This window comes from Pleurodeles waltl, chromosome 3_1 (assembly GCF_031143425.1).
Source record: "Pleurodeles waltl isolate 20211129_DDA chromosome 3_1, aPleWal1.hap1.20221129, whole genome shotgun sequence".
In the NCBI taxonomy this organism is placed as follows: domain Eukaryota; kingdom Metazoa; phylum Chordata; class Amphibia; order Caudata; family Salamandridae; genus Pleurodeles; species Pleurodeles waltl.
The window spans coordinates 784,761,487-785,914,919 of record NC_090440.1 but is presented as its reverse complement, the minus strand read 5'-3'; the positions used below and the strand labels follow the sequence as shown (position 1 = coordinate 785,914,919).

The window sequence follows — 1,153,433 nt, the reverse complement described above, 5'->3', positions numbered from 1 at the left end:
CCCAGCCGCTCCTCTTTGCAAGATGTTTCATTACGTTGGAAACACGAAACGTGGTAATGGGCAGATTGATGATGTCATGTATGAGGCATACTGTCGGTAGACCCTCTGCAACTGTGAAAGGCATGTTCACTGACTTTTCTATGTTACACATGGTGAAACTCTCTTACCCTCCATCACAGCATCACCCTTGTCTGCCACCCCCCTTTCCAGCACCACCCTTCCTGTAGCTCCCCACCCGGTTGCCTGTGCCCGCTCACCCAGTGAGGGTGAGTACTTACCCCCATGTGGTTGCTCTGCTGCCCTCAAACACCCATCCCCCTCAGGGTAGGCCACTGCCAGTTTGCGGGCCATTAGGGGGCTCAGGGTCCGACAGGTACCGCTCACACGCTGGGAGGACATCTCCAGCTGGGCCTCTGCAGTCTTCCGGGCCCAGCCTCTTATTTCCTTCCCCCTCTTTCTGCAGTGGGTGCCCTGCCAGGCATGGACCCCCACGGTTTGCACTTGCTTGACGATGGCATGCCAAATCCCATTCTTCTGATGGGCGCTTACCTGCATGGGTGACACAGACAGAAGGACACAGTCATGTAGAGTGGCATCCCTGGGACAGTAGTGGACAGCACACACACAACACAATTCCACACCCACACGTCGTCAGTCAACATAGCCCTAGGCCCCTCACCCATGTCCATGCTCCATACACACTGCCACCTGCCAAGGCCCCTATCTCCATGCCCACAAATCACATACAGGACAATGACATTGGGCTCACCTGCTGCTCTGGTGCCCCATACAACTGTCCTTATAGGGGCAGGACCCCATCCATGATCCGCTCAAACTCTTCCTGGGTGAAGGCTGGGGCCCTGTCTCCTGGAGGACAGGGCATCTTGGCTACCAGAGTCAGTACACATCAACACACGCAGTGGAGGTCTTCAGTGCACGAGGTTCAGGAGTCAAGTGAGCATGAGCACCTGAAATGGAGGGCATGACCGCCTTCTGCCATGAAGTGTTATGCCAGAGGGATGATCACTCTTGCACCTGTACCATGCATTCAGACAGGAGGCTACCATTTTACATATCCAGTGCTGTAATGTGTGTGAAAATATGTGCGTCATGGATGACATATGCTGGCCTACGGCCACATCAATACCATTGACACAGTCTATGGTACATGACATTAAACCAGCTCTCTCCTGTTCCCAGGTACGATGGACAGTTGAGGATGAGGAATGCACCTGTGTACAGGTTCCTAATAGACCTTGCCACCCTGGAGGAGTGTCATATCATCCAGACCTATCGCCTGAACCGTGTGACCATAATGGAACTAGTGGCCCAGTTGGAGCCGGATCTGTTGCCTGCCATTCGCAGTCCCAATGCCATCCCTCCCACAGCGCAGGTGTTATCAGTCCTTCACTACCTTGCCTCAGGCTCGTTCTAGGTCACAGTGGGCCTCGCAAGTGGGATGTCGCAGCCCATGTTCGGCAACATCCTGAGGTATGTACTGTGTGGCTTGATAAAACATGTGGGCAACTACATCTGGTTCCCCTGATGTGCAGATTTGCCCACTATCAGGGCTGCATTCTACGATGTGGCACACATCCCACATGTGACTGGGGCCGTAGATGGCACCCACATTGCCCTGGTGCCCCCCACGAGGAATGAACAAGTATACAGAAACCGCAAACATTTCCATTAGGTCAATGTGCAGGTGGTGTGTCTCGAGGACCAGTACATCTTCCAGGTGACGGGCAAGTACCCAGGCTCCGTGCATGATTCCTACATCCTGCGGAACAGCAGCATCCCATACATGATGGCACCACTCCAGAGGGACCGGGCCTGCTCAGCGGTATGTACCCCTGCATATGTGTGCTCTTCAGCTCACAGCACCCTTTTGTCCCTGCCCTATTGCCCTCCCGGTATTGACATGCCTTTTCCCACTATACACACTGGTGACTGTGGCTATCTCAACCTGCCCTGGCTCCTGACACCCGTGAGGTGTCTGACCTCAGCTGCAGAGGAACGTTACAATGAGGCCTACGGTCATACCAGATGGGTCATTGAGAGATGCTTCGGCCTACTGAAGGCCAGGTTCTGTTGCCTGCCATTTGCAGTCCTAATGCCATCGCTCCCACAGTGCAGGTGTTATCAGTCCTCCACTACCTTGCCTCAGGCTCCTTCTAGGTCACAGTGGGCCTCGCAATTGGGATGTCGCAGCCCATGTTCAGCAAAGTCCTGAGGGATGTACTGTGTGGCTTGATAAAACAGATGGGCAGCTACATCTGGTTCCGCTGATGTGCAGATTTGCCCACTGTCCGTTCTGCGTTCTACAATGTGGCACACATCCCACATGTGACTGGGGCCGTAGATGGCACCCACATTGCCCTGGTGCCACCCACGAGGAATGAACAGGTATACAGAAACCGCAAAAACGTCCATTAGGTCAATGTGCAGGTGGTGTGTCTCGAGGACCAGTACATCTTCCAGGTGACAGGCAAGTACCCAGGCTCCATGCATGATTCCTACATCCTGCGGAACAGCAGCATCCCATACATGATGGCACCACTCCAGAGGGACCCGGCCTGGCTCAGCGGTATGTACCCCTGCATATGTGTGCTCTTCAGCTCACTGCACCCTTTTGTCCCTGCCCTATTGCCCTCCCGGTATTGACATGCCTTTTCCCACTATGCACGCTGGTGACTGTGGCTATCTCAACCTGCCCTGGCTCCTGACACCCGTGAGGTGTCTGACCTCAGCTGAAGAGGACCGTTACAATGAGGCCTACGGTCATACCAGATGGGTCATTGAGAGATGCTTCGGCCTACTGAAGGCCAGGTTCTGCTGTTTGCATGTCTCTGGGGGTGCCCTGCTCTACAAGCCACAGAAGGTGTGCCAGATCATTGTGACCTACTGCATGCTACACAATCTGGCCCTGAGGCGTCACATCCTGTTGGTGAATGCAGAGGAGGATGTAGTTGTGCCAGTGGCTGATGAAGGGGACATGGGGGGTGATGAAGAGGAGGATGATGAGGATGCAGCTGACTCCAGGGTGGAGCTGATTCAACATTACTTCGGCTGAGATGCAGGTATGTGAAACCTGTGTGGTATGTGTCCTCTACAACCATCTGCCTTGTCCCTGATCCCACCTGTTGTCTGTGACCACTGACAGTATTGGTTGCAGCTCTGCCTATGGGAGGGCTGGGGGGGTCACATATCCCCATAGCTGAGGTAGTCACACTGTACAGGTTAGGCCTATGTTCAGGCAGGTGTTGTGCTAGTGCACTAGTGCCATCAATGTGTATGTAGAATGTTCCATGAGTTGCCAGATAAATTGGTATGTGTGTGCCACACAGGGTTCTTGCATCTGTGCAGCATCCAACCTGGGAGTCAACATTGGGTGGCAGTGCAAAATTGTTGTTGGTGGCAGTGGGTATGGGGCCAGGTCTGGCGCTGGGTGCTGTGAAGGTGGGACCATTGGGTTGGTATGTGTTGTGTATGTGTGCTGTTACTGGCCATATGGTTGTGGACCTGACTGGCATATCTGCCCTGGCTACCTGTTCCTACAGTGCATTTGTGTGGAGTTGCATCTGTGACTCCTACAGTGATTGTTGTCCTTGTCTTGCTCTTCTTTCATGACAATGTTGTGGTGTTCTGTGCTCCCTGTTTCGGCTGTTGCCTCCATTGACACATACGTCCAGCCACTGCCTACTCCATGATCGACATCCCAGCATTTTGCTCCCCGCTCTGTGACCCTCCCATGAATGTGCTGGGCAATGGTTTGTCACTTGTACACATATTGGCAGTTTCATACATACTTATGGCAAATGAACACATAGACATTGACTGTGCTCAATTGTCATTTATTTGGGATGTACAAGTATAAGGGGTAATGAGTGGGGTCATAGCGGCGGAGATCATCAGAATTGTGAGGCCAGATGTAGGTAGTCCAGGTCTAGTCTGCTAGCTATGGGGAGATGGAGATATGGGAGTGGATAGTCGACAGGGAGTCACAGTCACACAACGGAGAATGTTCAGGAGAGGGTCACTTCCTGGCGTTGGTCGTGGTCTGGCCATCATGTCTGGCTGAATGTCTACTTGGACGTCCTTGCTTGCATGCTGGTACCTCAGCTACAGGGGTCAGGATGCTGCTGTCCTGTGGGTCCTGTGGTGATGCCTCCGTGCCACTGGCTGCTGCTGACGTGGAGGACTGTGAGGGTATGTGACCAGTGGTAGGGTCTTGTTGGTGGGTGGTGGACTCACGCACAACAGTAGTCAAGTCCTTGAGCACACCTACTTTGGAGGCCATGGTGGTATTGTGGGTCTGCCACTGTGGCATGGCCTCCTGATGGTATTGCCCCTGCAGCCGCTGGGTCTCCTGCACAGGAGTGAGGATCTGGACCAGTGTGTCCTGGGTGTGCTGATATACACCCAGGACTTGGTTCAGGCCCTCCTGGGCAGTCAGTTGGTGTGGCTGTCCTGACCCTTGGCCCACAGTTCCCCTCCCACTACCCCTGGCCCCCTGTGCCTGTGCCCCTGGCACAGTGTGCCCACTCCCAGTAGCAGCAGGGTCATCATCGTCTGGGGTGGGTATCCTTGACTCTGGCCGCTGTACTACAGGGAACACCTCTGATTGATGGGACCCTGGGGCACAGGTTTGGGGTTCAGGGTCTAGTTGTGGTGTTGTTGCCACATGAGTAGGGTCTTCCAGTGTGTCCAGGGTGGGTGTGCTGTTGGTGGACTGCCCAGTGGCCCCAGATGGCCCAGGCAAGTTGACCTCATCCAGTGGGGCCTTCATCCTGGGGAGGTCTGTCTGAGTCTGGCATCCTCTGCAAGGTGTCAGTAGCAAGGTACCTGTGGATGTATACAGTAGATTTTAGTGTGACTGTTGTTGTTGTGTCCCTGTTGGTGCATGCAGTGGCTCGACTTGATTCCCAGTGATAGCAATGACATCTGCTGCACTGCAGACACTGGTTTGGATTGAATTGTTGTATTTGTAGTTCTTCACATCGTGGTTGACATCCGTGCATTCTGGGTGTGTGAGTAGGGATGACTGGAGTGGGTTGGAGTGGCATGCAGAGGAGGGGTGTGGGGTGTTTGGGACGGGGTCAGTGGGGTGGGTTGCAGTGGTTGGGAGAGTGGTGGGGAGGCATGCTGGCCATGGGTGGATGGTGCTTGGGGGGTATTGCTGACTTACCAGTGTTGAGCCCTCTGCTGATGCCAGTCAAGCCCTTGTGATACATGACGTCCAGGACCTTCTCCTCCTAGATTGTCAACTGAAGGGGAGGAGGTGGGGACCCACCATTGGTCTTGTTACTGGCTATCCTCTGCCTGGACACCATGGAACGGACTTTCCCCCTGAGGTCATTCCACCTCTTCCTGATGTTCTCCCTTGTGTGTGTGTTTGTGCCGACTGTATTGACCCTGTTGACGATCCTCTGCCATACCCTGTCTTTTTAGCTATGGATGTTTATTGTACCTGGACTCTCATGAGCTGTGGCTCTACTCTGATGATCTCATCCACCATGACCGCAACTCATTGTCGGTGAACCATGGGTGCTTCTGGTGTGACATGTTGTGGGGTGAGTATGTGTTGTGCATGTCTGGTGCAGTGTGGGGGGTGTGGTGATGTAGGGGTATTTGGCTGTGTGTGCTGGTGAGCTGTGGTGTTGATTTGTGCAATATGTGCTGTGTGATAGATGTTTGCTGTGTTTGGGGTGTGCCTGGTCTTGAGTGTAGCTGTGGCTGCTGGTATTTCTCGCAATGGCCTGGCAGGGGGTTATATGGTGGCGTGGTCAGGTGTGCATGGTGTGTGTTATCAGGTATGGGATATTTGAAATAGTCAATGTGGTGTTGGCTACTTTCTGCTGTGCCTTTCTGTTCCGTCACGGTCCAAACCACCTACGGTGTCTGCTGTGCATGTTGCGCAGTGCTGGAGGTTGATTCATAATATGACTGTTGGAATGGTGTTGGCGTGGCGGGGCCGGCGATTGATCAGTCACTCTTTCGCCGTGGGTTGACCTGGCGGTGTTCGTTTGGTGTCTATATTTGGCGGTTTGTGTTTTGTGACTCGTAATCCGGCAGTCTCTATGCTGCCAAAGCTGCCGGTATGGTGGCGCCAATTTGCCCACAAACCTCTAAATTCGTAATGAGAGCCTCAGTTCTGATCACTTCTATGCTGGAAATGATAGACCCTGCTCCACCATGAACACCAACGATGGCGAATAGGACCACGGTGAGTACAGCTGCCCAGCACACAGAGGAGAGGGGGAGGAAAAAGAGAGTGACACACACACATGCAACACGCAACACCCCAACACCAAACACAAGCAGATACAGTAACATAACATATTTAGTCCGTACCTCTCAGGAATAATGCAAGGACCACAGGAATAGATGAAAGTGAGTGTAATAATATAAATACAGTAGAAATATGTACATCCAATCTAAAAGTACATACATATGTACAAATCAAGGGACACTGCCCAGTCCTCAATGTTCGTGGGCCATAGGGCCACATTACAAAGTCCAAGGCCCCACTTGACTCCTGCAACAACATGGAGGGAACACTGCAGCGGCATCAGTTCAAAAATAGGCAGGCACCTCAGGGGGATGGGGAATGAGGGGGCACCTCAGCCGGCAGATGGAACAACACCACTGGTCTTGGAGGGGGAAACATGCCCATTGCTCTGTCCTCTGGAGTGCAAGGCCACAGTCTCTCAAGTGGGTGACTTGCCCACTGGCTATGGAGGGGACAACATGCCCTGTGCTTCTGATCCTGGGGTGTGCAAGGCCACAGTCTCTCAAGTGGGTGATTTGCCCACTGCTCTGTCCTGGGGATTGCAAGGCCACAGTGTCGCAAGTGGGTGATTTGTCCACTGCTTTGTCCTGGGGAATGCAAGGCCACAGTCTCTCAAGTGGGTGATTTGCCCACTGCTTTGTCCTGGGGAGTGCAAGGCCACAGTCTCTCAAGTGGGTGTCTTTAACACTGGTTCTGGAGGGGCATCGTGCCCTGTGATCTTCATCCTGGAGAGGATGGGGTGAGTAGGTGCCATACCCACTGATTCTGGAGAGGGCATTGTGCCCCGTGATGCAGATCATGGGGAGTGCAAGGTCACAGTCTCTCAGGTGGGTGTCATACCCACAGGATTTGCAGACGGCAGGCCGCACAACAGCCCATGGACGCAGTACTACACACTGACCGCTGGCGGTGATGGCTGCACAGTGGTGGTGCTGCTGATGGTGCCGCTGGTGGTGGGGGCAAGCTGCAGCCCATCCCCTGCAGCCTCGGATGGCAATCTATTGGTGATGCTGCTGCTGGTGGTGGGGGGAAGCTCCAGCCCATCTCCTGCAGCCTTGGACAGCTGCCACTGGTGCGCTGCTGCTGCTGGTGGTGCTGCTGCTGGTGGTGGTGAAGGGAGGCTTCGGCCCATCCCCTGCAGCCTCGGATGGTTGCCCACTGCTGCTGGTGGTGCTGGTGGTGGTGGGGGGAGGCTCCTGCCCATCCCCTGCAGCTCAGACTGAGTCCCAGCACCAGGCCCCTTGTCCCTTCTGCCTTCTGATGCAGGCCCCTTGCCCTTCCTGGCAACAGCTGGGGCTGGCTCCTTGCCTTTCCTGGCAGGAGCTGGGGCTGGCTCCTTGCCCTTCCTGGCAGCAGCTGGGGATTGCTCCTTGCCATTCCTGACAGCAGCTGGGGGTGGCACCTTGACCTTCATGGCAGCAGCTGGGGAGGGCTCCTTGCCCTTCAGGCAGCACTTGGGGCAGGCACCCTTTCCGTATGGCTGCCTGGTGCCTGGGATCCTTTCCCACCACGAGTTGCTGTGGACACTACTGGGCCCGTGGACTGTGTGGCTGAGGTGCTTGCCTGGGTTTTACACACCCTGTCCAGACGTGAAGGACGGGAGGAGAGGTAAGGAAGAGGTCAATGGTAGAGAGGAAAAGCTTCTTAGGGGCATTGGAGCGGGAAGAGGGAGAAGGTCTAGGCATGGAGGAAGAGGGTGTCTGTGTGCTGTGTTTGGATGCAGGTGCATGGGCTGGATGCTGTTGTGAGGTGGATGGCTGTTGGGTGAGTGCTAGAGTTTGTGTACTTTGGGTGAAGAGGGCACAGACACAGTGGGAGAGGACACAGAGGACATGTGCATGGCTGTTGGGGTGGTGACTGCCAGTGAGGTGTGTGTTCTGATAGTTGTGCTGGTGATGGAGGAAGTGGATGAGGATGTAGTGCATGCAGAGGTGAGTGTAGATGCAACAGGGAGGGAGGTGGAGCAGGAGGAGTAGGAGGCCACAGTGAAGGCAGTGGATGTTGGTATGTCTGCATCTGGATGGTGTTTGTGTGAATGTCTGTGGGATGAAGTGTGGTGCCTGTGTTTGCCTGTGCCACTCTTGTGTGTTGTCCTGTGTGCATGCTCGTCTGCCTGTGTGCTTGGGATAGGTTGGGGTTGAGGGGAATGGGATTGAGTAGAGGAAGTTGGAGGGGGAGGGTGGAAACAGGGACAATGGCTACCATCAGAGAGGAGGCCATAGCCTGGAATAATCTCTGTTGGGCCACCAAGCCAGTGTGAATGCTCTCCAGAAATGCATTGGTCTGTTGCATTTGGGCTGCCAGCCCCTGGATGGCATTCACAATAGTTGACTGCCCAACAGAGATGGATTGCAAGAGGTCAATAGCCTCCTCACTCAGGGCAGCAGGACTAACTGGGGCAGGGCCTGAGGTGCCTGGGGCGAAGGAGATACCCGCCATCCTGGGTGAGCGGGCACGGGCAACTCGCTGAGGGGCTGCTGGGAGGGCAGTACTGGTACTGGGGTGGTGGCTGTACCTGTAGCTGGAGTGGCCACAGAGGTGTCTGCCACCATCAGGGAGCTTCCTTTGTGTCCGGACTGTCCCCTCCAGTCTCCGCCGTGGTGCTCCCCTCCCCCTCCGTCCCACTGGTGCCCTCAGCGTCGGTGGACTCTGCCTCTAGGGTCCTGTGGGATGCAGCTCCCTCCGCCGCCGGTGCCTCTGCCAGATGATGCTAATGCACATAAGGACAGGATGACAAAACAAAAAGAGGGGGGGAAGAGACAAAGGATACACTGAGTCAATGGCTGCACCAACACCACCGTTGGCGTACACAGCACTCTCACACACAGGGAACAGCCCTACGCACTATGCAATGCACTACCAGTAACAATGCTAGTCACCAGGGCATGGGGAGGGGCACATACCGCCAACTGCAGCATACCTGGGACCCACACACCCCTGCCCAGTAGTGGATGCCTACTAGCTAGGTTGTAGGAAATTCACATCAGATTCCTGCCCAACATGGGACCTACTCTGCAATGTCAGGCCTGGCCTAGGGGCACCCACAGACACACACATCCCCCACCCGGATACCACCCCACCAGGCGTAAGTGGTAATAATGGGCACTGTACTCACCCCCTTGTGGCTGCTGTGATGCTCTCAAGCACCCATCCAGCTCCAGGTAGGCCACCGGCAGTATGTGGGCAATCGGGGGGGTCAGGGTTCGACTGGCTTCCCCTTCCTCGTTGGGAGGCATACCCAGCTGGGCCTCCGCCGTCTTCCGTGCCCAGCATCTCAGGTCCTCCCACAGTTTCCGACAGTGGGTGCTCTGTCTGCCGTAGACCCCCTGGATCCACACGTCCTTGGTGATGGCATGCCATATACCCTTCTTTTGATGGGCTCTGACCTGCAGAGGAAATATACACAGGGAAAGGTATTAGTTAGACTGTCCAGGCTGTTACACTCATGGCCCACCATAGCCCTTCCCATTCCGTTTCGCACAGACATGGCCCATTATACATGCTGCACGCTGCCCAGGGCCCATCCACCAGCCCCTCCTACACGAGGCCTTCACACACAGCACTCCATGCATTCATGCCCCTTTCATCATGCTCACAGTGTACTCAACTTTTGGTATGGAGGCCCATACAGCAGTCCGTACTGGGGTAAGACCCCATCCACTAGTCTCTCCAACTCCGCCGAGGTAAAGGCAGGGGCCCTTTCACCAGTCACATGGGCCATGGTAGGTTCCAGACACAGGTCACAGCAGCACATGCAGTGTAGGTCCTGTCCTGTTGAAGGTCAGGTAGCAAGTGAGTGAACAGATAGAAAATGGCGGTGACGTCCGCGGCGGTGCATACCGTCACCGCCGGCGTATATCACCATTGGCTACTGTACCCCATAGGGCCCAATATTATAGGCGTTGCATGGTGGATCCCGACCGCCTCCCGCAACTGTGCACAACGTCAGCGGAATTACCTCACTTCTAACTGTCCCTCCATACAGGACAGGCGGAGGCCATTTGAGGCGGGGGCAGGGCATGGATCATAACTGTGTCACAGATCACAATTGTACAAACAGGACATATGCCACTAATACATTTAAAATTCACATAATGCATTGAACTGTAGTGGCTACAATGCACAGTTTATGACCGGCTCCTCCCTCTTTTGCCCCATAGATTGCAACCGCTGCATATGAATAGGAGATGGAGACATCCCCCTGTGTACAGACCCCTGGTGGACTTGGCAACAATGGAGGACAGGCACATTATCCTTACCTACAGAGTTGACAGGGCCACAATCACGGAGCTGTGTGCCTAACTGGAACCTGACCTGATATCTGCTATCCGTCACCCCCCTGGTATCCCCCTCTTGTGCACATCCTATCTGTGCCCCATTTCTTGGCAACTGGTTCTTTCCAAGTGACAGTGGGCTTGGCAGCAGGAATGTCACAGCCAATGTTCTCAATAGTGTTAACCAGAGTGTTGTCTACCCTAATTAAACACATATGCAGCTACATTGTTTGCCCCCAGGTGGAGGATTTGACAACAGTGAAAGCTGACTTCTATGCAATGGGACATATACCCAACATAATTGGGGCAATTGATGGAACGCATATTGCATTTGTCCCCCTCGCAAAATGAACAGGTCTCCAGAAATCAAAAAAGGTTTTCACTCAATGAATGTGCAGAAGGTGTGTTTGGCGGACCAGTACATCTCCCATGTCAATGCTAAGTATCCTGGGTCAGTGCATGATGCCGTTATCCTGAGGAATAGCAGCATCCCAAATGTGATGGCCCAACTACAGAGGCACAGGGTGTGGCTAATAGGTGAGCCCTGGTTCCCTATCAGTGGATGTTGGTGTATGGGTATGGTGTGGTCCATAAGGGATAGCATGTGGCTAACAGTTGTCCCTCGATATTTGCAGGGGACTCAGGTTACCCCAACCTATCATTGCTACTGACCCCTATGAGGAATCCCAGGACAAGGACTGAGGAACGTTACAATGAGGCACATGGGTGAACAAGAAGGATTATTGAACGTACATTTGGCCTCCTGAAGGCCAACTTTCGATGCCTCCATCTGACTGGTGGATCCATGTGTTACTCACCCAAGAAGGTCTGACAGATAATCGTGGCATGCTGCATGTTGCATAACCTTGCCTTGAGAAGCCATGTGCCTTTTCTGCAGGAGGAGGAGGCTGGAGATGGCCATGTGGCAGCAGTGGTCCCTGTGGACAGTGAAGATGAGGAGGTAGAGAATGAGGATGAGGACAACAGAACTACAGTGATTAGACAATACTTCCAATGACACACGGGTAAGACAGTGTAACTTCACATTTCATTGTCATTTTTTGGTTTCACATTGTCACTGGCAGGCTGTGATTTCCTACTTATATGGCCATTCACTGTACCCTTTGGCAACTCTTTTTGCAGATGTTGGTGCCCCACTACCATTCCTGGTGCAGCCAATTACAGGTCTTACCTATGTAAACATTACTGTACAGTTGAATTGCAATGTTTAAACCTTGTTAAAAGAAAACATACTTAAATCATTTGACATACTCCCTACTTTTTTCAAAGTGTGTTTAGTGCAGTGCTATGAAGAAAAGGGGGGAGTGCAATGAGCTTGGTTGATGATGGAGGAAAGTCCAGGGTAGAGTCCAGTCTATTTGTAGCACAGGTGCATTTTTCAAGGGGACATAGGAGGGGGAGCAATGGCAGTTCAAGGTGGACAGGGTGACAGAGTGGGACACAAGGGTGACAATCAGGAGAGTCTCATTTCCTCAATTCCTGACGGGGTCTTGGCAATAGTCTCTGGCTTCTGCCTGGATCACAGGGAATGTTTGCGGGGTGGTTCTCCTGCAGGGAGAGGGGGTCTGATGGCCTGTTGGTCCTGTGGCGGGGCCTCCTGTCCACTAGCGGCAGTGGAGGTGGAGGGCTGTTCAGTAGTCTGGATAATGGCAGGGGCCCACTGGTGTGACACTGCATCCCTCATAATGTTGGCCATGTCTGCCAGCACCACTGCAATGGAGACCAGGGTGGTGTTAATGGCCTTCAAGTCCCCCCTGATCCCTTGGTACTCTCCTTCCTGCAGCCGCCTGTTCCCCTGCAGGTTGTCTAGGATCTGGCCCAGCGTATCCCGGGAATGTTGGTATGCTCCCAGGGTCTCAGTGAGTGCCTCCTGGAGAGTCAGTTCCCTGGGCCTGTCCTCCCCCTGGTGCACAGCAGTCCTCCCAGCTTCCCTGTTGTCCTGTGCCTCTGTCCCCTGAACCGTGTGCCCACTGACCCCAGGTCCCTGATTGTCTTGGATTTGTGGCGTGCCTTAGTACCCCTGTAGTGTTGGACACACTGCTGAAATGGGCACGCTGGGTGGGTGCCGTGGTGGTGTTTCCTGGGGGGGAGGCTCTGTGGTGGTGTGTGGCTGTGCCTGGGTAACCGACTGTCGGGAGGTCCCTGATGGGCCAGGTTGGACATCCAGATCCAGGCGAGCAGAGTCACTGTCATAACTGTGGGCATCCTCTGTGGGGGGACTGGATGTTGCTGGCACCTCTTCCCCGGTGACTTTGGATGGGATACCTGTGGGGATGTAAACGCAGTGTTATTATTTCTGTGTGTGACGTATTGTGCATGGGTGGGTTGCCCTCTATGGTTGTTATTGCCCTGGCAGCTTTACCTTGTGTGAGTTGGTTTGTGGTGGGCTAGCTGATTGTCTCTAGTGTGTATGCTTTAGTGATAGGTGTCCATGCAGGTCTGTGAGTGATGTTCATGCATTGGTGTAAGGAAATGCCTCCTTGGCATGGTTACCCCCTGACTTTTTGCCTTTGCTGATGCTATGTTTTGAATTGAAAGTGTGCTGAGGTCTGCTAACCAGGCCCCAGCACCAGTGTTCTTTCCCTAACCTGTACTTTTGATTCCACAATTGGCAACCCCTGGCATCCAGGTAAGTCCCTTGTAACTGGTACCCCTGGTACCAAGGGCCCTGATGCCAGGGAAGGTCTCTAAGGGCTGCAGCATATCTTATGCCACCCTGGGGACCCCTCACTCAGCATAGACACACTGCTTGACAGCTTGTGTGTGCTGGTGAGAACAAAACGAGTAAGACGACATGGCACTCCCCTCAGGGTGCCATGCCAACCTCACACTGCCTATGCAGTATAGATAAGTCACCCCTCTAGAAGGCCTTACAGCCCGAAGGCAGGGTGCACTATACCATAGGTGAGGGCACCAGTGCATGAGTACTGTGCCCCTACAGTGTCTAAGCCAAACCTTAGACATTGTAAGTGCAGGGTAGCCATAAGAGTATATGGTCTGGGAGTCTGTCAAACACGGACTCCATAGCACCATAATGGCTACACTGAAAACTGGGAAGTTTGGTATCAAACTTCTCAGCACAATAAATGCACACTGATGCCAGTGTACATTTTATTGTGAAACACACCCCAGAGGTCACCTTAGAGGTGCCCCCTGAAACCTTAACCGACTATCTGTGTAGGCTGACTGGTTCCAGCAGCCTGCCACAACCGAGACATGTTGCTGGCCCCATGGGGAGAGTGCCTTTGTCACTCTGAGGCCAGTAACAAAGCCTGCACTGGGTGGAGATGCTAACACCTCCCCCAGGCAGGAGCTGTCACACCTGGCGGTGAGCCTCAAAGGCTCACCCCTTTGTGCCAGCACCGCAGGACACTCCAGCTAGTGGAGTTGCCTGCCCCCTCCGGCCACGGCCCCCACAAGGCCGGAGAAGATAATGAGAATAACAAGGAGGAGTCACTGGCCAGTCAGGACAGCCCCTAAGGTGTCCTGAGCTGAAGTGACTCTAACTTTTAGAAATCCTCCATCTTGCAGATGGGGGATTCCCCAATAGGATTAGGGATGTGACCCCCTCCCCTTGGGAGGAGGCACAAAGAGGGTGTACCCACCCTCAGGGCTAGTAGCCATTGGCTACTAACCCCCCAGACCTAAAAACGCCCTTAAATTTAGTATTTAAGGGCTTCCCTGAACCTAAGAATTTAGATTCCTGAAACTACAAGAAGAAGAAGACTGCTGAGCTGAAAAACCCCTGCAGAGGAAGAACAGAAGACACCAACTGCTTTGGCCCCAGTCCTACCGGCCTGTCTCCTGCCTTCCAAAGAACCCTGCTCCAGCGACGCTTTCCAAGGGACCAGCGACCTCTGAATCCTCTGAGGACTGCCCTGCTTCAAGAAAGACAAGAAACTCCCGAGGACAGCGGCACTGCTCCAAAAGAACTGCAACTTTGTTTCAAGGAGCAGAGTTAAAGACCCCTGCAACTCCCCGCAAGAAGCGTGAGACTTGCAACACTGCACCCGGCGACCCCGACTCGACTGGTGGAGAACCAACACCTCAGGGAGGACCCACCGGCGACTCCGAGACTGTGAGTAGCCAAAGTTGTCCCCCCTGAGCCCCCACAGCGACGCCTGCAGAGGGAATCCCGAGGCTCCCCCTGACCGCGACTGCCTGAACTTCATTTCCCGACGGCTGGAAAAGACTCTGCACCCACAGCCCCCAGCACCGAAAGGAACGGAACTCCTGTGCAGGAGTGACCCCCAGGAGGCCCTCTCCCTTGCCCAGGTGGTGGCTACCCCGAGGAGCCCCCCCCTTGCCTGCCTGCAACGCTGAAGAGATCCCTTGGCTCTCATTGATTTACATTGAAAACCCAACGCTTGTTTCTACACTGCACCCGGCCGCCCCAGTGCCGCTGAGGGTGTACTTTTTGTGTGGACTTGTGTCCCCCCCGGTGCCCTACAAAACCCCCCTGGTCTGCCCTCCGAAGACGCGGGTACTTACCTGCTGGCAGACCGGAACCGGGGCACCCCCTTCTCTCCATTGAAGCCTATGCGTTTTGGGCACCTCTTTGACCTCTGCACCTGACCGGCCCTGAGCTGCTGGTGCGGTAACTTTGGGGTTGCTCTGAACCCCCAACAGTGGGCTACCTTGGACCCAAACCTGAGACTTGTAAGTGATTTACTTACCTGACAAAACTAACAAAAACTTACCTCCCCCAGGAACTGTGAAAATTGCACTGTGTCCACTTTTAAAACAGCTTATTGTGTTTTATGTAAAAAGTATACATGCTAATGTAATGATTCAAAGTTCCTAAAGTACTTACCTGCAATACCTTTCAAATGAGATATTTCATGTAGAATTTGAACCTGTGGTTCTTAAAATAAACCAAGAAAATATATTTTTCTATAACAAAACCTATTGGCTGGATTTGTCTCTGAGTGTGTGTTCCTCATTTATTGCCTGTGTGTATGTACAACAAATGCTTAACACTACTCCTTTGATAAGCCTACTGCTCGACCACACTACCACAAAATAGAGCATTAGTATTATCTCTTTTTGCCACTATCTTACCTCTAAGGGGAACCCTTGGACTCTGTGCATACTATTCCTTACTTTGAAATAGTGCATACAGAGCCAACTTCCTACATTGGTGGATCAGCGGTGGGGTACAAGACTTTGCATTTGCTGGACTACTCAGCCAATACCTGATCACACGACAAATTCCAAAAATTGTCATTAGAAATTGATTTTTGCAATTTGAAATTTTTCTAAATTCTTAAAAGACCTGCTAGGGCCTTGTGTAAAAAATGTAAAATGTAAATTAGCACTTGTATAGCGCACTACTCACCCGTTAGGGTCTCAAGGCACTGTACTCATACCACTATGGAACCCCTCCTGGCTTTTCCCTGTGAGGCACCCACTCCTGAGCACCCCCAGGGTGAAGCCAGGCATCCAAGCACTGTTGGGCCCGTTGTGGAGATTAAGCAAGCTATTGCCCAGAGATGCAGAGTGGGACCCATGAATTAGATTAGGCACCGAGAAGAGAATTATCTGGTCAAGGGAAATTGAGCACAAGACCTGCCAAAGCGGGACTTGAACCCTGGTCTTGAGCCAGATCTCTGCTTCAGGGTCTGCTGCTCTAACCATTGAGCCACACTTCTCCACAATGTGTTAGATCCTGTTTAGCATTTCTTTTAGAGTTTAAAAGTTTGGTAAAAGTTTGAATTAGAACCTAGAACTAGTTTTAGATTCTTAAAAAGGATTCCAACTTTTAGAAGCATAATGTCTAGTGCAGAGATGAATGTGGTGGAACTCGACACCACACCTTACCTCCATCTTAAGATGAGGGAGCTAAGGTCACTCTGTACACTAAAGAAAATAGTAATGGGCCCCAGACCTTCCAAACTACAGCTCCAGGAGCTTTTGGCAGAGTTTGGAAGAGCCAACCCCTCTGAGGATGGCAACACAGAGGATGATGATAGTGACTTGGAGGGTGATTCCCCCCTACCAGTCCTATCTAGGGAAGACAGGGCCTCTCAAGCCCTGACTCCACAAATCATAGTCAGAGATGCTGGTTCCCTCACAGGAGGGACCAACCTCTCTGAAATCACTGAGGATAACTCCAGTGAAGAGGACATCCAGTTAGCCAGGATGGCCAAAAGATTGGCTTTGGAAAGACAGATCCTAGCCATAGAAAGGGAAAGACAAGAGATGGGCCTAGGACCCATCAATGGTGGCAGCAACATAAATAGGGTCAGAGATTCTCCTGACATGTTGAAAATCCCTAAAGGGATTGTAACTAAATATTAAGATGGTGATGACATCACCAAATGGTTCACAGCTTTTGAGAGGGCTTGTGTAACCAGAAAAGTGAACAAATCTCACTGGGGTGCTCTCCTTTGGGAAATGTTCACAGGAAAGTGTAGGGATAGACTCCTCACACTCTCTGGAAAAGATGCAGAATCTTATGACCTCATGAAGGGTACCCTGATTGAGGGCTTTGGATTCTCCACTGAGGAGTATAGGATTAGATTCAGGGGGGCTCAAAAATCCTCGAGCCAGACCTGGGTTGACTTTGTAGACTACTCAGTAAAAACACTAGATGGTTGGATTCAAGGCAGTGGTGTAAGTAATTATGATGGGCTGTACAATTTATTTGTGAAAGAACACCTATTAAGTAATTGTTTCAATGATAAACTGCATCAGCATCTGGTAGACCTAGGACCAATTTCTCCCCAAGAATTGGGAATGAAGGCGGACCATTGGGTCAAGACTAGGGTGTCCAAAACTTCCACAGGGGGTGACCAAAAGAAAGGGGTCACAAAACCTCCCCAGGGAAAAGGTGGTGAGACAGCCAAAAACAAAAATAGTAAAGAGTCTTCTACAGGCCCCCAAAAACCTGCACAGGAGGGTGGGCCCAGAGCCTCTTCACAAAACAATTCTGGGTACAAGGGTAAAAACTTTGATCCCAAAAAGGCCTGGTGTCGTAGCTGTAGTCAGCCTGGACACCAAACTGGAGACAAGGCCTGTCCCAAGAAAGATACCACTTCTAACTCCACTCCAGCTAAAACTGGAATGGCCAGTCTCCAAGTGGGATCAACAGTGTGCCCAGAGCAAATCAGGTGTCACACTGAAGCTACATTAGTCTCTGAGGGTGGGGTGGATTTAGCCACACTGGCTGCCTGGCCCCCTAACATGCAAAAATATAGGCAGCAGCTCTTAATTAATGGGACAAGTGTAGAGGGCCTGAGGGATACAGGTGCCAGTGTCACTATGGTGACAGAGAAACTGGTTTCCCCTGGCCAATACCTGGCTGGACAAACGTATCCAGTCACCAACGCTGACAATCAGACTAAAGTACATCCCATGGCTATGGTAACTTTAGAGTGGGGAGGGGTCAATGGCCTGAAACAGGTGGTGGTCTCCTCAAATTTCCCAGTAGACTGTTTGCTTGGAAATGACCTGGAGTCCTCAGCATGGGCTGAGGTAGAACTAAAAACCCATGCAGCCATGCTGGGTATCCCTGAACTGGTGTGTGTCAAGACAAGGGCACAGTGGAAGGCACAGGGTGAAAAAGTAGAGCTGGAGTCTGGAAGAAAGGCCCAGCCTACCAAGAGAAAAGGAAAGTCAGCTGGGAAACCAGCTGCAACACAACAAGAAAAAGACAACCTCTCTTATCAGGAAGAAGTTCTGCCCTCTGAGGGAACTAAGCCTATGGAGCTGGAACCTTATCAGGTTGAGCTCTTGGGCCCAGGGGGACCCTCAATGGAAGAGTTGTGTAAGGGACAAGAAACCCGTCCCTCTCTTGAAGGCCTTAGGCAGCAAGCTGCTGAAGAGTCCAAAGGCAAGAAAAATGGAACACATAGGGTCTATTGGGAAGATGGACTCCTGTACACTGAGGCAAGAGATCCCAAACCTGGTGCCACTAGGAGAGTGGTAGTGCCTCAGGGGTTCAGAGAGTTTATTCTGACCTTAGCCCATGATATTCCCCTTGCTGGGCATTTGGGACAAACCAAGACGTGTGAGAGGTTAGTCAGCCACTTCTACTGGCCCAACATGTCCCAGAAGGTTAAGGAGTTTTGCACCTCCTGTCCCACCTGTCAAGCCAGTGGTAAGACAGGTGGACATCCAAAGGCCCCCCTCATTCCACTTCCAGTGGTGGGGGTCCCCTTTGAAAGAGTGGGTGTGGACATAGTGGGTCCACTGGAACCTCCCACAGCCTCAGGAAATATGTACATCCTAGTAGTAGTGGATCATGCTACTAGGTATCCTGAAGCTATTCCCCTTAGGTCGACTACTGCCCCTGCAGTAGCCAAGGCCCTCATTGGTATCTTTACCAGAGTGGGCTTCCCTAAGGAGGTGGTGTCTGACAGAGGTACCAACTTCATGTCAGCATACCTAAAACACATGTGGAATGAGTGTGGAGTGACTTATAAATTCACTACACCATATCATCCACAAACTAATGGCCTTGTTGAGAGATTCAACAAGACATTAAAGGGCATGATCATGGGGCTCCCAGAAAAACTCAAAAGGAGATGGGATGTCCTCCTGCCATGTCTGCTTTTCGCTTACAGAGAGGTGCCTCAGAAGGGAGTAGGGTTCTCACCCTTTGAACTTCTGTTTGGCCACCCTGTAAGGGGACCACTAGCTCTTGTGAAAGAAGGCTGGGAGAGACCTCTTCATGAGCCTAAACAAGACATAGTGGACTATGTACTTGGCCTTCGCTCAAGGATGGCAGAGTACATGGAAAAGGCAAGCAAAAACCTTGAGGCCAGCCAACAGCTCCAGAAGTGTTGGTATGACCAAAAGGCTGCACTGGTTGAATTTCAACCAGGGCAGAAAGTCTGGGTTTTGGAGCCTGTGGCTCCCAGGGCGCTTCAGGACAAATGGAGTGGCCCTTACCCAGTACTAGAGAGGAAGAGTCAGGTCACCTACCTGGTAGACCTGGGCACAAGCAGGAGCCCCAAGAGGGTGATCCATGTGAACCGCCTTAAGCTCTTCCATGACAGGGCTGATGTCAATCTGCTAATGGTAACAGATGAGGATCAGGAAGCTGAGAGTGAGCCTCTCCCTGATCTTCTGTCATCAAACCCTAATGATGGCTCAGTAGATGGAGTGATCTATTCAGACACCCTCTCTGACCAACAGCAAGCTGACTGTAGGAAGGTCCTGCAGCAGTTTGCTGAGCTCTTTTCCCTAACCCCTGGTCAGACACACCTGTGTACCCATGATGTGGACACAGGAGACAGCATGCCTGTCAAAAACAAAATATTCAGACAGTCTGATCAAGTTAAGGAAAGCATCAAGGTGGAAGTCCACAAGATGCTGGAATTGGGAGTAATTGAGTACTCTGGCAGCCCCTGGGCTAGCCCAGTGGTCTTAGTCCCCAAACCTCACACCAAAGATGGAAAGAGAGAGATGAGGTTTTGTGTGGACTACAGAGGACTTAACTCTGTCACCAAGACAGATGCCCATCCCATTCCTAGAGCTGATGAGCTGATTGATAAATTAGGGGCTGCCAAATTCTTAAGTACCTTTGACTTAACAGCAGGGTACTGGCAAATCAAAATGGCCCCTGGAGCAAAAGAAAAGACAGCATTCTCCACACCTGATGGGCATTATCAGTTCACTGTTATGCCCTTTGGTTTAAAGAATGACCCTGCCACCTTCCAAAGGTTGGTGAATCAAGTCCTTGCTGGCTTGGAGTCCTTCAGTGCAGCTTATCTTGACGATATTGCTGTCTTTAGCTCCAACTGGCAGGATCACCTGGTCCACCTGAAGAAGGGTTTGAAGGCTCTGCAATCAGCAGGCCTCTCTATCAAGGCATCCAAATGCCAGATAGGGCAGGGAACTGTGGTTTACTTGGGACACCTTGTAGGTGGAGGCCAAGTTCAGCCACTCCAGCCTAAGATCCAGACTATTCTGGACTGGGCAGCTCCAAAAACCCAGACTCAAGTCAGGGCATTCCTTGGCTTGACTGGGTACTATAGGAGGTTTGTGAAGGGATATGGATCCATTGTGACAGCCCTCACAGAACTCACCTCCAAGAAAATGCCCAAGAAAGTAAACTGGACTGTAGAATGCCAACAGGCCTTTGATACCCTGAAACAAGCTATGTGCACAGCACCAGTTCTAAAAGCTCCAGATTACCCCAAGCAGTTCATTGTGCAGACAGATGCCTCTGAACATGGGATAGGGGCAGTTTTGTCCCAAACAAATGATGATGGCCTTGACCAACCTGTTGCTTTCATTAGCAGGAGGTTACTCCCAAGGGAGCAGCGTTGGAGTGCCATTGAGAGGGAGGCCTTTGCTGTGGTTTGGTCCCTGAAGAAGCTGAGACCATACCTCTTTGGTACTCACTTCCTAGTTCAGACTGACCACAGACCTCTCAGATGGCTAATGCAAATGAAAGGTGAAAATCCAAAACTGTTGAGGTGGTCCATCTCCCTACAGGGAATGGACTTTATAGTGGAACACAGACCTGGGACTGCCCATGCCAATGCAGATGGCCTTTCCAGGTTCTTCCACTTAGAAAATGAAGACTCTCTTGGGAAAGGTTAGTCTCATCCTCTTTCGTTTGGGGGGTGGTTGTGTAAGGAAATGCCTCCTTGGCATGGTTACCCCCTGACTTTTTGTCTTTGCGGATGCTATGTTTTGAATTGAAAGTGTGCTGAGGTCTGCTAACCAGGCCCCAGCACCAGTGTTCTTTCCCTAACCTGTACTTTTGATTCCACAATTGGCACCCCCTGGCATCCAGGTAAGTCCCTTTTAACTGGTACCTCTGGTACCAAGGGCCCTGATGCCAGGGAAGGTCTCTAAGGGCTGCAGCATATCTTATGCCACCCTGGGGACCCCTCACTCAGCACAGACACACTGCTTGACAGCTTGTGTGTGCTGGTGAGAACAAAACGAGGAAGTCGACATGGCACTCCCCTCAGGGTGCCATGCCAACCTCACACTGCCCATGCAGTATAGATAAGTCACCCCTCTAGTAGGCCTTACAGCCCGAAGGCAGGGTGCACTATACCATAGGTGAGGGCACCAGTGCATGAGTACTGTGCCCCTACAGTGTCTAAGCCAAACCTTAGACATTGTAAGTGCAGGGTAGCCATAAGAGTATATGGTCTGGGAGTCTGTCAAACACGGACTCCATAGCACCATAATGGCTACACTGAAAACTGGGAAGTTTGGTATTAAACCTCTCAGCACAATAAATGCACACTGATGCCAGTGTACATTTTATTGTGAAACACACCCCAGAGGGCACCTTAGAGGTGCCCCATGAAACCTTAACCGACTATCTGTGTAGGCTGACTGGTTCCAGCAGCCTGCCACAACCGAGACATGTTGCTGGCCCCATGGGGAGAGTGCCTTTGTCACTCTGAGGCCAGTAACAAAGCCTGCACTGGGTGGAGATGCTAACACCTCCCCTAGGCAGGAGCTGTCACACCTGGCGGTGAGCCTCAAAGGCTCACCCCTTTGTGCCAGCACCGCAGGACACTCCAGCTAGTGGAGTTGCCTGCCCCCTCCGGCCACGGCCCCCACTTTTGGCGGCAAGGCTGGAGAAGATAATGAGAATAACAAGGAGGAGTCACTGGCCAGTCAGGACAGCCCCTAAGGTGTCCTGAGCTGAAGTGACTCTAACTTTTAGAAATCCTCCATCTTGCAGATGGAGGATTCCCCAATAGGATTAGGGATGTGACCCCCTCCCCTTGGGAGGAGGCACAAAGAGGGTGTACCCACCCTCAGGGCTAGTAGCCATTGGCTACTAACCCCCCAGACCTAAACACGCCCTTAAATTTAGTATTTAAGGGCTTCCCTGAACCTAAGAATTTAGATTCCTGAAACTACAAGAAGAAGAAGACTGCTGAGCTGAAAAACCCCTGCAGAGGAAGAACAGAAGACACCAACTGCTTTGGCCCCAGTCCTACCGGCCTGTCTCCTGCCTTCCAAAGAACCCTGCTCCAGCGATGCTTTCCAAGGGACCAGCGACCTCTGAATCCTCTGAGGACTGCCCTGCTTCAAGAAAGACAAGAAACTCCCGAGGACAGCGGCACTGCTCCAAAAGAACTGCAACTTTGTTTCAAGGAGCAGAGTTAAAGACCCCTGCAACTCCCCGCAAGAAGCGTGAGACTTGCAACACTGCAACCGGCGACCCGACTCGACTGGTGGAGAACCAACACCTCAGGGAGGACCCACCGGCGACTCCGAGACTGTGAGTAGCCAAAGTTGTCCCCCCTGAGCCCCCACAGCGACGCCTGCAGAGGGAATCCCGAGGCTCCCCCTGACCGCGACTGCCTGAACTTCATTTCCCGACGGCTGGAAAAGACTCTGCACCCACAGCCCCCAGCACCGAAAGGAACGGAACTCCTGTGCAGGAGTGACCCCCAGGAGGCCCTCTCCCTTGCCCAGGTGGTGGCTACCCCGAGGAGCCCCCCCCTTGCCTGCCTGCAACGCTGAAGAGATCCCTTGGTCTCTCATTGATTTACATTGAAAACCTGACGCTTGTTTCTACACTGCACCCGACCGCCCCAGTGCCGCTGAGGGTGTACTTTTTGTGTGGACTTGTGTCCCCCCCGGTGCCCTACAAAACCCCCCTGGTCTGCCGTCCGAAGACGCGGGTACTTACCTGCTGGCAGACCGGAACCGGGGCACCCCCTTCTCTCCATTGAAGCCTATGCGTTTTGGGCACCTCTTTGACCTCTGCACCTGACCGGCCCTGAGCTGCTGGTGCGGTAACTTTGGGGTTGCTCTGAACCCCCAACGGTGGGCTACCTTGGACCCAAACCTGAGACTTGTAAGTGATTTACTTACCTGACAAAACTAACAAAAACTTACCTCCCCCAGGAACTGTGAAAATTGCACTGTGTCCACTTTTAAAACAGCTTATTGTGTTTTATGTAAAAAGTATACATGCTAATGTAATGATTCAAAGTTCCTAAAGTACTTACCTGCAATACCTTTCAAATGAGATATTTCATGTAGAATTTGAACCTGTGGTTCTTAAAATAAACCAAGAAAATATATTTTTCTATAACAAAACCTATTGGCTGGATTTGTCTCTGAGTGTGTGTTCCTCATTTATTGCCTGTGTGTATGTACAACAAATGCTTAACACTACTCCTTTGATAAGCCTACTGCTCGACCACACTACCACAAAATAGAGCATTAGTATTATCTCTTTTTGCCACTATCTTACCTCTAAGGGGAACCCTTGGACTCTGTGCATACTATTCCTTACTTTGAAATAGTGCATACAGAGCCAACTTCCTACATTGGTGGATCAGCGGTGGGGTACAAGACTTTGCATTTGCTGGACTACTCAGCCAATACCTGATCACACGACAAATTCCAAAAATTGTCATTAGAAATTGATTTTTGCAATTTGAAATTTTTCTAAATTCTTAAAAGACCTGCTAGGACCTTGTGTTAGATCCTGTTTAGCATTTCTTTTAGAGTTTAAAAGTTTGGTAAAAGTTTGAATTAGAACCTAGAACTAGTTTTAGAATCTTAAAAAGGATTCCAACTTTTAGAAGCATAATGTCTAGTGCAGAGATGAATGTGGTGGAACTCGACACCACACCTTACCTCCATCTTAAGATGAGGGAGCTAAGGTCACTCTGTACACTAAAGAAAATAGTAATGGGCCCCAGACCTTCCAAACTACAGCTCTAGGAGCTTTTGGCAGAGTTTGAAAGAGCCAACCCCTCTGAGGATGGCAACACAGAGGATGATGATAGTGACTTGGAGGGTGATTCCCCCCTACCAGTCCTATCTAGGGAAGACAGGGCCTCTCAAGCCCTGATTCCACAAATCATAGTCAGAGATGCTGGTTCCCTCACAGGAGGGACCAACCTCTCTGAAATCACTGAGGATAACTCCAGTGAAGAGGACATCCAGTTAGCCAGGATGGCCAAAAGATTGGCTTTGGAAAGACAGATCCTAGCCATAGAAAGGGAAAGACAAGAGATGGGCCTAGGACCCATCAATGGTGGCAGCAACATAAATAGGGTCAGAGATTCTCCTGACATGTTGAAAATCCCTAAAGAGATTGTAACTAAATATGAAGATGGTGATGACATCACCAAATGGTTCACAGCTTTTGAGAGGGCTTGTGTAACCAGAAAAGTGAACAAATCTCACTGGGGTGCTCTCCTTTGGGAAATGTTCACAGGAAAGTGTAGGGATAGACTCCTCACACTCTCTGGAAAAGATGCAGAATCTTATGACCTCATGAAGGGTACCCTGATTGAGGGCTTTGGATTCTCCACTGAGGAGTATAGGATTAGATTCAGGGGGGCTCGAAAATCCTCGAGCCAGACCTGGGTTGACTTTGTAGACTACTCAGTAAAAACACTAGATGGTTGGATTCAAGGCAGTGGTGTAAGTAATTATGAAGGGCTGTACAATTTATTTGTGAAAGAACACCTATTAAGTAATTGTTTCAATGATAAACTGCATCAGCATCTGGTAGACCTAGGACCAATTTCTCCCCAAGAATTGGGAAAGAAGGCGGACCATTGGGTCAAGACTAGGGTGTCCAAAACTTCCACAGGGGGTGACCAAAAGAAAGGGGTCACAAAACCTTCCCAGGGGAAAGGTGGTGAGACAGCCAAAAACAAAAATAGTAAAGAGTCTTCTACAGGCCCCCAAAAACCTGCACAGGAGGGTGGGCCCAGAGCCTCTTCACAAAACAATTCTGGGTACAAGGGTAAAAACTTTGATCCCAAAAAGGCCTGGTGTCGTAGCTGTAGTCAGCCTGGACACCAAACTGGAGACAAGGCCTGTCCCAAGAAAGATACCACTTCTAACTCCACTCCAGCTAAAACTGGAATGGCCAGTCTCCAAGTGGGATCAACAGTGTGCCCAGAGCAAATGAGGTGTCACACTGAAGCTACATTAGTCTCTGAGGGTGGGGTGGATTTAGCCACACTGGCTGCCTGGCCCCCTAACATGCAAAAATACAGGCAGCAGCTCTTAATTAATGGGACAAGTTTAGAGGGCCTGAGGGATACAGGTGCCAGTGTCACTATGGTGACAGAGAAACTGGTTTCCCCTGGCCAATACCTGGCTGGACAAACTTATCCAGTCACCAACGCTGACAATCAGACTAAAGTACATGGCTATGGTAACTTTAGAGTGGGGAAGGGTCAATGGCCTGAAACAGGTGGTGGTCTCCTCAAATATCCCAGTAGACTGTTTGCTTGGAAATGACCTGGAGTCCTCAGCATGGGCTGAAGTAGAACTGAAAACCCATGCAGCCATGCTGGGTATCCCTGAACTGGTGTGTGTCAAGACAAGGGCACAGTGCAAGGCACAGGGTGAAAAAGTAGAGCTGGAGTCTGGAAGAAAGGCCCAGCCTACCAAGAGAAAAGGAAAGTCAGCTGGGAAACCAGCTGCAACACAACAAGAAAAAGAGAACCTCTCTTCTCAGGAAGAAGTTCTGCCCTCTGAGGGAACTGAGCCTATGGAGCTGGAACCTTATCAGGTTGAGCTCTTGGGCCCAGGGGGACCCTCAAGGGAAGAGTTGTGTATGGGACAAGAAACCTGTCCCTCTCTTGAAGGCCTTAGGCAGCAAGCTGCTGAAGAGTCCAAAGGCAAGAAAAATGGAACACATAGGGTCTATTGGGAAGATGGACTCCTGTACACTGAGGCAAGAGATCCCAAACCTGGTGCCACTAGGAGAGTGGTATTGCCTCAGGGGTTCAGAGAGTTTATTCTGACCTTAGCCCATGATATTCCCCTTGCTGGGCATTTGGGACAAACCAAGACGTGGGAGAGGTTAGTCAACCACTTCTACTGGCCCAACATGTCCCAGAAGGTTAAGGAGTTTTGCACCTCCTGTCCCACCTGTCAAGCCAGTGGTAAGACAGGTGGACATCCAAAGGCCCCCCTCATTCCACTTCCAGTGGTGGGGGTCCCCTTTGAAAGAGTGGGTGTGGACATAGTGGGTCCACTGGAACCTCCCACAGCCTCAGGAAATATGTACATCCTAGTAGTAGTGGATCATGCTACTAGGTATCCTGAAGCTATTCCCCTTAGGTCGACTACTGCCCCTGCAGTAGCCAAGGCCTTCATTGGTATCTTTACCAGAGTGGGCTTCCCTAAGGAGGTGGTGTCTGACAGAGGTACCAACTTCATGTCAGCATACCTAAAACACATGTGGAATGAGTGTGGAGTGACTTATAAATTCACTACACCATATCATCCACAAACTAATGGCCTTGTTGAGAGATTCAACAAGACATTAAAGGGCATGATCATGGGGCTCCCAGAAAAACTCAAAAGGAGATGGGATGTCCTCCTGCCATGTCTGCTTTTCGCTTACAGAGAGGTGCCTCAGAAGGGAGTAGGGTTCTCACCCTTTGAACTTCTGTTTGGCCACCCTGTAAGGGGACCACTAGCTCTTGTGAAAGAAGGCTGGGAGAGACCTCTTCATGAGCCTAAACAAGACATAGTGGACTATGTACTTGGCCTTCGCTCAAGGATGGCAGAGTACATGGAAAAGGCAAGCAAAAACCTTGAGGCCAGCCAACAGCTCCAGAAGTGTTGGTATGACCAAAAGGGTGCACTGGTTGAATTTCAACCAGGGCAGAAAGTCTGGGTTTTGGAGCCTGTGGCTCCCAGGGCACTTCAGGACAAATGGAGTGGCCCTTACCCAGTACTAGAGAGGAAGAGTCAGGTCACCTACCTGGTAGACCTGGGCACAAGCAGGAGCCCCAAGAGGGTGATCCATGTGAACCGCCTTAAGCTCTTCCATGACAGGGCTGATGTCAATCTGTTAATGGTAACAGATGAGGATCAGGAAGCTGAGAGTGAGCCTCTACCTGATCTTCTGTCATCAAACCCTAATGATGGCTCAGTAGATGGAGTGATCTATTCAGACACCCTCTCTGACCAACAGCAAGCTGACTGTAGGAAGGTCCTGCAGCAGTTTGCTGAGCTCTTTTCCCTATCCCCTGGTCAGACACACCTGTGTACCCATGATGTGGACACAGGAGACAGCATGCCTGTCAAAAACAAAATATTTAGACAGTCTGATCAAGTTAAGGAAAGCATCAAGGTGGAAGTCCACAAGATGCTGGAATTGGGAGTAATTGAGTACTCTGACAGCCCCTGGGCTAGCCCAGTGGTCTTAGTCCCCAAACCTCACACCAAAGATGGAAAGAGAGAGATGAGGTTTTGTGTGGACTACAGAGGACTTAACTCTGTCACCAAGACAGATGCCCATCCCATTCCAAGAGCTGATGAGCTGATTGATAAATTAGGGGCTGCCAAATTCTTAAGTACCTTTGACTTAACAGCAGGGTACTGGCAAATCAAAATGGCCCCTGGAGCAAAAGAAAAGACAGCATTCTCCACACCTGATGGGCATTATCAGTTCACTGTTATGCCCTTTGGTTTAAAGAATGACCCTGCCACCTTCCAAAGGTTGGTGAATCAAGTCCTTGCTGGCTTGGAGTCCTTCAGTGCAGCTTATCTTGACGATATTGGTGTCTTTAGCTCCAACTGGCAGGATCACCTGGTCCACCTGAAGAAGGGTTTGAAGGCTCTGCAATCAGCAGGCCTCTCTATCAAGGCATCCAAATGCCAGATAGGGCAGGGAACTGTGGTTTACTTGGGACACCTTGTAGGTGGAGGCCAAGTTCAGCCACTCCAGCCTAAGATCCAGACTATTCTGGACTGGGCAGCTCCAAAAACCCAGACTCAAGTCAGGGCATTCCTTGGCTTGACTGGGTACTATAGGAGGTTTGTGAAGGGATATGGATCCATTGTGACAGCCCTCACAGAACTCACCTCCAAGAAAATGCCCAAGAAAGTAAACTGGACTGTAGAATGCCAACAGGCCTTTGACACCCTGAAACAAGCTATGTGCACAGCACCAGTTCTAAAAGCTCCAGATTACCCCAAGCAGTTCATTGTGCAGACAGATGCCTCTGAACATGGGATAGGGGCAGTTTTGTCCCAAACAAATGATGATGGCCTTGACCAACCTGTTGCTTTCATTAGCAGGAGGTTACTCCCCAGGGAGCAGCGTTGGAGTTCCATTGAGAGGGAGGCCTTTGCTGTGGTTTGGTCCCTGAAGAAGCTGAGACCATACCTCTTTGGTACTCACTTCCTAGTTCAGACTGACCACAGACATCTCAGATGGCTAATGCAAATGAAAGGTGAAAATCCAAAACTGCTGAGGTGGTCCATCTCCCTACAGGTAATGGACTTTATAGTGGAACACAGACCTGGGACTGCCCATGCCAATGCAGATGGCCTTTCCAGGTTCTTCCACTTAGAAAATGAAGACTCTCTTGGGAAAGGTTAGTCTCATCCTCTTTCGTTTGGGGGGGGGGGTTGTGTAAGGAAATGCCTCCTAGGCATGGTTACCCCCTGACGTTTTGCCTTTGCTGATGCTATGTTTTGAATTGAAAGTGTGCTGAGGTCTGCTAACCAGGCCCCAGCACTAGTGTTCTTTCCCTAACCTGTACTTTTGATTCCACAATTGGCACCCCCTGGCATCCAGGTAAGTCCCTTGTAACTGGTACCCCTGGTACCAAGGGCCCTGATGCCAGGGAAGGTCTCTAAGGGCTGCAGCATATCTTATGCCACCCTTGGGACCCCTCACTCAGCACAGACACACTGCTTGACAGCTTGTGTGTGCTGGTGAGAACAAAACGAGTAAGTCGACATGGCACTCCCCTCAGGGTGCCATGCCAACCTCACACTGCCTATGCAGTATAGATAAGTCACCCCTCTAGTAGGCCTTACAGCCCGAAGGCAGGGTGCACTATACCATAGGTGAGGGCACCAGTGCATGAGTACTGTGCCCCTACAGTGTCTAAGCCAAACCTTAGACATTGTAAGTGCAGGGTAACTATAAGAGTATATGGTCTGGGAGTCTGTCAGCACGGACTCCATAGCACCATAATGGCTACACTGAAAACTGGGAAGTTTGGTATCAAACTTCTCAGCACAATAAATGCACACTGATGCCAGTGTACATTTTATTGTGAAACACACCCCAGAGGGCACCTTAGAGGTGCCCCCTGAAACCTTAACCGACTATCTGTGCAGGCTGACTGGTTCCAGCAGCCTGCCACAACCGAGACATGTTGCTGGCCCCATGGGGAGAGTGCCTTTGTCACTCTGAGGCCAGTAACAAAGCCTGCACTGGGTGGAGATGCTAACACCTCCCCCAGGCAGGAGCTGTCACACCTGGCGGTGAGCCTCAAAGGCTCACCCCTTTGTGCCAGCACCGCAGGACACTCCAGCTAGTGGAGTTGCCTGCCCCCTCCGGCCACGGCCCCCACTTTTGGCGGCAAGGCCGGAGAAGATAATGAGAATAACAAGGAGGAGTCACTGGCCAGTCAGGACAGCCCCTAAGGTGTCCTGAGCTGAAGTGACTCTAACTTTTAGAAATCCTCCATCTTGCAGATGGAGGATTCCCCAATAGGATTAGGGATGTGACCCCCTCCCCTTGGGAGGAGGCACAAAGAGGGTGTACCCACCCTCAGGGCTAGTAGCCATTGGCTACTAACCCCCCAGACCTAAACACACCCTTAAATTTAGTATTTAAGGGCTTCCCTGAACCTAAGAATTTAGATTCCTGAAACTACAAGAAGAAGAAGACTGCTAAGCTGAAAAACCCCTGCAGAGGAAGAACAGAAGACACCAACTGCTTTGGCCCCAGTCCTACCGGCCTGTCTCCTGCCTTCCAAAGAACCCTGCTCCAGCGACGCTTTCCAAGGGACCAGCGACCTCTGAATTCTCTGAGGACTGCCCTGCTTCAAGAAAGACAAGAAACTCCTGAGGACAGCGGCACTGCTCCAAAAGAACTGCAACTTTGTTTCAAGGAGCAGAGTTAAAGACCCCTGCAACTCCCCGCAAGAAGCGTGAGACTTGCAACACTGCACCCGGCGACCCCGACTCGACTGGTGGAGAACCAACACCTCAGGGAGGACCCACCGGTGACTCCGAGACTGTGAGTAGCCAAAGTTGTCCCCCCTGAGCCCCCACAGCGACGCCTGCAGAGGGAATCCCGAGGCTCCCCCTGACCACGACTGCCTGAACTTCATTTCCCGACGGCTGGAAAAGACTATGCACCCACAGCCCCCAGCACCGAAAGGAACGGAACTCCTGTGCAGGAGTGACCCCCAGGAGGCCCTCTCCCTTGCCCAGGTGGTGGCTACCCCGTGGAGCCCCCCCCTTGCCTGCCTGCAACGCTGAAGAGATCCCTTGGTCTCTCATTGATTTACATTGAAAACCCGACGCTTGTTTCTACACTGCACCCGGCCGCCCCAGTGCCGCTGAGGGTGTACTTTTTGTGTGGACTTGTGTCCCCCCCGGTGCCCTACAAAACCCCCCTGGTCTGCCCTCCGAAGACGCGGGTACTTACCTGCTGGCAGACCGGAACCGGGGCACCCCCTTCTCTCCATTGAAGCCTATGCGTTTTGGGCACCTCTTTGACCTCTGCACCTGACCGGCCCTGAGCTGCTGGTGCGGTAACTTTGGGGTTGCTCTGAACCCCCAACGGTGGGCTACCTTGGACCCAAACCTGAGACTTGTAAGTGATTTACTTACCTGACAAAACTAACAAAAACTTACCTCCCCCAGGAACTGTGAAAATTGCACTGTGTCCACTTTTAAAACAGCTTATTGTGTTTTATGTAAAAGGTATACATGCTAATGTAATGATTCAAAGTTCCTAAAGTACTTACCTGCAATACCTTTCAAATGAGATATTTCATGTAGAATTTGAACCTGTGGTTCTTAAAATAAACTAAGAAAATATATTTTTCTATAACAAAACCTATTGGCTGGATTTGTCTCTGAGTGTGTGTTCCTCATTTATTGCCTGTGTGTATGTACAACAAATGCTTAACACTACTCCTTTGATAAGCCTACTGCTCGACCACACTACCACAAAATAGAGCATTAGTATTATCTCTTTTTGCCACTATCTTACCTCTAAGGGGAACCCTTGGACTCTGTGCATACTATTCCTTACTTTGAAATAGTGCATACAGAGCCAACTTCCCACAATTGGTGGTACATGCAGGGCTTAGCATTGGGATGAGTGGGTTGTGATGGTGGGGTGTGTCTCTGGTCTTGTCTGTGGTCTTGGTGTCAGTCTTGTGCCAATTGTTTGTATTCGTAAGGGGTTGCGGGTAATGTAGGTTTGTGTTTTATAGTGGTGTGGGTGTGGTGGGTGTATGGGTGTCAGATGTGTGTTGTTTGAATTGTCCAATTTGGTGTTGTTTTATTTGTGTGTATTTTGAGCGCGGTTGTGTGGAATGAGTTGGTCCTGAAATGCCTTATAAAGGGTGACAGTAAGGCTGTCAGTGGCTAGAGCTTTGCAGGATGGCATGCCATTGAGGGCTACACGGATTTCGTCTGGACCCAGGGGTGCCATAAAGGGCTGTCTGGTGAGCCAGTTCATCAGTATGTGTGCAAGATACTCTATGGTTACAGTGTCATATAAGCATGTCACGATTCGTACAAGGTAGTATAGTACCTACAGATCTGATTCAAGACCCTGCAGGTTGTGTGCAGAGTGTGCCCCTTTTGATCCAGTACTTTTAAGATCATATTGTCATCATGACGAGAGGCATATACCGCTAGTGTCTCTCCTGTGCACTCACCCTCACCATATCCATGCACAATTGCATATTTCCCCATCTGATTGACCTAACTTTGCACTATTTCCTGGTATTGATCTAATTTAGTTCTAATAGTGCTCAGCTGGCCCTGCTCTCCTGACTCCCTGTGTAGTTGCTCCAACTCTGCAATTTCCTTCTCTAACCGCATTAAGCGTCCCTGCAATGACTGCAAAACTCTGGCATCCCTAGACAGGGTAACACCCTGTATGTATACTGTAAGTCTCCCATACCCATGAACTTGTCTCTGAGCCAACATTTATACTGAAAATGTCTTCAATTGCCTGCTCCAGCTCATGCTGGAAGACTGCGTCCTGAAGGAATTATGAGGGGAACTGCCATGTGTATGCGGGTGGCTGTGGGTTGTTCAATTCTAGTTCAGATAGAGCTGGTGAATGGTTGGAGTACGTGCGAGGTAGCGGTTCACACTGCTGTACCCGGGAGGCTAGTCTCTGGGACAGCAAACAAAAATAAATTTGGGTGTGACTGTCACACACCAATGAGTAGTAAGTCTACCCTGGGGTTGCGGGAGCTCTATGGTGCCAGATGTCCAGCAGTCCGCTATCTCCATTATTGGGCATGCCGCTGCTGACGGTCGCCGTGGCAGTCCCTTGAATCGGTCAAGTTCTGGACATAGCACCCAATTAAAGTCACCTCCCCAAATTTAGGACAGATCCGCCCATTGTGTCAGCTTGGTGTAAAATGCCCAATAAAACTGTGGGTCATCATGATTAGGTCCATACACCCCAACCAATAATATGGCTAAATTATCTTTAGTAAAGTGTGCTATCACATACCTGCCTCCAGCGTCTGTGTACAGTTCCTGCACCTTAAAATCTCGAGTTCCTGTGTGCCCAGATTAAGACCCCTCGGGTGGAGGAAGTAAAACCGGCCATGCAACAAGTCCTCTGCACTCCCCTGCATAGCAGCAGGCTACTCCCTGGCTCTACACATGTTTCCTGCAATATTACAATATCTATTTTGTGCCTTTGTAAGCTGCCCCCTTGGGCAACTTCCAGCAATCATTCAGCCCTGTATATTCCATATTATACGCCTGAGCAGAACAGAACCTGCTTTACCAGTTCTTGCAGTTTGCATGTCTTCAACCGCCAACAATCTGTTCCACTCTTCCAAGCATATTCTGTAATACAGTGGTCAGCACACACAGCTAAAACCAGTATGTTATATTCCAAAGCCTAAAACTGTACCAACCCACAGCGTGAATTCCCCCAACTTGCACAAAAAAAGTCACTATCTACCCTGAACCCTCCTGTAGCCCTCCCAATACACACAGGGGGACAGATGTTACCAAGCCCAGTTTCCTGTGATGTGTATGACTGTCAGTAGGTCTTATTACTGTACATAATATGTGCGGAAACCTGTTTTATGTGCATTACAAACCACAGACCCTGCCACAACCTAAGCACCTGTATAACCTGTGTGGACAGCAGCAAGTCACTCATTCACAGTGAAACTGTAGGACCACTCTTACTACTTTACGCCCACATTTCCAACAGTTTTAGTTCATGTCCAAGTCTCATTAGTATGCCCAGCCATCTTCAGGTTGTATGGTGAAGGAGACATCTCCTTCTCAATCCAGGTAGGGCGCCCCAGTAAAGCACCAAGAACCTCCCACAGATGCCGTCTGTTCTCCATCTCCAGGGTACTCTCCATGTCCCCAGTGTCTGACCTGGGTGAGCAATGCTGCCTTCCCCCAGCCTCCCTGCGCTCAAGATGTTGGTTAGCTGTTTTGGATCAGTAAATATCTTTGCTTTTCCATCAATCGTTACTCACAGTTTGGTTGTGTATAACATGCTGTATTCCAGTTGGAGCTCCTGTAGACATTTCTTAATCGGCATAACCAGTCTCCTCGCCTCCTGCACTTGCTGCATGAAGGATATCTCTGAGCCCTCATGACGGAGTTCCCCAAGGTCTTGCGCTTTACGCAGTGCTATAGCCTTGTAGTTCAGCAGCCTTGCTATAATTGGACATGGTTTGGGCGCCGTGCAAGGGAGCGGTAAACTTGTTCTACAGTGAAGACCTCTAAAAAGGTCTCCTGTCCCAGCAAGTCTGTTAGAAGTCTTTCGACATACCACCCCATACGGTTAATATTGGTAGTCTCTGCCGCACCCACTATTCTAAGGTTATTCCTTCGAGAGCAGGCCTCAAGATCCTCCACCTTTGCTTGCAGCATTTGCAGTAATTTGTCCATTCATTTTTGCAATGCAGCCACAGTGACCTGTTCGTCTTCTGAGATTTGCTTCTCCACCATGTTAATGCGTTCTTTGTGGTATCCAGCCGTTCAGACAAGGAATCCATTCGGAAGGTCAGGGCATTTATTTTGCCATCTATTTTTGTGAGTGTTGGAAATGGCCCTTTTTGCAGGGTTATCCCCAAACTTTTTGCCTTCTTCCTCCTAATTTTTCAGGTCTGTTTTTTCTGTTTTATTGTCTCTGCGCACTTTACCAGTGCTAAAGTGCAAGTGCTCCCCATATAAATTGTACTGTAGATTGGTTTATCCATAATTGGCATATTTGATTTACTAATAAGACCCTAGTAACGTGCCCTAGAGGTGCCCAGGGCCTGTGATTCAAATGCTACTAGTGGGCCTGCAGCACTGGTTGTGCCACCCACATTGGTAGCCCTGTAAACATGACTCAGACCTGTCATTGCAGTATCTGTGTGTGCAGTTTTAAACTGTCAATTTGACTTGGCAAGTGTACCCACTTGCCAGGCCTCAGCCTTCCCTTTTACTACATGTAAGGCACCCCTAAGTTAGGCACTAGGTAGCCCCAGGGACAGGGTGCAGTGTATGTTTAAGGTAGGACATATACTAGGGTGTTTTATATGTTCTAACAGTGAAATACTGCCAAATTTGGTTTTCACTGTGCAAGGCCTATCTCTCTCATAGGTTAACATGGGGGCTGCCTTTAAATATCCTTAATGCACATATTCTCTTTGAGAGCAGATACAAATGTGGAGTTTAGGGCCTCTGAGCTCACAATTTAAAAATACATCTTTTAGTGAAGTTGGTTTTTAGATTGTTAGTTTGAAAATGCCACTTTTAGAAATTAGGCATTTTCTTGCTTAATCCATTCTGTGACTCTGCCTGTTTGTGGATTCCCCGTCTGGGTCAGTTTGACAGTTGGGCTGTTCACACCTCTCCTTTAGACAGTGACACAAAGGGGGCTGGGGTGTAGCCTGCATATCTTGATTAGCCATCTGTGCTGGAGGGGAGGGGAGGAGTGGTCACTCACGCCTGAAAGGACTGTGCCTGCCCTCACACAATGCCGTCTCCAACCCCCTGGTGAGTGTCTGGGGCCTGACCTGGACAAGGAAGGTTCTTGCAAACACTTGAGACTTTGCTTTCAACTTTGCCAACTTCAAAGGCAGAACTTGGTATAAGAAGAAGACCCAAACCCCCAGACTTTTAAAATCTTTCTGGAATCAAGAGGAACCTCTGCAAGGAGAAGTGCTAAAGAGCGGAAGGAGGAGTACTGTGCCTTTGCTGTGTTGCTTTGCTGGACTGGCCTGCAGTTGCTGCTTCTGCCTGAAAAGAGTGCAAAGGATGAATTTTGCTGTGTGTCCTGCTTGAGAAAATTCTCCAAGGGCTTGGAGTAGAGCTTGCCTCCTGTTGGAAGTCTCAGGGACACCAAAGACTTCAGTTTCCACGACCTGCAGCACTGGGAACTGTGTGTCCCGTCCCGTGCCGCAGCCCCGTTCCCCCGACGTTAGCACCATCGGCTCTTGTGTCGTCACCAGACATCCTGCCTGCACCATGGCCTGTGGACACCGCTCGTGAGGGTCACAAAGCACCGTCCCGCACCACTGGCTTGGGCCTACCGACGACAGTGCTTCAGCAACAACGATGCCGCTGCCTGCACCGTGACCTGTGGACACCGCACGTCGCACCGCCCCACTTCACACCGTAGCCCTCGATTCACTGACGCCGCTGGACGCAGTCACTGAGCCGCTGCCTGCACCGTGACCTGTGGGCACCGTACGTCTCATCGTCCCACTTCGTACTGCAGCCCGGACGCCATCCATGCCGGCGCACCTGACTTCATCAGCCTGGAGTTCGATCTGCAACGCTTGTGACCTCAAGGGCCCGATGACTCCTGCACCGACTCCGGACCCGACACCATGACGTCAGTGACGTCACCCTCTGGAGCTCACTGCGATGATCACGACGACCTGCAAATCCAAGATACTGTTTGCGGGTCTTCCCGACACCGTAGCTGGCCGGCAATGCTGCAGCTGGCCTGATCTGTTTGTTTTGTTGATCACAATGCCGTGATAGCCCCAGGTGGGGCTATCGACTTCAAGGAACTGTAGTTTTGAGTAAATCTTGCATAAGTCATATTTTTCTTACTGTATGTTGGATTCTTATCGTATTTGGTCTTGTTACATAGATACATATTGGCTATTTTTCTAAAACTGGTGTGGTGTCCTTTTGTAGTGTTTTCACTTATTACTGTTTGTTATGTGCAAATGCTTTACGCATTGCTTCTGAGATAAGCCTGACTGCTCGTGCCAAGCTACCAAGGGGGTGAGCAGGGGTTATCTGAGCGGGTATCTCCCTTATCCTTACTAGAGTGAGGGTCCCTACTTGGACAGGGTGCAAACCGAATGCCAACTAGAGACCCCATTTCTAACAGTGAGGCTGTGTTGCATGGCTGCCAAGCTCTGCTTCAGATCAGTGTTCATTTCTGTGTCAGGTTCACCCTGCATGGAGCTTGTCTCCACTGCACCTTCCTCCCGAAGCGTGGAGATTTTATTAAGATCAAACTGCAGATTGGGTTATAACTTGTCTGCCTTGCACATGGTGTCAGAGGGCGACTCCATCTTCCCACTCTAGTCCTAGCCTCCACCTGCCGATCCTTCTGAGGCCAAGCACAAGTGAACTTCCCCCAAGAGGGTGCTATTCCTGTGCGCCAAGACAGTTGAGGATGGCAGGCCAAGCATAGGGGCATATGCCACCACCGTCTGTCCAGTATCACCATGCTGTCTGTTATTTAGCTCCCCCACTGCATGTGGGGATGTAACACAGCACTCCGTTAGGTGTTTGCAGCTTGGCCCATTTGATGTCTGTGGTGAAGTCTGGGAACCAGCCTCACAGACCCTAAACTGCATGCTTAAGGCATCAAAGTCCTTTGACACATACACTCTCCTTTACTTGCAAATGGTAGGGCCTTACCTTTAATACCTTCATGGTCTACAAGTGAATCTGCCTGTGACCTGCTCTATGAAGTGTTTACTGCCCCATGGGAGTTTTGCGAGGGCTCCCACTGACTGTAATCTCTCAATCAGTGCTTTGGTAACAGTGCTGCAGCATTCCTCTCATGGGGTAACAGAGTAAGTAGCTGCCCCCTGGGGGTATCAGTGCCCTGTCAGTTAGTTCTCTGCAAGGACCCCACTTCAGACTGCAGCTGAATCACTTCTGATTGGATGGAAACATCAGAGGAGAGAGTCTAGACCTGAGTGCTGTGGGCCGTAGGTTCCATTGCAATGTGAGCCAGGAGCGCAGCATTTCACCTGGGCACTCGCTCACCTGTGTCTCCTCCGATGAAAAAACAGGTGTTTAACATCATTGCATGGCAGGCGTTCGGGGGTGATATAAGGGATCTCCGGGGCCCGGCGGTTTTGTGTCCCTCAGTACCGCTGCCCCCTCTGCTGCACCCTTGCTGCTCGTTGCACCCTCCACGTGCAGCCCCATGCAGCCCCTTCAGAGTAGGTCCCCGACACATGAGGTAGGCCGTTTGGCAGAGGGCCCCAGGGGCACGGGTATTGTAGGAAAATGGCTGCCTGTTGCCGTTACCCCCCACTTTTTGCCTGATATTGATGCTGACTTGAGTGAGAAGTGTGCTGAGACCCTGCTAACCAGGCCGAGGCACCAGTGTTCTTTCACTAAAAGTGTACCCTTGTTCCCACAATTGGCACTTGTAAAAGGTAAGCCCTGTGACCAGGGAAGGACCCTTAAAGCTGCAGCATGTGTTTTGCCACCCTAAGGGACCCCTGACCTAACACATGCACACTGCTATTGCAGATTGTGTGTGTTAGTGGGTAGAAAAAGGCAAAGTCGACTTGGCATCCCCCTCAGGATGCCATGCACACAAAATACTGCCTGTGGCAGAGGTAAGTCACCCCTCTAGAAGGCATTACAGCCCTAAGGCAGGGTGCACTATACCACAGGTGAGGGCATAGCTGCATGAGCAATATGCCCCTATAGTGTGTAAGTCTATTCTTAGACATTGTAAGTACAGTGTGGCCATATTGAGTATTTGGCCTGGGAATTTGTCAAAATGAACTCCACAGCTCCATAATGACTACACTGAATACTGGGACGTTTGGTATCAAACTTCTCAGAATATTAAACCCACACTGATGCCAGTGCTGGATTTATTAAAAAATGCACACATAGGCCCCTGTATTTTACCCAATCCTTCAGTGCAGGACTGACTGGTCTGTGCCAGCCTGCCACTGAGACGAGTATCTGACACCCCTAGGGTTGGAGCCTTTGTGCTCTCGGGGGCCAGAAACAAAGCCTGCACTGGGTGGAGGTGCTTCCACCTCCCTCCTGCAGGAACTGTAACACCTCGCAGTGATCCTTAAAGGCTCAGGCTTCATATTACAATGCCCCAGGGCACTCCAGCTAGTGAGAGATGCCCGCCCCCTGGACACAGCCCCCACTTTTGGCGGCAAGTCCAGAGGAGATAATGAGAAAAACAAGGAGGAGTCACCTACCTGTCAGGACAGCCCCTAAGGCAGTGGTCTTCAAACTTTTTAATGCCGCACCCCCCCAGTTGAAAAATAAAAATCTTTGGGCCCCCCCTCAGAATTTTTCACAATTATTTTAGAAAGATGGCAATGTTTAATTATGTCTAAACCTATTTAAACATTGCAGTGAAGTACTGTTACCTTTTTAAACCTGCAATAACATGCTTCTGCTTAAAACAAAGGCATGTTATCTGTATAATATTTCTTTTGGCCAGCGTTTGGCACCCCCCCTGGGATCACTTGAGGCCCCCCTAGGGGGGCCCGCCCCCCAGTTTGAAGACCTCTGCCCTAAGGTGCCCTGAGCTAAGGTGACCCCTGCCTTTAGAAATCCTCCATCTTGGTTTTGGAGGATTCCCCCAATAGATATAGGGATGTGCCCCCCTCCCCTCAGGGAGGAGGCACAAGGAGGGTGTAGACACCCTCAAGGACAGTAGCCATTGGCTACTGCCCCCAAACCTAAACACATCCCGAAATTCAGTATTTAGGGGCAACCCTGAACCAAGGAAATCAGATTCCTGCAACCTACAACAAGAAGAAGGACTGCTGACCTGAAAGCCCCGCAGAGACGACGGAGACGACAACTGACTTGGCCCCAGCTATACCGGCCTGTCTCCAGACTCAAAGAACCTGCACAGCGATGCATCCGACAGGGACCAGCGACCCCTGAGGACTCAGAGGACTGCCCTGAACACGAAGGACCAAAAAACTCCGTAGAAAAGCAGCACTGTTCAAAAACTTTGCAACTTTAAAGCAACTTTCAAAGAACTCTCTCTTCCCGCCGGAAGCATGAGACTTCACACTCTGCACCCGGTCCCCCGGCTTGAGTTCAGGAGAACCAACACCACAGAGAGGACTTCGAGGCAACTACGACGATGTGGACACCCTGAGTTGACCCCCCTGCACCCACACAGTGACAACTGCAGAGAGGATCCAGAGGCTCCCCCTGACCCCGACTGCCTGATAACAAGGAACCCGATGCCTGGACTAAGCACTGCACCCTCAGCCCCCAGGACCGAGAGGAACTACCCACCAGTGCAGGAGTGACCAGCAGGCAGTCCTCAACCTAGCCCAGTTGGTGGCTGGCCCGAGAAGCCCCTGTGCCCTTCCTGCATCGCCTAAGCGACCCCTGGGTCTCTCCATTGCTTTCAATAGGAAACCCGACACCTACTTTGTCCACTGCACCCAACTGCCCCTGTGCGGCTGAGGGTGTGTTTTGTGGGCTTGTGTGTACTAACCCAGTGCTCTACAAAACTCCCCTAGTCTGCTCCCCGAGGACGCAGGTACTTACCTGCAAGCAGACTGAACTGGAGCACCCCTGTTCTTCATATGCGCCTATGTGTTTTGGGCCGTCCTTTGACCTCTGCACCTGACCGGCCCTGTGTTGCTGGTGCGGTGGCTTTGTGGTTGCCTTGAACCCCCAACGGTGGGCTGCCTATGCCCAGGAGACTGACTGTGTAAGTGCTTTACATACCTGAGAAACTTAACCAAACTTACCTCCCCCAGGAACTGTTGATTTTTGCACTGTGTCCACTTTTAAAATAGCTTATTGCCATTTTAACCTAAACTGTGTGTACTACTGTTTTAAATCAAAGTTCTATACTTACCGGTGTGAAGTACCTTGCATTTTATGTACTTACCTCAAATCATGAAAAATATATTTTTCTATATAAAAACCATTGGCCTGAGGTTAAGTCTTTGAGTGTGTATTCCTCATTTATTGCCTGTGTGTGTACAACAAATACTTAACACTGCCCTCTGATAAGCCTACTGCTCGACCACACTACCACAAAATAGAGCATTAGTATTATCGAATTTTGCCACTATCAACCTCCAAGGGGAAACCTTGGACCCTGTGCACACTATCTCTCACTTTGAGATAGTATATACAGAGCCAATTTCCTACAGGTATTAATAACTTTTATGTTGGATTCAATACACAGATAATTAATTAGTATGCATGCAGTTGAAACAAGTTTAATATTAGGTTTAGAAGTTTGTTTATTTACATGATTTACTTGTGCCAAATTTTGGGAAAAACTCTATGTTGGAGGAAATATATGCTGCTACTGTCCCTAATATTTACTTTTGCACACCTCCTCTGAGTAGGTTCCCCTGCACATTTTCTCTCCCCACAGGCGCTGGGAGAGCGAACACTGAGGATGTAATGTGTCCCTAACTGTTATCAGTACAAAGGCTTATCAATAAAACTTTTAGCCTACGAGATAGGTTGCAATATTCAATATCTCCTTCGCTGTGTTTCTCTAACCTAGCTGAGTCACTTAGGCCCTCATTATGACCCTGGTGGTCCGAAGACTGCCAGGGCCACGGTGGCGGTCTCACGGCCGATGGACCAGCAGTGAAGACCGCCACATTATGAGTGTGGTGGGTTGGCCTCTGGCAACCCGCCATATCGCCACCTGTACTGCCAGGGTGTTTGGACAGCTTGGCCGGAGATTAGCAGCTCCGTCCCGGCAGACCACTGAAGACTGCCGGAGGTATCATGCGTCGGCTTTCCACCAGGGTTTCCGCAGCAGTAGAACCGCCACGAAAACCCTGACAGAAAGGCTACCATGATAGGAAATCTCGTTCCTGTCACCGGCAGATGACTCCCCCCTGCAATCCCAATACCCCCACCCCACTTCCAGTAAAGCACTGCCCTCTGCCCACCCTCGCATACAAGCACATGCACACAACCCCCACACGCACCGCGAATACACTCATTCACCAACACTTACATACACATATTCACTCACATGCTTCCATACACGCATTCACTCAAACACATCCATACACGCATTCACTCAGACTCATCCATACTCGCATTCACACAAACATTCCAACACGCACTCATACAGGCAAACACCCATACACACACGCTTTCAAACACACATTCAAACACCCATGCACACACTCATTCAAGCATCGTTAAAAACACCCATGCACACACGCATTCAAACGCGCATTCAAACACCAATACACACTTACATTCACACACGCAGACAACACCCTCTCACACACACATACACACAACACCCCCCATCCTCCCACCCCCCTACCCTGTCGGACGATCAATCTACCTTGTCCGGGAAGGAGGTCGTCTGACAGGAAACGGGAACAGGTGCTTCCACCGCCGGCAGTGCCCCGTCATCAGGACACCGGCAGGCTGTATTACAGGTCATAATACAGCTGGTGGAATCAATTTGGCGGGCGTGGCCGGTGGTGGAACCGACCATGCGCCTCCAACCATCAGCACGACTACTGGAGGATTTCCGCCCAAATTGTTGAGGTAAATCCTTCAGTGCTCGTAATGCGGTGGTCATAAGACCGCCAGCACTGGCGGTCTTCTGGCGCTTGTTGCTTCGGCGGTCTTTGGAAAAGACCGCTGAAGTCATAATGAGGGCCTTAGTCTTGCACATTTCTGAACCGCCTTTGTTAAATGTTGCATTTTGTTTCTTAAAACATCTGTGGATCATAGTGATGCAGAAAGGCAGAATGCGTTTCTTAGACATGGGATAGTGTTAACTTATAATGTTGTTGATGCAAAATATTCTGCCTTACCAAAGCATTGGCACATGGGATCATGGCATGCAGAATCTGTATTTGTAACTAATTTTCTAGGCAAGAATTGTATCTAAGAACCCCTTGATTTTGGGGGTGAGCCAGAATCCTAGATGCTAATAGGGATGCTGTCTGGCTCTTTTAAAATTTTGTTGCCCATTTAGACATCCTTTCAGATTTTTTACTAATCTGTATCAAATGTGCAGTTTGCAGTTTACAGTTTAACTTTATTATGATACGGAACAAATAATACGTGGTTAAGATCCTTTATAAATAACTGGCACAGCTTTCATCTTATATCCTTTTTGGTATTTTGTCCCAAATGCCAGTAATCACATATAAGGGAGCAAGCCCAGTCTCAGCAATAGGATCAATCTTTGGTTATCATGGGGCAAATTCCATATTAGATAGGGCTGAGGTTTATTCCCCAGATTACGTCATACATCACCAAATTAGGCAGATGTGACTGGCTTGAGGCAATATCTCTAGGCAAGCTTATTTTGGACACAGAGCTCATTTTATTAACCATATTGGGAACTTCATTAGGCCCCAAAGCACAGTAAGTTCTAGAAGTCTTTATAAACCACTATATCTCATCGATAGAGGGATCACCATACACCAAGTATGATACCTCAGCCACCCAAATAGTCAAGGTTATATCTAATTCAATATTACTCACAGACAACTGGGAAATATAATCTACCCAAGTATTTTCAGGAATCTGGGTTGCCTGCGCCTTTACCCTGGAGTCCCAGTATACAGCGATCAGATGCCAGTACTTCCTGGGCTCTTTAGCACTTGAAGCCTCTTTTTGATTGATACATTCTAAATCAAGTTCCCTTCTACTCTCACGAAGTTTGCGTCAGGTTCTTAACCATTTAAGATGGTCAGTTTGATGCTGTCAACCCAAAGAAAACAGCAAATGCGTTTTTTGTATTAATGCTTTTATTTCCTGATTAAATACTTTAAATGAGGAGTTGCACTTTTTCGGCAACCAAAAGCCATTGTGTCTAGAGCTTTATTTCCAAAACACTCCCATACGGGACACAATGAATAGAACGGGATCACCAAAAACAAGTCCCTCTGGGTTGTCGCAAACTCCCTTGATCTGAACACCTGCGGCAACCGTGTTCTTAGTTGTCCAAAAGGAATGACCATTCAAATTATTAAAACCAATCAGACCCAATCAAGGGTTCCCAGAGTCCAACTCTTGAAGATTAAAGACCACAAATGTACCAACTAAACTGTGATCACTCATATCGGGTGAAAAAACAATGTTTCTCACAAACCCCAAACATTTGGTTGGGTACTACCAAATAATCAAGTAGGCTCTGAGCGGAGGAAAGCGTGAAAGATATATGAAGCAGCTTCACCTGCTGGAGATCTCATATTTAATATAATCAGGTCAAATTTTCTGAGAGTCTGAAGCCGAAGGAACCTATGCTTGTCCATTCTAATTTTATCAGGGAACAGAATCTCCGAAACGGACCATATGGCTTCTTTATCGAAACTGGCAAAGATTCCAGTTTCAGAATCAGACACCTTGGCATTTAGGTCTCCCATGATTATAACCTAGGGACAATCTTCCATTTTGTAGATGTCATGAACAAAGGAAAAGAGCGAACTCACTAGGAAATCAAATGATTTCCCAGGTGGAATATACATGTTCACTTATAAAAAGAAAGATGGGCCACTATTGTCACCCAGGGAGGCCAACTTCAAATATGAACATGAGGGATGCATATAGACTACATGATTCCACTTAACTGTGTTCCTGAGCAGAAGTGCCACACCGCACTAGCATGACCCCCTTCAGAACGCCTTGTATTACAGGAGAATACAAAATAACATCTGCAATCAAACTTGTCCCAATCCGGATATATTCCAATACAGAAATAACAAACCTAGGCTACCTCAATGGGTCATTGATCCTAGGTAAAGGATGAGTGTTTTTAAAGGCACCAGTCGCCCAACTCCACTGGAGAAGACCGTCTTTCAGATCAGTAGCCCGGGGATTAACTACAGGACCCACCACCACATTAATTACTCAACCTTCTTTCCCTAATGAAATAACGCTATCTTTGGGATTCCAACATATAACATCAGAAACAGGCCCCACTGTTTCAATCATCATTGCCTTAGATACAGATCGGACCATTCAATTGTTGCATCGGGGATTCCCAGTACTAGGCAGCAGTGACAACACCATTCCCTCGCTTTAGGAAATACAATCCTGAACAATCAAATTTGCAATAGCCAAGGAGCCAAAGGTGATTCTGCAATAGGGGATGGACCAGTCAAGTGAATAGTTACATTTATAAACTACTACTTTTCACCAACGTTAAGGCATCAATCTCTGCGAAGGAATTTAGAATGGAGCTTCTATTTAGCGAAGGATACTTGTTGTGAAAAACAAGATAAAATCCAAAACAGAAGACGTAGCTTTCTGTTTCACACAGGTCCTTTGTGAAGGGCCTATCGGGAGAAACCATAAAGATTCCCTGACCCTTGCATAAAAGGTTTTTGACCCACGGATCAGCCAGGAACGAGGGTGAGAGACAGAAGCTACTCTGGTGCCATGATCTCCATTTCTAATACTCGGCAAATTAGAAACCTTAAAACCCTTGTTTGTCCCTCTTCAGTGATAACTTTCCAATTGAGACCACCCAACCAGATTGCTAACATCACTACTACCTAACTCTGCAAGAGAAGGGAAACACCAGTTTCCATTCCCCTCTCGCCCCAGGAGGCCCAAATCAAACATTAGATATGGGAAGCGAAGACCCTGAAGGGAGAGGGAGGGCAAAGTGGAAATATCCGGTGCTGCTCCGGTACTCGCCTCTACCCCAACAAGATCATCATGTAGGAAATTGTGCATAGTAGGTGCAATTGAAGCACTACCCTCAGGAGGGAATTTTGTCATCCCACCCCCACCCTCAAACTCTGCATGTCAATGTCGAAAGGGACATGCAGCTGGGAATCTTCTTATTCTTTTATTTTTCCTTTTCTTATTTATTCCCTTCTGACTTCTTGCAGAAGTCTCCGCCTTACCCTCCATCAAAGCCCTGCTTGGCACACCACTTGACTCGGGCACAGTATGAGACAATACTGTTGATGTACTCGCAATTTCCGGCTCTCCGTCCGGCCCCACACTTAACTGTAGTGCTGATCTGTTTACTTTGCAAACTTTTTTAGTGCCTTTTTCGTCCCCTCTTTGAACATTGGTAACATTTCTATCTTAACTTTACCCAAGAAGGAAAAATGTTTTGAGTCCCCAAACAACATACGCAAGCATAACTCTTCATTTTCAAGGTTGTAGTCATTTTCTTGGAGTCAGCATATGAGGTAATGGTATGCCAACTTGAACAGAAGCATCTTTTAACCCTCCTCAGGGCACAACCATTTTAGACTTTTGTTTCACAATGTTATCCTTAAAGGGATTTACTGCTGATTTTGACTTGGAGGGGCCAAACTTGTTTACATTCTGCACTTCTAACAAAACTGCAGACATAATTTCCAGTACATGATCGGAGATTAGCACAGTTGTTTTCAATAAAGACAAAATAGAAAATAGGATCTTTTTCATTCATAATAAGATATCAGATGGAACACCCTCCCCTCCATTGTTAGTGTTCAATTTCGTCCTTGGAAGGAAACCATCATGCTCTAATTCAGAAAGTGAACCCTCCAAAGGAGAAGAACTACAGTACAGTGGAGGTAAAGACGGACGCAAAGAGCAAGAGGGAGGAAGTGGTTTAGTAAACTCCCTTTACCTGACATTTTCAGGGAAGAACCACAACCTGGGATCTCCGCCCCCCCCACGCTCCATATTCAGATCTTTGTCAGTGTGTGGGAGAGTAAAGTCTTCACCAATTACTGCCTCTTTCCAGGCAGCTGTAGTTGCATCCTCACAGATTTCACGTCTCAGAGTTACATCTGAAGCTGGGACTACTACATAGCCTTCATTCTTGCACTCCCCTCGGGCAATTTCATCAAAAAGATCTCTGGTAAAGATCCCTCCAGGGGGCCCGTCAGGCATTGCAGTGCTGGCCTGACCAGGAGCATGGCCCGATGACGAAGCATGTCAACTAACGGCGAGTGAGGGCTACTGTTCCTGGCAAATGAATGCTTGCATGCATCAGAAGACTCCTGCCCCTAGTAGGGAGCGTGGAGTCTCCCTCAGAGTACACTGTTGCTCTCTTTAATGCTAGATTTGGATATGAAATCTGTAACTGGCTATGTGAGATTGAGGCCAGTCCTGTACTGGATCCAGGTATGGACTAATAGAGAGCTAGAGCACCACAGGGAGAGCCTGAGTAAAATACAGTGGCTGATTTATATTAAGGAGGTATTTGTGGATCTTGGGCTGCCAAAATATTGGTCAGATATGCAGTGACATCAAAGAGAGTTTTTGGCATTGCTTCAAAGGTAAACAGCAATTAGTGTCCAGTCTGGGTTGACTGATTGATACAAGCTTGTTGACCAAATATGACTATATTTTTTAAGAATATCTGGATTGGGTACAACCCTCTATAGCTAGATCACTTTACATAAATATGGGGACTTTAACCATTGCCTCCCTTACATGTAAGTGCTCATCTTTGGAACAAGGAGATAATCATTGCCCAACCTGTATGTAATAAGGAGAGACTCAAGGTGACGTTCTTTTTTTTGTAGATCCTGTACTGGCATAAGGTCAAAACATTTATAAATGGGATTAATCAAATGCAAGGTGGAGCAATGCAAAATAGAATGATGCAAATGCAAGCAATGAAAAGGGTATGGTGAACAATGATGGAATGAATGAGTGTTGTAATGATTAAATGAAATACTGCTTATTCCTTTTGTGGGAAAGCTGAGCAATGGAAATGTGAGTATTTCCGGAATCCGAATAGAAGTCAGGGTGATGTTGTCCCTAAATGTAGGGAAAAATTGTGGTCCCAAATGTTTCAGAATCTGAGCAAGTTATGCAGAATCAGAAATCATTTTGAATACTGATGGCTTCAGCTTCCGTGATGCAGCAAAACATCAGAAACAGAATAGCATATACTGCAGGGTACCAACAGAATCCATTGATTCTAACGACGATTCACCAGGGAGCCATTCACAATGACAGTGCCTGAGGGGGAGGAGGCTTGCTTACTTGGAGCAGTCCTAGAGGTAGACTAAAGTGGCCCATGTGTTCACGGAGAAGTCAATGGCCGTCCCGTTTAATTTCTGATTGATTCAAGAGGTACCCCTTCTACAGTTCATCCTGGGTAATTCCCGATCCTACCTGTCTCTGGAAAATAAGTCCAAGTTTTATGGATCAGTAATATAGAAATTGTTAATCAGGTTACAGCAGATGTCCCAGTTAAAACTTACTGGGAAAATGCTGAATTCAGGCATGTAGCAGAGGACATATGCACTTATGTTTGGTATGCCAGAGAAATAATCAAAGAAGGAAAACTTTAATAGTGATGAATCGTATTGGTAAATCAGAGGGCCCATTTACGAGGCTCCAGGCAGACTTTATAGAGATGCTACAATACAATTGTTTAAAGTGCACCTTAGTCATTTTAACCTAGATCTCGAAAATGGGTGGAATTTTACTCCACTAAGAGATCAGATAGCCTCACAGTTGCCAGACTTTTGTTGAGATAGTTAATATCCCGATAGATCATGGTACTCTTTTAAGAAACGAAGTTTTGGAAATCATTTATACAGCTTTTCAGATACACAGAATTTTCATTGCAGTTATAGATCTCAATCATCAGGAGTAGTTGAGAGGGCTAATGGTACTCTTAAGAATAAACTGGCAATAGTTTGTGCTTCAGCTGCTTTAAAATGGTCCGATACACTTCTTCTTGTTTTGATGAGCATGAGAAGTACTGCTAACAAAAAGACTAGTTTATCGCCCCATAAAGTGATCATGAGAAGAGCAATGAGACTTGAATAAGCTCCTTCAGGTGCGTTAATTTCAATAACTGATGAAATCATACTAGATTACTGCAAAGGTCTGGTGGATATGGTGAAATCTGTCTCTCACCAGGTGAGTGTGGCAAGAGAAGGAACAAAAGACATTGCTTGTCATAATCTCAATCCAGGAGATTGGATAGTGGTCTGAAAACAAGTCAGGAAGAATTATCTGGATGACAGATTGCACACACCCTTCCAGCTGATACTAATGACCTACAGCGTGGTGATATGTGCTGGAGTGCCTCAGTGGATACACGCTGCTCACACAAAGAAAGTATGAATGCCAGAAGTGGTAGAGACAAACAATGAATCAGCTACAAAGCAACAAGGTCAAGCACAAGGAGGTGGAGTGCAACCTCAAGCTTCAGTTTGTTGCATGGATCCGGGGGGAGAGGGCTGGTAATTTTGGAAAGGTGAAGAAAGACATGGAACTATTTCAGGCCAGTGAAAGCCCTTTATGACGAACTTGGACAGCCTAATGTCTAGTTTCCAAACAGTGATCAAAGTGAAGGGTTGTTCCTGTGTAAAATCCAAAAGCATGAATGATAGCAAGAAGAATTAGTCTCTGATCCAAATCACGAAAAATTGGAGTTGAAAATTTAAGTTACTCGAACCCTCAGAGAAAGAAAGAAGTTTGTAGTAAATGAAAAGACTGATCACAGTTCAAGTTCAAGTGCAAGCTTGAATTCTATAAAGAGTAAAAAAACTTTGACAAAAACTGTTGGTGAACAAAATAAAGTTGAAGAAGATATCCCAAGAAAAAGAACTTGTAAAAGGAAGCATTGTGAACCAGAGAGGCTTGCAAGACCAATAGATTATGAGTGAATCGCCTATTGCCAAAGATCAACTGGGAAGAGAGTCCCAAATGGAAAATGTGCTTCACCTGAGTGGTTATGACTAGATACAGTATTGACAGAAGAAGAAGAAGCGAAAGAACCAGAGCCGGAAAGTTACAAATCAAGAACCAATTTCAGTACAAGTTTGAGAGTGGATTTAAGAGTGGAATAGAAGCAGTCGAAAAAAAAACACCTTAAATTAGTGAAAATAGACTTTTATGATAGAATAGATTTAGAAACAGTTGTTGAATAAAGAGAAAAGACTGAAATACAGAACTGAAGTGAACTTTTAACTGTAATGAACTATGGAAAAAGAACCTGGGAAGCGTATTTTGAATTCTGTCTTGATTATTGTTTTAAAGAAATAAAAAGAAAAAAGCTCTATTAACGTCTTAAAGAATGTTTTCTTACTTTGAATTTTTGAAATATCACAATCATTTTTTCTCTCCATTAGAAGATGGAGTGCAACAAAAGCTGTGAACTTGTAGAATTAGTGATAATATTAACAATATTATTAGTGGGACTCTTGATATGCTTACTGGCTCCAGTAAGTATGCCACTACCCCCATGGATGAAGCCCTCAGTAAAACAAACACTCCTGGACTGCTAGATGTGGAGGGCGGTTCTGGCCCATCCGGCTAACCTGGGGAGATGACACCGGTCAGGCTCAGCCTGACCACATCGACTTCTCCCAGCCCCATGGCCTCAACATCGCAGGAAGCCAGTCGCCTACAAACTTTGCTCCTACAACAGTCTCCTATATCTTGTGCCCCACAACCCAGGTTCCTGAGTCTAATCCTGCCAACCCTGACAATGATGGACCTGGAACCAGTGGAAGGGTGTAGGGTAGACTAAAGGGTGCAGGCACATGGGTCTAGGGTTTGTGGTAGGAATGGTGTGACCCAGCGGCAAGAGGCTGCTGGTGATGTCCCTGCCCAGGATAGCTAGTTCTTGGCTGCCTACCAACTTTTCCAAGGTCTGATGGGCCAGGTACTGAACGAACTCTGGGAAATCAAGGAGCTACAGAGGGATTTCCATCGTGAGATGCGGGAACATTTGGAGGCCCACAATTCCAACATGGCCTCCTTAATAGGGGTGCTGAGGGACATCAACAGTAGCATGAGGAGGGATAGGCAACAACATCACACCCCTTCCTTTGGCTCATGCACACCAGGCCCTTCATCGATGCCAGCCGCTGAAAGGGAGGCCAAGCCAGGGGAAGCACCCACCTCAGACACCCCTGCTTCTGTAGTTACTGAGCCCCCTGCAAGTGGGGACACCCAGCCAAGCATCCAGGCGGTACGGGTGGCAAGACACCAACCACTGCCAGCAACTTGTGTGCCACAGACTCATTCTGTTGTCTGTACCTTAACCACATTCCAAATTCTATGCTAGCAGGGCACTGTACTCTAGAACCCAAATGTTGTGGCCTCTACTCTATTGACTGCATCCACCATTACTGATCCCTTCATCTGAAGTATAGGGTTTTTTCCAGTATCACTATTCAATTTTTGTTCGAATGTAAATAAACACACCCGTCACTCAAAAACTGCCCACTGCCTCTATTTGTTATCTGTCTGGAATGTTGAATGCAAATCACATGTAATGTACATGCTTTAGACATTAGGAGACAATGGATAGCGGGAGATGTCTCAGGTAATGTCATGCCTAGGATGACTAGCAACTCAATGTCACAGGTGTCTGGTCACATCAAACATTTTATTATACTGTATTGTACATAAGCTGTGAAAAATGTCTACACAGTCATATCCAAGAACATTCCCAGCAATATGGAGTCAGGCCAGATATCCAATTACCAACGTGCACCAGACCACACCAGAAAGGGCCTGCAAGACCTTTCCAGTAGATTAGGCAAAGAGAGTTTGGGATTTCGTCTCCAGTTTGACCTTATCATATACCAAAACCAGGCCTGCCAACTTCACATATGCCATGGCACAGACAGAGGGCAGTACAACAGAGCCTAAGCCCAGACCCTTCCCATAACAATGAGCAAGCACCTGGTGGAATGTCATTTACCTGTGTCAGTGTTGTGGCACAGGCACACTGGCCTGTAATGAGGAAACACATTGACAGCCACTAACAAGTTATACAGGATGAACGTCATCACTATGTGAAGGTACAAGGAAAGGATTGCATAGGGTGACATGTTACAAGGTTACATAAGCACACACATATAACCATTGGACCAACACACCATGGCAAAGAGGTGTATTGTGTAGCTGAGATTTCTACTCTCCCACTGTCCAGGTAGCTTGGCCATAGGACTCATTGTAGGAGGCTGGCCTGGCTTATAGTGGGTACCTTGTGGTACTTATACCCTGTGCCAGGTCCAGTTATCCCTTATTAGTAGAATAGAGGTGTTTCTAGCAGCTTAGGCTGATAGAAGATAGCTATGGCAAAGCAGCTTAACTGAACTAGGAGACATGCAAAGCTCCTACTATACCACTTATATCATATAGCACAATAGCATAAGAAAACACAATACTCAGAGTTACTAAAAATAAATGTACTTTATTTTTATGACAATATGCCACAAGTATCTCAGTGAGTACTCTCAGTTAGAAGGTAAGTAATATACACAAGTATTTTCTATGCACAAACCCAAAACAGGTAAGTAATAGTAAGAAAAGTAATGCAAACAGTGTAGAATTATAATACGATGCAAAGGGTGAACATAGGTCTAGGGGAAACACACACCATATACTCCAAAAGTGGAATGCGAATCACAAATGGACCCCAGACCTATGGGATCTTGTAGAGGTTCGCTGGGACTGTAAGTAAACAGTCAGGGTGTCCAAGATACCCCACCCCAAGACCCTGAAAAGTAGGAGTAAAGTACCCTACTACCCCAATAGGACACAATAGTCGTGATAGGGGGATTCTGCAAGAACCACAAACACCAGCAAAGCACTGAAGACGGATTCCTGGACCTGAGGACCTGCAAGGCAAGGGGACCAAGTCCAAGAGTCGCGATAGTGTCTAGGGGGGGCAGGAGCCCAGGAAACCCCGGATGAAGGTGCAAGAAGGCTGCCTCTGGATGGAAGAAGCCTAGGATTCTGCAACAACGAAGAGAGCTAGGAACTTCTCCTTTAGATGGAAGATGTCCCACGGTGTGCTGGAGGTTGCAGAAGTGTTTTCACACAGAAATACTACAAACAAGCCTTGCTAGCTGCAAGGGTTGTGGTAGAGGTTTTTGGGTGCTGCTGTGGACCAGGAAGGACCAGGATGTCGCCCTTTGGAGGAGGAGACAGAGGAGGTGCTCAGCTACTCAGAGAGCCCCCAGGGAAGCAGGCAGCACCCAAAGAAGTACCAGAGCAATCACTAAGAAGATTTGTGAACAGGAGCTGGCTCAGAGTCACAAAGAAGGGTCCCACGATGTCGGAGTCCAACTTAGAGGTTTGAGCACTGCAGGACAGAGTGCTGGGGACCCAGGCTAGGCTGTGCACAAAGGAATCCTTGGAGAAGTGCACAGAAGCCGGAGCAGCTGCAAATCATGCAGTACACAGGTTTGCAGTCTAGCGTGTGGAGGCAAGGACTTACCTCCACCAAACTTGGACTGAAGGATCACTGGACTGTGAGGGTCACTTGGATAAAGCTCCTGTGTTCCAGGGACCACGCTCGTCAGGATGAGAGGGGACCCAGAGGACCAGTGCTGCAGTCTTTTGGTACCTGCGTTAGCAGGGGGAAGATTCCGTCGACCCATGGGAGATTTCTTCTTGGCTTCCAGTGCAGGGTGAAGGCAGACAGCCCCCAGAGCATGCACCACCAGGAAACAGTCGAGAAAGCCGGCAGGATGAGGCGCTACAATGTTGCTGGTAGTCATCTTGCTACTTTGTTGCGGTTTTGCAGGCGTCCTGGAGCAGTCAGCAGTCGATCCTTGGCAGAAGTTGAAGAGGGAAGTGCAGAGGAACTCTTGTGAGCTCTTGTATTCATTATCTGAAGAATACCCCAGAGGAGAGACCCTAAATAGCCAGAAAAGGAGGTTTGGCCACCAAGAAAGGAGGATTGGCTACCAAGAGAGGTAAGAGCCTATCAGAGGGGGTCTCTGACATCCCCTGCTGGCACTGGCCACTCAGAGCAGTCCAGTGTGCCCCCAACACCTCTGTTTCCAAGATGGCCGAGGTCTGGGACACACTAGAGGAGCTCTGGGCACCTCCCCTGGGAGGTACTGGTCAGGGTTGTGGTCACTCCCCTTTCCTTTGTCCAGTTTCGCGCAGGAGCAGGTCTGGGGGATCCCTGAACCGGTGTAGACTTGCTTATGCAGAGATGGGCACCATCTGTGCCCATCAAAGCATTTCCAGAGGTAGGGGGAGGCTACTCCTCCCCAGCCCTTCACACCTATTTCTAAAGGGAGAGGGTGTAACACCCTCTCTCAGAGGACATCCTTTGTTCTGCCTTCCTGGGCCAGGGCTGCCCAGACCCCAGGAGGGCAGAATCCTGTCTGAGGGGTTGGCAGCAGCTGCAGTGGAAACCCGGGAAAGGCAGTTTGGCAGTACCCGGGTTCTGTGCTAGAGACCTGGGGGATCATGGAATTGTCCCCCCAATATCAGAATGGTATTGGGATGACAATTCCATGATCTTAGACATGTTACATGGTCATGTTCGGAGTTACCATTGTGACGCTATACCTAGGTAGTGACCTATGTATAGTGCACGCGTGTAATGGTGTCCCTGCAATCACAAAGTCCGGGGAATTTGCCCTGAACGAAGTGGGGGCACCTTGGCTAGTGCCAGGGTGCCCACACACTAAGGGCCATATGTACTAAAGCATTTTCCCATAGACACAGAATAGGTAAAATCCTTTGATACACCTGACCCTAAGTAACTTGTCACCCAACCTTCACTAAGTGAGGGTTAGACATATAGGTGACTTATAAGTTACTTATGTGCAGTGAAAAATGGCTGTGAAATAACGTTGACCTTATTTCACTCAGGCTGCAGTGGCAGGCCTGTGTAAGAATTGCCTGAGCTCCCTATGGGTGGCAAAAGAAATGCTGCAGCCCATTGGGATCTCCTGGAACCCCAATGCCCTGGGTACCTAAGTACCATATACAAGGGAATTATATGGGTGTACCAGTGTGCCAATGAGAATTGGTAAATTCACTAGCCTGCAGTTACAAATTTAGAAAGCAGAGAGAGCATAAACACTGAGGTTCTGGTTAGCAGAGGCTCAGTGATACAGTTAGGCACCACACAGGGAACACATACAGGGCACATACTATGTGCACTGGGGTCCTGCCTGGCAGGATCACAGTGACACAAGGGCTAAAACAAACATACATACAGTGAAAATGGGGGTAACATGGCAGGCAAGATGCTATTTTCCTAAACTCATACACCCCAAATCTGTGAGCATCAGTACCTGGATCAATCAATGCCCGCTACTCATGTCAGACCAGCAACAGCCACCTGCCAATGACACAACTCTGAAATGTTCACATGAGGATGGAATGGTGAAGACACCTGGAAAGAATAAGTGACATACAGGGAGTTTAGGCAGGTAAAGGCATACATAAGACCCAAACCTAATTTCCAGCTACAGTTGTTTCACTGCAATGTGACTGCCCCAAACAAAGAATATACTCCAGAGAGAGTCACATCTCCAAGTTGGATATAGCCAGCAAACCAGAACTTAATGATGTATAGCATGAGATGCCCTGTCTCATGTGGACAGAGATACCCTTCTCAACAAATAGTAGACCCCTACAGTATCCCATGCAATCACACTAATCACATAACATCACATACTTACACTCAAGTGAAGTACTGATTGATGAGATCTGCCCCCATGTCTCCACCTTCATCCTCATCACTGTCATCCTCACTTGGCATTTCAGGAGGCTCACCCAGCGGCACTGCTTGCTCACCCTCATCAGGGATGTATGGGATATTTCTCCTCAGGACATGGTTGTGAAGCATGCAGCAGGCCACAATGATCTTACACACTTTTGCGGGTAAGTAGAGGAGGGTTCCACCAGTCTTATCAGTGACCCAGAACCTTGCCTCAGGAGCCCAAAGGCCCGCTATACAATGTGCTGTGTTCTTCCATGTGCCTTGTTGAAGCAGACTTCCCCTGGTGAATTTGGATTCCTCACCAGTGTCAACAATCAGGGACGGTTTGGGTATGCAGAGTACTCTGTAAGGGAATACGACATGTGTGCTACCATGAGTCCAAAGCATGGTCTCACTAGCAGCAGACAAAGCGTACAAACTCACATGACATCTGTTACTTACCAACCAGCCAGGCCCTCTCTGGGTACAGACTTGTCATCAGCTGTGGAATGGCGCTGTTCCACATGATGACGGTATCATGGACTGAACTCGGGTACGGGGCACAGACTTGAGAAATGTAGAGGTCCGCCAGACAAACTACTGGGACATTGAAGGAATGTTAGTTCTTCCTGTTATGAGATACCTGTTCATTGCCATGCGGTGGAACCAAGGCTGTGGGATGTGTGCCAAACTACAGAACTCTGCCTTCACATCGACAAAATCCTCACATTGAGGAAAGCGGATGTAGCTGTCCAGGTGTTTCAACATTGCTGAGACAACATCCTTCAAGACCAGATTGAACATAGGCTGGGACATCCCGGCAGTTAGGGCCACTGTACATTGAAAGGACACTGTGGCCATGAAGTGCAACACTGACATGACATGTGCAATGGGTGGTATGCAATTTGGATGAAGGATGGCTGGCAGCAGATCTGGCTCCAGCTGACGACAAAGATCCACAATTTTCTGCCTAACCAAGCGGTAAATCTGGATGACATGTCTGTCCTACATGGCCTGTAAGTCTGCCAGTGGACGGTATACAGGAGGTTGTCTGATCCTTCTCCTCCCAGGGTAACTATGTGGGAAAAAATAAGTTGTAGCCACCTTTCTTTATACATGTCATATATAAACTGTGACATGAGATGTGAGTCACTGAAAACATGATACATAGCACTCATCAAGACTAACATTGTCTCATTTTTGTAACACTTTACCCCTTTGCTTTTGAACATATGTGTACACATCCTGTATCTGGACAGCAACAATATGTGCATCAAACTTGCAAGTCGAACTGTAATTCAGTGCCCAAAATCCTGAAATGCCCATGGGGGAGATGGTGAAGGCTCTTCCCTCAATTATGTTGTCATATGTGCTTGACCACTGAACAATATGTACACTGAAATGATTGACTAAAAAGACAGGATAAGGCCAGCACTCAAGATTTGCCAGGACATCACTTTTCAACCTTGTGACACATCCAAAATTGCATTATATTACATTCTATGCCTCTAAAATAGCGGGTGTCTAATTTAATCCACTAGACATTAGGAACCGCCTGTGACCGCCAGCAGAAGTCATCATGTCAGTAGGCAGATGCTACCGCGGGGATCTTGCCATTGGATAAATTTGTTGCCTGTGGCGGTCTCGGCCCAATAAAGGTATCCGCCTGCAATAACAGTCGTGTACCTGGCAGACATGACCACCATCTTCAGCTGAATCCCTCACTTTACTCCTGATACTGCTGCCAGCAAGACCTCCACTGCCTGAACTGCTGTATACTGCCTCTGAGAGCAATCATGCCTTGTCCAACAGGTGATAGGGCCCCTGCCTTCTCACCAGAAGAACTTGAGAAGCTGGTGGAGAGATCTGTGGTGCACCAGAGAAGCAGGTAAGTGCCCCACGTGCACAATGTTCTCTTTACCTCTACTCATCTTAGCTTTAATCAGCCTATGCTTAGGCCCAGTTTGGAAGATTGTGGTGGGGCTGACACTGTGCAATAATTGTTGAGTCTATGGGCATGTATCTATCTCAAATGACAGGTTTAGAGTCCTGAGACAATGTGGTGGGTGTGTATTGGGTGTTCTCTGAGCCATATTGTGCTGGATGCACATGACTAGGTGAGGTGTCATAACAGCCATCCCCAGGCAACTCTTGTCATAAAATGTGGATCATGTGTGTTCACATATGATTGAATGTCAGCAGGAGGTGAGGATGCATGTTGTATGTGTCAGTTGATCACTATTTGAACTCTCTCTGTGTTTGCACAGTGATCTCTGGCCACATCTGCCCTTGTACAGTTCTTCTGCAGCCAGGTAATGACTCACAGTGCCCCTCAGCTCTACACATAGACAGCCACTGGCATGTGGCTGTAGGCTACAAGATGTACTGTGATGCTTGTGAATTCTCAGATATGGTGTTTTGCATAGGCCTGTCTTCTCACTCTGCAGAGACTGAGGCCGGTCTATTGTTAGAGCAAAAGTCGAAATCTGGTCTGGTATCAGTTCCCTTTTGCAATACAAGTGGGACACTGTGCCGACACTGTGTATCCCTGCAAAGCATGTGATGTTGCTAATCCATGCCTCACTGCCAATATGTAGTTTACTGAGCCTCTGTCCATTGATTGATATGGGAATTGCATTGAGGACAGGCTGGTGATCTGTGAATGATGTGCTTTTTTCAGCTCTGACAATGTATGTTCCATAGCCTTGACAGGTCCCTTGATCCCACAGCCCTACAGTCTCTTTCATCCAACTCTGATGTGTCCTGTGTATGCTCCATGCACTTTGGACATTGCACATCTGCAAACAGTGTTTTGTGAACTGATTTGCCATCATATCGGACGCTGTGGTTTGGGCATAAAGCTGGACATGTACATTGCATGGCCAGGTTTCACTTAAGATACTCTAGGTTTCATGAACATACATGTGTTGAAGTGTGAATTGTTATGTTGATGTGACCCACTAGGCCCCCACCCCCCAAAGTACTAGGTGCCTGCATCAGTATATGCAAATGTCCACACATGGACAGGCTTGACTCTTTGTGTGCTCTACATGTCACTCCCTTCATTGTGGTCCAAGCACAATGGGTCAGTATTTAGGCTGGCTGTGACCTGTAGGAGCTATATACAGCAGCCGACATTCATAGTTAGTGGAAGTTTATGCATGTTCTTTGCTGGGTGATGTACATGTCACTTGCCACTTTGTGTGATGTGTTCCATTGTGTTCCTGGTCAATGTAATGTGGCTAGCTCATGTCCCACAAAGTCACAGTTGGCCTACCTGGTCAGTGCAGGGCCTGAGCTGGGGAGGGGTTGTACTGCACCTTACTGGGGAGTGTTTGTAGTCAGGTCCCTGTGTCCAATGACTGCTATGTGCCACAGGTGGGCAGGGTGGTCAAGACAGGATGTAACTTGCTTTTTGCACTGACATGTATGTGCCATTTTGTGTGGGACTTGTGGACATAATATGCTGTCTTGTCCTTTGAATCCATGTAGGTCAACGCCCATCAGAAAAAGGGGATTTGGAGAGCCATTGCCAAGAAGGTGCAGCTCGGGGGGTCCACAGCTGGGAGAGTGCCCACTGTCGGAAGAGATTGGAGCACCTGAGAGCTGAGCCCGGAAGACCGCGGAGGACCAGCTGTGACTGTCCTTCCAACAAGGACGGGGTGCCCGTTGGACCATGTCTCCCCTAATGGCCCTCATTTTAGCAGTGGCCAAACCGGAGTTGGATGGGTGTTTGAGGGCAGTACAGCAGCCACAAGGGGGTGAATACAGTGCTAATTCATGCCTGACCATTTGCCAGTTGATTGTGGAAGAGACAGACTGCTCTGTCTGACAATGTGGGATGTGTCATGTGTCACAGTTCATCTGGGTTCACATTGGTGTAGATGGGCCATGTGTTTCCAACTGGTGTGCTCAACCTTTTGGAGCAGGGACTAAACTGTGGGCTACCTTCAGTCCAATTGCACAGCAGAGATCACATATATCTGCGTTTAATGTACAAATATTCTGATTTAGCTACTCTGGTGGGTATTAGTTTCCAACAAAAGATCACACCTCCCAAATGTCACAGTACAAAGGTAGGCAAAATGTGGCTCACTGTCCACTGCCATGTGTTTGGGGATATGTGTAGTTTGACATCTGCAAACCATGTGCAAGATTTCTCCATTGTATGTTGGGTGCTGGTGCCTCACAGCAGTCTGTGATGCATGGATGTCCATCATACATGTAACATCCCTTACATGGCAAAATCTTAGTTGGTTTAACATTATACATTCCCTTGGTAAGTGTGGAATGTGCACTGTCATGGGTGATGTGCCATCAGTGTAGCCAACATTACAGTTGCCTACATGTCTGCATGTGCTCCATTTCCACTAGGATAGATGACTATCCATTAGATGTAGGCATATGCTAACTATGCAGATGGGTTAATGTCTGGAATCTCTAACATATATGCCCTTGGTGTCCTGTTGCCATAAAGGTGCATCTGCAATGGTTGTCCATTTACTGTGATGGCCCAGACAGGACTGTGAACAAAGAAAAAGAGAAAGTCACCAAAATATACAATATCCAATCAATTCAACTTTTACTCCAATCATAAATTCTTAAATGCACAGCAAACAATCACATCCACTCAACAGTGCAGTGATAAATCTCCAACAAAAGAATCTGTAAAAATGTTATAAGAATATATCATGTCAGGGTTTTTATTTTATATTCTTATATTTATATGTTATAGGTCAAAGGGTGGATTTTATGGATTGATTATATGAATTTGGGTTATTATTTAATTAAACTAAATAACATTTTTTTACTGATCCTTTTGTTGGAGATTCATCACTGCAGTGTTGAGTAAATGGGATTGTTTTCTGTGCATTTAAGAATTTATGGATTGACTTGCAGTGATGTTTGCGTCACTTGTGTTTGGGCTCAGGGATTCATCCACAATTAGATGTCATACTTGCCATGTCTGAGATGTGGGTAGTGATGTAGCTTCTCAATGTACAACAATTTGGTATCCTTCAGTTAGTGGTTGCAAGGGCTGTGTTCCTCCTTCCTGTGCGGTACAGTTGTCTACTACAAACACTCTCAGAAGTAAACATGGAAAATGGATGTGGGGGCTGTCCTGGGCCTTACAGGATTATTCTTGTGTGTATTCAGGAGAAGTCTTTCTGATGTTTAGGACCTGACTTCATTGTAGTTCCTTGCAAAACCACATGTGGGGCACGGCTGAGTGGCCTTGCTACTACCTCTTGGACTCATTTTGGGCAAGTGTAACTCGAAGGACTGTACACTGTTGGGATGTGTCCATAGTGACAGGGATGTTTCCATGTCTCCTAATCCAGGTATGGCATGTTTGTACCAGTTTGCCTGCATTTCCTTAGCAACATGTGTTATTGATGATACATTACATCAGTGCAAGTTGGACATGTGCTTAGGCTTGTGTCTGTGTAATTTGTAGGGTACCTTATGATGAGATCCAATTGTTGGCTACTGCTTCACTGGGGTGTGCTGTATATGCAACAGGTTTAGGGTGTAGTGGTTACCTTGTTGTGGTATGGTTAGTGTGGTAGCTAGACTTCATCTATGCTATTGTAGTTGTTTGAGACCAAGTTTTTCACATGTGTTACCTTTGTAATTCCAGATAGCATGTCTGGTTTGGTTTTGGCACATGATGGTGCCACTTTGCTGGCACTTCATGTGGGGGGCCACTTGACATCATGGTATGTTGTGTCTCTCATAACTGTGATTGAAGTGTTTTCATGTCCATATCGTGACCTTACTTCACTTTCTTTTGGCAGCACCTGCACAGACAGGCGAAGGAGATTTGGCCGCGCAGAGTGGGGAACCATCTGTCAACAGGACCTACGGTCATGAAACCACTGACACAGAGGGAACCAGTTGCCCGGAAGGCGAGTGGAGTGCCACGGGGAGCCCAAACATTCATCACCATCATTGAATTCCTCCTCCAGTGACCACTCCCTAGTGGTGGCAGACCCATCAGGGACCACCCTAATACCATCTTTCTCCACCACCCCCCATTCTATCACTGCCCTCCCTGTTGCTCCCCAACCAGTTGGCTGTGTCCACTCACTCAAGAGGGTGGGCATTTCCTTTGCTGCAAGCACCTCTGCCCAAGCCCCTGTTACCCCTGCTACCATCAGTGAGGAGGCTATTGACCTTCTGAGGTCAATCTCTGTCGGTCAGTCCATCATCATGAATGCCATCCAGGGACTGGCAACCCAAATCCAACAGCTCAATGTGTTCCTGTAGTGCATTCACAGTGCAATGGCTGGCCTACAGAGATTTTTTCAGACTCTTGCCTCCACACTGACAGCAGCCAGTCATCCCTTGTCTTATGTCCCCATCCACCTTCCTCTTCGCAGTCCAACTCCCCCCTTCCCCTACCCACCCATAGCACACCGGCAGGCCCACATGCATCCACCTCAACAGGCAAGGGTAGCACACACAAACACAAGTACTACAAGACACACCGGCATGCACACAGACAACATCGACCCACAGACACAGCAACAGTCATGACTTACCCTGACACCCCTCCACCCCCAGCATCTCACACACAACATCTGGCACACCTACAGACACCACATCAACAGTCCCTGATACAGCCACCACACCCATCCTACCCACAGGCACCACCCCAGCAGCCCCTCAGACATCCACCCCAGTCACCACAGACACAACAACCTCAGACATACCTACATGCAGTACATCCACCATACCTGCACCACCCCCCTCAGCCCAAAACACATAAAGACCCTCACTCACCCACCAACAAACACCGACCACACACAAGCACACCTCCCACAAACACGCACCCAAGACAACCACACCTACAAGTCAGACAACCACTCCCTCAACCTCCAAATCTTAACCCCTTCTTATGACCGCCCCTGTGTGTCTAAAAAGGTTTTCCTTTGTGGCCTTGACCTTACTCCTCTTCGTCGACCCTCCGGTGCACCCCAAAAGGATAGTTTTCCTCCCAAAGTCCCTCCCTTCCACCTACAAGACCTCCCCTCTAAGCACCCATTTTGCTCCCCGCACCAAGAAATAGGCCACCCCTCCCCAGATGGCTCCCTCCTCCCAAGACGAAAGCCAAACACCCCTCTCAAGCCAAACTTATCCCAGATCATCCCTGAAGTACCTGCTTGCCCCCTTGATGCCCCCCTTGGGCTGCTTGCTGCGCCATGTGGTGTTTTTTGCAGTATGTGTGTTTGTATGCAGTGCTCTTGTGCCCCAAGGGAAGTGTGTGTGTTGTGTGATGGGTATGTGTGTGTAGTTGCAATGTTGGTGTCATGACATTGTGTTGTATATTTTGTGGTATGTGTTTCTTTTTATGTGTGCGATGTAGGTATGTATGGTGTAGGACTTGTCCCCCTGATATGGCTATTTTCTTCATGTAGTGTGTGTGCTCTTGAGTTTTGTCAGTGCAGACATGGTGTGTGTTGAGTTGTGCTATTTTGTTCTGCATTTGGTGTGCATGTGTCCATTTATGTGTGTGTCCCTCGCAGTTGGTTGGTGTAGAGGTATGTCTTGTGGAATGTGAATTGTGTGTACTTTATTGCCTTGCCCTTCCCCATTGTGTGACTGTGCATGACAATTGGAAATTATATTGCTTGTCCCCCCGATCCAATTGGTGCCAATTCCTGTGTGCATGTTGCAGCTTCCTACATGTATGGTCCTGATGCTTCTATCCCAGTTGTGCAAGTTTTGTTGTGGTGGTGCACTTTGTGTCTTTTGTATATTTGTCTCTGTGTGCATTGTGCATGCCATTGTGTTTCCATTGTGCTATGTGTGTGTGTGTGTGATGTGTGTGTCGATAGCAGGGTTGTTTGATGGTGGTGATGTGTGTGTGCCAAGGCACATGTATGTATATGTGTTTTGCCTGGTTGGCCAATCCCTGGGCTGTGTTGGGTGTGAGTGTGTGGAATGTGTTAGTATATGTACAATAGTTGTGTCGTTGTTGCTGGGTGTGTGAATGTTGTACGGCCTTCAGTGTCCCTGAGCCTGTGCTGTGTAGCCATGAGTTCATGTGTAGTTTTGCCATACAGTGTGTGTGTTTGCTGGCTGAAGTGTGCGTATTGTAATTGTGTGTGTGTCTGTGTTGCAGTATGTGAGTGTGTGTGTGTGTTGAATGTTAGATGTAGCTGCTGCCTGTGGTGTCCTCCCCCCCATGATGTGTTTGCTTAGCTGTAGTTTTCTTCTAATGTCAATGCTATGGGTAGGTTTTTGTACTTATGGTTGCTGTCATCCACATCGGCGTTCAATCACTTGTCTTTCAGCAATCAGGAGCAGTGGCATGACATTTGGGAAGTGCTCCATGGCAGCTCCTGACATGTATGGCTGTCTGCAGGTGAGTGTGGATCCCTTTATTCTGTCTGTTTTCACCTTCTGACACGTGGTGGCTGGACCAACGTGGTCACATTGGTGGTGTGGAACTTCTTAATAGGTCCGGCAGACCTGTTTATGCTGCCAGGGAACTGTGGCGGTCTGCACTGCCTGGTGGCGGACCGCTGGCGGTCTTCTAGTTGCTTGACCGCCAAACTCATAATATGGCAGTCTGCTCCCCCAGCCTGTTGGCAGTATGACCGCCACTGCTAACATGGTGGTCCCCGGACTGCCAAACTCGGAAGGAGGCCCTTTATGTCTAACCTTAACCTCTTTAATAATCATAATGATGTGTGCAGTTGACTAGTTCCTTTGTCTAAAAGGATATTTGTTTAAAATGTGTGAAAAGAAAGAAAGTAGCTTGAAGAAGAAGAGACTCGATGAGCATGAAATAGAGGGCCTCAAGGATTATGTCCACAACCAGCTAATGATGATAGAATAGGGTTTCAGAAAGAAGCAGAGAGTGATAGCAGACTGACTGCTTTCCTGACTAACAAAATTATTAATGGGGTTTAGTGATTCTAAAATAACCAGAGCGGGGAATTGTTGGAGTATTTTTAAAGTTCATATTTTTGTGCAACAAATAATATTGAGTGTTGATGATTTTTTTTCTTGGATCCAATATGCAAAAATTAACTGGTAGAAAACTCCACTTTGGATAGAAAGGATGCTGCTGCTACCTCTTTTTCCATTCCTGCATTCACCCCCTCAGGTCAGGCTCCCTTACCTGACCTTCTTTCCCTATAGGCTCCGCAAGAGCGAAGACAGCTGATATAATGTTTTAATGTAGTATTGAAACTTTTAGTGTACTAGGTAGGTTGCTATGTTCAAGGTATCTTCCGCCGTGTTTCAGTAGCCCAAAATAGTCCTACATATTTTTAAATTGGCTTTGTTAAATGTTGCATATTTTGTTCAAAACATCCCCCGATGATAGTGATACAGAAAAGTGGGATACTTCTTTAGAAATGTGACAGTATTAACATGCAATCTTGTTGGTGCAAAATATTGTGATTTGCCAAAATATTTGTACAAGGGACCATGCCATGCCAAAGCTGTGCTTTTCGCTAATTTTCAAGCAAGAATTGTGTATAAGAACCCCAGGATTGTGGGAGTGAGCCAGATTTTATTTTAGCTCTCTAAGATGGTAATAGGCATGCTGTCTGACTCCTTTATGATTTTGTTGCTCATGTGGGACTTAGGTTAATTTCAGATTTTTTGACTATTCAGAACTAATTTTAAAATTTGAGCCTTCATGACATTTATTCTGTACTGCTTACTTTTGAGATTTCTGTAATAAAACCCTTAACTTTTTCCCGATCTAGAATTCAGTTACTGAAAGCTACCACTTAATTATTTTGATACTCTGCTAAACCTATGTCAGATAGGTTGCCTTTGTAAGCAAATATATTCTGTGAGAGAACCATATGAGGTAAAAGTTTGGGGTTTCTAAATTTGGTGGTGTCCTAAAAAGTATTGACATACAGTTTTGCTCCCACACTAGCATCAAAGGATTCCCACCATATAGAAGACTGCAGCACAAGACCTAACTTGATTCAAAAGGCTTAACGTCTCTTCTAGGGGTACCCAAGGGATGAATCCAGACCTGTTAAAACAGATTGTGTGACAGAATAATAGAATCTTGTAATATGTTAAGCCATGCATGAGGATTTAGGCACAAATGAACAAAAATAGTTTGAGGAAAATCTTGGAGAGAAGATATTCAATCTATATCCAGATGGCACATGGTATGTGACAAACTTAAGCACCTTGGGGACGTTGAATCTGGTCTGTTCTGTGAGGATGAGGAGGGGTAGTAACATTCTTGCACATCTTGATGCAATGATCAGATTTAGTGACAACATGTGAAGAAGCAACAAATGCGATTGTTTAAATCATGGAGTTTGCTAGTGATGGATCATAAGGTGGCTGGCATTGATGCAGTGGTGAAAAAATATTTTCTGTTGCAATGAAAAGCGGGCTAGATTATAGCCCTGCAATTAATAGCAGCCTGTCAAACAGTTGCAGAATTCAAGAAATGAAAGCTTGTGGCCAAGGAAGTAATTGTTGAAGATAAGGTACATCTTAATATGTTAAAAGTAATCCACTCTTGAGAATGCAAGAACACTTTACTTATATTTGCTGGAGGTTTCTGGACTACATACTGAAAAACAACAAAGAGTATACAGGTCATATATGTTTTTATGTGCTGCTGCTATACTGTATAAAAATGGGGACAGACAAGAATATGGCAAACAAAAGTGGATTTAATTGCTATGTGGGATTTTTAGTGCTGCCCTTTGGTATGGTGGTTCATTAACAGGAGTCAGAGGGTGAGACAGTTATAGTCAACATTTTGCTAGGTTGGGAAAGGTTAAAAACAGTGTTTTAATAATTTTTTATTGAAGAAATGAAAACACAGTCCAGAATCCTTGTTGGTGAACCTATGTTTTATGGTATTTACATTGAAAAAGAGAGCACTTTCAAGGTCAAATGGAAACAAGGACCTGTCCTTGTAGTACGGAAAATGAAGTAAAAACACAATCTCCAGCACAGCGGTCATCACCGCCATGGCGGTCGGAATGGTGAAGTGGCGGATGACCGCAGCGTCATAATTCCATTTTTTTCCGCCAGCCTGTTTGCGGTCTTCCCGCCCGCTTTATCACCGACCGCCAGGGTCGTAATGAGGGCCAATGTGTTTTCGTTCAACACTAATTTCAGGATGGACAGGACACTTAAATAGTTAATTTCTAATGAATAACCACTAATCCTGCGGTGAAAGGTTTAGTCCAAAAGGGTACATGGTTAGTCAATTTTTTTTTTTTTTTTAATTTCTTTTTAATTCAACATATATTCAATATCAATGTGTTTTGACCCCATTTGTGATTTGGTGGGCCTTGATCAGGAAGAGATTGAAGGAACAAGACAGTTGTTTCTGATGGTTTGGGTTTGTTTATTAACTAGCTATCAGCTGATTTTTGCTATCTCTATTGGGCACTTTTTTGAAAGTTCAAATGAGTCTCCGTCTTACTGCAAGGGCAGCTTGCTCTTATCTGTGCTTGCATGGGTGAATCTGAGGGGCATTAGGCTTTGCCGCAGCAGACTAAATATGTAAGGCTCATAAGGCAAATGTGCAAGAATGTTACTGCCTTTTCTCATCCTCTCCTGCAGAGTCCAATTGCAACATCAGGGAGTACTTTTTTGGAGTACTATTTATCATCTATAAAATAGCTACTTCGCCTGTGTACTATTCTGGACACACACTGAATCCCATTTAAACTCTACTCAGAGTCACTGTTACATCACAGAACATTTGTACTTTGACATTTTTATCCACGTAATTGATATTCCCTCAGAAAATGCGTGTAGCAGCTGACATCTTTCCGCTACCATGGTTTTCAAGTCAAGACAGTCCTTTCTTGTTTCTTTCTGTGTCCTCTGACCTTCAACTGCTAGTACTGACAGTTTCAGAGTTCCCATTGTTTCACTATTTCGAGGAAGGTGGCTAGGATTATGACCTTTCTGGAAATTAAAATGAAAGATCACACCGTACACCTCTGTTTGTCTTTCTTCAACTTTATTTCATAAGTTACCAAGCTCAACCAACCCTTCCAGAACCTCCCAACTGACCGTTGCTCTGATGACCTTAACGTTGTGTCCTAGGACCATGTGATATCACAATACAACATATCTCCCTCCCCAACAAACACAATACCTAAGCATACTATTATACAATAAATTACCACCCTGTAATAACGTTGGAGAGGATTTGGAGAATTCTCACATATAATAATCCTTTAAAATGTCCTGGAAATACATTAAATCATATAATGACGTTAGAAAGAATTTTGGTTCTCCTTCTTCAACATTTTATTTTGATGTTTTTTTATTCCTTTCCCCACATTTATTATCAGTTCACTTATGCCTATACAGTTCTTTTTCATTACATTTCAGAACACTTCTCAAATTCCATCTCTTTCTGTCTTCCAATTCCATGCTATATCTATTCATCTTTTTTGCCCGTTTAGGCACAGACCACTTTGACAACCCTTTCCTTGTTCCTTCCAACAATTTTGTTCGTACAAAATCTCCACATTCATATTCACCCCTCTTTTTCTCCACTCCAATATTTTTATTATATCTATTTTGTTTCTCCTGCACTCTAGTATGTAATTTCTTCTTATTTACTTTTTTTCATCCCTTTCTTCCCATCCAACCAGGTACAGCCTTCGTACAAGGCGTCCTTCCTTTCAACAATGCAAAAGGTGTTTCCAGAGTTGTAGAATGTGGATTACTGCGATAGTTACATAACAATTTCTTTATTTCCTCTTTCCAATCCAGACTATTTTCACGTGGATGTCCTACCGCTGTTTTCACATGCTTGACTCCACATCTTGACAAGTATTTCTCAAATTCCTCTGACACAAACTGAGGGCCATCATTAGTCACCAACTCCTCAGGATACCCCTCTCACCTCCATACCTCTTCACAAAACTCTATGATCATGCAAGATCTAACATTGATCACTATACTGACTTCCGGCCATTTGGAATAATAATCTATCATTACCACTACTTCCCAAATCAAACAGATCACACAAGTCCATTTCTACCTTCTTCCAAGGCTTGCTAGGAAATGGCACTAGTACAACTGGGGTTTCTCTCACAATATGTGTTTTATCACTGCATGCAAAATGTACACAATTTCTCACAAATCTCTCAACATCATTGTTGGAAATGGCCCTTCTGCAGGGTTATCCCCAGGCTTTTTGCCTTCCCCCTTCTCTTTTTCTGACCTCATTTTTGGCAGTTTTTTAGACTCTGCACACTTTACCACTGCTAACGAGTGCTAACGTGCATATGCTCTCTCCCTTTAAACATGGTAACATTGGATCATACCCAATTGGACTATTTGATTTACTTATAAGTCCCTAGTAGCGTGCACTATATGTGCCCAGGGCCTGTAGATTAAATGCTACTAGTGGGACTGCAGCACTGGTTGTGCCACCCACTTTAGTAGCCCCTTTACCTTGTTTCAGGCCTGCCATTGCAAGGCCTGTGTGTGCAGTTTCACTGTCATTTCGACTTGGCATTCAAAAGTACTTGCCAAGCCTAAAACAACCCTTTTTCTACATCTAAGTCACCTCTAATGTGTGCCCTAGGTAACCCCTAGAGCATGGTGATGTGTGGGTAAAAGGCAGGACATGTACCTGTGTAGTTTACATGTCCTGGTAGTGTAAAACTCCTAAATTCATTTTTACACTACTGTGAGGCCTGCTCCCTTCATAGGTTAACATTGGGGCTGCCCTCATACATTATTGAAGTGGTAGCTGATGATCTGAAAGGAGTAGGAAGGTCATATTTAGTATGGCCAGAAGGGTAATACAGAAATCTGCTGACTGGTGAAGTTGGATTTAATATTACTATTTTAGAAATGCCACTTTTAGAAAGTGAGCATTTCTCTGCACTTAAATCTTTCTGTGCCTTACAATCCACGTCTGGCTGGGTTTAGTTGACAGCTCCTTGTGCATTCACTCAGACACACCCCAAACACAGAGTACTCAGCCTCACTTGCATACATCTGCATTTTGAATGGATCTTCCTGGGCTGGGAGGGTGGAGGGCCTGCTCTCACACAAAGGACTGCCACACCCCCTACTGGGACCCTGGCAGACAGGATTGAAATGAAAGTGGACCTGGTGCACTTCTAAGCCACTCTTTGAAGTCTCCCCCACTTCAAAGGCACATTTGGGTATAAAACAGGGCCTCTGCCCTACCACCTCAGACACTTCCTGGAGAAGAAACCTTGTAACCAGAACCTGCATCCTGCCAAGAAGAAGTGCCTGGCTGCTCAAAGGACTCACCTAACTGCTTTCTACAGAAGACTGCTGCCTTGCTGTTGTCCTGCTGCCTTGCTGAACTCTTGCCTTGCTGCAGAAGTGATCGCCAAGGGCTTGGATAGAGCTTGCCTCCTGTTCCCTGAAGTCTCTGGACCAAAAAGACTTCTTCCTTTCAACTGGATTCTTTGTGCAGCGAAAAATTTGACGCACAGATTGTTCCGCGGTGAAAAATTCACTGCACGCCAAACCGGAAAGACGCTGCTCGACTTTGTGCGGAAAAGATCGATGCGGCGTCTGCGGTGCGACCGGAACTTCGACACACGGCCCGCCTGTACAACGCCGCCTGACTTCCAGAGGGGAAATCGAGACAGCGCCTGCCGTGAGGAAGAAAATTCCACGCACAGCCCAACAGAACGACGCGCAGCCGGACAACAAGCCCAGGATTCCACGCACAGACCCCGTGGCGTCGGAAAACCCCGCAACCCACAGAGGAGACGTGTCTGCGCACTGGAAATCAACGCACGTCTTCCCCGTGTGGAAAATTACGACGCAAGTCCATGTGTGAAGGGGCGAAACCGATGCACACACCATTTTTCCACGCATCTCCTCCTATGCAACCCTTTGCGGAGATTTTTCACTCCAAACCAGGTACTTTGTGCTTAAAAGAGACTTTGTTTGCTTTTTAAAGACTTAAGACACTTCATAACACTTTTCAGTGATATCTCTACAATTTCTTATTGCATCTTTTATCGTTTTGACCTGCAAATACCCAGATAAATATTATATATTTTTCTAAACACTGTGTGGTGTATTTTTGTGGTGCTATATTGTGTTATTGCATGATTTATTGCACAAATACTTTACACATTGCTTTCTAAGTTAAGCCTGACTGCTCAGTGCCAAGCTACCAGAGTGTGGGCACAGGATAATTTGGATTGTGTGTGACTTGCCCTGACTAGAGTGAGGGTCCTTGCTTGGACAGGGGATAACCTGACTACCAACCAAAGACCCCATTTCTAACAATCATGATCTAATCCCCGGCCACCAGAAATCTTCTCTAACTTTTCTTTTCATTTCGGACACTACACCATGAACTTTGTGTAATATTTCCAATATTCTTTCCCTCAATTCTTGCGGTGCAACTAATTTGTCACATCTCCTTACCATACCATCTTGTTCAGATGATTCAGACCATACATTTTTCTAAGTCATTATGATTTTAATCTCCTCTTCCATATCTGACCATCCTTCAGGCAACTTCCTTCTTATTATTTGTTATTTATTATTCTTCATCTTTCTCCAATTCATCTTTCCACTTGCTTTCAGAAATAGCTCTAATTCTCATATGCTCAATGCTCGAGACCACCCACACCCCTTCTTCATCCCCCTCATTTACCTGCATAGGTAGCCTCGACAAACAGTCTGCATTCACATTCGATATTCCTGACATATATTTCATTGTAAATGTATGCTATTGTAGTCTATAGCTCCATTTTGCAATTCTTGGAGACGCTTTTACAGCACCCTTTGTGTAAATATGTCGACCAGAGCCTTATGATCTGTTCTCAATTCAAATTCTCTTCCCCACACATAATTCCTAAAATGCTGTAGCACCCACCAACAAGCAAGCGCTTCCCTTTCCACTATAGAATAATTCATCTATGCACCTTTTAATATCCTTGAATTAAATTGCCACTACTCTCTCTTTCCCTTCTTTAATCTGCATTGGAACCTGCCCTAACCCATGTACACTGGCATCTGTGGATACTATGGTGTAATCATTCATATCAAAGGGTTTTAACTCCATCGCATCTATAATTCTTGTCTTTAACTTTTCAAATGCTTGTTGGCATTCCCTTGTCCACTCTAATTTCTGTCCCTTTTTCATCAACATTTGTAAGCACTGTACTTTATCTGCAAAATTCTTTACAAAAGTAGCATAGTGTTCTGCCTACCGTAAGAAAGGTCTGAATTGATCCTTATTATCCAGACATGATGCTTTCTCGATAGCTTCCATCAACTTGAATTTGGGCTTTATTCCTTCATATGAGATCGTATGGCCCATATACTCAAAACGTTGCTTGGCAAGTTTACACATGCTCAATTTAACCGGTTCTGTGCCGAGGATGTAGTGGTTACGTCCTGCGGCACAGTGCTGCTGTGCCGAGGACGTAACCATTAAGTCCTCGGCCCACAGCTCAGAGGGAGAGCTCTCGCTCTCTCTGTGTGCTTCCCCCCACCCCTCAAAGGCAGGGATGGAAGGAGAAGCCCTTCCCCTTCCACCCCCGCCCCCCACCCCCCTATAACGATCGCGTGCTGACTTCATTACAGGGTGCCGGTTGCGAAGGAAGCCATTTGCTTCCTGTGCGACAACGGAGGAAGAGGTGAGTTTCTCTTCCCGGTGGGTGGGGGGTTTGAAAGAATGAGGCACCAAGGGAAAGGAAAGGGTTTTCCTTTCCCCTGGTGTCTCTTTGAGCATTCCTGCTGACCGATCGCATTGCGATCGGGCAGCAGGAATGCCCACTAGACGCCAGGGATTTTTTATTTTTTATTTTCATGTGATTGTTGAGTGTCGGGGAGCGGCCCTTTGGGCAAGGGTCGCTCCCCTTTTGGGGGCAAGGTATAAACGGCCATTTCTGGCTCCCTTGGGGGCAGATTGGCCTACTATTTTAGGCTGATCTGCCCCCAAGGGGGGCAGAAACCACTGGAACGCCAGGGATGTTTTTATTTTTGTTTATTTATATGGGGGGGGTGCCCCCTTGGGCAAGGGGCGCCCCCCCAAGAGGGCATAGAACTGTTGGCCTTTTCTGCCCCCCTTGGGGGCAGATCGGCCTATTTTTTTTAGGTCCATCTGCCCCCAAGGGGGGCAGAAGCCAATTAGGCACCAGGGATTGTGTGTTTAGTGGATGGGGGGGGGCCCTTGGGCAAGGGTCGCTCCCCTTTGGGGGGGCATGTCTTTTAGGGCCATTTCTGCCCCCCTTGGGGGCAGATCAGCCTATTATTTTTAGGCTAATCCGCCCCCAAGGGGGGCAGAAACCACAGGAACGCCAGGGATTTTTTACATTTGTTTATTTATGTGGGGGGCGTCCCCTTGGGCAAGGGGTGCCCCCCCCAAGGGGGGCATTGACCTGTTGCCCATTTCTGCCCCCCTTGGGGCAGAACGGCCTATATTTTTAGGCCATCTGCCCCCAAGGGGGGCAGAAGCCACTTAGACACCAGGGATTGTGTGCGTGTGTGTGTGTTAGTGGATGGTGGGGGGCCTTGGGCAAGGGTCGCCCCCCCCCCTTTGGGGTCACATGTACTAAGGCCATTTCTGCACCCCTTGGGGACAGATCAGCCTATTATTTTTAGGCTGATCTGCCCCCAAGGGGGGCAGAAACCACTGGAACGCCAGGGATTTTTTTAATGTTTATTTTTGTGGGGGGGCATTGACCTGTTGGCTATTTCTGCCCCCCTTGGGGGCAGATGGGCCTATTGTTTTAGGCCCAGAAGCCACTTAGGCACCAGGGATAGTGTGTGTGTGTTTTTTTTGTTTGGGGGCTGTCCCCTTGGGCAAGGGTCGCTCCCCATGGGGACACACTACTAAAGGTATTTTCTTCCCTCCTTGGGGCAGATAGGCCTTTTTTTTTAGTAGGCCCATCTGCCCCTATGGCAGTATCCACTTAGGCACCAATTTCTAAATATTTGATGGTGGGGTGTTTGTCAACTGATGAAGTATTTGCATTTGTGATAAAAAAAGAAATCCTCCTTTTTGTTCTAGTTCAAAGCTTTTGCTTTATTTGCTGTGGCTCCTTGCGGTTTTGGCAGTGGTTGACCTGCGGTTTGCATAGTTGCATGTTTTAGGTAAGTAAAAACAATTCACTCCAAAGGAGTATTGTTGCCATGCAAGAATGACATGTTTGTAGGGGGTGTACTAAATGCAGGATTGTGTGTGAAATTGTCCTTAGATTTGTGCACAATGATATTTGTTTTGTCTTATTTCTAATTTGCTTTTCTTTCTTTCTTTTTAGTGGGATATCATTGGTGATTGCTGTGTCTGCGCAGAGTAGTTGCTGGTGATTCAAGCTTTTTCAGGCAAGTGAGCGGTATAGTTTTTGAGTTTATAACTCTTACTAATAAAGCTACACTTTATTACTTATCTTACACAGTGCTGGTTGTTGGTGGTGAATTTGTCCAGTTAATTTTAGTAGGAAAGATCATGGCTAGCTGCAGGATGACCACTCAGCAGGTGGTTGGTATGCTTTTTGAGTCATTGTCTGATCATGATTATGAGACGGACTCTGCATCTGAGGCAGAGGAGGAAGTGAGAGATTCTGGCAGTGATGTTTCTGTTGGAGAGGAATCTTCTTATGAGGAAACCACACTCAGTGCAGATGAAGGGCCTGTTTTAGAGGAGGACACTGATGTGCCATTAGTGCAGCAACCTGGGGCTGAAAGGTTTCCCGTTATAAGACCTGATCTCTGGGTTGCCCCAAACATGGAGCAGCCAGAGTTGCCTGCCTTTACTGTTCTCGCGGGGTGTAGCGCCAATACAGAGAACTTTTTGCCTGTCAATTTCTTTGAGTTATTTATGGATGATGTGTTTTTGGAAGAGATTGTTGAGCAGACTAATTTGTATGCGGAGCAGCATTTGAGGGACAACGCTGCTAGACTTAGGCCACACTCCAGAGCTGCCCAGTCGATTCCCACAAATTTGGAGGAGATAAAAAAGTTTTTGTGTTTGACTTTTTTGATGGGGTTGATAAGGAAGCCGTCGCTGGCTTCTTATTGGTCTACTAGTCCCTTGATGGCAACAGCTATATTTCCTGCGACCATGAGTCGTAATCGGTATTTGCTTCTTCTTAGGATGCTGCATTTTGTTGACAATGCATTAGCCTTGCCACGAGATCACCCTGATTCTGACCATCTTTTTAAGATTAGGCCTGTCCTTGATCATTTTGTAGATCGGTTTTCGGAGGTCTATGTTCCAGGCAAAGAGATAAGTGTGGACGAGTCTTTGGTCCTCTTCAAGGGTCGTTTGATTTTTAGGCAGTACATTCCTAGCAAAAGGGCAAGATATGGAATTAAATTGTATATGCTATCTGAAAGTAGTACAGGATATGTGTATAGTTTCCGTGTCTACACTGGTAGGGATTCCAATATTGACCCCCCTGGTTGTCCTCCCACTTTTGGAGCCACTGAGAAAATTGTGTTGGATCTTGGTAGACGACTGTTCAACAAAGGTCACCATTTGTATGTAGATAACTTCTACACTGGAGTGCAGTTGTTCAAGGAATTGTTTAAAGTGGACACTGTTGCTTGTGGCACAATTCGTTGTAACCGGAAAGGCTATCCAAGGGAGCTTGTTTGTAAAAAAACTTGAAAGGGGACAGTGCTGTGCCTTGCGGAATGATGAGCTGCTAGCTTTGAAATTTTCAGACAAGAGGGATGTCTACATGCTAAGTACCATCCATGATGAGAGTACTTCCCCCGTGACTGTTTGGGGCCAGGTTGCTGAAGTGCGCAAACCTGTGTGCATTTTAGATTATAATAAGCACATGGGAGGTGTAGATAGAGTTGATCAGAGGTTGGAACCTTATACTGCTATTCGTAAGTCTTACGTTTGGTATAAGAAGTTAGCAATTCACCTCTTCCACTTAGCAACCTTTAATGCTTTTATTGTGTTTAAGGATAGGTCTCCAGAGTCAAAGATGACATTTGTGAAATTTCAGGAGTCTGTGATAGAGAGCCTTATTGTGGTGGAACAGGCCAGAGTTCCTAGAGATGCAGTGGTGGAGGATGTGGATAGATTGAAAGATCGCCACTTTGCTGAGCACATTCCTCCCACACCCAAAAAAAACTTTCCAGCTAAGAAATGTAGAGTGTGTTTTCGAAGAGGTATCCGGAGGGAGACTCAAATGTACTGCCCAGATTGTCCTTCAAAGCCTGGGCAATGTGTGGGTGGTTGTTTTAAGAATTACCACACCCAGAAGAATTACTGGGAACAACCATGAGTGTAAACTCATGTCTGTTTTGTATTTTCATGTGTTCAGTTTCATGGTTAGCATTTCTGTCATGTACTTAGTTAGAGCTTTTGTGTTTGTAGTTTTGTCATTATTTCCACTTATTTAGGGGTTCTTCTGTTTAAAAAAAAATAAAAATGATGCCATTGTGTGTGGAGTGGGGCTTGGCTGAGGGTGTACATAGTGTACATATTGACTTGCTGTTGGCTACTGCAACACACTGCCAGCCAAACACCAGTCCACACACTCCCATCAGCTGGTGTGATTGTTATATCAGGCATGTGGGCGTATGTAAGTGATGGGCACTTGAGTGGCGCTGTCCGTCGATGTGAGTGTTGTAATGTGCTGGGCCCGTGGCTGGCGGTGTGAACGGTCTTGTGCGTGTCATGTATGAAAGGTGTGTGAATGGACTGTAAAGCGGTTGGTGCCTTGTCGCAGCTTTACAGCTCACGAACTGTGAGTCATTGGTTCAGTTTTTTGCCTTTCAGTTATTAACAGTTCATTTCATTTTTGTGAAATCTCTTGTTAATAAAATTTGATCCACTGAACCATCACTAGCCCTCTTGCCAAATCCAACCAGTATGTGTGGTAAAAATGACAAAACCTGCTCCGCTGTAATCAGGCGTCGCAGCACACCTGTGGCACGCTAGGTGCCTCGGGTGGAACCCCGATGATGAAGCATGCCACCAACTTGGTTGGTGGGTGAGGGGTATTTTTCACATAACCTAAGTGCGTTTCTTTTCACAATTTTAGTGTTTGTCACATCACAGATGTATGTGGACACATCAAAATGATATATTACAAAACTACCTGTGTTTGGGGGGGAGGGGGCACCTATGTTTTTGTTCCTGGGTGCGCCCTTCATCTAGGGAAACCTACCAAACCCAGACATTTTTTACAACTAGACACCCCAAGGAGCCCAGGGAGGTGTGGCTTGCGTGGATCCCCCAAAATGTTCTTTCCCAGACTCCTCTGTAAACCTCAAAATTTGCTTAAAAAAGCATATTTTCCTGATTTTCGTTTGTACGATCACCGCTCCAGCACAAAATTCCTACTCCCCAGTGTTCCCCTCAGTCTCCCATGTAAAATGACACCTCACTTTTGTGGGTCCCCAAAGCAGAGTCAGCCTAAAGATGTATAAAAGAAGAATATGTCCTTATAAACTCGCTGTGCTATCCCCTCTATCTCCACAAGTTTTGGGCCTTATTCTGTTGCAGGCCCTTGGCCCACCCACACAAGTGAGGTATCATTTTTACCGGGAGACTTGGGGGAATACTGGGTGCAAGGAAATTTGTGGCTCCTCTCAGATTCCAGAATTTTCTGTCAACGAAATGTGAGGAAAATGTGTTTTTTTTTTGGGCCAAATTTTGAGGTTTACAAAGGATTCTGGGTAACAGAACCTGGTCAGAGCCCCACAAGTCACCCCATCTTGGATTCCCCTAGGTCTCTAGTTTTCAAAAATGCACAGGTTTGGTAGGTTTCCCTAGGTAACGGCTGAGCTAGAGGCCAAAATCTACAGGTAGGCACTTTGCAAAAAACAGCTCTGTTTTCTGTCAAAAAATTGGATGTGTCCACGCTGTGCTTTGGTTGCATTTCCTGTCGCGGGCACTAGGCCTACCCACACAAGTGAGGTATTATTTTTATCGGGAGACTTGGGGGAACGCTGGGTGGAAGGAAATTTGTGGCTCCTCTCAGATTCCAGAACTTTCTGTCACCGAAATGTGAGGAAAATGTGTTTTTTTAGCCAAATTTTGAGGTTTACAAAGGATTCTGGGTAACAGAACCTGGTCAGAGCCCCACAAGTCACCCCATCTTGGATTCCCCTAGGTCTCTAGTTTTAAAAAATGCACAGGTTTGGTAGGTTTCCCTAGGTACCGGCTGAGCTAGAGGCCAAAATCTACAGTTAGGCACTTTGCAAAAAACAGCTCTGTTTTCTGTCAGAAAATGGGATGTGTCCACGTTGTGCTTTGGGGCATTTCCTGTCGCGGGCGCTAGGCCTACTCACACAAGTGAGGTATCATTTTTTTCGGGAGACTTGGGGGAACGCTGGGTCGAAGGAAATTTGTGGCTCCTCTCAGATTCCAGAACTTTCTGTCACCGAAATGTGAGGAAAATGTGTTTTTTTAGCCAAATTTTGAGGTTTGCAAAGGATTCTGGGTAACAGAACCTGGTCAGAGCCCCATAAGTCACCCCATCTTGGATTCCCCTAGGTCTCTAGTTTTCAAAAATGCACAGGTTTGGTAGGTTTCCTTAGGTGCCGGCTGAGCTAAAGGCCAAAATCTACAGGTAGGCACTTTGCAAAAAACAGCTCTGTTTTCTGTCAAAAAATGGGATGTGTCCACGTTGTGCTTTGGGGCATTTCCTGTCGCGGGCGCTAGGCCTACCCACACAAGTGAGGTATCATTTTTATCGGGAGACTTGGGGGAACGCTGAGTGGAAGGAAATTTGTGGCTCCTCTCAGATTCCAGAACTTTCTGTCACCGAAATGTGAGGAAAATGTTTTTTTTTAGCCAAATTTTGAGGTTTGCAAAGGATTCTCGGTAACAGAACCTGGTCAGAGCCCCACAAGTCACCCCATCTTTGATTCCCCTAGGTCTTTAGTTTTCAAAAATGCACAGGTTTGGTAGGTTTCCCTAGGTACCGGCTGAGCAAGAGACCAAAATCTACAGGTAGGCACTTTGCGAAAAACAGCTCTGTTTTCTGTGAAAAAATGGGATGTGTCCACGTTGTGTTTTGGGGCATATCCTGTCGCGGGCGCTAGGCCTACCCACACAAGTGAGGTACCATTTTTATTGGGAGACTTGGGGGATGCTGGGTGGAAGGAAATTAGTGGCTCCTCTCAGATTCCAGAACTTTCTGTCACCGAAATGACAGGAAAAAGTGTTTTTTTAGCCACATTTTGAGGTTTGCAAAGGATTCTGGGTAACAGAACCTGGTCAGAGCCCCACAAGTCACCCCATCTTGGATTCCCGTAGGTCTCTAGTTTTAAAAAATGCACAGGTTTGGTAGGTTTCCCTAGGTGCCGGCTGAGCTAGCGGCCAAAATCTACAGGTAGGCACTTTGCAAAAAACAGCTCTGTTTTCTGTGAAAAAATGGGATGTGTCCACGTTGTGTTTTGGGGCATATCCTGTCGCGGGCGCTAGGTCTACCCACACAAGTGAGGTACCATTTTTATCGGGAGACGTGGGGGAACGCTGGGTGGAAGGAAATTTGTGGCTCCTCTCAGATTCCAGAACTTTCTGTCACCGAAATGACAGGAAAAAGTGTTTTTTTAGCCAGATTTTGAGGTTTGCAAAGGATTCTGGGTAACAGAACCTGGTCAGAGCCCCACAAGTCACCCCATCTTGGATTCCCCTAGGTGTTTAGTTTTCAAAAGTGCGCAGGTTTGCTAGGTTTCCCCAGGTGCCGGCTGAGCTAGAGGCCAAAATCCACAGCTAGGCACTTTGTAAAAAAACAGCTCTTTTTTCTTTCTGAAAATGTGATGTGTCCACGTTGTGTTTTGGGGCATATCCTATCGCGGGCGCTAGGCCTACCCACGCAAGTGAGGTACCATTTTTATCGGGAGACTTGGGGGAACAGAGAATAGCAAAACAAGTGTTATTGTCCCTTGTCTTTCTCTACATTTTTTCCTTCCAAATGTAAGACAGTGTGTAAAAAAGACGCCTATTTGAGAAATGCTCTGTAATTCACATGCTAGTATGCGGACCCCAGAATTCAGAGATGTGCAAATAACCACTGCTTATCAACACCTTATCTTGTGGCCATTTTGGAAATACAAAAGTTTTCTTGATACCTATTTTTCACTTTTTATATTTCAGCAAATGAATTGCTGTATACCCGGTATAGAATGAAAACCCATTGCAAGGTGCAGCTCATTTATCGGCTCTGGGTACCTAGGTTTCTTGATGGACCTACAAACACTATATCCCCACAACCAGAAGAGTCCAGCTGACGTAACGGTATATTGCTTTAAAAAATCTGACATCGCAGGAAAATGTTTCAGAGTAAAACGTAGAGAAAAATGGCTGTTTGTTTACCTCAATTTCAATATTTTTTTATTTCAGCTGTTATTTTCTGTAGGAAACCCTTTTAGGATCTACACAAATGACCCGCTGCTGAATTCAGAATTTGTTCTACTTTTCAGAAATGTTTAGCTTTCTGGGATCCAGCATTGGTTGCACACCCATTTCTGTAACTAACTGGAAGGAGGCTGAAAGTGCAAAAAATAGTAAAAATTGGGAATGTCCCAGTAAAATGCCAAAATTGTGTTGAAAAATTGGGTTTTCTGATTCAAGTCTGCCTGTTCCTGAAAGCTGTGATGATGGTGGTTTTAGCAGCACAAACCCTTTGTTGATGCCATTTTCAGGGGTAAAACCACAAGCCGTCTTCTGCAGCCCTTTTTTCGCATTTTTTTAAAAAAACGATTTTTTTGCCGTATTTTGGCGAATTTCTTGGTCTCCTTCAGGGGAACCCACAAAGTCTGGGTACCTGTAGAATCCCTAGGACGTTGGAAAAAAAGGATGCAAATTTGGGGTGGGTAGCTTATGTGGAGAAAAAGTTATGAGGGCCTAAGCGCAAACTGCCCCAAATAGCCAAAAAAAGGCTCGGCACAGGAGGGGGAAAAGGCCTGGCAGCGAATGGGGTTAACAGCGAGTTCTGCTTTCTCCATTCTTCCACACACCTCTCTCAACAGTTCATCATGCAACAATTTGTCCTCTTCCCACACTAAAACATCATCTTGAAAAAACCTTACATTTTGCAAATCTCCAAATGAATTTTGTATAATCCTTTGAAATACAGCTGACGCAAATGCGGGACCCAACGGTATATGTGCAAATCTGAATGCACTCTCAGGTGTTACAAATTAAGTTAAGTGTTTTGATTTAGGACGTAACTGGATTTGATAGTACGTACTTGATAAGTCCATCGTTAAGTATGCCCTACCCCCCTTCACACCGGCCAGCAACTCTTTCATGTATGGTATAGGATGCTGGTCTCCCCTTATATTGTTGTTTAGATCTCTTAAGTCCACACGCATCCTGATCTTCCCATTAGGTTTGCAAGCTATTACCACTGGACTTGACCAATTGGATGATTCTATTGGCTCAATTACTCCCAATTCTCGTAATTACGTTAACTCTTATTTCGGTGCCTCCTCTGATGCAATAGGTATGTTTCTCACTTATTGGGGTTTTGCTATAGCTCCTTCCTTTAACACAATTTTGTAGACAATTTTTTAAACATACCAATTCATTTCCAAACAATCTTGGAAACTCACCTTTTAATCTTTGTGTGTCCCTATCTATTACAGTCAACACCTGTTCCTCAGCATTTGGATCCAATACAATATTCAGTGCGCTTTGCTTCTTCCAACCCAACAAACATTTCCCTTTTTCTGCTACATGCACCGAACATGTGGTTTCCCTTTGTTTGAATATTTCCTTCACTTGGAAACAGCCTATAATTAAAATGTATCACTGCCATACAATAGTAGATCAATATTAGTTATAGATAATTCTTTTTTTCCAGTTTTGTGCCATGTATCTTGGTCAATTAATGTGTATGTTAAACATGAGCCTGAGCACAATTGTACCTTGACCCCATTCATTGAGACTATACATTTTGGAGGTTTGTATCAATCTTTCCATCACATCTCCACTGTATCACCTTGCGGTTGTTCAACCACATCCTGTAACATCAATACTTCAATATCATCTTCTGATGAATTATTCTCACAATCCTTACCTTTTTTGTACACATTTTACACTATTTTTGTGCATGGAGTTGTTCTGATTATATACTCGAGAAAAATGTCCAACTCTAATGCATTTGAAACATCGGGCTTTCGTAGCAGGGCAATTTTCCGATGATGCCAAGTGCTTAGTACTCACACATCCATAAAAAAAAAAATTCATTTCACTTCTGATTTTGCTTGCTCTGTTCCCATCTTTCTTACCCTTATCCAGTTATTTACTATCTGAGTATTTGTTTCATCTACTGCTTTTTCTCTAACTCTTTCATATAATCGGAAGCCTGTTTTTAGTTTTGCAATCATGAACGCCTTATCCTATGATGAATCTTTCAAACGTAACAATTTTTCTTGTATCTTTATGTTTTTAATACAATTAATTAATTGATCTCCTATCATCTCTTCATGTAATTTTCTGAAATTGCATGTGACCGCTAAGGTTTGTAGTGCACTTACATATTGATCAATGGACTCATTTGACGCCTGTGCCTGTGAAAAAGTAATTTTTCTTGTATTTTTCCTCTAATGCTTTATTTGCCATAGAATACACATCTTCTTCTTTGCCATCCTCATCTGGTCCCCTTTCACTTCCTGCGTTTCTGTTCGTACATGATAAGGTTTTTCCTTCCTTCTATGTTTTAATAATGCCAATTTCCTTTTTGCCACAAAAATAGCCCTTCCTACTGCTTAGAATACTTATAAATTATTTATATACACTATTGCATACAATCACGTAGCTTCTGTCCAAATTGGAATATAACAATCTAAAACAAAAAAGGTAGTCACCGTCATCTTTCCAGGTGTGCTTAGTGCTGTAATTCTTCTAGGCTTGTGTGGTGTGCCTATCACCGTGATATTCTTTTACTTTGTAGGCACAAGATTACAAGTTTCAAACATGAGGCTTGTTGTGGTGTGCCTATCACCGTAATTTTCTTCTCCTTTATTAGCACAAAATCAACATTCTAAACACTTCAGATGGTGTGCCTATCACCAAAGTTATTTATGTTCAAAATCATCCGATGAAGCTTCCCGATCGTCCGATGAAGCGTCTCGATCCTAGATGGCCGTCGCTGTGCACATCACATTGCTTTTTTATAGGGAGTATTGCTTGTTAGCATGTTGCGTTGTTCATGCGCAACCACCTGCATGGGATCCAACTGTTCAAAGTACGCATGCGAGGTAAATTTATTTTTATTTAACGCATTGTGCACACTCTACCAAATATACATGTTATGCATTCAGCATACGTGTTACACTTACGGCACCATCTATTCACAGACTTCACCACAATAACTTGCCGTTTCATTCACTTCTACGTTCATGTGATCTATACATTGGACACTCGCTGATCTCAGATGGCCAAATATACTGTAACCCCTTCTCTTTACTTGTACATTGCTGTATGAAGGGATTTCCTCAGTCGGGTTACAATTCAATTCCGTATGGTGTAATTTGGATTCTGCTTACACTCGGGCTCCGACAGTTCCTTCACTGTTGAACTTGCTATATTTCATGATGGCTGCCATCAATGGAAATGAGCACAGGGTCGGTCTGCAGCAGTCCGCTTGCCCTGACTTTGAAAGATCACACCGTACACCTCCTTTTGTCTTTCTTCAACTTTATTTCATAAATTTACAAGATCGACCAACTCTGGCAGAACCTCCTAACCGACTCACCTCCCAGCTTCTCCCATTGCTCCGCTGACCTTAACATTCTGCCCATAGCTATGCGATATCACAATACAACAGAAAATATGACCTGAAAGGCTTCTAAAAGGCTTCACTTGTACATCAGCATGAGGTGCATAGATATGCAACTAATTCATTCTCCTGTGAAATAAAGGGATTTCAAAATAAATAATCTGAAATTAAACCATAACATCTCATGTATTTTGATAGTGGTCCTGGTATTCTTAAATATAATCATTTAAGAATAATGAAATGTTATGTTTAACATTTTGGGCCTCATTACAACTTTGGCAGTCTTTTCAGAAGACTGCTGCAGTGGCGACTGCCAAAAGACCGCTATGTTGGAAACACACAGTTAAGAGTGCTAAAAAACAGCCAAGAAACTGAGACCACCAGGACACTGGAAGATGGGAAAGAGGCGGTTCCACCAGCACCGCCAGCCCGATAAAACTCCACCCACCAGATTACGAGCCACAAATCAGCACAGCGGTTCTTCCATGGCGGTAAAACATTAGCGGTGCGAACAGCTGCAGTCAAAACTCAACTTCAGGCAGAACACCTCACCACATTGGTTAGTATGAATGCCCCATACCTGACACACATCCACACACCCAGTACATCTACACAGCGTACTATGTAACACCCCCCCACACAACCCTTTGCTACTAAAACACCATTCTGAGACGCAGAGAGCAGGCAATTACATAGAGAGAGCACCCTTACAGTATAGGCACACACACACCCCACACGCATCACACACCACAGACCTGCACAACTACCACATAACACACATAAAGAGCACACACAGTTCATGACAAGCGTCCATCCCACACAATGCACCACCCACACCACATCACTCACCCAACAATACACCCTTACACACATACCACCTCCCCACACCATCATCACAGCCACTACCATGTCCCCACAAAAGTACATATGTTTCACTGACGAAGGGTGGAGGGTCAAGGAGGGTCAAGATGGATGAAATTGTCAGGATAGAGCCACAACTGTGTGGAGCACATGTCCAACAAACATCAATTGCCAGGAAAAAGGAGTTGTGGCTAAGAATAGTTGACAGGGTCAACTCAGTAGGCAACCATTCACACACAAGGGAGGACATCAGGAAGAGGTGCAACGATCTCAGGGGCAAAGTGCTTTCCATGGCATCATGCCACCAGCTCACTGTGCAGAAGACTGGTACTGGGCCCCCACCTCCTCCCCCACAGTTCACATCATGGGAGGAGAAGGTCTTGGACATACTGCATCCTGAGGGCCTGACTGAATTGGGGGACTGGAGTTTGGTAAGTACCCATGACATCCATATCACACAATTGTTGTCTCCTGCATGCTTCCTCACCACCTCAATACTCCCTAATTCACTGCACCTACCTGCCAATCACCTAATGCCCCTCTGCTGCATGCCACCATCCCACACAGCCCAAATGCTCATACTGCCTTTGGCGAAGGTGCAGAACTATAGGCAAATCCTATCACTATGACCAGAATGCACAAACCCTTCAATGTGAAAACCTGGAATGTACACATCACGTCATATGTAATGCACATATGACTATTGTACTAGCTACACCAACTAAAATGTTCAGCTGAGGACCAGTATATGGCAATGACAACAATGCAATGACACACCACAATGGAAACCAAGGCTAAACACAGCAGTGACAAATCCAGATGGCCATTGATCCTTATCCCCAAGCCTGAAATGGACTGACCATGGCTTGGAAAGTAAGAGGGCAGACTCCATGCACATGCACAACATCCAGAGACAGGACTATTACCCTTGCAAACTCACAAACCTTGTTCCCAGTGGGACACCATGGTGCAATGTGTGACATCTAGCAAGCCTGACTATTCAGTAGGTAACAGAGCTGAACAGTCATGTGAAGTATCAGACAGAAACAGAACCCATCTGTAGTGCTATATGTACCAAACCTGAATGACAGCACCCAACATGGATTATGGAATTCATGTCACACACTTGTACGTACCACAAGGTATGCTGTGCAGCACATGTCATTGTCATTACAGGGAATCATATAAAGCCACTGTATGCATCTGACAAAGAGTTAACCAACACACTTTCTAAACTGAACTCTGTGTCTCACTCCAACCACAGGTAACACTGCCAGTGCCACCAGGGGGACTACACCAGACACTGCCAGCCCTCCTCAGCATGTAGGCCCCATTGAGGACTACATGCCTGGATGTCTGGACAGTGATGACCTACCTGGCTTATCTGAGACACCTGGTCAGTCAACGACTCCCTGACTCACCCTGCCCACATCAATCCCCCGACATTATAGCCAACCATACGCCCCCAAGCCTGTGCCCCAAGGACTGTTCAAACTATTGTGTACACCAAAGTACCGGGACCTGAGTCTAATCTTCACACCCCAGACAATGATTGCCCTGCTAACACTGGGAGTAGGCACAGGCACCTGGGGGGAGGGCGTGTGGGAGGGATGCTGTGGGCCAGAGGATGGGGCCAAGTCCTGTTAGCATACCAAAGTTCCCAGGACGGGATGGACCAGATTATCACCATGTTGGGGGAGAATCAAGGGCTTCAGGGGGAAAACCACCAGGAGGTCATGCAACAGTGGCAGGCACACAATGCCTCCATTACTGGGGTGCTGAGGGACATCAACATTACCCTGAATGGTTTCTCAACTCACCATCAGGCCCCTTCCACTAGCAATGTTACATTTGCCCCATCTACATCAGCAGCAGCTAGTGGAATGGAGGCCCTGCCTAGGGAACCACATGCCGCAGACACCCCTCCCTCTATAGCTGGAGAACACCCTGCCCCCCAAAGGTGGACGTCCACCCAGATATCCGGTTCAAGCAGATGCCAAGACAAAACCCACTGTCAGGAAGTAAACCTCTCCCTTGTGTTTGTCACCCTTGTGTGCTACTGAGACACCCTGTTGACTGTTTTGAGACACAACTCCATTTTCCCATGGTACAAGGACACAGGACCAGCCAACAATTGTAGCAGCTACTCTGATGAATCCATCTACCATGTCACCACTCACCACCTTTTTGTTATTTTGTGTATTAAATTTCTTTTGAGTATAAAAAATCTTATATGCACAAATATCACATTTGGACACAGCTACTGTATACGTGTCTTTAATGATACAACAACAAATGTAAAGATTTCCAACTGTGGTCTGGTAATGGCCTTCTGATTCGAACTGGCAGTGTAATGGCCATCAGACAGAGCCTCCCTCAGCACGACACACATGAAAACAGTAATGTCACTGGACAGATGTCAGAGAGTGAGGTTGAAATCCAGAGCAACGCCAGGGCATAGTCCACATACCTATCTGCAATTTGAGCATTACAGAGAGTGCCATCAGGATCAAAGGCATGGTGCCACACAAAGCAAATATTGCAGGTCATAGATGTCATGCCCTTTGTAGAATACCTCCAAAGCAAAGGCACCCAGATTGGGCCTATACATCACCAGTCACAGGCACTTGACAAAATCCATTTAACCAGCAGTCTATCATGTACACGTCTCATGTCTGTAATAATTTTTCATTGGCTACCGACAATGAATACCTCAAGCCATAGGTAGCAAAGCCACAGACTATATTCCACATTCAGTGGGTAGAAGGAAAAGAGAATAGGAGAATGCATACATAGCTCAATACTGGTTAGTCCATTAGAGAAGTGAATGTTGGAATCTGTTGGAATAACACACGTTTGAAGTGAACCACTATTACTGTACACCTTACATCCTATCTGTCTGCTTCCACAACTCACACATAGACATCGGACTTCATTACACCCTCACTGATGAATCAAGGCAGGAGGTATAATGTCAGCAATCAACTTCTGAATGTGCACATTCCAGACTTGAAAAGGCCCACTCAACATACCTGTATGTCACTGGAAATACTGATTGATGAGCTCTGTCCTAGAGTCAGGTGCTCCTTCTTCCACTGGCTCTTCATCACTTGCCATATCAGCATTTACAGCCACTGGTCCAGCTGCCTCACCCTCATCAGCCAGCAATGGTATCTGACTTTTCAGGGCTAAATTGTGGAGCATGCAGCAGGCAACAATGATTTGGCAAATCTTGTGGGGCGAGTAGAGAAGGGCACCTCCAGATATGTCCAAGAACCTGAATCTTGCCTTCAGGAGGCCGAACGATTGCTCGATTACAGTCCTTGTCCTCCTGTGGGCCTCATTGAAACGGAGTTCCCCTGTTGTGGCTGGGTACCTCACTGGTGTCAACAGCCAAGGAAGGTTTGGATAGCCAGAGTCTCCTGTGAACACAATGGAAGGGCAACTGAAATAATAGGATCAGCGACTGCCCAGAATGTGATGACAGGTGACATGACATTAAAACATATATCAATCCATACTTACTAAGCAGCCAGGCCCTCTCTGTGTGTAGTTGTGCCATCATGTGTGGGATATTCCTGTTCCCCGTATGTAGGAGTCATGCACTGATCCAGGAAACTTGGCTGTCACTTGTGAGATGTACTGGTCTGCCAGACACACCACCTGCACGTTGATAGAGTGGTAGTTCTTCCTGTCCCTATACACCTGTTCATTGGCACTGGGAGGGACCAGGGCTACATGTGTGCCATCAATGGCCCCTACCACATGAGGAATGTGTCCCATCTCATAAAAGTCTGCCTTCACATAGGCCAAATCCGCTCGTTGGGGAAACTTCATGTAGCTGTCCAGGTGTTTCAACAAAACACACTGTACATCCTTCAATACCAGACTAAGCATGAGCTGAGACATCCCTCCTGTTAAGGCAACAGTAGTCTGAAATGAGCCTGTGGCCAGGTAGTGTAGCACTGACCATTCTTGTACTGTGGGAGGAATGCAGTAGGGATTGTGAATGGCTGGCATTAGATCTGGCTCCAACTGTCTACATAGATCCATGAGAGTTTGACAATTCAGACGATATGTCTGGATGCCTGTCCTTCATGGTTGCCAGGTCTACCAATGGACAGTACATGGGTGGTTGCCTCACTCTCCTCATTACAGGATATCTATTTTGAGACGAGAGACTGTACAATGAGTCATGCAGTAGGCACACGTTTGCAGCACATGGTATATTAGTTCACACCTAACACCTTTAGGGGATGCGTAGCATTGCTGACATATACAATACAGACCATGGATATGCAAATGTTACACCCTCATTGATGCACATTGGCTAACATGTAAGTAGGATAGGACATGTGTAACATATGTTATTGAACATGTGTGGGTGACTGAGCTGTCCTGCACTGATCACACATATATGTATATATTTAATTTACCTATATTTAGCCGTCACCTATGTACCTCCGAGTACCTTAACAGAGCTATCAACATATATACAGGCTCAACATGTCATTGTGTCATGATTGTCACATTATGTTGCACAACCATGATGGCACAACATAACTATTTTGGCAAGTAAGTGTCTGACACACTTAATTAAGCACCTCCATCGATTACATGTGCCCAACATGGCAGGCACATGGGCTACTGTAGTGGACAGTTGGAAGTGACCTAAGTCCACCGGCAGAAGTCGTTATGGCAGTAGGCGGTCACAACCGCTGTGCAACTAGTCATTGGTCAACATTGCTGCCTTTGGGAGACTGGGGTCAATAGTGATGACCGCCGGTGGTGACGGTCCTGTACGTGGTGATTGTGACTGCGATTTTCTGCAGCCTTGCTCACTTGACTCCTGACACTATTGCTAGTAAGACCTCCATGATGTGAACTTCTTTGTACTGCCTCTGGGAGCCATCATGCCACGTCCGACAGGTGATAGGGCCCCTGCCTTCACCTTGGAAGAGCTGGAGAAGCTGGTGGAGGAGGTCCTACCTCTACATGAACAGCTATCTGCAGCACCAGAGGAATAGTTGAGTCCAATGCCCCAGCCATGTGTTATAGTGGTTGGGTGTGATGTTGAATCAGGCATGTGTACTGTTGAGGGAGTACATGAATGCAGATGGAGTATAGTGAAGGCGTGTGAGCAGAGAGGATGGGTATGTGTGGGCACTTGCTGTGACGGATGTGTAGTGATCACTCTTGTTGTTGTGGTGCATGTGTACATGACTTTCTACTTTTGTTTGTGTCATCCATGCAGGTGAACACCCATCAGAAGAAGGGGATCTGGCATGCCATAGCCAACCAAGTGCGGATGCTGGGGATCCACAGCTGGTGGAGCACCCATTGTCGTAAGCCGTCGGAGGACCTGAGACGATGGGCCTGGAAGACTGCAGAGGCCCAGCTGGGGATGTCCTCCCAATGAGGAAGGGGTGCCCGTTGGACCCTGACCTCCCTAATTGCCCGCATTTTGGCAGTGGCCTACCCAGAGTTGGATGGGCGCTTGAGGCCAGCACAGCAGCCACAAGGGATTAAGTACCGACTGTATCTTGGTGCTTGGCTTTAGTTGTATGGTGTTTGCTGTCTCATTGTAGCTTCTGTGACAATGTAGTAGGTGCTACATGTATGTAGACTGGTGGAAATCAGTAGTTCCCACCTTGCCTCAGTATTAGATGTAGATGTGGCATCACAGTTTGCTATGTGTATGTTTAGATCACCAGTATCAAGACATCTCTATGACTGCATGTGGAGATGCTCAAATGACAATGCCACATTTGTGACTCCATCCTGCCATTTTTATGGTTGTGAGGGGGTGTATCACCCTACCCATTGAGTATAACCTGGTCCATCCATCAGCATATGAGCGTTAGTGGCTCCAAGGCGTTTGTCCACTTCCATCTGTGTTGATCACCTGTATTTGCAGCTGGGTGGCTCACTTTTTTGATACAGGGATTATTATTATCCAGTACCAGTAAAGGTATGGACTCCATGTGAGGCAGCCATCTCATTTACACCACAGGTATTGTGTTGTGACACTGCACTCAGTGATTGACTATGGGTGTATCATGTGTGCTATGTAGGCCATTGTAGCTGCACATGCATGTATGAAGTGATTTGGTGTGTCTGTGTTTAGTGTCTGCAGATATTCCTCTATGAGTGTGTAAAAGTAATGCCATGCCTGTTCTACAGACATGTATTCTATACTTCAGATGTCACCTGTATGGGAGTCCCACTTGTTGTGGCTACATCAGTTAATGTATCCATATTGACATATATGTACAGAGGGTTTGGCCAGCCATGTGCTATGACTGGCAGGTGCTGTGTGGTCTTTGAATAGAGTACTCTTCACCATCAAGGGACATTACTACTGTAAATGGACTGGTCAGGTATAGTTTCAGGACATGCTTGATGTGTTGTGATCAGTCACCTGGTCTTCCTATAGGTGATAAGAGTGTGGAGAGGTATGATCAGGATTATGCTAAATATTTCTACTTCAGCCAGGGCATGATGAGTATGCTGACAAGGCTTTACTGGTGATCATTAGGTTTACTCCAGTTGTGCTAACTTACTTGGCTTTTTATGTGGTTGTGAGGGATGACATAAAGGGGTGGATACTAGTAACATTTTGCAACATGATGTAGGATATGTGTATTGCCAACAGAGATAGCTTAGCCAGGAGATGTTTACATACAGATGTGCATGTTTACATGTGTCTATGTGTGGAATTATGTTAACCCTTTCTCTCCCTCTCTGTCTCTCCCTCTCTCTCTCTCTCTCTATTTGTGTCCATCAGCATTGGCAGACAAAGTAGATGGGGCACAGGGGAGTGGGGAGGCTGCTGCCATTGGACCCGGAGTGCTGCGACCACCGACAGTGAGGGACCCAGTGGCCCGGAGGGCGAGGGGAGTGCCATGGGGGAGACTGGATCTTCCACCTCATGATCTTCCGAATCCTCCTCCAGTGAACACTCCCTGGAGGTGGCGGAACATTCTGGGACCACCCCAGCACCATCTTGATCTGCCACCCCCCCCTTACTCTCAATGCCCTCCCTGTAGCTCCCCACCCAGTTGTCCGTGCCTGCTCACCCAGGACGGTGGGCGTCTCCTTCGCCGCAGGCACCTCTGCCCCTGCCAGCCCTGCTACCCTCAGTGAGGAGGCTATTGACCTCCTGAGGTCGATCTCTGTGGGTTAGTTGACCATCATGTATGCCATCCAGGGACTAGCAATTCAAGTCCAACAGAACAATGCATTCCTGGAGGGTAATCATGGTGCATTGGCTGGCCTACACAGATCCTTTCAGACTCTGGCCTCTGCACTGACAGCAGCCAGTCACCCTTTGTCTTCTGTCCCTCCTCCACCTTCATCTTCCCAATCCCATTCCCCTCGCCCCATCCCAGCCAAAGCACAGAGACAGACAAGCATGCACACACCTCAACATCCAAGGGTACAGCTGACAAACACAAACACCACAAGACCCACCCCCGGTATGCACACAAACAACACTCACCTTCAGACACACCAACACCCACAACCTGCACACACTCCCCCACCAACCCCACCTTTACATGCACTAGACCTGCAGACACCACACCAACATTTACTGATATAGCCACGACTCCAATCCTGCCCACAGTCAGCACAATAAGAGACCCGCAGACATCCACCCCAGTCACCACATCCGCAGACACCACAACCACAGACACACCCACATGCAGCACATCCAGCATACCTGCAGTAATCCACCCAAAAAGACAGTCATCCATCCACCACGGCATCTCCCAACATCTTCTTCCCCCCTCCTCCCAAGACACATAAATGCCCATACTCACCCACCCAACAGACACACAACACACAAGCATTCGTCGCATGCACGTGCACCGAAAACATGCACCAAGCCACCTCCTACAACCACTCCTTCTTCCTCCACTCCCCCCCTGCAGGTACCCATATCCCTGCGAAGAAGTCAATCATCCAATCCCAAATCCCCTCTCGTCCACCCCATGCCCTCAAGTGCCTGCCGGCCCCCTTGATGCCCCTACCTGTGAAGGTTGTATGGCAGTCAGGAGTCAAGCAGGGTCACAGGAATGTGCCACCTGTGCATGCTGCACATGTTGTATTGGACTGGACGTTGGCCTAATGTACTTGTACATAGCTATCTTTTTATTTATTTATTCCCATACATCTGAGCCAATCAGTTGTTGGTTCCAAGGTTACATTTTTGTTCTGCCTTTCATTCCTTATGGCTGTTTTATTCTTCCCTGCTTAGGTTTGTGTGTGAGTCGTTTTTTATGTGTGTGTTGATATGCTATCTGTTGCGTGTGGATAGCATGTGTGGGTGTTACCTTGCATTTGTCCCACTGTGATGGCTGTGCATTGTGTGATGGGTGCATGTATGAGTTAGGGACATGGATTGATATTTATATTATGTGTAGTGATTGTGTTATTTCGAGTGTTGTGTGCCCTTGTGTGGTTGTACTGTGTGTGTGAGTGTGTGTGTTGATTGTTATGTCTGATCCATTATGATGTGCATTGGCGGGATATGACATATGGCTTGTTGTGTGGAAGTTTGATAGTGTGTGTTGGTTCTCTTGTGTTGTTAGGTTGTGGTGTATGTATGATTTGTCAAGTGGAGGTGTGTATTGTGGATGTATAATGGTGATTTCGAGGTGTAGCGGTTGTGGTGTTGTTGTGTCATTTGGTTGTGTTGTAGTGTTAGACTGTGCCGGTGCTGTGTATCTGGGTATTGGTGTGTGTTTTGAAAGTTTGTGTGTTTGTTGGCCGTAGCGTGTGCACTATGTATGTGTGTATGTGGCCTTCTGTGAGTGTGTGTGTTAGTGTGAGGGTACGTGCGTGTGTCGCCATCTCCACCCGTTCAGGATGTGTATGTTATGTGCGTGTCTATACATTGACGTGGAACGGTGTCAGGTAAGTGTGTGTACTCACGGTTGCTGTCAACACCAGGACAGTGCGCGCTCTACGAGCAACATAATGCAAAATGACAAACCTTATGCAATGTAATAATTCATGCATTGTGTGCTGATATTGCATATTAACTTTTTGCATTGCAGGTATTTATCTTGAAATGTCTTTAATACTGTTTCCATTGTATTGTTCATTTTCAAGCCTTTCCTGTAGCCTGGTTGGGTGTGGAAGGTGGGCGGGGCTTGGGTCTATTTAAGAAACCCAACTCAGCTCCACGTGCTCACTATTCAGAGGTCCAGGTGCAGAGCAGCAGCATTTTCCAGAGCTCCTTTTCTGGAGGCCTACTTGGACATTTCCTGGCCCTGTCCTCATTATCTTGCTGATCTTCAAGCAGGGCGGTAAGGCGGAGTACGGGATAGACCTCGACTCCGTTTTTCTAGAAACATTTGAGTTTTTTGGCTTTGTGATTTACCACGTGTGTGATTTACTCTTGACACTTAACCCTTGCAGTTCGGATCGGCAAAGTGCGCGATCATTTCAAGGCATTTGAATCTTGATGGTTGAATCGGCAACAGTGCGCGCGATTCATTCTTGGTAATTAACTCTTGCAGTTAGGATAGGCAGAGTGCGCGATCATTTCAAGGCATTTGAATCTTGATGGTTGAATCGGCAACAGTGTGCCCGATTCATTCTTGAAAATTAACCCGTGCAGTTCGGATCGGCAGAGTGCGTGATCATTTCAAGGCATTTGAATCTTGATGGTTGAATCGACAACAGTGTGCGCGATTTATTCTTGGCAATTAATCCTTGCAGTTCGGATCGGCAGACGGCGCGATCATTTCAAGGCATTTGAATCTTGATGGTTGAATCGGCAACAGTGTGTTCGATTCATTCTTGGCAATTAACCCTTGCAGTTCAGATCAGCAGAGTGCGCGATCATTTCAAGGCATTTGAAACTTGATGGTTGAATCGTCAACAGTGTGTTCGTTTCATTCTTGGCAATTAACCCTTGCAGTTCAGAACGGGAGACCCCACGATCATTCCAGGTACTTGAGTCTTGATGCGCAGTCTGGCAATAAGGTGCCCAATAATTTCTGGGCAATTGAATCTTGAAACTTAGATCAAACAGAGTATGATCTTTCTAGACCAAACAAGTTTAGTCAGTTTGCCTATTCCACAGTATAATTCATGAATCCTATAGCAGTTAATTCTTTGGGAATGAATGTACTCATTGACTCTTGTTGTGATGTATTGCTATTCTAAGGATTAACTTGAGAAAGTTCAATGTTCAGAGTATGTGATTATAAAAAGGTCACGTCATTGAAAAGTTCTTGATCTCTCATGTTATTAGAGCATAAAGAGGTAAAACAAAGTTCATAAAGATTAATGTGAATGACCTTGCTATTGTGTTCTTAACTCTTACTTCCACAGGTCTACTTCCCCTCTGTTCCCAACCTAAACCCCATCCCCCGCTTGGCCATTCTTTAACTCTGTGCTATAATGGCTAGTAGAGTTTGGAGCTGCCAAGAGGTGGACATATTGGGAACAGGCGCAAACCCCAAGTATCCGGTCTCGCTGACAGTTGCTGTCGTCGTCGCTGGTTGTGAAGTCGTTGGGTGAGCTGGAGCAGCAGGAAGATGTGTAGTTCAGGTTTCATGGCGGGTCCATACGAGTATCTGTTCCTGAAGGTGAGTGTCTCCTTTTATAGAGTTGGTTTCTGCCAGGGTTTCTGTGGTGGTGCGACCTCGGCGGGAACTTTTGCGGGTGCAGCCTCGTAATCTGTCCAATGGAAACGTGGTCCCCACCAGCCTGAAGGTGGCCTGACCGCACTGACGGTGCCAGCTTTGATTTGGCTGTATTCTGTTGGGAAGACCACCATGGTCATAATTTGGTGGTCTTCTCCACTAGCCTGTTGGCGCTATGACCGCCACCTTCAACATGGCAGTCATGAGACCGCCAAACTCATATTGACCCCTATATGTATGATCATACACCACAAAGTTGGGTCGGGTGGCTCAGAGGTCTAGAGCACCCACTTAAGGAACCTGTGTTTGACTTCATGGTGACAGTTTCAAATCCTGGTGAGTGGACTCAGCCTTTCATCCTTCTGAGGTTAGTAAAATGAGCACCATTGAGTTAGGTAACAAGAAACACCTCTTATTTTACGCCTAAATGCCCCTCGGTGAAGGTGCTGTTTACATGTACACATATTATTTGACATAGGCAAATGTATGTGCTGTCTTCTAAAACAGCAGCTCAATATGGTTGTGAGCATGTAAAGTGAATGGCAGGCTATGTCAACATAGACTTCGACATGACCGCTTAAGATATATCAGTTTAGGGAACTTAAAGATAAGCATTATCATAGGCTAAAAGAAAGTCAGCACCTTGCTATAAAGTGACATTAGGAACCTAGAGGCACATTTATCAATATTCCACACACCTCAGCAAGTCATCTTTGTTGTGCTGCACTGTGTGAAAGGGAATAGGCAGGAATGCACTGTAGTTAACATAATATGGTGCATTCCTGTCCTTTTTTTGCACCAGCGCCTTTTTAGCTGCCTAGTGCCAATGCAGGCACCCTTGCACCCTAGTGCAAGGGTGCCTGCTTTGTAGATAAAATTGTTTTTGTGCAGTAAAAGGCCCCTTCCTGCACAAAAACAATCCTCTGAGGCATTTTCCCTTTGTCTATTTGGGCTGCAGAATGCAGCATACATAAAAAGAGGAAAAAACCTGGGGAGGCATAGCATTTCGATGCATTCCCAGGTCAACCGGTAATGGGAAATCTGGGATTGCACGAAAATGCATGGCTGGATGCATGGGAACACCCATGCTTCACCCATGTAATGCCTCTCTGTGGCAAAGTAATGCAACACAGCTGTTTTGTGCTGCACTGAGCTAATCTAAAATTATCAAGCCACGCAAAGGGGCCTTGCGTAATTTGATAAATCTAACTTAGTAGTTGCATTGCCATTGCGCTCTTCTGTGTGATGCAAGGGGACCAAACTACTTGATAAATATGGCCCCACAAGTATTGTATCAGACCCAATACAGAATGCAATGCCATATGACCTGTATCAGAATCATATGACAGGCTTCAGATCAGGTAGGTATCTGCATTCTTATATATCTAAAATGTAACAATGTAAATTTTGGCATGTAGGAACATCCGGATTTCGGCACTTCGTGAAGTCTGTGATGAACAACATTCGGGCAGTCAGGTGTTAATTCACTTCAAGTTCATGACGGGTGATCAGCAATATCACTGATGTGCATCTGCACATATACTTGGGACACACCCACCCACTGCTTTCTGCCATAGAAGCACTTACAGCAGTTGAGGTCATGACAATCATAAAAAAGCAGTTTCTGAAATATGAGAAAGTGTGCCAAACAGTATCAAATAATGGCTCAAAATCTGGCATCCAATCTGCAATGCTACTCTTGCTGAATTCACCCACTCCTATCTGTAATCTGATTTTACTTTTTTTCTAGTTAATTAGCCATATTGAGCAGTGTGTTATCAAGACACTGGGGGGCATATTTATACTCCGTTTGCGCCGGGATTGCGTCGTTTTTTTTGACGCAATTTCGGCGCAAAACTAACTCCATATTTATACTTTGGCGTTAGACGCGTCTAGCGCCAAAGTCCATGGAGTTTGCGTCATTTTTTTGCGTGGACACCTACTTTGCGTTAATGAGATGCAAGGTAGGCGTTCACGTCTAAAAAATCGACTCCGAGGCATGTGCGTCCGATTTATACTCCCGGCCAAAATTCACGCCCGGGAGTGGGCGGGTCAAAAAAAATGATGTACGGCTGCTTTTGCGCCGTTTTTTAGCGCCTGCAAAAGGCAGGCGTTAAGGGACCTGTGGGCTCTGAAGGAGCCCAGAGGTGCCCTCCCATGCCCCCAGGGACACCCCCTGTCACCCATGCCCACCCCAGGAGGACACCCAAGGCTGGAGGGACCCATCCCAGGGACATTAAGGTAAGTTCAGGTAAGTGTTTTTTTTTTTTTTTTGTGGCATAGGGGGGCCTGATTTGTGCCCCCCTACATGCCACCATGCCCAATGACCATGCCCAGGGGACAGAAGTCCCCTGGGCATGGCCATTGGGCAAGGGGGCATGACTCCTGTCTTTGCTAAGACAGGAGTCATTTCTATGGGGGTTGGGAGTGAAAAAAATGGCGCAACCTGACTTGCCCCATTTCTTGACGCCCAAGCCCCATATCCCCCTACGCCGGCGCTAATTTTTTTGACGCAAAACTGCGTTAGCGCAGTTTTGCGTCAAAAAGTATAAATATGGCCCTGGAAGTTCATTGTCTGTTTGTCGCTGCTAGAGATTTCATTAAAAATAGGAGTGAAATCCAGGGCTAAAAAAAAGTTGCATCTTAAATATGCATTTCCTTTCTAAACTGTGCATGACCCATATTTGTTTGACTTGCTTGATGTGCTAACGTTAACAAATTGCAAACAGCATTTAAAACAAAAGAAATGTTTGTATTGTGACTTCTGCATGGCCTTTGCATGATATAAACTACTTGTGCAAACAACAAGAGCTATATTATTTTATTCTTTTTGTCAAAATTGTCTTTATTGAGTTGAAAGTTTGTACAAAGACCATAGCAATTCACCCGAACAATTCTCATCTGTACATAGTAGCTAATGGAAAGACAGTTTATATCCATACTGAAGGTTCCCTTCAACAAGTAACAGCATGTTTTAACAGTGAACCATTTTAGTAATATTTAAAAAACAAGAATAAACAAAAACTCTACTTAAACAAAACCTAACATGAGTCTAGGGAGGATTAAGGGGGTCATTCTGACCCTGAAGCACCGCCAACAGGCTGGCGGTGCTTCCTGGCCAATTCTGACCGCGGCGGTAAAGCTGCGGTCAGAAAAGGGAAACCGGCGGTTTCCCGCCGGTTTTCCCCTGGCCAAAGGAATCCTCCATGGTGGCGCTGCAAGCAGTGCCGCCATGGGGATTCCGACCCCCTTCCCGCCAGCCTGTTCCTGGCAGTTTACACCGCCAGGAAGAGGCTGGCGGGAACGGGTGTCGTGGGGCCTCTGGGGGCATGGCATGGGCAGTGCAGGGGCCCCCTAATAGGGCCCCAGCAAGATTTTCAGTGTCTGCTTGGCAGACACTGAAAATCGCGACGGGTGCCACTGCACCCGTCGCACCCCAGCAACTCCGCCGGCTCCATTCGGAGCCGGCTTCATCGTTCCTGGGTCTTTCCCGCTGGGCCGGCGGGTGGCCTTTTGGCAGTCGCCCGCCGGCCCAGCAGGAAAGTCAGAATGACCGCTGCGGTCATTTGACCGCGGTGCGGTCTTCTGGCGGTCTCCGCCCGGCGGGCGGTGCCCGCCGCCCACCGGGGTCGGAATGACCCCCTAAGTGGCCTAACAGGTGTTAGAGGATGTTGGTTGACAGGAGAGAATATCATCCTATTCTTGCAGTGGGTCTCGGTGGGGGAAGGCGATGGGCCATAAGGCAGAGGTGCCGGGGTAGAGGCCACTCCCAACTATCAAAACTGGAATAAGTGAAGTGCCCTTGTGTATGTGGGTCAAGCCGTCTGTTGGAAAGTGGATTATTGGTAAGGGCAGGTATGTACCTACATTTAGCAGTAGGCCACTAACCCCCAGTAGCTTCAGTTAGGTCTCAATAAATTAACCCCATCTCAACCCTTGGTAGCTTGGCAATGAGCACCAAGGCTTAACATAGGAGAAAAAGGGCCTCATTACGAGTTTGGCGGGTGGAAAAGGTTGCCTGCCAGACTCCCACGGTCAGGTCACTGCCAGTGCTGTGACCTTCCAGCGGCCCCTATTAGGGGCTTCCGCCCGTTGGCCCAGCGGGAAACAGCCCACAACATTGACGCTGACTCATAAGCCGGTGGAAATGTTGCAGTGCGTACACCTGTCACGTTTTTCACTGTCTGCAAAGCAGACAATGAAACGTGCAACTGGGCTGTCCATGGGGGACCCTGCACTGCCTATGCCAAGTGAATGGGCAGTGCAGAGGCCCCATGGAGCCCCATGCACTTCGTCTCTGCCATCTTTTACATGATGGTGCAACTGTCATGTGAAAGCTGGTGGAGAGGGGAGTCGTAATCCCCAGGGCGGCGCTGCATGCAGCGCCGCCCTGGCGGATTAGGATCACCAGCACCACCAGTTCCTCCAGTGGGCTTCGGCAAAACCTCCCAGCATTGTTAGGAAAGAATGTAGAAACTGTTCCTTGTCAGCGGTGGGTTCATAGATAGAGGTGAAAGTAGCGGTTTGAACCCTTATCTATGCCTTGAGCATGACAACCCTCCCCTCTTTATTTGTTTTATGCCCCGTGGGTTGGAATTACAAAGACTAGTGGAACATAAGCACCACACCATTGCATTTAGATGTGGTAGGGGATTTAAAAAGTTGTTTGTATGTTTTGTGCTTCAGTCTGTGGTCATATACGCACTTAAGGTGCATCTCCTGCAGTGCGACCGCATCATAATGTTGATCCAACATGTATTTCCAAAGTTTGTGATGTTTAGCAAGGGAGTTTAAGCCTTTAACGTTCCAAGTAAGCATTGTTACTACAAAGGCTGGGGATTATTTGTATGGCTGTGCCTGACACGCCCATGTGGGAAGTGAGTGTTGTCTCTCCCTCTGCCCCCATTGAGGGTGCACCACCCTCTCACCAGTCACCGGGCCCCCACCATCTTCTCCATCCATGTTGTGGGTAATATATTTAGCACTATCCACAACCTCACTCCTAGGACCCTCAACAATGAAAAGGTGTGAAAAAACAAGGACAGTCGGTGCCAAACTTAGCATGATCATTACTAATATCTCTAACATATTGGGTTGTGGCCTGAAACCGCTAAGATGTCATTTTCTGTAGCTTTGTGAAGTTAGGGAATTGGGGACAATCTTAGGTTATTAGCTTTTGAAGCAGAAATTACTAAATGAAGGCAGGAGATAGCTTGTACATGTTGAGACATCTAGCTTCATACAGTTAGACTACGTGATCATGTACTTTCTCTGTGCAGCAAAGTTTATTTACACCCATGGGGGCATCAGTGCCCTCCCTCAGCAACCTTTCCATCATGTCCACTAGGTCGTTATTTCAAAGATCAGGAAGGCCATATTAAGATTCAAATGACTCCCCACTGGGTCAGCATTTTTTATGAGAGCGAGGACTTTGCTGAGTTAGCCAGGCTCCCCAGGTCAGGGGATAGGTCGTCCCCTCTTGCAGTGAGCACAGGACACCCTCCTCTGCACGATCCTTGGGGATAGGAATGCCCAACAGGCCTGTCACTTCTGGTAGGTCAGTCACATGATAGGACTTATTTTGCAGCTTGAAGTGAAGACCGAACGGGAATGTCCACTGTCTGTTACTGGCTTCAGCTGCTGCCATCTGGCCAACATGGCAGGGGCGATATCCTGAAAGAGCGTGCACAACTCTCACTAGAAAGCAATTGTCTCAGCCTTATGCGTTGCTTGGAAAATGGCCTCCTTGGCTTTAACCTCTTCTGTGCCTTGGACGAGATGATCTCGTCCAAGGCTACAGTTCCCCTGTGCCTTGGACGAGATCATCTCGTCCATGGCACAGGGGAACTTGGGGGCGCGCTAGCGCGCCCCCCGTGCACCCCCCTTCCCCCCCCAAGTCGGGGATGGAAGGGGAAGACCTTCCCCTTCCACCCCCGACCCCCCCCCACCCCCCCCTGTGACGTCAGCGCGCGCGGGCGCGCTGATGTGTCACAGGGGCCTCCGTCGTCGCGCTGGAAGCTCTGCTTCCAGCGCGATTGAAAAAGAAATGCAAAAGCATTTCTTTTTCAATCACTTGGGAGGCACGGAGGGGCTTCCAAGGGAAGGAAAAGTATTTCCTTCCCTTTGAAGTCCCTCCGAGGGTTTCAAAAGCCGGATTGCTTGCAATCCGGCTTTTGAAACCCCACTAGACACCAGGGATTTTTTTTTTTTTCTTAGAAATTGACAAAAGGGAGCGACCCCTTGGGCAAGGGTCGCTCCCAGGGGGGGCATTATTTTTTAAAAGGCCTTTTCTGCCCCCCCTGGGGGCAGAAACCTCTAGGCACCAGGGACCATTTTTTTTTTTTTTTTTTTTCTTTTTTTTTTATTGAGGTGGGGAGCGACCCCTTAGGCAAGGGTCGTTCCCCTTGGGGGAAAATTTTATTTTGGCCATTTCTGCCCCCCTTGGGGGCAGATTGGCCTATTTTGATGAGGCCAATCTGCCCCCAAGGGGGGTAGAAACCACTAGACACCAGGGAGTTTTTTCTTTTCGTGAATTTCACGCGAAGGGAGCGACCACTTAGGCAAGGGTCGCTCCCTGGGGGGGAGGGGAATTTATTTTAGGCCATTTCTGCCCCCCCTGGGGGCAGATCGGCCTATTATTAGGCCGATCTGCCCCCAGGGGGGGAAGAAACCTCTAGGCGCCAGGGCAAAATTTTTTTTTGTGTTTTTTTTTTTTGTTCTTTTTTTTTTTTTTAGAGATGGGGAGCGACCCATCAGGCAAGGGTCGCTCCCCTGGGGGGCAAATTGTATTTAGACCATTTCTGCCCCCCTGGGGGCAGATTGGCCGATTTTAGGTCAATCTGCCCCCAAGGGGGCAGAAACCACTAGGCACCGGGGATTTGTTTTTTGGCGCCAATGTCACGCAGGGGGAGCGACCCCGTAGGCAAGGGTCGCTCCCGGGGGGGGGGTGGAGGTTGGGGGGGCAAATTTATTTTAGGCCATTTCTGCCCCCCCGGGGGACAGATCGGCCTATTATTAGGCCGAACTGCCCCCGGGGGGGGGGGGCAGAACACTCTAGGCGCCAGGGCAATTTTTTTTTTGTGTTTTTTTTTTTTGTTGTTTCTTTTTTTAGAGATGGGGAGCGACCCATCAGGCAAGGGTCGCTCCCCTGGGGGGCAAATTGTATTTAGACCATTTCTGCCCCCCTGGGGGCAGATTGGCCGATTTTAGGTCAATCTGCCCCCAAGGGGGCAGAAACCACTAGGCACCGGGGATTTGTTTTTTGGCGCCAATGTCACGCAGGGGGAGCGACCCCGTAGGCAAGGGTCGCTCCCGGGGGGGGGTGGAGGTTGGGGGGGCAAATTTATTTTAGGCCATTTCTGCCCCCCCGGGGGACAGATCGGCCTATTATTAGGCCGAACTGCCCCCGGGGGGGGGGGCAGAACACTCTAGGCGCCAGGGCAATTTTTTTTTTGTGTTTTTTTTTTTTGTTGTTTCTTTTTTTAGAGATGGGGAGCGACCCATCAGGCAAGGGTCGCTCCCCTGGGGGGGGCAAATTGTATTTAGACCATTTCTGTCCCCCTGGGGGCAGATTGGCCAATTTGAGGTCAATCTGCCCCCAAGGGGGCAGAAACCACTAGGCACCGGGGATTTGTTTTTTGGCGCCAATGTCACGCAGGGGGAGCGACCCCGTAGGCAAGGGTCGCTCCCGGGGGGGGGATGGGGGTTGGGGGGGCAAATTTATTTTAGGCCATTTCTGCCCCCCCGGGGGACAGATCGGCCTATTATTAGGCCGAACTGCCCCCCGGGGGGCGGGGGGGCAGAACACTCTAGGCACCAGGGCAATTTTTTTTTTGTGTTTTTTTGTTGTTGTTGTTTCTTTTTTTAGAGATGGGGAGCGACCCATCAATCAAGGGTCGCTCCCCTGGGGGGGCAAATTGTATTTAGACCATTTCTGCCCCCCTGGGGGCAGATTGGCCAATTTTAGGTCAATGTGCCCCCAAGGGGGCAGAAACCACTAGGCACCGGGGATTTGTTTTTTGGCGCCAATGTCACGCAGGGGGAGCGACCCCGTAGGCAAGGGTCGCTCCCGGGGGGGGGGGGTGAGGGTTGGGGGGGCAAATTTATTTTAGGCCATTTCTGCCCCCCCAGGGGACAGATCGGCCTATTATTAGGCCGAACTGCCCCCGGGGGTGGGGGGGCAGAACACTCTAGGCACCAGGGCAATTTTTTTTGTGTGTTTTTTTTTTTTTTTGTTTCTTTTTTTAGAGATGGGGAGCGACCCATCAGGCAAGGGTCGCTCCCCTGGGGGGGCAAATTGTATTTAGACCATTTCTGCCCCCCTGGGGGCAGATTGGCCAATTTTAGGTCAATCTGCCCCCAAGGGGGCAGAAACCACTAGGCACCGGGGATTTGTTTTTTGGCGCCAATGTCACGCAGGGGGAGCGACCCCGTAGGCAAGGGTCGCTCCCGGAGGGGGGGGTGGGGGTTGGGGGGGCAAATTTATTTTAGGCCATTTCTGCCCCCCCGGGGGACAGATCGGCCTATTATTAGGCCGAACTGCCCCCGGGGGGGGGGCAGAACACTCTAGGCATCAGGGCAATTTTTTTTTTGTGTTTTTGTTTTTGTTGTTGTTTCTTTTTTTAGAGATGGGGAGCGACCCATCAGGCAAGGGTCGCTCCCCTGGGGGGGCAAATTGTATTTAGACCATTTCTGCCCCCCTGGGGGCAGATTGGCCAATTTTAGGTCAATCTGCCCCCAAGGGGGCAGAAACCACTAGGCACCGGGGATTTGTTTTTTGGCGCCAATGTCACGCAGGGGGAGCGACCCCGTAGGCAAGGGTCGCTCCCGGGGGGGGGGGTGAGGGTTGGGGGGGCAAATTTATTTTAGGCCATTTCTGCCCCCCCAGGGGACAGATCGGCCTATTATTATGCCGAACTGCCCCCGGGGGTGGGGGGGCAGAACACTCTAGGCACCAGGGCAATTTTTTTTGTGTGTTTTTTTTTTTTTTTGTTTCTTTTTTTAGAGATGGGGAGCGACCCATCAGGCAAGGGTCGCTCCCCTGGGGGGGCAAATTGTATTAAGACCATTTCTGCCCCCCTGGGGGCAGATTGGCCAATTTTAGGTCAATCTGCCCCCAAGGGGGCAGAAACCACTAGGCACCGGGGATTTGTTTTTTAGCGCCAATGTCACGCAGGGGGAGCGACCCCGTAGGCAAGGGTCGCTCCCGGGGGGGGGGGGGGTGGGGGTTGGGGGGGCAAATTTATTTTAGGCCATTTCTGCCCCCCCGGGGGACAGATCGGCCTATTATTAGGCCGAACTGCCCCGGGGGGGGGGGGGGCAGAACACTCTAGGCATCAGGGCAATTTTTTTGTTGTGTTTTTTTTTTTTTGTTGTTTCTTTTTTTAGAGATGGGGAGCGACCCATCAGGCAAGTGTCGCTCCCCTGGGGGGGCAAATTGTATTTAGACCATTTCTGCCCCCCTGGGGGCAGATTGGCCAATTTGAGGTCAATCTGCCCCCAAGGGGGCAGAAACCACTAGGCACCGGGGATTTGTTTTTTGGTGCCAATGTCACGCAGGGGGAGCGACCCCGTAGGCAAGGGTCGCTCCCGGGGGGGGTGGGGGTTGGGGGGGCAAATTTATTTTAGGCCATTTCTGCCCCCCCGGGGGACAGATCGGCCTATTATTAGGCCGAACTGCCCCCGGGGGGGGGGGGGGGCAGAACACTCTAGGCACCAGGGCAATTTTTTTTTTTGTGTTTTTTTTTTTTGTTGTTTCTTTTTTTAGAGATGGGGAGCGACCCATCAGGCAAGGGTCGCTCCCCTGGGGGGGCAAATTGTATTTAGACCATTTCTGCCCCCCTGGGGGCAGATTGGCCAATTTTTAGGTCAATCTGCCCCCAAGGGGGCAGAAACCACTAGGCACCGGGGATTTGTTTTTTGGCGCCAATGTCACGCAGGGGGAGCGACCCCGTAGGCAAGGGTCGCTCCCGGGGGGGGGTGGGTGTTGGGGGGGCAAATTTATTTTAGGCCATTTCTGCCCCCCCGGGGGGCAGATCAGCCTATTATTAGGCCGATCTGCCCCCGGGGGGGGCAGAAACCTCTAGGCGCCAGGGGAATTTTTCTTTTTTTTCTTTGTTTTTTTTTTTTAGAGATGGGGAGCGACCCATCAGGCAAAAGTCGCTCCCCTGGGGGACAAATTGTATTTAGGCCATTTCTGCCCCCCTTGGGGGCAGATTGGCTGAGTTTAGGTCAACCTGCCCCCAAGGGGGCAGAAACCACTAGGCACCGGGGATTTGTTTTTTGGTGCCAATGTCACGCAGGGGGAGCGACCCCGTAGGTAAAAAAATGTGATGTGTCCACGTTGTGTTTTGGGCCCTTTCCTTTCGTGGGCGCTAGTCCTACCCACACAAGTGAGGTATCATTTTTATCGGGAGACTTGGGGGAACGCTGGGTAGAAGGAAATTTGTGGCTCCTCTCAGATTCCAGAACTTTCTGCCACAGAAATGTGAGTAACATGTGTATTTTTAGCCAAATTTTGAGGTTTGCAAAGGATTCTGGGTAACAGAACCTGGTCCGAGCCCCGCAAGTCACCCCTCCTTGGATTCCCCTAGGTCTCTAGTTTTCAGAAATGCACAGGTTTGGTAGGTTTCCCTAGGTGCCGGCTGAGCTAGAGGCCAAAATCTACAGGTAGGCACTTCGCAAAAAACACCTCTGTTTTTTTCCAAAATTTAGGATGTGTCCACGTTGCGCTTTGGGGTGTTTCCTGTCGCCGGCGCTAGGCCTACCCACGCAAGTGAGGTATCATTTTTATCGGGAGACTTGGGGGAACGCTGGGTGGAAGGAAATTTGTAGCTCCTCTCAGATTCCAGAACTTTCTGCCACAGAAATGTGAGGGACATGTGTTTTTTTAGCCAAATTTTGAGGTTTGCAAAGGATTCTGGGTAACAGAACCTGGTCCGAGCCCCGCAAGTCACCCCTCCTTGGATTCCCCTAGGTCTCTAGTTTTCAGAAATGCACAGGTTTGGTAGGTTTCCCTAGGTGCCGGCTGAGCTAGAGGCCAAAATCTACAGGTAGGCACTTCGCAAAAAACACCTCTATTTTTTTCCAAAATTTAGGATGTGTCCACGTTGCGCTTTGGGGTGTTTCCTGTCGCCGGCGCTAGGCCTACCCACGCAAGTGAGGTATCATTTTTATCGGGAGACTTGGGGGAACGCTGGGTAGAAGGAAATTTGTGGCTCCTCTCAGATTCCAGAACTTTCTGCCACAGAAATGTGAGTAACATGTGTATTTTTAGCCAAATTTTGAGGTTTGCAAAGGATTCTGGGTAACAGAACCTGGTCCGAGCCCCGCAAGTCACCCCTCCTTGGATTCCCCTAGGTCTCTAGTTTTCAGAAATGCACAGGTTTGGTAGGTTTCCCTAGGTGCCGGCTGAGCTAGAGGCCAAAATCTACAGGTAGGCACTTCGCAAAAAACACCTCTGTTTTTTTCCAAAATTTAGGATGTGTCCACGTTGCGCTTTGTGGTGTTTCCTGTCGCCGGCGCTAGGCCTACCCACGCAAGTGAGGTATCATTTTTATCGGGAGACTTGGGGGAACGCTGGGTGGAAGGAAATTTGTAGCTCCTCTCAGATTCCAGAACTTTCTGCCACAGAAATGTGAGGGACATGTGTTTTTTTAGCCAAATTTTGAGGTTTGCAAAGGATTCTGGGTAACAGAACCTGGTCCGAGCCACACAAGTCACCCCTCCTTGGATTCCCCTAGGTCTCTAGTTTTCAGAAATGTACAGGTTTGGTAGGTTTCCCTAGGTGGCGGCTGAGCTAGAGGCCAAAATCTACAGGTAGTCACTTTGCTAAAAACAGCTCTGTTTTCTGTGATGTGTCCACGTTGTGTTTTGGGGCATATCCTGTCGCGGGCGCTAGGCCTACCCACACAAGTGAGGTATCATTTTTATCGGGAGACGTGGGGGAACGCTGGGTGGAAGGAAATTTGTGGCCCTCTCAGATTCCAGAACTTTCTGCCACAGAAATGTGAGGAACATGTGTTTTTTTAGCCAAATTTTGAGGTTTGCAAAGGATTCTGGGTAACAGAACCTGGTCCGAGCCACACAAGTCACCCCTCCTTGGATTCCCCTAGGTCCCTAGTTTTCAGAAATGCACAGGTTTGGTAGGTTTCCCTAGGTGCCGGCTGAGCTAGAAGCCAAAATCTACAGGTAGTCACTTTGCTAAAACCAGCTCTGTTTTCTGTGATATGTCCACGTTGTGTTTTGGGGCATATCCTGTCGCGGGCGCTAGGCCTACCCACACAAGTGAGGTATAATTTTTATCGGGAGACGTGGGGGAACGCTGGGTGGAAGGAAATTTGTGGCTCCTCTCAGATTCCAGAACTTTCTGCCACAGAAATGTGAGGAACATGTGTTTTTTTAGCCAAATTTTTAGATTTGCAAAGGATTCTGGGTAACAGAACCTGGTCCGAGCCCCGCAAGTCACCCCTCCTTGGATTCCCCTAGGTCTCTAGTTTTCAGAAATGCACAGGTTTGGTAGGTTTCCTTAGGTGGCGGCTGAGCTAGAGGCCAAAATCTACAGGTAGTCACTTTGCTAAAAACAGCTCTGTTTTCTGTGATATGTCCACGTTGTGTTTTGGGGCATATCCTGTCGCGGGCGCTAGGCCTACCCACACAAGTGAGGTATCATTTTTATCGGGAGACGTGGGGGAACGCTGGGTGTAAGGAAATTTGTGGCTCCTCTCAAATTCCAGAACTTTCTGCCACAGAAATGTGAGGAACATGTGTTTTTTTAGCCAAATTTTGAGGTTTGCAAAGGATTCTGGGTAACAGAACCTGGTCCGAGCCCCGCAAGTCACCCCTCCTTGGATTCCCCTAGGTCTCTAGTTTTCAGAAATGCACAGGTTTGGTAGGTTTCCCTAGGTGGCGGCTGAGCTAGAGGCCAAAATCTACAGGTAGTCACTTTGCTAAAAACAGCTCTGTTTTCTGTGATATGTCCACGTTGTGTTTTGGGGCATATCCTGTCGCGGGCGCTAGGCCTACCCACACAAGTGAGGTATCATTTTTATCGGGAGACGTGGGGGAACGCTGGGTGGAAGGAAATTTGTGGCTCCTCTCAGATTCCAGAACTTTCTGCCACAGAAATGTGAGGAACATGTGTTTTTTTAGCCAAATTTTGAGATTTGCAAAGGATTCTGGGTAACAGAACCTGGTCCGAGCCCCGCAAGTCACCCCTCCTTGGATTCCCCTAGGTCTCTAGTTTTCAGAAATGCACAGGTTTGGTAGGTTTCCCTAGGTGGCGGCTGAGCTAGAGGCCAAAATCTACAGGTAGTCACTTTGCTAAAAACAGCTCTGTTTTCTGTGATATGTCCACGTTGTGTTTTGGGGCATATCCTGTCGCGGGCGCTAGGCCTACCCACACAAGTGAGGTATCATTTTTATCGGGAGACGTGGGGGAACGCTGGGTGGAAGGAAATTTGTGGCTCCTCTCAGATTCCAGAACTTTCTGCCACAGAAATGTGAGGAACATGTGTTTTTTTAGCCAAATTTTGAGGTTTGCAAAGGATTCTGGGTAACAGAACCTGGTCCGAGCCCCGCAAGTCACCCCTCCTTGGATTCCCCTAGGTCTCTAGTTTTCAGAAATGCACAGGTTTGGTAGGTTTCCCTAGGTGGCGGCTGAGCTAGAGGCCAAAATCTACAGGTAGTCACTTTGCTAAAAACAGCTCTGTTTTCTGTGATATGTCCACGTTGTGTTTTGGGGCATATCCTGTCGCGGGCGCTAGGCCTACCCACACAAGTGAGGTATCATTTTTATCGGGAGACATGGAGGAACGCTGGGTGGAAGGAAATTTGTGGCTCCTCTCAGATTCCAGAACTTTCTGCCACAGAAATGTGAGGAACATGTGTTTTTTTAGCCAAATTTTGAGGTTTGCAAAGGATTCTGGGTAACAGAACCTGGTCCGAGCCCCGCAAGTCACCCCTCCTTGGATTCCCCTAGGTCTCTAGTTTTCAGAAATGCACAGGTTTGGTAGGTTTCCCTAGGTGGCGGCTGAGCTAGAGGCCAAAATCTACAGGTAGTCACTTTGCTAAAAACAACTCTGTTTTCTGTGATGTGTCTACGTTGTGTTTTGGGGCATATCCTGTCGCGGGTGCTAGGCCTACCCACACAAGTGAGGTACCATTTTTATCGGGAGACTTGGGGGAACATAGATTAGCAAAACAAGTACTATTGCCCCTTGTCTTTCTCTACATTTTTTCCTTCCAAATATAGGAGTGTGTGTAAAAAAGACATCTATTTGAGAAATTCCCTGTAATTCACGTGCTACTATGGTCACCCCGGAATTCAGAGATGTGCAAATAACCACTGCTCCTCAACACCTTATCTTGTGCCCTTTTTGGAAATGCAAAGGTTTTCTTGATAGCAATTTTTTACTCCTTATATTTCAGCAAATGAATTGCTGTATACCCGGTATAGAATGAAAACGCACTGCAGGGTGCAGCTCATTTATTGGCTCTGGGTTCCTCGGGTTCTTGATGAACCTACAAACCCTATATATCCCCGCAACCAGAGGAGTCCAGCAGACGTAACGGTATATTGCTTTCGATAATCTGACATTGCAGGGAAAAGTTACAGAGTAAAACGTAGAGAAAAATTGATGGTTTTTTCACCTCAATTTCAATATTTTTCTTTTTCAGCTGTTATTTTCTGTAGGAAACCCTTGTAGGATCTACACAAATGACCCCTTGCTGAATTCAGAATTTTGTCTACTTTTCAGAAATGTTTAGGTTTCTGGGATCCAGCATTGGTTTCATGACCATTCCTATCACTGACTGGAAGGAGGCTGAAAGCACAAAAAATTGCACAAATGGGGTATGCCCCAGTAAAATGCCACAATTGTGTTGAAAAATTGGGTTTTCTGATTCAAGTCTGCCTGTTCCTGAAAGCTGGGAAGCTGCTGAGTTTAGCACCGCAAACCCTTTGTTGATGCCATTTTCAGGGGAAAAACCACAAGCCTTCTTCTGCAGCCACTTTTTCCAATTTTTTTGAAAAAAACGAAATTTTCACTGTATTTTGGCCAATTTCTTGGCCTCCTTCAGGGGAACCCACAAAGTCTGGGTACCTCTAGAATCCCTAGGATGTTGGAAAAAAAGGACGCAAATTTGGCTTGGTTAGCTTATGTGGACAAAAAGTTATGAGGGCCTAAGCGCGAACTGCCCCAAATAGGCAAAAAAAGGCCTGGCACAGGAGGGGGAAAAGGCCTGGCAGCGAAGGGGTTAAAGGAGTGTAGCTTCACCAGCCAAAGACTCTGTGAACTCTATCTAATTCCACCTTCATGTTCGACTCTCCCAGGAGCTCCGAAAATGGGCTTACCACAAAGGCCTCGAGGTCGGCCCCATCTGCCCCTTCTGCTAGGCTTCAGATTCTGATATTGCCACACTGAGACCTGCTCCGTAGGTCCTCCTCTTTGAGTATTGATGCCTGGAGCTGCTGTCATAGGGATTATGTCACTTTATCTAGATGAGTCTTGCAGACATCTAATTCAGTGGACTTCGCCTTCACCTCCAGTCCATGTCCTGCTTCTTTGTGGGCCACGCCCCCTATTTTATTCTTTTTAACCACTTGACCTGCGTTGGAATTTCGAAACTTGGACACTAATCTGAAACTTGATTCTTTTATGAATAGCTTTTGGTGTGAAGATGTGTGAGAATTAAAATGACTTAAGCTATTTGTACATAAAACTTTAATAAATGTTCTTTCTTTCACAATACCGAGATGACTGTAAAACATTTCTTAGTGTAGCAGTATATGAAAAATGTTTATTAAATGTATCTTGTATTAGAGCTGCATTTGTTAGAAGTTACCATCTCGATAGAAGCTGTTCCTGTCTCACGGCTTTTCTAGTTTGTGATTGGATTACTAAAAACTCAGCTGAAACTATTGTCACAAATTGAAATGAATTGTATTATTCTTATAAAGGTGTTCCAGGGAAAGAGAATGTATAATAATCATAGATTATGGGACACACTTTAGACAATGTTCTGTAAACCTTAATTAAATAATAAAGATTTAAAATTTATGATAAATAAAACTTTAAAACTCTAATTACACCTCTGAATATTGACTCCTGAGAGAGATGAACTTATGTATTGATGTTTAAAAATTTCAGCTTTCTTTTCCAGCTCATATAAAAGATCCCTTTATGGGTGTCTAAGTGGTGCGGAGTATTTCATACATTTAGGATTCTCAGTGATCCCATCACTATATCTACCATTGTCATGCACAATCTGTTGGAAGTAAAATAACTTACTTGATATAAGGTCTGGTCTATTAAACAGAAACTGTGCTGTTTGGCCCGCACAACGGTGAAAAACAATTGGCTTGTCAGAATGGCAAACAAAAATGCTAATTATTGCCACTGTAATAATTCATAATTTGTAAATCACTGCATGCATATTCGTTAGGGACACACTGAAAACATGATTAAAGTTTACTTTTGTTCGTTCTTCAGAACTGAAAAATAAATGAAGGTTTTACTGAAAAGGATTGTCAAAATGAAAATGTTGTTATTAATAACGTGGTCCGAGTCATGACATAGTGACGTAGGTTGTGATTCTTGTATGGTTCAGGCTGAATAAATTAAGCGATGTGTAACACATTACACTTAGGAGCCTAGAACAGATGGTCTACTTCTTCTGCACGGACCTTTTTTTGGATAGTGTAAAAATACAAAATGCGAGCATAAGAAGTATTCAAGCCCAAATGAAAATGAAACCCAAGTACATTTTTATGTTTATTTAAGGCGTTATAAATGTTACACAGCCACATGAGCGTGTTTATTAAAGTGAATGTTTTAGATACTGAGATATTGCACATATGCAGTTCTCAATTGCAATACCGATTGTGGACAGGCTTTCTCACTAGTGTTTCTTTTGTGTTGGAGTTGGGTTAATGCACTCCTTTGGCGGGGGCGGGGGATGAGGGGGCGGGGGTTCCAGTCCAGCTGAATGCAGTTGTTACTTCTCCATGGTGATCATATCAATAGGGGCTCAAGAGGTGAACTGGAAGGCAACCTTCTCTCTGAATTTGCTGTCATACTTCAAGATTTCGTCTTCTCCATGGTTTAACCCATCTGCCCCAAGGCATTTATTTGAGTTGATTCAGATAGTGCTGTCTTCTGGGTGGAACTTTGGTTCTATGCTCCTCAAGGAGTTATTTTAGAAAACAATTACATTGGAAGCTGATGTTACACACAATAGTGCTCAATAATGAAAGTATTAAACAATAGAAATGCATAAATGGTTAAATGTGTACAGTAAAATAAAATCGTATTGCCCAAATATGCCTGTAGCCATGTAAGAATGAGCTCCTTTGCATCTTTTTGGTTGCGCTTCCATACACCTCAGATGGTGGGTGAAAAGGCTGCCACGCTGCTTGTGGTTATCTCACCAATGACTCTTTTCTACCCTTCTCTGTGGAACATATTGATTTTACACTTATTGTACAATATTTTGTACACTTCTTTGTAATACATCAAGGTGAAAGACTGTATGGTGTTGCTTACAGTAAAGTCATAGAGAGGTCAAAATGTATGTGATGTCAATTCCACTAACCCTACCATTATTGTTTAATGTTGGTACTGGAGTCCTGGCCATGGATTTCCCTGTCTTGCTTCAATCCCTGCAGGAACTACAGATGCCGTTAGATTTTTGCCACTCTGTACTACAACTCTTCTGTATCCCGGGACTTGTAGGAATGCGGCAAAGCATCAATGGGCATTTCATTTTCCACGTAGGATGGTAGTTCTTCTCTGAAGCTGTTATTAAAAAAATAATGTATAATCAACTCTAATGATCTAGTACCCTATTCTATACAGGGTTTATAGACATCACTTTGAAGCCGGAAGCACATGTCAGTAAATAAAATCATTCTTTCAACTTCGTTCAGATGATACTTTAAATATGGATGTAAGTAGCAAAGTCAAATGAGGCTGATGGTGAGAGTGCCTGTCAGTATTTCTGAAAATATATCTTTCCCCAAATAGAATTTTTTAATATCAGTCACAACAAAAAGCAATTTATAAAGCACTATAGTATTTTTATTAACAGTAGTTTCTCATAATAAATAGTCTAGTAAATAATAACAGGCAGATAATTTCTGAGCAAAGCTTTTTTTAGAATCTCAGTTAAATTTAGATTGATAGACTATTTAGAATCGATGGATGTTTTAATCTGACAAAGAGAATGATGCATTTTCCAAAGCACCGAAAATAAGGGAGGACACCAAAGTCGAAAACTAAATCAGTAGAAGGGTGAGCATAGAATATTAATCTTTTAAGTACAGGACACCCAATGAGCACACTTAGGGGGGCTCAATTCATTTTCAACACATATCTACTAACATTAAAAATACCTGAGAAATTCCTGAAGCGGTTAAAAAAATTATCTACATCAACTGCCACTCAGACTCACCTTTTTCACATACATGTTCATTTACTTTACCACATCGCTGGTTCCATCCTGCTATGAATCATCAAGAAAGATATTGAAGCGCAACATTAGTTAATCAATGTCTGAGGTTTAGAAACCTTACCCTATGAATAACAATTATTGTTGATTATAGCATGATAAATTTAAAGTGGTTATATTTATAAAAATAAGGATTCTAAACAATTTCGATAGACATTTCTCTGCAGAACTCGAATCTTCTTAAGACAAAGCCCTTGCAATGGTGATTTTTTGTATTTATTTTTTATTTCAACAATCATTGGAAACATTGGTTTTAGAGAATGGCTACCACGAAAGAAAACAAGAGCTAAGGTAGTGTTCTTAAATCTTTGCAGGCTGGAAAGATTTCCACAAACTACGAAGACTAGTGCACTGTGAAAGTGAGTGGTCGAAGTTCTATTATGACCTAATTGTTCACCTCTTTTTTGCTTTCTTTTTCATGTAATTAAATATCTGAATAGCAATATATTTTACACTTCTTCCACACTCTTTTCTGAGGCAGGTAGCTTGGCCTCATTGTTCTCAGTAGGTTTTCCATTCTGCTTTTGCTCGTCGTGGTTGGAAGAGTTTGTGTTATTTTTAGTTTCCTTCAATACCTTTGCTTCATCATTTTCTTCATTTTGGAGATTATTTTTTGTTTCCTTTAATACCTTAACTTCAACATTTTCTTCTTTTTTCGGCGTGCTTGTCATTGGAAGGGTTGATTTGTACCTTTGAGGAATAACAAAAAAATAAGCTCAGTATTATTAAAATGTGTTGATGCTTATAAGTAGTCCACACACCAATGTCAACAGCAGCTTATCAAGATGGCAGCAATCCACTTGTATTTATTGATGAGCCATTTATTTGCAGCCCTCAGCAAGTGGGAGTCATGAAGTACTACTTTGTATAAAATGAAGCATAACCATTTTCCTCTGTTTTGCTGCTGATTATTAGTATTACCACAGAAGTCGTTCTCCGCCATTTGTAATGTCAGAAAAATGGACAATTAAAGTTGTTCTCAATTGCTGTGTCATGAAAGTGGAGAGCGTCTTACTCTGTTAACCTCCATTCTCTGCTCCAGCTTACATTCTACTCTGCTACTTTGTGTGTTCTCTCTTGTGCTTGGTTGCTGATGTTAAAGAAGGTTCAGTGATGCAGCCCAGCAATGTGGAAGAGGTGATAGAGTTTAATGGAATAGCATCGCGATGTTCAATATTCCGTTTACGAGAGCTATTCTTATTTTACAGAGAGTGACTAGAAATGTTGTTCTCCAATGCAGTGCCTTTTGTGGCACCACTCGAAAATAAAGCCCACTAGTCATTAAAGTCATTACTGGAAAGAGAAACAAATTACTCTACAGCTTCTGGTTGTATGACTATACAACACATGCCTTTACCACAAATGTGTTTACCACGCACCCTTTACCACACAATGCCTTTACCACGCATGCCTTTACCATGCTAGGTAACTTTACTTAAAGTAAGTTAAACACACATATATATATATATATATATATATATATAAATATATATATATATATATATATATATATATATATATATATATATATATATATATATATATATGTATGTATATATTCACAGAAAGAAAAGAAAAACGTTACAGGGACATTATAGTTAGGTTCAAACTTTAAAAAACACACAAAGCCATAGAAATTCAGCAGTTATGTTAGGAAAATATAACTCGTGCCCTAAGGTAACTATAACTCGTGCCCCCTCCACGCACAGTTTTGTTATCCCTAATGTTATGGAAATGTTGTAGTTATATTATAAATAAATAAATTATGTCATACAAGATGTCATTACTGATGTAATATGTGGAGTTAAGCAGCAGTGCATGACAAGGGCGCAAGTTATAGATAACTTAGGGCACAAGTTATATTAAGTATAATAGGTATCAATAAGTATAACAATAACTGTTGAATTTCTATTCTCGTATTTTGTTTTTGTAAATAGGCAGACAATCTAGCAGTGTTTTCTCTGCAGTGATGATCCCGCAAACCTATTGTAATGTCTTTGTAATATCACTTTAGTGGTAAAGTTATTGGCCATTAGTTAAAGCTTCAAAATGTAGATTCCATCCACTCAGCACTTTTTTTTAAAGATCCCTGCTAGAAGGAGTGCATTTTAAGAATTAGAACGGATTTAAACCCCAATGTGGCCATTTTGAAACTTTATTTTATAAGTATCATTTGCTATCACTTGCATCATTTTCCAAATATATTGGCATTAAAAGCAACAGGTTCTGAATATGAGTTTGAAGACAAACTAATTAAGTCAGGAACAACTTCATTTTTTGCGCCCCTTCCTGCCCCACAGTGACCTCCTCCTCGGATTCCCTCACTACCACTGCGAAAGTGCCCCTCATCTCTCCATAGCTTCCCAATGCTGTTCTATAAGATCTTCTGCAGTAGTCTGGCCGCCATGCTGACCGGTCTACGCAACTCAATCAGCGGTTCTCTCACTATGCTCTCATCCATGATCGAAGCACCCATAGTCATTATTTTCAAGCCTGGGAAGGAGAAACACCAGTGTGAGTCCTACCGACCCATTTCCCTTCTTAACATTGATGCCAAGCTTCTTACTATCCTGTCAGCATTTCTGAACCTACTTATGCCTAGCCTGCTATCCCCAGATCAACTGAGATTTGTCCTCCATCAGCAATGCAGCGAAAATACCAAAAGAATCCTCCATGTAATTGATAGCGCCAACCGATCCAAACTGGAAATCCTGCTTAGGGCATAGACACTTAATAAGCGTTCAAGCATGTCCACTGGCCTTACCTACCTAGTAGCCACACTTGACCACTTTAGTTTTTGGATCGCAGTTTCGCAGCTGGATACTGAGCAATTATGGCCACCCCAGGGGCGACTGTTAGAGTAAACAGTCATATTTTGACCCCCTTTTCCATTTGCATGGGAAGCGACAGGGGTGTCCACAGCCACCCTTGTTGTTTGCGCTATACATAGAGCCCTGTGCAAAAGAGTATGTAGCAACTCATTATCACTGGTATCCGATTCGACGGGGAAGATCACACTATCTGCTTGTGTGCGAACAATATCATAGAGGCCCTGGATGACCCTCTGACAGCTCTACTGGTATTCCTAGAGAAGACAAGGTTGTTCAGAGAGATGCCAGGCTTCCGAATTAACATCCACAAATCACAGGCCCTTAACCTCTCAGTCTCCACCCACACAGAAGCACAGTTCTCCTGATGCTTCCTACTACAATGGTCGTTGACTTCCATCCCCTATCTAGGGATCCATCTGGCCCCAAAGATGGCAGACACACGCCACTAAACTCTCGAACCTTACTCATACAGGTCACTCATGACCTAGCTCAATGGAGATTGTACCACCTTTCGTGGTTTGGCTGGATTGTCGAGCTCATAATGACGTTTCTCCTGCATATTCTTTTTCTATTCCAAATCCTCTCAATCGAACTCCCACCCAGAACACTCAAAACTTTACAACGGCCCTGCACCATTGCATGTGGGCAGACAGATGCCGGCAAACGAATTGCGAGCAAAGCTGACTGCCTTCTACGGGGGGGGCTGGGTATCCCACATCTCTTAGCCTATTACCAGGCCACTGAACTTCACATCATAGTAGAATGGTCCAGGGCTGAGTCTGAGAAACACTGGCTCTTCATGGACCAAGCAGTCACAGGCACACACTTGTGGAAGGTCCCCTTCCTGAAGAGATCACAAAGGGCTTGGGGCCTCTACTCTTCTCCAGTTACCAGGATGGTGTTCAGGGCATAGGACAGTGTGGCAGTACATAAAGGCCTGACCTCATTTCCTTCTCCCTTGGCGCCTGTAATACAGATTTCACGCTAGGACTTGATCATGCCGCATTCCAACTGTGACAAACAAGCAGATGTCGATCTGTAGGCCACTGTTTTGAGGTAGATGGTATTCGCCCTTTCGATCACCTGAGAGAGAACTGTGCACACCCAGAGGCAGAGTGCCTCCACTACCTGCAGGTTCAGCACTGGCTTTCTCACCCTAGTTGAGTGCGAGAGCCCAAAAATCTCTAACAACTTTTGAGAAGTGGCTCATCACAAAAACCACAGACAACGATCACCGAACTTTACAGCATCTTACTCCATGTCTCTCCACTACCTAAAACCACAGGGCAAAAAACGCTTGGAACATAAGCTGGGCAGACACTTCACTCCCAAGAAATGGGGTGAGATACAATGTAGAGCTAGTCACACCACATGCAACTTCTCGAGTATCGAGACAGCCCTTAAGAGCATCACCTACTGTAATCTCACACATTCCCACATGCAGAAATGTTACCCTATGTACAGTGCAGAATGTTGGTGCCAATGTGGGCCACCTGGAACATTACTACACAATCTATGGGAATGCCCTAAAATAACACAATTTTTGGAACAGGTCCTCAGTGACATAGACACATGTCTAGACACACAATTGCCCAGATTTCCAGCCTACACGTTCTGGGGTTACCCAACACACTCTCCTTCACGCTCAAATGCTGCAGAGGCCAGTACATCGTTATAGCGTTAGAAGCGGCCTGCCAAACCATTCTTGCACATTGGCGTACCACCACAATCCCTACACATCTGTCCTGGCTTCACCCACTATGGTATATCCTGCAGATGGAAAAGTTGTCCCTAGTATTGACTTTCCAAGGAGACTACTACAGAGATCTTTGGAAACCATTTATAACCCTATTGTCCCAGGAGTTCTGAGACCTGACGTTCCCTAAGTACTTAAGATTCCTTCGTCTTACTTACACTGTCCCACCTACACCACCAGGTATGAACTCCGAGGTAGTACCTACACCACATATTTAAAGCTCCATCACATAACAGACACTTGTGATTACCTCAGGAGAAGGAAGGGATGATGAAAGGGAGGGTTCTTACTTGTTTTCTTTGTTTTGTCTTCCTGATATAAGCTTTGCTATGCTTACTGTCAGTTACCTGATTAGGCTCAAAAATAATAAAACAGATTTAAACTACAAAGTACCATGGAACAAGATTGATCCACTATTCAAAAGAAAACAAAAAAGAATGTGCTGTGTGCAGAGAAATGTAAACACAAAGTCAGAGAAAATGCAAGTCAATCAAGCCAAGGGTAACCACTGAAAACCCTTTTCTTCAAGGGCAGCAAACCCTAAAGGATAACTGTGTGTACCAAAGGCTTACAGAATAAGATACACCTGTTGAGCAAGGATTTCAAATCAGAAACCACACTTACTTTCTAATATAGCAAACTCCAAGAGCGACTGCTGCTGCAAAAAAGATCAACGCCATCACAAGTAGGGCAGTGGGGAGACCTGAAGATAAACAGTGATAATTAAAATAAATTGATGTACTTATAACATGTTTTACTGGGACACATTTACTTTCACTGGCATGACATAGATATATGCATGTACTAAATCATGAATCAAAACTTGTTCCCACGTTAATTAACACAGGTATTTTGGGAACCGATTCATAAAGAAAATGACTGAACAGAATGACACCAAATTTGCATGAAAGTTAGATCTTTACTCAAAAAGCATTGTTTGTGACCTGGTGTAACGCCATTCAAATTTGAAAAACAGAGAATTCGGATTGACCAAAAGGCCTTTTTTTGTTGCCTCATTTGTCCTCAAGGTCCAATACTGGTCCCACTGGAATAAGTAATCTGATTTGCTGGCAGCGACCATAGGTGAAATGTTGTAACTGCCATTTCAAGTCTTGCCCCCCATGTTTAGCACAATAATTGACAGGTAAGGGGGGAGTGTAGGGGTACCTTGAAACCATGGCTCTTGTGGGGGAGGACCTAGCACAGGACAAGGCCCTGCTTGTGCAGTGCCTTCTGTGGTATTCCCACAGTACCTCACAGGGTGGTGGCTCTGCATCCCGTGGGAGTATTGTGGTACCTGTGGTGTGAAAGTTTGTTCTTTTTGCACCTGGACCCATCCTAGAAGTGCCATAGAGTCAGGGTATCCCTACCTTGCCCCATTATATGTTTTTTAATCAACCTCAGGGGGGCTGAGTCTACTGCCCTTTAATGGCAGATGCAATATTCTTTTCAAGTTGCGGCCAGTCAATCAGTTCACTCTGTCCTGCAGGACCGAGATGAGCAACGGGAAAAAGAGCTTCCCTGACCAATCAGATAACTCTCTTTTTTTAATTTACGGTACTGCAAGGGTCCTGTGGGACTCTCGCAGGACCAACTGTCCATAAATACCTATTTTCTAACCCTTTAAATCTCACCCTGAGCACCTCTTTAAAAACAAAGTTCTCAAAAACAGCTGAATGGGTCTACATTAAATCAAAAAAGCACACTTTCTGAGTAAAGTTCTAACTTTCTACCAAATTTTGGTGCAATTCAGATCGGCTGGTTTTTATATATTGCTTCCAGCAATTTCCTAAGTGAATTAACATTGCAAAAAGATGTTTCGAGACCCCCTTTTTGTCAGCCTGTGCTGAATGGAGGACTCCCCTTTTTTCTGGAAAGTTTCATTAAAATTCGTCAAATGGCACCAAAGTTATTATCAAAACAAATAATGCTCTAACTGTAACTACAAAGAGCAAATTTTATATATATATATATATATATATATATATACATCCTTGGTATTCACAGCATGTTACTCCAGGAAAAAATGCCCGCGCTCTGGGACAATGCTTTAAAGAAATGTATTTACACTTACGCATATCAACCCTCACGGTCTTTATCAGAGCATTATTACCTATGGGGGTCGATACGCGTGAGCTTAAATACATTTCTTTATAGCATCATTCCCGAGTGCGGGCCCTTTTTCCTGGAGTAACACACTGTGAATACCAAGGATTGGTTGTGCATTATTTGCTGGTCCTGCAACTATTTGCCCAGCACCAACCCGCTGGTGGATGTGATTTGTGGAAGGCAGGTCTGTGTTAACACTGTAGTAAATGCATGCCACTGCCTTCTCAGGTATTTCTCCAAGGAAGTGGCACTGCTTTAGGTGGGAAGATGGAGGTTTCAAACCTTGATCAACCATGAACAAAGCAGGTAGAGCTGAAACATGTTGGATTCACTGTCTTTACAAATAAAGCAGCCTGGAACGGTTGATCAAGTGCCATGTTTTTCTGTGTACTGAGAAGGCGGATGCAAATTTTCCTACCAAATACAGGCTCATGCTGAAAGTCCTCTGATACTAATTGGTAGAAGGTAGGCTGAGTTGCTTTAACTAGACAAAGTTTCCAACCCGAAATGTGCAGCGTGTCTTGCTGCTAATCAAAATTACTTACTGTTCCTTTAATTTACCTCCAAATATGACTTGTTCAGATGTAAGAGTTCCTCTGCTTGGAGGTGCTGTTGTTTCTTCCATTACTTCTACTGTATTCAATGATTCAAAAAATGAGGAGGGGGCTGTTGGTTTGATGACTGCCGTCTTCACGTTAACTAGTCGTCTAGTGATAGAAGGGAAAGTAGTATGAATCTCTTTTATATCTTGCTCAGATGGTTTAGGCCCGGCAGACGTTTTCCAGGTTGATCTTGAGGTAGCTGCAGCTGTTACTGAGTCAAACAGTGAAGATAATCCAGGTGTTCCCGACAAGGTAGTTGTGATAACATCTGGTTTGCAGGAGTTAATCCATGTGTCTAAATTGGAAAAATGAATAATTATAAAAGGGGCTATAATGTTACATTTATTGCTATTTTCCAAAATGTTGCTTCCATATTTCTCAAATATAATGCTTAAATCTTGGAAAACAATACTCCTAGCCATTGTCAAAGACTATTTGTTATGCTTAATTAATCCACCTGGCAGGCTGTAGGGATGTAGAGACTAACATTTGTTTCTGTTGCTTTTGCTATTTTTATTTTCCCAAAGCAAACTGGCGAGAGAAACATTTGAGGCTGAAGTAAATAATTACCACTAGGAAGTGTGTAGAGATGGGTACAAAGATGCAACTCATGACTACAGTTAAAGAAAGGAGAGTCAAGGTCCAAACATTAAATACGTTTAATTTCTTCATAAAGTAAAGTTTTTAGCTGCTAACTGCATACATGTTGAAAAGTAATTTTAAAGGGAAACTAAAGAAAATAAGATTAAATATTCCACTCAAAGTCGATGGCAGCAACTGTTAACATAGTCTTATTTGGAACACAACAGAAGTCAATGGAAAAAATGGAAACGTGAAAAAAATCACTAAATTGATAATTTAAAATATGGTGACCAGCTTGCAAATTAGCTGCTGCCTGGGGACTAAACACCCTGCTGTTTTGGACCACCGTGTTTTATTATTCTTTTAAATTGTAACACATAGCATCAACTACATTCAGTGGACAGTGAGGGGAAATAAACCAAAGAACTGTGCCCTCCCAAATCATGGTGTCCAGACCAGTGGTTCGCAAACTGTGGGTCTCGAACCCCTGGTGTGTCAGGAGCTGATTTTTGGTGGGTCCCGAAAGTCAGAGCAATAAATAAAGATGCCTTTATGTTCTGTGTGTAGCTTATTAAACATGCCAGCGATTCAAAGACAGAGGTAACGCAAGGCTGCTTTGTTCCTTTAACATGGAATTTTGTGTTTACTTTTCTTTCTCTGACTGTGAAGTGAGAGGAGTTTTTAAAGTGAATTATGAGACAATGTAGTATGTTGTTTTCGCAATACACAGCAAAATGTATATACCTGTAAATGAACTGTATGTACCCTGTAGTTAGGAAAGCAACAATGAAGCTGAGATGTTGATGGTGATGCAAAAATACTAAATAGGGTCAGAAACTGATTACCACACATTATCAATTGGCATTTGTGTGCTGCATAGTTTTATTAGTAAAACTATGTCTGTGCAAATTAAGAGGCCAATTCAATGGAAAATGTGGTGTCTGTAAAAGACAATGCTGGACCACAAGATGCTTTAGTGACATTTAAAAATCACCCGCCTCATGTCCATTAAGCTAGGTGGGTTGCAAAAGTTTGTTGCTCTTAAAAAGTGGGTTGTACTTCTAAAACGTTTGGGAACCACTGATCTAGACTATCGCACAGCCTCCTGGTAAATGATTGTGTGGAGCTCACCCCATAATGCCTCCATGTGAGTTGGTTATTATGCCCTTTTTGACTAATTGGGAATGTTTGATGGGTATAATGCAAAGGAATTTCAGATATTATAGGTATGTGTGCTCATGGCACTGTGTAGATAAACAACCCAGTGTTCATCAAAGGTCATCTGGCTGCAGTCTACAGACGTTATTATTTTCCATTGCCAACATGTAATATATTTTAACTATCCAATCCCTCCAAGAAGGTGTTTGTTGCATGCCTCCAGAACTGAAGAGCTGTGCATAGTGCTAATGTAAGTTGTTTCCCCCTCAAGGACCTTAAGGGGGAAAGCCTTCGGGTACAGCAGGGCTAGTAGTATACTATGAGGGCCACTGGAAAACTGGAAATCAAAGATCCTGTTTATGGCCTTTAGGACATCTTCCCAATATTTTTGCAGTGTTGGGCAGTGCCAGACAATATGTGTCAGGGTGCCAATAGCTTCACAACCCCTCCAGCATTTGTCTGATTTGGAATTATCCCAATAATGCTGCTTCTCAGTCCCAATGTGCCAGCATAATTCAAGCTTGCTTGCAAAGCATTACTCTCCCTGTAGAGTTGTGTACTGTTATGTGTTTGTGAATCATATTCCGTTCATTTTCAGTTTGTTCCTGTTTTATCTTGTGCCCTACCCAGTGACTGGGGAACCCTTCCCACCTAATCCTGTCTTCTTTTGTGACCTACACCCACCTCTTTTTTCAGCACTTCTCTTTCACTTACATAAAAAGTCCTTGAAGCACTGAATCCAAAATGACTCTGGCTCTTCTTAAAACAATCCCCTATTTCGGTGTGGTCTCCTTCCTCTAGCAGGAACAAGAACAGCCTTTTGTTCTGCTGGGTTTGGAATGAGAAAGTCTATGAGGGCCCTGAACTGCATGGAAGAACTTCCTGATAGCTCCATTTGGAATATCCAAGTCAAAAGAGGTAGTGTTAAAGCTGTCTGTAGTTCTGCTAATTGCTTGTGCCCCTCTCCCAGATGGCTATTTACATTAGGTGGCCAGTTATCGGCAACGCTCTGCCTTCCTGGTAGTGAAGATCAGGCTATTGTCCTCTCAAGAGTGGAGTTGTCAGCTCCAGCCAGGATTGTGTACTGGGCTTCTGGGAGTGAGATCAGTGGCAAGAATGTATCTAATCTGTTTTTTTTGGGGGGGGGAGATACAAGGAATTCTTTGACATTTGCTGGAAATCAATGCAGGTTTTACAACACAATTCTCAGCTTGATATGGGCATGTTATGGTTGCAGACGATGGGTCAAGGATCTGTTGATGTATCTAAGAATATTCATTCCAAAGTTTGACTTTTAATATTCTGGCATTAAAAACATTAAGGCCCATATTTATATTTTTTAGCGCCGCATTTGCGTGATTTTTTCACACAAAAGTGGCACAAACCTACAAAATATAATTGAATTTGGTAAGTTTGCGCTGCTTTTGCGTCAAAAAATGATGCAAATACGGTGATGAAAAAGTATAAATATGGGCCTAATTGGTGACTGGTACATTATTATACTAAATATATGTGTGTATATAAGCATTTGTTTACTTTAGTGTCAAATCATGGAGCTTTGCTTGAATCATTCTTCAATTACAACTGTGCTTCCACTGGATTATGGCAAATATGAATTGATTGATTATATTGAACTGTTAAACTGCCTCCACTGTGGAAAAACCACTTCTTTACAAGTTACAGGCTGTTCTGGATGCCAAAGGAGTAGCATCCCTGCTCATATAGTGACCCCTAGTCGCAATGATCTCCATGTGATTTTTTTTTTTGTGTTTATCACAAACTTCTCTGATAGCATGCGAACCATAATATCTGATATTATAAAGCAAAATGTCAAGGTAAATGAACCACCAGTAGTATTTGGTATCTATTTGACAGATCAATCAACTCTCCGCAGTTTTTACCTTTTTATTTGGCACTGATTGTTAGAATGCTTATTTTGAGGGACTTATGATTACATCCCAACACAGATACAGATCTTGCAGAGTTCACAGAATTTTGAGTAGTGCATATTGTTTTTGCTTAGGTCTGCTAAGGGAAAATTCATAGATTAGAACCCATATTGTGACAAGAGGACTGAAAAAGAAAAACAAGTGGTAGTACTTGGACCTGAAAAGGAACCCAGTAAAGAACATAGGCGGTCATTATGAACATGGCAGTGTGGCCCGCCATGCTGGCGGTGGTGGGTAAAACTGCCAGCCGGCATAGCGGGCCACACCGCCAAATAATGTACCCCATGAGGGCCGCCATCAGCAGCTCTCACTCACCTCCAGGCTGCCTCCGTCAGGCAGCCTGGCGGCGGTCGGAAACATCTGGCAGGGCAGCGGTGCTGCCACTAGGATAATGTTTCCTCAGCCACCAGCCTTTCCCTGGCAGGTTTCTGCGCCAGGGAAAGGCTTGTGGAAGGGGTGCACTGAGGCACCCCTGGGGGCCCCTGCATTGCCCATGCACTTGGCATGGGCAGTGCAGGGGCCCCGGTGCACTGCCCCATCGCGCAGGTCACTGCCCGATTTTTGGGCAGTGATGTGCACAACGGGTGCAGCTGCACCCGCCGCACAGAGGCATTGGGGGCGGCTCCATGTGGAGCCGCCATCAGTGTCCCGGCCAGGCCTTCCTGTGGGCCGGCGGGCAGAAACAATGTTTCCGCCCGCCGGCCCACAGGAATGTTCCTAATACGGCCTGCGGGGTCCTGGGGACGCTGGCGGACAGTGTTTTGACCGCCAGCATGAACACAGGGTTTTTCCGCCGTGTTCATAATTAGGGCCATAATCTCAAAATGTAAACAGTCATCTTGATTTTTAAACTACATTTTCAACCTCTACAAATATCCTAAATATCTGTTTGCCAGGCTTATCAATCTCCAGACCAACAACATCAGTGAAGTACGCTCTCCACCAAACTCATGGTGTGCCCGGCTAGGTAGACCAACAGTTTGTTGACTATGAAGCCCACTCTGCATATATGCTCCCCATCCAATCGTCTACCAATTTAGGGTTTGGATAGCTTAATTTTGCTGTCTGTGACCAACGGGCGAATCCTGGCAGCGAGGGGCAGTAAAATATAAAAATGACTCCTAAACCAATGAAGGAACTCCCATAGTGTGGGGGAAATAGTTTTACATTTTTCACAAGCAAGCTCCTAACTTGGGAGTTTATTTTTGAAAAATGTCAAACTTTGGAAAACTGTAATGGCTGGCCATCATGTTTGACAGAGCCATCCATCAAAAGTTTCCAACATTGCCAGGAACCGCCATCACAGCAGTTCCTGCCAATATATAGAGAATGCCACTTGGCCGACATGACATCTTACAATTTAGCGTAAAGTCACCCACCATCAGGTATGCTTTTACTTTGTCTACCAAACCTTACATAAGGCCCTAACAGATGAAGTCAAGTGAGGATGACAATCAGAGTACAGAAAACCTGAAGAAAGATGGTGATATTCCCAGAATGGGATTGGAACCCACTTCCAAATGCTACAGGAGGCAACACCAGGACAAGGACTTCAGAGACCTCAAACCTACTGAATGATAGAAATTGGAAAAAATACTTAACTGAAGGATAGTACATCAGTCCCTAGTGCTTGAAGATGCAAAGCATTGATGCACAACCATTACAACATCACAGTCCCCTGTGGAGGAAAGAGTTCTAAAGAAATAGAGAATAGCATCCACATCTCCTACAAGTTTCTTGAATGAATTAAAAAAGACTCAACTTTTGTCCACTCCTTGACATGTATATAATTGGCAGGGATGCCTTTCACTCAGAATAGCAGTCAATCAGTGCCTTAATAACAGACAATAAACCCTCTTGTCTCTTTAGGTGGGCCTTAATACTTCCAAGCTATGATTTCCAACTCTCAATAAGGTCTGCAAAGCCTTGCAGAGTGAGTGAGACTTCAGATAGTTCTTTCAAGTTGGTTGAGATAGATCTTGTGTGAACCAGAATCTGCTGTTAGTTCTGACCACGTAGTCTCCAACTCTGAGTTGAATGGAGTGGAGTTTCTGGAGGGGTACAGCACTCCCCACCCTGTATCTCCTCTTCTGTTTCCACACAAGGAGTTCTCCTCCTCAAAGAAGGATACATTTGAGTGCTGAAATTACTGAGAATCTGCATGAAAAAAGGCTGATAATTCTTTTGTTGGTTAGTCTCCATTGCAGGCCCATGAAATTTGAATAGCTTGCCGAAGAGGGTTTTTACTAGCTGGAATCTGCAGTGAGTAATTCCAGCCCCCTCCACCAAGCTACTTGTAATTAGCATCCTCCCCTGATGCCACCATAGACAGGTATCATCAATTGCGGTGGTGTCAAATTTGGTGGAACTCCTCTTTCAAAACAGAAAATTTGCCTTGTTTTGCTTTGCACTGGTATCATCTGCTCGAACTTGAGAAGAAACAAAGTCCAGCACTGTAGAATGTGTCTGGCTACTAGCAATGTAAAACTAGGCTCATGCTTAAAATAAAGACTTTGGCAGTCATATCTCCTTGAAGTCACTGTGTCTTCGCAGTGGCTCTCGATGGGGAGACTTTGAAGACACATGCTTCCTACAATTGAGGATCTTGGATTTTGGCAGGAATATTACCTGTCCTTCATTTAAAAAAACAGATGATGTTGGAAGGTATTAGGCTTACTATTCTGAAATTGTTCATCAAACATTGTTTCTTTAGAAATCAGCATACTCAATCCATACGTGATTCATATTGATCACTCAGTGATGCAGGGATGTACACAATAATATAATTTTGGCATGTATTGTAAATTCCCATAAAAAAATTCATGAATTTGATGAAGTTGCTGGTGCCGGCTTAAGCCCAAAAGGCAAAACCAGCAACTAAAATTGCTACCTATGAGTGGAAAACTCAAGAAAAGTATAACGATATGGAGGAACATTAGCATGAGGTAGATGCCTCAGAGATCTATTGCTATTGGGTATTCCTTTGGATGGACCAATGTATATTAACACATCATTGTTCCTATGGGAATTTCTTGTAAAATGTCATACCGCTGGTTTCCTTTAATCTGTTTTTTTATGTTATTTTGTTTAATACATTTTCCTTCAGTATTATACTTTTTTCTCTTAATACTGGTTGGTACTGCCTTTGTCTATCAAATATTTATCAGGGCAAATCTTGCTGCATGTACTTTAGCTACAAGGAATTGACCAGAATGTTCTCAGTGAACTATGCTGTAATCGTACAGCATTGTGCTTTACTAAGTTGGTGGACCACCACCTGACATTTTCTAATCCCCTTTCATACAAGAATACATTAAGCCTTCTCAATAACCTGAGGCTGAATGTTTTGAAACTAACGAGAATCAGCTGATCAATCATCCTGCTGATCTGGCCTCCCTCCTCTCTGCCATTGCCTTGTTGAAGACTGCTGGGTTCTCTGGTGTAGGTGGACACAACTTTGTTTGTAGGAAACAGTTGGGAGCACACTGCCTGACACTCCAGCATGCAGTTTGCCCCATTGCATTATGGTAAATGTAGTACAAATGTGTTCTCACTTCATTTGTAGTCTGTAGTTTTTTTACCTTAGTGGGTGCAGATAGTGCTGTATATCTCTAGACGTGTTTCTGGGTTCAGCCCTTCATCAGTAGAGAACAGTAGGCTTTTTTGTTGGGTTACTGGAAATGCTGCTGGATGTAGGTGCACATAACTTTGTTAATATAGAAAGGCTTGGATACAGCCTTTAATGTATCTCCTGGAGCACCTTTGAAAAAAGTTTGTTCAATCTGAAGACTGATGTAACCTGCTGGATGCAAAGTTTTATTACCAAAACACGGCCAGACAGATCTGTAATAATCTAACTCATTTGTACCTGTTGTCTCTTTGGACCTAATAATTTCAACCCCAAAAATGTCACTGTTAGTAGAGGGTTCTTCTGACTTTCATTGATCCTCCAGTCAGATACATAAAAGGCTTTTTTATCACTACTGCTATCCCATTTGCAAATGCTGAGTCTTGATTCATCAGCTTGTTCATCACAGTTTTGTCTTACTTTAAATCATAGCACAAATGTTGAATACTTAGCCTATCCTGTGGCTCTAAGAATAATGGTTGAAATTCTTAATTACGGTCTGTGAAGCCCAGAAGCACTGATCAGGGCCTAACAGGGCGCTGTATACCATTTGCTAGCACAGCATCAGTCTATTTAGCTATGACATCCCCTGAAGAGGCACTTTTAATTGCCATAGTGGATATTTCTTTCAACTTTGGAGTCAACTAGGAGGTTCCCTGGCAATTCCTTCTTTGTCCAACCAATGGTGAATTTATAGCATACACCTCGGACTGTGATCTAAGTGAAGGCTTGCGAATAACTTAACATCACTTATCAAGCACTTCTCGATACGCATTTTGGATGTTGAGGACTCCTGATTTTCAGGACAGCCACTGACCATGTAAATTCTGAAGTGGATATCTTGAAAGTCGCTTGGCCTCCTAGATTTACTTTGAACATATTGAACACATTTGGCCACATTCACCTCTTTCATTGTGGAACCATACAAAAGTACCCTTGAATTTACATTGGATTAGGCACCAGGAATAGTGTTTCTAGTTTAAGCACAAAAATCATTACAGGCTCAACTACAGTCAAATGAGTGTTAATGATGGTTCATTAATAAAGTAGATCACAAGACAAACAACACGTGTCGTGTCAGCGCACACAGAAGCTCTTGAAGATACGACCAGGGAAAGCTGTATCCCTGTGGAGAACTGACCTACACTCCATGGGTTATTGACTGCTTCCCAGTTCTTCATTTGGACCTTGCTGCAAACTCAATGTAAGAAGCTCAGCACTCAAACTTCCATTGTTTTTATAAAATCCATGTTCAAATTTGAAAGGACATTCATTTTAGATTTTCAGCCTAATTTGAGATATCCATACTATATAAATTGGAGATTTAATGTGCATCGGTTTGGGAGGATCTGTTGTAGAGATTAAATAAATGAATATATTCAGTATTATCCTATACCGACCCTACCACTGATACTCAGGGAACACTAATGAGCAGTTTGAATGAACTCCTTCTGAAACAATCTTTAAGGATATGTAATCTTGCTCATATTATATTGAAATGTGTGTCCTGACAGGCTTACTGAAAAAAAGACAAATAATATATTCAGAGGAATATGGTACTCACATGCATGGTTGGCAGTAGCACATAAAGTCAAAGATGTTAATTAGGGCTTGTTTGCTGAGACTGTGCAGCACCAGAAGTACAGAGTCACATTGTTCTAAGACCCCATGCTCAGCATCTTCCCAGGCAATGCAAATCAGGCAGTTATTCTGCTCACAGAAGCAGTGATTTGCATTCCCAACAGCTTTATATTTGAGACAGAACAAAGATCCACTTCAGGGCAGTATAGAAAACATTGAGCCCCAATCAAAAAACGAGAGGGTGTGGGCATATTGATTGCTAATGGGCAGCCCACGTTCTTGAATTATATGTTTTACTCAGACATGCGCCAAAAATGCATGTTTTTACTTTTTTGCTTTACGATGAAGCTGGAACATTTTACACATGGTCGCTTTTAAGAATTTTGAAACCAACTGTGATTTGGACAGATGAGGTCTTCAGATCCTTTTGCTTCAGTTCTGAAATATGTGTATATGGATGTGTAACAAAGGACTTTTCATTATGTAACGGTGTTACTGTAGGAGGCTGGCCTGGCTTATTGTGGGTATCTGATAATACTTACACCTTGTGCCAGGTCCAGTTATCCCTTATTAGTAGATTAGTAGTGTTCTAGCAGCTTAGGCTGATAGAGGAAGCTATAGCAGAACAGCTTAGGCTGAACTAGGAGACATGCAAAGCTCCTACTATACCACTTATATCATATAGTACTATATCATAAGAAAAGACAATACTCAGAGTTACTAAAAATAAAGGTACTTTATTTTAGTGACAATATGCCAAAAGTATCTCAGAGGATATACTCCCTTAGGAGGTAAGTAATATACACAAAATATACACACAAACCAAAATCAGGTAAGTAAACAGTTAGAAAAGTAGTGCAAACACTGTAGAACACAATAGATTGCAATAGGAGACAATAGGCCTAGGGGCAACACAAACCATACACTCCAAAAGTGGAATGGGAACCACAAATGGACCCCAGGCCTAGTGTAGTGTGTAGAGGGTCGCTGGGAGTGTAAGAAAACACTAAGGGTGTCCAAGATACCCCACCCCAAGACCCTGAAAAGTAGTAGTAAAGTTACCCTACTGTTTCAGAAAGACAGTAAAGTCGAGATAGGGGATTCTGTAAAGACAACAACTGACAGCAAAACAACTGACTTTACCTGAGGACCTGCAAAGGAAGGGGACCAAGTCCAAGAGTCACGCAAGTGTCTAGGGGGGGCAAGAGCCCACTAAACCCCAGATGAAGGTGCAAAAGGGCTGCCTCTGGGTGGAAGAAGCCAAAGATTCTTCAACAACGGAAGGTGCCAGGAACTTCTCCTTTGGTCAGAAGATGCCCCACGGCGTGCTGGAGGATGTAGAGTTATTTCCACGCAGAAAGACTGAAAACAAGCCTTGCTAGCTGCAAGAGTTGCGGTTGAGGATTTTGGGTGCCGCCAGGGCCCAGGGAGGACCAGAAGGTCGCCCCTTCGAGGAGGAAACAGAGGGGGTGCTCAGCAACACAGAGAGCCCACGCAAAAGCAGGCAGCACCCGCAGAAGTACCTGAACAGGTGTTCAGAAGATCTGAGCACGGCAGTCATCTCAGCACAACAAAAGGGAGTCCCACGAAGTCGGAGGTCAACTCAGTGAGTTGGGCAATGCAGGACGGAGTGCTGGGGACCTGGGCTGTGCTGTGCATGAAGGAAGTCTTGCAAAAGTGCACAGAAGCCTTAGCAGCTGCAGTTCACGCAGTACACAGGATTACTGTCTGGCGTGGGGAGGCAAGGGCTTACCTCCACCAAATTTGGACAGAAGGGCCGGTGGACTGTCGGGGACACTTGGATCTAGCTCTTGTGTTCCAGGGACCACGCTCGTCAAGATGAGAGGGGACCCAGAAGACCAGTGATGCAGAAGTTTGGTGCCTGTGTTGGCAGGGGGAAGATTCCATCGACCCACAGGAGATTCTTTTTTGTCTTCCAGTGCAGGGTGAAGGCAGACAGCCCTCAGAGCATGCACCACCAGGAAACAGTTGAGAAAGCCGGCAGGATGAGGCGCTACAATGTTGCTGGTATTCTTCTTGCTACTTTGTTGCGGTTTTGCAGGCGTCCTGGAGCAGTCAGCGGTCGATCCTTGGCAGAAGTCGAAGAGGGAAGTGCAGAGGAACTCTGGTGAGCTCTTGCATTCATTATCTGGTGAGATACCCACAGGAGAGACCCTAAATAGCCCTCAGAGGAGGATTGGCTACAGAGAAAGGTAAGCATGTATCAGGAGGGGTCTCTGACATCACCTGCTGGCACTGGCCACTCAGAGATGTCCATTGTGCCCTCACACCTCTGCATCCAAGATGGCAGAGGTCTGGGACACACTGGAGGAGCTCTGGGCACCTCCCCTTAGGAAGTGCTGGTCAGGGGAGTGGTCACTCCCCTTTCCTTTGTCCAGTTTTGTGCCAGAGCAGGGCTGGGGGGGATCCCTGAACCGGTGAGACTGGTTTATGCAAGGAGGGCACCATCTGTGCCCTTCAAAGCATTTCCAGACGCTACTCCTCTCAGGCCCTTAACACCTATTTCCAAAGGGAGAGGGTGTAACACCCTCTCCCAGAGGCAATCCTTTGTTCTGCCTTCCTGGGACTGGGCTGCCCAGGCCCCAGGGGGGTAGAAACCTGTCTGAGGGTTGGCAGCAGCGGTAGCTGCATAGAAAACCCCACAAAGTTAGTTTGGCAGTACCCAGGCTCTATGCTGGAGCCCCGGGGATGCATGGAATTGTCACCCCAATACCAGAATGGTATTGGGGTGACAATTCCATTATCCTAGACATGTTACATGGCCATGTTCGGAGTTACCATTGTGACGCTACATATAGGTATTGACCTATATGTAGTGCACACGTGTAATGGTGTCCCCGCAGGCACAAAGCCTGGGGAAATTGCCCTGAACAATGTGGGGGCACCTTGGCTAGTGCCAGGGTGCCCTCACACTAAGTAACTTTGCACCTAACCTTCACTAAGTGAGGGTTAGACATATAGGTGACTTTTAAGTTACTTAAGTGCAGTGTAAAATGGCTGTGAAACGTGGACGTTATTTCACTCAGGCTGCAGTGGTAGTCCTGTGTAAAAATTGTCGGAGCTCCCTATGGGTGGCAAAAGAAATGCTGCAGCCCATAGGGATCTCCTGGAACCCCAATACCCTGGGTACCTAGGTACCATATACTAGGGAATTATAAGGGTGTTCCAGTGTGCCAATCAGAATTTGTAAAATTAGTCACTAGCCTGCAGTGACAATTTTAAAAGCAGAGAGAGCATAAACACTGAGGTTCTGGTTAGCAGAGCCTCAGTGATACAGTTAGGCACCACAGAGGGAACACATATAGGGCATACTTTATGAGCACTGGGGTCCTGGCTAGCAGGATCCCAGTGACACAGGCAAAAACAAACATACATACAAGTAAAAAATGGGGGTAACAAGCCAGGCAAGATGGTACTTTCCTACAGTTACAAAATATAATCTGTAAATATTTACTGTCTGGATTTGAAATTGAAATGTGAAGTCAGCAAAAGGAAAGCATAGAAAGGTGGTGCTCTTATCGAAGCATATAAATATATATATTTTTAAAATGTAAGCTATTTTCCAATGCCAACCAATCTCATTGGCTGGAATAATTGAACCCCTCTATTTAATTAATTATGTTACTTTCTATCTGGTATTGTTAGAAATTGGGTCGCCATTTGGCAGGGGCATGCACCCTGTCCAGATAGGACCTTTGGTAGCTTGGCACAGACCTGGCAGGCTTAATTTAGGAAGCATTATGTAAAGTATTTGTGCAACACTTGAAACAGTAACACAATGAAACCACCACAAAAAGACTCCAAACCCAGTTAGAAACATAGATTATATTTTTTATGACCAAAATTACAAAGAACAGTAAGTAGAAGTCGAGGTAAGAATTTCTAAAGACTATCTGCAAATGTAGTGCTTAGAAGCTTAAAGCGCCAACAAGGGCAAACTGGTGTGGTAGACCAGGGAAAAACCAAAAGTTCGGACCAACTGCAAAGAAGTGTAAGCTACAGGAACCACCCTTGTACCTTTGAAAAAGTACCTTGTGTGGAGGGTTGCGTTGACATGGAAGATCCTGTGAGAGGAGCGAAGGGTAGGATTCAAAGGTGAGGTGTTGGTTCTGATCCACACAGTCAGGGATGCGTCGTCATCGAGCAATGCAGTTGCCGATTCGTAGTCCTCGAGCAGTGGTGTGACTCCGAATCCTTTACGATGAAAGTGATATGTTGTTGTTGAGCAGCGCAATTGGTGATATGCCGTCCTTGTCCTCAGCGGCAGTGGTGATGCTTTGGCATTGAGGGAAGGTGCATCAGTTCTCACTGGTGCAAAAACAGCGATGCATGGATTTTGGTAGAAACAGCCAAAGAATCCACTTGCAAGGGATTGGTTTGGCACCACATGACAAGGCAGGACTCACAGTTGGCAGAGTGTAGAGACTGTAGCAGGTTTGACTGAAGTCTTTGATGTCCCTGAGGCTTCAGAACGGGAGGAAAGCCAACAAGCCCTTGGAGTCACTTTGGTTCTGGGGATGTAGAGATGCAAGTCCAATCCTTCTAACTCCCAGGCCAAGAGGGCAGCAGGTAGCAGGGAAGGCACAGCAATGCAGGAGTCCAGCAAAGTACTCCAGTAGCACAGCAGTCCTTCCTCCTCGGAGAATGTTCTGCAGTCCAGAGGTATACTGATCTGATGGGGGCAGGTGTCCAGCTCTTATACCCAGCGGTGCCTTTGAAGTGGGGAAGTCTTCTTAGAGAGGCCTTTGAAGTGCACAAAGTCCTTGCCCTTCCTGCCCTGGCTCCAAGCACTCTACTGGGGGTCCTGCATCCCTGTGTGAGGGCTCAGGACACAGGCCATTCAGTTGTGTCAGTTCATCCCTCCAATCCTACCCAGGATGGCCATCAACATGCAGATGGTAACTCAATCACACCAAAGCTCCCTTTTGTTCGTGGCTATTTGGAGGCATTACACAAGAGCCCAGATGCCATCCACCCACACGTGTATTCAGAGACAGGCAGAAGGCACTAGATGATTTAAAGTAAGAAAATGCCAACTTTCTAAAAGTGACATTTTTAGAATTACAATTTGAGATCCGACTTCACCATAAGTTGTGATTTTAAATTGTGGTTCAAAAGACACCAAACTTGTGGTCCAATCTCTTCCAAATTGGAAATTATAATGATTACATGTAATAAGGCAATCTCAGTGTTAACCTATGAGGTAGGCTTTGCAGTAGTGAAAAACGAGTTTAAGAGTTTTTCCCTACATGGACATGTAAAACTTAAAAGTACATATCCAACTTTTTAAATACACTGCACCCTGCCCTTAGGGCTGTCTGGGGCCTACCTTAGGGGTGACATATTCATTGATTCATTATTCAGAGCACGTGCACTTTAGCACTAGTCAGCAGTGGTAAAATGCCCAGAGTCTTAAACCCAGCAGAAACTAAATCAGCAAACAGGAGGTCAGAATGCAAAAAACTCAGAGGAGATGATGCCAAGGATGCCAGGTCTAGCAGATATAACATTGATGTAAAAATTGCCACCCTTCTACCAATGGTGTTCCCACAGATTTGCTGTTCTTTGCATACGCTGCATTAACCTCTGCAGTGTTATGAGGTCTGCTGGCCAGGCTTCAGCCACTAACATCTTGAGTGTTTGACTCTTTTTAAGGTATCAGGAGTGCAGGGCCACTTCTGTTTAACAATATAGAAATTCAGGTTACTTGGCTTGAGAAATATGTAACATTTCTCTCCATAGCCCAAAAGGTCTCTGCTGCAATTTTCTAGAAAATATACCTCTGTTAAAATGATTTTCCCCAATTATTAAATTATTACATTTGTGAGGCCAAAGCACCTGAATCTGATATCAGACTTTTTATACTGCAAGGTGTGTAAAGAAACCTGATTTGAAACCTGAGTTGATTTAATCATATTTGATCTTTGTTACCAACACCGATAACCGTTTCCTCCTTATTAAGTTTAGATTGAGTCTGTTTCATTGTTTAGTGTCCGTCCCAAATGGTTCGAGTCAGGTGAAGGATTTGGTCCCCTGTGAGTGTAATTCGTTTTCAACCTAAGACACAATGCACGTAAATATATTAATATGTTTTATACTTGTAAAACAGTGGGGATCATTGCAATTTCAAGATAGTCATGGTACTGAAACATCAATAATGTAGGGTATAAATCATATGCAGAACACATCATGATTGGACAACAACATCAAGTACAACACTGTCAGTGTCGGAACTTGTGGGAACAAGTGGTGAGTACACAGTGAGGAGGACAGCACTAACAACAGAGTGTGCCAATCGTAAATAATCTACAGCTTAATAGTGAGAAAGGGAGAGATAAAAGAATATAAATGAATGGAACATGGTAAAGTATACTCAATGATACACTCTGTGGTGACCAACCTGCTCTGTTAACCAGCACAATAGACAGCCATGCCAATAGTAGGGGAAACACAACAATCACATAACTTGAAGTGACTACATCATATCTGAATACAATTGTACATAAACCATAATTACGAGAGGTTGTTGCTGCAGTCCCTTCATGGCAGTTGAGTGTCATTTTTGGCCTCTATATTGAGGATATAGGTGTCTCAGTTCCCCCGCGCGGTCTGCCATACTCACCCCTCTGGAGCGTAACATTTGTAATGTATTGGCTTTGGCCAGTGTCCATTGCAAGAGTGTATGGAGCCATTCCCATGTATCAGATCAGAGTAATTCCCACTGATCACCAAGGTCCCAGGTCATGTCTCCCACCCAGCCTGTGGACACCTGGTAGGTGCTGTAGCGATATGGCCTCTGAATAGGGAACATGGGAGCTCATGCCATGACATATTGTTGCCAATACGTGTGTGCCAACTCCATATAACCCAATCCCCATATGAATTAAGCAGGAGACCATTTAGCTCATGGAAGAAAACCTTGGGGAGCACCAGTGGAAGCGCTCTGAAAAAATACAGCAATCTAGGCAGGACCAGCATTTTTGCAATTGCCACTCGTCCCAATGGGGAGAGGGGTAAAGAGCACAAAACGGAAGGGATTCTCAGATCGGCCATATCGCTCTACATTGCCCTCTTTAAGGGTTGTGTTGGTATGGTATACCTGGACCGCCAGGTATTTAAAGGTTTTGTGATACCATCTGAGGTGACGCACTGGGGTAGCATGTCGGTGGAGTTCAGGGGTGGGGGTGAGAGGGAACAGGCAGGATTTGGGTCAGTTAACCCAGAAATTGTGCCAAAGTCATCCAACATCTGCATTAGGGCCAGGAGTGAAGTGCCAACCATCTGCATATAATGACACAATGTGATGTGTCTAACTCTGTTATCCACCATTCTCTCACATGCAGATGAAGACAACAGGAAAAGGGGTCCATGGCCACATTAAAAAGTAACTGCAATAATGTGCACTCCTGTTGTGTTCCACGCTCGATGGGAAAACTGTTCAATATCAGTTTGCCCATCTTGACCATCGCATACGGGCAGTGTATGAACCCAACCCATGAACCCAGGTCCAAAATCCATGTGCTCCAATGTGGACAACAGAAAGACCCAGCTTAGGATGTCGAAGTACTTCTCAACATCAAGAGGTACCGCTACTCTATCATATGCCCTCAGTGGTGTATCATGCATCTCAACAAGTGACAGTATTCTAAGGAAGGTGCTGCGTCTGGGTATAAATCCCAATTTGTCCAATGTATCAGAATACCAATTAGAGATAACAGTCTATTAGCAAACACCTTTCTTAAGATCTTACAGTCAAGATTGAAAAGAGACAAGGGGTGGTAAAAGCACACATGCAAAGGGCCGCGCCCAGGCTTGGGGAGGGCCACAATCAGTGACTTGTGCATGAAATCAGGTAATTGACCGGACACCTGGGCTTCGGAATATACTTCCAATAAGTGTTGGGAGAGCAGAACTGGAAAAGTGTTGTAGTACTCAATGGTCAACCCATCAGTGCCCGGGGTTTTATTCCTGGCAATTTGGGACTCTACCATTCTAATCTCTTCCAGCTGGAGTGGTTCATCTAGCTCAGGCCTTCTGAAGTGTGGATAGCCGGGGTAATTGCTGCTCTTGGAAGTACTCACATGTTCAAGTGGCATCGGGAGTACCCTCAGAGGTATAGAGAGTATGGTAGAACTCACGGAATACATCTTGATTCTACCCTTTGTGGCGTCCAGCGAGATGTCATCACTGTGGATAGTGTAAATTGGGATTTGTTTCTGATTCTCTTTGACCAGCCATGCCAATAATCCACCCGAGCGGTCACCCCCAGCATGTATCATGGTCAATTGCCGCTTGTCATCATATTGACCTACGTGCAATTCCACCTCTTTATATTGCTTATGCATTTGCCGGACTTGTGCCATTCCCACTGCATGGACAGTCATATCCCTCTCCAGGAGGGGATATAAAAGACCTCTGGGGCAATCCAAATAAGTACACCTCAGGCACACGCAGAAGTGATTGTGCCATATATCTGCCCACGCCACTATGTCCAGACCTTCTGGTGTTTGGTGGCAGTGAGGTGTGTCTCCTGAAATAGGGTGAAATGTGTGTGGCGTCATTTGAGATAAGCATGAATGTGGTATCGTTTAGCAGGAGTGGCCATGCCACGCACATGCCATGTGATCACATTATAAACTGGTACTAAACTGTTTCTGCGGGTGCCCATGTCATGTTTCGGTGTGGGATAGCTCAGGCGAATAGCCAACAGCAATGAGCTGCGATTGACACATGTTCTACTGACTCCCAGTGATATATGAAAGTATGTCCTTCTGCATGTGTGTGTCAAGTGAGTGTACAAACATGTGCAGCAACTCCCCAAAAGCAAATTTCAGACAATGCAAACACACAAAAAACACAAAGATAAGCCCCCCAGATCAGATGACATGTGAGTCCTTGACCAAACGCCCACAAGAACAAACCAATAATGAAGTAAACAGCTTAGTAAGCAAAAAAGTTCTGCTTTGGAGTCTCTTTGTGGGGTGTGGAAAAGGCACATGCCCAAGAGCTCTATGACATAGGCCTTCTTCTGTGGACATACCTCCCAACAAACTCAGAGTACAGTGGCTTACCTTATTGACGTTCATTTGCAATCACATTACTGGTTGGTCAGCTTTCACCCAAGTAGTTTGATTGTGTGTGTGCTACAAGTCATCTCCCGAATGTGGAGTGACCTTTGGGCCCTGCCGCAGAGTACTGCTGGATGATCTAGAGCCATCCGGGTCAGTCTCCACAGGGTGGTCATCCTACTGCAGAGCAAAAAAGTTCATGCTGTGTAGTGATGCTTCATTCACTGCCTTAGCCTGTTCCTCCGTCGTCTGGTCTTGAGAAGGGCAGGTCATAGTGGATTTCCACTTGCATAGATGATTTTGAGGTGTCAGCCACTCTCCTGCGCCAGACTCCTCAGGCGGGCATGAGCTAAGCCTTCTGCTTTCAACCAAGTCCAAACCTTCAGAGGTGGAAAAGACATGCAGTATCTCCCCATCCACCTCTTCCAGCTTTGCAGGAAAAGAAGGGCATACTTAAAGTTTAGTTTCTGAAGGTGCTTCTTGAATTTGGTGTATTAACCACAGAGCCACTGACCCTCCTCTGTGAAGTCAGGGTATGCAGCCATCGAGGCACCCACTTATCACAATGGACACTGTGTGTGGAACAATTGGAGCACCAGATCTCGGTCCCAGGAAAGGTGGTTTTTCAGGTATCTTAAGGCACCCTCTCCACAGAAAAGAACTTAGGAACCTTATCTGCCAATACCGTGTCTATCAACCATGACTCAATAAAGAGTTCCACTTTGGGGCCCTTTGAGCATTCAGGGAAGCCCAATAGTCAAATGTTATTACGTCTGGATCGTCCTGTTGCATTCTCCACTGTGCGCTGTAAGGAGGCCACCTCGGAGCCATGAAACTTCAGCTGTTTCTGTAGTTCCTGGACCATGCGTCTCAGGATGGTTAAGGAGGACTCATTCTCATCTATTCGCTCAGCCAGCTGGTAATGGTTGGCTGGGAGAAGGTTTACACCTAGTGAGACTGCATGGATTCTAGTTTCCAATTACATTTTAGTGTCCAGAATTGCTTGCAACACTTTTTCAAATTGAGGGGAGTGAAGTGTGGCCTCCAAGTGATCAAGAGCTTCAGTTGTGTGGTCCATAACAGAGGAGGGTTTAGCAGCACTGGTTAGTTCTGGTAGTGAGGGTTTGGTGACCATGGGCTGTCTCATCATCATTCTGTGAAGTTTAGCCTCCGACTCATAAGGGGACTGAGGTAATATCGTGACCACAGATCAAGCTAGTGCATCTTGTGAGAATAGGCAATATTCATATGCGGTGTTGTGTCAATGTTCAAATGATCTTTAATGCACACTCTATGGCTGTGAGCGGGAGTTCACCTGCTGCCCCTCTGGATTCCCACAACTGACCAAGATGGGAAGGCCCAATGGCCTCAATAAGTGCAGGACCTCAGGGACTGTCCCAGTGCAAGAAGTTCAAGACCATCTGTGTTTCACTAGGGCAATTGTAGATCTGAGCTCATATTGGTCCAATTAGGCAGTAAGATTTGGCAAAATAGAAGACCGTTTATAGGGTTCCATCCAAGAATCAAGCACCAGAGGATCAGAGCACAATTAACCCTGAATAATAGGAAGCCCTGGGCAGCAGACAAATAAGTAAGTGGTCAAAGTGTTGCATGAGTAAACACTGGAAGCAGGCCTCACTATAAAAAGGGAAGGAGCCTAGATGCAGAACGCACACCACCATTGAACTCTCCAGCGTGCTGTATGGCACCAATCAGTATTGTCAGGAAGTCCATGCATGGACGTCTCAAATCCTCAGTTACCTCAGGTGGAGTTAGGATCCCAAATCCTTGGTGCGCTCAAGGGTATCAGGATCATTTCACTACGCTGTGTGTGACCTCAGTATTTGCCAAGGATGCGCTCCTGGCCCCCCTAGGAGGGAGAGACAGTGGCAGGCAAGTCTGTGGCACTGAGCGGCCTCAGTGCCCTTCTCTCGGCTCCAGTTCAGGTGCTGCGCAGAACCAAAGACAGCAAACAGGAGTGCTGGATCACAATCAGGAGGGGCAGAGCGGGCCTACTGTTCAGGAGTAGGAGCTTCTTGTCAACGTGTCTTCGAGGGCACCTGATGTTTTGGGGCAGACATAGCACAGTCAGTACACACCCCACTGCAGGCAAGCAGGAACTGGGCCCGAAGGGAGGCCAGACGTCACTGTCTGCTCCAGCATAGCTGCAGTGGCTCCAGGTCCTGGCGGCAGAGAGAACCCATGTAAATGGTGTGTCTATTCCTCCCTGGAGCACTGCAGGAGCAGCAGTGAGGCGTAAATTATCTCTGGTTCCCCAAGAGACCACGGCGCAGGCACTGGTGAGTTGAGTGTGGGGTCCCTGCAGCAGTATCAAGGCAGTATCAGAGCCAGGTCACGAAGCAGGCCTACTCTACCAGGTGACGCTGCTCAACCGGGGTACCAGTTACATCAATAGAGCTGTGAGATATATCCAGACGCACTATTTCACTATGAAAGGGGCTCAGACTGCAACCCGCAGGTAATTGTGGCTGGATGGACCGTTAAATCACAGGATTTTAGATGGGCCAGACGCAGAGCTCACTACCAAGCGTCCAATGTGGCCACCATCTTGGCCATGCCCTGACACAATGCACTTGCTTTTTTTTTTGTGATTATTATACCAACTTACCTACTAAGTTTATTTTACCTTTGTTAAATGGCTTGAATTTGACTCAGGTCAGGTTAACTGAATGTAAATATACTTATATTGTTGTTTTTTAAATGGAGCAATCAAGAAAGGCTGTTAATGGGCAACAAACTTTTTTATTGTATCTGTATGGAGTATATGTTCTTGTATGGTTCTCTCGAAATTGAAAAACGTTTATGAAATCATTATTCAATACAGAGTTTTACATTTTTATCATGGCAATCTGTAGTTTCACACCTGGGATTCAAGAAATAACAAGGAGTAACTCACAAAAGTGTGCATATGAGCGTTCCTGAGAACCATATTGTTTGCTGGCCTTAAATAAATTATATAAAATACTGGATCAGTGGAAGGAGAATTCTGGGGCTTGCCAATACAATGAAATTATATTTGTACCTTATCAGAAGACTGTGAGCAAAGGGTAAATTGAAACTAGGATGTGACTTGTTAGATTTTTCTGAGCGCTAACCAATTCATACAGACATTAAGGCCCAGATGTAAGAGGGCCTAGCACCATTCTAACGACACATTAGCATCATTTGTTTTACGCTAATGTGGCATTATATGTCCAAAAACGCAGCACCATATTTATAAAGTGATGCAATGCATGCATCGCGCCACTTTATAACCCTTAGCGCTACATTATGCCTGTGTCAGGTATAATATTTGCAAAGGGGGAATTCCTCTGTTGGGGGAGGTGAAAAAATGGTGCAAAGAAATTTAAGAGATTTCTTCCCTTCATTATTTTCGGCAATTTTAACGCCTGTTCTGAGCAGGCGTTACAAGGAGGCTCCCATTGGTTACACTGGGCCACTGTGTGTTTTGCAGGATTATCAAAATTTTGACCCTAATCCTGCAAAGCACAGAACTAGCATCACAAATTCTGATGATAGTTCCCTAATTACCACCATAGTGCATGGTATATTAAATACGGCGCACATACGATGGCGTTAGATGGGCGCTAAGGGCCGCAAGAAAAGTGGCGCTGCACTAGATGCAGCACCACTTTCCATAAACATGCCCTAACTGCATTATTCAGTTCAACAAAAGGATCTTGAACAGTTAAGTATTAGTCAAGTGCACCTAATAATGGCATACTAGCTTATCCTTTGAAACCATTGATGATCCCAATAATTCCCAGTTCAAGCATGCAGAAGAGACAACTGAAGAACACATGTTTATAGAGCTATAGGAGGCTATCCTTGTCTTAACCTGAATCTCTGCCATAAAGGACTTAAAATCAGGACTCAAATGACAGTTTACTGACAAGATACCAGCATCCTAAGGAAAATGGACTCTCTTTTTCTTTGTGGTTCTGCATCCTGCACCAGGATTCCATCTGAGCCTTGCAGAAAAGAGCAGAAGTGGTCAGAATGACAGGAGCCAGCAACCCAAATAGGGTGAATTCTTGCTGATTTGTCAACTGCAGAACTCTGAGACCATTGTTTCAGCTTGTGGTGCACCCCGATAGTTGTCAATGGGAACTAGACCTGATCAATGACAGGAACATATAAAGTAGATCTACTGCCACCTTTTCGTTACTGCCAGGTACTTTCTATATTGCTATTATGGAACTATGAAATTTGGCAGACTTTCATCAAGTGGTCCCTGTGACCTTGTACCAATCATTCAGATGAAGCGCATATCTGCAAAACCTCTTTGTTGTGCACAGATGACCTAATCAATTCCAGGTTGGATAAATCACATGAGCTGTGTGCACCTGACTTATGAATGTTCTAGGGACCACGCAAATATGATCCAAACAATTAAAAGATCTACAGACATCTGACAACCTTGTATGCAGTGGCAGCAGTCAAAAGGTACCTTTTCACAGCTGCAGATTTTCTTCTTAAGTGTGCCTTGTCCTCCAAGCCACAGCTAACAGTCTTTAAAGGTGGCTTTCAAGACGCAGGTTTGTTGTTCAAACAAAAGTACAGCTTTTTTCTAAGCAACAGACTCTAAGTCAGTGGGTAAGTCCTTTGGCCTGCCTATGTATAACTTCTGTTTGAGTGCATGCCTCACTTTGTCTTTAGGCACTGATGCCATGCCACTGTTTAGGAGGGCGAAGGAGTCGGTGTTCGGAAAATAGAAATAGTACACTGTTCCAATATATATATATATATACACATGCAGGGAGAGGGAGTGTCAGTATTATCAGGAGAGCCCTCAAGCATCCACTAGAATGCTGATCATCATCATTGGGCTAACTCCTTGTCAGATCAGCACTGCAATGTCTGGCGGACCACCCCCCACACGGTGATGGCACACAACCAAAGATAATCTAGCAGAAATGATAGGTCTGCGAAAAAATACTGACAATAAGAAAAATTGGGAGAGACAGGTAGATTAAAATTGACTCTGAGCCTTAGGTATCATGATTTAATAACTCAGAAAAAGGACCAGGCCAAAATTAAAAAGGAAACAAGAGGAGTTAATACAGGGAATAATGTTCCACTGTACTCCATGGAAAGGAAAAAAGGTGGTGTACCTAGTCCTAACACAGTGTGGTCAACATGTTTCGCGCCTCTACGGTCAAGAAGTGATCCCTTGGTGCTTCATCAGGACCATGATAACTACTTCTCCTAATTATATACAAAAAAAGGGGAATAAGTGCTGAAAAGTCACTTACTGAATGAAGACTATTTGTCACCGTAAATTGATCAGTAGGTCGCCCTGCATGGGAATAAAAAAAATAGACATACAAAGGTGTCTCCAAGGTAAAGAAAAAGTAATCACCACGAAACCAAGTGTGACATAATCAGCATAACATAAACAGCTTACCATACCATAGTAGAGAAAAGGCATCATAGGAACACGCAAGCCTCAAACCAAAGGGAATATACTAGGTGTAGAAAAATATATATAATATTATAGTGCATGGATATGGTACACGTTGGTCCATGGTTCAACATGAGTATTAGAGGATAACATCTGCAGAACGTTGTTAAGTAAAACTCACAGACAAGTCTCCAATACATTAATGTGAATCTGGTTGTAATCATAAATATAAATATAAGCAACATGCCCCAGGGTTAGACTGAGCTCCATAAGAACATGTCAGGTAATGGGCAACATATGCTAGAAAAATATAAATGTACAGTTGTCACGAAATCCTCAGAAAAATGCTATTAAAACCTGTGTTGGAATATAGAAATCATTGTACCTCACATATAAAAAACAGTCGCTACACAGTAATACAGAATGGTCGGAAAGGTAAACACCAACTCGGTTACACAAAGGGATCTCAGCCATCACAGACTCGTAGTCCTCTGATCCGGCGGTAAACCTACCCAGGGTCGTGTCCCTGAAACCAGTTGCACAGAGTCCCAGGGGAGTTTTAGGCTATCAAGATTAAAAGCGCGGTCATTTGCGTCCAACCCGGAACTTCGGCAATGACCGGGGACAGTCATGGAAACCGAAGAAGGACTAAAAATTGGAAAGAACGGTGGCCATCTTAGTAGTAGCACTTATCATAACAGACCCAGGTGAATATGTGGAAGGCTGTTTATATACAAAAAGCATCCTAGAACATAGGTTGTTGAATGCTATCCACTGATAGCAAAAAGGAGGATAACAGAATTCAGGACCCACACGAAATTGATGTGGCTGATGAAATGAAAAATGCTATAGAAAAATGTGGAGGATAAGTGTCAATAATCTGCCCGGTTGTCTAACCAAATGGAAAATGCCTGTCAAAGTGTTGGGGGCAGGAAAGAGGGCGTTTTCTAGAAAACCTATATAAGTAATATAGTGACACCAAAATATAAGTCAGTATGAAGAAAAAAGGTTTTTCATCATTATAACAACAGTCAACAGGTATCAAGTTAATAAAAAGACAAAAATGTTGTTACTGACTTAAGGTGATAAGGTGTACCTTGGGATCTCATCGTTTAGGCCCTCACTGGATGTCCTGAGTCTGAAAATCCAGCATGTTCAGTGCGAAATAAATATTTGGGATCACTGTCATTATGTCTAAGCACCTGGAAAACTATCCACCATAAGTCATCAGGGCCATGGTGTGCTTCCAGGAAATGTGAACTTAATTTGGTAGTAATACGGGAACACCTGATATTGCTTCGGTGTTCATTGATTCTCTGTTTGACAGGTCTGGTCGTTATGCCAACGTATTGCAAATTACAGGGGCAGGTAATCAAATAGATACATTGTTGAGTGTTGCAATTCGTATGTCTGTTCAGATGCCAGGTGCCAACATATTTCAAATCCAGTTGGTCAACCCGTTTAGTCAAACAACAGACATTGCAAGAGCCACACGGTAGTGTCCAGTTACCGGGGGTAGATTCCTTAAAGTTGCCTGTTTAGACGTATCTCCTTGTGTACGTGGACGTGTATGTACAACTCAAGTCTTTAATGTTATGTGATCTCTTGAAAGCAAACAGCGGTCTCGGAATCTGAGTACCCCCACATTGTAAAATGCTCCAACGTTTATTAATGAGCTTTTTTACAGTGTTGGACAAAGGGGTGTACGTGGATGCACAAGTTATTTGGGCTTCTGTTCCCCTCATAACGGGTGCTAATAAAGCCTCCCTATGATTGTTCCGTGCCCTCTTGTAGGCTGGGTTGATAATCTTTTTAGGATAATGACGATTATGTAGTTTATGTTTCAATTCAAGAGCCTGAGCTTCAAAAGATTGAACCGAACTGCAGTTACGACGTAACCTCAAAAATTGGCCAACAGGGAGATTGTCACGCAGGGCCTTAGAGTGATGGCTGTCGTACAAAAGCAGACTATTCCGGTCAGTACTCTTGTGGTAAGTATCAGTCACAAGTTGGCCATCACAAATCCTGATCATTAAATCCAGGAAAGGAATTTGGGTGGTGGTAGTGTGAGCGGTGAATCTCAAAAAGGGGTCTAAAGTATTGACCCAATTCGTAAAGAGATCAACCTCCTCTACAGAACCTTGCCAAATGATCAGAATGTCATCTATATATCTTCGCCACAATTTGATGTTATCATGGAAGGGATTGGATGCAGGTAAAATGAACAATTTTTCCAAATGATACATGTACAGACACGCCAAACTTGGAGCAAATGTACTGCCCATAGAAGTCCCCCGAATTTGATGAAACAGGGAATCTTCAAATTGAAAAAAGTTCTGCGTCATAGCTAATGTAACACATTGCATCACAAAATGCACAGGAGTGGGGGAAGACCAAGAACTCTGGAGGAGAGCAGTCTCCACAACTCTTAGGGTGGCTTCCTGGGGAATGTTTGTATACAAGGACTCTACATCCAAAGTGATCAACACCTGGGTTTGCATCGTGGAATTAACAGTCTCAATCAAATTTAGGACATCTTTGGTGTCTTTAAGATAAGTGCTGGAATCTCTCACCAAGGGTTGCAGAAAAAAGTCACAAAAAGTGGACAACGGTTCCAACACCGAACCGATACCGGACACAATGAGACGTCCGGGAGGAAGGATACCCTTGTGGATCTTAGGGAGGCAATAGAAATACGGAGTCCGCGGATGTGTGGTCTCCAAAAATTCAGCCTCCTTAGAGGAGATCCAGGCATTGCCACGGGCTTCTTCAATCATGCTCTTGGATTGCGTCTGTAAAAGACTGGTGGGATCATGGGTTATAGATGCATAATATGTGGTGTCACTAAGGAGGCGAAGACATTCCTGCTTATAGTCAGAAGTGTTCATGACGACTATAGCACCTCCTTTGTCATCTGGTTTAATCACTATCGATGGATCGGTGGACAGAGTTTTTAGGGCATCCCTTTCTAGAGTAGGTAAATTAATGAATGGCTGTTTAGGGTGGACCTGATCAATGTCAGAAAGGACAGCTTTTTCAAAGGCCAGGACCTCACATGGAAGAGAATGGGAGGGGGGCATAAAAGTAGAGTTTTTTTTTAAACCTGTGTCATCAAGAGAAGGAGGAGCTGGACGGTCCTTAAAAAAGAAGTGAAGGCAAACCTTTCTAAAGAATTGAGACAGCTCACAGTTTAAGCGAAAAAGATCCTCAGGTGGTGTAGGTACGAAACCTAGGCCTCTACTGAGGACTCTCGATTCATGTATAGAAAGTTGTCGGCTAGATAGGCTAGATAGGTTGACCACTAGGTCCTCGGAGGGGGAATCCTGCCCTGATTCCGGGTGATCATTTGTGGTTCCTCTCTGCCCCAGTGAACTCTCCTGCCTCTTCCTCTCCTTCTTCCTCTCCTTCTGCCTCTTCCTCTGCCCTGGCCGCGGCCTAAAAAAGGCCCATAAGTTAACATGGGGCGAGGTTGAAAGTATGGACAAGGAGGTTGCCAAAAAATGGGTTGATAGATATGATTTGTTAGCACCCGTTATGAGGGGAACAGAAGCCCGAATAACTTGTGTATCCACGTACACACCTTTGTCCAACACTGTAAAAAAGCTCATTAATAAACGTTGGAGCATTTTACAATGTGGGGGTACTCAGATTCCGAGACCGCTGTTTGCTTTCAAGAGACCACCTAACATTAAAGACTTAGGGGGTCATTACAACATTGGCGGTACCGCTGTGCAGAAGACCGCCAATACACCGCCGCGGCCGCTGTAGACCGCCACAGCTATTATGACACACATCTCGGAATCCGCCGAAATTCAGACACCCACACAACACCGCCAAACCAAAGGTCAGCGATAAACATGCGGAAACAAATCCTCCACCTCCACGCCAACAGAAACACGCCCATGCTATTACGACCCACAAATCCATGCACGGTCTTTCAACCGCAGTAATCCATTGGCGGTACACACCGCCGCGCTCAAAGTACACACACATCTCCAAAACACCGTCACATTGGACAATTCAAAATACACATACCTGATACACATACAAACAACACTCCCACACACCCAACACAATATAAAACACACACCCACATCACCCACAAACCCCTACGACCACAAATTCTGAAAGAAGGCCAGAGAGACAGCACAGCAATTGACAACCCCATCACACAGAGGCACACAACACCATCACCCACACAACATCCACCCACAAAACACCACACACCACTACACTCACCACACTCATCACCACATACACCATCCCACACCTCACCCACACCACCCCATGGCACGCCAAAGACACCCCCGCTTCTCCGAGGAGGAGCTCAGGGTCATGGTGGAGGAAATCGTCCGGGTAGAGCCACAGCTATTTGGCTCACAGGTACAGCACACATTAATAGCCAGGATGATGGAGTTATGGCGCAGAATAGTGGATAGGGTCAATGCCGTGGGACAAAACCCAAGAAAAAGGGAGGACATCAGGAAGAGGGGAACGACCTACGGGGGAAGGTGCGTTCCACGGGCTCCAGGCACAACATCGCGGTGCAGCGGACTGGCGGCGGACCCCCACCTCCTCCCCCACAACTAACAACAAGGGAGGAGCAAGTCTTGACCATCTTGCATCCTGAGGGCCTCGGTGGAGTCGGTGGAAGATGGGACACTGGTAAGTCAAATCTTAACTATCTAATCCCCCACCCTACCTGCATGCTATCACACACCCCCACCCTCACCCCTCCCCTATCACTCCAAATCCTCACTAATGTACCCATAACACAAACCACCCATCCCAACTCCAAGCCCTGCATGACACAACTAAGCATGGTCACCCCTCACCAAAGCATGCTCACTGCACATACCCAGAACACCCCCCCAACCATCATCACACAAGGCCCCACACAGGAATGCTTGCACTGGGGTTCACGCACACCCACCCATTGCACACCATTACACACACACATGCAATAATCATGCTCTTATGCCCCTGCAGGAACCGGAAGGACCGTCACCACACCAGAGGGTCCAGACAACACCACTCCACCCCCAGAAGAGGCCCACAGTGACGACAGCAGCTCTGCCTTACTGGATCTTGATGACCTTCCACCCTCTGGTAACACCAGCACAGCACCCACCCATCGGGCCCAAACCTCCCTACCCAGGACAGGTCAATCAGCGGTGTGTCCACCACTACAGGGCACCCAATGTAACCCACCACCTCAACAACAACAGGGACCTGGGGGCAGTGGTAGTGGGCACACGGTCCAGGGGACGAAGGCACAGGAACATAGGGGAACTGGGAGGGCTGCTGTGCGACAGAGGAGGACAGGCCAAGGGAACCAACTCTCCACGAGGCCCTCTCCTCCATCATGGGAGCCTACCACCACTCCCAGGAGACGATGGCGACAGTCCTGGACAAGTTGCAGGAGACCCTGCGCCTGCAGGAGGAGCAGTATTTGGGGTTCAGGGAGGAGCTCAGGACCATCGGCTCTGCCCTGGGCACCATCGTAGGGGTGCTGAAGGACATACAGCAGACCTTGAGGGACACGTGGCACTCCAAGGGGTCCCTGACACTAGCCAGGACGATGAACTGCCCACCACCTCCGCCGGTGCTAGTGGACAGGACGCCCTGCCACAGGACCACCACACCAGCACCCCACCCCCTGCAAACGGACAACCACCTCGCAAGCGGTCCCTGAGATCCAGAAACAGGACAGAGCAAGATGGCAATACCCCCGCCAGGAAATAAGACCACCCTGATTGTCCTCCCACTGTCCCACTTTGTTACCCTGTCCATATTCGAACTACCCCAGCTCCACTTCCTATGCCCAGATGGGCAGTGCACCTGTGAGACTAATAGACTGGACTCTGCCATGGACATTCCTCCACCATCCCCCATCACCATTTTACAACCCCCCTTCATTTTTTGAGCACTTAAATAAACACCCTTGGAACACAAAACAATCTGGAGTCAGTCTATGATTTTGTACTTTGTATTATCAATGACAGTGTCATAATGGCTGTACTATTGTAAGGCTAACATACCTATGTCACACATCACAAGCCCTTGAAGGATGCAAGCAGTTGACACGTAGGTTACCACACCTGTGAAACCGTAATGGAAGGGTACAACTCAGTTAAAAAATAGTGATTGAAATCGACAAACAGGATAGAGGTAGACGTGTGAAAGTTAATGTAATGTTAAACCAGAAAATGTTCTCACCTGTGTGTCACTGGAAATATTGCTGTATGACTGACTCCCTGTTGTCGTTTTCTTCTTCCTCAGCTTCATCCTCATCACTGTCCACAGGCTCCACAGACTCCACAGCTGCTACAACACCGTCATCTGGATCATCCTCCTGCAGAAAAGGCACCTGTCATCGCAAAGCCAAATTATGGAGCATGGAGCAGGCGATGATGATGTCGCACACCTTCTTCGGTGAGTAGAATAGGGATCCACCTGTCAAATGGAGGCACCTGAACCTGGCCTTCAGGAGGCCGAAGGTGCGTTCGATCACCCTCCTAGTCCGCCCATGGGCATCATTGTACCGTTCCTCTGCCCTGGTCCTGGGATTCCTCACTGGGGTCAATAGCCAGGAAAGGTTGGGGTAACCAGAGTCCCCCAATAGCCATACACAGTGCCTCTGGAGTTGACCATCATATCAGGGACAGGATGTAGGCATCATGCACAGAGCCAGGGAACATAGCATTTACCTGCGAGATGTACTGGTCTGCCAAACAGACCATCTGGACATTCATGGAATGATAACTCTTCCTGTTCCTGTACACCTGTTCACTCCTGTGGGGGGGACCAGAGCTACATGGGTCCCATCAATGGCACCTATGACGTTGGGGATATGTCCAAGGGCATAGAAGTCACCTTTCACTGTAGGCAAATCCTCCACCTGAGGGAAAATGATGTATCTCCTTACGTGTTTCAGCAGGGCAGACAACACTCTGGACAACACAGTGGAAAACATAGGCTGGGACATCCCTGATGCCATGGCCACAGTTGTCCGAAATGACCCACTTGCAAGGAAATGGAGCACTGACAGCACCTGCACGTCAGGGGGGATTCCAGTCGGATGGCGGATCGGTGACATCAGGTCTGGCTCCAACTGGGTACATAGTTCCTGGATAGTGGCACGGTCAAACCGGTAGGTGACGATTACATGTCTTTCTTCCATTGTAAACAGGTCCACCAGCGGTCGGTACACCGGAGGATTCCGCCACCTTCTCATATGTCCCAGCTGACGGTGCCTACGAAGGACAACAGCGAAGAACCAGTCACTATTCCTCCAGGTATGTACCCACAGTTACACACAAGACTACACCAGACACAAAACCCTTCCTGTATGTGTGTTGAGTGTAGGCCTAGCTATGTGTGACGCATTAGTAAATGAAGCCATGTGGGCCCCTGAAATGGCGGCTGCCTGACCTCTAAACTGGGACAATGGGATTGTGGGGTAACTGCGCTGGCGTTGCACACCGTCGCGGTAGGCGGTCGTAGACCGCGGTGCAATGCTGCATTGGTTAACATTGGACCCTATCGGTCCCAGGAGCCAATGAACAGGTGCGCCGGCGGTGATGATGCGCACCGCCGCGGACATCACCGCCATTTTCTATCTGTTCAATCACTAGATACCTGACCTTCGACAGGAGAGGACCTACACTGCTAGTGCTGCTGTGACCTCGGTCTGCAAGCAACGACGGCTGCTGCGTCTGGGGAAAGGGCCCCTGCCTTCACTGCACAGGAGTTGGAAAAACTTGTGGATGGGGTCCTCCCCCAGTACACGCTACTCTACGGTCCTCCAGACCAACAGGTTAGTACACAGGGAGCACATTGTATGGGCTAGGCCTGGGTGGAGAGGGCTGGGTGGAAGAGGGAAGGGGGCAGAGTTCTAAGAACATTAATGCATGGGAATGAATGGGCCACATGGCCAGAGTAGGGAGGGGGCCACTCACAACGACGGTGCAGTTGGTAATGACTGTTCCTCTTCCCTTGTGCATGTCATGTAGGTCAGCGCCCACCAGAAGAGGGACATCTGGCGTGCCATCGCCAAGGAGGTCCGGACCCTGGGGGCCCACCAGAGACTGGGCACCACTGCCAGAAGAGATGGGAGGACATTTAACGCTGCAGCAAGAAGACGGCGGAGGCTCAGCTGGGGATGGCCTCCCAACGTGGGAGGGGTGCCCGTCGCACCATGACCCCCCTGATGTTCCGGATCCTGGCGGTGGCCTACCTGGAGTTGGATGGGTGCTTGAGGACATCACAGCAGACACAAGGGGGTGAGTACAACCTCATTCTGCAGACTTTGCGTGCAGTGGAGGTGTCTGGGTGGGGGAGGTGGGCTGTGGGTGTCCCTAGGCCAGGGCGAGTTAAGTAGGCAAGGCCCCTCCGTAATGTAGGCCATGTGGCACTCAACCCCACCTCAGCAGAGTGCCAAGTCGAGGTATAGTTGCCCCTGTGGCATCCATGTGCGCAGATGTCCACCATTGCCATGTAGGCCATAACCCAGAAATTGCGTGTGCAGAGTGCAGGAGCACGGCGTAATGCAGGGGGCTGCTGCGTCTGTCTTGTCCGTCAACGGTAGCGGAATGCCATGCACTAAAACTCTCTTTCTTCTGTCTCCCCCCCTTTTCCTGCTCTCCCTGTCCTTTTGTACATCAGCATTAACAGGCGGAGGTACAGTGGAACCGGAGCATGAGGGAGCTGCATCCCACATGGCCATGGAGGGCCACACCACGGACTCTGAATGCACCAGTGGGACGGAGAGCAAGGGGAGCTTCACGTCGGCCACCGGATCACCATGGGAGCTCCCCTGTGGTGGCGGCACCATCTGTGCGCCCCACTTCTACAGGTACAGCCGCCACCTTCCCTACCAATACCGCCCTCCCAGCAGCCCCTCAGCGTTCGCCCCGTGCCCGCTCACCCAGGAGGGTGGGCATCACCTTCGCCCCAGGCACTTCAGGCCCTGCCCCAGTCACCCCTGCTGCCCTCAGCGAGGAGGCCATTGACCTCCTCAGGTCACTCACTGTTGGACAGTCTACCATTGTGAATGCCATCCAGGGTGTAGAACGAGAGTTGCAACATGGTAATGCATTCCTGGAGGGCATTCATTCTGGTCAGGCTGTCCTTCAGCGAACCCTGCAATCTCTGGCCTCAGCACTGATGGCAGCCATTGTCCCTGTGTCGAGCCTCCCCCCTCCAACTTCCTCCACCCAGACCCAATCCCCTGTACCCCAGCCCATCCCAAGCACACCTACAGACCAGCATGCACACAAGTCAACACCCAAAAGTAGCTCAAGCAAACATAGGCACCACACATCCCACAGGCACTCACACAAGCATCACACCCATACAGACACAGCAACATCCACTGTCTCCACTGTGTCCCCCTCCTCCTCTTCTCCCTCCTCCCTCCCAGTCTCGTCTACACACACACCTGCATGCACCACTTCTACAGGCACCAGGAATCGCACCAGGACACCCAGCACCACAAGCCACTCACCTGCATTCACCACCTCCACTGCTATTTACACGTCCCCTGTGTCCTCTCCCAGTGTGTCTGTGACGCCCCCTCCCAAAATACACAAACGCCGGCAATCACTCACCCAACATCCATCCACCTCACGACAGCCTCCTGTACCTGTACCTGCACCTGCACCCAAAACAGCTAAAGTAACACCTCCGACAACCACCTCCTCTTCCTCCACTCCCAGACCCCCTCCAACTACCCATCCCAGTGTTCGTCAGAAACTGTCCCTCTGTAAAATGGAGCTTTTTGCCCCCCCCCTCTCCAATTCATCAGTCCCGTCGTAGCGCCTCAGCCAAAAAGCCTCCAATACCAGTGGTGCGTGTTCAGGGATTGTGGAGTGCACAGGCCACTAGGGCAGGCAGTAGGACCCGGAGCCAAGGCACTGGCAGCCCACCCCCTGTAAAGGCTCTAAAATTGGAGAGTGGACGACGGGACCGTGTTAAGACTCCTGGTGGGACAACAACTGACATGGGTTCAAATGGGATTGGTGAGTCAGCTGTGACTCCACCAAAGGTGGGGAAGGTCCAGAGGAAGTCTTGCCAGCCTGTTGTGAGTGTCACGGCGGAGAAGTGCTCCATCATTTCCAGCGGTCCAGACACAACCGCCAGCACCGTCGTCACTGGTCCAGAGACCACCGCCGGAGTCACAGCCCAGGAGGGCCCAAGTATCATCACTGGTCCAGAGACCACCACCAGAGTCACAGCCCAGGAGGGCTCAAGTATCGTCACTGGTCAGGAGACCACCGCCGGAGTCACAGCCCAGGAGGGCCCAAGTATCGTCACTGGTCCAGAGACCACCGCCAGAGTCACAGCCCAGGAGGGCTCAAGTATTGTCACTGGTCCAGAGACCACCGTCGGAGTCACAGCCCAGGAGGGCTCAAGTATCGTCACTGGTCCAGAGACCACCGCCAGAGTCACAGACCAGGAGGGCTCAAGTATCGTCACTGGTCAGGAGACCACCGCCAGAGTCACAGCCCAGGAGGGCCCAAGTATCGTCACTGGTCCAGAGACCACCGCCGGAGTCACAGCCCAGGAGGGCTCAAGTATCGTCACTGGTCCAGAGACCACCGCCGGAGTCACAGCCCAGGAGGGCTCAAGTATCGTCACTGGTTCAGAGACCACCGCCAGAGTCACAGCCCAGGAGGGCTCAAGTATCGTCACTGGTCAGGAGACCACCGCCAGAGTCACAGCCCAGGAGGGCCCAAGTATCGTCACTGGTCCAGAGACCACCGCTGGAGTCACAGCCCAGGAGGGCTCAAGTATCGTCACTGGTCAGGAGACCACCGCCAGAGTCAGTGCCCTGGAGGGCCCCGGCTGCCACAGCCCCGCTGGGCAATGATGGAACGTCATGCCACACACCAATGCCCAGTGTAGAGAATGTCATGCCACACACCAATGCCCAGTGTAGAGAACGTCATGCCACACACCAATGCCCAGTGTAGACATCGTCATGCCACACACCAATGTCGGTATCAGAACCGCCATGTCAAAGCACCGCTGAACAGGGCAAAGACCACCATGGCAAAGCACCGCTGAACAGTCAAGAACCGCCATGTCAAAGCACCGCTGAACAGGGCAAAGACCGCCATGGCAAAGCACCGCTGAACAGTCCAGAACCGCGATGTCAAAGCACCTCTGAACAGGGCAAAGACCGCCATGGCAAAGCACCGCTGAACAGTCCAGAACCGCCATGTCAAAGCACCGCTGAACAGGGCAAAGACCGCCATGGCAAAGCACCGCTGAACAGGGCAAAGACCGCCATGGCAAAGCACCGCTAAACAGTCCAGAACCGCCATGTCAAAGCACCGCTGAACAGGCCAAAGACCGCCATGGCAAAGCACCGCTGAACTGGGCAAAGACCGCCATGGTGAAGACCGCTGAACAGGGCAAGCACCGTGTAGGAATGAAAAGGCCGCCACATCAGGCATCCTCATCCAATGTGCAGCTGGGACAGTGACAGGACATGAACTTTCACAGGGAGACTCATCCAGTATGGGCACCAGTCCCACCCAGTACTAGTAGAGAACTGCATCTATTTGAGAGACTGTGGCTTTGCACTCCCCAGGATGGCACAGTGGGCAACCCACCCACTGTAGAGACTTGAGAGACTCTGGCTTTGCACTCCCCAGGATGGCACAGTGGGCAACCCACCCACTGTAGAGACTTGAGAGACTGTGTCTTTGCACTCCCCAGGATGGCACAGTGGGCAACCCACCCAGTGTAGAGACTTGAGAAACTGTGGCTTTGCACTCCCCAGGATACATCAATGGGCATGGAGCCCCGTCGTGGACCTGGCTTCGCATTCATCTGGCTGAGGTGCCCCCCCTTCTCTTCCCCCTGAGGTGCCAGTAGTATTTCTATCTGATGCCCCAGCAGTGTTCTCTCCGATTGTTGTCAGGTGTCGTTTGTGGGCCTCGCCCATGCATTTTTGGACTGTTGGTGCACGGACATTGTTGTGTACATATCTGCACTACTTCTCGTATTGTATATAATTATGAGTGATTTTCAAATATATATCTGTATATTTTTGTATGACATGTATATTGGCACATTATAATGTTTGACCGAATTTCACATTGTCTTTTCATTCTTCCGGGGGATTGTGGGTTGTTACTGTGATTTTTGTGAATGCATTGGTGTGTATGTTGTAATATGCGAGGGGGGGTGGGGGTGTTTGGTGGGTGTCCCCCTAACTTTTGCCTCCCCCCTCCTCCGTGTCGTAGGTGCAGTATTCACCGGTGTCTTCTGCGTCTATGTAGCTGTTGTTTGTAGAGGAGCAGAAAGACAAGGGCAGGGAGTATTTGTAATTCCGGGTCCATGGAGTCCTCGTTCCTCGTGGGATGTGTTCAGGTGAGCGTTTTCCCATAGCAAAAGCTGTTTCCGCCGTGTTTTTATCCACGGTGAATCCGCCCCGGAAAAGTTGGCGGATTGGCGGGTTGTAATACTGTGGGCGGTACATTGTCTCCCGCCTGTCTGTTGGCGGTAACCGCCGTGCTGCTTGTCTGTACCGCCGTGGCGGGCGATGTGTTAAAGTGGCTGTCTTAGTTGGCGGTTTCCGCCAGGGTCATAAATCCCTTTTTTTGTCCGACGGCCTGTTTGCGGTATTTCCGCAGCTTTAACACCATCTGCCAGGGTTGTAATGACCACCTTAGTTGTACATACACGTCCACGTACACAAGGTGATACGTCTAAACAGGCAACTTTATGGAATCTACCCCTGGTAACTGGACACTACCTGTGTGGCTTTTGCAATGTCTGTTGTTTGACTAAATGGGTTGACCAACTAGATTTGAAATATGTGGGCACCTCGCATCTGAACAGACATACGAATTGCAACACTCGACAATGTATCTATTTGATTACCTGCCCCTGTAATTTGCAAAATGTTGGCATGACGACCAGACCTGTCAAACAGAGAATCAATGAACACCGAAGCAATATCAGTTGTTCCCGTATTACTACCAAATTAAGTTCACATTTCCTAGAAGCACACCATGGCCTTGATGAATTATGGTGGATAGTTTTACAGGTGCTTAGACATAATGACAGTGATCCCAAATATTTATTTCGCACTGAACAACGCTGGATTTTCCGACTCAAGACATCCAGTGAGGGCTTAAACGATGAGATCCCATGGTACACTTTATCACCTTAAGTCAGTAACAACATTTTTGTCTTTTTACTAACTTGATACATGTTGACTGTTGTTATAATGATAAAAAACCTTTTTTCTTCATACTGACTTATATTTTGGTGTCACTATATTACTTATGTAGGTTTGCTAGAAAATGCCCTCTTTCCTGCCCCCAAGACTTTGACAGGCATTTTCCATTTAGTTAGACAACCGGGCAGTTTATTGACACTTATCCTCCACATTTTTCTATAGCATTTTTCATATCATCAGCCACATCAATTTTGTGTGGGTCCTGAATTCTGTTATCCTCCTTTTTGCTATCACTGGATAGCATTCAACAACCTATGTTCTAGGATCCTTTTTGTATATAAACAGCCTTCCACATATTCACCTGGGTCCGTTATGATGAGTGCTACTGCTAAGATGGCCGCCGTTTTTTCCAAATTTAAGTCCTTCTTCCGTTTCCATGGCCGTCCCCGGTCATTGCCGAAGTTCCGGGTTGGACGCAAATGACTGCGCTCTTAATCTCGATTGCTTAAAACCCACCCGGGACACTGTGCAACTGGTTTCAGGCACGCGACCCTGGGTAGGTTTACTGCCGGATCGGAGGAGGATTTCAAGTAAGTCTCTTTCTGTCCCAGTAACGATCGGTGCACTTTAAATGTTCGGACAGCCTTTTTACTCCCCTCTATGAGTCTGTGATGGCTGAGATACCTTTGTGTAACCGAGTTGGTGTTTACCTTTCCGACCATTCTGAATTACTGTATAGCGACTGTTTTTTATATGTGAGGTACAATTATTTCTATATTCCAACACAGGTTTTAATAGCATTTTTCTGAGGATTTCGTGACCACTGTACATTTCTAGTTTTCTAGCATATCTTGCCCGTTACCTGACATGTTCTGATGGAGCTCAGTCTAACCCTAGGGCATGTTGCTTATATTTGTATTTATGATTACAGCCAGATTCACATTAATGTATTGGAGACTTGTCTGTGAGTTTTACTTAACGACCATATCCATGCATTATAATATTATATATATTTTTCTACACCTAGTATATTCCCTTTGGTTTGAGGCTTACGTGTTCCTATGATGCCTTTTCTCTACTATGGGATGGTAAGCTGTTTATGTTATGCTGATTATGTCACACTTGGTTTCGTGGTGATTACTTTTTCTTTACCTTGGAGACACCATTGTATGTCTATTTTTCTATTCCCATGCAGGGTGACCTACTGACCAATTTACAGTGACAAATAGTCTTTGTTCAGTAAGTGACTTTCCAGCACTTAGTCCCCTTTTTTTGTGTATAGTTAGGAGAAGTAGTTATCATGGTCCTGATGAAGCGCCAAGGGATCACTTCTTGACCGTAGAGGCGCGAAACATGTTGACCACACTGTGTTAGGACTAGGTACACCACCTTTTTTCCTTTTCATGGAGTACAGTGGGTCATTATTCCCCGTATTAACTCGTCTTGTTTCTTTTTTAATCTTGGCCTGATCCTTTTTCTGAGTTATTAAATCATGATACCTAAGGCTCAGAGTAAATTTTAATCTACCTGTCTCTCCCAATTTTTCTTATTGTCAGTACTTTTCGCAGACCTATCATTTCTGCTAGATTACCTTCGGTTGTGTCCCACCACCATGTGGGGGGTGGTCCGCCAGACATTGCAGTGCCGGTCTGACTAGGAATTAGCCCAATGATGATGCTCAGCATTCTAGTGGGTGCTTGAGGGCTCTCCTGATAATACTGACACTCCCTCTCCCTGCATGTATATATATATATTGGAACAGTGTACTATTTCTATTTTCATATCTATGTTTTGGGAGACCGTACACTGGACCACAATTCTCCCAGTCCCTCTCATTTTTTCGATGGAGTGGGTGTTCACAGCTCACATTATGGGTATAGTGTCTCTCTCTAAATGCTTTCCTGTCAATTTCACTGAGAGGAGGACAATGGGCTATCTCTGAAGCAAAAATGTAGACAAGGAAAAAGTGTTAATTGATGGATTGGTGCTCCTAGGTCACTGCAAATAGCATACTCATTTGAAAAAAATGCTATTCAAGAATATGAAATCAAAAAAAAATCTGGAGTAGGTGGAAAGGGAAGAAAGGTTGGGAAAGTGTTTCAATTCTTTAAATACTAAATAAAGGGCAAACAATTCACTATGATCTCAACGGTGAGAAAGTACATCCAGTCAGAAGTAAATGCTTTGATTAAAAAACATTGGAAATGTAATTGTATAGCTTTTGATTATGTCACTTTCTGATGCCATGCACATTTACCCTCACTATTTAGATTCAGAAATGTATACGTGCAGGTATTTCAAGAGGCTGTGGGTATTTTATGTTTCAAACATATGATGGAGATGGACAAATATAATGAGATAAATAGTAACTCGGAAAGTTTATTAGTTCAAAGCATATATTCAGTCAACAGACGATCAACATTATGATCCAAACCAGATTTTCAGCATATCTACTTTGGATAAATATGTAAAAAATACATGTATCCAGTCCTCCTGGACCAGCATATGACACCCCTGATCCATTGCATGTTAGTCAAGGAGAATTCATTGTAAAATATAACAAAAAGGTGTTTCTAAGACATGATTTCAAATGCCCCCACAAAGTAACAAATGAGAACTATTTGTTTTAGCTTACCCAAAAGGGCATTTCATTCAAATATCAGGAGGTCACTGTTTCATCAGTATATAATTTGACTATCGAGTTGCAGCTATTGTTCTACAAACAATTGTAGCAAGAATAAGGATTATACAAATATCATGAAAGTAAGTCTATATAGGTAAGCACAGACATGCTATACTTAACTCCACATATATTAACTTGATGATATTTGTTAGAAATGGGGTCTCTGGTTTGCAGTCAATTTGCAATCTGTCCAAGCAGGGACCCTCACTCTACTCAGGGTAAAGGAGAAACACACCTGGGTAACACTCACTCACCCCCTTGGCAGCTTGACATGAGCAGAAGGCGTTTCCCCCCAGAGCAATGTGTAAAGTACTTGTACCAACACACACAGTAATACAGTGAAAGAACTGCAAAATGGACACCACACCAGTTTAGAAAAATATATATTTGTTATGTAAATCAAACAAGAGCAAAACGACAAAAATCCAACATACACAAGTCAAGCTATGAATTTGAAAAGGATAAGAGTCTTAGGCCCTCATTACAACCCTGATGGTCGGTGGTAAAGTGGCGGTAAAACCTTCAACAGGCCGGCGGTAAAAAAAAATTGAATTATGACCATGGCGGAAACCGCCAACATAGACAGCCACTTCAACACTCCGACCGCCACGGCGGTGCAAACAAACAGCTTGGTGGTCACCGCCAACAGACAGGCGGAAGATAATGTACTGCCCGCAATATTATGACAGGCCAATCCGCCACCTTTTCCGGGGCGGATTCAACGCGAACAAATGCACAGCGGAAACAGGACTGGGAAGGGAAAACACTCACCTCTACTCACCCCACGAGGAACCAGGACGCCATGGAGCCTGAACTGCAAATCCTCTCTCCGATAGTCTTCCTGCTCCTCTACCAGGAGCATGAACTACCGCGGCGACGACCACAGAGAGTACTGCACCTACAACACAGGGGACGGGGGAGGAAAAAGAGAGTGACACACACACGCAACATGCAACACCCCCCACCCACAACATCATACACACAAATACATGCTGCAACATTGCATTTACACCCCCCAAACTCCCATGGAAGAACGCAATGACAAAAGGAAATGATTGTAACCCTTGTAATCAAGAATAACCCATTAGTCAAAAATGTATATACACTATAAACAATTATGTACACCAAGAATTCAAGTTCAGGTACTGCACCTATATAGTCCGTGGACCACTGGGCCCAAAATGCATGGGTGAGGCCCACACTTGATACCCGATCAAAACAGAGAGAACACTGCAGGGGCACCAGATCGAAATAAAACAGGCACCTCAGGGGGAAGGTGGGGCACCACAGCCGGGTGAGTGCACAACGCCAGCTCCACGAGGGGTCTCCGTGCCCATTGATGTATCCTGGAGAGTGCAAAGCCACAGTCTCTCAAGTCTCTTCAGTGGGTGATTTGCCCACTGCTTTATCCTGGGGAGTGCAAAGCCACAGTCTCTCAAGTCTCTCCAGTGGGTGGGTTGCCCACTGCTTTATCCTGGGGAGTGCAAAGCCACAGTCTCTCAAGTCTCTCCAGAGGGTGGGTTGCCCACTGCTTTTTCCTGGGGAGTACAAAGCCACAGTCTCTCAAGTCTCTCCAGTGGGTGGTTGCCCACTGCTTTATCCTGGGGAGTGCAAAGCCACAGTCTCTCAAGTCTCTCCAGTGGGTGGGTTGCCCACTGCTTTATCCTGGGGAGTGCAAAGCCACAGTCTCTCAAGTCTCTCCAGTGGGTGGGTTGCCCACTGCTTTATCCTGGGAGTGCAAAGCCAAAGTCTCTCAAGTGGATAACAGTTTCCACTGGTTCTGGAGGGGGCTTTGTGCCCAGAGTGCTTCATCGTGCCAAGGACTGAGGTAGTGGATGTGATACTCCACTGGTTCTGGAAGGGGCTTTGTGCCCAGAGTGCTTCATCCTGCCAAGGACAGAGGTCGTGGATGTCTTTCTCCACTGGTTCTGGAGGGGGCCTTGTGCCCAGAGTGCTTCATCCTGCCAAGGACTGAGGTAGTGGATGTGACACTCCACTGACGGTGGTGCAACATGCAAGCTGCCCAGGCCCCTGGAACTGACCACCAGCCTCGTACAAAAGACCACTGGGGATGGCAGCCATGTCTGCGGTGGTGCCACTGGCTCAGGATATCACGGGGCCGCCTGCGATGCTGCCAGCGGCGTCAGTAGCGGCGGTGCTAGCGGCGGTCATTATGGCGGTGGTGCTAGTGGCGGCCTCACTGACTGCGGTGCAGGTGGCAGGCCCACTGACTGCCGTGCTGGTGGCTGGCTCACTGACTGCCGTGCTGGTGGCTGGCTCAATGACTGCCATGCTGGCGGCGGTGTCAGTAGCGGCGGTGCCGGTGGCGGGCTCACTGACTGCGGTGCTGGCGGCGGTGTCAGTAGCGGCGGTGCTGGTGGCGGGCTCACTGACTGCGGTGCTGCTGAAGGGCTCAGTGTCTGCGGTGCTGGCGGCGGTGTCCGTGGCGGTGGTGCATGTGGCGGTGCTGGTGGTGGTCTTGTCCGCCGTGCAGGTTGGCGGCGACGTTGACTTGCCTTTCATTTTCAGGCCCTTCCCTGCCTTGGATGGTGGCGCAGCTGTCTTGCCACTTCCAACAGTTGTCTTGCCTGAGCCCTTGGTGGCAGGTGTTTTGGCCTTCTCCCTCCGGGATGTGAGCAACTTTTTCTGTTTTGGAGGTGGGGGGATGTCCTTGGCCTCGCTCCTTGGGACACTGGCAGCCCTGTTGCTTGGCGCACTCCAAAATCCGGCTATTGCTGGCACCACTGTGCCCGGTGATGTGGTGGCTGAGGTGCTGGGTTGGGACCTGGAAAGGCGGGCCCTAGGGGACGGACGGGGTGGGGAAGGTGTAGGGAAGAGGTCAAGATTTGATAGGAAAAGCTTTTTAGACACACTGGGACGGGTAGATGGAGGGGGTTTGGGAGTGGAAGAAGAGGTAGTGGTTGTAGGAGGTGTTCATTTGCTGACTTTGGGTGAAGGTGCATGGGCTGGAGGCTGTCGTGAGGTGGATGGCTGTTGGGTGGGTGTGTGACTGCGTTTGTTTACTTTGGGAGGAGGGCTCACAGGCACACTGGGAGAGGACACAGGGGATGTGTGAATGGTAGTGGGGGTGGTGAGTGCACGTGAGCGGTGTGTGGTGATGGGCGTGCTGGTGATGGAGGTAGTGGCTGAAGATGTAGTGCATGCAAGTGTGAGTGGAGACGTGACAGGGAGGGAGGAGGGAGACGTGGAGGAGGGGGACAAAGTGGAGGCAGTGGACGTTGGTATGTGTGCATGGATATGATGCTTGTGTAAGTGCCTGTGGGATGTGTGGTGCTTATGTTTGCCAGAGCCACCCTTGTGTGTTGAGTTGTGTGCATGCTGGTCTGATGGTGTGCTTGGGATAGGCTGAGGTACTGGGGATTGGGTCTGGGTGGAGGAAGTTGGAGGGGGGAGGCTGGACACAGGGACAATGGCTGCCATCAGTGCTGAGGCAAGAACCTGAAATGCTCGCTGTTGGGCTGCCTGGCCAGAATGAATGCCCTCCAGGTATACATTTGTCTGTTGCAACTGCCTCTCTACACCCTGGATGGCATTCAAAATGGTAGACTGCCCAGCAGTGAGGGATCTCAGGAGGTCAATGGCTTCCTCACTGAGAGCAGCAGGGCTGACTGGGGCAGGGCCTGAGATGCCTGGGACGAAGGAGATGCCTACCCTCCTGGGTGAGCGGCCACGGGACACACGCTAAGGGGCTGCTGGGAGGGCGGTGCTGGTAGGGGTGGTGGCGGCTGTACCTATAGATGTGGTGGGCACAAAGGGGCCTGCCACCGTAAGGGAACTCCCATCAGAGGAGGAATCGGTGTCACTGGTCTCTGCTCCTGTCCCCGCCGTGGAGCTCCCCTCGCCCTCCGTCCCACTGGTGACTTCCGACTCCATTGTCTCGCCCTCCAGGGCCATGTGGGATGCAGCTCCCTGCTGCTCCGGTGGCGCAGCTCCTCCGCCTGATGATGCTAATACACACAAGAACAGGGAGACCACCAAAAGGGGGGGGAAGAAAGAAGAAAGACATGTTCAGTGCATGCAATACCGCTACAGTTGGCAGACACTACAGACACAGCAGCCCTCTGCACTACGCCATGCACTTAGAGTTCCTTAATTAATCATAGGGACATTGGGTACATGGCCTATGCCCGATTGCTACACACATGGAAGTCACAGGAGCCTGACTAGGTGTAGATGGTTCTTACCACTGGTGGGGCTGGGGTGCCACTTAGCCTGCCTCACAAAGGGTCCTTGCCTACAAAGCTCACCTAGCCTAGGGGAACCCACTGCCCACCTCCCCCACCCAGACACCTCCAATGTGCGCAGAGTCAGATGGATGTGACGGTACTCACCCCCTTGTAGCTGCTGTGATGCCCTCAAGCGCCCATCCAACTCCGGATACGCCACCGCCAGGATCCGGAACACCAGGGGGGTCATGGTGCGACGGGCACCCCTCCTACGTTGGGAGGCTATCCCCAGCTGGGCCTCCGCCGTCTTCTTGCTCCAGCGGCGAATGTCCTCCCCTCCTTTACGGCAGTGGGTGTTCCGTCTGTGGTGGACTCCTAGGGTCCGGACGTCCTTGGCGATGGCATGCCAAATATCCTTCTTCTGGTGGGCACTGACCTACAGGGATAGTACAGGGGAAAAGGAAAAACTTTAACCGTCCGGACCGTCACAGTCATTGTCCCACGTTCCCACCCTTGCCCTGATGCACATACACTCACCATCCAATCATGCAGATCTCATCCCCCCCGTATCTTCCATCCACACCACTCCAAACAGGCATTGCCCATACAACATGCTCACAGTGTACTCACCTGTTTGTCTGGAGGACCGTAGAGTAGTGTGTACTGGGGGAGGACCCCATCCACTAGTTTATCCAACTCCTCTGATGTGAAGGCAGGGGCCCTTTCCCCAGAGACATGAGCCATCATCGCTTCCAGACTGAGGTCACAGCAGCACTTGCAGTGTAGGTCCTCTCCTGTCGAAGATCCGGTATCAGGTGAGTGAACAGACAGAAAATGGCGGTCACGTCCGCGGCAGTGCGTACTGTCACTGCCGGCGTACATTGTCATTGGCTCCTGGGACCCATAGGGCCCAATGTTAATCAATGCAGGATTGCGCCGCGGTCTTCGACCGCCTACCGCGACAGTGTACAACGCCAGCGCAGTTACCTCATATGCCCTTGTCCCACATTACAGGTCAGGCAGCCTCCATTTCAGGGGGCCACATGGCATTACTTTTAAATGCCTCACACATATCTAGGCCTTGCATACACACAAAGACAGGCACATAACGGATTGACAAATGTGTGCAATAAAATGTTTTTTTTACTACCTCAGCATAGGCTGATTCTGTGCTCGCTGTTCTTCTCCATAGGGCACGTCCGCTGGGGAAGGTGAGGAGATGGTGGCATCCTCCAGTGTACAGATCGCTGGTGGACCTGTCGACAATGGAAGAGAGACATGTAATAGTCACCTACAGACTTGATCATGCCACAATCCGGGATCTGTGTGCCCAGTTGGAGCCAGACCTGATGTCAGCTATCCGCCATCCCACAGGAATACCCCCTCTAGTGCAGGTCCTGTCTGTACTCCATTTCCTGGCAAGTGGGTCTTTTGAAACAACAGTGGCCATAGCATCAGGGATGTCCCAGCATATGTTCTCAAACGTGTTGTCCAGAGTGTTGTCTGCCCTGCTGAAACACATGTGCAGCTATATTGTGTTCCTTCAGGTGGAGGATTTGCCTACAGTGAAAGGTGACTTCTATGCCCTGGGACATATCCCCAACATCATAGGTGTCATTGATGGGACACATGTGGCCTTGGTCCCCACCGCAGGAGTGAACAGGTGTACAGAAACCAGAAGAGCTACCATTCTATGAATGTGCAGATGGTGTGTTTGGCCGACCAGTACATCTCCCATGTGAACGCCAAGTTTCCTGGCTCAGTGCATGACGATTACATTCTGAGGGATAGCAGCATCCCTTATGTGATGGGGCAAGTCCAGAGGCACCGTGTGTGGCTAATAGCTGAGGACAAGGACTCTATACCCTGTGAATAGTTGTCTGGGTGTGGGGTTGTCCCTAAGGGTTAGTGTGTGTCTAACAGTTGCCCCTCGACATTTGCAGGTGACTCTGGTTACCCAAACCTGTCATGGCTATTGACCCCAGTGAGAAATCCCAGGACAAGGGCAGAGGAACACTACAACGAGGCACATGGGCGAACTAGGAGAGTGATAGAAAGGTACCTTCGGCCTCCTGAAGGCCAGGTTTTGGTGCCTCCATATGACAGGTGGTTCTCTGTACTACTCACCAAAGAAGGTGTGCCAGATCATCGTGGCCTGCTGTATTCTGCACAACTTGGCTTTGCGATGACAGGTGCCTTTTCTGCAGGAGGATGGTCCAGAACGAGGTCTTGTGGCAGCTGTGGAGCCTGTGGACAGTGAAGAAGAGGAGGCAGAAGAAGAGGATATCGACAACAGAAACAATGTGATCCAGCAATACTTCCAGTGAGACACAGGTAAGAAGACGTCACTGCCTCCTATATCTGATAAAATTGTTGGACCTATCATATGTCTGTCACTTTCACCCAGTGTATGGACCCTGACCTGTCACTTTGCCGTTCCATTTCACAGATGTGGGTCCCACTGTGTGATCTCTGCTATGTTACCACATGGACTAGAACTGTGTGACATAGGTATGTTGACAATACAATGGACATTGCTATTTTCCTCAGTTATTGCAAATACACATCTGTGAAAGCACAGACTGACTCCAGATTGTTTTGTGATTCAAGGGTGTTTATTTAAGTGCAAAATAGTGGAGGGGGTTGAAAAATGGTCAGGGGTGATGGTGGAGGAATGTCCATGGCAGAGTCCAGTTATTTGTCTCACAGGTGCATTGTCCAAAGGGGCATAGGAAGTGGAGCTAGGGCAGTTTAAGGATGGATAGGGTGACAAAGTGGGACAGAAGGATGACATTCAGGGTGGTCTCTTTTCTTGGCGGAGGTCTTGGCAGTGTTCTCTGTCTTGTGCCTGGATCTCAGGGGCCGTTTGCGGGGTAGTTCTCCATCTGCAGGGGGTGGGGTGTTGGTGTTGTGGTCCTGTGGCGATGCCTCCTGTCCACTAGCGCCGGCGGAGGTGGCAAGCAGTTCATCGCCCAGGCTAGTGTCAGGGGCCCCTTGTTGTCCCACAGTGTCCCTCCTGGTATTCACAAGGTCCTTCAGCACCCCTACAATGGTGACCAGGGTGGTGTTGATGGACTTGAGTTCCTCCCTGAACCCCAAATACTGATCCTCCTGCAGCCGCTGGGTCTTCTGAAACTTGGCCAGTACCGTTGCCATCGTCTCCTGGGAATTATGGTACGCTCCCATGATGTTGGAGAGGGCCTTGAAGAGAGTGGGTTCCCTGGGCCTGTCCTCCCCCTGTCGCACAACAGACCTCCCAGTTCCCCGGTTTTCCTGTGCCTCTGTCCCCTGAACTGTGTGCCCACTGCCCCCAGGTCCCTGCTGTTCTTGGGTTTGTGGGTTTGCCTGAGTTCCCTGTAGTGGTGGACACACTGCTGCTTGACGTGTCCTGGGGACAGAGGTATGGGCCCGCTGGCTGGGTGCTGTGCTGGTGTTTCCTGAGGGTGGAGGCTCTGTGGTGGCTTGTGACTGTGTCAGGGGAACCGACTGTGCCAAGGTCCCAGATGGGCCAGGCTGGTCATCTAGATCAAGTTGGACAGAGCTGCTGTCATCACTGTGGGCCTCTTCTGTGGGGGGTGGACATGTCTGGAACCTCCTGTCCGGTGACGTTGGGTAGGGGTCCTGCAGGGGTGTAAAGGCATGATTATTTCATCTGTGTGTACCATGGCGTGCAATGGGTGGGTGACCCTGTACCCCAGTGCTTACATTCTTGTGTAGGACCTTGTGTGATAATTGTTTTGGGGTCTGTGTGGGTATCTGTAGTGGACATGCATTGGTGATGGGTGTCCATGCTTTGGTGTTGCATGCAGGGCTTGGTGTTGGGATACGTGGTTTGTGATAGTGGGACATATGTGAGATGTTGGAGTGATGGGGGTGAGGGTGGGGGTATGTGATAGCATGCAGGTAGGGTGAGGGATATGGTAGTTAAGATTTGACTTACCAGAGTCCATTCCTCCAGCTACTCCTGCAAGGCCCTCAGGATGCAGTATAGCCAAGACCTGCTCCTCCCATGTTGTTAGTTGTGGGGGAGGAGGTGGGGGTCTGCCGCCAGTCCTCTGAACTTCAATCTGGTGTCTTGAGACCACGGAACACACCTTCCCCCGTTGGTCGTTCCACCTCTTCCTGATGTCATCCCGTATTCTTGGATGCTGTCCCACTGCGTTGACCCTGTCCACGATTCTGCGCCATAGTTCCATCTTCGTAGCTATGGAGGTGTGCTGCACCTGTGATCCGAATAGCTGTGGCTCTACCCGGATGATTTCCTCCACCATGACCCTGAGCTCCTCCTCAGAAAACCTGGGGTGTCTTTGCGGTGCCATGGGGTGGTGTGGATGATGTGTGAGGTGCTGTGTGTTGTGATGTGTGAGGGGATGTGTTTGTGTGTGAGGTGCGTGGATGTTGTGTGAGTGATGGTGTTGAGTGCCTGTGGATGCTAGTTTGTTGATGGTGGTGTCTCTCTCTCTGGCCTTCTGACGCAATTCTGGTTGTAAGGGTTTGTGGGTGATATGGGTATGTGTTTTATATTGTATTGGGTGTGTGGGAGTGGTGTGTGTATGTGTATCAGGTGTGTGTATTTTGAATTGTCCAATGTGGTTGTGTTTTGTAAATGTGTGTGTATTTTGAGCGCGGCGGTGTGTACCGCCAATGGAATACCGCAGTTGAAAGACCACCACGTGGATTCGTGGGTCCTGATAGTGTGGGCGTATTCCTGTTGGCGTGACGGTGGAGGTTTTGTTATCGCCAGTTTATCACCGACCTTTGGTGTGGCGGGCTTGTGTGGGTGTCTGGATTTTGGTGGATTCTGGCCTGTGGGTCGTAATAGCTGTAGCGGAATTCCACGGACGCAGCAGTGTGTTGGCAGTCTTCTGCACAGTGGTAAGTTCCATTTACCGCCAATGTTGTAATGAGGGCCTTAATCCTTACAAAACAGTGAGAATGGTGTTTTTACACAAAAGTACCTGGTTTGAGTCAAAAATAAAGCTGCACGTGAGAGCGTGCGTCGGAAAAGTCAGCAATGCGTCTATTCCTTACTTGCAAGCGAGGCCAAGCCAAGCGAGGCCATTCCTTCTCCGGTCGGGTCAGTGATGTGTTCTTTTTCTCTTTCACAAAAGAGCAATGCATCGATTTCCAGATGGCAACCTCGACTCCGGGCAGGCTTTGCATCGATTTTTCACACCCAGCGATGCTAAATTGAAATCCAGTCGCACGGTGTCAGAAAACCACGCTGCGTGGGATTTGCGTTGGTATCAGCAGCTGCTAGCGGATGTTGCACGTCTTTTCTCCAGCCTCTATGCGTCGATCTTCCAGCCGCGATGAAGGCAGAGCGTCGATTTCAGCCGCAAGGCCGCCGACGCATCGTTTATCAGCCGCATTGCAGATGGTGCGGCAAACATTTCCCTGCACAAAGGTGTTTGCATGGATTTCAGTCCTTTTCGACCAGCTTCACCTTTCAAGGGCCCAGGAACTCAATTGGGCCACCACTTGGCAGGGCAGGAGTCTCAGCAGAGAGTCCAGGTGCTGCAGAGGAAGTCTTTGATGGCCCTGAGACGTCAACAACAGGAGGCAAGCTCAACTCAAGCCCTTGGAGATTCTTGTCAAGCAGGAGTGCACAACAAAGTCCATTCTTTGTCCCCTTTTAAAGGCAGAAGCAGCAACTGCAGGATAGCCCAACAAAGCACAATCACAGGCATGGGCAGCACTTCTCCTCAGCTCTTCTCCTTGGCAGAGGTTCTTCTTGAATCCTTGAAGAAATCGAATTTTGAGGGGGCTTAGGTCCAATACTTACACCCCTTTCTGCCTTTAAAGTTGTCAAACTTCAAAGGAAAGTCTCTGTTGTTCACAGTATCCTGCCTTGCCCAGGCCAGGCTCCAGGCTCACACCAGGGGGTTGGAGACTGCATTGTGTGAGGGCAGGCACAGCCCATTCAGGTGTAAGTGCCCACTCCTCCCTTCACTCTAGCTCAGATGGCCCATCAGAATATGCAGGCTACTCCCCAGCTTCCTTTGCCTCATTGTCTACAGGGAATCCACACAAGCCCAACTGTCAGTCAGACCCAGACAGGGAATCCACAACAGGCAGACTCACAGAATGGTTTAAACAAGAAAATGCCCACTTTCTAAAAGTGGCATTTTCAAACTGACAATTTAAAAACCAACTTTACCAAAAGATGTTCAGAGAGACCAAACTCCATATTTCTATCTGCCCCCAAAGGGAATTTGCGCTTAAATATCATTTAAGGACAGCCCCATGTTAACCTATGAGGGAGATAGGCCTTGCAATAGTGAAAGCTGAGTTTAGCAGTATTTCACTGTTAGGGCATGTACAACACACCAGTACATGCCCCACCTTTAACATACACTGCACCCTACCCTTGGGGCCACCTAGGGCCTACCTAAGGGGTGCCTTGCATGTAGAAGCCTGGTAAGTGGGTACACTTGCCAGGTCGAATTGGCAGCTTAAAAACTGCACACACAGATGTTTAGGCTACTCATGTAAGTGGCACAATCTGTGCTGCAGGCCCACTAGTAGCATTTGATCTAGTAAATCAAAAATGCCAATCAGGAATAAGCCAACTACTGATATAATTTACACAGGAGCACCTGCAGTTTAGCACTGGACAGCCGTGGTAAAGTGCCTTGAGTACCAAAAACAGCAAAAACAGAGTCCAGCTCACAGTCAATTGACATGCGAAACATATGCTTTTGAGGGCGACAGATGTTAAAAACGTGAGTGTAAATGTGCAACTTCACTTCAAAAAAGGAACATTGCGAAATTGTTTCACTAAAACTTTTCAAGAAAAACTGGTAGTCATTAGCACCAGGTCAGTTTATAAAGTAGCGGCATACTTTCCCTATGAAACCCAAGGACTGTTTTCACAAAGATTTTGGAGGCATTTATGTTTTTATAATAATAAAATGCATACCGGGCTAATCTCTCGTAATAAACCACATTTGGGACTTAGAGCTGGGGTTTAGGAGGAGGCTAAATAGTTGTAAAGCTGTGACGATCACATCTTGGCCATCCTCTAAACACGCCTATTGCTTCAATAAGGACATAACTCGGTAGGAAATTCAATGCCATCATAACATTCCAAAACGATGTATCTATTAGGGCAGGATGTTGTTAATGATTACAGATATGTAATTCACTTCATATACCTTAACAAAACAACGATCATTTGAACACTTATGAATGTAAGTCATGGTGCACCTACATTTAATTTTAAATAATCAAGTGAGGTTTGAGCAAATCATATATACTCAGGTAGCCAGAGCCAAAACCTGGCAGAGGGCCTCCTCAGGCTATTATTGAGCAGGAAAACGCAGATACTGCCTCACTACCCCAGAAGCAGGGTCAGGGAAGGACTGAGTATGCATCAAACAGAGGGAGCTGCCCCGGAGCTGGGGGTGGCGGCCAAGGGCATGAATGTCAAAAGGCTCTCTTGAGGTGGCAACTTTAGCCAATTGGCTGATTCGCCATAATGATAAATCATTGCGAGATTGCACTACCACCAATGGGGAACATTGAAGCTACTGTTATACAGGTCCAGATATCTGCAGGCACACTTATTTGACTGTCCCCCAACAAAGCTATGCCCAAGCAACCTTGCTATGCCTTTTCTGGACTCCAGCATCCCAACCATAATTGGAGGCACATTAATGCCAAGCACCAGTGCAGGAATTCCCAGAATGCAAACAGCAAAGGACATGCTCTTCTCACACAGCCAAGAAGGAACGACTTTGTAGTTGCTAAGCTAATTCGTCCAACACTCTATCCTGGCGCAGCAAGACATAAACCAGATGTCTGGAATATCGTTGTCAGGGAGAACTTTTCACAGTTTATGGAGTTGGAAACGTTAACAGCTCTGAGGTCCGACAACAACCCTGTATTAAAAACTGTTGAAGAGGAAATAGGAAACTATCAAGAAATTCAGAACACAGAATATTGTCCATACAAAAGAAACCTGGGTAAAACACTGTTTCTTGGTCCTTCCCACTCCATTTAAAACATTGACCACTAGGTTTATCAACAGAAACCCCAACAGTTTTTCATCTATGACCACCCTAAAGGCATCAAGCCTTTACTAGATGACTAAATAAGCATGAAGACAGTGGCAGACATATCGCACCCCTGACCTGCTGAAAAAGTACAACATGCTCACAAAACTGCTGAAGACACAAATAAGCCGGAACAGAGGTGAAAAAAGGAAGGTGTTATAGCTAACCTGAAAGACTGTGGCAACTCGTCTGGAGAATGACCCATTGTTTAGCTGGAGAAAAGAAACCAACCCCACTAATACAAGGCAAGACACCTGGTATGCAGCAACAGAGACAAGGCAGAAGTCCTTGCTGACAAACTAGCAGAATCCAAATTGACAACAGAAGCAGATCGAGAAATCATGTGCTATCACTGGGAGCACCCACTGAAAAAAGAAGCTGCAAACATCAAGGGATGCTCAAAGAATGAAATGCTTATTTTTGTAAAGGAACTGAAAAACTCCAAGGTACCAGGAAAGGATGGAAAAATTAATCAGGGAAGGAAGATGATCGCAAAAACATCTTGTTGAGATTTTCAACTAGACGTATTTATCCAGCACCAGTACTTCCCTTAACCTGGAAAGAAGCAAGAGTCATTGTATTTACTTAAGTCTTAGAATGATTAAAATTCCTGCAAACTGTTGTCTCATACATCTGTTTTCTGGCCTTTCAAAGCTCTTCAAAAAAGGTAATTCTTGCCCATCTCAGCGTCTTTGCATCTAGCAAAAACTGACACTCCAAAGATAAATCATCAACTTCTCAAAGAGGTGGACATTATGAGCTATGGATTTAACATCAAACGATCAAATGGAGTATTCTTTCTGTGTGTAGCCAAGCAATTGACTAAGTATGGCACACAGGACTGATCTACGCGCTCATTAAACTCAAGTTTCCAACTTACCTGGTAAAACCTGCTGATTAGCTATCCGAGGGAACATGCCTTTTCATTTTACTGTACAAGAGGAGTGTTCAACAATATGTCCTATTCGTGCTGAAGTTTCTTGGGGATCAATTCTTGCACTGTTTCTTTTCAAACTATTTACAAACTACATTGCCACTGACATAAAAAAAAGACAGACTGTGTGCCGCTGATAATGTCAGCATCATCTCCTGGTATTTCGATGAAAAGGAAGTCACTAAGGACATCACTCAGAAGAATCTCTAGATAGTATAGCAAATGGTAGATAAACCTCAGCACAAGTAATACCACAGCAAAATTATTCACCAGAAAGAGGATCAAAAAGTATTAATGGATCCACCTCAATGAAGAGGATTTAAAGTGGGAAAACAGCAGCTCGTACCTAGGGTTGACACTCCTCTCCAAACTCAGCTGGAAAACGAAATTAAGAAAACTCACCAAAAAGCATCAACCAAACTGGCTCCATTGAACCTGCATCTGAAGACTAAATAAATGCCTAAGTGGAGCAAGGTGCACACAATCAATGCAAATATTCAACCCACAATGACATAGGGTTCATCGGTATGGAGCAGTTGCCAGAACTATAGTAAATCTTGACTAAAACTATAAAACCAGGCCCTTGGCATAGGTCGGCATTGATAGCCAGAGAGGAAGAGACTGGCAAAGGCAGATCTCGTTTTACCTAAAGGAGCACTCTATGGATGTTTTTGGGAGCTTAAGTGTTGCTGCAGGGCTAAAGCATTGGGTGACAACTAGGTGAGGCGTCAGGCCGACTGACTCCATAGCCGACACTGAGGCCAAGGAGGGGCAGCCACTTCAAGAAAGCGGGGTTCTCTGTAGAGGGTGGATGAGGAGTCTGAAATGCTCCCCCGAACAGAGCACAAGCAAGGAAACACGCTACAGACCGAGGCAGCTGACAGTAAAGTGGTTAAATCAGCAAGGCAAGCCACCTCACCCCCACATGCAGAAAGTCTGGTTGCAAACTGAGCATCCTGAAACCTGGAAGCAGTATAAGCAGGAAGTGCGAGCTGTTGGGACTCCCACATTGCTGGCACAAAAGAAACAGGGTATCCAGTGAGGAAGCAGAGCGACCTCCAAAGGCACATCATAGTGGCTAAGGTGACTTGAGGGGGAGGGTCATGCTATCATGCGCACAACGGCAAATAAGTGGCCGCACACGAAAGGCATACTCTATAAGGGAGCAGCGAATAAGTTTTTCCCTGCACCACACTCCCTAAACCACTGGATAATTGCTCTGCGGGTCTTTCAGAAGCTGGAACACCTACCAAATTCCAGGCCATTTGAAATGGGCCTCTTAAGGATCTACACCCAACCTCTGGCATAGCTGAGACACTGTTGTTGCCATACTATCATCATTTATCTCCTGAACTGGCTCCTGCCAGTATGGTACAGGCCATATTTCAGGGCCACAGAGACTCAGTATTTTGCTCATCCTGACCCCCCTCCTGTCTTTCCCCCTTGACAAGCCCCTTTTCACATGCCCTTTGTTACTTTCCTGTAGCACCCTTGTTCCTAATTCTCCATTGCGGCTTTGTGTATCTGGGTTTGAGGTGGGTCCTAGAAATAATCCAGGATCCTCATATAAGTGTTCCTGAGACATCTGGAATGTTGTCCCTGTCCACAGTTCTCAGATTTTTGTGCAAGACAAAAAAAGGGAGGTCGCTTTAGCAGCTAGGCGCAGTAGCAGGAACCATTCCTAGTGCTGAGTGTTAGAACCAGACAGACGCAACTTAGCAGCTGTTGACAAGTCCTGCCTGTGAGTGACAGGACTTCCTGTGCTAGGGAGCCACTAGTGTGTAGCCACTAAGTGAGAATTTCGAATTTCACTCACCCGTATTTATTTTTCTGAGCCAGCAAATCGTGTATGTGCCTATAAGGAAAATATGTAAATTAACTGTAGGGAAAAGCCCTTGAGAACAAGTCTTCATATTTGCTTACCTGATGCATTAAAACAATAAGCGTTAAACGGCCTTGAAAGGTCGGCTGCCCACTTCAGAGCTCCAATCTTGCTCTGTCCGCATTTCTCGTTTGCATGAATTCGAGAAATTACACCAAAGCCGTCAGTCACCCATCCAAAACTGCAGAAAACAATGCAACATTATGATGTAAATTGCATTCCAAAACCATAGACTGCAAATTAAAGTTAGAGGTGTGTACCTGCAAGTTTCAAAACCATGGGCGTGCGCTTCCTCTATATGACTTTTATTTGCCAGAATGAATCCCAGTTTTTCGCAGACAGCTGCTGCTGTGGCATAGTCAAAGCTGTAGTGTCCATTGTTTGTCTTCACCAAGGTGACCCCTTTAGTTCGACACTCATCAAAGGTTAAATCTGGAAAAGAATTGACGAGTTCACGATTAAGAGGAGAAAACAATAATTTTACAGGAGTGCTTTTTTCAAGCACCAAAAAACGCGAGTCAAGTCTTTCATGGTTTTGACCTCTTTTCAATGTATTAGATTTTGGTTCGCCCCACACAGTGCTTAATTTGTGCTTGTTGTTTCCGGTGCTGAGCACTGGCACTTATTTTTGAGGGCCGGGGCTAATTCTTCTGCCTCAAGCATTTGCTCCAGGCAAAAGACACATATGGGAAAGATGGAGGATGGGAAAAACGAAAAAGCGTCACAAAGGGAGAAAGGAGAAAGCCGCAAGAGTGAGCTGAAGAGGCAGGGAGTGGCTTTGTATGGATTAAAGAGGCCCAAAATTGCTTCAGGATTACGCCGCCTCAGTATTCTGTGTTTGCACATTTAATTGCCGCGTGTTTAAGAGGAGGGCTTTGGGCACCGGCACTTTTTTATTTACAAATTAAGCAATGGGCCCACATATGCAAATTGTACATTGTGCTTCTGTGGTTTCTCAAGGCTAGTTTCTGTTCGAATGAGTGTTAATTAGTACTTCGGCGAGAAATACTACAGGCCCTTTTCAGGGCTGGCCTTTACGGTCAACAGGAGTTGTAGGCAAGTTTCAGCCTAAGTGGCTGCGTCTTTCCCTTTCTGCGACATGTGCACCACACAAATAGTCCATTTAGTGCATGGCGGAGCTACACATGATGATTGCAAGGAGTATTTAAAAAGTCTTTGGTGCCACAAATATTCTTACAATTAATGTCATAAAATTAGGACACATTATATTGTTATGGTAAAATAGACTGCACCTATTAATTAACAAAAACAACGCAGACAGCACTATTTTAGTTCGTAATGCTATTGCTATAAAACACTGCTTTGCATGAACAGTGGGTAGATTCATGAAATCTCATCACAATTTTTTTACGGCTACTTACATAGATTTATTATTTTTTCTGTATTTACATAGACTCTGACGGTAGGACTCAAAAATACGTGCAAGGTAGGCTTACTGGCTTTACTCATTCCTTGCCAACAAAAATTGCTACAGGTAGTACGTAGTGACAGTAAACTACAGGAGTAGGTATGCTGGAAATTACACTTACACACTTTAATGTATTACACGTGGGAATAATCTTTCCTTAAAAGACGTCCCCTGCCGCCCAGTGGTCGCTTGTGACTAAAAGCAGTGGTGGGGCACAAATACAAGACGGAATTGCACCTTGTGAGTGAGCCTCACTACCCACGTATTTCCATTCACCTACTCACCGACTGCCTTCGATCACCTACCCATTTACTCATCCACATTGTCATCCACTGCCATTCACACAACTCTTATAAACAGACACCCATCCAGTATCCAGCAGTTTCAGTGATAAAAGGTGCACGTTTATTTAAACTGCAGATTACATGTTTAATATGACATATCACATCATTAGTCTGCAGAAGAAATAAAATGAGCATAACTAGCCATGATAAATTACTGGAACCATTACTGCCTTTGAGAGACATCACCTACAGAGGCAGTGAAGGGAGAGAAGAGCTGAAAGAACACATTTTTTTTTATTGTCTGTAAAAAAGATAGAGCTCCAACTTACTTGTGTGCAGGGTTATCTTTGGCATATTTATGACTTAAGGTCTTCAGGTCACACTCCTGTCTCCCATAGAGCCCTGGATGGAGTTATTTATTGTATTTATTCCATTTCTCTGCTGCAGACTGCTTGTAATGCAGGAAAAGGGGATTTTATTTGCGCAATGCCACATTCTTTTAATAAAATGTGACCTCTGGTACGTAGACCCTTCTGATCACACCCCACTATTTGAGTAAATAGAAAAGGGTGGATAAAAATATCTGAGTGACATGAAGGTTTCAGAAACCCGGGCTGAACAAAAAACGCTCCAGGCTGTTTACTATCAGGGCTTCTGGTGGAGGAGGAGATAAGCCAGGGACGTCACTGCGTTCTGGGAAAAAGTAAGGGCTTTGCGTGGGCAAGCCCTGTCAGCCCTACTGTGCAGCTTTCAGCCACATACTGACGCAAGCGCAGTGTGGCTTTTCAAAGTGCACAACTTTCACTCGGAAAATGTTGTGCAGAAAATGTTTTACTTTCATCATGAAATTAAATATATGCTTCACTAGAGAGGCCAGAAAAGGCTAGGGGCGCAGACCCCTAGCCCTTGAACACCAGCCGCCCCTGCTGCCGCCTAAAAATATGGGGGTTTTCGGGGCACTTTCCCACTCTATTTCCAAACTTGCTGCAAGCTTTTCAGTAATATATTTGTGTATGAATACTCCCAAAGTTTCGACCTTGAGGAGTTTCTCCAACATTCCCAATGTCTACTTCTACAGGAATATATACTTTATCACTTGGTCCAGTGATAATTTCATAAGGTTGGTGGAATTTTCCAGAGTTGAGAGTAGAGTTTTCAGCTGAAAAAATTTGCACATTCTCATTCAGTGATTTAGTAATTGGGAATCTCGCCCATAAGTTTAGCTTTTTGTGGTCTTGAAGGTCTTCACAGACCTCAATTCACCAAATTGAAAGTGACATCATACATGCTTTGATCTTAATAACATCACAGGAAGTGACATCTTATGACTTTTGACCCATGACTTGTCAATGGACATTTACCTGGATTGTAGTAAGTGAGTGACATAAATGATTCTGATATTTCATAGCGGTTTCTGTGAGGTGGGTGAGATTCTTTCCCTTGAGAAAATAGTAAAAGAAATGGACTTTAAGGGTGCTTTTTACAGCATAAGTTTCATATAAATGTGCTAAAAAGCCACATACTCTAAAAAGGCACCTATTAAATATTCAGGTCCCTTCAAGGTGTGCCAAACTGTTGAATTATGACAGTCTCCATGACATGGCCCCAGTCCAGTAGTGGCACCCATATGTCAAAAAGTGCCTCCATTACTAGGGACATCATTTTGTCAAGGGTGCTGCATTTGCCTAAATATTACATACCATGTGCCAGAGTTTTGCCATTACTGCCACCCATGTACTATGGATGATTCTTATGTCAAAAATGATGTCTAGTACATTGAGGACAGCATTTTGTAATAGATGCCCCCTGACATGCCATGGCTGTCCGTCCTTATGCCGAGAATTTCCTTTACTGTGCCAGCTTCAGCATTCTCCCACTGGTGCCACCTATGCCAAGAATTTTCTCCGGTGTTCCACTGCCAGCATTTTTCATGGGTGCGCCATACCATGATTTACCTCCAGTGCCAGCATTTTGCCATGGGTATCCTACATGCAATTATTACTTCCAGTACGCCAGTGCCAGTATTTTACATTGGTGCCTCTATGAGCCAACACACTTGCAAGGTCCAACAGCAGACATGCAAGCATAACAACACGTTCTCACTTACTTTCACTTATTTACACTCATTCTCACAAATCCCATTCACTCTTGCTCACTCCTTTGCACTCACTTTCACTCATTCATTTTCACTGTCTCATGCACTAACTCTTACTATGGCTCGCTGATTCACACTCTCACTTACTCTGGCTTACTTATACTTTGTCACTCACTTACACTCACACAATCACACAAAAAAACTGTAGTAACCATGTCTTACACAGTGGTTAAATAATGCACTTTAATGGACAGAAAATATTGCACAACTTAGGATCTTTACAGCCTGCATTCAACTGCCGTACCACTGTTTGACATTTCCTCAACATTCAAAACAGAATACAATTACATCATAATAGCCAGTGCAGAGACCTAGCATTGGCTACTACGTTATCCTTCTCTCTTCTTTTGTAATACAGAATAGCATGTTTGAGCTCCTAACAACAAAAACAATAAAACCAGAACATTATGCTTACGTAACATAACCCTATACTTAAATACAAAAGTAACTGGAAAATAAAACTAAGAATAACAAAAATGAAAGAAAGACCTATGCATATGATAACTTCTTAACACCTCACCTTACTAAAGGTGTAATAGTATCCACCAGTACCCAAATATACATAGACAATATGTTGTCAGGAAAGATTATGAACAGAGACCAATATAACACACATCCATGTAGACACCAAATATTTCAACTATATCTAATGGGTAATTTATGTGAATGCTACTACGAGCACATAAAGGATGCTGCACCACTTTGTTTTCATTTCTTGAGTTTTTGATGTTAGTGCTATTTTTATCCAAGAGTCCCACACTTTGATCAACATTCAAATCAGTTTCTGTGGCAGCAAACCTCATAGTCACCTGAGTGTTGATAACCTTAAATACTTTTCCTGCAGTCCAGCAGTTCTTGTTATTGACCCTAATAGCATTATCACACACCTTGTCAACAAACATGGGTTCCATATATTTCAAAGTTCCTTTCCTTCTGTGAACAGGCACCTTGATCTGTACTTGGTCACCAACTTTTATAAAAGAAGAAACCACCTTTCTAGCATAAAATAACTGTTTTGCTTACGTGGTGCCTCATGTACATTACGTCTGACAACCTCATCCACTTCTTCCATTACATTATGTTTAACCCATCTTGACATCCAGTCTGGACAAATTTTGAATGAAAGCTTTCTACCACTCAATTGTTCAAATGGGGACACTTTCGTAGAAGGATGTGGTGTGGTACGATAGAACCAAAGCATTGAGCGCACAGCATTTTGAGCAATGCATTTGCTCACTATAGCCCATCAGATGCAGTTAACCAGGGTCCTGTTCATGCGTTCTACAAGCCTATTAGTTTGTGGGTGATATAGTGAGCTTCCCAAGTGCTTTATTGCCCCCCGATGCAAACAATTCTGAAATTTCTCACTGGTAATCTGCAATTCATTGTCACCTACAATGTGAGACGGCAAACCTTCTCTTAAGAAACCATCTTTCAAAAAGTCTATGACATTTTTGGATGTAGGATCACTCATGAACTGGACCTCTGGCCACTTTGTATACTAGTCAACCAGAACAACAGCAAATCTGTATGTAGATGTTAACAAAGTGAATGGACCCACTAGGTCAAGTCCACATTTTTCCTACTCTCTAGTTGGAAATTCAGTTGGCTACATGGAAGGGTTTTTGATTTTAAAGTCCTGCATTACACCAGACTATGCAATCACCCACATATTCATCAATTACTTTGTCCAAAGCAAGCCCCCAAACATTCTCAGGTACTCTATGCTTGGTTAAGGTCATACCCAAATGACCCTCATGTGCCCCACACATTATCCTTCTCCTTAATCTCACAGGAGGCACACATCTCTCTCCAAGCATGAGTAGCCCATCTTCTACCAACAGTTCAGAAGAAACTTTAACAAAAGTTTGAAATTGATACAGAACATTTTTCTCATTTTTAACAAACTTCATCACTTGCAACAATGAATCATTCTTGCTCAATTTTGTTCTTCTCTCTTCCTCATTCATAGAACACATGTATTCCAACTTAATAGCTGCAATGAAACAACTTTCTTCTTCTTCCTCTTCAACAATATCCCAGTCACTTTCTCCGATGGGAAACCAGGAAAGATAATCTGCTTTGCCATTCTTATCACCAGGTAACTATGACAACTCAAAAACATATTTCAGTAGTTTGGCGGACAATCTGCCAATACAAGGAGTAAGATTTTTGATCTTGTCTTTTTATAATATAGAGACTAAAGGACTGTGATCAGTGCACAACACAAAATTATTACCCCAAATCTAAGGATGGAACTGCCTATTTGCTCACCAGCATGCCAAAAGTTATTTCTCAATGACAGAACAATTAAATCCAGCTTAATAGCCTACTTGCATAGCCCAATGTGTCTTCCACGTCATTTTTAGTTTAAGTGAGCACAGCACCTAACCAAAAACCACTATCATCAACTGTCATTGTGCATATTTCTTTGGGGCCAAAGGGTTTAAAAATATTTGTACCTGCCAATTGTGATTTTATCCACTCAAAAACTTCCTGGCAAGTTAAGGCCCACACAAACGGAACACTTCTTTTCAACAAGTGGGTTGAAGGATTGACATTTGTTGCATAATCTTATATGACTCTTGAGTAGAACTCACAGAGACCAATGGATGATTTGAGACCATTCTTATCAACAGGTGGTGACACTTGAACAATTGCTTCAACACGACCTGGTCTTGGTTCAATCCCATGTTCGGATATCACATGGGCCAAATTTTCAACTTTTTCCTTCAAGAATTGACATTTCTCACCAATAATACAACTCCTTTCTCTTGGATCACATTCAACAATTGTACCAAGATATAATTGTGTTCCTCCTTGGTGGCCCCATATATCAACACGTCATCCTGAAAAGCTGCCACCCCTTTGATTCTTTGAGCATCTGACACATGATTATTTGGAAGACTGCTGCAGCAGACGCTAACCCAAAAGGTATCCTGCAATATTGATAGGTACCAATAGACGTCACGAACGATGTAAAAGGTCTGGATGAGGGAACTAAGACAACCTAGTGGTAGGCTGAGGCTAGATCCAACTTTGAGAACCACTTAGATCCATTAATCATGGTTAGTAACGTGGGTATTTTAGGCAAGGGATGATAACCAACCCAAATATGCTTATTTAAACTGTGTAAATCCACACAAACATGCAAATCACCATTCTTCTTTCTAGCTACAACTAATGGTGACAACCATAGTGATCACCCTATAGGCTTGATTATCCTCTTTTTACATAGTTCATTCAATTCTTGTTCAAGTTTCTCCTTTACACTAAATGGTACACTTTGTAGCTTATGTTTCACCGGAATTGATCCATCTTTGACTTGTATTTGATGAGTGAAACCTGTGATCATGCCTAATTGGTCTCTGAATACAGAAGGATATTGTTGTAAGATTGCTTCCACCAAATCAGTGGATTCAACATCTGATATTTGTTCTTTGGTCCCCAGTCTGAGGGCAATTTTAAACAGTCCTTGATGGAACCAATCCAATACTGATGACCCATTTATAGTGACATACACCTTTCCCAGGATTTTTCTTCCTGTGAATTCTAAAATGTCTTAAAAAAATCCTGCAAGTTCATTTTTGCGTCCCTCATAAGACACTGGTGCCCCGCCAGGTGGTTCTTACTATCTATTTCATCAAGTTTCTTCAAATATTTCCTGCGTAATCATAGTTATTCTGGCCCAAGAATCAACATATAGATTCATCTTTTTGTCACCAACTCCAATTTAAACATAGACATCTACATATGTAGAGGCATCTCCTGTCACCACGTCATCAGCAACCACCATCACCATGTCTCTGAGATCATCTTGAATGTTCTGTACATTGTGTTATTCATCATACTAGGTCCCAAGCACATTGACTATTACTTTGCTGTTCAGTTTGGTACTGACAGACTAACTATTATCACCACTCCACATTCTACTCTGACACACTTTGGCAAAATTGCCCACTTTACCACATTTTCTCCAGATAATTTTTTTTGCTAGATGAAGTTTGTTACCCCTAACATGAGTGGTGTTGCCACACCTAAAACAAATGTCCATCTGTTTAAAAAGCAGGTGTAGGAAGTTGGCTCTGTATATACTATCTCAAAGTAAGAGGTAGTGTGCACAGAGTCCAAGGGTTCCCCTTAGAGGTAAGATAGTGGCACAATTAGATAATTCTAATGCTCTATTTTGTGGTAGTGTGGTCGAGCATTAGGCTTATCAGAGGGCAGTGTTAAGTATTTGTTGTACACACACAGGCAATAAATGCGGAACACACACTCAAAGAACTTAACTCCAAGCCAATAGTTTTTATATAGAAAAAATGTATTTCTTAATTTATTTTAGAACCACAAGATTCAAGATTTGAAGTAAATACATAAAATGGAAGGTACTCTACCCCACACAGGTAAGTAAGTAACTTTGAATTAGAGCAGTAACATACACAGTTTTAGTTAAAATGGCAATAAGCTATTCATATACGTACTCGGATGAACATAACATATTATCTCTTTTTTTCCCAAAACAAACATACTACAGTACCCACCCCAAATAATAACCAAAATAACAGGCGGAGCAATAACTTAACTCCAGCAAATCTTAAAAAAGAACATTAGTGTGTCCTACAAATGTGAAATACATTGGAACAAATGAAATATCATTATTACATCATGTTTCTTTGAATATACATTCAACTCTTAAAGTGTGTGTGTGTATATATATATATATATATTTATATATATTTGTATATATACATATATTATATATATATGCACACACACTTTTATCTGTAACCCTCCTTGAGCTTCCATGGTACACGCCTTTCACAGGTGGATCTCTGTAGAACATGTTGATCCAAATTTCCAAAAACTGTTGTGTTGTTTTCTTTTTCCACATGACTAGATAATACATTTTTCTTATCATCCAACTCATTCGAGACATCACCTTGGACCTTTACAATTTTTCCTACTTTCCACCAATGACCACCCTCCACTGTTACAGCATTTGTACACACTTTCTTCACTGTGACAGGTTCACCATAACTGGTATCCCATTTCTTCACAAAGGTTTGACATTTGAGATGTATCACATTTCCAGGTCGAAATATTTGAGGTTTAGTTGATCATACCTGTCTTTTACTTTATTCTGTGCCTCTTTCACCCTACTCAGCAAGGACGTTTGGTCCACCTTACTCATAACTTTACTGTGTGCCGCTTTGGGTTTCCAGGAAGGACAAATATTTACAAAGTGAGGCGCTGTGACAGGCACATTTTTACTTTTTAGGGTCGAGCCTGCGTTGCATGCGCTCGCGCATGCGTATCACAGCGAGACGCTTTTGTATTTAGAAAAGGGCTCGGAGCCCTGTCAACTTCACGTAAGTGTTTTTTATTGGTTCGTGTGCTGGCCTAATAAAATCCGCTTGCTTTCATTAGTCGAAGGCATGCATACGTCATGCCTTTACCGGTGGCTAGCCCTCCTCGAGCGCAGAGACCAAGTACAGAAAACATGCGAGGCTCGCTGTTTTCCATCAGGCTCGTGGACTTCTTTTTCTCTCATTTACGAGCGCGATCTAGCTTGGCAGAAGTCGAGCGCTTTACATAGTTAATTTCACTTTTTCGGGTTATGTACATAAATGCACTTTTGCCCGATAGGTGAAAAGTCGGGTTATGGAGTTTAAAACGCGATCAGCTCTAACATGAGCAAACACGAGACCCGTTGCATTGTAAATGCTTGTTTAATTTGAGAGCATGAACTTTGGGAAGCCTAGGGCATTCTTCCTTTCCTTCAGTCACGTGCTCAGACGTCATCGCTCCCAAAGCACAACCTCCTCCCATCAGCGTAGAGATTCACTAAAACAGGATGCATGGAATTACAGATGCACAACTGTCCGCAACAGGGAGTTTCTCATGGAGTGAAGACAGAGTAAAGAAGAGCAAATCTCGGGTTTAGTTCTTAATCTCGGGTTGAGTCCCTGTATGATGGGGCCTGTAGGCGAGCTACAGAAAGGGCCTACAGGCAGAGCATCAAGGGGTATAGCAGCACCTACTAATTACTCCGCTTTAGGATTAGGTTTTTTGACAATTGCAGTAGCAGAAAGATATGAAGAGCAACAGAAGCAACAACACTAAGTACCACTGCATAATGATAATACAACAGGTAAAGGAAAGGAGGGAGAGTGTGGAGCAGATGTGCCAGCAACATACAAAAACAAGCCAGTGAAGTATAATATGAGCGTCAGTCTAAGCTTGTTAGACGGTAGCAAACAAGAATAGCAAACAAGTGTGAACACAAAGAAAATCAGGAGAAATTGTTACTTACGAACCCTGATGACCAGCATAGGAGCACCAGATAGGAGGCTTCCATGACTTTCATGGCATGGACAGCACAATATCTAGCAGCCCTACTACTGTCACATGACAACACCAAAAAGGCAAGCAAGGAGGCCATGGGTCCAGGCAACTTCAGGCAGCTTCACAGGGAAAACGGTCAAGCACCAAATCTGCTAAAAACGCTGGAGCTGGAGGTTTGGTGAAATGCAGGAAGTTGGGGAGCTGCTACTGATGGGCTCTGGGAGGGCAGGAGGGGAACCACAGTTCAAAAACTGTGGAGAACCTCGAATACCGCAGAAATCTGGTTGAGTCTCTGCTAGCAGACCTCAATGCACACACGCAAAAAACAGCTGTGTGCGAGCATGACTACCTTTTTAGGAATTGCATTATTTACCTTAGTAGCAAGGCTAATGTAAGATTGCATTGGAAATGTATTAGTGGTGTGGAAATTAAATGACATGTGAGCTGCAGTGTATATTTATAACAACCACATGTATAGCAACAATGTGTTTGCTTTAGAGAAGCCTTTTGGAGTTGCATAACCACGGCAGTAACAGATGACATGCAAAGTTTATAAAAACCTAGATTTATACGTTAGGTAAACTATTCCTGGATTGGCCTGTACACCCACAAGGATGAATGCTAAATACATAAAAGTGGGACATGCTAAATATTAAGGAAAAGTATGCCTTCACACAGAACTGTCACCAAAAGCTATTTGTCATTGTGCAGTCAAAAACTGTGTTTTACCCTGAAAAGGATTAATTGTAAGTACATTGTAAGTAAAATAATAGATTTTTGATAACTGCTATTGTCAAGCAACTTTTGAAACGTGGATTTTCTGCTACATCAGAGTCACATAAAATTAAACCTCTTCTATTAGCTTCCTTTTCCTCCTGTGCCTGTAGCTGGTACTGCAATTTAGCCTTGGGTGTTAGCCTTCTATAGTATAATACACCCACTTTCTAAGCAAGCAAGACTGGTGTAGTGCCAACATTGACACCTTGACCTGGATGAGTTACCTAAGGCAGACAGGAGCATTTGATAACACACAGGACTTTTGTGACAGCCTTCCTCATCTAATAAAGCTCCCAAATATGGACCCAGTGACAGATGCAGTTCAGAGAGTTGCCTCCTGGATTCGTTTCTGTTTATGGCAGGAGGGGAAGCCATTTCCAGATCAGGAAGGGGCTCTGAGATAGCACACTGAGCTCCGGAGAATTGAGCCTCACTTGTGCCACTTTGAATGAGAAACTCTGGTAAGGTTTGCAGTAAAGTACAAAAAAGATATGCTGAAAAAGAGCACTGAGTTTTAGCTTGAATTCTGCCATGATTAGGCCTATGGAATGTTTAAACATTGGAATTAAGACAAGCTGTGGCAAATAATTGTTCCCAGTAGCAAAGCAATTTTGTTGATTAAGAAACCCCATTTTCTTCTTTCAAAACTGTTGATGCTAAAACTAAAGGCTTCAGAGGAAGCTCGAAAACGAGATATCCTACTTCAAGATTCCATCATCATGCCTTGGACTGCTGAAGGATTTCCAGAAATACCAAGGTAAAAACTTTGACCGTTACACCTGAAATTCACAAAGTTATGTGCCTACTGTAAAGGGTGTCTCTAATTGGCACTATGCCATTTCTTGACACTTTTTTATTTAAAACTGAAAAGTTCACATCGCTACTCTCCTTAATCCATTTTCCCATTGTTGTGTCATTTTGCTTACTAATTGTTCTTGATGTCTCCAAGTTGGATGGGGAATTTTATTGTTTTGTTTACTTATTATATTGGTGATTGTTACAGCTTGAACTTAACATGTATTTCCCTGGGAATTGTCTGCTGCTTATTTGCAGGAACCTAAAATATGCCAGTGTTTCACATTGTTGTGTGTTTCGATGTAATCATGTTATGTGTTATTATGTTAGTATGCGTACCCAATTCCAAATTAATAACCCAATTCTTGACAACAACCTCCAGAATCAGGCATGCAATACACAGTCAAGAACCAATCAGCCCCTGGCAATCTGTGAGCAATCGCCTCCTGTCATCCCTCCTTGACACCAAGAAACCTTCCTGCAAATGGAATCTAGGTCTGTGGTCTCCAATACAACTCTGATGGCTGTCCTTTTTTAAGACTATAGCATCGATGCTGATGCACTCACAGAACCTTGGTTCTGCTCATCCACCATACCAACGACTTAGCACTAGAATGCAACAGCCTCCACCTTGACAGAACAGAAAAAAAATTGTGGTGTATCCACCAGACACAGAAAGAGTTGTATTGATAGTTTCTTTGATTGTAGCTCTGATCAATTTACCTCTTCTTGTGATTTGAACTTTCTGGGAGATTTCAACCTCCACTAGGAAAAAGAAGATTCCTAATCATCCCTCCTAAAACCCTTCTTTTCAAACAACAACCTATCAGAACTTTGCAACTTCCTAGACAATAATGAGTCTAACTGGATGGACCTAGGGTTCATAAAGAAACGCGACACACAAATCTTTAACCTTATTGAATGGGATTAATTTCACCACATTTCGCCGCATGCAAACAGATTGAGAAGGTGCATTGGCAAAGTCAGTACGTTTGACCTTACTGTGCTCAGGCTTGTAAACAAAGGCATGATCAAATGTGCATACTATGTGGGTTGTGCCTCAGAGTCTTAATGTAGACTGACTTGTCTTGCTCTTGTCCCTCTCTGCTTGTGTTTTGCTCCTCAAGTTCTTTGATATGTGTTCTAGCACATATGGAAATCCCATAAAATAAAATTAAGTATAATACAACAAAAAGTACATCCATGCATAAAGTGCATTCTAAAGCCAAATTGGGAACAAAGAAAATCCACTCGGTGCTAGACACATAACTAAAAGTGACATTCAGTATTCTAGTCCCAGGGTTTCCATTTCAAGTTGAGCTAGTAAAATATTCATGGGTTTTGAAAGAGCGCACATTTTTTTAAATACTTCAAGATTATCAGCAGCATCATAGAAACCGTGATTTAAGTGCCCCAGTGGGACAGTTATATTGTGAGCCTAAAGGAATGCAAATATTGCAAACGAAAAATGCATATGCATCTCTTTTCTGGCAGATATGCCATTTAGAATTCATAGATGCTGGACAGAAAGTCTTTTCTTCTACCGAAATGGGGATGTGGGGGCTTCAAAGTATTGTATCGAAAAACATCAGAAACAGTCTCTAAGAACAAAAATGACATCATAATAATATACAAAGGTAAAGAAACCTATGAACACTATGCCAAAATAAACATGCTCTACAGGACTGAGCCAGAATATAAACTGGCAGAAACAATATGTCACAGAATACAACAGGAAAACATATTCAAACTAATGTGCCAGAATAACTAGACACTTGAATATTGTGCCTTCATAAATGCTTCATAAGAATACCATGCCCTAATTACTAAATGTCCCTCTATTAGACAGAGTGAGAGAGGTAGGTTCAATCTGCATTATGCAGAATTTTCTGTTGAACCAAGCGACCCAGTTCTGGATTGACCCTGCATTCAGTAAATACGATAATACTAAAGAAGAAAAAGACAGAAAGAGTAATTCCCATGTGTTAGACTTTCATCCTTGGTGTGGTCTCCCTTAACTTTTTGCCTCTGTTCCCCAGGTTGTTGATGTGTGCTGGACTCTGTTATGGCTATTTTTGTTACTGTGGGCATTTTACCACTGCTAACCAGTGCTAAATTGCAAGTGCTCCCATACAAAATGTGTATGTAATTGGTTCATCCATGATTTGCATATTTGGTTTACTAGTAAGTCCCTAGTAAAATGCACTAGAGGTGCCAGGGCCTGTGAATCAAATGCTACTAGTGGGCCTGCAGCACTGTAAACAAGGCTCAGGCCTGCCACTGCAGTGTCTGTGTGTGCAGTTTTAAACTGTAAATTCGACTTGCCAAACATTCCCTTTTGCTGCATGTAAGACACCCCTAGGTAACCCCCAGGGCAGGGTGCGGTGTATGGTTAAGGTAGGACATATAGTAATGTGTTTTATACGTCCTGAAAGTAAAATACTGCTAAATTCATTTTTCACTGTTGCAAGGTCTGTCTCTCTCATAGGTTAACATGGGGGCTACCTTTAAATCTGATTAAACTGTAGATTCTCTTTGAGAGCGGATGGCCAAGTGGAGTTTAGGGTCTCTGAGCTCACAATTTAAAAATACATATTTTAGTAAAGTTGATTTTGAGATTGTGTGTTTGAAAATGCCACTTTTAGAAAGTGAGCATTTTCTTGCTTATACCATTTCTGTGACTCTGCCTGTTTGTGGATTCCCTGTCTGGGTCAGTTTGACAGTTGTGCTGGTTGCACCTCACACTAGACAGTGACACAAAGGGAGCTGGGGTGTAGCCTGCACAGTCTGATGAGCCATCTGTGCTAGGAGGGAGGTGAGGAGTGGTCACTCACACCTGAAAGGGCTATGCCTGCCCTCACACAATGCAGTCCCCAACCCCCTGGTGAGTGTCTGGGGCCTGGCCTGGGCAAGGCAGGATTTCACATTCAAAAGAGACTTTAATTTGAAGTAGGCCTACTTCAAAGGAGAAAGTGGGTATAAGAAGGGCACCCAAAGCCAAAGACTTTAAGGAACCCTTTTGGAAACAAGAGGAACCTCTGCCTGGAGAAGAGCTGAAGAGCTGAGGAAGAAGAGCTACCCTGCCTGTAACTGTGTTTTGTGGAGCTACCCTGCAGTTGCTGCTTCTATCAGAGTAAGAGGGCAAAGACTGGACTTTGTGTGCCTTCCATCTTGAGAAGTACTCTCCAAGGGCTTGATGTAGAGCTTGCCTCCTGTTGTTTGAAGTCTCAGGGACAGCAAAGACTTCTCTCTGTCAGCACCTGGAGTCTCTGGAGAGACTCCTACTCTGCCCTGTGGTGCCCATCCAGTTCCTGGGACCCTGAAAGGAGAAGCTGGCAGCCCAAGAGTGAGAAATCCACACATCGACATTGCGGGGAAAAGATCTATGCAACTCCGATCCGCTGCTGAAAAATCAATGAGCCGCCGGCTTCATGGCTGAAAATCGGCGCTCGCATGCAGTGTGGCTGAAAGATCGATGCACACGGCTGGATAAATGGTGCGCAGCATCGATGACGGAGACTCGTGAGATCCCAACCTGTGCTTAGTGGTTTTCAGATCATCGTGAGGCAGGATTTTCAACGCAAACATTGCTGGGCGTTTAAGAACGATGCAAGGCCTGCCTGGACCCGAGAGTGTGGTTCAAATCGAAGCATCGCTCTCCTGCAGAGAGAAGAAACGATGCACGCCGACTCGATGAAAGGAGAAACAACGCACGGTCTCGCTCGTGAGTGGAATCGATGCATCACAAGCCGTTTTTGACTCACACTCACCCGTACAGGGTTATTTTTGACGCACCCCAGGTACATTTCCACACTAACAGCGTTAGCTTTGTGTTTAAAATTACATAAAGACTCTCTTTGGTTTTTAATTGATAGCTTGACTTGTGTATTGTGGATTTTTGTTGTTTCGGTCTTGTTTTGTTTAGATAAATATTTTCTATTTTTCTAAACATGTGTTGTGTCATTTTTTAGTGCTGTGTGTGTTGGTACAAATACTTTACACCTAGCCCTCTGAAGTTAAGCCTACTGCTCGTGCCAAGCTACCAAGGGGGTGAGCGGGGGTTAGCTGAGGATGATTCTCTTTTACCCTGACTAGAGTGAGGGTCTTTGCTTGGACAGGGGGTAACTTGACTTCCAACCAAAGACCCCATTTCTAACACTGTACATATCTCCATTACAGTTAAGTGCTGTGTACCAGCTGTGTTGTGCCAAGCACTACCTTTACTTTTCAATTGACTGTCACTTATGCTTTCTCTTTTTGCAGATGTTGGTGTGGTCACAACTGTGTACTGATGTGATGACCACAGACTGCTTAAACACATTTGTTGGATGGATTCACACATTACAGGACATTTGCACAGGATAATGCGGTCCAATACATTGCATATTGTTGTATGATATAGCACAAATAATTCAGTTGTGTTCAAGGGTGTTTGTTCAAGTGACAAAAACGATGGGATAGTGCAATAGAGTGGATTGATGGTGGACAGAAATGTCAGTGTAGTGGCCCAGTTGGTTTGTAGCACAGGTCCATCATCCATGGGGCCATAGGAAAAGGAGCAATGGCAGTCCAAAATGTACAAGATGACTCAGTGGGACACAAGGGAGACATTCTGGAGGGGCTCATTTCGGTCTTGGTCTTGGCAACAGTCTCTGGTGTCTGTCTGGGTAGCAGGAAACATTTGTGGAGTGGTTCACCTTCTACCAGGGGGAGGGGTGCTGGTGGCCTGTGAGTGGTGTGACAGGTCCTCCTGTTGACTAGCTGCAGCAGATGTTGTTGGCTTGTGAGTAGTCTGGCTAGTAGATGGGGCCCACTGGTGTGCTCTGTTCTCATGCATCATGTTGGCCATGTCACCCAGTACCCCTGCAATGAAGGCCATCTTGGCATTTAGGCCCTGCAACTGCTGCATGACCTCCTGGGGGTCTACCCCCTGCAGCCGCTGGTTCTCCTACAAGGTGGTAATCACATGCCCCATCCTGTCCAGGATTGTTGGTATGCCCCCAGGACATGTGTGAATGCCTCCTGGGCAGTCGGTTTCCTGGGTCTGGCCTCCCCCTGGTGCACAACTGACCTCCCACTGGTCCTGGCCCCCTGTGCCTCTGTCCCCTGAATGGTGTGCCCACTCCCACTCACAACAGGACCTTCATCGTCTTGCCTGTGTGATGTTGACTCTGGTTCCTGTACAGATGGGCACAATATTGATCGACGTGTCCTGGAGACAGAGGTTTGTGGACGTTAGGTGGCTGCTGTGGTGTTGGAGTCAGGTGGAGGGGCCCTGTGGTGGACTGGGTGTGGGATGTGGAAGCTGACTGACCAGTGGTCCCAGATGAGCCAGGGAGTTTGTCCAGATCGAGACATCCAGAGGTGCTGTCGTCACTGAGGGCATCTTCTGGTGGAGGACTGGGTTGCTGTTGCACATGCTCGCTGCTGACACTGGCTGGGGCACCTATGGACATGTAGGTGATTTGTTTCAGTCATTGTCTGTCACATATTCCGCATTCCTGGCTTTCCGTATGGGTTGGGTGCTGTCCTCCCAACTTTAGTTAGTGTATGGTGATGGATTGTGGGATTGGCAGTGCTACCTGCTACCCATGCATTCCTGTTGTGTGTGCAAGCAGAGCTGGGAGGGGTGTGCTTGCAGTGGGTAGGGCATGCAGGGGTACACAATTGAGGGTGGTTATGGGGGTGATGCACTGTATGGGAGGGAGTGGGATGTAGGGATTCTGGGTGAGGGGGTGACATGCCATGCAGGTATCAGTGGAGGTAGGGTAGTAATGGTAACTTACCAGTGTACAGCCCTCCAGTGACTCCAGTGAGGCCCTAACGATGCAGGATTGCCAAGATTTGCTCCTCCCATGCTGTCAACCATGGGGGAGGAGGTAGGGATCCACCGCCGGTCCCCATGATGGCAACTTGGTGCCTGGATGCAATGGAACTCACCTTCCCCCGTAGGTCATTCTACCTCTTACGAATGTCGTCCCTTGTGCATGGCTATGTTCCCACGGAGTTCACCCTATCCACGATCCTCCACCATAGCTCCATCTTCCTGACAATGGTTATCTGCTGGGCCTGTGCACCGAACGGCTGTGACTCTTCCCTGACAATTTCCTCCACCATCACCCACAGCTCCTCATCTGTGAAACGGGGATTCTTCTGTGGGGGCATGCCTATTGTATGGTGGGTGTAATGTGTGTTGTGCAGAGTGTCATGGCTGTTGGGGTATGGTGTGTGGTGTTTGATGCATGAAAGGTGAATAGGTGGCTGTGGTTTTTGTGTGCAGTTCTTGTATTGTCTTTTTATCTGGCAAATTGTGGTTCGTTTTTTGTGTTTTCAAAGGATTGTGATTGGTGTGGTGTGGTGTTTTATAGTGCTGTTTGTGGGTGTGTACGGTGTGCGCATATGTGTCATGTGTGGGTTTATTCATCTGGCCAATGTTGGCTTCTGTTGGTGTTGGGTGCCCAATTCTACATGACTGTCTGCACCGCCAATTGGTGACCTCCATTGAGCGTCCGCTGTGGTGATTCATGGTCCATTATTTGGAGGGTGGTGTGTTGCTGGCGTAGCGGGGGGATGGGTCTGACAGTTTTTCGCCTCCGTTTCGTCTGGCAGAATTGTTGTTGTGGCTGGTTTCTGTCGGTTTTGTGTTTGTGTGTTATTATCTGGCTGGCAGATTCCCACCTCCGCGGCAGTCTGTTGGCGGCCATCACCACAGCGGTCTTCGGAAAAGACCGCCGATGTCATCATGAGGACCATAATCACTTTCTGGGAGTAACAGAGCTAAAATAATTTCTCCAGCGATGTAGAGAAAAAGCTGACAGCATTGCACTATTAATTTATACTGACTATTACTCACTGCACTGATAAGCCAGGAGTAGCTACATACAGCAAGTACAAAGCGAAACTCCTACCCATTTCACATCTGACACCAGAAGGCAAACGGAACGCCTGTTTCTGTTGGAAGGCGACTCGCTTCTTATTTTCCCTTTTCAAATACATGAACTTGCAATGGAGGAACTAAATTATAACCTGAAAGTATAGAAGCTGGGTAACATCAGATTTTGTTTATCCCAGCAAATATATACATTAATTTTCCTATACGAATGCCTGTGTCGATTCAACATAGCACCTAGAAGATTAACGGTGAAGGCATTATAGAAAACGTTTTATTTTTTGTATTGCTTATGAGCGCGTGCGTTGTGTGTAGAAACGTCTGATGATACTGGCTGAGTTACTCAAAACCACAGTCAGGTTCCATTAAGGAAGGGTACCATTCTTTAGCACTGAAATAAAGAGTACCACCCTGTGTGTATTTTAACACAGATGATTCCCAGAGGATACATATGATTTCCTCTCCATACTTGTAAAAGTCTGCAAAATATCCACAGCCTACAGAAAGTCCGTGCCTTGAACAACAATGCACAATGCTTGTGATATAAAGATTGATTATCAACCAATCTCTCTCACCCCCTTCCTTAAATGCTCTTTAGCTAAAATACGCAAAAGAGACACATTTAATCTCTCTAGTGTCCTCTGACCTCAATAACCCAGCTCTTTAACTCTCTCAATCATGTATTGGCTCCTGTATAGAAAATATTTGCTTCCTCTTGTCTGGGTTTTCTTTAGTTCACAATTTAAAAGGATCTGATTTGAACTGCTTTCTTTCTCAAACCTTTAAAGCTATTACAGCTTCCCTTTGTTTCCAGTCATCTTACCTCATGTGTTTCTTTTATCCAGGTATCTAAAACTGAATGTGCATGTGTCATCGGTTGACCTAACTCATCTGCTTAGCCTTTTGAGCTATCTCAACTGTTTATGGGTTTTTTCACTAGTTTCATAGTCTACCCACTTTTTCCTCTAATATATTGCTTTGCTCTATAACACATTTTTAATAACGAGATTCCTCACTGGTGCTTTTAAATCAGCACTTGCGTTTTCACGGCTGAACACCCCGACACTAGCTCTCATGTTTCCCCTAGTTTTAGGCCAATCTAATTAATTTTTTTCCTCTATAAAATAGAGGAAACCAATGTGTTTTTTCACAATTATCAGTTGGTGCCATACTAAAGATATTTTACCTTTACTGAGTCTAGGTTTGACCATGGTGGGTAACCAGAATATTCTACTTTATTTCTTTCTGACCCCAATTATCATGCCACAGCACCACTGCACCTTTCTTCCATTTTCACATTTCTTCATTTTTCTGCTGTTTTGATAGGGAGCTGGAAATATCTGGGAATAGTTGTCTTTATATTAACAGTCAATGCTCTTCTATCCTTTGTATTTCATCAGGAGTTGATCTGGGTTTGGATCCTGGCATAAAAATCCCAAAGTTACACAGGGCCCAATTGAATTCCAAGATTAGGCCAAGAACATGTCTGGCTTACTCCTGAAATGTATAACTAAGCCTGGAGTATTACAAGAGTATGTCACTTCTACATCATTTTTTGTGAATCAGACCCATACACTTTATTGTCCCTTTGATTACAGCTTATATTTCTGCCTGTATCTCTTCTGGTAAATCCTGGATGTATGGGGATTTTCTAAATACCTAAAAAATGGAAAGTCTTCTGTGTCTGGCTTCTAATACAATGCAAGTCCTTGTCCTGTTACCTGTTCCCTCTTCATCCTATTTCTTTATCTTTGCCTGGTAGCCAGGATTACTACTCAATTCCACCATATCCTACTGCAAGCAGATGTCTGATGCAGTGCACACAGGCCACTTACAATTTTTGACTTTTCAAATAATTTCCATGGTTTACCACTTCTGGTTTCAACAGTCTGATGGCAGTTCAAGTTCTTTCACGTTCAAAATATTGTTCTTATCATCATTGTGAGAGAACAGGGCTGAATGCAGAGGTCCCTAACTTTTTGTCCCCATCTTCCACTTTTTGCTGGTGCTTTCCTGACGCTGATGGTGCCCTGGGTACTGCTAACCAGTCCCAGGGTCTGTGCTCTGTGTAAAATCAGTATGCAAATTAGGCTAATTATCATTGGCTGAGTCAACCTACCTATAAGTCCCTAGTATATGGTAGGGCATGTAGGTTTAGGGACCCCAGCATAGGTATTTTATATGCAAATTCGACTTTGGAATTAAAAGTAGTTCCTAAATCTTAAACTTCCTTATTTTTTACATATAAGTCACCCCTAAGATGTGCCCTATGTGCCCCTAGGGCTAGGTGCCATGTAACTATAAGCATGGACCTTATAAAAATAGTTTTATAAGCCCTGGTGAGGTAAAAACAGCCACATTTGTTTTCCCTCATTGTAGTGAATGGCCTCCATAGGCTAGAATGGGGAGACTTTATTTTAATTTTAAAAGTCCCCTTAAGTAACAGATACCAGAAGTTTGGTATCAAATTAATTGTTATATTAAATCCCACAACTTCCAGTTGTGGGATTTAATATAACTTGTTCAGGAAAAGAGTTTTAAACGTAACCTGAAAAGTTGCCAACTTCAGCCCTGCAGTGTTTTTGCTGCTGTGCTCTGATTGGCCAGCCTCTGGCAGCCTGGCCAGGCTGCCATGATGAGGTGTGAAGAGCCTGGCTCCACACAAAGAGATGTGCCTTGGGGAGGAGGCTTCCTCACAGCAGATGGTGAAGCAGGAATGGGGAGGGTTCCCAAACTGGTCTTCAAAGGCAGAGAAAGGCATTTGGAGCTACCCAGCAACACCCTCACATCCTGCAAACCCAGACAATTAGGTGCCCCCTTGATTAGATTAGGAGAAGGCAGGAAAGGGGTGTGTTTAGGATTTTTAGCCACACCAGTGGGTGGGCTCTGCCAGATTTAACCTCCAAAAATAACTTTCAGCCATGATTGATTTTTGAGGAATGTTGCTCCCTGGGATTGATTTTTGCCACACTTCCCAGGAAGTGGTTATCACAGGGGGAAGGACCCTGCCCCTGATTGGAGAACCAGGACCCCCCTGTTTGTCACCCAGGAGCAAGGATAAAACTGGCAGACATGCACCCACACCTCAGTTCCCTACCAGATCCCTTCCGGGAAGAACTACAGAAGAAGAAGGACTGCCCTGCTGGACCCCTGGCCTGCACCTGGATCATGCACTCTGAAGGACTGCACCAGCTGCACACTTGGGCTTCACCACAAGAAGGATTTTGTCTGGCTTCAACAGGTTCAAAGAGGGACTCCCTGTTTGCTACATTGCTAACCAGAGTCCCCTGCACCAACTCCTGAAGAAACCGACCAGCTGACCACTGTAAAATGTAAATGCAAATGTAAATTAGCACTTGTATAGCGCACTACTCACCCGTTAGGGTCTCAAGGCGCTGTACTCATACCGCTATGGAACCCCTCCTGGCTTTTTCCCTGTGAGGCGCCCACTCCTGAGCACCCCCAGGGTGAAGCCAGGCATCCAAGCGCTGTTGGGGCCGTTGTGGTGATTAAGCAAGCTATTGCCCAGAGTTGCAGAGTGGGACCCATGAATTAGATTAGGCACCAAGGTGAGAATTATCTGGTCAAGGGGAATTGAGCCCAAGACCTGCCGAAGCGGGACTTGAACCCTGGTCTTGAGCCAGATCTCTGCTTCAGGGTCTGCCGCTCTAACCATTGAGCCACACTTCTCCACCTGTCCAGTGGCCAAAAAGGAGTTTGCACCAGGTGCATTCTGGGAGTTGTAGTCCACAACCCCAAGGAGCATCTCAGAGCTTCTGGATCCTTGGGGTGAGCTGTGGACCCCAAAAGAACCTTACAAAAACATCTGGAAGAAGATCCAGAAGTTTGGAGAACTTTTTGAAAAAAGCTCCATAGAGGAACCGACCCGCCGCGGCAACTCGAACCGGCTTGCCTCAACCACGACACTGGCCTGATGTGCAGGTGCGTCCCGGTGAAGAAAATCTCCAAAAAAGAAACTAAGGGCCATATGTATGAAAACATTTTCCCATAGACACAGAATGGGTAAAACCCTTTGATACATCTGGCCCAATGTCCAAACGTAGGAAGTTGACCTGGACCTCCCAGCCAGCGTATCCGAGGAGGGCTCCAAGGACGTCGGATCAAGATCCAGGTTTGCCTTGGTCAAAGGATTATCACCTCGAAAAAACTACTAGGTCCGAAGGTAAAAATCTCCACCGAGGGCTCCCGTATCCGAAGAAGAGTTCCAGGAGGTCGGATTGGACTTGCAGGTTCGTCCCGCTGAAGCAAATCTTCAGAAAAATGACTAAGTCCTAAGGTAAACTTTTGACCGCGGGCTGTAGCCCAGTGGGGCTCCATCGCAGTCGGCCTTAAACTTTGACTTTTCCTCGGTCGAGGTGAGACCAGATGACCAGTTTGGAGCTTTTTGTTTCAATGCACTACAAAGCAATAATTCTTTAAAAATTCATATCTCCAGTTCCCCTTATCCAATTTTATTAACTTTTGTGTCATTTTAAAGATAAAAATATAATCTATTTTCATAAATTGATTTCGGATTTTTAAACCGTTTCCTATGATTTATTTAATTACTGTTTTGTGATATTTGAATGCTTTACGCTTTGCCTCCTGAGGTAAGCCTTGTAGCTCGTTGCCAAGCTACCAAGGGTTGAGCTGGGTTTAATTTACTGAGACCTAACTGGACCTAAGTGGAGGTTAGTGGCCTATTGGTAAGTGTAGGTACATACCTACCCTTACCAGTGGCCCATTTTCCAACAATTATGCTTGCCTTTCTAAATTATTTCATCTGTTCCGATTTTAGGCTGAAATCCGGTTATCTTTGATTTACCCTCTAAGTCTTCTTCTTGAATTTACCCGCAACATGTACATTGCTTTACTAACTATGTTTAGGTTGCACTGTGAATTCTTTTTAAAATGTAATGATCCTTATGTTCCTTCTTATTATCTCTTTGCTTATGAGTCCAAACAAGGGGTGAACTTCTGTCAGCTTCTCTATCTTCTGGGTACCCGTCCTCCTCTTTGCAAGCTCTATGCATTTCTTTGCTTTAATCATGGAATGTGTTGCTTGATGTGCCTCTATATCTTAAACTCTATTTTTGTTACAAAACATTGTACTTTCGGATTGATTGTTGTTATACCTGTGATTTTTTTGTTGACGCCTTGGACAAAAGCTATTTTAATTGCAGTCTCTAAACAAATACATAACTATATCATGCGTAAATAAAGGTACAAATAATTTCAGCGCAGGTATGAACATCTCATATCTCATGATTGTATGTTAATGAACAGGCATCACAGAACTGACCCTATCAGGGTTCTCCCTTGGTCGTGTATTTACACAGTCAAGGATTGTTAAGTTGTCAACAGACTACTGTGTTGGACAGGGGAGGCAAATTTAACAAAATATCTACTTGCCACAGGACTGGCTACATCGTAAATCTACTAGCCCTGTAAAAATATTAATGTGTCCCTTTGGTGCCAATTAGTGCTGCAACACATTATTGCACCAATATAATTGTGTAAGAGCACTCATAATAGCCCCTCTGATTATGGCAAGGCTCATATGATAATACAGTTTGAATACTAACAATTGTCTTTTGCCACATTTCCACAGATCACATACTGGGGCTAATAGTGGTGGGCAAAGGTTCCAGGGATGGAATGCTCATTTGAATCTGTGCAAACATATTAACTTTGGTGTGTTTCAGGGATTTTCACCAGCTCTTCTTTGATCATTGATGTTAGACCTGACATGCCTTAGGGTGGTCACCCCTAACTTTTTGCCTGCCTCCCTCCACTTTTTGGACCCTGTTTTGCTGGCTTTTAGACTCTGCGCACTTTACCACTGCTAACCAGTGCTAAAGTGCATATGCTCTCTTCCTCTTTAAACATGGTAACTTTGGATCATACCTGATTGGACTATTTAATCTACTTATAAGTCCCTAGTAATGTGCACTACATGTGCCCAGGGCCTGTAGATTAAATGCTACTAGTGGACCTGCAGCACTGGTTGTGCCACCCACTTAAGTAGCCCCCTTAACCTTGTCTCAGGCTTGCCATTGAAAGGCCTGTGTGTGCAGTTTCACTGCCACCACGACTTGGCATTTAAAAGTACTTGCCAAGCCTAGAACTCCCCTTTTTCTACATATAAGTCACCCTTAATGTGTGCCCTAGGTAACCCCTAGAGCCGGGTGCTGTGTAGGTAAAAGGCAGGACATGTACCTGTGTAATTATATGTCCTGGTAGTGTAAAACTCCTAAATTAGTTTTTACACTACTGTGAGGCCTGCTCCCTTCATAGGCTAACATTGGGGCTGCCCTCCTACACTGTTGAAGTGGCAGCTGCAGATCTGAAAGGAGCAGGAAGGTCATATTTAGTATGGCCAGAATGGTAATACAAAATCCTGCTGACTGGTGAAGTCGGATTTAATATTACTATTCTAGAAATGCCACTTTTAGAAAGTGAGCATTTCTTTGCACTTAAATCTTTCTGTGCCTTACAATCCACGTCTGGCTGGGCTTGGTTGACAGCTCCTTCTGCATTCACTCAGACACACCCCAAACACAGGGTACTCAGCCTCACTTGCATACATCTGCATTTTGAATGGGTCTTCCTGGGCTGGGAGGGTGGAGGGCCCGCTCTCACACAAAGGACTGCCACCCCCCCTACTGGGACCCTGGCAGACAGGATTGAACTGAAAGGGGACCTGGTGCACTTCTTAGCCACTCTTTGAAGTCTCCCCCACTTCAAAGGCACATTTGGGTATAAAACAGGGCCTCTGCCCTACCTCATCAGACACTTGCTGGAGAAGAAACCTGAACCAGAAACTACATCCTGCCAAGAAGAACTGCCTGGCTGCTCAAAGGACTCACCTGTCTGCTTTCTACAAAGGACTGCTGCCTTGCTGTTGGCCTGCTGCCTTGCTGAACTCTTGTCTGGCTGTGAAAGTGCTCTCCAAGGGCTTGGATAGAGCTTGCCTCCTGTTCCCTGAAGTCTCAGGAGCAAAAAGACTTCCCTCTTTCACTTGGACGCTCCGTGCGCCGAAAATTTCGACGCACAGCCTGTTCCGCGGCGAGAAAAACGCCGCACACCGACGCTGATCGACGCAACGCTCTAGGGACGACCGAAAATCCGACGCACGGCTTCGCAAGGACAACGCCGCCCGACCTCTAGAGGAGAAATCGACGCGACGCCTGCCGTGAGATTGTAATTTCGACGCGCAGCCCCGCCGAACGAGGCGCAGCCGGAGAACAAGCAGGAAAATCCACGCACAGACCCGGGACATCTGGTAATCCCCGCGATCCATGAAAAGAGACTGTCCGCGCGCCGGAAATCGACGCACGACTTCCCCGCGTGGAAAATAACGACGCAAGTCCGTGTGTGCTGGGGAGAAATCGACGCACACACCCTTTTTCCACGCACCTCTTCTTTTGTGGCCCTCTGAGGAGATTTTTCCACTCTAAACCAGGTACTTGTGCTTGAAAGAGACTTTGGGGGTCATTCTGACCCTCGCGGCCGGTGACCGCCAGGGTCACCGACCACGGGAGCACCGCCAACAGGCTGGCGGTGCTCCCGAGGGCATTCTGACCGCGGCGGTTCAGCCGCGGCCAGAAAGGGTAAACCGGCGGTCTCCCGCCGGTTTACCACTGCCCTTGTGAATCCTCCATGGCTGCGGAGCGCGCTCCGCAGCCATGGGGATTCTGACACCCCCTACCGCCATCTGAGACCCGCCAGGAACAGGATGGCGGTAGGGGGTGCCGCGGGGCCCCTGGGGGCCCCTGCAGTGCCCATGCCCATGGCATGGGCACTGCAGGGGCCCCCGTAAGAGGGCCCCGCAAAGTATTTCAGTGTCTGCTAAGCAGACACTGAAATACGCGACGGGTGCAACTGCACCCGTCGCACCCCTGCAACTGCGCCGGCTCAATTCTGAGCCGGCGTCCTCGTTGCAGGGGCATTTCCTCTGGGCCGGCGGGCGCTCTTTTGGAGAGCGCCCGCCGGCCCAGAGGAAATGTCTGAATGGCCGCCGCGGTCTTTTGACCGCGGTGCGGTCATTCAGCGGCGGTACCTTGGCAGACGGCCTCCGCCGTCCGCCAAGGTCAAAATGACCCCCTTTGTTTATATTATAAAGACTTAAGACACTTTATATCACTTTTCAGTGATATCTCTACAATTTCCCATTGCAACTTTATTCTTTTTGACCTACAATTATCCTGATAAATATTATATATTTTTCTAAACACTGTGTGGTGTATTTTTGTGGTGCTATATGGTGGTATTGTATGATTTATTGCACAAATACTTTACACATTGCCTTCTAAGTTAAGCCTGACTGCTCGTGCCAAGCTACCAGAGGGTGGGCACAGGATAATCTTGGATTGTGTGTGACTTACCCTGACTAGAGTGAGGGCTTTTGCTTGGACAGAGGGTAACCTGACTGCCAACCAAAAACCCCATTTCTGACATTGGTGATCAGCGGTGAGGATAGGACTTGTATTTGTGCAGTGATATACAGTAGCTAAGTATTTCACTACCTACCCACAGTTGAAGGTCAACTTGGCTTTTTATCTCTTTTTGCAAATCATTTTTTTTTTCCTGACAATTTTCAAAAACTAAATCCTCACTCAACATGTCTCTGACTGGGTCTCAGACAGGGGACTTTGACCTAGTCCAGTTGGATACATATACGGTCAAACAACTAAGAGGATTCTGCAGGGCATTGAGGGTACCCACCCAAGGGGCCTCCAGAAAGGAGGACTTTCAAGTGGCGCTGAGGGCCTGGGCAGAAGCCCATTTAGAGGATGATGAGGAAGAGGAGCCAGAAAATGGCACCTCAGGGGAATTTTCACTATCTGTGGATGGTGTTACCACTGCAATTGTGCCCCCTTCCAGACCAGGGAGCAGTGTCTCTATGCAAAGCCTGACCGCAGAGGAAAGGAGAGAGGAAAGGGAGTTCCAATTGCAAATGGCAAAACTGAAAATTGAGGCTCAACAGGAAGAGAGAAGGGCAGAGAGAAAAGCCAAACAAGCTGAGGCTGAAAGAGCAGCCAAACAGATTGAAGCTGAAAGAACAGCCAAACAGATTCAAGCATAAGCTGAAAGGGCAGCCAAACAAGCGGAAGCTGAAAGAGCAGCCAAACAGGTGGAAGCTGAAAGAGCTTTGGCTGAAAAGAAACTATTGTTGGCTCATGAACTGAGTCTCAAGGAGCTGGAGATCAAGGCAAGACAGTCTGAATCCAGCAATAATGGTGGCAGCATACAGACAGGCCTGCTGGAGAAAAGAAGGTTCGTATACCCAAAAATGTGGTGCCCAGTTTTGTGGTGGGAGATGACATAGATAAATGGTTAGCTGCTTATGAAGTTGCACTACGGGCTCATGAGGTTCCTGAAGGGCAATGGGGGGTAGCTATGTGGGGTGATGTGCCACCATTGGGGAGGGACACACTTCTCACATTGGATCAACCTGATCAAAACACATACCTACTTCAGAAAGCCACTTTACTGAAGGATACCGTCAGAGGTTCAGGGACAGCACCAAACAAAACACACAAACATGGGTAGATTTCTTTGACTTTTCCAGTAAGGCACTGAATGGATGGGTGCGGGGCAACAAAGTAAATGACTATAAAGGGTTATATGACTTGATTCTGAGAGAGCATATGCTTAATACTACTTTTACAGAGTTGCGCCAGCACTTGGTAGATAGTAAGCTGACTGATCCCAGGAAGCTTGCTGAGGGGGGGGACCTCTGGGTTAGCACCAGAGTGTCCAAAAAGGTACCTGGGGGGGAAACCCACAAAGGTGGTCAGGGTTCCCAACAGAAGAAAGAGGGGGGAGATAAACTTACAGATAAGGAACTCTCAAAAGGCCCCCAAAAGAATTCCCAGGGAGGGGGTGGCAACCATTCCTTCTCTAGATTTGGGAAGAAGCCAACATTTGATAAGTCAGGGAAATCCAACCCCAAATGTATGGAGTGTTACCAGTATGGTCACTATAAAGGCGACCCCCAGTGCTCCAAAAGGACACCGTCCACTACCGGACAGACACCTGGGCTAACTAGCGCTTGGAGGGGAGATGGACCCAGATAGCTTTGGGGAGCAAGTAGAGATTTCCCTAGTGTCCCTGGGAGAAAGAGAAATGGTGTCCAAAGCCCACATGCCCCGAAATACTTCCAAGTACAGGCAGTGGGTCACCATTAATGGGCAGAAGGTGGAGGCTCTGCGTGACACAGGAGCCAGTATGACTACTATCAAGAGTCAGCTGGTGTCCACAGAGCATATAGTCCCTAATACATTCCACCAGGTCATAGTCGCTGACAATCGTGAGAGTCACCTACCGGTGGCTCTGGTTCCCTTTGAGTGGGGGGGGGGTCTCTGGTACTCTGAAAGTAGCTGTGAGTCCTGCCATGCCTGTAGATTGTGTGTTAGGCAATGATCTTGAGCACACTGCTTGGAAAGAAGTAGAGCTCAGATCTCAATGGAGATGTTAGGGTTACCTGAGTGGGTCTGCATGACCACCAGGTCCATGGCTGCCCGGGAAGGGAGTCAAGGGCGTCTGGAGCCTGGAAAAATGGCCCAGACCGCCGCCCAAGAGGGGGGCCAGGGGCGCGGGAAACCCGCCTCCAATGTTCCCACGGTGGTAGACGAGGTCCCTGAGGAAGAGGAGGCCCCCGAGCCAACCGGGGAGGACATAGCTGCCCTGGGTAACCTACCTGAACTTGCTGGCTGGCAAGTAGAGGGGGGGCCAACCAGGGAAGCATTCTGCAAGGCGCAGAGAGAATGCCCCACCCTTGAGGGTCTGAGGAAGCAGGCCACAGACCACGCAGCAGGTGACGCCTCTGGCGCTCACCATATTTACTGGGAGAATGATCTCCTTTACAGTGAGCGTAGAATTCCAGGTCCTGGGCCACACCGTGTGCTGGTGGTCCCCCAGTGTTACCGGAAATTCCTACTAGGCCTGGCTCACGACATTCCCCTGGCAGGACACCTGGGCCAAGACAAGACCTTTGACAGGCTTAACACCCACTTTCGTTGGCCCAGAATGAGGAAAGCCTCAGATAACTTCTGCAGAGCTTGCCCCACCTGCCAGGCTAGTGGGAAGGCAGGGAAACGGCTTAAAGCTCCCCTGATCCCACTCCCAGTCGTTGGCACCCCCTTTGAAAGGGTGGGCATCGACATTGTTGGTCCCTTGGACCCCAAAACTGCCCTGGGCAACAGGTTTATCCTGGTTTTTTGGTGGACCATGCCACCCGCTATCCAGAGGCAATCCCTCTGAGAACAGTGACTGCAAAGGTGGTGACCAGAGCCCTGATGGGAATATTTACCCGTGTGGGATTCCCTAAGGAGGTCGTGTCTGACAGGGGCACAAACTTCATGTCTGCATACATGAAGACCCTGTGGGATGAGTGTGGGGTGACCTACCGGTTTACCACCCCTTATCATCCTCAAACCAATGGGCTGGTTGAGAGATTCAACCAGACCCTGAAAGGCATGATTGGTGGCCTGACTGAGGCCATGAGGCGTAAGTGGGACGTCCTCTTACCCTGCCTGTTGTTTGCTTATAGAGAGGTGCCCCAGAAAGGGGTGGGGTTCAGCCCCTTTGAACTTCTCTATGGTCACCCTGTCAGGGGACCCCTAAGCATCGTTAAGGAGGGCTGGGAGAGAGCTACCCAAGCCCCTCCCCAGGATGTGGTCAGCTACATGCTGGCCCTCCGCAAACAAACCCAACGCTTCTGGAAGGAGGCCCAGAGTAACCTCGAGACCAGTCAAGAGGTGATGAAGGAGTGGTACGACCAAAAGGCCACTCTAGTTGAGTTCGCACCTGGAGACAAAGTTTGGGTGATGGAGCCAGTAGAGCCCAGGGCTCTCCAGGACCGCTGGACTGGCCCCTTTGAGATCAAGGAGCGTAAAGGGGAGGCCACTTACCTAGTGGACCTCAAGACCCCTAGGCAACCCCTAAGGGTTCTCCATCACAACCGGCTCAAACCTCACTTTGAGAGGTCTGAGGTCTGTATGCTCCTAGTCACTGATGAGGGCATGGAAGAGGAGAGTGAACCTCTCCCCGACCTCCTCGCTGTCAAAGAAGGGGATGGGTCAGTAGGTGGTGTCATTCTCTCTGACTCCCCGACTCCAACACCGAGAGGGGACTGCTATGAGCTGTTAGAGCAGTTCTCCCCCCTGTTCTCATTTACACCTGGACTAACCCACCTCTGTGTGCATGACATTGACACAGGTGATAGTGCTCCTGTAAAGAACAAAATTTACAGGTTGTCAGATAAGGTGAAGGCCAGCATCAAGGAGGAGGTCTCCAAGATGTTGACTTTGGGGGTTATTGAGAAATCCAGTAGTCCCTGGGCCAGCCCTGTGGTATTGGTTCCCAAGGCTACCGCCCCAGGTGCGAAACCAGAACTCTGGTTCTGTGTGGACTACCGGGGTCTCAATTCAGTCACCCGGACTGATGCTCACCCCATCCCCCGAGCTGATGAGCTCGTTGACAGGCTAGGCGCTGCCAAGTTCCTGAGTACGTTCGGTCTTACTTCCGGGTACTGGCAGATCGGCCTGACTGAGGGGGCTAAAGAAAGATCTGCTTTTTCCACCCCTGATGGCCATTACCAATTCCGGGTGATGCCATTTGGGCTGAAAAATGCCCCCGCTACCTTCCAACGGTTGGTTAACGGGGTCCTAGCTGGTAAAGATGCCTTCTGTGCAGCTTACCTAGACGACATAGCTGTCTACAGTTCCAGCTGGGAAGAACACCTGCTCCACCTCAAGGAGGTGCTTCAGGCCCTGCAACAGGCAGGCCTGACTATCAAGGCTAGTAAGTGCCAGATTGGGCAGGGTTCCGTGGTGTACTTGGGACACCTCGTAGGTGGTGGAAGGGTGCAGCCGCTCCAGGCCAAGATTGAAACTATCAAGGCCTGGCAACCACCTAGAACACAGACTGAGGTGAGAGCCTTTTTGGGCCTCACTGGATACTACTGCAGGTTCGTCAAGGGCTATGGTACCATTGTGTCCCCCTTGACTGAACTCACTTCCAAGAAACAACCTAGGTTGGTGAATTGGAGAGAGGCCTGTCAGAAAGCCTTTGAATCTCTGAGGGAAGCCATGTGCACGGCCCCCGTGCTCAGGCCCCTGACTACTCCCAGGAATTTATTGTTCAGACAGACGCTTCAGAGCATGGCATAGGGGCTGTTCTAGCACAGCTGAATGAGGAGGGCTCACACCTACCAGTAGTCTTTATTTGCAGAAGATTATTACCACGGGAACAAAGGTGGAGTGCTATTGAAAGAGAATCATTTGCTGTGGTCTGGGCACTGAAGAAGCTAAGACCCTACCTGTTTGGGACTCACTTCCGGGTTCAGACAGACCACAGGCCCCTCAGATGGCTCATGCAGATGAGGGGTGAGAATCCAAAACTCTTGAGATGGTCCATTTCCCTACAGGGGATGGACTTTACGGTGGAACATCGCCCAGGGGTTGACCACACCAATGCTGATGGTCTCTCCAGATACTTCCGCCTTAGCGATGAGAGCTCCCAGGAGGTCGGGTAGCTCTCCCCACTTTCAGCTGGGGGGGACACATGTTAGACCTGACATGCCTTAGGGTGGTCACCCCTAACTTTTTGCCTGCCTCCCTCCACTTTTTGGACCCTGTTTTGCTGGCTTTTAGACTCTGCGCACTTTACCACTGCTAACCAGTGCTAAAGTGCATATGCTCTCTTCCTCTTTAAACATGGTAACTTTGGATCATACCTGATTGGACTATTTAATCTACTTATAAGTCCCTAGTAATGTGCACTACATGTGCCTAGGGCCTGTAGATTAAATGCTACTAGTGGACCTGCAGCACTGGTTGTGCCACCCACTTAAGTAGCCCCCTTAACCTTGTCTCAGGCTTGCCATTGCAAGGCCTGTGTGTGCAGTTTCACTGCCACCTCGACTTGGCATTTAAAAGTACTTGCCAAGCCTAGAACTCCCCTTTTTCTACATATAAGTCACCCTTAATGTGTGCCCTAGGTAACCCCTAGAGCCGGGTGCTGTGTAGGTAAAAGGCAGGACATGTACCTGTGTAATTATATGTCCTGGTAGTGTAAAACTCCTAAATTAGTTTTTACACTACTGTGAGGCCTGCTCCCTTCATAGGCTAACATTGGGGCTGCCATCCTACACTGTTGAAGTGGCAGCTGCAGATCTGAAAGGAGCAGGAAGGTCATATTTAGTATGGCCAGAATGGTAATACAAAATCCTGCTGACTGGTGAAGTCGGATTTAATATTACTATTCTAGAAATGCCACTTTTAGAAAGTGAGCATTTCTTTGCACTTAAATCTTTCTGTGCCTTACAATCCACGTCTGGCTGGGCTTGGTTGACAGCTCCTTCTGCATTCACTCAGACACACCCCAAACACAGGGTACTCAGCCTCACTTGCATACATCTGCATTTTGAATGGGTCTTCCTGGGCTGGGAGGGTGGAGGGCCCGCTCTCACACAAAGGACTGCCACACCCCCTACTGGGACCCTGGCAGACAGGATTGAACTGAAAGGGGACCTGGTGCACTTCTTAGCCACTCTTTGAAGTCTCCCCCACTTCAAAGGCACATTTGGGTATAAAACAGGGCCTCTGCCCTACCTCATCAGACACTTGCTGGAGAAGAAACCTGACCCAGAAACTACATCCTGCCAAGAAGAACTGCCTGGCTGCTCAAAGGACTCACCTGTCTGCTTTCTACAAAGGACTGCTGCCTTGCTGTTGGCCTGCTGCCTTGCTGAACTCTTGTCTGGCTGTGAAAGTGCTCTCCAAGGGTTTGGATAGAGCTTGCCTCCTGTTCCCTGAAGTCTCAGGACCAAAAAGACTTCCCTCTTTCACTTGGACGCTCCGTGCGCCAAAAATTTCGACGCACAGCCTGTTCCGCGGCGAGAAAAACGCTGCGCACCGACGCTGATCGACGCGACGCTCTAGGGACGACTGAAAATCCGACGCACGGCTTCGCAAGGACAACGCTGCCCGACCTCTAGACTTGAAATCGACGCAACGCCTGCCGTGAGATCGTAATTTCGACGCGCAGCCCCGCAGAACGACGCGCAGCCGGAGAACAAGCAGGAAAATCCATGCACAGACCCGGGACATCTGGTAATCCCCGCGATCCACGAAAAGAGACTGTCCGCGCGCCGGAAATCGACGCACGACTTCCCCGCGTGGAAAATAACGACGCAAGTCCGTGTGTGCTGGGGAGAAATCGACGCACACACCCTTTTTCCACGCACCTCTTCTTTTGTGGCCCTCTGAGGAGATTTTTCCACTCTAAACCAGGTACTTGTGCTTGAAAGAGACTTTGTTTATATTCTAAAGACTTAAGACACTTTATATCACTTTTCAGTGATATCTCTACAATTTCCCATTGCAACTTTATTCTTTTTGACCTACAATTATCCTGATAAATATTATATATTTTTCTAAACACTGTGTGGTGTATTTGTGTGGTGCTATATGGTGGTATTGTATGATTTATTGCACAAATACTTTACACATTGCCTTCTAAGTTAAGCCTGACTGCTCGTGCCAAGCTACCAGAGGGTGGGCACAGGATAATCATGGATTGTGTGTGACTTACCCTGACTAGAGTGAGGGCTTTTGCTTGGAAAGGGGGTAACCTGACTGCCAACCAAAAACCCCATTTCTAACAATTGAGAAAGATTGAAGATTTTCTCCTGACAAGAGAAGTAGTAAAACTTCTCCCAGGGATGGAGAAAAAAGTAGTTGGAGGAAAGTAAACTTGTAAATGCTCAACAAATATTCACCTGAGCAAACCTACACATGCTTTTTTGCTTATGCTGAAATATTTTCTGTGAGTACAATGTCCTGACCTACTTCTGTAAATTCTTGTGAATTCACTAGAGTGATATATCTGTACTAATGCAAGGACAAATACCATAAGTTCACGTTTCTGATTTTTTTAAAGACTAGGGGCCCTAATCGGGTCACATGTTAACCAAGTCATTTTGTTTTTATTAAAATTCTATCTCTATTGCTGGCTTCATTGTGAGTGACAGCTTTCTGCTTTTTCACAAGGAGCATGCCTGCACGCAAAGTAGTTGTTTTTTAGTCAAAGGGACATCTGAGCAATGTGTGCTTTTTGAGACCCAAAAATAAGTTTTATTTTTGCCAATGTTTGTTATAAAGGTGGGAGCCCAGCAGCTTCCACAACAAAACATTTTGAAAAAACCATGTCAAAACAAGGCATGCATTGACAAAACCAAAAAGCTAACCACCAATGTCGGACCAATTGGCTTTGCCAAAGCTTGTTTATTTTCATGTTTCCCATATTCTTGGTAAGTATGATTACACTGATTCTTCATTCTTATTTGTTTTAGCATGCATCAATACATTTTACTACATGATGCTTCAAAGAAATGGTACCTAAAATCTCCCAATAGATAAGCAAAACTTTTTTGTCCTGATTGATTTTTTGTGAATATTTTGTTCTGAAAGAAAAATCTCAAGCATGCTTTCAAGCTTCTTCAAATATTTGCATCTGATCAGAGAGCATTCTAGGAGCATTATAAGTAGCTTCACATTGTTAAACTATGCAAACGTCTGTACACTTTTTTATGATAGAACCAATCTCAGTAGTGCCGTCTGAACTTACATTTCCTTAGAGTGCTCACACTAACTATAAAGGCTTTGCATTAATGAACTATATAAATACATGTTTGTGCAGCATTCACATATGGACACCAATATTACCCTAACTGCAGACAATGCTCTTGCCTGATCCATAATGTTGTACTGTAAACTGGCACCCAAATGCTTTGTGCTGTTGAGGGTTTAGGTCTACTTATCTTAAGGACAATATAAATATAAAAATATGTGCTTCTTGACCCCAAACCATATGTCCTGGGAGTCAGGCTATGGGAATTCCACATCTGGGGTGCTATTATCCCAGCGGAGTTCCAATCTGCTTGTTTAAAGGCAATTCTGAATGTTGGGCTTCATGTGTTCAAATCAAACTTCAGGGCTAGTGACCACAGAGTCATCAAAAGTGTCCATACTATAATCAATACTGAATAAATCATTTTGAAAGAGCCGGAAATCTGGGCAGACAGAACAAATTTAATTTTGCTTCATTTAACTGCAAAGACCATTCATAATGTTCTTTTTTTTTAGACAAGAACAGTCCAACTGTATGATTGCTACCTTGTTTGCAAAGTAGCTTTCGATGCAGCGTACAGGGCTTCTTGGGCACAACCTAAAGAACTTTGAAATTCCTCTCCCTTATTAAGAAAGTTTCAGAGTTTATATTCCACGACCAAGGTTAGGGTATGTAAGGCTTAAGGATTTATTTTTTTACAGTGGGTGACAACCCCCCTTTAAATCATAACTCTTGTCAGGATGAACCCTCAAAGTCACTAAATAAACCTTAACTCAACCCCATGTAGCTTGGGCACAGAGCTAAGGCTTAACTTAGGGCAATGTGTAATGTAGTTATACAGTACCAAAACTATAATAAAGTCGAAATGCAAAACAATAAAGATCCCAAAACCAATTAGAAAAATAGAGTACATTTTAGTAGACAAACTGAAACTGCAATGACAAAAAATCTAATAAGGGAAACCATAGATATGAATTTTTAAAGTTATAAGTAGGAATAGCGGCAAGATGCACATGATAGTCTGTTGTAGTAAACTGGGATCTAGACAAAATGTTATGCCAACTACGATGGAGATTGGGACAGATACACCAACAAGGTTTGTCCTGGTCAAACATTTTACCTTCTGACTTTAGTCCTTTAATTCCCAATACACCACGGGATTACACTTTTAAAGCACCACAGGACCCCATGAGAGGCACTTTAAGACTTACAGGGTGTCAGACAGAGGCCAAGCAGCATGGTCCAGTCCAGGTCCAGTCCTCACTGGTCAGCTGGGCAGTTGCAAGAAAAGGCCACCTGTGGTGCATTGCGTACCTGTAGCTTTCAAGGGACGTCAGCCTTTTGGCATTTGAAGTCTACTTTTTGCCTTGGGTACAAGAGAGAGACAATCTAGTCCTATGGGGCTGCTCTGAGATCACAGACAAGGGTTTGAGCCCTCATCTGATCTTCCTGAGGTCCAGGCATCTTCTGAAGTGGGTGCCTGGAGGTGCAACATTTATACCTCACACGTGCTAGTGGGTTGGAATGATTCCTAGGCATGCCTTAACCAATGGGGTAAAAGTTTCCGGGTCACCCTAAAACCTAGAGAGAGCAGTTTTGTAGGACAAAGCAGATTTTTCCAGCAACATGAGAGTGGATTCACAAGATTTTTTTGGTATCCTGTTTTCGCCCTTTGAATTGCACCCAAGTGTTTCATGTAAAACCCCAGCCGCCCTCTCAAGCAGGATTTGACACTGTAATGTCAAAATGAGGCCCACTGTGATTGGAGCCTCCGTGGCGGGGCGGACAAAGGAAGCGCCTGGGCCTTGTGCCAGCTAACATATGCCTTTGACAAGGAGGCATCCTTGAAGTGCGCCCTAAGTGTCATATGTAAAACCAAACAGACCCAACAGACATGTCAAACAGGATTTGCCATTCAAGAAGGATTTGCCACTGTAATATCTAACAAGGATACTCACAGCTCCACCATGCATATTGTGTCAGGGGCTTTAGGTAAAGGAAAGGCAACTTTCTAAAACTACCTTTTCCTTAATATTTATCAAAAATGTGACTTCTCCATTAATGTAACCCAGTATTTTCTGATAAACAGCCAGCCCTGTTACAATTAAGATAGCTTTGGGGGCTTTTGAATTATAAGAACACTTTTAACATTAAATTCCTAGATTTCATACTTTTAAATTGCATGCACCCTGCCTTATGGGCAATACGGCGTACATAAGGTTGACTAATAAATTATTAGAAAAGAAGGTTTGACTTGTCAAAAGAGTTTTTTTGACAGGTCTGATTTGCAGTTTAAAACTATAACAGTCAGGCTACAATTGGTAGGTGGGCAGTCATGTTTGCACTGTCACTGTAGTGGCAGGCACAGTGGTTGCTGGACCCCACTAGTGACAATTAGCTTACAGGCTGTGTACCATAGACTAATGCCTCATGGGAAAGTTAAATATTCCAGTTAGGGGTATGCCAGTTTGACCATATTGAAAGGGGGAGCACAGACATGTATAATTGGCTAGCAAGGGTAAACTGCACCCAGCAAAATGCAGAGTCAAGTAAAAGGCAAACAATCTTGAGTGCCCATGCAGAAACAGCACATTTTTTACAGAGTTAAGTTGGAACAAAATAATTTTATCTCATCTAAGATACATGCTGATCTGGGACTAAGGCGGGTGTCACTTCTTGTAGCCCAATATACTGCAGATCAGGGTATGAACTTGAAAATTCATGATAAAATTAAACTTGTAGCACTTTCAAATTCTACAATATGCAGATGATGCCATTGTGCTGGTTAATGCTGCCATTAATCTACAGTGGACACTGGCAGTCTTGCATTCATGTAATAAAAAGTGGATTATACCTCAATGTATTAAGACAATAAATTAATGGTTAGCAGGATTGATAGTTGGAATATTGGTGACCTGCTGCGTGACAAAAATGCAAAATTAATTCACTTGGGTTTATGAATGGTAGAATGTAGTTATCACAAAATGCATCTGACCATTATTCTATCATATCTTCTGAATGATAGCAGCAAGATTGATGCCAGTAGTTCTGTATGTCCATGTAAACCTTTCCAGGCATGCTTTCCCTATGACCAGTTCAATATTCAACCTATTTCTCTTTGTTTCATCATCCACAGTCTACTGTCCAGGTCCAAATAAGCTTACAATTCAATCTCACAAGACAATTTCTATGTTGTGAAGGAATTTCTTCATGTTTGCTATTGGTAAAGATGTGCAGAACCTACTCTATTAAGATTTTTGCTTGGGATGGAAGTAGAGGGATCCTGGTAACATGCTGTAAAGCCTGGATTGACTTTTGAGACAATTGTTATTGTCGTAGAGCATAACGGAGACCTGAGAAACTAGAGAATCGCTTTTACAATGCTAACAAAGAATAATCTAAGATCCAGATAACTTCATCAGAAAAGTCACCTAATAGCCAAGCTCTTGTTCTGCCTGTCTGATCCCCTTTGTCCTGCATAAGAAATATGTTCCCATGCCTCCCTTTTCTATTGTTACTGATAGATGGTATCTGAAACTAATATGCACTATCTAGGTCTAAAACTGCAGTTTTGCTTGCATTTGCTCTTTTCTGATCTCGAAGTATAAGTTCCAGCTTAAGACTCTGTTTCTTCCATTTAACATATGTACGTGTAAGGAGACAACTTTGTTCATGCTAAGAAATTATGATTTATGAATAACTTCATGCTTTGTGAAGTACGTGGATATAGTCATCAAAAGTCTGGACACCCGTTTGAGACAAAGATGGGAGAGGATCTTGATAAGTGTCAGTGGAAAGAGCAGGCACAGTCATAATGTGGTCGCAGTGATTGTCGAAGTGGCCAAAATATTTTGGCGTTTTACTTACATAGGAGATCCATTCTAGGAGAGACATTGAGGAGCACTGGAAGAGAAAGAATGTATTGGTGCTGAAGAGATGAAGTATGGATTGGTACTTAGGATGGGGGTACTCACAAGAGTGATATTGCTCAATCAAAATGAAAATTACTGAGTTGGACTTGTTTTAGTTTCAACATTCTTTACTTGTTTTGTGTGCATGGTGTGCAAAATAACGATGGACTGGGATGCAGCCCCTCGTAATTACTAGTATATTTTTAAGTCAAATGATCAATCAGAATGGACATACTTACAACACAGTGCCAAAAGCCACAAGGTGTAGGACGTCCCATCAGTCTCCACTCACTTTCTTGTTACTATTACAACCCATGCATAAGTACTGTTATGCAGGATGTTTAGTTCTTACAGCTTGGTAAGAGTAGCACCTTGCATTTGTCTCTCTTTCATGGTCAGCAAAACTGCCAAGGGGTCTAACATTGTTTCTTTTACCAGTTGTCTACAATGTGTGATGTGTAGTGCCTGGTTTGCTTGTGCGTCTCAACACATGCAGGTTTAGGTTAGGCAGGGATGATTAATTTTGCCCTTGGTGTTCTACAGATAATGTGACTACATACCTATGCTTGCATTCAGCCTGTTACTTAGGGCATTATTGACACACTGGCAGAGGGGAACTCTGAAAAAATGAGAGAGATATACCGTCTGCCTTATTACAAGTGCCTAATGCCATAACACGCCTGTACTACTATAGACGGGATATCAGCCACGTTTGTGACAGAGTATCCCAATTGACAAACTCCATATAGGGCCCTAGTTGTTATTGGGACAATAGCTTTAATTTTGGCGTCAAACACGTCATGGTGACAGAGCTCCCTCTTTAAGATTTCTTAGGCTGCTATGAACGGTTGATGCAAAAAGCAAGGCTTCTGGTTTGGTTTTTGTGGTCACAATTCTGACATGCTTACATATCACTAAGGTGTGGTTGGTTGGTACTTCCCAAAGCGAAAGTCAAAGGATTAACTCTGTGATTGACTTGGATCGGGTTGTGTCACATGGAAAAGGCGAGTTACAGTTGTCCCAGGTTAATATCTCCTACAGGGTTTGGCTCCCTTCCTTTCAAGGAATATCTGGCTCTTTCGAGGTAAAGGTCGTCTGATGCGTTCTACTGTTTTTATGATAAGATTGTGAGATCCTGCTTATTTATGTAAATATATTGCTTTCATATCTCAGTGTATTGTGCAGTGCTTATTTTGTAAAATTATAAGTGCCAGTGCCCGCAGCTGTGCTCAGAAGCTTGCGGCCCGGTAACATTAAATGCATCACACTGAATACCGACTTTGCATAGTCTTACATAAATCTTATACCTCTTTAATCCCATTTCTCTCTCTCTTGCTGGTTTCTGCTTTCTCCCTTGATTGAGGTATTCCTTCTTTCTGCATATTTGCCTCTGTTGCCTTCGGTAAATGTCTGATGCAGAAAAATAAGCGCCTGTCCCCAAAACTGAGTGCCAGTGACTGCCACCACTAGCCAGTGGCTCAGATTAAGCACTGTATGCGTGTATATTTTTTGTCGTTCCAACTAAATAAAACATATTTTATAATTAAAAAAAAGTTTAGGATATAACCATTATCCTTCATTTAGACTCAGTTTGCAAGATTATGAGCTGCCAGAATACTACATTGACAGTGAAATTCTTCACCAGCATTTCTGGGGTACATAAATTGCACTGGAATCCTAAACCATCATTAACATTGCCTAACATGACCAAAAATAAACATGTGAATGACCTGCCCGTGAAAATGTTTAGCAAAATGTCACAGTCAACCATGCATTCTATCTAATCCATGGCCAGGTTGCTGCAGATAAATTATGTGTATTTACCACCAGACTGTGCTGTTTTACTTTCTTTAAGGATAATTACTGACTGAGAAACAGCACTCAGAATTGTTATGGCTGCACCAAATCGCATTATCCGCCCAGTTAAAGATGTAACTTATGCGAAATGATTCAGTTAGTGAATCTAGGTACTAGGAAAGAGAATGTATGAGCCAAAAACATTCCAGAAGCCTAAAAATTCGATTCTCCCATTCATAGCCTACTATTGCTTCCTGAATTGCGGAAACCTATGGATGTTTAAGCATCCCGGACGTATTTCGAGAACAGGCTCAAAGTGTAATGTCTCCTCTGAGAGGTTCAGTTACTACTGTTATCCATTCACTCATGCAATTTGCATTTTACATCCTCTTAGTAACTACACAGAATGGTAATTATTTAATAACCCACATGTGGGAAACATTTCAGAGATGCCTATGAAATAAAGGGTTTTCTTCCACATAATGACAAACCCCAGACTACACTGCAGAGCTTTACCACTGTCAGGACCACTAGGTCATCTAAATTATGCAGCAATATTGTCTCAATTATGCAGAAAAAGGCAAATTATGTGTGACATTCCCTATCAGTATTACTTTCATGCATTTGTTAGAAACAGCAGTTTTGTGAAATTCGCATTTGCACAATATGTGGCAAAAAAAATATGTGGAAATGTAAAGCCATAATTACGTCGCTGAAAGAATTCAACACAGAATCGCATAAACTCGCTGGCTGTCACCATTTTCCATTGTTTCATCAACAATCTAATCATGAAAGGAAAATCTAAATATTCTAATTCTAATCAGTGCCCACTGTAAGCTGCACTTTGTAGAAAACAGTCTTTTTCAAGCTACATAACCTAAAATAAATTTTCAATATAAAATACACATACTGGGTAACAAGTACAACATACCGTAGATTACGATCTCAGGGTTCTGGTAAATTTTCTACACAACTCTGCTTATGATGTCACCAGAACACTGTGATGGCAAAATCAGATCAAATTACCAATACTATTCAGCTACCCCCTATCTATCTATCTATCTATCTATCTATCTATCTATCTATCTATCTATCTATCTATCTATCTATCTATCTATCAGTCTATCTATGTTATTTTTTAACTAATATAAAATGCCTCCGAGTATACCCAGTGTCACAAACAAGCATCAACTGGAATTCAGTTTTAAACGTCAATGTATTTTATTTGTGTTAAAAATAGAAACAAATTTAAGCAAAATGTGTAAAAACAAAACGAGCACTGACTTATTGTAGTGGAAGGGTAAGTAAGGAGAACAGTAATGCTAACGGTATGTAAGAAAGCCGGATATCCCGACATTAAATATCATTGTCCATTAGTTTAAAAAAATACGACTTAAACCCCTAGGTGACTTTTAGAGACTTTGACACCACTTCATAAAATCAACTTTCTAGATAAAAAACGCATTGAATGATAGCTCTGGATGTCATTAATGTTCCCATGTGACCAGTTTAACCAATAGTCTGCTCAGTAAAGACAAATCTTCAAAGGGCATTAGAAATATTCTCACTAGAGTGAGCCACATACCTTCAGTACGAAAAGAACTTTGTGCTGCAAAGACAATCCCAACTAAAATAAACGAGAAGATTGGCCCAAGCTGCGACACCATTCTGCTCGGTTGACACCCACAAAGAGGGCCTCGTTGCCTTTGTCTTGGGTGCTAAAGATGAGGTTGGCAGCCCTCCGCCTTGGTGCCCCGGTAGGTACAGTGGCTTCGTGAAGTGCCCGGGTGCGCGCGACACTACTTCAGGACTGGCAGGGCCGAGTGAGGTCTGTTCCTCACTTCGTGAATCATCCGTCGCTCTGCAGAGTGCAGGTCACTGGGTGGAAATGAATGACGTGCAAAGGTCTTTATTGTTTTCCTCCTTTTCATGGATATCTGTCAGGAAAATCTAAGTAATGCTGACTCATGCTGTGCGCGGGGCTGAAGAAGCGAGATAATAGTGTGGAACTGCGTAGCCCCAAACATCAGGGGTTGTTTTTTTCATTCCGTTATACTTTTTCTTATTTGTATTATCACTCCTCACAAGTCAAAATATTTTTTAATTATTCAAAAGAGATATACAGGGCAGTCACAAAACAGCAAGCAAGCAGATCTGTTCCTAAAAAGCCAATTGTCATATCGAAAACATTTTTTAACATGTAGGCACATAAAAATAAATTGTACAGCACAAGAAAGCAAATCAGACACTATTTTGACAGTCTTAAAACCTGTACCGGTCTGGTATTTGAGAAACAATTTGTTATTTCACTTAACTGTCCTGGATCGTTTTCTGCTACCCCGTACTGCCCCAGAGGTCCTGCGCAGTGAAGACTGTGCTATTGTCCACAGTCCACACCCATGCCGCATCAAAGAGAGGTCCAGTGTCTCCAGGCCCGATAATTTCGGACCCGGAGATATTTGAAATTGCAACTGCCAGAGTTTCATCCAGAGTTATTGATGCAGGTGAAATCCATAGGGGATAGTTATCATTGTTAGTGCTAGAAATGTTAAATCGAAATTGATCAGGTCCTGCCTTATGAAGGTTTCCTTTAAGGAGATTTAGAGTGCATTGATTTCCCGGTTATTACCTCAACAGCAACGAACATGAAGAAATGTATATAGCTAGAGGCACTGCATGGTCTTTGATGGGATCCTCAGAACCAGATTCTGGAGGGCACCGAATCCCTTTCAGTGCCAGAAAGCCATGACGTGGCAGAAGGTGTTCTATCCAAATTTCTCTAACATACCAGCACATCCAGTGCAAGATGTTGTCTGGCATTGTTCATACCTCTAGGGTGATCTGGAATCATGAACTGCAGATCTATAACGCCATTCCCTACCGCTCTGATGTCACATTTTTGCATGTTAGCGAGATGTGAAAAATGAATGAACCTAATAGAATGTTAGACACTGATGGGTTCCTGTGTGATGAATATGACACACAAAAGCCTCAAAGAGGAAGGAAGCAATGTACTTGTTGGGTTCTCTGGATGGGAAACAGGATCCTCAGTTCTGGGGAGGAGGCTCGCATCAACAACAGTGAATGTTTTATACTGCATATCTCTCTCTCCTTATGCCTCCTCTTCTCACCTGTGCTTTGTCTTTAGTGACCCCTACGTGCAAACTATCAACGCAGAGTAAACAAGGGCGAGGATGCAAGAGAACAGTGCTTGCATGCATAAAATATGAAGCATGATGTCCATCTATAAGTTGCCACATCATTGTGGAATTAATCCAGAGGCAAATTTCAAGTTCAAGCAAAGTGTTCCTTTCTACTAATATGTGAGGTAAGTTCTGCCGTTCTCTAATATATTTTTCTTTACTGATGCTGTGTGTTTTAGCCTCTTCCAGTGATCGTGGAGTATTAGTACATGTCTGTGACCCTGTTGAAAACCAATGCAGGATTCTCTTGTAGTATAAGATGGGTCAAAAGACCACTGTAGGGTCTTCAAGACACTGAGGCCCTCTGAGTGTGTAGATTTGGGTGTTGGTATACCTCAGGATCAGATTTCCAGATTCTGGATGGTAATCACACACCAAAATCCACTGATTACAAAATGTCTCCCTGTGATGGGCAATAACATTTTGGATCTAGACATACCTGTTCCTTTACCAAGCGTTTTGCCCTGATTCTAGGAAGAAAAGTGCTGACATTTTCCACTTATTCAGGTCAAGCGGAAAGTGTCAGTGGAAGTCCCACTGACGGCAGATGGGAGCAGCTCGGAGGTCAGGTCCAGAAGGATCATTTTCTGCTACCCCCATTTTCTGCTATCCTCTCTGCTGTAGGGGTGCTGTGCTGTCCAGGCAGTGCTGTTGCCCGCAGCCCACACCAATGCAGCATCCAAGAGAAGTTCAATGTCTCAAGGCCCAGTAATTCGAGGTCCACAGCTATTTGCAATTGCAAGAGGCAGAACTTCATCCAGCATTACTGATTCCAGTGAAAGTCTCTCACCAGCGCCAAGGGCCAAAGTGAATTAAGCAGTTCATGCTTATACAGTGTCATAGTCCATAACTGTTGGTGTATTGCTTAGGTTACTTGTAGAGCAATGCAACTGATGCATTAATCAAGGTAACCCAATAACCCAGTCATCCACCTGAGGTGGTGGTGGTATCTGCAGGTACAACCACGCAAAAGCCAGACTGATATGTCCCTCCCCTTAATAATATGTGTTTTTTTCGATAGAACTTCGTACACTTTTGGACATTTTGAATAACAGACGTTACTATTACCCAATTAAGTGGTACTCAATTTACCGACCTCAGGAGAACTGAAGGCTGAATTGGGACTGCAATACTTCTACTTCATGGACTGAAGGCCACCGCAGATATCAGGAGCAAGTGATACAGTCATCTTGCTGGCTTAGAGATCATTAAAATAGTATAGCTTCCAGACATGAGCACAGCACGCAGCACTGGTGAGGCCTAGTGTACATGCCGAGGCTTCCTATAGGCATAGGAGACTTTTTGAGTCTTGTCAAACTGCAACAATACCGCTCTATCAAACTATATCGTACATTACAGGACTTTCTTTGGAACTGTCCTGCACCTTGGCTGTTAAAGCATTTGGCCTAATTTTGATACCTACATTTATAGTCTTAGTTCCTCATAGTACTTTAACTTTGAACCCTATGTTTTGCTGTAGAATATTTGTAAGTGGGAGCTCTGCTTTAAAGTACACTCTATGCTCCAGTTACTGAACTACAAAGGAGTCCTGGGTTTCCTAATGGGACTCGAATTGTGTTAGTCAAGATTTAAAAAACCATCATTTACTCTTAACATCACTGTGGTAACTGATGCCATTTGGCTTGCACGTGTTAACCACTGCTGTATAGGACTTACCACCTCTGATGTATTTAGCGTCTTTTTCATGCTTGGCAAACCCATGCAAGGACTCGGAGGTAGCCAGCTCAGCTCCTGGATGTTTACTTTTCATGAATCCTTCCTCAAGGTATTTTGCACTCTTCTCACGAGAACCTGGAACCCCTGCAGAACTTGGTAAGCCTGCAGAGAGCTGCTTTAGTGGTTCTATCACAGGTGTTCCATTACAACCTGTATGTGAACATCTTTTAAAACTCCAACTATTGGAGGAGAAGAAATTAGCATTAGATGCTCACTACGGTCAAAGGAGAAACCTCTTTTTTTCTTGTGATATCACTCAATGATTTGTGCTTAAAAACATGCTCAGACCTCAAGCTGAGGTGAGGGGATACTACTTCGACAAGATGTTTTCTGTTGTTTCCTTTTGCCCTATTACATGCTACTTCCTCTTAATCTTGGGTTGAGCGCCGATCTTTGTATTATGCTACCCTGCTCTCCTATTGTATGTCACTATGCTTAAATATTGATTACCACAATAATGTGAAAGTAAGTAAATTATGGGAAAGTATAGATAAACATATGCCTTTATATTTTCCTTCAAAACATTTTCATACTCATATATTTAGGCCACAGTGCCTGGGTCACCATGGGGGCACCATCATTGCACAAACCGAGTAATTACCACACCAAACTCACGGCTCGCTGTGCGTTGAAGTGGCGGCACACAGCAGGGAGGTAGGGGGCCACACAAAATAAACATTAAATAAAAAAAATAAAAAATCCCTGCCTCACCGCATCGCACCACTCCGCTCTTCTTTCGTAGTCACTGGAGGCACAGGCTCCCAGCATGCCCTGAGGCCAATCCTAACCCTGCATGAAAGCAGCATTAGGATTGGCTGGGTGCTTCCAGGCAAACTAGGAGCCTGTGACTACTCTCTCCAGCCCGGCAACACAGTACCGGGTTGGAGAGAGCACAGTGCGCATATGTGTTTTGCAGGCCCAAGACAGCCAGTCAAACATCCATGCGCGCTGAGTGGGAGTGCTGTGCACTCCCTCTTTGTTCCTGTCATCCCCCATGGCCCTGCCCCTTCAACAATAAAAATATTGTTAAACGTTTGCACTGGCTGCTGGTCACGGGGACGGCGTTCTTCCTCCATAGCGGAGGAGCCGCCGCTGCTCCACCACTGTAGGAAGTGTAGTGCCCACTTTTGGTGATCTCATGTTACAGACAACCACTGGAGAAGTAGCCAATGTACATTACTTTAACTGGGAGCATTAGTCCCGGTACATTGCTATGATCTGGAATATACTGGTTGGCTTCAAACTTTATTAGGCCCGGGCATCTTTACGATCAAAGGGCCATGGTGCTCTTCCTGCACTGCATATGCACAAATATAGTGCAAATATCTTTTCCTGCTTTTCTGAGTTTCCTTAGGTGGCTTACTGTTAACTCTTCATTTGAAAAATCTCTATGTGTCCCTAAAGTGGGCTTGCTTTTGGCAAAGTAGTCCTATAAAATATTTGTATATGTGTATTTATTTATTTATTTATTTCTCAGCACATAAAATTAGCCACATGGTCATCATAGAGATTTACAAATAACAAAAGGAACAATGTAATATTGATGGTGAGCTGGTATGTGCACCTCAATCTTTTGATGAAATCATCCAATATATTTCCATATTGGTTGTATGGGCCTTTGTTAGTCGATTTGAGGCGCTGTAATGAAGTAAACATCAGAAATAAGTATCCAATTTGTAAAGTCCATGGCCCTCGTTACAACCCTGGCAGTCGGAGTTAAAGCAGCGTTAATACCGCCTACAGGCCGGCGGTAAAAAAAATTGGATTTTGTCCCTGGCGGTAACCGCCATCAAAGACCGCCACTTTAACACACTGACCGCCAGGGTGGTAACGGTCTCCAGCCCGGCGGTCGTCACAATCCCACCCTTGGGATTACGACCCGGCCTACCGTCGTGGTTTTCGTTCCAACTTTCCGCCACAAAATCCCTTCCCTGGCACTGATAGATAGGATAGAGTTCTCCCCCACTCTCCCCCTCCCTCTCCTGCTCCCCCCGCACACAAACACACCCACACGTGCACCTATTTACACACATGCACACACGCATACCCACCTCCACCCATGCATGCACACATACATACCCATACATCGCAACACCTTCCAACATACCTTGTCACACACATGCATTCACAACACACAACACTCACGCTCATTCATGCACAAATTCAACGTGACTCACACCCACATGCACGCATTCCAAAACATACACACACCTCCCACATACACACCCCTGACATACACACACCACCCCCGCCCCCCTCTCCTGCCGGAGAACCCGACGTGCCTGCTTGCAGGGGGTCCTCCGGCTGGAGACGTTCCGTGACACTGTTGTCAGCAGCAGCGTCCGCTGGCAAAACACCGCCAGGCCGTATCATTGATCATGATATGGTCGGCGGTGTTTTGCTGACGTGGCGGTGCTGTTGTCAGCAGCGCCGCCTTACTGCCGTTTGCCGCCATGACCGTTGGCGGTGTTCTGCCAGCATTCTGGCAGTATACCATCGGCGGTCATGTAACGCATAGACGGCTGGTAACCACGGCGGCGGTATTTTGGCGGCCGTGGCGGTAGGCGGTAGTTAGCAATGTTGTAATGAGAGCCTATGTGTCTCCACAATAAGGACCAAAAATTTGAAATTTAGATGAAATGGATATAGTTGTGAATACTAATCCACCAGTGTAAATGCAGAGTAAACATACGTTTACATGATACAGCAATATTGTTTGCAGACTGAAATGTGCCAGTAAGTTAAATTGTGATAAAATGAGATACAGAATAGTAACAGCCACAGAACAAATAAAGCAAACTGTAGCAATAAAGTGTACCACAAGGAAACTTCCCTTTTCTAGTCTAAACATAGGTCAAGAACAGGGTAGCTAATGGGGATTTCTGTCTAGGGAGCACAGATGGTGTCATCATAGAAAAGAATTGCTGTAGAAGTTCATGGAAATAAGAGAAGTGCTAAGCATGAAGCTTCACACTCATGGAAAGCCCAGCAGGGAGAGAGCAGCTCCCTTTCAGAGTCAAGGAAAAGTCTGCCTAACTAACCATGGAAACACCAATTAACTATAACAGTAGCTTCAAAAACATCCATATTTCGTTCTCAAACCAGGAACCGACCAAACAGCTGAATGTGAGGGGAGTTAACATACTCCCTAAATTACCATCTCATTGGACTTCAGCCTCCAATCCTTGTGCATCCCACCATCCTAGTACATGATAAACAGAAGGCCTCCTTTGACCATTGTTTTTTCTGAGTTTGTTGCCAAATTACTCCCAGCAGGCTTCTCTAGCAGTTATCTAACACAAACAATAAGTCTTTCTCTAGCTAACAAGAAGCATGATAACACACCCGCAGAAGGAAAAGTTAACACTCTGGCAAATTAAAGGAAGCAGTCAGGTCTTATGTGAAGTTAAGCCTTTCAGAATCAAAACGGATGATGATTACAATATGAAATACAGAAACAAAGTGAAATCAGTAAACATTGTTACATGTGAGAATGCATAACATAGTTGCACTAATCTGTTAATGAACTCATATCTATATCATTTTAGTGTTTGCAATCGATTTTCTCTATTGATTCTTTTATGTGTAACACACGTTAAAAAAGTTAAATCACAGGTTGAATATAAATGTTGTATATGACTATAGAGATATATATCCATGAGGTAAAAACGGTGGAGCATAAATTATGCTGCTATAATAATATCTAAAGTAGAAAAAGCATAAAGTGTAAGAAAAGACACTGATTCCTGGAATGGTAATTTGAGGAGGTCAGTATTTAAGTCTTTTCTGAATGCTAAAAGATCTAGATTACGTTTGATATGGTTGGGGATAGCATTTCACAGTTGCTGGAGCATCTCAGGCATGCTCTCAATGAAGTGAATATATATTTTTTCCTAGCATAAGGGGTAGAAAGGTTAGGCATCTAAACTCAAAGAACAATTTAGGATTACAGTACGGCCAATTTGGCCATACAAGGAAAGTCAGTAATAAAGTCAAATGGTTTATTACATGTTCACACTCACATTAATGTAGATAATTCTCAAGACAAAGCTATAAAGATACGGAATCACAGTGGGTTGACCAAGGCAATGGAAAACGTTTAGGCAAACTAACATCAAAAGGACTAAACACTCAATTACATCAGTACAAGACAGCAACAGAGGTATTTTATGCTCTGTGAACAAGCATTGTCTTTTCCTTTTAGCATGAAGACAAATTTAAGAATCATGTAAATTTCTATAATTAAGACAAGAGAAATCCCTACAAATTGGCAAGTCTCAAATTTTCATGTGCTGTGTTAAAACACAAGAGGGCAAAAGGAAAAAAGAAAAGGAGGACAGCAAGAATTTGGAAAAACAACATCTAGGGCAAAAGGTGATTAACCTCTTTGGTGCCTGGGACGTAACAGTTATGTCCTGGGCAGCACCGTTCAGGTGCCCAGGACGTAACTGTTATGTCCTGCACCAGGCCGATGGGGTGAGCGCTAGCACCCCCCAGGGCGGGGATGGAAGAGGAATTGCTTCCCCTTCAACTCACACCCCCTTACCCGCAGTGGCGTCTGATGAGATCAGTGCACAATCGCTCGCGGACCTCATCAGAGGTCGCCTCCCATCGCGCTGGAAGCTGAGCTTCCAGCGCAACCAAGGAGAAACAGATTAGTTTCTCCTTGGTACGGGGGCAGAGGAGGTCAGGGAGGCATGAAAAGGAAAGGAAAAGCTTTTCCTTTCCTTTTCATGTCTCTGTGAGCATTTCTGCAGCCTGATTGTATAGCGATCTGGCTGAAGGAATGCCATGAGACACCAGTGATGTTTGTTTTCTTTGTTTACTTATATAAGGGGAGCAACTCTTTAGGCAAGGGTCGCTCCCCAGGGGGAAATTTATTATTAGGCCTTTTCTGCCCCCCCCTCACCGGGGGAAGATCAGCCTATTTTAGTTAGGCCGATCAGCCCCCGGGGGGAGGGAGTAGAAGCCACTAGACACAAGGGCTAGTTTTTTCTTTTTTTGTTTTTTAAGACGTGGGTCACCCCCCTGGAGGGGCAAATTGTTTTTAGGCCATTAGCAGATCGGCTTATTTTCATTAAGCCAATCTGCCCCAAAGGGGGGCAGAAACCACTAGACAGCAGGGATTTTTTTTTTTTTTGCGACAATTTCAAAATAGGGGAGCGACCCCCTAGACAAGGTTAGCTCCCTTGGGGGCAAATTTATTTTAGGCCATTTCTGCCCCCTTTGGGGGCAGATTGGCCTATTTTAATTAGGCTGATGGGGCAGAAACCACTAGGCACCAAGGATTTTTTTTTTCAGATGGGTAGCGACCCTTTAGGCAAGGGTCCCTCCCCTGGGTGCAATTTTATTTTAGGCCATTTCTGCCCACCTTGGGGGCAGGTCAGCCTATTTTTCTTAGGCCAGTGTACCCCCTAGGGGCCAGAAACCACTAGACACCACAGAATTTTTTTTTTGCAACAATTTCCTGCAAGGGAAGCGACCCCTTATGCATGGGTCGCTCCCCTCAGGGCCAAATTTATTTTAGGCCATTTCAGCCCCCCTTGGGAGCAGATGAGCCTATTTTAATTAGTCCAATCTGCCCTCAAGGGAGGTAGAAACCACTGGACACCAGGGATTTTTTTGTGCCAATTTCATGCAAGGGGAGCAACCCCTTAGGCAAGGGTCACTGACCTGTGGGGAAAACTTATTTTAGGCCATTTCTGCCCCCCTTGAAGGGAGATTGGCTTATTTTTGTAAGGCTCATCTTCCCCCAAGGGGCAAAAAGCCCACCAGGCACCAGGGAAGATTTTTGTTAAAAAAAAGATGGTGGGGGTATGGCCAAACCCCAACCCCAAATAAGTGGAGACAAAGTTGTTCTGCCCACTGGTGGGCAGATGGGGCAATTACCCCCGATCCTCTCCCCGGGGCAGTGGGCAGAAAGCCTACTAAATGGCAGGGAATTATAAGAAAATAGTGGGGTGGTGGCTACCAACCAGTATGGGCATGGTTATGCCCACCCCGCAGCTGAAGAGGGTAACAGTCTTTCAGCTCTCCCCCCGCACACTAAATGATCTTATCCCAACGGCAAGCAAGAGGACATTTGATTATTTGGGGTTTTGGTTTTACATTTGGGCCATGAGAGCTTGGCTAACTCTCAAAATCATCCCACTTGGAATGGTAAGGGGTGCACTTTTTGACTTTGGGACGATGCCATGTAGAAATATCTACGAGACCTAGACACACCTGAAAACTAAACATCCCACAACATTTTCTTACCCACAATGCCCTGCAAACCTCTAACTTTGCTTGAAATCACACATTTTCCCCACATTTTTGTGGTGGAACGTTCCGGAATCTGCAGGAATCCACAAAATTCCTACCACCCGGCATTGTCGCATCTATACCGATAAAAATTCTGCCCCGCATGTTAGCCTAAAAACGTTTTTTTTTAAACTGCCCTTTTGTACCAGCTTTGGTTCCCCCTCAATTTTGACATGTTTTGGCATTTCCCTGTCACAGGCACTTGGGCCACCTACATAAGTGAGGTATCATTGTTTTCGGGAGACTATGGGATTGTTGAGTGGTAGGAAATTTGGGCGGGTGTGGTGATCCCACAAGAAATGTGGGAACATTTTGATTTTTTAGCTAAATCAGAGGTTTGGTGAGGATTCTGGGTAAGAAAACATGAGGGGATCCACTCAAGTCACACCTCCCTGGACTCCCTCTGGTGTCTAGTTTTCAGTACCTGTACCGCCGCGGTCAGAATGCCCATGGATGCACCGCCAGCCTGTTGGCGGTGCATCCGCGGTCCCCGGCCCTGGCGGTAGTCAACCGCCAGGGTCAGAATGACCGCCATAGTGTTTTGGGGGATTTTCTGTTGTGGGCACTAGGCCTACCCAGACAAGTGAGGTACCATTTTTATTGGGTGACATGGGGAATGCTGGGTGGAAGAAAGTTTGTGGCTGCCCTCAGATTCCAGAACTTCGCAGCACTGAAATTTGAGGAAAAAGTGTTGTTTTGCCACTTTTTAAGGTTTGCTAAGGATTCTGGGTAACATAACCTGGTGAGAGCGCCACAACTTACCCAATCCTGGGTTCCCCTACGTGTCTAGGTTTCATAACTGTCCAGGTTTCCTAGGTTTTCCTATGTGCCGGATGAGCTACAGGACAAAATACACAGCCAGGCACTTTGCAAAAAAACCAGGTCTGTTTTCTTTGAGAAAATGTGATGTGTTCATGTTGTGTTTTGGGGCATTTTCTGTTGCGGGCACTAGGCCTACCCACACATGTGAGGTACCATTTTCATCAGGAAACGTAGGGGAATGCTGATTGGAAGGACATTTGTGGCTCCTCTTAGATTCCAGAACTTTCTATCACTGAAATGTGATGGAAAAGTGTTTTTATTGTCAAATTTTCATGTTTGCAAAGGATTCTGGGTAACAGAACCTGGTGAGGGCCCAACAAGTTGGGGTGACCTGGATTCCCCTAGGTATCTAGTTTTAAAAAATGCACAGGTTTAGTAAGTTTCCCTATTTGCGGGCTGAGCTAGAGACCAAAATCCAAAGCTAGGCACTTTCCAGAAAACATGTCAGTTGTCAATGTAAAAATGTGATGTGTCCATGTTGCGTTTTGGGGCATTTCCTGTCACAGGCACTAGGCCTACCCACACAAGCGAGGTACCATTTTTATCGGGAGACTTGGGGAAATGCTGGGTGCTAGGAAGTTTGTGGCTCCACTCAGATTCCAGAACTTTCTATCACCAAAATGTGAGGAAAAAGTGTTTTATTTGTCAAAGTTTGAGGATTGCAAAGGATTCTGGGTAGCAGAACCTTGTAAGAGCCCCACAAGTCACCCCATTCTGAATTCCCCTAGTTGCTTAGTTTTCAAAAATGTATAGGTTTGGTAGGTTTCTCTAGGTGCCGGCTGAGCTAGAGGCCAAAATCCATAGCTAGGCACTTTGCAAAAAACGGGCCAGTTTTCTTTGGGAAAATGTGATGTGTCCATGTTGTGTTTTGGGGCATTTCCTGTCATGGGCACTAGGCCTACCCACACAAGTGAGGTACCATTTTTATCGTGAGATTTGGGGTAATGTTAGGTGGAAGGAGATTTGAGGCTTCCCTCAGATTACAGAACTTTCTGTCACAGAAATCTGAGGAAAAAGTGTTTTATTTGCCAAATTTTGAGGATTGCAAAGGATTCTGGGTAACAGAACCTAGTGAGAGCCCCACAAGTTACCCCATTCTGAATTCCCTAGAGCTAGAGCTAGAGGCCAAAATCCACAACTAGGCACTTTGCAAAAAACAGGTCAGTGATCTTTGGAAAAATGTGATGTGTCCATGTTGTGTTTTGGGGCATTTCCTATCACGGGCACTAGGCCAACCCACACAAGTGAGGTACCATTTTTATCGGGAGGCTTGGGGGAATGGAATGCTGGGTGGGAGGATATTTGTGGCTCCTCTCACATTCCATAACTTTCTGTCACGGAAATTTGAGGAATAAGTGTTTCTTTTGTCAAAGTTTGAGGTTTGCAAAGGATTCTGGGTAAAAGAACCTGGTACGAGCCCCACAAGTCACCCCATTCTGAATTCCCCTAGTTGTCTAGTTTTTAAAAGTTTATATGTCTGCTGGATGTCCCTAGGTGCCGACTGAGCTAGAGGCCAAAATCCACAGCTAGGCACTTTCCAAAAAACACATCAGATTTCAATGTAAAAATGTGATGTGTCCATGTTGCGTTTCCTGTCGCGGGGATTAGACCTACCCATGCAAGTGAGGTACCGATTTTATTGGGAGACTTGGGGAAACACATAATAGAAGAGTAAGTTTTATTGCCCCTTGTCTTTCCCTACATTTTTTCCTTCCAAATGTAAGACAGTGTTTTGTTTAAAAAAAGACAACTATTTGAGAAATTCCCTGTAATTCACATGTGAGTATGGGGACCCCGGAATTCAGAGATGTGCAAATAACCATTTCTTCTCAACACCTTATCTTGTGCCCATTTTGGAAATACAAAGGTTTCCTTGATACCTATTTTTCAATCTTTATATTTCACCAAATGAATTGCTATATAACCAGTATACAATGAAAATCCATTGCAAGCTGCAGCTCCTTTATTGGCTTTGAGTACCTAGGGTTCTTGATGAACCTAAAAGCCCTATATATCCCTGCAACCAGAAGAGTCCAGCAGATGTAATGGTATATTCCTTTGAAAAATCTGCCATAACTGGAAAAAGTTTTAGAAGAAAACGTGAACAGAAATGGTTCTTTTTTCACCTCAATTTAAATATTTTTTTAGTTTAGCTGTTGCTTTCTGTAGGAAAACCTTAAAGGATCTACACAAATGACCTCTTGCTGTATTAAGAATTTGTCTACATTTCAGAAATGTTTAGCTGTCCTGGATCCAGCATTGGTTTCACACCCATTTCTGTCACTAACTGGAAAGAGGCTGAAAGCACAAAAAATAGTAAAAATGGCATATGTCCCAGTAAAATGCCAAAATTGTGTTGAAAAATGTGGTTTTCCGATTCAAATCTACCTGTTCCTGAAAGCTAGGAAGATAGTGATTTTAGTTCCATAAACCCTAAGTTGATGCCATTTTCAGGGAAAAAAACACGTGCTTTAATCTGCAACCTTTCTTCCCATTTAAAAAAACAACAACTTTGCTGTATTTTGGCTAATTCCTTGGTCTCCTCCAGTGGAACCCACAAACTTTGAGTACCTCTAGAACTCCTAGGATGTTGGAAATAAAGGATGCAAATTTGGCGTGGGTAGCTTATGTGGAGTATAAGTTATGAGGGCCTAAGCGCAAACTGCCCCAAATAGCCAAAAAAGGCCTGGCACCTCAGGGGGAAAAGGCCAGGAAGCGAAGGGGTTAACCAAGGTTAGCAAAAGGTAAAGAAAAAGGGATGGCTTCAGCATTTCAGAAGTTCAGTAAAGAGTCTTCTTCTTGGGTCAGGGGAAAAATTCTAGGTTTCAGCAATGCATTTAAAAAGCGGGGTAAGGGCAGCGATGCCTGTACCGCTCAAAGTCCAGGCAAGTTCTCCTCCTCCAACAGGGGAATGGTAAATTAAAGTCCACAATGATTGATGATTCTTCCATCAGCAGTGTGACGTAAGTTGGAAAACTTCACTGTCCAAAGTCCATCATGCGACATGAACTGCAACATAGAGATCAATTCCCCAAGTCCATCAGCCATCCATCTTAGCTCATCCTTACGAAATGAAACAAAATTGAAAGCTCAGGCAGTTTTTCCTGTATGTACCATCCTCAAGATTACTTTTTCTGACTCACTATGGGTAAAACAATCTGACATCTGTTTCCAAGCTAACATTTCATGGGAGCAAAGTCTGAAAGAAATTACATTAACAAGAATATCTAAACATTTTTTTTACACATTCTATGAAACAGTGCCCTGAGGCATTACACAGCCTAACTAAAGCAAATTAAATGGCACATTCATTTATGCTAAATAATGCACATATAACATTTCAAATTATGAATTAGTCATAAATAATCTTTGTCAGTGTTCATGTTACAGTAGATTTAAAATGAAATAACTCTGTTAATACATTCCAATAGGTATAATATAGTACCACATTTTCAACATTAACATGTAACATCTAAAAAAGTTCCTTCTAGAAATTCATTCATATTTTAATGAAAACTGTTAATCAGCGTGATGGAGAAACACATGAAATTGAAGTAATTAATCATACATTAAGGTTTAAGGACATACCACATCTCTTTAGATCTGTGTTCTACAGTGAATGCTTCTTAATATAGGCTTTCAGTGAACCACTCTACAGTTAACATGCTAGAGTTTTAAACAGAAAAATGCAAAGTTGTCACATATAGATGATTCTGTGACATCAAAGGTAGCAATAACATTTCTGCTGCATCAGTCCCCCCTCTGATGGGGAATCAAGCCACCACATCAGATTACAATCTCTCATTTAAATGAGACAGATCAAAATCTTTGAGTCGATCCAGGAAAGGTCTTCTGGGCTCCTTAAACTGCTTAGTGTCACTATCATAGCTACTCTGTCTAGTCTCAAGCTCAAACTCCTCTTTTCTTCTCCCTTTCTCTGCTTTCATCACTTTCAGTTTCTTGTATAACTTTTAGATGTCAAACAAAACATTAGGCATATAAAGCTATTATACGTATGGGTCTCAGGGCACTGCCAACAGTCCTCTCCTAAGACTTCCAAACCACTTTCCCACTCCAGAGAAACCACTCCCTATTGTTTTCCAGGAACCTGTTGTTTCTAAATTCTTCAAATCCTTTCTCAGCTCAGACATATTCGCAATACACTTCTTCAGCTCCTTACTAGTGTCCGGTATATAGGTACAACATTGTTGAACTTGCAACACCTTGCAAGCTCTGCCCTCTTTTGCAAGATGGATGTCTAATGTAAGTTGATTTTGTAAATTCATTGATCTTATGGCAACCATTTCTGTGTCTACTAACAAGAAGGCACATGCTGTATCTGTAGATAGCTTATCGACAATTGTTGACAACTTCCTTATCTTGCAATCTTTCGGGACCACTCCCACAGATGGAATTATGGCACCAAAAATATCTCCTACTATCGCTGAAGGACTAACACCTCTTATGACTTGGGTGTTTGACTTCCCATCCCAACAGGAACCTTGAAATGCTCAACCTGGTAAATCTTTGGAAAGACTACTACTAGATAACATGTAGCATATCATCCTTTCAGTAGCCTATAATAGGCATTTTTCGCACAGATGAAATAAACACTTGGTATAGTGGGGTCTTATCTATTCAACATAAGGGTCCAAACACTCAAACAAAAACACATGTCTACATTCACTAGTTCCTACAAAGGTTGTATCGGTTTTTGATTTAGGTCTATATAGACACAGATTCCCAACAAGTTGCAAAACTGGAGCAAGGGAATATTGATTCCCTGCTAGTGAATGGGTTTCTTCTTCTTTCTTCCAACTATGTAGTGCTGCACCTTTCTCTACCTTTGCTTTAATTTCTCTTCCCCTGTCTTCAACTTGTACTATAAACCCCTTTTCTACTGGGTTAAGAATAAAGGTCAGATTGTTTCTATGGGCATAGACTGTACCAAATGTCAATATAGGTTCAAAAAAACTCCCACTGTGTCGATGTAATTAGCTTTGGCAATGCTGCTCCAATGTTTCAATTGAAAAAAACAAATCATAGTTTCAATAATAATATTGGAAATACCCCTGCTGATACAAAAGAGTCAGCAACAAACTACAGGAAATTCCACAACTCAAGGGGATACTTTCATAAGTAATTCCCTCACTAACTGATGACGGTGTCAACATATTAATACAGTAGTTTTTAATATACATGTGCAGACAAATCAACTCTTGAACCAACTGCATGTACATTTTTCTCAATAAGCAAGGACTTTTTATTTGCTGAGGGACTTATAGAAGTCAGGGCACTTATGCATTTAAGCTTTTCTGACTCAATAGCTGTTGGTAAACTCAATCGAATGAGCAACAAAACTACCATTATAATTTCCACAACTACCTCTCCTACACATAAGTACTCAAGCTTACTACTACTACTCTTGTTTCTATTTAGTTCCATGAGTTGTGAAATTTTAGATCAAAGGTCAAAAATGCAAAAAACACAATTTGCGACAGCAAAAATCTCAACTGACCTTTCCAGCTCTTTTTTATTTATGATCAAAGCAAATATCAAGAAAAATAAAACATTTTTTTAATGTTCATGTGTTAGATCTCACACAAGTCTTCTTTAAATTGCTATAAGGTCCATCAAATGCCTCTAGTAAGAGTTCCAATGTCTCTAGGAAATGTGCAGTTCAAAATCACTAATAAATCAGATCCGAGGTACAATCTCTCAGTCTGTCAAGTGGCAATGAAATTTCAAAGTTCAGCTCCACCGCAAGAACAAATTCAAGAAGGTTCAACTAGACACATATTGTTAAAGCAAAAGATTGCAAATTCCTTCTCCCAGTCAACTGATGCATTTGTTCCAGTCAACTGATGCAAAATATGTCTATTCAAGTGCTGCATACTTTTGACAAGGAGCTCTACTTTTCTTTGATCTCCGAGCTACTGGTTGATCTATATCATTGTCACTTTGACCAGACTGCTCAGCGTCTTCTGGAACTGTTGAGGGCACTCACACTACTGTCAGAGTTTGCTTACTTGACCATTTGTCTCTGGGTAAATTCTTTTTGCTACAACCCTAGGTCCTTCGCCCTCATCTGGAACTTTGCAGGTATGAACACATGTACCCAATTTGGGAGGCCAGCACACTTTACATCTGTCGTTGTGACCAGTACTACCTGCTGTGGCCCCCCCCAACATGGTTCTAAGCAGGACTTCCAAACATGTTTTTTCACCATGACATAGGGTGTCATTCCAACCCTGGCGGTCGGTATTAAAGCGGCGGCCAACCCGCAAACAGGCAGGCGGCCAAAAAAATGGAATTCTGACCCTGGCGGGAACCGCCAACACAGACCGGCACTTTAACACTCTGACCGCCACGGCGGGACAAACAAACAGCGCGGCGGTCACCGCCAACAGACAGGCGGCAGACAATGTACCGCCCACCCTAATACAACTCACCAATCCGCCACCTTTTCCGGGGCGGGTGCCCCGCCGATAAAAACACGGCGGAAACAGACTACGAACGGGAAAACGCTCACCCTACACACTCCACGAGGAATCTGGACAGCATGGAACCAGAACTACACATCCTACCAGCAATTGTCTACCTGCTCCTCTACCAGGAGCACGAACGCCGGCACAGAAGACAACGGTGAGTACTGCACCTACGACACAGGGGAGGGGGGAGGAGAAAAGAATACGGGCACACACATACGCGACCCCCCCCCCACCCAACTACCTACACACCAATGCAGAGCAACAACTCAGAGTGACACCCCCCAAACGCCCCGGAAGAATGCAAAGACAAAATAATATGTTATTGGAATTCAAATATATTGTAAGGCTAAGTAAATAAGTACGTCGAACATCCCATAACTATATACACATATGTAAATTGTCCCGTCAAAATTGGCTTTCTGTCATTGTACGTGGGCCAATGGTCCTCAACACATGGGCAAAGCCCACACATGAGACCCGAATCCATTGGAGAGAACACTGCAGGGGCATCAGATAGGAAAACTACAGGCACCTCAGGGGGAATGGAAGGGGGGGCACCTCAGCCACATGAGTCCACGACGCCAGATCCACGAGGGGCCTCCATGGCCACTGTTCAATCCTGGGGAGTGCAAAGCCACAGTCTCTCAAGTCCAGACAGTGGGTGGCTTGCCCACTGTGCCATCCTGGGGAGTGCAAAGTCACAGTCTCACAAGTCCCTACAGTGGGTGGCTTGCCCACTGTGCCATCCTGGGGAGTGCAAAGCCACAGTCTCACAAGTCCCTACAGTGGGTGGCTTGCCCACTGTGCCATCCTGGGGAGTGCAAAGCCAAAGTCTCTCAAGTCTCTACAGTGGGTGGCTTGCCCACTGTGCCATCCTGTGGAGTGCAAAGCCACAGTCTCTCAAGTGGATGACAGACTCCAGCGGTACTGGAGGAGTCTTGGTGCCCAGAGTGTATCGTGCAGCCCTGTCCGACACTGATCCGGGCCTGCCCCTTCTGCCAATGTGTCAGCGGTGCTTGAGTTGAAGGGCCCAGCGGAGCGGTGCTTGAGTTGAAGGGCCCAGCGGAGCGGTGCTTGAGAGGAAGGGCCCAGCAGAGCGGTGCTTGAGTTGAAGGGCCCAGCGGAGCGGTGCTTGAGTTGAAGGGCCCAGCGGAGCGGTGCTTGAGAGGAAGGGCCCAGCGGAGCGGTGCTTGAGAGGAAGGGCCCAGTGGAGCGGTACAGAGACGGCGGTGCCCAGCGGCGCAGTGCTTGAGTTGAAGGGCCCAGCGGAGCGGTGCTTGAGAGGAAGGGCCCAGCGGAGCGGTGCTTGAGAGGAAGGGACCAGCGGAGCGGTGCTTGAGTTGAAGGGCCCAGCGGAGCGGTGCAGAGACAGCGGTGCCCAGCGGAGCGGTGCTTGAGTTGAAGGGCCCAGCGGAGCGGTGCTTGAGAGGAAGGGCCCAGCGGAGCGGTGCTTGAGTTGAAGGGCCCAGCGGAGCGGTGCTTGAGTTGAAGGGCCCAGTGGAGCGGTGCTTGAGAGGAAGGGCCCAGCGGAGCGGTGCTTGAGTTGAAGGGCCCAGCGGAGCGGTGCTTGAGAGGAAGGGCCCAGCGGAGCGGTGCTTGAGTTGAAGGGCCCAGCGGAGCGGTGCAGAGACTGCGGTGCCCAGCGGAGCGGTGCTTGAGTTGAAGGGCCCAGCGGAGCGGTGCAGAGACGGCGGTGCCCAGCGGAGCGATGCTTGAGTTGAAGGGCCCAGTGGAGCAGTGCAGAGACGGCGGTGCCCAGCGGAGCGGTGCTTGAGAGGAAGGGCCCAGCGGAGCGGTGCTTGTCTTGAAGGTCCCTGTTCAGCGGTTCTTGAGACGGCGGTGCCCTGTTCAGCGGTGCTTGTCTTGAAGGGCCCTGTTCAGCGGTTCTTGAGACGGCGGTGCCCTGTTCAGCAGTGCTTGTCTTGAAGGGCCCTGTTCAGCGGTTCTTGAGACGGCGGTGCCCTGTTCAGCGGTGCTTGTCTTGAAGGGCCCTGTTCAGCGGTGCTTGTCTTGAAGGGCCCTGTTCAGCGGTTCTTGAGACGGCGGTGCCCTGTTCAGCGGTGCTTGTCTTGAAGGGCCCTGTTCAGCGGTTCTTCACATGTGTCTCCAGGGCACCAGATCCGGCCAATCTATGGTGTTCACTCGCCATCCGACTTCTCGCTTGCGGGGCCCTCCTGTGCTGGTTTCCCGTGCCCGTGGGTGTACTCCTTCACCCCCGGAATGGGGCTGGTGGGGCCCTCCTGGGCAGCTCGCCTGCTGCCGGACTTGTCGGCCGTGCTGCCCTTGCCATCCTTGCCTGATCCTCTGTGGCCCTTGCCTCCCTTTGGAGATGTGCCAGGTGGCACCCCACTTCCTGACGGTGCCAGGGTGGTGCCTGTGGAGGCTGCCGTCTCTGTCCTCTCGCGCCGGCCCTTGCCTTTTTTGGATTTTTTCCCAGGGGGTGGGCTGGCTGTCCCTTTGCTGCTGGCCGATGTAGCTGCCCTCGAATATGGTGGACTCCAATATCCCTGGACTATGGTCGTTGTAGGTCCAGGGGTTGTGGTGGCTGAGGTGCTGATTGGACTTTTACGAGATGGAGGGGGTGGGTCAGGTGGTGGAAAGAGGTTAATTTTGGAGAGGAAAAACTTTTTAGGAGCAATGGGAAGGGTAGGTGCAGTGGGTATGGGAGTGGAGGAAGAGGATGTGGTTGTAGGAGAGTCAAGTGTGCTGTCTTTGGGTGCAGGTGCTTGTGACGGAGGCTGTCGTGAGGTGGATGGCTGTTGGGTGGTTGGCTGCCTGCGTTTGTGTGGTTTGGAAGAGGGGGTGACAGACACACTGGGAGAAGACACAGGGGACGTGTAAATGGCAGTGGCGGTGGTGACTGCACGTGTGCGGAGTGTTCTGGTGCGTGTGCTGGTGATGGACGTAGTGGCTGATGAAGTGGTGCATGCAAGTGTGAGTGGAGACGTCACAGGGAGGGAGGAGGGAGACGAGGAGGAGGGGGACACAGAGGAGGCAGTGGCTGTTGGCATGTCTGCATGTGGATGTTGCTTGGGTGAATGCTTGTGGGATGTGTGGTGCTTATGTTTGGATGAGCTGATCTTGGGTGTTGAGGTGTGTGCAGGCTGGTCTGTAGGTGTGTCTGGGATAGGCAGAGGAACAGGGGAGTGGGACTGGGTGGAGGGAGGGAGTTGGAGGAGGGAGGCAGGAGACAGGGACAATGGCTGCCGTCAGTGCTGAGGCCAGAGCGTTGAACGATCGCTGATGGGCAGCCTGACCCGAATGAATGCCCTCCAGGTACGCATTGCTCCGATGCACCTCCCTTTCCACCCCCTGGATGGCATTCAAAAGGGTAGACTGCCCAACAATGAGCGTCCGGAGGAGGTCAATGACCTCCTCACTGAGGGCAGCAGGGGTAACTGGGGCAGGGCCTGAGGTGCCTGGGGCGAAGGAGATGCCCGCCTTGGTGTGCGAGCGGGCACGGGGCAAACACTGAGGGGCTGCTTGGAGGGCGGAGCTGGTGCGCTGGGTGGCGGCTGTACCTGTTGTTGCGGTGGGCACGGATGTTGCCGCCACCACAAAGGAGCTCCCATCCGAGGACGTGTCGGTGTCGCTGATGTCTCCACGTGTCCCCGTTGTGGAGCCCCCCTCGCCCTCCGTCTCACTGGTGAAATCAGAGTCCGTTGCATGGGCTTCCGGGGCCATGTGAGATGCAGCTCCCTCGTGCTCCAATGCCACTTCTCCTCCGCCAGATGATGCTAATGCACACATGAACAGGAAGAGCAGACAAAAAAAGGGGGGGGAGAAATAAAGACATGTTGAGTGCATGCATTGCCAACACAGTTGGCGGAGAGGACAGACACAGAAGCCCCCTGCACTACGCCACGCACTTGGGGTACACTATTCAATCAGTGAGACTTGGCCTACCAGCCAATGGACGACATCTGCACACATAGGTGACACAAGGCCATGGATAGCTGTACTTGGCACCCTACAGAGGTGGAGGGCGGGGGCACAGGGCCATGCCTTACGGAGGGGACTAGCCTACAGAAATCGCCCTGGCCTAGGGATACCCACATCCCTCCTCCCCCACCCAGACACCTCCACTGCGCGCTAAGATAGCAGAATGTGCTTGTACTCACCCCCTTGTGTCTGCTGTGATGTCCTCACGCGCCCATCCAAATCTGGGTAGGCCACCGCCAGGATCCGAGACATCAGGGGGGTCAATTCACGATTGGCACCCCTCCTACGTTGGGAGGCCATCCCCAGCAGAGCCTCCGCGGTCTTTCTGCTCCCGCGGCGGATGTCCTCCCACCTCTTGCGGCAGTGGGTGCCCCGTCTGTTGTGGACCCCCAGGGTCCGGACGTCCTTGGCGATGGCACGCCAAATGTCGACTTTCTGATGGGCGCTGACCTATGTGACACGTACAGGGAGAGAAAATAAAATATCATCATTTTCTGCATGCTCGATGTGAGTGTCCCCGCATCCCCACCCTTGCCATGTGGCACATGCTCTCATCTGTCGTTTGATGCATGCCTCATACGCTCCCCTCCGCACCATCGTTCATTCACCCCACTCAACCCAGGCATTGCCCACAAAGCATGGTCCCAGTGTACTAACCTGTTGGTCTGGAGGACCGTAGAGTAGCGCATACTGGGGGAGGACCCCATCCACGAGTTTCTCCAATTCTTCAGAAGTGAAGGCAGGGGCCCTTTCCCCAGTCGCAGCAGCCATTGTCTCTTCCAGACCGAGGTCACAATAGCACTTGCAGTATAGGTCCTCTCCTGTGAATGATCAGGTCTCGAGTGATTAAGCTGATAGAAAATGGCGGTCACGCCCGCGGCGGTGCGTACCGCGGCGGTGCGTACCGCGACCGCCGGCGCACTTCGTCATTGGCTCGTGAAACCCATAGGGTTCTATGTTAACCAATGCAGCTTTTCACCGCGGTCTTCGACCGCCTACCGCCACGGTGTGCCACGCCAGCGCATTGACCTCACAACCCATTGTCACACTTCACAGGTCAGACAGCCGCCATTTCAAGGGCCCACATGGCTTAATTTCTACTGCGTCACACAGGCCTAGGCCTTGCATTGCCACTCATACAAGCCATTCAATGCATAGCGAATCGTGTACTGTGCAAGCTGTGGGAACGTACCTGTGGTTTGCTTGACTCTGTGCTCCATGTTGTCCTTCCTAGGCACCGTCCGCTGGGACTTGCGAGGAGATGGAGGAATGTTCCCGTGTAGAGACCGCTGGTGGACCTGTCGACAATGGAAGAAAGACATGTCATACTGACATACAGACTTGACCGAGCCACTATACTGGAACTGTGTGCCCAGCTGGAGCCAGACCTGATGTCACCCATTCGCCAACCTACAGGGATTCCCCCTCTGGTGCAGGTTCTGTCAGTACTCCATTTTTTGGCAAGTGGATCATTCCAAACAACAGTGGCCATTTCATCAGGGATGTCTCAGCCTATGTTTTCTAAGGTTTTGTCCAGAGTGTTGTCTGCCCTGATGAAATACATGCGGAGCAACATTGTTTTCCCTGAGGTGGGCGATTTGGCTACAGTGAAGGGTGATTTCTATGCCCTTGGACATATTCCCAACATCATTGGTGCCATTGATGGGACCCATGTGGCTTTGGTTCCCCCCAGTGAAAGTGAACAAGTGTACAGGAACAGAAAAAGTTATCATTCGATGAATGTACAGGTGGTCTGTTTGGCTGACCAGTACATTTCCCATGTAAATGCCAAGTTCCCTGGGTCAGTGCATGACGCGTACATCATGCGAAATAGCAGCATCCCTTATGTGATGGAACAGCTACAGAGACACCGTGTGTGGCTAATTGGTGACTCTGGTTACCCCAACCTGTTGTGGCTACTGACCCCAGTGAGGAATCCCCGGACCAGGGCAGAGGAACGGTACAATGAGGCCCATGGGCGGACTAGGAGGGTGATCGAGCGGACCTTCGGCCTCCTGAAGGCCAGGTTTAGGTGCATGCATATGACAGGTGGATCCCTAATGTACTCACCGAAGAAGGTGTGTCAGATCATCGTGGCCTGCTGTATGCTTCACAACCTGGCTTTGCGACGCCAGGTGCCTTTCCTGCAGGAGGATGGTCCAGAGGGTGGTGTTGTGCCAGCTGTGGAGCCTGTGGAGAGTGAAGAGGAGGAAGACGACGGGGATGACACAGACAACAGGGACACAGTGATACAACAGTATTTTCAATAACACACAGGTACGAATCAACACCGCCATTTTACATGTACTTACAGTCTCCTGCCTCTCTACTGTCTGAGTTTCCCCCCAGTTTATGTTAACTAAGTTGTGACTTTCCCTTCCGTTTTCAGAGATTTGGGCCCCACTGCGTGACCTCTGCTTTGTTTGCCCATGGACTACAGCTGTGTGACAGTGGTATGTTGTCATCACAATGTAACTGAACATTTTGGCACCGTTATGTCTAATACATTTGTTCAAAATACAAGCAGACTCCAGATAATTTTAGTGCAATAAGTGATTTTATTTAAGTGCTAAATTTAGGGACATGGTTGAAAATTGGTGATGGGTGATGGTGGAGTAATGTCCATGGCAGAGTCCAGATTTTCAGTCTCACAGGTGCATTGTCCATATGCCTGTGGAAGGATGGAGCAGGGGCAGTTTAAGGTTGGACAGGGTGACAATGTGGGACAGTGAGATGACATCAGGGGGTATCCTTTGCTGGCGGGGGTCTTGGCATCCTACTCTGTCTTCTTCTGAGATCTCAGGCCCCGCTTGCGGGGTGGTTCTTCTTCTGCAGGAGGTGGGGTTCTGGTGGCCTGTTGTTGTGTGGGGGCCTCCTGTCCACTAGCGCCGGCGGAGGTGGTAGCCTGTTCTTGGTCCATGCTAGTGACAGGGGCCCTTTGTGGTGCCACATGGTCCCGCAATGTGGTGACAATCTGGTTAAGAGCCACGACGATGGTCACCATTGCGGAACTAATGGTTCGGAGTTCTTCCCTGAACCCCATGTACTGTTCCTCCTGCAGTACGTGGATCTCCTGGAACCTGGCCAGTACCGTAGCCATCGCCTCCTGGGAGTGGTGGTATGCTCCCATGATGGAGGAGAGGGCCTCGTGGAGAGTGGGTTCCCTGGGCCTGTCCCCCCCCCTGTCACACAGCAGCCCTCCCAGTTCCCCTGTTTCCCTGGGCCTCTGTCCCCTGGACCGTGTGCCCACTACCACTGCCCCCAGGTCCCTGCTGTTGTTGGGGTGGTGGGTCAACCTGGGTGCCCTGTAGTGGTGGACACACCGCTGATTGACGTGTCCTGGAGACAGAGGCATGGGCCCGCTGGGTGGGAGCTGTGCTGGTGTTCCCAGAGGGGGGTATGTTTGCTGTGGCCTGTGGCTGTGTGAGGGGAACCGACTGTCCCGAGGTCCCCGATGGGCCGGGCTGGTCATCTGGGTCCAGGGAGACAGAGCTGCTGTCATCACTGGGGACTTCTTCTGGGGGTGGGATGGACATTTCTGGACCCTCCTGGGCGGTGTGGTGGCATTCGGGTCCTGCAGGGGTATAAGAGTATGGTTATTGCTTCTGTGTGTGCCATAGTGTGCAATGGGTAGGTGGCCGTGTACCCCAGTGCTGGCATTCCCTTGTGGGGGTTGTTGTGACGGTGGCTTGTGGGGGAGATGGGTATGTGCAGTGGGCATGCTTTGGTGATGGGTGTCCATGCTTTGTGGACGCATGCAGGGCTAGGTGTTGGGATGGGTGGGTTGTGATGGTGAGCCATTTGCGAAGAGTTGGTGTGATGGGGGTGGGGGTGAGGGTGGTGGTATGATTTGGCATGCAGGTGGGGTGGGGGGAATGAAGTAGTGAAGATTTGACTTACCAGAGTCCATTCCTCCAGCTACTCCTGCGAGGCCCTCAGGATGCAGGATGTGCAAGACTTGCTCCTCCCATGCTGTAAATTCTGGGGGAGTAGGTGGGGGTCCGCCGCCAGTCTTCTGCACCGCGATGTTGTGCCTTGATACCATGGAACGCACCTTCCCCCGTAGGTCGTTCCACCGCTTCCTGATATCGTCCCGATTTCGTGGATGCTGTCCCACAGCGTTGACCCTGTCCACTATTCTTTGCCATAGCTCCATCTTCCTGGCAATGGTGGTGTGCTGCACCTGTGTCCCGAAGAGCTGGGGCTCTACCCGAACTATTTCCTCCACCATGACCCTGAGTTCTGCGTCAGAAAACCTGGGGTGTCTTTGGGGTGCCATGGGGTGGTGTGGATGAGGTGTGGGGTGGTGTATGTGTTGTAGATGTGGTGAGTGTGGTGGTGTGTGGTGTTTTGTGCGTGGATATTGTGTGGGTGATGTTGTGATTTGCCTCTGTGTGATGGTGTACTCTATTCTGTGCTGTCTCTCTCTGGCCTTCAGTCGCAATTGTGGTCGTAAGGGTTTGTGGGTGATGTGGGTGTGTGTTTTATATTGTATTGGGTGTGTGGGAGTGTTGTGTGTATGTGTCTCAGGTGTGTGTATTTTGAATTGTCCAATGTGGCTGTGTTTTGTAAAGGTGTGTGTATTTTGAGCGCGGCGGTGTGTACCGCCAATGGAATACCGCGGTTGAAAGACCGCTGCGGGGATTTGTGGGTCGGAATAGCATGGGCGTATTTCTGTTGGCGTGACGGTGGAGGTTTGGTCATCGCCAGTTTTTCGCTGGCCGTTGGTGTGGCGGACTTTTGTTGATGTCAGGTTTTTGCGGTTTGCCAGTTGCGGGTCAGAATGACCGTGGCGGTTTACCGCGACCGCGGCGGTGTTATGGCGGTCTTCTGACCGGCGGTAAGCGCCTTTTACCGCCGAGGTCAGAATGACCTCCATAGTCAGCTGGACATAAGTCATGGTACAGCTCAAGGAGTGGCTAGACTGTAGCTTCCCCAACCGGATGAGACCCAAAACGAATCACCTCAGCTATTATTTTGTAATAATCTAGCTCAATGTCATCTGTAATGTCCACAAGCACATTTGCAGGTATAGCTGGTAATCTCATAGCCCCCCATGATGATTTCATGTAGGGACAACGCTGTTTTCCTGTCTGGAGTATTGCGCAAACTCATCAAAACAAGTGCCAACCCGTCAGGCCATTTCAGTGAGGTGGAAGCACATGCATTTGCCAGTCCGGACTTCAAAGAACTGTTAACTTGCTTCACCAATCCAGAAGCTTCAGGCCTGTAACTGCAATTGAGTCTTCGCTCAACTTGTAATGCCACACACAATAATCTCAGGACTTCACAGTTGAAGTGTGTCCCTCGGTCTGACCCTAGAGAAGTCAGGAAACCAAACCTTGGAATTAACTCCATAAGTAACAGTGAGAAAGTCACCCATTTAGCATGTTCACCCCAAGGTTTCTGACTGATACAGGTGGTAACTGACCCTGACTGTGCCCTGAGCTTTGCTAAACAGGCCCAGGGCCAGTGCTCTGAATAAAAGATATATGGTCAAGTGGCACAATGTTATAATTCCAATTGGCAATGACAGACCCTGTAAGTCCCTAGTAGATAATAGGGCAAGGGAGATTTAAACTACATATAAGTCCCTAGTATATAATAAGGCAGGGAAGTTTAGAGGCCCCATAGATTTCCTGCTCTGGAGTGTGTACTAGTGTGGTGCCTGCTGTCAGTTATAAAGGCAGCCCTGCCTTGCAGAGTGTCTTTAAAAAGTAAAATGTGTGCGAATTTGACTTTGGGATTTAAGGTACCTCAAGTGATACACTGCCTTATTTGTACATATAATTCACCCCAAGGTCTCCCCTAGGTGCCCCAGGGGTGAGGTACCAAGGGCCAGATGTATCCAAGCTTTTTGCATTAGCAAACAGTGCGAATGCCCGTTTGCGAACGCAAAAAGCCATTTCAGAATGTATGAAAGGCATTCTGAAAGCAATTTTAAGGAATCGCTATTTTAGTGATTCCTTAAAATTGCGACCCTGATTAGAGAGTCTAAAGCACATGTAAGAAGCAATTCCTAACCACCAGGTTGAACATGGTGGTAACCATGTGCAAATTTTAAAAATGCATTTAAAATGCATTTTCCTAATATGTACATGTAAAGCACACATGCCCTTTTGGCATGTGTGCACCTCACATGTCCTAAAAACCTTTTTGGGGTGCAGCAGAGGGGGCCGTAGTCCCCCAGCACCCTGGGGTTTTGCATTTCCAAAATTGCGATTTCCAGTTAAGAAATCGCAATTTTAGAAATGCAAAAAATTAGCAAATATGGGCCTACAGGCCCATAGGTGTGAATGGGGCCGGTATCGCAATTTGCGATTCAGTATTAGCAATTGCGATTTTTAAGAAATCCCGATTACCGATTCGCAAATGTGATACATTGCATTTTGCGAATCACAAATAACGATTTCTTAAAAATCGCTATTTCCGACTTGCAAAAGGCCTTCTTGATACATCTGTCCTCATGTAACTATAAGCAGGGACATTATAAAAGATTTTTTATATGCCCTTGTGAGTGAAAAACTGCACCTTTCATTTTCACCCATTGCAGATAAGTAGCTCCATGGGATAAAATAGGAATATTTTCCGTAAGCCTAAGTATGGCTAGGAGGGACCTTATCTGCCACAATAGGACTCAAATGAATGCATGGGCAGTGCAGGGGCCCCCACAGACAGCCTCATCATGCTATTCACTACCTGAATTATGGGCAGTAAAAAGTGTGACGGGTGCTTTCTCACCACATACACCGCAAAATTGCCGCTGGCTCGATTACGAGCTGGGGTCAATATTGTGAGTTTTCTGCTTGGCCAGCTGGTGGAAACGCTGTTCCCACTTGCTGGCCCAGCGGAAAACTCATTATAGGGCCGGGGGCGGAAACCCGGAGTGGTGGTTTTCCATCCTAAAGACTTTGGCGGATGGCCTCTGCTGCCTGCCAAACTCAAAATGACGCCCTTTGTCTCAAATACAAATGGGCGAACCAGAAGAGGTCATAAACTCTCTCTGGGACCACAACTGTCCAAAGTCCTGAACAACACCGTAGCCATACTGACTATCGGTGAAAATTATCACCTTCAGCTGTTCAGAAACAGAGCATGCTCTTAAAAGAACAGCTAATTCAGCTAGTTGGGCAAAAAAGAGTCTCTGAAACCAGGAGGCTTCGACCACTTTTGAGACTGTACAGACTGTATAACCAGCTTTCAGGGTTCCATCATGGTCTCTCAAACAGGTGCCATCGATAAACATTACATATTCAGATTCAAAAAGTGGAATATCTTGAATTTCAGGTCTTTGCTTGGTGAATAGTTCAGTGACATCTAGACAGTCATGCTCAATTTAATCAGTAGAAACATAAAAAAAAAATCATTTACAGGCAAGGCCAACAAGTTTGCTGGGTTCAAACTAATATAGCGCTTAAATGTGACATATGTGCAGCCAATATGACCTGCTCACAACGTGTTAAACAAGCACAAATCATATGCAGTGTCTTGGTACAGTTTTACAAAATTTCCACAGAATGGTGCACAAAAACATTCAAAGGATAACCAATAACAATGCTCTTGCACTGTTCAATGCTGACGCTCACAGCTGCAACAGCTTTAAGGCATCCAGATAAAGCGCAAGCCACAGGTTCAAGAGTGGCAGAAAAATAAGCCACAGGTCTGTTTGCATCTCCATGCAACTGAGTTAAAACTGAGAGAGTGCATCCCTCCCACTCCAAGCAATACAATTAAAACATTTATCATAATGCAGGCATTCCCAGAGAAGGGGCATGACAGAGATTTTCTCTCAGCTCTGTGAAAGCATGTTTGCGGTTGTCATCGAATAGTACTGGATCAGACATGTCTTTGTGTGTCAGCCTCTCTAAAGGCTTTGCTAACAGGGGAATGTTTGGAATCCACTGGCGACAGTAGCCAACCATTCCCAATAACATTCTAACTTCTTTATGAGTGGTTGGTGGATTCCTTTTCAGAACTGTTGAGATTCTTTCTTGCAACACCTTCCGTGCACCTTTCTCAATGTGGTGTCTTAAGTACAATACTTCTTTCTTACAGTACAGCAATTTGGTTGGGGAAACTTGGAAACTTTATGCCCATTCCTACATAGGTGACTCAACAGAGCAATTTTATCTATTCTGCAGGCTTTCTGAGTATTTGATGCCACTAGTAGGTCATCAATATACTGAACCAGAACTGAATGGTAGGCATTTTAAATGACTCCAGAATATTTTTCAAAATCTGATTGCAGAAGGATGAGCTCTCAGTAAACACTTGTAGGACGCGGCACCATGGAAAAACACGACTGCCAAACCAAAACATGAAGAGAAACTCGCTCTCTTCATGCAACTGTATGGAGAAAAATGCTTGTCATAAGTCAATCACGGTGAACTACTCTGCTTCACATAGGAATTGGAATAAATTCTGTGCTGGATTTGGTACCAGGGGACAACATGGGACAACAATTTAATGTATTCTTCTAATTTTCTGGACAATGCAGTATTTTCCACTGGGCTTCCACAGTCCCATAATTGGAGAGTTACATGGTTTTCCATTATCTCACTTTGAATTTCTTGTTCCATTGAATACTCAATCATTAGAGTAATTCCTGCAATTGTCTTGAATGTCATGCTGTGGGGGGAATTCTCACAGCATTTGGTTTCTCGGATATCTTGATAGGCTCAACTCATTTAATGCGTCCTATTTCTTTTCTTGATTAGTTCCAAGTTTCAGGGGATACAGTATCTTTTAGATCTAAATCATTACAGGTCAGCATTAGGTACAATGTGACATTCGGAGTTTGAGTCACAATTTTAAATGCTGCATCTTCATCAGTTGTATGGATCTCAATACCACATGGAGTACAACTGATGGAGCAGTTCAGCTTGCATACCAAATTACTTCCAAGCAGAATCACAGGACTTGAATCACACACACCACAAATTGATGCTCATTCTCATAGGAATCTATTTTCATGGGACAGCTTCTGTTACTGGATTAGACAGTTGCTTATTTGCAACTCCTACATCTTGAATTATTTTTCCTGAAAGGGACATGTTTGGTACTTCTGCTGTCCTTACAGTAGAGCATGTTGCCCTTATGTTGAATAGAAATGAGAAATAGTGACTATTTACATCAAGATCCACATACAGACCACGCTAATCGACTTCTAAGGAAGCATCTACCATGTATTGTTCCTCTTTCAGGCACCTCAACTGGAAAATTTCTGAAAAATACTTGTCACTTAAATCAATCAAGGGAAACCTAGTTGTTATATTGATTTGCATCTAAATTTACATCTTGATTCAAATTCTGTTGGGAAACATTTGACTGTTGCAGGGACATCAGGGCTTGTGGAACTTGCATCTGCTGTCTCTGGAACACATTTGAATTTTGCATTTGGGGTCTCCGCACTCTCTGTATTTGAACCTGATTATTGTCTTGTGCTTGAACAAACCTGTCATTCTACATCTGATTATTATGTACATTATTGAGGCACTCCCTCTTCAAACGGCCCAATTTGCTGCACTTGTTACTTGTCCTCTATCTTGCTACTGATAACCATTACCTACTTGTTGAGGCACTCCTTGCATTCCACCGGTATTCCCTACAAATGTTGGGCTCTGACTAGTTCTCTATGTGTGCAGCTTCCAATTGCATCACCATCACCTTCTCTTTAAACTTTTTCTGTTTTAATTCCAATTCATCACTACAGTATTTTGAATACCACGGGATCTCAACAATCGGTTTGTTCTGCCAACAAATCATATGACTCTGAATCATGTTATTTATTTCTGGCTTTAATCCCTATACAAATCTGGACACAAAATGACCCATGTCTTTTGCCTCTATGGTCTTGGTACCACTGAAACGCTGGAAAGCCTGCAACAATCTCTCATAGTAGGAATGTATTCACTCCTTAGACTCCTAAGTCATTCTGTCAATCCACAGCCAATCAATGTCTTTAGGGGACACCTTGTCTTTTAAAAAGCCAATTACCTTGTGATCCTTTTTCATCACCTCTTCAGATGGAGCATTTGTCATGGGATCTCTTAGAGGTTCACTGTCAGGCCAATCAACAGCAACCTTGCACTCAGTCCACAAATAACTCCAAACCACAATGTCAAACATTGTGTTCAAATCTTCCCAAAGGCATTTTGAAAGTTTTACAAACAGTTCCGTCTGCTTAGACCACTCCACTGATTTCTCTCTCAATTTCGGGTAATCATATGTGAATGAAAAAATATCACTCCTACGCCAAGGTACATAAACATATCATCTTTCAGGGATTTCTCTCATAGGAAGCATCTTCACGTTTCCCTTACTCTGACTTGCTCCAAGTAGAGGCCGTTCTATTCTCATTTTCTTCTGATCTTTTTTCTTTGCCCATCTTCCTTCCCACTTGTCCAAAGCTCCAATTCTTGGATGTAGCAAATTAATTCTCTCATCTGCAATCTTATTCCAGGAGGTCTCATACTCAAAATATCATTGTCACTGAATCCTAATCTGTAACTCTCTACATCATATAGCTCAGCAACTTCAGCTAATCTGTCATGAGCTTGTCCTGCACATTTTGTAATGTCTTTGCACACACCCCGGAGTTTGTCTCCAGTAGAAAAAACATAGAATTAAGCTGTGTCTACAGTTCCCAATCTCATCTCATTTAATTCTAATTTTTATATCTATAGATCTCTCTCTCTCTCTGGGATGTGTTCTGCTCTAGTACTGCAATTTGTTCCTCCTGTTGCACCTGCAGGACTAAAATTATTCAGACAATCAATTAATTTGCTGAGCAGTAAAACCTCAAGAACATATTGGAGTATTTGGCATTGCTTCCCCTCTAAAGGGACCTGCAATTACTTGATCTGGGGTACTCACAATGGACATGTCTTCTGAAGTGCTGAAAGGTAATCTCCTCTGTGTGGAACTAGAACCAATATTCAGGTCTTCTCAATGATGTTGGATCTGAAATGCATGTGGTGGTTAAGGGCCTCGTAAGAGAATGAATTCTCTGTATCTCTGAACCAGTTGGGCTCACAGATCCCTGTGCACTTGTCAATGAGAAGCAATTGTAAATGACTGGGGCATTCAGGACATTCTGAACAGATGGGACGTTTAATGTGTGTGCATTATTCCCAGTCATACCTCGAGCATACAAAGGAACAACTGGACCTATTGTCACTGGAACTGTGGGTGCATCTGAATTAATGTAATTCATTTGATTCTGTGGAAATGTCATCCTTAACTTCTGTCCTGTCAAAGTGATATTTAAACCTTGTCCTATCTAATTCGGAGTAAAAGTTTGCACAGGCTGACTTGGACTGATGTTTTGCACAGTCTGATTCATATATGGACTCTGTACTGGCTGATTTATGTTAAAACTCAGAGCTGGATTGTTGGACTTTTGCTTATGCAGGGTCATCCTGAATCTTTTTGCCTCCTGCCTCCTATTTTTTTCTGACCTGTTGCTGTTGGCTTTTCAACTCTGAGCACTTTACCACTGCTAACCAGTGCTAAAGTGCATATGCTCTCCGTGCAAATTGTATGTAATTGGTTTATCCATGATTGGCATATTTGATTTACTAGTGAATCCCTAGTAAGGTGCACTAGAGGTGCCAGGGCCTGTAAATCAAATGCTACTAGTGGGTCTGCAGCACTGGTTGTGCCACCCACATAAGTAGCTCTGTAATCATGTCTCAGACCTGCCACTGCAGTGTCTGTGTGTGTATTTTTACACTGTAAATTCGACTTGGCAAGTGTACCCACTTGCCAGGCCTAAACCTTCCCTTTTCTTACATGTAAGGCACCCCTAAGGTAGGCCCTAGGTAGCCCCAAGGGCAGGGTGCAGTGTATGGATAAGGTAGGACATATAGTAATATGGTTTATATGTCCTGACAGTGAAATACTGCCAATTTCGTTTTTCACTGTTGCAAGGCCTGTCTCTCTCATAGGATAATATGGGGGCTACCTTTAAATATGATTAAAGTGTAGATTCCCCTAGAGAGTAGATGGACATGTGGAGTTTTGGGTCCCTGAACTCACAATTTAAAAATACATCTTTTAGTAAAGTTGATTTTAAGATTGTGCGTTTGAAAATGCCACTTTTAGAAAGTGAGCATTTTCTTGCTTAAACCATTCTGTGACTCTGCCTTGTTTGTGGATTCCCTGTCTGGGTCAGTTTGACAGTTGGGTTGTTTTTCACCTCGCACTAGGCAGTGACACAAAGGGAGCTGGGGTGTAACCTGCATTTCCTGATTAGCCATCTCTGCTAAGAGGGAGGGGTGGAGTGGTCACTCTCATCTGAAAGGACTGTGCCTGCTTCTGACAAGGCCGGCTCCAACCCCCTGGTGTGTGTCTGAGGCCTTGCCTGGGCAAGGCAGGATTTCACAAGTAGGTGTGAGTCCCCTTTGAAGAAAGGTGACTTCAAAGACTAAAATGGGTATAAGAAGGGCACCCAAATCTACAGACTTTAGAAACACTTCTGGAACCAAGAGGAACCTCTGCCTGGAGAAGAGCTGATAGCTGAGGAAGATGTGCTGCCCTGCCTGTGACTGTGCTTTGTGGAGCTTTCCTGCAGTGCTGCTTCTGCCAGGGTAAGACTAGAGTGAGGGTCGTTGCTTGAACAGGGGGTAACCTGACTGTCAACAAAGACCCCATTTCTAACATGGATGATTTGTATTAGGTTTCTGTCCTACTGATGTCACATTTAGCTCTGGCACTGTCTGATTAGGGTTCTGTTGAACCGGTGCGTTAGGTACATTAAAAGTCGCATTTCTCAGTGTCTCACCTGTTGCTCCTATCAGAATTGTACGAAGGCAGACAATTTAACATATTAACGGATTTATAAAATCATCATCTGAATCACTCTCATTAGCTTCAGCTTTCTTTCCAGTATCTGCTGTCTGTTCTGCATCATCTGTCTTTTTCTTAGTCTTCGGTCTAGTGTTTTCTCCTTCCTCCTTTGTTATAACAGGATATACAGGATATAGGGGCTCATTACAACCCTGGTGGTAAAAACCACCAACCGCCACAGCGACGGCCAACAAAAGACTGTCGCCGCGGCTACCAGCCATCAGCCGGACTATGACCACAGCTGGATTTCTGCCAGAAGGATGGGATAATCCGGCTGTGGCCATGCCGGGGGATGGCGGTAAGGTGGTGCGGCTGCCAACAGCAGCGCCTCCCCAGTAGACCGCCGCAGACTGTATCATGACCCATGATATGGCCTGGAGGTGTTCTGCTGGTGGACGCTGCTGCTGGCAGCAGCGCCCCGTGCCTGTCTCCTGCCGGAGGACCCCCTGACATCAGGTAAGTCAGGTGCTCCGACAGGGGAGGGTAGTATTGTGTGTGTGTGTGTGGGTGTATGTGTATGTATGTGCGTGCGTGTATGCAGGTGTTTGATGGGTGTTGTCTGTGTGTGAATGTATGGATATGTGAGTGCGTGTGTGTGTGAATGGATGTATGAATGCGTGGATGAATGTGGGTATGAGTGTGTGTATGCGTGTGTTCGTGTGTGCATGAAGGTGCGTGTATTTAGTGGGGGGTCTTAGGAGGAGGGAGTGGGGGGAACCTCGGGAGGGGGACGGGGAAGACCTCTATCAGTGACAGGAAAGGAATTCCCTGTCACTGATAGTGCCTACCGCCATGGTTTTCGTGGCGGTAAGGTTGCCACGAAAACCATGGCGGTCGGCGGGGTCATAATCCCGCAGGTGGGCACGTGACCGCCGCCGGGCTGGAGACTAGAGTCTCCAGTCCAGAGGTCATTACCGCTGTGGCAGGCGGTGTTGTTTCAGCCAAACCGCCAATGTCTTAATATGGTGAAAAGTACTGCCAGCCTGTTGGCAGTACTTTTCTACATTTTACCGCCATCCGCCGGGGTCATAATGACCCCCATAATCTAGTTCCCTCTATTATATCTGCTCTCCAAGTTTTTTGCTGATTATCCCATCTTGCCTCTGCAACTATTCTTATTACTTTCTTTAGTCTACCTCATACTTATACATATGTTTCTGATGAGCAATTTGTTCCCAAGTATTAAGTGCTTCAAATTACGCAGGTCTTGGAGGGAGTTTAATCTCATAAAGTACTTGCCTTAGGTTTTCAATAATTCTCAAATAAAATGTTCTGTAGCGAGGAAATGCTAATGCACTTTCTCTGTGTTCTTATGCCATTGCTCAAGCCATAAACATGCATGAAGGCCTACTTCGGACAACACATAGGCCCTCATTATGAGTGGCCGGTTGGACCGCCGCAGACAGGGTGGTCCGAATGCCCCATTGTGATCGTGGCAGAGCCGCCATGGTCAAACCGCTGACACCGCCAGGCTGCAGCCAGCCTGTAACCTCGCGGTCCTGGTGGTTCTAACCCACCAGGGCAGCGCTGCCCTGGGGATTTCGAGTCCCCATCCGTGAGTCTTTCCATGGCGGTGAATGCCACCATGGAAAGGCTGGCGGAATAGGGGTGTCGGGGACCCCCTGGGGACCCTTGCAGTGCTCATGCACTTGGCATGGGCTGTGCGGGGGCCCCCATGCTTAGCCCCATCGTGCATTTCACTGCTTGAATTACGGGCAGTGAAATGCGTGATGGGTGCTGTCACACTTGACGCACCACAACATTGCCGCTGGCTCAATTATGAGCCAGTGTCAATGTTGTGGTTTGTGTTCTGCTGGGCCAGTGGCTAAAAACACTGTTTTTGCCCACTGGCCCAGCGGAATACTGCTAAAATGGCAGGCAAAGGACTTCCAGGACTAGCGGTCTTTTGCCTGCAGTGGCTTTGGCTGTCGTAGAAAAGGACCGCCAAAGTCGTAATGAGGCCGATAGTGACCTAGAGTTCCTTTGGATGAATGGGGTCTCCATTACCTATGGAACTCATCTCCTTTCATCAGGTTTTTCAGTGATTTAAAGAACTTCATTTTCAATCAATTTCAATAATTCCCAATAAACCTTTTTTCCCAATCAGGAAGTAATTCTGTTCCCACAATCCTCTTTTCAATGCTAACAACCAATAGCTGTGCAACACTCTGTGGCACTGCCCGCCAGTACCAGTGCAGCTTCACACCAACCCACCAATAACAGCACAACACAGTATGACGTCATTCTCACTCCTTGCAGAAGCTCACCCTCCTTTACAATTTCTCTCACATTCACTCTTCATGAAACCTAATGCAAAATATTGCGAGCAAAAACCAACAATAACTACAGGATAGGTAATCAAGCACTTCAAAAGCAGAAGGGAGTTACACTTTCAAACTATGTTTTAATAATTACACAGCAAATGAGACTCGACAAGCAAATTTCATTCCGGTTGATACAGTTCCTCCATGTGCACTCAGGATTCACTAATATCAACCACTTACACAGACACAAGGAATACTATTGGTACTGTTGATGACGTCTCATGACAAGCACCTTATACTGCAGACAATAAAATAACAAAGTGTCTTCTACACTTGTGCATTATCCCAGGATCTTAGGCCACGGCGGACCTGTTAAGCAACACAACATCTTAGCAGAAAGTGCCACAATCGCACACAAACTTAGAAAACTCCACAAAACACTTCACAACATCACACTTCACTGCAATCTTTAGCCAAAGCGACACAAGCGCAAACTCTATTAATACTCACACATCCACTGCAAAGGTGTGTAGCTGAAAATCCTCTAATCCTCGAAAAGAACCATGGAATCAGAATTTTTGGACTGGGCAAATCGCATGCCAAAAATCCCTAACTCCCTAACACTATTTCTAATTATTCCACCCCCCATAGGACAAACCGTACTCTGCTACCAGATTTGCTGGAGCATTTCCTGGCATGCTCTAAACAAGGTCATTGTATCTTTTTTACTAGCATAAGGGGTAGAAAAGTTAGGCATCAATTCTCATGCAGTAATTTAGGATTACAGTATGACCTATTTGGCCATACAAGGAAAACTCCAGTCGGGAATAAAGTGATTGCAAGTTCAGAGTCAGATAAATGTAGAAAATTCTCAACACCAAGCTATAAAGATACAGAATCACCATGGGTTGACCAAGTCATCGGAAAATGTTTAGGCAAACTAACATCAAAAGAACTAAATACTCAATTATAGCAATACAAAACAGCAACATAATTATTTGATGCTTGGTGAACAAGCATTGTCCAATTCTTTTAAGCATGAAGACAAATTTAAGAATCATCTAAATTTCTATAATTATGACAAGAGAAATGCCTACAAAGTAGCAAGTCTCAAATGTACATGTGCTGGGTTAAAACACATGAGGGCAAAAGCAAAAAGGAAAAAATAGGGCAAAAAGGATTTGGAAAAACGACATCTGGGGCAAAAGGTGACTAACCAAAGTTGGCAAAAGGTATGTAAACAAGGAAGGCGTCAGTATTTCAAACTCTCAATCAAGAGTCTTCTTCTTGGGTCGGGGAAAAAATTCTATGTCTCAACAAATCATTTAAAAAGTGGGGTAAGGGCAGAGAGGTCTGTACCTCTCAAAGCCCAAGCAAGTTCTCCATCTCATCCAAATGGGGAACGGTAAGTTAATGTCCACAATTATTGATGATATGTTAAGCAGCAGTGTGACATAAGTTGGAAGACTTTATTGTCTAATAAAAGTCCATCATGCAACATGGAACTGCAATATAGGGACATATTCCCAAGCCCATCATGAGAAAGGCATCCATTTGAGCTCACCTGTATGATTTGAAACAAAATTGTAAGCTCAGGCAGTTTTCACATCATCTGGTTCCTGTATGTACCATCCTCAAGGTTACTTTCTCTGGCTCACTATGCGTAAAATAATAAGACATTTATTTACAAGCTAATATTTCATGGGAGCAAAGTCTAAAAGATATGAGGTTAACAAGAATGACTAAACATTTTTCTACACGTTCCATGAAACACAACCTCACAGTCCAATAATTATAATGAAGTACTACATTTTTGATATTACCATGTAACATTTAAAACACTTCTTTCTAGATATTCAGTATCGTTTTAGTGAAAACTATTACTTAACATGAAGGAGATACACATGAAATCAAATTAATTAATCATACATGAAGTTTTAGGGCTTTACCACATCACTTTAGATGTTTATCCTACAGTGCATACACCTTAATATAGGCTTTCAGTGCACCACTTTACAGTTAAGAAAAAATGCAAAGTTGTCACGCATTGATGATTCTGTGACTTCAAATACAGCAATAACATTTCTGCTACATCACAGTCTAGAAGTTAAGCTTACGAATGCTTGTTTTAGGATTTTTATTCTTTCACCTTGAAAATTTCATATTTAAAATCATTGGATGAGTTTAATTAAAAAAGAAAATACATTTGTAAAACTGAAAATCCTTTTTCTGCCACATAAATATGACATAGTTTTGGCAAAGGCACATTTTTAGGCCTCCTTTGAGACAGTGCATACGCTGTCGCTTGAGACAATCTTTCATTCCTTGAAATAAAATAAAAAGGGCTTTTGGTCCTTCTTCTAGTTAACATTGGTTAAATTCATTGTCACTTTTTTCCTTGCTTTACATTGGCGAGAGCGTGTAAGTGCATCTCGGCTTTCAGACTGTCTCCATGTGCTTTTTCTTTCCTGGAGAATGGACCAAATATTGATTGATTTCTTGATTGATGTCCTTCTGGGCTGCTTGCGCTCGGATTTTGGTCCTTTATTTTTTGCATGCCAGACAACTAGATTTTTTTTTGTTTTGCTTGGAAGATAAATTAATTATGAGCTGTGGAGAATGTTGTAGCATCACCCTTGCCTCCCTTTACCTCTGCCCAACCCTGAACTCTAAAATCATCCTTCCTTCACTTTACCAGTACCCAGCCCTAAACACTAAACTCACCCTTACTTCCCCTTGCCTCAATCACCCCAACCCTGAAATCCCCCCCTTACCTCTACCTACCCGAGCACTAAAATAACTCTTATCTCCCTTTGTCTCTACCAAACCCTTAACACTAAAATCACACTTACCTCTTTGCCACTACGCATCCCTACCATTAAAATCACCCTTACCTCACTTTACCTCTACCCACCCGAAACCCAAAAATCATAATTTCCATTAGTTAGCTGTACCCACCACTAAGCCCAGAAAAACATCTTCACTTCCTTTTAAATCTATCCATCCCGAAACCCTAAAATAGCTTTTTTTTAAATAACACAAAAATGATGGTGGTCATTGTGAGTTTGGCGGTACCATGACCGCCATGTTACTTGCCTCGGTTGTATCGCCAATGGGCTGGCGGAGAAGACTGACAAATTTGACCATGGCGGTCTTCTCAACAGAAGACAGCCAAACTACCACCAGTACTGCCAGTAAGGTCATTCTGCCACAGACGGCGGTAGCCACCTTGAGGCCGGTGGACACCATGTTCCCACCGTACAAGGCTGTACACCGCCAAGGTTTCCCCCGCGGTCACACCACCTCGGAAACCCTGGTGGAAACCATCTCTATAAAAGGAAACACTCAGCTTCTTGTACACATACCTGTCTGGAGCCACCGTGGAACCTGAACTAGATGTCTTCCCACTGCTCCTGCTCGCACAATGGCTCCAGAACCAGTGACAAAGACAACAACTGTGAGTACACACTCTACTTGACACTGCAGGGAAAACCCAAAGTACACACACACACACACACACACACAACATAAGCATCCAGAATGGGAGGTGACAGCAAAACACACAGGTAACCACACACCCACACGTACATACACCCACATGCAGACACACACACATACTTCAAACATGGAAACCACAGCCAACACACACGTGCTATACACACACCAACCTGCAGACACACAGCACCAGCACAGTCTAATACAACAATACACAACAACACCGATTCACACAACGACACCACAATCGCAACTACACAAACGCTTCGGCAAGCAAATTCATTAAACACCTTCAGAACACACCACATACATAAAAAAACATGTAATAACTCTTGTCAAACAATATACACAATCACATAGCCACACAATGAAGCATACGTCATACCATGCTAACACAACACACAACACATCTGACATATCCATCACCACACACACGTACGCTCACAAAACAACCACACAAGGGCACACAACACCACCATTACAGATGTCAACACAAACAATACCCATTTATCTACATATACGCATGTACCAAAACAAACATACCCTACACACAATACAGAGGCATTACAGCAGGACAAATGGCAGGTCCACACCCACCCATGCTGCCAAGACACAACAGCTAGGACAACCAACACAAACAAACCAAAGCCACCAAATACAAAACAGCCATATGGAAAGAAAGGCAGGACAAGTATGTTACCATTAAATCCAACAATAGGTTGGGGCAGATATATTAAAAACATAAATATGGGTATACAAATATAACTATGTACAAAAAGAGAAGGCCAATCCAAAGTCCAAAGTGAATAAAGGCACAAATTGCACCCCTGTGTTCCCCTCCATGACTCCTGGATGCTATTTGACCACCACTGGGTAGGGCATCAAGGGGGCAGACAGGAACCTCAGGGATTGGGGGAGTGGTTTAGGCCTGGGTTTGGGAGGGGGGTCTTAGTGATTCGGCTTGAGAGGGGGGATTTAGGACGAGCTTTAGGGGAGGGATGAGAACACTTGGGAGGAGTCAACTTCTTGGCAGGGAAGGGACATGGGTACTAGCAGCGGGCTGGGGAGGACGTGAATGTTGCTGTGGTGGCTGTAGGTGTGCCTGGTGTAGTGTCTGTGAAGGAGAGAGTGGTGGGGGAGTCTGTGCAGGTAGTGGATGTTGGTGTGTCTGCAGGTGGATGTTGTTTCTGTGCATGCCGGTGGTGGGTCTTGTGGTGCTTGTGTTTGTCAGTTGTAGCCTCGGCTGTTGAAGTGAATGCATGCTTGTGTGTCTGTGTGCCTTGGCTGGGTTTAGGAAGAGGGGTTTAGGATTGAGAAAAGGTAGAAGGAGAGGGGACGGTAGACAAAGGGTGGCTAGCTGCCGTCAGTGTGTAGGCCAGAGCCTTAAAGGATCTTTGTAGGCCAGCCAGTGCACCGTGAATGCACTCCAGGAACGCACTGCTCTGCTGGACTTCTGCTTCCAGTCCCTGGATTACATTCACAATGGTCGACTGACCCACAGAGATCGACCTCAGGAGGCCAATAGCCTCCTCACTGAGGGCAGCAGGGCTAACTAGGGCAGGGGCACAGGTGCCTGCGGCAAAGGAGACGCCCACTCTCTTGGGTGAGTGGGAACGAGCATGGGCAACTGGGTGAGAAGCTACAGGGAGGATGGTGGTGGTGAGGGGGGGGCGGACAATGAGGGTGCTGGGGTGGTCCCAGAAGGGTCCGCCACTGCCAGGGAGTGTCCACTGGAGGAGGATTCCGAAGAAGACATGGAAGATCCGGTCTCCCCTGTGGCACTCCCTTTGCCCTCTGTGCCACTGGGTTCCTCGATGTCACTGGTAGCAGCACTCTGGGTCCCGTGGCCTGCAGCATCCCCACTCGCTCGTGCCCCTTCTCCTTTGCCTGCTGATGCAGATGCACACAAATAGAGAGGGAGGGAGACAGAGAGACAGGGAGAGAGCAGGTTAACATATACCTCACACACACACATGCAACCATGCACATCTGTTACAATACATATCCTGGCTAGGTTAACTCACATGCCAATACACATTTCCTACATCATGTCACAACATGTCACCACTACCCACCCCTATATGCCAACCCTCCCACCTACATCAACATCCAAGTAAGTCAGCTTGACTGGAGTCATCCACATGATCACCACCATAGCCATGCCTGCATGGATATCATGCCCTGGATGAAGTACAAATGGGTCCCTGATTTCAAATCATAACTCTCCAACTCCTATCACCCATTGAAAGTGCAGCTGACTGAACCAAACACATCACACCTGTACAGTTAAAACAGCTGATCAGTCCTTTGTTAAATATCCATGACAGTAAACACTACTCCACTCACACACCACAAAGCATCTGCCTGTCACATTACATGACTGACCTAACACTATGTACGGTAATGCCATTATAGATCTAATAACGGATTAAGCCACTACAAGTTATACACCCATACAGGTGACATCTGATGTGTACAATAAAGGTCTGGGGTATAGACATGTGATTAGTCTGACCCACTCACAGAGGAAGATCTGCAGACACCAAACACATATATATTACAACTAATCATACATCTAAGTGCATCTACAGTGGCCCATATTGCACATATTACACATCCATACTTCATCACTGAGTGCAGTGTCATAACTGATGAATCTCAGGAACACACATATGACGTCATGGTCCACATACAATACTACAACACATGCAGTTTCACCAGTAGGACTTTACGACATGATAACACCACCCTCACTCACACCATTCCAGAATTGTGATTACCTTTCCCTAAGACCAGACAACACACATCTCAGATGATAAATACATGTAAGCATTATGCATGGAACAACACCACTTCCTTTGCACTGACAACACACCCCCCTACTACATTGGGCAGCCTCAGTAGAGAAGATACAACATTGATTTCACATCAATATCTCATAAGTAATACAATACCCAATCCTGTCCTAATCATCTACTTCAGCTAGGCCAAGGGTAGCAGACATTGTCCCACTCCATCTGATGTGCCCCAAAATAACCACTGAAACATTATGTAGGCAGCAACTAAGCTATGTTGCACTGTAATTGCTAGGGCATTGGCATACATGGCATTTACATTACATATTGACAATGACATGGTCTGCCTAGGCACTTGCCACCTCTAGTACTATCCCATTGGGTTCAAGGTTTCATCCCCACAAGTCTAGCACTTAGAAATGGATGATGATTGCAATCAGACCAAATCAAATGTATGTATCAAATTATCCTACTTTATCAACTTTCATATATTCGGCCAATGGCAGAGTAAGCTTATGTTGTGCCATTATGGTAGTGCAAAGACATGTGACATGCATGACACAGTGACGTGATGTGGCAGTATATCTGTTGATGGGCATGCTTAGATACTCAAAGGCACATAGTCAGTGGCACTATATTGGTATATCCCATTACAAGTCTAATGATCAGTGCAGGACACCTCAGTCTGCCGCATATGGTACATTACACATGTAATATGTGTCCTATACGACTTACAGGTTCAGTATTGTGCTGCAAGGATGGTGTCCAAAACGCTTCAACATGCCTACTATAGACTATGTCAGCAGTGCTGTCATGTCCTACAGTGTTAGGTGTGTGCTATTTTGACATCTTTTGCTTACATGTGTCAAGTGCATTTCTCAATGTACATTCTCTCCTTTCTAACTAGATATCCTGCCATGAGGAGATTGAGACAACCACCAGTGTACCGACCACTAGTTGACGTTGCAATCATGGAGGACAGGCATATCATCCAGACCCATTGTTTGAATCGTCAGACCATCATGGATCTATATACACAGTTGGAGCCTGATCTCTTACCAGCCATACGCAATCCCTATAGCATCCCTCCCACAGTACAAGTCTTGTCAGTGCTACACTTTCTTGCCACAGGCTCCTTTCAGAATACAGTGGGCTTGACAGCAGGGATGTTACAGCCCAGATTCAGTTTTGTGTTGAAGGATGCACTGTGTGCATTGTTGAAACACATGGACAGTTACATCAGGTACCTCCAACTGTGCAGATTTAGCCTATGTGAAAGCAGACTTTTATTATCATGTAATCCCTCATGTGATAGGGGCCATTGATGACACCCATAAATCTGTTGTCCCTCCCAGTGCTAATAAACATGTGTATAGAAACAGGAAGAACTACCACTCCATAAATGTTCAGGTGGTGTGTCTGGCAGAACAGTACATCTCACAGCCAAGTTTCCTGGATCTGTGCATGAATCCTTCATTTTGAGGAACAGCACTGTCCCACACATGTGGCATGACTACACACAGAGCAGGCCTGGCTCCTTGGTATGTATGCATTTGAAGGTGTTTCACTGTTATGACACCTGTCATCACATACTTCCCTAACGCTGTACCTGTTATTTCACTGGTCCTACATTTTTTCACACAGGTGACTCTGGCTGTTGACACCAGTGAGGTACCCTGAGGTACCCTGCCACAGATGGGGAAGACCATTTCAATGAGGCCCACGGGAGGACAAGGCATGTAATCAAAGAACATTTGGCCTCCTGAAGGCCAGATTCAGGAGCCTGGACCTATCTGGAGGTGCCCTCCTCTACTCACCGCAAAAGGTATGCCAGATAATATTAGCCGACTAGTGGCTGGTAATGCTGACATGGAGGCAGATTCTTTTGGAATCGTTGTTAAATCGCTTATCTGCACAGATGCACCCACACAGGCTGAAAAAGCAAAGGAACTCACAAACTTTGGCGGCAATTACTTAGCTTGAAGGTTATCATCTTCTGGCGGTGTGGGGGAGATATGTGCACTTATTTATAAGTCTAGAGCAGCTTTTGCAGAATTGTGCGCCTGATCCATTGTAATCCCAAGTAATGAAGGAACGTTCGAACATGGCGATCTTTTCGTGCCCCTGAAAGACCCTCACGTTTCCTTTTCTTCAATATGCTGTTAAAAACTTGCGTTAAAAAACCTTAGCGCCTGGTTTCTGCCCAGCCTTATAACAGAGACAGAGGCCTTCTTTGTTTTTAGGAGCAGTGTCTGTAAATACTTTGAAATAGTTACGTCGCATTTTAGTCTGAAGTTTTGATCTTTTCCTAACTTTGTTTCTTCCTAGTCCTACGTCACGAGTGCAGATACAGAACCCAGGCCATGTTAAAGGTGGACTCTGCACACAGCTGCTGCTGTGTCTCTAATTGTAAGAATCTGTCAGATCAAGACTATTTGTAATAGGGATAAGAAATAAGAAGCTACATAATGATAATGTCGCCTTAGTAGTCATTGTACATGTGACTTAGCATCCAGACTTTTCTTAGGCACACTGTAGTTAGTCCTCAAAGGTGAAGAAACCCATGTGCAAACTGTGCTGTGTTCAATTGGCACCCACGTCTGTGACAATAACACACTTCAGTTAACTTCCCTCCCCTGCATCCACCTTTCTGCAGTATTTTAGAGGCCACATTAACTTGCATTGTTTCCTGGTCGTTGAGACTTTTTTATTACCAGTCTCAGTGGGACTCGTATCAGCCTTGAAGGATTAAAGGCTGGGTCGGCCCTGGAAGGATTTAAACTCTTAGAAACATATCAGCATGCACATTAACCAACTGATGTATCTTCCTCTTTTACTCTTTCTGTGCACAACAACTCCTTCTTCATTTTCATCTTCTCTGTATTCCTCTCCCTCACATTTTAAGTGCCTACGGTGACCTGCCCCATTTCATTTTAGTCATTCTTTCTTTTGCTAAATCCTTGTTAGTTCTTCATCCTGTTCTGTTCCTTGCCATCTTCCCATAGCTACAGCTCTCTTGTCTTCTCTGTATGTGCACTCTCATGTGCTGTGCTTGTTTGGTTTGTCCTCCTACCTTTACCTAATCTCCTCGTGGCTACACACATTTCAAATGTGCTTGGTCGCTGCATGTGTTTTTTCCTTTGTCCTCCACCCTTTACCTAATCACCTCGCATTATATTACCACTAGGTACTGCGCAATGTATTGGCTTTCTCAAAAAACAAGTCAGAACACTTTTCTGGAGTTTCAGTAACATATTGCACACCTGCTCACCAAGCTAAAGCTTACAACAACAAACAGTTATTAATAATTATATAGGCGAAACCTATTGCGTTTAGAAAATGCTTCTCTTTTAATCAGCCTATGGGAGTTTGCAGATGTTTACATTTTTTACTTATGTAATTAAAAGGAGATTGGCAAAAATATAGTCCTTTTGCAATAGCAGTTGCTTCTCATAGACCTGCTCTCATAAGTACACATTGTCAGTGGTGAAGCGTCCCAATTCGAGAAAACGCATGGCGCTTTCTCCTCATCAGCCAGAAAGCGAGATGCATAGGAGGTGAGTCAAAATAGTTGCGAGCAGACACTGTATGAAGGGATGTCGTATATTATGGAGCATTTTGCTCAACCAGAGGCTTACGAGTGATATCATTCTTATTACTTCCCTTCTGGCTTTCTGAAACTTGTCCTTACTGACTGGGAGTGAACACTATTAAAGATGACCCCATAGTTTGCTAGGTGCCTCATTCTTCTAACAACTATGGTGGCATGTCTGAATGGAATGTTTTTTTTTCCAGCTTGTGACTAGAGGTCATATTGGAATGGAAAATAGCAACTTGTTTTGTTTTATTTGTTTTCTAATGTATTTATTTTGTTTTAACATACAGTTACATACAATTTAGGTTGAACCAATCATGGTTTACCTCAGAATGTGGCTAGCAAAATCAGCCAGTATCAGAAACGACAGGAAAAAAACTTGTTGGCTACAAGGCCAGCAGTACAGTGTGTGTCACTCTAGAAACTGTATCAGCGTCCTTTCAGTAGTAGTCCGATCAATATTTCTGTCCAGTCCTCTCCAGCTGCCAAGTCGGGTGAAGTCTCTCTAGCATCATTACTTCCTGACATTATAAGTCAATTCAAAATTATTGAGACCCCTGACCCACTATTTTACCACTATTCAACAAACCCCAAAGCGAGTGGTGTGAGGGATTGAGAACTGTGACAAGAAAGAATCAGAGTATGCCCGTGGGCTTCTTTGGTAATGCTGCACTTCAAGTCCAATGATATGGCTTTGCTGGACCGGCTATTGACCATTACAGTTAAAGTCATTTTAACAGAATGGAAGTCATTCACTAACATAACCCATCACACATGATGGGTGTGGACCTCTTACCTTAGAGGAGCTCATAACTCCCATGAGGACTCTCCATCCAATCCTAAAATCTCACAGGAAGTAAGGTGTACTCTGGATAAATACAGGAAACGCGGCAGTAACACCGCCCCATCTTAGTTACAAACAGAAACCAACATCTAAAGTAATGATCTACCCTCATTCTAGGCACAATTCTCACTGGGTTCTCCACCCTTCCTCGTCTCTTTCTTTCCCATCTTATGTTATAAAGGTGATACACACACTTGATATACTTCGCACAGGGTGTTTAATACCATTTATCACTGATTACACAAGACACTCTTTCCTTATCAGACTGACCACAATCTGTTGTCTTCCCCAGAATATTTGTTTATAGGTGCTAGTCTGTGACACTACACCACGCAGCTCAGGAGCAATCCTATCAATCTATTTCTCCCCACCCATAACACCAACCATCGAATGCTCTGTTGGGTATTGTACACAATGCTCCAACCTGTGTTCCTGACTCTTCGTTTGTTTGTCATATAATTTCAAGATAGAATGCATCTCATGTATGTGTATCACATGTTCTGTTACCTGGATCTTTCTTGATTGTATATTCTATATAAATAAATACAATTTATGGAACAAAAAAAAGAAAGCCTCGGAGTAATAAATATCACCAGTAAGTAATCGAAGCATTTCACCCCCTATTCACAGGCACTATAGCCGAGGCTGTTCTTTTGTTAAAACAATTTTGTGTCACCCTTAGTACAGTTCCAGTACTTTGTAATTTTGCAATTTCCTCCAGGTGTTTGTAAGTAGTGCTCAAGCAATATGTCCATTATAAAACTTTGTGCTGTGTAGCCAGGTGATCCTCTTCCATTGCATGCTCCTGTGCTCAGCAACATGTACTACTCATAGCATGCCACCCTGTCCAGAGCAGCCTTTCCACATAGAAATATCATGATTTTTCATGACTTCATGCAAGCAAGGATAAACAAGCTGCCTAAACTCCCATTTGCAGTTTTCTGAAATAGGATGTCTGTCTGCTAAAGATCATAGCCTTCTGGACCAGACTAGCTTGCAATACCAAACAGAGTTTACTAATAATTTTACAGATGCTAACCTTGGAACCGTAATTAAGGCACCAATTTTGACTGAGTGATCATAAATCCTTTGCACAAATTTTGTTTGCATTGGCAAGTGCTTTGAATAAGAGTGGTATGTGTACTGCAAAAAGTTCCTTGATTAGTTTTACCAGGAGGACACATTGCTTGCCTACATAAAGAAGTCATAGCAAGATCTATGTTCACTGCACAGTGGAGACCTCGTTCCACAAACTGGGCAAAGGTAGACCTTGACTTTCAAATTACAAGCATCAATCAGAGAAATTTCTATTGGTAGATATTTAGTCATCAATCGGAGTATTATACTGTGCTCCAAAACGAGGGTATCGAAGCTGTACAATCCCCTCTATCAAAATATCACAGTTCTGTGTATGAGATCAGATTGGCACGGCACGAAAAAATACACGGAATGGGCTTTTGTCAGCCTCCTTCAGCTATTGTTTGTTTGAAGTAACAAGAACACTGTAAAAAAGTCAATCAGCTTCATATGGTTGAAGTGTCTTCCTTATTAGGTATAATTATTCATCCAGCACCGAAAGCTCTATGTCCTTCTCAGCCTGGTTCACATCTCAGTTGTTCTCATTCTCTGGTTCTGGAATGTGATGACCTATACCCATGACATAGAACCTAGTCATACCCCACAATGAAAGATACCACACATCTCCCTTTCCTTAACAAAACCATAAATGCTTGTTTTATAAAAAAGTACTGCAAACATATTTCACATTTTTAAACAATTACACAAATATATTTAGAAGTTACAAATGTCTTCCTTTTTGAATCATTACTCATTGAATTTGGATGTGGCTTGAGTCGAACTCAATCTGGGATTCCTCACCTTTACCATATGACCTGCACCAATTACTGTTTCTTTGACAGCTTTGTGAAGATCAAAACATTTCTTATTATTTTTTCTTTTATTTTGATCCAATACTCTGGCTTTATCAATATCTCCCTTCAGATTTGTGCCAACCCCTCTATTTTTATGTATCTAAGCTGGACAAATAAGAGAGTTTGCTTTCCTTTGTTGAAACAACTCAAATTGAGCTATACCTGTAGTTGAGTGTGGAGTCAACTCTTAAACTTGTTTAAAAGTTCCTTCTTCCAACATGACTTTCCTCATACGTCCTTTGAATGGTCTCTTTCAGTACACTGTAATTCTCCCAACCATTCCATTTGCTTCTGGGTGATATAATGCAGTCTTCTTGAGCCTATTGCCCCTACCAGCAAGATATTTTCCATCTGCCTGCTGTAGCCCGCTGCCAGACAACAAAGTCAATGGAAAACTCTCTCACTCAAACACTTGTTCCAAGAATTTAATCACATCATTGTCTCACTGGTATTAGAGATCATTACCTCAGGACACCTAGGACAACATGTCTACCAGCACAATGATACTTATCAACACCTGTGACTCTGATGGAACCGAGAATATCTAATACCACATCTTCCCTTGGACCCTTGGGTGACTCCCTCAAAACCATTAGTTGCACTCTGCACTTTAAGATCTTGTCACTCCTCGAACATTGAGCACAATCTCTTACTCTTCTCGCAACCATAATCTGTCTTTCTTTGGTTTTTCCAATCCCTGGTTAACTTTCATGTGCTAGGTTGAAAAGGTCCTCTCATATCAATCCACAGGTTTAAGAAAAATAAAATGTTAAGCACATTTATAAGTCATGCTTGCTTCGCTGGAACTTGTTTTTATGGAGTCGTACATACATTTATGTGTTAGGAGCTAACACTATATTTATTTGTTAACATTTTAAATCAGCACCCTCAAAGAAGACTGTTATGAAAAGGAGTCAGAATATAGCATTTGTGCCATAAGTGGTGAACTTAAAAGCTATAAGCAGCCATATATTACATAGCAGATACTTTAGACAATAGCCTGACGTTTTCATTGCATCTGTTTTAGAGTCAGTGTGTGAACATAACTTTACTTTGTGAACAAAAAACACAACATGCATAAAAGGAAAACGGTTAGTGAAGATGGTTAGTGAATATCACGATATCTTTGTGGACTAAGGCATCCAAACAGAAGGCATTTGCAAAATAGAAAAGCCATGAAGCAACAATTAAAAGACCATTGTGCCAGCAAAGGTAATACATGAAAGAACACACTCGGTCTTAGTTACAGGTTCTGTCACACAAACATATTACCAACATATAATGGGAATGCAGATGTCTAAATACTATGACCTTGATGGAAAGCTCATCCAAGGAATGGAAACCATGAGAAAAACATTGGAACTGACCATAAGCCCAATCTCTCTCTTTATTTCTTATAGTAGTTTTGTTAAGAAGTAATAGCGTGAGGAGATTTAACACCAAAGCCAGACCAAGCGAAGAAGAAAAATGTAATTTAACATAGAGAATGTACTCAAAAAGAAGAAGGGAAGTGTTCCAGTAGTGTAGAATGATAGAAAAACCTCTATGCCCTATGTTGAGTTCTAGCCATTCATCTTGATCTTATTGCAATATTGATTGGAAGTGAATGCTGGACAATGCCATGCAATGTGTGGTAAAGGATGATGACGTTCAATTTAATAACTTTCAAAGAGGGCTTTTCAGAATACAAAATCTCTCTGGAAGAAGAGCAAATTAATGTCCAATTATAATCAGGCAATGGAAGTGTACAGAATGTCAAATGTCTGTCATTCATTGTTAAGTGTTAAAGATGGTGCTCTCTTTAGAAACAATGTTGCTTGGTTATACAATTGAAAAATGTGGCAAACAAAGCTTTAGAAAACTTTATAAAAAATATAGGCCGTTTTGGAGTATTCTATGAGACTATGGGCCTGGTTTCGCGTTTGGTGATCTCTGCGCCACCATGGCGGCACTGGCTGTCCGACCACCATCGGCTTGGCAGTCGGGCTACTGTATTATGATCCCGGAGAGGCTATTGAGCAAAGACCGCTGCGGTTCCCCCGGCTCTGCCAGGTATCGCAGACTACCTTAGTGATAAGGCAGGACAAACTGGCCTGCAAAGACAGTGTTTCTGCCAGACTCATTATGATGTTGCACACAGGTAATGTGACTGTGACAGTCCAACCACCATGTATCAGCATGTGGAAACAAAGAGTATAAAGTAAGCAGCTCACCTACAGGCAGCGTTACACATCCCATCACACACGTCCTGCCGCTGCTCAACGATGGAGCCCAAAATCCACAGCGCTGTGGATGCAACCAACGGTAAGTACACACACCTACCTGTGCCATTAACCTTAACAAGAGATCAGCATGCCGTCGTCCACATGATATGGGGCCCATGCTATGAGCACCAACTACACATTTCATTGTGTTCACAGTCTGAGTCATTCACACAGAAGGGCACATTCGCAGCCATTAAATGCCCCTTTTGGGCAGGATACTCGCACCGCACTGCCACACTACACAAAAGCACATGACTGCACATCTTAGGCACAGGGTCAGTGAATTGTACACAGCATAGTGTCACAAAATAACAACACTGCAGCAACATCACATCTACTAGTACAACTGCCACCCTCACATTGCACACATGCCACATACTGTTGTCAGATTCAACACACATGTATGAATGTGTCATGGAACACAAACACCCCCCCCCCCACGAAACAGACCTGAAATTGACCCACACATCACCCATATTGCAACACAATGGAAGGACAATAGTCCAAGAGACAAATACCCAAAGCTCACTATGCAAAAAATACCTGCACAATGAGGATGGGGGCATCAGGGGCACTTATGGAAAGATGCTGCCCTGGGACACCTCACACTTTGCACTTCCACTAATCAACATTTGCACAGGAACCGGCCCTTCAGGTATCTCAGGGAGAAACAGCAGTAGAGACAAATGATATGGCCATCTGCATAATGTGGAAGTGCAAGTCAAAAAGGCACATACAACTGCAACAGCATGGACCGTTCATCTAGATGAAGTAGCTGCAAGGTACACACATCAGAATGGACACATGCACAGTCAAATGTACAGGGAAGCTAGCACATTTGAACACCCTCCTTGTCTGCACAAAGAAAGCTCAAGTTGCCATACATGAGACATATCTACATTCTATATTAGGTGGACAAGTCTAACACCATACATGCTGACAGTGGACCACACAAGATGAAATACTTTCCATACCAAATATAACACAATACAATGACACCCCATTTGGAGTAACACCCACATATCCATACAGTAAACATCTACCTTTGTCTTGGGTGACCCCAGCACTGCCCACAAAAGTCAGATATTGCAAACAACAGCAAATAGATCAGCAAGCAGGCTGAAACACACACAACTGTAGGCATACAACACAAGTTACTCAGGAACAACAATATGGGTAGAAAGGAATTGCAGGACAAATGTGTACCCTAAAAACAGCAGATCAAGGGCCACTGGCCAGTTCAATTAATGTTCATGCACATGATTGTACCCACACTTGACTCCAATCACTGCCTTGGAACCTCCACAGGAATTAGCATCAAGTGAGCAGGCAAGCGCCACAGGGATCATCCTTGGTGGGATCGGATTTGGGATGGCTGGGTTTGGGTTTGGGAGCGGTGGACTGTTTCTCTGGAGGGGTGGGCTTCTTCTTGGGGGGCAGTTATGGGTGCTTGCAGGGGGGCAGGTGTAACAGGAGAAGAATTTGAATTGGAAGGGATGGGTTGGGAGGTGTGTGGGGGCCTCTTGGGTTTGGGAGGGGGCTTGGTGGTAACAGGGGAAAGGGCAAGGTTGAAAAGGAAACTCTCCTTTGGAACACAGGGATGGTCATCAGAAGGGGTTGAGGATTTGGAGGGTGAGAGAGTGGTTGTCTGGTGTGTCCGCATAGATGTCTTGGGGGTGTGTGTGTGAGGTATGCTTCTAATTGGGAGGTGTCTGTTGCATGTGTGGGCATTTGCGTGTATTGGGGGACTGGGAGGTGGAGGAGCTGGGAGTGGTGGATATGTGTGTGTCTGTCGGGGAGGTGTTTTTGGGTATGCTGGATGTGGTGGATGTTTCTGTGTCTGTTGGGGTGGTGTCTGTGGGTATGCTGGATGTTGTGGATGTTTCTGTGTCTGTTGGGGTGGTGTCTGCAGGTATGTGGGTTTGGTGGATGTATCTGTGTATGTTGTGCTGGTGTCTATGGGTTTGCTGGGTGTGCTGGATGTGTCTCTGGCTGTTGTGGTGATGCCTGTTGGTATGCTGGATGTGGTGTGTGTGTGAGTCAGTGGTGGGGGTGTCTGGTGAAGTAGTGGCTGATGCTGAGTTTGTGGGTGCATGTTGAGTGCCTGCATGTCGGAGTGTCTTGTGGTGTGCATATTGATGTGTGATGCCTCTGTGTGTTGAGGTGGGTGCATGCTGATGTTTCTGTGTGCTTGAGATAGGTAGGGGAATGCAGAGTTTGGATTGGGAAGAGAGAGGTGGAGAGGGCAGGAACGTGGGAGGTGAGTCGCTGCAGTCAGTGAGGAGGTCAGAGCCTGAAAAGATCTCTGTAGGCCAGACATGGCACTATGGATAACTTCTACGAAAGCATTGGTCTGCTGATGTTGGCTGGCCAACCCCTAGATGGCATTCACAATGGAAGTCTGCCCCAGATAGATGCTCCTCAGGAGGTCAATAGTCTCCTCACTCAGGGTAGCAGGGATAATAGGGGGTGGGGCAGAGGTGCCTGTGGCAAAGGAGACACCCACCCTCTTGGGTGAGTGGGCACGGCCAACTGGATGGTGGTCAACAGAGAGGGTGGCTATAGAACTGGAGGTGTCGGACAAAGATGGTACAGGAGTAGGTCCCAATGGGTCTGCCACCACTAGGGAGGGGTCACTAGTGGTAGAATCCGATGATGAGTCTGAAGAGCCGGTCTCCACCGTGGCACTGGGTCCCTCCATGTCAATGGTGTATTGACCAGAGATACAGTGGCCACTTGCATCCCCACTTAGTTGTGCCCTGTCTCCTTTGCTTGCCTGGGATGATGCTGCTAATACAAAGAGGAAGAGGTCACCACATGTTTCTGAACACACTTGAACAACAGCTAGCTATGGTTAGCAAACATTACCCTGACGTCAAGTAGGGTCCAGCAACAAACTACATCAAAGTGGCTCCTACATGTACCACACCATATGCATGCATGCCATCTGAGCTGTCAACAGTTGCCCACAGGAAAAACAGGATTTCAGACAACTACAATTGCATGAGTGAAGTTGTGCAATCACAGTAAACATTGAACAAGCAGGACACCACATCACCTTTAATACTTTGCCTCGTGGAGCATACCTCAGTTACTTGTGTCATACAATAGTTGCTCAATGCCAGTGTCATCCCCACAGATCCCACACAAGATCATGCAGACATCTATGTGTCACATACATAATAACACAGCAAAAGGAAATGATGCTCCAAAATCCTGATATGTCGCTGACAGCAGTACAGTAGCCTGGAGAAGGTGACATGGAAATACTCATGTCACACTGGAAACATGCCAACATTGCACACCTCACCAAGTGAAATTTACCCCAAAGGAGTCATGGAGGTAGTACTAATGTTGCTCAGATATACTACACATTTGGCATGGAAATGGACATTGTAGACAATATGTGCAAAATGTCAGTGAGATATGACCCTAAAATCCACAACACAATGAAATAGCAACTCCCAGGGAAATCACCACTATTGTAGGCCACCCCTTACATTGACCTACTCTGATTGCATAAGTAGACACCGTTAGTCCTTTGTATGTTGGAGAGGCACTGAAATTTGATCCTCAACATGTTGCCCAATGGGAAGCTACAACGCTGTCTCCATTTTGGTCCTACACACCCAAATGTCTGTGGATGAATGGGTGTACCAAAACACATATGATTCCAACATAACTGCAAGTCACTTCATGATGCATGCCAACAGTCAGGTTACAAACCTTCCCCATTACACACATGCACTGCACTTACCCACATAATGTTACATCAATGACAATGCAATGCACACTGTGGCTAAATAATCTAATCATACACGTCATTATCCTCAATGCTACAGTAGTTGTACATGCCAAATTACATGCAATGACAGGTGAGGGTATTTGTGAGCCAACAATCAGTGGCGACACATTTGTGTCTGTGGCACCAGATGAAATGTAGCCCCATTGCAAATATCATATTTCAAACACAGGTTGGCATCCACATATTTGTGAGGGAATACTGAAATCATCCTATGGACATAGGTAGACCATGCATGAAATGGCAGTGTACACATTTTGTCAAAAGAGAAAGGGAGACATGCTAGCGTGTAGGCACAAGGAATGTTGGCAACAGTCATGGCACACATATGTCAATGTACATTCCCTACTTACCAAGGGAAAGCATTGATCTGTAGCTGACCCAAATAACAATGAATGCTCTGTCACATCTATGATGGCCATCTTCACATTCCAGACAGTAGTGAGGCACCAGCACTTGTCACACTGACGACAAGTAGCCTATGGGTGGCAGATGCCAATATACTCATTTGACCAGACACATGGCTGAGGACAGTGATCCATCACTTAGTTTCCTTTGCCCTGTAACACTGAGGAGTAGTAGTCTGTAGCGTAAAGTTTACACCCACAACAACAAACATTACTTGATTGATCAATGTACACAGACATGTATTGTCCTTAGAGAGCAAATTGTTTGTGGATTGTTCTTAGAGAGCAAATTGTTTGTGGATTGTACACAAAGTCTGACAAATCCCTTCCTTCCGTGGTCTGGAGGTCTGTACCTGTCAACATGTTCATTTACTAAGTAGGAATCAATCATTTTTGATTTCCAATAGTCCTGAAAGATTGACAGACTATGGGGGTCATTATGAACATTGGTGGTCCGGACCGCCATGCCGGCGGTGGCGGAAATTACCGCCATATAATGTTCATGGCGTGACCGCCACAGACGGAACTCCACCACTGCCAGGCTTCTGCTGCCAGGCAGCCTGACGATTCCGGAGTTCCTTATCTGACAGGGCAGCACTACATGCAGAATGGGGGCCCCGGGACCCCCGTACACAGCCCCATCGCGCATGTCTCTGCCCAATTTACAGGCAGTGATATGTGCGTTGGGTGCTGCTGCACCCACCGCACTGCGACATTGCCAACAGCTCCATGTGGCGCCGTCGGCAATGTCCAGCTGGCAGAAACACTGTCCCAGCGGAATGTTCTTTATTGGGCCAGTGGGGTCCTCAACGGGATGGCTGTCTGTGTTTAGACCGCCAGCATGAATACAGCAGGAAATCCCTCCATGTTCATAATGAGGGCCTATCTGCTGAACACTGTAAAAAAAATGTTAGTTTGAGCAGACACTTGTATGTATGTGTTTGTATGGGAGGGTTTTAATCCTGAGCTCGGCACTGTGTACATGCAACATTTCCCATCTAGAACAAGTAGCTTGGCTCACCATTGTATGGTTTATGTGATCTGGCATATCTTCATGGCTAAATATGAAATCAAAATCAGCAAAGAGTCAGTGAAGGGTGATTTTCTTGTGCAGCTACAACTAACAGAATATATTTGTGACAATACTCAACAAAAAATCAAATGTGATGAAGTCAGTCATGGTGAATTAAATCATTGGAATAGATGCCACACAACGGAGAGCGCAAAGTCCAGAGTACTCCTCCCATTGGAAATGGTAGGTGGTTCAGGATCAGTCTAGAGTGAATTTGTAACACACAAAGGAGGTATTTAAGGAAGAGGGTTATTACTGGCAGTGGTGGGTGTCTTGCCATCCGCACCCCCTGGATTCTTTGCTGAACGTCCCCGCTTGCGGCGGGGGTATCTGCTGCTACAGAGCCCAGGGTGCCTGGGCCTTGGTGTTCCTCTGATAGGGACTCTCTTCCAGTGGCTGGCACGGATTTTGCTGAGCCTGCTGCTAACTGGCCAAAGGAAGTGTAGACTGGTGCTGAAAAGCCCTGCTCAGGGTGACATATATGTCCCTCAACACTCCTGTTAGGGAGGCCATGTTAGTATTGTGTGCCTCAATCTGTTTCTGTATGTCCCGATGCATGTCCTTCTGTAGCTGCTTGACTTCCTAGAGTTCAGTCAGCATTTAGCCCATCACGCCTTGGGACTCCTGATAGACTCCTAAGATGTGGCTGAAGGTGTCCTGGCCAAGAGCAGCCCCACTGACCTCACCCTGCTAGCCCACATCATCCTTCCCACGTACCCTACGCCCATGGGCCTGTGCCCTTGCCACAGAGTGCCCCCTCCAACTTGTTCCTGGGCCCTCAGTGTCCGTGGCGTGGAACTGCACTTCAGAATCCAGGAATGGGAGGCCCAAGATGGTAGACACCGTGCTCAGGACACAGGTTGGGGAGAGAATGGTTTCCTGTGAGGTATAAGCAACAGGGCTGAGAGGTGACGTTGTGGGCACAGTGAGACTCGCTGTTGCTGTCTGAGCAGGTTGCCCAGATGGGCCAGAAGCGTCCTCCACATCCAGATGTCTAGGAGTGTCTTCTTCACTGAGGTATTCATCCAGGGAGAGAGTGGCAGTCCATGGCCTCTGTGTGTCTAGTGGCAGCTCGACCTTTTGATTTAATACATACAATGTTACTAGTTGTATCGTGACATCTACCTCAAATGGTTTTGAGTTACAGTAAGCAGAGACCTTGTACAAAGTTAAGTTGTAGCTAATCCAATTGTGGCAAGTAACCATGGTATAGAATGATTTGCTGAAGGTTGGACCGCCTGTTTACAGGCCGCCGCACCATTGGCAGTCTGCCATTTTTGCTTGGCGGTCCTGCCTGTGTAACTTGTAATAGAGTAGTCTGGAAGACCGCCAGTGTGGTTGTCTTTTCAGGACTGCCAACATAGCGGTCTGGCGGTCAGACTGCCAAAGCTGTAGTCAGGCCCTATGTTTCCTTTCTTAGTGATTTAGAAGCCATTGTGGCATTATGAAAAGATGCACTCCTACATTGACTCTCATTAGAGATACTGTCCCCTTTTTTCTAGTTAAGTACAGTTTGACTGAAGTAAAACAAACAAAGCGAAAAAGTAATTTAGCCCTAGAAGCTAGATCGTATAATGGCTAGCCACATTCAGAACAATGACTGTATACGTGTATTACTGTTTACATAGTATGAATAACTTAAAAATAAAATTAAAATACCCAAATCTAAATGGACTCACAATGAAAGGCCTTGTACAAAGCCTGAGTATAATTCTACCCTTTACATGCATCATTAATCAAAAGCTGCACTGCAAATACGGACATCTTAAGATATGGAGATCATGATTATGGCAACAATGTGTTTAACTGGGTAAAGAACCAGGGGCCAAATGTACAAACTTATTTTCTGGTCACAAGCACTGCAATTTTGCAGGGTGTGCAAAATGTGGTTTTAAAAATTTCTAAACCCATTTAGAGATTTGCTAATATGTTACATCTTAATGGGTTTAGGACACCATTAGATACAATATTTGGAAGGGGCTTGTTCAGAATATCTCTTCCAAATAGCAATTTCTTTATGGTATGTGCATGAAATTAGGTTACAGTTTCGAGGAGGTGAAACCCTCCTCAAGCAGCAACCACAATTCTTGTCATGGTGAACCTCAAGCAAGCCCCAAATTAACCTGTGCTTATCTGGTAGCTTGGCACAAAAGAGTCAAGTTGAACTGAGGTGAAATGTGTAAAGTATTTATGCAGCACTTCAAACAGTAACAAAGTGAAAATACAACACAATTAGTAAAATGTAATAAATTATTTTAGATCAAAACAACATAATCCAATCAGTAGAACCGGAGACACGCAATTTTAAAGATTTAAGTGAAAATAGTACCTGGAAACACAAAGGGCCACCTGTAGTTATGTGGTTGCCATGGACCGAGACAAAGTCACAAGTTCAGGCCAACTGCGATGGAGTGTAGTTCTGATACATGGACCTAGTTATGGCAGCTGAACAAGGTACCTTAAATCCTGGTTGCGGAGCATTGTGAAATCCAGTGACGAGGATGTGTTGCGCAGCAGCAGTTCTGGGGAGGCTGCAGGGCTCCAATATGAAGTCCAGCATCGAGGACGCATGATGCAGAGGTGGCTCAAAGGAAGCTGCAGGGCTGCTATACAAAGTCCTGCATCAAGAATGCATTGCCCAGCAGCAGTTCCAATGTGTCTGCAAGGAGATGTGTTGCACTGTGTTTACAAAGGCCTTGCAATGCAAATCCCGGTGTTGAAGATGCGTTGTGCAGCAGTGGTTCAGAAGAAGCTTTGAGTTGTGATGCGAGGTCCTGCGTCAAACATGCGTCGCCCAGTGGCAATTCCTATGCAGCTGCAACAAGATGCATTGCTCTGCATTGTGCTTCATCAGGTTCTGCATACAGGACTATGGCTGGCCTGGCACAGCACCTTCAGGCCTGCTTTCAAGGATGCATGACTGTGGTGGCACCAATTGGGATCTAGGATTCATAGCGGGCAGAGTTGAGGTGCTGGGTTCAAAATGGTTGGAGCCTTTTCTGTCCCTGAGGCTCTGTTCAGAAGGCCAACCATCTAGCCCTTGGAGTTACACTGGTGATCCTCAGTTCAAGATACAGGTCTAGTCTTTTTCACTTAGGCAGTAGGGCAGCGGAGTAGCAGTTCTTTTTGCAGAGCAGCACAGCAGTCCTTCTGAGACTTCCACAGGTCCTGATGTGTTTTGAAGAGTTGGGTTTAAGGGCTCAACATTTATACCTGGTGCTAGCTTTTTAGTAGGAGAAGGTTCTGGAGGTTTCCACGCCTAGAGGTACTTGGAATTTCCTGCCTCAGCCCCAGTTTGTCAACCAGCACAAAAGACATGTGTGTCAAACCATTTGTGAGTGTGGTCATGCACTCAGGCAAAGAGTTTGTGATTTGCAAGTGTGATAGGTGACAGCTCCTCTCCATTATCAAGTCAGACATGGCCATCCTGCCAACACTTATTCCTCCCTTTTCTCACTGACTTGGAGAAATACACAAAGACAAACTGCCATCTATACCAGTCATGTGACCCAGGATACAGGCTATAGGAACCAAATGTCTAGGACAAGAAAATACCAACTTTCTCAAAGTGGTATTTTTAGAATTGTGACTTAAAATCTGGCTTTACCATTACAGAAGATTTTAAGTTAACAATTCTTCAGACACCAAACTTGAACTTGCGATTTGCTTCCAACTGAAAGTTAGCACTTTAAATTACATTTAAATGTAAGAAGGCAACCCAATGTTATCCTATGGGAGCGGTAGGCGCTGCAGTAGTGAAAAACAAATCTAAGGAGTTTTTCACTACCAGGACATGTAAAACTAAAAAGGTATGTCCAACTCTTTAGCTACACTGTTTTTAGATGCACCGTTTAGTGACTAACCTAGGGTTGACTTCTAAGTATTATAAAGGAAGGTTTAGGCCTGGCAAAAGGTTTATTTTGCCAGGTCGAAATAGCAATTTAACCCCATCCTTGCTGAACCTCCCCTACCCCGTGCTGAGCCTTTTGCTTGTTATTTTGGGCTTAGGCCCCCAAAACGTTTTGTTCACACAAGCTATTCATGCCAAATTTGCATCCTTTTTTTTTCAAACTGCAGGAATTCCAGAGGTACCCAGGATTTGTGGATTCTCCTGGAGAGGATCAAGAAATTAACCAAAATGTAGCTAAATTTGGTTTCTTGGGGGGAAAATGCAAAAATAGTGCTGGAGAAGAAAGTATCTGTTTTTCTTACTGCAAAGTGGCATAAACTAAAAGTTTGTGCTGCTAAAATCAACATCTTCAAACAGCTTTCAGGAACAGGCAGACTTGATTCATACTACCAACTTTTCTAACACAGTTTTGGTATTTTACTGGCAGATACCCCATTGTCCCTATTTTTATGCTTTCGACTTTCTTCAACTTTGTGATGAAAACGGGTGTGAAACCCATGGTGGATCGCGGAGAGCTATACATTTCTGGAAGCTAGAGTAAATCCTGCATTCAGCAAAGGGTGATTTGTGTAGATCCTTCAAGGTTTTCTTAAAGAAAAAAACCAAGTGTTGAAATTAAAAAGCATTATAAATTAATAGGGAAAAACAGGATTTTGTGACATTTTCATGTGTAACTTCACATCACAATTGCCGCTTCACAAAAGCTATATACTATTACATCTGCTAGGCACTTCTGGTTGTGGGTACATAAAGGTTTCGTAGGTTTTCCAAGATCTTGAGGTACCCAGAGCCTATAATTTTGCGCACCTTCAAGGTTTTTCATTGTGTACCGGGTATGAGCAATTCATATGGTAAAATATAAATAGTGAAAAGTAGGTATCAAGGAAACCTATGTATTTCCAAAATGGGCACATGAAATGGAATTTGGAAGAAGTAGTTATTTGCATATCTCTGAACTTGTGGGTACCCATGCTAGCATGTGAATTAGAGGGTATTTCTCAAAATTACTCCTTTGTTACACATTGGGGGTCATTCTGACCCTGGCGGTCTTTGACCGCCAGGGTCGCGAATGACGGAAGCACCGCCAACAGGCTGGCGGTGCTTCCAAGCCCATTCTGACCGCGGAGGTAAAGCCGCGGTCAGAAAACCGGGACCGGCGGTTTCCCGCCAGTTTTCCCCCGGCTGGGCGAATCCGCCAGGGCAGCGCTGCAAGCAGCGCTGCCATGGGGATTTTGACCCCCTTCCCGCCAGCCTGTTTCTGGCGGTTGTCACCGTCAGGAAGAGGCTGGCGGGAACGGGTGTCTTGGGGCCCCTGGGGGCCCCTGCACTGCCCATGCCACTGGCAGACAGACAGCCTAGCAGACAGTGAAAAGCGCGACGGGTGCAACTGCACCCATCGCACCGCCGCAACACCGCCGGCTCCATTCGGAGCCGGCTCCTGTGTTGCGGCCCCCATTCTCGCTGGGCCGGCCGGCGCTAACTTGGTTAGCGCCCGCCGGCCCAGCGGGAATGTCCGAATGCGGGAAGCGGTATTTTGGCCGCATGGCGGACAAATGCCGGTTCCCGCCTGGCGGGTGGCTACCGCCGCCCGCCAGAGTCTGAATGAGGGCCATTATCTTACATTTTGAAGGTGCAAATGGAAAGATATACAATTTGTAAGAACACTTGTTGTACTATTCTGTGTTCCCCTAATTCTCCCAAGAAAAATGATACCACACTTGTGTGGAATGGTCTAGTGCCCGCAACAGGAAATGGCCCAAAACACAACATGGATCCATCACATTTTTCCCCGCAAAACTGAACCTTTTCTTATAAAGTGGGTAGTTGTGGATTTTGGGCCCTACCTCAGCTGGCACTTAGGGAAACCTAGCAAACCTGTACATTTTTTAAAACTAGACACCAAGGGGAATCCAGGATGGGCTGACGTGCATGGCTCCCACAAGGCTGTTTTACTAAATATCCCTTGCAAATCTTCAAACTTTGACTAAAAAAACACATTTTCTGCACATTTCTGTGATGGAAAGTTCTGGAATCTGCTCAGAGCCACAAACATCCTTCACTCAGCATTCTCCTAAGTCTTCTGATGAAAATGGTAGCTCACTTGTGTGGGTAGGCCTAGTGCCCGCGACAGAAAACAACCCAAAATGCAATATGGATGCATCACATTTTTCCAAACAAAACTGGTCCTTTTTTTTCGAAAAGAGGGTAACTGTGGTTTTTGGGCCCTACCTCAGCCAGCAATGTTAGACCTGGCCCTTTTTACAGGGTCATCTCCAAACCTTTTGCATTTCTCCTCATTTTTTTCTACCTCTTTTTGTTGGATTTAGGACTCTGAGCACTTTATCAATGCTGATCATTGCAAAAGTGCATATGCTCTTCCTTCTAAACTTGGTACGAATGGCATACACTTGATTGGCAAATTTAATTTACCTTTAAGTCCTCTGTACAGTGGTATCTCTTGTACCCTGGGCCTGTAAATGAAATGCTACTAGTGGGGCCACAGTGCAGCTTGTGCAACCCACAGAAGTAGCCTTTTAAACCTGTCTCAGGCCTGCAACCGCAGGACATGTTTGCCCAGTTACTGCCACAGGGAACTGGCAGCTAAATTTAGTTGCCAGGCCTGTAACCCCCCTTTTACTATATATAAGTCACCCATAAGGTAGGCCCTAGCTAGCCCTGTGAGCAGTGTGCTGTGTATGTAAAAGGTAGGACATATGTCTTTATGTTCTACATGTCCTAGTACTGACAAACCGCCTATTTAGTTTCTCACTACTGTGAGTGCTGCTCCCCTCATAGGATTGCCTTGGAGATGCCCTAACATATGTCTAAGTGGTATTGTCTGATCTATGAGGGGTGGCATAGCCATTTTTGGCATGGTTGGAATGGTGGTGAGAAAGGCTGCTTCACAGCGTCGGAGAGAGCACACCTGAGAAAAAGTGTGCCCGTGCCATTCTCTCTTCAGCCTGCGGCCTGTCGAAGACTCTGGCCCTTGGCCTGCCACCGAGAAGAAAGTGTGAACCACCAAAGATGATGCAGGGAGGTCTTACCTGCTGCACTGGCTGCACCAGACAGAAGACGCTGTCCTTTGTGGGCGGTAAGGAATCACTCAAACCCGGCAAGAGAAGCAAGTTTGAAGACAGCGCTGCTAAACTGGTAGGCGGCTGTATCACTCTCCTACCGGGGTAGCCTGGGGTGGGGCAGATGGGGTAATTGCCCACATGTCCCCCCCGGGGGAAAGAGATACTGTTTCTCTTTTTGGAGATCAGGGAGGGAGGTGTGGCCATGCCCATGCTAGGCAGCCCCCAGCAATACAAATAAAAAACAAAAAAGGTACTCTATGGTTTCTTGTGTGCTTTCTTTCCCCATTGGGGCAATTGCTGCCATCTGCAACCCCCGAGGGGGCAGAAAAACTGGTTCACTTTCCTAGGGGGAAGGTGGGGACATGGCCATGCTGGCCAGCCTCCACTGATACAAATTTTAAAAACAAGTAATTCCTGGTGTCCAGTGGGCTTCCTGTTCCTCTGGGGGTCAGATGGGGTAGTTGCTCCCATATGCTCCCGGGTTTAGAAACACAGTTTTCCTTTTTGGTGGTAGGGGCATGGCCATTCCCATGCTGGGCAGCCTTCACCCCTACAAATAAAAGACAAAGTAATCCCTGGTGTCTAGTGGGCTTTCTGCCCATCCTGGAGGGCAGAAAGACTGTTTCCCTTTTTTTGGAGGGGAGTGAGGGCTTGGCAATGCTGTTGGTGTCCAGCCCCCACCGATACAAATAAAAAACAAAAAGGTAATTCCTGGTGTCTAGTGGGCTTTCTGCAGTTGAGGGTAATTGCCTCATCAGCTCCCTCGGGGGCAACAAAGACTGTTTTCCTTTTGGGGGGTATGACCATGCGCATGCTGGGCAGCCCCACACCTACAAAGAAAAAAAGAGTAATCCCTGATGTCTAGTGGACTTTCTACCCCCTGGGGGGCAGATGTGGTGATAGCCCCATCTGTTCCCCGACAGGGGCAGAAAAACTGTTTCTCTTTTATTGGGGGGTGGGGGGGGCATGGCCATTTCTATGCTGGGAAGCACTCACCCCATACAAATAAAAACAGAGAATAATCCCTGGTGTCTAGTGGTCATCCGGGGGAAGATTGGCCTGAAAATAGGGTCAGTCTGCACCCCAGCAGGGACAGAAAATGGCTAAAATAATGCCCCCGTAATGGGGAGCAACCCTTGCCCAAGGGGCCACTCACCAAATTAACTTTTCATAATATCCTTGGTGCTTAGTGGTATTCTGCCTGGGGCAGACTGGCTTAAAAAAAGGCCAAAATACCCGTAAAGGGGGGGGGGGGGGGGGCAGAAAATGGCAAAAGAAATGCTGCAATTATTTGGAGCAGCCCTTGACTAAGGGGCTGCTCCCTGAATGAAAAAATTTCCCTGGGGTCTAGTGGGGTGGATCCCTGCTTAGAGATCACCCTCCTTCGGTGATCCCCAAGCAGGGATCCACTAGGGATGTGTACCATTGGAAAGGGGCGATTCTCCCCTCACCAATAATACCTCTTCCATCTGCCTTGGTGCTCAGGGGGCTGAGATAGCCCCTTGAGTACTGAGGCAGTGAAAGTGAAATGAGCCGCTGATCATCATTTAGGTGAAAACTAACTTCCCAGCTCCTGAGGCTGTTTTTAGAAAAACCAAATCCCTGTGCTGTAAACAGCAGAGGCATTATGTAGTCGTGTGCAGAGGACGTAATGGTTACATCCGCAACCCACAATCCCTGGTGCTCTTGATGGGTCTGTTCCGTCATAAGCACCAAAGGGGTTAAAACTGCACACATTGGATGCAATGGCAGACCTGAGACATTTTCGAAGGCTACCGAAGTGGATGGCACAATTAATGCTTCCGCAGACTAGTTGCAATTAATTTACAGGCCTTGGCTGCATGTACTACTTTACTAGGGACTTACAAGTAAATTAAATGTGCCAATTGGCTTTAGCAGTGAAAAGGGTGCATAGTCCTAAAGTCTGCAAAAACAGGTGGCTAGAAAGCAGAGATTTGGGGAAAGGAAGGAAGGTCCAGCAGTCTGCATTAATGTTTTTCAACCAAAATCTAATCACAATTTAAAAAAATAACATTTTACCAACTACAGAATGGTAGTGGTAACACATTTGCAAATGGGAAGGGTATAGGTCAAATTGTGATCCACTTCAACTCAATATTTTGGGAACAGATCTAATAATACATGGGTTGGTTTGAAAAATACTTTAGGATTCACAAACATTTGGTGCACAAATTGGGACCATGTTTCCCGAATTTCGTCCTAGTACATCTACCCCATGTCACAAATGTTATCCTTTTTTTAAACATGTAGGTTTTTGTGCAGCATTTCATAGATCATTAATGTCCTACAACTTAATCACCTCCACACCCTACTCATTACAAAGTCCTTGTCTATGTGTTTTCTATTCTAAAGGTTTTTTTCAGTGAATATTCAATAGTCATAAATGCTTATGAGCCTCATACTAGTATTCAGTTGATTTGTCACATATTTCTAATTTGTTTCATTCGCCTGGCAATGAGTTCTCACTTAAAACATTTTTCTACATAATTCTCAAGAATTATTGTGTTTATTGTTCCAATATTTCTTCCATTTTATTCAAAATCATTGCAATTAAATTAATAAAATAGATTAAATGAATTACCTTTATAACAAAAAATCCCATGTGACCTTATATCGTTTTATGATTCTGCTTTGAAGCAAATTGAATTTCAATGTTTATCACTCCTGTTATAACTACTCTATTTTTGGACCAGAATTTACATAAATTTTTATTTTCAGCAGGAATGATGGTTCATCTCAATTTCTGGTGTTAGTGTTGTAACACATAGACAAATATTGGAACATGTTCTGTAGATCACATTTTAGAGCTCAATTCATGTGTAACCTAGAAGAAGAGTCCTCTTTTATACTACAGGAAATCATGCTACAAAATCACAAAAGTTTATTAAATAATAGCTACTATAATCTTCCATGATAGCCAGAGTGTCTTATTGATGAACAATAGGAAGAGAGACAGGTGGCTAGTAAATGCCATGTGAGACAAGTTTTTTTTTTCTCTGGATGAAGTCAAGTAGTTTTTAAAGTCATGACGATGTTCAGCACTGAGCAGAAATTAGATTTGCTCCAAATAATACATTGTTAGATTTCCCATTTCTTCGCGCAGGACTCTGGTCAACTACATTTGAGAGCCTTAAAGTGTCTTCAACCTCTGTTTGAAAGACCTTTGCTGCAAAAGTCCGCCTTTCTCATGACTTATGCAACATTTATATTACTTCAGCCACCAACAGCATGCTCTTCAACTTATAGCTTTTTCATCACTGCAAGTGTCTCATCAAGCCAATCTCAGACAGTGAAATCTGCATTGAAGATCACCTCTGATTAATTTCTACTTGTGTAAACTGAACCCTTAACAATCTTAAAAGTACAAAGTACAAAGATAATTTGCAGGCAGGGCTCAGGGAGGATTAGACCTCTGTCATAGTAGAGGTGGGTTTCTGTGATAAAGAACAGGTCTGGCTTAGAACCTAAGATCAGATCATAGTTGGTAATGTTATTATTATTCAATGATCTTTCATTAATAAGGTCATAGGTAAATTGAGTAGAAAATGATGGTGAGGTTAGTAATTGAATAGTTGGGAAGAAATGGGAGGTCAATTGTGGTCACTCTGAGTCAGGCAGGAGGGGAAGGAGGTGAGGGTAATCTTCAGAAGTAAAGGTTAGCAAGGCAGGCGATTGAAGACAAAGAGAGTATCTAAAGTTGATGGATAAGGGGGTTGATGGTGCAAGCCGTGTTGAGGTGAAAGCCAGCATGCATGGAGGATTGCATTTAAAGTGACATGTAAGGAAGGGTGGATGGGGTCAGTTTGATCTGGTAGGTGTAGGTAGGAGAAGAAGGGGGTATAATTAATAGTGCTGCAGTGAAGATTTACAGGTAAGAATAGAGTGAATTCCAGAAGGATAAGTACAGGGAGAGTGCAAGGAAGGGATATGGACGGGAAGGTCAGTAGAAGAGGTTGACCGTGTAAAACGTCAGTGGTCGATGAAGTATTATAGTATGAAGGAAGACAACTGGCACAGGAGAATTACATTTTATAGAAAGGAAGGGATATTTCAGAGTGTGGCTGTCATGCAAAGATGATAATGAGGCAATAGGAGTGGAGGGAAATAGGTGAAGGATTTGGCATGAGTAAGGTTTGGGCTAAAATAGGGTAGATTAACTTTGTCAAAGAGAGAGAGATCTTAACACAGTGATTTTAATGCAATTGTAATTGAATGTATTTGAAACTACATCTGTCTCTAGATGTATTGATTTCTCACATATAGGGATAGTTTTGAACATTCACAGTGACAACCTGTTCATATGTTTTAATGTGTTCTTAAATATTTTCTTCTTTCCAGAACTGTATTGCCTTAAGCGATAGCATAGTTCATTGAGGATGTTTCATTATCTTTAAATTATTATGCAGAAACACTACTTTTGATCAGCCACTATTTCCTAGGTATCTCTTACTGCTATTCCTCTATGCTGGGCTGGCTTCAGGCTTCACATTCTCTACATGATAGCTTTGTAATTGTCACTAACTTTCATTCTTTAAAACATCTTGCACTCCTGCTTCTAGACTAGACATTCAGTTCTCTGTGAGTTAGGTATTTGTAATAACAGCCATAGCAGCACTTTCACTACCTCCATATTTTATACTCAACCATGTTCTTCTCTATTTCTCTGTTAATCATTTAGCTGCCTGGCTTCCACCTTTCTTGCTGGCCCTATATTTGGTCCAGTTGTTCACATATAGCAGACTCATAGAATTTGATATTACTGTTTCTTTGCTGTAGACCACTGCAATAACAAACTAAAGAAAATCACTCTTACAGCATACTTCCCTCATGGATGTCATTTAGGGGTCGCCAGGGGTCGCAGTTGTGACCCCCAGCTTGTCCTTTGTGACCCCTGGCACTGCCTCGGCGACCCTTGGCATCGGAGTTGGGAAATAAGTGCCAGGAACACAGGGGAAGCTTCTCAATGTGAACGTTGCTTGGGGCTCCGCTTCCTTGTTTTCAATCATTTTTTTTTTTATTTCACTAATAGTGAGTAATTAATTTTTTCACTATAAGAGTAGTAACAATGGAGTACATTTAGCTGAAATATGACCCTCCTTGGAAGCTGATGTAAGCTCTCATGCTTGTGGGCGAGAGTGTGTTTATGTAAAAGGGACTATGGCCCTCATTACAACCCTGGCGGTCGGTGATAAAGCGGCGGTAATACCGCCAACAGGCCAGCGGTAAAAAGAATGGAATTATGACCGTGGCAGAAACCGCCAACACAGACAGCCAATTTAACACTCCGACCACCATGGTGGTAGCAACAACCACCGCAGCGGTAACCGCCAACAGCCAGGCGGAAGACAATGTACCGCCCACACTATTATGACACACCAATCTACCAGCTTCTTTGGGGCGGTACCAACGGCATCAAAACCACGGCAGAAACAGTACACAGAAGGGAAACAACTCACCTCTCGACACTCAAGGAAGAACCACGACGCCATGGAGCCCGAGCTGCACATTTTTCTAATGCTGGTCTACCTCCTCATACACCAGGAACACGAACGGCGGCGAAGACGACCACGGTGAGTACCGCACCTAGCACACAAGGGACGGGGGAGGAAAAAGAGAGTAACACACACATGCAACACACAACACCCCCACTCCCACCCACAACACCATACACACAAACAGATGCAACAACATTACATACACACCCCGTAACCCTCAGGAATAACGCAAGGACCAAATAAATTGATTGAAATGAGTGTAATAGCACAATTTTAGATAAATACATCCTTAAAGCAATAAACAGTATGTACAATATATACAAATAGAGGGACAGTGCCCACTCCAAAATGTCTGTGGCCCACAGGGCCATCCCACATAGGCCAAGGCCACACTTGACTCCTGCCTCAATACGGAGAGAACACTCCGCAGGGGCATCAGGTCGAAAACACACAGGCACCACAGGGGGACGGGGAATGGGGGGGGCCCTCAGCCAGAAGGTAGTACCACGCCACTGCTCCTGGAGGGGGCTACATGCCCACTGCTTGGTCCTGGGGAGTGGAAAGCCGCAGTCTCTCTAGTGGGTGGTTTGCCCACTGCTTGGTCATGGGGGGTGCAAAGCCACAGTCTCCTTAGTGGGTGGTTTGCCCACTGCTTGATCCTGGGGAGTGCAAAGCCACAGTCTCTCTAATGGGTGGGTTGCCCACTGCTTGGTCCTGGGGAATGCAAAGCCAAAGTCTCTCTAGTGCATGGCTTCTCCACTGGTCCCGGAGGGGGCCTTGTGCCCAGTGTGCTTCATCCTGGCAAGGATGGGATGAGTGGATGGCTTCTTCCACTGGTTCTGGAGGGGCTTTGGTCCCAGTGTGCTTCATCCTGGCAAGGAAGGGGTGAGTGGATGCCTTCTTCCACTGGTTCTAGAGAGGGCTTTGTGCCCAATGTGCTTCATCCTGGATGGTGGAAGGTCACAGTCTCTCACCTAGGTGTCACACCTACAGGTGTTGCATGGGCCAGGACGAACTGTAGCCCATGTAGTCACGACTACACACTGCTTGCCAGCGGCGACGGCTGCTCAGTGGATGGCAGTTGCGGTGCAGGTGGTGGTGTTGTCAGTGGTGGGAGGAGGCTCCAACCCTTGCCCTGAAGCCTTGGACTGCTACCCACTGGGGCTGCTGTCAGTGGTGCTGGTGGGGGTGCAGGTTGCGGTGCTGGCAGTGGTGCAGGTGGCAGTGCTGGCCACGGTGCAGGTGGCGGTGCTGTCTGTGGTGGGGGAAGGCTCCAGCCCTTCCCCTGTAGCCTCGGATGGCTGAAGTGTCATGGCTGGTGATGTGTGCCCCTTCCTGACCTTGCTGGCTGGTTGGTGGTGCCTCCTTCCCCTTGCTGGCTGGTGATGCCTCCTTCCCCTTGCTGGCTTGTGTCTCCTTCTTGGCCTTGCTAGGTGGCGCCCCCTTTTTTCATTTGGCAGGTGGTGCAAGCACACTGGTTGTGCTCACGGGTGCCTCCTTGGAGTCTCTCACACCTGCAGTAGCTGCAGAAACTACAGTAGCCGTGGACTGGGTGGCTGAGGTGCTGGTCTGGGTTCTGGCCACCCTGGCCCAAAGTGAAGGACAGGGGGAGGAGCAGGGAATAGGTCAATGGTGGCAAGGAAAAGCTTCTTAGGGGCACTGGGGCGGGAAGAGGGTGAAGGTTTGGGAGTGGAGGAAGAAGGAGTGGTTGTAGGAGGTGTCTGCTGTGTTTGGGTGCAGGTGCATGGGCTGGATGCTGTTGTGAGGTGGATGGCTGTTGGGTGTCTGACTACTTGCGTTTGTGTACTTTGGGAGGAGGGGTCACAGACACAGTGGGAGACGACACAGAGGAGGTGTGCATGGATGTGGGGGTGGTGACTGCCAGTGAGAGGCGTGTTGTGATAGGTGTGCTGGTGATGGAGGCAGTGGATGAGGATGTAGTGCTTGCAGGTGTGGGTGGAGACGCTACAGGGAAGGAGGTGACGACGACGAGGAGGGGGGCACAGTGAAGGCAGTGGATGTTGGTGTGTCTGCATCTGCATGGTGCTTGTGTGAGTGCCTGTGGGATGAAGTGTGGTGCTTGTGTTTGCCTGAGCCACTTCTGTGGGTTGCTTTGGGTGCATGCAGGTCTGAAGGTGTGCTTGGAATAGGATGGGGTTGAGGTGATTGGGACTGGGTAGAGGAAGTTGGACGGGGAGGCTGGAGACAGGGACAATTGCTACCATCAGTGAGTTGGCCAGAGCCTGGAATGCTCTCTGTTGGGCCGCCAGGGCAGAGTGAATGCCCTCCAGGTATGCATTTGTTTGTTGCAAATGCACTGCTAGACCCTGGATGGTATTCAGTATGGTTGACTGCCCAACAGAGAGGGATCTCAGGAGGTCAATAGCCTCCTCACTGAGGGCCGCATGGCTGACTGGGGCAGGGCCTGAGGTGCCTGGGGCGAAGGACATGCTCACCCTCCTGGGTGAGCGGGCACGGGAAACACGATGAGGGGCTGCTGGGAGGGCGGTGCTGGTACAGGGGTGGCGGCTGTACCTGTAGTTGGGGTGGGCACAGAGGTGTCCGCCACCGCCAGGGAGCTTCCACCGGAGAAGTCACTGTATGTACTTTCCCCCGTCTCCGTCATGGTGTTCCCCTTGCCCTCTGTCCCACTGGTGCCCTCACCGTCGGTGGATTTGGCCTCCAGGCCTATGTCGGATGCAGCTCCCTCCATCGCCGGTGCCTCTGCTCCTCCGCCAGATGATGCAGATACACACAAGGACAGGGTGACAAAACAAAAAGGGTGGGGAAGAGACAGAGGATACACTTAGCCAATGCCAGCAACAACACCACTGTTGACGTGCACAACTCAAAGGGAACATTACTATGCACTAGGCCATGCACTACCAGTTACAATGCTAGTCACCAGGCCATGGGGTATAATGCCTAACGCCATTAGCTGCCCACCTGAAACCCACAGGACCCAGCCCAGTAGTAGATGCCCACTAACATAATTGGGGTTGGAGTGCATCTGAGCTTGCCCATCATGGAACCTACCCTGCCAAGTTCGCCCTGGCCTAGCGGCACCCACAGCCCACACTCCCCGCCCAAGTAACACCATAACGCTCTCAAAGTCGTGATTCTGAATCTGTACTCTCCCCTTTGTGGCTATGTGATGCCTTCAAGTGCCCATCCGAGTCCGGATAGGCCACCACCAGGATGCAGAACATCAGAGGGTCAGGGTACGATGGGCACCCCTTCCTTGTTGGGAGGCCAGCCCCAGCTGGGCCTCCTCCGTCTTCCTTGCCAAGCGGCGCAGGTCCTCCCACCGTTTGCAGCAGTGGGTGCTCCGCCTGTCAAAGATCCGCAGGGACCACACCTCTTTGGCGATGGCACACCAAATACCATTTTTCTGATAGGCGCTGACCTGCAGAAAAAGATACAGCAGAAAAGGTATTATTCATACTGTCTGGACTGTTGTACTCATGGCCCAACATTTCCCTCCCATCCCCTTACGCACATACATTAACCACCATACATGCAACACTCTGCTCAGTACAGTACCCCTCTGCACCCCCCTTCACGAGGCTTACACACACAGCACTCCATACATTAATGCCCCACACATTGTGCTCACAGTGTACTCACCTGTTGGTCTGGAGGACCATAAAGTAAACTGTACTGGGATAGGACCCCATCCACCAGTCTCTCCAACTCCTCTGAAGTGAAGGCAGGGGCCCTTTCCCCAGACACTCGAGCCATGGTCGCTTCCAGACACAGGTCCCAGCAGCACTTGCATTGTAGATCCTTTCCTGTTGAAGGTCAGGTAGCAAGTAAGTGAACAGATAGAAAATGACGGTCACGTCCATGGCCGTGCGTACCGTCACTGCTGGCGTACATCATCATTGGCTCCTGGAACCGGTAGGCCCCAATGATAATCAATGCGGTGTTGCACGGCAGTCATTGACCGCCTCCCGCAACGGCGCACAATGCCTGCGGAATTACCTCATTTCCACTTGTCCCACCTCACAGGTCAGGCAGCCTCCATTTCAGGGGGGCACAGGCCATGGCACCTCACTGCGTCACAGCAGGCATAGGCACATCAACTGACCTACATGTTCACATACTGGTTCTGTAAAAAAAAAGCATATTAATCTTAGTATATATTTGAATATGACCATCTGCTCACCGTTTTTCACCCTATAGTTCAACTGCTGCTGATGAATAGGAGATGGAGACATACCCCCGTGTACAGACCCCTGGTGGACCTGGCGACAGTGGAGGACAGGCACATTATCCTAACATACAGACTTGATAGGGCCACAATCCAAGAGCTGTGTGCCCAATTGGAGCCAGACCTAATTTCAGCTATCCGCTACCCCACAGGTATCCCCCGTCTAGTGCAGGTCCTGCCAGTGCTCCATTTCTTGCAAGTGGTTCCTTCCAAGCGACAGTGGCTGTGGCATCAGGGATGTCAAAGCCTATGTTCTCAAACGTGCTGACCAGAGTGTTGTCTGCCCCAATGAAACACATGCGCAGCTACATTGTATTCCCCCTAGTGGATGGTTTGGCCACAGTGAAGGCTGACTTCTATGCAATGGGACATATTGCCAACATCATTGGTGCTATTGATGGTGTGTGGTTGGCCCTAAGGGTGAGTGTCTAGCTAACAGGTATCCCTCGATATTTGCAGGTCACTCTGGTTACCCCAACCTTTTATGGCTACTGTCCCCAGTGAAGAATGCCAGGGCAAGGTAAGAGGAATGTTACAATGAGGCACATGGGCAAACAAGGAGGATCATTGAGCGCACCTTTGGCCTCCTGAAGGCCAGACTCTGATGCCTCCATCTGACAGGTGGATCCCTGTACTACTCACCCAAGAAGATGTGCCAGATCATCGTTGCATGTTGCACAACCTGGCCTTGAGACCAGGTGCCTTTTCTGCAGGAGGATGAGGCTGGAGATGGTCGTGTGGCAGAGGTAGAGCCTGTGGACAGTGATGAAGAGGAGGCAGAGGAAGAGGAGGTGGATAACAGAACTACTGTTATTCAACAGTACTTCCAGTGACACACAGGTAAGACACTGTAACTTCACCTTCCATTGCAGTTTTGTGTTGGACATTGTACATGGCAGCCAGAATTTCCGATTCCTATGGCCACTTACTGTACCCTTTGGCATCTCTATTTTCAGATGTCTGTGCCCCACTCTGGCTCCTGGTGTGCTTACTGCTGCCCACTACAGGTCATACCTATGTATATGTAACTGTACATTTGAATTGCAATGTTTACAGCTTGTTAAACTAATACATATTTCAATCAATTGACAGACTCCATGCCTGTATTAGTTCCAAAGGTGTTTATTTCTGTGCTAATAAGTATATGGGGTATTGCAATGGGTTGGGTTGATGGTGGAGGAATGTCCAGGGTAAGGTTCCAGTCTATTTGTATCACAGGTGCATTGTCCAAGGGGGCGTAGGAAGTGGAGCAATGGCAGTTCAAGGTGGACAGGGTGACAGAGTGGGACACAAGGTTGACATTCAGAGGAGTCTTATTTCCTGGCGGGGGTCTTGGCAATGTTCTCTGGCTTCTGCCTGGATCGCAGGGACCTTTTGCGTGGTGGTTCTCCTTCTGCAGGGGGTGGGGTGCTGGTGGCCTGTTGTTCCAGTGGCAGGGCCTCCTGTCCACTAGCGTCAGCGGAGGTGGAGGGCTGATCATCGGTGTGGCTAGTGTCAGGGGCCCGTTGGTGTGCCACTGCTTCCCTCATGGTGCTGGCCATGTATGCCAGCAACCCTGAAATGGTGACCAGGGTGGTGTGGATGTCTCTCAGGTCCTCCCTGGTCCCTAGGTACTGTCCCTCCTGCAGCCGCTGGGTCTCCTGCAGCTTGACCAGTATCTGGCCAATGGTCTCCTGAGAATGGTGGTATGCTCCCAGGATGTTGGTGAGTGCCTCGTGGAGAGTCGGTTCCCTGGGCCTGTCCTCCCCCTGTCGCACAGCAGTCCTCCCAGCTTCCCTGTTGTCCTGTGCCTCTGTCCCATGAACCGTGTGCCCACTGCCACTGACCCCAGGTCCCTGATCGTCCTGTGTTTGTGGGGTTGCCTTGGATCCCTGTAGTGGTGGACACACTGCTAATTGACGTGTCCTGGGGACAGAGGGATGAGCCCGCTGGGTGGGTGCTGTGGTGGTGTTTCCTGGGGGGGAGGCTCTGTGGTGGTTTGGGAATGTGGCTGGGTCACCGACTGTCCAGAGGTCCCTGATGGGCCAGGTTGGTCATCCTGATCCATGCGTGCAGAGCTGCTGTCATCACTGTGGGCCTCTTCTGTGGGGGAACTGGATGTTGCTGGTACCTCCTTTCCGCTGACATAGTGTGAGGGTCCTGTCGTAATGTAAATGGAGTGTTATTGTTTCTGCGTGTGATATCTTGTGCATGGGTATGTTCCCCTCTATGGTTGATATTACAAGGCAGCTTTGGCTTGTGTGAGTTGTGATTTGGTTGGCTAAGTGATTGTCACTAGTGTGCATGCTTTAGTGATGGGCGTCCATGCAGTTCTGTGATGGGGGTCCATGCATTGGTGTAGCATGCAGGGCTTGGTATTGGGATGGGTAGTTTGTGATGTGGGGTATATGTGAGGTGGTGGGGTGATGGGGGTGAGGGTAGGAGTTTGTGATGGCATGCAGGTAGGGGGGATAAAGTAGTAAAGACTTGACTTACCAGAGTCCAGTCCTCCTGCTACTCCTACCAGGCCCTCAGGATGCATGATCGCCAAGACTTGCTCCTCCCATGTTGTTAGTTGTGGGGGAGGAGGTGGGGGTCTACAGTCAGTCCTCTGTTCAGCTATCTAGTGTCTTGCTACCACAGAAAGCACCTTCCAAGTAGGTCGTTCCACCTCTTCCTGATGTCATCCCTTGTTCTGGGGTGCTATCGCACGCCGTTGACCCTGTCCACGACTCTGAGCCATAGTTCCACCTTGCTAGCAATGGACGTCTGCTGCACCTGTGATCCGAATAGCTGTGGCTCTACCTGGATGATTTCCTCCACCATGACCCATAGCTCCTCCTCTGAGAACCCGGGGTGTCTTTGTGAGGATGTGTGGGGTGATGTGTTGGGGTGTGTGCTGTGAGGTGCCTGGAAGGTGTATGGGTGATGATGTTTTGTGGCTCTGATTCAGTGGGTTCTCCTGGATTGTCTCTCTCTCAGCTGTCAATTTTTTTTATCTTAAAGGGTTGTGGGTAGTGTGTGTGTGTGTTTTATATTGGTGTGGTTGTGTTTGTGTGGTGTGTGTATGTGTGTCAGGTGTGTGGTTTGAATTGTCCAATGTGGTGTTGTTTTTTTAGGTTGTGTGCATTTTGAGCGCTGCGGTCTGTACCGCCAATGGTTTACCACGGTTGAATGTCCACCGCGGTGATTCGGGGGTCAGGATGCTGTGGGCGTAGTTCTGTTGGCGTAACAGTGTGGGTTTGGATACCGCTATTTTATCACTGACCTTTGGGCTGGCGCACTTGTGTGTGGGTCTGTATAGTGGCAGATTTCTTTGTGTGGGTCATAATACGCGTAGCGGTATACCGCCGCGGTATGTTGGTGACAGTCAGCAGGGCGGTAAGCGGCACTTACCGCCAATGTCATAATGAGGGCCTATTACAACCCTTGCAGTTGGTGTTAAAGTGGCGGTAATACTGCCAACAGGCTGGCAGTAATTACCGCCAAATTATGACCATGGCGGAAAGATCCCCAATATACAGCCAATGTACCACACCGACCGCCAGGGCGGAAACAACAGCCACCAGGGCGGTAGACACCTAAAGCCAGGCAGAAGTCAATGTTCTGCCCACCATATTAAGACCCTGGAAACTGCTACCTTTTCCGAGGCGGTACCAACGACATCAAAAGCCTGGCGGAATATGAGCTCAGAAGGGAAAGGACTCACCACTGGAGACACAGGGAACAACCACGCTGCCATGGAGCTTGAGCTGCATGTCTTCCCCATGATTTTCTATGTGCTGCTCCACCACGAACACCAACGCCAGCGAAGATGACGACGGTGAGTACAGCCACCTAGCACACAAGGAAGGGAGGGAGGAAAATGACAGTGACACACACATGCACCTCCCCTACACCATACACACAATCAGCTGAATTACTAAAACATTTTGACCTCGTACCTCGGATGAATAATACAAAGACAAAACAATTTTGAAAAAGTGTATGCAATGAGAGCAACACATCAAGATAATTAACTTAGGCAAGATAATAGATATATACATATATACACAAAAAGGGACATAGCCCAGTACACAATGTACGTAGTCCACATGGCCACAGGCCAAGTCTAAGGCCACACATGGCACCTGTATCAACATGGAGAGAACACTGGAGGGGCATCAGTTGGGAAATAGGCAGGCACCTCAGGGGGACAGGGGATGGGGCACCTCAGCCGGCAGATGTAACAAGACCACTGGTTCTGGATGGGGCAACATGCCCTGTGCTTGGTCCCGGGGAGTGCATAGCCACAGTTTCTCAAGTGGGTGACTTGCCCACTTGCTCAGGAGGGGGCAACATGCCCTGTGCTTGGTCCTGGGGAGTGCAAGGCCACAGTCTTTCAAGTTGGTAACTTGCCCACTGGTTCTGGAGGGGGCAACATGCCCTGTGCTTGGTCCTGGGGAGTGCAAGGCCACAGTCTCTCAAGTGGGTGTGACTTGCCCACTGGTTCTGGAGGGGGCATTGTGCCCTGTGTACTTGATCCTGGGGAATCTTGGTTAGGTGGGTGTCTTACCCACTGGTTCTGGATTGGGCATCGTGCCCTGTGTACTTGATCCTGGGGAGTCTGGGTTAGGTGGGTGTCTTACTGACTGGTTCTGGAGGGGGCATTGTGCCCTGTGCTCTTGATCCCCAGAAGTCTGGGTTAGATGGATGTCTTACCCACTGGTTCTGTGGAGTGCAAGGTCACAGTCTCTCAGGTGGGTGCCATATTCACTGGATTTGCAGGGGGCAGGCCGCACTGCAGCCCAGGGAGGCAGGATTACATACCGTCCGCTGGTGGTGATGGCTGCTCAGTGGTGGTGCTGCTGCTGGTGGGGACAGGCTCCTGCCCATCCCCTGCAACCTCGGACGGCTGCACGGTGGTGGTGCTGCTGGTGGTGAAGGCTCCTGCCCATCCCCTGCAAACTCGGATGGCTACTTACTGGAGGTGGTGGTGCTGCTGGTGGTGGGGGGAGGCTCCTGCCCCCTGCAACCTTGGATGGCTGCACAACCATGGTTGGTGGAGGGGGCTCCGTCACAGTTCCTGCCCCAGGCCCCTTGCTCTTCCTGCCAGCTGGTGCTGGCTCCGTGCTCTTCCTGGCAGATGGGGCAGGCTCCTTTGTCTTCCTGGCAGCTGGGGTAGACTCCTTTGTCTTCCTGCAAACTGGGGCAGGCCCCTTTCCCTTCTTAGCAGCAGCTGGGGCAGGCTCCTTTGTCGTCCTGGCAGCAGCAGGGGCAGGCTCTTTTGTCTTCCTGGCAGCAGATTTGGCAAGCTCCTTTCCCTTGAGGCTGCCTGGTGCAGGCTCCTTCACACTCAGGACATGTGCCCTGGAGCCTTTTCCAGGTGACCTCTTGGCCGGTGGACTGGGTGGCTGAGGTGTTTGGCTGCGTTCTTCATTTACTGTACAGTTGAATTGCAATGTATGTACCTGTTGAAATTAATACATACTTTAAACAATTGGCATACTCCCCAAAAAATGTTTTTTCCAAGTGCTAAAATATGGAGGGGCAAGTGCAATGGGATAGGGTGATGATGGAGAGAAGTCCAGGGTATTGTTCCAGTCTATTTGTAGCACACGTGCATTGTCCAAGGGGACATAGAAAGGGGAGCAATGGCAGTTCAATGTGGACAGGGTGACAGAGTGGGACACAAGGGTGAAAATCAGGAGAGTCTCATTTCCTGGCGGGGGTCTTGGCAAGTGGCTCTGGCTTCTGTATGGATCGCAGGGAATTTTTTGGGGTGGTTCACCTTCTGCAGGGGGAGGGGTGCTGGTCGCCTGTTGGTCCTATGGTGGGCCTCCTGGCCACTAGCGGCAGCAGAGGAGGAAGGCTGTTAAGATATCTGGTTAGCGGCAGGGGCCCGCTGGTGTGACGCTGCCTTCCTCATAATGTTGGCCATGTCTGCCAGCACACCTGCTATGGAGACCAGGGTGCTGTTAATGGCCTGCAAGTCCTGCCTGATCCCCTGGTACTGTCCCTCCTGCAGCCGCCTGTTCTCCTGCACATTGTCCAGGATCTGGCCCATCGTGTCCTAGGAATGTTGATATGCTCCCAGTGCCTCCTGGAGAGTCGGTTCCCTGGGCCTGACACCCCCTGGTGCACAACACTCCTCCTAGTTTCCCTGTTGGCCTGTGCCTCTGTCCCCTGAACCGTGTGCCCACTACCACTGACCCCAGGCCCCTGATTGTCTTGGGTATGAGTTGTGGCATGGGGTCCCTGTAGTGGTGGACACACTGCTGACTGATATGTCCTGGGGACAGAGGTGTGGGTACGCTGGGTGGGTGCTGTGGCGTTGGATCCTGATGGGGGAGGCTCTGTGGTGGTCTGTGAGTGGGCTTGGGTTACCGGCTGTCCAGTGGCCCCTGATGGGCTAGGAAGGTCCTCCGGATCCAGACGTCCATCACTGTGGACCTCTTCTGTTAGAGGACTGGATAGTGGGGGCCCCTCCTCTCCACTGACATTGGCTGGGGTACCTGTGGGGATGTAAATGCTGTGTTATTTTTTCTGTGTCTGACATATTGTGCATCTGTGGCTTGCCCTCTTTGGTTGTATTTGCCCTGGCAGATTTCACTTGTGTAAGTTGGTATATGGTGGGTTAGCTGATTCTCTCTAGTGTGCATGCTTTAGTGATAGGTGTCCATACAGGTCTGTGACTGGTGTCCATGCATTGATATGGCATGAAGGGCTTGGCATTGGGATAAGTGAGATGTTATTGTGGGGTATGTGGGAAGCGGTGGAGTGATGTGAGTGAGGGTGACGGTCGGGGTATGTGATGGCATGCAGGTAGGGGGGTAGTAGTAGTAGTAGAGAGTTGACTTGCCAGCAATGGAATGTACCTTCCCCCGTAGGTCGTTCCACCTCTTCCTGATGTCATTCCTAGTTCTTGGGTGCTGTCCCACGCCGTTGACCCTGTCCACAAGTCTCCACCATAGCTCCTTGCAATGGAAATCTGCTGTACCTGTGCTCCAACAAGCTGTGGCTCTACCCTGACAATTTTCTTCACCATGACCCTTAACTCCTCCACAGTGAAACGTGGGTGCTTTGTGATGCCATGGGTGTTGTGTGATGTGTGTTGGTGAGGGTGTGTTGGGTAATGTTGTGGGGTGTGTGATGTGGCGTGCGTGAGGGGTGTATGGGTGTAAGTGGTGTGTGTGTCTAGTTGTCTCTGTGTGTGCTCTTCTTCTCAGTCTCCTGGTGGCAACTGGTATTCGTAAGGTGTTGTGGATAATGTGGGTGTGTGTTTTATAATGGTGTTGATGTGTGGGTGTGGTGTGTGTATGGGTGTCAGGTGTGTGTATTTGGTATTGGCCAATGTTGTGTCCTTTTGTATATGGGTGTCCATTCTGTGCGCGGCGGTATGTACTGCCAATGGTTTACCGCCATTGAATGTCCGCCGTGGTGATTCATAGGTCATAATGTGATGGGCGTTGTTTTGTTGGTGTAACGGTATGGGTTTTGGGACCACCACTTTATTTCTAACCTTTGGTCTGGCGGATTTGTGTATGTGGCTGTATTCTGTCAGACTGGTGTGTTTGTCATAATATGATGAACAGATATCCGCCACTGCAGCGGTATGTTGGTGGCCATCAGCGTGGCGGTAAGCAGCATTTACCGCCAATGTCATAATGAGGGCCATAGTCTGTTCGGGAATGTATATTATGAGCTCCAAAATAATAAGAGTAGTCCTTGTCCTATTCATGGAGGGAACGCCAACCATTTACTTAACATATTTTTTTGCAGTTTCTTCAGGGGAAGCTTTTATTCCATGTACTTCAAATTAAGAAGATGAACAGTACTTTTTAGCAGTAGTGATTTTAATATGAAACATAAGCTCCTCAAGAAAGCACTGCCATTGTTACCTTGTTTACCAGGAGTTCCTGTTGTGGTGGTGCAACCTACATCCAGGAAACCCAAAATCATGAAACCAGTCTGAAAGCATATTTTGATTGACTAAGGGGGTCATTCTGACCCTGGCGGCCGGTGGCCGCCAGGGCCACCGACCACGGGAGCACCGCCAACAGGCTGGCGGTGCTCCCACGAGCATTCTGACCGCGGCGGTTCAGCCGCGGTCAGAAGCGGCAAGTCGGCGGGCTCCCGCCGACTTACCGCTGCTCGGGGGAATCCTTCATGGCGGCGGAGCGCGCTCCGCCGCCATGAGGATTCTGACAGCCCCTACCGCCATACTGTTCATGGCGGGAAACCCGCCATGAACAGGATGGCGGTAGGGGGTGCCGCGGGGCCCCTGGGGGCCCCTGCCGTAAGAGGGCCCCGCTAAGTATTTCAGTGTCTGCCTTGCAGACACTGAAATACGCGACGGGTGCAACTGCACCCGTCGCACCCCTGCAACTACGCCGGCTCAATTCTGAGCCGGCGTCCTCGTTGCAGGGGCATTTCCTCTGGGCCGGCGGGCGCTCTTTTGGAGAGCGCCCGCCGGCCCAGAGGAAATGTCTGAATGGCCGCCGCGGTCATTTGACCGCGGTGCGGTCATTTGGCGGCGGTACTATGGCGGACGGCCTCCGCCGTCCGCCATAGTCAGAATCACCCCCTAAATATGGTAATAGTATTTTGGGTGGCATGTACACTAGCACAGGTGAAAGCAATCAATTCAGCAACTTGAGCAGAATGTTCTTGAGGTAAATATCGTCTTTCGTCAACTTAAATTAGTGTACATACGTGTAGGAAAGTACCTTCTTTTTGCCACGGTTACCCCCATTTTCTGCCTGATGTCAGTGTGCTTGACTGTGTTCACTGGGATCCTGCTAACCAGGACCCCAGTGATTATGCTCTCTCTCCTCTAAATGTTGTCACTTCATACTGGTAACCAAGTATTTCACCCAAAATTGGCATACTGGTGCCCCCTTATAGTAAATGGTACATCGGTACCCAGGGCACTGGGGTTCCAGGTGATCCCTATGGGCTGCAGCATTTCTTTTACCACCCATAAGGAGCCCATGCAAAGGCTTCTACAGGACTGCCATTGCAGCCTGTGTGAAAAAGTGCATGCACCCTTTCACTGCTGTTTACACTGCACCAGGTCACTTATAAGTCACCCCTATAGCAGGCCCTCCACCCCTGAGGGCAGGGTGCAGAGTACCTGTGTGTGAGGGTACCCCTGCATTAGCAGAGGTGCCCCCATGACCTCCAGGACCATTTTCCCAGACTTCTTGAGTGCGGGGATGCCATTTTACGTGTGTACTGGACACAGGTAACTACCTATGTCCAGCTGCATAATGGTAACTACGAACATAGGCATGTTTGGTAACAAACATGTTGCAATCATACCCCAAGGCTTTTGCAAGCATTGGTTGTATTATTCCATGCTCACTGGGGGCTCATTAGAGGACCGCCAGTATTGCCATTCCAGCCTTCTGAGGTTTTCCAGGCAGCCCCAGCTGCTGCCACCTCTCAGACAGGTTTCTGCCCTCCTTTTGCTTGAGCAGCTCAAGCCCAGGAAGGCAGAACAAAGGATTTCCTTTGGGAGAGGGGTGTTACACCCTCTCTCTTTGAGACTAGGTGTTACAGGCTTGGGAGAGGTAGCCTCCCCAAGCCACTGGTAATGCTTTGAAGGGCACATTTGGTGCCCTCCTTGCATAATCCAGTCTACACTGGTTCAGGGACCGCCAGTCCCTGCTTTGGCGTGAAACTGGACAAAGGAAAGGGGAGTGACCACTCCCCTCTCCATCACCACCCCAGGGGTGATGATCAGAGCTCCTCCAGAGGGTCCCTGGACTCTGCCTTCTTGGATTCCAAGTTGGCAGGATACCCTGGGAGCATCTGAGTGGCCAGTACCAGCAGGTGAGGTCAGAACCCACCCCTGATAGGTGCTTACCTAATTAGCTGCCCAATCCCCCTTTCAGGGCTATTTAGGGTCTCTCTCTTGGGCAGGAATCATCTGCATCCTTTACTTCACCTTCTCACCAAAGAAAGTGGAACCTCCAGGAACTCTACAAACTGCAACAAAGAAGCAAAGAAGGTTTTGGTTTTTGAGAATTTGGTAAGTGAGCAAAAAGCAATGGAGGCATACCATCTGGTGAGTATCACAAGGTTGTAGGGATCAAAGGGCAGAGGGAAACCAATAGAGCCATGCCTGAAAGGGGGCTAACTACAGAGGGGACCAAGAAAAAGGAAAAGACAAAAAACATATGGAAACACCAAAAGGTGCAAACTGAGTTGGACACAGGGAAAGCCCAACAACCTCTGTTGTAAAAGAACAGTATTCCATGCCTGCTATTCTTTTAATTTGTTCTTCCTCTCATAACCTGGAATTAAATACAATAACTGACCCCTGAAGTCTGAGCTTTGCAGCAACAGCCATAAAGGACCTTCCCAGTTTCCATCTGCCAATTCTCCAGAGCTTCCAGTCCAATATTTTGTGCCACTGTTGTAACATGTTGGAATTCTTGGAAAACTCTGTCCTGACTGGGAATGGATTTCTGAAAACCTAACCACTCAACATCTGAGATTGATTCCTGACAAGGGTAGAAAATATTCTGGGTTCAAAACAAGCAATAAACAAAAGGTCATTGGGGATGGGGATAACAGGAGAATGCCATGGAGTAATTACCTGCCCAAGGATAAATAATGTGTTTTAGTGGTGAGGAGGAGAGAAGATATGGCATGGCCAGTAGGGGGTAGAACAGATACAACGCCTTTCAATGTTTCGGGAAAATGAGATCCAGCCCTTACATCTTGAAAACAGGGCAGAAGTCCTACTGCAATAGCATTAATGGTGGAGAATAGTAAGCAAGAGGTTTGTTTTGATTGTGTGATGCTGTATCAAGGCCCCAGAAGAAAACCAATCCCTTTCATAGCAATACAAATTAAAATAAAAGTGAATGGTTTTCAGTAGTCTGCCAGTCCTAATGCAGGGGCTATAAAAGAGCTTATTTCAGATTTACATAGGCTTATTCTGCTTCAGTAGTCCAATGCAAAGGTTATGGGTTTCTTTCTTTATGTCACTTGGTGAGACTTAAGATCCCTTGCCTGAAATAGCCTGCCACTTTAAATAAAGTGTGTCCCTGAGAGAAGGTGAAAGGTGTTGGTAATTTACACCTGGATTTAATCCTATCTGTGGAAAATTGTCTCTCCCCTGATGAGATGTCATGACCTTAATTGGTGAACATAGGGAAGGCAGAAATGTATTTTCTCATTTTAAGCCTTATGCCTCCCTTTAGCTAATTCAATAAGGAGATACAATGAATCATTCTTGCATTGTTTTAGTGAATCACGTGCGATTAAAAAAATCAGCATATTGAGCTGGGTAAGAAAGGGGTGTCTATATCCTACTTTAAAGGTTGGGTGAAGATGGATATTCAGTTGTAAAATATGTATAGGATTTGACACCACTGTCTTTGGCCACTATAAAACGTAAAATCAAGGCGAGACTGGCTACACTGGTGTTTGGGGATAGGGAAAAAGGCAGAACAAACATTTGCAACAGTGAACAATTTGGCAGTGACTGGAATACATGACAATATGGTTGCAGGAGTAGGTACAACAGGAACATTCTGTATTACAATTGTTAATAGTTCTGAGATCTTGAACAAATCTTTATGTGTACCTACCAGGCTTTTTATTGGTAAAATTGGAGTATTGCATAAAATCACACTAGGCACCGAGACCCTTCGCTTTTTTAAAGCAGAAAAAACTGGTTTAATTTATGCTTTCCCTTCAGCGCATAGCGGGTACTGAGGAATGCATGGCAGTTTCTTCACAGGATTTATTTTAATCTTTACTAGTTTTGCTGAAGGAACACACCCAACATCATTTGTTGGGAAACCCACCTGCGCCAACTGATTTCCAACAATCCCCTCCAAAGTCAGGCTAACCCAGCCTTTGCATTCCTTCAAACAACTATCAGAACCCAAATGTATGGATCTTGTCAGAACAACAGTCCAGCTGGCTGCTCTATTCACCCTTGTTCGCCACAAATCTTCAAGAACAATCTTTTAACTACCTCTGCCGCTACACCAGTCACAACAATCAACAATAATTCTTTAACAACAAGAGTCATTCCAGAACATATAAAAAAAGACATACATATGCCCATTGTAAAAAAAACAATCCTGGACCCACATGACCCAAAGAACTACAGACCGATTACAAACTGACCTTTCGTGTGCAAACTGATACAAAGAGTAACATTTACCCAAATGTCACAATTCATTGAAGATAACTCCATACTTTCTGACTTCCAATGAAGATTCCAACTGGGAAGAGGCAGAGAATATGCCCTCATCTCTATCTGAGCTGACCTTAAAAACACAGTAGACCAGAACCAGGTTGCTGCTTTACTTCTCTTGGACCTTTCAACTGCCTTGGACAAAGTTCATCATGACACTGTAATCCAAGGACTCCACAAAGCTGGCATAGAGGGGACTGTTCTTGACTGGATCACATCCTACCTACAAAACAAATGCAATCCATACTCTCCCTTTCAAATCCAAACTATACAAACACAACAGCAGGGGTCCCTCAAGGCTCTTTCATCTCACTTATGCTTTTCAACAGCTACATGAAGTGTACCTGGCCTGGCGATCTGGGACAACCTCCTAAAGTATCCAAGGAAGTAATCAACTTTGGAATTACCCTGGACTGCAAGCTATCAATGAATGCCCAAGTAGATAATTTCACAAGATCAAGATTCAGTACCATGAAAACTCTGCAACACATCTTCCCCCACATATGATTTCCACACAAGTTCCAAGCTACTATCTTTCTTGTATTGTCTAAACTTGATTACATCAACGGATCATCTATATCAACTATGAAAAGACTACAATCAAATCAGAACTCTGCTGCCAGACTACTCCTACATGTAAAGCCCATATCTTCCCTGCTTTGGTTACCAGTTGCCGAAGATCCACCTTCATGCTGCTTTGTATCATCCACAGAGCAATACATGGAACAGAACCACTTTTCGTCAGGAATAAAACAACCAAATACATATAGCAAAGGAACCTCCAATTCAGTTTGGCACCTCACCTCAAAAACCCAGCACACAATGAAAAAAAACATGGGCGTACATCTTTGTCTGTTCAAGCAGCCAAACTATGGAATTCATTACCCTCAAGCATAAGATCCACAAATACCTATCTTATCTTCAGAAGACTAAGGGCCAGATGTAGGAACCGTTTTGCATGGCGCAAACTGCGAAAATCGCAGTTTGCGCCATGCAAAACGGCCATCGCGATGCTCATTCACATTTTGCGAGTCGGTACCGACTCGCAAAATGTGAATGCGACTCGCAAATATTTCTATTTGCGATTCGCACTGCGATGCAGAATTGCTTTGTGACCGCGAAAGCGGTCGCAAAGCAATTCGCAGTTAACACCCACTTGAAGTGGGTGGTAACTCATTCGCAAAAGGGAAGGGGTCCTCATGGGACCCCTTCCCCTTTGTGAATGTCGCTAAAAATATTTTTTCAGAGCAGGCAGTGGTCCAATGGACCACTGCCTACTCTGAAAAAATGAAACCAAATGGTTTCATTATTTTTAGGGTCGAGCCTGCGTTGCATGCGCTCGCGCATGCATTTCGCAGCGAGACTCTTTTGTATTTAGAAAAGGGCTCGGAGCCCTGTCAACTTCACGTCAGTGTTTTTTATTGGTTGGTGGGCTTCCCTAATAAAATCTGCTTGCTTTCATTAGTCGAAGGCACGCATATGTCATGCCTTTTCCGGTGGCTAGCCCTCCTCCAGCGCAGCGACCAAGTACAGAAAACATGCGAGGCTCGCTGTTTTCCATCGGGCTCGCAGACTCTTTTTTCTCTAATTTACGAGCCCTATCTTGCTTGGCAGAAGTCGAGCGCTTTACATACTTGATTTCAATTTTTCGGGTTATGTACATAAATGCACTTTTGCCCGATAGGTGAAAAGTCGGGTTAGGAGTTTACAACGCGATCAGCTCTAACATGAGCAAACACGAGACCCGATGCATTGTAAATGCTTGTTTTGTATTGCAACTCGTTTTCCTTTAAGGAAAACGGGCTGCAATACAAAAAAAAAACTGCTTTATTAAAAAAGCAGTCACAGACATGGAGGTCTGCTGTCTCCAGCAGGCCACCATCCCTGTGAGTGCAGGGACTCGCTATGGGGTCGCAAAATGCGACCCACCTCATGAATATTTATGAGGTGGGTCTTTGCGACCCCACAGCGAGTCGCAGACGGTGTCTGAGACACCATTCTGCATCCGAGATTGCGCCTCGGAAATTGCGAGTCGCACCAACTCGCAATTTCCGAGTCGCAATCTCGGACCTTGCTACATCTGGCCCTAAATTTATATTTATTTCCTAGTAGCGGTCGCCACTAGGTATTTACAGTTAGGACCATGTTTCCATAGAAAAAGCATTTTTTGACTTGCCTATATCTTGGGCACCATTTGACGAATCTTCATGAAAAATTCCTAAAAAAAAGTGTTGCAGTGATTCTTGTTGCACATGGAAAGTTTTGGGGTGATCCGTCAAGTTGGGCAGAGAAAAAGGGTGGCGGTGAAAAACATTGTGTTTCCTATGTTAATTCCCGCAGGACCTTTAGACACGTCTATAGTCAAAACTGCAGGATGGAATCACACCTAATTTCGCAGAAAGCTAGCTTTTGGTATGCAGATCATGTTTTCACTTATTTGGTGTAAATCCGTTCAGTAGTTTTTGAGACATTAAACAAAAAATAGATTTGTATATCTCTTGCCGCTATGTCTTCGCAAATGTTTCGCAAATCATTCACAAAATTCATGAATTTTTCACAAATACAAGTGTGAAAAGAAGCGTTGCAATTGGCTGACTCCAACCTTGCTAGAAAGAAGCGGCGCCATTTTATTTCATGGGACATGGTCCCGGGTGTGAAAATTGAAAGTGGCATAAAGGATCAGAGTGAAGGTACCCTGAACCCACAGGTGTGATATAGATGTGTTTAGGTGCAAATTATGGGTTTAAAACAATTTTGCGACACCATTCATGATATTTGTGACAATTCCTGAACTTTCGTGAAGTGTTCGCAAATATGGAATTTTTTTAAACAAAAACCACAGACTCGTTCATACACTAATTAATTCACTCATACATGCACTCAGAGACTCATGCACCCCCTCACACACCCACTCAGACACTCATGCACCCACTCACACCCAGACTCACACACCCACACACCCACTCACAGATATACTGACAGAGACAGGCCATGTGGCCAACCTGCGTTCCCCATGGCCAAAGGATGTGTGTGGTGTGGAGTTGGGTGGTTATAAAGGCTTGGCTGCCAGGCCGGGCTGCAGGCCAGTCCATGCGACCAAACCCCGCTGCGCACAGCCGAAGTGGGGTTTAGAATAACGCATAGTAATTATTGATGAAAAAACTGTGTATGGTGAGGTTGCGAGGTATAGTTACCTCCTGGTATAAGCATTTGCAAATTCGCCACGATAATGGTGAATTTTTTGTGAAAGATCCGCGGCCCTGGGTATACAAATGTATTTTCCATTTATTATCTTGAAAACTACTGAATGAATTGACACCATATAACAAAAAGCACAATCTGCTGAACAAAATCTTGCTTTCTGCGAAAGTCGGTGTAATTCTGTCCAGCGGTTCAGGCTGTAGGCTGTGGTTGTGTTCAAAATTCCTATGCGAATTAACATGTGAAACACACTTTTTTTGACCCCCTCCCCTGTTTTCTTGGCACCTGCATGATGGCTCACCACAACACTTTCCATGTGCAACAAGAATCACCAGAACACTTTTTTTTGAAAAATTTCGTGAAGATTCGTCAAACAATTCCAAAGATATAGGCAAGTCAAAAAATGATTTTTCAATGGAACATGGTCCTAACTATAACTATATGTGTGTGTGTGTGTGTGTGTATATATATATATACATATATATATATATATGTGTGTGTGTGTGCTTATTGAGGAACGGAGTATCTAAACATCAAACAGCCGACAGACTGCGCTGACGCTCGGTAAATGGATGTCCAGGTGCTTTATTGCACATTACAAAGTGGCAGCTTCATTAATGTCCTGAAGCGCTTCGACTCTCACAGGAGCCTTTCTCACAGGTGAGCTGATTTACAGGGTGAAGTGACCCGGTGCTTTTAACGGCAGACATCCAGTGATTCAGTGATCTTGGTTAAAATAGATTTCCAATAATGCATGTTGAAAACAAAATAAAGTCAGGCTAAAGTGCCTCATATTCCAATTACTGCTTACTGCATTTAAAAAGCACTGCAGTCATAGTTGAAATAAAGTCATTTCCAACGTGTGCTAATTAATAAAGTGTGTGCTGCCAAATTCACTTTTAAAATTCAAGAGTGCTGCTTGAAATACATTCCCCCAAATACACGTTGAAAACAAAGTGAACATGTAATCAGACTGAAGTGTTCCCTATTTCAATCACAGCTTAATGCATTCCAAAAAGGCACAGCAGTCAAAATTAAAATAATTAAAGTCATTTTCAATGTGTGTCTGCTCAAAATATTTCTGTGCTGCCACAGTCACTAATAATATCTCTTGCTGCGTCGGTTTCCAAAACCAGCAAAAGGCGGAATAAACACGCGTTGGAAATGACTTTATTTCAAATATGACTGAAGTGCTTTTTAAATGCAATCTACCCACACCACCCCAATCCATCCCACTGAATATACAATCCTTTCTAACCAACCACCCCTCCTGTCCAATTGAGTCTCCATTAATTCACCCCACTCCAGTCCAATCCGTCCCACTCCAAACCACCTTAATCCACCCCACTCCAACACAGCCCACCCTCTCCAATTAATCCACCCACACCAATCCAATCCACCCCCCACCAATCTAATCCACCCCACTCCAATCTAATCCAACACACTCCAGTTTAACCCTCTCCATTCAGTCCAATCCACCACAATCCACTCCAATGCAATCGACCCACCCCACTCCAAATCACCCCAATCCACCCCACCCCAATCCTATCCCACCCCAATCCAATCCAATCCCCCATCCCTATCCAATCCACTCCAATCCAATCCACTACACTCAATCCAACCCCCCACCCTTTTCCACCCCACTCAATCCAATCCACCCCACTCAGTCCAAGCCACCTCACTCCAATCCACTCCAATCCCATCCACCCCAATCTGTTCTACCCCAATCTAATACACCCTGATCCGATCCACCCCACTCTTCTTCACTCCACTCCAGTCCACCCCACCACGCCAATCCAATTCTCCTCACGCCAATCCAACCCAATCTACTTGTCTCAATTCAATCCACCCTGCCCGAAACCACCCCAACCCAACCCACCTCTTCAGTCCACCCCAATCCAATCCCCCTGCCCTATTTCAATCCAATCCACCCTACTCTACTCCAATTCACCCCACTCTATGCCAATCTAACCCACCCTATCCCTATTCAGTCCACCTCACTCCAATCCAATCCAACCAGACTACCCCACTTCAATCCACCCCACTCCAATCCAATCCACCCATGCTAATCCAATCCACTCCAATCCACCCAACTCCAATCCACCCTGCTCTAATCGACCCTGCTCCAATCCACCATTCAAGGCCAATTACTCATCTCCACCAATTAGTATCTCTTCTCAGTCAGCATGAGAATGTAACTTTTAGTGGACCTATCTGTTTGAATTAACAATTGCAAAACCACGCTTATACCTGTTAAAACCATAAAAAGCCTTAGCATTATTGCACGCACACACATATTTCAAATGCACTGCCATTTTGTTATCCAATGTTGTAGAATTCACATTTAGCCTTGCTGTTTTAGCACGCTTAGCCTCATTCTGAAGCTGACACAACAAAGCGAGTAGTCAGCTTTTTTTGCCTTAGATGATCGTATCCCTCTTCGATGTCTTTTCGCATTCTTCCCATGAGAAGAGCCTGGCACCAGCTCACTAGTGTTTAAGTGTAGTTTCGGTTGTATCACATGGTCTTTCTTCCTTCATTGTACTGAGAAAAAGTGTAAAATTAACAAATACACCATTAAATTCTCCAACAGGTCAGGGGGCGAAGCTCTGGTCCATTGATATTCGAAATTGCCATTAAAATATTTTTGCTGTTTGCTGGTTATTTTTGCATTAAACATGTGTTAGATTTAGATTTGCTTTCCAGAGTGCCTGTTTTCTTACGCAGACAAAATAAATTGCAAACGATGATCTACATCATCCCAATTAGGTTTAGGACATCCAAATATTATTTGGAGCTGATCATGGAATTTCAAAGAGTTTCATGAACAGTAGGGAACAATTTCTTGATGCTGACAAGTTCTGAATGAGAAAAGGGACATTAATGTTACTGTGGCTTCCTAATCCTAGTGCCAGCTATTTTTTCAAGGGAACAATGGCAACCTGGGATTATCACTATTAAAATCATTAGTTATGAGGGTATGTTTGTCATCTCAGGGATTCCTTTCCAGATCTATTGCCATCCAACTTGCAGTAAGCAGATTATGGTCCGACTGCACCCCTTGACGAGCTGATGACAGGCATAGGTCCTATGGGGTGCAGAACAAGCAGGTGCTCTAAGGTGTTCCGAGCCTTGGAACCTGCATCTCGTCTTGCCTGGGCCTCACCATCCTCTAGCACTTTGCATGGGTACACTAAGAACAGCACATCATAGGATCAAACATATTGCCATGTTTTCGGAGCGAATAGCCAAGGAGGATAAAACTGCAAGGAGCAAAAGGTGGCGAAATTTCAATTCAGTGCATGGCAGTTTTAAATGACTAAACATTTACTACTCTGTGTAGCTAAGTGAAGTTTGACTATTGATTTTTTCTGTCCTCATATGTTGTGTGAGAGCAGGTAAACGTTTTAAAACACATCTTCAAAATGTTACCTTGAGAAAGTCATAGAACCACTTTAGTTACTGAGAGTGAATGGTGCGTTCACAGACCTGCTGATAATCAGTCATCAAAGGCTTATGAATTATTAGGGAACATAAGTAGAGTTCGGAGACCAAGTATGTGTGCCATGTCACCAGAACAGCCAAAAATGTAAATTAGTTGAGCTGTAGCAGTTCAATGTGTGGAAGGGCCTATTGCTCAGGAGGGTGTCCCCAGACAATTATTAGTATGAAGTAAACAGGTAAAAAGGTTCAGCTGTATGTCTGGGCAGTACCAGTTGGGTCACCTGTTAAGCTTCCACCCTCCATATCTTACAGCATCGGGCAGTGGGTTAGCCCTCTTTAGCCACTGATTCTCCTCATAGTCAACGACGCCATTTTGCTCTTGCACGTGGGAACCTCCACTTAGAAAGTAATCCATTTTAACATCAGGCCAGACTCTACTTTCATCTCACTTTTTGTTTAATATTGCAAAGGGGCATTTTTGTCTCATTTCTTTTTTTGTAAAGATATGCGTGCCACCTTTTGGTATTATTGCATTTTTATTTTTTAGTACCATTATTCTACTTTTAATGTCAATTGCAAATGTTAGAAAGAAAAGGCACAATAAAATCGTAGGCTTGTCTAATCGAGAGGTAATCGCTTTGCCACTGCTTACTAAACTATATATCACGCTCGGTGGACACATTTTAAGTAATAATTCACACACATAATGGGTCAACAGAACAATAAAAGTTAATGCTCGCGTCATCCATTCCTAACATATTGTGGATTATTGCTTGCCGACCAAACGCATCACTCGGAAAATTGTACTTTGGTGACAGAAGTGATTCATTATTTCCTCAAACTGAACCTTGAATGATCTCTTGTATCATTTGGGCAGGAAATCTAGTTCATTGTGTTCTGTGGTGTTTATCAGTTAAAACAAGAGCCATTGACAGATTTTTAGAGCTCAGTACACTTGCAAATTCAGTAGCATAAGTGTTTAGGAGGCCGTTTAGCAAAACTCGAGGTATTAGCAACGCTATTTGTTTCAACAGATTAAAACCACTATTCTGGTATTTTAGATATATGTGCTAAGAAAGATTATAGCATATTTTGCCTGTTGGCCCAAATTTCCAGGATGTGTACAAGCCACATGCTTGTTCTGCCTGCTGTATCAGTGATGCAGTAAAACCACTCCTTTGAATGAAAGATCCCTATCTGGTTGCCAAGAGCAAAAGAGTGCTGGGAGCTGCATACAAAAAACATGCCATTGCTATTGCAAATTATTTTGATTTTTACATGAAAAAATAGGGAGGAAATAATTTGCTATATTTTGTTAACCTCATTTCTTGGCGATTTTACACAAGGCTCTAAATCAGGGATACTCTTTGCATTGCCAGGGCTTTTGCAGTCTGCCTGACCTTTATATGTGGCCCCTTGGTGAACAACAGCACTGCACCTTACTTAACTGGCTACAACATTCAGAAAGATGTTAAACTGGAGAAGTTAACTGAAGTAAAGGAGTACAGAAGTTGTCCTTCCCCAATTACCTCTAGGAGAACCTTAGCATTTAAAACATCTTGAAACAAGCTTGAAAAAAAATGAGAACTTCGTTTCCACATTAAAACTAAGGCCCATATTTATACTTTTTTAACGCCTCATTTGTGCCGCTTTTTAATGCAAAAGCGGTACAAACTTACAAATTACAATTGTATTTTGTAAGTTTGCGACGCTTTCGCGTCAAAAAATGAAGCAAATGCGGAGCTAAAAAAGTATAAATATGGGCCTAAGTGAGTTTCTCAAACATGTGGCAAGTGTTTCATCCTAGTACATCAAATTAGATCACCGAATTGAACAGCGTCTATTAGAAGTGAGTTTTCAAACAGGAACTTGGAAACATTCATTCATGTACTGGGGTGCCGGCAGGCATCGGGTGTGTGGCACATATGCTTGGGACTAGGCCTAGGGGTGCAATGACTGACACAGACACCAGTTGCCTTTCTAGGTTAGACCAGACTAACGTAACCATGCCCAGCCTTCCTTTGTATTAACACTCCAGCATGTGCCGGCTTGAACCATTCAGGTTTACGTACATGGGGGTCTCCCATGAGACCACCCCGCACTGTTACATTATTGGAGTAGTACAATGCCCTCATTCCATCACTGAGGACAATGCCATTAGTGAACCAAGAGGTAAGTAATTTGTCATGTGTACGCTCTTTGTGCCTAGGTTGTTGTTATCCATAGAACACAACAAATAAAAAGTAAAAATACACAAGAGAAAGGTTTTGTAAATCACCAATGCTGAACTCATATATTTCAAGGTGGTCTGATGTGAAAATGAAGAAAAAGCAAGCAAGTTAAAATAAAACAATTGACTAGGACCAGAGAATGTAGTCAAGACGTGAAGAAGGGATTGATCACAGGTTATCTGGTTTCACATTGTGCAATGCAGCCCATAGATTTGTATCTATTTCTCTAGCTCTCTAATTTTGAGCCAAATGTTGTCTTTAATTCATGGCACATGAGGTTAGTGTGTGGGTGGCAGTTAGAAGCCACATGAAGTCTTGGCTTGTTTTGGAATGAGGGATCCAAGAGAGCAAAAGTAATGCATCTGGCAAAAGCTTGGCTCAAGCATTTAGACGCTTGCCCGCCTCCATCGCATATTGGCAATTAACAAAACAAAGACATACGAAGGACCTGATTAGGCCATGATCAATTTGGTGAAGCAAGAGTGCCAACACCACAGTGCAGGACTCCTTTCAATGGCCAGAACCTTCTCAAAACACCACATTTTAGGAAGTTGACTGTAAGTGTTCTCTCCCGTATGGGAGAAATCAAATTATTACAGTTCTGTTATCGTATTACAAAGTGACTACCAATGTTTAGTTTGATTTGAGTTCTTTTTCCTATCTCTGTAAAAAAAAAATAGGAATAGGGAATAGGTTGAAAAGGTGATTACTTAAGAGCACACAATGTGTCACAGAGGTAGGCCAGGATTAACAAAAACCATGCCTTCTGGTTCCATAGTCATCATCACACTTGTTATGAAACATCTGGGGTGTGAATGGCTCAGATGGTGATGCACAGGGACTACCTTCGCTAAAGAAAGGCCACTGTGTTGTGGAACCTGCCCAGACATTTTAATACATAATTTATAACCAGAATAGTTTGGCAAAGTAGCAAAATCATGACTAAACATGAAATCTCCTAGTGCCATGACTAAAACTTTACCATTGTACTACGTCTAGTGGAGGAGTCTAGCAGTTTGCCCACTAAAGTGAATTGGAGAATCTTTGTCTAGAATTCCCTACAGCACTCACTGCCTCAACTGAACCTTTTTCTAAGCACTCATGATGTTTTTAGACATGAAACGAAAGGCATATGGGGATTGTGAGGCATGAGATTCTATATCATTCAAATTCAATGATCAAGCTGCTTCTTATGTACACTTGACTTGCTAAAGTAGCAATACCAAACAGAGGAGGGTTACTCTAGGGTGCAGTAGAGGGATTCATTCTCAGGTCAAACATTTTACAGTATTGTCAAATCTATGTGCCTTCTACAGACCAACAGCTGCTTTTCTCACCCTATGCCTATCTTATAAACCCCTGACCCTACACTGCTGACATCAGTGTGGCCCTCTGACACAATACAGACCGTGAGAAAATGTTTGTGAACACCCATTCTCTAATTAAACCCAGTAGGTTTAAAACACTAGGAAAACAGATCCAAGTTGCTTATAGGAGGAAAGTCAACAGTAGACATCTTCATGTACTATTGTTTTTTTTTTAAAGTTCTAGACCCTGGTGTGGAAAATGACTGTGGCTCATCTCATGACTATATGAATTAGTAGCTGTACTCTGGAGATTTGCGAGCCGACAATAGCAGCTCAAAGAAAGATTGCTTCAGCTTAGTCCCCAGTTCAGTTCGGATTCTTGTTATTGCTCTTTTGAGCTTCTGCACCAATTGTGAGCTACCGTTGTCCTTCCATTTCGTACATCGTCTTCAAAGTAAGTTTGGTTTGTTCACCTTATCTGTATTTATGGGCAATAATATATGGCATACCACTTACACAGTATCTTTGTATTTATTTTAAAGGGGTCCCTAATATTGTTGGTCCTGATGAGATCCTATATCCAATACAGGGTCGAAATGATGTCAACATTTAAAAACACTCAAACGAACCGATTTTCGAAGCCTCATTCAGGTGAAGGCGTGGATTTATCTGAATTTTGAAAATTGTCCAATACATTTGGTTGTATCTGGTTTATGGAACACATTCTGTCTGTTTTTCCTTGCATTTGTATGGGGACTATTTTGATGTTTGGGTTCCTTTTTTGCACATGGGACACAGTGCAATTGCCTCATAAATATATACTATAAAAGTATAAGGATTTCTGGGTGATGGCTTTTTCATTATAATTGACTTTGGACCTGATTTAGATCTTGGCGCTAACAGTCCTGAAGTCGATTTTCATTTGGATTTCCCGTCTGCCACCATGGCGGTCCGCTCTCTCTATTTAGATGTCAGTGGGTCCATAGATGAAAGACCGTTGATGAACCCCCGTCACCGCCATGAATCTCCACCCGTGCCAGGAAATAATCCTTCCAGTTTTACAGCTGAGCCAATCATGATGTGCCTTCCGGCCGACGCAACTGTGGCGGCTAAACTTCCAAACCTGAGTTGGCAGATTGGAGGGATAAAAGGACAAAGATCACCTTTTTCCCAGTTTCCTGCTGGCATGAACCCGGGCATACAAGTCCTGCCATTGCTGCTGCTCCTGGAGCAAGATGAAAATCAACCCCATCATTGCCGGAACAGAGGGTAAGTCACTGAATTACCTGTCATCCTAGAAATTGTGAGTGTACATTAGCACTGGACTCATGCATGTTTAGCAAATACTTGCAAGCAATAGTACCATGATGTGCAATGCAAATGTCTGTCATGATATATTTATAAAAATGTTTAAAAACACACCTAGTTATATCAGAAACAATCACCAATCTAGTACTAACTGCCTTCATGGCAATGGACACCTACACAAAAAGTCACATCAATCTCAACTCGACATGTGTCAATACAGGTGTGTGCAATAATTTTCCCTAAACTATCATATCATATACATAAACAGTATACCCAATAGTAGCTACATAAATCCATGATAATGTAGCAATTGCACTACAAAATGCTGTAAGTGGGTGTACACATAATGTACAACCAATGTTACCTTTAAACCACAAACGTCAGAGATGTATCAAGGTCACATGTCCCCTTGGTTTGTGCATTTTATGACAAACAGATGTAATTTGACTTTGAAGTGTGAGGTTCCCTATGTAATGCATATGTGTATATTATAGACACATCGTGTTAAAATAAACACACTCGTATTTTCCACTCATAAAAACAGAAACACATATAGTTTTGCTGTAAGTGTCAAGTAACATTTTGAAGGTTTGCACAAAAATTAACATGTCCATCACAAATGTACAACACTAATGTATGCATTCCAAAAATATCTAAAAAATAAAACCTATGCTTGTCACTGTCACAAATGAGAGTAAGTGCATGGCACACACATTAGCAGAAATAACATCATCAGCAAACAATTAGTAACAATCAAAAAATAGGGCCTGGACAAATGTATGGTCAAATACTTTTTTTTATTAAAATGAGATAATGGCTTTACATTTGGGAGGGGTGGTTTGGGATGTTGAAGGGGTAGGTTTGGGTGCAGAAGGGGTAGCAAGACATTTAGGAAGGAATTGATTTACATTCGGGAGAGGTGGTTTGGGATATAGAAGGGGTGGTTTGGGGGTGTGGAAGGGGTACAAGACGTTTGGGAGGGGTGGTTTGGTATGTGGAAGGGGTGAGGGCCAGGGCAATTCATAGGAAAAGTGGGTAGGGTGGGTGGCAGGGAGTTTGGTTTGGGAGGTAGAGGGAGTGGTAGTGTCTGATGTGCATGTGTCTGTTTAGGGTGCCAGTGCCTGTGGGTCTGGTGCACGTGGTGAACACATTGGTTTGTGTCTCTTACTGGGTGTCTGTTGTTTGGTGTAGGCGTTTGTGTACAGTGTGTGTGTAATGTTCAATTTATGTGTGTTTATGGATGGGTGTGCTGTCGAGGAGCTGTGTGTGGTTGTGGTGCCTGTGGATGTGCTGGTGCATGTGTGTGAGGTGATGGTAATCTAGCATCTGTATCATCTGCCCACTAAGCCCCTGGATAGCATTCAGTAGTGCAGTCTAGCCTACAGAGATAGTCCGCAATAGATCAATAGCCTCCTCGTTGAACACAGCCTGGGAGAAAGGGGGAGGTGACATCACCCCTTTTAGGGATGTGACTCTGGCCAACTTGGGGGGGGCAAGACAGAGGGTGGAGATGGAAACGTGGGTGGTGGACAATGATGTTGGTGGAATTGTTGCACTAGGGTCTGCAGTACTAGGAACTGGTCTTCTGTGTAGGGCCCCTAAGATGATGTAGAGTTGCTGGTGGCCTGCATGGCAGTCCCCTCACCCTCCGTGGCACTGGGTCTCTCAGTGTCAGTAGTGTCTGCACCAGAACTGCAGTGCCCAGCTTCTTCCCCACCAACTTGGCCGCTGTCATCTTTGCCTTGCCCAGACGATGCTGAAATCACAGATACAACAGTTTGAGTGTATCTGTTTAAATAGAATTGAACATGAACTTTGCTCACAAAACATTTGCCAAGTCTATACTAGCTTCAAGGTTCTCAAATTTGGCTTCTTTATCATCACAAACGTATGCATGTAGGGAAGAATTCCACAAACTATTTGCTCACAGTCAAGAAATTCCCCATGCTAGCTCCCATATAATTTATGTCTTTTGTCTCTCCTTCACTTTTTTATTTCTCTGCATGACAAGTGGGTTCGACAGCATGAGTAAATAAGTAGGGCTGGATTCATTCCTAACCCACTTCAGTACAGAGCAAAAACATATCCACATTTCCAAAAGAGTCATGTTTTGGGCCTGATATTAACTTACCAAAATGGCATACTCCAACATCTATGTGATGTAACCTTCCATCTGCAAATATCTTTTCAAGTATCACTTTTCTCACTATCATAGATTTCTCATCTGGACATAACTAAAGACACTTAAATGTAATTCGGGGTATGTTTAACTCTGTCTCCAATGTGGATACCTTCCTGTCTGTTTCAATCAATATAGTTTGGCATAGGAATTCATGTTGGTTGACAAAGACTGGTTTACCAAGGTAAAAGATGAATGGAATGAAGGTTATTGCCGACTGGATGATGAACACCTACCTCAAGCTCAACTCTGACAAGACAAAGATCCTCATCCTGGGGCCCGCCACTTCTGCCTGGAATGACTCCTGGTGGCCCCTGGAAATGCCCCAACTCTGACCGACCACGCCTGCAACCTCAGCATCATCCTTTATGCATCACTGTCCATGGCCTGCCCAGTCAACGCCGTCTCTTCTTCATCCTACCACACCCTTCTCCTGCTCCGCAAGATATTCAAGTGGAGCCCCTTCGACACAAGGAGAACAGTCACCCAGGCACTCGTCAGCAGCAAGCTCAACTGTAGTAACGCATTCTATGTCAGAATCAACAAAAAACTCCAAGCAAGACTCCAGAGAATTCAGAACGCTGTGGCCAAACTGATCCTGGATATCCCCCGCCACAGCCACATCTCTGCCCACCTGGGAGACCTACACTTGTTCCCTATCACCAAACGCATCACTTTCAAACTCCTGACCCACGCAGACAAGGCCCTCCACAATGTCAGACCTGCCTACCTCAACCACGGCCTCTCCTTCTACACCCACTAAAGGCAACTCTGCTCAGTGCAACTGGCCCTTGCTACCATCCCCAGGATCCGGATGAACCTGGCTGGAGGAAGATCCTTCTCCTACCTCGCCTTGCAGACCTAGAACACAATGCCTCTCTACCTTAGGAAGTCCCCATTGCTGGCTCAGTTTAGGAAGGACCTCAAGACCTGTCTCTTCGACTGACCCGCGTCCCCTGCTTGCGCCTTGAGACCCCATGAGTGATAAGTTGTGCTCTATAAATGTTGCAGATTGATTGATTAATTGATGAAACATCAACTATATCATAAGTGCTCACCATGCCATGTCATCAGTAATAGGGCCTACATTTTTGCTCACATTTCTGACAGAGCATCACACCTGACCAAATACTCAAATGCATCATGTTTAGTACAAATGTCCCTCATTAAATGGAGAAAATGCGGGTACCTGTTCAAAACAGTACTTGGCTTGTGATGAGGAACCTAGTTAGCACAAAAGAATACACCAAACAAAGCATCAGAAACCATCTGAAAAAAGTACACCTCCAGAAATCCTTGTCTGTGTTGGATGTGTGTCAACCAGCATGTTGATGCCAAACAAGATTAATGTAAATGGAAAAGGTTAAACAACAAGAATAGCTACATACCGTACCACACCCCTTGGTGCTGCTGCTGTGCCCTTAACTGCTCATCAAGCTGCAGCTAGGCCACCACAAGGATGCAGGCCATTAGGGGGGGTCAGGGTGTGGTGCACGCCGCTTATGGACCCCCTAGGTTTGCACCTTCTTGGCTATGGCCCTCCATATGACCCACTTTTGATAGGCGTTGACCTGTTCGGATGAGAAAAAATAACAACAAAAGAGGTTTTGCGTGATTTTGTCTGTAGTAATGTGAATTAATTTTGTTGCATCTCTCACATGCATTCCCGAAAAAGTAATTACAGATTATTTTCATACATGCTAATTTGCAGTGATCTGTACCCTCAACACTTTCTATCTCCTCAGGTTACCATTCCAGGCCACAAACATCATCTAGTTCGGGGCTAGGAAACATTTCCTGTAGTGAGAGCCACTCATTATTAGTCCAAATCATTGTGAGCTACTAAAGGCCAAACAACCTGTACATTATTTGTACATAACCCAATGCACAGCCACAATGGCTTCATGCCTAATCTTCTAAGAGCCAGATACTATGGTTCTCACTATATACAGTGACTAAGGGCAGTATGGAAAGGCTGCCATGTGTCAGTGAGAGCATGGTTTTGGATGATGTATGAACAGGTGTGTATAGTAATGGGACATACTTGTATGGATGTTTGAGAGCCTGTGTCATTGAGACTTGCAGCAGAGTAAATACCTTTTCCGATAATTGATCCCATGACATGTTTGAAATACACAGATATTGTTATTTCAAAATATGGGATGTAATTTCATTTGACAGAACAGCATCAGACAACTCCACAACTTTGAAGATTCTTCTTGCACTTTACATTTCACGCATTTTGACTTGGGCTATATGTTTTAACTTATACTAGTGGTACAGTGTCTATTGGCCACTGGAAGTAAGGGGTCTGTGGTTTGTCTAATGAAATCTGGAATTATGAGTGTCATCAACTGAAACTTGAGCTTATTCTCTCAGGTGACTTTCCATTTCAATGTACAAACATTTCTAACATTGTCAAACAACATTCTGTACCCAGCTAAATCATTCAGTTCACCACACTCCAATAATAACACTTCACTCATGAACAAAAAGGGACACGTTAGCCTGTGTACAAAGGAGGAACAAGTTACTTTAACAAACATTTCCCACTCAAACATGTACCTGTTTCTTTGGGTTCCCATATAGCTGGCTGTGTATGGACAGGACATCTCTGGTGAGGAGCTCCAACTCTGAGGGAAGAAGGCACGGGCACTGTCACCTGCTTTGCCCAGTATCCTGGCTCCCAGAGATTGGTAACAGCAGCTAAAATCAAGGAAGTGTTGTTGGCTGCAGTGTTAGGAGGCAAATTAACTTTTTTCCAGGTGCTGTTTACAAGTACATGGCATATGCGCTCTGCGACAGAGATGGACACAGCCATTGGCTTTGATGCATAGCCGTCACACACATTAGCCTATGGCAGTGTCCGTTGTGGAGTGTTCCACCTAATATGTGGGCAACTTCCGCCAATGGCCATAGGATAGCCAATGTCCTGATAGCAAGATCAGGCACCCACCGTTTTAGGACATGAACCTGTGTATTTTTAAATTGTTTGTACATCACCAGCGCTCTAAATGGTGGCTCATTTGTGTACCAATCTCAGATATGTACAACTCTGTTTTTGCAAAAATATAACACATAAAAAAGTGAACCGTTACTGTGTTTGACTTCAATAGTGCTTCAGTGTATGTTATACTTACAGCTAGCGGTAACTGTAAAAATATAATGTGCAAATAATAAATTTCCAATGTGTTATTTGCACATTATTTATTAAAAAAAACAAGTCAGATATAAAAGAAATGTAGATTTGAAGTAGCAAAATGTTTTAAAATTATGGGAACATATGACACAATAACATCACTAACCTAACCAAGACATAAGATGTGTGTTGATTGTGAAAGTCTTGTGTGAGAATTTAATTGATAGTTTGTTTTCCTTACCTATGAAGCCAAGGATGGGTAGAAGGTGTCCTCAAGGGTTCAGGTTTTTTTCCAGACCCTGCCACCATGGAGGAAAGGGAAATAATAAAAAAGTTTAGATTAAATAAGCAAACTATACTGGATTTGTGTCAGCTGCTAGAGCCTGATCTCCTACCTCAAAACAGGAATAAAACAGCAATAAAACTAATAGTGAAACTCTTGGCAGAACTTCATTTTGTGGCCACTGGATCTTTTCAATACACTGTGGCAGAATCTGGAGGCATGTCACAGCCATCTTTCAGTGGTGTGATAGAAGAAGTCCATACTTCAATGATGAGAAGCATCAACCCCTTCAGCCAGTTTCCAAGGGCTCAGGATTTGGCTAATGTGAAGGGAACATTTTATGATTTGGGTGGCCTACTACATGTGGTTGGAACAATTAATAACACACATATGGCCTTGGTACCACCACATGCCAGGGAACAGGTGTACCACAATTGCAAGAACTTCCATTCCATCAATGTGCAAGTTATCTGCTTACTGGATTTATATATCTCAACTGAATGCTTGCTTTCCTAGGTCAGAGTTCAGGAAAATAAGGGAAAACACTAGGATGTGAAAGGGACTTGGGCTGCATGATTTTTGTCATGGCTCTGTTATTCGTGCTGGCCATAACCAGACCTTAACTGTTTGATTTTTGATTCCCCTGGGTGGTGAGTGTGAGGACTAGCTTTTGGTTTGTTTTATTAGTGTTTCTTGTTATTCTAGAACTCATAATTATGGTTCTTGATGTTTTGTGCACAATTTTTCTTCACTAACAGCCGCCGGGATTGAACAGTACGTTTATACATTTTTTTTAGATACGCACTATTGGTGGCCACAGCCTACACTAGATACTTGCGAATTGGATGTATGTAAGATTATTCTTTCTCAGTCTGATGCAATTTTACATTAATGGGGCCGGGTGAAGTGGTGAGAGTTTATTGCTTCTGCTTTGAATGCCATTTGGTGAGGATGTTAAATTATTGACACATTCTAGTATAATCACCCAATGTGCTATAACTTTAATGCCAATTTTTTGTTTACCCAGTTCACTGGTAATTGAGTAATCAGTCACGCCTGGAATGTTTTTTGGGGGGTTTGATTATGAAGCATGTACACAGGTTATATGAAGCAATAGCGGTACTCGCACTCAGCATGTTTTTGGTCATTGGATGCTAACACTGGACCCTTCTTTGTATTCATGCTATTTTCCAAGTTGGAACACACACTCACGGTATCAGTTCACTGATATTCTTCTGCATGACTTTTCACTGTAAGTCAGATATTACATCACCAATGGAATGATTCTGGGAACCTGATTGATTAGGATGCATTTTGCATTGGCTGTACTTTCTGATTTTAATGTTGAATTTTAATTTTTAATTTTTTCCACCTTTATCCTTTCTTTTCTTTATCTGTGTTCTCTTTCAGCATGCACAGCTTGATTCTCTGGCACTGTTACTTGATGATGGTTTCATGCATATTGCTCTAAGAGAATGAAACGTTAACAGTTATATGTACCTTAACTCATGTGTTATTTTAGGATTGATACTTTGTATGAGTAGTGGTACAGTGTTCATCAGATACAGTATATTATATTTAACTGAATCGATTTCACATGCCTGAGATGGATAATTGTATCCTTATTTCTTTGACATTGAATCATTTTGACAATTGATCATTGGTTCTTTGTATGAAGGTTGGTATAGCACTAAACAAATATTATGCATTAAATTCTACTGCATTATTGTTTTATGCCTGGGGATTGTTGATATCATGGTTAGCTTTGAAAATTATTCTTTGTGTTCAGATGTGTTGACTACTTCTTGGTTTAACTAATTCCTGAGAAATTAATGAAAACCATTTGCTAAAAGTGTCGATAATTATGGATTTGCTATTTCACGAGAATTGGTAAAAGCTGTCCTATGTCCATTTTAACTTTTCTTCTTGTTTTTCTATTTGAATTTTTGGGATTGTTGATAAATGAAACCATTTTAGAATATGTTAACATGGACTTTATTGTATCCCTGTGTGTAAGTTCTATTGATAATTGTATAGTAAAAGGACGTCTGTTCTCTATAACATGCTTTCATGGATCAACACATGATTCCTTTGTACTACAGAACAGCACCATACCCTTATAAATGTCAGAACTTGGAGCTGAGAGGCCTGGCTTGTTGGTAAGTACAATATGACTTAAGGATCATTTGTTTTAATCCTAGTTTAGGAAAGTACAATGGCTTGATATGATTTCAATCCTTCAATATATTGATTCCATGTAGGAGACTCAGCGTATCCTAAACGACCATGGTTGTTGGCACAACTGAAGAATCCAACAACGCCAAGGGAAGTCTGCTTCAATGAGGCAAATGGAAGAACACGGAGGTCAGTAGAGTGGACTTTTGGGCTCCTGAAGGCCAGATTTGGGTCTCTGGACAAGACCGGTGAAACCCTCCTCTACTCACATGATAAGCTGTGCCAAATCACTGTTGCCTGTTGCACAAGATCACCCTGCAACTGAACATCCCAATCTCAGAGGGTGGAGACCATGAAAAGCCACTGGGTGAGGATCTCAAAATGCCTAATGAAGATGACAGTGTTGAAGAGGAAGAAATCGACCTACGTCAAGATGTTAATGACCACTTCTTCACCTAAGTGTAAGCGTACCCTTACATATTGTAACATCCAATGTTAGAACAACTTGTGACGTACTGAACATGTCAGTCCGTGATGGTAATTTGGTTGGAATTATCAGTTCAGGAAAGTCCAAGGCAAAGATGTTTGTAGATCATGGTTTCCTTACATTGACTACTGGGCTTGTTGACATAAATTAACTATGCTTGTGCTAATTAAATATGCCTCCTAACTTATTGTTTGAGTCAAATTTAATATGTGAAATCATTAACTTTCATTGTTGTTCTTTTTTAGGAAGGGAGCATGGGTTGATCCTGGGATAGACATCCACTTTGGATGAACAGATCCGTACACAGACAACTTGCACTGTGATTGAATGGAAGTTCTTGAAATTGTATCAGACCTGAATTCTGTTGGATGATGCCACCAAGGCAATATGTGCTGCTTAATTTGCTTTAACTACCTGTATAGGTCAAGCAACAGCATACTGGTCTGCCTTCACATTGGCGAAATCTTCATTTTGTGTTTAGTGTAGGAAGCTGTTGATGTGTCTTCTCATAGTTGAAAGAACATCACAATACTGAATGGTGGCTGTGACATTGCACCAGATGCTGCCACAGTGTCATGAAATGGTCATGTGGCCTCCATTTTTGTTACTGCCATGATATAGACTATTGTTATTACTGATGTAGGATTCCTATTGTGAGGGCAGGATGTCATGAAACAATAATGGTTTGCCTATTTAAATTGGTTTTATAAAATATTCCCTTTCTTCCAAGGTGCCAAGGTTATTAGAGTGTCCACGTCTAAATGGCACAGACTGTTTCAGTTCTACAAGGTTTGTTAAAAGCATATTTGATTGTTTCACAGACTTGTTACCTACAAATGTATGACACCAATACATTGTGGTTTCATTGTTTCTTTTTTCCATATTTTTAAAAATAGAAAACACATTACCAAGCTGGTATGTATTTGTTTTACAATAATATTGTTTGACAGGTTTAGAAAATGATGGTGTGCAGAAGACACAGAAAAGGAATTATAATAAATACAACACTAGTCTTTGTTTTCTGTGCAGTTATTTTGAACAAAACAATTAGTGTAATATATTTGAAACCAGAATGAAAAAGAACAAGATTAAAAAACTAAAGTCCATCATAATGGCTGAAACTATATTTGTTGAACACAAATTGTTTGAAGTCCAATGTACAAAATACAACTATCCTCAAAAAAGTAAATGTGTCCATGAAATAGTCCATAGAGTGAATGATAGACACACACTGGAAGAAATTAGGTTCCGTGTCTCTTGGAGGAGGTGGTGGAGGTCTTGGCATCCTCTCCTGGTGGTCCAGATGAACGCCCTCTCCTGGGGGTTGTGGGGAGGAACAGGTGCAGGGACTAGGGTGGGTGGAGCAATTTCCTGTTATGGCAGGGCCTCCCTGTTTGTAGCTGTGGAAGGTGTATTTACTCCTGATGTTGAAGGGCCACAGACAGGGGAGAAGGTACAGGAAAAACCCTGCACATGTGATGATAAATGTCAAACATCACCCCAGTCAAGGAACACAAATTGGAGTTGCGATTCTGCAGCTCAAGAAAGTGCTTCGTCTTTACCTGCTTAAGGTCCCAGATCTCTGTTAGGACCTGCCCATCACATCTTGGGACTGTTGTAGTGCTCTGAAGGCTCGGTCAATGGTGGTCTGGGTGACAATGATGCTGGTGGCCTCGCTCTGCTGGCCCACTGATTCCCTCCCTAGACCCCTACTCCCGCTACCCCATGCCTTTGAGGCAGTGTGACCCATCCTGCTGGGTTCTGGCACAACAGGAGGTGGTAGTGGTTGCTCAAACGTAGCCAAGTTGCAGGGCCACAAGATGGGATTTGTTTTTCTCTGGACACAGGAAGAAGAGGTATCCGTAGGCAAAGTTTTTGTAGCAGCTGGGGTGTGAGGTGTAAGTGTGGGCAGAGGGTGATTCGCTAGGGCTGTCAGCCTAGACAGACCAGATTGATCAGGCATCCCCTCATCATCCTGACTTGCAAGTGTGGTTTCCTCACTGAAGGCTTGATCCTGGCCTGGAGCGGAGGTGTCTTCAGTTGCAGACAGTGGTCACCTTGCCCTGGGTGTTGTGTCTAATATGAATTACAAAAAATTGCATTAAAGGTCTGTATTGTAACTAAAATATGTCTTCAGCTACAACTGAAGCAACCAAAAAAAGAGGAAATTATAATTAATGGGATGTTTAGGCCTTTGTGTGATGTTTAACTTTTTACTCATACATGTTAATGTACACAGATGCACACTTCAGTAACAATGATAGGGAGAGGTCCTGAAATGTAAAATATTATTTAGAAAGTGTACATTACATGTACCAGACATGCAACTCAACACAGTATAGAGGGTATTTGAGAGCTGTGCCATTTCAAGGCCTAGCAGCCTCAAAAATAAACCATGGTTCAATTTATTGGATTAAATGGCATTGGTCATCATATGAACACTGCAAAGTAAATTGTGCATCAATACTACTTATAATCAGCATGCCACAGAGCATGATTGGAAATATTTGAATACACAAGCTATGATTTATGCAAGCAAGTAGATGAATTCAAAGGAGTAACAAAAATTTGTGACAATATACTGGATCAACACAGCATATGACATTTTTATGCATACCATGAAATAGAGAATGACAACTATATAAAGGTTTGACTTCTGTGCATATGTGGAAGAGAAGGGAGGTTGGGCAACATCACATTGCGCTATTGGTTTGCAGAGACAAAAGCAGGACATCATTGTAGTTATAATCATGTGTAAATACGATTGCAAATACTTGTGAACAAGTGAGTAACACCTATATAAATTAATACAGTGAAAATAAACACACATTTATGATATGCGCCCATGTGTATAATGTGAATAGGTTAGGATACCACTTACAAGCAGTATACCTTCATGTTCATATGGATGGAGTTTGGAACCTGTGTTTTGAAGTACAACAACCTACATTGAGATACAGCAAAGGGCTAGGCAAATGCAAGGGGTGATCCATGGAAAACAACACACAATTAGACAATTCATATTGTTCAGTGTTAAACATATAGAAACAACCATGATGCTACTGATTCAGATAATACAAGTTTTTTTAGAAAAAGATGTTTCAATAAATAGGTTTTGATAGGTCTCTAGAAACATTCTGAACACCTAAATTAAGGGCAAGGACTCTATTTGTGATTAGTGAGACATACATAGAGGTACCTTACCAATCTCCACTCCATCAGGGATTCCTGTCAGGCTTTCAGGATGTAGGATTTGCAAGACTTTCTCCTCCCAGGGAAAGAGTTGTAATGGGGGGCTGGGAGAACCACCACCAGTCCTCTGGATCACCAGGTGATGCTTTAAGGCCAGAGAATGGATCCCTTGCAAGTCATTCCACCTCTTTCTAATCCTATTGAGTGCTCATATTGTTAGATACAGCATTTACTCTGCTGACTATTCTGTTCCACATTTGCCTTTTCTGAGATATGGGAGTATTTGGTACTTGTGCTCCAAACAATTGTGGCTCTGCTTTAATAATTTCATCCAACATCACTGTCAATTCTCCCTCTGTGAAACGTGGGTTAATCTTAGCTGCCATAGTGATAAAAAATATACGAGTGTCTCTACAGTGATTTGAAACATAATGAAAAAATGAAAAAGTGAAAAAAAAACTGAGGGAGAATAGAAAAAAGAAAATAACCTGGCTGTTCAGTAGCAAGGTTGTCCTCAGAATGGTGGTCAGCAGTGGACTGACAAAGGGTCATGGTCTGAAGTGTGTTATATAGTGCTTTTTGCAGGTGTTCAAAATTGTCTAATATACATCAGGTGTGGGCTGCTAGCATCCATCCAATAGCCACAGTCATAGTCCAGTGCTGAACAGGTCCCACAATATACTCCTGCCTTCATGGGACCAGCTCTGGTATCACACCAGCAAGACTGTGTTATCTAAATATGATTGGTGCAATGCTGCTGTTACGACAGCAACAGAGTAATACTCGCCAGCATTGGAATCCGTTGCGTCGGCTGTGGGTTACAGCTTGCATGATGGAGTATACTCTGTCCACGTGGATGGCGGTTGAACAGCCAAAGGGCTACCCAGGTCCAAGGGTGACAGGGTGGGCCCTTTTTGACGTATATAGATCCAAATATGGCAGCTGGAACACCGTCAGCTTGAGGGCGTACTTGGGACTGACGCTGTGGTGGATTGGCAGTAATTCCACCAAGATCTAAATCAGGCCCTATGACTTTTTTTGTAACTAAATATGGTACTTGTATACTGCCATTGTTTCAATTATAAATGCTTATAAGTTTGTTACTGCATCATTAATGAGAACCTCTGTCAACTGCTAGCGCAGGTGTTTTAATAAAAATTCTGAATGAGTGTTCATGTATTATGAATAATGGATTTATGTAGAAAATATAATAACGTAAAAAAATAATGCGTGCATTTGAAAATGTGATTACGATGAGTGGCCGTCATGTTCATGAAGTGTACTTATTAATATTCTAATATTGTGAAATGTTGAATATATGTTTGACTAATGTAGTAATATGTCAAATTAAATGTTAGGCAATATGTATTAGCTTTATTAATTGTAGGCCTTAACTTAGCGAAGGTCTTGGTCTACTTGTTAGGCCTCGTCTCAATGATTTATTTCCTAACGTTTAAATGAATGGCTGTCCAAGAGAGTTTAACTGTGATTTTCCATTGCATTGCTTAAATTAGATCTTTTCTCATGAGATCTGACTGCTAGAGGATGCTGTTCTTGCTAATGTAACATTTTAGGTGTAAACTGTGTGAGACTGACTTTCTCCGGAGGAGAACAATGTAGATACTGACTGGAGAAGAAGCTGCAACAATATTGTTACCTGACAAACCGGATGAGAAGGACATTGTAGGACAACCAATCAACGACATGTGAACCGAGTAATAGTAGAATTCATAGATTTGGAGTTTTAGTTTTATTGGACAAAGTTTGAACATGTGCTTAATTGACCAATAGGTATTTGGGAAATAGTTTTAGTTGTTTTAATTAAAAAGGTCTGCACAGGGAAGGGATAGCTCATTCTTGCCGATTTTGCATCTTGACAAGAGACGTGCTTAACTTTATTGCTTGAAGACTTTGCGTTTTCTGAACTTTGATGCTGAATCCTGATGCCTTTCTGATCGACTGATGTCCTGAGGACAAAGACTGGCTCTGCTTTCTGGTCCACACTAAGGATAGGTATTATGAATTAGAATATTGGTTATTATGCATATTTGCTTTTCTTTCTCGGTACCAACTGCACTATTTTGATAGACTCATAGCTTGATATTTTACCAAATTGGTGTTGCTAAATTGTTTTGCATGAAGACCAACATGCTGATGCTAATCTGATTTTAGTTAAGGATCTTCACTAATAAAATTGTGCTGATAGGGAATAATGCTTGATGAATTTCTCTGCTGAACTTGAATGTATGTTATCACTTTGGCGCAGTTGAATTTGTTATTAATTTGCACTATAACTTTAGAATGTGTTGTAGTTCAAGCTTTGATTAGATTATGTTTCTTTCGCCGCTTTGGACAGCCAGTATTGTTTCTGTATGTGTTTCATTTGATTTTGAGATTAATCTACATGACCTTAGCATTGTTAATATAGGGAAATAAATATTCTAACTTTTATTAAAAGGTGTGGTTATTCATGACTGAAAGGTCATGGTGCGGGACAATTACTGACTCTAATGAATATTACTGTTATTGATTATTGCTGATTGTTCATATGGTGTATTGGTTATTAATTATTGATTTGCATGTACTGGAACTATGGTAAGAACATCTTAACTGCGAGTCAAAAGGCTCATCAACCTATTAACGTCCCCATGTAAGTTTACTTATTAAGGTCAGACGCGCTAACAGAGATGGTAGCAGAGGATAGTTAGTCTCCTTAAGAGCTCATCATAGACGTCCGGTATAGAGTAACAGGTGTTAACAGTGTTGGTAAAGAGAGGTGAAGGTTTGTCTCCTTAAAAGCCCATGATAGATGTCCAGGGATAGTAACAGAGGTGAAGGTTAATTATTATTGAGATTTGGATTTTATTTTTTCGTGATGCAAATTGGAGAGTAAATGCTTCCCTAAGTCTAGAAATGACTTTCCCAGAATCCTGGATCTTGCTAATGCTTGTTTGAGGATGTTCTCAGCGTTCTAGTGACAGTGTGAATGAAGTAGCGCTTGCACAGCTTAAGCAAAATAGCTTGGGAATTGTGAGGTTTGTGAGGTTTAGGGAGTCTGCGTACTCCAAATGAAGTTGTAGAAGGAGAGTGCGTACTCTGCAGTATGAGAGTAGGGAAGTCGTCAAACTTCACATGTGAGTGGCACGTTGTGCTCAAAAATTGTCTGTGGTTGTTGATGAACGGACCCTGTGTGGTCTAAGACTCCAGAGTATATTGAAAAGTGTATGAGACACTTGGGTTTTATGTTGTAATCTGGCTAGTTTAATAGGTTGATCGGGTGTGGTCGACAAGTCAAAGTGTGAGTCAAAGTGAGTGAAAAAAAAATTCGACTGAGATTTGGTGAGTCCTATGTGCACCAGACAGACCCATTGATCACTTGACAGTAAAATTTGCAGGTCGAATTTTGCTTGTGAATCTGGGAGACCAAGAAAGAAGAAGTAGCTGTTAGAGCGAGAGCTGTCAGTGAAAAATCAGTAAGGTTTCTGAAGTGATTGTGTTACTTTTCCTATAGTGAACCAGCAGATTTGTTTTTTGTTTTTTGATTAGTGCTCGCAATTTTTTCATTAGTTTGTGTGAATCGGAGTTTGGGAGGACAAGCCACAAGACTTTGTCAGCCGCAGTACGTGACAGTGTGACATCATTGGAGCCGCGCTGGTATAGGCCGGTTAGTGAGAAAGGTCGCGCATGGATTGGCAGCCGTCCGTGAGAGGCAATTGGTTTTGGATTAAAAGTCACTTCCTAATTTGATTTTGAATAGCTAAAAGGTCAAAAAGATGACATTTTTCAAACCTTCAAAGAGTGCCTTAAGGGGAGATACGTATATTACAACGCGTATAGGCGAGGGTACACCACCATAAAATACACAAGCTTACATTATAATGGAAGCGAGGGGTGTTGCCCCATGTCTTTAGCTAAAGCAATGGTGCAAAGCGACAGAGAAGGATGGGAACTTAGCATTTCCTAAAAATGGGACGTTCAATTTGAGGGTTTTGGAGCATTTAAGGATGGTGGTACATGAATCGAAGCCCCTTCCGAGACCAGCACAGTTTGAGGCATTAGCAATTTGGGAGCTAGTAGCCAGACAGCAACAGAAATTTGAAAGGAGGATGAGAAAGGCCAAAAAGACTTTAGCAGAGGCTAGGTGGGACAGTGATCAGAGAGTTTGGAGGATGACAACTTTGCACGGAATTAAGTTGTTTCTGGCAATTACACAGGGAAATGAGAAGGAAGGAAGGAAGGAAAGCTATTAGAAAGACTACAGAAGTCCGTGTGAAAGTAGGGAGGCTAGAAAGTCTTCAATGCTGGAGGAGGAATCAGATGATGATTAGTTTATTACGCAGTTATTGAGAAATCACCCACCACCATATACAGCACGAGAGTGGTCCAAGTACCAGTGCTGATCCAACAGCTCTGACACAAGTTAATGGGACAATGAGTCTGATGCAGGTTAATGCTAGCCTGACACAGAATGTGATGCAGAGTTGTCTTAATGTGCCTACTACTCCTTTAGTGCAAAATCAGGTGCAACCTCCACAGGTTCAGAGAATTTATCCTGATATGCCCATTATGGAAACAACTTCAAACTTAATGGTGCCTACAGAACAAGCTTTCCCGAGACCAATGTTGGTTCAGACTGAACCAACTCCCTTTTTACTGTCCCAAGTGCAGCTGCAGGTAATGCCAAGATTTACTCCAGTAACAGGGACACAGACAGAAATGACTCCGATGATAAATCAGAATATGGAAGTTACTCTCCCTCAGAGCGCAAGTGCCAGACCAACCCCAGATGCTATATCACTACCTATTACTGTTGGTCCAGCTGTACCCTTGTGTAGGCGATGGGTGCGGTGTAGGGGTGATAGAGGACACAAACACTGAGCTTAACTACCCCTTTCCTGGGGTTTACGGGCTTTTTATTGTTCTTGGCGGCAGAAAAGGGGAAGAATAACTTAGAATGGTCTGTGAGTAACCGGTGGTTCTGGGTTCTCTTTTCCTTTTCTTCTCTCTCTCTTGGGTCTCTATCCGTCTCAGGTGGGTTGCTTATTTCTTTCCTTTCCTTTTTCCTTCCAGGTGGCGCGTTCCGGTATCTTGGCGGCAGGTTTCCTCGGGAGAACAAAAACAAGGTGGCAGCCGGTAAGTGGGGAGGGTAAGCACGGTTTTGGTTCTGTGTGGGGTACGGGAGAGGAGGTGAAATAAGAAAGGGGGGGGGGTGACGGAGGGGTTACTCTATCCTTTTTAGTGGGGAGGTGAGTGGGTTTATTTCCTTGTGTCTGCAGGGTACGTGGTTGTTAGGGTGCCCAGGGAACTTGTCCGGCCTCAGGCGCTCCCTTTTTAAAGGTAGTCGCCCTGTCTCCCTTCCTCCCTTTCCTTCCCCCTTCTAATCCTCCCCTCGCCTCCTACCCTTCCCCTTCCCTGGGTTTTGCCGTGGCCCTTTACTAGGGCACGTACCTTGTCCAGCCACGACCCTCCTGGGCCGTGGCAGGCTGTCGCGTCCTTCGTCTCCTCTCGGGGTGGTTCTTCCATCCTTTCCTCCGTCTCTTCTCGGGGGTCTGGCTCGGCGTTTCTCTCCGTCTCTCGTTGCTCGCTCGTCTCTCCCTCGGGGTCCGTGATACGTCCTGAGGAGGAGTCCCGTCTGGTCCCGCTGTGTCCTTCTTCACTCTCGGCCACCCGGAACTCCGGGGCCGACTTCGGTCTCCTTCCCGATGCGTCTCCATGACGACGGGGTTGTTGATCCGGCGAGGCGTTCGAAGAGCGCCATGATTGGAATTCCTCCGGTGCTCTCTTACACACCCCTTCCCACGATCGGGACTGGTATAGGCCCGAGGAGTCAGGGCAGCGGGAGAGGAAGTCTGCGGGACATTGGCGAGCCCCAGGGATATGGCGGATCTGAAAAGTAAAGGGTTGCAGTTCAAGGAACCAGCGGAGGACTCTGGAATTGGTGTCCTTATGGGAAGCCAACCATGTCAAAGGCGCATGATCGGTGAAGAGGATGAATGGGCGTCCCAGGAGGTAATACTGCAAACATTCGATTGCCCATTTAATGGCTAAACATTCTTTTTCTATAGTGGGGTAGTTCGTTTCCCTGGGTAATAGCTTCCTACTGATGTAGACTATTGGGTGTTCATGACCCTGGCGGTCAGGTTGTGCCAACACGGCCCCTAACCCGACATTGGATGCGTCCGTAAAAAGATGGAAGGGCCTGGCAAAATCGGGACAACGCAATACTGGTTCGGTTGTAAGGGCTTCCTTGAGCCACTGGAATCCCTGAAGTTGGGAGGGGGAAAAAGGAGGTAGGACTGTCGGATATTTTTTTTTTAGGAGGTCCGTAAGGGGGGCTGTGATAGTAGAGTATTGAGGGATGAACCTTCGATAGTATCCAACTAGCCCCAGAAAGGAGCGAAGTTCCTTCTTTGTGGTAGGTAGGGGGATCTGTCGAATGGTGGCTACTTTATCCTTTTGGGGACTCAAGAGCCCATTCCCAATAACGTAACCTAGGTAGGCTATCTGGGTCTGACCTAGTACACATTTTTTTGGGTTGGCGGTAAGCCCGGCTGCGGATAGTGCGGAGAACACTTTGTCCAGGTGAAGGAGGTGGGTAGACCAGGTAGAACTAAAAATAACAATATCATCAAGATAGGCGGCTGTAAAATCATGATAGGGTCTTAGCAGTTGATCCATTAGTCGTTGGAACGTTGCTGGGGCACCATGAAGCCCGAAAGGGAGCACCGTGAATTGATACAGGCCTGAAGGGGATACGAACGCCGTTTTTTCTTTGTCAGAGGGTGCTAAGGGGATCTGCCAATACCCCTTTGTCAGATCAATCGTAGTCATATATCGGGCTTGCCCTATCTTCTCCAAGACTTCGTCTACCCGAGGAATGGGGTATGTATCAAAAAGGGATATCTCATTGAGCTTCCGGAAGTCAATGCAGAAGCGGATAGAGCCATCCGGCTTCGGCACTATGACAATCGGAGAACACCACGGGCTGGTAGATGTTTCAATAACTCCTAAACGCAACATTTTATCGACTTCCTCTTCTATGAGGGTTTTCCGTGCCTCGGGAATTCGATAAGGTCGTTGTCGTACTACTCTTCCTTCCGGGGTTCTAATGTGATGCTGGACTAGTGCTGTTTTCCCCGGTAGTTCAGAAAAAAAATAGGCATGACGGTGGACTAACTCCGTCATTTGTCGGGTCTCTATCTCGGAAAGGGACTCACTGATTTTGGGGAGCTGTTGAGGGTCATACAGTGAGGTGGGGCACAATTCCAACCCTAAAGGTTGAGTCGGCGTGATCAGACATCCCCTCGCTAATGCTAAGTTATCGCTTGCGGGTTCTTCCCATTTCTTTAATAGGTTAATGTGGTAAATCTGGGTTCGCCTCGGATTATTTCTTAATTCTAATAAATAGGTAACGGGGGTAACTCTTTTTAAGATTTTGTATGGTCCCTGCCATTTGGCAATTAATTTGTGCTCTGAGGTGGGCCTGAGGATTAACACTTTGTCATTGGGTTGTAAGATCCTGAGTTTGGTACCCTGGTCATAGTAAGTCTTTTGGTTATTTTGGGCTTCTGTTAGATGCTGCCTTACGTCCTCCCATACTGATTGGAGTTGGGTTTTTAGTTTATGGACATAGTCTAGGATAGGACGTTCTTCGTTCTCTTCCTCCTCCCAGAGTTCCACGGCCATATCTAGAAGGTTTCTTGGCTGTCTCCCAAATACCAATTCAAACGGGCTATGCCCCGTAGAGGATTGTTCATGTGTCCTTATCGCGTACAATACTAGGGGAAGCTTCTGGTCCCAGTCCTTACCTGTCTCATTCACCACTTTTCTTAAGAGGGTTTTTATGGTGCGATTATACCGTTCGACCAATCCATCCGTTTGGGGATGGTAGACAGACGTTTTTATCTGTTGAACCCCTAGGGATGTACAGATTTGTTTCATTAGTCCTGAGATGAACGGGGTTCCCTGGTCCGTAAGGACTTCTTCGGGAAATCCTACCCGGGAAAAGAAAGATATCATAGCTTGTGCTACGTTTTTCGTAGTGGTGCTGGAAAGGGGAATGGCCTCGGGGTACCTACTTGCGTAGTCTACGAGCACGAGAATGTGGGTATGCCCTTTACTAGACGGTAAAAGAGGACCTACTATGTCCATACCGACCCGTTTGAATGGTATATCAATCAGAGGTAGGGGTTGCAATGGTGCTTTACGGAGGGTTCCTGGCTCCACAAGTTGGCACTTAGGACATTGAGCGCAGTACCTTCTGATATGGGCATATACTCCCGGCCAGTAAAACCTCCTGAGTAAGTATTCTTCCGTTTTCTCCCTGCCACAGTGTCCTCCCCCTGGTTGGTTGTGGGCTAGGAAGAGTACCTGGGTTCGGTAGGATTCGGGAACGACGAGCTGTCTTTTCTCCCCATTTGTTTTGGTGGTGACCCTATATAACAGATCTTTTGAGGTCAAGAAGTAAGGACCTACCTCTCCAGTCGAGGCGGTTTTAGCATTTTTCCAAGCATGTTTTAAGGTGGGATCCTCGTGTTGACTCATCCTAAACGATGTGGGGGCTGTGTCTAGGAAGGCCATGACCCCTTCTTTGTTTTGTTGGTCTTGTCGCCAGACGTATCTCTGTTTCTCCGTTCGCCTCTCCTTTCGTGTTAACTTCCGTCTAGTGGGATGGCTAGGTATAGTATCATCTCGGAATGGTGCGTCACCCCACCAGTTGTCCACTGGGTTTTTCTGTCTGGTCTTGTCTAAAAGGTCGTCGAACCTTTGATAGTCCGTTCCTATTACACACTCCTCTATTAGGTTGTCCATGAGCCCCACAGGCAGACTGTCTATATGTCCGTCCCAGCCTATGTCTACGTTGAGAAGCGGATACTGGGCTCGATCTCCATGGACGCAGCATATCGTAACCCATTGGTCCTCAGGGGGTGGTATCTGTTGAACCAGACTACGTCGGACTACTGACTGGCTACACCCGGAGTCTATTAAGGACATAACAAGTTTTCCGTTGATCATCAGGGGGTATTTAAAGGACCCGCCGCTCTTTCCTAGGCATAAGACTCTGCCTCTAGTCATGCCTATCTCCATTGGCTCTATACCCTCCCGCTTTCTGGGACATTCACGAGCGATATGGCCCCACTCCCCACAGTTAAAACATTGGGGTTGCTGCATCGGGCTTCTCTCCGGGTTCCTAGGTAGGCCGGTCTCTTCGGTTGCTCGTCGTGTGTGGAATTGAGTAGGGGTTATTGGTGGTTTCCCCATGGGGCGAACGGGTTGTGGTTTACCCTCTCCCGATCGGTGATAAGCACAAGCTAGATCAACCGCTGTCTCAGTATCAATATTGGGGTGTTGTCGGATCCAGTGTCGGGTATGGGGCGGTAGGGAATCTAGATACTGTTCCAGAATAATCGTCTTAATTATGTCCTCACGTTCCGTTCCTAGTGGTCCCAGCCACTTCAACCCTAGATCCTTCACCCGGTAATAGTATGTCCGAAAGTCTTCCTGGGGTCCCCATCTTACTTTCCGGAATCTAGTTCTATAGTATTCGACATCATGTCCGACTCGTTCCAAAATACTCTTCTTTATCTCGGCATACGGGGTGACACCTCCTGGGTTTGCGGCCTGATATGCGGATTGGAGGGTTCCTGTCAGGAGGGGAGCTATATATTGACCCCACCTTTCTGCCGGCCATTGAGCACTGGAAGCGACTCTCTCAAAGTTTGTAAAAAACGAGTCAGGGTCTTCTCCTTCATGGTATTTTTGTAGGACGGAACTTGGCACATTGGGATGCACCTTACTTGCGGCTATAGTGTCGGTCAGCTTTTGTATGGCAGTCTCATGGACTAGCTGATTGTTGGCCATAATGGTGGCCTGACTTTTCAAGGCCGACTGTAGGGCCTCTCTATCCTCCTTGGCCTCTCGTTGCTGGGCTTCCCAGACTAGCAGGAGATGGCGCTGCCCTTCGGCCAACTGTTTAATCATTTCTTCCATACTGGACCTGTCCTCCATTATCCCGTGTCCGTCCAATCCCACTTCTGACACCACTGTAGGCGATGGGTGCGGTGTAGGGGTGATAGAGGACACAAACACTGAGCTTAACTACCCCTTTCCTGGGGTTTACGGGCTTTTTATTGTTCTTGGCGGCAGAAAAGGGGAAGAATAACTTAGAATGGTCTGTGAGTAACCGGTGGTTCTGGGTTCTCTTTTCCTTTTCTTCTCTCCCTCTTGGGTCTCTATCCGTCTCAGGTGGGTTGCTTATTTCTTTCCTTTCCTTTTTCCTTCCAGGTGGCGCGTTCCGGTATCTTGGCGGCAGGTTTCCTCGGGAGAACAAAAACAAGGTGGCAGCCGGTAAGTGGGGAGGGTAAGCACGGTTTTGGTTCTGTGTGGGGTACGGGAGAGGAGGTGAAATAAGAAAGGGGGGGGGTGGCGGAGGGGTTACTCTATCCTTTTTAGTGGGGAGGTGAGTGGGTTTATTTCCTTGTGTCCGCAGGGTACGTGGTTGTTAGGGTGCCCAGGGAACTTGTCCGGCCTCAGGCGCTCCCTTTTTAAAGGTAGTCGCCCTGTCTCCCTTCCTCCCTTTCCTTCCCCCTTCTAATCCTCCCCTCGCCTCCTACCCTTCCCCTTCCCTGGGTTTTGTCGTGGCCCTTTACTAGGGCACGTACCTTGTCCAGCCACGACCCTCCTGGGCCGTGGCAGGCTGTCGCGTCCTTCGTCTCCTCTCGGGGTGGTTCTTCCGTCCTTTCCTCCGTATCTTCTCGGGGGTCTGGCTCGGAGTTTCTCTCCGTCTCTCGTTGCTCGCTCGTCTCTCCCTCGGGGTCCGTGATACGTCCTGAGGAGGAGTCCCGTCTGGTCCCGCTGTGTCCTTCTTCACTCTCGGCCACCCGGAACTCCGGGGCCGACTTCCGTCTCCTTCCCGATGCTTCTCCATGACGACGGGGTTGTTGATCCGGCGAGGCGTTCGAAGAGCGCCATGATTGGAATTCCTCCGGCGCTCTCTTACAACTTGTTTGCACAGAAGAAACCTACTGTAGGTGAACAAGGAGTAATGTCCCAGAGTATGATGAGGGGAGGACATACTGAAAATGCTCAGATAGTCTCTCCTGTGGGACAGACTCTTGACAGATCAAGATCATTGTTAAACCTTAGTCCATGTGTTGCACTTCCAGATACTGTGGCAGGCTCAAACATTAGCCAGAGTTTGAAATTATTAACACCGCAGACCCTGAATGCAGTTGCACACCAGGTGCCACCAGTCCAAGCAAGTAACATTTCGCTGCAAGGATTGACAGCTCAGCAGCTGACTGAATGGTTAGACAAGCTGAATACCCCTCAGAGTGCTCCTAAGGGAGCGGAGTGTTTAAATTATGACAGGCTAAGCATGGAAGCTGGTGAACTCATTGAGGGAATTATGGGGGTGAGCAGCATAGAATCCTACACAGAGGCAGAATTGAGATGTTTGTGACTGAAGATTACGAGGGAAGTGAGCAATGTGCACCAGAAACTAGCAGACCTGGCAGAGAAGTATGGTATAGATATAGAGAAAACAAAGCATTTGAAAAGGAGTTACAGAATAGATTTTGAGGCTAAAGAGGTTGAACACATGAAATCTGCCGGAATGAAGGCACACCTTAAGGAATTGCTTCAAGGTGCCCAGACTTGGTGAGCATTAGACAAATGGGAAGGCAGATGGGTGAAGAAAAGAGACAGAAGAAAAAGGGATTCTGTGGAGCTGACTGCAAATGTGCAGCAGGATAAAGATCCAGTGAAGATTTTACCAATGAGGGAGGTTCCAGGAGGGAATTTTATTCATGTCGCTTGGAGCAGAAGTGATATTCTATCATTTACAAATGATTATCCAAAATTGAGAGAGAAGCCAGTAGAGTGGTATCAGCACACAGACAGGTTTGTGAAACTTGCAAAGTGCCTGTGGGAGGACTTAAACACATTACTAGAGACTGTGGTTCCAGCTGATATGTGGATTGAGTATAAGAGGAGTGTAGATTGGCCAACAAGCGAACCAGAGAGACACAATAATACAGGTGCACCATCTCCTGAGGTAATGAAATATTACTATAAGGTGATTGAATTTTTGAAAATGTGAATTTCGCCCAAGATTATTGATTGGCAGAGGATTGACAGCTCAGGAGGCAAAGGAGTCAATACATGCATATTATGAGGGACTGTTGCAGGCGTTCAAGCATTTCAGTGGTACAGAGACAACTGAGGCGAGAGACATGATTCATTTTGTGTTCAAATTTGTGGAAGGATTGAGACCTGAAATTAGCCAGATGATGAAGAGTCATTTGATTTACTGGCAAGCAAAGCCGATTGATGAGATGTTGCAGTATGCAAAATACTGAAGAAATGAGATTGAGTTGAAGCTGAAAAAGTTGAAAGAGAAGGCGATGGTGATGCAGATTAAAGCAGCTCAAACGGGAATGCAAGGGATTTTCCACAGCAGTTACCACAGCAGAAGCAGGTAAACATGATTTTTCAGCCCCAGATGAGAGGTAGAGGTTGTGGAGGTAATGTGAATCGTGGTCCAGACTTAGGTACTGTAGGGGTTCAGAATGATGTGCAGGGAATGAAGAAATGATTGCCATGTCACGTTTGCGGAGCTGTTGGACATTGGAAATGGGAGTGTGTAATGATGGTGCAGGAAGGTGTTGTTCAGCAGAGTAATGACATCAATTCATTCCAGAACATCAGAGGGCCGAGAGTGGGAGGTCCTAATCCAAATTTTCAGAATAATGTAAATTAAGTGCAGAATCTTCAACCCATGCAGCAAGTGCAGATGCCACGTGTACAAATGACACAATTGCAGCCAAAGCAACAGCAGGTTCCCATGGTACCTAGACAGCAAATTCAAATACCTCAAGCCCCAATGGAACAGCAATAGATGATGCTTTCTCAACAGGTCACAGGTCAGAGGCTTCACCAAAGTAATAACACAGTGCACAAATTCCCGTTACATAGTGAGAATGGAATAAATGATGATTGGATGAGCGACAGTTCAGATGAGGAGCTGTGTGTGCTTGCAACTTCCTTTCCTTAGAAGTAGATCAAAGAGGTCCCTATGTGAAGGGAAAGGTTATGGGTCACAGAGTTTCATTCTTGGTTGACACAGGAGCTATGCGCTCTACAGTGAGAAGTGCAGAAGTTCCAAATTTTCCCCTTTCAGGTATAACAGTTCAGATTGTAGGAGTTACAGAGCCGGTTCAGGTTAAAATTGGCAACTTTCAGGGATTGCATAAATTCATAGTCTGCGATTCAAGTCCAGTATCCCTACTGGGAAGAGACTTGCCGTGTAAAATGAAATGTTTGATTACTTGTTCAAATGATGGAATTGAAATTCAGATGAATAGTGATGATGAAGATGACCAAGCCCCTGAGGTAAAAGGTGAAACTACAAATGAGGAGTACCCTCTGATTTAATTTTTCCAGATGTTCACTGTGAAAGAGCTTCATCCTGATTTACAGGGACCGGTTAAGAAAAAAATTGTGTGGTATTTGACAGGAAAAGAAGTAGGTCTGATAAAGGGAGTTGAACCAGTTAAATTTATTGTAAAGCCAAATGCAGTTTTTCCTCAACGTCCGAAGTACCACATGCCGCAAGATGTCCTTATGGAGGTTGCCCAGATAATTGCAGACTTTGTAAAGCAAGGGGTTTTGAAGGAAGTATTGAGCAGTCCATGTAATTCACTGATAAAGAGTTTGCAAAAGCCCTGTGGGAACGTTCGAATTGTCCAGGATTTGAGAGAGTTAAATGAGATTGTGGTCAAATATTGTCCTGTGGTGCTAAATCCAGCTGTGATAATGTTTCACATTCCATGTGCAAGTATGATATGATTGCCCTATTGAACCATTTGGGAAAGAATGGTCACAAAGTGTCTCTGCTTAAATTGCAATACTGTCAAAAAGTAGTGAAATACTTGGGTCACCAGATTGAGAAGTGTTCAAGAAAGATATCCAGAGAATGGATTACAGCCATATTGCAGATAAATCCCCCGACCACACAGAGAGATGTCAGGATGTTTTTAGCGATGGTAGGCTACTGCCGCCAATAGTTCCAAATTTTTTCAGTCATTTTGAGACCATTGCTGAAGCTGACTCATAAAGAAGTCACTGATCCTAAAGTGTTAGACCAGGCTGGAATGAAAGCGTTCACTGAATTGAGATAGTGTTTGTGCGAGGCTCCAGTTTTGGGTATGCCTGATTATACGAAACCTTTCACATTGTTTTGTCATGAGCGTGATGCATTTTCTTGTCTATCTTGATACAGGTCCATGGAGGTGTAAACCGCTCAGTAGCATATTTTTCAGCTACTTTGGACCCAGTTCCAGCACCCTTACCAGGTTGTTTGCACGCAGTAATAGCAGTTGGTCAAAGCCTTACACAGTGTGAAGGCATTGTGATGGGACATCCCCTGACTGTAACAGTCCCTCACTCTTTTGAGATTCTACTTACAAGGACGAAAGCTCAATATTTGACTGGTGCGAGGTTGACCAGATATGGAACGAGTATTCTAGGGTCACCAAATGTGTTATTGAAAGATGTACAGCTGAACTTGGCAACCTTACTCCCAAATGAAAATGTTGAAGTTTTACAGATGGAAGATGTTGAGCATGATTGCCTTGAAGTAACTGACTTGTGCACAAAACCAAGACCTGACATTAGAGACACCCAATTGGAAGAAAATGACCAAATTATCTTTGTTGATGGTTCTTCTCTGAGAGATAATGCAGGGACACTGAAAGCAGGATGTGCTGTGTGCACAATTACTTGTATTGCTTCGAAGGAGTGTATTCTGCTCAGGTAGCAGAACTAATAGCGCTTACTAGAGCGTGCCATGTTTCTGCTCAGCTGAAAGTTACAATCTATATGGATAGCCAGTATGGATTTGGAATAGTCCATGATTTTGGCCAGTTGTGGTCACAGAGAGGTTTCATGACCTCTTCTGGTTCACCAGTGAGAAATGGTGAAAGGATTAAAGAATTGTTACATGCTATTCAAATGCCTGAAAAGATTGTCGTGGTGAAATGAAGTGCACATCTGAAGTCGCAGGACTTTGTATCATTGGGAAACGGATATACGGATCAAGTTGCAAGGTTTTGCACGTTGAACTGTGTATCATATCATTGAAAGACAAGAGGGAACTGTTATCTGAAGAAGATGAGACATGTCCAAGTTTTGCATTGCATTGAAAGTAATGCATTGCATCGCGCACAACCTCAAATTGCGAGTCGGTACCGACTCGCAATTTGAGGCTGCGACTCGCAAATAGGAAGGGGTGTTCCCTTCCTATTTGCGACCGCATCGCCATGCTGAGTTGGTTTGTGACCGCGAATGCGGTCGCAAACCAACTCACAGTTACCATCCACTTGAAGTGGATGGTAACACATTCGCAAAAGGGAAGGGGTCCCTATGGGACCCCTTCCCCTTTGTGAATGCCCCAAAAAATATTTTTTCAGAGCAGGCAGTGGTCCTATGGACCACTGCCTACTCTGAAAAAACTGAAACTAAATGGTTTCGGAAGTTTTTCGTTTTGCAGCTCGTTTTCCTTTAAGGAAAACGGGCTGCAAAAAGAAAAAAAAAACTGCTTTATTTAAAAGGAGTCACAGACATGGTGGTCTGCTGTCTCCAGCAGGCCACCATCCCTGTGAGTGCTTTGACTCGCTATGGGGTCGCAAACTGCGACCCACCTCATTAATATTCATGAGGTGGGTCTTTGCGACCCCATAGCGAGTCGCAGAAGGTGTCAGAGACACCTTTCTGCATAATATTTTGCGAGTTGCAAATTGCGAAGACTGGGTTGTAGTCTGGAAACATGTGAGGAAAATGTGTTTGGAGCCTCGTTGGAAAGGACCGTTGCAGGTAGTTCTGACAACTACCACAGCTGTTAACTGCGCTAGAATTCTGAATTGGATCCATGCCAGTCACACGAAGAAAGTGGCATGTCCACTGGATCATGAGGACGAAGAGTTGTTGACATTACCAACAACAGTGAAACAAGTCTCAGGGCCAGGAAGAGAACAAAGAGGATTTGAGACCGGATCTGAGCCCGTTGAGGACGGTTCAGTGACTCCTGTGAGAGACGAAGGAGAAGACCTCCATGAGTGTGACGGAGAACATATCTCAATTGAGGCAGCAGGAGAGCCTAGTCAGAGGAGGGCTTTCCCAGAAACAGATGATCTTGAGAGACAAAAAGAGCAAATTCCAGACCCAGAGGGGAAAGGAGTGGAGGTGGATCAAAGTCATTGTGATCTGACTCCTTCTGAACCGATTGCAGGTCCGTCAAAAGAAAACACCGCAGAACAAGAAGAAGGTTCTAGTTCGACTCTGAAGAGAACACTGACAAAAGGTCCACTGAAAGGAGATAAGTGGCCAGAATCGCAAATAGAAAGAGGAAAGGAAGTGGTTGTTGAGACAACAATTGAGGTAAAACTCGATACAAGAAAGAGAGAAGATCTGAGTGAAGGAGAATTGAATGGTGATCGAAAGTTGAAAAGAAAGAGAAAGCAAGTCGAAGAGACGCAGGTCATGAATGGGCGTATGCAACTACAAGTGAATGGCAGAAAGAGTGTTTGTCTTTTTGTTTTGATAGAGACATTCTGTGTCAGTATTTTGGCCCTTGAAGGAAGCTGATGAACTGAACTGTTGAAACAATGTGAGAGAAATGTTTTGGAAAAGAGACTGTTTAAAGTAACCGGAAGAGACATTGATAACCTGATTGGACTTTTGAAACCTGATTTTGACAAGCTGCTTACCGATTTTGACAAGGTATCCTGGGAGTGAGACTGAAAGCTGTAAATAACTGCTGAAAGAAAAGTTGTCTGTTTTTGATTTTTGCTGCAGTTTATCTAAACTTTATTCTGCTTTCTGATTCTTTACAGATCACAAGTAACATTAGCCAGCAGGGTAAAAATACTAGGCACTGTTAATATATGAGTATTGGTTTGGAAATTATGTGTGGGATATTGTTTGTGGTGTTGATTGTGAGTATGTCTGTTCTTGATAAGAGTGAAGCCAACCATATTTCTGCTTTTGAGACAACTACTGCACTAACGGCAATAGAGAGGTTTAGGTTAGATGAGAAGTATTTACATGGGGGTACTAATGCGCAAGGAGAACTTTCTTCTAATGTTTTCTAAGTGAGTATGTTGAGACAAAGGATGTGAGGAATTGTTATGTGTGTACGCAGATTCCTTCATCGGTTGAGGAAGGAGTTACACACTGCTTGCCTTTAACATATAGAATAAGTTGTAGTCTGATATTAACAAGATTTTATAACCAGGAGTACATTCAGTACTTTTAATTAAACTATGATGTTGTGTTTTCGTTTGTCCCTATAATTAGGTTTTGGAATAGAGTAGCTAGGGATAATGACATAGTAATAGTTAGAGGGTTCTTTGAACCTACATTGACATTTGGCACAGCTCATGCACACAGGAATAATCTGACATGCTTGCTTACACCTTTAGAGAAAAGCTTCTTAGATCACACAGATGACAGGAGAAAGGCATCGAAGGGGAAGTTAGCAGAAGGTTTAGAGAAAAGGACTTGCAGGAATGATTATGCTTATAGTGCAATTAAAATGCAAGGGAAATCAGCTTTAGATGCGCAACACGTAGGGAAAATTTGTATATACAGCCCTAAATCACGCACTGACACTTTATTTGTGGGAACAAGTGAATGTAAGAATGTGTTTTAGTTTCAGAGTGAATGCACGTTTATGTTGAATGGGCAGGACCCAGCGATTCCTGGAATGTATTATATCTGTGGTGTTAATGCTTATTACCGTCTTCCAAGAGGATGGCATGGGACATATTATTTGGGGATAGTTTTCCCAAAGATTTATCAAATGGATGATTTGAAGACGTTTCTGAAAGTGACTGAATTACATCATATGAGACAGAGGAGGGAGTCCTCCTCTGGCATAGTGGGAGATATATTTGGAGCAGTGATTCCTCCAGTGGGAGTCATTCTGAATTAGATAAAGATTCAAAAGTTGTCTACTACATTGGATAACATGCTGACAACATTTTCAGGAGCCATACTCCTGATAGATGCTGAGTTAGCTGGATGATGGAGTCTGTAGATTGATTAATTCTAGGCATTGTTGTTCATATATTCCTAATAATAGTAAAGAAATTAGAGGTTTAATTACTAATCTGACTAATGAAAGTGCTGATTTGAAAGAATTGAAAGAACCAAGTGTTTGGGAAAAGATTGGCAAAGGTTTTGCTTCAGTGGGATATTGGCTCAGCAACATTTGGAATGGGACTCTATTGAAAATGTTGCAGGGGATATTAATTATTGTGGTTTGCCTAATTGGAATATGGGGATTGTGTAAAATGAGCAAAAGGATAAAATTGAAAAGGTCAAAGAATAATCAGAGGGGGGAAGACAAGAAAAGGGAAAAATTGTACAAAGAAAACTCAAGAAGGGAACAAAGGTATGAAGAGATTAAATTGACAGAATTTTAGCGGATGCAAAAAGTGTGTGGGTGGTAGTTAGTGTGATGACACATTTATTCATCAGAGGAGGGATTGCTAGCGCATGTGTTTTAATAAAAATTATTAATCAGTGTTCATGTATTACGAATAATGGATCTGTGAAGAAAATATAATAACGTAGAAAAATAATGCACGCATTTGAAAATGTGATTACAATGAGTGGCCGCCAATGTTCACGAAGTGTACTTATTAATATTTTAATACTGTGAAATGTTGAATATATGCTTGACTAATGTAGTAAAATGTCAAATTAAAGGTTATGCATTATGTATTAGCTTTATTAATTGTAGGTCTTAACTTAGCGAAGGTTTTGGTCTACTTGCTAGGCCTCGTGTCAAAGCTGTATTTCTTAACGTTTAAATAAATGGCTGTCCAAGTGAGTTAAACTGTGATTTTCCATTGCATTGTTCAAATTAGATATTTTCTCATGAGAACCAACTGCTAGAAGATAATGTTCTTGCTAATGTAACATTGTGGGTGTAAACTGTGTGAGACTAACTTTCTCAGGAGGAGAACAATGGAGATACTGACTGGAGTAGAAGCTGCAACAATATTGTTACCTGACAAACCGGATGATGAGGACATTGCAGGACAAACAATCAATGACATGTGAACAGAGTAATAGTAGAATTCATAGATTTGGAGTTTTAATTTTATTGGACAAAGTATGAACATGTGATTAATTGGGAAATAGCTTTAGTAGTTTTAATTTAACAGGACTGCACGGGGAAGGGATAGCTCATTCTTGCCGATTTTGCGTCTTGAGAAGAGACATGCTTAACTTTATTGCTTGAAGACTTTGCGTTTTCTGAACTTTGATGCTGAATCCTGATGCCTTGCTGATCGAATGATGTCCTGAGGACAAAGACTGGCTCTGCTTGCTGGTCCACACTAAGGATAGGTATTATGAATTAGAATATTGATTATTATGCATATTTGCTTTTCTTTCTAGGTACCAACTGCACTGTTTTGATAGAGCCATAGTTAGATGTTTTTTTCCAAATTGGTGTTGCTAAATTGTTTTGCATGAAGACCAACATGCTGATGCTAATCTGATGCTAGTTAAGGATCCCCACTAATGAGGGAATAATGCTTGATGAATTTCTCTGCTGAACTCAAATGCATGTAATCACTTTCGTGCAGTTGACTTTGTTATTAATTTGCACAATAACTTTAGAATGTGTCGTAGTTCAAGCTTTGATTAGATTACTTTTCTTCCTCTGCTTTGGACAGACAGTATTGGTTCTGTATGTGTTTCATTTGATTTTGAGATTAATCTACATGACCTTAGCATTGTTAATATAGGGAAATAAATGTTCTGACTTTTATTAAAAGGTGTGGTTATTCATGACTGAAAGGTCATGTTGTGTGACAATCACTGACTAATGCTTATTACTGTTATTGATTATTGCTGATTATTGATATGGTGTATTGGTTATTGATTATTGATTTGCATGTACTGGAGCTATGGTAAGAACATCTTAATTGTGAGTCAAAAGTTTAATCAACCTACTCGTGTCCCCTTGTAAGTTTACTTATTAAGGTCAGATGCTCTAACACAACCCCACAGGTGGGCACATGAGTTGGGTGCCAACAAGAAATTGAGAACAGAGATTGGGAGGTTATGTGCGTGCAAGGGATTGGGTCCCCACCCCGTATATGGCTGAAATACATGTGCAGGGGGTGGCCGGGTGCTAACGAGGGGCCAAGTCTTGTGCCCAAACATATGAATCACATGGCCGTGCGCTGCTGTGGGTTTGGTGCTTGAAGGGGTTGGATGTAGTCAGGGCCTGCACCCAGACCCATGCTGCGCATGCGATCAACATCTTACTTTACATTAAAAAACAAAATAGAAATTCACTGAGAGAAACAAAGGTTTAAGTGATGTTATAGTTAGGTATGGTAATAATATATCACTTTGCATTAAAAAGGTTTTTAAAAATGTGGTGCTTTTTCTGAGATATGGTAGTATTTTGTACTTGTGCTCCAAACAATTGTGGCTCTTCTCTAATAATTTCATCCACCATGACTGTCAATTCTCCCTCTACAAAACCTGGGTGCCTCTTACCTGCCATAGTGATAAAATATACAAGTATACCTACAATGATTTGAAACATAATGAAAAAATGAAAAAGTGGAAGGAGAAAATGTGTTTTGAGATCCTCTTTTTCTAGGCTTCCACTTCCACTTGACAAATCACCCTGAAACTTTCCAGGAATGAGCTGAGGTGAATGAGTCTTCTTTTGGAACATTTCGTAAAGATTCATGAAACACCGCCAAAGTAATAAAAGGAAACTAAAAAATAAATTTCCTATGAAAATGTGGAACATTTTCACCTCACTACAAAGTTCCTTTTACCTTTAGTTTTTAGTGAATACATACACCCACACACAAATATTTTTTATATATTTTTATTAATTTTACTTGTAACATACACTGCTTATGGCAAGGCATAGCAGTACCATTGTGTGGGCTAATCCGGTCCAGATGCCCAATACAGCAATACATCTATATAGATAATGAAATGAGAGACATCATCCCATGTTAATACAATCATCTACATCATGTAACTGAAGAACGAGAAAAAACGAAAACAATGACCAACAGTACAAACCTCCCTGGTTTTTTCCCTGCACCCATCACCCACCTCCTATATTTCCTGAAAAATAAAAACAATATTACTCAAGCGGCAGGTTACAGCACATCAAGTGCAACAACACTGGATGTCATGGCTCGTTCACCTCAGGTTGCTCAGGAGGGGTAAGTATTGAATTCAATTTAGTCAAGTAATCTTCACACTGTTCCATAAGATTACAACTCCCATCCCCTGCTCTGGTATCTGCTTGAACCGAGAGCTCTGCAAATGCCCAACGAATCGGATCTTTCTTACATGTGGTAATCAGTGGAGCAGTCATCACCTTCCAGGACATGGCAATATGTCATTATTGTGCCAATACAAGTACCAGACCCTGAAACCCCCTCAATTGTTTCAAACGTTTTGTCACTACCCCAAAATTAAGAAAGCAGAGCATAGGCGGATATAGAATGGCGTTAGTGATATCTGATATACAAGAGGTGACAGCCTGCCAGAAGAGCACTATTAGAGGGCAAAGCCACAACATGTGAAGAAAATCTGCGTCTGCCTGCTGACATCTGGGGGATACCGTCCTGGCACCCGGGTACTGTTTTGCAATTCTATCAGGGAAAAGGGAGTTGTTATTTAAATAATTAAATTGCATTAACCTAAATAGGGCATTTCATGTAACTGCTCTAACAGATCCCAAACACCTCTGCCATATGGCATCCTGTATATCAATGGACAGTTTCTCTTCCCACCGACCCTTGAGAGCTAGGAACCCCACGCCTGCACTATCACTCCGTAAGGCTCCGTAAATGTATGAAATAGCCCCCCCGATCCTGTCAAGGTTACCATCAACACCAATGGGCCAGCTAACTGTACAGGGCCCCTATCTAAGTTCCATAATTTCCCTGCCACTCCTCGTAACGTGGAGTATAGAAGAAACTGTCCCAGATCCAATGTGCCCCCCTCTGTCAGGTCCACAATAGTACAAAGTCTGGCATCCACTAGTGTGTCCCCCAAGGTCTTGTATCCAACTGTGGTCCAGGTATCTACTTGATAGATGTCCCACAGTCGCCTGCACTGTGGATGTGCCCATATGGGGAACCTTGGTGCATAGGGTGTTGTTCTTTTACCACGGTGTATATATTTCTTCCAACACCACGTCGCCACTTTCACCAAAGCGCTGGGGATATTAACACACACATACACATATGTATACTCAGATAGGTTTCGGAAAGGTATATATGTTTGGAAAATCTATACACAATTACCTGTTAATGTGTTATGTTTATTTATATTTTGACTACTATATTTCCTGATCAATATTCAGGTCCTATACTCTGTGTCAGTTACAGCAGTTAATAAACTCTCTTATCATTTTTGCACAATATTCAACCTAGCTAATAACGTAATTGAGGAGCACATATAAAAAACACAATCAGGACCTACCACAAAACAAGAAAAAATGGAGAGATACGCAAGAAAGATAATCTTCAACAAGATTCGGCTCCTCACCGGCTTCTCACTTGCCACTGACCTCCTATTTCTTTCACGTTTGCCATACAATACATTAGCTGTTAAAATTGCATGCCCCTCAATTCTTTAGTGCATGACCATCTCAGCCAAAGATGAATGTCCAGTCGCTGCGCCCAAAGTGAAGAACTCATCCCTCTGCTGCCAAAACGACAGCACTTCCATGGCAAATGAAAAAAAACACATCCTGTGGCTAATAAGGTGGACACCTCATCCCACCTTTGCAAAAAAAACTGGGTCCATTTCATTGCTGCCAAGGAGCAAACCCACTTTCCCACTGCCAAGGAAGCACACACCCATGTTTAAGAGAATAACCTGTCCTGTAACAGTTACAGAATAGAACAAAACTTACAGTTCCCAAATCCAAGGACCCACCAACACCATAAAAATCAAATACCCCAACCCATTATTATAAAGTAACTAACTCTTCAAGACACTGCCAAAGCAAGAACCCAGTCCTGCTCATCCAAAATAAGGAACCACCCGTGCCACTGTCACAAGGGGCACCCTACCACGTTTACAATCTTACTACTGCCACGGGTTGATACTCTCCATATCAATATGTCAAGGAGGAAAGCACCCTGCTGCTGTACAACAAAGCATCCTTCAGTTTCACAGCGAGAAGTCTTCCCACAACCAATAGAGTGAAATACTCTCAGTGTAGAAGGACGAAAACATATCCCATGCACCAGAATGCAACAAATTCTGCCTTCTGACAACAACAGTCGTCTACATTGTCCACAATATGTTCTTCAGCTGCTATTTCGCATTTAAAATACATTTCATTTTAGGGACCTCGATATCAAAATCAAAACATTAAACAAGCAAATAAAAATCAATGTGATTATAATGGTACATTATAATCTACTTTATCCCACCAAGAGCAGGGGAAGGAACACACATTGTTTATATATATTTCATGCAAATCAACTTATTCAAGAAATAAAGAGAAGCGTTTGGAAATATTTTATTATTTAAACTCAAGTATGTGCCTCTCTACAGTACAATATTAGCACACTTTGTGCAAAGTTTAACGCTGCCAAAAATATTAATTTGCTCTCAACAATTTGTGATTGCTATTCATTTATCCTAAAAATCTCAGTGCAGTGCTAGAAAATTTTAACAATACATTCACCTCGTGACACAGTAAAGCAGAACACATGATATTATAGAGCAATAAATATTGCGCATCAAGACAAGATAAAGCTGGAAAAATTATGTAAATAACGTTCTCAGGGAAGGTGGTCTAACCACAATGTCAGGCATTTTTGATGTCTAGAACACTTTCCAAAAAAACTGTATTTACTTAATACTTTTGAGGCTGCAACATAGAGAGGTTGAGAATCGAAAAGTGCTAGATGCAAAGAAAAGTTTAATTAAAATATCATTGCACTTCAAAACTGGGTCCAGCGAGTGGACAGGGTTAAAAGTTAGTGCACAAGTTTCCATTCATGATAATCGTAGTATATACACACTGTGGGTAAATTATTCCTTACATTGCTTTAAATGTTTAACTGGTAGTGAAATCTTGTTTTAAATTTGAAGGATTTTACTTTATTTCAGCTCGTGATATCAGCTCTCCCTAACTACTGAGAGCAGAGGATGCCAAGGATTTCACAGACATACAGGATGGGCGTTAGCTCACTGCAGATGACACGTTCTCTCCAGCCTCTTTGTCGAGTTCTATCTTCACATCCCTAAATACTTTAACAAAAACATAGTTACAACACCTTTCTTACCAGACTGGTTCCCACCAACAAGCTCATAATGTGCACTCTTTTCCAAAATGCACTATTTACGCATATTCAGATTATCAAAATGAATTTACACCAGTGTCAAATGTGATCTATTTTGGCAAACTGAAGTATGCATATACATTTGCCACCTGTGCAATGTGTATGCTTTTGTGCGGGCAACAGGTGTCGCAGCGGCATGTCCAAGCACAACCTCCATTCATAGAGGAGTGCAACAGTTTCCCATAGCTCTGTCGATCTCCATTTCCCTGTATGAGTGCTGGCCTATCGCTATGAGGACAGAGGACATATATATATCTCCTCCCTGAACTGTGTAGCTTAAGGCTTATGCAGAAAAAGCAGGACAGGGGAGTGTGCCGCAAGGATGTCCCCTCTCTGGATTGTGCACCCAAGTACACCAACGAGCACGCAGGTCATGGTCATTGCCACTCCTAAAATAAGGGTGAAGAAAGCAATTGGCAAAATGTATGTTCATGCGTCATGCGTGTCTTGTCATGAAAGAAAATGACCACTTGGTGGAGTGGTGGGCAGCGACTGACATTAAGAGGCACCTGTCTGTCCCTGCACATGGTTAATGAAGGTTGAAGCAATGGGAATGTGTTGGCTGCTCTAGTAGTCAAGGAGAGTGGGCTGGAAAAGACTCTGCACTGTAATCTCAGCCCTCTGACTCTATGCACCTTAGCTTTGTGTACTGATGGCAGACTGCATTTAAATTGCACATGCAATTGTTTGTGTTGTGCACAAGGTTCACATAATTTTTCATAAATTAGATCATGAATTTGTAGTGGCTCTAAGTAGTCTTAGAACGCACGAAGTAGAACATCAGTGTGCCACATTAAGAAGTGCCCACTTCACCGGCTTATGTGCCTTTTGCTCAGAATACAGATTATCAGTGCAGACCATATAACAGCAGTGGCATTAAACACAAATACGATCTCATGTCAATACTGACATGCTCCTATTGATGCTGTCCCCCTAAAATGTTGCACATCAGCTCAGAAATTGACGGTTTGTGGCCTTTTTTTAAAGAGTGCTTGAATCTCCATATGCTTGATATAGGAAAACAGGAGTATTCCATAATGTTGTTGCTTAAATCTTGTGGTTACACATACCATCTTCCAATATTACTATTAACAACGAGCACTTTTCTCATGCGATTATTATCTCATCAATTGATTTTGACAACTGTGCACTTTCGGAACTTTTTCCGTCTTCTTAAGGCGTTTGAAGGGCTGTAAAATTATTTTGAAGTCAAGATTTTTCAAGTCCATATCATGCCCCTGTTAAACCCTCCCTGCTCTAAAAATATGTTTTGTGTGGTGATAGACCTAGATAATTAGAAGGAGCAGTGAAAATAAATAACAATAATGCAAAACAAAAGAAAAGAAGAAACAATGTTCAGTAGAGTTTGTTGTGCGTTTTGTTGTTTGTACGTGGCCTAACAAAGCTAGTGCTTTGGAGAAGGGAGTCTGTTCTCTCTTATACATGTATAATCTCCTTAAACCAAGAGACTTTGCACAACCATTGTATGTGCTGCTCAAATGAAGACGCCTTAATTTGTGCACATATAATGACGTCTATTCTCTGCACCAAAAGCTACAAAGGTTTGGATGCAGACATCATAAATCGCCACATTGACAGGATGTGATATGCTAACCTTACCTTTGTGGTTTCACAGTGCATTCCAATGTTTCTCTCTGCCTAAGGAAAGAATTCACTCTATAGATTTTTGACAATTAGTACCTGAAAAAGTAATCATATAGTAGGAAAGAACGAACAAGGGACATTCATCAAATTATTGTGACCGTAGGAAATTTGAAAAAAAATACTTCATCTGATTTATGTATCCCAAAAACATAATACACTGTGGACACTCTAACTCCTTGACCGAATTCTGGGCAATTTCAAGATGGTCGCCAACATTGTCAACCAGCCTTCATTTCACACAGCCCTGATCATTCGCTTCTTATTATGAGTACACATTGTGTGTATGGAAAGACTGTTAAATATACTTCGCCCCGGTTCATGTAGTAAAACGGGTTAGATTATGTGAAGAGATTTGTGAAGTGACACTCTGTCCACTAGGCGGACATAATTTAACTCCGAACAACATAAGCTTTTCACTCTGTTACTATTAATGGAAAGTGGTTTGCAGCTCTTCGGTTTACATTTGAACAATTAAAACCAGTTTATTGTACACCAGTGTAGACAAGTTATTGCCCACTTTTCAGGTTTGTTTTCATTGTTCGTCAGTTGAATGTCCATTCCAAATTGTAAATGACACCTATGTATTAAATAAGGCACCATGCAACCTGCAGTGCTGTGTGCGGATTTTCATGCTGGTGGTTTTTGATTTCCCCAGGTTTAACAGACTGCTGTTAGTTTCCTATTCAGAGCACTGCTTCTGCTGAAATCCCGGGTTCCACCAGGAATACTTCCGTCCAGCTGAACAAGTCTCTTTTCCTTGCGGTTCTCCAGAAGATTCGGTACAACAAGTATAAGAGTTATAAATGCTCATAATCAGCGCAAAGAGGATGATCCCGGCTGCTACCATTGAGAAAACGTTCCAGTGTTTCAATAGTTTAGGATAAAGGATATATAAATAATCTATGCATTCTTCAATTTTGCTGGAAAAAAAGAAGATAAGAATAGGTTATGTATTTTAACAGACTCCTGTTAGCATCCATTCATGATCCTCACTATAAGACAGTCTGAGATCCCCTTGCCTGTTTAGGATGGAGCACCTCCTTCCTAAAAGGCATCAGCGGGCCCCAATGCTCTTATAATGTAGGCTAGAGCATATGACAATACAACATAGGCAGAGTGCAAGAGGCACTGTTGGGCATATACAGTGTTGCGTACGCTCTCATCCTAATGAGACTACTGGATTTGGGCGACAGAATTACTTGCTCTGTGGGGGACTGAGTCTGAACCCACTACAGGTGACATCTGTCGGCCTAATCCAGGTTTTGCTCCGGCTAACTAGCAGTGCCTAAGAGAAGGGATGATTGGGCAGCTGAGCGCATGACACAATTGACTCCTCAGGGAAATTGTGGTCACTCAGATCGCATCAGTTTCTCTCAGTTACATTAGTCTCAAATATACGAGGACAATCAGAGGGAGAATAGAATTCAATAAGATGTTATTGAAGCAGCTACATCTTAGATAATAAAGCATGTACTGCAATAACTAGGACGATGAAGCATAACAGGATTAAAATTGTGACAAGGGGAGTGAAACATAAAAATAACGCTACCATATTGTCACTAGAATCATTAAAATAGCTCCTACCTAGGCTATGTTAGAGCACAGCATGTTAAGCTCTAGTTTTGCCCTTCAGGTTCCCCTGGAAAGACATCATCCCTCACACCTGAGCAAGAGGCCTGTAGTTTACATAAGCAGCTGCAGCAAAGCACCCAGCAATCATCATACAGTCGTGGTCATCTGGCTGGAATCTCCTTTTAACATACATGGATCAAAGTAGTTTTTTATTATAAAATAGCTGATGTTACAAGAAAGGATTCCTATGTAAGAATGTGTATGTTTCTATGAACACTAGAGACAAAGCGTTACCACGTTTGCCGGCAACATAACTTGCTGCAGCCTTGAGAAAAGCACAGAGTGAAAGAAATGTAGTGCTGGCCTAGGCAAAGAACAGCTAGATAGAGAGAACTAAAACAAGACCGCAAATGTAGCTATTGTTAAAATAATAAAATTAAGCTGAATAAAATATGTCTAGCTTAAAGTGCACAGCGGCAGCCTAGATTGCTAAAATAACGTGTATGAAGCTGTAACTAAAATGGCTACACAACAGCAGATAGGTGTTACACACGGAAGCTAGGAAAGTAAACCATACTTTCACATCACTGGAGAGACTCCGTCTTTTTATCCTGCACCCAAGTCAGCAGACCGTAAGTAAGCAGAAGACACAATTAGGGAGTGTTATGTAGGCCACGGTGAAGGTTAGCAGGAAGTATGGTACCATTGGATGAACACACCATAAGCAGTCAAGCTTGCAAGGAATCCTGGCAGTACAGAAGTGGAGGGATGCCACTGACAAGCTCACTCAAAGGACCCCCTGACGGGGTTGGGCTACCGCTAGAAAAGTCACGTTTTTTGGTCCTGATCACACTTTTGTTTAAGGAGCAACCTTCTGCCATTTCTTGAAAGAAGTATGTTAAGCATTTTCATTAGTTAGGCCTTGTAAATTACTTTCTCCACAAAAAGTGAATTTAATCCACAAAGAAGGAACCAACCTGAGTAGCTTCAAGGTAACAAAGTGAACTCAATTTATTTAAAAAGCAATATTGTTTTTTAGTAGTTTTTAAGTAGTATGTAGCAATATAAACATCTATTTTCAATGCTATCCCTGAATGGACTGGAATCCAGTCAATGCATTCCATTGAAGAGATGAAGAATCATCTGACTGGCTAAGGATTAAGTGGGCTCCATAATTCTGAAAAAACATGTTTCTGACAGAATGGAAGTTAGTCAGATACTGAGAAAGAAACATACATTTTATAGATTTGTGTTACTTTTCAAATCAGCAAACAAGGAACTTGCTTTGCTCTCACCTCAATGGTGTGCCGAACACTGTGTCTACCCATTCTTACAACACTGGTACTTCACAACCATCCTTCACAAGGAAATAATTTAAGAAATAGAAATTCTAGCATATGACTACTAGTCATTCTGGCTTGCACTTTGAGGTTGAATTGCGTCCTGGGGGAACATGTTATGGATCTCATCGAGCAAGAATTTGAAATTCTGTCTGCAGGTGATCACATCATCTCAGTAGGCCATTTTCCCGAAACTACATGTCGGCTGCAGGCACTTACAGCAACTGTGAGTGATGGATAGTACTCTAAAAGAAATATGAACCGAATGTGGGTTCCTTTTATGTCTCTTTTTACCTAGCACTTTGAACTTCTGGCACCCACATTTGGTAGAAGTGGCTCACCATGAGGATGACAACTATCATTTTCATGGCATACTTTAGAGAAGGAGCATTGCTCAGGCTGCTTTGACCTTAATCGCAAAACATCCTATGGAAGTGCCCCTGGATGCTAGCAGTAAAGATCGGCAGAAACAATGTTTTCATCAGTTCATCCCCAATTTATCCCAACAACTTTCCGACATGGTAGGAATGTCAGCAGCTAATGGTAATACTATGTTATTTACACCATTCTTTCAGAGCAATCTGCATCACAACCTAAATTGTTCTCTAGCCCTCCCCTTCTTCCTTTCAGTCTCCTTTCCCGCCTTTGTTTCTTTTTCTGCCCTATCTCTATCGATCTCCATCAGACTCTCCCAATATTGCTCTGTGTCATATATATAATACAGTGGTGCTGGAGCAAGTTCCAGAGTGGGAGTGCTGCCATCAATATTATGTAATTGAAGACACAGAGATGGTTAAAGATCCAAGCGTCACACAAAGAACAAGTGTGACAAATCAGCCGCGCCATTCAGCAGGAGAAATGCAAGGGGTGCATTTTGGAGCACAAAGTCACAGATGTAACGCTAAAGCATGGTGTAGTAGCATACTGTCATTTAGAAACAGAACATTTTCCAATAACATCTACTCAAATGACAGCTACAGTTTTCCCAGGCAGGCCGTTTTACTGATAAAACTACAAGGCAAAGCAACTATTTATCATTTGCCCATCACCAAGTAAAGTATCCATATTGAATTTGTGCCTATTAAAATCTTTGTTTCCATCACACTTCAGAATTACACAAAAATGTGTTTCATTTGTACTTTCCTAACTGCTGATATATTTTGAAATGTGTGTACCTTTCATTTACACATATAAACAATGTTTCTTTGTTACTAATTTTATTACCTAACGGTAATTTTAGCACTTACTTGGCATGTGCCATATAATGCATCACAGGTGAGATCTTTGAGCTGTCAAATAACTCCTTTATCCCATTATTTCACCTGTGTCAAACCGTTTTAATTGATACCTTTTGAGCAATTTATTTGCCATTTATTAAAATGCAAAATTGCTAAGGCTTTAATTTTTATGGTACCGGCATAAAGTGTGCCCACCTGTGTGTGTGTATATATATATATATATATATATATATATATATATATATATATTGTGCAGAAAGTGCTTTTACCTAGGCAGTTGTACTGGATTGTATTTCACTTGCATTTATACAGAGATTAATGTCTTGATGAGGCAACAACACATAAGAGGATGGGTACCATGCTCCAAAATGAAGTCTGCTTGGTTGAAATGATGTTAATTTGTAGTGTGACCTATTTGGGATGTGCTTTCATGTGAGAGGTTTACGTTTCAAGAGCTAGTCCATATCATTCCTATACACAGCATAATAAAATAACTTCATCTAACATTCCATTTGCCATCATACATTCTTACCTGCCTTTTACCTCCTCTTCCTTTTCAACCTTTTCAGGTTCACTCTGTGTTTCCTTTATATTTTCTTCTTCTTCATCCAACTCTTGAATTACTTGGGTTTTCTTTATGCCTTCACGATAGCTTTAGAAAGAGGAGCAGGACATTATAGAATCATATCAAGTCAATCATGTCTATTTGTGCAAGAATGATTGTCTCCTAGGGCCAGATGTTGTAAAGGGTGCTATACAGTACCACATATCTCATCGACAGAGGTAGTGGTATCTTCATAAAGTGGTATATATACCACTAAACACATTCAGGCCTGCAAAGGGAGGGGGCTTATCTGTCGTATGACTACTCCTAACACTATTATTACTACTTCTACTCCTAGGAAGAGGAAGAGGAACAGGAAGAGGAAGAAGAAGAAGAAGAAAATCCGTTAATATATGCTTCATACTACAGTTTTTAAACTGTCAATAGTACATGGTACTATTCTAGTCCAAGAGTTGTGCTCCAAGCAAATGAGCCTTACCCTCTTCTACCTCCATCAGCAAATGCTATATTGACATTTTGAAGGATTGGCTTCATTACAGTGTTAAATGTCTTAATAATAATGATAACAATTTAAGAAAACAAAACTAACTTTTTTCCAAATTCATTTTTTATCACAGCAGATGAACTACATTATGGCATTGATATTGATATCATAAACAGAGAATATAGTGAGCTTTAATTTGAACTGGACAGTCTTGGATGAAAGGTCTAAAATGTGATCATTCAAAAAACACTATTTACACTATTCACAATTACAACCTTGTTCAGTACTCAAGGGAGCTGCCTATATAATAAATCACTATATTGTTTAATTTTGTGCACTTTAATCCAAGGAAATCTTGCAGGGGACGATACCAACTAGCGTGTCAACACAGAATCTGAAATTATATACAATATTCATTAATTCATTAACTACAATGCTACATTTTGGGTATTCATACAAAATGCATAGATAGTCAAATTTATGCAAATAAAAGGGTAAATAATGGAAGACATACATCAAGGAGAATCAGGAGTCTCCAACCTTTTCTGTAGTAAAAGCGACTTATGTTCAATGAAAATCATAATCATCCAGAGCTACGAATATTACTCGAATTTTAATACTGAGAACATCAGACAAGTGTACATGCTTGTTTTACATTTACATTTTTCAGTGTTAGTAGACTGGGCTGTACACAGGAGAGCTACTTATGAGTAGATTGATCGCTACAAGTAGCTCACAAGCTACTCGTTGGAGACACCTGAAGTAGATAAAATAATTCCAAGTACCTAATAGCCACACACTTTCACTCACTGAAATATACAGTCAAATTCATGCAACATAATGTGACCCCTTCACAAAAATAAGCTGCAAACAGAAAATTATAATGTTATATGAAGGAAACCTATTGTGGATCAAGTGTATGAAGGGAATAAACTTTGGTACTGTCAGGTAGGCTCTCATTATTCTAATCATTAACTTCAGGTACTCCTGTGAGACTGCTAAGAATTCCAATATAGAACACTGGATTCACTGAAAAACACTTTAGACTGGGTTTAGTTAAAGGTGGTGGGAAGGGAGCAGCAGCTAGAATACAAACCCGCAAACTCTATGCAACAGAGCAATTAAGTACATTAACCTTAACTTTTGACGGTGCTTTCTTTATAACCACACAATATCACACATACAGTAGCACATTATTATAATTTCTCAAATCAGGAAAAAATATCAGTAATCTTTAAAATTCATACACTCATAAGAGAGGAGAAACAAATGATGCAGGAATTACAATTAAACATTTGGGATTTCTAAATCCCAAGGAGATGAATTAATAACATAGAATGGAACATTATCAGCACAGAAAGAAATCCACATATCATCTCCTTTATATTACCTGGTATGAGTAAATTACAATATGTATTCAGAATAATCATACAATGAAGCAATTACATTTCTTGCTATCCAACTTGCACAAGCATGAGGATGGATTTCCAGATTCTTCACCTTGCCAAAGGGCACAGGGTCTTTTGTATCCCCGCTTGCTTTACACAAGGCTAGAAGTTTGTTAGGTCTCCCAGCCATAAAGAAGAGTATGGAAATATTCTACCTAGTTAAAAAACATGTGCAGGGGTATTTCTGCTTCCCACCCTTGCCCCATGGAAAGGGCTTAGCCTTGGCCGAGAGCCAGGGTGAATATGTTTACCAGCCACCCCCTGCTTAACCTGCTTACCCAAGGGCAGGGGTATTGTACCCGGCAAAAAAAAGAAAAAACTGTCCTGTGTTCATCTCTTTAAACTGGGCCACAATTACAGGTTACTAAAAGTTAGTAATATATTATTAAGCCTATCTCATTGTATGCAAAAACCAGAAGAGATTACAATTTTGCTGAACTACACTGCTTATGGCAATAGGACCCTAGAGTGACTCAGCTGCTCTCATCCTCTATGGTAGACATTAGGCAGTCCTTATGGGCCATGGCAGTTGGCAGCTCCTCTGCCCAGCCTTTAAAAAAATTTGGGAACAGAATAACAAATAACCCCCCTGCCCCCAACCCCCGCCATCGATAAAGGTGGTGAAGGGGGCTCTGACCATTATCCTACTTTGGGACATTTCCCACCATTCCCTTGTGCATGGTATGGAAGGCTAGGACCACAGACCATTTGCCTCGCGCATGGACAAAATGGAAGGTAAGACATCACACTCAGCTTTGGGTGAGGTCAGGGGGCAAAAAATCCACCCATGCCCTTGGTAAAAGCAGGATGGGAAACAAATAGGCAGAGAGGTGCAAAAAGTTCTGAGGGAAAGGCCAGGTAGGTGGAAAATCACTCTCCGATCCTTTGGCAAATCAGGAGGACATAAAAGCCTCCCAACCATCCAACAAGACAAAGAGGACGTACCACAAACCAGGATATCGATGAGCTGTCCAGGCAGTGGATTATTTTGATTTGACTTTTTAAGTCTCCTTATCACATCTTTTCCGCCCCTGGAGATAATATGGGGGGACAATACCTACCCTTCACAGTCCTTACACAAGCTTGGTGTGGAAAATCAGAGAATAAGAACCCCAACACAATCCTAGAATAAGGCATAGTATGATGTTTTGAAATTGAGGTATAACAAGCACAATCTTCCCAGGCCACTAAATAAGCTAAGGGGTCAGGATATATTTGGAATTTTCATGGTAGCCAGACCAAGGACATTTCAAGGTGAAGGATCTTTTGTTTTTGATCTTTGTCTGGCTTAGCATACTAACTTTAAAACAAGTTGGCAATGTATGAGAACAGTAACTGAAATATACCATATTTATGATCAATGTCTTCGTTATCTTTTGCTTACATCTAAAAAAGGCACCAAATCGAGGTGAACACCATTAGCAAGACAAATTTATTATTCTTTCAAACACTCATTTTTAAAAATAAATATTGAGAAGTTGACAACTGATTTTTTATATTAAAAGGAAAATAATGTATTTTGGAACCTCCCTTAAACATTTTCCACACTTGTCGTGGTTGATGATCTTTGCAAATGGTGGGGTGCAATACTTGCCTGGTTTCCATCGACTGAGCGAAGCAAGTGTACCCAAATTGTTTACAGAGAGCTTAGGGGATTCTCCCCTGAGAATGTTTTAAAAATGGCTTCAAATACTGCATTTTAAACCCACAGTTTTAATGAGAATGTGCTAAACCACCATAGGCTCCGAAAAGGCACTAAGAGAATATTCAGGTACTTTGATAGGGTGTCATTGAAGTCTAACGCTCTAACGCTTTCCAGTAGTTGACCCATTTTATTCAAATTTGGCTATGGGGTTCCCTCATATGATAACAAATACATTCAGTGTGCCAGTGTCAGGTTTTGAGAAAGGTAAATCCTTCATTCCAAGAATTGCATCCAATATGTTGGTAACAGAAGTTTGGCTTGCGTGCCTGCATTTTGCCATGGGTCTACTTCGTTACAAGAAAACAGGTCAGTGCCAGTATGGGGGCTTGTGTCCCTCCATAAGCCAAGAATTACCTTGAGTATGCAATGGCCAGTGGCAGATTCAAAAGCATAACACACACACTCAAAGGATTTTACTGTCTTTCACACTCCGTCTCAATCTCACTTATTGATTCTCACTCACACTCACGCACTCACTCTCACGCTTTCACACTTCCTCTCTATAACTCCACTCACTCACTTATGCTAATTCTCTCTCACTATCTCACTCAATCTGAAAGCCTTAGAAACCCCTCACACACTTTCCTTCCCTCTCTCATTTAGTCTTTCTCACACATTCTCACTTTCACTCATTCTGATACACCCTCATACTTGCTGTCACTCAGACACACTCATAGATGCACTCAATATTTCTCAATCTCACTGATTCTAATTCACTTTCACTAAACCTCATTAAGTTCCAGGAATCTCATTCATGAAGAAACAGTCACAAACATAATCACACATGCTGACCCTTATGCATCCACCCTCACACAAATTTTCACTCTTATACTCTCACCCTCACTCACTGATCTCACTCACAAACTCACAAAGATATTCAAAGACGTACTCACTAGTTCACATATCCTTTCTCCCACTCTCCCTCAATAATTAATTCTAACTCACTTGTTCTCACTTACACTACCTCACTCATACTCACTCCTACACTCACCTCCCACACCTCAGTGCCTTACATGTTTTAAGGCATGAGCAAAGTATGCCAATGCCCATCGCTCCTACATTTCAAAGGATGATCATGTCCCAAGCTTCTGGTGCTGTGATAAAGTTATTGTCTTTGTTTACCACTTGCAATTTATGAGCAAAACTAACTGATTGACTGCTGTTCGCCACCTTAGCCCAGTTGTGGGAGCACTGCAAGGGTTTAATGGGTCAAGGCTGACATGGCTTGTGCATTAAGTTTCTATGAAGGTTTAGAAGCCCAGGAGGTAGCCAAGCTGAATCACGTGCTATCGCTTTTCATTCTGTGCTGAAGTCAGGCCTAGAGAGCAAGCCATAATTGCAGGCTAAGTACAAGAGTAATGTGAATGCAAAAGAGCAGAAAACTGAAGCCTCTCTTCTGCATCATTGAATACATCAGATCTGCCAGAAAGTAAAATATGAGGCTCTGTTCCAGGAAGCTTGAGGCAGCAGCCATTTCAGGTCCATGGGCCCAGCGACTGCTTTCTTCTTTTGTTATTTCCTTGCGCCAGGCCCGGCTTACATCATGATGGGAGGGATATCTCCCTGTCGTCCTCCTTATCTTCCAGAAAGTCCCTCAAAATGTCCTGAAGAGTGGAACTCCATTATGCATTTATGTGATCTTCTTCGCTATATCTACATTTCCACTAAGAGTTCGGAGTAAATCTTCCTCATATCCTGAGAGTCTTCTCTCCTGAGGGATGGAGATCAGCTCCCTTCCTATTTTTCCTGTGGCCTGTAGACCAGCTGGAGCAGTCACCAGCTTTTACCAGCCCGCCGCCCCCTAACCTCTAAGGTGAAATAGGAACTGACACCCCTATACCCATTTCATACTTTTCTCAGTCTGTTTGAAGATAGCACAATAATGGGGTTGTTGGTGTGGTGTGCATGTGTAGTGTGTGGTAGCTATATGCATTTATTAAAACAATTGCTGCAGCTTAAAACTGAGATGAAAGCATAGAAATAACAGAGAAACCATTGTAAACCTCACATTTACACTTGTGATTAATGGTGATGTCTCTCATATTACCAGTTGATCATTGAGAGGCCTGTGCCTGTCACCCAATAAATGCAGCATCCTGACTAAAATATAGACGGGCAGTGCAGTTATCACTTGTAAACTAATGTCCAGGGATGTAGGAGGAGATTTGCACTAGAATTGGGGTCATTTTCAGTGCCTGACTGGAAAGCAAATGGGGTGTTTCTTTGCTTGTATTGGGGTCCATGACACCACTGATGCTCGATTGCATAAAAAGACTGCCTTAAGGATCAGAAACTTCCATCCAGCCTTATGTTCAAGCTGGATCCAAAAACAAACACATGCTTATTTTTGTCCTGTCCCTACATGCACACTGTAGCTGATGAGTGACTCAGTGAGATGACCAGTCACTGCTAAAACATGCAGTGATCTACAGGTCACAAGTTCATATCTTGGCAAGACTGATCAGCCTTACATCCTGCTGCAGATAGGTAAAGTAACTACCATTATTGATTCACTAATAACACCTGTCATTACAGCACTTAGAAAATGTGGTCTTTGGTATTATGTATTAAACAAGGGATTGTTATGTAGACCACATGGAACTATTTTGTCTCTGACCCGCAATTAGCACTTATACGGACTTCACTTTCAATGAACTCTGGGTCCCCGTTAAGTAGATGTACCATCTGACTCTAGTCTTGGGGATTCCTGGGTCTCTGCTGTTTACTGTTATGCACCAAGAAGTTCTGTCACAGGCATTCTCACAGCTTCTGGCAGTGCTGGAATCCAAGCCCTATCAGAAGATGGGACAGGGCTTTGGAACCTACACCTGCCCTTTTGTGTGGATTCTTATGGTGCATAGGATTGCCCTGATGCGCACCCTCACAGCTCATCAGGCACACTTCAGCTCCCTTTGTGTGTGACTGTCTAGAAGAAATGCACAAAGCCCAGCTGTCACCCAACCCCGAAGTGTATTGGAGGCAGGCAGCAGGCACACAGGGCTTAGGGGCAGAAAAATGACAACTTTCTAAAAGTGGCATTTTTAAAGTAGGAAAATCTAATTTTACCATAAGGAGGATTTATAATTACAAGTCCAAAGGTATCTGTTTTAAGGAATCCCCAGTGTTATCCTATGAGAAGGGTGGACCTCACAGTGGTGAAAATAGAATTTGGGAGTTTTTCACTACCAAGACATGTACAGCCAAAAAGCATAGGTCCTGCCTTTTACTTACATAGTACCCTGCCCTATGGGCTACTTAGGGCACACCTTAGGGGTGTCTTATGTGCAATAAAAGGGGATTTTAAGGCTTAGCAAGGGGTTTTAAATGCCCAATCACTATGGCAGTTAAACTGCACATACAGGCCCTGCAGTGGCAGGCCTGAGACATGGTTAAAGCGCTACATAGGTGAGTGGCACAATCAGTTCTTCAGGCCCACTAGTAGCATTTAATTTACTGGCCCTGGGCACTTTCAATGCACTTTACTAGAGGCTTATAAGTTATTTAAATAAGTCAATTGTGGATGCACCAATGTACCATGTTCTGGGGGAGTTAGCACATGCACTTTAGCACAGGGTAGCAGTAGTAAAGTGCCCAGAGTCCTAAAACCAACAAAAACATATCAGAAAAAGTGAGGCAAGACAGGCAAAAAGTTTGAGGGAATACCATCCTAATGCTGTCAGGGTTAACACCCATGATAATAAGCCACCTCTGCCCCTTTTGAAAACATGGTGGAATCAAAGCCTCAACTATGAACTTTTTGGATAAAATCATTCAAGAGACATCACAGTTATTTATGATGCACAGTAGCATAACTCAACATGATGCCCCCACGCCCCTCAGAATGAGATGAGGGGCCTTTCGGTTTCCCATATCTCACAGGTATTCATTGGTGCTTTGGGCAGAATGGGGTCCCCTGAAGGGTTTAAGGATCCATGAATGGTAGGACACCCCTCTACTCCACAGATGCAGTATGCACCACACCCATAATGATACACAAATGGGTATTTCAACAGAGTGCTGGGTGAACTTCTACTAAAGAGGCACAAATGTGCCTCTGTAATGGTGATGAATTCTTTAACCAACATGGCACAGATTCACGTAATAGGTACGTGATATACTGCAAACTTAACTCCAAAGAGCTGTGAAGCACTTTAAAGTGAATATTTTATTCTAGCATATGGATGGAATGAAAGAATGGAATGGAAGAAGAAATGAAACTGTACATTGAACAGCATTGTGGTGTCCACTTGCAACCAGATCACAGAAACCAGGAATCATTGGTAAACTGAAAAGAGCTGTGAGAAACTGGGTTATGAGTCGGGGGTGAAACCCTTCTTAAACAGCAACCACAATTTCTGTCACCTATCTTCCCTTTGTATCACGTCTGGGAGCAATATACAAAGTCCAATTGCCAGCTACACCTAGTTGTGTGACCCAGGATACAGGCAGCAGTCTCTAAATGGTTGGGACAAGAAAATGACAATTCCTGAAAGTGAGATTTCCAAAACTGCAAATTAAAATCCAACTTTAGAATAAAAGAAGGATTTAAATCACAGTTCTTTAGACTCCAAACTTGACATTCCTACCTGCTACCAATTAAAAGCATTCACTTATTAAATATAATAAGGTAACCCAAAGCTATTGTATAGGAGAGACAGGCCTTGCAGTAGTGAAAAATGACTTTGAGAGCTTTTCACTACCAGGACATGTAAAATGTAAAATTATATTTTCAAGTTTCTAAATACGCTGCACCTTGCACTATGGGCTCCTTAGGGTCTACCCTGGGGGTGCCCTATATATATTAAAAAGGAAGGTTAAGGCCTGGCAAAAAGTTTAGTTTGTCAGGTCAAAATGGCAATTTAAAATACACACACAGCAGTGTCAGCTTTAGGGATGTGCGAACTGTGAGGTCTCACAGGGCCCGCAACTTAAGGCGATCTGAAAATGTCTCGGAAAATTTCACAGAAATGTAACGACGTCGGAGTGCATTTCACTCTGCACCGGTGTTCTCGTCGGCCAGCGCTCTCAGCTGGAGAGCTGGGCGCAGTCAGCTATGGAGGCAACAAAGGAATAATGGGGTAAGGAGGCAGAAAGGAGTGTGTGCTCCTCAGAAGCCCTGTAAACTGACAGGTCCCACAGAAAGCAGGAGGATTTTCATGGTTTCTGTAAACACTGGCTATGCCCTGCTAGCTCCAAGGTCAAAGAACAGTAGCAAGTAACGTAACTGTACGGTGCCGCTGTGGATTACTGTTGGAACATTCACTGCACGTAACGTCATTGAAGTAAAAAGCACCTGTGTGCATGGCACATTGTGTATGGCGCCCTGCCAAGGGACAGAACGATATATGAGTGCATTTTTCAATTCATTCGTATCCATTAATTACATTTCCCCACTATCTGCATTGTGAGAAGTTCAAGAAACTTGTGTTAACGTGCGTCAGGGATGGCGCAGATCTTGTTGATTTAAGTTGTAGCCAGGGGTGTCGCTCATTTTAAAGTGCAGGCTGCAAGTGGTCAGCTGTTTTCTGCCTTAGATTAGGAGCTCAAGCTGTCAAATGTGGTGTAGGATTTACCCAGTAGGACAAAAAGCAAGAAAAGTTCCCTTTTTGTGAAGAAGTAGTATTACATATTATTCTATTTTAGCTGCACTTGTATAGTTACATTTGACTTTTTTTGTGCTTATAAACAATCTACTAAAATAAAATGATTAGCAATGAAAAACAACTTGACTTGTGTCATGGTGGCCCGTACAGTATAATCTGCCCAGAGCACGAAATAACCTAAGGCCAGTACTGTACAGAGGCTGCAATGGCAGGCCAGAGACATGTTTAAAGGGATACTTGAGTCAGTGGCACAATTAGTGCTGCAGGCTTACTAGAAGCATTGAATATGCAGGCCCTGGGCACTGCAGTACCACTTTACTAGGGACTTACAAGTAAGTGAAATGTGCCAATTGAATGTAAGTCAGTTTTACCATGTTTAAAGGAGAGACCCAAGCACTGTAGCACTGGTTAACAGTGGTAACGTGTGCAGAGTACTAAAAGCCAACAAAAACGGGTCCTGAAAGCAGGAGGAGGAAGGCAAAAATTTGGAGCTGACCCTGCAAAAAAGGCCAAGTCCAACAAGAGCTTAATAAGACAAAAAAACATATTGGAGAAGGGTAATGTTATCAACCTCACAGAAATTAAAATAAATTGCACAGTGATAATAAGGTCTTGGAATATGGTAGGCCCATAAATAGCTCTCAGGTGCTGTTTCTCATCACCTCAAAATAGAATTGTGTTTTTGCATTTATAAGACCATTCCTAAAAAAAGAATCCGTTTATGAAGGCAAAATGTCAGTTCGCCTTGCATATGCTCACCCTTTCTTGTACGCTTCCTCCTCTATTTTTGCCTTCAGCTCAGCATTGATCTCCTCAGGAGACACCCGGGGCTGCACAACAACAGGAACATCGGGCTCACGGTCTCTGTCAAGTTAGAAACAAAATTAGTGAGTTTCAAGCAAGTAGAGAAGGTCCAATTTCTAAAATGTATAATTAGATTGTTTCCTTAATTACAGTGGCGGCTGGTGAGGTTTGTGAGTAGTGGGGCTGGGCTTGGCGTCGAGGGGGATGGGCAGTACACACGTAATCAAACTTTGATTACGTAATCAAACTATCTATTTATCTATCTGTCTATCTATTATTGCAAATATATCTATCTATCTATTTAGCTATCTGTCAAGGTATCTATCTATCTATCTATCTGTCTTTTATTGCAATTCTCTATCTAACTATCTATCTATCTATCTATCTATTATTGCAAATCTATTTATCGATCTATCTATGTGTCTGTCTGTCTGTCTGTCTGTCTATCTGTTATTGGAAATCAATCTATCAAGTTATCTATCTATCTATCTATCTATCTATCTATCTATCTATCTATCTATCTATCTATCTATCTATCTATCTATCCGTATGTTTTCCTGTCTGTCTGTCTATCAATCCCACATCACTCGGACGCAGTAGCCATCTTCTTTCAGTCTATCTAATAATCTATTTCTCAGGATCTCATCTTGTTTTCACATTTTCTCTCAGTGTAGGTCAATCTGCCCCATTACGACGTTTAATCATTGAGTCATTCTGCACCCTTCACATGAAACCAATCATTTAGTCAACATACCTGTCCGCAGGTGCACCGGTCTTTCTTCACACCTATGAAGGTATCCCTTGCTGTCTAGTAATATCTGTGTATACACGGCTTTAACAATGTCTATCAACAGAAAGGAAGTGCTTTATATCGGGGCACAGACCTGCGCCTGGACTCCTGCATGGAAGCGCACGGACAAGTTAAAATGCTGCAGTGGCCGACTTCGCATTTAATCCGTCTGAGGTCGATAACCCAGGAAGCGTCCGCCCTTGGTTAAACTTGCACCTTTAATTCTTGTGCAAGGTGTTTTGTCCATTTGTGGTGTGTGCTACGTGCAGGGTCAGTGAATGTCTGTCAAGGATCCTAACCTGGGGGTGGACAGTGAAAGCGCGAGACCTTCCCCTGAGGTCAGTTTCTACGTCAACACCGGGTGACTGAATCAGTAATCCTCTGTTGTGGTGTAACGTGGCCTCTTTTCAGTTTGTTGCGTGTGCCTCTATTTTATTTTACAATTACGTATAAAAACCCAGGAAGTTTTTAAATATATTTTTGATTTTACTAAGCAATCAATAAGCAGCACTCGGCTGACGGGCAGGCACTGTTGACCTGCTTCTGGACCTGGCAGCCGTTTCTTCCCAGAGCCCCCGCCAGATCTCTGCGGGGGGCACTTCTAGAAGATCACGGTACAAATCTTAAAAGGTCGTGTTTTTTTACAAAAACTACAATTGATCTGATTCAGCAAGGTTTGTAGCTGCAGGAAAAGTCTTAAATCAAAGCAGGTTTCCTTCCCCAAATGCTTTTTTCCTGTGTATTTTCGAAATAAATCAAGCATAAACACTGTCCTGCCAAATGAAGAATATTTTGCATTATTGGACAGAAAATGTCTCTTATTACTGTCAGGCTGCATAGAACCTCCTCCTGACCAAAGCTTGCGATAATAGTAACTTTTCGAATTATGCACCAGTTTTAGTATTTTTTTTATTGACTGAGAATAAATGTACACATCAGAGGGCACATACTTAAATGCGTATTCGGCTGTCAATAGGTGGGAATTATTCCTGTCTGTCGTTTTGTCCCCGATACACCAAGAATTGCACTGATGTCCATCTGGAAATGCCGGGCACGACATCTTAGATTTCACGTAAAACAATTCACACGAGTTTTTGCAAAAATGAAAAACGTACATTTTGTTCCATTTTTACTACTCGCATAACAATGAATAATTCAAACTGGTTTTGCTCTAAAGCAACGTTTTTTATCGGGACAGAAAAATGAGTAAGCTGGTATTACCTTCTACCTTAGATTTCAGTGGAGTCTACTGCCCGACCGAGACTGACTCCCATCCGCAGCGTGGGAAGCAAACACCTCGTGTTTGTGCGCTGTTAGCAAACTACGCAGACACGATTTTGAGCTTGCTGCCTGCAGCCCCGCCCACCATTTCCCAACTTGTCACAGGGCTAGACCCACCCTCTGTGACGAATTGGGAAAGGGTGGGGTGACCATCCTCCACTATCCTGACTGACGTGAAGCCCCTAGCGCTACAGGGCTTCAACCTGAAGCGCCCGGGGCTAACTTTATTCACACGTCATTAGGGGGTGGAGACTGGTCCTCTGAGCTATGTCTTTGCCGAGCTGATGACCTCACAGGCCTCTGGCTGTGAGCTTGTCAGCCCGGCAAACATAGACTCAGTCAGGGGAGGGCCTGGCCTGATGCTGCCAGTCTCATGTCACGTGACACAGTAGCCCCGAGCCAGGCCCCAGCCCCAAGCAAGAAAGAGGTGTGTGCATTTGTTTTAGGGAGGGAGTTAGGGGAGTTTCTTTCACTTTTCTTTTTTTTGTTACGGTTACGAGGGCGGAGCCCCGACGCCCTCGTGCAGAAACCGCCACTGCTTAATTATATAAAAAGTGAAAATAAAGGCAACAATTAGGAAATTAATGAAGGCCGAAAACAATACACTAGTGACGTCATGACATGTTACACCACAAACGATTACTATTGAAATAAACAAAGTAATAAACATCTGTAATTCATGAACACTTCTACTAAAAAAAGAAGAAATGCAAAAATATGCCGGTGAATGTGTCTCTTGTATTCAACCACCCGATGCCTCAAACTATAAAAAAAAGTATATTAGCTGCTAATTATGGCGACAGCGTAGTTGGCTACGAGTACAATCTAAGGCAGAGAACAAGATGGCCCACTAAAACGCATGCAAAATACAGGTGTTTCTTTCAAAAGAGCATCTGGTCTATTGAACAAGAGGTGGCCCCATGAAAGAAATGAATGTTAATCTTTTTGGACAGTTTGTAATTATGTGTCCATATTGAATCTCCGGGGGAAACACATCATCACAACATCTTGAAAGAAAATATAAACAGTGGATCTGAGTTAAGTGATTTGGAAGTTTTCACTCAGTAATGAGGCAAATATTAGTCCTCAGGGATTTATTTGCTCTATTATCTAATACCATGCACCCTGCCCTCCTATCCTTATGATTGCTTGACAACACATGACAACATGCTAAATTGTACTTTTGATCATCCTAGAAGACAGCCGTATTAAAATAAAGACTGCAGTGTGTTTATCATCACAGTAATTTCAATTTCTGTTTTAACGCACCAGTGATGTGCTGCCACACTGCTCCATAAGTAAAGAAAGTATGTCGTGTGGTGCTTAATTCAGTTTTATTTCTTCTTTCTCGAAAGCAAACTTTCTTCTTTTTAGGGTCGAGCCTGCGTTGCATGCGCTCGTGCATGCGTTTCGCAGGGAGTCTCTATTGTATTTATAAAAGGGCTCGGAGCCCTGTCAACTTCACATCAGTGTTTTTTATTGGTTTGTGGGCTTCCCTAATAAAATCTGCTTGCTTTCATTAGTCGAAGGCACGCATATGGCATGCCTTTTCCGGTGGCTAGCCCTCCTCCAGTGCAGCGACCAAGTACAGAAAACATGCGAGGCTCGCTGTTTTCCATCGGGCTCGTGGACTTTTTTTTCTCTCATTTACGAGCCCGATCTCGCTTGGCAGAAGTCGAGCGCTTTACGTACTTGATTTCACTTATTCGGGCTATGTACATAAATGACCTTTTGCCCGATAGGTGAAAAGTCGGGTTAGGAGTTTACAACGCGATCAGCTCTAACATGAGCAAACGCGAGACCCGATGCATTGTAAATGCTTGTTTTATCTTGACTCTTCCTATCACGCTCTTTTTTTCTAATACTGTTTCACATATTTGTGTACTGAAAGTATATCCCTTAGGCATCACAGGGATACTAAGGGAAAAAAACAACACATAGGAAAAAAAAACAAAGACATACAGGTGGTCATTATGACCCTGGCGGTATTTTAACCGCGGGGCCAAAACGACGGGAGCACCGCCAACAGGCTGGCAGTGCCTCCCGGCGTATTTTGACAGCGGCGGTAGCGCCGCGGTCGCACCGCCGGGGCTTGCGGTTTACCGCCACAATGGCCCCGGCGGATATAATCCACCAGGGTAGCGCTGCTTGCAGCGCTGCCCTGGGGATTACGACCCCCCTACCGCCAGCCTGTTTCTGGTGGTTTGCACCGCCAGGAAGAGGCTGGCGGTAAGGGGTGTCCTGGGGCCCCTGGGCCTGGCATGGGCAGTGCAGGGGCCCCCTAACAGGGCCCTGGGCCGCTTATCACTGTCTGCATAGCAGACAGTGAAAAGCGCGACAGGAGCAACTGCACCCGCCGCACTGCCGCAACACCGCCGGCTCCATTAGGAGCCGGCTCCTATGTTGCGGCCTCATTCCCACTGGGCCGGCGGGCGCAAACTTGGTTTGCCCCCGCCGGCCTAGCGGGAATGTCATAATGGGGGCCGCGTGAGTGCGGCCGCAATGGCGGCCGCACGGCGGTTACCGCCTGGCGGGCGGCAGTAGCCGCCCGCCAAGGTAGTAATGACCCCCACAGTGTCCTTTTAGATATTTATAAATATTAGCAGTGGATTATCAGTGGAAGAGTGTCAAGAGTAAACACGTTCCAAATTCTGAATGCAACAGATGATTAGGATCGATTTTGAGTAAATGGAAATCCTTTGATAATTGGAGTACTAAATCCAGTGAAATCCCTCCGCCAAATCACAGGAAATTCTACCGGGCCATTCTCCAATAGCTGTAGCACTGTCTCCAAAAATCTTAAGATTTTCAAGGTACCTGGGGGCAGGGGCGGCTCCTTTCGGGTCAAAGCAGTGGGGTGGGGGAACAAAACAAAGATAACTTCACAAATACATTTTTTTTAAAATGTAACCTGACTCGCCACCGCCGTGCAGCTCCTCTGTCTCCACTTGCTGCAGGCACAGGCTCCCAGTCTGCCCTGTGGCCAATCCTAACGCTGCTCTTATGGCAGCATGACTGGGAGCCTGTGTCTGCACTCTCCACCTCGGCAACACAGTGCCGGCTTGGACAGAGCTCAGTGCGTATGTGTGTTTGGCCGACCTGAAACGGCTGACCAAACACACATGCGCACTGAGGGGAGTGCACGTCACCTCCCCTCCGTGCTCGTCATCCCCCATTGCCCCACCTCTTGAAAAATACAAAAAATAATAAACACTGTTTATTATCATTATTATATTTCAATTTGGAGCTGCTACTGCTGCCGCTTGTGCCTGGGGTGGGTCATTTAAACACTGGTAGACGGTACACCAGTCCGCTAGCTTCACAGGGGCCCTGGCCTCCATTGTCCTGAAGAGAATCAGTTGCCATACTATGAGATCCCTTAAGGGCCCGCTGTCTTCTGTTCATTTCAGACTGCAGCAGAGGCACAGGGGCAGTGCAGTGTTCTGCGCCACTGCCATATTTTTCTTGCCTTCGGTTTGAATGCCTTATTTTAGCAAAACAAACTCCCAAAGTGGGAGTTTGTTTCATTAACAATAAAAAGCAAAGGCCCTAACTGTCATGTTTTTTTCCCTGTACCTGCGAGCCATTGTAACATTTCTCCCTGTGCGTGAGCCCCAGGCTAGGAAAATGAGTGATGGCCCTGAGGCTCTGTATAGGGGAGCATGCTGGTCTCTGCGACCTGGAGGCCCCAGGGAGGATGAGTTTTTACAACAAGGATTTCCAATGGAACTGCCAGCTTACGCTCCTCTGCCAGAAATCCTGCAGTTCCCCCACCATTCAGTAGGGGTCGAGGAACGTTTCATACACAGGAGCACCACTAATTTATAGCAGTGCTACCTATGAGGTCCTTATTATTTCTGGATGATGGAATCACCTAACACAAGACTCTTTATCACTGTGACTAACACCAGACACCACAGATTTGACACTCAGCATTTAGCAATGCTGGATCACACTGGACAGATACCTGTAGATGCATTTACATTTCTTGATATTGTTTGGCAAATGTATATTTCTTTAACTTACTTTTCCAACAATGGTGTTAAAACGGGTGATGGTGACAGACTGGTCCTTCCATTGGGTGATTCAGCCTACTCAATAAAATAGAGTCAAAAGGGTATTTTAGGAAAGTTAAGAATAATATGAACATATACGATATCTGACAAACAGCAACTCTTTAGATATGAATATTGACAAAAATGAAACGTTATTCAACGGCTCTGTCAGTTCACTTTGTCTTGCCTTTACCCCTGCATTCATGGGTGCATGTGGATATGTCTTTAGTCCTTGGAATGTATGATGCTGGTAGTTATCCAATGAAAGAGGCATCTGTTGATTGAATGAATAGAATACACCCACCTTATGCCTATTTTTGATTCAAAACCTATGATGTTTAAAAGTAAATAGGTCCAGATATACTGAGTTTTCCATGTTAAGTTAAGAATTATCCTTTTTTAGATGACTTCTAAAATCAGGTTTCCATATAAAGTCACGCCAGAATAAAGAAGCTGTACCTAGGAGACACCAGAGTGTAAACTGCAATAATAGCGAAATCCTAATTTCTGACAATTTAAGAGGTCTAATATTTGGGATGAAATTCATAAATCCTGTACAAAGGTCTAGATGGAATTCAAGGAATGGCCATTTAAGTTGTTTTAACAGTACACAAAAGAAAGTCAAACAATCTTGTGTGTAAAATCCTTTCAACACATCCACTGAACACGAACCTGACCCTGAAAGGGTGACAGTTTTCTTTGAGTTGTCCTCCCTTTATCCAGGAAGCCCTATTCAATGGAGTTTGCTTTTCACTCTTAGCAGTTTATTGCCATTTATTGGTGTGCAACCCTCACAGGCAGGTGGAGCTAAAAGATGTACAATAGAAATCTTTCCCCTTATACACTGATGCATACTCACTAATCAGGTTATCGTAAAGGAGATGAAACACCTTCTTAAGGAGGTGGGACATTTGCCCACTTGTCTGACCTTATCTGATTAATACACTGAGATCGTTGGAAAAACTACCTTGATAATCCTGTTTATATCTAAACCTGATTTTGTACACACTAGTGATCTTTCTGAAATCAGTATTGCTCTGGGAATGTTGGATACAACAAAATTCTAACTTCAGGTGTTTCTCTTAAAAAGACTGTTTAACACTAACCATTTTATTTAAAACATATGTCTTACAGAGCTGTTATGTTGTTTGAGGATATGCTTCTTGATATAAGGTTACCAAGAGCTAACAGGCAATGTCTAGGTTGAGTTACTGCCAGTGGTAAAGTCTTTGCTACTTAGGCCTGTTTTGCAAGAGGGTGCACTTTCCCAGTTTGCGCCATTGCGCATCTTGAAACAGGTGTGCTGGGTATTAACAGGGAAAGTGTGCCATAATATGGTGAATTCGCTGCCCTCAGGGAAGCCGCCAACAAGCAATGCCCTGGATATAGCACATTCAAGTGAAATACAGAGGGGGTCATTCCGACCCTGGCGGTCCATGACAGCCAGGGCCGGGGACCGCGGAAGCACCGCCAACAGGCTGGCGTTGCTTCCTGGGCCATTCTGACCGCGGCGGTAAAGCCGCGGTCAGAAAAGGGGAACCGGCGGTTTCCCGCTGGTTTTCCCCTGGCCCAGGGAATCCTCCATGGGCATTCCGACCCCCTTCTCGCCATCCCGTTCCTGGCGGTTTTTACCGCCAGGAACAGGATGGCGGGAACGGGTGTCGTGGGGCCCCTGGGGGCCACTGCACTGCCCATGCCACTGGCATGGGCAGTGCAGGGGCCCCTAACAGGGCCCCATAATGATTTTCAGTGTCTGCTTTGCAGACACTGAAAATCGCGACGGGTGCCACTGCACCCGTCGCACCCCAGCAACTCCGCCGGCTCCATTCGGAGCCGGCTTCATCGTTGCTGGGTCTTTCCCGCTGGGCCGGCGGGCGGCCTTTTGGCGGTCGCCCGCCGGCCCAGCAGGAAAGCCAGAATGACCGCCGCGGTCTTTTGACCGCGGTACGGTCATTCGGCGGTTCCCGCCAGGCGGGCGGCTACCGCCAGAGTGTCTGTTTCAACGCTGCTACGTGTTTCACAGTGCAGGCGGCACCCACCTGCAGGTTCACGAGGGATTAGAGATCCCTTTGCAGGCAGGTGCAGTGAGTGACTGCACCCACCTGAAAGGGGATGGCTGGGGGGTCCATGGAAGCCCTTTTCTCTCCTCCAAAGGGCTGCCTTTAGGAGGCGCACTGAAAGTGTGCCACCTTTTTGTGGTGCACTTTCAGTACGCCTCCTAAAGGCGTGTTTGCCTCTGTGTCAAGTCCATAATACTGAGCAGAGGCAAGGTGATTCCCTCGTTTGCATGGGGCCATACCCCCATGCAAATGAGCGAACACACCCTTGAGATAGCGCTGAAACTTCACATGCACCAGAATTATCATTATTACAGAAGAGGCTGCACAAGCATCTATGGCCCCCACTGTGACACCATAGTGCCCCAGGGGTGCACAAAGCAGGCGCAAATGTCAGTTGCACCCCCGGGGCACTTTCTGTAATACAGCCCCTGGAGTTCAGCTAAACCTTTTTTTATTTTAGTTTATTCTCAGATTGATCAAACCCATATTTGATTAATTATTACATCAAATCTTAGTCACATTGAATACAAAATATAAATATATCAGCAATGTAATTTCTCATTCTGTTAAATTGATCAGAGATTAAGTAAAATATTCTTAAAACTTTTAAAACATTTTGTATTCATTCATTCATTTACTTTGAGATTCAAAGACCACAGCACAGTGAAATATAATCTGTAAAGAACTTCTGAGTTCCACATTTGTATAATAAGCAGATAAACCAAGCTTGCCCTCATTTGACTGACACTGTACTACCCCTGTCACAGGTTTAGCATGTAGAGTAGTGGTTGCAGCATACCGTGTTTTTTTTAATTATTAGTTGTGTCCAGACATTTTTGTCTGTCACTGGAGTGAAGGACTATTGACCCACTCAAGTAAAGTTCTGTGACAATGCAATTACCTGGATCTTAGCTGTAACATTCCAAGTGTATGTTATGCATGTGTCACCTGCGTGTCACATACATTGTGTGTGTATGAGTGCATCAGAGTAATCGAGGCCTGTGGTTTTCATTTTGGAAAGCCCTGGCCTGTTCAAGTGCATAGGATGGAGGTACAGGTGTTTTCCCAGAATTGGAAGTGTATTTACCACATTCCTGAAGATGGAGGGAGGAGACCTAATCACTGAAATGGGAAAAGAGGACTCAGGGTTCCTTTAGAAATTCTATTAGGTCCTTTTGCGAGAAGAATTTGCCAAGCAGTCTTTCTGAGCACTGGTGAATATGACGTGTGGGGCTACAGTTTCTGAAGTTCAGAGTGTGCATGGTCCTCAAAGTGAGGCCAAGCTTTGTCCCTTTTCTGAAAAATGCTCAGTGTGACTGTTGATAGCCAAGTAAAGAAAGCTCACACCTCTTTGTGACCCTACTGTGGGAGTTTCAAACCTGGAGAAAAGCATGGAGAGGTAAGAGGAAAGTTGAACCAATGCAAACTGTTTCTATTAGTACTGACAAAGAATCAACCTTTCCTGTCTGCTGTGACTGTGTAAAAGTGAGAGCCACTGACCCAATTTCTCTTTGACCAAAGAGGGGAGTGCTCTGCTGAGTATTCAGAGGACTGCTCTACAATCATAATTCATGTCTGCCTGATATTCAGTTCCTCAGATGTGAGGGGACTTCACCTGGACTTTGACCTGGAATTACAAAACTGTCCCCCTCTTCTCAAGTGCATGGAGGCCTACCTTCCTGCTGAGAGAGGAAAATAGTATGCCAAACCTGCAGGAGATGTAATAACCTAAGGGGAGCCAGAGGCAGCTGACCGTCACTTCATCTAGGAAGGAAGGTAGCGATATATGTGCTCCACGGACCAAAGTGCAGCCTATTCCAACAGACAGTTGACACTGCTGCAACATAATGAAGTTGAGCCTGAGCAGATTGTTCAGTGAGTGACTGGGTGAAGCTGTGCATAAGTGAACTGGCCCAATGTAACATTGACCTGCACCTGTGCCACCAAGAAAATATCGTAAGCTGTGGTGTGTCATTTGGCTGAAAGAGGAGTGCCTCAAGTCGGGCCTGTGACACTTGACCTTGCCTTCCACATTCTCCACTGACCCTAAGCCAAGAAGCAAGGTTGAGACCAGACAGGACACCTTTGATGACTCCAGATTATGCACACTAGCACAGACTTTGAGCGGTGGCCTCCATGTGGACTTGACCTGAGTGACGGAGCACTCAAAGCCAGCACGTATCCTCCCAGGAAAAGAAAGAAAGAGAGAGAGAGCGAGAGAGAGAAAGGGTCAGAGAGAGAGAGAGATTCATTTTGTGGGTCCCTGCCGTGAGCAAAGAGCAGGCAAAACTTCATAGTAGTGAGATAAGGACAATTAAGACAGATAAGAGTAAATGAGTGCATAAACTCAAAAGAAGAGTTACAACCTGATACCTTCCCAAAACAAAACTTGAACTTTGGAGAAGGGAGAGAATAAAAGAAGGTGGGAATACCAGCCCCAAATGCTGTTGCCTTGTGCATTAACGCATACCTATGGCCTGTAGTTTTTGGCATTGGGTTTTTGATGTGTGTATTAAAGCACTTTCTTTTAACAAATACAAGCACTGGATTGGCCAATCCATTATTGCACTGCTGGATGATTGTTGAGTTCTGAGCTTTAAGCACCCTCATACTGACAAATCTGTGATTGCACGCACCTCATCACTATCACTAAGAGTCAAGTGCTGAAGGGCTGTACTAGGCCCAGTGTGGAAGGCAATAGTTAGACGTGCCTCGGGACATCAGAAGCAAACAACCACAGCCCCGGAGTCTGAGAGTACCTTTGTAAGAACAGGTAAAACTCTGGTCCTGAATGCTCTCTTTCAGAGTTTTTGCATGGCTACCAAAATGGCCACAAGTTCTCTGAGGGTAAATCATTAGAATATTTATCTATATTCTCTTAATCCTAAAGAGGGGAATCAAAGATAGTGTAGGATCAAATAAAAAGCCCAAATATACATAGTCCATGAATTCCATCAGGGTCTCAAAGACAATTTCTACAGTATTTAGTTTTACCTACCGACTTCACCTGAGCTTCACATTAAGTTCAAAGTAGTTCTTGGCTGCTTAATGTAGCAAGGCATCTAGATCCCTCTGCAAAAGAGCTCAAGTGCAATCACAAAGGACGTAATTGTCCGCATAATGCAAGGTTTGTGTTTGTTGAGTGGAATTCAAATTGGAATCATGCAGTTAAATAATTAAGTCACTCAGATAAAGATTTAAAAAATACTGCAAGAGCTAAGATGCACACACAGTACACACACAACCACCCAAAAAACCCACAAACTCATCCTTCTCTGGTTCACTCCTATAAGAACGTCCAATCCTCTTTCTGTATTTTCTGCATACTTTGTACTCACACTCACCCATTTGACTTGCTATGATTCATCATATTATCTACAGGGCCTCAAGTAGTAGCCATCGTCTGTAGCCCATGCTACAATACAGTATGACTAGGCTTGTTGAATGCAGTACTTATTCTTTTGCAATAAGATTGACAGGTAAAGGAGTATCATGAAGTAACTTAAACATATTTAAATATGGTTTAAACTGCACTCAGAAGCTAATGGGAAAGACATATCTACCCTGAACAAAGCAGGGTCATATTTATGAAGGTGACCATCTATACTTTGGGCTTAAATGGTTCTGTCTGTCTGGAGATACAGTTTTGTTTAAATGTGTTACACTTATCAAACCCTAAAATGGAGCTTCAATGATTAGAGATTAGAGCACAAGTTTAGCGTACAATATACCGGTCATGACTCTCTTTTTTATCTGGAGCAGATGATGTTGTTTCCCTGTATACTAACCTGCTACATAGTACGTGAGATGCTGTCTTAATTTAACTCCCCTGACATGATGTAATCACCCTATCCTCTTAAACTATAATGAATTTTCATGCACTAAAATTCTCTGGGTGCCCACATTTTCAGAAAGGCACAAGAACCATACTGGACGTGCCTTAGGTAGACTAGTCCATCACATCAAAGACTTGCTTAGAAAACTAGTTATTTACTATATAGAAACAATATATATGCTGTAAGAACGGTTCCAAAGCCTGGTTATCCTGAATCACACCTTGCAGTCTCATTTGTACTAATGTTTCAGAATGCTGCTTCAATAAAGCAACTTTTTATGTGATATTGTTTTCAGGAAGTGTAAAATAAAGTGTTGTTACTAAAATTGTTAAAAGATTACATGTGGATGGTCACTTGTATGGTGTTAACGTCCTTGCATTAAAATATCCATTGCTTTCACACCGCACTTCCTGTACCCTGACAATTTCCTGAGGTGGTCCTCAGGCATGTGTCTTAGTTATAATCGCCATTTGTTTTGTATTGTAATCATCATGTTGTTCCAAGAAACCTAATATAATTTATGATTATGCTGCAGATGTAATTTACGTTCATTTATCCCATTAAGCATAAGAAAGGTTGCTTACCAGTGTTGGCATAGCTTGTAGGGGGGACGTCTGAGGGGATTGACCTGGGAGGCTCAGTAATGTAAACTTTGGAACAACTGCAACACTGACTCTCCTGCGCGGCATATTCTATGAGAAAGAATTCAGAGATTACCAGAAAATCACAGATGTTTGAGGGTTAATTGTACTGTAAGTTTCAAGTCTTATCATCACAAAATAATTGAGGTTTGTTTAAAAACAGCAATAAATCTCTCCAGCTGAAAGTCCTCGGCACAACTGTGACTCCTGTAGAACAACAGCCTGTGCTATATTTAGAAGGAAGCTGGAGTCAGGGACTGGGATCTTTTGCACTAGGAGTTGATATATATGAACAGTAGGCAAATAATTTCTGTTGTTTCCTGCACATCTTAGTGATAACCACAGTTTCAGAAATAAGTGGTTTTCACTAGATCCAGGACGTGGCTTATGGATTTCTGGACATCCAAGAAAATTACAGTTGCTATCACTCTAATCCTAAAAATTGTAATACTACTATCAACTGGTCCCGTGGTATTTTGATTTATCCAGCAGAACTTCCCTTTTTTCAACAAGTGCTCAATTTGTAACAAACAAATGAGTGCAGACTCAACGTTTGGCTCAGAATCAACCACCAGAAACTCCATGCCTCATTATTTTGTTCAAGCAGGGTCTTTCTCTTCCTTCTGCTGGTCTCTAAAATGGGTGGCAGACTGCCCCATCTGCAACCACCGGCTTAAATTAATCTCTGAATGTCCGAAAACCAATATTCAGTCCATGGATCTATTAGAAACCATTTGTAATTGATGACCTGAAACTTCCACATTGGACATATTTTTTATGGTTTGCAGAGGTCTATGGGCCAGAACCTACCCTGCAAGAGAGACTGAAATCTGAATGTTCTATGTCTGGAGTAGGGTTATTATTGGTGCAGCAGGTGCAGAGGCTTGAGGGGTCCAGAAAATATTAATTATTGCTGATTTTCCAATTGAAACAGCAACCAGAAAGCCCACTTGCTCCCTTGTACTAAGGCCCATGACACACTGGCTATGTGTAAGGAAATGCCTCCTTGGCATGGTTGCCCCCTGACTTTTTGCCTTTGCTGATGCTATGTTTACAATTGAAAGTGTGCTGAGGCCTGCTAACCAGGCCCCAGCACCAGTGTTCTTTCCCTAACCTGTACTTTTGTATCCACAATTGGCAGACCCTGGCATCCAGATAAGTCCCTTGTAACTGGTACTTCTAGTACCAAGGGCCCTGATGCCAAGGAAGGTCTCTAAGGGCTGCAGAATGTCTTATGCCACCCTGGAGACCTCTCACTCAGCACAGACACACTGCTTGCCAGCTTGTGTGTGCTAGTGAGGACAAAACGAGTAAGTCGACATGGCACTCCCCTCAGGGTGCCATGCCAGCCTCTCACTGCCTATGCAGTATAGGTAAGACACCCCTCTAGCAGGCCTTACAGCCCTAAGGCAGGGTGCACTATACCATAGGTGAGGGTACCAGTGCATGAGCATGGTACCCCTACAGTGTCTAAACAAAACCTTAGACATTGTAAGTGCAGGGTAGCCATAAGAGTATATGGTCTGGGAGTCTGTCAAACACGAACTCCACAGCACCATAATGGCTACAATGAAAACTGGGAAGTTTGGTATCAAACTTCTCAGCACAATAAATGCACACTGATGCCAGTGTACATTTTATTGTAAAATACACCACAGAGGGCACCTTAGAGGTGCCCCCTGAAACTTAACCGACTGTCTGTGTAGGCTGACTAGTTCCAGCAGCCTGCCACACCAGAGACATGTTGCTGGCCCCATGGGGAGAGTGCCTTTGTCACTCTGAGGCCAGTAACAAAGCCTGCACTGGGTGGAGATGCTAACACCTCCCCCAGGCAGGAGCTGTAACACCTGGCGGTGAGCCTCAAAGGCTCACCCCTTTGTCACAGCCCAGCAGGGCACTCCAGCTTAGTGGAGTTGCCCGCCCCCTCCGGCCACGGCCCCCACTTTTGGCGGCAAGGCTGGAGGGAACAAAGAAAGCAACAAGGAGGAGTCACTGGCCAGTCAGGACAGCCCCTAAGGTGTCCTGAGCTGAGGTGACTCTGACTTTTAGAAATCCTCCATCTTGCAGATGGAGGATTCCCCCAATAGGGTTAGGATTGTGACCCCCTCCCCTTGGGAGGAGGCACAAAGAGGGTGTACCCACCCTCAGGGCTAGTAGCCATTGGCTACTAACCCCCCAGACCTAAACACGCCCTTAAATTTAGTATTTAAGGGCTACCCTGAACCCTAGAAAATGAGATTCCTGCAACTACAAGAAGAAGGACTGCCTAGCTGAAAACCCCTGCAGAGGAAGACCAGAAGACGACAACTGCCTTGGCTCCAGAAACTCACCGGCCTGTCTCCTGCCTTCCAAAGATCCTGCTCCAGCGACGCCTTCCAAAGGGACCAGCGACCTCGACATCCTCTGAGGACTGCCCCTGCTTCGAAAAGACAAGAAACTCCCGAGGACAGCGGACCTGCTCCAAGAAAGGCTGCAACTTTGTTTCCAGCAGCCTTGAAAGAACCCTGCAAGCTCCCCGCAAGAAGCGTGAGACTTGCAACACTGCACCCGGCGACCCCGACTCGGCTGGTGGAGATCCGACACCTCAGGAGGGACCCCAGGACTACTCTGATACTGTGAGTACCAAAACCTGTCCCCCCTGAGCCCCCACAGCGCCGCCTGCAGAGGGAATCCCGAGGCTTCCCCTGACCGCGACTCTTTGAATCCAAAGTCCCGACGCCTGGGAGAGACCCTGCACCCGCAGCCCCCAGGACCTGAAGGACCGGACTTTCACTGGAGAAGTGACCCCCAGGAGTCCCTCTCCCTTGCCCAAGTGGAGGTTTCCCCGAGGAATCCCCCCCTTGCCTGCAGCGCTGAAGAGATCCCGAGATCTCTCATAGACTAACATTGAAAACCCGACGCTTGTTTCTACACTGCACCCGGCCGCCCCCGCGCTGCTGAGGGTGAAATTTCTGTGTGGGCTTGTGTCCCCCCCGGTGCCCTACAAAACCCCCCTGGTCTGCCCTCCGAAGACGCGGGTACTTACCTGTAAGCAGACCGGAACCGGGGCACCCCCTTCTCTCCATTCTAGCCTATGTGTTTTGGGCACCACTTTGGACTCTACACCTGACCGGCCCTGAGCTGCTGGTGTGGTGACTTTGGGGTTGCTCTGAACCCCCAACGGTGGGCTACCTTGGACCAAGAACTGAACCCTGTAAGTGTCTTACTTACCTGGTAAAACTAACCAAAACTTACCTCCCCTAGGAACTGTGAAAATTGCACTGTGTCCACTTTTAAAACAGCTATTTGTCAATAACTTGAAAAGTATACATGCAATTTTTATGATTTGAAGTTCCTAAAGTACTTACCTGCAATACCTTTCAAATGAGATATTACATGTAGAATTTGAACCTGTGGTTCTTAAAATAAACTAAGAAAAGATATTTTTCTATACAAAAACCTATTGGCTGGATTTGTCTCTGAGTGTGTGTACCTCATTTATTGTCTATGTGTATGTACAACAAATGCTTAACACTACTCCTTGGATAAGCCTACTGCTCGACCACACTACCACAAAATAGAGCATTAGTATTATCTCTTTTTACCACTATTTTACCTCTAAGGGGAACCCTTGGACTCTGTGCATGCTATTCCTTACTTTGAAATAGCACATACAGAGCCAACTTCCTACACTATGCCACTGAGTGATCTATGGGTACAGTGCGAGAAGATTTATGTCTGCATTAGGAGCAAGCTATTAAGTGTTATAGGCCGGGTAATGGAAGTTTCTGGAGCCATCAGAATTATAAGTAAAGCAGAAACATGGCTGATGAGTAGCATTCCGCCCAGAAACTGCACCTCCTGAATACAGGTGAAATGGAAATGTCCGGGTGTAATACCAGGGAAAAACATGTGGAAATCTACAGAGTAAATCTAAGTCACCCGTTATTCCCCAAAAATATATAAGCCCTTTAGTCCCCTCTCTAAACTTGCTGGTACATCTGTCATTGGTAATTGCGAGAGGCTGGGAGATCCAGGGTTTTTAACAGACTCTCTGGTAATTAGGTTCATAGTGCAACAAACACAGCAGATCCCTCTTTGTAAGCCTGCTTTATAGTTGGATGATAATGAAGAATCCCCAAATTGTCGAGAAAGTGTTAAATCCAGAGGAGAAGGCGAAGCTTTATTATGATGAATGAAATTCAAATGGTGACATTTTCATCAGACTCTTTTCCTCTAGAAACTGGAGGTGTTTCAAATGCAACTCCCCAGCTAAATCTGGCCTTAAATCCTCACCATATACAGGTAAAGTACTGTTGGGTTTGTGTCTTGCCATTTCTCTTCCATGACATTGACATGCATTTGCATATAATACTTCCATGATATTAACGCGCACATCATATGACAATGACATTTACATGAACTTGGATATAATACTTCAATGACGTTTACATGCACCCGTGCGTAATACTTTAATAACATATACATGCACTTGCATATACTAAGTAAATGATATTTAAATACATTTGCAACTAATACTTCAATGACGTTTATATACACATGCATGTAACACTTTTATGACGTTTACGTGCATATGCATGAAATGCATTAATGACATTTACATGCACTTGCATACAATGCTACAATTACTTTTACATACTCTTGCATGTAATACTTTAATTACATTTACATGCCCTTGCATTTAATACTTACTGGCTATTGCGGGAATATGCATGTAATACTTTAATGATGTTAACTTGCAGTTGCATATAATACTCCAATGACATTTACATGCACTTGCATATAATACTTGAATTAAATGTACATGCACTTGCATACAATAACGTTTACATACACTTGCATGTAATACTTTTATTACATTTACATACACTTGCATTTAATATTTAATTACTTTTACATAAATATGCATTTAATACTTTACTTTTTTGCACTTGCATGGAATACTTTAATGTATTGTATTGTATTGTAGTTTAAATGCACTTAACTCTTTATTAACAGTTACATGCACTTGCACAGACGAATACATGCACATGCATGGAATACTTTAATTTCATTTACATGCACTTCCACAAGCACATGATACTTTAATAACATTTACATGCACATGCATGGAATACTTTCATGATATTTACATGCGCTTGCATGTAATACTCCAATGACATTTACTTGCACGCGCATGTACTACTTTGAAGGTGCACATGCCAAGCATTAGGATTCTCCATTTCACAGCTGCTGTCTAAGCTGATGAAACGTCTATATATGTAAACAGATACTAAAGCAAACTGTGTGAAATGCACAACCTCGCGCTCACCCTCTCGGGTTACAATGCATCAGAATAGGGCGATCACGTGATGCTGACAGTACCATACCTTCCCTATTGTAAGAGACATGGACCTGGATGAACGAGCCACGCCATCTTCTGCATAACAAAATCAGAAAAAAACATGGTCAGTGTTGCAAATATACACAAGTTTTGAGGTATACTATACAAAGCTCCATAGTGCGTGTACACAGAACAATCAGACAGTAAAACTGACAACGTATTAATTCAGATCACAGAATGAGGGTTGTTATTAGAAATACTAGCTGCCAGTTTGGTCCCTGTCACATCTATTATCACTGGACACTCCAAAATCGCATAGCGTTCTGTGCCGCTTAGGGCTATTTTTCCACACAGTTCGCACTCTACAATTCTCATACTGCAACGTACTGTTGGCTAAAAAACAAAACATGGTGCTGTACGTGTCCCCCGTGCACTTGGCAGTTATGAAAATCACTGCACTGGGTTGTGCATATCATTTTTGTCAAATGAGTCCTATTACACCTAACCCTTAACCCCTTTGGTGCAGACGTCGGACCCTGGCCGACGCCCCCACTACCTCCCTGGTGCAGGTCACAACCAGAGAAGGGGTTAAAAAATACTCAGGTGCGTTGCACCCCAGGATTTTCTTTTTAAACCCCCAGGAGACACGGAAGATCTTCCGTGTCTCCCCCCACCCCTCAACCGCCCCTTTGTGATGTCAGCACGCCTAGTGTTGTTTTGTTGTTTTCCCCGTCAGAGCAGGAAGCAGCTATAAGGCCGCTTCCTGCTCCCATTCGATAACTCCTCTTCCAGTAATTATGAGGGAGGTGATGAGGACAGTCCTGCTGTCCCTTCGTAAGCACAGTCTGTGCAATGGGGCAATAGTGGGTTATTCCAACCCAGAGAGCAGGTGAATGTGGCTGCAAGCACAGAGAGAGAGTGCTCTCTTGGGAGCTCGCCAATTTAGTTCACCCCCAAATTCTACTGCCCAAATCGTACTGTGGAGACATCAAAAGTATCTGTCACAAAACAAACTGGTTTTGAAAGGCAGGCACCTGTGTTTTTGGTCCTGGGTTCAGCCGCCATATAGGGAAACATACTAAATCCAAACATTTCTGGAAACTAGACATCTGGGGGAGTCCACAGAGGTGTGACTTGTGTGGATTCCCCAAAGTTTTCTTACCCAGAATACCCTGCAAAGCTGAAATGTTGAAAAAAACCTCTATTTTTCCTGCATTTTTGTGACACAAGCTACAGGAATATGCTTGGATCCACAAAATTCCTACCACCCAGTGATTCCTTACCTGTCCTGATAAGAACACTACGCCACTTGAGTGCCTATACCTAGTGCCTGCATCAGGAATGGATCACTCCAGGGTCAACAGTTGCCTCATGTAAGGACCAACATTGACCGCTGTGTGATCTATTCCTGTCGTGGGCACTAGGCCTACCCACACAAGTGAGGTACCATTTTTATCGGAAGACTTGGGGGAATGCTGGGTCGAAGGATATTTGTGGCTCCTCTCAGATTCCAAAACTTTCTATCACCAAAATGTGAGGAAAAAGTGTTTTTTTTCTCCAAATACTGAGTTTTGCAAAGGATTCTGGGTCACAGAATCTGGTGAGAAGCCCCCCATCTTGGATTCCCCTAGGTGTCTAGTTTTAAAAAATGAGCAGGTTTGGTAGGTTTCCCTAGGTGCCGACTGAGCTAGAGGCCAAAATCCACAGCTAGGCACTTTGCAAAAAACAGCTCTGTTTTCTTTAGGAAAATGTGATGTGTCCACATTCTGTTTTGTGGCATTTCCTGTTGCAGGCCCTAGCCCTACCCACACAAGTGAGGTACCTTTTTTATCGGGGGACTTGGGGGAACACTGGGTGGAGGGAAATTTGTGGCTCCTCTCAGATTCCAGAACTTTCTGTCACAGAAATGTGAGGAAAAAGTGTTTTTTGGGTCAAATTTTGATGTTTGCAAAGGATTCTGGGTAACAGAACCTGGTGAGAGCCTCACAGGTCAGCTCATCCTGGATTCCCCTAGGTTTCTAGTTTCCCCTAGGTGTCTAGTTTTTACAAATGCGCAGGTTGGGTAGGTTTCCCTAGGTGCCGGCTGAGCTAGAGGCCAAAATCTACAGCTAGGCACTTTGCAAAAAAAAAGTGTCAGATTTCAATGTAAAAATGTGATGTGTCTATGTTGCCTTTCCTGTCGCGAGCATTAGGCCTACCCACGCAAGTGACGTACCATTTTTATCGGGAGACTTGGGGGACACAGAATAGCACATCAATTGTTATTGTCCCTTGTCGTTCTCTACATTTTTTCCTTCCAAATGTAAGACAGTGTGTAAAAAAGACATCTATTTGAGAAATGGCCTGTAATTCACATGCTAGTATGGGCACCCCGGAATTCAGAGATCTGCAAATAACCACTGCTTCTCAGTACCTTATCTTATGCCCATTTTGGAATTACAAAGGTTTTCTTGATACCTATTTTTTACTCTTTATATTTCACCAAATGAATTACTGTATACCCGGTATAAAATGAAAACCCATTGCAAGGTGCAGCTCATTTATTGGCTCTGGGTACCTAGGGATCTTGATGAACCTACAAGCTCTATATATCCCTGCAACCAGAAGAGTCCAGCACACATAACGGTATATTGCTTTAAAAAATATGACATTGCAGGAAAAAGTTACTGAGTAAAACGTGGAGAAAAATTGCTGTTTTTTTGGCTCAATTTCAATATATTTTTATTTCAGCTGTTATTTTCTGTAGGAAAACCTTGTAGGATCTACACAAATGACCCCTTGCTGAATTCAGTATTTTGTCTACTTTTCAGAAATGCTTAGCTGTCCAGGATCCAGTATTGGTTTCACACCTATTCCTGTCACTAACTGGAGGGAGGCTGAATGCACCAAAAATAGTAAAAATGAAGTATGTCCCAGTAAAATGCCATAATTGTGTTAAAAAATGTGGTTTTCTGATTCAAGTCTGCCTGTTCCTGAAAGCTGGGAAGATGGTGATTTTAGCACTGCAAACTCTTTGTTGGTGCCATTTTCAGGGAAAAAAACACAAGCCTTCTTCGGCAGCCCTTTTTTCCCATTTTTGTAAAAAAAACAAAATTTTAGCTGTATTTTGGCTAATTTCTTGGTCTCCTCCAGGGAAACCCACAAAAACTGGGTACCTCTAGAATCCCTAGGATGTTGGAAAAAAAGGACGCAAGTTTGGCGTGGATAGCTTATGTGGACAAAATGTTATGAAGGCCTGATCGCGAACTACACCAAATAGCCAAAAAAGGGCTCCGCACTGGAGGGGAAAAGGTCCAGCAGCTAAGAGGTTAAGCCCAATGTCTTGTCATAGCCTATGACTAATATGTAGCTGTCTTCCTTAGGTCAGGTTATGGGCTTTCTTCCATAAATAGGTGACAATTCAGGATCAAGTCAAGGGTCAGTCAACTGTCGGTCACGTGTGAAAAAATATATTTCTTAATCGGGCCTCAAGTTCCGGCAAAAGGTGGCTGTTTATCCCACTGATCTTCCAACAATAAAGTTGATTTGTTTGTGAATGACTCTTATGCTCAAATGACTTTTTGTTTTAAAGATTTTAGAATAAATATGTGTCTCATAAATACTGCATTACTATTACGCATTCCTAAGCTTAAAAGAAAGGGTGTTTTTCACGATTCCGTGTGTTTGGTAGAGCTGGCAGTCTAGCATAGTTCAGAATTATTCCTCTGAGATGACACTCAGGGCCTAATTCACAAAGGTAAATTTACACCTCCGGTTAAGTTTACAATTGTTTGCTATTCACAAATGGATGTACAAGTATTATGTTTACCAGTGCGGAGTCTCCACACCTAAAAAGACCAATCGTTTTATGTGCAAAGACTGCGCACTCGTAAAGATACTACTCATAAATCCCTTTGTGAATAGCAAACAATCTTAAACATACACAAAAGTGTATGTTTGTAATTCAGCCCCTCAGTGATTAAGTACAGTAGAAGCAGATCTAGTTAAGATGGGAATGTGATGTGTGAACTTTAAGCAGATGCCGTATTATAATGTATCATAGCATTTGTGTAGTGCTTTCTTATCCCCAGTTATGCACCAAAGTGTTTAGAGGTGGTAAAGGAACAGGCTACTCAATTTGTTGCAAATGGTTGGCAGTGTTGTGGTTTCAGATTGGTTGATACCTGTAACCTTTTTTTGTCATGTATGAGGTTTTTGTATATGTCTGCAATTAAATAATTATCTTACTGGTTTACCATTTTCTGTTGACTGGATGATCTAATATGAGAAGAAAACTTGGCCCATCCAGAACTGGCGATGTGAGCAGTCACAATCCATATCTGGGAATAAAGGGGTTACCTAAACAGAGATGACACAACCCAGGACAAACAACTGACTGTGGCAGTGGGTTTGTACTGTGCATGAAGTCGGGATGGAGAAACCCAGATATAATCATGGAAATCACAGTAGTTGGTCAATGACATCCACCGAGAAGCAGCGATGATCCTTACCAAGGGTAGCTATGGAAACCATAGTGGTATGCTGTCCACCAACACACGAAGTACAAAACCAAAGTATACACAAAGTCACCTCCACTCTTTATGAATGTCTCGCTTAAACAATTTACATTCATCATCCTGAATCTGTAAACGTTCCTGACTTCCACCCTAACATCTTTATGCACTGTAAGTGCCCAGTATGTAGTAGACCTGCCACTTTTTTGTCACTTTAGAAACTTTAGAATTTTGGGTAAAATTTAATTGGTTTTGCTTTTATCAAATAAATTTGAATAAAACCACAATTTAACACAAATAAAAAGTGAAAGATGAAGATGCACTGTCTTGTCTATTTCTGTTGATTAAAACAATCATATACAGTATTCAGTTTACCAGAACCATTGTAGCTCCTGCTTGAATTCTGATTTGCAAGTTTCTTGTACTCCGTCAGTTCTGCATGGTCCTTTTCATAAGTCCGCTTCAAATTTTCCACATACTGCATCATGACTTCTGTTGCTCTTGACATTCTCTTCTCCTACAACATAAAAAGAGAATATTATTTAATTTTATGGAGCACAAAAAAAGCATTTAGACAAGTAGTTAAGGATATTGCACAATGGATTGTTAATACAGATCTGTGAGAAAACACAAATGAATCATGGGCATATTTCTATATCTACAGAGGCTGATTGTTAGAAATGGGGTTTTTGGTTGGCAGTCAGGTTACCCCCTGTCCAAGCAAAAGCCCTCACTCTAGTCAGGGTAAGTCACACACAATCCAAGATTATCCTGTGCCCACACTCTGGTAGCTTGGCACGAGCAGTTAGGCTTAACTTAGAAGGCAATGTGTAAAGTATTTGTGCAATAAATCATACAATACCACCATATAGCACCACAAAAATACACCACACAGTGTTTAGAAAAATATATATAATATTTATCAGGATAATTGTAGGTCACAAAGAATAAAGTTGCAATGGGAAATTGTAGAGATATCACTGAAAAGTGATATAAAGTGTCTTAAGTCTTTAGAATATAAACAAAGTCTCTTTCAAGCACAAGTACCTGGTTTGGAGTGGAAAAAACTCCTCAGAGGGCCACAAAGGAAGAGGTGCGTGGAAAAAGGGTGTGTGCGTCGATTTCTCCCCAGCACACACGGACTCGCGTCGTTATTTTCCACGCGGGGAAGTCGTGCGTCGTTTTCCGGCGCGCGGACTGTCTCTTTCGGTGGATCGCGGGGATTACCAGATGTCCCGGGTCTGTGCGTGGATTTTCCTGCTTGTTCTCCGGCTGCACGTCGGTCTGCGGGGCTGCGCGTCGAAATTACGATCTCACGGCAGGCGTTGCGTCGATTTCTCCTCTAGACGTCGATCTGCAGGGCTGCGCGTTGAAATTACGATCTCACGGCAGGCGTCGCGGCGATTTCTCCTCTAGAGGTCGGGCGGCGTTATCCTTGCGAAGCCGTGCGTCAGATTTTCGATCGTCCCCAGAGCGTCGCATCGGTCAGCTTCGGTGTGCGGCGTTTTTCTCGCCGCGGAACAAGCTGTGCGTCGAAATTTTCGGCGCACGGAGCGTCCAAGTGAAAAAGAGAAGTCTTTTTGGTCCTGAGGCTTCAGGGAACAGGAAGCAAGCTCTATCCAAGCCCTTGGAGAGCACTTTCACAGCCAGACAAGAGTTCAGCAAGGCAGCAGGGCAACAGCAAGGCAGCAGTCCTTTGTAGAAAGCAGGCAGGTGAGTCCTTTGAGCAGCCAGGCAGTTCTTCTTGGCAGGATGTAGTTTCTGGTTCATGTTTCTTCTCCAGCAAGTGTCTGATGAGGTAGGGCAGAGGCCCTGTTTTATACCCAAATGTGCCTTTGAAGTGGGGGAGACTTCAAAGAGTGGCTAAGAAGTGCACCAGGTCCCCATCCAGTTCAATCCTGTCTGCCAGGGTCCCAGTAGGGGGTGTGGCAGTCCTTTGTGTGAGAGCAGGCCCTCCACCCTCCCAGCCCAGGAAGACCCATTCAAAATGCAGATGTATGCAAGTGAGGCTGAGTACCCTGTGTTTGGGGTGTGTCTGAGTGAATGCACAAGGAGCTGTCAACCAAGCCCAGCCAGACGTGGATTGTAAGGCAAAGAAGGATTTAAGTGCAAAGAAATGCTCACTTTCTAAAAGTGGCATTTCTAGAATAGTAATATTAAATCCGACTTCACCAGTCAGCAGGATTTTGTATTACCATTCTGGCCATACTAAATATGACCTTTCTGCTCCTTTCAGATCAGCAGCTGCCACTTCAACAGTGTATGAGGGCAGCCCCAATGTTAGCCTATGAAGGGAGCAGGCCTCACAGTAGTGTAAAAAAGGAATTTAGGAGTTTTACACTACCAGGACATATAACTACACAGGTACATGTCCTGCCTTTTACCTACACAGCACCCTGCTCTAGGGGTTACCTAGGGCACACATTAAGGGTGACTTAGATGTAGAAAAAGGGGAGTTCTAGGCTTGGCAAGTACTTTTAAAGGCCAAGTCGAGGTGGCAGTGAAACTGCACACACAGGCCTTGCAATAGCAGGCCTGAGACAAGAAAAAGGGGCTACTTAAGTGAGTGGCACAACCAGTGCTGCTGGCCCACTAGTAGCATTTAATTTACCAGCCCTATGCACATAAAGTGCACCTTACTAGGGACTTATAAGTAAATTAATAGTCCAATCAGGTATGATTCAAGGTTACCATGTTTTAAGGGAGAGAGCATATGCACTTTAGCACTGGTTAGCAGTGGTAAAGTGCGCAGAGTCTAAAAACCAGCAAAAACAGTATCCCAAAAGTGGAGGGAGGCAGGCAAAAAGTTAGGGGTGACTACCCTAAGGCTGTCAGGTCTAACACTGATGCACTGAGCAGGGGAGGATGGTGTACAGTTGGTGAGTTTAATTCACTGATATAGGAAGCTGGTCTGGTGTGTGGTGAGCATCTATGGTGCTATCACCTTATACCAGACATCCCCTATTAATGAGGTGTAGTCAGTGTCTAGGAAGACATGGCTCTGTAGAGGTAGCTGTGGATGAGCAGCAAGACTTATCTAGGAGACATGCAAAGTGTATGCAATACCACTGTAGTCACAGAGCACTTGCACACATGAAAGAACCACTCGGTGTTACAAAAATAAAGGGTCTTTATTATAGTAACACAAATAACAAAATACTGCATAGGCAATACCCTAACTGGAGGTAAGTAAACACACTAATATGTAAACATTAGGAGTCAGTGATTAGCATAAAAGACAATAGAAAACAGTGAAAACAATAGCAAGTACTGAAGGCCCTACGGGGGACCAAACCATATACTAAGTAAGTGGAATGCTAAAGTCGGGCCTCCAGCCAAGGAATGGAATCAGTGGAGGGGAACTGGAGGAACTAGGAACCCCAAAAGGTAAGTACCAGAGTGCCCCCAGCAACCAGGAGGAAAGTGGTAAGTGTCTGGTTCTCCCAAAACCCACCAAAAGGACTTCAGAAGAGGATTTCGCAAGATCCAGACAAGACTACAGGAGACCAAAGGTGGACCCTTGTAGAGAAAGACCTGTAAAGGAAGGGGACCAAGTCCAGTTTGCGTTGGAGTGTCCAGTTTTGGCAGGAGCCACTACCACCCGTCTGTGGATGCTGGAGCAGCTTGACGGCAGAAGAAGATGGTTAGCGGTGCAGCACCGGAGCAGCAGAAGAGTTCCTGAAGTGATGCAGTCAATACCCCACATCAGAAAGATCGTTGCAGTCGGTCAGTGGTGTGGAAAACCACCAACAAGCCTTAGCAAAGGAGAAGCGCGTCCAGGAGAGCGGAGGCATGTCACAGAGGGGGCAGGGCCTGATAGCCCCTTTAAAGAACTTTCAGCGCTCCCGCTTCGCGGGAAGCGCGTCCAGGAGAGCGGAGGCACGTCATAGAGGGGGCAGGGCCTGAGAGCCCCTTTAAAGAACTTTCAGAGCTCCCGCTTCACGGGAAGCGCGTCCAGGAGAGCGGAGGCACGTCACAGAGGGGGCAGGGCCTGAGAGCCCCTTTAAAGAACTTTCAGCACTCCCGCTCCGCGGGAAGCACCCGGGTGGCGCGCGGGTGGCGCGTGGGACAAGGGTGGGCCCATCTGCGCCCGTCAGAGGCCGAATGGGGCTGCGCTGCGCCCGCCCTCTGGGCCCTAAGGTACGTGCCTTGTGCTGTCAAAAGCGTTATTTGAGTGCTGGCTATTTTATTTAACATAATTAAGCCGTTTGGGGCGGTGCTAGGCCCCTTTAAGCACCAGAGGCTCGATAAACCTCATCACTCTTCTTACACAAGAATAAGTGCTTTGGGCAATCTTTATCATTTCTGGTGCTGTGATTTGTATATTGTTAGTACCCTGCAATGGGAAAACGCAAAGCCGTGGATGTTCCACCTCAACAGAACGGTACTAAAAAATTGAAAAAGCACACTAAAAATGTTGTGAGTCCCGCTAACAGTAAAGGATCCAACCCCCTTGATCAAATTGACTTGTTATTTAAGGAGGTTGATGAACTTTTGAAAAGTAATCCCCATCCACCTACAAAAAAGAGTGAAACCATGGGGATGGGGTAAATACCAGCAATCTTCGGCAGGAAGAAGAAGATACAACCAACACACTCAACAGTTTTGACCTCTCCAAGTGAGGATTCCCTTGCCCCTAGGGATGAAATTGCCCATATGACAGTAGCAACTCCCTGCAGTATCGTGGATGTTCCATTTAGTTACTCAGTTTTCCCTTCCACGGGTACTACGGCTATTCCCTCCCACTAAGTCCTGAGATTGTAGTGATTCCTAATATCCCATGCACTAACCGATTTGGGCTATTGGAGGAAGAGGGAGATTTGCCTACCAGTATAACACACACTATGCATGGAGATGCCATTGAGAATATTAGTCAGCAATATAATGCGCTCGCTTCTGATGGTGCGCAAAATTCGCATGAGAATGTCAATCTAGTCCTCGTTTTACGAAAGGTGGACGAAGTAAAGACTTTGGTTGTATCTTTATTGGGGTTGATTAGAGAGAACTTGGTGCAAAAAAATGGTTGTAGCTGCCAGATAACAAAAAAGAAGGTGGGATTGGGAATGGGTGGAGGAAAAACTGTACCTAAGCTAGGAGTAAAACCAGTTATTTCTCCCCCTAGGTTAGTGACAAACCCCCTCCCAATAGATTCACTCCCGCCCCATGCAGAGAGCAATCAGTCTGAATCTGTAAGTTTAGGCCAGAAGTGTACTGGAGCTTCTAATATAAAGGGGGCCCAGGGGGGGGTATTTACACTGCAACACGGCCCAGCCCTGCGGAAGATGCACTTGAGGGGGCTGTTACATCATGTGGTTAGATGGGACCCTCATTGGCTCAGGTATCTCCCCGACGGGTATTCCACGGCAGGTAAGAAAGGTACAACACCTGGGCCAAACAAGTAGAGCCAGTATTATTTTTTTGACTAACGTTCCCAAACTGCTACCTGGTTCCTTTGAAGATCTTGAATCCTTGACCAATAAGGTTATTCACTGGTTGCTCTTTAGATGTGATTGTCTCTCGGTTATTAGTTCGGATATCCATGAGGTAGGAAGATATAGTCAACCAGGGCTAAATCATGAATATATCTCTGTCTGCTTTATTAAAAAAGCTATGGTGGATCACCTTATCGGTAATGAAAAGGGTTGGCATTTACCTTTCTTTAAAACCACCCTGCATTCGCATAGAAAGGATTACTAGTGAGCTAGCCCTGGCCCTGGAATGTGAACCCCCCGTGGACCACAAGTCCTTCCATTCCTTGGATGCTATTGACTGACTAAACCGCAATCGGGATGTGTGGTTAGGTGTTATCACTGGGGATAATTGTATGGAGGAGGGACCCAGCCCCGTTAACGGCAATGACCTAGCCATCCCTGAGCTTCTAATTCTAACATGGAATGTAGCTGGTCTTCGTAAGAAGCTGGGGGACTCAAAGTGGGCTACTTTTATTAATAATTTTCACATTTGCTTGTTTCAAGAGACCTGGGCCGATGAGCAAATTTTTATTGATGGGTTTCTTTCATATAATATTCCTGCCCAGCTATCGGAGAAGGGTCAAGGCCGTCTTAAAGGGGGCTTACTAATGCTTATTAACAAGGACTTGCAATGTGAACATCGTTGGTTAAAAATAGATTCTTTGGATCTAATGGGAGTTCAATTTACTTTGCATCGGGAATTCAAAATTATTGTTATTAATGTATATGCGAGATCTGCTTCTAGGGGGCTTGAGTCTCAAACTCTGATACAGTTGACAGAATTTTTTGACTCCCTAAATCCCCATTTTTATTTAATAATAGCAAGAGATTTTAACTGTACTTTTGAACCCTCTCATATGGTCACTGGTTTAACAGATGAGGAAGATGAGATGTGGGGAATCCCACAGCTAACAAACAACTACCCGTGTACTCGTTCTCGTGTAGCCCTCCAGGTAGCTATGTTATTTTTAAAGTATGGTCTCAGGGCTTGCAATGGACGTACGCCCTCAGACTTAAAATTGGCATCTACCTTCAAACGAGGGACGTCCTCAAGCGTAATAGATTATTTCTTACTTGATATTAGGTTATGTCCTCTACTAAAGGATATGAAGGTAGAATTCCGATGTGAAAGCGACCATAACCCTTTGTTATTATCTATGGATCGGGATGTTTTTAGGAGAACCTCAAATACACAATGCACAGTGGTTCCCTCCCCATTTCTGAATAATAACTACACTAAGGTCTCTTGGCCAAAGGTTTTGTCTAGTTCTCACTCGATGGCTGGGATTTATAAATTGTTTGTAGATGAGCTGGCAACCTATGAGGAAAATGAAACTGACAATATCACTATCCTAGACATTCATCAAGGAATGCTTAAGGGATTGCAGAGGTTCTTCTATAAAAAGATTAGAACCAAAGCGGGTGATGTTCTTCCCAAGGGTGACAGAGGATGGTTCAATGAGGACTGCAGTTGGGCCAAATCTGAATTAAAAGGTGCTATTGAGACAGGCTCCCCTGTAGAGATTCAATCAGCTAGGCAATCATATAGGAGGGCTCAAATATTAGCAAAAAAGCTATGGGATGATTCGATATGGCAGGGTTTGATTCTTGCCTCGGAAAACAATAATAATGTGATGTTTTGGGAACTATTGTCTAGAGGGCAAGGAGGGGGCAGGAGGCGCATAAGGAATCATATTCAACCAGAGATGTGGGTAGATCATTTTACCCAACTCTATGCTGCCCCTCAAGACCCCTTAGTTGGATATCCCCCAGCATATGATCCAACTACCCCATGGCTGGGCAGCCGGGGTGACTGCTCTGAACCACTCGTCTTCTCCTTAGAGGAAACTAAAATTGCAATTAATTCACTAAAATCAGGAAAAGCGCCTGGGCCTGACAAGATACCAGGTGACTTTTATAAATCAGAAATAACTATCTGGTCCTGGTATATCAATTTGATTTCAAATGGAATCACTGCTGGTGGTCCAATTCCAAGCACTTGGAATAGTACTGAGATAATCCCTATTTTTAAAAAGGGTAATGCAAATTCCCCTGCCAACTACAGACCCTTTAGTTTGATTGATAATCTGCAGAAAATATTTGCCAAACAACTGCTAGAGAGGTTAACTAGTTGGGTTCAAGAACATCAGGCCCTTTCCATTCTGCAAGCAGGCTTTCGTTCTAAAACTATCACGATAGATCAGGTCTTTAGATTGACTCTCCTGTATTGGAAATATGTGGTCCTCGCTAAACAACCTCTTTTTGTTGTCTTCGTGGACCTCAGATCTGCCTTTGATTTGGTTTCCAGAGAAAAGCTTTGGGAAGCACTACACCAGATGGGCGTCCCCACCAATCGAGTTCTTCTGTTACAACGGCTACATGATGATACATATGCACAAGTGATGTGGGGCGACCAAGGAGAATTGACTGATAAGATCCCTATACGGAGGGGAGTAAGCCAGGGCTGTGTTTTGGCTCCTACACTATTTACGCTATTTATCAATAAAGTGGTACAAATCCTGTCCTCATGCACCAATGATGCTCCCACTCTAAATGAGCAGAAGATCCCAATACTGTTGTTTGCTGATGATTCTCTTCTTATCTCCAAGACCCCTATGGGCCTCCAAATCCTTGTGGATAGATTCAAGTCCTTCTGTGATGATCATGGATTGGAATTGAATGTTAACAAAACAAAATTGATGGTGTTTAACTCCGGCCCCAGCCGAAGACGCACCATCAATATGGATGGGGCCCTACTAAGTAGAGTTAGGACCATAGACTACTTGGGCGTGAGGCTCTCAAATAACTTGCATTGGGAGGAACAAATCGGCAAAAGTGTGGGGCTTCTCCAGCATAGAGCGGCTGCTATCCTGCAATTCTATAAGAATTCTTTATCTAAAGCTGTATCTCCAGCCATCAAAATTTATTTGGCAAAGGCGCAGGGTGCAGCCACCTATGGCGCTGAATGATGGGGATTCTCTGAGAGCAAAAGATTAGCAGTAGAGAAAATAACTTCGCCAGGGCCCTACTTGCGTGTCCCCAGAGTACTCCTCTGATCCCCATGTTTTTGGACCTAGGTTTTAACCGTATAGCTGACCTGATAGCCCTAAGACTTGTTATACTGAGTAAGGATTTGGACTGTTCCGGAACTTACTGTATACAGAGATTCAGTACTTGACATTCTAAGGAGGTCAGGAGCGGCCACCTTACACTGGGTTATTCATGTATCTAACTGGTTCTGTACTCTGGGTCTACGAAGGAAGAGCCACACAACTTGGAGAGATCTGACTAGACCCTCTTGAAGACAGTATATTGGTCCCATATAAAGAGTGATTTGGCCCATTGTACATCCTATGGTAGATTGACCAATTTATTCATCGACTTCAAGTGGTATCCCCAGTTTGAACAATATCTTGATTTGATTCCTGACTTACTCGGGAAGGGTCTTTAGGCACGCTTCCGCTTTGGAAGTCTCCCGCTGTTATCTTTAACTAAAAATTGGGGCGGGTCCTCATCTACTGATCTTTGCCCAGCTTGTATTGTTTGCACTGAAACCATTGAACACTTTATGTACTTTTGTCCTGCTTATACGACACCTAGGTCAAAATGAATCTGTGCAACCTGCTGAGATCTGGGCTTGAGACAGTGTTTTATAGTTATCAGGATTTTAAAGAGCGACATTTCCAAAAATGTTATCCAGGCGGTCAGCAAGTTCCTTGCGACAGCTTGGCGTATACGACATCGCTCACTGAAATACATTTTTTATTCTATGTCATTATTTATTTTAGGATGTAGAAATTAGAAGGTATGAAGAAAAGGGATGCATTCCTTTTGTTATGTTTTAGTCCATGTATATGTACATCAAAGTGATTAAGTTAGTTCCCATCTTTTTATTGTATGTTTTTAAATTCTGTTATTTATGTATTTCTTATGCTTTGATGGCCTCAAAGACCGAATAAAGCTATTATTATTATTATTAAGGCAAGAGTCGTGGATGAAGAGATGCAGGGTTGCCGGGGACCAGCAAGGTCCAGGGGGACTCAACCCATGGAGTGGAGTCCCGGGTGACCCTCAGCAGTGAGGAGAATTGTAGGAAGAGGAAGCAGTCCCCACAGATGACCCACTGGCAGCAAGCACAGGCGTCTCGGTGAAGCCCATGCAGAACATCTAGAAAGGAGCCCCACGTCGCTGTAGAAGCACGCAGGGGGCTGTGCCTCCCAGGGAAGAGTGCTGGGCACTGGGGCTACACGGAGCCTGAAGATCCCTTGGAGGAGATGCCAACAAGCCTTGGTAGCTGCAAGAGAAGCGGTGCACTGGGGTACTGTCCTGCGTAGCAAGGCAAGGGCTTACCGTCTCCCAAGTTTGACAGCTGGTAGAGAGGATGAAAGAGACCACTCTAAACCACCACCCATGATAGAGGATCCACGCAGCTCTGGAGGAGAGGGAATTCATGCATCAGGTTGTCATTGCAGTTGGTGCCTGCGGATGCAGGGGAGTGACTCCTTCACTCCAAGGGAGATTCCTTCTTGCTTCTTGTGGCAGGCTGAAGACACGTCACCCTCAGAGGATGCCCGGCCGGAGAAATGTTGCAGTTGCTGGAGCCAGTTGGAGAAACAATGTTGCAGAGCAGAGTCGCTGCTGTAGTTGCAGATTGTCGGTTCCTGGAGGGTCCAGTTGCAGTTCCAGTAGCAGGAAGATGAAGTAAACAATGCAAAGGATTCCCGCTAGAATCTTGCACGTCAAATCTGAGGACCCACCCAAAAGAGAGACCCTAAATAGCCACCTAGCAGGCTGACCACTTATCAAGATGGGGCTGTGATGTCACCTGCCTGTCCTGGCCACTCAGATGCTCCCAGTGGCCTCTGCTCATTCTGGATTCAAGATGGCAGAATCAAGTGGCCACCTGGAGGAGCTCTGGCCACCACTCCTGGGATGGTGATGAACTGGGGAGTGGTTACTCCCCTTGCCATTGTCCAGTTTCATGCCAGATCAGGGGCTGGGGGTCCCGGGACTGGTGCAAACCGTTTTTTGCAAGGAGGGCACGAAATGTGCCCTTCAAAGCATACCAGTGGCTTGGGGAGCTTCCCCTCCCAAGCCATGTAACACCTATTTAGAAAGTGAGAGGGTGTGATAAAGCGGCCCGACCAAGGTACTTTACTTGCACGGGGGTTCGTTTTTATGCCAATGAACCTTTTGACCCTGATTGGGGACACCTCAAGACAAGATATCTATTCTACATTTCAATCACTAGGTCAATAACCTCAACAATATTCACAATAACGAATCAATCAAACTAGTTTATTGCATTAATAAGAATTTAAACATGACATGACCTTTCAGCCATGAATAACCACACTCGATTTAGTAAGATTTATGAGGTTTATTCCCTATTAGTTACACTCTACTAGCAAGTTTATTAGTCTTAATACCAGAAAACACATGAACAATGTCACAATGTGGCAACTCGAATGTGACTTAAGCAAAGCAAAGATCATGAACATTAGAACAAAGCACGATGTCAACATGAATCAACTTTAGCAGAGTAGCATTAATACCTTATTCAACAAAGCACAGATCCAGTCATTTGTCTATTTGTGCCCAATGTCAGTGAACTCCTTAACTAACCTCAAATTAGCATCAGCATGTTGGGCTTCATGCAAACAATTTGATAACAAAACTTTGGAAAACATCTAACTATGGTCTCTATCAAAGAGCAGTTGGTACCTAGAAAGAAAAGGCAAACAGACAATTACAATTTCATTATCATATAGTTACCCTCCGTAATGGGTCAGCATACAGAATCAGTCTTCGTCCTCAGGACAGCAGTCAATTCGAAATCAGCCCAGACAGAACAGCAAAGTCTCAGCAAAATAGGGTAAGTAGGAATACTTCCCTCATAAGGAGGAGAAGCAAATATCGGGAAGGCAAACAGGGTGAGGATGGTTTAAAGTATCAGAATAGCAAAGACTAAACCATAATATCAGAGCAAGACTAAGAGTGTCCCTCTAATGTCTCAGTAAGAGACACGAAAATGGCTGAGTAAGAGTGGCAGGATAAAGGCATGCAAATGGCTGATTTCTCCTTGTGACACGTCGTTAATCGCCAGACAATTCTCTAATTTCCAATTGGTCAGTATTTGGTGCACCATTATCTCTATCCAATAGTCCGTTGATCACCTTACTAGAATTTTCACTTAAAACAGTTCTCATGCAATTCATTGGCTCCTGTGATTTACGTCTTCAACGGGTAGACTGTCAGGTAGAAAAACGTAACACTCCTTGCTTAGTCAGTAGGTCCATTGTCTTTACCAGTTTGGGCGACCTTGTAGCTGTTGCGAATGACACTGTTGCATTCAGCAAGAATGTCTCCTTGAGCAAGTCGGCTCTCATGAGAAAGAATATAGTACGGCTACACACACATCTCTAGCTTCTGGAAAAGTACAGCTTCATGTCCTTCTGGAAGACAGCACATTGCACATTAGAAAAACACATTTAATATGAGACCAGGCAGCTAGGCCCAGACCCATGCTAACTAAGGCCTAATGATTAATTCAACAAAACCTTAACATATAACTCTTAATGCTAAAACAGAATCATACATTAGTACATTAATAATTCATTATTAATCAATTCCATTAATCATCGTATACATTGGTGGCCACTCCCCGTGGGCACATTTCAAACGTGTATGTTAATATTAGTCTGCCACGTTTTCTATGCAGCTTCATTACACATTAATTTGAAAGAAGTTCATGTTAATTTTTTATTATAAAAGCTACACTCCAACAGGTGCTGCCTCCCTCTCCCAAAGGAAATCCTTTGTTCTGTCTTCATGGGCTTGAGCTGATCAAGCCACAGGAGGGCTGAAACCTTTCTGTAGGATGGCAGCAGTGCGGGTTTCCTGTGAAAACCATGCAAACTGGTATTAGCAAAGCTGGGAGTCCTCTAAGGAGCACCCAGAGTGCATGGAATCATGCAACCATTACTGGCAACAGTACTGGGGTATGATTCTGGCATGTTTGATACCAAACATGCCCAAGTTCGGAGATACCATTTCGTTGCTGGACACAGGCAGTGACCTATGTCCAGTACGCGGGTAAAATGGCTTCCCGCACTTACAAAGTCCAGGAAAATGGATCTGGACTTCGTAGGGGCACCTCTGCTTATGCAGATGTGCCCTCACACACAGGTACTTGCACCCTGTCTTCTGTGCTAGGAGGGCCTACCATAGGAGTGACTTACAGTGACCTGTAGTGAAAGGGTGCTTGCACCTTTTCACGCAGGCTGCAATGGCAGGCCTGCAGACACATTGTGCATGGGCTGCCATGGGTGGCATAATACATGCTGCAGCCCAAGGGAAACCCTTGGTGTCCCAATGCCCTGGGTACATAGGTACCATATACTAGGGACTTACATGGGGGAACAAGTATGCCAAATGTGGGGTTTACTAAGTCAGGAACAACCAAATGGAGAGAGTACAGTCACTGGGGTCCTGGTAAGCAGGATCCCAGTGAACACAGTCAAAACATACTGACATCAGGCAAAAAGTGGGGGTAACCATCCCAAAAGAGGGTACTTTCTTACAACTGACATGAAGTGATACTTGAAAGAAGTCTTGAAGGGGGGTTAGCAAAGCACATTTCAGCTGGATGATAATTCCAATGCAGTGGATCAAGTAAGTGGAAGATAATACATCGTGAGGCTGCACATGGTTGTTTTGGGGTGATCCACAGTGTAAGATCACCTGAGTGCATGAGTTTCTGAGCATCTGAACAGAATTTAGCAGAGGTTATTTGAAATGTGCCATTTGTGGCTTTGAAGTCCAGGATCAGTAACTTAAAGAGAGTTCCATTCTTGGCCAGCTTGGCCATTTTAGTAGGAGCTTGAATTGTTGCAAAGTTTAGTGCCTTGTTTACCGGACAAAAAGAGTAAAGGGATAGACCTACCAAAGGTTTTCTGAATTGTCAAGTTTGCTGAGGGCCAGTGATGATAATAGTGTGTTAGATGAATGCATGGAAACATATGGGCAGAGTTCTCTAATCTTCTGCAGTTGAAACCTGGCCACTGTGGATGTATTTTAGTTGTTCTCAAAATTAAAAAGTAACATTTGGAGTATACCTGATTATATATATTGTGGCCTTTAATCATCAATGAATACATAAAAATTAAGTTTTACTGCCATTTCTACTAAATGATTAAATGTTGGGTGCACAATCACGACCAAAATGACAACGCCAAACATAAGTAGGCTCACACATTGGAATAACTTGATAAATGAGACAGGTATAAAGCAGGATAGGAAGGGATATAATCCACAGTGTTTATCAGTTGCTATCACTGACTTTCCATCAAACAGAAAATTATCAAGCAACGGAAAATCAGATAGATCCACATAACAGGATATGCTGCCTAGACCTGATAATGAGTTCACTCAGAGGAAACACATATCTATTAAAATTATATTATTAGCTTTTTTATTTGCTAATGTTTACACACGTTAAATGTGAACTAACATGGTTTACAACATAGCTTTTTCATTCTGAAAATATAATTACAAATATAGTTTTCACATAGAGAATGGTTGAGCAGGATTTTTATTTTGTGTAATTTATGCAAGCAGTCAAATAACTGAACTAAGCATTGTGCTCACAATGGTGATTATCTTTCGCCGCCCTCTTAAAACGCAGGTTTAGGTATTTTTATGGTGCAGCAGTAGGTATCGATGAATGGAGATCTGAACACAGTAGTAGGGTGTACCGACCTTCAGTGGCTAAAGATAGAGGGAACACTCTTTTATAATGATTCGTGCTCAAAATATCAGAGGTGTTAATGATTGGGAATGAGGCGTTCCATGAATAGGTGGAGCTGTGAATCTTTTCTGAAGTTGGAAAGTGATGGTGTGAGCCAAGTCTTTCTTAGTATACTATTGTAGAGTCTTTGGGTACACCTGAAAAAAGCTTGCTTTCTGGTCGTTTCCTTCTCATACCCTTTGGTCTCTGGCAGGGTAACATAGTGCTATGTGTGTTGCATTCGCCACATGATATCATTTGTTCTGGTAGGTATGGTAGCAACTTGGATAGAACTTTGGTACAGACATCCATCACTGTCAGTGTCAAATTGCACCTATGTCTGTCAACCGTGATCATTATCATTGGCACTTTGTGCTTTTTGGCCCTAATCCTACTTAAAAAGGTTAAATATTTATATCTCCAGTTCTCCTTATTGGATTTTTATCATTCTAGTGTTATTTTGTCTATTATATTCTACTATATTTTTCTAATTCGGTTTGCGATTTTTATTATTTTGCATTTCGACTTTATTGTTGTTTTGGTACAAAATAAATACTTTATACACATCCCTAAGTCTGCCCTGTGCCATAGCTAAAAAGGGGTTGAGCTCAGATTAATTTAGTGACTTTGAAGGTTCATCCTGACAAGGGCTGTGATTATTCCTCGAGGTGGGAAATCACCCACCCCAAATAATAATACAGTTTCCTGCAGTTCATTGTCTGGGATGTGAATCCATCTAATTTCCTAGCAGGGAGATACCCTTTCACTTGCTCTTTCTTGTTGCACGGCTATGCACCCAAAGGATGCTTCTAAAGACTTCATGTAGGCTTTTGACATCCAAGACTGAATGATAAAGCACTTGTCCTTCTGTTGGTTGTGATCTTCAAGTAGAGTTTTACAATAATAGCTTCCAGCTGCACCTTGATGGTTTTGTTAGTCAGGAGCATGCAAAGTTGTTCCACTTAAAGGTTGACCATTCTTTAACATATGCTATCAATTATGTTGCTGCCAGTACCCCATTCAGAAGGCCATGGGGCAAGCAAAGGATACTGTGCCCAACCAAGGTAGTTGAGACCACTTACTATGGATGCTGCTCTGCTGGGTCAAGCACCTCCTTCTGCACTTGACTCTCAGTAAACATGACTCATAAATCAAATTTACAGCAGAGCACACAATAAATCAATGTCCAGTTAAATACTTGTTTCTGTATAAAAAGTATTTTAATTATAACTCTACACATGCAAAGGCAAATGATATTCAACAAGCAAAAACACAATTCCCTTGAGGTCGGGGCTCTAGAAGTTGGTAAGGCACTCCCTCTCCTCCCACCTCTATTGCAACAGGTTTGCTGTTATTTCCCATTTACTCATGGCTGCATCCACGGAATGTAAACTAAAAGGCTGAAGTCAAGAGTTCGTCCCTTGAACTCTTCATGTAGGTTTAGTTTTTAGAGTCTAGGGATTAGCAGTGCCAATGGTGACATGTCCCCCGGGGCTACTCAGCCAAGTTTTTGGCTTATTCACTCCGGTGGCCAAGTACCTTACAGTGGGATTCTGTTCAGGATCGACTGAGTTGGGCTGCTCGCGGTCACATGCGGCAGCACCCAGTAGGCACTGGCTCTCTTTCCTGAGCCACGCTACCTGCAGAATCCAGAAGGGTGAGGTGCTGTGGTTATGGTGGTCGTGCTGTAAGTCTTTCCTTCCCTCAGTGGAGAGTGGGGGCTTGTTTCCTTGCTTTGACGGCTTCATGGTGGGAAGGCACAAGTTGCAATTCACGTTGGTCACCACGGTTTCCCGATCCCGGGTGATGACCCGGATCTTTCGGCTTCAGAGTTCTCTGGTGGCCCCTCCTGGTATACAGGGTCACCCCTCCAGCTTCACACTCTAGTTATGCTAGTCTTATGCTGATGGTCACTGCAGCCCCTCCTAGCTCCAGGGTCGCCGAGCCACTTCAGCAAATGGGTGATGGCCTGATCAATGTCGGGATGGATGAGGGTCTCAAACTTCCCTACTTACACTTTTCCAGACACCAAATGTGATTTAGAGTCTGGACCTTTGAAGGTTTATGGTGGGGTTCTGCTTCTTTAAAATGGACATTTCTTCCCCTTCATCTTTCCTCCTGAAGGGTGTCTGTCATAGCAGTCAGGACTCTGAAGCTGATTAACCCACGACAAGATTCATGGGAGTGACCAGAATTCACACCAGGATATCAGTCACAGTGTTATGTGCATCAAAGGCTAATCCTTGGCCATCAGCCCTACACATTATGATTCTCTTATCAACCCCATCTCCCTCTTCCAGAGTTGTGTCCAGGCCCCCTCCTTATGACCTGTCACTGAATCAAAGAGCCCTTTGAAATGCACCGGGAGAGACTGGCTACCCTTGATTCAGTGCTTGTCCCACCCAGCTTACTGGAATGCAGCAATATACAACTCTGTCTGGGGGATTCCTCTACTCCTCATGTTTTCACCAGGCAGGCCTGGGCATCTCAAAATGGAACTCAAGGTCCTTTGTGTAATGTACATTCACAGCACACTTCACTATCTAGTACTGCTCTGCCCATGTGCCATGCTACCACCAGCATTCCCACATGCAGCACATGCATTCAGACTGTGCACACTCTTCCGTATTATAGTTTCTTTGTACTTCACCAGAGTACATCACTTTAAACACATACACTGCCTGTGCACACACATTTGCCATGTCCACACTGTTCCACACTGCATCCTCTGTGTAGTGTATGTCCTGTGTGCCACATGCATTCAGTACATGTTTTCATCATGCATGCACTTCCACATCAACCTGTGGTAGGCCAATGATGAGTTAAACAAATTGCAGTTGAACTTTTAAAAAGGTGTGTGAGCCTGTAGGCGTCACTCTAGTGACACAGGGTAAGAAGGGCCTGTTCGCTACTACTGATGACTACAAGGTACCGCCGCACTTGTGCTGTTTAACTCCTGGTGAAGGTAGTAGCCTTCCACCACTATGAGGGTAGAGCTTTGGGCGCCCTTCCTAGTTCACCAAAACCACAATTCATGGGACAGGTCTTTGTCATGGCATACGCAAATGATCTGTGTTTGCCTACGACAAAAAATCAGCATTAGAGATCCAGACAATAATACAGTTGGGCACTCAAGGTAGGGAATACATGTCTTCACCATGCAGACGACTTCTCCATCCCAACAGTTGTATACTGAGATGTAGAAATGTGAACTACTGCAGGATGGTGCCACTGAAGCCTAGACATGTAGGGAGATTATTGAGTAGAGTTTGATGGCTGGTGCAGAGGCCTGCATGGATGGTTGAAGTTTTAGTACTGCACCAACATCTAAACTTTGAGTCATAGTTATGCAGAAATATGTTGATTGTGAGTTACTAGCAACTTCCTTCTCAATGATCCTTCTGAGTTAAGGGAAGTGGGGCTCAGTGTGAGGTTTGCAGTTGTAGAACTGGCCTTTTTCAGGATAAGACTGATTTTGATGATGTAAAGGAAGTTACCTTCAAAGGAGGAGGTGTTGGTTATGTTAAGTATAGGATCAAAAGTTTCAAGGGAGATGGACTTCAGCAGCATCGTTAAGGAAGCGGTCATGTCTTCCTTGTAAGATGAGTCTTTGACAGGATTTAGACAGCTCAGTAGGACATCAAGGGGAGAGATGATGTTATGTCATTGGAAATTGCCCGACAGGCTGTGTAAACGAGACATGACTGCCTTAATTTGACATGTGACTGATCGCACTCACTGCCCAAACAGGGAAATCCTGAACAGTAGACAGATTTTACATCTGCTTTTGCACAAAAGTGTTTATGGCAAAGCAATCTCAAGAGAAAATAAGTGAGGTATGTAGCTAACAAATCAACTATGCATTTGTTTAACAGCACAACCAGTGAGCGTGCAATGCCTATAAAAGGTAAATACAAAGATATCTTTGCTACGAAACTTTATTGCAAAAATTGAATAAGGCTTTCAAAAAATGTAATCTCATATGTGATTATTGGAGGGTTCAAATATACTTTCCCCACAGCAAGATAGTTTGTTATTAAAATGGTCTCCAGAAGCAGCATGGCATCAGTGATATTCATCATCTCCGAGAGATTCCCCATTGTCACAGGCTGGTGTTGGTGAAGAGAATGATTGCAAAGTGCCTCTTGGTGGGATTCTTCTGCACAATGTTAATTTTCATTAAATACTTTTAATTTTAGTTCCTTCAAAGCTAGCTTCCTGGCCCTGCACCCACTGTGCAAGTCCAAAGGCTAAGTACAGCGAGCTTAGAGTTACAATAGCTAAAGGGTATGCACAGTGCAATTCTAGCAACATGGAACTTTGCTGAAGTGCATCTTAAAAAACATGAATGACAATGGATGACACTGATTACGTATTTTTTAATGTTACCTGTGGCATCATGAGTGAGTTCATGGGCAGTGCAGTCGGGTGAGTTGTGGTTTCTTCAGGTAATAATAGTCTGCCAATTTCAGTGGTTTTAATATTTTGTATTTTAGGCATGACTTCACCTTAACTGTGTTCTTTACAAATTTTCTGAGATGTTCTAAACATATATCTTATGAGGAAATGAAAATGTAACTTACCTTTAACAAAGTTGTTTCAGTGAAAAACGAATATAACACTGAAACAACTCACAGAAGCTGCAATGAGCTGCTTTTGATCTCTTCAATAACACTTATGACTTTGCAAATGGTTTCGACAGTGACATCAATACATACATTAGAAAAATATATGAGTGTTAATATTTTCTCACACCACCTAATCAGTACTACTGTATGTGCCAAAATGTTTTTTTTTACATGCATACAATAAGATGTACATTATGGCGAAAGTCATTTTGACTTTCATTCACCCACATTTTCAACCAACATGATTAGTTTAGACAAAGGCCTTCATGAAAATCCCCCACTGATTCTAACACTGAACATCAAGTAGCCATAATCTTGAGCCACAGTTTGTTCGCTGTACTCTCTATGTGGTTTCCAAAACACACTTTGTGCAGGTTTTCCTGGTTTCCAGTTGTTACTACATTAAGGGCCAGATGTAGGAAGAGAGCAATTTGCGACATGCAAATTGCGAGTCCCTGCGACTCGCAATTTGCAAGTCGCAAATTGCTATGCAGTACGGTGTCTCAGACACCGTCTGCAACTCGCAATGGGGTCGCAATGACCCACCTCATGAATATTCATGAGGTGGGTCGCAAATTGCGGCCCCATTGCGAGTATAGGCACTCGCTAACATGGAGGCCTGCTGACGTCAGCAGGCCTCCATGTTAGCGACCTGCCTTTTCAATAAAGCTTTTTTTTTTTTTAAATGTAGCCCGTTTTCCCTAAGGGAAAACGAGCTGCATTTCAAAACAATCCGAAACCTTTTGTTTCGGTTTTTTCAGGGCAGGGAGTGGTCCCTTGGACCACTCCCTGCCCTGAAAAAATATTTTGGGGTCCAGTCTCAAACTGGAAGGGGTCCCATGGGGACCCCTTCCAATTTGCGAGTGGGTTACCATCCACTTGAAGTGGATGGTAACTGCGACTCCATTTGCGACCGCGTACGCGGTCGCAAATGGAGTTGCATACCACTGCGACTCGCAAATAGGAAGGGAACACCCCTTCCTATTTGCGATTCGGAAATGCATTTTGCGAGTCGGTAACGACTCGCAAAATGCATTTCTGCATAGGAAACACGCATTTGCGAGTCGCAAACGGCAGATTTTGCCGTTTGCGACTCGCAAAGTGTTTCCTACATCTGGCCCTTAATGTGCTATTTTTGTGAATGGGTATGATTACTTTACCTCTACCATGAAACATTGCCTGGAGCTTATCAGGTGACACATCCAACCCAAATGTAATAACTAGGTAAGATGGGCATTTCTCACTATTGTGGATACACAAACCTATTTGTGCTCCGTATGTGCTATACAAGCACTGGGTATTTCAAAGACAGTCTAAGATCTCACCCTTCTCTCTGGTAATAATTGTACAGAGTGGTGGGCCATTTTGCCTTTCTGAGACAAGTACAGAGGAGTTTTTGACACAGGGTGAATACATGGTCTGCATTAAGGCCCTGCACTAATGGTTATATTTATACTGTTTGTGCTGAATTTGCATTATTTTTAACACAAATTCAGCGCAAACTTAACTCCATATTTATATTTTGATGCTAGACACATCTAGCGTCAAAACATTGGAGTTAGCACCATTTCCTGGATGCGTGCACCTACCTTGCGTTAATGAGCTGCAAGGTAGGCGTTCCCATCTAAAAAATGGTGCTAACCCACTAGCCCGATATTTATCCCCCTGTGCTAAAATGACGCACGGGTGGGAGGAGGGGCTCAACACCATCCCAAGTAAGCAGGGTAAGTATAGGTAAGTATTTTTTTTAAAACAATTAAGTGCCATTGGGGACCCTGACATGGGACCCATCTGCATGTCACTGGGTGCAATGGACATGACCGGGGGGCCCTGGTCCCCTGTGCTGGCCATTGGGGTGGTGGGCATGAGTCCTGTCAATTATAAGACAGGAGTCATGTGGTATGGATGGTTTTGCGTCAGGAAATGACAGTAGGCAAGTTAGAGGCATTTTATTTTGCGTTTAACCAGCCTAGTGTCGTTTTTTGAGGCAAAACCCCCTTCCCCAGTACTGCCACCTCCAACCGGCTAGCGTCATTTTTTCTGATGCTAGCCCACCCTGAGCACCGGCTTGTGGGATTCCATAAATGTGGTGCCTGGTGGCGCTCTGGAATGATGCAAGCTGGCGCTATACTTTTTGACGCAAAAGTATAAATATGGACCTAAGTATCTAGTGCAGTAAATCCTCACTGGTGTCATGTGAAGGGCCAGTGTCTAATCTCCCCTGCATCCAGTCTTGCTGCATAGTGTTCGCTGCAGGGCTAGGCCTCCACCCAGGCCATGTTCCAGCTTACTATGAGTCCAAATCCCGTTTTGCAAGGCCTTCTCCAATGCAAAGCAAGGGCTGGTCGAAACGCCCAGCAGCAGTCGCAAACCCCTCTTTCTACAGCCATATTTATTTAGTCACTGGGCCTGTGTAAGTGCATATTTTTTAATATTCGGTCTTTGATGGAATATGCTGCCTATCATGTTGTAATGTTGTAGTAGCAGGACTAGACCTGAGAAGGCTGTAAGTAAGGTGACATGACGTTGGCAAAGGGCATTCATGTTTTCCAACCCCTGAAGGTATTTTCCATCTACACAGATCTTCAAAGAGAAAGATAACCTAGCCCTTTCTCACAACTAGTATATGCACTCAAATCTCTTTGCAGCCATTATTGAGGTGTCTGTTAAAACCATGGAAGATTAGTTTTTGCAATGGGGTTGTGTGCAAGATGAACAGGGAGGACATGAGCATGGTTCACAGGACAAGGTCCTGTAAACAGAACACTGAAGGTCATGTAACACTGTGTTGGAGACTGTAATTTTTATACTTCACCCACAAATGTGATATTCAACAGTGCACGAGTATGCTTGCAACAAAGTGTCTCTAGGTTCTGGATACAAATTTTACATGACCACATGAGAATTAACCAGTGTGTAACAATGAAAAAAATGCAACTTTAGAACTCCTACCTGGCGTACAGCACCAACCATCTCAGCACGACTGGAGAGCCTTGCTGTTAGACGATGCAGGACAGCAATGTCTTCCAATAACTTCTGATAAGCTTCTCTGTGATCAGAGTGCAGCCACAGAGATGCAGATGCCTGAAAGGAATAATTTGGTACACTGTTACAATCTAAACATAGGCCCATTTTGAAATAAGAATGGCATAGTAATTTTATACTAATGGGCGCTGTAACAGAAGTGTGCAAACTATTATATGCTTAAATAAAATAAGAATCAGCTATTGAAACTGGAAAATCCACAACGTTTGTACAAAATTATATTTATCATGTACTACTGCTTTGGAACAAGTCCCAATTTGTGTAATTTAGAGTCTATTGGGGATGCCAAAGATAGCACGTTCTACCCCTTTCTTGACCATTGCTAGCCAAGGTAATACCCTTGTTGCCCCATCAAACCTATGTCCTTGGAGTTAAAAAGGACGTGTAGGTGTGGGGAGAGCGGGGAGGTGTCTAGCGCTCAACGGAGATGGCGGCTTAGGAGTGGAGCTCAGGACGCGAGAGGCTTCAGGTCTCAGAGAAAAACTCACAGAGAAACATCCTGACTAGGAAAGTCAAAGTTCTGAGGTTATAAAGAGACTAAAGGCTTGATTTAGATGTTGGCTGTAACGGTCCAGCCTTTGACTTTTCAACTGAAAACCTATTCGCCACTGTGACTGTGCACCCAGCATATTTAGATGTTGGCAGTCCCATAGCCGAAAGCCCGCATTCGAAGTGCCGTCTCCGTTAAGAAACACGCCTGCGTTGACAGTGGAAGAGGGAAAAGTGGATTCCGATGGGACCCAGGCCACCCTTCCCGCTGTGCAGATTTGAATTACCTTATTACCAAGAAAAAAGTGGCAGTCCCACCTCCACTTCTAAGTTGGCAGATGTTGATGGGAAGGGGTGAAAACTCACCTCTATTCCTCGTTCCACCTCCGTCTATGACCGGGATAGGCCTGGCTGCTCGTGCCAAGCTACCAAGGGGGTGAGCAGGGGTTATTTTGGACGTGTAACTCCCTTGCCTTGACTAGAGTTGGTAGGTTCTGCCTGGTTTAGGTGTATAGCCTAGCCAACCAGAAACCCCATTTCTAACACATCTCCAAAAATGTAATTGTCCTATCTTTGACGATTTGTTTAAAGAGAATGTCTTCTCAGAATTGGAGATGGGACAGTACGGGATGCCATGAAAGCTACTGTCAGGGGGAGATGATTGGCATAATGTCTAATAAAAACAAGCAATTGAATGCAAAGTTGAACCTTTTAGAAAAACAAATTCACTCTCTGGAAAAAGACAGAATATCAAACCTTAATCCCACAATAACTGTGAAAATCAAATACCTCAAATATGAATATACTAAAATCCTAAGTAAGAGAGCTCATACATGGTCTACTCAATGCAAACCTAAAAATCCCCTAGAATGTAATAAAGCAGGTAGACTTCTTGCTTTGACCCTTAAAGATACAAAATAATATATCAACATACGAGCTAAAATAGTTGATACAATCTGAAGTTTTTATTCACAGTTAAATAACTCACCTCAAAATGGGAACACCTCCAATTGAGAAACATGTAAAGCTTTCTTTCTTAGATCCTCTTCAGCTTCCCACACTCTCCAAAAGAGATTTGGAATTTCTTAATAATCCAGTTTCACAAGATGAAATTACCAAAGCCATTAAGTCTCTAAAACCGAATAAAGCTCCTGGTCCAGACGGTTTTCCTGCATCTTTTTTATCAAAACTTTCAACACATATTATTGGCCCACACCATGAACCTTTTTAACACCTTTGACTCCACAGGTAAACTTTTAGGCTCCTTTTCCAAAGCCCATATAGTAGGTATTCCAAAGGGAGGTAAAGACCAATTAGAAACAAAAAATGTCCGTCCTATCTCTTTACTTAACACCATTTATAAAATATATACTAAGCTTTTGGCTCTTAAACTATAAAAGTTCCTGCCATCTCTCATTCACCTCAATGTTTTGTGGACCTTTTTAAAATTAACACTAGAAAAGTGTAGGGGCACGCGTTAGATACACATGACCATCTTTCAGAGGCCCTCAGTTCAGATATAACTTAATTGTCAACTACCAGACAAGTTTAGCTTATCACAAGGCACTAGGCAAGGAGGTCCTTCTCCCCTCTCTCTTTGTACTCAAAATTGATTCCTTTCTACACTCCATACAGACTAGAGATACAATATAAGGGATCGCCTTCAAAAGTGGCACCAAAATTTGGTGGCATATGCCAAAGATGTTCTGAGGTTCTCTCAGAGGCAGAAAGAGCCATACTGGAAATACTTAAAGTTATTTCAAATTTCACTAATGTCTCAAAATATACCCTGAATAAGGAGAAAATGGAAATTTCCCCATGAATGTACTCCGTCTTTCTCATGTTGTGACTGAATTTAATCTGAAATGGCAACCGCACAGATTAGAATACTTAGGTCTTAAATCCACAGGCTCAGTCGCTGCAACAGAGGAAAGGTCACTGAAATTTATTACATGGTGGGGCAGGGTTGAAACAGTTAAGATTATGTTTTCACCACAGATTCCTAAGCATGTTTCCAACTAGCCTTTCTATCTCTTTCCAAAACTCAGTTAATGCCCTATTATCAGTTTTTATTTGGAAAGGTTAAAGAGCAAGAATACCACTCTAATTTACAGATTAGACATCCAGAGGGGGGGTCAATTTCCCTAAAGTTATAAATGATCCAACAGACTTTCTAACCAGACAAACCATTTGGTGGCAGCACAAAACTATGGTCAACCCAACTCTGTAGTTTAATTGAGCTATCAGCCTTGGTCCTACCCTCTCTTTCTGGAAAGAGTGGTCATCCACAGGTATTCTATATGTAAGGATATTATCCAACCTGGCAACACAATATCTTTTTCTATGATATCTACTACATTTAACGTCAAACTTACAAATTTCTACAATTTTTGCACTCAAAGTTGCATTGAGGAGCATCAAGATACCACATAAGGTGGAATGCCTACACTTCCTCCAGAAGCCGGTATCCAAAAGACATACGGTATCCATAATTTATAATACCTTAAAGAAAACTTCCAAACAACAAACAGATATGATCCATCGCCCTTGGGCTATTTCATGCACTAAATATAATATCAAATCTTACCCACAAAATGGGACAGTATATGAAGCTCTTTGCTACAGTACAAAATTTCTCCCCTTATCTAACAATGCAAATTCTGAACTGCATATAGATCTTTCTGGACTCCGAACGCTTACATAAACAAGACATTTTGCCTTTGGCTGCTTGTTGGCATTTTAACCACCCCCTTGGTGATTTAGAGCACTTAGGCCCTCATTACAACTACAACTCATTACCGAAGCTGCGGGCGCCACTATACCGTGTTGGCAGTATATCTGGCTCCCTATTATGACTTTTCTGCTGGGCCAGCGAACGGAAACAGCGTTTCCGTTGGCTGGCCCAGCGGAAAAGTCACATCATTATTGCAGCCGGCTCATAATAGAGCCGGCGGCAATGTTGATGTGAAGCTGGTGCAACTGCACCCGTCGAGCATTTCACTGCCCTAAATTCGGGCAGTGAAATGCGCGATGGGACTTGCCTGGGGCCCCTGCACTGCCTATGCCAAGTGCATGGCAGTGCAGGGGCCCCCAGGGGCACCCTGAGTCCCCCGTACCGCCAGCCTTTCCATGGCGGTGTTAACCGCTGTGGACAGGCTGGCGGTTGGGGACCCATAATCCCCAGGGTAACATGGCTTGCACCGGTAGTATGTTGGAGGGTCGTAATGAGGCCCTTATTGTTTTATTGCAAAGATAGTGAAAACATGCTAGCTAATATCTTCACTATAAAGCTACCCCTAACACATTAGTCTCCTTAGGCATACACGCCTATGCTGACACACTTACTAAAGTCACTAACTACATGGGACCGCTTTCTTATTGATATTCTGCTAGCTATGGGTATTAAACAATATTATCCGACACGAAGATTTGCAATAACATATCATATCACACATGGTGGGCTTGGGTCTTTTTTTATCAGACGTGCAGGCAATAGCCTACAAAACACTACTTTCAATAACAAATCGTCCCACCATTACTTTTTTTTTTTTATATCTGTTTTATTATTTTCAGACCTTGCAATCGTTTGTTAATACAATCCGCAAAGCAACAGGATAACAACATTATATTAATGTCCAGACATCAAAATAACTAACAAAATCTGGATCCAAACTTTAAACCCTCCATCCTGCAAGAATTCAGTAACACATTTAGTTGTTGATGCATTATACAATCCTTCTAATGGGAGATTCTGTAACTTCCTGCATCACACCACCATATATTAATAAACTGTAGTACAATGTCATATATCATGAGTCTCTTTTGATTGCTTAAGCATCTTGTGCAAGTCATTTTTGCTATCATCCTCATCACTCACTTTCAGTTTCACAGCCTTATACTAATATATGTGCAGGTACATTGTTACTATTACAATGTCATTCAAGACGAAAGTATAGCCACCTAATCTTAGCCATCCTTTGCTAGCGTTCCATACCGTTTTGTATCATTGCTCTCCCAAATTCACGGTGGGCGCTCATCATTCTTAATTTCCAATCTAGTGACAAATGCCTCCCATGAGTCACAGCCCGTGCACATCTGTCCCCTATCGCATAGTGTTCGCAGCACTCAGGCCTCTGTCCGCGCCCATCGCAATGTTATGGTTCACCACGTCTAGAGCTCTGGTGCCCTGGGAGCCTTCCAATTCATAGCAATCAGCCTTTTGTATATTACGAAAGCCAGATCTGCAAACCTATTAGTGTGAGTGTATTGTTTGTTTCTGGTCCTAATACCCAACAGGCAAGATCTCGGCTCTAACAGAAACAGTTGTTCTGTAACATCGACAATGTCTGCCACTACGTCACGCCAAGCTTCCGACAGAGGCCTACACTCCCACACCATATGGTAAAAGTGTGCCGACAGAGAGCCACAACGAGGACACACCGGGCTAGATACAGGGAATATTCGCTCAAGACGAAATGGGGAAAGATATGTCTGATGTATCAAATTAAATTGGGTGTACCGAAACCTGGGGTTCCGCGACACACGTTGAACCTGACCAAGGGCAAGGGACCATTCCTCAGGAGACAGAGGAGTTGGGAGAACTGTGTTCCATCGTGCTCTTGCGTTCTCCAGTCCGTTGCTGGGCGCTTTATTCAAGCCTTTGTACAGGTTTGTGATCACTTTTGTGTGGCCATTATCTGATAAAATGTAGTGTAGTGTGGGGGAAATAGTGGGTTCCTGGTCCCCCTTCGCCCAAGCTTTTTTAATTAAATAACATATAGAATAATACGACGTAAATTGTCTCAACCCCACAGATGTAAGGTTTTTAATGGCCTCGAATGACATCAAGGCACCGCCATCAAAGCAGTCCCCCACTGTTGGTATTCCCGCCTCCGTCCATGTGGCGACAGAATAAGTTCTTGTCGAGGTTGCGCTCCATGGTATCTGCCCTAAAGGGATGAGGGGCGAGTAAGGGGATCCCGCACCTCTTTTTTGTACGTATCATCTCCAACAGGCATGAGCTGCTAACAGTAAGGGGTTGCCGGTGTTATACTGCACTGTGCAGTTTGTCAACCATGTATATACTGATACTCCTTGTATTTGTGTGCTAACCCACTGAGCCTCCTCCAATTCAGGCCTATGTATCCAGTTCAGTGTCCATTGCAATTGTGCCGTGGCATAATAATGCTCGAAGTTAGAGGCACCCAACCCTCTTTCACTTAGAGGGCGTTGGAGAGTGGCGAGGGCCACTCGCGCTCTACCATTCCCCCATATTAGCCTTAACAGTAATCTATTCAGTTCACTGAAGAAACTCCTAGGCATCACAATGGGCAATGCTGCAAAGTAATAAAGCAGTTGTGGGAGCAAAGACTGCCAACAAGTGACCTTTCAGGTGTTGCGCATAAGTGATGTAATACTCTATCGGCAACCCATCCATCCCCGGTGTCTTATTGCAGGATATTTGGATCATGGCCGCCTCTAACTCCTCCACCGTGAGGGGTGCCTCCAATGCTATCCTATTCGTTGCTGACATCCGCAAAAGCGGAGTCCCACTAAGGAAGGTTTTTAGTTGCTGAGTGTCACATGTCGCTTGCCCACGGTACAGCCCTGTGTAGTATTCCTTGAACGCATTATTAATTGCTTCCTGTGTATTGGCTAAAGTTCTGTTGCTTAGACAGACTGCACCAATAGGGGTCTGCTGACGGTCCTCTCTCAGACGCTATGCTAGCAATCTTCCCGATCGATTCCCTTCCGTCTGTAATCGCATTAGATGGTATCTATAATCATGCAACGGAGACGTTGGTCAGCCTCCTCGTAAACCACCTGCTGACCCCGGAGTGTTTCAAATGGTACCTTATTTTGTGCTACTGCCACCTCTAAGTTTCTAAATTTTCTTTCCAAGGTAACAACTTCCGTGGGTAGTGTGCAACGTATTTCCCAGGAGGCCGAAAGACAACAACCTTGTGTGCATCCCACTCCAACGCTCTCGACCCTGTAGATCCCTTGTTTAACTCCCAATATTGTTTTATACAAGTGTTGGGGTCTTTTCTAAAGAGTTGATCTAGCAGTCCCTTTCCCTGTAGATGCCAAGCAGGGACTGCGGACCGCCTTCTTCCCCACTGCAGCGTCAACAGCAATGGGGAATGATCAGAGAGCGCCCTGGCCAAATATCCAGATTCTTTGACTACGGAGCATATGGATGGGGTCCCCCACAGCATATCTATTCTAGAGTGTACTTTATGAGGTGCAGTGACCTGCGTGATGGGACACTGCACAGGGGCCCCTGCACTGTCCATGCCAAGTGCATGGGCAGTGTAGGGGCCCCCAGAGGGGCCCCGTAGCACCCCTTCCACCAGCCTTTCCCTGGTGGGGGAACCCGCCAGGGAAAGGCTGGTGCAAGAAGGGATCATTATCCAAGGGGCAGCAGCGCTGCCCTGTCGGGTAATGATTCCCTCCACCGTCAGGCTGCCTTTCGGCCCTCCATGTGTTGTTTATATGGCGGTCTGAACCGCGGGGATCATAATGACCCCCTAACTCTCAGTTATCTTCTAATATTATTGACTCCAGACCTACCAGATGATAAAGGTTTCTTGGCACTTAGGACTACAACCTTGTAGTTGCAGGACACAAACTAGATGTAGGCTTCCCCACTGCCCCTGGGTGTAGTCAAGCATAAATGTTCCCCATTCCTGGTAGACACTTCAGTCTAGCCTTTTTTTATGGAGAACTCTATCTAAGTGCAAGTTTTAAACCACAAAAATATCAATCTATGGGCCAGATGTACTAAGCATCTTAATCATTGTAGATGCTTAAGTTTGGCATTTGCAACCGGTAAAATGCTTTTTATATGTACTAACACCTTTAAAGAGTCTGAAAAGTTTTTCCATATCTTGAAATAGGATTGTGAATGGATACTTTATCTGGAAACAGCATGTTGTATGTGCCCCTTCCATATAATAATCACTTTCTGATATATCAAGTTTTTGGTATCTAAATCCGGATGCAAAAACATTAATATTTCACCAACACCACAAAGAAGGGGTACCACTGCCAACTCTTAAACAAAAAAGTCAACATTTTAAGGAAAATGGGCTGTATTAAAAAAATGTTTACTTGATTAAAATGAAATCCTAAACATAGTGGTCTGCTGCCCCAGCAGACACCATCCCAGTGATGGCCTCCAACTGTAGTGAGTCACAATTTGTGACCTACCTAATAATATTTATGAGGTAGGTCAGACTGTGGTCTATTACAATTTGGATTTTTAAGAATCGACCTATTAGTACATAAGCCATAATGGTGGTGCACCACTTGTTAGAAATTATCAATTCACATATAAGGAAAGTCCAGTTCTCTTGTGGTATGGATACATCAAATCTTCTCTTTATTTTCTTCCATTCAGTTATTTCCTTCCATATTGTTCTTGGTGATACATGATGTACATAGTAGCAACAGCCAACGCGTTTTGCCCTTTAACATAGAGCTTCTTCAGGGCTATTCAGTTTCTGGTTGGTTATGATTTAGACATGTCTTCACGTACATATTCCTAGTATATCCAAATAATCAAGGTGAGTTCATAGTGCCGGATAGAAACTAGCCATAGCCCTCATTGTGATTAGAGAACCATTCGAAGCAGGAAAAGTCAGTCTGCAATTCGCCGGCGCGGTTTCAAATTTACAGCGACGGAAGGAACTGAATGGAAGTAAATAAAGTGAAGATTTGATGTATCCATACCACAAGAGAGCTGGACTTTCCTTATATGTGAATTGATAATTTCTAACAAGTGGTGCACCACCATTATGGCTTTCATTATTGTTTTTTTCTAACCTTTCTAGCACCTTTGCAGCAGGTGCTTTGGTGGAGTTGCACACTAAGGACAGTTGAATGTCCCATTGTTTGGATAGTTGGGAAGTTATAGGGATTGGTGCGTATCTCACGAGCCTGCTGCATTCTGCTATTAGTACATATGTCTGTTCTTCAAAATCTTTACTGGTCGCAACAATACTGCTAACAATCTATGTTCAATATTTTGTGACCAGATATTATTATTTCAGGCCCACAATAATTTCCTATGCTTTGCTAGTGCCTTTTACAAAATTTTGATACCCCAAATCTTGACAGATTTCATTTAGGGCAGTCCAAGTCAAACAGTTAATTCCAAGATGATAGAGCTCTTTGTTTTGTGAAAAAAAAACTCTCTCCAACCTTTGCAACATCAAAGGAAGCTCAAAGTGAATGAAAATACCTATTGGTGTTGAGATCAAGCACCTTTTCTTCTTCCTGTCAGGACACCCCCTTTCTTAAGGGCTAATAGACGAAAGATCCTGGGTTGGTTATTCCAAGAAACCCCCCCTTCCAGATAAGCACAAAAAGCATTATATGATTGGGATCAACTGTAATAAAGTAGTATTTTACCCCCATGCAAAAATATAAGGAGCACAATTTCACCAAAAGAGATGAAGCTTTGAGAGTTTCATTAGGAAAATCTTTTTTAGAATACTCATTTAATAGAGACATTTATCAGACAAAAGACCTACAAGAACAGTGAGAAATGTGTGCAGGTAGGAACCATGTGTATAGCACAGAGGGTAATGGAGGGAAAGAGAACATTCCTCTTTGTGTTCATATGCACACATCTGCAGACCTTGCTAAAATCACATGCCATAATTTGGCCAGTACAGTTTGTACATTACTGAAAAGCTGATTGCTGAAAATAGCAGCAAAGAATCAGGTACAAATAAAGGCTTTAAAGCTCAGATGATACAGGAAATCCACTTTTTTACAAATGTTCAGCACAGCTTTTTAATTGTTTGAACATAAATTGCTGGCATATTTGACCTCTGGGCAACGTAAGACTGCCAAATGTTTCTCACTGATTGAGCCTCGTACCATACGCATCATGATAACTATTTGGAACAAACTAATAATTGACTTTTGTGAAAGTCAACTATAAAGTACAAAGAAACTGTGCAACTGGCATAAAAGTCAAATGCCCAATGTCAGCCACAGTGAGACCATTGCCACCCATTTGTGGGCAAAAAAGCCAGTCTATAGACTAGGAAACTGCAATGTCACATCATGGCTCAGGCTTCAAAAGGATTTTGTCAAAACATATCTTTTTTTGACAAATCTGATATTATGTAATTCAGCAGTAAGTGTGATTGATCCAGCATGGTCAAGCTGCATAATGTTTAAATGTAGAAGATGTAAACTATGTCTACTTACATCTGCAAAAGGAAAGTATGAGCTGCAATGCCTTGTTTACTGTGGAACTGTCAAACACTACTGTATAAATATGCACACTTTTTAAAAGCCACAATTTTGTATGTTTGGCATGGAGTCAGTTAGAAAAGCCATTTTTTACAATTCTACTAATATCAATCATTGATTTTTATTATAAATGTTACATGAATGTTTTCGAGAAATGTTGCTAATCTGCTGTCTTAAACCAGTTTAAAATCTAGTTTGACAACTTAAATGTTGACTGGAGACTCTACAGTATGTTTCAATTATTTTCCTTCACACCGCCCTAGAGATCAGGAAGGGGTAAGGAGATGTGAATGATTTCCATATTTGTGGCTCTCGAAGGACAAGGACCCTTTTGAGCTCCTTCTGTGTTGCTGCTCTCAATTGTCAGCAGATATCCCTAATGAAAGGCTTAGTCAAACAAAAAGGTGACGGCTAGTATAGGCATACTGGCTTGGGAGTCTCCTGACAAAGTTCAAACCTATCAAACGTTTCACTTAACATAGAGGTATCCCTCCTTTTGTGATAGTAGATTCATGTGAAAGAGGATCATCTACATGGAATCTTTTGTAGGAGAGATATCCCAGAGACATCAATGCATCTCATTTCATGAAAGGGTTAATATGAGGGTGATGGGAAGGGTGTGCTTTACTCTGATTCAGAGAGGGCTAATAGGGAAATTTTGGGGAGAACTAAGGTGCACAGAGAGAGACTTGCCCAATGTGTTCAGCTGCCATTTTGGAAAACTGGGACATGTAGTCCTATGTGATAAATGCTGTCAGAAGGCCCAGAAAGTGCTGAAAAGTTATACTCTGAAAACTGAGTTTAAAGGCTTGTGAAGTTGGATTATTTGCTCACCCCAAAGATGATAGGAGGTTCAGGAGTGCCTACTACTATGGACTAACTTTTTCTAAGGCTAGGAATAAAGTGAGAGTTCCAAAACACCGACAGTCTGATTTTGAGTCTTGTGGCTGTGTTACTCCATCACAAACTTGATCCCATACGCTGTATTACAAGTACATTATATGATACTTCTACTAAGGCAGACAGATGTCTGTCATGTTTTAAGTGAGTATCCTGTTTGCCAAATTCTAAATCAGGTCCAAGATCAGTTGCAATGTCTTTCAAATTTGGAACTAGAATTGTGGCTATGATCTAGAATGAAAACCTCAAATGATGAATTCTAATCTTCAGTGTACCACAAATCTGGGAAAAAAATCTTTAAGCACCAAAAGCCAACTGAATGTTGTCATGAAGTGCCAGCATCAATGGAAAAAGATGTGACCTATTTGGATATCACCAGTACCTTGCACTGCTTACAGCTGGCCTAATTCATGCAAAGCTCCTTGCCAGAAACTTTGTGTCTTTCCTTTTGGGACCCTTCCCACTGTTGATGATGAGCTTCACAAAAATGGCAACCTTGTCAAATTTCAAAACCTCATTCAAGCGTACACATTTGCTAATCACTGAAACTTTGGCACTGTTTCCATCATCAAGACCCAGGGAACTCATTTTACTGACTTGTAAACTTACCCATATGATAAACCTAAAAAAATCAAAAAATCATTAACATTTATAAAGCGCGCTACTCACCCGTGCGGGTCTCAAGGCGCTAGGGGAAAAGGGGGGTTATCGCTGCTCGAACAGCCAGGTCTTTAGGAGTCTCCGGAAAGCGGAGTGGTCCTGGGTGGTCCTGAGGCTGATGGGGAGGGAGTTCCAGGTCTTGGCCGCCAGGAAGGGGAAAGATCTCCCACCCGCCGTGGAGCGGCGGATGCGAGGGACAGCAGCGAGTGCGAGGCCAGAGGAGCGGAGGAGGCGGGTGGGGACGTAGAAGCTGAGGCGTCTGTTGAGGTATTCCGGTCCCTTGTCGTGGAGGGCTTTGTGTGCGTGGGTGAGAAGTCGGAAGGTGATCCTTTTGCTGACTGGGAGCCAATGCAGGTGTCTCAGGTGTGCGGAGATGTGGCTGCTGCGGGGTATGTCGAGGATGAGGCGGGCCGAGGCGTTTTGAATGCGTTGCAGGCGATTTTGGAGTTTGGCTGTGGTCCCGGCGTAGAGGGTGTTGCCGTAGTCCAGGCGGCTCGTGACGAGGGCGTGGGTCACGGTTTTTCTGGTGTCGGCGGGGATCCAGCAGAAGATCTTGCGGAGCATGCGGAGGGTGAGGAAGCAGGCGGAGGACACGGCGTTGACTTGCTTGGTCATGGTGAGAAGAGGGTCCAAGATGAAGCCGAGGTTGCGGGCGTGGTCTGTGGGGGTCGGTGCAGTGCCCGAGGGCCGTGGGCCACCAGGAGTCGTCCCAGGCGGACGGGGTGTTGCCGAGGATGAGGACTTCCGTTTTTTCAGAGTTCAGCTTTAGGCGGCTGAGCCTCATCCAATCTGCGACGTCCTTCATACCCTCTTGTAGGTTGGCCTTGGCGCTGGCGGGGTCCTTGGTGAGGGAGAGTATAAGTTGGGTGTCGTCGGCGTAGGAGGTGATGATGATGTCGTGCTTGCGTACGATGTTGGCGAGGGGGCTCATGTAGACATTGAAGAGTGTCGGGCTGAGTGATGAGCCTTGGGGTACGCCGCAGATGATCTCGGTGAGTTCTGAGCGAAACGGAGGGAGGTAAACTCTTTGGGAATGGTTTGAGAGGAAGGAGGCGATCCAGTCCAGGGCTTGGCCTTGGATTCCGGTGGAGTGGAGGCGGGTGATTAGGGTGCGGTGACAGACGGTGTCAAAGGCAGCCGAGAGGTCGAGCAGAATGAGGGCGACTGTTTCACCGTTGAACATGGTTCCAATTTACTTGCATGCTAATTTATGCTTCCATTGACTTCCATTGAAATGGTAAACCTATTTTTGTATCAATTTCTCTTCCTTGCGAGTCCTTCAATGGTTTGTACAGTTACATCATTTTATTTTTATGAGCTTGCTTTTGAATTTGTATTATTTTATAATGCATCTTCATATGTTTGAGATGTTCATACTTCTTTACACATAGCACTTCCTTATGAGTAGTCATTAGGATAGGCCCAGAATTCCAAATGGGAGACAATTATATTTATACAAAGCCCTCGCCTCACCCAGTAAGTTATTATTTAACAGTTGTCTTCTCTACTTATGCTATGTAACTTAGCATGTATGCAAGTGCATCCATAGCGTTCAACAAGTGAACTCTAAAATCAAACTTTAATTACCTCTACATACAGCAGAATATACTGTTATTTATCTGGGCAAGTGCATCTTGATTCATAATACACTTCAAGGTAAAATCCTGGTTACTAAACACTTCTTTAAAGCTGATACAAAATTTCTTCTGGTTTTTGTAAAAGGAGCTCTTTCTTCGGTTAAGCAGGTGAATGAGTGTTGCCTGATGGTCCTGTCGATATTCTGGCCAGAGTGTCTGTGTTTCATCTTGGCATTAACCTGAGTTCTCTTGTTTCTGAGATTGAATTGAATGTTCCGTTTTGGCTCTGTTTTAGTTCTTTAGTCGCCCTCAGGTATTCCTCTGTACATGTGGGATAGTGGAGGCAATATGGGTTGTCGGGTGGATATTCTTCCCTTTCCAAGCTCTCGACAACTTGGTTTAGTGCGGTTGTTGCTTGGAGACTTAGGTCTACTATCTTCTCATTTCTTTACCATTTATCACTGGTAGTTCTTTGAGGGGGGGCTTCCAAATGTGTTTATGACCTATGGTCTCTTTGTCTGTCGCTGTGCATCAGTGTACAATCTTTGCTGGCTCTTGTGTCCTCCTGTAGGTATGGATTAATGTATATATAAATATGTATATAAATATATATATATATGTCTTTGGCAGTTCCATGTGCCATATCCTGGCAGTCACACTCCTACATTAGTGATGAGATGTATGGGTTCTGCACTCTCAGTCCCATTCTCTGCCAGTTTTCTCAGCACTCACTTTTGTCTTGTCCCCCTTTGCACTCTTGTTCCTTCATGCTGGGTTAAATGCTGTTAAGGTCAGTGACTCTGATCTGACAGCTCTGGCATCCACTGCATCACATAATGTGCTTGAGGATTGCTCTGGTGTTCTCATAGGCTTCATGTAGGGCTCGGGGCTTGTGGCACTAGGTGTGGCCAATCTTGCTTCCTTTACTGCCTCCAACCAGGCTCATGTTGAAATCCTGGCCATTCAGGTTCCCCATTCCTCCCTAGAAGGCTTCAGGCTTGAGGTATTTTGCTTTGGTTATTTTTGCTTCCTTTTGAGCTACTAACAGGCTTTGATAGTTGTGGTGTTTGGTGATGGTCACTTTGGCTTTCTCTTCCACTCCCAACTTGGTTTGGAGCTTCAGAGGCTCGGATATGGACATTCTTGCTTCTTTTTGTGCTCCCTGCTGCTTGGCTGTGCATTGATTCTCTGGCTGTTTGACTTGTGTTTCACCTTCCCTTATCCTAGCTGCTTCATTTTGTGGTTCAAATGTGTGGTCTTCTGCATTGGTTTAGGTGCAGTTCTGGGTCTCCTGCCTCTGGGGTGTTTTGGTCGTGCCCTATCTTGATGTATCCAAGTCTCCATCCATTAGCTGGAGTCACTTAGGTGTTTGGTAATGCTTTCTTTTTGATGCATTGGTGTGGCTACCTAATTCAGTTGGGTGGCCTTTCAGTTAAGTCTGGTGTTATGGGGGGATTACATTGTGGTATGTCTTCCATCTCTGGCCACCAAGTTGAGTTGTTCCTTATACTGGATATGTTCTCGGTCTTGGCTGTTGTTTCTCTGTTGGACTTCTTCAAAGTGCCTATGTTTCGGCCTGGCTTTTCTTACCACGTCTTTCTTTTGCTTTGGCAGATGGTCAGTTCTTTCTCGTTCTCATGTGGGCTCCTTGTTTAAGCTTTGGTCTTGGTTTGTCCTTCCTATTGCTTGACTGGGGACAACCTATCTCGGTTCTACCTAAGTTTGGCAGTTAGCCTCTGTCTGAAGGTGCGTCTTGGCTCTTGTTTGGACTGCTTCCTCCAGCTACTCCTATTCAGTAAGAGCTGTGGTTGCTCGGTGGACTCTCCCTAATGTCACATTCACCTGCTGTTCTTTTCCCACTAGCACTGTTAGTGGTAATCTGGTGCTCCTTCTTCTGGGTCATATTGTGTTGCTTCAGGGTTATTTTTGTATGTTGGGGGTTTGAGTTGTAAGCTCACTGCTCTGGTATATCTTTGAATAGTAGGGACTAGGATGATGAAAGTTTGGGAAGATAGCACAGCAATTGTTCATTAAATCAATTGCCCTTCCTAGCCCTAGTACTTATGTCCCACCTTCACTTCTTTGGTCACAACCTCGATTCACAGTGCTTGAGGATTACAGAAAGTACAGCGGGGACCCCTTCATGGCCCTTCATGAGGGTAAGGGTCTGGGAGGGAGAGGGACCGGAAACAGGCTGCTTTTGCTTTAGGTGGTGTGCGGGGAGAGGTGGACACACCTTAAATAGTAAATACTGGAGAGGGATGGGTAAACGAAGCAATAATGATTATAGGTAAATAATCGGCTCATTCCAAAATATGGCTACAATTCTAAATAATGTTATGTGTCCTATGTGTTGTGAGATAACTGAAACACACAATAGTTTGCACATACAGTTGCAAGTGTTGGGCAACTGCACTGATTTTGGGGACTGAAAGTTATTAATCGTCCCAGAACAAGACAAAGAAAGTCAGAAAATTAAGAAGATGGAAGATAAATATAGGTAACAAATGACAAACGGTAGGAGCAGGTATGAGGTGGAATCAAGACTAGTCCAATTTTGGTATTTGGCAACCCTGGTATTTAGCAGCTCCAGCGGCAGTCTCCAAAGAAAAACTTTAAACTCTTCCACTTTTTATTTTACTAATTAAGCAATATTCATTCATTAATTCATTCATATGTCAACCGGACAAATATGTTGGCTAAATGCACAGTCTGAAAGCCTCCTTTGTGTTTTTGAATTATTGTTATTTTTTTCAATATCCTCAGCGGCTACTGTTCTGAACCAGGCTTTAGGGTTTATTGAAAAGGACTGTGAACGATATTATTAATATTTTAGTTAAACAATCTTCCCGTATATTAAATGTTGTTCCTCCCCACTCTTTACAGCACTTGAATAGTGCCCTCTTACTGTGATAGATGTCTTGAAGTTCTCCAGTTCTTTCTCATTGTTTTCTTCAGTTAGGTTCCTTTCCCTTTCTGCTTGGTGGAGTCTGGATTCCAGTGTATAGCTGTCATTTCTGTAAGCCAAGGAAAGCTGCACAAATACATTCTGCAAGGGGACAAGAAGGGCATGTGTATTACCCGTTGCAAACGTAATTCTACATGCTTGTCCAGGTAAAGATGTTTAACCAGAAATATTATAGATCAAGCCAGAGTACGATTAAAAAAATTAATTTACATTTCTTTCTGTTTGATTCTTTTTTCTCCCATAAAACAAAAGTTTCAGTACAAGCCACCCCTTCCTAAACACACGAATTGCATAGTGCTGAGTATGCCTGGTTGAATGTCAGAACTGGTCTGTGAGAATTTGCAGTTTTACAAGAGAAAATGAAGGTAACCCGTGCACATTTATGGGTCAGCTGGGACTGTCGATTCCCAAATACACCATCTATTAAGGCATGAAGGGGGAGGTTGGATTCCACAAGGCAGTGCATATTTTCCATTTACCCTTGGCGATGGATAGAAATGCCATAGTACAGAGGAAATACTTTTTTGAGAAAAAAAAGGAAAGTTGAAATTGCCCTGCAAGTTATCCCCTTGCCTGCCAGCAGTTTAGTTATTACGAACTCAATAAACAAGCTATGGGCTACTGTCTGTTACCACAGAAATACAGAAGTAGGAAAATCCACCACTACATTTTTAGTACAGCAGATTGTAGTCTGTTTACTATCTTCATAGCATAAAATCTGCAAGCAGATTTGGGGGGCGCGCACAGTAAAGTAGACTGCCCTTAAAAAATAAATAAAAACGAAGTTATCATTTACCCTGCATGCGTCTTTCTGGTTTTGCCGGCAGAGCTTGGTATGCCCAAAGTACAGTGGTCAAAGTGAACACATCCTTGTCTGCTTCTGTGGGTATTCAGCAGCAGGCAGTACTGGGTTTTCTATGTACACAGAATGGTAACAGGCCCGAAGACTGACAGATTTGCCATGTGGAGTTCTGCCCTCTTCGAAAGTAAATAAAACATTAGAAAAAATGATGCAATGTCCTACATGGGTCAGATTTAAATGTGGGATATAATATCCCTTGTAAATAGTACTGCCCTGCTAAATGAACTGAGACGTCGGGAGCCATATCATGAACATGCGGTGGTTCGGAGCTGACCTGAGTCCCTGTTTGTAAATGACGGCACTGCCTAAAGTACATGGTGTTATCCTTTAGTGCATGAACCGTGGATAGCAAGGCTTTGAAAGACTCAAGTACAGGTGTATTCTCTGATTTTGCACTGTGCTGTCTGTAGCTCATGCATTCATTCGGAGTATTTCTGTGTTTAGTGTAGATATTTTAGTAAGTACAATCGCTTAAAAATAGGCAGGGCGAGTCCTCCGTGATGGGGAGGAGTATCGCCCTCTCCTGGTCAAGAGCCAGGAGATAAAAGATAAGAGATGAAAAATAAAACAATAGTTTGCTTTCATCTGCTGGCTCAGCCAGCAGTTTAGGGAGGGGCGAGGCTGGGCCACAGGAGATGGGATGAGGAGAGCGTGCACCTAAGTGCACAGGTGTGTTTGGCCGGCCATCTCAGGCTGGCCAAACACACATGCGCACTTAGGTTTCTCCAGCCTGGCTCTGTTAAACAGCAGGGCAAGAGAAACTGCACAGACCCCAGGGCAATGTCTGAGCAGCTGGTCAAGCCGCTCACACAATCCTGGTGCTTCTTTCATGCTAAGTTTACTGGGGAGCCTGTGCTGGTGTACCAGTGAATACTGGGACACCAACCGTCAGTAGCAGAGGAGCAACGTGGCAGGAAGCAGCGGGAACGGTGGGAAAGGTAAGTTGTTTTTTTTTTTTTTTTTTCATTGCTTCCTCCTTCCCCTCCACCATCCCCCTTGACATTTGCTGCTGCTGCTCTCAGCTCTGGTCTGTGCCAGCGCACTGGGAGATGTATCATGAATGTGTGTGTTCACACAGGACACAACTGTGTGCTTCGCTAAATTAATGTTATTGCATTTTCTGAAGCGCATACATTTAGCTCAGAATTTCTCTGAGTAAGGTCATGAGCAGTTTATCTGGGCTGCTCACATGGAACCTGAACTCACATCCCACAGGATGGGCCTGTGTAGCCTTCAAGGGTAACTGCAGACTAAGGGCCTGATTTATGAAAAGTTTGAAAACAGCAAAAACTTACAAAATATAATTATATTTTGGAGGTTTACCCCTCTTTTCCGTTAAAAAATTATGCAAATGGCGGCGCTAACTTTTCATAAATCAGGCCCCTATGTTTTCAGCCACCAATAAGGAGCCTTGGATTCCACCTCATGTCTGTAAACGATTTGATTTTGGCTAATTAAATTGTGATGAATTTCTTTTTCTACAGGGAGCTACTTTCTCACAGAGCACTTGAAAAATGTATTTTAAGCCATTATTGCAAAACCTTGCATTATGCTCCTAGCAACATTTATGCGTATGCAAATTATGGAGCATGCTTAAAAGGAAGTGTAAAAAATAAATGTATGATTTAAGAGCTGGAAATAGAGGACACACTTTTGATAGATACAAATGATCCAAAGACTAGCAAATCCCCATACACCAGATCAACAGGTCACTGAACTGTGCACAACATAGATGAAACTGTTCAACATGGGTTGGCTCCTGCTACAAGCATTTCCCCTGGAGTTAAACGGATGAAGAGCTAAACCAAACTAAACTTACGATTAAGGTAAAATACGTTGTTTTGCTCAGTTTGATTTGCTGTGTGTGCTGTTAGTTTCCTTCCCCCTCACTATATCCACTATGCCCACCAAAGTCTAACTCAGCACATATGAGCAATACTTGTCCAGTTGAGCATCAATGACTGCTTAACTTGATAAAACCATACTCTCTCTCTCTCTCTCTCTCTTTCTCACTGTTACAGCAAAGTCCCTTCTTGGTCTCCGATTACATAAATTAGGCAAAGGAAGACAGGAGAAACTATTCACCTTTGCCACTATAATGATCAGTTCCAGGGTATCACCTACTGGCTTCCCTCTGATGCACACATACATTTTCAGCCACGTGCCTAATATTATGAATTCCAGCACTGATTGTACGTGTATTACATATTCATAGCATGGCTCTGCTGGGTTTCACACGTAGTGTCACTTTACTGTTTTATCCCAGAATAGAATAAGGCAACAGATGGCTTTAGAGCACTGAAAAGAGATCCAAAAAGAGTCTCCTACGAAAATGCAATGTTTGGTGTAAATAGTGCTTGATGCTGAATCCTGCTCCAAAACCTCAACAATCAGGTTTGTATCAGAGTCCAAGTTTCACATTGTGATTGGTGCAAATGTCCCTCTCTCCCTGTATGTTTGTCCAAGATGATCGAATTACTTTGTCTGGCTTCTTTCAACGCTTTCAACATCTGACAGTTAGAAAACAAACTCTATAGATATTTGCACATGTTCGTACGAATTATACAATACACAGCACAGAAAAAGCTTTCAAAGTTCTTTAATCGTGACACTATCTTGAAAGGGTAGTAAACATTATGTAGGTTGAGAGACAGTTCATATGTTATGTAGGTTGTGGATCTCTCCACTTCTGGAAAAAAAATCACCAGTGTCCTTGTAGCCACCTCTATCCCGAAGGCCATCATTGTGCCCAAGCTGCCTCTGATTTCTCATGACTGTGTAAGCAGCAACAGCGAAAGGTCCTGTACTGAAAGACAAGCCTGGGAGATACAAGCATGAGAGAGGAAGCGTGTGTGTAGTAGTCGTGATGTTTATGTGCACTAAGCCATTGCCCTTGCTTTTCTACATTTCCATCCATGTGTATCAAGCTGCAGGGCCTTTGCCTTTGAAGCCATGATACTCAGATCACGTGTCTTTTCTGCTGGAGACAGCACAAGCAAACATCAAAGCAGGTGTTCTGAACATGGCAACTTGTTCTTGCTGATATGACCACAGTCACAGGTTACCACGATTAAATAAATGATCAAAGGAAAACAGGTCGCATGCCAGGTATTCTTTACTTTTCCAGGAAGAAAAAAATATTTTTGAGGGAAAAAATCTAATAGAAGCTGTGTCCACAGCCGCCAAATAAAGTTTGGGAGCTCTGATTCTGTAGACAGGTTTTTACCTTTCTCTTTTAAAGTTACAGTGTTCTGAAGAGCACTCAAGGTGGGATGTTGATGCTTTATAAACAAATTCACCAAACTTGTGGTGGGGATGTCTCGAAAACATAGCTTCTAACACGCCATAATGTATAAAACTGCCATGAACATTTCCCACTCGGGTTATCCATTTTTCAAGGACCTTTCAGGGGGTTGCTGCCTGTGTTTATATTCTTCTACTGTAAGAACAGAACCTGCACACAATATTTGTCTGTTTTAACCTCTTGGGCCTAGGGCAGATGTGCTCTTGTGTTCATCAGGCCGCTCGAGTTCCAGCCCGATAAAGTTGTTAAACAATATGTATTTCCGAGTTGTATGGCTATGGATGCACAGCGAGGTCACAGTCTTTATGTGAAGTGCCCCTCTAATGAGAAAAATAATGTTCAGTTAAAACTATAAAGAACATAAATGCCCTCACTGGGTTTAAGAGAAAAACATAAACTTTTCATATGGAAAAATCTTCACATAAAAAGCAACGGATGAAAAGGTTCACAAGTTATGGGAAAGAAAGAAAAACAAATCAATGTGACAGACTACTGCATTCAAAATCAATGTAAAACGTAATGCAAAAGAGTGGAAACTGTGATCCAGCGAGCACTCTGAGACATAAGCATGCCTGATGCCTAACCTACAAATGCAATGAGTTGGGATTAATTTTGTGAAGGATTCCACTTTCTCAGCAAAAAACATTCAGTAGAGTGAATTTATAAACTATATCCAAATAACGTTTTACTGCATCTTGAAGGAAATCACAGTCCAAACGTGCAGCTGAAAAACTTTGAGATTGAAAAAGTCATAAAGACAGCGGAACTATGAGTGCATGATGTCAGTCTCAAATTGGTCGTTCCTCCTGGTTGAACTTCTGCTTCCAGACTTTATAAAATACTATACCATTAGCATGATAAAAACATCTTCAATAAAAAAAAATGGAATCTGTCTCTGAACAGGACTTCCAGATGGCATGATTTGCAGTGCATTAGCCCTTGGACAGGTGTGGACTCATTTCCAAAAGTTCGTAGCAAGATAGCTGCAAACATGGCCGATTCACATCAGCACAAAATAGACCTGATGTATCTGGTTCACCTCTGTCAGAGTTTCTGTGTTGAGATATTGCCATTTTTCTGGAGCTCCGGATGCCTAGCCAGACAAAGTCACATGTGGTGACTGGAAAAGTCTCAATGAGGACAGCTTGCTTTTGGGGAGACCTTGATGATGATGATGGTGGTGATGTTTGAAATATTGTAGGCACTCTAGGAACAGTGGTGCTCACCCTTGGAAGTAATACATGCACAGCGATATTATTGGTAAATCCTTATGTAAATTGGCAGAACAGTGCCTGCCCTAATAAAGTGCTTGTTGATAGCACTGTAACACTGAGGAGTCAGATTGTACAATTCATGTAACTTGTGTGCATCCATCAATGTACTCACCCTTTGAACTCACCAATTCATCCACATATCCATCATTGCACTGACTCATTCAACCATTCATCCATCTATTAACTCACCTTAAATGTATCCAATTCCTCAGTCACTTACTCATTCGTCCATGCACTCACTGATCCATCCATCTAGTGAGTTCATGATTACATTCACTCAGTCACCCATTCACACAACAACCCAAATTAACTCATTAATAACTGAAGAATTAATTCGATTTATAGAACAGCTACTCCTCTTGACAATGCTAATGCCAGCTTAAATGTCATTCTTTGTGTATGTTCTCTCGTGTGGTCCAAAGGTGAGCTCATGGTGTAAGGCCCCTTCCGCTGAAGATGATTCCTGTAGAAATTGATGTTTGCACTATAAAACGACTTGTTTCAGAAAAAAAACTAGCCGCCATGTTTGAATATTCGGTACATATTTGAAATATTAAGTCTATAGTGATTAGTGCAAGGTAAAGAGAATGCTGAATGGTTTTACACTACGCTGTAGATTATGATACTCTCTCTATCTTTCTATTAATCTTTTGCACCCTTTGCACATATACACACTTGGTCCAAATGGTGCGTTTGTTGTAGTTAAATTTGCAGTAATGTCAGTCACAGGATGTGTGGATCTTGTGTATTTCCTAGCAGGATTTCTTTTTTAAATTTTAGGGACACACACGCACAGATGACCAAGTCCCCTGCGTTTAGAAATAATCAGCAATATACAAATGGGTGAATATTGTGAGACATTTGGTTTGTTTACGGCCACGAGTAATTGAAGCAGTATTAGGAAACAGGGCACCTCAGATGCAATTGAGCATATGGATATAAGGACAGATGGCGATGGCGACGCACACCGACAAATAAATCTACCACTGAAGGAGTCCAACAAATACATCAAAATCAGAAAACTGAAAAAACATCTGATGAAAGATGCAAACCTGTTGAAAGAGCATGATCAAGTTAAAAAAACTCAACGAAATCTACCAATGACAACAACATATTCAAAAACTAGAAAGATTTTTAAGTGGCGAAATATGTATACAAATCACCGGCTTGTTGAAGTTACGTGACTGCTAGAGTAAACAAGAGCAACGCTGGTTTACTTTTGCCTATAACATACCTTACTTGAAAGCATACTCTTCTGAGTTTTAAATTTGTGAGCTTTGCAAAGCTTAAAACTAATGGTAAATGGTCATCTCTCAATAGTGTTTTTGAGCTGCGTGTTTACACGATAAATGTACCATATTTATTTAAAGCAAAGCCAGCTGTTTCATTTCAGTGTGCAGCTTATTGTAATTGTTCTTGTGAATAGATTCTCTCTTGATGAGTTGATGTGCGCATGCTCTCATGCTGACGAAACCTCAGTCTCCTTCCCGCACAACGTGAGCTCCGAGTGACAGCTGATGTCATCAGCCTGTCTCCGGGCTTCCCGGCTGTATCAGTGCTTGGAGTAGGTCCGGCACTTGGCCTAGCCAGCTGCCCGAGGTCACCATTTGAAATGTGCCAAAGGGTTGCAATCAAGGTTACTGAAAAATAAAACGCCTACCTTTCGGGCACTGTCACTTACAATGAACCTAGGATGTTGAAAACTAAACATATTTTATAAATTATTTGTAAATTGTTACTATGGCAATCTAAGAAAGATTAACGCTTTGATATATAAGGGGTGGGCTCGATGTAAAAATGCTGTGGGAGGCTTACATTTTTAAACAACCTTCAGCAATGCCAACAGGTCTGCCTTTAAAGCACTGCACCTGTACTCCCACTTGCACACAGCTACACCTACACTTACAAAGAAACTCTCTTCGCCCTACAATCACATGGGCACCTTGCCTGCTAAACTTATGGAGGCAGTCAGCTCACACGGGCGCAACTATCACCCTGCCTAATACAGACACAGATCCCTCTGCTCTAAGGCAGGCACACCGTATACCTTCACACACGGGCACACCAAACTTGTGAACGTTGAACTTTTACTAATAAATAATCATGCACTTTGGATTATGAATCTGCATAGAATTTGACTTAACATAGAAAAAGAATGTGTGATTTGAAAAAATGTGCTCACTTGAGTGGCCGCTATTAATCATGAAGTGTCTTTATTAGAGGCTTATTAATATTAATTGAAGTATTTACTCTAAGAAATTGCAGTAGTAGGATGTATTAATGAATTTGCATTATGTATTTGCTTTATAAGTTGTAGGCTTAAGTTAGCGAGGTTTGGGCCTAGTTTGCACAGCCTCATGTTAAGCTGTACTGTTCTAATAAATCCTGGGAAATGTATGACTAAAGAAATTAATTCATGTATTGTTTTTCCACTGAGTTGACCAAATGTTAGCAGATGTCTTTAACTTTCTCATGAGAACTGCTTGATAGAAGATTGTTTACTAGTTATTGAAACATTGTATAGTTAGTGCGTGATACAGCGATATTCCCAGGAACTGACAATGGATGCACTGACTGGAGTACGGATGGATACTAAAATGTTACCTGACAAGCTTGACAGTGGGAACAGAAGAAGAGGAGCCAATCATTGACATGTGAAAGACAGTTCTGCTATATTTTAGATTTGAACTGTTTTGTTTTTTTGGACTAACTGCAAACGTACGATTCTTTGACCAATGGCAATGTGGGAAGTTCTTTAGATGAAATTAACTTAACCTGACTGCACAGAGAGAAGATGCTCACTCACGCTGGCAAACTTGTGCCCACTCGCGCACTCTTATTGTACTTCTGTAGAGGTATGCTCATTGCTATTTTGATTATTCCTGAGAGGATTCTACCTAACTTAATTCCTTAGATTTCTGATGCTGCATGCTGATCCCTTAGACATTCCTTTCTGATGATTTGTGGAACTTAAGAGTCCCCATTTCCAAACCATTCCCTTTTATGACCCACTGCTGATGCTGACCGAACAGATGTCCAACTGACAAAGAGAATCGCAGCTTGCTGATCCATGTGAGAAGAGGTATAACTAATGCTAATGTTCTTGTTGCAAATGTTGTCTTTTATTTCTAGGTACCACCTGCTGCTTTGACAGAGCCATAGCTAGATGTTCTTCCAAATATAAGTTGGCTAAAATTGTTTTGCATGAAGCCCAAACATGCTATCCTAATCCGAAGTTTAGTAAGGGAGACCCTAACACGGTAACAGTTGCTATTAACAAATACTTGATGTTGCTCAGTTGCTGAACCTAGATGTATGCTATTTCCATTGAGCAGTTTCATCTATTGATAATTTGTACTGTAACTCTAGAAGGTTTAGTGATCAATGCATTAATTAAATTGAGATTCTTTAGAAGATTTACATGATATTAGCATTGTTAATATAGGGTAATAAACTTTCTAACTTTTACTAAAAGGTGTGGTTATTCATTACCAAATGGGTCATAGTGTGTGACGAGTTACTGACTCCAAAAGTATTTACTGCTGTTTATTGATGATTTGTGTTGTATTGGGATTTATGGTGAGAATTTCTCTAAGCACAGTCAAAAGTTCCATCGAACCTCTAACGCTTCCCCAAACAAATGATAGATAAGAAACCAAATAATATCAGATGTGCTAACACTCTCCCCACACTAACATGGGCACACCGCTCTCCCCAAACTCACATGGGCACACTACTTTTCTCACACTCACACAAGAACACCGTTCACCCTACTTTCATCCTGGCACACCACTCTCCCCAGACTTACACAGGTACACCATTCAACCTGCACTCACACAGGCACACCACTCAACCTGCACTCACAAAGGCACACTGCTCATTCTCGAACTCACACAAGAATACTGTTCACCCCTCAATCAAAAGGGCACACCACACACTCACACAGGTACACCACTTGGCCTGCAGTCACATGGGCAAACCACTGATACTGCACTCACACAGGCAAACCACTGACCCTGCACTCACAGAGATACCCCGCTCACATAGATACAGTTCTGTTACAGAAGCATAGTTACTATATGCCCACTCCTGAACAGTACCAGTTTCTAGGTAGAATGTCAGCTGCTGTCAAGTGTTCCACTGCTGTGATGAGATGCAGTTACGCCACCATCCAGGTCTTCCTGTGGTGGCAGAGAAATGCTTGGTGCTGTAAGGTTTGGTGACACTAGTTGAGAATCTCTCACAAGAACTACATACTGCACAGGCGGCTGGGCACAAGTCAGTTGCTGGTGGTGTTGCAGGTCAGGTCAATGTGGCAGAGGCACACACGTTTTCAGTTTTTAATTAGGCCCCAATCCATGCATCTGGTGCCACTGCAGGCCCTCAGAGGGAATTACAGAGGAAGTATACATGCCCAAGCTGAAGCCCGCCTTCATTAAACCTACATTCCCCTTGCACCTCCCACAAATCTATCCATGATGCTCACTGGCTAAGACAATACGTGCCTTCACAGTGATGGAAACCTACCTCTGCAATCATCCAACTCACACATTTCTCCTGCCTTTCTTGATTTACCTCATGCAGACTTGTGTCAATAAAACCATTGAGATCCAGATAGCCCCAGCCCTTCTGTGACAATAAATAGACCACACATGCAGCTGTATAAAAACTAGAGCAAGCCTCTGTAACAGAGCATGGAATTATAGAGTGTGCTTTGTTTACAGGAGCCTCTTTCGGTAAAACATCAACAAGCAATGTACTAGGTATTTTGTAGGCATCGCTCTCCCTTGAGTACTCATGCGATTATGATGTTTCCCGAGATCTCTAGCCCAGCTGCACAGAAAAAAATAACCTTACAAGTGCAGGTCTTGAAGCTCTTTTACTGGTGATCAGATGTGATCGGCAATAGCTGTGCTGTAAAGCCAGACCTAAAAAACAAGTTACAGCTCAAACTTACTTTGTACGTTGTGAAATATAAATTAACGGCTCCCAACATTTTCATCCTGGACACTCTGACACGATACAACCACTCTCAAAGTTCCACATAGGTTAGGAGCCTGTGTCAAATAAGTCCTCCATGGCCCATTATTCTCAGAGAAGAAGGCACATCTCACCTTTGTCAATACACAAAAGGAGGTGCGACTACACACCACATTTAGTTACTGCGAGAGATACAGATGTTCCTGAAACAGTATCCACATAAAATGTTGCAGTTAAGAAAACAAAAACATAGAGGAGTGTAATGAGACCTTAAATTATAGTAGTGTGTGTGGTAGGAGAGTCTCTAAAGCAAAGTCCTAGGTTTTACTATTAAGCACATCAAAGAAATTCATGAAAACAGGGGCCACTTAGTACATTTGACATGTCTGGCCTAAATTTCTACTTGGTACTCTATCAAGAGGATACCATACCGCAAAAGAAAACCTTACTAATTGTGTACCTCTACAATGAGGAAAAGTGTATGACACTGACTCAATTCAGAGAGCAGGGGAAGGTGTCTGGACTGAAGATATTTCTGTATTTTCAGTTACAACATACGCATGTTGGGGGAACACATTTATCTGGCCACTGCCTAGAACCTTAGTCGTATGATACCATGGGGGTCATTCCAACCCTGGCGGTCAATGACCGCCGGGTTGGAGGACCGCGGGAGCACCGCCGACAGGCTGGCGGTGCTCCCAAGGGCATTCCGACCGCGGCGGTAAAGCCGCGGTCGGACCGGCAACACTGGCGGTCGTACCGCCGCCCTTTGGAATCCTCCAAGGCGGTGCAGCTAGCTGCGCCGCCGAGGGGATTCCGACCCCCCCTACCGCCATCCAGTTCCCGGCGGTCCGCCCGCCGGGAACCGGATGGCGGTAGGGGGGGGGTCGCGGGGCCCCTGGGGGCCCCTGCAGTGCCCATGCCACAGGCATGGGCACTGCAGGGGCCCCCGTAAGAGGGCCCCTACAAGTATTTCACTGTCTGCTTGGCAGACAGTGAAATACGCGACGGGTGCAACAGCACCCGTCGCACCTTCCCACTCCGCCGGCTCGATTACGAGCCGGCATCCTCGTGGGAAGGGAGTTTTTCCCTGGGCTGGCGGGCGGTCTTTTGGCGACCGCCCGCCAGCCCAGGGAAAAACTTAGAATACCCTCCGCGGTCTTTCGACTGCGGAGCGGTATTTCGGAGGGGGGAACTCTGGCGGGCGGCCTCCGCCGCCCGTCAGGGTCAGAATGACCCCCCATGTGTCTACAGAAAGGTATCCGCCCATGGAAGGGCTTTATTATGCTTGACGCAAAGTGTGGGGGAAGGGACCATGGACTCATGCTCACGCATGACCAATGATGGTTTGAGGCGCCCCACGAGGAAGATATCTCTCAACAGTTGATATTGGTTGGTGCGCCTTAAATATCTACACCAGATGTATTAAACCAAATCACAACTGCACGGATACAGGCGCCAAGACAGCCAGAGCTGCAATCACTCATTAGCTGATTTTATGCATCTTGCGAGGGTCAGTACAGACATCCAAGTTTATTGGCAATAGTGCATTTCTGAGCAAACTGCTAAGATGTCAGTACTGCAAATGTCTCAATCCTCTTTATAGTGGCACTCAGCTACATCAGGGAAACACTAGTGATCCTTAGACCGTGTACTGGCTTTACTGTTAGAAAAGAGGAGAGTGGCAACAGCATGGGGTAAGAGGCCAACACCAAAGGTGAAGCTGTGGTTAGCAGACATACTTTACTGCAATGACACATTCGATATGTGCACCCTTCTCTAAAGCGGACCACATCCAGCCACAGGGACATCTAGGAACCTCCTAGAAGTTCCATGGCACTGGACGAAAATGAGGAGATGACTCAGTGAGGCAAGGTGGAGAAAGGGATTGCAGTGGCAAAGGCAGACCAACTGATGGGCTAAGAATATGCCAGACTGTGCAGTTCCGGACTCTAGATGCTGAATATCTACTGTGCAAATGTTAACACTGATGTAAGTTAAAAGATTTCAAATCTGTGTTATCTTACAAATTGTGCTTTCACTTGAAGTTTTTTTTATTTTTTGCAGTGTGAATTTGGCTCAAGGGCATAAGAGCAACAAATTACATAAAGTAAGATGTTTTTTTTTGGTTATAGGGAGAGTAAGTGATTTGCCCAAAATGAAAGGAAGTTGTGTAAACAGAAGAACTCAAACCCAGCTCGTCTGGGCCAAAGTGGGCAGCTCTGGCTGTTAGGCTACATCCCCTCAACTATAAGTAAATATTTGTACATTCACAAAGAACTGTCTTTAACATCCTTAGAGGCACATCTTTGCCTAGACGTTACCTCACTGCACTACCGTACACTGCCCAGATTTTCCTATTTAGTTACCGTTCAGCAGCTCTGTATACAATACCAACGAGGAGTGAGATTTTATTCTTAAATCGGTCTCTATTCATGTTTAAGTAGCACAGCAACAGAAACATTATTTTAAAGTCCTAACCAAATGTAATGTGAGAAGTCAAGGCAGAAAATTACAAAAACATAAAATGTAAATGGACAATATAGGTTGTATCGTTTCAAACTAGCTCTCCAAGACAGTGGTGCTGGAACAGTTTTCACAGAGGGGGTGCTGCCATCAATGTAACATCACTGAAGTACTAGATTTGTGAAAAAGCCAAGTATAATACAAAAAACACAAGTGATTCAAATGATTCAAGCCAATTCAAAAGGCCAGTGGTAAGTGTGTAGTATGTTGCATTTTGGAGCCCACTGTTATACATATATTATTAAAGCATAGTGTGGTAGTTCACTGTCTTTTACAGACAGCATATTTTCAGTTGAAACGAAGACTAACATTGTACAGACATGCAGTTTGTGTATATACAGTGTCACTGAATATTTATCATTTGTGTATTACCAAGTGAACTATCTTGATTTGTTGTAGTGATATTAAAATCTTTGTTTCCATTGCACGTCAGAATTACAAAAGAAAGTGCTTTATTTGTGCTTTTCTAACTGCTGTGTTTTGAAATATTTGAACAGCGCATTTATAGATATTTGTTTTGTTGTCTGTTATAAAAATAATTTACATCCTACAGCCTTTGTGTTCACACTCCCTTTACCTAGCAAGATTGTCACATAGTTCCAGTTGCAAAATCCTCTGACTTTGAAGTTAGAAAAAGAAAAGTAAAGAGCGTGCACTGGAACGCTCCAAGATGGCCGCTGGACTTTGAGCCTCCCAACACTCCCGGGACATCGAGACACATTTTTGCAGTTTTATTGTCTATTTTGTGTGGAGAGAGACATGCAGCGGCCCAGGAGCGGCTGATTAGCGGCAAAGTACATTTTTCAGATTAAGTTGTGTTTTTTTTAATCCTTACCGATCGCACAGCCACTCCTCATGATGAGCTGCCAGGGATGTCATTTTGAGGAGGTTTCACCTGCAGTCTCTACAGCGAAGGGTGGGTCACTTCATTCAGCTTAACCATATGGAGGGGAGACTCTGAGCACTTCTTATGCTTCACACATCCTTGGTGGATTTCTACAACTTTTACTGCCTATAAGCCATATTGGCAATCTAACATACTTTCCCCACCGGCCAATTTCCAATTTGCTTTATTGCCATTTGGAATTGTTCCTTGTAGGAAGTTGGCTCTGTATATACTATTTCAAAGTAAGAAATAGTGTGCACAGAGTCCAAAGGTTCCCCTTAGAGGTAAGATAATGCCAAAAAGAGATAATTCTAATGCCCTATTTTGTGGAAGTGTGGTCGAGCAGTAGGCTTATCAGAGGGTAGTGTTAAGCATTTGTTGTACACACACAGGCAATAAATGAGGAACACACACTCAAAGACTTACTCCAGGCCAATAGGATTGTATATAGAAAAAAATATTTTCTTAGTTTATTTTAAGAACCACAGGTTCAAGATTTACAAGTAATACTTCAAATGAAAGGTATTTCACTCAGGTATTCTAGAAACTTTGAATAATCACAATAGCATGTACAGTTTTGACAACAATGGCAATAAGCTATTTTAAAAGTGGACACTGCAAAAATCAACAGTTCCTGGGGGAGGTAAGTAATTGTTAAGTTCACAGGTAAGTAAAACACTTACAGGGTTCAAAGTTGGGTCCAAGGTAGCCCACAGTTGGGGGTTCAAGGCACCCCCAAAGTTACCACACCAGCAGCTCAGGGCCGGTCAGGTGCAGAGGTCAAAGAGGTGCCCAAAACACATAGGCTTCAATGGAAACAGGGGTGCCCCGGTTCCAGTCTGCCAGCAGGTAAGTACCTGCGTCCTCAGAGGGCAGACCAGGGGGGTTTTGTAGGGCACCTTGGGGGACACAAGCAGGCACAGAAAGTACACCCTCAGCGGCACAGGGGCGGCCGGGTGCAGAATGCAAACAGGCGTCGGGTTTTGTGTAGAAAGCAATTGTAGGAGGCTGGACTGGCTTGTAGTGAGTACCAAGGGGTACTTGCACCTTGCACCAGGCCCAGTTATCCCTTATTAGTGTATAGGGTGTCTAGCAGCTTAGGCTGATAGATAATGGTAGCTTAGCAAAGCAGCTCAGGCTGAACTAGGAGACGTGTGAAGCTACTACAGTACCACTTAGTGTCATATGCACAATATCATAAGAAAACACAATACACAGTTATACTAAAAATAAAGGTACTTTATTTTTATGACAATATGCCAAAGTATCTTAGAGTGTACCCTCAGTAAGAGGATAGGAAATATACACAAGATATATATACACAATAGCAAAAATATGCAGTATAGTCTTAGAAAACAGTGCAAACAATGTATAGTTACAATAGGATGCAATGGGGAAACATAGGGATAGGGGCAACACAAACCATATACTCCAGAAGTGGAATGCGAATCACGAATGGACCCCAAACCTAGGTGACCTTGTAGAGGGTCGCTGGGACTATTAGAAAATAGTGAGAGTTAGAAAAATAACCCTCCCCAAGACCCTGAAAAGTGAGTGCAAAGTGCACTAAAGTTCCCCTAAGGACAAAATAGTCGTGTTAGAGGGAGAATGCAAGGAAAACACAAATCAGCAATGCAACAACGATGGATTCCTGTCTGAAGGTACCTGTGGAGCAAGGGGACCAAGTCCAAAAGTCACAAGCAGCTCGGAGATGGGCAGATGCCCAAGAAATGCCAGCGGTTGGTGCAAAGAAGCTCTTACTAGGCTGAAGAACTGTGAATACTGCAGGAACGACAAGGGCTAGAGACTTCCCCTTTGGAGGATGGATCCCCCACGCCTTGGAGAGTCGTGCAGAAGTGTTTTCCCGCCGGATGGACGCCAACAAGCCTTGCTACACGCAAATCGTGCGTTTGGCGTTTTTGGACGCTGCTGGGGCCCAGGAGGGACCAGGAGGTCGCAAATTGGACCTGCAGAGAGAGGGGACGTCGAGCAAGACAAGGAGCCCTCACTGAAGCAGGTAGCACCCGGAGAAGTGCCAGAAACAGGCACTACGAGGATGCGTGAAACGGTGCTCGCCGAAGTTGCACAAAGGAGTCCCACGTCGCCGGAGACCAACTTAGAAAGTCGTGCAATGCAGGTTAGAGTGCCGTGGACCCAGGCTTGGCTGTGCACGAAGGATTTCCGCCGGAAGTGCACAGGGGCCGGAGAAGCTTGCAAAGTCGCGGTTCCCAGCAATGCAGCCCAGCGAGGTGAGGCAAGGACTTACCTCCACCAAACTTGGGCTGAAGAGTCACTGGACTGTGGGGGTCACTTGGACGGTGTCGCTGGATTCGAGGGACCTCGCTCGTCGTGCTGAGAGGAGACCCAAGGGACCGGAGATGCAGCTTTTTGGTGCCTGCGGTTGCAGGGGGAAGATTCCGTCGACCCACGGGAGATTTCTTCGGAGCTTCTGGTGCAGAGAGGAGGCAGACTACCCCCACAGCATGCACAAGCAGGAAAACAGTCGAGAAGGCGGCAGGATCAGCGTTACAGAGTTGCAGTAGTCGTCTTTGCTACTATGTTGCAGGTTTGCAGGCTTCCAGCGCGGTCAGCGGTCGATTCCTTATCAGAAGGTGAAGAGGGAGATGCAGAGGAACTCGGCTGAGCTCATGCATTCGTTATCTGAAGTTTCCCCAGAGACAGAGACCCTAAATAGCCAGAAAAGAGGGTTTGGCTACCTAGGAGAGAGGAAAGGCTACTAACACCTGAAGGAGCCTATCACAAGGAGTCTCTGACGTCACCTGGTGGCACTGGCCACTCAGAGCAGTCCAGTGTGCCAGCAGCACCTCTGTTTCCAAGATGGCAGAGGTCTGGAGCACACTGGAGGAGCTCTGGACACCTCCCAGGGGAGGTGCAGGTCAGGGGAGTGGTCACTCCCCTTTCCTTTGTCCAGTTTCGCGCCAGAGCAGGGGCTAAGGGGTCCCTGAACCGGTGTAGACTGGCTTATGCAGAATTGGGCACCTCTGTGCCCAACAAAGCATTTCCAGAGGCTGGGGGAGGCTACTCCTCCCCTGCCTTCACACCATTTTCCAAAGGGAGAGGGTGTCACACCCTCTCTCAGAGGAAGTTCTTTGTTCTGCCATCCTGGGCCAGGCCTGGCTGGACCCCAGGAGGGCAGATGCCTGTCTGAGGGGTTGGCAGCAGCAGCAGCTGCAGAGAAACCCCAGGAAGGGCAGTCTGGCAGTACCAGGGTCTGTGCTACAGACCACTGGGATTATGGAATTGTACCAACAATGCCAGGATGGCATAGAGGGGGCAATTCCATGATCATAGACATGTTACATGGCCATATTCGGAGTTACCATGGTGAAGCTACATATAGGTAGTGACCTATATGTAGTGCACGCGTGTAATGGTGTCCCCGTACTCACAAAGTTCAGTGAATTGGCTCTGAACAATGTGGGGGCACCTTGGCTAGTGCCAGGGTGCCCTCACACTAAGTAACTTTGCACCTAACCTTTACCAGGTAAAGGTTAGACATATAGGTGACTTATAAGTTACTTAAGTGCAGTGTAAAATGGCTGTGAAATAACGTGGACGTTATTTCACTCAGGCTGCAGTGGCAGGCCTGTGTAAGAATTGTCAGAGCTCCCTATGGGTGGCAAAAGAAATGCTGCAGCCCATAGGGATCTCCTGGAACCCCAATACCCTGGGTACCTCAGTACCATATACTAGGGGATTATAAGGGTGTTCCAGTAAGCCAATGTAAATTGGTAAAAATGGTCACTAGCCTGTCAGTGACAATTTGGAAAGAAATGAGAGAGCATAACCACTGAGGTTCTGATTAGCAGAGCCTCAGTGAGACAGTTAGTCACTACACAGGTAACACATACAGGCACACTTATGAGCACTGGGGCCCTGGGTTACCAGGGTCCCAGTGACACATACAACTAAAACAACATATATACAGTGAAAAATGGGGGTAACATGCCAGGCAAGATGGTACTTTCCTACACAACCCCCCCCCAAACGAAGGACAATAAGACTAGCCATTACCTGATGAGTCTTCATTGTCTAAGTGGAAATATCTGGAGAGTCCATCTGCATTGGAGTGGCTACTCCCAGGTCTATGTTCCACTGTATAGTCCATTCCCTGTAGGGATATGGACCACCTCAACAATTTAGGATTTTCACCTTTCATTTGTTTTAGCCAAAGTAGAGGTTTGTGGTCTGTCTGAACAATGAAGTGAGTGCCAAACAGGTATGGCCTCAACTTCTTCAGAGCCCAGACCACAGCAAAGGCCTCCCTCTCAATGGCAGACCAACGCTTTTCTCTAGGGGTCAACCTTCTACTAATAAAAGCAACAGGTTGATCCTGGCCCTCAGAATTAAGTTGTGATAGGACTGCCCCTACTCCTAATTCAGATGCATCAGTCTGGACATAGAATTTTTTAGAGTAACAAGGGCTTTTCAGGACAGGTGCAGAGCACATGGCCTGCTTCAGCTCCTCAAAAGCTTTCTGACAGTTTGCTGTCCATAATACCTTTTTAGGCATTTTCTTGGATGTGAGGTCATTAAGAGGGGCTGCAATGGAGCCATAGTTCTTAATGAACCTCCTGTAATACCCAGTGAGGCCTAGGAAGGCTCTCACCTGAGTCTGAGTGGTAGGGGGAATCCAATCAATAATAGTTTGGATTTTCCCCTGAAGTGGTGCAATCTGTTCCCCACCAACAAGGTGTCCCAGATAAACCACCTTACCCTGCCCTATCTGGCACTTTGAAGCCTTGATAGTGAGGCCTGCCTTTTGCAGGGCCTCCAAAACTTTCCAAAGGTGGACCAGGTGATCATCCCAGCTGGAGCTAAAGACAGCTATATCATCCAAATATGCTGCACTGAAAGCTTCCAGCCCTTGCAGGACTGTGTTCACCAACCTCTGAAAAGTGGCAGGTGCATTTTTCAAACCAAAAGGCATTACAGTAAACTGGTAATGTCCTCCAATGGTAGAAAATGCAGTCTTAGGTTTAGCATCTTCTGACATTTTGATCTGCCAATACCCTGCAGTCAAATCAAAAGTGCTTAGATACTTGGCAGATGCCAGTGTATCTATTAGCTCATCTGCCCTGGGTATAGGGTGAGCATCTGTTTTGGTTACCAAGTTGAGACCTCTATAGTCTACACAAAACCTCATTTCCTTCTTTCCATCTTTAGAATTGGGTTTTGGTACCAGTACCACAGGAGAAGCCCATGGACTGTCAGAGTGCTCAACCACTCCTAGTTCCAACATCTTCTGAACTTCTTGCTTTATGCAGTCCCTGACATGGTCAGGCTGCCTATAGATCTTACTTTTGACAGGTAAACTGTCTCCAGTATCTATAGTATGCTCACACCAAGAAGTGGTGCCTGGCACAATGGAGAAGAGTTCTGAAAATTGTCCTAGGAGATTTATGCAATTATCTTTCTGCTCAGCAGTAAGACAATCAGCCAAAACTACCCCTTCCACAAGAGCATCTTGTTCTGTGGAAGAGAAGAGATCAGGTAGAGGATCACTGTCTTCTTCCTGTCCCTCATCTGTTGCCATGAGCAGGGTGAGATCAGCCCTGTCATAGTAGGGTTTCAGGCGGTTGACATGGAGCACCCTAAGGGGACTCCTGGCAGTGCCTAAGTCAACCAAGTAGGTGACTTCACCCTTCTTTTCAACAATTGTGTGTGGACCACTCCATTTATCTTGGAGTGCTCTTGGGGCCACAGGCTCCAAGACCCACACTTTCTGCCCTGGTTGGTACTGAACCAAAACAGCCTTCTGATCATGCCATTGTTTCTGGAGCTCTTGGCTGGCCTGAAGGTTTTTACTGGCCTTTTTCATGTACTCAGCCATCCTTGATCTGAGGCCAAGTACATAGTCCACAATATCCTGCTTAGGAGCTTTTAAAGGTTGTTCCCAACCCTCCTTTACAAGTGTGAGTGGACCCCTAACAGGGTGTCCAAAAAGAAGTTCAAAGGGGCTGAAGCCCACTCCTTTCTGGGGTACCTCCCTGTAGGCAAAAAGGAGGCATGGTAGAAGGATATCCCATCTCCTGCGGAGTTTTTCAGGGAGTCCCATAATCATGCCTTTGAGAGTTTTATTAAATCTCTCCACCAGTCCATTTGTTTGTGGATGATAGGGTGTTGTGAACTTGTAAGTTACACCACACTCCTTCCACATGGCCTTTAAGTATGCAGACATGAAATTGCTTCCTCTGTCTGATACTACTTCCTTTGGGAAGCCCACCCTGGAAAATATTCCCAGGAGGGCCTTTGCCACTGCAGGAGCTGTAGTGGTCCTTAAAGGAATAGCTTCAGGATATCTTGTGGCATGGTCCACTACCACCAAGATAAACCTATTGCCTGAAGCAGTAGGAGGGTCAAGGGGGCCAACTATGTCAACCCCTACCCTTTCAAAGGGAACCCCAACCACAGGCAGTGGGATAAGGGGTGCCTTTGGAGTGCCACCTGTCTTGCCACTGGCTTGACAGGTTTCACAGGACTTACAAAATTCTTTTGTGTCCTCAGACATCCTAGGCCAATGAAACAGTGGTACCAATCTGTCCCAAGTTTTCATTTGACCCAGGTGCCCAGCTAAGGGAATGTCATGTGCCAGTGTTAGGAGGAACTTCCTGTACTCCTGAGGAATCACTAATCTCCTGGCAGCTCCAGGTTTAGGATCCCTATGCTCAGTGTACAAGAGGTTGTCCTCCCAGTAAACTCTGTGTGAGTCACTGACATCCCCATTAGCCTGTTTGACAGCTTGCTGTCTGAGACCCTCTAATGTGGGACAGGTTTGCTGTGCCACACTCAGCTCCTCTCTGGCAGGCCCCCCTTCACCCAAAAGCTCAGCAGTGTCTGCTTCCAGCTCCTCTGGTGTAGGTTCTGCACAGGGAGGGAATTCTTCTTCCTCAGAAGTAGAATCCACTGTAGAGGGAGGGATAGTAGGAAGTGGTTTGCTTCTACTAGCCCTAGCTTTAGGGAGCACTTGGTCCATTGTTCCAGGATCCAAGCTTCCCTGTCCTTTTTGCTTTTTGGCCTGAGCCCTTGTCAAAGCAAAAATATGCCCTGGGATGCCCAGCATTGCTGCATGGGCCTCCAACTCCACATCTGACCAAGCTGATGTCTCCAAATCGTTCCCTAATAGACAGTCTACAGGTAAATCTGAAGCTACCACAACTTTCTTTGGACCAGATACCCCCCCCCAGTTGAGATTTACAACAGCCATGGGGTGGCTTTGTGTTATGTTGTGAGCATCGGTTACTTGGTACTGGTGTCCAAGTATGTGTTGTTCAGGGTGCACCAGTTTCTCAATCACCATTGTGACACTGGCACCTGTGTCCCTGTAGGCCTGGACCTCAACACCATTTATTAAGGTTAGTTGCTTGTACTTCTCCAAGTTATGGGGGCAAGCAACCAAAGTGGCTAAGTCAATAGCCCCTTCAGAGACTAAAGTAGCCTCTGTGGTCTCCCTAATCAGACCAACCCCAACTAAATTACCAAAAGTGAGCCCAGCTACTCCCTTGGATTGGCTATTAGTAGGTTTGCTCCCACCACCACTGCTATTAGTAGGGACACTAGGTGTAGCAGTAGGGGTTGTAGTGGTAGGAGCTGTGGTGCCTTTCTTTGGACAACTGGGATCTGTTGTCCAATGGCCTTTTATCTTACATAAATAGCACCATGGTTTCTTTTCCTTGTTCTGATTAAAGGAGGGTTTGGGCCCACCACCCCCACCAGAGTGTTTTTGTGGGCCTGATGAAGACTCATTTTTAGATTTGTCCCCACCCTTGTCAGAAGACTTACCATCCTTCTTTTTGTTGCCATCTTTGTCACCCCCTGTATGAACTTTTCTGTTCACTCTTGTTCTGACCCATTTGTCTGCCTTCTTTCCCAATTCTTGGGGAGAGGTCAGATCAGAGTCCACCAAGTACTGGTGCAACAAATCAGACACACAATTATTAAGAATATGCTCTCTCAGGATTAAGTTATACAGGCTGTCATAATCAGTAACTTTACTGCCATGTAACCACCCCTCCAAGGCCTTCACTGCCTGGTCAATGAAATCAACCCAGTCTTGTGAAGACTCCTTTTTGGTATCTCTGAACTTGATCCTGTACTGTTCAGTGGTTAAGCCATAACCATCCAGGAGTGCATTCTTAAGAACTTGGAAATTGTTAGCATCATTTTCTTTTACAGTAAGGAGCCTATCCCTACCTTTTCCAGTAAATGATAGCCATAGGATAGCAGCCCACTGCCTTTGAGGGACATCCTGTACAGCACAGGCCCTCTCAAGTGCAGCAAACCACTTGTTAATGTCATCCCCCTCCTTGTAAGGGGGAACTATCTTATGCAGATTCCTGGAATCATGCTCTTTTGCAGGATGACTATGGGGAATACTGCTGCTGCCACCATGGGTATCTAAACCCATTTTCTGTCTTTCCCTCTCTATTTCTAAAGACTGTCTATCCAAATCCAGCTGTTGCTTCTTGAGCTTCAGTCTGGTTTGCTCCACTCTCAATCTATTGAGCTCCCTTTCCAACAATCTGTCATCAGGGTGGGTGGGAGGGACATTTCTAGATACAGAGGTATGATGGGAATGAACAGAAGGAGACCTGTCCCTTACAGAGGGCACCCTAACAGCTTGGCTACCAGTATAATGTGAGAGCACATCATCAGTATGATGTGATTCAACCTCTGTACCAACTATGCTAGACTGTCTAGTAATGGGCAGGCTGAGAAGTTTCTTTCCTGAACCTTTTCCTGGGGGAGTCCCTGGATCAGATTGAGAACCATTAGCTACTTTTTCTACAGATTGGGCACTTATGGCCTTATCCTGTACTCTAAGCATATTAATTAACAGTTCTAAAGAAGGATTCTTCCCTACACTCAAACCTCTCTCTATGCAGAGACTCCTTGCTCCTTTCCAGCTAAGGTGATCATATGCAAGTTTGGACAGTTCAACTTTTTGGCCTGTGCCAGACATTTTTTAGAGAGAGTTAAAGTGATAGACAAAGAGAAAAAAGTTTTCAGAACTTTTTGGAAAGACAGAAAAAAACTTTTTAAACTTTTAAGAACTTTTTGAAAGTTTAGAAGTACTTTTCAGCACTTAGAAAAGAGTGAAAAGAGGAAATGCAAAACTTTTTGGCTATGTGTATATACACTGACCTTGTTTTGTATATTTTTCTCTTATGAAAAGTACAATGACAAGAGTGGTAAGTAGTCTCAAAGCACTTATCCCACCGCTGCCACCAATGTAGGAGGCTGGACTGGCTTGTAGTGAGTACCAAGGGGTACTTGCACCTTGCACCAGGCCCAGTTATCCCTTATTAGTGTATAGGGTGTCTAGCAGCTTAGGCTGATAGATAATGGTAGCTTAGCAAAGCAGCTCAGGCTGAACTAGGAGACGTGTGAAGCTACTACAGTACCACTTAGTGTCATATGCACAATATCATAAGAAAACACAATACACAGTTATACTAAAAATAAAGGTACTTTATTTTTATGACAATATGCCAAAGTATCTTAGAGTGTACCCTCAGTAAGAGGATAGGAAATATACACAAGATATATATACACAATAGCAAAAATATGCAGTATAGTCTTAGAAAACAGTGCAAACAATGTATAGTTACAATAGGATGCAATGGGGAAACATAGGGATAGGGGCAACACAAACCATATACTCCAGAAGTGGAATGCGAATCACGAATGGACCCCAAACCTAGGTGACCTTGTAGAGGGTCGCTGGGACTATTAGAAAATAGTGAGAGTTAGAAAAATAACCCTCCCCAAGACCCTGAAAAGTGAGTGCAAAGTGCACTAAAGTTCCCCTAAGGACAAAATAGTCGTGTTAGAGGGAGAATGCAAGGAAAACACAAATCAGCAATGCAACAACGATGGATTCCTGTCTGAAGGTACCTGTGGAGCAAGGGGACCAAGTCCAAAAGTCACAAGCAGCTCGGAGATGGGCAGATGCCCAAGAAATGCCAGCGGTTGGTGCAAAGAAGCTCTTACTAGGCTGAAGAACTGTGAATACTGCAGGAACGACAAGGGCTAGAGACTTCCCCTTTGGAGGATGGATCCCCCACGCCTTGGAGAGTCGTGCAGAAGTGTTTTCCCGCCGGATGGACGCCAACAAGCCTTGCTACACGCAAATCGTGCGTTTGGCGTTTTTGGACGCTGCTGGGGCCCAGGAGGGACCAGGAGGTCGCAAATTGGACCTGCAGAGAGAGGGGACGTCGAGCAAGACAAGGAGCCCTCACTGAAGCAGGTAGCACCCGGAGAAGTGCCAGAAACAGGCACTACGAGGATGCGTGAAACGGTGCTCGCCGAAGTTGCACAAAGGAGTCCCACGTCGCCGGAGACCAACTTAGAAAGTCGTGCAATGCAGGTTAGAGTGCCGTGGACCCAGGCTTGGCTGTGCACGAAGGATTTCCGCCGGAAGTGCACAGGGGCCGGAGAAGCTTGCAAAGTCGCGGTTCCCAGCAATGCAGCCCAGCGAGGTGAGGCAAGGACTTACCTCCACCAAACTTGGGCTGAAGAGTCACTGGACTGTGGGGGTCACTTGGACGGTGTCGCTGGATTCGAGGGACCTCGCTCGTCGTGCTGAGAGGAGACCCAAGGGACCGGAGATGCAGCTTTTTGGTGCCTGCGGTTGCAGGGGGAAGATTCCGTCGACCCACGGGAGATTTCTTCGGAGCTTCTGGTGCAGAGAGGAGGCAGACTACCCCCACAGCATGCACAAGCAGGAAAACAGTCGAGAAGGCGGCAGGATCAGCGTTACAGAGTTGCAGTAGTCGTCTTTGCTACTATGTTGCAGGTTTGCAGGCTTCCAGCGCGGTCAGCGGTCGATTCCTTATCAGAAGGTGAAGAGGGAGATGCAGAGGAACTCGGCTGAGCTCATGCATTCGTTATCTGAAGTTTCCCCAGAGACAGAGACCCTAAATAGCCAGAAAAGAGGGTTTGGCTACCTAGGAGAGAGGAAAGGCTACTAACACCTGAAGGAGCCTATCACAAGGAGTCTCTGACGTCACCTGGTGGCACTGGCCACTCAGAGCAGTCCAGTGTGCCAGCAGCACCTCTGTTTCCAAGATGGCAGAGGTCTGGAGCACACTGGAGGAGCTCTGGACACCTCCCAGGGGAGGTGCAGGTCAGGGGAGTGGTCACTCCCCTTTCCTTTGTCCAGTTTCGCGCCAGAGCAGGGGCTAAGGGGTCCCTGAACCGGTGTAGACTGGCTTATGCAGAATTGGGCACCTCTGTGCCCAACAAAGCATTTCCAGAGGCTGGGGGAGGCTACTCCTCCCCTGCCTTCACACCATTTTCCAAAGGGAGAGGGTGTCACACCCTCTCTCAGAGGAAGTTCTTTGTTCTGCCATCCTGGGCCAGGCCTGGCTGGACCCCAGGAGGGCAGATGCCTGTCTGAGGGGTTGGCAGCAGCAGCAGCTGCAGAGAAACCCCAGGAAGGGCAGTCTGGCAGTACCAGGGTCTGTGCTACAGACCACTGGGATTATGGAATTGTACCAACAATGCCAGGATGGCATAGAGGGGGCAATTCCATGATCATAGACATGTTACATGGCCATATTCGGAGTTACCATGGTGAAGCTACATATAGGTAGTGACCTATATGTAGTGCACGCGTGTAATGGTGTCCCCGTACTCACAAAGTTCAGTGAATTGGCTCTGAACAATGTGGGGGCACCTTGGCTAGTGCCAGGGTGCCCTCACACTAAGTAACTTTGCACCTAACCTTTACCAGGTAAAGGTTAGACATATAGGTGACTTATAAGTTACTTAAGTGCAGTGTAAAATGGCTGTGAAATAACGTGGACGTTATTTCACTCAGGCTGCAGTGGCAGGCCTGTGTAAGAATTGTCAGAGCTCCCTATGGGTGGCAAAAGAAATGCTGCAGCCCATAGGGATCTCCTGGAACCCCAATACCCTGGGTACCTCAGTACCATATACTAGGGGATTATAAGGGTGTTCCAGTAAGCCAATGTAAATTGGTAAAAATGGTCACTAGCCTGTCAGTGACAATTTGGAAAGAAATGAGAGAGCATAACCACTGAGGTTCTGATTAGCAGAGCCTCAGTGAGACAGTTAGTCACTACACAGGTAACACATACAGGCACACTTATGAGCACTGGGGCCCTGGGTTACCAGGGTCCCAGTGACACATACAACTAAAACAACATATATACAGTGAAAAATGGGGGTAACATGCCAGGCAAGATGGTACTTTCCTACAGCAATGGGGAGACCCGGTGGTCTCTTTAACGATGCAGGCAGGCACAGGGGGGCTCCTCGGGGTAGCCACCACCTGGGCTAGGCAGAGGGTCGCCTGGGGGTCGCTCCTGCACTGGAGTTCGGTTCCTTCAGGTCCTGGGGGCTGCGGGTGCAGTGCTGGTTCCAGACGTCGGATCCCTTGTTACAGGCAGTCGCAGTCAGGGGGAGCCTCTTGACTTCCTCTGCAGGTGTCGCTGTGGGGGCTCAGAGGGGTCTACTCTGGCTACTCACAGGCTTGTAGTCACCGGGGAGTCCTCCCTGTAGTGTTAGTTTTCCGCAAGTCAAGCCGGGGGCGTCGGGTGCAGAGTGGAAAGTCTCATGCTTCCGGCAGGAAACGTGGGGTCTTTAAAGTTGCTTCTTTGTTGCAGAAAGTTGCAGTTTGTTGAACAGGGCCGCTGTTGTCTGGGGCTTCTTGGTCCTTTAGATGCAGGGCAGTCCTCTGAGGCTTCAGAGGTGGCTTCAGAGGTGACTGGTCCCTGTTGGATTCGTCGCTGTTGCAGTTTTCGTCGAAGTAGGGAGGCAGGCCGGTGGGGCTGGGGCCAAATCAGACTCTCCGTCTTCACTGCAGGGCTTCAGGTCAGCAGTCCTTCTTCTTCTTTAGGTTGCAGGAATCTGTCTTCTCCGGTTCTGGGGGTCCCTAAATACTGGATTTAGGAGGGTGTTTAGGTCTGGGAGGACCAATGGCTACTGTCCTTGAGGGTGGCTACACCCTCTTTGTGCCTCCTCCCTGTTGGGAGGGAGGCACATCCCTAATCCTATTGGGGGAATCCTCCTTCTACAAGATGGAGGATTTCTAAAAGTAAGAGTCACCTGAGCTCAGGACACCTTAGGGGCTGTCCTGACTGGTGGGTGACTCCTCCTTGTTTTCCTCATTATCTCCTCCAGCCTTGCAGCCAAAAGTGGGGGCAGTGGCCGGAGGGGCGGGCATCTCCACAAGCTGGGATGCCCTGTGGCGCTGTAACAAAGGGGGTGAGCCTTTGAGGCTCACCGCCAGGTCTTACAGTTCCTGCAGGGAGAGGTGAGAAGCACCTCCACCCAGTACAGGCTTTGTTCCTGGCCACAGAGTGACAAAGGCACTCTCCCCATGTGGCCAGCAACATGTCTGGTGTGTGGCAGGCTGGCAAAAACTAGTCAGCCCACACTGGAAGTCGAGTATGTTTTCAGGGGGAATCTCTAAGATGCCCTCTGGGTGTATCTTACAATAGAGTGCACACTGGCATCAGTGTGCATTTATTGTGCTGAGAAATTTGATACCAAACTTCCCAGATTTCAGTGTAGCCATTATGGTGCTGTGGAGTTTGTGTTTGACAGACTCCCAGCCCATATACTCTTAGGGCTACCCTGCACTTACAATGTCTAAGGTTTTGCTTAGACACTGTAGGGGCATAGTGCTCATGCACATATGCCCTCACCTGTGGTTTTGTGCACCCTGCCTTAGGGCTGTAAGGCCTGCTAGAGGGGTGACTTACCTATGCCACAGGCAGTGTGAGGTTGGCATGGCACTCTGAGGGGAGTGCCATGTCGACTTAGTCATTTTCTCCCCACCAGCACACAAAAGCTGGCAAGCAGTGTGTATGTGCTGGGTGAGGGGGTCCCTAGGGTGGCATAAGACATGCTGCAGCCCTTAGAGACCTTGCCTGGCATCAGGGCCCTTGGTACCAGGGGTACCAGTTACAAGGGACTTACCTGAGTGTCAGGGTTGTGCCAATTGTGGAGACAAAGGTACAGTTTAGGGAAAGAACACTGGTGCTGGGGCCTGGTTAGCAGGGTCCCAGCACACTTTCAAATCATAACTTAGCATCAGCAAAGGTAAAACGTCAGGGGGTAACCAGGCCAAGGAGGCATTTCCTTACACTCATCAATAGGTTTGTTCATTTTACTGACCTTCATTGGTGCTTCTGCTTTACAATTTTTTATTCTACCTATAGGTTTACCTTTCTACTGTGAACTAGTGGTGGCAGTGAACTCCACTCCGTTGGCAGAGTTCATGGACTTTTGCCCACTTCGCACTCCGCTTGCAGCGTGGAGTTCGGCAACCACTAGCCACTGGCGGAGCGGAGCTTACCAACTTGCTCAGCACTCAGCCTACAGGCCGCATAGTTTCTGAAAGTTAGTAGTTGGCCATGAGAAGTGTCACAACAAACTACATGTTCCAAAATGCAAAGTGGCTGTGAGGCTTATCTGTGTGCTGACGCTCCATTGCCTTTCCTCTGGGCATTCCTGCCTCGGTGATCTTGGGCGCCAAACTATTCCTGACTCTGTGATTTCCTCCCAGGCCCTCTGTGTAGTTTACCCTCATTTTGTGCCGGCTTCTGGAGCAGGCGGTGAGCATTGTCACTGTTTACAAATCTCCGATCACCCAAAGCTGCAACTGTGGGGTCGTCGCTTCCTGTCTCAGCTCTGCCCCTGTGCACCCCGCCAGCTTCCTCCGCCCTGCACGCAACTGCTGGTTGGATGTCCCTCAGCAGAGATTCGACCTTCAGGCCATGGGCACCAGCAACCTACATTTATGACTCCAATCTGCAGTAGGTCTTTCAAGTGCAGTGAGTGGGGTTTTACTGATGGGGAAGGGGATGACTGCGATGTTCACAATTGGTCTTACTATAGAAAGCTGACGGGGCGAAACTCATTAAAGCTGCTGGTGCGATCTTCAGCACTAAATACTTTGTTGTATTTGCTGGTGGTTTAATTGAGAAATCTCACTGAGTTTTTTGCTAACTCCGCGGAATTCCACAGAGTGAACCTCCATGAGCTCCGCCCAGGTCTACTGTGAACCTAAACATCTACCATGAATCCTCAACTGCCATCCACATCCAAAGACTTTCCTCCACCAAATCCCTCTTCTGTTCCTAGGAAGGAAAACACAGGAAAGGTAAACAAGTAAGTGAAGAAGGACCCACCATCTCCCACTAAGTCTTCTTGGTCCCTTACTCTAGCGGACCCTTGGATGAAATTAAAACCTGAAACTTTTTATCATGGAAATTAATGTCACTCTTCAAAGAATTGAGGAGAAGTGGTCTAACCCTGACTCTAGGGTCTGAAATTGAACAACTGATAAGTGATGCCCAAAATGTTGCTGCAAAAAAGGATATTCTGTCTCAGGAAATATTGCTTCTCAAAAACACACTGAAGATTTCAAAACATGTAATCGTTGCAGTAATCTCAGCATTTATGGCCTCCCAGAAGACTAGGAGGGCTTGGATATGAATTCCTTCCTACAAATCACAGTTCCTAAACTTGTGGGGCGAAAGGACTGTCCTTCCCTTAACATAAAAAGAGCTCAACGCGTTGGTCCACCATCTAAGTCCTCTATCACTCATCCGCGAGGTATCATTGCCTATTTCTTGCAATACTCCAATTTAATGATAGGGATTTCAGCTTCTAAACAGCACAAACAAATTATGTGGTTAGGTGTTAGAAATTGGGTCTCTAGTTGGCAGATATTTGCACCCTGTCCAAGTAAGACTCACAGCCTTAGTCATGTAAGTCAGATACACATCCTAAATTAACCTGTGTACACCTTCTGGAAATTTGGCATTGAGCAGGCAGGCTTAACTTAAGAGGCAATGTATAAAGTATTTGTGCAACACTGAAGTAACACAATAGAAGACACCACAAAAACTCCACACCAGTTTAGAAAAAAAGAATATTTATCTGAGTTATATGAGACCAAAACAAGAAAAATCCACTAAATATTTCTCCACATATAAATAATCGAAATATGTACATAACCAACACACATGGGAGTGCCTGAGCACTCCTGTTCAAGTATTTAGGGTACGTTTCTTGGATTCACAGCAGTCCCTGTCTGGCTTGGCAAATAGATTACCGACATGCTAGATCGGGACACAACAATGCTCAACAAGTCCCTAGAGTGGTTTTCACTCGGGAGACCTCGCTCAGTCCGTTACAATCATAAATTCACAACTCACGCTGGTTGCAAAATTACAGTGCAGTCACAGAGTCACAGTACCTTCCTGCGGTCTGGGTGCTGTGGCGTCACTCGGGTTGCTCCGGCAACACAGGGTTGGGGGAGATGTGCTGAAGGAGGGCTTCCTCCAATACCACATTCTCCATCAGTGGCATATCAGGCAGCTGCGGTTGTACACAGGGAAGCTGTACAGGTGGGGAGCAGCCCAGAGTTGAGGTGTGTGACATGGATACAACTAAGCATGGGGTACAGGGCATGTGCCGATCAGGAAAGTTGTAAGCGATGTTCCTTAGGGGCATCCACAGTTATGAAGATGTTGGTGAGGTCTTAGATGGCCCTGAGACTTCGACAACAGGGGACAAGCCAACAAGCCCTTGGAGTTCTTAGGTTATAGAGGTTGTAGAGGGGCAGTTTCAATCCCTCCTCACTGCAAGAAGTAGCAGGTAGCAGGCTAACACAGCAGAACAAGTTGAAAAGTGTTAGTCCCTCCTGGCAGCAAGGGTCTTTGTTCCAGAGTCTCCTCAGGATCCCAAAGTGAACTGATTTGGTGGGGTTTGGGTCCAGTACTTTTACCCAAATGTGTCTTTGAAGTGGGGGAGACGTCAAAAGGCCTGTGAAGATCACAAGGTCCCTTCCCCTCCTTCCTTGCCTCCAGACATTCTACTGGGGGGTATGCAGCCCTTTGTGTGAGAGGAGGCATAACCCTATTTAGGTGTAGGCATTAGATCCTCCTCCCACCTACCCCAGGAAGACTCATCAGTCTGGCGATGGGCCATCAGGTTGCAAATGTCACACACAAGCTCCGTTTGGATGTGACTGTCTAGAGGGAATGCACAAAGTCCAGCTGTCATCTACCCTGAATGTATATTCAGAGACAGGCAGAGACACAGAATGGGTAAAGTAAGAAAATGCCAACTTTCTAAAAGTGGCATTTTCAGAATTATAATTTAAAATTCAACATCACCATAAGTTGTGGTTTTGAATTGTGAAACCAGAATCACCAAACTCCATATTTCTATCTTTCCCCAATCGAAAGTTACACTCGAACGGTGCTTCAAGGTAACCCCAATGTTAACCTATGAGAGAGATAGGTCTTGCAGTGGTGAAAAACAAATTTAGTAGTTTGCCACCACTTGGACATGTTAAACCTAAAAGTAAATGTCAATCTTTTTAAATACACTGAACCCTGTCCTTGGGGCTAACCAGGGCCTACATGAGGGGCAACACATGTAATAAAAAAGAAGGTTTGGCCATGACACGTGGGTACACTTGCCAGGTCGAAATTGCAGTTTAAAACTGCCCACATAGGCTCTGCAGTGGCAGGCCTAAGACATATTTCACCATATGTGGGTGACACAATCAGTGCTCGGGCCCACTAGTAGCATTTAATTTACAGGCTCTAGTCACCTGTAGTATACTTTACGAAGGACTTACAAGTAAATTAAATATGCAAAGCCAATGTTACTATTGTCTAGAGTACAGAGCACCTGCACTTTAGCACTGGTCAGCACTGGCAAAATGCCCAGAATCCTAAAAGCAAGCAAAACTGAAGTCAGAAAAACAAGAGATCAGAGGGCAAGACGTTGGGGAATACCATGCCAAGGATGTCAGGTCTAACATCAGGACATAGGATTTTTATCACCTAGGATGCCCCTCACTCAACAACTCTCAAAAGGAAAGAATTTCTTGGTCTATGCCCTACCTTAAAATCCATGAACATTCAATATAGCCTCCTTCATCCCTGTATATTTAAAGTCACTTATAAGTACACATCTCATACTTTTGAAACCCAGGAAACTAGTCTTCCCAAGCTGGGATAATTATGGTTCTAATAGTTATCCTCTTCCCTTATCTTCACAGATCTTATGCACACCTCAGGGCTTGGATTGAAGTGTCCTGTGACCCCATGTCTTGTCAACCCTGAGTGTTTACAGCCAACATTGTGCATGTACCCAGTGGTTGCTTTGGTGGGTGTGAATTTCTCATCATGTCACTAGGTTTATTGTTTCTGTCTTGATATCTAGTTGTCATTCTGTTCTCTCCTTTCTATCTCCCTCGGTTAATCTCTCTTTTTATAAATAAAGTTTGACCCATCTTTCACTTCTTTCTATTTTTATCATTATATTTCCATTCTGGGAGGTTGGGCACCTGGTTGGTCTCTGTCACTACACTCCGCCACTTTCCCTATCAATTGTTTTCTGCTTTTAAATATGGTTAAAGTCCTTGGACATTTTACCATCCACTTTTCACTCAACATGGGGAGTTTGGTTCTAAACCATATGCTCCCTTCTCCCCATCTAGTCACCTTGACTTTTCCATCTTTTGCATCCTTCCCTTTTCTTCCTCTCTTCTCCTTCAATACATCTTCTCTAGCCTATTCGTTTGGTATTATCGCTATATAGCATTCATCGGACAATCTTTTTTCGTTTCTCAGACTCTAGCATCATTTTATTTTGTACATGCATATTTGATTGGTTAATGCATACTCCTCCTTTCTGGTTTGTTTACTACTGGTAGTCTACATATTGTTCTTGGAATGTTAAATACCTCTGCAATCCAATGAAACAACAAAGAACATTGATTCATTTACCTAGATTGAAAGGCCGGAATGCTCTACTACATAAAACTCACCTTGCAGAAATAGATATGAATTTTCTTAAAAAAACAATGGGTGGGAAATATTTTCTGTTCTGCCATTGGCCATAAAAATGGGATTATAATCCTACTTCACAAGTCGGTATCTCTGGATGAGGCCACTACAGCTAAAGATGAGATGGTAGATGGTTACTTTTGACCCCTAAAATCAACAGTGAGCCTATCTCTATATGTAATGCTTATGGTTCCCTGGTGTAGACTTTCAATTTTGGGATCAATTCTCATCATCACTGCAACATTGCAGTGCCGGTCCTACGAGGAGCAACATGATGATGAAGCATGACATCCCTTTTGGATGTGTGAGGGAGCCAAAAAATTAAGGGAGCAATTCCCCTACTGTTTGACCTGAGTGAGTGTGTAGCCTTCTAGGATCTTCCCTGTAGGAAGAGTATCCCTTCATTTTTTGAATCATTAGAGGTTTCTTCACCCTGACAGTTGGGAGTTAACTTTATATTCAATCGCTCACTAACCCACTCGCAGAATAGATTACGTATTTGGGGCACACAACATTTTATGAAACTTGACACGAACAAAAATAAGATCCATTATTATTTAGACTTACTATAAAAAAGTATGCATACAAACACCTGGAGATTTAACAACTATTTATTACAAGATTGTATCTTCATTGAAACTTTTTAGCAATTCTCCAGCAAAATGTTTGCATTTAATATGACAGAGGATGCTCAAATGTATTCTATTTGGGATGCATATACGCCAGCAGCCAAGGGCTTTATTATTGATTATGTTGCCTCCAAAAAGAAATATGCACACAAAGAATATTCATCCATGGTCAATCATGTAAAAAACTTTCGAACACAAATATTTTACCTCTAAAAGTAAAGACACATTATCTCAGCTAATTACTGCTGAGCTTCAATTTAATACAAATTCTATTGAACATGCAGAAGGTTTTCTTTTAAAAACTAACACCAAATATCATCAGGGATGTAACACATCTGGTAAACATGTGGCCAATTACTTAAAAATCAAACAACAAAAGCATAAACTTAACTTTATTAAAGATAAACATGAGACTAGCCACCACACTGACCCTGACATTTTACAATGCTTACATGATTTCTACACTAATCCATATAGCTCTGACATCTCCCCTTGAATAAAAAAATTTCTTCCATCCCCAAAAATTATAATATGCTTGTTGATCTTTCATCTCTGGACAAAGATGTCTCAACAGCCAAATGTCTTGAAGCTTTATCTAAATTACCCAAATATAGAGCACCCGGCCCAGATGGATTTTCTGGGAATTTTATTCTAAATTCTCTAAAATACTCATCCTCAAACTGCTCTCACATCAAAAAATTGCAGGATTCTTTCTCAACGCTATGCTCTGTTTGAACAAAAAAAAGACAAGGATTTACCTTTATGCAAGAATTATAGACCAATCTTGCTCATTAACACATATTGCAAGTTTGTTAGGAAGTTGCTGGCTTCTCTGTATTAATAGGCCCCAGAACTTACAGGTTTGGAGCAATCAGGTTTTATCAAAGGATGATATGCTACTGATAACTCTTTCTAAATATCATACAGCTCTCCTCTAAATGCCTCTACCCAGTCGCTGCAGTCACCCTAGACGTAGAGAAGGGTTTGACAGATTGAAATGGGAGTTTATGTTTCACGCTCTGAAATGGCATGGGTTTGGGCCCACTATTTAGTCACACTAGACATGGAGAAGGGTTTGACAGATTGAATTGGGAGTTTATGTTTCAAGCTCTGAAATGGCATGGTTTTGGACCCACTATTTTAAAATATTTTGGTTTGCTCTACTCATCCCCTACCACTTATATTTTTCTCAATAGCCATCAATTTTCTTACTTTCATTTAAATACAGGCACAAGACATGGATGCCCTCTTTGCCCTTTATAATTTATCCTTTCTCTTGAACCATTTTTCGGAAAAGGTCTGCCAAACTGGCAACTTCTTAGGCTTTAAACATAAAGACATCAATATTAAATTTACGGCTTATGTTGATGATGTCCTTCTTTTCATTTCATATCCTATTAAAACTGTTCCAGAAAGTTTCACTTTATTAAAGGAATTTTCATTGTTGTTAGGTTACAAATTGAACATTCATAAATCAGAGGTACTCCGCCTTAACAGATACTGTCTTAAAGACAGGTTCAGGTTTCACTAGGTGTCCTACCTCTATCAAATGCTCAGGTATTTGATACTCCTCTTCATTACAGAACCCTATATGGGTTAATGTATGAACAGTTGGGCAAAAAAATACTCAAACTCTCGGAGCAATGGTCACCATTATTTTTAGTCTGATGGGAGCGACTAGACACCATTAAGATGATGATGTTGTCTATTATTAACTTTCCAAGCTACCAGTGAAGCTCCTTCAGTCTTTTTATTCACTCTTTAAACAGCTCCATAAGGACATTTTTTATGGAAAAACAAAAAAGCATACATTTCCATTCCTAAACTCCAAAAACCCAAAGCACTTGTAAGGGTAAATTTCCTTAACTTTAAAAATATCACTCTGCTTATACGCTTAAACAGATTTTGACCTCTAAATGATAATCCTATCTCTAGCCCCACAATCTGGCAATGAATGGAACACTCTGTTTACAACTCATTCCCCTTTCATTACTTGGGGCCCGATTATGAGCTTGTTGGCTGCACTGCCGTGCTGCCACGGCAGCAAGACTTTGTACTCAGCCGAGCAGGCTGCCTCCCAACCTGTCGCATTATGACTTTCCTGCAGGGCTGGCGGTTTCACTGCGGTGGAGTAATGATTGCAGTACGTGTCACCATGAGCCGTAATGCAACGCTGGCCAGAATGCTAACTGCTGGACACACCCACAACTTGATTTCAATCAGTTGGCTATGTGTTGTCGTCTGTGAAGAGCTGTCAGAGCTGTTAGACGTGGAGCGCACCTAAACCAAAGGTACTGGAGCGCTCTACATGTGTACCAGTGCCAGTACACAAGGTCATAGTCACCTTCTGTACACTTTTAGGGCACATATACTGCCTTTCTGCTGACTCACAAATGGCGTTAGCCCCACCAGAGAAAGGTCGGTGGAAAGGCATTTCGTAATCACGCTGATGTTAAAAATGGCAGTACTGCCTCCATGGCCCACCTGTATTTCTCTCACAGCCTCCACAGGAGCACATATGGTGGCAGTGGTCTTGGAGCGGTCTTCCCGCTCACTTTGTAATCTGGCAGTCAGACAACCAAGGAAGCAGATGGGAAGACCGCCAAAAAGCGACAGCAGTTCTCTTACCGCTGTCATCAGAATCAGGCCCTTGGTTCATTAGTCACATTCTCCCTAATCTTTTCCCTCATCTATTATTACTATCTCCATCTCTTTAGCAAAACACCTTATCACACATTCATGCTCTGACAAAGAGAACTTATTGTTGTCACCTTTTTGGTATAATAAACATATTAAAATGAAATAACAGAGTTGTATTCTGGAGGGATTGTTCCAGATGGGTACTGTTACAATGAATCAAATTTTCTCTGACTTCGGTTTTCTTCTTTTCTCCACCTTTCAAACTAAATATGGACTTCACACTCCATCACTTCTTAATTATACATGGCTTAAGGCATATTTCTCACAAGCACCTCTATTTACTACTACCACAGTACTAGCTCCAGACAATAGTTCTCCTATATTCAACTTTACAATTCCCACTAAGGCATCCTTCATCCATGAAGATATTGACAATCACTAGGACATTTCTTACCATAGGCCAAAAATGACTATTGAAACCCAATGAGAAGCTGATCTCCAACAATCCATTCTTGTGCAGTCAAGGCACAAAACTTTGGTCTAAAGTCCATACCACTTCTCCCTATGCTAACACCACACAGACGTTATTTTACTTTTATAACAGGTTATACCTTACCCCTCCCCCTTATATAAATACACACTATCTATGAACAATAAATGTTTATCTTGCCAAATGGAGAAAAGTGATCTTGTTCGTATGTTTTCTGATTGCCCCCCCATCAGTCGATTCTGGCCACAAGTATGGGCTACCCTTATCAATATTTGCACAATCTCATCTCCATTTGAATATATCCAGCTGGAAGAATGCCAAGAGGTCGGAGAGGTCGGATTCCTTAAATAGTGGGATATACTCTGCAATCATCACATATTAGATTGTGCTGTAATCGATTCCACAAAACAATTAAACAAATACGATATTCTTTCCTCCTTTCTCTCTCAACACCTGCCCGCTTCCCCTACTGTTACTCATCCGTCAGACTCCGCATGAATCAAGTTCAATTCTGCCGTTGTTGTAGATCGGCAATATGGTACAGTTGTACCTTAGATCCTTCGTCTTCTCTTTAACAGTCTTCTTTCTTCCTCCCCCTTTCCCTACCCCCGACTCCAACCCATTATAAAATTGGAAAATTATAAATTATATTCGTTTGTTCGCTAGAATATCTACCTGCTGGTTTAGTATATAGCAATAACTTATCTATGTTATTAACCATTGATTCTGGTTAGGTTATATTGATACTTTAATGTACCTTAATCTAGTGGATCTCATTTCAGTTATGTTGTACTCATACTGATGAAAGTTTCGTAACTCTTTAATACATTTGTTACAAAAGAAAAAGTAAACACCAGTCTCTAAATTATTAAAACATAAGCAGCAGTTTGTGAGAGCCTGATATTTGACCTCTGTGATGAGATATAAACAAAACCTAAAGTAATTTTTTTGCTCATTCGTCTTCTGAAGTCTAGCATGGTTCTCTTGGGTATGATGCAGAACCCCAGCACCTCTAGCTGCGGCGCCTAAGCTCCAAGCCTTGCAGCTGACATTAAAAGCAGCCCGACAAGAGTGTGCAATTGTAAATACTAATTACAATAGCATTGTGACCTTTTAATGTATAGCCAGACTGTTCTTTTAGCTGAACAGGACATCTTTGCCCAATAAGTACATGATGTGTTGTACATGGGCTATAGGATTTCCCATTGTGTTTTTGTTTGGAAGCAATTACTGCGATGTGAACATTCTGCTTGTGAAAGTGTTCCCCTTTGGTCAGTCAGGATAGTGCTATTTTATCCTAGCGTATTGCACTCCAGGGTTTAGTTTAATCAAGAAACAAGCATTGGCAAAGCCAATAGTTCTTGTTTTAATGAGAATTAGATTCACTGGCGTTGTAAATGACAAACTCTTTTACCAATATGCTATGGAGTGTAATGGATGTATGTGGTGTGGAGTGGAATTATGTGGGTTGGATTGGAATTGTTAGTTATGGAATTGTGGGGCGTGGAACAGTGTGGTGTGGAGTGGATTTGTGTTGACAAATTATGCAGCATGGTGTGCGGCTGAATTATGTGGCTAGTAATTATGTGGCATTGAGTGTATTAGACGTATGTGGAGTGGGAGTGTGTGTCATGGAGTGTAATTATGTGCATTGGTATGTTGTGTTGTGGAGTGGTTTGTACTGGAGTTTATGTAGTGTGCTGTTGAATTTTGTGGTGGCTTGATGTGGAATTCTGAGGTGTGTTGTGTAATTGTGTTGTTGAGTTGAATTCTGGGATTTTTTGTCTAATTATGTGGTGTGGAATAGAAATGTATGGAGTTGAATTGTGTGGTGTAGAAATGTGTGGCGCTGAGTGAATTTCTGCTGACTGGAATTATGTGGAATGGTGTGGAGTGTATCTATGTGGATTATTGCTATGTGGCTTAGAGTGGTTTTATGGTGGGTGTATTTATGTGGTATTGAGTAGAGTGTAATTATGTGGAGTTGAATCATGCTGTGTTGAGTAGTATTATGTGGAGTGTAATTATGTTGGGTGGTGTTGAATTATCTGGCGGTAAATTGTGTGGTGTGTAGCAATAGGTTCAATTTTGAGCTTTCTTGTGTCAAGGAAAGTTGTGGCCTTGGCTTATTGCCATGCTTCAGAAGTGCTTCACTCCTGCTGTTATTTGCACACTATAAGATGGACATGAAGACCTGCTGCTGCAGGATGCAGACTTTGAACTCAACTTGGTATCTGTTATGTTCATTCTAACAGCCCATGAGAACCAGTATGATAGACATATGTTAGTCTGTGCAGTGCTGAAGAAAGAATACAGAGGAGGGTTTTTGCAGGACTGTCAGTAGGTCAAAGGGTTGTGTGCAAGTACAGACCATCATAAAAGACTATGTTGTATGGCCAATGCTCGGTAAACCCAGACCGCTGCAGTGGAGATGCTTCTAAATGGAGGGTCTGCAGGTTTCTTGGATCTCAAAAGATTTTATTTTTTCATTGCAATAAATACAAACTTTAAAAGCACTTCCCCTTTGTCTCCTCATCAATATCCATCCTCTACTCCTACAGGTTGAACATCTCGTCCAAATGATTAGGTGCTTGATGGTTACCCCACAGCAACCTTTAGCTCTCCAAAATACAGCTCACGAAGAGCAATTCATGTTAATCAACTTACCAGGCAAGGATGTGCCTCTAACTAACATAGCAGCAAATGGAAGATGTACCAAAGAAAACACTAATCTGTCTGATTTCATGAACACCCACCTCCCATCTTTCAAAGGAATCCATGTCAGTGTCCAATCACTGAAGCATTATACAACTGCCCGCACAACCTGCTGCAAATCACACAAACAGCAGATGTCTACAGAATTTGTCTTCTCAACAGCTATACAGACCCTGAGGATAACCATGCTGCAGCTGCCATATTGCTGTTGCAGTGGGCTGTGGCTCCCACTCAATGAGCCAAACAAAATAAGCAGTTCTTGTGAAGCACTGTAGACAAGCAGAAGTGGTCATTGACTATTCACACTTATCTCCATCATGAATTGTAAGCAGTGTGATTGTTCAGCAACGATAGCTAGGCTGCTTAATTAGGTACTCACAGGATTCAAAACCAAGAGGCATCAGTCAATCACAAACATTTTGATGAAACCACTTTCTACTGCACGCTTTGAAACAGTTGACTTCACAAGATGCACTAAGTAGCGAGTAACCTTCTCACACTAGTGTTTTTCAAGTTACAGCGATGCCATATATGCCATCTACATGTCTGCAAAAGCACAGCTTGTTTATTTGCAGACTGAAGTGGAAGGCCAAGATCAAACGAGAAGGGATATTTAAGGTTTTCCATCGAAGGGAAGGTATTACAATTGTAACTGCTACATTCCCATCAACGAAGAATACCATTTGTTGGTTTTAAAGCTTTCAAGCCCCATTCCTAATTTTCGCTCAAACATATGCAGTTAGTTTCCTCTGAACCGATCCCCCCTGCTCTAAATCTTTGTTAGGGGAGTACAGAACCTACACTTTACAACACACTACTAGTATTTGACATGCTGGTACTGTGCTTCTAAAAGGTGCATCTAAGAGACCAAACATGAGCTGAACCTGAAAATAGTTGATATTTAACCCCTTCGCTGCCAGGCCTTTTCCCCTCAGGTGCCAGGCCTTTTTTTTGGCTATTTGGGGCAGTTCGTGTTTATGCCCTGATAACGTTTTGTCCACATGAGCTACCCACGCCAAATTTGCATAATTTTTTCCCAACATTCTAGGGATTTTAGATGTACCCAGAGTTTGCGGGTTCCCCTGAAGGAGACCAAGAAATTAGCCAAAATACAGCAAAAAATGTCGTTTTTTACATTTTTTTAAAAAGGGCTGCAGAAGAAGGCTTGCGTTATTTTTCCTGAAAATGGCATCGACAAAGGGTTTGCGGTGCTAAAATAACCATCTTCCCAGCTTTCAGGTACAGGCAGAGTTGAATCAGGAAACCCAATTTTTTAACACAATTTTGGCATTTTCCTTGGACATACCCCATTTTTACTATTTTTTGTGCATTCAGCCTCCTTCCAGTTAGTGACAGAAATGAATGTGAAACCAATGCTGGATCCCAGGAAGCTAAACATTTCTGAGAAGTAGACACAATTTTGAATTCAGCAGGGGGCAATTTGTGTAGATCCCACAATGGTTTCCTACAGAAAATAACAGCTAAAATAAAAAAATATTGAAATTGAGGTGAAAAAACAGCCATTTTTCTCCACGTTTTACTCTGTAACTTTTTTCTGCAATGTCAGATTTTTGAAAGCAATATACAGTTACGTCTGCGTGACTCTTCTGGTTGCGAGGATATATAGGGCTTGTAGGTTCATCAAGAACCCTAGGTACCCAGAGCCAATAAATGAGCTGCACCTTGCAATGGGTTTTCATTCTATACCGGGTATACAGCAATTTATTTGCTGAAATATAAAGAGTAAAAAATAGGTATCAAGAAAACCTTTGTATTTCCAAAATGGGCACAAGATAAGGTGTTGAGAAGCAGTGGTTATTTACACATCTCTGAAATCTATGCCTTTACTAGCATGTGAATTACAGGGCATTTCTCAAATAGTTGTCTTTTTTTATACACTGTCTTACATTTGGAAGGAAAAAATGTAGAGAAAGACAAGGGGCAATAACACTTGTTTTACTATTCTGTGTTCTCCCAAGACACCAGATAAAAATGGAACCTCACTTGCATGGGTAGGCCTAATGCTCGCGACAAGAAACGCAACATGGAAACATCAGATTTTTACATTGAAATCTGACGTGTTTTTTGCAAAGTCCCTAGCCATAGATTTTGGCCTCTAGCTCAGCCGGCACCTAGGGAAATGTCACAAATGGGGTCTTTTGTTGGCAGTCAGTTTACCCCCTGTCCAAGCAAGGACCCTCACTCTAGTCAGGGTAAAAGAGATTCACCCTCAGCTAACCCCCGCTCACCCCCTTGGTAGCTTGGCACGAGCAGTAGGCTAAAATTCAGAGTCCTAGGTGTAAAGTATTTGTACCAACACACACAGTAACTTAATGAAAACACTACAAAATGACACAACACAGGTTTAGAAAAATAGCAAATATTTATCTAAACAAAACAAGACCCAAACGACAAAAATCCACAATACACAAGTCAAGTTATCAATTAAAAACCAAAAAGAGTCTTCATGTAATTTTAAACACAACGCTAACACTGTTAGCGTGGAAATGTACCAGGGTGCGTCAAAAATAACCCAGCACAGGCGAGTGTGCATCAAAAAGGCCTTGTGATGCGTTTATATCACTCATAAGCGAGACCATGCTTCGTTTCTCCTTCTCTTCGCAGGAGAGCGATGCATCGATTCAAACTGCACTTTCGGGTCCGGGCAGGTCTTGAGTTGTTTTTACACGCCCAGAGATGTTTGCGTCAAAAATCCTGCCACATGATGATCCAAAAACCACGCATCGCGAGTTGCGATCTCACCAGCCTCCGTCAGCGATGCTGCGCGCCGTTTCTCCAGCCGCTTGCGTCGCTCTTTCAATCGCACTGCAGGCGAGTGTCGATTTTCAGATGCGAAGCTGGAGTTGCGTCAAACTTTTCCCTGCACAGTGGTCCGTGCGTGGATTTCCCACTCTTAGTCTGTCAGCCTCTCCTTTCAAGGTCCCAGGAACTGGATGGGTACCACTTGGCAGAGTAGGAGTCTCGGCAGAGGCTCCAGGTGCTGGCAGAGAGAAGTCTTTGCTGTCCCTGAGCAAACAACAGGAAGCAAGCTCTAATTCAAGCCCTTGGAGAGTTCTTCACAAGAAGGAAGGAACACAAAGTCCTGTCTTTGTCCTCTAGCACAGGCAGAAGCAGCAACTGCAGGATAGCTCCACAAAGCACAGTCACAGGCTCTTCAGATCTTCTCCAGGCAGAGGTTCCTCTTGGTTTCCAGAAGTGTTCTAAAGTCTGTGGTTTTGGGTGCCCTTCTTTTACCCATTTTGCCCTTTGAAGTAGGCTTACTTCAAAGAAAAGTCTCTCTTGTTTGTGAAATCCTGCTTTGCCCTTGCCAGGCCCCTGACACACTCCATGGGGTTGGAGACTGCATTGTGTGAGGGCAGGCCCAGCCCTTTCAGGTGTGAGTGACAACTCCTCCCCTCCCTCCTAGCAAAGATGGCTCATCAGAATATGCAGGCTACACCCCAGCTCCCTTTGTGTCACTGTCTAGTGAGAGGTGCAACCAGCCCAACTATCAAACTGACCCAGACAGGGAATCCACAAACAGGCAGAGTCACAGAAATGGTGTAAGCAAAAAAATGCTCACTTTCTCAAAGTGGCATTTTCAAACACATAGGGGGTCATTTTGACCTTGGCGGACGGCGGAGGCCGTCCGCCAAGGTACCGCCGCTGAATGACCGCACCGCGGTCAAAAGACCGCGGCGGCCATTCAGACATTTCCTCTGGGCCGGCGGGCGCTCTCCAAAAGAGCGCCCGCCGGCCCAGAGGAAATGCCCCTGCAACGAGGACGCCGGCTCAGAATTGAGCCGGCGTAGTTGCAGGGGTGCGACGGGTGCAGTTGCACCCGTCGCGTATTTCAGTGTCTGCTTAGCAGACACTGAAATACTTTGCGGGCCCTCTTACGGGGGCCCCTGCAGTGCCCATGCCATGCCATGGGCATGGGCACTGCAGGGGCCCCCAGGGGCCCCGCGGCACCCCCTACCGCCATCCTGTTCCTGGCGGGAGACCCGCCAGGAACAGGATGGCGGTAGGGGGTGTCAGAATCCCCATGGCTGCGGAGCGCGCTCCGCAGCCATGGAGGATTCACAAGGGCAGTGGTAAACCGGCGGGAGACCGCCGGTTTACCCTTTCTGGCCGCGGCTGAACCGCCGCAGTCAGAATGCCCTCGGGAGCACCGCCAGCCTGTTGGCGGTGCTCCCGTGGTCGGTGACCCTGGCGGTCACCGGCCGCCAGGGTCAGAATGACCCCCATAATCTCAAAATCAACTTTACTAAAATATGTATTTTTCAAATTGTGAGCTCAGAGACCCCGAACTGCACGTCTATCCGCTCCCAAAGGGAATCTACACTTTAATCACATTTAAAGGTAGCCCCTATGTGTTAACCTATGAGAGGGACAGGCCTTGCAACAGTGAAAAATAAATTTAGCAGTATTTCACTGTCAGGACATATAAAACACATTACTATATGTCCTACCTTAACCATTCACTGCACCCTGCTCTTGGGGCTCCCTAGGGCCTACCTTAGGGGTGCCTTACATGTAAGAAAGGGGAAAGTTTAGGCCTGGAAAGTGGGTACACTTGCCAAGTCGAATTTACAGTTTAAAACTGCACACACAGACACTGCAGTGGCAGGTCTCAGCCATGTTTACAGAGCTACTAATGTGTGTGACACAGCCAGTGCTGCAGGCCAACTAGTAGCATTTGATTTACAGGCCCTGGGCACCTCTAGTGCACTTTACTAGAGACTTACTGTAAATCAAATATGGCAATCATGGAGAAACCAATCAACAATACAATTTACATAGAGAGCATATGCACTTTAGCACTGGTTAGCAGTGGTAAAGTGCTCAGAGTTCTAAAGACAACAAAAACAGGTCAGAAAAAGGAGGCAACAAGATTGGGGATGAAAAACTAGACATCGAGGGGAATCCAGAATGGGATGACGTGTGGGGCTCTCACCAGGTTCTGTTACCCAGAAGTCTTTGCAAACCTTAAATTTTGGCCCAAAAACACCTTTTCCTCACATTTTGGTGACACAAAGTTGTGGAATCTGAGAGGAGCCACAAATTTCCTTCCACCCAGCGTTCCGCTAAGACTCCCAATAAAAAATGGTACCTCACTTGTGTGGGTAGGCCTAGCGCCCGCGACTGGAAATGCCCCAAAACAGAACGTGGACACACCACATTTTCCCAAAGAAAACAGCTGTTTTTTTTAAAGTGCCTAGCTGTGGATTTTGGCCTCCAGCTCAGCCGGCACCTAAGGAAACCTACCAAATCTGTGCATTTTTTAAAACTAGACACGTTGGGGAATCTAAGATGGGGGGACTTGTGCAGCTTTCCACAGGTTCTGTTACTCATTTGCAAACCTCAAAACCTGCCCCAAAAAACACTTTTGCCTCACATTTCGGTGACAGAAATTTCTGGAATATGAATGGAGCCACAAATTTCTTTCCACCTACCGTTCCCCCAAGTCTCCCGATAAAAATGGTCCCTCACTCGTGTGGGTAGGCCTAGTGCATGCAAAAGGAAATGCCCCAAAACACTTTCTGGACACATCAAAATTATCAAATACAAAACTACTTGTTTTTGTGGGGGAGGGGCACATGCGTTTTTGGTCCTGGGCTCAGCAGCCATCTAGGGAAACCTACCAAACCCAGACTTTTCTGAAAACTAGACACCTGAGAGAGTCCAGGGAGGTGTGACTTGCGTGGATCCCCCAGTGTTTTCTTACCCAGAATCCTTAGCAAACCTCAATTTTAGCTAAAAAATCATATTTGTCCCACATTTCTGTGTGGGATCACCGCACCGGGACAAATGTCCTACCACCCAATGTTCCCCTCAGCCTCCTGGTAAAAATGATACCTCACTTGTGTAGGTGGGCAAGTGCCTGTGACAGGGAAGAGCCAAAAACATGTCGAAAAAGAGGGGGAGCCAAAGCAGGTCCAAAAGGGCAGTTTGAAAAAAAACATTTTTAGGCTGACAAGTGGGGCAGAATTTTTATCGGTATAGATGAGATCATGCTGGGTGGTAGGAATTTTGTGGATTCCTGCAGATTCCGGAAGGTTCCACCACCAAAATGTGGGAAAAATGTGTGATTTCCAGCAAAGTTAGAGGTTTTCAGGGCATTGTTGCTAAAACAATGGTGCAGGTGCATGTGAAGCACACCACCCTGGACTCACTCAGATGTTTAGTTTTCAGATGTGTCTAGGTCTTGTGGATTTTTCTACATGGCAGCGTCCCAAAGTCCAAAAAGTGGAGCCCTCACCATTGTTAGCCAAGCTCTCACGGCCCAAATGTAAAATCAAAACTCAAAATAATCAAATGTCCTCTTGCTTGCCATAGGATAAGATGTTTTAGTGTGTGGGGGAGAGCTGAAAGACTGTTACCCCCTTCGGTTGGGGTGGGGGCATAACCATGCCCATACTGGTTGGTAGCCACCACCACACTATTTATTTATTTTTTCATTCCCTGGCATCTAGTAGACCTTCTGCACCCCCACGGTGTCGATCGGGGGTAATTGCCCCATCTGCCCGCTGGTGGGCAGAACAACTTTAGCCCCATTTATTTGGGCTGGGGATAGGGCAGAGCAACCCTTGCGTAAAATTGGCGCAAAACAAAAATCCCCAAGGCCTAGTGGTTTCTGCCCCACTTGGGGGCAGATCGGCCTAACAAAATTAGGGGGGCAGAAATGTCGTAAAATAATTTGCCCCCCAGGGGAATGACCTTTGCCTATGGGTTCACTCCCCTTGCATGAAATTGATGCAAAAAAATTAAAATCCCTGGTGTCTAGTGGTTTCCGCCCCCCTTGGAGGCGGATTGGCCTACTAAAAATAGGCCTATCCACCCCCAAGGGGAGCCGAAATAGCCTAAATACAATTTGCCCCCCAGGGGAGGGACCCTTGCCTGAGCGGTCGCACCCCATATATAAATAAATAAAGTAAACAAAAAATATAAATATCCCTGGTGTCTAGGCACCCCCTGGGGGCAGATTGGCCTAAAAATATTTTGCTCCCCTGGGGAGCGGCCCTTGCCCAAGGGGCTACTCCCCTAATTCAATAATATGAAACAAAAAAAATCCTTGGTGTCTAGTGGTTTTTGCCCCCCTTGTGGGCAGATTGGCCTAATAAAAATAGGCCGATTTGCCCCCGGGGTGGGGGCAGAAATGGCCTAAGAGTAATTTTGCCCCATGGGGAGCGACCCTTGCCTAAGAAAAAATTATCCCTGGTGTCTAGGGTTTTCTGCCCCCACCCCCCGGGGGCAGTTCGGCCTAATTATAATAGGTCGATCTGCCCCCGGGAGGGCAGAAAAGGCCTAAAAATATTTTGCCCCCCTGGGGAGCGGCCCTTGCCCAAGGGGCTGCTCCCCTCATTCAATAATGTAAAAAAAAAAAAATCCCTGGTGTCTTGTGGTTTCTGCCCCCCCTTGGGGGCAGATTGGCATAATAAAAATAGGCTAGTTTTGCCCCCCAGGGAGTGACCTTTGCCTCAGGGATCTCTCCCCACATAAAAAAAACAAACAAAAAAAAACTATCCCAAGTGCCTAGCAGTTTATGCCACCCATGGGGGCAGATCATCCTAATTATAATAGGCCGATCTGCCCCCAGGGGGGGCGCAATGTCCTAAAAATCAATTGACCCCCTGGGGAGCAGCCCTTGCCCAAGGGGCCGCTCCCCTTATTCAATAACACAAACAAAAAAAAAACACACACTGGTGTCTAGTGGGCATTTCTGCTGCCCAATCGCATCGTGATCGGGCAGCAGAAATGCTGAGAAAGACATCAAAGGAAAGGAAAGGCCTTTCCTTTCCTTTCCTTTGATAACTTTCTCGGCCCCTCCACGTGATCGGAGAAATGCAAAGGCATTTCTCCTCCGGTCGGCCATGAGGTCAGCTCTCGATCGCGCGCTGACGTCATCAGACTCAACGGGGGGCATGGGCCCATGGGTGGAAGCGGAAGCGATTCATCTTCCATCCCATCCCTGCCCAGGGGAGGGGGTGTGAGGCCCCCGGGGGGAGTGCTAGTGCTTCCCCCGAGGGCCCCTATCTGGACGTAACAGTTACGTCCTGGGCACCTGAGCGGTGCTGCCATGGATGTAACCGTTGCGTCCAGCGCACCCGAGGGGTTAAATAATGCAACATAAATGTGAAATTATGAAAGCCTTTTTATAATTAAAAAAAGCATTTCTTTACATTGCAGAAGTGTTGCACCCAAACACAAAAGATTATTTTTGTACAGTGCACATCCCTCCTTTTCAACACAAAAGGTGTATGCTTTGTTTTTAGTTCTTGACGTGTGGTTGTCGAGTGTGGGTGGCAGACAGAAGCGACATTAAAGCTCAGCTCTTTTGAGATCAAGGATCCAAGAAGACCTTGAGCTGAACCAGAGGTAGGCCTGTACTGTTGAGCTTGGCTCGTGCCTTATGTGGCTCGCCCACCTCTACTGATGACATCGGGAAAATCCATATAAATACCTAGATGAGACAGTGAAAATGCCTTAGAAGAGGCCTCATTAGAAAGGTTTGGTTGGGTGTCGTTCTGATGGTTTTTTGGGGGGGTGAAGAGGCCACATCGAATGTGTCCTCAGTCAGGACTACCTCTGTTTTTCGGAATGATCTATTTAACATGGGTGAAGAGTAGAGGGGTTTGGTATGCAGTGGGTTGAAGCTTGGGGGTGGCCTTCTGAGGATGAATAGCAAGCACCATGATGACATGGTGTTAAGTGCACATACACGTTGGGGAGGTGAGTGAGGCTTGCAACGAGGTGAAAATCAAGCAAGGTTGGCAGACCACCACCACAACTCGCTGTTCACCAACTTCAGGTCTGGGGGCTTGGAGATGCATTCCAGCATGCGCTGGAGAGAAAGGACAGCTTAGATGGATTTACTAACCCCAAACAGCAAATGCCAACTGGTAAGTATAGGAAATGCCAGGCAAGGGGCAAACTACACTGTGTGGCTTGTCTAGTGCCGGAGCCTGATCTCTGAAGCTCACTGTCGGCCCTGTGTGGAGTGGAAACTGACATCAGGCCTAGAGCGCTGAGAGGGCCTGAGGGCAGGTGTTGGAGGCAATCAAATTTTTAATGAGAGGAGAATCTGTCTCCCAGCTTAGAGGCAGAAACAATTAGGTGGCTGCCTTCTCCAGGGCTCTTCGGCTGCATCCTGGGGTATTCATCATTTTGACTACACAGTTGAATCATGCTAGAAGCCAAAGAGAGAGTTTAATAAACTGACATAGATAAAGTTTTATTGGGTTACTAACTTTATGAGTTGAGCTGGGAAGAAGCGTATAGAATTGTCAAACTAACTACCAGTTCCCTAAACACAAAAGGAAACTAGGTGGGCTTGCAATGGAGGAACTGGTGGTAGTAGGAAGCAAAGTCTGTAGGAGTGTCCAGCCTGCCATGCACCACTCCAGCCTGAGGACAGCAGTGAGCTACATGCTCAGGATATGCTGAAAATTAGATATATTTCAGGATGAAAGACCTGACTGTGAACCACAGTGGGCAATCACTTATTATCAGCTGAGAGCAGAGTGTAGATGCCCCGATACAATAGCTCGGGCCCCACCAGCACCTGTGGACATCAGTGAACTTAGACTCAGGCTGACGTTGTAAAATTAAATATATTTTCAAGAAGTCAGTCAGATTACAGACCTGAAAGTGATTGTCGCCTGTCATCCGGGATGATAAGTCTTTAGCAGCCCAGACTAGTCGCAGGGCCTCATGTGCGAGGTACTGGTGGCACAGGCAGGGCTGCAAAACTAAACTTCAAAACATAACTGCTGCACGCTCGCCCATTAGAGACCTATGTCCTATCTCAGCAAATAAGTGGATCATTTTGCAGACACGTGATGTCATGTCACATGAATGCCGCTGCAGATGAGCCCAGCAGGCAGAGCTTTCCTTAATACCACAACATGTTAATTCAAGGCTATGGCGAGCGTAAGGGTGTGCATCCCCTGCAGCAAAGGGGGAATTGGTGAGGTAGCAGAGGCAGACAGAACTGGGCACATGAATTGCAGCTGCAGAGGTGGGACGCAAAGTGCAGGACAGCCGGAATCAGACGGTACTAGCAGCCAGAGAAAAGAGTGCAGCCATTATTGATCTGTTAATTACAGTTCACTCACTTTGAAGTTACATAAATAAAAGTAAACAGGCGCCCTGTGTGGCATGGAGAACTGATTTAAATGTACAAATGTGAGGAGACAACAATTACAGCGCTGTCTACATAAATGGAAGTGGGGGCTCAGAGCAACTGAAAACATCCAGCTTCCATGTGAATGCTCTTAGACAAAAGGAAAGAGTAGTCCCTTTTCCAGTTGCCATAATGCGACAAGTGAAAGGCTACAAGTAACGCAGTGCTGCTCTGTCAGCAACCCAGAAAAAGGAGGGACAAATAGGAAGGGTTGGCTACTGGCAAGCACAGATTTTTAAAGGACACTGAAATAAACAAATGAAAAGCTGAGGGTGAGCTCTAAGCCCACAAAGAAGTATACTGAAGTATACAAGGGGTCTTGACTGCTTGGCCTAAAAGGTTAAACGGACATCCCTCCTGTGTCCCTCGACACAATTAATGATCCTTTTATGATAGCAAGCAAACCCTCAGATTGTGACAGGCCTTGGCAAGATTTTACCTTTTTTTAATACGAAATACGCACAGGTGTGGGGGAAAATTATACCTTTTAAGTGAAATATACTGGCGCAGTTATTGAACACTTTTTGCCTTTTTCGCCTTAGTGCAAATAAAGTCAACATGCTACATGTGCAACGTGTTTGCCTTACACTCTACAAAACCCGGTTGTTGTGCAGTACATGTTGCCAGATCACACAACTAGTTGCACTGTTTGCACAAGACATATTCTGCACAGACCAGTCTTCTGTGTTATATATTACATGAAAAACGTGTAGGAGAGAAAAGAAAAATGCAAAACCTATTATTCAGAATTTGAGCAAGATTACACTTGCAGAATAAAAATTCTGCAAAGGTGAAACACAGAGCCCTAACTACAACAAGGGAGCTTATTGAGAGTTTAGCAGGTGTCCACTGTCAGGATGGAGTAGGACATTATTGGGGTCGCCGCCCGCCTGGAGGGAACCGCCGAATGACGCACCGCGGTCAAAAGACCGCGGTGGCCATTCTGGCTTTCCCGCTGGGCCGGCGGGCGACCGCCAGAAGGCCGCCCGCCGGCCCAGCGGGAAACCCCCCTCAACAATGAAGCCGGCTCCGAATGGAGCCGGCGGAGTTGTAGGGGTGCGACGGGTGCAATGGCACCCGTCGCGATTTTCAGTGTCTGCAGAGCAGACACTGAAAATCATTATGGGGCCCTTTTAGGGGGCCCCTGCACTGCCCATGCCAGTGGCATGGGCAGTGCAGGGGCCCCCAGGGGCCCCACGACACCCGTTCCAGCCATCCTGTTCCTGGCGGTAAAAACCGCCAGGAACAGGATGGGGGGAAGGGGGTTGGAATCCCCATGGCGGCGCTGCAAGCAGCGCCGCCATGGAGGATTCCCTGGGCCAGGGGTAAACCGGCGGGAAACCGCCGGTTGCCCTTTTCTGACCGCAGCTTTACCGCCGTGGTCAGAATGGCCCAGGAAGCACCACCAGCCTGTTGGCGGTGCTTCTGCGGTCCCCGGCCCTGGCGGTCATGGATCGCCAGGGTCGGAATGACCCCCTATGTGTGCCATCCTCGTCCGACTCTGTCAGCCATATTAAGAGATCCCCACAAGTTCAGTGTCAACTTTGTGCCCTCACAGAAACCACAATGAATGAAGGTACTGCAGGTGAGGTCGAGGATATCTTCTTTCAGACAGCTGCACACACATTCCTGGCATGGAAGACCATGATGCAAGAAACACAAAATTATATCAGATCCATTCAGAATGGCCCTGGTGAACCTACTGTCATTCAGAGTGAGAAAATTGGGGAGACTTGTCAGAAGCTTTACTAGTATCTTTATAGTGAACACTTGCACCCATATAGAGGGGATATCATGAACTTGCTTAACACACTTTAATTACCTTCACTTGCCTGTAGAATCAGGAAGCTCTGTTTCAAGAAATTACAGAAAAATAAATCTTAAAAGCCATTTCCAGTACAGTGAAGGGAAAGGCTGCAGGTCCAGAAGGCTTATAGGCTTAGGTAAATCGGCTAATTCTGTTTTGCAAATAACTATTTAATAATATTCTGATTAAAAACCAAAATCTGCCTACTTTCTCAGGAGAGGTGAATATAGTAGTTATTTTAAAACCCAACAAAAATTCTGTTAAGCAAGAATCTTATACCTTTAACCACTAAATTTTGGTTATAATATCTTTGAAGGTATACTAGGAAAAAGGTTATTTGGGGTTGTTGAGAATTTGGTCAACGGGGATCAGAAGGGGTTATTCCCAGAAGATAGTTCCGAGAATTTACTCGCCAGGTTACATGAATCATAGCTATTGCCATTTTACAGAAAATGCCCCAGGCAATTGTGGCCGTTGATGAGGCCAAGGTCTTTGATCAAGTATTCTGGGAATATCTGTATGTCTAAACACATTTTGAATCATAACAGTCTTCATAAACTCCCTAAAAGGCCTATACTGTAATCCCTCAGTCAGAGTTTGGGTAAATAATTTCTTAATGCACCAGGTAGTTATAGGTAGAGGCATGCAGTAAGGTTACCCTCTTTTACTGATCCTTATTGATCCTTTAATTGAACCTCAGCACAGAAATTAAGATCAGACAAAGCTATTGTTCCCTTTAAAGCACAGAGCCTCAAGAAAAAATGACGCTATATGCTGATGACTTAATTTTGTTTACCAAATGTCTGGAGAGAGCAGTATGAGATAAAAGGGCATCTGTTTGTGTTGTTGTGTAGGGTTTCTCCATCAACAGCAACAAGAGTCAGATAATGACCAGGAATATTGGAACCTGCCCCAGTGTTGTCACAAAAAGAATGTGTTATTTAGGGATTGACACCTTTCATAACACTGATCAAATACCAAAAGAGAACTTAACCAGAGTAATAACTCAGACGATAAAACCTCTGATGAAATGGCATAATCTTCCCCTAATATTCTATTGTACAGTTAATTTAATAAAGATGCATACTCTACCTAAAATCACTTGTATTTTTAATTATAGCTCACAAAACATCGGCCCAAAAACTCTTCACACACTGCAGAACTGTGTTAATAAATTTGCATGGGCCTTTAAGTCCATGAGGATTGCCTGAAAGAAATCAAGACATAAACTGGGGAAGGGCAGGTTACATCTCTCAGATGTACATTTGTATTCCTGGGATTTTCAACTCAAGTAATTTAGGATGCTACTGGGGACCCCTGATTCATTAGATAGAGGTAGATTGTTCCAAGCTATGTGGTCCACGCTTAAGATCAATGATGGGTTTGTACATGAGTTTGTATCTCTTAAATATTTTTTTTTTAAATAGGTTTGGGGGAGCAAGTAGGATATAGGCCAATTTGAGGATCAGGTGTAAAATGTTGTATTGTGCCAATATGAGATTCACCTGGGTCCCCAGAGTGTGTAATGTACACTTTGAGCCTTCCGTTAGAGCTGGCAAACTTAAATTAAGGGAGAGACTTAATTGGGGTAACATGGTCAGAATCCTGTGATCTTTTATGTGTATAGACAAATGGGAATCGTTTTATGTGTAAACATAATCAGCCACAAAGGTGGACATATTAACTCTGTCAGGACTTCATGGAAAAAGCTCCATTCACTGAGGGAATTGAAGAAAGAGGTTGCAAATGGCATGGAGACTTATGGACATGAAGAGGCCAGCTATGTATCAAGCCTGGGTTGGATGCCTGCTGGATAAGGATCTAAAAATGTTATGGCAAATATCATATATTTAAATACCTCTTACTCCATTGTCAGCCCAGCTACCCCAAAAAGGAATAAACTGCTTACTCTAAAAAGGTCATATTGGGCTCGCTGCAATCTGTTTTGTAAGCAATGTGGTGTACCTAAAGCAGATGATAAACATATGTATGCTACTTGTCTGGCTCTATTAAGATTCTGGGAAGCAATAAGTAAAATCATATTGGCTGCAATTCATCGGAATATGGAGTTAAACTCAACCATTATTTTCTTCAGAGTCAGTTCCAAAAACACAAATCGGTTATGTCAAAGTAAAGGCAATTTGATATTTTATTTGATGTTGACAACCAGACAAATAATCTGTAAAAAATGGATAGAGCAAACTCCTCCAGTGGTAAATGATAGAATAAAAGCAGTCCTGAGAGTTAGAATGCTGGCCCAATCTTGTTTAAAGAGACAAAAACAGCAACAGATAATAGATTGGTCTAAAGTCAACAACTGGGCCCAATGATTATGGCATTTGTGGATTTGTGGGTCATCATCACTGCCTTGTCTGCAATCTAGCGGTGAGCTGGATGGTGAAGCAATATCACAGATTGAGACAGAGCCTTGCTAGTTGGTACAGTTGGTACAATTATCAAATAATGAGTATCGAATGAACAGTGGTGATTGTAGGAGGCTGGACTGGCTTGTAGTGAGTACCAAGGGGTACTTGCACCTTGCACCAGGCCCAGTTATCCCTTATTAGTGTATAGGGTGTCTAGCAGCTTTGGCTGATAGATAATGGTAGCTTAGCAGAGCAGCTTAGGCTGAACTAGGAGACGTGTGAAGCTACTACAGTACCACCTAGTGTCATATGCACAATATCATAAGAAAACACAATACACAGTTATACTAAAAATAAAGGTACTTTATTTTTATGACAATATGCCAAAGTATCTTAGAGTGTACCCTCAGTGAGAGGATAGGAAATATACACAAGATATATATACACAATAGCAAAAATATGCAGTATAGTCTTAGAAAACAGTGCAAACAATGTATAGTTACAATAGGATGCAATGGGGAAACATAGGGATAGGGGCAACACAAACCATATACTCCAAAAGTGGAATGCGAACCACGAATGGACCCCAAACCTATGTGACCTTGTAGAGGGTCGCTGGGACTATTAGAAAATAGTGAGAGTTAGAAAAATAACCCTCCCCAAGACCCTGAAAAGTGAGTGCAAAGTGCACTAAAGTTCCCCTAAGGACAAAGAAGTCGTGTTAGAGGAATAATGCAGGAAAGACACAAACCAACAATGCAACAACTGTGGATTTCCAATCTAGGGTACCTGTGGAACAAGGGGACCAAGTCCAAAAGTCACAAGCAAGTCGGAGATGGGCAAATGCCCAGGAAATGCCAGCTGCGGGTGCAAAGAAGCTTCTACTGGACAGAAGAAGCTGAGGTTTCTGCAGGAACGAAAAGGGCTAGAGACTTCCCCTTTGGTGGACGGATCCCTCTCGCCGTGGAGAGTCGTGCAGAAGTGTTTACCCGCCGAAAGAACGCCAACAAGCCTTGCTAGCTGCAAATCGTGTGGTTAGCGTTTTTGGACGCTGCTGTGGCCCTGGAGGGACCAGGAGGTCGCAAATTGGACCAGGAGAGAGAGGGGACGTCGAGCAAGACAAGGAGCCCTCTCAGCAGCAGGCAGCACCCGGAGAAGTGCCAGAAACAGGCACTACGAGGATGCGTGAAACGGTGCTCACCCGAAGTCGCACAAAGGAGTCCCACGTCGCCGGAGACCGACTTAGAAAGTCGTGCAATGCAGGTTAGAGTGCCGTGGACCCAGGCTTGGCTGTGCACAAAGGAGTTCCGCCGGAAGTGCACAGGGGCCGGAGTAGCTGCAAAAGTCGCGGTTCCCAGCAATGCAGCGAGGTGAGGCAAGGACTTACCTCCACCAAACTTGGACTGAAGAGTCACTGGACTGTGGGGGTCACTTGGACAGAGTCGCTGGATTCGAGGGACCTCGCTCGTCGTGCTGAGAGGAGACCCAAGGGACCGGTAATGCAGCTTTTTGGTGCCTGCGGTTGCAGGGGGAAGATTCCGTCGACCCACGGGAGATTTCTTCGGAGCTTCTGGTGCAGATAGGAGGCAGACTACCCCCACAGCATGCACAAGCAGGAAAACAGTCGAGAAGGCGGCAGGATCAGCGTTACAGAGTTGCAGTAGTCGTCTTTGCTACTATGTTGCAGGTTTGCAGGCTTCCAGCGCGGTCAGCAGTCGATTCCTTGGCAGAAGGTGAAGAGAGAGATGCAGAGGAACTCGGATGAGCTCTTGCATTCGTTATCTAAAGTTTCCCCAGAGACAGAGACCCTAAATAGCCAGAAAAGAGGGTTTGGCTACCTAGGAGAGAGGATAGGCTACTAACACCTGAAGGAGCCTATCAGAAGGAGTCTCTGACGTCACCTGGTGGCACTGGCCACTCAGAGCAGTCCAGTGTGCCAGCAGCACCTCTGTTTCCAAGATGGCAGAGGTCTGGAGCACACTGGAGGAGCTCTGGACACCTCCCAGGGGAGGTGCAGGTCAGGGGAGTGGTCACTCCCCTTTCCTTTGTCCAGTTTCGCGCCAGAGCAGGGCTAAGGGGTCCCCTGAACCGGTGTAGACTGGCTTATGCAGAATTGGGCACATCTGTGCCCAACAAAGCATTTCCAGAGGCTGGGGGAGGCTACTCCTCCCCTGCCTTCACAACATTTTCCAAAGGGAGAGGGTGTAACACCCTCTCTCAGAGGAAGTTCTTTGTTCTGCCATCCTGGGCCAGGCCTGGCTGGACCCCAGGAGGGCAGATGCCTGTCTGAGGGGTTGGCAGCAGCAGCAGCTGCAGTGAAACCCCAGGAAGGGCAGTTTGGCAGTACCAGGGTCTGTGCTACAGACCACTGGGATCATGGGATTGTGCCAACTATGCCAGAATGGCATAGAAGGGGCAATTCCATGATCATAGACATGTTACATGGCCATATTCGGAGTTACCATTGTGAAGCTACATATAGGTAGTGACCTATATGTAGTGCACGCGTGTAATGGTGTCCCCGCACTCACAAAGTTCAGGGAATTGGCTCTGAACAATGTGGGGGCACCTTGGCTAGTGCCAGGGTGCCCTCACACTAAGTAACTTTGCACCTAACCTTTACCAGGTAAAGGTTAGACATATAGGTGACTTATAAGTTACTTAAGTGCAGTGTAAAATGGCTGTGAAATAACGTGGATGTTATTTCACTCAGGCTGCAGTGGCAGGCCTGTGTAAGAATTGCCAGAGCTCCCTATGGGTGGCAAAAGAAATGCTGCAGCCCATAGGGATCTCCTGGAACCCCAATACCCTGGGTACCTCAGTACCATATACTAGGGAATTATAAGGGTGTTCCAGTAAGCCAATGTAAATTGGTAAAAATGGTCACTAGCCTGTTAGTGACAATTTGGAAAGAAATGAGAGAGCATAACCACTGAGGTTCTGATTAGCAGAGCCTCAGTGAGACAGTTAGTCACTACACAGGTAACACATTCAGGCACACTTATGAGCACTGGGGCCCTGGGTTACCAGGGTCCCAGTGACACATACAACTAAAACAACATATATACAGTGAAAAATGGGGGTAACATGCCAGGCAAGATGGTACTTTCCTACAGTGATGAAGATACAAAAAAAGTTTACATCCAGATCTCAAACAGAGACAGTGTTTGCCAATAATTATTAAATCAACAAGGCAGTGCAGAGTAGTAGGACCCACTTCTATTTCTCATTTGAACTTGGAATTAGAAACTGAACCTCATGGTTTACTATTTGAAGATAATATTTTAAAGAAAGATTAGAAAGTATGTATCTGCCTTTTCACTTGGAGACAAAGTATATCTTAGAAAAGTTGTTATCAGCAGAGTTTTTTGGCCACTGGTATTAGAGCAGGGGCATCTTTACTGGCTATTTTCAGACCTTCTTTACCATGTCCCAGCCAGTCGGGCAGAGCATTATCTTCAATAAAACCAACCAGCTATTTTATTCCTACAAAAAGCAAGGAGTTTCCACACAAGGGGCAAAACAGGTCAAAGAAAGGTAACCTTAACTGCAAGGTAGCCCTAACCTTTCTTCCATAACAAAGATAGATGTCAGAATGCTGTGTTTTCCTTCGTGCCTGGACACTAACACTAATAACTTCCGATTCTTGTTATCTGACAGTTCCAAATAGAAATGTTTTACAGTACAATATGTAACCTTCTGAAATCAACTCATTTTCTTTAAACAAAAAGAGATACCTCTGGTTATTCAGACAGGGAAGGACCTAATAAATAAATCAATCATAGCTCGACACTTGAATGATTTCAAATGACATACTGTGATGGTAGTACATGTAAGGAACACTTTATTGTCTCAAGAGTAGTGCATATGACAATTGCCAATTCACTTGTCTTCCTTTTGGACTATCTTCAGCCCTTGGTGAGTCGCAAGACTGATGGAACCATTCATAGCTTCCCTATGACCTTTAAGAGATAAAATGATAGGCTTCTTCAGTAATGTGTTGTTCGTTATTCAAAACATACAAGTCATAAAATTACACTGAACCAGAATTTTCCCTTTTTCAGGACCTCATGTATGTGATAAATTTGTAGAAATCTTGCCTCTCCACCAGCAAGATAATGGAATTTCTGGGCCTTATCATTATGGGTGAGTGATTTTCCAAAGTCCTGGAGATCACTATATCACATAGTAACGGTCCTGCTTCCATGCAGTACTGGCAACACACTGCTGCTATTTGTTTCTCATTTGATATTGTCCATTGTGGTGGGCATAAAGAATGACATTTCCCCTACAGATAATAGGCTCAAAAACCCACTTTTCAACTCCCAGATTACAAGGTAGCCTTAATAAAATCAGATATTTAAGATAATAGTCTTTCCTATTTGCAACTTAGCAAGAGTATGTAGGTCAATAATGGCCTATTTTAAACAATTTTCCAGGCCAATTTCAGTAACGAGCTCTTCAACATCTGAAAATCAAACATTAAAGGAGAGGCCAGGAGCAGGATCAGCACACTTATAGTGGTTTGGTTATCTGATGATTCTAAACTAATAACATTTTCAGTACCAGCCCAGTTCTTGCCTTTGTGTTGTAAATGGCAGGGTCATCCCCAAACTTTATCCCTTCCTCCTTCTCTTTTTCTGACCTCATTTGTTTGCTGGCTTTAGGACTCTGCGCACTTTCACACTGCTAATCAGTGGTAAAGTGCATATGTAATGTCAACATACCTATGTCACACAGCTCTAGTCCATGAGGAAACAAAGCAGATGTCACACTGTGAGACACACATCTGTGGAATCATAAGGGAAAGTGACAACTCACTGACCATACACTGGATGAAAACGACAGACAGTAGAGAGGTAGTAGTATTAAAGTACATGTAGTAGGCAGGTCTGTATTCTTACCTGTGTCTCACTGGACATATTGCAGGATCACCGAGTTCCTGTTGTCCATGTCCTCTTCTTCTGCTTCCTCATCTTCTCTGTCCACAGGCTCCACAGCTGCAACAACACCGCCATCCGGACCATCCTCCTGCAGAAAAGGCACCTGTTGTCGCAAAGCTAAGTTGTGAAGCATACAGCAGGCCACGATGATCTGCCACACCTTCTTTGGTGAGTAGAACAGGGATCCACCTGTCACATGGAGGCACCTGAACCTGGCCTTCAGGAGGACGAAGGTTCTCTCTATAATCCTCCTAGTTCACCCATGGGCCTCATTGTAGCGTTCCTCTGCCATTGACCTGGGATTCCTCACTGGGGTCAGTGGCCATGACAGGTTGGGGTAACCAGAGTCACCTGCAAATGGCGAGGGACAACGGTTAGACACACACTAATCTGTAGGGATATCCCCAGACCCAGACAACCATTCCCACTGACTTGCTTCCAGATGCTCACCTAATAGCCACACACGGTGACTCTGGAGTTGACCCATCACATAAGGGATTCTGCTATTCCGCAGGATGTAGGCGTCATGCACTGAGCCAGGGAACTTGGAATTAACATGGGAGATGTACTGGTCTGCCAAACACACCATCTGCACATTCATGGAATGATAACTCTTCCGGTTTCTGTACACCTGTTCACCCCTGCGGGGGCTACCAAAGCCACATGGGTCCCATCAATGGCACCTATGATGTTGGGGATATGTCCCAGGGCATAGAAATCACCTTTCACTGTAGGCAAATCCTCCACCTGAGGGAAAACGATGTAGCTCTGCATGTGTTTCAGCAGGGCAGACAACACTCTGGAAAACACGTTGGAAAACAAAGACTGGGACATCCCTGATGCTATGGCCACTGTTGTTTGAAATTACCCACTTGCAAGGAAATGGAGTACTGACAGCACCTGCACTTGAGGGGGGATTTCTGTGGGAATGCGGATAGCTGACATCATGTCTGGCTCCAGCTGGGCACACAGTTCCTGGATTGTGGCACGGTCAAGCCTGTAGGTGATGATCACATGTCTTTCCTCCATTGTCGACATGTCCGCCAGCGGTTTGTACACCGGAGGATGCCGCCATCTCCTCACATGTCCCAGCGGACGTGCCTATGAAGGACAACAGCGAGCACAGAGTCAACCAACTAAGAGGTACGTACCCACAGCTTACACAGAACACTAATCATATTCCGAAAATTGGCCTGTATGTGTGTTGAGGCTAGGCCTAGGTATGTGTGATGCAGTTAAAAATTAAGCCATGTGGGCCCCTGAAATGGCAACTGCCTGACCTGTAAAGTGGGACAATGGGATGTGAGGTAACTGCGCTGGCGCTGTACACCGTTGCGGTAGGCGGTCGAAGACCGCAAACGCAATGCTGCATTGGTTAACATTGGACCCTATGGGTCCCAGGAGCCAATGACGATGTACGCCGGTGGTGACGGTACGCACCGCCTCCGGACGTGACTGCCATTTTCTATCTGTTCAATCACTCGATATCTGATCTTCGACAGGAGAGGACCTACACTGCAAGTGCTGCTGTTACCTCGGTCTGGAAGAGACAATGGCTCGAGTGTCTGGGGAAAGGGCCCCTGCCTTCACATCGGAGGAGTTGGAGAAACTCGTGGATGGGGTCCTCCCCCAGTACATGCTACTTTATGGTCCTCCAGACAAACAGGTAAGTACACTGGGAGCATGCTGTATGGGCTATGCCTGTGTGGAGTGGGGTGGATGAAAGATGGGGGGGGAGATTGAGGCGTGCATGAAATGACAATAAGTGCATGTGCCACATGGCAAGGGTAGGGATGGGGGCCAATGACTGTGACGGTGCATTTTGTAATAACTTTTCTTTTCCCCCTGTACAATTCATGTAGGTCAGCGCACACCAGAAAAAATATATATGGTGTGCCATCGCCAAGGACGTCCGGACCCTGGGGGTCTACCACAGACGGAGCACCCACTGCCATAAGAGATGGGAGGACATTCGCCGCTGGAGCAAGAAGACGGCGGAGGCCCAGCTGGGGATGGCCTCCCAACGTGGGAGGGGTGCCATTCGCACCATGACCCCCCTGATGTTCAGGATCCTGGCGGTGGCGTACCCAGAGTTGGATGGGCGTTTGGGGGCATCACAGCAGCCACAAGGGGTGAGTACACTCACACCTGCTGATTTTGCGCGCAGTGGAGGTGTCTGGGTGGGGGAGGTGGGCTGTGGGTTTCCCTAGGCCAGGGCGAGTTTAGTAGGCAAGCTCCCTCCGTAATGCAGGCCATGTGGCACCCCACCCCACCTGTGTATAGTGCAAAGTACACCTAGTCATGCTCCTGTGTCATCCATGTGTGCAGATGTCGTCCATGGCCTTGTAGGCCATGTCTCAGGGATTGAACAGTGGAGCGCAAGTGCACGGCGTAGGGCAGGGGGCTTCTGTGTCTGTCGTCTCCTCCAACGGTATCGGTAATGCATGCACTCAACATGTCTTTTTCTGTCGTCGTCCCCCTTATTGTGGTCTCCCTGTTCTTGTATGCATTAGCATCATCAGGCGGAGGAGCAGTGGCACCGGAGCAGGAGGGAGCTGCATCCCACATGGCATTGGAGGGTGAGACAACAGACTCAGAGTTCACCAGTGGGACGGAGGGCGAGGGGAGCTCCACGGCGGGGACAGGAGCTGACACCAGTGACATGGACTCTGCAGGTACAGCCGCCACCCCCCCTACCAGCACCGCCCTCCCAGCAGCCCCTCAGCCTTTGCCCCGTGCCCGCTCACCCAGGAGGGTGGGCATCATCTTTGCCCCAGGCACCTCAGGCCCTGCCCCAGTCACCCCTGCTGCCCTCAGTGAGGAGGCCATTGACCTCCTCAGGTCCCTCACTGTTGGGCAGTCTACCATTTTGAATGCCATCCAGGGGGTAGAAAGGCAGTTGCAACAAACAAATGCATTCCTGGAGGGCATTCATTCTGGTCAGGCGGCCCTTCAGCGAGCTTTTCAGACTCTGGCCTCAGCGCTGATGGCAGCCATTGTCCCTGTGTCTAGCCTCCCCCCTCCAACTTCCTCCACCCAGACCCAATCCCCTCTACCTCAGCCTATCCCAAGCACACCTTCAGACCAGCATGCGCACACCTCAACACACAAGGAAAGCTCTGGCAAACATAAGCACCACACATACCACAGGCACTCACGCAAGCATCACACACATGCAGACACACCAACATCCACTGCCTCCACTGTGTCCCCCTCCTCCACGTTTCCCTCCTCCCTCCCAGTCTCGTCTACACTCACTCCTGCATGCACTGCATCTACAGCCACTACTGCCATCACCAGCACACACACCACCACACTCCGCTCACGTGCAGTCACCACCCCCACTGCCATTCACACGTCCCCTGTGTCCTCTCCCAGTGTATCTGTGACGCCCCCTCCCAAGATACCCAAACGCAGGCACACACCCACCCAACAGCCATGCACCTTCACCCAAAGTCACCAAACGAACACCTCCTACAACCACAACCTCTTCCTCCACTCACAAACCCCCTCCAGCTACCCATCCCAGTGTCTCCAAAAAACTTCCTGTCCAACCTTGACCTCTTTCCCACACCTCCCCCACCCCGTCCGTCTCCTAGGGCCCGACTCTCCAGGTCCCAACCTAGCACCTCAGCCACAACATCTCCGGGACGAGTGGTGCCCGTAGTCACCGGAATCTGGAGTGCACCGGCCACCAGGGCAGCCAGTGTGGCACGGAGCCACAGCACGGACAGTCCCCCACCTGTGAAGCATCAAAAGTTGGGCAGTGCCCGGCAGGAGAGGGGGAAGACTCCAGCCACCAAAGCCGCTCCAAGGGGTCCAGGTGGGAGTATGGAGTCAGCTGCGACACCTTCCAAGGTGGGGAAGGGCCACAAGAAAGTCAGCAGGTCTGGGAAGAGCAGCACAGCGGAGAAGACCGCCATCATCCCCGCTGCCCAGGAGGCCACCGCCATCATCCCCGCTGCCCAGGAGGCCACCGCCAGCACCTGCCCTGCTGCCCAAGAGGCCGCCGCCACCAGCCCCGCTGGGACATGAAGGACCGCCAGCACCAGCCCCACTGGGCCATGAAGGACCACCAGCAGCTGAGTCACTGCAAAGGACTCCGCCGCCACAAGCACCGCTGAACAGGGCACCGCCGCCACAAGCAGCGCTGAACAGGGCACCGCCGCAACAAGCACAGCTGAACAGGGCACCGCCGCCACAAGCACCGCTGAACAGGGCACCGCCGCCACATGCACCACTGGCCCATGAGCGCCAAGGGCACTGACGCTACTGAGTCCGTCACGAGCAGGATGAAGAACTCTGGGCACCAAGCCCCCTCCAGAACCAGTGGAGAAAGAAATCCACTACCTCAGTCCTTGGCAGGATGAAGCACTCTGGGCACAAAGCCCCCTCCAGAACCAGTGGAGAAAGACATCCACTTCCTCAGCCCTTGGCAGGATGAAGCACTCTGGGCACAAAGCCCCCTCCAGAACCAGTGGAGATTGACATCCACTACCTCAGTCATTGGCAGGATGAAGCACTCTGGGCACCAAGCCCCCTCCAGAACCAGTGGAGAAAGACATCCACTACCTCAGTCCTTGGCAGGATGAAGCACTCTGGGCACAAAGCCCCCTCCAGAACCAGTGGAGAAAGACATCCACTACTTCAGTCCTTGGCAGGATGAAGCACTCTGGGCACCAAGCCCCCTCCAGAACCAGTGGAGACTGTCATCCACTTGAGAGACTGTGGCTTTGCACTCCCCAGGATGGAACAGTGGGCAAACCACCCACTGTAGAGACTTGAGAGACTGTGGCTTTGCACTCCCCAGGATGGAACAGTGGGCAAACCACCCACTGTAGAGACCTGAGAGACTGTGGCTTTGCACTCCCCAGGATTGAACAGTGGGCAAACCACCCACTGTAGAGACCTGAGAGACTGTGGCTTTGCACTCCCCAGGGTGGAACAGTGGGCAAACCACCCACTGTAGAGACTTGAGAGACTGTGGCTTTGCACTCCCCAGGACTGAACAGTGGGCAAACCACCCACTGTAGAGACTTGAGAGACTGTGGCTTTGCACTCCCCAGGATTGAACAGTGGGCATGTAGCCCCATCGTGGATTTGGCATTGTGCACTCAACCGGCTGAGGTGCCCCCCCTTTCCCTCCCCCTGAGGTGCCTGTTTTATTGCTATCTGATGCCTCTGCAGTGTTCTCTCCATCATGGTCGGGGATCTTCTGTGGGCCTCGCCCATACCGTGTGGGCCCAGTGTTCCACGGACTTCAATGGAGCACTACCTGGACTACTTTCTTGGTGTATATTTTGTTTATAGTGTATATATGTATATTTTTGCATACTGGATTTTAATATATTACAATGGTTACATTCATTTTCTTTTGTCTTTGCATTCTTTCGGGGGGTTTGGGGGGTGTAACTGTAATGTATCATGCTGTATTAGTGTGTGTGCTGTGGTGGGTGAGGACGGGGGTGGGGGTGTTGCGTGTTGCATGTGTGTGTCCCTGTTTTTTCCCTCCCCCCTCCCCTGTGTCGTAGGTGCAGTACTCACCGTGGTCTTCGCCGCTGACGTTCGTGCTCCTGGGAGAGGAGCAAGATGATAAGGGCTGGCAGGATCTGCAGCTCTGGTTCCATGGCGTCCGGATTCCTCGTGGGGTGTGTAGAGGTGAGCGTTTTCCCTTCGAAGTCCTGTTTCCGCCGTGTTTTTGTCTGCGGTGAATCCACCCCGGAAAAGGTGGCGGATTGGTAGGTTGTGATACTGTGGGCGGTACTTTGTCTTCCGCCTGTCTGTTGGCGGTGACCGCCGCGCTGTTTGTTTGTACCGCCGTGGCAGTCAGAGTGTTAAAGTGGCTGTCTTTCTTGGCGGTTTCCGCCACGGTCGTAATTCAATTTTTTTTACCGCCGACCTGTTGGCGGTCTTACCGCCGCTTTAACACCGTCCGCCAGGGTTGTAATGACCACCTTTATATTTTTCTAAACACTGAGTGGTGTATTTTTTTGTGGTGCTATATGGTGTTATTGTATGATTTATTGCACAAATACTTTACACATTGCCTTCTAAGTTAAGCTTGACTGCTCAGTGCCAAGCTACCAGAGGGTGGGCACAGGATAATTTGGATTGCGTGTGACTTACCCTGACTAGAGTGAGGGTCCTTGCTTGGACATGGGGTAACCTGACTGCCAACCAAAGACCCCATTTCTAACACTTAGCATTGGATGTCAGCAGTGTGGGATGGAAAGTGACTTGTGGCCAGTTCGTGACTGGGGGAAAATGGCCATAAGCGGGCTTTATATTTCAGTTAAACTGTTTAGACTTGCTAAGATGCTCATTTGCTTCCTACATTCTTTCTCAGGTTAGATAATCATTCAACACTTCGTTATATATATTATGTGATCACATCTTCTAATGCTTTGGCAAAAATGTGTGGGCAGTTCTATCTTCAAGATGAAGTCTCAATTACAGAGGAATACCTTTCAAGAATTCATTACATGGTGGTAGACACTACCAGACACTACCTACAGTACAAGGATTGGTGACGTTATTCTCCATCCTTCACAATCTTAACCCTGCTTTTGGTCATTATGGGATATATTTACCAAGATTTTACGCTGTGTTTGCACCAGAAAAGTTACGTAAATTGACGCAAAATCTTTTTTACTTTATTTACTTTCCAGCGCAAAACTTGTTTTCAGCTGAAAACAATTAAAATTAACAAATAGCATAGCAAAGTATTGCTTGCGTTACTTAGCGCCAAGTTGAGCGTTACATCGGTGGTACATGGGAATTCCTATGCACCTACTGTCTTCTGATGCAAAAAACTAACTACAAATAACTGAAGACTGGGTTTTGCACCAAAAGTTAAAGCCATTTTAAAGCAGGCGTTAAAAGAAGAAATTTATTCATTTCTCCTTTCTTTTCTGAATGTGCATGGGTGCTGCGCTGTGCAGTGCACAAACAAAGTAGGACATGTTTTAAAGTGTGTCTAAGCATAGTATTTTGTGCTGTGGGGTACCCTTCCAGTACAAAACCTATGCTAAGCTCACGCACACAACCTTGCACTATGGCGCAAAGGTGTGTGTGAGGCGCACAGCAGCTACAATCAGCTTCAGCACTAGGGATGGGAAAAGACAGCCATATTTCTGTATATATGGCGTCCTCCTTCTCTCTCCTCGTGCAGCAAATCTTTTGCTGCTGCATGACTATTCAGTAAATCTGGGCCTACATGTTTTGCCTCAGTGCTAAATACTCATTTCCCTGTGTTCTTCAATTAAAGATCGTGCCCAGAAGCCCTAACTTCCAGATAGATTTTGTTCGTTTTTGGTTCACAGTTAAAATTATGTTTTTGTCCCTTATGTAATGATTTCTAGATGTGAGGTGGCAATCTGTATTACCAGCCTTGATGGTTCAACTGCGTAGTTCCCAAGGACCATTTCCAACACTTCTCAACATATATATAGTAATACAAATTCTTCTTCGATCATGAAATTTTCATGTATTGATCCATCATGGGCTCTCAAAAACATGATTCTATACGTAGAACTAATAGACTGGAAAGATTTGGTTCTTCAGGAATAATCAAGGTTTTAACAAAAGGCTGTGGAATTCACTCCAGAGTCGTGAGGACCAGGCACTAACCAGGCATACAAATCAGTTTGGACATGTTGGTTGTAAATGGTATATGGATCGAAACGTCAATATCGTTTCAGCCCATTAATTGTAAGCTACTCATGAGAACTGGTATCACAAGGAAATGTTCTAGCACAACTCATGATTACAGATTGGCTATTTTGACTCAACGTCTAAAGAATGGTAAATCTGTTGGAGAAAATTCTCTTGATTTTGACTTAGGAAAGGATAATACTTTGTAAGCCTGTTATTTTGTTAACTGTGTGATCTAGTGTCACTAGTGTATCATCTTTTTCTGGACAGGCCACATAATCACTCTTTCGTGAATATGTCAGCAACATTAGCAGTACTGGAGTGGTTAATGTCATTTAAAAAGGTTGTCAGTGTAAGGACTTTAGACATGAATGCTAGACAGTTTATCCCCATATGTTTCCACATTTAAATGAGGAGTAAGATTGCTCCAGTAAGTATTTGATCCCCTTGACTCTCACAAAATCCAAAACTTTGTAATTCATAATGTGTTATTTAAATACGAAATTCATACTTAAGTATTCTGAGTGACCTCTGCCTTTCAGCTATTTGTTTCCTTAAAAAGCCGGACAGTCTGCTTTCATCTCCCACTCTTGCAGGATGGGTAAAAGGGATATTGTAGAGGGCAGGTGTTTCCCTTTTGGAGCTTCAGTGAGCCGGGGATACAATGCCATCTTCGTCTTTCTGAGTGGCTGATTGGTGCAGAGACCTGACTTTCCACATCTTCTGTTGCCGTCCAGTGGCCCATGTTTGTACTTACGCAGTGCACTTGTTTCAAGCAAGCATAATTACAATTCCCGGTCGTACCATAAAATGCTGATTTTTTGAGTGAACAGTGTAAGCCTACTCTTGATTGTATTAAAGTCTCGTAGCCAGCGGTGTGCATACTCCAAGATTGTCCCCACCTAATGAACTGTATTTGTCGCTATTTAATAGCTCCCATTGTTGCAGGCCAAAAATTAATTCAGAGGAAAATTACAGAGCTGGACTTCATGAGGTAAATCCTCTCATGTTTAGGATCTTTCTTCTACTACTTGTTATAGAGAGAGAGAGAGAGAGAGAGAGAGAGAGAGAGAGAGAGAGAGAGAGAGAGAGAGAGAGAGAGAGAGAGAGTGTATGTCTCAATTAATAATGATGTTCAGTAAAAGGTCTTTATTTTAATATGTACTATTGCGCAATCAGTGCAGGCTCCTTAATTAAGTACCACATGAGTCTTACATGAGTTTCAAATATGAGCCCAGGCAAACAGCTGCTATAATTAAGCGCTTCACCCAGCTTTGCTAAACAGGGGGTACATACTTTGAAGATATTAAGAATTTAACGTTGTACTCTACTGATCTGTAGAGGGGCAATGCTAAGAGCTTCTGTTACTCGAAATGTAATTTTTTCTACCATTGATTTTTTGACTCCTTTGGTCTACGATAAACAGCCATATACACAGCAATGTGGACAGGACTATTGTAATCAATAATCGTTATATAGATTATTTTCAAAATGCTGACAACTGTTGAAACGTGAGAATAAGTGGCACAGCGACTGGAAAACTTATAAAAGAAAAGAGTGAGCAAAGTGAAGCAAAAACGGAAAAGTAAGGGATCTACTTACCATCTTTGACAAAACAAGTAGATCTAATTATTCGGAAATATAACTTTAAATGTACTTTTGCAAAAGGGGTACTACTGTGCTACATCTGATTAAAAAATCATGCTACATATTTCTAACATCGCTAAATCAAACACAGAATCACAAGATAAAATCACAAACTAACTGAAATATATGCAGGGTGCACTATAAAGAAACAAAAAATATTTAGTTAAAGACAAAACTTACCTCAACTTCTTTTTCTGTTAGAGGTGGCGCACTGAAATTAAACAAAATGAAAAGCTTAGAAATAAACTGCACCAAAGTATTTTTGAGAACACAATGTTTCATGGTTTCTAGCACTGGATCATTTAAATATATGTGTTAAATTATTTATCGTTTTTTTTTGTTGTATGTGTAATTTCATACAATTTCATTAGACCAGTTCCATCAAGCCATTTTGGCATGTAAATCTGGCTCTCCCAAGGACCCTTGCCCGCCAATGGTCTTACATAAATTGGCAGATATAGTCAATCCTGTGATCGACCTTATCCTAAATTATTCTTTGAATTTAGCTGAAGTCCCAGGAGTTTGGAAAATGGCTGTGATTAAACCACTTAAGAAGAAACCCTCACTTAGTGCGACCAATTTATCTAATCTGAGACCAATCTATCTCTTGCCGGCACCGAGCAAAATCATGGAAAAGATTGTGAATAGTCAATTCATTTTATTGTTAGAGACAACAAATGTACTCCATGCCTTTCACTCAGGCTTTCAGGTGAATGGAAACCGCTCTGTTGGAAGTGGCTAACACTTTAAAACTCACACTAGATGAAGGGAAGAGTGCTGTGTGGGTCTTGTTGGACCTACTGGAGGTTTTTGATACCATCTCCAATTAAATTCTTTTACATCGAATCCGAGCGTGTGGAATAGTTGGATCCACTTACCTCTGGCTGAAATCATTTCTTACTGGTCATAAACAGATGGTGAAATTAGGATCCTATATCTCAAAGGAAACCACGGTTGCCACCGGAGTTCCGCAGTGCTCATCATTAAGCCTGGCCCTGTTTAACATTCACATGGCACAACTCATTTATTTGATAATATCTTTTGGGATTGATACTATCTCCTCCACAGATGAGACTAAGTTGATCTTGTCTCTTGACAAATCTTCTTTGGGCTCAGAACTGAATAAAAAAAATTGTATAGGTGCTCTTATCAGATGGGCGAAAGCCAACTACCTTAAATGTTAAACGGACACAATGGAGTTTGTACTATTTGGCAAAGCAAACAAGTTTGTACCTTCAGATTGGTGGTCAGAGTATATTCCTCCACCTCCCCTGACAGTTTGATTCTCAGTTGTTATACCCTGTCATCTGCAGGTCGTTGTTTTAATTTAATAAAATCTTTAAAGAATGTTTTTGATCTTCTACCATTAGTAGCCAGAAAATCAATAGCTTACGCCTTAATGACCTCCAGGCTAGACTATTCTAATAGCCTGTTTGTGGACTCCTCAAAAAAGGTACTTCATAGACTTCAGATTGTGCAACATGCTGTCAGAAGGGCAGTCCTTAAAGTACCTAAGAACACTTCCGCTTCATAAGCCTTAAAATCTCCTAATTGGCTGACAATCCATAAGCAAGTACTTTTTAAGAATATTTTGTTTGCTTTTAGAGCGCATGAACGGATTGAGGTTTATTGAGTCCGAAGCTGCCTTTAGGAAATGCCTCAGGACCTGGGTTTTTGGGATCCCAGATTCCCTCTGTTATTTTTACATTCTGTAAGATGTCCTCATCCCTTCTTCTTATGAAAGCTACAGTTGTGTTCCTTCGCAGCCTCATTAATCGTGTTCCGTATTAGCGCCAGAAAACTCCTGTGGGAGCGACAGTTTGCGATTTACAAGTAATTAGTTCAATTCAATATGATGTGTTAATTGGGGCATGAAGCTAAGAAAAGCCTCAGAGCGCTGCATGAACGTCAATTCACCAAAATGCCAGGGGTAGTGGTCAGAAGTGGCATCACACGCCCTTTGACCTTCAATTTCACACATACACATGCTTACACATACAAACATTCACAATTACAAACACTATCTCTCTCTCTCTCAGGTAAACACGCACTCACTCGCAAGCACACAAACAACAAACCTTTAAAATCATTGTTTTTATTTACCTAAACTGTGAGGGACTAATCGTACTCCATTTTGTATTACACTCATGGTGAATAATGAATCATTTTTCACTAGTAGTGTAATAAATAAATGAGAGAAAACAAAGAGTGGAGCCACAACCGCTGTCCATATGGATGGGATTCCACTGTGTTCCTGGCACTCATTTGCCAACTCTGAAGCCAGGGGTCGCAGACACAGTTCTAGGGGTCACAGCTGCGACCGCTGGCAACCCATAATGGACGTACATGGAGCGCTGGTTTGGTAACAATGTTGAAGATAGTTGCTGGAGTTCACTTTGAAGGGAAACAGTGAGGCCTCTGTGCTTCTGGATCATGTCAATACTCTAGTTTAAAGGACAAAAATACTTTGGACCAGAGTATGTGATGACCTATACCAAGTGGTGCATGGCCTGTTAGCTTGATTAAACCTGGACATTAGACTGGTCACTGGCTTAAAGTGCAAGTATTTCCAAAGGAAGCATACTGAAGTCAAGGCCTTCAATGGGATCATCAGGGCTTATTTGAAGGAGGTGGTTGCAGGTGGGTCCAAAAGCACTTATTTTTGATGACTGGCACTTACTTTTCCTCAACAGACTTTTCTAGAGCAAGAGAGAGAAAAACACACAAGGGTTAAGAAGGCAAAAAAAGACGAAAAAACAGTGACAAAGGGTGAAAGAAATGATGGAAAAAGCTGGCAAGAGTGATCTAACAATGCAGGAAGATTGTGGTGTTGGATTAAAGAGGCATGAAGTGAAGTAAAGACTAAGCATCTTTGCCATTGGGCACACTGGCATTTGATTGCGCTGGACAGAGCTTCTGAGTAAAACAATGGTCCCTGGCACTTATTCTTTTACAAATTAAGCACTGTGAATCATTAATTTCAAACTAGACTGAAGAGGCCAGTTTTTTTGCATTTCTACAGTGTTAACCGTGCCTTAAGTATCCTATGACAAAGATCTCAATTTCCACTCGTTTGGTTGGATGGCAAGAAGGGTTTGTGGGTCTGACTTCAGGTTTCTAGAGAGTGTTGTACCTGGCCGCCCAGACTAAGACCTTCAAAATGTGACCTTTTAATGCCTTGCTTGAAAGGCGGAATGATTTTACAAGGAGCAAATAAATAGTTTGAGGGCAGCAGTGATGTAGTTCAAATATTTCAAGCAGAACGGAAGTCAAGCCCTTTGCTTCTGGACTTGATGGAGTATGGAAAGATCCTTTTTTAGAAGCCCTACAGAGACTGTGTTGTAGATGTCTTGCCATGAAAGACTACCATTAGTTTTAGGAAACCACTGAAAACTGAGCTTTTCAGGGTGATGTTCAACTGAACTCTAAGAAGAGGGTATCGATTGACAAACATCAGAGAGGGGCCTTCAGCTCTGTGAGATTACACATTTACCTTCCACAATCGTATCATTGCACAAACAATGTGAAACACACCAGTGCAATACAAAACTACTTAACAAATGAACAAATGCATGGATAAATAACGAATAAATAAACAGCAGAATGGACAGCCAGTGTACAAAGACAAAGAGAAAGGTTGCGAAAAAGTCGGATGGAGTTTTGTAGCTGTCTGATTCAGAGAGCCTTGACCTTGGTTTCTGGGGAGTTAGTCCGGTTGTGCCTGTCTGATTGTCGTCGAAGACTTGTTTCAGTTTGTGGCTGCTTAGTAGATAGAGGTTGGCAGTAGCTCTGATGATTGTTATTTTGTGTGTAACTCAAACTGCTAGCCTTGTCTCCCCGCCATGAATGCACTTAGGCCTCGTCAAGAGTCATGAGTTATGTGATGCTTGTCAATTACGCACGGCGTACACGCTCCTTCGGACAGATGATGTTCACTACAGATGACGTTAACTACACTGGTGCGATTTTGCACTGACACTTACTAATTGGAATGACTGAAGTTGTACAATTTGCCAGCAGCTTTTGCACTGTCAGACAAATGCAGTATATATGTTTACATAAAAAGACCAGTGCAAAAGCAACATTTTGTTCTAGTCAGTCCGTCGAAATGTCAGAGTACAATTGCACTGTTACAAGGGAAATCTACAGGCTCCAGAAATGTAGTGCAAAATTCCACTAGGATGGAGGAAATCAATATAATCCAGAATTGTAAGCACAAAAGTGCACTGTTATCAATCCATTTGCCATCTAGAACTAATTGTTATTGTATTCATAGGGCTCCCGTCACAGCAGTGCAGGCGAGACTGCTCCTTTTCAGATGGGGTAGGACTGATTTTCTTGCGTTTGGCCCACCGTTTGTAAAGGTCCAGCCCATCTACAAAGAATGGATGCTGCTTGGTGTGCCTTCCATAGCCTCACTAGATTAGAAGCACCAGTTTCTGAATTGTCGTCATATATTGACATTATTATAGCTTATATACATTTTATTACACACTCGAATTCAGTCTGCTTTAGGGACCAGCTCTAACATGGTTACATAGTTCAGATATTAAGTCTAGTCAAGAAAGACTACCACTAGAACCTGCGACAACGTGTGAGGTTAGGGAATTCAGTAGAAGGCTCACAACAAGTTGGTATACATGGAATGTAATTAGTTGATTATGCAGTGTAATGACAAGGTTGCTTACCAGTAATCTTCATTACTCTGAGGCCAGATCTTCCTCGATACAGCTCTTACATGTGAGATGTAATCTCTGTCCCGCAGAACCTATTCTCTACCTGACAAAAATATTTCACCCAATATAGCTGCCATTACCTCCTCATCTGTCTTCCTCGATCCAGTCCTTACAAGTACACTGGAAACCCAAAGCAGACCTGGCAAATTCTGTCAGACCAGCTCCTAAACGGTGCATAACAAGTGCAGTGAGTGAGCCAGACCACTACAAAGAGGCTTGCATTCTACAACACATTTTTCATTATGTATTCAATTGTATTAGTTTTTAAAGCACAGTAAAAGATGACCCTACAGTGCACCAGAATATGGCAATTTTTAGTGTGGCTCTAAAATGATTTCCTCTATTAATTTTTAACAGTGACTCTCATCTCTCCATAGTACCATAGTCCCTCTCTCACATGTATTTCATGTTTTTTATAGTGCCCCTCATACCACTGTAGGGTACCAGAGCACTTTACATTACACACATACAAAAACAAGTTCTCATAATTCACATTCTACTCCCCCACCAGACCTCTTCGCTCCGCTCAACAAGCACTAGCCACCATACCCCGCATACAGAAGACCTAGGCTGGTGGGAGATCCTTTCCCTACCTTGCGGCAAAGAGCTGGACCACCCTGCCCCTGCACCTCAGGCATTCACCATCACTACAGGAAAACATGGCTCTTCAACTGAAGCTCAAAGGCCAAACTCCCTTAGCACCTTGAGGCCCCTATGGGTGAGTAGCTGCGCTTTATAAACCCTGATTTTGATTTGATAAATCAGTGTATAGAAAATATTACATAAGACAAAGGTGACTACAAGGTGTAGGATCCACATGTCATCCATACTGGTAGGCATTTCTTAAAAGTCCTTGGTCTGGGGAAGCATAAACGTAGGATTCAGAATATAACACAGTGGTTAGGGTTGACTTTACCAATACAAATGTATTTCTACCCAAACAAACTCGGAAAAAGCATAACTTTCTAACCTGTACCATGCAGTTTGCATGCAGAACTTTAATGGCAGTTCATAGCTCACTGTGCTAGATTATGATTGTGACTTAAGAATTGCACAGTACAGAAGGATCTCTGTGATAAAAGCAGGAACCGCTGAGTTATGCACATAAAGTACTGTTATGTGATCTGCACAGTACACGCTTGTTGCAGCAGGCATATTAACACTCTACCATGGAGGAGTCAAAACTATCATTGGACAAAACTCTGACCTCTTCCCAGCAGGTACATTAATCATCAGAGTTATCTTGGCACTTTTATTTCTGCCTGAAAACTGTTGGATATGCAAGGAACTCTGCAGTGCTTTTAAAACTGCTGCTCTGCTACAAAACCGGCCCCCTAGTAATAAAAGCAGCCCGTCACCCTTTCAGCCTCCCGGGGAAACATGTGGTACGGCCAGTCCGGCCTTGCATGTGAGACAATGTCCAAGCTAAAATGGCTGCTTTCTTAACCAGCATCTGGATAGCAGCTAGAAGAACCTGATGATGTAAGCATTCTGTCGGCAGAGGAGTCTGTAGAAAACCCGGAATAAATAAAAAAGATAGGCCTGTCCTATCTGCTTATGTACAGAGTATTCTGCCATGACTGAGGTGTAAGTTTACCTCAAGCCCAGAAAGGTGAAAGTAAGTCTTCTGCAGGGGGAAACAGCCTAAACTATGTGGGTACAGCCACGCGTACCAGAAGGCCGCAAGCTGAACAACGCTAGCCTGAACCACACGTGTCTTAACTACGCATTTGTGTGGTTAAGGCGGGCCGCATATGCGTGGTTCAGGCAGCGGTCTAGCTGTGCGGATGGGCGGGCAAGCAGGAAGGAGCAGGAAGACAGATCGGTCGAGGTAGGTGAGGCTGCGTTTTTTTTTAGTGGTGGAGGAGTTTTTTCAAATTTTAGGGGTGAATGGGGGAGTTTAGAGGGGTCGGGGTAGATTAAAGGGCAGGGGGCAGGGTTGGGGTAGTTTGGTGGATGTCAGGGACGGAGGTAGAATGGGGGGTCGGGGTAGATTAAAGGGCATGGGGGCAGGGGAGTAGTTTTTTACTGGTGCATGGGGGGTTAGGGCTCAGGGAAGGGGAGGATGGGCGGGCAAGCAGGAAGGCGCAGGAAGAAGGATCAGTCGAGGTAAGTGGGGCTGGGGTTGTTTTTAGGGCTTGGGATTTTTTTTTATTTTAGGGGTGCATGGGGGTTTAGGGCTCAGGGTGGGTGGCTGGGTAGTTGCTGGAATTTAGGCTTAAGGGCGGGTTTGGATAGTTTGGGGGGTATTGTGGGTTGCATGGGGGTTTTAGGGCTCAGGGCTGGGGAGGGGGATCGGGGAAGATTTGGGGGTAGGAGGGTAAGGGTGGTTTTGTGGATTTGGGCCTCAGGGCCTTTGGGGGCAGGGTAGTTTTATGGGCAGGGGCTGGTAGATGGCTGGTGTGTTTTAGGGTTCAGAACGTGGAGCGGGTTAGAGTTAAGGGTAGAGGGGCTGGGGGTTTGGGGCAGTTTTATGTATTTATTCCTTGGGTAGTTTTAAGAGCAGTGGAGGTAGGGGTAGTTTTTTAGGTTTTGGGGTTAGGGCAGCGGGTTGGGTAGTTTTAAGTACAGGGATGTGTTAGGGTGCAGGGCAGGGAGCGAATTTACCATCCATATTACTGTATCACATATGCTCTACCAACAAAATTTGTTGTAAAGGCATGCATGGTAAAGCCATGTGTGGTAAAGACGCGGTCGTGGTTCTGACCTTGTTGTTCAGGCATGCGTTGTTTTTCCATGCATGGTTGTGTCATACAACCTTTTGCAGGTCGTTTACATCATACGGTTTTGAGGGGCTTAAAAATATCTTGGCACAAATAACATTTGCTTAGGGAATTGCATGTGTTTTTGTCCCAGATTAGAAAATTTGGGTTAAAAAAAATGGGGAGTAACAGTGCAAACAGACTTTGTAGATGTTTTGCAAGTGTACTTATGTGACATTTAATATGAGTTGGGGCAGTTAATGCCTTTGCAAAACAAGGAGCAAGTGCAATTTGTAATCAGCTTCTAATGGGTGCTAGTGTTAAATCAGTGAAAATACCTCTTATGTTGGTTTAAGTCTAACGACAACACGACACCTGATCTTAAAGAACCGATGGCATCATGTAGAAGCCCCAGTGAGTCTCAGGTGTATTAACTTTATTTACACCTAATTATCTATGATATGTAAATGCCAACAATTAACTTTTACACGTCCCATATAAGTTTGGTGGTATTACTGTTAGAAGCATTTTTTTTGTTTTTCAGCAAAATACATACTACACGCCAAAGTTTCAAATGTATTGGTAACACGCCATGCATTACTACCGTTGAACCTGGCAAGATTACTGCTATTTTGCAATGAAGGGGGAGTCTGTATAACCTTCCGCAGAGGGTTAGGAATCTCGGCTATTAGGTTGTGATGGGTATTGTAATGTAATCCGATAGTAAGTAATATTTTACGTACTGTTACATGGCTTTGTAAATCCAGTCTGGAAGTCCAACTTCCTATTAGTAAAAGTGCAAAGAAGTCACAGTCCTATTTGTTCTAAACCTGTATGGTACTGCCTTCATATTTCTACTTTACTGCAATTCACAAAGACACACAGTGGTACGAATAAGGCACCATATAATGCAAAATGCAGTTACCAAATATTTACAATACAAGCTGAGCTGAAGTCATGATTTTTATACAGATGATTCAAAACAAAAAAACGTTTAAACTATGCGAAGCTGTATTTTGTTTCGGAGAAAGTAGCAAAAAATAATATTTTGCAAATTCATAAACTGATACTGATATCTTCTTCACAAAGTGCAACTCTCAGTTACTGTGCAAATGAGTTTAAGATTAGTTTGGAAAAGAAGTTTAAACCGATAAATGCATACACAATTTATCAAGATGCCACACAGTAAATTTTTAGAATACATTCGCAAAGCATCTGCACAGCCTGAACGTTACCCCTGATTATGAATATGAGGCATATTTTGCTTCCCTCCCCTTCACCGCAGGTTCCCTTGAATGCTTCACCGCCCCTACCTTCCAGGAAGAGATTTGTTCACTCGTAACTTTCGCAGCAATAAATCCGAAATATTGGGCATTATGTCAGAGTTTCCGATAATTTTTCCCTCGTCTTCATCAGCGGATAAAGGAGAACACGGAGAAGGACCTAAAGAAAATTTCACAACATAACCTTTTAATTAATAAGTTCATGTGAAATCAAGTAGAGGAGTAAAAATAACTTTTAATACAAATCAGCCTCAAAACAGACGTGCGAGTACACCCAAACTCTCCAACATTTATGTTAAGTTCCTCACAACGTCATTCCTAAGCGTTCATCCTGACGACTGTTCTCTAGTCACCACAGAACAGCCGATGCTCTGCTTTTCGCCAAGATGAAACAGCTTCTTGATATTGATTTGTGGAAAAAGAAGCTGTCAATCCTATTTTAATGTTAATTTTAATAAGAAATGCCAATAAACCTGAATTGTCCATGCTTCCCCTCCTTTTGCTGGATTTAGAGTGGATCTTCGAGTATGGGAGGATGTGACGTAAGTAATGCGTGCCTGGAGATAAGGCACCACTGGACCTCAACATTAGTCTGAGACGTCCTGTTTTAGAACGTTGGCGGCTTATCCACCCTGGCAGAGCTCTCCGCATGGTACAATCAGACAGGCTCTTGGGCCTTCTTTAGACTTAAGCAGTCAATGGACGACAGCAGGAACTTAGTAAAATATTAAAAGCTCAGTAAAAACGCCTTGCTTGGCTTTTATTGCTGGGCTAGCCTTCCTAACAAAATGGCTTTTTCTGCTTCCAAATACATGATGCTACCATGCAGTAAATGACATAGTTTACAAACTACATAACAAAGTTGAAATTACCATAATTTATTCTTCATTGCAATTGTTTAAGAAACATGAGAAATGTTTAATTAGCAATTTACTTTAAGCATAATTAAAAAAGAAGAACATTTACAGCAGGCAGTGATGATAAAGGGTCAAAATTGATATCATAGTCTTGTTATAGCTTAGCCTGGTGCATATGTCATAGGGAAGAGGGGCACAAATGAAAGTGTTATCTATACCAGTGGTTCCCAACCTTTTGACTTCTGTGGACCCCGCTTTGTCATTGCTGGAGTCCGGGGACCCCCACTGAATCTTTATTGGAATTTTTGGAACCCCCCCAACTGAGTCATTACTGAAAGCTGGGGACCTAATCTGTCAATTTTATTTAATTTTCTAAGCAGTTGCGGACCCCCATGGGTCCCCAGACCCCAGGTTGGGAACCACTGAGCTATAATTCTAGTTAGCCCTGCTCGCTTAGCTAGAAAGGGCCTCATTGTCAGTTTTTAAATTTAACTCAAAAATACTTTTAATTTTGTACAAAAGATAACACAATCACTTATACCTCATAGGAATGGATTAACAGTTTATAATGTGACCTAGTAAGTTAAAAGTGTACTGCCAGAAATTGGTGGGAAGGGTATTGTTATTCACCAGGATTTAAGGAGCTATACTAAAATCAGTAGTGCAGAGGCACCTGGGTTCAGAGTTGTGATGTGCCAATTGCATCCCAGTTATGGTTGTCTATTGCTACCTACCCCCTTGGTAGGAAGGGGCCCCATCTTCCCAGCTTGCATTAGGGATCACGGCACCCTTGCTACGCCACTATTCCTAACCACTTATGCATCAGGGCCCTTTCGATTTTGGTTCTCTTTACTCTCCAACAGCGGCTTAGCTGAGCATTCAGGGCTTACTTCAGGGGATGGCAGAATGTTAGTGTAGAAAATGATTATTTTTTATTTGGTGTACCCCTAGATTTTTGCCCTTTCTGTTTTAGCTGGCTGTAGAACTTTGTGCACTTCACCCCTGCTAAACAGTGATAGAGTGCCTATGCTCCTCTTTTCAACATGAGAAAAGTGGTGGACCCTAAATGGCAAATTAACTTGCCTATACGTTTCTAGTGTATAGTACAGAATGTACCTAGGGCCTGTAAGTTACATGACACTAGTGGACTACAGCCCTACAGTGACATTGTAAAAAATGGCTTCAGGCCTACTGTTGTAGCCTGACTAAAGCAGCTTTTATACTGCAATTTGACTTACCAAATAAACCCTTTTGACCGGTCAAAAACTTCCTTTTAAATATTAATGTCACCCTTATGTAGGCCTTACTGCTCCTAAGGCAGGGTACATGGTTATTAAAAACAGGACGTGTCGAAATGGAATTAATGTTAAACACGTGTGTTAGAAATGGGTGACATTAATATTTAAAAGGAAAGTGGAAAGTGATATAAAATGTGTTAAGTCTTTAAAAAGCAAACAAAGTCTCTTTCACGCAGAAAGTACCTGGTTGGAGTGAAAAATCTCCGCAAAGGGCCGCAGAGGAGGAGACGCGTGGAAAAATGGTGTGTTCGTCAGTTTCGCCCCTTCACACATGGACTTGCGTCATTATTTTCCATACGGGGAAGAAGTTGCATCGATTTCCGGCACACGGACGGGTCTCCTCTTTGGGTTGTGGGGTTTTCAGACACCCCGGGGTCTGTGCGTGCAATCCTGGGCTTGTTGACCGGCTGCGCATCGTTCCGGTGGGCGATGCGTGGAATTTTCTCCCTCACGGCAGGTGCTTTGTCGATTTCCCCTCTGGAAGTCGGGCGGCGTTGTCCAGGCGGGCCGTGCGTCGAATTTCCGGTCGCACCGCAGGCGCCGCGTCAATCTTTTCCTCGCGAAGTCGAGCGCCGTCTTTCCGGTTCGGCGTGCGGTCAATTTTTCACCGCAGACTAGCTGTGCATCAAATTTTTCATTGCACAAGGAGTCCAGTTGCAAGAGAGAAGACTTTTTGGTCCTGAGACTTCAGGGAACAGGAGGCAAGCTCTATCCAAGCCCTTGGAGAGCACTTTTGCAGCAAAGCAAGAGAGCAGCAAGACAGCAGGACATCAGCAAGGTAGCAGTCCTCTGTAGAAAGCAGTCAGGTGAGTCCTTTAGGCAGCCAGGCAGTTCTTCTTGGCAGGTTGCAGGTTCTGGTTCAGGTTTCTTCTCTAGGAAGTGTCTGAGGTGGCAGGGCAGAGGCCCTGTTTTATACCCAAATGTGCCTTTGAAGTGGGGGAGACTTCAAAGAGTGGCTTAGAAGTGCACCAGGTCCCCTTTCAGTTCAATCCTGTCTGCCAGGGTCCCAGTAGGGGGTGTGGCAGTCCTTTGTGTGAGAGCAGGCCCTCCACCCTCCCAGCCCAGGAAGACCCATTCAAAATGCAGATGTATGCAGGTGAGGCTGAGTACCCTGTGTTTGGGGTGAGTCTGAGTGAATGCACAATTTGCTGTCAACTAAACCCAGACAGACGTGGATTGTAAGGCACAGAAAGATTTAAGTGCAGAGAAATGCTCACTTTCTAAAAGTGGCATTTCTAAAATAGTAATATTAAATCCAACTTCACCAGTCAGCAGGATTTTGTATTACCATTCTGGCCATACTAAATATGACCTTCCTACTCCTTTCAGATCAGCAGCTACCACTTCAACAATGTCTGAAGGCAGCCCCAATGTTAGCCTATGAAGGGAGCAGGCCTCACAGTAGTGTAAAAACGAATTTATGAGTTTTACACTACCAGGACATGTAAACTACACAGGTACATGTCCTGCCTTTTAGCCACACAGCACCCTGCTCTAGGGGTTACCTAGGGCACACATTAGAGGTGACTTATATGTAGAGAAAGGGGAGTTTCAGGCTTGGCAAGTACTTTTAAATGCCAAGTCGAGGTGACAGTGAAACTGCACACACAGGCCTTGCAATGGCAGGCCTGAGACAAGGTAAAGGGGCTACTAAAGTGGGTGGCACAACCAGTGCTGCAGGCCAACTAGTAGCATTTAATCTACAGGCCCTGGGCACATATAGTGCACTCTACTAGGGACTTACAAGTAAATCAAATAGTCCAATTTCGTGTGATCCAAGGTTACCATGTTTAAAGGGAGCGAGCATATGCACTTTAGCACTGGTTAGCAGTGGTAAAGTGCGCAGAGTCTAAAAACCAGCAAAAATTAGGTCAGAAAAAGAGAAGGAGGAAGGCAAAAAGTCTGGGGATAACACTTCAGAAGGGCGATTTCCAACAATGTGCCTGCAATGAAAAAGCTTCAAAAGCTATTTTCACTGTTGCAAGGATGACTGTTCCATAGAAAAACACTGAGATGCAATCTAAAATCTAATAATGCTACATTTGGCTAGGATAAACCTAGTAATTTCATTCTTGGACTCTTTGTAATATTTATTAAATGCCCAATTCATTGAGGAACTTTGTTTTTAAATACATATGAAGGGAAAGGGTACTTTTAGAAAGTTATCTTTTCCCTGCCTAAAGTTCTCTGTGTGCTCAGCTGTGAATGAAGTGTGAAAACTGCTCCAAGAGCAGGAGACAAAGGTCTGGGTGTGGGAAGGTGTTTTAGTTCCTTTGGTAGGATGGGCACTTATATAGTGTCCTGAAACTTAATTATCTTCAGGCCAGGCAGTCCTCCCCTGCCCCAGACAGATGGCAGATGACCCGTGCACAGTCTTGTTTTTTGTCCTTCAAGTGAGCCAGGCTTCAATCACAGTGGAGAGGGAGTTGGCCCCAGAACTGGTTTGAAGTGACCACAAGGGAGAGCTTGTTCATTTCCCCAGCCATACCTCTGAGGTGGACTGTTGGTGATGGCATGTTCTGGTTGGCTGAGCCAGGAAGAACCTACCACTCCCATCAGGGGAGGGTGATTACACTCACTGTATTACATGTGCCCTACCCATGGGCAACTTGGCACTAAGCAATCAGGCTTATCACAGAGACAATGTGTAAAGCATAGGCACGTCACTCTTACACAATAAAGACAATGAGCGTCACCAAAGAGACTTCACACGTTGTGAATGTAAAGAAGATTTATATTCAACAGAAACAATAACTACTAACATGACATGTACATTGTGTACTTCTGGACATAAATCACATTAGGAAATAACACTAGCAGTACATGGTCCAATCATGTTAAAAAGACATCAGCAATTTATACACTTAGTCAGAAAATACTGCTTTCCCTTGCAACACCCTCATGCGGTGCAAAACTTTGTCAGCACAAGACCCACCCTAGCAATTATTACAGTTCCCTATCACACAGTTGTAGGGTGCACCCCGGTTCACAACTATAGCAGCAATGTGTACACACAGATAATTACAAAACTTTTAAAAAGCCTTGTGGGCCTTGGCTGCATGGGCAAAACTCAATGTCAACCGCGATAATCTTTTGGCAAGAAAACAACATGTACAGCCACACTACCATGTGTTGCAGTTGATCACAGGCAGTCACTCCCACATGCTCATTCCGCACTGCTACACAATGCCACGGATATCAGACAGGCTTGTATAGCACGCACTTGGACACACTTGCACCCAGCACCCAAATGCGATGCACTGATATCCGGTCAGTCAGTGTCACTGTGCTTGCAGACCCCGTGGGCCCAAACCCTCCTCCACCTTTCAACAAACTTCTTCTACCCGTCCCAAAGTGCTGAAGATGAAAGAAATCTTTCCCTGGGTGCTAGGCCAATCACAGCCGGCTTCACGCTGATTTAGAAAAGCAAATACCAAGATGATTAGTTGGCAGTTGACAAATGGAAGTGTGGCCCAATCTAGAGGTTCACTCAGAGGGCTCCATACAGGCCCTGTTCTGCAAAGCACAAGTAGAGGGTCACCGTAGGACACACTCTGCTCACAATAGTACCCAGCCAAGCCAGGCACTTTAATACATGAATCCGCTCCTTCACGCCCCTTTGGAAATAGGGCACAATCTTGGTGCACAATGACTTGATTTGCACCAGACAATCTTGATCACACACAAAGAGTTACCAAATCCATACCTCCCTGGAATGAGGCACAACATATGGTGCAGACAATTCTACTCACACAGGAAGATTTACCAAATCCGTACCTCTGTGGAATGAGGCACAACATCTGATGCACGATGACTTGAGTCACACCATACAATTCTGGTCACACATGAAGATTTACCAAATCCGTACCTACCTTGAATGTGGCACAATGTCTGGTGCACAATGACTTGAGTCGCACCAGACATTCCCGGTCACACGAAGATTTACCAAATCTGAACCTCCCTGGAATGAGGCACAACATCTGGTGCACTATGACTTGAAATTGCCCTTGGCCCTAGAATCCCAGATTTTGAGACTTCATAGTGTCTTGCTTCATCATATGACCACCTAGCCCCATCCGGGTAGGATAGTGCCACCTGGACGGACTCAACGGACTCAACCTGATCGTTAAAATAACTTGAAGGGACTGCTGAAATTAGAATTAGAATTCACAGTTACTCTTGACACACTACCAAGTCTCAAAATCTGGGATTCTAGGCCTAAGGGCAATTTCTTTGCCACTCCTTGTGTATATGGTTCTGAAAGGTGGGGACACAGTATGAGGTATTGGTTCTTCCTCTGAGCCGAATTCTTCCCCACTCTCCCATTTGTGTTATGGCACAATGACTTGAGTCACACACAGAGAGTGCAAGTTCAGCGGTGCCATACAATGTAGAATGCAGCACTGCTAGAGGTAGCCCCCACCTCTTTGGGTCGCAACCTGTGAATCGGACACCGCACGCAATAAGCATGCAGTCAAAGTGTCACACAAGCGAAATGTGGCTCGGTCAGCAGAGTGGTGAATTCTCTCACCACCAACACGACACTTATGCGTGTCAAGGCCCCACAATGCAGTGCCACACTTCTTCAACACAGGCTGTTCCTTTGGGGCTCTGCACCAGGAATTCAGGTCTGCAGGCACAATACTTAATTCCACGCTCACACCGCTGCCACCAGATGGGATCCAGCAGATGATGTGGGCACTTAAGTGGGTACTGCTCTCCAGATGTCACAGGCAGAAGGTGTAGGTCCCTTGCAAGAGGTCTTTATTGTCCCTGAGACCGCCTCCAGAAAACAGGGGGCAAGCCTACAAGCACACTTTGGGGTGCCACACAGCAGCAGGCAATCAGCCCAGGCCAGCCACGATTCATGAAAGGTGCGCGGTCCCTTCCAAGGGCAGTAATTACTCTTTGTGCACAACAGATTACTTTGGCAGTGTGTTCCCACAAGCACATTCCTATTTTGCTGCAGTGTGACACCACTAGTTATACTATAGTGTGGCTTTGATGTTGGGGGTGGCTCAGAGTGTTCCCCTTTGAGTCACAGATGTCTCCCTTAAATTTTAGTCCTGTCTGCCAGGAGGCATTGGAATGCAGATCTTCATCTCTAGTGAGGCCATGATCTGGCTCCGAGAGGCAAAGTGTCAAAACCTCTCCCTCCAATCTATCCAGCCAGGCCCTCTAATGGCAGAGGTATGTTGTTCCAGTTGTGTGCCCAAGGATTATAGCTGTCGTGGGGAATGCACAGAGGTGCTCCTCCAGCTTCCACTGTGAATAAGAGTTGAATTTATGGATCAAATCTGTTTATTGGTATATGATATGTGTGAACAAAATACACAGCTATGCGCCTACAGCCACATCAGCAAGCAGCAAGAAAACAGTAAAGTTTTATCTGTCACTCAAGCCAAGGAAATGACCAGCAGAGAGTGCTGTTTGACATGGACTGACATATATTATCATCCTTCTCGCCTCAGATATCATTATGCCAGAACCGTTATCACATGGAGCAAGGAAACCAATCAAAAAAAGGGGGAAGGAGAGAACAAAGGAAGAATACAACAAGAAAACAAGGTAAAACAACAGAGCTCCCTCATTCATCATTCAGCGATGCCTCTTGGGCCTCATTCCACCCCGGCGCAGCCATCTGTTCCTCCCACGGTCAGGCATCCTGCAACAGCCTCAAAGTCCTTAAGTATGCAGGGCAAGTGACTTCGCTGAATTCAGTGGATAGAATCTGAATAAACGGTCTACAGAGAGCGGTCGTATCTTCCGCTCTCTGTCTAGTCGCCAGTGTTAGTTTCTCCATCGCTAGGATGAACCAGAGTTTGTGAAGCAATGAGGTGCAGCTCGGAACCCTATCTGTACCCCACAGAGCTAGTATCGTCTGGCGTGACGCATTCAGGGCAAGGGCAATCTGTCATCCGCTCAATGAGCGGAGGGAGAAGCTAAGAGGGTTAGGCAGACCTAAGATAACATACGTCGGAAGTCTGGGAATCTCAGTGTGGAATACTCTATCTATGTCATCAAGAATGCTCTTCCAATATCTTTTCAGCTTGGGGCAGTGCCACAGCAGGTGCATGAGTGTGCCTGTGTTTCCGCAACCCCTCCAGCAGAGCCCAGGTTTAGTGGGGTCCCATGCGTGTAACCACGCCAGGGTATAGTACCAGTATGGCTAACTTATAAGCTGTTTCCGCCCCCGATATGTTATGAGCTGTGTGATGTGCTCTGAAGTAGATACTATCCCCCTCCTCCTCTGTCAGCTCCCTCTCAATCTTTTCTGCCCCCTGGTTTTACAAGGTGGTGAGGCCACGCGAAGAAGTTTATAGATTTCCTATATCAGCCGATTGTCATCTTTCTTTACCGGGAGCCATTTCTCGAAAGGCGTGAGTGTTCTAGCTACTAAGGGCCTGACCGTCAGTTAGAGTACCCAGTGTCTGACTTGATAGTATGTCAGTCTGTCTGCTTCCGTAAGTCCGTATGTCTCTCTCAGCTGATCAAAGGGGATAATTCCATTTGGATTGAATAGACTCCCTCCCTCCCTCATACAAACGGTGAAAGTTCTCTGACTGCAATCCGGGGGTGAAGTCGGAATTCGCACAAATCGGCGTCATAGGTGAGGGGAAGGTCGTCAAACCGTGTCTTGTCACCACCGCGTCCCACACCCACAGAATCGCGCCCATGATCGGTGAGGAATATAGCCCCTTCGCTCTGTGTCTGCGTCGTAGCCAGGGCTCCTTCCACATATGAGACCCAGCAACTGTGTGGTCCATGAAGCACCAGTGCTTCTCAGGAAGCGGGCAGCTCCACTCCAGCATAAAGCGCAGCTGGGCCGCTTGGTAATAGCTCAACAGGCAAGAAACCGCCAGCCCCCCTCCTCCTTAGGATGGTATAATGTGTGACGTGATATGCGTGCAGGCTTCTTATCCCATTTAAATTTCAAGATCGCTGTCTGAAGTGTAGTTATGGTGTTAGGCGTCGGAGTCAAAGGAAGTGTCTGAAACAGATAGAGTATGCACGGCAAGATTGTCATTTTGATTGCAGCCACCCTACAGAACCATGATAGGTTGTGCTTCCCCCACATCTCTAAGTCGTTCAGTATCTCCCTTGAGAGAGAAGCCGTCGCCGCTAAAGCTATGCCTAGGTACGGGACATGTGACGTTGTCCATATAAAAGGGTATCTGGGACGTAGTTCCTCCTCATGTTCAGGGGGGACCGACAAGTTTAGGATTTGAGATTTCTGTGTGTTCACTTTAAACCTGGAGGCCATACTAAAAGTGCATAAGGTGTCCATGAGCACCGGGAGGGAGACCATAGGTTCTGCCAGTGTAAGAATCACATCGTCGGCGTATAAGCTGATGAGGTGGTGATCGCCCCCAAATTTAATGCTGGTAATACAGGGATCATCGTGAAGTAATTGTGCTAGGGGCTCCATGTAAAGAGCAAATAAAAGTGGGGAGAGCGGGCACCCCTGTCTCGTTCCTCATCCAATCGGGAACGGCAAAGACAATGTCCCGTTGACTCGGACCGCTGCCTTGGGCTCCTGATATATGCATTTTATCCAGGTCAGGAGTGCCGGTCCAACCCCGAAGCGCTCCAGTACCCGGAAGAGGTAGGGCCAATGCACCCTATCGAACACTTTCTCCGCATCAATGGTGAGGAGGAGTGCCTCCTTGTGGGATCTGTTCATTTTGTCTATTAAATGTAAGAGCCGTTTCGTGTTGTCTCCACACTGTCGGTGGGGTATAAAGCCTGCTTGATCCGGGTCGATAAGCTCAGGCATGTAGGGATTAAGACGCTGTGCTAAGATACCCGTGAATAGCTTGGCATCTATGTTTAGGAGTGAAATGGGTCGGTATGAACCACAGTCCTCTGTGCTTTTCCCAGGTTTGTGAATGACCGTGATGGTGGCCTCTAGCATGCTGGGTGTAAGGGCCTTGGTCTCTATGAAAGAGTTGAAGAGCCATGTGAGGATTGGGGCCAACTCTGAACAGAAGGTTTTATAAAAAAGCCAGGCGACTTCCCGACCGTAAGACGGGAGATAGCCAAAATCACCTCCTCTATCCTTATGGGTTGGTCAAGGCAAGCTGCGTCCCGCTCACGGAGTGGTGTGACTGCACAGTCCATGAGGTAGGAAGATGGGTCGGGGCCAGTCGCTGGGTCCGCTGTATATAGCTCTCTGTAAAAGTCCACAAAGGCCTTAGCTATTTGCATATCTGTTCGCGCCTCACCCTGGGAGGGGGAACGCCCCATCTTTATGGCGTTGGCAGACGGCTGAGCCCTTAGTTTATGGGCCAAAAGTTTCCCCGATCGATTGCCCCCTATACAGAATTTAGGTTTGAGCCGGGCTACAGCATACTCCGCCCGATCCCAGTCCAGTTATTTCAATTGTAAGCGTGCTTTCTCTAATTCCCTCCAAACCCTGGGAGTGCTGGTATGTTTGTGGGAGCACTCCAGAGCAGCCACTCTAGTCTCTCTGGGCTTTGTTTTCTTTGGCAGAGAGTGAGATCACCTCCCTGTGTATGACTACCTTCAGCACCTCCCAAAGTGTCTCTAAGCTATTCAGCCCATTATCATTGTGACTAATATAGTCCAGTATGGCTTGTCGCACCGTCTCCACTGTGACCCGGGACTGAAGTATCGTGCCTCGAAAGCGCCACCCCAGGGCCCGGGCTCAGCCACAGTCGAGGCGAGCCACCAAGCATATAGGGGCATGGTCTGTTAGAGCCCTGGGCTCAATCATGGTATTCCTGACTCGGGAGCGGAACCCTGAAGAGGCCAGGAAATAGTCTATGCATGTGTAAGTCTTTGAGGATGCCGAATAAAACTAATAGATTCAGGTGTGCTGTCCGCCAGATATTGTCTAAGTCACAATCTGCCAGCCACTGTCGCCCATCGGGGTCAGAGCCCCAGTCTGCCCATATTGGTGTCCTGATCGATCAAGATCATTATCCATGACAAGATTAAAGTCCCCACCCACAAGTATAGCCCTGTCCGGGGTTGTGAGCATCGCAGATATAGCCTTTCTCATGAATATTTCTTGTTGAGTGTTAGGTGCATAAATTGTTGCAATTGTGAAATGGAATGACTCTATGCCCATTCTGAAGGCCAGGAACCTACCCTTAACCTCATGTATCTTAGCAATTACCTCTCTGGGGAAAGCTTTCGATATAAAAACTGCCACCCCCGTGTTTTGTAGGGGCGGAAGACCCGTACTGCCGGGGGAACCATTTGGAGCGCATACGATATGTGTCCTTAGCCAGCTGGTGCATCTCCTGTAACAAGCAAATGTGGCTCTCAGAGCGCTCTAAGGAAGGGAGAACCGCTAACCTCTTCAAGGGATTATTAAGGCCCCGACATTGAGGCTTAGGCATTTAAGTGTCAAGTGTAGGTAAGTGGTCGGAAAGCCGTAGTAGCTGGCCTCTACTGGGAGGCAGTGATCAGGGATAGCCCTGAGAAAGTGAGCACACAGGAGCATGAGGGTCTTAACAATAGAATGTAGTTCCTGTAGGGGGAGCATATTGTAGCGTAACAAAAGGGCACAACAGGTGCACATCAATCACAGTCAAGTCCTCTATGGGGAGTCCAAAAAGAGGCTAAGTCCTAGACAGGTGTCGGCAGCACCCTACATGGCCTACTCGTGATATCCAGAGTCCCCGCTGCCCAGGCCCTGCTCCAATGTCTTCACTCCTTGCTCCTGGGATGGCCTCAGGCCACTTCAACATCTTCCGGGAGCTATCCGCATCTATGAACTGATCCCAGCGGTAATACTATTCAGTACAGATTGTCTCTCAAGTGCTCTTTCAGTAGATGATGTCCACGGTGGTTTCCGTTTCTTTTCTTTTCGTCGCCATCTCTGTCGGTTCTCTGGAGGAGCCTCCTCCTGGGGCCCAGTCCGTCGTTCTGTCTCCTCTATATTTAGTATCCGACGAGCCTCCTGCAGCGATTTCACCTGTCTCATCTGGTCCCCCCACGGAACACGAGTCAAAAATGGTGGCCCCAGTTGTAAGGCGTAGAGTTTGCCCGGAGGTGTTCTGTAATGGGCTTAAGTTCTCTTCGTCTCTGTAAGGTCAGCAGCGAGAGGTCCTGATAGAGCTGTAGATTGTGCCCCCTAAACTGGACCTGAGGGAGATTTCACGCATTCTGGAGGAAATCTTCTTTGGTCATAAAATTGTGTACACACGCTAAGATATCAGGAGGGTGCGCTCCAGCCCCCCCTACCGGCCTGCTCTGTGAACCCGATCCAATGTTATCTCCTGCTTGCTTTCCGGGCCGAGGAGGGAGCGAAATAAAGCTGTGACTAACTCCCTAATGTCCTCTCCTTCTGCCCCAAGAGGAACTCTTCTAATGCGTATATTATGGCGTCTGGAGCGATTTTCCAAGTCCTCTGTCGCGATCTGCAGTTGCTCCTGGTGTTCGCGCAGATGGAGAATTTCCTGTTGCAGGTGTTCGACTTCTTCACCCCTGGAGATCTCATTGTCCTCTATACTCGACACTCTTTCCCCTAACGAGGTGATGTCCGCACACATGTCCCGCATCTCCTGGGAAATATATTTTTGCAGCTCCTGCAGAACCATCCTCAGAGAGTCGAACAAGGAGGTGAGAAAGCCCTTCGTAACCGGGGCCCCTCCGTCGTCCTCTTCATCGCCCTTTTCCTCGGGCCCACTCGCCTGGGCAGCAGCCTCAGGGGGCTTGCTCTGTGGGGGGTGCGTTCTCGTCAGCATCTCCCTGACCAACTGATCCCTCTTAGGTTTGGAGGACACCATAGGTAGTCTGAACTCCGGCCGGGACCACCCGGCCCCCCCTCTAATAAAGGCATTGTCTAATGGCTCCTCTAACACTCCGCCGCGGGCCGGCTCGCACCGCCGGGCCTTTACCTTCTGCTGGGGTGCCACGCTCCCCCCACAGGCACGGGGCCTGCCTCTCCAGGGGATGGCAGGGCCCTGCCACCTCTGTCCTCACACTCCCGGCCCGCCGGGCCCTCCCGGAGTTGCCAGGCTCTTGAGGGGCCAGGGGTCAGCGCCACGCTGCACCGCCGTGTGCCTCCGCCTCGCCGCGGGCTGAGCAGTCCCGCCGAGTCACCCGCTGTCGCATCACTCCTCCCACCTCAGGGCCCACCGGTCTTCTGTTTCCGTAGTGGGCAGGGGGGATCCAGCTTCTCCCCCCCATTCTTCCAAGGCCCCACCGGGCCGCCCTGGCACCACAAGACTTGCACCGGGCCGAGGGGCCGAAGCCGTGCACCGATGCTGCTCTCACGGCCCTTCCCCTGGGCCTGTACCTCCGCGGCTCGGTAGTTGCCGCCACGCTCCTCCCATCAGCCGCTCCCATCACCGCCGCCACTAGGCCTGGGATCAGCCGTCCGTTCCTCCGGTTGCTCCACTGAGGCCACCAACCCGGGCTGACAGCCCATGCCGACCGCCTGCACACCGGGATCCACCAGCGGCCCGAACCGGCCAACTCCAATGGCCAGTCCACCTCTCACCAGGTTGCTCCGTGCGGCCCCCGGATCTCTGCAGCGCTCCACTAAACACTCGGGGACGCTCTAGACGACAGGGCCCGGGACCGATGTGCCGCTGTTTAGGCCCGGGCGGCGGAGCTCACGAGGACATGTCCACTCACGCCGCCATCTTGGCCACTCCTCCCATAAGAGTTGAATTTAAAAGGCACACAAAGTGTTTTCGAGCTGAGAAATGCCAACTTTCTAGAAGTGACATTTCTCAGTTAATTATTGACAAAACCACCTTTACTATAGGAAGGGATTTGTCAGGATGAAGTCAATGATAGGAAACAGTATGAGCCTGCTCCACTGTAATCCACTATTGCAGTTAGGAATAACTGTTAACTTTCCCCCAATGTTAACCTATGGGCAGAGCAGCTCTCAGGTGGAGTGGAAACACACATGGATATTCCTCACTCCCTGGGCATGTGTGACCTTGCGTACACACAAACCTGAAGTGGCAGGTTGGACACATGTTTAAAAATACCGTAGGTGTAACTGCGCAGTCATAGGCCTGCTATGATAGGTTGATCACATGTGTGCACACACAGGCCTGCTATGACAGGCTGAGGACATGTTTAAAGACACCATAGTTACAAGTGTGCACACACAATCCTTATAGGGTGCACCCCGCTTATAGTCCTGCTATGAAAAGCTTGTCTCATATTTAAGAACACCACAGGTGCAAGTGTGCACACACAGACCTGCTATGACAGACTGGACACATGTTTAAGGACACCATAGGTGAATGTGTGCACACCCAGGCCTGCTATAACAGGCTGGGCTCCTGTTTAAGTACACCAAAGGTGCAAGTGTGCACACCCAGGCCTGCTATGACAGGCTCAGCACGTTTGGAAAACCAGCAGGCATGCATGCATACTGTGGTCAGCACCAATTCCTAACATAGGTAGGAAAGGCATGCACACTTCACACTGTACTTACAGTAGGGAAGTGCCCAGAGCCCTAAGGCAATTGGATAGAAAATTAGCAAAACCGAGGGGAAGAGCCGATCCCCTAGGTAGGGAAAACCCATGTGGAGGTTCTTCACTACTGGGGCATGAGACACCCATGTCTACCCACCCAGCCTTCCAACTACCTTCTGCTTCACCCTTCAGGGGTGCCCTAGGAGTAGCAGCAGGCCCACTCGGGATTGGCCACGGAGTTAGAAGTGCCAACCTGAGCACCAGTGATGGTGTCAGCCAAGGCAGTCATAAACTGAGCGGCAGGACCAGGCGGCTGATAGATAAGTTAGCCCCTGCTAAAGTGCAGTTACTTGAGAGTGTTAACGTGAAGAAGATGGCCTCACTGCCCTCGATCTTCATTCCTGTAAAAGTACAGGACAATGATTCTTTAAAGATCAAAGCCAGCCCTCTCCCTCTTCCAGAATGTCCGTTCAATCTAGCTAGGCCATAACCAGTCGGAATTGCCTCAAGGATGTCAGGGGCTGATGTATCCGTAAGCTAAGTTTCTGAAAGAAAAAGCACACTTGGGCAATGTTCCCTTATAAGGTCCCCGATCTGAGCTTTGTGCTTAGGGAGTGAGTGACAGTTAATAGCAAAACATTTATCTAATCGTCCCGGCGGGGGGTCCTCTCTCCCCCAAGAGTTCATATGCTTAGTACCTTTCCAGCTGAAACCACATTGGCGACAGTCAGAATTGCCTCTACCGACATTCAGCAAATGTAGACAATCCTCATTCACCTTCTCAGTGGCCAGAGAGAACATTTCCTTAGCAGAGTAAACCTTACGATCTAAGTCTTCACTGGCAGGGGTCCTGGCCCCTGGCACCATCCAGGTGCGGAATGGCACAGACAGGATTGCCTTAGGCGCACCTTTGGCACGCCAGCAGCTCGTCCGCGCAGCTCACATGACTAAATAGGCCGCCTGTGAGGGGGTGTGGTCAGCCGAGCTACGAGTAATAAACCGGGGCCAACCAAAATCGAACTGGAGCCCAGCTACTCCTGCTCCTACTGGCAGGCTATCCTCCCAGAGTGAAGTTATTGGGAAACAAAGTCCAAATTAACCTAAAAATACCCCCAAAAATAATGTGAAAAATAAACACATGAAACCAATTAAAACACCGGTGGCACTTGACCTAAAATGGCCAACAACCAGGACGGGAGCCAGGCATCTCTCATGCCTAATGCGCTACAAGGAACAGAAAAGTGATATTTTGAATGCAGATAGCGAGGATGCTGTTGAGCAGAAAAGATCCTGCTTCAAGTAAGTAGAGTCTGCTATGATTGCACAGTTCATATGAATAAATAGGCCACCTGTGAGGGAGCATGGTCAGCCGAGCTGCGAATAAAGAACCAGGGCCAACAAAAATCAAACTGGAGCCCAGCTATTCCTGCTCCTTCTGGCATGCTACCCTCCCAGAGTGAAGCTACTGGGAAACAAATTAACATAAAAATGGCAAACAAATCATGTGAAATATAAACACATAAAACCAGTTGAAACACTGGTGGGCCCAGATCTAGGATGGCCGCCAACCAAGATGGGAGCCAGGCATCTCCTGCGCCTAATGCACCACAAGGAACAGAAAAGGAATATTTTGAATGCAAGTAGTGAGGCTGCTGGTGAGCAAAAAAGATCCTGCTGCAGATAAGTAGAACCCCATATGTCTGAGACATATGAAGAGCCCTGAAAGCCTGGACCTGCGCTACCTCTTGTATCCACACAGCATACTCTCTGTGAAGGGAAGGTTTCCAGATAGGCTGGATTGAGCAATTTTTGAAGAAGGGGCAAATTAGATAAATCTCCCAGATTTATAGATGAAAATGCCCCTTTTGTGAAAAATAATCAGTTGCCGCTAAGTGGCGCCAGTCCCTAGATCCTGGTGAGGAAGCAGGAGTCAGCCTTTACAATGGGAGTGTCGAGCACTTCAGACTCACCCCCACATCAGCAGAGGGAGAATGATGTCACCTGCTTGAAGTTTCAAACTGTCATTGACACAGGTGACCAAAAGCATTCTTTCAAATATATGATTCTATGAACAGAGCTATTTGTGGTTTGTAATTCTGCTGTTGGCTGCTGCGTCTGGTGCCTTCATTTGTTAGAATACAGTTAAAGATGATGAAAGGGAGGAGCCTTCTTTCTTTTCTGTTCAGGATGTTAGAATATTATACAACACCAAGTACAACTGATCTATAATTTTTTCATGTAGCAATGTGGAAGAAATTGGCTTTTATGATGGGATGTAATTTAAAAGCACTATAGTGACACATGGAAAGAAAGTGTGTCTTTGACACCCCTAAAAGTGTGTCTTGTAAGCCCACAGGGTAGAGTTCCTATTATATAAAAACAACATAATGCATTTATGAAATAAGTACTGTGATATGTGATCACATTTGACCAAAGACCCAAAAGCTATTTTTTTTACTGTGTAGGTTTAGGCTACATTTGCCAGGAAGCGATCTAGACAAAGTTAAGTTCATAATTTGTATTTTCACTGGGGAAAAAGCTACCAAAATAAATGAAAATAACTTTCAGTCAGCTTTCAAAATCTGATTTAATGTCAAATAAGATTTTGATACCTTTAGTGGAATTGTTACTTTGTAAAATGTACTTTTTGCTGTCAAAGTCAAAACTGACTTAGAATCAGTCTTGCAACTCATCTCCTCTAGAAGCTCAAAACAATTCCCCGACTGCAGTTAATTATCCTGCCCTTCAAAAGGCAATGAATTGGCCTCTAGTTTCAGAAAAGCGGAGTGCTGGCAACCACTGGCCACTTATCAGGGATCAGCCACCTGGTGACTTAAACAACTGGCACAGCAAAGGACAGCCTTAACATGAAATCTTTAAGTTAGAGATAGAGCTGTCAGGTTTCACTCCCAATCTTTTACAGGGGACTTCTAATCTACTTCCCCAGGCACCAACAATATGCTAAAATATGTAAAGACATTTAGCAGCCACAATGCAACCATAAAGTAAGCTTAGCTGTTTTCAATTATACAAGGTTGGGAAGACAGAAGCAGAAAATGAATTGATTAAATAGGAGCTTTCATCTCATGAAGAAGAGCACACTGAAACTTGAAATGCATGGTGGACTTTGTGTCATTGAAAACAGCTAACCATCTTAAAATAGATATTGGTTTACAAGCTAAATCTGATGAGGAAAAATTAATGCATTTAAACACACAGAATAAAACTGAATAGAATTGTTATAGCAGTTTAATTGGTAAAAAAGTATATGGGTTGGATATATATGTTGGCAGAAAGAGAACTCTGTTGTAAAGTGATGGAGCACCCTTTCCGCCAACCAGAAGGTGCACCTGCCTCATTTAGAGTCAGGCAGACCTTCAGTGTGTGGCTGCCGAGACTACTCCATTTATACCACCTGCACACACCTCCCAAGGCCCAACGGAGTAAGGGCCGTCAGAGGTTTGGCCATGTGTCCATCCACCCTTTCAAGAGTGTGCAGACACATAACCAATTTTTACTGCCCATCACTACCATGAAAAACCTGATGGGAAGGGGCAGTGATAACCTTTTATTTTCAAAAAGAAAATCCCACGTTGGATCATGTTGACAGTGCCATCTGTAGAACTAACTATGCATTTCCAGGAACTGCTGTGACGGTGGTTCCAGGAAATGCAGGAGATGTTGAAATGGGCAGCAGACATCTCTAAATACAGTGGGCAAAGTGCCTTCCCCATGGTGGAAGTAAAGTACTAAGCCATGGCTACTCTGTCTCTGGTAGACTCTGCCTACCAATATATATATCAGCCTTCTTGTTTTTTACTTAGATAAATATCAGCAACAAGAACATACATTACGAAAGCTCTAACTGGTACTTCACCACTACTTTATCCACTGTATTATTTACTTAATGTTTTCCTTTGAGATGTGTACTACTCACTGATGGGGCAAAACACTTTACAGGAGGACATAGGTCCATGCTGGTCAGCAGAGCTTTTTTGTCAACTATTAAGCAGTTTATGGACCTACAAATGAAGCATTCCAAAACAATGTCACCTCCTAAACACATTTCCTATCTTCCAAAAACATGAACTTTGGCAGAAAAAGAATGTTTAATATTATCACTCAATGGAACCTTGGCCCTTCAACCTTAAATATTTTGATGTGGCATTTTGATTAGTATTCTCTGAATTTATTTAGTTCTTATACCCCTGTCAGTAATAGATTATGAGACTGCTCCATCATTCTCATGTACTAGAAAGTGTCAAGAAGGAATCACATTTGCCATGAGAACTGAATATGTTTGTACTCACTCAGGGCCATGTTTATTAAACATGCATGATGAAAATCATACATACAATCCATAACCACATTTGGAGTAACATGCTGATTTTTTAAAATTCGGAATCAATTTAAGAGTGGCCTTGGGAATCTTCAAATAGAAGCAGTTTCTAGGAGTACTCACATCTGTAACTGTTTCTGGATACCAAAATGTAATATGAATACATTGCAGACTGCTGGAGCCCTGGTACTATTACATCCCAGTCCTCTGGACGTGGACATAATGATTAAGAGCCTGATTTAGAGTTCACTCTGACTTTCTGCCTTTGCAACACTGTAGTAATAACAAGAGCTCAGTCATTTGGATAACAGTACTAGCCTCAAGCTGCCAGCAGAAATCAGTAGTCCTAGGGTAATTAGTCTGCCATCAGTAAGGAAGAGTCTTCTTTTTCAGGTGATACTTTCCTAGGTCCAGGATTGTTGAGGAGATGACGGTGAGGCATCAACTTAATCTATGCACAACTAGTGACTTAAAATTTTCCTATATCTAATCCTGGGAATTTTTTCACAGAATTTCCATCACCTTTTGCAACACTTCCTTTCTCAGTTTATTAAAAACGTCACAGCATCCCCCATCCAAAATGAACTTGAACTTCTTCCAGCTACAGGAGCTGTTTCTCTCCTTCTAGCCATTCCTCTATTGAAATGAGGTTACATCATTCTGCCAGTGCCAGAGGCCAGTGCCCCCACCAAGAGCATAGACAAGAAGTGAAAGTAGACTGTGGGCTAGATTGGTTTCAGTTCCTGACAGTCCCATTCCTGAGAGCAGAATCTGCGATCACCACTGCAAAGGAGGATCTGTGAAAGCAGCCATATTTATTGCCAACTTTGGTTCCCCCACAATTGCACAAACCCTCATATGTAACAGCTGTTAACACTGCTTCTACCTTCCTGCAGCCAAAGGCCAAACCATTGTCTTTCAGGAGAAGGGTTGTTAATAGCCAACTATGGATTTGTTGTCAGCCTCAGCAGCAGGGCTATAAGGCAAACTGGTTCTATCACATAGAGAAAAAAGTGGGGGGACCATGACAAAAATTATGTTCTCTCTCACACCGTCCAATTAGATTGGTGTGATGGCTGTGGGAAAACTGATAATGTGTTGGCTGTGAATTGGTTTTACTGAATGAAATCCAGTGCCTACATTATTCAGCCACTCATACTGGCCAGCATGTGACTAATATGAATGGCCCCAGATTCTAAAGAAATAGGATAACGAGATTAGATGAAATGCCTTCAGTCTCCCAGAATCAGCATTTCACTTTAGGAAAGTCACACAAAGCCATTTGCTGGTGCAGGCTGGCTCACGCATGGAAATATTTTTTCTACATCCTGATCCCTGAAACGGTGAATTGGCTAATAGGAAACAGGTTATCCACCCCATCCAGACCAACTTTACTTTTCCAAAGTAAGAAAAAAACAGTTTTTTCGCAGAGCAGGAATAATAATGAAAGTCACTACTCATCATGCAGTGTGGGTGCTATATGCATTGTACAGCCTGCTTTAGTTTACCTCAGGAAGTTTGAAATCCTTCAAATAAGTGTTATAATTCAGGCATGTGGATGTATTGGCTAATCTCAAATATCGGTAGGTCCACAGCTAAATAACGTTAGTTTGTAACATTTATAAACGCCATCAGTTTCTTTAAAAATCATTTCTCTACAGTGTGTTTTTTATTTATTTATTTATTCGATAAAACAGTAAATATAATAAAATATAAATATATCATAAAAACAATCATTGATAAAAACCACAAAAGATAAGTAACCACAGATTAGAAATAGAGCACAGTACTCATTTAACCACTATCAATAGCACCAGGTCTAGATAAAACTAACATATAGTCATTTTACAGTCAGTAAAACAAAGCAGATTTGCCATGCATTCATCAAATAGCAAGAAATTGCACATATAAGCCACTCCGTTGTATCAGATTTAATAATCCATCTTCACCAAGTCTCTTTATAAGCTGGACAAAAAAAAAAAAGAATGTTCCAGAGATTCAGGGGAAACATTGCATACCGGACAAGAGCAGGATACCACATTTGTTTTCCAACTTGCTTTTAAACTATTCACTGGAAGGATCCCATATCTGAATTTTAGGTACAAAGATCTGGCATAAACTGGTTCAATCAAGGAACCATAGGTAGAAAAAATAAGCCAATGGTTCATGACATCATCTCAGTACCTTCCTTTTAATGTGACCATTGAACCTCCAGTCATATTTTGTGGATTCTTCCAGAAGTCTTCTAATCCCAATTTAAATAGCCAGGTCCTCACAAATCTCAACCATGGACTAGTAACATCCTTATCAAGGTGTATTATTTCCAAAAAGATTGGCAAACTGTATGTACCTTACCTCTTTCCTGTTCTGCTGCCTCACTGAGGTCTGGAAGCGTTGGTACGGAGAGGTTCTGATTTCGCATCAATTTATGTTCCTGCATGGAAAAAAAATTGGTTTTAGAAACTAGTAAATCAGTGTACTTGAGGTAAAATAACTGCCTTAAAAGGTGCAATGCAGGTTACACAGTTTTAGAAGATGTCACTGGTGTGTCTGTGTCTGCTACACCAGCTCTTCAACACGTTTTGAAAGGAAAACTAAACATTGCTCTTGATCATCTTTACAGTAATGAGGAAAGGAAGCTCTTTACTGAATTACGTTGATTGACGGAGAATGTAAACACTTTACGTGTAGAAGTCCATTGACAAAGAATGTAAATCCTTTACTGAAGGAAGTCCACTGATACAGGGACACAGAAGGCTGCGGGGAGTATGTGTGATCATGGAGAATATATTTTTTCTTCACAACAATATTTATGACGTGATTACCCATTTATTTTCATTCCCATATGAAACATGTGATTAACATTGTTGCATTATGCAAAGCAGATATATTTTATGTTCACTGAATGAACACTGGGATCCCTAGCGTTATTTCTCATTCTTAAATTTCTGGCATGTTCAGTGATCATGGCAAAACCCCCATGAAGCCTTCTCTCTTCTGAGAAGAGAAACACGAAAGGGAGGACTTCACAGTTCTTCAAATAGAGAAGTCTCATTCTTAATTCATCCCACACACAACAGGTTGCATGGATCCATAACATGACATCTGTCAACCTTAACATTTTCTATCAATCTCTGATGTACAAATGGCAGAACACAGTGACCAATGCTGCCTTTGGAAGTATGAGGCATAACTCAGTTGTTAGGTTCAAACATTATGATGTTATGTGTTTGAACAAACTGGATACACAATGCATGACATAAATAGACTTGTTTACATCGGTTTACACCTGAAATCATGTGAGCAATAAGGCTATTAGCATCCACTTACTTAATCTCTCCCAACTAAGTCCGACACTAGTCTCCCGTTCTTGTCCAGCATTTCAACCATTTTGGTTGCCTAAGCCAATCTACGCTTTCCATATAGGGCACTAATGAACTTTTACTTCTCCTTGGTTAGGACATTAAGATTGATTAACTGATTCTCTCGAGGTTATTAACTACTGCTTATTTTCTGTCCTGCAATTATACTCTTGAACCAAAAGATGAGGGTGCATAATGATGTGAAGAGAAATTAACAATCCTTAACTCCTTGTGGTATGTGAGAAATATGACTGTTAACACCCTCTCCCTAACTTCACTCACACACACAAAAACTGTGCCTCTGCCCTAAGCTTAGAATGGAGACAAACAAGAGTAGTTAGTGCCAGCATTCTAAGTAGTCTAATTGCCAGAGCCAATTTGAACATCCCGTACAAGGCACTAGATAACATTTAACAGGCATTCAGAGAAGTGTTCTGCAGTTGAGAAGAATCTATCTAAGCAAAGATAGCAAATGTGTTTTTTGAGCCTAATTGACACTATTATGATGCAGTGGTAAGAGCCGTTGTTCTGTAGCATTACTTTAATAAAATAAAGCCTAAATCAATTGAGGTATTTAGATTTGTACATTTATTGTTGCCTTTTCAAGGTGTGTTAATACCCATCATTAAAATATGCACTCACATTTGCTTAATTTCTTGCTTTGCGTACTTTCTTGTACTGGCAGAAAACAGAAGGGGAGGGAAACCAAATTTATATTTAGCTGCCCCCTACATTTCCCGGTATTCTATTTTATTTTGGGGTGGATAAATATATATTTAAATACCACTTATCTGAGTTTTTGTAATTTCAGTGTCATGTATTATTCTGTACACTTTTCTCAAACTCCAGACTAAAAATATAAAATGATATGCTCACTAATACAAATAAAATCACATGAAAATTGTTACTCCTCGTGTATCATTTTGGTGCGTGAAGTACATGCACGCTCAATAAAAGAAAGAGCTGTAATAAAGGTTATGATTCAAGTTATTTATCACATTTTGGCAAATGGTCCTTTTAGTCCAAGCTTTTTATTGTATTTCAAAGAATAATAAAAAGGACATCTCCAAACACAAGTCAGCTGCTGTTTTTGGATTGTTAGTCACACTCCCCTTAGCTCTTAGCCACCCATCTACCTCTATTTCCACACTATGGGCCTCTTAAGACTGCCAGCCTCGCAATGGTGATTGGACCGCCGCAGAAAGGGCAGTCGGACCGCCCCATTATGATCGTGGCAGAGCCGTCAGAGTCAAACCGCAGACATCGCCAGCCTGCAGCCCGGGGATCCCGGCGGTTGTAATCCACTAGGGCAGCGCTGCTAGCAACTCTGCCCTGGGGATTACGAGTCCCCATCAGCCAGCCCTTCCTTAGCAGTAAACACCGCCATGGAAAGGCTGGTGGAATGGGGGATATCGGGGTGCCCCTGGTGGACCATGCACTTGGCATGGGCAGTGCAGGGGCCCCCATGCACAGCCCCATCGCGGATTTCACTGCCCAAATTATGGGCAGTGAAATGCGCGACAGGTGCTGTGGCATTCGACGCACCACAACATTGCCCCAAATCAATTCCGAGCCGGTGTCAATGTTGTGGTGAGTGTTCCGCTGGGCCAGTGGGCAAAAACGCTGTGGAACAAGGCTCCTAATAATGTGGGCAAAAGACCTCCATTACTGGCAGTCTTTTGCCTGCAGCGGCTTCAGCGGTGCTGTGAAAGGACCGCCGAAGTTGTAATGAGGGCCTAAATCTTAAATTGCTGGTTGTGCTTTTGCTCTGTTGCTTATGATTTAATACAATTTGCTGCATGCATATTGCAGTTGAACCCCACTATTTACCAGTCCATTTTTCCCATGTTCATTCTTGTGTGTACCTCGCTCTTATGTCTCATCAATCATTTATGTCTGTCCATGGACCCCATCTCTTCTCAAAATTCTTGGAGTATTCTTGACTCTTTAAAATCACATGGCAATCCATGTTTTTACACCTGTCCTCATACAACGGGATGTACTCCTACCCCACAAATGTATATCTCACGTACCATAGCTATAACCACATTAGAGAACAGTTTATTAAGTTCTTGCAAATACTAACTAGGGCAATTCTATTCAATATGAAAAAGGTTGTATCTACTTTAATTGTAAAATATTTTTATTACATTTTTTTGCTAATTCAGACAGAACTTGAAACAGCTTAAATCACTCAGGAGCACAAGCATCATTTAGACGAACAGACATTGAAATATTTGATGTTTGTTAGGAATCCTGCCATTAATGAACAAAAGCAAACTTCCACATTGAGAAAGTATGTAGTAACCTAGACGTATTTTATTCTCTACATTGTGCAAAGATATGGGTCAATAAGAGATGCACGTGTCATGAACTATACAAGGCTTAGATACAAATACAATGTCAAACAAGTTCAGTGGGAGACCCACATATGTTTAGCCTTCAAAAACATTGCAACTGAGAATCGGATCTGACCTAGGGGGGTTCCCCACCTTTGAGCTGCCTTGTAGCCTCCACCAGCTCTTCATTGTCAGATGGGCCTATACTTCAGGCTAGTCTACTGATGACAGGAATCTGGACAGAAAGTATTTTACTGAGTTCTTCTGGATCCACAAATTTGCAGCAGTATACAGAAGACCTCCGTTATCTCCTTGCATTCTCTTAATACCATGCCATCCTCGCTTGTTAGACTTTTCATCCTTGGCGTGGTCTACCTTAACTTTTTGCCTCTGTTCCCCAGGTTGTTGATGTGTTCTGGACTCTGATTTTACTGTTTTTGTTACTCTGGGCACTTTACCACTGCTAACCAGTGCTAAAGTGCAAGTGCGCATTTACAAAATGTGTATGTAATAGGCTTATCCATGATTGGCATATTTGATTTATTAGTAAGTCCCTAGTACAGTGCACTAGAGGTGCCCAAGGCCTGTAAATCAAATGCTACTAGTGGGCCTGCAGCACCGGTTGTGCCCCCCACATAAGTAGCTCTGTAATCATGTCTCAGACCTGCCACTGCAGTGTCTATGTGTGTGCAGTTTTAACTGTAAATTCGACCTGGCAAGTGTACCCACTTACCAGGCCTAAACCTTCCCTTTTCTTACATGTCAAACACCCCTAAGGTAGGCCCTAGGTAGCCCCAAGGGCAGGGTGCAGTGTATGGTTAAGGTAGGACATATAGGGGGTCATTCTGACCCTGGCGGTCACCGACCGCCAGGGCCAACGACCGCGGAAGCACCGCCAACAGGCTGGCGGTGCTTCCATGGGCATTCTGACCGCGGCGGTACAGCCGCGGTCAGAAACGGGAAACCGGCGGTGTCCCACCGGTTTCCCGCTGCCCCAGGGAATCCTCCACGGCGGCGCTGCTTGCAGCACCGCCATGGGGATTCCGACCCCCTTACCACCAGGAACAGGATGGCGGTAACGGGTGTCGTGGGGCCCCTGGGGGCCCCTGCAGTGCCCATGCCAATGGCATTGGCACTGCAGGGGCCCCCTAACAGGGCCCCACATTGATTTTTAGTGTCTGCCAAGCAGACACTGAAAATCGCGACGGGTGCCACTACACCCGTCGCACGCCTTCAACTCCGCCGGCTCCATTCGGAGCCGGCTTCCTCGTTGAAGGCGCTTTCCCGCTGGGCCGGCGGGCGGCCTTCTGGCGGTTGCCCGCCAGCCCAGCGGGAAAGCCAGAATGGCCGCTGTGGTCATTTGACCGCAGTGCGGTCATTCGGCGGCTCCCGCCGGGCGTGCGGTTACCGCCGGCGGCGGGAGTCGGAATGACCCCCATAGTAATGTGTTTTATATGTCCTGACAGTGAAATACTGCTAAATTCGTTTTTCACTGTTGCAAGGCCTGTCCCTCTCATAGGGCAACTTGGGGGCTACCTTTAAATCTGATTAAAGTGTAGATTCCCTTTGGGAGCGGATGGACATGTGGAGTTTGGGGTCTCTGAGCTCACAATTTAAAAATACATCTTTTAGTAAAATTGATTTTGAGATTGTGTGTTTGAAAATGCCACTTTTAGAAAGTGAGCATTTTCTTGCTTATACCATTTATGTGACTCTGCCTGTTGTGGGTTCCCTGTCTGGGTCAGTTTGACAGTTGGGCTGGTTGCACCTCACACTAGACAGTGACAAAAAGGGAGCTGGGGTGTAGCCTGCATATCCTGATGAGCCATCTGTGTTAGGAGGGAGGGGAGGAGTGGTCACTCACAGCTGAAAGGGCTGTGATTGCCCTCACACAATGCAGTCTCCAACCCCCTGGTGAGTGTCTGGGGCCTGGCCTGGGCAAGGCAGGATTTCACATTCAAAAGAGACTTTACTTTGAAGTAGGCCTACTTCAACGGAGAAATTGGGTATACGAAGGGCACCCAAAACCACAGACTTTAGAAACACTTCTGGAAACAAAAGGATCCTCTGCCTGGAGAAGAGCTGAAGAGCTGAGGAAGAAGAGCTGCCCTGCCTGTGACTGTATTTTGTGGAGCTATCCTGCAGTTGCTGCTTCTGCCAGAGTAAGAGGGCAAAGACTGGACTTTGTGTGCCTTCCATCTTGAGAAGAACTCTCCAAGGGCTTGATTTAGAGCTTGCCTCCTGTTGTTTGAAGTGTCAGGGACAGCAAAGACTTCTCTCTGCTAGCACCTGGAGTCTCTGGAGAGACTCCTACTCTGCCCTGTGGTGGCCATCCAGTTCCTGGGACCCTGAAAGGAGAAGCTGGCGGCCTAAAGAAAAGGAAATCCACGCACAGAGCACTGTGCGGGGAAAAGATCGACGCAACTCCGATCTGTGGCTGAAGAAACGACGCGCCATGAGCTCTGCAGCTGAAAATCAACACTTTACGGAAACGCAACGAAGAATCAACGCACGGAGCAGGAGAAACGATGCGCAGCATCGCTGACGGAGGCTAGGAGATCGCAACCGGCGCTGCAGGATTTTCGGATCACCGTGCAGCTGGATTTCTGACGCAAATACCGCTGGGCGTGTAAAAACAATGCAAGGCCTGCCCGGACCCGAGAGTGCTGACCAGATCGACGCATCGCTGTCTTGCAGAGAGAAGAAAAGGCATGCCCTACCCAATGAAAGGAGAAATGACGCAAGGTCTCGCTCGTAAGTGAAATCGACGCATCGCAAGACCTTTTTGACGCACACTCGCCCGTGCGGGGTTAATTTTGACACACCCAACGTACATTTTCACACTAACAGTGTTAGTGTGTGTTTTAAACTACATAAAGACTCTTTTTGCTTTTTAATTGATGACTTGACTTGTGCATTGTGGATTCTTGTCGCTTTGGTCGTGTTTTGTTTAGATAAATATTTTCTATTTTTCTAAACTGGTGTTGTGTCATTTTGTAGTGTTTTCATTAAGTTACTGTGTGTATTGGTACAAATACTTTACACCTAGAACTCTGAAGTTAAGCCTATTGCTCTGTCAAGCTACCAAGGGGGTAAGCAGAGGTTAGCTGAGGGTGATTCTCTTTTACCCTGACTAGAGTGAGGGTTCTTGCCTGAACAGGGGTAACCTGACTGTCAACCAAAGACCCCATTTCAAACATCACTTCATACATTTTGCACACAATTTCAGTCCTCATCTCTGTTACCTTGCTACGCTAGGAGTTTACCAACTTTTTTGCCATCTTCATGTAGCTAATGTTGTCTACCATAAAAGTGTAGTCTAGTTTCCCCCTCTACTAATGCTCAGTATGCCTTCCTCCTGGACAACATTAAGCATGCCAATGCCCCCTGTGGTTTAAGTAGCATATCTCAAATTCCCAAAGTTATTCCTCCATATGTACTACATTCCAAAGTATACCTTTTTTACAATATTTTACAACTGGCCACTCCTCTAAGATCTGTCTGATATGCCCACACCAACCTGGCCAATCGCAAGGAGCCTTCATTTTCAGGAAAGTAATGATCTGTCACCAAGGCTATGTAGCGTATCACCTCCCTGTCCCGAAATTCCCAAGTATCAATCCTCCATTCATTTTATTTATGGTATGTTCTGGATTGGATTGTGGCACATGGCTATTTGTTTTTATATTAAGGATCATTGCTTCTGGCCCTTCCCATGTTTTGTATCAGTTGATGGGATCATTATCCCTTCACCTGTTCAATGGGTTGGTGAGAAGATTAGCTTGTTTTAATGCATGGAGGGAGGGACTGAGATTCTGGGTTTTTCCATACTAAAATAAGTCTTGGGGATTCTTCCCTTTTTGCCTGCTCACAGATGGGGTGAACAATAGAGAGGCTCTAAAACGGCCCTTTCTTTTCCTGCAGATCTTTTCGGTATTTCTCTCTTTTGCCTTAACCATCTACTGAGGGTCTGCTCTTTACAGAATTTGTGTTCTCCTTGCTTGCTGAGACTGTGGTTTGGCAGTCAACAAACACTTTTACCTGGGCAGTCAAAAAGTTCCATTAAGGGCAGACGCTCAGCCCATAGACGCACAAGGGAGCTTCATTTGTTACAATCCAGAACTACATTGTGATTTCAACAGTGTTTTCTTTGAGATGGTGTTTACCAGTGCCTACCACTGTGTTTAGACTGTTTTCACTGAGATTCTGCTTACCAGGACCCCAGTGATTGTGCACTCTCCTTTAAATTTGGTAGCTTTGATACCCTTTACACCCCACAATTGTCACACTGGTGTACCCCTGTGAGTCCTTAGTATTGATACCCAGGGCATTGATAAACCAGGGGTCTCCCATGGGCTGCAGAATTTATTATGCCACCCACGGAAGCCCATGTAAACTATGTCTGCAGGCCTCCCATTGCAGCCTGCATGAAAAGGTGCATGCACCCTTTCACTGTTGGTCACTGCACCAAGTCACTGTAAGTCACCCCTATGGTTAGCCCTCCTAGCCCAGAGAGTAGGGTGCAGGTTCCTATGTGTGAGGGCAGCCCTGCAAGAACAACGGTGCCCCTACAAACAACAGTTCCAATGCACTGGCCTTCGTAAGTGCTGGGAGGCCATTTTACCCGTGTACTTGACACAGGTGGTCCTGCTACAAAATGGTAACGCCAAACCTAGGCGTGTTTGGTATCAAACCTGTCAGAATCATACCCCAGTACTAATGTCAGTATTGCTGGCATGATTCCATGCACTCTGGGGACTCCTTAGAGGACTCCCCAGTACTGCTCCTACCAGTCCTTCAGGGTTTGCAGGCAGCCCCTTGGACAGGGTTCTGCCCTACTGATGCTGGACGAGCTCGTGCAAGGAAAGGCAGAACAAAGGATTTCCTGTGCTAGAGGGAGGCAACACCCTCTCCGTTGGAAATTTTGTTATATGCGTGGGGAGGAGTAGCCACCGGTTTGCTTTGAAGGGCACATTAGGTGCCCTCCTTGCATAATCCAGTTTGCACCAGCCCAGGGATCCCCGGTCCCTGCTCTGGTGCGATCTCACACATAGGAATGGGGAGAGACCACTCCCCTGTCCATCACCACCCCAGGGGTGGTGCCCAGAGCTCCTCCAGGTGGCCACTTGATTCTGCCATCTTGAAAACAAGATGTGCAGAGGCCCCTGGGAGTATCTGGTTGGTCAGGACAGGTGAATGAATTCAGTGACCACCTCTAATAGGTGGTCACCCTGCAGAGCGACCAAGCCCCCTGATAAGGCTATTTAGGGACTCCCTTGTGGCTGGGTCTCCAGATTTGGCATGCAAGACTTCACCAGAACTCCTCTGCATCAGCCTCTTCTGCTCCTGGCCACCGGAACCACTGCTGGACTCTTCAGGAACCAACCAGATCTGCAACTCCCAAGACGACCTCGCCTTGCTACATTGTTTCTTTGGCTCCTTCCAGCATTTGCAACATTTCCATGGCTGTGCATCCACTGACGTCAGCAAGACTTCAGCTGCACGAAAGAAGCAAGAAGGAATCTCCGTTGGAGTGAAGAAGTCATTCCCTGCATCCACAAGCACGTAAGTCAAAGACCTCCAGAAGATGGGATCTGCTCTCCTCTGCAACTGCATGGATCCTGCAACACAGGTGATGGTGCTGAGTGGTCCTCTTGGTCCTCTCTGCCCTCTGTCCCACTTGGGAGACTGTGAGCCCTAGCCTCTCCTTGCAGGACTGTACCCGCGTGACAGTGACTCTAGCAGCAACTAATGCTTGTTGACTCTGGCTCCAAGGGATCTTCAGGCTCCAAGTAGCCCGGTCTCCAGCACTTTATCCTTGCAAGCACAGTATCTTCTCTGCAGCTCCATCGACATGGGACTCCTCTCCAGGTGTGCTGACTGGGCCTCACTGCAACCTACTGTGCCTGCTGCTAGTGGGCTGCCTGATGGGGCTGCAACGGCTCCTGCTGGCTCTTCCGACTGCTGAAGGTCAGCCTGGACTCCCCTCCAAGGGTCGAGTCCCCTGGACCTTGCTGGTCCTCTTCCTCTCTGCAAATCCTCTTCCACCCAGATTTGCATTTGCCAAGGCTTGTTGGTGGCTCTTGTGACGACTGACCATTTGAGACCCGGCGACCGAAGTGGGAAATCATCTGCATGACTCCAAGGACCTCTCTGCAGCTCCTGGGCTCCACAGCTGATCTTCATCTTCCCCCGTCGACCCGGATCTTCATCCACAGAAGGTCACTCCTGTGTGGACTGGACTCTGTCCCCTTGTTTTGCAGGTCCTCTTCACCAGAATCCACCACTGGGTTCCACTGGACTGGTCCTGCAACCTTCCTTTTCCAAGTCTTTGGGGAGACCTGGTAACTTACCTCTGGTCTCCTGGTCACTTGGGGTCACCTCTGGGGATCCCAGATTCTCTCAGCTCCCTTCTGACTACTCCACATACTTAAGTGGGGGACCTGACTTCGCATTCGACTATTTTAGTATATGGTTTGGCTCCCCTATAGGGCCCTAGCTATTTTTCACTATTTCTTGCCAATGCTTGTTGTTTTTATATGCTAATACCTAATAATTACTGTGTATGTATATATATATATATATATATATATATATATATATATATATATATATATAAATATTTATATTTATAGTGTGTACTTACTTCCAGTTGGGGGACTGCCTGTAAGTAATCTAGGGCCATATGTACGAAAGCTTTTTCCCATAGACACAGAATGGGTAAAATCCTTTCGTACATCTGGCCCCTAGTTCAGTGCTAGTGTAATAAAGTACCTTTATGTTTGTAACACTGTGTGGTTTCTTTCATGTGTGACCACTGTTGTATTGCAAGTGCTTTACACTCCTCCTAGATAAGTCTTGGCTGCTCACCACCGCTACCACTAAAGACTCCTGGCTTCCTAGACACTGTCTCACTCACTAATAGAGGTTGCCTTGACCTGGTATAAGGTGCAAATACCATAAGGTCCACTACACACCAGGCCAGGTTTCTACAGTAACTACACACATGCACCTACTAAGGAAGGAGTGCGTGTGGTGCCCAACTCCGGCATAGGCTGGCCATGCTCTGGCATGCACGTTTCTCCCAGCATATCATTGCTGGTGCCTCATCGATACTGGTCACCTTTTACCATAGGTTTGGGAGCTTTAGCATTTCTTGCCTTTGAGCTTCACCGGCTGACGACAACTGCCAGTGGCAACCTGGCTATGCAGATGCCTAGAGTGCACTTGTATACTTTGGGTGACTCATGCACCCTGCTCCCCTTCCTTTAGACTGCCCGCCGCCCGAATCTCTATCAGCCTCAGGAGTCCTCTGTTGCTCCCTATTCCTCATTTACCCCTTTTAAGTTGCACTGTGCTTGCCCTGTCACCTCATCCGACTCCCTTCAATCCCTACTCTCCTCCACTCTATCTGGCTTTCCTCATGCTCTGGTAAGGGCCTTTTGTTCAGGGACACCTGCTCTACACTCCTGTATCATCAAGTCTCAGCTATCCCCTTTGCTCCTTGGTACCACTGCTTTGAGTCACTCTCCTGACAGTTACTAGCCCCTCTCTGCCATGATTGTATTTTCTGTGCCTGACTTAATGGGATGAACCCAAACAGGTTATCTCAGCCAAGTATCTGCTAAAAGGTTACATATATCTCTGGGACCTACCATCTGTGCCAGTAGTGTTGAGTATTCGCCTTCAGTGTCATTACAATATATCACAGCTTGTAGCAAGTCTGTAATCATCAGCACTGGACCTTCCTTTTGGCTCCTCAGTAACTGAATTTCCCATATTGGCATCCTAGCAATGCCCCCACCACCTCCTCATCCTGAGTGTTACATATACAAAAAACTAACCACTGGGACTAACAGTCATATGCTGGGCACTGAGATCAAAGGGCGGGTCAGGGTCTCCCAGGTTAGAATAGCCAATTGTTCCGCTCAGAGAAGTTGATTTTCTTTTTAACAAAAAACTCTTATTTAAATGAATTGAGATGGTGATTAAAACTGCAACTTAGGCAGGATGACCATATCAATGAGGGCAATCCTACCTGCCATTGTTCTCTCATTTTTGATGATACCCAGCCATATTTCCACCTAGGATCCATATTCACATCGCAGTGCATCCACACATCTAGTACCTAACCGGCACGTGCTTGCACCTCAGAGGAAATTTAAGCACAAACTTGGCGATAATTGGTTTTAATGGCATTATCTCAGATAATACAGAGACATACATCTGAACCAAATAATATCACAAATTATGGCAGCCAGTATCTACTCCAGGTTCCTGACATACAGTAATATACCATTTGCATATAATGGAAGCTGTATTTTACGGCCACAAACCAAAGCCCACACTGCTCCCTAAAAGCTCACACCGGAGGCTTCAATGCAATCACAAACAGCAATGGTGGCAATGGACATTAGTAGTGGTGTCCTCTGGTAATCCTACATCAGCTGATAACTGGTTGTTTATCTTCACAAGGTCTGCCTTAAGGATCTATTTTTGATGGATGGCTCAGAGTGGTGCGCTGGATTATTTGTCCTTAGTCATTTTTTTTTATCTCAGTCAAGATGTAGCTACCAAGCTCATTTTCTGTGACTTTTTTAGTTTGATCATTTATTTGAGTGCCCTATTGTCTAATTCCTAATGTTGATGAAGATGATGGTAGGCATTCATGCAGTTCTGCGGTGAACCATTTTGGGACCCACAGTGGTAGGCAGGTGCTAAAAGAACAAGCTAGTGCTACTCAGGGGCGTTCATAAAAAGCCAGGATTTTAGAACCTGCAGAGCTTCAGGTGATTTGGTTCACTTTTCAGCACTAGCAGAAAAGTGGTTCAAGACTCATTGGTAAGGTATAGCAAGATCTAACCACCAACTCTCTCATTACAAAGACTCAGGTTTGTCAGAGAAGATCGGTTTTAGTGCCTTCATCCTTGTAACAAAGACTCCGGATTCTAAACATGGCGTCAGTGTACCTCAATTCCTACAACAATTCAGAATTTGGAAGCATATGGAAAAAATGTTACAAAACAAGCGTTATGAAAAAATTATTATTTTCTTCAGCCTTGAAGTGCCTAGGGGTTATTCATTTCACATATTGTGCTTTACAAGCATGCAATCCTAAATTATGCACCTTGTGCAAATGCATTATTATAGGTACTGCTACCTGTGGCCCTGGCCAGTTAATTGATAGCAATCACAGAGTAGCACTGTGTATCAGAATTAGGAAAGTGGTCCTCCTAAAACAAGCATCCGGCCTTCTGAAGGAACCGAAAAAGGGAGATTAACAAACAATATAAAATTAATAACAAAAGATGAAAAACAATGGAAAATAACATCAGAATGTGTCTGTAATAACTACTGGCTTGTAACGATTTAATTAAGTGAGTAACTCTGGAAATCAAACCCTGGAAATCAGGGTGACCTCCTAATAAGAATATGAATGGAATGTACAAAGCCTTCGAAAAGCCCAGATAGCGTTTCGATTTCTAAATTACCACTTACTATTTATGGTACAGTCCCCCTCAAACAAGTAAAGTGGTTGACAAGAGCATATGTGGAGTGGGGCGAAGGCAAGAGGGTTACCAGCAGGAATTGAATTCAGTGTGTAGTGTGGACCATATAAAGGCACTCTTCTGGCAGCCTTGTGCCTCGTGCCTCTGTATTGTCTCCGAACTCCTCTGTGCCTTGCACTGTGTTTAAAACATAGACGCTGTCAAATACGATAATGGATCAAACTCCTTTCCACCTGGTTCACTGTTGATTGGAAAGAATGGCTATTCCCAGATTTTAGCTCAGAACCCTGACACCAAAACTGCAGCATAAAACACTCCCTATAGCCAAACATTTATTCGTGAGCAGCAGCAAATGGCACTTTGTGTACGTAGGCAACACAGCCTTAGAAATCAAAATGTTAAAACCAGACTGTGAGAGAAGCATTTTACCAACAGTTCTTCTCAACAAGGCGTCATTGTCCAAGGAGGAAGATGCCCTCTGATAGTTATTGACAATGGGAGTGGTCATTGTACCTTCAGCATTTGGAACGTCGATGGACAATAACTTCCTAGGACTACCATTCCCTGCTGAACTACAATGCTACAGTGAATCGGAATATTTTTCATCTTCTCCCTACATCTGCTGTTTTAATCCCATTTGGCAGACACACAGTTATTGAACAGGCTTACATCTGTAAGGATACACAACAGGCATTGAAGAGGGACAGCTTTAGCATCTTACTGCCATTGTCATCACATATCATACAGCATAAACTGAAAGACAATAAAATAAAATTAGGATGACGCATACTATTCTTATAAAGAAGTTTATTTCGATTCTAAGTCATCTGTACTGGTAAGCTAACTTCTGTTACCCACTTATCCCCTATATCAGTTTTTAAGTGGAATAAATAAACTGCCTTAGCTAGGTTCGACCTGATGACCCAGTGCTTTGAAAATATGTTGTGCCTAGTCAAAGTCAAAATCAGGTCACTGGGGGCAGTGTTCTTTAGCTTGCTCTTTAGCTCAGTTCAGCAGCCGTGTTGTAGTACCACACCAGAGTTGTAAGTATAAGAAAGAGGCACCTTCTTCATAAAACAAATTTAATAGAAAATCCTCTGGCATCACCTAAGTTGGTGGACGTTTTAGGGGGCATATAGAAGAAAGAGGTGAGCAGGAAGTGGAGCAACTTGTGGGAACTTTCTAGATCTACTTCAGAAATGAAGCAAAAGATAGCAAGTCAAGGGACATAAAAGCTGATGAAAAGGGTGACAAATAAGATGAAAAATCATTCATCCACTGCACCGTAACATTCAATTTCTTTGCTTTACATTTCATAGGCCCCTTGCAAGAAGAGCAGGGTGCAAGAAAAGGAAATGACTCAGGAGGACAGTTGTGGCCATTTTCGATAGGGATACTTCTTAATCTTTGTATTATGGTGACTGTAATGCAAGTAGAGGCATGTGCACAAAAAAATGCCTCATTCCTAACATTAAACCAGGTGGACTCAGCTAACATGGCCACCTCACATACCACCGCCAAAGCCTTTGACCAAGCTGCCACCCCAACTTCAATTCCCTGTGACACAGCATCAGCAGGTGCTGCAAGAACAGCAGAAAATGCTGGTACTGTAGCCCAAAGGCAGAACCTGCCACCCAAGACCTGGCAGTAGGCTGTATCAATGTGCCGACCAGGGGGGACTGGTCGATAGGGCAATCAGGTAGTGCCTTGTGGGTGGTCTCATAGATGAGTGTGTGGTCCAGTTTTTTAGCAGGTGTAACTGGTTTTACGGCCCTGTGGGCTGGTTTTACTGTTGATTTTTCTGACTTCACTTTTTTTAGACTTCTCTAATGGGGGCCACTTTTATTTTGGTACCAGGGCCTATTTTTTATCCCATTCTGATCCTGCTGCTGGCCCACAGACCTGGAAGAGCAGAGCTGCCAAATCTGCAGACAAAGACACTGACGTATCCAAATCAGACATGTCCTGCTGAGCCCCACCAAATATCCGGGTGCGGTGACTCCGACAGTCAGGCAGCTGACACTGTACTCTTTGGATAGAATAACTTTTCTCCTTGTATTATATTGTTCAAATAAAATCATATTCATCTGGTGAAAACATTCCATTAAATTAGTTTTCCAATTGACAGATACTAAGTGAGCATAGTTGTAGGCATCATGTGTTTCAACTCATGGCAAAATAATGAAGGGGACTTTCCCAAAGCTAAGGGCCTGATTTAGATTTTGGCAGGTGAGTTACTCCATCACAACAGTGACACATATCCCTTCTGCTGAAATATAAATCCCATAGGAAATAATGGGATTTATATTTCTGTGGACAGAATATCCATCACCATGGTGACGGAGTAATTCATCCGCCGAAATCAAAATCAGACCCCAAATCACTAGCTTTGTGTGGTGTTTACCTTTGTAACTGGTTCTGGAACCCTGGGGAAAGAGAATGTTATAAGCCTCAGTTGACAGCTGGAAGCTCAAGTGGTGGCTGGGGTTTTTATCCTGTCCTCATTTCTTGAAATAAATACTTCAAACCATTACCTGCTTCACGTGAGTGACCTCAGATACCACATTTTGGCGACAACCTTCTTACCCACGTGTTTAAGGACCAGCAAGGAGTGTCGGAGAAAATTAAGTCTCGGAGAGGATAAACCCTAACACCTGTTTCGTCATTTTTATACCACCCGACCTCGAGGACATCTTCGGGCAATACGACAAGTGAGCCAATCTCATTTTTAATTTCATTATATCTTTTGGCTCTCCCCTCTCGTGCTCCGTCTCGAGTTTCTGTGTTCTCGCACTAGGCCTTCACGCGATACCAACCTCGAGCTTCGTGCTTCTTGTTGCTTAGCAACACACCTCGAGCCCTTTGTACTCGCAACCCCAGTTAGAGCTTCCTAGTGGCCAGCAACGCACGTCTCAGCCCTGCTCGGCTTACGCATGTGTAATCTACAGAATTGTTTCCATGACAACAACACGCATCTCAGCCTCGCCTGACTTACGCATGTACACCTTTCTGTTACCAATACCAAAGTGACTCTAATTAAATTAAAGTGGATGCGTGTGTGCAGATGACTTGTTATACACGCAAGAAACAAGGTTGCAACAAGTAAAAAACCATCATTCGAATATTTATTGCTTATTTCAACATGCAGAATGTTCCTGCACCTTTGTTTTTCTTATCAAATCCAGGAAATCCTCCCATTCCGTGGGTTAAGTGGAAAATTGTTTTTGCTCATTACGCAAAGGTGTGTGGAACTTCTCTGAGTACGGAGAGGAAAACAGCGTTATTGATGCACTGTCTAGGTTCGGAAGGTCAGGAGATCTTTGCCCATCTTCCCGAGCTATCTGATCAAGATGCAGCAGGTTTGAATGAATTTGAAATTTGCATCAAGAAATTAGATGTACACTATTTACCAAAGATAAGCACAATCCTGGAATGCTTTAATTTTGGTCGTATGCAACAACGCTCAGGAGAATCCATTGAAGAATACATTACTGAGTTAGGAAAATTAGCATCCACCTGTAACTTTGGATCTTCACTTGATGAAAGGTTGAGAGATCAGTTAATGTTAGGTTGTTCATCAGATAAACCCTGGGACAACTTGTGGCACAAAGATAACCCGTCGTTACAGGAAGTCATCATTGCGGCAAAAAAATGTGAGCACTCAAAAGCGTGTTCGGAAGTATTAAAAAAGGACATCCAGCCAAGTGACAGTGGACTTGAATGTCAGAAAGGAAGCTTACTACAAGTAGTAAAGAATTCTAGATTCCTCCACCAATCATCTGAGATTGACATCGACAACAGTAAACAGGTGAAAGGAAAATGTTTTAGATGCAGCAATAAAGGACACTTTGCAAATAATAAAGGATGTCCTGGATGGAAGACTCAATGTAAGAGTTGTGGAAGGAAAGGGCATTTCACGAGATGCTGCAGATCTACGAGGAGTCAAAGGAAAGTACAGGAGTTGGATGTTTTAGATAATGAAGAGAACTATATTTTTCAAATTAAATCTTTTTCGAGTAATGGTCCTTTGGAAGTTGTTAAAGTCAACGACAGTCCGATTAAAATGTTATTTGACTCTGGTGCCAAAATAACACTCATTCCTAAGACATTTTTTTAACAAAGGTTATCGGGCAAAGTTCAATTAAGTGATCCTGACATCAAACCTAGAGGATATGGAGGTGTTCCTATACATCTACTGGGATATTTTTGGGGCACAATTGTTCCAGGAAAATTTTATGTATCCATGAAGGGTGACTCTCTTATCAGTTGGATGCATCAACGTGACCTTAATGTATATTTCGATCCTAATGAGGATCCCCCAGTATGTCTGAGACACTGTCCTGTTGTAAAAGCGAGTGATGTAAAGACAAAGGATGATTTAGTGGTCAAGTTGGTGGAAAGTAATGCAAAACAGATGCAAGAGTTTCCAGATGTCTTTGCTACTACCATTGGGTGTGTCAAGAATGATTGTCATTTGATAAAATTAAGGCCTAATGTCATTCCCAAAATTGCCAAGTTTAGGAATGTACCATTTTTGGTAAGGCAAGACATGAGGATAGAACTGGAAAAATTAGTCAATGATCGTATTATACAGGCTGTTGAAGCTACGGAATGGTTGTCTCCAGTTGTCGTTGCACTAGAGGCTAATGGGAGTGCAAGGTTGTATGTGGACTTAAGAGAACTAAACAAAGCGGTGATTGTGGACCACTACCTAATATATGTGATTTATTGTGTTCCCTTAATAATGCTAAACATTTTTCGTCCCTGGATTTAACCTCTGCGTACCATCATGCGTTACATCCTGAGTGTCAAAATTTGACAGCGGTTGTAACACCTTTTGGAACATTCAAATTTGTCAGAATGCCATTCGGATTAATCTCTGCAGTGTTTCAAAGAGTTATGGAACATGTTATTAAAGGTTTAGATGGTGTAAAGGTGTGTCAGGATGATGTGCTAATTTTTGGGGCTGATGTCATCCAACATGATAACAGATTGAGAAAAGTGCTCTCTCATCTACATTCTGTTGGCTTAAAGCTGAAGGCAGAGAAATGTAAGTTCAACTTGCAAGAAATTGAGTATTTGGGTCATGTTATAAGTGGGGATGGCATTAAGCCTAAACATGATTTGGTCAATGCTATCTGTAAACTTGAGAGTCCCAAAAACAAGGAGGAAGTGATGAAACTCTTAGGCATGGTGGAGTTTTATGGGAAATGTATTCCTAATTTAGCTCAAAGGATATCAAGCATAAGGGAGCTGCTACAGAAGGGTAAGGAGTTTCAGTGGACTGGAGATTGTCAAGAACAATTTGGAGTGTTGAAGCAGTGTTCGGTGTCGGCTGCGAGTTTAGGCAGTTTTGACACTTCGGATGAATCTTGGATCTTGACTGACGCCAGTTCTAAAGGTTTGGGTGCGGTTCTAATGCAAAGAAAGAATGGGGTTGATCACACTATTCTGTTTGTGTCCCGTGTGTTGAGAGGTACAGAGTGCAACTATTCAGTTGTGGAGAAAGAGGCACTGGCTGTGTACTGGTCAGTACGCAAGTTGAGGAAAGAGTTTTCAAGTTAAGACGGATCACAAGCCACTCAAAGAAGTGTTTGGCAAGAAAGGCATAGATTTAGTATCTTACAGAATACGCAAATGAGTTGTGGCGTTACAAGAATTTGACTTTGAAGTCTTATATATACCCAGTATAGACAATGTACTAGCCGACTGTCTTTCGTGGTTGGTTAATGTTGAATGTGATGTAGGTGACATGGAGGAGCTTGAAGCTGTGGATGATGATGAGGAAGTCAGTGTGTGTAACATTTCTGAAGGGATTATTTCAGAAGAAAGATGGAAGGATGAATTAGGGAAGGATGAAGTGTTGATGAAGGTGATGAGTTTGGTAAATGAGGGTTGGTGTGGAGATGATAAAGGTCATGATTCTGTGAAAGGTTTTTGGCAAGTCAGAGATAAATTGTTGATTGTGGATGGTCTTCTTATGAGAGGCTCAAAACGTATTCCTCCATTCAGTATAAGAGAGGTTTTGGTAAATCATGCTCATGCAAGCCACATGGGTATAACCAAAACTAAGGAGAGGGTGCGTGAGGCCTATTGGTGGCCTGCTATGGACGTGCAGGTGGAACGCATGGTGAGGAATTGTAGTGAATGTTTCTTGTGTGATAAAGGGCTGAAATGCAGAACACAACTGATTGTGTTGAGACAGCAAGCCAAAGGCCCTTGGTCCGACATTGCTATTGACATTTTAGGGCCGCTGAGAATCAATTCATTTGATCGATATGTGTTGGTGTGTCTGGATATGTTTTCGCGCTGGCCAGAGATTAAAATTGTTAATTCAGTGGAGTCTAAAGTGGTAGTTGATTTCTTAGAAGATCTATTTGAAAGAGAAGGCTTTCCGAGCTCCATACTTTCTGACAAAGGGTTCAATTTACTTCAAAGTAATTTGAGAACTTTCTTGGGGAGAGAGGCGTGAAACACAAGAAGGCAGCTCTTTATCACCCAGAAAGTAATGGGGTAGTTGAAAGGTTTGTTAAAGTTTTAAAGGAAAGTGTGCAACAAGCTCTGTTCTCAGGATGTAATTGGGAGGTGATAATTAGAAAAAAAGTAAGGGAATATCGGTTCACTCCCCATTCATCTACGGGTGTGACTCCTTTCCAATTGTTTAAAGGAAGGAGGCCAAACGTTGAAATCTTACCATCGTGGGGTTTTGAGAAACAAAAGTTGGTAGATAAGCAAATTGGTGAAACTGGAAATTGGAGAGAGAAGATGTTGTGTAGAAAAGAGGTGTATGATGTTAGAAAAGCAGTGAAAGAAACTATGGTAGGTGTGGGAGATTGGGTTAAAGTAAAGTTACCCAGAAGAGGTATTGGTGGTTCTAAATTCAGCCAACCTTTTGAGGTAATTAACGTTTTTAAGAATGCAGTAAAACTGAGTGATCACAGAATATGGAATTTGAACAGGGTGGCGAATGTTGTGGAAGGTCGGAATGAGTGTAGTGATAAAACGAATGAGTATAGTGATAAAGCACGAGGTAGTGATTTGAGCGAACATCATAAACTTGGAGAAGAAAGTAGACCCAGGAGAGTGAGAAAGAGTCCTACTTTCCTCAAGGATTATGTAATGTGTTAAACATGGGAAAGTTTTATATTGCATTTTGAAGTTTGTTTCCTAGGTCATTTATGTATTTTAGAGTACATAAATATGTACATTTGTTTTAGTATATAAGGGGAGTAGGTAACTAATGTGTTGTTTTTTTATATTGCGTATAGTGAGAGGGAGGTGGTGTGGTGTTTACCTTTGTAACTCATTCTGGAACCCTGGGGAAAGAGAATGTTATAAGCCTCAGTTGACAGTTGGAGGCTCAAGTGGTGGCTAGGGTTTTTATCCGGTCCTCATTTCTTGAAATAAATACTTCAAACCATTACCTGCTTCATGAGAGTGACCTCCGATACCACACTTTGACTATCAGGAACCATGTGTTGGGTATGTGGAAAACATTTCTTAATTGTTATGGTCTGGACACAATATCAAAAGAGACACTCAAGCAGGCATATGTTTATTATTCTTCTCCAACGTTAGGTGTTTCTAGTTGATTTCCGGCTATACAAATATCTTTTTGGCATGCAATGCATACTTTTCCATTAGGAAGGAACGTCACAACCACTACAGACCAGGGGAGTCTCTTTAGCTCCCCAGGGGCACTTGTATATAATATAACATTTAATCAACAAGATCCTGTTTACACGAGGAACATGAGATAGCCACACCAGACCTCTGCGTTTTACATTCGTTCTATATATGGTACAGACATAGGGGGTCATTCTGACCCTGGCGGTCATGGACCGCCAGGGCCAACGACCGCGGGAGCACCGCCAACAGGCTGGCGGTGCTCCCATGGGCATTCTGACCGCGGCGGTACAGCCGCGGTCAGAAACGGAAAACCGGCGGTGTCCCGCCGGTTTCCCGCTGCCCTGGGGAATCCTCCATGCCGCCATGGGGATTCCGACCCCCTTACCGCCAGCCTGGCTCTGGCGGTTTTGACCGCCAGAACCTGGCTGGCGGGAACGGGTGTCGTGGGGCCCCCTAACAGGGCCCCACCAAGATTTTCAGTGTCTGCCAAGCAGACACTGAAAATCGCAACGAGTGCAACTGCACCCGTCGCTCCCCTTCCACTCCGCCGGCTCCATTCGGAGCCGGCATCCTCATGGAAGGGGGTTTCCCACTGGGCTGGCGGGCGGCCTTCTGGCGGTCGCCCACCAGCCCAGCGGGAAACTCAGAATTACCGCGGCGATCTTTTGACCGCGCAGCGGTATTCTGCCGGCGGGACTTTGGCGGGCGGCCTCCGCGGCCCGTCAAAGTCAGAATGACCCCCATAATCTCTGGTTCATTTGCTCTCAGACCCAGCCTCAGAATCTGTATGGGTAGGAAAAAACTCTGTTGCTGGAGCTGTGACAGCCAGTATGCCCAGGATTTGTGTGAAAAGTGTTCGGATAACTAACTTATTATAAATAAACAAAAGAGAAACAATTACCTGTTACAAATTACAAGCAGTTAAATTTAATTTCAAAACAATAATCAAAACTTTTTTTAAATGTGCTTTCACATTTTCACTATTGCACACTGCAAAAAAAAAATGAAGATCTATTCACAAATACTTGTTTGGGTTTTATGCCACAAATCTAGCACACTGTAAGATGTGCACTAACATGTGCAAACACGTAGGCCTCGGTGTTCTCGCACCCAGAAGTACAAAATACCAGCGCACCTGGCTCGTCCGATTTGAGGTAATACAGATCCACTCTTACTCAGCCCCTAAGAAATTGAGAGTTAAAGTGGGAAACAGTGTTTCCACATAAATTACAGCGTTATTCTTCACTCTCAGGCAGTTCTTGACCAGGACACTTCACCTGCTTTAGCAAATGTTATGCGGGGATCAAATAATATAATTTGGCAGGTAAATCCTGTTATTGGTCAAAATGGGACTCCCGCAGTCTTCTGAATGAGGGCCATAGTTTATGAAACTCAGACTGGCCCAGGTTCTGCTAAAAGTTCCAATCCTGAAAAAAATAGCAGTATGTTGCTGATGGCTCCTGGGGAAGATGCAAGAGATGAGCAGTTGACCAGCGGTGCTCACTCTAAAGGTATGATGGCTATTGCATAAATCAGTCGTTTGTCCCGAAGGGACCTTGAAGGGCCTATTTCTTTCATTAGCAACCATATCTTTCACACTCACAATCTTATCACAAATTGTCCTATTAGATCACTTCCGTGTGACCCACACCCTGGGTGCTTACTGCAACTCATATTACGACTGAAATATTAATTCCACACAAGTGTCTCATGAAGCACCCTCTACAATTACTACTTGATTAAGGGGGTATTAGAAAACAATTAGTGTCACAGCCTGCACTAAGTTAAGAGAAATGCAATTTCCAAACCACGCTAAACACTCATTTCTGTGTCTTTGGCATTTTGCCCCTCCAAATAACTGACATGCCTATTTGATTATGAGTTGTACCTGTAGTGCTAAATGTTTGTTTCAAATGAAACTACAGTCATCATTTTCATGCAAAATCGCTTGAGCTGTACATTAATAATTCATATGCTTGTGTGATTACAGATTACATGTAATCTTACCCCAGCAACTTTCTTCATATGTCTGTCTGGATGATTGACACATGCCTACGCACATACAGACACACGTGCACACACATTAGGGCATAGTCAAGCTATTCTAAACTGGCAAAGGGCTTCCACGTACCTACTTGCAAGCAAATTCCAAGTTGCCAACTACTAACTTTATACCTTTACTATAGTTAGTATAAACGTATGCATCTGAAATGCTTTACAGTAAATTATATGTGGGCATTTTCGATATTCCACTAGCCACTTGTTCTAAAATTTATTTCAAGTAACCAGGCATTACGAGATCCCTTTACTTCAGACACCACACCACTGGCATTGGATGTAGCCCTAAAACATACTTCTAAAGTAGCCATACATCAAAATATCAATGCCAAACTACTTAAATATCAAAAGCAAAGAAGTAAAAAGTACAAAGTGTATAAAAGTTTCTGGTACCAGAATACCTACAATTTATTAGTATGAATCACATTGGAACGAACACAAATATCTAGCGCAAAAATATAGTATTACAAATATCGTAAAAATAACTAAAAAATAAATATATTTTCGATTATTAGTAATTAAAGTAATCAAACAATTGTACTAGTTTTTTTATATATATATATATATATTTACAATTCTTTTCTAAACAAATTAACTACATTCATATTTAAAAAATGGATTAAAATATTTGGCTTCCATTTATTAAAAAAAATAAAAAATGTAATATTTTAAAAAAAGTATATTTACATCTAACCCAATTTTGTCTGATCGTACCACATGAATAATACCAAATACATTCAAAATATTATAAATAATAAAAAAATTGAAAAGCCTACAACACTAAAATGAATGATTTCAAATAAAAAGCACCAACAGTGAAAAAAATGTAATAGTTAACAAATATAACATCTTAAATTTAACACATACAGTTTGTGCACATATTGTGTAGGTTCATATTTTTTATTCTAAATCTGGTTGGACAAACATTCTGGTAGGCATATATATATATATCTGTGGAGGGGGGCAGATTTAGGGCCTGATTATGAAGTTGACGGTTGACAGCTGGACTGCCAATACAGTGGAGTGGAGGATACCGCCAAGCAGGCAGCCTTCCCACCGCCATATTATGATGTTCCTGAAGGGCTGGGCAGCAGAGACAGTGCTGCGGCATTGGCTTTAGCTCAAAAGAGTAGATGCCAATGTCGTTGCACTGTCTGCGCCACCAGCACAATCTGAATGCACCCTGTTGCCATTGCAGAAAGTGTGCATTTCGACGGTGCTGACAGGGTGGCCTCTGCACTGCCCACAACATGGGCATGGGTGGTGCAGGGGCTCCCCTTTAGCCCCATCTCTGCCTTTCCACCGGCCTTTTCATGCGGTGTCCCCATCATGGAAAGGCTGGCTGAAAGGCAAGTCACGATCAGCACAGTGGTACCGACGTTGAGACCGCTGTGCTTGACCACTGCTTTCCCAACCGCCGACGCGTCGAGATCCAAGAATCCTGGAAGCAGCGGAAGTCTTGTGGTGGTCCGACCGCTATCATCATAATATGGCAGTGGGACCACCAAGGATGCAGCAGTCGGACTGCCACCGGATGTACAGTGGGCCCACGCCATACTTGTAATTGGGCCCTTACTCTTCTAACCCCAGTACTAAACACATTGAGGAAAGTGTACATAACTGGGAGAGGTCAAAGTTACTATTCTAACTCTCAAAAAACACTGGAGGAAGTGCATGTAACATAAGGAGCGCAGATTTACTATTCAAAGTCAAGCCCTATTAACTTTGGGGGAAGAGTACATAGTTTTAGGGGGGACAGGGTGAATTACTATTCTAACTCCATTAAAACTAACACTGGGGAAAGTGCATACAGTATCAGATTTACTGTTCTTACTCCAGCCCTACAAACATTGGAAAAAGTGTAATTATTTGAAGGAGTCTGAATTACTATTGTAACTTCAGTCCAATTAACATTCAGAAGAAAGTGCTTGCACTTTGAAGAAGGGAATTTAATAGCATAACTCCAATCACAATAACACTGGAGAATGTGCATATATTTGGGCAGATGAGATCTACTATTTTCACTCCAGTCCTGCAAACACTGGAGAAAGTGGATATACTTAGGGTGTCTGGACCACAATTCTGTGTCTTTGAACTCCTGCCTGGCTCAAGTATCCTCATGGATGAATAGAAACTCGCTGATTCTTAATGGAGACAAGATGGAGATGCTGGTGCTTGGAAAGAATTAATCCCTTTGGGGACCACATAATCGGCTGGATGCTCTAGGTGCTATCCATGCTCTGGCCCTTAAAGTCAAGAACCTTGACTTCTTAGTGGACCCAAGCTTTCCATGAAGACTCAGATGGCAAAGATTTCTGCTACCTGCTTCACGACCTTCAAATGGCTACAGAAATTGTTCTACTAAAAAATTGTCATCCAGGCATTTATCCTGTTCAGACTGGATTATGGCAATGTCCTGTACTTGGGGGTTAATAAAGCCTCCATGAGACATTTGCAGGAGATGGAGAATGCGGCCGCCAGGCTGATCTTCAAATTGTCAAAACATGACTACTACCCTCCTCTGGCTCAAGGTGGCGAAATGCATCCATTTTAAAGCTGCGTGTTATGTCTTCAAAGCAAGGTCAGGGGTTGCCCTCACCATAAAATGGCCTTGATTAAACTCTTCAGCCTGCCCACCTGTTGAGCTCTGGCAACCTATCCTGGTGCACTGTTCCTAGGATTAAACAGGTTCGCATGGGAGGTCGCTCCTTTGTGTATATCGGCCCCAAGCTTTGGAACGCTCTACCAGAACACCTGAGATTTTGCATTTCATAAACCACCTTCCATAGACAATTTAAGACTTGCATGTTTTTAACTTGTTTGCCTTAGGGGAACCCTATCTGTTGCTAAAAGCACCGGGAAACCCAGAGTGGGTAGCTGTCCCAAAATATAAGCTCTTAACATTAACAAATACATATGATATTCTAAATCCAGTCCTCAAACACTGGGAAAGTGCATATATATGTTGTCAGATTTACTGTTCCAATTCCAGACACAATGGAGAAAGCACCTATATTGCGGGTGGGAGGGCAAATGTATTCTTTTAACTCCAATCCTAGCAACATTTGGGAAACAGGATATTATTTGGTGGGGAAACAGGATTTACTATTCTAAATCTGGTTCTTAAAACAATTGGGAAAGTGCATAAATCTGGTGGGTGAGGGACAGATTTAATATTTCAACTCCAGTCCAACTGATACTTTCATGGTACCCTTATTATAGACAATTGTATTGTTTATATAGGTCCCATCTATTTTCTTTTTTTTTTTTTTAAGAAAAAATATATTTATGATGTTATTTTATGTTTATGTGATTCCCTGGGCCAGAGGCATTCCTCGAACAAAACAGCAGATTCTTGACAATCCAGCCAAGCCCGACGAAGACTTTGAAAGCATGGAAGAAACTGGGGATGCTGAAAGTGGCCTTATAGAAGCGCTGGACCCAATAGAGGGAGTTGGCATATCAGAGAAGACCAGCAGTTTTCTTAAGGTTTATACACTGAAGAGATGTAAGTTAATTAAGCTGGATGCACAACAGAAAGTTATAGATTCACTCCAACTGCAGCGACATGGTTGGATAGCATATGTTGGGTCTGTTTCCAAACAAGGGTGGTTAAGTTTGGTTAGAATAAGAGAGGCTTTGGACCTGCCTCCCGGAGTCCAGTAAGCAGGATGGAGCTACACCCAAAATCAAAACCCAATACCAAAAACAATCTATGGAGTCACTTATGAGTCATCTGTGTACAGAGTTCCCCTTAAAAAACCTCATTCAACAATCCGGCAGGTATAGCATAAAACGTACAACAGGCACAAAATGTACAATAGGATTTAGGACCTGGCATAGATATAAATGAAGAAATTGACTAGCCAGTGGCCATCGGCCATAACACACTCAAAACAACCTCACAGCTATATTCGCCACCTCATTACATTCTCCAGCCATACAACACTGTACTACAGAAGGTGCATGGATTGTTCAGTGGCAGTAAAAATGAACTCATGTGAACCTTTGATACTGTAGAACAGTACCAAAGACATATTCAGAATGTGAGTGGTAATCTAGAAGAATAAACTGGATTAGTTATGTGATAGAATGAAACATCTGGAGTAGGTATCAAAGCAATTATCTAAGAAACAGCTAGGAAACTCTCTTGCCAACACAAACTCTCTAGCTGCATGCTAGGGGCATTACAATTTCAGTTTAGACTCAAACATCCCTGCATTAATGGATCAGAGATATTAGAAAGAAGTAACATCAAATCCTTAGCAGACTAACTGCTTAGCAATTCAATTTTAAAGACATTCCCAGAGAGGAACCGGTAAAATATATTCAGAGAGCTCACAGGGACCCCTTCAAGTTAAATTCAACCAGAGGGATGCACAGGAAAATTAAGTGAATTTTCTAAGTTATTCAATAAAAGAGAAAGCACTCTAGAGAATGCTTTTCAATTAAATACATTAAAGTTCATTATCTTCTTTGATCTCTCTAAAATCATGAAGAACAAGAATAGGAACTAGGGAAAGAATGGAATTCTTTAGAAGCTTCAGTACAAACATTCAGCAAAAATGTCCATCTCTCTTAAGGCAATGTGGAGAAACAAAATGTTCAGCTTGGGGGATAGTCCAAATTATGGAACACAATGATAAACACTAAAAGTAAATGTGAATGTTTCCACTTAGCAGCAAAGCTCATTGACAGTGAAAACCCCAAAGACACTCAAAAGTACACTACAGCTCAAGAGGGATTCCCCACAGACGTAGGGATGTGAATGCTGACTAGGAGGGGATGGGATGTGCTTCTACATACAAAAATACAATATTTGTCAGTACAGCACTCAATGTACAGTTCACATTGCCTACACCTTATTAGTACTCTTCATCAAGGTTTGCCGAAGAGCTTTTCAAGTATGGTCATGGAAAGTAAATAGGTTACGATGCTGCAGACAGAGAGACAATGGGCCTAATTACAACTTTGAATGACGGTGTTAATCTGTCCTAAATGTGACGGATATACCACCCGCCGTATTACGAGTCCATTATATCCTATGGAATTCGTAATACGGTGGGTTGGATATCCGTCACATTTGGGACGGATTAACACACTCCTCCAAAGTTGTAATCAGGCACAATATGTTCAAATATATGTAATGTAGAGACCAGATATCATTTGTCTATTGGAGATCGGTTTAACAGAAGGTTCATGAATTATTATGCCCAGATGGGCCAATGGCAATATTTATACAGATAATTGTGAGCAGGGGTACAGTTAACCTAATCCATTGTGGAGAGGAATACAAAATGATTAGTTTACAAGCAGATCCCAAAAGCAGATGGACAATAGCCTGTTAATCAGTCAAAGGTAATTTAGTAGGGGTGACTGAAGTGTATCACCCAATCAAGGCACCCAATAATTTTACATGGATTTATTATTATGCATGTCATAATTTCACACCTCTTAAATTCTAGTGGAGGATTCCAATTTAATCTTGAATGAAGAACTAGAGTGACCCGATAATGACCAGACCTTTAAAAAATTGTAAGGACTTAAGTTTACAAAATGTATGGGGAAATAGGGAGTGGTCTAAAAAGTAATATACTTTCTATTCAGGCAGATATGGCTGCCAGGCCACATCAACTTATTTTTTATTTAACAATCATTACCCAGTGATGTAGGAGCACTATTCTGTCTTCTTAGTCAACTATCCAACCATGTGATCGTTCAACTGATAGTGGGAGAACACAATAGTCCTTAATATCATATTGTGTCGTGTGGTCAACAGCTTTTTTATTATGTGAAATATCACGAAATTGAAAATGTTTTGCCTTTATCATGAATAGACAAGGGCTTTGCAATTGCATTTATCAACCCTGATGACGTGCTGAAGCACTTTCAGTAGATAGTACATTACCATGGAAGACAAGGTTAGTAGTTAATCCAGTGGTTATTCTTGGCTAATGGTTGTATGTTGTTGAGATTAATTTTGTGCTTCAAGTGAAACCATTTCACAGATTTACTCCAGTTTCTTTGTGGTAAAAGAAATTAATAGAATTTAGATGAGATCATTAGTGGAGAAGTGTGAGTTCATGTGATTTGATATTTATAGTCCGTGGGCTGAATATATAGGGAAGATAAAGATAGGTATTGTTAGGTTTCAAGATATGGTTTCAAAGACAAGCTGTGATCTATAGGTTGAGGTGACAGAAAGTCATGTGACTTATATTAGGGTACAATAAGAGAAAGTAAGGCATGTAGAGTATGACATGTAAGGAGAGGGTCTCACAATAGAAAGGAAGGAGGAGAGAAACAGTAGCTAGTTTTAAGTCAAGATCAATTTTGTATGCATGGTTTTAGCAATAAAGAGGAGGTTTTTTGAGGCAGCATGAAAAACTCTAGAAATAAATGATATTGTTTGCATGTAGGATAGCAAATTGCACTATAACATTTATATAGTGCTTACTACCCTAATGAGAGGCACCAAACACGTAAGCATGCTGACAACATGCCCATCGTAATATGTAAAATTATTATGAACTCCTAACTCACAGCTAAAACTTAAATGGAGGCTTGAATAAAACACTTATTAATGTGGTTCTGCCTTGATCTTAACAAGGGGATGTTTGTATAGAGACGGGGCTGATCTGCTTCTACCTTGATCATTAAACGGTAGTGCAGGTAGTGAGGGTGGTGCAGGGAAATCTATTTGTAGACAGTGAGGCCAGAAGGCCAGGGTTCGTGTTTGCACTCATCTCTCTGAGCTAGATCATACACATTCTCTGATGGCTCATGTTGGGAATAACCAAATCTCAAGCAATTATTTTATTTAGGAGCTGTTACAAGTGTTAGTGGATTACCCAGTTCTGTGGAATGGAATTTATCAACTTAAAAAAAGGATGAAAGGCTGAGCTGATCTCTTCAGGATTCAAACCTATGACATGTAGCGCACAAACATACAGGTGTCAGCACTGAAATGCCAGCTTCATCTGCTTGGGGTTGTGGCATGGTATGAATAGGCACCTATCAAGTGTTTATGAGATATCAGGAGCAATTACGCAATAGGGTTGTTTTGAATGTGAGAGCTTGCACCCAAAAAGAAAGATATGATGGTGGGAGCAGGTATGTACCAGTGATATATGCCACAGCATGTATCCATCAGGGATGCGTGAGATTCCAGATGCAGTTGCCTAGCAATGTGGATACCTGGACCAGGTATCTCCAAAAAATATGCGGGATGGGAGGAACAAGTATCTACAAGAGATTTGTGAGAGGCATATAAGTACCGACAATTGATATACTGTATGAGGGAGGATGAGAAGACTAACCAGGGATTAGAAGAGCTGATATTAAGCAATGTTATATACCAAATAGGGGAGGATGCCTACAAGAGATGTTTGATGGAGGGTACAGGTACCTATCAAGAATGTGTAGGATGGCAGAAGGTGGTAACTGACACGAATGTGAGGGATTGCAGAAGCAGCTTCCAAAAAATGATTATGTGACAGTAAGAGAAAATGCAAACCAGCAATTTTAAGATGTCACCAATCAGTACCTAAAAGGAGACAGAGTTTTTGTGACTATATACCGACTAGCGAACGTGGGCACGTATCATGGCTGAGTGGTTGCCCTAAGCAGGTACCAACCAGGGATTTGTGCACATACCTATCAATGCCTCGGTGCATGACTTTTTCAATACTTATAAGCTGGTCACACCCTCTGACACACCCTGGGGATAGAACATTTTCAATGTAATAGTCCTTGTCAGGCCATTTTGAGATGGTTTATGTTCTGCCAATTATAATGTCAGACATATTTGTAATTTTATAACTGTATGCATGATGGTTACCAGCTTATGCACACTTCAGTAGGCGTGTCTTTTGTATGGTACCAGGAAATTGTCAAAGCCCATTTGCCTTACTGGTTCACTGGGAAAAGTTATGTCAGATTCCAAAGGAAAGATCTGTTTATTACGAAACATTATGACAAAGCAAGTAAAGTCTGACTTATTGTGAAAACTATGTGTTAACAGTAATAGGCTTTTAAGGGTGGAACATTGTTATTGGCAGTGGTTAATTTGTTGAAAAATAAGTGTAGGTGGCCAGCATTTTGCTCAGAAGCCAGAAGCCAACCTTGGTGCACAGAATACTAAGGCTGTATTGTCTGGAATCAACCTCAAGCCTCCTTAACCAACTTCCAGGCACTCTCTGTCCCTTTATCTCTCTCTCTCTTGCAGGTTCCTTCTTTCTGCCTTTATTACGTTTTTACCGTCTTTCTTATTCTTTCTCCGTTGTGCATTTTTCCTCTCAGGAAATGCCGGCTGAAGAAAAATAAATGCCAGACCTGTATGATACAATATTCAATAACTGGCAGTGCTTCAAAATCTTTAATAAAGTTTTAGAAATAAAATGCACGTCCTATGGAATCTGTCTATACCACTGTATTACAACTATTTAACATGGGCCCATGCCTATTCACTGGAGGTTAATGTATTGTCAACAGCAGCTTTGGCTTTAAGGCAGAACTCTTAATTTCAAACATACTTCTCTAACCACATCAGGTGCACTCAGCCTTTAACTTGTTTAACATGGAGCACTACTTCCACTCCAAACTTTAGTGATTTGTAAACAAGTGGACCATATAACTTTTCAAATGTACAATTGTCTCCAGATCTCATGCAGTTTCTATGCTATCGACCTACACTTGTACACTCAGTAATGCTATGCTGTATATGACCATGGTATTGTCACTGATGTCATCAGTGATATCATTAATGATGTTATTTGAGATATCAATGATGTAATCACTGATGTTCTTTCACATCTGTTGAAAATACAAAAAGAAAGAGGTAATAATTGGCAGAATTATCATAAATTTCAAAGAATCATTTATTCAAAGTTAATATATATATATATATATTTATATATATATATATATAGGTATATATGTAAAAAATACTGCTAACCCAATCACCCAATAAAATACAGATAAAACATATAGGCCCTCATTCTGACCTTGGCGGGCGGCGGAGGCCGCCCGCCAAAGTCCCGCCGTCAGGTTACCGTTCCGCGGTCGAAAGACCGCGGCGGTAATTCTGACTTTCCCGCTGGGCTGGCGGGCAGTCGCCTTCAGACCGCCAGCCAGCCCAGCGGGAAAGAGGCTTCCAAGATGAAGCCGGCTCGGAATCGAGCCGGCGGAGTGGAAGCTGTGCGACGGGTGCAGTTGCACCCGTCGCGTATTTCACTGTCTGCGCAGCAGACAGTGAAATACATGTAGGGGCCCTCTTACGGGGGCCCCTGCAATGCCCATGCCAGTGGCATGGGCACTGCAGGGGCCCCCAGGGGCCCCGCGACCCCCCCTACCGCCATCCGGATCTCGGCGGTCCGACCGCCGGGATCTGGATGGCGGTAGGGGGGGTCGGAATCCCCGCGGCGGTGCAGCAAGCTGCGCCGCCGCGGAGGATTCAATGGGGCCGCGGTACACTGGCGGGACCCCGCCAGTGGTGCCGGTCCGACCGCGGCTTTACCGCCGCGGTCGGAATCCCCATTGGAGCACCGCCGGCCTGTCGGCGGTGCTCCCGCGGTCCTCCGCCCTGGCGGTCAAAGACCGCCAGGGTCAGAATGACCACCATAGTATTAAAAAACAATAATGTAACATATATTTATATATTCATTCATAACTAATATAAACACAATAAACATCACATGAAAAATAGATTGAATATCACACACTATTTTAATAAACAATATTTTAACCATGAATATTATGTAAAAAATATATATTTACCCAGGATATTTATGATAGTTTTATACTCCAAATATATTGATCTCCATATTATTATTGAGGGATGTGAAGCAGCTTCCTTTTCTTTGGCCCTTACTATTAACTATACAATATCAATTACTCTGTTTTATCCCCCCACCTCTCCGGTCCCACTTCTAACTATGGGCCTCATTACGAGTTTGGTGGAGGAGATTACTCTGTCACAAATGTGACGTATATCCTACCCACCATATTACAAGTTCGATAGGATATAATAGAACTTGTACTACAGCAGGTAGGATATCCATCATGTTTGTGACGGAGTAATCCCCTCCGCCAAACTCGTAATGAGGCCCCTATGTCTCTTTGTTAGCTGATGTGCTCTCCCCGCTGGTACTTCAATATTCTAATATTACAGTGGATGGTGATACTACCTGCTTAGCGGCGACCACATTGGCTGGTGATTTGAAGGGTTAACAGCTCCTTCAACTCATTTCCTTCCCTACACATATACTTGGCCACATCCTCAATCTCATTTTCTCAAACCTGGCTGGTGTGGTGACTGATCACCCTATTCCACTCACTTGGTCCAATCATTTTGCCATCCCGTTTTCGACTTCCTACAATACGGCTCCCATCAGTCACGTAAATGCACATAAGTTACGAGCACGCCGATGGACCAAAGTCAGCCCGCTAAATTTTGCTTTGCATTAGCCACCAGCCGGCCCACTTTGAATAACTGTATTGACATAGTCGACTTACAACTGGACAAGTGGCTCAGCGGAGCTTTGGATCAAATAGTTCCTGAAGAGAACCAGACTTTTTGTAGACAAAAACCTGACTGATTTAATGAGGATCTGTTAGCATTAAAAAAGAAGTGTAAGTGCATTGAGCGCCTTTTGTGGAGAACTTATGCTCATGTCTGTGAAATAGATCATATGGCAGCTCCTAATATTTACCATGTTGTGTCAAGAAATCACGCTGGGACTTCCACACTAACAAAATTCAGTCTGCTCAGATCTCTTCCTGCAAATTCTTTGCTATTGTTATCACTCTCTTTAATATCTCTAGTCTCAGCCTCAACTTCACCATCAGAGGCGGCCTATAGTGCCTTAGCCCATTTTTTCTTAGAAAAGGTGGCAAATATTTTTGCCTCCTTTCCTGCAAATCCTAGAGATGCCCCTTGCTTAAGTTCTTGGTTTGACCATTCCAAGGACATCGCTAGACTGCTACACTTCAAGCCGGGGAGCTGATTATGCTACATGCTTCAGTAAAGTTGGGCTCTCCGTTGGATCAAGCATCCCCATCCATTTTGAAGCGAGGTGTGGAGGTTGTCCATCCACTATTAGGTGAGCTGCTCAACAGCTCCCTGGCTATGGGCCAAGTGCCGCGGTAATGGAAGCATGCTGTGGTGGTCCAACTCCTCCAGAAGCCTCTACTAAGTCCCACCAAGCCGGAAAACTACTGCCTAGTTTCACTGCTATCACTCTTCTCCAAGATTATAGATAAGCATGTTAATAAGCAGCTTTCGAGCTTTATTAAGGCTAACAACCTCCTACATAGGACTCAATTGGGCTTGTCTCATTCATACAGTACTGAGTCAGCCCTACAGTTGGAAACTAAGCCAGTCCATCAGATATTTGACACTGGCAATTCTGCTGCATTGTTATTGTTGGATCTCAGTGCCACATTCAACACTGTGTCCCACAGAATCCTGACTAAAAGACTCTGAACCTGTGGCGTGGGCCTCAAATCTCTAAGTTGGGTCGCCTCTTTTCTGCAGTAGTGCACCTTTCGGGTGTATCAAAAACCTTATCAGTCAAAAGTGCTTCCTCTGAAGCAAGGAGTGATGCAGGGCTCCTTCTAGAGCCCTACTCGGTTTGAAGTGTATGTGCGCCCGCTGGTTGGGGTCATCAAACACTATGGGTTTACCATCATCTCGTATGCGAATAACACTCAGCTTATCATCATGCTGTCACAGAACTCCTCTCATATGGCCTCCTCTCTGTGCCTCTGCCTTGCAGAGGTCGCTAGGAGGATAGACTTGAACTGTCTCACACTAAATGCTGGGAAGACCGAGGTTCTGACCTTCGACAATCATCCAAACATCTGGTCCACTGCTTGGTGGCCCAGTGATTTGGACCCACTACCTTTACCCATGACCAAGGTCAAGAATCTTGGCAACTGGTTTGATGAAAAGCTTTCTTTTGACATTCAAATAACCGCGCTGGCAAGGAAATGTTTTAGACTTCTTGTTTAGGAAAATCTTTTGTTTCTTGCCAGAGTTTGCAAAAAAACAGAAGTTCAAGCCTTGATTATATCTAGACTTGACTATAGCAATGTTCTGTATGTCAGAGTTAAACAGGTTCAGACAAAATGCTCAAATGAGTGCAGAATTCTGCTGCACGTTTTATATTGTGCTTACCAAAGCATGCCTCTATCGGGCCACACTTAGGAGGCTTCATTGGTTGCCGCTGAAGCAGAGATCCTCTTTTATAGACCTTTGCTACTGTTACAAGGCATTTGCCAACAAAGGTCTCGGGTACCTCCAATCCTTTGCTGAGCACTACTGTATGTACCATCTAGGAATCTAAGATCAGTGGAGGGCCATGTTGGCCAGTGTTCCCATAGTGAAAAAATTATGCATAGATGGTAACTCTTCCAGCTATTTAGCACATAAGCCTTGGAATGCGCCTTGTAGTCCATCAGGCCCAGTCGGAATGTCATTTTAATAAAAAACTCAAAACTTGTTTTTTTAGCTCTGGTTGACTAGCAGTTTAATGGCTGCACTTTGTGGCTTGTGGGTGCCTGTATCTAGTGCTGGGACACCCCGGATGAGGTAGCTACATGCTTTAGAAGCTGCATTAATATTATTATTATTATTATTAGTAGTAGTAGTAGTATTGTTATGATCAAACAAATTCTGGAGTTGATATTCATGTGCTACACCTTGTCATCATCAAGGACACCATTTGTCATTCAAAGAGCTACTGACTTATTTGAAAAAAATAGTGCAAAAAAACTGTCCTGGGGAAAATGCCAGGGTCATTATTTTTTAACATCCACTATAGCTATTTTTTTTATAACTCCGTTTTTATTGATTTTATAATACAGAACCAACAAAAACAACACAGTGCATATCAATGCGAGTCATCACGAATATCTTCTTTTAGGACAGAATACAGACATAGTCGGGAATATGCTTCAACAGCGACCAATGCAGGAATATTGCCCCTCAGCTTCCCCTGCTAGTTAACATCCTCATGTAACCAATCCTTATGTACACTATATGTATCAGAAGTGCAACATGGCCACAGTTGGTTGTCACTAGTATTTCCAACATATCCAACTCATTATTCAGTCATCATCGTCAGTGCTCCAATCAGAGCTTGAATCCTCTGTAAGAGTGAAATGTTCCAAAAGTGTTCTCCATGCAATCAGGTCACTTAGTGCCCCCTCCTCCCTGCGTGTTATTCGTATATGTTGTTCTTCCGCGGTTCCCCACGCCAGTATGTCTCATAACCAGGAATTAATGGATGGATTCCTGGCACCCATCCAGCCTATGGCCACCCTGCGCCTAGCCAGCACCAGAGCTGGTTGTGCTAGTTTATATGGGATGTACTTTCCCCGTGGTCTCTTTACAGCTTCTAAAAGACATGTCTACTGCATTGTTTCGAGTCCCACACCTGTGACCTCTTCAACCTTCCCAACCACCTCCCACCAAAACTGCTGCACCTGCCTGCAGGTCCAAGCCAACTGTAGAAAAGAGGCACCTAATGCACCACATCTAGGACATCTGGCCACTTTTGTTGGGTCAATCTTGTTGAGACGATCAGGTGTAATATACATACGGTGCACAAAATTGAAATGCAGAAGCTTAAACCTATTGTTGCATGAGAGTGTGCGCACCAGCGACAGAGCCCGATCAGAGTCCTCTATGGGATCCCCCAGTTCTCGCTCCCAGGCCCTCCCCGCAACACATGCCACACCTAGTTGATCCCCCCTGAATAGCTCCTTAGAACAGAGTAATTAAATGAGTCTCATCAACCCAATTCATCAGCCCGTTCAACACCTTCAAGTCCGGTGGGGCGACCGGGAAACCACGCCAGATCTCCTGAACCATGCTTTCCATTTTGGCTTACTGCAGGAACTGAACCGGACTCAAGCCAAACACAGTCTGTGCCTCCTGAAAGGGTATAAACTCCCCTTTAGGACACAAGTCCCCTGCTACTAGACATCCTCCCGCTCTCCAGCTTTTGCAAGGACATGGAGTTATCCATATCCCGAAAGGGGGCCCAGTCCCATATCTTCAGTTCCATATCATATGGAGCGTGTCAAATCACTTTCTTAACGGCTTGCTCCCAAAGCTCCCTCTGCAGTGTTGCCAGTGCCACTCTATTGTGACGCCTCGCCCACACCAACGAGATCAGTAAACTGTCCAGGCGGCTAAAGAGCTGCAGCTAACGGAAATTCTGTACCAGGTATAAACACTGTGGCAAAAACACCATCTTTGCTATAGCCTCCCTTTCCATTACTGAAAGAGGCAGCCTGTTCCAGAACGACACTGAATGCTCAAGGCCAGTCACTACTCATTCTACGTTATGTATTTCATGAGCTGCCACAGTGTGGGTAACCCAGATACCCAGGTATCTAAAACTTTCGGCTCCCACCTAAGCCCCACCACCGCTAAGTCCTCCAGTGGTGCACCACACAGTAGCCCCAAAGGGAACAAAAGTGACTTATTCCTATTCACCTTGAGACCAGATACAGCCCTGACCTTCTCTAGTAACCACAACAGTAGAGGTACTAAAATACTTGGCTCTCGAAGATATATCAACGCATCATCTTAGTATAATGAGACGATGTGGATAACCTGTCTCACCCGAATGCCCCAAGGGGCCAATTCCTCACGTAGCCACACTGCCAGTGGTTCCACCACTATGGCGAAAAGAAGCAGTGAAAGTGGACTCCCCTTCTCTGGTTTCCCTGCCAAAAACCCAGGATTCCGATAATTCCCCTCCCACCCGTACATGAGCAGAGGGTGCAGTACAAAGCAAGCAAACCCACGCACAGAGGTGGGGACCAAACCTCATTCTTGCAGTACTGCCAGGAGGTAACCTCACTCCACCGTATCAAAGGCCTTTTCTAGGTTCAATGATGCTAGCACCAATTCGTCTTCTGCACCCATGGTTTCATGCAAGACATGTGCCAAACAACGTAGGTTATGAGTCATACTATGGCCAGATATAAAACCGCATTGGTCTTCATGCACCAGACCCCGAATCACTCCATGTAGGCAGGTATCTTACACAGGATCTTAACATTACCATTCAGCATGATGAGCGGCCTATTGGAGGAGGGGTCACCCGGATCCCCCCCCAGGTTTCAGCATTAGAGGAACAATGTCCGGGCGCATGGACTCCGGCAGGACACCCCGCGCCTCCTCAAAGAACGCCCATAACTTAGATTTCGACAATGCCTCCACCCCCACACTCACTTCCTCTACAGTTATCTCTGCCTCCAAACTCTCCATACTCTTAGGTTCCAGCTGTGGGAGTCACCTCTGCTTCAGGAACTCCCCCAAATAATCGTCTGACACCGATGCACCGGCACACAACACAGCCTACAATTGTTCCGCTAATACTTAAAAAATATCCCAGCGATTATTCATCTGTACACCTTCGGCATTCCTGATATGTAGAATGGGAGGAGATTCCACTTCCCGCTTTAGAATCCATGCCAGTAATTTTCTGGAATTGTCCCACTCCATGTGTAGAATCTAAGCGGTACCTTATCAAGTGTCTCCCAGCATCTATTGACTTCTAGTACAACTGGAGCTGCTCTTTTTCTGCCTCCCTTGTTATGAGTGTCTGGTGCTACATGGCCGCCAGCTTGCCCTCCATTTATTGAGATCCTGTTTCATTTGTCCGAGCACCCCGCAAGTGGTGCCTATACACACCCCTCTCAGAACGGCCTTCATGGCCTCCCACTACATTCCTCTTAAGTCCGTAGCTCCACAATTCGAGGCTATGTAGTCTTTAATGGCAACTGCCATTTTGTCACAGCAGACAGCATCTGTCAGAAAAACTGTAGGCATACGCCAACCACGCGTCACCCTGGGGTCTGACCCCCACTGCAGCTGCATCAAACCGGTGCATGATTAGATAAAAATCTCCCCAAATGTTTAACATCCCACACTTGTGAGCAATTCAGTCCACCCAGGAGGAAGCGGCCCAGCCTACTATACGTATTATGTATCTTGGAATGGCAGGTATATTCCCTACTCTCCGGGTTTAGTTCCCTCCACCCATCCCATATAATGCTTGAACACCTTGAGGGCTCTCACCATTAATGGTTTAGTACCTTGTTTAGATGGGTTACGATCCTTTTTTGCTGTCCAATATACAATTATAGTCTCCAGCCCGTACAATTGAAGCTCCCACCCCTTCCCGCAACACCTCAGGTATATTATCATAGATGCTTTGATCATCTGTGTTAGGTGCGTAAGTGTTGAGAACAGTAAGGGGAGCCCAATCTAGCATTCCCTGTAGGACTATATATCTCCCCTCCACATCAGCTTCGCTATAAACACGTCTGAATGGGACCCATGGCGCAACCCATATTGCTACTCCTCTTTGATAAGAGGAAAAGGACGAGGAGAACATTTGACCCCGCCATTTCTTAGCAAGCTTTTGCGATTCCTCCTCCGTCATCTGTGTTTCCTGCAAGCAGGCTATTTGGACCCTATGTTGTTGCAGGAAAGAATGCACCCTATAGCGCGCTGTGTAGCTTTTCAGCCCCCTGACAGTCCATGTCAGCAAATTAATCTGTTGACCCATGCTAATACTGTGTATATTCTGTCCACTATTGACCTCCCCCAACAACCTCCCTCCTGCAAGAAGGCATGTTTAAGACATGTTTCACATCTCACATACGAATATGCACTACTGTTGTCATTATCAAACACATGCAAACATGCACTAATTAAATAAACCCAGCCCCCACTCCCACCCTAGATAAACAGTAAAACAAACACATCAAAGCGTACTGAAGATCCATAGGTGTAAACGCTGCAATGGCAACAGTCTAATCCCCAAAACCCCAACTACAAGATCCTCCCACAACTGTAACCGCCCCCATCCCGTATGTGAAATATCCCATGCCTGCATACCAACTCAGACATATTCCAATAAGGACATTACCCCTCTTCATATAATGTGAACTCAAGAAGTCCTGTGCGAACCTGCAACCAAAGAACATGCCCCACAGAGACAAGCAGAACAACATTGTCACCTCAGGAAATTTAAAGTTAACTGTCAACAGAAATCATCTCCACATCCAGATCAGGTACTACAGTCAGCCTGGTAGCCTGTTCAGGAACCACCACCGCCATCGTACCATACTGTTGAATTTCAATTCTGCTGCCTCCCTGCCCCATGGAGACCTCCGTCTGGCTCACCCCGTGGTTCCTCCAGTCTAAGCCATCCACACCAGTAACATGACCAGCCACCAAACCAGTCTCGCCAGACCTACCCGGGCCAACTTTGTCCCACATCTCCAGACCTCTTCCAGTTGTTCAAAAAAGTGTGATTTGCCTCCCAATAGCACTTTTGAACGTGCTGGATATAGTAACATATATCTAATGTTCATTGCACGAAATTTGGCATTCACCTCCAGAAACACTTTTCTAGAGGTCTGTACCTTGTTCGTATAGTCAGGATATATGGAGATGTTACAATTCTCAAAGACGGTCTTGTTAGTTTCAAGGCAGCCTGTAGGATGCAGTCTCTTTCCTTATAGTTCAAAAGATGCATAATGATAGCCCTCGGAGGGGCGCCAGGCCTAGGAGGTGCAACCAGGGCCCTGTGAGCACGCTCCACAACAAACACCTTGGATAGCCCAGCAGGCTGTAGGACTTCTCTGTCTCTATCTTCCCCTCAAGGGCCTTCCTGGAGCCCTGTATGGCCACCAGCAATCCAGAGTGTGATGGCTCCTCTACAGCGGCTGGTGTAGCCATCTGATATCTGGTGCTGCTGCAACGGAGCAGGGGTAGTGTAGTGCTCCATAGTGTTTCCCTGAGGCGCAGCCATTTGCCTGTGCCACCCCATCTCACCGTCAACCAAAGAAGAGTGAGACAGTGGGATTGTATCGCCACCTTATCTGACTTATATTAGCAAAGCTGAAGCTCGCTCGAACTGCAACTTCCTCCAGCAAGTCCTAAGCAATCTCATGGCCCCATTAATCCTCAACTACGGGCCGCTCTTATATCCAGAAATCCTGCTAATCAGCCCTTGCCTCAGGCGCTGTTATAGTCTTGGGTATGATCTATGCTGTGGCTCCAGTACACCTTCACATAATGGTACCGCACCTGCACCCGCCAATTATGCACCGTCAACTCCAATCTTGCTCACACCGACTTTTCAAATGCTCAGCTTTGGTCTCCCCTCCTCCGGTCAGCAACTCACCCCTCCAGGCCTTGCCCCAGCCGCTCCACTGAAATTCGGGGCCAACCGGCCGGCAATCACTCACCTGGGTATCCGCTTCTCACTATTCTCCAGCGTCGTCCCCCTAGCGCTGATTCCAGGCCCACCGCCAGGGCACGGGCATGCATGCAAGTCCCACTGTGCCCGGGCTCAGCGCTCCGCTCCAGACTCCACAGCCGCTCCGGGCCCGCTGCGTGAGTCACGCACCTCGGGTGTCCCACGGGTCCACACCGCCACCTCCAGTGCCGGCCCAGCCACCAGCATCAAGCCCAACCAGGGCAGGGGACCTGCCATGGATGGCTGCACAAAGGCCTCCCCCTCTCTCAGCTAGGCCACACTCCACGTGGCCCAAGTCAGGCTCCACCTCGCTGCCGGGGTAAGGAATCCCCGGGCCCCCAAAGCAGGGGTTCAGGATGCCACAAGGGTCAGGGTGCTCTCCCCTGCCGGGGGGGGAGTGCTTAATATCTCAGGCACCCCAGGATTCCTGCAGGATCAGGCCGGGATGGCGGGAGCTTCCTAGAAGTGCGTCCCACCGCCATCTTGCTTGGCCACACCCCCCACCAAATGCCCACTATAGCTATTTTAAACCAATCCATATCTCAGTCTGATCCAATGTTTAATATTATGAGCAAATTAGAGAGCAGGTAAGAAGGTTGTGTCATGTAAATATATTAGAGATACCTTTACCTTCTACCGAACAAGGATTCTAGACATTTGTTTTTGCCAGGATTCTCTCACTTTTTATTTACATTTATAGACATGTCACTGTGCACCCTGGCAATTTTTCAGCAATCATTTTCCATAACCTTTTTTTTATTTATATCAACTAGTGTCTGCTTAATAACTGTGTCAAATTTGCAATTGTAATACCTCTCATAAGTTTACTTGCTGTTTTCAAAAGCATTTTGAAGAACAATGTGCAATATATTACGAATAACTTTTATCCAGCAATGTCTTACCTGTTTGACATTTCTCCTCTCTGATCTGGTCCTTAATTTAGGAGTTCCCATAGAGGGTTGTCCTTGATTTTTACAAAGCAGAGTGATGAAAGCACTTGGGTTGCAGAGGGCCAAACATTTCAAAGTAAAGCTTCCTGTGTCAGACATTATTACCAGATGTGTAGGGACAGTCTTCTGCTTCTTCACCAGACTAACCACAACAGACACAAATGAAAAATAATCTGGGGAGTAGGCAGAATGATGGAGAGTGACACAGTCCCAGAAATGAAAGGACACAACATGAAAAAAAATCAAGAATAACTTACGTGTTGTGCAACAGTTATGCTCCAAAGATAAAAAGATTCAAACTACGAGAAGCATCCAAAATCCTTATGCCAAGCATCTACTCACAAAATCCCATTTAGTACAAATTCCCAACAGTCTCAAATAATTAAAGCCAAATAAGTCCCAAAGCCCCAACCGAAATGTCAAATTGAAAAATAACCAGATCATCTTGAAGGGCGTTCCAAGCATCATGTTAATTTCCTATAAAATGATCCATAATCTCCTGTAGTGAAACACAATCCCCCACTAGCAATTTAAAAAATTCAAGCCTGTATTGAAAGAAAGTAAAATATAGAAGTAGAATAATTCCAAAACAGAAAAAGTAACAAGCTTCAAAAATATATGAACTGAATCTAATTGTAGCGCAATGACTACTCCCAGTCCACAATCTGCCAGCATCTGATGGATGTATGTTTTTTCCAGGCTGAGTGTGCTTCTGGTGCTCTTGGGGCCCACCTTCGGTCAACCTTCCCTGAATATGGATTGAAAACCTTCCACACTGCAGAGGATGCTTGGCAGGCCTTACCCATGCATAATGCTTGAACAATAAGCAACACAATGATTTCAGCTGGATGTACATTTAGCAAGCCACACAGACATCAGCTGAACAAAGTAAGGGATTATAGTTTCAGGCATCCCTAATTAGGGAGATTGTCATGAGATTCTAAGGTGATGATTAGATCTTTGATAAATCAACTATTGCTACAAAGTGGTGAGCCTATCAGACTCTTCTGTATATTGAATTGTGTCATTTTGGGTGTATGTGCAGTGTGCAGGGACACAGATTGTGTGAGAATGCTGCAATAAATCACTAAAACTGGTTTACTTTGAACATGCTGGTCATTAAAAAATTATAAAAACTTCACAAGAATTAGGGTCTTGTTCCCTATTTTGAAACCTCACATTTAGCTCCATGAAGAATGAGGAGAATAGTACTTCATGGAACATAGGATAAGCATGTATCAAGAGGACAGGCTACTGGGGTTTGGCAAGTTATTTTCCTAGAACCCACACCCAGAGACCTGACTTGAGTACTGACACATTGGTAGTACTCAAGTATCAAGTGCCCTTTTTGCCACAGTAGAAAAGACCAATGCATGTGAATTTTCCTCAATGGATTTCACACAGCAATGCACATTTGACCAGAAGCAGGAACAGAAACCTCTGTGGGAAGAGTGTAAACATTGTGAGATTGTCCTCAATGTCTTATATCATGAAAATAAGAGACATCGTTTGACGTACATTTCTATTAGGCAGTTTTATGGCTAGCAATGCAACACTTTAGGTTTATTAATGTTCCTTTCTAATGTGGAAAAGACCTCTTCATTGGAAGTTCAACTCAAGTTGTCAGCTTGAAAGATTTATACCTTGCAAATGAGGACTAAATATCGACTACATGTCATGGTTGCCAGTTTCTTGATTTAGTTACAGGGCTACTGGGATACCTTTAGATTACCACTGGAGTCACAAGATGTTCCTACTATTTGAAATAAAGTGTCTGTACGCCCAGTAGAGTATGTGAGGGGAAGGAACACTTGGCAACCCAACCCACAAGGTCACCAAGAGAAATGAGAAGAGCTGCAAAAAGCCCCTTCTTTGAGGTTTTGTGCCTGAACCACAGAAGGACTTGTTTGTAGCACCTACAAAAAAGGGTCTAGCCCAGCCACCGTGCAGGACTTTGACATATGGTAGCACTGTCCAAGTTGGAACCTAGGAGCCATCAAGAAAAAAGAAAATATTTGATATTCTGCAGCATGTTGTCTTCTAAATATGCGTTGATTCTACCTTTGGTTATAAAATCGTTATTTTCCAAGTCCTTCATCATGGGCTTCTGTGGAGCAGAATCAAAATCAATCAGCCTTAACCATGTTTTCAAACAGCTATTTCTTGGTGAATTTGTGCCTTTAAAAAGCAGGCTCATAGAAATGAGTAGGGAAACCTGGCTCCGAGATCCAAACCTTGCTCTCTGCATACATCCCCAGCAGAGCAATCCCAACCCTGAATTTTTAGACTCATAGTTATTTTTATCAAACATCTGTTGAGTTGTGTCAAAGCCATTAACATGATTCAGAAACTGCCAATTGACAGGTGTCAATTAAATTAACAGGAAAAGGACATATTTACAATTGTCCATTCCTCCACCATAAGCCAAACATGTCAACTGTCGGCTTGCCCTCATCCGTGGACTTGGTCCATAATCCTGCGATTCCCAAAGGCACCAGAGCAATTTACATGCATGCGTTGAACCACTCCATGTGTCCCGACTGTGAACAATTCACCTGGTTCTTGCCACTACTTATTTCAAATTGCTAGTCTAGTAACTTCCTTTGGTTTTGATGAATTTCTTCGGGTTTTACTATATCACTGGACAAATAATTGACCATGTTCACTCTGCTTCAGGCTAAATATGCTTTTCCGTGTGCTGTAACGGAATTGACACGTTTCCTCCGAGCCTGTACGTTCCTGGTCCTGCTTTTAGTGCCTACTGAGTTACTGAGCAAAGGTTTTGCGTCAATGATCTCGTTTGCTTGACTAAACTTCATTCTGATAAGCAAATTGTCCCTCTCATGTCATCTATGCTTTATATCATTTGTTCAATGTCTTATCTGCTTTCTAGTTATGAGAATATTGCTCATGTTCTATAGTCATATTTCGGTGCCACATATTTAGCAGACCTTTTGGTGTTAAAAATATCACAGTTCTTTCTTTACAGCACCAAGCGAAGCTACATTGTTTCGGCATACAAAGAATGACGCTGCAAAATTGAGTTTTGCTACATTTAGGACTTTTTATGTGAACTTGGAGTCCTCCCTATTCACGGTTTGGCTACAGTTCCACACAAGGCAATTCAGAAATTAAGTACTCTGATGGCATGTCGTTGTTTGTCGAAAATCCCATATAATTAACTGACAACTCCATCCGGGTTACTGCTTTATTTCCCACACATTATGACTGATTTTACGATCTCATTCTATAATCAAGGTGAAGTCAGTAAATCGGGAGTGTTTTAATTTACAAATTATTCGTGCACTTTTTCGTTTAATAAATGTATCAGAGAATCAGTTAATCATATTTTGAGTCCACGTGACTCTTTGATCTTTTACTTTACTTGTTTTGTAGGAGTTGAAAGTACCTACTTTTTCTTCACCCGTTAAGCATCATATGATCCTCCTATTTCTTATTATTGCAGTTAAATGTCAATGCATGTTTCAGCTGTTTTGCGGTTAGAAGTCCTAGGGAATGCCACTGTTACGTTTTATTTAATCAAAATATAATTTGTACCTGGATGTATGGGGAGATGGGGCACCGTTTTTAGGTCCAGCATAGCAGCGCGCAAGCTCTGCTTTTCCGACTTGTTGGTATGTATCTGGGCCACGTCCACCACCCGCCCATCACTGTCACTCGTTCATGGACTTGCTTTTCAAAAATCCTTTCTTTTAGTTGGTAACTGCTTTACGTTTGTCCCTTCTTTGGCCATCCACCTTGTTACATGGATAATTGCACTACTGCTGATAACTTTGACTGCAAGCAAACTTCTTTTTCCTTTTTGTCTCTCTCTTTGCGTTCATGGCGCACTTTGAATCAGCTAGCTTATGTCAGCTGTTTTTATTTTCAGTTTGTGTGGCAAGAAAAGTCCAGTTAGTAATTTACAACACTAATAGCTCTAACTCAAGCAAACACAAGACCTATTGCACAGCAAATGCTTGTAAAGTTTCAGGTCTAACATACTTGCACATTACTGGTTAACATTCTGTATTCCAGGCTCACTTATAGGGTCTTTTGGTCAGCCTTCTGCCACCAAAAGCTATTTTTGCCTTGGAATTTCCAGCCATTTTCTTGCACCATTGGCATTCACACCTTGGATCAGCACTCAGGAGTACTTGAGTGTCACTGTTTTGCTTTAAGCTGCTTGGGTGTTTTCTTCTCTCTCTACTCTCTCTAGTTCAATGTGTACTTGTCCCGGTTTTTAAGTGTACGTACTACGGCCCATATTTATACTTTTTGACGCAAAACTGCGCCAACGCAGTTTTGCGTCAAAAAAATTAGCGCCGGCTAATGCCATTCTGAAGCTCCATGCGGGCGCCGTATTTATTGAATGACGTTAGCCGGTGTTAGCCGCCGGCGCCGTCTGGTGTGCTTTAAAAAAAACGACGTACACCAGGCAGCGCCGGCGTAGGGGGATATGGAGCTTGGGCGTCAAGAAATGGGGCAAGTCAGGTTGAGGCAATTTTTTCGCCTCAACCCGATTTGCGCCATTTTTTTTCACTCCCAACCCCCATAGAAATGACTCCTGTCTTAGCAAAGACAGGAGTCATGCCCCCTTGCCCAATGGCCATGCCCAGGGGACACTTGTCCCCTGGGCATGGTCATTGGGCATAGTGGCATGTAGGGGGGCACAAATCAGGCCCCCCATGCCACAAAAAAAATATTTAAAAAACACTTACCTGAACTTACCTTAATGTCCCTGGGATGGGTCCCTCCAGCCTTGGGTGTCCTCCTGGGGTGGGCATGGGTGACAGGGGGTGTCCCTGGGGGCATGGGGGGGCACCTCTGGGCTCCTTCAGAGCCCACAGGTCCCTTAACGCCTGCCTTTTGCAGGCGCTCAAAAACGGCGCAAAAGCGGCCGTACGTCATTTATTTTGACCCGCCCACTCCCGGGCGTGATTTTTGCCCGGGAGTATAAATCCGACGCACATGCCTCGGAGTCGATTTTTTAGACGGGAACGCCTACCTTGCATATAATTAGCGCAAAGTAGGTGTCCACGCTAAAAAATGACGCTAACTCCATGGACTTTGGCGCTAGACGCGTCTAACGCCAAAGTATAAATATGGAGTTAGTTTTGCGTCGAAATTGTGTAAAAAAAAACGACGCAATTTCGGCGCAAACTGAGTTATGCCCCTACGTGTCTCCAGTGGCGAATGGATGTACCTGGTCATGCCTCTTTCGTCCACCACTTTGGTGACTAACTTGAGTCAGATAAAGATTCCTGGGGAACCACATATGTCCATGGGAGGGGTAGGAGATCATTCAATGACACCTATTGAAGTAAACATTATAGTTAATGGAGAGAAAGCTAAAGATCACCTTCATAGTATGCGAGAGTGTTTTTTTAACTATCAAATCTAAGGCTGAAGCACATGCACAATGTTCCAGTGATTGGCATTCCAAAGCGGAAACTGTGCAGGAAATGAAGATTTGTGTTTTACCACACCTCTATTACAAACATACATAATAAAAACAAACAATATTCAGCTCATGTACTCCCAGAACAGCCATCTGTCTCTTTTCACTACGGAGAAATCCTCCCAGGCTCTCTTGACTTCTGCCTCCAGAGCTCTTTTAAAATGTTTTGTTTTCCTGACACAGGAAAGCAGTGCCTCATTCGCTTCCTGTTGCTGCAGTAAGAACTTACATCGCTCTGGTTTTGCTCACTTGCCACATGACCACTGTGTTTAGACCTTAGAAGAGGAACCGTTGTGACTTAAAAATGAAATGGCACACTCACAATAAAGACGGCTGCTTCCTAGGTGTGCTAAAAACAAGCTTCTTCCTAATTGTTATAAAGTCTACCATCTAAGGAAACGGAAAGTTTTAAAAAGCTATAATATTATCTGCAATGGGGTAAGACATCATCTGTTCTACTTGGGATTGCTTTTACATAGACGTTGATTCACCAAAATTCCACGGGTAGTAGAAAGACATCACACACTCTCCGATTTCTGATATCATCACAGGAAGTGAAATCTTGACTTTTGACCCAGGTGACATCACAGAAAATGATGTCGCAAGATCTTTGAAACAGACGCCATTACAGGAAGGGACTTCATTAAAGTTAAAAACTGCAAACAGACAATGGCAAAATGGATATTTACTTACCAACCATAAATGTACTCAGCTGCTGTTATGACATGCTAGGAGTCTTAACAACAAAATGCCACAATGGCGCCTTATACCAGGGTAACAGCTGTCATAAATCAGATAAAGTCTTCATATTCATAGGCACAGTCTCACATGTCCAGACAAAGTCATATGGTACATACACACCTAAGTGATGAGGAGACTGAGCTTAAAAGAAGCTTCCCTCCAAGGGATTCCTTCTTATAGGATAAAAGTGCCCTCGACCACTAATAGTGATACGCTTCATCACTGGGCTGCTACTACACTCCCTGTGTCATCATCAGCAGGGGTGGAGCAAACGTTTCGTTTTTTCATGCAACATAAGAGTCTTGTATAACGCATACTGCAGAGTGATCTATCTCTGGTGATTCGATGAGTGCCAAGGCAATGTAAAAAGTGAATTAATGTAAACATTCACAGAGAAAGAGTGAAAATATATTCCACCATTCGAAAAGAGATGTGCTAATTAAACTGGTAGCATGTTATGACCTACGCACTATCAAATACCAAACAAAAACCCTTAACCCATTTGGTAAAGTGTAAACTAACCAAATGCTTTCCTACACTCATTGTTGTGGCTGCAACCTTTCATGAAAGCCAACTGTACTAAATCTGATATGCACTGCGTTTTTTTAACTGTACACCTGTGTACAGTAGCTATTATCAATGGGTGCCAACGATGGGGAAATGGCACAAGTTACTTCAAGTCTTGCCCCAGGCATGGTGTTGTTGGGGGTTTGAGTGGAGGGCGGCTATTGCACAGGGCTGTTGGTTTAGTCGCTATCCTCACTTTTGTAGACAACAGCAACATCCGACCACAAACCATGGCCTGCTGAGCGAGTTTGAATGCAGCAGCTTGCCTTCCTCATAGTGATTGGGAGAAAATTGGAGTGCTGGAGGAACTGGGATGTAAAAAAAAATCCAGAGATAACACCAGGGGTAAACCAATACAGCACGCAAAGAAAAGCATGTCGAAGATGTGTGGATGGCCCACTCAGCTAAGTTGACAGTCAGCCATTGGGAGACGGTTCATCAGGGGTGGCTCCTCTGCTAAGGCAGAGGAGCGTCTCCCCACTGCTTTAAAGCAGAAGGGGAAGGAGAAAGAAAATGATAATAACGAACTGTTATTATCATTTTATTTTTCCGGGGAGCCGGGCCAGGATGGGGCTGGGCTGGAGGGGGCTGGATGACAGGGGAGTTTAGTGTGCACAATAAGTGTGCATGTCTGTTTGACCAGCCGTGTTTGGCCGACCAAACAGACCTGCACACTTTGCATTTGTCCACCGGGTTGAGAAAGTGCACTGGCCTTCACTCCCTCTGTGAGCACTGAAGCAGGGCACTCACACCAATCACGACGCTGCTGCCATGCTGCTGACAGCAGCGCTGTGATTGGCAGGGAGCCTAAGTGCTGTGCAGCTGGGAAGAGGACAGAACGCGTCTCCGAAAGAAACAGATAGGTGTTTTATGTATTTTCTTTTTTATCCCCTTGCTCCCCGCCCAGCCACTCCCGTTCAGTGGCAGCTGCTGCTGCGGTTCATTTTAGTGTTGGCAGGCCACTGCCATGCTTAAAGGTCATGAATAAAAATCATGGAAATAAGACTTCCTCTGAGTCATGTTGCACATGAAAAACAAAACACAGCAGCGAAAATTAACCAAGCATGGCCTCCAACTAAAGCAATAACAGTACTTAAACCTGATTGGGACTGGTGGCCTGCATGTCCGTCTGCAATGTGTTCCTGGTAATAAGGGCTTGTGGCAAGCACCAACGCTTCCTCTATGGAGACTAGGTGTGGAATATAGAGCTTAGAGTTCCCACCCTTTGTCCCACCGTTAATCCCTCAAAAGTCACTTTTGTAGCTGGAGGGGTGGGACACAAGGAATTACCAAATGTAAATGTGGCTCTATTGCAGCTCCAGTTGCTTACTTTTCTTGATCCTGCCTAGTGTATCTGGGGCCAGGAGTCGCAAAGACAGTCACAGAGGTCGCAAAGATACAAGCCAGGGGTTGCTCGTGCGACCCCTGGCAACTCCCAATTTTCATCTATGGAGCACCAAGCCATTAAACTATCGGCTACCTGTTTTGGTGTCCTAAGAATCTTAAGAAAGGCTCTGAACCTACTGCCCCCACTAGCGAGAAGACTAAGGGCCTGATTAGGACCTTGGCGGATGGATACTCCATCACAAACGTGATGGATATCTAGCCTGCCGTTGTATACATTCCATAGGATATAATGGAACTTGTAATACAGTGGACGGATATCTGTCATGTTGTGACGGAGTATCCCATCCACCAAGGTCGTAATCAGGCCCTTATTGTCCATGCTTTGGTCATTTCTTGCTTGAACTATGGCAACATCCTCTATTTCGGGTCCCCTCAATCTGTGCTGAAGAGGCTTCAAATGATTCAGAATGCCGCTGCTCGACTCTGTATGAATCTCCCAAGGAGTCAATCTGCTTAGCGGGTCTTGAAGTGTTTTCACTGGCTGCCAGTTGAGCAGCGGATTTTGATAATGATAATGTTTTAGTGGCACAGAAATCAGCATTAGTGGCACAGAAATCAGCATTAGGTGAATTTATATTCACATTTAAAAGTCTGAGACGCACACATTTGTATTTTAGAGTGTACATGTTTTCTCTGATGATGGACATTGTGCCTAATATAGGTGGGTATCATGTTTACCATGGCAGACGTTGTGTCCACTCATGTTATTAAAATGCTAAACTGATCTATAACAGTGCTTGAGAATAATTAATTATTGAAGTGAATTATGAGTAGAAAGAAATTATGATTTATGTTGATTTATATGAGTTATTAGTTTAAAATTACACATGTGCAGAAAAATAAATGCACATCTCAGTCATATTTAGTGTAATTCTTTAACAAATATTGCATTTAATTGAAACTGCTTCACATATTTTATGATATATTATTGAGATATATTCATGAGTTTTCATAATGTGCTTGTTTTATCAATGGCTATATTAATTTAGTGAATTTCTTGTGTTAGCATAACTAGGCCTGAAGTTTTGCGTATGCAGCAGTAATGAAAAAGCTGAATCATCTATTTCCCTTTAACCTGAACTTTTCCATACGGTTGTCTCACATGTTTAGTAGAGAGTTCTATTGTATGGTGTGTAAGTTCATTCTGCAGCGCAATGCTGGAACATGAGGACTGGAAAGTAAACCAGTACCATTGTTTAAATGCTCGTTACCATGTGAAAGTAGAGAACTGTCTAGAACCAAGGGAAGATTCTGGAATGTATCAACTAATGCACAGAGTTGCTAGTGATTGCTGGTGTCACACAGAAGGAGAGATGACTTCACACCTACCCTGAGAGAATCTGGAGATGTTGCAAACCTGATGGGCATTCTAAATTTCACTGGATAATTATCCTTTTACGAACTATGGTTCTACATAGTGGACCAATCAAATTACATTTGACATTTAGTCAGACTTTTGAAACTTTTAGTCAGTCCTCCTATTCAGTTCCCACTAGATGATTCTATTGTTAAGTCCTTCTTTTATTTCTAAATTGCCCCTTTGAATTTAATTGCTGACTTGTCCCATGCGTGTTCCTGATGTGCAGCTCTTGTTCTGCACTTTCCACTGATGATGTTCCTGATGAGCTCTGCTGGATCTAATGTGTTTTGCTGCTAAATCTAACATGAATGCAGTTTTTGGGAGAGGTATAAAATTTGCAGTTATTTGTCCCCTGGCCTTATTTTAATTAGTTTAGCATGCTGACACCTATTTTCTTTTGATTTTTGTTAGCTAGTCTAATCTAACCAGAGATAGATGATTCTTCCAAATTATTTTTTGTCCGTTTCCACACATGATAGTACTAATTTGTGATGGCAGTAGGAAGAATCATCCTCATAAAATTTGACTTATTGAACTTTGAATTCTGAATTCACTGATCTCACCATCTAATGAACTGGAATCTGTTTCTGTTAGACAAATATTATCATTGCTTGTGTGCGTAATTCTTTTGGAACGTTTAATGGTATTGATGTTGAGTAGATTAAATGTGTTTTGCAGATGTGGTCAGCCTATGGTTTTTTATTTATCTGTATAACTTAGTTTTATGCACTATTTACATTGATTGGAGTTTTGTTTCCATGGCCAAATTGGATATGGTGTTTAAATTTATTGTTGTATTAATTGAGAATCAATTGAATGTATTTGGTTTTACCACACTCTTCACTGGGCTCAAAGTTCCCATTGACCTCCATGTGAGCGTTTTCGAATCCTGACCTGGAGGAGAAAACGCACTCTCAGATTCAATTAAAAGCTCTCTGTATTCTGCGCAGATCCTACCACAATTCTGGCCCTACCTTATTGAAATCATTGGCTACCCCCTAAATCCCAAGCAGAGCGCTTAGATCTTCTTCTTCTTCTCACCTGCTGCAAGTACCTAAAGTGAGATGAGCCTGATGGGGTGGTCGGTCATTTTTCTATCAGACCCCAGACTTTGGAACTCTCTTCCTGTGGAAATATGTTTGCTGTCGAATGAATTGTCCTTCCGTAAGGCTGCTAAACCCTGGCTTTGTCCTTGGTAGTATCATGGTCAGTACCTTTGTCCTTGGTTCTCTGTCTCAGTGCTTGGAGGCCTCTGGGTAGCCATGTGCTTTATAAGAACCAACAGACTAGAATCCTTGTGATTTCATCTCTTTATTTTGTCTGGGTGTTCAAAAACTGTGAATTTGACCTCAAGAGTCAGTGGTGATCAGAATATCTCCACTGCATTTCATGGAGTCATGTGCTACCATTCTGCAACACACTTCAACACCTTGTGGTGGCTAAAAAGCACTATATAAACGCTACTATAATGCAATCCAGTGGATGATGGGATTAGAGTGAAACCAGAACAGTTGTGATTAGCTAAATCGGAGGGTTACATCAGTGTTGGAATTTTAAAAGAACTGTCCATTATAGACATTGATAGATAATACATTTTGGATAGATTATTAGACCACAAAATGGAAAAAGAAAAGTCACTGTAAAGTTCCTTCAAAGGCGCTGGTTCATACTGCCACTGAGAGCATACACAAAAATTACCAGAATGACTCAAAAAATTCATCCTCATTAGGTTAAAGACACAGAACATTCTCTTCTGTGATTCTTGGTGGCCTCTAAACAGTTAGTCAATGAGGATGGTAATTTTCCACCACGTTCTCTGGCATGCTTCATCATCTGGTTCTCTCTCACCACTACAGTAATTTTGATTTGTGATAGGACCCTCTTTGATGCAATATTCGCTTAGGCACAACATGGATATCAATTATGCTGTACCATCTTCCACTGCTGGTGTACCCATTGCTATCCCTGATCCAATCAGTGCTACCTGGACTAGGGGCCATGAAGCTAGGTTATGGAATTGAAAGTTAAAAGGGATATAGCAACCCTTATTACTTTCTATAGATTCTAATTCATGCTTTTCCCTAACCTCCTCAGTAGTGAAGAGGAGGCTGATCGGGGGCCTACGGATGGACAACCGCTGAACATGTGATGTTATTAGCAGCTGAAAGGGTGTCTGATATGACACCTTCTACAACAAATGTGATGGAATTCACACTGCTGCACATGCATTAATTTATTGATCCTGTTTGGATGCTATAACTCCTACTGTTGATAAATTATGTTCTGGTGCTAGAGAGCTTCAGTGCCTGAATCTTGGTTTGAAGTTGTCTCCTTTTTCTAAACTCATGTGCCGATCTTTAGTTCATGGACACTTGCTTCTCTGTTTACTTGTATACAGATTTCTATGTCTTGCGTTCCTTGCACTTTCTCCATACTACAGTGCCTTTAATTGTGTTCAGTTTTTCATACTGCTCTACACCGTCTTCCCTTCCCAGTTATTTAGGCTTGGCCTATCTTTTGTTTTTGTATTATGTTACTCCTATTTCTTTCCTGATTCATCCTGAGTTGTATTTCTGTATTCTTACTCTTGCTCTGATCTCTGTTATTTAGAAACCCTGACCCCGGTTTGTGTATTCTGTTCCATTGCTCCAGTCCCTTTGTACTCTCTTGAGGCTGTGTTTAAACTTTGCTTTCACTATCAATGGGCCCCAGATAGTGGCATCTCACCCAATGTCAAGAATCCAAGGAGGAAGAAGTGAAGAAGCAGGAATCCATGCAGCCAACCAGCAGAAGGTAAGTATTAAAAGTGTTTCAAATCCCCTTTACTCTGTGTTTGTGCATGAGTGTGTGCCCATGTGTGAGTGCACTTCTGTAAATGTGCTGTAAGTGCTCTGGCATATTCATGGTAATTCTTGTCATATGGAAATCGTCAATGGTATGATAGTGCCCACCACTGGCAAAACACTGGGCTTGGTGTATTGCATTGAACTGAACCTAATTGGGGGCATCTCTTACATGATGGTGCCCCCTTGACAAAACACAGAACCTGTGGTAGTAACTCTTGGCATACTGATGTTGTCTGTTCATGGCAAAAATTTGCCTTGGTATATTGGCGGTAAGTCATAGTTGCTTGTGTTTGGCCATTGCATGATGATGTTCATCCTTGGCATAATGATGGTCCTAGCGTTTCGGTGATGATTCCTGGTATATTTAAGGTATCCTTTGGATGAGATAATGGTGCCTCGGCATGAGAGGCAGACTCTATCCATATATGACAGTGGTACTTGTGAGTACATAATGAACGTAATAAACTGATGTTTGGACACTAAAATGCTTTCAATTAAATAAGAAAGGTGGTATTTTAAGTGAAAAATGTGTTTTGTTCATTAAAAATTTTGCTTGGAGAAATCTGGTTTACTTTTCCAACGTGAAAGTAAACTACCTGCTAGGAAAATACATCTAGTTATGAAAGAAGGACAAGCTGATGTTTACTGATAAAGATATTGTATATCTGTTGCAAAGTGAACCCTTCTGGGTCATCACTACTGTTTTTTGCATTGTTTTAGAACACATATGTTGGTAATATTGAATTCTAACACTGAGACACTGCTTGTTATCCAGTGCCCAGTGTGTGTGCTCTGACCTCTAAAACAGGTGTTGAAATGGGTTTAAAACTGGATTGGCACATTTAACTTTCCTTTAAGACCATTGTATATGGTGCAGAAATACAACCATGGCATGGAAAGATAAATGCCACCAGTGGACTACAGCACCTTTTGTGCCATCCGCTACAGTGCCAGTAAAATACACATCTTCCGGCATATCCTGTGTTTCCTAACAGCAGCAGTTTGAACTCTGCTACCCAGTTCTGTTAAAAACACACCTATGACAGGTAGGATAACTTTATTTTAAATATTAAATAAGTGACCCCTAAGCACACCTTGCTGCCCACATAGTAGGGTGCATAATAATTAAAACTCTAAGCTAAGCCAAAACAACAGCCACTCACTGGTCAGGTTGTAACTGAACATTGGAAAAGTCATGGTATACATTGCATTTTGAAATATATACATTTTGACTTGTACTAACTACAAATTGTGTTTAAAGTCTTACTTTTAAATGTAATTCAAATTCAATCCAATGGTGAAATTGAACTTATATTAAATGTAATAGAAATGTAACTTTTAGAAAGTTATCTTTACTCTGCCTGAAGGGATGTATGATGGACTCACGCATGCCTGACCCACGCATGCCTTAAGAACGCGGTCTCAACAAGGACTGTGTCTTTACTACACATGCCTTTACAACTAATTTTGCGGTAAAAGCATTTTTGGTAAAGGAAAATTCGTAGTAAATTGTGCCCCACCCTGCCCCCTTACATCTGATACCGTACTCTGCAATCCACCCCCAGTCCTTAAAACTGCCTTGTCCAGTCCTAAAACCCCAACCACCCTGCCCGAATCCTAAATCCTACCCTGCTCTGTCCTAAAAACTATGCTGACCACCTGCCCTGAACCCTAAAACCTATCCCGCCCTGCCCTAAAAACTACCCTAACCCTACCCCGCCCTGAACCCTAAAACCTACTCCACCCTGTCCTAAAAACTACTTGACCCCCTGCCTCTTCCCTGAACCCTAAAACCTCCAGCCTATCCTTAAAACTACCCCTACCTCCCACCGCCAACTCCACCGTAAACCCTAAAACCTACCCCACCCTGCCCTAAAAGGTACACCGGCCCTGTCCTGTCCAAACAACTACACCAACTCCCCCCTCCAAAGCTGGCCCCAGCCCCACTTACCTCTCTCTCCTCTGCTCTCTGCTCCTTCCGGTTCCGCCCAGACAGCTAGACTGCTCTCTCTGCCTTCTACACGCATATGTGTAGTAAAAGCTAAACCCATGTGAGTGGTAATGGCAGCATGGTAAATGCATTGTATACACTGACTGCGTTGTTATTTACGTTTCCTACCTGAAGCTGCTGGACCCTAATTTGCCTTAACTGCCCAGACCATATTTGGCTTGAACTGGGTGTGAAAGAGGTGTGAAATTGCCTCCTAGAGCAGAGACAGTGGCTCTCGAGCAGGTCGAGGTTTCTTTCTTCTGGGGTAGGCCCAGAAACCAAATTAACTTTAGAGTGGCCTGCCCTTTCACTTACAAATGTTAAGCGTAACATGGAGAGCCCCAGTCTTTGTCCCCATAGTCAGGCCGGCACCAAACCTAGTGGGAAGAAAGCAACCCCTAGAAGTGGTTTTGAGTAGCCTCAGAGGAGGAGACTGCTTATTACCCTAGCTACATCTCTGGGTGGAGACATGTGCTCTGCACAAGTATAGACGGATTTCCCCATCTTGAATGTTGAGAGGTAGGGGCACTGTGGGAATGCTTGCAATAGGTCAAACAGGAACTGCTGAAAACAAGTATAAAGGGATCCCCCCTCCAACTTTTATCCCACTGGTTTGAGAGTGCCTAAGAGCCCTCCATCCCACAACCCACTTATTTAGTGCCAAGCACAAATATGGCAACCTCAGGAACCATCCTTTGAAGTTTTACTAGACCTGTGGACGATAAGGAAATAACTGGAGTTGCTGTATGTAACCTCAGAGAAAACCTGAAAGACAGCACCTGCTCCCTCTTGTACCCAGGATACAGAAGTGGACTCTAAGATTTAGATGGCTGACCTGTGTGGATACAGGGACACCACAAACTTATCACTTGCAAATGGACCTGGACTACACTTTACTACTGGCCTCTGCCTGACACCCTGAGAGTCTCTAGGTGTCCTCCCCTGGGGTCCTCTGGGCCTCAGAGGTGTACTCCTGTGGATGTTTTGCCACCAGAGGAAAGTATGGCAACTTTTGAAAATATTTCCTCCAAAGATCCAGGGGGACTTGCAAAAAGTATCTAACCGGCAGTACCATGGTATCAGACTGAATTTCAGTTTCATCTTGCTCAAGGCTCCCAGCACCTCTGAAATATGATGAAATCCCATTCTCCCCTTTGGGACTTAGAAATGATTCAGTGAGAAATCCTCAAAGCTTCAAAGCTCCTGTGTGACCAACCTGATTCAAGAATCCGTCTTTTGGTTCCAATGCAGCAGCTACAATTTCAGTGGTGGCCTGGTCAAAGATGTTTTTTCTTATCAAAATAATGACAAAATCCTTTTTCTGCATTGGGACTTAAAAAAGTGACAAAGTACCTTTCTGAAGTGGGACCTAGAAACTTTTTCAAACTTTTTGATTTTCAGACTTTCACTGGGACCAATCCACTTGTTTCATCTCACCAGGGCTCCATTGGGGTTTACCTCAAATCATGCCTAGGTCCCAGTGTACCACTTCCATAAACTATCATTGGCATTGTGTGCTTTTTGTAGCTATTTTCACTTAAGTCTTTATTAATTCATATCAGCAGTACCCACTATTGGATATTAGTCAATTTGATCGTAATATACTCAAAAATGATTTCCCTTTATTTGAAAGTTTGTTGTGGAATTTTATTGTGTTTTGAGTCCTTTTTTATACTGTGACTGCACTGCTCAAATACTTAACACACTGCTTTTATATTGTGTCTGACTGATTTGTGTATCAGGAACTGAAACAGGTTTATTTTATTTAATTTGTGTGACATCTTGCTGGTGGTAGCCTTATTCATGGAGGTGGACACTTGTTCACCCCAAATGATTATCTACCTTCCTACAATTTCCATAAATATTTTTAAAGGAGCTATTTCAGTCATAATCTGTACTGCTGTTTGAAAATCTTATCTATAAGAATAGTGTAACCTGTCTGCTTTCTAGACCTGTGAAGTGACCCTACATGAGTAGTAACCCCACTGTATGACCATCTAAATCTGCATAACTCCACATACTGCTGATAATTGAGAAATGTATGTATTTTTATTGGTACACCTTTCTATGAAATTCTCATACATGTTAAATATATTGAGAACCTGCTCAGAAGAAACAGGAAAATAAAGAAACTGAAAGTGTACATAGATGCTCTGGTGAGAGACAGGCCATGTGAAACTGAATTTATGAACTGCCTCTATTACCTCTTCCTATTATGCTTTTTATGGGAAATTGTGCTGACAAACGCACCATTTGCCACCCTTTCCTTAAAATATCTTTAGAAAAGTGACTCTTGCATCTTTCATGGGGAGGGTCAGACTTAGCTAGACACAATGAAAGAAGTGCAATCATTCATAGCGACCATTCAGAATCCATGGTGTTTTATCATATTTTATGTAATATTTGGCGTATGGTACATTATTTATCACCATGTTGATCAGAATCTTCTGGTGGGTTACAACCTCTGCCCCTACACTCCCCACTTGAGTATTTTGTGCTTGGTTGTTTTAACTTACTGCAATCCAGTACAGTAATATCCTGCACGACTGTGAAAGATCACATCCACCACCGACACCAGTGAATTCTCAGGCTTGGTGCCTCATGCAAAGTGAGTACTCTTCTTGCATAAGTATTGCTAAGTAGCTCCTAAGACTTTGTGAGAACAAGTATTGTTTGCCTTATTCTGATCTCTTTTGGCTGCAGACTATTTATATATTTTTCCATATAAGATGCTAATTATGTCCCTGTAGTTCGGACAGGAGGCCAGCCATCTGACTCTTGAAGTCACCCAGGTTTGCTGAGATGCAGAAAGCATATCCAGTCTTCCTTCTCAGAGAGCAAGACAGTCCTCAAGCAGCAAGGCAGTACTCTGGTAGCAGCACGGCACTCTTCTGAGGGACAAGGCAGTCCTTCTTTTGTAATGTCCAAGGTCTAGGAGTGTACTCAAGAGTGGCTCAGGAGGTTCAATAATTATACCTGGTGCCAGCCTTTGAAGTGTGGGATTCTCTAATCTACCACCACATCTGATTCTGGAAAAATCTTCCCTTCCCCTGTCAAGGCTCCAAGAAGTCTAGGGTAACAAAAGACTAGTGTAAGAATGCTGTGGGTGTGCTAGAGGCATGCCCTTTGAAGTGTCAGTGGGGCAGGAAACAGCCCTCACCCAGCCATCCTGGCAGAATGGCCCATTATGCCCACTTCTAGTACCCTTTTATGTCACTGTCGGGGAGGAATACATGAACCCCAATAGTATAGCCATTCACGGTCATGTGATCCACACCACTGGCAGAATGCACAAATGGTTAGGACAAGAAAATACCAATTTTCTAAAAGTGCCATTTTCAGAATTGTGACTTAAAATTGGACTGTACCATTGAAGAGGATTTAAAATTACAATGTTTTGAATATAAACAACATATTTATATTTGCTCCCAATCAAAAGGTATCACCTATTAAGTGTACTAAAGTAACTCAGTGTTAGTCAATGCGAGAGATCCACCTTACAGTAGTAAAAAACGATTTTAGTAGTTTTTCACTGCTAGGACAGATAAATTTAAACCCACATGTCCTATTATTTAAATACAATGCACCCTGCCTTATGAGCCTATAGGCACTACTCTAAGGGTGACCTATTTGTATTAAAGCTGAAGGTTTAGACCTGGCAAAAAGGTATGCTGCCAGGTCAAAATTACACTTTAAAATTGCACCACAAGCTGCAGTGGAAGACCTGTGATGTTTTAAAAGGCTATGATACTGGGTGGCACAATGAGTTCTGCAAACCCACTAGTAGAGTTTCATTTCCAGGCCCGGGGTAGATGTGGTACCACATTACTAAGACCTACAAGGGAATTAAATGTGCCAGTTAGGTGTAGTTCAATTTTACCATGTTTTAGAGAGAGAGTGCAAGCGCTTTAGCACTGGTTAGCATTGCAAAGAGTCCTAAAGCCAACAAAGTCAAATCCAGCAAACAGGAGGAGTGAAGGCAAAAAGATTGGGGGAATACCACACCAAGGATGCTAGATCTAACTGGAACCTTCCATTAAAAAAACGGTCAAAGAGGCATAAGGTTTAGGGACAAATCCCTGTCTACAAAGGTTAGTAGATAGGGATGTGTGTCAATGCCGAAGAGTGGTTGCATGGGAAAGATCATGTACCACCCATCGAAAGCCCTCTTACCACAAAGTACCACATACTGAAATTTTTTGTTACTTTTGAAAGCTTTCCAAAGCAAATCCTTGTTTGTGTTGGATAAAGAATTCCAACCCAAAATTATGTGCCTTGGTTTGCATCACTTTTACGTAAAGCCTACATATCTGATTGAAAAGTAACAGATAAAAGCCAGATTAATTACACTTGTAAATGGCCAGAAATGTATCCGTTTTTCATGTGGCAGAACACAACTTGGCACTTTCATTTCATTGTTCTTTCGGCATCCCAACAATCACACAGTCAATGTCATCTTAACACCTAGGTTACATCTGATAGATCAGGAGTGTTCAAGAAGTCCACCAGAGCCAAGGTCTTGCCAGATTTCCAGGATATCCCACTGAGATAAATTTATATGGCAAAGATATTAATGGCAATCACTTACGTCATCATTGACTATCTTCAAGCCTCCAATGAGCCCTCATGGGCTTACAGAGGTTACATGCTAGATCTCACAGGATACATGAGAAATACACATAAAGCATTATAAGTTATGTGTTGGTGAAAGAAACGTACCTCTCTTAGCTTAGATAGTTTCTGCAGTCGAACTGGTTGAATGTGAAAGTCTTTGAACACTGGTATAGTGGGTAGTTTATTGATAAATGTGTCCAAAGGCGAACAGTTGTCCTCCTCTTTTTCATCAGATTCAGAAATTGATTCCTTTTGCCCAGGTTCTGAACTATCCCAGGAGAGAGCCCTCAGGAGCGGGGGCCGGCTGGTAAATGTTTTAATTTCCGCTTTACATTCCAACTTGGGTGCAGACTGATCCTTTGGTGCACATTTAGAATTTAGATTGGCCATCCCAAAACCTTTTGCTGGTGGATGGTTTGCCACTGATGAGTCAATTTCCTTCAATTTCTGTGCTATTGATGTTCCCGGGTCTTTTTTATAAAAAGAGGTGCTATCAACTACAGTCGTTTTACAGCTCTCCTTATTGGTCATTGAGGTTTTTGGGGAATTAGCCATCTGTTTCAGTGGATCAAAGTTTTCTTTGTGTTCTGAGAGAGTCTCTTTTGAGGTAAGGAATTGAGGTGTACGTGGAGTCAGCCTTCCTTGGGAAACTTTTCTGTGATCATTCTGCTTTCGATCCGTTAGTCCATTTGTAGCAATCTGTAAAGAAATAAAGAGCAATTCAAAGTATAGAAGAAACACCCACAAAGCTACAAATCGGCAAACGGTGGTGAGAAGCCGTAATGGGAAATATATTATTGCCAAATAGAAGCATATTAGCAAAAGGTGCACTATTCTAGCTGCCGTGCTCTGATTTATCTTTTTATTCGTATTTTCTGTAGCTTAACATTCAAAGAGGAGAAGAAAACACCCTTGTCAAGGCATGATTGGCTATTTTATTCAGCTCCAGTATTAGGAGGTCTAGAAACTTCTAGAAAATGGTGCGCTAATTTTTCAACAACCTAAATATTTGTGCGTTAAATAGTTACCTGGAACTTACAAAATGACAGACTTACATGGCAGGAAACAGTAATAATGCATGGGTGTTTCAGAGCAAGGGCGAAAAGCAAAAACGTTTTAAATGACCTTTTAAGGAACCAAAGGTACAATCTGTAATTTATAGCAACAAGCGCCCCGGACAAAAGTCTGACCAGATCACGTTACAATAAGTCAGGAATGAACAGAACAACGTATACTCGTCGTACAATCAAACAGTGGCAATAATGAAATGCATTTACGTTTTTTGTGGCTAAACATATATTTTATGCAACGTTTTAATGCTGAATGTGCCAACAGCCAAACAATGACCTTAAAGGTCGTTCTCTATTCTATCAATGTTTGCTATCATTAGTTGAACTAGTGTTGTGGCTATTGCTGGTATATAGCACCACGTGTACTGTTAGGCTGTTTCCCGAGCAGTCCCGTTAGAGCAATAGTGGGAACTGCTAAACCCGGAAAGGCCTGTCATGAAAGATTACGTTTTAGGGGTTTCCTGATTGTCAGATGGTTTTCTTCAGTAGTCAGAAGTAAATTCCAGAGCAGAATGTTTTGAACAGAGACAGACTAGCATCTCAGTCTTTTCTTACCGAGGCAGGGAACACCTTACATAAACATTCATGCTCTATTTTTGGTGGGAACAACCTCAACACCATTTCACACTGTTCCTGAATACAGGTTTGTTTTGATCAACCATGCACTCAACAAGGGCTGTAATACTACACTATTTTGGTTTAAGTGTATTTCTCAACAGTCACTGTACACTAGATCAGTCTGGCCAATTAACAAGTCCAAATGTGTCTACTGGGCATCAGTTTACAACATCCCTTGGGGAGAATTCCCATGGTATACCCATTTCAGATGTCAATCCCTCCTAAAACCCTTACTAGTGGGTCTAATAACGCGCCTGCCAGAGAGTTACACGTACTTTGGATTGTTCTTCTATTGCCTCTTATTTATTTTCCATGTATTATTTGTATAATTTTCAGATCTCGTTCAGGTGGATCAAGAGTTGATTAATCTAAATGGGCATTGTACAATGCGTCTGTGTCCTACTTTGTGGATCAACTTTGGTTACTGACATGATACTTTCTCAGATTAGTATTAAATTAGTACGCAGGTTTCAAATGGGCACTTCACTTGTGCTCCTGCACAGAGGACACGTGGCCTACTGGTTGATGCTGAATTGCACCCTTTGGGGCGGGCCACAACTGACTTGAGCAAATGGACAATAGATTGGATTGCTATTTAGAGTAACATAGCTAGCTGAGCTCAAGCACTCAAGCATTTGAAAATGATGAAACCTATCTAGAGTTGCTGATGGTGCCTTCCTGCATCTAGCAACTATAGCTTCACCTCACCATTGATACCCAGTAGAGCTAAAAGCCATCTGCGTGCCCTTGTATTTCTATGGATAGGGAACGTGGCCAAAGAGTTCACGTTGGACTGCTTCTTTAAGAGAAGTGCTAAGGCTCATTTGCATATGCGTTGCTCTCTTCCACAGTAAGGTCTTACGAATATAAGATAATATACTCAAACGTTACCCAGTCACCCTAAGTGATACAGGTGTGCATGGACAGGGGTTCTGTATTTCGTGGAATCAAACTGTAAGGTGCCAAAGAGACCCAATAAAAGCAAACTATGTTCGCAAATACTGCTGGTCCCTTGCAGAAAGGACACTACCTACCTCTTCAAGCTGGAATGCTTCTCCTGGGGTGAGGCTAGGATTGATTTGTCACATGGTTGCTAAGACTCTGTAAGGCACAGATGAGCAAAACGATGGAATGAAATGCAGCGATACTCATGGTAAATGTCAAAGGTTATTATTGATTAAGGCATTTGCATCCATCATTTTCTCAATATTACACTTCTAATATGTTTTCAGGCCAATGTACACTAACTTGCTGACATTGTAACTCCCAATTTAAACTATTTTGCTTTTGCTAGTCTTTCCTTCCATTTCTTACATGTGATAGTCTGGACAACTCATTTTGCTGTTGTTTTTTCACTGGTCCCTACTCAAGACTTTATCATTGTTTCTATAATATTGCCTTTGTTCTATTAATTTATCTCTTTGAAAACTAACCAACAGAAAGTGTTGTTTCAAAAACAGCATGTAAAAGCGTGATTGTTAGTTACAACAAGCTATTAAAAGCATATTTTATGATAGAGACCAAAGGAATAAAGTGTGACAACATTATATTGCTGTAGACAGAAGACGGCAAGAAGCACTTAAGGGGCAAATAATTGCGGGCACAGAGCATGACAAAAAGAAACAGAAGCAGCTTTACAGTCCAGCACCCTGGAGTGGTCCAGAGGCAAGTACATTCTAAAACAAGAGCATGCGCCGAGGAGGGCTAAGAATAAGGGCTCATTATAGCGAAGGGAGTGAGAGAGAAAAAAGAAAAAACAAGGGAAAAACTAGAAAAAAGGTTGTGGCTGTAAATGAGGGAATAAACAAATGTCACCCTGTAAATGGCAAGGACGCATGTTGGAGGAAAGGGATGGTGCTGGAGTTTAGGTAGCAAAAGACAACAATTGAGTTTGTCCCGTTAAAACACAGAAACTTTTGGGGTGTAGCTTGGCTCACAACAAATATGGTAGCTCGCCCTTGAGCTTTGGCGAGCCTCTTGCGCGGATGTCAGGCTAAATTACTTATCCATTCCACTAATGCAAGAATATAAACAGCGTTCATCTGAGCTAACATGGGGGAGTGTTTTTAGAGCACCCACATACACATTCCTACCCGCCGCTACACATCTTCAACTCCGATGCAGCCATCGTGCTCCTGCAAAATGGCGGACCCAGGATGATCCTTCGTCCGGATCTGACCAAATACCAGTGAGGGCTTTTGTTTGTAGTGCAGGAGAGCCTGTGGAAGCTGAAGGACACAGCCCCAGTGCAAGATCACTGTTGGACCTGGCTTTTTGACAGGGACATCCCCAAACTTTTTGCCTCCTTCCTCCTATTTTTTCTGACCTGTTATTGTTGGCTTTTGACCTCTGGGCACTTTACCACTGCTAACCAGTGCTAAAGTGCATATGCTCTCTGTGTAAATTGTACTACTGATTGGTTTATCCATGATTGACTATTTAATTTACTTGTAAGTCCCTGGCAGAGTGCACTACATGTGCCTAGGGCAGGTAGATTAAATGCTACTAGTGGGCCTGCAGCACTGGTTGTGCCACCCACCTCAGTAGCCCCTTAACCCTGTCTCAGGCCTGCCATTGCAAGGCCTGTGTGTGCAGTTTCACTGCCACTTCGACTTGGCATTTAAAAGTACTTGCCAAGCCTAGAACTCCCCTTTTACTACATATAAGTCATCCCTAATGTGTGCCCTAGGTAACCCCTAGAGCAGGGTGCTGTGTAGGTAAAAGGCAGGACATGTACCTGTGTAGTTATATGTCCTGGTAGTGTAAAACTCCTAAATTCGTTTTTACACTACTGTGAGGCCTGCTCCTTTCATAGGCTAACATTGGGGCTGCCCTCATACACTGTTGAAGTGGCAGCTGCTGATCTGAAAGGAGCAGTGTTGGACCTGGCTTTTTGACAGGGTCATCCCCAAACTTTTTGCCTTCCTCCTTCTCTTTTTCTGACCTCATTTTTGCTGGTTTTTAGACTCTGCGCACTTTACCACTGCTAACCAGTGCTAAAGTGCATATGCTCTCTCCCTTAAAACATGGTAACCTTGAATCATACCTGATTGGACTATTAATGTACTTATAAGTCCCTAGTAAGGTGTACTTTTTGTGCATAGGGCTGGTAAATTAAATGCTACTAGTGGGCCTGCAGCACTGGTTGTGCCACCCACTTAAGTAGCCCCTTTTCCTTGTCTCAGGCCTGCCATTGCAAGGCCTGTGTGTGCAGTTCCACTGCCACCTCGACTTGGCATTTAAAAGTACTTGCCAAGCCTAGAACTCCCCTTTTTCTACATATAAGTCACCCTTAATGTGTGCCCTAGGTAACCCCTAGAGCAGGGTGCTGTGTAGATAAAAGGCAGGACATATACCTGTGTAGTTATATGTCCTGGTAGTGTAAAACTCCTAAATTCGTTTTTACACTACTGTGGGGCCTGCTTCCTTCATAGGCTAACATTGGGGCTGCCCTCATACACTGTTGAAGTGGCAGCTGCTGAACTGAAAGGAGGAGGAAGGTCATATTTAGTATGGCCAGAATGGTAATACAAAATCCTGCTGACTGGTGAAGTCGGATTTAATATTACTATTCTAGAAATGCCACTTTTAGAAAGTGAGCATTTCTTTGCACTTAAATCTTTCTGTGCCTTACAATCCACGTCTGGCTGGGCTTGGTTGACAGCTCCTTGTGCATTCACTCAGACACACCCCAAACACAGGGTACTCAGCCTCACTTGCATACATCTGCATTTTGAATGGGTCTTCCTGGGCTGGGAGGGTGGAGGGCCTGCTCTCACACAAAGGACTGCCACACCCCCTACTGGGACCCTGGCAGACAGGATTGAACTGAAAGGGGACCTGGTGCACTTCTTAGCCACTCTTTGAAGTCTCCCCCACTTCAAAGGCACATTTGGGTATAAAACAGGGCCTCTGCCCTACCTCATCAGACACTTGCTGGAGAAGAAACCTGAACCAGAAACTACATCCTGCCAAGAAGAACTGCCTGGCTGCTCAAAGGACTCACCTGTCTGCTTTCTACAAAGGACTGCTGTCTTGCTGTTGCCCTGCTGCCTTGCTGAACTCTTGTCTGGCTGTGAAAGTGCTCTCCAAGGGCTTGGATAGAGCTTGCCTCCTGTTCCTTGAAGTCTCAGGACCAAAAAGACTTCTCCCTTTCACTTGGACGCTCCGTGCGCCGAAAATTTCGACGCACAGCTTGTTTCGCGGCGAGAAAAACGCCGCACACCGACGCTGATCGCCGCGACGCCCTCGGGACGATCGAGACTTCGACGCACAACCTCGCAAGGACAAAGCCGCCCGACTTTCCAGGAGAAATCGACGCGACGCCTACCGTGAGCGCGAAACTTTGACGCACGGCCTCGCAAGGACAACGCCGCCCGACTTCCAAGGAGAAATCGACGCGACGCCTGCCGTGAGACCAAATTTCCGACGCACGGCCTCGCAAGGACAACGCCGCCCGACTTCCAAGGAGAAATCGACGCAACGCCTACCGTGAGATCGAAACTTAGACGCGCAGCCCCGCGGAACGACGCGCAGCCGGAAAACAAGCAGGAGAATCCACGCACAGACCCGGGACATCTGGTAATCCCCGCGATCCACGAAACGAGACTGTCTGCGCGCCGGAAAACGACGCCCGACTTCCCCGCGTGGAAAAGAACGACGCAAGTCTTTGTGTGCTGAGGAGAAATCGACGCACACACCCTTTTTTCCACGCATCTCTCCACCCGTGGCCCTCTGAGGAGATTTTCCACCAGAAACCAGGTACTTTGTGCTTGAAAGACACTGTATTGCATTCTAAAGACTTAAGACACTTTATATCACTTCCCTGTGATATTTCTACAATTTTCCATTGCAACTTTATTCTTTTTGACCTACAATTATCCTGATAAATATTATATATTTTTCTAAACACTGTGTGGTGTATTTTTGTGGTGCTATATGGTGGTATTGTATGATTTATTGCACAAATACTTTACACATTGCCTTCTAAGTTAAGCCTGACTGCTCGTGCCAAGCTACCAGAGGGTGGGCACAGGATAATCTTGGATAGTGTGTGACTTACCCTGACTAGAGTGAGGGCTTTTGCTTGGACAGAGGGTAACCTGACTGCCAACCAAAAACCCCATTTCTAACATTGGTGATCAGCGGTGAGGATAGGACTTGTATTTGTGCAGTGACATACAGTAGCTAAGTATTTCACTACCTACCCACAGTTGAAGGTCAACTTGGTTTTTATCTCTTTTTGAAAATCCGTTTTTTTCCTGACAATTTTCAAAAACTAAATCCTCACTCAACATGTCTCTGACTGGGTCTCAGACAGGGGACTTTGACCTAGTCCAGTTGGATACATACACGGTCAAACAACTAAGAGGATTCTGCAGGGCATTAAGGGTACCCACCCAAGGGGCCTCCAGAAAGGAGGACTTTCAAGTGGCGCTGAGGGCCTGGGCAGAAGCCCATTTAGAGGATGATGAGGAAGAGGAGCCAGAAAATGGCCCCTCAGAAGGATTTTCACTATCTATGGATGGTGTTACCACTGCAATTGTGCACCCTTCCAGACCAGGGAGCAGTGTCTCCATGCAAAGCCTGACCGCAGAGGAAAGGAGAGAGGAAAGGGAGTTCCAATTGCAAATGGCAAAACTGAAAATTGAGGCACAACAGGAGGAGAGGAGGGCAGAAAGAGAAGCCAAACAAGCTGAGGCTGAAAGAGCAGCCAAACAGATTGAAGCTGAAAGAACAGCCAAACAGATTCAAGCAGAAGCTGAAAGGGCAGCCAAACAAGCAGAAGCTGAAAGAGCAGCCAAACAAGTGGAAGCTGAAAGAGCGTTGGCTGAAAAGAAACTATTGTTGGCTCATGAACTGAGTCTCAAGGAGCTGGAGATCAAGGCAAGACAGTCTGAATCCAGCAATAATGGTGGCAGCATACAGACAGGGCCTGCTGGAGAAAAGAAGGTTCGTATACCCAAAAATGTGGTGCCCAGTTTTGTGGTGGGAGATGACATAGATAAATGGTTAGCTGCTTATGAAGTTGCACTAAGGGCTCATGAGGTTCCTGAAGGGCAATGGGGGGTAGCTATGTGGGGTTATGTGCCGCCATTGGGGAGGGACACACTTCTCACATTGGATCCACCGGATCAAAACACATACCCACTCCAGAAAGCCACTTTACTTGCCAAGTTTGGGCTGACCCCTGAGGGATACCGTCAGAAGTTCAGGGACAGCACCAAACAAACCACACAAACATGGGTAGATTTCTTTGATTTCTCTAGTAAGGCACTGAATGGATGGGTGCGGGGCAACAAAGTAACTGATTATAAAGGTTTATATGACTTGATTCTGAGAGAGCATATGCTTAATACTACTTTTACAGAGTTGCGCCAGCACTTAGTGGATAGTAAGCTGACTGATCCCAGGAAGCTTGCTGAGGAGGCGGACCTCTGGGCAAGCACCAGAGTGTCCAAAAAGGTATCTGGGAGTTACCCCGAGAAGGGTAGTTCCGGTTCCCCCCAACAAAGTGAGGGGGAGGTTAGAGATGACCCAGACGAGTTCCAGAGTAAGGGGGGAAGAAAGGGTTCCCATACCCCCTCTGAGAAACAGGGTGGGGGTTCTGGTGGGCAGTGGCCCAAAGCATCCCATTCCCAACCCCGCTGCTTTGAGTGTTCCCAGATAGGACATAGGAAGGGGGACTCTGTCTGTCCAAAGAACTCACCCAATATTGGGACCTCTACAGGGGTGGCCAATGTGGTCTTAGGGGAATGTCGTCCCCAGGGGCAGGTCGTAGACCATGCCTCCATCTCCTTCAGTTGGGAGGTGGACTCAGAGGGTAAACTGGTGATCCCTGAGGGTGGGAGTCGTCACTTCCACCAGGTGGGAGTGAATGGGATCCCAGTCACCGCTCTGAGAGACACGGGGGCTAGTCTTACCATGATTGTGGAGAGACTAGTGTCACCAGAGCAGTACACCGGACAGGTGTGTAGAGTGACTCCAGCCATTGGGGAAGATTTCTTCCGCCCCATGGCCCGGGTGTCCCTAGAATGGGGTGGGGAGGTGACCCAGAGGCGGGTCATAGTTAGTCCCCAGCTGCCCATTGACTGCATTCTGGGGAATGAGTTTCCCTTAGTGTCAGGAGAGCTGAGAGGGCCGACCCCCAAGGGTGCCCTAACAGTTCAGATATCTGGCGGTACCACTCCCCAGAGGAGGGTATGGAAGCCCAGATGGGGAGGCACGGGGAAAAAGGACTCACCCCTGTCCTCTGTTCAGCCTCAGAGTACAGACCCTGGGCTGAGGGACCAGTATCAGGGACCCACCCCTGACCTGGTGAGAGTGGAGAAGGGGTGCCAGACCCCTGGGGTTACTACCCCCCATTCTGGGATGCTACAGGAATCCCTTGGGAGCTCCCTACCAGCCCCCCAGCTGGAGGAGAAGCTCAGCCAACGGCCTCCCTCCGGGTCTCCACCTAGCAGTGGATGGTCAGGGGCCTGGCTCATAACACTGACAGCTGTCAGTGGCATCTATTGGTTTCTGTCCTTGTGGGCAGAGTTTTCCCTGGGTTGGGGACAGAAGTCAGACCCAAGGAATGGAATGGGCCACATCACGTTGTTGGCCATGGTGATACTGTCTGCATACTGGGATACATCTGTAAGCAAATTAAAGTTAGGAGCTGTACAGATGGGGTCCTCAGGTGATGAGAAGGGTTCCCCATGGGCCAGATCAGTGGCCCCAGAGAGTATAGACAAAGAAGCCTCACTGAGTTCGGAAAGGCGTAGAACTGGCGAGTGCCCCTGCAGTAGTGGGCCATTGTCCATGTTCTATCGCCTTAAGCAGGGAAGTCCATCAGAGTGTTGATTAGTCTACCCTGGCTTTAGGCTGGGACGGGGTCATGTTGGACCTGGCTTTTTGACAGGGTCATCCCCAAACTTTTTGCCTTCCTCCTTCTCTTTTTCTGACCTCATTTTTGCTGGTTTTTAGACTCTGCGCACTTTACCACTGCTAACCAGTGCTAAAGTGCATATGCTCTCTCCCTTAAAACATGGTAACCTTGAATCATACCTGATTGGACTATTAATGTACTTATAAGTCCCTAGTAAGGTGTACTTTTTGTGCATAGGGCTGGTAAATTAAATGCTACTAGTGGGCCTGCAGCACTGGTTGTGCCACCCACTTAAGTAGCCCCTTTTCCTTGTCTCAGGCCTGCCATTGCAAGGCCTGTGTGTGCAGTTCCACTGCCACCTCGACTTGGCATTTAAAAGTACTTGCCAAGCCTAGAACTCCCCTTTTTCTACATATAAGTCACCCTTAATGTGTGCCCTAGGTAACCCCTAGAGCAGGGTGCTGTGTAGATAAAAGGCAGGACATATACCTGTGTAGTTATATGTCCTGGTAGTGTAAAACTCCTAAATTCGTTTTTACACTACTGTGGGGCCTGCTTCCTTCATAGGCTAACATTGGGGCTGCCCTCATACACTGTTGAAGTGGCAGCTGCTGAACTGAAAGGAGCAGGAAGGTCATATTTAGTATGGCCAGAATGGTAATACAAAATCCTGCTGACTGGTGAAGTCGGATTTAATATTACTATTCTAGAAATGCCACTTTTAGAAAGTGAGCATTTCTTTGCACTTAAATCTTTCTGTGCCTTACAATCCACGTCTGGCTGGGCTTGGTTGACAGCTCCTTGTGCATTCACTCAGACACACCCCAAACACAGGGTACTCAGCCTCACTTGCATACATCTGCATTTTGAATGGGTCTTCCTGGGCTGGGAGGGTGGAGGGCCTGCTCTCACACAAAGGACTGCCACACCCCCTACTGGGACCCTGGCAGACAGGATTGAACTGAAAGGGGACCTGGTGCACTTCTTAGCCACTCTTTGAAGTCTCCCCCACTTCAAAGGCACATTTGGGTATAAAACAGGGCCTCTGCCCTACCTCATCAGACACTTGCTGGAGAAGAAACCTGAACCAGAAACTACATCCTGCCAAGAAGAACTGCCTGGCTGCTCAAAGGACTCACCTGTCTGCTTTCTACAAAGGACTGCTGTCTTGCTGTTGCCCTGCTGCCTTGCTGAACTCTTGTCTGGCTGTGAAAGTGCTCTCCAAGGGCTTGGATAGAGCTTGCCTCCTGTTCCTTGAAGTCTCAGGACCAAAAAGACTTCTCCCTTTCACTTGGACGCTCCGTGCGCCGAAAATTTCGACGCACAGCTTGTTTCGCGGCGAGAAAAACGCCGCACACCGACGCTGATCGCCGCGACGCCCTCGGGACGATCGAGACTTCGACGCACAACCTCGCAAGGACAAAGCCGCCCGACTTTCCAGGAGAAATCGACGCGACGCCTACCGTGAGCGCGAAACTTTGACGCACGGCCTCGCAAGGACAACGCCGCCCGACTTCCAAGGAGAAATCGACGCGACGCCTGCCGTGAGACCAAATTTCCGACGCACGGCCTCGCAAGGACAACGCCGCCCGACTTCCAAGGAGAAATCGACGCAACGCCTACCGTGAGATCGAAACTTCGACGCGCAGCCCCGCGGAACGACGCGCAGCCGGAAAACAAGCAGGAGAATCCACGCACAGACCCGGGACATCTGGTAATCCCCGCGATCCACGAAACGAGACTGTCTGCGCGCCGGAAAACGACGCCCGACTTCCCCGCGTGGAAAAGAACGACGCAAGTCTTTGTGTGCTGAGGAGAAATCGACGCACACACCCTTTTTTCCACGCATCTCTCCACCCGTGGCCCTCTGAGGAGATTTTCCACCAGAAACCAGGTACTTTGTGCTTGAAAGACACTGTATTGCATTCTAAAGACTTAAGACACTTTATATCACTTCCCTGTGATATTTCTACAATTTTCCATTGCAACTTTATTCTTTTTGACCTACAATTATCCTGATAAATATTATATATTTTTCTAAACACTGTGTGGTGTATTTTTGTGGTGCTATATGGTGGTATTGTATGATTTATTGCACAAATACTTTACACATTGCCTTCTAAGTTAAGCCTGACTGCTCGTGCCAAGCTACCAGAGGGTGGGCACAGGATAATCTTGGATAGTGTGTGACTTACCCTGACTAGAGTGAGGGCTTTTGCTTGGACAGAGGGTAACCTGACTGCCAACCAAAAACCCCATTTCTAACAAGCAGGAAGGTCATATTTAGTATGGCCAGAATGGTAATACAAAATCCTGCTGACTGGTGAAGTCGGATTTAATATTACTATTCTAGAAATGCCACTTTTAGCCCTTCAATCCACGTCTGGCTAGGTTTAGTTGACAGCTCCTTGTGCATTCACTCAGACACACCCCAAACACAGGGTACTCAGCCTCACTTGCATACATCTGCATTTTGAATGGGTCTTCCTGGGCTGGGAGGGTGGAGGGCCTGCCCTCACACAAAGGACTGCCACACCCCTTACTGGGACTCTGGCAGACAGGATTGAACTGAAAGGGGGCTTGGTGCATTTCTTAGAGACTCTTTGAAGTCACCCCCACTTCAAAGGCACAACTTAGTATAAAACAGGGCCTCTGCCCTACCTCATCAGACACTTGCTGGAGAAGAAACCTGAACCAGAAACTACATCCTGCCAAGAAGAACTGCCTGGCTGCTCAAAGGACTCACCTGTCTGCTTTCTACAAAGGACTGCTGCCTTGCTGTTGCCCTGCTGCCTTGCTGAACTCTTGTCTGGCTGTGAAAGTGCTCTCCAAGGGCTTGAATAGAGCTTGCCTCCTGTTCCTTGAAGTCTCAGGGCCAAAAAGACTTCTCTCTTTTACTTGGACGCTCCGTGCGCCGAAAATTTCGACGCACAGCTTGTTTCGCGGCGAGAAAAACGCCGCACTCCGACGCTGATCAACGCGACGCTCTGGGGACGATCGAAGATCCGACGCACGGCCTCGCAAGGACAACGCCGCCTGAACTCTAGAGGAGAAATCGACGCGACGCCTGCCGTGAGATCGTAATTTCAACACGCAGCCCCGCCGATCGAAGTCTAGAGGAGAAATCGACGCGACGCCTGCCGTGAGATCGTAATTTCGACGCGCAGCCCCGCAGACCGACGCGCAGCCGGAGAACAAGCAGGAAAATCCACGCACAGACCCGGGACATCTGGTAATCCCCGCGATCCACAGAAAGAGACTGTCCACGCGCCGGAAAACGACACCGACTTCCCCGCGTGGAAAATAACGACGCAAGTACGTGTGTGCTGAGGAGAAATCGACGCACACACCAGTTTTCCACGCACCTCTTCTCCTGTGGCCCTCTGAGGAGATTTTCCACCAGAAACCAGGTACTTTGTGCTTGAAAGAGACTTTGTTTATATTCTAAAGACTTAAAACACTTTCTATCACTTTTCAGTGATATCTCTACAAATTCGTATTGCAACTTTGATCATTTTGACCTGAAGATACCCAGATAAATATTATATATTTTTCTAAATACTGTGTGGTGTATTTTTGTGGTGTTATGCTATGGTGTTGTATGATTTATTGCACAAATGCTTTACACATTGCCTTCTAAGTTAAGCCTGACTGCTCGTGCCAAGCTACCGGAGGGTGAGCACAGGCTGATTTTGGATTGTGTGTGACTTACCCTGACTAGAGTGAGGGTTCTTGCTTGGACAGAGGGCAACCTGACTGCCAACCAAAAACCCCATTTCTAACATTGGTGATCAGCGGTGAGGATAGGACTGGTGTTTGTGCAGTGACATACAGTAGCTAAGTATTTCACTACCTACCCACAGTTGAAGGTCAACTTGATTTTTAATCTTTTTGGCTTTTGGTTCTCTGATGTCCTCCTGGATATACTATTGATATTTTGGACTTTGGATTTTGGTTTTTGCTAGTAAGATCTTATCAGAATGGGATTGCTTACCTACTCATTCTTTGTTCGTACTGACCACCTCACTAAGGCTGACCTAAGGAAGCTTTGCAGACAATGGGGCCTTCCTGTAGCAAGGAGATCTACTAAAGCGGAGATGCTCCATCACTACATAGTCTGGGGGGAGGAAAGATGGGCAGAGAGAGAGGCAGCAAGAAACCAAATGACTAAGTGCCCCTCAGATGAGGAGGAAGACTACTCAGATGAGGAGGAAGACTACTCAGAGTTGGACAGTGACCCAGAAATAGATGAATGGCTCCGAAGTCAAAGGCGACAGGAGCAACAATTAGAGGAGTATCTTGCAGAGGTTGAGGCAAAAAGACTTTTAGCCCTGGAAGAAGAAAAGATTGCAGCTCAAGAGCTGAGCTGTAAAGAGCTGAAACTGGAGGCCGGAACGGCTGAGTCCAGTTCAGATGGTTGCAGCAAAAATCTTGCATCTAGTACTGCTGAAGAAGGGCACAAGCCCAGAGATGTGGTGCCCAACTTGAAGAAGGGAGTTGACACACCCCAGGCAGTTCAAGGGTATGAGGTAGTTCCCGTTATGCACAGGATCCCTGAGAAGGATTGGGGAACTGGCACAGGGAGTCATATTCCTACTGGGGGGAGGGACACTTTACTGACTCTAGCAGAGAGTGACAGAGAAAAGGGTTCCCCCCTGGTGGACGTCCTGGATATAGAGTGTAGAGACATCCCAGAAGAGTATGGGTTGAGTGTCAGGGACAGACAGATACTGTCTCACCAGTCTCAGGAGGGTGAAGTAGAGTGCTTTTCCAAGGTTGAGTTACTGGGTGGTTGGGTGAAGGGTACTGTGGTTAAAACATGTGAAGGGCAGAATGATGTAATTGCTGGAGAGCATATGTCTGGTCCTTATTTTCCAGAGCTATGCCAACACCAGGTGGAGGGTGAGTTCTCTGACCCCAGGGAACTTACAATGGAGGCAGACTTCTGGGTGAGTACCAGAGAGTCTGAAGAGGCATTTGGGGGTGCTCCTGAAGGGAGTGATCTAGGTGGTTCCCAACCGAGTGAGGTGGGAAAGGATTGTAGTGTCCCAGGTAGGTCCCAGGTCCTAGAGGGTTCCATGAGGGAACACCAGGAGGGAAGCCTAGCCTGTACCGTAGGGCAATCTTTTGAGGGAAGCCCCGCAGTGTCAGAAGAACTTGGGGGGGTAACTGTAGCCAGCAACCCAACAGTTCTGGTGTCTGGCAGTACCCCTCCTAGTGAGGGGGTGCAGAAGTCCAGATATAGGGTTGAGAGGGGGTTGCAGACCCCAGTGGAGGACCTTGAGAGTCAGGGGACAGCTCTGAGAGCAGAGCCCCCCAGGAATGACCCAGGTGAAACCGTTTCTGGTTTGGGGGAAACCCAGACTCTGTCGGATGGGCAGAGGTCAGGAGTCCTGCGCCAACCAGACTCTTGTGTTACCCATGGGGACGGTATGTCCCTTGTGGGGGGTGAGAGTGCCCCCCAGGAAGTCCTGGCATGCCAGGCAAAGATTCAACCTCAGGGTGGTGACTCTGGGTTGGATACCCAGGTTCAGAGGTTAAACTCTGACCTGGTGGGAGGTAGATGTGCCTCCCAGAAAGTCCTGGTGTACCAGGCAGTGGTCCAACCTCAGAGTGCTGACTCTGGGTTGGATAACCAGGTTCAGAGGTTAAACTCTGACCTGGTGGGGGGTAGGTGTGCCCCCCATAAAGTCCTGGCGTGCCAGGCAATTGTTCAACCTCAGGGTGGTGACCCTGGGTTGGAGAACCAGGTTCAGAGGTTAACCTCTGACCTGGTGGGAGGTAGGCGTGCCTCCCCGAAAGTCCTGGTGTGCCAGGCAGTTGGCCAACCTCAGGGTGGTGACTCTGGGTTGGATACCCAGGTTCAGAGGTTAAACTCTGACCTGGTGGGAGGTAGGTGTGCCTCCCAAGAAGTCCTGCTGTGCCAGGCAATTGTCCAACCTCAGGGTGTTGACTCTGGGTTGGATGACCAGGTTCAGAGGTTAAACTCTGACCTGGTGGGGGGTAGGTGTGCCCCCCAGAAAGTCCTGGCGTGCCAGGCAATTGCCCAACCTCAGGGTGGTGACCCTGGGTTGGGGAACCAGGCTCAGAGGTTAAACTCTGACCTGGTGGGAGGTAGGTGTGCCTCCCAGAAAGTCCTGGTGCGCCAGGCAATTGTTCAACTTCAGGGTGGTGACTCTGAGTTGAGTGGCCCAGTTCAGAGGTTAAACTCTGACCTGGTGGAGGGTCAGTGTGCCCTCCAGGAAGTCCTGGCGTGCCAGGCAATTGTTCAACTTCAGGGTGGTGACTCTGAATTGAACGGTCAGGTGCAGAGGTTAAACTCTGACCTGGTGGGGGGTAGGTGTGCCTCCCAGGAAGTCCTGGTTTGCCAGGCAGTGATCGAGTCTGAGGGTACAGACCCTGGGCTGGAAGACCAGGTTCAGGGTGTCCCCCCGGACCTGGAGGGAGGGGCTACTGATAACAGTGCCCCTACCATGTTGTCTTCTGAGGAGGCCACTCCTAGTTGGAGGGTGCTGGACCCCAGAAGGGAGGGCAGGGGGAGGGAAGCCTCACCCCGGGCCCTAGTCCAACCTGAAGGTACAGGCCCCAGGTTGGAGGGCCAGTTGCAGGTTAACAGCCCTGCACTGGTGGAGGAATGGTACAGGGCGACTTCTGTAAGCACCCTGACCATGTTGGACTCTGGGGGTACCGCTCCAGGAGGGAGGGTACAGAGCCCCAGAGGGGAGGACCAGGTTCAGGCTGTCATCCCTGACCTGGTGGAAGGGAGAGTGGTTAAAGGGTGCCCAGCACCTGGGGCTACCGCCCCCCACTCTCCACAGCCACAGTGGTTGGAGAGCTTTGAGAGGTCTGGGACCTGGCTCTCATCCCTGGCAGCTGTCAGTAATCACTGTGGCTTGCTGTCCGGGTGGACAGAGTTATCCCTGGGGAGGGGACAAGTGTCACACCCCGGGGGTAGAGTGGGCAACACCACTGTGTTGGTCATGGTGGTACTATCCTGCTCCTGGGATACATCTGTGAGCAAAGTAAGGTTAGGTGCTGCACAGATGGGATCCGCAGGTAAGGAGAAAGGTTCCCCATGGGTTGGCTTAGTGGGCCCTGAGAGTATGGACAGAGTGATCCAATTGGAGTCAGGAAGGCGAAGAACTGGAGCATGCCCCTGCTGTTGTGGGCCTGGGTCCTTGTTCTGTCGCCTCAAACAGGGAAGTACATCAGGATAGTGATTGTTCTCCCCTGGCTTTAGGCTGGTAGGGGGTCATGTTGGACCTGGCTTTTTGACAGGGACATCCCCAAACTTTTTGCCTCCTTCCTCCTATTTTTTCTGACCTGTTGTTGTTGGCTTTTGACCTCTGGGCACTTTACCACTGCTAACCAGTGCTAAAGTGCATATGCTCTCTGTGTAAATTGTACTACTGATTGGTTTATCCATGATTGACTATTTAATTTACTTGTAAGTCCCTGGCAGAGTGCACCACATGTGCCTAGGGCAGGTAGATTAAATGCTACTAGTGGGCCTGCAGCACTGGTTGTGCCACCCACCTCAGTAGCCCCTTAACCCTGTCTCAGGCCTGCCATTGCAAGGCCTGTGTGTGCAGTTTCACTGCCACTTCGACTTGGCATTTAAAAGTACTTGCCAAGCCTAGAACTCCCCTTTTACTACATATAAGTCATCCCTAATGTGTGCCCTAGGTAACCCCTAGAGCAGGGTGCTGTGTAGGTAAAAGGCAGGACATGTACCTGTGTAGTTATATGTCCTGGTAGTGTAAAACTCCTAAATTTGTTTTTACACTACTGTGAGGCCTGCTCCTTTCATAGGCTAACATTGGGGCTGCCCTCATACACTGTTGAAGTGGCAGCTGCTGATCTGAAAGGAGCAGGAAGGTCATATTTAGTATGGCCAGAATGGTAATACAAAATCCTGCTGACTGGTGAAGTCGGATTTAATATTACTATTCTAGAAATGCCACTTTTAGAAAGTGAGCATTTCTTTGCACTAAAATCTTATTGTGCCCTTCAATCCATGTCTGGCTAGGTTTAGTTGACAGCTCCTTGTGCATTCACTCAGACACACCCCAAACACAGGGTACTCAGCCTCACTTGCATACATCTGCATTTTGAATGGGTCTTCCTGGGCTGGGAGGGTGGAGGGCCTGCCCTCACACAAAGGACTGCCACACCCCCTACTGGGACTCTGGCAGACAGGATTGAACTGAAAGGGGGCTTGGTGCATTTCTTAGAGACTCTTTGAAGTCACCCCCACTTCAAAGGCACAACTTAGTATAAAACAGGGCCTCTGCCCTACCTCATCAGACACTTGCTGGAGAAGAAACCTGAACCAGAAACTACATCCTGCCAAGAAGAACTGCCTGGCTGCTCAAAGGACTCACCTGTCTGCTTTCTACAAAGGACTGCTGCCTTGCTGTTGCCCTGCTGCCTTGCTGAACTCTTGTCTGGCTGTGAAAGTGCTCTCCAAGGGCTTGAATAGAGCTTGCCTCCTGTTCCTTGAAGTCTCAGGGCCAAAAAGACTTCTCTCTTTTACTTGGACGCTCCGTGCGCCGAAAATTTCGACGCACAGCTTGTTTCGCGGCGATAAAAATGCCGCACTCCGACGCTGATCAACGCGACGCTCTGGGGACGATCGAAGATCCGACGCACGGCCTCCCAAGGACAATGCCGCCCGACCTCTAGAGGAGAAATCGACGCGACGCCTGCCGTGAGATCGTAATTTCAACGCGCAGCCCCGCCGATCGAAGTCTAGAGGAGAAATCGACGCGACGCCTGCCGTGAGATCGTAATTTCGACGCGCGTCCCAGCCGGAGAACAAGCAGGAAAATCCACGCACAGACCCGGGACAACTGGTAATCCCCGCGATCCACAGAAAGAGACTGTCCACGCGCCGGAAAACGACGCCGACTTCCCCGCGTGGAAAATAACGACGCAAGTCCGTGTGTGCTGAGGAGAAATCAACGCACACACCAGTTTTCCACGCACCTCTTCTCCTGTGGCCCTCTGAGGAGATTTTCCACCAGAAACCAGGTACTTTGTGCTTGAAAGAGACTTTGTTTATATTCTAAAGACTTAAAACACTTTCTATCACTTTTCAGTGATATCTCTACAAATTCGTATTGCAACTTTGATCATTTTGACCTGAAGATACCCAGATAAATATTATATATTTTTCTAAATACTGTGTGGTGTATTTTTGTGGTGTTATGCTATGGTGTTGTATGATTTATTGCACAAATGCTTTACACATTGCCTTCTAAGTTAAGCCTGACTGCTCGTGCCAAGCTACCGGAGGGTGAGCACAGGCTGATTTTGGATTGTGTGTGACTTACCCTGACTAGAGTGAGGGTTCTTGCTTGGACAGAGGGCAACCTGACTGCCAACCTAAAACCCCATTTCTAACAATCACCCTTAGAAGCCAATGCGCAACTGAAGTGGTAAGAGGCAAGCCCCCTCCCCTGCTGCATCAAACACCTGAGACCATCCATCAGCGTTGGCCCTAATCGCAATGAGACAGACAAGCGAGGCCAGCAGCACACGTACTCATAGCTCCTGAACCAGCCTCTCGATACCATTGGGCCTGCCACCGAGTCACCCTTTTTACCTGTTTATTGCACTGCTTCCTGGTCTTTTCTGCAGGGGCGATGGTAGCCTTTATTTTTCAGTGCATCAGACCCGTGTAGCCCTTTACCTACGAGGCGGATCTTGGTGGGTAGAAGGAATCGCGCTGGCACAGGAGACTACTGATCAGCCTTCCTACACACCAGTCAATAAACAGTCCAACCTTTCCACCAACGCATCATGTCTGATGATCCGCTCCCACGATGGGCTCTGTAACAAGAGGTTGTTATGGCCTAAGGTACTCCAAGACTGACCCAATTAATAAATCTCCTGCCTGATCAAAATGAGTGAAGTAGTATTTAAGGATGACTGAGAAGGGCCCCTCTACTGGTGAAGATATATTCAGTACTGACTCTCTGCAGGATTGATGTAGTCTAACCTCACAAGCTAGTGATCTCCCCCAATATCACTGTCTGGGTTTCCTCTGGTGCAAAAATAAACCCACCTGCAAAGTTACCCACCAACAGATTTCTTTTTCACTCCTACTTGGCCATCTCTGCTACTGACCTTAAACAACTCTTGCGCTTCCTCGACTTTCACCAAGAAGTGCAGAACACCACTAAGAGTGTCATATTTCCGACCGACCTACAATATTGGTTTGTTATACAATCCTAATATGCAGGACTACATGGAATCAATCATGAGGCAGAGGGAATCGAAAGGCAACCTGAAATGCTCAAAGCAATTCCCCCATCCTGGAATCCACTGTCAAAGAAAAACCTGACTTTTCTTCAGCATTAGATGCAATTCTATACAAGCTAAACACAGTTAATGACATTGCACAAAGAACCAAAACAAATACTGACCTCCTCCAAGTCGAAGTCGCTGGGATACACAAAGATCTAAAAGACCTGACAATAAGAATTTCCAATGCTGAGCCTAGGATTAGCACGATTGAAGATTACAGTAATGCCCACTCAAAATGCCTACAAGGTTTGAAACACTCTATATCTGCTCTAAGACAATAGCTAACAGAGCAAGAACACCAAAACCGAAGGAGTAACCACACATCTTTGGATTACCAGAAGGTGTTGAAGATTCATCCAAGTCTGTTGCGGACTTCCTAATCGCCTGAATTCCGAAAGCCTTACAAATTGCCTTCATCAAATCGAACTGGCCTACTAGGTCCCAACCTTTAAATCAAGGAATATGACCATACCAAGACCAAAACTATTGCAGCATCAGCAAAATGAACAAATCCTGGTTCATATGAGGAAAATCAGAACAATCATGTGGCAGAAAAACAGAATCTCCATCTCTCAGGATTATGCCAAGGAAACAGTTATCCACCTGAAAGTATTCCTGGCCATAAGAATCACAGAAATTGAAATCCCATACGCTTTTTATGGCCCCTCAAAATTCCATATCACTTTCAGAGACCTGACAAAGATCTTCTCAGACTCCTCTGACCTGACAGGATTTCTTGATAATAAATCAGAATCTCAGAAGGAATCACACTTGACCCCTGAAACCTGAAGGAGACCTGCTGCCCCATGACTCATCCAAGATGCCTCTCCACATCTGCAAAGTCTGCAGCACATCCTTTCTGCTTTGAAATATGTTTTTTTTTTTAAATCCCTACTGTTGGTGTCTATTCATGCCAAATGTATGCCTCCTAGCCATTTATGCCAGAGATCTACTGTTTCCCATGGCGACTGTTACCCAATCACTGACTACTAAAATTTGTACCTTACATGAGATACCTCTGCCACACTACTTCTTAGAGACCTGATCATGTACTCTTTATTAAAAGTTTTTGATTCTGACAATGTCCTGTACTAAGACTTTATTCACTTGTTCCAAATGCTATTAGTCCCTCTGCTTCACCTATTAATGGTTGTTGACTGCATTAGTACTTATATAGCGGATGCAATGGTTTGGATTATTGTTTTCATGATGGCTAATCTATGATGGGTCCATATTGGACTTAACCATTCACACACCCTGCCAAACTGCCTGCGACAACTTACTATGCACTCCCCATACACATTAGATCTACGCTACAAGCTATAAGACGTATTCCCTTATATACCTCATGGTGGTTGGTCCATCACTTACATATTGTTTTCTGCTGTTCATGGTTGTTCATGCAGACATACACACTCCTTTTAACAACATACCTTCAGAAACCTTTTGTCGCACATGTGTTCTACTCGTTGGGCTCAGTGCTGGATTAACCGTCATGCCACTCTCCACTATCTTTTTTGCAAAGCACATCGTCTCTTAGAGACTCCCCTTGGTGGGATGGGGCCCAACTTTAGCTCTGAGGACCACCAAACTCACGCAAGTTTACAATGTTGTTTGTCCCCACACCCGTTCTGTCCTTCCCCATGTGCCACTTCATTCTCTTGCAGTGGGATCTTTGTACCAGCGATCTGGCCTCATTAACTATCATTGGCCTTTATCAGGCCTTCTAGACCAGACCCTCTCCCAATCACGTTTTACAGATACCAATGTTTTCTCTGAACTTTATCTCACTGAACACCAAAGGGCTGAATCTCTCGGTGAAAAGGACCAAAATTCTAGTTTGCTGCAAAGGCCTATCAGGAGATATAGGCCCTCATTCTGACCTTGGCGGGCGGCGGAGTCCGCCCGCCAAAGTCCCGCCGTCAGGTTACCGTTCCGCGGTCGAAAGACCGCGGCGGTAATTCTGACTTTCCCGCTGGGCTGGCGGGCGGTCGCCTTCAGACCGCCAGCCAGCCCAGCGGGAAAGAGGCTTCCACGATGAAGCCGGCTCGGAATCGAGCCGGCGGAGTGGAAGCTGTGCGACGGGTGCAGTTGCACCCGTCGCGTATTTCACTGTCTGCGCAGCAGACAGTGAAATACATGTAGGGGCCCTCTTACGGGGGCCCCTGCAATGCCCATGCCAGTGGCATGGGCACTGCAGGGGCCCCCAGGGGCCCCGCGACCCCCCCCTACCGCCATCCGGATCTCGGCGGTCCGACCGCCGGGATCTGGATGGCGGTAGGGGGGGTCGGAATCCCCGCGGCGGTGCAGCAAGCTGCGCCGCCGCGGAGGATTCAATGGGGCCGCGGTACACTGGCGGGACCCCGCCAGTGGTGCCGGTCCGACCGCGGCTTTACCGCCGCGGTCGGAATCCCCATTGGAGCACCGCCGGCCTGTCGGCGGTGCTCCCGCGGTCCTCCGCCCTGGCGGTCAAAGACCGCCAGGGTCAGAATGACCACCATAGTCTTCCTTCATAAAACTAAGATAGCCGTCAACAAAGCTTTAACAATGAGAAAAGGCTGGGTTATGGACGTAACATGTTAAGAAGCATGTAAAAAAAGAGTGGGGTACTTACTCTTATCTCTAAAAACTCAGGGTTATCTGTAATCGCTATAGAACATGACATCGGTGGTAGATGGCTGCTTACCAGACTAAATAATGGTGAACAGGACCTATACATAATGAACATATATGCCCCCAACGCTGATCAGCCGCCATTTTGGCGTGCCATCAATAGGAAGCTTGCTGATATTTCACAGCACTCTAAAATTATACTGGTAGGCGGTACCAGTCTCCCAATGGATCCTATTTTGGACCACCATCCTGCTTTTAATTTTACAATACCTAAATCCCACAAACAAATGTTCAAATTATGCAATAGATATAGCCTTCTTGACGTCTGGAGACTCCACAACCCAACAAGCAATGATTATGCTTTCTTTTCCCCTCCACACTTAAGCTTCTCCTGTATTGACTACCTCTTGGTAGATGCTTCTCTCCTGCAATCCACCTACAATGCCAAATTCATCCTATTCTTTTCTCAGATTGTGCCGCAATTTCAGTGACCCGCTTGAACACCTCTAGCAGAAGGAAAAATCTAATTTGTCATTTAAACACCGAACTCCTAGACAAGGAAGAAGACAGAGAAGACCTAGATAAAGAGATAGATTTCATCTTCAATGGAAACTCACATCCGGTCTCTTCCCCCATGGGTCTATGGGACAAGTTTAAATGCACCATGAGATGTCAAATCATTAAAAGTAAGTCCAACAGGAACCATGAACTTAAAGATGTCTTGCAAAAGTTAGGCATTGAAATTAAAGAAAAATAGTCGGCATTTAGACACTTCAAAAATAAAAAAAAGTTAAATGAAATTAAACAACTGAAATACAACTCCAACTCCACTGTAAATAAGGTGTTTATCTTTGTGTTCATGCTCAAAATTAAAAAACGGCTCCTACTCCTTAACAGAGCTGGTAAAGCCCTAGCGGCCACCCTCAAACTCAGAAGCAACTTCAATAATATTACTCATATTAAGGCATCAGACGGCTCTCAGAAATGTAAAACCCATAAAATCCTTAAAGTCTTTAAAGATTTCTACACTAACCTGTATAGTTCTCAGCTCAATCCGCTCCAGGAAGGTTCCGGGCCCAGATGGCTGACCCATCATCTTTTACAAGACACTCCAAAATGCCATCATTGATGAAGAATGACTTAGACCACTTTGCGATACAAGGCAAAGTCTCTGGCCTGCTTCGGAAGCAACAATTGTTGTAGTCCCCAAAGAGACAAAGGACCACTCAGACTCAAAAAAAATTCACCCCATCTCACTATTAAACATGGAAGTCAAAATATTTGTGAAAATATTAGCAAAAAGATTAGAATCATTCAGCCCAAGACTAATCCACAAATACCAAATGGTTTTCATCAAAGGTAGCCTTGCAAGAGGCAATATTCGCACCTTCTGTCAAATGACAGAGAAGACAAGACAGTCTACCGTGCCTGCAGCAGCGACGGCACTTGAGGCGAAAAAGCTTTCGATAAAGTATCCTGGCCCTTCTTCCACGCAGTGCTTGATGCCCACAATTTTGGCGACTCGTTTATTAACACAACCATGGCTCTTTACGCCAACCCCAAAGTGCAAATTAGGATAAATGGGGAATTGTCTACCTCATTTGACCTTCACCAAAACACTAGGCAGGGATGTCCTCTCCCCTCTCTTTCTTCTTGTCACCCCCCTCCTCTTTCTTCTTGCCATGAACTCATTACTTACACTAATAAACACTTCTCTCTACATCAAAGTCGCAGATAATGTGGACAATATTCACATTGTTTCTGAGGATACTGAAAATACGATTCCATCGATCACCGACATGCTACACAACTTTTCCCTGGGCCTTTGGCTATACCTTAAACAAGAACAAAACGGAGGTGTTTCCTCTTAAGTCAGTTTGTTTTGCTGCACATCTTGGGGACTCTGGTCTTAAATGGGAACCAAAACATGGGGATTTGGTTTACCAATGATTTAGCTGATACCATACGAGACTAAAACCATCAGTAAAGTTAAAAATCTAATTACTTCTTGGTCCCCAAAACATATGTCATGGTGGAGCAGACTCTAAACATTAAAGATGATGATTACATCCATTGTAAACTTTGTATTCTCCATGCTACCTATGTGATTCTCCCCTTCCTACTCCCATAAGAAAGACAAACTGATGTCAAACTTCCTATGGAATGGCAAAAGGGCTAGGATCTCCTACAGGGCTCTTAGATATAACCATCCTGAGGAGGTTGCAATTTGCCAAACTGGAATCTCTGTCAATTCGCCTTTTTAGCTGCGCAGTAGGCCTTTGGCTATTATCGTACCCCACCGATCCCCGATGGTTAGATATTGAACATACGCTATGCTCCCCTTTTAGTTTCACTTCCTTTATCACTATGTTGGAATGCAAACTACCACACTCCCAACAAATTCTTTCAGGCACTGTGGGTGCACTAAAACTCCTTGATTACCATATGACAGCCTCCATCCACAACCCTAAGTTGGCATCGCTTTGGCACAACTCCAAAATAAAATCGGACGCTACTTCGTTGTTGGCCCACTCTTGGGCCTCTAAAGGCATCAACCTAATATGTGATCTATACAATAGCAATAAAGAACTTTGTTCTTTTTATAATCTCGCAAATAGACACAATCTCCCCAACGTGGACTTTTATCGTTTTTTTAAACTCAAAGTAACATTATCTAAACTTTCTTACACCAAAGACGCATCCATCTTACAGCATTTGAAAAACATGGCACTCCTCTGGCCACATAGCTTCTAAAACGTATAAAACCTTATCATTCCCTCAGTCATCAATTTTACTTTTAAAATGGTCCAAACACTTTACCCTGCTTCCATTGCCCATAAGTCAGAAGATGACTGGCTAAATGAAATATGGCTCTACCTGCTGCAAAATCCCCCCCTCTTTAATATAATCCAGATTTTTCACAATGAACCTCCTACACTGGTCTTCCTCCAGATTATACAAGTTGAATGTAAGGGAAAAAGATAATTGCTGGAACTGAGAACTAGCTCATGCTTCATATGAAAATATGTTCTTTGAGTGCGGCCTCCTGAGCACCTATTGGTCCTCAATCCAGAATCAACTAGCCTCTATATTTGGTCTTCCCATCCTCTTAAACTTTCCATTGATAGAGCTTGGACCAAGGATCTCACCTACCACACTGGACCTTACACACAATGATAGAGCACTGTTGGATCTCCTCTTAACAACTGCAGGTAAAGACATTGGGGGTTATTCTAACTTTGGAGGAGGTGTTAATCCGTCCCAAAAGTGACGGAAAAGTGACGGATTTACCACCAGCCGTATTACGAGTCCATTATGTCCTATGGAACTTGTAATACGGCTGACCATTTCGTCTGCAGCCATAAGTAGGTCAGTGCTTCTTATAGGACCCAGTCTGTTGTGTGTATATCAAACAATGTGGTTGTGCTGCAATGGGTGTATGTTTAGATAGGCATATACGTTTAAACAAAAATGTTGTGTTCACCAAAATTGCTTTACCTTTGGAGGGATTGCTTTGCTTTGGGCAGAACAGCATCCACCACTCTTCACAAAGGAGTAACAATGCATCAGATGCAGGCGCTTGTTTACATAAGCTACCAAGCCACAGGCGGTAGCTTGTGCAAAGGAGACAGATAGCCCAAGGTCGCCAGAGGGTTTTAATGTTATCACTATACTAACAAAGCAAGGTATGCCAGGCATGGCGAGTGTAACAAGGACTCCAGCGTCTCCATCATACAGTAAGCCTATGCCAGCATGGAGATTCTGTGCAGTGATACACTGGTTAATTCTGACAAAGAGCAAAGTTTCTGTAAATCACAGCCACTCTCCTCATTAGAGGCAAAGCTCTGCGTACACCAACTCAAGAATATCATTGTTGCAACGTACTGTACGGATATCCAACTTACTTCGCATATGCGGTTTGCATTTTAATTTCAAAAACAGCAGTAGGCTTTCCGAGTAACAAAAGGTCACATAGGTGAAGTTCCTGGTCCCCAACTGCAGAAGCATGCGGTGGTGAGCTTAGACTGCCAACAAGTATATGCCGTAAAAAGGTTTTAAAAAGCCATAATCAGTTTTATGTGGACTTTGCCACAAATGGAAGGAACCCAGGGCCATATGTATGAACACTTTTTCCCGTAGACACAGAATGGGTAAAACCCTTTGCTACATCTGGCCCCAAGAGAGTTACCAACTGAGCTGTGAAAAGCTTGCTTTTAAAGGACACCTACATAACAAAAAGTGCATCATGTGCAGTCTGGGTATTACTAAAAACTAAATTTTGGAAGCAGGGGTGGCCTTTACACAGTTAGCGTCCCAGAAAAAACCCAGCTTTGGACCCCCTATACCTTTTGAATAAAATATTTTCATAGCTTCCGTTAACTTAGTAAATACGTATTTTGATTTGCATTTCACAACTTAGTATGCTGTACTTAGAAGTGGAAACAAAACTGCAAGTACCACACTCCAAAGAGAAAATACAGAATGCAATACATGCCCACAATGAGCATCAAGCAATTTTTGAGCTATGACCTGACCCTGGGTCTAAGTTCTACCCCCCCACTTACCCCATTTGTGCCTTTTACCTAGGAGTAAAAAGACAAGCAGAGTTGGTGGGGAGGGATGGAGATTTATCTGATATCCAAGACCTTCTCTGCCTTCCTGGCATTATGCTGCTCTCTCCTGCCTGTCCCCTGTTGCTGGTGGGCTTCGTAGGTGACTCTTTTGTATTCAGAGGTCAGTCACTGGCTGTTCCACCAGTCACAGGCCTGCTCTGAGCACACATCTCTCTGTCTCTTACTCACCTTCCATGAACTTCTTTGACACCAGCACTAAATGGAAGGTTAGGAACATAGTGGGAGCAGGATTATAAAAGGGGGGAGTGGAGTGAGGAGATTGTTTTACAAGCAGGACGCAAGCAACTGGAAAAATGATTAAATGGTAGTATACCAAAAGCAGATCAGAGAGCGATTGCTGAGTGGCCTATACACAGACAGGACTGTGCACCCCCCTGACCATCACAGTCCTGGGCATGGGCCCAGCTCACCCAAGGTGAAGGCTGGCCCTGTTTAAAAGCAACATTTTATCTTTTTGAGCATTGTGTAGCAGTCTATCTTACACTGTGTGTTATTCAAGTTTAAAATAATGACTTACACATTAACACTTCAAAGCGGACATAAATCTAAAACTATCTGAAACTGGAGTCATCTCAAGACTTGAACGCTCCAACGCTCTAGCAGGGGATGCAGAAACAGCTGCTGGATGCCATTCACACTGTTCTAGCCAGTTTTGTGGGGGGATGGGAGAAGACAGAAAGAAACAACATTGTTTCACCTCCCAAGAAGGTTCCTACCTCAGCACTACAGTAGACAGACAACAAGCATTCGACTCCACATAATTCAGCTACACAAATCCCCACCACACAATTCAGTGCCACACAAATCCACACAATGCAACTTACTTACACTCCACAAAATACCACTCAGCACCATACATTTTAACACCACCTAATTACACACTACACAATACTACATAAACACACCTCACATAAATCCACTCTGCCACATAAATACACTCCAGACAATGCTACATAATCCACTCAACATACTTTCACTCAATGCCACACAATGCCATGCCACACAATTCAACTCCACAAAGTTCCAATCCACAATAAAATACCACTAACCACCACATATATCCAATTCACAACATACATCATGCAACAAAATTCATCACCACTCCACATAATTCCACGCCACTACATTCCACTCCATGACACACAATACCACTCCACATAATTACACACCATGACACATAATACCACTCCACATTATTTCAGTACACTCAAAACAACATAATTACTATCCACTTATTTCCACTGCACGCCATGCCTCATAATTCCACTACACATAACTCCACTCGCCATCATACAATTTCATGCCACACGATTCCACAACAAACAATTCCAATCCAACCCACTTAATTCCAATCCACACCACATACATCCACTCCACTCAATAGCACATGGCTAAAAGACACTGACATTGACAACGCCAGTAGCTCTGAGATTGCTAAACCCCATTGACTTTGCCAATGCTTGTTAAACTAGGTGGAGAGGAGAATATTTCCTACACCCTGACAGGCAAAGGCACGGCCCGCTTAGTACAGAAATAACAAAAATACTTTGGAAGAGATTGTAGGCCAGTTCTTCCAATTCACTGTGAGCATGACAACACTTGTTATGAACCTTCTGTAATGTCACTGGCCCCACCAGTAAACCACACAGACACTCTACTTGTGTTTATGGCTGATGCCACCTAGAACCGGCGCCCATTTATTTCTACCTTGTTACCTTGTCATCACCATGCCCGACTACAACAGGGGCAGGACGCTCAGAGAGGAAACTCCTCAAACCACCACCCCACTGGGACACTCACAGTGCGAGGCTCCGATAACCCTTGACACTACACCTTCTACCTAATAATCACAAACCTATTTTTGGAAAGAAAAACATTTCTTCACACATGCCAACAGACCCGAGTCAGGTGGGAGAATCCCGATTTTTAAAGCAAAATAAGGCTGTATTTTGGCTGTTTGTTACCTGAAATTGCTTCTGCTTCAATAGATGTCAATGGGGGAAATACGTTCTCCCGATTATTTTTTTGAATCTCGCAGTTTCCTCTTCTAAAATGTTAGCATTCTAAACATTTTATTCTACCACATGGTAATTATTTTGTTTGCCTTTGAAACAGCGAATGTAGCATTTAAGAATGCAATATCATTTTCAGCGGCATTCATCATGCGGGACGTATCCATGTCAACAGAGAATATTGAAGTTCCTCCTTGTTTGTGAATTCAAATACTGCTAGGACTACTATCACATAATATAAAAAGTGTACTTTTCTTACCTGAGATGGAGATGGAGGACCGGGAAAGTTGACTGAAGATGTATCGAAACCTAGAATTAGAAATACCGTTTGAATTAATGTTTAGTCCTTCTAGTTACTAAACCAGGTGCAGCATCTAGCTTATTGTAGATGCAGTATTACATTCCTAAGTAAGAGACGTTAGGTTCCCTCTTGTGAATATCTGCAAACTGACACATTGCTACACAAAGTGACATTTTCTTCCATTAAAACGGGTTTTCTTCATTGATTCATGTGCACAGTATAGACAGAACACTTCCATCTGTGCCAAGCCAGCCTGAACGCGACCCTACTTTGTGTGGCATCTTGTGATACATGCCCGATACTTGATATCACAAATGGGTAGCAAGATTTGAGAGCCGAGAATGACGCACACAGAGGGAAGAATGGCGCATTCTGCGAGGTTTCCCTCTTACCCTACATTGTAGTGATACTTTTAATGGGCTGACACTATTCAGACGTATCTGATTTGTTGCATCTGGTTACGTAGGCCTTAGTTTTAGAGAGATTTAGATATTGGTAACAGTTACAAAGAGAGTTAAACCCCATGCTAGAAAGAAACGTGTTGCTCTCCTGAGATTGCCTAGCCCCTATAAGTACCAAGTACCTTGTGGTGAGTTTGTCATTTGCCTGTTTCAATGGTCTACCTAAATCTGTTTTTTAAGTTCCCATTGTGACCAGATAAGGGCTGGGGTTTGTGAGAACCCTTCTGTGTTCTCCCAGAGTAATGTGATCATCACATCTCCTGGTTCCTGACTCAGGTACATTCCTTTTGAAGGGAATTTGTAGGGCCTTTTCCTCTTAAAAAAGGGCCCATGTTGCTTCATTCTTATGAAGGGTTTTCCTGGACCTCTAAGAATTGATCAGAATATGGTGTTCCTTCAACCTTTCCTTTATTAGTACGAGGAAGTGTTCCCGGATCTCCTCCTTCTCAGGATGCACATTTCCACCAGGATGGCCAGATTTGTGTATTGCTCACTCTGTTTCCTGAAAATAACAGACAAATGGACTGAAACTCTATGTCTAAGCTCCTGCTCTCACCCTTCCAGCAGGAACTATTTCAATATACACTGGTTGTACGGCCAGCTAATTACTCGTAGGCTGTTTCATGGATCATTTTCTTGGTTTATTTGGGTTTATGGAATTCTTCCTCATAACATGATTGCAGGTTGCTACAAATGACCACCACAGATTTCTCCAAATGTTTTGCCTCCTTTATTTTGAAATGTAAATTTTCACCTCTCTCATTGGTAATTTCCATAAGCATGGACACTAAATATTGAGTGTTTAGCCTAACTGTTGTTCTATATTTGATTTATGCATTGAGCAGTTTTTTTTTATTCAATGTCTTGTGGCATCAAGTTGCTGATGTATCACATGTCAGTGTACTTTCTGCTCAGTCTGTCCGCAAACAGGGGCAAGTATTGAGAATTAGCTGGGAGCCTCAGCTTTGCCCCCCTGGGCCTTCCCATCTTTCCCACTATATTTATGCCTACCAGTTAATGTATTCCCACATCCATGTTCTCTTTTAGTCTTTTAGCATCTGTTACATGAGCTCACAGTCTACTGCTGTTTAAGCATTGGGTTTCAATAATTTATGGCAGTGGTAATTGACACTCCAGCTCTTCCGATGGCTGTAACTGTCTGAGTCATGCCTGCCAGTCTGTTGAATCCAGTAGCATCCCCAATGGATTCAGGAATTCATTTGGAGCATTGACAAATACACGGTTCAATTCTTGGGTCTTGTCAGCAATTATGTTGCTCCACTTCGCAAGCATCCACCCCTGCATCAGCTTCTGCACCCCGGTACACTAAGAATCTGAGTGGGGGAATTCCTGCTTGGTTGAATTCTGAAGGTAGGTAGAGGAGTTCTGTTAACCTTCTGACAGACTAGCATATGTAATTCCTAGGAATGTAAACTCGGATATTGCAAAAGATCACTCATCTTACTTTTTAAACCGCATTGTAATTGCTTCCAACTCCACTAAGGAAGCTTCTCAAAGTGTTGCTGAACCTTCCTCCCTACTACTTGGTGCCTCTTGCATTTCTGCATTTAAGCAAATCTGTGCAAATCATTCTAATTTCTTCTGATCAAACACCGACCTGATATGTGCTTCTTTTCCTACCACCAGCTGTCCTCCTTGCTTTGCTATTTTTTCGCTGCTCCGACACTTTACCATTTTTTGGCATTGTTTTAACTCTGCCGATTAGTGAAAGATAAACTTCATTTAAGCACATCAGGCTCTGCTCTTGAACCCTACCCAGCAAGAACTATTTTATCTTGGCAAATTTAATCACAACTCCACTGTCTGCGTTCTAAAATCTTCAACTCAGTGTGCACATTAGATTTACAGCTTAAAAGAAGTCCATTGTCTCTTTCTTACTAAAGAAGCCTAGCTTTGATCCATCTTGCTAACTACTGGCCCATATCACTTTTACTGCCAGAATCATCTAATACATTATGAAGTATCATTGTTTTTCATTTCTGGAAGTAAGCCTGATTCTTCATCCCCTTTAGGCTGGTTTTCCAAAAGGCCACAGAACGAGTCAGTTTGGTGGCTGCTACTGATGACTTGCATATTATATTAGATGCTGGAGGATGTAGGATCCTCCTTCTTCTAGACCTGTCTATTGCGTTCAATACAGACTCGCACTCCATTCTACTGAACTAGATTAGTGAGGGGCAGTGCCCTGCTTTTGTTATAATCCTTCTTGGATGAGAACAAGCTGTTCATCTCTCTCTTTTTATTCCAAATTCCTACCTGTCACAAGGGGCAACTGTAGGGATCTTCCTAGAGCCCTCCAATTCAACATACATATGACTTCTCTTGCTCATCTCATTAGAAACCACGGCTTTCCTTTCTTTACTTTTACTGATAACACCTTTTGACCAGCTGCAGACTTCTTTTAAAGCTTGTCTCAAGGAAGATGCTATCTGGAGGAACTCTAATCATCTCAAGCTGAACTATGGCAAGGCAATGATGTGGGTGTTTGGCTGTCCTGATTGCAGATGGCCTGGTACCTCACTGTCTTATTCTTTGGGCGCAACTCCCATCCAGTCGACCATGCCTGCAACTGGTTGTGTACCAGAATAAAAAAGCTCACTATATCATCAGGAAAAAAGTACAAAGGTAATTATAGATTTACTATCCTTAACACTACGACTAAATACTTTGAAGATGCTTGGTGTTCCGAACATGGTGAGACATGTTTTCAACAGGCAGAATTTATAAAGTACATATTTGTGAAGGCCCAGATCACGGTTTTCTATAATCCAATTTAATGAACATGAGAAGGCGTGCAATGGTATGTATGGCAAGATACTCTAAGACATAGGGAGGATCATGCAGAGAGTTCTGTGAGACAAAAAGTAGGACAAAGCGGGTTTGAAGATCTGATCAGACCAATTGTGTTGTTTTGTTTTTATTTGTAACCATATCTGGACTTTAAATGGGGTGTTTTAGGTGACTATCTGCGGTTAAAAAAAAAAATGTTAAGGTGTTATAATAATGCCCACAGCAGACCATTCTTTTTAAAAATACTTTTTGGATCCATGGATCCAAAGTGGGATCAGGGGATCCAGGGAAAGCATTGATACCCTTGTGCTGTGGGCCTGTGCAAGATTCCATGGTCGGTGCTGGATCCTCAAATGATCCTCAGAAAGTTGGATGATCCTCATATCCACACTGGAGGGTCTGCTAGGATTCGAGAATTGTTCCAGGATCCACTAATCCAATGAGAAAATCACATTTTTATTTTTATTTTAAACACAGGATGCCTTGGTGTTAGGGTGTGCTCAACCGGCCCCCCTATGTACCCTCTCAGGGACCAAGTCGCTTCTGAGTCCTGTTTGGCTGCCACAACATTAAATTTCAATGTAGTGGCACCCAATCAGATTCTTTCAGATCTGTTGATCCTTTGCTTGATATGTGGATTCGAAATGTCTGACTAGGTATTATTTGAATTCTTTAAGTTCTGGTGCCCAACCAGAGCACCACTGTAAATGCTTGTTTCTTGAACTGAATGGATTTATCCAAACCAAAAAAGATACTTCCTCGAGTGAAGTCCTAACGTCATGACAAAATTGGTGTAATCCTATCCAGCCATTCATTTCTGTATTGGTAATGACACTTTTGGGGTCCCTCCCTTTCTCTTGGCCCCTGCTTGATGGATCTCCATTAAATTTACAATGGATGGCCATAGTGGATGAACTTTCGCTTTGAAAAATTTTACGTAGATTTATCAAACAGTGCCAAAATTATTATGAAATAAAGTATTTTCTGTGAAATCTCTGACTCAGTCATAACTATACTGATGCTATTGCTGACAATTCTAACATAAGGATAGCTAGATAGATAGATAGATAGATAGATAGATAGATAGATAGATAGATAGATAGATAGATAGATAGATAGATTATCTTCATTGGCTTTGCATCCCAAGCATGTTTTCGTGTCCTCTTTAAAGTTCTTTGACAAAAATCTCCCTCAAATTATGGACCTGCTTTTCTCAGCTCACATTTCTTCAAATACCTCTCCTTTCATGATTTCTGGTCGCCTTCCTCCAACGTTCATCTGCTGTCCTGCGTTAGAAAAGCCAAATATAGAAGCTGTTCGTTCGTTCGTGCAGCTCCAGCTTGGAATAGTCTGCCAATCTTCATCAAGATAATATCTAATCACCTCTGTTTTGAAAATGTCTACGGTTCATTTGTGCTTTTTCTGTGCAAGTGGTTACAGTTCTAGTTTTGTCTGTCAACACCTTGGCACCAGAAATGTTCTTGAGGTCATGTTAGCACTGTACACGTATTCGTCATTAATTCATTCTATTGGGTGTGTGACTACCAACTCTGTCGCATATGCACAATGTGGTTCATAGTTTCCCAAAACAAGAAAGTACAATTCAGATTAGATGCTAATTAAATGTAGCATGCACAGCAATTAAAGTCAACTTGCCTGAGCAGATGGAGAAATACTATGAAATGCTAACTTTGTAAAAGGCAAAGCAGTAAGCAATTTATTATCTCAAAACACATGGTGAAAGGCAGATTATATTACTCTGTTTTCAAATTTGGAGACTTGCTGATAAACAATGACTAACATAGCTCTAATTTGGGGAATAAAAAACCTGAAAAAATCAAACTCATGAAAATATAAAGATTCCAGTAAAAAAAAGACAAACCCTAAAGTCCCACGAGAAGACGGCTGCTTAGGGATGGCAGGAGGGAAAGAAAGGGGAATAGTAGGTAAGGAAGTGCAAGACCTAAGCAATGCAAGGGGGATAGACAAATATGGCAAAGAGAGGACATGTGGCAGTGGAGAGTTAAGCAAGAAAAGTTGAAAGTAGAGTCGTCCAAAAAAATATATTGTACTTTTTTGTCAAAAAGCCATTCTTTAAAAAGAATTTAACATGGAAAAGTAGGACAATACAAAACCTAGAACTTCTCAGTCAGACTTATTAGCTGGGTTACAACAGACTTGCAATTTGTCAGCATGTCTTAGAAAGGATGACACGCAATCTCGACAATCAGTTAATTTTTTGTTGTTGAAACACTACTACTACACTTGTTCAGGCTGGTGGTCTGTACCCTCTGCATTCAGCAGTAGTACCAATTGCACCAACCATTGTGTCTTATGTAGACCGCTATGTGTTTCCAGACAGCAACAGCAGGCCAGCCACTGCCAACAATCAACACATGACAATAACGTTTAGCAGATTTTTTCAAGACCAGTGTTATAAATCCTCCATGAATTTTATAAATGTCACCTTAGTTGGATCTACTTGTTAAATCAATTTTATGATGTAATTTAGATAGCGAGTACATTCTGGATAAGCTATCACTTTTTTAGATAACACAGGTGAGGTATCACTCCTGCCTTACCTGGTGAAGAAGGAACTGTAAGTGAATTGTGTCGAGATGGTACAGGTGAACCTTTGGGACTCAGTGTTGGAGAAAGTCCTACAGTATGAAGAGAAATGTAAGTCTTTAATTTTGTGTCTATAGCTTCTAATTTTTAACTGCTGCAGCAGAGATGATCCAATTACCTGCATTCCTTAATTCAATTCTTTGTTTCACTTCTAAACAAAATTTGATTTGCAATATACTGCTGCCCAGTTTATTATATCGTGCAGCTTCTTCAGATATGGTGAGTATTATCATAATAGGACGATTACACACACCCTATGTACACTCTGCTTATGTATATTGTTTTGTTATATACCGTATTCAAATAATTGAAACTGGAATTGCGATTATTCACATCACCTTTAATGCAAATGGCTAAGCTGAAGTTGGATACAAACTCTCTTTCAAACTTTGTTTATTCAGCCGCACATGGTTTCATGAGAAAATAACTGCCATTAAAAACAGAGACTACGAAAATTAAAACTCAGTAATGAAGACTTAAAAACAAACAATACAAAGTATAAGCTTATAAAAGCATTTACAGGTTAAAAATGAATCGATAGAAGCAAACTCAATTCCCACCGATTTCAGTACCACGGTTTATAATTTTGAAGGCAAGAGCCAGGCTGCTGAATTAGATAAACTTTAATGTTGTATGCCAACATTATTGCACTCTCTATTTTTTGAAGCCTACATTTTTGAGTCATTATTTTTGTTGACAACATTTCTCTTGTATACATTTCCGCATGCTGTTACAGAACATGGGTGCATTTTAGGCAGATCAGATAAGTCCCAGTGTTACTATAGGCCTCACACCCACGTCCAGCCACCTCAAATGTTTTCTGCCTCTCTTTTTAAATAGGAGTTATAGTTACAGGCTTCTCTCAATAAAGTGTATATTACAGCTGCAAATGTCACCGTTGAACAAAGGATGTTCCCCAGGAATCACTTACTCTAGCATTTTGCGGTATTTCTTCAGGTGAGAAATGCCATTATTGCCCTCTCCCACTGAAGTGTGGTGGATCATGACAGCTCTATGACTGGAGGGTTCTTCTATGATACAAGGATCTCGCATGTCACTCCTAAAGTTTAATCAACCTATCATAACCTATAAATATGTTAATTCACTTCTTTAAAATCCTTGCGTCATTCTTCGTTCTATCTGATGCCCCCCTCTCTGAGAAGTATTGTTGCAAAGTAATTCTACTTCATGAATGCCACATTCTTTTGACTGTTTACTATGCTCCTTGCACCGCTGTTTTCTAATCAGGTAACACACTAGTTCAATACTTTAAGCATCGAAGAGCGGAGTTAAGAATACCTGTAGGAGACTCGGACTGGCCGCATCTTGATCTTCTCCCTCTCCGGGTCAAGAATCGCTCGCTGACTTTCTTGGCTTCCTCTAACAGCTCAAGATTCTTCTTTTTATCTTCTTCTGAGATCATAACATCTGGCAACTGATCATGGACCAGGTCAATTATCTGCCCTTTGTAATCTGGAGGGTGATTTACACACAATGTTATGAAAAAGAATGACATAGTACTGTGTGGGCTGCCATATGCAACGTAAAACATGAGCGATGTGCACCTTAACCAGAAACAGAATCCCGCAGCAGGCATCGAGAGGAGATCAGGGCAAAATATGCAAATATGTTCCCTTCCTAAAATCACAACATCAGAAATAAACAGCCACAATTGCAATCCATTCCTTGTATGGGGACTGGTAATTCATAGCTCACAACCTATTTACTTTCGGAATCATAATCTCTGAACAATGAGCAGGTTCTAAAAAGGGTACATATGTTAAGAATAACTTTTGTTGCATAAGCAAAAGGCTATAAGAATTAAACTATTTCCACGTGTGAAACATGGTTGACATTCTTCAACAAACAGAGCCTGGGACTGAACACCAAATTCATACCGCTCAGTGAATTGCTTTGTTTCACAGACAGGAGAAGGGAGTCGTGAAGTGTAATTCAACTCATTCACTAGGTCTGCCACGTGTAACAAACCAAAAGACAATTCAAACCCAGGACTACCTGATCGTGAGAGACACGACCACAGACATCACCAAAATGTGCCTGAATCAGCGTTAACCATTGCGAAGTAATTTCTATTCATTTTGAATTTATTTTGTGTATTTGTTTCGAATGGACCAGGTTTCGTAGGACACTGCGGTGTTTCTCAACAAATGGATATCCAAATACACCGCCACCTCAGAAAGGAACATTCCCTTCATTTAACCACTTCGCTGCCAGGCCTTTTCCCCTCCTGTGCCAGGCCTTTTTTTGCCTATTTGGGGCAGTTCGCGCTTAGGCCCGCATAACTTTTTGTCCACATAAGCTAACCAAGCCAAATTTGCGTCCTTTTTTTCCAACATCCTAGGGATTCTGGAGGTACCCAGACTTTGTGGGTTCCCCTGAAAGAGGCCAAGAAATTGGCCAAAATACAGGGAAAATTTTGTTTTTTTCAAAAAAATTGGAAAAAGTGGCTGCAGAAGAAGGCTTGTGGTTTTTCCCCTAAAAATGGCATCAACAAAGGGTTTGCGGTGCTAAACTCAGCAGCTTCCCAGCTTTCAGGAACAGGCAGACTTGAATCCGAAAACCCAATTTTTCAACACAATTTTGGCATTTTACTGGGGCATACCCCATTTGTGCAATTTTTTGTGCTTTCAGCCTCCTTCCAGTCAGTGACAGGAATGGTCATGAAACCAATGCTGGATCCCAGAAACCTAAACATTTCTGAAAAGTAGACAAAATTCTGAATTCAGCAAGGGGTCATTTGTGTAGATCCTACAAGGGTTTCCTACAGAAAATAACAGCTGAAAAAGAAAAATATTGAAATTGAGGTGAAAAAAACATCAATTTTTCTCTACTTTTTACTCTGTAACTTTTCCCTGCAATGTCAGATTATCGAAAGCAATATACCGTTACGTCTGCGGGACTCCTCTGGTTGCGGGGATATATAGGGTTTGTAGGTTCATCAAGAACCCGAGGAACCCAGAGCCAATAAATGAGCTGCACCCTGCAGTGCGTTTTCATTCTATACCGGGTATACAGTAATTCATTTGCTGAAATATAAGGAGTAAAAAATAGCTATCAAGAAAACCTTTGCATTTCCAAAAAGGGCACAAGATAAGGTGTTGAGGAGCAGTGGTTATTTGCACATCTCTGAATTCCGGGGTGACCATAGTAGCACGTGAATTACATGGAATTTCTCAAATAGATGTCTTTTTTACACACACCCCTTAATATTGGAAGGAATAAATGTAGAGAAAGACAAGGGACAATAACACTTGTTTTGCCATTCTATGTTCCCCCAAGTCTCCCGATAAAAATGATACCTCACTTGTTTGGGTAGGCCTAGCGCCCGCGACAGGATATGCCCCAAAACACAACGTGGACACATCACAGAAAACAGAGCTGTTTTTAGCAAAGTGACTGCCTGTAGATTTTGGCCTCTAGCTCAGCCGCCACCTAGGGAAACCTACCAAACCTGTGCATTTCTGAAAACTAGAGACCTAGGGGAATCCAAGGAGGGGTGACTTGTGTGGCTCGGACCAGGTTCTGTTACCCAGAATCCTTTGCAAACCTCAAAATTTGGCTAAAAAAACACATGTTCCTCACGTTTCTGTGGCAGAAAGTTCTGGAATCTGAGAGGAGCGACAAATTTCCTTCCACCCAGCATTCCCCCACGTCTCCCGATAAAAATGATACCTCACTTGTGTGGGTAGGCCTAGCGCCCGCGACAGGATATGCCCCAAAACACAACCTGTACACATCACAGAAAACAGAGCTGTTTTTAGCAAAGTGACTACCTGTAGATTTTGGCCTCTAGCTCAGCCGCCACCTAGGGAAACCTACCAAACCTGTGCATTTCTGAAAACTAGAGACCTAGGGGAATCCAAGGAGGGGTGACTTGTGTGGCTCGGACCAGGTTCGGTTACCCAGAATCCTTTGCAAACCTCAAAATTTGGCTAAAAAAACACATGTTCCTCACATTTCTGTGGCAGAAAGTTCTGGAATCTGAGAGGAGCCACAAATTTCCTTCCACCTAGCGTTCCCCCACGTCTCCCGATAAAAATGATACCTCACTTGTGTGGGTAGGCCTAGCGCCCGCGACAGGATATGCCCCAAAACACAACGTGGACATATCACAGAAAACAGAGCTGTTTTTAGCAAAGTGACTACCTGTAGATTTTGGCCTCTAGCTCAGCCGCCACCTAGGGAAACCTACCAAACCTGTGCATTTCTGAAAACTAGAGACCTAGGGGGATCCAAGGAGGGGTGACTTGCGGGGCTCGGACCAGGTTCTGTTACCCAGAATCCTTTGCAAACCTCAAAATTTGGCTAAAAAAACACATGTTCCTCAAATTTCTCTGGCAGAAAGTTCTGGAATCTGAGAGGAGCCACAAATTTCCTTCCACCTAGCGTTCCCCCACGTCTCCCGATAAAAATGATACCTCACTTGTGTGGGTAGGCCTAGCGCCCGCGACAGGATATGCCCCAAAACACAACGTGGACATATCACAGAAAACAGAGCTGTTTTTAGCAAAGTGACTACCTGTAGATTTTGGCCTCTAGCTCAGCCGCCACCTAGGGAAACCTACCAAACCTATGCATTTCTGAAAACTAGAGACCTAGGGGAATCCAAGGAGGGGTGACTTGTGTGGCTCGGACCAGGTTCTGTTACCCAGAATCCTTTGCAAACCTCAAAATTTGGCTAAAAAAACACATGTTCCTCACATTTCTGTGGCAGAAAGTTCTGGAATCTGAGAGGAGCCACAAATTTCCTTCCACCCAGCGTTCCCCCACGTCTCCTGATAAAAATGATACCTCACTTGTGTGGGTAGGCCTAGCCCCCGCGACAGGATATGCCCCAAAACACAACGTGGACATATCACAGAAAACAGAGCTGTTTTTAGCAAAGTGACTACCTGTAGATTTTGGCCTCTAGCTCAGCCACCACCTAGGGAAACCTACCAAACCTGTGCATTTCTGACAACTAGAGACCTAGGGGAATCCAAGGAGGGGTGACTTGCGGGGCTCGGACCAGGTTCTGTTACCCAGAATCCTTTGCAAACCTCAAAATTTGGCTAAAAAAACACATGTCCCTCACATTTCTGTGGCAGAAAGTTCTGGAATCTGAGAGGAGCTACAAATTTCCTTCCACCCAGCGTTCCCCCAAGTCTCCCGATAAAAATGATACCTCACTTGCGTGGGTAGGCCTAGCGCCGGCGACAGGATATGCCCCAAAACACAACCTGGACACATCACAGAAAACAGAGCTGTTTTTAGCAAAGTGACTACCTGTAGATTTTGGCCTCTAGCTCAGCCGCCACCTAGGGAAACCTACCAAACCTGTGCATTTCTGAAAACTAGAGACCTAGGGGAATCCAAGGAGGGGTGACTTGCGGGGCTCGGACCAGGTTCTGTTACCCAGAATCCTTTGCAAACCTCAAAATGTGGCTAAAAAAACACATGTCCCTCACATTTCTGTGGCAGAAAGTTCTGGAATCTGAGAGAAGCTACAAATTTCCTTCCACCCAGCGTTCCCCCAAGTCTCCCGATAAAAATGATACCTCACTTGCGTGGGTAGGCCTAGCGCCGGCGACAGGAAACACCCCAAAGCGCAACGTGGACACATCCTAAATTTTGGAAAAAAACAGAGGTGTTTTTTGCGAAGTGCCTACCTGTAGATTTTGGCCTCTAGCTCAGCCGGCACCTAGGGAAAGCTACCAAACCTGTGCATTTCTGAAAACTAGAGACCTAGGGGAATCCAAGGAGGGGTGACTTGCGGGGCTCGGACCAGGTTCTGTTACCCAGAATCCTTTGCAAACCTCAAAATTTGGCTAAAAATACACATGTTACTCACATTTCTGTGGCAGAAAGTTCTGGAATCTGAGAGGAGCCACAAATTTCCTTCCACCTAGCGTTCCCCCACGTCTCCCGATAAAAATGATACCTCACTTGTGTGGGTAGGCCTAGCGCCCGCGACAAGATATGCCCCAAAACACAACGTGGACATATCACAGAAAACAGAGCTGTTTTTAGCAAAGTGACTACCTGTAGATTTTGGCCTCTAGCTCAGCCGCCACCTAGGGAAACCTACCAAACCTATGCATTTCTGAAAACTAGAGACCTAGGGGGATCCAAGGAGGGGTGACTTGCGGGGCTCGGACCAGGTTCTGTTACCCAGAATCCTTTGCAAACCTCAAAATTTGGCTAAAAAAACACATGTTCCTCAAATTTCTGTGGCAGAAAGTTCTGGAATCTGAGAGGAGCCACAAATTTCCTTCCACCCAGCGTTCCCCCACGTCTCCCGATAAAAATGATACCTCACTTGTGTGGGTAGGCCTAGCGCCCGCGACAGGATATGCCCCAAAACACAACGTGGACATATCACAGAAAACAGAGCTGTTTTTAGCAAAGTGACTACCTGTAGATTTTGGCCTCTAGCTCAGCCGCCACCTAGGGAAACCTACCAAACCTATGCATTTCTGAAAACTAGAGACCTAGGGGAATCCAAGGAGGGGTGACTTGTGTGGCTCGGAACAGGTTCTGTTACCCAGAATCCTTTGCAAACCTCAAAATTTGGCTAAAAATACACATGTTACTCACATTTCTGTGGCAGAAAGTTCTGGAATCTGAGAGGAGCTACAAATTTCCTTCCACCCAGCGTTCCCCCAAGTCTCCCGATAAAAATGATACCTCACTTGCGTGGGTAGGCCTAGCGCCGGCGACAGGAAACACCCCAAAGCGCAACGTGGACACATCCTAAATTTTGGAAAAAAACAGAGGTGTTTTTTGCGAAGTGCCTACCTGTAGATTTTGGCCTTTAGCTCAGCCGGCACCTAGGGAAACCTACCAAACCTGTGCATTTCTGAAAACTAGAGACCTAGGGGAATCCAAGGAGGGGTGACTTGCGGGGCTCGGACCAGGTTCTGTTACCCAGAATCCTTTGCAAACCTCAAAATTTGGCTAAAAATACACATGTTACTCACATTTCTGTGGCAGAAAGTTCTGGAATCTGAGAGGAGCCACAAATTTCCTTCTACCCAGCGTTCCCCCAAGTCTCCCGATAAAAATGATACATCACTTGTGTGGGTAGGACTAGCGCCCACGAAAGGAAAGGGCCCAAAACACAACGTGGACACATCACATTTTTTTATAAAAAGCAGTGCCTACCTGTGGATTTTGGCCTGTAGCTCAGCCGACACCTGAGGAAACCTAGCAAACCAGTGCATTTTTGAAAACTAGAAACCCAGGGGAATCCAAGATGGGGTGACTTGCGGGGCTCAGACCAGGTTATGTTACCCAGAATCCTTTGCAAACATCAAAATTTGGCCCAAAAAACACTTTTTCCTCTCATTTCGGTGACAGAAAGTTCTGGAATCTGAGAGGAGCCACAAATTTCCTTCCACCCAGCGTTCCCCTAAGTCTCTCGATAAAAATGGTACATCACTTCTGTGGGTAGGCCTAGCGCCCACAAAAGGAAATGGCCTAAAACACAACGTGGACACAACATATTTTTTCACAGAAAACAGAGGTGTTTTTTGCAAGGTGCCTACCTGTGGTGTTTGGCCTGTAGCTCAGCCGGCCCCAGGGGGGGGGCAGAAATGGCCTAAAATAAATTTGCCCCCCCAACCCCCACCCTCCCCCGCCGGGAGCGACCCTTGCCTACGGGGTCGCTCCCCCTGCGTGACATTGGCACCAAAAAACAAATCCCCGGTGCCTAGTGGTTTCTGCCCCCTTGGGGGCAGATTGACCTAAAATTGGCCAATCTGCCCCCAGGGGGGCAGAAATGGTCTAAATACAATTTGCTCCCCCAGGGGAGCGACCCTTGCCTGATGGGTCGCTCCCCATCTCTAAAAAAAGAAACAACAACAAAAAAACACACAAAAAAAAAATTGCCCTGGCGCCTAGAGTGTTCTGCCCCCCCCCCGGGGGCAGTTCGGCCTAATAATAGGCCGATCTGTCCCCCGGGGGGGCAGAAATGGCCTAAAATAAATTTGCCCCCCCACCGGGAGCGACCCTTGCCTACGGGGTCGCTCCCCCTGCGTGACATTGGCGCCAAAAAACAAATCCCCGGTGCCTAGTGGTTTCTGCCCCCTTGGGGGCAGATTGACCTAAAATCGGCCAATCTGCCCCCAGGGGGGCAGAAATGGTCTAAATACAATTTGCCCCCCAGGGGAGCGACCCTTGCCTGATGGGTCGCTCCCCATCTCTAAAAAAAAGAAAGAACAAAAAAAAAAAACACAAAAAAAAAAATTGCCCTGGCGCCTAGAGGTTTCTTCCCCCCCTGGGGGCAGATCGGCCTAATAATAGGCCGATCTGCCCCCAGCGGGGGCAGAAATGGCCTAAAATAAATTGCCCTCCCCCCCAGGGAGCGACCCTTGCCTAAGGGGTCGCTCCCTTTGCGTGAAATTCACGCAAAGAAAAAACTCCCTGGTGTCTAGTGGTTTCTACCCCCCTTGGGGGCAGATTGGCCTCATCAAAATAGGCCAATCTGCCCCCAAGGGAGGCAGAAATGGCCAAAATATAATTTTCCCCCAAGGGGAGCGACCCTTGCCTAAGGGGTCGCTCCCCACCAAAAAAGTAAGGCCGATCTGCCCCCAGGGGGGGCAGAAAAGGCCTTTTCAAAAAAATGCCCCCCCTGGGAGCGACCCTTGCCCAAGGGGTCGCTCCCTTTGGTCAATTTCAATGAAAAAAAAAAAAATCCCTGGTGTCTAGTGGGGTTTCAAAAGCCGGATTGCAAGCAATCCGGCTTTTGAAACCCTCGGAGGGACTTCAAAGGGAAGGAAATACTTTTCCTTCCCTTTGAAGCCCCTCCGGGCCTCCCAAGTGATTGAAAAAGAAATGCTTTTGCATTTCTTTTTCAATCGCGCTGGAAGCAGAGCTTCCAGCGCGACTAGGGAGGCCCCTGTGACCAATCAGCGCGCGCTCGCGCGCTGACGTCACAGGGGGGGTGGGGGGGGTCGGGGGTGGAAGGGGAAGGGATTCCCCGGTCAGCCCTGACCTGGGGGGGTGGGGGGGCGTCCCTCGGGAGGAGCGCTAGCGCTTCTCCCGAGGGAAGCATTCAGGACGTAATGGTTACGTCCATGGCGCCACACGGGCGCTGCCATGGACGTAACCATTACGTCCGTGGCGGGGAAGGGGTTAAAAGAGTTTCAATGGTTGCAAGTTTTTAAAATTAACTAATTTCTATGATTGTTATTCTAAATTATGTTTCTTTTTTATATTCTAGACCACACGAGCATTTACTACACTGGATTTCTATTTATTGGAGTTAATTTATATTCTTATCCACGCATTTTATTTATTTTTGATCTGCTTAATCGGATACTTAGATCTTTTGCTTATTAAATCTAATTACAAACTCAATATTTTTAATCACATATAACATGGATGCTCAGGTTTCGGCTCAATTTGAAAATAGCACGGTCTGCGTCTGACTTATTGAAGATTTTTCGTGGAAAAAAATCCCCTGAACTACTAAGGAGACAATTACCTGCATAAGGAAAGACATGAAATGCAGACGAGTAAAACAGAGACAGGGAGAATAGAACATTGTGTTCATCAGCACATTTTTTCTGGGTCATCAAAGAACTAGATACTCTATGAAAGAAATGGGCTTGCGGTGACAATTGACTCGTGGTCCCAATTTCTGTGAGGTGTGCTCAACCCTAATTGCTCAGTGATTTGGTGAATTTCTCCATTCCCTGGTCTCCTATACATTCTTTGGTATTGACCAAACTCACAAGAAGGTTTAATCTCGGAGTCACCAAGCAAACTAATAGTAAAAAACAGACTTGATGATTTTTGTGGGTATCCATGCATTAACACACACCTGATGCCCTACACTTAGAGATCTTGATATTTAAGTCTGAACAATTTCCACTTGATTTCATTTCAAATATCACCACAGCTCAATGACAGCTGGGCAGATAATTTAACAAACGCTTCTGCAATATCAAGATATATTTGAGATTACAGTAAATCCAGATTGCCAAAACTTCTAGCATCCATTTTGTAGACTTGGATCATAGGTGCAATAATACTATCAAAATAATGTACTAATTGGGATGGATTTGACACTTTTCCTTGGCCAGGAATATCCTTACTCCCTAGACTGGTATCTTCCTTCAGACATATGGTCCCTTTTGATGAGATGTACCGATTTCAGCATTAAATCCAAGACTGTATTTTTAATACATAAATGTGGTGTGTTGTAAATATTAGAAGCAATGTGACTAAGGGCCAGATGTATCAAACGATTTTGCATTTGCAAACGGTGCGAATTGCAGAATTTGGCCGTTTGCAAATGCAAAAACGTGGCCTGCGATGCATGAAAGGCATTCGCAGGCCAAAAATAAGAAATCGCAATATTAGCGATTTTTTGCGAAGCGACATGGTTTTGCGTGTCACATTTTGCGTCTCGCAATTTGCGACATGAAATACCGAATCGCTATTAGCATTTCGCAAATTGCGAGTCGGTATTTCACGTCAGAAATTGAGACGCAAAATGCGACACGCAAAACCATGTCACAATTCGATGCATAATAGCAGAATGGCCTTTTGCACATGCAAATTACCACAGAGTGAAATCAGGTGGTAACCAGGTGCAACCTATATAAAGAGGCCCAGAATGCCTCGGACTCTTTTCCACAATGGCTGCACTCTACGTCATGGCGATGAGAAGGAGGATCTTGGCAGGTTTGAGGAGAGACAGGAGCCCATTTTCAGAGTGCGCATTACCCTTTTTGACCAGACTGAGGAGGAGATATATGATAAGTACAGGTTGAACTCAGCCATGGTACTTGACCTGATAGCTGAGCTACAACCCATACTGCAGCGCACAACACATAGGACAAATAGCATACCCCCCCATGTGCAGATATTATGCTCCCTGCACCTACTTGCCTCAGGGAGCTATCAAGGGGTCATAGCAGCAGCTGGAGGAGTATCACAGAGTGCCCTCTCTAGATTTTTCAATGCATTAATCAACGCCATGCTGAGTAGGATACACCAGTACATCAGATTCCCCCACACCCCACAGGAAATACAGCAGACTAAAATAGATTTCTACCAGATAGCACAGTTCCCCCACGTCCTATGTGCCATAGATGGGACACATGTTACAATCTGTCCACCATCGGCCACAGAGTATGTGTACTGAAACCGTAAATACCAACATTCCATGAATATACAGGTGATATGCAATGCCTCCTACATCATAACTGATCTCGTGGCCAGGTACTAAGGGAGCACACATGATTCGTACATATTTTGCCACAGCGGGATTCACACAAGACTGCTAGCTGGGGAGTTTGGTGAAGGATATCTACTAGGTATTGTCCCTCTGTACACTGGTGCATTGATGGCGTTGTGACGTCAGATGGCTCACTTACTCATTATACCCTCTGTTCCTTCCAGGAGACAGTCCCTATGCAGTGCGCACCTACATGATGACGCCCTACCTAAATCCTACAACACCAGCAGAACGGAGATACAATTCAGCACACAGGGCAACCTGCAATGTGGTTGAGCGCACCTTTGGCCTGCTGAAACGTCGCTTCCGGTGCATCCACAAAAGTGGAGGGGCACTGCAGTACAGCCCGGAAACGGCCTGTAGAATAGTGGCCACATGTGCGATCCTGCAAAATATAGCTACCACCAGGGGCATACCTGTGGAAATATCTGATCCAGACTCAGATGAGGATGATGATCCCATACCGCCCCTACAGCCAGCAGACAGGACCAGTGCAGCAGAGGGCAGGCAAAGGCGTGCAGACATCATGCACAACCATTTCAGATGTAAGTAATAACAACACAACTTCACTGACAATTGTTCTAGTAGTTAGTACCTTTATTACCTTAATGTCAGGTAACATAAGTGTCACTAGCAAAAAAAAATTAACATGTGTCATAAAATAACCATTAACAGTGTCTCACTATTTATTCATAGTTCACTGTAAAACAAAAAATGCCGAAAGTCCCCTGTGGCCATTAAAGTCACTTTTTACGGCCACGCAAGCCACTCGAGTGCGCAGTGGCCTCGCCGGCACCTCTGGTATCTGCCTCAGTGGCAGTGCTGTGCCTGGCACTGCGATGCCTAGGATCTGTCGTGGGCACTTCAACGCTGCTGAGGCTAGATGAGTCCTCAGTCTCCCCTAGTCCAAGTTTACTGGGTGTAGCAGAGCGGTTACCCAGCATAGTATCCAGAACATTTGTTATCTGGACCAGTCCCTGGGCTACATCCCGACTGCTGTGCGCTGCCTCCACCTGTGCGGCCACAGCACGCCGGGAGATGAGGGCCGTAGATGTTGCGAGGCGATTGACCGATCTACAGAATCCACTAAACATACCCGTGAATCGCCTTTCATGCCTGCAGTGGCTGACTCTGTCATGCCTTATCTCTGTGCAGAGTTTCTTCACTGCATTGGTTAGTTCCCTGGTGTTCTCGGCAGCTGTGATCTGTCCCTCATGCAGCTTGGAAATGTTTGAATTAAGGCACTCCAACTGCCGATGCAGCCCCCCCATGTTGGCATTGTGTGCCTGCATCTGCCTATGCATTGTCGTAATTTTTTTGCAGGCGCTGCAGATTAAGCATAGCGGATTTCAGGCCACCGAAGAGTGATGGACCCTCTCCTGCTTCCACGTGCTATGTGCCTGCATACTGAGGCCTCCTGTGGAGGGTTGAGTGACGCTGGTGCTGGGACTCCTGCATTACGGTGGATCTGCCATCTGGGGATGGAGTGTGGCCGTCCTCCCGCATGTCATCTGAGTCCTTGCTCAATTCGGGGAGAGGTACAGCCCTAGCCCTGCGTCTGATAGGCACAATATTCACTGACTCACTGGTGTTGGAGTCTGATGGAGGCTGTGTGTCAGCATCCCCCACAACGGCACATGCTGATGCTGCTGGGCCTGGGCCATCTGCAACGACAATGTGCAGCATGTCATTTATGTATGTATCACCAAAGGTTACACAATGGTAATAAATGTACAGTTACATCATATCACTATGTAGTGGGTGTTGTGTTCTTCTAGGTGTCGCTCTACTTAATTACATTCTATGTGCTACTTTCAGCTCTGGGTTGTGGACTACCACTCCCATAAGACATTGTTGTGCCGCTTCTAAGATGTGCAATGGACTACTTATCACAAAGGGTTTGCACTAATTTCTAATTCCTAAGGGGCATTTGTACATACACATATGGGGTTACATTTCAATATTGCACTTACCTTTACTGGTGCTTGGTGTGCCGGATGTGTCTATGTCAGTGACCCCACTGACAGCTTCTGGGAGGAGTGTCGACTCCACCAGGTCTTCCATGTGGGTGGAGGGTGTCTGGGTGGATGGTCCGCCTCCTGTGCTCCTTGCCTCCTGTAGTCTTCTGGCCACCCTCTCCTTGGCACGGGAACGCAGGTCATACCACCTCTTTCTAATCTCCTCCACTGATCGCTGCGCAACCCCCACAGCGCAGATTTTGGTTTCTATGTCCGCCCAGAGTTTGCGCTTCTCACTCTCCGGGACCTGGAGTGAGCTCTTCCCGAACAGCCGGTCATGGCTCCTCACCTCTCCTCAGTGAGCACCTCCAGTTCCTGCTCACTGAACTTTAGTTTTCTCTTCCTCTCTCCCTTCTCCTTTCCATTTGCAGAATTGTCCAGGCTGTGAAGTCCTGCCTTGTTCACAGACTTGCTCCCTGTGGATGGGCTGTGTCTCTCTCACTGCTCCTTTGGGTGTGGCACCAGCAAACTGCCTGGGATGACTCACTTCCTGCTTGTGATGTCATCAGTCTCTGCCAGGTGTGCGTTCTCGCAAATTGCAATTTTCAAATACCGAATCGCAAATGTTTTACGATTCAGTATTTGGGATTCGCAAATTGCATTAGCGATTTTTAAAAAATCGCTATTTCTGAATCGCAATTATGTTACATTGCATATTGCGACTTAAAAATCGCTATTTGCAATTCGCAATGGGGTTTGTTCATACATCTGGCCCCAAAACTGTTAAAAATGTTCAATAAATTGGACAGATTACATAGTCAATAGCGATGCTACTGTAAAATTGTATCCCCCACCTGAGATGCTAAAGTGAAGAGTAAGCTGGATAAATGCAAACATGACCGTAACACAAGCTAGAAGTCAGAGGTATGTGTCTTACATGTCTCAGATGTCCCTGTGGGATGAAAATGGGTATCTATCCACTGATCTCATATTCTGCATGGGAGATGACATTTGCTAATTTCAGAATTTCAGTTTCAGTGTCAGAGTACTCCAGCAAACCTCAGCACCACTAGTACATGCACATCCGCTTGGATTTCTTATCCAATTCCAGTACCCTAGACCTCTATAGAAAGATACGTTATCAGCGAGGCTTGCATGCAAACTTTTCATGTGAGAACACAGGTCTTTGCATGGTTTACAACTGTCCTATAGCCAGTGTGTTGTGACAGTAGACACTAGTCCTAAAACTCTTTTCCCTCCGACCAAGCCCGCCATATGGAAGGCTTGTTAGCAGAGGTGTAGCGTGTTAAGCTGAGCCCAGCTACACACTTGAGGGGAAGCTGTGCCCCAGTAGCCACGACACAGCTAGCTCTCCGTAGAAGAGTGCAAGCTGCCTGTGTTTTCGCAGACCCAGAAGTGACCACTGGGATGGGCATGTTGTTCCTGAAGAGTTAAACTATGCTTCAGGGACTATTACTCCACTACAGGCACCAATGACTCTGGAGAAAGAATATTGAATCAAGGGTGTATAGTGCCCTTTTATATCACATAACACAGACCAGAGGGTGTTCTGAGGCATTTACCATATATATGCAGCATGTTGATGCAACTCAGAGGTTACAATGGTACAAACATGCATATATTTCTGAATTATCTTGCATACAGTTGTCTTCAGCTGTCTTAGGTTTTTATTAATCAATATTATTTATTCAAGCCACCTTATGACATTGACTTACACAGCTATTCACCTACAACCCCATAGGCTGGCAGCGTGTTTTAAACCAAGAAATCTGCTTGTACACAGCTATCTGCCTACAAACCTGTGGCCAGTAGTGATGATGTGACCATTCAGTATTTTAAACACAACAACAGCAAACCAAACAACACCTCCCCTCCATTTGTTTCCTAAACAATAGTGGGCGAACAACAGATTAGAGAAGTGCTGGGGATGAAGACAGCCTTTCCACTGCACACAGCAATTCAAGAAATGTGTAGTGACAAGGAGGACCACCTCGGCAGAAGACGGGATCAAGCGTAGCAGTTTGAGGTAGACTGGAGATGTGATCTCACTAAACTTAGCAGAGAGAATGTGTATAAAAGGAGCCCAAACATCGGGATAGGAGTCACTATTCTGGTCGGCTATTAGAGAGAGCTTCTCAAACCCTGGGATAAACCAGAGTTTATGGAGCCATGCTATATATTAAGGGATCTTTCCGGTACCCCACAAGGAGAGGATCACCTGGTGTACAGCCCCTAATGCCAGAGCCATTTGTTTCCCTTTCAGTGAACAAAGGGGGCAAGCAAGGAGCTTAGATATCCCCAAGATGGTGTAGGCTAGGAATCTCAGGATCGTCATGTGGAAGGCTCTGTTACTGTAGTTTAAAACACAATCCCCATATCTATCAAGTTTCAGACAGTGCCAGAGGAGATGGAGCAGGGTGCCCATCCCTCCACATCCCCTCCAGCAATCTGCGGAATGGTCTAGGTGACATGAGTGGATTCTAGCCGGGGTCAGGTACCTACAGGAGACTATTTTGACAGGAGACTCATTACTGGCCATATTGTGGGCTGAATGCAGCACTCCATAGTAGACGTCTTCCCACTCTGAAGTCGAAAGGATTTTGGTTTCCTGTCTAGCTTGCCGTGTGGTTTTCAATACAGGTATAGCTTTGTTTCAAAGGCATATATTTCTGATATTAGACATTTGCCATTTTGTTTAAGGAAATCCCATTTTTCAAAAGGTGTAAGCGACCTCTCAGCATGCAGTCTGACCGATGAGTGCATCATGCAGAGTTTCACCTGAGAATGGTGTACAGAGTCAGATTTCTCAAGGGCATAAACGGATTTCATTTGCTCAAAAGGAACAATTCTGTTAGCATTGAACAAGCAACCCCTGCTGTCCATCGCTGAAGGTTTTCGGTGCTTCGCTCCAGCGCAAAGTCCGAACTGGACAGAATAGTGGTCATGGGGGAGGGGAAAAAAGTAAGACCTGCTTTGATGGCTACTGCATCCCATGCTTTAAATACCGACCCAGATACTGGGGACGAATATAGCACCCTAGCCCTATAATTATGGGGAGCCAAGGTTCCTTCCATATATGAGAGCCAGCCACGGACTGATCCATGAAGAGCCAGTGCTTCTCTGAGGTTTGGCGGCTACATTCGACTACAAAACGAAGCTGTGAAGCCTGGAAGTAATGTGAGAGGAAGGGAACTGCAAGACCCCCAACCTGCGTGGGCCGATAGAGCTGATGTTTGTGCAAGTGAGGTTTCTTTCCATCCCAGATTAATTCATTAAGTTCTATTTGGAGGAAGCGTATTGTGTGCGGTGGAGGGGTCAAAGAAAGGGCCTGAAAGAGGTACAATATGAGCGGTAGGAATGTCATTCTGAGGGCATATATGCGGCCTAGCCAAGAGAAGTGCAAGGCTCGCCAAGTGGGGAGATCCTTGACAATTTGAGTGCCTTCTTTAGTATATCCTCCTAAAATTGAAAGTCATGCACACAAGCTAGAATGTCAGGTGGCCTGGCGTTGAGTCCAGAGTATCGGCCCACACAGTGTACCCTGTCCAGTTGAAGGGAAGTATTGCTTTCCCAATCCAGGATATAACAGAATAGTGATTGGGAATAACCCTGAATATCAGAACCCTCGGCTCCCATAGGGACCTCTCTTAGACGGATATTGTTAGGGTGAGAGCAATTATCTAAGTCCTCCCCCTGGGCCCTCAGATCTTTCTGTAGTCGAATAACCTCCTGGTATAGCATCTTCACTTTGCTCCCCCGATGGACTTCATTGTCTTCCAGTGTAGACACCCTATCCCCAATGGAGGAGAGGTCCTGCCTTAGCTCTTTTATATCTTGCAAAAGGTCTTTCTTAAGGTCTTGAAGATCTGTTTTCAGGAAGTCAAAGAGGGAGGCCAGGAATGCTTGCGTTACTGGGGCCCCGTCCGGGTCAGCGACTCCTCCGGATCAGGCTGTGAATGTGGCAACGGTATTGATGCATTACCTTTGGCAGCGGCCGGTGTGGAGCAGGTAAGCATCTCCTGCACAATGGGTCAGTTTGGATGCCACCATGTGAAGAGAGGGCTGGGTGTGCACTAGAGGTCTGATATTTTTCAAGCCGGTCTGCTGAGTTAGGGCCGACCTCCCCAAATGACCAAAGGCTCAGGCAATTAGGGGGGCACCAAGGGTAGTTCACTGAGGTAGCCAGGTAGAGGCACCATCCAGTTCCCAGGGCCAGGATGGGGAAGGAATCAACATGGCATGTGGGGCTGAGGGCCCGAGCTGTCCATGGCCCACCCTGCTGTGCAGTCAAGTGTCTATAGGGTCACTGGGCCTGGTGGTCCCAAGCTCTGTGGATTGCGTTCTTCAGGGGGTGATCTTCCACCAATCCCATTGTCCCCCAGGGCGGTCTGCCAGTCAGGCCACTCTCCAAGATCCCCTAGCAACATGCACAACCAGGACCAAAAGGTTGCTCGGACATAAACCACCCGAGTCCCCAGGTCCTGGTGCCAAACATTTAAGCAGGGCCACCGGTATGGGAACTGAAGTCAGACCAAGAGTACACAGCAGTGATGGGTACTAAGGAGACAGGGCCCTGAGTCAGTGTCTAGCTCCCCTTGTCAAGGTATATGGGTCCCTCTGGGCTGCTAGCATGCAATAGGCAGAGGTGTCAGATGTGTCTGGACCCACACCCCCTTCTTTTCCAGATGCTCCCTGCAAAGAACAGTCCTTCGGCCTCAGGATCGACTCACCAGGTCTCCAAAAGCCATTCCCCTGCTCCGTGATGGTGCCTCTCCATCTAGGTGCGGTGTCTGATCCCTCGTGTCCCAGGCAGCTGCTGTTAGGCAATCTGATGGCAGGTGGCCCCCGTCGGCACACAGCATACTCTGGCCAGGAGAGAGCACCACACTTGGGGCCCCAGCTGCACAGAAGAGTCTAGAGGGGCTAGGCCCTTGTTGTCGAAGGGCTCAGGATGCAGTGTCGCCTCCTCCTGAATACTTGCCCCATTAGGACCATTGCATGGCCCCCAAGGACAAAAGCAGGCCCCCCAGCTCTCAGCGCTGCTCCACTCCAGTGGGGGGGATGGGGGGTAAGGGCATCAGTCGCTGTGGGGTCGGCACCCTGTTAAATATCTTTTAGGGAGCCTGGGCAGCAGAAGTACAGGAAGCACATTCTACTCTGCCGCCATTTTGGCCACAACCCTGTCTTAGGTTTTTAGAGTGACTTTTATCCATTACCACAGACAGACAATTGTCCAGAAATACGGAAGTTGTATAGCAATAGTGTTCACAGCCTGGAAAGAATTGTCTTGCAAAACTGAGGCCAGCCCACAGTGCCAAAGAATTATAGAGCAACTTCCCTCAGTGTTCCAGGAGAGGCATTTCTAACACTGTAGACACTGCCAATATCTGAATACCAGAAGTTAGAATCAGGGGTGCATCCGACAGCTGTTGCAGTATCGAATAGGATACCGCACAGCACAGCACGATTGAACAGCGGCACCTTCTGCTTACTACTGAGAACTGCGCCCTCCCTGACTGATCAACCACTGAGTGGAGTAGCACAATACATATTTGGTAATCATTGACCCATTGTCATCAGACCAGTGATCAGCCACTCAACACTGGAGAAGGGTGGTAGGGGAGGGGCATTCATGGAGATAAATGGGACTGCAGCTCCTTTCTCAACCACGCAAAGACTGCAGATCTCTTAGAAAAAAACTGAATGGACCACCTTTCCTGGAGGGAGCCGGACAAGGTATAGGTGATGATGGAACTTATATTCCTAATGCATCAAGAGTTTACTATCCTCTGCTTCATTGGAGCTGTACCATCTCTCTGACCACAAACCTATTGTTTGTCACCTCTGAAGCAAAGGTAAAAATTACCCCAAAACAATTTTAAAATGTCATGAAAAATCCTAGGTTCCAATATATAATCCACAATCACTAACGTGTGTGCTTCTTTGTATTTGAATATTTTACACTTATTACTTACATTTTACATACATATTAGATTTTGTAAGAAATTAAGGGCCTGATTTAAATATTGGCGTCCAAGTTACTCCGTCACAACTGTGACGGATATCCAGTCTGCGGAAATATTATTACAATTCCATTTTAGCCTATGGAACTTGCAATACAGCAGACGGGATATCCGTCATGTTTGTTATGGGGTAACCCTCCGCCAAACTCTAAATCAGGCCCAAAGTTGCCTGAAACTGTGTCCCCTTAGGGCGCGCCGGGCAGTTCATTAAGGGGCCCAGAGTTCTTGGCTCATGTCCATACTATTCCAAATGCTGAGCCAATTAATGAGACTCCTGTGCACTTATTACATTCGGAAAATATATAATGATCCTACTGTCGGCAAAAGAATCCTTAAAGTCATATAATCTTTCAAGTTCTATTGAAAAAAAGAAACAAATGAGCAGCCTTACAACAGCACCAAACAAATTTCTCAAACGCTTAAAATAATATTAATTAAAACTAACTTTAATTCAGTAACGGTCAGATACTAACATTCAATTTTCTACTTGGGTTCTCATTATCTTTGATATGAGGATAATTTTAATTAAAATGGTATTACCGACAGAAGTCAATGACGTTCTTGAATGCCGAGTAGAAGGTTTCGCTGCTGGACTGTGAGGTCTTTGAATAAAATGAAAGACACAATTATCGAAATACCTCTCTTTGACTTACTAAACAAAAGCCAAGTTCTATAAATAAAATAAAAAACTTTATAAAATAAAGAGTATATGAAATGATCAAGACTTTTTCGATTTCCTATTGTTTGATATATAATTTTCTAATGTTTGGTATACGTCAAGAAGCATGTAACATGTATACAGAAAACAAAAAAAACAAGAAGTTTATAACACAGAAATACTGAACTTTCATCTCAAGATATTGATGATAAAGCGTTGAAGAAATACAATAAATACATCTGAGCGTTATCTGCTAGTGTTAAGAAAATGTAGACAAAGAGATTTGTTTTGTACTTCTATGTTTCCCAACGTTATCCGGCTTCACATCCTAACTTGAGCTATGTCCGTTCCCTTGCCATTCAACCCTATGGTGTGTGTGGCATAGAGTTTGCTGAACACAGGAAAGGGAAGACAATGATGTGCACCATTGATGAACCATTGATGAAAAGAGCCTCAGCCCTTCAGTTCATTTGTTGTAAGCCCTACACATCCTAGTGTACCTGACAGTGGGATGGCGTTTTCCTGTACTAAGAGAGGCTGGAAGGCTGGAAGGGAAGTAGGACTCTTATGGTCTAGTTGCCCTTGTAATGGATTAACCCACGCAAAACGTGGCACATGCTCTTATGGCATATTCCGAACGCTTGAAGTTTTTACCTCTCTGACATGTAAATGCACTCATGAACTGATAGCTTGGAGCAAGAGGGTTGTTATCCTCGTTGTTTTCCCCATGGTTTGGAAAGATTAAAACTGTGCTGCCGTAGAGAGCTGGAGGGAATGTGACGTAATGGCCTGAGCTGCCGACTTTGGAGTTGGGGAACCAGTTTGAGTCTTGGCTTTGGCGCAACATCCTGTGATTCTGCACAACTCACTCAATCTCCCCCTGCTTAAAATTTGCCGCCTTGAGACCCTTACAGCTGATTTGCTGCCCTTTTTTAAATCCTGGATTTATTTTAATGTATTTATTTAGGGTTGATCTAAAAAGCTGTATATTTGAGAGCACAGTTGAGAATTTATTAGCATTCTGAATTCAGGAAGTTCGGAAGCGACTTTGATGTGATGATTCAGAGGACAGGACCAACTATTCTGAATAATTGCCTACTATAAGATTGGTGCTAGATGGGTCATTTCCCTGATAGAACTGTTTTAACGCCAGTATAGCAAGTAGTCGCGCTAGGACTTCTCATGTTTGCTAGCATGCAATGTGAAGTGGTGTGGGAAAACTGTAGGCAGTTGGTGAAAAGGGCTTTGATTGATGATGGCTGGGCCCCTGCGCTTCACTTTGAAGGACTTGGATTGATGCACCATCATGGCACAGACCCTGGGAGGACTTCCAGTTGCAGACAGGTGCGTGGCCTCTTTAGATATTTCGAGCCCTTGCTCTACAGGAAGAGCTAGCTGTTGGCTGGATATTGGAAGCTGAGGAGGGTGGTACCCATGGGGACGTATGAGGAGTCATAAGTATTGTAAAGAAGGTCTGATGGAGCAGGACAGCAGTTCAAGTCAATGTGGACCTAGATATGGACTTGGTTGAGTTTTTAGGGACCGGCCTAATGCACATAATACTTTCTGACCAGCTCACTAAGTCCTGCAGTTCTTAAGAGCATGGTGCAGTCTACCAATTTTACTACTGAATAACGGCACCAACAACATTGTGGTACAAGGATATTGAGGACAGAAAATTGAGAGACAAAATATTCAAAGGTATCTGCATATAGGGAAGTGTAGATTTACTTTTCCTAAATTCACATTTACATACCTTGGAGATATATGTACCACGAAGATACATATATGTGGAGTTAGCTACAGAAAATCTAGACTTACCTGCTGATATGTTATTTTTGATATTCTGTCCTCAATATTATGTCCCATTGATACTGTGGGTTTGATATTCAAGGGGCAAACCTGGTCCACCATGTAAAATTACAGAGTTCAGCAACAATAAGTGCCACTTTTCACTTGGATTAGAAATGGTGAATAAGTGCAGTCATATTTTTCCAAGGTTTACTACAAACTAAGTTAAACGCTTGCCGATCCAGTTTTCTTCAAAATAAAAGGAACATGCAACTTTAAAGAGCGCATGAGACAGTAAGCATGTGAGTCAGTGAGGGCTCACAATTTAAAAATACATCTTTTAGTAAAGTTGATTTTAAGATTGTGCGTTTGAAAGTGAGCATTTTCTTGCTTATACCATTTCTGTGACTCTGTCTGTTTGTGAATTCCCTGTCTGGGTCAGTTTGACAGTTGGGCTGGTTGCAATTCACACTAGACAGTGACACAAAGGGAGCTGGGTGTAGCCTGCATATCCTGATGAGCCCTCTGTGCTAGGAGGGAGGAGTGGTCACTCGCACCTGAAAGGGCTGTGCCTGCCCTCACACAATGCAGTCTCCAACTCCCTGGTGAGTGTCTGGGGCCTACTTCAAAGGCGAAACTGGGTATAAGAAGGGCACCCAAAACCACAGACTTTAGAACACTTCTGGAAACAAGAGGAACCTCTGCCTGGAGAAGAGCTGAAGAGCTGAGGAGAAGTGCTTTGTGGAGCTATCCTGCAGTTGCTGCTTCTGACAGAGTACGAGGGCAAAGACTGGACTTTGTGTGCCTTCCATCTTGTGAAGAAATCTCCAAGGGCTTGATTTAGAGCTTGCCTCCTGTTGTTTGAAGTCTCAGGAACAGCAAAGACTTCTCTCTGCCAGCACCTGGAGTCTCTGGAGAGTCTCCTGCTCTGACAAGTGGTGCCCTATCCAGTTCCTGGGCCCTTGAAAGGAAAGCTGGTGGAAATCCAAGGAAATCGAGTTCGGACGACTTCGGACAGACGCCGCAGCTGAATCTGGTGACGGCACCTGCACCCGACGCCGTAACCTTAGCTGGAACGCGACGCTCTTCGCAGGCCCAATGCCGCTGCAGCCACGCTGAAGTCCACGACTCTGTGGAAGTCGCCGCACCACGTCGTGACTGATGCCGCTCGAAGTGCGTGGATTCAACGTTTCGCACCGACGCCGCGATCCCCGACTTCAGGCATCAACTTGTTTTACTCTTCACCAAAGGTACTGTACTTGGGGGTCTACGCGAATCCGTGTCCGGCGCCGCTGGTGTCGGGTTGTTGGGAACGACTCCGTCACGACGGCGTGTTAACACCTCATCGAAGCATTTTGTGTTTCTAAGCGCTATTTTTGAGTTTAATCTTTAAAAATTCATAACTTGACTTGTTTATGTTGGATTTTTGTCGTTTTGGCCTTGTTTTGTTTAGATAAATATTTCCTATTTTTCTAAACTGGTGTTGTGTCATTTTGTAGTGTTTTCATTAAGTTACTGTGTGTGTTGCTACAAATACTTTACACCTAGCACTCTGAAGTTAAGCCTACTGCTCTGCCAAGCAACCAAGGCGGTAAGCAGGGGTTAGCTGAGGGTGATTCTCTTTTACCCTGACTAGAGTGAGGGTCCTTGCTTGAACAGGGGGTAACCTGACTGTCAACCAAGGGCCCCATTTCTAACACGTGGTATGATGCACCCGTAAAAAACAAGTTAAACGTGTTATATCTCATTTTTATATACATGCCCTACTTTTAAACTGAGATAATATACTTAAAATAAACCTATAGGTGTATTGTTTAACTGAAATAATGCCATGAAAATCAACATACACTTATACTGTGCATCCTTCCGTGAAGTGGACCATGTGTTAGTGATGGCTGGCTACAGGGTGTGTTACTGTCAGTGTACAGTCCGGGGAGAAAGGGCACACCCTACCTGTTGAGTTGAACTTTATCTGACTCGTTACCAGGAGGGCCTCCCTCGTCCGGAAGAACAATAGAGGGCGCATTCTGTGCTCTCACTTTCGAAGAAGCAGCCTGTAGATACAAAAAATGCATTTTACCAGAAGGCACGCTGAAAGACCAGGGATATAAAAGTGACCAAAATTCACCACTCCCTGGAAGGCAGCCTGCACTCAGCTATTTGCAGAAATATAATCTTTGCTGTCATTCTTAATGAAAGCGCACACTAAATTCAAATCACATTTTGGAAATTGTTCACTTGATGAATAATTTGTTCCCACGGGCCTATTTTGAGAGTCACTGCTAAGATAAATTGTAGTCAACTCTGGTCTACAGCCTGCTTTTTTACAATAGGCATGAATCACAACCTAATATAATGCACTTCAACCTGAGGTTTCATCTATATCACACACTTCTGAACAGCGTTCAAGGTCCGAAAGAATTTACAGGACTTAGGGCCAGATGTATCAAGCAATTTTGCATTCGCAAACGATGCGAATCGCAAAATTCGTCCGTTTGCGAATGCAAAAATGCCTTTCAAGATGTATGAAAGGCAATCACTGTGCGATTTTGGGGGAATCGCAAAAATATTGATTCCTTAAAATTCCGACCCCATTTAGAGAATTGCAAATTGCGATTCTCTAAATAGGAAATCGCAAATAGCGATTTCCAAAGCACATGTATCAAGCATTTACTAAATGCGAATCAGGCATTTAGGAAATGCAATTACCACCAAATCCAATTTGGTGGTAGGCATGTGCAATTTTTAAAAATGTATTATAAATGCATTTTTAAAAATGACATGTAGCGTACACATGTCTGCAAATATTTTTTTGGGGTGCATCAGAGGGGGCCTTAGGCCCCTAGCACCCTGGGGTTTGTTTGCATTACCTAATTTGCAAATTCCTAACTGGAATTCACAAATTGGGAAACGCAAAACCATTCGCACCTATGGGCCTACAGGCCCATAGGAATGAATGGAGTCCCATTCCCTAATTGCGATTCGGTAATAGTGATTACAAATTTTAAGAAATCACTATAACCATCTCGCAAATTTCATACATCCCATTTTGCATTTCTTAAATAGCGATTTCCTAAAATTTGCTATTTAAGAAATGCAAACCGGTAGCTTGATACATCTGGCCCTGAACCCCAAAAGAAATTAAATGCCAGTAAAAGGATGACAAGAAGCCTTAACTCAACAGTTAGTTTGGTCCTAAGGACATATCAGTAAGACACCCGTCCTCGCTTCACAGAGGCTCACAAAGAAGTAGAAAAATAGCATCCTTGAGCACGGCCTAGTCCCACAGAACACCTGTGTTTCCCAATTCATTTGTGAGCAGTGGCTGTCACTTTACGGAGGTAGGGGCTGGGGGAGGTTATACATGCACACATACGCCTCACTCACACCAATTCATTCACACATGCACTCACACATCCATTCACAACACTCACTAATAAAGCCACATGCATTCATTCACACACCCAGACGGGCTGCTGCTGTTTGTGAGCTGTTCGCCCAGTCCTGGATTTTCTTAGTATTCTACTTTTTGCAGTCCTGGAATTGTACTATAATACCTAGAACTACAAGAAACAGAATGCAAAGTGCTGAACAGGATGAGCTGCTTATGCGTGGAACTGGTATACTCAAGATTGCTGAATGAACTGCCAGGGGTCATTAGCGGGATTAGATGCTTTCCGTGTAGAAATGCCTGAACGGCTCATTGAAGAACTTTTGCTAATACTACACGTCATCATCTTGGCCAATGGCCGGATTACTATTTTTAAAAAAAATGTAAACTACATAGCCCTGGGTCACACTGGCCTATCACACCTTTATACGAATACACAAAGATGTAGGTATGATCATTGGCAAACCGACTTGCTGCAGTAATTTATCATAGCTAGTTTTTAAATAACAAGGACAACCCTATCCGCCCAGGTGGACCAGGATAGGTATGAATTTATTTATTTATTTATTAAAAATTGGCCTGTGGGACTCATTTGAAAGTGGTTACTTCTTACCTGTCTATAGAAGGAACCAAGAGTTACTCAGACTTATTTATCGAACCAACATTAATTACAAAGAATACAAAACACAGCACTGATATAGTTTGCATCTTGCAATGTTTTGACTCCAATCAAGTGTAACCATCAACAAATTAAGTGATCATAGTGCAGACAACACACTGCACCAATGATGATCATACATACAAGGAACATAGACAAAAGACACTGTACAATTCCCAATGGTTGTGTGCATTGATTGACAACATCTATACATCGGTTTGCATATGTCAGTGTGGAAATCCCTTGAAGTTAAATTGCAATCAACAATCAAGTGAGAGGGTTTGTTAATGTTTTAACTGCTAGTATCTCTTCAGGATGTAGTCATCTGACTACCAAGCCTACACACAAGAGAAACAGAAATAAAACAGCATTTCTAAGTCCTGCACTGTACTGTAAACTTCCGTTTAGCAACAATGAGTAACTCACCACCTAAAAATGAGTTCACTTGTCTAACAGGAACAACTACCAGGTATTCAACTTATGTGTAACAAAGGCAATGAAAATCATCATCCGAGTTCATCACAGCTCAATGCTTCTATAAACATTGGTGGTTTATGAATGCAATTAAAGACTGTGCACCCACAGTGTACATACAAGGTGACTCAATCAGAAAGGGTGTGACAGTGGGACGGAGTTATGGAGGCTCAGTGTGTCGCAACAATACACAGTGAAACTTCTCCTCTTATATGCACATGGCGAATACTGCTGTTACTCATAGCATTGATGAGAGGTCCAACACAACTCACTATATGCTCGTATGTTAGTTGTACAAGAGCACAACAACCAGTGGAACATCAGCTGTGTGCCTACAGAACGAATCCACCTAGTATAAGAAACTAATAGAGTTGAAATCATCCTTTTTCTGAAACAATTGTCTGGAAGTGAGAAAGCCAAAGCCCCTCTCCTGGTAATACTCAATTAATTGTCTGGCAATAGCTGTGCTGTTAAGCCAGACCATAAAAAGTGCTATGATGTGCACTGCTTATTTTCTGCAGGTCCGACTGTGACATGAGGCATTAGATCTTTACTCTCTAAAAACAGCAGGGCAATGTATAATCTTCTGACTATAATACAAACGTTAAATTAAAAAAGACACACTTCTTAAACAAGATGTTGCAGGTTTTCATTATTGTCAACACATAGAAAATATGTTTGAGTAAAAATCTTCCCTCTGTGCTTTTAATTAGTGATAATGCTTTACAATTGATGCTAATCAAAATACATTAACAATGCTAAACAATAAGCTATGTCAATAACATAGATCACATTCAATACATGGTCAACATAAAGAAATATAGATAGACAAAACCACAAATGTTTTTAAAAATATTTTTGCTCAAGTTTCTTAATTTAGCGCTAAATTTTATGCTTGGGTTATACACTAGGAAATCCATTAAATCATGACAGTTTGAGGTATTAGGCTCACCAGTATTGTTTTGTGTTTTTGTGGCACTATATTCTCTTAATCCAAAAAACACACATTTTTTCATGCAATAAAAAAAAGAAATGTGTAATTGACGCCCATGCCCATCTCATGGGGAATGCAAGAGTCATGTCAACGCTCACTCCTTGTGCATGCTCTTTATTTATACAGCCCTTACATTGCGAGCTGTCCAGTATGCTTCAGTACCATTGTTAGTTTAAACCAATGTGGCCCCTAAAATCACAGCATTCACAGAGACTATTCTAATTTTCACCTCAAATCCGGTGTTACCCATCCGGGAAATTGAATCAGTGGCCCAATAATTTGTTGGTTTTTCATGCTCTAAATTAAATGTTGAGAAGACCTAAATGTCATTGACTGTAGCCACCACATGCCAGAATTCTAGGGCAATGTAAAAGGTAACTAGCAGTTTCTCTCACAAACAGATGTTCTACAATGAGGAGCAGGAACTATGACCCACCTCTTGGAGACTGCATCATAAGCGGGAAAATCAACAAATGTCATTATTGAAAAGGAGCAAAGCCCTCTCTAAATTCTTGGGTTTGGCGTTAGTCAAGACCTTTTGATTTTACTAAAGAATGTATAATATACTTACATAATAAAGGGTTTCAGCCACCTCCCTTCATTCATTGGTCTGATGTTGTGTCATGTTCATTTTGCTTCTGCTCACTACATCATATGGCATGGGGCAGTGGGTCGGCTTGCTTAAGCCACTGGTTAACTTTATAATAACTTTAGTGTTGCCTTTGTCTTTCGAGCCTGGTATGATGGCAGGATGATTCTAATGCACATTCCAGCTTTATCAGATCCCATCTCACGCCATTGCTGTTGTAAATTCCTTTTGGAGTGTTTTGCTTTTCTGACTGCTGCTATTTCACAGCATACAAGATCAGATAGTGTCCGCTTGAAATCGTTTTGTATTAAATTATCCTCTTTGTACTTTTTATCTACCTATCTCATTTTGCTCTTTCTTTCATTTTCTTTTTTTCTCGCAATTTATAGGGCCTCATTACGAGACTGGCGGTCAGCAATGCCACATTAAGGCCCCGGTGATCAGACCGCCAGGGTTCCGATGTCTCTGCCGGGATCGGTGATTCCGATGGGTAGAGAGCGGGTGGAGGTCATAATCTGCCAGAGCAGCGCTGCATGCAGTGCTGCTCTGCAGATTACGACCTTGTTCCTCAATAGCCAAAGGCTGGCGAAGAACAGGCGCAGGGGGGCACAGGGGTCCCCTGCACTGCCCATGCACTTGGCAAGGGCAGTGCAGGAGTCCCCTTGCCCAGCACCATCGCAATGTTCACTGTCTGCTGTGCTGGGACTCGAACCTTGGTTTCCGCCCGTCAGCCTAGAGGGAAACATTCAATAGGTCCGGCGGGGTGGTTACCACTACGGCAGTGTCAGGAGTTTGGCGGACAGGCTATCGCGTCCGCCAAACTCAAAATGAGGCCCACAGTTTTTCTTGCCTTCTCTTTCTCTTTCCTTCTTTCCTTCTTTTTCCTTTCTGCTTTCTTTCTTTCTTTCTTTCTTTCTTCCTTTCTTTCTTTCTCTTTACATGTCTTTTGCCTTCTTCTTTCTTTCTTTCTTTCTTTCTTTCTTTCTTTCTTTCTTTCTTTCTCTCTTTCTCCATATTCCATTCATTCTTTTCTTCTCTCTTTCTTTCTTTCTTTCTTTCTTTCTTTCTTTCTTTCTTTCTTTCTTTCTTTCTTTCTTTCTTTCTTTCTCAAAGACAAGAGGCTTGCATCCAGTGCCAGACTGGTTAACACTTTAGGTCTGTGTTAACCAAGAACTTCTGATTTTACAACAATTATGCATATAGAATAGTTACTTATACAGGTTTCAGCCAGACTTTATCCATTAGTCTATGGTTGGTGTCATTAACATTTTCGTACACCCACTCCAGCATGCTTTAGAGGCAATGTAACAACCCACGTCAGCCACTGGATGACTTCACTATGAGTTACAGCATTCAATAATTTCATAAGGAACACATCCACACACAAAGTAGTTCCCTTCAGTGCTGGGGTGTACTATGGTAATGTGTGTGTGTTTTTATAGACCAAAATGTTTTGCCTGTAGCCTTTTTTTTGTTTTAGATTGATGGGTGCCTGGCATATACCCAATTAATAAAGTTTTGCAAAAACTATGAGAAAATACAACAAGTATAATGGGAAAGCTAACGCTGAGCATAAGGCTTATTGGCTTTGCAATTACTTGGTGTGTTTTTTGAGGGCGTAGAAAGCTAAGGACAGTATTACACTTTGGGCAGCTTCCAATGATAAAAGAGCACTCTGCTGCTTTCAGTTTAATTATTTGGTGCAGATACATGTGTTTCTCACTCATATTTGTCCCACCTGAGAGAGCACATGCACTGTCACTTGTAAAGATCTTTGTTACCTTAACTTAAAAGAGGGCTTAGAGTCCACCCATTACTAACTATTGGTTGGTTTCATCATCAGTCTTATTTTCTTGCTTCTTATTGGTCAGTACATCTGGTTTCACTTTCTCTCCACGTGCATTTGATGGAGCATAGCTCAAGTACTGGTTAATTTCCTCATATGTGTCCCTACACTGCTCAGGCTTGGATTGAGGTGCTTTTTTTGTCTTCCTCTTGCTCCATTGCTTTTTTGCCACAGTTGCTTGTTGGCCGCATCCCACCAGCCTTGTTGCCCCCTTTGCTCCCCATTTTCTCTTTACATATAGCTTCAACTTGATCCAGTGGCACTGGAGTGCTTTACCTGATTACCAGGTACATTACGCAAGGTTGCATTAATTTACTAGGAGAAAAACTGATGTGAACAAGATCACACGATGTTGAGCCGATGGTGGGACTTGAACCTGGTTTGACAGTTGCAAATATTACAACTCTTTCTGTAAAGCCACATCCTTTCCTTACAGCCTGACCCTCCATTCCTTACCTCATCCGTGCAATTCTCCACTCCCTTTGTCTTGCTGTAAAGGTCTCAATCCACTTTTAGGACAAACTTGTCTCTCGGGCATTGGAGGCTTTATGAGATCACCAGCTACATAGCACAGACAGCTCTGGTGCTGTAGTCTGTCATGTTCGGGAGCGCAGCCAGGGGTAGGTGATACACGCCACACCAGGTCACTTAAATACTTGACTAGTAGTCTGCGTGATCCCAGGAAGCCCGTTCTCAAGTTGGGATGGGTGACTAATTAGGAACATCAAGTCCGGGTTATATTGGATTCGTGTAAGTGACTGCTGACATTTTGACCGTGAATATCATAGTGCAGGAGTCTAATTATTGTTTTTCTATTGGAGAAGTGTAATGATAAACTAGGTCCTGAAGAAGCGTCGTAGGATCCCTTTGGACCAAAAGAGACGGGAAACATGTCGACCTAATTTTGAGGAATGTCTGACAAACACTGACTTCCTCTTTGCCTTATTGTATTTTTTAGTGAGTGCTGGAGCATTATCTCCATTTCACTCCTACTTTTCTTTTAATTTTGGCCATTACCCAACATCAATGAATAAATGAATACTCAGTGCGGGTTCTGAGCCAATTTTATTTTCTATTCATCTCTCCCTCTCTCCTCCAGACCCAGATTTGGGTTCTGTGGCATCATCGAGAAAAGATCTCCAGCAAAGAGCGCCCCTCCGGGGGAAGCCCGTCAGACATTGCAGCGCTGGTCTGACGAGGAGCCGTCCGATGAGGAAGCATGACACCCAATAGGGTGTGTGAGGACTCTTGCTTCTATTAATTAGGACTCCCTTGTTTTCTTCATAATTTTTGGGAACAGTGTATTATATTATATCGCTGTAGTCTGTCCCCCAGGGGGAGGGTGTTGTCATTTTAAGTACATGTGATGACCAGCTTGCTAATTTGGCGGCGAGGGTGTATACAAGTACCAAAAGAAAAGTGTGCTATCTATACACTGTAGTGTGAGAAAAAATGGAATATAGAATATGAAATGTACAGTGGGGGGGCAGTGGTCAGTTGCTGCTGGTTCCTCATGGATGAGTTGTTTACAATAAATGTTGATAAAGTGTACCTGGATCTATAAATGCTGAAATTCTTACTAATATATATTCATATATTCTGAATGTTGAATCTGCATAGAAAATGAATTAATATAGAAAATAATGCACAGCTTGGAAAATGTGCCTACTTGGGAGGCTGCCAGAAATCACGAAGTGTCCTTTTTAATTGCTTATTAATATGAAATGATGTACTCATGTTTAAACTAATGTAGTAGTATGTTACATTAATGATTACGCATTATGTATTTGCTTTATTAATAGTAAGCCTTAAGTTAGCGAGGACTTGGGCCTAGTTGCAAAGCCTCATGTCAAATTATACTGTTAAGATAACGCTCTCAGAAATGCCTGCTTGAACATTTTCTTTCCAATGAGAACTGCTTGCTAGAAAACGCTGTATTAGCTAGCTATACATTGTAGAGTTTAGTGTGTGTAAAAGCGATGTTCCCAGGAACTAACAATGGATGCACTGACTGGAGAACAGAGAGATACAAAATTTTTGCCTGACGAGTCTGACAATGGGAACAGGGGAAGAAGAGCCAGTCATTGACATGTGAAAGACAGTTTAGTTATATCTTAGATTTGAAGTTCTATCTTCATTGGACTAAATGTAAACATACAATGTTTTTGACCAATGGCAACGTGGAAAGTGTTCTGGATGGTTTTAACTTAGCCCACCTGCACTGAGAAGAGGCAGGCTTTTTCCCACTTTGACATCCTCCTAAAGGAGCTTGTTTATTCTGTCTGAGGAGCTGAACAGTTCCTGAGAACATTTAATTCTATCTTTAACTTTATTGCTTAGACTTCTGATGCTGAATGCTGATCCTTAGACTATCATTTACAAATAGTTTAGATTGCTTAGAGTCCCCTGTTCTGAACCATTCCCTTTCATGGTCCAATGCTGTTGCCGACCAAACAGATGTCCAATTGACGAAGACTGTTGCAGCTTGCTGATCCATACAGAGGAGAGGTACTAGCCAATGATATTGATTGATGTAATTTGTCTTTTGTTTCTAGGTACCAACCACTAATTTTGATAGAGCCATAGATGGAGGTTTTTCCAAATTTGTGTTGACTAAATCATTTTGCGTGAAGCCCAAACATGCTATTTTATTCAGAAGGTTAGCCAGGAGACTCACAGAAGATGTTTGTTAATTATTAACAACAGTTGATGTTAGTTATTTGCTGAATCTAAATGTATGCTATTTCTATTGTACAGTTATTCTTGCTGTTGAGTTGTACCTTAATCTTAGAATGCGTAACCATACCTGCCTTGATTAAACTGAGATTCTTTAGAAGATTTGGTTAACCAGTGTTGTTTCTGTATGTTTATAATTTGATTTTGAGACTAAATTATGTGATATTAGCAATGTTAATCTAGGGAAATAAACATTTAAACTTTTTACAAAAATGTGTTGTTATTCATGGGCAAAGGTGTCATGGTGCGTGGAAACTACTGACTCCAAAGATTATTGATATTGTTGTTTGATATTGTTAATGATTGGTATTGAAATTGAGTCCTATGGTGGGATTTACTCTGAGCGCAGTCAAAAGGTCCATCAAACCTCGAACGTATCCCCTTATAAATTAAAGATAGGAAACCAAATAAGGTCAGACACGCTAACAGAGATGGTTGCAGAGTATGATGGTTAGTCTCCTTAAGAGCCCTTCATTAAGACCCAGTACATGGTTAGTCTCCTTACAAGCCCATCGTAAAACATTTGTCTCTCGAGACGGCAAAAGAGTAGCATGGTTAGTCTCCTTAAAATGCTACCACAAAAGTTTCCCCTGGAAAATAGCTGATACCCAGAGATTGTAGTAGGGTAATGGTTAGTCTCCTAAAAAGAGCGAAGTAATTCGCAGATTGGGTAAGAGAAATTGGTGCAAATTCAGATTTCTGGATTCAATGATACAAAGTGGAGAGAAAGTGTGTCCTTTAGAACTTAGAAGGACTTTCCCAGAAACTTGGAGATTGCCAATGATTGTTTGAGGATATTTTCGGCGTTCTAGTGACGGCGTGAATTGAATAGATATTGCGCTTGCACAATTATGCAAATCGCAGGTGAATTGTGATGTCTGTGAGGGTTAGGGAGTCTGCATACTCCAAATGAAGTTGTTGAAGGAGTTTGCGTACTCTGAATGAAGTAGTTGAAGGAGTTTGCGTAGGGAAGTCGTCGAGCTTCACATGTGTGTGGTGCTTTCTGCTCAACAATTGTCCACGTGATTGTTGGTATACGGACCCTGCGTGGTCTAAGACTCCAGAGGTATTTTGAAAAGTGTATGAGACACTAGGTTTTTGTTGTACTTTGTATGGTTTAATAGGTCAATCGGGCGTGGTTGACAAACTCAAGAGTGCATATAAAAGTGAGTAAAAGGTCTTTTGACTGATATCTGGCAAGGCCTACGTGCACCAGGACAGACCCACTGATCAGTTAAGAGTAAAATTTGCGGGTTGAATTTTGCTAGCGAATCGGGGAAACTGAGAAAGAAAGAGTAGCTGCTATAGGGAAAGGCCGTCAGTGAAAAATCCATAAGGTTTCTGAAGCGATTGCGTTACCTTACCTGTGGTAAACGGACAAATTGGGTTTTGATTTTGTTTAGTGCTCGCAATCATTTTACATTAGTTTTGCATGAGTCTGAGTTTAGGAGGACAAGTCAAAAGATTTTGTAAGCCACTGTATGCGTGAGTTTGATGTCATTGGAGCCGCGCTGGGATAGGTTGGTCAGTGAGAAGGGTCGCACATGGATTGGCGGACAACCGTAAGGCGTCATTGGTTGAGAAGGTCGGCAAAAAGGATTTTGGGATTGAAAGTCACTTCCTGATTTGATTGAAGTAGTGTGAAATCACAGAGATGAAAATTTTCAAAGCATTAAAGAGTGCCCTAAGCGGAGATACGTATATTTTAACAAGTATAGGAGAAATTACACCGCCAGAAGGTACACCCACCTGCATTGTGTTTGAAGAGAAGGGTGCTGTACCATGTCTTCGGCTGAAACAATGGAGCAAAGTGACAGAGAAAGAAGGAAGCTTGGCGTTTCCTACCCATGGAACATTTAATCTGAATATACTAGAGAATTTGAGGAGAGTGCTGAATGATTCGAAACATCCTCTGAGACCAGCACAATTTGAAGCATTAGCTATTTGGGTGTTAGTGGGCAGAAAGCAAAAGCAATAGAAATTTGCGAGGAGAATGAAGAAAGCAGAGGAAACTTTAGTTGAAGCGAGATGGGATAGAGAGCAGAAAATATGGAGAGCAGAAACTTTACAGGGAATTGGAATGTTTCTTGCAATTACCCAAGAAAACGAGAGCAAGGCTAGAGAGAGTACCAATGACAAAGAGCAGAAATCGACAGAGTCTAGAAAGTCTTTGACACACGATGAAGAGTCAGATGATGATGAATTCCTTTTACAGTTATTGAGAAATCATCCCCACCATAGGCAGCACATCAAAGAAGCTCAAACGCCAGTGTAGATCCTACAGCTCCAAGATCAGTTGAATCAACCCAGAGCCAGATGCAGGTTAGTCATAGTGTTCCAGTTACTTCGGAAATTCAAAGGCCTATGCTGCAGATGAATATTCCCAGAATTTACCCTGATGTACCCATTGTAGACACTGCAACAAACTTGATAGTGCCGACAGGACAAGTTTACCAGAAGCCAACATTAATCCAGATAGAGTCCACCCCAAACTTGATGTCCCCGATAAAGTCACAGACAGCTCCAAGATACACCCCCAAACGTTCACCTTGACAAATCAGAATACAGGAATAGTGCACCCACGAGAGCCAAATGTCAGACCAAGTCCAGAAACAGAGTCAGTACCAGTTAGCATAGGTCCAGTCATACCATTGTTCACCCAGGGAAATAACGGGAACAGGGAGCATAAGTCTCTGAACCCGAGCATAGAAAGGGATAGATATAATGCGAATGCAAGATTGAAAACTCCCATGGGACCAACGTTTGAGGGAAGAGGTCCGTTAATTGATTTAAGTCCTTTCAGGACTCCTTCAAATAATGAGGTGAGAACATACACCTGTCCAAATCCAAGCATAGTGACACCAGAAACCCCGAATTTGACATTACAGCAAGTGCCAGGTGTAAGTCACAACAATGTTACGTTACAAGGTTTGACAGCTCAGCAGTTAACTGAATAGTTAGAGAGACTGAGTACTACTCAAGGAGATCCTAATGGAGGAATTGCCCTGAATTTGACCAGACTTAGACTAGAGGCAGAAGACTTAAATGAGGGAACCATGGGATTAGACAGGATTGATGCATTCAAGGAAGACGAGTTGCAATACTTATACAAGCTGATTACTAATAAAGCAAGAATAGTGCATCAGAAATTAGCAGGACTGGCAGAGAAATATGACATTGAGGTTGAGAAAAGAAAGCACTTGAAAAGGAGTTCCGGATTAGATTTTGATTCAAAAGATTTTGAGAACATGAGAATGTAAAAAAAGAAAATTCACCTTAGGGAACTAGGTCAGAGCATCCAAACATGGGGAGCATTAGACAAATGGGAAGGCAGATGAGTGAAGAAAAGAGACAAGAAGAAAATTGATTCTGCAAATCTCACTGCAAATGTGCAGCAGGTTGAGGACCCAGTAAAAATCTTACCAATGAGAGAAGTTCCAGAAGGGAATTTTGTCCATGTCCCTTGGACAGAAAGCAACATTCTGTCATTTACAAATGATTATCCCAGGTTAAGAGAGAAGCCAGTAGAATAGTACTAAAAGACGGATAGGTTTGTGAAGCTCGCAAAATGCCTGTGGGAGGGTTTGAACACCCTGTTAGAGATAGTAGTTCCAGCAGACTCATGGGTTGAATGCAAGAGGAGCGTAGATTGGCCAACAAGAGAACCTCAGAGAGATCCAGCAACAGGTGCGCCCTCACCTGACATAATGAAATATTATTATAAGGTGACTGAATTTTGAAAACAAGAATCTCACCCAAGAACATTGACTGGCAGAGACTAGACAGGATAGCCCAGGAAGCGAAAGAGCCAATACATGCATGTTATGAGAGATTGTTGCAGGAGTTTAAACATTACAGCGGTACGAAACAATTGAGCCGAAAGACATGATTCATTTTTTGTTCAGATTTGTTGAGGGATTGAGACCTGAAATTAGCCAGATGATTAAGTGTCATTTGATGTGCTGGCAAGCAAATCTGCTTGATGAGGTATTGCATTGTGCAAAGTACTGTAGTGAAAAGATTGAATTGAAGCAGAGAAAGTTGAAAGAGAAGGCAATGGTGATGCAGATTACAATGACACAAACTGGAATGCAGGAAAATGTTCCACAGCAACAGCAGCAGGGAAATGTGGTGTTTCACAATCAAGCAAGAGGTAGAGGTCATGGAGGAAATGGAAATGGATATCGTAGTCCTAATCTGAATACTGTAGTGGTTCAGAATGATGTGCAGGGAATGAAGAGATTGTTGCCATTTCACGTTTGCGGAGGGCTCAGACATTGGAAACAGGAGTGTCCGACGTTAGTACAGGAAGGTGTTGTTCAGCAAACAAGCAACATCAATTCTCTCCGAAACATCAGAGGACCGAGGATGAGAAATCATAATCCATATTTTCAAAGCAATGTGAATCAGATGCAAGGTTTTCAAAGGAAGAATGCAAGTATGATATTATTGCATTGCTGAATCATTTAGGAAGGAATTGTCATAATGTGTCACCAGCGAAAATACAGTACTGTCAGAAAGAAGATAAATATTTGGGTCACCTAATTGAGAAAGGAATTAGTAAAATATCTAGAGAAAGGGTCACAGCCATATTGCAGATGAATCCCCCAGCCACATAGAGAGATGTCAGTATGTTTTGGGGAATGGTAAGCTATTGTCACCAGTGGATTCCCAACTTTTCAGTCATTTCGAAGCCATTGCAGAAGCTGACACATAAAGAAGTTATTGATCCCTTAGAGTGAGATCAATCTGTATGAAAACATTTTCTGAGTTGAAAGAGAGTCTGTGTAATGTCCCAGCTTTGGGAATGCCTGATTACACAAAACCCTTCACGTTGTTTTGTCATGAGCGTGATGCATGTTCGTTGTCTGTCTTGACCCAAGTTCATGGTCGTGTAAACTGCCCAGCAGCCTATTTTTCAGCTACTTTGGACCCAGTTGCAGCAGTTGTACCAGTCTGTCTGCTTTCAGTTGCTGCAGTTGGACTGAGCCTCACACAGCGGAGAGCATTGTGATGGGACACACCCTGACAGTAATGGTCCCTCACTTCATTGAAGTTTTACTTACATGACCCAAAACGCAGTACCTTACAGGTGCTAGGATGACTTGTTATGAAACGAGCATCCTGGGGTCCCCAAATGTGTCATTGAAAAGTGTACAGTGCTTAACTCAGCAACCTTACTCCCAAAAGAGAATGCTGAAATTGGCAAATTGGAAGATGTTGAACATGATTTTTTCGAAGTAACTGATTTATGCACAAAACCGAGACCTGACATTAGAGACAAATGATTGGAAGAAAATGACCAAATTATTTTTGTTGATGGTTCCTGTTTAAGAGAGAGCACAGGAACACTGAGAGCAGGGTATTAGGTGTGCACAATTTCTGGAATACTTGAAGCGTCTTGGCTTTGAGGAGTATGTTCTGTGCAAGTGACGGATCTGGTAGCCCTTACAAGAGCATGCCATGTTTCTGCACAGCTTATAGTTACCATCTATACGGACAGCCAGTGCGTATTGGGAATAGTGCATGATTTTGGCCAGTTGTGGTCACAGAGAGGTTTCCTGACCTCTTCTGGTTTACCAGTCAGAAATGGTGAGAGAATTCATGAACTGTTACAAGCTATTCAAATGCCTGAGAAGATTGCTGTGGTGAAATGCAGTGCACACCTCAAAATCACAAGATTTTGGGGGTCATTCTTACTTTGGCAGGCGGCGGAGGCCGCCAGCCAAAGTAACCCCGTCAGAACACCGCACCGCGGTCGAAAGACCGCTGCAGTGATTCTGAGATTTGCCCTGGGCTGGCGGGCGGCCGCCAAAAGGCCGCCCGCCAGCCCAGGGCAAATCAACCTTCCCACGAGGACGCCGGCTCAGAATTGAGCCGGCGTAGTGGGAAGGTGCGACGGGTGCAGTGGCACCCGTCGCGTATTTCAGTGTCTGCATAGCAGACACTGAAATACTTTGCGGGGCCCTCTTATGGGGGCCCCTGCAGTGCCCATGCCATTGGCACGGGCACTGCAGGGGCCCCCAGGGGCCCCGCGGCACCCCCTACCGCCATCCTGTTCATGGCGGGTTTCCCACCATGAACAGGATGGCGGTAGGGGGTGTGTGAATCCCCATAGCGGCGGAGCACGCTCCGCCGCCATGGAGGATTCAGAAGGGCAGCGGTAAACCGGCGGGTGACCGCCGGTTTACCCTTTCTGACCGCGGCTGAACCGCCGCGGTCAGAATGCCCTTCGGAGCACCGCCAGCCTGTCGGCGGTGCTCCCGTGGCCGGTGACCCTGGCGGTCACCGGCCGCCAGGGTCAGAATGAGGCCCTTTGTGTCAATGGGAAATGGATATGTGGATCAAGTCGCAAGGTTTAGCGCATTGAACTGTATATTGTTCAAGGATAAATGAGAAAAAAGCCCAAATTATGTATTACATGTCATAGATACCTTGGAAGAATTGAAAGCATTGCAGGATAATGTTGAAAGGAAAAAGAAAAAGTAATGGGTCAAATTGAAATGTGTCCAGCATGAAGATGAACTATAAGTTTCAGAAGAGGGTCAACTGGTTTTGCCAAACATTTTGCTGACTTAAATGGCTAGATATTATCATGGCCAATTGGTTGGGATGGATGCCATGATTCAAGTGTTTAAACAAAATTGGTTCAATCCAAAATTTAGACAGGTTGCCGAAGCAGTTTGCCATCATTGCAACATTTGCCAACAGATGAATGTGGGCAAAGGGACAGTAGTCAATTTGAGCCACATTGGAATAGCAGGAGGTCCATTCAGCAGAATGCAGATGGATTTCACTGAGATGCCTGCATGGGGAGGATTGAGATATGTGTTGGTGATTGTCTGCATCTTTAGTCCTTAGATTGAAGCTTACCCTACACGAAGAAATGGCAGCCTTACAGTAGCCAAGTTACTGCTTGGGGAACTGATACCATGTTTTGAGTTTCCGGTCTCTTTAGAATCAGATAGAGGAAGTCACTTCAACAATGAAGTAATTAAATTGCTATGTTCCGCTTTAAACATTGAGCAGGAGTTGCATTGTAGCTACGCCCCTGAAGCCTCAGGACTTGTGGAACAGATGAATGGTACTTTGGCATCAAGAATGGCGAAAATGCGTGCGTCCACAAATCTGAAATGCCCTGACGCACGTTAGTTCTGATGACAATGAGAAACACACCTGACAGGAAGACAGGATTGTCACCACATGAGATCCTCTCCCCATGGAATCCTCAAGGGCAGATCAATGAGGTTGCCAGCGGTTCCTGCAAATGCTCTTGTGAACAAAACAGATGATATGGTGTTGGACTACTGCAAAGGTCTGGCAGATGTGGTTCACTCTTTCTCTCATCAGGTGGAAGCTACCACACTGCAGCCGTCTGAAGGACACAAGCTGAGAACAGGTTTTGACCAGAAAGCATGTGAGGAAGACGTGTTTAGAGCCTCAGTGGAAAGGCCCTTACCAGGTAGTGCTAACCACTTCCACAGCTGTGAAGTGCGCTGACGTTCTGAACTGGATCCACACGAGCCATACGAGGAAAGTGGCATGTCCATTGGACAATGAAGAGGAGTTGTTGAGAGTACTAATAAAGTCCAGGCCAACTCCAGAACTAGAGACAGAAGGAGGAGAAACTGAGACTGAATCTGAGCAAACTGAAAGCAGTTCATCCACTCCTGTGAGAGACAAAGTAGAAGACCCACAGAATAGTGAAAGTGAACCAACCTCAACTGAGGCAGCAGGAGAGTCTAACCAGATGAGTGCTCTCCCAGAAGCATATGGGGCCAGATGTAGCAAAACGGCAATTTGCGACTTGCAAATTGCGAGTCCCTGCGACTCGCAATTTGCAAGTCGCAAATTGCTATGCAGTACGGTGTCTCAGACACCGACTGCGACTCGCTATGGGGTCGCAATGACCCACCTCATGAATCTTCATGAAGTGGGTTGCAAATTGCGGCCCCTTAGCGAGTATAGGCACTCGCTAACATGGAGGCCTGCTGACTTCAGCAGATCTCCATGTTCGTGACCTGCTTTTAAATAAAGCAGTTTTTTTTTATTTAAGTGTAGCCCGTTTTCCTTACAGGAAAACGAGCTGCACTTAAAAAAAAAAACGAAACCTTTTGTTTCGGTATTTTTTCAGGGCAGGGAGTGGTCCCTTGGACCACTCCGTGCCCTGAAAAATATTTTTGGGTCCAGTCACAAACTGGAAGGGGTCCCATGTGGACCCCTTCCAATTTGCGAGTGGGTTACCATCCACTTGAAGTGGATGGTAACTGCGATGCCATTTGCGACCGCGTATGTGGTCGCAAATGGTATTGCATCCCACTGCGACTCGCAAATAGGAAGGGAACACCCCTTCCTATTTGCGAGTCGGAAATGCATATTGCGAGTCGGTAACGACTCGCAATATGCATTTCTGCATGGCAAACCCACGTTTGCGACTCGCAAACGGCGATTTTCGCCGTTTGCGAGTCGCAAATGGTTTGCTACATCTGGCCCATGGTCTTGAGATACAAACAGAGCAAACACTATCAGGGGGAAGGATTTGAGGTGGATCGAAGCCAATGTGGTCCAACTCCTCCTAAACCGGCTGTAGGTCGATCAAGAGAAAATCCTGAAGAACAGACAGAAATTACAAGCCCAACACTGAAAAGAGTATTAACGAAAGGCCCACTGAAAGGAGATAAATGGCCAAAGTCACAAGCGAAGAGAAAAGAAGCAATCACAGTGACAACAATAGAGTAAGTAGATAGGACAAGGAGAGAAGATTTGAGTGGTGTAGAGTTAAATGGAGATCGCAAATTGAAAAGAAAAAGGATTGCGAATCAAAGGTACCCTGCTCCTGAATGGACGTATGCGACAAGAAGTGATTGGCAGAGTGCATTTTTGTGTTTTTGTTTTGATCGAGACATCGCAGGTCCATATTTTGGCACTTGAAGGAAATCAATTAACTGAACTGTTGAGAACAGTAAACTGAGAAAGGTACAAAGAAAAGAGACTATTGAAAGTAACTGGAAAATCCTTTTTGATAACCTGATTTGACAAGCTGCTAAACTGATTTTGACAAGCTACCTATTTTTGACAAAAAAGGATGCTGGAAGAAAGAATGAAAACTGTAAATAATTACTAAAGAAGACTGATGATTTTTGTTTTTGATTTTTGCTGCATAGTTATACATTTTGGGGGTGATTCTAACCCTGGCGGTCGGTGATAAAGCGGCGGCCAAACCGCCAACAGGCCGGCGGTCCAAAAAATGGAATTCTGACCCTGGCGGGAACCGCCAACACAGCCCGCCACAATAACACTCCGACCGCCACGGCGGGACCGACAAACAGCGCGGCGGTCACCGCCAACAGCCAGGCGGCAGACAATGTACCGCCCACACTATCATGACCCACCAATCCGCCACCTTTTCCGGGGCGGGAGCCCCGCCGATAAAAACACGGCGGAAACAGACTACGAATGTGAAAACGCTCACCTCTACGCACTCCACGAGTACGGAGGACAGCATGGAACCCGAATTGAACATCATACCTGCTCTCGTCTACCTGCTCATCTACCACGAGTACGAACTCCGGCGCAGACGTCAACGGTGAGTACAGCACCTACGACACACAGGAGGGGGGAGGACGAAAGGTTACGGGCACACACATATGCAACCCCCCCCCCCCAATCTGTACACACCAATGTAGAGCAACAAGTCACAGTGACACCAACCAAACCCACGTAAAAAATGCAATGACATTTCAAAATTGTCAATAAATATTTATGTCCAAAATAGCCTCCGATAAGTATTGGTCAACTAGCCAGAATATTTACATTTAAAAAGTCTATATACACAGCAGTGGACAACTGCAGAAATCAGTCCTGCACATTTTACGTAGTAACGATTTGTCCGTGGGCCAAAGTGTAGCAACACAAGGGCAAAGCCCACACACGAGACCTGAGTCCTTTGGAGAGAACACTGCAGGGGCATCTGATGACAAAACTACAGGCACCTCAGGGGGAAGGGAAGGGGGGGCACCTCAGCCACATGAGTCCACGACGCCAGACCCATGAAGGGGCCACCATGCCCACTGCCATATCCTGGGGAGTGCAAAGCCACAGTCTCTCAATGTCTCTACAGTGGTTGGATTGCCCACTGCCATATCCTGGGGAGTGCAAAACCACAGTCTCTCAATGTCTCTACAGTGGTTGGATTGCCGACTGCCATATCCTGGGGAGTGCTTGACAGGAAGGGCCCAGCGGAGCGGTGCTTGAGACGGCGGGGCCCAGCGGAGCGGTGCTTGACAGGAAGGGCCCAGCGGAGCGGTGCTTTAGACGGCGGGGCCCAGCGGAGCGGTGCTTGACAGGAAGGGCCCAGCCGAGCGGTGCTTGAGACGGCGGGGCCCAGCGGAGCGGTGCCTGACAGGAAGGGCCCAGCGGAGCGGTGCTTGAGACGGCGGGGCCCAGCGGAGCGGTGCCTGACAGGAAGGGCCCAGCGGAGCGGTGCTTGAGACAACGGGGCCCAGCGGAGCGGTGCCTGACAGGAAGGGCCCAGCGGAGCGGTGCATGAGACGGCGGGGCCCAGCGGAGCGGTGCTTGACAGGAAGGGCCCAGCGGAGCGATGCTTGAGACTGCGGGGCCCAGCGGAGCATTGCTTGAGATGAAGGGCCCAGCGGAGCGGTGCTTGAGACGGCAGGGCCCAGCGGAGCGGTGCTTGACAGGAAGGGCCCAGCGGAGCGGTGCTTGAGACGGCGGGGCCCAGCGGAGCGGTGCTTGACAGGAAGGGCCTAGCGGAGCGATGCTTGAGACGGCGGGGCCCAGCGGAGCAGTGCTTGACAGGAAGGGCCCAGCGGAGCGGTGCTTGAGACGGCGGGGCCCAGCGGAGCGGTGCTTGACAGGAAGGGCCCAGCGGAGCGGTGCTTGAGACGGCGGGGCCCAGCAGAGCGTTGCTTGAGATGAAGGGCCCAGCGGAGCGGTGCTTGAGACGGCGGGGCCCAGCGGAGCGGTGCTTGACAGGAAGGGCCCAGCGGAGCGGTGCTTGAGACGGCGGGGCCCAGCGGAGCGGTGCTTGAGATGAAGGGCCCAGCGGAGCGGTGCTTGAGACGGCGGGGCCCAGCGGAGCAGTGCTTGAGATGAAGAGCCCAGCGGAGCGGTGCTTGAGACGGCGGGGCCCAGCGGAGCGGTGGGGCCCAGCGGAGCGGTGCTTGACAGGAAGGGCCCAGCGGAGCGGTGCTTGAGACGGCGGGGCCCTGTTCAGCGGTGCTCTTCTGCACGGCGGGGCCCTGTTCAGCGGTGCCTGTCTTCACGGCGGGGCCCTCTTCAGCTGTGCCTGTCTTCACGGCGGGGCCCTCTTCAGCGGTGCCTGTCTTCACGGCAGGGCCCTGTTCAGCAGTGCTCTTCTGCACGGCGGGGCCCTGTTCAGCGGTGCTCTTCTGCACGGCGGGGCCCTCTTCAGCGGTGCTCTTCTGCACGGCGGGGCCCTGGTAAGCGGTGCTCTTCTGCACGGCGGGGCCCTGTTCAGCGGTGCCTGTCTTCACGGCGGGGCCCTGTTCAGCGGTGCTCTTCTGCACGGCGGGGCCCTGTTCAGCGGTGCCTGTCTTCACGGCGGGGCCCTGTTCAGCGGTGCTCTTCTGCACGGCGGGGCCCTGTTCAGCGGTGCCTGTCTTCACGGCGGAGCCCTGTTCAGCGGTGCTCTTCTGCACGGCGGGGCCCTGTTCAGCGGTGCCTGTCTTCACGGCGGGGCCCTGTTCAGCGGTGCCTGTCTTCACGGCGGGGCCCTGTTCAGCGGTGCTCTTCTGCACGGCTGGGCCCTCTTCAGCGGTGCTCTTCCAGGAAGTCTAGGGAGCCAGACCTGGGCTGGACACCCTGATCACTCACCCTCCGACTGTGCAGTGGCAGGCCCCTTCGGGGACGGAGTCCTGGGCCCTTTGCTGTCATCCCTTGCAGGCGGGATGGGGCTTGCGGGGCCCTCCAGCTCCGCGCTCCTGATGGATGACCTCTCCGCCCTGCTGCCCTTTCACTCCTTAGATGGGGCTCTCGGGCCCTTGCCTCCCCTGGCTGTTGTGGCAGGTGAAGTGGCCGTTGTTGGCTCCTTGGGGGCAGCCGTCTCAGTCCTCTCACGGTGGCCCTTCAGTTTACGTGTCCTCTTGCCTGGGGGTGGGCTGGATGTCCCCTTGCTGCTCAGTGAAGTGTCACTGCCGCCAAAGGGTGGACTCCAGAAGCCATGCACCACTTGGACACTCAAAGCTGGGCTGGTGGTGGCTGAGGTGCTCTTGGGACTCTTAACCGATGGAGGGGGTGGGTCAGGGGAGGGAAAGAGGTTAAGATTAGAGAGGTAACATTTCCTAGGACCAAGGTAAAGGGTAGGAGTAGTGGTGATGGAAGTGGAGGAAGAGGATGTGGTTGTAGGAGAGTCAGGGGTGCTGTCTTTGGGTGCAGGTGACTGAGGCGTAGGCTGTCGTGAGGTGGTTGGCTGTTGTTTGGGTGTCTGCCTGCGTTTATGTGTCTTGGAAGAGGGGGTGACAGACACAGTGGGAGAGGACACAGGGGACGTGTAGATGGCAGTGGGGGTGGTGACTGCACATGTGAGGACTGTAGTGGAGGGTGTGCTGGTGATGGAAGCACTGGCTGATGAGGGTGTGCATGCAGGTGTGAGTGTAGACGTCACAGGGAGGGAGGAGGGAGACGAGGAGGAGGGGGACACAGAGGTGGTAGTGACTGTTGGAATGTCTGCATCTGGGTGTTGCTGGGGTGAATGCTTGTGTGTCCTGTGGTGCTTGTGTCTGGATGATCTGGCCTTGGGTGTTGAGGTGTGTGCCGGCTGGTCTGATGGTGTGGATGGGATAGGCTGAGGGACAGGAGACAGAGAAAGGGTGGAGGCAGTTAGAAGAGGGAGGCTGGAGAAAGGGACAATGGCTGCCGTCAGTGCTGAGGCCAGAGCAGTGAACGATCGTTGATGGGCAGCCTGACCCGAATGAATGCCCTCCAGGTAGGCATTGCTCCGATGCACCTCCCTTTCCACCCCCTGGATGGCATTCAAAAGGGTAGTCTGCCCAACAATGAGCGTCCTCACAAGGTCAATGAGCTCCGCACTGAGGGCAGCAGGGGTAACTGGGGCAGGGGCTGAGGTGCCTGGGGCGAAGGAGACGCCCGCCTTCCTGGGCGAGCGGGCACGGAGCGAAGGCTGAGGGGCTGCTGGGAGGGCGGAGCTGGAGCGCTGGGTGGCGGCTGTACCTGTGGAGGCGGGGGGCCCGGATGTTGCCGCCACCGCTAGGGAGCTGCCAAACGAGGACGTGTCCGTGTCGCTGGTGTCTTCACCGGTCCCCGTTGTGGTGCTCCCCTCGCCCTCCGGATCACTGGTGCCCTCGGTGTCTGTTCCAGTGCCCACCGGGGCATTGTGACTTGCAGCTCCCTCGTGCTCCGACGCCAATTCTCCTCTGCCTGATGATGCTGATGCACAAGAAGACAAAGAATAAGGGTGGGGGGAGAAATAATACAAAGTTGAGTGTATGCCTTGTCAATACCGTTGGCGGAGAGGACAGACACAGGTGCCTCATGCACTAAGTCGCGAAATTGGGGTACACTACTCAGTACTTCTGACTAGGCCAACAGGTCTAGGGACAACAGACGCGCACAGGGGTGATGCAGGACCATGGATAGCTGTACTTGGCACCCAACAGAGGTGGGGGGCAGGGGCACAGGGCCATGTCTAAGGGAGGGGACTACACTACAGAAAGCGCCCTGGCCTAGTGTCACCCACGGCCCTCCTCCCCCACCCAGACGCCTCAACTGCGCTTAAGGATAGCAGAATGTGCAGGTACTCACCCCCTTGTGTCTGCTGTGATGTCCTCAAGCGCCCATCCAAATCAGGGTAGGCCACCGCCAGGATCCGGGACATCAGGGGGGTCAGGGTACGACTGGCACCCCTCCTAGGTCGGGAGGCCATCCCCAGCAGTGACTCGGCGGTCTTACGGGTTCCGCGGCGGATGTCCTCCCACCTCTTGCGGCAGTGGGTGCCCCGTCTGGTGTAGACCCCCAGGTCCCGGACTTCCTTGGCGATGGCACGCCAAATGTCGATTTTCTGATGGGTGCTCACCTGTTAGACATGTACAGGGTGGGAAAGAGAATACGTGAAATTTCGCCATGTTTGGAGTACATGCCCCCCCCTCCCCAACCTTGCCATGTGGCCCATTCTCTCATCTGTCGTGCGTTGCAGTCCTCATTTTCTCCCCACCCCAACAACTTACATCCACCCCACTCCACACAGGCATAACCCATTCAATGTGCACTCAGTGTACTCACCTGTTGGTCTGGAGGACCGTAGAGTAGCGCATACTGGGGGAGGACCCCATCCACTAGTTTCTCCAACTCTTCAGACGTGAAGGCTGGGGCCCTTTCCCCAGTCGCAGCAGCCATTGTCACTTCCAGACCGAGGTCACAGCAGCACTTGCAGTATAGGTCCTCTCCTGTGGATGATCAGGTATCGAGTGATTAGGCAGATAGAAAATGGCGGTCACGCCCCCGGCGGTGCGTACCGCGGCGGTGCGTACCGCGACCGCCGGCGCACATCGTCATTGGCTCCTGAATCCCATAGGGTTCAATGTTAACCAATGCGGGTTCGTATAGCGGTCTTCGACCGCCTACCGCCACGGTGTGCCACGCCAGCGCATTGACCTCACATCCCATTGTCCCACTTCACCGGTCAGGCAGCCGCCATTTCAAGGGCCCACATGGCTTAATTTCAACTGCGTCACACAGGCCTAGGCCTTGCATTGCCACACATCCAAACATAGCCATCCATACCTTTTCGTGTACTGTGCATGCAGTGGTGAACGTACCTGTGACTTGCTTGACTCTGTGCTCCATGTTGTCCTTCCTAGGCACCGTCCGCTGGGACTTGCGAGGAGAAGGATGAATCCTCGCGTGTACCGCCCGCTGGTGGACCTGTCGACAATGGAAGAACGCCACATCATACTACGATACCGACTTGACCGAGCCACTATACATGAACTGTGTGCCCAGCTGGAGCCAGACCTGATGTCCCCCATCCGCCAACCCACAGGAATTCCCCCTCTAGTGCAGCTTCTGTCAGTCCTCCATTTTTTGGCAAGTGGCTCATTCCAGACAACAGTGGCCATGTCATCTGGAATGTCTCAGCCTATGTTTTCAAAAATCTTGTTTAGAGTGTTGTCTGCCCTGACGAAACACATGCGGCGCTACATTGTATTCCCTGAGGAGGTTGATTTGGCCACTGTGAAGGGTGATTTTTATGCCCTTGGACATATCCCCAACATAATTGGTGCCATTGATGGGACCCATGTGGCTTTAGTACCCCCAAAAGACGATGAGCAGGTGTACAGAAACAAGAAAAGTTACCATTCGATGAACGTTCAGGTGGTCTGTTTGGCTGACCAGTACATCTCCCATGTGAATGCCATGTTCCCTGGGTCAGTGCATGACGCGTATGTGATGCGAAATAGCAGCATCCCTTATGTGATGGAACAGCTACAGAGACAACGTGTGTGGCTAATTGGTGACTCTGGTTACCCCAACCTGCCTTGGCTATTGACCCCAGTGAGGAATCCCCGGACCAGGGCAGAGGAACGGTACAATGAGGCCCATGGGCGAACTAGGAGGGTCATTGAAAGAACCTTTGGCCTCCTGAAGGCCAGGTTTAGGTGCCTGCATATGACAGGGGGATCCCTGATGTACTCACCAAAGAAGGTGTGCCAGATCATCGTGGCCTGCTGTATGCTTCACAATCTGGCATTGCGACGTCAGATGCCCTTCCTGCAGGAGGATGGTCCAGATGGTGGTGTTGAAGCAGCTGTGGAGCCTGCGGAGAGTGAAGAGGAGGAAGACGAAGAGGACGACCCAGACAACAGGGACAGAGTTATCCTACAGTATTTTCAGTAGCACACAGGTAGGAATCACCCACGCCATTTACCATTTAGTGAATGCCCCCTGCATCTTTACTTTGTGTATTTCCCCCAGTTCTTTTAAGCTGAAGTTGACTTTTTCCTTCCCTTTTCAGTGCTCTATGACTCACTGCGTGACTTCTGCCTGGTTAGCCCATGGACTAATGCTTATTGACATCGGTATGTTGTCCACACATATATAACAGAACATTATTGATAAGTAATGTGTTATACATTTGTAAATAATACAGGCTGACTCCAGAATGATTTATGTGCAATGAGTGATTTATTTTTAGTGCTATATTTTGGTACATGATATTAAAACGGTGAAGGGTGAGGGTGGAGTTATGTCCATGGCAGAGTCCAGTTCTCGGTCACACAGGTGCATTGTTCATATGGCAGTGGAAGGATGGAGCAGGGGCAGTTCAAGGTTGGACAGGGTGACACTGTGGGACAGTGGAATGACATCCGGGGGGATATTAGACTGGCGGGGGTCTTGGCATCCTACTCTGTCTTCCTTTGAGATCTCAGGTTCCTCTTGCGGGGTGGTTGTTCTTCAGCAGGAGGTGGGGTTCTGGTGGCCCGTCGTTCTGTGGGGGCCTCCTGACCACTAGCGCCGGCGGAGGTGGTAGGCTGTTCCTGGCTAGTGACAGGGGCCCTTTGCGGTGCCACATGGTCCCGCAATGTGGTTTCAATGCGGTTGAGGGCCTGGACTATGGTCCCCATTGCGGTAGCGATGGCCCGGAGTTCATTGCTGAACCCCATGCTCCGTTCCTCCCGCTGTGCCTGGATCTCGGTGAACCTGGCCAGTACCGTCGCCATCGTCTCCTGGGAGTGATGATACGCTCCCATGATGGTGGTGAGGGCCTCTTGGAGAGTCGGTTCCCTGGGCCTGTCCTCCCCCCCCCTGTCGCACAGCAGCCCTCCCAGTTGCCCTGTTTCCCCGGGCCTCTGTCCCCTGGACGGTGTGCCCACTACCACTGCCCCCAGGTCCCTGTTGTTGTTGGGGTGTTGGGTCAGCCTGGGTGCCCTATAGTGGCGGACACACCGCTGATTGACGCGTCCGCGGGACAGAGGCATGGGCCCGCTGGGTGGGAGCTGTGCTGGTGTTCCCAGAGGGGTTTGGGTCTGCTGTGGCCTGTGTTTGTGTGTGGGGAACCGACTGTCCAGAGGTCCCCGATGGTCCGGGCTGGTCGTCAGGTTCTAGGTCGACAGAGCTGCTGTCCTCGCTGGGGGCCTGTTCTGGGGGTGGGATGGACATCTCTGGACCCTCCGTGGCGGTGTGTTGTCGTTCGGGCCCTGCAGGGGTAAAGGAGTATGGTTATTGTTTCTGTGTGTGCCATGGCGTGCATTTTGGGTGACCTTGTCCCCCAGTTCTGGGATTCCCTTGTGGGAGGTGTTGTGAGGGTTTGGGGGGGGTGTATGGGTATGTGCAATGGTCATGCTTTGGTGGTGGCTGTCTATGGTTTGTGTTGGCATTCAGGGGTTGGTGTTGTTTAGGGTGGGTTGTGCTGGTGAGACATTGGCAGGGAGGTTATGTGCTGGGGGGTGAGATTGGGGGTGAGGGGGGGGGGTTGGCATGCTGGTGTTTGGGGGGGGTGAAGTAGTTGAGATTCTACTTACCAGAGTCCATTCCTCCTTGTACTCCAGCGAGGCCATCAGGATGCAGGATGTTTACCACCTCTTGCTCCCATGCTGTGAATTGGGGTGGGGTGGGTGGGGGTCCGCCGCCAGTCTTCTGCACAGCGATGTTGTGCCTGGAGATCATCGAGCGCACCTTCCCCCGTAGGTCGTTCCATCGCTTTTTGATATCTTCCCGATTTCTGGGATGCTGTCCCACAGCGTTGACCCTGTCTACGATCCTTTGCCATAGTTCAGCCTTCCTTGCTATGGTGGTGTGCTGCACCTGTGTGCCGAAGAGCTGGGGCTCAACCCTCATGATTTCCTCCACCATGACCCGGAGTTCTTGGTCCGAAAACCTTGGGTGTCTTTGGGGTGCCATGGGGTGGTGTGGATGAGGTGTGGGGTGGTGTTTGTGGTGATGTGCGTGGTGATATGTGGTGATGTGTGCGTAGATGTGGTGTGGGTGATGAAGTTGTGTTCCTGTGTGTGTTGGGGTTTTCTAATGCTGTGCTCGCTATCGCTATCTCTCGCTCTCGCCTTCGCTCCGATTTCCAACTAGTGGGGGTTTGTGGGTGATGTGGGTGTGTGTTTTATAGTTGATTGGATGTGTGGGAGCGTTGTTTGTATGTGTGTCAGGTGTGCGTATTTCAAATTGTCCAATGTGGCAGTGTTTTGGAGCTGTGTGTGTATTTTGACCGCGGCGGTGTGTACCGCCAATGGAATACCGCGGTTGAAAGACCGCCGCGTGGATTCGTGGGTCAGAATGGCATGGGCGTGTTTGTGTTGGCGTGACGGTGGAGGTTTGGTCATCTCCGGTTTTCCGCGGCCCGCTGATGTGGCGGCCTTCCTTGGATGTCGGATTTTTGGCGGTTTCACAGTTGGTGGTCAGAATGCCCGTGGCGGTCTACCGCGGCCGCGGCGGTAGTATGGCGGACTTCTGACCGGCGGTAAGGGCCTTTTACCGCCGAGGTCAGAATGACCCCCTTTATCTTCTACTTTTTATTCTTTACAGATCATGAGTAACCTTAGCCAACAGGGTAGGAAGAATAGGTGCTGTAAACACATGAGTATTGCTTTGGCGATTGTATGCATGACATTGACCCTCTTATGAAAACCGCGGGAAAGACCGCTCCGCCGTTAGTGGCGGTAACTACTGCCAACAGGCCGGCAGTCTGGACCGCCAAATAATGAAGCACATGAAAAACAGGCAGCCTGAAAGCCACTCACCGCCAACAGAGGAGTGCCGACAATGACGGAAGAGGCCACCCACAGGCTGATGAAAAGGCCCTACCCCCAACAAGTAATGAAGCACAAGACCGCTGTCAGTTCCGGGGCGGGAACCACTGTCATGCAAAGCCTGGTGGAAATGAACCAAATAAAAGGAAACACTCACCGGAGGCACACACAACACACCGAAGCAGACATAGAGAGAGAATTGGAAATCATGCCAGTCCTGCTCCTTGCCATATACTTCCACGACCGTGACCACCGATGAAGACGACGATGGTAAGTACCACAACCTACTAAACAAGGGAAGAAAGGGTACAGTTACATACCCACTCCACCCTTCCCACAACGCACCCTCTACCCCTCACAACATAACAAGCCATAAACACCTGAACAAGAGGTACTTACCCGACAGAAGGCCAAGACAACCTGCCCAAAGTATACACATGTGCACATCACCTCCCCACAATGAATTAATGAACCACAGAGTGTGCCAACATCCACACAGGGCACACAAACTTTATTAGAAAAGTCAGAGCGGATTGTCCAAATGAGGCCAATGGCCAGTCCAACACAAAAAGAGTAAAGGGCCCAAATGGCCCGAACTTGACTCCCACATGTGCACATGGTACTCCACCATAAAGGGACATAAATGTGGCAGCCAGGCACCTCAGGGAACAGGGGCAGGGGGTGGCAGGGTGTGGACTTACGTCTGGGAGGGGGCACTTGGGCTTTACGTTTGGGACGTGGAGGGGGTTTGGGTCTAGCCTTGGAAGGTGGGGGAGTGGGCTTGGACTGGGGGATGGCAGATGGACCAGGGCCAGCACTGAGCTTCTTGCTCACTGAGGAAGGGGCACGGGAATGGGAAAGGCAGACAGGGGCGGACTTGGACGTGGAAGGAGTGGACAGGGCAAGGAGGTGGGCACATTTAGGGACAATATGGGGTGGATCAGTTGGTTCGAAAAGGTCAACATGGGACAGGAATTTTTTTTAGGGGCAGTCGGGGTGGACATGGAGGAAGGTGTGGGAGTGGAGGTAGAGGGAGTGGTTGTACCAGGTGTAGGTGCGCTTGACATGGATGCAGGTGCCTGTACAGTATTCTGAGGTGTAGTGGGTGTGTGTTGGGTGGGTGTCTGGGAACGTTTGAGTGTCTTGGGAGGAAGGGGGTGGACACAGTAGTACAAGACAGGCTTCCAGTGTAAATGGATGTTGTCTAGGTGTCTGCAAGTTTGATGAGTGTGCTGCAAGTGTCACTCAAAGTCGTTGTGGTGAGTGCAGGTGTGGTGTCTGGGGTGCATGACTGGATGTCTGATGTTGTGGTGACTGCAAGGATGGGGCCAGCAACAGTGAATGAGGGTGCAGTGTAGGTAAGTGTGCATGTAGAGGTGACAGACAAGGAGGCGGGATAGGTGGATACACTGGGGGAAATGGATGTTGTCATGTGTGCCTTTGTATGTCGGCTGTGTGTATGCCTGTGGTGGGAAGTGTGGTGCTTGTGTTTCTCTGTATGTTTTTTATGTGTTGAGGTGTGTGCATGGCTGTCTGAATGTGTGCTTGCGATGGGTGAAGGGAGTGGGGTGCTGGAAGGGCTAGAGGTGGTTGGAGGGTGGACGGAAAGACCAGGGACACTGGCTGCCGTCAAAGAGGATGCCAGAGCCTGAAAAGTCGGGTGGACATGGAGGAAGGTGTGGGAGTGGAGGTAGAGGGAGTGGTTGTACCAGGTGTAGGTGTGCTTGACTTGGATGCAGGTACCTGTACAGTATGCTGAGGTGTAGGGGATGTGTGTTGGGTGGGTGTCTGGGAACGTTTGAGTGTTTTGGGAGGAGGGGGGTGGACACAGTGGGACAAGACAGGCTTCCAGTGTAAATGGATGTTGTCTAGGTATCTGCAAGTTTGATGAGTGTGCTGCAAGTGTCACTCAAAGTCGTTGTGGTGAGTGCAGGTGTGGTGTCTGGGGTGCATGACTGGATGTCTGATGTTGTGGTGACTGCAAGGATGGGGCCAGCAACAGTGAATGAGAGTGCAGTGCATGTGAGTGTGCATGTAGAGGTGACAGACAAGAAGGCGGGAGAGGTGGACACACTGGGGGAAGTGGATGTTGTCATGTGTGCCTTTGTATGTCAGCTGTGTGTATGCCTGTGGTGGGAAGTGTGGTGCTTGTGTTTCTCTGTATGTTTTTGTGTGTGTTGAGGTGTGTGCATGGCTGTCTGAATGTGTCTTGCGATGGGTGAAGGGAGTGGGGTGCTGGAAGGGCTAGAGGTGGTTGGAGGGTGGACGGAAAGACCAGGGACACTGGCTGCCGTCAAAGAGGATGCCAGAGCCTGAAAAGATCTCTGTAGACCAGACATGGCACAGTGAATGCCTTCCAGGTATGCCTTGCATTTCTGCATCTGGGATGCTAGCTCCTGGATGGCATTCACGATGGTTGTCTGCCCTACAGAGAAGGTCTTCAGGAGGTCAATAGCCTCCTCAGTAAGGGCAGCAGGACTGACTGGGGCCAGGGATTGGGCGCATGGGGCGACGGAGATGCCCACCCTTCTGTGTGAGCAGGAACGGGCAACTGGGTGGGGAGCAACTGGGAGGGCGGTGATGGTATGGGGGTGGCGGAAGATGTCAAAGATTGGGTGGGCCCACTAGGGTCCACCATCACCAGGGAGCTCCCATCGGAGGAGGTATCAGAGTCACTACCTCCAGTGGTAGTAGCCTCCCCTGAGGTACTCCCCTCGCCCTCCAACCCACTGGTCACCTTGGCGTCGGTCGACTCTGCCTCCTTGGAACCGTGGGCCACTGCATCCCCAATCGCCGGTGACACTGCTCCCTCACGAGATGATGCTGATATACAAAGACAACACAAGAGTACATGGGTGGGGAGACAAAACAGGAGAGAAATATGTTAACACCTGATTGGATGTACATATTTGGTTCACTCATACTCCCACCCAGTTAATACACCAACACGCAGCACCTACAGCTATAGTCATGCCTATGCCCCTGACTAGTGGCCACAACCATAGCATATAACCATCTCCCACATTACAGAAGGACTTGAGGAACTGCAGACCTTCCGCTAATCATCTAATTGTCCATGGGGGCTGTATTGTTGTAAGACACCAGTCAGAGTCCCTGCCACTAGACAGCATACACACTACAGCACCCTCAGACATCCATCAAGGAGGCATAAAATGGTCTTGGTACTCACCCCCTTGTGTCTGCTGTGCAGCCTGCAAGCGCCCATCCAAGTCTTGATATGCCACTGCCAGAATGATGCACATTAGGGGGGAACAGGGCCCGATGGGCACCCCTTCCTTGTTGGGAGGACTTCCCTAGCTGGGCCTCGCAGGTCTTCCTGGCCCAGCACCGCAGGTCCTCCCACCGCTTCCTGCAGTGGGTGCTCCACCGGTTGTAGGCCCCCATGGTCCGCACCTCCCTGCAATGGCTTGCCAGAGTCCCCTCTTTTGATGGGCGCTGACCTGTAGGGGACACACAGAAAAGTAACACAGAGGTCAGACAAAGCCCATTTGATGCCTCTGGCTATACACCCCCTATGGGACTTACACTTAACAACATCATTCGACCACCTCACTCACGCTGATTGTCAAACATTCAACGCCTGTGCAGATACACATCATGCGCACATGCCTACTGGCATCCACCACCATCACACACATCCATGCACGCCATCCGCCTACTTACCTGCACCTCTGGTCGCCCATATACTTGGCATACAGGGGTAGGACTCCGTCCACCAGCTTCTCCAGCTCCTCCGTGGTTAAGGCCGGGGCCCTTTCCCCTGTGACTCTTGAAATCTGAGTAACCAGAGTCAGGACACAGGAGCACACTCAGTGGAGTACTTCCATGCACGGAATCCGGGAGTCAAGTGAACCTGGGGTGACGAAATGGCATACGCTCCGCAGCGGTGTGCACCGTCACAGCCGGCAGCGATCATGATAGGCCCAGATTCCCCAATGACAACCATGTTAACCAATGAATGGGTGCACGGTGGTGAACACCGCCTTACTCCATTACAACAACCACGAGCGGTATGAGGTCACTTCCATTGCTACATATCTGGGTGGCAGGGGGCTGCCATTTTGCAAGTACTATGCAGGTATTTACTGGTCATGGGTCCCATGCAGGACCTATGGACCCCAGCCCTCATTTGCATGCCCAAATGACTATTTACTGCCCATAACAGTCCAGACGTATCAGTTCAAACATGTCACTCCAGTTGGACATCCCACAATGCTTGTGTGTAACCTACATGTTGTACAGCAGTGTTTTATACACAATGGGTTGTGCAAATTAATGTGTGTCCCTCATACGTGTTTTCCACTCCTCCTAGGTACAGACCCATGTGGCGAGGGAGCCATGTGTTTTATGTGTCCTGACAGTGAAATTTTGCTAAATTCGTTTTTCACTGTTGCAAGGCCTGTCCCTCTCATAGGTTAACATGGGGGCTACCTTTAAATCTGATTAAAGTGTAGATTCCATTTGGGAGTGGATAGACATGTGGAGTTTGGGGTCTCTGAGCTCACAATTTAAAAAAACATCCTTTAGTAAAGTTGATTTTAAGATTGTGTGTTTGAAAATTACACTTTTAGAAAGTGAGCATTTTCTTGCTTATACCATTTCTGTGACTCTGCCTGTTTGTGGATTCCCTGTCTGGGTCAGTTTGACAGTTGGGTTGGTTGCACCTCACACTAGACAGTTGCACAAAGGGAGCTGGGGTGTAGCCTGCATATCCTGATGAGCCATCTGTGCTAGGAGGGAGAGGAGGAGTGGACACTCACACCTGAAACGGCTGTGCCTGCCCTCACACAATGCAGTCTCCAACCCCCTGGTGAGTGTCTGGGGCCTAGCCTGGGAAAGGCAGGATTTCACATTCAAAAGAGACTTTACTTTGAAGTAGGCCTCCTTCAAAGGAGAAATTGGGCATAAGAAGGGCACCCCAAACCACAGACTTTAGAAACCCTTCTGGAACAAGAGGAACCTCTGCCTGGAGAAGAGCTGAAGAGCTGAGGAAGAAGAGCTGCCCTGCCTGTGACAGTGCTTTGTGGAGCTACCCAGCAGGTGGTGCTTCTGCCAGAGTAAGAGGGCAAAGACTGGACTTTGTGTGCCTTCCATCTTGAGAAGAAATCTCCAAGGGCTTGATTTAGAGCTTGCCTCCTGTTGTTTGAAGTTTCAGGGACAGCAAAGACTTCTCTCTGCCAGCACCAGGAGTCTCTGGAGAGACTCCTACTCTGCCCTGTGGTGCCCATCCAGTTCCTGGGACCCTGAAAGGAGAAGCTACCAGCCTAAAGACAAGGAAATCCACGCACAGAGCGCTGTGCGGGGAAAAGATCGACGCGACTCCGATCTGCGGCTGAAGAAACGACGCGCCACCAGCTCCGCAGCTGAGAAATGACACTTGCAGGAAACGCGACCGGAGAATCGACACACGGAGCAGGAGAAATGACTTGCAGCATCGCTAACGGAGGCTGGAGATCACCACCCGTGCTGCGGGGTTTTCGGATTATCGCACAGCTGGATTTCCAACTCAAGTACCGTTGTGCGTGGAAAAACAACGCAAGGCCCGCCCGGACCCGAGAGCGCTGACCGGATCGACGCACCGCTCTTCTGCAGAGAGAAGAAACGACGTGCCGGACCCTGTGAAAGGAGAAACGATGCACAGTCCCGCTCATGAGTGGAATCAACGCATTGCAAGCCCTTTTTGACGCGCACTCGCCCGTGCGGGGTTATTTTTGATGTGCCCAAGGTACTTTTACACTCTGACAGCATTAGTGTTTGTTTAAAACTGCTTAAAGACTCTTTTTGCATTTGTATTGATAACTTGACTTGTGTATTGTGGATTTTTGTCGTTTTGGTCTTGTTTTGTTTAGCTAAATATTTCCTATTTTTCTAAACTGGTGTTGTGTCATTTTGTAGTGTTTTCATTGAGTTACTGTATGCGTTGGTACAAATACTTTACACCTAGCACTCTGAAGTTAAGCCTATTGCTCTGCCAAACTACCAAGGGGGTAAGCAGGGATTAGCTGAGGGTGATTCTCTTTTACCCTGACTAATGTGAGGGTCCTCGCTTGAACAGGGGGTAACCTGTCAATCAAAGACCCAATTTCTAACAATGGTGGAATGTCACATCATTATTAACTACAGACTCACTTGTGTAACTATCCATTAACTTTGTGCATTACTGGATCCTGTACTGAGACTGGCAAATCGGAATCAGCATGCCATCCTTACTGAAGTGCAAGTGCTCTATGTACTCATTTCCTGGCCACAGGCTCATTTCAGGTGACAGTGGGCATGGATGCAGGGTTCTCACAGCCAATGTTTAGCCTTATCCTGTCCAAATACCTGGTTGCATTTGGACAATACCTGCAGACATATGTGAAGTTTCCCCAAAGGGCTGAACTCCCTGCAATCAAGTCAGACTTTTATGCCTTTGCCAACATTCCCCATGTCATAGGTGCCATCGATGGCACATAACTCCCATCCCCCCAAGAGTAAGTGAACAAGTGTACAGAAACAGGAGGATCTTCCACTCAATGAACATAAAATTGGTGTGTACTGCAGACCAGTACATTTCACATGTATATGCCATGTTCCCTGGATCAGTCCATGATTCATTTGCCCTGAGGAACAGCAGTGTGCCACACATGATGGAACAACTACAAGGGGACAGAGGATGGCTCAGAGGTAAGTGTGTTTGACACTTTTTTTGTACATAGCTGACAGCCAGGCTGTCTGCAACTGATGGTAGTTTGTCACAGTCCTCTTTCAACCACTTTTGAGGGGGTTCTAATTACCCCAACATGCATTGGCTCCTGGCACCTAGGAATCCTAGGACAGATGCAGAGTGGTATTACAATGAGGCCAATGGACATACTAGGAGGGTGATAGAGCACACTATTGGTCTCCTGAAGGCTAGATTCCTTTGCCTCCATCTCTCTGGGGGATCCCTGTGCTATGGCCCTGAGAAGGTGCGTAGAATAATGGTGGCCTGCCGCATGCTGCACAACATGGCTGTGAGGAAGTCTGTTCCCCTACTGGAGGAGGAGGCTGCTGTATATCCAGACCTGCTTCCTCTGAGAAGGGATGAGAGTGATGGTGATGATGAGGAGGGGGGAGATGTTCACTCCAGGAACAAACTGATCTAACTATACTTCCAGTGATTATGAGGTACTGTTCACTGTTGATGTTGTCTGCACTGCATATTGTCAGTCTGAATTATTCACTATGGAGATGTGAGGTCAGTAGTCATTGACACTGTTACATGAATTTAAGGTGCCATGTGCCGTGATTACCAACATGGTATACATTTCAGTTTACTCCACACAATGTTGTGCGTGGGGTGACATTCCTGCAATAAAGGTCAGATTATTGAATGTAACTGGCAAATGCATTCACACTTACATTTGATTCAACATAATTACAGGGGACATAGGAATTGGTGTACATGTGTTTTATTTGTTGTCAGGATTGTATTGGTGTGCATTACAGTGATAGGGAGTGGGCTGATGGTGGATGTCCATACTGGGTACATGGGCTGGGTGAGTGGTGGCAGTGGGTGTAGGTCCATCTGTACCTTGCAAGTTGTGAGTTGCAATTGGCCGGTGAGGATGGTAGCACAGCGGCACACTTGGGAGACAGTTCATGTCAAAGTCACTTCCTTGAGGGTGCCTTGGTCTTGGCAGGTGTTCCAGTGCCATATCTGGGTCTGAGGGACCGTTTGAGTGTCTGGTGCTGGGCTATACAGCTAGGGGTGCTGGTCTCCTGTGTGTCCTTACACAGTGCCACCAGTCCAGTTGCTTCTGCTGAGGATGATAGCTGGTCTGTGCCCTGGTCAGTGGTAGGGGCATCCTGGTTTGTGGGGGTCTCAGGCTGGGGTGGTGCTGTAGCACCCCTGCAATAGTGGCCATGGTGGCATTGAGTGGTTTCCACTGCTCTATGGTCTCTTGATGTTGGGCTATCTACAGCCTTTGACTCTGCTTTAGGGTGGCCAGGATCTGGTCCATGCTGACTTAGGTATGGTGGTATGCTCCCAGGACCTCAGAGATCACCTCCTGGGCTGTGGCATCCATGCTTTGGCCTCCCACCTGTGCCACTGATACCCTCGCACTGGGCCTAGCCCCCTGTGCCTGTGTCCCCTGCACAGGTCTGGTGGTACCACCTGTACTGGGGCCATCATCACCCTGTCTGTTGGTAGGTAGAGACTGTGGCCTCTGTACTTGTGTTCCACCAGTCTGTGACCTGGATACACTGGTGTGGGGTCGTTTGGTATGTGCAGATGTTGGTGTCCTGGGCGGGGTTGCTGGAGGGTGACAGTGCAGGACTGTGTGACGGGCCAGGGTATTCCTCAGGGTCCACAGTTCCCTCTCCAATGTCCTGAGTGGTGCATCTGTCTCCATGTGGGGTGCTGGCACTCATGGCCCTTTCTGTCAGGGTGGCCTGGGTGGTGGTGCTTGTGGGGAGAGGAATGGACATGTATGTTACATTTACTAATTCGGATGAGGATGCACAGCTCTACCCTGTTTTATGCAGTTTTTTCCCCCTGTTGGGCCATGCAGGAACCTTTGGTGGGCTTACAATTGCAGTTTGCATGGGATGTGGTGGTGCATTGTGGGTGGTGTAGTGCCATTGTGATACCTTGCAGGGGTGGGTGGCTGTGCACAGGGGGAGGGATGTGGGTCTGTTGGTAGGTTTGTGGGCATGCAAGGTGCCTGGATGTGGTGATTGGGGCCAGGGTGGGGTGTGATCCTGGTGGTAGTTGGAGGGGTGAGGTGGTGCATCAATTACAGGTGTGGTGGATATGGGGTAATTGTAGATGACTTACCCGAGTCCATTCCTCCAGTGAGGCCCTCAGGGTGCAGGATGGCCAGTGCCTTTTCCTCCCAGTCAGTGTATTCGGGGGGTGTAGGTAGGGGTCCTTCCCCAGTCTTCTGGAATGCAATGTTGTGCCTCGATGCCACTGACCCCACCCTCCTTCGCAGGTCATTCCATCTCTTGCGGATGTCGTCACTCATGCATGGATGGTTTCCCACTGCATTGATCTTGTTCACTATAATCTGCCATAGCTCCATCTTCCTGGCGGTGGGTGTGTGCTGGACCTGTGCCCCGAATATTTGTGGCTCGACCTTGAGTATCTCATTCACTATTTTTCTTAGCTCTCTTTCAGTGAAGCGTGGGTGCTTAGGGGGTGCCATGGTGTGTGTTGTGGGTGGTGTGTTGTGTGAATATTGGTGAGGGTGCTGTTGTGAGGTTGGCTGTGTGAGTTGTGTGATGTTGCGTTCAGTGTCTGTGTTCAGTGTTGTCAGTCTGGCTTCTCCTATTGGTAATGCAAAGGATTGTGGGGTGTGTCTGTGCATGTATTATAGTGTTGTGGATGTGTGTCAGGTGTGTGGGTTTCAAACTTGCTAATGTGTGCTTTTCTTGCAGTTGGGTCCCATTTCTGGCCGTGGCGGTCTGTTCCGCCAATGGTTGTTCGGCATCCACTAACTACTGCAGTGATTTGTGCACCATTATTTCGAGGGCGGGGGATTTGGTTCTTGGAGGTGGCGGGGTGGGATGTGCAGCCTTTCCGCCGACAAGGCCCTGGCGGTTGCTGGTGGTAGCCGAATTTTTTTTCGGATTCAGTTTTTGCCATCTTGATATGGCATTATTTCGAGGGCGGGATTTGGTGCTTGGCGGTGGCGGGGTGGGATGTGCAGCCTTTCCGCCTACAAGGCCCTGGCGGTTGCTGGTGGTAGCAGAATTTTTTTTCAGATTCAGTTTTTGCCATCTTGATATGGCGGGTTTCTGTTCACTGCCACTGGCGGTCTTCTGTTCACCATCGCCACTGCGGCCGATGGTGTTTACCGCCATGTTCATAATGACCCTATTTAGTTTGGTATTGATTGTGGGAATGACTGTCCTTGAAAAGTGTAAAACCAACCATACCTTAGCTTTAGAGACAACTACTACACTCACAGAAGTACAGAAGTTTAGGTTAAATGAGAAATAGCTGCACGTAGGTAGCACCCAAGGAGAACTTTCTTTAAATGTCTTATATTGCTTACTTAGTCAGTATGTTGAGATGATGGATGCAAGAGATTGTTATGTCTGCACGCAGATTCCTTTATCAGTCAAGGAAGGAGTTACTTATCATAGTTTGCCCCTTACTTATGGGATAAGTTGTAGTATGTTACTAACAAGATCCAATAATCAATAATATATTCAGTATTTCTCTTCCAATTATGATGTCATATTTTCGTTTGTCCCTATAATAAATTGACTGAGTAGAGTAGCTAAGGAGAACACTATAGAATTAGTGAGAGGATTCTTTGAGCCTACGAAGACGTTTGGTACAGCTTATACGCACCACAACAATTTGACATGCTTGCTTACACCCATAGAAAAGAGCTTCTAAAATCTGACAGATGATAGAAGAAAGGAATTACAGGAGAGATTAGAGAAGGGTTTAGAGAAAAGGACATTTTGAAATTATTATGCACTGAGGGCCAGATGTAGGTAGAAACCAATTTGCAAGTTGCAAATTGCGAGTCCTTCCGACTCGCAATTTGCAACTCGCAAATTGGTATGCAGAAAGGTGTCTCAGACACCTTCTGCGACTCGCTATGGGGTTGCAAAGACCCACCTCATAAATATTTATGAGGTGGGTCTCAGTTTGCGACCCCATAGCGAGTCTAGGCACTCACGGGGATGGTGGCCTGCTGGAGACAGCAGACCACCATGTCCGTGACTGCTTTTAAATAAAGCCGTTTTTTTTTCTCTTTGCAGCCCGTTTTCCTTCAAGGAAAACGAACTGCAAATATAAAAAAATTCCGAAACCTTTTTGTTTCGGTGTTTTTCAGAGTAGAAAAAACATTATTGTGAGCATTCACAAAGGGGAAGGGGTCCCATGGGGACCCCTTCCCGTTTGCGAATGAGTTATCATCCACTTGAAGTGGATGGTAACTGCGGGTTGATTTGTGACCGCTTCTGCGGTCACAAATCAACCCTACATCGCGGTGCGACTCGCAAATAGGTAGGGAACACCCCTTCCAATTTGCGAGTCTGAAACACATTTTGCGAGTCGGTACCGACTCGCAATATGTGTTTCAGCATCGCGTGAGGGCATTAGCGCCTCGCAAACGGCGTTTTTCGCTGTTTGCGAGGCGCTGATGCCATCCTACATCTGGCCCTTAGTGAGATGAAGAGACAAGGAAGGTTAGCTTTGAATGCAAAACACGTAGGAAAGCTTTGTGTAAATAGGCCTAAATCAAGAACTGATACATTGTTTGTGGGAATGAGTAAATGTAGATGTGTTTTTGTTTCAGAGTAAATGGACATTTATTTTGAATAGATAAGATCCGGCAATTCCATGAGTTTATTACATCTGTGGACCAAATCCCTATTACCGTCTTCCAAGAGGATGGTATTGCACATGTTACTTGGGGATAGTTTTCCCACAGATATTTCAACTTGAGGACTTGAATACGTTACTGAAAATGACTGAATTACATCACGTTAGACAAAAGAAAGAGTCTCCTTCTAGTATAGTTGGAGATATATTTGGAGCAAAAATTCCTTCAGTAGGAGTTGTCCTAAATTCAATAAAGATTTGAAAAATGTCTACTATTGTGGATAACATGCTGACAAATTTTTCAGAAGCCATGGTCCTGATGGATACAGAAATGGCTGCAGTAAGATCTTCAGAACCACATTGTGCTAGACATTCTTTAGCAAAGGATGGAGGAGTTTGCAAAATGTTGAACTCAAAGCATTGTTGTTTGTATATATTCCTGATAATAGCAAAGGAATTAGAAGCTTACTTTGTAATTTGACTATTGAGCTAACAATGGATGCACTCACTGGAGAACAAAAAGATACAAAATTGTTACCTGATGAGTCTGACGATGGGAACAGGAGAAGAGGAGCCAATCATCGACATGTGAAAGACAGTTTAGTTATATCTTAGATTTGAAGTTCTATCTTCATTGGTCTAAATGTAAACATACGACTTGTTTGACCAATGGCAACATGGAAAGTGTTCTTGATGGTTTTAACTTAGCCCAACTGCACTGAGAAGAGACAGGTTTTTCCCACTTTGACATCCTCCTAAAGGAGCTTGTTTATTCTGTCTGAGGAGCTGAACAGTTCCTCAGAACTTTTAATTCTATCTTTAACTTTATTGCTAATACTTTTGATGTTGAATGCTGATCCTTAGACTATACTTTACAAATGGTTCAGATAGCTTAGAGTCCCCTGTTCTGAACCATTCCCTTTCATGGTCCAATGCTGATGCTGACCGAACAGATGTCCAATTGACAAAGACTGTTGCAGCTTGTGATTCTTTAGAAGATTTTGTCAACCAGTGTTGTTTCTGTATGTTTATCATTTGATTTTGAGACTATGTTGCGTGATATTAGCATTGTTAATATAGGGAAATGTTAGACTTTTCATCCTTGGCGTGGTCTCCTTTAACTTTTTGCCTCTGTTTCCCAGGTTATTGATGTGTGCTGGACTCTGTTTTTGCTGTTTTTGTTACTCTGGGCACTTTACCACTGCTAACCAGTGCTAAAGTGCAAGTGCTCCTGTACAAAATGTATATGTAATTGGTTTATCCATGATTGGCATATTTGATTCACTAGTAAGTCCTGAGTAAAGTGCACTAGAGGTGCCCAGGGACTGTAAACCAAATGCTACTAGTGGGCCTGCAGCACTGGTTGTGCCACCCACATAGGTAGCTCTGTAATCATGTCGCAGACCTGCCACTGCAGTGTCTGTGTTTGCAAATTTAAACTGTAAATTCGACTTGGCAAGTGTACCCACTTGCCAGGCCTTAACCTTCCCTTTTCTTAGAAACAATGCACCCCTAAAGTAGGCCCTAGGTAGCCCCAAGGGCGGGGTGCAGTGTATGGTTAAGGTAGGACATATAGTAATGTGTTTCATATGTCCTAACAGTGAAATAATGCTAAATTCATTTTTCACTGTAGCAAGGCCTGTCCCTCTCATAGGTTAACATGTGGGCTACCTTTAAATACGATTAAAGTCTAGGTTCCCTTTGGGAGCAGATAGATATACGGAGTTTGAGGTAACTGAGCTCACAATTTAAAAATACATCTTTTAGTAAAGTTGATTTTAAGATTGTGTGTTTGAAAATGCCACTTTTAGAAAGTGAGCATTTTCTTGCTTAAACCATTACTGTGACTCTGCCTGTTTGTGGATTCTCTGTCTGGGTCAGTTCGACATTTGGGCTGGTTGCACCTCTCACTAGACAGTGACACAAAGGTAGCTGGGGTGTAGTCTTCATTTCCTGATGAGCCATCTGTGCTAGGAGGGAGGGGAGCAGTGGTCACTCACACCTGAAAGGGATGTGCCTGCCCTCACACAATGCAGTCTCCAATCCCCTGGTGTGTGACTGGGGCCTGGCCAGGGCAAGGCAGGATTTCACAAGCAAGAGAGACTTTTCTTTGAAGTAAGCGACTTTAAAGGGCAAAATGGGTATAAAAAGGGCACCAAAACCACAGACTTTAGAACACTTCTGGAAACCAAGAGGAACCTCTGCCTGGAGAAGAGCTGCAGAGCTGAGGAAGAACAGCTGCCCTGCCCATGACTGTGCTTTGTGGAGCTATTCTACAGTTGTTGCTTCTGCCTGTGCTAGAGGACAAAGACTGGACTTTGTGTTGCCTTCCTTCTTGTGAAGATCTCCAAGGGCTTGATTTAGAGATTGCCTCCTGTTATTTGAAGTCTCAGGGACAGCAAAGACTTCTCTATGCCAGCACTCTGCCAAGTGGTGCCCATCCAGTTCCTGGGACCCTAAAAGGAGAAGCTGGCAGCCCAAGAGTAAGAAATCCACACACAGAACACTGTGCGGGGAAAAGATCGACGCGACTCCGATCTGCGGCTGAAAAATCAATGCGCCGCCGGCTTCGTGGCTGAAAACTGACGCTCGCCTGCAACGCGACCTGAAGATCGACATCTGGGGCTGGGGAAATGACGCACAGCATCACTGACAGAGGCTGGTGAGATCGCATCCCGCGAAGCGTGGTTTTCGAATCATCGTGCGGCTGGATTTCCGACACCGTTTGGCGTGTAAAAACAACGCAAGGCCTGCCTGGACCCGAGAGTGCTGACTGGATCAATGCATCACTTCCCTTCGGAGAGAAGAAACGATGCACGCTGACCCGACTTAAGGAGAAACAACGCAAGGTCTCGCTCATTAGTGATATCAATGCATCACAAGCCCTTTTTGACGCACACTCGCCCGTGCGGGGTTATTTTTGACGCACCCAAGGTACATTTTCATGCTAACAGTGTTAGTGTGTGTTTCAAAATTACATGAAGACTCTTTTTGCATTTTTAGTGATAAATTGCTTGTGTATTGTGGATTTTTGTTGTTTTGGTCTTGTTTTGTTTAGAAAAACATTTCCCGTTCTCGGAGCTGCCTCCTGCCATATCACTCCACTTCTGGTTTCCCAGCATTCACTGGGACACCAGCACAGACTCCCCAGCAATCCTGGTGCTGCTCTCATGCTAAAGAAAGCATGAGAGCAGCCTCAGGATTGGTCTGAACTGCCTTACTGCCGCTCCGACACTGCCATGGGGTCTATGCAGTTTCTCCAGTCCGGCTCTTCAACACAGCCGGGTTGGAGAAACCAAAGTGCGCAAGTGTGTTTGGCCGGCCTGAGACGGCCAGCCAAGCACACATGCATACTTAGGTGCACTGTCTCATGCTTCCTCTCCCCTCTCCCTCTTAAGTGGCCCAGCTCGCCCCTAACAGCACTGCTGGCTGAGCCAGCTGATGAATAATAAAATGATAATAAACCATAGCTTTATTTTTCATCTGCCAGCTCTTAGCCGGGGGGGTGACAGTCCTCCATTGAGCAAGAGCCACCCCTGCCTTTGTCACTAATGGAGCAACTGGTACTATGATGTGTTTACACGTCTAAATATTTATCTATCATAATACATGTCTATATTACAAATCAATTCCTAGTGTTTTAATTGATTCCGTAGGTTTTTCTTTTTCATTTCCTAAGTCAATCCCTTTTCCTGAGGTACTAGTCATTATGACTATTCAGTTACAATGAGTACATAATATCAGCATGAATTTGTGAATTTGTAAGAAAAGTTGAAAAGTGCACCTAATTTACAAACTTTCTACACAAGGAGTGGAAACTATAATTGTCACAGATGCAAGTTCCAAAAGGACTAGGAGCAATTTTGAAGCAGAGATGAAATGGTAGGAAGTGTTGATTGCCTGCACTTCAAGATGTTTATGTGGAGCAGAGATGAATTATTCTGAGGTTGGGAGAGAAGCACTAGCAATTTATTGGGTGTTGAACATGTTTCACAACTTTGTCTAGGGAATGATGTTCAAGGTTTGTGTGGATCATAAATCGTTAATATAGATTTTCCAGAAGAAAGGTCTGGATTACATTTTCTCAAGAATTACTGTTATTGCATTACAGGAATTAACCCCTCTACTGTGTATGACATGATCTCCACATCCTCCGCACTAGCACTGAAGTGGGGAAATCGTGGACATCAAACCATAGTACTGAGACACAACAATACCCCTGGTGCTCGTCAGCAGATTGATGACATCAGCAGAGTCCAGGCGTACTGTCATATGATTCCAGAAACTGCAGCCTGATGATTCCAACAGCTCGCACAAGCATTAGTGCTTTGGGCAAAGACTCAGGATGAGAGAGGTACTGCTGGAAAGGGGATATATTCCCTTTTCCAGTGGTCCATCTCTCAAATGGATTCTCCCTTGGGGTTCACTGCACAAGGATGATTGTGGAGCAGGAATCACACCACAGGCCACAGGATGGGCCAGGTGCTTAACATCATGCAGGAGAACGAGCGACTGCAGGGGGAACACCACCAGGAAGTCATGCATCAATTGCAGGCCTTCAATACCACCACGGCCTCCACTGCAGGGGTGCTGGGTGACATGGCCAACATCATGTAGTAGTACACAGCACACCAGTGGGCCCCTACCACTAGCCAGTGTACTGACCAGCCCTCCACATCTGCTGGAGCTAGTGGACAGGAGGCCATGCCACAGGACTCACAGGCTACCAGCACCTCTCCCCCTGCAGAAGGTGAACCACTCCGCAAACGTTCCCCACAACCCAGACAGACACCATAGACAGTTGCCAAGACCAAGACCACTGCCAGGAAATGAGCTCCTCCGGAATGTCCCCTTTGTGTTCCACTGTGTCACATTGTTCACTTTGAACTGCCATTGCTCCTCTTCCTATGGCCCATTGGACACTGGACCACCTGTGCTACAAACAGGCTCGCCCAATAAACTGGACTTTTCCCAACCATCACCCCACCCTTTTGCACTTTGCATTGTATACCTAATTCATAAATAAACACCCTTGGACACATCTTGAGTAATAGTGCTTTATCAGAAAGACATGTACAATGTATCGAACAGTATTGAACTGCATGATCCTGTGCAAATGTCCTGTAATGTGTGAATCCATCCTACATATGTGTCTCAGTAGTCTGTACACATCACAACATTACCCTGTTGTAACCACACCAACATCTGCACTAAGGGAAGGCATAGGTGACAGTCAGTTGGGATGCAACAGTAGTGATTGGCATTATACTACAACCACACAGCACATCACTTAAATGGAGAAATGTAAAGTTCAACAGTCTTACCTGAGTGTCATTGGAAGTACTGATGAATAATATGTGTCCTGCTGTCCACATCCTCCTCCTCTTCATCCTCCTCACTGTCCCCAGTGTCCACTGCTGCCACAGGTGCATTGTCACCCCCTTCCTCTTGCATATAGGACACATGGCGTATAAGGGCCAAATTGTGCAGCATGCAACACACCACAACAATTTTGCAGACTTTCTCAGGGGAGTAGCATAGGGATCCACCTGTCAGATGGAAGCACCTGAACTGGTCTTCAGGAGACCAAAGGTGCGTTCAACAATCCTCCTGGTATGCCCATGAGCATCATTGTACCTATGCTCAGCCCCTGTTCTTGGGGTTCCTAACAGGGGTCAAGAGCCAGGACAGGTTTGGGTAGCCGGAGTCACCTGGAAGAAGTCAGGGACACACATTAGCCTTGCACAATGGCATGAGGTATGACTTCTGTAGGCATACACAGACTTACATTGGATGGGGACTCGAGCTCACCTATGAGCCACTCTCTGTGCCTCTTTAGTTGTGTCATCAGCTGTGGGACGCTGCTATTCGTCAGGACAAAGGCATAATGCACAGATCCAGGATACTTGGCAGTGACGTGGGAGATGTACTGGTCAGTAGGGCACACCATCTGGACATTGAGAGTGTGCGGAAACTCTTCCTATTCTTGTACACCTGTTCATTGGCCCTGGGAGGAACTAAGGCAATATGGGTCACGTCAATGCCCCCAATAAAATGTGGTATGTGTCCCATTGCGTAGAATTCAGCCTTCACAGTGGGCAAATTATCAACTTGGGGGAATGCGATGTAGCTGCACATGTGTTTGAGCAAGGCAGCCAAAACCCTTCCAAGCACAATAGAGAACATTGGCTGTGACATTCCTGCAGCCACGCCCACAGTTACCTGGAAATAACCTGTTGTCAGGAAATGGAGCACTGATAGTGCCTGCACAAGAGGGGGCATTACTGTGGTGCCATGGATAGCAGGTATGAGATCATGCTCCAATTGTGCACACAGTTCTGTAATTGTGGCCCTGTCCAGATTATAGGTGAGTATGATGTGCCTGTCTTCCAGTGTAGCAAAGTCCACAACATGTTTGTACACGGGTGTTTGCTTCCTCCTCCTCCTACTCCTCCACAGTAGTTTGTTCCTAAGTGAGCCAAAAGTAAAAAGGGTGTGACAACAGGACCTATGGACACACAACATCAGAGTATACAGAGCATGTATGTATGTTGGACACTAGAATTGTCTAAGTGTGTACAGTCGACACCAATGATACTCATTTAAATTCAATATCTGAATATTAGCAGTAGGAAATGGCAACCGCCTGTCCTGTATGCAGGGACAGGTGGAAGTGACCTCACTCCGCCAGCGTTATGCGTCATGGCACAAAGCGGTCTGCACTGCCATGCAATTCCTCATTGGCTAATATGGGGCTCTATGGAGTATAGGAACCAATGATGATCAACGCCAGTGATGACGGTGTTCACCGCCACGGACGTGACCGCCATTTTCTTCCTACTATTTCACTTGATTCCTGACTTTCCACTGGACTAAGGGCCAGATGTATCAAAAAGTTTTGCACTCGCAAACGGTGCGAATCGGTAAATTCGGCCGTTTGCGAGTGCAAAACAGTGGTCTGCGATGCATGAAATGCATTCGCAGACCACAAATAAGAAATCGCTAAATTTGCAATTTCTTGCGTTGCGACCTGGAAATTTTGACTCGTAATTTGCGATTTGCAATTTCCAGGTCGCAAGGCTATGCTGGAAAAAATCGCAAATTGCGATTTTTCCAAAAAGGGCATTTTGCACTTGCAAAATACCATGAAATGCAACCAGGTGGTAACCTAGTGCAAAATTTAAAAATGCAGTAAAACTGCATTTTTAAATTTAACATGTAAAGCACACATGCCCTTTTGGCATGTGTGTACCTTACATGTTAAAAAAAATAATTTTGGGGTGCAGGACCCCAGCACCCTGGCCTTTTGCATTTCCAAAATTGCGATTTCTGGTTCAGAAATCGCAATTTTGGAAATGCAAAAAATTCGTAGCTATGGGCCAACAGGCCCATAGCTGCGAATGGGGCCGTATCGCAATTTGCGATTCGGTAATAGCATTTGCGATTTTTAAGAAATCCCTATTACCGATTTGCAAATGTGATACATGGCCCTTTGCGAGTCGGTAATAGCGATTTCTTAAAAATCGCTTTTACCGAATCGCAATGGGCCGAGATGATACATCTGGCCCTAAATCTCCACTGCGTGTGTTGCTGTGACCTGTGTCTGGAACCTGTCATGGCCCGTGCAACAGGGGAAAGGGCCCCAGCCTTCACGTCGGAGGAGTTGGAGAGGTTTGTGGATGGGGTCCTAAACCTGTAAGGGCAGTTGTATGGGCCTCCAGACCAACAGGTGAATACATCATGGGTACGTTGCATGCGACATGGCTGCATTTGATGTATGTGTGTTCTGGCAGTGTGTCATTTGGGGGCTATGGCTGCAGGCAATGTGAATGAAGAGGTACGGGTCATGTGTGCCTGATGAGGGGCACATGCAGTATGTAGGCCATATGTGCGACAGGCTGGATTGTATGGTTCATGGTGTCCTTCTGTCTGTGTTTCCTTTGTAGGTCAGCGCCCATCAGAAGAAGGGTTTATGGCGTGCCATCACCAAGGACGTGCGGACACTGGGGGTCCATAGCTGGCGGAGCACCCATTGCAGGAAATGGTGGGAGGATCTGAGACAATGGGCCCAGAAGACTGCTGAGGCCTAGCTGGGGACAGCCTCCCAAAGAGGGAGGGGTGCCTGTCAGAGCCTGACCCCCCCAATGGCCCGCATGCTGGCAGTGGCCTACCCAGAGCTGGATGGGCACTTGATAGCAGCACAGCAGCCACAAGGGGGTGAGTACAGTGTGTGTGAAATTCATCATTTGTTGCCTGGCATGGGATTTGGGTGCAGGGTTCTAGTCAGTGGATGCCCCAATATGCCAGTTTAGACATTGCTGCTTTGTCCTGCTTAGGTATGTAGTGTGGTATGCATATTTGGAATTGCCAGGTAGCTAGCTTTCCATGGCAGACAGGGCTTAGTTGGTCCCAGTAGGTGTGCAGATGGAAGTGTTTGGGTCCTACCTGCAGTAGTACCTAGCCAATGGTATGCCACTGTGGTCCACACTGCCCATTCTTAGTCCCACTGAGTGATAGTGATATGTATGCAGTCTGTGCTGTTGGTGCTGTAATTGACGCTGTGCTCCCTTTCTCTGCCCCTCTCCTTTTGTCATCCTGCCCATGTGTGCATTAGCATAATCTGGCGAAGGAGCAGGGGCACTGGCAAGTGAGGGAGCTGCAGCCCACGCGACCCAGGAGACAGAGTCCACCGACGCAGAGGGAACCAGTGGCACAGAGGGTGAGGGGAGCACCACAGGGATACAGGAGCTTATACAACGGACTCTGAATCCTCCTCCGATGGAAGCTCCCAGTGGCGGTGGACCCCTCTGGAACCACCCCAGCAAATTAATCTTCCACCACCCCCATACCAGCGCCGCCCTCCCAGTAGCTCTTCATCGAGCGGCCTTTGCCTGCTAACCCAGGAGGGTGTGTGTCTCCTTCGCCCCAGGTACCTCAGGCTCTGCCCCAGTCAGCCCTGCTGCCCTCAGTGAGGAGGCTATTGACCTCCTGAGATCCATCTCTGTAGGGCAGTCAACCATAGTGAATGCCATCAAGGGGCTGGCATCCCAGATGCAGCAATGCAATGCCTTCCTGGAAGGCATTCACAGTGGCTTGGCGACCCTACAGTGATCTAGCCTCCTCTTTGATAGCAACCAGTGTCCCTGTTTCTTCTGTCCCCCATCCAACTACCCAGTCCCAGTCTCCTCTGCCCCAGTCCATCCTATGCACACATTCTGACAAGCATGCACCGAAAACAACAGACATGACTCGCTCAGACAAACACAGGCATCCCACTTCAGTCCACACGCACACACACACAGTCAACACACAGATGGACACATATCAGCCACTGCCTCCACTGTCTCCCCCTCCTCTTCCTCCTCCCTCACAGTCACATCAGCAGTCACATCTGCATGCATTGCATCAACAGTCCCAGATCCTGCCACCTGCACAGCCTTGCCCACGGTCACCACAACAGCAGACCCGCAGACATGCACACTACATACCACATGCGCAGTCACCACCACCACCATCACCACCTCATGCAGCACACCCACCTCACTTGTAGACACCCCCACAGCATCCATCCACACATCCTGTTTGTCCTCCCCCACCCTGTCTGGCCCGTAAGACGAAAATCCCCACCCCCAGCTGAGTACCTCCGGCTCCAAACCGACTCCAGTTCCTCCCCCTAAGTGTACTCCTGCCACTAAGATGAAGAAGGGTGGCACTCCAGCCCGTGTCCCAAGGCCACTCCTCCGCCCCAAGCCAGAAGGGCAAGGACCCGCCCCCTCCTAAACCCAAGGACCCCCCTGTGAAAAAGAAACCCCCCATCCCCTGAAGTGCCTGCATACCGTTACCATGATGTCCCTGCCCAGTGGAGTGACTTGGCTGTCAGGAGTCAAGTTGGGCCTTGGACGTTGCCCTGGGGTTAATGGCTGACATTGGACTGTTGCTCTTTCTATTTCATTGCCTCAATTGTAGTGGGTGCAAGTCCAGCGAAATACAGAGGTTGGACCTAGGGTATGTGTCCTGTCTTTGTACTTCTGGCTGACGTTGCTGTTGTTTACTCTGCAGATTGGTCTGGGTGTGTGGTTGATGTGTGTTGTGCATGTGTGTGTCACTCTCCCCTCCCTCCCTTGTGTGCTAGGCGGCTGTACTCACCATCGTCGTCTTCGTTGGCGTTGATGCTCCTAGATGGCCATGGCAGGGTACAGCATTGGAAGACTTCCAGTTGTGGTTCCATGGCGTCCACAGGCTCCTCCATGTCTCTGGAGGTTAGTGTCTCCTTTTATATGTTGTGTTTCCACCAGACTTTTGGTGACATTGCTAATGCCCCAGAAATCCTGGTGGTCTGCTATGTCATAATATGGTGGGCGGATCCTTGTCTTCCGCCTGCCGGGAGATAGCTACCGCTCAGTGGTCGTACCGCACTGGCAATTGGGGTAGTACATTGGCTATTTATGAGAGGGATCACCACCATGGTCATAATTTGGTGGTCATTACTGCCAGCCTGGCAACAATACTACCGCCATCACCAGCGTGGCGGTCAGATGCCCGCCAATGTCATAATGACCACCTAATTGTGAAGACAGAGCTTAGAAGTCATTAGCGGTCAAAAGGTTACTTGAAGTTGTGAGGGATCGGTGCAAATCCAAAATCCAGGCCGACCATGATGGAGGGTAGGCCGGCTACAGAACCCACGCAGGGTCCGCTGAAACAGTAGCTTTGATGGAGCAATGCGTCAATGGTAGGAGCAAGATGCATCAAAATGTCTACTGCAGGAGGGGCACTGCGTCATTGCCAGGCTCCGTGGAAGTGAATGCAATGCGTCACCATCAGGCTGTGCAGAACGTCGTCATCAGACTTTACAGTCTGTGAATCCGCTGTCATCGGGCAGCCACTGCCTCACCTTCGATGAGCGATGTACCGATTTTTCTCCTGCACTCACTTTTTGCAGGTTTTAGCTGCAGAACCCACTTCTGAGGCCCAGGACTAGAGGGAGGCAACTCAGGAAAGTGTAGGACTCACAGACAGCAGCACCAGGAGGGTTCCAAGCACTCTTTGATGTCCCTGAGACTGCAGAAGAACAGGGGGGGCAAATCAATATTCCCTTGGAGATTCTTGGGTTCAAGGATGTAGAGAATAAGTCCAGGCCTTCTCACTGCAGGCAAGAAGCAGCAAGCAGTATTCCAACACTGCATTGAAGTTGCAGAGTGGCAGTCCCTCCTGGCAGCACAGCAGTCCTTATTCCTGGAAGAGTGTCCATGGTTCCAGTAGAGATCTGATTTGGTGGGGTTTGGGTCCAGTATTTATACTTTGGTGCCCTGGTTCTGGAAGGTGGGAGAAACTTCCAGGCATTCCTTTGAAGTACACAAGGTCCCTGCCATTCATTCCTTGGCTCCAGACACGGGGCTATGCACCCCTGTGTGTGGGGAGCAGGTCCCCTGCCAATTTTCCCACGCAGTCTCTGCCCTAGCTGCCAGTACTCTGCCACGTCTCCTCCTGCTCACTCCTCTCACACCCGCGTGCCGCTGTTTGGCTCACCTGTTATCTGTGCCACTGTCTGCATCTGCTTAGACTGTCATGCGTTATCTGTGCCACTGTTCTGTCTCTGTTTCTCCTCTCATTTGTCTGTCACCCGCTATCTGTGCCACTGGCTGTCTCTGCTTATGCTGTCATTTGAAATCTGTGCCACTGTCTGTCTCTCTTTCGCCTCTTTTTTAGCCTGTCATTCGTTATCTGTGCCACAGTCTGTCTCTCTATCTTCTCTCATTTGGCCTGTCTTTCATCATCTGTGCCACTATCTATCTCTGTTTTTCCTCTCGCTTGACGTGTTCTGGTTATTGTCCTCTGTTCAGTGTCTTCTTTGTGCTGCATTTTCTGGCTGTTTCACAGCTTTTCTCCTGCTGTTCCCTTCCCACTCGATCTCCCCACCCAGGCCCGCCCACTCTCTGCTGCTCCCCGCCCTCCCAAGGACCTACTTAATGGAGGCTGCAGCATGGCCGTATAGTGGGCGCATGCACCAGATGCACCACTGGTGCGGCAAAGCCAAGCCTGTCTGATCCTGTCCATGCCTGGACCACACCAAGCACCAGGAACCCTGGCCCTCTTACCACCCGCCTCTACACCGCTGAGGAACTCAGAGCCCTGGACCCTGGGCACCACAACAGTAACTGCTACACCTTGTCCCGAAAGTAACCAAAGGACCCTTCACCTGCCGTCAATGTTGATGCAAGCCCACACAGCACTCCTCCACACACTCTAGTGGAAGACCAAAAACAACCGGGAACCACTCCACTGCATCCCGATCAACATTCATTCCCTCTGCTAGCACACCACAGAAATCTGGGACACCATCACCTCCCTCTCCCCCGCCATTGCTTTCATCATAATAACATGGTTAAACCTCTCCACGAAACCCAACATCACCACTGCAATACCTGACGGCTACAAGTTGATACACCAAGACCGAAACAATAATCAAGGGGGGCATTGCCATCATCCTCAAGAACACCATCGGGGGGCTTTGTCACCAATTTCGACCCCACCCCCTTAATGGAACTGCTCAATTTCCAGCTACAAACCAACACCATAACATCAGCAAGAGGCACCCTCATATACCGATCCCCAGGACCATGACCAGTCTTCTGCAACGCAATCCCCAACATCATCGCACCACTAGCCATTGATTCCAACCACTGCATCCAACTCAGAGACCCCAACTTCCACACCAGTGACCCCAATGACTCCAACTCCAACCCCCTCCTCGAGAACATAAGCAACATCGGCCTTACCCAACTGGTCACCGCATCCACTCACAAAACCGGACGCACACTTGACCCCATCTTCACTTCCAGCGACGGAGTCAGTTTCAGCCATATCACCAAGCTCTCCTGGTCCGACCACATCATCATCCACTTCACCATCGCTGGCAGCTAAACCATCACCACCAAGAACAAAAGACCCAATTATCGCAACTGGAGCAAAGTAACAGAACCACAGTGGATGCAGATCGTCAGCACCTGAAACCCAAGGCCTCACCTGACCTTGACCAGGCCATCTGGAACTTCTGGATCGCCCGCTAAAGCCAGCCATAACCAACAGAACCACCAAGTGCATCTGCTTCCACCAGAAATCCATCCGACAGAGCTGCCCATAAAGCAGCCCTCAGCAACTATCACCAACAAATCAAGGAATCCAAGAGAGCCGCCATCACCGCCCTTATTGACTCAGCAGCACCAAAGAACTGTTCAAAACAGTCAAAGAATTCTTCAACCCGACAGCCACAGAGAACACCATCCACCCTTCCCAAGAACTCTGCGACTCCCACCCTACAATGTCCAACCTCAGCTCCCTCAACCCACCAGTGTATACCAACAGAACTTCACCTTATGGACACCATTCACCACCCAATCTACTGCAGCAATCATGTCATCAGTCCACTCCGGGGCGCCCACCGACCCATGCCGCCATAGTCTGTTCAACCTTAGGAACCAACCACATCAGCACCCACATCAGCACCCAACTTCCCAGCATCCTCAACTCCTCCATCACCTCAGCAGTTTTCCTAGACAAATGGAAACACACAGACTTCTTATCTGTCCTAAAAAAACACTGCAGACTCCACCAAACGGAGAAATTACAGACCCATTTCTCTTCTCTCCTGCCCTTCCAAAGTGCTTGAGAAGGCCATCAATCAACAGCAACTAACCAACTGGAAGAAAACTGAAAATCTCCCAATCAGAATTCCGTACCAATCACAGCACTGAAACCTCTCGTTGCTGCCACAGATGGCATCAGAACACTACTCGATCACGGGGAGACTGCTGCCCTGATCCTCTTAGACCTATCCACAGCTTTTGACACTGTCTCCCACCATGTTCTTGTTAACAGACTTCACAGCATGGGCGTACATGGGAACGCCCTCAAATGGATAGCCTCCTTCCTGACTGGACACACTCAAAATGTATGGCTGCCTCCTTTCACCTCCGCACCTAAAAAAATCATATGAGGCATACCCCAGGGCTCATCCCTCAGTACCACATTGTTCAACATCTAAATGACCCCCCTGGCGGACATTGTCAGATCCCACAGCCTCAATGGTATTTCCTACACTGACAATTTCTATCTCATTCTCTCACTCTCCGAAGACCCCTCCACCACCAGAACAAATGTCCGCAACCCCATGACCAGCATCGCTGACTGGATGAAAACAAACTGCCTTCAGCTCAACTCTGACAAAACAGAAGTTCTGGTCTTCAGGAAAAATAATTTCATCTGGGATCACAGCTGGTGGCCAGCCCAACTCAGCCCTAGCCCCACAGCCATGGACCTAGCACACAACCTTGGCATCATCCTCAACAGTGAACTAACCATGAAGCTCCAAATCAACGCAGTAGCCTCCACCTTCTTCCACACCCTCTGCATGCTCTGCAAAATCATCAAATAAGTCCCAATGAACACCAGAAAAACCATCACCCAAGCCCTCAGCACCAGCTGCCTCGACTACAGCAATGCACTCCTTGATGGCATCTCAACCCAGGTCCTCAGAAGTCTACAGACCTTACAGTATGCAGCAGCCAGACTCGTCCTGGACATCCCTAAATGCACCAGCATCTCCCCCTAACTCAAGAGACCTCCACTGACTCCCTATCCAGAAGAGATGCCAGTTTAAGCTCCTCACAAAGCCTTACACAATCAAGGATCAGCCTACATCAACCATCGACAAAGCCTTTACCAACCCACCAGACAACTGCGCTCCTCCTCGGTGGCCCTCGCACTCACTCCCAGAATCCGTTGCAGTCGCAGCGGTGGCCTCTCCTTCTCCTACATTGCAACCAAAACCTAGAACGACCTTCCCCTACATAGTGCACCCTCGCTTGCAGACTTCAGGAAGAGACTCAACACCTGGCTCTTCAACGGAGACATCACACCCCAGATACTCCCAGGGGTGACAGTGCTGCGCTATACAAATAACTGATTGATTGACTTATTGAGAGGCACAGTCCTATTCAGGTTTAAGTGGCAGGTCCTCCCTCCCATCTAACCCAGCTAGACACATCAGCCTGGTAATGGGCCATCAGTATGCAAATGCCACACCCAACCTCCCTGTGACTGTCTAGAGGGAACTTCCAAAAGCTTAGCTGTCAGCTACCTCAGAAGTGTATTCAGAGACAGACAGAGGCACAGAATAGTTAATGTAAGCAAATGTGAACATTCTAAAAGTGGCATTTTCAGACTTACAATTGAAAATTTGACTGCACCACAAGGTGTAATGTTAAATTGTGAGTCCAGAGACACCAACTCCATCCGTCTAGCTTTTCCCAATTGGAAATTACATTTCAAAGATGTTTTAAGGTAATCCTAATTTTATCTAATTGAGAGATAGGGCTTAAAAAAGTGAAAAACAAATTTAAGAGTTTTTCACTAGCTGAACATGTTAAACTTCGACGTACAAGTCCAACTTGTTAAATACAGTGCACCCTGCATTCTGGGCTAAGTAGGGCCTACCTTGGTTGTGATTTCCATGTAATAAAAAGGAAGGTTTAGGCCTGGCAAGTGGGTACACTTGCCAGGTCGAAATGGCAGTTTAAAGCTGCACACAGGCTCTGCAGTGGCATGCCTGAGACATGTTTGAGAGGCTAATGTAGTGGATGGCACAATCGGTGCTGCAGGCCCACTAGTAGCATTTAATTTACAGGCCCTGGGCACATATAGTGAACTTTACTAGGGACCTACAAGTAAATTAAATATGCCAGTTATGGAGAAGCCAGTGTTACTAAGTTTAGAGTACAGATCACCTGCACTTTAGCACTGATCAGCAGTGGTAGAGTGCCCAGAATCCTAAAAGTGAGCAAAATGAATCAGCAAAACAGGAGGTCAGAGGGCAAAAAGTTAGGGGAAAGCACGCCAAGGATGCCAGGTCTAACACCCTGGGAACTGGATTGGAAGACTTTCCCACCATATACCCCCACTAAGGACCATAAAAGACCACTAAAAACATAGAAATAAAAAGGTCAATAGATTGAGGGGTTGGCCGTTGCTAGCACTAGACCACACTTTACATTTCCTGAGCAAAAAAGACCTTTCATCTCCCCATGGAAGTACAGATTTGGGTGTTTATCCACAATCTGATACCTCAGACAGCTGAGCTTCATGGTACAAGCTGAAGACTCTCTTTGGCCTCTATACCTCATCTGCATGTCATCTCTGCTGTTGCAGCATATTGAGAATGCTATCCTATGAGCTTTCCATCCCTGTGAACATTTTTGCCAAACAATAATTGGGTAACATAGTTGAGAGCCGGGCTTCATGGCAAATGGTGTGTCTTGTTTCGGCCTTTACCCAGTATCTGAATCTTAGGTACCTGGGGGAACAAAAATTAGGGGCGCCATCCGCTTTACAGGTCACCTGATTAGCAGATTGGAGGTCCTGAGACTAGACTTTAGACTAAGTAAAGTAGGTCTTCAGTAACTGATTAATTTATTTTAGAGTTGAGCTCCAACCAGTCATCCGACACATCACCCACAATGAGACCACGTGTGGGTGGCCATACCATAGTGGAGATAAACAGATAATAAAAACTGCATACATGTGAATTGTGGATGCACGGTGTATCACTGAATTTAAACAATGATGTTCCTAAACATTTTGTACAGCACTCAGTAAAACCATACATCTTTTTGAACTGTACAGGGCCAGGAGAATTTATGTATTTTTGAACATTGTGAATTACTCAAGCTCTCTTTACCTACACTGTACTGCAAACTTCAAGTCCGGGGGACATACAGGTATTACTCACAATCATGTCATGTAGCTAATAATGTGAGAATACAGTGCCTATAGCAAAAGGCCAACTATCTAGCTTTTCGAAACTATAATATTTGGCACGTTAATAGGCCCATCATATCAGACAGGCAGGGGCCAAATCAGCGGACTTGGATGGAGGAAGGCGGCTGTATTTGAAGTAAGAGTTGACCAGTACCCAAGGAGCCCTACCAACCTCAGGCATGCATGAAAATTATACATCCAGGGGAATTCAAAAAGGTGTAAGGTGCATGGATAGCACTACATTTTGTTACCCCAGTTGCCTGCTTCTTATTGCAACACCTGGCTACTTTTACAGTCCTTAAACCATGTGAAAGATTACACTATTTAGTTTGAATATCCGTTATGGAAAAACATTATGTAGGCTTAAAAACAAGCTGTATTAAATGTAAAACTCAAGGGGGTTCAGCACTGAGGATGGGAATCCCACATCACTCAGTCCCTAGTTAAGAGTGGCTCACCTGGAGATTTCACCTGCTTCAAGAAAGTAAAGTCTTGGTGGAATACTGAAGAAATACATGCAGACAGATGCATGATACGTATGATTTATGTATGTTATTACTAAAAAACTTAGATTTTCCATCAGTTCCCTGTCCCAGAATCAGTGGGACACAAAATATTAGTACATTAAGGACTGGGAAAAAATGAGAATGATTATGGCCCACTAGTAATGCTTGGATTACTTACCAGTAATCTCCTTAACTTCAATTCTCTCCTCCTCGCCCCAGTTTCTACGTAGTGAGTTTTTAAGCCTTGGATTCCCCTTTCTTCACAATCTTCCAAGCTTTTAACTAAAGTAAACCAAAGCCCCTCCCGTAAATCCATGCCAATTCTAGAGCACTTCCTGAGCCATGCACAAGCAGCATTTATGAATGCCTAGATAAGAAGGCCAATTTAGGGAGGGAGGAAGAGTTGTAAGTACTGGGATGAGGAAGAGGGATTCGGAGTAATGAAGATTACTGTAAGTAATTTGAGCATTACCTTTCTCATCTTCTTCCTCGTCCCAGTCCTTACGTAGTGAGGATAAACCCATTGAAGGGCCTTCTTATCATAAATGAACAACAAGAACAAGGGATCAAAGGCATTCAAGAGAGATACCAGCTTTATTGTAAACAAATTACACCCCAACACATGCCCAAATTCAAGCCATAAAAAACACACACTCTAAAGAAACCCAGGGCTGTCCTGTTTATAGGGGGATTTGGGAAGCAGCCTTAGAAAGAAAACCAAGAGCAAAATGAGACTGAGAGCCATGAGCTATATTAATTCTATAATGAGACATAAAAGTGTTGGAGACGCCCAGCTTCCTTCTGCACAAATGTCTTTCACTGAAACCCACATCCATTCAGGCCAGGAAGCAGCCATGTCTCTTGGTAAATGAGCCTGAACCTTCTTTGGAAACTCAGAACCTGACTGTTTGTAAGCCATCGGAATAACTGTCTTGATCCCTCCAGCCAGAGTGGATCTTGAAGGCCTACCACCTCTGTTAGCATGCCCAAAATTAATGAACAAAGAATCTGACTTCAGAAAAACAGAATAATTTTTGGGATAAATAGTAAGGGCCCTTACTACATCCAATCCAAGGAGGCCACGGAAGGGTCAGAGCAAAACACTGCCAAAAGGGAAGGTAGGACTATGTCCTGATTTCTATGAAGTTAACCTTGGGAGGAAAATCAGGACCGAAGTAAAAAATTAACCTATCCTCAAATATTTTCAAATGAGGATAATGGCACTGAAGAGAACCCAATTCTCCTAGTCTTCTGGCTGAAATTATAGCTACTAGGGAAAACAGCATAAGAGACAACAATTTCTCTGAGGCTTCTTTTAACAGCTCCAAAGGAGGGCAGTGAAGAAAAGAGTAGACTTAAGGTAAATCCCATGGAGGAAAAATGTTCTGACTTTTGGCCTATTCAGAGAAAAGCCTCTAAAAAGTCTACTAACCAAAGAATCAAAAGGCTCCAGACTACCCCAGGGAGAACTAAAAGCCCTGATAGCCAACCACTGCAGTCGTAATGTAGAACCTGAAATATCTTTGTCGAAATCCTCCTGAAGAAAATCCAAAATTACCTCTGGAGGGCATTCCAGGGAAGATAATCCTTTTGACCTCCACCAATTATCAAATAAAGCCCAATGGTGGTTGGAAGAGTTTCTGGTTGATTCCCTCCTGAAGGCCCGAAAAGACAAAGAAACCAACAATAAAAGACCTTTCTTCAACAGACCCTCCCTTTTAACCTCCAGGCCGATAGCCGAAGATGGGTGAGGGATGGAAGTGTCAAGGCTGGATGTATGATCAGAATGGGAAATAGGGGGAGAATCCACTCCTTGTCTATTGCCACCGAGCAAAGAAGGGGAAGCCGTAGTCTCCTTGGCCACAAAGGAACCAGAAGAATTATATCAGATTTCTCTTTCTGGACTCAAGACTCTCCAGATGAGGGGAAATGGAGGAAAAGCGTATAGGAGACCCCTTGGGCTGGAAAGGGCATCTATTTCCTGATACTGATTGTCCTGTGCCTGGCAAAAGAATTGATGAACCTGTACATTTGCGAACTCTGCAAACCGATCCATGAGAGGAACTTCCCATCTGTTGCGCAGACCTAGAAAAGCAAGGGAGTTGAGAGTACATTCTTGTGAACTGGGAAAAACTAGACTCAATCTGTCTGCCTGAGTATTCAGACTGTTCTGAATGGGAACCGCTCTCAAAAACAAGACACTATTTGTAAGGCCAACTGGTTCAGGGACTGACTCTGTGTAGAAAACTGATGGTTGATTTAGGATTTTGTAATTAAATTGTCTGACTTGATCAACAAGGCTGAATCATTAAAATGAGTACGACAAAACACTCAGTGCTTTCCGCACCACCTTCAACTCTCCAGTTCGATGAGCGACCTGCTTGCTTGGCAGTCTAAAGATCCTGAGCAGACAACTTCCACAGAGCCACTCCGCAACCCTGTTTGCTGGCATCCGTAGTGAGAATCAGAGGGTCTAGGAGCACAAAGGGAGTGCCTTGATCCAATGCTGGTGACTCTCCACCAGCTCAGATGCACTCATCAGTGGATTCCCAACTTTTCCCTAGCAGCCAAGCCTTTACAGCGGCTGACACACAAGGATGTGTCAGATCAGGTAACTTGGGATGACATTTGCATGTGTGCCTTCTCAGAACTGAGAGAAAGTCTCTGTCGTGTCCCTACTCTGGGAATGCCTGATTATAACAAATGATTTACTCTGTTTTGCAGAGTGGGGGAGGGATGCACGCTCTCACGGCTAACTCAGATGCATGGGAATGCTCACAGACCCATTGCATATTTGTTAGCTACACTTGAACCATTTGCTGCTACATTGCCTGGCTGTCTTAAAGCCGTAGTTTATATAGGTTTTAGCATAGAACAGTGCAGGAGCATTGTTATGGGTCATCCGCTAAATATTTTTGTCCCCCACTCTGTGGAGATATTGTTGACCTGCACCAGAACCCAGTACCTTACAAACAGTAATCTGATGCGGTATGAGCAGGCCATACTTTCTGCAACAAACGTGACCCTCAAGAGATGTACAACACTGAATCCCGCATATTTATTGCCTTTACCTGCAAATGATAATTATTTTGATAATTAAGTTGGGCATGACTGTCTAGATGTTACTTGACTGTGCACCAAGCCAAGACCTGACATTCAAGATATGCCACTATCTAAATCATATCATGTGATGCTGGTTGAGGGCTCCTGCTTACAAAACCATAAAGGTAGCTTGAGAGCTGCCTACACAGTCTGTACTGTCAGGTGTGGTGGAAGCCTACTGGCTTCAAGGGGTATATTCTGCACAAGTGGCCAAATTGACTGCTCTTACTAGGACATGCTGTGTTTCAGACCGGCTGAAAGTGGCCATTTTCACTGGTAGTTAGTATGACTTTGATGTGGGCAATGACTTTGGAGAGTTATGGTTACAACGAGGTTTTATGACCTCTTCAGTTTCTCCCATGTAGAATGGGGAGAGTGTACATAACTTGTTAAAAGCATTGGAGCTACCTGCCCAAATTGTGGTTGTCAAGTGCTCTGCACACAGCAAAGGAGATGATTATGTACAGTGGGAAACAGGTATGGTGATGAAGTTGCCAAATACTGTGCTTTAAACGCTTGTACTTTCAATTGTGAATACCAAAGCAAGAGAACTGATGAGACCAATCACAACCTTTTATTGACTACAACAGACACCTGGGAGGAAGTTAGGAGGCTACGGGGAGAGATGTCAGAAGCAAAACAGCAGGGTTGGATTACAGCTGGTTGTGTTAAAAAAGATTAGGGTGATATTTGGGTTTCAGCAGATGGAAGACCTGTTTTGCTTGATAGCTTGGTTCCTCCAATGGCGAGACATTACAATGGACCGGCTCATCTAGGAAGGGGTGCTATGGTTCGATTGTTTTGGCAGACAGGGTTTAACCCTAGCTTCAGACTGACGGCAGAAGCTTTGAGTCACAGGTGTGTTACATGTCAGCAGATGAATGTAGGCAAAAGAACTGCAGTAACATTGTGTCATATAGGGAGATCAGGTGGTCCCTTCAACAGACTGCAGTTGAACTTCATCCAAATGCCTGTGTGCAAAAAGCTGAGATATGTTCTAGTCACTGTATGTATCTTGTTGTGTTGGGTTGAAGCTTACCTGACCAGAAGAAATGACAGTCTCACAGTAGCTAAGCTGTTGTTAAGGGAACTTATTCCCCGATTTGGGTTCCCGACTTCTCTGGTGTCAGACCGAGTGACCCACTTTAACAATGAGGTACTGAGACTTTTATGTGCACCATGAAAGTGGGACGGAAGCTATATTACAGTTACTAACCTGAGGCTTTACGTCCTGTGGTACAAGTCAATGAAACACTGAAATTCAGACTGGCAAACATGTGTGCTTCAAATGGCCTGATGCTTTGACCTTTGTGTTGATGAGTCTTCGCAGTACTTCTGATAGGAGGACAGTATTGTTTCTGCATGAAATCATCAGGGGTAGAGGCATGAGAATGCCACCTGTGCCTGCAAATGCTCTTGTGATCATTACAGATGACATGGTTCTTGATTACTGCAAAGGAGTGGCTGACATGGTGCATTCTATTTCTCATCAGGTTGGATAGGCTACAGCTCTCCCTCAACAGGAGCAGTGCCATGATCTCAGTCTTGACAACTGAGATCATGACATGAGTTGAGTGAAGAAACACGTCTGGATAATGTGTTTGGAGCCTCGGTGGAGAGGACCGTAGCAGGTTATCTTGGTCACTCTGACAGCTAATAAGTGTGGAGGTCTCCCCAACTGGGTGCATGCAGCGCATATTCGCAGAGTCCCTTATCCCCTTGATGATACAACAGCACCTCTCCCTGAAGTGCCGGTGGATACAGTGAGGCAAAGGGAGGATAATCAAGCTGCTGGGGACCGACACGAGTCCGGGACAGCACATGTTTGGCCTGGGGGGTGAGGGTTTTGAATGAGTCAAAAGTTGAAGTTGGTACAGGAGGGCCAGGTCCTGGAGTTGTGACTCCACAAAATTCAGATACTGGTGAAAGGCCCAGTGCTACAGCAAAGGGAGAGGTGCCTGGAGACAAATAGCCAAAAGGATAGAGTTTGCCTGAAGAACGAGTTCTACACACTATCCCAGAAGAAACTGAGGAATCTCAGTGAAAGTGATGATGAAGGGCCAGTAGTGTGGAGATCAAAAAGAGCAAAGCTACCATATCAGAGGTACTCCTTACCTGAATGGACATGTTTTGCTGCCAATGGCTGGGAGAGAGAATTTTGGATATGGCAATTCGAATCCAACTGAGCCTCCCTGAACTGAACTTTGAAATTATATTGCCACTAAGCAGACAGAGGCATTTTATCCTGGATGTGATTATTAATGAATTTGAACTGTGCATTTATTAGAGACATTAGATAGACTTTGTAGCAAATAAAGAAGAGTACCAATGTCCAAGTCTGCAGTAGAAGAGTAGGGTTGTCATTTAGAAGAACACGGAGTAGGGCTAAGGAAGACCCACAAAGACCTTGAAAGTAAAAGTGACTTTCATTGCATGGACATTGTTTTGCCACTACTGCACAAGTGGGAATCAACGGAAAAGGCTTTTCTTGCTGTTGCATTTTACTAAACAGTCCGAAGTCAGAGAAGTCATTGAACGTAATAACCATAGTGGTAGATGTAGATACATACTTGCCGGAGTGTTAGTTGTAACATTTATAGTCATGATTGCTTTGCTTGTAGGATTGAGCCTGCCTACACATTATAGTATAGAGGAAAGTAGACATATAAGCATCCCTAAAACACCATTCCCTACTGATGATAGTTTGCCTTTATTTGAGGAGAAGGGCTTACATATAGATTCATTTAGAGGAGATTATTCACTAAATGTTTATTTCATATTGCTTTATGAATATGTTGATACTATGGATGATAGGGATTTCTACGTATGTATGCAGTTACCTGCATCTAGTGTAGGGGGAATAAGATATCACCAAATTCCTTTAACTCATGGTGTGTCATGTAGTTTGTTGCTGAGCCTATTTTATGGTAGAGGACATCTACAATATTACTTTTCAAACTATAATTTCGTTTTCTCAGAAATTCCTTTACTGAAACACTTAAATAGACAGCCTGATACTAAAACTATAGAAATTGTGGGACATTTCTTTACTCCTACTATGACATCGGACACAGCATATGCACATAGACACAATTTAACCTGTATATTGTCAGATGTAGAGAAGAGATGTATAGATTCAGTAGACAAAAGGAGAAGAAACATAATGGCAAATGCTGCAAATCACGTGCACCAATTTGTGCTAACGAGGAGCTTGAACATAAGGTAGCAGGAGACATATCAGCTTTAGCATCAGACTGACAACATCACAGGAAAATGTGTACATTTACTAGAAACTCTAGATGACATACAAATCTTGTAGGTAAGATTAAATGTGGTCCTACCTTTGAAATACGAGGAAATTGGGGACTATGGCCCTCATTACGAACATGGCGGTCCGTTCCGCTACGCCGGCGGTGGTGGTAGAAACCGCCAACAGAGGAGTGGTCCGGACGCCAAATAATGATCCAAATGAAACACACGCATCCCGCGAACCACCCATGGCCAGGAGAGGAGTCCCGCCGACGACGGCAGAGTCCGCCCACAGGCCGTCGGAAAGGCCTAACCGACCCATCAAATTATGAACCACCATTCCACGCCAGTTCCGGGACGGGAACCACAGCCACACAAAGCCAGGTGGAAATGAACCAAATATAAGGAACCACGTACAGGAGTCCCACAGAAAGTGCAGCGGCAGCCATGGATAGAGAGCTGCAGATCATGCCAGCCCTGCTCCTTGCCATATACCTACATGACCAAGACCGCAGACGAAGACGATGACGGTAAGTACCGCAACCTACGAAATAAGGGAGGAAAGGGCACAGTTACATACCCTCACACTCCACCCATCAGGCAACGCCCCCCCAACCCTTCCCAGCAGCACAATTCATACACCCCACACCAAGAGGGACGTACCCGACCGAAGGTAAATGCAACTTGACCCAAGTATAAACAAAAGTACCACACCCATAAAAAAATTAAACAAACACCAGGGTGTAACTGCGTGCAGCCCAAACAAAGGCCACACAGAAACTTTAATAAGAAGCTCACTGAGCCAAACAGTGCAAACAGGGCCAATGGCCAGTCCGTAAATTCCCATTTGTCATGGGCCACAACGCCCCACACCTGACTCCCACAAGTGCTGGGTACTCCACAGAACGGGGAACCATATGGGGATCCAGGCACCTCACGGAAGGGGGGCAGGGGGTGGTGGGGGTGGGGATTTTCGACGGGGGTGAGCATTTGACTTTCTTGTGGAAAGTGGAGGGGGGTGGGCTTCTCTTTGAAGGGGGTGGGGGCTGTTTGGCTCAGGTGGAGCTGGATGGCCTAGGCTCAGACCGGGCCTTCCTCTTCTCTGGGGAATGGGCACAGGAATGTGAAGGGTGGACCGGGTGGGCTGTGATGTGGAAGGAGCGGAAAGGACTAGGAGGTGGGCACGTTTGGGGACAAGACGGGGTGGGCCAGTGGGTTGGAAGAGGTCAGCACGGGAGAGGAAAAGTTTCTTGGGAGCAATTGGCGTGGGCATGGATGAGGGCGTGGGAGTGGAGGCAGAGGGAGTGGATGTATGGGGTGCAAGGGTCTGTGTAGTGGGTGCAGGTGACTGCTTAGTAGGGTGTTGTGTGGTGGATGTCTGATGGGTGGTGTCTTGGTGCGTTTGTGTGTCTTGGGAGGTGGGGGGGTGGACACAGTGGGAGAAGACAGACAGCTAGTGTGGATGTATGTTGTGTGTGTGTCTGGAAGTCTGGTGAGTGTGCTGCATGTGTCAACTACAGTAGAGGTGGTGAGTGCAGGTGTGGTGTATGGGGTGCATGCATGGCTGTCTGCGATTGTGGTGAGTGCAGGAAGAGGAGCAGTAACAGTGAGTGAAGGTGCAGTGCATGAGGGTGTGGATGTAGAGGGGACAGACAGGGAGGCAGAAGAGGTGGGCACAGTGGGGGAAATGGACGTTGTTGTGTGTGCAAGTGTCTGCTGGCTGTGTGAATGCTTGTGGTGGGAGGTGTGGTGCTTGTGTTTTGAAGTGTGCTTCTTGTGTGTTGATGTGCCTGTCAGCGGGTCTGATTGTGTGCTTTGGACGGGTGAAGTGAGTGGGGTGCTGGAAGGGGTAGAGGAGGTTGGAGGGGGGACGGAATGGCCAGGGAAACTGGCTGCCGTCCGAGAGGAGGCCAGAGCCTGAAAAAATCTCTATAGGCAGACACGGCACAGTGAATGCCGTCCAGATAGGCATTGGTCTGCTGCACCTCTGATGCTAGCCCCTGGATGGCATTGACGATGGTTGTCTGCCCTATAGAGATGGTTCTCAGGAAGTCAATAGCCTCCTCTGTGAGGTCAGCAGGGCTGACTGGGGCAGGGGAGGAGGTGCCTGGGGTGAAGGAGATGCCCACCTTTCTGGGTGGGCGGGCACGGGCAACTCCGTGGGCAGCAGAAGGGAGGGCGGTGATGGTATGGGGGTGGCGGAAGATCACACGGTAGTGGTGTGTGCTCTAGGGTCTGCCACCGCCGGGGGACCCCCATCGGAGGAGGTCTCAGAGTCACTACCTCCTGTGGTAGTAGCCTCCCCCGTGGAAGTCCCCTCGCCCTCCCACCCACTGGTCCCCGGGCGTCGATTGTCTCTGCCTCGGAGGATCCGTGGGCCGCTGCCTCCCCACTTGCCGGTGCCTCAGCTCCCTCGCCTGATGTTGATGCTGTACCAAACCAACACAAGAGAACAAGGATGGGGAGACAAAACAGGAGGGACACTTGTAAATAGCTGAATGCAGATACAGAACGGCCAGACATACACCCACCCAGCAAACACACCCAACAGGCAGCACCGTACACTATGTCCATGGCCATGCCCCTGACTACTGACCAGAATATTGCTCTGCACCCACCCCCTGAATTACTTTTGGAGCTGAGGAAGGTAAACCTGACAGGGACATCTCCACACCCTTTGGGGAACATACAGTAGATGGACACTAGTCAAATTCCCTGCTCTGAGCAGCATGTGCCCTATTGCACACCCAGACACCCTTCCAGACTGACGTATGTTCAATGAGTACTCACCCCCTTGTGACTGCTCTGCAGCCTTCAAGCGCCCATCCAGATCTGGGTACGCCACCGCCAGGATCCTTCACATGAGGGGAGTCAGTGCCCGACAGGCACCCCTTCCACGTTGGGAAGACTTCCCCAGCTGGGCCTCACTGATCTTTCGCGCCCAGCGCCGCAGGTCCTCCCACCTCTTTCGACAGTGGGTGCTCCGCCGGTTGTACACCTCCTTGGCGATGGCATGCCAATGTGCCCTCTTCTGGTGGGCACTGACCTAAAAGGGCGACACAGAAATGAAAAACAGAGGTCAGGCACATGCATGATAGGAACAGCTGGCAATTGTCCAACATGTGATGGACAGTACTCTCAGACATACCATGCACCATGGCCCATGCAGGCTCAGAGGAGCACACATATGTCCAATCCACACCATCCATTACACGCACAGTGCCCTCCAAACCCAGACTCACCTGTACCTCTGGCCGTCCGTAGAGTTTGCCGTACAGGGGCAGGACCCCGTCCACTAGCTTCTCCAGTTCTACCTGGGTAAAGGAAGGAGTCCTTTCACCTGCACCACATGGCACATCCATAGCCAGAGGCAGGCCCCGGCAGTACACAGAGTAGAGTACCTCTCCGCACGAGATCAGGGAGTCAAGTGATCAAACGATGACGAACGCACGTACGTTCAACTGCGGTATACACCGTCACCGCCGGCGTCGGTCATGATATGCCAGGGTTCCCCATTGGCATCCATGTTAGCCAATGAGAGTGCGAACAGCGGTCAACACCGCCTTACGCTGTGACGTCAACTGCTAGCGGTATGAGGTTACTTCCACAACGAAGGGGCAGATCTACAGTGGGCAGACATTTTGCCATCACCTACACATCTTGAATTTCCTACTACTCACAATGCAGGGCCTGATAGCCACATGAAGCACCTAGGCCTCTATCCATTCCGTATAGTAGCACACATAAATTACTCTGTTTCCTCCCAGGGATGTACATATATATCTGTCAGGTAGCAGTTATTGTAGAGACACTACAATGAACAATGCAGTGCAGAAATGTTGAGAAGTGTGCCTATGTATGTGTCTACATCACACCTTTTTGTAACCCCTCGTAGGTACCGACCCTTGTGGCGAGGAAGGGCACCATCGGTGTAGAGACCACTTGTGGATATGGGGACCATGGTGGAGCGTCAGATCACAATCACTTACAGACTCACATGTGCAACTATTCAGGACCTTTGTGCATTACTGGATCTTGCACTAACTCCGGTAAATCGTAATCAGCATGCCATTCCAACTGAGGTGCAGGTGCTCTCCGCACTCCATTTCCTGGCCACAGGCTCATTTCAAGTGACAGTGGGCATGGGTGCTGGTTTCTCACAGCCAATGTTCAGCCAGGTACTGACAAGATTTCTGAATGCATTTGTACAACATCTGCAATTGTAGGTGCGGCTTCCCCAAAGTACTGACCTCCCTGCCATCAAGTCTGACTTGTATGCCTTTGCAAACATTCCCCATGTCATAGGTGCCATTGATGGCACCCACATACCCATCATCTCCCCAAGAGTGAGTGAACCGGTGTGCAGAAACAGGAAGAACTTTCACTCCATGAACATCCAATTAGTGTGTACTGCAGACCAGTACATTTCCCATGTGAATGCCATGTTTCCAGGTTCAGTCCATGATTCGTTTGTGTTGAGGAACAGTAGTGTGCCACAGAAGATGGAACAAGTACAAGAGGACAGAGGGTGGATCATAGGTAAATTTGCCTATCAATAGCTGACACATTGCTGAAAAACAGCCTGTCTGACTAACGGAAAAAACAATGACGAGTCTGTATTGAACCATTTTGTAGGTGATTCTGGCTATCCAAACTTGCATTGGCTCCGGACACCAGTGAGGAATCCCAGGATGGATGCAGAGAGGAAATACAATGAGGCCCATGGACGTACTAGGAGGGTAATAGAGCATACTATAGGTCTCCTGAAGGCTAGATTCCGTTGTCTACATATATCTGGGGGCTCCCTGGCCTATGGCCCTGATAAGGTGTGTAGAATAGTGGTGGCATGCTGCACAACATGGCAGTGAAACATTCAATCCCCCTCATGGAGGTGGAGGGTGCTACAGGTCCTGATCAGCTACCTCAGAGAGATGAGGAGAGTGATGGTGAGGATGAGGAAGGGGAAGATGTCCAGTCCAGGAACCAACTGATACAACTCTACTTCCAATAACTGTGTGGGACTTAAGCCTGTCATTGGGGTTAGTGACTAATACTGTCAGTGTGCTCTGTCATATAGGGGGGATTGGTCATGATAGGCGTTACATGGAAAACCTCTGCATGGTACTGACAGAAAATATATGCATTCCCTCCTGGCCACCATTTGGGCACACAGTACCACCATCAAGCAAAAATTGACAATAAAGTTGTTCTCTGCCACTTACATCCATACTCCACTTTGTTCACAATTTAAGACAGGGGACAGTGTTACTGGTGTGAAATGTGTTTTATTGGTAGAATTGAGTGAATTGTGCTATATACAGTGATGGGAGTCGTAAGGGTTGGGTGTCCTCAAAACCAACTTGGTGGCAACCCTGTTGGATGTTTTAGATGGGTCAATTTTGTCGAACAGTACCTCAAATTGCCCTCAGCTAAGTGTTGTTGGTAAAAGTGTGTGATGGTTGCTTTGCATTAGTAGCAGAGTCAATTGTTGGAGGGGGCCTTGTTCTTAGCTGGGTTTCCAGTGCCATATCTTTGCCTAAGAGTGCGTTTGGGCGCCTGCTGTGGAGCTTCTTGGGGTGGCATGGTTGGCCCTTGTGTTTCCTGGGAGGGTATTTCCTGTGATGTTTCTGCTGCTTGGGTCATCAGATGCAGGTGTCCAGGGCTGTTGTGGGGGCCTCTTGTCCGGTGTGGGTGTCGGAATGTTTTTTTACCAACTGCAGCAGTGCTCCAGCAATGGTGGCCATTGTGGCATTGTGCTCTTTCCACTGCTCCATGGCCTGTTGGTGTTGTTGCTGCTGCATCCTCTGACTTTGCTCCAGGGTGGACACAATCTGTGCCAACCTGTCCTGGGTATCTTGGTAGGCCCCCAATACTTGTGCAATAACATCCTGGGCTGCTGCATCCATCCTGTGGCCTCCCCCTGGCCCACTCGGACACTTGAACTTGCCCTAGCCCCCTGTGCCTGTGTCCCATGCACAGGTCTTGACATGCCAATTGTACTAGGGCCACGCCTTCCTGCATGTTGGGAGTGGGAGACTGTGGCCTCTGTAGCTGTGTTCCACCAGTCTGGGCCCTGGGTACAGTGGTGTGGGTACGCATCCCCTGGTCTGCTGATCTTGACTGGGTGTTAGGGGTGACAGTGGTTTCCGGGGTGGGGCTGCTGCATGGTGAGAATCCAGGACTGTGTGAGAGGCCTGCCTGCTCATCAGTGTCCAGGGATCCTTCGCCAAGGTCTTGCGAGGTGGCTTTGTCTCTCTGGAGGGCTGTGGCACTCCTTGTTCTGTCCGTTAGGGATGCATGGGTGGTGGTGCCTGTTGGGGGACATTGACATGTCTGTGACATATGCATGTAGGTTTGAGGTGTACAGGACTGTGCTATTTTGTGCTGGTGTTAATTTCAGTGGCCTTCCAGGGTGCCTTTGTGATGGTGACATAGCATTTAGTGCCAATGGTGGTGTAGCATTGTGGTGGGTGTATTGTTCTATTGTGGGTACATGCAGGGGTGGGTTGCTGTGCACAGCGGGAGTGATGTGGGCCTGTTAGTGGGTTGTGGGTAAGGCAGGGTGGTGGATGTGGTAAGTAATGGCTGGGTGGGGTGTAGGTCCAGGTGGGTGTGGGTGGGGTGGGGTGGTGCATGCATTGCAGTTGTGGTGTATATGGGGTAATTGTAGATGACTTACCCGAGTCCATTCCTCCAGTGAGTCCAGTGAGTCCCTCTGGGTGCAGGATGGCGAGGACCTTCTCCTCTCAGTCGGTGTAGTCGGGTGGTGTTGGTGGCGGCCTTCCCCCAGTCTTCTGCACTGCGATGTGGTGCCTAGATGCCATGGCCCTGACCTTCCCCCGCAAGTCATTCCATCTCTTCCGGATGTCGTCCCTGGTGCGTGGATGGTGTCCCACTGCACTCACCCTGTGGACAATGGTCTGCCACAGCTCCAATTTCCGGGCGATGGGTGTGTGTTGCACCTCGGCCCCGAATATTTGTGGCTTCACCTTCAGGATCTCGTCCACCATGGTCCTTAGTTCCCTTTCGATGAAGCGTGGATTTTTGGGGGGACATGGTGAGTGTGGTGGATGGCGTCGGGACCGGGGACCGGGTAAGGGTGCTCCTCTGTGGGTCGATGTGCGTCTCCTGTATGCTGCAGTTCGCTGTCTGGCTCTGGTTCTCTCCTTCTTCTTGTCCTAGTTTTGTTGCAAGGGATTGTGGGGTGTGTCTGGGGGTGTTTTATGGGGTTCTGGAGGTGTGTCAGGTGTGTGGGTAATATGCCTATCCAATGTGTGCACTTGTTGCTGTTGAGTCCACTTGCCGCCTGTGGCGGTCACAGCCGCCAATGGTCATCCGGCCTCCACTGTCCGCTGAGGTGATTTGTGCATCATTATTTGGAGGGCGGGATGTGAGTGTGCTTGGCGGTGGCGGGGTGGGGTGGGCCGAGATTCCCGCCGACAGTGTCCTGCCAGGCAGTGGTGCTGTGGGAATTTTTTGGCGGGATTGGGATTTTCGATCATTATATGGCGGGTTTCCATTCACCGCCAACGCAGGATTCTCTTCACCGCCGACACGGCGGTCGGCGGTCTTTCCCGCCATGTTCATAATGACCACCTATATCTAGATGGAGAGGATCCTTGTATTCTTGGAGTTTACTATATTTTTGGGGAAACTTGTTTTTATAGGTTACCCAGGAGATTGTATGGAACATGTTATAGGGAAGTAGTTTTCCAAAATTCTATCATGTGAGAGAGACATCTCAATGATCCAGCATGTAGAGAACATACCAGACTGAAAAGAGGAGCTAGTGGTAGTGAAATTGTTGGAGATATGTTGATGCAATTATTCCATCTGTAGGAAAGATATTGAATTCTCACAAGATTAGAAAGTTGTCCACAGATGTTGATAAGCTGTCTACAAATACAGTGGGGACACTCTTAGTTATAGATACTGAGATGGTGATGATTAGATCAATGGTTTTGCAAAACACACCTATGTTAGACAGTCTTCCTGCAGAGTGGAGTCTGTCAGATGTTAAAAGTTCAGCGGTGCTGTACTTACACCCTTGATAATAGCAAGGGCTTTAAGAAATACATAAAGAATATTACTGACTTGAAGAAAGATGTGAAAGGCTTATTAAAAGCAGGTGCATGGGAAGCAATAGGGAATAGATTTTCTGCTGTTGGTCAATGTTTTGGAAATTTAGGGAGTGGAATTGTTGGAAGCATCTTCAGACCTCTATTAATTGTTGCTCTTTGTGGATTGATCTTATTTGGACTTTATAAGGGATACAAACATGTACAGGTGAAGGACGAAATAAAGAGTAAAACAGCAGACATGGATTTTGAAGACAGACAGTGCAGATACTATGATGACATGAAGCATCTGGAGGAATCCAGATGAAAGGTTTTGAAAACTCCCGTAAGGCTTTGACTGGTGTATCAGATATGAGATCGAGAAATTAATGTGATGGCTTGATTCGCCATCAGAAGGAGGGTTGGAGATATGTAAATTTGACTCCAATCCTACATGTCACAAGACACTATATATATGTGTGCACTTAGCACTACATATTCTGTGTGATCTGATGTTATTAATGTAAAGTGCGGCACTTGAACCTTATATCGAAGTGCCTTCACTGTAGAACTGGAAATTCATATACACTGTGTGCCTCAACCTTATCAAATGAAATGTATACTTTAGAAATGGAATAAAACCATCCTCACCTTATCGAAATGTTTTAATACTAGAAACAAGAAGGATTCATGTAAACTTGTGCACTAATGTTTTCACTTCAAATTTAAATTGAAGTTATCAGTTGCATTTATACTTGTGTATTCAAAATTGCATTGCTTTCACTAAAGATTTAACGTGAAATTCAATTGAAATTATGTACTGACATTTTCATTTATTTGAAGTTAAATGTGCACAATAACACAGTTATTTGTGCACAATTGCACTGTATGCTTAAGTTGCCCTGACTAGGTCTAAATTTCTTTCAACATGAGATGCTGTTTTCATGTCTGCTTACATGTGTTTTTCTTTTCAGGAATGTTCACATGCAGGGCTGGCTTTAGTGCTGATGGAGCCCGGCGCGACAATCTTTTTTGGCGCCCCCTCTCCTTGACCTCCTCCTCTGATTACCTCACTATCACCCGACAAAAGTGCTCCTCATATCTCCATAGCCCCTCTCACATACATTTCATTTGTTTTAAAGTGCTGGTAAAGTCTGACTTTACCAATCAACTCCGCTATCCACATAAAATATAGTTATGTTCTTTGTAGCAGGCATCTTAACCCTCTGCACTACTTTATGGCAAGTCTAAACCACCACTTGACAAAAAGCCGATATCTCTCTCTAGCACGAACATTAACCACAAGCATTATCTTGACATTTTAATTGCTTCCTGAAGGCTGGATGCACAAGGAACTCTTTAGCAGGTGCTTTAAAATTGCACGTTTTGTAGATTATTGCTAAACACAGCAGCCCCTTGATGTTGCTCCACCAAAAAGCCAGCCATGTTCACATGAAATGTTAGTTTGGGATTAGATGTTACACTGTCTTAATAATAGTGAGCCTGAGAAAAGGACCTTGATGGAGGAACGTGGATAAACAGAATGTGAGCTGACATTCACTATTCAGAGTTGTTACATATGTTCAAGGACAACATTGTTCTCAAGATTGCTCTGGGAGAAACCGTAGCTATTGAAGCTTACAACGTGAGAATGGAAAAGGACAATGGAGCCCTCGATTGAGTGAACAAGGGGTGTGGCTTAGAAGAATTTGTGTGATATTAACTAGTGCTCACACAGGTTGGTTGACCCGAGATTTTCTTTGGACTTTGAGAGGTACAGACCTCTATCCTTTCCCATTCATTCTGTCTCCTTTTGCAGAATGTGGCTTAGGCTAACACTTATTTCCTGATTCTAAGAAGACTATTGACCGAGCTTCTGAAATGCTGACAGCTCCTTCTATGAACAAGCATTTTATTTATTTTCCAACTCTTTTCTGACTTTTTGAGATTTTCTACAGACTTAGGGGGTCATTCCAACCCTGGCGGTCGGTGTTAAAGCGGCGGCTAACCCGCCAACAGGCTGGCGGTGTAAAAAATGGAATTCTGACCCTGGCGGAAACCGCCAACAGAGACCGCCACTTTAATACTCCGACCGCCACGGCGGGACAAACAAACAGTACGGCGGTCACCGCCAACAGACAGGCGGGAGACAATGTACCGCCCACCCTATCACAACCCACCAATCTGCCACCTTTTCCGGGGCGGTAGCCCCGCCGATAAAAACACGGTGGAAACAGACATTTCAAACGGAAAACGCTCACCTCCATACACCCCACGAGGAATCTGGACAGCATGGAACCCGAACTACACATCCTACCAGCGATTGTCTTCCTGCTCCTCTTCCAGGAGCACGAACGCCGGCACAGAAGACTACGGTGAGTACTGCACCTATGACACGGGGGGGGAGGAGAAAATATTACGGGCACACATACGCTACACACCCACCACCACCCTCACCCACTACAACACACACATCAATGCATAGCAATACATCACTGTTACAACCCCCAAACCCCCCGGAAGAATGCAAAGACAAAATGAAATGATCATAAACAGTTGAATATATTGTATTATCGGCATATAAAAATATCACACATTTAAAACTAATATATACATAAATATTAAAAGTCCGATAATTTTAGCTGTCATTGTCCGTGGACCACTGGGCCCAAATCACATGGGCAACGCCCACACAGGATACCTGACACCAACGGAGAGAACACTGCAGGGGCATCAGATAGAAAAACTACAGGCACCTCAGGGGGAAGGGAAGGGGGGGGCACCTCAGCCACATGAGTACACGACGCCAGATCCACGAGGGGCCTCCATGGCCACTGTCCCATCCTGGGGAGTGCAAAGCCACAGTCTCTCAAGTCCCTACAGTGGGTGGCTTGCCCACTGTACCATCCTGGGGAGTGCAAAGCCACAGTCTCTCAAGTCCATACAGTGGGTGGCTTGCCCACTGTACCATCCTGGGGAGTGCAAAGCCACAGTCTCTCAAGTCTCTACAGTGGGTGGTTTGCCGACTGTACCATCCTGGGGAGTGCAAAGCCACAGTCTCTCAAGTCCATACAGTGGGTGGCTTGCCCACTGTACCATCCTGGGGAGTGCAAAGCCACAGTCTCTCAAGTCTCTACAGTGGGTGGGTTGCCCACTGTACCATCCTGGGGAGTGCAAAGCCACAGTCTCTCAAGTCCATACAGTGGGTGGCTTGCCCACTGTACCATCCTGGGGAGTGCAAAGCCACAGTCTCTCAAGTGGATGACAGTGTCCACTGGTTCTGGAGGGGGACTGGTGCCCAGAGTGCTTCGTGCAGCCCTGCCCGACACAGATGCGGCACTGCCCCTTCCGCCAATGGGCCAGCGGTGCTTGAGATGAAGGGCCCAGTGCAGCGGTGCTTGAGACGGTGGTGTCCAGCGCAGCGGTGCTTGAGATGAAGGGCCCAGCGGAGCGGTGCTTGAGATGAAGGGCCCAGTTCAGCGGTGCTTGAGATGAAGGGCCCAGCGCAGCGGTGCTTGAGAAGAAGGGCCCAGTGCAGCGGTGCTTGAGACGGCGGTGCCCAGCGGAGCGGTGCTTGAGATGAAGGGCCCAGTTCAGCGGTGCTTGAGATGAAGGGCCCAGCGGAGCGATGCTTGAGACGGTGGTGCCCTGTTCAGCGGTGCTTGAGATGAAGGGCCCAGTTCAGCGTTGCTTGCCTTGGTGGTGCTTGCCCAGTTCAGCGGTGCTTGCCTTGGCGGTCCTTGCCCTGTTCAGCGGTCCTTGCCCTGTTCAGCGGTGCTTGCCTTGGCGGTGCTTGCCCAGTTCAGCGGTGCTTGCCTTGGCGGTCCTTGCCCTGTTCAGCGGTCCTTGCCCTGTTCAGCGGTGCTTGCCTTGGCGGTGCTTGCCCAGTTCAGCGGTGCTTGCCTTGGCGGTCCTTGCCCTGTTCAGCGGTCCTTGCCCTGTTCAGCGGTGCTTGCCTTGGCGGTGCTTGCCCATTTCAGCGGTGCTTCCCTTGGCGGTCCTTGCCCTGTCCAGCGGTACTTGCCCTGTTCAGCGGTGCTTGCCTTGGCGGTCCTTGCCCTGTTCAGCGGTGCTTGAGTTGGCGGTCCTTGCCCTGTTCAGCGGTGCTTGCCCAGTTCAGCGGTGCTTGCCTTGGCGGTCCTTGCCCTGTTCAGCGGTCCTTGCCCTGTTCAGCGGTGCTTGAGTTGGCGTTCCTTCATTGCCCAGCTGGGCTGTGGCTGGCGCTCCTTCATTGCCCAGCTGGGCTGTGGCTGGCGCTCCTTCATTGCCACACCAGCGCATTGACCTCACATCCCATTGTCACACTTCACAGGTCAGGCAGCCGCCATTTCAAGGGCCCACATGGCTTAATTTCTACTGCGTCACACATACCTAGGCCTTTCCTCAACACTCATACAAACCATTCAATGCATAGTGAATCGTGTTGTGTGCAGGCTGTGGGAACGTACCTGTGGGTTGATTGACTCTGTGCTCGCTGTTGTCCTTCCTAGGCACCGTCCGCTGGGCAATGCGAGGAGATGGAGGAATCTTCCAGTGTACAGTGGACCTGTCGACAATGGAGGAAAGACATGTCATACTGACATACAGGCTTGACTGAGCCACTATACAGGAACTGTGTGCCCAGCTGGAGGCAGACCTGATGTCACCCATCCGCCAACCCACAGGGATCCCCCCTCTAGTGCAGGTGCTGTCAGTGCTCCATTTCTTAGCAAGTGGGTCATTTCAAACAACAGTGGCCATATCATCAGGGATGTCTCAACCTATTTTTTCCAAGGTGTTGTCCTGAGTGTTGTCTGCCCTGCTGAAACACATGAGGAGCTACATCATTTTCCCTGAGGTGGGGAATTTGCCTACAGTGAAGGGTGATTTCTATGCCCTTGGACATATCCCCAACATCATAGGTGCCATTGATGGGACACATGTGGCTTTGGTACCCCCCAGCAGGAGTGAACAGGTGTACAGGAACAGGAAAAGTTATCATTCGATGAATGTACAGATGGTGTGTTTGGCTGACCAGTACATCTCCCATGTGAATGCCAAGTTCCCTGGGTCAGTGCATGACGCCTACATCCTGCGGAATAGCAGCATCCCGTTTGTGATGGGTCAACTCCAGAGGCACCGGGTGTGGCTATTAGGGGACTCTGGTTACCCCAACCTGTCCTGGCTATTGACCCCAGTGAGGAATCCCAGGACCAGGGCAGAGGAACGCTACAAAGAGGCCCATGGGCGGACTAGGAGGGTGATCGAGCGAACCTTTGGCCTCCTAAAGGCCAGGTTCAGGTGCCTCCATATGACAGGTGGATCCCTAATGTACTCACCAAAGAAGGTGTGCCAGATCATCGTGGCCTGCTGTATGCTTCACAACCTGGCTTTGCGCCGCCAGGTGCCTTTTCTGCAGGAGGATGGTCCAGATGGTGGTGTTGTAGCAGCTGTGGAGCCTGTGGAGAGTGAAGAAGAGGAAGCCGGAGAGGACGACATAGACAACAGGAACACATTAATAGAGCAATATTTTCAGTGACACACAGGTAAGAGTACACACCGGCATATTACATTTACTTAAAGACTCCTACCTCTCTACTGTCTGACTTTTTCCCCCAGTGTATGGTAACTGTGTTGTGACTTTCCCTTCCGTTTTCAGAGCTGTGGGCCCCACTGCGTGACATCTGCTTTGTTACCCCATGGACTACAGCTGTGTGACAGCGGTTTGTTGGCATCACAATGTGAATAACAATTTTGGCACTGTCATGTCTAATACATTTGTTAAAATCACAGACAGACTCCAGATTGTTTATGTGCAATAAGTGTGTTTATTCAAGTGCTCTAATTTGGATGGGTGGTTGAAAATCGGTGAGGGGTGATGGTGGAGGATTGTCCATGGCAGAGTCCAGACTATCAGGTTCACAGGTGCATTGTCCAAATGCCTGTGGGAAGTGGAGCAGGGGCAGTTTAAGGTTGGACAAGGTGACAATGTGGGACAGTAGGATGACAATCAGGGCGGTATCCTTTGCTGGCGGGGGTCTTGACATGTTACTCTGTCTTCTTCCTGGATCTCAGGGCCCGCTTGCGGGGTGGTTCTCCTTCTGCAGGGGGTGGGGTTCTGGTGGCCTGTTGGTCTTCTGTCGGGGCCTCCTGTCCACTAGTGCCGGCGGAGGTGGTAGCCTGTTCTTGGTCCATGCTAGTGTCAGGGGCCCTTTGAGGTGCCACAGTGGTCCGCAATGTGGAGATTAACTCATTCAGGGCCACTACGATGGTACCCATGGCGGTACTGATGTTTCTCAGTTCCTCCCTGAACCCCATATACTGTTGTTCCTGCAGAAGCTGGATTTCCTGAAACCTGGCCAGGACCGTCGCCATCGTCTCCTGGGAGCGGTGGTATGCTCCCATGATGGAGGAGAGGGCCTCGTGGAGAGTGGGTCCCCTTGGCCTGTCCCCCCCCTGTCGCACAGCTGCCCTCCCAGTTACCCTGTTTCCTTGGGCCTCCGTCCCCTGGACCGTGTGCCCACTACCACTGCCCCCAGGTCCCTGTTGTTGTTGGGGTGGTGGGTTAGCCTGGGTTCCCTGTAATGGTGAACACACTGCTGCTTGACGTGTCTTGGGGACAGAGGTATGGGCCCGCTGGGTGGGTGCTGTGCTGGTGTTCCCAGAGGGGGGAAGGTCTGCTGTGGCCTGTGCCTGTCTGAGGGGAACCGACTGTCCCGAGGTCCCCGATGGACCGGGCTGGTCATCTAGATCCAGGGAGACAGAGCTGCTGTCATCACTGTGGGCCTCTTCTGGGGGTGGAGGGGACATTTGTGGACCCTCCTGCGCGGCGACCTGGCGTTCGGGTCCTGCAGGGGTATAAAAGTATGGTTATTGCTTCTGTGTGTGCCAATGGCGTGCAATGGGTGGGTGCCCGTGTACCCCAGTGCTGGCATTCCTTTGTGGGGGATGTTGTGCCGGTATTTTGGGGGGGGGGTGATGGGTATGTGCATTGGGCATGCCTTGGTGATGGGTGTCCATGCTTTGGGGCCGCATGCAGGGCTGAGTGTTGGGATGGGTGGGTTGTGATGGTGAGACATTTGCAAGGGGTAGTTGTGATGGTGGTAAGGGTGAGGGTGGGGGTATGAGTTGGCATGCAGGTGGGGTGGGGGGGATGAAGTAGTGAAGATGAGACTTACCAGAGTCCATTCCTCCACCGACTCCTGCGAGGCCCTCAGGATGCAGGATGTTCAAGACTTGCTCCTCCCATGTTGTAAACTCTGGGGGAGGAGGTGGGGGTCCGCCGCCAGTCCGCTGTACCGCGATGTTGTGCCTTGATACCATGGAACGCACCTTCCCCCGTAGGTCGTTCCACCGCTTCCTGATGTCGTCCCTATTTCTCGGGTGCTGTCCCACAGCGTTGACCCTGTCCACTATTCTGCTCCATAGCTCCATCTTCCTGGCAATGGTGGTGTGCTGCACCTGTGTCCCGAACAGCTGGGGCTCTACTCGTAGGATTTCCTCCACCATGACCCTGAGTTCAGCATCTGAGAACCTGGGGTGTCTTTGAGGTGCCATGGGGTGGTGTGGATGATGTGTGGGGTGGAGTGTGTAGTGATAGGTGGGGTGCTATTTAGTGGTGTGTTGTGTGAGGTGCGTGGAAGTTCTGCGGGTATTGGTATTGTGTGCCTGTGGATGCTTGGTAGTTGACTGTGGTGTCTCTCTCTCGCCTTCTCTCTGAATTTCTGGTCGTAGGGGTTTGTGGGTGATGTGGGTGTGTGTTTTATATTGTATTGGGTGTGTGGGAGTGGTGTGTGTATGTGTATCAGGTGTGTGTATTTCGAATAGTCCAATGTGGTTGTGTTTTGTACGAGTATGTGTATTTCGACCGCAGCGGTGTGTACCGCCAATAGAATACCGCGGTTGAAAGACCGCCGCGTGGATTCGTGGGTCGTAATGGCATGGGCGTATTTCTGTTGGCGTGATGGTGGAGGTTTGGTCATCGCCAGTTTATCGCTGACCTTTGGTGTGGCGGACTTTTGTGGATGTCGGAATTTTGGTGGTTTGCCTGTTGTGGGTCAGAATGACCGTGGCGGTTTACCGCGGCCGCGGCGGTGTTATGGCAGTCTTCTGACTGGCGGTAAGCGGCTTTTACCGCCGAGGTTGGAATGACCGCCTTAGTATTTTGACTAATGTAGGTCCCAAGTTAGATGACTTCAGACATTACTCATGTTTAGGTGAGAGAATCAAACAGCAAATCTTATTGTTCATTTTCTGTACTGCTGTAACTGAACTTCTTGTATGCCTTATGCTGATGCGCCTATACTTCTTTAGCAGGTTTGGTTATCCTGTTGTGATTCTGTATCTTTGTAGCATGTTTTTAAGATTGGTTTACATTACCTGGCTGTTAACGTCTGATATAATCCTTAACTTTATTCCTGATTCTTGGTCCTCATTGTGTAGCCTACTGTGTTACACTGTTAATTGGAAATTGTTGTCACTAATGATAATTCCCAACATCTTTCAGGTTGATTTACAAATGTCAGTCACATTACCGATTTCAGAAAAGTGGCTCAGACCCTCCATAAGAAGTAAGCATGAATATAGATCTTCAGGGTGTTCTGTGCCGGAAATAAGTACCTATTCCTTCAAAACATACTCGAGCGTCTATCCCCCACATAGCACTGATGAAAAAAGGGTGACACCCTACAGAACCTCAAGGGGAACTATCATTCATATTGGCTTTTAGTGTTGTTACCATTGTATCCCATTGTATCCCATTAGTAGCCTGCCTGTCTCTGAGTGTCATCCTCTGTATCAGCCCATTTTTGTATCTCCGTCAGCCATGCTTTAAGGGTGCTTGAGTCACTTTCCAGGACCTAATTACCAGCTGTTTGGCCAATAGCAATGCCGAACCAGCAAATTGGTTTTCCAGCTTTGCTGCCTTTATCACTTTATACAATCACAGGATGATGGCCTCAAGGGTGATGGTTTAACTTCTGCATGTCACCCCTTGTACCAATTTCTGAAGTGCATCTCAGAAAAGAGTAAGCTCTGGACAATTCCTGAACATATGAAATATATGAACTACAGGTCTACTGTATTTTCGGCACATATGAGTAGGCTACATTTTATGCAATATACTAGGGATCAAGTTTGCTCTATGAAGTATTTCAAATTGAATCAGTTTGAACCTCACATTGCATAACACCTTTCAGGATTATTCAATTTTTCTGGACAATTCCTTAAGTGTAATGCTTCTACCTAAATCCCGGCCTAAGAGACACTTCAGTGGGTAAATATCTATTTATCTATGCATACGTAAGACTATGGATCAGAGCTGTGACAGACTTTTTTTAGCTACTGTGGGTCAGTACAGACTGCAGGGTCTTGTGTATGGTAGGTTCAGTCTTGTCTTGCTTCTAAACAATCTTAATCTGCCTTGTCAATGATCTAGATGTCAGGAAATTACCCACTGTACTGTCTCAGTTCCTCAAACATGTAGGGTTTCTGGTTAACATATATATCTCCCAACTTAAAGATGGTGGCCCTGACCCAGGGTGATCAGACAAAAAAGGAGCTACGTGCTTGAAGTTTAGGGTGTATTTATATTGCAAGATGAGTATAGGCCCCTTTCATATCAGTGTGAACAAGACATTTCTTCCAATAATATTTGGCTGAGCTCAACAATCTTGTGCCCATCTTTGAGCCCTACTACTCATACACAGCACCACTGACAGTAATTTTTCACTTGTATTGAGGCTCTCCATATATTTCGATTTCTTCAGCTGCAACTTTCCCTTCCACTCTGCCACCCATTTGAAGTAATAATTTTAATTAATGGGGGCAGCTAATCCTCCCTCCATGGTTGGTAACTGTAATGTTCACAGCCCAAACTGTTCTTGCCACCGCCACAAATCAGATCCAGTAGCATCACGTTAATGGGCTTAAAAATTCCACCACTTCACACCATTGGCACAGTTACAAGGCAATACACGCAGCAAGGTTGGACAACAATTTTGGAAAGAACTTGCCTCACCATTGTGAACAATGGCAATTTGGTCCACAATTTGATGGACTCTAGCATAGCCTTTGACATTTTGTCAAAGTTCCTTTCAATAATGTCAAGGTCCTCATGAAAAGCTTGAGTTCCCAGGTATCTAAATGTTTCTAAGTGCCATTTTAACTGGAGTTCAAGGAGATGGATATGTGTGTCTAGTGACTGGGACTTAATCATGAATATACGTCAATTGGTTTTATCAGGCCCGATGGATAACAACATGTCCACCTAGATAATAGTGTGAAGACACTGTAACAGGATCAGAGAGAGAGAAAAAAAATAGCTGTTTCCCACTTAGGCGAGCGAAGGAGTAAAGGGTAGAGGTAATGCAGGGTAATGGTAACTGTGAAATATGTATCTTCCGTAGGTGAGACAGAAAGTCATCAAAGAATCAGTCAAAGGACCATGGTAAGTACTGCGCATTTGAAAGTAAACACTTTGAATGTATGGCAGAAAAAAGTTATTCTGATCATAAATATATTGTTAAAAATGGTTATTGCATTCAAATAAACAGAGAAATTATTATTGGGGCTGAAAAGAAGGTCTTTGAAATCCTATTGGCTGTCTTTCTGTTGAATGGGAAAGGTACCTTGCTACTTCACTTAAAAAACTACTTTTTCATTTTCAGCACAAGCAAGTTTCAGTAAAACCTCAAACCACTCTGCTTGCAAAATGGGAATGTTCAGCATCTGGTATGTTCAGATTGATATATCTACTTTCTAGGTCAAGTGAAGAATGATCCCTTCTTTAAACCACCTTATGTTTTGGGAAACTCAGATAAGCTGTGAATGCATAACCATAGAAACTCGAATACAAACGTTTAAGACATGCCCCGCCCAGCAAATCCATTGCCTTTCTCAGGATGTTCCTGTTAACAGAACACATTCATTCTGCAGTATTTCTCATTTCCTTGGGACTTTGGGCTGAGGCATCTGTAACAGGATGAGGGATGCACACATCGCTGTGGCTGTCTTTCCACAGCTGGACGCTGGAATAGGCCTTATGTGACTGGCTGCACATGGGAAAACAAAGCAGACGTGCGTAACAGGCTTCAACAGGAAAGGAACTAGGAAAACATAAAAGTACTGGAATGTATTCTTACAAAAAAATAGAACGAGCGAGCACTTCAAAAACAAAACTTTTACCTCTCACCCTTCTGTTGGTGTTCCGTTGTGGGTTTAAGGGTGCCTGGGCGGTTTGCCTTTGTAAAAGTACTGAAGGCAATCTGAAAGATTAATTAAAGCAGGCAGAATATATATGGGATAAAGTACCCCCTGCCATACACTTTAAGGATATTGCAACTCACTGGGGAGCTTCATGACCATATAAAGGAAATTGGGCCAAGGCTAAGTTCCACTATAAATTCATAGAGCTCTGAGATGACCTGCAATATCCTTAACATGTACAGAGGAAATCGCACCATCACCCTTCCGGCAAACCACTTAAATCATTGGTGTATTGCTCCTTCCTTTGAAAGAGATAGTGCAGTTGAAGACATCAAAGCAGAATCTAGAGTGAAAGTAAACACACCAAAAAGCAATAAGCACTTTGCTGCAAAAAATATATTACAATCAGTTTAATGTAGATCATGTTAATAAAAGTGCTGATAATTAGGTTCCCATAAATATTTTCTTTATGCACATCATTGTTTGTTTCAGAAACACAGATCACAAGAATGAAAATCTGGTTTTCGTTTTCATTGCTATCCAAATTGCAACTGTAATTATGATTCATGACCTGCCTTGCACCTAGGCTGCTGGCTCAAGCAGGAAGTATTATGACACCCCAACTCAACCACAATATCTTTTTACGGATGAGCAGCTACGTCATATCATTAGTGCAGGTGGTCATATATGTGTGTGTGCATATTTACACATTTGGATGGTTCTATTGCACAAAATGCAGCATAAAACCCATATTTCTCAGGGAGCATTCAAATATGGGAAATATTTCATGGTTGCTTATGAAATATGGATTTAAATCTTATTGATAGCCCCCAGGCTATTTTGCAGAGCTTTACCCATGTCAGTCCTACTAGGATTTTATTAGGGTTATGCAGCATGAAGAACCAAATTATGCTGAATAGTTATCAAAAGCATATGGCAAAAAATTAAAATTATGGGTGGGGGCATTGTGGAGAGTAAGATGGCCGATAGGAGGGAAAGAAGTAAGCTTCTCCGAAGCGCTTGTTAATCCTGTCACCACGGCCCCCATCTAGGGCCTGAGATGAACAAATCTGCCGTGGGCCAATGCTACCCCCATAGCTAAAGAGAAACTACAGCATCTGCAAGTACATATACCCAGAAAATTACCTGTGCTCCTGAGCTGCATGAGACAGCAATGTAGCAGCCCAAGTGTAAGTCTCAGCATAGGAAGGATACTTGAGATGGGGACTGCTGGAGGGACTCCTTGGCCAGACACGCAAGCCCTGGAAATCAGGGGTCCTCGGTGAGCATAGATGATGAAAAGATCTGGCCTGCTACATGAAGACAGCAAGCACCGCAATGCTGCAATATGGTTCCGGGAAGTCATCCCAACTCAAGGTGAGCGGAGTGCTCAAACACTGAGTTCCACTGACGATGGTGGTGGGACAGACAAACGTAGGTAGATGCCGAGGGCACTATGACAAAATATTATAAGGAGGAAGAGATGACAACACTGAGTCCCACTGAGGATGGTGGTGGGACAGACAAACTTAGGGAGATGCCAAGGGCACTATGACAAAATATTATAAGGAGGAAGAGATGACACAGACATGCATTGTGTCTTCACTGTAGTTAAATGAAAATACACTTCACAAGATAAGGAAGCTGCCACTCAAAAAAGTGTAATGGCAAACTCCATTTCCACATTCAAACACTAACACTCCAACCACGCATGTGCTGTAAAACCCTCCATACATTCCAATCCTCCACCTTCGAATGACATCCCACACAAAACTACCACATATTCTGCTCCAACACTTCTACACTTACACCATGCTGGAATGGGACTAGGGAGCTGGAGCCCTCATTGATCTGCTTGGGCTACCTGTTTCCCCCTTATTCCCCTACTGCATGCAAGTCCTTGGAAAGACCCACATATAGAGAAGAGTGAGCCAGTTATGTCTCGAATCAGGCTCAATCCAGAGGCCTAGTTCTGGCTCAGCTCAAGGTCTTCTTGGACCCACAGTCCCAAAACGAGCTGATCTTTCATATGGCTTTTGCCTGCCACCCCTCACTCCTTCATCATGCAACATAAATTAAAAACAGAGCAGAAACCTTTAGTTTTAAAAAGGAGAGAAAGAGGTAGCTGTCAAGTGGTTTAATTGTATAATGTGAAACCAGAATCTCTGGGACCAGTCCTGGCTTCCCAGCTTGACCAAATTGTGTGAACCTAGACAATTTTTTTAACTTACAAAGGCTTCTTTGTCTTTGTTGTCAAATATGCGATTGCCTTTCAATATGTGAGTTCTGGGTGTGCACTGTACAAAAATAATCTTATGCACTGAGGTGAAAAGCTTCTGCATGTTATCATATTTTCACATGACGTTCATTGCATGACTTAGATGTCAACTATTTTCAGGGCTCAGCGCATACACAGGCTCTTAGAGTCAAGCCAGACCCTTGGTTCACCTCTGGCTCAGCTCTCCCATTAATCTGTTCACTCACCCACCTCTACTTGGGTACAGCCAATACCAACCCTCTGAGAAGCATACCAAGAACCAGTGGCAAAGACTTCTCCCAGCCCACTGCCTCCCCTGTGCGGTCTACCACCAGGAAGTTACTCTGAAAACATGCCAATGCTGCTGGGGTAAGAAGCATGGAAAGGTTCAGAAAGTGCCTAAAATAGTGACTGAACATGCCAGACATCAGTCCAAAGGGCCTTTCCCAGGTGTGCTTGTCAGACCACTTACATAAAAGGCTGAAAAACTGTGACTGTCCACTCTGCCTTTGTTGACAAGTTAGATGCTTCACAAGCCATCAGAGGCAGTCATACAGGAGAGGAGAATGCCCTAGACTATCATTGAGAAACACCTGAGGACCCAGGGGAAAACTTTCACCCTGCCTGCCACTCCCACCCGAGCTCTGCTGCCAGAGGAATCTGCTGGGGTTGATATGGTGTTCTTGGGGTAATATCAATGGTGAAGATTGGTAAAAGCTATACAGGGTGGCTGCCTGCAGCTGATACTGTGTTGGGTCACTCCCAAGAATAATGTGGCTCTTACTGCCTCATATCACTCATAAATGTAGCAATCAAAATATTTGCTAAAGTCCTTGTGAATCAGTTAGCTTAAGCGATTGCAGCACTAGTCCACATGGGCCAAAACACTTCAAACCCTTGGAGAGAAACGCAATATAATCTGAGAAGAGTACATTGGCGATATAGCGTCCTCACATCCTACAGGCCCTGAAGATATCATCCAAATTGATTTTGAAAAAGCATTTGATACATTAAATTGCAACTACGTATTTCTGGTATTGAAGCGATCTAACCTAGGCGCAACCTTTATAAAATACAACTGATTACAATATACAGCTCCATTTGAACAAGTATGGGCCATTGCAGATTGAGAGAGGTACACACCAGCAGTTTCTCCCCTCTCCACTTCTATTCTTTCTTGCCACTAAACCCCTTGTGGCCTTGAGCCACTCTGCCGGCCTACTAGAAAGCCTAGATGGGGTGGGGTAAAGTGATTACCATACGCCACAATGCATGGACAATCTGCTCTTATTTTTCATGTACCTCAGGTGGTCTGGCCGGAGACTGATGGAAAGTGTGGAAAAATTGAGGATGATATCATGTTAGTAGTCAATTGGGACAAATCCGTCATGTACCCGCTACAGGAGAATGACATAGCAAACAATTGGCTCTTCCACTTGACAGTGGTGTGGAAAATCTTTAACTACCTCGGCATGCATATTACTGGAGACTTTCGGTTTGCCTTAAAGTTGAATCTCGTCCCTTTGGTGTAGGCAACCTGTGCTACCTTGCTTTACTGGAATGCACTGCTGATATCGTGGGCTGTCACAGTGGCCCTACTGAAGATGATCCTGATACCAAAATTAGTATACACTCCTCAGCTACCACCTTGCAACTTGAAGTTGAATTCCACATTTCATTCAAAAGTTAATACAATACTCTTGTATATTCCTCTGGGCACATAAGGCACCTAGAGTGTCCTGCAACAAGCCAGTGCAATTGTGGTACAAATATGTTTCGTAAATGGTGGACATAGTATTACACTACTGGGCAGACCAAATGACTGTCCTAAATAGGTGGCTACTTGGGAATAGAGACAACCCTGCCTATGGTGGTAGAATTGGGAAAGATCACAGAGCAGGTGGTTCAATTACCATTATGCATGGGTCCCATATCAGCAACCCTACCCCAGCCAACATAAATAATACTAAGCTGCTGGATGCTTACCTCAAAGTTAGCACTGTTATGAAAAATGGAGAAGGAGGTTTTTCTGGGGTGCTTTCCTGGGGTGCACCAGAGCATCCATCGGTCTCGGTTTCTAGAGGCTAAACATGACATAGATAAATACTGGACATCTTCCAATGCTCTGCCTACAAGAGAGTGATTCCAGGTAACGGACAAATGCACCAGAAAGGTAAAATAGATCTACTTTACATGAGGGTGCTCCCATAAACACAACAAAAAGTAGGGATCTTGGGAGGCTTGTTTAAACGTATGTTTCTGAAGTGTATGGAAGACAATGGGGAGACTATGACTGGTGCGCATAACATTGTGGAATTGTTTGAGTATTTACACACATCTCGATGAAAGATAAGTGCACATGTTCCACAGATGTTTTGTTGTAACTGCAAAACTGCCAATAAAATAGATTTATAAAAAAGTTCATAATTGTGTCACATTCTGTGGCAGTTATCATTTCCATTAATTTGAGTTAGATGTAACATTTTTGTGAAATCTGCAAATAATAAATATATTGCGGAAAATATAGTCAGACCATAATTGTGTGGTAAATGCTGACTCAAAATTGCATAAATCCATTGGCCCTCAACATTGTCCATTGTTTTAACAATATTTCAATCACAAACGGTAAAACAAAAACCCTGAAACATTCCAAATTCGATTCCAGAGCGACCTCTGACCCTGTATCCTTGCAGGCAGGTCGCTTCCTCCTCACCACTGCTCCGGTAAGTGCTGCCATTGTTTGGGCTTGTCTGGGCTTGTTTGGCCTTGTTTGGGCTTCTTGGCTTCTCCTCTCCCAGAAGGCCCCGCCCTCCTCCCTCCTCCTCTGAGCTCTTCCTGCTCCTGACTCCTGCTGCCCCTGCCTCCCGCACTCCAATTGGAGGTTTCCCTCCCTCCTCCCAGCTGCCACTCGCTCCCACCTCCCGTCTTATTCCGGCCGTGCCAAGTCCGCGCCCAGTGCCAGACCCCCTGGCCAACACGCCTCCCGCGCCACCAAACACCTTTACACTGCCAACGAACTCCACACCCTTAATCCAGGACGCTCCTCCATCTGCTTCCAGTCCACACTGACACGCACCAAAGGACCCTTCTCCTGCAAAGCCTGCAATTTCACCTGCAACCTAACCTCCAAAGTCCAAATCAAAACAGATAACCGCCTAAGATGCATCCTACTTAACACCCGCTCCATCCACAAACATGCAATTGAACTCTGGGACCTCCTGACCACATACTCCCTCGACGTCGCATTCCTCACCGAAACCTGGATGAATTCGGCCTCAGAACCAGACGTAGCCATAGCCATACCAGAAAACTACAAGATCACCAGAAGAGACCGAATCAACAGACCAGGAGGAGGAATCGCCATAGTCCACAAAAACACCATAAGAGTCTCCACCAACTCCCACGACACCATCAACTCCGCCTAGCACCTCCACTTCAAAATCCACATCAACGCCAACAACACACTCAGAGGAACACTGGTCTACAGACCCCTGGACCCAGACCGCAGTTCTGTGATGACATTTCCGATGCCATCAGCTCCCAAGCCCTCGCCTCAACAGACTACATCCTCCTTGGTGACCTAAACTTCCACCTAGAAAATAACAACAATATCAACACCACCAGCCCAATCGACAACCTCGACAACTTCGGCCTCAAGCAACTCGTCACTACACCAACCCACTCCGCAGGCCACACACTCGACCCCATCATCTCAGCCAGCAACCACGTCTCTTTCAGCCACACCACCGAACTCAGTTGGACAGACCACCGCTGCATCCACTTCTCCTACCAAAAACCAGTCACTCACCACCACCACACACAACCCCCCCAATGCAACTGGAGCAAAATATCAATGGATCAACTGATCTCCACTCTCGCCCGGGCCCCACCCCCTGGGATCCCGGACCCCAACATAGCCACCACCAACCTGCATCGCTGGATAGAAGATTGCGCCAACACCCTCGCACCGCTCAAAAAAAAACCAAACACCTCCCACAGAATCAAGGCCAGCTGGTTCACCCCAGAACTACAGGAATCCAAACGGCTTTGTCGCAGAATGGAAAAAACCTGGCACCTTGACCCTACCAACACCAACCACATCGCTTTCAAGGATGCCCTACGCAAACATCACCAACTGATCCGCATCACCAAAAGGACCCACTTCAAAAACTGCAATGACGCCAACGCTCACAACAGTAAAGAGCTCTTCGGCATCGTCAATGAGCTCTCCACCCCCAGGACCTGCTCCAACGAACCCCCACCATCACAGGAGTTCTGCAACTCACTGGCAACCCACTTCCGTCGAAAGATAGAAGAAATCCACAATAGCTTCAAACCCCAGACTCACCAGCTGTCTACAAACACCCAAGAACCCAACGCTCCAAGCAACACCCACCTCCTCAACACCTGGACCCCCGTCAACATAGAGGACACCGCCACCACCATGGCCTCCATTCACTCCGGATCACCATCAGACCCCTGCCCACACCATATCTTCAATAAGGCAAACATCATCATCGCCCCCCACCTCTGCAAAACCATCAACAGCTCCTTTGAGTCAGCCACCTTCCCAGAAAGATGGAAGCACGCAGATATCAACACCCTGCTAAAGAAACCAAAGGCAGACCCAGACGACCCTAAGAACTACCAACCGATCTCCCTCCTCCCCTTCCCAGCCAAGGTCATCGAAAAAATTGTAAACAGCCAACTATCCCGGTTCCTGGAAGACAGCAAGGTACTCAACACCTCCCAATCCGGATTCTGCAGAAACCACAGCACTGAGACTGCACTCATTGCTGCCACAGACAACATTAGGACCATGCTCGACGAAGGAGAAACAGCAGCACTCATCCTCCTGGACCTCTCCGCAGCTTTCGACATGGTATGTCATCACACTCTCCGCACACGCCTCCACAACCCTGGAATCCGCGACAAGGCACTCGACTGGATCTCGTCATTTCTCTCAGGCAGAACCCAGAGAGTCCGCCTCCCACCGTTCCTGTCAGAAGCCTCCAGAATCATCTTTGGCGTTTCCCAAGGATCTTCGCTCAGCACCACGCTCTTCAACGTTTACATGGCCCCCCTCGCCAACATCGCAAGAACCCACCACATCAACATAGTTTCCTACGCAGATGACACTCAGCTCATCCTCTCCCTCACGAAAGACCCTACAACTGCAAAGAACAACCTCCACAACGGACTTCACGCCATCGCCAGCTGGATGGAATCAAGCCACCTCAAGTTAAACACAGACAAGACAGAAATCCTCATCTTTGGCACCAACCCCTCAACTTGGAATGACTCCTGGTGGCCCACCTCCCTAGGAACTGGGCCCTCACCCACCACCCACGCACGCAACCTAGGCTTCATCTTGGACTCCACACTCAGCATGACTCAGCAGGTCAATGGCATCTCCTCTTCCTGCTACAACACTCTCTGCATGCTCTGCAAAATCTTCAAGTGGATTCCTGTCGAAACCAGGAAAACTGTCACCCACGCCCTGGTCAGCAGCTGATTGGACTATGGAAACGCCCTATATGCAGGAATAACAACCAAACTCCTAACAAAACTGCAAAGAATCCAGAACGCATCCGCCCGCCTCATTCTGGACATCCCACGCCGTGACCACATTTCCCCCCACCTCAGAGACCTTCACTGGCTACCAGTATCAAAGAGGATCACCTTCAAACTCCTCATCCATGCACACAAGGCCCTCCACAACACAGGCCCAGCCTACCTCAACGACAGACTCACCTTCCACACCCCCACCCACAATCTTCGCTCTGCCAGCCTCGCTCTCGCCTCCATCCCCCGCATCCGCCATACCACCCCCGGAGGAAGATCCTTCTCTCACCTAGCCGCCAAGACCTGGAACTCCCTACCGCTCCACCTTCGCCAGACCCAAGACCTCTTGACATTCAGGAAACGCCTCAAGACATGGCTCTACGACCAGTAGCTCCCCCCAGCGCCTTGAGACCCTAATGGATGATTAGTGCACTCTATAAATCCTTGATTGATTGATTGATTGAATTCAGTGTCCGTTGTCTAACTGCATTTTGAAGAAAACAACCTTTTCAAGCTAACTACCCCAAAACAAACATGTAATATAAAAAATATATAAAGAGAAAAATTCATGACATGGTCCTACCCACCATTTTAACTAATTAAACCATTTCCAAGCTCTTCGACTCCTTTCCACACTGGGAATAACAAGAGATTAACTCCAACCGCATGTTAGAGTAATTCCCCTTTCTGAATGAAAAAGTCAATGGATCGTGATCAAATTTGGTAGGAGAGTAGAGGAAGAGCCTGCATTTGCACAGGTTCTCTGTTCTTCCTTTGCGGATTTCTACATTTTGTAAAACTTCCTTTAACAGGCATGGAAGCCTGTGGGAAAGATCACATGACATACTAGTAGTGCCCCCGATAAGCACTGCCTGCAAAGCTTTCTATGTGTACTTCTGGGAATGTTGGTAAATTCCAAACAAACTTGATGATGCATGTAGCCCACGATCTAAGGCCCAGATTTGTACTTTTTGACGCAAAACTGGGTTTCGTGCAGTTTTGCATCAAAAAGTATAGCGCCGGCTTGTGCCATTCCAGGATGCCAGCCGGGCGCCAAATTTATGGAAGGGCGCAATCCGGCGCAAAGGGTGGGCTAAGGTCATGGAAAATTACATTAGCCGGGTGGGGTGACGGTATAGGAGAATGGCGTTTTTCACCAAAAAATGACGAAAAGCTGGTTAGTGTAAAAAAAGATTACTCTAACCAACCTAGCATCATTTCTGGACGTAAAACCATCCATACCACATGACTCTTGTCTTATAAAAGACAGGAGTCATGCCCACCACTCCAATGGCCCGCACAGGGGTCCCCCTGTGCCATTTAGGGGGGGGGGCATTTCAGGACCTCCAATGGCACTTTCAAATGTTATTAAAAATACTTACCTCTACTTACCTGGGATGAGGTCCCCCATCCTGTGGTGTCCCTCTGATGTGGGTGGGGGTGTTTCTGGGGCACGAGGAGGGCACCTGTGGGCTCTTTCCATGGTGTTTGGCCATGGAAATGGGTCCACAGATCCCCTAACGTCTGCCCAGATCAAGGGGTTAAATAATGGCGCTAAATGGCGTAGCGCCATTATTTAGACCCGCCTCCCTCCTATGCACCATTTTTGCATGGGAGGATAAATAAGGCGCTAGGGCCTTAGAGTAATTTTTTGGATGGGAACGCCCACCTTGCATCTCATTGACGCAAGGTGGTTTCACGCATCCAAAAATGACTTTAACTCCAATATTTTGGTGCTAGACTAATCTAGCATCAAAATATAAATATGGAGTTAAGTTTGCATTAAATTAGCGTTAAAATAATGACCCTAATTCAGCGCAAGCAGAGTATAAATCTGTGCCTAAATGTTTGCCTGTACTTTTACATTCTTATTGGTGCACAGGGCCCATTTTGTAACATGCACAATTAGTATGCCCTCATTATATATTCAGGAATTCGTTTTTAGAAACCAGGACTACGTTTCGTATTTCTATTCAACGTTTCACAATGCATTAATCAACAGTTTTGACCAGACTGTAGACTGGCACATTAATTATGCCGGGCATTTGTCAAATGTAATAGCTCTACTTACTAAAAAAGCGCTCCAAAGTTAAGATCATTCTTTATTTCTGGATTGATCATGTGACGGCAGTGCCAAACACCTGCTTAACCTTGGCGCAGAACCCCTTCATACTGACATAGTGCAAGCAAGCTAGAACAGGCTGCACTTTAAAATGCAAAAAAGATGATAAATACTGCTTTAGCAGATATGTTCACTCAAAGTTTGCCATGGTTCAATACACTTTTACCAGTTAAAATTTTATTAGAATTACTACACAAGACACCAAGAACTATTTTTCTGCAGAATCATCAATATGGCTCACTATGTCTCAGATGCAACTCCTTGCTGAGACACATTCACTGAAATATTCTCAAGTTTAAAAAACCCTGATACTTTTCAGTGGTGTTCAGTAATCCTCATTGGGGCAGAATGAACCAGGGCCGGTTAAATGTGAAAAGGCAGTTTAGTTGAAGTGACTTGAGATAAGTATTTTCCCAAAGTCTGCTGGCGACATTCCTGGATTCTGATACTTTATATTGAGTAAGTAAACAGTCTGTTATGATGACCACTTTTTAAATACCGCAAAATGTATTTTGACCCATGAGGGAAAGCACCCGTGGGTGTTGTTTTCCACGTGTTCTTCTTGCAGTGGTTCTGAAGATCAGTATTCTGCTTGGGCAGTAGTTTGTGTATGAATCATGCACGGGCTGTTTAAGATCATATGCACGTTTATATGCAAGTGGTGCGATCATGCAGATTTGTTAGGACCAATGCCTTGCATTCTTCATGTATAACCGAACTTTAGTATGAACAAGCATGTGACTCTTTGGTTTCTCCTCCATTACTAAGGGGTTACCTCTGCATACTGGGTATACACTGGGAGGATTAAAGGGGTACAGCTCACGGACGAAATTTGTTAGTTTAAGCTCTTCATCACGCTGCAGTCTTTCTAAAGTTGTGGGAATCACGTTATTGCTGGTGGTATATATCACTGGAATAGATTCTGGCTTGACTTCCCTGCGCCTCTATTTGCAGAGAGTTTACGCACTGTTTCGACATGTAAAACCAGTCTGATTCAGATTTTAGGAGAAAGTTGCAAATCTCTTTGAACACCATGAGATTAGTGGGGAGACAAAATCTACTCAACCTTCTCCTTAGCACTAAGTACATCAATTAAATGCTTAAAGAGTATGAGGCCATCATACTTTATTCTGACAAATACAGGCACTTGTGCAGTGACAGCTTGAATCATGGCTGGCTCCGTTGGTCTAATGCTTTTAGCAACATCTGTTCTAAGTCTTCACAAAGACTACTAAGTCATCAAGACTTCAAGCAAGTTCACGTCCTCTCCATTGGTATCTGATAGCACCTGCTTTGTAGATTGAAGAATAAGAACTAGTGGCTCCAGCCTAAGCGGTCATGGGTGTCATTAAATGGCACAATATGCTGAAGTTCTTTCCCTATAGATGTTAGTCGGCTGACCCACATGGAAGCTATGAGGCAGTGCCATCAGGGGAGAGTTTGTCATCCAGCTTTCCAGCTCCTCTGTATCACTCAGCACAGGGTGCTTCTGGCACAGGGGTGGTCATTCTGAGGAGTAGACAATAAGGAAAAGCATTAATCAAGATGCTAGCAGAATAGTAGGGAGAGTTAAGTGAACTCTGGGTAGTTCCCAAGTTTAGGTGGAGAGCAGCTTCGGTAAGGAGCACCCTGCAACACCAGCGGCACTCTAGGTTTGCTCACCTCAAATGTCTTTTTATCTTGCAAAGTTCTTAAGCATAGGAATAGCACAGTGCTATCCATGCCGAGCTAGATAGGGATAAAGTATTTTGCCATTTGTTCAGAAAATTCTTTAAGCATAGGATTGGCACAATACCATCCTCGCGGAGCTGTATAAGGGCAAAAGTCATTCACCACTCCAGGCCCAGTGTTACAGCTTTGTACTGATAAAATACCTTCCAAGCCAAGCCGTTCATCACTCCAGGCACAGTATTACAGCTTTGGGCTGGTAAAACACCATCCAAACCAACCTGGAATGAATAAAAGCAACCTCTGACACGTGTTTCGATTTCATTACATCTCTTCAGAGAGGTTTAGCTTTGTCCAGACACAAAGGAGCACCCAGTATTAGTCAAAATAAACCCCTTTCAGGGTTAGAGGAATGCATAAATTATGCAAAAAAGAAGAGAGAACTCTGGGTAGTTCCCAAGTTTAGGTGGAGAGCAGCTTCAGTAAGGAGCACCCTGCAACACAAGCCACACTCTAGATTTGCTCACCTCAAATGTCTGTGTATCTAGCAAAGTTTTTAATCATAGGAATAGCACAGTGCTATCCCTGCCAGATAGATAGGGACAGCTTCTTTTGCCATTTGTACAGCAAAATCTTTAAGCATAGGATTGGAATAGTACCATCTTTGCCGAGCTGTAAAATGACAAAAGCCTTTCACCACTGCAGGCCCAGTATTATAGCTTTGGACTGGTAAAATACCATCCAAGCCAACCTGGAATGAGTAAAAGCAACCTCTGACACAAGGGTTTTGTTTTGATATATTGAAAAAACAAAAGGTAACAGGGATGTTATAGTTAGGAAATATAATTTTTTTTCAACTTTGAAATTCATTAAGAACCAAAAGTTACAGGGACTTTATAGTTAGGTTCAGATTTTACACACACAAAACCATAGAAATGTAGCAGCTGTAGTCTGAGTTATTCCAATTAACTATAACTCGTGCCCTAAGGTAACTATAACTTGCGCTTGCGCCATGCACTGCTAATTACCCCAGATATTACATCACTCATGACATCTTAAATGACATCATTGATAATATCACTGTAACATTTGCAGTAAAAAAATGGATGAGAAAACTATGCATGGCGGGCGCACGGGTTATAGTTACTTTAGGATACCAGTTATAGTTATTTGAAATACCTCTGACTATAACAGCCAGATTTCTATGGTTTTGTGCATGAAAAATCTGAACCTAACTACAACGTAACTGTAACCTTTGTTTTTTTTAGTGAATTTCTAAGGTTTTTCAATAAAAAAAACCCAAATGTTACAGGAACGTTATAGTTAGGTTCACATTTTACACGCACAAAACCATACAAATTCAGCAGTTATAGTTATACTTATAGTTATACTTACATTAAGAAACTGTAACTCATAACTTAAAGTTACTTTCTGGCAGGTCCTCCGCAATTTCACAGTAATTAAAAAAAACAAAAACATTTTTTGGGCCCAGTGGGGTCCCACCACCAGGCATAGGGGGTTAGGGTATTTCCCACCCTGACCCCTTCTGTTTATTTTTTCAACTTTTTTCTTGGGACTCGGATGATTCAGAGTCCCAACATGGCAGCCAACAATTCCTGGATGAAGTTGTTGGTAGCCAATAAGTCAGATCCACATGCCTAATTATCAATATTTATTTTGTCTTTAATAACTCAGAAACTACAGAATGGATTTACACCAAATGGCAAAAAGAGAACTTTCTGGACCAAGATCTAGCTTTTTGCTAAATTTTGCATATTTCCCTTCAGTGGTTCGGGCTGTGTCTAAAAATCCCTTGAAAGTTTCGGGGTGATTCATCAAGCGTGGACAAAAAAAAGGGGGGTCCCAAAATACATTTTCGCCATGCAATTTCCCATAGGGATTTTACACACGACCACAGTCTGAACCACTGGACGGAATTACACCAAATTTGGTGGACCACCCGGAAACTTTTGGAAAGAGACTTCCTATGCTCTTTAGGGTTAGAGATTGATAGACCAAGTGAGAACAATTTCAGGCCAGCATCTAGGTGTAATCTCGTCACGCCACAGGACAACAAAAATATGTTTCAAGAAGTAGTTACTCGTGACCTCATGCATATTTGGCAGAGGACATGTAACACATATGCCAGTGACCTGATGTTGGGTCAGAAACAAGCCGTCGATACCTTAAGAAAGAATCCAACCTCTGTCATAAAACCAAGTGACAAGGGGGGTGGCATTGTTCTATGGGACATGAATAAATACACAGAAGAGGCTCATAGACAATTTCATACCACAGATAGTTATGAGATGCTCACACGGGAAAAATGCAAACAGGCCACAGTGAAGTATTACTCTTTGCTACAAGATTGGAGGGATAGAGGTCTCTTGAAAAGCGAAGAACACCAATTAACCCCCGGGTAGGCCAATAATTTCAGCCAACAACAGTTTATTGTAACACACATCAATGTATTTACATTTTTTCTTGCTGCCCTATGTCTTGAACTAACTACTGCAGGGATACTGATTACCTGACCAAAATTTCTGATACAACATGGCAGTCTAAATATAAGTTGTTGGCTATTGATGTGGCCTCCCTGTCCACCAGTTTAGCCCATGATTTAAGGGTGCAAGCATGCAAACTTTTTTTAGGGACAAACCAATCTGCCTGTGTGATCATTCATACGTTACTTCAGATTTTACATTTTTGCCTGGAAAACAATATTTTCCTTCTTAAAGATAAGGAAATCAGACAGCTCATTGGGACTGCAATGGGAAGCTGCTTTGGACCAGGTTATGCAGGAATTTGTATGGGGTGGTGGGAACAGCAGACAGTCTGGACAGAGAAGAAAGAGGCCTGGACCAAACATATACCATTCTGGACCCGTTACATAGGCGATTGGTTTATAATAGGAATTTTTAGTGTATATTAACAACAATAACCTAAACCTAAAATTCACTCACAAAATACACCCCACTCAAATGGATTATTTGGATGCCCATGTTGAAGTAGTGCAGAACAAAGTTGAAACCAGTTTGCATCATAAGAGCAACGCTGGAAACAGCATTTTACATGCATGTAGTAGTCACCCCCAAAAGCTCAAATGGAGCATCCCCCTTTGGGGAGCTAATCAATGCCAAAAGAAACTGCAGTATTCCTCCCTTTTACAGGAAGGAGGAAGAGAGGATGATCAACAGGTTTAGACACATAGGCTACCCAGAACAGGTATAATTACATACAGCTTGTGAAAAGGTCAATAAACTACCCAGGGAGGGTCTATTAATCAAACAACATGGAAAGACCACAAACCAGGTCAGGCTGATTACCATTTACAATGCTGAATCCAATTGAGTAAGAAAGATGTGGAGTAAACATTGGCATTTAGTTAAATCAGATTACACGATCGGTAAGGCAGTATCTCAGCATCCCTTGATAACATACAGGAACTTTAGGTCAATCAAGGACATTTTGGTGTGCAGCTATGTGGGTGCACAGAGGAGTGAGTCCTGGCTACATGTACAGCAAGGTTTTCTCAAATGTGGTAGATGCAAAGCCTGCAAAGGTAGCAAAAATTGCAAGTATTATAAACTACTAAAGGGGCGAACTATGAAAATAGACAAATTTATAACATGCAACTGTGACTTCTGTGTTTATGTACTATCCTGTCCTTGTGGTCTTCAATATGTGGACAGCACCATTTTTCCTGTTAAGAAATTTGTTTTGGAGCATTTGAGGGCCATCAGAAATAATGATCAAAGTTATCCTGCTGCCAGGCATTGGAATCGTTTCCACCAAGAACATCTTCATTCTTTGTCATTTTTGGTATTGACAGAGTGACCCTAAGTGCCCGATGTGGGGACAGGGAGAAGCGTCTCAGAATGCTAGAAGCAGAGTATATCATCCGTCTTAACAGCAAATGCCCTGGGGGTCTCAATCTGAATGAAGAACTTCATGCCCATGTCATCTAAAACAACAACCAGCGAGTGAGTTTGAATGGAATGATGGTAAGGTTAAAATTTGTTCTATGACATCTCTTATCTAATTTTTTATGACAATTATAAATATGTAGAGCTAGAGGTTCCAATTTATAAAAAAAGAAGTCAAAGAAAAATGTTTTTTATGTATATTCTTTACATTGTTTCTTTGTTTCATTTTGTGAAGTCCTTGTCACTTGGCCTCATCGCCATAGGATGCTGTGCACCCAATTAATTTTGTATGCGTTCCACTACCCTTAATGGTTGTTGCATAGCGATGTTTTTTGGCCACTGGGCCTTTATACTTATTATCTTCATTGGTATGAAAATAATTTATATACATAATGTCTTTTTGATTATTGTATATATGGACACTTTTAAACTGTGAATGCTTGTCAGGCCACAGGGTCAATAAGGTATCTGATATGTTTACACAGGTCCATACATCAATAGACTGGATGTTATCTACTAGGTCAGTGTGAAGGTGTAGCTAAAAATTATACTGTAATATTTTTTTGAATATCATTGCGTGCAAAAGGAATATTTCTTTCTTTCTTTCTTTCTTTCTTTCTTTCTTTCTTTCTTTCTTTCTTTCTTTCTTTCTTTTTTTCTATATGATGGAAGTATTTCATTGATGTTCATTGTTGGTTGTGTATTGTTTTGGGTGGTAGTGCACACTTTGGTATAGGCTGTGAAGAAGACGACAGGTTGAAACGTGTTGCCAATAAAGCTTTGGAGAATTACACCTTTGGAGTGTAAGCCTCTGTTGAGTCTAAGGCCCTCATTCTAACTCTGGCGGGCGGCGGTTGCCGCCCGCCAGACGGGAAGCGCCATTTAGCCGCCACGCGGCCAAAATACCGCTTCCCGCATTCTGACATTCCCGCTGGGCCGGCAGGCGCTAAGCAAGTTAGCGCCCACCGGCCCAGCGGGAATGAGGGCCGCAACACAGGAGCCGGCTCCGAATGGAGCCGCCGGTGTTGCGGTTGTGCGACGGGTGCAGTTGCACCCGTCGTGCTTTTCACTGTCTGCTAAGCAGACAGTGAAAAGCCGCCCTGGGCCCTGTTAGGGGACCCCTGCACTGCCCATGCCAGTGGCATGGGCAGTGCAGGGGCCCCCAGGGGCCCCAGGACACCTGTTCCCGCCAGCCTCTTCCTGGCGGTGAAAACCGCCAGAAACAGGCTGGTGGGAAGGGGGTCAGAATCCCCAAGGCAGCGCTGCTTGCAACGCTGCCCTGGTGGATTCGCCCAGCCGGGGGTAAACCGGTGGGAAACCGCAGGCCCCGGTTTTCTGACCGCGGCTTTAGCGCCGTGGTCAGAATGGGCTAGGAAGCTCCGCCAGCCTGTTGGCGGTGCTTCCGTCATTCGCGGCCCTGGCGGTCTTTGTCCGCCAGGGTCGGAATGACCCCCTAAGAGATTTCACTGTTTTGGTTTATATGTGACGGGCCTTGCACCCTCTGCTTGCACCGGCTCTGTTTTTGGTGGACGTAACAAGGCATTGCAGGATTGATATATATATATATATATTATTTTTTTTCACTGAAAACTCCAAAGGTTACAGGGACGTTATAGTTAGGTTCAGAATTTACTCGTTCAAAACCATAGAAATCCAGCACTTATATTTAGAGTTCTTTCAAGTAACTATAACCCGATGCCCGAGGTAACTATGACTCGCATCTTTGCCATGCACAGTTTTCTTATCAATAATGTTCTTGCAAATGTTGCAGTGATATCAAAGATGCCATACAAGATCTCATTATTGACATAATATGTGGAGCAATTAGCTGTGCATGGCGAAGGCGCGAATTATAGTTACTTTAGGGCGCGAGTTATAGTTACTTGAAAGAACTCTAACTATAACTAATGAAATTCTATGGTTGTGTATGAGTAAATTCAAAACCTAGCTATAACGTATCTGCAACCTTTGTTTTTTTTTGTGAATTCCTTTTTTTTTTATGTAAAGTAATTTTAATTACTATACGTTATTCAACTCCCTTCAGCCGTGTGGGGTGGGGGTTGGTCAGAAGGCCTGGCCTTGCAGCCAGGCCTTGCAGACAAGCCCTTTTAACCACCAAACCCCGCACCACGCGTGGCCTTTGTTCGTGCACAGCGCAGGTTGGCCACAGAGCCTGTCTCTGTCTGTGGATGTGTGAGTAAGTGTCTGAGTGGGTCTGAAAGTGGGTGTGTGAGTCTATGATTGGGTCTGAGTGGGTGCATGAATGTCTGAGTGGGTGTGTGAGTGGTCGCCTGATCCTCTGAGTGCATGTATGCGTGAATGAATTAGTGTATGAATGAGTCTGTGGTTTTTCTTTACATTTTTTCCGTAATTGCGAATATTTTGCACATAATTCGCGGAAATTCATGAAAATTTGTGAATTTCCACAAATATCATGTGCAGTGACGCAAAATTATATTAAACCTATAATGTGCCCCTAAAACACACCTATACCACACCCCTGGGGTCAGGGTACCTTTACCCTGACCCCTTATGCCACTTTGAATTTGAATTTTCACCCGGGGCCTGTGTCCAGTGAAATAAAATGGCAGTCGCAACTTTCCAGTCAGGTTGCGGTCAGCCAATTGCAACGCTTCTTTTCACACAAGTATTCGCGAATTGACGCAATTTATTCATAAAATATTTACAGCCAGAGATATACGCGTTTATTTGCCCTTAAATATCTCCTAAACTACTGTAAGATGTACACCAAATAAGAAAAAAACACAATCTGCGTGCCTTCAGCTAGTTTTCTGCCAAATTTGGTTAAATTCCGTCCAGTGGTTCGGGCTGTTGACAGGTCCTATCCATGGGAAACGCAATTTTGTTTAGTCCCCTTTTTCTTGGACCCCACTTGATGGATCACCCCGAAACTTCCAGTGGGGAAAAAGAATCACCATGCCACATTTTTTGGAAAATTTTGTGAAGATTCGTCAAACTTTGCCAAAGATATAGGCAAGTCAAAAAATGCTTTTTCTATAGAAACATGGTCCTAACTATAACTACCTAGTGGCGCTTACAGGGATGTTATAGTTAGGAAACAGAACTAAAAAAAACTAAGAAATTCAATTAAAAAATAAATAATTACAGGTACGTTGTAGTTAGTTCAGATTTTACAAGCACAAAACCATATAAATTTAGCTGTTATAGTCTGAGTTATTTCAAGTAGCTATAACTCATATCCTCAGGTGATAATAACTCGCACCTTCGCCATGCACTGCTAATTACCCCAGGTTATACATCACTCATGACATCTTCAATAACACTTTCTTGAAATAACTCTGACTATAACAGCTGAATTTCTTTGGTTTTGTGCATGTAAAATCTGAACCTAACTATAACGTACCTGTGACCTTTGTTTTTTTTAGGGAATTTCTAAGGTTATTGGCAAAACAAAAAATGCTTTTCCTATGGAAACTAGGTCATAACTATAGCTATATAACTGCTTCCACCCTTGTCCAAGGTGTTGTATGCCGAAACGTGTTGGGTATGCCATCTGGCAGGCTGCAGAGTCATAATGGATTAAAGGATGCATAAAGTGCACGATCTCTGGCACACTACTGGAGTGTATGTGGATTTTTCGGTGTGTTAAGTGGTTGGGGTACACAGTGACATAGACAGTGACACCTGCACATTCACCACCACCATTTGGACTCTGTGGCATTCGTGGCCCAAGAGATGCAGCATATATATATATATATATATATATATATATATATATATATATATATATATATAGGTAGTTATAGTTAGGACCATGTTTCCATAGAAAAAGCATTTTTTGACTTGCCTATATCTTTGGCACCGTTTGATGAATCTTCACAAAAGTTTCCCAAAAAGTGCCCTGGTAATTCTCGTTGCACATGGAAGGTTTTGGTGTGATTCGTTAAGCGTGGCCAAGAAAAAAGGGGGGTCAAAAAACGTATGTTTGTCATTTTGTCATGTCAATACCCACAGGACCTTTAGACATGACTGCAGCCTGACCTGCTGGATGGAGTTACACCAAATTTGGCAGAAAGCTAGCTTTCAGTACGCAGATTGTGCTTTTCCTTATTTGGTGTAAATCTGTTTAGTAGTTTTGGAGATATTAAAGGGAAAATAAATTTAGATATCTCTGACCGCGATGACTTTGTGAATAGTGCCAAGCTCTGATTGGCTGTCATCACTTCAAACCAGGAATTGTTGACAGCCATCTTGGCACTCTGCTTCAGCCTAGTCACAGAAAGAAACACAATAGGGGGGTCTCCGGGCCCCCACAGCCATGGGGGGGCCACAACCTCCCCGGGGCATTTGCTAAACTTGGTGCCAGGAGGCCGTGCGGCAACCGCACCCCAGGGACCACCACCTCTGAGGAACAAAATTATTTTCTTATGTGGGGGAGGCCCGACGGCCTCCCCCACAGCCCTGGGGACCACCACCGTCCCAAGTTTTTTAATTTAATAGGTGCGGGGTCCGCACAGCCCAGGGGACCACCACTTCTCTGGGGCTGTTATCTAGTACGGTGCAGGGGCTGCGAGGCACCCCCCAGTAGCCCCGGGGACCAACACCTGCCCGGGGCATATAGTTAAAAAATGTAAAGGGGGTCCATTTCGGGCCCCCAAGCCCTGGGGACCACCACCTCTCCGGGGCTATTTCCACATTGGAGGGGGGCCACATGGCCCCCTGGAGGAGCCACTGATGGCTCTGGGGACAGCCACCCAACAGGGCTGGCTCCTGCTATGTCCCAGGGTGCCCAACCCTGGGACATAGCTGTTTGCTTGGTGGGAACTGACTGCTCAACCAAGCAAAAGCAAACATAACTGCGGTTTCTGACAGCGGGAGCTGTTAATCAGGTCCCTCTGTCAGAAAACAGAGTTTTCATCTGTATTTCCTGCACGCAGATATGCGTGCAGGGAAGACAGATGAAAACATTGTGCCAGCAAGCAGGGAGCTGCTATTAAAAGCAGTTCCTTGCTTGCTGGAGCAATGAAGGCTCATGCAGGAGGCGGCAGCCGGCTGATACCACAGGGGAGGCCTTGAGGCTCCCTCAAAGGTCCCAGATAGCCCGTAAAGGGCAAAAAAATGGTTACCTGAGATAACTCAAACTATAACAGGTTAATTTCTATGGTTTTGTATGTTTAAAATGTGAGCCTAAATATAATGTCCCTGTATATATATATAAATATACATAAAACCTATTGGCAGTAGGTAGTTATAGTTAGGACCATGTTTCCATAGGAAAAGTTTACTATATCTTTGGCGCAGTTGGACGAATCTTTTCAAAATTTTCCCAAAAAAGTGTTCCTGTGAATCTTATTCTACATGGGAAGTTTCAGGGTGATTCTTCAAGCGGTGGCTGAGAAAAAGGGGGTTTCCCATTATAGTTCCCATATGGATTTTAGACACGACTACAGCCCGAGCCGCTGGACCGAATTACACCAAATTTGGCAGAAAGGCACTTGGTCCAGAAAGAGTGCTTTTTGTTATTTGGTGAAAATCTGTTCAGTTGTTTTTGTGATATTAAAAGAAATATAGATATCTAGTGGTGCAAAAGATTTGCAAATAACAACAAGCTTGTGCAGGGAAATGCAGAGCTTGATTGGCTGGTCCCCCAGCTGGAAACACAAAATGAAAATTAGCATAAGGGGTCGGAGTGAAGGACCCTGGCCCCAGAGGTGTGAAATAGGGGTGTTTGAGGGTCAACTTATGGGTTTAAAAAGATTTTTCTTCATGATGCGTGATAGTCGTGAATATTCTCAAATATTCTCGAATATTTGCAAATAAGCAAAACAAATGTTAAAAAACATTCACAGACTCATTCATACACTAATTCATTCACTCATACATGCACTCAGAGACTTGTGCGCCCACTCACACACCCACTCAGACACTCATGCACCCACTCAGACCCACTCATAGACTCACACACCCACTTTCAAACCCACTCAGGCACTCATGCACCCACTCACAGATCCAATGACAGAGAGAGGACCTGTGGTAAACCCCCACTGCACTGCCAAAGGCCGTGCGCGGTGCGAGGTTGGGCGGCTATAAGGGCTTGCCTGCAGGTCAGGCCCTGCAGCCAACCCCCGCCGCGCACAGCCAAAAGCAATGCACGGCGGTGGTTGGATTAATGTATAGTAATTCAAATTACTTTACGTTAAAAACCATAGAAGTTTCCTGAAAAAAACAAAGTATGGTGTAGCTCGTTTATGCTCTGAGAAGCTAAGAGTGTGATTTTAGTGAATATAGGTGTGGTTACTTCCCCAGACACGAGCCCCGACCCGAGAGGAAGGACGTTCTTTCTGGCGTCTGTGATGGAGTTATATGGATGTGCCCACCGGCTGCATCGCTTTATGAACAGATGGAGGCAAAGTTGCCTGTGAATGTTTTTGGAAGCTATTTTCAACTAAGGTTTGCAGGGGAACAGTCTTTAGCACAGTGCTGAGTTGCCTGGCAAAAGTGTTTTAATGCAGCACAGTCCGTTTTTTAAAAACTGTATGAAGATGTAGTTACTTTTAAACTACGCATGTAAAATGACATTAACTCCAAGCACGATGTGAAACGGGTTTCTAAAGGCTGGAAGGGGGTGTTTAGCTATACATTTACAAAACTGAAAACAGTGTGAGCAAAGGATGTGTCAACAAGAAATTATGGTTATTGTAGTTACTTACCAAAGCAAGACGGAAATAAATTTTGCCCTTGGATGAACTCAATCAATGCTGTGGGGATAACATTTGAGTAACTAAATGGTTCAGTGATATTGTGGATATGATGTAGATATTTGACTGATTACCTTTAGGAACTATTAAATATAATAATGATTGTACTGGCTTAAAATGCAATCAAGTTCAACCAAAGTCCTTTCTCACTGTTTATATATTTTATAAGAACGAAAAACAACTGATCTGCATACATACCATGTGATCAAGACCGTTACTAGGTCGAACGTGTCATGCTGGAAATAAGTTTGGATGTCTGCTGCGATTAAATATTTCAGGCAAGCTTAGGATGGTGTGGCTCGTTTATGCTCTGGGAAGCAAAGAGTGTCTTTTTTGTACTATATATATATATTTGTACATATACATATATATATATATATACACATATTCACTTAAAAAACAAAGGTTACGGTGTTGTTATAGTTTTAAACATACAAAACCATAGAAATTCACCTGTTATAGTTATAGTAATCTAAAGTAACTATAGCTCGTGCCCTAAGGTAATTAGCAGTGCATGGCGAGGGCGCGAGTTATCGTTACTTTAGTGCACGAGTTACTTAAGATAACTCTAACTATAACAGGTGAGTTCCTATGTTTTTTTTACATTTAAAATGCAATCCTACTATAACGTCCCTGTAGCCCTGGGTTTTTTCCAGTGAATTTCTATGTTTTTTTTAATGTAAAGTAATTTTCTTTACTATATGTTAATTCAACCACCACCACACCCAGCCTTTGGCCAGGCCGTGCGGCCAACCCCTGTAACAACCCAACCCCAAGCTGAATGCAGCCTTCGGCCATGAGCAGCGGGGTTGGCTGCAGGGCCTAGCCTGCGGTCAGGACCTGCGGCCAAGCCCTACAACCACCGAACCCCGCCCTGCGCATGGACTTCAGCCAGGCACAGCGGGGGTTGGCCGCAGGGCCTGGCCACAGGCCAGGTCATATGGCCAACCCCTATAACCACCCAAACCCCGCCCGGCGGGAGTTGGCCATGGCCTGTCTCTCTGGGTGTAAAAATGTGTGTGAGAGGGTGTATCTGAGTGGTAAAGTGGCTTTGAGAGTGTCTGTCTGGGTGTGCAAGTGGGTGCATCAGTGTCTTAGTGGGTCTGTGAGTGGATGTGTGAGGGTCTGAGTGGGGCTGTGAGTGGGTCCACAAGGGTCTGAATGGGTCTGTGAGTGAGTACCTGAATGTCTGAGTGGGTCTGTAGGGTGTGTAAAGGTCTGAGTGGGTGTGTAAGTGGGAGAAAGAGATTGAAAAATAGAAATTTTAGAGAGAGAGAGAAAGAGAGTGAGAGGGAGAGAGATAGAGAGTTTTTAGGCTTTGATGAATGATACACTTAGAATGAGATATTTCAAAATATTAGTAAATAAACAAACACACTGCCAAGTGATACTAGGATTTGAACCTTCAGCCTACTAAGTGACAGTACAATACATTGACCATTAGCCCAGAAGTGACTCTGCTCTGCTGTGCATCCAAACTTAACTATAACATTTATACCAAACATCTTGCTAGTCTTACTCTTTGAACTCACTGCATTCAGATACCATTGCAATGACAAAGAGAGAGAGAGAGAGAAAGTGACAGGACAGCGGGGCAAGCCTCAAGGTGGGAGCTGGCACTGCTCCCAGAAGCAGGGAGGTGCTTGATAGCAGCCCCCTACTTGTGGGAGCAATGTTTTCCACTGTTTCCCTGCACGCATATTTGCATGCAGGGAGACAGATGAAAACTCCACTTTCTCCCAGCAGGAGCTGTTGGACAGCTCCCGCTGTCAGAAAGCGAACTTTGTTTGCTTTTAGTTGGTGGGAGCTGTCAGCTCTCACCAAGCAAAAGCAAACAGCTATGTCCCACGGGTAGGCACCAGGGCCAGGCGTGGAGGGTGGCGGTCCCCCGGGCCATTATTCGCTTCATGAGGGGGGCCACGAGGCTTCCCTCCAACGAGCATTTGCCCTGGGCAGGTGGTGATCCCCAGGGCTCAGGGTCCGAAATGGACCCCCTTCACTCTTTTGTTGTAGCCCCAGGGAAGTGGCAGTCCCCGGTGATGTGGAGAAGGGAGCGTGGGCCCGTCACATCATGTTTGTTTAAATCTCCGGGGAGGTGGCCGCCCATATGGTATTTATTGAAAGCCCTAGGTAGGTGGTGCACGCCCCCCCGCATCACATTTGTTTACAGCCCCAGGGAGTTGGGGAACCTTGGGAGTGCGGGGTGCAAATGGCCCCCCACATTTGATTTCTGCTTCTGCCCAGGGAAGTTGGTGGTCCCCGGGGCTGCAGGGGAGCCGGGTGCACCCCGTATCCATTTTCTTAAAAGCCCCAGGGAGGTGGCGGTCCCTGGGGCTGCGAGGTGGGCAGCACCCCATTCAAAATGTAATTGCCCTCGGGACGTGGCCCACCCAAGGGCTGTTTACAAAACAAGCACAGGAGCTTGTGATTGTTTTTTTTTAATTTTCAGCAGATCTGCACCAAAATCTTTTTTTACATGCTTCTTAAGCCCTGGGAGGTCCCTCTGTGACCCCAGCACCAGAGCTAAGGGGTCAGGGTGTCCCTATCCTGGCCCCTTTTCATATTCTTTTTACTTTTTTTATGGGACTCAGCAGAAGCCGTGTCCCAAGATGGCTGCCAACACTTCCTGGTTGTGGTGTTGGCAGCCAATCAGAGCTCTGCATTTCCGTGCACAAGCTCATCATTATTAGCGAAGTAATTGCGCCCAGAGATATACAAATTTCGATTTCCTTTCATTCTTGAAAACTACTGAACTGATTTACACCAAACAGCTCAAAGCATAATCTAGGCATGGACAGCTACCTTTTTGCTTTTTGCTAAAATGTTTGCTAAAATTGGTGTAATTTCATCCAGTGGTTCGAGCTGTAGTCATGTTTAAAACTCCTATAGGAATTAACATGGGAAACGCATATTTTTTACCCCCCTCTTTTGTCTCAGCACCCACTTAAAGGATCACCCCGAAACTTTCCATGTGCAACAAGAATTACCAGCACACTTTTTTGGGAACATTTTGTGAAGATTTGTTAAACAGTGCCAAAGATATAGGCAAGTCAAAAAAACGCTTTTCTATAGAAACTAGGTCCTAACTTTGGCACCGTTTGACTAATCTTCATGAAATGTTCAAAACTGGAATGCCACTCACTTCAGTTGCAGTCTTGAAAGCTTTGAAAAGTTAGCCCCGGGGATGTGGTGGTTGCAGGGGCCTGAGGGGGTCCGCAGGACCCCCCTATTATTGTAGTAGTATTTTGCCCCTTGGAAGTGGTGGTTCCCAGGGTGCAGGGGCCGTGCTGTTCCCCCGCATACTATTAGGTTTGAGGCCCGGGTAGATGGTGGTCCCCGGGGGAGTCATGCAGCCCCCCTGCATTCTTGCTTTACAACATTGCCCCAGGGAGGTGGCGGTCCCCGGGATCTGGGGTGCCCGTAGGACTCCCTATTATCGTAGTAATATTTAGCCAGGGGGAGGTGGTGGTCCCCGGGGCATGGGTGGTTATAGGGGATTTGGCCGCAGGGTCTGGCCTCTGGCCATGTGAGTCACAGGGTTGGGTGGTTATAGAGTCTTGGCAGCAGGGCCTCACCACAAGCATGCACTGCTAATTACCCCAGATATTACAGCACTCATGACAACTTCTATAAAGTAATAAAAAATATAAATGAAACATTAGCAGTTAAATTATTGGGGAAAAATGTGCATGGCAGGGGGGCAAGTTATAGTTGCCTAAAGGTGCAAATTATAGTTATTTGAAATAACTCTAACTAAAACTGCTGAATTTCTATGGTTTTGTGCGAGTAAATTCAGAGCTTAACTATAAACCACCACTGTCAGGTTCCCCTCTCCACAAATGGTTCAAACAGGAGACAGCACAATCCGGTAAGTAATCATGTTGCTCTTTATTGGTTATATCCTTAGCCAAAGTACAAGTGCAGAGGAAACGTATAGTCTACATGTTTCAGCCAGAGCCTTCAACTGGGCCATAGAGTTCTTCTTAAAGGAACCCATCCCTGATATCCACCACCATTTAAAATAAAACACTAGACTGCCAATCTTACTCTCAAATTAAGAGACCACACAGGAGATATATATATATATATATATATATATATATATATATATATATATATATATATATATATACTTATTGCCATGGAAGTCATACAAGAGTCACAGTTGTGAACCCTTGCTTGTCCCTGGGACTGGTTTTGTGACTCCTGGCCTCAGAGTTGGCAAAGATAGTACCAGGTAAGGGTTCACAAAATCAAGGGCAGGTACATAGGGGTATCTTGCATTATCAGCTTTCAGGTTCCAGCCTCCTTGTTTGCTGCTTATGAATTATTACATTGGTAGTCAATAATTGACTATCATTCACTATTAGTGCAATAAAAAAGTTGAGCAGCAGGATCTGGAACGGGGCCTTTCTTTGCATCTTAGGTAAGTAACCTAAAAAGTGAAATAAAACGTTTTTATATGTATGTTGTATGCGTGCATGTGTGTGAGAGTGAGTCTGTGTGACAGCATACATGGTTTTATGTGGAACTGTGTGAATGAAAGTAAGTGAGTTAATAAGTATAAGTGAGTCAGAGTAAGAGTGAGTGAGAGAGTGCCAATCAGTGAGCCATGGTAAGAGTAAGCGCAAGAGACTGATTGAAAATTAATGAGTGCAAGTGACTGCAAATAAGTGAGCTAGAGTAAATGGGAATTGTGAGAATGGGTGTGAATAATGAATCTAAGTGAGCATGCATAGATTTTGTTGATTTGCTTGTAAGTCTGCTGTTAGACCTGGCATTCTTCTTGGCTTATAGATGCACCCAGGCAAAATGCTAGCATTGGCATACTGGAGGTAATACTTGCATATGGGATAACCACAACAAAATGCTGGCACTGGAGGTAAATCTTGACATGGGGCATCCGTAGAAAAATGCTGGCACTGGCATACTGGAGGAAATTCTTGGTATAGGTGGCAGCACTGGCAGAATGCTGGGGCTAGCACATTGGAGGAAATTCTTGGAATAAAGGAGGATCACGTGGCATATGTCAGGGGCATCCATGACAAAATGATGTTCCTGATATATCAGACGTAATTTTTAACGTATGGGTCATCCATGGTACATGGAGGGCAGTAATGCAAAAATCTGGCACAATGTATGTGATGTTTAGGCAGAAGAGGCACCCATGACGAAACGCTAGCCTTACAAATGGAGGTAATATTTGACATACACAGGCACCCACAGGACATTTTAAAAACAAAATGGGGTCAATTCAATTCATGGGGACTGTCAAGTTTCATTTGTTTGGCGCACCGTAAGGGAACTTGAATATTTAACAAGTGTCTTTTCAGAGCCTATGGTTTTTTAGCAAATTTGTATGAAATCTATGCTTTTAAAACAATATTAAAGCCCATTTCTTTACCTATTTTCTCAGAGGAGAGAATCCCACCTACCCCACAAACCTCACCCCCAAGAAGATGTCGAACTCACTTATGTCACTCGCTTCCTACATTTCAAGTAAATGTTTTGTTGACATATCATGGGTTAAAGATCACATGATGTCACTTCCTGTGATTCCATTAAGGACAAAGGGTGTATATAACATCCTGTTACCCCTGGGATTTTGTTGAATCAACTCCATGCTTACAGTCCACATAGCTGTGATTTGAACTTGTGCATTTTCGAATGGAAAGTGTATCCAATATATTAGATACACTGCATGCAAACAATAAATTGAAAATACATAGGAAATTCAGTCTGGTATTTCATGTGCTGGAAGCATCACACACAATGGTAGACTACAGAATGGTTCTGCTCTTTCAATGATACAACACGTTTTAAGCAAGTGCCTTAGAGCTACAGATAACCGACAAATGGGTCATTAAAGAACAGATAAATATGAAAAATGGTGGGCTTAGAGAGCGTTTGTGACTTACGATGATTGCTAATATGATGTGCTCTGTTCAGAAGTTCATTTTAAAAATAGCAAGAGTGCATTTTTCAAAGATATTTTTCAATGGGACTCACTGGTGCCAGCATCATTTTTCAAGATTATATAATCTTTAGAAGCGAGCGGCATCATTTTGAGTTTGTTGGAATAGGTACTCAGTCAAAAATGTAGCGATGTCGCATCGGCCATGTTTTAAACACATTATAGTCTATAGCAATTGTAGTGTGGTGGAGGGGACACATGTTTTGACATGGTACAATGTCTGCCAATTACTACATGAAGCACTAAATGGAACACAGTGCAAATAGTTAAAAAACAAATAATTGATACTCTTTCACTGCAATCCACAGTAAATATAAAGCCTAATATGCATATGAGACATTAGCACACTGTTATGTGTCTCATATATGTGTCCTAACATTTAGCGAGAGCTTCCTAGCAACTATCTCTGCAAAGATAAAACACAAGTTCAACAAATTGGGTCGCACAGCAGCCAGCACCGGCAAGGATAGGGAGCATAAAGCACCAACATGGGATCTGTGCACCACAGAATAAACAGGCTATGTGGAGTGTTCTATATAGGAGCAGCAGGAACTCAGTGGCCTACTTGCCAATTGACCAGATTCAGACGAGAGACTCACAATTTGTTAAAACAAAAGTGGCTTTCCTTTGGTTGTCTCCAGTCTGAATCTGCCTCTCCTTCAAAAGAAGCCAATTAGGAAATACAATATCCTGACTATCTTTTTAAAATCTCTCACGTTCCACTTCAAAAATGTAGCCAAGCAGTTGCAGTGGCTGCCTCCCACGACCCACAAGCTAATGTGACATATCTTGGGGTCCAAGCATGCAGATTATGTGGAGGCACAGAAGACAAGATAAATTTGAAGAACACAAAGAAGTAAAGTTATGTGAAACACAGTACCCCTTAAAAAAGAAATGTGGGTTGTGTGCTTCTCTCTGCAAAGAAGGGGCATGACACACAACAAACAAATAAAAGAGTAAACAGTGAATAAAATAATAAGTATCTGAACATCACCAGGAATACAATGGTGGATACAGTGGATACAATGAAATCACCTAAAACTGCATTTCACTCAGAATGAGAAGCACACAAGCAGCCTTGGCAAATTACTCTCGATTCAAAGTGGATTGCCTGCTCGTCTGGATTCAAGCCTGCAAATCTATTATCACCCCCACCTCCGCCGCCCCTGGCCTTCCAACACCAAAGAGTTTTATTTTTCCACCACTTTCACTTTAAAAGTCACACATATGATTGTTCGTTGAACTTTTGACGTACGACTGATTACAGTAACTGTCCTGTCAGGGTAGTTTTTAGTTAAAGTAGATGTGTGGATTTAAAGGCAACTACATCACAATGCATTAAATGTCCACATTCCAGCTTCCTCTCCTATTACTCATTGACGTTAAGCTTGTCTTTCACCACGTACAGTGTTCCACTGCCTTTCGTCGATGTTCACACTACAAAAATACCATATACATCCACAAATGCGACGTCAATTGGCTCTCATACATATAGGGGCCCAACACCAGCAAGAATCAGAAAAGCATCTGTAACCACTTAAACAAACCAGCATTGGCCCATATCATGCATCAATATTTCAACAACACTCACTACACAATGGCCTGCCTGGTGTGCCTACATCTAAAATCGCTCCTATCTGTGTTAATCATTTAATCTGTCAATAAGTCAACATCTACATCCCCTGAATTTCTCGTTTGTCACATCTGTAAGAAGTACTAGGGTCGAGTTGAGACATTTACCTGCTACTGTTGGCAATTCTACTTGAAGTCAAAGGTCAGTGACATGATTTGCAGATAGGCAATCACTGTTATAATTAAAACACATGATATGGAGTTGTATTTGGGTATGTGCCCGCAGCAGGGAATGACCTCTGTCCCCTCAAGGAGCTCAGGGTGTATTTGCCACTAGGAAGACAAGGGGTGGAAATTATCCACTTGCTCATATGTCAACTTTGTTCAATTTTATGTTGTACATTCCATTAAAAAAATACCGTGTCTGGGCTTTTCCAGAACAAGTCCTCTATTCTTTTACTGACGTTTGGTTATCATCTTCTCAGCTATCATCTTCCGCGTTTGTCGCCAGCTTGACATGATTGAGTAAAAATGACCTACCTGACCTCTTTTTCCAACCAATTAGCTACTCAGCTGCAGCCCATGTCGGTTGTTTATCTGCAGGCAGGAAGCTGCCCTTCAGCGCGCTGTGCGCGGGACACATGGCGCGAACAATCACGCAGGGTTCACCGCTGACATTGTTTTCCAACAGTATGGAAGGAAAGGCAGCGGATGTTTTCAACTCCGCTGTCCTACAGTAGGTTCCAAAGATAATCTGACGCTCACATAGAAAACTCGTCCGTTTAATAATGTTCTCTCTACACAGCGCTTTTGGCCGTGTAAGAATTGAAGGTTTTTGAAAGAAGCTACTCCTTCGTCAGTGTGGGGAAGGAAATTTAACTATTTCAAAATGACATCCTTATTGCACCACGCCGCGCATTACAATAGCATACACAAGACGGCCTGTAAAACAATGTTCACAATGCCACATAGAGCTTCACCTACCAGAGGTACAACGTTGTAACCCCAAGTGGTGTTCTACCAGGGTATAGTGTGCACAGATATTGGGGGCATAATGTTGACTACCACATCACGATAATGTGATACTTGATGTTCGGGCTTCGATTTTTTGCATGATTATATTTTTGCACACAGTATTTTGACATACAACCCTAATAAATGCAGTGCTACACAGACAAGGTTGTTAATTATATCTATAAAACCAGTTTCTCCCAGAAAGCAACTTTTCCTTTACAATCACTCACAAAGGTTCATGCTCTACCGCATCACAAACCCAGACATCAAATTTATTACAAATATTTCGATATAGCATATAGTTCATGTATGGTGCCTTAAAATTTAAAAAACCCTAAGAAAAAGTTTGCAGTTTCATTAATATTTACCTCTCCTGAAACAATATTACACTCTTAAATACGTAGAAAAGCAGTGACACCTTGTGCCGGAAGGGTAAAGAGACAGCGCAGCTTACTTTAACTGGAGAAGGAATGGAGCGCGGTTCTGCTGGTTGTTCCTCATCTTCAGCCGGGGTTGGCATGACGGGTGGTGTGCAGTGAACTGCAAACTGTCCTGAAGTCACCATGCACTGCTGGGAGCGGCCGCTTCTAGTCAACTCCAAATCACAGTACTCGAAGGCCTCTGATCCTCAGACTGCAGGAGATGCCAGAAACACAAATTGCATTTGTTTCAAAATATGTGTGCAAACACAGGGAGCACTTAAAAAAACAAACTGGATTAAAGTTTCAAATGAAAAAACAGTTTTTCTTATTTTTATCTTCGAACTAGATCAGTTATTGTAAAGTGATAGCATGATAGCATGTAATGAACAGTCTGTTTCTGTGTTGTTGTTTCATTACCTCTGAGCTTGTATCTATTACATCAGCATTCTTTCTAAAATATGCATCGCACTGAAGGGGCACAAGTGGGGAAGTGGTCTTGATTCTGTTCTTTTGGGAACGCAACTACAGGTGGCCTTCCAGCCCTTCTCTTCTGGAAGCGTCCAGAAGGGAGAGAATGGGTCTTCATTGCACACATCACTCCTTGAGCCGTCACAAGGGGAGGGCAGCCAGGGCTCTTTGTCCCAGGTTCCATTATTTTTAGGGCCCCACATTCTATTATAACACAGTTTACCACTGTCAAAAGTATGTCTGCAGCTATATTGTCAACCACACCAGGTGGAACCAAATATTGTTTTCCTTTTGCCCACTGTACATGGTTCTTTAACTACAAACTCCTGCTTGGATCGGAAGTGGCCCCAAAAACGTTTGTGCCCCAGATCATACAAGAGCTTCTGACATGCCTGATCACTTCATAACAAGTGTGGTTTATGCTCATTTGAACACACATACAAAAGCCTGGGAGGGTACTTTCCTGGTACCTTGAGCCACAGGCAGTGGTGTAACGTAAAATGATTAGGACACCTGCAGAATATGATGAATCTCCCATATGTCACGGTTAAGTCATTAGCCTTGTGGCGGAATGGTGTCATCCTGAAGCTGGGACTTACGTTACTCCGTGGCCACTGGCTGGCCGTCCTTCTGGGTGTGGCAGCAGAGACCGAAGCCATAGACATCTGCCTCTTTTAAAAAGGATGTTTGTGGTCCCACTCTCTTTAGAACTGCCTCTGGGGGACATTTCAACTAAGTAACACGCAAGACAATGTAGAGTTTGCTGCTACCCACAATTCTTTCACCGTCCTTCTTGCAAAATGCTAGCTATCGATCCATAAGCTTGCTTTCCAGATGCCAACTTCCTCTTTAACTCACCAGCCTTACATACCCGGGGGCTATAATCTCCTCAACTTAATGGAGGTAATGTACTCTTTCCACACTTAACACTGTACACAGAAGGTTATTCTACATTGGCTGCCTAAACTTCGCCTCTCTTCCTCTCAGATATCTTCTAAACAGTGCTATCCTCATGTAGCGTTCTATCCCTTCGGCAACAGAGAGTGAATATGGGTCGCAGGGACCCATCATCTGACCTTGACACACTTGCCTAGCCTCCTTGCCTACTCTTCTTTGTCAAGCTGCAGTCCCAGCGGTCGTTTAGTCACTAGAAGGTGGGACCATGATGAGCAGCAGTTCAGAGGCACGTGCTTTGTGACCCTCCCTCATCAGTACCTCTGACTTCTCTTCTGGGACGAAAGTGAGACTTGGTGAAAGGGGGAGTTTGGCAGTGTAGAGACCTTGGTGAATACCACAGGGGCAACACTGGAAGCCACAGGCTGCTGAGCATCCATCATGAGAGATTTTAAATCGGACAGAGTAGATCTAAAAGGATCGTGTATCTCCGTCATGGACAACGAGGGAAAGCAAAGCTTATCTAAACAAATATTTTTAGCAGAAATACATAAAAAACGAGCACCAAATCAGAACAAAACATGGAGTGGTAATCACCTGAAACACTAATCGCAGGATCAGTCACATAGCTGGGAAGTCTGACAAGGTTAATGGCAGTGATTTAACCAACAATTAAAATGGGAGAACATGCTAAGCGGTTAACCATTTGGAAAAATACATCACATGTAACAGAAGTCACCACTGTAGTGATGTATAGTTCCCAACTCCAATAAAAATGACTGTCAAAATAGAGGCTTCAATATCACGTAAATAAACCTACCCCATTGCAGGCGATAAGGCTTGTAGGAGGCTGGACTGGCTTGTAGTGAGTACCAAGGGGTACTTACACCTTGCACCAGGCCCAGTTATCCCTTATTAGTGTATAGGGTGTCTAGCAGCTTAGGCTGATAGATAATGGTAGCTTAGCAGAGCAGCTCAGGCTGAACTAGGAGACGTGTGAAGCTACTACAGTACCACTTAGTGTCATATGCACAATATCATAAGAAAACACAATACACAGTTATACTAAAAATAAAGGTACTTTATTTTTATGACAATATGCCAAAGTATCTTAGAGTGTACCCTCAGTGAGAGGATAGGAAATATACACAAGATATATATACACAATAGAAAAAAATATGCAGTATAGTCTTAGAAAACAGTGCAAACAATGTATAGTTACAATAGGATGCAATGGGGAAACATAGGGATAGGGGCAACACAAACCATATACTCCAAAAGTGGAATGCGAACCACGAATGGACCCCAAACCTATGTGACCTTGTAGAGGGTCGCTGGGACTATTAGAAAATAGTGAGAGTTAGAAAAAATAACCCTCCCCAAGACCCTGAAAAGTGAGTGCAAAGTGCACTAAAGTTCCCCTAAGGACAAAATAGTCGTGTTAGAGGAATAATGCAGGAAAGACACAAACCAGCAATGCAACAACTGTGAATTTCCAATCTAGGGTACCTGTGGAACAAGGGGACCAAGTCCAAAAGTCACAAGCAAGTCGGAGATGGGCAGATGCCCAGGAAATGCCAGCTGCGGGTGCAAAGAAGCTTCGACTGGACAGAAGAAGCTGAGGTTTCTGCAGGAACGAAAAGGGCTAGAGACTTCCCCTTTGGTGGACGGATCCCTCTCGCCTTGGAGAGTCGTGCAGAAGTGTTTTCCCGCCGAAAGGACGCCAACAAGCCTTGCTAGCCGCAATTCGTGCGTTTGGCGTTTTTGGACGCTGCTGGGGCCCAGGAGGGACCAGGAGGTCGCAAATTGGACCTGAAGAGAGAGGGGACGTCGAGAGAGCCCTCACTGAAGCAGGTAGCACCCGGAGAAGTGCCAGAAACAGGCACTATGAGGATGCGTGAAACGGTGCTCGCCGAAGTTGCACAAAGGAGTCCCACGTCGCCGGAGACCAACTTAGAAAGTCGTGCAATGCAGGTTAGAGTGCCGTGGACCCAGGCTTGGCTGTGCACGAAGGATTTCCGCCGGAAGTGCACAGGGGCCGGAGTAGCTGCAAAGTCGCGGTTCCCAGCAATGCAGCCCAGCGAGGTGAGGCAAGGACTTACCTCCACCAAACTTGGGCTGAAGAGTCACTGGACTGTGGGGGTCACTTGGACAGCGTCGCTGGATTCGAGGGACCTCGCTCGTCGTGCTGAGAGGAGACCCAAGGGACCGGTAATGCAGCTTTTTGGTGCCTGCGGTTGCAGGGGGAAGATTCCGTCGACCCACGGGAGATTTCTTCAGAGCTTCTGGTGCAGAGAGGAGGCAGGCTACCCCCACAGCATGCACAAGCAGGAAAACAGTCGAGAAGGCGGCAGGATCAGCGTTACAGAGTTGCAGTAGTCGTCTTTGCTACTATGTTGCAGGTTTGCAGGCTTCCAGCGCGGTCAGCGGTCGTTTCCTTATCAGAAGGTGAAGAGAGAGATGCAGAGGAACTCGGCTGAGCTCATGCATTCGTTATCTAAAGTTTCCCCAGAGACAGAGACCCTAAATAGCCAGAAAAGAGGGTTTGGCTACCTAGGAGAGAGGAAAGGCTACTAACACCTGAAGGAGCCTATCAGCAGGAGTCTCTGACATCACCTGGTGGCACTTGCCACTCAGAGCAGTCCAGTGTGCCAGCAGCACCTCTGTTTCCAAGATGGCACACTGGAGGAGCTCTGGACACCTCCCAGGGGAGGTGCAGGTCAGGGGAGTGGTCACTCCCCTTTCCTTTGTCCAGTTTCGCGCCAGAGCAGGGGCTAAGGGGTCCCTGAACCGGTGTAGACTGGCTTATGCAGAATTGGGCACATCTGTGCCCAACAAAGCATTTCCAGAGGCTGGGGGAGGCTACTCCTCCCCTGCCTTCACACCATTTTCCAAAGGGAGAGGGTGTCACACCCTCTCTCAGAGGAAGTTCTTTGTTCTGCCATCCTGGGCCAGGCCTGGCTGGACCCCAGGAGGGCAGCTGCCTGTCTGAGGGGTTGGCAGCAGCAGCAGCGGCAGTGAAACCCCAGGAAGGGCAGTCTGGCAGTACCAGGGTCTGTGCTACAGACCACTGGGATCATGGAATTGTACCAACAATGCCAGGATGGCATAGAGGGGGCAATTCCATGATCATAGACATGTTACATGGCCATATTCGGAGTTACCATGGTGAAGCTACATATAGGTAGTGACCTATATGTAGTGCACGCGTGTAATGGTGTCCCCGCACTCACAAAGTTCAGTGAATTGGCTCTGAACAATGTGGGGGCACCTTGGCTAGTGCCAGGGTGCCCTCACACTAAGTAACTTTGCACCTAACCTTTACCAGGTAAAGGTTAGACATATAGGTGACTTATAAGTTACTTAAGTGCAGTGTAAAATGGCTGTGAAATAACGTGGATGTTATTTCACTCAGGCTGCAGTGGCAGGCCTGTGTAAGAATTGTCAGAGCTCCCTATGGGTGGCAAAAGAAATGCTGCAGCCCATAGGGATCTCCTGGAACCCCAATACCCTGGGTACCTCAGTGCCATATACTAGGGAATTATAAGGGTGTTCCAGTAAGCCAATGTAAATTGGTAAAATTGGTCACTAGCCTGTTAGTGACAATTTGAAAGTAATGAGAGAGCATAACCACTGAGGTTCTGGTTAGCAGAGCCTCAGTGAGACAGTTAGGCACCACACAGGGAACATATACATGCACACCTATGAGCACTGGGGCCCTGTGTGACAGGGTCCCAGTGACACATACATATAGGCCACAAACCTATGAGCACTGGGGTCCTGACTAGCAGGATCCCAGTGACACATAACAACCATACTGAAAACATGGTGTTTTCACTATGAGCACTGAGGCCTGGCTATCAGGATCCCAGTGAGACAGTGAAAACAGTGACAAACACCCTGACATACACTCACAAACAGGCCAAAAGTGGGGGTAACAAGGCTAGAAAGAGGCTACCTTCTCACAAGGCTAAATATAAAAATGGTTTCAACAAAAGTGAGAATAATTCAGCCTGCCTTGTTCTAGTACTGTGCTCGGTCTCAGTCTCCAGCAGAGACATTGTGGTATTAGATTTTCAAGGCGCTAATAGATACTAACTCACCAGCATGTAGATGGCACAGGTTGGATAACGAGCGATGGACAGACATCAGAGGAATTAGAGCACTCATGGAGGATGAAAGGATGACATTTCTCTCAATACACTGAGACCTTGAAAAACAAGAATTTGCAATGCAACAGGTCTCACATTTACTTGAGTTGGAGCTATTGGCATTGTACATTTATAACTAAACTTATTTTACCACATTAATTGGTCAACCCTGTCGCATAATTTGGTCCTTTCTGCCACACAATTCCAGTGGCCTTGCATATAACTAAAGGGCTAGTATGCCTACTGGAATATTTTTTCAAACAAGGCCCTTAAAACACAAACTACTCCCAGGTGCAAAACAAAAGTTCCAGCCATAAGAGAGCTTACAAATACATTGAATGTTGGATGGGTTATTATTTTGGGGTCCCCACTAACCTAGTGTGGGGACCCAGAGATGATCTAGACAGAAAGAGCACATTGGCGTGAACGTTTTTGTGATGGTCCCATTGTCCTAGGACTGGAAACACCCAGAACAATGAGTCCTAAACCACAAAGTCCTGGAAAACTAAAGTGAAACAACGGTTTCGTTTTCCACAACTTCCTTGTTTTAGGGCCTTAACCACGCATGTGTGAACCACGTACATGCATGGTTAAGGCACAGAAGAAGGGAGTTGACGCTGTCAAGGAGGAGGTAAGTTGGGCTGGGACTGGGGCTGTTTTTATGGGGGTGGGGTGGGGGGCTCGGATGATTAGGGTTTAGGGGCAGGGGAGGGGGGTCAGGGTTTAGGTTTTAGAGGTGGGTTGGGGGTTGCAGTGCTTTAGGTTTTGGGGGAGGGGGTGGGGACTCGGGGTATTCTTAGTTTTTGGGAGTGGGGTGGGGGCTCGGGGTGATTAGGGTTTAGGGGCGGGGTCAGGGTTTAGGTTTTAGGGGTGGGTTGGGGGGTTGGGGTGCTTTAGATTTAGGGGAGGGGGTGGGACTCGGGGTATTCTTAGTTTTTGGGGGTGGGGTGGGGGCTCGGGGTGATTAGGGTTTTGGTGCAGGGGGTCAGGGTTTAGGTTTTAGGGGTGGGTTGAGGTGCTTTAGGTTTTAGGGGAGGGGGTTGGGGTTGTGGTAATTTTGAGGTGGAGGGTTGGAGTGGTTGTGGGGGTGGGGGGTCGCGGTAATTTTTTGGGGTGGGGGGCCAGGGGGGACGCATGCTGGAGACGTGCATGCTGATCACTAATGCCTTTACCAGGAATGTCTTTACAACGAAAAATCGTTGTTAAGGTATTCGTGGTAAAGGCATTAGTGATAACAACGAGGTCGTTGTTCCAACCTCGTTGTTAAGCCATGGGTGGTTGAAGCACTCGTTGTTTTAACATATAACCTCCTAGGACCCCCACGGACTGAGTTATGGGCAAAAATGTTTTGTAAAAGAATACTTGCAAACCATTATTGGGCGAGCTTTCGAGTGCTGCAAATATTGTAGACTGTAATGCCCAGAACAGCCCCTAGAGACACCACAATAAAAATAGCATTTATAAGACACATGATCATGTAACTAAATAGTTAGCCGCTTAAGGGAATAACCACATGAAAAGAAAATGGCAGAAAATAATGCGTTGCAAGTCTATATTTAGCCCCTTCAGGGCATAGTACATTACACATTTTCAGTGCTGGCATGCCTAATGCAACAATATTACAAGCAAGGCCTTTGAAACATTAACTACTCTCAGCTGTAAAAAAAAAAAAAAAAAAGAAAAGTTCCAGCCACGAGAGTGCTTAAAAAGACACTGAATGGTAAGAGGGTTTTTAGTTTTGTGGTCCCCACTAACCTACGGTGGGGACTGAGAAATGATATAGAAAGAAAGAGCACATTGTAGTGAATGTTTTTGTGATGGTCCCTTGGTCCTAGTATCCCCACAGGCTGAGTTACAGGCAAAAATGATTCATAAAAGAATGCTTGCAAAGTATTATGGGGCGAGTGTCCAGAGTGCAGTGAATATTGTAGTATTGGCTCTCCCGCTGTGTCGGGAGAACTGCTTTGAGGATTTCTGTGATCTTTATGTAAAACACTTATCAATTACAAGTGTTTTTGTGAAAGTTATGGAGCGTGAAGGGTAGAGCCAAACTAAATTACTCTGATTAGGTAACAGTGTGAACAATGTGAGCAGCGCTTCCATACCGCCGATGGAGTTTGCACTACTGTTCTGTGCTGTGAGCACCATGGCCGCCACAAAGCACAAAGGGGAGAAACAAAAAAAATAGCTGTTATAAAGCACGAAGGAGAGAGACAAAAAAAAATAGTTTGCCCACGCTGAAGTATATTGGCAGTTGTGCAATAATCCATGTAACAGGGTCAGTCTGCAAGGCGGTAACAAACCCCACCCCCGAGATGGGACAAACATAAAGCATTTACCAATGACTTCAATGGAATTTTGAAAGGCAAGCCCACAAATGAGTAAAAGTGATGGGCATGAGATTAACGTGGTTAAAAACCCACAGAATACTTACAACAGGTCAAAAAGTGCTTGCGCGCTTGACCTAACAAGTGAGTGCTTGGTTGTGTGAAACAGATGCAGACTACAGAGCTACACAATCTGTATGTGAGTCAGACTGTTCACAACTGGTCTAAGAGCTTTTGCTCACGATGTACAACCACCTCCAACTCTTCGCACACTGTAAAGCATTGATGTTGGCCAGACTCAACATATTATCAGTCATGGAAATAAAGAGCAGATGGATAAGAATAACCAAGAATACAAGGAAATGCTGCTATTGTGCAGATAGATGAAAACACTTAGGCCCTCATTATGACATTGGCAGTAAATGCTGCTTACCGCCACGGTAACGGCTGCCAACATACAGCCGCAGTGGCGAATATCTATTCGCCATATTATGACACACACACACCAATCCGACAGAATACAACAACATACACAAATCCGCCAGCCCAAAGGTCAGTGCAAAAGTGGCAGACCCAACACCCATATCGTTACGCCAACAAAACAACGTCCATCACATTGTGACCCACGAATCACCACGGCGGACATTCAACGGCGGTAAACCATTTTCGGCACATACTGCTGCAGTCAGAATGGACACCCACATACAAAACAACACCACATTGACCAATACTAAAAATACACACCTGACACTCATACACACACCACACCAATATAACACCCACACCCACATTACCCACAATCCTTTACCAATACAAATCATGGCCACCGGACTGACACCAAGACCACTGCAACAACTAGATACCCACCACTTACACCCATACATCCCTCACGCACCCCACATCAAACACCCCACCGAATTACTCAACACACTCTCACCAACACACACCACACAACACCCATGTCCCCCACAAAGGCACCCCCGTTTCACTGATGAGGAGTTAAGGGTCATGGTGGAGGAAATTGTAAGGGTAGAGTCACAGCTATTTGGAGCACAAGTACAGCAGATATCCATTTCCAGAAATATGGAGCTATGGCGGAGAATCGTGGACAGGGTGAACGCCATGGGACAGCATCCAAGAGCAAGGAATGACATTAGGAAGAGGTGGAAAGACCTACTGGGGAAGGTACGTTCCATAGCAGCAAGACACCAGCTCGCCATCCAGAGGACTGGCGGTGGACTCCCACCTCCTCCCCCACAGCTCACAGCATGGGAGGAGCAAGTCATGGCATTACTGCATACTGAGGGACTCACTGGAGTAGTCGGAGGACTGGACACTGGTAAGTCAACAATTACCACTTATCACACCCCATACCTGCATGCCATGTCACACCCTCACCCTCACTCCCATCACTCCACCCCATCCCACATACTGCACCTACACATATCCCTAACCCTAATGCCAAGCCCTATACCAATGCATGAACAGCCCTCCCAGCCCTGCATGGACACCCATCACAAAAGCATACACAGCATAGGGAAACTAACAATCCCACAATACATCACCATACACATGCAAAAGGTGGCAGGGTAACACCAATGATAGAGAGGAAGCCAGGGATGCACAGTATGTCACACACATGAAGCATAATACATCACCTACATCCCCACAGGTACCCCAGCCAATGTCAGCAGAGAGGAGGTGCCACGACTATCCAGTCCCCCAACAGAAGATGCCCCCAGTGATGACAGTAACTCTGGACTTCAGGATCTGGATGACCTACCTGGCATATCAGGGACCACTGAACAGCTGGTCGCCCAAACCCACTCACAGACCACCACAGAGCCTCCCCCTTCAGTGTTCACCACCACAGCACCCACCAGCGTACCCACACCTCTGTCCCCAGGACACATCAATCAGCAGTGTGCCCACCTGCACAGGGACCCCAGGCCACACCTCGCCCCCAAGACAATCAGGGACCTGGGGTCAGTGCTACACCGTTCAGGGGACAGACGCACAGGCCAACAGGGGCACTAGGAGGTCTGCTGTGTGCCAGAGGGAGGAAAGGACCAGGGAACTGACCCTCTGGGAGGCACTCTCTGAGATCCAGTTAGCCTACCAACATTCCCAGGAAACGATGGGCCAGATCCTTGACAACATGCAGGAGAACAGGCGGCTGCAGGAGGGACAGTATCAGGGGATCAGGGAGGACTTGCAGGCCATCAACAACACCCTGATCTCCATAGCAGTGGTGCTGGCAGGCATGGTCAACATCATGAGGGAAGCAATAGCACAGCAGTGGGCCCCTACCCCTAGCCAGTCCATTGAACAGCCCTCCACGTACGCTGCAGCTAGTGGGCAGGAGGCCCCACCGCAGGACCCACAGGCCCCCAGCATCCCTCCCACTGCAGAAGGTGAACTACTCCACAAACATTTCCTGCAACCCAGACAGAAGCCAAAGACACTTGCCAAGACCCCTGCCAGGAAATGAGACTCTCCTGATTGTCCCCCTTGTGTCCCACTCAGTCACCTTGTCCTCTTTGAACTGTTGTTGCTCCCCTTCCAATGGCCCATTGGACACTGCACCTGTGCTTCAAACAGACTGGAACAATAACCTGGACTATCCTCCACCATCACCCCACTCCATTCCACTTTCCCCTCAATTTCTTAGCGCTACAATAAACACCTTGAACACAAATTGACTACTGTATTTTATGTATTGAAAATGTGTATTTATGGAAACAGTCACATCTAGAGTAAATGAACTGTACACTGTGAGATCATAGAAATAATGACCTGTAGCTGGCTGTAGTCAGCACATCAGTACACAGTTGTTAAATCACCAGCATCTGTAAAATGACAAACCATAGGTGACAATGAGTTGAGATAAAAAGGAAGTCAATGCCATCATGCTACAGCTACACAGAATACACCAATAGTCCTAGAAATGTACAGTTACACAGTCTCACCTGTGTGTCATTGAAAGTACTGAAGGATAACTGTGGTTCTGTTGTCCTCATCCTCATACTCAGCCTCTTCATCCTCACTGTCCTCAGGGTCTACTGCTGCCACAGGGGCATCTCCAGTTCCCTCTTCCTGTAGAAAAGGTACATTGCATCTGAGAGCCAGGATGTGCAACATGCAGCATGCCACTATTATCTGGCAGACCTTCCCAGGTGAGTAGCACAGGGATCCACCTGTTAGATGGAGGCACCTGAACCTGGCCTTCAGGAGGCCAAAGGTCCGTTCTATAATCCTTCTGGTTCAACCATGTGCCTCATTATAACGTTCCTCAGCCCCTGTCCTGGCATTCCTCACAGGGGTTAGCAGCTACAATAGGTTTGGGTAGCCAGAGTCACCTGCAAGTATTGAGGGAGCACATTTAGCCACACACAATCCTATGGGGTTAACACCAGAAGGCATACACTAACATGTAGTGGGTGGGGACCAAGGCTCACCTATTAGCCACACCCTGTGCTTCTGTAGTTGGGCCATCACATTTAGGATGCCGCTATTCCTCAGAACAAAGACATCATACACCGACCCAGGATACTTAGCATTGACGTGGGAGATGTACTGGTCCGCCAGGCACACCATCTGTACATTCAGTGAGTGGAAACTCTTACAATTCCTAAACACCTGTTCATTCTGGCGGGGGGACACAAATGCAATATGTGTACCGTCAATCGACCCAATGATATTGGGGATATGTCCTATTGCATAGAATCCAGCCTTCACAGTGGCCAAATCTTCCACCTGGGAGAAAGGAATGTAGCTGCACATGTGTTTTACCAGGGCAGACAAGACTCTTGCCAGCATGATTGAGAACATTGACTGTGACATTCCTGCTGCCAAGCCCACTGTCACTTGGAAGGAACCAATTGCCAAGAAATGGAGCACTGATAGCATTTGCACAAGAGGGGGATCCCAGTTGGTTGACGGATAGATGAGATGAGGTCTGGCTCCAATTGGGCACACAGCTCGTGGCCTTGTGGCAGGCGGACCACCCACTGTCGGAAACGTGGGAGAACCTGAGATGCTGGGCACGGAAGACCGCAGAGGCCCAGCTGGGGATGGCCTCCCAACAAGGGGGGTGCCCGTTGGACCTGACCCCCATGATGGCCCGCATACTGGCGGTGGCCTACCCTGAGCTGGATGGGCGCTTGAGGGAATCACAGCAGCCACAAAGGGGTGAGTACAGTGGGTATCATTACATATTTTGGCAGGTGGGGTTGGATCCGGGTGGTGTATGTGTGTTAGTGGGTGCCCCTAAAGCCAGGCCAGACATTGCAGCGTGGGTCATCTCAAGGGTAATGGGCGTATGGCAAATACAGGTAACCTAGCTTGTTAGCAGTCCATTTGAGGCAGGGCATCGTGGGTCCCAGGAGTGCTGCAGTTGGCGGTGTGTGGCCCTCATCATGCCTTAGTAACTAGCCATATCACTGGTAGTGCAATGCATAGTGCTTAAGCCTGATCCCTGTGTGTGACAGTGATGTGTATGCCAACTGTGGTCATGGTGCAGTAATTGACCCAGTGTTTCCTTTGTCTCTCTCCCCGCCTTTCTTGTTTTGTCATCCTGTCCTTGTGTGCATTAGCATCATCTGGTGGAGGATCAGGGGCACCGGCGACAGAAGGAGCTGCATCCCACAGGACCCAGGAGGCAGAGTCCACTGACACAGAGGAAAGCAGTGGGACGGAGGGCGAGGGGAGCACCACGGCAGAGACAGGAGGTGACAACACAGACTCTGATAACTCCTCTGATGGAAGCTCCCTGGTGGTGGCACCTCTGTGACAATCCCCAGCTGCAGGTATGGCTGCCATCCCCATACCAGCACCGCCCTCCCAGTAGCCCCTCAGTGAGTTGCCCGTGCCCACTCACCCAGGAGGGTGGGCATCTTTTTCACCCCAGGCACATCAGGGCCTGCCCCATTGAGCCCTGCTGCCCTGAGTGTGGAGGCTATTGACCTCCTGCGATCCATCTCTGTAGGGCAATCAACCATTTTGAATGCCATCCCGGGGCTGGCATCACAGATGCAGCAATGCAATGCATTCCTGGAGGGCATTCACAGTGGATTGGCAGCCCAACAGAGATCGATTCAGGCTCTGGCCTCCTCTCTGATGACAGCCATTGTCTCTGTTTCTACCGCTCCCCCCCCCAACTACTACTTCCCAGTCCCATCCTCCTTAACCCAACCCATCCCAGGCACACATACAGACGAGCATGCACACAAGACAAAACACAGGCAAACACAAGCACCACACTTATCACATAAGAACTCACGCAAACACCATACAGTTGCAGACACGACATCATCCACTGCCTCCACTGTCTCTCCCTCCTCCTCCTCCTTCACCTCCTTCCCAGTCATGTCCACACTCACACCTGCATGCACTACATCAGCATCCACCACCAGCATCACCACACCAAGCAACACACACACCTCACTAGCAGACACCTCAATAACAGCCATGCACGCATCCCCTCTGTCCTCTCCCACCCTGTCTGTCCTCCCCTCATCAGCATACAGCCCATGCACCTGCACCCAAATGCAGCAGACATACACCTCCTGGAACCACTCCCTCTAACTCAACTCCCATCATTCCTCCCTCCTCCCTCCTCATCGTCCCTAAAAAACTTTCCTTGCCCAACTTGACCTCTTCCCTGTCCTGCCCATATGAGCAGGGCACCAAAGACCGAACCCAGCACCTCAGCCAAACAGTCCACGGGGACAGTGGTGGCACCAGCTACTCATGTTGGTAAGGATACCACACCTCCAGGCAAGAAGGGAAAAGAGCCTGCACCTCCACCCAAGAAGGGGAAGGAGCCCGCACCTTCAGACAAGAAGGGGAAGGAGACTGCACCTCCATCCAAGAAGGGGAAGAAGCCATCCACCCCTCCCAGGAAGGTTAAGAAATCCAGTGGTGGCTGGTGACTGAAAGCAGTGGTGGGGCACAAATACAAGACAGAATTGCACCTTGTGAGTGAGCCTCACTACCCACTTATTTCCATTCACCTACTCACCCACTGCCTTTGGTCACCTACCCATTCACTCATCCACACTGTCATCCACTGCCATTCACACAACTCGTATACACAGACACCCACATTTTCTCTGCCACTCAGTCAAGCCCTGCAAACACTTATTCAAACAAACACACATAGCCTCACCCATCCAGTATCAAGCAGTTTCAGTGATAAAAGCTACCCTTTTATTTGAGCTGCAGATTACATGTTTAATATGACATATCACGTCATTAGTCTGCAGAAGAAATAAAACAAGCATAACTAGCCATGATAAATTACTGGAACCATTACTGCCTTTGAGAGACGAAATCACTTACAGAGGCAGTGAAGGGAAGGGACAGGAGAGCTGAGAGAACAGATTTTTTTCTTATTGTCTGTAAAAAAGATAGAGCTCCAACTTACTTGTGTGCATGGTTGTCTTTGGCATATTTATGACTTGAAGTCTTCAGGTCACACTCCTGTCTCCCAGAGAGCCCTAGATGAAGTTATTTATTGTATTTATTCAATTTCTCTGCCACAGACTCCTTCTAATCAGGAAAAGGGGATTTCTTTTGCGCAATGCCACATTCTCTTAATAAAATGTGACCTCTGGTAGCATGCTTCTCAACCGACCCTTAACCATTTCGTCATAGAGTGGGGCGTGGTCAGTAAGGCCTTCTGATCACACCCCATCATTTGAGTATATAGGAAATGGTGGAGTAATAATATCTGAGTGGCATGAAGTTTTTAGAAACCCGGGCTGAACAGAAAAATGCTCCAGGCTGTTTACTATCAGCGCTCCTGGTGGAGGAGGGGATAAGCCAGGAAGGTCACTGCGTTCTGAGAAAATGTAAGGGCTTTGCGTGGGGAAGCCCTGTCAGCCCTACTGTGCAGCTTTCAGCCACATACTCACACAGGCGCAGTAGGGCTTTTGAAAGTGAACAACTTTTACTCGGAAAATGTTGTGCAGAAAATGTTTTACTTTAATAATGTATTTAAATATATGCTTCACTAGAGAGGCCAGAAAAGGCTAGGGGCGCAGCCCCTTAGCCCTTAAACACCAGCCACCCCTGAAGGAATCCACACCCCATGTAATGGAGGAGACGAAGCCCTGTACTCCAGCGGAGACTGTCAGGGTGACACCTCCACCACCACCAGCGGTCACGGAGCCCCCACTGACAGCTGAGGAAGTGCAGCCATTACCACCTGCAGAGGCTGCCCAGGAAGCACCTCCATCCACCACCACACTGCAGCCATCACCAACTGCAGTGGCTTCTCATGAGAAACCTCCATCCACCACCACAATGCAGCCATCACCACCAGCAGACGCCATGTAGGCCACCCTCCAGGGGCTGCTGTACAAGGGGCCCCTTCCAGAATCAGTGGGCAAGTCACCCACCTGAGAGACTGTGGCTTTGCACTCCCCAGGACAGAGCAATGGGCATGTTGCCCCCTCCAGAACCAGTAGGTAAGTCACCCACCTGAGAGACTGTGGCCTTGCACTCCTCAGGAAAGAGCAATGGGCATGTTGTCCCCTCCAGAACCAGTGGGCAAGTCACCCACCTGAGAGACTGTGGCCTTGCACTCCCCAGGACAGAGCAATGGGCATGTTGCTCCCTCCAGAACCAGTGGGCAAGTCATCCACCTGATAGACTGTGGCCTTGCACTCCCCAGGACAGAGCAATGGGCATGTTGCACCCTCCAGAACCAGTGGGCAAGTCACCCACCTGAGAGACTGGCATTGCACTTCACAGGGCAGAGCAATGGGCATGTTGCCCTTTCCAGAACCAGTGGGCAAGTCACACACCTGAGAGACTGTAGCCTTGCACTCCCCAGGACAGAGCAATGGGCATTCTGCCCCATCCTGAACCAGTAGGCATGTTCCCGAATCCGGCTGAGGTGCCCCCCTCCCACTACCCCTGAGGTGCCTGCCCACTTGAAAACTGATGCCCCTGCAGAGTTCTATCCGGATGAAGTCAGGATTCGAGTTGTGCCTTAGACTGTGCCCTGTGGCCATGTGGGTCCTTTGAACTTTGGACTGGGCAGTGTCCCTTTGTGTACATTTGTACATATCTGTTTCATTGTCAATTCAATATTTATTAGCAGTTGACATGAATACATTCAATTGGTCAATTCCTGTTGTCCTTGCATTATTCTGCCATATCTCGGGTGCCATTGTTTTTCATGTGCAACTGGTTGTGTGTATGGTGTGTGTGTGTGTTGGGTGTGTGTCGTGCGTGTGTGTGTCACTCTTGTTTTCCTCCCTCCCTTGTGTGCTAGGCGGCTCTACTCACCATCGTAGTCTTCGTTGGTGTTCCAGGTGGAGCATAACGTAGAAGATCATCGGGAAGACTTGCAGTGCGGGTTCCATGACGGCGTTATTCTTCCCTGTGTCTTCGATGGTGAGTCAGTTCTCTTTAGTGATGTGTTTCCGCTAGGCTTTTGATGGCGTTGGTACAACAGCCACCACAGCAGTAGCAGTCTACAGCCAGGCAGAAGTCAATGTTCCACCCACCATATTAAGACACTGCAAACCGCCACCTTTTCCAGGGTGGTACCAACAACATCAAAAGCCTAGCGGAAACTGAGCTCAAAAGTGAAAGGACTCATCATTGTAGACACAGGGAAGAACCACGCCACCATGGAACCCGAACTGCATGTTTTTGCAATGATATTCTATGTTCTGCTCCACCATGAACACCAACGCCGGCGAAGGCGATGACGGCGAGTACAGCCACCTAGCACACAAGGGAAGGGGGAAGGAAAAACAGAGTGACACACACGCACCACACACACCCCACACACACAACTAGATGCACAAGAAAACAATTTATCCCAGTAATTCGGCTGAATAATGCAAGGACAAAACAATTTCACCAAAGTGTTTGAAGTAAGATCAACACAGTAGAAATAATAAGTTAGGCAATATAACAGATAAATACACATTTACAGAAAAAGGGACACCGCCTAGTCCTCAATTTGAGTGTGCCACATGACCAGAGGCCAACGTCCAAGGCCCCACTTGTCACCTGCTTCAACACTGAGAGAACGCTGCAAGGGCATCAGTTGGTAAATAGGCAGGCACCTCAGGGAGACGGGAGGGCACATCAGCCGGAAGATGAAACAAGATCACTTGTTCTGGATGGGGCAACATGCCCTGTGCTGGATCCTCGTGAGTGATGGGCCACATTCTCTCAGGTGGGTGTCTTGTCAACTGTTTCTGGAGGGGGCAACATGCCCTGTGCTTGATCCTGGGGAGTGATGGGCCACAGTCTCTCAGGTGGGTGTCTTGCCCACTGGTTCTGGAGGGGGCAGGCCGCACAGCAGCCCATGGAGGCAGGATTACATAGCATCCTCCGGCGGTGACGGCTACACAGTGGTGGTGCTGATGGTGGGGGGAGGGTCCTGCACACCCCCTGCACTCTCGGATGGCTGCACAGTGGTGGTGGTGCTGCTGGTAAGGGGAGGCTCCTGCACATCCCCTGCACCCTCATACGGATGCACAGTGGTGGTGGTGCTGCTGGTGGGGGGAGGCTCCTGCACATCCCCTGCACCCTCAGACAACTGCACAGTGGTGGTGCTGCTGGTGGGGGGAGGCTCCTGCACATCCCCTGCACCGTCGGACGGTTGCACAACCATGGTTGGTGAAGGGGGCTATGGTACAGCTGCTGGTCCAGGCTTCTTGCCCTTTCTGCCTGCTGGTGCAGGCTCCTTGCCCTTCTTGCCTGTTGGTGCAGGCTCCTCGTTCTTCCTGCCTGCTGGTGCAGGCTCCTTGCTCTTCCTGCCTGCTGGTGCAGGCTCCTTGGCCTTTCGGGTCGCAGGTGCAGGCTCCTTGCCCTTCTTGCCTGCTGGGGCAGGCTCCTTCCCCTTAAGGCTGGCAGGTGCAGGCTCCTTCCTCTTCAGAACATGTGGCCTGTTAGACTTTTCATCTTTGGCGTGGTCTCCCTTAACTTTTGCCTCTGTTTCCAAGGTTGTTGATGTGTGCTGGACTCTGATTTTGCTGTTTTTGTTACTCTGGGCACTTTACCACTGCTAACCTGTGCTAAAGTGCAAGTGCTCCTTTACAAAATGTGTATGTGATGGGCTTATCCATGATTGGCATATTTGATTTATTAGTAAGTCCCTAGTACAGTGGACTAGAGGTGCCCAGGGCCTGTAAATCAAATGCTACTAGTGGGCCTGCAGCACTAGTTGTGCCACCCACATAAGTAGCTCTGTAATCATGACTCAGACCTGCCACTACAGTGTCTGTGTGTACAGTTTTAACTGTAAATTTGACGTGGCAAGTGTACCCACTTGCCAGGCCTAAACCTTCCCTTTTATTACATGCCAGGCACTCCTAAGGCAGGCCCTAGGTAGCCCCAAGGGCAGGGTGCAGTGTATGGTTAAGGTAGGACATATAGGGGGTCATTACGACCTTGGCGGTCTTTTCGCAAGACCGCTGAGGTACCGCCGTGCTGAAGACCGCCAGTGGTGGCGGTCTTCCGCGCCACGTATTATGACCGCTGGCAGCCCGCCATCCTTTTACGTACGGAAAGCCGCCAGCAGCCATACTGGCGGACGGCGGGAAAGTGAAGGTTGCTCAACCTCCACCGCCACGTCAACAGAACACCGCCCACTGAATCACGTCCCATGATTCGGTGTGGCAGTGTTCTGGTGACGGTGTTCTGGTGGCGGAGCTGCCCCCATGGATCCCGTCCCCTTCTGGAGGATCAACGGACAAGGTAAGTTGATCGTCCGTTAGGGAAGGGGGTGGGGGGGTGTTGTGTGTTGTGTGCGTGCATGGGGGTGTGCGTGTGGGAGTGTAGAGGGGGTGAGTGGGTGAGTGTATGCGTGCAGGGGGGTGTTGTGTGTATGGAAATGTGTGCGGGTCGGACGGTGTGCATGTCTGTGTGTATGTGTGCGGATATGTGTTGTCGGGGTATATGTGTGCATGTAGGGTGTGTATATGTGCATGTTCGGGATCGGGTGGGGAGGGGGGTTGTGCCACCTTTGGGGTGGGGGTTTGGGGGAAGGATTCGTGGGGGATAGCAGGGGGTGGGGGAGACCCCTATCAGTGCCAGGGAAGGAATTCCCTGGCACTGATAGTGCCTACTGCCATGGATCTCATGGCGGTGCCCAATCACCCGAGATCCATGGCGGTATGCAGGGTCCTGTTACCGTCGGCGGTCGGAGACCGCAATCTCCAGCCCAGCGGTCTTCACCGCCATGGCGGTTGGAATGGTGAAGTGGCGGATGACCGCGGAATTCCACCGGCCTGTTTGCGGTCTTACCGCCGCTTTACCAACGACTGCCAGGGTCGTAATGAGGGCCATAGTAATGTGTTTTATATTTCCTAACAGTGAAACATTGCTAAATTTGTTTTTCACTGTTGCAAGACCTCTCCCCCTCATAGGTTAACATGGGGGCTACCTTTAAATCTGATTAAAGTGTAGATTCCCTTTAGGAGCGAATGGACATGTGGAGTTTGGGGTCTCTGAGCTCACAATTTAAAAATACATCTTTTAGTAAAGTTGATTTTAAGATTATGACGGTCATTATGAACTTGGCGGTTCGGCCCGCCATGCCGGCATGGCGGGCCGAACCACCAAATAATGAACTGGTTGACGGCCGCCAGCGGAAGCCGTCACCCACCACCATGCTGCCTCCGCCAGACAGCCTGGCGGTGGGATGAAACACCATCCACCAGGGTAGCTCCGCTACCCTGCGGATAATGTTTCATATGCCACAAGCGTTCTCCTGGTGGGATATCCCGCCAGGAAAAGGCTGGCGGAGGGGCTGCCCCTGCACTGCCCATGCATTTTGCATGGGCAGTGCAGGGACCCCCATGCAGGCCCCCGTCGTGCATGTCACTGCCCAATTTACGGGCAGTGACATGCACGACGGGTGCTGCTGCACCCGCCGCACACCAACATTGGCGGCGGCTCCTAATGGAGCCGGCCTCAATGTTACGCCGTGTTCCCTGCCAGGTCGGCGGGTGGTAACACTGTCTCCGCCCGCCGGCCTGGCGGGGAAAACATTATACGGCTGGCGGGTTTTCCAGGGGGCTGGTGGTCGATGAAAAGACCGCCAGACTGAACACGTCAGGAAATCCCGCTGTGTTCAAAATGAGGGCCTATGTGTTTGAAAATGCCACTTTTAGAAAGTGAGCATTTTCTTGCTTAAACCATTTCTGTGACTCTGCCTGTTTGTGGGTTCCCTGTCTGGGTCAGTTTGACAGTTGGGCTGGTTGCACGTCACACTAGACAGTGACACAAAGGGAGCTGGGGTGTAGCCTGCACATCCTGATGAGCCATTTGTGCTAGGAGGGAGGGGAGGAATGGTCACTCACACCTGAAAGGGCTGTGCCTGCCCTCACACAATGCAGTCTCTAACCCCCTGGTGAGTGTCTGGGGCCTGCCTGGGCAAAGCAGGATTTCACATTCAAGGGAGACATTGCTTTGAAGTAGGCCTACTTCAAAGGAGAAATTGGTTATAATAAGGGCACCCAAAACCACAGACTTTAGAACACTTCTGGAAACCAAGAGGAACTTCTGCCTGGAGAAGAGCTGAAGAGCTGAGGAAGAAGAGCTGCCCTGCCTGTGACTGTGCCTTGTGGAGCTATCCTGCAGTTGCTGCTTCTGCCAGAGCAGGACTGGACTGTATGCCTACCATCTTGTGAAGATCTCCAAGGGCTTGATTTAGAGCTTGCCTTCTGTTGTTTGAAGTCTCAGGGACAGCAAAGACTTCTCTCTCTGCCAGCATCTGGAGTCTCTGGAGAGACTCCTACTCTGCCCTGTGGTGCCCATCCACTTCCTGGGACCCTGAAAGGAGAAGCTGGCAGCCTGAGAGGAGGAAATCCATGCACAGAGCGCCGTGCGGGGAAAAGATCAACGTGACTCCGATCTGCGGCAGGGAAATCAACGCACCACCGGCTTCGCAGCTAAAAATCGACACTCGCTTGTAACTCGACTGAAGAATCAATGCACGGAGCTGGAGAAATGACCAGCAGCATCTCTGATGGAGGCTGGCAGATCTCAAACCGCGCTGCGTGGTTTTTGGATTATCGTGCAACTGGATTTCCGACAGACTCCGCTGGGTGTGTAAAAACAATGCAGGGCCTGCCTGGACCCGAGAGTACTGACCGGATCGACGCATCGCTCTCCTGCGGAGAGAAGAAACGACGCACTCGACCCGACGAAAAGAGAAACGACGCAAGGTCTCGCTCGTGAGTGAAATTGACACATCGCAAGCCTTTTTTGACACACACTCACCCGTGCGGGGTTATTTTTGACACACCCAAGGTACATTTTCACGCTAACAGTGTTAGTGTGTGTTTAAAACTACATAAAGACTCTTTTTGCATTTTTAGTGATAACTTGACTTGTGCATTGTGGATTTTTATCATTTTGGTCTTGTTTTGTATTTCCTATTTTTCTAAACCTGTGTTGTGTCATTTTGTAGTGTTTTCATTAAGTTACTGTGTGTGTTGGTACAAATACCTTACATCTAGCACTCTGAAGTTAAGACTACTGCTCGTGCCAAGCTACCAAGTGGGTAAGCAGGGGTTAGCTGAGGGTGATTCTCTTTTACCCTGACTAGAGTGAGGGTCCCTGCTTGGACAGGGGGTAACCTGACTGCCAACCAAAGACCCTTTTTTCTAACATGGCCTAGGTCCCTTTCCACCACAAGTGGGTGCGGTTAAGACTGGGCCCGTGGACTGTGTGGCTGAGGTGCTTGGCTGGGTTTGTGATACCCTGGCCATATGTGCAGGATGGGGGCGAGGAGTAGGGAAGAGTTCAAGCGTGGATAGGAACAGTTTTTTAGGGACATTTGGGCGGGAAGAGGGAGATGGAATGGGAGTGGAGGATGAGGGAGTGGTTGTTGGAGGTGTCTGTCTGCTGGATTTGGGTGCAGTTGCATGGACTGTATGCTGTTGTAAGGTGGATGTCTGTTGGGTGTCTGAGTGCTTGCGTTTGTGTACTCTAGTAGAGGGGGACAGACACAGTGGGAGAGGACACAAGCGACGTGTGCAAAGATATTGTGGAGGTGTCTGCCAGTGAGGTGTGTGTTCTGCTTGGTGTGGTGATGCTGGTAGTGGATGATGATGTAGTGCATGCAGGTGTGAGTGTGGAAGTGGCCGGGAGGGAGTTGGTGGATGGGGAGGAGGGGGAGACAGTGGAAATAGTGGATGTTGTTGAGTCTGCAACTGAATGGTGTTTGTGGGAGTGCATGTGGGATGAAGTGTGGTGCTTGTGTTTGCCTGTGCCACTCTTTGGTGTTGTCTTGTGTGCATGCTCGTCTGCATGTGTGCCTGGGATAGGTTGAGATTGAGGGGAATGGGACTGGGCAGTGGAAGTTGGCGGGGGACGGTAGAAACAGGGACAATGGCTGCCATCAGAGAGGAGGCCAGAACCTGGATCGATCTCTGTTGGGCCACCACTGCAGTGGGAATGTCCTTCAGGAATGCATTAGATTGTTGCATCTGGGCATTCACAATGGTTGACAGCCCTACAGAGATGGATCTCAGGATGTCAATAGCCTCCTCACTCAGGGCAGCAGGGCTCACTGGGGCAGGGCCTGAGGTGCCTGGGGTGAAGGAGATTCCCACCCTCCTCGGTGAGTGATCACGGGTAACTCGATGAGGGGCTGCTGGGAGGGCGGTGCTGGTACTGGTTGTGGCAGATGTACCTGTAGGTGGGATTGTCACAGAAGTGTCTGCCACCACCAGGGAGCTTTCATCGGAGGAGGTATCTGTGTCTGAACTGTCCCCTCCAGTCTCCACCGTGGTGCTCCCCTCACCCTCCGTCCCACTGGTGCCCTCAGCATCGGTGGACTCTGCCTCCTGGGTCCTGTGGGATGCAGCTCTCTTCGTTGCTGCTGCCTCTGCTCCTCCGCCAGATGATGCTAATGCACATAAGGACAGGATGACAAAACAAGAAAGGGGGGAGAGACAAAGGATACACTGGGTCAATGGCTGCACCAACACCACCGTTGGCGTACACAGCCCACTCACACACAGGGAATAGGCCTACACACTATGCATTGCACTACCAGAGAAATAGCTTGCCACTAAGGCATGGAGGTGGGCACATACCCCCAAATGCAGCACACCTGGGACGTATGCAGCCCTGACCAGTAGTGGATGCCTACGAGCTAGGTAGCAGGATTATCCCTTCAGAACCCTAGCCACCAGGGGACCTATGCTGTAATGTCAGGCCTGGCCTAGGGGCACCCACTGACACATCCACCACCCGGATACCACGCTATGATGCGTAAGTTGTAATGATGGGCTCTGTACTCACTCCCTTTCTGGCTGCTGTGATGTTCTCAAGCTCTGGACAGGCCACCGCCAGCATGCGAGTCATTAGGGGTGTCAGGGTTCGACGGGCACCCCTTCCTCATTAGGAGGCCATCCCCAGCTGGGCCTCCGCCATCTTCCGTGCCCAGCGTTTCAGGTCCTCCCACCGTTTATGACAGTGGGTGCTCTGCCTGCCATAGACCCCCAGGGTGCGCACCTCCTTGGCGATTGCACGCCATATACCCTCTTTTGATAGCCTCTGACCTGCAGAGGCAATACACACAGGAAAATAGAATTAGACAAACAGTCCTGACTGTTACACATATGGCCCGCCATACCTTTTCCCATCACAATTTTCACACACATGACCAAGAGGACGTCCACCCACCCCCCTTACACGAGGCCTTCACACACACAACTCCATGCCTTTATGCCACATGCATCGTGCTCACAGTGTACTCACCTGTTGGTCTGGAGTCCCATACAGCAGTCCGTACTGTGGTAGGACCCCATCCACCAGTCTCTCCAACTCCTTCGAAGTGAAGGCTTGGGCCCTTTCCCCATTCACACGTGCCATGGTAGGTTCCAGACACAGGTCACAGCAGCACATGCAGTGTAGGTCCTCTCCTATGGAAGATCAGGTAGCAAGTGAGGACTATGATAGAAAATGGCGGTCACGTCTGCAACTGTGCATACTGTCACTGCCGGCGTAGATCATCATTGGCCAGTGTACCCCATAGGGCCTAATGTTAACCAATGAGGAGTTGCACAGCGGTTCCCAACCCCCTCCCGCAACGGCGCACAACGGCAGCAGAATTATCTCACTTCCACCTGTCCTTCCACACAGGACAGGCAGACGCCATTTCAGGGGGGGGTCAGGCCCTGGAATAATGCTGCGTCACAGGAAATATTAGCACATACTGGACAAACCACATTGACACATTACATTTTTACAGGATCCAAACTACTATTGTAGCTCCATTGTTCAGTTTGTGACCGGCTCTTCACTCTTTTGTCCCTTAGATTCCTACTGCTGCGGATGAATAGGAGATGGAGACATACCCCTGTGTACAGATCCCTGGTGGACTTGGCAACACTGGAGGACAGACACATTATCCTCACCTATAGACTTGACAGGGCCACAATCACAGAGCTGTGTGCCCAGTCGGAACCTGAACTGATATCTACTATCCGTCACCCCACCGGGATCCCCCCTCTTGTGCAAGTGCTATCGGTGCTCCATTTCCTGGCAACAGGATCTTTCCAAGTGACAGTGGGCTTCGCAGCTGGAATGTCACAGCCAATGTTCTCAATAGTGCTGACAAGAGTGTTGTCTGCCCTGATAAAACACATGTGCAGCTATATTGTTTTCCCCCAGGTTGAAGATTTGGCCATAGTGAAGGCCGAGTTTTATGCAATGGGACATATCGCCAACAGAACTGGGGCAAATGATGGAACACATATTGCATATGTCCCTCCCCCCACCACAATGAACAGGTGTTCAGGACTCATAAGAGTTTTCACTCCATGAATGTTCAGATGGTGTGCTTGGCGGACAAGACCATCTCCCTCGTCAATGCTAAGTATCCTGGGTCGGTGCATGATGCCTTTGTCCTAAGGAATAGAAACATCCCAAATGTGATGGGCCAACTACAGAGGCACAGGATGTGGCTAATAGGTGAGCCCTGGTTCCCACCCAGTAGATGTTGGTGTATGGGTATGGTGTGGGCCATATAGGATAGTGTGTGGTTAAATGTTGTCCCAAAATATTTGCAGGTGAGTCTGGTTACCCAAACCTATCATGGCTGCTGACCCCTGTGAGGAATGGCAGGACAAGGGCTGAAGAACGTTATAATGAGGCACATGGGCGAACCAGAAGGATAATTGAAAGGACCTTTGGCATATTGAAAGGCCAGGTTCCGGTGCCTCCATCTAACAGGTGGATCCCTACTCACCAAAGAAGGTCTGCCAGATAGTGGTGGCATGCTGCATGTTGCATAACCTGGCCCTCAGATGCCATGTCCCATTTCTGCAGGAGGAGGATGCTGGAGATGCCCGTGTGGCAGCAGTAGACCCTGTGGACAGTGAGGATGAGGAGGCAGAGGATGAGGACAACAGAACATATGTGATCCAACAATACTTCCAATGACACACAGGTAGGACAGTGTTACTTCACATTTCAATTACTTTTGTTGTAATTTGTCTGGCAATGGCATGCTGATATTTTCCACTTCTAGGCCCACTTTCTGTTCCCTCTGGCAATTCGTTTTGCAGATGTTGGTGACCTGACATATACTCCTGGTCTGATCACTACAGCCAGCTACGGGTCATTCATCTATGCTCATTCTCTGTACAGTTTATTTGCAATGTTTGTACCTGTTACAATGAATACATATTTGATATACATGACATACTCCAAATGTTTTTTTTTCAATGGGTGTTTATTGAAGTGCTAATATATAGAGGGGCAAGTGCAATGGGATGGGGTGATGATGGAGGAAAGTCCAGGGTATTGTTTCAGTCTATTTGTAGCACAGGTGCATTGTTCAAGGGGACATAGGAAGGGGAGCAATGGCAGTTCAAGGTTGACACGGTGATAGAGTGGGACACAAGGGTGACAATCAGAAGAGTCTAATTTCCTGGCGGGGGTCTTTGCAATTGTCTCTGGCTTCTGTCTGGATCGCAGGGAACATTTTCGGGGGGGTTCACCTTCTGCAGGGGGATGGGTGTTGGTGGCCTGTGAGTCCTGTGCCAGGGCGTTCTGGCCACTAGCGGCAGTAGAGGTGGAAGGCTGTTCAGATGTCTGGCTAGTGGCAGGGGCCCGCTGGTGTGAGACTGCCTCCCTCATAATGTTGTCCATGTCTGCCAGCACCCCTGCAATGGAGATCAGGGTGTTCTTAATGGCCTGCAAGTTCTCCTTGATCCCCTTCTATGGTCCTTCCTGCAGCCACCTATTCTCCTGCACATTATCCAGGATTTGGCCCTTCGTGTCCTGGGAATGTTGATAGGCTCCCAGGATCTCGGAGAGTACCTCCTGTAGAGCCGGTTTCCTGGGCCTGTCCTCCACCAGGCACACAGCAGTCCTCCCATTGTCCCTGTTGGCCTGTACCTCTGTCCCGTGAACCGTGTGCCCACTGTCACCGACCCCAGGTCCCTGATTGTCTTGGGGGCAAGGTGTGCCCTGGGGTCCCTGTAGAGATGGACACACTGCTGATTGACATGTCCTGAGGACAGAGGTATGTGTACGGTGGGTGGGTGCTGCAGTGGTGTCTCCTGTTGGGGAGGCTCTGTGGTGACGTGTGACTGGGCCTGGGTAACCAGCTGTCCAGTGGTCCCTGATGTGTGGCGCTAGTTGTGTCAGTGGTCTTTGTGTCTCTCTGCTGGCAATGGTTTGTAATGGTAAAGGGTTCTGGGTGTCAACATCAGGACAGTGCACGCTCTACGGGCGACGTAAATGCAAAAACCCAGTCCTTATGCAGAGGGATATTTCATGCATTGTGTTTCTATGCAGTATGTTAACCTTTTCCATTGTAGAGCTTTCACCTTGAGAAGTCATTAATGCTGTTTGTAATTCATTGTTCATTTGCAAGGCTTGTTTGCAGGACTACAGGGTGTGGTCCTTTATTCTAAGACTTTCTAGAAGCCTTTCTTGCAGCATGATTGTGCGTGGCACGTGGGCGGGGCCTGGCTCTATATAAGGGAGCCAGCCCAGCTCCACGTGCTCACTATTCAGAGGTCCCGGTGCAGAGCAGCAGAATTTTCCAGAGCTCCTGTCCTAGAGGCTTATCCAGTCATTTCCAGGCCTGCACTTTCTTATTTAGTGATCTTCAAGCAGGGCGGTAAGGTGGAGGTCAGGTTAGTCCCCGACTCCGTTTTCCAGTGACATTCGAGTTTTGGGCCTAAACTTGAAATCATGTGTGCGATTGTTTTCATGGCATTTGCATTGTGAATTCCGAATCGGCAACAGTGTGCGCGATTCTTTCCAGGCATTTATTTCTTGGCATTCAGATCGGCAGTGTGCGCGATCATTTCATAGCATTTGCATTGTGAATTCCGAATCGGCAACAGTGTGCATGATTCTTTACAGGGATTTATTTCTTGGCATTCAGATCGGCAGTGTGCGCGATCATTTCATGGCCTTTGAATCGTGAGTTCCGAATCGCAACAGTGTGCGCGATTCATTCCAGACATTTACTTCTTCGCATTCAGATCGGCAGTGTTCGTGATCATTTCATGGCCTTTGAATCGTGAATTCCGAATTAACAACAGTGTGCGCAATTCATTCCAGGCATTTACTTCTTGACATTCAGATTGGCAGTGTGCACGATCATTTCATGGCAATTTACATTGTGAATTCCGAATCGGCAACAGTGTGCGCGATTCCTGCCAGGCATTTACTTCATGGCATTCAGATCGGCAGTGCACGTGATCATTTCATGGCATTTACATTATGAATTCCGAATCGGCAACAGTGTGCGCGATTCCTTCCAGGCATTTACTTCGTGGCATTCAGGTCGTCAGTGTGCGCGATCATTTCATGACATTTGTATTGTGAGTTCTGAATCGGCACAGTGTGCGCGATTCTTTCCCTGCATTTAAATCTTGAATCATAGATCGGCGTTGTGCGCGATTGTTTAATTGCATAAAAATCTAGATGTTCGAATTGGCAACAGAGTGCGCAATTCTTTCCTGGTGTTTAACGTTTGAAATACAGATCGGCGGACTGCGCGATCATTTCTAGACATTGAAACTTAGATGAGCAGTTTTGATTAAAGTACATAATATTCCCTTAACATTTAAGTCTTGAAACTCTTAATCAGAGAGTGACGTAGAAGTGTTATTCATGGTATTTGTACAGTTCATTCATGTAGAGAAAAAAACATGTGCTCTTTGATTCTTGCTACAATGCAGAGATTGTTCTAAGAAGTATTTTGGAGAGAGTTTATTGTTCAAAATATAATATGCTAATTCTGGAATGGTCATGAGAAAACCTTACATAATCTTTCTTGATTTCCAGGTACCTAGATTCTTGAGGCCTAGTTATAGTGAAGCCTTAGGCCATTCATGTTTTCAGCATAATTGTTTTATTTGAAACAAAACTTATTGAAAGTCATTGTGATTAATCTTGCAATTGTGTTGTTTAACTCTTGCTTCCACAGGTCTCCTTCCCCGCTGTTCCCAACCCAAAACCCATTCCCCCAATTGGCCATTCTTTAACTCTGTGCTATATAACTAGTGGAGTTTGGAGCTGCCGAGAGGTGGACATGTTGGGAACATGCACAAGCCCTGAGGATCTGGTCTCCTTGACAGTGGGAAATGTGTGTGTGTGTGTTTTATGGTGGTGTGGGTGTGTGGGTGTGGTGTGTGTGTATGGGTGTCAGGTGTGTGCTGTTTAAATTGTCCAATGTGGTGTTGTTTTGTTTGTGGGTGTCCATTTTGAGCGCGGCGGTATGTACCGCCAATGGTTTACCGCCGTTGAATGTCTGCCGTGGTGATTCCTGGGGCATTGGGGGTCATTCCGACCCCACCGGGCGAAGACCGCCAGAAGACCGCACCGCGGTCAAATGACCGCGGCGGTCATTCTGACTTTCCCGCTGGACGGGCGGGCGACCGCCAAAAGGCCGCCCGCCCGCCCAGCGGGAAAGCCCCAGCAACGATGAAGCCGGCTCCGAATGGAGCCGGCGGAGTTGCTGGTGTGCGACGGGTGCAGTGGCACCCGTCGCGATTTTCAGTGTCTGCTAGGCAGACACTGAAAATCATTATGGGGCCCTGTTAAGGGGCAACTGCACTGCCCATGCCTGTGGCATGGGCAGTGCAGGGGCCCCCAGGGGCCCCACGACACCCGTTCCCACCATCCTGTTCCTGGCGGTTTTTACCACCAGGACCAGGATGGCGGGAAGGGGGTCGGAATCCCCATGGCGGTGCTGCGAGCAGGTTGCCCTTTTCTGACCGCGGCTTTACCGCCGCGGTCAGAATTGCCCATGAAGCACTGCCAGCCTGTTGGCGGTGCTTCCGCGGCACTCTGCCCTGGCGGTTTTCAACCGCCAGGGTCAGAATGACCACCATAATGTGGTGGGTGTTGTTCTGCTGGCGTAAGGGTGTGGGTTTTGATACTGCCACTTTATCACTGACCTTTGGTCTGGCGGATTGTCTGTGTGGCTGTATTCTGTCGGATTGGTGTGTATGTGTCATAATATGGTGAACGGATTGCCGCTGCTGCGTCGGTAAGTTGGTGGCCGCCAGTGTGGCGGTAAGTGGGATTTACTGCCAAAGTCATAATGAGAGCCAAAGTCGGGTAGAAGGTTAATGCTCCTGCTGCACAGCACATCCAAGATGCAGATCACAGATTTTTTATTTTATGTAGCTAGCTCTGTGGATTGCTTTTGCCACAGAGATCCTTTTGTTGCTTGGAGTTCATAAGTTACGATCCTTCAAACATGGCACATTGAGCTATAAACTCCTATCAAAGTGCTGTATGCAAATTACAAGACACAGTTTAGAACCTTATTGTTTTTTTCTCAAACTTTTATTATTCGAAGGTTGCCATAAAGGGGTTCTTTCCCTAGTAATACAATTTTATAAGTATGACCCCTCAATAATTGTGTTATATTTCAAATCATGAGCTTATGGGTGGATTTATTAACACTTTATGCGTGGGTTCCAACACAAGAGTGACGCAAACCTGGTGCAAAGTGTTGTTTTGGGGTTTACTTTCCAGAGCAAATCTTGAACTGCATTAGGAAGTAGTCCTAAAGCAACACAAAGTAGCACTATCTGTTACTTTGCGCCATGGATTTGTAACATGAGTGGTACATGGATGTTCCCATGAACTCACCAATGGATTTTTATGCTCCTCCTTATCTACTAACTTTGGTAGAAAAGGATTTGACTCATATAATTACACCTCCTTGAGGAGGGCGTAAAGTTGGAAAGAATATTTATTTTGACCACACCTTTCCAACTTTGCATGTGTGCTACACTGTACAGCACACATCCAAAATGATAAAGTGTTAAACTTTGTCAAAGCTTAGTTTTTTGCTGGAAGGGTACCATTCCAATATAAGGCCCGTGCTTGACATCACTCACACACCATTGTACTATTGTGCAAGGGTAAGTGCATTGTTGCAAGGCAGCCTAAGGTATGCCAGCAGTAGAAGAGAGAGCAACAGCACCATTTCCTTGTAGAAATGGTACTGTTGTGCTTTCTTCTTTTAACGCAATGCAGAGCAGTAACTTTGGTTACTGTGCTGTGTGAAAAGTTAGCACAGCTGTCCCTACGATGACATATGACTCTGACTCCTAGCAGTCCTCATTGTCCTATGTAACGTTTCTTATACGTTGATTTACACACTTGTGTGACTCATTGTTTCTGTGTAATATATTTGTCATGTAAAGCGTCCTGACACTGCATTGGGATGAGAAGTGGTCTAACAAGGTGAGGGAGGAACTAAGGAGAAATGAGGGGCACCCTTTGAGGGTGGTAGTGAGGGGGAATGAAGAAGGTGGGCATGAGAGGCGCCAACAAAGATTGTCGCACCAGGTGCCACCAGTGCTAATGTTGGCTGAGACAATGGCTGTAAATAGAGAAAATGGCATGATCTGAAGACCATTGGGAGGATCATGCAGCAGTGACATGGGCAGGTGTGTGCTACCCATCCACAATGCCCAGAGTCTATATTCACACATTTGAAGCTGTACCTCTTATACAGATTCAACTCTGCAAATCCATACTCCCCTATTTCGGTTTTAGTATCTACTCAATGGATTGTAACTGCAACTCTAGTCTCAAACCATCAAGGCAGATTCAGTAGTGTGTCCTAATGGTTCCTCGGTGAAAATTGACATTGGCCCTCATTACAACCTCAGCGTTCTTCAAAGAAGACCGCCGAGGCTGCAGGCGCCACAATACCGCCATTGCTGGTGGTATTTCTGGCTCCCTATTTCAACTTTTCCACTGGGCCAGCGGATGGTAACAGTGTTACCGTCCACTGGCCCAGAGGAAAAGTCACATCAACATTGCTGCCGGCTCATAATAGAGCCGGCGGCAATGCTGATGTGCAGCGGGTGCAGTAGCACCCGTCGCGCATTTCACTGCCCGAAATTCGGGCAGTGAAATGCGCAATGGGGCTATGCCTGGGGGCCCCTGCACTGCCCATGCCAAGTGCATGGGCAGTGCAGGGGACCCCAGGGGCACCTCAAGTCCCCCTTACTGCCAGCCTTTCCGTGGCGGTGTTTACCGCCGTGGCCAGGCTGGCGTTGGGGACTCATAATCCCCAGGGCCTGGGGATTATGACCGCCAAGCGGAAGCCTGGCGGTATAGTGGAGGGGCTGGCGGTATGGCCGTGGATATAGTGCCACGGTCATAATAACTGGCTTACCGCTGGCCGCCAGGCTCATTGTGTACTGTGATTGCCAGATTTTACAATCAGTAAATATGTCAGCTATTCACTTACAGTTTCTGACTGATTTTGCTGACAAGGTCACTTTATGTTCCTCTCTGTCTTCGCTTTATGCAGCCAAACATATTCATGGTGAAGAAATTAACAAGAGCAGGAGACTGTAGCAGCACAGCTTCCAGCTGAGGTGATTAACGTGGATCACCATGGGTCACATACAGCAAGCACAACCCTTGCATGTACCCCTACTTTTCCCTTTCCCATGTTCCTTCAACTGGCTGTAGGAGAGGATACTCAGCGGGGGACTTAAATTGAGACCATGAGTTTGTATTAGTCTATCAAGCTCAGACCAGATACAGTGAGAGCAGAGGAAAAAGGATAAAAGTGTTGAAGGCAACGTTGTCACTAAGGGGTCATCAGGGGTCCAAGCTGTGGCCCTGGCTTTCACCTTGTGAGCCCAAGTACTGGCTTTGCGGTCCCTGGCCTCAGAAGTGGCAAATTAGTACCAAGAACATAGGGGCTCCTGCTTCCGACCGACCTTTTTTCTACCAATTTCGATTACACTACCAGTTAATAATATTGTATTATTAACAGTTATTGTGGTGTAAATGGAGCAGCAGGTGCTGGATCGAGGCCGTCACTTGCAGCTAAGGTAAGTTAAAACATGTTTTAAATATATGTTATGTACGACCATAAGGGAGAATAAGCATGTGCACGTGTGTGTGTATCTGTGAGCAAATGTGTGTGTGAACATTAGTGAGTGTCAGAGGCAAGCAGTCAATGAGAATGAGTGAGATTGTCAGTGAGTCCAAGTCAATCAGAGTGTGTGAGAATGAGTGAGAGTAAGAGGGACTGCAAGGTAGATAGTGTGTACCTGAGAATGAATGATTAAGAATGAGTGTGAGGAGTGTTACGGAATGTTAGGAAGTACAAGTGAGAATGATTGAAGGTTGGTGTATCTGTGAGTGAAAATGGGTCAGAGTGAGTAACAATGAGTGAGAATAAATAAGAGTGAGAGAAAGTGAGTCTGAATGAGAATTTATGAACGAGCAAGGAAATGTGACTGAAAGTAAGCGAGTGTAAATTAATTAATGATAATAAATTAGTCAGAGTGAGTGAAAATAAGGGATTGGGAATATGAGTGTAAGTAATCCTAAATGAGTAAGTATGCATGAGTCAGATTATGAATAAGTGAGAGTGAGTGAAACTGAGTGAGAATTAGTGAGAGTAAGAGTGACTGAGAATGGGTGATTGGAAGTGAGTGAAAATGAATGAGTGTGAGTGAGAATGAGTGTGAGTGAGTGAATGTAAGTGAGCTTGAATGAGAATGTGGTATTATGCTCATGAGTTTGCCATTGGCCCTGGCATACTGAAGGTAATTCCTGATGTACAGAGGTACCCATGACAAAATACTGACACTGCCATGCTAGAGGCAGTTCCTAGCATGATACGCACCTGTGACAAAATACTGGCACTGGCATATTGGAGGTAATTCCTAGCATAATCGGCATCCATTTCAAAATACTGGCACTGGTATACAAGATTACATTTTGGCATGTAGGGCTTCCTTTGAAAATGCTAGAGCTGGTATAGTTGAGGAAAGTTTTTAGCATGGGACACCGATAGCAAAGGTTGGCACTAGCACAAGGCAATTCTTGGCATAAGAGAGGGCTATTGTTTCATTCTAAATTTTTGAACAGACAATACTGCTCACCTATATTTTTTTACACATAATTGACTCTGACAGAACCTCCCAATTTGCATGTTGTATGAGTGATCCAAATGTTTTTTTTCACCTGGCACAGGAATGTACTCCGATTGAGGCATAGTGGATGAAGGTGTTTCGTGTTATTTGGAGAGATAGTGAGCACACAGGTAGATTGCACTCATTTAATAATGCCCCTGGGATATGTTAAACATTTTCCCAAATCAATAAGGGGATTGCAGTGCTGATATCACTAGCAAAGCAGGAAGTGATGAGATTTCGGATGAAAAGCCAACTCCCACAGTTGACTGGTTAGAAAAGCTGCTAGTAGTTTGGGAGACAGCTGTAAAATACGCTTCGATGCAGGTTTCACGCATATGAGCAACTGATATCTGCGGTCTACCTAGCATTGTTTGGCTCTCCAGCATGATGGAAATCGTGGCACACAGTGAATAATTCTGATGAATGGGACCCATGATACATTATTGTTTCATTTCAGGAACAATAAAATGACCGCAACAGCTTCACACCCTCTAAATAGCATATTTTGATTGAGTTTTAGAATACTGCAGACCTGAGGAGATCTCACAGAACGTTAAGATGATCACACCAGTTCATAATGTATGTATCACTGTTCATATACACTCATGTCCCACTGATTGGCTTAATGTAACCCATGATGTACAATATGACTATGGCGGTCATTCTGACCGTGGCGGGCGGCGGTCTGCCCGCCATGCGGTCACCGCCGAATGACCGCCCTGTGGTCAAAAGACCGCAGCGGCCATTCCAACTTTCCCGCTGGGCCGGCGGGCGCCCTCCAAAAGAGCGCCCGCCGGCCCAGCGGGAAAGCCCCTGCAACAATGAAGCCGGCTCCGAATGGAGCCGGCGGAGTTGCAGGGGTGCGACGGGTGCAGTGGCACCCGTCGCGATTTTCACTGTCTGCTGAGCGGACAGTGAAAATCTTTGTGGGGCCCTGTTAAGGAAGCCCTGCACTGCCCATGGCAGTGGCATGGGCAGTGCAGGGGCCCCCAGGGGCCCTACGACTCCCGTTCACGCCAGCCTGGTTCTGGCGGTGAAAGCAATATTGCTTTCGAGGACCTTTGCTTGGGAGATAGTGGGGAAGGTACACAAAGTGCAAGGCAGGTTTCTGGCTATTAGAATAAGACTTGGGGCCTTCTCTTTCACTATTGCTTCCCTTTATGCTCCAAATGCCCAGCAGGAGGCCTTCCTGAGACAGGCGGTTTCCCCGATACTTAGCTCGCCAGATAGTGCCATTTTGGTAGGAGGAGATTTTAATCTGGTGATGGACAACGAGCTCGACCACTTGGGTCAACGCTTTGGGCAGGCGTGGGCATTATCGGAGGTGGGGCGTCAGTGGCTGGCTGAATGTGGGTTGGAGGATGTGTGGAGGAAGTCGCATCCCACGCTCCGGGATTACTCATTCTACTCAGCGGCGACCAAGACTTATGCACGGCTCGATCTTTTTCTGGCCTCACAGGAGTTCATGCCCCGGGGAGGGAGACCACGATTGAACCTAGAGCCTTGACTGATCATGCTCCAATTACTGTAGAGCTTACCATGGAGGTGGGTCGGGTGGGTACTCCGAGCTGGCGCTTTAGGGATTCCTTGCTCCAGAGTGAGACAGTGGTGGAGTCGCTCCGGCGCGCGATCACGGACTACATTAGCTTTAATGACGATGGCAGCACTTCTTTGGAGACTATGTGGGAGGCTCTGAAAGCAGTAGTGCGGGGCGAGGTGATGGCACTGTCTGCGAGAGATAATAAGGCAAGGAGGGAGATAAGGGAGGAGTTGGAGCAGAGGGTGGCTGTACTGCAGCGTTCCCATAAATCTACGGGCGCGCCTAGAATCTGGCGAGAATTAGAGAAGGTGAGGCAACAGCTGAAACGACTGGACTGGGATAGGGCGGAGTATGCAGTAGTGCGACTTAAGCATAAATACTATATTGGGAGCAATAGGTGCGGAAAGCTCTTGGCGCACCGGTTGCGAGCGCAACGTGCGGCGTCGGCGATAAAACTGATCCGTTTCCCTTCCGGAAAGGAGGCCCCCACGAGTGACCAGATTGCAGAGGCATTTGCGGAGTTTTACCGGGGTTATACGCAGCGGATGAGCGGGACAATGCGGCCCTGGATTCTTATTTAGAGGGCATAGCAATCACTCCTCTTGGTGAGAGGGAGGCATCCCTGCTGGACCACCGATAAGGTCGGAAGAGGTTATATTGGCGATTTCTCGCCTAAAGGTTGGGAAGTCCCATGGCCCTGAGGGGTTTACGGCACTATTCTATAAGACTTTCTGTGTGGAACTCGCCCCGCTTTTGGTGCGGCTTTTCAATTCCTTTCGGATGTCGGGAGCCCTGACGCCTAGTATGTTGGACGCTACCATTGCTGTTATACATAAGCCGGGCAAAGACCCAGAGGAGTGCGCTTCATATAGGCCGATTTCGCTCCTGAATATAGATGCCAAGCTATTCACTGGGATTCTTGCTTGATGCCTTAATCTTTATATGCCAGGTCTTATTGATCCGGATCAGTCAGGTTTTATCCCAAACCGACAATGTAGTGACATGAAGCGGCTTCTGCATTTGTTAGATAAAATAGACCTATCTCGTAGGGAAGCGCTTTTCCTCTCTATTGACGCCAAAAAGGCATTCGATAGGGTTCATTGGCCATACCTCTTTCGGGTACTGGAGCGTTTCGGTTTGGGCCCTGGTTTTCGGTCTTGGATCCGATGCGCCTATCAGTCCCCCAGGGTGGCGGTTCGAGTTAATGGTGTGCTTTCCCTGCCGTTCCCGGTAAGGCGTGGGACTAGACAGGGATGCCCGCTCTCTCCCCTTTTGTTTGCGCTATATATGGAGCCCCTCGCGCAGCGTTTGCGGGACAGCCCCTTGGTTTCCGGTGTGAAATTCGGCGGAGACCACCATCTCATTACCCTGTATGCAGATGATGTGATCCTTGCCCTTGCGGAGCCCGTGACCTCGCTGCCTGCGCTTATGGAGATAATAGCCGAGTTTAGCCAGGTTTCGGGATTTCGGGTGAACATGCAGAAGTCTCAGGTCCTTAGTTTGTCGGTAAGCTTGGATTATGAGGAAGACTTGAGAGCTAGATACCCCTTTCTTTGGTCGTCTTCGCGTCTTTCCTATCTAGGGGTCGAATTGGCTACTTCTGCTGCAAAGACGGTGAGCTTGAACTATACGAAGTTGGTTCGTGAAGTACAGCAGGACCTGGAGTTGTGGGGGAGACACAAGCTGTCTTGGCTGGGCAGGGTGGTGGCGGTGAAGATGACAGTCTTGTCGCGTATACTGTATGTGTTTCAGGCGCTTCCATTGACTCCACCTCCTCGGACGATTGCCACTCTTCAATCAGCGGTTCTGAGATTTGTATGGGAGGGTCGGCCGGCGCGTCTCCCGCGACAGGTTTTATATCGCCCTAAGAGTGGGGGGGGGGGGCTGGCGATTACATGTCTTCTGCGATATTTTCAGGCGACGCAGCTGCGCTTTCTTTTAGAGTGGAGTCGCCCACTCACTGAGAAACATTGGTGCTTTATGGACCAGGCGGTGGCGGGCTCTCATATATGGACGTCGGCACAGGGCAGGAGGACTTTATTCTTCCCTGATCACGGGAGCAACGTTACGCATATGGGACGCGGTGGCCTGTCGATCGGGGCTGACGTCTTTTCCGTCCCCGATGACCCCCATAGGCGCGAATCCTGACTTCGAGCCTGGACTCCGTCTGGAAGGCCTGAGACGCTGGTACGAAGGGGGTTGCAAGAGGGTAGGAAGCCTCTTTGATGAACAAGGGGTGTTGTCCTTTGATCAGATAAGGGAGACGTATGGCTTGTTGGAGGCGGATAGGCTGATGTATTATAAGATACGGCACTGGGCTCTCCTGCCGGCTAACAGAGCATTAATAGATAGGCCTCTTACGCCATTCGAGAAATGGCTGTTGCTAAAGAAGGATGATAAAAGAGTCATTTCAGAACTTTATCGCCTTTTACAGGGGGAGAAGCGCCGCCTAAGTCAAGGGGACAGTTGAGATGGGAGAGAGAGCTCGAGAGGGATTTTTCAGATGAGGAGTGGGACAGTATATTCTATAGAATACACCACACAGCCTATAATGCAGCAGGGAAAGAGACATCATATAAAGTGGCATCCTACTGGTATTACGCTCCAGCACGGATACACGCATGGGACCATGTTAAGTCTGACCTCTGCTGGAGGGGGTGTGGAGCCACAGGCACACTTGTGCATTTACTCTGGCATTGTCCTAAGCTCCATCGTTATTGGGAGAGCATTATAGATGATGTTGATACAGCGTTCCATTCTAAGATCCCTAGATTCCCATCGTACATCTTGTTGGGGCTGCCCACTCCCCTTACTTTTCCCTTGAGATCACTAAAAGGGAGGCAGATAGCCCTGGCACTTAACGCAGCGTTGCAGCTGATTCTAGCTCTCTGGGCTACAGATAGGGTTCCGACGCGTGACTCATGGCTCCAGAAGCTGTGGTTTATCCTCGCCATGGAGAAACTCACCCTGGCCTCCCAGCAGTGGATGGGTGACTTGAGTGTATTATGGAAGCCATTCCTTCAGATCCTATCCGCAGAATTTACTGAGTTGACATGTCCGGCTTATTTGAGAGTTTTGAGGCTGACATGAACTTTGGTCAGAGTGCTGTGGGGAGAGATACTTGGGAGGGCTGAGACTGGCCGGGGGGGAGGGGTAGAGGAGTGGAGAGACAGGAGGACGACATGGACTCTGGAGGGGAAGCATTGTTTGTGTGTTTTTACTTATATGTTTGTGTGGTTTCTCATCTGTGGGACTCGCAGTCTGAAAGACTATTGGGCGTTTCCAGCCTGCTCACTGGATCGCAAAGAGGGGGCTGGCGGTGACGTTCCTTTGGGCAAGGTTTAGGGATTTATTGGAGGGACTTCTGTCTGTAGATTTGGAGTTTTTACTGCGGTGATACATTTCATCTACTGTCCTGCGATGTGCTGTATTTTGTATGTTTATACTTTCAAAATAATAAACAGATTTGATCCATAAGGTTTTACCAAAGCAATTAACTATTGATTCGCTTGAACAGGTGTAAGGAAATGCCTCCTTGGTATGGTTACCCCCTGACTTTTTGCCTTTGCTGATGCCAAGTTATGATTTGAAAGTGTGCTGAGGCCTGCTAACCAGGCCCCAGCACCAGTGTTCTTTCCCTAACCTGTACCTTTGTTTCCACAATTGGCACACCCTGGCATCCAGGTAAGTCCCTTGTAACTGGTACCCCTGGTACCAAGGGCCCTGATGCCAGGGAAGGTCTCTAAGGGCTGCAGCATATCTTATGCCTCCCTGGGGACCCCTCACTCAGCACAGACACACTGCTTGCCAGCTTGTGTGTGCTGGTGGGGAGAAAATGACTAAGTCGATATGGCACTCCCCTCAGGGTGCCATGCCAACCTCACACTGCCTATGGCATAGATAAGTCACCCCTCTAGCAGGCATTACAGCCCTAAGGGAGGGTGCACTATACCATAGGTGAGGGCATAGGTGCATGAGCACTATGCCCCTACAGTGTCTAAGCAAAACCTTAGACATTGTAAGTGCAGGGTAGCCATAAGAGTATATGGTCTGGGAGTCTGTTATACACGAACTCCACAGCACCATAATGGCTACACTGAAAACTGGGAAGTTTGGTATCAAACTTCTCAGCACAATAAATGCACACTGATGCCAGTGTACATTTTATTGTAAAATACACCCCAGAGGGCATCTTAGAGATGCCCCCTGAAACCATACCCGACTTCCAGTGTGGGCTGACTAGTTTTAGCAGCCTGCCACACACCAGACATGTTGCTGGCCACATGGGGAGAGTGCCTTTGTCACTCTGTGGCTAGTAACAAAGTCTGTACTGGGTGGAGATGCTTCTCACCTCCCCCTGCAGGCACTGTAAGACCTGGCGGTGAGCCTCAAAGGCTCACTCCCTTTGTTACAGCCCCCCAGGGCACTCCAGCTAGTGGAGTTGCCCGCCCCCTCCGGCCACGGCCCCACTTTTGGCGGCAAGGCCGGAGGAGATAATGAGAAAAACAAGGAGGGGTCACTGGTCAATCAGAACAACCCCTAAGGTGTCCTGAGCTGAGGTGACTCTGACTTTTAGAAATCCTCCATCTTGTAGATGGAGGATTCCCCCAATAGGATTATGGATGTGCCCCCCTCCGCTCAGGGAGGAGGCACAAAGAGGGTGTAGCCACCCTCAGGGCTAGTAGCCATTGGCTACTAACCCCCCAGACCTAAACACCCCCCTAAATTGAGTATTTAGGTGCCCCCAGAACCTAGGAAAACAGATTCCTGCAACCTAAGACGAAGAAGGACTGCTGACCTGAAGCCCTGCAGAGAAGACAGAGACCCCAACTGCTTTGGCCCCAGCCCTACCGGCCTGTCTCCCCACTTCAAGAGAAACTGCAACAGCGACACACTCCACGGGGTCCAGCGACCTCTGAAGCCTCGCCTTAGAGGACTACCCTGCATCTAAAAGGACCAAGAACTCCCAAGGACAGCTGCCCTGTTCCAAAGAAACCAAAACTTGCAACAAAGAAACAACTTTAAAAGGACTCCACGTTTCCCGCCGGAAGCGTGAGACTTTCCACTCTGCACCCGACACCCCCGGCTCGACCTGCGGAGAAACAACACTACAGGGAGGACTCCCCGGCGACTGCGGCCCTGTGAGTAGATAGAGTTGAGCCCCCTCAGCGACGCCTGCAGAGGGAATCCAGAGGCTCCCCCTGACCGCGACTGCCTGCTTCAAAGAACCCGATGCCTGGTAAAGACACTGCACCCACAGCTCCTAGGACTTGAAGGATCCAACCTCTAGTGCAGATGCGATCCCCAGGTGGTCCTTTCCCTTGCCCAGGTGGTGGCTACCCCGAGGAGCCCCCCCCCTTGCCTGCCTGCTTCGCTGAAGAGACCCCTTGGTCTCCCATTGAAACCTATTACAAACCCGACGCCTGTTTGCATTCTGCACCCGGCCGCCCCTGTGCTGCTGAGCGTGTACTTTCTGTGCTGACTTGTGTCACCCCGGTGCCCTACAAAACCCCCCTGGTCTGCCCTTCGAAGTCGCGGGTACTTACCTGCTGGCAGACTGGAACCGGGGCACCCCCTTCTCCATTGAAGCCTATGCGTTTTGGGCACCACTTTGACCTCTGCGCCTGACCGGCCCTGAGCTGCTGGTGTGGTAACTTTGGGGTTGCCCTGAACCCCCAATGGTGGGCTACCTTGGACCCAACTTTGAACCCTGTATGTGGTTTACTTACCTGCAAAACTAACCAATACTTACCTCCCCCAGGAGCTGTTAAAATTTGCACTGTGTCTAGTTTTAAAATAGCTTATTGCCATTTTTGCCAAAACTGTACATGCTATTTTGTTGATTTAAAGTTTGTATGATACCTGAGTGAAGTACCTTTCATTTAAAGTATTGATTGTAAATCTTGAACCTGTGGTTCTTAAAATAAACTTAGAAAATATATTTTTCTATATAAAAACCTATTGGCCTGGAATTGTCTTTTGAGTGTGTGTTCCTCATTTATTGCCTGTGTGTGTACAACAAATGCTTAACACTACCCTCTGATAAGCCTACTGCTCGACCACACTACCACAAAATAGAGCATTAGAATTATCTCTTTTTGCCACTATCTTACCTCTAATGGGAACCCTTGGACTCTGTGCATGCTATTTCTTACTTTGAAATAGTACATACAGAGCCAACTTCCTACAACAGGTCTCAAGTCTTCAGTTCTAGACTTGTATTCCTTCAAACATCGTACCATGCAAAGTTCTTTACATGAGTCAAATTATGGATAAAAAATAGTTTCCAACATCGTTTTCGTTATCTCGAAAGTAACTCCAAAAGGATCATAACATTTATTGCTTACTACCAAAGCCTTCACATCAGATATTCCAAAAGAGGAGATCAAGCACAACCAAAAAACTAGTTTCATTGATAACTTTCTAAGCTCCAAGTACTTGTTACTAGGCCATGATATAAACAAAGAGAGTATTATGTTTACATCTCATAAAACCTTATAACTCGCTACAGGTGGTCTTCTCAACCTGATGCTTTCCCTAACTCTACAGACCAAAATATTACTGCCTACACTACGACCCTCAACAAAATTATGCCCTGCAGAAACTGCTAACCTTTAACAATTAATGGTCCTGGAAAGACAAACCTCTATCAAACTGTTCTACTACAAATTCATACATTCCATTCACAACAGGTGCACCCACAGGATCCAACCCCCTTTCCAAACCCACATATTCCAGATTTCCTTGTATCTGCATCTGGTTCCCGGAGCCCAACACTCCTTGAGCAACTCCTCAGCTTTTCCTGAAACGCCTCACACAGCAGATTTTCTGATACCGTACAGACAAGAAGGTTAAAAACTACTGACTCTACATTGGGTTGCTCTTCTCCATCCACGTGTTCCAAAAGTCCTACTCTTACTGGCAGATAAAAAGGAATCTCCCATGCCAGTTTGAACGTCGGAAACACGCTTGTGGCACCCAAAACGGAGTCACCAGGACCAACTGACAATTTTATCTCCTCACTTTCTACAGAACCATCTGAATCATCGCAAAAGGAGGAAAAGTATATCTTCCCAATGCTGCTTAGTTTCGCTAAAAAGCATCCACTGCCAAATCACCATCTGGAAGCCCACAGTAATACCTCTGAACCTGGTAAGTTAATCTGCTGGCAAACAGGTCCACCTCTAAAGGTCTTGTTTGAAATTTCTTGTCTATTTTAAAAAAACGTTCACTGCAGAGTGTCCAATCTAAAAAGTCTTTTAAATACCTTGAATTCCAATCCACTAAAACACTGTCCTTCCCAGGCAAATATTCTGCTCTCAAACTGATCTTTTACTCTTGACAAAATACCCACATGTGAATATGTTTTGCTGGATAAAGCGAAGACAGAGAGGTACATTCTTCTGCAACACATAACTAATCTCTTTCTTTACCTTGTTCACCCTCTTTTCCTGCAAACACAATATCACCTTCACAGTATCTATTGAAAAACCCCAAAACTCTGGAATGGACTCAGAACAGACTTTTCTAGATTCACTAAGAAACCCAAAGATTCCAAGACCTCATGTGACAACTGTATATTCCTGACAAGCTGGTCCACACTCTAGGACATTATTACAATTTCATCCAAATAAACAATCATTTACATACCTCTCTCTCTCCGAAAGGCAAACACTACTCTCATGATCTTGATGAAACAACAAGGAGCTGAAGATAAACCAAAAGGGAGACAACAATACAAAAAAATCTGAACTTTCCATTGAAATTGAAGATAAACCTGACTATCCTTGGACATTGCGATAGAGAAATAAGATCGCTCCTCAACAACATGTCCCTCAGCAGATGGATACCCTCCATCTTGAAATGTCTGTATACCAGTAATTTGTTCAAGTCCCTTGCATTTATAACAGGTCTCCATCCTTTTTCCTTTTTCTCTACTGAGAAAAGAGAGCTTAAAAAACAAATTCTTCTGTTCCTACTAACATAATTGCTCCTTTTTTTAACAAACTTGCAATTTCACTCTCCACTACCAACACTTGATCTTTGTTCAGAAACAATTCCTTTGGTTGTCTGCATTGATACAGAGTTTCTTAAAATTCTTTTTTGTAGCCCTGAATGGTCTCCAACACCCAAGGATCTCGAGTAATCTTTTCCCACTCTTTCTTGAAGAACCTTAAACAACCTCCTATCTTTTCTTGGAAAAAATCAGAAATAATCACTGTACTCACCTTGAAATCCTGTTAAACTTTGTCCTCGAGCCCTGTTGGCTCTTCCTCATTGAACTCTACCCCTTTGAGGGTAAAAATTGAAGCTGGCACCTCCTTGATAGTTTCGACCTCCTCTTTGTCCAAAATGGGACTTTTGAAATCCCCTGACGATAGACAGTCCCCTTCTCCCAGCCCTTCCAAAAACCCTCCAGCTGAACATCCTACGCATACTAGACTACCCCTTATCTAAAGCAGTAAACTTAGAAACATAGTTTCCTATGCTCTTGACCAAATTCTTACCAAACAACAACCCTTTTTGATCTCACTGGTCTCCTTAGTCGCCAAATCGCATAATTTTGGATTAATTTTCATCAGAATTGCTTTCTGTCTCTCTGCATTAAGTGCTGCATTAGCATTGCCTAACTAAATCAAGGCCCATTGACTTCAACCTCTGACCACCTCCAGGTCCAAAGGAGTCTCATTTAAATAGGCCTCCTCAGCCATATCCAGGTAATAAATTCTAGATCCGAGTTCGGTGTCACACAAACTTTCCCCTCAAGAACTGGTCTTGAATTCTCAGCTCTCAAAATATTTCTGACCCCATTTTCCAATGGAGTTCTAGTCCATTGTTTTAATAAACTGAGCCACACAATCTAACGGCTACAAATCCACACTCCTTGGATGTTGAATATCAAATGGAGAAAAAAACTCCTCACTTAGAGGATTTTTAATTGCATGCTTCAATGTAGAAGGACCTTCATCAACTTTAAACAACTCATCTTCATCTTCATCAGCATTATCCAGATCCAAAACGTACTCGTCAAACGTTTCCTCATCCTTTCCTGAAAGTCAATTACATTGTTCTGCGAACGCATGTCTTTTGCACTGCTAAGGATGCCTTTTCCATTTGGGCAGCTAAGGACACCTCTCTTTTCTGTGTGTCGCAAAGGCCATCTTGCAAACGTTTGGTGCTTTGCCCAACCAATCAATCTGAGCCTCTTGACTCCCTATTCAAATGCTAAGCCTTCATCTTTCTCTTACCCCGTTTCACTACTTTGTCAGTATCTTCATCTGACAGAGACCAAAACTCATTCTCTGAACTTGCCTTTTCTTATTCTGATCCATTACCTTTTCAATAGTTTCTTGAGTTCAACTTCTCATTTCAGATTGAATAAATTTTCTCCTCACTGATCTTTCCATCAGGAATGTCCACTGTCTCGACTTCAGAACTAAACATTCTAATATCGAAGTCAATAAGAACCACCAAAACCAATGAATAAGAAAAATACTTCTATAACAGACTTCTCCTCACATGCAAACCAACAGATTTCTCCTCACATGCAAACCAAACCAATCGCTCAAATTAGGTAACAATGGGAAAACAAGCATTTACAATGCAACGGGTCTCGCGTTTGCTCCTGTTAGAGCTGATCGCGTTGTAAACTCCTAACCCGACTTTTCACCTATCGGGCAAAAGTGCATTTATGTACATAACCCGAAAAAGTGAAATTAACTATGTAAAGCGCTCGACTTCTGCCAAGCGAGATCGCGCTCGTAAATTAGAGAAAAAGAAGTCCACGAGCCTGATGGAAAACAGCGAGCCTCGCATGTTTTCTGTACTTGGTCGCTGCGCTCGAGGAGGGCTAGCTACCGGAAAAGGCATGACGTATGCATGCCTTCGACTAATGAAAGCAAGCAGATTTTATTAGGCAAGCCCACGAACCAATAAAAAACACTGAAGTGAAGTTGACAGGGCACCGAGCCCTTTTCTAAATACTAAAGCGTCTCGCTGCGATACGCATGCGCGAGCGCATGCAACGCAGGCTCGACCCTAATGATCAACTGTCATCAAGGAATCACGTTAAAATGCTAGCATATATCTACTAATAAAAAATAATTTCTTGTTGGCCCAAACTAAGATGGCTACCAATTCTCGCGAGAAAAAGAGTGGTTACATCTAACTACTTTCCTCTAATCATCAGTGTGCTCTGTCTAAGCACACAGAAATGTTTTCCAAAAATAAAAACAACTGTGCCCTCAAGAGCAAAACCGAGCCCGACCTGGTGTCCCGGTGGTGCGTGAGAACAGCACGCTCAAGACTTACACTACGTACGACCTGGTATAACAAACTATGCCCAAATGGTGTGAGAGACGATGTGTTCAAACTAACACTGTGCATGACCTGTGAAAACAAGGTATGTCCAGGTGGTGCGTGAAAACCCTCAGCACAAGCAAGGCTGTTGAAAACGAATCACACCACAAACCGCTAACCTAAAATGAGGTTCGCCGCTAAAAGCGACCCCTTTCAAGGTCATCAAAACCACCAGCAAGAATGGAACAATAATCAACATGATAATATTAAAACCCATATAAACAAAACTAACCAAGGAACATTCAATACATCATAAAAGTCACACACACAGAATACCTTTGTAAAAAGCAATGCCTATGAAGCACGTTTCCAAAAACTGGAAACTTTCATGAGGCTAACAGTTTCATATAAATTAACCAGAAAGAACAGCTACTTATCTGTTCAGGAGCAGCAATTAAAGAGGATTCTGTTCATGGACTATTTATGTGTTCTATTCTGCAATGTTCTTTTTTGTTCTTTAAAGGACTGCTGCTTGGATTGGCATTAAAGGATATTAATGTATAATGATAGCCTCCGGTCTTGTGATCAAATCACTCAATAGTACATTGCAGTTTGCAAATTCCTAATTACAAGTCACAAAAAGTCACAACTATCAAGTCACAAACTGATTTCTTCATACATGTGGACCATTGTCGGAAACACACCACCAGGTTTCTCATGCAACAAACACCATGGAGAGAAGAACCAGCAATACTTTCCCAATCTTGCAGCAAGACCAGTGAAAACATACAAGCGAGTGGTGCAGGTGAGATATGATTTATGAAAAGCGGAAGGATGGCAAGCGATATTGGAGGTGGACTGTAGTCACAGATATATGATGCTGCAGAAGCAGGCATTTATTGCCCAGGTTTCCCAGTTGGGGAATGCTTTACAGAACCCTACTCCTATTTGCTCTACTCCTGCCCTGCTCTGTAATTTCCAAAGGCCTCATTACTATGCCAAGAACCACGGTCACATGACCCATCTTCCAAGCCCGAGCATTATGTTTTTTTGCATAAAATGTCTTCAAATTGTAAAGACCCTCCACCAAAAGCAGCCGAGAGAGGAGGAATATGGCATTGACACTGGTAGATCCAGATATGGCGGGAATCAATTTATCATCCCAGTAAAAAAACATATTTTGGGGGGATTTCAGACTTCAGTTCTATTCTCCAGTCTGCACTCTGCATCTTCTATCTTGCCTATATCTACAAAGACTTGCACCTACTTGTAAGTCAATCATGTGCAGCTACATATAACTGCAAATGACCCTGATGCCCAACATATAGAAAGTATTTTCTGTCTGTGGCCTCACGCTTAGCAGACCCGTAATATATTGTAATCTAATTTCCTCATTTCCACTACCAAATACTTATGCACACCCAACCCACATAGGCCCCTTACATCAACAAATGCACAGTCATACAATAGAATAATGTTACAATAATCTGAGATTTCGCACCTGGGGGATGCTGCAGTCATAGGCTGAACTTTTACGTGTCAAAGCACCAATATTTGTAGGCTGGCCTCTGTGCTCTCCATGCTGGCAGTATGCAATTGTGGACCACTTGACAAGTCCACATAGCAGCAATGGCATTGTATTGCTGCCATTTAAGCACCCTTTGAACTTCAACTAGAAGGATGCTCTTCCAGCTACGAGTCTCCATTTCCCTATCACCTTATCACTGGCTCCATATCCGGGTCTTCTCATCACCTTCACACTCAGATTCTGAAGCCCCTGGCAATGCAGTGCATGGGATGCACTTCAGAGAACCTCTGCTCTCACCTCCTGCCAGGCACTCCGCTTCTATGCACAGATCTGATATGGTGTACTTACACCCAGCCTTCTAGACACCTGAACCTTGACCTCGTTACTAGGCATACGCCCTCCCACTAGGTTAACTCTCTGTAATCCAGAATTTAACTTGGTCCCCAGTGATACAGGCATTTTTTCACATCCCTGTGTGGCAATTGCTTTCATTCCCTCCTAAACACCTCTTATTCTCCCTAAGCCCTATTTGAAATTGTAGATGATGTGCCTAATTACGAAGGACTTGTACTAACCTCCATCATTCATGTGCCTGCGGACCTGATAATTCTGGGGAGAGGAAATTACAAGGTTACTTGTCCCACTTGGGTTAAGGAGGACACTTGTAATCAGGCCATCTGTCTTAATGGAAAGAGACACTGTGCTTCGATTTTACAGTAGTTTAGATTGTGGTTATCTTTCAGTGACAGAAAAATGTTAAGCTAGGCTAACCTGTATTTATAGAGAGGTATTTATGGGCAAATCTAAACAAATGGGCAACATTCTCTTCCTTTTTCACGTTACAGTCAGAGGCAAAGTGTGCGTGTTCCAGTCCTTTTTGTACTTTTGTTTACACCTGGCCAAAATTGGTTCATTTTTGTGTAACTGTGTTAGAAATTGGGTTTTTGGTTGGCAGCCAGGTTGCCCTCTGTCCAAGCAAGAACCCTCACTCTAGTCAGGGTAAGTCACACACAATCCAAAATTAGCCTGTGCCCACCCTCTGGTAGCTTGGCACGAGCAGTCAGGCTTAACTTAGAAGGCAATGTGTAAAGCATTTGTGCAATAAATCATACAATACCATAATATAACACCACAAAAATACACCACACAGTGTTTAGAAAAATATATAATATATATCTGGGTATTTGCAGGTCAAAATGATCAAAGATGCAATATGAATTTGTAAAGATATCACTGAAAAGTGATATAAAGTGTCTTAAGTCTTTAAAAAGCAAACAAAGTCTCTTTCAAGCACAAAGTACCTGGTTTGGAGTGGAAAATCTCCGCAAGGGGCCGCAGAAGAAGAGATACGTGGAAAAATGGTGTGTGCGTCGATTTCTCCCCAGCACACACGGACTTGCGTTGTTATTTTTCACGCGGGGAAGTTGTGCGTCGTTTTCCGGTGCACGGACAGTCTCTTTCTGTGGATCGCGGGGATTACCAGATGTCCCGGGTCTGTGCATGGATTCTCCTGCTTGTTTTCTGGCTGCGCGTCGTTCCGTTGGGCTGTGCGTCGAAGTTTCGCTCTCACGGCAGGCGTCGCATCGATCTCTCCTCTGGAAGTCGGGCGGCGTTGTCCTTGCGAGGCCATGCGTCGAAGTTCCGGTCGTCCCGAAGGCGTCACATCGATCAGCGTCAGTGTGCGGCATTTTTCTCACCGCGGAACAAGCTGTGCGTCGAAATTTTCGCCGCACGAAGAGTCCAAATGAAAAAGAGAAGTCGGTTTGGTCCTGAGACTTCAGGGAACAGGAGGCAAGCTCTATCCAAGCCCTTGGAGAGCACTTTTACAGCCAGACAAGAGTTCAGCAAGGCAGCAGGCCAACAGCAAGGCAGCAGTCCTTTGGAGAAAGCAGACAGGTGAGTCCTTTGAGCAGCCAGGCAGTTCTTCTTGGCAGGATGTAGTTTCTGGTTCAGGTTTCTTCTCCAGCAAGTGTCTGATGAGGTAGGGCAGAGGCCCTGTTTTATACTAAATTGTGCCTTTGAAGTGGGGGTGACTTCAAAGAGTGTCTAAGAAATGCACCAGGTCCACTTTCAGTTCAATCCTGTCTGCCAGGGTCCCAGTAAGGGGTATGGCAGTCCTTTGTGTGAGGGCAGGCCCTCCACCCTCCCAGCCCAGGAAGACCCATTCAAAATGCAGATGTATGCAAGTGAGGCTGAGTACCCTGTGTTTGGGGTGTGTCTGAGTGAATGCACAAGGAGCTGTCAACTAAACCTAGCCAGACGTGGATTGAAGGGCACAGAAAGATTTAAGTGCAAAGAAATGCTCACTTTCTAAAAGTGGCATTTCTAGAATAGTAATATTAAATCCGACTTCACCAGTCAGCAGGACTTTGTATTACCATTCTGGCCATACTAAATATGACCTTCCTGTTCCTTTCAGATCAGCAGCTGCCACTTCAACAATGTATGAGGGCAGCCCCAATCTTAGCCTATGAAGGGAGCAGGCCTCACAGTAGTGTAAAAACGAATTTAGGAGTTTTACACTACCAGGAGATATAACTACACAGGTACATGTCCTGCCTTTTACCCACACAGCACCCTGCTCTAGGCGTTACCTAGGGCACACATTAGGGGTGACTTATATGTAGAAAAAGGGGAGTTCTAGGCTTGGCAAGTACTTGTAAATGCCAAGTCGAAGTGGCAGTGAAACTGCACACACAGGCCTTGCAGTGGCAGGTCTGAGACAAGGTTAAGGGGCTACTGAAGTGTGTGGCACAACCAGTGCTGCAGGCCCACTAATAGCATTTAATCTACAGGCCCTAGGCACATATAGTGCACTCTAATAGGGACTTATAAGTAAATTAAATAGCCAATCATGGATAAACCAATCAATAGTACAATTTACACAGAGAGCATATGCACTCTAGCACTGGTTAGCAGTGGTAAAGTGCCCAGAGGTCAAAAGCCAACAACAACAGGTCTGAAAAAATAGGAGGAAGGAGGCAAAAAGTTTGGGGATGACCCCGTCAAAAAGCCAGGTCCAACAAACTGCCAATGTGTACTGTTTAATTACTTGTGAAACAGATCATATGTGAAGTTATCAGTGCTGAAATAAATACCTCCTGGTGGAACAAACAGCTTAAATCTCAAAGAATCAAGGACCGAAGATCAATTATTTCTAATATGAGCAATAGGTGAATAGCTGTTTTTCATTATCCATGACTTTGTCAAATTGTGCTATATTCCAGAAGGAGATGTCTTGCATGTCATGCTCCCTCCACTGGAAGCTAGAGCTGTGCTTTCAGTGCTAGTTTCAAATGGTCTCAATACCACAGTCGAGCACTCACAGTAGTCTCTCGTCTGGTTCTCTGATTTCATAGCCAGAAGGGAGATATTTTTGGGAGAACCGAAAGATTATATTACAATACTCTAGGATCCCCTCTGATTTCGGAGGTGGCGGTAATTAGACATAATTACCTGAAAATACAAACAGTACCTGACAGTAGGTAGATACCAATAAGCCGGAGCCAGACTTACAAGGGCTCTGACTAACTACTGCAACAAGGTTTGCCAACTCAGGGGTATCAGGCAGCTGTGGTGAGACCATGGATAGAAGTTGAAGAAAAATTTATATTCTTTGGTATTTGGGTGGATAGGCTCACTTTCTTAGAGCTCTGGCGTCTGGGTCAGTATTCCTGTTGCTTCCCATTGATTTGTCACAAAATTGTAAGCATGTTGCAAGAGCACAAAATCTGGGAAAGCAAGGGGAAGGAAAATGCTACAGGTGATTTAATAGTTCTGTTTAACAGCTAACACAATGGCATTTAACCCAGCTCTGTGAGTGATCTACGGTACTCTGTGGAGCAAGGCCATACAGATTCCCATTACAAGTTGCGTCACAGCGTGCTCAAGCTGATCCAGATGGATGAGCCCAATAGGGACTTAGCACTGGAGCTTGTCATTCACAGCAATGTGCCTCTCCATTCTGAAACAGATCAGAGACTGATTTGCGCGTAGTTGGTCGCTGTATACAGCGATACATTGAGAAGAAAATTGGAATTCAATGTTAGTAATTACTGGTGGTTAAAGTTAATTTAGGCATTGCCATCCAATTTTTGTTTTTACAGAAAATGGTTGCAGGCAGACTCTGAGTGACTAATTAGAAGAGTAGTACATACTTGGGGCTGTACCATGATGTGCAGCTCTGGCTCAGCACGGGGGCAAGTGCCTGCACTGTGTAAAATGAATGCAGTGCAGCGCCAAGCCGATATTTCTCCGAGTTAAGGCTCTATGTTCATATAGCACAGCTCAGAAACAGTGAGCATAGTTTGCCTCTCTGTTTTTGAGCTGTGCTGTCTAAAAGAGAAAAATCAGGTTATACGAGTGTACTTTACAACTTATCCTGTAACCTTTTAAATAAATCTACAACCCTTGTCCTATGTGAAATGGCCACCTAGCTCCTACTTATCATGGAAGCCTCTTTGATTAAAGCACAGCCGATCATGATACTGTCCCGTGGATAACAGTAACCATCACACCCACTTTGGCTCTGACAGCCGACCAGAAAGAATGTTAGAAACAAGAGGGTGCCAATAGTCAAATGACTACTAGAGTACTGATGTAGTAGAATCCCTTGCTCTTTCCCACATGCCGGTATTATGACGGGCAGGACAAGGTCCTTTAGGTTTAAAGCAGTGAGTCCTGGGTCGATATCTCTCATGAAGACAGGATGTGTCAAGTGGAGGGATTCCAGCGTCCACTAAATTGTTGGTGTGAATGCTAATTTAATCATAAAATTTAGTAAGTTAGTGGAAAAGTTAAAAGTCGATATTCAGTCTTGATTATTGTGTGCATTTTGTGCTTGTGTATCTTTGCTGACTGTCCCAAAACCTGTTAATGTTATGAGACATTAGAAAGAGAACCTTCAAGGACTTTCAATGAAAACATATCAGTGAGGTGACACGAAATCAAATGTTATAGGAACAATTCTTTAACTACTAAAGCTATAAGTGGGACAAAAAAAGTGTGGGTCTCCAAATGTGGCATGGCCATAGAGACTTGACCAGGGTCCTTTAAAAGGGGTGTGGTCTATGTAACTAAGGGGGGGGGGCCTAAAACCAGTGACTCTAGAATCCTGCGACTCACACTTTCTAATAGTGAGAATGCTGCCTGAGATGTCAGGTGATGCCAGGACACCATGGTGCAGCCTGGAAACTGAACACACTAAGATATAGCTGAAAAAATATGGTCAGGGATCAATCAAGCAATCAATTTCAATCAATTTGTATTTGTTGAGCACGGCTTATCACCCCAGGGGTATCCACACACTGGGGTTGAATGCTGAGTGCTGACGGCCTCTTGTCAAAGAGCTAGATCTTGAGCTCCTTTTTAAAGTTGAGTGAGTGTGTGGTTTGCAGGTGGGAGGAGATCGTTCCACGCTTTGGCAGCGAGGTCGGAGAAGTAGCAGCCTCTGCAGCGTCTTTGGTGGATGTGTGGGACGTGTGTGAGGGCCAGGAAGGTTGATTGGAGGTCTCTGGCAGGCTGGTGAAAAGTCAGATGGTGGTTGATGTGTTTGGGTCTGATGTTGTGAAGGGCTTTGAAGGCCAGGGTCAAAACCTTGAACTTGCATCTCTTATGCACAGCAGCCAGTGGAAGCTCCTGAGGTGAGGGGTGATTCTGGCACACTTGGGTAGGTCTAGGATGAGTCTGGTTGCGGAGTTCTGTATGGTTTGGAGGCGGTTGAGGAGATGAGTCCTGGCTCTGGCGTAGTCTAGTCTGCTGGTGATGAAGGTTTGGGTGACCGATCTTGTGGCGTCGATGGGCATCCATCGGAAGACCTTTAGAAGCATGCAGAGGAGGAGGAAGCAGGAGGATGCAACCATGTTTATCTGTTGCTTGAAGGTGAGGTAGCTGTTGATGATGGTGTCTAGGTCACAGGCATGGTCTTTTGGGGTCTGGGGTTGACGGAGTGCAATGGGCTGCCAGGTGTCGTCCAGGGGAGGTGTTGTTTCCAAAAATGATTACTTCAGTATTGTCCATTTTTAGTTTCGAGCAGTTAGATCTCATCCACTCTGCAAAGTTGATCATGGTCTTGCTGAAGCTGGCTATGAGGATGGTGTGGTCCTCGGAGAGTGAGAGGGTAAGTTGTGTGTCATTGGCGTATGAGATTATGTTGAGTCCAGGAGTGCAGACAAAGTCAGCCAGTGTCATCATGTAGGTGTTGAAGAGAGTGGGGCTCAATGAAGACCCCTGGGGAACGCCGCAGATTATGTTCTTGGGCTCCGAGGTAAACAGAGGTAGGCGGACTCTCTGGGTGTATCCCATAAGGAAAGCATGGATCCATCTTAGGGCGTTGCTCCAGATTCTGATGCAGTGGAGTCTGTTCATGAGTGGGTGATGGGAGACAGTGTTGAAGGCCGCTGAGTGGTCAAGGAGGATAAGGGACACTTTCTTTTTGCAGTCGAGGAGGGCTCTGATGTTGTCGTTGGCAGTGATCAGGGTGGTCTCGGTGCTGTGGTTGGTTGAAAAGCCAGCTTGGAAGGTATCTAGAAGGTTGTGTTCTTCCAGGTGCTCAGAAAGCTGTTGGTTGATGACTCTTTCCAGAAATTTGGCAAGGAGGGTAGCAAAGAGATCAGGCGGTAGTTCTTGAGTTCGCTGGGGTCGGCGGATGGTTTCTTCAGGAGCTGTGTTACCTCAGTGTGCTTCCAGGTGTCAGGAATGGTGGCCATTGTTATGGAGGCATTGAGGATGGGAGTGAGTGTGTTGCTGATCTCCCTCTGTCCAGGTTAAAGATGTGGTGGGGGCAAGGGTCGTTGGGTGATCCGGAGTGGGTCAAACTCATGATGGCAGCTGTCTCCTGGGTCGATAGCGGCTTCCAGATGGTGACCAGATGGCTGTGGGTAGCATCGGATGGTGTTAGAAGGTGGCTGAGGTTGGTGGCTTGGGGAGTAAAGTTGCTGTAGATGGCTGTTATTTTGTTGTGGAAGTAGCCTGCCAGCAAGTAACAGAGGGACTGGAAGGGTTGGATATTATTCAAAGTGGCTGCCGAGCAGGAGAACTCTTTCATGATGCTGAAAATCTCCTTGGAGCGGCTGGTGCTTTTCTCAATGCGGTTGATCAGAGTGTCCTTTTTTGCCTCCTTGAGGTGGTGATGATATTTGTTGAAGGGTGCTTTGCAAGTGGTGAGGTCTGATATTTTGTTTCCACATGTGTCATCGTCTTTTCTGTTGCTTTCCAGGGAGAAGGTGCAACTGGAGCAATTTCATCCTTCCCAGGAATCAATCCTCACGGAGGTCGACGGACCTTTTAAAGTGAGGTAGAACCATTAAACAAAACACAATCACCATGCAATAAATTTAGACCATATGCCCCATTTGGCCTCACAAGGAAAACTCCACTCAAAAATAAGATTACCATATTTATTACAAATTCAAAATTCAAGTCACATAGGTTATTCTCTATACAAGGTTATAGCTATGCATTATCACCAGGGGGTTGCCCAAGGCGACGAAAGAAGTTTAGTCGACCTAACTTTAACAAAACTAAGCATTCAAGAAGAACAATACATAACATCAAAAGGAATATCTGAAATACAGAAATCTAATGTTGGTCAGGATTAGCAATCATCAGTAAATTCAATTTAACAAATTCATCAATTTAGGCTGGACAGCAGAAAACACTATAACTTAGCCAAGTCTGGTAAATGCATGTGTGGGGTGAAACACATGCAAGCAAAATACAAAAAGCACAAAAAGGGCAAAAATTATTTGGAAAAAGATAATCCCAAACTGTAAAGCACTAATTAAAACAGGCAAAGGATAGGCAAAAAGGGATAGCATCAGCATACGAGAAGCTCGATCAACAGTCTTCTGAAGGGGGATACAGATTTCTAAATCTCAAAGGGACATCTCCGAAGGGCAAAGTAGAGAGGGAGATACCTCTCCAAGGGACCAAGCATTCAGGGACCCTACATCAGCAAAGCATTGGGGTCAGGAGCCTAAACAGCATCTCCTAGCATCTCTCTCCCCTAAAGTCCAAAAGTCCAAAAATATATCAGAATTCCTAAAACATTCTGATTCAGGAAAGGTATCAGTCCATGTCACGATGAAGGGGCCTCATCATATAATAATCTTCGATCACATGACTCCAAACTGTAACATGCTTTTCCTTTCCAAAGCCCTCCATGAGAACATCTTCTATACGTGAGACACCACGCAAGTTTGAAACAATTGTATACAGTGTCAGTCCATGTTCTACACTGGTCCGGTTTCAAAGTCAAGTTGATGCAATTTTTCCATGTTTAAACAATGGGATCTATTACCAAAAGACTAGACATCTCATGAGAACATATCCTTCAAGAAAGTTCACGTTATGAAATGAATCAGTATTTCTAACACAATCATAAAATGCAAACTCTACAGGCCTAACTTATGCTAAGGCAAAAATCATGACATTATATTCAATTAATATGTTTTAATAAAACACATGTAATATGCAAACTTATAAGTTCAACATTAATAATGCCTCAATGATATGAGTAATATATTTCATTTTAAACAAAAAGCTTTGTTTGCGCATTTCATTAGGGATAGCAGAGAAGTGCATTTCTCCACTTTTATGCGCATTTCAAACTCATTAATCATTGGAAATTCAACATCGTTTCAACATATTCTGTTAGTCTAGAGTCTAAATTACATTAAATACCACTTGTATCCTACTAACATTCAATTTTATTCAAATACCACCTAAGTCGAACTCTACATTATAAAAAGGCACATTCATAATCATATCAGTGAAATTTTCTATATTTAAACTGTTAGTGCTCTGAATTAAATAAGACATATGTTGTCACACTCTGATTACTTTGTCACACAAGGAACACCGCCAAATTTTAAGCTCTATCAGTGCCTTGTCCCATTTAAGAAAGGTTCAGAATTACATTTTGCCCTTTTCTTTTCAGACTTAGCCACAGTCCTTCTGCAGAATGTGGTAGGAAAAAAACTTTTTTTTAAATGACATTGATTTACGTTATTGCATATCTTTATCGGACCCTTTGTCAGAGGCATAGCCAGTGTGGTTTGAATGATAAAATACAACAATAAACATAGCTCAGTGGTTTATCAGGCCTCTGGGTCAAAGTGCTACTGAACCTGCTGAACCAACAGAAGTTACACGTCTGCTCAGCATTGCTGTTATTTCCCTTCCCACCTGATGCAGGGCCCAAAACACGAACAAAGGAACACCTGCCTTTTGCAGCTGTAAAATAAGAAAAAAGCACACTATGACTTGTACTGCAAGCAGGCTCCGTGGTTCACCATTAACTACTGCAGTGTGCACAGAAAATGATATGTGCACTTAAACAGTGCTGGTGCAGCAGCAAATGAACACAGGGTATTCTGGTCCGATGGGCATTACAAAGGCGCATGAGATGAAACCCTTGGGAGGACGCAGTCCAGGGTACAGATCATCCTTATCTTTGACCAGAACAAGAAAGAAAGCATCTTGGGCCTTCTCCCTCCTGTTGTTAATTCACTGTGGTACAGGCCTGGGGGGTGTAACAGGGAGTCAGGTAACTACCTGCATATTATTCAAGGAAGTATTTTCTCTGTTTGTTCCACCTGTTGCAATATGCGCTTTTCCGCTAACTAAATTATGAGACTAAATATAAAGAGACCGAAAGGGACCCATTTCGATTCTCTTTTTTAGGTTGAGCCTAGATAGCGCACATGCGCTGTCTGCAAGACCTGTTGAAATGAATAAAAGCCTTTTCTCCCGCCTGCCGCTTTCCATAGGTTGAAGGCAGTATCACCCTTCTTTGCTGCCTTCTAACTGGTTTGGCAGCCGATACGTCACTTCCTGTTCTTGGCTGAGGAGCACCGGCCAAGTACAGTTTAATTAAGCCTGGATTGCTTTTCTGTTGTTTCGAATGATAATTTTTTTATTGTTTTTTGCCTTTCATGTTTGTCAGTAAGCATTTGTGTTTATGCGCGCAGTTCGTTTTCCATGTTTGCCCTTCACTTGTTGGAGTTCCCGATGTTTGCTACCCCAAATGAAGATGTTTGCGGAACCGCTTTCCATCTACGCTATTTCCTGTTCTAATTTCCTGTCATTATTGGCAAGCGAAAGGGCTCTGCTGAAAAAAGTGACGTAAAAGCTTGTTTATGCATATCCCTGCAGCATGAGGTGAGGCACAGACTGCACACCTCTCCTCTCAGTTGCTTTTAAACTCATTGTGTCGAATTCTGTGGTTATTCAAAATTACCTCTGCACAGTTTCGGAACCATGATCCTGTCGTGAAAGATTCCCCACTGCTGCCTGGAAGGAATGTCTTTCAGTAAGACTTTTACATTTCCTGTGTGATAATTGGTTTGTGCAGCATTTCTCCCTTGATGCTATGACTGGGAGAAACCGGAATCAAAAGCCGAGTGCAGAGAGTAAGCATTTTGTGTGCGCGTAGTTTCACAAACTGCAAGCGGTCACATGTGACACCTTTTCCTCCTGCTGGATTTTTAATCAACGGTCCGTTGTATTGGAGCTCATTGTGGCTGTCAGAAGCTTAACTACAGGTCCCAGAATGAAGCCTGCAAAAACGCTTTCGAAGTATGGCAGGACCCCTCTCATTCTTTTTTTAAAGTACAACTTTACAAATACATGCTACTGGTCTAACTCCACTCACCCTAGACAGCCACCTCGCTACCACGGTCCCTTGGTTACTGGATCCTCTATCCCATTCCCCTCATGATTGCAGAGTAGACCTCGCACTTCGGGTGGACACCGACCACCCTCCATGCTGCAGACTCGGGGCTAACAGTCCTGTATGCCCATGCTAGCATTACATAACTGGTCGCACCGATATATATATATAACGAGTACGGAACCCGAGACTGTTTGTTACGTTTTTGCTACTTATCAACAATGCCACACAAATGCAAGTACCGGTTGGAATTTTCTACTGAATGGTTACATTTAACTCTTCCCTTTGAAGTTTGGATATGAATAATACTTCTGTTGTAACCTGTGTGATGCACAAGCTCGTAAAGCACTCCTTCCTTCGGTAATCACTGCTGTTTAAAAAACTAAATAAACTGTAAAAAAAAAACATGCTGTTGGCTACTTAGCCAGAGCTGCGAGGAGGTATCGCACATAAATTAGAAGTTGTACACCGTGGTTTTGGCCCTAAGACTGGAATATTTCGTAGGATCAGAGAGCAGCTGGAAGAACAGTCCTTTTTTACGCCCTGTCCCAGTAAATACCCAGTAGACCAGAAAAATCCGATATTAGACAGGGCACAGGGTTTCAATTTTTGCCAAATTGGTTTTGTTTCAAATGCAGCCCATCTAGTGTAACATTGTTCATATACTGTTCAGAGTACTTTTTTGTCTTTTTATTTAGTTCAAGAACAATCGCATATGCTTGAATTGTTTTATAAGTGGAATGGTTTCAATTAATCCGAATTGTCTTATAAGAGTGATTGTTTTAAGTAATTGGATAAAAGATAATGGGGGTCATTCTGACCCTGGCGGTCGGTGATAAAGCGGCGGCCAATCCGCCAACAGGCTGGCGGTTCAAAAAATGGAATTCTGACCCTGGCGGGAACCGCCAACACAGCCCGCCACTTTACCACTCCGACCGCCACGGCGGGACAGACAAACAGCGCGGCGGTCACCGCCAACAGGCAGGCGGCAGACAAAGTACCGCCCACCCTATCACAACTCACCAATCCGCCACCTCATCCGGGGCGGGAGCCCCGCCGATCAAAACACGGCGGAAACAGACTACGAACGGGAAAACGCTCACCTCTATACACTCCACGAGGACGGAGGACAGCATGGAGCCCGAATTACACATCCTACCCGCTCTCGTCTACCTGCTCATCTACCACGAGTACGAACTCCGGCGCAGACGACAACGGTGAGTACCGCACCTACGACACAGGGGAGGGGGGGAGGAGGAAGGGTTACGGGCACACACATACGCATCACACCCACCCCCCAACTATCGACACACCAATGCAGAGCACCAAGTCAAAGTGACCCCACCCAAACCCCCCGGAATAACGAAAAGATATGATACAAGTGAGAAACAACATTTATGTACAAAATAGGTTTATTGAAGACATGGCAAAATAGGAAAATGATGGAAATATTATCTAATGTAAACATTGCGTGACCGAGAAATAGAGGCAGAAAGTCCCGCACAGTCACAGAAAATGCAAATGTCCATGGGCCGAAGTGTATCAACACATGGGCAAAGCCCACAAACGAGACCTGAGTCCGTTGGAGAGAACACTGCAAGGGCATCACATGACAAAACTACAGGCACCTCAGGGGGAAGGGAAAGGACGGCACCACAGCCACATGAGTCCACGATGCCAGATCCAAGAAGGGGCCACCATGCCCACCGTCCAATCCTGGGGAGTGCAAAGCCACAGTCTCTCAAGTCTCTACAGTGGGTGGCTTGCCCACTGTCATATCCTGGGGAGTGCAAAGCCACAGTCTCTCAAGTCTCACAAGTGGGTGGCTTACCCACTGTCATATCCTGGGGAGTGCAAAGCCACAGTCTCTCAAGTCTCACAAGTGGGTGGCTTGACCACTGTCATATCCTGGGGAGTGCAAAGTCACAGTCCATCAAGTGGATAACAGTCTCCACAGGCAATGGAGGAGGCAGGGTGGGCCGAGTGCAGCGTGAACATTAGCACGACACAGAACCGGCACAGTCATTGGCCCAGCGGTGCATGAGACGGCGGGGCCCAGCGGAGCGGTGCCTGAGATGAAGGGCCCAGCGGAGCGGTGCTTGACAGGAAGGGCCCAGCGGAGCGGTGCTTGAGACGGCGGGGCCCAGCGGAGCGGTGCCTGAGATGAAGGGCCCAGCGGAGCGGTGCTTGAGATGAAGGGCCCAGCGGAGCGGTGCTTGAGATGAAGGGCCCAGCGGAGCGGTGCTTGAGACGGCGGGGCCCAGCGGAGCGGTGCCTGAGATGAAGGGCCCAGCGGAGCGGTGCTTGACAGGAAGGGCCCAGCGGAGCGGTGCTTGACAGGAAGGGCCCAGCGGAGCGGTGCTTGAGACGGCGGGGCCCAGCGGAGCGGTGCCTGAGATGAAGGGCCCAGCGGAGCGGTGCTTGACAGGAAGGGCCCAGCGGAGCGGTGCTTGAGACGGCGGGGCCCAGCGGAGCGGTGCCTGAGATGAAGGGCCCAGCGGAGCGGTGCTTGAGATGAAGGGCCCAGCGGAGCGGTGCTTGAGACGGCGGGGCCCAGCGGAGCGGTGCCTGAGATGAAGGGCCCAGCGGAGCGGTGCTTGACAGGAAGGGCCCAGCGGAGCGGTGCTTGACAGGAAGGGCCCAGCGGAGCGGTGCTTGAGACGGCGGGGCCCAGCGGAGCGGTGCCTGAGATGAAGGGCCCAGCGGAGCGGTGCTTGACAGGAAGGGCCCAGCGGAGCGGTGCTTGACAGGAAGGGCCCAGCGGAGCGGTGCTTGAGACGGCGGGGCCCAGCGGAGCGGTGCCTGAGATGAAGGGCCCAGCGGAGCGGTGCTTGAGAGGAAGGGCCCAGCAGAGCGGTGCTTGAGATGAAGGGCCCAGCGGAGCGGTGCTTGAGACGGCGGGGCCCAGCGGAGCGGTGCCTGAGATGAAGGGCCCAGCGGAGCGGTGCTTGACAGGAAGGGCCCAGCGGAGAGGTGCTTGACAGGAAGGGCCCAGCGGAGCGGTGCTTGAGACGGCGGGGCCCAATGGAGCGGTGCTTGAGACGGCGGGGCCCAGCTGAGCAGGGCCTGAGATGAAGGGCCTAGCGGAGCGGTGCTTGACAGGAAGGGCCCAGCGGAGCGGTGCTTGAGATGGCGGGGCCCAGCGGAGCGGGGCCTGTCTTGGCGGGGCCCTCTTCAGCGGTGCCTTTCAGGACGGCGGGGCCCTCTTCAGCGGTGCCTGGCCTGTAATTCCAGGGAGTCTGACCTGGGCAGGACTCCCTGCTCAGTCGCCCTCCGACCGTGCAGTTGCTGGACCCTTCGGTGACGGTGTCCTGAGCCCTTGGGTGTCCTCCCTCACACCCGGGATGGGGCTTGTGGGGCCCTCCTGGTCCGCGCTCCTGCTGACTGACTTCTCCGCCCTGCTGCCCTTGCCCTCCTTCGCTGTGGCTCTCTGGGCCTTGCCTCCCCTGGATGTTGTGGCAGGTGAAGTGTCCGAACTTTGGTCCTTGGGGGCAGCCGTGGCACTCCTCCCGCGGCAGCCCCTCACTTTCCGGGTCCTCTTTCCAGGGGGGGGGGGCTGGCTGTCCCCTTGCTGCTGACCGATGTCTCACTGCTGGCAAAGGGGGGACTCCAAAATCCATGGACGATGCTGACACGTGAACCCGGGCTGGTGGTGGCTGAGGTGCTCTTGGGACTCTTAGCAGATGGAGGGGGTGGGTCAGGTGAGGGAAAGAGGTCAAGATTGGAGAGGTAACACTTTTTAGGACCAAGGTAAAAGGTAGGTGCAGTGGTTATGGGAGTGGAGGAAGAGGAGGTGGTTGTAGGAGAGTCAGGTGTGCTGTCCTTGGGTGAAGGTGCATGGGCTGCAGGCTGTCGTGAGGTGGTTGGCTGTTGGGTGAGTGGCTGCCTGCGTTTGTGTGTCTTGGAAGAGGGGGTGACAGACACAGTGGGAGAGGACACAGGGGACGTGTAAACGGCAGTGGGGGTGGTGACTGCACGTGTGCGGACTGTACTGGAGGGTGTGCTGGTGATGGGTGTACTGGCTGTTGGTGGTGTGCATGCAGGTGTGAGTGGCGACGTCACAGGGAGGGAGGAGGGAGATGAGGAGGTGGGGGACACAGAGGTGGTAGTGGCTGTTGGCATGTCTGCATCTGGGTGTTGCTTGGGTGAATGTTTGTGTGATCTGTGGTGCTTATGTCTGGAAGAGCTGCCCTTGGGTGTTGAGGTGTGTGCAGGCTGGTCTGATGGTGTGGGTGGGATAGGCAGAGGAACAGGAGACAGAGACAGGGTGGAGGCAGTTAGAAGAGGGAGGCTGGAAACAGGGACAATGGCTGCCGTCAGTGCTGAGGCCAGAGAATTGAACGATCGTTGATGGGCAGACTGACCCGAATGAATGCCCTCCAGGTATGCATTGCTACGATGCACCTCCCTCTCTACCCCCTGGATGGCATTCAAAAGGGTAGTCTGCCCAACAATGATGGTCCTCAGGAGGTCAATGACCTCCTCACTGAGGGCAGCAGGGGTAACAGTGGCAGGGCCTGAGGAGCCTGGGGCGAAGGAGACGCCCGCCTTCTTGGGCGAGCGGGCACGGAGCGTAGGCTGAGGGGCTGCTGGGAGGGCGGAGCTGGTGCGCTGGGTGGCGGCTGTACCTGTAGAGGCGGGGGGCACGGATGTTGCCACCACCGCTAGGGAGCTTCCTTCCGAGGACGTGTCGGTGTCGCTGGTTTCACCACGACTCCCCGTTGTGAAGCTCCCCTCGCCCTCCGTATCACTGGTGGCCTCGGTGTCTATGCCATGGCCCACCGGGGCCTTGTGAGTCGCAGCTCCCTCGTGCTCCGGTGCCAAGTCTCCTCCGCCTGATGATGCTGAAGCACACATGCACAAGAAGACAAAGTAAAAGGGTGGGGGGAGACATAATAAAAGGTTGAGTACATGCATTGTCAACACCGTTGGCGGAGAGGACAGACACAGGAGCCTCATGCACTAAGCCGCGCAATCGGGGTACACTACTGAGTACTTGTGACTGGGCCAACAGGTCTAGGGACAAAAAACACGCACATGGGTGATGCAGGACCATGGCTAGCTGTACCTGGCACCGTACAGGAGGTTGGGGGCGGGGGCACAGGGCCATGCCTAAAGGAGGGGACTACACTACAGAAAGCGCCCTGGCCTAATGTCACCCACAGCCCTCCTCACCCACCCAGACGCCTCCACTGCGTGTGAAGATAGCTGAATGTGCTGGTACTCACCCCCTTGTGTCTGCTGTGATGTCGTCACGCGCCCATCCAAATCGGGGTAGTCCACCGCCAGGATCCGGGACATCAGGGGGGTCAGGGTACGGCTGGCACCCCTCCTAGGTTGGGAGGCCATCCCCAGCAGTGACTCGGCGGTCTTCCTGGTCCCGCGGCGGATGTCCTCCCACCTCTTGCGGCAGTGGGTGCCCCGTCTGTTGTGGACCCCAGGGTCCGGACTTCCTTGGCGATGGCACACCAAATGTCGATCTTCTGATGGGCGCTGACCTATTTGACATGTACAGGGTGGAAATTTAAATATCATCAATTTTCCGCATGATAGATGCGATTGGCCCCCCCTCCCCAACCTTGCCATGTGGCACATGCTCTCATCTGTCGTGCCTTGCACTCCTCATTCGCTCCCCACCCCACCATCTTACATCCACCCCACTCCACACAGGCATAACCCATTCAATGTGCACTCAGTGTACTTACCTGTTGGTCTGGAGGACCGTAGAGTCGTGCATACTGGGGCAGGACCCCATCCACAAGTTTCTCCAATTCTTCTGTCGTGAAGGCAGGGGCCCTTTCCCCAGTCGCAGCAGCCAGTGTATCTCCCAGACCGAGGTCACAGCAGCACTTGCAGTATAGGTCCTCTCCTGTGGATGATCAGGTCTCGAGTGATTAATCAGATAGAAAATGGCGGTCACGCCCGCGGCGGCGCGTACCGCCGCGGTGCGTTCCGCGACCGCCGGCGCAGCTAGTCATTGGCCCGTGAAACCCATAGGGTTCGATGTTAACCAATGCGGCTTTGCGCCGCGGTCTTCGACCGCCTACCGCCACGGTGTGTCACGCCAGCGCATTGACCTCACATCCCATTGTCACACTTCTCAGGTCAGGCAGCCGCCATTACCAGGGGCCACAGGGCTTAATTACTACTGCGTCACACAGGCCTAGGCCTTGCATTGCCACTCATACAAGCCATTCAATGCATTGACAATCGTGTACTGTGCAAGCTGTAGTTACGTACCTGTGGGTTGTTTGACTCTGTGCTCCATGTTGTCCTTCCTAGGCACCGTCCGCTGGGACTTGCGAGGAGAAGGATGAATCCTCCCATGTACCGACCGCTGGTGGACCTGTCGACAATGGAGGAAAGTCATATAATACTTCGATACCGACTTGACCGAGCCACTATAATGAACTGTGTGCCCAGCTGGAGCCAGCACTGATGTCCCCCATCCGCCAACCCACAGGAATTCCCCCTCTGGTGCAGGTTCTGTCAGTCCTCCATTTCTTGGCAAGTGGGTCTTTCAGACAACAGTGGCCATGTCATCAGGGATGTCTCAGCCTATGTTTTCTAAGATTTTGTCCAGAGTGTTGTCTGCCCTGACGAAATACATGCGGAGCTACATAATTTTCCCTGAGGAGGGTGATTTGGCCACTGTGAAGGCTGACTTCTATGCCCTTGGACATATCCCCAACATCATTGGTGCCATTGATGGGACCCATGTGGCCTTAGTACCCCCAAAAGACGATGAGCAGGTGTACAGAAACAGGAAAAGTTACCATTCTATGAATGTCCAGGTGGTCTGTTTGGCTGACCAGTACATCTCCCATGTAAATGCCAAGTTCCCTGGGTCAGTGCATGACGCGTATGTTATGCGAAATAGCAGCATCCCCTATGTGATGGATCAGCTACAGAGACACCGTGTGTGGCTAATTGGTGACTCTGGTTACCCCAACCTGCCGTGGCTACTGACCCCAGTGAGGAATCCCCGGACCAGGGCAGAGGAACGGTACAATGAGGCCCATGGGCGATCTAGGAGGATCATAGAAAGGACCTTCTGCCTCCTGAAGGCCAGGTTTAGGTGCCTGCATATGACAGGGGGATCCCTCATGTACTCACCAAAGAAGGTGTGCCAGATCATCGTGGCCTGCTGTATGCTTCACACTCTTGCATTGCGGCGCCAGGTGCCTTTTCTGCATGAGGATGGTCCAGATGGTGGTGTTGTAGCAGCTGTGGAGCCTGTGGAGAGTGAAGAGGAGGAAGACGACGGGGACGACACGGACAACAGGGACACGGTCATACAACAGTATTTTCAGTAGCACCCAGGTAAGAATCCCCCACGTCATTTTACATTTCCTTCTGGCCTCCTGCATCTCTACTTTCTGTGTTTCCCCCAGTTCCTTTCAACTGAATTGTGACTTTCCCTTGGCTTTTCAGAGCTGTATGACCCACTGCGTGACATCTGGTTTGTTCGGCAATGGAGAAAAGCAAATTGACATTGGTATGTTGTCATCACAAAGTAACTGCACGTTTTTGACCCGTTATGCATAATACATTTGTTAAGAATACAAGCAGACTCCTGAGTGTTTTATGTGCAATAAGTGATTTATTTAAAGTGCTACATATAGGTCCATGATAGTAAAACGGTGATGAGTGGGGGTGGAGTGATGTCCATGGCAGAGTCCAGTTCTCGCTCGCACAGGTGCATTGTCCATATGCCTGTGGAAGGATGGAGCAGGGGCAGTTCAAGGTTGGACAGGGTGACGATGTGGGACAGTGGAATGACATCCGGGGGGATCTTAGGCTGGCGGGGGTCTTGGCATCCTACTCTGTCTTCCTTTGTGATCTCAGGCTCCTCTTGCGGGGTGGTTGATCTTCAGCAGGAGGTGGGGTTCTGGTGGCCCGTCGTTGTGTGGGGGCCTCCTGTCCACTAGCGCCGGCGGAGGTGGTAGGCTGTTCCTGGTCCGGGCTGGGGACAGGGGCCCTTTGGGGTGCCACATGGTCCCGCAATGTGGTGACTATTAGGTTCAGGGCCTGGACGATGCTCCTGAGCTCCTCTCTGTACCCCATGTACCGTTCCTCCTGCTGTGCCTGGATTTCCTGGAACCTGGCCATTACCGTCGCCATCGTCTCCTGGGAGCGGTGGTATGCTCCCATGATGGTGGTGAGGGCCTCTTGGAGAGTCGGTTCCCTGGGCCTGTCCTCCCCCCCCTGTCGCACTGCAGCCCTCCCAGTTGCCCTGTTTCCCCGGGCTTCTGTCCCCTGGACGGTGTGCCCGCTACCACTGCCCCCAGGTCCCTGTTGTTGTTGGGGTGTTGGGTCAGCCTGGGTGCCCTGTAGTGGCGGACACACCGCTGATTGACCTGTACTGGAGACAGAGGCATGGGCCCGCTGGGTGGGAGCGGTGCTGATATTCCCAGAGGGGGTTAGGTCTGCTGTGGCCTGTGTCTGTGTGTGGGGAACCGACTGTCCAGAGGTCCCCGATGGTCCGGGCTGGTCATCAGGTTCCAGGTCGACAGAGCTGCTGTCCTCGCTGCGGGCCTGTTCTGGGGGTGGGATGGACATATCTGGACCCTCCTGGCCGGTGTGTTGGCGTTCGGGCCCTGCAGGGGTGAAAGAGTATGGTTATTGCTTCTGTGTGTTCCATGGTGTGCGATTTGTGGGTGCCCTTGTCCCCCAGTGCTGGCATCCCCTTGTGGCAGGAGTTGTGAGGGTGGTTTGTGGGGGGGATGGGTATGTGCAGTGGTCATGCATAGGTGATGGGTGTCCATGGTTTGTGTTGGCATTCAAGGTTTGGTATTGGGTTGGGTGGGTTGTGCTGGTGAGACATTGGCAGGGAGGCTGTGTGCTGGGGGGTTGGGGGTGAGGGTGGGGGTGTGGGTTGGCATGCTGGTGGTTGGGGGGGGGAGTAGTTGAGACTAGACTTACCAGAGTCCATTCCTCCGCCTACTCCAGCGAGGCCCGCAGGATGCAGGATGTTGAGGACCTCTTGCTCCCATGCTGTGAATTCGGGAGGGGTGGGTGGTGGTCCGCCGCCAGTCCTCTGCACAGCGATGTTGTGTCTGGAGACCATCGACCGTACCTTCCCCCATAGGTCGTTCCAGCGCTTTCTGATGTCTTCCCTGTTTCTGGGATGCTGTCCCACCGCGTTGACCCTGTCGACAATCCTCTGCCATAGCTCCGCCTTCCTGGCTATTGTGGTGTGTTGCACCTGTGTGCCGAAGAGCTGGGGCTCTACCCTTATGATTTCCTCCACCATGACCCGGAGTTCTTGGTCAGAAAACCTGGGGTGTCTTTGGGGTGCCATGGGGTGGTGTGGATGAGGTGTGGGGTGGTGTTTGCGGTGATGTGAGTGGTGGTGTGTGGTGATGTGTGCGTAGATGTGGTGTGGTTGATGATGTTGGGTTCCTGTGTGTGTTGGGGTTTTAGATTGATGTTCTCTCTCTCTCTCTCTCTCTCTCTCTCTCTCTCTCTCTCTCGCCTTCTCTCCGATTTCCAACTAGTGGGTGTTTGTGGGTGATGTGGGTGTGTGTTTTATAGTTGCTTGGATGTGTGGGAGTGGTGTTTGTATGTGTATCAGGTGTGTGTATTTCAAATTGTCCAATGTGGCTGGGTTTTGGAGCCTGGGTGTGTATTTTGACCGCGCCGGTGTGTACCGCCAATGGAATACCGCGGCTGAAAGACCGCCGCGTGGATTGGTGGGTCGTAATGGCATGGGCGTGTTTGTGTTGGCGTGGCGGTGGAGGTTTGGTCATCTCCAGTTTATCGCTGCCCGCTGATGAGGCGGCCTTCCGTGGATGTCGGGTTTTTGGCGGCTTGGCAGTTGTTGGTCAGAATGACCGTGGCGGCTTTCCGCGGCCGCGGCGGTAGAATGGCGGTATTCTGACCGGCGGTAGGAGCCTTTTACCGCCGAGGTCAGAATGACCCCCAATGTCTCGTTTCAAATAATCTGTGCAATTTTTCCTAAAAAATATTTGGCCAATGGATTATTATTAGCACCTATGCACTTTAACAGGCTATGCAAATTTTATTCAGAAGATAATGATGAGGTCATAATGCTAAATATCTTGGTCACTCCTGAGTAGTCGGTGAATAATTTCAATTTCTGTGACAAGTTAAGTTTGTGTGGCAAGTTAAGTTTGAGAGAACGGCACCGTATAGCTTGTGCTGCATGCAGTCATATCCACATAATTCCATTTGCCGGCATAGAACCAAGAGGTCAGACTATTTATATTAAGCACCTTAACAGTCTTTCTTGAAAATGATTCATTCATGCTTAATCTTGTATGTTATATGAGTATAGTTGTGTTTTTAGGGTTGAGTCTGTGAGTGCCTGTGCTAGCGCATGCATCTCGTATGCGAGACACTGTTGTGTTCAGTAAAGGGCTTGGAGCCCACCTGTGGCTCACCATTTGTTGGTTTGCGTGGATCTCTTCTTTACAGCCTTGTAATCCGTCAAGGCATGCCTGGCATAATTTCCATTCCTCTGCATGGAGCAGGGATCAAGCACTAATTGATTTCAACTTGGTTAGTGCCCGCCCGCAGCTCCGGACGTGATCGAGGTACTATTTTGTTAATTTTAACTTCCATTGCCCTGCAAACAGGCTTGTGACTGTCAAAAAACGTGCCCAGCAGGCCACACAAAACTGCAAAGTTTATTTCGTAAAGCTAACTTTTTTTTATTTAGTTAAGTTGTCTTTTCTCTGTTTGCACTCATGTTTTCTTTTGTTTTTGCTCGTTTATGTCATGTGTGCAGTGCACAGGATGTTTTCTTTTCTACAGACTACCATTGAAGTGGTTTCTTCCAAATGATATTTTTATTGTGGTGTCCTTTAGGGACTGTTCTGAGCATTACAGTCAAAATATTACAATATTTGCTGCACTCGGAAACTTGCCCCATAGTGACCACTAGAATTATGTGGCAGAGAGGACCAAATTATGTTGCAGGGTTGAACAGTATATGTTGCAAGAAAAATCCAGTTATGCATTGACAATGCCAATAGCTATAAATCAAGCAAATGCGAGACCTATTGCATTGCAAATGCCAGTTAATTACTGCCAGTACTCATACTGTGGAACCCGGCCCACTTAAAGCTCTGCTAACTACAATTACAATATAAAATCCTGGAACATTTGTCATCAGAGTGATTTCAAAGGAGTGCTGTTACCAATGGCAATATCCTTACACTAATGCATGAGTGTCACCCTAGTACAAGGAGGGTCGGGTCAGAGTTTAACAGATTTTCAGGATAGTCTGATACAATGCATTTATATAAATTAGCCTAACTGCAACTAATTTGCAATTTTAGAGAATTTAAAAATATGGTTTATTAGACTTTTCCATCCATAAATTAAATCCAGACATAAATCATACTACAAAATTAGGTGCTAATTACTGACATTAAAAATAGAAAAAAACTATTAGAAACAATTCTTCAAAAAAGGTACAATATGTCAAACGTTTCATCCAACGTAAGTTTCTCATGCTTATAGAGATGTTTCTTAAAAGCATTGACAACAGCTTAGCAGTGTTTATCCTGAAAATCTGTCACGCTGCCCCCCTGCCATGAGTGGCTATAGACTCCTCTAATGTTGTTATAAGGAGTTTTAAGTAAAACATTTAACCAGTTAATTTGCCATGAATTTGACACACCCATGGAACCACAGAAAATGTATTTTCAGGCACCAGTGCCACACGAGTACACTGGCAGCTGAGTTCCTTTGTGCGTGCAGTGTTTTCACACAGCTCCTCTCCCTTATACACACAGCTCCCTGGCTGCGTTCTGTTTAACTTGGCTGGTTCTACGTGCCGCAGCGCAGACACAAGCTGTGAGATTTCTCAAGAGGGGTTTCCTGTGATGCTCTGGCTGGGATGTGGGAAGGAAGAAGTGCGTTGTCAGATGCCTCTCTGACAAATAAAGAAGAATTTGCCATTTTACAGCAAAGCAAACAGGAAACATGGCAGGGCAGTAACTTTCATGTGAACTCTCTTCTGCTTCCCTCTTGAGAAGTGCGGTAAGGCAGACAACGGGAGATGTTCACAGAGGGCTTGATTTAGTTTGGTGAACGGGTTACTGCGTCACATGCCACATGGGTGACGGATTTTCCGTCAGCCATATTAAGATGTCCGTAGGACATAATGGAACCGCAGTATGGCAGACGGGATATCTGTCACTTTTGTGACTTAGTAACCCCACAGTTTCTGAGGAGTAAGATCAGTGACCATGGATAGATGTCTATGAACCTGGCAGTGAATTAAGATTTTCAGACATGGCACCCCCACTCCAGATTCATATGGCTGGAAGCAGTGGCCACTTACTTTCTGAACCTGACCCTCAGCACTGGAGTAAGCTGCCATTACTTAATTCGTACTTCTAAAAATCGGATCAATTTGTGAATAAATGCTGAAACTTTGGCCATTTTAGTGAGTTTATATGTTTTTTTAAATTTCACTCCTTGTTTGAGTTGGCCTTCTGTAGCGCTGGGGTACTCTGTTTGGAGTCAGTGGACATGATCAGTAAGCTGATTTAACATAACATTTAACATAAATTTGAATCAATTTTTTTAAATCAAAGATATTAATGCGAAGAAGCAGTATAATGAGTAAATCATTTCAATTGATGGAAGTTAGCACATACAGAATTACAGAGAGGTAACAGTGAATAGCGGAAATGTTTTCCTCCTAGGGTTTTAAGTGACAACAGATAGACAAAAGTGAAGCTTTGGGAGGTGGTATTTAGGGGCATATTTATACTCCGTTTACGCCGGAATTGCGTCGTTTTTTTTGACGCAATTTCGACGCAAAACTAACTCCATATTTAGACTTTGGCGTTAGACGCGTCTAGCGCCAAAGTCCATGGAGTTAGCGTCATTTTTTAGCGTGGACACCTACTTTGCGTTAATTATATGCAAGGTAGGCGTTCCCGTCTAAAAAATCGAATCCGAGGCATGTGTGTCGGATTTATACTCCCGGGCAAAAATCACGCCCGGGAGTGGGCGGGTCAAAAAAAATGACGTACGGCCGCTATTGCGCCGTTTTTTAGCGCCTGCAAAAGGCAGGCGTTAAGGGACCTGTGGGCTCTAAAGGAGCCCAGAGGTGCCCTCCCATGCCCCCAGGGACACCCCCTGTCACCCTTGCCCACCCCAGGAGGACACCCAAGGCTGGAGGGACCCATCCCAGGGACATTAAGGTAAGTTTAGGTAAGTGTTTTTTTTTTTTTTTTTTTTGTGGCATAGGGGGTCCTGATTTGTGCCCCCCTACATGCCACTATGCCCAATGACCATGCCCAGGGGACAGAAGGCCATTGGGCAAGGGGGCATGACTCCTGTCTTTGCTAAGACAGGAGTCATTTCTATGGGGGTTGGGAGTGAAAAAAAAATGGCGCAAATCGGGTTGAGGTGAAAAAATTGCCTCAACCTGACTTGCCCCATTTCTTGACGCCCAAGCCCCATATCCCCCTACGCCGGCGCTGCCTGGTGTACGTCGTTTTTTTTAACGCACACCAGACGGCGCCGGCGGCTAACGCCGGCTAACGTCATTCAATAAATACGGCGCCCGCATGGCGCTTCAGAATGGCGTTAGCCGGCGCTAATTTTTTTGACGCAAAACTGCGTTAGCGCAGTTTTGCGTCAAAAAGTTTAAATATGGGCCTTAATGCTATGGAGCATGACAGCATTTCCTTGAGGCTCCTCGGAAACCGTCTGTACTCATCTTAATATCAGAAATAACGCTTCCTTTGGAGCCTGATATTTTCACACCCTATATATACACCGTGGACATCAGCGGTCCCATACCATTGACCAGCATCAAGTTTGTCCACTATTACGTGAACAATAACATTCTCCGAATGATACAAACTACTTGCAACGTTGACTGATTTACAAAGGAGATTGCAAATTGTGAGATATTCTAAAGCATAGATGTAATATGAAAATATGCTCCTTGCCACAGGGCTCTTCAGACCTCTGACCACTGTTAATTTAACAAACCGTACCCAGGGCTGTAGAGTTCCTCCCTGGGTGGAGAGTAATATACCTGACACAGTCAGCATTTATAACACACGGATGAGAGAGTTTATAGCTGAAACTGCAGTTACAGGAGCTCATTTGTCAGAAGCAGACCATAGAATGGAATCTGTTGAAAAGTTGATGAGTGAAATGCCTGAATTGGGAAAACAATCACTCAAACTTGCAGAAAAAAACGGAGTGAATAAAAAATTGGAACAGACGGACTAATATAGAACGGTGTAGAAATCAAAGAAAAAATGCAAGGGGAGGATCTGATTGCTTTCCTCTTTTGCGTTTTACCCAGTGATGTAAAACTAATATTTGACCCCCCCAAACAGAAGCTTCAGAACTGAGTTGAATCAAGACACCACTCTCATAAATCTGGTCTAGACTGATCATTGTGTTTTACAGCACCAACAAGCCAGGGAAATAATAACAGTAGCCAGGAAAGAGGATAGTCCATTCGTTCAAGGAGAAAATAAAATCTCTGTGTTACAGGATTTCTCGGCGGAAACAAACTTGATAAGGAATAATTGTCTTATCCTACAGACCCCAGTTGATAAAGTGGGACCTGCATTTTTGCCTTGTGGAACCTGTGACAGTGCTGTTGACAACAAATGAAAAGTTGATTGAATTCAATGATGTAGACTCCCTGGAGCAATTCCTAGAGACATTTGCCTTCCATGTGAGGGACACCATCATCTGACCAAGATCCAAAAGGAACAAATAGCAATGTTGGAAAGACAATGCTGGAGACTGTGGTATGCAATTGATGCCTTGATAATTATCCAAATGGCACAGGTATAGTGTCCCTATTGAACCTACAATAGACACACATTGAAGGGCTTTAGAACCTCCCCCTACATATTTTCATAGTAATCATGTCTCGGGTGCAAACAGAGGGAACCCTCCATTGTGCTAAGTTCCAATCAGATGAAGTGTGATTGCCCCCCTGCCAGAGTTGTAACCCTTACCTTTGTTACAGAAGTGAGCAGACTCTCAGTCTTTAAACCCCCTCAACTCTATCTTAACTTCTTTTTGGATCATATCCGTCACACCACCAGGCTCATTTACAAGACATATAACCTGCTTTATTCCTGGCTATCTAGAGAGGGAGTACCCTCACATACACTTGGAAACACAGACCTGTCTACACACAGACTCTGAAATAGCAACCAACCCCCAGACCATTAACATACATAGACTCTCATCATGACTTCGGCGGTCTTTTCCAAAGACCACCGTCCGCCGGCGCTGAAATACTGCCAGTGCTGGTGGTCATAAGACCACCCTAATATGACTGGTCTCTGACTTCTGCCTGAAATCAGGTGGAATTCCGAGACCAGTCGTGCTAGCGGTCTGCAGTGCAAAATCGTTACAGCCACTGGTACTTCCACACCAAAAAGAGACTGCACACCGTATCACAACCCGTAATACGCTGTGGTGGTGTCCAGATGGCGAGGTGTTGCCGGCGGTGGAAGCGCCAGGACCTGTCCCCTTCCAGACGACCTCCTTGACAAACGAGGTAAGTGGATGGTCCGACAGGGGAAGGCGTGAATGCGTGTGTGAATGTCGTGAATGCAGGGGGAGTGTTTGCGGGTGCGTGTCTGCTTGTGTGAGTGATTGTGTGTGGAATGGGGAGACCAGGTGAGTGTATGTATGGGGTGCCGGAGGTGTGTGTGTGTGAATGTATGTATGCGCATGGAGGAAGGAGGGAGTGAATGCATGTGTGTATGCGGTGCAGGGGGGATGTGTGTGAATGTATGTGTGCGTATGGGGGAGTGAATGCGTGAGTGCAGTGTTTGTGTTTGTCAGTGTGAATGGGTGTGTATGTCGCGTTTGCGTGGGTGAGTGAGGGTGTGATTGTGTGTAGAAGTGTGTGAGTGCATGTGTGCGGGTATGTGGATGTGTGTGCAAGTGTGTACTGGCGACAGGAATGTTTATTCCTGTCACCAGGGTGCAAGACTGCCAACTTTTTCTGGCTGTGCGACCACCAGAAAAATGCTGGTGGTCTCTCAGCTTGTGATACCACTAGCGGGCATCACGCCATCCAACGTGCTGGAGATGCTCACCTCCAGCCCGGCGGAACGCAGTAATGTGGTAGGACGGGTGGAGGCTTGGCAGATTGGCGTCGACCAAACCGCAAATCTCCTAATTTGGCAGTATTCACCACAGGCCCGCCGGTGATGACACAGCCACAGCGGCCCTGGTGGTCTTCGGACCGCCAGGGTCGTGATGAGGGCCATTGTGTTTACCCATGTTGATTACATATAATACAGAGTTCTCTACCTTACCCCTTAGCATAAACAGCCTTACAAATTACATCAAGTAAAAGGAGGTCCTTATTACATTACAGAGTAGACCCCCTGACATAGTGCTGGTTGAATAAATGCATCTCTTCCCAGAATAATGCAGTAAATTAAAGAGAGACTGGGTGGGTAAAATATATTTTGTCAGCAAGATCCACAGCCATGCTCGAGACGATGCAGCTTGCATCATATCCAGAAAGGGAGGAGTGGCAATCCCAATCACTACCAATATGTAGCCTAAAACATGGCACAACCCCAATGGCCACTTCATAATAGTCAAACTCAGGAAAAGACCTGATCATCATTTTTGGTTCAATTTATTCACCAGTTGGAGACAAACCAATTTTTTTTATAATAACTTGAAAAGAATTCAATATTCAATTGGGTCTAGGAAAGTTTTACTAGGTTGAGACAGAACTTAGTACTAGACTAGTTACTCGACAGCTTAGGCAGACCAGATGTACAGCAGACAAGGGATAGATGCATTCTACAAGACTTAGGTCCGATTTAGACCTTGGCAGTCACACCGCCAAGCTGCGTCAGCGGTGGACCCAAGAAGTTCAACAAGTCAACAGTCTTGTACCCGCCGTATTTAGATGTATTGTGACTAAGCTGAAGACCGCCACAATGGTGTGCTCTTCCTAGCCATCAGGCAGGCAGATTCCCACCGGCCTCATTTAAATTTTGCAGTTGGACAGGCGGTGTACTGGTGGCAGTTTGCTGATGGAGGGAGGACATCAATGAACATCGGACAATACCAGTAGCCGTGGAAAAGAGGTAACTCACATACACACACACACTCTACCCTTCACATATGTGTCCCTCTGCACACACACAACACAACACAACACATACACACCATTATCCATTGCCATTACACCACAACACAACACAACACCTACATGCCACAAACTCAGATACACGTACATCCATCACACCATACTCACACTAGTCACACTGTACCCACACAAGACACAACCACAACGACCAACACACTAATCTACACAAACACACACACACACAAGCACAACTACACACATCACAACAGTGACTGCCACACAACATGCACCTGAGATCTGCATTCAGCAACACAACACACAACATCCATGCCATATGCAAGTGACACACATACTGATCCAACCACATCACCCACTACACCTCCCTCCACCTCACCCAGCCAATCGCATCGTACACACAAATACACATACTGACTCCAACATACAACTCAAGCACAACACGACAGGTACAAGTACCCTTGCAATGTGCACACATCGGCACAGTTGACAAGTGTGACTGTACCGTCATTCTGGTGCCAGCATTAATTTGGCAATAAATAATGGCACGATAATGACAGTTGTGTATTTGTTGGATATGTGTTATGTATAAGTGTGACCCCACTCATGTCTGACCCACTTGTGTCCCCAGCATATGCATGCCACAGTCATTTAAACAAATCACTGTAACATGCATATTTCTGTAGTGGTCCTTTGCCCATGTACAGTGACCCTCTCATCGTACACAGCCAACGCAGGTTGCCTACCTTTGTGTCCAGCGATAGGGGGTCATGTTTTCTCCAATTTCCCAAGGCACCAGCAATGGAGAGTCCTGTCCAGTTGCATCCAGCCAGAAACGGAAGTTGAATTGGGAGAAAAGGTGAGTTTTCACATCCTTTCTCTCCCAGTCCGCCATGTCAGAAGTGGACCGCCACCTTTTTCTTGGGAGTATGGTACATCCAAATCTGTTCGGCAGTAAGTGTGGCTGAAGTCCCGCCATCAGACACTTTTTCTTATGGCGCTGTGGTGGTCGATGGGATTTCTTGCCAGAGTCTGTGGGACTTGGGCAGGTTAAAGTCTATCGGACCATCATGGTGGCAGGCGGTTTTCAACCTGAAAACCAATGGTGGGTTAAAGTCTATGGGACTATCATGGTGGCAGACGGTTTGCAGACTGAAAACCAATGGCGGGACTGTTATCACCAACATCTAAATCAGGCTCTTAATTTCTGAATTCATACTGAGTGAATAATGGAGACGGACATACCTATCAGGGCGACTATGGCCCTCATGACGGGGCTGTCCATGGGGGCCCCTGCACTACCATGTCAAGTGCATGGGCAGAGCAGGGGCCCCCAGGGGGCCCTCAATGCCCCCATTCCGCCAGCCTTTCCATGGCGGTTCAACTGCCATTAAAAGGCTGGAGGATTGGGGAGTTGTAATCCCTAGGGTGGCCCCGCAAGCAGCACCAACCTGGTGGATTACAAACCTCTGAGACCGCCATTTCTTAGAATGACAGTTGTTTTATTATAAAAACACCCCCTTGTCCTAGACACGTTAGAGGGAGATTACAGCCATATGACCACAACTGTATGCTGACTGGTGATTGCTTCGCTGCAGCAACTTGATTAGACAGCCAGACCCCTGATCCACATGGGGACGGTATCTCTCTAGACTACAGGCTTCTTCCTCCAGGTAAGAGGGATGATGTACCCCCGGGGGTGAAACCAGAAGGGCAGATTAGGCTTTTTACGCTATGCTCAGACATAGTGTAGGTAAGAGAAATATATATCACTCCTAGAGACAGTATGGTAGGGCTGTTCTTGTGTTTTACACTGTTAGTCGCCTCCTTGTTTTTGTGCTTTATCACCCTAGTTATTGCAATACATACCTTTTTATCTACGATGCAGTTACTTCAATAAATATTTATTGAACTGTATTCTGCCTCTGTCTTTGGCTATATGAGACTTTTGGTAAATGAGAGAAAGGAATGGGATCTGATCGACCACATTTCCCCTGAGGAGTCTTTCTTGTCATGCGTTCACTCTCTGGTAGCACCAGCACAGCACCCACCCAGCGGGCCCATACCTCCGTACCCAGGACACGTCAATCAGCTGTGTGTCCACCACTACAGGGAACCCAGGATAACCCACCACCCCAACAACAACAGGGGCCTGGGGGCAGTGGTAGTGGGCACACGGTCCAGGGAACGGAGGCCCAGGAACACAGGGGAACTGGGAGGGCTGCTGTGCGACAGGGGGCGGACAGGCCTAGGGAACCCACTCTCCACGAGGCCCTCTCCTCCATCATGGGAGCCCACCACCACTCCCAGGAGGCGATGGCAACGGTCCTGGACAAGTTTCAGGAGACCCAGCGCCTGCAGGAGGAACAGTATTTGGGGTTCAGGGAGGAACTCAGAACCATCAGCACCGCACTGGGCACCATCGTAGGGGTGCAGAAGGAGATACTTAACTCCACGGGGCCCCTGACACTAGCATGGACAAAGAACTGCCCACCATCTCCGCCGTCGCTAGTGGACAGGAGGCACCGCCACAGGACCACCACACCAGCACCCCACCCCCTGCATACGGAAAACCACCCCGCAAGCGGTCCCTGAGATCCAGGAACAGGACAGAGCACGATGCCAAGACCCCCACCAAGAAATGAGACCACCCTGATTGTCATCCCACTGTCCCACTTTGTAACCCTGTCCATATTGGAACTGCCCCAGCTCCACTTCCTATGCCCATATGGGCAGTGCACCTGTGAGACTAATAGACTGGACTCTGCCATGGACATTCCTCCACCATCACCCATCACCATTTTACCACCCCCATCCAATATTTAGCACTTCAATAAACACCCTTGAAGCTCAAAACAATCTGGAGTCAGTCTGTGATTTTGAAAATGTGTATTAGCAATGACAGTGACAAAATCCGTTCTCAAATGTAATGTCAACATACCTATGTCACACATCTCAAGTCCATGAGGAATCTAAGCAGATGACACACGTTGGTAACCACACCTGTGAAACCGTAATGGAAATGTACAACTCAGTTATCATATACTGGTTGAAATCGACAGACAGGATAGAGGTAGAAGTTTGAAAGTACTCGTAGTAGGCAGGAATGTGTTCTCACCTGTGTGTCACTGGAAATATTGCTGGATAACTGAGTCCCTGTTGTCAATGTCTTCTTCCTCTGCTTCCTCCTCATCACTGTCCACAGGCTCCACAGCTGCCACAACACCGTCATCTGGACCATCCTCCTGCTGAAAAGGCACCTGTCGTCGCAAAGCCAGATTGTGAAGCATACAGCAGGCCACAATGAAATGGCACACCTTCCTTGGTGAGTAGAATACGGAACCACCTTTCATATGGAGGCACCTGAACCTGGCCTTCAGGACGCCGAAGGTGCGTTCGATCACCCTCCTAGTCCACCCATGGGCCTCATTGTAACGTTCCTCTGCCCTAGTCCTGGGATTCCTCACTGGGGTCAGTAGCCATGACAGGTTGGGGTAACCAGAGTCCCCTAATAGCCACACCTGGTGCCTCTGGAGTTGACCCATCACATAAGGGATGCTGCTATTCCGCAGGATGTAGGCGTCATACACAGAGCCAGGGAACATAGCATTTACCTGGGAGATGTACTGGTCTGCCAAACATACCATCTGTACATTAATCGAATGATAACTCTTCGGGTTCCTGTACACCTGTTCACTCCAGTGGGGGGGGACCAGAGCTACATGGGTCCCATCAATGGCACCTATGATGTTAGGGATATGTCCAAGGGCATAGAAGTCACCTTTAACTGTAGCCAAGTCCTCCACCTGAGGGAAAACGATGTAGCTCCACATGTGTTTCAGCAGGGCAGACAACACTCTGGACAACACGTTGGAAAACATAGGCTGGGACATCCCTGATGCCATGGCCACTGTTGTTTGAAATGACCCACTTGCAAGGAAATGGAGCACTGATAGCACCTGAACTTGAGGGGGGATCCCTGTGGGATGGCGGATTGCTGACATCAGGTCAGGCTCCAACTGGGTACACAGTTCCTGGATTGTGGCACGGTCAAACCAGTAGGTGATGATTAAATGTCGCTCTTCCATTGTCAACAGGTCCACCAGCGGTCGGTACACCGGAGGATTCCGCCATCTCCTCACATGTCCCAGCGGACGGTGCCTAGGAAGGACAACAGTGACCACAGAGTCAAACAACTCAGAGGTATGTACCCACAGTCTACACAGAACATGAAACATAATCCAAAAAGTTGCCTGTATGTGTGTTGAGTCAAGGCCTAGGTATGTGTGACGCAGTTGAAAATGAAGCCATGTGGGCCCCTGAAATGGCGGCTGCCTGACCTCTAAACTGGGACAATGGGATGTGAGGTAACTGCGCTGGCGTTGTACACCGTCGCGGTAGGCGGCCGAAGACCGCGGCGCAATGCTGCATTGGTTAACATTGGACCCTATGGGTCCCAGGAGCCAATGACGAAGTGCGCCGGCGGTGATGATACGCACTGCCGCGGACGTGACCGCCGCAGACATGACAACCATTTTCTATCTGTTCAATCACTCAATACCTGATCTTCGACAGGAGAGGACCTACGCTGCAAGTGCCGCTGTGACCTCGGTCTGGAAGAGACAATGGCTCGTGCGTCTGGGGAAAGGGCCCCTGCCTTCTCTGCACAGGAGTTGGAGAAGCTCGTGGACGGGGTCCTCCCACAGTACACGCTACTCTACGGTCCTCCAGACCAACAGGTAAGTACACAGGGAGCACGTTGTATGGGCTATGCCTGAGTGGAGAGGGCTGGTTGTAAGAAAGAAGGGGCCACAGTTCTGCGTGCATGAAGGACTGTGAATACATGTGCCACATGGCAAGGCTAGGGATGTGGGCCACTCACTTCGACGGTGCAGTTGCTATTGACTTCTCTTCTTCCCCTGAACATTTCATGTAGGTCAGCGCCCACCAGAAGAAGGATATTTGGCGTGCCATCGCCAAGGACGTCCGGACCCTGGGGGTCCACCACAGATGGAGCACGCACTGCCGGAAAAGATGGGAGGACATTCGCTGCTGGAGCAAGAAGACGGCAGAGGCTCAGCTGGGGATGGCCTCCCAACGTGGGAGGGGTGCCCGTCGCACCATGACCCCCCTGATGTTCCGGATCCTGGCATTGGCCTACCCTGAGTTGGATAGGCGCTTGAGGGCATCACAGCAGACACAAGGGGGTGAGTACAACATCATTCTGCTGACTTTGCGCGCAGTGAAGGTGTCTGGGTGGGGGAGGAGGGCTGTGGGTTCCCCTAGGCCAGGGCGAGTTCCGTAGGCTAGGCCCTTCCGTAATGCAGGCCATGTGGCACTCCACCCCACCTCTGTAGAGTGCCTACTACAGGTATACATGCCCCTGTGTCATCTATGTGTGCAGATGTCCACCATAGCCATGTAGGCCATATCCCAGGAACTGCATCTGTAGAGCCCAACAGCGCGGCGTAGTGCAGGGGGCTGCTGTGTCTGTATTGTCCGCCAATGGTAGCGGTAAGCCATGCACTCAACCTGTCTTTCTTCTGTCGTCGTCCCCCGCTTTTTGCTTTTTGTGGTCTCCCTGTTCTTGTGTGCATCAGCCTCATCAGGCGGAGGTACAGTGGTACCGGAGCACGAGGGAGCTGCATCCCACATGGCCATGGAGGGCCACACCACGGACTCTGAATACACCAGTGGGACGGAGGGCGAGGAGGCCATTGACACAAATGCGTTCCTGGAGGGCATTCATTCTGGTCAGGCTGCCCTTCATCGAACCCTGCAAACTCTGGCCTAAGCACTGATGGCAGCCATTGTCCCTGTCTCTAGCCTCCCTCCTCCAACTTCCTCCACCCAGACCCAATCCCCTGTACCCCAGCCCATCCCAAGCACACCATCAGACCAGCATGCACACACCTCAACACACAAGGGAAGCTCAGGCAAACATAAGCACCACTCATCCCACAGGCACTCACGCAAGCATCACACACATACAGACACAGCAACATCCGCTGCCTCCACTGTGTCCCCCTCGTCGTCGTCTCCTTCCTCCCTCCCAGTCTCGTCTACACTCTCACCTGCATGCACTACCACTACAGCCACTAGGTCCCGCACCAGCACACCCACCACCACACCCCGCTCACCTGCACTCACCACCCCCACTACCATTTACACGTCCCCTGTGTCCTCTCCCAGTGTGTCTGTGACGCCCCCTCCCAAAGTACACAAACACAGGCACACACCCACCCAACATACATCCACCTCACGACAGCCTCCAGCGCATGCACCTGCACCCAAAGCTACAAAAGTTACACCTCCTACAACCACCTCCTCTTCCTCCACTCCCAGACCCCCTCCAGCTACCCGTAGCAGTGTTGCTAAGAAACTTTTCCTGACCAAGCTTGACCTCTTCCCCCCCCTCCAATTCATTGGTCCAGTACTAGCACCTCAGCCAAAAAATCTCCGGGACCAGTGGTGCCTGTTGTTAGAGGTATGTGGAGTGCACCGGGCACCAGAACAGCCAGTGTGACACGGAGCCACAGCACAGCCAGTACCCCCCCATGTGAAGCACCAGAAGTTGGACAGTGCCTGGCGGGAGTGGGGTAAGACTCCAGCCAGCAAAGCCGCTCACCAGGGTCCCGGGGGGAGTGTCCACTCAGCTGTGACTCCTCCCAAGGTGGGGAAGGGGCAGAAGAAATCGCCAAAGTCTGGGAGGAGCAGCACGGCGGAGAAGACCGCCATCATCCCCGCTGCCCAAGAGGCCACCGCCAGCTCCATCGTCAGTGGCCAGGAGGCCACCGCCAGAGTCAGTGCCCAGGAGGGCAGCCCCATCGTCAGTGGCTAGGAGGCCACCGCCAGAGTCAGTGCCCAGGAGGGGTGCCCATCGTCAGTGGCCAGGAGGCCACCGCCAGAGTGAGTGCCCAGGAGGGCAGCCCCATCGTCAGTGGCCAGGAGGCCACCGCCAGACACAGCCCAGCTGCCCAGGAGGGCCCCGGCAGCCACAGCCCAGCTGCCCAATGAAGAACCGCCAGCCCCAGCCCTGCTAGGCAATGAAGGACCGCCATGGCAAGCACCGCTGAACAGGTCAGAAACTGCAAACTCAAGCACCGCTGAACAGGGCAAAGACCGCCATGGCAAGCACCGCTAAACAGGGCAAGCACTGCTGAACAGGGAAAAGACCGCCATAGCAAGCACCGCTGAACAGGGCAAGCACCGCTGAACAGGGCAAAGACCGCCATGGCAAGCACCGCTGAACAGGTCAGAAACTGCAAAATCAAGCACCGCTGAACAGGGCAAAGACCGCCAACTCAAGCACTGCTAGCCCATGAGCAGCAGGGGCAGTGACGCAACTGGGACCATCACGGGGAGAGTGATGCACTCTGGGCACCAGTCCCCCTCCAGAACCAGTGGAGACATGCATCCACTACCTCTGTCCTGCACAGGATGAAGCACTCTGGGCACCAGTCCCCCTCCAGAACCAGTGGAGACATGCATCCACTACCTCTGTCCTGCACAGGATGAAGCACTCTGGGTACCAGTCCCCCTCCAGAACCAGTGGAAACATGCATCCACTACCTCTGTCCTTAACAGGATGAAGCACTCTGGGCACCAGCCCCCCTCCAGAACCAGTGGAGACTGTTATCCACTTGAGAGACTGTGGCTTTGTAGTCCCCAGGATGGTACAGTGGGCAACCCACCCACTGTAGAGACTTGAGAGACTGTGGCTTTGCACTCCCCAGGATGGTACAGTGGGCAAACCACCCACTGTAGAGACTTGAGAGACTGTGGCTTTGCACTCCCCAGGATACATCAATGGGCATGGAGCCCCCTCGTGGATCTGGCGTGGTGCACTCATCCGGCTGAGGTGTTCCCCCTTCCCTTCCTCTTGAGGTGCTTGTTGTATTTCTATCTGATGCCCCGTCAGTGTTCTCTCCGTTTTGATCAGGTATCTGATGTGGGCCTCGCCCATGCATTTTGGGCCCAGTGGTCCACGGGCATTGAATGGTGCATTACCTGCACTACTAATCGTGATGTATATTTTGTTGAATGTGTATATATATCTGTATATATTTGGTTACTGTATTTTGATATATTACAATGGTTGAACTCATTTCCTTTTGTCTTTGCATTCTTCCGGGGGGGTTGGGGGTTGTTACTGTAATGTTTGGATATGCATTGGTGTGTGTGTTGTAGTGGGTGAGGGTCGGGGTGGGTGTTGCGTGTGTGTGTCCCTGACTTTTGCCTCCCCCTCCCCTATGTCGTAGGTGCAGTACTCATTGTTGTCTTCGCCACCGGCGTTGATGATGGTCGTATAGGAGCAGGAAGACTATCGCAGGGAGGATTTGGAGTTCCGGTGGGGTGTGTAGAGGTGAGCGTTTTCCATTTGAAATGGCTGTTTCCGCCGTGTTTTTATCCGCGGTGAATCTGCCCCGGAAAAGGTGGCGGATTGGTAGGTTGTGATACTGTGGGCGGTACATTGTCTCCCGCCTGTCTGTTGGCGGTGACCGCCAAGCAGTTTGTCTGTACTACCGTGGCGGTCAGAGTGTTAAAGTGGCTGTCTTTGTTGGCGGTTTCCGCCACGGTCATAATTCACATTTTTTTACCGCCGGCCTGTTACGCGCCGCTTTAACACCGTCCGCCAGGGTTGTAATGACCCCCTATATCCTGTGCAGATGATACCCAATTAAACAGTGGATTTCTGGAATACTGATTCACGTAGATCTGTTGTTTGTTGAATCAGTTTTCCTTTCTTATGTGTGGTGAATATTTGCATGCCTTTTCAGTAGCCAAGCAATGCTTTGTTTTCTCAGGGAATCTGAGACTATAGGTGCACATCAAGCAGGATCCAGACACAATAGAGTTAGTTTCAAATACTGTAGCTCTACTCTCAGGGGTGTGATAGTATACACAAACAAAATTACCTGAGTACCAAGTACTTCAAATAAAATGCAAATGTTTATCTCTAACAGGGTGTCTGGCCACAATTGTCACATAAGCATTCAGGATATGAATACAATACAATTATAAATGCCAATAACACCAAACACCAGGCATCTTGCTACTGCCTGAAATGTCATGTTGTCTGTTGTATGGGGGTCACAAGCATAAGGAGAGAAATTAACATCACAGTAATACCATGAAACAATTTTACGACTGGCCTGAACTACATTACAACATACAAACCTAGAAATCACAACTTGAAAATTGCTATTGTCTTGGTAGCTCAATTGTACGTCCTGTGGTGTGGTAATTGTACCAGAGATAGCAGGATATCACCAGGGATGCTCCAGTGTCCCCTTGACAAGGACTATTAGGATATTGTCCACTTGTTGCCTGGAGTGGTGGCAACTCTTAAGTACTACTTTGAATATACCACTGTTGCACTCTAGGTTCGAGCAATCTTGTAATATTAAATTTGTGTTTCTTGAATGACACAATGCAATAGACGCTGTCCTCTGGCTAAAAAAGGCTCCGTTTTGTTGCTTCATCTGCACCAACATGGGATTTGAGCAACATGCAAGAAAGACAGTACATGGGGCCTATTCCAGCATGATCTCCTGATATCCATCATCAAGGTCTGAGCAGATGGAGATAAAATGAAAGCAGATTTGCAACTGATCCAAATGAATCTTCTCCTCCGGTTGCTAATTTGCCTCTTTTTCTATCCACAGTGTCTGCCTTCTGGTCATGCCATTAAAGAGCTGATTTCTGGTTGCTTTACATCATCGTTTACCTTTCCTGCCTCGACTGCTGTCTCTAGCACTCCTTCCAGTGTCCATACGTCAGACAATCCTAAGAAATCCACTAAAAAGACTATTGGCCAGGTATGAGGTAAGAGAAATTTGACATCTTGTTTTATGAATCCTGAAAATCAATTTCCAATGCCGCATTCCTGAGAAATATCTAAGAAACAGCCAAGTCGAATCCGCAAACGTAATGCAAAGAGTGTTCAAACACACTAATTCTAGCAAAAAATTGGTATGTTTTGGCTTCAAAAAAGTGCCAGAGCATGATGTTAAAATTCCAGGAAACAGGAAATGATGTGTGGCCACAGTTGCAATCGAAATGTGCACTTATTTAATCTCAGGATGTGAATATCTTCATAAATATTAAAATCTTTTTTTTCTCTCTTTCTGCATGAATATTGATTGTCTGATTTTGATCGGAGTTCTGTTCTGTGGATCACCTCCAGAACCCCATGCTACCTTTCCTTGGAGGTCGAGAAACAACATCATAGGTGGTAACATAAAACATGTCTGTATCACATTATGGCTTGGACAGCGATCCCCAGATTTGATGTTAGATAGAGCCAAGCATTACTGCTAAACGTGGTGGACTTATTTGGCTTCGTAGAAGTTGTTCCATTGTTGGACGCAACACACAGAGAAAACCGCTGGAAACCGACTTACAGCTGCACAGCTAAGATAACCACAGAGTGCAACCGTGATAAGATGGAAACTGGAAAATATGTTCTTAAAAGACAGTTGGGTAATATCAATCGTACAACCACGTGCCAAGATTCATTTCAAAGTGAGCACCTAAAACGGGTGTTTTAGAAGGACTGTAGTTTACCTATGTGAGAAGCAACTACATAGGGGGTTCAGAGAACATGTACATTATGAAATCATTTTAAAACATTTCGTTCTGTTCGTTTTTATTTTATTTTGTAAAAAAACTCTAATACTGTCGAGGGCAAAATCTGCTAGCGAATTAAAAAATAAATCACACACTTAACGGCCTTAGAGATCAGAAAAGAAATATTACTCTTAATACGCCTGGCCACAAAAAGTACTGCCTTTTTTGAATTAGGGGGTATTTCATGAAGCAGACATACTTAACATGCTGTAAATAAAGAGAGAACATGTCACACACAAGAGTCTAAAAACACAAGCCCATATTTAAGAAAAAGTGGTGCATCAGCTATGATGCGCCGGTTTTCTTGCACCCCCCCTACAGGAACCCAATGTCACCATGGTTGCACCACATTTATAATACGGCACACCATGGCAGACGTTAGCACAACAGGGTCAACATTTTTTATGCTATTGTGGCGCTTTGCTACACTACCATCAAAAATGTTGACGCTAGTGCAGCAAAGTGCAAGGAGGCCCATAGTTTACTATGGGAGTGTCATTTTAATGTCAGCTCTAAAAATGATGCCAAAAATGGCACAGTGAAATCTTTTAAATTTCACTGCATGTTGCCAACTGCATTAAATAACAAATTTTAACAAAAAAACAATCCCTATTAAACATCATACAGTGCCTTGTAGTGTTCTATCAAAATACTGAGGTTTTAATATTGGCCTGCATTTATATCAACCCCTCAATACCGACTACCAACATATCGTTAAGTTAAGTAGACGTGGAGTTAAGAATGGCAATCTGAACTTGCTTATCTGCTGACATGTTGATATTAGATTCCATCTACGTGCAGTTTGATGTTTTTGGCTTCAATATTGCAAACTTCAACATATAGCATTGAAGAGACTTAAAAGAGACTTGGGGCCTCATTTATGAGGACCTAGTGCCACCGGAGTGTCAGTTTTTGCGAGGCTCCGGTGTCGCTGTACCAATTTCCATATTCACAAGGTGGTGTTAAGCCAATTTGCGTGGCTTAACACCACCTTGTAAATATGGGCCCACAACGCAGTTTTCTGTGGCAGAAGGGCATGAATTGGGTGTTGCTGAGGGCGTTCACTGCAGCACCCATTGCATTTTGACACAGCCCCAGATTTACAAAGATTCGTACACTCGAGGCAGCACCAAAAACAACTGCCACCCAATGGGTGGCGTTAGCATGACACAATGAGGAGAAATACTTTTTTGTCTCATTGTTTTGCTTTTCCTATGTGTGCTGCACTCTGCATAAACAATCATTTATGGTGTTGTGCATAGGAAAAGAGCACAACACCATAAATGATTGTTTATGTGCGGGAAGGTGTTCCTTCCTGCACATAAACAATCATTAAATAGTGACGATTTGCTACTTCTTTGTGTGCTGCAGAATATAGCACATGTAGAACTAGCAAATGGCCATTATTGATTGTTTATGTGCAGGAAGGGGCATCTTCCTGCACATAAACAATTAGTCCCTGCATCACAGACACCCTTGCACTATGGTACAAAGGTGCCTGCGTTGGAGCTAGGCAGCTAAATTTAGTGCCAGCGCTAGGAGAAACACAGGGGTGTGCCATATTTTTGTAAATATGGCACATCCCTGCATTTCTGAAGTGACCCAGAGCGGCACTGCCAATTTTGGCACAGCACCACGCTGCGCCACTTCCTCATAAATAGGCGGTGTGCTCGCACCAGGTGCTGACCTGGATTGGGGGGTGCTGACCTCAGGGAGGGCGCTGTGTTTAGCAATAACTTAGACAAATTGAGATTTAAAAACACCTGCTGAAAAGTTCCTCGTGTGTCCAGCCTTCAGGAAGCAATTAAAATGTCAAGATACCTATTGTGATTAATGTTCCTGCTAGGAGAGAGAGGGGAGTTTCATCGAGCGGCAGCTAAAGTAGTGTAGAGGGTTAATATTCCTGCTGCAAAGAACAGAACTATATTTTATGTGGATAGCTGAGTGGTTTAGTAAAATCAGCCTTTATCAGCTCTTTAAAACAAATTAATGTATGTGAAAGGGGGTTATGAATAGATGAAGAGCACATTTGCCGGGTGATAGTGAGGGAATCTGAGGACATGGTCATGGGGCAGGGATGCCAAAAAAGGCTGTCGCACAAGCCGTCACCAGTGCTAAAGCCGGCCCTGCAAGCGCATTTCCTACACAAAATGCACACAGCACAGCAATCATCAACAATTTAGTGCACAAAAAATGCAAACTAACCTTGGATATTTCCAATGTTTTTTTCTGCCAAAATATATCGCCTGAAAGCAGGGATTTGACCGCCTTCAGTGCATTAGGCTCGCAAAGTAAATTTTCTCAACTCCCTCAAAGGTATAAGAACAGTCCTGGATTGTTCTCAGCATGTGTAACATCCATACTACACGACATTGACCCTGAGGCGTAGTCCGATGTAGATGACAGCCTTGTCACACACCTAAAGTGGGTGGACCGCATAGTGGTGTATTCCACTGAAATAGGCTACAAATTTAATTTTAAGAAAACAAAGATTGCCTTTCTCAGTGCCCTGTGTTTGGGATATGAGATGAAGGAGAGAGCCTGGCATCCCACTTTCTAGAAAAGTGTGTGCAATTACAACTGCTAAATACCATCAACAAGCTACAATCATTACTGGGCTTCTTCAATTTTGGCACAACATACATTCCAGATTATGCACAATGCATAAAAACAATTTATGACATGATATGTCCCGATTTTTTGAGTAAATATTGGACAGTTGAACATACACATATTCTCAGAGCATTTTAACAGGATATGCTTGAAGCAAAACACTTACACACATGTGATAACAAAACAAACTTGGTCATCAGAGTAATCGCTGGTGCCAATGGGCTTACCTATGTAATATTCAATGAAGGTGATACCATCCCTATAGCATACAAATTACATTAGTATTCAACAGCTGAACAACGCTATGCTCCCACTGAGAAAATTCTGACTGCTGTTCAGACGGCTATCATAAAAGAGAGACAATTAGCTAAGGGGAAATAAATTGTTGTCATGACCCCAAAACTAGCATTAGAGGTGATGAGGAAAACCAGCGTTCCAAAGGCAAAAGCATTACATCCACAATGGATACAATGGGCCACTCTCTGACTGCCACTGGTATTGACTATGTTTTTGATCCAAAACTTCAGACACAAGAGTTCCTTCAATATAAACTTGAATACTCAACACCTACAAACATTTTGCCTCTTGATTAATATCAAATGACTATCAACACTGATGGTTCAGCACAACCAGCACAAAACAACAATACTATGCCACTTGCGTGGCTGTGATTGGATTCATGAGGGATGGAAAGTTCCACCCCCAAACACATACACGCAGACCTTAGGGGACTGCACTGCACAATTTGCAGAGCTTACGGCTCTATTCCCGGCATTGAAACACATGGATCCTGACTTCCTAACACTGATTGAGAGTGATTTGTATTATCATGTCGAGTCCTTTAATTAATATCTGCATTACTGGCGCCAGAATGTGTTCAGAGATTCAAAAGGGAACATTATCATACACAGAATCCTGTAGGTATACACAGTGCGGGAAACACTTTGGCAAATGAAGCAGCCAAGTCAGCAGTAGCCACGTCTGCTGCAATTACTCATTCCAAGATGAGTATGGATGATGAAATACTGGCTGCTGTGAAAGCTTCGACTGACAGCAATTCCTTGTCAAAGGCATACTCCGCAAAATATTCCCACCATTTAAGTGCTCAAAATGTTGCATTCGTAACAATACCAGGGGTGGGTGATTATGGGATCCCCAACCAAGACCAAAGATTGGATCTAATAAAAACAGCGTATTAAAGGGTTGTTCTGCCCATGCAGGTGTGGCAGCTATAATTTTATTATTGCAAAAACTCTATTGGTGGCCATGTCTAAGCAAACAGACCAAACAGTTTGTCCTTTGTTGTGACATCTGTCAACAAATACAAGAATCCACAGCAGACATCCATCCTAATTTCCAACAGACCACTACAATGTGTGTACTTGGACCACTGTGGTCCTCTAACACCGGATGATGCATACAAATACATCCTAGTTGCTACTGATTCTTGCTTCAGATTACTATGGATATGACCACAACGATCAGCTGATGCTCAAACTGTTATTAAAGATATGCATGTATTTATCAGGAAATATGCAGTTGCGGCTTTCCATTCGGACCAAGGTCCTGCCTTTGCGTCTAGGGCACTCAGGGACACCAAGGCGACAATGGGGGTCGAACTACATTTCTTGTCTCTGTATCATCCCGAGGGAAACGCAGTTGTGGAATGGAAGAACTGAGACTTAAAGCAATCCTTAATGGATAGAGTATGAAGTTCACGTCGTAGTTGGCTTACCCACCTGTAAAGAGTCCAGAGAGCACCTAATAATATGTCCAGAGGTTCCTTGGGAGGGCGCACCCCATATGAGGTTCTGTTTGGCATACCAATGTATATCCCAAATCTTGATGGCCCTGGCGCAGTTGTGGCAGACACACCCTATGACATAAATGAACGTGTCACTGTCTTACAGGAATTACAACAGTTCCATGATGAAAACTCATCTGCATGTGCTGCCACTTTGGGAATGAGGGATTCACCAACAAAATCTACCAGCTGGATTCCAAAAGTTGGGGATCTGGTGAGTGAAAAGATAGCTGTAAAGAAGGAATTTGGCCCTTCATGTTGAGCACCAGTTCCAGTACTGGAAATACATGATACCAGAACTGTCATTCTACCACCGCTGCCTGGTTCTAAAGAAAACTGCTTTGTTGCAATTGACAATGTCAAGTTACTCCATGTGGCCAGTCCTACACAGTAGACCACAATAACCCCTGAGCAGTTCCCGAACTGCTTGTCAAGATGTGCCTCTCCAAAATTTAACTTACAGTGATGAGACTTCCCCGAGCTTGGGGAGGGTAGAAAATAAACATTCATTAGTACCTGTCTCTACATCTATGACAAGAAATGTCCAAGGTTCTGAGCAATATTAGTAAAATTCAACAGAAACAGATGAAATCATTTACTATGAACCACCAAGGGATACATCTGCCAGTTCTTATTCTCCAACACCAGCTCCAGTGTTTGCACAATCTTCTTCTGGATATTTTGCCGACATCAATAATTCTTTTTTGAACTCTTCAGCATCTTCAAATGCATCTGTATCAAGAGCACATAAGCTCTTCAATTGGCTTATAACTAACTATCTGATTTATCCATGGAATTATTTATGGGTACTGTTAACTGTGCTTGCCTTCTTTCTTTGTATTGGTCTTGGCATTGTTTTCTTTCTACTGATACATGGTCATTATCTTCCTCAGTTCTCTGCTGTTGAACTGGTAGATGAGAATTTAAAGCCTCACCTGTCCTCACATAAGGTCCACAGAGACTTATCCCTAGTGAACAATTCAGCTATACCGATTCTTGATGCGATTGTTTGAGATAAAATATCATTTGATATATTCAGATCAACTGAAATGATTCTAATTCCATATGTATTCAAAGTGTCTACGAATGAGATAATAACACCTGGGGTGGGGGGGGGTTCTGATGATTGGTATGTGAAAACAGTTGATTCTATGCTTTGGTGGTTTCTGATGACTGGTATGTGAAAACAGTTGATTCCTTGCTTTCTGAGCTTGAATACTATACTGTGTTTCAAACTGAAGATGTTTACCAAACTAAAGTAAATTATGAGGAAATGTTATGTTACCATCATTACGAACACCATTTTATACATAAATCCAGCTCCGTGAGAAATGTCTACATTTACACACAATGGGAACATTGTCCATCTCCACCAGTGGGGAGTTCTAAAACGTATGTAGGAAAGTTTGCGTATTTTTCTGGGCATAATGTCACAATGCTGAGTACTATTATTTTAAATTGCCTCCTATGAAATTTCAGAATGTCCTGTTAACAAATACCAAATTAATCTATTCTGATTCCTTTGTTTCCCAGTTGGCTATTAAAGGCTATGAATATTGGTTGAAGTCAATTGACTTAAAGAGTGTGTGTGAAACTAGAACTTGGCAAATACAGGGATGAGATGCTTTGTTTAGAGAATGCCTTATTCCATTGCGATATATTCTCAAATGAAACTGTTCAACAAACAAGTTGTTTAGGCCTAGCAAAAATTAAGGAATTGAAGGAACCTCATATTCCGTCACCAGCTAAATTTAACAAATGGCAAACGATTTTGAATATCACTAAAGAACAACTCGACAGGTGGGTCCGAAATGGAACATGTAACTCCACACTTTCAGGTCCAAATGGGTGGTTATTGTGGCCACTGGACACAAATGGTTGTCATGCACATTTTGTAAACTCCACAGGGGGGGTTTAGAGTGAGCCAACCTGACCCTCATTACATATCTACATAACACTCCGATATTGTCACCACATATAGCATGGGCAAATTATGTCAACAATTGTTGAAATCTTCCACAATCACAGCCGCTAAAGAACACCTTAGTCTGCTATCAGAAAACACAGACTTACAAGATTTCTTGTTAGGTCCTAGAAAACCATGCACAAAGCACTTCTTATATGCAATATATATCAAAATATGGAAACTTTCACAAAAAGAAGCTCCCGTCGGGTTAAGGCAATTAGATCAGAGAAACCTACAGAAGGCTCTAACCATTATAGATAATGGTTTGAACGCCTTATCCAACTGCATTTACACCCTAAATAATATTGTTTCATCTGCAATTGGCATCATACAAAATGACAAGTCATTTTTACAACATGCAACACAAAAAGATGATGGACGCAGTGCTGAAACTTTTCAAACACCCACAGTCACAGATCTGGGTTTAATCCGTTGTTCCTTTGCCCACCATGCCACTGCAGTTTGGACCCAGCCATTTGCAAATACGTCTTGACCCTGCTCCCCCTGAGACCAGTCCAGCCAAAACTACCAAGACAGGTCTTCCCTGGACCAGAAACAAGAATCCTAGGACCAATTTCGGGGTATCACCCCTCTTCAGCCGGGCTAGCTTGAATCCAGTGGCACAGTGAGCAAGGGACCTACGTCTGGGCATACCATGGCCACTCAATGCGACTTTAGCAGCACAAAAAGATGGTGGACAGAGTGCTAAAACTTTTCAAACTCTAACCTCCGTCATAGATCTGGGTTTAATCCACTGTTATTTTTCCCACCATGCCACGCCAGTTTGGACTGAGCCATATGCAAATCAGTGTTCCCCCAGATCCCCCTGGGAACAGTCCAGCCCGAACTGCCAGGCTAGGTCTTCCCTGGACCGGAAACAAGAATCTACGGGAATGGTTTTGGGGTATCCCCCCTCTTCACCCAGGCTAGCTGTAATGCAGTGGCACAGTAAGCAAGGGACCCACGTCTGGCCATACCCTAGCCACTTTGGACAACTTTAGCAACAAAGAAGGGTGATAAACGAAGTGCTGAAACGTTTCAAACACTCACCCCCATTCACAGATCTGAGTTTAATCCATCATTCTTTTGCCCAACATGCCACCCCAGGTTGGACCCAGCCATATGCAATTCAGTCTTGGCCCTGTTCCCCCTGGGAACGGTCCAGCCCAAACTACCAGGCCAGGTCTTCCCTGGACCATAAACAAGAATCCTGGAACTGGTTTCGGGGTATCACCCCTTTTTAGTCAGGCTAGCTTGAATCCAGTGGCACAGTGAGCAAGGTACCCACTTCTGGGCATACCCTGGCCACTTAGGGTGACTTTAGCAACACAAAAGGATGATGGACGGAGTCCTGAAACTTTTCAAACAGTCACCCCCAGTCAAAGATTTGGGTTTTTGGCCACCATGCCACTCCAGTTTGCTGGGTTCAAACTGGGGTGGCATGGTGAGCAAAAGAATTGATGGATTAAAACCAGATCTCTGACTGCGGGTGAATGTTTGATTGGTTCCGCATTCCGTCCATCATTTGTATTTATTTGCTTTTGTCTCCCTAAGTGCACTGGGTATTCCCAGATGTGGATCTCAGGCTGACTATTCCACTGGATTCAAGCTAGCCTGGCCGATGAAGGGTGATACCATGAAACGAGTCCCAGGATGCTAGTTTCCGGTCCATGGAGGACCTCGTCTGGCAGTTCAGGCTATACTGTTCCCATGGAGAACAGGGTGAAGAGCATGTGCACCCATGGACCCATGCCCTGATTACATCTTCAACCTCAGGAGCAATATGATAAACTGCGAGCTTACCACCATCCTCATTGCATCGACCACCACTGCCACTGTTAGAAATGTTGTTTCTGGTTGGCTGGGGTATGCACCTAAGCCAGGCAGAACCCACCAATTTAGTCAGGGCGAGGGAGTTACACACCCAAGATAACCCCTTCCCGCCCCCTTGGTAGCCTGGCACGAGGAGTCAGACTTATCCCAGAGGCAATGTGTAAAGTGATTGCATGACAAACACAACACAAGTGACACAATAAATATATCACAAAGGAAACACAACACCAAGTTATATGAAAATAAACTGATTTGCATAAAACATTATTAGACCAAAAATGACATGTATCAGTAATACCTTGCTACAAAAGCAGTTGTCAGAACGTCACACAGGTGACTAGTACTCTGAAAAAATAAGCAGTAGTCAGGTACACATATTGGTAACTGGTTATTCTGCAACATAAGCAGTATTCAGGTTGTCATTATCACCAAAAATGCACCTGTCAGAAGGAACATACTATCAGGAAAACATATTCGTAGGGCATGTAATGCAGGTCAGGAAAAACAGTGTGGTGATATACTGAGGGCTACAGTAACATGGTCGAGGCTAACTTTTGGAAAACCCACCAACCATATGTTCGAGACAGAGGTTGTAGCGCCTCAGTGCTCCTTTTAACCTTTTATACTATATACGGTAGTAGGAGCACACCATGCCCAACAACAGCAGCTCCTGTGCTCCTATTATGGATTATACGGTAGTATCTCCCCACTTCAGGCACAAAGACACCAGTGCCTCTACATATGTAATTATGGCAGGGTATGACTCGGCGGGAACGGGCCCTCCGCTGAGGATTCACTTCCCATCCTGCCAGCTGAATATCGAATGCCCCAAGCAAAGGTAATGGATGGGGAGAGGGGTACCTCCACCGGAATCCGTGGGGAGACCATACCTATCACAGCAAGGGCAGCGGCCTGCTATTGCCGAGCGGGTGACAGGCAAGGCAGACCACCACTAAGACTCCTGGTAACATTGCAGCATGTGTGGGGTCCTTGCGGACCACTGTGTGCAGAGACAGGATCTCCTCGGGTGTCCGGCGGGTTAGCTGCTTCCCGCTGCTCTGCTTCCCTTCACTGGGCCGCCCGTACTGGCAGCGCGGTGCTGACTCACAAGAGTCTGCACTGTCCGCATGAGGCAATGGAGGTGAATGGCCCCAAAAGGTGGCGCCTGCCTGTGCCCCGGGACACAGCACGGCACGCGCATGTCTGCGCTAGGCCAGCAGGCTCCTCGTGGCCTCTCCACTTTGGGAAGTGGGGGCAGCATCCATGAGGACACAGGGACGCTTTTTCTGCACACTGCAAAGATGCACCCCCACACAGATAGAGCACTCTTCACATGCTGAAGTTAAAAAGGGACTAGAGCGTTCTCCTCGTGCTCTGACAATGAAAAACATGGAGCGCTCTCCAGGGGAATACTGAAGTGCTCCTTCTGTACCGCAGTAATCCAAATAGGAGACAGGAGAAAGGGGGCACACCACCCAGCAGCTGGAGACAGCAATGGGGGTCACCGGGGTGCTGGACCCAAGCAAGAAGGCCAGCACAAGGGTTCACAGGCAGTGGCAGTCCCTCTCAGTGATCTAGCAGGTCACAGGACAGCACAACAACAGCACTCCAAGGCGGTTCATGGCGAGTCCTTCCAGCAGCATCCAGTGTCCAGTTCAGTAGTCCATTAGTGTCTAAACATGTAGGGGGAAAACGTATACTTATGTTGCACAGCCTCTATAAAAGGGGGAGAAGGGGTTTCAACCAGTAATAATCGGCTCCAGGTGTGTCCCTTTCTCCTCCAGCACTGGCTCTAGACATCAGTGGGGGATAAACAAGTCCTTTGTGTGAGGCCAGGGCACAGCCTTTACAAAAGCAGCGTGCGCCACCTCTCCATCTCCCAGCCCAGGAAGACCATTCAATATGCATTTGCACTCTTGAGACACCTCCACCCTCCCTGTGTACAGGCTGTCTGAGAGGTATGCACAAAGCCTAGCTGTCACTCAGCCCCAGATGTGGTTTAGAATTAAGCTGCAAAACACCAGAGTCATAAGCACAGAGAAATGCCCGCTTTCTAAATGGTAATAAAAAATCCACCTACACCAATAAGCAGCATTTCTCACTAACATTACAACCATACCAAACACTCCTACGCTAACCCCCAAAGATTAGACAATACCACTTACATATATGTTAGGGCATTTCCAATGCAATTCTATGAGAGAGTAGCACTCACAGTAGTGAGAAACTAGATAGGCTGTTTATCACTACCAGGACATATAGTACATAAAGACATATGTCCTACCTTTTACATACACAGCACCCTGTCCACCTTAGTGAAGACTTATGTGTAGTAAAAGGGGAGTTTAGGGCCTGGCAAGTAAATTTAGATGCCAGGTCCATGGCAGTAAACTGTGCACCCAGGCCATGTGGTAGCAGGCCTGAGATGGGACTGAAAAGCTACTTCTGTGGGTGGCGCAAGCTGTGCGGCAGGCCCACTAGCAGCATTTAATTCACAGGCTCTGGGTATAGGGATCCCACTGGACAAGGGACTTACAGGTAAATTAAATGTGCCAATTGGGTGTAAGGTAAGCCAATCATATCACATTTAGAAGGGTGAGCGAATACACTTTAGCACTGATCAGCAGTGTTCAGAGTCCTAGAGCCCACAAAAAGAGGTCAGAAAAAATAGCAGGAGGAAGGCAAAATGTTTGGGGATGACTCTGATAAAAGGGCCAGGTCGAACAGCCACATTCTCTGATGAATGCAACAATGAAGAAGTTAAGCCCCTACTCAAAAAACCATCCCCCGACCCCAACGAACTCAAGATCTACTGCCCCATCTCACTGCTCCATTTCCCTGCCAAGATCCTTGAGAAAGGTATCAACTGCCAACTCACTAAGCACCTGGAGAACCACGATCTTCTGGACACCTCCCAAACAGGATTCTGTACCAATCACAGCACCAAAACCACCTTGTTGGCAGACACTGATGGCAACCGATCTCTCCTTGACAAAGGAAAAATGGCAGGCCTGAACCTGCTTGACCTCTCAGCAGCGTTCAACCCAGTATCACACCACATCCTGATCAAAAGGCTGGACAACATTGGAATCAGAGGAAACACCCTCAATTGGATTGCCTCCTTCCTTACAGCTAGAACCCAGAGAATTCTCCTCCCAACCTTTACCTCGGAACCTAAAAGCAACATCTGCAGCATTCCTCAAGATTCATCCCTCAGGCCCACCTGTTCAACGCCTACATGACTCCCTTGGCCAACGTCGTAAGATTGCAAGGACTAAACATTATATCCTACACTGATGCCACCCAGCTCAATTTCTCACTATCAGAAGACCCCGCCACCACAAAATTCTGCAAGTGCATGACGAACATCACCGACTCAATGTGAACCAACTGCCTCCAACTCAACACTAGCAAACTTAAGTGATGATCTCCAGAAACACTTCCCAATGGAAAGACACATGGTGGCCCTCTGAACTAGGACCCCCCACCAACACCTATCAGCCACATCCGCAAACTTGGCATCATCCTGGACAATAAGCTGACCATGAAAAAACAGATCAACGTAGTCATTTCCTCCAGCTTCGTCATCCTCTGCATGCTCCTCAAGAGGCTCCCCATTGACACTAGACGCACCATCACTCAAGCCCTTGTCACCAGCCGACTGGACTATGACAATGCATTCTATGTGGGTATCATAGTGCAACTCCTCAAGAGACTACAGATGATACAGAACTCAGCAGCCAGACTCATCACTGACTCCCGAAGCAGACCCACATCACTCCCCCTCCAAGAAGTTCCAACGGCTCCACATTCAGAAGAGATGCCAGTTCAAGATACTGAACCACTCCTTCAAAGTCCTCCACAACCTACGACCAGAGTACATCAACCAGCGACTGAAGTTCCTTCTCCTCTTCATAAACCTGCACTCAACCTCCCTTTTCCTCACCCCCACCTCCAATCAGCCACAGCAACAGTGGAGAATGCTCTTACTCCGACCTCACCGCAAAGTCTTGGAATGATCTCCCACTTCACCTGTGTACCTCATTCTCCCTGCTAAAATTCAGAAAGGGCTCAAGGCATACTTATTCAAATGAGCCCCAGCAGCAGTACTCTCAACACCTGGAAACCCTCACAGGTGAATTGCTGCACTTTAGAAATCAAGTTGGATTGGAGTAATCCAGCTGAGAAAGAATAATGGTCTGGAATCATTCTTACTGACAGTGTAAAGGGAAAAATAGGCAAATTTGTTTCAACACCTTCATACATAAGCAGTTTATTGAGACCTTCTTATTCCTAGGCTTCTGGGACAAATTGTTATCCAGAAGTAAACCTACAATTTCATCGAATAGACAGTAGTAAGGAGCAACTACTGAGAGGCAATTTTCGAACATGTTTTTGGATGGCAGGACAATTTATTGTGGAGGGTAAGCATACATGTGTCATATGCCCATGTCATGAAAGTGAAGCCATAAATCAAATCAGGTGTACTAGGGGAGCTTCACTGCTCTTAAACAAAGTGGGACTCTAAAAAGAGGCCAGTGACATGCTCTATTTCATTGGTTTAAACACTGAAAAGATAGAGGAAATGTTCAATGCTTGTCTCCTATCTCATAAATGATTGAGCCAGACCAAAGGTGTTTCTAAAATGCCATTTTCATTTAAACAAATAGAAAGGCCATCATGTTTGATGGTATCTAAGGCAGTAGAGAGATCAAGTTATATTAAAACTGCATCTAACATCCATTAAAGTTCATCTAAAATTTAAAAATGTGCTGTCAGTGTGCTGTGTAAAGGGCTAAATGACAGTTTTTCTGGATCCAAGACAATATGCTTGTGCAAATAAGCCTATTTATAAGCTACAGAGAGTTAGCAGTAACAGTGAGCTGGTAAATCATATCATAACTGCTCAGAACAAAGGGGTCTGCCACCTCTTTTGTTTAGGTCTGGCATAAGCCAAGACCTATTGATTTTATTAGAGTATGTATAATATACTTTCATAATAGGGACTTTCATCCACCTGTCTTCATCTACAGGCCTGTTCCATTATTCTCATTTTTCCTCCACCCACTACAGCATATAGCATGGGGAAGTGGGTCAGCCTACTTTAACCACTGGTTAACTTCGCTTTGAGTGACTGCATTTGGCTCTTTCATAAAGGGAACATGAATTCTCTTCAGTGCCAGTGTTCCTGTTTTTACTTTGTACTTTAGTGTTGCCTTTGTGTTTAGAGGCTGATGCCATAACAGGATCTTCTGATGTGAACACAGGGAACAATGCATTTATCAGATCTCATCTCCTACCAATGATGCTATAAATTCCCTTTAGAGTGGTTTGCTTTTCTCACTGCTGCTATTTTACAGCATTAAAGATTGTGTCAATTTCAATCGTTTCTGTATGTGCTTTCTTCCCTCTTTCATTCTTTCTTTCTTTTGTTCTTTCAGTCTTTCTTTCTTCTTTTCTTTCTTTCTTTCTCCTTATTCACTTCTTTATTTATCATTCTTTTTTCTTTATTTTTTTTGCTGTCCAGGATGTAAGGATGGCTGATCAGGGGTTAGCTCACCTCCTACATTTCTGGCCACTGAAGGTAAACCGTCAATACCTTGAAATCAGTGGAGAAAATTGTTCCTCACCTATATGTTGGCTATTAGCAATTTTGCTCCACCATCTGGGTGTTGAAGGGCGTAGCCGGTATGAAGATTTGCCCGAAATCTCCTTGGGAATGGGGGATGGGAAGGAAACAAATGTGTATGAGATGCCTTTACAAATATTAGATGCAAGATTTACGGCAAATGTTAACATTGCATTAGAGAGCCATACGTTTTGTTCTCGAGTTCAGCGATCAGACAAGGACATTGCATCCTATGTATCAACATTACAAGGATTGTCATTGATGTGCCAATTTGAAAATTTAAGTGATTTCTTGCTTAGGGATCAAATAGTGTGAGGCATGAGCAATACAAAAGTAAAGGAAAAACTATTAATCAAGGATCGAATACTTGAAGAAGCCATACAAATTGCCAAAGGACTTGTACATACTCAAATGATGCTAAAGGAAATGGATAAAAATTGTGTAACGGAACTTGTGAAGGAATCTCAGGCCAAGGTATCTGAAATTGGTGAGTCAATAGAAGATATTGAGAAAGTTAAATTTAATGATAAAATTCAACAACAAGGGAAATGAAAGGAAAAAGAGCAGAATCAGTCAAGTTTTTAAGGATCAAATTCCAGAATAAAATGTTACTGATGTGGAGCACTGGGACACTTAGCATCTAGCACAAAGTGTGTTGCAAGGAATGTTATATGCTGCAAATGTAGACATAGATGCCATTTTACCAAGGTTTGCAGAATGAAAGGTGGAATTGTTAAGGAAATTGATTACGCATGTAAAAGTGTACAAAAAATAGTACTCACTATAGAGTTGGATAATAGTGAAAAAAGGATCAATACAACTCAATAGGAAAAAGAGTTAGATAAAGAAAGCACAGACAAGTAGCAAAACACTCACTGCAACCTGCATATAGATAACCATGAAGTCAGGATACTGGCAGACTCGGAGAGCTTATACACTTTGATATCTAAAGATACCTATGGAAAACAACTGGGAGGCTGTAGAATGGAACAAATCTGATATCAGGGCGGTGGAGTATGGAGGTAAAAACCATAGACATCATGGGGATGAGAAGGATGAAAATTGAGTTTGGGAAGAAAGCTACATTGGGCCGTATGTACATTACCACGCACGGTTCAGATCTATTGGGCTGGCGTCATCAAAAGGATCTCAATATAATACTATACCCTCATGCCAAACAGCTAGTTATGCCGGCTGAAAAACATAGTTTGGCCATGGAGATTGACACTTTTGAGCCAAAAACTTAATGACAAGATATCCGAAGTATTCACGGAAAGTCCAGGCAAATTAAAATGTTCCTCACATAAAATTGTGCTGAAGAAATGTGCTGTTCCAGTTGTTAACAAAGTAAGGAATATCCTAAACCTGATGAGAGAGCCTTTGCAAAAAGAACTTGATAAGTTATTGGAACAAAAGATAACTGAGCTGATTGAGTCCTCAGAGTGGCTAGCACCCATTGTGGTGGCCCCTAGGGAGGGAGGGCAGATTTGCCTCTGCTTTGACTTACGTGACCTCAATAGAAACTTTTGAGTCCATAGGCAACTGCTCCTGAATATTTCAGAGCTGGTGACAGCAATGGGGGTTGGTGACATTTTAGTGTCATCAATATGTCTGCTGCTTACCATCAAACTGATATTCAAAAGAGTTCAACACGCTGGGGGCCTATCATTATTGCAGGATGCCCTTTGGTTTAGCTTCGGCCTCAGCAGTGTTCCAAAGGATGAGCAGCACATATTTAACGGATAAAAAGATGTTTACAGGACTAGGGCTCTCATTATGACAGTGGCGGTAAATGCCGCTTACTGCCGTGCTGACGGCCGCCAACTTACTGCAGTGCTGGCGAATATCTGTTCACCATATTAAGACACACACACACCAATCCGACAGAATACAGCCACATACACAAATCCTCCAGGACAAAGGTGAGTAGAAAAGTGGCAGTCCCAAATCCCACACCGTTACGCCAACAGAACAATGTCCATCACATTATTACCCACGAATCACCACGGTGGACATTCAACGGCAGTAAACCATTGGCGGTACATACCGACGCGCTCACAACGGACACCCACAGACAAAACATTACCACATTGGCCAATTCAAAGAACATATACTTGACACCCATACACACACCACAAACCTACACCACTATAAAACCCACACCCTTATTACCACAACCCTTTACAAACACAATTCATTGCCACAAGACTGACACCAAGACCACTGCGACAACTAGTCACACACACCACTCCCACCAATATACTCCTCATGCACTCCACATCACACACCCCAACACATTAACCAACACACCCTCACCAACACACATCACATAACACCCATGGCACCACAACAGCACCTCCATTTCACTGAGGACGAGTTAAGGGTCATGGTGGAGGAAATCGTTAGGGTAGAGCCACAGCTATTTGGAGCACAGGAGCAGCAGATATCAATAGCAAGGAAGATGGAGCTATGGCGGAGAATCATGGACAGGGTCAAAGCCGTGGGACAGCACCCAAGAACAAGGGACGACATCAGGAAAAGGTGGAACAACCTACGGGGAAGGTACCTTCCATATCAGCCAGACACCAGCTTGCTATACAGAGGACTGGCGGTGGAGCCCCACCTCCTCCCCCACAACTATAGTTAGAGGAGGACTGGACACTGGTAAGTCAACTTTTAACAATTATCACCCCCCCATACCGGCATGCCATCACACCCCCACTCCCATCATTTCACTCCATCCGACACTACACCATCATATCACACTAATCACAATGCCAAGGCCTGCATGCTGTACCAATGCATGGACACCCCTCCCTCCCAGCCCTGCATGGACACTCATCACCAAAGCATGCACAGCATAGGGGAACTATCATAACCACTATACACCAACATACACAAGCAAAAGCTGGCAGGGGAACAACAACCATAGAGGGGAAGCTACAGAAGTACAAATGTCAGACACCTGAAGCATAATACATAATTTACATCCCCACAGGTACCCCAGCCAAAGTCACTGGAGAGGAGGTGCCACCACTATCCAGTTCCCCACCAGAAGAGGCCCACAGTGATGACAGTAACTCCGGACTTCAGGATCTGGACGATCTACCTGGCCCATCAGGGACAACTGGACAGTTGGTTACCCAAGCCCAGCCATAGACCACCACAGAGCCTTCCCCATCAGAAACTAACACCACAGCACCCACCCAGCGTATCCACACCTCTGTCCCCAGGACACATCAATCAGCAGTGTGCCCACCTGTACAGGGACCCCAGGCCACACCACGTACACAAGACAATCAGGGACCTGGGGTCAGTGGCAGTGGGCACACCGTTCAGGGGACAGAGGCACAGGACAAAAGAGACACTGGGGGGACTGCTGTGCACCAGGGGGAGGACAGGACCAGGGAACCATCTTTCCAGGAGGCACTCTCTGAGATCCTGGGAGCCTACCAACATACACAGGACACAATGGGCCAGATCCCAGACAATATGCAGGAGAACAGGCGGCTGCAGGAGGGACTGTATCAGGGGATCAGGGAGGACTTGCATGCCATTAACACCACCCTGGTCTACATAGCAGGGGTGCTGGCAGACATGGCCAACATCATGAAGGAGGCAGTGTCACACCAGCAGGCCCCTCCCACCAGCCAGTTATCTGAACAGCCCTCCACTTCCGCTAGTTGCCAGGAGGCCCCACCACAGGAACAACAGGCCACCAGCACCCCTCCCCCTGCAGAAAGGGAACCACCCCGCAAATGTTCCCTGCGAACCAGACAGAAGCCAGAGACACTTGCCAAGACCACCGCCAGGAAATGAGACTCTCCTGATTGTCCCTCTTGTGTCCCACTCAGTCACCTTGTCCACCTTGAACTGCCATTGCTCCCCTGCTTATGTCTCCATGGACAATGCACATGTGCTACAAACAGACTGGAACAATACCCTGGACTTTCCTCCATCATCACCCCATTCCATTGCACTTTCCCACCTCTATATTTTACCAATACAATAAACACCATTAGACAAAACTCGACTACTAGTACTTCAAGTATTGCAAATTTGTATTGATTAAAACAGCTACAACCAGTGCAAATGAACTGTACATAGAATGAGCATTGAATTAATGACCTGTAGCTGGCTGTTGTGATCACACCAGGAGAATGTGTCATATCACCAACATCTGCAAAATGAATATCCAGAGGTAACAGTAAGTAGGACGAATAAGTGGGTAATGCCAGCATGACAAAGCCGCACAGAACACACCAATAGTCATAGAAATGTAAAGTTGCACTGTCTCACCTGTGTGTCATTGGAAGTACTGACGTAACACAGATGTTCCGTTGTCCACATCCTCATCCTCTGCCTCCTCATCCTCACTGTCCTCAGGGCCCACTGCTGACACAGGGGCATCTCCAGTCTCCTCCTCCTGCAGAAAAGGTACATGGCGTCTGAGGGCCAGGTTGTGCAACATGTAGGATGCCACTTCTTGGGTGAGTAGCACAGGGATCCACCTGTTAGATGGAGGCACCCGAACCTGGCCTGCAGGAGGCCAAAGGTCCTTTCAAAGATCCTTCTGGTTCGCCCATGTGCCTCATTATAACGTTCTTCTGCCCTTGTCCTGGCATTCCTCAGAGGGGTTAGCAGCCGTGATATGTTTGGGTAACCAGAGTCACCTGCAAGTATTGAGGGACAACATTTAGCCACACACTATCCTATATGACCAACACCATAGGCATACACCAACATATACTGGGTGGGAACCAAGGCTCACCTATTAGCCACACCCTGTGCCTCTGTAGTTGGGACATCACATTTGGGATGCTGCTATTCCTCAGGACAAAGGCATCATGCACCAACCCAGGATACTTAGCATTGACGTGGGAGATGTATTGGTCCGCCAAGCACACCATCTGCACATTCATGTCAATCACACCTATTATTTTGGGGCTATGTCCCATTGGATAGAATCCGGCCTTTACAGTGGCTAAATCCTCAACCTGGGGGAAAGCAATGTTGCTGCACATGTGTTTTATCAGGGAAGACAACACTCTTGTTAGCACATTTGAGAACATTGGCTTTGACATTCCTGCTGCCAAGCCCACTGTCACTTGGAAAGAACCAGTTGCCAGGAAATGGAGCACTGATAGCACTTGCACAAGAGGGGGGATCCCAGTGGGGTGACGGATAGCAGATATCAGGTCAGGCTCCAATTGGGCACACTGCTCTGTGATTATGGACCTGTCCAGTCTATAGGTGAGTATTATGTGCCTGTCCTCCAGTGTAGCCAAGTCCACCAGGGGTCTGTACACGGGGTATGTTTCCATCTCCTATTCATCCACAGCAGTAGGTATCTAATCGACACAAGATTGAGTAGGCTGTCACAAACTGAACAATGGAGCCACAACAGCAGTCCGCAATGTGCAAAAATGTTATGGGACAGTGTAATTAGGGAAGTATGTGCCTATTTATCCTGTGACGCAGCAATAATCAATAGGCCTGTTCACCCCCCCTGAAATGGTGACCGACTGTCCTGTGTGTAGGGACAGGTGGAAGTGAGGTAATGCCGCTGACTTTGTGCGCCGTGGCAGTAGGTGGGCGTGAACCACCGTGCAATTCCTCATTGGTTAATATTGGGGTCCTATAGGGTACAGTGGCAAATGGTGATCTACGCCGGCGGTGATGGTATGCACTGTCGCAGACATGACCACCATTTTCTATCTGATTCCTCAATTGTTTCCTGACCTTCAATAGGAGAGGACGTAAACTGCATGTGCTGCTGTGACCTGTGTCTGGAACCTACCATGGCCCGTGTGACCGGGGAAAGGGCCCTAGCCTTCATTTCAGAGGAGTTGGAGCGACTGGTAGATGGAGCCCTACCCCAGTACGGACCTCTGTATGGGCCTCCAGGCCACCGAGTACATCTTGTGCACGATGCATGTGGCATGAATGCATAGAGTTGCGTGTGAAGGCCTCATGTAAGGGGTGGGTGGATGTCCTCTTGGCGGTGTACATGTTGTGGGCTGGGCTATGTGTGTGCCAATGGTGATGCAAACGGGTATGGTGGTCCACTTGTGTGACAGGCTGGACTGTTTGTCTAATGGTGTTCTCCCATCTGTATTGCCTCTGCAGGTCAGTGCCCATCAAAAGAAGGGAATATGGCATGCCATCACCAAGGACGTGCGGACCCTGGGGGTCTATGGCCAGTGGACCACCCACTGTTGAAAGCGGTAGGAGGACCTGAGACACTGGGCACAAAAGACCACGGAGGCCCAGCTGGAGATGGCCTCCCAATGAGGAAGGGGTGCCAGTCGGACTCTAACCCCCCTGATGGGCCGCATACTGGCAGTGGCCTACCCTAAGCTGGATGGGCGCTTGAGGGCATCACAGCAGCCACAAGGGGGTGAGGACAGTGGCTATCATTACAAATTACGGCTGGCGTGGTGGTATCCGGGTGGTGGTTGTGTGTACTTGGGTGCCCCTAGGCCAGGCCAGACATAGCAGCGTAGCTCCTCTGGTGGCTAAAGGTTTGAATGGGAAATACTGCTTACCTAGCTTGTTAGTATTCACTCCTGGGCAGGGCTGCGTGGGTCCCAGGTGTGCTGCAGTTAGCGGTGTGTTCCCCTTCCTCATTTCTTGGTGACTAGCCAGTTCACTGGTAGTGCCATGCATAGTGCGTAGGCATGTTCCCTGTGTGTGAGGGTGCTGTGTACGCCAACGGTGGTGTTGGTGCAGTCACTGACCACATGTATCCTTTGTCTCTCTCCCCTCTTTCTTGTTTTTTTCATCCTGTCTTTATGTGCATTAGCATCATCTGGCAGAGGAGCAGAGGCACTGGTGACAGAGGGAGCTGCATCCCACAGGACCCTGGAGGCAGAGTCTACTGACGCTGAGGGCACCAGTGGGACCGAGGGCGAGGGGAGCACCATGGCGGAGACTGGAGGGGGCAATACAGACTCTGATGCCTCCTCCAATGGGAACTCCCGTGTGGTGGTGGACACCTCTGTGAACACCCCAGCTACAGGTACAGCCACCACCCCCATACCAGCACTGCCCTCCCAGTAGCCCCTCAGCAAGTTGCCCGTGCCCGTTCACCCAGGAGGGTGGGAATCTCCTTCACCCCAGGCACCTCCGGCCCTGCCCCAGTGAGCCCTGCTGCCCTGAGTGAGGAGGCTATTGACCTCCTGAGATCCATCTCTGTAAGGCAAACAACCATTGTGAATGGCATCCAGGGGCTGGCAGCCCAGATGCAGCAATCAAATGCATTCCTGGAGGGCATTCACGGTGGAGTGGCGGCCCAACAGAGATCGATTCAGGCTCTGGCCTCCTCTCTGATGGCAGCCATTGTCCCTGTTTCAACCATCCCCCCTCCAACTTCCGCTTCCCAGTCCCATTCTACTCAACCCCAACCCATCCCAAGCACACAGGCAGACGAGCATGCACACAAGAAAACACCCAAGAGTGTCACAGGCAAACACAAACACCAGACTTCATCCCACAGGCACTCACACAAACACCCTTCAGTTGCAGACATGACACCATCCACTATCTCCACTGTCTCCTCCTCCTCCCCCTTCTCCACCTTCCACCCAGGTACGTCTACATTCACACCTGCATGCACTATATCAATATCCACTACCAGCATCATAACCACACCAAGCAGAACACACACCTCAATGGCAGACACCTCCACAACATCCATGCACGCATCCCCTGTATCCTCTACCACTGTGTATGTCCCCCCCAAGGTACACAAACGCAAGCACTCAGACACCCAACAGCCATCCACCTCACAACAGCATACAGCCTATGCACTGGCACCCAAATCCAGCAAACACTTCCAACAACCCCTCCCTCATCCTCCACTCCCATTACTCCTCCCTCTTCCCTCCCCAACATCCCTAAAAAGCTTTTCCTTTTCCAGATTGACCTCTTCCCTACACCTTCCCCCATGTCCTGCACGTATGGGCAGGGTAGCAAGGACCCAGCCAAGCACCTCAGCCAAACAGTCCATAGGCCCAGTGGTAGCACCACCTACTCGTGGTGGTAAGGATTCCAGGCCAACAGTACTGAAGGGAAAGGACCTTTCACCAGCTGGAAAGAAGGGGAAAGAGCCTGCAACAGCTGCAAAGAAGGGGAAAGAGCCTGCACCAGCTGGTAAGAAGGGAAAGAAGTCTCAACCAGCTGGAAAGAAGGGGAAGGAGAGGAGGCAATCTACGCAAGCGGAAGCTGACAGTCAAACACCGCCACCACCAGCAGCTGTCACATGGCCCCCACCGCCAGCCGTGGTTGTGCAGCCATCAGAGAGTGCAGGTGCTGAGCAGGAGCCTCCCACAACCACCACCACAGTGCAGCCATCAGAGGGTGCAGGGGCTGAGCAGGAGCCTCCCACAACAACCATCACAGAGGAGCCATCACCGCCAGCGGACGCCATATAGTCCAGCCTCCAAGGGCTGCCCCCACCAGAACCACTGGGTAAGACACCCACTTGAGAGACTGTGGCCTTGCACTACCCGGGGCAAAGAGCAATGGGCATGTTGCCCCCTCCAGGACCAGTGGGCAACACATCTACTTGAGAGACTGTGGCCTTGCACTCCCCAGGGAAAAGCAAAGGGCATTTTCCCCCCTCCAGAACCACTGGGCAAATCAAAGATGGTAAACCAGGATTGTAGGGTTTGCTTTAAGACGGCTTCAGAAAGCAGAGACCTCATACTCCTTTGATTGAGAGAGAGGCTCTAGCATGCTGCTGGGCGATCAAACATTTCAAGTATTTTGTGTGAGGATTGCCATTCAAAGTGAAGACTGATTATAAACCACTAATACACTTATTTGAAGGGGAAAAAGGATTTGAAGGAAATGTGACCCCAAGGATATTCATGTGGATGCTATCAGTGTTAGAATATAATTTTGATGTCGAATATGTTAAGGGCTTGAAAATTTTTGTTGCAGGCAGTCTTTTTAGAATGCATGTGGATGAACCTGACCAAAAGACAGAGGCAGAGATAGAAGTGGTAATGGTAGGGAGAGAAGAAATTGCTCTAGGCGAGGAGTAATGGATTGCAGCAATGGAACATGATGCACAATTGAACGATTTGAAAAAGTGTGATTGCAGGTTGGGAAAATGAAGCAACTTATGTGGAGGTGGATGCTTACCACAATGTGAAGAATGACATAAGTGTACATAAAGGGAGGTTGATGTGGAGTACCCAGATTATTCCACCAGAGAAATTAAGGAGCAAAATAATCGAAATAGCACATGAGGGACATCTGAGGTGTGACATGACTAAGAGAAAAGTGGATCCATATTTTTGGTGGCCTAAAATGGACGATACAACCTAAAAATATTGTCAAGGAATGCTATGTGTGCCCCAACAGTCACAAAACCAAAGTTGTGAGACAGCCACCACTGATTTGCATGGAGTTACCTAACAGACCTTCCAAAAGGTCGGCCATTGATTTTTTGTAACCCGTAGGCAGATAGGGCAAGAGAGACATATATATGATTGTCCTTCCTCTTCTGGGTTTGTTGACGCATAGATTGTTTCCCATACTTTTGATTGGCTGACTTATATCCTTTCACTGATCACATTTTAGGAATTACTTTTTCATTTTTCATGAAGCACTCCACCAGAGTACATGTGTACTGTTGCTCTCTCTTGTGCTGCTTCCACCCTCCGAAATACCGACCACCCATCCCACTGCTTGCCCTTTACCCACTCTCCACTGCTTTCCATCCCCTCTTTGTCCAGCAAATGCTTTCATTTTAATTTTTTGGGGAGGGCTTGCCATGTGACAATTGATGCTGGACCTCTCTACAGTAAAAACAAATGTCTTTCAGCACACCTCCATTGCTTCCTCTCACTGTGCACTCTCGGGTGCTTCCACCCACCAGCCCCACAACTTCTCTTCTTTTGTTCCCCCACTCTGGTGGTATATTGAAAAATGCATTTATTTATTTATTTATTAATTGGGGTTAGGCCACTAATATTTGCTGCTGGGCTGCTCCGGATTCCAAAAAACGCACTCACACTAAAAAAATGTGTTTTATTTACTGACAGATATATACTGATTCTGTTGGCACTCAGATGCATGATGATACACATGTCGCTGGGCTTATTTTATGGCAAAGAAAATAGGTCAACAAGGCAAGACCTAATGGTTTTGCCAATGCTTGTGTCACATATGTCTCCGTGCAGAACTACATAACCCTATTGGATTGGCAAGGCCTCTTACATCCACGTTTCCATCAAGAACAAGATATCAATACTATGACTTGTGATGAAATCAGAGTTCAGTTTTATGCTTAGCACGTGATCACATGTTTAATAAAACACTATGGCCCTTCTTATTAGTTGACCCGTGGGAAAGTGCAATTTGGTGTATCCAGGAAAATTCGACTCATTAGGTTTCAAATGTCTCCTATTAAGACTTTTTGAGGAATATCATGAATTTTCTTGCTTTTTACACCAAAATGCACACGTACTCTTTTCCCCTTATAAAACTCTGGCAAGTTTGCTGCTGAAATTCAATTCAACTAAGGGGAAGGACTTTATTGTACTCGCTAATTACTGGGTGTATTAAGCATGTAAGTGGTATTTCTTGCAAGAGGCAAGTAAAGTCCATACGGCTTTGAATTCCCTTTCACTTAGATCAGGGCCTTGCTTCTCTTGTATATATCTCCTATTAGCCCCTGAGGGGTTCTTTTTACCTGTACTGTTCGTAGTGTCTACTCTGGGTCCAGCTACAAACCTGATTTGTAGCAAATTAAGCTCTACTAATTCATGCTGCATATAGCAAACATTGTCTTTGTTAGGTTAAATTCAATCACCATGGAAGGAGCAGGTGGATGAGTCCAGACCGGCTTGACTTGGGCGCGTCTTTGGTGCACTGCTGACATGGCCATGTATCAGCCCTGCTTAGATATGGTAAAAGAGCTGTGGCACATGTTGATGAGCAGAGTATTGCATTCAAATGGGAAATCAAGATAGCAACTGGGTTAAAGAAAACTAGCAGAAAGGGCCAAAAATATTCGGAAATGATTGGACACAAATACAACTATGCATTTCCTCTTGCAAGAGCAAGAGTGATTAGTATTTAACCCCTGTTTGACTGGCTGTCATTGGAAATGTCAGTGCTTGCATCATGTGGTCATTTTTTCCACTAAAGATTACATGAGCACCCTAGTTTGGTAACATCTGGGGCATCACCTTTGTTTCGGTCAGAATGCATCCATACATTCCATTACAGAAGGCAATCCACAAAGGAGTCACTAAATGAGAAAGAGTGATACATTTATTGGTACTACAATGTCTCAATAAGTAAGGGGATCCAAGGTAAGAGGATGGACGAAATTTTGACATATTGTTGACTAGCAAGAGAATGACAGCCTAATTAAATATCACCCCAGATTGAAGCATATCAAAGGGAAGCACGTTGGGTTTCTTTTAAGGCGATCTTCTTTTAGATCCCTTTAGGCAGGGACAGTTATGAAGAATCTATTGTTGGAAAATTGTGACACTTTCTCATTGCAGTTCAGCATTAATCCAAATCGTTCCACAATTTAATATGGATCTGTGTGTCCTCGGTTTAGTTGTTATAGCGTACATATCTGATGGTTACAAGGGAAGTCAGGATAAGCATTAAAGAGAAGCGCAGACAATGCTGGTAATTCTGACATGCTAGACAAGGCACGTTCTGGGGAAACATCAAATTTTCAGCTGATAAGTGTTATTGTCTATGAAAGATATGGACTACCAAAGTTCTGTCCGTCAAAACCCACAGAATCTGTCTAGTCATGAAGAAAAACGACGTGATCCATTGTGCTGAGTGGGGTTGGAGGATTAGTGTACAGCCATCTGCCTGAAACCTGTCACTGAGCAGTTCATCTGACATCAGGCGTATGAGAGTGGAAGCACACATTTGGCAAGGGCAAACTACTCAGAGACAGTACAAGAGGTGGCTTCAGGAGTTCCACTACCCATAGAATTGAGACTGACCTTAGTAGTTTTAACTGCAGTTTCACATTTCTGATTACTTGTTTTATGTTTTTAGAACTGATTTATTTCATAATAAGGAAATCGAATACTTTATGAATTGTATTGTTCATGTGGGCATCGTAATAATTTGTGAGTTTCCTAAATTTGGACTTTGTGGCAGACATTCTGGTTTAGTAACAGGGCATTCAGCTTGCATTTGGATTGTTTAACCAGTGACGGCCATCTTTAATCTCCACAGAGAGATTCTTCTAGCCTGAGTGTGGTTTTGTTCTAGAGCTGCTGACCACAGAATAGAGAAAAAAAACAGTTCAGTTATTTTAAGCAAGCCAAATAGTAATCACCTGTCTGTGAATGGATGAGGCCTGAGCCTCCCATAATAATCAACATCTTAAGTATAACTCCAGAACATTAAGGGACCTCCAATACATCCAAAGCCTCCAGAGGAGATGATAAAAAATCAAGTAGGTCTAGGAAGGGCAAACCGCCCTCAAGAAACATACTGAAAATCTAGGATGTCCCCAAAAACAACCAGAAAAACATTTAGATTGCTTATTAAAATGCCCATTTCTTGGTAAAACTCGCCTGGGAGATTAGTGACTCCTTATTAAATTACTCCTTTGGAATCCTAATTACGGAGACATAGTTAACTGAGGCCCCACTCCAGCAATTTTAGAGGGAGTCTGTGCTAGATACTAGTTATACAAGCAAAATAGACAAGAAGACAAAAAAACTGGGGAAGTTGCAGCAATCGTTAAACAAGACTTTACGGTTTTGTTTTATACTAGGAGTGTGGTTAGTTTACTTTGCTATATCACCTTTCCCCAGAAAACCACTTCCTCTATTTTATTTACCTAACACCCCACTAATATAATAACAGCTTCCCTATAGACTTTCTCGGTATATTTGTTCTACACGAATACTACCAGTAGAATATTGATTATTGATCATTTTAATTATTGGGCTGAACACCTTACTGACAGCAGAGCAAAGAATGTTTGATCTGCTGACTTTATTAAAACTGTCCTCTTAAAAGTACAGGACCCCACTGACTGTGTATGGCACTAGCGGCCGCCGCATATGTCAAGTGGGCATGGGGGGAAACAGCATTATTTTTAAAAAAAAGAAAATATTTACAGTTTCTCTCGCGATGCTGCCTTCCGGCGCCTCCAGCCGCCTTGCTCCTCTTGTGGAGCCCCAGCATTCACTGGGACACCAGCACAGGCTCCCTAGCAATCCTGGCGCTGTTTACACGCTAAACATAGCATGCACACAGTGTCAGGATTAGTCTGAGTGACTCGGAGTGCCACTTAAACACAAGGCTGGGATATGTGCTGTTTCTCCAGCCCGGCTGTGTACACAGCCAGGCTGGAGAAACCTAGGAGTGCATGTGTGTTTGGCCGGTTGTCACACACATGCGTACTTAGTGCACTCTCCTCTCCTCCCCCCTCCCACCTCATATGGCCCAGACTCACCCCTCCCTGTTCACTCTGCTGGCTGAGCCAGCGGATAAATTTGTTTATCAAAAATAAAATGATAGCAAGCTATTGTTTTATTTTTCATCTGCTGTCTCAGCCAGGGGGGCGGCGCCACTGTGGAGGAGCCGCCCCTGGTGATGGTCTCATGAATTAGACATTGTTGACATATGGGATGATAAATATACAATGAGATTCACAATACCTGTAAGCAAAGTTAGAACTAATACAGAAAGGAACCGTGCTTGATGCATAGTTGGAGAAATTTCTATGGTAGCCACATCCAAGAAGTTCTGAAATCTAACTTACTACCCATAAAACCAAATGCAGAAGAGAAATGTGCTGCTTACAATCTGTGGATCACCTAAACAGCAAACAAGGTAGTTCCTCTTTGAACCAGAATAATAAAGAACCACTTGCCTCCTTGATTCACTGCTGAGGTCAAACTTGAAAAATGAGGCTAAGACTGTTTGAACTCAAAGGAAGGTGCAGATTTGAGGAAGAGGGTCATTTTAAATAGCTATAACAGATTACAATCACCTGAGGAAATTTGTAAACAATAATACTGCTCTGGCAAAGTCATCACTATGCATAACCCCAAAAAGATATTGCCAATTTGGTGGTAATTCATAAACACAACAAATATCGGATTGGTAGACACAATTTACAGGTATGTACCACTAAATCCTGGACCTCCATCTCAGAACATCATTACTCAATTTCCTCCCTCTCTAATTTTAAACCTCTTGTGACAGCTTTTCATGCTTTCAACTAAGGGCCCCAAAACAAGTTGCCTAGAGTGGTTTCCCAGTGTGGAATACTGCTCCAGGCAACTACATGTGTCCCAGTATGTCTGAGCCCAGAATGGAAGTGTCTCCATACTCTGGTGCCGATAATTCTTAGCCTGGATACATCACACTCGGAATTCCCTGCGAAGCTGCAGGGGTTGTGGGTGCTTGCATCCTTCAGCTGCGAAAATCAGTGGAAGCTTTCCTGCGGGCACTTGCCCATTCAACCCCCTACAGACAAATTAAAACACTAGTGCAACATTTGCCTCCTGCTTCAAGCGGGAGGCAAATGTTTGCAGTTTTATGCCCATCACCCCAAAAAGCAGAAAAACATGCAGCATCTGGAGGCATTCAATTATACTTATGTAATTTCCCATTCCAGGGGAAATAACTTGTAATCGTGGTTAGCCATGGGGACATACTGCTTGGTATTGTGCAATTGTAGACAACGGGGAACTCATAAGGGAGTCCTAAATGTTCTAATTACTATTTAACTTCAGTCGATCAATATAAAGGTACCCCAAGGTGAATGTTGAGTTTCATTAGATCCACTAACATCATCAATCAATAAGCCAATTGTAGAGAGCGTCCCTGTCACCCCTCAGGGTATCTGGGTGCTGAGGTGTGAAGTCTCTGTCAAAGAGCCAGGTCATGAGTCTCTTTGTGAAGTCTGCCAGTGCGGGTGCAATTCGTAGGGTAGGTCGTTGCAGGCCTTAGCGGTGATGTAGGAAATAGAGCAGCCGCCACTGAGGCTGCACTGGATTCTAGGTGTGTGTGCAAGGTGTGCTTGAGTAGCTTGAAATGACATCTCTTCTGGGTGGGGAACCAGCTGAGGTTTCTCAGCTGGGTGATGTGGGTGCACCTGGAAAGGTCCAGGATGAGTCTGGCAGCAGTGTTCTGTATTGTCTGGAGTCTCTTTAGGAGGTCAGAGGACATGTTGGCATAGAGAGTGTTACTGTAGTCGAGGCGGCTGGTGATGAGGGCCTGGGTAACAATTATCCTGGTGTTTGCTGTGATCCGTCTGAAATTCTGCAGAGCATGCTGAGAGTGTGGAAGCAGGAGGAGGCAAGAGCCTTGATATGAGGCTTCATGGTCAACTCATTGTTGAGGATATTGTCAAGGTTGCGAGCTTGGTCTGTAGGCATGGGAGTGGGTCCAAGTTCGGCTGGGCACCAGCTATGGTCCCATATGGAGGTGTTTTTCCTGAAGATCAGGACTTCCGTCTTGCCCGAGTGGAGCTTCAGGCAGTTAGTTTTCATCCAGTTGGCTACGGTGGTCATGGCGTTGCATAAGATGGTTCTTGGGGTGGAGGTGTCATCAGTAAGCAAGAGGATCAGTTGAGTATCATCTGGTTAGAAGATGATGTTGAGTCTGTGGGATCTAATAATGTTGGCCAGGGGAGTCATGTAGGTATTGAAGAAAGTGGCGCTGAAGGATGAACCTTGGGATACACCTCAAATTATGCTCTTGGGTGCAGAGGTAAAAGGGGGTAGTCGGACGCTCTGAGCGTGTCCTGTCAAGAAGAAGGTGATCCATTTTAGGGCGTCATTTTGTATTCCGATGCTGTGGAGTCTGTTGATGAGGGTGTGGTGAGAGTTGCTGTCAAATGCAGCTGATAGGTTGCGGGAGGATCAGAGTAGTGGTTTCCCTGTGGTCGAGGAGTTCACTGGAGGCAATAAGTGCAGTCTTGGTGCTGTGGTTGGAACAAAAACCTGATTGGGAGGTGTACAGTTAGTTGGTTTCTTCTGATGAGCTACTGATTGATGGCCTTCTCGAGTACTTTGGCCAGGTAGGGGAGTAGAGAGACGGGTCGGTAATTCTTGAGTTTGTTGGGGTTGGTGGAGGTTTTTTTTCAGGAGGGGTTTGATTTGTGCATGTTTCTATTTGTCTAGAAAAACTGTCAAGGCGATGGAGGTGTTGAGGATGCTGTTGAGTTTTGTGCTGATGAGGCTGCTTCCAAAGTTGAACAGGTGGTGGGAGCATGGGTTGGTGGGTAGCCAGGAGTGAATGGGTAACATGATGGCTGAGGTGGATTGAGTGGTGAGCAGTGCCCATGCGGAGATATTGCTGTTGGTGTGTGCTAGGGGGTTGAGAGAGCTGAGGTTGGAGATCGTGGGTTGGGGGTCGAAGTTGTTGTAGATGGTGGCAGTCTTGCTGTGCAAGTAGTCTGAGTGGGTGTTGCAGATTTCTTGGGAGTGCTAGATGGTGTTCTCTGTGGCTGCTAGGTTGAAGTATTCTTTTACTATTTTGAAAAGTTCTTTTGTGCGGTTGGATGCTGAGTCGATGCGGGTCGTGATGACCGCTCTTTTGGCCTCCTTGAGATGCTGGCAGTAGTTGGTGAGGGCTGCATTGTGCCCTGTTCTATTGGATTGAATCCTGCTGGATTGCTATTGTTTCTTGAGTTTGTAGCAGCTGTGCTCGATGGTTCAAAGCTCTGGAGTGTACCAACTGGCATTTGCAGAGGTTTTGTTGGTTCTGGTAGTTTCAGTAGGGCATCTCAGTTTACACATTCGGTGATCCAGGAGGAGAAGTTCAGGATGGCCTGGTCAAGGTCAGATGAGGCCTTGGGTATGGATGAGCTGAGGGTCCGCCTCCACTGTGATTCAGTTACTCTGCTCCAGTTGCTGTAGTTGGCTGTTTGGTTCCTGGTGGTAGTGTGTTGGGCATCAGCGATGGTGAAGTGGATGATGCTGCGGTCAGACCAGGAAAGTTCTGTGACATGGCTGAATCTGACTCTGTCACTGGAGGTGAAGAGGGGGCCGAGGGTGTGTCTGGCCTTGTGTGTGGGTACGTTGACCAGTTGGGTGAGGCATATGTTGCTCAAGTTCTCAAGGAGAGTGGTGAGGTTGGCATCGTTGGGGTCGTCTATGTGGAAATTGAGGCCGCTGAGTAGAATGTAGTGGTTGAAGTCGATGGTTAATGATTCAATGATGTTGGGGATTGTATTGCAGAGGGCTGGTTGGATTCCTGGGGGCTGTATACAAGGGTGCCTCTTGAGGTAGTTTTGACATGGGTGAGGTGTTGAATGGTGTTCTTGAATATGATGGCAGTGGCAATGTCGGGGTTCGAGGAGGGTTTAGCCAGGTTTCGGTGATGAAGGCTACATCTGGTGAGAGGGAGGTGATAGTGCCCCAGATTTCCATGGCATGTTTGCAGAGGGATCTGATGTTGAACAGGATAGATCGGAGAGGCTCTGTGTTGATCGTCGCCTTCCTGGTGATGTGGCGTGGGGTCGTGTGTGGGCTGGTGGCTCTGTGCTACAGGAGGAGTAGCAGTTTCGGCCGGTGAAGGGTTCTTTGGTAGCACAAGGGCATGTGGGGCAGCAGTTGTTGTTGTGGCACCAGGAGTCTTGGCTCCTAGGTGGAGTAGCAGTGGGTGGCTGGAAGGCCAGTGTACCTCGCACTGGGTGTAATTCAGGTGTGTACGGTTCAGGTGTGTACGGGTGCAGATGGGCTTGCCTTTGGCATGCCGGCAGTGTGTCCGCTACACACACATGCTGCGGCCTCCATTAAGTAGGTCCTGGGGGGTTGGGCTGGGTGCTGAGTGGGGAAGAGAGAAGAAGGAGCGGAAATGGTAAGCAGAGCAAAAATGAGCAGAAAAGAGGAGAAAAAGGAGCAGAAAATGAGCAGAAAATAGGGAGAAAAAGCAGCAAATAAGTGCAGAAACGACGGGAAAATGTGCAGAAAACAAGCAGAACAGAGGAAAAAAGGAGCAAACAAATTAGCAGAAACTAGGCAGCAGAGGGAGCCAGTGAGCAAGTTGGACAGGAGACTATCACAGGGGAGCTGGCACGAGGACCTGCTCAATAGGGTTGTGCTGTGATGGCCTCCATTAAGTAGGTCCTAGGGGTAGGGTGGGGCGTTGTATGGCAAGAGACCGGAAATGGTGGGATGAGGAAAATGGGGAAAAGAGGAGAAGAAGCAGAAAAGGCAAGTAGGACAAAAACAATCAGAAAAGATGGGAGAAAGAAGGAGAAAACAAGCAGAAAAGAGGTAAAAAGGTGCAGTAAACTAGCAGAAAAGAGGGGAAAAAGTAGCAGAAAATAAGCAGAAAACAGGAAAAAAGGAGCAGACAGACAAGCAGAAAACAGGCAGCAGAGGGTGATAGTGGGCAAGCTGGACAGGAGATTGTGAAATGGGACTCTGGCTCATGCTTCAGTCCTATAGTACATCGAGGCACAGGTAATTGCAAGGCACTGTCATGACTTCAATGAGCTATCTCAACAATCTTTTCCAGCTTAATGTGTGCTACTGGACTTCACACTTCCCAGCTTTTGGCCTCTTGACACTCGAGGTTTCTAACAATAGAAAGGCAGGAAAAATTAATCTTTGATAGGTAAGATGTTTAGAAAAGGGAGAACAGGGGGAACCTGGGCAATTGATTTGTATCTAAAACTGTTTAAATATTATAGGCACAGCTTTGTATTTTGTATGAAAAACCATGCTCCAGTTGCTGCATTTTTAAATGTTTTGTGGGGATCAATTCTATTATTTCCCTAATGTGGGATACACTTAGAGTAGTGTGGTATTTATAAATCCTCAAGAAATTTGATTTGCTGTTAGCTCACATACTACAGTGCCTGTGAAGTGAAATTTTGACTTAAAGATGTCAGTAAAAGATGGAGAATCAGCCACTGTGGCTAAAGCCTGTGGTCTGTTAGTGAATCACTAGTGTAAATTGATCACTGGCATCCGGAGTTGTTCACACCCTTATGAACCTTCAAGCTTGTGAGTAAAGTTCAAGATCTCCCTTTGCAAGTAAGCATCACGGTTGGACTAACATTGCAATTCAGATCCAGCAGGGGACAAAAAACACTGATACTGATGCGAAGAGTATTTATGCTGGTCAACAGCAGATTGGGGGAAAGAACAATGGTGCAAGAGAGAGGAAAATTGAAGCACTATATATTTTCACCTCGCTTGTTTTTATTGCCAGACTCAATCTACAATGTAAACAATTATATTAGCATTTGTTCTTGTAGCACAGTTCATTATTTTTACAATAACATCCAAAATACCTGGTGGCAATAGCTGTATAACTAATTTTCTGTGGTTGGTGATAGTTCTATGACCTTATAGAGATGAATCATATAAATAACATTTGTAAATATTCTATGGCATAACTGTATACTTGATACTACCATCAGTGAGTTAGGAATGATGTCTGTGATATGAATGATTCTCAATAGACATACTGCATCAGCTATTGCATAATGAATACTCATTAGTATTCTGCTCTCACTCTTGGCAACATATATTCACTTACTGACGACTGGCAATAAATAGCTTAAACCCTTTGTTGCTAAGGTCCCTCCCCCCTCCTGTGCTAAGCCTTTTTTTTGCTGTTTGGGATAGTTTGCGCTTAGACCTTCATAACTTTTTCTCCACCTAAGCTATCCATGCCAAATTTGTGTAATTTTTTCCCACTGTCCTATGGATTCTAAAGGTACCCAGGGTTTGCGGATTCCCCTTGTGGGGATCGCTAAATTAGCCAAAATACAGCTAAAATTAGTTTTGGGGGTAAAATGGGAAAAAAGTGCTGCAGAAGAAAGCATCTGGTTTTTTCCCTGCAGCTGGCATCAATGAAGAGTTTGCAGTGCTAGAATCACCATCCTCCCAGCCTTCACGAACAGTTAGACTAGAATTTAAAAAAACAAATTTTTCAACACAGTTTTGACACCCCATTTTTCCTATTTATTGTGCTTTCAACCTCCTTACAGTTAGTGACAGAAATGGGTGTAAAACCAATGGTGTATCCCAGAAATATACATTTCTGAAAAGTAGACAAAATTCTGGATTAAACGAGGGGCCATTTGTGTAGATCCTTCAAGGTTTTTCTATAGAAAGTAACAGTTGAATAAAAAAAAATACTGAAATTGAATTGAAAAATAACAGCCATTTCTGTCTATGTTTTCATCTGTAACTTTTTCTAGCTATAGCAGATATTCAAAAGCAATGTACTGTTACATTCACTGGATCCTTCTGGTTGCTGCGATATATAGGGCTTGTAGGTTCACCAACAACCCAAGGTACATAGAACCAATAAATTAGTTGCACCTTGCAATGAGTTTGCATTGTGTACCGGGTATACAGCAATTCATTTGGTAAAATATAAAGAGTGAGAAATAGGTATCAAGAAAACCTCTGTATTTCCATAATGGGCACAAGATATGGACTTCAGAAGCTGTAGTTGTTTGCACATCTCTGAACTTGGCGGGATCCATACTAGCATGAGAGTTACAGGGCATTTCTAAAAATGACTTCTTTCTTACACACTTTCTTACATTTGAAAGGCACAAATGCCGAGGAAGACAATTGGTAATAACACTTGTTCTACTATTCTGTATTTCTCCTGATACAAATAGTACCTCACTTATGTGGATAGGCCTAGTGCCCGCAACAGGAAACACCCCAAAACGCAACTTGGACACATCACATTTTTCCACTGAAAAGTGATGTGTTTTTTGCAAAGTGCCTAGCTGTGGATTTTGAGCTCTAGCTCAGTTCGAAATCTATACACCCAGGGGAATCCAGGATGGGGTGACTTATGGGGCTCTCGCCAGGTTCTGTCACCCAGAATCCTTTGCAAACCTCAGAATTTGTCTAAAAACACACATTTTCCTCAAATTTCGGTGATGCAAAGTTCTGGAACATGAAGGGAGCCACAAATGTCCTTCCACCCAGCATTAATCGAAGTCTCCCGATAAAAATGGTACCGCACTTATGTGGGTAGGCTAGTGCCAACAAAAGGAAACGCCCCAAAACGCAACATGGACACATCACATTTTTCCACTGAAAACAGGCGCGTTTTGTACAAAGTACCTAGCTGTGGATTTTGGGCTCTAGCTCAGGTGGCACCTACGGAAACCTAGCAAACCTGTACACTTTTGAAAACTAGACACTTTGAGAAATCCAGGATGGGGTGACTTGTCGGTCTCTCACCAGGTTCTGTCACCTAGCATCCTTTGCAAACCTCAAATTTTGTCTAAATAAACACAGTTTCCTCAAATTTCAGTGATGCAAAGTTCTGGAATCTGAGGGGTGCCACAAACGTTCTTCCAGCCAGCATTCCCCCAAGTCTCCTGATAAAAATGGTACCTCACTTGTGTAGGTAGGCCTAGGGCCTGTGTCAGGAAACGTCCCAAAACATATTGTGGAGACATCAAAATTATCTATCACAAAACAACCTGGTTTTGCAAGGGGGTTACCTGGGTTTTTGATCCTTGACTCGGCAGCCAACTAAGGAAACCTACCAAACCTAGTCATTTCTGAAAACTAAACACCTGGGGGAGTCCAGAGAGGTGTTGCTTGCGTAGATCCTCCAATGTTTTAATTCCTAGATTCTCCTGCAAACCTCAAATTTAGCTAAAAAATCACATTTTCCTCACATTTCTGTGTGGGGTCACTGTGCCAGCATACATTTCCTACCACCCAGCATCCCCCTCAGTTTCCTAATAAAAATGACACCCTTGTGTTGGTGGGCTAAGCTTTTAAGCAAAATTTGAGGTTTGCCCATAACGGCCAATTGGTGAACAGCTAACACAGCCCTTGCTGGGGAAGTATTCAAAGTTCACATAACGAACTGTACTAGTCGTCTGTAGATTGCTACTAGCTCATTATAAAGTGTGTGTACCTAAGCTACTTGCATAGCCTGTACGCCAGGATGTGATGTCTATGTGGCAAACATTGACCATGTTGGCCCATCATTACTTAGAGGACCTAGTCTCACAGTTTGTATTACATGTGGTAGAGTGCCATTATACAACTTTTGGTGATCTTGATAAAAAAGTGGTATTTCTATGTGGTGATAAGCTTGGCACCGCTGGAGTACATTTGCCACTCTGTAGGTGTGAAAGGCATGTGTATTTGCATTTATTTCACGAAAAGTGACCCAAGAGTGAAATGTTTCTGTTTGGTAAGCGCCATTTGATTCTGCAACAAATATTACTCCCCCACCCTTATCTGTTATGCCATGAGCTAGGAGATACTGTGTTAAGGCTTGTCTGCAGTTCTCTGGAAAATTTATGGCATTAGCCATGCTCAGTAATAGGTGTCAGAGAACAGAACACCAAATGGAGAGAAATCCTTTTGACAACCTGCAGTTTAGATAGATACTTTCTATTTAACTGAGGAGGATTATCCCTAAGACCATGGACGTCTCCGTAAATTTGTACTTAGGGTAACTGCTGTGTGTGAGACAGAGATACCCAGGGCAATTTATAAATTAGGGCCTAAACACTATCTTTGGTGGCGCCATGTCGCGAATGACTCTCGCCTCTCAGCGAGACAGCTGGATTAGGGATGGCAACCCTTTTGTTTGTAGGTGAATGAGTCATTCCTACGCCAGTTAGGCGCTGTCGGCCCAAACATCCCGGGTCTCTAGCAGTAACTCACCCAAACCCTAAGTAGTAAGGGTGATTTCCTGGCAGCCTAGTGCATGGACTCTGGGGACCTCTCAGGGAAGTCCTGGTGTAAAAAATCTTACCCTTTTTGTCTAGTTAGAAATGGCTCTTGCGCACACGCAGGAAATGAAGAAGATGCAGGACAGTTTTAAGTATATTTATTGAAAAGACTGCAATATACAATAAAATACATGTGCTGCAATGATTATGACAATGAGAAATAACAGAAGCAGAATGGTGAGGATAAAAATGGTGACTACAAAAATCCCCAACATACTGCAACAAACATGAAAATGCAATTCCATGTAAAAAGGCCTAAACCCCACCCTAAAGCAAGAGTTGGGCATGATAAGCCTTACCTGCCAGTACAGTGTCCCAGAGAAAAGCCCCAAACCCTGTTACTTTGGGATGAGATCGGCCCCTTAGTCTCCGGATCAGGAATCGTAGAGACACAAGGCTGAGATGCGCTGCAAAGCAGCGTAGATTCTAAATGGTGTATCCTTGTTGAACCCCCTCTGGTGACCTTGGTCTTGTGAGGTGTTTTTATAGGGCACATGTTATTGTTTGTGCAAGAATCCTGACACAAGTATGTACCTCAACATCAGATTGTGTGTGCAAACTTGCGTTGGAAATTACTTAACAAAAACCTGACATGTTCGCATTCTGTTCTTTTCAACGTAAAACAAAGGAGCATGATGACATTACCCACGTACATCAAGGGTAATGATGCTTTCTCAGAAGAACACAGATTAGGAAGAATGAAAACATTTCTCTAAAATGCACCCATTGGCAAGCAGTGCTAAAACGAAATAAATAATTAAATGGCATAAAACCCACCATGATAAATAGGTCAAATGGGACTGGGTAAAAAGGGCAACAGGTCCAGAAGCTAAAAGCTAAGCTATCTCCCGTGCCCAAGCAGGGAAATAAAATAGACCTGCAACACTGCAGGCGTAGAAGCCTCGATGCCTCAAACTAAGAGACTCCTACATTTTGGGTGTACTACTCACCTCCTCTGAAGCAGAAGTCTCAAGCATCATTAAAGGTCAGAGGAACACATATCAATGCTTGCTGGCATACGCAGGTGAGTAACGGCCATGGATCATAGTTTCAAAGCCACAGTTTCAGTCATATGAATGTATATTCTAAGTGAGTGGCATCAAATAGTATTCATTATTTTTTGGCAAATAATGATATTGAGAATAGATAATAAAAGGTTACTTTTATGCTTTGTATTTTATCCTACAAAATGGTAAACGTCAGTGTTCCTACTCAAGAGATGACAAAATGTCTAAATAATTTTTTAGTTTAAATCTTGCTATATCTATTACCAAGTTCGCCATTGACATTTAAGTTGAATTGTTACTGTGTGTGATATGTTTTCTCCAATCCTTCAGCAGACAAGAGTATTATGTGTTGGTTTCCTTGAATTGTCAGTAGTGGCAAAAGGTGAGTTCTGGCACTTAACTTCTAACGATTCAGACAAATAAGCCTGCTCAGGTTTGGAGATGCAGCACAAAAATATACTTTCTTTGGTAATTGTTCTAAATGCAACAGCATTTCACCACAGACATTTCACCACAGACAACACTAGTATGAAATGACCCTTAATCTTTCAAGTGGGCTCTGAAAATGGGTTGTAACAAGTAGCTTGACAACGATGACTGCCTGTCTTATTATTTATTGACTGACTGCTAGCAATTTAGGTGTGCCCAGGGAGATTTAATTCTAATCAATTACCATTATAATCTAATCAGAACTGTTCTGGGCTGAGTTGGTGCTATGCCTGGATTGAAACATAATTACAATGATATAATGGATCCAAATAAAAGATCATTAATAAGTTGTCATATGAGATTTTTCTCTGACAAACAAAATGGATTTTGAATAGATCTAATTCTTATAAACTCTCTTATATAAAATCTTGTATTATAAGGTTCATCATGAAGATGATTTGCCTCATCACTTGTCCATTGTCTTATTAGTCCTCCGATTCTTGCCCATTATGTTTATAATGTTTACACTATATACAGATTTTCTGTTCTACATTACTTTAGCAGACAAAAAAATGATGGCCTCTTTTTTTACTCTTAGGTAATCTTGCACTGTGAATTCAGGATTGTAGGTGATGGATGTTTTCCATCAATCCAGTGCTATATTGTGCCACTTTGAGTAAATGAATGTTACTGTATGACTTGACTATATGCTTGTGATGATGAGCTTACTTCAGGGACGGGTGTCGACATGTCTACAGCAAAGTTGGTCTAGTCATGAGCAGCTCATCGTGGCTCACTGATGGCTGGAAAACCTGTGAGACCTTAGTTCTAGATGGGATCGAAGGCTCAGCCTTTCATCCACTGAGCAGCTAACAGGAATCAGATGTGTTGTACAGTAGAGTAAATAACTACTTCTCAGACACATAGACAGAACTGCCCTAGCTCCCTGTGCTGTGGGGGAGTGGAGTGTGAGGAGGAGAAGAGAAGCACAGTAGAGAAGACCAGGAGAGGAAAGATGGTAGGAGGAAAACATGGATTGTCTCCTTCAGAGGAGTGAAGGAGGCAAAGAGAAACACATTGGAGGAAACAGAAAGAAGACAAATAGAGACGGGAAGAAAACATCGGAGGACAAAGAGAGAATTGGAGGACATGAGGAGTAGAAGCGCATGGAAAATGGGAAGGAGAAGAAGATCAGTGAAGGTAGGAGAAGAATATTTGTGGCAGACCAGCGGAGCAGAGAAGAGGAAAGAGAAAGGCAAATACCACTGCCAACTACTACACACAAGAGACCGAGCCGCTCCCTAAAAACAACAGATACCTCTTGGAGTCATAACCTAGTACAGAGTGACCGCAATTTTCGGCTCGTGGCAGGTCATCACTTCAGCTGGTACATAGTGCAACCTGGGGTAGGTGAGGCAGATTCAATATCATGCACAAAATATCAAGGAAGTAAATACACAATAAAGAATATGGTTCACTTATCAGCATGTGCCTAAAAGCAAGTTGGGATGAATTCTACAGAGTACCACAAGGAGGGAAGTAAAACAACGATATACAAGAAACATGAAGCCAGTGAACGAACTATAGCGAATTGCTGGAGCTACAGTGACCCAAAATGCTACTGCGACTGCCTAGCTTGACCCAGAATTACTGTGTGACCTAGGTTTCTGAAAAGAGCAGATGACCTGGCACTGATACATGCTAGTCATCTTCATGCAATAGACCTGTCATCCACAGTCTTGACTCTTGTAAAACCAGAACCCTTCTAGCTGGCTATTTGTTGTTAGATGTTTAAATAAATGTGTTTGCCTCCTGCTCTCATTAGGTGTGTATGCTAGCACAGCAGGGCTAGTCTGTTGAGGGAAACATCACCGCTTAGGAAGACATTCTGGGCTTCAGGACAACTCATGAAGAAGAACAAACCCTTAGAATCCCATAAAATCCCTATTCTCGTAAAGTAAATTTAGGAGATTGGGTTATTAGTTGTGTGGACGGCACAAGTAATAGGCCCACAATTCTCCTTACTGGGAACCAAGCGCCCCATTGTAGCACTTCCCTCTCTCAGGGCAGTGAAGCAGGGCAGTCCAAGGCCTACTCGGGAGAAGGAGTATGGGCTAGTAATCACTGTTCACTGGCACACAATAAACACACTCAATAAATGATCGTCCTGTCAGTACTTTTTCCTTAGATAAAGGAGAAGTACATTTATTACTCACAGACTACTAAATACTATGCAGTAATTTACAAATATGTACATAGGCCGATCGGAAATACCATAGTTGACTTCCCATAATCACCTATCACCTTTCAAAAAAATAAACAAATCCTGGGCTGACCCCCAGGCCCTGCCTCACCCTGGGTGTATACAAATGACGATGCAGTGAAGCTCCACATGTTCTGTGGTGAAGAAAAGGTCAAAGGTTGCCAAATTTTAAAATGGGATAACATGGGCCCTGTTGAGCCAATTGTGATGATCTTGGGCTCCATGTACTCCTTGTGGTGAGCTCTAGCCACCAGAGGCAGAAGCAGAAGACCTCCTCCCCTTCAAAGCAGTGCAGACCTCAGGGAGCTGGTTCTTCAGGCTTCCTGTGTCAGCCTTCCTCCTGGTCTTCATTTCTGGGCACAGAAATCCAGGGCTGGTCCCTAACTGGTCCTCAGGAGGTGTACGGGGCCAACCTCACTGATCCTTGGGCAGACCTTCTCATTCTCCGGTCAACTGGGCAGAGTCATTAGCCCTTTCTAGGCATAAGGGGGTTCCTCTTTCCAGTTCTCCATGGTGGTCTCAGGGTGCAGCAGTGAAGCAAAATAGGCAAAAGAGTCTTCCCCTTGTGCAAGAGTTTGTAAAGGGAAGTGGAAGGTTCCAGAAGACAGATACCCTTGGCTAATCATAAGGTGCCACGTCACCTCTCCACCCCTGGGGCAGTTCACAATGGTATCACCAAGAGTCACTGGTCACATCTTTTCTGGGAGCCTCAGATTCGCCCCTCATGCATATCATTGCTAGGGCCTTTCTCACTAGATTTTCAAAGGGGAGCCCCCTCCTGTATTGGCTCCAGAGGTCTGGGCAAGCCCATACCTGGTACAGTATGACAAGTGTTTGATTAATGCAGATCATTCCGCCACACCCCTTCCACCCTCAGGAGCTGAGTGAAGCACTACTATTGCTCTCTTTATGTGGGGAGGTCTTTGTTCCTACTGCGGGAGAGAAATGTAATTAACCTGACTCAGAAGGGTGACACAAAGCCTGGGCTCTGATCCTGAGCTGAGCTAGAGAAATATGATAATTTTGGATGACCCCTAAGTTGTACAAATATCTTTTTGGAACTTGCAGAATTGATTTTGCACAGGTTACACAACTCAGTTTGATACATCACTGGTCTCTGTAGGCCAAAGGGAAGGGAAACTGCACTTTTCAGGCAGTTTTCTATCTATGAGTATAATAAAGTGTCACTACAGACAAAACAGTTATTTACACTGACTTTTCTTATTAGTATACACTAACATTATAAAGCCTACCCGAGGTCAATATCTGATCATTCAGAGTAACCCACTGCACCAGGCTACCTGTGCACAGTTCTCAGGCAGCGCAAGACAGCAGTCTCCCATGCTCCGTCTGCACACATGTGTATGTGTGTGTACGCATGTTCAATTGTAACCAGTCAAGAGCCCCTTACTCTTGCTGCATTGCAGCAGCCGTATCTTAAAGGTTGGAAACTTGTGGTAAACGTGTGGAGTCCATTTGCTATGTTATTACAGTGGACAAGTCACATGCAGTGATAGTCACTCACAATAAAAAGTCCAAAACCGGGTGATCCAAAAAGCAAAAAATCTGGGTGTACTGAATAGGTGGAAAACAACTGCAATAGTAACTAACCTAGTTTATTGTGTTCCTGGAAAACAAAAAGCAAATAACTATTGGTTCCTAAACCATTTTACATATTTACAGACCCGTTTTAAGGCATGGCCAAAGTGAGCAATTGCCCACTGCTCCCACCTGTGAAGAGGCACCATAATAACGTGATCAGAACAGTCAGAAGAATCTGTCTGTCTTTGTCTCTTGTTCTTTCTATCTCAATGGCTCTCCCTTTCTCTGCTTACCTCTACCTCTGATATCTCTACCACTCTCCACTTCTCTATCTTTCTGCATCCTACCTATCTCTCGTACTTTCATCTATCTCTAACTTGGTCACTTCTGTTATGTCTCCCTACTTCTGTTTAACCTCCCTGTAATTTACCACTCCTCTGTCAACCTTGCCTCTCTCTAAAACTATTGCCTCTCTTCTGCCATATACCTTCTCCTCACCTTTCTCATTACTTCAGTAGTTTCTTGCTACCTCTTTGCCTCATTCTCTCTGTTTCCTCCCTATTTTTCCTACTCTGCTTCTCTCTTTTCCTAATTTCTATTTAAACTCCTCCTTTGAAGCTGTCTCGCTGTCTTTCCACTCTTTCTTAATCCACCTCTCTGCTCACCTTTCTCAGTACCTCGGCCTCTGTACAACAGACTCTCTCTCTACCTATGTATCAAACTAACCTCTCTTCCTCGTCTCTCTTTAATTTAACTCTTTTCTCTCTATACCTCCTCCCTCTTATTGCACTTGCTCTCTCAACCTTCCCTGCTGTCTCTCTACTCTCTTCACTTGACCTTCCTTTCTATACCTCACTTCTTATGCTACCTCACCAGTCTTTACCTTGCACCTCTATGCATCTCTCTCTTTCTCACCAATCTACCATTACCTCTCACCAACTCACCTTTCTTCTACCTTACCAACACCTCCCTCCTCAGTGTACCCAGCAAATATACATATAGAAAGTTCAGAGGAGGAACAAGGCAGAGGAGGCAACCCAAGGAAGAAATGTCACCTAAAGGTGAGGTGACAATTCTCAGAGCAGGGTTATAATGTTCCCTTTTGCAGTGAAGAATTGAGCTGTTGGGTGGGGAATTTATTTCATGACCATGAACATTCTGCAGTGACAGATAACCTGCCAGGCGGTATGTGCAGATCTCTTATTTTTAAACTATGCATTAGTCTTCTAAGCATCAACCAAGTCACCTATATCATGTCTTTGATGCAATGGGAGAAACAGGCTGACTAGAACTAGATAGCTACTAAAAACATCGTTCTGTCTGGGGTTTATTCTGTCATTCAAGGTCTGTGCCAACCGTTTCCAAGGCCACTTTAACTGTTATCCACAGACCATTTCAAAGGGTAGGGATGGACAAGGTGAGTTGCTTTGTTCGTTCAGCAAAAGAACATCAATATATAGCAGTATTAATGAACTACACTACTAGAGTCCATTACCTTTACAGACCATGAACACTTCCAGCATAGTACAAGTGGGATTCCCCAGGGAACTCTTCACTAATCAAAGAACTCCCAAATATGGCAACAGTTAGGCATAAGTCTCAGAAAATCTGTAACAGAAAGTAGCACAGTTCGATTGGAAAGGTTAGGATCGCAAGTGCCACCAGCTCTTATTTGACACATGGTGTCATAATCAGGACTCTACAGGATATTATTGCTTTGAGTTGTTGCTTGGTTGCCAGTCATCAGAATACTGGAAATGGCCTGGGAACACTGAGGAACAGAAAGATGACAAAAAACGATATCATAGCATACTGTGAGTTAGTTCCATGGCAGGAAGGTTTAATGCACTTCTCTATTGACTTCAGAAAATTTAATGCCCTTGTTCAATTTGGCTCTATGCCATAAGGCAGGATAGGTCAGAGGCAGGTATATAACGAGCTGAGTACATGGCTCACTTGGACCTCACCACTGAGTGTTCTCAAATGCTCCTGGCCCCTGCCTAGAAATGAAGATATAATTGATCAATTGTATTAGAGTTAGATGGCATCCTCCTAATAGACGTGCTTGCCAAAAGTCAAACAGCAATGAGTCTAAACGTCATGTGATAAATAATTTCAAACAATTTGCAAGTGGTTTAAAGCAAATGGTTTTAAAGGAAAATGTCCTCATAAGATCAAACTTATTCTTCTGTTTGATCTTCTTTAGGAAAACCAGGAAGAATTCTGTGATTAGAAAGAACCCCCCCCCCCCTTATTTGAGCCAATAATCATGGGCAACCATTGCATTATCTTTACTTGTATTTGAGTTGTTTTGTTTAGCTGTGTTCTGCTTGTACACAACCCATGAACACTATGGGCCTCATTACGTCATGACCGCCAGCCTAGCCATGGCGCTCCTACCACCACAGAACTGGCGGTAAGGCCCACCACATTGAGAGTTGTGGGGCTTGGCAGACGTCAAGCCTCCACAACCCCACCTGGCCCACCAGGCAGTTGCACTTCCGCGGCTGGCAGGAAGCACCTCCAAACATGGGAGCAGGCCTCAGCCTGCCGGCCAGATTACAAGTCTACAAACCGCCAGGCTTTCCATGGCTATCACCCCACCACGAAATCCCTGGTGGTCATGCACAAGACGACAGGAATCTCCATTCCTGTCGCCAGCACACACATGCAAACATGTCCCCACACATTCCCCCCTACCCATCCACACACTCCCAAACAACCTCCCACCCCTTCACACATGCATGCAAATGCAAACATGCACTCAGACCCCCCCACATTCATCAACACAGACACCCCCACTCACTCACATTCATCCACAGACATCCCATACATGCGCACAGACACGCACACACACATTCACTCGCATACATGTATGCATTCACCAACCCCCTTCACAGACATGCACACATGCACCCACACACACAGGCACCCCCCCTTTCGGGTTGCCCACTTACCTTCTCCGGCGAGGAGGACGTCCGAGAGGGGATGGGTCCTGGCGGTCCTGTATCGCCAGCACTACCACGTAACAGGACTCCGCCAAGCTGTATTACAGCTTGTGGTGATGCACCTACACCTGCTCCGCAGACCGCCAGCATGAATGCTGGTGACTTTCCACCACAAAGATGGCGGACGGCTGCCAGAACTCGTAGTATGGCAGTCTGCAGACCGCCAGCACTGGTGGTCTGGTGGCAGGTTTGGCTTTGGTGGTCAGGGAAATTGACTGCCAAAGTCAAAATGAGGGCCTTAGAGTTGTGGGGCTTGACAGACACCAAGCCTCCACAACCCCACCGGTGCCGTCCCACTGTGCGGACGGTGGGGAGCACCTCCAACCCGGCAGCAGGTCTCAGCCTGCCAGCCAGATTACAAGGCTGCAAACCGGCAGGCTTTCTGTGGCGGTCACCCTGCATTGAAAACCCGGGCGGTCTGCACCCGGCAACAGGAATCTCCAATCCTGTCGCTGGCACACACATGCAAACATGTCCCAACACATACAAACATCGCCCCACCCATCCACACACTCACAAACACCTCCCACGCCTTCAAACACGCATGCATTCACGTACACACCCATGCATCATACGCACTCAGACACCCCCACTCACTCACTCACTCACATTCATCAACACAGACACCCCCACACATGCGCACATACATGAACACACACATTCACACTCACTCACATACATGCACGCATTCACCACCCCCCTTTGCAGACATAACACACACACAAGGGCACCCTCCCCCCCTTTCGTAAGCCCACTTACCTTCACCGTCGAGGAGGACATCCAGGAGGGGGTGGGTCATCGTCAGCACCACCATGCCAATAGGACTCCGCCAAGCCATATTACAGCTTGTAATATGGCAGGCGGAGTCCTGCTGCCGTGGCGGTGCTGGCGATGCATCCGCCTCTGCACTGCAGACTGCCAGCATGAATACTGGTGACTTTTCACCACAAAGATGGGGGACGGCTGCCAGCACTCATAGTATGGCAGTCTGTAGACCGCCAGCACTGGTGGTCTGGTGGTGGGTTTTGCTTTGGCGGTCAAGGAAATTGACCGGCAAAGTGAAAATGAGGGCCTACGTGTTCACTGTGCTCCTTTTTTGATGAACATCTCATTGAATGGGGTTTATGCTGTTTTACGCTTGCCTATAACATAACTTGTATTTGCTATTAATGATTTGTCATGTGAAGTTTAGACTCACTGCTGTTTGATTTTTAGAAAGCATATCATTTGAGAGATAAAATGTAAATCTTACAATTGATAATTTATATCCTAAAACCCAGGTTCTGAGTAATAGGGGGTGGCCTTGTTTTGTTTTCTGTAAGTACAAATAAGACAGTATTTTCCATCTTGTTTAAATAATACCAATTCATAGTTCTGAGTTTTGAGCTTCACAGCAGCCCAGCGTCCTTCCAGCACCTAAAGGATAACATTTTGCCACTACATGTGGAATGGTGGATTACCTTGACAAAATTATCGTCTACAGTGCCAATTGGAACAATCATCTTCGCCATCTTAGGGACACCCTTTCAGCCTTATCAAAGGCTGGATTAAGTATCTATCTTAAGAAAATCTTGGTGATGGTCAGGAACTATGACATTTAGTTGATGTCACCATATGAAGAAAATTGGACCCTCAAGTGCCAAAGATCAAAGGTATCTAGGGTATTACATTTCCAAGAATGAAAAAGGTGGTGATGGCTTTTAAGGAGTTAAGAGAAGCAGAGCGAAGGTGACAAGGAAAAGCAGGAAAGTAGATCGGATAAGAACATCGGAGCCATGCAGGAGGAATGGAAAAGATCAGTAGTAGAGTGGGGGAGGTAAGAAGGACAGAAGCAAAGATGGGAGAAGAATACTGGAGGAGGACGAATGGAATGAAGAAGCAGAAGCAGAAAGGCAAAATGCCACCCCACATCTTAGATGTGAGAGGCCCAGAGTTTGTCGAGTTCCCAGATGCCACAGCTTCCTCTTGGAGTCATTGAAACAGGCAAAGGATAATACTGGTGGCTGGGCTTGTTTAAACTGATTGTGGCGGTGGATTAGCATTGTTAGGGAAGTGCACAAAAGTAAAACTTGAGACTGAATAGGTACTAAAAGATCAAAAGGATTGTGTTTTCTCCTGGAGAAGGAAACAAGTGCACAGGTTTAATCAAATCAAACACCACAAAAGTGAAGACGCTTGTAATGGATGTGGTTTTAGACAACAATGCTCCTCCTTATTCGTATATCAAACCAAGTCCAGGAAAAAAAGAAGAACTGACACTTGCCTTTCTATATTTAATTCAAGGATGAAGACTCCCAGACATATTGTGGCTCATCTTCCAAAACAGCCCCACTAGTCCGAAGAAGAGAAAACTTAGGAAATTGGCCACAAAGTAACATAGCTCTTTGAGATATTATGAATTTTCTAATAAACTCACTTTCACACATATATTGTCATGGGGTCTCTTCTGTCCCACATTACAGTGACTTCTTTTCTGAAAGCCATAAATGGCAATTGGTAAAAACTGTATAAATTCTATAATTAATCAATTCACATTGTTCCATCAGGAATAATAAAAGTAAATGTTTATATGATTATGGTGTCCTTCAAACATTTTCAAATTAATTTGTTTCATAAACACGTTACATCGTGAGAAAAGTTCCTGATATCCTGGTATTGATTGTCTCAATGTGCAAAAGCAAGTATTACTAATGTCACCAGAGCTGGCTTATAACTTAAAGTTCCTCTTCATTCACTTGTGAGTGTAGGCACTAAATAACTCTTCATGCATATGGTCTGCCAATGTGCTTGCACTAGTGAACCATTCATCCATCCACTCACTACTTCTTGAATTTACCCACCAACTTATCCACAATAAAACTGACCTGCCAACTAAACAAGAAATGCAAGCAAAATTAAAATAATAATGAAAGTAGGAAAATAAAAAAATCCTGCCACCTAAAGTGGACAATGTTTGCAATAAAAAGCAAGTAAAAAGGAATCATAGCAGTGGTTGTCCATTTTGGCATGGTATTGTTCTTTGTGTACAAACAGCATAATAAGAATATGCCATTTAATGCACACTGGCTTTAATATATGCTTCATTTCTTTTTTCACAATACATATGACAGTCCTACTACTCTTGTCGTAATTTTTCATAATAAACAGAACACAACTCTGGCATTTGACATAACTTCTCCCATCAAATCAATCAGGCCTATATCTTCCATTAAAGGATTTTCAACATAACCAAATCAAGCCTCCTGTAGTGAACATATGCTTTCCCAGAAGGCATCCATCATGAATAAAATGACAAATATTTACAAAATTACAGTGGGCAAAACAATACACCATCCCTCCTAGGGGGTCTAACAGTGATTATCACTGCAAATCTTCTACACCATGATTTTCAGAGGGAGTATACAGCACCGAAACCCTTGCCTGATAAGGTAATCAGTGAGATTCTGTGTACAAATTATCTGTCTCCTGATTTTTACAACATGCAATAATAATCTACACTTAATGGCCTATTGTATTTGCCATATACTTTTAGCAACCAATAAATCTGACCTTCTGTCTTTATTGTGAGATTCCATAACCTCTGCTAGCTGACATAACATTTCCCAATTACCCACTTAGGCCTACAGTCTGTTGGCTTGTCACCATATCCTGCACAAGCATATTGTACTCAGTAAGCTTTCCCAGAAGACAGTCATCAGTCATGCAGTCATAAAATTGCAAATATATACAAAATAACAACTGACAAGACAGTGTAAGAAGACCTAACATTTATCATCACAGTGAAAAACAGTTTAAATCAGGGATTGCCAGAAGGGGTGATCAAAACCAAAGCCCTTACCTCACACAGTAATCCATGAGATTCCAAGTAACGACATACCTATAATGAATAGTAATAGCAATCCGTTCTTAAAGACTTCTTGACTTTAAGATGTGATTTTCACAATACCTATGTCAGCCCTACTGCAGTTGTCGTGCCCTTTTATTATAAACTGATTTGGCATCTGATATAACTTTTCCAAATGAACCAACCAGTGTATAAGTCTATAATTAATGACTTTTCACCATACCCAATTCAGGGCTACTGTATTGAGCATAGGCTTTCCTACAAGGGAGCCATCCAGTAGAAACCATACATTTAGAATGACATACATACTTACAGTTGGCAAATCACAGTACAAGTCCTTCTAAGAAGGGCTAATGAGGATTCTGTAGGTGCAAATAGTGTACCACCATAGATTTCAGATTCCATGTAATTTAATAGCTGTGGAGAGGATTTTACATGATTATCATCTACCCTTAATGGCCCGTTGTCTTTAAAATATAGTTTTCAAATAAAGGCCTACTCTTTCCAAGACAACAATCATTATAAACAGATCTATCTGCCTTGATCATCCTCCGGTCATTGAAATTACAAATATGTACAAAATTACATTTGGCAAAATAATCACACAGCTAACAAGGATTCTAACAGTGCAAATTTTCCACCCCGTGTTTGTCAAAGGGCATAACTAGCACAAAAACAAGTGTTCACTTGGTTAATCTGAGCGATTCCATGTAAGACAATATCTGGCTGCAGGCTTTATCACAACAATAATACACTTAAAGTGTGGTCGACTCTAATGTATTCCTTTAATAATAAATAAGCAAGTCCTACTGCCCTTATTATACCATTTCATAATAAACATACCAGCCTTGATCCATAGCTTAACTTCTTTACCGAATCAGGCCTATTGTACTGAACATATGCCTTCCCACAACAGAACATGCAAGTAGTGTTTTTCAGTGGAAGGACATACCACCTGTCTAATCAAGACTTGTAGAAAGGAAGACTGACATGCAGGTGGAGACAAAGTTTCTCTCTCAGTAGTACTTAATAAAGCTCTGGTAAAAGATCTGGTCTAGTCTGGTCTGATAACAGCTCCAATCCAGACAAACAAAGCACACATTTTACTTAGAATCTATTCCATGACTTAACAGTGTCAAAAAGAAACTCTTTTTCTAGACAAATGTGCTTTTTAGCTGACATGTCTTATTATGACAGACAGGCCGCTTGTCTTTAGATCACTATGTGGTGTAATGTGCCTCAATTGTGCAGTAGTGGTAACCTTTATTTTAGAGTAATTTACTTCAGCAGAATCTTCCATTTCATAGGTTTGTTTTTTGTGGCATTTGCCTTGATAAATGCACGTATTGTTTTGTCATCGAGTTCGGAATCCTGTTTAGAGGGCCACAGGGCACAGAGGAAATACTGGGCCCAACCAAGGTTGTTGAGGCCTTTTACTCCTGATGTCCCAGGGCCCACCCTGGTATGGATCCTGCTGAAATGGGACAAGCACCCCCTTCTGCACCTGACTCAATGGAATAGCATAGCTTCGAGCAGTCAAGGTTCTTTTAGGGAAAGCTCAGATATATGTCAGTGAACACGACTCATAACTCAATGTACAAGGAGTGCATGCAATAAATCAATGTCCAGTCAAACACTTAATTTTGTATTAAAAGAAATATTGCACTTCTAACTCTACATATGCAAAGCTAAATGACATTCATTAAGCAATAATACCCCTTGAGGTAGATACTCTAGTAGTTGTAGTTTGTGTAACAGGTGCACTGTTAATCCCCATTCATTTATGACTGCATCCAGGAATAAACTATTAGGCGATACTCAATACTTTTTCACTTTTAGACTCCGTTTGTAAGGTGTATTCACTTAAAGTCAATGGGGTTGCAGAACCAAAGACAGGATATAACCCGGGGCTCCAAAGACACATTTATCAGTTTACCCACTCAGGCAGTACAAAACCTGTCAGCGGTGCAGCGTGGTCCTGGTCCAGATTGGCAAATTCGGGCTGAATGCAGTCACACATGCAGCTCCTGGCAGGTGCTGGCTCTGTCTCTCTCCTGAGCCAGGCTTACCAGCAATCCTATAGGAGTTGCTCTGACTCCAGCGAACACTCTGTAAGTTTTATCTCCTTTCTCAGGGTGGGGGTAGTCTCCATGCTCAGGCAGGACTCCAACAGTGCTCTCTTTATCCCCATGCCTCCTATGGTGCAATAGCTGCATATGGGCAGATCCTATCTTGGTTGCAGCTGCAATTTCCCAGATCACTGAAAATGACCTGGACCTCTGGCCACAACGTAGTGAGTGGCCCCTCCTGGCATACAGTGTTGCTCCAATGGACTTCACCAGTCCAATCATGCTGGCCTCAAGTTAGCTTCCTCCGTGGCCCCTCCTGGCATCGGTGGCTGGAGGAACCATACAGCACACGGGCAACGGCCCGATCGGTGCATCAGCAGGATTCTACCACCGCTCCGTAACTTAGTTCAGGACGGCCCCCGCAGTATGAGGTCACCGATTTAATCCTCTGCACATGGGTAATGACCAGATCACTGTGAGAGTGAGTTTCTCCTTCCGCTCCTTGTCAAAGTTCATGGCAGCCTCTCCTGGCATATGAGGTTGCTGATTTCTCTATGCTGCACACAGGCAACGGCCTGATCGATGCAGAACAGTTCCTCACACCTTGCTCGGGAGGCACCCACAGCTGGGCTCCTCTCTGGATATTGCTTTGTCCAATGAGCTCCTCTTCCTCACGGACACACCGGTCTTGGCGAGCAGGCTTGCACTAGTTATCCAGCAGGGAGACTAGCAGGCTGGTCCCCTAGTCCTAGCCAAAGGCAAAAGTCTTGCAGATCTTCCCCTTCTCATGCAGTACGGCTGGCTGTTTGGTAGATGACAAACTTTGTGGCCTCAAGATCCCCTACTTATTGTTTTTTTTAGACACAAAATGTCATTTAGTGTATGAGTCTTTCAAGTTATATGCTGGGGTTCTGCTTCTTTGAAATTGACATATTTTCCCTTTCTTCTTCCTCTTGAAGCATGTCTCTCACAGCAGGCAGGACTCTGAAGATAACTAACCCACAAGATTTATTGGAGTGACCACAGTTCACACCTGAATGTCAGCCACAGTGATGTGTGCATCAAAAGGTTAATCCTGGTCCCTCAGCCCTACTCATTATGATTCCCTTATCATCCCCATCTCCCTCTTCCAGATATGTGTCCAGACCCCCTCCTTGTGATCTGTCACTGAATCAAAGAGCCCCTGGAAATGCTCAGAGAGAGCTTGGCGCTCCCCTTGTCCATTGCTTGTCTCACTCAGCTTACAGGAATGAATTAATACACAGCTCTGCGGGGGGTAATTCTCTGCTCCTCATATGTTCACCAAGCTGGGTTGGGCTTCCCAAAATAGAACACAAGGTCCTTCATGTTATGTACCAGTTCAGGAACTTCTGCACTCACTGTACATTCACAGCACACTCCACTGCCTAGTACTGTTATCCTCATGCATGCTAGCTCCAGCATAGTTGCATGCAGCACACACACTCAGTCTGCGAACACTGTTCAGTACTCCAGTCTATCTGTACTGTACCAGAGTGTGTTATTTTAAGAGCACACCCTGCCAGCACACACACATTTACCACGTGCTCACAGTACCACACTTCACCTTCTGTTTAGTGTATCTCTTGTGAGCACACATGCACTCAACAGATGTTTTCATCACACCCGCACTTCCACATCAACCTGGTGTAGGCCACGGGTGAGTTAAACACACAGCAGTGGAACCTTTAAAAATGTGAGTGGGCCTGTTGTCCTCATTCCAGTGACACAGGGTAACAAGGACCGGTTCGCTACTAATGATCGCTATATAATATGTTGCCACCACCATGCTTATGCCGTTTAATTCCTGGTGAAGGCAGTAGCCTTCCACCACTATGAGGGTAGTGCTTTGGTGCCCCTCCCTTCCCGTTCCAAGAAGACCGCAATCCGTGAGACAGGCCTATCTCATGGCACATATGCATGATCAGTGTTCGCACATGACAAAAAATCAGCATTAGGGATTCAGACAACAACACAGCTAGGCATGCAGGACAGGGGTACTTTCACTTTGCAGAGGACTTTTCCGTCCCAACAAAGTACTACTCAATGCCTTGATTTGTAAATGTAGAAGAAAATATACATATATAAAGCACAATTTGAACAAAACATTAGTGTGTGGTTAAAACCAGCTGACAACACAGGGGACATGATCCATGAGGTTTTTTCCATGCATGGCTGTTTATGTTAAGAGTCAAGAACTGCACATGCGGCTAATGATTCACTGAGGTTGCACATCCTAACCCTACGTCTCAGGAATCCATTCCTAGGATAACCTGCTGTCATAAGACTTCCCTGTTCAAAACAGATTATTTTTTTCAAGAAGAGCCCTTCTTTTCTGCATATGTCTTGTGAAAGGCAGGAATGGCGATGCAAAATGTGCTTTGAACTGTAAGGTTACCTGAAAGTAACGCAAAGCAGGACTCTGCATTGCTTTGCATTACTTTGCGTCAGGGAAGGATGGCACACTGGCGTTCCCATGCAATGGCCTGTGGTTTTTGACCCAAAGTCATATTCCATTAACAAAAGGAAACAGGGTTTTGCACCAAAAAATAATGGCTTTTTTGAGAATGAGATTAACTTGGTCAAACGCCTTTATTTCTTCAAACATTTCCGACTTTGTATGTGTGCTGCTCTGCTTAGCACACATCGCAGTTCCAAAGTCTGCCTAGGCATATTATATTGTACCAGAAGGGTAACCTTTCAGTGCAAAGCCTGTCCTAGACTTCTCACAGACAGCTTTCGGCTAGGGTGCAAAGGTGGGTGCTTGGCACTAGGCACCCTAATTGTTGAAAGAGAAGAGGACAGTGTTCTGTCTTATTAGATACAACACCTTCCTGCTCTCTCCCTCTCACATAATGCAGGAATACCAAGTTCCTGCACTGTGTTACATGACATCTTTGTAAATCTGCTACTCAATCTTTAATAGACTAATTGCACCAAAAATAGCAACTTCATATTGTGGACAATACAATTTGACATAGTAGCTGCTAGTAATAACATTTGTGATGCTTGTTTCAATGGGCAGATCACTCAAACAGTGTTCACGAATATTTGATCAATTTATTTAAATTCAGCAGCTGCTTACCAACAGGGACAGATTACAAATACTGCACTGGTTCAAATTTGCCCCAACCTTCACAGTTTTCACAGATTTCACTCCGGGGACTCTAACATGAAGGTAAACTTTTGTTGGTACTGCTGCAATAAAGTGCATGTTTTCGCAATCCCCTATATCTAAAACTGTACTTTTTATATTCCTCTCGTGAGCTCAAAATCTTAGTTTCATTTTTTTGCTCTCATTGCACTGTATTAAATATACTGGATTCAAAGTGTCATGAACATCTATCAGGGTAAGACAGATGAAGAATCGCAGAGGACATAGAACTTTTGTTCACTTTTAAAATCTCCTACTTCGGGCCCAATAAACCATAACAACAGATGTTGCTTGCAGTATTCCCACGCTAAATGGTACACAGTGAAAACAGCCTTTGTTGTATTTTCTCTCACTGCGTTACTGTAAGCGGAGGGCCTAAAATAGCAAGGTAAAAAGCGGTCCCTCCGGGCTGACAGAGTCCGATGGGGATCTAAGGAGGCAAGGAAAGTGCTGTCTCTGAGACGCTTAGCTCGCAGTCCCCAGGAAATGATGTGCTGGAAGCAGCTTCCCATAAAAGGAAGAAGTGCTCTGAAAAATGTGGCTTTAGAACCCTTTTTTCTCGAATGCCGTTATAGGAGCTGAAGTCTGGGCGCAACCGACCGCGCGTGCACTTACCCCTGAGTCAGCGTCAGCTGGGTGCTGCGTGCGGAGAGCCCTGCGCGCGCCGGATAGCCTCCTGCATGAATCCCCTTCACTCCATGTCCTGCTCAGTCTGTGAGCTCCCCACAGATCTTCCCTTCAGACCGCTAGAAGAATGTCAGAGAAAGAAAAAAAAGTGAAAAGCCTTAAAAATCACTCTTGGCACGTTTATCCCTCTGGTTTCTATTTTTGTCTATCTGAACTCATAGTGCCTTGCAAAAAATATGCTTTTGCTTCTGCTTGAGTGACAAAAATGACAAAGGGCAGGCACTCGTTTCTTCCCACATTGTAGGAGTGTGGCAGGGAGTGCTTTCCCCTTATTTATGACTCATGCATCGCTGGCATCGGCATGTGCAGACGTTTACATACCGTGGGGGCGGAAATCAGAAAAGCACTAGGACTAGTATTTTCACGAACTTAAATATATTGCATACCCAAACAGGGAGGGCTAGGAGCTGAAATACTCTCTAGGAATGCATTGAGTCTGAACTCGAATCTTAAAATGGGGTTTGCTACATTCCATGGCGACTAATAGCTCAACAGTTTGCACGGAAGATGTTCTCTGTGGTGAACTGCTCGCCCTTCTTAAGAACAGCTTAAAAAGAGAAAGTTACTTACCTGTAGGCCTCCACAAAGCATCCATTCTTTGTATCATTCCAATAATACTACATGTAAAAGCATCCAATCAATGCTCTAAATAGCTTCAAGTAATGATCTGTGTCTCATGCAGAGGTGGCCTTTGGCTTGGAAAAGCAACCATTACTCGTTTTGTTTTCTGCTTGTTAATTTGCATCATACATTGTTCCAAGGTGCACGCAACAAACAAAAACAAGACAATAAGTAGAACATGACATAGAATACCACCATAATTGGCACACACGTATATTTCAACTAACTGAATGGAACTACCTGAATGCATACTTTGGGAAGGGAGGTCTGTAGCTTAATTCCAGTTACATTCGTGGATTTGTTTCCTGAGCTTTATATGAAACGTGTGGATCACAGCAATTTGAAATACCGACGTGACCACAGAGTTCTACTAGGGATTCGTAAAGGGAATATGTTTGCACTATATTTCAGCAACACAAAAGGATGATGGAAGGAGTGATAAAACTTTTAAAACAATCACTGCCAGTCACAGATCTGGGTTTAATCTATCATTCTTTTGCTCACATTGCCACCCCAGTTTGGACCCAACCATATGCGAATCAGTCTTGACCCTTCTTCCCATGGGAACAGTCCAGCCTAAACTGCCAGGCCAGGTCCTCCTTAGACCGGAAACAAGCATCCTGTGACCTGTTTCAGAGTATCACTCTTCATCAGCCAGGTTAGCTTGAATCCAGTGGTTCTATATTTTAGAACTGTGGATATCACTGTTAACACTGCGATTTTTTGGCCATTTGAAAAACGAATTTCTCTCACAAGGGTCTGAATTAAATAATTCGATTTTTCATTGTCAAAATAATTTGATTGCTCTATTTTGAACCAGTTGTAAATGGGTTAGCAGCGTGACACAGATATCAAAGTAAACTAACACACAGTGCTGTATTCAGGAACCAAGGACTTTATGTTTTAAGCATTGCTTGTTTCGGAGCTCAGGAAAGAACAAACATAGGTAATGGTGAGTCACCTTTGTCACTCCATTTACCTGAGGATAACAATGAATTGTCTCATCAAAGCTTCTCCTTAGGTTGTGCAAAATTTGCGCTGGCCTCAGTGTCATACTTAATTCAGGGTAGCAAGCACAACAGGTGGTTCCGGACAGCCAAGGAGTCACCATCTGTTGGGACAGGAATGTCCTGTGTATGATATATGTGCATGTTCTACTGCTGTCAGTGCCCAACTGCCTGAGACTCTGGTATCCTCACTTTTAGTTTAGCCTTGATATCATGCTAATCTTGTGTGTACAGACTCCAAGACCTGTCCCTGACTTTGTCAGGTCAAGGGCCTGATCAGTAGCCTTGAGAGGAGAACTAAACATACCCTCATAGTGGACAGAGGACTACTGTCCCTGTCTTGGGCATAAACATAAAACAGTGGTGGCAATGTACTGTGTCTCATGAATTTTATTGTGACCAAACCTTTCTATTTGTGTCCATCATAGTTTGTCCTACCAAACCAATCTTGGGGAAAGTTCTGCTGTTAGGGGTCACACAGAACCTTGCACTGCCATCACTTTTTGTATGTCAAGTGATTGCGCATGTACAATTACACATGTACAGTTAGCCTGTGATACACTGTGTGTGTTTGGGTCTGAGTACTGAATCCAGAGGGATCAATTTTGGATACCCTTGGTTTAACATGGCACAATATGGAGGATGAGGACAGTTTCCCCAGGCAGTGGAAGTATATTGACTGCATTCTTGTGGCTGTCTGCTGGAGATGCAGACACTGAAATGAGGAGGATGGAGAGAGGGTTACCTTTTTAAATTCCATTAATGCCTTTTTTTACAAGAGGCTGCTGAATAGTGCTAAGCACTGCTATTTGGTGGATGTTACAGGTAAAGTGTGGGACTGCAGATTCTGTTGTTCCAGATGAAGAAGTTTCTTGGTCAGGCCTGCTCTTTTGTCTGTCCCTGACTATTATTTTAGAAAGGCTGATGACAGCAAGCCACACAGATCTCACACTTCATTGGCACATTTGATGGGTGGTCCTAGTTCAAGACAACTATAGTGCTACCTGCTGTGAGAAGCATCACTTTACATAAATGCTGCATCTGAAGATCAGCTTAAGAAGGACTCTTGAAAAAGAACCAACCCAAATAATTTTGAAATTTGAAACTGTGGATCTAGGAAAAAAGTTGGATCCAAATCGCAATCTGTCTTACGTCCCTAGTTCCTTGTGACCAAGGATGGAAGTGCTCCAAAAAGTATTCAAAGAGTTGCTGTGCAACTTCGGGAGAAGTTGCTTTACTGCCAGTCTGAGAGATGTAAGGGGACATTGCCTGTGCCTGTATTCTCTGATCGAGGCGCTAAATACTCTAGGTGCCTAGAAGCCTGCCTGCTTGCTGTGAGAGGAAGGGAGAGTGTCTGGCCGACAGGAGGAGACACTATCAAGAAGGAGAAGTCCAGCTTGTCTCTGAGTGTGGAACACCCTAATGGCAACAAAGAGTGAGGCCAAGAGCAGCTTGTAACATGAGGTTGTCCTCCAGATCTCTCTGAGTGGACCCTGCCTGCAAAATACACCAAGGACTGTATCAAATCAGAAATGGCCATATTTGTTGTCCAAGGGGGCTGTTAAACTGTGTGCCTGCCCCCGACCCTTGTCACTGTGAACCTGATCACCCTGGGAGACCGCAACTGCACTTCGATACTGTGAACCTCGTCAATCTAGGAGGTCATACCTGCAATGTGCAGCTGTGAGCCTAGTCATCCTAGAAGACTGTATCTGCATGCCACCACTGTGAACCTGACTGGCCAGCTGCCCAAACTGGTGAGCCTGTGCCACTGCACCTGGTCCACCATCCTGCATTCACCCAGCAAAAAAGGCACTAGAGAGTGGCTACAGCAAAGATGGATAGCGCAGGTTGTGCCCATCTTAGCATCTGATCAGCGAGAACTAGCACAAAGGCAGTCCAAACCTACCCCTGCAATCAAAGAGCACAGACTGAGGCACGCTCCAAAGAAACCTAACACAGGAATTTGAGAATTTCTACCAGAAGTAAAGCAAAGGTAAGATCAAGTGACTGAGTTTCGTTTATAGACTTCCTGGAGGCAACTGTGACACTCTGCATTTGTGTGTAGTCTGTATCTGAAGCTCCAAGATTTATCTGGGTTGCGAGAGGGCATTAGAATGGAAGGGTGCAGCCCCGTTCGAAGAAAGCAACAAGGGCCCCAACCCTGTATTCACTTACCATAATTGGATTGTGTAGTATTTAGTTTTATTGTATAAATAAAGTGCTTTCTTTGATTAAAAAAGTTCTGAGCTCTTACCCTCACACTATCTTCCACAGAAGCCGAGAAATACTCGCTTTCACTATCCTGAGAGTCAAGTTTGGAAAGGGTTTTTCTTGGCCCATTTTGCAGAACCATAGCAAGACAGACCCCAGGACATCATTGTCAAATGACCTCCACCACCACAGCCCTCCCTGTGGTTCCTGAACATGCGCTTCTCCCAGTTTAGTCAGTGCCAGTTGAACTACATAAAAAAGAACTCAGGATATTGAGTTACTTGTATCTGTGTCTCAATACGATTACATATACTGTGGAAATGCTAATGCTTATGTAAGTCTTAACATGTAAGGTTACATTGTATTACTGAAATGCTATGTCGTTTTTATAGAAGCCTATAGACCACTAAAATCCTAGTATTGTGCCTCATCACATGTATTTCTAATACACTGGAGTCATTTTATTTGGTGTTGTACAATTTCACAATTTCTGCACTGTGTAGTGACTTTAGCTGCATTCTTGGCTAGTCCTTCTGACCAACTAATCGAGGCTCTGAACATAAGATCAGTTAGAGATATAACTGATGGACCCCTATCCTTTTTCCTGTATCCCCTCATCCCTTCTCCATGGGCTGAGCTGTTGACGCAAGTCCAACACACACTTCTCCTTGTTTTCGTTGTGTGTGTGAACAGTAGAAAATTGTGATGGGATGGAAAGTATAAATTCTAGCGAGTCCCCACCAAAAGGAACTGCTTCCAATACTGTGTACCACAAGTACTGTAAAGCTGCATGCAATATTTAAGAGGGGATGAGACTCACTAATTAAGATGAAAAGAAGTCCTTTCCTCAACTTGGAACTTTCACATAGAGATCCTAAAAACAAGATAGATGATGAGCAGTGATCTCTTTTTGCAATGGCATGACACAAATCTTAAACATGTAGTATGAAAAACACTCAGGAGAAAGTACCTAATAAGCCATCTTAGGGGCGGAGTTAGGGATTGTGCTGCAGCTGCATCGCCTCCTCCCTATCTATTCCCCATATCAATGAACCACAAGAAAAGGAAAAAGATTACAAAGACCCCAGTGAGAAAGATTTTCTGAACATGTTACCCATGCCAGCCAGGAAAACCAGGAGTGTTGCTACAGATTCACCTGGAAATGGAACAGCTCCTGCAGGACTGTAGCTGTATGTAATGTGACTGATTGACAGTAAAGTACCCGGTAAAGGGGTGTAAGTGACAAGAAAAGAATGCCAAGTTCACTACCATGGATTTATCTGGAGCATAAGTGCGATCAACCCTCTCAGAGCGTACAGACCACAACCCCACAATTACCAGAGAAACCTTAAGGCAGACAGAAGACCAAATGGGTAGAAAAAGGGATGCTGATGATGAGAATCCCTCCCCGCCTGCCCCAGTGCCCTCCTTTTATTAAGGGATTACCCTGTTGTTGGGTTGAATCACAGTCTATGTCCTCTGGATTCCCTCTATCTTAATAAGCATTAAAAAGTAGTTCCCTAACATTACGGAAAAGCCACACGTGTTTGAATTATAAAAACCAAATTGGGTGCATGTGAATCAGCTGATGTAGTTGGTGGTACATAGTGAAGTGAGAGGTCTGTTAGTGGACTGCTCATGGATTATCTATATAGGCATAAAGATGTGTTTGAAATGTACGGAAGCCTAGCCTGTGTGACAGAGATGGTTCAGGAAGTTGTAGGTGCTACTTTTGTGTAGCGATTGTTACCAAATGTAAGAAGTGTACTGATGATAATAAGTATTGGATAGCCGCCAAAGAAATTAGCAGAATTAGTGACCATTGTGAACTTTTGTGTGGCTTTATCTTGAGAGTCCTCCCTGCTTTGAGAGACATGCTTCAGGAGGAAGAAAAAAGGGAAAAGATGTCCATTTCAAAGAAGCTGAACTCCAACATAAAACTTGAAAGACTCATGCACTAAATTACATTTTGTGTCTGAAAGAAATAGAATACTGAATCGAAACTGATGTCAATTAAAAAAAATGCACCAGATAGTAAAAGGAAGAGGGAGCTGAGCCCCTTAAAGAGAGGCAAAAAGGGAGGATGTGAAGGGAGGTCAGGGCAGAGGGAGAGGTGGACGGGGTGATGGAAGGGGTGGAAGACAGGCACCAGGAATAGGAGGATCTTCCTTTACTTGACGGCAACTGGGACTTTGAAAGAGGAACTGTCCACATAATGTCTATATACCAGATCTTGCTCAACCACCTTAATTTGACCAAGTTACTCAACATTTTTATTCTAAATTTTAGGACAGCCGAAGAGGTTATGGTAGACATTCCACTAGCATCATGGACAATGACACTAGCCGACTTGCCTTAAAATGTCGGAGTTTCCTTTTTTAGCTCTCTTGGGCTTGTCTGTAGACGCAATTGGTACTTTTAACAAACAAGTTACCTGTCTTGATCTTCCTCAGACCCATCACTTATAAGCATCCTTTCTACTGTGCTCTACCTCACCAACGAATTCCTTAGGGTACAACATTCTTTGCAAAATGAATTGCACTATGTTTGTACCCCAGATGGAATTTATCTTAACATACCCCAGCAATGTGTGAAAGAAGTTCTTGCCCCTCTATGAGAAAACACTAATTGTCAATCTATTGTGAGCAACAATTAAATGTCTCCAGATATGACTGGTTTGCTTTCCCAGGTACTGCCCACATTGTGGTCTAGATTGGTCAATGGTGTGGGGTTCATATCTTTGACAGAATCTATGAAAATCAATATTGACCTGCAGAAAAAGCTGCATATGATACCTCAGTACTTACCCAAACCAGCAGTTGAGGCATTGATTTGTTCCACAATAGCTGATTTTCAGTAGCAGCTCGAGGGCTGCGGAACCGGCGGGGAGGCGCGGTGGGGGGTTGGAGGGAATAAACGTTACATTTTCTCAGAGCAGCGTCAGGATTGGCTGGGGGCACTCAGCCAGGGTGCTCCCTGGCAGGCTGGGAGCCTGTGCAGTTTCTCTCCAGCCCAGCAACTTTGTAGCCTATAGCACATGTGTGTTTGGCCGGCCCGAGACCAGTGCACGTCACCCCCGTGGCCCGCCGCTTGCCGCTTTTAAAGAAAATGATAATAAACCTAGTTTATTATTGTTTTCCTTAAAAGGTTTTGTAGCTGCCACCGCTGGCAGGGGGCGACGCACCTCCATCCAAACAGAGGTGCCGCCACTGCTGATTTTCCTAAACAGAGGGATCTGGCACCTATTGTCAACAAATGGTACCCTCCAATTTTACAAATACGCAAAGCCAGGCAGGCCAATGTGTATAGGTTCATGCAGGATCTGTGCACAATAAATACTGCGGCCATCCCTGGCATCCCTTTGTTCACCAACCCTGCCACCATCCTTTCCTATACGGCTGAAAATGCCCAATAGTTTATCTCAGTAGATGTCTGTTCTGGCTTTTTCTCTGTCCCTAGCCACAAAAACAGTCAGTTTCTCTTTTGGTTTGCATTCTAAGAGTTTCTACGGGTCCCAACAATCATGAGAGAGACTCCCTCAAAGATTTAGAGAGTCCCATCAATCTTCTTCCAAGTTTAAAGAAGGACTTAGACACATTGGTTTTTCCTGGGTTCTACTTTGATTCACTACGTTGATGACTTACTTTAGGCACGTCTTACTTTAGATAATTGTATGGTGGTCTCAATCTACCTCCACAAAACGTGGCAAAAACGTGGCACAATGCTTCAAAAGAGAAACTACAGTTTTGTCTCCCCCAAGTACGATATTTTGGACATGAAATTCTGGCTGGTAAATTCCATCTGGCACCCATTCATAAGATGCCTATGTGAGCGCAGACTTTCATACTAATATTTTTATCACTCGTAACCATACTTATGTTTTAAATTGTAAATTGTAGAATGCTGTAATTTATGTACCACACAAGATGTGCCTGCTTTAATGGCCACCATTGAGTGTGAAGCCTACACGAAAACTAACTGAATAATGTGCTAACGCCATGTTAGGGGTTACATTGTCTCCTGTAAAATGAATACGCTGAAATAAAATGTGTATTTCTTGTTTTCTTCTGGGCCTGGAGTTGAGCAAGGCCACAGCAATGTTTTCTGTTATTAAATGTTTCCAATGTACTACTGTCTTGTGATCTCATGTCCGCCATTTAACTAGGTCTATTCATTTATATGAAGATATGTTTCTAACTCTTGTTTTCTTGAGAGGAGTCACATAATCATATCCTGTTCCTACTGTTATTAAATGTTTGCAACTTCTTTAGGACTGTCGAACAAAAGAGACTATTGAAACCGGATGGATGAAGACTTTGAGGATACTTTTGTATAAGTTTGGAAATACGCAAATGGAGAAGTGACCAACCAGAATCCTGTGAATGTTTCTAACAAAAACATACAATGTAATGTCGATAGCTAATGTCTTTGTAATTGGTTGTTCTTTCTTTGCCTGACTTTTCTGACTAATGGTAAATGTATTGTCTTTTAATATAACAAGACTACACTGAGAGTCTTTAGCCATTTTCTGTCCTGAGCAATTCTGACATGAGCTCTTTCCAGCATTATTTCTACTACGATTCTTCTTAGAGATATTACTCTATGGCTTGCCAGATAGTCTACTGACTTCTTGGTACTTTGTTATTTTCTGAGTTTAACTTACCTGTTAAATGATGAACTAACAGCCTGATAGTTTAGTAACTATATAGTCCAAACTTCTAAACAGTCCCCCTCTTCCCTGTTTCTGTCCTGATCCTGACGTTGCTGTCTTCTTGATGAAGCTAAGCTGTTTGCTGTTCCAATTAGGATAGGTAATTATACCTTATTGTGTCTTGCTCTTTGTCTTTTGTTTTACAGATACCAACTGCTGCTTATTTTGACAGCGCTATAGTTAATTGTTTTTCTAAATTAGTGTTGCTAAAACGTTTGCAAGAAGCACAACATGCTAATGCTAATCAGTGAGGTAATTCTTTCATACTTATGAACAGTCATTGACAATGGGCCCATGTTTTCGCTATTAAAATTATTGTCCTTGCTGCATTATTTAAACTTAGATTCTTTTGCCACTTTGGGCAGCCTGCGTTGTTTCTTTAAATGTTTTGAGATAAATATTTGCGCCATTAGCTATGTTAATATAGGGAAATAAATAATTTAATTCTTAATAAACTGGTGTGTTATTCATATCGAGTTGGTCATGGTACATTCTTTATTGGATTGCTAATGATATATATTATATTGTTTGTATTTGGTTATAATATGAATGATGTATTCTACAAAGCAGCATAAAAGGTTAATCGACCTTAGAGGTGCATCCACTTTCTAGTTTATTATAACTTTAGGTAGCCGTGATGCACTCCCGCTACTGTCCAATGACCATTTCCCGGTATGCGATTTCTTGGGTATGGCTGGGTAATTTGGACAATGATTCCTGGGCTACATTCTAGTGCAAAACCTTTGCAAGATTATGCCACAGAATGCTTCCTTGAGACCTTGCAGTGGTCTAAATTTCCCAAATACAAATACAATAGGTGTTAACTTCTGCATCTGATCTGAGGCTTCCTAATTATACTAAACTGTTTAATTTGTATTGTCACAAATGCATTGGTTTTGCCTTTGGTATACTGGTCCAGGAGCATGAAGATCAGAAAAAGCCTCCGGCTCACATTTCTGAAGCCCTGGACCCAGCCACACCTGGCTCCTATCATATCAGTATTGAGTTCCTATTTGATTGCTGCTGTGCTTCATGCTGTTCTCACCCTTCCTCTCGACAATAAAACCCAGCATCTCTCCGTAGGCGGATTTACCTGCTATAAGTTTTCATTGATGTCTACTGTACATATTACTCCTGTCGGCTGTCCAACCCTGAAAACCACTTCTCTAACGCCCATCCTTGGGGATGGATAACCACATGAATGCTTAATTATCAAAGCCTATGTCGCTAAGCCCCGTACTGATTTAACCAACATCACCATTCTCAATTGTGAGTTGATATACTTTGGTGATGAATTATGTCTTAGAAATTATGAAGCTGTCCTGGTTACATGTTACATTGTACATACTGTATAGGAAATTGTGCTAAGTTATTGGTTACCAAACAGAAATTCGGTCCATGTATCTGTCCATGCATCTGAGCTTGTTCCACTTACTAGTGCCTGCATTATGATTCAAAGAAAATATTGTAACTGTCTACCTGGACTCAAAGAATGCATTTGGAGTGATGCATGGCTTTGTGTTTCGTGGGATGCAAAGGAGTTTCCTAACATTTGCTGGAACCCCCATAAAAAATGGCCTATACATTCAGAATCTTCTTAGTGCCCTGAGGTAACATAAGCAAATAGCCATAGTTAAGTGTGCTGCCCATTACTATCTTCATAAGGTATCTAATAGAAATGCCCTACTTGATTCAGCTACCAGAAAAGCTACTTTGTCTGAAAATGCTGATTTTGCTGTGCGTGATGTACAAACTGAGTTGATTCGTCTACCTTCTTTTAAAGATTTATCCCTGTTGGAGAAATGAGTGAGAGTAAGAAACAGTATTGGATCAAACAGAAATGTGACAGGAACCCTGACGGGGGAGTGGAGAGACAGCTCTGGGCATGTAGTCACACTGAAACTCCAACTCCCCAACCTTGCAGTCCATGTTGATAGAGTCACCATGATATGTGCTACAGAAACCCACTATTAAGCACCTTTCTGTTTTTTTATGGCCCCAAATCTTTGTCACTCCTGTGTCACTTATCAGTCCGATAATTCTGGGGAAATGATCAAGACCACCACTGATCCTTACCCTCTATGTTATGGCCTCTTCGTAACCTGCAATTAGATTTTATCCAGATGCCGAGGTGTGCTTCATACTCATATGTCCATCATATACTGATGATAGTCTATATGTTTTCAGGATCGGTGAAAGCTTACAAATAAAGTTCTATGATAGCATGAATATAGCATCACTGATATGATTGCCCCCTATGAATGGGGAAATATAATCCCTTGTAAGAAATACTAAGCCATGGCTCTTTCAAGCTCATCCTCAGGATTTGGTACTAGGTAAGGAAATACAAAATTATTAGCTGGTAATCTTTCTTATTCCAAGGCCTTTATCGTCACAGTCTTAGATGCCCACCACCCCTGCTGTCTCCTAGAATTGGGGACCCAGGCAGTACTGAAGAGGCCATACCTATGATTTGAATACTTGAAAAACAAGAATCTGGTATACATACAACCTAATATCAAATCAAGCAAGTTAACACTAGACTTCCATAGCAGCAGTCAGAAGTAGTGTTATCAGCCACTGACTGAACAATTTGCAAATGGTCTTAAAACTGAAAATGTTAAACATAATGCGGAAATTCAGAATAATTTGTCAAGACCACCCTATTCTCCCAGGCAACATGATTATGCAGATACTTTTTGTAGAAATAAGGCCCTCATTATGGCCCTGGCGGTGGGTGATAAAGTGGTGGTAATACCGCCAACAGGCAGGTGATAATTACTGGCAAATTATGACCATGGCGGTGATATCTCTGATAGACAGCCAATGTACCACACCGACTGCCAGGGCGGAAACAACAATCACCACGGTAGTAGCCGCCTACAGCCATGCCAGTACCACCCACCATATTTTGACCCTGCAAACCGCCACCTTTTCCGGGGCGGTACCAACGCCATCAAAAGCCTGGCAGAGTCAAAGGACTCACCATTGGAGACACAGGGAAGAACCACACCGCCATGAACCCCGAACTGCAAGTCTTCCCAATGATCTTCTACGTTATGCTCCACCTGGAACACCAACGCTGGCGAAGACGACGACGGTGAGTACAACCACCTAGCACACAAGGGAGGGTGGGAGGAAAACAACAGTGACACAAACACTCCCAACCCACACCCGAAACACACACGCCATACACACAACCAGCTGCATTACAAAAACAATTTGACCCCCAAAATCTGCAGAATAATGCAAGGACAACAGGAATTGATGAAAGAGATTGTAATCAGTCCAACAATAACATCAACAATCCAATTTGGCCATGAAACAGATATGTACACTTTTATAAAAAGGGACACTGCCTAGTCCATAGTTCAAAGGGCCCACATGGCCACAGGACAAAGTCCAATGCCCCACTCGAATCCTGCACCAATCCGGATAGAACACTGCAGGGGCATCAGTTGTCAAATAGGCAGTTACCTCAGGGGAAGGGGAGGGACCTCAGCTGGATCCGGGAACAAGCGCACTGGCTCCGGAGGTGGGAACATGGCCATTGCTTTGTCCAGGGGAGTGCAAGGCCACAGTCTCTCAAGTGGGTGTCTTGCCCACTGGTTCTGGAGGGGGCAACATGCCCTGTGCTTTGTCCTGGGGAGTGCAAGGCCACAGACTCTCAAGTGGGTGTCTTCCCCACTGGTTCTGGAGGGGGCAACATGCCTTATGCTTTGTCCTGGGAAGTGCAAGGCCACAGACTCTTAAGTGGGTGTCTTCCCCACTGGTTCTGGAGGGGGCAACATGCCCATTGCTTTGTCCAGGGGAGTGCAAGGCCATAGTCTCTCAAGTGGGTGACTTGCCCACTGGTTCTGGAGGGGCTAACATGCCCATTGCTTTGTCCTGGGGAGTGCAAGGCTACAGTCTCTCAAGTGGGTGTCTTGCCTGGAGGGGGCAGGCTGCACAGTAGCCCCTGGAGGCTAGACTATATGGCTGCACTGTGGTGGTGGTTGGGGGAGGCTCCTGGTCGGCCCCTGCACTCCGTGATGGTTGCATTGTGGTGGTGGTTGGGGGAGGCTCATGGTTAGGCCCTGCACTCTCTGATGGCTGCACTTTGGTGGTGGTTGGGGGAGGCTCCTTATCAGCCCCTGCACTTTGTGATGGCTGCACTGTAGTGGGGGTTGGGGGAGGCTCATGGTCATCCCTTTCACTCTGTGATGGGTGCACTGTGGTGGTGGTTGGGGGAGGATCCTCGTCAGCCCCTGCACTTTGTGATGGCTGCACTGTAGTGGGGGTTGGGGGAGGTTCATGGTCATCCCTTTCACTCTGTGATGGGTGCACAACCATGGCTGGCCATGGGGGCCCTGTTACAGCTGGTGGTGGTGGTGGTGTTTGGCTGACAGCTTCCATTGGTATAGATTGCCTCCTCTCCTCCTGGTCATGGGTTGGGGATCCCTTACCCTTCCTGGCAGGGGTGGATGGGCTCATCCCCCCTCTGCCTGGGGGTGCAGGCTCCTTCCCCTTCTTTCCAGGTGGTACAGGCTCCTTCCCCTTTTTTCCAGCTGGTACAGGCTCCTTCCCCTTCTTTCCAGATGGGCAGGCTCCTTCCCCTTCTTCACAGCTGGTGCAGGGTCCTTCCCCTTCTTCGCAACTGGTGCAGGCTTATTCCCCTTCTTCACAGCTGGTGCCGGACTCTTCCCTTTCATCCCAGGTTGGGCTACCTCCTTCCCCTTCAATTTTGTCGGTCTGGAATTTCTACCACTACGAGTAGGTGGTGCAACTATTGGCCCTGTGGACTGTTTGGCTGATGTGCTAGGCTGGGTCCTTGCTACCCTGCCCATATGTGCAGGACGGGGAGAGGGGTAGGTAAGAGGTCCATCATGGAAAGGAAAAGCTTTTTAGGTATGTTGGGGTGGGAAGAGGGAGGAGTAATGGGGGTGGAGGATGAGGGAGTGGTCGTCGGAGGTGTATGTCTGCTGGATTTGGGTGCAGCTGATGGTGTTGAGAGGTGGATGGCTGTTGGATGTCTAAGTGCTTGTGTTTGTGTCCTTTAGGAGGAGGGGACAGATGCAGTGGGAGAGGACACAGGGGACACGTGCCTGGATGATGTGGAGGTGTCTGCCAGTGAGGCGTGTGTTCTGCTTGGTGTGGTGATGATGCTGGAAGTGGATATTGATGTAGTGCATGCAGGTTTGAGTGTAGACATAAATGGGTGGCAGGTGGAGGAGGGGGAGACAGTGGAGACAGTGGATGTTGTCGTGTCTGCAACTGAATGGTGTTTGTGTGAGTGCCTGTGGGATGAAGTGTGGTGCTTGTGTTTGCCTGTGCCACTCTTGTGTGCATGCATGTCTGTCTGTGTGCTTGGGATGGGTTGGGGTTGAGGAGAATGTGACTGGAAAATGGAAGTTGGAGGGGGGGACGGATGAAACAGGGACAATGGCTGCCATCAGAGAGGAGGCCAGAGCCTGAAATGATCTCTGTTGGGCCGCCAATCCACCGTGAATGCCTTCCAGGAATGCATTGCATTGCTGCATCTGGGATGCCACCCCCTGGATGACATTCACAATGGTTGATTTCCCTACAGAGATGGATCTCAGGAGGTCAATAGCCTCCTCACTCAGAGCAGCAGGGCTCACTGGGGCAGGGCCTGAGGGGCCTGGGGCGAAGGAGATGCCCACCCTCATGGGTGAGCGAGCATGGGAAACTAGCTGAGGGGCTACTGGGAGGGCGGTGCTGGTACAAGGGGTGGCGGTTGTACCTGCAGATGGGGTGGCCACAGAGGTCTCCCCCACCATCATGGAGCTCCCATCGGAGGAGGTATCAGAGTCTGTGTTATACCCTCCAGTCTCCTCGCCATGGTGCTCCCCTCACCCTCGGTCCCACTAGTGCCCTCAGTGTCGGTGGACTCTGCCTCCAGGGTCCTGTGGGATACAGCTTCCTCTGTCGCTGGTGCCTCTGCTCCTCCACCAGATGATGCTAATGTACATAAGGACAGGATTACAAAACAAGAAAGGGGAGAGAGAGACAAAGGATACAAAGGGTCAATGGCTGCACCAACACCACCGTTGACGTACTGTAATGTTATTTGAGTATTGACCACTGATATCATGTCACACCGCTTTGCACCTGGCTTAGCTGGCTATTGTCACTTTAGTGGTCACTGGTTACAGACTCCATTTTGTATTCAGTCTAGACTCCAATTTATGTTCAGCTTAGCTTTGCCTACAGGTTAAAGTATTTTTCAGTGCAAACATGTTATGCAAAGTGTTTTTCTACTTCTACGTGTTTTTCTTCTCACCGAAGAGCTAGGGCTGGCACACGACATGTAGGAGGTGAGCAGTTGGTACGATAAGGCCGTAACAAGCTAGTGTTTATCATAGCCATGAGAAAAGTTTGACTTTGAAAGGCATGTCTCTGGACAATGGCCAGCCCCCGACACATTCCTGTCAAAGATTACCTAAACTAGCCAGCATTTTTGAATATTTCCATCTGAGAATGAGGGCTTTCTAGAAGGTTCTCGTGTGGTTGTTTCAGATATGAAAAGATGGCCCTGCTCAGTAGAGATGAATTCCGAGACCTCGGTCAGGACTGGACATCAAATGCCTGACATTTTCCCGTGAGAGTAAGGATATCTTTCTCGCAGTTGAACAGGGGTCATATTCTTGCTGGCATGAGAAAGATGAAGCTTCTGGCAGGCCCTACGATGCTGAAGTTTTACTAATTATTTGCTTTGCATTGTATATGCATATATATCTATATATCAATATATAACTGTTTGTATCTTTGCCTGTTTATATTTGTTGTTTTAGATTGAAGACTTTTTATTCATGCTCCCATGTTGTTGTTGCACATTTTGAAAGTACACTTTTTACTATTCAAACCTTTCTTCACGAACCTTGCAAAAAGTTATAATAAATGTCTTCTCCAGATTAAGAAGTGCATTCCAGAGAATCTTTTCGACTCCTTTCAGTGTGTATATCTTGGCTCAGTCGAAAGTAAAGCAAAACACGTACACAGCACCCTCACACACAGGGAACAGGCCTATGCACTATGCATGGCAGTACCATTGAAATAGCTAGTTACCAAGGAATGAGGAGCGGTATACACTGCCAACTGAAGCACACCTGGGACCCACGCAGCCCTTCCCAGAAGAGAATATTAACAAGCTAGGTAAGCAGTATTTTACATTCAAACCTTTAGCCACCAGAGGACCTACGCTGCTATGTCTGGCCTGGCCTAGAGGCACCCAAAGACACACAACCACCACCCGAATCCCACCCCACCAGCCGTAAGTTGTAATGATAGCCACTGTACTCGCCCCCTTGTGGCTGCTGTGACACCCTCAAGCGCCCATCCAGTAAAGCGTCTCCTGCCTCTACCGGCCCGTGCAAAAACACATTGGCTGAAGACCTTTTTTAAAGATTGTTGAGCTTTGTGGATTGAAGAGAATGTAGTAACATATCTGCTGAGGTCTTTGATAAAGGAATCCCCAAAGAGCTTATCATCAGCTTGGATGCTGGGATCAAGAGTTGCAAAATTGGCAAGTTTGGGATCTAATTTGAGAAGTAAACTTTTCCTTCTTTCATGTATGATAGCCGAATTGGCATTTCCCAGGAGACAAAATGCTCTCTGTATCCAAAGGGAAAGGTCTGAAGGATCGATAGGAGTATCCTCAAGTCTGGCTGATTCAGCCAACTCACAAATGCGGGCCAAGGGCCCTACAACATCAAAAAGTTTGTCCTGGCATGTTGTCCAGGCTTTATCAACCCCTTTACGGGGGTCCTTGCCAAACTTAGTAAAAAAGGTAATAAGAGATTGATCAATGGCAGGAGTGATGGTAATATTAGATGATAGAGCAGGTCTAGGACATTCAGACTTGAGTTTTGAAAGAGTTTGCTTATCTAACAGAAGCCGTAGACGTGAGGAAATATAATCTCCCACATGAGCAGAAGGAAGCCATTCGGTGGAGTTTGGGTGCTGAATGAGAGAAGGGTCAAACATAGTGACCCCATCCGCATCCACAATGGTGGAGGTTGACTCAAAAGAGGAAAGTTTGGTCTTCTCAGTGGGAGGAGAAGAAGAGGAAAAATTATCACCAGTGAAATCATACTGACAAGAGTCATCCATGTCATCATCATTGTCGTCATCATTGTCGGTGTCCAATATATTAGAAATCAAAATTTGTTTTGGCGCAACCTTTGTATTTTTTGTTTTCGATTTACATTTGGAAGGCAAGGAGTCAGTACCATTTTTTGAGGAATTCCCCTCCTTACAAGGAGGCCTGGGAGGAACCTAGTCCTCAGTCTGGTGTGAGGAAGCCTCACTTGTCATTTGTGCGCCCGAAGAAAACGTCTTCTTAATAATTAATGGAGTAAATTTTCTTTTTCTGCTTTACCCCGCAGAATGGGCCAGTAAAGTATTAGACATCAGGTTTTTCACAGAACTTTCAATATTTGTTAAAGTTTTTGCCATAGAAGCCTGTAAGGCTTGTTCAACAGATGACTGGATGGAAACATTTAAACCTTGTTTAAAAGACTCCCCATCCTCATTGATGTCAGGCATCAAAGTGGAGCTATCTGATTCCATGGTAAAAAAACTAGAAAAATAGTAAAAGCAGAGCTTTAGGAGAAAGCAGGAAGGAAACAGTTAACTTCTGAGGCAAGTAAAATAATGACACTCCCCTGAGACGTGTGGAAAGCCTAGGCGAAGCCTGGGGGTGGAGACTGGAAGCCACGCCCCTTGGGAACCACACAGCAGACGAAGTGGAAACGTTCTCTGGATAACACGGAGAAACTGCTGAATCGATGGGGAAAAAACGAACGCTTGAAGAAAAGCGGGCCGCGTTTGAGGTGAGGAGCGGTCGCGAGCGGCAATGATGGTTGGAATAACCATTGCAGCACTCGCGCTAAGGAAAGGAAGAACGACGGGGGAGAAGAAAGGGAAAGACGGGTCACGAGCCGCCAACGGAGCGAGGGCTAAGCCAACCAATAACAGTTTAACAGTATAATAGTAAAACATACAGAAAATAGTATAAAATGTTTGGAACGATGAACAATGAGTACTTATCTTGACTGTGAGCAGCAAGAAAAGAGGGCTGCTTGCAGTCAAAACGGTACTCTATGGTCCTTGGGGTTGTGCGATTGGTGCTGCTGGTGCCTATGTTTTTCTTCCCATTGGTTAGCATGTTGCTAAGCCTCTTGGGAAGTGTATTTTCTTGACGGCTGCTATTTTATTAAAGCATGAAAAGAATGCATAATAGGAGCCTCCGGTCTAGACATAAAATTGCAGATGAAATACAAATACCAGCAGCTGAGTGGACCCAGAGACATGACCACATCTGCAGTTACACAGGTTTGTCACTGGTGATGGGATCCAGAACTAATGGAAAGACAGGTAAACACGCCTGTGCAGTAACACACACACAGTGCAAAGTAAGATTACGGCACAGGCAGAAACGCGTGCTTATCATTCGCCGACATTCACCCACGCATAAAGACATGCACCAAAGTGCATGCATGAATAAATTCACAGGAACGCAACATTCTGGGGCACACAGAATAAATACACAAACTTCCGGAGGTACAGAGGCAGACGAACGCAGTCGGTGGTAATTTGTGGTTTGCATTAACCCCGGGCAGTTTGACATGTCGTTTGTTTCAGCTTCGCTCTTGATGACGCAGAAAAGGAAGGACCAACATATATTCATATATCATGTAACCAAAATCGTATAATGCAATGTGATTTCAGTAAGGAAAATAATGTACGAGGGAAATTGTGCCCTCGGAGTAATTCGCCATTATTATAAAAGGGCTTAATTAATCATGAAGAATTGAAAAATGTAGTAATCCGTCATAATTGCAAATATGTGCTATGATTTCTTGTCAAAACTGTTATATGCTTAGCTTAAATTTAGTAGAGGCTTTGGCCTAGTCGCTTGGCCTCAAATTCAACTGCGTGGTTTTTCACTTTTAAAAGGACATTATTCTGTATTTTTCCAGTAGAGATGACTAATATACTTATCTCCAAGGTTTCGTGCTAGGCCGGTTTCATCCCCTTTGATACAAGGTCAGTTTCTGCAGGTGCGGACAATAAAAGTACTGATACCGAATTAATTGGCAAACTTTGTTACAACTTGTGTTCCAAGGCTTCAAGGACAATGTATGCATAAATGAGTACTACGAGAAAGACACTATTCATTGGTCAAATTGAAGCCACCCTATGAACCCTCCAATGGAAGACCCTGCTGAATTTGGAATGTTTCTTACTTAAACCCACTGGACAAAGAGAAGTCAGCCATTTTCCTTGATGCCATCTTTGAAGCCAAATGCCAGATGCCATCCTAGACGACATCTTGATGCCCTTTTCTCTATTCTAGAGAAAGAGACTTTGAAATTCTCACCCTAGAGACTTTAACTTTAATTTGCCCTGTCTTGCCCAAGCAGTAACTTTGCCCCATTTTCCTTGCTGTTGCAAGGAAACTTGCCCTAACTCTGCCCCTTTGAAATCTGCCCCATGCTGATCTAACCAGTACCTGAAGGACGAAGACTTTCTTGAATGCTGATTGTATTTGGTAATTATGAAAGGATAACTGTATTATGCATTGTGTTTTTCCTTTTAGGTACCAACTGCTATTTTGATAGGGCCCAAGCTAGAAGTTTTCCAAATTTGTGTTGACTAAATTCGTTTTGCATGAAGCCCCACATGCTAATGCTAATTAGAGGTTAGTTGAGGTATTTACTTGATGCACCATGATGAATTGAAATCTTGTTATGCTGACCGATGTATGAAATTAGTCAAATTCAGTTGCTTATACTAGTGATTTGTATTGCTATAACTGAGTGCATTATAATTCAGATTTTGTGTAGATTGCGTTTCTTCCGCTGCTATGGACAGCTAGTAATGTTCGTATACATATATCATTTGGTTTTGAGACTTATATACATTGTGCTAGCTTTGTTAATATAGGGAAATAAATTCACTAACTTTTAATAAACTGGTGTGGTTATTCATGACTGAAAGGTCATGGTGCGTCGAAATACCAACTGTTATTGATTCCTAATGTGTTATTTTGATCTATTAATTGAGTATTGGCTATCGATTACAATAGTCATTGATTATTGATTTAAGTGATCCTACTATTCTAGGATGAGGAGAGCCCAACTCGGCTAAAAGGTTCACCAACCTCCAACGTGTCCAGGTACAAGTAATTTATAAGGGCTGGACGCGTTATCACTCTCTTTTACAAAAAAACGCCTATTACCACCATGGGCATTGTAGCGACACAGTCAGCCATGCACCACATGATGGGGCTTTGCGAAAACCCTCAAACTACATAATGGTATAATTTGTAGGGTTTTGTCTGTCCAGTCGAGTAATTCCCCAGACAAACATTGGTACACATCCCAGCCCCAGTTTCAGGTTTACTGGCGAGCCGTGCTGTTTGCAAAACAAACCCTTCAGTGTATTTCACCCTGTAACAAGGTCTCACAATGAACTCATATGAGAGGTCAGAGGGTGGGTGGTGACTAAGCTTCTGCCATCAGTAGGGCAGCCATGAAGATGCAGTACTCATAGTCAATGGCCTAAGGTAGATGGATATAAACCGTTTTCCCAAGATGTTAGAAATGTCTCAAATGTGGAGTTGTTAAACTCACTGCTCACACTGCTAGCCCCTGGACAATCTGGCCACAGATAACCCCTCAACCCAAAGCTTGGGGTGCATATTAAAATTCTGAAATGAGGTATCTTAGACCCATCTATGGTCTCGAGGGTCATTCTTAAAACAACTGTCTTATAATTGCAAACATGATTTTTTGCTGCAGAGAAAGAAGGTTGTACTGTACTGAGATAAGACAGGCGCTGAAATAATTCATGTGATTCTCTTCACGTAATCGCTTTTATGTGCATGTGCGTGGACCTGCGTCTTGGTAAATAAAAGAATCATTACAAAATCATGGGGAGGGAAAATGACCTTAAAACATCTTGTCGCTTGTTGGTGTCTGCTGTAAGGGGAGGATATTAAAAGAGCTTCCACAGCTGCTGTTGGTTCCCTAAACACCCCATCCCACTCCCCCGACCCCACCAACCGTGTCTGGGACAGGCCTGAATCAGAGCATTCTAACTGCTTTGGGAGACACAAGTATTATTGGTGCCCTGGTTATTCCATAGTTACTTATGTAGAATCGTTCAGAAGAGGCCAGTGGGTCCTGCTGTCTATGTCCCATTGTAGTGAAAAATCACACGAATAAATGCATGAATGAATGAATGAAGAGTAAACTGCCACAGCCTTGTATGTATTCATTTGTCGGGGTGGTGGTATAGATTAGCCATATTAGCAGACTTTGTAGTTTTAGACATTTTACCCTGCCCTAAATGCTTCAGACATGGTGAGGAGTACAAGTATTTCAATGTATTTAAATGTATGTGAATGGGAGCTGCCAAGGCTTCTTTTCCAGGTAGGCCATGTATTCGTGGTCTTTATCTGGATCTAATTTATACATGTTTCCCTGTTCCATGGGTGGCTGGAAGGGTGGGGGGCAGGTTTTGTTAGTGAGAGCCAGTTTGGGGCAGTACAGCAGATTTAAAAGCACTGCAAAGTTCCTTGTATATTCAGCAGTTTTCGGGCAACAATAAAAATTTCAAGTTAACTGATGATTTATAAATGTACCTTTGGAAGAAAGATGGGAGCTTTGTCTAGTGCCAGTTTTCACTTGCCTAAGGAAGCACAGAGGTTTAATATGCCTGCTGCAAAGAACATGTACCATGCATTTAAAAGAACAATATTTTATGAGGATAGCTCAGTGGCTTACTGCTTTTGTCACAGAGATTTTGTTGTTACTGTGCAGTTCATAAGTTACATTGATAATCTAGCACAGTGAGCTATGAACTGGCATCTGAGAGCTGCATGCAAGCTGCATGGGACAGGTTAGAAAGTTATGTTTTTTCCCCTGTCTTTCTATCCTGATGTTTATAAGATACTTCTTGTGCATATGTAGAGATTTTCTTGCTACTGTCTGCGATGTATGTAACCAAAAGTTAAATGCATCACGTCCTGTGATAGCACCAACCCAAAAGTCATGCAATGTTGCTTCCTTTGATTTCATGGGGTCCAAATGTCACATGATGTCACTTCCTGTGATGTCATCAGGTAAAATGCGCTGCAATGTCACGTCCTGTGACATCATCGGGTGGGTCAAAGTGTAATGTCACCAGGTCAATGTTCATGTCAAGTCACTTCCTGTGACATCAGGTGGGGGTCACATGGCATGTGATGTCACTTCCACTAACCCTGGCATTTTGGTGAATCAATGCCTATGGACTGCGGCCTTTCAATAGTGAAAGAACAGGAGAAGAAAATTGGGTAAAACACCACATGACAGAATATATAATGAATTTTAAAACTCTGGAACAAACTAAGGGAGGAACAGCCATGATGGAAAGGGAAAAAAAGAGAATGAAAGCTCGAAGGGAACTATCTGTGGAGTTGCCTTTAAGAGGCAGCTGCAAACCCTCAGGCAGGTGATTACCATTTTGGAGTTGAAGAGAGAAGGAGCAGTAGCCAGTAGCCCCAGAAAACAAGAGGAAACAGACCCAGCACCACTTGGATGCTTCACACAGTATCTTCTAAGCCCTTGGGACTGCATGACCCCACAATATACCATGTTTCTCTGGTACCCCGGGGGTGTGAGAAGCGAGGGTCCCAACAATGATGTGAATCTCAGACTGTGGTTTGAAGCAAGGCACTGACTTTTCTGGAAGGAGTCACATGCAAGGACACTGAGGACATTTGTTGCTTCAGGTTACACTGAACTCAATGATTATCCTTCTAGGTGAGTTGGATAATCAGGGATGTCTATACTTTTAAGTTATAGTTCAGTTAGCTTACCACACAAATTCTAGAGCCAGCAAAGTTGACTTAACACTATTTATGTAAGCCAAAGAACCTTCTATGAATTCAAAAAATTGTGGGTGAAAATCTGGAACATTTTTCTGGTGGAAAAGATCAGAATGACAGTTAAGAGTGAATGTTGATGATGGTGACACTTTTAAATGGCTCATTATGTGGTATATTCTGTGGCAACCAAATATGTAAATTAGCCCCACTTTCTTAATAGCACAGGAAGATAACAGAGGGTTTTTTCCATTCTGCTGATAAAGAAAATGCCCTCTGCCTGAAATGTAGCTGCAAAATGTTTAATGTGACAGGGTTGACTAGATGAGAGGAAGTTATAGTTAGTCAGTTGTGGGCTAATAATGGCTTAGTGACTGTTTACCAAAATAGGCAGAGGTGATATTTTCAGAAAACTAAAAAAATACCATTATTCTATATATGGGTATATGTTTTATATCAGCAAGTAACTCCAGAAGATCACTATCATTTCCGTTTTACTATTACATGAATGTACACCAATGAAATGTTCCAAATCAATAGTCCTGAAGTAAGCGTCAACAACAAGGAATCTATATCAATAGCTCTTAATGGCCCACAGTAAAATGGCTGTAGTATTCTCATGAGCTAATATCAGATGGGAAAATACCAGTACCACAGGGTTAGGGTTTTCCGCTGTGTGGTATTGCCTTTCCAGTCAGAGGGTCTGATTTAGATTTCAGCAGACAGGTTACTCCGTCACCGCAGTGACGGATATCCTGTCCACTGAAATATAAATCCCATAGGGAAAAATGGGATTTATAGTTCGGCGGACAGGATATCCGTCACCACCATGACAGAGTAACCCGTCTGCCGAAATCTAAATCATGCCCAGAGTTCCAAAGAGTTGAATCTGGGATGCATCCCCTGCTTAGAGTTGCAAAACTCTGGGCCAGATTTACAAAGCCCTAGCGCCACCAGAGCATCATTTCCAGTGACTTTCCAGTGGCGCTTTTCACTGTACCATATTTACAAGGAGGCGTTAAGTCACTTTTTGTGGCTTAACGCCTCCTTGTAAATATGGGCCCCTCCAATGCAGATTTCTGTGTCTGAAGGGAGTGTAATTAGTGTTGCTGTGGGCGTTCCACCGCAACACCCATTGCTTTTTAAGCTGCCCCAGATTTACAAGAATTCGCAAATCTGAGGCAGCGCCAAAATCTAATGACACCCCTGGGGTGGCGTTAGTATGGCACAACAAGGAGGAATACTTTTATTCCTCCTCGTTTTTTGCTCTTTCTTTGTGTGTTACATTCTGCAGCACACATAGAAAGTGCAAAAGGCCATGAATTATTGTGTATGTGCAGGAAGGTGTCCCTTCCTGCACATAAACTATCATTCGAAAATGACACTTTGGTACTTCTATGTGTGCTGCATTTTGCACCACACATAGAATTGCCAAATCACCACTGTAGATTGTTTATGTGCAGGAAGGGACACCTTCCTGTACATACATAATCTATCCCCTCAACAACAGACACCTTGCACTGTAGTGCAAGGAGGCCTGTTTTGGTGCAGGCAGCTTAATTCAGCGCCGGCACAGGGAGAAACACGGGGGTGCACCATATTCCTGTAAATACGATGCATCCCTGGGTTTCAAAAGTGGTTCGGCACAGATATTTGTGGTGCAGCACCGTGCTACGACACTTTGTTGTAAATCTGGGCCTCTGTATCTTGCATTTTGTCCCTGCACAGATCATACCAGATTTTACCTAGCGATGTTTTTGCAATAAAACACAACTGGGCCAAAGCAATATGTGCACACCACTTGAAATCCTGATTCAGGATTATCAATACAATTGTAACGAGGAGCTGTGTGATTGTTCAGTGTGTACCTTCCTCATGACCACTGATTACCAGGGAAAACTGCTCCTTTACTTACTTCCTTTCCCAATTAGAATATACTTGCTGAAGTTAAAGCCCCAATGCAGTTCGAAAAACATGTTAAAATTAAGCAAAACAAAAACAAAATGCATCAAGTTACCCATTCACTTTAGCACTACCAATGCGCCCCCTTACACGAAGCAATCTAAAATATAGCATTCTCTGAACATTTATTTTATACATGTGTACTCAATATTGGGGGGGATAAAACACAAAATGAAAATCACATATTACATTATTTCTATGATTGCAATGCAAACCAATTACATTTAACTAAATAGTTTATTCAAACGTGCAAAAAACGTACACATGTATCACTCACTAAAGTAAAAATGAGTGCAGCATGAAATATTATAACTGATTTGAATATATAATATATATCACTGAATCCCATTATTGAATTCCGCTGCGCTGTGCCTGTCTAATATTTTGAAAACGTGATGCTTTTCACAGGTAGACCCAAAATAGACACAATTTACTTACCTGCATGTCATTTATTATCCTCCTACATTAAAAATGACTTCATAGAACAACTAACCAATTGCATCACTCTCTGACAATTTCTATCCACTTCAAATATCTTTACATGTGACTTCAATACAGAATGTAGTAACCTCAAATCCAAGCCATTCCTCAAACTTTTTCTACCACGATATAATCGCTCCAGGCTGTCCTCCAGTCCGAATCACGAAACTGTTGTATGTTTTGACCAAATAATTACACCATTATGACAATTAAATTAGCTTGCCACCATCAAAATCCATTAGACTGACTACTCTCCATGACCCCCCTCTTCCCAATCTCACCCCGTGCCGCCAAAATCAAATAAATGGGGAAAATAAGAATTAGACGCTTGAGAAATATCACTGAAGACAGAATTCAAACTCGGTTACCCACGTGCATAAACACTACTGACCTCTCATACGACATTGATATATCCGTGTCAGAGCATCCAATTATGCAGTTTTAGCCCCACTTTACAGGGGCGTAACGAAACTTGGAGGGGCAAAGTACATGAAGCGGCCCCCCTCTGGACTTATTCAGTTACTCTCCCGGGTATTGTGCTGAGTGGGGCCCTGGAGCACGCACCGCAGCGGGGGCCTTGTTATGCCACTGCCACGTGAGTTTGAATGCCTTCATCCCCAAACCATCCGGATGTGTTTGAATGAATCCTCTTCCAATTAACAAGATCACTTCGCAACTGAGAAAGGCTTGGCTAACACTGAAATCCACCGTCATCTGCGCCAAGTTCAAAGTTCAACAGAAGGCCAATAAATGATCAAAGAAAAAAAGCAAAATCAATTTACATTCAGGAGCAGATCGAAATTTTGTTAATCAAGACAATGCCTTTGTTCAAATATACTGATACACAAAATACATCACTTACATCACCCTCACCAACAAGATGCAATTATCTTTGACGATGCCAGCCAACCAGGGGAGTGTTTGAGTGCTGCTATTAGTGGTGCTGGTGTAATGGCGTGTGGGTTTTGAATTTTTCATGGAAGTGGAGTAAACACACTCTTACCTGCAAGCATGCACACACCATAAATTTAAAAGTATTTTTACTTAGCTTAGCTGCCATAAAAGGGCAGTTTCCAGCTAATTGAACTCCATTTTTGTTACACTAATAGTGAATAATATATTATTATTTTAAATGTATTAAAACAATGACAGAAAACAGAGTGGGGCCCCAAGTGAAGTCCATAAGGACGAGCTGCCATGCTGTTCTTGGCACTGCATTTGCCACCTCTGAGGCCGGGGTCCCAAAGGCAGTGTCAGGGGTAGCAAAGGGCAAGCCAGGGGTCACAGCTGCGACCCCTGGCAACCCCTAAATGATGTCCATGAGTCTGTTCCTAGATTGTTAGTGTGTTAAGGCCTTAGCAATCTTTATATTTTAATTTTGGTGTAGTAAAGCAGAGTCCAGAGCTAAGTCCCATGGCTGTCTTTTTGTTAGAGAGATTGTGATGGTCAAAGTGGCCAGTCGGGGTAATTGGTTGGCAGGGGTAATTGGTTGGCAGTGGCTGCTTTTACCATTACGTTTAATGTAGTCAGAGAATCGGTGCTCTACATCAGTCAATTGAATGCCAATGCGTTTTAGCTATACATACATCAATTCAAAGAAAATAAACAGAGAATGTATGGAGACGGGCTAAATAGGCAAATATGATTTGGTACAGAATGCAAATATCTTGTGAGTACAAAAAAATGAGAACGTGAAATTCCTGGCTGAGTTAGATATACTAATTTTGTCCTGAGCAGTTTTCAAACATCCCTCAGTTCGGAAAAGACTATGGGTGCCATATTTCCCTGCTGCTTAACACGCATGCAAGGGCGGCTCCCCCGCTATAGCGGAGGAGTGTCTCCCCCTTATCCCCGCCAGCAGCAGCAGCTGTAAACTTTTCAATATAAAACTATACGAAATAATGTTTATTATCATTTTATAGTGAAAGGGGCTGGGCCATGGGGCTGTAATCGGGTCAAGGGGGAGTGCCTAGCACTCCCCCTGAGTGCGCATTTATGTTTGGCCGGCTGTCTCGGGCCGGCCAAACATACATGCACAGTGGGCTCTCTCCAACCCAGGCACTGTGTTGCTGGATAGGAGACAGCAGGCAGAGACTTCGACTATGCCATGGCGCGCCCTGGCGGGGCGATCTGTCCAATCCTAATGCTGTTTTCATGCTGCCAGCAGCATGAAAGCAGTGCTAGGATTGGATGCAGGGCAGGCTGGGAGTCTGTGCCTGCAGTCCAGTCTGGGAGTGGCAAGGCACGGAGCGAAAAGGTCCGTTTTTTCTATTATATACATTTTTTATGTAGTGTTCATTCACCACCCACCCTCCTTCCTCCACCACGTGCCGCACCACCCCACCCCTTTTCCCTCCCACGAGCCGCTACTCCACGTATGTTGGCACAAGGGAAGATGATTATTGGAATATCCCCTTCATACACTAGAAACCTGATATAAGACAGACTGGGCTTTCAGACATCAAGCATGATGCAGTACCCAAGAATGTCACCGAACTCTGCCCATTCCATGATAATTAGAAGGCTATGGAGTGAATATGTTTTAGTGTGTAACAGCTATTTGTTGTCCTCAATTATAAACATTATTGCTTTCACAGTAGCCAGAAATTGTAACACTGGGGAAATCACAAAAAAGCATTTTCCTATTTTTTTTTTATGTATTAGGGCAGGCTTAGTCTTAGTCCTAATCCTTAAAATAAAAATGTCAGAGCTTTTTTTTTTCTTAGAAGCAAAGATTTATTGGATCCTGATCTGACTAAAACATATTATACATGAATCTGAATTCCTGGAAGCTGTTTTATTTTTACATCGTTTGATTGTTCCTTTAAAAATAAATCAAACGACTACATGCTTCTATTTAGAGCTCTTGACTATAGGCCTTTGAATGTATTCTCCCTCAGGAATTTATGTGAATGAATCATTGTGCATATTATATAACTACATTACCTTGATCAAACAGTTTTTCTTTAATGGTTTCGGTTAGTATATCAGGCTTTTGCTACACATTTCCTAATTCTATCAAACTTAAACTTTCAAATGACATAGCTCTTTTAGATTGTGCAAGAAAAAATGTGTTGTTGCTTTTTAACAGCTGGAGAAAATACTCCCCGATAAGCAATAAGGAATGCTTCGCACACGCCTTTGCAAGAAGAGAAAGTTCTAAATGCCCGGAAAATGCCAGAATCTTCTTCGTTTTATTCATGCATGACGTCCCAGGATTATGGTGTCTTGAGTGAAATGGTGCTAAAACTTTGCTCCCGTTAGGATGCTCATATCCTTAGTGTAGGATAAGAGAACAAGAGCTATAAACTGACCATTTCCTGTCCGGGCTGCAATACTGCAAACTTGTCAATGTTCCCTCATACTATTTCCTCGTCCCATTTCTTCCTTTCTAGTTGAGAGAGTTTGAGCAATAGAGCCAAAAAAACCTATTTAATACTTTTTAAAACGTTCTGACCTTATATCCTCCCATCTACGCACTTGGCCCACAGTCAGACTTCTATAGAATGACATCCGTGTAGGTGCTCTAGATTTCTGCATAGATTTGTTGGTAAACATAGTTGTGTATATTGTTTAAAAATAACATGTCGTTAACTGCTTTTTGCTATGGAGAAAATATTTCTATATGTAGTTAATTTGAACTGAACGGAACTAGTGCTAGGGCTGAACTAGTGATAGACTCCCCAGGTGTTCTTTCTGAAGTAAAGGCTGTATTAGCACAGGGGCCATTAATTGTCCCATGGCCGAGCAAGGCCAGCAAAGGGTATTAACTTGTCTTCGGTTCCCTAGTGCGCCTCTGAGAGAACAGTTCATGCATAGACTGTTTTTTTCACTATCTACTTTCTTGGTGCTCAACATGTGTGCAATTAGTGTTTGCCAGTCAACAGTGCAGCTGAAGTGGCAACCTTTTTTGAGCACCAAGTTTGGGTAAACAGACAATGCTAACATGTCAACAACAGAGAGCAACATATAAACATACGTTAAAAAAGCATAAATACACAACACAATGTTAGAACCGGGATCTCTACTAAAAAGACGTATTACGCTGCCAGTTTGTTGTAATGACTCAGCAATCTTCCTGTACAAACGGCATCACATAATATCACACAATAGACCCCATCTTCATGGCCAGCAACAAAATCAGAAACACCCACATGTCGGAACTTATATGGACACATCACTCCATCATACACTTCACTCTCACCAGTCCACTGTGCACCACCCCCAACCAACACAGTGCTCCATACCGCAGCTGGACCAGGGTAACCCAGAAACAATGGACTGATGCCTTAAACACCACCCTGACACATGGGAACAACTAAGCACACCAACAACAACCACCCTGATGTACTCCATCCACTAAGGAGCACACACCAGCCCATGCCCTCATCGACTCTTCAACCTTGGAAGCACCAAGAATAACCACCACCTCACCACCAACCTCAATGTCTCCATAACTACAGCCTCCTTTCCCAATGCATGTAAACATGCAGAAGTGCGACCCCTCCTCAAGAAACCTTCGGCCTACCCCAGTGACCTCGAGATCTACTGTCCCAGCTGCCTCCTCCCTTTCCCTGCCAAAGTCCGAGAAAAGGCCATCAACCTCCAACTCACTGGCCATCTGAAAAGAAACAAACTGCTGGACCCATCCCAATAGGGTTTCAAAACCAATCACAGCACCAAGCCAGTCCCAATCGAAGCAACAAATGACATCTGAGCCCTACCTGACAGAGGAGAATCAGCAGCCCTCATCCTCCTGGACCTTTCTGCAGCTTTCAACACCGTCTCTCACACCACCCTCATCAATCAACTACGCCGGACTGGAATCACCGATGATGCGCTCAGATTAATAGTATGCTTACTCACCGGACGCACCTAGAGAGTTTGCCTCCTCCCTTCACCTCCAACCCAAGCACACCATCTGTAGGGTACCCCAAGGCTCATCCCTCAGCCCACCCCCCTTCAACATCCACACCACTCAACTTACAGACATTGACAGATGCCACCACATCAACATTATCTCCTACGCCAGCCAACAACACACAGCTCATTCTCTTTCTCTCTCTCTCTCTCTCTCTCTCTCTCTCTCTCTCTCTCTCTCTCTCTCTCTCTCTCTCTCTCTCTCTCTCTCTCTCTCTCTCTCTCTTTCTCCCTGAGAGGACACCACATCAGCAAAGACCAACCTGCACAATTGCATGATGAACATCGCAACATGAATGAAAGACAACTGCTTAAAGCTCAACACAGGCAAAACGGAAGTTCCGATCTTTGGCAGACACACCGCCCTCTGGAATGACTCCTGGTGGGCAGCACAGCTCGGCTCGACCCCCATGCCAAAAGACCACACCACCAACTCGGCCTCTGTATCATCCTGGATAACAAACTCTTCATGAAATGGCAGGTCACCACAGTCTCCTCAGTTTGCTTCCACACAATCCGCATGCTCCTCAAGGTCTTTAGATGGCTCCCCATCAGCATTAGGAAAACAGTGACGCAGGCCCTCATCACCAGCCAGCTTGTATATGGCAAGGCACTATATACCAACAGCACCATCAAACTCATGCAAAGACTCCAGGCAACCAATAACGCAGCAGTCAGACTGATCCTCAACCTGCCCAAGAGAACACACATCTCCCCGCAACTACAAATCCTCCACTGGCTCCATGTCCACAGAAGATGCCATTTCAAGCTCCTCACCCACACCTACAAAGCCTTCCACAACCAAGGATCAGCCTACCTGAACCACTGACTTTCCACTTACCGACCAGAAACCTCTGCTCCACACACCTCACCCTCGCTCAGACACAATGCATCTGCTGCAGCTGCTTTGGAGGATGCTCCTTCGCCCACCTCACTGCCAAAGCCTGGAACACCCTCCACTTCCGCACTACCACCTTGCTGAACCACTTCAGGAAAGGACTCAAGACCTGGCTCTTCAACTGATACCTGCAGTACAGCACCTGGATACCCCAGGGGTGATTATCTGCACTATATAAATACAAATTGATTGATAAACAGCCAACGCATACAAAATAAAGCATATTGGATTAGGTGAGGATACTATTGTGGTGTTCTTACTTTTGTGAGGATTCCTATATTATCCAACTCTACTTTTAAGGGTTGTGAGGATTTCATTACAAGACCGAGGCTCCCATTATGCATAAATCCTTTAATGACAATCCACGCAGCACTTTAAAGTACATTACGTCATAAAGAAACATTCCAGAATAGAACATTTACAACATATAGTGAGCCCATGTAGTCAACATTCTGCCTCTTTTAAATGCTGCTCCTTGCACATAAGTATCACTGTTTTCTTTTATGTCTTATAATATTTTCCTAAGCTTATTTAATGTTGTCATATGTTCTTTCAGGGGTTCCAATTTATGGAACAGATATGTCACAAACTTTAAGTTGTTATTTTAATTATTTCAAGCTTTAGATTTTATTAAATTAGAGTAAGTACGGTTTTACTACCTGTGAACACACAAGTTTCTCCTCGTGTCGTCTGAGGCCGATTTGACACAGCGGATCGCGGTCTCTTTTCAGGGTGCTCCTTTCTGCAGTTCATGGGAGCTGTTGCTCCTGGCACGCTGCTCATCAGGTGCTCCGCACCTGTTTTAGAAATAGTTCTAGACATAGGAAAGTTGTTGAAATTTATTTTATTTCTGATTTGAAACCGCTAACGTGTACACAAGAGGGCGAGGTCTCAGAATTGTCTTTTAAAAAAATAAATGAGGATATAATTAAAAGACTCATCCAAACTGCAATGTGCACATGTGTGCGAGACACTATTGATGAGGTTTTGACTTGAAAAAATACCCTTATGGAAGGGAAAACTGCTTCTTCTTCCGAAGAAATCCCTACAAGAGATAACAAAGGGGGTAAAAGAAAGAGGAAGTCAAAACATCTTGAGAAAGGCCGTATACTTAACAAAAAGATGGGAGGTCAAAGCACCTCAAGATTTTTGGGAGGTCCTAGCACCTCAAAAGGAAAGGGAGGTCTAAGCATCTCACAATCTAAAGGTGTCCTAAGCTGCACAAAAAGGAAAGGTGTCCTAAGCGACACACCAGATGATCTTGGGTGTTTATAGATAACAGACATAGGGGAAGTTGATCCTCAAGAAGATTCCCCTGTTGACGAATACGTCGTAGATCTTGACCACGGTATTAGTGATGGGGACAATCTTTTCTTAGATAGCAACACACCCTCCTCCTCTTCCAAGTATGTCATCATAGATCCCCTAGGGGAGGAAATGTTCAACCCACATAATATTATTATCCCATCAGTGCAGAATAGTACCCCCTGGAGCATTTTGCAATTTGTTTAAAAAATGGATTAGACACCCACTTGAAAGGGGAGAAAGGAACCTTTTAAGAGCTGAATGCTCTAGACCTGTCATTCAAGACAAAGTTTGCCTCAACCCCAATCTGGACCCAGAACTAATTACATTTCTTTTTATATTGGTCAGAGACCCTAGAAAGGGCCTCGAGGGGTCCCTCAAGTCGTTTCAGAACCGCCTCCTGGATGTGCTCAGTCCTCTTGCAAGGATTATCGATATGGTGGAGGAGGCACATGCAAATGACCTCCAAATAGATGTTGACTTACTCAGAGGATGGAGACTGAGGGCTATGGACTTATTAGGCAACGCAAATGTTATGAGAATAAACCCCAAATTGGGAGACCTCGATGTTAAGGAACCCTCAGATAACACCAGAGGGCTCCTATTTGGTGAAGACATGAACAAATCACTTAGCAAATATGTGGCGACTTTTGCAGCCTTAGATAAAGCGCAAACAAATATGCACAAAGTGTTCAATGCAGGTGTTTTTGGTTCGGTGGGGCTCGCAAAGGTCCCAATTTTCAAATTACCAATGTCCCAGAGGTCAATTCAGAGGCTACCAGGGTGGTTCAAACATGAATTTCTACCCCCAAAGAGGACATTCGTTTCGTGCTAGAGGCCCAAGAACTCGAGGAGGACAGAGTTCTTCAGGATATCTGGGTGAGTACTATAAGTCATCTTACTTTTTCTTCTATGGTAAAAGTGTGAGGTTGACTCAGATTTTTTTCCCAAAAATGGGAACTAATTACACAAGATACTTGGGTTTTGGAAACTGTAAGAAGTTTCAAAATAGTTTTTTGGCAAGATCCAGTTCAAGAAGTTCTGCCAATGTGAAATTAAGTTATCTGACACTCAGCAAGAGATTGTAAACGAAGAGATAAAATCATTATTACAGAAGAGAGCCATAATTCGGGTCTCTTTAGATCAAATAACCTTTATAAGTACACTTTTCCTAGTGGAAAAGAAGGGCAAAGGGTGGAGACCCGTAATAAACCTGAGAGAACTAAACAAGTTTGTAGTTTACAAACACTTCAAGATGGAAGGAATACACCTATTAAGAGAAATTTTATTGGAAAAGGACTGACTAGTGAAATTAGACCTCAAAGATGCCTACTTTACCATTCCGATGGCAAGTGTTCATCAAACCTATCTCCAATTTACTTGGCAGGGACAGCTTTACCAGTTCCAAGCACTTCCATTCCGACTCTCATCAGCACCTTGGTGCTTCACGAAGATCATGAGAGCCATAGTCTCCCATCTCAGGGAGAGAGGTTTGCGAAAGATAATATATTTGGACGACATTCTTATCATGTCCCAATGCAAGGATCAGATTTTAAAATATCTGGATATGGTTATGTCTAATTTAAAGAGCTTGGGCTTTATCATAAAGAAGGAGAAATCTCTTCTGTCGCCTTCCGGATCTCTAGAGTTCCTGGGTTTCACCATAGATACTGTGAAAGTTATGCTTCTGTTACCATTGAGGAAGATTACCAAAATTCGGAAAGAAATAAGGTATACTCTGAGGCGAGAATCATTTTCTCTGAGGGAACCAGCCAGACTCCTAGGACTCTTATCATCTTCTATTCAGGCAATTTTTCCAGGCCCATTACACTGTCGGGCCTTACAGAGAATAAAAGCAAGAGCTTTTAAAAAAGGACTATGGTATGGGGACAGGGTGTCTCTAGACAAGGAAACAAAAATAGAATTGCCCTGGTGATTAGAGAATCTGAATGCCTGGAATTGCAGGACAATCTTCGGTTGCTCTCCGAACTTTGTTTTGGAGTCAGATGCAAGTCTAGCTAGCTGGTGTGCACACATAGGTCTTCAGGAGACTGGTGGTTTATGGTCTCAGGAGGAAAACATTTATCATATAAATGATTTAGAATTAACTGCAGGACTCTATGCCCTAATGAATTTCACAAATAATGTACAGGGCAAAGCAGTCTTGTTAAAAATTGACAATGTTTCTGCAGTGGCGTATATAAATCGCTTAGTTAGAACAAGATACCAAGACCTATCAGAGTTAGCAAGTCAACTTTGGATGTTTTGTTTAGAACAAAAGATAAAACTGATAGCAGAACACCTACCTGGGAATGCCAATGTTATTGCAGATTGGAATTCAAGGTTTTTGAGAGACTTCAGCGACTGGAAACTGAACGAAAATTGTTTCAGAAAGCTATCTCAGGTTTGGGGGCCCCTGAAACTAGATCTCTTTGCGAGCCGACTGACGTCCCAACTGAAGAAATACTTCAGCTGGATGCCAGATCCGTGTGCTCTAACAATCAACGCATTTCTTCAATCATGGAAGAGAACCTACGCGTATGCCTTCCCTCCATTTGCTACGATTCTGAGAGTTCTGCAAAAAGTGAGACAGGAGAGGTGTTCGATTGTCCTAATAACCCCATTTTGGGTCTCATGGGCATGGTTTCCAATGACCCTAGAAATGACTTACAAAGTGCCTTTCTTGCTACTCACTGCTCAAGGCCTTTTAATAAATGCATATGGAGAGGAACAACCCCTGGTACTGAATGGCACTTTGAACCTTCTTGCATGGAAAGTGTCCAGAGATCTAAAGAGATATCAGGCCTTTCGGGAAGGGCTGAACAACTCTTACAGGAATCTTGGGCACCAGGGACCCATAATAGATATAGAGGAATCTAGAGATCATGGGTTCGTTGGTGCTTGGAAAGGAATCTGGATCCCGTGGAGGCACCTATAGTAGAAGTAGTAAACTTTCTTGTAAAACAGTTTGACAGACGCCTCAGTTACAGAACATTGAATTGCTACTGATCCACCATTTCGGCAGGTCATAGCTTGGTGAATGGCAAAACAATAGGAAATAACGCCCTAGTTTTAGGGTACTCAAAAGCATGAGGTTGAAGAGACCTCCTAGAACTAGATATGTTTCTTTATGGGATTAATTTAGTACTATCCATGTTTAAATCTTGGCCTGCTAACAGATATTTGGATTTGAAGAGACTTTCTATGTAACTCGCCTCTTTACTATGCCTAAGTTCTTGTCGCTGTGTCTCGGATGTCAAGGCTTTGGAGGTAAGTAACAGACTCTATGACAGTTTCGGGGTTACCTTTGAGATTACTAGAAGAACTAAAACTATGGCCGATAATATATTCTAGCCGAAATTTGATGCTTGCAAGAAGCTTTATGTGGTGAACTGCAGGAAAGAGTATGACTCAAGATTGAGTGAATTTCGGCCTGATGGTACAGACCAACTTTTAATTTCCTTTGTCAAACCATTTAAAGCAGTTACCACTGCCACAATTGCAATATGGGTGAAATGGACCATGCAATCAACTAGTGTTGATTTGTCAAAATTCCAAGCTCAATCAGTAGGAGGAGCAATGGTTAGTGTGCCCTTTAATAAAGGTAGCAGGCTGGAAGATATTCTAATAGCTGCTGGTCTAATTCCTCTACTTTTGCCAAGTTTTACTGTGAACCAATTGAACATATGTCTGATGTGGTGCTAAGAGGCTACCAACATGCCTAATGGGAGCCTCCGGTCTTGTAATGAAATAGCGATTCTCCTAATTATAATAACAAGAGAATTTCATTAAAGACACGGAAGCTACCATTATCCCACCCTCTCCACCCAAAATTTGTTTAGATCTATTAAAAAATCAACAACAAAAAAATAATAATAAAAAATAATAATAATTTTTATTTTTATTTAAATAAGTATACATTTGTTAAAAAGGTGTATCTCAGTATGTTCTGAGTTATATGCTTAGTTTTATATACTGTATTCAGGTTTATTTGGTATTTCCTCTTTATTTTAGAGAATAATCAATAGTGGTTTTTCACTAAGAAGATGTTTAACCTGTTAGATGCGGGCGTCGGCCACTGGCCGACGCCCACACTCCCTCCCTGGTGCGGGTCACGACCAGTGACCGACACCAGGGAGGGGGTTAAAAATCCTCCGGTGCAATGCACCGGAGGATTTATTTATTAAACCGGGGGAGACGCGGAAGAGCTTCCGCGTCTCCATCCCACCCCCCTCCCGCCCCCTTATGACGTCAGCGCGCCGCGAGGCGCGCTGACGTCACAGTTTTTCCCCACCGGAGAAGGAGAGAAGCAGGTAAGCGTTCTCTCTTTCTCCGGTGGGGAAAAAAAGTCCAAAACGGCCTCCCCAGATGCCAGGGAGGCATCGATGGAAAGGGGAGGCTCTCCCCTTTCCATCGATGCCTCCCTGGCACCGTTTCCTGGCCGTGGATCGCAGCGCGGCTGCGATCCACGGCCAGGAAACGCCCCTAGGCACCAGGGATCTTCTTTGGGGGGGTCGGCCCCCTCGTAAAAGGGCGGCCCCCCCCCGGGGGCAATATTTATTAATTTACACAGTTTTGGGGGGCGATCGCGCCCCCCACAATATAAAAAAAAAAAAGAAAACAAAAAAAAATACGGGCCGACCCCAGGGGGTAAAAAATAAAAACAAAAAAAATTGTTGGTGGTCAGCCCTTAGGGTGACCATCAATGGGGCCATTTTTTTTTTAATACATGTGTGCTTTGCCAAGGGCAAGCACACATGTATGAAAAAAAAAAAAGTTTGTGACATGAGTGTCTTCTTTTCTTTCTCTCTCTCTCTCTCTCTCTCTCTCATATATATGTGTATATATGTATACACATATATATATATATATATATATATAGATATAGATAGATATATATATACATATATATATTTTTTTTCAGGACAAGCATTGCAGCGTCCATGTGCTGCTTTTCTGACTTGTTGGTGTGTATCTGGGCTTCTAACAACGCCCACCTCACGCCCATCACTACCACTCGTTCGTGGGCTTGCCCTTCAAAAATCCTTTGATGACATTGGAAAATGATTTACCTTTGTCCCTCCTTGGGGAGGTTTTGTTACCGCCTTGGCCATCGCCCCTGGTACATGGCTAATTGCACTTTTGCTGTTACGTTTAACTGCGAGCGAACTTCTTTTCCTTTTGTGTAACTCTTCACATGATGCTCATGGTGGCCGTGGCGATGTGAATCGGCTCTCTTATGTGAAAGAGTTTAACTTTCAATTATCAATTTATGTGGCAAGAAAAGTTGGGTTAGGAGTTTATAACGCTAATAGCTCTAACTCGAGCAGATGCGAGACCCATTGCATTGTAAATGCTTGTTATTCTTGTGTGTGTTGTTTTATAATGGTGAACAATTTCACCGCACTCCACGAGGACCGTGATCAAGACTCCTTGGTGAGTTGAAACACGTTGGTGGTTATTGACTGCAATAAAATACACTTTTATTTGTACTTTGTGGAGTGTGGTGAAATTTTTCGGCATTAGATAATTTCTAGATTGGTCTTCTCTGTCACTGGGCACCGGCAGTGGAGTGTGCCGCCCAGCAACCCTTCAACCACTTTGTTTCTAAACATATATATATATATATATATATTATTATATATATATATATATATATGCAACACAAATTGGTTAAAAAGATTGTTGCGCAGTGCACTCCACTGCCGGTGCACAGTGATGGAGGAGAGCAACCTCGAAAATATTTTGTGAACAAGAATCTCACCGCACTCCACGAGGTTCAAATTGACATGTTTTATTGTAAGTATAAACAATGAAAGAAAAGAGGGACTCATTTACTGTGATCAAGAATCCTTGAGAGTCGAAACGCGTACGTGGCTGTTGCTTGCAATAAAAGATGCCAATTTGAACCTCGTGGAGTGGGGTGAGAATCTTGTTCACACAATATATATATATATATATATATATATATATATATATATATATATATATATATATATGCATGCATGCATGTCTTTTCTGTAGTGGCAGTTGCCATAAAGTAGCTGAGTGGATTAGTAAAGGCAAGCGTTACCTGCGCTTTAAAACAAATGTAATGCCAGGGGGACTATGGAGATATGAGTGGCACTTTTGCTGGGTAGTACTGAGGGAATTAGAAGAGGAGGTAATGGGAGGCAGAGCAACAAAAATGACTGTTGCACAGGGTGTGTGGTAAGGTGAAGTAATACATTCTTTTTTTGTTTTTTTCAGTGTTTTCAGAGAATCTGCAGAATTGGAGAAGAAGCGAAGGTAAGGTGACGACATTTCCTGTTGTACACAACAAACATACCCACAAGCAATTTTGTGACTATCTGCCGTCTACGTAGGCTAGTAATTTAGAGGGACAGTTTAGCCAGTTGCAGAGATGGCGTCTCGTTGGATGACTGCTGATCAAGCCCTAGCTCGGGTTATGGAGGACAGTTCTGATGTAGGCTCAGAGACTGAGACAGCAGACACTGAGACAGCATCTGAGGGAGAGGACAATGGGGCCGATTCTGGGAGTGATTTTTCAGTCGGCGGAGTCCCATCTGACGACACCTCTTCCAGTGAGTCTGAAGGAGACAATGACGACTTCCGTGCTGTCCCTTCGCAAGCACATTCTGGGCAGCGGGACCACATTGGGTTAGCCGAACCCAGAGAGCACGTGCTTGCTGCCGCAAGCACAGAGAGAGTGCTCTCTTGGCAGCCCCCCTGTTTGGTTCAGCCCCAAATTCCACCTTTTACTGGTGACGCTGGATGTAAAATCGATACAGCTAACTTTTTGCCAGTCGACTACATCTATCTGTTTTTGGATGTTGACTTTCTTCAGAAAGTTGTGCAGCAAACAAATTTGCGTGCAGACCAATTTCTGAGAGAGTGCGGAGGCACTCTAGGGCCCCGTTCTAGGGCACGACAGTGGACTCCCACTTCGCTGGCGGAGTTGAAGATATTTTTGGGCCTTACGCTCAAAATGGGGTTAGTACAGAAACCCACCTTGCAGTCCTACTGGACGACTCGCACGGTTTGGGTAACTCCCATCTTCGCACCATACATGAGCAGAGATCGTTTTTTGCTACTGCAGCGCATGCTGCATTTCAATGACAATTCTGCTGCATTGCCCCGGGACCATCCAGATCATGACAGGTTGTTCAAAATTCGGCCTGTCGTGGAACATTTGTCTGCCAGGTTTCCAGAGATCTATACTCCTGGAAAGAATATAGCAGTCGATGAGTCCTTGATCCTGTACAAAGGACGGCTGCTTTTCAGACAGTACATTGCGAGCAAAAGAGCTCGCTATGGCTTAAAGCTGTACATGATGTGTGAGAGCTCTACTGGCTATGTGTACAGCCTGAGAGTGTATACAGGGAAGGATTCTACCCTAAACCCTGTAGGTTGCCCTCCCGCGTTAGGGGTCACCATGTAAGATTGTATGGGAACTTGTCCAGCCACTTCTTCACAAAGGTTATAACCTTTATGTGGACAATTTCTATACAGGAGTAGAGCTGTTCAGTGAGCTCTACAAAGCTGGCACTGTGGCCTGCGGTACAGTTCGTTGTAACCGCAAAGGATTGCCGCGGGAGCTTGTTTGCAAGAAGCTCCAGAAATCACAGAGTACTGCATTGCGTTCTAACAAACTGCTCGCAGTCAAGTTCCTAGATAGACGTGATGTATACGTGCTCACTACAATTCATGATGAGAGCACTTCTCCCATCACGGTTTGGGGTCAGATGGCCGAAGTCCACAAGCCAATCTGTATACTCGATTACAATAAGTACATGGGTGGAGTGGACAAGAACGACCAGGTTCTTCAACCATACAATGCGTGTTGTAAAACTCGCACTTGGTACAAGAAACTGTTTACCCACCTGATTCAGATGGCAACATATAATGCGTATGTTGTTTACCGTCAGACAACAACAGGAAGACTCATGACTTTCCTTGACTTCCAGTTGTCTGTAATTGAAAGCCTCACTGCTGTTACAGAAGAAGCAGCAGCCTCCACCTCATATGTTCTGGAGGATGTGGCAAGGCTGCAGGAGCGACACTTTGCTGATCGCATACCTAAAACACCCAAAAAGGATCGTCCATGTCGTCGCTGTAAAGTGTGCTCAAAGCATGGAAATCGGCAGGAGAGTCGGTATTACTGTCCCCAATGTCCATCACAACCAGGCCTCTGTATCCCTACTTGCTTTACGTTGTATCATACTAAAGCAAAGTTCTGGGAAATCGACTGAGGTTGAGCTGCTGTTGGGTAATCCTTTCAGTGGCAGTGCATGGATACCGAACGTCCATGGGCCACTGCTTCGTTAGGCAAGGAGCCACAGAATTTTACTTCATCATGGACTTCCTTTTGGCGTGGTCGGTGTTCTGTTCAATTAACATGCATTTTCTTCCCCCTACTGCATATACTAGTGGACAGAACATATGCCACATTGCCACGGAGTACCCTTTCTTCACCTGCATGTCTACCTTACTTTCAACTGTAGATATGCTCTCTCAGTTCGAGGAATCACTTTGTAGGGCATACTTGGAAACCCCCAACTTGCTTCCACAAACTAGTATAGGTTCACTTGGCTATTATACAGGATTAGCCAGGACTCTGATGAGAACAGAGACATGGATGGGTAAGGAAAGCTTATGGTAGGAGTGCCTTCACAGGGTTACTGCACAGGTAGAAGGCAGATAGTAAAGGTAGAACAGATGTACATCATCTACACCTATGGATTCAAACCCATTGGTGCCATCCCAGCACTGAAGGAGAATGACTTGTATAGGTCAGTGTTTGACCTGCTTTTCATGTTCATCCTCCATCAGAACTTAGTAGATGTTCAGTTTGCTGTATAAGTGCATTATAGTCACATCACTGCACATAATGTTGGCTGGGACATATGCTACGTTCTCATGGACTCCCCTATGTACCAAACACTACCCTTTTCCATAGCCTATGACCTTCTCTTTAGGGAACATCATGAGAAATCCCCAGCATGTCTCCCTTAGTTTCAAAGGTAGATATGCTCACTCACTTCGAGGAATCGCTTTGTACGGCATACTCGGACACCCCCAACTTGCATCCACAAACTGGAAGGAGTTGGATTTAGCACAGAGAGTGCGTTAAAGGCGCATGAAAAACATGTCTTCCTGAGCCTCAGGTGGCTGTCACAGGAGTCATTAGTAAAGGTTTGTTACGCATGCATTTGGTAATGTTAAGGAAGAAGGAGGCAGGTAGCCTATGACCTTCTCTTTAGGTAACAGCATGAGAAATCCCCAGCATGTCTCCCTTAGTTTCAAAGGTAGATATGCTCACTCAGTTCGAGGAATCGCTTTGTACGGCATACTCGGACACCCCCAACTTGCATCCACAAACTGGAAGGAGTTGGATTTAGCACAGAGAGTGCGTTAAAGGCGCATGAAAAACATGTCTTCCTGAGCCTCAGGTGGCTGTCACAGGAGTCATTAGTAAAGGTTTGTTACGCATGCATTTGGTAATGTTAAGGAAGAAGGAGGCAGTTACTTGACAGGTGGTAAAATGTAGTCAAACTTATTCCGTTCAGTGGCGTGTGAATGTGATGGGCCCTTGTCTGGCAGCGGTAAGTTAATGTGAGTGGAGTGATTGATTGGATTGGGCCCGTGGCTGGCGATATGAAAGGGTTGTTTGTTGTGCGTGAATGGCATGTGAATGGACCATAAAGAGGTTGGTGCCTGGACGCGGCTTTATGGCTCACCTTCAGAAGGCTTGGTTTCAATATTCAGATACTTTGATAATTAATCATGCTTTGAAACCATAATTTCTGGAGGTGCTAAAACCAACCAGTGTGAGTGGTGGGTTAACTTTAACAAACTAGTACCAGGGGAGTCCAAGGGTGCAGGACTTGCATGGCTCTCACCAGTTTTCCTTCACCCAGAATCCCCCTGAAATTACATTATGTGCTTAAAAATGAGCAGAAGTCCAGGGATCTGCAGGGATCCTCAAAATTCCTACCACCCAGTGTTTCCCCACTTGTCCTGATAAAAACACAACCCTGCTTGTGTGCCTGCGCCTAGTGCCTGCTTCAGGAATGAATCACTCCAGGGTTAACAGTAGACCTCAAGCAAGGCCTACCATTGACCCTTGTGTGATCCATTCCTGTCGCGGGCGCTAGGCCTACCCACACAAGTGAGGTATCATTTTTATCGGGAGACTTGGGGGGACGCTGGGTGGAAGGAAATTTGTGGCTCCTCTCAGATTCCACAACTTTCTGTCACTGAAATGTGAGGAAAACTTGTTTTTTTAGCCACTTTTTTTGAGGTTTGCAAAGGATTCTGGGTAACAGAACCTGGTCAGAGCCCCACGAGTCACCCCATCTTGGATTCCCCTAGGTCTCTAGTTTTCAAAAGTGCACAGGTTTGGTAGGTTTCCCTATGTGCCAGCTGAGCTAGAGGCCAAAATCTACAGGTAGGCACTTTGCAAAAAACAGCTCTTTTGTCAAAAAATGGGATGTGTCCACGTTGTGTTTTGGGGCATTTCCTGTCGCGGGCGCTAGGCCTACCCACACAAGTGAGGTATCATTTTTATCGGGAGACTTGGGGGAACATAGAATAGCAAAACAAGTGTTATTGCCCCTTATCTTTCTCTACATTTTTTCCTTCCAAATATAAGAGAGTGTGTAAAAAAGACATCTATTTGAGAAATGCCCTGCAATTCACATGCTAGTATGGGCACCTCGGAATTCAGAGATGTGCAAATAACCACTGCTCCTCAAAACCTTATCTTGATCCCATTTTGGAAATGCAAAGGTTTTCTTGATACCTCTTTTTCACTCTTCATATTTCAGCAAATGAATTGCTGTATACCCAGTATAGAATGAAAACCAACTGCAGGGTGCAGCTCATTTATTGGCTCTGGGTACCTAGGGTTCTTGATGAACCTACAAGCCCTTTATATACCCGCGACCAGAAGAGTCCAGCAGACAAAACGGTATATTGCTTTCAGAAATCTGACATCGGAGGAAAAAGTTACAGAGTAAAACATAAAGAAAAATGGCTGTTGTTTTCAGCTCAATTTCAATATTTTTTTATTTCAGCTGTTATTTTCTGTAGGAAAACCTTGTAGGATCTACACAACTGACCCCTTGCTGAATTCAGAATTTTGTCTAGTTTTCAGAAATGTTTAGCTTTCCGGGATCCAGCATTGGTTTCACACCCATTCCTGTCACTAACTGGAAGGAGGTTGAAAGCACCAAAAATAGTAAAAATGGGGTATGTCCCAGTAAAATGCAAAGTTTGTGTTGGAAAATGTGGTTTTCTGATTCAAGTCTGCCCGTTCCTGACAGGTGGGAAGATAGTGATTTCAGCACCAGAAACCCTTTGTTGATGGCATTTTCAGGGAAAAAACCACAAGCCTTCTTCGGCGGCCCTTTTTTCCCATTTTTGTGGAAAAAACCAAATTTTCACTGTATTTTGGCTATTTTCTTGGTCTCCTCCAGGGTAAACCACAAACTCTGGGTACCATTAGAATCCCTAGGATGTTGGGAAAAAAGGACGCAAATTTGGCGTGGTTAGCTTATGTGGACAAAAAGTTATGAAGCCCTAAGCTCGAACTACCCCAAATAGCCAAAAAAGGGCTCAGCACTGGGGGGGGAAAGGTCCAGCAGCTAAGGGGTTAATTTGGATGACTTATTTGAGGGTTCGTCCGTTCTTCAGCCAGCATTGGAAGAAGTTGACTCGGTATTCCATTTAAAAGAGGCAGAATGTTGACTACATGGGCTCATTATATGTTGTAGATGTTCTATTCTGGAATGTTTCTTTATGATGTAATGTACTTTAAAGTACTGCGTGGAGTGGCATTAAAGGATTAATGCATAATGGTAGCCTTCGTGTCTTTAATAAAATTCAGATTCTCTTGTCATAATTAGGAGAGTCGCTATTCCATCTTTAACAGTTAGTGGATGTCTTGTGAATTATTATTCATAAGGTCCTGGGTATGAGGTACCCATCATTGTGGAGTTGATGATACTTCAGGGGGGAACAAGTGAAGGAGAGTGAATAACCTCAGCACCTCAACTTGGTCTAAATCTACATTTTTCAAATATGCTGTGTAAAAGAAGACAGCAAAGGCCAACATTGGAGAACTTCCCATTGATATGAACCCCAGGAAAGTGTGATGTTATTTCCCCGCAATATGGTGAAGTTCTAAAGGATGTATGCAACTGTTAATGAAGAACATGTGTTGAATGCAGACATGAAATTCATTGTTCATGTTTGCGGTCTACTATTGTGTGACCATCTTTAATATCACCTTTAGAGACTTCTTAAGTGTGGTAAAGAGAGTGGAACACACAGTAGCATGTGCAGGTGAGATAAAAAGAGGGAAGGAAAGGAGTACATGGATGCATGTGGTGGAAGTAAGGAAGTGAAAAGGGCAAATGGAAAAGGTAAGTAAATTCAAATAATAGGGGCATGTTTATCATACTTTCACACAATGCGAAGCAGCAAGATAACTTACTGTCCTGTGCGAAAGGGAAAGGGCAGAAATGTGCCATATTTATCAATATATGTGCATTCCTGCTCTTTTCCTGCACTGGTGTACAATGTGCTACCTTGTACCAACGGAGGTGTTGTTGCAAGGGTGCCTGGGTTGTAGTCAGGACTGAGGGCACCTCAGAGGCATTTTCCAATATATTTCTCCTGGTTTGGCCTCTGGTGGAAAGGAGTACAATTCTGAAGCTTTCCCAGGTCTACCAGTGCTGGTCAATCTGGGAATGCCCCAGAATGCATGGGTGGATGCCGGGAACACTCACAGCTCCACCCAAGTAATGTCCCTACCACTCAGTGTAACACAAGGCAGTGGCTTGCAGATTTACCAAGCTATGCAGGTCGGCCTTGCGTGGCTTGGTAAATCTGAATCTAGGTTTTGTATCACCCTGCATCACCTTGTGTGGTGCAAGGGTGACACAAAACTATGATAAATCAGGCCCGTAGGGCCTGATTTATACTTTTCTAGCGCCGCAGTTGCGTCATTTGTTGACACAAAAGCAGCACAAACTTACAAAAAATAATTGAATTTTGTAGGTTTGCAACACTTTTGCGTCAAAAAATGACACAAATGCAGCGCTAAAAAAGTATAAAACAGGCCCTTATGCCCGTATTTATACTTTTTTTACGCCGCATTTGCGTCGTTTTTTGACGCAAAAACGGCGCAAACTTGCAAAATACCATTGTATTTTGTAGCTTTGCGCCGTTTTGCGTCAAAAAGGGGCGCAAATGCGGCGCTAAATAAAGTATAAATACGGGCCTTAGTGTCTTAGTCTTTCTTATGGGGATTAGTAGGACATAAAGTTTAGACGTTTCACTGGTGAACACACTTCAGTGTGGGTTGACAATAAGAGAATAAATTGCACTTCTACAATGAAAGGCTTATACTCAGTTTCAACAAACACCGCGGCGATAACCGCCAACAGCCAGGTAAAGGACAAAGTACTGCCCACTGTATAACAACAGGCCTATCTGCCACCTTTTCCGGGGCGGAAACAACGCTATCAAACAGTACACAGAAGGGAAACCACTCACCTCTCGACACCCAACGAGGACCCAGGACGCCATGGAGCCCGAACTACACGTCCTGCTCATGCTGGTCTTCCTCCTGCTCTATCTGGAGCAGGACAGACACCCTCGACGACCACGGTGAGTACTGCACCTACAACACAGGGGAGGGGGGAGGGAATAGAGTGTGACACACACATGCAACACGCAATAACCCCACCCCCACCCTCACCCACAACACCATACACACAAATACATGCAGCAACATTACATATGCGCCCCCCCCCCCCACCCCCTGGAAGAACGCAAGGACAAAATAAAATGATTGTAACAATCATGAAAAATCTGATAGTGAAAGTTCAAAATTCAGTATATACAAATATGTACACCAACTACACAAGTCCGGATAGTGTACCAATCATTGTCCGTGGACCAGTGGTGCCAAAATGCCACAAGATACCTGACTCGAAACGGAGAGAACACTGCAGGGGCATCAGATCGAAAATAAACAGGCACCTCAGGGGGAAGGGAAGGGGGGCACCTCAGCCGGATGAACGCACAACGCCACTGCTGCACGAGGGGGCTCTATGCCCATTGCTGTATCCTGGGGAGTGCAAAGCCACAGTCTCTCAAGTCTTTCCAGTGGGTGGTTTGCCCACTGCTTTATCCTGTGGAGTGCAAAGCCACAGTCGCTCAAGTGGATAACAGTCTCCACTGGTTTTGGAGGGGGCCTTGTGCCCAGAGTGCTTCATCCTGCCAAGGACTGAGGTAGTGGATGTGATTCTTCACTGGTTCTGGAGGGGGCTTTGTGCCCAGAGTGCTTCATCCTGCCAAGGACTGAGGTAGTGGATGTGATTCTCCACTGGTTCTGGAGGGGGCATTGTGCCCAGAGTGCTTCAATCTGCCAAGGACTGAGGTAGTGGATGTGATTCTCCACTGGTTCTGGAGAGGGCATTGTGCCCAGAGTGCTCCACATGCAGTGTGGCCGGTCCCATTCCCTCACCTGGGTGTTTGTGCCACGAGATTGCCTAGGAACAGGTAGCATGATACCCCATGGAGGCAGAGACATACCCCACACTGCTGCGGCTTCGCCTTCTACCTGCAGGTGCAAACAGTGATGAAAGTCATGCCTCATTGCAGCTGGGTAGGGTCCAGGAAGTCTCCTCCAGCCTTGGACTACTGACCACTGGGGATGGTAGCCATGTCAGCGGTGGTGCCACTGTCCGAGCACGTCGGGGAGCTGGTGGCGGTGCTTGCGGCAGTGTCTGTGGTGGCGGTGCTGGCGGTGGTGCACATGTCAGCACCTGTTGAGGGACGCAGCAGGACGTCTCCTGCAGCCTCGGATGGCTACCCACTGGGGAAGATGCTGGGGACTGTTGCTGAGGCTGCAGACGTGCCGGTGGCGGTGCAGGCGGCTGTGCAGGTGGTGGTGCTGGTGGCGGTGCAGGTGGCGGTGCTGGTGGCGGTGCAGGTGGCGGGGCAGGTTGCGGTGTCACCACCATACAGGTTGGTGTAGTCGTGGACAGAAGGGGTGACACTAGTCTCTCAGTCGGTGCCACCGTGCCCTGTCCTGACCTGCTCTTCTGCTTTTGTCCCTTCCCCACCTTTGATGGTGCCTCAGGTGTCTTGCCACTGTCCCCTTTTGTTTTGGCGGAGCCCTTGGTGGCTGGTAGGTGCGGCTTCTCCCTCCGGGATGTGGGCACCTTCTTCACCTTGGCAGGTGGCAGAATGTCCTTGCCCTTGCTACGTGGCACGCTGGCAGCCCTGATGGGTGGCGCACTCGATGACCCCACAGTTGCTGGCACCACTGTGCCTGGGGATTTGGTGGCTGAGGTGCTGGGCTGGGATCTGGAAAGCCTGGCCCTAGGGGAAGGACGAGGGAGGGGAGGTGAAGGGAAGAGATCAAAGTTTGGCCGAAAAAGGTTTTTAGACACACTGGGATGGGAAGATGGAGGGGGTTTGGGAGTGGAGGAAGAGGTAGTGGTTGTAGGAGGTGTACGGTTTGCTGAATTTGGGTGAAGGTGCCTGGGCCGGAGGCTGTTGTGAGGTGGATGGCTGTTGGGTGGGTGTGTGCCTGCTTTTGTGTACTTTGAGAGGAGGGCTCACAGACACACTGGGAGAGGGCACTGGGGATGTGTGCATGGTAGTGGGGGTGGTGATTGCACGTGAGCGGTGTGTGGTGATGTGCGTGCTGGTGATGCAGGTAGTGGCTGAGGATGTAGTGCATGCAGGTGTGAGTGGAGACGAGACAGGGAGGGAGGAGGAGGACTTGGAGGAGGAGGACACAGTGGAGGCAGTGGATGTTATTGTGGTTGCATGGGGATGGTGCTTGTTTGAGTGCTTGTGGGATGTGTGGTGCTTATGTTTGCCATGTCGACTCTTGTGTGTTGATGAGTGTGCATGCTGGTCTGATGGTGTGCTTGGGATAGGCTGAGGTACAGGGGATTGGGTCGGGTGGAGGAAGTTGGAGGGGGGAGGCTGGACATAGGGACAATGGCTGCCATCAGTGCTGAGGCCAGAGCCTGAAATGCTCTCTGTTGGGCTGCCTGCCCAGAATGAATGCCCTCCAGGTATGCATCTGTTTGTTGCAAATGCCTCTCAACACCCTGGATGGCATTCAAAATGGTAGATTGCCCAACAGGGAGGGATCTCAGGAAGTCAATAGCCTCCTCACTGAGGGCAGCAGGGCTGACTGGGGTAGAGGCTGAGGTGACTTGTTACTTTGCCTTGCCATTTCACAGATCTGAGTCCCACTTTGTGCCCTCTGCTGATTACTGCTGGCCTACAGCTGTGTTACAATGGTATGTGAACAAGTACATTGACATTGCTATATTCCAGAGATTTTCCAATTACACATTTGTGAAAGCACAGACTGATTGTTTTGTGATTCAAGTGTGTTTATTTCTGTGCAAATAAGTGGAGGGGGTTGTAAAATGGGCTGGGGTGATGGTGGAGGAATGTCCATGGCAGAGTCCAGTCTATTTGTTTCACAGGTGCATTGTCCAATGGGGCATAGGAAGTGGAGCAATGGCGTTTTAAGGTGGACTGGGTGTCAAAGTGGGACAGAAGGGTGACATTCAGCTGGGTCTTATTTCCTGCGGGGATCTTGGCAATGTTCTCTGTCTTGTTCCTGGATTTCAGGGACCGTTTCTCCATCTGCAGGGGGTAGGGTGCTGGTAGCCTGTTGTTCCTGTGGCGGTGCCTCCTGTCCACTAGCGCCGGCGGAGGTGGAGGGCTGTTCATCGTCCAGGCTAGTGTCAGGGGCCCGTTGGTGTGCCACTGTGTCCCTCCTGGTGTTGAGAAGGTCTGCCAGCACCCCTGCAATGGTGACCAGGGTGGTGTTGATGGACTTCAAGTCCTCCCTGATCCCCAGGTAGTGTTCCTCCTGCAGCCGCTGAAACTTGGCCAGTACCGTGCCCATGGTCTCCTGGGAATGGTGGTAAGCTCCCATGATGTTGGAGAGTGCCTCGTGGAGAGTGGGTTCCCTGGGCCTGTCCTCCCCCTGGCGCACAGCAGTCCTCCCAGCTTCCCTGTTATCCTGTGCCTCTGTCCCCTGAACTGTGTGCCCACTGCCACTGCCCCCAGGTCCCTGATCGTCCTGTGTTAGTGGGGTTGCCTGGGTTCCCTGTAGTGGTGGACACACTGCTGATTGACGTGTCCTGGGGACAGAGGGATTGGCCCGCTGGGTGGGTGCTGTGGCGGTGTTTTCTGAGGGGGAGGTTCAGTGGTGGTTTGTGACTGAGTTAGGGGAACCGACTGTCCCGAGGCCCCTGATGGGCCGGGCTGGTCATCTTGATCCAGGCGTGCAGAGCTGCTGTCGTCACTGTGGGCCTCTTCTGTGGGGGGACTGGATATGTCTGGCACCTCCTGTCCGGTGACATTGGGTAGGGGTCCTGTTGGGGTGTAAATGCATAATTATTGTATCTGTGAGTGCCATCTTGTGCAATGGGTGAGTTACCCTCTACTCCTGTACTTGCATTATTGCCGTGGCCCTTGTGTGATTGGTGATTTTGGGGGATAGGTGAGTCTCTCTACTGGACATGTTTGGTGATGGGTGTCCATGCATTGGTGTTACATGCAGGGCTTGATTTTGGGATGTGTGGGTTGTGTTAATGGGGTATCTGTGGGTTGTTGGGGTGATGGGTGTGAGGGTGGGAGTATGTGATGGCATGCAGGTGGGGTGGGGGGATAAAGTAGTAAAGATTTGCCTTACCAGAGTCCAGTCCTCCTGCTACTCCTGCGAAGCTCTCAGGATGCATGATCGCCAATATTTGCTCCTCCCATGTTGTTAGTTGTGGGGGAGGAGGTGGGGATCCACTGCCAGTCCTCTGTACAGCAATCTGGTGTCTGGATACCACGGAACGTACCTTCCCCCATAGGTCATTCCACCTCTTCCTGATGTCATCCTGTGTTCTTGGATGCTGTCCCACTGCGTTAACCCTGTCGACAATTCTGCGCCATAGCTCCATCTTCCTTGCAATGGATGTCTGCTGCACCTGTGATTCGAATAGCTGTGGCTCTACCCGTACGATTTCCTCCACCATGACCCTGAGCTCCTCCTCAGAAAACCTGGGGCGTCTTTGAGGTGCCATGATATGGTGTGGGTGATGTGTGAGGTGCTGTCTGTTGTGATGTGTGAGGGGATGTGTGTTGTTTGAGGTGTGTGGATGTTGTATGAGTAATGGTGTTGTGTGTCTGCGGATGCTGGTGTTGTGTTACGTAGTCTCTCTCTGGCCTTCTTTCAGAAGTTTGGTTGTAAGGGTTTGTGTGTTATGTGGGTGTGTGTTTTATATTGGATTGGGTGTGTGGGTGTGGTGTGTGTATGTGTATCAGGTATGTGTATTTTGAATTGTTCAATGTGGTTGTGTTTTGTAAATGTGTGTGTATTTTGAGCATGGCGGTGTGTACCGCCAATGGTTTACCACGGTTGAAAGACCGCCGTGTTGATTCATGGGCCATGATACTGTGGGTGTATTCCTGTTGGTGTGACAGTGTAGGTTTTGGTATCGCCAGTTTATCACTGACCTTTGGTGTGGCGGACTTGTGTGGGTGTCTGTATTGTGGCGGATTCCGAGCTGTGAGTCGTAATACCTGTAGCGGAATTCCGCTGCTGCAACGGTATGTTGGCGGTCTTCTGTACGGCGGAAAGCGGGATTTACCGCCATGGTTGTAATGAGGGCCTATTTGAATTCAACAAAGCAGGGAAATTCCTAGCAAACTACCTTAAGGGTAAAAGCCAGAACTACTCAATTGTTGCATTCAAGAACAAATTAGGGATAACATTGCCAGCTGTTTTGCACAATGGTACAAAGTATTATAAAATCTAGATAAGCAACCAGATATCATGGACTGCAAAAATTTCCTCCAAAAAAGAATCTCCCCTCACTCACAGAAGTAGACCAGATCACCCTAAATAAACCCTCAGAAGCACAAGAAATAGATAAAGCAATGAAAGCAATTGAATTAAAGAAAGCATCAGGGCCCGACGGCTTCACGGGCAGTTTCTATAAAACATTCCAGCCACAACTCAAGCCGCATCTTAAATCCCTCTTTGATCTTTATTCATCTAATGGCAAAACAATGGCTTCATAAAGGGTAGACCTGTCTCTGATAAAAGCTGACTTTTTGCACATGTCCTAGAAAAAGCCCCTCTCCTATACTCCCCAGTGATGGCTATGGCCCTAGACACCAAAAGGAATTTCAAAAATGTATCTTGACCTTTCCTAAAATCAATAATCTGTAAATTCAACCTAGGCCCATCCTTTGAACGTAAGGTATTCATACTATATGACAATCCATAGGCCAAAGTTAGACTAAATGGCTCCCTATCTGAGAGATTCATACTTTCCCAAGGCACCAGACAAGGATGCTCCCTCTCCAATTACTCTTTCTTCTAGCTATTGAGCCCCTCCTATCTGAGCTGTGACACAACAACACCATAAAAGGCATCCTGTTTGACTGTAAAACCTACAACGTGGCAGTGTATGCAGATGATGTCCTCCTCTTCTCTGAAGATGCAGATGCAGTCATACCTAAAACCTAAACCCAATTAATGCTTTGCCAAAGCTTTGGGCTACTCTCTAAATAAAGAGAAAACAGAAGTTTTTCCCCTAAACCAGCTCTGCACCCATACAATTCTCAATAATACTTATCACAAATGGCAAAATCAATACCTCAAATACTTACGCCTCCAACTGTGTAAATCACTGCCAGACTCACGCACTCATATTGAAAACAATGTACTTCAAAAAATTCAGGACCCTATAGAGACATGGGCCCTCATTCGGACCTTGGCGGGCGGCCAAGTCCCGCCGTCAAAATACCGTACCGCGGTCGCAAGACCGCGGCGGGTATTTTGACTTTTCCCCTGGACTGACGGGCGGCCGCCGAAAGGCCGCCCGCCAGCCCAGGGGAAAACGACCTTCCCACCATGAAGCCGGCTCGTAATCGAGCCGGCGGAGTGGGAAGGTGCGACGGGTGCTACTGCACCCGTCGCGTATTTCACTGTCTGCTATGCAGACAGTGAAATACTAGCGGGGCCCTCTTACGGGGGCCCCTGCAGTGCCCATGCCATTGGCATGGGCACTGCAGGGGCCCCCAGGGGCCCCGCGACACCCCCTACCGCCATCCTGTTCCTGGCGGGCGAACCGCCAGGAACAGGATGGCGGTAGGGGGTGTCAGAATCCCCCATGGCATGGGGGATTCAAATGGGCAACGGAAAACCGGCGGGAGACCGCCGGTTTTCCATTTCTGACCGCGGCCAAAGCGCCGCGGTCAGAATGCCCAAGGGAGCACCGCCGGCCTGTCGGCGGTGCTCCCGCCCCCGTTGGTCCTGCCGGTGCAACACCGCCAGGGTCATAATGAGGGCCATGGTCTCCTAAACACATGACATGGTGGAGCAGATTAGAATGCACTAAAATGCACCTAATTGGTAATTGCACCGCAGGTTAACTTTATAATAAGCATGTTACCCGTACAACTTTCCTACACCTTCTTCAAACTCATCAACAAATTGATCTGTCAATTTCTTTGGTGCAGTAAAAAACACTGGGCAAGGAGAAGAGGAGTCAGTTCTCTCAACTTAAGAAGACTTGACACTGCATTCCTACGCAAGCAAGCAATACAGCTGATCCACCCAAACCATCTAATCACACCTCCAATCTGGCAGAGAACTGGTTACGTATCCTCTCCCCATTTAAACCCTACCTGCCATCTCAACTTCAAAGCTCCTACAACCCTCAAGCATAATCAGGGACCTAATAATGACAGTAAAGCACCTGGACAGCAAATGCATGGTCAAACTCAAACACTCTTCCTATGCCTCACTTTGGCACAATCCACTAATATAATTTGATGGTGAACCCCACCACAGGCTCCGGTGGGGACATCACACAACATTATATACATTAAAGACTGACAAAGCCAATGTGATTCCCTTCTCTCTACTACAGACCTCCTACAACAAGCCTGACATGGAATTTTATAACTTCCTCAAACTCAAAGTTGCAATTAATCGCACAAAACCTTCCTAAACCAACAACCTCCAAGCATCCTTAAAAAACTTGCTTTGATTGCGAGGACTGTCAAGACTCTAAACTCTATAAAATCCTCTATTAATACATTCCCAATTTCATACAAAAATCTCAAAACAAAGGGTCAGTTTCCTGCACTAATGAAGGTTACTCTAATCTTTCATTGAAAAGCTGGTCTCAAATATGGAAATATGTTACAAAGCTCAAAATCTTCCCCATCATTGCACAGTGAAAATACTGCCTACTATATAGATCTTTCTGGATCCAGAGCAAAAGCTTCGTACTGGGCCTCCTAAACACAGACCAATGCTGGAACTGTTCCACCAAGCCTGGTGACCTCAAACATATCTTGTCCATTACTCCAATCATAGTGGGAAGATATTAATCAAATCATAACCATCATCTTCCATTGTAAAATAACTCTAGATCCGAACCTTACTTGCTTAGGCCCCTGGCCTCTTCCTGATCCCACCCCCACTAAACAAGAAAGAAGTCCTACTACTTGAGTTGCTTCTCACATTAGGGGTCAAAGGATCCTTTGTGATTGGAAATACTTCAAATCTATCTCCTATTATACTTGATGGGCTTGGGTATGCTTCCTTAGAAATTCATCTTCCAGAACCAAAATTATAACCGAAGCACATCTAGATTGCCTTGGTTACCTTTAGACGCTTACATACAGACCACCACGCTTTCTGATAAGGGACCTGAGCCCAGCAACCCTTCATCCATGCTGAGGTCCTTGGGATATCACCCTCTCCACTTTCGTCTCACACTTTCCTCTCCACTTATATTTTCCTCTCCACTCTTCTCTGGTTTTACAAAAGACGTACACTGGTCACCACCCAATCATGGGAGACTTCCAAGGATGCTATTACTGCAATACCTAATAATAATTCTTGTGCCGTTCTTACCACTCCAATGATTTTTTTTGACTGATTTGATCTTCAGTATCTTCACAAAACCAGATGAAATTCACAATATATTTTATTAATGTATGTTATCATCTATTGGCTTCTCATATAACTTGGCAAACAATTGTGTACTTCTCATCTGTCTTCCTTGTTTTTATTGTATGAAAATGTTAGGCATTGAGTTCCACCACGCTGCATTTCTGTCATTATTGCACGTGCATGCAGGCTGATGAACTGTCGAATCGCTGGACTGTTGCTGGGCTGCTAGGCTGCTGGGCTGTTGGCCTGCCGGCAGTTGTGACTGGGCTGGGATAGGCTTGGCTTGGGTTGTATTGGCAGTATTGGGAGTGGTTTTGCCTTGCCCTGCCTTACTTACTTGTTTTGACCAGCTTTGACCTGCTTTGCCCTGCCTGCATGCTTGCTCCCTAAATGTAAGCTCAAGTTTTTGGGTGCTGGATGCACTGTGTAGACTCAGCCTTGGTAGTGCAAGATTTGTATCGGAAGCCTTGTCAGCTTTTCTGCATGCCATCCTCCACTATTGCTAAAGTTTCTATCATTGGAATTATTTTGTCAGCTAGTAGCAGCAAGTAATTTCCATTTCAACCATCATTGCTCCTCCTTTTCGTGGTGACGAACAGGAAGCTCTAGGCTGCAGGTGGTTTATCTCATGGGAGGTGGCTGGTAGTAGGCCAGTGCGGCTTGCTCAGGCTAGGCAACCTGCTCTGTTTTATGCCAGTTAAAGCAGAAACTGTTAGTTGGTGGTTCTCGCCACCTGACTCTTTGGCCCATATTTATACTTATTTTGTGCTGAATTAGCATCTTTCTTTTTACGCTAATTTATCTAGCATCAAAATATAAGAGTTAACATAATTTTTGGGATGTGTGAAACTACCTTGCATCAATGAGATGCAAGGTAAGCATTCCCGTCGAAAAAATGACTCTAAGCCCCTAGCGCCATATTTATCCATCTGTGCAAAAATGATGCACGGGTGGGAGGCGGACCAAAAATTATGTTAACTCCGATTTGCATCAAATTTTAACACGAGGGTCAGACCAGGTATTAAAATGAGTCCCACACACCACTACTTACGGAACACACACAGAGGCAACAACAGCAACTACCGCCACCACTGCAGCAACCATAACCACCACAATGAGGCCCACAAAGGCAACCCAGAAGGCAGGAGAGGATTTTCCGAAATCGGACAACCCTCCTTGGCCTCTGGGAACAAGACATCATTAGGACATACAGACTCAACCGGCAAGCCATACTACACCTGCTGCACCACATTGATCCACATATCACAGCCAGCCTACAGACCCCACATAATATACCACCTGTGACAAAGCTGCTAGCTGTCCTGCACATGCTGGCAAGTGGTTCATTTCAGACAACTGGTGCCTTTGTTGCAGGTTGATGAAGGTATTAGATGCAATTAACTCTCTGACACCCCGCCACATCAGCTTCCCTAACACCCAGCAAATACAACTGGAGATAAAACAGGGGTTCTACCAATTTGCTGGCTTTCCACATGTGCTCGGTGCAATTGACTGCACCCCATGTCAGACTTGTTCCACCTGAAGCAACAGAGCATGTATACAGGAATCGCAAACTCACGCATTTCATAAATGTGCAGCCCATAGTGGACCACTGGGGACTATTTACAAACATTTTGGCCAAGTCTCCTGGGAGCGTCCATGACACATACATATTCAGGCACAGCTGGATCAACAAACACTTCCAGGATGGCCAATATGGAAATGGCCTACATGTGGGTAATTCAACAAACCTAGCAATATACACAGAACACACCAACCCTGTAGGACACACAAGAAATACACCACTCCAAACACACATGACCAGGGTAACACAGATGTACAGGTAACAACACATATGCACCATGCTGAAGTACAGCACAATCAGTGCACAGCACAAACACATACACCCACATGTATGTAACACACCCACAACTTGACAGAAACACCACATGAAGGACAGGTGCAGATATGTACCCTTTGCTAACAGGAGATGTACAGAAACCACTACAAGTGCCCACAGGTTGCCTTGTACGTACTCTTCAAACACATAGTACACCAAACAAAGAATAGCACAGCAATGTCAATGGCGTACACCATGCTCATGTAACATAAGTCACACATAGGCACAGACCCATTAAATCATGCCGTGCAAGTCTCTGCCAGAACAAACATCAAATGCCAGGCAGCTGGTGCCAATACCAACTACACCTCATCAACACATACCTGACTTACCTGTAGTGTGCATTTACATCTGCCTGATGCATTGGATCACACACAAAGGAATACAACATCAACGGCCATCACATACCATGTGCCAGATTTGTGAGAAGTGGTACCACACCTACTGTAGTGCCACATCACCACTTACTGACCCACAACACCATCATGCCTGTACCATAAACAATAAATGGCCCACCATGGGCAGAGTCACTGTTAGACAGTGCAGATCATGGATGCCATAGTGGGACCCAGTAGGAGTATAGAGGACATCACTGACCTTACATGCACTGTGCTAAGGGACTAATTTGCCAAGTAGCTGGACTCCATCCCATAGCCTGCACTGTGCATATGTTGACAGTTTAAATGCTGATATATGTATTGGAAGACAGAAGAGACACTGGTAGTAACGTTGATCATCCTGATACGATGGGATACACACCCCTTGACACCTGATGCCTGGCACAAACATCAGCTGCCACCCAAGATAACTAAGAGACCTATGTAAGAGTCCCAAGTGCCATTGTCATGGCCTGCACTGTATGTACAAGTTGGCGGATGATCACTCTTTTGTGACTTGAAGCCACATTGTAAATCGGGCACCCTCCCATGCAGCACTTAGTGTGGAAGCGGTGCGCAATATGTGTTGCTGTAGGTCTGTCACCATAAGATACATAGCATGATGACGCTGATTCAGATGTAGGTGTCACCCAAAACCTGAGGCAGTGGCAACATCAAACACCACCCCAGAGGCAATAAGGAAACAGACTGTGATTTGACCTCATATGAATGTGCCACCTATGCATGCTGCATACTGCTACACACACAGAAAGAGCCAATTGTCCATCAAAACAGTATATGTATAGGAAGGTGTCCCTTCCTGCACAGATACATCCACCTCCACAGGGCAGTAAGCCAAGCGCCTTGGTGTAAGGTTGGCGGTGCTGGTGCATGGCTGAATATTAGGCGCTGGCGCAGGGGACTACAAAGGGTTGCCTAGTAACATGTCACACATGCATTTCTGCATAGTGAAAATGATGCATCACAGCACTGCCAATGTCAGAGCTGTGTTGTGCATTGTCACTTTCTCATTAAAATGGGCTTAAGTGTTGCACTTCCTTTGTAATGACACATGTCAAAACGGCTGGGATGTCCAGGCTCTGTAGGGCTACCATGTTGTCACCACATCTGACTCCCATTGTATTGTGAGGATGTGTCATGTCCCCTCTAGTGATAGCACACTGATACAAAGGTGTACTACACAACACATGGTACATACATTCTGAGCATCAGGTAGGATTCCAAATTATGGGGGTTATTACAATTTTGGAGGAGGTGTTAATCCGACCCAAAAGTGACGGTAAAGTGACGGATATACCACCAGCCGTATTACGAGCCATTATATCCTATGGAACTCGTAATACGGCTGGTGGTATATCCGTCACTTTTGGGACGGATTAACACCTCCTCCAAAGTTGTAATAACCCCCTATATGTCCCAGGTCCTTGAGCCAATACCCACGTTTGTCATGTGCAACAACACAGTGCTAAGAAAACTTAGCACAAGGGCAGGAACTCACACCATACCACAAACACATATGAGTCACAACCAATTCCAAATAACAACTGCTATGCTACCCAACAAACCGGTTGCAAGCCTTAACAACAACTTACACCTTTTATCTTTTGCAGCGGTCAGGGTTATGGCATACAGCTATGGATGATGACCCCATTTGCAAACCCAAACACAGCAGCAGAGCGTGCATACAATGAGGGACACCATACGACATGCAATATTGTGGAAAGGACATTTGGCATACTGAAATCCAGATTCAGGTGCCTGGACCTGACAGGAGGCAGCCTCCTATATGCACCACACATTGTGTGCAAAATCATCCTGACATGTACTATCCTGCACAACATATGTGTGCAGATGAACGTTCCTATGTATGACCAAGTTGATGACCTGCCTGAGGAGGAGGATGGTGGTGGCGATATGGAGGAGGAACAGCCAAACACAGCTGCTGGGGTATGCTGGAGACAGTACATAGTTGACAACTTTCACTCTTAGAACCACTGAATTCACCATGTTAATTTTGTAAATAAACACTTCACATATACAACCAATCCTGCTTTGGTCTCTTCTATCTCCACTACATATACCATAGGAATGTGAAACTTACCTCAGGAAGCATGTTACAAATACGAACCTGACAAGTAGGGTTTCAGCATCATATGTGAATTGTAAGATTGTACTGCCACCATCACACACATCACCAAACAGCATTATCACTGGTATGTGACAACTGAAGGACACAATCCATGGACCACAACATATTTTGTACATCCAGGTTGCCCACTTGTTAATCAATATCAATATCAAATGTCCAAAAAGGATGTATGCAAGGGGCCCACACATAAGGTAGTGGATGTCAAAAAAATAGAAATTAAGTCATGTTAGAACTGAACACTGTCACAGCTCAGTGTGAAAGTTGCAATGGCTGCATGGAACATGTGTGACAAGGGGGGGTCATCATTGGTAACTATGGTCATCATGATCTGCCCAGGTATAACAACCAATGGAAGGAGTTGGGCCTGTGAGGTCTATTCATGGTAATCTGTCCTGCAACTGCCATGGGGCACAGTCTTAACACAGGGTACACATGACCTCACACATTGCACAGACACGTCTGTGGAATGCACATCAGTATGGATGAGAACATATGCAGCTAGGGCTGCAGGTCCAGCACACAAAACTAACAACCATTGGTAAATGCAACAAGTTTAATCAAACTTTTGTGATCAATACATATTCTGGGTGGAATGTAGGCAGAGTGTGTCATACACACTATGTACCAAAGATGTACATATGTCAGACAAATATGCAGGCTTCACACAGGTCTCCATAAACTCAAAATCTAAATACTGAGACAGATGTTGGGTCATATTTCCTAGGTAGCAATGGTTCACCCATCATCAACAATGCCTGACCTGTGTATGTAGCTTTAGATATTATTATGCTCTGTATGACAACATCACACATCACATACGAAAACACAATGCACAATCACATATCAGAACTATTGCATTGTACTGAATGCCAAACATATGTGGATACATATATATGCATGACGTGCAACAATTTGCATGCTGTTGACTCCGTAACACACACATTGGAGGATCAGACCAATCACACCTTTACCACATTGTTGCATGGACTACCACATGTGTCCATACCTAATATGCCACATTGCAGCGCAGCCCATACCATATGTATGTTGATTCAGGGTGCACCTAAGGACAATGCAAAAAAACACGCAATCAGGAAATTAATCAAAATATGTTAGGCAAATGCATCTAAAACATCCGCAAATGCAAAGAAAATGACACATGGGCCCTTAGCGTGATTTCTACCCTCGCACTCCTGCCTCCTGCTGCCTTCTGTGAAATCGACGCATAACCGCCATGCGTCAATGTAAATGCAGCATGTGAGTTATGTGTCTACAAAAACAATGCAAATGTCAAATGCATCAAAATAATACACGCATAACTGAAAAATGTGACACACAGGGACAGGAAGTGATGTAATAGAAAATCCTGTCTACAAGCATGGTACAGTGGGTATAGTTTCACTTTCTCTTTACAGTCTCTGCCTTTCTTACTGTGGTTGAGTTTTTGAGCTGGTGGTTGAGATTTGGTTGTGTCTTGAAGTTCGTGGTGTTCCTCCTGTCGTGTCCTGTTATATATTGTGTGCATTTTGTCCCAGTAGTTGCGGTTTTGTGTTGTTTTGTATAGATTTGTGTTTGTACTGTGGGTTGTCTGTCCGGGTTGTTACTCATTTGGGATAGTTGGGATAAGTTAGTGGGGTTAAGTTTCTGTTTATTTTTTCTTCCTTTGTATTTGGGGATAACTTTGACCATAATTCGACATTTCTGGAATGGGGAGGATGACCAGGATGTCAGAGGATGAGCCTGGTTGATTTGTGTGGCTGGTATCCCACTACCTGCCAATGATGCTTGATATGGATGGCCGGGTCATCCTTGGATGCCATACGGAGGCCAGGAAGCTGCAGTAGGGCAAGGTGCTCCACCACCTTAAGAGAATATACAGGACTGGCAGGAATGAGCACCAGCTATAGCATCGCTGGGCAGATCTGGTGGCCAGGGAGCAGGATATGCTCGATCACCTTGGGATTGAGATCAGTGGCCCTGTTGGTGAGTCTCCAATTGGCATACTAATGACTATTCACTGCTCTTGAATGATGGTAGCAGATGAGTTGAAGTGCTGCATGCAATGCATATGGACAGGTTGTATGCAACCAGAATGATGTGTATCTGCACCAGTCTAGGCCTGGGGTTCACATATCCAACATTGATACTAATGCAGGTCAGATGTCTGATGAGTCCTGCACAACCATCATGAAGGCACACATTTCAGATCCCATAGCGACACCTGTGCCATGGCATAGTGTCATGTATGAAACACCAAGGCACCGCCAGCCTACCATATTTTCCCTGGATTTTCCCTGGATTGTGTCAACAACGTGGCACAATGCATGCATAGTGCAACTTTGTCAGCATTTCAGGCACATGACCCCTGCCCCAGCCGTTATGTTAGCATAAGGGGGTTTACTTTGCCTTTGGGGGCAATGAATGTGGGGCATTTGATACCATTAGACAACTTTGCCACATCAGTCATGGATTAATCAACGCATGATCATTGCAGAATTAAAATTGAGCAGCATGTCTATCACAAAGCGCCTCTGGGTGCCTTGCAGGACAAGCTTGAGTACCTGAGTTATAGGTCTTGCAAAGCGCCAGGGTAGTGCCATGTTTTTTTACACAACTCCCCCTTATACCATGTTGTTCCATCTTCTATAGATGGCCCACATATGGATGTTGCAGGGTGTATCACTACATGAGTCTCTGGCCCAGTGTTAGTGTTCAGATGTGTGGCTCTAACTCATCTGCGTGTATGTGTCATTGTGTGATTGTAGTGGTGTTTCTGTTGCACTGTTTTCCACTAGGCTAACTAGCTCACTTCACTCAACTAGTTCACACCGAAATTTGTTGTCCACTCGCAGTGACTATGATTTGACACTAAGCATGGTTTACCATTCATGTCTTACAGGTGGACCTGCCCCTTACACAACTGGCGAAGTGGCGCGATTTGAGAACCCAGATGTATCCGGTAAGTGTGATAATTTGTGTCCTGTGAAGTAATCCAGGGTTTGGTGTGAGTGAGTCATGTGTGTTGAATACAATGCCAGATGTGATAAGCTGTCCAATGATCAGATAATAAAGTAGTCTGGATGGTGACATTATCCGCATGCACCACCAGAGTGTCACACCTTGTGAGGCTTGTGGTGCACAATGGCCAACATCATGTACACAAGGTAGTGACAAACCACATGTAGGGCCATATGTGAATGACAGAGTGCAATGGTGTGAGAATATTGACAGTGGCGCACTCCATCATTCTCACAACACAGGGATGCACCATGTTGAACCCAATTTGGTGCATCCCTGTATTGTCATGAAGATGGAGGACTGAAATGGCAATTGTCCCCCAGCATGGTGCTCTGTCTTTTGCACTCCATGTATGTTACACTTCTGTGGAATGTAATTGGCTTGCATGCAAGGCCAAACGTGTGGTGGCATGGAAATGGGTGTGAAAGGAATAGTAGTGGTAGGTCTGGTATTAATCGCAGTCTACACCTGGACACATGAATGCAGATGTGATAGACCTACAGATACCAGATTCCTAAATGTCAGCCCTCCTAACATATGATCCACTCCTTGACCCCATGTATGAGTGGGCAGGCCTTGGTGGATGAGTAGGACAGTTGAGATGATGGATTGCATGGCCATCTACCCTTAGGCTCAGGAGAGAAGAATACCAAATTTGTAGGAAGCTCTGATGCCCACAGCGTAGGTGACAGTCATATTGATCAGGCTTTCATATGTACCTATCATCTCTGACCCCTCATGGTAACTAATAGCATCCCATCCTCCCAATAACATGTACAAGTGACTGGTGATGTATAATTGGAAACAGACACAGATAATGAGGAAGTTTGGGCCTGATCTATGTAAGGGTAGCACTGTCTTTGCGTTATTCTTTTTTATGCAAAAGCAATGCACACTTCCAAATGTTTGGTTAATTTTCTCAGTTTACGTCACTTTAGTGTAAAAAATATGATGTTAAAGCAGCATTGTCATTACATTTATCAGGGCCATTGTCTTTTCTGGAATGTGAGTTGGAGTGCATGTGTAATTCGATTTAGCTGTGTAAGCTTCTAATCTGTACAGACTCTACACAATGCTGACACTGATGGTTGCCTGCCTCCATTTAACAACTGCCAACATGACCAATGATGAGCCAAATGCATTTCAGAAGAGGGCACCGCCATATCCTGGCAAAGGAGTTGAGGTTCCGAAGAATGGCTCGCCGCTACTGTGCAGAGAGGGTAACAGGGGAATGGCGGGCATTCCTACAAGGGGTCCCCACACTGGCTAAGAATGCACAGCAGACACCTAGCTCCTCAGCAGTGCAGGGGCCACAGCTAGCATCACACCCACAACTTCGGCTGCAACTGCAACAACATCAGTGCAACAGCACACACCACTTGCTGCCAAGGTCAGGATTTATTAATGTTTTTAGTTTAGTTAAATATATAATAATTTATAATGAACATTGTGCATCACCTATTGAAAACTGAGCTATCACATTGGCAGCAACAACACATCTACTTGTCCATGCATCTATCAACCAGTGTATCCGCCACTCAAGGTGACTATGTTTACTTTGTAATGGACAGGTAGGTGTGGTACTTCAGCTGTCAGTGTTGGGGTCCTCTGTAGGAATGTTGGGAACTGTGGAACATCTGACAACAGCCTAAATTTGAACTCTATCCTGCAAAACTGGCTGGTGGCAATCACTAATGAGGTTAAGAACCTCTGTATCACACCAATGTGTTTTACTGGTACTCCCAGCTGACGATATTGCCCTAGAACTGTTTCACAGCCATTCTTGCCATATATGTAGTGAGTGAAGCATACATATGTTGTTCATTTGTGACATAATCAGTGAATTGTTTATAGGGGATGAGACCAGCATTAACATTTGTCATGTTGGGACCTTGTGTGTAGAGATGTGCCCCCACAGTCCTGCACTCTTGTACTGACACTCCATGACCAATGACATAGTTCCAAACATCACAATTACTAAGCGTAGTAGATGGATCACAATACACAACATCATGCTGTTTGTGTAGGTGGTGTTTATTTACAAGTGTAGTAGTGCGATATTTACAATGTCTAGGTCAGTGACCCCATTTGTGAAATCCATTCAATCGTGACACAAGTCCAGGGTTGAGGGACATGTCATGGAACATGCTTGGGTGAAGTGTTGTTAAGTGCGGAGGAACAATAATTGCTAATTGGTAAGAGAGAGACGATGACAGTCCATAGCAGACAGGTCAACAGTATGTGGGTGAAGAGTGCACATATCCAACTGCGCTAACACTGGCATGATCTCAAGCATAGGACAAAGGGGAACATTGCCCATGTGGCATGGGCTGGTGCTACCGGGAACTCTTATGAGTGAAGATGATCTGTTCCACATCTTCATCCTCCGATGTGTGTGGTGTCTCCTCTGCCCTTGATGGTGGTGGTGGGGAGGTATAGGGGGCTACACACACTTCAGTGGTTGGAGATGCCATTTCCCAATTGCAGGCAGCTGCCATTTGTTAAACAACATATGGCATCACTGCAGAAAGGAGGAGCTGCTGATTTTTCAGGATAACAGCAACATCCCTGTGGTAGGCAGCCATGTTTGCCCTGAGGGAGGCCAGTTCCTGCTGCATGAAGTTCATCTTGTTCTCAAGCACACTGCTGCCAGTTTGGGAGGGCAGTTGGTGTGGCCTCTCCCTCATGGCAGCAGCTATGTCCCTCAGACACTGCTGGACTCCATGCAGTGGGTAGTGTGTGCCTCGTTTGACTGCAGTATGTTCATTTGCCATAATGAGGCACATGCGCATACCCTCTAGGCTGGCTGCCACAGTCTCTGCCCCACCGGAACTTGCTTGGCCAGCTCCCGCTGGACTCCTACCACTGTCCTCTCAGAGCTGGTCCCTGGGTCCTCAGAGTCCTCAGCTGTGTTGGTGATGGCAGGTCGTACTACTGGGGTATTGGGTGGGGCATCTGGGATGGCTGCTACATTATTTGTCCTCCTTGTGACTGGAAGTGGTGTCTGGAGGGATACCAGGACTTCTTGGAGGGTCTCTTGGCTGATGGTTGTCAGCTGGTCATCCAGGTCATCTGGGTACACCAGAACAGGCAGATCAGCAGGAGAGCCATCATCCATCTTTCTGTGCTGTGGCAGTTGACATGTCACTGACATGCTATGGGAGGCTCACTGTCATCTTGCTTCCCAAACATTGTTCCTGTACATCATGGTTGCAGTCTATCAGCCCTTTGCCCCACCTGAGTGTCACATGAGGGGAAGCTCATGTGGCGCATTTGGCTGTGTCATATCTACTAGGTGTGATGTAAATCCTTTTGTTGGCTTGACACCATCTTGTTATTGTCAACCCTCCCTATGCATCCATTTGCATGGTAAGGCCTTGCAATGGGTGTTGCAGTGGTCAAGCCACAGCAACACACATTGAAATATGCCCCCATCCCAGTCTTACATCTTTCAGATACACCCGGGTGGTACTGATACCTTACACCATCCCAGGGATGGCATTGCCAAGACACTATGCTGTTGTTTCCTTTGATAGCTTCTCATGTCGTTGTATGTGTATGTTGCTACATTGCATAACACACATGGTCCTAGCAGATTTCCATTTCATCTTCTGTTTGTGCTGAAAGGTGCTCCTTCCTACCCAACTATGATCTCCCCCTCAATGCAGCCATCCTTGCACTTTGATGCAAGTGATGCAGCATCGTGGCAGCGCAGCTAAATTGACACAGGTACAGGGGTGGACCCAGGGATGGCCAGCATGGATATCATTTGTTGCTGTGTATGTCATTTTCTATATGACAGTGCCTGATGGTAAATTAGTTTATGGACATAGCCAGTTAACTGGAGTTAACCTGGTTTCTGCCCGCCGGCCCAGTGGGGATCTCGGCCACAACACAGGAGCCGGCTCCAAATGGAGCTGGCGGTGTTGCGGCCGTGCGTCTTGCTTTTCACTGTCTGCATAGCAGACAGTGAAAAGCTGCACAGGGCCGTGGCAGGGGCCCCGCGACTCCCCTTTCCACCAGCCTTTTCATGGCGGTGCAAACAGCGCTGCAAGCAGCGCTGCAAGCAGCGCTGCCCTGGAGGATTACTCCTGCCGGGACTGAAGTGGCGGGAAACCGCCGGTCCCGGCAGTGCGACCACGGCGCTTCCGCCGCAGTCGTAATAGCAGGGATTTCACCGCCAGCCTGCTGGTGGCGAAATCCGCCAAAACAACCCTGGCGGTCCAAGACCTCCAGGGTTGTAATGACCCCCTCATTCTGTGACCTAAAGGGGTGCTCCTCCCAGAGTTCTGACAGAACCCCACAAAACCATGATATCCCCTTACCATCAATGTGAAATTGTACACCATTATGTTCACAGTCATACACCATGTGTTGTCTGTGTATGGTTCTTTTCCTATGTGTCTCAGATGGTTGTGCTCAGCCTGTATTTGTTGTAACCTACAGTTTGCAATCTGTTATACATATTTTCTGTAGTGGCACAGTTCTGATCAGCATCAAAATGTGTGGGTCCACACTACACCAGTTTAGTTGTTCTGGGTAGTGGCATGTTTCCAGTGATACAGGACCACCATGCTATTCCCCCAGCGCCTGCCCAGATTATTTTTCCCTGCACCCAGGGGACATCCTTACTGCATGATGGAGTGGTGGCAGCCTTATGTGGATGTGTTGTTAATGTGCGGGGTGGTGGTGCTATTGGCACATGTCTGGGTACTGTTGGGGATGGTTGCAATGAATTGTGTGCTGTAAGATGCAGCACACGTATTTGGGCAGTAAGGCAAGGCAGTTGCAGGGTGTTACTGCAAGGGACACAACCATGACGTAACCCCAGGAATGGTATTGACTGACTTCCTAGTCTCTGATGTCTTGGTCATGTTGGTAGGGTTTATTTGACTATATGCAAGGGATGTTGTGATGACACGACCAGAGTCACAGTCATTAGACATGCCTTCCATTCTATGTGCTGCATATGTACATGTAGGTATGTAACCCTGGTGATTGACAGATGTCCAGGTTGTGTATGTGTTGCGCTGCATGGCAGTACCAAGGTGCAGCTACATGTGTAGCTTACTCTGCATAGTGTTACTTGCTTCATGTGCAATGTGTCCCTCTGCGCTCCTCTGACATACACCCACCACTCCCATGAGTGTTTCCTATGTGCCTCCCCTTTCTTGCACTTTAAAATTTTGCATTCATTTCCCCTATGCAACTTACCCTGCACTTGTGGTGTCCTGTCCTGTGATTCCAATGACCAGTTCCTCTGGGATGACCGCTGTAACCATCTCCTCCATCTCGTCCAGGTTCTCTTGTGGTGCTTGACTACCACCTCCAGTTTGCATTGCTGCCTTCCTGTTCCTTGCCATTTTTTCCTTTGTCATTTGCTTGCAATAATGCCAGCCTTTCTTGTACCCGGTTACAGTTCTCACCTCTGTTAATCTTGTGAACTATCTGCTGCCATATTGCCTTTCTCCTGCCAATTGGCAATTTGGAGGTGACAAAGAGTTGATGTTGATGCTCCGTCACCTCTCTCACAAGTATTTCATGCTCCTCTGCACTAAAACAACACGTTCTCTTTTTTCTTCTCTTTCCCCTGGGACTTGTGTGTGTCCTCCTAGCTGGTTCATGGTTCAACGGGGTCACCCTAGGGTCTCTCTTGGCTTTCTGGGTCCAGTTTGCCTCTCCTTTGCACTGTTTTCTGCATTAACATTTGAAGTTGACGCTAATGCCGTTGAAAATAGTGCATATCCGTTTTGTGACATATTTACGTGCCCTAAAACAGGTTAGAGTCATGTTTGAGGCGTTAACGTCATTTTGCCTTACGACAAGACGAAATGGTTAACATCAGAAAATTTGACTCTAACCATTTTTTAGCGCCATCTTGCGTCATGGTCCTCCTGGACGGTGCTAAAAAATGGAGCTAGCCAGCGCTAAGCTTTTCGATGCAAAATTGCACTTGCGCAGTTTTGTGTCAAAAAGTATCAATCGGGGCCTTTGTGTTTGTAAGCTATACTGGATAAATCCCTTTCCTTTTTTCATAAAAAGTTGGACACCTACCCTCACCGTTGTTGTTAAAGGGACTGTGTCTTTCCTAAGGGCTCACTCAGAAGAAATCTGTTGCCTGAATCCTTTGATTGTTGATCTTTAAAGTCATAAGGCTTGAGAATTACTATACGAAAGCTCAGACCGGGCCTCTTGTTGTAGGGAAGGACTTGTACAAAGACTAAATCAAATCCATTACGCAATAAAGATGCTTGCCTGTTTATGTTGCAAGGGAAAAAGCAGTTACTTAGTTTGTGGGAAAAAGATAAACTGTCACAGGAAGAGGCTAATATGTTGATGAATCAAATTGGGGGGTTAAGTGCAAATGTGAATTTGTATCCTGTTGTGCATGCTGAATCAGGTTGTGATAGGGAAAAGTCACTCAGATCCCAGAAGGAATCTGCACATAGTGCTGAGGGTGCTACAGTTTTTTCCATCATTGGTTCTTCTTCTCCCCTTCTTACACTAAATTTATCTTTCACTGTTATAAAAGAGGCATTTGTGAACTCCGGAATCTCATCCCACCCTCCTGCAGAGTCTTATTTGTGGTATGAATTTACTCTCCCTGACCTGGACTTTGATCTGTGTAGGGGATATAGCCAATGGGATGGTAAGCAGGAGGTTGAAATGGCGAGTCCCTCAATTGCGGTAGCTCCTATGGGACTGCAGCTTTTCAGTAGTACCCCCTCAGAGTCCTACCATTTGAAATCCCACTTATCTGTAACACCGGACTCGGAAGCAAGGGGCTAGCAATTTCCCTATCCACCTTTGAAATCCCACTTATCTGTAACACTGGACTTGGAAGCAAGGGGCTAGCAATTTCCTCATCCACCTGAGGATGAGTTGACAGTTTCAGTTGCCTTATTGTGTTTAGAAAGGCTTTTGTCTTCAATTTTAAAGTTATTAGAAAACTTTGTTGGGGGCTCTGATTGTGTTTTAGACACGGTTACGAAAATACTAGAGGAGCTTGTAAGCTGTAAATTGGAAAAGGTTCTGTGCACAGAGGATGTTAGGGAAATTGATGGGGTTGAATGGGCTGCTAGGTCAAGTTTGGGACACACTCTAAAAGGGGCTGTCTGTCTAACGGATTTTTCCATGCAGGCTGGGTAACCATATTGTAAGAGGTCCATGATAAATGCATCCAGTAAAGAGTCCTGTGGAGTCTATTAGATTTATCTTCAATCCCTCCTCTACTAGGAAGGATCTGGTTAGGGGCAGACCGGTAGTATGTATGGATGAACTGATTGCTCCATAGGTGCAGGAGAGGAACAGGAAGCTAAACCGGAGAGGGAAGAAGAACAAACTACTCTACAAATTTTCTAAAAAGGGATGCAGGAAGCTCTGGTTTAGAGAGGATCTGACTGCAACACAAGCTGATGGCACTAGAATACATCCCCAGCAAGGTCTCAGTCAAGCATCAAGTCTTGTGTCAGATCCTGCTCCTCGTCCTGTTTGGAGTTGGGCGCAGAGGGTGGGAAGCAAAAGCCAAAGGAAGAAAATAGGGCATCTATGGTATGCCTCCTTTTTTCAGATGGGGTGAAAAGGAGATTTACATCGTCTGAAGGGTTAGATACCATATGGCACCCAGTGGATTCTTATAGGTTAGACTTTATCCCCCTGTTTGACCTAGATTTAATTTTAAATAGACACTCGTTGCCTAAATGTCTATTGGAGATTGCAAATTTAAAACTCATTAATGGAAGTGACATTGATTTGGTCACCTTAATTCCCTTTGAAGCAGGTTTTAAATTGAGGATTACCTTTCATTATAAACTTATAGCATTTATGGATTTAAAGGAGTCTAAATGTACACAAAGGAGGATTGATCTGATTCCTGTATTTGAAGTGGATAGATTGTAACTGGTGAGCAATAGTCCCCCATTGGGCATTTCCCAGACTTTTGCAGGAAGGTGGGAGCATGACTCTAAGGGCTTGAAAATCCTTCTGATTGAGTGGGGTAGACAGGTATCCATTAGTGAATTGCCCGCATCCACCACCCTGGATGGAATTGGTTGCCCTGTGTATTATTTAGCACTACGCAGACCAACTTTTCGTAACGGCCCTCCCAGTACCTAATAGCTAATAATTTTATCATGGAATATAGCCAGTATAAAGAATAGCTGGGAGAGGTTGCATTATTTGTGTTCCCTGGAGGCCGATATAGTTTGTCACCAGGAGACATGGTATATTGAGGACTTGATCTGTGAGGATTTTATTGTTCTAAATTGCAAAGCTTCCCCATCAAGCAGGGGCCATGCAACGGGAGGGGTGGCATGTTTTTTGTCAAATAAGATCCAGTGGAATTTTGAGCATTAGCAATCCTTTTATGGCAATATTCTTGTTTAGGGGTGAAGGTAATCAGAATACTTCACCGATATGGTTGGTTAATGCCTATAGTCCACTGAAGGCCTCTTATGATGTCAACTTAGGGAAGGTCTTTGCTTTTTATTGGGACAGGTAATTCTTGGGGGGGGATTTGAATTGTAAGGTTTTTAATTTTGCGTTGGAGGAGTTGCGGAACCCAGAAAAAGATGATGTTTTGCAGATTCCCCTGCTATTTTTCCTCCAAATGTAAAAACTAATAAGAGGAAAAATATTGTTGACCTCTTTGGAAGAGGGGGAATGTTTGATAGAGAAAGGGAGGCTTCCTTCTGATTCCCCTGCTTCATATACCCAGAAAGCACAATGGGGCATCTATTTTAGATAATGTAGTGGTGGGCTGAGCCTCTTTTTCTTTGGTATGTGATTTAAAGGTCGTTGAAACCTGTTTTAGCGACCATAATCCCTTCTTCTCTCGCTAAACTTTTGAAAGCCTCCTATTGGATCTTGGAGGTTTGATGGGGATGCTGCAAGGTTTTCCAGGAAAACAGGAAGGACGTTTTGGGGCCCTAAAGCAATCGTAAGCCTGAGAGTCTGCTTAGAGGTTACCCTTGACAAACTCCCCAACTGGGCGGGGATAGAATTAGAGTGTTTTGCTACACTTTTGCAGTCGTTAAACAAAGCTGCTATGAGCATGTCCGTTGTTGTGAGACCAAAGGGGATTCCCGGACCCCTCCTCTGTTTGAATCAGGAAATACATTTCCTGGTGAGAAAGCAATATTTGGCCCCTGTTTAAGAGAAGCGTATTAAAGTGCAGCTCTTAAAAAAGGGGAGGTGTCAGTTGAGGGTGTGCATAAAAAGGGAGGGGGATGATAGATTCTGGGTAAATGTTAGGGAGGCGGTATTTAAAGGTCAGATGTGGTCCTTTTGGGCGATTGCTACAGAAGGATGTGGTACAAGGGTTAGATCTTTCCCTGTTGCCATTGATGAATCCAGATGGGTCTCCTTTATTCAGGGGCTTTAAGCGATCAATGAGGGAGTTGTTAATAACTGTAGAATAGAAGATGATACTTTGTTGTGGACAACTGCAACCCAGAAAGATACTGAATTAGTTATCAAGGGAATGCACAATTCGGCAGCTATGGGTCCAGATGGGTCCAGATGAAATCCCCTTTACTGTCTTAAAATCTAATAGTCTCCTTTGGAGTAAAATCCTCTGTTCCCCCTTCGCGGAAGTTCTTCTTTTCAAGAAGGGAGATCAGCAGCTTCTAGAACATTATCGTCAGATCACCTTCTTGGATGCTGTGGTGAAAGTGTTTGCAAAATATCTGTTTTCTCAGATCAATCACTGAGCGGAAGAGAATAAAGTTATCCCTATGGCAAAAACAGGCTTCTGGCAAAAACATGCTACAATTAATAATATGACTGTCTTCTAAGTAATAAATGAAAAGGACGTTAAGGTTCGGGGGATGGGCATATATGGCATTTATAGACAGCGCTTATAAGGTAGATCGTATCATGCTGTGGAATAAGCTTGTTGGTTGGGTATGCCGAACACCCTGTTAGAATTAATCTATGACATCCATACTGACACATGATGTATTGTCCTTCTGGGGGGAGATAGGGGACTTTCTCAAATTATTTTGACTCCCAATGGGCTAAAACAAGAATGTCTGCTTGCACCCCTCCTGTTTTCCTTATATATTTCAGACCTCCCGGATTTTTTATCTCGGTACAAGGGTATTGCTTCATTGGTGGGAGGCCCTGTCGTCTGCTTGTTGTATGCTGACGACATAGTCATTTCTGACCTTAAACTGAAAGGTCCAAGTTGACATTTGCAGGCCTTACAGCTCTTTGCTAAATCCCACTTTCTGAGGATTAATGTACCCAAAAGCAAACATATGTGTGTTCACGGAATTTAAAAAATGAGATATGGAAATTACACTTGGTTTTTAGGGGGTCATAAATTAGAAATTGTAAAACAATATACATTCCTGCGGAAGATTGTTTTCTGGCAACCTTAGTGACATTGCCCATATGAAAAATAATATGTCTGAAGCCAAATCAAAGGCCAATGGCTTGGGTTCCCTCTATAGGGCTACTAGGAGGAGACATTTTGCCATTTTATTGGAGGTCTTTCGAGCTAAGATACCTGCTTCTCTTTTGTATGGCACTCAACTGATCGCAACCTCTAAATGAGAATTCTTAAATAGGATGGCGGGTACAACACTCCGCAGTTTGATCTCTGTTAATTCAGGATATTCAGCGCCTGCTCCAAGACTAGGATTTGGGTTAGGAAGTGTATATATTTAGGGTATTGCAGGGGTAGTGCACTGGATAATACATTAGGGTATTGGATACGGAAATACATTTTAGAGGGCCTAAAAGATAAATCAACAGAAATGTCACCGTTGTGGTAGGATTGTTGCAATTAGAACCCTCTTTGATTCTCTTATTATCTAGGCAGCAATTAAAAGTCTGCCTAAGAGAAGTGACTTGGGTCTTAAACTTTAGCTCTGATAGGGGGACTTTCTCCTTAAAAAAGGATCTCCATGTGGCTATCGTCTCCTGAACAATTAGGAAAGTACAGCCCTATATTTTCTGAAAAATGCCTCATGCGGTACGTCGCTTTTGGCTTTTGCTAAGGCATGACATGCTCCCCCTGAATCTCCTCTTGGCAAAATGGTACAGTACTTCCTAAATATGTAATGTGTGCAATAACACTCTCCAGGATTTGAAGCATGTTTTATTTGTCTGCCTGGCACTCTGGCAGCACTGGAGGATCTGGTTGAGGCCGATTTGCAAACAATTGTCTATTTCCCCCTTTTCTGATGTCTTGAAGTCACTTTATGCTCCACCCAATGAAATGTTTTGTTATAAAAATTTAAACTTTTTGAGGCTTTATTACAAAAATATCAATGAACTTTTAGTGGTTCATTCGTAATGGATGTATAAGTGCTATATGATTTGTAATTTTCTTTTTAAAGTGATTAGGTTTACCCCTTTGGACATTAATCTCATCTGGTAATTATTTGCTGGTGTAGAGGTTAAATATTTTCTAATTAGCACTTGACCTAGTGTGAAGTATTTATCTCTCTTCTGGCGTAATTTCCACTCTTGGTTCCTGAACTATTTATCTTCCTTCTAGTGTAATTTGTACTGATGATTCCTGAAGGGACTATTTTGTAATGTTTGATCAGAAATAATGATTGCTTTTATGTGTTTAGATATCAGTTAGGTGGGGAATAAGGTCTTAGGCCCTCATTACAACCCTAGCTGTTGGTGTTAAAGCGGCGGTAATACTGCAAACATGCCGGCGGAAAAAAAAGGGATTACGACTGTGGCAGAAACCGCCAACATAGACAGCCACTTTAACACTCCGACCGCCACGGCGGTAGAAACAAACAGTGCGGCGGACACCGTCAACAGACAGGCGGAAGACAAAGTACCGCCCACTGTATTACAAGAGGCCTAACCGCACCTTTTCCGAGGCGGAATTAACACTATCAAAAGCACGGCGGAAACAGTACACAGAAGGGAAAACACTGACCTCTCGACACCCAACGAGGAACCAGGACGCAATGGAGCCCGAACTTCAGGTGTTACCCATGTTGGTTTACCTCCTCTTCTACCAGGAGCACGAACGGCGGTGGTGGCGACCACGGTGAGTACTGCACCTACAACACAGGGGAGGGGGGAGGAAAGAGAGTGACACACACATGCAACACGCAACACCCCCACCCTCACCCTCACCCACAACAACATACACACAAATACATGCAGCAACATTACATATACACCCACCACTCCCTGGAAGAACGAAAGGACAAAAGGAAATCATTGTAACGATTGTAATTATGAAAAATCCATTAGTTAAAACTCCAAATTCAGTATATACAAATATATACACCAAGTACACAAGTCCGGATACTGTACTAATCATTGTCCGTGGACCACTGGGCCCAAAATGCATGGGCGAAGCCCACACATGATACCTGACTCGAAACAGAGAGAACACTGCTGGGGCAACGGATCCAAAATACACAGGCACCTCAGGGGGAGGGAGAGGGGTGGCACCTCAGCCTGATGAACGCACAACGCCACTGCTGCACGAGGGGGCTCCATGCCCATTGCTGTATCCTGGCGAGTGCAAAGCCACAGTCTCTCAAGTCTCTCCAGTGGGTGGTTTGCCCACTGCTGTATCCTGGGGAGTGTAAAGCCACAGTCTCTCAAGACTCTCCACTGGGTGTTTTGCCCATTGCTTTATCCTGGGGAATGCAAAGCCACAGTCTCTCAAGTCTCTCCAGTGGGTGGTTTGCCCACAGCTTTATCCTGGGGAGTGCAAAGCCACAGTCTCTCAAGTGGATTACAGTCTCCACTGGTTCTGGAGGGGGCCTGGTGTCCAGAGTGCTTCATCCTGCCAAGGACTGAGGTAGTGGATGTATCTCTCCACTGGTTCTGGAGGGGGCCTGGCGCCCAGAGTGCTTCATCCTGCCAAGGACTGAGGTAGTGGATGTATCTCTCCACTGGTTCTGGAGGGGGCATGTTGCCCAGAGTGCTCCACGTGCAGTGTGGCCGGTACAATTCCCTCACCTGGGTGTGCGTGCCACGAGATTGGCGAGGTTCAGGTAGCATGATACGCCATGGACGCAGTGACATACCCCAAACTACTGCGGCTGCACCCTCCACCTGCAGGTGCAAACAGTGATGGATGTCATGCCTCATGGAAGCTGCCCAGGGTCCAGGCACTCTCCTCCAGCCTCAGACGACTGACCACAGGGGATTGGAGCCATGTCAGCAGTGGTGCTTGTGTCTGATGACGCCACGGCGGTGCTGGCGGCGGTGCATGGGTCAGCACCTGCTGAGGGACACAGCAGGACGTCTCCTGAAGCCTTGGACGGCTGCCCACTGGGGAATAGGCTGAGGACTGTCGCTGAGGCTGTAGACGTGTCTGGGCGGTGCAGGTGGCGGTTGTGGCGGCGGGGCAGCTAGTGGTGTTCGCCACCATTCAGGTTGGCGTGGTCGTGGACAGAAAGTGTGACACTGGTCCCTCAGTCGGTGCCACCATGCCCTCTCCTGACCTGCTTCTGCTTTTGGGCCTTCCCCAGCTTTGATGGTGCCGCAGTTGTCTTGCTACTATCCCCTTTGGTTTTTGCTGAGCCCTTGGTGGCTGGTAGTATCGGCTTCTCCCTCTGGGATGTGGGCACCTTTTTCACCTTGGCAGGTGGCGGAATGTCCTTGCCCTCGCTACGTGGCACACTGGCAGCCCTGATGGGTGGCGCACTCGATGACCCCGCAGTTGCTGGCTCCACTGTGCCTGGCGAAGTGGTGGCTGAGGTGCTGGGCTGGAACCTGGAAAGCCTGGCCCTAGGGGAAGGACGGGGGAGGTGTAGGGAAGAGGTCAACGTTAGCCAGGAAGAGTTTTTTAGACACACTGGGATGGGAAGATGGAGGGGGTTTGGAAGTGGGGGTAGAGGTAGTGGTTGTAGGAGGTGTATGTCTGCTGAATTTGGGTGAAGGTGCATGGGCCGGAGGCTGTTGTGAGGTGGATGGTTGTTGGGTGGGTGTGTGCCTGCATTTGTGTACTTTGGGAGGAGGGCTCACTGACACACTGGGAGAGGACACTGGGGATGTGTGAATGGTAGTGGGGGTGGTGAGTGCATGTGAGCGGTGTGTGGTGATGGACGTGCTGGTGATGGAGGTAATGGCTGAGGAAGTAGTGCATGCAGGTGTGAGTGGAGACGAGACAGGGAGGGAGGAGGAGGACGTGGAGGATGGGGACACAGTGGAGGCAGTGGATGTTGGTGTGTCTGCATGGGTCTGGTGCTTGTGTGAGTGCCTGTGGGATGTGTGGTGCTTATGTTTGTCATGTTCACTCTTGTGTGTTGATGAGTGTGCATGCTGGTCTGATGGTGTGCTTGGGATAGGCTGAGGTACAGGGGATTGGGTCTGAGTGGAGGAAGTTGGAGGGGGGAGGTTGGACACAGGGACAATGGCTGCCATCAGTGCGGAGACCAGAGCCTGAAATGCTCTCTGTTGGGCTGCCTGCCCAGAATGAATGCCCTCCAGGTATGCATTTGTTTGTTGCAAATGCCTCTCGACACCCTGGATGACATTCACAATGGTAGATTGCCCAACAGTGAAGGATGTCAATAGCCTCCTCACTGAGGGCAGCAGGGCTGACTGGGGCAGGGCCTGAGGTGCCTGGTGCGAAAGAGATGCCCACCCTCCTGGGTGGGCGGGCACGGGACACACGCTGAGGGACTGCTAGGAGGGCGGTGCTGGTAGGGGGGGTGGCAGCTGTACCTGTTGATGCAGTGGGCACAGAGGTGCCCGCCACCGCAAGGGAGCTCCCATCAGAGGAGGAGTCGCTGTCACTGCTGTCTGCTCCTGTCCCCGCCGTGGAGCTCCCCTCGCCCTCCGTCCCACTGGTGGCTTCAGACTCCTTTGCTTTGCCCCCAGGGCCAAGTTGGTTGCAGCTCCCTCCTGCTCCAGTGCCAATGCTCCTCCTCCTGATGATGCTATTGCACACAAGAACAGGGAGACCACAAAAAGGGGGGGGGAGACAGAAGAAAGACATGTTCAGTGCATGCAACACCACTACCGTTTGCGGACACAACACACAGGGAGCAGCCCTCTGCACTACGCCATGCCTGACAGTTCCTAGAAATTTCAGCTGACAATGGGGTACGAGGCCTAAGACCAATTGCTGCACACCTGGAAGTCACAGGAGCCTGACTAGGAGTAGATTGCTCTTACCACTGGTGGGTTTGGGGTGCCACATGGCCTGCCTCACAAGGGACCTTGTCTACCAAGTTCGCCCTGGCTTAGGGGAACCTAGCTCCCCCCCCCATGTATCTTCCTTCCACACCACTCAAAACAGGCATTGCCCATGCAGCATGCTCACAGTGTACTCACCTGTTTGTCTGGAGGACCGTACAGTTGCGTGTACTGGGGGAGGACCCCATCCACTAGTTTCTACAACTCCTCCAAAGTGAAGGCAGGGGCACTTTCCCCAGACACATGAGCCATCGTCACTTCCAGACACAGGTCACAGCAGCACTTGCAGTGTAGGTCCTCTCCTGTTGAAGGTCAGGTATCAAGTGAGTGAACAGACAGAAAATGGCGATCACGTCCGTGGCAATGCGTACCGTCACCGCCGGCGTACATCGTCATTGGCTCCTGGGACCCATAGGGCCCAATGTTAACCAATGCAGAATTGCGCCGCGATGTTCGACCGCCCACCGCGACAGTGTTCAACGCCAGCGCAGTTACCTCATAGCCCCATGTCCCACCTTGCAGGTCAGGCAGCCACCATTTCAGGAGGCCACATGGGATGGATGTTAACTGCGTCACACCTATCTAGGCCAGGAATATAGACAGATACCAGCACATTGCAGATTAATAACGTTTCTGCAAATAGCACATTGTGATACCTCAGTTTTGGATGACTCTCTGCTCGTTGTTCTCCTCCATAGGGCATGTCCGCTGGGGTAGGTGATCAGATGGGGGCAGGTGATGAGATGGAGGCATCCTCCGGTGGACCTGTCGACAATGGAAGAGAGACACATCCTAGTCACATACAGACTTGATTGTGCAACAATCCAGGAACTGTGTGCCAAGTTGGAGCCAGACCTGATTTCATCTATCCGCCATCCCACAGGAATTCCCCCTCTAGTGCAAGTCCTGTCTGTACTCCATTTCCTGGCCAGTTGGTCTTTTCAAACAACAGTGGCCATGGCATCAGGGATGTCCCAGCCAATGTTCTCTAACTTGTTGTCCAGAGTGTTGTCTGCCCTGCTGAAACACATGCGCAGCTACATCGTGTTCCCTCAGGTGGATGATTTGCCCACAGTGAAAGGCGACTTCTATGCCCTGGGACATATCCCCAACATCATTGGTGCCATTGATGGTACACATGTGGCATTTGTACCCCCCTGCAGGAATGAACAGGTATATAGAAACCGGAAGAGCTACCATTCGATGAATGTGCAGATGGCGTGTTTGGCAGACCAGTACATCTCCCATGTCAAGTATCCTGGCTCTGTGCATGACGCTTACATTTTGAGGAATAGAAGCATCCCTTATGTGATGGGGCAACTCCAGAGGCACCGTGTGTGGCTAATAGGTGAGGCCAAGGTCCCAATACAGTTGACATAGGTGTCTGGGTATGGGGCTGTCCCTAAGGGTTAGTGTGTGGCTAACAGTTGTCCCTCGACATTTGCAGGTGACTCTGGTTACCCCAACCTGTCATGGCTACTGACCCCAGTGAAGAATCCCAGGACAAGGGGAGAGGAACGCTACAATGAGGCACACAGGCGAACTAGGAGGGTGATCGAACACACCTTCGGCCTTCTGAAGGCCAGATTCCGGTGCCTCCATCCAACAGGTGGCTCCCTATACTCCTCACCGAAGAAGGTGTGCTAGAAAATTGTGGCCTGCTGTATGCTGCACAACCTGGCTTTGCAATGGCAGGTGCCTTTTCTGCAGGAGGATGGGCCAGATGGTGGGCTTGTGGCATTTGTGGAGCCTGTGGACAGTGAAGAAGAGGAGGCAGAAGAAGAGGATATCGACAACCGAAACAACATCATCATGTAAGACTTCCAGTGAGACACAGGTAAGAAGATGTCACTGCTTCCCACATCTCATACTATTGTTTGAGCTAGCATAAGTCTGTCATTGTCATTTAGTGTATGGAACCTGACTTGTCACTTTGCCTTTCCATTTCACAGATCTGGGTCACACTTTGTGCCCTCTGCTATGTTTACTGCTGGCCTACAGCTGTGTTACATTGGTATGTGATCAAGTACATTGACATTGCTATATTCCATAGTTATTGCAATTACACATTTGTGAAATCACAGACTGACTCCAGATTGTTTTGTGATTGAAGTGTGTTTATTCCTGTGCTAATAAGTAGAGGGGGTTGTAAAATGGACTGGGGTGATGGTGGAGGAATGTCCATGGCAGTGTCCTGTCTATTTGTTTCACGGGTGCATTTTCCAAAGGGGCATAGGAAGTGGAGCAATGGCAGCTTAAGGATAAACAGGGCGACATAGTGGAACAGAAGGGTGACATTCAGGGGGGTCTCATTTCCTGGCGGGGTCTTGGCAATGTTCTCTGTCTTGTTCCTGGATCTCAGGGACCGTTTGTGGGGTGGTTCTCCATCTGCAGGGGGTGGGGTGCTGGTATCCTGTTGTTCCTGTGGCGGTGCCTCCTGTCCACTAGCGCCGGCGGAGGTGGAGGTCTGTTCATCGTCCAGGCTAGTGTCAGGGGCCCCTTGTTGTGCCACTGTGTCCCTCCTGGTGTTGAAAAGGTCTGTCAGCACCCATGCAATGGTGACCAGGGTGGTGTTAATGGACTTCATTCCTCCCTGATCCCAAGGTAGTGTTCCTCCTGCAGCCGCTGGGTCTCTTGAAACTTGGCCAGTACTGTTGCCATTGTCTCCTGGGAATGATGGTAAGCTCCCATGATGCTGGAGAGTGCCTTTTGGAGAGTGGGTTCCCTGTGCCTCTTTCCCCTGAACCATGTGCCCACTGCCACTGCCCCCAGGTCCCTGATCGTCCTGTGTTAGTGGGGTTGCCTGGGTTCCCTGTAGTGGTGGACACACTGCTGATTGACATGTCCTGGGGACAGAGGTATGGGTCCGCTGGGTGGGTGCTGTGGTGATGTTTCCTGAGGGGGGAGGCTCTGTGCTGGCTTGTGCCAGCAGCAGGGGAACCAACTGTCCTGAGGTCCCAGATGGGCCGAGCTGGTGATTATGATCCAGGCGTGCAGAGCTGCTGTCATCACTGTGGGCCTCTTCTGTGGGGGGACTGGATATGTCTGGCACCTCCTGTCCGGTGACATTGGGTAGGGGTCCTGTTGGGGTGTAAATGCATAATTATTGTATCTGTGTGTGCCATCGTTTGCAATGGGTGAGTGACCCTCTACTCCAGTGCTTGTATTATTGGCTTGGTCCTTGTGTGATTGGTGATTTTGGGGCATGAGTGAGTCTCTGTACTGGACATGCTTGGGTGATGGTTGTCCATGCATTGGTGTTACATGCAGGGCTTGGTTTTGGGATGTGTGGGTTGTGTTGGTGGGGTATCTGTGGGTTGTTGGGGTGATGGGTGTGAGGGTAAGGGTGGGAGTATGTGATGGCATGCAGGTGGGGTGGGGGGATAAGGTAGTAAAGATTTGCCTTACCAGAGTCCAATCCTCCTGCTACTCCTGCGAGGCCTTCAGGATGCAGTATTGCCAAGACTTGCTCCTCCCATGTTGTTAGTTGTGGGGGAGGAGATGGGGGTCCACAGCCAGTCCTCTGTACAGCAATCTGGTGTCTGGAGACCACGGACCGCACCTTCCCCCATAGGTTGTTCCACCTCTTCCTGATGTCATCCCTAGTTCTCGGGTGCTGTCCCACTGCGTTGACCCTGACGACGATTCTGCACAATAGCTCCATCTTCCTTGCAATGGATGTCTGCTGCACCTGTGATCTGAATAGCTGTGGCTCTACCCGGATGATTTCCTTCACCATGACCCTGAGCTCCTCCTCAGAGAACCTGGGGTGTCATTGAGGTGCCATGATGTGGTATGGGTGATGTGTGAGGTGCTGTCTGTTGTGACGTGTGAGGGGGTGTGTTGGTGTGTGTTGTTTGAGGTGCGTGGATGTTGTGTAAGTGATGGTGTTGTGTGTCTGTGGATGATGGTGTTGTTTTAGGTAGTGTCTCTCTCTGGCCTGCTTTCAAATTTCTGGTAGTAAGGGTTTGTGGGTGATGTGGGTGTGTATTTTATATTGGATTGGGTGTGTGGGTGTGGCGTGTGTATGTGTATCAGGTGTGTGTATTTCGAATTGTCTAATGTGGTTGTGTTTTGTATAAGTGTGTGTATTCTGAGCACGGCGGTGTGTACCGCCAATGGTTTACCGCGGTTGAAAGACCGCCGCGTTGATTCGTGGATCATGATAGTGTGGACGTATTCTTGTTGGTGTGACGTGTCGGTTTTGTTATCCCCAGTTTATCACTGACCTTTGGTGTGGCGGACTTGTGTGGGTGTCTGTATTGTGGCGGATTCCGGGCTGTGGGTCGTAATACCTGTAGCAGAATTCCGCGGCCGCAGCGGTATGTTGGTGGTCTTCTGCACGGCGGTAAGCGGGATTTACCGCCAGGGTTGTAATGAGGGCCTTAGTGTGTTTATACATGTCTATTTATTTATTGGTATGTATTGGGTTTTATATGTGGACCTCTGCGGAGTTCTGTAACATAATATTGAACTTGAACTTAATAAAAAGTTAAAATAAAAAAAAAGCTTTTATCACAGGGATTTTGAAGATAGAAGAATGTTCTCTATTCTAAATGTATGCTGCACTGGCTGCAAGTTGTAACATAATTGAGGTGTAAACCAACCCGGACTTTCGGAGGTGTAAAAGGTAGCAAATGATATCCTGCACCTTGGGGTGAGTGGGTTATTGTTATTTTGGGTACAGTAATGAACAAAACATTTCCATTTAGCAGCGTAGCAGGGTCTCTTGGTAGGTCTAAGAGCTTCTCTAAGTATGTCCAGGCAATCCAAGGTAACCAAACTCTATGACTTCAGGAGCCAAATCACTAGGTTGAGCTACCTGTGGTCTGGGAGTCTGACTGCTGTTAGTGTGATCCTGAGTGAAAAGGTTTGACTTGTTGGGAAGCTGCTCCTGTCAGACAATGGACATCTTGAGTACTGTACAGAACCATGGTTGTCTTGCACATGTCGGAGCCACCACGATGAGTGTGAGGGATGCTTGTATCAACTTCCTGTCCACTTATTAAATCATTTGGAGAGGTGGAAAAGTGTAGACAAAGATCCCAGTCTATTTGATCCACTGTGGATACTGCAACGTTTGGGGGGGTGGAAACCTGGCAGTGAAGTTTTGTCAATTTTCCTTCTCTCCCGTAACAAACAGATCTATGTCTGAGGTACCCCTCTTGCAGAAGTATGGGAATGGGACTTGTGGGTGGAACTGCCACTCATGGACTTGTTGCTATGTCCTGCTGAGCATCTCTTCAAAGTAATTGTCCATTCCCGCTAAGTACTCTGTCAGAAGATGAACTCGGTGACAAATGTCCCACACCAAAGTTGTTGGGTGAGGGCTGAAAAGGGATGCGATTGAGTGCCCCCTGTTTCTGCAGGTAGAACCTGGCGGTCATGTTGTTGGTACGCACAAGGACTATTTTACCTTTGATTTGGAGAAGAAATGCAGTTATAGTTAGTTGAATGGCTAAGCTCCAAGTGGTAGATGTGGAGACCATGCAGTTGAGGTGGCCACAGACCTTCAACTGCCATGTTGTTTGAATGTGCCACCAGCTGTCTAAGGATGCGTACGTGGTGATGGTCACTTGCAGAATTAGGCCTTTAAAGGGCCTGGCTTGCAACAAATTGTTGCTGTTCCACCCATGCACAATGGTGCTGGCCCTTACCAGCATTAGATCCTCCATGTGTCCCTCTGCTTGTGACCATTGGCTGGAGAGGCTCTGCTGAAAAGGACGCATATGAAGACTGGCATGGGGCACTATAGCAATGCATGAGGTCATCATTCCTAGGAGAGGAGACAAAGAAATGTGTGATGTGATATCTGAGTGAGTAATTGCAGCTGCTTTGGGAATGCATGCACTGTCTGAGAGCTGGGGAAGGCTTTTAGCATTACTGAAGTGAGGACTTCCCTTAGGAAGGGTTGGACCTGAACTAGCTCCAAGTTGGAAACTGTGGCACTCACTGTGAACCCTAAGCTGTGAAGCAGGGAGAAGGTGGCCTGGGTGTGAATAAGGTATTTGTGTCTGCTTGCACTCTTGATCAGCCAGTTATTGAGGTAAGGGAACACTTTGATTCCCTTCCTCCTTAAGTGAGCGGCCACCATGATAGACATTTGGTGAAGACCCATAGCTGTGGTGACTCCGAAGGAAAGCACTTGAACTGGTAGTGTTCACAACTTACCAAGAAAGGTAGGTAATTCCAATGAGCTAGGTGAATTGGGATGTGAAAGTAGGCATTCTTCAAGTCTAGGGTGGTCATGAAGTCACCTTATTGCAATAGAGGAAAGACATCCTGTAGGGTGACCATGTGAAAGTGCTCTGTCAGGATATATCCGTTGAGAGGACAAAGGTCGAAGATTTGTCTGAAGGACCAGCCCTTCATGGGGATGAGAAAATAGAGGGAATAAATGCCCCTGCCCTACTGGTAGAGAGGCACTCAATCTATGGCTGCTTTTGAACAGAGTGTCTGAACCGCCACTTGGAGGAGTGTGAGATATTTGTGGGCTTAGGGGGTACATTGGGGATTTTTGGTGGAGTGGGTACAAGTTCTAGGCAGTAGCTGTGCTCCATGCTCAAAAGGAACCACCTGTCTATAGCGCTCTCTTCTCAGCAGGACGATGGGTAAGTCAATTTTGGAAGCAGAGGCTCCCTTTTTAGGAGAGCATCTGCATCTACCTTTAAAGTTGCTATCTCTAACACCATGGTTTTGACAACCCTGCTGCCGGCTTTGGTAGGAGTGGGTGGGCCCAGGGGAAGTGGGCTTTGAGTGTCCTCTAGAATTCTGTCAGCGAAAGGAACCCCTGCCAGAGGGGGTTTGCAAAGCACTCATCACCTTCATTGTGCAGTATCCTTTTTGATTTTTTTCAAGCATTGTGTCAGCTTGAGATACAAAGAGGTGCTTCCCATTGAACAGCAGGTTAATAAGGTGCTACTGCACTTCAAACTTGAAACCAGACATATTGAGCCAAGAATGGCGCTGCAAAGGAACAGAGGTGTTGACTCTCCATGCAGCTTTATCAGCTACATTCAAGGCATACCTCATGTTTGCATTAGAGATGGTATTGGGTTCCTCTAGTAACTTTTCTCCTCTCTTTGAACTGATAAGGAATGTGCTGCACGAACCCCTCCATTTCTTCCCAAAGGGCCCTGTCTTAACTAGATAGGATGCCTATTGAGTTTGCGATGCGAAAATGTGTAGCTGCACCAATAACATCCATATGCTTACTCTCCTTGTCAGGAGGTGGAGAGTCCCTAGTAACCTGGGCTGTTGCCCTTTTCCTGGCAGTGGTGATTGTGAGCAAGTCAGGGAAGACATGACCCATGATGTATAGAGAGTGTGAGGGAGTGGGTTTGTATTTCTTTGCTATGCATGACATAACCATGCAGGATTTCACAGGCTTTTAGAATATATCGGGGTGGATTTAACCATACTGCACAGAGCGCTCTGTTTTTGATAGGGTCTCTAGTAGGAAGTCCTTTTACTCTGTGGAGGTGTAAAGGTCCACCTTATAGGCGACTGCATGATGAATGACACTATGATAAGCTGTAGTGTTGTACTGTCATCCAGGTGGGAGGCCCTGACAGGGATGTGTTCTAGGTCTGGATCTTTAGAGGGAGTCCACATCATAATACTCCCAGGAATCATCTGAAGCAACTAGATATGTGGGTGCTCAGTATTCACCTGGTGAATAGGGGGTAGAGCTGCAGGTGTCAGAGTAAGACTTAGTGGATCTATGTGGAGAAGGCATGGGAGATGATGGTGAGGTGTAGGAGGTGAAAGTGAAGAGGGACGAGACAGAAGTAGTGAAGACAAAGAAGGAAGAGGAGTTGGAGAAGGAAGTGAAGAGGGTAGTGTGTTGTTAGGGCTCTTGGTGTGAACCTGATGGGTGAACTTGCTCAGTGGCAGCCTTACTTATTTGAGGCACAACTTTTTATGAGGCTGCGATCATTCTGATTCATGGATGGAGGACAATTTTCCGATGGCTACATCCAAATCCTCTCTAAACATTTCAAAGATAGGACATGTGGTCGCTTATGCAAAGTGGTTGGGAGAGGGCATTGACAGTACTCATACCTGGTGTGACACATGACACTTGTACCTGGGCCGGAGCAGCCCAAAGTGGATGGAGCGCTCATAGGAATGTCTTCTTTCGCCTCCTCTTTGCCGAACTCTGAGTTAGCAGAGCCTATTATTTAGGGCTGGGTTGGTGAACTGGTGTGCTGATAGTTGAAGTGACTCACTCAATGCCTTCTCCTGCTCTTCTTCACCACTATGGGGACGGGCTTCCCGAAGGATGCTGAGTCAGTCTCCGAAGCAGACTGGGCCATCCTTCTGTGTCCTTCGTCAATTAGATGCAGTTGTTTTGCTGGGACGCTGAGGAGCACTTCCGGCAGCTCTCATCGTTGCCTGACAAAAGGCACAAGTTGCACATGGCATAGAGGTCAGCCCAGGGATGCTTAGAACGACCCAGGGGGCATCTCTTTAAGGATGTCGGGGCCATCATCTCGAAAGTGTCTTTATTCACCAAAGGGAGATCAGAGCATGTGGTGGCCCAAAGGGCATCGAGGGCCGAGAGATCTGAATGCCTGTTGAGGATGGGACCGGCACAAAAGACGAGAAATACGTGTCGCAGATTGTTCTCACAACAGAGTGTCTGGTGACAGACACAAGCCCATGACGGGAACTGAAGATGTCATCAAGACCGGGAGAATACTGGATCATGTTGGGAACATGATGGGAGAGAAAAACAATCTAACAATGGAGTCCATGACCACGAGCACCCCCATCCAGAGGAGGGGTCACCGAGACCCCTTGATTCAAAAGGCTTAATTTGAAGAACAACAACTTGCAAGAGCCAAACCCTAGATGGCCGGGTTATGCACACATGCTACGATCTTTAAGGTTTAAACCTTTCCCAGTCTGTCATTTCTGTAGGGATAAATTGGTTCTTTGTGTCTAAATTGAAATTGCCATTTAGATCGCCTTAAAGAGAAACAGGTTCAGAAAGGAGCATCAAAACGGAAGAAAGGATTAACTCCGTTCCCGAGCCATCAGTTGTGCAAGAGAACGAAATGAAGACGTCAGTATAAACAATACAGTGATAAATTACACTCGGCAAATACATAGACAATATTGTTCCAATGATTACACAAAACTCTATTACCATCAACATAAAATTGCAAGCAATGCTATTACTTGTCAATTTACAAACGCCTACGACTATTGACAACATCTATATGCAGACACTGAAAACATCTCTTCTACATAACCTGTATCGTTAACAACTTCACAACTTCTAACACACATACTAAAGCACCTAATGTATACCCACATATACTAAACAAAACCAAAAATCACCATTCACAAACATTAACAGCTCATCCTGAATGGCTTCTTAAATACTTTCGAACGTCTTCCAATTTATCCTGCGTTTTAATTCACTTCTTTGTATAGCTAATGAGTTTCTCCCTTGTTTTTGTAATTTTCCACTATTTATTTTCAGCTATGTATCTGCATTTTTCCTTACCCCTTCAATTTCAACATTACTGCTGGATGTCCACCTGCAAGACGGAAGCCATAACTGTTACCCAAGACAGAATGCATCATCAGTCAACGTTGCCACTTGTCAGGATGCCTCGTCGTGAAGCTTCTAGCGCATCCGAGAAGCTGATAAAAGTAGCTGATGCACAAAATACAAACCCATCTGCATCCTTCCATACTAGAAGCCACCACTCACACAAACTGCTGTTTTCTGATTGACCCTTTCGCTACCTCTGGTAACTATATGCACGAGGTTCTAATTTCTCTTAATTGCATCATATTAGACCCACCCTTGCTGCCTTGAATGCCAAACTATATACCGCTCTAAACCATTACCTCTTTTTTTTTTTTTTTACTTTCTTTTTATTTTGTTACAGGACAAGGAACAATTGAGCCATGATAAATCAAGTAGTGCCAGGCCATACCTTTGGCCGCTTCATAACAAACAATTTAAAACAATTCGACTGTAACATAAGGAGTAAGTAGATAGAAATTACTATTGGAATTGGAATTGAAAGCCGGCATCCAGGAAAAAGCCCTAGCCTGGACCTCATCCTTCCTCTCCGGCAGAACACAGACCGTCCGCCTCCCACCCTTCCGCTCAGAAGCCAACAACATCATCTGCGGCGTCCCCCAGGGCTCCTCCCTGAGCCCAACGCTGTTCAACATTTACATGGCCCCCCTCGCACAAGTGGCCCGCCGTTTCGACCTCAACATCATCACCTACGCCGACGACACCCAGCTCATCCTCTCCCTCACCAACGACCCTGCCACCGCCAAAGCCAACCTCCACGAGGGAATGAAAGCAGTCGCCGACTGGATGAGAAATAGCCGCCTGAAACTCAACACCGACAAGACAGAAATCCTCATCCTCGGGACATCTCCCTCCGCCTGGGACGACCACCACCCTCGGAACAGCCCCGACGCCCACCGACCACGCCCGCAACTTGGGATTCATCCTCGACTCCGCACTCTCCATGGACAGACAAGTCAGCGCCGTCACCTCCTCCTGCTACATCACCCTCCGCACCCTCCGCAGGATCTACAAGTGGATCCCGACCGACACCAGGAAGACAGTGACCCACGCCCTCGTCAGCAGCGATCCCAGCAAAACACCTCCAGCGACTCCAACGCATCCAAAACGCCTCAGCCCGACTCATCACCAACGCACCCCGTCACAGCCACATCACCCCTCACCTCAAAGGACTCCACTGGCTCCCCGTCAACAAAAGGGTCACCTTCAAGCTCCTCACCCACGCACACAAAGCACTCCACAACGCCGGCCCCTCCTACCTCAACGACAGACTCAACTTCTACACCCCGACCCGCCAACTACGATCCGCGAGCCTCGCCCTCGCCACCGTTCCCCGCATCCAACGAGCCTCCTCCGGCGGCAGATCCTTCACCTACCTCGCCGCCAAGACCTGGAACACGCTCCCTACCTACCTCCGACAGACTCAAGACCTACTCGCCTTCAGAAGACTCCTCAAGACCTGGCTCTTCGAGCAGTAGCAGTCCTCCCCCCCCCCACAGCGCCTTGGAACCCTAACGGGTAAGTAGCGTGCTCCATAAATGTCTGTGATTGATTGATTGATTGATTTTCTATAAAACCGCAACACAAAGTAAGCATAACCACTCCCTCATCCATTGTTTCTTTCACTTTCAAACCTCACTCTCAAGCGTCGACAGCCAGCCTAAAGCTGACAGTCCTATGATAGCAGACATTGCTGGTGTAGCTCTTTGACTCTCCCTATGTTTTTTTGCAATTGTTTCGAACGGTAACCTATTTTTATTTAATTTAACCACTTTGTCCGTGATCAGGTTGGTGTGTCAACCTTTCCATGACCTAAGTGAGCCAAACCTTGGCTCATCATCATATTGATGTTTGATGGGGAGCGGGGTTTTTCCAGATTTGGGCATTAGTTACTCTTGCAGCTAATGGAAGGTGAGTTATCAGCCCCCCTATAAAGGTTGTACGTAGGTATTCGCTATTCTTACCCAGGAGAAGTACCCGTGAGTTGATTGAAAGTTCGACATTAGAGATCATTCTAATCTGAGACAGAATCTCTTCCGGAAAGATGGCACCTGTGTGCAAGGCCACAACATTAGCCATAATGTCTTTTAAATTTACTGTATCTTTTATTAATAAACTAAAGGCAATACACCTGAATGACAAGAAGGCAATTAAAAACAAAATCACCCCCTAAAACTTGATCACTAAATACAACTTAGATCTATTTACTAAAGAATGGTAGCTGTCCATAGAATCCATTATTATTCTTAACTTACCTCCGAACACTACAAAATGAACTGGAGGAATTTAAGACATTCGATATGGACTCTGTTAGTTATAGACCCGCATCTAATATTTTAATGTAATAGGAGCTATCACATAAACCTAACAGGAACCACGGTTAAACATAGCAAATAACAATGATAGTTCACTGTAATATCAATGAAAACAATTATATTATGAATAATACGAATTTAGATGAGTAGTAAATTGTTCAAGTAAGAATCAATGTACTGTTTTCTTATTCAAACAAAGCCATGTAGCAATAAATGAGATCAGTAGATAATGTCTTCCAAAAGACAGAATAAAACATGAATGTGATTGTTGCTTAGGCAACAAAACGGCATAATACATGCACATGTATATATGCAAAAAAGGGCAAAAGAACAAAAAAAATGCACAGGTATTGAGACAAAAAACAAATTATCACTTTTACACATAATCAGAACTAGACATCAAATGTATCCCAAACCCTACAACTGACAATCAAATGGTTCTGTTACAACTGTGCCAAAAGAACTGACCATGAATTACCACAGACTACATGCACACTCTTTGATGCCCTGCAGAAAACATGGCTGAGATTCAACAATGCCTGGACTGCTCGGACACGCTGCACTTACAATTAGGGCCAGCCTGGCTATTCTCCCACTTGGACATTTCCCCAGTGCACTGCAGGGTTAGGAGGATGCTTTTAGATTAGGATGGGCTGCTATGACCCAAGCAAGCCTCCTTGCCTAGGTTAAGTTGTTGTCTCCTGCAGTGTGGGACTGGGTTCAACCTTTCTGCCAGGGCTGGATTTGGTTTGCAGTCGAGCCTTGCTCAAAGTCATTTGAAGGGGTGTCCCATGACCTCCCTCGAGCATCCTGCTTAAAAAGTGGGTTGGGGCTGCAAATTCAGGGTGGAATGAAGGATGCCAAACAGGGGCCTCTTCTTTGTTTACTAAACTAAAAGTATTACATTTAGGAAATAGCCAGAGAAAGTCTTTTGATTTGTCTTTCCTATGACTGTGGTTTGTCTAGGAGATGTTCCAAATCCAAGATTAAGTTGAGCCATTTCCTCTGATTGCAGTTCACGTCTGAATCACATGTAAGGAGGCATTTCCAAGTGAAGAATGTGTGGCAAAGCAGTAGTTTTTCTTATTTTTCATTGCATTCTTTTCCGCCATTCTTGCTACTCTTCTCCCAAATGTTTTGCTTCTTGAAGTTGGAAATTCTACAGGATTCTACTTCTCGATGCCCTTGCGTGGCCGTTTTCTGATGTATGGGAAAGTTTGCTGCCTTGATAATCACTTCAGTATTAATCTTCAATCAAGGCCTACAAGGTTGCCAAGGAGGATTTTTTCCCTTTATGTTTTGTCTTCTACCAGGGACCATTTTAAGTATACTATGTAGTACTGGGTGGAACCGTGAATATTTGGAGGAGATGTCCTTTCCCTGAGCAATGAAGAAGGGGACTCAACAGATTTTCTCTGGATCAAGTCCTTCACAGACTCCGACATGAGCAACTTCTTAGCTTTTGTAATGCTAAGCACCCTTCTCAGGACCCACACATGAGTTACAACAATTTTGCTTTGAGAATTTGGAGCTAAAGCAGATCTTAGTGTCAGAGTCTTCAGGCATCTCAATAATGTTTGCAAGCACTCGTGTTTTTTAAGCATCCAGTGCAGTTAAGGTCATTTTTTAATTCTCTCACTGTGCATTTTGCTTTTCACACTACAGTTTAGGCAAGGCAAAGTCCACGTAAACATGAGTTTCCACATTAGTTGTCTTAGTGGATCAGCACTGAATTCAGATGCTTGTTTGAAGACATGATACCTCTTTACTAACATTTAAGAAGACATTTGAATCTCCTGGTGCGGATTACTCTGCTAAGGAAGTATTGTTCAATACTCTGCAAGTTGGAAAGGATGTATTAAAGTATGTGGCTGTATGGAGTTGTGTGATTTGTTATTGTCAATTAGCAGTGGAAAACTACCTGCTTGATAGACCTCAGATGACTCTCCTCCTATCTTCTTAACTTATTCATCTAACGATGCTGATCGAATTATAGAATAAAAGGGAAATGAAAGAAAACAAAAAACTTTAATTTACCTAAAGTTTCCACATCTGGTCAATCAGAAATTTCAGCGGATCATTGCCTATGCAAGTAGGAGCTGTGAAGGGTCCTTTGACTGAACGTTGAAAGGAGTGCTGGTTGTGTCAATATTGTTGTTATACTGGAAATTTAATTTAGACCTGTATTAAATCGGCAGAAGAGTGTTGGCTTTCTTATATTAGATCTTCTATAAATAATACTGATAATCATTTGTTCTTTCTACCAATTGATATGATAACAGAATAGGAAAAGGTTGTTAATATCTATCAACAGTGATGCCTGTGGAGTGTTCATTAATAAGGGCTGAACCAGTGAAATAACATTCCTAAGAGAGGCAAAAAGACTTCTGAAGTGAATCAAACTGTTGTTGGCTCACCATTAACCTCAGGACCAATGCCAGAGGCCTCTTCTCCTCTGCAAGTCTCATTTTGCGATCATAAAGAAATAATAACTTTATACATTAATGCCTCTTCTAGTTATGCAGTCAATTTTTGAATTCCATTGTTAAAGAGGCATAGTCCAAAATTAAGTGTGCCTACTCAAGCAATATCTTTGTTATTACAGTTTTGTCATGATCAGTGTTCTGCCTCAGAGAGTTATTGGGCACAGAGTGATGAGATAAAGGATTCTACATCCAGTTTAACAGTGATTAACGTTATGTCAGTGCCCCTGCTGTACCATGCATTTTCTCTAGGTTTTGATAAACTGACATTTTGTTCATTTCCTCCTCATAGGGAATACAATTGTGCCAAATGAGTAGAGCATGGTGTGTGTATTTCATCCTGAAGTATTATTCCTTAACTGAGGAAGAGAGTCCACAGACTTATTTAGAGGCAAATTTACAAAATGGGTTAATTGTACCGTCTTCATCTCCTTCATCACCTGCTGGGTCACCTTTACTATGCATACTTAAGAAAGGTCAAGTTCCTTAGCCTTATATTTTGAATATTGTGTAACTCCATTTGGCTTGTGTAATGGCCCTTCCATTTTTCTGCATTTTATTGAGTGAATATTTTCTGAGGTATTGCTTGATGATATTCTTGGTTTTTTTTTTAAACCTAGAGAAACATCAAGAACATGTGAGGTTGGTATTATGTGACTTCAGCAACATCATTTGTCTTATAAACCTGAGAAGTGTGAGTCTGAGAGGAAAAGAGGTGAGTATCTTGGAATTTAATTTAATTCTTCTGGCCTGTCTGTGGATCCTAAGATGGTTTCAGCTATTCTGGATTGACCTTCATCTACTAATGTCAATGAAACTCAAAGGTTCCGTGGATTCACAACTTTTATTATCAATATATTTCAAGAATGTTGCTCACTACTTGTGTTTTGAAAAGGGCAAATATGACAAGAGGCTTTTTGAGGGACAATCAAGCCAACACAAACTTTTAATGCACTCATACAGATGTTTACTCCAGCCCCAATAAACAGAATTACAGATGAGTAACAGTTAATTATGTGGATTTTGTCACTGAAGGGTTCTGAGTGACATGAAATAGACAACGAGAGCCAAGCTTTAGTTGTCTTTGATGTCACTCAGCACCCCGAAGTGAAAAAAATCCTGTAATTCACTTTTTAACCATCTATAATTTGATGTTATGTATAGTGTGAGAAATTAGGTTGTTGGTTGACTGGGGTGTGAACCCTGGTAAAGTGACAGGTATAGTCCCTTGCAGGGTGAACCGCAAAACTCACTAAATTAACCTGTGCTTAACTCTGGGTAGCTTGGCACAGAAAGCAGCCAGGCATATCTTAGAGGCACCTTGTAAAGTATTTATGTAGCACACAAAATGTAATGAAGTGAAAACATGACGCTAACCAATTTAGAAAAAATAGAGTAAATCTTAAAATATTATTTGACACCACAATGACATAATTTCAATCAGGAGAGTTATGAATTTGTAAAATTTAAGGTTTAAAATAGCACCTAAAAGATATAAGTGCCAACCGCGGACATCTGGTCATCTTTAGCACTACAACCAAGGGTATAGGAGTGTATGGGCTCACTCAGGCTGGGTCCAGGTGTGGGTTTAAGATGGTAGGAGCCTGTTATATCCTTGTGGTTCTGAACAGGAGCCAGCAAACTAGATCGTGGAGTCACTTCTGGTAGTCCTTGGTGCAGGTGTAGAAGCAGGGTTCAACAACAGGGCTGGCCTCTGAGGATTCAAGGCAGGCCGTCCTCTGAGAGTCCCTCGCAAGTACAGAAGTGAACTGAAGTAGTGGTGTCAGAGATCCAGTACTAATACCCAGTTGGGCCTTTGAAGTAGGGGAGACTTGAAAGATAGGCCTTTGAAGGGCACAGAGATAATGCCCTTTGTGCCCTCCGTGCCCTGGCTCCAGACTCTCTGGCGGTGGTTATACAGACAGGACATGGCCTATTCAGGTGTAAGCGAGGGGTGCCTAGCCCCTTCTTCCCATACTCCAAGGATGGCCCATCAAGTCACATCTAAGCTCCCATTGTGTGTGGCTGACTAGGGAGAATGCACAAAGCCCAGCTGTCACCCACCCCAGACAAGTGATCACAGACAGGCAGCAGACACCAAATTGCTACAGTAAGAAAATGCAACATTCTAAAAATGTCATTTTCAGAATTGCAATTTAAAATTCAACCTCACTATAAGCTGTGATTTTAAATTCTGATTCCAGAGAGACAGTAAACTTAAAAGCTTTATCTCTTCCAGATTGTGAGTTACACTTATAAGATGTAATAAGGTAATCCCAAAGTTAGCATATGGAGAGATAGGCCTTGCTGTAGTGAAAAACAACATTTCAAGTTCTTCACTAACAGGACATGAAAACGTAAAAAAAAGTATGGGTCCTGCTTTTTAAATACATTTCATCCTGCCCTCTGGGCTGCCCTGGGCCTACCTTAGGGGTGACATATAATAAAAAGGAAGGTTTGGGCCTAGCAATAGGGTTAATTTGCCAGGTCGAAATGGCAGTGTAAAACTGCACACGCAGGATCTGCAATGGCAGGCTTGAGACATGATCAAGCGGCTACTTAAGTGGGTGGCACAATCAGTGCTGCAGGCCCACTAGTGGTATTCCATTTACAGGCCCTGGGTACACATAGTACCACTTTGTTAGGGACTTGAAACTAAATTGAATATGCCAACTGGGGATAAGCCAATATTACCATGTTTAGAGGAGAGATCACAAGCACTTTAGCACTGGTTAGCGGTGGTAAAGTGCACAGAGTCCTAGCAGAGGGGTAATGATGGAGCTGTACACAACAGGGCCTCCGTTAGGTATCCCTATCTCCAAGGCTAAAAAAAACATACTTGCCATCCTTGATCGACCCCCTCCACCTCGACCTGCCTTCCTTCCCAATACTGCTGCTGCCCTTTTAGCTTTCTGTCAGAGCAGCCAAGCAGTGCTGTGCTGCGTGGCTCCCAGGGAGGGTTCTTAGCCTAGCCTGGAAGGCCTTTATGACATCACAACAGTGGGTAACCAGTTTTGTTATCAGTTGTTACTATGACATAGCAGTGGGTTATGAGATTCAGAAACTCAGATTAACAATAGAGGCTCCTTATTAGAGCCACGCATAACATAATACTGTTGCCTCTAAAAAGTTTATTCTCAAACAGATGCATCTGAAAGAGCACTTGGGGCAATTCTGTTACAAGAACAAGAAGATGATGGACAAGAACATACTGTCTTTTAATTATCTAATTTTTTTGTGAAAGCCTTAAGGGATGTTACAAGAAATTGAGAAAATGCACATGAAAATATAACGCAACAACAGACAATTGCAGAAAGCACCGCAAGCCTAAATCCAAAGCTGACCGGAATAAGTTGAAAAGTTCATTTTGAGAACAGTGAAATAAGTAACCTGAAAAGATTGCAGTTAAAAGCTAACTTATGTTTAGCAGATACATGGGTATTCATGAGTTTAGGCATACAGGCTCATTGGCACGAACGTCATGTTTCCAAATAGAATGTAAACCTGATTAGACAATGATTGCAGGAAATCTGATCAGCTCAGACTACACTGAGGTTCTAGGGTTACAAGGATATGGCACACCTAGTATTAAAATTGTATTTGCTGCCGACATGTATGCATTCAAGAGTGAAGAATGGCTAGTTTGCCGAGCATTGTTAAAGTGAATAATTTGCAGAAGAATAGTTTAAAGTAAAGGGGTTATGGAGGCAGAGGTGTTTCTCTGTTTCAATCTTTGACTTGCCAGTCAATCATTATTTACTGTCTTGTAATAAAGCATTGTGTGATTTTGTGTAAAAGAGACTGTCTGTGCCACAGCAATTTGAGACCAGCTGCCTGCCTGTGTGAGGAGGGTCGATCTCCCTGTCCTGGCAGTAAAGGGCTTTCTTTTCATTGCGAAAGGTGAATGTACTTTTTCTATTTTTAAGGTTTTATTTACCCTGCAAAAGAGACCTACTCAGCACTAGAATGGAACTTTTAGCCATGAAGATAGCTTTTTATGTATGGAGACATCTGTTGATGGGTACTAAAGAAACATTTGCAATTTAAATTGAACAGTCAGAATTTGGAGCGTTTGTGAAATCATCAGTGCAGGAATAGTTGTGAAGACAGATGGTCATTTTTCTTTACTTAGTATATTTACTTTCAGTTACATACCTAGTTCAAATAATTTGTTGGTGGGTGTCTTATCATGAGTCATCACTTACTTACATGCAGCATATAATTAATCCTTAACATGATCCTTGTGGTGGTCAACTCTTTATTCTGATGTACAAGAATATGTTCTTGCCTGCCCCATTTGTGGTGCGAAGCATACATTTGGATATTTATAGCTGTTACTATAGGCTCCTGAGCATTCTCATACAATTTCTACAGATTTTATAACAGATCTTTCACCTACAGAAGGATACTGTGTTATTATGGATACAGTAGGCATCTTTTCAAAGATGTTCCATTTTACTACTCTGTTCAAATTACCAACAGCTGAATACATGGCACTGTGTTTTTTGACTGATATTTTTTACTTCATGTGTTTCCTCAAACTATGATTTCTGACAAAGGTACTTAATATATATTGCATGTGATGAGCTTTGTATGAGGCATTCAAAGTTCAACAAGATGTCTTCTGGTCAGTATCCCTAGTCAATTAATGTTGTCCCTAAATTTTTGCCTCTTGCAAAATGGGCTGGATTCTGTTTCTGGATTATTTGCTTGTGTTTTTTGTCTATTTCCTGATATCAACTGGAGTTTGGTGCCTTGCTATTCACCTCAATAGTCATCTTTATTTTCACCCAAGACCTACAAGATTTCCTCAGAGTTTCTTTATCCTTTTATTCTCTCACCTGGGACTCATAAGAAGGCACCTGACACTTTTCATATAGACGGCCTGTGCAGGGTGTCACTTTGGCTATCTGGAAGAGTCTCCCTTACTTCAGCCAAAAAAAGGGGATTCAAGAGAGCAACATAAGTAGTTGTAATACAATCTGAGACTTGAGGGTTTATCAAATGTTCCCTGCAGTATCGCTAAATATTTGTCTGTATATTAACATAGACTTACAACTTTCTTAAAATCAAATCTTAACAAGACAAAGTTTCCATCAGCTTCCCAGACGGCAACCTGACTATTTTCTTAACATTATGTGCTAGATTCACATTAAAATATGTGATGCTTTGCATCTTCATACTGCAATGTTAGCATCTATTGATAAGTGAGAGACGCAAAGAATGTGGAAATTTCATCTCTTTATTTTTCCCCTGTCGGTTTTATAACACTTAACTATTTTAAGTGATTTACCGCTCCCAAACATTTCAGTTCAGTCATACTCATTCCCTAAGCTTTTCATTGCTTTCAAACTTAATATCCAAATGTTTAACTTTGAAATCTTATGAAGATTTATGTTTTTCAACCTAAGTACAAAAAACACTTGTTGTCATAGACCAAAATGTGTGACAGCACAGAAGTCAATGGAAAAACAAATACAATATTAAAATGTAAAATATCTAATGTTTTGCTCGTGCTCATTCCCATTCCTGGACTGGGCTACAGTAATTGGTAGTTAAAAATGAATTATTTGTACTAGTTGATCACATCTATGATACACAAAGAACTGCAAAGAATGGAGAAAGAGCGTTGTCAAACATGTAAACTAAATCATTTGTGGAAATAGGGTTCACCCACATATTGGAACCTGCAACATTTGTTGGGGTCATTGTTTGATGCAGTTCTCTTGACTGGCTCAGCTGGACTGAAATACTGTTGGTAATTATCACAGGTACTTTCTTGTAACTGCAGTGGAATTTATAATCAGAAACAGACAAGTGCTTTAACTGCATACAATATTTATCTTTTTAAGTGAGGTATTTTATTGTGTTGACTTCATATATGTGCTCATACTGTCTCTAGTCCAAAAAATTACTTAGGTCCCTTGCTGAAGCCAGGGGTAACATTTCATAAGACACTAGAGCTCACACTTTATTGATTACGAAAATTACAAATCAGAATGATAACTTTTTAAAGAATACCCTGATTAGGTACTTTTTCTGTCTTCATACATTAAAGTAACCCAGTAGAATATATGTTGTGAAATGTCTTTCTTTGTAGGGGAAGTAACCGTGATGACTGTGGACCCCATATTCAGCCAACAGAACACAATACATGGCTTAAATGGTCTTGTGTAGGTCCTCATGGGAAACAAGAATACCAAATAATTGGTGCTTCCATTAGAAAAACCAAATACCAAATATGCAGTGGGAACTTGACATGAGATGTGTATATTTTTTTGGCATGTCCAATTGCAAACCTGAGAGGTCATATTTTTAGCCCCTGAATGGTATTTCCAATTAGTTTCCTGACAGTTCTATTATCCAGATTTAAATGGCCACTAATGTATCTTGCCTGCTGTGAAGGAACAGCAGACAAGTGTTCCAGGCTCTCCTCTTGGAGCTGTTTGCAAAGCCTTTCTGAATCAGTGTTAAGGGATGACCTGCAGAGAGAGAAAGGGTTCAGAGAGAATGAGAGAGAGAGCGCTAGAAGGAGAGAGAGAGAGAAAGAGGTGGCTGCATCAGACATCTTCTGGACTGACAAATGGTCCCAGACACATCTCAGGGAATGAGGAACAGAGGACAGCATTGGTCTGAGACCACAAGACTACTAAAGAAGATACAGGTAATGAGTCTTTGATACAATATTTGTTTCTTCTGTATTGTTTTGCCAAATTGTGAATCCAGTTATTGCAGAAGTTGAAATGTAGCCTACAGTCAGTAACAACTCAAGAAGTAAACGTGTGTATACTCTTTGGATTCTAGATATAGTTATATTACCTACACAGACTTCAGACCAATCAGAACCCAGCTGCAAAACTCATACTCGACCTCTCTTGCCGCACCCACATCACACCACACCTTAGGAAGCTTCACTGTCTCCCTGTTCACAAGACCAGCCAATTCAAACTTCTCATGCACACATACAAAGCCCTACACAGCACAGGACCAGAATACCTGAATAGCCGCATACACTTTCACCAACCCACCAGACACCTATGCTCTGCCTCACTAGCACTTGCACACACTCCCAGCATCTGCAAAATCAAAACTGGAGGTCCCTCATTCTCCTACACAGCACTCAAGAAATGGAACGACCTCCCTCAACACATCAGAGCCTCCTCCTCACTTCTTGAGATCCACAGGAAGCTGAAAACCTGGCTCTTCATATAAACACCTTGGGACTACACACCTACCCAAGCACCTGGATACCCTTTTTTGTGATTAGTGCACTCTACAAAACAATATAACATAATATTACCTGGTTATTTCACATCAACAGTAAAAGACCATATTCCATTGCACCCCAAACAACAATGTTGAGGTAGTGACAGAACTGAAATCTAGACCTATTAGTTAACTACTGGTGATGGATAGTATCTGGAAACGGCAAAAAAGAAGTCTTGCGAGGTACTCTGGAATTAGGATCTTCGTACCCAAAGAAGTCCTGACAATAGACGCAAGGTGGTCTTTGGTGTAAGTAACTGTCTGCAGCACTGATGTCAAAAGGAAAAATTGAACTGGGTGTCTCAGCAGTAGCAGTCAAAGCAGTCTTCTTCAGTAACCACACAAGTCAAAATAATGCTGATATACTAAGATGAAAAAGACCAGTGTAGCCTAAAGAATGATTACTAAGGGCCTACTTTAGAGTTTGGCTTGGCTCTTAGCCGTACAAAAGCTGGGTCCTAACAATGTTTGCTGTGTAAATCATACAACAAGCATCATACAAAATATGATAAAATCTCTTTCAAATTAAAAAAGTGAAGCTATGACACCAATACCTTACCTCATAGATCCGCACAGACAAGCACTTTTTAAAAGTGCTAGTTTTAAAATATGAACTTGGAAACTTTTCTGCTCCCTCCCCGAACCTCGGAGACAGTGCCATTCATGAACATGGACGCAAGCTAGTTTGTTATGTGAACCCCTTATGTAGACCAGTTACTTATAGCTAGAGCATGAATGCTGGTGATATGCTATGCACTAGATGGAAACATTAAAAACCAAATAAAGAAATGTTGAACAAAATTATAGTCTAATCAAACACAATAGGTTTTTGTACAGCTGGTATTCAGAACTTACTATTTGAAGGTGCTTTCATATGCAATAGTATACAAACAGGAGGAGAAGGAAAGGAAAGTATTTGAGTAAGATCAGACAACTTATTTAAGCAGGAAAGTTGTGATTATACGGTTTCACTTTGTATATATGTTAGCCATGTAAACTGTATCTATTTGGCTGTCCTTTTTACCTCAGATGTTAATGCTTTGTTTTTACCTCTTTGCACACGAAGGTAGAGTGAGGGTGGCAGGCAGACGCCACGTTAAAAAGCCTGTATTGGGCTTGAGGTTTAAATGGGACCTTAGGCTGCGTGGTAGCCAGGCTTCTGGCTCAGTCTGGTTTGAGCTTTCAGAAGCTCTCCTTTAAATACAGTGTCACAAAGTGACAGAGATTCTATCCATTGTGTTACAAGTACATTATACAGTTTATAGCACTTGTAGTATGGTGGATGGGATACCCCCACATTTGTGACCAAGAATCCCATCTACCCATTGCCACCAAAGATATAGGGGGTCATTCCGACCCTGGCGGTCATAGACCGCCAGGGCCGGGGACCGCGGATGCACCGCCAACAGGCTGGCGGTGCATCCAGGCCAATTCTGACCGCGGCGGTAAAGCCGCGGTCAGAAAAGGGAAACCGGCGGTTTCCCACCGGTTTTCCCCTGGCCTGATGAATCCTCCATGGCGGCGCTGCAGGCAGCGCTGCCATGGGGATTCTGACCCCCTTCCCGCCAGCCTGGTTCTGGCGGTTTTGACCGCCAGAACCTTGCTGGTGGGAACGGGTGTCGTGGGGCCCCTGGGGGCCCCTGCAGTGCCCATGTCAATGGCATGGGCACTGCAGGGGCCCCCTAACAGGGCCCCACAAAGATTTTCAGTGTCTGCATAGCAGACACTGAAAATCGCGACGGGTGCAACTGCACCCGTCGCACCCTTTCCACTCCGCCGGCTCCATTCGGAGCCGACATCCTCGTGGAAGGGGGTTTCCCGCTGGGTGGGCGGGCGGCCTTCTGGCGGGAAACTCAGAATTTCCGCGGCGGTCTTTTGACCGCGATGCGGTATTCTGTCGGGCCGAAGTCAGAATGACCCCCATAATTCCTTCCTGAAAACAGCAATTCGGGTCGGAAGCGTGTTGTCTTTGTGGGTACAAACAAGAGCCTCTTGCGCGTCTTTGTTGTGTATGTCCAGCACTGCAGTAGCAAAGGAAAATACTCTTGAAACACTTCTTTATGGCCCTTGGCATACGCACATGCAGACCAGCGGTTATCATCTGGCTAAGTGGCTTTTCGATTCCTTTTGCCTGCCGGGGGATGAAGCTTATGATGCAGGCGTGCAAATCTCTGTCAAATATGGCTGAATCTGTAGCGGCAAGTGTGGCGCAAAGTCAAGATTGGTAGCGACGTCATTGTTCTACATCTAGCATGTGGTGTAACCAAGCACCACCAGTCTTCGGAAGATATTCAATACTGTTTAGTCATTGTAAAACTGTCATTTTTTCAACGACCCTGATCTGTTTTTTTGATCTGTTTTTAAGTGTTAAGGAGGATCCGTCCTCAATTTTTTTGGTTATTGTAAATCTTAGAAAAAACAGGTGGGGTAAACCTGCCTGGCCAGTTTGTATAGCCTGTTTTAATCACATCAATGCATACGTGTTTGTGTGTACTATAGCTCACAGACGTGATGCGTTGAGTTGGCGTTGGTTTGAAATAATCGTGCTAATAATAAAATGTAGTTACTTACATCCCATCTACCAAACTCTAAATCAGTTCCTAAGACTTTGCACCGAACATCTGATTTGCCATTCCTCTGTTTCTCCCATGAAAAAGCATGGTTGTAACAAAACCACAAAGCTGTGAGATTAGACTCCCTCCATCATGTTTCTATGGAATGACACTGTAATTTTTATGAATATGCAGTTTTGAAATTAGGTTAAAATGTGTGGATGTAACTTCTTAAGGCCACTTCTGTGAGGAAGGAGAGCTAACCAACTTTGTGATTTTACATTTGACAAGCAAGTAATTTGAATTACTCTAAAGTGATGAGCGTCCCTAGCCCAGCGAACATACATACAACCAAATCTAAAGTCACAATGTAAGATGTTTCAGGTATAAGCGACAATTATGGAAAAGGGCCGTCGCACAGGACAGGTTATGGAATTTTGCAAATGTTAACAAGTGGTAGATTTTAGGAACTTTCACAAAATTGTTTGGATGCACCTGTTAAACTACTGGGAAAACTAGCTTGAGGAGAAAGCGCACCAATCACTACATTAACAAGATGTGTGCAAGGAGAAGTATGTATTAGAAAAGTGTTGAAAAGTATACAAATCAATAATGAGTTGCAGCGATTTTCTTGACTCTAGACATCGGTAGATTATGGCTTGTGTAATTTATGTATGACAACAAGTACAGAAACAGACACAAGTTACATACACTACCCTGCGTATATTTGTGACATGCATACGTCTGAGATTTATAGCAAAGAAAAAAGCTAGTATGTTTGTGAATAGGCTAAAGGTCAAAGTTTACGCGCATCGAGTTGTTTACATATTGAGTTGGGTACAACTTTTGTGATTGGGACCTGCAATAATCAGGGTACACAGTAGGCACTGTTAGGTCTCTGGGCTCCGCTTCCACTGCACTTGCGGCACACTGCGTCCCTGTGCAGACAAAACTGAATTTGACAAGGAAAAAATGGCTTCATGTCATGTGTGCCTTCTTTCTGTAGTCCAGGATATAAGACAATTTAATGCATCGGCTTCCATGATGCAATGCAGCAGTTAGAGCCCACGATCCAAGAAGTAAGGCGGAAGTATCTATAATTAGAATGGTACATTAGGGTTCAGTATCAAGAAAAGCTAGAGTACAGCAGGCTAGAGGTCAGGCCGAGTCGCAGTGCCTCCGAAGAGACACTGGAAAACATCAATCATTTCACCCAGAAGCAGGCTAAATAATAAAAGCCATTCCAGCCGCATTCAAAAATGTTTTTTTCAGGACCTGAATTCGAAGTGGAAAACTGGTAATTTATAGGTTAAATTACAGACACATCATGTCTCATTTGCAAGATATCTGTGCGATTTACCATTTAGCATGCCTTTACTGGGGCCTGGTGTGGTAAGTGATAGATTGCAAAAAGTAGTCACAAATATGCACAGACTTTTTACAACCTATATTTACTAATGAATGTTGTTGGGACGGAAAACTCCCTTGCATGGTGATGGGTGCACCCCTGTCCTGAGTGCCCCAACTTTAAGGATGCCTAGATCCCTGATGTTGGTTCTTGTTGCTATGGGCGAACACAGATCATGCAGGTACATCACAACACGTCTGTCTCATGGATTGCAGTCTTTTTGGACCAGAAGAGGTGCCCAAAGCACTACCCTCATGGTGATGAAAGTCTACTGCCTTTGCCAGAAGCTAAACAGCATGAATTAGGTGACGGCATCATGCTGTGTAGTGATCATAGGAGTGAACAGGCCCTTTTACCCATGACACTGGCGTGAGGCCTACCTGCTCACTTATTTATAGTTCCGCTACTGTGTTCTTAGCTCACCCTTGGCCTACATTGGTTTGGTGTATAGTGCTGCACACTGCCTGTGTGCTGTGCTGGGTGTATATGTATCTGTAAGTGGTACAATACAGGACTGATGCAGGGTCTGTGTGTTAAAATCATGTGCTGGTTGCATATGTGCCTGTGAATGGCCAAAACGGGGGAGATGTAGGGCTGTGCAGTGTGTGTGTGTTATATGCATGTGATGGGTGTATGTGCATCTCTGAATGCAAGCAAAGGCTTGCCAATCTCCCAGCTGGGTGAGGGGACATCACCCATGGACTCCAAGACCACCTGTCCCTAGAGCCTGGAGCATCCGTGCCTGCTTGCTTACCAACACCAGTTTACCATGTGAGGATGAGGAGAGTGTTGGAGGAAGCAATGTCCAGTAGGGGATCCAGGTGATTGGATCCCTGTGGCGAGATGGCTGTTGCACTGATTGGGTTGTTGCCCTGTGCAGGGAAAATTTAGCAACATCTCTATGCGAGAGAAGAGGAGCTGTGAAGTGAGGTGTGAACTTCACTGCATTGATCTGGTCATCACCCTTGTGCAGGAATGAAGTTGGCAACCCCTTGTGCCAGTTGAGGGCACCGTGAAAATTACTGCCATTCCAATTGGACAGTTGTCCATGCGTAAAGCGAAGTTGGCGACCCTGTATGCCAGTGGGGCCACCATGAAGATTGCTGCTGTGCTGATCGGGCTGTAGCCCTTGTACAGTGCGAGGACAGTGACCCCGTATGCCTGGGGGTGGCACAGAGACAAGGGAAGGAGCAAGGCGTGAGAAGGAGCCCACTGTAGTGACCCAAACAGGACCAAGCCCCAATTAAGGACCAGTACGGAGTGTGTCCCACCACCCTCACCTGTGGGGAGAATCCCAGGAAACTTATGAGCATCGAAGGAGCACTGAGAACACCCCCTGGATACTGCCTCCACAGGACTGCGTTTGAGGAACTCAAGGACATCTGACTGCTGCCCCTCCCTGGCCTCATGCTAAGAACTTAGCAGAGACAGCTACTGGAGCTTCAGCACCCATGAATGTAGCATGCTCACAGACTCTGGACTTTCAGATCCCGGTGGTGTGGGTAAGACTAATTTATGGGCCAGATGGCCTCGGGGGAACATGCCTGCTGTATAGCGCTGGAACACTGTTGACTTTAATAAAGAGTTGGAGTAGAACTCCTGATACTCCAGCTACCAGTGGGGCTTAACCTAAATGTCATCTATACTGAATGGTGAATAACCATTACCTCTAGTAGGAGGGGAGTGGGACTCACGACCAATTTAAAAAACATTAGAGCCCTGACCTCAAGGGACTGTGTGTATTGCTTGTGAATTCTATATTCTGTATTTTACTTTGTGTTCGTACATAAATACTCCTTTTTCATAAAAGCTAGTATCTGACTGGACAATCATTTATTTACTGCTTCGGCTGAACATATTTTGAGTTCTGAGCCTGTGTTCACCCCCTTTTGTCTACCTCCCACCACCATGTGAAGCCTTGGACTACTCAACCCATGCTACCACTGAAAGTCAAATGCTGAAAGGGGACCAGGCCCACGTGTTCAGGATCCATAGGCAGTCGGGCTCCGGGACATCAGGAAAAAAAGGCCTCAATCCCATGGTTGGGCCCAGTAGCTCCGTCTTTCTCCACGGCCCTCTGAACAGGGTTCTGATGTATGTATATGGTACCGATGTAGCATAAACCTAGCCAAAAGGCAGTGGTTACCTTCACATGGTCAGAGAAAAGCATAAAGATAACAAGTAAGAGGAAAGGAATCTGGGTTGTGGATGGTTAATGCATTATGATGTGGTGTTCTTTAAAGAGGTGAGTCTTAACTTTTTTTATAAACTGGAGCAGCATTGGGGCAGTGCTGATGGATACAGAGATGCAGTTTGAAATCCTGCATCATAGATGGAAATGGCCTGACGTTATGTTGTTTTCCTTTTTTTAACTTCTTAGTTTGAAGTCTTATGGTGTACTGGCTGTGTGTGTGGTGAAATCACCCAGCGATGGTAAGCTTCTCTTCAAGGTAAGCAGGGGTACTGCTCATGATAGCTTTGTAAATGATGCAGCTGGTTTTAATGATGGTGCAGGCCAGTAAGGGGAGCCTACGGAGTTCCATCATGGTGGGGGTGATATGATCATGTTTCTTAAGGCTCTGGATGAGGCATAATGCAGATTGTAGGGTGCCCCTAAGAGGTATCAGTGTGAAGTAAGGGACATTACCACCATTGAGATGTGAGAAAACGAGGGCTTGGCAGCACTTCTGTAGTAGGTTTCTGGAAGACAGAGCTGCTACCAGGCCATCTTTGTTTTTTTAGTAATGTGTTCCTTGCAGGTGAGGTGAGGTTGTTGTCCAAGTTGAATCCAAATGACTCGGCATTCATTGAAAGCTGGGGTTCAAAGTCATGAAGGTTCAGGTCATTGATCCAGTTTTGTACTGTTTGTAGTTTATCGTTCTTGGCAAATAACAGGAATTTGGTCTTGGATGGGTTAATCTTCAGGTAGTCGCTGTACACCCAGGTCTAGCTGATGCATAAGCATAGTTTGAGGTGTTGGATGCCTGAAACAGAGGATACTTTTAAGTAGAGTTATGTATTGTCTGCATTTTGGTGCGTCTTGCTGCTTTTATCTGTAAGTAGTTTGTTAAAAAACAAGGGCAACCCTTACTCAACAGAATCAGGGCATAAAGTATTCAAGAGTCTAGTGCGCCTCTCAGAGTGGAATGGTCAATAGTGTGAAAGGTAGTTAAGAGGTACATTAGTTTAAGGCAGCATCTTTATCTGTGGTAAAGAGGGCATCATCTGTGATGTGTAAGATTGCAGTCGCTGTACTGCAGCGTGATCTGAAGTCAAGACTGATATTCATGCAGGAGATAGTTAGCTGATGAATGGTAGGTGAGTGATGAGCTGGTACTCTGCAAGGTCATCAGGGTGTAGTGTAGATTTCTTTAGGAGGGGAAGAATCTAGCCAGTGTTGAGAGTTTATAGGAAGATGCCTTACGTGTCTCTGGTTTTGCAATGTGATCTATATACTAATAGGTCACCCCACAAAATCTCGAATCAAAGGGAGTGGTCACTGACGACCTGCTTAATGTTTATTTATGAGGCTGTTTGCTATTTGTGCCACATTTTGGTTGGCTACAAATGAAAGGATGTTAGTCTGCAGGGAATAGTAGACCACCATCCCTTTGTTAGCATTGCCAAGTTGTAGACTTATTTCAAAACTTATTTAAAGCAGGAGCAGTTCCTTGAGGAATTGATGTGGCTTAAAAAATGTTTTCTGTTTGGTAATACTGCTTGACCTCTAGCTGCTTCTCTAAGGTCACCAGATATGATTCTTAAAGGTTTCCCATTTGCTAATCAGTTACTACTCTCTCTGAGGTGTTGTCCCTGATTTGCGACTTCAACAAAAGTGGCAAACCATAGATACATATCTTTGCAACTTACAATTATGAGGGGTGTCCCATTCATGCACCCTTCTAATTATGAATCTGAATGGATAGCAAAACCCATTTTGTGAGTCGAAAAATATTTACAAACTCGCATAATTGGTTTAGTACATTGCACATAATCCCTGTGGTTTAGCGAATCAAAGGGTTTGCAAACACAACAGTGTGAGTTCACCGGGCCACTGTTACCCTTACATTGAAACATAATTAAAAAATTCCTATATAGACTGTAGAGGCCTACACCAGAATTGCTGATACCTTGCCAGAAACCCTTACGTATTGCTCCATAATTAGAACACTGCCCTACAAAATGAAAACGGCCGGACCTATAATCAGAACAAATGACCATTTACAGTGCTCTGCTGCCTTTCGGCTATGTTTGCACTACATATATATACCACATACATACAGTATCTAAGAACACTTCCCCAAAATTCAATGATTTGAATTCAACTGCAGACTTACCTAATAGACTAATCTAGGATTCATCATCCTCCTACACTCTCCTCAATTAAATGAGATATTTTTATTTTATTGGTTTTTTTTTTTGTTTATCTAGTGTCCACACAGCATTCCTTTCCTTTCTCCTATTGTCAGCCTCATCTCTCAAAGCCTTCCTGTGAAGGCATCCCAGATGGTTTTTATATCTCCATCCCTATATGGCATACCTTAGTGATCACAAAATTGATTTCTGTTTGTTTAACCGTCACTGTATTGATTTCCATTGTCTCTTTTGCTGGAACAGGCAGTGATTCAGTAGTGAGCATTGGTGCATAAACTGGAAGTGGGGGGGGGAGATCAGATTGCTACTGCGGAACCCTGTAATGGAGAGCAGTCATGTTCTTGCAGGAAACAGGTCACTGGCCCACTGAGGCATTCACAATAAACACCTTTGTGATGACGCTGGCATGCACGTTGGCACCTGGCTTGAATGTAGAAGTTTCCTGTCAGAGCATGTCATGATCAGTTATCATCCAAAACCCCGTTCATGAAGAAAGCAACATTGTGGGACTCAAATGGTCTAAAATGCCCAACATTGTTGCACTATAGAATGAGGTGGAGGAAGAGATGCTGCTTCCCTTGTCTAAGAATGACACACAGGGAATCCGCTGTGATGGCTTTTTTTAAAATCTCAAAGTGTTATCCCCGACACAGAGGGAAGAAATGTAGCAAAAATCCAATGCATGGCAGGCCACCACATCAGGAAAGCCCGCTGTGCTATGGTTTCATTTTTCATAAATAAGCCTACAAAATAGGGGTTGGTTTCCAAAATAGAAATATAAAATGTTCCTGATGTGCAGGGAGACCTCTGTCAGTGCTCCAGAAAAACTTTTTTTTTTCTTTTCAGCAGGACCATGGCTTGCAAGGTGTACCTTGGAGGAAAAATCAAAAGCGTCCCTCCAAATATAAGGGAGGCCTTTGGCATTAAGAAGCCAATGACCCCAAAACGGCAGAAGGGCCACTTACTAAAGGTTTTCAAAACCTTTCTCAGCTGAGAGTCCAGTATCAGAAATCAAGTGACTATCCTGCATCTTAGTAGGGCACCAGATGTTCAGGTTTGGAGGAAAGAAAAAACAGCTGATTTACAGATGATAGCCGGCTACCACCAAATCCTGCATGCTACCATTAGTCATAGGTTCAGAGGAACATATAAGGAAGTTCTAGCTGGGTGCCAATAGTGTCTGAAAAATAAATGAAGTTCTTTTAGGCAGCTCCTGGTCACAGTGCTTGAGCGCACAAAAAGCTCCCATCCCATTGGACAGGAAGACAAAGGCATGCAATGTCCTCAGATGGGCCCTGTGGTGGATTCTAGCACAGAACGCTCAGTTTATAACAGGTCTTTGGTGCAGACACTGCTGCAGTGGTTTCCAGCAAAGGCTCAATGCCAACATTTTAGCTGTACTAAGTGATATTTAGCAGTTTTTCATTTGGGCTTCGAAAACATGAAACGTTTGTGTAGTGCCTGCTATCTACTGCCCTCAACATTCTATGGAATACTACTTCAGCATTATTCCAGAAGTGTTCCATAGAATGCTGCATGGGTGATCTAAAAGGGTTTTTCTTTAAACTGGCGAGAGTTGCAAGCAAATTTAGGGCTGAGATTGCTGTTATATTGCAGCTCCGTTTTTTTTTACAAATAAACTAGAAGAATATCCTCAACAAAGCTATCTACGCGTCTTCATGTTATTACTACGCGTTTTTTGATGGTGACGAGCGAGCAGAGCAGTAAATGAACCCACAAAAATTCAAGAAAGATACCGATTCATCGTGCACCTGGCATCTATCAGATAAGCATACTGTGTTTGATTAATGCAGTTAGCGTGGCATAATTGTTTTTTTGGCTGAGCAACAGAGCAGTAGGGCGCGCCAGCGGTATAAGAAGGGATTACAGTTTTTAATATTACACCACTACTGAAACAGGGAAGTGTGTTACATTTATGGCAGCGCATATGCACCTATGAAGCAAGGATTGCATAGACATTTAAATTAAATAACTCTAATTTGAAAAATTCTTTTATAACGGGTGATCTAACTTATCACGAGGCCCTGTCTCAAGCATTCTATGCGAAGCAAGCACCCGCATCTTTGCGCTCGAGCGTCTTTGTCAGTGTTGCCAGATTTTAAAAGCCTTCTAAAGCCCAAAGCTGTTGAACGACCAGCCCAAAGTAAGCCCAAAATGAACCGGTCCCAGACCAAAAAGTAGCCCAAACTTTTAACACTGAAATAATGCAATCGAAGGCTAAAGCAAACATTTTAAAGCATAAATCAAGTTTCTATTTTAAGCAAATATGTGGAACTCACAGTGCCTAAATTATCCATTGCATTACACACTACAAATTGAATTAAACATGGAAAAATGGTCACTCACTTCTTATGATGAGCAGCAAATTGGAACAAGTAGTAAATCTAGACTTGGTAAGACACGTAAATCTTTGATATGTGCGCAACAGTCCTTCTTTGATAGAACTTTTCACATTGGAGTCTGTAGCTGCTACTCTATTTTCTTTTGTTTGGAGACAGAAAGCTGAACGTTGCTTTGAAAAAGTTCACAGCAGTCCCTTTGACACTTGTTTTGGCATTGGAGCTCTTTGTAGCAGATAGTTTATCTTCCTTTGTAGATAGAAAGCAGGGCAATAGCCACATCCTAGGCCACAATACGCTTGTTTCAGAGTGTGAGGCATGCACTGTATATTATGAAGCTCTATTAGTAAATGCACTGAAAGGTCTGTGTGTAACCAAAAAGCGACAGAATAAAATCTTGGTTGGTGCAATGGAGAATTGTGGTTTGTGTGTTGTGCACATGTAAGTCATTAGGTTAAACTTGCATTACAGGCAGTATAAGATAGACTGCTACCAAACATGCAAAAAGGTTTCAGATAAAATGGTTTAAGTAATACCCAAACTATAGGTAATGATTTATTTTTATTCAACTGCCCTGCAAAGCACACACTGCACAGCTCAGCTGGTAACCCCCTTACATTACGAGTCAAAAACCATAACTCTGTCATCACAAACCTTCACCAGGCCTGTGAGAGGCACCCAGGTCCAGTTGGTACCCAAGGACACAAGGCCTGTGGGTCAACAAGTCCAGCTGGCACCAAGGACACCAGGCCCGTGGGTCACCAAGTCCAGCTGGAAACCAAGGACACCTGGCCTGTGAGGGTCACCAGGTCCAGCTGGCAAAAAGGACACCAAGCCCATGAGGCTCATCAAGTCCAGCTAGCACCCAAGGACACCAGGCACGTGGGTCACCAAGTCCAGCTGGCACCCAAGGACACTAGGCCCATGGGTCACCAAGTTCAGCTGGAAACAAAAGACGGAAAGCATCACAATGGGAGAAAGCAGAAAGCTGCAAGAGTGAGCTGAAGGGTCAGGGAGTGGCTTTAAATGGATTGAAGAGGCCCGAGATGGCTTCAGGAGTACGCTGCCTCAGTATTCTGTGTTCGCACATTTAATTACAGCAGCCATTTGTTTAGGCAGAGGGCCTGGGCACCTGCACCTTTTTATTTACAAATTAAGCACTGATTCTATCAATTAAATTGGACGGCGGACGCATCACCAATTAGGGTGGTACATTGTGCGTGCAGGGTGCACTGACCGGTGCACTGTGCAACCATCTTTGTCATCACTCCTAGTAGCAGTTCACAGCCAGCCATACGTGTGCTGCTGCCGGTTGATGCATGTGTTGTAGTAATACATTATAAATAATTTGTATCCATTTTTCACAATCCTCCAGACTACAGTCCACACTGACTGACAGCCCACACTGTTGCATCAATGCTGCACGCACGCTGCGAATTGCATGCTCATTCGCTGTCACTCAGCAGGGGCAGCCCTGTCCTGCCCACCGCCGCCAGATGCACACAGGCATGATTGATGGAGTTAGTGAGTCCATTTAATATGTTCTCACGTTGCTGAATCGATAAGGTGACTTTTGTGTGGCTGTCTATCTCAGAGTGAGACCAGTGAGTGCACGTCCGCTGCTGGTGGCGCTGCCACACAAAAAAAATTCTGCATGACAGGCTAATAGGCATCCAACAATTAGGCACCGGCAATTGGGTTTTTTCCCACACAAATGGGAAAAATATTGCCCTTTTGTGCTGGAAATTGTCCAACCTGGCAACACTGGTCTTCACCTGCTCACTCTGCCCAAGCCTCAACATCATCACACTATAACAGCAAGGTCTGTCTCCTACAGAAATAAACGAGCTCTGTTGGTGGTGGCCATTTTTACTCTCTGGGGAAGCTCTTATTAGTACTTACTAAAGTACGGCATTCCAAGTGCTCAGACACGAGGACACTTTTATTTACTATTGGAATCCAGCTCAGTGACAGGCACACCATTAATGTTCAAATTCATGTCATTTTGCAGCGATCTACCAGGCTATACTAACAGTAATGAAGCGTATCTTCAAACAGTGATCCGCACAATGTGATTTTCTTTTACACACTGTTAAAGTTTTAGTTGGAAAGTGCATCAACAAAACAATTGCAATCATATAAATGTAATTGTAACAAGTGTGATCATAATCAACCAATGTGGATGTGACTTGGTTTACCAAGGGGGGCTAGTACTTATGCGCACACACAAATAGCAGGTCTAGTATCAGTGATGCGCACACTATTTCTTCATGTTAATTACTACAGTTTGCTATCATTGGCACAACTGTCTTTCCAGTTCACATGCTGTTTTCTCTGGGAGATGTAACAAGAGAGAACCATAAATGTTAACAGAATCTGACTTTGCAATTTTATGAGCCAGAGAATACTTCTTAACAGTCACAACCTGATTTTCACTCACTCTAAGCCAGGCTACATTCAGGCAAACAGGTGATCCTAGGGCAATCATGCAATCCTTGTGAGGAACAGCAACACTTGTTTATGAGCAGACAACGTCTTTTCCTTGTAACAATTATGCACAGACACCAATTTAGATAAAGTGCCCAACAAAGATAGACAGTTCCACAGGGGAAACTGACCATTTTGTGATAGCCCGTTCTCTATTATACGTCTTTGTTCATCTGTGAAAGTCCACATTGGTAAAGGCAAGTGAAGATTGAGGTCTTCACTCACTTACCACACTCAGAGTTCTGGAATGTCTGCAGCAGGTCAAGATTTTTCTGTTATCTCAAACGTCTTACCTTACCCCATGTTCACGGAATCCCTGACAGCCTTTAATTGTACTATAGAGGGTTTTAGGAGCTATCCCACTTACGTTTTGTGACAATCAGCAGCATTCTTGCGGTTTGGGATCCAGTTACCTTTGAGTGGTGGCCTTTTGGGAGTTAAGCATATCCACTGCTGCCCTACCTACACTGTGATACCCCACTTGTATTCAGAGCACAGATCACTAATAGACAGACCCAAAAAAATAGCAATAGTTTTGAAAGAGATACATTCTGGAACCCACTGACTCAGTTGTAATAGAGATGTGTGGCAGGCCCATGGGTTATCAGAGTAGGAGAACATTGAACGATCAGTGGATATTGCAAAGTTTTAAGTGTGCAAAGTTAGATGTTTTAAGTGTTAGAAGACCTTCCTAGCTCCAGAAGATCCAAGGGCATCCTGGTCTTCTATTGCATGCATTATTTAACAACCTTTTAAGTAAATGTCTATGTCTGCTTATAGCTATCACAAAATACAAAACATTTATACAAAATAATAATGATTATATATAAATATAGATATTATTAGGGCATACTGAATGTACTTACATAATTATTTTCTCATTATTATTATTAAAGGAGGGGGGCGTGACTAACCACCTAAGATGGTGGTCGCATAAATGAGGAGCTCCCGACCGAGACCGCCGTAAAATTGAAATCCGACACACACCGGGAGCGGAGACGCAGCCGGAAGCTGAATGCTAGTCGGGGCGAAGCGACAGGAACTGAATGGTGCAATCCAGGCCCCCAGCGCGGTCTTGATGTAGCCCTGACGAGAAGACGGCTGAATGGGCCTGAGGAAGAAGCGCGGAGACAGACAGCTGCGAGACCAGCTGTGGCCAAGAGGCAGTGAGTGGGGGTGACTAACGGTGCCACCGAATCCGAAAAACCGGGCCGATTACAGCCTGTGTGCCGGTCCTGCTGCCCGAGGTACTTCCCCGCCCTTGAACGCACCGGCAACCGAGCGACGCGGCGGCCAAGCCCGTAGACCGGGCATGCCATGCGGGAGGCCCCGCGGCGCTAGCAGCTGCAGAGAACAGGAAAAACTTAATACTTGAACTGAAGGAAGCGCACTATACTGAGCTGTGGCCTGGACCTCGCTACGGTCCCACTGGAAGGCATGGCGATGGCGTTCCGCCGAATGGAGAGCCGAACCATGGTGGGAATGCCTCATCGGAGGGTGCAGACTGCCGCCGGGGCCGCCGGATCAGGACAGAATCGCCAGAGATGACGCGGGGAGAGGGTGATAGAGTGGATCACGCGGTAGCAAATCGTTACTACAGTACACACGAGAGAAACAACTTTCAAACAGAAACCCCTTCCCGGGACCCCCCCCGCGCTGTATACCGCTAAGCAGAAATAAGATTCTGGCAACCTGATAAAGTGTTATAAAGGACAATAAGATCCAAGGGGCCCACGCACAGCACAAATATTCCTTCCCGCCTACACTGAACGCACAATAATATGATTCGAGGTGCGAGACAAAAAGAACTCTACAGGGAAGTCTGGCAATGGGTCGCACAAAGGGTAAACCAATGTAAAACGTTGTAACCCCGACTCCCCAGGACCAAATCCCGGCGCCTCAGGCGAAAGAAAATATGGACAAGCTGGACACTATACTAAAAGAAATCAGAGACTCCCGACAAGCAATAGAGAACAGATTAGGTATGATCACAATGGAAATGAATATAATGAAAGATGATCAAACAAAACTCTCAGACAGGCTAAAACAAACAACAGTCAACAGTGGCAGAAATTCTCCCGACACATAATGATAACAAAAATGCCATTGAAAGGCTTCAACAGCAAATGGAAATCCTACAAGAAAGGGTCGAAGTCACAGAGGGGCGCTCATGACGCAATAATATAAGCATAATTGGGCTCCCCGAAGGCAAAGAAAGAAGCAACCCAACGCGATACATTGAGACATGGCTACAATCCATAGCCAAGGACCGACTGTCGGTACACTTTGGGGTGGAAAGAGCACATCGTATCCCTGGCAGAAAACCCATACCAGGAGCTCCAGCAAGACCTATAATAGCACGGATACTGAACTACAGAGCTAGAGATGTCGCCTTACAGGTGGCGAGGGAGATGGACCCTATTATGATAGACAATGCCAGGATCTCACTATACCCAGACTATACTCTGGCAGTCCAGAAGCGCAGAGCATCCTTCCAGGTAATAAAACAAAGACTACGCAAAATGGAGATAAAATATGCACTGTTATTCCCAGCAAAACTCCGCATTACACATGATTAAAAAACGCACTTCTTTGACTCACCCGACCTGGTATGTACCTGGCTCGACGAAAACTTCCCACACTCACGGGCGGAGGAACAGAACAGCGGCCCCCATGCAAAGCAACTTCCTCAACCTCGCAGAGACAAACGAAATAAAGCCCAAATGTTACGGAAAATAACAGGCCCAACACTGCGTCAGTCCCTGGAGGGACAAAACAATGCATTACAAACCGCAGGCTCCCTACGGGAGATGAACTCTTCTCCCTGCGGAACCGCTTCTTCGGTGGATAGCATGGCGGCATCGGACTCAGAAGGGGGCCTGGCTCTGTTTCCCGACATCACTCCACAGATTGCTAGAGACTTTTAACAGATGTACCCCAGCAATAGCATTGCCAAAATACCTGTTACTTTCTCTGTACGGAACCTCCGCTCCCCTACAGTTGTGGTGGGCTCGGTTGGTAGAGCTCCTTGACATACGTTGATTCTCTTTCACATAATCACTAGCAGACCCGCTGGCTGCGGGACGTACCCTTTGACCACGCCCCATTGCGTAGGCCCCTCCCAGTAAGAATTGACTGCTTCGTTGTAGCATCAAGATTATGTATTACATAATTGTTTGGCAAAGCAGGTTTAGGCTTTGCCTGGTATTTCTATTAGAGTATAAGTATGGTTATTTTCTACTAAGACAAATCAAATCAAATCATTAGCATTTATAAAGCGCGCTACTCACCCGTGCGGGTCTCAAGGCGCTAGGGACAAAGGGGGTGGTTATCGCTGCTCGAACAGCCAGGTCTTTAGGAGTCTCCCGAAAGCGGAGTGGTCCTGGGTGGTCCTGAGGCTGGTGGGGAGGGAGTTCCAGGTCTTGGCCGCAAGGAATGAGAAAGATCTCCCACCTGCCGTGGAGCGTCGGATGCGATGGACGGCGGCGAGTGCGAGGCCAGAGGAGCGGAGGGGGCGGGTGGGGACGTAGAAGTTGAGGCGTCTGTTGAGGTATTCCGGTCCCTTGTGGTGGAGGGCTTTGTGTGCGTGGGTGAGAAGTCGGAAGGTGATCCTTTTGCTGACTGGGAGCTAATGCAGGTGTCTCAGGTGTGCGGAGATGTGGCTGTTGCAGGGTATGTCGAGGATGAGGCGGGCTGAGGCGTTTTGAATGCGTTGCAGGTGATTTTGGAGTTTGGCGGTGGTCCCAGCGTAGAGGGTGTTGCCGTAGTCCAGGCGGCTCGTGACGAGGGCGTGGGTCACGGTTTTTCTGGTGTCGGCGGGGATCCAGCGGAAGATCTTGCAGAGCATGCGGAGGGTGAGGAAGCAGGCGGAGGACACGGCGTTGACTTGCTTGGTCATGGTGAGAAGGGGGTCCAAGATGAAGCCGAGGTTGCGGGCGTGGTCTGCGGGGGTCGGTGCGGTGCCGAGGGCCGTGGGCCACCAGGAGTCGTCCCAGGCGGACGGGGTGTTGCCGAGGATGAGGACTTCAGTTTTTTCAGAGTTCAGCTTTAGGCGGCTGAGCCTCATCCAATCTGCGACGTCCTTCATACCCTCTTGTAGGTTGGTCTTGGAGCTGGCGGGGTCCTTGGTGAGGGAGAGTATAAGTTGGGTGTCGTCGGCGTAGGAGGTGATGATGATGTCGTGCTTACGTACGATGTTAGCGAGGGGGCTCATGTAGACATTGAAGAGTGTCGGGCTGAGTGATGAGCCTTGAGGTACGCTGCAGATGATCTCAGTGGGTTCTGAGCGAAACGGAGGGAGGTAGACTCTTTGGGAGCGGTTTACGAGGAAGGAGGCGATCCAGTCCAGGGCCTGGTCTTGGATCCCGGTGGAGCGGAGGCGGGTGATTAGGGTGCGGTGACAGACGGTGTCAAAGGCAGCCGAGAGGTCGAGAAGAATGAGGGCGACTGTTTCACCGTTGTCCATCAGGGTTCTGATGTCGTCTGTGACTGAGATGAGGGCGGTTTCAGTGCTGTGGTTGGTTCGGAATCCGGTCTGTGAGGGGTCGAGCAGGTTGTTGTCTTCCAGGAAGGTGGTCAGCTGTTTGTTGACAGTCTTCTCTATTACTTTGGCTGGGAAAGGCAGAAGGGAGATGGGGCGGAAGTTTTTCAGGTCGCTCGGGTCAGCCGTAGGTTTCTTTAGTAGGGTGTTGACTTCGGCGTGTTTCCAGCATTCGGGGAAGGTAGCAGAAGAAAAAGAAGAGTTGATGACGGTCTGGAGGTGAGGGGCGATGATGTTGTCGGCTTTGTTAAAGATGAAGTGCGGGCAGGGGTCCGAAGGGGCGCCGGAGTGGATAGAGTTCATGATGGATTTGGTTTCTTCCGTGCTGATGTGGGTCCAGTTGTTGAGGGTGATGGTCGGGGATGTGGGTTCGGTGGTGTTAGGTTGGGTCTGGTGTCCGAAGCTGTCGTGGAGGTCGCTGATCTTGCGATGGAAGAAAGTGGCGAGGGATTCGCATAGATCCTGTGAGGGCGTGACGGCGTTGGCGTTGGCGCTGGGGTTGGAGAACTCCTTGACGATGCTGAAGAGTTCTCTGCTGTTGTGGCTGTTTTTGTCCAGTCTGTCGGTGAAAAAATTCCTTTTGGCAGTGCGGATCAGGTGGTGGTGTTTGCGGGTAGCGTTCTTGAGGGCGGTCATGTTGTCAGCGGTGCGGTCCTTGCGCCAGGCTTTCTCAAGTGCGCGACAAGTTTTCTTTGATTCTTTGAGGGTGTCAGAGAACCAGAGGGGTTTCTTGGTGTTGTTCTGTCGCTGCGAGCGTTTGAGGGGAGCAAGGTTGTCTGCGCAGTTGGATATCCAGTTTGTGAGGTTGAGGGCTGCGACGTTGGGGTCGGTGGTGAGGGTGGGTTGGTTGGCGGCGAGTGCGGCGAAGAGTTGCTCTTCAGGGATCTTGTTCCACTGTCGGCGAGGGATGGGTTGAGTGCGGAGGTGGCGGGTCTCGCGTCGGAATGTGAAGTGGACGCAGCTGTGGTCGGTCCAATGAAGGGCGGAGGCGTGGCTGAAGAAGACGTGTTTGCTGGCGGAGAAGATAGGGTCGAGTGTGTGTCCGGCGATGTGGGTGGCAGTGTTCACCAGTTGTTTGAGGCCGAGGTTGGCGAGGTTGTCGAGCAGGGTGGTGGTGTTGGCGTCGTTGTTTTGTTCCAGATGGAAGTTGAGGTCGCCTAGGAGGATGTAGTCCGGTGAGGCGAGGGCGTGCGGGGAGATGAAGTCGGCGATGGTGTCGCTGAAAGGGGCGCGAGGTCCGGGAGGACGGTAGACGAGGGATCCTCTGAGGGTGGTCCTCGGGTCGGTGCGAATCTGAAAATGCAGGTGTTCAGCGGCAAGAGGGGAGTCTTCAGTGGAGGTGGTGACGCTGATGGAGTCTTTGAAGATGATGGCGATACCTCCTCCTACTTGGTTGGTGCGGTCTTTCCTGGAGATCTTGTAGCCTTCGGGGATGGTGGTGGCGATGTCTGGAGCAGAGGAGGCTTTCATCCAGGTCTCCGTGATGAAGGCGACGTCCGGTGCTGTGGAGTCTAGGAGGTCCCAGAGTTCAACGGCGTGTTTGTGAACGGAGCGAGCGTTGACTAGGATGCACTTGAGGTGGTTGATGGCGCGTGGGCTTGTGGTCGTAGTTGTTGCGTGGTGGAAGATGCGTTTGCAGGAGTTGCAGGCGAAGGGTCCATGGGTGCGTTTGGGGTGAGCTTGGAAGCAGGTGTTGGAGCGTCCTGGGTTGAGGGCATGGAGGGTGGTGGGGTCATAGCGGATCATCGGGGCTTGGGAGCGCTGGGGACCAGGGGTCATGGCGCTGGGCGCGGGCCAGGCGCGGACGGGCGCAGACGGGCTTGCCTCTGGCGCGCCAGCGGCGCGCCAGCGGCGCACCCACCGCGCGCTCGCGCAGCAGCCGCCATATGAGGTAGGAGGGGGGGAGGGGTCAGCTGGGGGCGAATGGGAGCTGGGGGGCGGGGGCGTGCAGGAGGTCGCGGCGGGAAAGCGTGAGGGAGGTGGGGGACAGGTAGAGTGAGAAGAGCTGGGGGAGGGGGGTTTAAGGGTGGAGGGGGGAGAGTGTTAGGAGGTTTAGGAGATTAGGGAGAAAGATAGGTGTAGGGTTGTGAAGATAGGGGAGGGGGGGTTGTAGAGGTGGGTGAGGGTGAGAGGTAGAGTGAGGGGATAGGAAGATAGGTAATAGAGGGGGTGGCGGGAGGGGGGGAGAGATAGAGAAATAGGTAGAGAGAAAAGGTAGATAGAGAAATCGATAGATAGGGAAAAAGATAGAGAGATAGGAAGATAGGAGGAGGTGGAGAGTGAGGGAGTTGGATAGTGGGATAGAGAGATGGAGAGATAGGTAGATAGGAGGAGTGAGGGAGGTAGAAAGTGAACGGGTTAGATAGGGGAGATAGAGGGGGGGATGCGAGTGGGGGAGGGGGATGAGGCAGGAGCAGGAGGGCAGGCGCGGGGAGAAGAGAACGGAGGAGGCAGAAGAGCCGAAGGCAGAAGACAAGAAGACAAGAAGACAAGAAGAACAGAAGAAAAGAAGAACAGAAGAGCAGAAGACCGGAAGGACTGAAGACCGGAAGAGCAGAAGTCCGGAAGAGCAGAAGACACACAGAAGAACACAGAAGAACACAGAAGAACAGAGAGGAGTACAGAAGAACAGAGAAGAATACAGAAGAACACAGAGGAAGACAGAAGAAGACAGAGGAAGACAGAAGAACAGAGAAGAATACAGAAGAACACAGAGGGAGACAGAAGAACACCGAGGAAGACAGAAAAACACAGAGGAAGACAGAAGAAGACAGAGGAACACAGAAGAAGACAGAGGAACACAGAAGAACACAGAAGAACACAGAAGAACACGGAGGGAGATACAAAAAACGAAGAAACAGAGTGCAGAATACCACAGCAGAAGATGAGGAAGAAGAGAAGAGGAGAGAAGACGGGGAGAAGAGGAGTACAGAAGAAGAATACAGACGAGGAGCGAGGAGGAAGAAACAGAGAAGAAGGAAAGAGGAAAAGAAGCAGGAGAGAGGGTGAGTAGCGCGGGGCAGAACGAGGGGCTGGGAGGTGGGGGGTACTTACTGTGGGGTGGGTCTCAGGAACTCAGGAACCTGGAGGAGCTGCAGCGGCAGGGGGAGCGACCTACCCTTGGGTCAAGGGTCGCTACCACTGTCGCGCAGCGGCCGCCATATGAGATAGGAGGGGGGGGGAGGGGTCAGCTGGGGGCGAATGGGAGCTGGGGGACGGGGGCGTGCAGGAGGTCGCGGCGGGAAAGCGCGAGGGAGGGGGGGACAGGTAGAGTGAGAAGAGCTGGGGGAGGGTGGTTTAAGGGTGGAGGGGGGAGAGTGTTAGGAGGTTTAGGAGATTAGGGATAAAGATAGGTGTAGGGTTGTGAAGATAGGGGAGGGGGGTTGTAGAGGTGGGTCAGGGTGAGAGGTAGAGTGAGGGGATAGGAAGATAGGTAATAGAGGGGGTGGCGGGAGGGGGGGAGAGATAGAGAAATAGGTAGAGAGAAAAGGTAGATAGAGAAATCGATAGATAGGGAAAAAGATAGAGAGATAGGAAGATAGGAGGAGGTGGAGAGTGAGGGAGTTGGATAGTGGGATAGAGAGATGGAGAGATAGGTAGATAGGAGGAGTGAGGGAGGTAGAAAGTGAACGGGTTAGATAGGGGAGATAGAGGGGGGGATGCGAGTGGGGGAGGGGGATGAGGCAGGAGCAGGAGGGCAGGTGCGGGGAGAAGAGGACGGAGGAGGCAGAAGAGCTGAAGGCAGAAGACAAGAAGACAAGAAGAAAAGAAGAACAGAAGAAAAGAAGAACAGAAGAGCAGAAGACCGGAAGGACTGAAGACCGGAAGAGCAGAAGACCGGAAGAGCAGAAGACACACAGAAGAACACAGAAGAACACAGAAGAACAGAGAGGAGTACAGAAGAACAGAGAAGAATACAGAAGAACACAGAGGAAGACAGAAGAAGACAGAGGAAGACAGAAGAACAGAGAAGAATACAGAAGAACACAGAGGGAGACAGAAGAACACCGAGGAAGACAGAAAAACACAGAGGAAGACAGAAGAAGACAGAGGAAGACAGAAGAAGACAGAGGAACACAGAAGAACACAGAAGAACACAGAAGAACACGGAGGGAGATACAAAAAACGAAGAAACAGAGTGCAGAATACCACAGCAGAAGATGAGGAAGAAGAGAAGAGGAGAGAAGACGGGGAGAAGAGGAGTACAGAAGAAGAATACAGACGAGGAGCGAGGAGGAAGAACAGAGAAGAAGGAAAGAGGAAAAGAAGCAGGAGCAGGAGAGAGGGTGAGTAGCGCGGGGCAGAACGAGGGGCTGGGAGGTGGGGGGTACTTACTGTGGGGTGGGTCTCAGGAACTCAGGAACCTGGAGGAGCTGCAGGGGGAGCGACCTACCCTTGGGTAGGCAGACATCTACATTTACATCAGCCACACTATTCTGCAGAAATTATAAACTAGAATGGGGCCACAAACGAATCTGGATGCCCATAATCAGACCCAACTATGCATACACAACGTGAATATAATATTATCACTTGGATTGTGAAAGGGATGGGAGCTATCCAAAAACGGCACAGAATCCTGGCACAATTAAGTCGCCGCAAAGCACATTTGTTTATCTACAGGAAACTCATCTTACTTCACATAAAGCGGTTAAACTTCGTAAAAAATGGCAAGGCCAGATCTTTCATACCTCATACTCGGCATTCGCACGAGGAGCAGCTGTATGATAAGGGCCGGTGTGCCCTTAGAAGTGGCTGATACTAAGATTGATGACGAGGGCAGGTTTGTTTTGATCAGGAGTAACTTAGATGGGAAACCAGTGGTACTGGGCAGTATATACGCACCAAATACTGGACAAATACTGGACAAGACGCCTTCCTAGAATGCCTATCAAAAGTGTTAACACTATGGGCACATATTCCCTGGGTGATTGGTGGGGACTTCAATGCAGTATTAGATGTTACCATGGACCGGAACACCCCTCCAATGTTAGGAAAAAATGCACGGAGACAAGCAGACACACTGAGGAGATGGTTACAGGGATGGTCCCTAGCAGATATATGGCGGGCCAAAAACACTGACATGAAGGAATACTCCTTCTATTCACATACCCACAAAGTGCACATGAGACTAGATCGGATAGTTTGCACTGAGTCATTACAGACGCAAATGACCAAAACCACTTACCTGGGAAAGACATTATCAGATCATAACCCTTTAGAACTGACAATGAACTGGGGGGCGAACATCCACACCTATCCCAACATGGCGTTTGCAGCCCATAGTATTGGAAGACACAGCCCTACGAGAGGAATTAGCACAAACAATTAAGACCTTCTTCCATGATAATACAGACACAGCTTCCTCCCCACTAATAGAATGGGAGGCATTCAAGGTGGTGATACGGGGTGTCATAATAGGGGCAATATCAGGAGTGAGAAAAACACTGGTGAGGGAACTGACACAGGCAGAGGAACGGTTGGGTGCCTTGGAAAAAGAGTCGGTCATAAACCCTAATAAAACTGTAGCACTACAAGATCTTAGATCTGAACACGCTCGACTGGTCGAAAAACTCTGGAAATTCGATCATACTAGATATAAGGAACGGATGCACAGGGAAGGTGATAGGGCAGGCCCACTCCTGGCACGTCTAATACGTGAGGAACTGGCTCCCACTCCCATATTGCATATTGGGACAACACAACATGGTGATATAACTACCCAATTGGACATTAACACAGCTTTTAAAGATTACTACATGGCTTAATACTCCGCTCCACCCACAGTGGCGGAGGGCAGAATTGACTCCTTCCTGACTAGGATGAAACTCCCAACACTTGATGCAGAGGCTGGGCAGATATTAGGGGCACAAATTACGCAGGGGAAATCAGGGAAACTATTAAAAACATGGCGCTCAATAAAACGGCAGGAACAGATGGCCGACCGGCGGAATTTTATTCACTATTCAATACACAGCTTACCCCACACTTAGAGCGATTATATCAAGCATCCTTAGAGATGGGGCGACTGCCAGATACTACTGGGCAGGCACTAGTGACGTCCCTTCTGAAGCCGGGTAAGGACGCAACTGATATCTCATCTTATAGACCACTATCCTTATTAAACATGGAATACAAAATACTAGCAAAGATTTTAGCACAAAGGCTCCTCCCATACATAGCTAATCTTATACATACGGACCAGTGTGGTTTTGTCCCGACTAGGAACACCTCTTTAAATGTGCGTAGATTATACCAAGTGATGGATGCAGCAAGGGGGAAGTTCCCACACGCGGGGTGTCTCTCACTGGACCTCCGCCAGGCCTTTGACTCCCTAAGTTGGGAATATATGATGAAGGTCTTAGAGAAGTTTCGAGCCCCGCCGGATTATATTAAATGGGTGAGCCTACTATATGCAAAACCAACAGCCAGAGCACGGACAGGACAAAATATATCAGACACTTACCTGGTGTATAGAGGCACCAGGCAAGGCTGCCCTTTATCCCCCTTGCTATTTTTCCTAGCCATAGAAATTCTGGCACAACTGCTGAGACAGGAGGGCAGGGCTTGGGGCATTGAAATAGATCATATGCAACACGTAGTTTCACTATATGCAGACGATATTATACTGTACATAAAGGATCTTAACCAAAACCCTATTACAGCTGCATATATCTTTGAAGAATTCATGCCCCTGTCTGGACTAGCTATAAATTTTAACAAATCCATAGCTTTCTCATTCTATGAGCTGCACAGAGATAACATGCTACCATTTGGAGATCACCAGCTACAAGTAGCAATAGACACTTTCCGATATCTTGGGATTCAAGTATATCGCACACCAGAAGACCTCCTGGAAGGTAACCTGAAAAGAGCCCTCTCCTCACTCAAAATGCAGATCCAGTTCTGGATAATGCTACCAATTTCAATTGCGGGCAGATTGGCATTAGCCAAAATGGTGGCACTACCCCGCCTGCTATACTACTTCACTAACCTACCGGTGAAAGTGCCTGAGTCCTATTTCAAACTACTCAACTCTATGTTGCTGGAACTTATATGGGGGAAGGGGAGACGCAGAATAAGCCTGGCCAAGTTACAAATGCCAGTAGAACAGGGAGGGATGAACGCACCAGACTTTAAGGCTTACTGCATAGTGGGACAGCTTCAGTGGCTGGCATGCTGGCTAAGTGGGCGAAACTTACAAGAAATAAATTATAATCAACAGATGCTGGGCAAAGGCAATCTGCATTCCTTATTATGCCCCGGAGCCCCAGTAATGGGACACGCTCCTCTCTTGTTGAAAATAGCACTACAAAAATGGCAACTGGCACTCCGATATACTCCTGACTTGATCCCCTATTCTCCCAATATCCCACTGTTGGGCTTGCCAGAAACCATGGGTAATTTAACCCCTGCACAACTACAAAAATGGGCACAGGAAGGCTTAGAATCCATAGACTCTTTATTTAAAGACCAACGTTTACTTACACACACCGACTACATTCATGAACACAATTTATCCACCTCACTTTTCCTCCTACATGCTAGTATCACGTACTATGTTACAAAACACTGGGCCCCGAATGACCGAATGAAAGAACCACCTACACACGCACTGGTACACTCCATATACATTATAGGCCAAGGTACGCATATGGTCAAATGGCTATACAAGGGGCTGAAAACCCACCTATCTAGATCCCTGACAGAATTAAAAATCAAATGGGAAATAGACATAGGAAGAGAGATATCAGAAGAGGAATGGACTACCATAATAAACTACCCAAGTCAAATATCTCGTAATACGAGATTTAAATTCATCCAATATGCTATAGTTCACAGAGCATATCTCACCCCACACAGATTACATATGTGATACCCAGGACTCCCCTCAACATGTCCTAGATGCAGGGAAGGGGACGCAGGACTCACACACATGCTCTGGGGGTGCCTGGCTATTACTGAATACTGGGAAAATATAACCAACTCATTGAATAAATTAGCAGGAAAGGCTATGTACTGCAAAATGGAGGTATGTATACTGGGAATGCTCCCACATCCCAAAAAAAAGAAAGTGCTCCCTAGATTCATAAACCTAGCACTTCTATTGGCTAAACGTCTACTGACTAGGCATTGGAAGGCCACATTAGCACCCACGGTGAGCCAATTGAGGGCGGAGGTAATATAATGGGGAAAGGCAGAAGGAGTCGCTCTTAGAAGGGAAGAAAATGCTGGAAGTAGGAAATACCCAATAGCCCAGGAATGGGATGAATTAATAGATAAGCTTGTATCATTGAATAAGGGTAAAAATAACGAGGACAAACCCCAGTGAGCTAAGAAGAACAACACTGGGCAATCCACAAGATAGTAACCACCATATACATAATAAAATCGTCAAATTATTCCCAACCCCTTGAATAATTTTACATATACCAACAATGAGATATAATAGATAACAGCCAAGAATGCAATAATAGAATATCCTTCTAAAACACCAAGATGTCTAGTTAACAGTTCACAGTTAAAAACAACGTTAGATGTAAAGAACATAGGATGACATACTAATTGAAAGTACCATCACGATAATGCATGATGTCCACTATACATGAAATGCAGAGCTAGACAGTTTAATGACAATATGGTTGATATGAAAAGATACAAATTGTGTAACAGCGTGCAAATCGATGGAAAAAGGCACATGTGAAATCACTGTATGTCTTATATGTTCCCCCTCTTTTGTGTTTATGAAAACAATAAAATATGTTTAAAAAAAATTATTATTAAAGGAGCAGCACACAAATGTTAGTAAATATCTCATTGATGGAGTTTGGTGGTGCAGAGGTGAATAAGAGGTCAGATTCAAATAAGTTCTGCAAGCAAAAGCATCACTGAATGGTTGATTATTCAAATCTCATATGTGCCTTTTTAAGTAGTAAATCTGTATTTTCGTTTTTATTTGCCTAATTGTGGACACAAAACAAACATGTTACTTGCTTTGGAAGCTGTCAGTAAGGTTTGTTATTGATTTAGCCTACAGACAATAACACTATGGCCCTCTTTACGAACTCGGCGGGAAATTCTCTCGAGTTCGGTGCTGGCGGTCGAAACAACGACCACCAGCATGTTGAAGACCCGGCCGGCCCAATAAACAACACTCCGCTGGGCCAGCAGGCGGAAACAGTGTTTCCGCCAGCCGGCCTAGCGGAATGCTGGGCCTATACATTGCCGACGGCAATGTAGCAGTGCTCTGGGTGCAGCAGCACCCGTTACGCATATCACTGCCCATAAATCGGGCAGTGACATGCACGACAGGGCTGTGGACGGGGGGCCCTGCACTGCCCATGCCAAGTGCATGGGCAGTGCTGGCCCCCAGGGGCCCCAAGGCACCCATTCCACCAGCCTTTCCCTGGCGATGTAGACCACCAGGGAAAGTCTGGGGGAACACAGGTTCATTATCTGGCGAGAAGCGCTGCAAGCAGCAATGCCCTGTCGGATAAGGAACTCCGCCATAGCCAGGCTGCCTGGTGGCGGTAGCCTGCCGGCGGTGGAGTTCCGCTTGTGGCAGTCTCGCCAGTGGCGGTAATTATTGCAACCGCAAGCATGACGGTCCTGACCGCTAGTGTTCATAATGACCGCCTATATGCCTGTCCCTGCTTACATAAATTCTATGATTCTATTGTACGAGTGGAGGCACACGAAAATCAGCAACATGAGCGTCTATGAAAATTGCATTCATTTGATTACATTGTTAGTTCTTTTGTAACAGTTTAATTTCCCTTTAACATTCTGCAATGGATTATTTTAAGATCGAAATCAGGCCTTAAATAATCTTCATTAAAAGTGTGAACTTCTCTTACACTTTTTGATGAATTTGTCAATTTATATTGCATTTAATGGGAATAACATGTTGTTTAATCATAGCCGTTTTATTCACCTGCGCATCTTACTTATTCAAGCTTTGTTTTTTGTATAGGTACTTGTGAGAAATGACATATTTGTAGCTCAGTGGCTCAAAAATGTATACAAGTTAAGGATAGGTCGAACTCGCAAAGTTTCACTTCAAGGAATTCTGCGAAGTAATATTAAATTCAGCGAGATTCTGTGGAGTTCCCCAAGGGTGGAAAGTGACAGTAGCCCAAGCAGTACTGAAAAATCAATGAGAATGGCCCTATGTGGTGCACAAGAGCGCATGGCCATTTGAGTTGATTTTGCTACCGCTCAAGCTGCAGCAAATTCACTCTCGAAGCAGCCCCTTGACCGCAATCGCCTGCGCTAGAAAATCATGCTAGGGGACACCAAATCTTGTTCATGCTTGCCAATTCGCATTAATCTGTAGCCTCCATTGAAAAAAATTCCATTACGCAGTGATTGGCGGAATTTGGCTGAATTCTGTGTTACAAGAGTAACACGGAGTTGCCAAATTCCGCCAATTCCATTGACGGAATGAAACATTAAGCCCACCACTAAAGCTATCTGTAGCTTTTTGCAGCCCTCTTTAGCCTTCGCATTTAAACGTGCAACACCTGCAGAAACTCCCACTGAGTTCTAGTTCAATTTCTGTCATCACTCTCTAGGGGACAAGAATGTATAAAAAGCATTGGCAAAGACAAAAGGTCTCATCTATGCAAGAGTTATTGGCTTTGGCTATGTGTTTTGCCATGTTGTACACCAGTGCGGCTGCTGTTCAGCAAAGCTAAAAGTTAGTGGTGTGGAGTGTCAGACTGGAGTGGGGGAGTAGGGTGTGGTAGAGTGGATTTGTTGGAGAGTTGTAAAGTGAAGGAGGAGGAGGAGTAGAGTGTTGTAGAGTTGAGTAGAGGGCAGCTACGTGTTTCAGAGGAGAGCTTTGAGCACCAGCATTTTTATTTACAAATTAAGTACTGGAGGGGGTCCACTGAAGTTCATCTGGTGGGCAAAGAGAAAGGTAGAGGCAGAAAAAGAATAATAACTGTAATAGGTCTAAGTCAGGGGCTTTAGGAAGGCAAGGTATCTGATACACAACTGACCTCAGAGTTGCACCTTCTCTGAGATTAAAACATTCAATGGTAATCCTAGTCTCTAGAGCATATACTTTGTATATAAACAAATATCTATAGAAGTTTCAGGAGCATCAGCCTAATTTCCAATGAACAACTACTCTGTAAGGCACACAACATGATGAAAGAATGCCCAGAAAAAAGATCAATATCAGTGTCAATGAAAGTAGACTATTCTAGCCCAACTGCATACTGCACCTCACAGCCATTTCCTCCTTGAATTTAAATTATTACTTTGATTTTGTGACTCCATCCAATGTATCACATTGCAAAGACCATGGGGGTCATTCCGCCGCCCGCCAAAGTAACCCCGTCGGAAGACCGCTCTGCGGTCAAGAGACCGCGGGGGTCATTCCGACTTTCCCGCTGGGCCGGCGGGCGACTGCCAAAAGGGCGCCCGCCGGCCCAGCGGGAAAGACCCTGCAACAAGGAAGCCGGCTCCGAATGGAGCCGGCGGAGTTGCAGGGGTGCGACGGGTGCAGTGGCACCCGTCGCGATTTTCACTGTCTGCAAAGCAGACAGTGAAAATCCTGCTGGGGCCCTGTTAGGGGGCCCCTGCACTGCCCATGCCAGTGGCATGGGCAGTGCAGGGGCCCCCAGGGGCCCCACAACACCTGTTCCCGCCATCCTGTTTCTGGCGGTGAAAACCGCCAGAAACAGGCTGGCGGTGAAAACCGCCAGAAACAGGCTGGCGGGAAGGGGTTCGGAATCCCCATGGCGGCGCTGCAAGCAGCGCCGCCATGGAGGATTCCCCCAGCCGGGGGAAATCCGGCGGGAAATCCGGCGGGAAATCCGGCGGGAAACCGCTGGACCCGGCTGGGAGACCGCGGCTTTAAAGCCGCGGTCAGAATGCCATATGAAGCACCGCCAGCCTGTTGGCGGTGCTTCCGGCATCCTCCACCCTGGCGGTCATAGACCACCAGGGTTGGAATGAGGCCCCATGTCTTTCCAAATGTGTCTGCTTTAGTCTCCATTTCCTCTGCTTGGATGTTGTACAGTTATATGTTTTGATTGATGCAATTAACTAGCACCCAGAGTCTCTAGTGTATACATATGTGTAGATTTTACTACCTTAATTTCCTGCTGTAAGGGCTCTATCAGTAGAAACATGTGGAACCCAAAATTGGGATCTTCTTGGGCTAATTCAGCGATCATTGACCTGACTCTTTTTTAAGGTTTTTTTTTGTTCTTCCTACAGGGCCCTGTGTAGACTTGTCACACAGAAAGAGCCCTGTTTGGTATTTCAAGACCCCCCACTTCCTACAAGGAAGACCAGTTTGCCTCCTCAGAACCTATTCCTGATATGTAAAGTCACTGGGCTCTGAGGCAGGTTTCTCTCATCTATCCTTTCATAGAGAGGATTACATTAATTAAATACATGTATTATGTCGAGCTGTGGGGTCAGTAGCATGCCCATGCAAATGAGGGAATCCACTGTCTTCGCACTCTTGCTGTACTACAGACATGAGGAATATAAAAAAGTGATGGAAGGAATGCTTGAATTACTTTTAGCCACCAGCAGCTATTGGTGGGCATATCCCAGTCCATCATTCTCCTGCTCATCATGCCACCTCAGATTAAACCCATCCTTATGAAAATAAGCCTTGATCCTGCTCCAGTAGGAACAGTTCTACCTGAACTGCAAAACCAGGTCCTCTCCGAATGGGGGAACAAAAAGCACAATAACAGTTTTGGACAATTTGGGCCTCTTCAGCTGGTGCAATTTGGTTCCAGTGGAACAGTGATCACAGGGCCATATCTCGGTATAAACGTCACACTTAAGGGTGTCGCACTGAAGACTACAAAAAGTGACTGATGGAATGTTTGAATGAATCTCAGCCTATGGTAACCACTGGGGGGCTGCAGCCCAATCTGTCATTTTTCCTGCTCACCATGGCACCCCAGATTAGACCCACCCATATGCAAATCAAGTTTGGTCCTTCTCCAGTAAGAACAGTGCCAACTCGAACTATCAACTCAGGTTCGCTCCGAACCAGAATACAAATAACCTAATGCTGTGTTGCCTCTTTCTAGAATGCATGCTTGTTGAAAAACAATAATGTGGAAAGTGGCCGAGAACAATCCCCAGTAGCTGAAATTAATTCAAGCATTCCTTTCATTACTTTGTTGTTTTTGTGGTAGATACCTATAACGGGTTTGTCCATTGATGGGTCCCGTGCTCACTGTGCTATACCTCACCTAACTACATAGGTCAATAATAGCCTGGGGATGTTTGTGTTCCCATCTGGAGGGGGTCTAGCCTGACAATCTTACCGGACTGACTAGCCTAAGGTGGGTTCCTGTATGGAATGTCATATAGAGTAGGTGAAAAAATGATTGTCTGAAATGGAGCCCAATGTAGTCACTGTTGGCTGAGATTAATTCAATCATTCCTCCCTTTATCTTGTATTTTGTTTTTGCTGTAGATGCCCTTAGTACAATGGGTATGCCAAGACGTGGGTCTCATGCTCACTGTGACACAGGACTCAAGAAATACCTCACTAAAGAGACCTACGTAGGTTTGAACAGGTCTGGCGTTTCTTGTATTGCCATCTAGAAGGTGTCTGGACTGGCAATTTGGCCTGGACTGTTCCTATAAGAGCAGGATCAAGATGGATTTGCATAAGGTGTGCCCATGTCTAGAATGGCACAGTGGGTGAAGAACAATGGTCCGGAATGCAGCCTGGAGCAATTGCCAGTGGCTGACTAATTTAGGTATTCCTTTGATCAGCTTGCTGTCTTTGCAGTACTATAGATATGGGCACAGAGGCAGACAGACAGCAAACACACTGACTGTGCATCACATAGAGACAGAGCACACTCAATGCACCCCCAGGACACCTCTTGAAAGTTGAGAATGAATGTTCTCTTATACCCCTCACCCATCACACTAAAGGTTAGTGCAATCTTGTAGGAGGCTGGCCTGGCTTATAGTGGGTACCTTGTGGTACTTACACCTTGTGCCAGGTCCATTTATCCCTTATTAGTAGATTAGAAGTGTTCTAGCAGGTTAGGCTGATAGAGGTAGCTATAGCAGAGCAGCTTAGGCTGAACTAGAAGACATGCAAAGCTCCTCCTTATACCACTTATATCACTTAGCACTATATCATAAAAAACATAATACTCAGAGTTACTAAAAATAAAGGTACTTTATTTTAGTGACAATATGCCAAAACTATCTCAGAGGACATACTCCCTTTGGAGGTAAGTACAATAAACAAAATATACACACAAACCAAAAGCAGGTAAGTAAACAGTTAGAAAGGTAGTGCAAACACTGTAGAACACAATAGAATGCAATAGGAGACAATAGGCCTTGGGGCAACATAAACCATATACTCCAAAAGTGGAATGCGAACCACGAATGGACCCCAGGCCTATTGTAGTGTGTAGAGGGTCCCTGGGAGTGTAAGAAAACACTATGGGTGTCCAAGATACCCCACCCCAAGACCCTGAAAAGTAGGAGTAAATTTACCCTACTACCCCAGAAAGACAGTAAAGTCGAGATAGGGGATTCTGCAAAGACAACAACTGACTGCAAAGCACTGAAGACAGATTCCTGGACTGGAGGACCTGCAAAGAAAGGGGACTAAGTCCAAGAGTCATGCAAGTGTCCCACTAAACCCCGGATGAAGGTGCAAAAGGGCTGACTCTGGGTGGCAGAAACCAAAGATTCTACAACCACAGAAGCTGCCAGGAACTTCTCCTTTGGTCAGAAGATGTCCCGTGGCGTGCTGGAGGATGCAGAGTTGTTTTTCCATGCAGAAAGACTGCAAACAAGCCTTGCTAGCTGCAAGATTCGCGGTTGAAGGTTTTGGGTGCTGCCAGGGCCTAGGAAGGACCAGGAGGTCACCCCTTGGAGAAGGAGACAGGGGGGGCTCTCAGCAACACAGTGAGCCCACGCAGAAGCAGGCAGCCCCCGCAGAAGCACCTGAACAGGCATTCAGAAGATCTGAGCACGGCGGTTGTCTCAGCACAACAAAAGAGGGTACCATGAAGTCGGAGTCCAACTCAGTGAGTTGGGCAATGCAGTACGGAGTGCTGGGGACCTGGGCTAGGCTGTGCACAAAAGAAGTCTTGCAAAAAAACACAGAAGCCCTTGCAGCTGCAGTTCACGCAGTACACAGGATTACTGTCTGGCGTGGGGAGGCAAGGACTTACCTCCACCAAATTTGGACAGAAGGGCCACTGGACTGTCGGGACACTTGGATCCAGCTCCTGTGTTCCAGGGACAACGCTCGTCAAGATGAGAGGGGACCCAGAGGACCAGTGAAGCAGAAGTTTGGTGCCTGTGTTGGCAGGGGGAAGATTCCGTCGACCCACAGGAGATTTCTTCTTGGCTTCCAGTGCAGGGTGAAGGCAGACTGCCTTCAGAGCATGCACCACCAGGAAACAGTTGAGAAAGCCGGCAGGATGAGGCGCTACAATGTTGCTGGTAGTCTTCTTGCTACTTTGTTGCGGTTTTGCAGGCGTCCTGGAGCAGTCAGCGGTCGATCCTTGGCAGAAGTCGAAGAGGGAAGTGCAGAGGAACTCTTGTGAGCTCTTGCATTCATTATCTGAGGAATAGCCCAGAGGAGAGACCCTAAATTTCCCAGAAAGGAGGATTGGTTACTGAGAAAGGTAAGCACCTATCAGGAGGGGTCTCTGACGTCACCTGCTGGCACTGGCCACTCAGAGCTGTCCATTGTGCCCCAACACCTCTGTATCCAAGATGGCAGAGGTCTGGGACACACTGGAGGAGCTCTGGGCACCTCCCCCGGGAGGTGCTGGTCAGGGGAGTGGTCACTCCCCTTTCCTTTGTCCAGTTTTGCGCCAGAGCAGGGCTGGGGGATCCCTGAACCGGTGTAGACTGGCTTATGCAGAGAGGGCACCATCTGTTCCTATCAAAGCATTTCCAGAGGCTGGGGAGGCTACTCCTCCCCAGCCCTTCACACCTATTTCCAAAGGGAGAGGGTGTAACACCCTCTCTCAGAGGAAATTCTTTGTTCTGCCTTCCTGGGACCAGGCTGCCCAGGCCCCAGGGGGGCAGAAACCTGTCTAAGGGGTTGGCAGCAGCAGCAGCTCCAGTGGAGACCCCAGAAAGCAAGTTTGGCAGTACCTGGGTTCTGTGCTAGAGACCCAGGGATGCATGGAATTGTCCCCCCAATACCAGAATGGTATTGGGGTGACAATTCCATGATCCTAGACATGTTACATGGCCATGTTCGGAGTTACCATGGTGATGCTACATATAGGTATTGACCTATATGTAGTGTACGCGTGTAATAGTGTCCCCGCACTCACAAAGTCTGTGGAATTTGCCCTGAACAATGTGGGAGCACCTTGGCTAGTGCCAGGGTGCCCACGCACTAAGTAACTTGGCACCTAACCTTCACCAAGTGAGGGTTAGACATATAGGTGACTTATAAGTTACTTTTGAGCAGTGAAAATGGCTGTGAAATAATGTGGATGTTATTTCACTCAGGCTGCAGTGGCAGGCCTGTGTAAGAATTGTCTGAGCTCCCTATGGGTGGCAAAAGAAATGCTGCAGCCCATAGGGATCTCCTGGAACCCCAATACCCTGGGTACCTAGGTACCATATACTAGGGAATTATAAGGGTGTTCCAGTGTGCCAATCAGAGTTGGTAAAATTAGTCACTAGCCTGCAGTGACAATTTTAAAAGCAGAGAGAGCATAAACACTGAGGTTCTGGTTAGCAGAGCCTCAGTGATACAGTTAGGCACCACACATACAGGGCACACTTTATGAGCACTGTGACACAAACAAAAACAAACATACATGCAAGTAAAAATGGGAATAACATGCCAGGCAAGATGGTACTTTCCTACAAATCTCTCACTTCAGCTGCATGCAGGAGTATCATGGCATCATGGCCCACCGTTCAAACACAAGTCGAGTTGCTGTCTGCACAGTTAAAGTGAAATACTGGTCTGCCTTTCACTAACACACTGCATCTGCACTAGGAACAGCCCATTCATTGTAATAGGATGCACTGTGTCAGTCTGGTGCACCAGTTAAAGGTGCGCCACGACACAGATCGGGGCATTGCAGTACCGCCCCTTGTATGTACTACAGATCCAGATGCTTTTCCCATGTTTTTTTCCTATCTGCTAATTTGGCACCTGTGAATTTTGTAACAATGTTGTTGCTTCTCCTACACAAAGTGCTCACCTATTACCCGCATCTACCCAAACTACCTTGAATCATACACAGTGCCATAGTTCAGCACTCAGTTGTTTCTTGGCTAGGTTAGTGCAATACAATACTATTACACATATACAACCACCATCTGCAGTCTTTCGGATGAATAAGCTTTACAAAATCATTCACACGACACATCTTTTCTGAAGGCAAACTCCTGGCCATGTGGGGCCAATACGAATTGTATTTGGGTCTAGATTACGGACTATGTCCTAGTTTTACTGGTCGTTTATTTCACAGGGATTCACCATTAGTAGGATGCACAGTGGAGCTAAAACCTCAAGGAGTTAAGCACTTGCTTCTGTGATCATTGTGTGACAAGAAGGTTAAAATCCCTGTTTCCAGATTGTCAAACTCTTTTCAAAAAGGCTGGTCCCTATAAAGAAGTGAGTGGCATTCACTACGGCACAACTCCCTCTGTGCCATAGGGCTGTACTCTCCGCAGAGCATCAGGTGATGGGTCATGTGTCTAAGGCCCTTTAAACATCTACTATAAACCATCAAACAGCTCTAAGTGCTGAGAAGCAGTCGTTCAATCAACAGTATTCCATTCTTCTAGCCATTGCGGGCTCCGAATCAACTACCGTTTCAAATTATGACTTTTTGAAAGAAGACTGTAAATTCTGGGTATTAGGGGAGCATTGATCTAATACAGTGTTTAATTTATGGCAGTCTTTGCTGGTGGTCAGCACCGGAATTTATTTCTCAACACCAGCACTTATTTCTGACAGTCGACCAGATGGTGGTGCTGTCTACCTTTTTAGAAGGGTACTTCAGCAGCTTGTTTCAAAATTAATTCCATGAAAGTTAAAATAACAAACAAAACTTGGAACAATCCAAATTGTCAGGTTTATTGGAGTGTTATGGTTAGTGGGTAGCAGTGAAACTGGCATGTGGCAGCACTGGCGAAGGTATGCAACCTGGAGTGGCCTGCTGTGAAATACTTTGGGCCCTGGCACTTACGAATTAAACACTAATTTAGTAACACAGCATAGGATGAGCAGTGAGAATGATCACTGCTAGTTTTTTGAGGCGGTCAAGACACAAGAAATTCCTGAAAAAGGTTAACGGGAGCCCAGCATGTCTGGGTTGCTTGTTGCAAAACTTTGACTGGCAGCCTGTTTAACACTGAGCTTTTGGTTTGTGTGTGTCGGAATACCTACCCAATTTAGGATGGGCTCTCTGGTATACATTTCTTTCTACATGGCACAGTGGTCCCGGACAGAGAATAAAATCCATGCCCCCCAAGCATAGTGGGTAAACTCCCAGGCCCTGCAGGTCCAAGTTATTTTTTTGTTTCTCAGAAACAATGCCCCTGCTTTGATAGTTTGTTTCTGGGTAACAAAAATATTGAAGGACCAGTATCCCTAACATGGCGGCACACCCAGAAATGTTTTTTTCCTAAACATGAAACTCCATCCACTGTGTCAGCCAAGGACATCAGAGAAAAGGGCCCGCAGAACAGTGAGCTCCTTTAAGTACAACAGGTGTTCTGCTGTGAGGTGAGTAGAGGAATGGGCCTGCTCTGTTCTTGCAGGAAGAGGATCTCCCTCTGTTCTAAATGAACCCCTAACTGGGTGCTGATATATACACCTTGTGAACAATTAGGGAAATTCCAAAGATGAGCTTTAATGTCGATTGTAAACAAATCTTGCAACACAGGATTTTTAACACTGGATGAGAAATATCCATGTAGCTCGTTTGCGATCGCAGAATCCGATCCACAGGATTTGCGACTTTAAAAAAAGTTCATAAATAAGCCTCTGTATTCCTTATCTACTCGACTGTTCTCAATTGAGTGAGTCTCTGCCTTTCAGCCCACTCACCTCCTGGAGCGTTTGAGCCTGACTAAGCTATCAACCGGCTCAACTGGCTGCAGGGTAGACACGTGGTACATATCTGTCTGCACAAGAGCCTTTATCTTGTCTATCTCTGCTGATGGGCTAGTGGGTTCTTTTCATTGGTCTAAAAACTCGGCTAATGGTGGAGGAACAATCAAAAATCGACACATTATTTCATTGAAGGGAATAGTCCCAACAAAACCTGCGCTTATGTTTGGCTAGAAATGGAGCATATTTTACAAACTTTGCCAGAGCTTTAATTGCATTGATAAAATGGTTTAATTATGTTAATGCCATCCTCTCACTTAATTAAAAAAAGAGACGATTCACTTAAATGCCTTATGGCTTTTGAGGAGACAACATAAATTGCAGAAAAAGATAAACGTAACATTTAATCCTACATTTCTGCCCGGTCGGTAGAATGACTTCCTGAAAGTCAGAGTTGCCCAGCAATCCATGGTGGAACTGGAAAAGAATATATTCCTTGAATATTGGTCAAGGAACAGAGAGGGCCAGGCATACGAAATGGGTTATGAAACAGAATACTGGGCATCGGAGAACTGAATGAGATGGAACTGTAGGACCTGGAGGAGGTTCAGATGTCAGTACACTCAATCATGATGAGGTCGGAGGAAGACAGAATGCATTGGTATTTATATAGCATGAATCTAGTTAGGGAGTGATGGCGCTCTCTACAATCTGGCACAAACTTAACTCAGTATACCCATGGAAATGTCAGCTGGTTATATGGTTCGTGCTGAGGATGGCATTGCATTATACATACTTGATTTAGAATTAAATTACAATATTCATATAGTTGAAATGATGGCGTGAAGTTTTGGAGATAAAAAAATCGGGACTTAAAAATAAGGCGGCAAACGCATCATGACGAACACATCGGAAAGTGGCAAGAAAGTAAAGGTACAGGTAAATATAGGAAAGTGATAGGGAAACAAAAAAAAGAGAGAAAATGTAGGGAATGTGGTATTTAAACATCAATAATGTATTTAGAAATCCCCAACTCGGTTAATTATGCAAAACTGCCATCTACATTCGGAAAAATTAGATTAAATGATTAGGTTTGTTTCCTAATATTAAAGCACAGAACTGGTTAAATAAGTATGGAATCTGACATATGCACCAAGAGCGTAAAGTGGAGATTTACTACGCGATCAAGAAACCTTCTCACCTTGGGCCTTATTTAGGAAGGGTTATTTCTGATGCGTTCTGTTGCAGATCAGGGGCAAATGAGCAAATTGCCTTGTGCGGAGTATCAGCCCCAGTTGCAAATAATGCACTTAGGGACTGGCCAGGGAATATGGAAAGCCCACATCTCAGTGCACCTTTTAGTATCAGAGACGTGCAAGAGATCTGTCTCTAACTCTTCGTCATTTATGGCAATCCTAACTTAGCACTGGGCTGCCTCAATTAAGGTTACAAAGCAGGATGAGCCAGAAATGTCAATTTCTAGCACTACAGGTCCCATACTCGGTTGCTTGTGTAGGTTATGACAACTGGCGTGAAACACTACATTTCTTTCCCTAAGCTGTGTCCATGGGAGATATGGAATACTAGGGACAAGTCATGCACGCCCTATTTCCCATGCACACAGGGACAGTCAGAGGATGTGCAGCAAGTTGATTTGCTGCCTGCAGGTACTCGTTGTGAAATGAGACCATGAGAATCTGCAAATGCAAATGCATAGTTGCAAGGAGCATTGCACTCCTTGTATATATGCAGCCATATCTGCAAGAATCAGTCCCTCGATTCCCTTAATTTTACAAGGTAATGAAATGTCCTTATTGGTCTTCCAGTCTGTCCCATATGCGAAAACTATGGGAAGGGCTCTGGGTAGGTTATTTTGGGGAGTCTTTATGAAAAATTGTTATGATGTGTCACACCAAGCTATGCGTCACAACAAACTATTTTGCATTGGCGCAATCTGTACATATAAAGTTATGAAATGAAGGCAGGATGATAAAAAGATACTTTCACTTCTCTCCTCTTTCCTTGATTTCACAGCAGATTGAGGCAACAACGCCATATGTATCACTCTTTATTAACCATTTAAATAGTAGCCTAATCCTGTTATGTTTTGTCATGTTTATTCAATTGAAAAACAGAGTGAAAGAGGTCTCGAAATATCTTTTTAATAATTGTATATTCTTAATATGCCACTTCCTCCAAAGCTATCGACATAAAATGTACACAAAATGGTGACTTGATTACAAAATAAGCATGATTGAAATTGTTTATGTGTGAGGGAAATTACAGGAACTTGCAACGAAGGTAATCTTGTTACAAGGGAACACAAAATCGATAGTGTAGGAGCAAAACCCCCAAAAAAAGGAAAGCACTGCAGACTTGTAGGCAGTTAGAGCAAAGGAGCTGAAAGCTCGTTTTGGCACAGGAATTTGGAGGAAAGACGAGAGAGCCCGGTAGACATAGTGAAGTGTATGAGTTAAACAGAGGCTCTGAGAGTTTGGCTGAAGGAGCAGTGCTTAAATTGAGTAGGTGGGTTCCGGTGCAGGGCACCGGCACTTATTTTGCCGGCAATTAGTTTTCTGCATCAGGCATTTACTGCGAACAAAAGACACATATGGGAAAGGTGAAGGAAGAGAACGGAAAAAGTGCCACATAGGGAAAAAGCAGAAATCTGCAACAGTGAGCTTAAGGGGCAGGGAGTGGATGTAAAGGCCCGAGATGGTTTTATGATTAAACTGCCACAGTATTCCGTGCTTGCACATTTAAATGCAGCAGCCTCGTGTTTCAAAAGAGAGCTTTGGGCACCAGCACATTTTTATATACAAATTAAGCACTGTGGAGGATCGATCTACCATGAAATGATGGTTCTCCAAACTCATAAAACTTGCTGTTCTTCACCCCATTTAAAATAGAGGAAATGTTGATGAACCACTAGTAAGGGGGGCGTCAAATTGACCAAAGGATCACCACCTTTTATGCATCAGAACATCTGCTCTATTTGGGGCAGTAATTCCAAAGCATGTTTTGTCTGCCTACGTCCACCATGCTCAGCATGCAGGTAGACTGACCTCTACAGGCAGGGAGAAACCTCCATGTGTGTCAAGGCTACAGATTTTCTTTTTTTCATAAGAAATTCCAACTTTAGAAGTTTCTTTGTGAAAACCAGAAAAGAATGGTGAGGTGGCAAAAAAGCATGCCACTGGCTCAGCATTCAGCTATTCCAACGGCGGTTGCAATTTCAGCACAAGGGTTCTTGCCACACAGGCTCAAATCACTAAACTCAAAAACATCTATAAAATAATTAGAGAGTAGAGCAGTTAAGGGCAAGACCATGAATTGTTTGAGAGACCATTTTTAGGAATCACCATTGAGGAGGAAACTGGTCAGGAGCCATACCAGTTATAAAGAGAAGACAGGAGAGGAATTAAAGAAAGTGCAACTATGCAAACAGGGTGGATGGGAACACACTATAAGTCAAGGAAAAAAATCTAAATACTTTCACAGATAAAAGTTCAACAGAATCAACAATTCAGAGGAACATATTTAATGGAGCATAGGGTTGTCCCCTAAAATGAGAAATTCTCATTAGCTGGGAAGGCATCCTTTTGCCTAAAGTTCTCCTGCTGATATAGCAGTAGCACTTGCAGTGCAAATGTCATGTTGTCCTTTCACAAAATCATAGCAGCCAGTTGTCGTGTTTTTTTTGTGTATTTTATCAACAAACCCCCAAGGCAGGCGATTTGTTAATATCATATATAAAAACAATCTGATATGCAGGAAGGATTCTTCCTGCTGGTCAAAGTCAATGGTAATTATTTTATTGGGTCCTTGGTGGACCTAGGCTGGTAAAATGAGCTCTGGAAGGAACGTCTTAAATAAGGTGAGCCTTCTGTGAGCCCAGTGGTAGAGGGCTGTTGATCAGAGGTTTCTGGTGGCAGAGACAGTTAAGGTTTACCATTGTAAACCAAAATGAAATGGTGTTATTCTGGGATTGACATGTCTGAAAACCATCTAATTTACAGTGAATTTCCTACTACACCATAAAGACCAAATAATACAACATAACTACAACGTCTTCAACAGGCACCATGGTCCGCAACCACATACTCAATGCAGACCACTGGACAGGCAGAAGAGAGAGAGAGGTCATAGTCTTGCTGTGTAATTCATACGATCCAGCAAAGAGAGCTCACTGAATAAACCAGTCTTTCCCCTACGGGAATTTTCTGTAACACCATATAGCAATTGTATTCCATGGAGTAAACATTTTACATTCTCAAGACTATTAGTTTGAAATTTACTATTTTTTAAGTCTTTCTATCTTCTCTTTTCAACACTCTGAGTTTTTTCTTTCTATTGTTGACATTCTTCTTTATTAATTTTATGTGTTTTGTCTTTAGTGTCCTTTTCTTCCTTTGTTGTGCAGTTTCTATTTTGGTAATACAATTGCATGTTTAGAACAGCAGCACAACTGAGTGTGGGAGACTGAGGCAACCCCACACCATTTAGCAGCTGTCGGACTAACACCTGGCTAGCCTGCAGTGCCTCACCCACCCTATCCATGGAGAGGTGATTTGTGGCAACCTAAACCTGACACCCTGACTCCTCAGGGAAGTCGTAGAAACAGATCATACCCCTTTCACTCAGTTACTCAGTTACTCATGCATGCTAAGGCAGGACACAAGATGCAAACTGGAGTTCAATGCATTTTTTGGAGCAATTGCATCCTAGTATAAAAAGCATTGACTGAGATAATAAGGCAGATGAAACATAACACGGTAATCGTCACCACAACCAAAGTAAAAAAAATGAACAAGCCCATCATGTTGTGTGACTCTAGTGACTCTAGAAAGCCTAGAGATATGACACTCAGACTCCTCAGGGAAGTCGTGGTCGACAGATCACACCCCTTTTTCTCACATACACAAAGTCTCATACACATGGAGGAAAAATAAAAAGATGTAGGAAAAGTTTCAATATATTTTATTGAAGCGACTTTATCCTTATATATAAAACATGAGCTGCGAATATTCAGAGCATGAAACATAGCACAGAGATAATTGTGTCCATTAGCGTTAACAATATGAAAAGTCCCAACATCCTGGAAAAAGCATAAATATAGTGATTCCTACCTAAGCCCTGATTTCTAAACCTGAGAGCATGTTGCTGTATAGCCCTACTGCCTGTCCAGTCTTAAAGAGTAGTCCTAAACCCATACCTAGAGTGTAGCAGGAGAAAGGCCAGTAGTCTGCTGGCAATCCTCCCTATTGGCTGGAAGACAAAACCAGGGTCGGTGTAGATGTCAACAAAATGGCAGACATCATGCGATGGGTCTGGCTGGAATCCTCTCGAAGCTTCTTTTGCATCTGTGGTATTTTTACATGTTGTGTTCTGAGAACAGGCCTGACAAGATACTTTGTCTAGGTTTTAGAAGGTTGGCTCTGTACACTCTGTACTCTTGGGCCGGCGATACTAAGTAAACTACCATGTACAACCTTGAGCAGAGGAACAGGATGAAATGTCATGCAAAGAACTGACAACAATGTTTTTGCAGAAAAAAGTTGATTGGAAAATAAAAACATCCCGCTAAAAGCAAGCCATGCTGAAATATAATAAAATTAATATATAGAAATAAAATGAGTAACTAGGTAAAAGGGCACAAGCCAGGAGCTAAAATAAGTGTATCCAAGTAAAACGCTAACACAAACCCACAACAACCTCCCCATCATCGCAACAAAAACCTAAAATGCCTATACTAAAAACTAGCACTCTTTAAAAGCAAGCTAAAAATAGACCTGAAAGAGATAAATCTCCAAGATGGCATGCAGGGCAAGCAGAAGGTCTGACAAATTAAAATAAGCAATTGTGATTTGAATAAACACAAATTTCAATAAAAAATGGCACATGTCAAATTTAACAATAATCGTGGTCTCGCAGGAAATCTCCAGTGTCATCAAGAGTGATGGAATCCAAGAAAGACCCCTCTTCAGCAGGCGATAAGTTAACCAGTGTATCAGATAAAATATGAAGGGAGCACATATGTTCCGTTTGCTGCAGCCGCAGGTTCAGCCGAGGGGGCAGCATTTTGCATAGTGCCAGATGGTAATGCATCAGGAGGCAGTGATTGCACGAATGGCGGCTCATAGAAGGTATCCCACAACAACTGCAATTTCAATGGGTATATCAGGCAATGAACCCTTATTGACAACAACATCATGTCTGCGTCCAATGAAGGTACGCATTGTACAGCAGACACACTTCCGGTGCATGTTCAAAAGAGCACCACAGACAGTGGAAGACAGGCTGTACAAAATTAAGGACAAGTTGGAATGACAGTGACCAGTACCTGTCCAGTTCTTCGAACAGTGATGCTCCAAAGTACTGCATCACATGAGCACGACACAGGTTGGCTGGGGGAGCTCCATCATTTGTCGTTGTTGAAATGGGGCAGCCATTGTGGATCAAAAACTGCAACAGCAGAATACCTCCAATTAATGCCAAAGTTATTGGAAATCCTCCAAAAGCACTCGAAAAGAGTGAGTGGCTGGCTGAAGCTATGACTCCAAAAACAGTCTGGAACATGCTACCAAATCCAGCCCTAAAAAAGTGTAGAATCCCAGTAACATTAAAAATGTGACTGATAAATTCACTGAAATATTTAGGAAAGTTGGTATTTAAAAGGGACTGTATCTCTGCAGATGACCTTGCCACTTGGAGGCCATAGATTTTGCGGGCAGATGTGGGCGGTGTGTGTTTTTAAAACAAAGGGCCGTTAGTCTGCTCAGTTTGTCCAAATTTGCATTATGAGTAGCAATATGAGGCCATATATCTGCTAATTTTATCTCATGCTTTGGGGGGGGGAGTATGTTTCTGCAACAAGTTACATTTTAGAGACCGAAATTACATAAGTAATGCCAGGTCTCATACCACAGCAGCCTTGCTCACTCAGCATCACGTAACTCCCATTCAAGAGCAATTGGAATACCAGCAGAATCAAAGAGACACTCTTAAGATAACAACTCAAATTTGCAATGGAAGTGTTGCATGTTATGTGGAAGGACATCTGTTAACAAATCATCGAATGGCTTACTGAAGTATCGCTTTCACTACCACTAAGACCTCTTTTATGCCATTGAAACATTTGTCATCAAAGTGTAACTTCCACACCTCATGAACATAACTGTCTCTTAGTTGTCTGAATCTGTCTACAGGAAAATGTTTCAAACACACAGTGAATTGGAATGTTGAAATGGACAGATTCCATGTATTAACCACACTGCTGTTGGAATTTCCGCCACAGTTAAAGGAAACTTTTCAAACTTCTGAATATTAAGCATGATGTGACTAGATTCTTTCTTAACCATTATCTGCTGTTTTCATGCTAAATTAAACATGGCAAACAACTCTGTAGAGTTAACTTGCTGCCAGGGCTTGAGGCCGGTTTTAAGAGCCTGTAAAATCTAGCTTAATTGCATAATGGATCTAATCTGACTCTGTTCATGGTGTAAAAGTGACATGTCATTTTGAATGATGTCAATCGCAGATGACACAATATTGTTTAAAGTGTAAATGTGGTTGGACAATGTGTTCATACCATTATCGACAATGGCAAGAGCATTCTGAAAGTTTTCCTTATCTATTTGCCTTAACCAGGCTGCAGCCCCCTTTTGGAAAAGCTTTCAAACTTTATTGTATACTGTATATAAGAAACATTTTGAGCGTGGTTTCCTAGGACCTAGCAAGCAATCTTGTAAGTCTACATCTTCTGAAAGGAGAGTAAGGTGTTCTTTTAGAGCTGTTAATGTGGAAGATTTTAACCTTCGTTGACAAAGTTAGCCCACGTTGTATGTTGTAACAATACCAGAGTGTTGTTTGGTGATGTAACAAGGATCAGGGCTGCTCATTCTAAAACCCCGTGTGGAGTTAACAAAGCATGCATGACAAGCATTTGTGTCCACTAGCCACAATAACCACCCATTGGGAACTGAAAGTGTTTAACTAAAGGTGCCGATCTGAAACCAGCCATTGAGCAGTTCTTCAGTGACATTTGAAATCTTTTGCCAATTATCAAATTTAGCTGGTGAAGAAATACTGGGCTCATTCATTTCTTTTATTTTTGCCAATCCTAGGCAAGTTGTTTGCTGAATGGTGTCATTGAGGAATATAATTTGTGATGGAATAAGGCATGCTCTAAATAAAGCTTCCCTCCACTGAATTTGCCAACCTTTCGTCCCCCACACACTCTTTAAATCAATTGAGTTCATCCAATATTAATAGCCTTCTACAGCCAACTAATAAACATAGGAACTTGAATAAATTACTTTGGTGTCTGTTAGCAACTTAAAATAATAGGACTGAGGAGCATCTTTAACATCACGCCCAGTAAAATATGTAACATTTTCGAACTCCCCACTAGTGCACTTGGACAGAGTTTCTATTTTGTATAGTTGTAAACTACTCTTTGGGTACCAGCTTGATGCAGAAAATGATGTCTGTAACGGTGATAACAAAACATTTCCCCATAATTTGCTGTTGTCATATATACATCTTCACTTTCAAGTACAGTGTAATATTCAAGCTCAAAAAGCATAGGATCAACTGTTTTTACATACCAGTCATCAGAAACAACCCCCAGTGTAATATTATCATTCATTGATACTTTAAATACATATGGAATTTGAATAGTTTCCGTAGGGCCAAAGATATCAAACAGTACTTTATCCCAAACAATCCCATCAGCAATTCGAACATCTGAAATATTCACAAGGTACATGTCTCTTCGGGCCTTATGTGAAGAAAGGTAAGGTTTTAAAACCTCACCCACCAGTTCAACAGCAGAGCATTCAGGAATATAATTACTATGTGTCAGCAGAAAGAAAACAATGACAAACCCAATCCAAAGAAGAAAGGCAAACAAAGTCATAAATATCCACAGAAAGGAGCCTGGACGAATAAGATGGTTACATTTAAGCCAGTTGAAGAGCTTACATGCTTTTGATACAGGTGCTGTAGCTGATTCTGAAGAGTTTGAAGAGACGTCATCTATGTTGACAAAGTAATCAGAAGCAGTCTGTGCAAAGCTGGAGCTAGTATAGGTGAAAGAGAACTGGTAGATGTATCCATTGGTGGTTCATCATCATCATCTGAGCTTTATTTTGGCAGCAAGTACCATAACAGCAATGCAAATACACACATAGGATGAAGATTCAAAATACAACGTATAAAATTTGGATAAAATACTTAAAAAGCTTTTACATTGCCAAGGCCCAGGGCATACAAGTCAAACACTGAGTTATTCTATCAAAAATAAATATGGCTGGATTCCCTTGAGTTTGTTTCTAGCCTATAGCGTAAATAATTGACCATACTTATGTTCTAAATCAAACAAATAACACATGAAACTTTGACAAGTAAATTTGAATGAGAAATTTCCTAACTATCGAGAAGGAAAGTTTCAATTCTATTAAGGACACGGAGGCGAGGATTATGCTTAACTTTCTTCACTTTTTATTATTACAGCAAGTTCAAAGTTTAAAAGGAAAAAACGGCAAACTACAAATCCCATGGGTTATGCTCCCATGGCAACCACAGTCCAATCAACTCCGTCTTCGACTCCGAGTATAAGAATCCCCCGTCGCCTCCGTACTTCCTCAACTTAGCAGCAAAGGGAAACCATCATTCTCAGGTAGTTGTCACCTCTGAACCTACGAGAACAATATCATATTCAACCAATGAAGCGACAAAACCAAAAACTGAACACAAGCAATAAATCAACGTTGAATAGTATAAAAAAAATTCAAAACCCTTTAAACGTACAAGGCATTAACACATAATTGGAATAAATATTGAACATTCCCATAACACCATATGCACATAAATATACTATCAGAAACATAGAAATCAAATACCGCACCTGGGAGGGAGACACATTCCTTGTGTCAGGAGGGATAATCCTCACCTCCATGTCCTTAATAGAATTGAAACTTTCCTTCTCGATAGCTAGGAAATTTCTCATTCTATGACAGGACCGGAGGTGAGGATTACGCTTGTTCAACGCTTACTTACCACCAATGAGGCTGCTTCATGAATAGGTTTGAATTAGAACCTTTTAAAAGTCGATTTGGACAACCAATCCACAGAGTTCATGATGTCTACTAAGCGGTCACTTAGTTGAATAGCCTTTGAAGCCATGGCACCCCTAGTAGAATTTGCCCCGAATACTCGTCCATTGATACCTGCCTCTGCCAAGATCCATCTAACCCATCTACCTATGGACGGGGAGGAGACTGTCTTAAATGGTTTCTTCATTGAGATCAACAATTGGCATTCTCCAGGAGGCCGCAACTCGGCTGTCACCTCCTCATAAGTTTTAAGGCATCTTACCACACAAAGCTTTGGTGCTTGAGGAAAAGCTGGATAGGTTACCGACCTGGTATTACACTTAGTTCTTCTGGATACTGTGAAGGTAACCCCCTCCGGTGAAAAAACCCTTGCTGAGACATCTAGTGCTCTGACATCTGACACCCTCTTGCAGGAAATGAGGCACAGAAGAATAGCTAGTTTAGCTGACAGTTCTTTCCTAGAAAGATACTGGTTATCCTGCCAGGAAGATGATAAGGGGAGGACCTGGTTGGCATCCCATAACTCTGAGTACCTAGGTTCTGGAGGTCTGGAAATCCTTATGCCCTTAAGTAGTTTGCACACCCAAGGATGTTCCCCCACAGGACGATTATGAAGAGGGGGGGGTGACCAGCAGAAATGGCTGATCTAAAGGAATTTATGGAATAATAAGACAAGCCTGTTTCCACTAACTCTGCGAGAAAATTTATGATATCAGTAATCTGGGCCCCCATGGGATCAATTTGTTTTCCCAAACACCAATGAGCCAATCGATGCCACGCAGACTTGTAACGCTTACAAGTTCCCGGAGCCCAGGCCTGTCTGATTAATCTTTCAGCCTCCTGTGAAAGTCGGACATCCTCCCTGCGAGCCCAGAAATTTTCCAAGCTACCAGTGCGAGTCGACCCCGAAGGGCCAATGGGTGAAACTGTCCTGTAGGATCCCTGAGGATCACCTGATAAATCGAAAGGGGAATGGGTAACTCGCAAGAGAGTTCCAGTAGAGATGGGAACCACATCTGTGATCTCCAAAGTGGGATTATCAGGACCACTATAGCTCTCTGATGACGTATCTGGGCTGAGTCCCTTGGGATTAGAAGAAGCGTGGGAAATGCGTACCCAAAATAGGTCCCCCAGTCCTGCAGGAACGCATCCACTGCTGTTGCACCCAGATCTGGGTGCCAACTGAAGTACGTCGGTAACTGGGCGTTCCACCTGGACGCGAAGATGGACCCCAGTGTTCCATCAGCGCCTGAAAACAGCACTGTCCAGTTGTCAGTCGCTGGAATCTCCCAGAAACCTGGAATTCCAGTCCACTAGAACATTCTGGGAACCCGGAAGATACTCTGTCGTCACCGAGATCTGATGCTGAAGGCAAAAATGCCAAAAATCTTTTGCCTATTCCTCGAGGGCCTTCAAACGCGTGCCCCCTAGGCGATTTATGTACTGTACCGCCGATACATTGTCCATCCTCAAAAGAACGACGCAAGAAACCCTGTCCCGAGTCAAAGAGCGAATCGCAAACGAACCTGCCAGGAGCTCTAGGCAATTGATGTGCAGGTTGAGCTCCAGCGGAGTCCAACGTCCCCCAAAGGAGACATGTAGCAACGAGCTCCCCAACCTTGACGACTGGCGTCCGACTCTATGACAACGTCCGGCGAGGCACCGAAGATGGCCCTACCGTTCCACGCCTCCATGTGCTCCAACCACCAATGGAGTTCCGTTCTCTCCTCCTGAGTAAGGGAGATGAGTTGGGAGTAGGTGAGACCCAGACGGAGATGACGTGCGTTCAAACGTTGCAGCGCTCGGTAATGAAGAGGGCCTGGAAAAATGGCCTGGATCGAGGAAGAGAGAAGACCCACTACTAGGGCTAGCTGCCTGAGAGAGATCTTTTCGCACCTCAGAACCCTTGATAGTTCCTTCTTGATCTTGGAGATCTTCGAGGATGGGAGGCTGAGAGAGGCTGACTGTGAATCTATGCAAAAACTCAGAAAGATCATCGCTTGCGCAGAGAGAAGTTCTGATTTCTGGTGGTTTATCACTTACCCCAGATCCTGCAGAAGTGCAATAGTCATGCTCGCGTTGGATAAGAGTTGTGACCGAGATTGACCCATAAGCAGGATGTCGTCCAGGTAAATTATTAAACAAATCCCCCAAGACCGCAGGTATTCCACCACTGGTTTGAGTAGTTTGGTGAAACACCACGGTGCCGAGGAGAGACCGAACGGGAGGGACGTAAACTTGAATACCTGACCCCTCCATGGGAATTTAAGAAATCTGCGATGGGGGAAAAAATCGGGACCTTCAAGTAAGCATCCTTGAGGTCCAGACGGATCATCCAATCGCCCTGAAGAAGAAGGTCTCTGAGCTTATGAATTCCTTCTTGAAGTGCCTGTAGACCACCCACTCGTTGAATTCCCTGGGGTTGATGACTGGGCGAAACCCTTTGTCCTTCTTCTGGACTAGAAAGAGATTGCGTAGGAAACCCCTGGGATGAAGGACAGACCAACAGATGGCCCTTTTCCGAAGAAGGTCGTGCACCTCTGCATCAATGAGAGCAGACTCCGATGCTGAAAAAGTCAGGGGTCCTGGTGTTCTTTTCTGGGTTGGTGTTCCCCAGAATTCTATGTGGAACCCTGATACGATTTGTAACACCCAAGAGTCTTTAGTGATGCGTGCCCAATGGTGCCTGAAAAACCGAAGTCTCCCTCCTATACCCTGATGGGAAGAAAGGGTAAGCCTTACCCGAAGGTCCTCCTGGGGCATTCACCCCTCCGCAGGCGTTCCTGTTGGATATATACCTCCCTCTGCCCTGATTGGGGAAGAAAGCGCCTTGGCGACCATCTCGCCAGCCGTTGTTCCTGAGTCCATAGTTTGAGATGGGGTCTTGCTGGGAGAGGCGGCCAGAGGAGCGACCTCTACCTCTTCCAGCCCATGCAAAAACCTTGCCCAGAAAAATCTTCTTGATAGAAGATTGGGCTTTATCTAATGCCGAAAAGGAGGCAACGAATTTGCTCAATTCTTCTTTAACAAAAGGCTCTCCAAATAAGTTGCCCTGGGCGATCGCCCCTGCCTCCGAATTGGACAACTCCCCCAACTTGGGGTCAATCTTTAAGAATAAAGATTGTCGTCTTTCAGCCTAACTGGGGCAATTGGCATTGCCCCAAAAAGCAAACAGCCCTCTGGGCCCACCCAGCCACGATATTCCTGGGCAGAGGGATGTCCGTGCGCCTGGCGTGCTCAGCCAGCTGTATAATTTTGGTAAGGGGTCCTAACACATCAAGGTGTTTGTCCTGGCAAGCCCTCCAGGACCAGTCAATGCCCTTCTTAGGGTCTTTAGTGTATTTAGCAAAAAAAGTGCAGAGCTTTGGATCCAAGCCCGGAGTAGTCGCTACCTTATCTGGTAAGGTAGGGCGTAGGCATTCCGCCTTCAGCCACATTTTGCTCGGTCACAATTCGGAGGACCGATGGTGGTAGATGCCCTCGGGTTCGAACATCTCGGAGCCGGAATCCTCAGCCTCCAGCGGATCTGGCAAAGTGGCCCTCGGGCGCCATGGACGACCAGAGTCTTGCTTCTCCGCAGGAAGTGTCCCCTTCCGAATCCTCCGCCACTCGCTTAGGTGACCTACTATCGTGATCAAATAAGTGGTGCACCACGTCACCTGTCAGACCGGGTAGCAATACATCCTAGCAGGGTAGACGCTTAGGCATGCGTGCACTCATGGAGCAAACCTCCTAGAGATGCTGGAAGCTGTCCAGGTGCCCGTGTCGCGCTTGCGTGATTTCTTGGGAGGTGCAACTGACTTTGAAGTAGGCCGATCTCCCATTACTCCACCTATACCAGTCCCCTTAGAAAACTTCTCTGCCAGTTGTGCCACACTCTCCTTAATGGGGCAAGGGCCTGGGCAATCGCCTGGGAAAGCAAAATGTCCACCCCAGGGGGTAGAGTGCGTTGGGAAGGGCCCTCCCCAGGGGACATGGTGGAAAATAATTCCTTGTCCTGAGTGGACTGCGTCTTGGAAAAAACAGAGGACTCCTAAACAGACAACGCCCTACTGATATAATAGGCAGCCCCCCAACGGGTCTGTTGCAAAAAGTAGGGCCAAAAAAAGACCAAACTGTTTTGACGCGCTCACCTGGATCGCGCATAGAAATCCGAACTGTGGAATAATCTCTTACCACAGAACGGTGTCTGACCTGCCAAAAAAGGCATTCCGTGGGGGTTAAATCAGCCGAAAAAACACTAACGCGCACCTTCCCAACACTCTAGTACTCAGTACTCAAAGTGGTGGAACAGACGTGCTGCTAGAACAGAGCGGCGTGAAAGAGTGCCCTCTAGCGGAGCCGACGTGCTACCGTCAGTTGAATCTGCACACGCTGAAAAAGCAGATATCTGCGCGTAGCGCGTCCCTGACAAAGGCTCCCTAGAGACAAACATACAACTGCGTGGAGTATAATGAAACTCCAGACAAAAAGCTACCAGAAAAATAGCACAATTCAAGAGGCAGAAAAGCGTTACAAAGAGCGACTTATCTGAACCCTGAGCAGTGAAGAAAGAGGAAGTACGGAGGCGACGGGGGATTCTTATACTCAGAGTCGAAGACGGAGTTGATTGGACTGTGGTTGCCATGGGAGCGTGACCAATGGGATTTGTAGTTTGCAGTTTTTTCCTTTTAAATTTTAGCATAATCCTCGCCTCCGGTCCTGTCATAGAATTCCTGGAACCTTGATATTCTCCTACCCATTTTGCAAGGAGGTCTATTTAGGTACAAATATATAATCACAAATCTAAAATAACAATACTAAATCAATTAAAAAAAAGCCTCTATCCTTAATTAGATATTGTATCAGTACATAAGACTTGCTCTGATAGGCCATATTGCCGCTAAAAACTTTGCCACAGCGCACACCACCGGCCCATGGGTGCTAGTACTACAAATCCTAAGGGCCAAGTGGTGATCCCTAATGCCCATGGAGTTACAGAGAGTTCTTATCCAACGGGCCCTTTGCTTTTTATATGCAGGGCAGTGGAATAAAATATGACTGATTGATTCCCTAGTGTTGCGCCCCTTCGGGCAGAGATCTGTTAGACTAACAGATAGCTTCTATCTAGAGGTAAAATCACGCACTAGTAAAGATCCTAATCTGAATGTTATAAAAAGTGCACGTGCCACAGGATGTGAAATAATATCAAGAAAGTGCTCAAACTCATAATGACACTTGAATGATAAAAAACTGTCAGTCATGCTACCCGACGGGACAGCTGCTAGAGTTGATGTTTGTACACTCTCCCAGTAGGCATCCTTCAAAATCTGCAATTATTTTTTGGAAGATACAAAGGATCCACCCAATAAGAGCCCAATCCAAGTTTGAGGAAACTTCTTTTTACATACTGACACCATGGGATTTTCTCAACCTCAGTGGTCTCCCAAGAGCGCTCCTAGCCATGTCCTATAAGGATCTAAAGCTGCTGTGGACCAAATCCGAATCCAATATTGCAGCGGTCTCAGAGCAGCAATGTCTATAATAGAATACAAATTTAGGTCCATCCGAATAGGCAGGGTAGAAGAGCTCACGGGAACCTTTAACAGGGCTTTGATAAAAAGGGACTCTGCTTTTTCCAAATCGTTAAGTTTGCCATAACCCCACAACTCAGCGCCATACAAAGCACCCACTCTAGCCTGCATTTTATAAGTATCCACTGTGGGTGTAATGGGGAAGGTAGGCGTTCTAGCAGCAAATCTCAGAATACCCCTGATTTTTGTTTAAGGGACATAGTACACTTTGGCGGTCATTCTGACCCTGGCGGTCAAAGACCGCCAGGGCGGAGGACCGCGGGAGCACCGCCGACAGGCCGGCGGTGCTCCAATGGGGATTCCGACCGCGGCGGTAAAGCCGCGGTCGGACCGGCAACACTGGCGGGCTCCCGCCAGTGTACCGCCGCCCCATTGAATCCTCCAAGGCGGCGCAGCTTGCTGCGCCGCCGAGGGGATTCCGACCCCCCCTACCGCCATCCAGATCCCGGCGGTCTGACCGCCGGGATCCGGATGGCGGTAGGGGGGGTCGCGGGGCCCCTGGGGGCCCCTGCAGTGCCCATGCCACTGGCATGGGCATTGCAGGGGCCCCCGTAAGAGGGCCCCTAAATGTATTTCACTGTCTGCTGCGCAGACAGTGAAATATGCGACGGGTGCAACTGCACCCGTCGCACAGCTTCCACTCCGCCGGCTCGATTCCGAGCCGGCTTCATCGTGGAAGCCAGCGGGAAAGTCAGAATTACCGCCGCGGTCTTTCGACCGCGGAACGGTAACCTGACGGCGGGACTTTGGCGGGCGGCCTCCGCCGCCCGCCAAGGTCAGAATGAGGGCCTTTGTCAGGTGTGAAGGCCATTTATGGGAGTTTTCTAATCTAATTCCCACATAGTCAAAAGCACTAACACGTTCTAGGGCCTTGCCATCCAGCATTATGCTTTTCTCTGCTCTAAAGTTTGGGTACCAAATACTATGCATTTGGTTTTGGAACTGTTTATTTGTAGGCCGTAGTCCCTGCAAAAACCCCAAAACTTCTCCAGAAGCCTAGATAATCCAGAGGCAGTCTGGGATAAAAGCAGCGTGTCATCAGCAAACAACAAACACAGTGTCTTAATCCCCCCCTATTTCGGAGCATTATTTGAACTATCAATTAGATACGGGATGCAAGCATTTATGAAAAGTAGAAAAAGGGTGGGAGCCAAGACACATCCCTGCCTAATACCTCTCTGTTTGGGAAACTCGTCAGATAGCTCACCATCCTTTCCCCACCTTACTCTAGCAAAGCTCCCTGAGTACAGTTCCCTAATCAAATTTAACAAGGGGCCTTAAACTCCGATTTTAGCCAGGATCTTCTAAAGCTTGGCACAAGGGACCAAATCAAAGGCGGATCTAAGATCAACAAAGGCAACAAACAGCCTACCGGCGTCCATGTCCACCACCTTACATTTAATTGTGAGGAAGCAGAAGACCTGGTCCACCGTGGCCATCTTCTGCCTAAAACCCGCCTGCAAATGACTTAAGGCCCCATTATCCTCTATCCAGGCTCTAAGCCTACCCAAAACCTGGAAAGAAAAGATCTTTTGGAGGTTACCTAAGAGGCTAATCGCCTATAATTCCCCGGAGCTGCTTTGTCCCCTTTTTTCTAAATAGGGCTAATTATTGCACCCTTCCAGGAATGGGGCAGGATGTTACTCTCCAGAATAGCACTTGAAACTTGGTTAATGTAAGGGCCCCATAATTTCAAATCAGACTTATAAAGGTCAGATTGAATCCCATCTAATCCAGGAGCCTTCCCTAATTTTTGGGCCATGATAGCTATCTCTGTTTCTTTCCTGGTGAATTGTGTAATAGCACTTGTCCCATCGATCTTATCCGTATATGCACCCTCTATGTCCACTGCAATAGCAAGGTCCTGACTGTAGAGTTTGGTAAAATATGAGAACCAGGTTTTTGGAGAAATATGGCAATCAGGCTTGAAACTCAATTTTCGTCGTTCTTGGGAAACCAAGGATTAGAATCGCTTAGCATTTGAGTCCTTTGCTGCTGCCAACAAGTCCTGCCATATCTCCTCCACCCACTGTGCGTTACTAGACTTGATTGCGGCAGCACAGTCTCGCCTTGCCAACGTTATAGCTGATCTATCCTGTTGTCTGACCGCATCCACAAGGCCATATTTTGCCCTCCTGCAGGTGTCATTGAACCATGGGTTTTGTTTGTGGACACTGAGCCTCCCGCTACCCCTGTTATCCCTAATAAAGAGGGCGTTCAGGGAAGCAAAGAACTCAGCATGTTTATCCATGATCTGGACAGGAGAACGAAGATTAGATGCAAGGGCAGCTATATGACTAGAGACCAAGTCCGACATTCGAGCTACTAGAGCGCCTTTGTTTGTCAAAGCCTCCCTTCTTAATACACGCTGGTTGCTAGCCACCACAGAGAGAGCGTAACTCCCTGGTCTTGGTTGTTTGACCCAAAACCAGGGAACCACCTAACCACTCCAACATAAGGGGAAAGTGGTCACTGCAAAATTGGTCTCCCACTTTAACATCCTTGATTTCGTGCCAAATCCTAAAGTCAATAAGTACTGTATATAATCAATCAGGCTACTGTAGGACCCTCAAAAAAAAGTCGAGCGTGCTGGAGTATCTGAGGGAAAGCGCCCATTTCCGGCCCCAGGCCATATAGCAGCATTAGCTCAATAACCTGCAACACCCTTAAGCAATATTTAGGCTGGTTCCTCAGCATGGAAAAGGATGGAATTCCCCATATTGCATACTCATCCTGGGTAAGTTCTGCAAAGAGGAAATTGGGCTCTAGAAAGGTATTAAAGTCACCACCTATGATGACCAAGTGTGAGGAAAATAATTCTGCCACAAGTATATTTAACAAGGAGATGGTCTCTGAGGTTTCGCTAAAGGGGCCTGGTCTGTTGTAAAGATTGACACACAAAAGTAGGGAACCCAATTTCAGTTTGATTGAAACCACCAAGATATCAGGTGAATTCACATGGATTTCCTTCACTTCCCCTGCTAAAGAGATCTTTACCCACGTAATAAGACCCCCTCCTGCCCTCGCCGCTGATGAAGGAACGGCCTCCTTGCAGAATGAGATGTACCCCTGTCTATGTACGTTTGTAGTAGCTCATGTTTCCTGAAAAAGACAAATACTACATGAGTCAATAAGGGAACCCCAATCAGGATCACCAATCTTGTTCCGTAGGCCCACTATATTCCAGGAAATTAAAGAAGGAAGGAAGGGTCTAGGTCTTGGATGAGTTTTGTTGACGATCTTATGACGAGGCACTGGAGATGAAATTACTGGAACTTCTACTAACCTTGAAGTCTCATCTAGGACATCACCCACCATAATGCACTCCTGGGAGTTACCATCCAAGTCCCTACATGAGTTACCACCTTCATGCAATATAATGTTCGAGGGGACTGTTACTTCTTTTAGTCAGTTAATATCTGATAAATCAGGACTTTGCATTTTGTTTGGGAGTTTCGACCACTTTTCCGGGGTCTTGCGCGCCCTCCAGACTGTGTTCACAGGAGGGACCATTAAGTTGGAAAAGGGTGGCTCGACAGAACCCGGAATGACAACCCCACTTAAAGGGGTGGGAGATGGCTCCTTAACTAAGGTGTCCCCAACGGGACAAAGTGTTTGCAGAACGATATTCGAACCCCTGCGTAATGGATTCTGGGCCTCCAGGGATATCAGGCCTTTAACCAGATCAGGGGTAGCTAGGACTAGCTCGACAGTATCCAAATGACCTGGCTTGCCTGTGTGGTGCTTGGCAAGCATAATGTTTGAGTGAATGACAGAGCCACATTTCCTGACATGCCTTATCCAATGGGTAGCCTTGTTTTTTAACGACAGACTATCTTCATGCGAGTTGGTTGCTAGTTTTGGGACGTTGCACATATAGATTAAGTGGTCCCTTTTATAACTAATTTCTGTGGATTGCCTAGCGGAGGTATACCATGGCTCTCCCATACAAGAGCTAGACTGCGGATGACAAGTGCTATGGTTAGTTCCTCTGGAAGCTTTTGCACTTCCCAATGATGATCCTGTTTTGGACAATAGCTTGTCAGGCCCCACGCCAGGTTCCTTTCTCCACTCTCTAGTAGTAGGCAGGGTGGATTTGGGACTTTTTCCATGGGGAGTCTTCCTGGCTCTTTTCTTAACCTCTGAACAGAGTAAGGTGAGGGCCTCTGACAGCATTTGTTTTAAGTCCTTTACCTCTTGTTTTAACTCCATAATTAAGTTGACCACTTCTGTAGGAAGTTGGCTCTGTATGCACTATTTCAAAGTAAGGAATAGTATGCACAGAGTCCAAGGGTTCCCCTTAGAAGTAAGATAGTGGCAAAAAGAGATAATACTAATGCTCTATTTTGTGGTAATGTGGTCGAGCAGTAGGCTTATCAAAGGAGTAGTGTTAAGCATTTGTTGTATATACACACAGGCAATAAATGAGGAACACACACTCAGAGACAAATCCAGGCCAATAGGTTTTGTTATAGAAAAATATATTTTCTTAGTTTATTTTAAGAACCACAGGTTCAAATTCTACATGTAATATCTCATTTGAAAGGTATTGCAGGTAAGTACTTTAGGAACTTTGAATAATCACAGTAGCATATATACTTTTTTCATAAAACACAATAAGCTGTTTTAAAAGTGGACACTGCAATTTTCACAGTTCCTGGGGGAGGTAAAGTATTGTTAGTTCTTGTAGGTAAGTAACCCACCTACGGGGTTCAAATTGGGGTCCAAGGTAGCCCAACGTTGGGGGTTCAGAGCAACCCCAAAGTCACCACACCAGCAGCTCAGGGCCGGTCAGGTGCAGAGTTCAAAGTGGTGCCCAAAACGCATAGGCTTCAATGGAGAAGGGGGTGCCCCGGTTCCAGTCTGCCAGCAGGTAAGTACCCGCGTCTTCGGAGGGCAGACCAGGGGGGTTTTGTAGGGCACCGGGGGGGACACAAGCTCACACAAAAAGTACACCCTCAGCGGCACTGGGGCGGCCGGGTGCAGTGTGCAAACACGCATCAGGTTTGTAATAGGTTTCAATGGGAGACCAAGGGGTCTCTTCAGCAGTGCAGGCAGGCAAGTGGGGGGCTCCTCGGGGTAGCCACCACCTAGGCAATGGAGAGGGTCTCCTGGGGGTCACTCCTGCACTGAAGTTCCGATCCTTCAGGGGCTGGGGGCTGCGGGTGCAGGATCTTTTCCAGCCGTCGGGATTTTAGAGTCTGGCAGTCGCGGTCAGGGGAGCCTCGGGATTCCCTCTGCAGGTGTCGCTGTGGGGTTCAGGGGGGACAACTTTGGTTACTCACAGTCTCGGAGTCACCGGAGGGTCCTCCCTGAGGTGTTATTTCTCCACCAGTCGAGTCGGGGTCGCCGGGTGCAGTGTTGCAAGTCTCACGCTTCTTGCGGGGATTGCAGGGGTCTTTAAATCTGCTCCTCTGGATACAAAGTTGCAGTCTTTGTTGAACAGGGCCGCTGTTCTCGGGAGTTTCTTGGTCTCTTGGAAGCAGGGCAGTCCTCGGAGGATTCAGAGGTCGCTGGTCCTGGAGAAAGCGTCGCTGGAGCAGGTTTCTTTAGAAGGCAGGAGACAGGCCGGTAGGACTGGGGCCAAAGCAGTTGGTGTCTTCTTTCTTCTTCTGCAGGGCTTTTCAGCTCAGCAGTCTTCTTCTTCGGTAAGTTGAAGGAATCTAAATTCTTACGTTCAGGGAAGCCCTTAAATACTAAATTTAACGGCGTGTTTAGGTCTGGGGGGTTAGTAGCCAATGGCTACTAGCCCTGAGGGTGGGTACACCCTCTTTGTGCCTCCTCCCAAGGGGAGGGGGTCACATTCCTATCCCTATTGGGGGAATCCAGAGTCACCTCAGCTCAGGACACCTTAGGGGCTGTCCCGACTGGCCGGTGACTCCTCCTTGTTATTCTCATTATCTCCTCCGGCCTTGCCGCCAAAAGTGGGGCCGTGACCGGAGGGGGCGGGCAACTCCACTAGCTGGAGTGCCCTGTGGTGCTGGAACAAAGGGGGTAAGCCTTTGAGGCTCACCGCCAGGTGTTACAGCTCCTGCCTGGGGGAGGTGATAGCATCCCCACCCAGTGCAGGCTTTGTTACAGGCCACAGAGTGACAAAGGCACTCTCCCCATGTGGCCAGCAACATGTCTCAAGTGTGGCAGGCTGCTAGAACCAGTCAGCCTACACGGGTAGTTGGATTAGGTTTCAGGGGGCACCTCTAAGGTGCCCTCTGGGGTGTATTTTACAATAAAATGTACACTGGCATCAGTGTGCATTTATTGTGCTGAGAAGTTTGATACCAAACTTCCCAGTTTTCAGTGTAGCCATTATGGTGCTGTGGAGTCCGTGTTTGGCAGACTCCCAGACCATATACTCTTATGGCTACCCTGCACTTACAATGTCTAAGGTTTAGCTTAGACACTGTAGGGGCACAGTGCTCATGCACTGGTGCCCTCACCTATGGTATAGTGCACCCTGCCTTAGGGCTGTAAGGCCTACTAGAGGGGTGACTTATCTATACTGCATAGGCAGTGTGAGGTTGGCATGGCACCCTGAGGGGAGTGCCATGTCGACTTACTCTTTTTGTTCTCACCAGCAAACACAAGCTGGCAAGCAGTGTGTCTGTGGTGAGTGAGGGGTCCCTAGGGTGGCATAAGATATGCTGCAGCCCTTAGAGACCTTCCCTGGCATCAGGGCCCTTGGTACCAGGAGTACCAGTTACAAGGGACTTACCTGGATGCCAGGGTGTGCCAATTGTGGAATCAAAAGTAAAGGTTAGGGAAAGAACACTGGTGCTGGGGCCTGGTTAGCAGGCCACAGCACACTTTCAATTCAAAACATAGCATCAGCAAAGGCAAAAAGTCAGGGGGTAACCATGCCAAGGAGGCATTTCCTTACACAACCCCCCCCCCCAAACGAAAGAGGATGAGACTAACCTTTCCCAAGAGAGTCTTCATTTTCTAAGTGGAAGAACCTGGAAAGGCCATCTGCATTGGCATGGGCAGTCCCAGGTCTGTGTTCCACTATAAAGTCCATTCCCTGTAGGGAGATGGACCACCTCAACAGTTTTGGATTTTCACCTTTCATTTGCATCAGCCATCTGAGAGGTCTGTGGTCAGTCTGAACTAGGAAGTGAGTACCAAAGAGGTATGGTCTCAGCTTCTTCAGGGACCAAACCACAGCAAAGGCCTCCCTCTCAATGGCACTCCAACGCTGCTCCCTGGGGAGTAACCTCCTGCTAATGAAAGCAACAGGCTGGTCAAGGCCATCATCATTTGTTTGGGACAAAACTGCCCCTATCCCATGTTCAGAGGCATCTGTCTGCACAATGAACTGCTGGGAGTAATCTGGAGCTTTTAGAACTGGTGCTGTGCACATTGCTTGTTTCAGGGTGTCAAAGGCCTGTTGGCATTCTATAGTCAGTTTACCTTCTTGGGCATTTTCTTGGAGGTGAGTTCTGTGAGGGCTGTCACAATGGATCCATATCCCTTCACAAACCTCCTATAGTACCCAGTCAAGCCAAGGAATGCCCTGACTTGAGTCTGGGTTTTTGGAGCTGCCCAGTCCAGAATAGTCTGGATCTTAGGCTGGAGTGGCTGAACTTGGCCTCCACCTACAAGGTGTCCCAAGTAAACCACAGTTCCCTGCCCTATCTGCCATTTGGATGCCTTGATAGAGAGGCCTGCTGATTGCAGAGCCTTCAAAACCTTCTTCAGGTGGACCAGGTGATCCTGCCAGTTGGAGCTGAAGACAGCAATATCGTCAAGATAAGCTGCACTAAAGGACTCCAAGCCAGCAAGGACTTGATTCACCAACCTTTGGAAGGTGCCAGGGGCATTCTTTAAACCAAAGGGCATAACAGTGAACTGTTAATGCCCATCAGGTGTGGAGAATGCTGTCTTTTCTTTTGCTCCAGGTGCCATTTTGATTTGCCAGTACCCTGCTGTTAAGTCAAAGGTACTTAAGAATTTGGCAGCACCTAATTTGTCTATCAGTTCATCAGCTCTAGGAATGGGATGGGCATCTGTCTTGGTGACAGAATTAAGTCCTCTGTAGTCCACACTAAACCTCATCTCCCTCTTTCCATCTTTGGTGTGAGGTTTGGGGACTAAGACCACTGGGCTAGCCCAGGGGCTGCCAGAGTGCTCAATTACTCCCAATTCCAGCATCTTGTGGACTTCCACCTTGATGCTTTCCTTAACTTGATCAGACTGTCTGAATATTTTGTTCTTGACAGGCATGCTGTCTCCTGTGTCCACATCATGGGTACACAGGTGTGTCTGACCAGGGGTTAGGGAAAAGAGCTCAGCAAACTGCTGCAGGACTTTCCTACAGTCAGATTGCTGTTGGCCAGAGAGGGTGTCTGAATAGATCACTCCATCTACTGAGCCATCATTAGGGTTTGATGACAGAAGATCAGGGAGAGGTTCACTCTCAGCTTCCTGATCCTCATCTGTTACCATTAACAGATTTACATCAGCCCTGTCATGGAAGAGCTTAAGGCGGTTCACATGGATCACCCTCTTGGGGCTCCTGCTTGTGCCCAGGTCCACCAGGTAGGTGACCTGACTCTTCCTCTCTAGCACTGGGTAAGGGCCACTCCATTTGTCCTGAAGTGCCCTGGGAGCCACAGGCTCCAAAACCCAGACTTTCTGCCCTGGTTGAAATTCAACCAGTGCAGCCTTTTGGTCATACCAAAACGTCTGGAGCTGTTGGCTGGCCTCAAGGTTTTTGCTTGCCTTTTCCATATACTCTGCCATCTTTGAGCGAAGGCCAAGTACATAGTCCACTATGTCTTGTTTAGGCTCATGAAGAGGTCTCTCCCAGCCTTCTTTCACAAGAGCTAGTGGTCCCCTTACAGGGTGGCCAAACAGAAGTTCAAAGGGTGAGAATCCTACTCCCTTCTGAGGCACCTCTCTGTAAGCGAAGAGCAGACATGGCAGGAGGACATCCCATCTCCTTTTGAGTTTTTCTGGGAGCCCCATGATCATGCCCTTTAATGTCTTGTTGAATCTCTCAACAAGGCCATTAGTTTGTGGATGATAGGGTGTAGTGAATTTATAAGTCACTCCACACTCATTCCACATGTGTTTCAGGTATGCTGACATGAAGTTGGTACCTCTGTCAGACACCATCTCCTTAGGGAAGCCCACTCTGGTAAAGATACCAATGAGGGCCTTGGCTACTGCAGGGGCAGTAGTAGACCTAAGGGGAATAGCTTCAGGATACCTAGTAGCATGATCCACTACTACTAGGATGTACATATTTCCTGAGGCTGTGGGAGGTTCAAGTGGACCCACTATGTCCACACCCACTCTTTCAAAGGGGACCCCCACCACTGGAAGTGGAATGAGGGGGCCCTTTGGATGTCCACCTGTCTTACCACTGGCTTGACAGGTGGTACAGGAGACACAAAACTCCTTAACTTTCTGGGACATGTTGGGCCAGTAGAAGTGGTTGACTAGTCTCTCCCACGTCTTGGTTTGTCCCAAATGCCCAGCAAGGGGAATATCATGGGCTAAGGTCAGAATGAACTCTCTAAACTCCTGAGGCACTACCACTCTCCTAGTGGCACCAGGTTTGGGATCTCTTGCCTCAGTGTACAGGAGCCCATCTTCCCAATAGACCCTATGTGTTCCAGGTTTCTTGCCATTGGACTCTTCAGCAGCTTGCTGCCTAAGGCCTTCAAGAGAGGGACAGGTTTCTTGCCCCTTACACAACTGCTCCCTTGAGGGTCCCCCTGGGCTAAGAGCTCAACCTGATAAGGTTCTAACTCCATAGGCTCAGTTCCCTCAGAGGGCATAACTTCTTCCTGAGAAGAGGGGTTCTCTTTTTGTTGTTGTGTTGCAGCTGGTTTCCCAGCTGACTTTCCTTTTCTCTTGGTAGGCTGGGCCCTTTTTCCAGACTCCAGCTCTACTTTTTCACCCTGAGCATTTGCACTGTGCCTTTGTCTTGACACACACCAGTTCAGGGATACCCAGCATGGCTGCATGGGTTTTCAGTTCTACCTCAGCCCATGCTGAGGACTCCAGGTCATTTCCAAGCAAACAGTCTACTGGGATATTTGAGGAGACCACCACCTGTTTCAGGCCATTGACCCCTCCCCACTCTAAAGTTACCATAGCCATGGGATGTACTTTAGTCTGATTGTCAGCGTTGGTGACTGGATAAGTTTGTCCAGCCAGGTATTGACCAGGGGAAACCAGTTTCTCTGTCACCATGGTGACACTGGCACCTGTATCCCTCAGGCCTTCTACACTTGTCCCATTAATTAAGAGCTGCGGCCTGTATTTTTGCATGTTAGGAGGCCAGGCAGCCAGTGTGGCTAAATCCACCCCACCCTCAGAGACTAATGTAGCTTCAGTGTGACACCTGATTTGCTCTGGGCACACTGTTGATCCCACTTGGAGACTGGCCTTTCCAGTTTTAGCTGGAGTGGAGTTAGAAGTGGTATTTTTCTGGGGACAGGCCTTGTCTCCAGTTTCGTGTCCAGGCTGATTACAGCTATGACACCAGGCCTTTTTGGGATCAAAGTTTTTACCCTTGTACCCAAAATTGGTTTGTGAAGAGGCTCTGGGCCCACCCTCCTGTGCAGGTTTTTGGGGGCCTGTAGAAGACTCTTTACTATTTTTGTTTTTGGATGTCTCAACACTCTTCCCCTGGGGAGGCTTTGTGACCCCTTTCTTTTGGTCACCCCCTGTGGAAGTCTTGGTCACCCTAGTCTTGACCCAATGGTCTGCCTTCTTTCCCAATTCTTGGGGAGAAATTGGTCCTAGGTCTACCAGATGCTGATGCAGTTTATCATTGAAACAATTACTTAACAGGTGTACCTTCACAAATAAATTGTACAGCCCATCATAATTATTTACACTACTGCCTTGAATCCAACCATCCAGTGTTTTCACTGAGTAGTCCACAAAATCAACCCAGGTCTGGCTCGAGGATTTTTGAGCCTCCCTGAATCTAATCCTATACTCCTCAGTGGAGAATCCAAAGCCCTCAATCAGGGTTCCCTTCATGAGGTCATAAGATTCTGCATCTTGTCCAGAGAGTGTGAGGAGTCTATCCCTACACTTTCCAGTGAACATTTCCCAAAGGAGAGCACCCCAGTGAGATTTGTTCACTTTTCTGGTTACACAAGCCCTCTCAAAAGCTGTGAACCATTTGGTGATGTCATCACCATCTTCATATTTAGTTACAATCCCTTTAGGGATTTTCAACATGTCAGGAGAATCTCTGACCCTAGTTATGTTGCTGCCACCATTGATGGGTCCTAGGCCCATCTCTTTTCTTTCCCTTTCTATGGTTAGGATCTGTCTTTCCAGAGCCAATCTCTTGGCCATCCTGGCTAACTGGATGTCCTCTTCACTGGAGTTATCCTCAGTGATTTCAGAGATGTTGGTCTCTCCTGTGAGGGAAACAGCATCTCTGACTATTATGTTTGGAGTCAGGGCTTGAGCAGCCCTGTTCTCCCTAAGTAGGACTGGAGGGGGGGAATTGCCCTCCAAGTCACTATCTTCATCCTCTGTGTTGCCATCCTCAGAGGGGTTGGCTCTTTCAAACTCTGCCAAAAGCTCCTGGAGCTGTAGTTTGGAAGGTCTGGGGCCCATTGTAATTTTATTTATTTTACAGAGTGACCTTAGCTCCCTCATCTTAAGATGGAGGTAAGGGGTGGTGTCGAGTTCCACCACATTCATCTCTGTACTAGACATTATGCTTCTAAAAGTTGGAATACTTTTTAAGAATCTAAAACTAGTTCTAGGTTCTAATTCAAACTTTCACAAACTTTTAAACTCTAAAAGAAATGCTAAACAGGATCTAATACAAGGCCCTAGCAGGTCTTTTAAGAATTTAGAAAAATAGTTCAAATTGCAAAAATCAATTTCTAATGACAATTTTTGGAATTTTTCATGTGATCAGGTATTGGCTGAGTAGTCCAGCAAATGCAAAGTCCTGTATCCCACCGCTGCCACCAATGTAGGAAGTTGGCTCTGTATGCACTATTTCAAAGTAAGGAATAGTATGCACAGAGTCCAAGGGTTCCCCTTAGAGTTAAGATAGTGGCAAAAAGAGATAATACTAATGCTCTATTTTGTGGTAGTGTGGTCGAGCAGTAGGCTTATCAAAGGAGTAGTGTTAAGCATTTGTTGTACATACACACAGGCAATAAATGAGGAACACACACTCAGAGACAAATCCAGGCCAATAGGTTTTGTTATAGAAAAATATCTTTTCTTAGTTTATTTTAAGAACCATAGGTTCAAATTCTACATGTAATATCTCATTTGAAAGGTATTGCAGGTAAGTACTTTAGGAACTTTGAATAATCACAGTAGCATATATACTTTTTTCATAAAACACAATAAGCTGTTTTAAAAGTGGACACACTGCAATTTTCACAGTTCCTGGGGGAGGTAAAGTATTGTTAGTTCTTGTAGGTAAGAAAACCACCTACGGGGTTCAAATTGGGGTCCAAGGTAGCCCACCGTTGGGGGTTCAGAGCAACCCCAAAGTCACCACACCAGCAGCTCAGGGCCGGTCAGGTGCAGAGTTCAAAGTGGTGCCCAAAACGCATAGGCTTCAATGGAGAAGGGGGTGCCCCGGTTCCAGTCTGCCAGCAGGTAAGTACCCGCGTCTTCGGAGGGCAGACCAGGGGGGTTTTGTAGGGCACCGGGGGGGACACAGGCTCACACAAAAAGTACACCCTCAGCGGCACTGGGGCGGCCGGGTGCAGTGTGCAAACACGCGTCGGGTTTGTAATAGGTTTCAATGGGAGACCAAGGGGTCTCTTCAGCGGTGCAGGCAGGCAAGGGGGGGGGCTCCTCGGGGTAGCCACCGCCTAGGCAAGGGAGAGGGCCTCCTGGGGGTCACTCCTGCACTGAAGTTCCGATCCTTCAGGGGCTCCCTGAGGTGTTATTTCTCCACCAGTCGAGTCGGGGTCGCCGGGTGCAGTGTTGCAAGTCTCACGCTTCTTGCGGGGATTGCAGGGGTCTTTAAATCTGCTCCTCTGGATACAAAGTTGCAGTCTTTGTTGAACAGGGCCGCTGTTCTCGGGAGTTTCTTGGTCTCTTGGAAGCAGGGCAGTCCTCGGAGGATTCAGAGGTCGCTGGTCCTGGAGAAAGCGTCGCTGGAGCAGGTTTCTTTAGAAGGCAGGAGACAGGCCGGTAGGACTGGGGCCAAAGCAGTTGGTGTCTTCTTTCTTCTTCTGCAGGGGTTTTCAGCTCAGCAGTCTTCTTCTTCGGTAAGTTGAAGGAATCTAAATTCTTACGTTCAGGGAAGCCCTTAAATACTAAATTTAAGGGCGTGTTTAGGTCTGGGGGGTTAGTAGCCAATGGCTACTAGCCCTGAGGGTGGGTACACCCTCTTTGTGCCTCCTCCCAAGGGGAGGGGGTCACATTCCTATCCCTATTGGGGGAATCCTCCATCTGCAAGATGGAGGATTTCTAAAAGTTAGAGTCACCTCAGCTCAGGACACCTTAGGGGCTGTCCTGACTGGCCGGTGACTCCTCCTTGTTATTCTCATTATCTCCTCCGGCCTTGCCGCCAAAAGTGGGGCCGTGACCGGAGGGGGTGGGCAACTCCACTAGCTGGAGTGCCCTGTGGTGCTGGAACAAAGGGGGTAAGCCTTTGAGGCTCACCGCCAGGTGTTACAGCTCCTGCCTGGGGGAGGTGATAGCATCTCCACCCAGTGCAGGCTTTGTTACAGGCCACAGAGTGACAAAGGCACTCTCCCCATGTGGCCAGCAACATGTCTCGAGTGTGGCAGGCTGCTAGAACCAGTCAGCCTACACGGGTAGTTGGATTAGGTTTCAGGGGGCACCTCTAAGGTGCCCTCTGGGGGGTATTTTACAATAAAATGTACACTGGCATCAGTGTGCATTTATTGTGCTGAGAAGTTTGATACCAAACTTCCCAGTTTTCAGTGTAGCCATTATGGTGCTGTGGAGTCCGTGTTTGACAGACTCCCCGACATATACTCTTATGGCTACCCTGCACTTACAATGTCTAAGGTTTGGCTTAGACACTGTAGGGGCACAGTGCTCATGCAGTGGTGCCCTCACCTATGGTATAGTGCACCCTGCCTTAGGGCTGTAAGGCCTGCTAGAGGGGTGACTTATCTATGCCATGGGCAGTGTGAGGTTCGCATGGCACCCTGAGGGGAGTGCCATGTTGACTTAGTCATTTTCTCCCCACCAGCACACACAAGCTGGCAAGCAGTGTGTCTGTGCTGAGTGAGGGGTGCCCAGGGTGGCATAAGACATGCTGCAGCCTTTAGAGACCTTCCCTGGCATCAGGGCCCTTGGTACCAGGGGTACCAATTACAAGGGACTTACCTGGATGCCAGGGTGTGCCAATTGTGGAATCAAAAGTACAGGTTAGGGAAAGAACACTGGTGCTGGGGCCTGGTTAGCAGGCCTCAGCACACTTTCAATTCAAAACATAGCATCAGCAAAGGCAAAAAGTCAGGGGGTAACCATGCCAAGGAGGCATTTCCTTACAACTTCTATCTGAAAATGTCCACCCTTAGCCTGCCTACTAGGTGTTCCCTGATTAGGGTCCAAGCAACCTTTTGCTAAATTTTGGTCAAGGTCTCCTAGTGCGGAAAAACAATAGAGCAAGGTATATCATGCACAATAGCGGTGCTATCAACAACACCCCTATCTGCCATTTGGATAGGACTGTGGCCCTCATTCTGACCCTGGCGGTCGGTGATAAAGCGGCGGCCAAGCCGCCAACAGGCCGGCGGTCTAAAATATGCAATTCTGACCCTGGCGGGAACCGCCAACACAGCCCGCCAACTTAACACTCCGACCGCCACGGCGGTACAAACAAACAGCGCGGCGGTTCCCGCCAACAGCCAGGCGGCAGACAATGTACCGCCCACCCTATTACGACCCACCAATCTGCCACCTTTTCCGGGGCGGGAGCACCGCCGATAAGAACACGGCGGAAACAGACTACGAACGGGAAAACGCTCACCTCTACGCACTCCACGCGAGATTCCGGCAGTATGGAACCAGAGTTGCAGGTCATCCCCGCACTCCTATTCCTGCTCATATACCAGGAGCACGCCCGGCGGCGCGGAAGACATCGGTGAGTACTGCACCTACGACACAGGGGAGGGAAAAGATTACCGGCACACACCCACCCACCCACACCCACTACAACGCACACATCAATGCATTCCCACATATCACTGTCACAACCCACAAACCACCCCCCTCCGAAATAATGCAAAGACCAAAAGAAGAGATCATAAACGGGCAGATATATTGAAATATGTAAACCAGTAATCCCAATAAATAAATAAACTATGTCCAAAATATATACAGCTACTAAATGTAGTCCAACCACTGTCCGTGGATCACAGGGGTCCTGTGCAAAGGGGCAAGGCCCAGTCCCACGACAAGAACTCCACGGAGAGAACACTGCAGGGGCATCAGAAAGAAAATAGGACAGGCACCTCAGGGGGAAGGGAAGGGGGGGCACCTCAGCCACTTGAGTACACGACGCCAGATCCACGAGGGGACTCCATGACCACTGGGCCATCCTGGGGAGAGCAAAGCCACAGTCCATACAGTCCATACAGTGGGTGGCCTGCCCACTGGGCCATCCTGGGGAGAGCAAAGCCACAGTCCAAACAGTCCATACAGTGGGTGGCCTGCCCACTGGGCCATCCTGGGGAGAGCAAAGCCACAGTCCAAACAGTCCATACAGTGGGTGGCCTGCCCACTGGGCCATCCTGGGGAGAGCAAAGCCACAGTCCAAACAGTCCATACAGTGGGTGGCCTGCCCACTGGGCCATCCTGGGGAGAGCAAAGCCACAGTCCAAACACTCCATACAGTGGGTGGCCTGCCCACTGGGCCATCCTGGGGAGAGCAAAGCCACAGTCCAAACAGTCCATACAGTGGGTGGCCTGCCCACTGGGCCATCCTGGGGAGAGCAAAGCCACAGTCCAAACAGTCCATACAGTGGGTGGCCTGCCCACTGGGCCATCCTGGGGAGAGCAAAGCCACAGTCCATACAGTCCATACAGTGGGTGGCCTGCCCACTGGGCCATCCTGGGGAGAGCAAAGCCACAGTCCATACAGTCCATAACAGACCCCACTGCCACTGGAGGAGGCAAGTTGGCCAGAGGACATCCTGCAGCCCTGCCCGAGATAGATCCTGCCCTGCCACGTCTGCCAAAGGGCCAGCGGTTCTTGCCTTGAAGGGCCCAGTTCAGCGGTTCCTGAGACGGCGGGGCCCAGTTCAGCGGTCCTTGCCCTGAAGGGCCCAGTTCAGCGGTACTTGAGACGGCGGGGCCCAGCGGAGCGGTGCGTGAGACGGCGGGGCCCAGCGGAGCGGTTCTTGAGACGGCGGGGCCCAGCGGAGCGGTGCTTGAGACTGCGGGGCCCAGTTCAGCGGTCCTTGTCCTGAAGGGCCCAGTTCAGCGGTTCTTGAGACGGCGGGGCCCAGCGGAGCGGTGCGTGAGACGGCGGGGCCCAGCGTAGCGGTTCTTGAGACGGCGGGGCCCAGCGGAGCGGTGCTTGAGACTGCGGGGCCCAGTTCAGCGGTCCTTGCCCTGAAGGGCCCAGTTCAGCGGTTCTTGAGACGGCGGGGCCCAGTTCAGCGGTCCTTGCCCTGAAGGGCCCAGTTCAGCGGTTCTTGAGACGGCGGGGCCCAGTTCAGCGGTTCTTGCCCTGAAGGGCCCAGTTCAGCGGTTCTTGAGACGGCGGGGCCCAGTTCAGCGGTTCTTGAGACAGCGGGGCCCAGTTCAGCGGTCCTTGCCCTGAAGGGCCCAGTTCAGCGGTTCTTGAGACGGCGGGGCCCAGTTCAGCGGTTCTTGAGACGGCGGGGCCCAGTTCAGCGGTTCTTGAGACGGCGGGGCCCAGTTCAGCGGTCCTTGCCTTGAAGGGCCCAGTTAAGCGGTTCTTGAGACGGCGGCCGGTCTATGGCCAACTGCTAATTGCCTGGTGGTGCCCTCCTGGGCAGCGGGGATGGTGCTCCTTCACTGCCCACCTGGGCTGTGGGTGGTGGGGCCCTCCTGGCCAGCTGGGCTGGGTCCTCCCTGGGCAGCGGCTATGGGGGTGGTCGGCTCTCCCGGGGCAGCTGTGCCGGTTCCTCCCGGGGCAGCGGCTATGGGGGTTGTGGGCTCCTCCTGGGCAGCAGGCCTGCTGCCTGACCTCTCCGACTTGCTGCCCTTGCCCTCCTTAGTCGTGGGCCTGTGGCCCTTTCCTCCCTTTGGAGCTGTGGCTGGTGACTGTCTCTGGGTGGTGTCCGGGGGGGATGTAGAAGGCGGGCTCCTGCGGCGACCCTTCCGCCTTCTGCTCCTCTTCCCAGGGGGTGGGCTGGCTGTCCCCTTGCTGCTGGGCGAAGATCCAGACATGCGGGCTGGCGGGCTCCAATACCCCTGCACCCTTGTCAAGGGGGCTGCAGGGCTGGTGGTGGCTGAGGTGCTCTTCTTACCCCGACGAGAAGGAGGGGGGGGCTCAGGGTCAGGAAAGAAGTTAGTAGTGGCGAGGAAGAGCTTCTTGGGACAATGGAGAGTGGTAGGTACAGTGGGAATGGGAGTGGAGGGAGAGGATGTGGTTGTAGGTGAGTCACGTTTGCTGTCTTTGGGTGCAGGTGCAGGAGGGATAGGCTGTCGTGAGGTGGATGGCTGTTGGGTGGGTGGGTGGCTGCGTTTGTGTGGTGTGGAAGAGGGGGTGACAGACACAGTGGGAGAGGACACAGGGGACGTGTAAATGGCAGTGGGGGTGGTGACTGCACGTGTGCGGACTGGAGTGGAGGGTGTGCTGGTGATGGAAACACTGGCTGATGGTGAGGTGAATGGAGGTGTGAGTGTAGACGTCACAGGGAGGGAGGAGGGAGACGAGGAGGTGGGGGTCACAGAGGTGGTAGTGACTGTTGGCATGTCTGCATCGGAATGTTGCGTGTGTGAATGTCTGCGTGATCTGTGGTGCTTATGTTTGGATGAGCTTCTCTTGGGTGTTGAGGTGTGTGCAGGCTGGTCTGATGGTGTGGGTGGGACAGGCAGAGGAACAGGAGACTGGGAGGAGGGAGTTAGTAGAGGCAGGCAGGAGACAGGGACAATGGCTGCCGTCAGTGCTGAGGCCAGAGCCTGGAACGATCGCTGATGGGCAGCCTGACCCGAATGAATGCCCTCCAGGTACGCATTGCTGCGATGAACCTCCCTCTCCACCCCCTGGATGGCATTCAAAAGGGTAGTCTGCCCAACAATGAGCGTTCGGAGGAGGTCAATGACCTCCTCACTGAGGGCAGCGGGGGTAACAGGGGCAGGGCCTGAGGTGCCTGGGGCGAAGGAGATGCCCGGCTTCCTGGCAGAGCGGGCACGGGGCGAACGCTGAGGGGCTGCTGGGAGGGCGGAGATGGTGCGCTGGGTGGCGGCTGTACCTGTAATGGCGGGGGGCACGGATGGTGCCACCCCCGCAAGGGAGCCCCCTTCCGAGGACGTGTCCGTGTCGCTGCAGGGTCCAGTCGTCCCCGTCGTGGAGCTCCCCTCGCCCTCCGTCTCACTGGTCCAGTCTGACTCTGTGGCATGGCCCTCCTGGGCCATGTGAGATGCAGCTCCCTCCTGCCCCGATGCCACTTCTCCTCCGCCTGATGATGCTGATGCACACAAGCACAGAAAGACAAACAAAAAGGGGGGGGGAGAGAGAAATAAAGGGATATTGAGTACATGGATCTCCGGTACAGTTAGCGGACATGACAGACACAGATGCCCCCTGCACTAAGTTGCGCACTTGGGGTCCGCTACGCATTCCGTGGAACATGCCCTACACGCCTAGAGTTGACAACTGCACCCATGGATGACACGGCCCAGGGATGGCTGTACTGACAAACTACTGAGGGTGGTGGCTGGGGACACAGGGGCTTACGGGGGTGCCCAGCCTACAGATATCGCCCTGGCCTAGGGGGACCCCCAGCCCTCCTCCCCCACCCAGACACCTCCACTGCGCGACAACAGAGTAGATAATGCTTGTACTCACCCCCTTGTGTCTGCTGTGCTGCCCTCACGCGCCCATCCAATTCAGGGTAGGCCACCGCCAGGATCCGGAACATCAGGGGGCTCAGTTGACGGCAGGCACCCCGCCTACGTTGGGAGGCCATCCCCAGCAGAGACTCGGCGGTCTTCTTGGTCCCGCGGCGGATGTCCTCCCACCTCTTGCGGCAGTGGGTGCCCCGTCGATGGTGGACCCCCAGGGTCCGGACTTCCTTGGCGATGGCACGCCAAATCCCGATCTTCTCATGGGCGCGGACCTATGTGACACGTACAGGGAGGGAGAAATACCACGTTCAAGTTTCTCAGCATTTTCCTTTCCAGTGGCCCAACGCCCCCCATCCCCGCCAGGCCCCCCGCCATGCCCCCCGCCAGGCCCAACATGCCCCCCATCCCCGCCAGGCCCCCCGCCATGCCCCCCGCCAGGCCCAACATGCCCCCCATCCCCGCCAGGCCCCCCGCCAGGCCCCCCGCCAGGCCCAACATGCCCCCCATCCCCGCCAGGCCCCCCGCCAGGCCCCCCGCCAGGCCCAACATGCCCCCCATCCCCGCCAGGCCCCCCGCCATGCCCCCCGCCAGGCCCAACATGCCCCCCATCCCCGCCAGGCCCCCCGCCAGCCCCAACATGCCCCCCATCCCCGCCAGGCCCCCCGCCAGGCCCAACATGCCCCCCATCCCCGCCAGGCCCCCCGCCAGGCCCCCAAGCCAGCCAGTGGCCCCAAATCCATATTGAATTAAACTCACTTGTTGGTCTGGAGGACCGTAGAGTAGCGCATACTGGGGGAGGACCCCATCCACAAGTTTCTCCAACTCCTCTCCAGTGAAGGCAGGGGCCCTTTCCCCAGGCGCAGCAGCCATTGTCCCTTCCAGACCGAGGTCACAGCAACACTTGCAGTATAGGTCCTCTCCTGTGAAAGTTCAAGTCGCAAGTGGATAAGTAGATAGAAAATGGCGGTGACGTCCGCGGCGGTGCGTACCGCGGCGGTGCGTCCCGCCACCGCCGGCGCCCTTCGCCATTGGCTCCTGAAACCCATAGGCTTCAATGTTAACCAATGCGGCTTTGCGCCGCGGTCTTCGCCCGCCGCCCGCCGCGGTGTGCCACGCCAGCGCATTGACCTCACATCCCATTGTCACACTTCACAGGTCAGGCAGCCGCCATTTCCAGGGCCCACATGGCTCAATTTCAACTGCGTCACACAGGCCTAGGCCTTGCATAGCCACTCAGACACGCCATTCACTGCATAGAGAATCGTATACTGTGCTAGCTGTGAGTACGTACCTGTGGGTTGCTTGACTGTGTGCTCCATGTTGTCCTTCCTAGGCACCGTCCGCTGGGTTGGGCGAGGAGACGGATGAATCCTCCCGTGTACCGACCGCTGGTGGACCTGTCGACAATGGAAGAACGCCACATTATCCTGACCTACCGTCTTAACCGTGCCACTATCCATGAACTGTGTGCCCAGCTGGAGCCCGACCTGATGTCCCCCATCCGCCAACCCACAGGGATTCCCCCTCTGGTGCAGGTCATGTCAGTACTCCATTTCTTGGCAAGTGGGTCATTTCAGACAACCGTGGGAATTGCTTCTGGGATGTCTCAGCCCATGTTTTCGAAGGTGTTATCCAGAGTGTTGTCTGCCCTGATGAAATCCGTGAGGAGCTACATCATTTTCCCTGAGGTGGGCGAATTGGCTACAGTGAAGGGTGATTTCTACGCCCTTGGACATATTCCCAACGTAATTGGTGCCATTGATGGGACCCATGTGGCTTTGGTTCCCCCAAGAGACAGGGAGCAGGTGTACAGGAACAGAAAAAATTACCATTCAATGAACATCCAGGTGGTGTGTTTGGCTGACCAGTACATCTCGCATGTAAATGCCAAATTCCCAGGGTCAGTGCATGACGCCTACATCCTCAGGAATAGCAGCATCCCTTACGTGATGGAACAGCTACAGAGACACCGTGTATGGCTAGTGGGGGACTCTGGGTACCCCAACCTGTCGTGGCTACTGACCCCAGTAAGGAATCCCCGGACCAGGGCAGAGGAACGGTACAATGAGGCCCATGGGCGTACTAGGAGGGTGATCGAACGCACCTTTGGCCTCCTAAAGGCCAGGTTTAGGTGCCTGCATATGACAGGTGGATCCCTAATGTACTCACCTAAGAAGGTGTGTCACATCATCGTGGCCTGCTGCATGCTTCACAACCTGGCTTTGCGCCGCCAGGTGCCTTTCCTGCAGGAGGATGGTCGAGACGGTGGTGTTGTGGCAGCGGTGGAACCTGAGGAGAGTGACGAGGAGGAAGACGACGGGGCTGAAACAGACAACAGGGACAGAATCATTGAACAGTACTTCCAATAGGACACAGGTAACATTTCAAAGATAATTTAGTAAATGTTAACTACTCTCCTGCATCTCTGCTGCCTGTCTATTTGCCCCAGTGTATGACGACTGAGTTTTGGCTTTTCCCTCCCTATTTCAGATCTGGGGTCCCCACTACGAGTCCTGTGCTTCGTTTCCCCATGGACTACAGCTTTGTGGCAGCTGTTTGTTGACTTCACCATGTACAAGGACATATTTGCACTGTCATGTCAATTACAATATTTTGAAATCACAGCCAGACTCCAGATATTTTGGTGCAAAATAGGTGTTTATTTAAGTGCTCAAAATGGGATGGGTGGTTTCAAGTGGGTGGGGGCTATGGTGAAGGAATGTCCATGGCAGAGTCCAGAGTAACAGTCACACAGGTGCATTGTCCAGAGGCCTGTGGAGAGATGGAGCATGGGCAGTTCAAGGATGGACAGGGTGACACTGTGGGACAGTGGGATGACATCAGGTGGTATCCATTGCTGGCGGGGGTCTTGACATCCTACTCTGTCTTCTTGCGAGATCTCAGGGCCCTCTTGCGGGGTGGTTCTTCTCCTGCAGGAGGTGGGGGTCTGGTGGGCTGCTGCTGTGCGGGGGCCTCCTGTCCACTAGCGCCGGCGGAGGTGGTTGGCTGTTCTTGGTCCAGGCTAGTGGCAGGGGCCCTTGGGTGTTGTTGAGTGTCCGCCCTGTTGTTGACGAGGTCCTGCAGCAGCCCTACCATGGTAACCAGGGTGGTGTTGATGGCTCTGATGTCCTCCCTGTACCCCCGATAGTGTTCCTCCTGCAGTACCTGGATCTCCTGGAACCGGGCCAGTACCGTCGCCATCGTCTCCTGGGAGCGGTTGTATGCTCCCTTGATGGTGGTGAGGACCTCGTGGAGAGTGGGTTCCCTGGGCCTCTCTTTCCCCCCCTGTCGCACAGCTGCCCTCCGAGTTCCCCTGTTTCCCTGGGCCTCTGCCCCCTGGCCGGTGTGCCCACTACCACTGCCCCCAGGTCCCTGTTGTTGTTGGGGTGGTGGGTTATCCTGGGTGCCCTGTAGTGGTAGACACACCGCAGATTGACGCGCCCTGGAGACAGAGGCATGGGCCCGCTGGGTGGGAGCTGTGCTGGTGTTCCCAGAGGGGTTTGGGTCTGTAGTGGCCTGGGCCTGTGTGAGGGGAACCGACTGTCCAGAGGTCCCCGATGGTCCGGGCTGGTCATCGGTGTCCAGGTCGACAGAGCTGCTGTCATCGCTGACGGCCTCTTGGGTGGGGGGTGTGGAGAATTCTGGCCCCTCCGCCGCGGTGTGTTGACGGTCGGGTCCTGCAGGGGTATAGAGGTATGGTTATAGTTTCAATGTGTGGCATATGGGTGTATCTGTGGGTTCTCGTGTCCCCAAGTGCTGGCATTCGTGTGTGGGGGCTTTGGTGAGGGTGGCTTGTGGGGGGGATGTGTATATGCATTGGGCATGCTTTGGTGATGGGTGTCCATGCTTAGTGGACGCATGCAGGCCTAGGTTTTGGGATGTGTGGGTTGTGATGGTGAGACATTGGCGGGGAATAGGTGTGCTGGGGGTGGGGGTGAGGATGGTGGTGGGGGTGAGGATGGTGGTGGGGGTGGGGGTGAGGGTGAGGGTGGGGTTCGAGGATGGGGGTGAGGGTGGGGTTCGAGGATGGGGGTGAGGTTTAGGGTATGATTTGGCATGCAGGTGGGGGGGAAGCAGTATTGAAGCTTCAACTTACCAGTATCCATTCCTCCGCCGACTCCTGCGAGGCCGTCAGGATGCAGGATGTTCAAGACTTCCTCCTCCCATGATGTGAATTGTGGGGGTTGAGGTGGGGGTCCTCCGCCAGTCTTCTGCACGGCGATGTTGTGCCTGGATACCATGGAACGCACCTTCCCCCGTAGGTCGTTCCATCGCTTCCTGATGTCTTCCCGATTTCTGGGGTGCTGTCCCACTGCGTTGACCCTGTCGACAATCCTCTGCCATAGCTCCGTCCTCCGGGCAATGCTGGTGTATTGTATCTGTGTGCCGAACAGCTGGGGCTCTACCCGAACGATTTCCTCCACCATGACCCTGAGTTCTTCGTCTGTGAAGCGGGGTTGTCTTTGGGGTGCCATGGGGTGGTGTGTATGATGTGTGGGGTGGAGTATGTGTATTTAAGTGAGTTGAGTGTGGTGGTGTGTGTTGTTTTGTGTGTGGATAGTGTGTGGGTGATGGTGTTGAGTGGCTGTGGCTGTTATTTTTTGGATGCTGGTGTCTCGCTCTTGCCTTCTTTACGAATTTTTTAGCGTAGGGGTTTGTGGGTGATGTGGGTGGGTGTTTTATATTGTATTGTGTGTGTGGGAGTGGTGTGTGTATGTGTATCAGGTGTGTGGGATTCAAATCGTCCAATGTGGCTGAGTTTTGTTCGTTTGTGTGTATTCTGACCGCGGCGGTGTGTCCCGCCAATGGAATACCGCGTTTGAATGACCGCCGCGTGGATTCGTGGGTCGTAATGGGATGGGCGTATTTCTGTTGGCGTGACGGTGGAGGTTTTGTCACCTCCACTTTTCCGCAGACCGCTGGTCTGGCGGTCTGTTGTGGCGGTCGGATTTTCGGAGGTTTGCCTTCTGCGGGTCAGAATGACCGTGGCGGGTTTCCGCGACCGCGGCGGGATTATGGAGGATTTCTGACCGGCGGTAGGCGCCTTTTACCGCCGAGGTCAGAATGACCACCTGTGTCTTTTGGCCTCTGAATCAACTATAACATTGGGCCCCGCTGGAGTTAACAATTTTGAAACAGGATCCATGCAACTAGCTGGGTTGACCCTTTTTGGTGTTCTGAGCCTAAAGAAGGATGAAAGAGAAACGCTAGTTGATCCTTTTGTGGCTCAGCTCTCTTTCACTTTTAGCAAAGACTCAACCTCTTCAATTAAGGTATCAATTTCATTGGTGGCACAGTTGGAAAATGTTTTCAAGGTTTTGTGAGATTTGGGGATTTTAGATGATGTAGCTAGCGCCACAGGACTCCCTTGAGCTTTACGCTTTCCCATTCTGCAATAGGTGTCAAGGAATCTAGTAAATATAACAAAAAATGTATAAAATGTCGTGCCAAAAGACGACTACCTTACGATCAGGAGGTGTGGCCCAGCCCAGCCTCTTCTGGTCTCTGACAGGAGCAGATGGGCCCGCCCTTGGCCAGGGCTTAGCCCGGGCACTGCCGCGTGCATCCTGCATTGCAGGGCGGCGAGGTGCGCTATGAGCGCTGATGTCCTGGCTCTGCCCACTGGTGCTGGTTGCCTCCTGGGACAGGGAGTCCCCAACAAAGTTCTGTGGCCCGCGTTGCGGGGGGGTGAGGTGCGCTATGAGCGCTGATGTCCTGGCTCCGTCCCTCTCGTGCTGGTTGCCTCCTGGGACAGGGAGTCCCCAACAAAGTTCTGTGGCCTGCGGTGCGGGGCAGCGAGGTGCGCTATGAGTGCTGATGTCCTGGCTTGTTCAATTCCCAAATTGTAGAAAAAAATGAGGGGTGGGTAAGCATCTTTGAATTGAATTTTTCAACTGCTTCAGGTCGAGATCTGTTCAGAAGAAAGGATGTGGGTTGAAATGAGTCATCACGACAGCAGGAAAATAAATGAAAAAAAAAAACACAAAAAGTCTCTGAGTTCCAGTTTTTCTCCCAGGTTTGCGCCTCTCACGTTGTTTCAAACCCGCTCATTGTTTGGAGCTGCTGAATGGAAGTTCGGCTAATGCCCTTCCTGACTGCCAGTTCGGGGCGGGCAAGGGGAGCCGTCTGTGTTTGTTGTCCGGAGCAGGCCGAGTTAGGGTCTGGGGGTTAGGCGTCAGGCTCAGCAGCTCCAGCTCAGGAGAACCCAGAAGGGGTGCGGGTACGCTCATCAAGGGGAAGAGCTGCGGATCGGAGGCGGCCGCGGCATGTGCTCACAGTCCACAGTCAGTGCCTCTCTCTTTTTCTTGTCATGTGCTGCATTCAGGTATTTTATATAGGCAGCGTGGTTCAAAAGTAGTGTGTTCCGTAGCATTGTCTGCAAAAGTAGGATCCAATGTTCAAAATCTTTAGGTACAAGTAATAGTGTAACAGACCATGATAAGTCCCATTCTCTGATAAGTGGTCTGCGCATAGTACGCTCTAGGTGTGGTGGATAGTAAACTATTCCATCTGTTTGTGTTGCATTTTGGACGTTTCTTGTTGGTGAAGTGGTGACAGGAATCAAAGGAAGTTCATACTCCGCACTCCCCATGACACATGAAATATTTTCAGCATTGTTGAGTGCTTGAAGAGGTACGTCCTGATAAGTAGTGAGAGGTGTATGGGAGCTACTCAGGAGTGAGTCATCTTGGTCTACTGTGCAGGATCGGCCGGTTGATGCAATTTGACATTGTCAATTAAACAAAGCAGTCTTCTTAGAACCAGACAGTGGTGGTAGAATTATAGTTCTGGTACAGTATATTTCCAGGACTTAAACTGGGACAAACTCCTTTTTTACAGAGATCTTTTAACGAAACAGATACCCAACTTTAGGAATACAGCATGTGGATGTTGGCAAATCCCTTATTCTTAAAGTGACGGCATGTGCAGATGAAGTTTCATCACAGAACTGTTGTAATAATTCCTACAAGACAGTGACACATACATTTATGTCAAAAGGTATTTCTGCTGCCACTGCACCAGGATCATCTAGTTCTGGGACATACATAGGCAGATTGTTTTGTGCTTTCTGGACTCCATACAGGTGATGAAGACAACTACTACATGATCTGAGAACCCTTGCTGTTAAGGATTGATTTAAGTCTTGTTTTTTCCGCTCCACAATTGAATCTCCCTCGGGATGGTATGGAGACGAGAAATGCAATTGAACACCCATTGTTGCCATTGTGTCCCTGAATGCACTTGAGGCAAAGGCCGGGCCCTGGTCCAAGCAGAATGCAGGAAATGCATATGTTCTGATAAAGACTTTCAAATCTTTAATAACAGTTTGAGAGTCAGTCAATCTTTGGGACCACACCCACAGAAATCTGGAGACTAAGAGGGTCATTCTGACCCTGGCGGCCGGTGGCCGCCAGGGCCACCGACCACGGGAGCACCGCCAACAGGCTGGCGGTGCTCCAATGAGCATTCTGACCGCGGCGGTTCAGCCGCGGTCAGAAGCGGAAAGTCAGCGGTCTCCCGCTGACTTTCCGCTTCTCTTTGGAATCCTCCATGGCTGCGGAGCGCGCTCCGCAGCCATGAGGATTCTGACCCCCCCTACCGCCATCCAGTTCATGGTGGGAAAGCCGCCATGAACAGGATGGCGGTAGGGGGGGTCGCGGGGCCCCTGGGGGCCCCTGCCGTGCCCATGCCAATGGCATGGGCACGGCAGGGGCCCCCGTAAGAGGGCCCCGAAAAGTATTTCAGTGTCTGCCTTGCAGACACTGAAATACGCGACGGGTGCCACTGCACCCGTCGCACCTTCCCACTCCACCGGCTCGATTACGAGCCGGCATCCTCGTGGGAAGGTCGTTTTCCCCTGGGCTGGCGGGCGGTTTTACTGGAACCGCCCGCCAGCCCAGGGGAAAACTCGTAATACCCGCCGCGGTCTTTTGACCGCGGCGCGGTAATTTGGAGGGCGGGATCCTGGCGGGCGGCCTCCGCCGCCCGCCAGGGTCATAATGAGGCCCTAAATCTATAGCAACTAAAATATATTGTATGCACCATCAGATTGTAAGGGACCGCAATGGTCCAGGTACACACATTGTAGTGGTTTGTTGGAAACCAGGAAGGTGTCTGTGGTGAGTGTTTAATGGTGGACCCTTTAATTTGTTGGCAAATGTCAAAACTAAGGACATACTTTCTGTTCTGTTTGTAAAGACCCGGCCACCAATAGCGCTTTTGCAATAAAGAGATGGTAGCTGCCACACCAGCTTGAGAAGAAGCAACTCCCTCATGTGCTGCTTTGATTAACTCTAATCTTTGATCTCGATTGGGGATCACATGATCACTCACTCCTGGTATTGATGCAAATGCAATGTTTTGGGCACTTAAATGGTGGGATGTTTTGCAGGATATGCTTTTGGTAACTGTTTGCCATCAGCCGAAGCTTTGACAGCAGCCAGTGTTTCATCATCCAGCATCATGTGGGAATGAGTAAGTGCAGAAACAGATGCCGTAGCAATTGCAGATTTGGAAGCCTCATCAGCCAAAGTGTTTCCTGCAACGTGTATTCCAACACCCACTGTATGAGCTACATGAGTCCGTGGCAGCTTCACTTTGAGGTCAGCTACCTTCCCCCATAAGAATTTGTGTTTGATGGTGTTTCCCTTTGAGTCTCTGAGCCCATTAAGGTGCCAGTAGTGTAAATATTTGTCATATGATTGAACACAGTAATATCAATCACAGACAATCAATGTAGAAAGTTCTGGATATGTGTGCTCCACTGCCAAGGTTAAGGCTTTAAGCTCTGCAAGTTGTGCTGTGCAGTCTCCTAGGGTCTGCGTGTAGGTTTGTTGAGAGTGGAATTCTCCATCCCTCATTACTTGACAAACAGGTTGAGCTGAACCATCAGTGTAAATGATTCAGTAATTGTCAAGATGCAAAATGTTGGTTACCATCGGATATTCTACTTTATATTGTAAAAATTCTTGGGTCTGAAGTGTGGCATCAAAAACGAAATCAACATCAGCGGCAGTCAGAGAAATCGCCCATTCGATACAGTCCAGATATTGTGCTTTAGCGTAAGGAACACTTGCTTGGGTGACAGCCTTAAGGGCTGCTATCGGGGTAATAACAATAATGCGCTTTCCCTGGGCTAGTGGTCTTTTCTTTATGACTTCCATCTGAACTGCATTCAGTTATTTTTTTCTGTGGGTGCAAAATGCTGTTCTGTATTGGAGTATAAAAGTGATTTGTATATGAGGGGTATAGTGTCAACTTCATTGAATGTAGCATAGGTGAACCCATTGGCACCAGGAATTGCCCGGATTACCAAATTTGTTTTGTTGTAACATGTGTGTAAATGTTTTGTTTCAAGTATGTCAGTTTGTAATGCCCTGAGCATTCATGTGTGTTGTGGTGTCAAATGTCTGCTTGAGAACTCTGGAGGAATGAAATCATATAGTGGTTTTATGCCCTGTGCATATTCTGGAATGTAAGTCCTAACATGGATTGCAGTTTTTTTATGGTGTTTGGTGGTTGTAATTGTGCACACTTCTTTAAAAAGTGTGGTGCCAGACTTATGGTAAAAGCTGGCATTGCAGAAACAGGGCCCAAGGAAGGATATTTTAGTTTTCTTAAAATTGAATTTACAGCCATGATCAGCAAATCCCAGTACAATGCGATCTACCCTGGCCAGATGTGTGTTGAGGTCGTTGTCCATCAAGTAAATAGCGCCTACATAGAACAATGCCTCAGGATCAATATCAAGTAACACTGATGTCACATGGGCTTAGAAAAATCCTGGACTTCTGTTATACCCTTGAGGGAGTCAGCAAAAATGATTCTGAGAGACTAAGGTGGAAAAAGTGCTTAAATCTCAGCTTTCAGGCACAAGATTGTGGCAGAAAAATCCACTGGAAATATCCAGGGTTGTTTTGTATTTTTGCTGAAAATGTTATTCATAAGAGCTATGCTATGTGAATTTTGAAGGACAAATGTGCGTGTGTGACTGTTTAAAAGTCTGCATTCTTTTATTCTGATTATTCTGTATGAATGGTCGAGCCTAGCTATGAGAAACAAAAGGAAATACACAGGGTTCAATTACTCCCTGATACTCTAATTGTGAGAGAATTTCCTTCACTGGAACTTTAGCATCATGTTTTATTGGGTATTGAGGTTGTACTCGTGGGCTGGATCATATAGGTATAACGTGATAAGGAGAGTTTCTATACCAACCCAAACCACATTGTTGCGGTACAGGGCTGGCACCTGTGGTACGGCTTCTTTTACTGGATATGGAATAAGGACTGAAAAAGATGGCAAAATGACATCTTCTCCTTGTGGGAGCGTTCTGACAAACTCCGGCTGCCAATCTTTTTTTACCAGAAAAATGCTGTAGCTTAGCGTTAATCTTTCCCAGAAAATGACTTTGATTGTGCGCACAATGTCCCCCTCAATTTGTATTTTTAATTTATAGATGCTATTGGGTGGGGGGGTGCGCCTGTCTGGGGTTTCAACTTCAAGTTAGTCATTAGTTGCTGTCACAGCAAGAATCTATTGGAGATTCTGGTGAACTAGCATGACCTCGGCCCCACTATCTAGCAGAGTCATTGCCCACGTCCTGTTGTTCAGTTGTTAGAAATGGGGTCTTTGGTTGGCAGTCAGGTTACCCCCTGTCCAAGCAAGGACCCTCACTCTAGTCAGGGTAAAAGAGAATCACCCTCAGCTAACCCCTGCTCACCCCTTTGGTAGCTTTGCACCAGCAGGCAGGCTTAACTTCAGAGTACTAGGTGTAAAGTATTTGTACCAACACACACAGTAACTTAATGAAAACACTACAAAATGACACAACACAGGTTTAGAAATATAAGAAATATTTATCTAAACAAAACAAGACCAAAATGACAAAAATCCAACATACACAAGTGAAGTTATTAATTAAAATGCAAAAAGAGTCTTAAATCCTTTAGAAAACAATGCTAACACTGTTAGCATTGAAAAGTACCGGGGGAGCGTCAAAATAACACGCACGGGCAAGTGTGCATCAAAACAGGTTAGCGATGCATTGATTTCTCACCCACAAGCAAAACTGTGCATTGTTTCTCCTTCTCCAGTCGGATCAGCGTGCATCGTTTCTTTTCCGCCCAGGAGAGCGATGCGTCGATCTGGACAAAACACCTCGGGTCCGTGCAGGCTTGTGTCGTTTTTCCGCGCCCAGCAATGTTGCGTTGTTGCAGCCTACGTCAGCGATGCTGTGTGTCGTTTCTCCAGCCGCGTGTGTCGATTTTACAGCCCCGCTGCTGGCGGAGTGTCGATTTAAGCCATGAAGCCGGCGGCGCATCGTTTTTTCAGCTGCGCTCAGGAGGTTGCGTCGAAACTTTCCCCGCACGGCGGTCTGTGCGTAGATTTCCAACCTTGGTCTGCCAACTTCACCTTTCAAGGCCCCAGGAACTGGATAGGGCACCACTTGGCAGGGCAGGAGTCTCATCAGAGAGTCCAGGTGCTGGCAGGGGAAGCCTTTGATGGTCCTGAGACTTCAACAACAGGAGGCAAGCTCAGGACAAGCCCTTGGAGATTTCTTCACAAATAGGAATGCACAGCAAAGTCCAGTCTTTGTACCCTTGCATAGGCAGAAGCAGCAACTGCAGGATAGCTCCACAAAGCACAGTCACAGGCAGGGCAGCTCTTCAGCTCTTCTCCAGGCAGAGGTTCCTCTTGATTTCCAGAAGTGATCTAAAGTCTGTGGTTTTGGGTGGCCTTCTTATATCTATTTTGCCCTTTGAAGTAGGATTACTTAAAAGGAAAGTCTCTCCTGTTTGTGAAATCCTGCCTTTCCCAGGCCAGGCCCCATACACACACCAGGGGGTTGGAGACTGCATTGTGTGAGGGCAGGCACAGCCCTTTCAGGTGTGAGTGACCACTCCTGCCCTCCCTCCTAGCACAGATAGCTCATCAGGATATGCAGGCTACACCCCAGCTCCATTTGTGTCACTGTCTATAGAGAGGTGCAACCAGCCCAACTGTCAAACTGACCCAGACAGGGAATCCACAGACAGGCAGAGTCACAGAATGGTTTAAGCAAGAAAATTGACACTTTCTAGAAGTGCCATTTTCAAACACACAATCTTAAAATCAACTTTATGAAAAGATGTATTTTTAAATTGTGAGCTCAGAGACCCCAAACTCCAAATGTCTATCTGCTCCCAAATGGAATCTATACTTTAATCATTTTTAAAGGTAGCCCCATGTTTACCTCTGAGAGAGATAGACCTTGCAACAGTGAACCGAATTTGGCAGTATTTCACTGTCAGGACATATAAAACACATTAGTATATGTCCTACCTTAAACATACACTGCACCCTGCCCATGGGGCTACCTAGGGCCTACCTTAGGGGTGTCTTACATGTAAGAAAAGGGAAGGTTTAGGCCTGGCAAGTGGGCACACTTGTCAAGTCGAATTGGCAGTTAAAATCTGCACACACAGACACTGCAGAGGCAGGTCTGAGCCATGTTTACAGGAATGCTAATGTGGGTGGCACAACCAGTGCTGCAGGCCCACTAGTAGCATTTGATTTACAGCCCCTGGGCACCTCTAGAGAAACTTTACTAGGGACTTACTAGTAAATCAAATATGCCAGTCATGTTTAAACCAATCGACAATACAATTTACACAGAGAGCATATGCACTTTTGCACTGGTTAGCTGTGGTAAAGTGCTCAGAGTTCAGAAGACAACAAAAACAGGTCAGGAAAAATAGGAGGCAGGAGGCAAAAAGATTGGAGATGACCCTGCATAATGAAAAAAGTCCAACATAAGTAATGTTCTCAATATGTGTGGCATACTTAGTCGAAATCTCTGCAACCTTCTTCTTTTTAAATTGAGGTTGTTGTTGTTGTGGAAGTTTCTCTTCCTTTTTTATTGTACTGTCAGATGAGCGTTGTGAGTCTTTCTTTGGTTTCACATATCAGGGCTTGAAAAATCTACTTGGTCACTTGTTATGGTGAGTTTTATTTTATGAGGTCCAGCTATTTTTTAATTCCACTGGACCCTTCTGGCAATTGGAAAAGAAGAGGTGTTCTGTTCAGTCAGTAACTGAATTAGCCATTAAGATGCCTTTAAATCTTATTCTTGTCATATTTGTTCTGTGTTCAGAGACAGAGGTCAAAAATCAGTTTGTCTACTTGCAGTGCAAATACTTTTCCTTATGACTGCAGAGTTCCAGGATTTTGTAAGGTGAACTGTCTGACCTATGTGAAATGAAAGGCTTTTGGTATCAGGTTTTTCCTAACGCTCAACATTGATATAACTAAGTCAACTTTACAAACATTTCAAAATATATTTCAGTAGCTGTGAAAGACCATTTTTTGTACTTCTGTGTGATGAAAAAAATATTTTAATAGGATGAAAAAAAAGCCAGAACACTTTACTTGGTGAAATTCAATTTTCACAGATTATTGTTAATACACTATATAGTTGTATCAGTAAAGATGCAAGTTAGTGGGAAGGTTTTTGGGCATTTCTTGTAAATTTACTGTATGTAAATGACAGTGCGTTACCACATCAAGCTTTAGTAACATATTTTCTTAAAGTGAGTGTTTAAACATAAACTGAGAAACACTCCTGCCCTGATGGCAAAGCTATTAGTAAACTAAGAGGCAAGTCATTCATAGGTCATGTGTACCCTAAATGTGGGCTAGATTTATTATACATGCAGCAAACGTTTAATTTATTTTATCAAACAAAAGAGGATTTTTTGCAGCAGAAATGCTGATATCACATATTTGAAGGTGCACTCATGTAAGAATGAAGAAAAAACTGACTGTAAAATACAATATTTGCCTAGGATCACACAATTTGAGGCCCGTTTCTGGGTCAAGTACACTACAGTTAGGTCGAGTAGATTATTCAAGCTACTCTACCTGCAGGTCTAGTAAACTTTTTATGATTTTTCGAGGCCTGAACTTGTTTCTGCATTCTGACCACCCACTTCTCTTTGTCCATTTATCAGATGGGTATTGAAAGGTACGAGAAGAGCGTGTATCAGTCTACTGATACCTGTCAGAGGGTTTTAAATTATCACAATTTCTAAGGTCATATCATTTCTCCAAGGTTCTGAATGCAGAGAGTCTCCTTGCTGTTTTACTTTATCTTTATTAGATTAACCTTTGTCCCAGCAATTTTTGGAACACTCCTGCACTTGCTTTGTATTATCCTTCCCAGAATTACCCTTAAGCTGTGGCTTATTTGGTCTGGCCCCCAAACTATCCCCACCTATACTAGTATAAGTTTCAGAGATAATGTTTGGTAGCTCATCTACCTGGTCTATTTGAGGGATGTCTTTGAACCGCTGGTGTATTGCTGCTTCCCCTTTAATATTTTCTAAGATAACTGAGGAGATTCTGGCAAAATTGCCCATAAAAAACGTCCTCAAATCCAGGGAAAGGGCATACCGTGCTCATTTTGTATTTTTTTTCAACACTTCAGGCAAGTTTGGGAGCGTTGGTGTACCATGCATTGTGGTATAGACTGCAGCAAATACTGTCCCCCAAGTGGCACAGCCATCTATGGAGTGAACCATCCCAAATAGCAAGCATATTGTGAGAATTCTATGTTTACCTTGGGGTCCCATATAGGGAAACACTGGAAGGGAAACACTGAATCCAGTTGGTTTGTTTTTTGTGCAATCCAAAACAGAATTTCTTCATGTTTGGTGGGAACCTTACCCATAATTGCAATGGTGATTACAGGGTTTATCCCTGGTGCCGCCTATTGTTGGGCAGCTGGAGCAGCCCTTGCTGGGGCAGTATTCAGAGTTTGCATTACAATTTGTATTAAGCATCTATATAAGCTTACTAAATTGTTATATATGAGACGTAAATCTAATGCATGCAGATTTTGTACATTTGGATATGGTGTATATGTAGCCAATACTGCCCATGTTGGTTCTTCATTGCTGAGGTGACCTAATCTAACATGTTGAACTATGCGTGGGAGGATGCCTGGAAACCAGTTTTGGTGTTCTTGATATGACAGCGGAATTTCCAAATAATTCTAAGCTCTGTATTGTGCTGGTATGTTAACTACAGAGTATGTGTGAAAAGTGTTTGTATTTACATCGAGTGCATGAAAAGTGACCCAGGAATAGAATGTTTCTGTTCTGTACACATTGTGGGCTTCTACAACAATTGTAACATCTCCAACCCATTAGCATGCCTATTAGCAAGTAAATGTTGTATGACAGCTAGTCTACAATTTACTGGAATTACTATTGGTTTTGGTTGTGCCATATTAAAAAGACAGGATTCGGAGACAGAAACACCAAATGAGGTATCCTTTTGAGGTTCAAGTTTGAACAACCTACAGACTAATATAGGTAGTACCTATGTACTTAGGAGGATGTTTCCTTAACACCACGGACATCTCAGTGTAAAAAAAGATGATTATGGCACCTTTAGCATGCAAGAAAGAATTACTCAGGAGATCAGTTAAATAAGTACCTGGCCTAACCGTGGTAGTGCTATGTCATAGAAGAGGCAGCTGATAAAAAATGTAAAATAATTGCTAAAAGCAGTCATTTGCTAAAATGAGAAATAAAACATGAATAAAACATATATGTTATTAAAGGCGCAAACAGGGGAAAGAAGATAAGCTAAGGGTGTACAACCCAAGTACACAGGGTCCCTACAATACCCTATGGTAATAACCCCATATGCCCTTATGTTCTCTTCAGTCATTTTTTCCTTGTTCCTCCTGCCTCATTCAGATCTGTATTATTTTTTTGTTTTCTTTTCTCATGTTTTTATTCCGATGAGTAGAATTCTTTCATCTTGAGCTGACATTTCCTTCAACTCTCTTTTTCCCCTGATGTATTCTGTTTTCCTGATTCTTGCTAATGCTTTGTGTCAATTTTGTTTGATGTTTTTATTTTCTTACAAGTAAACAATAGAAGTAATCCTTTGATAAGTAGAAATTTCCCAGTTTTGGCATAGTCAGCATTTTCAAAGCTCTGCCAGGCACAAAGACTTCTCTACAGAGATGGCTGTAGGACATGTGCGTACAACCCTTCACACAACAACATAGTTAGGCACTATGTTATAAATCAAGGAATTTTGATAGTTCATCTTAATTTAACCTTTGAGATAGAGCAAAAACTGAAAAACTGATGCGAGAGTGAAGACTGCATCTGACCAGATTTCCTTCACTTTGAATAGACTTAGTGCATGCCCTTGGTGAAGACAAGAAACCTAAGCACAAAAGCTATTGTTGGGAGGAAATGCCTTTTGATGGTTGATGTAGGAACAAGGCAAAGCCTATACTGTTGGGGCCTTGCCTCAGTTGGTTTTCTTTTTGTCAACTAGCTGGAGCGCGCTTTAGCAGAGATGTGGATTCTGGAGAGATGTATACGTAAATGCACCTTAACTTGGGTCTAGAGTCACAGGAGTTTGCACTGAAAAGGTTTTGGGGACTTGAATGTCTTCTGAATGCGACAAGACCCTTTTTCAAACTTGCCTGTTTTCGTCTTTTCCAGATTTGTGCAACTAGGTCTCCTGAGTACCACAATAGTCTCAACAAAAAGTAAAGTTTTTTTTTCAGCTGTGAAAATACTGCTAAGGGTTACCTGGGTGTTATTAGTAGCAAATTGTGAGAAAATATGTACCACATGAAAGCCTCAATAACCTCAACACTCTGGGACGTAGGAAGAGACCTACACTATTGATGTATCTGAAATATACAACCAGAAGGGCCACAATACAATAGAAGACCACGAAGAGAGGAAACACTATCAAAACTAAGGCACCTGACAGACACTAATACTCATCTGTTAAAGTTTGTTATGGCCAAGAGTATATACTTGGATATATATTTTCTTTTTCCTGCGGCTATGCACTAGGGCCATGTTCAAAGTACAAGGGAATGATTACCACTGGAGTGACTGCAAAATGCGCTGAGTGATCAATCTGGATTACTTCTGGAACTGCAGTGTAATAGAAGAAGTGTAAAACTTTAAGTCACAATGCAAATGGAGAGCAGAGAAAGGGGATGTACTATTAAAGTTGAGATACAAACCTTACAATACTGCTAATCCACAAATGTTTTGTGGTGGCTGCCACATACATTTATGGATTAGCATTACTACATAGGTAATTTCTGAAACTCTTCAGGATTGAGTCTAAAAACTCAGTTCACTCTGTCACTACTTCTTTAGTATCTGTGTAGTACGTCTGGAGGTCATTTGCAGCCTCCACAGAATCATGTACTGTAGCAACTTTCCTTCTGTCTCCAGGAACATAGCGCAAAAAATGCAGGCTGAGATGCAAGGGTCCCAATAGATGATCATGTGCACTACAGCACACCAGGGACTTTATAGGGTCCAAATAGCAAATCAGGAGGCTAGCTACTTGAGTTGTACTATCAAGTGTAAGCCCAGTGGAGACTAAAATAGAAGTAAAGACAATATCATTTTATTTCTTTAACGGGGCACAGGAATCTTCCAATCTGATTATTTTGGGGCTTATTTAAAGTAAGCAAGTACTGTATTGTATTTTTAAAGCTCATGTTAGGGTCTTCTCTAAAGTTAACCATAGCTTTCTTAATGAGACCCTCCCACCTGTTCTCTACAGTGTATTGTCAGTCAAAGCATGGCAGGAGTGCAGGAAAACACAATTTCTACAGAGATATGGCATGCCCCTCTCCCTATTGCTGGCTCAGATTTTTCTGCTGAGTGCCATAAACACACCTTTGTGCTATATATTGCAAGGGTTTGTGCATAAGTCTAGCCTAGGTTTTGTACTGGAAGGGTATCCTTCCAGCACAAAATACTATGCCTAGACAAGTTGTAAAATGTTTCCTACTTTGTATGTGTAGAGTGGCACACATGCAAAGTCGGAAAAGAAAGAAGAAATGAAAACATATCTCCTTTAAACACCTGCTATCCAGCAGTGTTAAATTCTTGGTGCAAAACCCTGTCAACTATTGCTAGAAGATAGGGTTTTGCATTAAAAAGCATGAGTGGTTGCATGGGAAAGCTTATGTACCATCCATGTAATGCCCCCTTGGCGCTAAGTAATGCAAAGCAGTGCTTTCCACATGCAAATACCAATTTCCATTGATTTGGGTTTACATTACAAATGTAACACAAACCTGACGCAAAGCCTTTGTACATCTTGGCCTGTGTGTGTTGACTTCTGATCAGGAGACATTCCCTGGCTATTTCCTGCCTCAACCAGGATCGCAGATTTCCCTCATAGAGGCCTAATCCTCTCCTGTAGATTAGCTCACCACCCCTAAAGTTCCATGGGCTCCCTTACCTCCTAGACATAGCCCAGCACAGGCAGTGGAGACACAGAGACCAACAAGGCCCTAGGGAGACAGAAGAAAGATTCTCCACACTTTCGTGCTCAGTCAGGTTGCAAAGAGCTCATCACTCTTCTAGTCCAATCTGTATCGAAAGCAGAATGGTATATGCTTCTTAAGAAAGTAATCTATATTTTATAATTTTATTCAAGCTCCATACACTGGCACAATGGTTTTGCCTATTCGGCCTTTGACTGAACATATTATACTGATATTCTAATTCTTGCAGAGAGTTTTATTCTTCAATACTGCTATTTCCCAAGTGAAAGTAGACCCTAGGAATAGTATTGTTACATACTCTGAAGCTTTCATAGCCCAGGCATAACTTAGACAAGAGTAGCCTTGTATCTGTAAATTCAGACCCATGTTTATGGGCTTTTGGCGCAGGGCAGTGCAGCAAGTCTCCTAACTACACTGCCCTGCGTCAAAGAGAAAGGACAGGAATGTGGCATATCTATTGCATTTAGCACATTCCTGTCCTTTCCCACTTTTTTTCCCCCTTTTGCTGTTTTGGCAACCTAGCACCAATGTACACACCCTTGCACCATGGTGCAAGGGCGTCCGTGTTGTAGACATGAATATTTTTGTGCAAGAAGGGACACCTTACTGCACAAAAACAATCCTGGGAGGCTTTTTCATCTTTTTATGTGTGCAGAATGCAGCACACATAGAAAGAGGAAAAAAACAAGGAGAAATAGTGATATTTCTCCTCATTGCGCCTCCCAGAGGCATAAGGTTTTGGTGCAACCCAAGGTTTGAAAGTTATTGTAAATCTGGGGATGCATCAAAATCCATGGGTGTTGCGTGAGAACATCCACAGCAACGCAAATGGAACGCCTTCCTTGCGCAGAGTAAGACAATTCAGCGATTTGCACTGCCTTGCCTTACTCCATATCTATGAGGCCATGCAAAGCCACACTAAGTGGCTTTGCATGGCCAAATAGATATGACTTCAATGTTTGTGCCACCGTTGCATCACAAAATGTGACCCAACGACGGCGCAAGTGGCTCATAAATATGTCCCTCAGCTTAAAGAGCACTAATTATTATTATTTCACACATGGAAGAGGGAGTATTGTGGCTTGCCATGTGTTAGACTTGCCCAGTAGTAAAAGGTGAAGAGGTAGCACCTTTAAATCAAGTGGTCTGAGGCAATTTGATCAGTCAGCAAAACACATTTGGGAGTTTATAATGGCTAGCTTGGATTTCTTGCACCTACACTCCACCCCGTCTTAAAAACTGTAAAGCAACATGGAAATGGCTAAAGTGATTTATACAATCTTCCAAAACCAAATGAAGAAGCATTTTGTCAGAACCAGTGGTTAATACTATCCTCAACGTCATGTCCTCTAGATGTCCTCCATATTTGTCATGCTTTATGTACTAGGGATAGATTTAACTTTTCAGGCACACTTTTCAAACGTTTTTGTTATACGTTGTAATAATACGCATTGATTAGCAGATGTAAATCATGTATTTTTCACTTTATTATAAATTACTTTGGTAGAGAGATTGAACGGTAGATCTTTAGAGGTGATTTTGTACAGTGATTGGGCTTGACTAGGTGTTAAAAAGAGTGAAAGAAAGATTCTGAGGGCAAACACAATCACTGACAGATGTCACTGAGGTAGTAAGGAACACAGTGAAAGTAATTCATGCTCTTCTACTAGTTAAAAGTGAAGTTGCAAAGTGTATTGCTGGACATTGGAACTGGTATCACTTTACTCAAACAGGCTTGGCCAACCCTAAATGCCAGCTCCTTGGTACTGAACTTAACTCGAATACTTGTGCCTTGGGAACAAAGCTTTTCACTCTTGTAAACCAATATACCTAGCCAAGAAGCTGACATGCTAGTCATCAACTCCTGGACATAACTCAAATACATGTGCACGGGGCACAAAGGTTTCTACTTTGAAAACCAATTTACCTAGCCATCAACCTGACATGCCAGCCGTCAACTCCTGAACTTAACTCAAATACATGTGCATTGGCTGAACGATTTTCACTCTGAAAACTCATATACCTAGCCATCAAAGTGACATGCTAGCCATTAACTCATTAACATAACTCAAAGCATGTGCATTGGACACAGAGGTCTGTGCTCTTGAAAAACATCAAACTGACTTCTATATGTAAATGACCATTTCCCGTAACTAATGAGTGGCTACCTCAGTGCTACTTTCCTAAATACAGATTTATCAGTGATGGAGACTGTTTCTTCAGAGCTACCCTGCACATCAGAAGCACTGCACACACTGCTCGTGTGTACTCAGAGAACTACTGTATTCCAAGAAGGAGGGAGTGAGAAGTGATACAGGGCTTGCTCACCTTCCCAAACATCTAACCATACCATAACAACAGGAGGGAACCCCTAGTGTGTCTAGCCTATCTCTTCATACCAGCCCAAGGAGATCACCCTATGGTATTAAAATGACTCCCGCCCACTAGGATTCCAAGTTGTAAGCTTGATGTAAAATAAGAATAAGGGATACTAATTTTGTTAGTGCATCCCCACGTTTTTAACTCCATCAGTATGCCCTTTGAAAATAAAATTAACCCTCACCCTCAGGACACCCTGGACTATTTTAAATCTATGGTCCCAACCAATAACCAAAGAGCTCTTTTGGGTACCAAGGATGAGCCTGTTTAGAAACACAAGGTATCTGGATGAAGTCTGCAAGATGAATAATGCCACTTGAAATCCCAGTGGGCGAGAGTCCTTTTAATTCCATAGGGTGATCCCTGTGGGCTGGTATGGAGAGATAGATTATGCACAGCAGGGGTTCCCTCTTGTTGTTTTTGTATTCTCAGAGAACTACCCTAAATCCACTCCTTCATACAGATCTTCAAGGATCCCTTCAAGGTCTTGCAGTGACTTCTGACATCCACCCACTACAAGACCATCTGCATTGCAATCATTTCCCATTTCATCGGTATCTACCTTATACCTCAAATGAACAGGCCGATGCTCAAAAGCATTTATGAGTATGGCAAGTAGTGGCACGTAAATGCTCTTTTAAAATACTCTCACTTTCGTTTGTGAATCGTTGTGAAACGTCCAACTCCATATTAGTAAAAGCACAAAGACAGCACAGTTCCTGCATGTTCCCACGCTGTTCCCATTGTAGATGGTTTGGGGCTCATTCACAGAAGCATGTAACATTACATAAATTAGTGATAAAGAAGCCCTACTTTACACAGTGCAAAAACATAGGCTCTATATGTTAAAATGTTCGTAGTCGCCTTGAATGTACGTCTGTCCCTTTAAGAGTGTATGTAAAATATCGAGTAGGGTGAAAACACCATGTATATGCTGTATATAAATAAATATCATACGTCTTACAAAACAGATTTACACTCATCACTCTTCTGATCATCAAGCACTTTTTCAAATCTTTCAAATTTCCCCGAAGCCTGTACATTAAAAATCTCATGTACTTATTTCTAGAGCTCACTGAAGCGTTTCATAAGATCAGAATGATACCATGGCAACACACTGACTAAAACAATGTCGGACTCTTATTACAGGGAATGAAAAAGAAAACATGACGGTTTCTATTCTTTACTGCTTGATTTCAATCCATGGCACATTTCTGTTTATTCAAACCTTAATTTTGTCTGTTCTTGAATGTGTATTTTTAGATTTCTTTGAAGCTAATGTGACTCTTTTTATGTGCCTTTTCCCCAGTCAATTTTACCAAGTTTCTCGTACCTAGAAACCTGTGAAAAATAATGTGGTATGACTAGCTGAATAGTTAATTGTTTAATGTTGTAACTGAAGGATACCAATACAGCGTAAAGGGAAATCATCCAACTTTCCACTTTCATAATACACCAGATTATTATGTTTACAATACTTTTTTCTCCATTTACAACAGATAATTATGTTCCTTCTTACCTTAAGTAACTCTGTTCCTGAGGGTCACAAATCACTAGCTAGACATCATGAACGTTTGAACTGTGGCCTCTGATGTGTCACCAGGTTTCCTGTGAAATATCCAGGGCTAAGATGACGTTATTTCATACCTACATGCAAAAAGAAAGTAAGTCTGAAATAAAGGAACTTTTATCGAACAATCGCAATTTAACATCATGGTTATTCAAAGGAACATCCTAGTTAAAATCATTTGGATTGCAAGTAAACTTTCATATGCTTTTTCTAGAAGCTTTTTAAATCTATCAACAGAATATTTCAGCAATTTAAACATTTGCTGTTAACTTCTACCACTCAGCTCACACTCATTTGAAAATTGACAGTGTGTCATCTTCACTAACAAAAGAGGGAATAAGGCCCTCCATAGAAAACTAGGTTATCCACACAGTAGACCTTTCTCACACTCCATAAAAAGTGATAAGCTTCATTGATGTCAATTGAGTCACTCTCTGCTATCATCTGCCTTCCCCATCATTCCTGATGTGTGAGCCTCCTTTCATGAGTGTCTATGTCCCTTATTTATCGTGGTTGATTCATGCCCCTGGGTGATGGTAAGAGATGTCTTACTGTCACATTTTGGATCCTTTGCAGGTTTTAAAGTGGGATGAGCAGGACTTCTAAGTAAACACTGTATTGTCTATTCATGACATAGTAATGGTAATAGTGGTCTGCAGTTATGCATGACAGCCTAAATGAGAGAAGTTATTTTGGAGAGTGCGCATGGCTGGACAAGATGGTTGTAAGTTAGCACGTTTTCCACTCTAAACAGGTTAGCAACTTAGTTTTAGAAAACTTGAGTTTAGCCCCTTCGCTGCCAGGCCTTTTCCCCTCCTGTGCCGAGCCTTTTTTGGCTATTTGGGGCAGTTCGGGCTTAGGCCCTCATAACTGTTTGTTCACATAAGCTACCCATGCCAAATTTGCGTCCTTTTTTTCCAACATCCTACGGATTCTAGAGGTACCCAGACTTTGTGGGTTCCCCTGAAGGAGACCAAGAAATTAGCCAAAATACAGCAAAAAAATCGTTGTTTTTTTTAAAAATGGGAAAAAGGGCTGCAGAAGAAGGCTCGTGGTTTTCCCCCTGAAAATGACATCAACAAAGGGTTTGCGGTGGTACAATCACCATCTTCCCAGCTTTCAGGAAGAGGCAGACTTGAATTAGAAAACCCCATTTTTCAACACAATTGTGACATTTTAGTGGGACATACCCCATTTTTAATATTTTTTGTGCTTTCAGCCTCCTTCCAGTTAGTGACAGAAATGGGTGAGAAACCAATGCTGGATCCCACAAAGCTAACCATTTCCGAAAAGTAGACAAAAGTCTGAATTCAGCAAGGGGTCATTTGTGTAGATCCTACAAGTGTTTCCTACAGAAAATAACAGCTGACATAAAAGAATATTGAAATTGAGGTGAAAAAAACAGCCATTTTTGTCCACGTTTTACTCTGTAACCTTTTCCTGCGATGTCAGATTTTTTAAAGCAATATACCGTTACGTCAGCTGGACTCTTCTGGTTGCGGGTATATATAGGGCTTGTAGGTTCATCAAGAACCCTAGGTACACAGAGCCAATAAATGAGCTGCACCATGCAATGGGTTTTCATTCTATGCTGGGTATACAGCAATTCATTTGCTGAAATATAAAAAATGAAAAATAGGTATCAAGAAAACCTTTGTATTTCCAAAATGGCCACAAGATAAGGTGTTAAGAAGCAGTGGTTATTTGCACATCTCTGAATTCCGGGGTGCCCATACTAGCATGTGAATTACAGGGCATTTCTCAAATAGACGTCTTTTTTACACACTGTCTTACATTTGAAGGAAAAAATGTAGAGAAAGACAAGGGCCAATAACACTTGTTTTGCTATTCTGCGTTCCCCCATGTCTGCCGAAAATAATGGTACCTCACTTGCGTGGGTAGGCCTAGCGCCCACAACAGGAACTACCCCAAAACACAACATGGACACATCACATTTTCACAAAGAAAACAGAGCAGTTTTTTGCAAAGTGCCTAGCTGTGGATTTTGGCCTCTAGCTCAGCCGGCACCTAGGGAAACCTATCAAACCTGCGCAGTTTTGAAAACTAGACATCTAGGGGAATCCAAGATGGGGTGACTTGTGTGGCTCTGACCAAATTCTGTTACCCAGAATCCTTTGCAAACCTCAAAATTTGGCCAAAAAAACACTTTTTCCTCTCATTTTGGTGACAGAAAGTTCTGTAATCAGAGAGGAGCTACAAATTTCCTTCCACCCAGCGTTCCCCCAAGTCTCCCGATAAAAATGGTACCTCACTTGTGGGGGTAGGCCTAGCGCCCACAACAGGAAAAGCCCCAAAACACAACGTGGACACATCACATTTTCACAAAGAAAACAGAGCTGTTTTTTGAAAAGTGCCTAGCTGTGGATTTTGGCCTCTAGCTCAGCCGGCACCTCGGGAAACCTAGCAAACCTGCGCAGTTTTGAAAACTAGACACCTAGGGGAAAACAAGATGGAGTGACTTGTGGGGCTCTGACCAGATTCTGTTACCCAGAGTCCTTTGCAAACCTCAAAATTTGGCCAAAAAAACACTTTTACCTCTCATTTCGGTGACAGAAAGTTCTGTAATCAGAGAGGAGCTACAAATTTCCTTCCACCCTGCGTTCCCCCAAGTCTCCCGATAAAAATGGTACCTCACTTGCGGGGGTAGGCCTAGCGCCCACAACAGGAACTACCCCAAAACACAACATGGATACATCACATTTTCACAAAGAAAACAGAGCAGTTTTTTGCAAAGTGCCTAGCTGTGGATTTTGGCCTCTAGCTCAGCCGGCACCTAGGGAAACCTATCAAACCTGCGCAGTTTTGAAAACTAGACACTTAGGGGAATCCAAGATGGGGTGACTTGAGTGGCTCTGACCAGATTCTGTTACCCAGAATCCTTTGCAAACCTCAAAATTTGGCCAAAAAATACACTTTTTCCTCTCATTTTGGTGACAGAAAGTTCTGTAATCAGAGAGGAGCTACAAATGTCCTTCCACCCAGCGTTCCCCCAAGTCTCCCGATAAAAATGGTACCTCACTTGTGGGGGTAGGCCTAGCGCCCACAACAGGAAAAGCCCCAAAACACAACGTGGATACATCACATTTTCACAAGGAAAACAGAGCTGTTTTTTGCAAAGTGCCGAGCTGTGGATTTTGGCCTCTAGCTCAGCCGACACCTAGAGAAACCTAGCAAACCTGCGCATTTTTGAAAACTGGACACCTAGGGGAATCCAAGATGGGGTAACTTGTGGGGCTCTGACCAGGTTCTGTTACCCAGAATCCTTTGGAAACCTCAAAATGTGGCCCAAAAAACACTTTTACCTCTCATTTCGGTGACAGAAAGTTCTGTAATCAGAGAGGAGCCACACATTTCCTTCCACCCAGCGTCCCCCCATGTCTCCCGATAAAAATTGTACCTCACTTGTGGGGGTAGGCCTAGCGCCCGCGACAGGAAGAGCCCCAAAACACAACGTGGACACATAACATTTTCACAAAGAAAACAGAGCTGTTTTTTGCAAAGTGCCTAGCTGTGGATTTTGGCCTCTAGCTCAGCCGGCACCTAGGGAAACCTATCAAACCTGCGCAGTTTTGAAAACTAGACACCTAGGGGAATCCAAGATGGGGTGACTTGTGTGGCTCTGACCAGATTCTGTTACCCAGAATCCTTTGCAAACCTCAAAATTTGGCCAAAAAAACACTTTTTCCTCTCATTTTGGTGACAGAAAGTTCTGTAATCAGAGAGGAGCTACAAATTTCCTTCCACCCAGTGTTCCCCCAAGTCTCCCGATAAAAATGGTACCTCACTTGTGGGGGTAGGCCTAGCGCCCACAACAGGAAAAGCCCCAAAACACAACGTGGACACATCACATTTTCACAAAGAAAACAGAGCTGTTTTTTGCAAAGTGCCTAGCTGTAGATTTTGGCCTCTAGCTCAGCCGGCACCCAGGGAAACCTAGCAAACCTGCGCAGTTTTGAAAACTAGACACCTAGGGGAATCCAAGATGGGGTGACACGTGGGACTCTGACCAGGTTCTGTTACCCAGAATCCTTTGCAAACCTCAAAATTTGGCCAAAAAAACACTTTTTCCCCTCATTTTGGTGACAGAAAGTTCTGGAATCAGAGAGGAGCCACACATTTCCTTCCACCCAGCGTCCCCCCATGTCTCCCGATAAAAATGGTACCTCACTTGTGGGGGTAGGCCTAGCGCATGCAGCAGGAAAATCCTCAAAACACAACGTGGATACATCACATTTTCACAAAGAAAACAGAGCTGTTTTTTGCAAAGTGCCTAGCTGTGGATTTTGGCCTCTAGCTCAGCCGACACCTAGAGAAACTTAGCAAACCTGCGCATTTTTGAAAACTGGACACCTAGGGGAATCCAAGATGGGGTAACTTGTGGGGCTCTGACCAGGTTCTGTTACCCAGAATCCTTTGCAAACCTCAAAATTTGGCCCAAAAAACACTTTTACCTCTCATTTCGGTGACAGAAAGTTCTGTAATCAGAGACGAGCCACACATTTCCTTCCACCCAGCGTCCCCCCATGTCTCCCGATAAAAATGGTACCTCACTTGTGGGGGTAGGCCTAGCGCCCACAACCGGAAAAGCCCCAAAACACAACATGGACACATCACATTTTCACAAAGAAAACAGAGCTGTTTTTTGCAAAGTGCCTAGCTGTGGATTTTGGCCTCTAGCTCAGCCAGCACCTAGGGAAACCTAGCAAACCAGCGCAGTTTGAAAAACTAGACACCTAGGGGAATCCAAGATGGGGTGACTTGTGGGGCTCTGACCAGATTCTGTTACCCAGAGTACTTTGCAAACCTCAAAATTTGGCCAAAAAAAACCCTTTAACCTCTCATTTCGGTGACAGAAAGTTCTGTAATCAGAGAGGAGCTACAAATTTCCTTCCACACAACGTTCCCCCAAGTCTCCCGATAAAAATGGTACCTCACTTGTGGGGGTAGGCCTAGCGCCCACAACAGGAACTACCCCAAAACACAACATGGATACATCACATTTTCACAAAGAAAACAGAGCTGTTTTTTGCAAAGTGCCTAGCTGTGGATTTTGGCCTCTAGCTCAGCCGGCACCTAGGGAAACCTATCAAACCTGCGCAGTTTTGAAAACTAGACACCTAGGGGAATCCAAGATGGGGTAACTTGTGGGGCTCTGACCAGGTTCTGTTACCCAGAATCCTTTGCAAACCTCAAAATTTGGCCAAAAAAACACTTTTTCCTCTCATTTTGGTGACAGAAAGTTCTGTAATCAGAGAGGAGCTACAAATTTCCTTCCACCCAGCGTTCCCCCAAGTCTCCCGATAAAAATGGTACCTCACTTGTGGGGGTAGGCCTAGCGCCCACAACAGGAAAAGCCCCAAAACACAACGTGGATACATCACATTTTCACAAAGAAAACAGAGCTGTTTTTTGCAAAGTGCCGAGCTGTGGATTTTGGCCTCTAGCTCAGCCGACACCTAGAGAAACCTAGCAAACCTGCGCATTTTTGAAAACTGGACACCTAGGGGAATCCAAGATGGGGTAACTTGTGGGGCTCTGACCAGGTTCTGTTACCCAGAATCCTTTGGAAACCTCAAAATTTGGCCCAAAAAACACTTTTACCTCTCATTTCGGTGACAGAAAGTTCTGTAATCAGAGAGGAGCCACACATTTCCTTCCACCCAGCGTCCCCCCATGTCTCCCGATAAAAATGGTACCTCACTTGTGGGGGTAGGCCTAGCGCCCGCGACAGGAAAAGCCCCAAAACACAACGTGGACACATCACATTTTCACAAAGAAAACAGAGCTGTTTTTTGCAAAGTGCCTAGCTGTGGATTTTGGCCTCTAGCTCAGCCGGCACCTAGGGAAACCTATCAAACCTGCACAGTTTTGAAAACTAGACTCCTAGGGGAATCCAAGATGGGGTGACTTGTGTGGCTCTGACCAGATTCTGTTACCCAGAATCCTTTGCAAACCTCAAAATTTGGCCAAAAAAACACTTTTTCCACTCATTTTGGTGACAGAAAGTTCTGGAATCAGAGAGGAGCCACACATTTCCTTCCACCCAGCGTCCCCCCATGTCTCCCGATAAAAATGGTACCTCACTGGTGGGGGTAGGCCTAGCGCATGCAGCAGGAAAATCCTCAAAACACAACGTGGATACATCACATTTTCACAAAGAAAACAGAGCTGTTTTTTGCAAAGTGCCTAGCTGTGGATTTTGGCCTCTAGCTCAGCCCACACCTAGAGAAACTTAGCAAACCTGCGCATTTTTGAAAACTGGACACCTAGGGGAATCCAAGATGGGGTAACTTGTGGGGCTCTGACCAGGTTCTGTTACCCAGAATCCTTTGCAAACCTCAAAATTTGGCCCAAAAAACACTTTTACCTCTCATTTCGGTGACAGAAAGTTCTGTAATCAGAGACGAGCCATACATTTCCTTCCACCCAGCGTCCCCCCATGTCTCCCGATAAAAATGGTACCTCACTTGTGGGGGTAGGCCTAGCGCCCACAACAGGAAAAGACCCAAAACACAACGTGGACACATCACATTTTCACAAAGAAAACAGAGCTGTTTTTTGCAAAGTGCCTAGCTGTGGATTTTGGCCTCTAGCTCAGCCGGCACCAAGGGAAACCTAGCAAACCAGCGCAGTTTGAAAAACTAGACACCTAGGGGAATCCAAGATGGGGTGACTTGTGGGGCTCTGACCAGATTCTGTTACCCAGAGTACTTTGCAAACCTCAAAATTTGGCCAAAAAAAACCCTTTTACCTCTCATTTCGGTGACAGAAAGTTCTGTAATCAGAGAGGAGCCACAAATTTCCTTCCACACAGCGTTCCCCCAAGTCTCCCTATAAAAATGGTACCTCACTTGTGGGGGTAGGCCTAGTGCCCACAACAGGAAAAGCCACAAAACACAACGTGGACACATCACATTTTCACAAAGAAAACAGAGCTGTTTTTTGCAAGGTGCCTAGCTGTGGATTTTGGCCTCTAGCTCAGCCGGCATCTAGGGAAACCTATCAAACCTGCGCAGTTTTGAAAACTAGACACCTAGGGGAATCCAAGATGGGGTGACTTGTGTGGCTCTGACCAGATTCTGTTACCCAGAATCCTTTGCAAACCTCAAAATTTGGGCAAAAAAACACCTTTTCCTCTCATTTTGGTGACAGAAAGTTCTGTAATCAGAGAGGAGCTGCAAATTTCCTTCCACCCAGCGTACCCCCAAGTCTTCCGATAAAAATGGTACCTCACCTGTGGGGGTAGGCCTAGCGCCCACAACAGGAAAAGCCCCAAAACACAACGTGGACACATCACATTTTCACAAAGAAAACAGAGCTGTTTTTTGCAAAGTGCCTAGCTGTGAATTTTGGCTTCTAGCTCAGCCGGCACCTAGGGAAATCTATCAAACCTGCGCAGTTTCAAAAACTAGACACCTAGGGGAATCCAAGATGGAGTGACACGTGGGACTCTGACCAGGTTCTGTTACCCAGAATCCTTTGCAAACCTCAAAATTTGGCCAAAAAAACACTTTTTCCCCTCATTTTGGTGACAGAAAGTTCTGGAATCAGAGAGGAGCCACAGATTTCCTTCCACCCAGTGTCCCCCCATGTCTCCCGATAAAAATGGTACCTCACTTGTGGGGGTAGGCCTAGCGCCCGCGACAGGAAAAGCCCCAAAACACAACGTGGACACATCACATTTTCACAAAGAAAACAGAGCTGTTTTTTGCAAAGTGCCTAGCTGTGGATTTTGGCCTCTAGCTCAGCCGGCACCTAGGGAAACCTATCAAACCTGCGCAGTTTTGAAAATTAGACACCTAGGGGAATGCAAGATGGGGTGACTTGTGGGGCTCTGACCAGATTCTGTTACCCAGAGTACTTTGCAAAACTCAAAATTTGGCCAAAAAAAAACATTTTACCTCTCATTTCGGTGACAGAAAGTTCTGTAATCAGAGAGGAGCCACAAATTTCCTTCCACACAGTGTTCCCCCAAGTCTCCCGATAAAAATGGTACCTCACTTGTGGGGGTAGGCCTAGCGCCCACAACAGGAACTACCCCAAAACACAACATGGATACATCACATTTTCACAAAGAAAACAGAGCTGTTTTTTGCAAAGTGCCTAGCTGTGGATTTTGGCCTCTAGCTCAGCCGGCACCTAGGGAAACCTATCAAACCTGCGCAGTTTTGAAAACTAGACACCTAGGGGAATCCAAGATGGGGTAACTTGTGGGGCTCTGACCAGGTTCTGTTACCCAGAATCCTTTGCAAACCTCACACTTTGGCCCAAAAAACACTTTTACCTCTCATTTTGGTGACAGAAAGTTCTGTAATCAGAGAGGAGCTACAAATTTCCTTCCACCCAGCGTTCCCCCAAGTCTCCCGATAAAAATGGTACCTCACTTGTGGGGGTAGGCCTAGCGCCCACAACAGGAAAAGCCCCAAAACACAACGTGGAAACAACACATTTTCACAAAGAAAACAGAGCTGTTTTTTGCAAAGTGCCTAGCTGTGGATTTTGGCCTCTAGCTCAGCAGTCACCCAGGGAAACCTAGCAAACCTGCGCAGTTTTGAAAACTAGACACCTAGGGGAATTCAAGATGGGGTGACACGTGGGACTCTGACCAGGTTCTGTTACCCAGAATCCTTTGTAAACCTCAAAATTTGGCCAAAAAAACACTTTTTCCCCTCATTTTGGTGACAGAAAGTTCTGGAATCAGAGAGGAGCCACACATTTCCTTCCACCCAGCGTCCCCCCATGTCTCCCGATAAAAATGGTACCTCACTTGTGGGGGTAGGCCTAGCGCATGCGGCAGGAAAATCCTCAAAACACAACGTGGATACATCACATTTTCACAAAGAAAACAGAGCTGTTTTTTGCAAAGTGCCTAGCTGTGGATTTTGGCCTCTAGCTCAGCCGACACCTAGAGAAACTTAGCAAACCTGCGCATTTTTGAAAACTGGACACCTAGGGGAATCCAAGATGGGGTAACTTGTGGGGCTCTGACCAGGTTCTGTTACCCAGAATCCTTTGCAAACCTCAAAATTTGGCCCAAAAAACACTTTTACCTCTCATTTCGGTGACAGAAAGTTCTGTAATCAGAGAGGAGCCACAAATTTCCTTCCACACAGCGTTCCCCCAAGTCTCCCTATAAAAATGGTACCTCACTTGTGGGGGTAGGCCTAGCGCCCACAACAGGAAAAGCCACAAAACACAACGTGGACACATCACATTTTCACAAAGAAAACAGAGCTGTTTTTTGCAAAGTGCCTAGCTGTGGATTTTGGCCTCTAGCTCAGCCGGCATCTAGGGAAACCTATCAAACCTGCGCAGTTTTGAAAACTAGACACCTAAGGGAATCCAAGATGGGGTGACTTGTGTGGCTCTGACCAGATTCTGTTACCCAGAATCCTTTGCAAACCTCAAAATTTGGGCAAAAAAACACTTTTTCCTCTCATTTTGGTGACAGAAAGTTCTGTAATCAGAGAGGAGCTGCAAATTTCCTTCCACCCAGCGTACCCCCAAGTCTCCCGATAAAAATGGTACCTCACCTGTGGGGGTAGGCCTAGCGCCCACAACAGGAAAAGCCCCAAAACACAAAGTGGACACATCACATTTTCACAAAGAAAACAGAGCTGTTTTTTGCAAAGTGCCTAGCTGTGAATTTTGGCTTCTAGCTCAGCCGGCACCTAGGGAAATCTATCAAACCTGTGCAGTTTCAAAAACTAGACACCTAGGGGAATCCAAGATGGAGTGACACGTGGGACTCTGACCAGGTTCTGTTACCCAGAATCCTTTGCAAACCTCAAAATTTGGCCAAAAAAACACTTTTTCCCCTCATTTTGGTGACAGAAAGTTCTGGAATCAGAGAGGAGCCACAGATTTCCTTCCACCCAGCGTCCCCCCATGTCTCCTGATAAAAATGGTACCTCACTTGTGGGGGTAGGCCTAGCGCCCGCGACAGGAAAAGCCCCAAAACACAACATGGATACATCACATTTTCACAAAGAAAACAGAGCTGTTTTTTGCAAAGTGCCTAGCTGTGGATTTTGGCCTCTAGCTCAGCCGGCACCTAGGGAAACCTATCAAACCTGCGCAGTTTTGAAAACTAGACACCTAGGGGAATCCAAGATGGGGTAACTTGTGGGGCTCTGACCAGGTTCTGTTACCCAGAATCCTTTGCAAACCTCACACTTTGGCCCAAAAAACACTTTTACCTCTCATTTTGGTGACAGAAAGTTCTGTAATCAGAGAGGAGCTACAAATTTCCTTCCACCCAGCGTTCCCCCAAGTCTCCCGATAAAAATGGTACCTCACTTGTGGGGGTAGGCCTAGCGCCCACAACAGGAAAAGCCCCAAAACACAACGTGGACACAACACATTTTCACAAAGAAAACAGAGCTGTTTTTTGCAAAGTGCCTAGCTGTGGATTTTGGCCTCTAGCTCAGCCGGCACCCAGGGAAACCTAGCAAACCTGCGCAGTTTTGAAAACTAGACACCTAGGGGAATTCAAGATGGGGTGACACGTGGGACTCTGACCAGGTTCTGTTACCCAGAATCCTTTGCAAACCTCAAAATTTGGCCAAAAAAACACTTTTTCCCCTCATTTTGGTGACAGAAAGTTCTGGAATCAGAGAGGAGCCACACATTTCCTTCCACCCAGCGTCCCCCCATGTCTCCCGATAAAAATGGTACCTCACTTGTGGGGGTAGGCCCAGTGCATGCGGCAGGAAAATCCTCAAAACACAACGTGGATACATCACATTTTCACAAAGAAAACAGAGCTGTTTTTTGCAAAGTGCCTAGCTGTGGATTTTGGCCTCTAGCTCAGCCGACACCTAGAGAAACTTAGCAAACCTGCGCATTTTTGAAAACTGGACACCTAGGGGAATCCAAGATGGGGTAACTTGTGGGGCTCTGACCAGGTTCTGTTACCCAGAATCCTTTGCAAACCTCAAAATTTGGCCCAAAAAACACTTTTACCTCTCATTTCGGGGACAGAAAGTTCTGTAATCAGAGACGAGCCACACATTTCCTTCCACCCAGCGTCCCCCCATGTCTCCCGATAAAAATGGTACCTCACTTGTGGGGGTAGGCCTAGCACCCACAACAGGAAAAGCCCCAAAACACAACGTGGACACATCACATTTTCACAAAGAAAACAGAGCTGTTTTTTGCAAAGTGCCTAGCTGTGGATTTTGGCCTCTAGCTCAGCCGGCACCTAGGGAAACCTAGCAAACCAGCGCAGTTTTGAAAACTAGACACCTAGGGGAATCCAAGATGGGGTGACTTGTGGGGCTCTGACCAGGTTCTGTCACCCAGAATCCTTTGCAAACCTCAAACTTTGGCCCAAAAAACACTTTTACCTCTCATTTCGGTGACAGAAAGTTCTGTAATCAGAGAGGAGCCACACATTTCCTTCCACCCAGCGTCCCCCCATGTCTCCCGATAAAAGTGGTACCTCACTTGTGGGGGTAGGCCTAGCGCCCACAACAGGAAAAGCCACAAAACACAACGTGGACACATCACATTTTCACAAAGAAAACAGAGCTGTTTTTTGCAAAGTGCCTAGCTGTGGATTTTGGCCTCTAGCTCAGCCGGCACCTAGGGAAACCTATCAAACCTGCGCAGTTTTGAAAACTAGACACCTAGGGGAATCCAAGATGGGGTGACTTGTGTGGCTCTGACCAGATTCTGTTACCCAGAATCCTTTGCAAACCTCAAAATTTGGCCAAAAAAACACTTTTTCCCCTCATTTTGGTGACAGAAAGTTCTGGAATCAGAGAGGAGCCACACATTTCCTTCCACCCAGCGTCCCCCCATGTCTCCCGATAAAAATGGTACCTCACTTGTGGGGGTAGGCCTAGCGCATGCGGCAGGAAAATCCTCAAAACACAACGTGGTACATCACATTTTCACAAAGAAAACAGAGCTGTTTTTTGCAAAGTGCCTAGCTGTGGATTTTGGCCTCTAGCTCAGCCGACACCTAGGGAAACCTAGCAAACCTGAGCATTTTTGAAAACTGGACACCTAGGGGAATCCAAGATGGGGTAACTTGTGGGGCTCTGACCAGGTTCTGTTACCCAGAATCCTTTGCAAACCTCAAAATTTGGCCCAAAAAACACTTTTACCTCTCATTTCGGTGACAGAAAGTTCTGTAATCAGAGACGAGCCACACATTTCCTTCCACCCAGCGTCCCCCCATGTCTCCCGATAAAAATGGTACCTCACTTGTGGGGGTAGGCCTAGCACCCACAACAGGAAAAGCCCCAAAACACAACGTGGACACATCACATTTTCACAAAGAAAACAGAGCTGTTTTTTGCAAAGTGCCTAGCTGTGGATTTTGGCCTCTAGCTCAGCCGGCACCTAGGGAAACCTAGCAAACCAGCGCAGTTTGAAAAACTAGACACCTAGGGGAATCCAAGATGGGGTGACTTGTGGGGCTCTGACCAGGTTCTGTCACCCAGAATCCTTTGCAAACCTCAAACTTTGGCCCAAAAAACACTTTTACCTCTCATTTCGGTGACAGAAAGTTCTGTAATCAGAGAGGAGCCACACATTTCCTTCCACCCAGCGTCCCCCCATGTCTCCCGATAAAAGTGGTACCTCACTTGTGGGGGTAGGCCTAGCGTCCACAACAGGAAAAGCCACAAAACACAACGTGGACACATCACATTTTCACAAAGAAAACAGAGCTGTTTTTTGCAAAGTGCCTAGCTGTGGATTTTGGCCTCTAGCTCAGCCGGCACCTAGGGAAACCTATCAAACCTGCGCAGTTTTGAAAACTAGACACCTAGGGGAATCCAAGATGGGGTGACTTGTGTGGCTCTGACCAGATTCTGTTACCCAGAATCCTTTGCAAACCTCAAAATTTGGCCAAAAAAACACTTTTTCCCCTCATTTTGGTGACAGAAAGTTCTGGAATCAGAGAGGAGCCACACATTTCCTTCCACCCAGCGTCCCCCCATGTCTCCCGATAAAAATGGTACCTCACTTGTGGGGGTAGGCCTAGCGCATGCGGCAGGAAAATCCTCAAAACACAACGTGGTACATCACATTTTCACAAAGAAAACAGAGCTGTTTTTTGCAAAGTGCCTAGCTGTGGATTTTGGCCTCTAGCTCAGCCGACACCCAGGGAAACCTAGCAAACCTGAGCATTTTTGAAAACTGGACACCTAGGGGAATCCAAGATGGGGTAACTTGTGGGGCTCTGACCAGGTTCTGTTACCCAGAATCCTTTGCAAACCTCAAAATTTGGCCCAAAAAACACTTTTACCTCTCATTTCGGTGACAGAAAGTTCTGTAATCAGAGACGAGCCACACATTTCCTTCCACCCAGCGTCCCCCCATGTCTCCCGATAAAAATGGTACCTCACTTGTGGGGGTAGGCCTAGCACCCACAACAGGAAAAGCCCCAAAACACAACGTGGACACATCACATTTTCACAAAGAAAACAGAGCTGTTTTTTGCAAAGTGCCTAGCTGTGGATTTTGGCCTCTAGCTCAGCCGGCACCTAGGGAAACCTAGCAAACCAGCGCAGTTTGAAAAACTAGACACCTAGGGGAATCCAAGATGGGGTGACTTGTGGGGCTCTGACCAGGTTCTGTCACCCAGAATCCTTTGCAAACCTCAAACTTTGGCCCAAAAAACACTTTTACCTCTCATTTCGGTGACAGAAAGTTCTGTAATCAGAGAGGAGCCACACATTTCCTTCCACCCAGCGTCCCCCCATGTCTCCCGATAAAAGTGGTACCTCACTTGTGGGGGTAGGCCTAGCGTCCACAACAGGAAAAGCCACAAAACACAACGTGGACACATCACATTTTCACAAAGAAAACAGAGCTGTTTTTTGCAAAGTGCCTAGCTGTGGATTTTGGCCTCTAGCTCAGCCGGCACCTAGGGAAACCTATCAAACCTGCGCAGTTTTGAAAACTAGACACCTAGGGGAATCCAAGATGGGGTGACTTGTGTGGCTCTGACCAGATTCTGTTACCCAGAATCCTTTGCAAACCTCAAAATTTGGACAAAAAAACACTTTTTCCCCTCATTTTGGTGACAGAAAGTTCTGGAATCAGAGAGGAGCCACACATTTCCTTCCACCCAGCGTCCCCCCATGTCTCCTGATAAAAATGGTACCTCACTTGTGGGGGTAGGCCTAGCGCATGCGGCAGGAAAATCCTCAAAACACAACGTGGTACATCACATTTTCACAAAGAAAACAGAGCTGTTTTTTGCAAAGTGCCTAGCTGTGGATTTTGGCCTCTAGCTCAGCCGACACCTAGGGAAACCTAGCAAACCTGCGCATTTTTGAAAACTGGACACCTTTGGGAATCCAAGATGGGGTAACTTGTGGGGCTCTGACCAGTTTCTGTTACCCAGAATCCTTTGGAAACCTCAAAATTAGGCCCAAAAAAAACTTTTACCTCTCATTTCGGTGACAGAAAGTTCTGTAATCAGAGAGGAGCCACACATTTCCTTCCACCCAGCGTCCCCCCATGTCTCCCGATAAAAATGGTACCTCACTTGTGGGGGTAGGCCTAGCGCCCGCGACAGGAAAAGCCCCAAAACACAACGTGGACACATCACATTTTCACAAAGAAAACAGAGCTGTTTTTTGCAAAGTGCCTAGCTGTGGATTTTGGCCTCTAGCTCAGCCGGCACCTAGGGAAACCTATCAAACCTGCGCAGTTTTGAAAACTAGACACCTAGGGGAATCCAAGATGGGGTGACTTGTGTGGCTCTGACCAGATTCTGTTACCCAGAATCCTTTGCAAACCTCAAAATTTGGCCAAAAAAACACTTTTTCCTCTCATTTTGGTGACAGAAAGTTCTGTAATCAGAGAGGAGCTACAAATTTCCTTCCACCCAGCGTTCCCCCAAGTCTCCCGATAAAAATTGTACCTCACTTGTGGGGGTAGGCCTAGCGCCCACAACAGGAAAAGCCCCAAAACACAACGTGGACACATCACATTTTCACAAAGAAAACAGAGCTGTTTTTTGCAAAGTGCCTAGCTGTGGATTTTGGCCTCTAGCTCAGCCGGCACCCAGGGAAACCTAGCAAACCTGCGCAGTTTTGAAAACTAGACACCTAGGGGAATCCAAGATGGGGTGACACGTGGGACTCTGACCAGGTTCTGTTACCCAGAATCCTTTGCAAACCTCAAAATTTGGCCAAAAAAACACTTTTTCCCCTCATTTTGGTGACAGAAAGTTCTGGAATCAGAGAGGAGCCACACATTTCCTTCCACCCAGCGTCCCCCCATGTCTCCCGATAAAAATGGTACCTCACTTGTGGGGGTACGCCTAGCGCATGCAGCAGGAAAATCCTCAAAACACAACGTGGATACATCACATTTTCACAAAGAAAACAGAGCTGTTTTTTGCAAAGTGCCTAGCTGTGGATTTTGGCCTCTAGCTCAGCCGACACCTAGAGAAACTTAGCAAACCTGCGCATTTTTGAAAACTGGACACCTAGGGGAATCCAAGATGGGGTAACTTGTGGGGCTCTGACCAGGTTCTGTTACCCAGAATCCTTTGCAAACCTCAAAATATGGCCCAAAAAACACTTTTACCTCTCATTTTGGTGACAGAAAGTTCTGTAATCAGAGACGAGCCACACATTTCCTTCCACCCAGCGTCCCCCCATGTCTCCCGATAAAAATGGTACCTCACTTGTGGGGGTAGGCCTAGCGCCCACAACAGGAAAAGCCCCAAAACACAACGTGGACACATCACATTTTCACAAAGAAAACAGAGCTGTTTTTTGCAAAGTGCCTAGCTGTGGATTTTGGCCTCTAGCTCAGCCGGCACCTAAGGAAACCTAGCAAACCAGCGCAGTTTGAAAAACTAGACACCTAGGGGAATCCAAGATGGGGTGACTTGTGGGGCTCTGACCAGATTCTGTTACCCAGAGTACTTTGCAAACCTCAAAATTTGGCCAAAAAAAACCCTTTTACCTCTCATTTCGGTGACAGAAAGTTCTGTAATCAGAGAGGAGCCACAAATTTCCTTCCACACAGCGTTCCCCCAAGTCTCCCTATAAAAATGGTACCTCACTTGTGGGGGTAGGCCTAGCGCCCACAACAGGAACTACCCCAAAACACAACATGGATACATCACATTTTCACAAAGAAAACAGAGCTGTTTTTTGCAAAGAGCCTAGCTGTGGATTTTGGCCTCTAGCTCAGCCGGCACCTAGGGAAACCTATCAAACCTGCGCAGTTTTGAAAACTAGACACCTAGGGGAATCCAAGATGGGGTAACTTGTGGGGCTCTGACCAGGTTCTGTTACCCAGAATCCTTTGCAAACCTCAAACTTTGGCCCAAAAAACACTTTTACCTCTCATTTCGGTGACAGAAAGTCCTGTAATCAGAGAGGAGCCACACATTTCCTTCCACCCAGCGTCCCCCCATGTCTCCCGATAAAAGTGGTACCTCACTTGTGGGGGTAGGCCTAGCGCCCACAACAGGAAAAGCCACAAAACACAACGTGGACACATCACATTTTCACAAAGAAAACAGAGCTGTTTTTTGCAAAGTGCCTAGCTGTGGATTTTGGCCTCTAGCTCAGCCGGCACCTAGGGAAACCTATCAAACCTGCGCAGTTTTGAAAACTAGACACCTAGGGGAATCCAAGATGGGGTGACTTGTGTGGCTCTGACCAGATTCTGTTACCCAGAATCCTTTGCAAACCTCAAAATTTGGCCAAAAAAACACTTTTTCCTCTCATTTTGGTGACAGAAAGTTCTGTAATCAGAGAGGAGCTGCAAATTTCCTTCCACCCAGCGTTCCCCCAAGTCTCCCGATAAAAATGGTACCTCACTTGTGGGGGTACGCCTAGCGCCCACAACAGGAAAAGCCCCAAAACACAACGTGGACACATCACATTTTCACAAAGAAAACAGAGCTGTTTTTTGCAAAGTGCCTAGCTGTGAATTTTGGCTTCTAGCTCAGCCGGCACCTAGGGAAACCTATCAAACCTGCGCAGTTTTGAAAACTAGACACCTAGGGGAATCCAAGATGGAGTGACACGTGGGACTCTGACCAGGTTCTGTTACCCAGAATCCTTTGCAAACCTCAAAATTTGGCCAAAAAAACACTTTTTCCAATCATTTTGGTGACAGAAAGTTCTGGAATCAGAGAGGAGCCACACATTTCCTTCCACCCAGCGTCCCCCCATGTCTAACGATAAAAATGGTACCTCACTTGTGGGGGTAGGCCTAGCACCCGCGACAGGAAAAGCCCCAAAACACAACGTGGACACATCACATTTTCACAAAGAAAACAGAGCTGTTTTTTGCAAAGGGCCTAGCTGTGGATTTTGGCCTCTAGCTCAGCCGGCACCTAGGGAAACCTATCAAACCTGCGCAGTTTTGAAAACTAGACACCTAGGGGAATGCAAGATGGGGTGACTTGTGTGGCTCTGACCAGATTCTGTTACCCAGAATCCTTTGCAAACCTCAAAATTTGGCTAAAAAAACACTTTTTCCTCTCATTTTGGTGACAGAAAGTTCTGTAATCAGAGAGGAGCTACAAATTTCCTTCCACCCAGCGTTCCCCCAAGTCTCCCGATAAAAATGGTACCTCACTTGTGGGGGTAGGCCTAGCGCCCACAACAGGAAAAGCCCCAAAACACAACGTGGACACAACACATTTTCACAAAGAAAACAGAGCTATTTTTTGCAAAGTGCCTAGCTGTGGATTTTGGCCTCTAGCTCAGCCGGCACCCAGGGAAACCTAGCAAACCTGCGCAGTTTTGAAAACTAGACACCTAGGGGAATTCAAGATGGGGTGACACGTGGGACTCTGACCAGGTTCTGTTACCCAGAATCCTTTGCAAACCTCAAAATTTGGCCAAAAAAACACTTTTTCCCCTCATTTTGGTGACAGAAAGTTCTGGAATCAGAGAGGAGCCACACATTTCCTTCCACCCAGCGTCCCCCCATGGCTCCCGATAAAAATGGTACCTCACTTGTGGGGGTAGGCCTAGCGCATGCGGCAGGAAAATCCTCAAAACACAACGTGGACACATCACATTTTCACAAAGAAAACAGAGCTGTTTTTTGCAAAGTGCCTAGCTGTGGATTTTGGCCTCTAGCTCAGCCGGCACCTAGGGAAACCTATCAAACCTGCGCATTTTTGAAAACTGGACACCTAGGGGAATCCAAGATGGGGTAACTTGTGGGGCTCTGACCAGGTTCTGTTACCCAGAATCCTTTGCAAACCTCAAAATTTGGCCCTAAAAACACTTTTACCTCTCATTTCGGTGACAGAAAGTTCTGTAATCAGAGACGAGCCACACATTTCCTTCCACCCAGCGCCCCCCATGTCTCCCGATAAAAATGGTACCTCACTTGTGGGGGTAGGCCTAGCGCCCACAACAGGAAAAGCCCCAAAACACAACGTGGACACATCACATTTTCACAAAGAAAACAGAGCTGTTTTTTGCAAAGTGCCTAGCTGTGGATTTTGGCCTCTAGCTCAGCCGGCACCTAGGGAAACCTAGCAAACCAGCGCAGTTTGAAAAACTAGACACCTAGGGGAATCCAAGATGGGGTGACTTGTGGGGCTCTGACCAGATTCTGTTACCCAGAGTACTTTGCAAACCTCAAAATTTGGCCAAAAAAAACCCTTTTACCTCTCATTTCGGTAACAGAAAGTTCTGTAATCAGAGAGGAGCCACAAATTTCCTTCCACACAGCGTTCCCCCAAGTCTCCCGCTAAAAATGGTACCTCACTTGTGGGGGTAGGCCTAGCGCCCACAACAGGAACTACCCCAAAACACAACATGGATACATCACATTTTCACAAAGAAAACAGAGCAGTTTTTTGCAAAGTGCCTAGCTGTGGATTTTGGCCTCTAGCTCAGCCGGCACCTAGGGAAACCTATCAAACCTGCGCAGTTTTGAAAACTAGACACCTAGGGGAATCCAAGATGGGGTAACTTGTGGGGCTCTGACCAGGTTCTGTTACCCAGAATCCTTTGCAAACCTCAAACTTTGGCCCAAAAAACACTTTTACCTCTCATTTCGGTGACAGAAAGTTCTGTAATCAGAGAGGAGCCACACATTTCCTTCCACCCAGCGTCCCCCCATGTCTCCCGATAAAAGTGGTACCTCACTTGTGGGGGTAGGCCTAGCGCCCACAACAGGAAAAGCCACAAAACATAACGTGGACACATCACATTTTCACAAAGAAAACAGAGCTGTTTTTTGCAAAGTGCCTAGCTGTGGATTTTGGCCTCTAGCTCAGCCGGCACCTAGGGAAACCTATCAAACCTGCGCAGTTTTGAAAACTAGACACCTAGGGGCATCCAAGATGGGGTGACTTGTGTGGCTCTGACCAGATTCTGTTACCCAGAATCCTTTGCAAACCTCAAAATTTGGACAAAAAAACACTTTTTCCCCTCATTTTTGTGACAGAAAGTTCTGGAATCAGAGAGGAGCCACACATTTCCTTCCACCCAGCGTCCCCCCATGTCTCCCGATAAAAATGGTACCTCACTTGTGGGGGTAGGCCTAGCGCATGCGGCAGGAAAATCCTCAAAACACAACGTGGTACATCACATTTTCACAAAGAAAACAGAGCTGTTTTTTGCAAAGTGCGTAGCTGTGGATTTTGGCCTCTAGCTCAGCCGACACCTAGGGAAACCTAGCAAACCTGCGCATTTTTGAAAACTGGACACCTTTGGGAATCCAAGATGGGGTAACTTGAATGGCTCTGACCAGGTTCTGTTACCCAGAATCATTTGCAAACCTCAAAATTTGGCCCAATAAACACTTTTACCTCTCATTTTGGTGACAGAAAGTTCTGTAATCAGAGAGGAGCCACACATTTCCTTCCACGCAGCGTCCCCCCATGTCTCCCGATAAAAATGGTACCTCACTTGTGGGGGTAGGCCTAGCGCCCACAACAGGAAAAGCCCCAAAACACAACGTGGACACATCACATTTTCACAAAGAAAACAGAGCTGTTTTTTGCAAAGTGCCTAGCTGTGGATTTTGGCCTCTAGCTCAGCCGGCACCTAGGGAAACCTAGCAAACCAGCGCAGTTTGAAAAACTAGACACCTAGGGGAATCCAAGATGGGGTGACTTGAGTGGCTCTGACCAGATTCTGTTACCCAGAATCCTTTGCAAACCTCAAAATTTGGCCAAAAAAACACTTTTTCCTCTCATTTTGGTGACAGAAAGTTCTGTAATCAGAGAGGAGCTACAAATTTCCTTCCACCCAGCGTTCCCCCAAGTCTCCCGATAAAAATGGTACCTCACTTGTGGGTAGGCCTAGCGCCCACAACAGGAAAAGCCCCAAAACACAACGTGGATACATCACATTTTCACAAAGAAAACAGCGCTGGTTTTTACAAAGTGCCGAGCTGTGGATTTTGGCCTCTAGCTCAGCCGACACCTAGAGAAAACTAGCAAACCTGCGCATTTTTGAAAACTGGACTCCTAGGGGAATCCAAGATGGGGTAACTTGTGGGTCTCTGACCAGGTTCTGTTACCCAGAATCCTTTGCAAACCTCAAAATTTGGCCCAAAAAACACTTTTACCTCTCATTTCGGTGACAAAAAGTTGTGTAATCAGAGAGGAGCCACGCATTTCCTTCCACCCAGCGTCCCCCCATGTCTCCCGATAAAAATGGTACCTCACTTATGGGGGTAGGCCTAGCGCCCACAACAGGAAAAGCCCCAAAACACAACGTGGACACATCACATTTTCACAAAGAAAACAGAGCTGTTTTTTGCAAAGTGCCTAGCTGTGGATTTTGGCCTCTAGCTCAGCCGGCACCTAGGGAAACCTATCAAACCTGCGCAGTTTTGAAAACTAGACACCTTGGGGAATCCAAGATGGGGTGACTTGTGGGGCTCTGACCAGATTCTGTTAGCCAGAGTCCTTTGCAAACCTCAAAATTTGGCCAAAAAAAACACTTTTACCTCTCATTTTGGTGACAGAAAGTTCTGTAATCAGAGAGGAGCCACAAATTTCCTTCCACACAGCGTTCCCCCAAGTCTCCCGATAAAAATGGTACCTCACTTGTGGGGGTAGGCCTAGCGCCCGCGACAGGAAAAGCCCCAAAACACAACGTGGACACATCACATTTTCACAAAGAAAACAGAGCTGTTTTTTGCAAAGTGCCTAGCTGTGGATTTTGGCCTCTAGCTCAGCCGGCACCTAGGGAAACCTATCAAGCCTGCGCAGTTTTGAAAACTAGACACCTAGGGGAATCCAAGATGGGGTGACTCGTGCGGCTCTGACCAGATTCTGTTACCCAGAATCCTTTGCAAACCTCAAAATTTGGCCCAAAAAACACTTTTTCCTCTCATTTTGGTGACAGAAAGATCTGTAATCAGAGAGGAGCTACAAATTTCCTTCCACCCAGCGTTCCCCCAAGTCTCCCGATAAAAATGGTACCTCACTTGTGGGGGTAGGCCTAGCGCCCGTGACAGGAAAAGCCCCAAAACACAACGTGGACACATCACATTTTCACAAAGAAAACAGAGCTGTTTTTTGCAAAGTGCCTAGCTGTGGATTTTGGCCTCTAGCTCAGCCGGCACCCAGGGAAACCTAGCAAACCTGCGCAGTTTTGAAAACTAGACACCTAGGGGAATCCAAGATGGGGTGACACGTGGGACTCTGACCAGGTTCTGTTACCCAGAATCCTTTGCAAACCTCAAAAGCTGGCCAAAAAAACACTTTTTCCCCTCATTTTGGTGACAGAAAGTTCTGGAATCAGAGAGGAGCCACACATTTCCTTCCACCCAGCGTCCCCCCATGTCTCCCGATAAAAATGGTACCTCACTTGTGGGGGTAGGCTTAGCGCATGCGGCAGGAAAATCCTCAAAACACAACGTGGATACATCACATTTTCACAAAGAAAACAGAGCTGTTTTTTGCAAAGTGCCTAGCTGTGGATTTTGGCCTCTAGCTCAGCCGACACTTAGGGAAACCTAGCAAACCTGCGCATTTTTGAAAACTGGACACCTAGGGGAATCCAAGATGGGGTAACTTGTGGGGCTCTGACCAGGTTCTGTTACCCAGAATCCTTTGCAAACCTCAAAATTTGGCCCAAAAAACACTTTTACCTCTCATTTCGGTGACAGAAAGTTCTGTAATCAGAGAGGAGCCACACATTTCCTTCCACTCAGCGTCCCCCCATGTCTCCCGATAAAAATGGTACCTCACTTGTGAGGGTAGGCCTAGCGCCCACAACAGGAAAAGCCCCAAAACACAACGTGGACACATCACATTTTCACAAAGAAAACAGAGCTGTTTTTTGCAAAGTGCCTAGCTGTGGATTTTGGCCTCTAGCTCAGCCGGCACCTAGGGAAACCTAGCAATCCAGCGCAGTTTGAAAAACTAGACACCTAGGGGAATCAAAGATGGGGTGACTTGTGGGGCTCTGACCAGATTCTGTTACCCAGAGTCCTTTGCAAACCTCAAAATTTGGCCAAAAAAAAAACCTTTTACCTCTCATTTCGGTGACAGAAAGTTCTGTAATCAGAAAGGAGCCACAAATTTCCTTCCACACAGCGTTCCCCCAAGTCTCCCGATAAAAATGGTACCTCACTTGTGGGGGTAGGCCTAGCGCCCGCGACAGGAAAAGCCCCAAAACACAACGTGGACACATCACATTTTCACAAAGAAAACAGAGCTGTTTTTTGCAAAGTGCCTAGCTGTGGGTTTTGGCCTCTAGCTCAGCCGGCACCTAGGGAAACCTAGCAAACCTGCGCAGTTGTGAAAACTAGACACCTAGGGGAATCCAAGATGGGGTGACTTGTGGGGCTCTGACCAGATTCTGTTACCCAGAGTCCATTGCAAACCTCAAAATTTGGCCCAAAAAAACACTTTTACCTCTAATTTTGGTGACAGAAAGTTCTGTAATCAGAGAGGAGCTACAAATTTCCTTCCACACAGCGTTCCCCCAAGTCTCCCGATAAAAATGGTACCTCACTTGTGGGGGTAGGCCTAGCGCCCGTGACAGGAAAAGCCCCAAAACACAACGTGGACACATCACATTTTCACAAAGAAAACAGAGCTGTTTTTTGCAAAGTGCCTAGCTGTGGATTTTGGCCTCTAGCTCAGCCGGCACCCAGGGAAACCTAGCAAACCTGCGCAGTTTTGAAAACTAGACACCTAGGGGAATCCAAGATGAGGTGACACGTGGGGCTCTGACCAGGTTCTGTTACCCAGAATCCTTTGCAAACCTCAAAATGTGGCCAAAAAAAACACTTTTACCTCTTATTTCGGTGACAGAAAGTTCTGTAATCAGAGAGGAGCCACAAATTTCCTTCCACGCAGCGTTCCCCCAAGTCTCCCGATAAAAATTGTACCTCACTTGTGGGGGTAGGCCTAGCGCCCACAACAGGAACTACCCCAAAACACACCATGGATACATCACATTTTCACAAAGAAAACAGAGCCGTTTTTTGCAAAGTGCCTAGCTGTGGATTTTGGCCTCTAGCTCAGCCGGCACCTAGGGTAACCTATCAAACCTGCGCAGTTATGAAAACTAGACACCTAGGGGAATCGAAGATGGGGTGACTTGAGTGGCTCTGACCAGATTCTGTTACCCAGAATCCTTTGCAAACCTCAAAATTTGGCCAAAAAAACACTTTTTCCTCTCATTTTGGTGACAGAAAGTTCTGTAATCAGAGAGGAGCTACAAATTTCCTTCCACCCAGCGTTCCCCCAAGTCTCCCGATAAAAATGGTACCTCACTTGTGGGGGTAGGCCTAGCGCCCACAACAGGAAAAGCCCCAAAACACAACGTGGATACATCACATTTTCACAAAGAAAACAGAGCTGTTTTTTACAAAGTGCCGAGCTGTGGATTTTGGCCTCTAGCTCAGCCGACACCTAGAGAAACCTAGCAAACCTGCGCATTTTTGAAAACTGGACTCCTAGGGGAATCCAAGATGGGGTAACTTGTGGGTCTCTGACCAGGTTCTGTTACCCAGAATCCTTTGCAAACCTCAAAATTTGGCCCAAAAAACACTTTTACCTCTCATTTCGGTGACAGAAAGTTCTGTAATCAGAGAGGAGCCACGCATTTCCTTCCACCCAGCGTCCCCCCATGTCTCCCGAAAAAAATGGTACCTCACTTATGGGGGTAGGCCTAGCGCCCACAACAGGAAAAGCCCCAAAACACAACGTGGACACATCACATTTTCACAAAGAAAACAGAGCTGTTTTTTGCAAAGTGCCTAGCTGTGGATTTTGGCCTCTAGCTCAGCCGGCACCTAGGGAAACCTAGCAAACCTGCGCAGTTTTGAAAACTAGACACCTTGGGGAATCCAAGATGGGGTGACTTGTGGGGCTCTGACCAGGTTCTGTTACCCAGAATCCTTTGCAAACCTCAAAATTTGGCCCAAAAAACACTTTTACCTCTCATTTCGGTAACAGAAAGTTCTGTAATCAGAGAGGAGCCACACATTTCCTTCCACCCAGCGTCCCCCCATGTCTCCCGATAAAAATGGTACCTCACTTGTGAGGGTAGGCCTAGCGCCCACAACAGGAAAAGCCCCAAAACACAACGTGGACACATCACATTTTCACAAAGAAAACAGAGCTGTTTTTTGCAAAGTGCCTAGCTGTGGATTTTGGCCTCTAGCTCAGCCGGCACCTAGGGAAACCTAGCAATCCAGCGCAGTTTGAAAAACTAGACACCTAGGGGAATCCAAGATGGGGTGACTTGTGGGGCTCTGACCAGATTCTGTTACCCAGAGTCCTTTGCAAACCTCAAAATTTGGCCAAAAAAAACCCTTTTACCTCTCATTTCGGTGACAGAAAGTTCTGTAATCAGAAAGGAGCCACAAATTTCCTTCCACACAGCGTTCCCCCAAGTCTCCCGATAAAAATGGTACCTCACTTGTGGGGGTAGGCCTAGCGCCCGCGACAGGAAAAGCCCCAAAACACAACGTGGACACATCACATTTTCACAAAGAAAACAGAGCTGTTTTTTGCAAAGTGCCTAGCTGTGGATTTTGGCCTGTAGCTCAGCCGGCACCTAGGGAAACCTAGCAAACCTGCGCAGTTTTGAAAACTAGACACCTAGGGGAATCCAAGATGGGGTGACTTGTGGGGCTCTGACCAGATTCTGTTACCCAGAGTCCATTGCAAACCTCAAAATTTGGCCCAAAAAAACACTTTTACCTCTAATTTCGGTGACAGAAAGTTCTGTAATCAGAGAGGAGCTACAAATTTCCTTCCACACAGCGTTCCCCCAAGTCTCCCGATAAAAATGGTACCTCACTTGTGGGGGTAGGCCTAGCGCCCGTGACAGGAAAAGCCCCAAAACACAACATGGACACATCACATTTTCACAAAGAAAACAGAGCTGTTTTTTGCAAAGTGCCTAGCTGTGGATTTTGGCCTCTAGCTCAGCCGGCACCCAGGGAAACCTAGCAAACCTGCGCAGTTTTGAAAACTAGACACCTAGGGGAATCCAAGATGAGGTGACACGTGGGGCTCTGACCAGGTTCTGTTACCCAGAATCCTTTGCAAACCTCAAAATTTGGCCAAAAAAAACACTTTTACCTCTTATTTCGGTGACAGAAAGTTCTGTAATCAGAGAGGAGCCACAAATTTCCTTCCACGCAGCGTTCCCCCAAGTCTCCCGATAAAAATTGTACCTCACTTGTGGGGGTAGGCCTAGCGCCCACAACAGGAACTACCCCAAAACACAACATGGATACATCACATTTTCACAAAGAAAACAGAGCCGTTTTTTGCAAAGTGCCTAGCTGTGGATTTTGGCCTCTAGCTCAGCCGGCACCTAGGGAAACCTATCAAACCTGCGCAGTTTTGAAAACTAGACAGCTAGGGGAATCCACGATGGGGTGACTTGTGTGGCTCTGACCAGATTCTGTTACCCAGAACACTTTGCAAACCTCAAAATTTGGCCAAAAAAACACTTTTTCCTCTCATTTTGATGACAGAAAGTTCTGTAATCAGAGAGGAGCTACAAATTTCCTTCCACCCAGCGTTCCCCCAAGTCTCCCGATAAAAATATTACCTCACTTGTGGGGGTAGGCCTAGCGCCCACAACAGGAAAAGCTCCAAAACACAACGTGGACACATCACATTTTCACAAAGAAAACAGAGCGGTTTTTTGCAAAGTGCCTAGCTGTGGATTTTGGCTTCTAGCTCAGCCGGCACCTAGGGAAACCTTTCAAACCTGCGCAGTTTTGAAAACTAGACACCTAGGGGAATCCAAGATGGGGTGACACGTGGGACTCTGACCAGGTTCTGTTACCCAGAATCCTTTGCAAACCTCAAAAGTTGGCCAAAAAAACACTTTTCCCCCTCATTTTGGTGACAGAAAGTTCTGGAATCAGAGAGGAGCCACACATTTCCTTCCACCCAGCGTCCCCCCGTGTCTCCCGATAAAAATGGTACCTCACTTGTGAGGGTAGGCCTAGCGCATGCGGCAGGAAAATCCTCAAAACACAACGTGGATACATCACATTTTCACAAAGAAAACAGAGCTGTTTTTTGCAAAGTGCCTAGCTGTGGATTTTGGCCTCTAGCTCAGCCGACACCTAGAGAAACCTAGCAAACCTGCGCATTTTTGAAAACTGGACACCTAGGGGAATCCAAGATGGGGTAACTTGAGTGGCTCTGACCAGGTTCTGTTACCCAGAATCATTTGCAAATCTCCAAATTTGACCCAAAAAACACTTTAACCTCTCATTTTGGTGACAGAAAGTTCTGTAATCAGAGAGGAGCCACACATTTCCTTCCACCCAGCGTCCCCCCATGTCTCCCGATAAAAATGGTACCTCACTTGTGGGGGAGGCCTAGCGCCCACAACAGGAAAAGCCCCAAAACACAACGTGGACACATCACATTTTCACAAAGAAAACAGAGCTGTTTTTTGCAAAGTGCCTAGCTGTGGATTTTGGCCTCTAGCTCAGCCGGCACCTAGGGAAACCTAGCAAACCAGCGCAGTTAGAAAAACTAGACACCTGGGGGAATCCAAGATGGGGTGACTTGTGGGGCTCTGACCAGATTCTGTTACCCAGAGTACTTTGCAAACCTCAAAATTTGGCCAAAAAAAAACCTTTTACCTCTCATTTCGGTGACAGAAAGTTCTGTAATCATAGAGGAGCCACAAGTTTCCTTCCACACAGCGTTCCCCCAAGTCTCCCGATAAAAATGGTACCTCACTTGTGGGGGTAGGCCTAGCGCCAACAACAGGAAAAGCCCCAAAACACAACGTGGATACATCACATTTTCACAAAGAAAACAGAGCTGTTTTTTGCAAAGTGCCTAGCTGTGGATTTTGGCCTCTAGCTCAGCCGGCACCTAGGGAAACCTATCAAGCCTGCGCAGATTTGAAAACTAGACACCTAGGGGAATCCAAGATGGGGTGACTTGTGCGGCTCTGACCAGATTCTGTTACCCAGAATCCTTTGCAAACCTCAAAATTTGGCCAAAAAAACACTTTTTCCTCTCATTTTGGTGACAGAAAGTTCTGTAATCAGAGAGGAGCTACAAATTTCCTTCCACCCAGCGTTCCCCCAAGTCTCCCGATAAAAATGGTACCTCACTTGTGGGGGTAGGCCTAGCGCCCACCACAGGAAAAGCCCCAAAACACAACGTGGACACATCACATTTTCACAAAGAAAACAGAGCTGTTTTTTGCAAAGTGCCTAGCTGTGGATTTTGGCCTCTAGCTCAGCCGGCACCCAGGGAAACCTAGCAAACCTGCGCAGTTTTGAAAACTAGACACCTAGGGGAATCCAAGATGGGGTGACACGTGGGACTCTGATGAGATTCTGTTACCCAGAATCCTTTGCAAACCTCAAAATTTGGCCAAAAAAACACTTTTTCCTCTCATTTTGGTGACAGAAAGTTCTGTAATCAGAGAGGAGCTACAAATTTCCTTCCACCCAGCGTTCCCCCAAGTCTCCCGATAAAAATGGTACCTCACTTGTGGGGGTAGGCCTAGCGCCAACAACAGGAAAAGCCCCAAAACACAACGTGGATACATCACATTTTCACAAAGAAAACAGAGCTGTTTTTTGCAAAGTGCCTAGCTGTGGATTTTGGCCTCTAGCTCAGCCGGCACCTAGGGAAACCTAGCAAACCTGCGCAGTTTTGAAAACTAGACACCTTGGGGAATCCAAGATGGGGTGACTTGTGGGGCTCTGACCAGATTCTGTTACCCAGAGTCCTTTGCAAACCTCAAAATTTGGCCAAAAAAAACACTTTTACCTCTCATTTTGGTGACAGAAAGTTCTGTAATCAGAGAGGAGCCACAAATTTCCTTCCACACAGCGTTCCCCCAAGTCTCCCGATAAAAATGGTACCTCACTTGTGGGGGTAGGCCTAGCGCCCGCGACAGGAAAAGCCCCAAAACACAACGTGGACACATCACATTTTCACAAAGAAAACAGAGCTGTTTTTTGCAAAGTGCCTAGCTGTGGATTTTGGCCTCTAGCTCAGCCGGCACCTAGGGAAACCTATCAAGCCTGCGCAGATTTGAAAACTAGACACCTAGGGGAATCCAAGATGGGGTGACTTGTGCGGCTCTGACCAGATTCTGTTACCCAGAATCCTTTGCAAACCTCAAAATTTGGCCAAAAAAACACTTTTTCCTCTCATTTTGGTGATAGAAAGTTCTGTAATCAGAGAGGAGCTACAAATTTCCTTCCACCCAGCGTTCCCCCAAGTCTCCCGATAAAAATGGTACCTCACTTGTGGGGGTAGGCCTAGCGCCCACCACAGGAAAAGCCCCAAAACACAACGTGGACACATCACATTTTCACAAAGAAAACAGAGCTGTTTTTTGCAAAGTGCCTAGCTGTGGATTTTGGCCTCTAGCTCAGCCGGCACCCAGGGAAACCTAGCAAACCTGCGCAGTTTTGAAAACTAGACACCTAGGGGAATCCAAGATGGGGTGACACGTGGGACTCTGATCAGGTTCTGTTACCCAGAATCCTTTGCAAACCTCAAAATTTGGCCAAAAAAACACTTTTTCCCCTCATTTTGGTGACAGAAAGTTCTGGAATCAGAGAGAAGCCACACATTTCCTTCCACCCAGCGTCCCCCCATGTCTCCCGATAAAAATGGTACCTCACTTGTGGGGGTAGGCTTAGCGCATGCGGCAGGAAAATCCTCAAAACACAACGTGGATACATCACATTTTCACAAAGAAAACAGAGCTGTTTTTTGCAAAGTGCCTAGCTGTGAATTTTGGCCTCTAGCTCAGCCGACACCTAGAGAAACCTAGCAAACCTGCGCATTTTTGAAAACTGGACACCTAGGGGAATCCAAGATGGGGTAACTTGTGGGGCTCTGACCAGGTCTGTTACCCAGAATCCTTTGCAAACCTCAAAATGTGACCAAAAAAAACACTTTTACCTCTTATTTCGGTGACAGAAAGTTCTGTAATCAGAGAGGAGCCACAAATTTCCTTCCACGCAGCGTTCCCCCAAGTCTCCCGATAAAAATTGTACCTCACTTGTGAGGGTAGGCCTAGCGCCCACAACAGGAACTACCCCAAAACACACCATGGATACATCACATTTTCACAAAGAAAACAGAGCCGTTTTTTGCAAAGTGCCTAGCTGTGGATTTTGGCCTCTAGCTCAGCCGGCACCTAGGGAAACCTATCAAACCTGCGCAGTTATGAAAACTAGACACCTAGGGGAATCGAAGATGGGGTGACTTGAGTGGCTCTGACCAGATTCTGTTACCCAGAATCCTTTGCAAACCTCAAAATTTGGCCAAAAAAACACTTTTTCCTCTCATTTTGGTGACAGAAAGTTCTGTAATCAGAGAGGAGCTACAAATTTCCTTCCACCCAGCGTTCCCCCAAGTCTCCCGATAAAAATGGTACCTCACTTGTGGGGGTAGGCCTAGCGCCCACAACAGGAAAAGCCCCAAAACACAACGTGGATACATCACATTTTCACAAAGAAAACAGCGCTGTTTTTTACAAAGTGCCGAGCTGTGGATTTTGGCCTCTAGCTCAGCCGACACCTAGAGAAACCTAGCAAACCTGCGCATTTTTGAAAACTGGACTCCTAGGGGAATCCAAGATGGGGTAACTTGTGGGTCTCTGACCAGGTTCTGTTACCCAAAATCCTTTGCAAACCTCAAAATTTGGCCCAAAAAACACTTTTACCTCTCATTTCGGTGACGGAAAGTTCTGTAATCAGAGAGGAGCCACGCATTTCCTTCCACCCAGCGTCCCCCCATGTCTCCCGAAAAAAATGGTACCTCACTTATGGGGGTAGGCCTTGCGCCCACAACAGGAAAAGCCCCAAAACACAACGTGGACACATCACATTTTCACAAAGAAAACAGAGCTGTTTTTTGCAAAGTGCCTAGCTGTGGATTTTGGCCTCTAGCTCAGCCGGCACCTAGGGAAACCTAGCAAACCTGCGCAGTTTTGAAAACTAGACACCTTGGGGAATCCAAGATGGGGTGACTTGTGGGGCTCTGACCAGGTTCTGTTACCCAGAATCCTTTGCAAACCTCAAAATTTGGCCCAAAAAACACTTTTACCTCTCATTTCGGTAACAGAAAGTTCTGTAATCAGAGAGGAGCCACACATTTCCTTCCACCCAGCGTCCCCCCATGTCTCCCGATAAAAATGGTACCTCACTTGTGAGGGTAGGCCTAGCGCCCACAACAGGAAAAGCCCCAAAACACAACGTGGACACATCACATTTTCACAAAGAAAACAGAGCTGTTTTTTGCAAAGTGCCTAGCTGTGGATTTTGGCCTCTAGCTCAGCCGGCACCTAGGGAAACCTAGCAATCCAGCGCAGTTTGAAAAACTAGACACCTAGGGGAATCCAAGATGGGGTGACTTGTGGGGCTCTGACCAGATTCTGTTACCCAGAGTCCTTTGCAAACCTCAAAATTTGGCCAAAAAAAACCCTTTTACCTCTCATTTCGGTGACAGAAAGTTCTGTAATCAGAAAGGAGCCACAAATTTCCTTCCACACAGCGATCCCCCAAGTCTCCCGATAAAAATGGTACCTCACTTGTGGGGGTAGGCCTAGCGCCCGCGACAGGAAAAGCCCCAAAACACAACGTGGACACATCACATTTGCACAAAGAAAACAGAGCTGTTTTTTGCAAAGTGCCTAGCTGTGGATTTTGGCCTGTAGCTCAGCCGGCACCTAGGGAAACCTAGCAAACCTGCGCAGTTTTGAAAACTAGACACCTAGGGGAATCCAAGATGGGGTGACTTGTGGGGCTCTGACCAGATTCTGTTACCCAGAGTCCATTGCAAACCTCAAAATTTGGCCAAAAAAAACACTTTTACCTCTAATTTCGGTGACAGAAAGTTCTGTAATCAGAGAGGAGCTACAAATTTCCTTCCACACAGCGTTCCCCCAAGTCTCCCGATAAAAATGGTACCTCACTTGTGGGGGTAGGCCTAGCGCCCGTGACAGGAAAAGCCCCAAAACACAATGTGGACACATCACATTTTCACAAAGAAAACAGAGCTGTTTTTTGCAAAGTGCCTAGCTGTGGATTTTGGCCTCTAGCTCAGCCGGCACCCAGGGAAACCTAGCAAACCTGCGCAGTTTTGAAAACTAGACACCTAGGGGAATCCAAGATGAGGTGACACGTGGGGCTCTGACCAGGTTCTGTTACCCAGAATCCTTTGCAAACCTCAAAATTTGGCCCAAAAAAACACTTTTACCTCTTATTTCGGTGACAGAAAGTTCTGTAATCAGAGAGGAGCCACAAATTTCCTTCCACGCAGCGTTCCCCCAAGTCTCCCGATAAAAATTGTACCTCACTTGTGGGGGTAGGCCTAGCGCCCACAACAGGAAAAGCCCCAAAACACAACGTGGACACATCACATTTTCACAAATAAAACAGAGCGGTTTTTTGCAAAGTGCCTAGCTGTGGATTTTGGCTTCTAGCTCAGCCGGCACCTAGGGAAACCTATCAAACCTGCGCAGTTTTGAAAACTAGACACCTAGGGGAATCCAAGATGGGGTGACACGTGGGACTCTGACCAGGTTCTGTTACCCAGAATCCTTTGCAAACCTCAAAATTTGGCCAAAAAAACACTTTTTCCCCTCATTTTGGTGACAGAAAGTTCTGGAATCAGAGAGGAGCCACACATTTCCTTCCACCCAGCGTCCCCCCGTGTCTCCCGATAAAAATGGTACCTCACTTGTGGGGGTAGGCCTAGCGCATGCGGCAGGAAAATCCTCAAAACACAACGTGGATACATCACATTTTCACAAAGAAAACAGAGCTGTTTTTTGCAAAGTGCCTAGCTGTGGATTTTGGCCTCTAGCTCAGCCGACACCTAGAGAAACCTAGCAAACCTGCGTATTTTTGAAAACTGGACACCTAGGGGAATCCAAGATGGGGTAACTTGAGTGGCTCTGACCAGGTTCTGTTACCCAGAATCATTTGCAAATCTCAAAATTTGACCCAAAAAACACTTTAACCTCTCATTTTGGTGACAGAAAGTTCTGTAATCAGAGAGGAGCCACACATTTCCTTCCCCCCAGCGTCCCCCCATGTCTCCCGATAAAAATGGTACCTCACTTGTGGGGGTAGGCCTAGCGCCCACAACAGGAAAAGCCCCAAAACACAACGTGGACACATCACATTTTCACAAAGAAAACAGAGCTGTTTTTTGCAAAGTGCCTAGCTGTGGATTTTGGCCTCTAGCTCAGCCGGCACCTAGGGAAACCTAGCAAACCAGCGCAGTTTGAAAAACTAGACACCTGGGGGAATCCAAGATGGGGTGACTTGTGGGGCTCTGACCAGATTCTGTTACCCAGAGTACTTTGCAAACCTCAAAATTTGGCCAAAAAAAACCCTTTTACCTCTCATTTCGGTGACAGAAAGTTCTGTAATCATAGAGGAGCCACAAGTTTCCTTCCACACAGCGTTCCCCCAAGTCTCCCGATAAAAATGGTACCTCACTTGTGGGGGTAGGCCTAGCGCCAACAACAGGAAAAAACCCAAAACACAACGTGGATACATCACATTTTCACAAAGAAAACAGAGCTGTTTTTTGCAAAGTGCCTAGCTGTGGATTTTGGCCTCTAGCTCAGCCGGCACCTAGGGAAACCTAGCAAACCTGCGCAGTTTTGAAAACTAGACACCTTGGGGAATCCAAGATGGGGTGACTTGTGGGGCTCTGACCAGATTCTGTTACCCAGAGTCCTTTGCAAACCTCAAAATTTGGCCAAAAAAAACACTTTTACCTCTCATTTTGGTGACAGAAAGTTCTGTAATCAGAGAGGAGCCACAAATTTCCTTCCACACAGCGTTCCCCCAAGTCTCCCGATAAAAATGGTACCTCACTTGTGGGGGTAGGCCTAGCGCCCGCGACAGGAAAAGCCCTAAAACACAACGTGGACACATCACATTTTCACAAAGAAAACAGAGCTGTTTTTTGCAAAGTGCCTAGCTGTGGATTTTGGCCTCTAGCTCAGCCGGCACCTAGGGAAACCTATCAAGCCTGCGCAGATTTGAAAACTAGACACCTAGGGGAATCCAAGATGGGGTGACTTGTGCGGCTCTGACCAGATTCTGTTACCCAGAATCCTTTGCAAACCTCAAAATTTGGCCAAAAAAACACTTTTTCCTCTCATTTTGGTGACAGAAAGTTCTGTAATCAGAGAGGAGCTACAAATTTCCTTCCACCCAGCGTTCCCCCAAGTCTCCCGATAAAAATGGTACCTCACTTGTGGGGGTAGGCCTAGCGCCCACTACAGGAAAAGCCCCAAAACACAACGTGGACACATCACATTTTCACAAAGAAAACAGAGCTGTTTTTTGCAAAGTGCCTAGCTGTGGATTTTGGCCTCTAGCTCAGCCGGCACCCAGGGAAACCTAGCAAACCTGCGCAGTTTTGAAAACTAGACACCTAGGGGAATCCAAGATGGGGTGACTTGTGCGGCTCTGACCAGATTCTGTTACCCAGAATCCTTTGCAAACCTCAAAATTTGGCCAAAAAAACACTTTTTCCTCTCATTTTGGTGACAGAAAGTTCTGTAATCAGAGAGGAGCCACAAATTTCCTTCCACACAGCGTTCCCCCAAGTCTCCCGATAAAAATGGTACCTCACTTGTGGGGGTAGGCCTAGCGCCCACAACAGGAAAAGCCCCAAAACACAACGTGGATACATCACATTTTCACAAAGAAAACAGAGCTGTTTTTTACAAAGTGCCGAGCTGTGGATTTTGGCCTCTAGCTCAGCCGACACCTAGAGAAACCTAGCAAACCTGCGCATTTTTGAAAACTGGACTCCTAGGGGAATCCAAGATGGGGTAACTTGTGGGTCTCTGACCAGGTTCTGTTACCCAGAATCCTTTGCAAACCTCAAAATTTGGCCCAAAAAACACTTTTACCTCTCATTTCGGTGACAGAAAGTTCTGTAATCAGAGAGGAGCCACGCATTTCCTTCCACCCAGCGTCCCCCCATGTCTCCCGATAAAAATGGTACCTCACTTATGGGGTAGGCCTAGCGCCCACAACAGGAAAAGCCCCAAAACACAACGTGGACACATCACATTTTCACAAAGAAAACAGAGCTGTTTTTTGCAAAGTGCCTAGCTGTGGATTTTGGCCTCTAGCTCAGCCGGCACCTAGGGAAACCTAGCAAACCTGCGCAGTTTTGAAAACTAGACACCTTGGGGAATCCAAGATGGGGTGACTTGTGGGGCTCTGACCAGATTCTGTTAGCCAGAGTCCTTTGCAAACCTCAAAATTTGGCCAAAAAAAACACTTTTACCTCTCATTTTGGTGACAGAAAGTTCTGTAATCAGAGAGGAGCCACAAATTTCCTTCCACACAGCGTTCCCCCAAGTCTCCCGATAAAAATGGTACCTCACTTGTGGGGGTAGGCCTAGCGCCCACTACAGGAAAAGCCCCAAAACACAACGTGGACACATCACATTTTCACAAAGAAAACAGAGCTGTTTTTTGCAAAGTGCCTAGCTGTGGATTTTGGCCTCTAGCTCAGCCGGCACCCAGGGAAACCTAGCAAACCTGCGCAGTTTTGAAAACTAGACACCTAGGGGAATCCAAGATGGGGTGACACGTGGGACTCTGATCAGGTTCTGTTACCCAGAATCCTTTGCAAACCTCAAAATTTGGCCAAAAAAACACTTTTTCCCCTCATTTTGGTGACAGAAAGTTCTGGAATCAGAGAGAAGCCACACATTTCCTTCCACCCAGCGTCCCCCCATGTCTCCCGATAAAAATGGTACCTCACTTGTGGGGGTAGGCTTAGCGCATGCGGCAGGAAAATCCTCAAAACACAACGTGGATACATCACATTTTCACAAAGAAAACAGAGCTGTTTTTTGCAAAGTGCCTAGCTGTGAATTTTGGCCTCTAGCTCAGCCGACACCTAGAGAAACCTAGCAAACCTGCGCATTTTTGAAAACTGGACACCTAGGGAAATCCAAGATGGGGTGACTTGAGTGGCTCTGATCAGATTCTGTTTCCCAGAATCCTTTGCAAACCTCAAAATTTGGCCAAAAAAACACTTTTTCCTCTCATTTTGGTGACAGAAAGTTCTGTAATCAGAGAGGAGCTACAAATTTCCTTCCACCCCGCGTTCCCCCAAGTCTCCCGATAAAAATGGTACCTCACTTGTGGGGGTAGGCCTAGCGCCCACAACAGGAAAAGCCCCAAAACACAACGTGGATACATCACATTTTCACAAAGAAAACAGAGCTGTTTTTTACAAAGTGCCGAGCTGTGGATTTTGGCCTCTAGCTCAGCCGACACCTAGAGAAACCTAGCAATCCTGCGCATTTTTGAAAACTGGACTCCTAGGGGAATCCAAGATGGGGTAACTTGTGGGTCTCTGACCAGGTTCTGTTACCCAGAATCTTTTGCAAACCTCAAAATTTGGCCCAAAAAACACTTTTACCTCTCATTTCGGTGACAGAAAGTTCTGTAATCAGAGAGGAGCCACAAATTTCCTTCCACACAGCGTTCCCCCAAGTCTCCCGATAAAAATGGTACCTCACTTGTGGGGGTAGGCCTAGCGCCCGCGACAGGAAAAGCCCCAAAACACAACGTGGACACATCACATTTTCACAAAGAAAACAGAGCTGTTTTTTGCAAAGTGCCTAGCTGTGGATTTTGGCCTCTAGCTCAGCCGGCACCTAGGGAAACCTATCAAGCCTGCGCAGTTTTGAAAACTAGACACCTAGGGGAATCCAAGATGGGGTGACTCGTGCGGCTCTGACCAGATTCTGTTACCCAGAATCCTTTGCAAACCTCAAAATTTGGCCAAAAAAACACTTTTTCCTCTCATTTTGGTGACAGAAAGTTCTGTAATCAGAGAGGAGCTACAAATTTCCTTCCACCCAGCGTTCCCCCAAGTCTCCCGATAAAAATGGTACCTCACTTGTGGGGGTAGGCCTAGCGCCCACAACAGGAAAAGCCCCAAAACACAACGTGGACACATCACATTTTCACAAAGAAAACAGAGCTGTTTTTTGCAAAGTGCCTAGCTGTGGATTTTGGCCTCTAGCTCAGCCGGCACCCAGGGAAACCTAGCAAACCTGCGCAGTTTTGAAAACTAGACACCTAGGGGAATCCAAGATGGGGTGACACGTGGGACTCTGACCAGGTTCTGTTACCCAGAATCCTTTGCAAACCTCAAAATTTGGCCAAAAAAACACTTTTTCCCCTCATTTTGGTGACAGAAAGTTCTGGAATCAGAGAGGAGCCACACATTTCCTTCCACCCAGCGTCCCCCCATGTCTCCCGATAAAAATGGTACCTCACTTGTGGGGGTAGGCTTAGCGCATGCGGCAGGAAAATCCTCAAAACCCAACGTGGATACATCACATTTTCACAAAGAAAACAGAGCTGTTTTTTGCAAAGTGCCTAGCTGTGGATTTTGGCCTCTAGCTCAGCCGACACTTAGAGAAACCTAGCAAACCTGCGCATTTTTGAAAACTGGACACCTAGGGGAATCCAAGATGGGGTAACTTGTGGGGCTCTGACCAGGTTCTGTTACCCAGAATCCTTTGCAAACCTCAAAATTTGGCCCAAAAAACACTTTTACCTCTCATTTCGGTGACAGAAAGTTCTGTAATCAGAGAGGAGCCACACATTTCCTTCCACTCAGCGTCCCCACATGTCTCCCGATAAAAATGGTACCTCACTTGTGAGGGTAGGCCTAGCGCCCACAACAGGAAAAGCCCCAAAACACAACGTGGACACATCACATTTTCACAAAGAAAACAGAGCTGTTTTTTGCAAAGTGCCTAGCTGTGGATTTTGGCCTCTAGCTCAGCCGGCACCTAGGGAAACCTAGCAATCCAGCGCAGTTTGAAAAACTAGACACCTAGGGGAATCCAAGATGGGGTGACTTGTGGGGCTCTGACCAGATTCTGTTACCCAGAGTCCTTTGCAAACCTCAAAATTTGGCCAAAAAAAAACCCTTTTACCTCTCATTTCGGTGACAGAAAGTTCTGTAATCAGAAAGGAGCCACAAATTTCCTTCCACACAGCGTTTCCCCAAGTCTCCCGATAAAAATGGTACCTCACTTGTGGGGGTAGGCCTAGCGCCCACAACAGGAAAAGCCCCAAAACACAACGTGGACACATCACATTTTCACAAAGAAAACAGAGCTGTTTTTTGCAAAGTGCCTAGCTGTGAATTTTGGCCTCTAGCTCAGCCGACACCTAGAGAAACCTAGCAAACCTGAGCATTTTTGAAAACTAGACACCTAGGGGAATCCAAGATGGGGTAACTTGTGGGGCTCTGACCAGGTTCTGTTACCCAGAATCCTTTGCAAACCTCAAAATTTGGCCAAAAAAAACACTTTTACCTCTTATTTCGGTGACAGAAAGTTCTGTAATCAGAGAGGAGCCACAAATTTCCTTCCACGCAGCGTTCCCCCAAGTCTCCCGATAAAAATTGTACCTCACTTGTGGGGGTAGGCCTAGCGCCCACAACAGGAACTACCCCAAAACACACCATGGATACATCACATTTTCACAAAGAAAACAGAGCCGTTTTTTGCAAAGTGCCTAGCTGTGGATTTTGGCCTCTAGCTCAGCCGGCACCTAGGGAAACCTATCAAACCTGCGCAGTTTTGAAAACTAGACACCTAGGGGAATCCAAGATGGGGTGACTTGAGTGGCTCTGATCAGATTCTGTTACCCAGAATCCTTTGCAAACCTCAAAATTTGGCCAAAAAAACACTTTTTCCTCTCATTTTGGTGACAGAAAGTTCTGTAATCAGAGAGGAGCTACAAATTTCCTTCCACCCAGCGTTCCCCCAAGTCTCCCGATAAAAATGGTACCTCACTTGTGGGGGTAGGCCTAGCGCCCACAACAGGAAAAGCCCCAAAACACAACGTGGATACATCACATTTTCACAAAGAAAACAGAGCTGTTTTTTACAAAGTGCCGAGCTGTGGATTTTGGCCTCTAGCTCAGCCGACACCTAGAGAAACCTAGCAAACCTGCGCATTTTTGAAAACTGGACTCCTAGGGGAATCCAAGATGGGGTAACTTGTGGGTCTCTGACCAGGTTCTGTTACCCAGAATCCTTTGCAAACCTCAAAATTTGGCCCAAAAAACACTTTTACCTCTCATTTCGGTGACAGAAAGTTCTGTAATCAGAGAGGAGCCACGCATTTCCTTCCACCCAGCGTCCCCCCATGTCTCCCGATAAAAATGGTACCTCACTTATGGGGTAGGCCTAGCGCCCACAACAGGAAAAGCCCCAAAACACAACGTGGACACATCACATTTTCACAAAGAAAACAGAGCTGTTTTTTGCAAAGTGCCTAGCTGTGGATTTTGGCCTCTAGCTCAGCCGGCACCTAGGGAAACCTAGCAAACCTGCGCAGTTTTGAAAACTAGACACCTTGGGGAATCCAAGATGGGGTGACTTGTGGGGCTCTGACCAGATTCTGTTAGCCAGAGTCCTTTGCAAACCTCAAAATTTGGCCAAAAAAAACACTTTTACCTCTCATTTTGGTGACAGAAAGTTCTGTAATCAGAGAGGAGCCACAAATTTCCTTCCACACAGCGTTCCCCCAAGTCTCCCGATAAAAATGGTACCTCACTTGTGGGGGTAGGCCTAGCGCCCGCGACAGGAAAAGCCCCAAAACACAACGTGGACACATCACATTTTCACAAAGAAAACAGAGCTGTTTTTTGCAAAGTGCCTAGCTGTGGATTTTGGCCTCTAGCTCAGCCGGCACCTAGGGAAACCTATCAAGCCTGCGCAGTTTTGAAAACTAGACACCTAGGGGAATCCAAGATGGGGTGACTCGTGCGGCTCTGACCAGATTCTGTTACCCAGAATCCTTTGCAAACCTCAAAATTTGGCCAAAAAAACACTTTTTCCTCTCATTTTGGTGACAGAAAGTTCTGTAATCAGAGAGGAGCTACAAATTTCCTTCCACCCAGCGTTCCCCCAAGTCTCCCGATAAAAATGGTACCTCACTTGTGGGGGTAGGCCTAGCGCCCACAACAGGAAAAGCCCCAAAACACAACGTGGACACATCACATTTTCACAAAGAAAACAGAGCTGTTTTTTGCAAAGTGCCTAGCTGTGGATTTTGGCCTCTAGCTCAGCCGGCACCCAGGGAAACCTAGCAAACCTGCGCAGTTTTGAAAACTAGACACCTAGGGGAATCCAAGATGGGGTGACACGTGGGACTCTGACCAGGTTCTGTTACCCAGAATCCTTTGCAAACCTCAAAATTTGGCCAAAAAAACACTTTTTCCCCTCATTTTGGTGACAGAAAGTTCTGGAATCAGAGAGGAGCCACACATTTCCTTCCACCCAGCGTCCCCCCATGTCTCCCGATAAAAATGGTACCTCACTTGTGGGGGTAGGCTTAGCGCATGCGGCAGGAAAATCCTCAAAACCCAACGTGGATACATCACATTTTCACAAAGAAAACAGAGCTGTTTTTTGCAAAGTGCCTAGCTGTGGATTTTGGCCTCTAGCTCAGCCGACACTTAGAGAAACCTAGCAAACCTGCGCATTTTTGAAAACTGGACACCTAGGGGAATCCAAGATGGGGTAACTTGTGGGGCTCTGACCAGGTTCTGTTACCCAAAATCCTTTGCAAACCTCAAAATTTGGCCCAAAAAACACTTTTACCTCTCATTTCGGTGACAGAAAGTTCTGTAATCAGAGAGGAGCCACACATATCCTTCCACTCAGCGTCCCCACATGTCTCCCGATAAAAATGGTACCTCACTTGTGAGGGTAGGCCTAGCGCCCACAACAGGAAAAGCCCCAAAACACAACGTGGACACATCACATTTTCACAAAGAAAACAGAGCTGTTTTTTGCAAAGTGCCTAGCTGTGGATTTTGGCCTCTAGCTCAGCCGGCACCTAGGGAAACCTAGCAATCCAGCGCAGTTTGAAAAACTAGACACCTAGGGGAATCCAAGATGGGGTGACTTGTGGGGCTCTGACCAGATTCTGTTACCCAGAGTCCTTTGCAAACCTCAACATTTGGCCAAAAAAAAACCCTTTTACCTCTCATTTCGGTGACAGAAAGTTCTGTAATCAGAAAGGAGCCACAAATTTCCTTCCACACAGCGTTTCCCCAAGTCTCCCGATAAAAATGGTACCTCACTTGTGGGGGTAGGCCTAGCGCCCGCGACAGGAAAAGCCCCAAAACACAACGTGGACACATCACATTTTCACAAAGAAAACAGAGCTGTTTTTTGCAAAGTGCCTAGCTGTGGATTTTGGCCTCTAGCTCAGCCGGCACCTAGGGAAACCTAGCAAACCTGCGCAGTTTTGAAAACTAGACACCTAGGGGAATCCAAGAAGGGGTGACTTGTGGGGCTCTGACCAGATTCTGTTACCCAGAGTCCATTGCAAACCTCAAAATTTGGCCAAAAAAAACACTTTTACCTCTAATTTCGGTGACAGAAAGTTCTGTAATCAGAGAGGAGCTACAAATTTCCTTCCACACAGCGTTCCCCCAAGTCTCCCGATAAAAATGGTACCTCACTTGTGGGGGTAGGCCTAGCGCCCGTGACAGGAAAAGCCCCAAAACACACCATGGATACATCACATTTTCACAAAGAAAACAGAGCCGTTTTTTGCAAAGTGCCTAGCTGTGGATTTTGGCCTCTAGCTCAGCCGGCACCTAGGGAAACCTATCAAACCTGCGCAGTTTTGAAAACTAGACACCTAGGGGAATCCAAGATGGGGTGACTTGAGTGGCTCTGACCAGATTCTGTTACCCAGAATCCTTTGCAAACCTCAAAATTTGGCCAAAAAAACACTTTTTCCTCTCATTTTGGTGACAGAAAGTTCTGTAATCAGAGAGGAGCTACAAATTTCCTTCCACCCAGCGTTCCCCCAAGTCTCCCGATAAAAATGGTACCTCACTTGTGGGGGTAGGCCTAGCGCCCACAACAGGAAAAGCCCCAAAACACAACGTGGATACATCACATTTTCACAAAGAAAACAGAGCTGTTTTTTACAAAGTGCCGAGCTGTGGATTTTGGCCTCTAGCTCAGCCGACACCTAGAGAAACCTAGCAAACCTGCGTATTTTTTAAAACTGGACTCCTAGGGGAATCCAAGATGGGGTAACTTGTGGGTCGCTGACCAGGTTCTGTTACCCAGAATCCTTTGCAAACCTCAAAATTTGGCCCAAAAAACACTTTTACCTCTCATTTCGGTGACAGAAAGTTCTGTAATCAGAGAGGAGCCACGCATTTCCTTCCACCCAGGGTCCCCCCATGTCTCCCGATAAAAATGGTACCTCACTTATGGGGGTAGGCCTAGCGCCCACAACAGGAAAAGCCCCAAAACACAACGTGGACACATCACATTTTCACAAAGAAAACAGAGCTGTTTTTTGCAAAGTGCCTAGCTGTGGATTTTGGCCTCTAGCTCAGCCGGCACCTAGGGAAACCTAGCAAACCTGCGCAGTTTTGAAAACTAGACACCTTGGGGAATCCAAGATGGGGTGACTTGTGGGGCTCTGACCAGGTTCTGTTATCCAGAATCCTTTGCAAACCTCAAAATTTGGCCCAAAAAACACTTTTACCTCTCATTTCGGTGACAGAAAGTTCTGTAATCAGAGAGGAGCCACACATTTCCTTCCACCCAGCGTCCCCCCATGTCTCCCGATAAAAATGGTACCTCACTTGTGAGGGTAGGCCTAGCGCCCACAACAGGAAAAGCCCCAAAACACAACGTGGACACATCACATTTTCACAAAGAAAACAGAGCTGTTTTTTGCAAAGTGCCTAGCTGTGGATTTTGGCCTCTAGCTCAGCCGGCACCTAGGGAAACCTAGCAATCCAGCGCAGTTTGAAAAACTAGACACCTAGGGGAATCCAAGATGGGGTGACTTGTGGGGCTCTGACCAGATTCTGTTACCCAGAGTCCTTTGCAAACCTCAAAATTTGGCCAAAAAAAACCCTTTTACCTCTCATTTCGGTGACAGAAAATTCTGTAATCAGAAAGGAGCCACAAATTTCCTTCCACACAGCGTTCCCCCAAGTCTCCCGATAAAAATGGTACCTCACTTGTGGGGGTAGGCCTAGCGCCCGCGACAGGAAAAACCCCAAAACACAACGTGGACACATCACATTTTCACAAAGAAAACAGAGCTGTTTTTTGCAAAGTGCCTAGCGCTGGATTTTGGCCTGTAGCTCAGCCGGCACCTAGGGAAACCTAGCAAACCTGCGCAGTTTTGAAAACTAGACACCTAGGGGAATCCAAGATGGGGTGACTTGTGGGGCTCTGACCAGATTCTGTTACCCAGAGTCCATTGCAAACCTCAAAATTTGGCCAAAAAAAACACTTTTACCTCTAATTTCGGTGACAGAAAGTTCTGTAATCAGAGAGGAGCTACAAATTTCCTTCCACACAGCGTTCCCCCAAGTCTCCCGATAAAAATGGTACCTCACTTGTGGGGGTAGGCCTAGCGCCCGTGACAGGAAAAGCCCCAAAACACAACGTGGACACATCACATTTTCACAAAGAAAACAGAGCCGTTTTTTGCAAAGTGCCTAGCTGTGGATTTTGGCCTCTAGCTCAGCCGGCACCTAGGGAAACCTATCAAACCTGCGCAGTTTTGAAAACTAGACAGCTAGGGGAATCCAAGATGGGGTGACTTGTGTGGCTCTGACCAGATTCTGTTACCCAGAATACTTTGCAAACCTCAAAATTTGGCCAAAAAAACACTTTTTCCTCTCATTTTGATGACAGAAAGTTCTGTAATCAGAGAGGAGCTACAAATTTCCTTCCACCCAGCGTTCCCCCAAGTCTCCCGATAAAAATATTACCTCACTTGTGGGGGTAGGCCTAGCGCCCACAACAGGAAAAGCCCCAAAACACAACGTGGACACATCACATTTTCACAAAGAAAACAGAGCTGTTTTTTGCAAAGTGCCAAGCTGTGGATTTTGGCTTCTAGCTCAGCCGGCACCTAGGGAAACCTATCAAACCTGCGCAGTTTTGAAAACTAGACACCTAGGGGAATCCAAGATGGGGTGACACGTGGGACTCTGACCAGGTTCTGTTACCCAGAATCCTTTGCAAACCTCAAAATTTGGCCAAAAAAACACTTTTTCCCCTCATTTTGGTGACAGAAAGTTCTGGAATCAGAGAGGAGCCACACATTTCCTTCCACCCAGCGTCCCCCCATGTCTCCCGATAAAAATGGTACCTCACTTGTGGGGGTAGGCCTAGCGCATGCGGCAGGAAAATCCTCAAAACACAACGTGGATACATCACATTTTCACAAAGAAAACAGAGCTGTTTTTTGCAAAGTGCCTAGCTGTGGATTTTGGCCTCTAGCTCAGCCGACACCTAGAGAAACCTAGCAAACCTGCGCATTTTTGAAAACTGGACACCTAGGGGAATCCAAGATGGGGTAACTTGAGTGGCTCTGACCAGGTTCTGTTACCCAGAATCATTGGCAAATCTCAAAATTTGACCCAAAAAACACTTTAACCTCTCATTTTGGTGACAGAAAGTTCTGTAATCAGAGAGGAGCCACACATTTCCTTCCACCCAGCGTTCCCCCATGTCTCCCGATAAAAATGGTACCTCACTTGTGGGGGTAGGCCTAGCGCCCACAACAGGAAAAGCCCCAAAACACAACGTGGACACATCACATTTTCACAAAGAAAACAGAGCTGTTTTTTGCAAAGTGCCTAGCTGTGGATTTTGGCCTCTAGCTCAGCCGGCACCTAGGGAAACCTAGCAAACCAGCGCAGTTTGAAAAACTAGACACCTGGGGGAATCCAAGATGGGGTGACTTGTGGGGCTCTGACCAGATTCTGTTACCCAGAGTACTTTGCAAACCTCAAAATTTGGCCAAAAAAAACCCTTTTTCCTCTCATTTCGGTGACAGAAAGTTCTGTAATCATAGAGGAGCCACAAATTTCCTTCCACACAGCGTTCCCCCAAGTCTCCCGATAAAAATGGTACCTCACTTGTGGGGGTAGGCCTAGCGCCAACAACAGGAAAAGCCCCAAAACACAACATTGAGACATCACATTTTCACAAAGAAAACAGAGCTGTTTTTTACAAAGTGCCGAGCTGTGGATTTTGGCCTCTAGCTCAGCCGACACCTAGAGAAACCTAGCAAACCTGCGCATTTTTAAAAACTGGACTCCTAGGGGAATCCAAGATGGGGTAACTTGTGGGGCTCTGACCAGGTTCTGTTACCCAGAGTCCTTTGCAAACCTCAAAATTTGGCCCAAAAAACACTTTTACCTCTCATTTCGGTGACAGAAAGTTCTGTAATCAGAGAGGAGCCACGCATTTCCTTCCACCCAGCGTCCCCCCATGTCTCCCAATAAAAATGGTACCTCACTTGTGGGGGTAGGCCTAGCGCCCACAACAGGAAAAGCCCCAAAACACAACGTGGACACATCACATTTTCACAAAGAAAACAGAGCTGTTTTTTGCAAAGTGTCTAGCTGTGGATTTTGGCCTCTAGCTCAGCCGGCACCTAGGGAAACCTAGCAATCCAGCGCAGTTTGAAAAACTAGACACCTAGGGGAATCCAAGATGGGGTGACTTGTGGGGCTCTGACCAGATTCTGTTACCCAGAGTCCTTTGCAAACCTCAAAATTTGGCCAAAAAAAACCCTTTTACCTCTCATTTGGGTGACAGAAAGTTCTGTAATCAGAAAGGAGCCACAAATTTCCTTCCACACAGCGTTCCCCCAAGTCTCCCGATAAAAATGGTACCTCACTTGTGGGGGTAGGCCTAGCGCCCGCGACAGGAAAAACCCCAAAACACAACCTGGACACATCACATTTTCACAAAGAAAACAGAGCTGTTTTTTGCAAAGTGCCTAGCTGTGGATTTTGGCCTGTAGCTCAGCCGGCACCTAGGGAAACCTAGCAAACCTGCGCAGTTTTGAAAACTAGACACCTAGGGGAATCCAAGATGGGGTGACTTGTGGGGCTCTGACCAGATTCTGTTACCCAGAGTCCATTGCAAACCTCAAAATTTGGCCCAAAAAAACACTTTTACCTCTAATTTCGGTGACAGAAAGTTCTGTAATCAGAGAGGAGCTACAAATTTCCTTCCACACAGCGTTCCCCCAAGTCTCCCGATAAAAATGGTACCTCACTTGTGGGGGTAGGCCTAGCGCCCGTGACAGGAAAAGCCCCAAAACACAACGTGGACACATCACATTTTCACAAAGAAAACAGAGCTGTTTTTTGCAAAGTGCTTAGCTGTGGATTTTGGCCTCTAGCTCAGCCGGCACCCAGGGAAACCTAGCAAACCTGCGCAGTTTTGAAAACTAGACACCTAGGGGAATCCAAGATGAGGTGACACGTGGGGCTCTGGCCAGGTTCTGTTACCCAGAATCCTTTGCAAACCTCAAAATTTGGCCCAAAAAAACACTTTTACCTCTTATTTCGGTGACAGAAAGTTCTGTAATCAGAGAGGAGCCACAAATTTCCTTCCACGCAGCGTTCCCCCAAGTCTCCCGATAAAAATTGTACCTCACTTGTGGGGGTAGGCCTAGCGCCCACAACAGGAACTACCCCAAAACACAACATGGATACATCACATTTTCACAAAGAAAACAGAGCCGTTTTTTGCAAAGTGCCTAGCTGTGGATTTTGGCCTCTAGCTCAGCCGGCACCTAGGGAAACCTATCAAACCTGCGCAGTTTTGAAAACTAGACAGCTAGGGGAATCCAAGATGGGGTGACTTGTGTGGCTCTGACCAGATTCTGTTACCCAGAATACTTTGCAAACCTCAAAATTTGGCCAAAAAAACACTTTTTCCTCTCATTTTGATGACAGAAAGTTCTGTAATCAGAGAGGAGCTACAAATTTCCTTCCACCCAGCGTTCCCCCAAGTCTCCCGATAAAAATATTACCTCACTTGTGGGGGTAGGCCTAGCGCCCACAACAGGAAAAGCCCCAAAACACAACGTGGACACATCACATTTTCACAAAGAAAACAGAGCGGTTTTTTGCAAAGTGCCTAGCTGTGGATTTTGGCTTCTAGCTCAGCCGGCACCTAGGGAAACCTATCAAACCTGCGCAGTTTTGAAAACTAGACACCTAGGGGAATCCAAGATGGGGTGACACGTGGGACTCTGACCAGGTTCTGTTACCCAGAATCCTTTGCAAACCTCAAAATTTGGCCAAAAAAACACTTTTTCCCCTCATTTTGGTGACAGAAAGTTCTGGAATCAGAGAGGAGCCACACATTTCCTTCCACCCAGCGTCCCCCCATGTCTCCCGATAAAAATGGTACCTCACTTGTGGGGGTAGGCCTAGCGCATGCGGCAGGAAAATCCTCAAAACACAACGTGGATACATCACATTTTCACAAAGAAAACAGAGCTGTTTTTTGTAAAGTGCCTAGCTGTGGATTTTGGCCTCTAGCTCAGCCGACACCTAGAGAAACCTAGCAAACCTGCGCATTTTTGAAAACTGGACACCTAGGGGAATCCAAGATGGGGTAACTTGAGTGGCTCTGACCAGGTTCTGTTACCCAGAATCATTGGCAAATCTCAAAATTTGACCCAAAAAACACTTTAACCTCTCATTTTGGTGACAGAAAGTTCTGTAATCAGAGAGGAGCCACACATTTCCTTCCACCCAGCGTCCCCCCATGTCTCCCGATAAAAATGGTATCTCACTTGTGGGGGTAGGCCTAGCGCCCACAACAGGAAAAGCCCCAAAACACAACGTGGACACATCACATTTTCACAAAGAAAACAGAGCTGTTTTTTGCAAAGTGCCTAGCTGTGGATTTTGGCCTCTAGCTCAGCCGGCACCTAGGGAAACCTAGCAAACCAGCGCAGTTTGAAAAACTAGACACCTGGGGGAATCCAAGATGGGGTGACTTGTGGGGCTCTGACCAGATTCTGTTACCCAGAGTACTTTGCAAACCTCAAAATTTGGCCAAAAAAAACCCTTTTACCTCTCATTTCGGTGACAGAAAGTTCTGTAATCATAGAGGAGCCACACATTTCCTTCCACACAGCGTTCCCCCAAGTCTCCCGATAAAAATGGTACCTCACTTGTGGGGGTAGGCCTAGCGCCAACAACAGGAAAAGCCCCAAAACACAACGTTGAGACATCACATTTTCACAAAGAAAACAGAGCTGTTTTTTACAAAGTGCCGAGCTGTGGATTTTGGCCTCTAGCTCAGCCGACACCTAGAGAAACCTAGCAAACCTGCGCATTTTTTAAAACTGGACTCCTAGGGGAATCCAAGATGGGGTAACTTGTGGGGCTCTGACCAGGTTCTGTTACCCAGAATCCTTTGCAAACCTCAAAATTTGGCCCAAAAAACACTTTTACCTCTCATTTCGGTGACAGAAAGTTCAGTAATCAGAGAGGAGCCACGCATTTCCTTCCACCCAGCGTCCCCCCATGTCTCCCAATAAAAATGGTACCTCACTTGTGGGGGTAGGCCTAGCGCCCACAACACGAAAAGCCCCAAAACACAACGTGGACACATCACATTTTCACAAAGAAAACAGAGCTGTTTTTTGCAAAGTGCCTAGCTGTGGATTTTGGCCTCTAGCTCAGCCGGCACCTAGGGAAACCTAGCAAACCTGCGCAGTTTTGAAAACTAGACACCTTGGGGAATCCAAGATGGGGTGACTTGTGGGGCTCTGACCAGATTCTGTTACCCAGAGTCCTTTGCAAACCTCAAAATTTGGCCAAAAAAAACACTTTTACCTCTCATTTTGGTGACAGAAAGTTCTTTAATCAGAGAGGAGCCACAAATTTCCTTCCACACAGCGTTCCCCCAAGTCTCCCGATAAAAATGGTACCTCACTTGTGGGGGTAGGCCTAGCGCCCGCGACAGGAAAAGCCCCAAAACACAACGTGGACACATCACATTTTCACAAAGAAAACAGAGCTGTTTTTTGCAAAGTGCCTAGCTGTGGATTTTGGCCTCTAGCTCAGCCGGCACCTAGGGAAACCTATCAAGCCTGCGCAGTTTTGAAAACTAGACACCTAGGGGAATCCAAGATGGGGTGACTTGTGCGGCTCTGACCAGATTCTGTTACCCAGAATCCTTTGCAAACCTCAAAATTTGATCAAAAAAACACTTTTTCCTCTCATTTTGGTGACAGAAAGTTCTGTAATCAGAGAGGAGCTACAAATTTCCTTCCACCCAGCGTTCCCCCAAATCTCCCGATAAAAATGGTACCTCACTTGTGGGGGTAGGCCTAGCGCCCACCACAGGAAAAGCCCCAAAACACAACGTGGACACATCACATTTTCACAAAGAAAACAGAGCTGTTTTTTGCAAAGTGCCTAGCTGTGGATTTTGGCCTCTAGCTCAGCCGGCACCCAGGGAAACCTAGCAAACCTGCGCAGTTTTGAAAACTAGACACCTAGGGGAATCCAAGATGGGGTGACACGTGGGACTCTGATCAGGTTCTGTTACCCAGAATCCTTTGCAAACCTCAAAATTTGGCCAAAAAAACACTTTTTCCCCTCATTTTGGTGACAGAAAGTTCTGGAATCAGAGAGAAGCCACACATTTCCTTCCACCCAGCGTCCCCCTATGTCTCCCGATAAAAATGGTACCTCACTTGTGGGGGTAGGCTTAGCGCATGCGGCAGGAAAATCCTCAAAACACAACGTGGATACATCACATTTTCACAAAGATAACAGAGCTGTTTTTTGCAAAGTGCCTAGCTGTGAATTTTGGCCTCTAGCTCAGCCGACACCTAGAGAAACCTAGCAAACCTGCGCATTTTTGAAAACTGGACACCTAGGGGAATCCAAGATGGGGTAACTTGTGGGGCTCTGACCAGGTTCTGTTACCCAGAATCCTTTGCAAACCTCAAAATTTGGCCAAAAAAAACACTTTTACCTCTTATTTCGGTGACAGAAAGTTCTGTAATCAGAGAGGAGCCACAAATTTCCTTCCACGCAGCGTTCCCCCAAGTCTCCCGATAAAAATTGTACCTCACTTGTGGGGGTAGGCCTAGCGCCCACAACAGGAACTACCCCAAAACACACCAGGGATACATCACATTTTCACAAAGAAAACAGAGCCGTTTTTTGCAAAGTGCCTAGCTGTGGATTTTGGCCTCTAGCTCAGCCGGCACCTAGGGAAACCTATCAAACCTGCGCAGTTTTGAAAACTAGACACCTAGCGGAATCCAAGATGGGGTGACTTGAGTGGCTCTGACCAGATTCTGTTACCCAGAATCCTTTGCAAACCTCAAAATTTGGCCAAAAAAACACTTTTTCCTCTCATTTTGGTGACAGAAAGTTCTGTAATCAGAGAGGAGCTACAAATTTCCTTCCACCCAGCGTTCCCCCAAGTCTCCCGATAAAAATGGTACCTAACTTGTGGGGGTAGGCCTAGCGCCCACAACAGGAAAAGCCCCAAAACACAACGTGGACACATCACATTTTCACAAAGAAAACAGAGCTGTTTTTTGCAAAGTGCCTAGCTGTGGATTTTGGCCTCTAGCTCAGCCGGCACCTAGGGAAACCTATCAAGCCTGCGCAGTTTTTAAAACTAGACACCTAGGGGAATCCAAGATGGGGTGACTTGTGCGGCTCTGACCAGATTCTGTTACCCAGAATCCTTTGCAAACCTCAAAATTTGGCCCAAAAAAACACTTTTTCCTCTCATTTTGGTGACAGAAAGTTCTGTAATCAGAGAGGAGCTACAAATTTCCTTCCACCCAGCGTTCCCCCAAGTCTCCCGATAAAAAGGGTTCCTCACTTGTGGGGGTAGGCCTAGCGCCCACCACAGGAAAAGCCCCAAAACACAACGTGGACACATCACATTTTCACAAAGAAAACAGAGCTGTTTTTTGCAAAGTGCCTAGCTGTGGATTTTGGCCTCTAGCTCAGCCGGCACCCAGGGAAACCTAGCAAACCTGCGCAGTTTTGAAAACTAGACACCTAGGGGAATCCAAGATGGGGTGACACGTGGGACTCTGATCAGGTTCTGTTACCCAGAATCCTTTGCAAACCTCAAAATTTGGCCAAAAAAACACTTTTTCCCCTCATTTTGGTGACAGAAAGTTCTGGAATCAGAGAGAAGCCACACATTTCCTTCCACCCAGCGTCCCCCCATGTCTCCCGATAAAAATGGTACCTCACTTGTGGGGGTAGGCTTAGCGCATGCTGCAGGAAAATCCTCAAAACACAACGTGGATACATCACATTTTCACAAAGATAACAGAGCTGTTTTTTGCAAAGTGCCTAGCTGTGAATTTTGGCCTCTAGCTCAGCCGACACCTAGAGAAACCTAGCAAACCTGCGCATTTTTGAAAACTGGACACCTAGGGGAATCCAAGATGGGGTAACTTGTGGGGCTCTGACCAGGTTCTGTTACCCAGAATCCTTTGCAAACCTCAAAATTTGGCCAAAAAAAACACTTTTACCTCTTATTTCGGTGACAGAAAGTTCTGTAATCAGAGAGGAGCCACAAATTTCCTTCCACGCAGCGTTCCCCCAAGTCTCCCGATAAAAATTGTACCTCACTTGTGGGGGTAGGCCTAGCGCCCACAACAGGAACTACCCCAAAACACACCATGGATACATCACATTTTCACAAAGAAAACAGAGCCGTTTTTTGCAAAGTGCCTAGCTGTGGATTTTGGCCTCTAGCTCAGCCGGCACCTAGGGAAACCTATCAAACCTGCGCAGTTTTGAAAACTAGACACCTAGCGGAATCCAAGATGGGGTGACTTGAGTGGCTCTGACCAGATTCTGTTACCCAGAATCCTTTGCAAACCTCAAAATTTGGCCAAAAAAACACTTTTTCCTCTCATTTTGGTGACAGAAAGTTCTGTAATCAGAGAGGAGCTACAAATTTCCTTCCACCCAGCGTTCCCCCAAGTCTCCCGATAAAAATGGTACCTAACTTGTGGGGGTAGGCCTAGCGCCCACAACAGGAAAAGCCCCAAAACACAACGTGGATACATCACATTTTCACAAAGAAAACAGAGCTGTTTTTTACAAAGTGCCGAGCTGTGGATTTTGGCCTCTAGCTCAGCCGACACCTAGAGAAACCTAGCACACCTGCGCATTTTTGAAAACTGGACTCCTAGGGGAATCCAAGATGGGGTAACTTGTGGGTCTCTGACCAGGTTCTGTTACCCAGAATCCTTTGCAAACCGCAAAATTTGGCCCAAAAAACACTTTTACCTCTCATTTTGGTGACAGAAAGTTCTGTAATCAGAGAGGAGCCACAAATTTCCTTCCACACAGCGTTCCCCCAAGTCTCCCGATAAAAATGGTACCTCACTTGTGGGGGTAGGCCTAGCGCCCGCGACAGGAAAAGCCCCAAAACACAACGTGGACACATCACATTTTCACAAAGAAAACAGAGCTGTTTTTTGCAAAGTGCCTAGCTGTGGATTTTGGCCTCTAGCTCAGCCGGCACCTAGGGAAACCTATCAAGCCTGCGCAGTTTTGAAAACTAGACACCTAGGGCAATCCAAGATGGGGTGACTCGTGCGGCTCTGACCAGATTCTGTTACCCAGAATCCTTTGCAAACCTCAAAATTTGGCCCAAAAAAACACTTTTTCCTCTCATTTTGGTGACAGAAAGTTCTGTAATCAGAGAGGAGCTACAAATTTCCTTCCACCCAGCGTTCCCCCAAGTCTCCCGATAAAAATGGTACCTCACTTGTGGGGGTAGGCCTAGCGCCCACCACAGGAAAAGCCCCAAAACACAACGTGGACACATCACATTTTCACAAAGAAAACAGAGCTGTTTTTTGCAAAGTGCCTAGCTGTGGATTTTGGCCTCTAGCTCAGCCGCAACCCAGGGAAACCTAGCAAACCTGCGCAGTTTTGAAAACTAGACACCTAGGGGAATCCAAGATGGGGTGACACGTGGGACTCTGATCAGGTTCTGTTACCCAGAATCCTTTGCAAACCTCAAAATTTGGCCAAAAAAACACTTTTTCCCCTCATTTTGGTGACAGAAAGTTCTGGAATCAGAGAGAAGCCACACATTTCCTTCCACCCAGCGTCCCCCCATGTCTCCCGATAAAAATGGTACCTCACTTGTGGGGGTAGGCTTAGCGCATGCGGCAGGAAAATCCTCAAAACACAACGTGGATACATCACATTTTCACAAAGAAAACAGAGCTGTTTTTTGCAAAGTGCCTAGCTGTGGATTTTGGCCTCTAGCTCAGCCGACACCTAGAGAAACCTAGCAAACCTGCGCATTTTTGAAAACTGGACACCTAGGGGAATCCAAGATGGGGTAACTTGAGTGGCTCTGACCAGGTTCTGTTACCCAGAATCATTGGCAAATCTCAAAATTTGACCCAAAAAACACTTTAACCTCTCATTTTGGTGACAGAAAGTTCTGTAATCAGAGAGGAGCCACACATTTCCTTCCACCCAGCGTCCCCCCATGTCTCCCGATAAAAATGGTACCTCACTTGTGGGGGTAGGCCTAGCGCCCACAACAGGAAAAGCCCCAAAACACAACGTGGACACATCACATTTTCACAAAGAAAACAGAGCTGTTTTTTGCAAAGTGCCTAGCTGTGGATTTTGGCCTCTAGCTCAGCCGGCACCTAGGGAAACCTAGCAAACCAGCGCAGTTTGAAAAACTAGACACCTGGGGGAATCCAAGATGGGGTGACTTGTGGGACTCTGACCAGATTCTGTTACCCAGAGTACTTTGCAAACCTCAAAATTTGGCCAAAAAAAACCCTTTTACCTCTCATTTCGGTGACAGAAAGTTCTGTAATCATAGAGGAGCCACAAATTTCCTTCCACACAGCGTTCCCCCAAGTCTCCCGATAAAAATGGTACCTCACTTGTGGGGGTAGGCCTAGCGCCAACAACAGGAAAAGCCCCAAAACACAACGTTGAGACATCACATTTTCACAAAGAAAACAGAGCTGTTTTTTACAAAGTGCCGAGCTGTGGATTTTGGCCTCTAGCTCAGCCGACACCTAGAGAAACCTAGCAAACCTGCGCATTTTTTAAAACTGAACTCCTAGGGGAATCCAAGATGGGGTAACTTGTGGGGCTCTGACCAGGTTCTGTTACCCAGAATCCTTTGCAAACCTCAAAATTTGGCCCAAAAAACACTTTTACCTCTCATTTCGGTGACAGAAAGTTCTGTAATCAGAGAGGAGCCACGCATTTCCTTCCACCCAGCGTCCCCCCATGTCTCCCAATAAAAATGGTACCTCACTTGTGGGGGTAGGCCTAGCGCCCACAACACGAAAAGCCCCAAAACACAACGTGGACACATCACATTTTCACAAAGAAAACAGAGCTGTTTTTTGCAAAGTGCCTAGCTGTGGATTTTGGCCTCTAGCTCAGCCGGCACCTAGGGAAACCTAGCAATCCAGCGCAGTTTGAAAAACTAGACACCTAGGGGAATCCAAGATGGGGTGACTTGTGGGGCTCTGACCAGATTCTGTTACCCAGAGTCCTTTGCAAACCTCAAAATTTGGCCCAAAAAAACCCTTTTACCTCTCATTTGGGTGACAGAAAGTTCTGTAATCAGAAAGGAGCCACAAATTTCCTTCCACACAGCGTTCCCCCAAGTCTCCCGATAAAAATGGTACCTCACTTGTGGGGGTAGGCCTAGCGCCCGCGACAGGAAAAACCCCAAAACACAACGTGGACACATCACATTTTCACAAAGAAAACAGAGCTGTTTTTTGCAAAGTGCCTAGCTGTGGATTTTGGCCTGTAGCTCAGCCGGCACCTAGGGAAACCTAGCAAACCTGCGCAGTTTTGAAAACTAGACACCTAGGGGAATCCAAGATGGGGTGACTTGTGGGGCTCTGACCAGATTCTGTTACCCAGAGTCCATTGCAAACCTCAAAATTTGGCCCAAAAAAACACTTTTACCTCTAATTTCGGTGACAGAAAGTTCTGTAATCAGAGAGGAGCTACAAATTTCCTTCCACACAGCGTTCCCCCAAGTCTCCCGATAAAAATGGTACCTCACTTGTGGGGGTAGGCCTAGCGCCCGTGACAGGAAAAGCCCCAAAACACAACGTGGACACATCACATTTTCACAAAGAAAACAGAGCTGTTTTTTGCAAAGTGCTTAGCTGTGGATTTTGGCCTCTAGCTCAGCCGGCACCCAGGGAAACCTAGCAAACCTGCGCAGTTTTGAAAACTAGACACCTAGGGGAATCCAAGATGAGGTGACACGTGGGGCTCTGGCCAGGTTCTGTTACCCAGAATCCTTTGCAAACCTCAAAATTTGGCCAAAAAAAACACTTTTACCTCTTATTTCGGTGACAGAAAGTTCTGTAATCAGAGAGGAGCCACAAATTTCCTTCCACGCAGCGTTCCCCCAAGTCTCCCGATAAAAATTGTACCTCACTTGTGGGGGTAGGCCTAGCGCCCACAACAGGAACTACCCCAAAACACAACATGGATACATCACATTTTCACAAAGAAAACAGAGCCGTTTTTTGCAAAGTGCCTAGCTGTGGATTTTGGCCTCTAGCTCAGCCGGCACCTAGGGAAACCTATCAAACCTGCGCAGTTTTGAAAACTAGACAGCTAGGGGAATCCAAGATGGGGTGACTTGTGTGGCTCTGACCAGATTCTGTTACCCAGAATACTTTGCAAACCTCAAAATTTGGCCAAAAAAACACTTTTTCCTCTCATTTTGATGACAGAAAGTTCTGTAATCAAAGAGGAGCTACAAATTTCCTTCCACCCAGCGTTCCCCCAAGTCTCCCGATAAAAATATTACCTCACTTGTGGGGGTAGGCCTAGCGCCCACAACAGGAAAAGCCCCAAAACACAACGTGGACACATCACATTTTCACAAAGAAAACAGAGCGGTTTTTTGCAAAGTGCCTAGCTGTGGATTTTGGCTTCTAGCTCAGCCGGCACCTAGGGAAACCTATCAAACCTGCGCAGTTTTGAAAACTAGACACCTAGGGGAATCCAAGATGGGGTGACACGTGGGACTCTGACCAGGTTCTGTTACCCAGAATCCTTTGCAAACCTCAAAATTTGGCCAAAAAAACACTTTTTCCCCTCATTTTGGTGACAGAAAGTTCTGGAATCAGAGAGGAGCCACACATTTCCTTCCACCCAGCGTCCCCCCATGTCTCCCGATAAAAATGGTACCTCACTTGTGGGGGTAGGCCTAGCGCATGCGGCAGGAAAATCCTCAAAACACAACGTGGATACATCACATTTTCACAAAGAAAACAGAGCTGTTTTTTGTAAAGTGCCTAGCTGTGGATTTTGGCCTCTAGCTCAGCCGACACCTAGAGAAACCTAGCAAACCTGCGCATTTTTGAAAACTGGACACCTAGGGGAATCCAAGATGGGGTAACTTGAGTGGCTCTGACCAGGTTCTGTTACCCAGAATCATTGGCAAATCTCAAAATTTGACCCAAAAAACACTTTAACCTCTCATTTTGGTGACAGAAAGTTCTGTAATCAGAGAGGAGCCACACATTTCCTTCCACCCAGCGTCCCCCCATGTCTCCCGATAAAAATGGTACCTCACTTGTGGGGGTAGGCCTAGCGCCCACAACAGGAAAAGCCCCAAAACACAACGTGGACACATCAAATTTTCACAAAGAAAACAGAGCTGTTTTTTGCAAAGTGCCTAGCTGTGGATTTTGGCCTCTAGCTCAGCCGGCACCTAGGGAAACCTAGCAAACCAGCGCAGTTTGAAAAACTAGACACCTGGGGGAATCCAAGATGGGGTGACTTGTGGGGCTCTGACCAGATTCTGTTACCCAGAGTACTTTGCAAACCTCAAAATTTGGCCAAAAAAAACCCTTTTACCTCTCATTTCGGTGACAGAAAGTTCTGTAATCAGAGAGGAGCCACACATTTCCTTCCACCCAGCGTCCCCCCATGTCTCCCGATAAAAATGGTACCTCACTTGTGGGGGTAGGCCTAGCGCCCACAACAGGAAAAGCCCCAAAACACAACGTGGACACATCACATTTTCACAAAGAAAACAGAGCTGTTTTTTGTAAAGTGCCTAGCTGTGGATTTTGGCCTCTAGCTCAGCCGACACCTAGAGAAACCTAGCAAACCTGCGCATTTTTGAAAACTGGACACCTAGGGGAATCCAAGATGGGTAACTTGAGTGGCTCTGACCAGGTTCTGTTACCCAGAATCATTGGCAAATCTCAAAATTTGACCCAAAAAACACTTTAACCTCTCATTTTGGTGACAGAAAGTTCTGTAATCAGAGAGGAGCCACACATTTCCTTCCACACAGCGTTCCCCCAAGTCTCCCGATAAAAATGGTACCTCACTTGTGGGGGTAGGCCTAGCGCCAACAACAGGAAAAGCCCCAAAACACAACGTTGAGACATCACATTTTCACAAAGAAAACAGAGCTGTTTTTTACAAAGTGCCGAGCTGTGGATTTTGGCCTCTAGCTCAGCCGACACCTAGAGAAACCTAGCAAACCTGCGCATTTTTTAAAACTGGACTCCTAGGGGAATCCAAGATGGGGTAACTTGTGGGGCTCTGACCAGGTTCTGTTACCCAGAATCCTTTGCAAACCTCAAAATTTGGCCCAAAAAACACTTTTACCTCTCATTTCGGTGACAGAAAGTTCTGTAATCAGAGAGGAGCCACGCATTTCCTTCCACCCAGCGTCCCCCCATGTCTCCCAATAAAAATGGTACCTCACTTGTGGGGGTAGGCCTAGCGCCCACAACACGAAAAGCCCCAAAACTCAACGTGGACACATCACATTTTCACAAAGAAAACAGAGCTGTTTTTTGCAAAGTGCCTAGCTGTGGATTTTGGCCTCTAGCTCAGCCGGCACCTAGGGAAACCTAGCAAACCTGCGCAGTTTTGAAAACTAGACACCTTGGGGAATCCAAGATGGGGTGACTTGTGGGGCTCTGACCAGATTCTGTTACCCAGAGTCCTTTGCAAACCTCAAAATTTGGCCAAAAAAAACACTTTTACCTCTCATTTTGGTGACAGAAAGTTCTGTAATCAGAGAGGAGCCACAAATTTCCTTCCACACAGCGTTCCCCCAAGTCTCCCGATAAAAATGGTACCTCACTTGTGGGGGTAGGCCTAGCGCCCGCGACAGGAAAAGCCCCAAAACACAACGTGGACACATCACATTTTCACAAAGAAAACAGAGCTGTTTTTTGCAAAGTGCCTAGCTGTGGATTTTGGCCTCTAGCTCAGCCGGCACCTAGGGAAACCTATCAAGCCTGCGCAGTTTTGAAAACTAGACACCTAGGGGAATCCAAGATGGGGTGACTTGTGCGGCTCTGACCAGATTCTGTTACCCAGAATCCTTTGCAAACCTCAAAATTTGGCCAAAAAAACACTTTTTCCTCTCATTTTGGTGACAGAAAGTTCTGTAATCAGAGAGGAGCTACAAATTTCCTTCCACCCAGCGTTCCCCCAAGTCTCCCGATAAAAATGGTACCTCACTTGTGGGGGTAGGCCTAGCGCCCACCACAGGAAAAGCCCCAAAACACAACGTGGACACATCACATTTTCACAAAGAAAACAGAGCTGTTTTTTGCAAAGTGCCTAGCTGTGGATTTTGGCCTCTAGCTCAGCCGGCACCCAGGGAAACCTAGCAAACCTGCGCAGTTTTGAAAACTAGACACCTAGGGGAATCCAAGATGGGGTGACACGTGGGACTCTGATCAGGTTCTGTTACCCAGAATCCTTTGCAAACCTCAAAATTTGGCCAAAAAAACACTTTTTCCCCTCATTTTGGTGACAGAAAGTTCTGGAATCAGAGAGAAGCCACACATTTCCTTCCACCCAGCGTCCCCCCATGTCTCCCGATAAAAATGGTACCTCACTTGTGGGGGTAGGCTTAGCGCATGCGGCAGGAAAATCCTCAAAACACAACGTGGATACATCACATTTTCACAAAGATAACAGAGCTGTTTTTTGCAAAGTGCCTAGCTGTGAATTTTGGCCTCTAGCTCAGCCGACACCTAGAGAAACCTAGCAAACCTGCGCATTTTTGAAAACTGGACACCTAGGGGAATCCAAGATGGGGTAACTTGTGGGGCTCTGACCAGGTTCTGTTACCCAGAATCCTTTGCAAACCTCAAAATTTGGCCAAAAAAAACACTTTTACCTCTTATTTCGGTGACAGAAAGTTCTGTAATCAGAGAGGAGCCACAAATTTCCTTCCACGCAGCGTTCCCCCAAGTCTCCCGATAAAAATTGTACCTCACTTGTGGGGGTAGGCCTAGCGCCCACAACAGGAACTACCCCAAAACACACCATGGATACATCACATTTTCACAAAGAAAACAGAGCCGTTTTTTGCAAAGTGCCTAGCTGTGGATTTTGGCCTCTAGCTCAGCCGGCACCTAGGGAAACCTATCAAACCTGCGCAGTTTTGAAAACTAGACACCTAGCGGAATCCAAGATGGGGTGACTTGAGTGGCTCTGACCAGATTCTGTTACCCAGAATCCTTTGCAAACCTCAAAATTTGGCCAAAAAAACACTTTTTCCTCTCATTTTGGTGACAGAAAGTTCTGTAATCAGAGAGGAGCTACAAATTTCCTTCCACCCAGCGTTCCCCAAGTCTCCCGATAAAAATGGTACCTAACTTGTGGGGGTAGGCCTAGCGCCCACAACAGGAAAAGCCCCAAAACACAACGTGGACACATCACATTTTCACAAAGAAAACAGAGCTGTTTTTTGCAAAGTGCCTAGCTGTGGATTTTGGCCTCTAGCTCAGCCGGCACCTAGGGAAACCTATCAAGCCTGCGCAGTTTTTAAAACTAGACACCTAGGGGAATCCAAGATGGGGTGACTTGTGCGGCTCTGACCAGATTCTGTTACCCAGAATCCTTTGCAAACCTCAAAATTTGGCCCCAAAAAACACTTTTTCCTCTCATTTTGGTGACAGAAAGTTCTGTAATCAGAGAGGAGCTACAAATTTCCTTCCACCCAGCGTTCCCCCAAGTCTCCCGATAAAAATGGTACCTCACTTGTGGGGGTAGGCCTAGGGCCCACCACAGGAAAAGCCCCAAAACACAACGTGGACACATCACATTTTCACAAAGAAAACAGAGCTGTTTTTTGCAAAGTGCCTAGCTGTGGATTTTGGCCTCTAGCTCAGCCGCAACCCAGGGAAACCTAGCAAACCTGCGCAGTTTTGAAAACTAGACACCTAGGGGAATCCAAGATGGGGTGACACGTGGGACTCTGATCAGGTTCTGTTACCCAGAATCCTTTGCAAACCTCAAAATTTGGCCAAAAAAACACTTTTTCCCCTCATTTTGGTGACAGAAAGTTCTGGAATCAGAGAGAAGCCACACATTTCCTTCCACCCAGCGTCCCCCCATGTCTCCCGATAAAAATGGTACCTCACTTGTGGGGGTAGGCTTAGCGCATGCGGCAGGAAAATCCTCAAAACACAACGTGGATACATCACATTTTCACAAAGATAACAGAGCTGTTTTTTGCAAAGTGCCTAGCTGTGACTTTTGGCCTCTAGCTCAGCCGACACCTAGAGAAACCTAGCAAACCTACGCATTTTGGAAAACTGGACACCTAGGGGAATCCAAGATGGGGTAACTTGTGGGGCTCTGACCAGGTTCTGTTACCCAGAATCCTTTGCAAACCTCAAAATTTGGCCAAAAAAAACACTTTTACCTCATATTTCGGTGACAGAAAGTTCTGTAATCAGAGAGGAGCCACAAATTTCCTTCCACGCAGCGTTCCCCCAAGTCTCCCGATAAAAATTGTACCTCACTTGTGGGGGTAGGCCTAGCGCCCACAACAGGAACTACCCCAAAACACACCATGGATACATCACATTTTCACAAAGAAAACAGAGCCGTTTTTTGCAAAGTGCCTAGCTGTGGATTTTGGCCTCAAGCTCAGCCGGCACCTAGGGAAACCTATCAAACCTGCGCAGTTTTGAAAACTAGACACCTAGGGGAATCCAAGATGGGGTGACTTGAGTGGCTCTGACCAGATTCTGTTACCCAGAATCCTTTGCAAACCTCAAAATTTGGCCAAAAAAACACTTTTTCCTCTCATTTTGGTGACAGAAAGTTCTGTAATCAGAGAGGAGCTACAAATTTCCTTCCACCCAGCGTTCCCCCAAGTCTCCCGATAAAAATGGTACCTCACTTGTGGGGGTAGGCCTAGCGCCCACAACAGGAAAAGCCCCAAAACACAACGTGGATACATCACATTTTCACAAAGAAAACAGAGCTGTTTTTTACAAAGTGCCGAGCTGTGGATTTTGGCCTCTAGCTCAGCCGACACCTAGAGAAACCTAGCACACCTGCGCATTTTTGAAAACTGGACTCCTAGGGGAATCCAAGATGGGGTAACTTGTGGGTCTCTGACCAGGTTCTGTTACCCAGAATCCTTTGCAAACCGCAAAATTTGGCCCAAAAAACACTTTTACCTCTCATTTCGGTGACAGAAAGTTCTGTAATCAGAGAGGAGCCACGCATTTCCTTCCACCCAGCGTCCCCCCATGTCTCCCGATAAAAATGGTACCTCACTTATGGGGATAGGCCTAGCGCCCACAACAGGAAAAGCCCCAAAACACAACGTGGACACATCACATTTTCACAAAGAAAACAGAGCTGTTTTTTGCAAAGTGCCTAGCTGTGGATTTTGGCCTCTAGCTCAGCCGGCACCTAGGGAAACCTAGCAAACCTGCGCAGTTTTGAAAACTAGACACCTTGGGGAATCCAAGATGGGGTGACTTGTGGGGCTCTGACCAGATTCTGTTAGCCAGAGTCCTTTGCAAACCTCAAAATTTGGCCAAAAAAAACACTTTTACCTCTCATTTTGGTGACAGAAAGTTCTGTAATCAGAGAGGAGCCACAAATTTCCTTCCACACAGCGTTCCCCCAAGTCTCCCGATAAAAATGGTACCTCACTTGTGGGGGTAGGCCTAGCGCCCGCGACAGGAAAAGCCCCAAAACACAACGTGGACACATCACATTTTCACAAAGAAAACAGAGCTGTTTTTTGCAAAGTGCCTAGCTGTGGATTTTGGCCTCTAGCTCAGCCGGCACCTAGGGAAACCTATCAAGCCTGCGCAGTTTTGAAAACTAGACACCTAGGGGAATCCAAGATGGAGTGACTCGTGCGGCTCTGACCAGATTCTGTTACCCAGAATCCTTTGCAAACCTCAAAATTTGGCCCAAAAAAACACTTTTTCCTCTCATTTTGGTGACAGAAAGTTCTGTAATCAGAGAGGAGCTACAAATTTCCTTCCACCCAGCGTTCCCCCAAGTCTCCCGATAAAAATGGTACCTCACTTGTGGGGGTAGGCCTAGCGCCCACAACAGGAAAAGCCCCAAAACACAACGTGGACACATCACATTTTCACAAAGAAAACAGAGCTGTTTTTTGCAAAGTGCCTAGCTGTGGATTTTGGCCTCTAGCTCAGCCGGCACCCAGGGAAACCTAGCAAACCTGCGCAGTTTTGAAAACTAGACACCTAGGGGAATCCAAGATGGGGTGACACGTGGGACTCTGACCAGGTTCTGTTACCCAGAATCCTTTGCAAACCTCAAAATTTGGCCAAAAAAACACTTTTTCCCCTCATTTTGGTGACAGAAAGTTCTGGAATCAGAGAGGAGCCACACATTTCCTTCCACCCAGCGTCCCCCCATGTCTCCCGATAAAAATGGTACCTCACTTGTGGAGGTAGGCTTAGCGCATGCGGCAGGAAAATCCTCAAAACACAACGTGGATACATCACATTTTCACAAAGAAAACAGAGCTGTTTTTTGCAAAGTGCCTAGCTGTGAATTTTGGCCTCTAGCTCAGCCGACACCTAGAGAAACCTAGCAAACCTGCGCATTTTTGAAAACTGGACACCTAGGGGAATCCAAGATGGGGTAACTTGTGGGGCTCTGACCAGGTTCTGTTACCCAGAATCCTTTGCAAACCTCAAAATTTGGCCAAAAAAAACACTTTTACCTCTTATTTCGGTGACAGAAAGTTCTGTAATCAGAGAGGAGCCACAAATTTCCTTCCACGCAGCGTTCCCCCAAGTCTCCCGATAAAAACTGTACCTCACTTGTGGGGGTAGGCCTAGCGCCCACAACAGGAACTACCCCAAAACACACCATGGATACATCACATTTTCACAAAGAAAACAGAGCCGTTTTTTGCAAAGTGCCTAGCTGTGGATTTTGGCCTCTAGCTCAGCCGGCACCTAGGGAAACCTATCAAACCTGCGCAGTTTTGAAAACTAGACACCTAGGGGAATCCAAGATGGGGTGACTTGAGTGGCTCTGACCAGATTCTGTTACCCAGAATCCTTTGCAAACCTCAAAATTTGGCCAAAAAAACACTTTTTCCTCTCATTTTGGTGACAGAAAGTTCTGTAATCAGAGAGGAGCTACAAATTTCCTTCCACCCAGCGTTCCCCCAAGTCTCCCGATAAAAATGGTACCTCACTTGTGGGGGTAGGCCTAGCGCCCACAACAGGAAAAGCCCCAAAACACAACGTGGATAAATCACATTTTCACAAAGAAAACAGAGCTGTTTTTTACAAAGTGCCGAGCTGTGGATTTTGGCCTCTAGCTCAGCCGACACCTAGAGAAACCTAGCACACCTGCGCATTTTTGAAAACTGGACTCCTAGGGGAATCCAAGATGGGGTAACTTGTGGGTCTCTGACCAGGTTCTGTTACCCAGAATCCTTTGCAAACCGCAAAATTTGGCCCAAAAAACACTTTTACCTCTCATTTCGGTGACAGAAAGTTCTGTAATCAGAGAGGAGCCACGCATTTCCTTCCACCCAGCGTCCCCCCATGTCTCCCGATAAAAATGGTACCTCACTTATGGGGATAGGCCTAGCGCCCACAACAGGAAAAGCCCCAAAACACAACGTGGACACATCACATTTTCACAAAGAAAACAGAGCTGTTTTTTGCAAAGTGCCTAGCTGTGGATTTTGGCCTCTAGCTCAGCCGGCACCTAGGGAAACCTAGCAAACCTGCGCAGTTTTGAAAACTAGACACCTTGGGGAATCCAAGATGGGGTGACTTGTGGGGCTCTGACCAGATTCTGTTAGCCAGAGTCCTTTGCAAACCTCAAAATTTGGCCAAAAAAAACACTTTTACCTCTCATTTTGGTGACAGAAAGTTCTGTAATCAGAGAGGAGCCACAAATTTCCTTCCACACAGCGTTCCCCCAAGTCTCCCGATAAAAATGGTACCTCACTTGTGGGGGTAGGCCTAGCGCCCGCGACAGGAAAAGCCCCAAAACACAACGTGGACACATCACATTTTCACAAAGAAAACAGAGCTGTTTTTTGCAAAGTGCCTAGCTGTGGATTTTGGCCTCTAGCTCAGCCGGCACCTAGGGAAACCTATCAAGCCTGCGCAGTTTTGAAAACTAGACACCTAGGGGAATCCAAGATGGAGTGACTCGTGCGGCTCTGACCAGATTCTGTTACCCAGAATCCTTTGCAAACCTCAAAATTTGGCCCAAAAAAACACTTTTTCCTCTCATTTTGGTGACAGAAAGTTCTGTAATCAGAGAGGAGCTACAAATTTCCTTCCACCCAGCGTTCCCCCAAGTCTCCCGATAAAAATGGTACCTCACTTGTGGGGGTAGGCCTAGCGCCCACAACAGGAAAAGCCCCAAAACACAACGTGGACACATCACATTTTCACAAAGAAAACAGAGCTGTTTTTTGCAAAGTGCCTAGCTGTGGATTTTGGCCTCTAGCTCAGCCGGCACCCAGGGAAACCTAGCAAACCTGCGCAGTTTTGAAAACTAGACACCTAGGGGAATCCAAGATGGGGTGACACGTGGGACTCTGACCAGGTTCTGTTACCCAGAATCCTTTGCAAACCTCAAAATTTGGCCAAAAAAACACTTTTTCCCCTCATTTTGGTGACAGAAAGTTCTGGAATCAGAGAGGAGCCACACATTTCCTTCCACCCAGCGTCCCCCCATGTCTCCCGATAAAAATGGTACCTCACTTGTGGAGGTAGGCTTAGCGCATGCGGCAGGAAAATCCTCAAAACACAACGTGGATACATCACATTTTCACAAAGAAAACAGAGCTGTTTTTTGCAAAGTGCCTAGCTGTGAATTTTGGCCTCTAGCTCAGCCGACACCTAGAGAAACCTAGCAAACCTGCGCATTTTTGAAAACTGGACACCTAGGGGAATCCAAGATGGGGTAACTTGTGGGGCTCTGACCAGGTTCTGTTACCCAGAATCCTTTGCAAACCTCAAAATTTGGCCAAAATAAACACTTTTACCTCTTATTTCGGTGACAGAAAGTTCTGTAATCAGAGAGGAGCCACAAATTTCCTTCCACGCAGCGTTCCCTCAAGTCTCCCGATAAAAATTGTACCTCACTTGTGGGGGTAGGCCTAGCGCCCACAACAGGAACTACCCCAAAACACACCATGGATACATCACATTTTCACAAAGAAAACAGAGCCGTTTTTTGCAAAGTGCCTAGCTGTGGATTTTGGCCTCTAGCTCAGCCGGCACCTAGGGAAACCTATCAAACCTGCGCAGTTTTGAAAACTAGACACCTAGCGGAATCCAAGATGGGGTGACTTGAGTGGCTCTGACCAGATTCTGTTACCCAGAATCCTT

The 1,153,433-nt window shown here is 45.9% G+C and overlaps 2 protein-coding genes across 2 annotated transcripts; both read right to left on the bottom strand.

Annotated features, from left to right (window-relative positions):
• Positions 1-113,074: 113,074 nt before the first annotated feature.
• LYVE1 (lymphatic vessel endothelial hyaluronan receptor 1) lies at positions 113,075-217,421 on the bottom strand. The gene is made up of 6 exons (XM_069223616.1): positions 217,131-217,421; positions 174,783-174,954; positions 174,564-174,703; positions 120,129-120,464; positions 118,083-118,161; positions 113,075-113,561 (listed from the first exon to the last, which is right to left on the bottom strand). The coding sequence occupies exons 1-6, from the start codon at positions 217,210-217,212 to the stop codon at positions 113,321-113,323; spliced, it is 1,050 nt and encodes a 349-aa protein (XP_069079717.1). The 5' UTR covers positions 217,213-217,421; the 3' UTR covers positions 113,075-113,320.
• Positions 217,422-348,786: 131,365 nt separating this feature from the next.
• IRAG1 (inositol 1,4,5-triphosphate receptor associated 1) lies at positions 348,787-896,490 on the bottom strand. Its single transcript, XM_069223615.1, has 20 exons — positions 896,390-896,490; positions 756,869-757,047; positions 643,842-643,942; positions 639,980-640,041; positions 621,489-621,662; positions 620,144-620,221; positions 614,248-614,297; positions 584,966-585,559; positions 524,090-524,168; positions 502,857-502,986; positions 494,286-494,316; positions 426,272-426,412; positions 410,375-410,506; positions 388,911-389,052; positions 384,089-384,138; positions 378,663-378,770; positions 372,154-372,218; positions 366,012-366,116; positions 355,980-356,099; positions 348,787-352,217 (listed from the first exon to the last, which is right to left on the bottom strand). Exons 2-20 carry the CDS (start codon positions 756,977-756,979, stop codon positions 351,977-351,979), a joined length of 2,514 nt encoding a protein of 837 aa, XP_069079716.1. The 5' UTR covers positions 756,980-757,047; positions 896,390-896,490; the 3' UTR covers positions 348,787-351,976.
• Positions 896,491-1,153,433: the final 256,943 nt, after the last annotated feature.

Bases quoted from the DNA above. Each gene is read 5' to 3' on its own strand.
- LYVE1 (XM_069223616.1), bottom strand. From the start codon at position 217,212: ATGGTGTCGCAGCTTGGGCCAATCTTCTCGTTTATTTTAGTTGGGATT. The intron at 120,465-174,563 runs GTAAGCAAATAT...TTTCCAATTTAG, and splicing joins TTATTGTTTTAATGCATCAG to ACACATGGATTAACTCCTGC. The intron at 118,162-120,128 runs GTAAATTAAAGG...GTTTATCTTCAG, and splicing joins TGAACAAGTCATATTTGGAG to GTCTCCCCACTGCCCTACTT.
- IRAG1 (XM_069223615.1), bottom strand. From the start codon at position 756,979: ATGGTGACTTCAGGACAGTTTGCAGTTCACTGCACACCACCCGTCATG. The intron at 410,507-426,271 runs GTAAGAGGGCAC...TATTCCTTTCAG, and splicing joins ACTTCAAGACATCTATCACA to GCATCTGCATCTCTGTGGCT. The intron at 384,139-388,910 runs GTAAACTGAATA...TTTGTTATGCAG, and splicing joins CAGGAGCTACAATGGTTCTG to AAGATGGCGTGGCTCGTTCA.